The sequence below is a fragment of the Solenopsis invicta genome, chromosome 16, assembly GCF_016802725.1.
Source record: "Solenopsis invicta isolate M01_SB chromosome 16, UNIL_Sinv_3.0, whole genome shotgun sequence".
Classification (NCBI taxonomy): domain Eukaryota; kingdom Metazoa; phylum Arthropoda; class Insecta; order Hymenoptera; family Formicidae; genus Solenopsis; species Solenopsis invicta.
In genome coordinates this window covers 1,279,545-2,218,764 of record NC_052679.1, presented here as the reverse complement: position 1 = coordinate 2,218,764, position 939,220 = coordinate 1,279,545, and the positions used below count along the sequence as shown (strand labels likewise).

Below are 939,220 nucleotides of genomic sequence, written 5' to 3'. Positions count from 1 at the left end.
TAATTAAATTTTAAAAACTTGCGAATTTCTAATTTAATATAAATGCTTTTCAAAATTAACTTAATTTGATTTTATTTAATGTTAATGTAACTTTTAAATAGTTTTTTTATGTCGTGCAATTTTTAACGTGATTAAATTTTATAAGCTATTAATTTTAACTAAATTTAATTGAAAAATATATATTTATTTAAACCTACTAATTTATTATTCAATTTAACAGTTGCACGTATTGGCAATTAGAATTCAATTATATTTAAAATTCGCGGTTGCTGGACTGTTACATATGGCGGATTTAGGTAACCAATGAAAAATCGCTCTTGTTGCAGGGTCTCTAGCTGCAAACGGCAATAAGCGCATCGCTTCGGCGCGATCCGCGCCGAGTAAACATTCGTCGTAGAGTGTCGCCGCGTGCGAGATAGACGTAGTGTGTGCACGCGTGCGTCAAGTATCGCTGTTCGCAAGAGTTAACGGCAATCGAGCGAGCGCGCTTTCCGTAGAACGAAACGAGGTGTAAGTGTGTATTACGTGCGAATTTTCCGCAAATTCGTTCGTTCGAAACTTCGAGAAGCCGCCACGACGGATTCGTCCGTCGCATTTCTCCATCGCTACCGCCGTCGCCGTCGTCATCGTAGTCGTCGTCGTCGTCAACATTCGTCAGTAGTTGGCGCTCGAAAATCCGGAATGGCAACTGGGTGGAATCGCGGGTGAAGCGGCGCGGGACGGCGATGCGCCGCGATGCGAGATTGATTCGGGATCGATCCCTCGTCGCCGTTGGCGCGTTTCGCGGAATCGCAGCACCCGTCCCGGTGCTCCGCGCGCGCGCTCGGGTCCGGGCTAGGGGCCCTCGGCAGTCGAACAGCGCAATCGATAACCCCGCTGGCGCTTTTTGTGCTGGGCGAGCGATCGTAATGGCGAGAGCGTGGCGTCGATCGACGATAGGCGGCGAGAGTGGGAGACAGTGGTAAAAACAATGCTGAATCGCCGGGGAGTCGCGCGTAAGTGTTACATACAAGACGTTTACGAGGCGGAGCGCGGTGCACGCACCGATTCGGGGAAGGGTGTAGTCTCAGCGTGCGCTTCCGGCGCGTCAGATTCCTTTTTTTCTCTCTCTTTCTCTCTCTCTCTCTCTCTCTCTCTCTCTCTCTCTCTCTCTCTCCTTAGCCTTTTTTTCCTCTTCTACGCCGTGGCAAGATACGTTCGACGAGAGCGCTGGCTCCGCCGCGCGGTTAACCGCGCGCGCGACGTTAGCCGGACCATCTTGCTCCGCATTTGAAAATCGCGTCATCCGCAAAATTGAATTCATTCCTACGAAGAGCGTCGCTAAATAAATGTAACGATGGGTAGTTTTGGAGTAGGATACGGGGGTGAATTCGCTTTTGCGTATACCATCGAAGTCGACAAGTTTTTAATATCCGATTGAATAAATATTTTTGTAATTGAAATTCGGGTAATTTTCGTCAAACCAACGTACTCGGAGTGCATTAGACGTTCGAACTTGGAACTCATGATTGTCGTCTGAAAACAAGTTACAATATTTATGGGTTTATATTTTGCTCTTTGTCAGCGAGTTGACGCAGCGGTGGGAGGAGGCTTGCCGAAATTCGCATTCCTGTAAAAATAGCATCGCAAAAATTCGGATTGTCGACCGACGAATTCGCGCTTTGTCCAGCACCGTTGCCACCGTGGCGCGCGATAGAAGAAACTCTCCAGTTCTTGACTCTTGTCGGAGCGTAGTGACCCCTCAACATATTCCTGTGGTGGTGTGCACTGTTTACAATTTACACAGATGTTTTCGTTAAACGGTTTGTTCTTGTCCATCAGCCTGCTGTAAAAAAATTGCTATATGTCTACAAGTTTATATGCCAGTTCCAAACGATCTAATTTATTGTTAGAGGGATGCTCTTAGCAAGATATTATCAGTGGTTTGCCATTGCTTTCCGAGAAGTAGCAATCGAATAAAATCAGATGTTTCTGATCAGTTGAATTTGAACTCGGATCTTCAGCACAGAGATGCATGACTCTTTGCACCATGATCACTACAACAGAAGAAAACTTCTAAATTTAATTGTTTGGAAAGTAGAAAAGTTTTTAAATCAAAATATAAATTAGACAATACACGAATTTTTGAATACATTATTATTCGTGCAAATATTTCAAATAATTTAAAAATTTTCTAAAAATTTGAAACTTGCTGAATCACATATGTATCCATTTTTGTAATTTGAGAAGTTGACTTGATTGAAAATCTCAAAAAAACAAAAATTGGATTATGTATATAAAATTACTTTTTTCAAGAATTTGAAGAAAGGAGTATCCACTGAACTTGTTTCACATAACTATGGTATAAAGTAGAATTATTTCACTTTTTAGCACTTCTCATAAATTAAGAAACATTGTCACTGTGATTTCAGATTGCTGACAAAGTCTTTATAGATGTGTGCAAGGATATTATTCATATCCATTGCTCTTAATTGATACATTGGCTTTTAAATATGGATGATGAAGAAGGGGCTTCAAGTTCTGGACCTATGTCTTCGTTAAACAGTTTGTTCTCCTTCACCAGCCCCGCTGTGAAAAAATTGCTTGGCTGGAAGCAAGGTGACGAGGAAGAGAAATGGGCTGAGAAAGCAGTGGATTCGTTAGTGAAGAAATTGAAGAAGCGCAAAGGCGCGATTGAGGAACTGGAACGGGCGCTGAGCTGCCCCGGGACACCGAGTAAATGCGTAACGATTCCTAGAAGCTTGGATGGCAGATTGCAGGTTTCACATCGCAAGGGCTTGCCACATGTGATATATTGTAGAGTTTGGCGATGGCCGGATCTGCAATCGCATCACGAATTGAAGCCATTAGAGCTGTGTCAGTATCCGTTCTCTGCCAAGCAGAAGGAAGTCTGCATCAATCCTTACCACTACAAAAGGGTAGAGAGCCCGGTACTGCCACCGGTATTGGTTCCTAGACACTCGGAATATGCTCCTGGCCATTCCTTGTTGCCATTTCAGCAGCTGGCTGATCCGAGCATGCCTCATAATGTGGCCTATTCATCCAGCGGTTTCAATGCCGGTTCCACAAGCGGTGTCAATCCGACGTCGCCCATGTCCTCTGTCGGCTCCGTGCCCAGTCCAGGGAGCACAACTTTGCCAAATCCTCAGAGCCCGTATGGTACCAATGGATTACCAGAGACCCCGCCGCCAGCGTACTCTCCGCCCGAAGATGGTTCTCAGACCGGACAAACCACGTCGTCGGATTCTGTTCCGATGGACACAAGCACGTCAATTGAATCGGCCATACCTGTATGTTACCAAGAACCATCTTACTGGGCTTCGATCGCTTATTACGAGCTGAATTGTCGAGTGGGCGAGGTGTTTCATTGTCACTCGCACTCCGTAATTATTGACGGCTTTACAAATCCGAGCAACAACTCCGATCGCTTCTGCCTGGGACAGTTGTCCAATGTAAATCGAAATTCTACAATAGAGAATACAAGGCGGCACATAGGCAAAGGAGTGCATCTGTACTATGTCGGGGGAGAAGTTTATGCCGAATGTCTCTCGGATTCTGCGATATTTGTACAATCTAGGAATTGTAATCACCATCATGGCTTTCATCCCAGCACAGTTTGTAAAATTCCACCGGGATGCTCATTGAAAATATTCAACAATCAAGAATTTGCCCAGCTTCTGTCGCAGAGTGTGAACCATGGGTTTGAAGCTGTCTATGAATTAACGAAGATGTGCACTATAAGGTAACTTCATTCACAATATTACAATAAGAAATTTTTCTAATATAATAAATGTATAATTACATTTACGACTTTCATTGCCAGAATGTCTTTCGTGAAGGGATGGGGTGCGGAATACCATAGACAGGATGTTACATCGACTCCTTGTTGGATCGAGGCTCATTTGCATGGACCTTTGCAATGGTTAGACAAAGTGTTGACGCAAATGGGTCCTCCCCACAACGCCATAAGTTCGGTGTCATAAGCAAATGGAATGTTCCAATAATATTGTGCAGTAACGTTAATATTACTGGAACATTTGTGCTACCTGGAAATATGCACGCATCACAGAAATTTATTTTAAGCCATTCTGCATAAGACATAAAACGCGAGTCGCAAGTCATAAACACGACAGCTAATCAGAAGTTTCAATGGTATTTAACACTTCTGATTGTTGCGTCCTCATCTTATGTAGAATGTCTTAAGGGGATGCTAAAGACGTCAGTTTTATCGACTAAACGGTGACTTCCGCACATACGATTTACAAAATATCATTATACTACGTCAATATCTGTATGTATCGCATATATTGTTCTTTGCGTGCCATACGTTTGTCAGTGTTTAGGATTGTCTCTTCTGCATACATCCGTAGATATATGGGTCCTACAGTTTTAACAGTTTCTACAGTTAAAACTGTAGGTTTCCGAACGGTTTATTAGAAGAGACTTTCCTGGGCAGATTTAGAATTATACTGTTTAAACCTGAAACTTTGGCATGGAAAGCAAATTTGCAACTCCTTATGCCCACATCGCATACATATAGATAAACTTTTTGCATCAAATTAAGTGTCTAAATCCAATTCTAAGAATTCGTCGTCGTTTCTTCGTGTAATCTACATGTCTGGACTTCAATTTTGTAATTATAGACTGTCGAGCTTTTATATTAAGCAAATATTGATTTAAGAAAAATGATAAAAAGATCTAAATTAAACATTTTTTCCGTTCTCAAAAAATGTACTGTAGACAGAAATCCGTGCTGTAGACATAAATTAATGTATATACTTTAATTTTGGAAAGGGATTTCTAAAAAAAGTATATATACGAAAATTTGTCATAAAGTTATCGCGTTTTTTCGAATAAAACAGAACTTTAGGAATCCCCTTTAAAAAAAGGACAATTAGTCTCGACTTTTAAGAGTTTATAAATATATATATATAGGCTATATTTGCCATATGAGAGTTATGAAAACTATACACAGACGAAATACAATTACAGTAAGTTGTCCTATGTTATATTTACATTAAAATATATGAAAAAAAATGGTAATGAAATGAATGAGAGAGATGTAATATTTGAAAGAAATATAAAAACTTATAAGAAGTTGCGCAAAAGAAAGATATTTAACGGTAATCTCTGAAAATTATCGTGATTGTGGAATGTACACACTGTAACTCTTCTGGCTGTTACATAGGGACAGAATTATATATATAATTACATATATAATTTTATATATATATATATATATATATATATATATAGAGAGAGAGAGAGAGAGAGAGAGAGAGAGAGAGAGTTAGTAATGATATATATATATATTATATATAAAAAGAAATATTTTTCAAATCTATGCATCAGTCTAATACTTTATTTTATATGGAAACTTATTGTGGAAGTATTTGTCAGTGTCATGCTAGAAACAAAATCCTTTTAATTGAAGTCTTAGACAATTTTAAGATTTAATGTGATTGAAAAAGATGCATATATAATTGAAATTGCTTGAAAGAGCAATGAAGAAAGTAAATTCTCTGAATTATGAGAGGTGAAAAGAAAAGATATTTTCTGTCGTTTGAATTAAGCATAATCTAATGATTATGTCTGTTAAGTTATGTGTGTGCTTTAAAGTACATTTGCATATATATAGATCTACTCAAATTTGTCATTAAATTACTTATGATTACGGGCTTTTATTGATGAACGATGCGATCTATATTTCATTGTAAGACATTGGACGTTGATCTCACGTTGACTGTTGGTAAAGTTAACTGCGTCCGATGATATATTGAAACGACAAACTCGCTAATCTATAGAAAGATCTATGATTCACGGCTTGCGCTCCATCTCTGCGTACATTACACTGCATTGTACTTTTCTCGATTATCGTATTGTGCGATTCAATGCTTTTTCCGTATAACAATTCCTAAGAACAGTACACGATTAGGTAAGTTTTATGTGTTATAAATATATGAAATTTTATGTGTTGTACATATTTCTTTGATGAGAATTGTCATACACACGTATATACAAGTGTGTGCGTGTACGTATGTGTGTGTGTAATGAAAAGAAGTCATCTATTAGTAAGTTTATACATTGCTTGAAAAGAGTTTACCAGTCGATTGGAATTAAGCTTGATATTACGTTTGTTACTTTTTTACATTACAAAAAGTGCCAAAAAGAATAAAATATTCGCATATGTTTAATTTACGCACTGTGATATTTCATCAAAAAATGCAATTCTTTCATTGTATTTAATCATGTTTCCAAAGTTTTAAATCGATTGTCTCGAATGAGTACATCAATTTTACCGAGTGTCTTAAAAGCCGTCAGATATTAACAGTGCCTAATTATATAGACAATACCATCTTGTTTCACTGCCATTTGCCTGTCACTGATTTTGCCGATGTGTGCCTAGCTGTGATTCTTTGCTATTCAATTTGGCAAATTTGGTGATAAACAGAAGAAAGTACGAAAGGGGAACAAGGCTTATTTGGCTAATAGCATTATAATTTTTCCATAATAGACAAAAAAGTATTAAGAGATAAGCTATTTGCTTAATTAAGTGATAAAGAATAAGGTGTAACTTATAATTGGATACAATTGGAATAGGATGTTTGGTACAAACGTAAAACAGAATTTACTCGATATTAAAATAATGTGGTACAATTGCGCTAATTGCACAAGTGATGGAGACAATAATTGACAACCACAAGAAAAATAGAGTAAAATATAAGATACTTTCAGCCTGTTCTGAGGAAAATTTATTGTTCAATACAACTAATCTGATCGAATTTTGTACGCGAAGGAACCGATCAGTATTCTGTATTAGAAGATAAAACTGTAAAAGTAAGTAGGAAAAAAATGCCATATACTTTATAATCATTTCTTTCTAAATCTTTCTACGAATTGGTTCCTTTCTGCAAGATGTGATCTGATATTGTCTGGAATTTTCAAGAAATGCACACGAATTAGAGATCTTTTTTAGCGATTGTAATTTGCGTCGATGAACTATTGATTAAGAATGATGTTACGAAATCTTTTCAGCACGTTAAGCTCTGTCACGTTGGAAACGTGCACGATGCATTATATTAAGATGTGCGTGTACATGAAGAGTGTCTTATACGCAAGATTATACTTGCAGCTTATATTTCACGTTATCACATCGTTTTCTTGCTAACTGATTATCAATATAGATTAGTCGCGAAGCCCGTTTACAAAACAGTTTTGCCCAAGCCCTTGAGCCTAATCTTCAAAATGAGGCGTACTTAAGTCTGCGAGAAATCGACTTCAAACTTAATGCTCTCAAGGATCGATGGAACACTATACCTTTGTTGCGTGCCGCCCAAGTTTGTGCCTTTGGCTGCCTTTTATATTATGTAGTTATACAAGTGTCATGATATATACAATTTTTAAAAATGTATAATAGCAGGAACGTGTGAAAGGGGTGAAATATGTATTTAAAAGTGCATAGATGTTTTTCCTTCCGAGAGGAGAAGAATTGTACAAGAATTCCCTCGATTGTTCACGTGTAAAATAAATGTACAGCTCTTTATTTGCATTGTAATGTCACACACTGTAGTATACGTATAGCTATGCATTAATCAGATGTAGTTGCCTGATATCGAGTCTTGTTTGTTTAACATATTTGTCTAATGATTACAGTCGTGCGATGTGAATCAAAATTTTGCAATCGAGCTACCTTGGAGAAGATAATTCTCTCGTGCCTTGGAAATATATAGAAGAAACTGAGCGCGTCTACAATGATGCTTGTACAACATGCTGCAAACGGCCAATCGACACGTCACTGACTCTTATCGTTTTAAATATAAACATGAATATTTTTTATATATTAACACGTAATATACATATTTCTTATTAATCTATTACATATGTATATAACTTACATTATATATATGTAAACACACACACATACACACACAAATCATTTTTAGATCAAAGAATGCTCCAGACGCCCACTCGTTGAAATAGAAACGCTCGGTTCCTTTTATAGAAAAGCCGTCTATTAATGTAAAGGCCGTGAAGAATAAATAGATGAACGATTGAAGAGTGTGCGATTTGGAAACGGGCTTTCGCGACATATTCCGCACGTCAATGACTGTAAATATATTAAATCTCGTTAGTCGTGTCGAGAGCACGTCTCTCTTCAGAATCCATTCCACGTTATGTACCGTTAGAGAAGATAACTGCGGGTTTCTTTCTTTTTCCTTTTCCCTTTGCGCGAGATTTCCCCAAGAGACGCTCATGTGGCTGCATCGTGTTCGCGACTATCAGCGACGATGTAGGCACACGAGCCCTCCTGTACCTCTATACAGCCACTTCTGCGAGAAAATAGGACGTAGTTATCGTAAGACTATACGAAATTGACGCGCGTTAGCTGCCAAGCACGGCATGCAGTACATCCTTATTTCGCACGTTCTTCCTTTCTTTATGGTGAAAAAGACATTTTATGTACAGAAATGATATTTTAGTTGTACATACATACATATATCTAAAATGTATGTTTGTATGTATATGTATATGATGTAGTGAAGAAATGGTAGAAAATCTTTGTGTTATATGTGACATATTACATGATAAGAGATTAGGCTCTTAATGAAAAACTAGTATAAATGGTTGGCTTAGTTAAACAGATCTGCGTATGCAGAGTGCGTACTTTGTTACCATGGAAAAAAAAAATGAATGAAACATGTCCCAGCACTCTGATCGAGCGCTCTGCGTACCGATAAGATTTTCCGTCGTTGCTTGGCGAAATTTTTAGCTAGCCTATCAGGATTATGCATTCGCGGAACACCGGATTTCTTAGGATAAATTTTTCGTAATCAACTGTGTATCGTTCGGCATGTAAAGAAATTATCCGCTCGGTCACGTTTACGCGCCCTCACCTGTGCTGTCTACGCATGCATTTCTGGTAATCGTTGTCTTGTGCAGCTCTACCAAGTACGAAATAAAATTAATACCTACCTGTGTATCTACATTGAATATGATGCTCTTTACGCAATTACGCGATTTACCAATCCATTCCTCTCAGATCCTCTTGATGCATTGCAGTAAATTTTAGCAAAATTAAATTTAACATAAGTTCGATATTTCTGTAAAGCCTATATTAGAAAATCATATTGATCATATTGAAGATTAAGGATTAAAATTCAACAAATCAGAACCAGAATTAAAATTAACCCTCAAGTTAAAAAAGATGGTACCTTCTTCATACTATCACGAGTTTCTTGATTTTGATTGTTTTTTCATTCGTTTAAAATAGTTAAAAAAAATCTCAAAAAATTCATGAATACTTTTACGTTTCTAAAACAAAGTCCGTATTTCAGTTTGGAAAAAAAAATGTATAAATTATGAGAAACTTATAGATAAAAATAAAGATAAAAAAAAAAAAAATATATATAAAAAAATATATATATATATATGCAGATTAGAAGCTTTATAAAACCAATTTTCTACTTGTATTCTTTTTTTTTTAATCTCATTGAGATGTGCTTATTAGGATGAGTAACGTAACGGAATGTTCATTTTTCAATCTGATTTATTTCATTCATAAAGCAACAACGTGAAACCTCTCATACGTATCCAAATATTTTCTGTGCACATCGAATTAAAATAGTTCAGAGGTCGACCATTAAGTACGACATATAATAGGGGAGGGGCGAAGGAGTACGTGTCATATCTTTGATTCACTCATCTCTTCCGCATAAATTATACGATTATAAAAAAATAATAAGTATATTAACATCTTTCGATTGCTAAGCCTCATTTTTCCCTATCGCGCTACTATATTTATTAAAAAATACTATATTCGAGATAGTGAGACGCGAATATTTTTCATGGTCTTAAAGAAAATCATAAATCTCGACGATGAGGATATAGTCGTGCATGAGTCAAAGCAGTCACGACCTGCCTCGAAAATGATTAGTATTTGTTGATCGAGGTGATATATATTTAGCAACCATCAGGATATGTAGCGAAAAATGATTTTTTTGTTTTGATAGATGAAGCATGACTCCCTAACATGTGGTCACAGCTTCCGATCAATAATACGTACTCGATAAATTAATGCGCGGCATTAATGGCGGCGTGTACGACTATCTAGCCCTTTAATACAACAGTAATCTCAAACAATTTCTTTACAACTCCGCGCGCTCTATAAGTATTTTATATATTTATATAAAAAATCGTAAATCTTTTGTCAACACAGAAATGTCAGTGCTCCGTTACTCCCATCTATCCGCGCGTTTGTTATTGTTACTTTGTTAATTTATCTCTAAGCTCCGAGACTGAGAGCAACTCCCTCGAGTCATAATTAGAACGGCTCTACGTTTAAAAAAAATCGAGCGTACACATAATGATTGTTATTCTCGCGAGTCTCACGCACACGATTTTACACTTATACAGGGGAGCAGGCATCTGGGATAAAATCTTCAAGAGAGATAAGTCGTATGACGTGCGAGAGAGATACGCGTTATATTAATCTTCTTAACTGTCTATTGTCTAGTGCAACTGCAGTGCGGTACATTTCCTTGCAATTGGCATTATAATGCAATGTATGATCAACAAATCGTAATAAGATAAAACCAATTTGCCTGCACGAATAACAAGACATGGTAAATATTTTAGACAGTGTTCAAATAAAAATCGAGAAAAAATATACATATATACCGATAGTAAAAGCATTTCTACGTTTCTTAATTTATACACAAATATTGAACACTGTGAATCTTAACTCTGCTTTATTAAACGAGTTTTTATATTTTTGGCCAAAGGATGTTGTTTGCTGTCTTTATATTAATTTCAGATATTATAATATTAGCATCATGGTAGCAATTGTCATGATGTATGTTAGAGAATGTAGAGATCAAAAACGGGACAGGATAAGAATTTATTGCTTTACATCTTACGAGGATTTGATCTTCTTTGCTTAAAGAAAATATGTCCATAGATGAAGATGTTAACTTCACCACGGTAGCTATAACTGTGATAAAAATCGACGGTATTCCGTTGGACGTATCCGTACTAAAGCCTTGTGAAGCTTGCGCCGAGACCATTCCACGAGTTTTGCGATTGCAGTGTGAGGAAGAAAACACAAAAGTATGCGTTGATAAATCAAATGAAGATTTTAATCTCATATTTTTAATAACGTAAGAAAAAAAAGAGGACCGTTTGATGCCATCGACGATATTAATACTAAGAAACTTAAATATCCGAATGAGCGTCGCTGAATAGTTGCCTTCTTACGTGCTAAGAGTTACATCTTTTTTTTTATCCTCTCCAAATCAGTCGTTATTTGGCTTACGAAAGAGTCGATCACTACGCGCGTGTGCACTTGTGTATGTGTGTGTTAAATGAATGTGTACAAAATATCGCCGTGACATATGTCTGTTCTATTTTCTGACAAATCGGCTCACTAAGGCTTTTTCCTTTATCCAATAATACACATGGGATCTCCCCTCGTAATAATACACCTAGCATTCTCTACAGCCTAAAAAAAAGTGTTTATCTGACACCGTAATAGCTTACGCATTATTATTCGCGACAGTGCTTTGCATCCCAAAAACGGATAATTGAAAGTATCGACGTGTCGTTGACGGCTTAAAATTTTGCTAGTCTCGGTGCGGCCTGGAAACATGTAAAATACATAAGAACCCGTTTTGCAGAAAAATACGTAATTATGATACTGACAAAAATTGATCTCCGAAAATCAAAACGTGTTCGTTTATCATCTTCGCGAGCGATTCCGTATATTCGCTTAAAATTTCCTAATTTTAAACTAAAAGAGGCATTAAAGAAATCCTGGCTAAAAAGTTTTTTTCGCCGACTCCCGCCGAGACGAACAGTATCTAATGTAGTAAAAACAAGTAATTAATTTCTCGCTGATGTGAATCCTTAAGCAATTATTGTTATTATGACTGCCATATCGTCCGGTTTACATATCCCTTCTTGCGAAATTCTCTCTCTTTCTCTCTCTTCTTATTTTGTTCATTTGCAACGGAGAATCATTCGAGAAGAATCGTTATATGATACAAGATCACTAGGGTGAGATTTATGAACTCTTTGCTACTTCAACGACGTACATTTCGTAGCAATTTCGAAGGCAAGACGAAGTTTTGTTACAGTTTGCGTGTCCTATGACTGTCGCACTAGTGTCATGGTATATCTGCTTTCTCGCGCGCGCGCTTGTTGTAATTAAGAGTCGATACACACATAAGAAGCGGACTGTTTTTTTTTCACCGGTGAGATATAATTACTTTTTGTCTTTTTTTTTATCGCGTTCGCTAAAGATAACATCCTTAATTGTACCGCGTTGTGATGTTGCGCGTTCGGGTCATCTTCTGGCTGATTTGTTCCTCCTGCAACAGCTGCCCGCGGAACTGGCTGACTTGATCGAGCGCAGCGTTCAGAATGTCACGTTGCTGTATTAAAAGCTGCTCCCACTTTTGGGCATATGCTGCAACAGATAACACGCACCCCGTCAGAGCACCCAAGAGCATGATTAGACACATTGCGGCTTAGCGTAGTTAAGGATTAAATCGGATATACATAGAGATGACGTATTACAACGTTGGCGCTTTTTTCCCTGCTTTATTTGAGCATCGTATCTAGCTTTACAGCATCTTCTTAGAACGTGGATAACAGACATATGTGTCATCGAGTTTCATTGCTGTTTTAACTCGTTCAGTCGAAGATGTAAATACTGAGAGCTTTTTGATCGTGTGACAAGTTTAGTAACGTCTTAAAGCTTCAGTCAAAATAAACACGCATGGCAATGAAACCCATAAAAACAAGTAATTAATGTTAAGTAAAAACGGTAATCATTAGTGATTCGAAATACCCTTAAGATAACTTAAGTCTAATTTATTTCCAACTTTCTATTTGAATTGTAAATAGAAGCTGCTACTTTTGCATGAAAGCATAGTTATGAAAATTAATGGAAATATATTTGTGTATTATCACATTATTTGTAGGTTTGGGAATACGTTTATGTATTATCACATTATTTGTAGTTGTTTATAAATCAGTCTAAAAGCGCATAAAGTTACAAGATTAAAATGCGAACATTATTTGTGAAATGTGAACATGTACATAAATATAATTAAATATTGATACATAAATTGAAGCTTAAGCTGAACACACAAGCCAGACTCATTAAGCAGTTCTTTTATAAACGTGATTATGTGTAATTATCCTTAACGCGACGCACTGCAATTAGCTCAATAATCCACAAAAATAACATTTATGAACAAGGATTCGGTTTGTGTAAATATATGAAATAATGCGTTTACGCTCCTCTAAAATATACATACTAATCATATTTTATTTATATACAACACTTTAAAATTCATGTCATTCAAATTTTATTTCTATAGCACATACATATATAAAATTATTTAATATTTCATTTAACAAGATAACGTACTTGTGATAACATATTATATTTAATAAAATACAATATGTAACAACAATAAAAGAAAAGAAAAAATGTTGAGTTTACCCTTCCAGGATATCTGTTTGCGTAAGAAAAAAATATGAAGTATATTAATTTCTCTACAACCTTGTAGAGACCTTGTATGTATTGCTACTATGCATAAATATAATTTGTATCTATTTTGCACACTATTAGAGACAAATTTCCAAATAATAAGTCCGACTTGAATTTGATATTCTTCAAATATATTTATATAATAATAATAGACAAAGATCAAATAATTCAATTGTCTTAATAATTGAATAACTTTAATACCTCGTTAAATATCGCAATATACGATAGTCTGATAGAAATGATGATTTTTAAAAGAGATGAGAAGAAAATTCATTTCTGACGTTACAGTAGCAAAATTCTCGATACCAAATCACTAGAAAATATTATTTTTGGGAATATATTTGAAATGCGTGTGTGATATCCAGATGATAATATAATGTGACGCGTTTATTAGTATATATATATGGTGCACATTAAAACAAGCTGTTTCTCTGAAACTATTTTATAGAATTGTTAATCGAATAATATTGTCGTACCGTCGGAAAATAGTTTTCTCTCTATAAGACGTCTACGCAACGAGAAACTCCTCAGGTAGGGTGACTCAAACTTTGTTCTTTTCCGCCTCAAATCTGTAACGTTTTCTGGCATTACAATAAATATCTCCTACAGGTATACAATGCAGTTTGATTTTTATGTAAAAAGTACAAGTATAGGCACCTAAAAAATTGTATTTTATGCTGTAGTTAATCCAAACTGGCCAGCCATTTTTTTTGTAAAAACTAACAATGTTACTAAAATATTGTAATATGATATAAAATACGTGATTTAATACAAATGTCATGTATATTGTAGTAGATTGTCTATTTAAAATGCTGTTTAAAAATTTTTTAAATCTTAAAATAGAAACTAGTCACAGGATAAAAAACGAGTGCTACGCAAAAAATGCAGTTGCAACATCAAAATACATTTAACATAACATGGCACACAGAATTAGTATTCATAACATTTCAAACACACAGCCAAGTGCTCAAACTCGAAGGGATGCATTTTCATTCAAATAAAATTAAAGGATTAAAATTATGTAACAGCATTTCACGGGCAAGTATTTTACATCACTAACATATACATATAAAGACATAAAATATTATATCACTATCCTGTCCTAAACATAAATCAATAAAAATAATAATAATAAAAGATAAAATTAAAATTATTACACTTCACCCTTAACTAGCGCATTCGAAGACTTTAGGATTGATTCGCATGACTGTTTTATGTAAAGATAGTTATATATTACCCTGTCTTATTCTTTTTCTTGTATGTAAACGAAAAAAATAATGTACGCTATTGGTAGCAACAAAAATAAAATAACGTTTTTCAGGATAGATAGCAGAGTGTACCAAATTTTATAGTAATTTCGTGGAACAACGGATTTTTCCTTAGTATCATTGGTCATCTTTTTGGTATTTGATTTGATATTTATCGAAGGATCGACAAATTCTTTGGCATTGCAAAGATTATCATCTTCCTTGTTAACATTATTGGCATCATATGTAAGTTCACAACATAAAACAATGCTATTATTTGCTTGAGAGTCGACGTCACACAAATTCTTATTCTTATCATCCATCGTCTTTCTTGGTCTTAAATTTATGTTAACATCACTAAATGTTGCAGACAGAACGTCGTTATTCTGATTGGTGCCGTAGTCTTTAAAATTGTTATATCCTTCATTGTCACTGCAAATATCGGCACAAAACTGGTTGCTCCTCAAATCCTCTTCCCCCGAATCATCGATAGTTTGTGAATCGAATTTGTTCGGATAAAAGATATTTTCCTTGTTTACGGGTTTCTTTTTCGCAAAGTTTTTGCAATAATAATTGTAATTCGTCAATTGATTATTTATATTATGTTTATCCTTGCGAGGCGAATAATACGTGTTACAATATACGTCCTTAGGACTTGTTTGAGCACGGAATGTACCAGACCAATGATATTTCTGAGACTTCTTTTTATCAGTACTGAACAATTTGATCCGTTGGCTTCTGGATCGTTGAATAGAACGCTCTATTACGGGCGTGCGGGGCGTGCCTTTATTAATTAAATTCTTTTTAGCAAGGCGACCGGTCGTTATGCATTTTCTCGTGGTAATGGGCCTGATAGGCGTGCAAAGAAGAACATCCGAGTCTTCCTCGGTATCATTCCAACTAAAATCACTTCTGTGCTTCATTTCATCCTTCCAGGGAGACATCAACGAATTCTTATCGACGTCTATATCTACTTTCGTTGTGTCTAAAGTATGCGTGTCGCTGTCCGTGTCGTCGTCGTTTATCACTATCGTCATGTTTGTCGGGCTGCTGCTCCGGTGGCGGTTTAACGTGACGATTGAATTTGCCTTAGTCTTACTGCGCGTATCTGTCATAAAATGCGATGTACTGTGATACCGGCAAGTAGGTACTTTTTAAGTCTTTACTAAGAATTATTGACGGACTAATTTTAACAAAAACGATACAAATCGTCGTTTAAAAGGGTTTTTTCGTTACTTATTGCAGCATGATGGCCGTGAATTTTTACCACGGAAATTTTCATAAGTAATCTGATGCTAAAAACCCTCATTAAATAATATCAATTTTTCGTATTTAAAAACTCATTTTCTTGATAAAAAAAAGTTTCTGTATGATAACAAGAAATACATCGAAATTGTGTTTTCGTTCTTCTTAACGAATGTACACCGTCAAGCACAACGCAGTGTAAGAAATTAAAGCAATAACAAAACGGAAAGCCAATAGAAAAAAACGTAAATGTGCAAAAGGAAACAAATTTGTCTTACCTTCTTGATCGTAATCCACCTCGTGAGTCGCGCTGAATACACTGTGCGCGTCGTTAAGGAATTTAGTCGTATTATCCACGACCAGTTTGTGCGTATCCAACACTTCTTCTTCGAGCATTTGCAGAGCTGATACTGCCTCATGGAAGGTGTACAAATCTTGCGACAGTTCACCTTCCTGTAAAGAAAAAAATTATTCAATTCACACAAAATTGACAATTATCTCATTTTTATTACGTTTAAACACATAAATTTTTCTAAACATTAATAAATAATAATTAAATACTATTGCGTAATTATTTGTTTTGTAATCGTAAAACATTTTTGTTCTAATGCGTTTATATAATCACTTACATTGAGAGATCGAAGCTGCGCTAAATCACTATCCGATAACACGCTGTTATTTCCTTGTTCCTCGATTTTCATACCCCGATCGTCGTCCGTCGGTGAAGCTTTTATTTCCGTAGGATCGGTCGCTGCCAATTCCTTCACTCGATCCGCGTATCTCAACGTATTTAGGGAGTGCTCGCAGGAACTCATCCCGGGACTGATCATCGCTATCTAGAAACGAATAAGGCTCGTTCGAATGTCTATCTCTCTTTTGATGTTCTTGTTCCATAATAACATAACTATAAAACAATTTACCATGCAGGTTTTTGATTTTTCACCAATAAAACTGTCCCTTAATACTTGAGTCAGCTTGCTCGCTCTAAAAGGCAAATGTGTACCCTTGCGGCTTAACGCACGTATACATTCTTTTAATGCTAATAGAGATTTATTGATCTCAGCACCTTCCATTCCTAAAAATTTCAATAAAGACATTAATTACTCACAAAGCTAAAGCAGACGTTAATTACAGTCAATTTAGATCATTTAGGTCGTCGTTTAGGATTGATTACACATTTACTCACGGGTTTGCCTATTAGCGGACGACGTGTCGGCACCTCTTTCATTACCAGCAAGATCGATGAGTGAAAACTTTCCGTGCACCTTGTGTGTACCCGGGATGCGCGCTATTATTTGAAATACCGCGTGTGATCTTGAAGAATTAGAATTAGCGCTAGTCTGACCGCTCGTTCTGGCGCTGTTCCCGTGCTGTATTAGCTTTAATACTTCGTCGCAAGTTTCCACAACCTTCTCCGTCAATCCGACTATTTGTACCTATTGTCAGGCATGAAAAAAATTTCAGAATATATTAAGCTGGAACTAGATTAATTAATCACAAATAATTGCTAACTGAATTAGAACTCTATTGATAATGAAAGATAGTTAATATATGTATAAAAATAAATTAAAAATAAAGGCACAATATTGAACATAAGCAACTGACACGACTTTTAACTATTTAATAATTTAGCAATTATTCAAGCCTGATAAAAATTTCTTATTTCAATTTAGATAAAAAGCGAACCTGCTGCTTGCCGTCCTCCAGAACTCTCAGTTTCTCCTTGTCCGCCAAAAGATCGAACACCTTGCCGGAGTAGATTTCGAAGAAGCTGGAGGATATGACCAGATTTAGAGGCCGATACTTGGCCAATTTGAGGCATTTGAACACGTCTTTGGCAACCATGGCGTAAATGCCCTTCTTACAGTCCTGCGTCTTGCCGTTGAAATCACCACCCATTGTATGGGTCTTGCCACTGCCGGTCTGACCGTACGCGAAGCATGTTGCCATGCCACCCTCGAAGATCGTCTGTACCAGTGGTTTGGCCGTGTACTTATAAACTATCTCGTTGTTACACGTCTCGTCGAACGCATAATCGAATCTGAAGATCTGATTCTCGAGAAATTTAGTGAGATCGACTTTGGATTTCGGCTCGTGTACCACCATTTGATTCTTGCTAGGCACGCTGATCACGTCGATCTCCTTGCGCACATGCTCCTTTTTGTTAAGTGGACGTTTCCTCACACACACCGTGATTTGATGATCTTCCACGGCGTCGGTCTCCCGCAGCGGCCTGAATTCTATGCTGTTTTGATATTCCCTAGAAGTTAAACCAGTAAATATAAATTAATACAGTTGACGTATCTCCTTATCTCCTATCAATCGTGAAACATTATCTAAACATACGGATATATCCCCACGAAGATCAACACAATATTTATATGAAGTAACTCTAATCATCGCATATTAAATGTCATACTGTTTCAGCGATAAGCGCAAAAAATACGAGAAACAGTACCAACCTTATCATGGCAAGAAACTCCCAATTTGGATTGCCTGGATCTAGATTCATTAATGCTTCCTTCTCCTCTTTCAATTCCGCTTGCCGTTGTCTCCTCTCTTCCCTGTTCTTCTTCAGTCTCTCGACCTCCTTGACCACGTTGGATCGCCTACCCCGGCCATTCTCTACCTGGGCTTGCTGCAACTGCTGTTGCTGCTGTTGTTGCTGCTGCGCCTGTTTCTGCTGTCTATTCTGCACCGGGGTCAGGTTGCATTGCGTGACGGTCGTCGTCGGTGTCGGCGGTATGTTCTCGAGTTGTTCCCGGCGTCCAGTGATGCCGGAAATCGATTCGTGACCGTTCACCGACGTGGTCGACGACATTATGTTCGTCGGGCGGGACCGGTCAGTTGGTCGTGACAATTGCCTATTCGAACCCGCTGAAACATTGGTATGAGGATTAATGGTGCCCGCACTGTCCTCCTTACCCTTGGCGATCGAACCCGACTTCGTCGAGATTAACATCAGACGGGAAACACAAATCATATTTTTGATCTCGCGTGATCAATCCTTTTCACGCTGACGCCTCGAATCTGATATTTTTTTTTTCTCTTATCACTACATATCAATGGAGAGGAAAAACTAGGTTTCCAAAGTTAGTATAAAAAAAAAAACTACAAAAAACATTTCAAGATTGCAAAACCACTTTTACATTTACTTTACGATTCCTTACGCTTATCTCGAGCTAAAAATTGAAATAATTAGGCACAAATTTTCGCTCAATCATAAGTAGAGACGTCACAAAATCACCGAGGCACGAGACTCATGATACGCATTACCGGCGTCTTCGTCTTCGATTCGAAGCGTCAGGATCTGACCGTTATCGATGACGGCCGCACTTTCGCTGTCGCGGATTTTATTTTTCCTCCGGAAGCAATAGGCGAGCGGGTCGAATCTCATGGTTAACGCGGCATACACGAAATCTCTCGAACGTCTTAAAAACCGAGCCGCGGAGAGAAGCGAACGAGAGTGGCGTTCCGCCGGGAGGTGCGCACTGTCGGCGGGGTAGATCGAACAGTGCTCGAGGGAGGGTCAGCAGAGAGGTATACCCCCTTGGCCGGTCTGCAGCACGTCGTACCGTAGGTTCCGTCGGGGTCCTTGCCCTTGTGCCGCCTGCCTTGCACACGGCGCACGAATATCGATAGTCACGGCTCGGCCGTATACACACGTGCAGCGAAGGCTCGTCGTCGCCTGGCTCTATCTGGGTTGAAAAGACTAGGACGACACACGCGACCGACCCGGCCAAGAAATTGACTTATCGAACGCCGAAAGTTCGGCCGTCAGCCCGATTCATCGCTTGTCGGCGCGTGAATCGGGAAGCACACATTCCTTCCGCGTTCGCTGATCTTCCTTTTCGAACGAAGAGCGGCGGAGTGGTGGCGTGCAATTAGTCTGGTTTCGTTAGATTTCTATATCCGTTTTGCTCGTAGCGATATAATTGAAAAAACATACTCACACACACATCGTTTTATCGCGCCGCGCGTAATTAAAGCGGCCAAGAAATTGACTTTGCGATGAAAACGTTCCGAGATGCGAAAATACAGAGATCGCCCCGTTACACGCGCGCGCGGAATTGTTCATTGTAATCGTCACGATTTCACGCGTTCGCGAGTACACGGTAGCCATCGCCGCTTAATTTTAACATGTAAGTGTAACGAGATAGAGAAGGATCGAACGTTGCTAACGTACCTTTCACTGGGATAGACGGCCTGGTGGAGTGCTGAAAATAAAGAAAACAGACTACGTTCAGTCATTTTTAAATCGTGTATACGATGGCGTTTTCTTCGTGCAACGAAGAGAGGGTGTGTTTGCTGGCTTATGATCTAAGAGGTGCTGCAAATGAAAAATAAAAATAAAACGGTGCTTCCTCCGAAGCCGGGTGTATGATACATCTTTTTGCCGACACGGTTTGCGCCGGACACGGTTTGCGAGAACGCGAGAGATAGAGATAAGAAACGGTTCGCCATCGATCGCCCGTTAATCACGCCCGAGCGTTCCTTCTGCATATCGATCGCCTTCTACATAACGACACGGTTTTTGACCCAGTCACGGTGTAGGGCAATCGCGCCGCGCGATCTTCCATTTCGTTTCACACGAAACTGAGCGTTTCCGCGAAGGAAAACGAAAGACTCCGCCGCCGTGTGGCGAGATTTCGCTGGCTGTCGGCTGTGTATCTTCCGCTAAGTCGCCAGCCAGCTACTCTCGCCGGGATGGCTCCTCCACCTGTCGAGACCCCGTCGGATTCAAGCAAGAGTGCGAAAAGGTAAAAAGAAAGAATGGTAGCGACTAGGCGGTGCTCTGGTGGATGGACATTTCGGAAAAAGCCAACGTTTCTCTCGCGTGACGGAGAGAAGGTGCGGACGAACGCTCCTTTTAGCATCTTCCATGCGAGGCACGCTTGACGCAAATCTTAAAATTCATGCGGATCAATAAGGTGAAAAATATTCAAACTACATCATTTTTATCGATCTTGAAAACAATGTTTCAAGGTAATGATTTAAGGAACAATGATTTGAATTTTAAGCAGTTGCGAGCTTCGCGATGACGGTGAATAACATCAGTCTGTCGTGCCACAATTCAATGTGCCCACAAATTACACCGCAAATAATTATTTAAACTACGCATATATCTTCCAATATCATTTCTTGTCATGGCGTATGAATTTCATGATATTTTCCACGTGTGCACGCCAAGCATTTATGACATAGAAAATATCATGAAATTACGATACATCGCTCTCTCATTCGATTACACAGGTATTACATGTATTATGTATGTCAGCTCTCCAATGATCAATAGTGATAAGATCATCTTCCGCGGAGTTAAATGATTTTTGTCAAGATTGATTTATGCACCGTATCTGCCGTACATAATTCTCTCGTGCGCCGTGATTCAAGTCAATAAAACTCGCGATGGGACATCGTAAAAGCGAGCATTCTCGAAGATGCTAAGGTCAGTTCGGCGACCACGAAGGACTCTGTTGCTGCGGTGAGGGGGTTGCGTGTTGCGGTTGCAGTTGTTGCGGTGATGGGGGGGGGAGGTAGGGAAAGTGGTACGCGTTACCGAGAGACGAGATGTGACTCGTACAGGAAGCGTTGCGGATGCGAGGCCGTTTCTCGTGGTGTGACCACCATGGCGTCCGAGGGAGCCCTCCTCTTGGTTCTCCGACTCGTCGACCCCCTCGTCCTCCTCAGCCGAAGAGTCCGGCTCCTTTTACCGCAGATCGCGGTCACGGTCAGTTTTACGTAAATCAATCGGACGATTACACCCGCGGTCGACGGAGCCACCGAGGGGATCGATGAGGGGGAGAGTCGTCAAGAAAGACGGCAATTTTGCGGATGAGCGATGGCCGAGACGATGTGAGTTTCGTATTCGAGATCGGTTTGTTATCGATCGGTTTTGCCCGAGGGTGGGTGGTTGGTGGTCCATCGTCGACACGAGGTCCGTGATTATGAGCAGCGTCCATGGAGGAAAAAAAAGATGTTACCATGTTAGTAGCGGAAATGACGCGCGAGACTTTTGACTTTTGTCGATTGTCCAATTGTCGACGTTATTTGCAGGCTCGAGAATTTCTTGAGGAAATTTACCCTGTGCTCTAAGATTATGAACTTTGGATCCTTGAACATTCGAGCCTATATGGATCATTTAGATCCTCGAATTTTATCACTTTTTAAGCTTTTAACTATCACTTTTTAAGCTTTGCTTCTAACTGTGCCTCTGATATCATTTATATCAAAATATGTTGCACACAAATTTTCTTATATTTCTTTCAATTTTTATAAAAATATAAAAGCGAGTTATTCCATACCAAGAACAAAGTTATATTTAAATCGATGAAATCTTTTCTGTAACTTGGTTTTTTTTTAAGTTGATGTGAAAATATCTTTGAGGAAAATAAGAATTTATTTGATTTCAAGAAATGACGTTTAGTCTTTATTTTTGAGTAAATAAATTATTTGTTCAAATCATTGTTTAATGTAAACAAATAATTTTTTAATTCAAAGAAAGCACTGACAGAAATGTAAGAAATAATTGGTTGTTCTAATCTTTAAAAATACATTTCTCTCATTTAAAAAAAGATTTACGCTGCATAATCAAATTATTATTTTTAATTCTAATAAAAGAAACAACAAAAAAATTTTTTTTAATCAAAAAAACTTTTCTTTAACTGTAATAGTAATGCACAAATGTTTTTTACTCGAAGAAACTTTTTTCTGGACGCACAGAAATTGATTTCGATAAATTCTACATTGAGAAAAAAAATTAGTTGAAAAACTAAAATATTTAGTCTGATGCGCACGACTAAATATTGAGTTGATTTAATTCTTAGTTAAAAAATTGGAATGGTTAATATAAATGAACTACATCTTTTTTCGTGCAACTAAATAATTGTTGAATCAACCCAATTAATTGTGCGTATCGGACTAAATATTTTAGTTTTTCAACCATTTTTTTTTCTCATGGTAAGTAAACTTTTACTTTCAAGCTATATACAGTTTAAGAATTGCTGCAGAGAAAATGCGCGGTTTCGACGACATCTTGTGCAGCACATATGTATACGTTACACATAATGCACAGTGATTATCGCACAAGTAATTGCTGGTAAGGAAAGACTACATAATCATACATTTACAAACTGTTTTCAGGATAAACACGGGATCTATCTCAAGAAGCCTTTGTCTAATTCTACGAGAGTGAAAGAAGCAACAAACGCACGATGCAAATTTTGCAGCGGAAGTCGCAATTGTTTATCTCAGACGCGGTCGCCACCACGTGACGGGGAAGCCGGAGACCTGACGAGATCAGACTCCGTGTCATCGTCACGTCAGACTCGAAGGCTTGTGGTGGACCGATTACGAGTGACGGGGACTCCTACCTGAAAGATGTACAGGTACTGGAACATGCCTACCGCGGTGTAAACGCCACGAGACGCGGGATCGGATTATTCTTTCCATATTAGGAGCGAGGTTATTTCACGTAGCCCGGGCAACCGGTAAACAGAATTCTGCCAAGGCAGTCGATGATCGACCGCGACTTTACGCGGACGCGTCCCGCGCAGAATTCAACTCGCAAAGTGGCACGCGCGCGGTCATTAACGGATCAACGTCTGAGTAATCGCGAGACTTTCGCGAGAGTTAGCTTATCTAACAGTAGTACACGTATGCACTGCTGTTTCGCGGAGATCTATCGGACGGATAAGTAATCTTCAAATTCCTGTAATCTAAAACCTGTTTGTAAATTTCAGATAAATTATAGCGGAAATAAAAACCTCAGCTTCCCCTCAGTTATTTAACGTTGTTAATTCTTTAACATTTCTCTCTACAGGTGCGCCGATTCCGACTTTTAGGAAGTCTCCGAGGTTCCGAGATGAACAGAACGTGGGGAAAGAGCGATGGTTTTTGCACCTTCCGAAATTTGATTGACAATCGATTCGATAGATCGAATACGTGCTCGACAATGATCTGGGACGCACCGTTCGACGTTTACGACCATGCGTTGTGAAAAGATTTAAAAAATTTAACTATACGTACCCTCGCTCTCGAGGACGCCAACATGTGGTTGTTCATCACCTGCGGTAGCGCACATATGGTCTCAGCTTCTATTCGTGGTCCCATCTTTTGGCTCAAATCACGATTCAAAGCGAGAATTGAGTCGATTTCCACCTGGAAAATAAATATATGCATTCAAATATTTTTAGATTGTATCTTTTAATTATTTAATGCGCGAATGACATCAATTTTTAAGTAGAAACGACATTATGGGGATTGGCCAGTCATTTGGTTTCCCCTTAGGACCAATAAAGTTGACGCGTTACGATACTGCGATGCGTGAAAGTAGAGCAAAATTATTCGAATGACAGAGTAACACATTTAGAATTTCAAAGTTCGCGAATTAATCTATTTTCACGCAAATTACCTTTCGCCGTGGAATAAAACTTTGTTGGGACATTTATGTACTAATATAAATCTTGCACAATTAATTCCGCGATAGGAACGTAAAATTATGAGAAAGAATTAATGGAATCTCGTAAAAAAATCTCTGCATTAACACAGGATGAATAATTAATGCGTTACTCTCTTGAGTTCCACCTTCATCTATGAGATGTTAAACGAGATTGCTACCGAAGTTCGCGACTGATCGTAAAAAGATTATTAAGTCGTATGATACTTTGTTTCGATGAGATTGGAAACATTCACATTCTCGCGAGTCTAATCCGTTGTATCGCGCGACTTTTTGCAAAAGTCACGTTCGACCGAATCGACTTGACTGACGGTAAATCTGTGGACTCGCGAGCCTGTCGGAAATAGATTTGCGCCCCCGTTAGCGGCCTGCACGTTAGCCCCGTGGCATTGCATAAGCATTGCGGAATTGAAAATAGCTAAATAACCGTGACCTACGGATGTGCGGAATTGAAATATTGCTGTTCAGCGCGGCGAGATCGCGAGGGAGAAAGTTGACCGTAAGCGCAATTATCTCCCATAAACGTCAGAAAAAATAGACTTGGACACTTCTGTCCAAGGAAACGAAACATGCACACAGGCAACTAGATACTTGTATTTTTAGTAAATTCTGCGAAAATGAGAAAGTCGATTAAAACAAAATACAACTTCCGAATTATTTCAACACAGGTATATTACATTCCGTTTAATGTATAAAATTGTTATAAAAATGAAAGTATGTTGCATAATGAATATAATACTTTATCTTTTGATGATGTAAATAGTCACTCTTTTTTTACTTTTCGAAAAAGCGAAATGTATCAAGAAATACTCGAGTACAATTACATGCTAAGAACAGCATTGCCTCCCATTTGCCATTTATTTATTTTTCATATTAATATCAAGAGCCAAATTAATACTTAATTATTTTGTAAGTAATTACATTTAATTAATAAATATTAATTCATATCCCGTTGATTCAATCACTTAATTTAAAAAAAATGTTTATTTAATTAAAACTTAACAAACGTAACTTGCCGTTTCTGAGCAATTATAAATTGCTTAAAATAATTTACGAGCGCACTTACCTCTTTGCCTTTGGTCTCTCCTCTCTCGAACCATTCTACAGTTACGGTGCGCTGCTCTAAATTGATACCAGAGACGACTGCCGAGTGAATGCGACCTGAAACAAAAATTGTACATTGCATTGTATAAGAGTTGCGGTAATGTGGTTATAATGATTACCCGGCCAGCGAGTATACGCGAATATTCATTGTCTTAAATTAAAGTACCTAACAAAGCGTGTCTATTCTAGAAGGTTTATATTTCATAGGTCAAAAAGGTATAAGTACTGTAATACATAATAACAAATTAGGCAAATTTATGAGGCAAATTAAAGAGATATTTCATTTATTGCTGCAATAATAGTGCCAAGTTGCACAGAAAAAAATTTATTATCAAATCAACAATCTTTGTTTCATATATGAGCAAGAATATAAAATCTTTTTGGAAGAATTTATAATCTTAAACAGACATAATTTGCTTACACGAAGAGGAAAATTTTCTTCATGTAAGCAAATTATATCTGTTTAAGATTATAAATTCTTTCAAGAAGATTTTATATTCTTGCTTATATATGAAACAAAGATTGTTGATATTAATTTTTTTTCTGTGTAAAAAAAATGATGTGGAGTTTTATATAAAATTAATATTTCTCAACAGTAGTTTAATCGAAAGACATTTTTGGGATGAAGAATGACAAGTGTGATACTGCATTTATAATTTTTCTTTAACAAATATCCTATAATGCACATGATTTTTTTATGCGCAACAATGTACCGTTTCGCACGTTCTCTGATTTATCGCTGTCGTTTTTTATCGAATTCGCTCCTTGCCGCAGTGGGGATGCAAGTCTGGGTATCATGGACCCCTCGCCTCGAATCCTCGCCGCCTTACCGCCTCGTTCTTCATCCTCGAGCGGTCGAACTTCGAAGCTGCACGAGTTCAATTTCCGTCGAATCTCGTTCGGCTCGTGTGACGCCGCGGTTCTCTTAAAACCAAATTTATTCGTTTCACCGCGACCTTGCTGTTCCTCATTATCCACACGAGTCTCAGCGCGTGATCTCCCTTTGATCGGCGGGAGAATCTTGCTGCTAGCACCCTTCTTCGGTGCGGCTCTAGCCTTCGACTTTGTTGTTTCTTGCTTCTCGTTAGGAAAATTAATTCTGGATGAAATTCTTTCGCCGAGCTTTCTATGAAGGCTCGATTCCAAAGCCGCATCCCGTCTGTCCTCGATTTCGGATGTCCACGATGAATCTTCGAGCTCCCCGGATGCCATCGATCTCGGGACGGATTCGTCCAGATCGATCTCCTCTTCGTTCTCACGTTCCCTCTCATCCGAAGTACACTTGACTTGCCTCTCGTTTTCGTCCGCGGTGCTCGATGCACATTCCGAATGCAGCACTGCATCGTCGTAATAATCGATATCACGAGCCTCTCGAGAGGACTCGTCCGCGTTTCTTTCAGAGTTCTCGAGAGACTGCTCGAGGCTCCCATGAGCGTCGACTTGATAAGACGGTGAACCGTTGACCTTCGATGGATCGGTTTGATCGGTCGAGCCGATCTGACTTTTCGCGCAATCATTGAGGCAATTAACAATTTCTCCGTTCGTCCATTCCTTTTCCGCGATTTCTTTCGGCTGCCCGTCCTGCGATTTGCGCAAGAACTCTTCGATGATGAACGGCGGCGCTTGACAAGATCCTTTCTGCTTGAAATTCTTTTTAGATTTCTTGCTCTTTTTGCGCTTTCCGTCCTTCTTGATCTTCCTGTCGTTGGAACTGCGCTTTGTGCCACAGACGCAAAGAGATAACCAATCCATATTGAATTTACAACAAACTGATGAGAAAATTCAGTTTCCAAAATTCAGTTTTAAATTATCTTATTATTAATACTTTCCTCGACGTCTAATTATTATGACATACCACTTATACTCTTCCTCCTCCCCAACAATCATTTATACACTAATTACTCTTGATACTTTCATAATTTATTTGTAACCATTTTACAATAAATTTGCATTAAAAAGCAATAATGTCTAAGTTATCTCATAATTAACAATAAATTTCTTAAGATCCGATATATTAACGCCGATAAAATTCTTGCATTTCTCTCACGATGCATCAGCGCCGATACGATTCTTCCGTTTTTCTCACGAATTCTCGCAGATTAAGCTGTTATAGTCGTCTGACGATGTGGTGTAACCGGCTCTTGCGCCATTTACGCTGTTGAAGTCAATGAAAAGATTGGCACGACGTTCGCACTACTTCATCATCGATGATAATTCGCTCGAACTTGGATATTACTCTTGCTATCGCTGCATGGTGCGGCGAGGAGGGCGTCGCTGAAGGTATCACCGAATCGAAGGCAGCGGAGTACTGTGGACGACTTCGCGCGATCGATTCGTTGGAAACCTCTTCGGAAACGTCGGGCAGGTTTAATCCCCGGACAATGCTCGCCACGCGCACGGCGCCGGCACAGTGAAGATTCGTGAAATTCTTCGTGGCACTTTGTTCCGATCTTTAAAAAGCGGAGGAAGGCTCTTAGGCCTCCGACGACAGCTAACCGTCTTTTTTCCCACTGTCTTCGAACGCACGAAGCGATCGCAGATTATCCTTCGGGAGCATATTCGCCCCTGGCGAACGTTCTTCGGAATCCAAGAATAAACGCACTTGCATGAAGCATCCTCGGTATGTTCAATTTACAGGCTTACAAATAATGTACACGAATATAAAAAATTAACTCTCTTTAACAGTGCAGGGTATAAAATATTTATATTTTAGAATATCAATTATTTCCTCTTCAATTTATTTTCTCTTTTTTTACAAAGAGAATAAATTGTAAAATTTGTAATTAGTATAACGTATTATAGAAATAATTATTTATGAATTTATCATTTAAAGGTGTAACATTTCGATATTGTAATAATTGAGAATTTGCATTTTATCATATGAATTTTTCTCCCTTAAATCCGCAATTTTACCGCAACACGACTCTAATCGCGTTTTCTTAACTTCGCGAAGCTTAGATCTCATTTTTCGCCGCACGTGAGGTTCGCAGAACCTCCCAGACCGGGCACGGTCGTTACGAAGCGTGTAACACGACGGAGTGGTTAATAGAGCGAAACTAGGGCGGGATAATTAACGTCGCACCAAAAGTTCGCGCGTTCGCAAATTGGGCGGAGCAGGGGGCCAATCGGGGAAAATCGGCGGCGACGCATCCGCGACGTGTTCAGCGTCGCGCGGCGCGACTCGATCGACTGACAACGTTCACCAAGCCGGCGTTTCATAAACGCATTTATTATGACTCCCAGAGCGAGTAATTTCGCCCCCGGTGCGGGGCCCCCACCACGTATAAACAATTTCTCGGCCCGCCTCGATGAGCCAGAGTTTTATGCGCTATCGGTCACGATACCGATTCCGCCTGATTCCGCCCGGCGAGACGCACGCGAGTTATCCAGCCAGAAAGAGAAACTCGATGCAGAGAGCGCCGGCATTGTGTACCAAATTGAAAAGTATTAAAAGTTAATAATAGTCACAAAGTCACAAGGTTTTTTCTAATCACGTCATATATCGCAAAACTTGAAAAAAAAAGTTTCCCGCGACGTCGGATAAAGAGAACATTACACATTTATAAGAAAATTGTCGCGCGTTTGTTTCAGATGTCTTAATTGAATTTCAGCTTCGCATGTGCGTGTTCAGTATATCGCGAAGGTTAATGTCACGATCGACGACGCGTAGATTTTTGCGGCACAATAACTCTCGTGGCACGAATGTCACTCAGCGAATCGATACAGAACAGTCTCCGAGCGGCCGTATACAGGAAATAATTCAGGGGCTATTTCGGGATAAGGAATTGCCTAAAGCCGCGGTGCCGAGCAACCAACCATCCGCGCGCTGGTCGAAGGTGAACTGACGCCGCGGCCGATTTGTATCGCCGATTGCAGCGCGGACGATAATGAGAAGCGTTAACGGCACCTCGTTAACGATTAGACAGTACTATGCGAATTTTCACGACTGATTTTCCCAACTTGATAAGTATAAGGAAATGAAAGATCAAAGGAATACGTTTACCGATCCTCGTCGAATTTGAAATAAATTTTTCTACGGCGAGAATTAATCTGGCGTATAATTGTATATATACGGAAATTAAATGTCTTGCGAGGAAGTTACAGTATTAAAAATCAACAGCAGAATTTAATGTAATGTAACGGAGAAGCAAATTTCAAGCAGGTACATTAAAAACATTTAATATACATTTAATGTGAATTTAATGTTGCCAAGAGTGCATTAAATTTCATGCGCATGCCTCTCAATTATAAGTAAATACATTTAATTTAATGTGTAGCTTAAAAATACATCGAATTTCATGACATTTTTAGCAGTGCAGAGAATCATCCATCGAATATAAAATTAATATAAATTCGCAAAAATCATTCTGCATTTTTCGTTGACATTTTATACCGTCAACTTATATCCAAAGAATTACATTCTAAATAATATTATTCAGACATGTGAAATATTAGTATAATTTATTTTTAAACTTAGACAGTATCTTTTTTATCAAGGAAATGATGTTAAAATAAATACAATTATTTGAAAACAACTTTTTTCCAGCGTAGGTCGTCAAATAATATTATTTCAAGTCGAGACGCAGAAGATATCAAGAATCCTAGCTTCGAAGGAGAAATATATCTCGAGTCGCTTGATCGATCACCGACGATCTTCCATACGGATGTATGTGACACAAGGTTTATCTAACGTTCGCGATATGTGACTCGAAGCTCCTGGTGCGTGACCACACGGTACCAGCCCATATTTATTTACAGTATACTCGGAAGTCGAGCCTTTCCTACACAGACGGCTGTTGCATCGCGGAAATGCATCGTATCCCTTCGACAGGTACGAGCGCCACAAATATATCCATGTCTCTCTCTTTCTCTGTCTCTCTTCACATCATTAAAAAAAACACACATTTTTAATCTTTAACGTCGCCCTTTTAACGTTGATGTAAACTAATTGCAATTATTTAAAAAGTTCTTACACCAAATTATTATCTAAATATAATTATAAATATTAAATGTACAAAACTGGTGATTCTTAAAAAAAGTTGATCATTTTTAAGATGAGAGAATCCTAAAGCAAATTACTGTAATTTTTTTATTAGAAGATTACATCTTTGAATTGGCTTTATATTCTTTTACAAAATTAAATTATCATGAAATGACTTTCGCTTGTTTATTTTCGTGTGTACTTTTATTGTATAAAAAATATTAATTTGCAACGTTTTCTCTCTCTCTATGTAAAATCAATTCAAAAATATTTTCTAATAAAATAGTGTCGGTAATTTGCTTTAAGATCCCCTTAAATACTGATTCGCCGATCCTGATTGATGTTAATCAGCTACCTGTTTTCCAGCGCAATAAGCTATGATTTCCATGCATAATGTGGGATCAAGTCGAGACGGAAATAATAGTAGAGATCGGCACGCGTCGCCGTTTCGATTTCCATTCAAATGCATCTCGGTCGCGTCCCGATTAAACGAGGCATTAAAATGCTCGGTTCGGGGGTCCAGCCGTACGGTCTATTGAACATTAAATTTAAGCAGCAGCTTCCTGCGTCGCAGATCCGTCATGTGTAAAGCGTGCGTGGAGAACGTTGCGTTATATCGTCAATGCACAAAGCAGAGATTCTAACAGAGAAATAATTTGTATGCGCGCGCGCGCGCGCGTGTATACATGGACCGATGCTGTTGATCGCGAGCGATCAACTTCCTCGCAAGATCGCCAAGTGAAAAGCAACAAGAAAAGCAATAAGATATCTTGTAAACCTGCAACGCAACGATTAGAAATTAGAAACTAATCCAAGAAAATTGACAATCACCATCGAAAGTAATTTTCAACTTATAAAGAGAGACTCCTGCGAGAACTTGAGGAATGCAATGATCGAGATAAAGAATAAATAGCGAAGCTCTACAGAGCTAAATAGATCTAATAAGAATAATTAATTTATTAAAAAAAAATCAAAATTCCATATGTTGGAAATAAAGATTAATTCCTATTTTCCATATTCAGCATATTCGTGCTGCAAATGCCTCTTCATTCACTGCATAAATTATAAAATTATACTGAAATATATGTACGCCCTACGTATTTTGCGCACGTAAAGTATTAATGGCTTCCGCGCGCATCGAAGCATCGGGCTGCATTTCTAATCGTCATCTCGTCGCGAATTTTTCAGATCATGAGCGCAAGAAGTAGCGACTGGGATCGACTGCAGCCCGTGTGGAATATAGAAAACAGTGTAGAGAATTGAGTCATTAACCCGTGATGTGTAATAAGAGCCCAGTGTGTGAACAAGCGAGCGAACGGGCGAACGAGTGGGCGAGCATGCGAAAAAACGTACGAAGTGAAACGCAAAACGAAATAACGGACATACGAGAGCGGAATGTGTTTTGTAAGAACGAAAACGTTTAGAATGAGACAGCTGAAGTTCGTGAAATGGCGTAAATAACGATGATATAAACTTAAGGGAATCGACATAATAATTTGATACTTTATAATGTTTAGATTTAATACATTCTGTAATTAATTATGCGAAACTTTCGCGTGTTATCAGTGAGATTTTCTATAAATGCATAAATATCAGCATTGAATTAAATTTCAATCTAGTATAAGCACCATAAAGCACGATGAAATTAAACTTAATTTAAATCCAGAATCACTTTTTCATTAATTATGTAATCTGTTATATCTTGTAACCTCAATCTTGTTTCTTTAGCTAGATATCCCATGATGTATAGATATTAGCGTTGAATTATAAATTCGATTTAAATTTAAAATTAGTATAAAATTAAGTTTAATTTAATCTAGAATAACTTTTCCATTGATCATGTAACCTATTAATTATCTTGTAATCTTATTCTTGTTTTATTTTTTTTTAACGAGATTTTCCATAATAAATACCAGCACTGAATTAAATTCAAAGTAAATTGAAATTAAGTTTGATTAAAATCCAGAATCACTTTTTCATCACATAATCTATTAATTATCTTGTAATCTTGTGTCGAGTAAAGCTGTCAAGTTTTCAGATCAGCTGCTTTGCAACATCGCCATTTTCTCCAACACCATTCACGATACACGGATGTTTGAACACGATGCATCTGGAGTACACCAAGAATTAGTGCGATTCCGTGTTGTGGCATTCACGACGCAGAAGGTACCAATGTAGTCGCGCGTGGGTGGAAGGAAGGAAAACGACGTAGTCGTTCTTTAGTTCCCGACGACGACACGAAAGACCGCCACTTTGCAGCAGAACTCGAGCCTGTTACCGACCAGCTGTGGCCCGGGCTCGAATACGAAGTTCTATAGCCGAGTTGCTAACGGCACCAGCACTGGAACAGCTGGGATACACTGTTCGACAAGGTTGAGCTAGGTAACGTTGCCCCGGAACATTGCATATGTATATTACACTGTAACACGCACGCCTGCGTACAGCACATCGTTGCTGCGAAGATGCCAATAAAGAGGAAGAGGAGGAGGAGGACGGCGAATTGAGTCCTCCATGGATCAGCTAGATAGATTGCTCCGTGACTTCGCACTTATATAAATTTAAAATCGTACAGTTATCAGCGAACAGATCGGCAAGTCTTAATCGTCAAGACACGTCGACCGTTTCGCATAAATTAAATTACAGAAGTAATTAGGATGTAAAACACAATTTGATACGATTCTAAATAAATGGCATAAAGAAATCAACTTTCTTTTAAAATTTCTTTTAAGAATTATTTGAGGTCGATATATGTACAGAAAAGTTTTTCCTTGTTCAAATAAATATATTTATTTTTTAACATCATTTTCTAGATTTAAATAAATATTACCTGATATAAAATAATTTATTTATAAACTAGGAAAATATTTTTTTTAATCAAGGAAATTCTATTAAAATAAATGTATTTATTTTAATATAATTTCATCGATTTAAATAAATATTACCTGGTATAAAATAATTTGTTTATAAACTCGGAAAATATTTTTTAATCGAGAAAATTATGTTAAAATAAATATATTTATTTGAAAATTAAAAAATTGATTTTCTTCAGTGTATAATAATTCGTGTTAGACTTGATTCTTTGCTGATGAAGAAAAATCTCGCGATATTGCGTTTAACACACAATTAACATCAAATAATAGACTTGATTATTCTCGTTGAATACATGCCGACGCCTTTGCGCGTCACACTATATGTGACAGCCACAAAAGCGTAAGAGTATTATATCATCCTCCTTCGTGTGCTGGTTTTAAAAATACTCGCGCGTAACTTTGCACGTGAAGACAACACGTGAGAGCTGTTACTATATGTTAGATTAACGCCAATTAGATCTGTTTTGCAATTGAATGCTAATTTGAAATCTATAAAATCCAGTACCTAGAGTTCATTATAAATGCAGCTGGTATCGCTAAAATTACCTGTATTATACCTACAAGAATTAAGAGACCATTTCTCGAAACGGATCCTGAAGCTTAATAATATCCTCATGTCAATTTATTAAAAATATAAAAACACGAGACTTTAAGGCCTGTGTCAATCTCATAGGGATTCTTGGTGCCAAATAATATTTTAATTTTTCATTTTTACAATTTATATTAATATTACTATTCCGGCTTTATGACTATGTTTCAAGTCCGACGAATATGCTGCGCGCAATTTGAGTTGAAAATTGTAAAAATTAAAAATTAAAAAATTATTATTCGGCACCAAGAACCATTATGACTGATACAGGCCTTCTAGTCTCGTATTTTTAATTTCGTCAGTCCGATATAATAGATTATTGTTTATTAAATATATTTTTTTATAGACTGTGTGTCGGTATGATTTGTCGGAAATGCAACCGTAAACTGAAGCTAAAAATAACATCTCTATAAATTAACTTGATCGTCAAATTTTTATAACAACACTACACTGAGAAAAAAGTTGTTAAATTAAGTGAATTTTTCGGCTTGATTCAATTTTTTCAGTTCAAGTATTTATGAATTTAATTCAAATACATAAAATATTTGAACTGTAATTTAAGCATTCACATATTTAACTTGAAGACATAAATACTTGAATTAAAGAAATTTAATTAAATTAAAAAGTTTAGTCAAGTTAATAACTTTTTTTTTCAATGTATAAACATCTTAAAAAAACTGTAAAAAACTTAATGCGAAAAATATCATCACGACCAGAGTTTCTTTCATAATAAATTTTTTAGTTTTTCGAGAACCTTTGCATTGTTACAAAAATTTGACGATCAAATTCTATAGAATTAAAAAATTTATTTAATACCTAATTAATATTAAAATATTAAAGCACCAAGGTCCGCTTCGACGGTGAAATAGTACTTCCTCTTAATTCTTACGTTATCCGTATATCGGTTTAATATTCAACTTATTATTATTTATATTATGTACGAAATAACCGTAAAGTAACAGTGTTATTTGTACAGAGATAGCAAATCGCAGATAGCGCCCGTATATGGTAATTAGAAGTTTATCTACGCGATGAACGTTGCCTCGTATAACTGTGAAGTAATTATCGCGTCTTTCAGCAATACTTCTCGAGACTTGTAATATATATTGCGTTTAAAATAATTTTCGTATTCTATAGAGGTACTGCCGTCTATGTCGAACGATGTCCCACGTTCCTCGTAAAATTGATAAAGACAGGCTATCGGAACGAGCATACCTTGGCGAAACGCCAATACTGTCGTCCTTCTCACGTTACTTGCGGTGATCTATGACAAATGATCTTTGGCATATTCTAACCCTATAATGTCTCTAGCAATTTTCTTTGAGTGTTCCATCCGTCGCACGGGGTGACTCTATTCATGGCATAGAGACATTGTATCCCGCGGGATGAGATAAGGAAAACGCTTAGCACGCGAATGCCACGTTTAATCTCGCATTAAACTTTGCCTCCCAGTTCAACAAAGTCGTAATAAAGTTTCCTCTTAATAGAATCACTGTGATAAAAAGTCAGTAAAATCGCAATTCACGTTCGACTAAAGTCCGAGGGAAAAATCGAACGAGATCCGAGGCGAGGTGAAGCGATGCCGGTCGACGGTTATCCGTTACGGAGAATTTCCCGTTCGGTAAAATTGCAGTTCGCTGAAAATCGATGCGCGCGATATAAACGAGAGAGGATCGATACACACGCCTGCCTTTTGCTATTTACCGGCAGTGATGTCACGCGAGCGTGCGCGTTTTATACTGTTTTAATCATCCGTGAACGACAACGACGACAGATTGACGTTCCGCTTCCTCCTCCCGGTTGCTCTCCGGTCGGCGATGAGAATGGCGGAAAAAGATGGTCGGTGATACACCATTGTGCGGCGCCTCCGATTTACTTTCTATCGCAGCTCGCGGTCGCTCCAGTTTTATTTCGCGAAACACGGTATACCGTGGGACGACTTGAGAATACGTAACGCGAAACGCAAACATTTTCCTCGCTAATAATCTTCCCTCTTCGGGCACTAATGTCCACTTCTATCGACATCAATTAACTTCAATCTCGATTTTAAATTTAACTCTTCACCTCTTTTTAGTTTTAAGAATCAGAAAAAAAACAAAAGAGTCTTAACTTATTTTTCATTTTTTTTAGTCTTAATAATTAAAAAAAAATAAAAAGTTATAAATCGAGATTAAAGTTAATCTACGTTGGTAGATTAACAAGAGAACATAAAGAGATCGATATACCTAAGTGTGGGCGCATAAGATTGACTTAAGCGAATGGAAAGGCGAAACGAAATCGTATCTTATACTAAATCCTACTAAAGTTTCAAATTATTAAAATACGAATCTATAAATTCGACAGTACGAGTGAGATACAATATCGTATAATAGACCTTAGATAAAATTCTCACGTAAAAGTAAATTTATGCACAAATATATTATAAACATTATGACACTACAAAATACAATAGATAAGCCAAAAATTCAAGAAAAATAAGAAAACAAAAACAAGAAATGCAATCCTACTCATTACATGTACACTTGTGATGAATAGCCTTCGAAAATATTTAGAAAACACAAAAGATTGCATATCGTTGTATGAAACTTCACTTTAGTCTCAAACATATCTTTTTTTATTCGATCAAAGCGATAAACGCGGATTTTATTAATGCGCGAAGACGATTGTAGCAATGCTGTGGCAAGAAGGGAAAGTGGAATTTGGGCTACACGCAGGAGTGCGCGCGAGCGAATGGATTTCGTGGGGATGCAAGACACTGGAGCACTCGACGGACGGGGACGGCAAATGACGTAAGATAAGATAAGGCAAGGTGAGGTTTAGTGAGAGAGGCTCCTTATGAACGTCCTTATAAGGCTGCGGCGCCCACATGCGTGCGGCTCTCGACGACTCGCGGCGCGCTTTCGGACAAGGACTATACATGTCTCTGCACCTTTTTTTGTCACCGACTATACGGGAGACACGGGAAGGATCTTGTACTTTTAAGCGTGACGCACGCATTCCTGCGTATCTGGATTTTCCATTGCCGTGGAAAGGCATCGAGTTGTATCCAATTTTATGAAAACGTGAAAATATTTTTGTGAAATATAAGTTATTAATTAAATGGAAAAAAAATATGTATTATATATAAATGGAAGTGAATAAAAAATAAATGGAAAATTAAACTTTTACTAAAATGTTCTCGTAATGTTTAATTAATTTTATTGTATTAGCAATTTAAAAATATGAGAACGTTGAAATATAATATTTTATTATAAACAGTTAATAAAACTTATTGTAAAGAAACTTTGATATAATAAAAGATTTTATAATCCGATGTATTTTTCAAGCTAAACTTGCATCATTGTAAGCAATTTAATGTGATAAATTTCCAGTATGACAATTTCAATTTAATAGACAATTTAATATTGGATAATAGTTCGATAACACAGCAGCAGCCAGTAAAATATATCACTAATATAAAAACATTTTACGTTTAATATAAAGAAAAAAATATAATCTTTAAATAAACATACTTATAGTAAGATAACATATTTTCCACGCAAATTTAATTTCATCGAATTCATTGTAATTATATGAAGTGCAAACACACAAATAGTTATTGAAATAAAAATTCTGAAAATTAATTATTGAAATTGAAAAGTTCTTAATTAATTACTTTGCAAGTTTAAAAAATATTTTAGATTTAATGAAGATAATGTGCTTTAATACGTACATATTTAATCGAGTATTTAATTAAAAGACGAAATACACGCTCCTTTTAAATAATTACGAACTTGCCAAACGTAGAGATCTAGATACAAGATTAATCATGGTGACCGGGATATGCCGACAAAATTAGTCATCGATCCTTTTACTCCGATATCTCCGCGTCTGTCGAGGATATCTTCGATATTATTTGTGCGGGCGTTTTCTGTAACGCACAACGGGACTACACGCAGAATGCGTGTCAGCCACTTGTTGCACCGCATTATCACACCGAGTCCAGGTGTAAAACTCGTGTCAATGAGTTATACCTATTTATGCGTCATCAAGTTAAGATTTCGAAAATTAATTTCCAAAATCGAAAAAATATTAGGAGAATATAACTGTTTTTAGGTCATTTTTTAGACACGTGTCTGCAAATTTATAAATATAAACATAAATAAAATGTTAAAATTATTTATAATTTTAAAAGAAAAAATACACACAATAAAAGACTATAGTATAGATAATATTAATATTTTAAATGTCTAATTTATCTATTTTGTATATATAAAATAAGAGAGAGAGAGAATTGCACAATACATTTCTATTTTTCTCTATTTTATTCACTTGCCCTCCCACTTTCTACACAATCACTTCGTCACGTTATACTTGACGTGCGATCGCCGCGCACTTATTATCATCGTTTGGCGCGATGCAATTAATAACGCCGTCGTTGCGGAGCACGTAATTGACGAACGTGCCCCACTTGCTAATCAAACATGCGCGTCCTGTTGCGCGTGGCGCATTACACTCGGTCTTCGATGCGGGCATCTTAAGTGCATCTACTTGAATATCTGTCCACTGTCGCTCACCAAGCTCCAGATACCGCGGCCGAAATAGAGCGCGGACAAAAATAGACGCAAGTTGCGTCCGTGAATGCCCGTTAATGCGCGAGATGAAAGAAATTGCGACGGGACGAGCGCATTAGAACGCCTGACGCCGGTTACTCGAGCAGCCCGGCGAGAACGAACATGTGCACTTCTCTGAAAAGAGATCAAAACCTTCAAACCTCATGGAAAATATCTGAGACTCGAAATTCTCCTTAGCGAGTATCCGTCAACTTGTATTCGACACAAATTAGAAAAGCGACGCGAAATAGAAATTGAAGCAGACACACAAACTATCAGAGATCCACTGACGCATCGAGCCTGAATCGAAGTCTCGTTTGTCCGTTTGCAATGAGTACACGCTGAATCACGCGACAAATGGCAGCCGCTGTTTCTCTTAATGCGCACAAAAAGAGACGCAGCCAATGCGCGTGTTTTCCCGATCGTTAGCAGAATGCACGTGCAATGTCATTTTTTTTTCCAGGTCGCGAAGGCCAGACACTTTAAAATATGGACAATAGTAAACGTCGCGCGTTACGCGGCTAGGCGCAACTCGGCCGCTTGACATTTTGAATGCGAGATGAGCGGAAGAGGCCTTTGTGCATTTCCGAATAATACGGACAATGCGAGTTTAGCTTTCATCGTCGCATCGATTACTCTCAAGTGCTACGTACACCGTCAGAGCTTGAGAACTGAATTGAGATCGTCCTGCAATGTCTTGCAGAAATATAGCGTTAAAATTTTACATGATGGCAGGTGTGTTGAAAAAGAAATAAAGTAATAATTTTACAGCTCGTTCCCCTCTGATATTCAAAGACTGAGGTTTGATAGTAATAATCGAGCTTAGATAGTAAATATCAAGCTTTAGTGAGATAGTTTCACTTAAATATTCAGTTAATATTTAATAATAACCGTTTAGTAACTGATTATTATGTTTGTTTACTATTAATATAATTAATAAATATTACTAAACATTTGATTATATTAATCGAACATTTATTTGAAATTATTTCATCAAAGCTCAATTATTAATAATTATTACCAAATTTTTTTCAGTAAACATGCAAATCTATTTAAAAAAATTTTTTTATTGAAAAAGTAAAATATTTAGTCCGATAAACATTGGAACTAAACATTGGATTGATTCAGCAATTATTTAATTGTACAAAAAAGATATAGTTCATTCATATCACTATAAAAATTTTTTGAATCCAAAATTGACTAAATCAATTCATATTTAATCGAACCGATCAAATCTAAATATTTTTTGACAAATTTTTTTACAGTGTAAGAGCTTACAAAAATATATTCGTGATATCCAAGTACTTTTTACGTATATTTCAAGGATACTCCAAGCTAATTCGTAGATACAAAAAAAAAACTTTAAAACAAATTTCAAAAGCCATTGCTTTCGCTTAATTTAAGGGTAAAAGAGATTAAATGTGATTTCATATGATATAATATCCCTCTCCTGCTATGTTTAGTTCTCGTAACAAAGTTCCCCATTTAGTTCTCGTAACAAAGTAATGATGCAATTGCACTCCAACGACGCGTTTCGCTGATCATGCTGCGTAAAAACTGTTACACGCGAATATGCGTCTCTCTCATTCCCCGTTTCAGAACATTTCTCGCGGAATTCGCGGCGGCCTGCGTTGTACATCGAGGACGATCTGTGCGCGTTATGCGTGAGAGCGCCTTGCGATGCCGTCCGTGAAAAACTCGCGCGGCGTTACGGAAATTGTGTCAGAAATTCTCGGCGAATTAATCGGCCCGCCGGTAAGTTCGCTAACGAACCAAAACGTTCGTTACCGCAGGACTCAATGGCGCCCATTCAGCGCGGTGACGTAATAAATTGGCCGTCAATTGGAGAAGGTCGAATCGAAAAACTTGGCGAGTACATCTGTCAAAGTGCCGGAAATTCCCCGCAACCTCGAATAACTTCTTTAGGAAACGAGCTAAATATGAAGATGTCCGAAACGATCCATGAAGGAGTTACATTCGCACATTCGCACGAGACTCAATTTTATCAGAAAAAAAAGTATTGTAAAACTGAAATATTTAGTTCGACGTGTTCAACTAAATATTGGGATCAATTCAACAATTATTCAGTTGCACAAAAACAAAGATATATTTCATTCAATCATTAAAATGGTTTACAGTAGTACGAATAAAATTCTTTACAATTTTTCTAGAGAGAGGGAGGATCTTATAGATGCTTCGGAAGCATTAATATTAGACTCCGGCTTCATGCTTGCGTTTCAAGTCCGGTGAATATGCGGCACGCAATTCGAATAAGCTGGAGATTGTAAAAATTATTATTCAGCACTAAGAAACATTCTTGCGACTGACGTAGGCCTGCTAACCCGTTTAACATTTTCGTCAGTCCGGATTTAACTTACCGATTGTTTAAAATTTTTTAATCAAGATTTAATTAAACTAATTTAATAATTAATTAAATGTATCGGATTAAATATTTTAATTTTTCGGTAAATTTTCTCTTCAGTGCGTACAATCATGATTAAACTGTGATTGTAAGATATGAAAACGAAGAGGACCTACATGTGATAGATATACACTGCGTAGGAAACAAGGCGGGTGGCGCAGACGTGCGCTCAGGGTGAGCGCAGATAAGCGGTTTCACGATAAGCGGATGATCGATGCGCTTCCGGTAGCGCGAAGTGTTCCACGCTGCAATTATTGATAATTACGCAATGACCGATTTGACGTCTCGAATGCGGCTGGGCAAAAACCTTTAGCACGCATTAACCGCAAACCATGCACGGGCAGTGCACGCGTGTGCGTGTAACCGACTGTTGGCAAACCCTCGCCTTTCTTGGCGACCAGTCTGACTCATTCAACGGCAGAGAGAACGCGTTAATAAAAACCGTGCCGATTGTCTAGATAAAAGAGCAGAGCTGCATTCAGAGCCTGAGAACTCGAAAAGTATCGAAGCGTATCGATATGTGCTGAAGTACCAAGCGCCAAAATCACACACATTCTCGCGTGTAATCTAAGTTATATATAAATATAAATTAGATGCAAACCAAAGTAAGGGAATAATGTCGATAAATAAATAACGAAAGTATCTCTAATTAATCCCATAATTAAATGGCATTTCAATTAATAAAGCATGTACACAGGTATAAGGTTGCAAATGGTGAAGGACAATGACCTCTCTCGATACTTTTGTTCAGGAAAAAATCGAGTGTATAAACAAGCTATCAGTTTACTCTATTTATTAACTACCTCACTAAACTTTATATTATAGACCTCGCTTCTATAAAGATACTTAGAAGCACATAATTTTGATAATTTTTTTTTCTTAATAATTATTCAAGATAAATTATTTAACATTCAATCAAAGTTAGATGGATTAAAGTTTGCGAACTTTTATGTTTTAGCTCAGGAGAATACACAGTGTCGAGTTATGACGAAGTGTAGTAGAGAAAAGAAGATAAAGACTATCATTACATAAATATTGGCTGACTTGGTGTTCCCAGTGTAGGCATAAATTTATACGGAACAAACATCGCGGAACACGCCATTCTCTTTAATTCCAGAGCACTCGACCACGAAAGCTCGCGCTGCTGCGACGCTCGTAATTCAATTTCGATCTGCACACACGGTCGGCCGGAAGTCGATTGGTTCCCATCGCGGAATTTCCTGACTACACGCGATCGCGGCAATACCAGAATACTCGCATCTTAAATTTCACAAACGTGTACGCGGCTAAAAAGACACGCGAATGTGATTCTAAGGCGCCCTTTAACTCTGCAATTGTACCGATTTCTTTTTAAACTTTCATAAACTACAAGAGAAAGAAATTTTCTGACGTGACAAAAGGAATTGAAAAACATCACAAGAATTACTATAAATTGTCCTAATTTACATAACACGATAAAGACCAAAATGAATGAATAAATGAATGAATGAATGAATAAATTTCAGACTATTATAGAGAATATTAGAATTCATAGCCTACTTTCGCTACATTATTCGAAACGCAATTTCGCCTACAGATTCGTTTAAACATCCAAATGTCAATGGAATGCTACTCTAGCGAACAAATACGTAGTAACAAAGCCCGTCTGATGATTTGAATCCCAAGGACGGTGCCTTAGAAATATTCCGCGTTGGCGGACTAATATTGTGCAAAGTGCGCGATGTATGCAGAATGAAATAATCGAAGTCCCCAAGCACGACCGTGTGATGAGCAATACGAATTGTAAGTAGCATCATCGATGAAATAATACGATCGACGTATCTCCTCATTTTCTAAAATTAAAGCCATCCGATAGAACTGACGGGTTTTCTGCAAAAGCCAAACAAGTTCAAAAAATTGAATTTTTAGGAAACAAAAAAATTCTCATCTTTAAACCGTTCATTGTATAAATGTGGTAATTTTTTCCAGGCATACAATAGATGTAAGAGCAAAGTTGTAGATTTAATTAATATTTTGAGAAAAAGTATATTTAAAAAATTAAAAAAATAAAATACAAAACATCTAAACTAGTTTAAGTCTTGCGAGAATTTTATATTTAATATCTATTTATCCTATAATATATTTTACATTTATCTTTTTTTATAACATTAATTATGATAAACGATAAAGAAGAAAGGATTATTTAAAATATACAGTAATAACTATTTTGCTTTTTTTTATAAAATTTTTCAAGTTGTTCTTAACAAACATACTTTTGTATAACAAATATTCAGGATTTAGAAGAATATTTTGAGAAATCTCTCAAGACTCGTTTAGTCAAAAATTTTATATTTACATACTGTTTATTTATATTTCTCGTTTTTTGTTTGATTCTTATATTCAGAATAAAATTCATGATGTGATAAAGAATGATTTGGCGCCAAGACTCAGATTTAAAATAATGGACTTAGTTTTTGCAGAAAACCCTTCAATTATATACGTAAGATAAACAAATCTATTTTTTATTAAATATTAAACATTAATTACAATATTAGTTTTTAATCCTATCATACGTGTTCGAATAAATGGATAAAAAAATTTCGATCTTAAATTTAGGTAAACTTCAGATCTACTTTAACAAGATCATTAAATTTTTCCGGTGAGAAACTTGAAGTAGCTAACGCTAAAAAATGATTAAAGTTAAAAAGTTACACGATAATACATGTAGACTTCCTATTTTCACGAAGAAAAATTGACTGTAAATTCGTTACGGAACACGACACTCTTCCAAACTTCTCCAAGTTATTCGGGCGAAATTCAAGGATAGATAGCCGGCGTCTTGGCGAGTTTCGCATCCGAAAATCAGCATCTGTCGGGCGATTAATAATATCCAAGAGCACCGCGGCGCGAAACAAGTGCCACGCAAATTTGCTTGCATTTGCGAAAAGCGAGCCTCTCGAGAGCCGCGCTATATATATTGTGTGGGAGGCTGTCCAACGAAGCACCCATTGCTAATATCGATCGCACCGCATTTGCAACATATACGTGAATGACTGAAGTGTCCGAGGTGTCCGAGGGGAGGTGGTCTGATTCACGCGATCATATTTCTGGCGAGCCAGGTGCGCGCCACGAAAACGCTATGACTCGTTCACATACGTGACACGGCGAAAACTCGAGTACAAAATTTTGCAACGCGATAAGCTCTGCGCGTTTGCCGGATTACGGATTGAAAAAGTTTCAGTCTCGTCGAGGGAGACTCGGGAGGGATCAGCGAATCTCCCGTATATATCCGCGAATCTCTCGCTTGCGGATATAAATGCTCCTTCCCGTTTCAGAAAGCTGTAATGTTTAGTGACGATGACAGCTTTGAGATTATTTATACGATAGCTCCGAGCAACGTGAGAATAACGATAATTTAAGATAACGCGTGTAATCCTCGACGGAATGTTCCGCTCCCGGTTAACCCTTCGTAATAAATGCTACTGGAGAGGTAAAATAATGCTGAATAACATGCGTCGGCACAAACTCTCGCCAAACAGGAAAATATTTCGTATTCTCGTGCGTATTTCTTTCTAAAGTTATTTAAAAAAATGTCAGAATTTACAGTTATCAAAATCTTTCTCGCGGCGCGGGTCAGGAATCATTCACGTCGCAACGGTTGAGAAACACTGCGCAAAAAGAATTAACGCTCGAAAGCGCAATGATATTTCTTCTCATGCATGCCGCAACATAAAGTGGTTAACAATAAAGCAATTCCCGCGCGGTCTTTAAGAACCTCTGCGAATTATGAATGCCCCGGTAAGCATTCAACGAACGAAGTGCAGGCTTCACGTCTGCCACCCACACGCTACGAATACATGGAATAATTAATAAAATTTTGTGCTGAACGGTGAATTATGCCAACATCTGCGAGATTAAATTCCAATTAATAAATCTATAGAGGTCACCTCTCACCGCGCGACTGTAGACCTCTTCCAAACAACATAAATATAGAGAGAATGATAAATCAAATTTCGTACTTTATGAAGATTTGTTGTGCTCTGCAAAAGCCAGTCCCTTGTATCTCGACCACGTAAATATCGAATTATAATAAAAGCTGTAAAATAAACATCAGGGAATTCGTGAATATATGAAAGACAATTTGAAAGTTCCATCCTTTACAATTCGTATAAATTAGAAATTTTTTTATAAGTAAAAATATAATTTTTTTCACTATTATTATTAATAAAAAAAATATATATTTCTTCGTCTTGTCTAATAAAAAAAATTGTTACATTATCCATTTGTACATCAAGAATTTCAAAATGCATTTTCATTTTGTAAGAAAAATTTATGTTCTACTCTGGGGAAATATATGTATGTAGACTGCAGTCTTGCACATAAAAACATAAGAAAATTCACGACAGATAATTTGAAAGCTCCATCCTTTACATAAATTACAATTTCTCATACGTAAAAAAATGTAATCTTTTACCATTATTACCAATAAAAATATGTAATTTTTTCTCCCTGTTTTAACAAATAAAAAATCGTTGTAATATCCATTAGTACACCAAGAATTTCAAAACCCATTTCCATTTTGTAAGAAAAAAAAAAAAAAAATATTCGACTCTGGGGAAATATATGTATATAGACTGCACATATCCGAGTTTAAAAGTCTTTCGCGAATTATGAATGCCCTGATAAGCATTCACGAGAGCTCGACTCGGCGAGCGGCCGCTGCCTAGTTCATTTACGCGAAATATTTTCGCATGGCTCGAAAAGTGAGTATTGTGTCTGGCGGTCGTGTGTTCCGCCGGATCAATTATGCCAGTCTCCCCTAACACACGTCGCTCGCCCGCCAGCTCGCTCGCTCACTCGCTCGCTCGTTTGTTCGTTCGTTCGTTCGTTCCTACCGCAATGTGCCGTCTCGCGAACGAACGTAACGGTGAGCAGCCGGCGAGTGTGCATCCGAAGTGCAGACTGCACCGAGCGAAAACTTCGTGCCCGGCCTCGTCTATAGTTGATGAAACCCCTGGCGTGGTCGTGCTCGTATGCTGAATTAAATATCGAAAGATATATCCACCCAATGCGCTCCTATCTCTCTCTCCAGGACTCCTCCGAGGAATGGACTTTTCCTGACCGAACTTCTGAGGACTTACACACAGACCTGGAGATATCTTCAAGAATTTACGAAAATAGAAACGACAGGATAACAATTTTACCGGATAGATTTATAGCAATCGCGTCTTTCCAATAATGAAAGTTTGCTATTTGTTTTTATTCAGTTCTTGCAACTATCTTCTTGGCATGCAAAGGATGCAAAAGGTATTGAAAAAATCTGTCTGCTTAATTAACTGCACAGGAAAAAACTTTTTTGAAAAACTAAAGTCGATGATGTGTTCAACTAAATGCTGAGTTGGTTTAGTTAAGTTTTGATTTAAAAATGTTACTGAATAACATAAATAAAACATGTCTTTTTCGTGCAACTAAATAATTATTGAATCAATTCAGTTTCATTGTTTACTTGAACGTATAATCAGACTAAGTATTTTAGCTTTTCTCCAGTGAAGAAAAAGTTGTCAGCTTCATTAAATGAATTTAGTTCTATATTACTCACATTTATTTAACTTCAATAAATACTTGAACTAAAGAAATCACTACGAACCAAACGTATTCAAACGTGGTCAAATTAACAATTTTGTTCTTCATTGTCGATGAATTATAGTGATATCGATTTATTGGAAAAAAAAAGTCAAAATTGAGGTCAGAATTATAAAAGTGTTTCATGTGCGGTTACATATACAGTAACCTGTAAAGAGTTATACCCGCGTAGAAATCGCAGTTAGCAATCTTCCACTTACATTCCATTGGCAAGTTCTAGCACAGGTACGTGCCGAATAATCGATATCAGGCGCCATGTATAAACAATTGCGAAATCAATAGGCAGCATAGACACATCACTGACGTCAATTTTGGATTCAGTATTTCTACTTTTACGCAAACGAGTACGCCGAATAAGTGCTGGAAGTTCGCGATCACGCGAACGTAAGATTTCATCTTCAATTAACCTTTCAGGCATCGAGAAAGAAAGGAGAGCAAACGCAATCTCGTGCAAATCGCTCTTTCCCTAAATGTTACGTGATTGTAAAACTATTGAGTTATTTAAAATTATCGTCATTATTAACCCCTTTATAGTGTATGTAGTGCGCAGAAAAAAATATGCCACAGAGAAAAAAAAAGTAGTATTGAATCAACAATCACTATTTCATAAATAAAGAAGAATATAAAATCTCGAAAGAAATTTTATAACTTTCAACAAACGTAACTTGCTTACATGAAGACCTACATAAAGATCTTATGTGAAGACTTACATGAAAGTTTGTACGCAAGTTATGTTTGTTTCAGATAATCAAATCCTTTCAAGAAGATTTTATACTTTTGGTTATAAGAGACGATGATTTTTTATTCGATATAATTTTTTTTTTGTGTACCAGTGTGTAATGTAGTATATATGCACATCTAAAAGAAATCGATTTACTTTTCGTGGTTTTTATGAAACTTTGTATTTTTCGGGCTTTGAAGTCGCTGAATCTGAATATAACATCAGAATTCAAAATTCAAAATAGCGGATCAAAATTTGAAAAAGTAATTGGATTTTTATAAAAATGAGTACTTCAAATTGTTAAAATTACTGAATTAAAAATATATCAGAATTTTGTAATCCAAAATAACATATCAAAACTTGTCTTTCTTTAGGATGGTTATTTTTATAAGAATCCAATTATTTTTCCAAACTTCGATCCGCATATTGAATCCGCCAGTTTGAATTTTATTCTAATTCAAACATCATATTTGGATTTAGCGATCTTAAAAATCTCAATACTAAAATCGTAATACGGAAATCTAAGAAACTTTTTTTTCACACAATGATAGCACGAAAATCTTATTTTCGGCAAACTGCAATAGGATTAATTCAAACGCTGATAGGTAAGTTAGAAAAAATCGGATTATACAATCCTTGAAATAGCGAGGAAAAGATATACTAAGCATCCATTTAAAAATTTCTAAACAATCTCGCACAGGCACTTTGCCGATAATCGACCAAACTAATTAACTATTAAGGAGTGCTCGTTCAATTTACCTCGAGAAAAGCTTGGTCGTTCGGCAACAGGTTTTTTTTTTTTTTTCGTTATTTCGCACGTTGGCAAAGAGTAGCTCGGTGCTCTGGAGATTAATTTAAAGCAAACCGCGTTTCGTGACTTCCGCTCTTCGATTACGCTAACGAGAACGCAGCTCCGCTCGGGCACGGGAGGCTCGCGAGATTTTCGGTCTCGTTCTACATGTCGGGAACTACACGCGCGGTGAAAGGAAGTTAACGTCTTGCGACTCGATCGACGGCTTCGAAACATCCGTTATTACGTCCGCTCCTAGGAATTCGGATGGCACGCCGATAGAATAAACTCGGAAGTAATTTCCGCTCGAGAAAGGCGCCTCCCCGATATCGTCAACTCTGATATTTTCGTTCACGCGTATCAGTTGCGTTTCTCAGAAATTAAAGTCGTCCCCGCACACAGTTAATTACACTAATTCAACGTGCAAAACTATTTTTATAAAATTCAAAAATTTGTTATTCTTTTACTTCGATCTAAAGCATCCGCGTAATAAATATTTAATATATTAAATAAAAATATATTCTATGTTAATATATTTTTTTATTTTTATATAGTTAAATGAAGAAACGATCTTTGCTAGCCACAAACCGCAGTTTTAAATCGCGAGAAGAGCAATTTATTTCTTCACTAAGAAAAAAATTACTAAATTTTAATAAATATTTGCTTGAATAGTTGCAATGAAATATTTACTTACGGTACGTAAATATTTATTCAATAAAAAAAAGATAGTTACATTATATCAGTGATTCTTGCTCTAAGTAAATATTTATTTACATTTAGTAAATATTTCATTATAAGTATTCAAACAAATGTTTATTAAAATTTTCTCTTAGTGTAAAAATTTAAAAATAATTATTTTTTATCCCGATATTTTAATCGAGAAACTATATTGAGAAAAAAAAATTATTGAAATAACTAAAACATTTAATTCGATACATTCAACTAAATATTGAGTTGGTTTTGTAAACTCTTGATTAAAAAATCTTAATGATCTAACGTCAATAAAGTACACCTCTTTTTTGTGTAACTAAATAATTGTTGAATCAATGTTTAGTTGAACGTATCGAACTAAATAGTTTTAGTTTTTCAACAAATATTTTTCTCGGCGTTTTTTTCGAATTTTTTCCACTAAAAAAATTTTTAGTATTGTAGCTATAATTGAATGTTAAAATAATTATGATTAGGAGTTCGATTTTATTAACGCTATAATATTAGCAACAATAACAATGTGTCACACTGACAAACAAACGATTACAAATTGCAATTTAAATAACATAATTAATATTTACAATTGATTGCTAAAATAGTTGGTACCAAAAGTGCATATAATCCTCATCTTTATTACTATTATATTACAGCAGTAATAACTATAAAAATGGAGAGCTTCTAACCATAATTTTAACATTCAATTATAATCGCAAATACCAAATACTTTTCTCCCATTGTTCAAGACTCATTTTTCATCTCGACATTAAAATAAATTAAAAAAATCTATCTACTGCAAACTTTCTCGCAGGAGCATAGAACCAGCTGTAGATATTCGTATGTTGTGAACATAGTGCTCTTAAATTATTTACGTCATTGTGAAGAAAAGGCGTTACAAGAGACAGCGAAGAAAGACGGGGGCAGCGAGATCCTGACGAGAGGAAAAAAAAAAGGAAAACAAATATGGCGCGAAGGGGAGAACTCGCGCGAACTGCGGAAGAAAGGTCGTGCTCGTGCACGAAATTTCCCGTATATGGGAACGTGAGTTCGGACCGTTCCGGACACATGGAGGCCGGCCAGCCGGTCGATCTATCGATCGATCCGTGTGGGCCCACGCGTGATCGTCGGTCGGGCCGCGCCGCGTGACAAGCGGTTGCGGAAAAACACGAAGATGCACGAGCGAGATACGAGATACATGAGAGATAGAAGATGATAAAGGAGAAGAGGGAGAAAAGCGGATGAGAGACAATGGGGTGATCAGGAAAAAATAAAGAGATGTCGGGAAGGAATAGAGGGGAGCATGCGAGAGAGAGAGAGAGAGAGAGAGAGAGAGAGAGCAAAGGGCGAGGAGAAAATGAGCGGAAAAGAAAGAAACTAGAGACGTGGATGAACGGTCCTTTGCTAGGAGAGAAGGGAGCGAAAGAGAGAAAAAGAGAGCGACGGAGGAGCACGAGAAAGAGAGAGCGACGAGAGAACTGCACGAGGAGTTACAAGAGACTTCGATAGTGATAAGTACGGAAGAGGCGCGGACGGAGAGAAATGGGGCTAAGGAGAGGCCGAGGATGGGCGAGTGGGAAGACGCAGGAAATTCGCGGTGATGGAATAAAGGAATCAACGCGAGACAGAGAGGCGAGGGAAGAGAGAGACAGAGAGAGAAGGGGGGAGAGAGAAAGAGAGCGAAAGAGCAGAGCAGAGCACAACGGGTTCGGGCAGCGGCGGCTCGCGCGTACAATAATATCTGAGAGGTATTCTCGCACTCACCGTCGGTCCTCTGGATATTTATGCTGCAGCCGACGTTGATGTTGCACGTACCGTGATCCATGGTCATTTAGTCGTTCTCTCGCACCTCGTTCGGCACCATAAAACGCGGCCGGCTTCCTGGATTAAACTACCACAGCCGAACGGGCCTCGCACGCGGCCGATTAATCGACTCGAGACGCGTGTGTGCGAGGAGAGGAAAGAGCGAGAAAGAGAGAGAGAGAGAAAGAGAAAGAGGAGCGCGCGAGAGTGAGAGAAAGAGAGAGAGAGAGAAAAGGGAGGGAGCGAGAAACAGCGATCGACTCGCGCGACCACGACGACGGTTGACAGTTACGGAAGCGTTCGCATTCAAACTCGCGCGGCGACCGGTCGGACCTACCAGGGCCCCTATCTCCTTCCTTCTTCTTCCCGCGGGATCCCCGACGACGTCGACGCGCCCTCCACTCCCCCACGCCACCCTTTTCGCCGTCCCTCCGTCGCGAATCCTCGTTCCCGGGAACCGCGCGCGCTCTCCGCTCGGCTCCAAGGCACGCCCGTGCGTATCTGGCCGCGATTCTCGCTCGTCGTCCCCGTCCGGCCGAACGTTTCGCGCCGTGCCGCCGTCGTCCTCGGCCGAGTCCTCGCCGTTGTCGTCGTCGTCGCCCTCGTCGTCGTCGACGACGAGGTCAGCAGCGCGAGCGAGCACGCGCACGAGCACACACAGACACACACGACCGCGAAGATCCGCGTCGTTCGCGTACCAGCCGAATTGCACTCGCGGCTCGTTTAGGTATCTCGCGCGTCCGAGGGGACGGCCGTTACGGTTCTCTTTCGTGCCGGGATACACCGCCAGTGTCCGTTATTGACAACGGAAGGACTGCGAGCGCCAACTCCCGGCCGGCGCGCGCCGATCGCCCCGACATCTGCCGGCGCGAGGGCGCCGAACCGATCGGAGCGATTAAAACCGCTACCGACATCTGTGCTTCAACTGGTAAAACGCTACGCGATATTCTCGCAACCGGTAAAATTGTATTTACCTATTGTGTCGATCGTGAATTTTTCGTGAACATTATTTTTTTTTCAGAATTAAACGTTTTTACGTAAAATATAAATAATCTAGATCACCTGTAAATTATATAAATTATGTTTTACATGTCACCTATATAACCAATGGATTATACTTTCAGATTCATTAGAAATACTAAAAATTAATTCTTGTTCTTTAATTTTTAATTAATATTATATATTTTGCAATGATTAATTTTTAAAATATATATTTTGATTAATTTTTAACATTATATATATATATATTATTAATATTAAAAATAAGTACGTTTCATATTCTTAAATGGCTCGTCTATGACTTTTCTTTATTATTCTATTTTTGGACAAACGAGCGTTTTTTAATTATTATTCTAAAAATATATTAACATCTTTAACTTCAAATTATTTTTTGTTTTGTGTTAATTTATAATAATGTTAATTTATATTGTTTGTTTTAATACAAACGTATGTCCACATGAAAAGGATTCGTTATAATATTTTATTTATTTCTATTAATTAATGCAAATTAACTTACAGTTAAATTTTGATTTTTTAGTTCTAAAAATTAGAAACATTTGTTTTCTTGATCTGAATTTAACTGAAAATATTGAAGGTAGAATTCAGTTACGTTAATTTATTTCTGCACTTTTTGCGAAAAATTAAATCCTTTCAGTTATTAAATGTTTTGATAATGATATAATATACTAGTTATTTTACTAATTAAATATTAATAAAATATATTGAAATTTTGCGAAATGTTTTTTGTTTCTTCTTTCGCTCCAATATATCTCTTCTTATATTTCAACAGCTTGTGATTTCGTAATTAGACTCAATAAAAAAGTACGAAAGTCTTTTCCTTTATTTCGTTTCAATTTTTCTCGTTTATCCTTGCAATTGGCGTTTCCGTGGCTTGATAGACCAATGTCTTCAACTCTTCCAGATTGAAATTCTTTGACTGCAGTAATTGTTCGATAATGTCCACCGCCCTGCAATTATACAATTCACATAATTATTATTAATGACTACAAATTTGATTTTTGTATTACATAAATGTGATTCGTCTTATCAGAAGTCGTAATATCCTCACATGTTTTGGCCTTTAGCTTCCGGTAATCGTAAAGGTAACTCGCCGGCCTTAAATTTTTCGTATACCTGCAGAAATTCTTTCTATTTGTAAAATTCTTAAGATACCAATTAGACCAATTGAATTATTTTATTTGACATCTTCGCAAAATTTTAAACATAAAAATATTTAATCACCTCTAACGCTCGTTTGACAATCTTTTCGTCCAAACCTGCACTTCGTGCAGCCGCATGGGCGAAGCTGCGTCCCACGCGTCCGCTAGTTAAACTATAAAGATACGCCACGGAGCCGTCTTCATTTGTAATAAACTCGAAAGTCTGCAACAGTAAGTAATGAAATAGGTAAAATATCGAACAACGAATAGTTTAAAAAAATCGCTTCGGCGTTGCTGAAAATGATCGATCAAGATCTTACCTGCTCCTCGATTATCGGATTTTGTGGCAACATGTTCATCACCCGATGCATGTGAGTAGCCACGAATATGTGCGGACAATTGGGCCCCCGTTCGACGAAATTGTTCAATACGGCTGCGAGCAGTGATAAGCCACTTACCTCGGACGTTCCATTTCCAAACTCGTCCAAAATAACGATGGAATTTGATGTAGACGAGTAAAGAGCGGAGTTTATCTAAAAGTCAAGAAAATAATTTTCCGAGATTTATTAAATCAGCAATTAATTTATTTATTAATTCATATCGCACAGGATCTTTGGTTTTAGTGATTGTAACCAAATGGTTTAACAAAAATGGTTGTATTACTAATTTAAAAATAGTACCAAAAATGCCTATAATTTATAATCGTTTTTAGTGTTAATTATGTTCAAATTATGATCGTTACAACCATTCCTTTTGTTGCAACACTTTATATCTTATTACTAACATTATAGTAGTAAACTACATAAACTGGAGCTCTTAATCATAATTATTTTAACATTCAATTATAGTCACAAATACCAAAGACTATTTTTTATCAGCGTATGACTCTTGAAGAACTTATTTATTTACCTGCCGCATATCTTGCAGGAACATGCTCGTATTTAGAGCGATGCTGTCTACCGACGTGATCTGAGTCAAGATGTGAGTCACTATTCCTATGGTGGCCGATTTGGCCGGCACGAAGCAGCCGATGTGAGCCATGAACACGATCAGCGCAACTTGCTTGAGATAAGTGCTCTTGCCGGAGGCGTTCGGGCCGGTCAGGATTTTCACAAGACTCTTTCCGTCTCCGGAATAGGTGTCATTGGGGACAAAAGTTGTTAGAAACTCCTGCAAAGGATGTCGACCCTGCTCCACCGCTATGATCTGCCGGTCCACCACATTGGGTTTTACATAATTGTGTTCTCGTGCAACCACGTGAAACGCCAGCAATCTGTAACAATTGACACAAATCGTGGAGAGTTTCGAAAGAGTATTGAAAATAAACTTCTCTCAAATTATCCTGAGAAGTTTAGAGATGCTCTTTCTTTTGGTTCTAACAGTTTCTAATATTTTCATTCTTTTAATTTTAATTCTTTTACTTTTTCTTTTGTTTAATTAGTTACAATTCGTCTTGTCTTTTATTTTTTCTATCGCTGACATTAGTTCGTGTAATTTCATTGAAGAATTTATAATATAATATATCTGATTCACTCACGTGTCTAATTCGGCGCACAACTGGATCGCGTTGAAGATTGATGGAGCGTGCTTATTTATGTATTTCACGAGCTTCAATATAATGTAACTCTCCCGCTTATTTATCCTCAGCAATATATCACCTATAGTATCGTCTAATTCTGTAAAAACGATTTTAAATAGATGCAAAAAGAAATTACAAAAACTACGAATGTACGTTGTGATACGCGGAGTTTGATATTGTTGTAAAAAAAATTAGAAGATAATAAAACCTTTGGCGCTAGGGCTTTTATAATAACGTATGTTGTTGCTGACAAATTTAAATTCTAGGTTTTGCAAATTGATATTGTCAGCCGGCGACGGGTTCCATCCGGTTATCGCCAAGAGATACCCGATATTTGGTATGTACACCATCTTGCAGGTCGTCACCGAGACCGGAAGATACTCCTTCATATCTTTCTCTCCCATTTGTGTCAGTTTCTCGGGTAAAGTATTTCTTATGTGGTGCACTGTAATCCAGATGAAAATGTAATACAACATTTAAACAGTCGCACAGAAAAAAAAAAACTGGTAACAATCGTTATCTTATGTACATATGTATAAGCAAAAGCGTTTTTAATCCTTTTAGGTTTGATATCTTTTGAGAAATAATACATATATTGTATAGTTTTTAACAGATTTTATTTTTAAAAGTTTTTTGGGGATGGTTAAATGCAAATATATATATGTATTATTTTTTAAGGATACTGAAATATATGCAGTCACACTAAATCCGAAAAAGTTAGAGCTTGATCATCTTAAATTTCAGCAGAATATTTTTTATTTCAATATTAATAGCAGTTATAATAACAATCATTTAAAAAGCACAATATGATTATTTTGATAATAATAGTAGCAAAAAGTTGTAATTCTTGGTTTGTAGATATTGTTTTGTCCTATCCAATATTTTTTTATCTCAGCTCAATGAGAATTATTATATTGAATAAAGATGAATATTTTTTCTGATAAAAATATACAAAATTTCTTCAAATTATGTTTGTTTAGAGTTTTGATTATAAAATTATTTAAAGATTTTATTTTCTTATTTAGATGTAAGACAATAATTGTTCATTTAATACTAATTCTTTTTTCGTACGGATACCCATTGTTTCAGCAATTGCGATAATGCAACTTTCGAAAGTTATATTATTACGCGAAGGATTTCAAGAGTTCAGCTTACGATTGTCCAAGTGTGAATCCACATTAGCGCGTACGATGAAATCTCTCTCAGATCGCTTCGCACTCAAATCCACTATGTACTCGATAAAATACTTGACGTAACGTACTTCTTTCGTGATACTGTCGACAATTTTATGGAACAGCCTTACTTTCTCGCGGTGCTTCTCGCATATGTCGGCAATATAAATTATGGAAGAAACCGTCTGCGACATAAAATAATAAAATAGAATGTGGGACGCGCGCGTAATGAGCGGCGCTAGTAAATTATTCAGCCGTCTGATTAAAACTGAATAGCATGGCGAACCTTATGCAATCGTCGCCAATCAGTAACTTTAGCTTGCTGCGCTGAATATTTATCCAGAATAACGTTAGTCAAACGATAAATGTGCTTCAAGCACGACGTCAGATTTTCGACGATACTCTGGTTATCCGGATTCAAGCAGAATTCAATGACTTCGAATCTTTCGTTAAGGATTCCCATGTTACGAGTGGGATGCCGCAACGTTTTCCTACAAAATGCAGTCTCTAAATAAAATATAATACACGTCGTAATAATTCTATGAAAAACGCGGCACTACTTGCCACAAAAATTGCGCTCCGGGTCGTGATTGACAGCGATTGAGGAGGATGAACAGGCTGCCACTTTGCTTCTTCGCTGCCGCGTCACCGCACTTGAAGAGGCTTGGATGATGCCGGGTATGCACAATATTCAGCGCTTCATAAGTGTCATCGTCTATCATGACGATATCGCGTCTACGAAATCCCGCGTGCAACGAAGAAACGATTGTAAATGAATGAAACGCGATTCTTTAGAAACAACCATTTACCAAAGCAAAAAAAAACATTTCTCGGGGTAGCTAACAAATTCAAATTGTTAAGATGTATATTTTGCTAGTACAAAATTGAAACTTGTCTCTGGATTCGGTTAAAAGAATCTGGTAACTTTATCTTGTAGCCCAGTAAACGGAAATGGATTTAAATGAATTAAAAAATTTGCGATCTATTTTAATTTATTTGAATTTATTTTGGATTAAAAGAATAAAAATTACGTCATTTCAATCCTATGAATCAAAATGGATTGCGTGATCCGCGCAAACTTCTTTTGGATTAAAAAAATGGGTATCTCTTCATTTCGATCCCGTTTCATGAATTAGAATGGATTAAAGGAATTCTTAAACTTTAAATGAATTAAAAAGTCAAGTATTCGGCAATGATCACACAAATCCATTTTTACCCATTTCAATCCATTATTTATTCCGTTTGCCAAGAGGATACCACATTCTCCGAGAGATTATCAGCAAACTATAAGTTCCTCTACTACCAGCATGTCTAAAGTATTAACCCTATCACGAGATTGGAAGGACTCACAACGTCACGTTAGTCAGAGACGCGAAGCTAGGCCTGCCGGAAGGATCGAGCGCGATATTGCTCCAATGCTGGTCGATGTAGATCAAGAGCAGACCCAGCGCGTGGATCATAACGATCGACTTGAAGTTCAACAGACCCTGCAGGAAGATAAGTCTCTCGACGTTGTTGGCGTTCGCCGGCTCGGGCTGGAGCTTGAGACATCGTACCCTGTGATAGCATCTGTCGAAGCCGTGTTCCCTCTTCCGCAACACCCTCAACGAGACCTGTGACGGCCCCGCGCCGCTCGATCCCGAGGATTCGCGCCGATCCTCGTCCGACACTTCCGACGTTACCAGGGTCTCGAGCGCCGTGAGGAACTCGTCGGACATGCCAGAGATCGTGATGACGTGGCGCGGCTGACACTGCTTGTACAGGGCTCTAGCGATGTTAAAGTGAGCACCGTCGTCATAAGTATCGTCCATCACGAACAACTCGGACGTGAGGATGTTGTAGTAGGCCGCGCCCAATTGATTGCTCGACCAGATCATCGCCAAAATGATCTGCGAAGAGGAGAGTGCGACTTGTATTTAACCCGGAGCGCTACTCTCTCGATTAAACTTCATCCAGATACTGATTCAAGTTTAATACCTACAGTTTTTGTTAATAAAATCTTGATAGTTCAAAATAATATTTAATAAGACTTTCTTCACATTAAAGTAATATCAATTCAATTATTCTAAATCATTGCGTAAAATAAATAAAAGTCTGAAAAATATTCTTAAGAAATTCTTAATCATGTAGGTAAATTTTCACACAGAGCAGTACTAACGTCAGAAAAATATGGGTAGCACTTTAGGATTAAATAAGATTTGAATAGATAAGATGCTCTTTTAAGATTCTCAATTAACAACAGCAATAAAATTTGCTGTCTAAAGCGCTTGGCGTTGGATTATAAGTAAATCCACGTTTTTCCACGCGATTATGAATCTTGTTTGCAAAAAGGAAAGCTAAGGCTATATTAATTAAACGAGAAAATGCAGATAAAAAAAATTGCAATATTTTTTAAATATTTTGAAATTAATTTGAAAATACGAGCCTCATCTCTATCTGTAAAATTGTCGGTAAATATGCTATTGCTTTGCTGCTTTTGCACCGCTACGCCCAGTTGCGACGTTGGGATATTTATGTTGAACGCTTCTTCATCGCTGCTTTCGTCCAATATCGACTCAAATTGCACTTGTCTGCAGTAAGATATTAATATTAGACATAATAACTACATTACTTTCCATTTAATATTACAACGGGACAAAAGAGAGAAACAACCCAAGAAGTCTATTCTGTAATTCTTAATAATAGGCTCGTTATAATTTTATTGCGCAGTTTGTACCATGTGTTTTACCTGCGCAACAATGTTGTAATGAAACTGTCGTTAGAAGTTACACAATATTCGTTAAATTTCATAGAGTAAAACGTCATTCTAAAAGAATTAAAATTGAGCCTGTGCAATTTTTCGAGTAATGTGACACTCTAATAATAGTAAAAATTTACTTCTACAGAATAAAAATTGAGGTTGTGTAATTTAGTGATTTTTCACTCTTTGAAATTTAGAGAGATTTAAATGATTGCAGATTTTGCTTAATTTTTCTAATCGATCTACCATAAAATTTTATAAATAGATTCTCTTGTTTAATCTGTCATATTCCGTTATATTTTTGCTGGCATTTGTAACAGACGCTTTGCAAAATCTGTTTCTCGAAAGAATAAGAGGCTATCTGGCAATATAAAACAATGGAATTTTATCAAGAAACGAATAAAAACAAACACACATGTTGCCTAAAGTAGAAGTCGATGGCGGGGCAGTCCTTGAGAAACTTGACGAATTCATTTTTTTATCAGTTCTTCAGATTTCCGACAAGACAACGTGAACAAGTAGAAACTGAAGAAAAAATGGCGGCCGCTCGATCGATCTGAAGTTCACGCTCGTCGTGTCTCGTACGGTTAACTTCATGCTGTATATTAGCTTTTAAAATAATTTCGAATGCGAGACAAAAAAAGACACAGAAAAAATTCCACAAAGTTCTATGCCGAAATACTAAAATCAGAATACTTTGTTCATTTCAATAATTAAATACATATATCTAAAAAAAAAGTATTTTTACAAGAAAATATTTCTACGTAAAAATTAATAATTTCTACAAATCTCTGTTTTTAGTAAAACTTTATAATTATTCATAGAAACTTTTTTTGTCACAGTAAGCTATTTAGAAATGTGTAGAATGTTGTAGTTCTTTCTAGTTCAACTTAAGTTTTATCGAAAAATTTGTAGAATTCGCACATAACAAAAAGACAAAAACTTACAAGTGTTTTAATTCTAGCATTTTTGTGATTTTTGTTTCTTACATTTATGTGGAATTTTGTAATTTTTTTCTGACAGAGTGGGAAGGAAGGTCGTGAGACAAGGTTGAAAGAAGAAATTCACGCAATCAATAACAACATTATCTCTTGTTTGATTACATTACGTGAGCAAATATTTGCAGTCGCCTGCGGTTGTTACCTGTACATAATTACAAGATACTACCCTAAACCTGTTTGAGTAAATGTATACACCCGGTATTATTGGTATTTTTCCCCGCGACGCGCTTTTATAACTGGCTATAAAACGACGCGCCGCCGCGCACGCGATAAGCTTATGATCTTTGATTCCGCTTCTGTTTTGTTAATACATATACCTATGACAAAACATAAATAGTAGATGGACGTAGCGAGAGTCTCTCGTACGGAACACATTTGGTTAGGAGTTAGATCGTGTTACTTGTTACACATCATATAAAGGTATTACATTGACATTAGTTTCACGCACATGAAACGCGAACAGTGATCGTCGCGTTGCACCACTACAGCGATCGTTATGTTCGCTCGAAGAGAGTACCGAGCTTTCTCAGAGGACATTCTCTAAATCGTGTAAAAACAATTACTTCTTTGTAAACCGATATAAAATCTTCGTTTCATTCAGTTTCATAAAAATCCTTCGGCTTAATATTTAACGAGCTGACGTACGCGAAATAGTCGATCTTCGTTTTTGTTCGGCATAGATAGATCGAGGAAAAGCTTTCGCAGAATGAACTTTCGGTCCTTCGACATTTCGCGCCCATCAGAAGATATACGAGTAACATACAATCGGATTCTCTTCGCGCAGTTTTAGTTAAGGCCTACAGTACTCTTTTAAGATCCGCAGTACGGCTTCTAACTCGGAATAGGCGGAGGCGGTTGGGGATTGAAAGAAATAGGTCGATAGCTCTTCTCCCTCACAAAAGGCTGCACTCCGTTCAATACGAAGCCGTTTATGCGGCTTCGTTCCTGCTTGATCGGCTCCACCGGGGTCTCATCCTCCGTGCTGACGGCTTCCTCGCTGCGCGTTGGACTAGCCGACCTGATTAATCGTTTTTTACTCTTTTCGTTCCATTTCGACACCCCCTTCCCCGTTCTTCCTACCTTTGGCATCAGCAGAGTACGCCACGACTCGCGACAAATTTCGTTATTGCATTGTAGTGGAAAGTCAAGACAATCGAATAATTTAAAAAAATAATTTCAACGTATAAGTCTTTAAATAAAATATATTGTATCCTTGTGTCTTAAATTTTCAATCTTCTTTTTATTTCTATGACTACAACTATAAAAAAAAGAACTACTTTAATCTAACATATCCAAAAATTTAGCTAGATCTGAAAATAATTTTATTGGCCTACCAAAATAATTATGGAGGACATTGAAGCGTAATGAGCAATGCTGCAAAAAGTTTTAACATTATACAAGCAGTTCTAGCGTCCTATATAATTATTTTGGTCGAAATTATTTTCATCTATCCCAATTAAATTTTCAGATAATTTAGCAAAACCGTTCTTCCATAGTATAAATTTATAAATAAATAAAATATCAGTTTTTGTAACATAAATGGAGCTTTTAGTGCGGGCAGCCTTCCCTTTCGGAAAGGAAAACCACTTTCGTTGCTAGAGGATCAATGTTGATGCGATTGGTCGAGCACGCGTGACGCCTCTGCTGTATTTGTCAACGCGCTGAACGCCAAGGCAAACATCTATTCTAGGCGAGTTGTGGGGAATCTAGTAAAATATTAGGATAGTCCTTATACAGACATACGCAAGGCTCGGAGAACGTTGGCGCTAGGCGTTCAACGCGTCGGAAGATAAACCAAGACGCAGTATCGGGAGCGGCGATCTTTCTCCCAAGCGTACGTAAAATTCGCGTTCGGCAATTGTGATGCGTTGGTTTACCCGTTCTCGCACGATGCTTGCCACTTTACGTGCCATCCTCGACCAATACGTAGTTAGAAGCGCGACCGTATTTGCTTGGCTTGGTTTAATGAAGCGTTGTTAGATGACTAGAGGTGTTAAGACTACTTACTTTACGCCCACCTTAAAACCTGCGCATGATAAAAAATCAGAAAGCCAAAAATTAGTAGTCGCACGGTACGCTCGAGTTTTCTTATCTACGGGTGCGATTAGTAGATTTAATCACTACCATATCTGGCAAACACAATGATACTCATATTTATTAACTTGCAACGGAAGTGCAAGACAAGCTACCACATCGAATATTGATTGTATTATCGGGATAGTGAATTATATCGCTATGAGTTCTGTGCGTACTGAAACGAGCATGAAAACAGATCTAAGAGAAGACTTTAAACGGAAAATATTTAAAAATAACTTTAAAAGAAACATCGCTGGATTTTTAAGAAAACAATAGGAAATAGAAAAAGTCTTTATATAAACTCTATAAAGTGAACAAAATAATGTTATATTTTTTTGCTTTCAAGTAAAAAGAAATTCTAGAAACAGTCATGAGGAAAATTACTGTTACATTCGATTTTTATTTAACACAAGCTTGAAACAAAATTATTATCCGCACTCACTTCAGTACACGGGATGCATCAGAAAACATAGACGTTATTCGAATCTACAAAAATCTCCCGTTCAGGCACTTTGCGTCCGTCGACATCGCTATTATTTCGGGAAACATTCTCAGGGGCGGGGAATCGTTATCTCAAGCGGAAGACAAGGGGAAAGGGGCTAGATTTTATCGAACGTACCTAGACCGTAAGGGTTTGCTCTTGCCGACAGCTTGTCTGGAATGCGGTCTCGTATTCGGTTGCGACAGCTCACTGTCGCTGCTCGCTAAGGAAGATCTCGCTGCCACGGCCCCGTGAGCAAAATCTTTCCTGTTGGGTAACGCGTTAGAAGATTATTCACCATTAGTGGTTTCGTCTCGCAATCGCGGACTGTTGTACGCGAGCCTAACGTGGCCGCGAACACGTGAGTGAAAGTGAATTCAAAGACTCCCGAGAATGACAGACACTTTGTATCTTATATGTGTGCATACATATAACATAGCGGAGGAGACCTTTACCCTTCTTAATCCTTTTGCGTAGTATGAAAACGTATGAAAACACCGCGTTTACTTTTCACTTTCTTTTCATCGGACATTGCGTGATAAATGTAAAGAATGAAAAGCATTTTATTTAATTATCTTCATTCTTTTAAAAACTAGTTTTATGAGCAATACGTGTCCCCATTTATCATTTTCTTCATTAACTCAGGTGCGATATATTTTAAATTGTTGCAAAAAACTTTTGCGCATTTCAAGAAATATATAAATGTAAGTACGAGAAATTCAATTTTTAATTTAAAATTTGTCAAAAAATTATTCCATGCGATTTAAAATCGATGTTGTTGTTACACTTACCTGTAATTGTCGGATCTGGGTGTAGAACTAAGATTCGCCGTTTTATTGCTGTTCGTATGCGCGTCCACGAAGATGGGCGAGCTCTTGGGAATGTCGCATACCACCTTAGGATGCACCGTGGTCTGCTTGTACTCCAGATGCGACGACGAGTCGGTGGGCGCCCAGTCGTAATACTTTGGCCGGTAATCTTTGTACTCCCGCGGTTGCTGTTGATGTTGCTGTTGCTGCTGCTGTCGGGAATCCGCGCTGGACGCTCTCTTACGTAAATATTCATCGCTGCTGACGCTGCTCTTTCGTATGGTCGTGAGTTTCGCCGGTGGAACTGACGTGGGTGATGACGCGGATGACGATGGCGCGCCGTCCGGATCCGCACGAGATAACTGCGAGTTGTCCCATACGGTAGGTAAACTACTGTAATTGAGACAGATTGTCAATAACAAGTAACTATTCTGAGAACTACAACTATTAAAAATAATTAAACAATGCCCATCTGTTACACAGATGGATTAAGCGTTTTAACTTAATTTACTTTTTTTTTTAATTTATATTCTCTTAAAAAACTATACTCTTTTGCTGTATTCATCTCTAAGCTTAGATAATAATGTCATGGGTATTTTATTTAAAAGTAAACATAAAATATTGGTAAACAAATTTAATATTTGTCTAAAAGATTTAAGCATTTAATTTCATGTATAATTTCAAGAACTTACCTCATGTTTTCATCCATGCTGTACAAACGAAGTTGCTGCCTAATATTCGCCTTCTCTCTGGCTCGTTTCCGTTGGAACTCCTCCTCTACTTTACGCATCGCCTCCAATTCGCCTTTCCTCTGCCTTTCCTTGGCTTCCGCCTCCCGCGATAGCTTCTCCGCTAATCTGCGCCTCTCAATCTGCCGTACAGTACTCTGGAACGTAAATCTGCGACCTTTCGAATTGTTCTTTAACGGCGTCTTGACTTCCGGCGCAATCTCCTTATCATCCTGCAAATTCTGCTGACCACCGACGGGCGGCGAAGTACTTCGTTGCTTCATCTCGGAAATGTTGTCGCACGACTTGGAAAATCTAGTATTTACTTTTCCGTCATTCGCGAAAGACTTCTCTTTCAAAATGACTGATTCTTTGGGATGCTTGTTCGTCCTCTCTATATCCTTACTCGGTTTCCTGAATTCGTCTACACCATTTTTACGATACTTTGGTCCGGAACTGTTACCGGAGTTCTTCTCGAAATTTTCCGTCACAATGTTATTCCTGTAGTTCAAACTTTGTGGCTGATACTGAGAATCATTGGACTCGGGTAGGTACATCACATGACCGCCGGAAGCCAAATACGAGAATGATGGTGGCTTCATGATCACGGGAAAGTCACCGCGATCCTCCAGATCATCCGCTAGGATCTCATCATCATCCTCATCGTCGAAACCAGGCTTCCACCCGGGCGGTGAGGATCGCGTCGCGTCCGTGATTTGAGTATGCTGCAGCGACGTCGGAGCGCTTGTCGACAGCAGCCAGTTATCATCGAGAACATCGCGAGTGCGTTTCCTCTCCAGATCCAACGGTCCGAGTCCAAGGGCGCCCGACACTGATCTCTTCAGCTTCTGAAGCGAGTTGAAAGTCGAGCCCTCCTTATTCTTCAAGTCTGGATTGTACAAATACATGCGATTGTCGTCGCGCGGCAATGACAACGAGAACACGTGCGCTCTGGGTGGAAATTTCACTGGGGTCGGCATCGGCGGCGGTGAATCCACTCCAGCGTCACTGCTGGACTCTTCGCCTAGGTCCTGCTGCGGCGTCCACGTCGGCCTTGTCGCCGGCGTTTTCAATCGATTGTTATTGGTATTGGTGCTGACGTCCAACGAGTCGTCGTTCGCCGCGCCGGCGTCCCCGGATATGCCGGAATCGCCCGACTTGTCGTGCGAGCTGCGCGGACCAAGTGCGATAAGCGGCGGAGGCGGCCTCGACAGACGTTCGATACGCTCCTCGAACATCACCTGACATCAAACAAATAAACGCAACAGTTTAACATAAAATATTTTATATCTCTTCAGTTTTCTGTTCACTTACAATTTTGTTAGTTGTTACGCTAGAATTTATTATATATTCTTTGCGCTTACCGGAACTTCCTCGCTCGCCGTGCTCATGGTTGGCCCAGGTGCTTCCAACGCTGACAGTAATCTCCATGCTGCTGACGGTGAGAATCGTGGGATCTCCAGCTGTTTCTTGGGTAACGTGGGTCGCAATTTTAATGAGATGTCCTCGATTCCACTCTTCCCCTGAAAAAAATCACGATTATTTCATCTATTTAAAAAAATGTTCAAACTTGTCTTGTAAAAAAAAGGAGAACGTCAAAGTATAATCTTGTAGTTTTACAAAAAGTTATAAATAAAAAAGAGAAACATGTAAAACATTTTACTCACATCATCCGTGTAGTCGTGGCATTCGATCGATCCATTAATCTCTCTAGCCTGCAACCTGGATTGGATTTGTTCCATGTGCTGATCCACGCAGTTCCGCGACTCATTCGATAATGCTTCGTCCATGCCGAAGTAGAAGGTCTTCGGTGCGGATTTCTCCGGCAACGGTAGTCTAGAAAAACGACCGAGAATATATCAAACTCTGTGCGATTACTAATGAATGTATTAATCATTGCTTATTCGTCGTTAGAAAACTAATTGCGTACCTACTCGCATCCGTGCGCACGCGTTCATTGATAAGAGAAATAATTACCGGAATCGCTCGACGCACGCGCGCACGCGCACGCACGCACGCAACCGCGCGACTCGCGAGTGAGAGATAAATCGATTCGAGATGCAGGAGCAACTTACACGTGCCAATTTTTCTCGCGAACGACTTCCTTGGTTTCTGGTTTTCTCGCGAGCTTCTCTTTGGATTTCGCGTCTTTCTTCTCCGCCGTCGCGGGAACAGGTTCGCAGGACCATCTCTTCTCGTCCGGCGCGCCATCAGTATTCCTAACGTCGCTCTTCCGCCATCTACGATCGGAATCTCTCTCCTTCTCGCTCTCTTTGGCCTCGCTCGTTCGCTCAGGCGTGCTTTCCCTCCCGGAACCCTGCCCGCGAGGATCCGTGACCCTGATGTAAGGCCTCACTGGACTCTCCGATCTGGTTCTCCCCGAGTCTACCGCGTTTTCGTACTTTCGACTCTTAGCGACACTCTTCGCTCGCTGATAGTCCTCGAGAAGCTCTCTTCGATGCTTCTCCGACGAGAACTTTTCTTCCGACGAATGCCCCACGACGTCCAGGCGATCTTTCGGACTTTTCCGAAGAGGTTCTTTAGGGTGCATCGCAGAGGATTCGTTGTACATCGCCGGTTTCTCGACGAGTCGTCTCTTGCCGCCCGATACTGCCTCCGCTTGCCTCTCCTCCAAGTAGTCCTTAGTCCTGCCGGGATCGCGGGCGTTCCCTTTTCGCTCGTCATACGAGTTACGCTTATTTTCAGATCGATTGCAACGATCGGTCAATCGCCTCTCCTCGATCCTGTTCTCGATCACGTGTTCCTCGGGGCAACTCTCCTCACTTTTCGCTGATCGCTTTTCTGGCCTCTTTGCCTCCTCGAGCTTCGACTCTTTCGCGGACCGACTGACACCAGTGTCGCTGTTGCGCTCCAAGATCGCTGACTCCACAGAAGACCTGCCGCCGCAGTTGAGCTTGTTGCGCACCTTCCTGGCCACTTGCATCAATTCCGCCTGGAACTCCGGACTGCTCATGCTCCTCTGCAGCGTATTCTTGCCATCGAAGATCCGCGAACGCCTATGCTCGTCCCGACACCAGCGATCCTGATGGGGATGGTTGCTCTGATCGCGCCAAACTAGCCTGTTCTCCTTGTTGGCAACGCGACCGTCCTCGCCTCGCCACCGTCGCTCGTTCTCCAGTCCGCTGGCACCGTTCTCGCAACGTTCCGCGATGGCCTGAGTTTGCGAGGAAGAGGAGACCCAGTTGACTTGCGCTCTCTTCGTCTCCGCTCGCGTCTTGAAGAGACGCGATCGCCTCGGTGGCGGTTGGATCTCTTCGTCACCGCGGCAACCACCCGGTCGATTCTGGCCAGATTCATTATATCTAGACCCAAGATTCCTACATCGAAACATAAGAATAAAAAAGAAATTTTTTATTAATGTCAATATATTTATACATACGTTCTTTATTGTAACAATCCTTAATTTCGGGTTGTTCTCTTTTAGATACGTTCATTTTTTCAAAACTCAATTTTGTCCTTTATATTTTAACAATATTATGGGAAATTCTTTTCTAATTAATGTTCTAATGTTATAGTAATAAGCAAATTTGTGCGGAAACAACTAACAAATTTTATGCATATAATTTTTTCGTCTTTCATTGTTTTTATGTAAGTATTTATTTTTTAATCAAAATTATTCATATCAGATCTGGGCACGTATTATGAAACTGTTCAGAATGAAATTCGATCGAAATTATTCCCTAAATTTCTACTGTATTTTCTAGAAACGAAATAATTCCGATTGAAATTCATTCCAAACGGTTCCATAATAATACAGTTTCGTCTCTGGTTTCTATTTTTTATTATTTTATACCTATTCAGATTTTTAAACCAAGAATTTATTCAATACAGTTTCAAACCAATTTCAAACTACTCAGTGTCCCATTTTTGTTAAAGAAAATTTTATAATGCAAAGAATCCACATAAACCGGTTTAGAAACATATAGAAACAAAGTCCTGAAGTTTCAGGGGTTTTTTCTCAAAGTATAATCACAATACTTATACATAATGTTAATTTATACTCGACAAAAAGATCAACATTATCAATTTATTCTAATCATATTTCTGGTAAAAAAATTATCAATCTTAAAAAAGAATATCCAGATATTATTAATTTGAATACAATGTCAATTATTAATTCAACTTTTGAAATAATAATTGACTTACAAATTAGATAACGATAGTTCGAGAAATATAAGAGATATTCAAAATATATGCGTAGCATTTCAGGTACCTGTAAGAATCCGGGGACGATCCGTCAACGACGCCGTTCGACGGCGGCGCCGGTGCCTTGTATTTCTTTTTGCCCCTGTACCGGCTCTCTCGCTCCCTGCACTCTCGTTCGGGATAATGCCCGCTTCCGCAATGCCGATGCTCCATCGCGTGCTGATGCTGTTGCTGCTTCCCGTTGCAGCGCGCCGCTTCCCGCGCCATCGGCGAGTACCGCAGATCGGGCTCGCTGCCGAATCTTTTGAGCTCCTGCATCTCGTTCTCCATGCAGCATCTCGTTCCGTTCCCGTAGTAGCAGCAATTGTGCTCGATCTTGCGGCCGCGCGACGCGCCGATGTTCGACGCCGAGGTGCTGCGGCTGCGAAATATTCCCTGCTGCAAGGCGAGAGGGCACAGGCTTTAAAAGTCCCGACTTGACTCCTCGATTTACCTCGCCTCGTTTCATTTTTACAATGATCTAGATTCCAACCGTCTTGCACGCGAAAGGCAGAAGCGAGCAAAATATTTACATCTGCTTCTCATAAAAAAAAATAAAACTTCTCATTAGCGAGCTCTGATTATACGCATAACGGACTAAGAGAGATAACATTTTTTTTCCTCTTAAGTATTGCATAAAGGTAGAACGGTAAAGTGTTACGTTTATTCCTAGAGAACACTGTTCATTTATAAAGCGTACGCGACTTCCTTCATATGCGGGTAATAAGCGCTATAGAGAACGGGGCACTGTGACAAAGCGGGGCGGATGAGAAACCGTCGTTCTCTGTGCGACCGTCAGCAACAAAGCGTTCGATGAAGGCCGCGTGATACATTTCGCGAATTCGCGGTAAAAAGCCGCGCTATAGAGTAATCTTAACCGGGTTACGACACATGGCGCCCGGCCAAAAGACGCAGTACGAATTCTGCGCTGATGCGCATTACCCCCTCGCGTGAGAAACTCTAGACAGTCTAGACGACGGAAACGTGCGTCTTCGGAGACACAAGGAGACCTGGTTAGATGCGAAATCAAACCGAGGCGAGTCGGAATGAAAAATTATACCTTTCAGCAGGGTCGCGAAGAACTTTCGCGCCGAGGAAACTAGGAGCAGAAAATGTAACTAATGTAAATGACTAATGAAAGTTAGAAGGAGATACTTGACCGATAGCCGGCACTGTAGACATTTTTGTGCAATTGATTGGTTTATTAAATTCGAATGATCATAAAAAGCGTGTTTTATAAACACTAATTAACGTATAATACAATTATTGATGCAAACGTTTCACATGTCAAGTCCTCATCAAAAGATACGAAGCTGAAATCGTGTGAACGTTGGAACATTGAAACTTGTTGGTATCATTGTAATGGCTAAACAGTAGATAGAGAAATTTTCACGAACACGTCATCATCTTTCTTAACACTGTACATGGTTGAACAGTGAATTCACAATGTCTTTTTGCAGTATTACTCATCGTGCTTTGAACATTCTTCATAATTATTTTCATGGTCCAACAATTACTGTATTAGCTAAATTTTTAACTTCAGGAAAGCCGTGAAAATTCTTTCCGTGAATGTATACGTTCTCCTTTTTTATTTTTCGGATTCGATAGGTACGTATAAATCGATATCGCTATAAAATCTTTCTGGTAAGAGTAGAAATCTTTCTTTTATCCCCCGTTTTCTCTAGAGCGCGTTTCGCTGTCCGATCGTTGCGGGGGCGCATTTATTGCTGTCGAGAATCGCTCCGGAATACGTTCACTCTCCGAATCTAAGCGCCACGTGCGTATCTTTTCGTGGAGGCGTGCCCTCGCAGACACGCTGTTCTCGAAGTAGACTAAAAACGAACATGCAAAACGCCACGATACGATTCCTCGTGCAAAACGCGAGCAGAAATGTATTCGTCCCTTGGTTTATTCCATTCAAGGAGTGATTAACGACGATGAAAAATCAAATGTAACATCACACCTCCAACATATTGAATAAAAAAATCATCACGATTAAACTTGCCAGACGTCCAATCTACTACTATCATCGTTCCAAGTCGCCATTACTATTAACGACCAATATCATCAATCGACATGAGAATCTGTGGTGCGTTTCCGCGCACAGATTAGAAATTTTTGCGCACCCGCCGATAAGTGCCTCGCAACTGCCACGAATCGTGCGGACTCACAACGCGAGCTGCTGCAGCACACGAGGAGCATGGCACGCCACGTCATCAGCGCGACTCGAAAAGCCGCCGCGAATCCTTACCTTATTAAGGTCGTGCGGAAGCGTGAGGGCCGGCGGCCTACGGCCGCTTATGGTTCCACCGTTGTGAATGATGCTTCCATTATTGGTGGCGCGTAGCCGCTGATTGGGCGGCTCCGGCAGGACCTTGTGTCCCGTCGGCTGCTGAGGGTGATGCCTCCCGAGCTCCCGGGGGAAGGACTGCGTCCACCCGCGTCCGGCAATCTCCTGCGACGGCCCGTTGGACGCGCAATATTGATGGGAGCTGCTGCTGTTGTTGCCCATTTCTATGCCGACCTGGCGTCTCTATGGTGCGCACGATTCGCCATTCATCTTGCATCTGGAAGGATCAGAAAGCGGGACCAATTATCTAACGTGTTCGCCTGAAATCCTATTGAAAGATACTGTGGATCTAATTGGATCCGTAATGCTGAATGTGCCATAAATCCGACAATTTTTACGGGAGCAATAAGAATTACGCTGTTTCTAAAGTATAATATGACTTTCAGAAAGATAAGCTAATCAACCAGACAGATCGTACAGTTTGCAGGAAGTTTCTAAGTGAATTCTGAAAAGGCAATGAGTTCTATCGCTATATTTCTTGCGCCACGTAAAAGATCAGCAATATATTAATTAAGCAGAAATATAATAAGAGTAGATACATAAAAAGAAAGAATAACTAATTACATAATAATTGGAATAAGTATGGCAAGCATTGTTAGAGGTGACGATGTAACGATTCCAACGACGATCTAACGATAATGAACAAAAGAAATTGTGTAAGAGGGATAGAAGGAAATAAGATGAAACATAAAGAGACACGATGAATAAATGCAAACGTTGATACACTGTTATGAATCAGGTTTGAATACTTTGTAGGACGATTGAATGGTCAATTAAGAGGATCAATTTGCAAACCAGTTTCAATTTGCCTTAAACCCGCATTAAAATATACTTTCGCATACCAATTCGTTGGAACTTTGCGTATGACAATTAAGGGTGCAATTAAAAGTTAATAAGAACGATCAATTTGCAGATATGTTGCATAGTCCATTTTAAATACTCCTCGATAAACCTTTGCATAATAACACGCTCGTATTTTAACGCCTGTGATATCAGCTAATTAATATTTTCCCCGCGAGAAGTATATTTTACGAGCTAACTTCATCCGCGATCTCATCAATGAAAAATCACTCGCATGAATACAGATTGCAGGGAATCGTTGCATTTTCCTTCTGTTTTATCGAGACAAGTACCATAAAAACATCATTCATTTAGCATTTGTCTTCTTTTACTTGTTTTACAATCTTCTTCGATCATATTACAGAGTATTTACTCAAATTTTATAAAGGAATTCCCGGATTTTCTATGAACTCTCTATGAATTCAAAATTCCAGGTAAGAATAGAGAATTTTTGATTAGAGCTTTTAATGTTTCTTAATCACAAAGAAAAGAAAGTTTTAAATAATAAATTGGAGAAAATACTAAAAAGAATTAATATAAATATTAACGATCTGTCCACAGTACACTGAACTGACTCCGGAAGTACAAAATTTGAAAGATGATTAAACACATCACACCAATTTAGAACAACGTACTGTCTTCTGTTATGATCAATTTTATAAAAACTCGCGAGTGCCGCGGAAACGTTGTGAGTATACATCGATTGTCGACATTTTGCATTACCTAGAAGAAAAATGATCAAAGTAATTTTATTGGAAAAAGAGAAGTGGAATTTAAAATTGAAAAGTAAAATTTCAGAAATTTTTACGAGTAATAAAATTTCTTAAAAATCCATGTAATTTTTCAGAGTAAAAAAATAAATTTCAGGTTTTCTCGGTTTTTCCCGATAATAAACACTCAGCGTTCCCAAAAGGAATGTCATTGCTCAATTCTAACACTTCCTATCGGACGAAAGACGACGGTTCGCGAGGCCATTGATGAACGAAGAGTGTACGGGGCTGCGGGAAGCAAGAGGAAGAGGGCGGAAGAGGAGAGTAAACGCACGCGAGTTGACCGAACGATCCGAACGAGCAGGCCGATTATCTTACAGTTAGACGTGGCTTAACCTCGTGTCAGTCGTGTCGGGATGCGAGGAGAAAGAGAGAGGGAGAGACCGTACAGAAAAGAGAGAGAGAGAGAGAGAGAGAGGACGCGTCTGGGATGCGTCTTTCTAAAGTAAGTTCTTCCATTCACCACCGGTACAGGAGCAGGTGCCCCAACCTGCACACGCGACCCGTCCGTGTCGATCGACCGGTAGTACCGCTAGCCCGGGTTGAGTAAGAGCGATGCGAAAAGTCGACGTCGTTAAAGTAAATGGCGCAAAACAAGTAAAGCGGTCCGTGTTAATGCATCTCGTATTCAACAATGTGGAAACGACGACTGGTTTTCCCGCGCCTCTCTCTCTCTCTCTCTCTCTCTCTCTCTCCTTTCTTCCTCTATCTTTCTCTCTCTACGTGTCCCGATCCGGAGTCTAATCGAAAATAAAGCATCGGGATCGAATCGTCGTCGCTCGAGCGTCGATGCCGACTCGTTCGCTCGCGAAAGATTCGCGAGGTGAATGAGCGAAATTACGCCCGCGATCGCTCTCGGGAGACGGATAATACTGACATCGTACGCCGGGCGTACGAAAGACGACGATCTGAAACACAGGCTTCCTCCGGTGAAAAGGATCCTCGTGTCGAAGCTCGGCAGTTAAGACGAAACAACCGATTGATCGATAAACGCCAAGTGCAAATGATGGCTTAGATATTCCTCGATCGCTTAGATGTTTCTTGCGCGAGTGCAAGTGTGCTGTTTGTGCGCGTTTATCTGCATTTTCTGAAATAGGAAGGCCCGACTTCAACGCGTTTCACTTCCGCACGATGCAATGCGGCCGGCGGTAAAACAACGGGGACCAGAATTGATCGATATCGCAGTCGGATCAAAGAAAAAGACACACTGCGCGTGTTTCTCACAGTTTCACCTCTGACAATGTGTTCTGAAATTCACGCTGCTTCCAATCGTTTAAATGTTAATACTTGCGTAACTTTATCGATAAAAATTGATAATGAATATATAACAGAATAGTAATTGCGAACATGCTGAACGAAACAGTTCTGTGACAGTACTTGGCCATCGCTGCCGCGATCTTTTAAATGACTAAACTTTTGTAATTTGTAATTGACAAGTATACAACGCATATAAAATTATATTACGTATGCATAATACAGAAACTGCAAGTTTGATAAAATCTAAAGTAATTGGAGGCTTTACGAATATGACAGCTGGCCGATTCTCAGCCTAGCGATCATTTTTATTAAGAAGCTCAGTAATGTGCGCTTGGAAAAATCCCAGCGACAACACCTGTCGATATCGTGCTATTCGCTCGGCGTCATCGGCGTCGATTCTCCAGTGGATTCGCGCGCGATTGTCGTGCCGCGGCGAGAGGATTCTCCGGGGCACAAAGTGGCAAGTGATGCATGACGGATGGCGGCGGTTATGATAACTCGAGCGTAGGGTACCCGCAAGGGGAAGACGAAGGAGGAGAGAAGAAGGGAGCAACATCGGAAGGCAAAGGAGGAGGAGGAGGAGGAGGAGGAGGCGGAGGAGAAGGAGCGCAGGGGGCGACGAAGCGCGAAGGGACCCAGGCAGAGAGAACGGGGAACGGGAAGGCAGGGGGGAAGAGGACGTTTGCCCCCTCGCGATGATCATCGCCGAGAGTCATCGAACTTGGAAGGATAGGAAGAACGATTCTCCGTCTGCCGTCTTCTCGTTCGCGATAGCTCGGCGCGAGCGCGAGCGAGCTAGGATGTAGGATAGCGGGCAGGCAAGGCAGCTGCGCAGCCCCGGCTATCTCGAGGAACTCGAATCGAACCCGGACTGTATTCCCGGGCGATATACATACGCCCACGTGTCGCGATTGTCGGCACAAATCATGCGCTTCCTGCTGCACGCGCCGTGCAAAAATCCGCGCAAGCGTCCGAGCCGACAACCCGATCCGATCCGATCGGATCGGATCGAGCGCGTCGCGCTGGGTGGTTCGTTTCTTTCTATTTTTTTTCCCTTTTCGTATTTATTTGTGACGCTTAGAAACGAGATGAAGCGTCTCTGTCCTCCCTCCCCCTCTCTCTCTCTCTCTTTTTCTTTCTCTCGTGCGATTCGTGTAACGCCAGAGTTTTGTTTAACTAACGGAAGAATTGGAAGCAGAACCGCGCTTCTGCGACCAGTTATTAAAGATTGGCTTCGATACTTTACAACAGAAGTATCATTCGCTGCGTGCAGCGCGTTTGGACCAAGATTGGAATCGATATGCTAGATAAAGCTCGGGAGCTTGGTAGATCGGAAATGATACCGCGACGAAGGCCATTATTACGGTCCTGGATTCACGAAATGAAAGAGCGCGTATCTTCTATTTCAACAGCAATGTCTCATATTCCGCACTACGGCTCGTCCTTCCTATATTTCACCTCTTATAACCGCGCATTTCGTCTTCCGACGTTTAATGCTAATAATCTGTTCAATGCGCAGGTATAATTTTCCTTGACTAAAAATAGCTTAGCAACTGAATACAGGTGTGGTACGTGGCTTTCTGGAAAACGTGCGTCTCCAGAACTGAATAGAACCGTCCTAGGAAAGCGATACAAGTTAAACGACTGAAATCACTTAGGAAAGAGTAGAATCACTTAAAACATAATTATGTGTACACGTGTATAACTTTATAAACATATAATTATGTGTTTTGTATCATCCGATAATAACGTTCTTGCATAATTACCGTTTATGACATTACATACTCCAGTTTTTGATAAGACAACGTTCGATCCATCTCTAACCAGTCTGATTAAAACTAGTTCTTCGACAAGACGGCAACGCGATGAAATATTTTGGCAGAGTAAGAAGCGTCGCGATTAGATAGAATCTTCTCACTTAGGCTCGTGTATAACCGTGTGTTCCGTCATCCGTAGAACAGTGTCCACCCTGTAGAACCGCGTGCCCCGTCTTCCGACAGGAACGTTCTATCTTGTAGAACCGCGGCGGCCCCGCGGACGCTCGTAAAGAACAAAATGCCAATCCAATTTCCCGGAAGGTCTCACTCAGGCGAGTCTCTCTCTCTCTCTCTCTCCGTCTCCCTTTTCCTCTCGCGTTCTCCATCTCTGCCTCGATCGGTTAAGGAGCCAGGCTCTTCCTTTACTCGGGGATCTCGCGGGGAGACATTCCGCCACGCGAGAACGTCCGCTGGAATTTAACCGTTGCGCCCTCGGGCTCGGGAGGGACAACCGGTACCGACTGTTGTAGTGTGTGCGAAACAACGAGAGCTTACCCCGGTAATAAAAGCCGGTCTAAATATCTCAAACGCGCCGTCGTCGAGAGACCTCGTTGAGCGGCGCGCTACGTTCCACCGGATAATCGACGATGTCGGATCAACGTGTCGGTTTCGTAGTTAAGGAGGCCGCGCTACCATAACGCACACAGCAATTTTCAACGTTCAGGTAGAAACTAGAAAATAATACGTGGTAGCCAATAACAATCTACCAGACTTCAGACTACCTAAAGCAAGCATTGTGGAATATAATGTGAACGACTCCTGAAGATTATTTTTTTACCGTGGAGTATAATTATCTTCACATTTCTAATGCGTCAAACAACAAATATGTTTACTTATATATCCTGTGAAAATTTCGAAAGGAAAAAGAAATAATAAAATTGCGAGGCACGATGTTCGCATGATCGTTGCGCAAAGAATGTCAAGCTGTTTTTTTTTTTCTATTCAAGTGCAGCGCTCGCGAGGCGAACAATTTATAAGTGAATGACATTGTTCGCACAATGTTTCGGATAGCAGAGTCCCCGCGTGCGTTTCACCTAGACTCGTTGATATTGATTTAACAAGCGGTGCGATGGCGAAACACCGTGTCTCGGAGGAGGAGAAGAGGGAAACCGGCGAAAAATCGCGATATTCGCCGCTCGCGGTGAGAAACAAAGGCACGTGTGTACCCACGGGGGCCTTACCGTCTGAATCCGTCGGAGAGCACACAATGGAGAGTTCCAACTTTCACATTTTGCTCGAAAGTAATAACGTTACGACGCGCCGCCGCCGTGGAAATCCTATGGCGCGCAGGAACCACGACCGGTCGCAGCAGCAATCTGCAACCCGCGCGCAGATATTATCTCACCCCCGATGTACCATATATCAGCGCGAGCGAGCGAAGCCGCGTCCCCGCCGCCCGGCTAGATCCGCGCGGTTCGATCGCGGTAATAATGATCGGATGGAACGCACAATGGGCGCGCAGGGGGCAGGGTGGAAACGCTATTGCCTCGCACCGAGCCGCGGCAAGTCGACTTTCGACTCGATTGTGACCCTTGACCCGCGCGCACCCCCTCGATGTACCGAGCATCAAAACCGGTATACGACCATCCCTCGGTTTACATCGACGAAGAGAGCTTTTTCGGATCGCAGAATCCGCGACGCAAATTACACGAGATGGATATGCCGCGGAATTAAGGTAAATGTTCCAGTGGCCGAACATGTTCCTATATCCGGATAATTAGACGAAAACGTTTATTAATCTTAAATATTTTTTTATATCCTGAAAACATCATGTAGGAAGACAACATTGTATTTCGAAGAATTTTATGTGATTGTCTCTGCTTTATCAATATCTACTACACACATTTTATATTTTAACATAGTAAAATATAAAATATGTTTGATTATTTTTACAATTTAAAAAATGATTTTATTATATAATTTTATTATACTAGGTTAGAGCTTCTACTTTGATGTTCTTGAAATTTTTTAAAAGATTACATATTTGTCAAGATAATACTTTATATTTATTTTTTATAAACATGCATTAAGAACAAATATTTAGAATATTAAAGACAAGTGTTTTAGATTGTCCAGATATTGATTCATCCAGATGCTTTACAAGTTTTCATTATTTTCAAAATAATTAAATAATTTCTCATATTTTTGTATGTTAATGACTTCTCATATGGTATATTTTAGTTAATTATATACTGAGAAAAAAATTTTTTAATAAAAAAAATACATATTCTTAAAACCATAAATTTTGATGCAAGCATTTTTTGTTTGTTCTGTGTTTAAGTAAAAATATTTACTTTTAAGTAAATAGACACATTACATTTTTCACATTTAAATAACAATTTTACAAGTAATAAACTAATAATATTATACTATTAAACCTAATTAAATTGTTTTCTTAGATTAAAAAATCTGATTATGTGAATATAAAAATAGCCTAACAATAAATATTATATTTTCTAAAACGCAAGAAAAAATTATTTGATTAAAATAATTCTTTCATTTTATTTACATAAATATTTCACTTGAAATTTTTTTAACTTGACTGCAAATAATTAGGGACTCACTAAAATTATTTTTTATGTTAAATAAATTTTTTTGTTTATGATGTTTCTTCTCTCAGTGTATCATTAGGTCATCGTGATTTTATATCGTAAATATTAATTTAAAAATTCAACACAAAAATTTCCTGCGAGAAAGATATTTAACTAATTAATTTTTTACCGTGCAATAATAGTCTCGCAATTGATTGTATTTAAATTTCAATGTTTTAAAGAGGTTTAATAATGTTTCCATGTTTATTCGCGGGAAAAAAAACTTTTACTTCATTAATCCACAAATTTCGTAAGTTTTCACGATATATTCGGTGTGTACATCATGATTCCCAACTTCAATTTTTTCATTAAAATTACGTTAAAAGCAACGTCAGACAAAATTCTTTGTCGTATCTCCCAACATTAACAGCGCAGTGCAGAAATCCCCGTGTTGCGGCATCATGGTGCACTGTCACAGTTACTTAAAGTGTTAATTGTGCGGTCACGACGAGAGCAACGAATTTCCTAACGAAACGTCGCACTTTCGTGCCGCGAGGCTAATTTTCCTCCGCGAGCATTAACGAGTCTTGCGTTTGCTCGCTCGTTCGCTCGCTCGCTCGCTCTTCCGTGACTCCTGTTGAACGCGAGGCGAGTTCGCGGGCGCGAAACACGAGACGAGCGGGTCTAACTCACGGACTGACTTTTCGTACTCCCTGCCGTACGTATCACGGCGCGGTAGATAGCAAACGGCTCTTGTAACTCTCGCCGAGATAAATGCAGATTGTGCGAGTAGGTATACGTCTAGGCCTGTCTCGCAACTCTTGCTTAATTGACGCTGAGATCCTTCGGATGCCGTTCCCTCTCCTTTCGCGATTTCCTTGTCGGGAGGGAACCGAAGCCGAGAGGAGAGACCGTGCCGAGGGGAGGGTGAAGCGAGAAAGAAAACGCGGGGTGAAACAGGGACAAGAAGAGAGACGGACTCAGAGAGAAAGACGGAGAAAGGAAGAAAGAGAGAGAGAGAGAAAGAACGAGTTATTAAGCGGGCATAGGTGCGCGAGTAATATATCGCACGTGGTCATAGCTACTGAATCGGTATATCGAGCAGTACTTTAGCTCATTAAAGAGCGCGCGGCGCTGCTGCCCGCCGCCGTCGACTTCTCGGGAGCTTTAATTAATCAGGGAATCGTAACGTTAGACCATCTGTCGGCGATAAGGCGCACAGGTGCCGTATACGCGCGTTCGCGATCGCGATCATCGTACCCCGGCGTAATGCGTACGTGATTACAGAGTGCGCCGGCCAAATAGGCGCAAAAGGCATCCGGTAATTACGGACCCCGAAGTATCTTCGGAAACGAAGATCGAGCGGTGCCGAAGAGGACGAGGTCGGAACTGCGAAAGGGGGAGGAAGGAAAAACAAAAGAAAGAAGAAATCTGACAAACGCGTAACACCGCAGTACCCGAAGTACCTGATGCTGTACACGAAGCTTCGGAGAGGAGAGGAAGCGAATAAAAACCATACCAGAGGTAGAGCGACACGTCACCAGCAGGATTTACTGGTCGGAATCATTTGGAAATTTCCTGGATTTCTCTCTGTCTCTTTGTCCTACTCGTTTGACTTTAAGACTAGGATTCTTCAGGGTTGTATCTCATCATTGCGCGACCCGTGTCTCCAATTCGGAGATTCCGATCTCTCAACGCTGCTCACGTCCGCTGAACCTCGTCGCGCCGAGATTCCCCCTCCGGTATCATCGACACGTCCCGCATACATTTGCGCTCGAAACGCGCAGGATCGTACGCGTACCTCTGATTAATCGTTCAAGCGCAACTTTGTCATCGTGCTCCACCATCGTCGCAGCGCAAACGACGACGACGACGACGACGACGAGGAGGAGGACGGCCGGCCGGCCGGCTAGGACGCTCGCGCATCCGTGGAACTCTCTCCGGGATCGTTTAATTACTGGCAGCGGCGTGTTTGCATGCGAAATGCGTGTCCACGCATCCTGCGGTAGTAATTGCCCCTTTACGTGTCACGAGCCGGGAGGAGCACGACGTCGTCGTGACTGGCTGCCGTAGGTACCGCCTCCGGTAACGTCGATCCTTCCGGCCGTCCGGCGGACGCATTTACGTCACGCGTCTAATGCATGCAAACGACTGAGGATATATGAAAAAGTGCCTTTCCGCCCGTTAACGTAATTCGCCCGTAATCCCGCGGTATCTCCTGCGCGTTCTTCCCTATCGCTGCACTGCGCCTCCCGCAGCGACGAAAATGGCACCGGATTACGAGAAACGGAAACATGGATTTCTGGTCTGTTGATTTATTTCTCGCAGCGTTACTTTTATCAAAATTTCTTTTATTCGTTAGACTCGGCACGATGATTCATTCGCGTCGAGAGATTCTCTGAGACATTTAACCCTAGCTGCTCACTCATGGATAGACTGAGAGAAAAAATAGTAGTGGTGATGACTGTAAGGAAATAACCATGTACATTTTGTTAATAGAATTATAATATATAGTTAAGTGAACTATATTATAGGTATTGCAACTGAGCTATGGTTAAGAGAACTAATAAAAAATAATTGTAATATACTATACAATATATAGCATGCATTTCTTTAAAAATTTATTATTTTTTTGCGTGTATGTTTTCATATAGCATTTAAAAGTTTACAGGGTTCTAGGTCGATTACCTTCCTCCTCGCCCATAGACAAGAAGGAAGGTAATCAAAAATAAGTATGGGGAGCTAGGATTAAAAATTTACAGTGATGAGCCGTAAAGAGTAAAAGTTCTTATACATTGTAAGATTTAAAAAAAAAAAAACAAATTCAAAGATTTTTCTCCAAAGAAACCAACCGCTTTCTAAATTACGAATTACATCTTGAATCGGTGTCTTTGATCGAATCTGTCCTCATCGATCAAAGCCTGTGTCGTTCACGAGGACGCGAGATATCGCAGTCTCGAGGTTGTTCCAAATTTAATTAATCGCGCCAAAATGAAGTGGCGAAACTCGTCGCGTTTGAAACGGCGTGTCGGAAAGCGAGATAAAAGCATGAGAAAAGAAAAGGGGGGAAAAAAACCAAAGAGAAGAGATTCGTCGGGCGGATTCAGGTCGCGGAACCCGTGCGAAAAAGAAAGTCCTCCTCGAGGAGCGTCGAGATCGTCTCGGTGAGAGTGGAACCCCGCAGGAATCGTTGCTCCCCGTCCCCCCGCCTCGATTCGAGTGTTCGATGACCGAAATTTACTCCGTGTACAGGTACACAGAAGCCGCCGAATTCACGTGCCTTAGAACGAAAGTAGGTGGGCCCGGTATAACGCTGCAGGCGCATTCCGTCGTTACGGCGAGCGTCGGTCGTCGCGCCGTAGAAAGTTGCGGCGGCGATCGATCCGGATGGGACACGTCTTGTCGCGCGCGCGATTCGGCACTCTGCCCGCGGCTCTTACTTATAATAATCGCCGGCAATCGTTGGAACACCGCAACATCTCTGCTCATTACTTTTCTCGACGGTGACAAAGTTCTTATACGCGCAGAGGCTCGGAAGAGAAATGTAGTGAGAAAAAAGTATGTAGGGGAAAGTTGCCGAAATCGCACCACCTCGTGCAAAAATTCAGCCGCTGTGCTCGTATACTTTCTGTGGAATTATTTGAAAACTATATAGCATTACACCATAATACTTTATTATATTAGATGTTATAGTACTATTTTTTTTACTTGAAAATAATTTGATGCTTTATTCGAGACGTTAGGCACAGTAAGAATACGTCAGAAAATCGTGATATTGTAACAATTTTTTGATATATTTTATAGCTGAATTTTAGAAAAAATAAAAAAATGGCACAAGTTTTAATATACTTATTCTGATAATTTGTGAAAAATGGCAACTCAGACAATTTTACCCTAAAATAAATGATAATATGCAAAATATTGAGAAATTTTTACATTTGACAACAAAAGTCAAATTTTAATAAATTATTTATATGTTATTTAATTAATTGTCAAATCATTTATTATTTAGAAAAAAATTGCGAAACAAAATGTCAGTGCGCGTCAAAATATCCTTTTTTGAAGTAGACCTTACTTTAAAAGAAAGGCTTAATTTAGCTCAACGTTTAGGAGACGTAACATCTGAAGTTAAAAAATTACAAATAATGCCGACCGAGTAAATAAAAACTGAGTCTACAAAAAAATTCATCTCGAAATCACGAAAAAAGCTATCGTTATGAACTAACGGTAAAAAAAAGTGGTTCGACAGGCGGACGGTTATCGAGTATCGACAGGCGAGGTACGGATGAGTGCCGGAAGCGTAATTAAAAGCAGCGTGTTTAGAATGAGAACGAAGGGACGGCTTCAATTATCGAGAGTACATTTTAACGACTAACGATAAGCGTCACGGAAGAAGTAGCTTGTCGTCCCCTCGCGCGCGCCAATTAAAATAGATCGCTCGAAATTCCAACGTCTCGCGTGCGTACGTTTCTCGCAATTCTGCGGAAAAGACCAACCACGGGCGGAACCTACGAAATAAATTTGGATCGACATGCATTCGCAAATAACGCATTTGTAAATAATTCGAAAGATAAAGACAATTTTCCGCATCCTTCACATAAGATTTTTGAATAAAAATATCTAATTATTTTTAAGTAACAAAAATAGTTTCAAATTTTAAGCACAAATCGCAATTTCTTTATTTAAATAACTGTTATTTTCTTAAAAGAGCATAACTAAAAGAAGCTCTACGCGCGGAAAACAAGATTTAAATTTAAGATTCTCAAGGATATTTTACTTTCAGAACATTCTGTGAAATGCTACAATGACCACTGCAAAGTATGCTTTAAAAATCATAATCTGTGTTGACAGCTGCTGCAGCAGTATTTATATTTATAATAAATCTGCAAAAATTTTTTAATAAAAATATATTTAATAAAGAAGAAAAACCTCTTACTTTTTTCATTACTTTTCGCTTTAAAAATTCCCCAAGAACAGCTACTTTTAGACCTTTCAACTTACTACCTCTCCTTAAGTAATCGAAGGATGTCAATCTTGATCCGAGTACATGAAAAGTTCATCCGAAAGTTCAAAAAGACTGGTACGTTTAAGTTATCTCGCTTCTCGTTTCCTTTCTGATCGACAACTTTCTATGTGGTGATGATTATGACATCGGCATATTGCGATTCGTCGCATGCCTCGATGAAATTGTCGTCTATGTCGAATTAGAACGTTACACGGTGCGTGTAAAAATCAGCGATCAACCGAGACGCGGTATTATCGATGTGGACATACGATAAATTTCTCCCGCGGACGAAACCGTCTCGTAAACGCATGCCGTACATATTGCGCGTTTAGAAATCTCACAGGATTGACGTGCATAATGATATTTCTGGAACATTTCTTAACGCTGTGATTACGATGCGCGCATGCACGCACGCGCGTAAAATTTCAATTTAAAAAGATCTATAATTTTAAAAATTAAAGATTTCGACTTAAAAAGAAATACTGTACACGCCAATCGTCGCTGATTTATTGTTGAAGTTGATTATATAAATTATTTGACAGAACCTGTGTAACAAGAATTAAGAATGAATATTCAATTATTTCTAAACAATTTGACAAAATTAATATAATAAGAATTAGTTGTGAATATTTAATTATTTCTAAATTATTTGAAAGGTTAATACATACCAAGAATTAATTATAAATATTTGATTATTTCCATTAAATTAATACGTCGTTAATGAGCATATTCAATAAGAAAATGCACAAAAAGAACAATTTTACAGTAATATATAAAAATTTAGCTAGATACAAATGAGAAAATAATTTTATGCTGGACTATCAAAATTTTATGATGCAAGACGTTCAAGCACGATGATCCTGCTGCAAAAAGTTTTGACGTTCTAGTAACCAGCTTAAACGGCTAATATCAATTTTTTAATGATTCCACGTAATTACTTTCAGATCTGCATTTCAGTAAAATTGTTCTTGCTATGTGTAATTAAACTGAGAGATTGAAACGCGAGTATCTATTTGCGACTCTCCGCCTAGCAAAATAAAATCTCACCGGCGATGTGTGCGAACTACAATCGAAATACGCAGATATTTGACCGGACCGTAACTGGAGCGTGAATGGAATACGACCATCTTCATGGTGAGTCAAACCTCCGAGTTTCACGTTAGAGGCGTCACGCAAGGAAAATCTCGCGCGACGCATCCGTTAGGAAACACGTTAGAAATATCATCGTCCCACCTGTGAGCCGCCGGGCTTAAGCGATCGGGTTTTATTGCGTTCCAAGCGCGCCGATAGCCGACGATCAAACCGACTCGACTGCACTCGCTCTCGTAATCACGATGAGAACGCTCTAGATGTTCTACGACAATCAACCGCGAGGACGAGATCGCTATACTTTCTGATCGAGAGATTGAAACGTTAGAGAATTTTCGCGCTCGAGGTATCAACAGTGAATGTTATTATAATAAATATTACTTGACAATTTTAGCGATTCATGTAATGATCAAAGAATATAAATGAATATAAATGTAAACTATTATTGAAATATAAATTATGACCAAATTAATTGCGAGAAAGTCTCCATTTGAGAGAAATTTGCTTTGCTTTCAACAATTCATTTCCGACTGTTTCGCAGATTAGTTTTTGACGTAAAATTAGCAAAAACATAAAATTGACATAAAATTAGCAGAATCTATAGACAAATGTGCTCCAAAAATTCATGAATGTAATTACGATATACCGCTAATAATAATTTAATAATTACATATTCCAACAACTTTCTTATCGTGCGTTAATTTCTAACGCGGTCCCAATGCGATCTTAATGCGCAGTATGCTACGGCCTTAATGAACGTTCGCACGATAGCAGGTCGCAATATTAATAATCATGCGTGTCGATAGCGGCAGTCGCCGCACGGGAGAAATCGGGGTCAGATGGAATCAATTAAATAATTCTTTAATTAATTTTTGATCGCACGATTTCACTTCTTCGAAGATAACGTTGTCGTGTCTGGTGTCCACGTCGATGATAACAATCTACTCGATATCACGAATAAAATGCATATATATTTATTTGTCTTTCACGGAGAGATTAAAACTGGTATAATTCTGATTTAACGTCTATTTGATTTTTATCTGATTTCTAATGTCCACAATTGTAAAAAAGATTCAGCGATAAAAATGAGCTGCAAATAAGATGATAGATTGCAGAGATTGTTTTTGCCTCTTTACACTCGTCGGAATTTGAATTCGTCGAAATCACACTTATTGGGTTTGCTGACTTTCTCGAGCGAGCGTGGTAGCTTTCAGCAAGAGGAAACAGTGTTACGCCATCGACCGCCGGAACTGCCCGATGAAACGTGATCGTTCTTCTATCTCTCTCTTTCTTACTGAAAGACCATTGCTCTTATATACTCACCGATAATAACGGTGCGCAGAAACGATTGCGTAATGGAAGTAAAATAAGTAATTGGATGTAGTCATTGTCAGATTTTCTCAACCTTAAAAAAAAAAAAAAAAAAACCGGTGCCTAAACTCAAAGGCGAGATCTTCGCGGAAAAATAAGACAATCATTATCTCGAACATAATTATTTAAATAATTAATTAATAATTTAGAGTTAAATAAATAAATAATTATTTATATAAATATATATTATAACTTACGTAATATTATATTTAGATAATTTATATATTTCTCATATTTTTTATAATAATAATCCTGATATAAATTATAAATAATCTTAATAAAATAATATGTTCTACTTGTGCATAAACAATTATACGGGATTATCTCGTATAATTGTAATAGATATTTATATAAATAATAATTTATTAATTTAGTAACTGTAAACTATTAATATAAATTTATTATCATATAAATTTATCGTCGCTGCAGTCTAAAATTAGTTGTACAAATCGGGACGAGAATTTTTCAGAGCAAAAATAATTTCGCGCGTTAAAGATCATCTAGATGTGATAACAATACGATGCGGCAACAAAATTGCAGATTGAAAAGTTTAGATTATTAAAGTCAATAACGTTGCAGATGATGCTGAAGATAAAACAAGTATGAAGCATACAGCTCCTAAAGATTAATGCAACGATAACGCGCTTGAGACTCCTTGCTCCAAAGGGTGCTGGATGCATCCCTCTCGCTTTACGAGCGACAACGGCATACTACAGATTCTCCAGATAACGTTCACGGTTACGCACCGACGAACAAAGGATCGTCCCGCGTTCATTTTTGTCGCGCGCGCCTTCCACGGGGATTCATGGCGAAACGTAAGCATAATTTCATTGCGTAACACACCGCCTCGCACTTGCTCGTACTGACGTTTTTGAGGTCAGACGATTTTACTTTCTTCCCGGCTTACGATCTCAAAAGAGATTTTAGTACATTCATATGTAACCGCGGAGGCGTCGGGTTTATCAGTATCTCGCTGTGTCTCATGAGCCGGCTATAGTTTGCGAAACCTAATGAGCACGATCGAGTCCTGTGTTCATAACTAAATTACAATACAAATCTGTGCATAAATAAACGTGATGGACGTGACAGGGACATCGTCTGCATTAAATAATACGATATTTTCGACAATAAGCGCGTCGCGCGCGTCAATCGCAACTTGACACGCATTTAAAAGATTGTTGTTGATCATCGGAGCTGGTTCGTAGGTAGCCAAGGCTGCGGCGAATGGAATTGCCTACGCGAGAGTCTCGCCTACGCGTGAGTGAGGCGCGTAAATGAAATGGGCATTCCACCGAATCGGCCACGGTGGTTTATCGCCACGTAAGTGACAGTAATAGGCATAAATATTGCGTATTATCAAATTTAACACGTTTCAGCGAAAATAAGAACAAGTGTCATGTGTCGTTGCCGGGCGATGGTGAACAAATAAAATTTTTCGAAATATATGATGCGCAAGCAATCCGATTCTGAAACCTAAAACTTCAGAAATTAAAAAAAATCAACTCATTGCCTAATCATCAAATTCAAGAAAATTAAGAACTTTTCATAAAAAAACTCATTAATTTTATTTTACCGAGGTTGATCAACTTTATTTATTTATTTTTTTTTTCTAAATCATAACTGTAAGACGATATGGTCAACTACGATTTTATAGTAACTGCAGGCTCCGATCTCGGTTCTAACATAGTTCTAAGTCGTCCATTCGGCGGACGTTTCCCTTACGTTCTCGCGTGAAAGGCAGCTTATCGGGGACGTCGCCTTGCCTACCAGGCACAGCTAGGAAGAATGCCCAGCGGGCGTATCTACGCAGGATGTCTAGCAGCCATATCTGCGAAAGAGACGAGCGCGAGCTGCCGTCCGAGCATCGATATCACGCTTGGAGGAAACTTTCACACGCCGGGACACCGAGCTGCCCGCGACATCGCGAGGGATATCCTCTTCCTCAAAGTAGCCTCGAGTAAACGAACGATCTGTATCTTAATAGGAAGCTCTGTTAGATGCATTACAACGGCGAAGAGCCACGTGCTATACTAATGGATAAATGGCATGTACGTTTATCCGCGCCGAGAAACACTCGGTGTTTCAGAGATGCGTTTGCGTTTCATAATCGTAAAGCATAACCGCGGCTATTGCACTCGCCAGAGGCGCGATTTTAATTAGCACGCTTTACGAGTAGAAAGAGAGAACCAGAAAGAGAGATAGAGAAAGAGAGAGAGAGAAAGTGAACGGATGAAAATTATAGAATAGCATTGGAAAAAATTTTTTTCGTAAAGTAATTTACGAATATTTAGTTTTGGGAACAAAAGTGAACAAGCTATAAAAATCATAATAAAAAAATTATTAATAATATTTAAAAAATAATATTAGTCTTCATCTTACGCTTCCGTTATTTCGTTTTTAAATTTACGTTACATAAAAACTAATAAATGAACCATAACTCCCAAAATTTAGAAAATGTACACAAGTAGGTGTGTGAAAAAAAGCATAGAAGAATATAGCAATTTTTTTTTTAATTTTCCTAAAAAAATAAAAATGTAAACTACATTTTCGCGCTCAAGACTAGAATATCCCCTTGAATCTAGTCCTGGCAAAAATGGAAATCTCTCGATACGCGATCAAACGCAACCTCGGCAGCAAGGTGCATGTAACGATGCGATAATCCCGCGCTCTAAACTTCATTAATATTAAACGATCGCGAAAGGAAGACGCGACGGACGTCGCGTCGGCGAGAGGTCACTTTCGAAAAGCCGTCGTCGGTGAAAGAAGGACGCGGCGGCGTCATCTCCCGTTTTGTTATGCGCACATTTAAAGCGATAATTGTCGACTCGACGTTAAAGGTCGGCGGTCGATAATTGGCAGTTTTATGACGAATTTCACTGTCTTTACGAGGCCCCAATCACCGCAGCTTTCCCTCCTTCAGGCGGACGCGGCGGCGCGTCCTTCGTGTCCGCCCGCTAGAAAACAGGAAGATGCTCGATGCTTCAATGCATCTCGTTGCATGCGCGCAACGTTTGTTGAAAAACGCGTTGTTACCGCCGCGGTTTTCAGACTTCTCTTTAACGGCAACACGCAATATGTATGTTTAACGACGTAATGCAACATTGTTACTTAATACTTGTCTACTTAATATAAAATAGTTATCGATGCATCGATTTTTTTTCCGTGTAATTACGAACCACTAATAATCTCGAAAATTATCCGTCCCTCGGTCGAGACATCGACAGGTAGGTATTTACTTGCAGCCTAAATTCTTGTTATTGAATAACCGTCAGAGGCCGAGATTAGTATTCGTGAGTTTTCGTTATCACTTATTTCACTCAGACTCCATTAGCGTTGGCATTTGAGTGACGTGTGCGAAGCTCGTCAATCTAGATCTTCAATTTTCGTTATGGATACTCGAAAGCTGGATCCGGTATTTTGCGTTGTCTCGTGGGAGCTCCGACTCCCGTCTTAACGTTTTTCGAAACGCCCTCCGGGTCTTCTCTCTTCCCGCCATTTAATTTAGGCTTCGCCGCCCTCCCTTTCGTCGAATCCGTTGGTCGGATACGATCGGCGCGATGCTAAAATTATGCGTAATCGCCACGGACTCGTTGATTTAATACGAAAGTATATATCTGCGAAACACGCGGGTGCGTGCAAGAGTCGTTAATCCAATCACGAAATAATTTTTCATCAGAATCCTCGCCTTTCATTTCAATTCCCTTTATCGTTTATAAGAATAATGGACAATACTCATCGATGTATCGAGCCAACATATTCTAATATCGAATTGTATTGCTATACAATTCGATATTAGAATAAATGTTGCTCACTGTATATCCTTGAGACAGCGAGCTATAATTTGCGAGCTCTTACCGTTTCCGATCCCCTCTCGACTAAATTCATTTTTAGGAAAGAACCATTAATTACTTCAAGAAAGAAGTCTTTTCCCTTAGAAGCTTACGTAAAATAGTGATTATAACTATAATTTTGGACTCCAAAAGAAATACTTGGTTAGAATATGACGCGTCTTCTTGCCATGATCCTAGCACGTCGTTTTACTTTTAACTCTTTTCTAAGAAGTTAATTCCTCCTTGCATAAGCGCTTCCAGTTGCGAATACCGCAGCTTGGTTGTTTGAGTTGATGAGAGAACCGGCTAATAATCGTAGTCCAATAATTACCAGAACCCGTCGCTCATTCTGACAATTAATTAGAGACTGTCTTCAATCACGTCGCTCTCTCACGCTTCCACCGTCAACGTGACTTGTTCCTCTCTTTGGTCTCGCGACGCGCATTTATCCGGGCATCTAAGCGCTGCGCGAGAGCGAGCAGATTTGGCGAACGGAAGGCGGGATTGGAGAGTGCGACGCCAAGTCTCTTGGGGACGCACGAAGGTGGTAATTAACGCTAACACGTGTCGGGCAAACATAGGCGAGGCTTCTGAGACTCCGACAAGGCCGTTGACATTTACTCCGCAATGTCGTCTTCCGAGTATCGCGTGTGCTCGCGTCGTTTCCAAAATTTCTTTCAAATTAACACTTTTCTAAGCGCCTCATTGTTTGCCGTGAAGCATGGGCTCCCAACATTCTTGCATATTATTGAATTTTAATGAAAGCAAATAAAAACTCTCTTTTAATGTATTCCCCTGTGAAATCTTGCGCGATTGCTTACGGTACCGTGACGGTTCCAAAAATCTATGAAAAATGGGTTATCTCAATTCTATCCTATTTAAACAAGCACGATAATGCAATGGCATCCGATATTTGTTAAAGTAAATTCATGCGACTTGCGCGAAATGCGCGTGGAATGCGCCATGCAACAGTTCGTGCGAAATTGCAGAGTACTCTCGAGAGTTAAACACGTCACATACTGCTACTCAATTATGCTAGGCCATGTACGAAGCGCGTATATTCCTAAACGCGCGTTAATCGTGCAGCTTCAGACAATGTCCACAGACAGAAACGCGAACGCATAGTCTCACCTGGGAATTTCCCTAACTCAGGGTCCGATTAGAAATGTAACAATGGCGACATCAGCCGGAGGACAGCAATTAGGAGCCGCGTGCGAAGGAAACTGGAGAAACTCGGCAATTATGCGCGACCGTTCCGAACGACGTGTAGCTTTCAAAGTTTGCCATGCGTACAATTGTGTTTGACTTGGAAAATGACAATTTGCGATATTTGCTCTAAAGTAAACCGAAGACACTGAGAAAAAACATTTAGTATTTTCAGCAAAAGCTATTTTTAAAATTATTTAATTAGTAATAGACAAATATTCTTTTATTTATATGTATTTCGCAGAAGCATTTAAATTTGTTGTTATATAAAACAAAACATTTTGCTGTTCAAAAAATTCCTAATTAAACAGCTTTCGCAAATTTAACTGCTCCTGCGAAATACTTATTATCATTATACTTTCGTTTCTCATAAAAAAGTAGTATTTTTTTACTCTTGTATTTTATTACAATAGTTTTTATATATTTATTTCATTTTATTATTCTCCTTGTATCAAAATTTTACTAATAATTCTGCATTTTGTAAATAATTTAAATTCAAAATATAAAATGAAGAAAAGAGATCGATCACTTCATCAAAGATCATCATCCTACCCAAGTCCCTTCTCGTGTCCACGTCCTCCTTTTTGCAGTTACTGTGTTTAGTGGGGCAGACCGAAGATTGCCAACTTTCCAGCGACTCGTCGGTCACTATTGTGCGAAAGGATCGCGCCGCGCCGCAAGTGTTTCGCGTGCGGAATCAATCGCGCGAGGCCGCGCCGCAAGTGTTTGCCGAAGAATTTACACTGTGGCACGCGCATGTGTGCACAGGTGCGCATACACGTTCGGCTTGTCGGTCACGAGGAGAACGCGAGGTCGAAGAGCGAGTAGCAATCGAAATGGGTTTGTATACTGTGACGATATTACGCCGAACCTCGTGACCTACACCCACGGTACACCGACCGAATTGCACCTAACTCGATTTGATCCCGAGTTTCAACATTGAATAATTCCGTTTTACATTGAGAAGTCAGTGATTTTTTAACGTCTCAAAATCTCGTTATTTTTGTTATGTAACTATAATTATATGATGAGAAGTTCAACCATACCAACGTGTAGGCTTAACCTTTAAATATGTAGGTGGGATAGCCACAAGCAACGAAGAAATGTAGGATTAGAAACCTTGTTCTGAAAGAGAAAAATAAAAAGTGTTGTCTACAAAAAAGTGTTGGAATTCATTTTTTATTCCTTTATTTCCTAAATTCCTAAGGAAATTAACTAATATAAATTTAAATATAACAATAATAATAACGTTTCTTTAGGGTCAACATTTCATCTATCTACTTACGTAACTTTTAATTACCTATCTACCTATCTGCTTAAAGATTAAGGAAACTAAAGGATCAGATTGCTGAACATCTTTGACCATTTTTTTTTTATGATAATCTGAATAAAAGTGCAAAAGTGAAATTTTGAGGAATTTTTATGCAACATATAATAAGTAGAAAAATATAGTTTTTATTAACAAATACTTGTATAAATATATAGCTACAATATGTATCGTTTCCCTTTCAAGATCATCGTTTTGCAATAATATCTCGGCTCTCAGTAGTCCAACCATGACGAATATTAGTTAAAAATTTTCAGGGGGTTCAAAGCTTTACCTATGCACATTTATCAGGTTCGTTACAAAAAATTGTCCAAAATAAAAATTCGACTCTCTAATCATCTTGAACATTCGGACGCATCTATGTTGGAGAAGACATAAAGCGGCAGATGTAAAAAAAAATCTTCAGGTATGCCCCATATCAAGACGCACGGTTTATTATTTTCAGGACGATCGGAGATCGCACCGTTCGCTCTAATTGACGATGCAGTCCGTTGTCTGGCAGTCGAAGTAGCAATTAGTCAAGGATCATTATGCCGTGTTCTCGAATCGGGCATAGCCGGTAATCCGATAACCCCTCGGGTCGCCACGATGAGCCGCGGTACATTTCCGGTGTAACGGTCCAGATCATACGAATTCCCGCTACGTTATGACTTCGCGATACCCATTTCTTACTGTACGTACGACCTAGCAATTCGCCGAGAGAGACTGTTAGGTCGCGGTCGGACTGAGGATATTTACGATACTTCCAGCATCGAAATATCGATACTTGGCTTACGGTACTCCGACGGTACCGATAAAACTATTTTACTCGCGATACTTCAAGGGTGCCCGCAACATTACTCTTTCATACCTCGAAAAATCTTCTTCTTTCAGAAATAACATGTTATAAGTTGTAAGAAACAGTGCCTAATTAATCATTCGAGCACATCCAGCACGAAACAAAACGTTTACGCAGCAAGAAAGTAGAAACGGAAGTAACTTAAGATCCAGCGCATATCGTAAGACGTAGCAGGACCTAACAAAAAGCGGGATGAAACGTAGAGAGAAAAAGTCAGAAGCGAGAGAATAGATCGTAAAGCTTCAGACCAATCGCACGGAGGGACGGACTCGAAACACGCCAATTTAACGACGAGCCGTCCCTCGACCGCTCGTGCTCCGCGCATTAAGCCATCGATTTTCTCCGGCTCGTTCATTTTCTTTCGCGCGGCCTCCAGATCCCGCGGCCCCGCGGAGAAGAAAGAAAAGACACGAGGCACGAGCCCGAACGAACAAACGAATGGACGGCGGGAACTTAACGACCCGAACGTAATACCGCGAGGAACGCGAGTAGGAATGAGGAAACGCCGTGAGCCGTTAAACTTATTTCGTCCGGGATGTCGCGGGGGATTTGGCGAATTCGCGGTTGCGCGGCCGCCACAACCTAGAGCAAGCTTTCAATCAGCGAAATGTGCGTCTCGCCGCGGAGAAGACATCTATTACCTTCAATCACGCGCCGGAGAATTTATACCTGAATTATGGTATGTTTCGACTCTCCTATCTTTCTGCAGTTTCTTAACCCTTAAATTGTAATGTCGGTATTACGGACCGCTATTGAAACTTTAATCGTCAATAACTTCCTTGACAAAAGGCATTCTAAATTCAGAGTCTCTTCGTACGTTATCTGTTTCCACTAAACGGTACAGTTTCGCCAAGAGCGTGTAATGTGAAATGGTTGAAAAATTGTAGCGGTTCTACTGACCGAAATTTACCGTTTACGTTACTTTTTCGTAGTAGTGAGCACGTGTTTCTTCATCTACGTCTTAATTATACATTGTAATTCCTATTCCCTGGTGCGATGTTATATTTTAATATTAAGAAAATTCTTACTCAACTTTTTTAGGATCTCTAAAATCTTTCGAACGCGAGTAATAATTTTTTGAAAATTATCCTTCCTCGAACTTTGACCCTACGTAACTCCCGAACGGGGCAACATATCGACTTATTACTTTGTGCTCAAAATTTTCTTTTTTTATGCTCTTTCAAAAGGTATATGGAGGGTTCCATTTGAAATATTCCAATTCTGCAGTCCCGCAAGAGCACTCCTTGAGGGAGAAAATTTTTACAAACCCTTAAAAATATACGTTTTTCATTATAAAGAACTTATAAAATTAGTGGAAGCATGATAGCGGTCTGTCAGGCCGCTGTTTATCAGTAGTGTGAGATTTTTCCGAACGCTACAGTTTAAGGGTTAAGATCACTCGGGCCTGTAGCTCCTGAATCTCGGAATCCCCTTAGTTTCTCGGAATTGTGAATCCTTAAATCGTTATGTCCGCGGAACGTTCTTGCGCGCTCGGCTCCCGACTGCTCGTAACTCGTTAAGTGATCTTCGAACTCTCGTAGTATCGTATTATGTTACAAAAACATAATATATTATACTATAAAAACGTAACTCGAGATATAGGGATGGAACGACCTGAATAGTTTTTTTGGCGCGTCTATAAAGGGTGTTCCTAACGCGTAGCGCGCACCGCAAGCCGGCGAGAGACTCATCCCGCACTGATTCTCAACGGTATCCGCAAAAAGGGGCGAATTATAGCGCGTCGGCGCGGCGGCGCATGAGAAAATTTGCATAGAGACCGTGGAAAGAACCGCGCGAGGGGCGTCCTCGTCGTCGTCGCCGTGTCGTCGGGATTAACCGCGTCCAAGACGCACGATAATCATCATAACGGGCACATCCTTCCACCGAGAGAATCCCTTGCCCGGCTCGCTCGCGCTACGTTCGTAGTAGGTACGCGATTCCCCGAACACGCTTCCTCAACGTCCCCGAGACGGGGCCGGTCTTTCGTCACCATCGCCGAGACATGCACATATGTATGTACGTACAGCCTACTTGTATTCAGATAGAACGTAAGTCAATAGAGCGCGACGAATATTTTAACTGTAGATAAGTGTAGAATGGCCGACATATTCGTGTCGACCGCAATGCCAGAGATCAAACAAATTAAGAGTGTTATTAGGAGACACGTCGCTCTGCGTGTAACGCTGTTTCGTAAGATTCGTAAGATTCTATTTTTAATGCCGATGAATGTGTCAGTATGATATCGCATATCAAAGGTCTTACATGGGTATTCCGTGTCCGAAATTGTATTCTTGGTTATACACTATTTAATTTTTTTTTTAATGTTATAATCTTAAACTTCAGTAAAATATTACATTTTAATTTTAATATTATAATAGCCGTCTGAAGAGTACAATATGATTGTTTTGATCATAATAGTTCATATTAAAAAATTCTATTCTTGAAGGTATTATTTTGTATTCGAAGCTTTCTGCTCTCTCTCAATTCATGAAAATTATTATTGAATAACGAGAATTTATTTTTCTTGATAATATTCTTTTTCATATTGTACCGTAAGAACTAATACCGATCTGCTCGCGCTCCGAACAACGTTTTTTAAGTACATTAGGATTCTTAAAATTCTTCGGATCGCGCGCGAACCGTTGCGACGAATGATAGCGCGTGGTTCCCAAAGCGCTGTGAAACTATTACAATAAGAACAGAGGAATACGGTATCCGAAATCGCGCGAGAATCGCTTTCCGAGGAAGCGAGAGCGAACATAACGGAAATGCATGCCGTCGGCGCCTCGGATCCGCTTCGTGTGCTGAAATATGCCCAGGATGCGCTGCTTTAGACGTCTATTCTTATACCGGATCGTTGGCGATGTGAATAAGATTGATGGCTAAGGTATGACGATGCCGTCCATTTGAGCTTATTAAATGCATTACAACCCTTTCATTGTACTCTCCTTCGTTTATTATCAAAGATACGAAGAATCTTGATAATATCCGCGCTCGTTACACGCGATACTCGTTTACTACAAATAAGTAAAAGTATCGCTTAAAGACCCTAGTTAGGCGTCTCTACATCTGCATCCTGCGCGACTGAAAGGGCCAGGTTAGGGCCGGGTAGGGGCACTGAATTTCCTGGCTCTGTATGATACTCTGTAGCATCGCCGTTGCGCTATTATGCGAGCGCACGCACGCGATTCCCGGCGACGACGTTCGCGGAACGTTCGCCAAACGACGGCGCTCGAGGGCCCGAGAACGTGCATATCGATGCCGCGCGGCGCGGCACGGCGCGGCACGGCGCGGCGTCGTTGAAGGAAGACGAGAGGCTCCTCTTTCCCCTGCCTCTCTTCCTCTCGCTACTTTCAGCGAGGAATCAGTAAGTACAGGTACCGGCGCGCGGCGTCTTCCGCCGGTATGCGCGAGCGATGCATACTCTCGGTGGCATCAGCATCGAGCATAAGAGAGTACCGATACTCATATACACGTAATCGGATACCGTGGGCTCGCTCGTCCATGCCCGCGGAGTGGTCCGTCTGCTCGGGCGTGAATGCGGAAACGGCCACGCCGGTTACATACGTCCGCGTTACTTCCACCGCTAGACATTCCGCGCTGGATTTCGCGCGAGACGCGACAACAACGGGGAAATATAAAGTTCAAGTCGCGAGGACATCGCGCTGCTATTGTACACCCAGATAAAAGTTGTGTTTCAATTGATGAAATCGTTTCTTCAACTTGGTTTCTTCAAGTTGAAGTGAAAAGGTCTTTGAGAAAAATAACAAATTATTTCATTTCAAGAAATGACGTTACTAGGCTTTTTTAAAGTAAATAAATTATTCGTTATAATGTGAGAAATAATTTAGTTTCTAATTTTTTAAATGTCCTTTTTTATTTCAAAAGAAATTTGCATTGCATGTCCAAACTATTTCTGTAATTCTACACTAACAACAAAAGAAAAAATTGTAGTGATGGCAACCATACAAATTTTTCTCTCAGTGTAATAAAAGGAACAACCAAAAAATTTCTTCAAATCAAAGAAACTTTTTATCAACCGTATAGCAATGCACAAATTTTATTAATTCAAACAAACTCTTTTTACTAGAAAAAAACTTTTCTCTGGATATATTTACGACTGGCATAAATATTCGCGCGGTGCGCCATGCACCGTCATCTCGAGAGGTGAGACGCACGATGCAGAGACGGAGAAAAAATTAAGATAAAGAAAGAGCTCTCGGGAGAGCGCGTTTCGAAAAAAGAGAGGAGAAACTTCAATACCCATTTCGCTCGCGCGTTGTATTAAAATGAATAAGGAGTACACGAGAGACGGAGTTGTCACGATGGGACGAGCAGAGGGGTTGAGAGAGAAAGAAAGAATCCAATTAGGACGAGTCGACGAAAGCCGCGGCGACTGCCGTAAATGAAACTATGAATTTCGAGTCCGTCCCGACGACGTTCATTTAACGTTCGTTATTACCGTCGTCGTCGTCGTCGTCGTCGCGTCGCAGCGAGTGCCATAATCGACGATCCGAGATGCGCGAGGCGCGCGCGGCTCATACCGCGTGGCGCGGTCCCCGTTATGATCGTAAGATCCGATACACATAATTATAGTTTCGCAGTGGCGATTCTTTTCGTGCTTCCTTAACTCTCCTTCTTTACTCCCGTAACCCTCTCGCTCCGGCCACGATTAGCGGAGTCGCGTGAACGTAATAATAGTCATTACGGCAGTTGTAACTCCATCGTCGGGAGAGCCGAATGGACGTGGCCATTGCATGCATTTCCCGATTTAATCCCCCTCTGGTGCAGCCACTGTGACGTAAATAAACCCCGCTGCAGTCGTCGTCGAAGTGTACCACATTAAAGAAATCGTCATTCGCACGAAAACGGATGCGAATAGTATAATATATAATATCATGGAGAGATCCTTGCTGTTATAAATTCTATTGTGCGATAAATATAGATTCGACCTTTTTTTTATTACATTTATAATAATCACGTGCATTTATCTCCACTTTGTTTTTCAGGACGTACAAATTCGGTTGGATGCACTAATGTGCACTGGTGCACATAAAGATGTGTCTTTAATAACTACGAGTATGTAAACGCGTTAAACCGCGAAACCCACTTTATTGTGCTGTTTGGTAAAATATATATTTTATTTTTTGGTCAAAGAGTTTTTGGTATTTAACATAATAAATATTTTCATATAAACAATTAAGAAATTCCCTATAAATTATTTAAAAATTCCATCGTCAAATTAAAAATTATAATTTAAATAAAATTGTAATCTTACATTATTAATACGAAATAAAATAGACACGAGCTAAACTATTTTTTTATAAAAGTCACAGTGGCTGATAGACAGTTAATAAATGTATCTCGATCGAAGTGCTCGCTTGACTGTGAGATAGATAGCCCTCAAACATAACAGTATCAATCCGTTCTCGAGTTTCCGACCGGGCGCGAACGTTCCGCTACATTTCGGCAATTCTCTGCTCCGCTTCGCGGCCCATCGCCACATTTCCTTTTCCGCTCGACGTGGCAGGTGCGTGTCGAATCGATCAACGATACCCTTGGCGGTCCGAAACGGCGCTTAAAGGACACGGTACTTACGCCGTTATGTAATAACGCTGGACACAGGTAGCGCCGGGACGAAAACGATCGATCGACCTTAAAGCAGTGGCTCTTCATCTTTTTTTAAGGATCTAACAAATGACTATAAAAATATTATTTTATGTTACTTTATATTATTTTGAAAAGATATACAGATAGATGCAATAAAAAATTTTGTTCTGTTTCCCAACTGTAAAATGTGTAACACGTACTACTTTTTTAAATCTTGACTAATGGCAATTAATTATAATAAATGAATAAATTATAACAAAATTTGTATTAATTATGATTAGTTTAAAATTGTACTTGAATAAAGATAAATGACAGATTTGTATCATTTGTGAATTTAACTCTAATTTAGATGTTTCAGAAGAAAAGGAGAGAGAGAGAAAATTAAAATGAAGCCATTTCTAAATACATAAATTTTTGCACTGAATGCACAGAATACCTTACTGAAAACTCAATCGAGATGTAGCTCTTGGAATTTCGCGGATCACGGGGTTCAAGAACCACTGCTTCGCAACGATGAGCGAGACGGGGAACCGCGGCGCGGCCCCGGCGCGGCGTCGCGATGCGGTGGTGTTAAAAAATCAAACGTGTATCTCCCATGCCTCGCTTTTTCCGCCGTGCGGCTTAAGCGATTTTCTTTGGTCTTCGCCGACAACGCGAGTCCAAATCGATTTAGCGTACCGCGATGGCCGCCCGATATCGAGACAGTTTACTCAAATCATTGCCGCCGGTACCTGTGACAGACCGCGTTGATTGTGATAGGCAACCGTGGTGTATCCGCCGTGAGCGAGGACTCGCGCGTATGTACCGAGTGCGGGTATCCGTAGCTTAAGCAGCTGATAAATATCTCGTACAACATGCATATATGTAACATCTGCGAACGGAGACTTATCGAGAAATCTCTCGCGAACAAAGTAGTTGCACGGGACGCGTATCCTTTACACGCGTCCCGCAATCGGTGGATATCTTTCAGTGTTGCTAGATCATTATTACCAGATGTATCAATAGCAGAGGTAGCGATTGTATTCCGATAGAACACCGAGATAGAACACCAATGTAATTCTGCGGTTGGAAATAAAAGAGAAATATTCCTTGTACACGTATTCAGCTCGTATTTGTCCTTCTACCGTGAAACCTCAGAATGGCTATACATCGGCTATACATTGAATCGTCATTATATTAAATCGCTATTTAATACCATTTGATAATAAAGTTTCAAAGAACGACGTTCCTTCGCGAGGCTAATGTAACTATCGTTTTTACTTGACTATGCCGCTGGTATATTACAAGCTCTAATTAACCGCACAGAAGCGTTTTGTTATAATAACTATGCTAGTAGGCGTTGTATTAATGATAATAAATCGCGCAGTTAAGTCCGCTTATATGATGCACTCTTGGTCGCGCCTCTTCACGGTTTCTCACATCGAGGTAAATCGTTTCGATCCGCATACTGCCGTATCCCGTGTCAGTCTCTCTCTCTCTCTCTTTCTTCGGCGAGTCTCTCGTCGGGATTACATCGGGACCAACACGCAAAACACGACGCGTTGCGCGCTGTTACAAACGTCTGGACTTTCATAAAACTTCTACTTGAGACTTGTAATTGCTTCCTATTTGCGAGAGGCTTGTAATACTAGACGGTTGGTAGCCGAGCGGTATTCAGAGAGAAGATGGATAAGTGTTGGGCATCTTTCACTCGGTAATCTACTCGCGGTAACCAGGCGTAATCGATTACTTTGACAACGATTGTGATTTCACTTGTGGCGCAAACTGCATGAAAAATCTCTGTTCGGGCAATAAAACGGAGAGAAAGCCCGCGGAGATTGAATTTTCCGTTGCTGTGCGCGTAAAACGCGAGCTGAGTTTTTACTTTCTCAATACGCGCGCACCTTCATGAATATGCGAAAATTCATCGAGGCGTACCCACGGCCCACTTTTCAGTCAAACAATAGACCGGTTGAAAAAGAGAAAAAGGCAACAATCCGACAGTCGAATGTTTTCCGAGATCAAATGATCTTCACTGTCTTAGACCAAGCGCAACATTGAAGCGAAAGGAACAGATTAGAATTGCAAATGTTCCTAAGATTAACATACGGCTTGGACAATTTGAAACAATCAATAATATTGCACGAAAAGTACAATTTTGCTGTAACAGATCTGAAAATAATTATCGAATCATTCAACAATTTATATTGAACGTTTAGAACGTCAAAACTTTTTGCAGCAATTTCATCCTACTAAAATATCTCGCGTAATAATTTTGATAGTCCAACGTAAAATTATTTTCTGATAAATATCTAGATAAATTTTTAGACGCTACGGTAAAACTGTTCTTCCCGTGTGCAAATTAATTAATTCCACCTTCGCTCAAAAAGATAAAATTCAGACGGTGTAAGGATAAAATAAATTTCATGCCACTCACATTTAATGTTGATTATACGCGGAAAAGGGGAACAACAAAAGCCGAGTGCGTCGTATTAACAATCGTCGATGCACTAAAAGGTATTCCGCGCAGTGGATTTTAATACTTTTCCCCCGACAATTTAATATTGATAAGCTACCTCTCCGTAACAAGTTGCACGTACGGCGGAATAAATCCGTCGTCGGCTTTCAAGCATCTACGAAACTCGTTGGAACGCACGCTCACAGGTGGAAATGGAATGGGCGCGCCGTTGGTGCACTTGCGCGAATGCGGTTGACCCAGATGCCTCGCGAATGAAACTCATCTGGCAGCCGTTCCTGACATCCTTGGGCTCGATAAGAGAATTTCTGCCGAGTGTGAGTTTTAATGAATCCCAGGATTCGCGACGTGCTTCGTGCGTGATAGAATCTCGATAAAATCATCGCGTGCATCGACACTCAATGTGGAGTAATATCACACTTCACGTCTATTACACGATCTATCGTATTAAATATATATAATTATCGTAGGTATGCATAATCTAATGGTACATCGGTACGATAATTGGATCTGGACCAAAATATTTCGCAATATTCCCACTCTCTAACGATACAATTCGAATTGTAAATTACAAATTTGTAATACGATAAATTTGTTGCATCAGCGAAAAGGTATGCCACTAATTCACCGTTACATAACCGTGCGAAGCATCGAAATAGTTTTACTTTTTACGCAAAGATAAAAAAGAAAGATTTATTTTACCACAAAGCAACACTCTGCAACTGCTTATGCAACTTTTTACTTTCGGTATTCCGAATTCGTTATCATACACACTTGTGAGAGTCACGAATAATAAAAAGCAGATGAAATGTTACCGTAATAAAAAGAAACGAGGGGTCGTAATCTCCGTCGTTAAAAATTCTGCCGAACCGTGCACGCGCGAGATGAAGTTGCGAAAAAAAAAAAAAAAAAATTGCGCCGGATAAGGATCGCGCGCGATTATCGTGCGTTATTCCGTACGGGAAAACGTCGGCCGACCCAAAAGCACAACAGAGTGAAACTCATCGAACACCCGTTCCTCTCGCATCCTTGGACTCGATAAGAGAGCCGGAGAATTTCTGCCGAGTGCAAGGCCTGGAATGCCAGGCATGCGCCTCGGGCAGCATCGAGATTCGCTGTAAGGGACGTGCCAAGGTAGAAAATGATTTTAAGCATGTAATAACGCGGCTGTTCGGCGAAAACTATCGCCGTGTAAAACGCCGTGAAGCGGTCTCGGGAAAGAGAGATACAGAAGGAGAGAGAGAAGAAGAAGAGAGAGAGAGAAACGAGGATCGCTTCACGAAATCGAGCCTGGCTAATTCCTACCATGAAGTATTGTCTCTCTGCGCCGCAAAAAGCGCCGATCCGTCTCGGTAGAAATTGATTCCACTGCGAGTACAATTGGATCCTTTACAACACGTTCGCACCAACGTTGCTTTTTGCGAGCACAGAGTTCACAAGAATTGATTTATGAGAGAGAGAGAGAGAGAGAGAGAGAGAGCCTCTTCAAAATTATTTTATATCCTTATAAATTCTTATATTTGTTACCATTATTATTTCTAACTTTGAAATAAAATTAATGAAAATGCAGCGAATGACGAGAGCTAGTTACATGCGAGTAAATTTTTACTAGAAATGAATTAAACTGAAACTCATCGTATAATTTCCTGTTAGGAGAAACGGTGATGTTATTTCTATGGTGAGCTGCGTCTACGCGCACACTTCGTATTGAAAAATGAAGCCGTACGGCACCGAGGGCTGAAGGAGTTAAATGGCGACCGGATCTCTCGTTTCTGCGGCTTTCACGAGCTATCGGACAACGACAGTGACGAAGGTCAGTCGTGATCATAAACGACATTGACCTTGGACTCACGCCGCGGCAGGTGGAACGGTTTAGTCTAGAAAGTCTAGGATTATGCGCTTAAGCCGCGTAAAAATAATGACATACTTTCTCGGAGATGTGTGCACGCCGTACGATACTTATTATAATCGGCCGTGATTACGCAGTTTGCAAACGAAGAGCGGAGGCATTGTACGGAGCTGCAATTGGCTTCCCCGGGTCGTCGCGATGCACCTAACAATCGGATATAACAGGGTCGAACCGATCGTGACGGGAATGTAGATTAGACCGTCTTGGAAGTCAAGGAACTTGCAAGTCAAGGCTCAGCGAGTGATAAATTGAGCATATGTGAAGAAAAAGGCATTAATAATTTAATTGGAAAGCTTTAATATTTTTGTAGAAATCTCTGGAAAGAATTCTATCACGTCGAGAGGCGATGACGCGTTGAAAAAAGTTTAAGAAAAAAAAAAAAAAAAACAATTGGAGAAGATTAAACGAAACTCTCGACGTTTCACAATGTTAGATGTCATTGAACGGTGGATAATCAATTAATCTAGAGTCTTCTTCTTCAAGAATCACGAAGCAACCTTGCGGTCACAAGCGTGTCTTGTAACCGTGCGCGCCTTCTAAAAACTGCTGCCAGACGTTCCCACGTGACGCGAAAAATTCCGGCGAGGAAATTATACCGTGTTACATTAATCTGCGGGGATCACGAGATCAATAGCGGATCAATAGCGGCGATCACGCCTCACGCGGTAGGGCAGAGAAGGAAGAGGAGGAGGACGGGCGGTAGCAGCAGAGCGCGAGGATCGCCGGAGGTGCTCCTCCTCGGTGAGGAGGTAAGAGGAAGGGCGGCCGGCGCGGCCGGAGATCCCTGTTGCTGCCGCGGCAGAAGGAGGAGGAGCAGGAAGAACGGACGGAGAAAAACGGAAAGGAGCACGGTCGGCGTCGTAGCGCACCGCCATTAGAAATCATCGCCTGCTCTCGTGGAATTTCAGAATGCGGAAGGAAAGCCGTGAGCGGTGAGAGACAGGGTCCGGAGCCAGGATACATAGATAGAGAGGGAGAAAGAGAGAGAAAGGGACGAAGACGGTTGTACGAGGAGGAGGAGGAGGAGGAGGGTGGGGACGTAGTTAGTAACCCGAGAACTCAGTCGTTCGTTTCAATACACCGGCCGGTGCACCGATGCGTTGGTCGCTGATGGCCAATGATCCTTTTTCTTTTCGCTTGCTCCTCTCAGTCCTGCGTATGAACGCATCGTTCCGTAAGCGCGCCCCATACCCCCGCCGTACCGGAGACCTGTTGAATCTACATCATCATCCACACCCATTTCTTTCTACATTTTACATCGAGAATTAAATCGGAAAATAGAATCCAGAGCAATCCTGATAATAGCCTAAAAATATTCCAAGTAATATATTATATTATGATTTAATATTTTTTAGCTTTAGAAACCCACACATAAATTTAAGATTAAGCGAGCGTAGACGTTTACGTTTATAATTGTTTAAATTTATATCAACACAATATTTCAACAATTTCAATTTTCAATGTTTTTACATGCGAAAGACTTTCTGTTAGCCTGCATAAATATGAAAAATTGTTTTCGTATCTATGACCTCAACATCTGAAATTGACGAAATTATATTGAGCCTTTGAAGAAATATGAGGTTAAAAAATATTGCATATTGCTCGGTTAGAAATTTGCTGTACCGGAGTGGCCCACGATTTCTCCATACTCAGAATCAAAGTAATGAGCTATCAGAAAGATGAAGAGAAAGAAGGAACAAAGTGGCAGATCTTTTATTATGAACCCTGCATTATTTAAAATTGTATTGGAGATACAGCAAAGTAAATAAAATTTGAAAATGTGTTTAATATTAACACTTTAAATAAACTACTTACATATAAAAGTTGTGTGAATAAAATTATATTTTTATAATTTATTTACTCTACTTGTTATTAAAAATTAAATTATTTGTTTAAAACATTTAAAAAAATCTCAATTTTTTGTGTAAGCATCTTAATTATTCAAAATAATTTATACAAAGTTTTATTGTTTCATTATTTTGCCAACAAAATTTATTTATGTATTTATTTACAAAATAACTAAACATAAATAAATAAAACTTTACATAAATCTTGAATATTTAAAATACTTAAATTTAAAAAAATCAGATTTTTTCATTGTTTCTTATTTCATTACTAATTATATTTTCATTAGACTATATGTCTACCTTTTATTGAAATAATTTTTTATTCAGACATAAAATCGTCGCGAAAAAAAATTTTTTCTACTGCTTTCAAATGCAATATAAAACAATTCGTAATCTTTTTATAATTTTCTTACCGTTTTGAGAAATGTCCCGCAAAATCCTTAATTAATCTTGCAAATTACGTTCAAGAGAACAACGAAAGCAATAGACGCTGATCATTAATTTTATATCGTAAGATATGTGCAAAAAGTAATTATATGATTATCTTTTGATTCGCAAAATATATATCGTTTATAAAAAAAAATATACAGACTGTGTCATTAGACTGCCGTGTTACAACGAAAAAAGTAGAACGACACACTGACAAACACTCGAAGAACTGTCAAAAGCTGAGCTGTCCGCGTTTCTACGACGCGATGTCAGTGTGTTTGTGTGTCAACGATGTGGCTAAACTTAAAGAATTCCCTCGTCGCATCAGGCGATTTACCTGAGTTTGCGATTCATCGACCGACGTAGTCGCGCACGTCTAAGAATGCGTGGGGGCCTTTCGCTCGTTCGCCGGCGATCAACGGTGTAACTGTCCGAGTTACATCCAAAATAATTTGTAGTAATAATATCCGCTTGTTAAAATCTTTAACGGTAAATTCTTGACGCACTAACGACGTGAAATTTATAACATCACGAATTCCTCCGGGATCGGCTCCGTTCTCCATGTACCAGGTGCCATTAGTCACCGTTTTGCGTGCTTTTATTTACGCGTAATCGCGGTGAAAACGAGCGCCGCTCGCGCCCGCGCTTTCCAATCCACGTGAAAAAGCAGCCGCCGCGATCGCGTTAGTGTCAATCCCGCGGCCGATACTGGAACGACTTGGGCTCGCCGTCGATGGGCGTGCCGCACTGAAATCGCCGCGGCGATTTTATCGTTCGACTTCTTGCTCGCGCGCGAACGAAATCGCAATTTCGCGGTAAATCGACATTCCGCGCATATCTCGCCGGTGAAACCGACCGGTTACGAGACAGTTATAATAATGGCAATAATTTCTACAATTTGGCGCCACGAATCTTCTTCTCGTTCTATCGAAACAATTACATCTCTGAATAGAAGAACTCTGGAAGAGGAGCAAATCAATTATACTGTGTGACAAATTTAAATTTCTTTTTTAAATTTGTCACCAGCCAGACAAGATGATTTTTATAGATTTTTCATCACTGAAAACGAATTTGCAAACGAAATTGCGATACCACGTCATTTTAGCTGAAAAATCTACCCACAAATGCCATTTTCGGCATCTTTAAATCTAATTTTCTGTAAAATGCGACGTGATAGAGCAACTTCATGAGCAGATTTATTTTCAACGACAGAAAATCTATAACAAGCATTTCGTTTGATTTGCAGTCTAAAATTCGTGTCGCACAGTGTTATTCAAGAATCTTAAATACATGAAATCGCGAGGTATTCGAAGCAGTAGCAGAGATTTACTGTCATCGAGCATTCCGCCGTCTTTCTTTACGTCACGATCCCGAGATGCTTTCTGAGGTTTTCTTCAAATTATTCCTGAAACAAACTGCATCTCCCAAGCTAGATGGGAGCATTATGGCTTATTTGCGGCGGATTATGGCGCTCGTCTCGGGTCCGCTATTCTTTGCGCGGGCAGCTTTCCCTCTTCTCTCCACTTCTCTTCCGCTTCTCTTTGCCGCTCCCGTTGCACGCGTGCGCCCGCGAGGGCGTAGGATTCACGGGATATTGCACTCCCGGCGTTCATTATTTACGAGTTAGCACAATGCGTACTCTTCCCTCTCTTATCTATTTCTCTCTTTCTATCTTTCTTGTTTCCGCATGCTCATTCCCTGCTCATCGTCGGAACGCACGTCCCTTGCCCACCGCCCTTCTCTACCGTGATACGTTTTAAAGAGCACCGCCTAAACTGCTCGAAGACAAGGCCAACTTGATTCGCTTTCGGTAATCATGAGTCAGCTAATGGGACAAGAAAAATAAATCGAGCGCACGAAAATGATTCTTGTGCATTGAAGATGAAACAAATCGTCTTTTTTTTTACGTACTCGTCTTTGAATTATATTTTATATAAACCACGGAATAAACGAACAGAAAGAAAGAGTATTTGGCGTTCGTGCGTATCGATACCAGAGATTATGGAGCTAATTAAATTAATATAAAGATTTTATACGGAAGTCGATTATACAGCTGAATTTTTAGAGCGTAGAAATGGTAACGCTTTTTAAATCAAGCTTTAAATTATTATGCGATACGTATATCTGTTTTGCTATTTTTTTTTTGAAAAGTTAAAGTACAGTTATCGGAATGTATTAAAATTAAAGTAGAAACATCTCGCGCTATCGCGCACTAAAATATTCGATGTAATGCGGGAGAGGATATTATAAATATCTTGAGATCGGAAAATGAAGATAAATTAATAGCGGAGGTGCGCAAGTTTAAGTTTTAAATGCAAACCGGACTCAAGATGCTAAAAATGAAGACCCGCGAGACCCGTGCAAGGGTGGGTATCGTGTAGACTACACGCTTGCGATGAAAAACGGGGGATGTGCACGAGCGTGGCCAGGCAACGCGCGCGGCGCAACACGGCGCGATCTTTATTACAATGGCTATCTCCTGCGAGATTTCTTCCTCGATCTCACGCACGTAATGCAACTTCTAGAATCCTCGCGGGAGTGCGCGGAGACAGGGGACGGTTATTAAAAAGCTGAATCGAGGATAGGAGTCGCCGGCTGTATTTATTACTATGGGGAAACTATGGAATTACCGGCTGATTACTCGGTAAAGCTTTTTCGCAAAATCGAAGTAATCGACGGGAGGGCCGCGCCTCGATCCTTCACCGAACACCCGCGTATCACTCTCTCCCTTTGAATCGAAGCTATCGCGTAGGAAAAATCTGGAATTCGTATGAGCTCAGCGCGCGTAACAGAGATCTAATTCTTTCTCACAGAGAAGGAACAAGATCAGTGATGAGAATCGCGACTCGCATAAATGTTAATTCTAATGCCGATCAATCTGCTTAAAGCAAGCAGAAAAATTAACATGAGAAGTAAAATTCTGTTAATTACATTTTGATACATCTATCATATTAAGATAGTAAAAAAATTAATAATATATATATTAACAATTATTAATAGTTAATAATTGTTCTGATTATGTAAGTATGTGTCGTAGATCTAAAGAAAAATATGACCAAAAATAAAATTTTATTGAATATTTTAGTATTACATTTGGAGTATCTGTGTAAAAATTTTGAACACAATTTACTTATCAGTTTATAAGTTATTTAATTTTTTCTTTACTTTTGATTCTTATGTAAAATCGCATTTTGCAAATTTAATGGGAAAATAGCATTACCCATTAAATCAAAATTTACATATAAAACTAATAAATAATTGTTCGTTTGGATTCACTTACTCGTTTAAAAATGATTTATTTAAAATTGCAGCAAAATATAGTATTTTCTCTGCAAGAACAATTATACATTAAATTTCTCATAGTTTTCTTCTTTGCAGTAAAGTTTCAGAGCAAAAATTCGGGCATTCGCGACTCGCGACGAAACTTTTTTTTATTGTTGATCAGGAAGAAAAAGAATAAGCATAGAGAAGTCTGCAGTTTTAAAATTTCATTAATGTTTAGCTTAGCTCGTACAGTCAAAACATGCGTAAAAATGCTAATTCTCATTTTCTATTTTCTTTCCGTTTCCATTGCTCTCTTCTGGATGACAAGGAGATATTTGTATCGCTACGAGATTTCTACTCGTTTCGCACGCGCGCAAGGTGGATACACGGTCAGTTTCACGCGGAGTATGAAAAAGCTCGATATATACCGGCCGGCCGTGTGTGGTGGAGCGTGTAATTTCGCACGGAGACTCATCGCGACCGCCTCGTCTCCACCGTATGACAAATCGCCGTGGTAGATTCCTCCACTTGCGACCGCGAATTACGTTCCGCACTAGAATTCAGTTTGACTTCTTCCTGTATGTCTATGTCAGATCAAAGATAATTCACAGGCTACTTGATTTTTTTATGAGCCAATTGATATATGCTTACATGCACTCGGCACGAGAACGACGTAATTCAGGAGGCTTGCGTAAAGAAATGTAATGTAGAAGAATTGCTGATACACCGAACAATTCGAGTAGGATGTAGTGTTATATAACAGAAGCAAGGCATAAAAAATACTTAACGTTGATTATAAAATACTATTGTATGTACCGATGGTATAATTATTGAGAGTTATTCGAACACGGGAGGGAAAAAAATCGTTTTCAATTTCAAATTTCGTTCCTTACTTAAATTTAACTGATTAAATCAGCGAGGGATGATGCAATTCATCATTTTCATACCGTGCACGTAACGCGCAGTACGCATATGAAGCGAAACTTTTTACAGTAATTAAACAGTAATTTTTTAATGATCGCAGCGCAATTCGCGGCGATCGGTCGAGGACCGGAAGTCGGCCTCTCGTAATCAAAGAAAATGTTCATCGCGCGGACACGGGGTGGTGATTTCAAGCGGCAACAGCACACGCCTCGGAAGGCCCTTCTCCAGCAGGAAACCGCGTGGTATTTCATGCAAAAGTCATCCTCGCGGCCGGTGCGGCGCGCGGCGTTCCGTTTCTGCACCCACGGTCGTGCCGCGTGGGCCGGCTGTTCGTCGCGTCATTAAAAAGTGAAAGCAACGTCGCCGAGTAACTTTGGTAACGGACCGTTCGTTCGGGACGTTACGACGTCCCCCGTCGCGATGGATCGGACTTTCGCCTCGAGACGCATAGATAATTAATAGGATCCTACAATTTTATGTAACGCGATAGACATTTGCATTACGCCATAAGAGATGTCCCGGAACGGTCGCGCGTCGTTCGCGCTTACTTTCGTACGAAGAGACGCATGGCGAATCCCTGGCGAAAGCCTGCTCATGGCCTTTAACATTCATAGCTACATAGTTCAGAGCCTGCTGCGGGCTGCCGCGTTGAAATAAACGTCGTTCTAATTTGCCGCTAATTATTAATCCCCATTTCGTCGAGGAATAATTTCCAGTTGCGCGATCCAATTAGTGTCTCTAAGCTTGTAGTTCCTGCAGTTTCGTCTCTCAATTCTCTTTCCCTCTTCGCCGACCATTCTTACTCCGCTCCGTCCATCTATATCGTGTCCGTGGTAGCAACGGGCCGCTCGTTTTCTCCACGGTAGTGCGGCCGGCCTACGTGATGCACGCGCGGTGCAGCGCGGTGCGGCGCATCGAGCCGCGCGTTCTCCTCGCATTGTACATACGTGCACGCGGGCGCATTTGTATCTCGTGACTCTCGCCATGCGCGCGCGTGCACGCGGCAAACCCGCGCTGTAACTGTACACCGTGGTCATAGATGTTAATCTGCCACATAATTGCGCCGATCTGGTCGCTTATTTATTGCCCCGGTTCCGCCAGAGCGGCCGCGCTCGTTCGCGCACTTTTCAGCGTTCCGCCGCGGTTATTGCTACGAATAGCCAATAATCGACGACGGTCCTCGGTGGTAGCGCGCTTTCACGCCGCAGTTTCCACTTATTTAGGATCAAAAGGATCGTCGTCGGGTCGTAGCCTTTCCGCGGCCTTTGCGTAGTCGTGGATCTAATCGCTCGAGTGCATGGGTGACTGTCATTGTGCGATTCAACGTCAAATCAAGCCGGAGACGAGTCCTCGAGGAAGACTCGACTAGCCCCCAAATGTTCGATCGTGACGAATCACGGCGACCTTGTTCAATGTTCTTGTCTATGCGGATTATACGAAGTGATAAACGAGACTTTGCCCGATTGATTGATCAAAATCGCAGAAGAAGAAAGAAGGTGAGGAAAGTGAGGATCACCTTCTCTTGGGAGAAATATATTTTAAAATAAGAAACCGTGTTGTATCTACTCGTACATATTATAAAAAGGTTAAAGAATGAAATACAATGAAAATACTTTATTTTCAATAAATTAAATTTAGTATGAGCATGTTCTTACCATTAATCATTTTACAATGAACTATTTACGACAAATGAATTTGTTATATTTCAAATGACAATCAAAAATTCATGATTATTTTCAGCTCATCAAGTGTAATTTGCTCTTACATTTTTAATATTGCAAATATACAATCGATATTCCAAATTATGTAATCAATAACACGGACTCCAGATTGTCTAATTACTGAATCTGGATTAATTGTTGATTTTCGTCTGACTTAATTTTCGATATCTATCAACTCGTGAATATTTCGACTCACGAATTTTACGTCTAATATTACGAAAATTCGGGCATACACGTAATAAGTAAACTCACTCACCAAGTTGCATCGGCATCCTGCTACATGCAGTACCTGTAACAATTTTTATATAATTATTATATGATTAATTCAATAATTACATTTTACATAATGACAAATTATTTTATTCTGAGGACAACTGGTCCTGTTTTTAAGAAGGCACATACACCTAGACAAGGTCTTAACTTTTTTTGTGAAAAAATAAAGATAGATGAGTCGTATTAATTCCATTGTAAAAATTACCTGTTTCTCTATTTGATATTTAAATTATATTCAAAAGTAATACAAAATGGCGTCACTATTTAAATCGTTTTATGCAATTTTATTTTTTCTAGACACTAAAAACTACTGCTTAAACGGGATTATTTTTACTACTTTTGTCAAGCCAAAACATAAGTATAATAAAATTTTACAGCAAAAAACCAGTTGCCATTTCGTTCAAACGTAATAAAAACGGCTACGTCAAACCTATATTTCAATTTAATAAAATTCGTGTCATTTTACTTTCTGATGAGTCCTGTAGAAGCAGTAGTCACCATAAACACTGTTAAAAAAAAGCATTGCCATTTTATATTATTTTTTAGTCAAATTTAAATGTCAAGTAAAGAAAAGTAAGATATTTACAACGCAATAAACACGATTTTTCCATCTCTTTCAGTTTTTCCATAAAAAATTCACAAAAGGTCCCATTTTGACCCGTCTACGTGTACAAACACCCTGAAGGTAAAGTTAAATGATTGTTTTTGTCCTCGAATATTCAAAGAGAAAAAAAGAGAGAAAAATGATTAAAATACCAAAGTAACATATAATTAAAAGTAATGAGTTACTCCTCTCCTCCTCACAAAATTAATTAGTTCTTTGCACAAATATGCTATCCTCTCGCCCAAGCCATAATAATATAATCAATTTAGATTCCAAATAAATATCTACGATTTAAATTTTGCATAGGTACAACAGCCGTACAAAATAGAATTATCAAAAATTATTAAAATTACCATATAGATTGGCAAAAAAATGAAAGAAGATAAAATAAATACACATGTACGTCTTCCTAGGTTGCAAATTAAGTTTCCTTCGTCGTCGCGAAGGATCCTTCGGTGTCCTTCACAGATATTAATGGATAATGTTCAATCTCTCGAACAAGCGGATATTGCTTTTACTCGCGGGAAACGGTGGACGAATAGCGAGAGAAAGAGAAAGAGAAATCGCTCGTTGCGAAAAAGACAGAGAGAAGGGAAGGAAGAGGTACGCGTCCGAGTTCGCACACCTGTGTACTTGGTGGATTTCTATCGCGTTACACCTTGGACACGGCTCCGCGAGTACTCGTCTTGTGTACTCGGCGAACGAGCGGAGCCTCGCGGATTTATACGCCGGCGAACGGAGCTGTCTTGACCATTAGCCTTTAAACATTTTTTTTCAGAGAGAGGCGGAAGAAACCTGTAGTTTGAACTGCCCGATCGGAGCTTAGATCTCTTGATAATTTGACGTGCGTCTTACCTCCCATGCGCATAACTTTCCAATATCATCGCGTCTTACTTAGAAACTGAGAGGCTAAACGTACAATTTTTGTTGTATATATATAATTTTTTCAGAAGTGTAACTTTTCAATTCTCGCATCTTCGTGTTTTCTATTATAAATTATAAGCGATTAAAGCAGCAGATGGGCTTGGACGAAGAAACAATATAGGCGTCAAGGACTCGGAGTCTCCTTGACGGCTCCGCGGAGCCTAGACAATTACTCTAGCGGGCAACCGTCATGGGGGCCTTAATGTCCAGAGAGACTCACACGTTATCCATACCTCTTCTTTACAGTTATGAGGAAGCGCGTCATGCGTCACGCATATTGTGCGAATTTGCACGCCTTCGCTAGTCCACTCGGCTGTCTTATTTATGCGCGTGCATAAGCGTCCGGATATTCTGTTACCGCTCCGCGGTATTCGCCATATGGTCACTGCGCACGAGACTGTTACGTTGTCACCAGGGTCGACAGGGAAGAGCATCTCTCGCTCCAGGTGCAACGGAGAGCTATCGTTACGACGGTAAAATGATACCAACGGATACTGTTATGAATTACATGATAATGAGCTATAAGAGCATCAGAACGCCCAATGATAGTCACAAATCAATCAAAAATTTAATATACTTTGTCCATAATTCATTTTCTAAGAAATTAATATTATAAACGAAATCCTAACATGACTGACGAGTGTATCAACACATTTAAAGAATGAGAATGGTCGAAGTACACTGATCAAAAGTAGATCTCAGTATTCAATACTAATTTTTTGCACGGAAAGGACAATGTTGCTGAAACACAGATCTAAAAATAATTACGTTGAACCATTAAAAAAATTGATATTGGATGTTTAAACTGATTGCTGCTGTCAAAACTTTTTAATCATCATGCTTGAACCTCTCTTATTTTGATAGTCCAACATAAAATTATTTTCTAGTCTGTATCTAGCTCATTTGTAGATACTACAGTAAAATTGTTCTTTTCGTGTAGATGAATTTACCAACATTTACAAGATTCCTCAAACTGCGCGCCGCATACTTGCCGGACTTAAAATGCAGTTTTCAAGAAGAAAATTAAATCGATTTAACAATTTTGATGCTGTCTCCTTATCCCAAAAATTATAAAGAATTTATTATTGCAAAGAATATTATCATTTTTCTTTCTTCTCATATTCAAAGGAATAAAGATTTGAGAAGATTGATCGCGTAATGTGAAGAAATTGAATTTAGATTTAATTTTGCGAGTTCCTAGAAAAGATTTATAGATCGCTATTGTATTAAATACTTTGATTGCTGCAGTTAGATTCATAAAAGTGCTGCAGGACGGGTTATCTACCTCCCCGTTTCGCCGCAAAGATCGTGCCTCCAACTCGTTTCCGTCAGATTTTCGTGCGAGAGAGGTAAACCGCAACCGAACCGTAAATGCTGCCGCACCACTCGCGATCTTTTCCGCCACTCGTCACTCCGCTCTTAAAGCGGACCTATTTGTCGCAAGGACACCCACGGCCGCGAACAGCCTTGACTTTTACATACCTGCACGCCGCCGCGCCAACGCCGCGTCGCCCGGATGGAGAAAGCGCATATTTACAGATGCTGCGCGTTTCACGCAGTCACTTAGAATGCAATTTTCGTGGCAAAAACGTCGCGCCTTCGTAATCTGTATTCGAATCCATCTTCGCGTCTCACACGCACGGAATATGCTACAGACTCCGTGCGACGAGTCTAACTCGATTACCGTTGCATACTTACGAAATGACTAACGACTACGATCTAAAGTTAGATTCCTGATCTTTATCGCGAAGGAAAGCCGCGAAATTATCGCTGTGTGAAACATCAATAATTATCGACGGCGTGTTACACGCACGCGATTGCATAAGTGAAGTGTGTGAAAAATCAAAATTATACACAGAGAGAAAACATTAATAAACTTTAATGAATACTTATTTGAATAATTGCGATAAAATATTTGTTAAATATAAATAAATATTTATTAAGCGCAAGAATGATTCATTTAACTGTCACTTTGTTATTAAGTAAATATTTATGTACCGTAGGTAAATATTTCATTGCAGCTACTCAAACAAGTATTTATTAAAATTCAGTATTTTTTTTTTCTCAGTGCACATTTCGCACGTACGCTGCATGAAGAAGCGCCAGCCCCTAAAATCGCAGCTTATAGGGGCGAGATACGACGCACGCTCCTCGAGCAGGCAATTTTTTCCGTAGGAAAAGCGCGTCCGCGAGGAGTTAAGTCGGTGCGCGGACGCGTCTGTCCGCGTTAAATCCCTTAATACATTACATCGTAAAGCCTTTTTTTTTCACTCGCCGTGGGCGAACCGTTACGTAACGCGACGTCATTGATATTAATGCGGATAATCCGGGCGGAATTATTAATTGGCATTATGAAAATTTACACGTCGCACGGGGATTAAGCGGTCTCTCGCGCCGCGAGCGCGTAGCCACCGTAAACTCCGCGACAGCTTTATTCGCGCGAGCAGGCCGCAATCTTTCGGTGCACCGCGTGCACCGCGTGCACCGCGGCGACAAACGTGTAATCCGACGTGCGGAATTATGCCGCGGCGCAGTTGCGCCTCCCCTAGAGCGCCTCGCGTGACCATTGTGCCAGGCGTAAATAATTTTAACGGATCTAATCCGATGATAATGAAATATGGCGTATCGGGAGACCGTGGCGCGAGAGAACCGCGGCGGCCGGCGCGCCGTTAATCGCGTTTGCGCGCGAGCAGCGCGTCCTCGCGGTATCGACGTTTGTATTGAATAACGGTTGATTCGACCTGGCAGCGCGCAAGAAATATCGTTACGTATTAGAGCAATGTACGTGCCAAATCGCGAATAGTCCCCGGCAATTCCGATCGAAGAAATGCTGGTTTTACGGGACGAATGTTTGTCGAGGATAGACTAGAATTATTTTGTTCCGTTACCTTTATTCAATAAAGCAAAAGGTGGTGTTATCTCGAGCTTCAGGCCGGCCGCGGTCTCTGTCGAATTGTCGAGGCTACGACTCATCTCGGAAAAATTTACCGTATTTTACTGTCTTTGATAATTAAACCCTGCACCGATCGGAACTTCGATTCTCATCAAGCATTTCAAATTGAACTTAAGTGACACGCCACGTTGCGTGCCACGCTCAACATCATTAGTCTCCAATGTTCTCTAATCTGTTTTCCTGCTGTCGACCGGATAGGCACGCACCTTGCAAAATCTAGGAACTCGTTCCGAGATGATAAAAAGTGATATTTTAATTTAAAAAAAAAACAGACTATTACGTAAAAATTGTAATTAGAGAGCTTTCACGTGTGTATAAGTAACGATAGACTTTCACATTAATCCTGTACAGATTAATTCCGCGCAGACTTAAAAAAAGTTGACGACGCCGCGAGGTATTTCCTGTCATTGGCATACCGATATATATACATAGAGAGATCACAAGCCCGAAGCAAATTGAGAGAAACAAATATGCGCTCGGGGAGAAAACCGCGAGGGGGGCAAGACGCCGGATGCTTGCGGGAGAGGTTTCACCGGAACCAGAGCCGGTCCAGTTCCTACCGAGAACGGAAGCTAGTCGAAACGAAACGCGCGCCATAGACGGATGTGTCTTGAGTGAGCGACGGGGCGCGCGTGTGAGTGACCGCTCGTACGTTCACACGCGGGTTCTCGCGTGGCAAGAACTTTCCAAGCGAGGCCGCCGCAACGCGTGCCACAAACCGCGACTGCGTTACGTTCGCGGGGGCCTGCCTGCATCACGAGCGTCGACCTCGCTGGAAGATTAAACGATTTAGATTCTTGATATTTTTCTCTTCTTCAACGATTTGATTAAAGGATTTAAACCTAATCTTGTTCATTCAAAATAAATATGATGACTTGCAGCGAGGAATCATTTGAGATAAGTGTATATTAGTCCTAGAGTGCTGCTCATATTTTTCTGACGTTAATGCTACTCTGAGTGAAAATTCATTCACGATAAATAATTTTTTAACGCTTTTTTATGTCTACATTATGCGTTGCAAGACGATGGAATAATTAAATTAACATTTTAATGTAAAGAAATGAGTTTTAATATTTAACAATTTTATTAATTGTAACCCATTAGTTTTAGAAGACTTCTGTGAACTTTTAAAATGTTTGTAACTCCAGTTTAATAATCAAAATTATTAGACCGTAATTGGTACGTAGGAGTAAAAAAATTTTCCAATAATTTAATCAGCGATGGGATAAGCTATCTGGAAAAAGATATAAAGATTGAATGAGGTGGTAAAAGAGATAAGTAATCCCTGTCCTTTTACTGATAAGTATTCAACTAATAAATGATTTTGTCTATCATCCGTGTTAAGTAGAATAAATTACTATAATTATTTAAATGACATATAATTATATATCGATTTATTCTAGTTAAAATTATGTGACAGATGTTTACTTTCACTGTCACGGTCGCAAAAGTTGTCGCAAGTTTCACTAAAAATTGCTGAAATTGCTGAAAGGATTTCTCTATCCGTATCAAATAGTTTATTAATTCATAAAAATAAATTCATTCGCAAAAAACATAATACGTATTGCAAACTATTATGAATAGAAAAAAGTTAACACTACTTTAAGTATTGAGCTTGAAATTACATATCATAAAAAAGCGTATTGCAGATCTGACACTGTCTACAACTACAGACATATTGAAGAGGCAAATAGGCGGAACCACGAGCTTCTGTCTAGCGCTGCTATTTCGTAGCAAATACTTAAATTGGCTCTTGCGTGAAAATTCACCAGAACAGCATTCTAGAGTTAATCAACTGGAACTCCAATAATCACTTTAGTAAAAAAGATATTATTTATCAATGCCATTAAAGCTCAGTTAATCATCCTTCCATCCAAGTAACCCGCAACTCTCGAGGAGGTGACTTTCTCGTCTCGATCATATTCGATATCATTTTTGTCTCGAAACATTATTTGGACACTCCTTCGTTTCTTTCATTTGGACACTCCTCCGTTGGTTCGCACGTATCTCACACGCACGCATCGCGCTTAACCGTATTCACATATTCAGAAAGTAATTCGTTCGGCCGACGAGAAAGTCCTTCAGCCGGTTCGATTAAGCCTTAATAGTATCGACACTCCGCCGAGGCTTTCCTCTTAATTGTGACCCAGATCACCGATACCCGGAGGGCACTTCGAGCTAAAAGAGTGGTCGCTGACGGCTAGCAAGTACAAAAAAAGCGAAAAGCAAAAATGCCCGCGATCGTTCCGCAGAAAAATCTGTCTCGATTTCGGCGGCAATCAATTGACATGCAAACTGTTAAGTATCAGCGGCTGCACTGAGAAAAAGAAGTTTGATAACAGCTACCAAACATTGAGTGAAATAATGCCAATGAAATATTCCTAAATATTTAAAAAAGTAAAATTATTTTTGGTTACATTATGTTAACCAAATAATCAACATTTGTTAACTATTACTAATCTTTTTTTCAACGTGCTACATCGACAGTAAAGTCGATAAATTAGAGTCGTGTGAATTATTGTGAAAGAGAGATGTCTGTGCAGGACTTGCTCCATGAGAGAAGTATGCAACGGGACATCTAAGTGACACCTTGTAAAAAAAAAAAGAAAATGTAATAAGGTTTGTGAAGAAACGCTGAAAAAGGATTTAGAAATAATAATCAAGATATGGTGAGATAAATTCAATTTAACGTTTAGTTAGTAACATTTAGTAATTATGTTAATAGTAATCAAATAACAGTAGTTATTAAACAGTTACTAAACGTTTACTAAATATTACCTACTAAATATTTGATTAATTGAAATTGTTTCGTCGAAGCTTAATAACTATCATTTAAGCCTGATTATTATTAATCTATTTTTAATGAACATTAACACAATTGACTTATTGCCTCGGCGCAGGTAATAATTTCAAGATCGTTGCATCCGAATAATAATAAAAAATTATCTCCGTGAAACTCGACGCAATAACGGAACGGTATGATAAGCAGTAGTGGCGATCGATAGATACACGATAATCGTCGAAGCACTCAGACGAGATACTCAACGCAAACGTTCGCGTCACGCAACTCTATCGTGGAAAATTACATTGTTTTGCTTGCCCGTTCAACATAATAAGATTCAGTTTTAAAACATTGATTCAATCGATTTAAAATCGATTGAAAGTAACTTTCTCTAAAATTCACTTCAAATTAGATAAAAAAGCTGTGGGATTATTTCATGAAATTAATAATTATATTATCAATCCAAAAGCGATTTTCAATCGCTTATAAAGTTAATGCCTCAGCATTTGCCTGATGCGTTTATTGCGCGAGCAATCGCGTGTTAATCGAGAAACATCAATGCCGCTCGCTCGTTTTTATTCCGTTTCTCTCTCCCTGCGGCGATGCATCTCGCCGGTGCATCTCACACAAAGTGCGCATAGCACCGACGACGGCGCGACGGGCCGAGGGGGCCGACCGACCAACATCGACGAATCGTTTTCGCGACATTCGAAAGTCGTCGCGCAGCTTTTCTTTCCGCCTTCCCGTTGCCTTCCGTTTTCCCTCCATTCACGGCGCTCGACGACGTTCTCTCTCTCCTCTCTCCCGAGAGAAGGTAAGCGCCGCGATTATCTCTCGTCTCGCCGAGACGAAAATTGACCGGTATTTCCTTTCGGGGAAAGGTCTGAGAACAATACGGGGCAATCTAGAATACGACGTGCTATTAAGACTCGTTTGCGAATATTTGTTTCGCAATAAAGCAGCAATAACGTGCGTGCGTACGTACATACGCAAAAAAAAACTTTCCTCGAGAGATGCGCAAGAGATCTTTTTCATTGCGCGACAATTATATTCACCTAACACAAAAATTGCTACAGTATTATATTCGTTTAATGACCGCATCAATATGCCCATGTAAAAAGCGTGTTTCGCGCACGGAGATTAATCGAGTACACGATCGACATTCGGCGGAGCTGCAAACAAGCCGCCCGCGACGTTGAGAAAGCGCGATCGATCGATCGATTGATCTATGGCCTCGCGAGTGATGTATGTGACGCTTCTAAGCGAGAGACGAATCAATGTGTTTCTTTTTTTTTATCAAGAGGGTGTATAACGGCGAACTAACCAAAAGGATCTCAATTACGTAACTCTAAAAATTCCTTCTCGGCACTCCTGTTGAGGAAAATTCGCGCGGCTTAATTCGCATTAAACGAATTGTACATATCCGTAGAGATGAAACGAGCCGCGGTAAATCTCACGTGGAAATATCGCGTTTTCATTTCCTCTTCCGAAGAAATAAAACTAGCCACTCTGACAAATAACCGTTCGGAATTTATCCGCGGTTGGTGAAACCGGGCATCTCACTCGTGCCCCCCTAGGCGATAAAGTATAATTTCTCGTTCGCGGCGAGAGACAGATATTTATTTATTGCGCTTGCAATTTAACTGTACACCTTGCCTTCTCGCGATCGGCTGGACTTGCGTGCATACCGTTACCTTAATTAACACCACGTCTCGCCGCAGTTATTACAGTAAACAGTCGTACATCGTCATTCTCATGCGCATATTAATTCCCAGAATAATAAATCTGGTGCTCTCTTCGCGGTTCCCACTTCCCCAACTTACATCGATAACGCAATCGAGCGTGTCCGCGTATCACGGGGCCCGCCGGCATTTTTCGCGCGCGGCTAACTATAAAGCATCGGCGAACTTTCCTTAAACTCTTGCGTTATAAACCGTTACTCTATAAAACAAGTCTGTGATATGTAGGAATGAATGTTCTCGACATTTACCCATTACACCAGAGTACAGTTTTATTTCATTCGATTTAATTTTTGTTAAATATATTTTCTCTTCAGAGATTAATCTTACTAGATTTGAGATAAAAAAGAGATTTTGCATATATATGTATACTCACGTACGCTGAAACTAAATGGTTATCACTATAATTTAATTACCATTCACAGTCATTTTCAATGCCAACCGCAGAGTGCTATATATTTATAATTGTTTTAATCATGCAAATTATTGTTACTATTACTATGTAAATGATAAGTGAATGTTAAAATATAGTTACATTCACCGTGATCGTGATTGCATTTGCTACATAAAAATATTCATTTTATTTTTATGTAGCAAATGCAATCACGATCAAAATATTCATTTTATCTCGATATTTTAATGCTTTAATGTATGAAATTATCATAATTTATAACACAATTTTTTTCATTATAGTTTTACAGTTATTAGAAATATAAATATAAAGTTATTATCACTAAAGTTATAGCAATAATAACTATAAAACTTTGAATGTTTAATTATAATTATTTTACCATAAAATTATAGCCACAAATACTAAACACTTTTCTCTCAGTGTACACACACTAAATTTCATACACTTTAAAAATTTACATTGTAATTATTTTGCTTATATAAAATAGGCATCCGGCAGAAAAACAAAATTTTATATAAGCATAAATATTTTTTTGTTTATATAAAATATTGTTTTCATGAGATTTTGCCAAAAAATTAAAGTGCAAGCAATGGAGTGTCAATACTGCTACAACATCTCGATTTGTAAAGCACTTACGTGTTCCGCGGGATGGAGAAAAATAGTTGAGTAATTTTTACCTTGCAAGACTAGCAAAAATATTCTGTCTATTTTTATCGAATTTATGACAAACTTGCTCGGAAGTAAAAATACCGAAAGTGTAAAAAGTACATTATAATTATATAATATATGTATATATCCATTCAAGTGATTATTACGTTACAGTAAAATAAACCATATTATTCTCAAGGCTGTTGGTACAAACAACTTTACAACTTGTAAATTTTATTGTGCACTAAAGTAAATTTTGCCAACGCTAAGGCAAAAAATACTCGTTGAAAATGAATTCTATTCAAATGTATGGTGATTTTGATTTACACGTATTATTTCAATACAATAGCATAAATTTTATTTTATGAAATGTAAAAGTACCTTACAGTATGCCTACATTATTGAAAATCGACAGCAGAATTTAATGTAATTCGGAACGGAAGCAAATTTAAAACGTTTGACGTACATTTAATGTAAATTTAATGTTGCCAAAAGTGCAATGCTTTTCAGTTATAGATACATTAAACTTAACGTATGACTTAAAAATACTACATTGAATTTTATGATGTTTTTAAGAGCGTACATAATAATCGCCAATTTGCAGACAAGTAGAGCAAATTCTACATAAGCGAGCACCTGCCCCTGCCAGTTCCATAAAACTTACTAGAATTCTGGCGCATATTATTTAACATTTTTCTCCGTGTAAATCATCGCGCTCCACGTTCGCGACCGCGCCGAAGGTGTTACACGGTTGATGTCGAGGATACAGGAAAGGGAAGAGTAAACACACGGCGAACACGCCGCCGACAATGCCGCGCGCGAATCGTTCTCAAGGAAGTCGCCGGGCCTGCCGTGAGAGCACGGCTCGTTAATTAAAACCTAAACCCGAGCGAAAGCCTGCTCGCGCGAGGGCGCGAATTAGCGATCCGTCAGTCGCGACGCGCCGCTTCGTCGCGTCTCGCGCTACGGAGATTGCTGCTCGAAAGTATTGTACGCTCGTCCGTGCGAGAAGAAGATAATCCTCTTATCACGTGGAACCGAGAATAGATCTCGGTGCATGCGGACGCGCGCGCGAGAGCGAGAAAGACATATTTCGTTTTAATTAATAAAATTACACATTTTCCTAATGTAGTTCACGTTGACGTTCCTCAAATAACGTAACAATAATTAATTTAACTTTCAATTAGCAAGCGGCATGTTTTTTGTACACGACGCGACGATCCAGGTTTCCCGCGCTACCGCCCTCCATGTAATCAAGATAATTCCGTGTTTGTCTTGATCTTTATTTTCGCGTTAATAATAGAGTATAAAAATTACAGATTCGCCCTGGCGCAGGTGAGTGCAAGTGCATTCTTGCACTACGCCTCTGATCGTTACGGGTCGACTCTTCCTCGCGCGGCGGCGAAATTAAAGTGAAAATCCCCTATGGCGGGGCGTCTTCGGCTTTCTCGTCGTAAATTGTGTAACAGTGCCGGTAAGCGCTTTACGCCCGGTCCTGGACAGGAAATCTCATTTTTATTACCCGGTGTAATTAACGACGCTTCTGCCGCGCGCGCTTGACCGTCCTCGTCGTTTCGCGCCCAAACGACCAGCGCCACTACTGTAATCGCTCCCTCTTTCGGCTGAGCAATCAATGAACCAATTTTCGATAAGAAAGGGAAAGATAACAATCGCCATCGACTTTAATGTCGGTTCTCCTCTTCCGGTACAATTTTAAATGTATCATATCAGAGCGGTACGATAATACCCTTTGTGAATATATAAATTAACTTTAATATTCGCAAATAAATGCTTTGCTTCAAAAACCGGAGAAAGCAAGAGAAAGCACAGCCATTATAGGAATTACGTATTAAGCATAAATTATAATTATTATCCGTACAAATTCCGCGCAGAGAGATAATTCGTGTGATTCACGAGGAAGAAAAAAAAAGATAACGGCTCCGTGTCACCAAGGCGATACCGCGATGACAATATTCCTTCGGTAAATTACGGTGCGCCAATAATGTTGGTATAAACAGCAAAATTACCGTGTGAAGACATCGACGAGTGCAAACGCTTTACTTAAAGTCAATGTTGCAATATCGGGTACTAACGTGGAATGTTGAAAAACTCTGTTAGGAAATTATCACCAATAATTTTATATTCTCTCTCTCTCTCTCTCTCTCTATTTTATCTCTAACGTCTACGGTTATCTTAATTTATTCGGTGATAATTGCTCGTTAAGGCTGCGCGTTGAAAAAAATCGGATTAACGTACGCGCACTTGAAATCAAACGGAACCGGGAGATACCTGCGTTTTCTTCGCTGCTGCAACACGTCGATCGGCATACTTGCTCGGTTAGTCGCGCAAAACGGTACCGCGGTCGCATGCAGTCGTTGTAACGTTTCCGGGACAAAATGGCACTGCGAATTTCTCCAGATCAATCAGTATGACCAGCGCATTCCCTCTCATCCCTCCTCTTCCTCCTCCTTCTTCTCCTCCGTCGTCCCGTGATCGCGTCCTAATGCATCTAGAGTATTTTTCCTGTACGGAAGTAAGACACGTGCGTGCACTCTCATTATGTAATCTGCGACTTTTTCGCAACCTTCCTCGATAACCGTAACTAAGGATCGTGAGCATGACTCGGGACGAGGCAAGAAAGAGCCTGTATTCACGCAATTCCACTTAACAATCATTCTTTATTGACTCTCATCGATTCATAATTTTATTTTATATAGTGATTTCTAGACGTGTAAAACTCATTGCCGATGCGTTTTAATCATTTGAAGTATAAAATGTGATATAAAACGAGAATCTCCGTGTCTCTCGAAGTCTAGAAACGCAAGTATGTTAATGGAATCCTCACAATTCTCTGGTTAGGCATCGCGAGGTTAATAGTGGACAATTGACGTCTGTTTTCCAAAGGGGCTTAATAAGCGAGTCATTATTATTGTTATTCTAATGGGACGGCAAAGCTGCTCATAAAGACGAACGTGTTCCGCATCTTTAAGGCAAGTTTTATGTACAGATATGCAATTTGGTGCGCCGTCTGTATCCCAGAAAGGATCGAGAAGCGGACAACTGCTATTCGTGCTGCAAGAACGTATCGTAAGCGATAACGGTGCCTCTCTGTTCGACATACTACGACCAGGTTCAGGTGTACGACAGATATACAGGCTAATCCAAGAAAGATACGTTCCAGCAGCAAAAATTTACTTTTCATTTACTTTTCATTTACTTTTCCCCGGTAGAATTTCAATTAGTGTTTTTAAGTGCGAAATTTTATTCTATTTACAAATGTAAAAAAATGTAGACGCATTCGAAAATATGTATGGATAACGGCGATACATTGAGATATCAGAACATTGACGTTCCCTCAACGCGTCTTCCGAGCGTTGAAATCTCCAGCGCGTGCAGCGTCGAGTTCCCGCATTGAAATCTCCGCAATTTATTCGCTATGAATTGTGTACGCGAGATTTCAGGAAATAAGTGACAGTAATGTACGTTCCATCGTTAATAAATTTTAGAATGCGCCGAGTGAAAAGGCCCTCGAGTCCAACGCGGTGAATTAAATGCCTTCTTGACTGTATAATTAGCGGTATACTGCCGGAATACCGAGGCAGCTCGATCGCAGGCCAAGGATACGGTCTCACGGGATTCGATACAATTCAACCCGACCCACCTCACTTTCGTTTTCCTCGGCTTATCGCTCACGAGCCAACGACGCGTGTGTACACTCCAGTTAGCGTTTGTGTTTCGAATACGTACGCGCGAGTATATTTGCACTGCGTGTGGAAGTGTAGCCTGTATCCTTTCCCTCTTTTCAAATGTGAGGAACAAGACGGGAGAAACTTTAGCATTTGACGAATTGGAATTCCAAAGTGAAGCGTTTTTAAATGGAAAATAACGATACAAGTGCAAAAGAAAATAAGAGTGTCGTTATGTCAAATACTTTCGATGTAAGTTGATTTGTACTTAAATTTAATGCAGCGAAAAAGTGTATAATCAATCATATACAGATTAAAACGCTTACTTTTTTCTTTATTTTGTTATTGCCAGAATAAAAATTAGAAAATTAAGAATATTATAGAATAAATATGGTACAAAAAATAAAATTAAATAAATTGTAAAAATGCAAATAAGTCTCAAGTTCTCGAATTCATGTTTCAAAATGGATATTGTACTAAACGTTTTCGTCAAAATAAAATTGTCAAGCAATTACTTGTATCAATATAATTCACAATAAAATAATAAAATAACGGACTGTTGTTAAATTTGTTTTCGTCGACCTCTCCAATCCCTTCCTGCATTTCCGTCTCCGCTTCAGTCCTTAGGCGTGTTTAGCAACATCGAGCGGCGTTTTGCGTGCGATCGCTCACGCATCGGGGGAGCACTCACTTTCGCTTTGTTCGTTCGGTACGACCTCCGCATGTCGGCGGCGCATTCCGCGAATGGCACGAGAGGACCTGTGCAGAGTATACGAGCGCGGCGGCGAGTCGAGCAATCGACGCCGCTCATAGCCGCGCGCCGTGTGATGTGAACGATCGTAATCTTCGGCGCGCAAGTACGCCTCCATTGTAATTGCGATATTAGGTGTAATCTCTCTTGCGTAACGTTGTTCCTTGTATGTAGGACGAGCAAACAATAGTATGGGTATCGAATGAATGCGATTTAATGCTTCGAAGATATCCACACTTTGTGTACGATCGCGTAAAGTAGAGCTAGATTTTTCTTCGAGAGATATCTCTCCTTTTCTAGATTCAACGAACCCAAACTCAGAAAACAGTCTGCCAATTTAAACGATTGAACATTTTATATCGCTTTTAAATGTAACTTTGATTTAACGTACTAGTCTACTGATTATATAAAAAAATAAAAGTATGCGGATATCTAAAAATTTAGCTACTCTCTAAAATCTTTGGAGTGGAATCCCATTCTAAAAGTGTGAAAATCCTGCCAGTCTTGATAAAGAGTGGCAGGATTTTCACACTTTTAGAGTGGAATTTCACTCTTTTAGATGAAATTCCACTCCAAAAAATTTAGAGAGTAGATACAGATCAGAAAATAATTTTATGCTAAATTTTATGCTATCAAAATAATTACGTAGGAGGTTCAAGAATGATAATACTGATGCAAAAGTTTTGACATCAGCAATCTAGCAATCAGCTCAAACGTCCAATATAAATTTTTTAATGGTTCCACATATTTATTTTAAAATCTGTATTTCAGCATAATTGTCTTTTCCGTGTATCATTCACTCAGTATAATTAAATTCTCATCAAAATTCTTTTTTTTACAAACAATTGAGAAGTGACAATTTTTTAGTTACATTATTGTTGTGACAAATAATGTATATTTTTTTTTCGTGCAAGAATCTATAGTGAATTATGCAATGCAAGTCACAACTTGTGAAAAATAAAATACAAAGAGTTATCAGTATTCGAAATGAGTTTCGTATTCTTTTCATAGACTGCAGAAAAATTTACGTTAAATAAAAAATGGCAAAAGAGAAAAAAGGAGTAAGATGCAATTGTGATGCATTATCATGAAAGCTGAGCCGTGCTCATGGGTGAGTTATTAATTCCCATTACGTCGTATATAGTATTAATTTAATACAACGATTCTTTTTAATGAAAGTGCCCATGAATGAAGAGTCCATTTGAAATACTAGATGCTGGTACGTCTACCGTAATTGCAATATTAGATGTAATTTCTCTTGCGTAACGTTATTCCTCATGTAGGACGCGCAAATAACGATAATGCCATAGATAAGCGTAATTCAATGATTTATGAATGCTTTTGTCTCTTCTGGTAATATTTTGATTATTTTGTTTCAACCAATCATTATTTCAGCCGTATTTTGCGTTAGATAGATCTTACACTTTCTATTTTAACTTAATATCTTTATAACTAAAAGCAATATATTTACATGTCCCTCGAGACGTCAAAGAATGACATGAATGATGGAAATGGTGTCTTATCGAACAACCGTAGTATCCAATCGTATACTATCGCAATCTTATAACACCTCGAAAGGTTAAAGCATCAATACGAATGTATCGATACCCCGTAATAACGTCGGCATCTCTAGAAAGAACGCGGCTCACTTTCGCTCGGCCCGGGTCCGACGCATACCGCGCGATTGGCGCGAGAGAACCTGCATGCGGGAAACGATCGGCAGAAAGAGAAAAAGAGAGGAAGGGAGAATGGATCGGGTGGTCGTAACACCACTGTTCGAGGCGCGATCGAAGTCGCGCAAAGAGGACGACAACGACAACGATGGCAACAAGGGAGAATACAACATCGGTGAACCGGTCCCGATTTTCGCGTAGGTAAAGTCAACCGGCACGCGAGCACTGGTACCCGAAAAGGCGCATTCGCGAGAAAATAAGAAATCGCAACGCACGAGAAAACGACCATCGATCGAGAGATCAGCTAGCAACAACAAGATAAAAAAAGAAAGAAAGAGAGAGAGAGAAAGAGCGAGTCTTGGCAATTCGCGTTACGCACGATGCTCACGATAATTTCGCGCGAGTCACCTCGTCGACTCGACGAGCGGTGAGTTTGTTCATCGAGGAAGAAACGCGTTTCCGCTTTTTCCGACTAATGTGGTTATCGCGAGGAATTTCATACGGAAAAACGGCAGAAAAGAGGAGATTTGCGCATTTGTTTCAAGTAAAATAGAAAATGATTTGCTCCATTTGGGTGAATGCTCTCTGTTGTTATAGTTTGTAAAATTATGAATTACGGATAATCTTTGGGCATTTTTTGTATCTAAAAGAATACGTAACGCGATGCAGAATCACAAAAAATATACCTTTTTTTTACGTTTTACCTTTTTACCATAATTAGACGTTATGACTTGAGATACAGTAATTTTTATGTCCTGACAACATGGTTTGTATTTTTTCCGATACACGGTAAGCGACTATAACAACTGCACGCAACGAATTTAATCAAAATTGTAATCAAAACGTTTGGATATTGGATTTGGATATAAATAAATGTTGATTAAGTTGTAACATGCAATAAGATCCAACACATGGCTTATTAGCTCCTTTTATTAAGTTATTGAATTTGCTTCCTGTGATCTTAGTTGTAAGTTTATACGTTCTTTATCGTTCTGTATGGCACGAGACTTATTCTCGTAATTTTATTTTCTAATAAATGAAATAAAAAGTCTATCAAGACTTTCATGCGTTTATTTGTCTTGTACCTTATTACAATATAATACCGTTCGATGATGTTTTTCAACGGCAACTGAACTATCGAGATTCGATCTAGAGAATTAAACTTCGAATAAAAAAAAGTTCACAATCAATCTCTAACAATAGTAACATACAAGATTTGACAGGCTTATCTGGAGCTGCATGGTCAAAGATCTATAGACTGTAAATCAGTAAGATGTCAGTAGGAGTCATTATGCAAGTATACAATAGAGTCGCCAGGTGTAATGTAGGAAGCTGTTCCGTCACGGAATATGCGTTAACCAACATACTACCTCACTAATTTTGCCTTCGACTGAATCAAAATAGACGTCTTGTCTTGTAGCTTTCAATTGCGAAACTTTTGTTATTGAGGTTGTAATATTCACTCAGATTCAAATACCGATATCTTATACAGTTATAATTCCTTATAATGTGTAATCGATAAGGAATTATAATTCTCTCTATTATTTCGATATAATTGAAGTAATTAAATTATTTCATCATATCTACATACACGCTCAAAAACCTGCTATTAACTATAGGTATTACCTTATATCTCAATTTTTTTTATCTATTACAGATGTAACAATTGCAGTCGAACGAGCTTATCTGGAGCTCGTTCGATTCCCCGGGTCAATCGATTGTAAATAGCATAAGATATCATTAAGAGTCATTACGGATACAACCGGAACCTCAGGCACATATACCAGTGTCTACAGTCATAATTACAAATAATCCATCACCGTCTCGATATAATTGGAGTAATCAATTTATCCCTGCGTGTGCGATCCTTAACTCCGGGAGAGCCATAAATCTAGATATTATCTCACATTTCGTACGTGAAAAATCTATCACGAATTTAAGAGCGCGAAATCGAAACGAGCTTATCCCGCTCCCAGGTCAATCGATTGTAAATCGGTAAGATGTCATTACGAGTCATTATACGGACGGTGCATCGTGCGGCGGTGGCGGCGTTGAGCCGGGCTACGTTAGGAGAATCCGCGCGAGGTGGAATCCGCTGCCGGTGCGGAGGAATCTCGGACTTTATAGCCAACGGCGGTCATTAAGATCACTTATAGGCTCGGATATCTCGATGGACTACGCGGAACGAGGAGCCGATGGTGGCTCGCGCGCGCGCGAGAAAGAAAGAGAAAGAGAGAAAGAGAAAGAGAGAGAGAGCCCATGGGAGTCCGGGTACGTGTGCGCGGAAGGTGCCCGGGCACCGCCTAGCCACCGTTCTTCCTCCCTATCCCTCCTCTCTTTCTCGCTTCGCCGATTTAAAGTGGTGTACGAACAGCCCTCCGGCCACGTTCTTCGTCGACGCGTCGATCTATAGATCAGAGGGAATAACTCTTCCTTCCCTGTGCTCGTCGCTCTCGCTCTTCCTCTTCCCTCGCGTAGATACGCTCGCGTAAAATAGGTTCTAAAATTGATCGCAATTGCTAAAGTCTACCGCGTCTAACTCTCTCTCTCTCTCTCTCTCTCTCTCTCTCTCTCTCTCTCTCTCTCTCTCTCTCTCTCTCTCTCGTTTTAGCAAGTGCATTACGATTGGCAAAAATGCGAGCGGGTAGAAAATTGGTGGCAAATGGCGCTTCCTCCTTTCCTTATAACTTTTCTTACCCCGAGAACTGTAAAATAAAGCGAAAATCGATCAGGCTGAACTCAACTGCGCCTAGATTGTCTGACTCTAAAGTAAGAGTGGCAGGCCAATTGATGACCATTTACGTTCATCCCCCTTATTACTATTGCTATCGTAGAAAGTGGAGAGAGGAGGGTAAAGCAATTTATTCTTTTCCGATCGTCATTTTAACGCATGCTACAACCGCAGAGTCCAACTATTAGATACTTTCGAGAAGATTCGCATTTCTTCAATACAATCTAGGAGCCGCATTTCTCGGCTGAAGATTAGCTTCATTAAACATATAATTTGTAGATCGCAAGACTACAGGTGCACAGAAGGTCACGTACAATCCCTTGCCATTACAATCCGTGATTACTATCACCGATCAGACTTCTGATGGCCAGGATCGAAGCGTAATTTCTAAGGAATCACGGACGATTCATCATGCGCCGGTTTTCGGCTCGTTGCTCCCCATGATTACTTTCGCTGACACACATTCCCATACGTATTAGCCGCCGAGACGGGACGGGAGAGAAGAACAAAAGAGGCGACGTGACGAAGGGGGGAGGAATCGAATATCGTCGAATGTGTATACGAGTAAATGTGCCGCGCCGCGGCGATCAGCTATGCCGAACACGTGGAGCGTGTTGCCGGAGAGAACGTGTGCGTTTTATACTTACGGCGCACGAGCCCGTACGAAAGGAGCCATCGTCGAGATTAGGATCCGACCAAAACACATTACGTGCGATCGCCCCGAGCCGGAGGCACAATAGGCGCCGTACAACGCCGGCTACGTGTGCGCAACGACGTGGCTCCTCGCTCGCGGGTATATAGAGAGGTGATCTGATAGAGGAACGCGCCGCGCCGCGCCGCGCCGCGCGTACACGTGCGGAGCACTCACTTTCTACCTTTGTGCGCGAGAACGTCTCGCTGTAATTTGTGAACGCATCTCGCATATTTATGGACACCGTAAAATGGAACTGTTCCGCGCGCGCGGCGACCGTACTTGAGGGGAATGAATCATCCGGCGGATACAGAAAGGAGACGTGAGCCAAAGGGATCAAGAACTGGAGAACCCTTCTTATGCGAATCTTTTATCAACGGGAAGTCTCGGTCCATGCGCCGCTGCGCTTACGATGCGGCCGATGCGCGGCACTTTGTTATACTAGGGGGAGCGTAAACGAATAAAAAAAAAAATCTTAATTTTAATAACGCGAAGGTGGATAAAGTTATAACACGATTTCTCGAATAATTGCTGCGTAAAGAGAAAATAATCACCGAGCTCAGAGCGCGAACACTCGCGCGCGCGCGCGCGCGGGTTAGGCACGCATGCACGCGGATGCGCTCTTCTCCCTCCTTGTTCTTCTCCTCCTCCTCTTTCTCGCAGCTATTTGCTCGTAGCGCTCACGGGCCGTTTCAGCCCGTGTGTTACGTGCTGGGATATGCACATATAATTACGCCTGTATACACGCGTAAGTTTTCTTCGACCCGCAGGAGCGATAATCATTTCTGCCGCGCGGCCGAGGCACTTTTACGCCGCGATCGCGGCGGCGCGGCGCGGCGCGGCGTGGCGCAGCGCGCAACGAGCCACGTTTCCGCGCGATTGCATCTATCTGCCGACGAACACGCTCACGAAAGTATCCATACACCCAGGACCATTAGTCCCTCCGCGTCTCCCTTTCCGCGTTTGCCCGCCGTTTCATCCCCCCCCCCCCTTCTTCTCCTTCGTCCGTAACGTTGCCCTTTTACCCAGCTTCCTCGCGGCTTCCTTGTTCCACGGCCGATCGCAGCCGCGCGCCGATCGATTCGGTGAAATAACTACGAATAAATGTCGATGCAAAAGGCGCGTCCGACGTAGGCGCGCCGGCAGCGCGTAATGCATTTATTTTTACTGCATACGCATACTCTGCGTGTACGCGCGAGGAGAGAATACGTGAGCCAGCCCCCATACTATCCGAGTATTAAATTCTACCAAGAAAATTATTCGTGAAACATATCGGGGAGGGAAATTGGTCTTCAACTTTTGAACGACTGAATGAAATTGAAGACGGTGAGCGAACGTCGGTTCTACCTCGAGTCGAGGGCACTCTCGCTAAGAGATAATATCGATTGAAACTCTAGCTGAGAGAAAACAATCGGCGGTGATGAGACACGGTGTGCAATTGACACGGAGCGACCGTCAATTTTCCGGTTCATAAAAAAGGAGATCGAATTCTGTGGAGCGAAAAATTGGCGCGACCAGTCGCGACCGCGCTGTGAATTACAATGTGCGCAACGTGCTCTTTTAGTAATCATTCAATTGCACAGGATTAATGACGGTGCGTTACGTATCGAATTAATAAAGCTGTTACGCATCGACGATAAGTCACCTGGCTCGGTGAGATTTCTTCCGTCGAAAAAGCATCGCCGAGTTGAGTCGTTTATCGAGAGGAAGAGACCGAACGGCACGTTAACGTTCGATTCTTCGGCCGTTTATTCCGTCGATGGGACGTGACGAGTTTGGAATAATTGCAGGGAGACGAGGGGTACGCTTGTGCTTGTGTATTTTTACGCACGCCAAATTCGCAGTCGGCGCGCACACGCTACAGTGCGAAGTTATTACATTCGCATCGGCACGATGTCGGGAGCATGCCAATTGGTCATCCGGTTGAAACGAGCGACAATTAACGCACGAATTACTGGCTATATGCATTGAAATTCATTACAGTCTCTTTACTGTCGTGTAGCACTGTCATTTCCTAACAACTAAAAGATATATGTAAGAAATGATATATCAATAATATAATCACTATTGTTTCAACTATGCAATTTGCAGAAGAAAATCATGCAAATTTTATTTTTGTTTTACAAGAATTCAATTTAGCAAATTTTATATAGAAAAAAAAACGCTATACAAACTATGGAATTTATTTTGTTAATTATCTAAGCAGACTATATTTTTATGACACAGAAAAAAAATTAATATCAAATCAACAATTCATTGTTTCATATATCAGCAACAATATAAAATCTTCTTGGAAAAATTTATAATCTTAAACAAACATAATTTGCTTAAACGAAGAAAATTTTTCTCTTTGTTTAAGATCATAAATTTTTCCAAGAAGGTTTATATTCTTGCTTATATATGAAACAACGAATTGTTGACTTGATACTAAAATTTTTTTCTGTGTATTAATACTTTCCGAGAAATACAAGAGAAGTGGGCCAGGATTGACGACATTCCTCTATATATATATATATATATATATAAAAGAAATAAAATTCAAAAGAAATAAAACAGATATGCGCATAGAGTGTTCTAAAGCAGAGAAAATTTATATTCTACGAATAGCAGTCTTCTAAAGCCTTCTCTTCTCGCTTTAAAGATCGCAAACAAAAGATCTCCTATAAACTCTTTTCGTTCTAACATTTTATTGTACGATGAATATTTTTTTTTTTTCCCCTCTTTTGAATGAAATTCAACGCTATTCACAGGGAACAAACGGAAATGAAATAGAGCTGAAATGCGCGCGACGTTGATGAGGCCAAAAGGACGCGGCCGCTCTCGCACGCGGGCGTTTGCTCGCGCGCGCGCGCGCGCGCGTGCGTTACGCAACCGCATCGAGACCATAATGTCCGGCCTTGCAAAAAGGGGCCCGCTGGAATGCAGATCCTTTCAAAGGATAATCATTTCTCGGGAATACACACGGCACTACCGCTATTCAGGGTTCGATGAATATTGCATGGAAACCGTTCGAGCCGCGCGCCGGTGTTTAACGCTCGCGAACGACCGAGACACACGTCAAATATTAATCCTTAGAAATACTCGGCTTTCTTCGCTCCCACGTGCATCATCGCACGGGTTATTTTACGATCGATCGTAAACGAAATGCGTAGTTTAAATCGGGGAATTCCGCGAGCCGCGCGTGCTATTCTCACAAATTTGAGACAACTCGCCGCTACTTTCAGTTGCAAAATAAACCTTAGCAAAGAAAATATATCTCTTCAAAATTATTTTTTTAAATATAAATGTCGCAAGAGTAAAAAATATATTTCTACTTGTTACTGAAAAAAAGAAAAAAAATTGTTAAATATAAATGTTGCAATAAACGTGCAATGAAGAAAATATATATTTCTACCCGTTACTAAAAAAAAAAGAAGGAAAGACTGATTAAAAATCATTTGAAGAAATAAATTCCTGAAAGAAAATATTAAAGTCTAGTCGTAGAGCTATGCGATTTAATCTCGTCTTAAATTATTTCTCTAGCGAAGTGAATACGAATACGTAAGGCGAAAGGGAACTACTCGTGTAATTTCGTTTTGAATAACCGCTCGTGCTCGGTCCCGGCCCATTGGGAAACCACGCGATGTAAAGAAGGAAGAAGGGACCGACGCGGGCGGCGGGAAATGAGTTTTACCCTCTTACGTGGCACGAGAGCGCGAAGCGCGCTCGTTCTTACGTGTCGCGCAATTTCCCTCGCGGCACGGATCCTTTTAACATATCCGCCTTTCCATCGCCGACGCCGTGCGATCAAATATGAGCGAAACCGCGGCTGGTTACACATCGGCATTTTTATTTACGTAAATCAAACGCATCGTACCTCTTCGCCTTGTCCGACTTTCTCCTACGTAAATATTATGTACTACACGTATATTGGCAAATTGAGATAATATAAATGTTAAACACAAATTTATAAAGCTGTCAATCATCAAAAAAGTGTCCAAATTTTCAAAAATGCTGATACATAATACAACCTTTTTTTATATGGACTTTTCATAATTTTGTATTTCGTAATATTTTATATAATTATATTTAAAAGTTGTATATGTGCATTGAGAAAAAAAAGTCATTAACTTGGCTAAATTTTTCAACTCGGTTAAATTTTTATAGTTCAAGTATTTATACATTTGACTTTTAAAATCTTTAGTTTAAGCAATTATATATTTAACTTAAGTATAACATATATATTTGACTACACATATTTTTTTATTTTAATAAAGCTTGTACATTAGTTGCTAATTGAATTCATTACATGTATTAAAAAAAACGTATTAATAATAAAACGACAAACTATAAGTATAATATATAATGTACATATTCATTATTATAATGAATTCTAGTAGTTTAATAACTCAAATTATTCTTTAATAAAACCTAAATTATTATGATAATCAAATTCATCAATGGATCAATTTTAATGAATTTTTCATTAGTACAATAAATACTTTACTTGCGTTTATATACAGTTTCGGTTTAGTGCATTTACCGGTTACCATATTCACAGTTTTTGTTCTTTGAAATAAAAAAAATTACTGAAAGTACTTTGAACATTGTAGAACATAAAAATGCAGCGATCTTATAAAGATTTCAATTATAACATATTTTTTAAAAGTGAAAGTAAACATCTTTGAAAAATAAGTTTCGCTCAAAAAATCATCACTTATAATTTTTTTGATAGAAAATTGAAAAGAGATATAAATATAGAGCTTCAAACTTTTTTGGGAGGCATATTGACCCAGTGTGACCACGAAGAGTTAAGAAATAAAAGAAATCTAAGAAATTCTTTCATAATTCGTTTATCTTTATTTTTTAATTTAATTTAACAGCGTGAAAGATTATCCTCAAAATTCTAAAACCACTTCAGATGTGTCAAACAGTTAAAATATATCGCTGGCATAAATGCGCAGCCGGTACTTTAGAAAAATTCACGTCAAGGATCTCTAGGGTAGAATATATTAGCCGCGCTTTTTAGGCTCCGCACGCTTCACGAAAGTTTACCGAGATCGCGTCTCAGTTAAGGTGGAGATTTACGATCTCTCCTGACCTACGGTCCTCGGAAGTTGTTTGCCCGGCTTAAAAAAAAGAGCGAGGCGTTAGCAGTCGGTGCTTATTGGAAAGATAAACCGGAATTTATAGAACCCCGTGAGACGCGCGGCTTTTCTCTTGGTGTCCAATTTCTTCTTTGGTAAATACATTATATATATATTAGAAGAAAGAGAGAGAGTGAACACATAATAATGCATATGGACATATTACGAGAAAGTAAGAAAATATCTCGTAAAAAAGGTGACCCTCTGCTGAATAACGCTCGACTCATGAATATTCAAAAAACTTGGTTCAAGTACCAGTCTCGTGACGGACGGCAATTGACATGTACAGTGAACGAATTTACACCCTTTACAATAATTACGAGGAGCAAAAAGTCACGGAATACACGTGAAATTGCTATGTACCGCGAGCAGCCGCGTGTTTCAGGAGTGAAACCTACGACTAATACAATTTAAAATTTATGGCTTGCTGCGTGAGACACGTGCGGTCGCACCCAGAGTGCCGTCGTCATTCCGCGTTAAACGGGCGTTAACTCGAAGGGGTTAACGAGTGCGTCTTCGCGGTTGCGTATAGCGGTACAGCTGCCGACATTGTATCTCAAATGAACATTCCACGGACGAGTCGGGCGTACTTCGTAAATCAGAGTTCGAGAGGTTAAACGGGACTTCCGCGACGGTGCTCGTGTTCCTACCTTGCCCCGCAGAAGTGTGCACGCGGCAGCGAGGAACACGCGCGGCAGCCGAAGATGGGCGAGGCAGGTGGAGAACGTGGCTGAAAGATGAACGGAGCCGCGCGGAGCGGCGGCGGAGAGAAGAAGAGGCGAGTCTCTCGAGAGGAGCTCTCGCGGCGCGGAGAGAACGAGCGGAGGACGCGTCGGTTGAGGAATGCTCGTGAAAGTCTCGAGCCATTGAGCACGACGAACGAGGCTCGCTATATCGCGCGTTCGCCATTCGCGCGGCGCGCAGCCCTTATCTCCCCGAGCCCCTTAACATTAGGTAAGAGTTTATGGCGGTCTGCACACGCCAAGGTCTCGTTTCCGCGTACCAAGGTTACCGGCAAACCCAAACGAGATGAGAGGATTCGAGGAGATGCGCGGTACGGTCTGCTTTACTGTAGCAATGATGCCTCGCGCTCCGTGTGGGAGTGCTGTGGAAGGTGTAAAAGTTTTGAATCAAAGACCAGAGCCTCCCCCCATCCACTGCGCTCTTCGATTAAGTCGTTTCGCTTCTACAATGTAATTTTATTTCTTTTATATTACGGTAAAGTTCGATCCGATAGCATACGCGATTATAAATTATTTACAATGAAAGCAGGCGGCGCGACGGCTTTTAAAAAGAGAAAAGGAGGAGAGGTATATGGCTTTCATCTCATTTTAATTCAGTTATCCATCTCATGGAGATGGTATCGATCACCTTTCGGAAGCAAGAGGCGCAATAATCGTTAACCTGAAACCCGGTTGACCCACAAAATCCAAAAGGTGAGAGCTGGAACGCGAAGTCAAGCAACTCGGATGAGACTCTGACCTCTTACTTTCGTCTTGATAGCCACGTATTAATTAATGCGTCGCCTCGCGCGGATAAATTGAGCCTTCACACGTTACAATGTTAATAGATGTGCTATATTTTTCATCGAACTTTCTATCAAAAATATTTCTGAAATAATAATAAATGTGCACGCGTGGAGTATTAATCGTTAAAGGGCTATTAGAATTAATTAACAAATTAACACGCAAGATACTGTCCTATAAGTACATAATATTCCTAAATTATTACACAAATATATATTACAAAAAGTTAAAATAATATTACTATTAATATTCCGAGAATATTATTTAATATTTTTTAATGTCATGTAAATATTCTGTTAATGTTATATGTTACATTATAGTCTTAGTGTATAATTTTGATATCCGTGAAATGTTATAAAAACATATTGTACAATTTTGAGATTTAAAAGAATAAATATTTTATAACATTAAATAATATATCCGAAGCATTAACGTAAACAAGTTTCTTTATTAAAACGAAATAAAGTTTATATAAAAAATAAAGTTTAAACGTAACATTTATTAATAAGTTTATAAATATTTTCTTGAAATATATTACAAAGTTATTAATAAGTGACACGTTTAAATTCTATTTTTATTTCACTTTAATAAATAAATATATTTACATTAATGCTTCAAATATATTGTTTAATATTCTATTGACTAGAACAATACATTTATTATTCTAAGAATATACCTAGAATATTACTAAATATTAAATAATATTACACGCTTACAGAGTGTTTACTTTTCTTGTAATTTGACACGTCTCAACATCGACATAAAATTTACATTTGAATGGCACAACAGCATCAGTATTACCAAAGAGTTTTATCAAAACAATATGTAAGTCACGTTGATAGATCGCGGCGTGCAAGCGCAATAAGCAAGCATCGATCGTATCATCATCAATCCGCTGATGACGACGCGCGTAGCTAATCTTTGAGAAGAAGTATCACCTTGGGGTACGCGCAGCTTCTCGTCGCCGATACGTCGCAAAAGTCGGATGACGAAACGCAGCGGGTCGCCACTTATACGACCGTCACATTTGACGCGCGCGACACCTTATTAATTTACCATTCAGACACCCATTCAGATTCGGTCTTTCATCGAGAATTCCAGCGGGCGGTAGTCATCGTCTCTCCCAAATATATCGCCGTCGTCCAACATTCGCGACGGTCATTCAATTTTCTCCTGACCTTTAACTTATACGAGCAGAATACTCCAGAACCGCTAGGCGGCATTTCGAGACGCACCGCGAATTCATTTCGCGTCGTTTACGAATCTATAATCGTGCATCGCCGCGTATTCCCCCACGTATCCAATTAATCCCGACGCTAATCGGCGTGTATAAACGCGGCGAATTCACGAAGCGCAGTTACATTATCCATTGATTTATTATATTGATTCACGCTATCTGGATTTATGGTGCCTCTCGGGCATGCGTAAACTTTGAATATCAGGAATAATCATATCGCTTTCGACTAAAATGAAGAATTATACAATTTCGCAAGACGAACGGCTCAGACGCACGGCACGATAAGATGATTAATAACACAAATAACATCGTTTCCTCCACGTGATACAATACAGGTGTAATCAAAAGACAATGGTACACACACACACGCACGCACGCACGCACACACACATGTACACACGCAATTCGGAAAATAAGAACACCTGTATCTCGTAGCTTGCCGACGAACGGCTTCACCTTCGCACGACACGCGCCTGCTAAATTAGGCGAGGTATGAAAAAGGACACTCACGAATGCGAATAATGAATTTTTCGGGCGAAAGAGGGAGGAGGGGGGAAGACAAATTTCGGTGCGAGAACCCGGTGGGTACCGTAACTTCGTGAAAAAGATGGCTATCGCACGGCCGGCCGAACGGCAGAGATGCGGCGGATTCGGCACGACGACGACGGGAGGAGTGCAAATAAAGTTCACGATCGGCGCACGGACGCGATGGTAGGCCGCCGCCGAGTATTCTAACGGGGCAGCGTCACGGCACGTTAACGTTCTACCAATGCGGAGGGGCTACCTTTCCGCGGTCATTTTCCATACTCTGTCGACCAGAGATCGCAGATCCGCGTATCGTTTCCGCGGCACGGTTCCGCCAAATAATCGGCGAATCGTGGTCGATTCGTCTAGAGTGAGACTTGTCTCGCTGATACATGACTCTGACATCTTTTTTTTTTCTAATTTATTTCGAGACGTTTTACAGAAATAAGATGAAGGTAGCCAGGGTCATTTAAGATCAAAGTAATTTTTATTAATTTGTATAAATTTAATGATTAAAAATTTTTTAAAATTGTTAATATTAAAATAAACAGTAAATATAATAATATTTAAAAAAATTATTAAATATTCAATATTGTGAATTTTGGAAATGTATTTAAAAATATTTATGCATGCACTACTTTCATTTATGTAGAGGTATAATTAAATGTACGTTAATGTGCGTTTTTACGTTGGTAAATTTAAAAGTGGGTCTTCTTATTTAATGCTGGGTCTTATTCGGCGCAAGTACCATAAAATTTTACAGAATTATTAAAAAGATATTTCGAGATAATATTAATTACGTTCCGCTTTTTTCTTATCAGCAATGATTAAGAAAGTGACTCTTTGTCGGACTAATTACAAAAAATTAAAGAATGCAAGAAAAATTTTCTGTACAACATTAAATGTATGTCTACACTAAAAAAAATTTGTTGGAAAACTAAAATATGATTCAAAAGTTACTTAGTCCATTCATTACAATTTTTTAATCAAACGTTAACTGAACTCAATATTCGGTTGAACATCAGACTGAATATTTTAGTTTTCCGACAAATTTTTTTTTTTCAGTGTGTAAAACGTTTAATTTTGTAAATTTGATCTGTAATTAGACTTCACTAACAATTGGGATCGTCAACTCATATGACGATGCTTTGTTAATTGCCATCGTTATTTCAAAGAAACAGACCGTCTATCAAAAAGAGAGTGAGATCCATTGACTTGGGTGGTAAAAAGTAAAAGTGCCAACGGTTTAATTTATTACAACCTCGGTGAGTAAAATGCGTGCCGGGAAATAAATGCGAAGTGGAAAATTCGCAGAATGCGGCGTAGGGAGGGAAACGACACACTCTCCGAAACGCGTAGTAAGTCGCGGCAGAATACGACATTTATAGGCGAGCCGCTCGCGCAAGGGAATCTCTCGTACGGGGATATAGCCGCGTGCGAAATTTTTCAGTGCTGTCCATCTGGCTACTCCTCGTTCGGTTGTACCGCGAAAGCTATAACATCTCCGCCGACCGGTGCTCGTAAAAATCGCGCATTGTGTTTGGCTGCAAGCGGAAAGATGCGCTCATCTCCGTCGGCATTGTTTTCCGTCTTAGAATATCGCCCGCCGCGGGCGACCATTCTTTTTATCTGGAAATACAGCCTGCGATCTGCGCCTGTCTTTCACGCCGCGAAAGAACTGCGAGAAGGCGCTTAGCAAGATTTACTAAGTAATTCTATTATATTCAATATGAAGTTCCACCTACGAGTAATTCTATTCTCAATAGAATTCTTTTGAGAAAACTCGCGTAAATATTTTATTATACATAATTTTTAATTGTGTGTATTCTGGGTTTTAAATTAATCATTGTTAATCCTTCTCCTCGAACCTCGACCTTTAACTGCGATACTCTCATCCTCCGCTCTCGGCTGCCACTTACAATAAGACAAGACGCAAAAAGTTAATAATCGGAGATACGCGAAATTCTTACCTTTCGCGTACTGGTAAAGCACTTGCCGCTATAATACCTCTTGACAAAAGAGATCCTGGTAATGATAGTCCGCGATAACTAACGGATTAATGGTTACACTTCTTCAAAAGAAGCTATGAAGAAACGTCTCGTCTCTTCTCGTCTCTTTCTCTCTCGGACCCTTGAAAATAATCCCAAACGCGACAAGTACGGACATCTTTTTCAGGGCTAAATCGGTCGTTAGCCTAAATGATTAAAAATTTAGGACGTAGCGCAAAAAGCGACGGCTTTCCCACGTTTAAAGGCCCGTAAATCGCGACGGTAATCGGGCGCGCGCATTCCCATAACGCGGGCACGGTCGCAATAACCGCCGTCCGCGGAGGTTCATCACCTGAGGGATTATTATAGGAATTATTATAAACAACTGTTTTCACCTCGGCGAAGAGACGCTACCGACGCGACGCGGCGATGAAAAATCCAAATCGCGCGCAATGAAAATTCTCGGCGCATTCCTCGACTGTGCACGCACGCACGTTAGCACGCGATATACATGCCGTGTATGCGTGTACGTACGCTCGTACGAGACGCACATGGCGAACCTGGCGCGTAACGAGCGTGGCCATAACTAAACGCGGGTCCGCGATCCTCGTTTCGGGATTTATAGTCGGCGCGAACGATCGATGGCTTGGCAGCGGATCGCGAGGATCGCCTGGACTTGGTCGTTCCTTTCTCTATCTCTCTTTCTCTCCCTTTTCGCTCACCCTCCATTTCTCCCGTTCACCCTTTCGTTCTCTCGCACGAGTCTCTCCTCCTTCCCGAACGTTATACAATTTACGATTTAAAAATATAAGGTGGTTCATCATTCGGCGATTAGACGCCTCGGCGCGATTAAAACGCGATTAAAACCAACTATTTACGAGCGATAAAATAATCTGAAGTGCGTGCAGCGTCTAAACAAGCTGGTATTGCTGAGTGAAATACGAGAGACGGCATAAAATGTAATGAACGTTATGTCCGCGTCTATCTATAAAAACAAATTTAACGATAACGACGCGTACGATGGGTATTAACCTGATTAGCTGCATGAGAACGTATCGCGACGCGACGCTTCGAAAGCGGGTCAACGTCACGCGAGATAGTCGAAAACTAATCGCGGCAAACCCGGGACGCCGCGTACCGCTGCCGCCGTGCGTATGTAGATATCACCTGTAGTGCTCTCACAAATACGACACACGTGTACGTACGGTGATACATACGGCGAAGGTACGAATGGAAATAGGGCGTGCAACCCGCTCGCCGTGTCAACGAGCATACGCGTGCCCACGTGCGAACGCAGCAATTTTCTCTACAAAATTGGTCATGACTCACGACCTATTTCCCCCCGCTGTTACGAACTGAAGATTTTGGCGCAACATCGGATGCTAATCTAGATCTGATTTTCTCAACTACAAGATCAATCTCTTTTCACGCACGTTAAGTCGAACTCTTTAAGGATGTTCAGTATATTTACTTTTGAAATATTATACTGAAATATGATTTTTTATCTTCAAATATTTCTTTCAACATCGTTTCGTTGATTAAAAAAGTATTTCCCAAGTTTGAAAATAAATTATACAATATTATATAATATTTATTTAAATCAATAAAATGATTTTAACGAAAGAAACGTTTCTTCAGTGTAGGAATTTAACATAAGTTTTACAGATTGTTCTTACATATGTTCAGAGATTTTTTTAAAAAATCCGGAGTTGATTTATTAAAACTCAAAAGATCTAAGGTTATAAGAATTTTAATTTGCAACAAATTTTAAGCCTTGCCTACAAAAATATTGGATATTAGGAATAGAAATTGAGAAATTTTAGAATTTTTTAAACTTGGGAAAAAATATTCCTGAGTTTAAAAATAAATTATTTTATATTAGAGTTATATATCGTTTAAATTTTGAAAAAATATAGTTTAAATATAGAAAAAACATTTGATTAAATAAATTTGATCAAGCTATTAAATAATTCAATAAACATGAAGGAAAATAAGATGAGATATATTGCAGCAAAATAAGATCATTTTCTCAGCAAAAAATCAAATTACATTCTTCGCTATTTTCTTCTTTGCAGCTAATTTCAAAACCCAAATTCAGGCATTCGCAATCAAAATATTTTGTTACTGATTAGAAAAAAAAAGGAATAAATTTAAGAAACCCTCAGTTTTGAAATTTCGATCATTTTTAATTCGTGTAATCAAAATGTCCTTAAATCGAACGTTTTATTTCCCAAACAAACGCGTGGACATTAGTAAAATTATTTTACAAGTTCTCAAAACTACCTGTGCTGTATTCTAAAGTTAGATTCTTGGAGAAACTCAAGGTACATTTTTCTTTGTAAATAATATCGACAGTAACAGGCTCTTGAGTCGTGAACGTTAGTGAATAATAGTCTCGTCGTGTTTGCGGCTGCAGATAAATAGAGAAACGTCCCGTGCATTAATATTAATGTCCGCCTATCCTGTCGTTTTGATGTGCGCTAATATCGCGACGGCGATAAAAATTCGCGCGTCCCACCGCGGCGAAAATAAATCACCCCGGCGAAGTATATCGTGACGCGGCGCTCGAATAACCGACAATTTGTCTACTCAAATTATTCCGGGTAAATGCCGCGCGTGTGGCATAGCATGTTAATTGTGTATCGCGTTATTTCAATACGCATTACTCATGCATTCACGCGGCCGCGAACGGCGCGCGCATAATTTATTTCCGTGCTTTAAGGTTTTAATCCTTTCGTTATTTAGAAACGTGTGCCTACCCACACGTACCTAACGTGTCTCCCAATCGGAAGATGCGGCAATTTTTACGAGGGGAAACATTAAGCGAACGTGGAATAAATAATCTGACAAAATAAAAAACTCGACGCGCGCTTTTCAATTTTCAACCACCAAATCGACGACAGTGACAAATGTCGAGATTGTCAAGTCGCATAATTTAAATTCCATCGTTAATTAATCTCCGTCTTTGCTTAAAATTTTTTTTAACTATGATAAACTGGGGAATTGAAATTTTAGCCGAAGAACAGAATTCTAGGCGAAAATTTTTTCGCGATCAACGCTAAATCAGTTGTAAATATTGATTGATATCGCATCGAGAGAAGAAATGGTAGCTATTACCATCATTTAACTGTAATTTATAGTCAATTTTTATGCTAATTAGTTGTTTGTTTTAACCATACAAATTATAGCTATTTGTTATTATTATTGCGTAAATACTAAGTAAATAGTAAAATAGAAAGTTATATTTTATAATTACCATTGCATTTACTCTATAAAAACGTTTATATTTTACTAATTTACTATATTAATATTTGAAATTATCAATTAGTGAAATTTTTCCATAGTTGGTATAATTATACAAAAGACTACTATCACATTGAAAAAAATTTTATACGTTCAAGTAAATATATTTATTTTAACATTAGTTTCTTAATTTAAAAAAATATTTCTTACATTTAAAAATAAATTATTTTACATTAGCTAATATTTAAGTAAAAAAAAAATGATAAAATATTTACCTAAACACAAAAAGCAATTTCTCAGTGCACTGACACAGTAGTAGTAATTATATTGAAAATGGAGTTCCTGACTATAACTATTAAAAAAATCTCAAACATTTTTCTCTCAGTGTGAAAAAGTCATTAACGTTCTCAATTAGAGTTTGGTTTTTCTCAAGGTTGTCCATTTACGCGTAACATATAAATAGTATACATTACGTGTAAACAACATAAATTGTGTAGACTACGTAAACTGTGTATTAAAAGTGTCATGTATGTAAACGATAACATATGGATATTGTAAATGTAATTGTAACGATAATTTGATACATTATTTTCTTTAATTTCTTCATTTTTAATATATATATTTATATTAATATATTATAAAATTAAATATATTAACAATTTTAAAACTTAATTACTTTTTCGTATATTGTGCGCTGTATTATCTGATTTACAACAACAGTTTACATATTTTACACGTTTGTTTATATTGTCTACATGAAGATGAGGGTCGCGTAAACATCACGTATCGTTTATGTAAAAGAAATCCGTAATTTTGAAATATACAGCACAACCTTGGTTTTTCGGTTTTTCTACATTAGGAAGGTTAGCTTCGAGATATCGAATTTGATTGAATTAAATCCTGTCGCGTAAAGTGACTTCGATACATCGAGTTGGCTCCGATACATCGAGAACTCGGCCGACCGAGCCCCTTCGCAAACGAAAGACGCAAAAATTGATAATTCACTCACCGATAAATCCGCGGCGTTGCTCCCTTTCCCACGACGCCGTCGCCGCCGGGCTGTCTCGAACGATCGAAGGAAGAGGCCTGTGTCCAGGAAGGGAACTTCCTCCCCTCGAATCGAGCTCCGATCGAACCCAGGTCCGCGGCCGGAGCACCGGAGATCACTGCACCGTCCGATGGAAAGTGAAAGAGAGAGAGAGAGAGAACGACGCACTGCGCGCTCTCGATCGGCGGACGAACGACGGATGTCATGCACTGTCACGATCACTCTCGATTGCCAAACGCGACGCGATGCGATACAGCGATACAGCGATATCAACCGCCCCCCTCGTAGATATTCTTCCGCGTTCTCGGAACACGCGCGCGAAACGGTACCGCACCGCGCAACCGGCGTTCGCGAGCTGCGACCACCTGCCGAACACGGGGGCCGTGTTTACATCGCACGAGGCGGCCGAGGGTGCCAGGAGGAGAAGGGCGGAACGTTTGCGCGGGCGCAAACGACGAACGTACCGCTAACTGTCGCTTCGGCGGCGTCTCGCGGGCGAGTGCAGGCGAGTGCAGGCCGCGTAGGCTCGCCGCCGCTTACCGCGCAACCGAGACTGCCCAGTGGTGGGGATGGAGCGCGCCGTGCCGCGCCGCTCCATTCCCCCCCCCCTCGCCCTCCCTGTTCCGCCCGCGGCGCGCCGCGCTACGCCACCCGCTCGTTTACCTCTCTCGCCGGAGAACGGTACACCTTTTTCCATTTCGCTCTTCTCTATCAGTCTCCCCTGGGGCCCCGTCGATCCTTCGCGCGCCGCGACTTTTTCACGGGGACGCAAGGACGGCTCTCTTCCGCGGGAAACGAGATTGATAACGCGAGGCGAGCCGGTCACGGCGCGCCCTCGAGCTCAACTGCCACGACTTAACTCCGTATTAGACTATTAGATTGCAAATTGAGATAGCGCGTTGGAAATTGGGGCTCGACCGATAAAAATGGTGCGCGCGAACGTGCAAATTTTTAAGCGGGGCGCATCTTTCGATTTTTAATAGCAATTCCAGCAAATGATCGACTGATTTTTAATCGCGTGTGAGATGAAGAAATTCAATTTTCATTCAACTTTGTTTTGCTGTACGTTACTCTTAATAAGAAAAAAAGAACTGATAAGTTTCAATAAACTGATTATTATATCAGTAATCGATAATATTTCATCACTTAACTGAACAGTAATCATTAGTTACTGATATAGTAATCAGTTTATGAAACTAATCACTTTACCAGTTCTTGTTTTCTAAGAGAACTGTATTAACCGTGCCACGAAAAATAAAAATACTATTTTTAAAAAATTATTAATGTCCTGCGTATGTATAGCAATATAATTACATAATATGTATTCTCGATTTCTAAATTTTAATCTTAATCAAATGATTTTAAAATAAATTTTACAATCATATTACCAATATCACAATATTAAAACATTAATATTGATTTTAAAATATTTTAAATCGTATTGATAACGTGATTTTGACAATATTTTAGTTTCAGCAAAGCAGAATAGAAAATATATTAAACTAAACTTTTTTTTAACAAAGAGAAATCTTTAAAGATATTTTGTCTACATATCTCAAATAAAGAATATATAAAATTTTATCCTCTTTTTTAATACTAATCTTGATCCTGTCGAGTTTCTATACGACGAACGATTTACAAAGTATATATACTTTCTATTACTAAAATATTTAAAAAATATCTTAACAATTTTAAATAAATAAGATTTTTAAACAAATAGCATAAAATGAATGAAAAAATCTCCAGAAAAAAAAATTATGTAATAGATGCATCAGTTTATAAAATACCAATTCAAAAAAATTTTTTTTTATTAAAAGTACACTTAAAAAAAAGTTTCTTTGAGTCAAAAATATTTATTTGAATCAAAGAAATTTGTGCATTGCTTTACGGTTAAAGAAACTTTTCCTCGACTTGAACAAATTGTTCGGTTGTTTTTTTTATTAGAATTAAATAAATATTTTAGTTGTGCAACGCAAATTTATTTAAATGTATTCTTAAAATAAGAACAAGTAAATTATTTTTTACATTTTTGTCAAAATTTTCATTAAATTAGTTGTTAAAATTAAACAAATAATTAAGCAAATAATTTATTTACTTGAAAAAAAAAACTAATAACGTCATTTCCTAAAATCAAATAAATTCTTATTTTGTTCAAAGATATTTTCACTTCAACTTAAAAGAATCCAATTATAGAAACGATTTCAATTAATTTAAACATAACTTTTTTCTGCGTGTAAAAAATGCGCATAAACTAATCCTAAATAAAAAGAACAATACGTATTTTCTGTGTTAAATAACTTTAAAATCCGGGTTGATAATGCGTGTCTCAAGAAAGACAAAATTTAAAAAAAAAAAACGTATTTTGTTGGTTATAAAAATTCTAATAAAATTTAGTTTCTACAAAATTATTACATTCTTCATTGCAAACATAGAACTTTTCAGATAACCTAATACAAAAATCAGTCAACAAATCAATATAACAAAAATAGTGACAAATATATGACACATTCAGTTGTTCAATCAATTTCGCAAAGATATTTATACAGACAGACGATAATTAAAGTCTGTAGGATTGTGCAAATTTATTGTCACGATTTTTAATTAGTGTTTCGCTGGAAATCAATCACAACTATCTGCAGAGTTTCTTTATCCGTCATTATTACTACCTGCAGTTCGATAACTGCTATCTATGTTTGTTGATCTGAAGTACGAGATAAACACACGTTGTTTTCAATTCCAATAATACTATAGGAAATCTAGCATTTGAAAAAATCATTACATTCTTCTGCGAACATCATGCTTTGATCAAGTGCTCTCGCTTTCACGTCACTCGCACGTGAACCCATTCTCGATGCGGTGAAAATGATAAACGTTATTAACTTGTTTATGATCGTTTTTAAGGAGCTACTCGTGCAATTAAATGATTATTAAGGCCGATATCGAAGAACATGTGTTTTATATTTCGTAATAATCGGGAGCGTGGTTGCGCGCAACGTGCACTTTGCGGACAGAGAGACCGCCCGTGTCAGGTTTCGGTGGACGATCAGGAAATTACGGTGCCTCGGGCCCCCTTGCGCTCGGCTGCCTCGTTTTTTCGTCGATGCACTTAGCCGCGTGCAAAACCCAATCACGATCGATCCGAACGAACGATTCGGACGGACCACCGCGATACCGAGGAACGAACAGCCGGTTTTGCGATTATTAGGGCCGAGAGATACGTAAGAACAACAGGATAAATAAAGAGCGTGATGCCAATAACATAGCCGGCGCGCAATAAGATAATGGCTACGGTCCACTTGACTCTACAAATGTTTCGAAGCATTCTTTGATTGGTCAATTTATAAAATTCTTTGTTCCGATTGGTTAATCAAACGCTTCGAAGCATTTGTTGCATCAAATGCATTGCAGCTATAAAATAACGAATGTGATTGCCATGGTGGCCAAATCCAGAAGTCAAAAAATATATCTCGGCAATGAATCGACTTCTCTATAAATATCTGCTTCAGTTAAATTAATATAAATTCATTATTTTCCCACCATCGTTTTCCTATTGCTAGAATTTCTTTTCTGTTAAAAATTACGCGCATTTTGCGTAAGTCTGTAAAGTTTATGCTTGAAATTTAACATTTATTTTCTTTCATTCGCACGTTTCATGAATTAAAACATCATAACAGCAAGGTCGCGCTATCTTGCGTCATCTGCAGCTACTCGCCGAGCACGCCAAAACTGCATGGTCACGCCATCTAATGGTGTTGAACTTGAGTTACTTAAATTGATGACGCGCATTGAGGCCGCCGCGACGCTCCGTGATCTTCCGCCGTCTTCCCTAACCGACCGACTGCTGCTACTGCGTAGCGGCGGCGGTAGCGGCGCAGCGCGCGCAGACGCAGCCACGCGCCAGTCACGTGAGTCACGCAGCTACGCAGTAGTCGCAGTACGCTGTGCCAGCAGTCGGTCGGTTAGGGAGCACGGCGGAAGGTCACGGAGCGTCGCGGCACATTTCAACTCGCATCCTCGTCGTCCCGTACGAGTGTTTGATGCGAGTGAGTGTTTTGAGAGTGTCGTGGAATGTCGAAAGTAAAGTGAAGTGTCGAACATCCGTCGTGTCGGATACGATGCGTGGTGCGAAATTGTGTCGCGTTTGGTCGTGTTTTGCATCTTCTCCGTTGCCTCGTATCTCGAGTTTCCGACACGTGTGAGTACCGTGAGTGCTGAAAGCAAACTGTAGCGTGCTCTCGCTAAGTGTGAATCAAGAGGAGGAAGAGAACAGCAGACCTGCACGAAGCTGGCGTGTGAACGGAGCGACTAGCGACGAACGGTGAGTCAATTTATTTGTATCTGTTTATTCGCTCTCACGTTTTGGTATTCACGCCTCGCCAACAATTGAACTCGCATAAATCGTGACAAGACGACTCAATGAATCGCACGAAAGTCATTAAGATAGGAAATATTTCAAGTATGTATACGCGCGCTCCCTTTGCCAGGTGTGCCAACAGTCGCGGGTGACGAGCTTTTCGAATCCAACCTCAGTCAGAGAGGTTCCTCTCTGCCTTGGTATGTACAATTAAAAAAACAAGTGCTTGTTAAAAAAATTTGAATATTCTAATTTTTTTGGAAATTATGTCATGAACATTTCAGAGATTTATTTTGCCTTTAAATTCGATTTATCACAATTTGTTAATCACAATTTATATTTTTAAATATATAGTTTTCTAGATATTTTGCAAAGCTGAGAAAAGACTGAATAGTTACAGGGAACATTTATTAAATAACAATATGTCACATTAATTTTGTGAGCTTATGTATAATGCACAATCTATTCATTCCCATTGGTATCAGTGTATGCTATGATACAAATATCTATAACAAATTAGGATTATTTATGTGGCGGCCACGTCCATTGGTTTGGTGGTGCTTCCTGTATTAATTTTTCCCACGGTTTCCAGACTAACATCTTCTCAGCCAGCGATAGCTCGTTCTTTGCCTGTATTATAAGTTCCTCCACCTGTCCACAACTTATCTTGTCTTCTATAGTTTGTACATTTTCAGTCTGTGAAAATGACATATAATTAGAAACAGCACATAGTATTATTATGGTAATCGTATGTCCTTTATTGTTAAGTATCTTTTTTATTTCAACTAACTCTGATTGTATTATGCATAGATACCACTTTGCTCTGTAAAAGCTACATTTGCCCATAATGTGGTTGTCGATTGATAAATTTAAAAAATACATCTTATAAGTATAGTAAATATTATTGTTTCAACAAACGCTATTCACCTCTTGTATGATCTTTAGTCTGTTCTTGACAAGCCCTTCTGTTTGTGTCCGATAAGTATAATCTTTCGGCAACTTCTCTAACACTCTCAAAATTCTATTGTACAGTGGCATTAATTCTTGATGAGGATTCTTGCAAACGGCTAATCCCTTTAAATTCGTGGTCTGTAAACAAAAGACGATATGTTAATAAAGTGAATTTCGAGTTCTTGCAATAGAGTTATTTATACCAGAATGGACCAACACATAGTGTAAATGTGAATTATGATGGATGATATTTTGATCAATAGTATTAATTCTTGCAAGCATAGATAAATTACCTTTTTGAGTATACCTGCCATGGTTAGGGCAGTATTACCTAACACTCGATATATCAGAGCTCTCCCTTTACTCTTGTGTTTTCTAACCTTAAAATTTATATTGGTATTTGGTATGCTATACTCTCTTACGAGCAAGAGACTGTAACGCTCTCGATGAGTTTCAGAACACATCAACGTTGCAAACTCCTGTCGTACTTCCGTGATCCATCACGAGTTTTTCTTTTTAATTACGCACCAAACTTTCCAAAGAAATTTTTAAGCAATGTATATTAAGAACTTAAATATTTCAATAATTAAATTAATAATTTTTTTTCATCTCCAAGACTATAAAAAAATCATTTATTTATCAAAATAAGACTTGACAAGGAATGGATCGGAAATAAAGTCAGGAACAATTTAAAGATAGAACATTTTTATTTTTTTTCCGCATGTAGAAAGTTATGTTTATCGGTTAGACTTGGCGACGCGCTCCAACTCGTCCTTCTTCTTGATCGCATACGAATTCGACGAGCCCTTAGCGGCATTAATAAGCTCGTCAGCTAAACACTCGCCGATCGTTTTAATGTTGCGGAATGCGGCTTCTCGCGCGCCCGTACACAACAACCAGATGGCTTGATTAACACGACGTAACGGAGATACATCCACGGCTTGTCGTCTCACTGTACCAGCGCGTCCAATACGCGTGGAGTCTTCTCTTGGGCCAGAGTTGATGATGGCTGTGACAAGAACCTGAAACAAATATTTAAATCAAACAGTGACAATATTCAACTGCATAATAAATGTATGATAATATTCCACTTTACCAATTAACATTTGAATATTATCAGTATGGCAATATTTACTTATATATGAAATAATTAAATATGGCTAATATGAGGTATTTTCAAGATAAATTTTAATTTGTTAAGAAACTTTCAAATGAAATTCTTTAAGATATTTTAACATACAATTATTCACATAAAGACACAGATTAAATGTAAAACAAACTTTAAATAGTACACTCACCTGCAGAGGATTCTCGCCAGTGAGAAGGTGAATGATTTCGAAGGCGTGTTTAACAATTCGCACAGCCATTAATTTTTTGCCATTATTTCTGCCGTGCATCATTAGAGAGTTTGTCAGGCGTTCCACAATGGGACACTGGGCTTTTCTGAAACGCTTTGCAGCGTAACGCCCTGCAGAATGTGGAAGGTACTTCGCATTTTTCTCCTTAACTGCGATGTAATCCTGCAGAGACATGTCGTTCACTTGGACGTCGTCGCAGTTCCAGCGTCCGAACAATTTGATCTCTGGCAGTTCAGCCGGCATAGCCACCGGCAATGTATTGGTGGTGGCTACCACCATATCCTCGAAAGCTTCTTTATCATCCATTGTTTATCTGTAAAAAAAAATAGAAAGCTGTTATTTATTTTTGTAATAAAATATAAGATTTTTAAATTTAATGATTGATCAATTACATTGTGTGCAGATGCAATTTTGCTATGCAAAGTTACACTTGCACCTGTATAAATAAATCACAGACTAATGTTTCTATTAATATCCTAAACTATATTTCTGAAATATTATATATCCATGTTGATTTAGATATTCAAATTTCAAGTAATCTTTAAAGCTATGTAGGACAACACCAATTTCATATCACGCTAAGCTATTTTCTCTCTATGTTGCTCCATTTAAAAAGTTTAATAAACGTGTAATACAACAAAATTAAAACTAGCTGTTAACAAATTAGAAATAAATACAATTAAGGTACATTAATAAATCTATATTAACAAATGAAAATAAACATAATTAAAATAAAAAAGAAGAACAAACAGTTGTCAATAACATAAGGGGATTTTAGGCTAGTATTCATAATTAAGCAATTTTATTTCAAAATCTTGAGTAATATCTTAAGATGCTAGTATGGTTCTATGATTGGTTGATGGCTTCGAAAGACAATACTTGAAAAAGTATGATCTTAAAAATAAGAATAAATTGTGAATACCAACAGTGTTCAAATAATAATTTGTATGTGATTTTAAATACATGAAAAAAATAATTTGCCACGTTCAGATAAACTTATCATTGGAATGAAATATTTATATTTATATTTTCGGGAAGTGCTATTCGCTTTGTTTGGATGTGGAGCTGTGTACAGAGATGTAAACGCGGAATGAAGTGGCCGATGCAGTTCGACGTCACGACGAGTCGATCGCAGGTGAAGTCGAACGCTCCGACTAGCTAATTTCTTAATAAAGCGGTTCGACGAGTGAGAAACTGGAAAAACACATGTGGCCACGCGGTCACATGTACCGCTGTTCCGGGCGTGCTTCTCCCGCGCGGAATACCGCACGTTTTTCCGCACTTGCAATATCATTTACGGCTCCTGTTCGTTCTCTATCACTCAACGACGCCGATTTGCACTATTTCGTCTAGAATTTACTCCGCAGCAACGGTTATTCCTATTCTACAACTTACGTTCACGTCCTCGTCCGTCACAGGCATGAACAGGAAAAGGCCATGACACCGCGAGCGCCATCTGCCTACAATCGCCGGAATCGAATACGCTAATCAAAATTGCAGCTCGGCGTCGTACTAAAATTAGAAGGCTTTGCCAGTGTTCCAATATTCGTACTAGTGAATATAAATACGATGTAAATTGCGGATATAGCTGCGACTCGATGTAGATGGCTGTGAGAGTAAAATATTAATGAATAGTCGAAAAATGCACGATTGCTGATTTGATTGTCGATTGTCTGTATGCACGGTGTGCACTTTGTAGCTGCACTATGCTACATCTTTCGCATTCTAATAGATGAAATAGACGTAAGGCCGTCTCACCAACTCCATTAATCTAAACAGTTCATTAAATCTATAAATTGCCAATTGTAAAATTTAAAATTGTTTACACCTAATACAATTTTTTATTATTTTAATTAAAAAAAATAATTAATTTCAAGGGTTATATATTTGAAATACTAAGTATTATATTTTACATAAATAAATTATATTCTTAAATTTAATCGGCCGGCCAAGCTAATCGGAATTAATGATATCATATTGCTCGTTCCGTATTTATTACTGAGATTGTTAAAAAACGCGGACATATTTATTCTCACTTTTTTTCTCTGATTTATAGCATTGATAATATCGACTAGAGTGACGTGAAGAGTAGCTTCGGAAACTTTTTGAAAGATGTCGCCTAATGTACCTTTTCGCCAGAGACCCTATAATAAGAGACGCGCCATCAGGCAATCTTGGCAAAATTCAGTGAGCGAGAAGTATATGTACTTTTATCTCTTTCTTTCTTTAACCTAGATTAAAAAAAGAAAGAGTTAAAAGTATATATACTTCTCGCTCACTGGATTTTGCCAAAATCGCCTGATGGCGCGACTCTTATTATAGGATCTCTACTTTTCGCTGCATCGCAGAGACCCCATTAGATTTTGCGAGGATTACCTTAAAATTGTTTCTATAGTTTTTATATTACTGTTATCATGTCAACACTCTTGTCAATTATAATTATACACATAAGAAAGAGAATATAATGAAATATTTCACAACTTTCCAAACCGGTATTTCGACGGTTCAAAAGACGACCTCACAAGCGTTTCCATGTTATTTTTTTTTATGCATATAAAACTACAAAATTAACATCACGCGATATATTCGACTCACCATCGCAATTATTCGCGCCAATTTGAATAAAAAAACGTTTTTATCCCTTTTTCGTCTTTCACACGATATAAAATTTTGACGAAGAATGTTAAGCAAGACATTGCTAATCATTATAACTTGTTGACGATCGTGTACCAAGTGTCAAATTTCCCTCGCGGATTCGGACTGAATGCATTACAATTTCGACTTTCGACACACTTCATTGCTCACTCCTGCCCGCCATGACACTTTTTTGTAACAACGGTTCGGGAAGCGGCGAGCGCGACGACTCCGCAATCAATCGCAGATTTTTCTGGTTAGTAGTGCATAGAAAACGCGACCGTTCGTCGGGGATGTCGATTAGAGTGATGGGCGACCGCCGGAACATGTAGGTTTTCGTCGATCGACACGATCAATGCCGTTTCGCTGATCATAACCGACGTTGCACCGCGCGCACTCAGACCGCCCAATAGATAGAGCAACAATTCAAAATGACATGAAAATGATTCATGATCGATCGGAAAGTAACCTTAATAATCATTTTAGAATCATTTTGACATCATTTCGATGTCATGGTGACGTTCTGTTCCGCTTGGGCACGTATCGTACCGTTAAGTGCAGATTCCAATGTGACAGACACGCGACTTTGACCCTTATGTTATCTCGCGAATATTACGGCATGATCGACGCGATTTGGTTACGTATAACATGTCAGATGTTTAGATCGTAATTAATGCGTCTAATGAGAAATCCGCCACTACTCGGGTAGCAAGCCGACGTTACGCCGACTTAATGACATCAAATGTGTCACGGGACTGTTATATGTTAATATGATGTACTATCTGCCCAGATAGCAATTATTTGATGACATTTTAATGTCAAAATAACTGCAAATAACATCAGCTTGCTGTCTGTGCAAATACATTTATCATGTTGATGTATAACAGTCGTATGACAGATTCGTCAAAGTACACTTCGTGCAATCGTAGCACTGTTAAATATAAGGTGCAGTACCGGTAATGCAACTTACAACAATCGCAAATTACGATCATTTTCCATAAATTATTAAAATTAATTAACTTAATAAAATTAACTAAAATTTATAGTACTCGTACACAGTTGATAACATTTGTATATTTTATTTTTCATTTAATTAGTACTTCGTATTTTCGTGTATGTAATAAATGACAATATGTATATGTAATAATTGATGATATGTACATATATGCAGTAATTGATATTAACGTTGATAATTTTCTCTATTACGCTCATAGCTGATAACTGATTTTGTATTTAGATTAGAAGCTTAAATTTGTGGTAGTTAATATTGTGATTATCATATTTACAAGTTGAATGTACGAATTAATTGAAATACACATTTATCAGCAGTGACTGCGATTATTTCCAGCATTAATCGCAATTGCTGTTTGCAGTTGATTCTATAGTTTAAAAACATGAAATTGTTATAGTTTACGTTGCAATCATTAATTAAAGTATGTAAATAATAATTGGCAGTGAGCGCAATTATTTTTTTATACTGAGCCGTGTTTGTTTTTAATTCTGTGGATTAGAAACATAAAATTAAAAATATAATCAAAATTGTGACCATTATATTTAGAAAATGTATTACATGCATAAATTTTATTTAAGAATGTACGAGTATCATATCCTATTATCAAATATTTAAAAATTTCAGATTGCTCTATTATTTCGTTCGAATATCTGTACAAAAGCATAATGGTTCTTTTAATGATTTAAAAGTTTTTTTTTATTTGATTCTTATGTAAAATTGCGTTTTGTATACTCATTTGCAGATTTGGTAAAGAAATAGCGTTAAAAATTGAATTAAATTTTTTACATATACTAATAAAACTCTAATAAATATTAGGCACAAAAATTTATTTAAATCCACTTACTCATTTAAAAATTATTTTTTATTTACATTCAAAATAGTACCAAATATGAAATATAATAAAAAAATAGCTTAAGTAGTATTTCGCAGCTTCCTCTTAGATGCAATGGCGGATTTGAAAATTTCAAGAATCTTAAATTTGATTTTTGAACGTCTACAAGTAATTACTGATTCTAATGAAAATTTTGCACATAGATGAGAAATAATTGGTTATGATCGCGAACACGTCGCGAAGTATGCTTTCGCGTTTCGTATACGGTATAGTTTGCGGTGCAAATTCGCTATTTCCGAAAGTAAAGTGCGCGAATTAATTTTCGAAGTTTGTAATCAAAGCGTGTGTAAAGTATGTGAGATGTAGTAGTGCGTGCAATGAAGTATTTCTCGTCAGAGTTGATGGAAATTTCTATAGCAGGATTCGCAACGAATGAACTTCGATCTTTTGGTTGGTGAATACAATTATTTCTTCATTATTTAAATATATGCATAACTGCGATAATAATATAAATTATTTATTAAATGTTCATTAAAATATCTTTGAATTTTTAATAACGAAAACGTTTTTATGTATAACATAGGAATACTTATTAAGAACATTATTAAATTATTTATTAAATATTTTATTTATGTATTAAATAAAATATTATTTATTTGTGAGAAATCAAATTTTTTATTTATTGTATGTTTTTATTTTTGGTTCACATTTTATAATAGACATATTAAAAAAATATCAATATTGAATTTCAGATTCTTTCTATGTAAGTTTCTCAACAGAAATTTAATGAGAGAGAGACAATGACAAGAAAAATATCGAAATGCGAATTTAATAAATTGAAAAATATTTAAATTATTAAAATACATTAAGTGATATAATAATACAATATTTAATTTTAGTTTTTTTTTGCAATTTTAATATCTATATTACTTCATACAGCACAGAATATTCCAGCAATGTTGCAGTAATATTTTCATCGTTTCTGCAATATTATTGAAATGGTGCAATTTTGCTGTAATGTTCTGTGTTGTATGGGATAGCAACATTTAGTCAAATCTTTAAATAATTTTTGATAGTCACACATATCACTAAAAACATAATAAGAGATTTATAATAATTATAATATATTAATTTCTAGAGTGGACATAATTTTGAGGGCCTACGTAGCTGCGATGCACCTGCTGCAATCGGTAAGTAAATTCATTTATATTATATACTACCGCTCAAAAATATCTTGAGCCCATCCTAATTTTTGTACATCTTTCTTTTATACAAGTATACCAGATAAATTTCATTCTAATTCTACTATATTCTCTTTATATGTATAATGTATATAGAATATGAAATCTTGAACCATGAAGATTATTATTAAGCTCAATATGTAAAAGATTGGCAAGAAAGATTGAAATTTATTCTTCTTCAAAATTTCCATTTAATTAAGGAAGACAAAGTGGACAAATACTTTTGAGCGACAGTGTATTTATTGTATTTGCGAATTTTAGTCTCAAGACGTAACTTGATTTCGAGACAATTATCAAGAACGCCTATTTAGACGCCTATTAGGAAGAGACAAAAAACAGCATTTACTCGCTCGATTTATCAAATCAGTTAATCCCTTAATAATCAGGGTTGAAACCACCATATTGATGGTGGCACATATCCGAAACAATCATCGCTGTAATAATCTGTTATTTCGTTGCTTTGTCGATGGTAAGGGCCTGTATAGAAAGCGGGTGCACAGAGGGTCACGGCGAGTGAATAGGGTTGAAATCGTGCTCGACGAGCGAGCAGAAGGTAGGAGGGATGGCGGGGCAAGGGGATGAGAGAGGTTGAGAGAGGGCTCGAGGAGACGGTCGGGCGAGCAACCGTACGGTATGAGAAATTTACGACCCACCGTCCGGATTGCTAACCCATCTCGGGTTCCACTTTATTACTTTAAGTAAGATCCGACGTAGAGGCAGTAAAACTCATATATGACCGAATCGTCGACGACGAGCTTCGACGCGCGTAAATATCTAATGGCACACGTTCGTCGAAACACACGTCCGTAGCGCATGTTCATTTGGACCACCATGAAAACCGCTGTTATCTATAAACATCACCGCGATTCGGTTTTGGTGATCGCTTCCGATGAGTTTTCGTTAAAATTATTTGCTGGTCCGAATTTTTATCTCGCTTTTTCAGGCTTTTATAAAATAGCGTAAAACACACATAGGTGTATAAATTTTTAAAAGTATAGCATCCATAATTGAAATACTTAACAGGAAACAAAATTTTGGGATTTTACTAATGGCCTGAGAGAATAACTAAGAAGTAGCATAAGAAATAAATATAAATACGATTCAAATTACTTTTGACATTAGTTTTTTTTTTTTCGTAATTATCAGTACTATATTAATTTTTATTTCTACAGTACCTCTGATAAGCAAAGCAATGTAAAGATTTAAGAGAACATAGCCAGGTTGCTCTGCGGTAAATCTTATGGAAATAAATTCAGCGATGTAAATCGTTTCGTTATAAAACGCATTTGTCCGATCCCTAACTCTCATTTATAACAAGGGTCTTCTGTGTCTTCGCTAATTGGAAACTTGGCTTCTGCGGACGCTCGACAACGACGACGACGACGACGACGACGAGCATCTTTCCATTCTCGAAAAAGCAGTCGTAATAAAAGAATGCGCGGAACGTGAAAAAATTGCGATGACTACCTTACCCGTTGACGTAGCGTTATGCTGCGAGCTCGGTCCATTCGCTCCCGTTCTCTCGCCCCATTGTCTTCTTCATTACGTAGGTATCCCGCGCGAATATAAACGCAATTAAGCGCGTCGCGTCATCGTTAAAGCCCCGTAATTGCATTCGCGTAAAAGCAATTACGACTTCACCGACGGCGATGAGTCGGCCGCTCCTCTCTGTCCCTCTTTCTCTCTATCTCCTCTCTCTCTCTTTCTCTCTCTGATGCACCATTAGCATAAATAGCTTATAAACCGACGTACGGCACTTTATGCGCGTGACATCGCTCGCTGCACGAGCGATGTTTCTGTAACGATACTGGAGAGGTACATTTATTGAATTTCGCCAATAACGTACTCTCAGATTACGGATTTGAGAAGTACGATAAATTGATTGCGTGTTATTCTCTCTTTAAATCTAAATAATACATATTTAGTAATGTAATAATCAACATGCGTGATTTTTAAATGTATTTGTTGCATTATCAAACTGACTCTTCATTAACGGTAGCTCTTTAAATCCTTGATTGCATTTTAAATCAATAAGTCCTATTTATATTACATCATACATTGAGATTATCAATGATTATTACTGCATTTAATATATCAATGATATCACAAACAGTAAAATAGAAAATATATAAAGCAAAAGTTGCTGAATGCGTATCAGTCTCCTAAAGCGTATATATTCGACATTTTTACTTCATATAAGCAACATTTAGTGACAAAAATAAAAATAAAAAATAAGTAATATGGACAAAAATTTAACAAGTTATATTTTGTCTTGTGCATGCTGTCAGCATTTTAAAAATTATCTGATGCAAATTTTTATCAACTTATATACCTGATAATAGTTAAGTAATTTTATTTTGAAATGTTATATTTTCATAAAAGAAAATTTGTTGCAGAATATTTTACATTCATTGTATATACATATTTAAAATTACTATAAAAATTAAATCGATATTTTTATAAACTTTATTAAGTTTCCTAATTCATACTATCACAAACTGTACTATAATGAAATGACATTAATATAAAATTGATAAGTGATAATAATAAAATTAGTATTTACTATGAATAAGAATATGTCAGTTTTAAAATTAATATTTATCTTTTTTAATTTCAGTGTTCTTACTTTTTCATTATTGCTATTTATTAATTATTGAGTATTTGATCGCTCTTTCGATAAATTATTAATAAAATAAATTTTAATTAATGGTTCCTCAACTGGTTTTCTAAATTACACCTTTCGTAGCAGTGTTACAGGAAAACTTATAACAAGTTGATTTGTTATTATATAAAAAAATAGCTTAAGTGGCACGCATTTGGCAACTCTCCCCTAAGAGTTAAAAATAGAATAAAAGTAAAAAATTTGAAAAGGTAGTAAAAATCGAAATTGTTTCTAGGATTATTGTTTCTAGGACTATTAACTTCAATTGAATATTTATGCAGAATATCCTAGAGTTTCGGATTAGCGCCTGAGAAAATTAGCCAACAAAGGATTTTGTCCGAAAATTTATGGCTTTGTCGACCAGTAAAGTCAGTCGACACTTGTTGTTGGCTGCGGGAAACCCGTTTATATCGCTGGTAACGCAATTGTCCACAAGAATCGTCGGCGTAAACGCACCTTAAGAATGTCCCCGCCAGGCAGCATTATTGCACTTTACAAGCGACTGCCGCTTCTTCTCTTGCCGCTTTTCCTCTCTGTCTACATTATTCTTCCTTCTCTATCCTCTTTCCTTCTCCAGCTCATTGTTCTCCCTTCGTCGACAGGGAGTGAGGGGTAAGTCCCGCACCAGGGAACCCCGCTGAGGCGAGTTACGTTATATTCTGCGGCCCGTAGCCTCATATCGTATTATTGTCATGTTCCCTCGACACGAGGGGAGCGTGAGTAAGGTAAAGAGAGAGAAAGCGGGAAAGAGAGTCAGCTAGAGCGAGGCGCGAGTAGAGGACGGAGAGAATGGAACAAACGACACACAGAAGAGTTCCTAATACTATTCGGTTTATAGTCGCTGGTGTTGGTGAATGTCCGGTGCACGTGCACGATGAAATCGCTCGCTCGTGCGAGATAAATCGAAATACATCCTCGAGATCTCGCATACGCTGTTATTTCCCGGTAGCTCTCCGCTCGCCAGCTCGGCAGGGAGATGCTGCTGCTGCTGCTGCTGCTGCTGCTGCTGCTGCTGCTGCATACGCACCTCACTTGTCGCCGTTGTAATGGAGCAATCTTTCCGCCACAGTTCGCTTTCCACTCGACGGCGCGTCGTAGTAAATAGCGTGCACCGCATCTGAGATGCATTCGTTTCGCGACACGCCGCGGTTTTCCATTCAGTCGATGGCTCGAATCGCAAAGATAGCCGACAAAGGGGAACAGTCTTGAAATAAATATTTATATAAAGACGAAAGCTTTTAGATAATAGGATCAAAAATTGTTCATGTTTTTTTTTCGCTGTAGCGTATCCAGGTTTGCGAGTAAAATAATTGGAGCTAAACAATTTGACGGCTTAAAATGGATTATCAGAAAAATGTTAACTAAGCGGTATTATTATTATATATATGTGCCATATACAATGAATCATGATGATGACGGTGCAACGATGAGATCTCTCTATGTTCGTTGGCGATAAACGCCTCAAGCTGTTTGCGGATTGTCCATTTCCGATTACGTCGGTGGCTTAATATCGCGAGTCGGCCGATAATTATGTTTCCCGGCAGTACTCGTTCGCGATAATTTCACCCGTCAAGCACCGGCGTCGATCCCTCGGCCTTACGCGCGTCGCGACGTGTAACTCCTAATTGGCTAATTATCTCCCCGCCGAGGCTCCTCTGTCCGAGGCGAAGAGGTTAATTATCGTGACAAGAGATCGAGGCATCGATTATGCGCGCGGAACCGGATAAATGAATTAGCACTTTGGCTGCGATGCCGCGAATTATGGCTCGTTCGAGCGCGCCGCAAAGATGTGATCCTTGAGATCCCGGATCGACGTAATCGTTGCTTGAGCATGAGGATCTAATTTGCGGCCCATCGCGTCTTCGATCGTCGGAATTTCTCGCGTTTATTTCTCTTTATCGCGTTATTAAGAGACGATTGGTCACAAGTTCCCTATCCTTGGAACTTTTTATCGGCCTTAACTTATCTCGCCGACTGTTTCTTGCTTTGAAGCGCACGCTGTTATTCGCTAAGTTGACATGTTTGGGGTTCCTGAAATAATTTGATCAACTCACCGAGCTTCTCGCGTCGCAACAGTTAGGTATATCTTTACGTTAACCATGCACACACACACACGCGCGGAAAGAACGGTTTTGCTCAAGTATCTGAAAATCTAGCTGGATGCAGATTTGAAATTAATTTTATCAGGCTATCAAAATAATTTATGTTGGACCACTCAAATTAGTTGGCGAAATGTCGAAACTTTTTGCAGCATTGCTCATTATGCTTGAAACATCCGTCGTAATTATTTCGATGTGTACATCTCACATTGTCGTCTTCTTTCTTTGAATTCCAAAAATTGTGCATCGTAAGACTCGAGAATGATTTTCCACCTCAATTTGATCATGAAGCCGACAACGCGAACAAGTCCCCAGTCTCGCGGGGAGACTCTCCCGCACAGTAAATCAGGGATATTTATCGTCTAATTCGGCGGAAAGCTCCACCGGCCGAATTTGTCCCCGGATGCCCGATGTCTGCGTTCGTTCGCCTTTCATCCACCCCCCAACTCGCAGCTCGCAGCTGGAGGGTCAGAAAGGCGAACTTATTTCCATTAGCCGAAGGGGGCGCGTGTATTCTCAAACGTCGCTGCCTCCAACAGCAGGCGATGGTGGTCGCCGCTCTTTCCCCTTTGACTCACTCGCTCTCTTTCGCCTCTCCCTTCGCTTCCCGCTCCCGTCCTTCCGACAGCCCTCCTAACCGCACCAGGTCCGGTGATTATTTTTCATTTGCTCGTTTTTATCTTCTTTAGACTCTTTAGCGGCGCATTACGAGGGAAGCGCTGAAACGAGGAGCTTGCTCTCCATTGCTCTTATTCGCGTATAGTGGCGGGATTTTACCCACGCTTCGCGCACAACGTGTTTATTTATCGTGCGTTTATTTATCGCTTCGAAAGATTAATGAACACACGGAGCTTCTATAGAATTAAAAAGTTAAAAGATATCACACTGAAATTATCCTAATGGTCTCGTTAAAAATTTCTACGAAATAATTAAGTATAATTAAAAAATTTTATCTCCCATATTATTTTGAATACTCATCACGTTATTAAAAACTCGTATAACACGTTAAGTATTATTCATATTCGCGCAGTACTACTTAGCATAATAGAGTCACGCGAAGATACACGCGCGACGCTACATTTTATCTACGACAGTCGAGTTCTTTATCGAAGTGTTATGCTACATGCTTCGAATCCGATTAAAGGCTTATACTTCGATATGTCAACGAAGTCATATGCGGGTAAGCTTGCAGCCTATAAAGTGTCGGCTTTCGTGCTGCAAGTGTCACGGTACAAAATGCTACCGGGGATTTCGTACTTCGTCGCGAGTGCGCGTAAAGGCAATTTTCTAGATCGGCTTAAAGTTAAACTTCGCTTGGCTTCGACTAAACACTTGTCAAGGATAATTTCGTCAGGGACTCTTACACGGCCGAGAGAGATTTCGCTTTTTACAAAAGAAAAATTACAGAGCACTCGAGCGCATGCATTTTATGCGTCGTGTCTTGGAAATGTCTCGGGTTCAATTTTAAAAACGCTTCCTGCATCCATCGATCATGCAATTTTTCTCCTCTAAAAGTAGAAACAAATTGACAATTTTCGCATGAATTTGCTGAAGGTGTAATCGCGTAATTCTCTTATCTCTTCATGGAATAAAATTCTTGTGATATATATTTGAAGTGATGGGAAGTAAAAAAAAAAAAGAGAGAGATTCACAGAGAGAATCGGATAAAGCAAATTGAAAAGATTTCACCGAGTCGTGCGCGATATAGGTGAGGGAGAAACGATAGGATGATGAAGCCCTTGTACAGAACTCGCCGACTCGCGGTGTTAAATCTCGCAGAACGAGGACTCCTCGGCTGTAGAAGTCGTTCTATAGGAGTAGTAGTAACGGAAGGAGTCGTCGAACAAGAGTGGGCGCGCGCGCGCGGTGAGGAGTTAGGGCAAGAGAGGGTGCAGGGCAAGAGAAGGGACGACGAAGAAAGCTGAAGGGTGTCGAAGGGAGTGGAAGGGGACGGCAGGGTGCCCGCTACCTGACAAGTCCTTTTCTTTGTCCTTAGCCTCCCTCTCTCGCGTTTGATTCTCTTTTTTTCTTGTTCCAAGGTGAACGGCGGCGTCTGTCCGTCCTTCTCTACGCTCCGATCGGCCGCTCGTGTTCCTTGTAGCCGGTCCTCTCGTCATCCTTTGCTGTCTGCCTCCTCTCGCGCTTTTTGGTCCTCTCGCTGTTCCTTCTGTTCCTCTTCGTGCTCGCTCGTGCTTTCCTCGCTCGCTATCCGCGAAAATCGTTACTGTTTTATTATCCTCGGGATAGTAGCAATTTGCGATCCGAGAGCTTCGCTTAGATCCTTCGATACATTCCCTTCTTCTGCGCTATATATCCTTTTTTCTTCTCGCTCGTCATGCTCTTTGCCTCTCAACCCATTCTTTTCCCCCCTTCGCTATTAGCTGCCCATTCTCCTCTATAACGCTAATAAGTGTGATGAATACGCGACTTATTAACAGGGGTCGATCCAATGTTTATTATTTATTTGGAACTTATTTTAAATAAAAACTTATTTAAGATAAAGTAAATCGACATTTTAGATAAGTTTCTGGAATTTGCTTTACATTCTTATTTCAAGTAAGTTGATTTAGTTTATCTTAAATAAGTTTTATTCAAAATAAGTTATTCGATCGATTCTTGCTTATCAAGTCTTTATTAAATATAATTTTAATGGAGTCATTTAATACGTGGTTCCACTATGTCTTAAAATCCCACATTTATTTATAATTATAATAATTTATAATTTAGAAGATTGATTTAAGATATTCATACAAATAGCAAATTAAGATAATTTGATAATTAATTGCATATAAATTGTAAACAATTTGATATAATTTAATATTATTGATTTTCTTTAATTGTTCTTATAAACTGAGTAATGAAAATTGAGTAAAAAAAAGATTGATGCATTTTAGATTAATTTATCAATTTTTTTTTATTTTAATATAAGCTACGATAAAATGAAAATGGATTTTTAGTTACACTTGGAATAAATAATATGATGAAATAAATTTAGTACAAATTTAAAGTTTATTATTTTTATCGATAATTGTTGTTTTCTTTTTTAATAACTCTATTTTTGTGACAACCACTACATGTACTTTTATTTCCATTTTCATTTTCTTTGTATAATTTCCGTAAACTAGCCGTAAAGTAAAATAGGATTTTTTTCTGTTTTACGAGAGAACATCTTGTAATATAGATAAAATCCTATTTCACTTTATGTCATCTATAAATTTTTCTTTTCTACAGTCATCACGCAATTTTCAAGCAGTTTGTCTAACTTTCTCTCGCTTGCTCGAGTCCCTCCCTATCTCTTTCTCTCTTTTCTCTTCATATCTAGTCTCCTCCTCTCTTTGTCCTTTCGATACACTTCATCCGTGTTTCTCGTGTTTGCTATCAGTGCCGGGAGACTATTGATCCGCTATCTCGATCGAACTAACACTCGTCCGGAATGAAATTCCTCTCTCTCGCTCCCCCGGGGTTTTCTCGCGATGTGATTCGGGCCACCCAGCCGGTGTGCCGTGCTTACTCTCAGACGAAGAGCCTCCGGCAAACGAGGCAGAAGATGCCGTATGGATGCCTTGTGCGCCGGCTTTAATCGGTCGGTAGAAAAACTGTGGAATTCTTTGCCCGAGATCGCGCGACGAACGGCTTCTCGGGTGTGATATTCACCAAATCGCATTTCCAATTATTTGAATCGACGCGCGGTCGAAGTTTACGGAATTCTGGAGCCAGGCGCGATTCACCGTTCCGCTTCACGATATCTTTCCGCGTGATTTGTCCCGGTTCTCGTTGCACCGCGCTGCCGCGATTCAAACTACCGTTACAAAACGAGCTGCCTTCTAAAATTCGCGTGGTTAGTCTTCGTGCCGCAAAACTTACCGCGAATGGATTATAATTAGGGATTTGTAAAGATAGATTGCATCGGTGCATGAAAACACGAACAAACAAAGCATAAGTACAAAGGAATATGAGCATTATAGCGTGGAAACTAAAAGCAAGCAAGTTGTCTGACAAGAACTCGAACGATATATTATACATATAATACAATCATATTTTAGACAAAATAAAATACAGATGTAATGATATGTGAGTGCGTTTATTTTCGCCATTTTATGAAATAAATAGCTGCAAGTGTATGCATTAACATTTGTAAAATGCAGTATACATTTTCTACATTTTAAATAAACTACGTGTAAATACAAACATGAAATTTTAAGCTTAAATTAAAAACAAGTACTTACTCGAAACTGGCTATTTCTTCCGAGAACACTTAGCGTGGCTGTTGTTTCCTGTTTCCGGAATTGGAAAACGTTCTACGTTAGCCATTCGTCACTTCTTCTCTCTCTCTCTCTCTCTCTTGTGGCGAGAAAAAAAATTCCTCCAGAAAAAGCAAACTTGATTGACGCCAAAACGAACTCTCGGAAGGAGAATTTAATTTATTTACTCAAAAATAATTCATTCAACTAAAAAAGAATTAAATTAAAAATTAATGTTCTCTTTACAGCTCCTTAATTGTCTCTATATTTTACAATTTGTACAACTATTTGTACAACTGCATTTATACTTGTATAATGTTCATATATCACAGAGAAAAAATTATGACGAGTTTTAGAGTTGTATTTTGATTTTACAATGATATCTGTAATTACACGTAAAAGATACAAAACGTAGAAGAACCCGGAACGAACAATTTTGTTGAAATATGTAAACATTTGGCTGAATACATATATGAAAATAATTTTATTGGACCATTAGAATAATTATGACGGATATTCAAGCATAACGAGCAATGTTGCAACAAGTTATGATATTCTAACAATCACAGCTTGAGAGTTCAACATAATTATTTTAATGGCCAAACAAAATTATTTTCAGATTTATATCCAGCTAAATTTTTAGATACTTGAGCAAAACCATTCTTTCCATGAAAGACGTACGAGTTGATATGAAAAAATTACTTATTATTGCAGAAATAAATTCCATTAATGAAATATTGATAACGTAATGCTCGGAATTCTTAACTACATTACTAACTAAAAATATTGGAGTTTTACGATAGATACATTAGTAAGGTGATATGATAATTTTCAAGAAAGTTAGAGCAATTTGGTATAAGATATTATCTACATAATCAGCCATTCAATCTTAATTCATGAGTGTTGAGGCTTTGTCTCGATAAATACTAAGCGGTGAGGTTGCGGGGACGGAAACCAGTGGTCGTTGTCGACACTCAACCGCGTCACTTGATACGCGGGCCCTCGTATCGCGTCACATTAGGGTGACAAATATCTATTTCGAGGATCGTACGTCGTCGTATCCACTAAACAACTCGTGCACATCGAACTCTTCGCCCTTCCGTGCTCTCTCTCTCTCTCTTTCACCCTCTCCCATTCCATTACTCTTCGTGTCGCCTTTAGATCCTTCCTTACAGTTTTCGAGGCTATCGTCCTCACCCTCTTGAGCCGCTGGAAACCCCAACAGAATTTCGTGCGAGATGCTCCGTAAGATTGAAGCGCACAGAAGGAAACCGAAGGGTGTCGTTCCGTCTTTCTTCGTCTTGATGGTACCGCCGCGGAAAGAGGAAGCGCACCATTCGACACTGGGGTGTTTCCTAGCAACCTACCAAACCGCCGGAGGGTAGTTGTTCAGTGATGTAACCGCAAACCTCGTCGCCCTATGCCCGATTTTCCGGTGGATCGCAAAAGTGCATTTTCACGTGATTGCCGTTGCGATCAAGTTTTATCCGCGAGATGATATCTCGTCGATATTTGTCGAGTGGTCTGTAATAATTCCGAATGTCGTAGAACGAATAAAGTAAACTTTCTTCGTTAAGAAATGTTTATACGTTCATTGACCAATGGAGAAATAACCGACAAGATAATTTTAGACGAGTGCAATCTCAATGGATGTAAAAATCTTTGCCGCTCGTTGATTACTCTTTTCATATCATAAACGACTCTAGAATACTTTTTATTTTGTCGGAAAGTTAATCCTGTTAAGAAGTGTTCGAGCGCTTTTACCACGATTAAATTCGAGTCTAAACAGTCTAGCGACCGTAAACACATAATTAATGATTTAGTTATTCACATGCAGTCAATAATTTTCGTACAGAGAAACTCATTATGAAACGTTATAAAGTTTACATGGCCAAGCATTATATAATTACCGCGGCTGACCGTGTGTTTCGATAATAACTTTACTTATTTAATCGCTTAATTATTTTCACGTATCTACCTCAGGAAATGCATTAAACAATAATTAAATGCATAGAAACCTCGCGTGTAAAAGTCGACGTTGTTGTTGAAAATAATTTCTGGAGCAACGAGCATTCGCGTTTGTATGGATGTAAACACAAAGCTCGTCCGATTTTCCAGAGGGAAACAAATTAATTCCGACGTGAAAGGAACACGCGGCAGCCCAACAATGTTACGGCACGGAATTCAGTACCGCGGAGTACCAATTATCGCAATAATTAGCAACAAAGCCTCTGCTACGTGGTTATGTTAATGACCAACGCGATCGTAATGAATCAGCGATGAACACGCCACGGTGCGCACGCAATTCGATTACGGATGATGAAATTTAATTATATGTCGATACTACTCGATATTTCCTCTCGCGCCGCGCGCTATATCGATGCCGCGACGATAACCGAGAGAAAAAGCTTCAGTAACCATCAATTTCTCAAAATTAATGCGAATAATTAATACGTTCGACAGGAACGATGTGCGAGTTATTGCTTTTGTGTGCGTAAACCAATTTATACGATATTCCCTCTAACATCTGTACATGCGGTAATATCTCTGAATGTTAGAGAAAGTTATACACAGCGTATATGCGGCAACTTGCATATCATTCCTCTCGATCCTCATTACGTCAAAATCTAATCTAACGTTTAATAACTCAATAATCAAACCCCTCTCGGTCACGTTAACCAATTACGCGCGTACTCGACTCATGACATCCCCTCGACGCGTATAAAACCCGATCGCTCGTACAGCGAATTTCCGCGACGAGGGAAAGAAAGTGCTGCGCGAGGGATAGCACAGAGGGTGGAAGAAAGAGAGAAAGAGATTATTCCCCGGATTCGTGAATTCTCCATGACGAGGAATCCACTCTTCCGCTCAGTCGCCGCTTTGCGCTGTCGCTCTTCGATAATAATACGTTATCCGAGCACAGAGAAGAGACAGTAAGTACATACAACCACCTAAGAGTAACGGCTATATTGAATTTCTGTCTGCGTAACAACCCCGCCAGGCTTTTAGCAGCGGCGGGAGGTGGGAAAGGAGGAAGAGGAGGAAGAGGAGGAAGAGGAGAAGGACGGAGGACACGGTGGATGGTAGGGCGAGGAGGAGGGTCGACTTCATTTCCGAGATCCTCGCAGTGGGTATACAGTAATACCGAGAGATATAGAGAGCGAGCGAGCGAGCGAGCGAGAGAGAGAGAGAGAGAGAGAGAGAGAGAGAGACAGAGTTAGAGGGAAAGAAAGAAGGAGAGGGAGATAACATGGATGAGAGAAACCAGGAGAGACACGAGAATCGCGACAGAGATACCAGATATATGAGAGAGCGAAAGGGACGGATGCAGTGGCGTAACTAACGCAAACCCCGGGCCATAATTCCTGAGACTAAATAGAAGAAAAGAGAACCTGAAGAAAAAGAGAGAGAGTAAAAGAGAGATGACGAGAAAGAAAAAGGAAAGGAAACAGAAATAAATAAAGCGAAGAATGAACAAAGAAGTAATGAAACAAGTATTAGAGAAAGAGAAAGAAAGAGAGAGAGAAGAAACACGAAGAAGAATAGAAACAAAAAAGAAAAGAAAGGCAAAAAGGAATAAAAGAAGGAAAGGAAAAAAGGACATTTTTTTAAATTAAAGATATATAAATCTTTATTTTATATTACATAGCATTGGGGTTCTATAAATGTTACTTACGCCATTGCATGGATAGATAGATAAATAAAGACAGGAAGATGGGAAAGAAAGAGTGAGATGGAGGGAACGGAAAAAGCGAGAGCGAGAGAGAAAAGACGAGGGATGCAGATGGAGAGAGGTGCGGAATGATGTAGAGTGCGCGACGCAGATGGAAGCTGAGAGAAACGGAAACGGGAATCTACGCGAGGTAGAAGACGAGGGTGGCAGAGAGGAGGTAGATGCCGTTCTACATCGTCACCGGCAGACGCCGGGCTGGATTGTACATATGTACGTAAGCTACGCCTTTGCCCGGGTATCTCTGGAACAGAGAGCGGGCGGATCAACTTTGTGGTCGACGATGCATTTGCGGTTACTGAATACTACATATTACGGTAAAATGTAATCGCTTTAAATAATTATGCTGAAATGCGCAACGCCGTTGCTAATGGATCGTAAGCTGTTATTTGTGTTATTCCAATTGAAGGATTTGGCGTAAAAACCGGTTTGCCGTTTTACTGGAGGTGGATTTCCTCAGAAGTGCAACGTGAAGTATACAGATTACGTATCTTTGGGGGCAGTGAGATAAATACGAAAAATTTATGATGCGTTAATTTATACGATGTTGAACATGATTGACGGTTTATTAGGTCTTTGAAATTGACTGCTTCATTAACCACGTGCCAATATAAATATTTTTCTATAGTTTTTTTACGACATTCAATTTCTCTTAATTCCTCTTAAGTCTTACACATATACACGTATATATATTTATTTATAAAATCTCTTGCTTATTAATTTGTGTGCGCGAGCATGTGCATGCGTGATGATGAAATTAAATTATTTTCATTAGCCCTGCAACAGCAATAAAGCCAATTTAAATAGTTTTATTAAAGATACAAAATAATTTTTTTTGTAATTATTTCATGCATTTGACGAAAGTATTAAAAACCAGTTGTAAAAGATTATTGCAATGTAATAAATTAATATTGGAGCCAAGATTGTGATTTGTATATAATGCAATTAAAATCGAGAAAGGTCAGAATACGGTAAAAGCAAGATCTTACGTTGAAATAACGTCTAGATTGAATCAGAAAAATAATACCATGGAATTAAAGAATTGCAGTATCCTCATTCTAAACATAAAAAGAAAAGATAATAAAAAATTTAATTGGTATTGATTTAGATGATTTGGTATTGATTTTGATCAGATCAACGTGCTCGACGACTTATTTAACGTTTCCTGGTTACTCAACGTTTTATGGACTATTATATTTAAAATATAGGTCAATGAAAAAATTTGATCTTAGGGTCAATAACGCAGGATTTGCAGCGCAGGGCGAACGTTCGGTAATTCCGTTACTGACTGGGGGTCGATGGCGTATACACAGCGAGAGAGTGGGTACATACTAGAGGGGTTTACTGACTGTTGGCTCGCCTCACTCACGCCACTCCTACGCCTCTGAGCCCCTCTGAATTCTCAGGGGTAGGTAGAAGCAGGGAGAGAGAAAGACAGAGCCGAGGGCAGCTGCCCCGGGCCGTGTAATACGCGCAGATATAGTGGCTCGCCTCTCACGCTAATCGCAGTAATTAAGTCTAAGCTACGGGACTACGGACGACGCTGATCTGTCGGATATAGTCGCGATGGCTCGCCCGATCGACTGTGTGTAAAGCGTCGACGATGAAGTGATTTACATTGGAATCGCTCGATCGGAGACCAAGCGAAGCTTGTACGGAGTAGAAAATTTGTCACCGACCGTGAAGTCGGCCGTGAAAATAAAGGGACTCTCTTTTTCTTCCGTGCGCTCTCCTTCTCCCTCTCATTTTCTTTATTCTTCCTTGCTTTACCGTCTGTACAGCTTTCGGATAATAAACCGGACCGGATAATGAACAGCAGACCCTCTTATTTCGGCTCTCGCCTTTCTTCGACACTCTTCTCCGTATACCGGTCAAGATAGTTCCCCCTTTAATCCTTTCTTTCCAAATAAGCTTTTCTCAAGTGGATGATTCTTTCCTTTTGGTGGAATAATTCTCGACAACTCGATGCACAATTAGAAGCAGTATCAGAAAAATGATAAAATTACACTCTACTGAAAAATGTATTCCATAATTTTTCCTTTCTTTCCTATTTTTAATTATAAAACTATTTGTAAATTTAAACGATTTTAATTCGAGTTAATAACAATCAGCTCGAACTAGGTTAGTTTAAATTCACGATTTTATGATAAAAAAAAGGAAAACGAGAAAAATTGGGTAACAAATCTGATCTCTTTTGATATATTTTTAAATAATGTTTCCTGAAAAGGAAAGAGAGAGAGAGAAGAGAATATCTATTCATCTATTTTTTCAACGTGTAAAAATACAACACGGAAATGCCAGAATTAATTGCGTTTATTTGAAGATACGCCGGGCTTTATTATCACAAATTGAAAATCGTTTTCCCAGCCATTATATAGTCTGAATTTAAAATAATACGTGCCTGTGCGTGGATGTGAGTGTGTGTGTGTGTGTGCGTGTGTTTCACCGGATGATGACACGATTGAGCGTGAGAAAGGAATTCGATAATTCACACGACTCAACCGCCGCGCGCGCGCGGCGACGTAATTATTATTCGCCGACACCTACGCGCGTAGAATGACACGGATTTCTAAGCGAATATCGATGGCCTCGTCCACTCGTCGATTCGCTTAAACGCCGGCGCAAGTCTATAATCACGGTGTAATCACGTAAACCCGAACCCACCGGTTATCGCCTGGCGCTAATTCCCGTGCACCGGAACGCTAATGATATTCTATCAAACCGAGATATCGTTTCAAGTAATTAACGTAAACGAGCTAGCGCTTCCTAAGGATAAGAACACGATACTCTCTGAATTATACACGAGTATACGAGCAGCAAATTGCGCCATATCCGACTCGGGCTTTTCATTTTTCAAATCGGCGACGTTCGTATCTCCATAAACGTGTCCGGCTCGATGATGATATGAAGCAAATTCAAAGATATAGTCCGTAATTAGCAAACGGACTGTAAAGGTGCAACGTCCTGGAGATGCGATACGATATCCTAAATTAGCGCGAGCTAAGCATTACAAATTAAATGCTACAATTTTCACGGATCATTAACGTTTAATTGGTCAAAAGGAGATAAAAAGTTTTTCACAAATCTCTTCAATCTGCGATGAAATCAGACTTGAAATCGGACGAGTCAGTGAACTTGCTCGATGAAAGCGAACGTTATATCCTTTCAATTAAAAGGCGGTAACATAATCCTTCTTTTTTCCATCATTATACACCTTTTACACCCTTATCCCTTTACGATTCGATTTGGCGGTTTATTATTTTTGCATTCGCAGAGAAACCCTTCATGAGCCTCATTCGGGCTCGCCGCGAGCACCGAATCGCGGACGGGGTAGCCGCCACGCACACGTTTTATCATCGAGATTTCAATAGGTAGTTAGAGACAGGTAAAATGACGAGCACGACACCGAGTTATTTAAAGCGGGCAGGGCAGAGTGGCGCGAGGGAAGGGCTTATGCACAATGGTGAGCGGAGCGGAGCGGAGCGAGTACTGGCCGTGTTTTGCTTGTGCGCTTGTATACGCGCTGGCTTCTCTCTTTTTTCCTTGCCTCCGGTCCTCCGCAAGAGCAAGTGTGTGCGGTCGTCCTTTATCCCGCTCTCTCTTTATCCAACCCGATATCTACGCGTATTATCTTTCTCTCTTTCTCCTTCCTTTTCTCCTCTCTATCTCTTTTCCACTTTGTTTCGTTTCCGTTCCTCGTACGCTCTTCTTTCTCTTCGTCCTATTTGCTTCGCTTCTCTCTCTCTCTCTCTACACGCACGACCTGTTCGTTGACTCAGAAACATCGTAAATTATTTTACATACACTAGCTAACCGTGAAGAAGTTGATGCGCCGTAGCTTTATCTAACAAAGAGTGTTGAAATAGAACTAACACACATCGAAGCTTGCACACTGGAGAAGAAAGCACGTTTATTTGAAAATCAGCATTTCTTTCCAAAAATACTCGATATCTACGTCAGCCACTTCGAATTGTGACGTCGAGGAAATCTCGAACACATCTCTCTTTTGCGGCTCTTACGCTCATAAATAATTCTCCCTTCGGATTCGAAATAGTAGCATTGCACATTCAGAGAGTTACTTCGTCAAAAAAATATTTGTGTGATTTAGAGAAATTTGTGCATTTCTATACGGTTACGGAAAAGTTTCTTTGATTTGGAGAAATGTTTTGCTTGTCCCTTTTATTAGAATTAAAGAAATAGTTTGATCATGCAACGCAAATCTTTTTTTAAATGGAAGAAATATATTTTTAAGACCAGAACAACTGAATTATTTCTTACATTTATTATTATTTCTGTCAGTACTTTCGTTGAATTAAATAATTATTTGTTTAAATTAAATAAATTATTTGAACAAATTATTTACCTTTATAAAAAGGTTAATAATATTATTTCTTGAAATCACATAAGTTTTTATTTTCCTTAAAGATGTTTTTACTTCAACTTAAAAAGACCAATTTAAAGAAACAATTGCATCAATGTAAACATATCTTTTCTTTTGATGCATATTCTTAATAAAAGAATTTAGTAATTTTTTGCAGTAATCAATGATTGTGTATACGGTTTAACAGATAGTAAAAAAAATTAAGTTTCTTAATCTTAATTTTGAGAAAATTTATCTCGGTTTGTACAGCTGTCAGTAACGCGATAATGGAGTATTAATCGTGCTTAAAGATTAAAAGTGACCGATTGGTGCACGTGAAAATCGCGCGGAATCGATGGACTGACGTCCTTACGCAAGTAACTCCGCGAAGTGACGAGACATGAAATTCAATTAGCGCGCGAGCGGTGCTGCACCGCATGCCCCCGCTTAGCGCGAGAAGAAAGGGTAATTAGTCTACTTACTGATGGGCCAAATGATTGGCAGGAGAAATCACGTTACGTTCTAAGTGAATTAGTACGATTTCGGCCGCTTTGAGAGTGTGTAACAGGTGTATTTAACACGATACGCGCCGTGTATCGCGTCACGAATCCTCGAGCGGCAAATTCCTCCGAGTCGCCGTAGGTTGTTGCAAAAATTGTTCAACCCGTTTGTAAAGAGGATCGTAAAGAATGGCGGAAGGCACCGCGCGTTTTTCTCCGGCAATAAACGCGACTCCTTATTGCGAAAATTCCTGTCGTTGTTACCCGAGGGGCTTTTCTGAAAATACACTGGCAAGCTTGTGATATTGTAGCGCCAGGCACGAAATTTATTCAGTACAAAACGCCACGTGTAAGGTGCGCTCCGTTTTTGTTTTCCCACTCGACTTTTTCTCCCAAAAACTATTCGAAAGCTAAAACCAAAGAATCTCGAACGTATTGTGAATATATGTAATTGTTAGGTCAGCTGTTAGATGACATTTTTTTATGTAGAAAAAAGGAGAGTAAGATGACAATATTAAAATTTGTTGATTTTTCCTGATTTCTGTGATAATGTAAAAGTAACAATATATTTTTTTTTAGACTCACCAAAACCTTTTTAACATCAGTAAAAATTAGCAGCTGTTAAATAAACTTGAATTTTTTAAAATTTAGATTTTTTTAGGACATGTCAATTTCATTATCTTGCCTCCGTGCGAGTAAGACGACTTTTAATAATGGGTAAGGTGATCAACAATTAAGTAAAGTTAAAAATATGTACTCATATAAATAAAAAAAATGTATAATACTCTTATACTATTTTGATTATTACAATGTAGTTAAAGAAAAATGTAAATAGAACGAAAAATATTTGTGTAATCAGCAAAAATAAAATAATTAAAATTGTGATATGCATGACAATATATATTGCAATTAAAATTGCGTTATGTGTGTGTGTGTGTGTGTGTGTGTGTGTGTGTGTGCGCGCGCGTGTGTGCGTGTGTGTATGTGAGTGTGTGAGAGTGAGAGAGAGTGTGAGTGTGTGTGTGTGTGTGTGAGTGTGTGAGTATATGTGTGTGGGTGTGTGTGTGTGTGTGTGAGTGTGAGTGAGTGAGTGAGTGAGTGAGTGAGTGAGTGAGTGAGTGAGTGAGTGTGTGTGTGTGTGTGTGTGTGTGTATGTGTGTGTGTGTATCAGAATGCTGTTAAGATCGAAAAAATTAATGCATTATTTTGCCCATGCATAATGTTCGTCATCTTACTCACAGAGTGTTTATTTATATATTTATTAAATATAAATGTTGCAATATGAAAATTAAAATAAATGATTTGTTGTATGCGTTTTTAGCCAATATTGTGATTTTATAAAGAATGAAAATATTGACTATAATTATGTCATTCCTTATGAAGATCAAAAAATTATGTATAGGTGCTTTCAAAATACATTTCTATTATATTTATCCACTCTTGTGAATAGATCAAACTACCACAGATTTTTTTATCATCTAAAGTCTCTAATGAATTAAGTACTAGTTTGTCATTTGTTATTAATTTTATAAAAAATTAATAATTTGTCATCTTACTACACACTTTTTCCTACAGTTCTTATATACAGCTCGAAAAGAATAATTTTGCTGAAATACAGACATATAATGTAATTATATTGAACTTAAAAAAATTGTTGATTAACTTGGTTGCTAGAATGTTTGCGAACTATTTGCAAAAACATTATTATGCTTGAACATCCTACATAATTATTTCAATGGCATAAAATTATTTTATATGAACTGTATCTAGCTAAATATTTATATCTTGCAGTAAAATTATTCTTTCCATGTAGAATTAGACATTGCATTTAATTTTGCCGTCTACATTACCGTAGAAGATATAAAATTGCGTGCCTCTAAAGTTATTAAAAGAATTATCTAGATTATCTAAAATTATAATATTCATCCCACTTACGGGGTATCTTCAGCTTATCGATTCTTTTTTTTTATGGTGTTTGTTGGCTCATCGATGGTTTTGAAAAAAATTGTGCGGTTAGAATGGACCACCCTGTATATCTGAGGCTACCTGAGCGGCAATTTCGCACGATTCGTTACGCTACAGGCCGCAGAAAGAACAACTCGCTCCAAGGTAAACAGGATAATCGAGTTTTTCGGTCGTGATTTAAAGAACTGGAATTGATTATCGCGAGATATTGCGGTCCTCGTTGGCCCTCGACCGTACGCGCCGTTGATGGCCTTCGCGACATGCCATTGGCGCGGTTTACACAGAACGACGCGAATGGAAATCTACGTCAATACCTTTTAAAACAATAAAAAAAAAAAAAAAAACGAATGCGTAATGGTAAAAGCAAACATTTACTCGAGTACATATCTTACAATCTAGAAAACTATAGAACTTTGCAAGTGTCTTGTTTTGTTTCGAAGATACTCTAATTTGAAACTGTATCATCCTTTTTATAATTCTAAGAAAATTATTCTGATTATAATTCTCTTTTTTTTTTAGAAAATATCTAATGTATCATACAAAAATTTTCTGATTAGAATGTCAATAGAAAAGATATTTAATAAAATATTTTAATTTGAATTATTAGAAAGAAGCTCAATAAAGAGCAAAATTGTCTAAGATGTAAATATTAAAAATATAACTAAATTTTAATATTTACACATTATAAAATATAAAAATATTGATACAGTTTTTGCTTACTTGCCCTTCTTCAGCATTCAAAATATCTAATCTTAAGGCGAATAATTAAAATAATTAAAATAAATTACTAATTAATAAAACGAAAGTTAGACCAAACGCTTTTCATTATATCGAACAAATTTTAAAAACTATTTATTGACCATGGTCAAGTCATTTGCGGAAATGCTTTGTTAACTCATAATTCAAATAATTCTGTGTACACTTTGATGGATTACATCTTTATTAGTGGTAAAAAATTAGTGGTTAAAAACTATTTATTGACCATGGTCAAGTCATTTGCGGAAATGCTTTGTTAACTCATAATTGAAATAATTCTGTGTACACTTTGATGGATTACATCTTTATTAGTGGTAAAAAATTGAAATCTAGAATGTAGTCTAATTAATTAAACAAATATTTTAATGTCATACTTTTCACTATATATTATCATATTTATTGCATAAAAAATATTCTTATTTCTCTCACACCAAATGCATCGCTAGTTTCAAAACTTGTCTGCTAAAATGTCACATTTGATTAACGTGGCGCTCGTAACATTTTCCCGACGACATTTGTGACTGTTTTCATAAATATATTTCACAATTTCACGGTACATGAGTTCTAATAACTCCGCACGGACACTCGGTATTCTGTTCCGTTTGTTTGCGGAACGGAGCCGCTTCTCGGTTCCATAACGAACATAATCTCGTCGTTAATCAAGTCGTTTCCGTTGACGCTATGGGCTGCGGGTAGCCGGTGGCCGTGCAAATAAACGTATCGATGGCGGCGTAAACAGAATGGAAGGCGTCACGGTGGAAGCACTTTGTTGCGGCACAACAGATTTTCCCTGCCTTTCTTCTTTTTGTTTCCGACCACTTCGCGCCACTCGCTCGCTGCCGGCACCGTCCAGTTAAGCCACAGAGAAGAGACAGCTATAGACAAATACAGTGGACTCGCCTGCGACTTGCTCGCAAGGAAATCCGCTTAACTTCGGCAACAGTAAAGAGTTACAGAGTCAATTATTCATAACTTCCATCAACCACTATTCGCTATAATTAGTCTAGTCCCCGAAAGAATAAACAAGAATGTACCGCTAGTTCCGTGTGAAAATCACGCATTTCTTTCTTTTTGCGTATTCCTCATAGTCGCTTTTTGTCGCTGGAAAAACCAACGCTTTTTGTCCGCTCCAAGATCGAAGTGTAAGAATTGTGCAATGAAAGCCGTGTAAATAGCGTCGTATTACCGCGCTTGTAATTACATGTTTTTCTTGTTATGTAAGACCGTGAGAGAGATACAAACTAGAAACTCGAGTTAGACACGAGGGATCCTAACAGACGCACGCAGAAGGAGGTAAAGAAGGAGAGCGACAAAGAGAGATCGAAGCGAGGGATACACTGTCATGCCCAACTACGTAGCTGCTCCTTCAACCTCTGTTAAACCCGACACCGTGGTATCTCCCTTTCTATAGGTGTAGCTAGCCATCTGTCAGTCGACTAATCTATTATCTGGTGATTTTTCAACGCCCTACTTCCCTCGTTCGTTCGAGCGAATCCCAAAAAATTGCCTGAAGGAAAACGCCCGAGAGGAAAGAATTCAAGGATTACGGTGGACAAGTGTCCTGACGGATTCGCGTCAAACGTCGAAACTAATTTAATTGAAGATGCATCACATCTGTTTCACCTTTGTCATTTTTGTGAAGTAAAACTATACCCGCGTTTCGTCACTGACACCTACTTAATTTTTATAGTAATTATAATTTTACATTATGGTTAACTCAACTTATCAAAATCTTCCTCTATAAAAGATGAAAACTACGAGGATCTATTATGTAAAATGTATAAATTATGGCTATGAAATTTATTAATTTATAATTATAATTCAAAATTTGTTATATCCAAAAATCAAGGAGAGAGAATTGCTGAATGCCTACTGGTCTACATCATACGTCAATATTTTATTTGTTTTATTTAATACAAGCAATATTCAGCGGCAAAAATATGAAATAAATGGAAATGAGTAATGTAAATAAAAATTTTAAATTATATCTCGTTTTTATTATACTTTATAAAATAAGTGGTACTTAAAAAAATCAGATACACTGATGTTAATTTTTGATCAATTTATGTAGTTGATAATGTAATTACGCAATTTTATACGGAATTTTTATATTTACATAAAGGAAAGTTACTGTAGAATATTTTACATTTGTTACAGGTACATATTTGCAATTATCATACAGATTAAATCGATATTTTTATAAACTTATCAAGTTTTCTAATTTGTGCCACCATTAATTTTATTACAATAAATGATATTAAAGTAACAATGATAATAGTAAAACTAATATGATTAATAATAGTTGACCACATTTTAAAATTAAAGAAATTTTATAACTCACCGGACCGATGCGCAGCAGCGGCGGAGTTGTAACACAGCTACATTAATCTGTAAAGCATATAAATCCAAATTATAATAGCGTCCAAGATAGTAAACATTCCGAATAGTATTCGCGTATTCTTTTATTATTTGCAGGATTTTTTTATTAAAACTAACTTAAATAAAAGGTTAAATTTAAAAAAGCATTACTTATATTAACTTAAGGAAAGTCGTAATTTTTTAATGATAAAAACCCATTAAAGGCCAGATCAACAAAGATAAAAAAAAAATAACAATTAGAAATAGGCCCGGAGCATAAAAATACATTGAAATGAATCATAATGTAATTTAATTTATAAATCATGTACTCGTTTACCTCGTGGTTGCTCCGCCGTTCCTAGGTCCTCCTCCTCGTCTCTTGCTTCTTTTCTATGGCATTCACTCACCAAAACACTACTACTTATAACCAGCAACAATCATCTCGACGATCATGGTATCCTGGATGGCACTTCGCGGTAGACGACGAATCTCGAGTGCAGGAGTATGCGCGATCATCTTTACACCGCGTCGCGACGCGTAACATAACCTACTACCGGTTGATCGCAACCGTTGTTACACCCAACACACACATTCCGAACGGTTATTGCGTCCGCGTTTTCACGTACTGATAAACATACGAATTGAATCTGAAAATAAATAACGGTGGATCGAAAAATGCGATCGATCGACTGCCGACGGAGCACCGACGCCGTCGCTCGCGCGACGAGTTTCGGTCCGACGGGATCTCATGAAATTCGCGATCTAACAAGTTGCCGGTGCATTTGTGAGAACGGCAGTAATCATCTGATATCAACATCGCACCGCATCTTGCACGACGTCTCCGAGGTTAACCGTGTGCAACAAGCAATTTATTAGCAGTGCGGACATCTTTACGCGACTAGCGCGACTCCCTAGTAAAGTAAGTAGACGTCTAGTTACTAGCGGATCGCCGTTAGTCGCGTGTAGGTGCCTGCCCTGCTCGCTAATAAACTGCGTGTTGCACACGGTTAATCTCGGAGGCGTCGTGCAAGATGCTGTGATCTTTACATCAAGTGATTATTACCGTTCTCACAAGTGCATCGGTAACTTGTTAGATCGTGAGTTTCGTGAGACCCCGTGCGACCAAAGTTCGTCGTGCGAGCGACGGCATCGGTGCTCCGTCGGCAGCCGGTTGATCGCATTTTTTGATCCGCCGTTGTTTGTTTTCGGTCTCAATCCATACGATTATCAGCGTACGCGAGAACGCGGATATAATAATCGTCCGGAGACGTGTGTGCGTTGTGTGTTAGCAACGACTCCAGCTACGGAATTAAAGGTTATGCGATGCCTTTATTTACCTCGCGCGCCGCGGCGAGGGCGGGGTGAGTGTCGCATGAAGGTGTCCGCGCGTCCCTATCGTTCGAGAATGTTCGAGAATTATTTACTGTCATTCATCGGCCAACGTCATTGTCGTCGGGTGACGCGGCTTGTAGCTCGCGGATAGCGTTTGCTGTTTCGCGTTAATTTCTCGTCGCGACATAATGAACTGTGCACCGTGCACATCGGAAGTGTCGAGCAAGTACAAGGTGCCGCGCGATTCATATAAAAATTGATTACCGCCGTATGTACCCTCACAACTTGTTAGATCGCGAATTTCGTGTGACTCCGATTGACTGAAGTTCGCCGCATAAGCGACCGCGGCGTCAGTGATCCGTCGTCCATCGGCCGTCGGCCGTCGCATCGTTCAGGCTGATTTCGCGACTGTCGAAAAAGTTGTGGCTACGCACAATCCGCATATTCCGCCGTTATTGTTTCGTCCTGTCGCGTGCCAGTGATATCGCGATGTCGTGCGAAGTGCCTGGTGATCGTCGCGTTGCGGTAATTAGTCTAGGCGTTAGCGGTCGGCGAGGTTATGGTGCAACCTCAAGACGTCGCGTTCCGTCGGGCGGATGCCTCTCGATTTTGCGAGATTGCGAATGTGTGTCAAAAGAGTTAAATTTCTATGCGCAATCCACCCATTCCGCCATTATTATTTCGTCCTGTTGCATGCCAGTGATATCACGGTGTTGTGCAAAGTGTCGAGTGATCGTCGCGTTGCGGTAATTAGTCTACGCGCGAGCAGTCGACGAGGTTATGGTGCAACTTCAGGACATCGCGATCCGACGGGCGGACGCCTCTCGTCTTAGCTCGTAAGGATCGTTGCAATAATTGAAGAATCAATAAATTATCTGCAATAAGTGATCTTTGAAATGTTTCGGTCACTCCGAAGCTTCCGTCGTTCGTCGGCTGTCGTTCAGGCCGATTTCGTGGCTGCCGAAAGAGTCGTGGCTATGCACAATCCGCACATTTTCCGCCGTTATTGTTTCGTCCCGTCGCGTGCCAGTGATATCGGTGTCGTGCGGAGTATCCGGTGATCGTTGCGTTGCGGTAATTAGTGTACACGCGAATGTTAACCTTATTCTCACGACTGATCAGTGTTTTGGTGAGTGCCATGAATGTGTAACGGCGGAGGAACGAGAGAAGTGGAGAGGAGAGGAGGAAGCGGCCAAGGTGGTATCAGGTGACGGCGGAACAACTCTTGGGTGAGATATTTAAGACTTGTTTTATTTGATGTTTCCTACGTATCTGAGTTTATTATTCATTTTTTGCTTATCACCACGGGAAATCTAAACTCTACGTCATCGTGACAGGATTGGAGTAATCCAAACAGCACATATAAAATATAAAAATTTATAAAGTATAATATTTATAATGACTTGAATATTTTATAAATATTTCAGAAACATTTTTGTGATTTTAGAACAGTTCATAAAGATTTATCATAAATATCGTATGAAAATATTTATAAAATATGTGTGCATAAAATATTACGAATATTTATCTTTTTAACCGTAAATGTAAAATGTATAGTCTATATTTTAATAACATTTTTGGTAAAGATTTTATGATTTTTTTCCTTTATGTAAAATATTTAGAAAATATTTATGTAATATATAAAATGTAAATATGGATAAATAATTTATTAGAAATATTGTGTACTGTGTCTGGCCAGAAAAATTAATTTATTAACTTTTTTCCTAAGTTAAAAAATCACGAAAGAAATCATAAAAGAAAACAGTTACAAGAAAAAATATATAAAAAATATTTCTTTGTATTATATCATAAATTTAATTAGAAATAATATATTAAATCTATTTGATAATTTATATTATAATTTGGATTTATGTGCACTTTACAGATTAATGTTGCTGTGTTACAACTCCGTTACTGCGCATCGGTCCGGTGAGTTATAAAATTTCTTTAATTTTAAAATGGAATATCTTTGGACTTCATTCCCTAATTAGCACTTAATTTTAAAATATTTTGTCCAAGTGATAGGACGCCTGCACGAGCACACTGACATAAGCCTTCTATTCTCGTGAAATAAGTATTAGTTAATAATCCCTTATATTTTCAATTATTAATATTCCGATACTTTAATTTATAAATTTGATACTTTTAAAGTGATATGATTTAAAGGTGAAAAAATTCTACATATCATTTAAACGATTGTTTTTTATCTTGCCCTTTTTACAATATGTTGCAAAAACGTTTACAATAAAATAATTGTTATTGATAAACGGTTAAACGTTGCAATAAGAAGTATCCGAAACATCAAGCTACAATTTTTAACATTTATTTGTGTACACATCAGTGTACCAAATGGAAAATATAGTAAAAAATAACTTTTATTTGCTTATATATTTCTTTAAAAGCTAAAGCATTGAGATAAGTAATAAATTTGAGGCATAATGTTTCCCGTAATTTTCATGCATGAACAAGCTTGACGTTTATGCACATTCGTATACGCTGATTCGTCAGTACCAGTATACACAGCTTTATTTGTCCACCGAAGCTGGTGTTCAGACGCAGATATAGCCGCGCAAGATATGCGTTATCTATTTCATTAGGTGTGTCCATATGTGCAAGCCGGTATCAATCACCGCACATATCCACGAGCAACGTGATGAGCAAGGACGGCCTTGTTCATCCTCGTGCATTCGCACGCATACCGAGCCGCGTGTATAGGTATGCTTGTATCCGGTTAAAGCGAAAGCAATCTCTCCGCTATCTACCGGATCCCGGGATAGACGGATGATCTCAGGTAACGACTACCAACTAACCAGCTGGACGGCTCGTGTGGCGCATGATATACGCTTGCTAATACCACGCTGATTAAACCCGGGCGCGACAAAATAGCGAGCAAATATTGCATTGTGTTGTAGAAATTCACGGTTGAAAAATTTCTGTTTCTATTTAAACTTTTATTTTATTTTATTCTCTCTTTAATGGGGTATCGTCTTAATAAAGACAATAAATCTAATATAAATGATAGATGTATTTCTTAAGATATTTAAAAGATTAAGACGATCTCTTTTATTGGAAACGGAATAGTTTAATTTAATGTTACAAATGCAAATCACATCATGTTCTCGATATAGCTTATTGTAAGACGGAACAAGCTAATAGGCTCAATGGATTATCAACGCGAAAACCTAATTACACTTGTAACAACCGCATAGAAAGGAAAGAAGGGTGAAACTGTTCTTCCGTTGCCATGTGTAAAGAGAGATATAGGAAGAGAGAGAGAGAGAGAGAGAGAGAGAGAGAGAGAGAGAGTAAGAAGTTTAGAAAAGGGTTGAACGGGGTGGCGAAGGGATCACGTGCCAGAGAAACGTTAAACACATTTTGAACGTTTGTATAGAGCAATTAGTATTTATAACAAGGGTAGACAGAGAGCGGCCACGGTCGGTTCGAGGTCCGGAGTGAGGGGATCACTCCTTGCACCGAGTGAAACGTGTCCTGATCAGCAGAGGGATGTAAGGATGAACAAAGAGGAAGCAGAAACGACAAGGATAAGGGAATTCGGTAGTTGGTATAGGTGTATGTGTGTGCTAGGAAGGGCGAGAGCAGTGCGAAAGGTGGAGAAAGGACAGAGGGTTGGTGAGACCACATGCCGTGAACACCCCCCAGCGGCATCGAAACGTGACGGGATTGTCGAGTGAGACCTTTGCGTCGAGTCCGGTATCCCGGTTTCTTCTTGCCCTTTTGCTCATTTCTTCCTGTAATTCTTGAATTTACGTGCAAAAAAGTCGCGAAATTTCGCACCCCGGCCAAATATCGCATGTAAATACTCAACTCGTATCGTTTCGTTTGCAAGTGCACGTTTAACAAAAAGAAAGAGAACGTCATAACAGTAGCGATTCGTGATCAAAAGAATTATCGACAAGTTTCTTTTCCGTATCGTAAGAAGGTACACTGATAAAAAAGATTGCTTGAGTAAAATAAATATGTTATCAGAAATATATCTCTCTCAAATAATTTATTTACATCAAACAAATGATTATTATTTTTGTGTAGTAAATGTTACTTGTTTTAAGTAAATATTACTAGCTTGATACGAAATTATTTGAACAGTGCTAATAAAAAATTTAAAAGAGCCAATTATTTTCTCTTAGTACACAATTTTCATTTGATAGAAAAATAAACATGGAACGAAATCTCTGTTATATGTTTCCTCAAAAATGTGTTTTCATATAAGATACGATATTTTTCATTTATCACAATAATATGGTGTCAAAAAGTCTAACTTAAAATTAACTTATAAATTATCTTTTCATTGAAATTTGATTCTTAAAGTCTCGATTTTTCTTAGCTCTTTAATCATACAATTTTCAAAAAAATTTGTGTATGTGATTCTGGAATTAAAAAAAAAATAATTTTTCTCTGACTATAGAGTGTCGAGCATAAAATATTCATAAGAGTACACTGAGAGAAAAAAATATTTTAAAACAAAAACATTTTATTTAACACAAAAAAATTATTTACTTGGTTGATCCTATAAATACACATCTTATTTATTTGTAGTCAAATTAAAAATTTCTTAATTGAAATATTTATGTAAATAAGATGAAGAAATAATTTGTAATCAAATAATTTTTTTTGCAGTTCTAAAAAAATATTTATTGTTACATTATTTATATATTCAAAATAATTATATTTTTTAATTCTGAGAAACCAATTTAGTTAAGTTTAATAATATTATTAGCTTATTTGTAAAATTATACACACATTTAAATGTAAAAAATATAAAAATGTAAAGTTATATACGTAAGGTACTATGCTTATTTACTTCAAAGTAAATATTTTTTACTTAAACAGAACAAACAGATGTTTGCATCAAAATATATGATTTTAAGAAAATGTATTTTTTTATTGAAAAAATTTGTTCTCTCAGTGTAACAAAATGATTTGGATGCGCATGTATAAACGGATTGACGTATATTTTATGACACATATTTGCGAAGTATGTCGTCCATCGTACATATTCTCTATTTGTTTCTGTACATTTCCGTTTGACATATATATGCTCACTCGTCGACGTCACGAAGTCGAGCAAGCAAGCGTACCATAGCGCTAAGCACGCGTATTGTTTCAAACGTAAAACCGATGTTCCGCTACGGTCACGGTCGGCATTACCGCGCCTATAATTAATCAAAATTACTCTGTCAGCGATTGGGACGCAAACAGCAATTCGGTCATTAGCCGTAGCGCTGTTAATTGCGACGGGCGTTAATTAGAAACTCCGACGTGCTATTCTCTGTTCGAATACATTGCAGTATACAGAATTACGTTGCGTGCTATACCGGCCTACGAAACGTACCGATTGTCGTGTTCGCGTAAATGTTAATCTTCGCGCGACCGAATCAAACCGGACCGGCGCGGCCTATCGACTGGGCGAGCGGATTCTCTTTGCACGTTTCTTCCGCGGATGTCTATGGTGGTGAAACGCGAAGCGCTTTCAAGTTAGAAACTGTTGCCGGAGTTTTCCGACGAGCGCCAGTCAACTCAAATCGCTCTCCTTGCAATTGCAATCACGAGTAACTTAGTTGCAACTCACTTGATTGTTCGCGAGACGAAGTGAGTGAAGACGAGATGTCTCTGCTCAATTCGCTCAATTTGCTATTAGAGGAATTAGAAGATTTTTCGAACAATGTGAATTTTGATTCTCTTTTTCGAGGGGATACCTCATTACTCTAAAATCAGAATACTATCCGTATGATATAATGCATGCGGATTCATCATCACATTGGAACATTATTTTGAAATGTAATATGTATCATGTAATTCTGATGTAAAATCAACCTGTCATGAAATTCTATATATCATAAATTTAATTAAATTTCTATTATATAATATATTATTATATTAATCCTTATATTAATCTCGTATTAATTATTTTACTATGTACATTAATATCGATTATCCTTTACGAACTCGTTCAATTTTTTTTTTGTATCTTTCAAGTTTTTGCATAGACACAACAAAGTTAGAGAGGACGGACTTATAAGAGACGAAGTGAAACGTTCAGTTACAAATTACACTTAATTGATTCTCAATATCGCATACGCACTTATAAGTACCATCAACTACCCTCGCTCTTGACTCTTCACATTTCTCCCCCTCGCAGTCGTCGGTGCCAGCTCGCAACGTTCGAGCAAGATCCTGACAATAATTATTACCGTCAAATAACAGACTGCATTCACCTGTCTCGACCAGGTGAGTTAACGAAACAAAGAAGGGAAAAACGGAGGCGAGAGAGAGAGATGGGCGAGAGAGGAGAGGGGGAGGCAGAGGGAGAGAGTGAATGAGAGACAGCCGCGGTAATATGGCCGCCCGTAATTGGCTACATTGTTCCTATGAATTGATATGTCATTAATATTGATTGGCTGCGAGCCGCGGAGCTTGCGTCGATGCGCGGTCGAGTTAAGGGGGGCCGAGGGGGAGCAGATTTCCAGCGGCGAGACAGGACTCCAGTACGAGAGCGGGTGAGCGGGATGGAGTCGACTGGACCAGGAGGAAAGAGGGAGGGGGGGGGTATGCGCGCGAGAGAGAAAGAGCCGATGTGTCCCGTGAGAGCGAGGAGGGACGGCTGGACGCGACTGGGCCGTGATACATGCGTTATCCCGCGGATGCACAATGCGAGCGAGCCGGGTAATGCGATTCGTTCGTCACTAGTTTTCGGTTGGCGCCTCTTTTGATCGCCCGCCTCGCTCTATCGAATGAACAATATTGCTACTTTGTTTCACCCTCAAAGAGTTAAATGTGATCGCGGTGATATGAATGATAGCTCCCACGCAATTCGATATTCCTGCGCGATGATTCTACCTTCGCGACGACAGCGGCGAGAAAAGACGAGAAACTATTCTAACGTGCATTGCCAGAAGATACCAAACTTGTAAGAAGAAAGAAACACGAAGGCGGCTCATGTTTCTTTCTATTATATATATACATGGCAATCCGCGATTGAGATAAATTCGTGCAATTTCAGAGAATTTATTTGAAATAAATATTTTACGTCAGAAGAGATAATGAAGAAAAAACAAAATAACAATATGTTTGCATTGTATAATTAGGTGGTATCTGTAACTGGCTTTACTCTTGATAACTTTTTTCTTGAAAAATCTTTAAGAGGTTTCCGAAGCGCGTTGAAAAACTCGCAGAAACGTTTCACCGAAAAATCCGATTCTTCTCTCAATAAATAACAACTCAGTTCCAAAGGGATTAAAGAAAACGTGCTTACTTTACCTTCGCTTCACAACGGAGAGAGCGGCGGTTTAAAGTACCATTCTGGGTGCTCCGATTGCGCGACGACACGCTCCTTCACCGATGCAGGCAGCATCGCTTTCTCATCGATCTTCGTTGCCGCGTTCAGCGAATATACAGACGCATCGGCTGAAATCTTGTACATCGTAACGTATTATGTACGCGCGATGCGGCCGGGGAATTTATTGCTCCTTTCGGTGGCGAGGGGCAAGGAATGGCTCTCTTTCCTCCACCCGGTCGCTTGCACGCATTTATTCGGAATACAAGGTTGCCTCTTCAAACATCGAATCTCAACGCTCCTTCAGATAGATATTTCACAGAGCTGTCCTTTAGGTAGGTAAAGTCAGCAAGAGTCAGGAGACACGCTGACGGTATGGGGGAGGGGTGAGTGGGAACATAAAGCAGAAACCCTCCTGATGCTAGATACATACACCGAGAGAAACATGGATAGAAAGACGAGAAAAGAAGACTTAGTTGAGCGTGAGAGAGAGAGAGAGAGAGAGAGAGAGAGAGAGAGAGAGAGAGTGAAGAACAAGCATAAGGATTCCCGCAAGAGCCAGCAAGAAATAGATGACACATGATAGACAAAGAAAGAACCAAAGTGTAAGATGAAGTGAGAATGAAGGAGAAACAGAGATAGAGATTCCCTCTAGCAAGAGTCATATTAAAGATGAGAGGAAGTACGATCTGCAAGAGGAAGTAAGCAAAAGAGAAGAAGAGGAAGACTAGAAAGAGACGAGTAAAAATGAAAGACAAAGAGGCAAACGAGGCACAAGAGGAAATGAGAGCGAGGACCTAGCTGGAGTTAGATGAACAGCAAAAGAAAAGGATAGAAACTAACTACAACAGAGAATGAATGTGTGAGAGAGAGAGAGAGAGAGAGAGAGAGGAGGGGGGATGAAGGAGAGAAGCAATAGATGAGACGCCTAGTCGGAACTAGCAAGAGACAGATTGAAAAACAAGGAGAGAAAAAGAGAGCGAGAGAGAGAAGGGCGTAGATACTAAAGCAGATTGTACAAGTTAGCACGAGACAGGGAAGAGATGTAGGACAAGGAGAAAGCGAGATGTAAAGAGAGTGAAAGAAAAAGGATCGACGAGACTATCAGCGGAAAATAGCAAGAGACAGATGAGAGAAGTGAGAGACAAGGAAGAAAACAGGTTATAAGAAGGAGAGAACGAAAGCGATAGGAAGGATGAGAGATGGAAGGTAAGGTAGAGAAGACTCTCGGAGCAGTACGAGCTAATACGAGACGTACGAAAGACGAGAAAACGGGACAGACGCAAGTTACAAGAGGGAACAGGAAACCGAGCAAAGAGTAAACCCTGAAGAGGAGTCGAATGGTGGATGCAGCGGTGCGAAGAGGACGGAAAGCGGAGAGACCCAGACAAACCAGAGGAGATAGAGAGGCGATATGGTGAGATGAAGAGGAAGAGAGAAGGTAACACGTTCGTACTCAATTGGCGTGAGCGAGAAGGATTTTCTCGAGGAGCACGACGAGGACGCGGATGAAAGGGGGAGGCCCTGTAATTTTTCAGCAGTGTGGCGCTCAGAATTTTAATGGCCATCGAGGGTGCGGGAAGAGTGGAGCGGGAAGGACGGGGACGGGTCTAAGAGGCGGAATATGCGAGCGAGAGAGTGAGATAATGCGAACGGTGAATGAGGACCAGACCGTGAAAGAAATAAACCCGCATATAAACATGAGCCCTGAAGAATCCCCTTACCTCCTCTCTTTCCCCCCCCCTCTCTCTCTCTTTCTTCCTTTCTCCTTTCCTCTTTTTCCTCTCTTCTTCCACCGGAATCCTTTATTATTGATACGACCGGCTACTCTCTCGCAGAGAGAGCCCTGTACATACCTTACGTTTACTTGCTGCCATCGTCTTTGTCCCTTTACTTCTTCCTCAGTGTTTCTTCCTAAAGATGCTTTAATAACGAAATAATATTCTTAATTCTGATTACTTCAGTGAAATTGACTGTTTCGGCGAAAACTGTAAAAACGATGTTAAAAAATAATTGCAAAAACCTTGTTTGAAGAGAGAAAAATAGAAAAAAGAGTTCAAAAAGTAAGCTAAAATGCGACTGATGATATAACATGTATAAAAGCTGAAATATCAATAGCATACATTTTTTAGTTATTCTTTTTTTTGGTGGGGAAAAAATATGTATGTTTAAATCATTAATTTGTATTATGCTCGTGTTCAACAAGGAAGAAAAATAAAAATCGATAGTTTGAATTATTGTTTTCTGCTGTTTACCAAAACATAAAAACACATTAAACAAGTTAGTACTTTAATATTATTTTATATTATATTAATGAATGTAAGAAACGGAGAGAAAAATACTTATATGTTATTTACGCTTCGATAACGTAGAATACGTATATTTTTCACAGGCAAAAACTAAACTTTAAATATTTTAGTGAGTTTTACTACGTTATAACGAACGATTTTACACGGAATATGGCATTGCCTTATTAAAGACTTTCATTCTTTTCTTCCTGTTCTTTCTCCTGCTCAGGCTGACTCCCCTTCTGTCTCTCGCTAGGCGGATTAGCTCGCCCCGATAGCTGGGGACCCTGCTTGGAGGATTAATTGATTTACATTCGTTAATGCGCCTGGGGTCGAGTATTGTCGATATAATACCGGAATATCGGAGTATTCACGCGTCGACTTTCCTTCTTAAACGAAATGCCCTATAATTTAGCCATCTGCCGTTTCAACATCGAATATTTCCAGGTATTTTTTATTCAGAATATTGCTCAATATATTGTTTGCTGTATACTCGCTTGCACCAGACCGTCCAAAGATTTCTTTTCTAGCGAGAAATGAAAAAAAAAGTTCATTTTACAGAATTTAATGCGTTCGAAATATAAGTTTGCATTTTAATAATAAAAACTCCTTGACGTGATTAACTCAATAAGAAGTTATTGAAGTTATTTGGATTTTTTCTCAACGAAAATTTAATGGGAGATCATAATTCATCGCGTGTCTTTAACTTTTGACGTAAAATATCATGGTGATTAAGCTTTGAAATTAAAATCCTATGGAAGTACAATCTGTTTGAATTTAATTAAGAACAAAGTTTTATCAGCCGGTTTTACAGATCTAAAGCTTCTTCAATTGCTTAAAACTAGATATCCTTTTATAACTCGAAAATGATGATTATCTCTATACATTTTCAGAGATAAAGTTAATTGGCTTTAGAGCAATCGAGAAATTCATAAATAAATGTACAATACGACGAATACAAGCATTCTATACATAAATTTACTTCCGTACAGTAATTTTATGGCCTCCGACCGTAAATACTAATCTTGCGACAAACAGCGATATTTTAAGCTATAGTTGCTTTCTCTTCGGCACCGTGTAACAATGTCCGTACCTTCTTTTGGTATCGATGTCGAAGCTAAGCATCCATACTTCGCCTCGACGTGGCGTAGCCTTGCGTTTAGCGCGGAAAGCGGAAGGTGAATAAATACGTTAATCGCGCTCGTTGAGAGCAAGTAGCCGGCTGACATGCCCTACACCCCGGCGACACTCGGGAGTTATAGCGACGATAAATCATGTCCTTATCGTACTGCCATTAAGGCGTTTTATATGCAACGTGCCAGGCGGTAGGGCGCGGCGGAGGGAAGGTCTGAACTCTGTCGTTAATACACTTTCGTTCGTGTGCGCTAAGGCGTAATGAAATATTCCGCCGCAGATAACAGTTTACTTTGGCACGTCACGAGAATGATTATACAAGGTGTCCTGGATTTGCTCTGTTTCCTTTCATCGACAGATTGTTGGAATATTTCTCAATAAAAGCATCGTGGTGTTACAAGTTAAGTTTCTTCGTTAAATAATAAAATCTCATTATGCGACATTTCTTCGTTAAAATAAATTGATAGGAATTAGGCTTGGAATAATTTAATCAGAAACAATGTCAATACGAGCCGACGCTGGATGTTCGTGTGTATATAATTACTTTATTATTACAATCTTCAACTTCTACGAACTGCCGAATAATTTGTCGGTCTTTGAACACAATCCATTACATAAAGCCGAAATCTGATGTGGTGTAACACGTTAAACGAGTGATTTAATAGTTTATGCTAACAAACCTCTATAAGACTCCCATCCTTTTCCCAATCGCAGAAAAAACTGTGAAGAATTTATTGTGAAAAATGAGGTTTGAATCCCAGCTGAGATGTTATTTTTCACAATAAATTCTTTACAGTTCTTTCTGGGATTGGGAAAAGGGTCTTATAATAAAAATATTATATACACACGAACATCCAGTGTCCTGGCATTATTTCGTTATATTTCTGATTTAACTCTTTCGTTAAACAAATCACATTAATTATTACAAATTTTATTTCTAATTGGCATTACTGAATTTTTATTTAACATTTCATCACGAAGATATTTACGTTTGTACAAAAATATTTAATCGTAATGTATTTTGTTGTTCGCTGAGAAAATTCGCTTAGAGTCGATACAGGATTGACGAAACGACACGCCGTATAAAAAAAAAAGAGAAGTTGCATACTTTGTCAAAGTCTTTCGTTACATGTTATCTATCATGCGGAATCTGTAACGAAATCCAGACTACTTTTAATTATAGTCGTCGACGTCGGATACGACGACGGGGAGGAATATCGAACACCGCTAAATCGAGCCGCTAAATCTTCCGCGGCGCGAGCATCTGCAAGAGCACATCGGGGTATTCCGCGCGCTCTATTCCGTCCGCGAGAGGATCGACAAGGCCACGCCCATCCGGATATCGATTCGTTGACAGCGTCGGTTTTCGCTCGCCGGTACCACCGGGTACGCCGAATCCGGAGCAGGATTTACGGAGAAATCAGAATCCTCGCCGGGACTATCGCCCGCGAAACATTACGGGACTATATTCGCGAACGACGTTAGATTGCCTCATGTTTATTGTGTGCATCAGAAGCCGTTGCAGAGTTTCTCGAGAATCGCCAGACTCTCGACTTTAAAAATAAACAATTGAAAGCAATAATAGTCCATGTATGACAATGTTGGAAATTATTATTTAAAAGAAATTTTCTAAAATTGTACTCTGAGAAAAAGATACTCGAAAATTTATTGATGAAACATATTTATTTTGTTGAAATAAATCTCTATTTAAATACAGCGGAATAAAAATGTTATTCCTGACAAATAAATCAATTAATAAGAAGAATGAGTTATATTTCACTGAAATGAGATATATTTCACAGAAATATAAATTTCATTCACAATTCATTTTTTTTTATAACTCATAAATCTTGAAGAAAATATCAGAAACAACATTTAAATACCAATATTTCGTTTTTAAGGATTGATAAATGTTAATTTTCTCAGCTTGAGAAACACTTGTAGTAAACACATGAAAGAAAGATTAACAAGTATATATAAATGTTTTTAATGTTATAAAATTAATAATTTATTTGGTAACTTTAGGTGGAACGTTTCGACTATCCTTGGTCAGTTTTATATTAGTTCACAGTACCTTGATGAATATGATTATTTGAAAGAAAAATTAAAATTCATTAAATTAAAAAAAACAGAAAGAATAGTAATAACAAGTTACATCCAAGGTTAAATATAAATTATATTAAGTATTTCAAAATCAATAATCAAGCTGCATTGTTTGAAGTCTTTTATAGTGAAGAAAAGTCCAGAAATAAATTGTTTCAATAATTTCTTTTTCTTCAAAATTAAAAATTGTAACTTTTTATGTCATATGATATTACACACGTATTATAAACATGTATTTAAATCATTTAAGTATCGTCATTGTGTACATGAAAAATGTAAAAAACGCTGAAGGTTTTTTATCGCGTTAATTCAAAATTAATATTTAGCGTTTAAATTTGTTTTTCTTATTCTACAACATTTTCAGAGGGCTGAGAAATGCCACAACACTCGTGAGGTTTTCGATCGCAATTGCTTCGAAAATATATAAAACAAAGAAAGGTAAAAAAGAGCGACGGCGTTCGTACACACATACGCACATTTAAAGCTAAACCACGTGATTTCACGTGGCAATATTGAATATTCCTAAAATGATTCATCGCGTAAATACAGAATTTTGGAATATTTAACGAGCGGATGCATGTCGTTCGGAGCTGGCTTTAGACAAACATTTAGCGCTGAATGCGCGATGTAAATCAGCGGGAGCCAATGTTTACGCGGACGATTAATAGTCAATTCAAATTACACGTTGCCCAACGTGCCGTCAACTTCACGCCAATTCTACCTTGTAATCCTGCATTCGCATTACACGTCGATACGTTGTTTAATCCTGTTGAAAATGTTTCGTGGTGCGTAATCGGAGATTCAACGATTTTACGCTACCAAACTTTCCTCTTTGTAGAAGCGCGAAAAGAGCGCCGTTACAAAGGTACTAGATGTTACATTAAGTAACATCGTACTCTCGCAAACTGTCTCGCTTCTTGAAATGTAGGAAATTCTAGCTATGTATCCCACCGTTCTCCCTAATTTGTTTATCTGCCTTACCCGTGAGCTTTTGCAAATTGCTATTGTAATCTGTGACGAATAAATTCGTAAGCTCGTTACCCGGCGCAAAAACTGTCGTGATATACGCGTATCTCTGTGTACGCACCTCGTTGCCTCGTTGCCTCGTTGCCTCTGAAACGAAATTTTCCTCACCAGGTGCAAAAAGAGATACGGAGGGGGTTAAAAGTCTCGCGGTGCGCCGTTATGACGGATCACGTTGTATAAGCTTCAGGGCGGATAAGTGCAGGGTAGAGAGAAGGTGGAAGCGTTCGAGGGTGAATGAGTGTAGGCGGGAGTGGTTAGGGGAGCGAGGAACCGGCGAGGGGATGACGGAATGAGGAAGAGACGAAGAGAGCGCGAGAGAGAAAGGAGCGAGAAGAGGGCAAGGATGGAGCTTGTTTCATTGAGGGGTGTTTCATATCGACCGCTACTCGGCTCCGCCTATCGCGAACACGAGCTCTCTGCTCTCTCTCTCTCTCTCTCTCTCTCTCTCCCCCTTCGTTTTCTCGCCTACTTCAACCCTCGCGATCTCTCTTTCATCCCGTGTTTCCTTCCAAACCTCGCTGAATGCAAACAACGGACGCGAGGCCACCCGCTAACCTCCACTTGATAACAACAATTACAACCGGTGACTCTCGCGAAACAACCTCGGGCCCCATCTCCACCACCCTTTTTCCCCCCTCGTCCACTTCGGTGGTCGCTCCCAAAGCGGACACACGGTATTGCTTTCCGTACGATCGGATCTCGCTCCTCTCTGTGGCGATGATATTCCGCGCGGCGTTTCTCGTTAACGAAATACTTCGCTTTCCATTGTGCAACGGGAAGTCACGGCGGCGTCTATTTCCGGCTGGATTTTAACGATGAAAAATTCGAGTTACGTGTTTTGTTCTCTGTATTTTCTTTCTATTGCGACTCTGATAACTTGGAAAAAAGGGGGACGATGTAAATGCACATTGCAAAAATTGCATTGTGCGTGATTACACGTTTTTATATCTCGCTTCTTCTTTGTAACAGCGACGACTATTCACTACGTACCTATACTATCTTTCTATCTTCGCATCTCCGCTCATCAATTTATCCCGCAATCATACAACTCGATCTCGTTCGGTTAGCTCCTCGATGTAACCAGCTAGAGCTTTACGTTGTTGCTTCGTCCATTAATTTCGCATCGTGGCATTTGATTGCAGGAAAACGCAATGCGACGGTTATGATACATGGCGCAATACGTGCGGCATTGCATTTGCGAATTTCATTCGACACGATTACTCGTTCGAACCGCGTTTCCCCACGATCCCCCGCATCGCCCTGATTCCATAGAGAAAGAGAGAGAGAGAGAGAACCAACTAATCATTATTCCAAACGGATAATGCAAACGCGCTATTTAATTAAAAACATATTTGTGTTCGCCCGATCGTCATTATTACGTGCTGACGTGTATCGCGCGATATCGAGCCCCGTTGTTACGCAAAATCCGCAGCTGATTGCACTAATCAGACGTGATTGCGCGTGGGGGGAGGATGAGTTTACACGCGTGCTGTACGAACGAGTTTTCAATCTCGCCGTACGTCTCCGCGCCCCGTAACTTGCGTAATCGAGCGCTCGTTAATTACACGGACGCCCGCGCAGTTATTCGTGACATGTATCCCACACGCACGTGGAGAATAACGAATAAAACAACGAAAGATTAACAATTGCTATAACCTGCTTTATGTAACGTAATATTTGTTTTGGCTAATATATCAATTCGCCCGACGAAATTTATTCGATAAAGCAGACATTTTACAATGCATCGTGATTCATTAATCCGAAAATATCAGTAAACGCGTACGAGATCTCTGTAATGTATTGTATTTTTTTTTTTTTAACAGAGATAAAGACACAGACGCGTACGAGCGAGTTTAAATAAAAAAAATTGTATTTTTTTGGACTATGTATCGACATACGCGAAATACAACAAGGAAATGTTTGTTACGCTCACAGCAAACGCGTCACTGCGCATTTGCGTGCCTATCGCCACTTTCCGTGGAAATTCCATCGGCTAATAGCTCGTGTGTGGAGGTGATGTTTAACGACAAATTTAAGTTCATTATCCCCGCGGCTGGCATTGTCGGCGGACACGTACTACACGACACGGACGACACGAATTCTCGCGTAATTAGGGATACGTGCCGCGGCGCATTCCCATAATTAGTGCGTCGGCCGGGGAACCGACGGCGCGATGGGAAGTCCTGCGATTTTATTACGCTCTGCAGTACGCCGGCAACCCGTATCGTTCCCGCACAGCGCAAATCGATAAACGCGCTGCAGATTGAAAATCGCTTCCCTAGCCTGTCGTAAAAATTCATAACTCGCCGGTCCATGCTGCCATTTCCCGGCTCCAGTTGAATTTCCGATCGCGCATTGTAAGATCTCGATCGGACTACGCGAGAGTACAAACAATGAAATAGATGATTCTAGCGTGTCCGATGAATACATACAATTTATAATTGTGCTATAAATTTTATTCATTTACAATATTTGCATTAAAAAAATATTCATTTGTATACCGCTCAAAATTTTACTTCTTCAAAAATATTCATTCATATATGTAAATATTTTATGATTATTTTGTAAATATAAAATTTATGAAAATTATATCATAAATTTCACATTAATTTATGCAAAATATTAATTGAAAAAGAAAGGTTCAATAAGCAACCATATTATTTAATATATTTTATTTAATATTCAATGTTATGTTGCTATATTTTTATCACAAAGCAACCAGCGTGCCAAAAAATGATATTTAATATATTATTCAATTAATTATTCGATAAAAGCCTAGGTAATAGCATTTATTTTCTCCTTAATACAATTATTTTTCACAAATTTCAACCAAGCTCGAGGCAGAATATTTTTACGTATTGTATCAGCAACTGATCGATTACGCTTGTTTACAAGTTAGTCAATACCATGAGAAAGTACACATTCTATAGATACGCTTGTTCCAGAATCTGATAGTCTCCGGCAATCTTTTGTTATGAATAAAGTAAGCATCTTCGTGATTCTATATCTAAATTCAAATTTTGAACAGAAAAGTAAATCTAGTACAATAAATTTTAGCATGAAAACAATGCAGAATGCGAAATGAAAAATATTCGCAATTATATTCACAAATATAATTACTCAAATCAAATAAAAAAATATTTATTTGTTTTCTATGAATGCAAAAAAAACTCGTATTCATAAATTCATACTCGTGCTCAATATTTATTTATTTATTTGAATATTAAATACATGCATCGGACATACTAGTGCGGACAGATAATCCAAATCAATTCTAATTTTTCCATTGGAAGCACAGCATAATATGTCAAATATGTCGAGTCTGTTTCGAACGTAACGTTTTAGCTAAAATAATTTTCGACGAAACTATCGATTAATTGAGCATAATTTGAGATGCATTCTACAAAATTATTATTATATCATCAAACAAAATCCATTCATTTAGCGTGATTATTCAATCTCAAATAAATGTATAAGACTATTATTGGTTAGAAACGTCAGTCTTTGCCAAAAAGCATTGAATATTAATCAATTTGTAACATAAAATAACATCGTTTACTCTTGTTTAAACACAATACACAACATTTATACCCCTTTAACAGACATTAATTACTTGTCTGCTTCGGATAGGTAGTATTGTAATTATTTGCTCTCTATTTTCGCGGGCGGGCCCTCCGCTGATTATGACAGGCTGGTGAGGCTGGTATCGGCGCTGCATGCACGGTAACGATATTTGGTATCGATACTTGTGACGTTCGATTTATCAGATTCAAGCATGTTCAGGCTGCGGCGATATCGAAGAGGCAAGCGTGCGCTCCTAGAGGCAAACATTGTCCGCAAACCTCACGGGCTACGGTAAATATGCGCGCAAACTGGCCGGGTCAACGATGTATGACCCCGCAGTCGCCGCCGCAGTCGAAACGGTAATGGAGTCCGGCGGCGGTATTGAGTTAAGTTACATATGCATACAATTCCGAGTAAATAGCTAGTAACGTTCGCGCATACATCATTTCGAGCAGCTACCGGGTGGTTTGGTTTATACGTACGCTCACGTGGCGAACGCGATGGTTAACACGCGGCCGGGAACTATCGACCGCGAGCCGCGTGTAATCGTCGTACTTTTGTTTACGATATGCTTCCTTCGCCGCGGGGAATTAACGACGGCGGATACTGACCTTACGAGATGCGCTACATTAATATCACATCCGCGGTACGTGCATATACGTACGTTATTTTGAACGCCCGACCAACTACCGCGCGCGGCTTCCGCGAAATAACGAGGAAAGTTCGTGCATTGTTAAAGCGCTCAATCGAAACTTATTTTTCGATATTGTTGATTTACCCGATGCTCAACAGTTAATGAATAGTTATAGCCGTCATTTTAATCTCTATTTGCTCATACATATTTCCATCAATTAAAATGCAATTATTATTTAAAAACGTCCAACGAGTACTACCGCATTGGTACATACAAAAATCTGAGGCTTTTAAAAAATAATTTAATTTAATCGAATAAATATTCATAATTGAAGTAATGTTAATGAGGTTAAGTAAAATAAATTGTTAAATTAATAAACAATATATGAATCCTTTCCAGGTATCTTCTTCTTTATCTTCAACAAAATACGCTTCGGAATTAAGAAACTTACAAACACAAAATTGCATATCATCCTAAATACTACAAATATAATCGACATAAAAAAGAGGGAAAGAAATTCATAACAACTCCGTATATAAAAAATGTTTTAGAAGTTGTGTCTGCTATAAAAAAGAAAAATCCTGACATATTGCGACTTACAAGTGTTTGTACAAACTCAGTGGATTTGTCAAGGGACATAAGAATAAAAATAAGCCATCGGATAACAATAATGTTATTTACAAAATAAACTACAATGATTGCAACGCGTCAAATGTAGCGCAAACTAAAAGGAAATTAAAAACAAGATTTAGAGAACATAGATTGAATTTAAATTACGATCCGCAAAAACTGCGATCAGCAATCATATAATAGAAATTGACCGCTCTTTCGATTGGGATAACTGCGAAATACATGATATCGATGTTAAATTATTATAAAAGAATTATTTCAGAAACGATATTCATATAAAACAAGAAAATGGGTTGAATTTAAATAATGATACAGAATTGCTAGATGACTGTTACCTGTGTATTCTTGACAAACTTATTGAAAAAAATGAAAACAGATTAGATATCTCTTACCGATACCGTTAAAATACATAAATAATACTAACTCCACATGTGCCTATCTGCTCGATTATTGATTCGGAAGATGTTAAACAGGAAGGTCTTTGTGCGCATTATTCCGATTAGAGATACTACCGCAATTAGTTGTAAGCTACATATTATAATTTAATCGAGTAGGAAATTTTACAACACGTATTGTTCTTAAGATATGAGCCACATTATATATTTTATATGAATCCTTATAAATATATCTGTTTATAATTTATTCATAAAAACGTGACATACACTACATATATTATATAAAAGGAAAATAGTGGAAAGCTAAATGCGCATTTTATGTAGTGAGCGATAAAAGAAAACAAGACGTTAATTATCACTTTCTATTATGTCAAAGTGAAAAAGTCCAAGTAATTATTTTAAATTTACACAATGATTAAATTGACCATGTAATAGCTCAGGTGTGCATGTACGTACACAGATAAAATGGCTTGTATGTCTGTTACAGTTTACGGCGTATTAAAAGAGAATTAGCGGTAAGCGGTATTGCGAGCAATCGTTATAATAGTATAGTAACGGTAGGCGAATGGAAACGGAGGGTGAATTGGACTTTAAATTAAAGACTCGTTCATTGTCTCACTCCCGCACATCGACTTGCTCTGTTAACTCTTTTGATGGCCTCACATCCGGTTATTGTATTACTTTCTCTATAGCTATATAATTTTTTTTTTTATTATATCTGTTTTTAAAAAATCTGAATTTTTACGTTTTTTATTCTGCGTGATTATAAATACTTTGGGAATAATCTTTTTTATAAATTCTAAGAGCTTTGCAAAAAAATGTGCAAAATTACTAAAGAATAAAAATAGTTTTTTTTTTAATTATTCGATTTAATAAATAATCATTAAATGATTTAACGTAACATATAATATCTTATATAGAACTAGCTACTCGGAGAAAATTACATGTTTGTATATTGTAATTGAGGAAAAAGCCATGATTGAGCAAAAAAGTAAAGTGGATTCAACCCATGATTTCATTCATTCTATATTGTTATATATCTGACGTCATGTATAGATTAGGAAGGTAGATTCACCGCTTTTGCTGGGACTTGGTTGTTTTACGTAATTTTAGTTCTGACGGGCGTTACATGGTAGTCCAATGAAAGCAGCAATCTTATGGGCTGTAGCAGCAGGGGGTAGCGTTCCAGTGGCTGGCGTTAGCATACGGTGCACCTAAATATAGTAGCGTACCGGCGAACAATATATTACGCCGACTTGCCTATACGCTAGACAACGACGACGACGACGACGACGACGACCACTGGATAAAATAAATAGCCCGGACTTTCCGCGCAACGTGATACATTGCTCGTTAATTGCACGTTACCGCGGATACCGGTGGCGGCGTGTTTTCAATTTATATCGATAGATGATCTCTCTCGCGAGAACGAGCGAGCGGACCGTCGCGAATGCGGATTATGACGTCTATATCGGTTCACATCGAAAAGAATTGGACGCGCGATTAAATTACGACACGCTCGAACGAGCGGAGCATCGATAACGTTGTTGAAGATATAGTAGCGCGACCGTAGATACTTGTAAAAGAAAATATCCAGTTTACGAAGATACACTTTGCGCCGAGATACTCTCGGGAGTATTCTCTTATACACGCCAATGCGGGCAAGTTGGCATTTAGATAAAAATAAGCATGTCGATTACAGAGTAGATATGCCGGAACACACATACACACAAAGTATACAAATATATTATTAACACCCGACTGCCGATTAGAATCGGAAATGACACGGAAAATATGAACGCAATGTTAACAAGGGCCGGCCGTTGGATCGAGAGATATATCTGGATGCGTGGTGGCGAGGTATCTCGGTATAGCAACATTACTCGTCGACACAACGAGAGAATACATGGAAAACGTCCGGCGTAGTAATAACACGGCTGACCGTCGATGAAGCGTATCCGTACGGCGAGTAATCCGTACGTACGAAAGCCCGGATATCTAACGATTTAACGAGCATTATCTAACGGTCGGCGAAGTCGGCCTATTAAAATGATTTATGCACGACGACTGCATTACGCTGCGCTTTAAGTCTTCATCAGATAAAAAAGTGTCGGACCAGACGCGTGTTGTATCATTCACAGTTAGATACGCTCCGAGCCTGTGTTATATCGAGTAAGCGTTATCGACGCGCGGATATAAATTATAAACACAACACATTCGCGCCAGGCGCGGTCTCGCGTATACTTGAGAATACGGCGCGTGTTTACGAATCTACGTGCGCGCGCGCGCGCGCGCGTGTGTGTGTGTGTATGTGTGCCGCACACGTGTGAGGGGATTTAAACGATAGTTCCGATAAAACGCGGATCACGAGAAGCTGCGCTCCGCGACGAAGCGATCGCTACCAACCTGCCGACTTCTTCCTCTCTTTGTTTCTTTGCCGGTTTCTTCTTCGTCTTCGCGTCTGCTTCTTCTTCTTCTTTTTCTTCTTCTTCTTCTTCTTCTTCTTCTTCTTCTGCTTCTGCTTCTGCTTCTTCCGCTTCTTTGCTCAAGCGCGCAGCGAGGCGTTTCATTCCTTTGACTTCCGACTCTTTCTCTCTGTCTTTTTCTCTTGTACGGAGCAGAGATGTTAGTGATACTTAGGTAAATTGAAGTGCATACTTTGCTTCCGAGATCGAGTATTTGTAGTATCGCTATAGTTTATCTCCGGTGCTATCCAAAGGAAAATGCGACTACGCCGCAACACGCTTTTAATACCGTAAAGATTGTTTCAGGAACACTGTGAAAGACTTCTCATATATCCCCCATCCCTTTGGCGATATTTCTTTGAAATAAATGCCGAGTTAGCTTTGCAGGAGATGTTTCATCCTTTCAACCTGTATCAGGATACCTATGTAAGAGAGCGTGTGTTTCTTATTTTAAGCTACTTTGTAAGATAACCCGAAGCTCATCAAAATCGGACGGGGACATCATTTTTTTTAATATTTTTTTTTTAGTGTCAGTTGAACGAGCTACATTCATTCTTTCCGTCTCTCTCACTCGCGCGGATAGTTACGTCCTCCATTTTTCACTCGTCCTAGCTGCCCTTTTTGTCTCGTACTACGCGAATAGATGTTCCAGTCTTCCTTCTATCCTTGCCCCGGTCTTTTTGCTCGTCGTCTCTCCTTCCAACCGATTATGCGCCAGTAGTAGATGCGCAATGGCATCGTCTTCCTCGCTTCGCCTCTTCCCATCTTTCTCCCTTCTCTGTCTCTTTCTATTTCCTGCAGCGGAATGGAAGTAAATACACACTGTCGTTGCTCTAACAATCCTCTATCTCCGTCTCTTGCCTTCCACGCAGAAGTCAGCTTGTTTCTCGAATCTTCCCTCTTTTTTCCGTGCGACTCAGCAGCTCGATCCGACTTTCGCGATCTCTCTTTTCCATTCGCGCTTCCTCTTTTCCCGTTCAGCACAAACCGTTTTCCGTCTCTTTTCATCCTTCCAGAATCTTTTTTCCTGCCTATACGGTGTCCCAAAGCTTCCGTTTTAACAGTAAATTCTTGAATAAATTTTCAACGCTGATATTTCTATTATTTATTGCGCCTTTTAACATTCGTTGATAAATAGTGCGTTGATAATAAGACGGTAAATCAAGATTTTTATTTTATTTGAATTCAAGCGAGCACGCAAGTTTCTTTTACTTTAAACGCCCGAAGATTAATTTATCAAAAATCTTTTGTTTATTATTACTTATAATGTTGCATATGTGTGAATATTTAATTAAAGAAAAGTCGAATGCAAAAAGTTAGTAACAAAGTCTGACTAAAATTAATACAGATTGGAACACCCTATATATCGTTTTAATGCTATATATACGTGTTAGTACATTTTCTCTCTGTCTACGTCCAACCAATTCTCTCTCAGATTCTCTCCCTTTTGAGACGGGCGATATACATATATTCACGGTCCATCCTTCTTCAACACACATTCCCTGCACTCACTCTCCCTCTCTCTCTCTCTCTCTCTCTCTCTCTCTCTCTCTCCATCTCGCTCCTTACAGAGCTCTGTAGGAGAGAAATATATTTTCGTCCATCGCACGAAACCACTATCGCCAACTTCGTCCGGCTCACCTAATACGCTCTTCTTCTTTTACTCACTTACTCGTACATTTTCCTTGTCGCTCTTACTCACCGTCCGACCTGAGGTCCGCCACGAAGCCCGATTTTCGCGAGAGAACGCTAAAGAACACATATGGATTAGGGTAGAACGCGACGCGACAGAGAAGCGACATCGGCGAAACGGAGAGGGCACGATCAAGAGTGAAAGGTAACGCACGGCGCGGAACAGAGTCCGGAGTATCATCGATGTGACGGAGGAAAGGAGACAGCGTGATCCACACACATGTCACATCGCAGAGAGGCCTCTGCCCGAACTGCTACAGTGTAGTAAAGTTAATAGAAAGGTTCATTCTTCTTTCGTACCAGGCGGATATTAAGAGGCAATTCAAAAGAAATTACACTCTCGATTTCGACAGATTACAACAATTGATCCACAATGCATCCAGAGAAAAGTTTTTTCGAATAAAAAAAATTTATTATGGAATAAAAAAATGCATTATTATAAAGTTAAAGGTTTTTTGATTTGAAAAAATTTTTGTCTGCTCCTTTTAATAGAATTAAAGAAATAGTTTGGTTGTGTAATGCAAATCTTTTTTTAGATAAAGGTATTTTGATTTAAAAGAATCAATTAATTAATGAAGATAATTAAGTTAATGAAACGATTTCATCAATTTAAATATAATTTTTCTCTGGCTGTGGTATAACGATCCGAGTCGAAATTTTACTGCTACTTTAGATCTCAATTGGACCTTTTGCTCCTATCTTGTGCCACAAAATGTTATTAAAAAAATTTAAAGTTAAAAAGAAGTTTTTTTCCATCTCTTAAACCTCTTGAAACTTTTCACAAAGACCCTGTATTCAATAGGTTTGAAAAAGGTCTATTCGAATGTTTAAAATATTAAAATAAGCGTAAAAGGTCGAATTGAAGCAAAAAATGAAATTTCTACTTGGATATTTCTATTCTTTTTAATACACACTATTTATTTCGTTCCGCAACAATTTGCAATGGTCGTCAGAGTGTTGCAATTTGCCTTTAGCATCGCATGGTTGGTTCGTCTATTCGTCAGTTACACAGTTTTTTATGCGCAATGATTAAATATTCTCATTCTCAAAGCAAGTATTATTTAACTTAGATCAATTTCTATTTTTATAGACATTTTTATAAAACTTCAAAGAGACTTAAATGATTTTAGGAAACGATCATATCTAATTTTAACAAGGTGTTTAACGTCTGAAGACATTCATTCGTAGTATTTTGAGACTGGCTTACAAGCTCACGTCGGAGAATGTTTGTCTAAATTTCTTATCGTAACGTCAATATTATTATTATCTTGATATTAATATTATTTACCGTCGTCTCTGTGACACCTTTTGATATAGTCAGCAAGCGGACATTAATTATATATATCCATATACACATGACTTTGATGAAACTCTTGGGCGTATTAGTAGGTCCTTTAACGTGCCGCATCATACAAGATGCACCTGCATATTCATTCTCGAAGCAGGGCGAGCGGGTTCACACAGAGGCAAAGGTACCGCGGCGTACCACCTACCTCTACCGCGCACGGGCGGGCGGTACGGAAGCAAATCGAGAATTTCACGCTTATTTGCCGAAATGATCATGCCTCGACCGCTGGCGGCCATCTCCCGCAGGAAAACACTGCCACTTTCAGTGATTACTCCATCGATCTGACCCCGCGGCGCTCGCCTTATTGGCCGATACGTTGTACGTGCGCTTATTAAATGAGAGAGCGCGCGCTTTCATGAGGTCGGCAACGGCATCGCCGTGGGGCTGATATGGGGAAGCTGCCCTACTCTCTATTCACCTCTTCCCTTTTACCATCTTTCTCTTCCCCCTCAGTCCTTCCGACCCCAGACGAAAACGCAGTTACATCGTACTCGGGGTGGTGCGAAATCCCGCGGCGACACTGATTCGCATGGGTCGAACGTTTCATTGTGTACGCACCCATTAAGCATTCTATTTGACTTCACCCGCTTACACATCGTGAATCCACTTCTACCCGCATTCGTCTTCCCCTCTTCCCTTCTCTCTCTCTCTCTCTCTCGGCTGATCTACATAAATAAGATTAAGTTTCCGTGTGGCCGTTCTCTCTCGTTAACCGCATCACGCGAAAATGACTCGACGGATTTTCAACAAGCTCAGATGTTTGATTTTTAAAATGCAAGCTCCGTACCGCATAAAATTTCTTTAACGAGAAAAATGCGAGTGTACGAATAACAACATGATGTATCGCATAATAAAATAAAAGAAAAATATAGAAATGTGTAGATTAAAATAAAGAGAAATTTCGTTGCTCGAATAAATAATTTACTGATTAAAGAATATGTAAAAATACCAGGATAAAAGACTGCATTTTGTTCGTAGTAATTTTTGTGAAAGGAAGTGTTTACAGCGAAGAATTTTAAAAATTTTACGTGAGAAGCTAAAAGAGTGAAAAATAGACCTTTTTTTATATATATTCTGTCCACTACAGGATACTATAATCTAAATTTAGTATCTAGTATCTAAATGCTTAACGACACCGGTCGACAACAGGCTTCTCCCTCTCCCTATATTTTCACAGTGTGCACCCTCGTAACGCCCCTCATACATTTGCCCCTGTCGTATCTGCCGGCACTCTCTTTGTCTTGCTCTTCGTCGCGCATATGCTCACTGGCTTGTTCTTTTTTCCTCCTTGACGGCTCGCAGCCTCCGAAATGAACTGCACAAGGAAGACGCCCGTGTTAAGGGTAAACGCGCGTAGAGGCCTCACTCACCCCTCCCCCTTGTTCATTAATAATAGCTTTAGAAATCCGTGCCTTTCTAACAGTCTCACGTCAAAACTAACACGGGGACCTGCCCCAACTTCATAAGCCACGCTACTCGCTTCTCAATTTATTCTCTACATCGCATATTAGACCGTGCTCCTCCCTCATTTACTTAACGAAATCGGGAACGATCCCCTCATTGTCAGAATCGGTCATTTGTAAAACCACGTCCGCAATGAAGTTCACAGTTTCTACGCAAACGGATTACTACAGAATGCATAATAAAAAAAAATGTATTTGATTCATTTTTCAAAAAAAGTATGTGACAACAACAATGCTCAAGGCATGTTAAAATGTCTCCACTTTTAACACACAAAACTGGCAAATTGAATTAACGAAGTGTGTTTCTTTTAACACATTTATTGGGACATTCTAACGTGTTTTAATGCATGTAGTTTCAACATCTTTTTTTTTACAGTTTTTTTCCTATCTTTGCGCATGAATTTTCTGAATGAATTTCTTAATATAACGAAACTCAGGTGTTAGGCGAATAAATAGAAAAACGTGCGACGCAAAATCTGCTTTTGCTTTGTACTGTGCAGTATATCTGCACATTATCATTTTTATTGTACCGTCTTTTAAGAGCGAGTCATGTAGAATATCGTTTACATACATACAAACGTATTACCGTGGCGTTAAACGTTAAAAAAGTAAAGCCAGCGTGACATTTCGCGTCTCACTGCAATTCTAACAAACTGAGAAAATGCTGAGGCCTGTCAGAACTGCGGCGTGCACTTGCAGGGTCAAATATATGAAGCCGGATTCCACCGTCTCGCGTAAAATGGAATTTGTTGCAAAACAAGCTTCGAGATGGACAGGATGCGCTCAAATTATATACGACGCAGCAATGCTACCGAGAAGGCTATATCTAATCGGGAAAGATAAAATAACGTTTAAATTAGCACGTAAGGCTGATCCGATTTCACGCGACAATACCGGGTAGCATTCCAGTTTATATTTTTGTAACTGTAATGCTATCATCTAAGTACAACATCTCTTTTTAACCGGATGTTGGACACATTACTAAAGATAGTGGCTCAGCGATAAATGTAATTAAGAAGAAAGTAGAAACTAACTCAACCACTTTCTTCAATGTCTATGGAAATCAAGATTGTATAGGAACAAGAATTCTTCAATTTTGAACTCTTAGAGAGATCTCAATGCTATTTTTTACTGTTTAGAATTTTAATTTTATAGTCATCAGATTAAAGAGAGATTTCCAATTATTCTGTAATTTGTAAAAATTTATATTTGTACATATCTGTTGCAATTTATTATTTTTAATTAACTTATAAGTAAAATTTAAAAAACTTGAAAGACTAGATAATTGCATTGCAAAACATTTACATGAAATTAGTGATTTATTGAAATTTTTAAAATCAACTGATCAAAAGATTTCATCGAAATGTGCCGAAATATACTGCGATACTCTTGTCGAAGATAATCACGGAATCTGATGTCACCGGTGGCAATATCGTCCTCTCTGATGCAAACCGGCATCGAGAAAGAGGAAGGGAGAGAAGGCTTAACGAGCCTTCGATCGCCGCTTCCGGTTACATGGTGATCATCGCGCGCTTGATGTCCGTCGCCGACAACGACGATGAGGACGAGAGGGAAAAGTTAAAACGAATCTCTCCTAATTGCCGTCCCCTTGTTCACTCTCTCGAGTCCCGCGTTGTTTGTCACCGACGATCCTCTCTCTCTCTCTCTCTCTCTCTATCTCTCGGTTTTCTCTTTCTCTCCCTCTTTTTCTCTCTCCAATATCGATGTCGAGAATGAAAGATCAAGTGAACGGGTTCGCGCAGATAAGGATACTGATAGAGCTTTACAAAGAGAAGAAGGGAGATCGAGAAAAGTTGAGGGATCGAAAAGGAAGGAGGCTGAGAAACGGAAACGTTGAGAGAGAAGGTGAATTAAAGAGGATGAGCGAGGACGAGCGAGAGAAAGGGATAAGGAAGAGAGAGAGAGAGAGAGAGAGAGAGAGAGAGAGAGAGAGAGAGAGAGAGACAGTCCGAAGAGCCGAGACCGGAGCGAGACGGATGGAATTAAAGAGAGAAGGAGGAGCGACCTGGACAGAGCAAAGAGAAAGAGGGACAGGGCGAGACACCGATTCGAGAGCGAGCGAGCGAGAGAACTTTGCCTTTGTCTTGCCGTGAAGAGAGTCCGCTTCGCGGTGAAGGAGTGCTTCTTCGTGCTCCCCGGCTTCTTTTCTTCGTGCTTCGTCGTGCTCCTTCAAGCTCCCTCGGTTTCTTTTCTCTTCCAAGCCAGGTCTTCGCGAATACGGCTCGCCGTACGGCCTTCGAAAGGAAGACGACGGGGCCGGGGAGAAGGACGCCTGTGCGAAACGCTAGTCCTCCCTTTAGCTGGCCAACGCCGGAAATTGACACCCGAGCTCCCTCGGTTTCCCGTTCGACCAAATTTCTTCTCGTTTACGCGCATCTGTCCACTTTTCCGCCTTGCGATTCGCAAAAAAGGCTTTTTTGCGTGAAGCGTTTATGCTAAAGCATAACGCAGCACTTTATCTTGTCTAATGATAAAATGGAGTACTCGCTATGATGAGATGTTGATGTGTCTCTGTATTTTAATTTAGCTAAATAATGAAAATTATTAAACAATACTATACCCTAAGAAAAGCTTTTTTGATAAAAAAATATTTATTTAAATGAAAGAAATTTGTATATTGCTATACGGAAAAGAATACAAAATAGTTTGGCTGTGCAACGTGAATCTTCTTTTAAATGAAAGAAATACATTTTTCAAATCAGAACAACTGTTATTTCTTACATTTTTTTACATTTCTGTCAGTACTTTTTTTTAATAAAAAAGTTATTTGTTCAAAATAAAAAAACAATTTGAACAAATAATTTATTTACTTTAAAAAAGGCTAATTACGTCGTTTCTAGAAATCAAATAAATTTTTATTTTTTGTAAAGGTATTTTTACTTTATCTTTAAAAAAAAACAAGTTAAAGAAATGATTTCATGAATTTAAATATAATTTTTTCTGTGTGTAAAATTACTCAGAATAAAAAACATCTATCATTATTAAATAGTGAGTAACGTAATAAAAATAAATTATTATTGAGTAAGGAGATGGAGTTTTTAATATAATTCGTTAATCTTAATTGATTCGTACCTATATATAGTTTTATTACCGCTAGTGTATATTCATTGATTTATGCCAGTTAAGAATGTTGTTTATCACCGATGTCTGTTTCTTCAATGCAATAAGTTGCTTATATCTGTCGATGACGTTAACGATTAAGATCTGTAAAGTTCTTACTTTAAGAAACAATAATTCTTTAGAATAGATTATCATCATGAGCAAATAGCAACGAGTTTAATCACAAGTGCTATAAAAGGAATTTATACACTTAATTCTTCAGTATATTGATTTAAACAGATAATATATATTTAAATCATACATCTAAATAAGCATCTTTTAACAAACCATTAATTGTCCAATTAATATATTATTACAATAAATAAAATATATTTAAATCATTTATAATTTAAGCATATTAAAATACATAAATAAATTGCATTTAACGGAAGCAACACCTTTATAGTTACAATTCTAAAATTACAAGTGGTGATTATTTTCTCAAATAAACAGAAATTTTTTAGACTTTTAGTAAAAGATCTCTTAAATTTTTACGACGAATTTTGAATTTAGGAATTTAAAGAAATTTTATGTAACTTGTTGAGATATCTTAAAGATATCTTGTAGAACTCTAAAAGACATTATACATGCATTGAGATAAACTTTTTTTTTTTTAAATGGAAAAGTACATTTTCTTCAAACCATATATTTTGATACATTTGTTTGTTCTGTTTAAATAAAAATATTTACTTTCAAATAAATAGTCATATTAACCTTAAGTATATAATTTTATATTTTTACATTTTCACATTTAAATAACGATGTTACAAATAAACCAATAATATTATTAAATTTAAATAAATTGTTTCCTTAGATAAAAAAATTTGATTATCTCGAAAAAATACAAAAATAATTTAACAGTAAATATTTTCTAGAATTGCAAGAAAAAATTATTTGATTAAAAAATTTTCTTTATTTTTCTCATTAAGATTTCTCAAAATATTTTCATTAAGAAATTTTTAACTTGAGTGCTAGTAAACAAGCTATTGGAAAATTTTGTTGTGAGAAATTTTTTCTCAGTGTGACAAATATCTTAAAAATATTTTATATTAAGTCTCTTTTCTAAATGTCTTACAGAAATTCTATAAAGATATGTTTTCGGGCATTTTTGGATGACTTCTAGAAATTTCTTGAAAATATCTTTAATGAGGTATTTTTTTTAAGAAATCTACAAGATGTCGATGCTTTTGCTATATCTGTTTTGCCCCAATCAGCAGACTATGTTTTTTTTAATTGTTTTATACACTTATTTACATACATATTCTATATTTAGAATGATATATAAAATATTCTATATTTAGAGATATCTACTTTTTATACAATATATAAAATATTTTATATATTTCTTATATGTATATCTATGTTTTAAATATTTTTTTTTCACTATACATGTTTTTTTTAATATTCGATTAGGGCGAGGTTGAATTCGAGGCGCCATCAATCGAGTCCTCGGAAACTCGCGAGGTCACTCGCGCGTGTGTGTTCCCCTAGATAATTAAGAATCGTCGAAAGGCCAAGCCGAGAATGTCGCGTGTGTGACGAGACGCGCGGGAATCCGCGGGGCGATCGCCGCGCGACCAAGCGCCGGGGACGCGGCGGCGCCTTCGACGGCCCTGGCTCGGCGCGGCGAGCGCGACCGAGCGCCACCGAGCAGTCCCGATCACGGCGGTGGCCCCGTCGTAGCCATGTGTTGCGGTCCGCCGTGAGTGCTTTGTGACAAGAAGGGAGACGCGCGGTGTCTCTCTCTCTCTGTGCGTTTTTTTTCCGCGCCTGTTTCGCGCGTGTCTCGCGAAATTCGCGGCCTCCGGCGCGCGCGTGTGTCCACGCCGTGACGAGGGCGTCGCGGCGCAAAACCAAACCGTGCCACCGCAGGCAGGCGACCCGACCGCGGGCGTGCTGTGCGCGGACGACACCGAGACGAAAACCACCCGGGTGTGTCCCACTCCCGCGCGAGAGGAGAACGACCGACCGAGCTAGCCTGCGAGTGAGCGAGCGAGCGAGCGAGCGAGCGACGAAACGGAGAAAAGTGCGTTCGTGAGTGTGTAAGAGTGTTCGTGTGCGTGCTTCTCTCTACGGCGTCACCGACGGCGGGCGAGAAGGAGCAAGCCCGCCGGGTTCGCGCGACTGTTTAGCCGTTCGACGGCATCGTTTTTCGCGTGTGAGTGCGAGTCGACGGAGGGAACAGGAGGAGGAGGAGGAGGTGCAAGAGAAGCAAGAAGAGGAGGAGGAGGAGGAGGCGAGTTGGTAGCAGTGTCGGTTCTACGAAGAGCAACTGAGCAAGAAGGATGTAGAGGGGAAGAGAGCTGGAGAGAAAGAGAGAAAGATAGCGCGCAGCCCGGGCGACCCGACCGTGTGAGATCAAGAGAGAGCGAACGCAACGCGGTGCGGACAGGGATAGAAAGTGAGAAAGAGGTAAAAAGTGTGTGTGTGGTGTGTGTATTTGTGTGTTTGTGTAAAGCTTAAGGACGCGGGCGTGAGCGCGTTTGTTTGTGCTAACGTCGTCGCGACGCGACATTCGTAGCCGTTGACCGAGAAGACGGACGAGCGAGCCTCAGGTCGCCGCGGAAAAACGTCGTCGCCGCGTGCGCTTCGTCTCGAGCCGTCGCTTCGGGTCGCGCGCGGAGTGCTGTGCTCGTGCCGCGCGATCGTCGTCTCCCTGCTGCGTGTTTTCCGTGTTTACCGGGCGTAACGGCGGCGGAGGAGCGGTGCGCGCCGCGCGCGCGACACACACACACGCGCGCGCGAGGAGCGGAAGGAGCAGCAGTGGGATCGAGCGAGGAGCGGTCGGCGCGAGGGAGCGAAGGAGAGAGATAGCGATAGGCGGAAAAAAAATCGGAGTTATGGTGTAAATAACGCGCGGGCTGCGCGTCGCGACTTGGCGGTCGCGTTCGATCGGGGTGTGTATCCGCCGTGCGCGGTGGTGGTGCGAGTACAACGAGTTCGGAACGAGCGCGGTGGTTCCTTGGCGGCGGCGGCGGCGGCGGCGGCGGCAGCGGTAGCAGTGCTTCGACTGTGTTGTACGTGTATGTGTGTACGTGCGTGAGAACAGGGTCGCGCGCGAGGTGAAGCTCGCGGCGAATACAGCGACGAGCGCGCGGCGGCCGGCAGCCGCGGCGGCGACGAAGCGGTTGGATTATACGGGCGACCAACGAGAGGAGATACCCCGGAATCTGACACGCGTATATCGGGCGCGCGAGGTGACCCGACGGGAACGTGTGGAGCGCCCCGCCGCGGGGGAGAGGAGCGCCCCGCCGGTCATCGTTCCTGTGTGTATGCGTGCACGCCTGGTCCTCGTCGACACGCGGCGACGGTGAGTAATCTCCCACCCTCCTCCCCCCCCCCCTCCTTTTCTCTGCTTCTTCTCTTTCGTGTCTGTTGGGCAGCTGAGAAGCTACGCTGAGCTTAACCCCCTTTTCATCGTGTACTCGTCAAGCTGATTTTTCTCCCGGTGCTTGTTTGATTGTGTACGCCATCTTTGTTTACGCCATCTTAATTTTGTAAATAGCTCAATTAAAAGTTCGACCTAAGAACGATTCGAGTTGATCGAAATCGAGGCGCAGACCGCCTCTCTCCGTTTACTCGCCGGCGTACGAAGATTAATTAAGACGCTTCGTTTTCGACCGTTCTCGTCTTTGAATTCTTAACGCGACGTAGCCTTTCAGCAGTCTACACAGCTATGTATGCGTGTATGCGTTCAGTAACAGGCGGCTCCTGCTTTACATATGCTTGTGTATGTAAGTAACTTCTGGTGTTCCGGTTCGGTGTTGCGATACGTTGCTCCCGTCGCTCGAATACCCTCGACATTGACATATCGATTGTTAACTGGGCCTAAAAAGAGGCGGCAGAAACTCGAGACAATTTTTTGCCTCGCAGGTGAATTTCGGATTTAACCGTGTGTAACTTGGAGGTGATAATAGTATTTATTAAAATGTTAATGCAATAATCCTGTTTCAGAGAATACGTTAGTACACTTAGTGCACTTAACGGTTGGTTTACTGTCGTTATCACCCTTTCAATGTATACATGAATAAATTCGTAGATATTATTTAATGAACAAACTTCCTCGTTTGCGCGCGTGCAAATATATTATCTTTAAATACGACGTATGCATTTTTTTTTTAAGAAAAGCAATAGTGTACTATTGATTTATTGTCATGATACACACACACACACACACACATATATATATAAATTTAAATTAAACAAATTTATCAAAAATAATTTGAACAAATAATTTATTCACTTTAAAAAGAGACTAATAAGTTATTTCTTTAAATAAATTTTTTATTTTACTCAAAGGTATTTTTATTTCGACTTAAAAAATCAAGTTAAAAAAACGATTTCATCAATTTAAACATAACTTTTTTCTGCGCACATTTTATCTACCATGAAAAGATTCCTATCTTAAAAGATGATAGTCAAAATGTATTTGGAAAAAAGTTATGTTTAAATTGATAAAATCATTTCTTGTTACCTTGTTTTTTTTTTTTTTTTTTTTAAGTGAAAATATCTTTGAGAAAAGTAAAAATTGATTTGATTACAAGAAGTGATATTAGTCTTTTTTGAAATAAATAATTAGGCTTGTTGAAATTATTTATTTGATTTAAACAAATAATTTCTTAATTTTAAGAAGGTATTGGTAGAAATGCAAGAAATAATTTGATTATGCTGTTATTAAAAATATATTTCTTTTACTAAAAAAATTACGTTGCACAACTAAACTTTTCTTTAATTATATAGCAGTGTACAAATTTTTTTTAATTAAACAAATATTTTTTTTCTTGAGGAAACTTTTCTCTAGGTGTGAGCCAATTTTTGCTTGTGGAGCAATTAAAAACGGTATTTTTTATCGTTTTTGATCTGCTGAATCTGATTCTACGGAATTAAATTATTGTTAAATTATTTTGATTAACAAATGACTCAATTATTAATTTAAAGTATTATATTTTACATAAATTATAATTTGCACAAAATGGATAAGAAAAACGAAATGATACGATCAATTTTAAGTTTTGCAGCTAGCTATTCTTAAATTTAATCGGCTAATCAGAGATGGTGGGACCGATGCTTAAAAGTATCAGCTAGTTGGAAATTTTCTGTTATTGCTAAAAGTTGGCTATTAAATATTAAGTAGTATATTTGTTGCAAGATACATTTTTATTAGTTAAAATTAACAGCGTGTTTTAACTCGAGTAACCAAGAAAGTGGCAGCTATTTCTCAATATCTTTTGCGTATAAAACCGCGCATTTGAATCGCAATTGTTTATGGGACGCTGCCACGTATATTTCATTCTAGCAGCGAATATTTTTTGCTGTAGCTGCTATATTCTAATAGCTAATAAATTCAATTTGTGCAGCAATCATAACAGCTATTTTAAAGATGCGTCTTAGCTGTCATATTTTTATTTTTATTTCGTTGATTAATCCTCTCTGTGTGGGATCTTAAAAAAAATTTTAATTTGTCGGGAAAGTATTAAAATTATCATATGAAACTATTAAACAATCTAGTATTGTAAATTATTATTTTTAATTTTTACGAACGTATTAAATGTGTTTTCTTGTTAATGCTTTTATCTCTAATGGTTCATATTTTGCTTAAAAGGAAAATAATAATGAAACAGACATTATTAGTAGGAACTATTTTAAATCTTAACTGTAGTACTTACGAGCATTGTTGTTCATTACGTCTTTCGAGGAAGAACTTTCTCCCGGAGTATGTTGCATTTTATTAGTATTTTACTACTGGAAATTATGATTTGCGCAAAGAATATTTTCAAACATCAAGATCCGCTTTAACCAATTAAGGTTTCCATTTATTAATTTGTACCGTTTATATGTCGGTCAATTTTATACTTGCATTAACATTTTCATAGCTTTTTATACATTTAATAGATTTAATTGCTGATTTCAATACTTTCCCGATAAATTGAATTTTTCAAAGGTCACAATCAGATTCAGCGGCTCAAAAACTACATGAAAAAAAACACATACATTTTTCACTTGTCTCTAGTAGCAAAAATCGATTTTATCCACATCGTCTCTTTTTATATATAAATACATTACCTTTATAATCAGTTTCACGAATGATTCTAACTACGAGCCAGGTACACAGAGATATGGTTATCTCAAGTGCGATTTAATCGCATCGATTTGCCGATAAATCAGACGGGGAGTGGACGAGCGTTCGTCCGTGATAAATGAGAACCCGTTCGCGTGTATATTGCTTAAAAAGTGCTGTTAACCATTGCGGGCTTTCGGATTCCTGTCGGATAACAGTTTGCGAACGCGGCGCTCGCGAAAAGGTTATTTCAACAAACTCGATACTCCGCGAAGTCCCTGGTATCGCGTGAGAGTGCTGGTCTACCGCGTGCGTGTTTGCGTACGTACGTGCGTGCATACGTGCGTGCGGACGACCACCGGCCGCATGTGTCTCTCGCGGGCAAACGCGAACACGATAGTCACGCCTGCCGCAGGCACGCACACGCACACGCACACGCACACGCGTCCGCGCGCGCACGCACACACACACATAATTCCATACTCAAAATGTAGAAACCCCGAGACGTCGTAAGAGAATTCCTCGCTTTCGCGCATTCGAATCGTAGAGGTGCAAGAACACACGATATAAGGAACGGAGAGAATAAACGTGGGAATACGGTGATCGATACCAACGAGAGGTATCGATACGCTTCGCTAGCATCTAGCCTGGGAAATATATGGTTATTCGCGATATCTATCCGAGACGCGCGAATAAATTTCCGGCATATTCTCCGCGTGTCGTTTGATTTTCTGTTGTAAGGTTCGAGGTATATATTCTTGGCGCCGGCATTTCACCTTTGATATCGACGCCGGCGATAACTCGGGCGGAAATGCCGAATGGAAAATACGCGCCGGAGAGATAATGGAGTGGAGATCCCTCCAATAAAACGTGATTCGCGCAATAACGAAATAACGGCGAATGATCGCCGTTCGGCGTTAACAGTCCTCCATCAGCGGATACGTTCGTAGCGCGCAGCGACGCACGCACGCACGCACGCACTCACGCATGTATGCATGCATGCATTCACGCAGACACACCAGCGTTTGCCGCGTATACACGGACGACGACGCACGAGTCTCGCTCGAGGCGACGACGAGAATTCATTCAAGGCGGAGCGTTTGCAAGCGCTCGCTCGCTCGCTCGCACGCGCTCGCACTCGCAGTATCGCGAGCGAAATACGGTGCGTAGGTAGGTTACTCACGCGTGTCGCCGTCCGGCTGCGTGGGAGCGGTGCTTCACGCGTGCACGCGCTCCGAGAGAAGATACATGTTGAGAATAGGTAGAGATACCTTCTTGAATAAACTTCTGCAGCGCAGTAAACTTTATTTCAAAGAGAGGCAAAACTCGCATTCGCTATTCTTTGAATTGATATTGAAAAATACGATCTCTTTCATATTTCTTCGCGCGTGCCACTGCACAAAAGAGATAAAAATATATAGCAAACTTGGCAATTTACATTTCTAATATAGTTTAAAATTTTTTAAATACAGGCAACTTTTATTAGTTAAAAAAGTTTGCACGAGCGACAGATGAATTGTATTATTTTCTAGCTAATAACTGTGACACTTTTCCAATGGCATTCTAATTTTGCACAAGCATAGTTTTCGTGAAATTGGAGAAATAAAAAAATGTATATTTATTCTCTTTCATATGGTTATGTAAATCAAAACCGATGACAGAGAAATATTGCTTCGGTAACCGTAAAATAATTATCAAGCAGGTAAGACATTTCTCTAGGTCGGTCGCGTCAGATATTAAATTAATAGTCCGTTCGTATCAGTTTTCATCAATTTACTAAATTTCGAAATAATGGACAGTATTCACGTAGGGGAAAGTTGCTGAATGTTGAATGCGTCTCCTAAAGCATACATGTTCAATATTTAACATTTTTACTTTGTATAATCAATATTTAATGACAGAAAAAATAAAAAGTAATAAGTAATATAGACAAAAATTTAACAGGTTTTATTTTGTTTTGTGCGTTTCAGAAAATTAAGTACATCTGATATAAATTTTTTATCAACTAGTACACAAAACATATCTGCTCTAAATATGACGGAAAAAACTTTTTCCACTTTGTAAGTGTGAAATTAAAGTGGAATTATCGACGATCGATGAGTCGAGTCGTCATATTGCGAATTGCTATAGTTAAGTTAGGTTGTCCGCTTTAAACAAATGATCATTTGTTTAAAGCGGACAACCTAACTTAACCATAGCAACTCGCAATATGACGACTCGATTGTCGATAATTCCGCTTTAATTTCACATTTACTTAAAGTGGTAAAAAGTTACTTTTTCCACTTTAAAAGTTATATTTAGAGCGGATATGTTTTTCAGTGTTCAAATTCGAACTTTAATTTGCATCCAAGACAGCAGTAAAAGCGAAATATGATAAAAAATAGCTTAAATAATTCGCATTTAGCTCTCCCCTATTAATTCGCGCGATATCATCCAATGTATGAGCGATCATCATTATATTCATACTTTGTAGTTTTTTCTTTTTTTTTTCTTTTTTTTTAATGTGCATACGTGCGATACGCGAAGCCGATATCGAGGTCTCCATGAGGTCTCATATACCGGTGTTGTGTTCGAAGTAACGCCGTCGGATATATCGGCACCGGGACCCTTCTCCCTTTCCTTTTAGCATACAGAAACGGCATTCACTCGCGCGCCGCGATACGATGCGCCGCGGCCATCCGCGCCAATCTGATACGCGTGCAACGAGATACGCGCCAGGGATATTGTGCGCGGCGCGTAATGTTCCGCCTCGGCTTCTCTTTACGATCCGGCCGGTCGGTCGGTCGGCAGACCAACCGACCTGTGCCGGCCGGTTATAAACGCAAGCCGACGCGACGACGACGCGTTTCCGAGCGCGCGCGCGGATTGCCAAGGAATAAAACATTCCTACCGAGACTAACAGCAGTATTAACTCCGGAACGGTAACGTTGCCTTGTGCCCCCTCGCGCGCATTTCAAATGCCTTTCGTTGCTTTTTCGCTGTTGCTCGCGATCCGCGTATTTTTGCGCCGTACGATGGGTTTACTAAATCCGACAACGACCCGACAGAAAACTGTTATACTCCGGCTCTCTATAAATCACCTCGCGTTTACACAGAGCCGCGCGAGCGTGCCTGGCAACAAATACATTTACCCTCATATTATTATTAAGGATGACAATGCGTGGACATTCCAGGCTATCTTTCTAGATGGTTTATTTCGGGTTTGGTCGAAACATGCGTTCCTAAAACCACCCCAGACAATTCTATTGTTCTTCAAAATGCCTTTGAAATTGACTAAGCATTCATATACCTGACTACAAGAGACTACTTGCTGACAGTGTAGTAATTACTCTTCAACCGTTCAACAAGACCGTGCAGAAATCATTCTTAAGTTTTTAGAAAGTTGGCGTGCCGAGTGTCGATGTTTAACAGCATGCGCGCACGAGAAATTGCTACTACTACCGGAGGAATTACGAGGTATCCTGCTGTTCGAGAGAAAAGTGCGACGACCCTCCCCCCTCCCTCCTCCTATTCGAAAGTTTAAAACATTAGGGATATATAGGACATCTCTCAAAACATTAAGATAATTATGAAAAAATTACAGATTGTTTTATATCGCATTTGAATGTATAATAGTAGAAAAAAATTGGCGGCGATTTTCTATCTGGATAAAAAGTTATTTCAATGAGAAGTAGACATGTGCTCCAATGAAAATAAAATAAAATAATGAAATAAATAATGAAAAAAATCTGAATTTATTTATTTCAATATTTTAAATATTTAAGATGATTTATATAAAGGCTTTATTGCGATGCAGAGATCAGCTCTAGAAAATAAATAAAATTTATTTATTTATAAAATAATTAAACAGACAATCATAATAAAACTGTATAAATCATCTTGAATGCTTAAAGTACTTATACAGACAAAAATTGAGATTTTTTTAATGTTGCAGAAAATAATTCTAAATTTTAATAACAAATAGAGTAAAAAACAAAAATATATTATTAGATAAAAATATAATCTTATTCGCACAAATTTCATATTTATAGTTTATTTGAAGCGTAAATATTAACACATTTCTAAATTTTATTTGCTTTGCGAGAACCGTATGTCCAATACATCTTTAAAACTCCGACGCTATCGATTAATGTAGCCGGTAATGCTACTGCACGTAGTAGCCATTAATGCACGACGACCAGCCGTTCGACACGTTATTACGCGTTTTATACGAACGCATACTTTATAGACTATTTATCGCGTAATTGCAGACGGAATGTGCTTGATGGCGCGAGTACCGACGAAAATATAAATGACGATGCGTTGAATCGACTCCGTAAAAATAACCCCATCGGATAGATACCATGTAGAAAGAGAGAGAAGGATACCGTGATATTACGTTTTATTATTGTTGGCCGTCTCTTTGTAGTATTTCTGCATGCAGTAAAACACGCACGGGGCACAATTGGCTTGAATAAACTAACACTTGCCGAGAGAAAATTACGTAAATCCATTTTTCGATCAAATCTTTTTGCGTAGTTTTTATAAATAACAACGAAATTTATTGCTTAATTGGATAATTGCGTTATGTTAATTGAATATCGAAGAAATATTTAGATCTATACGTGTTTAAAATATAATTTGAAAGACATATACATAAATATCCTGAAAATTCTCAAAATGTGAACTTAGTAGAAAATGATCGATATTCCAATTCTTTGATACAAGAATAGCATTGAATTTTACTATATTTAATATATTTCAACAATAGCAGAGATTTAATTCATTTCAAGCATTATTACAAAATGATCGCTTCCAATTTAAATTATATTGCCATTACAAAGTTCAAATAATAAATCGATAATTAAAGGACTCTCGAAATAATAAATTAATAGGATAACAACACGTGGCAAATGAGAATCGGGCGCTATATAATTGATGCACATATATTAATACTTTAATACAATTTAATAACAATTAATTTTGATTAAGGCGTCCGATGTTTATTTCAAGAATTATTTATTATTTTCGAATTACTGCCGCGTTTGCTCGCGAATCTATCTAGCTTTTTGAATTAGCATGACAAAGAGAATATAAGAGAGAGAGAGAGAGAGAGAGGGAGAGAGGCATTGGGTATCTTACCTACAAGATATTGATATTAAGCACTAATCGTTTTACGTAATCAGCGAATGCGCGCTCGCCGTGAAGTCGTGAACAAGCTTCTCCATGCCACGCTAATCTTCCAGATTATCGGACATGCTCACGGTAATTAAGTATGTATTACGGTTGCACGGCGCACACGTACACACACGTATGTACGCGTACATATATATATACTATATATACGTGCACAATATATTAATTCATCGCACACACGGCCGCGAGAGCGCATACGACCGCTACTAATGCTGGCATAATGAAACGCATCGTTGCACCGTTGGTTGCGCCGCGCGCGCCGCCGCGTTCCTTCGCGTTATGTCTCGGTGATTTACGACCTGTCCATTGAGAATCTGAGAATTTCCAGGCACGAAGCGCGATTTCGTGTGTTTAGTCACCTCGCGTAGAGAGATGCGCGCGATGTACAGCCCACGTACAGCCGTACGTAGGAGGGTACGATAATACAGGGTGGTCATAAATTCACGCAAGCGCAACACCGCGCGCACCGAGATTCTTCGCGTGGCAGTTTACTTCCTCCTCCAATCACGTAATATTATGCTAAACGCGGTACCGCGGGCCCAAGTGGAAGATTTGTAACATAATTATAAGTGATGATCCGCCCGGCTGTCAATTATCTCAATTTAATGCACTGTCGGTTAAAATAATAACGCAACTTTTGAAACTCATCAGCGAACGGCCAAGTTTGCACGTCAAGCCCATATCTATTCGCAATTATTATACACCATGGCGACATTATCATAAAATAATCACTCGACGTTGCGACCAAGTTAATTTCAATGTAAACGATATGCGGGCAGAATTAATATTTGAGTTGTGTACCTCTGGAGTTTAGCGCAACAACGTTACGCGCTCAACTATATTCAACAAAATTGCCGGGAATGCTCCGCTAGAATGCTTATAATTATGCTATAATTAATGGAAACTGATATGCAGCGCAGTTTATTATAGATATTACGGGGCGTAACGCTCTGTGCTACGTGACATATCGCGATATCATATGATGCGGCTAATTGTTTAGATTAATTAGAACGCTGATGCATAGTTCGGTCCGTGGAGTTATGAGGGTATATCCGGCAGCCTGTACACGCATCGCTCTATGACATTAGCGCTTAGGAACGATGCCAAATACATCTTCTTCATTGTCTCGTTGTCCTGTGCGACAATAACGCACTAAATAGTATTACCGTTACGTTTAATTGATATGCCATTATCGATGAGCTCTCGCCAAATTAAACATTACAAAATTGCGTTTGCATTATATCGCGAAATTATTGATGCAGAATATATTACAAAACGCACGCTAATACGCGCCGTAATCGCACACCTTGTTATTTTTTTCTGCTTCAACACGACTTAATTTCTAAATTTAATTATTACGTGCAGGCACGTTTTTGCATTTCTGCCGGCTGTGGATTAATCAAGCCTTTTAATACGTCGTAGATATAATTAAGCGAAATTAAACGAAATTAAGATAAAAACTTTTTTGTTCCGTTAATGTTTCCTTTCGGTGCAAAGAACTCATTTTCCCCGGTGCTGATTAATAGCTGTAGCTCGGTTTCACAAATCTTGTACACGGTTCATTCAGTGGCATAAAACTACCTTCTATCCGCTCTTGCACTTTCTCCGTAAGTCGAAATCCGCCGGATTGCCTGGCCGCCGCGCTGCTCGTAAAGTGCGCATCGCGATTACGTAAGTTTTCTCTCGACGGCGTTTCGCTCCCGTGAACACGATGCTCCTTCTAGTAATTATCGGCCCTGTACTCCACGAGGACCGATTTAATAAAAGTTTTCCTCCGTTTCGCATCGACGCCTGCCTACGTCGGGACGAGAAGAGTCCCTTAAGGAGGCCGTCGAGTCTTAAGTCGAATTTACACGGTTTATCTTCGACAATCGACCCTCTTGAAAGAGTACTTTATGCAAATATTGTTTCCCAGCAAAAAGATGAAAGGAGCAAAAATAGTCGGTTTAAAATTAATAAGAAGAATAAATACGTGGAAGGAATAAAAAAAAAAGGAAACAGCGATATGATTTTCGAGAAAAATATGGTTTTGACTGAGAACTTTTAGATACTTTGTATATTAAATAAATATTTGTATTGCACGAGTGTTTTAGAACTCTCCGGTAACTCCGGTATATATGTCGTATATACCTAACGAAAACTTAATTCATCAAGTACTATTTATGTTTAAGAAAATAAACTGTGCCGATAAAAACTTTATACCATCTACTACTGTAAACAAAAATTAGAAATACGAAATATTCATCTTTTTATACTTGGAAAAAAACTTTAAAAAACCCTTGCATTTTTGCCGTTTTATTATGTTAAAAGGCGTGAGATTTATCGTCACTCATGAGTGAAACAATCAAGTTGAGCAAAGAATAAAAAAAAAATCACTAAACTTTTTGCATCTTTTGCTAAAAGAGTAATCATTTTGCGTAGATTGTACACTGAAAAAAGAGTTGTAAATGTTTTGTTAATATTACTAAATTTAATACTTGCTAAGTATTCAGAAAAGTAAAATTATTTTTAGTTATATTAACCAAATACCAAATACATTACTTTACTCTGACTACTTTACTAACATTTGGAATTATTACTAAACTTTTTTTTCAGTGTAATACATCGCTACATCACTCATAATATTGACAAATTAACTCAACTCACGATGGTTTCGTTAATATTAAGAATAAAAAAATAAATTTACAACATAATACAACGTAAAGATAATATAACAGAATAATTGCAATTAAGTTATCTTTATTTCTTCTATATATATATATATATATTTTTTTTTTTTTTTACTAAATTCTTGTACGGTGTAAATATCACAGTTACGCTAGTTAGTTCTAGCTCTTAAAATTTTTGGTTAAGATACACATTTATTATTTTCACTTTAAACGATCATATGATATGATCGTTAAAGGCGCAGATTCTGATAGAATAAAACCTCCTTAATCCGATGCATTCGGTCGATTTGAACGGGGAAATCGTCGAAGGCAAGAGCGAACCGTGTAAATTCGCCTTTAGCTTAGTTTCATTTTTTCATTAAACTAAGTGAGTACTCCTTTTCTCTCCCCCTCTCTCTCTCTCTCTCTCTCTCTTTCTCTCTTCTTGACGCGCGATATACTCGCGGCAATCCCTTTAAGTGCTCGATTCGATCCATCGCGAAGGCCCTTACGTCGTCTCGGCATCAAGAATGGCGCGCGATGAAAAAACGATTGAGCCGGTAGCCTAATAAATCGAGAGCCTTCTTCGCGCCGATAATTCTCTGCATTCTGATTTTCGTTCGTTTTCTTTTTTTAACCATGATTGTGTCCTTCTTCCATTCCATTCTCTCTCACGGCTCTTATGTAAATTTATTCAAAAGATACTGGTATAACATATTGGTAATATATTCAACATAACGGCGTTACACGTGTACGATGTTTATTTCAACGATTTTTAATGAAGACACCCGAAATAAAAACAGTGTACAGTAATGTAACGGCTGTAGCAATGCAAATCTTTTCTATATTCCTTGTATCTATTTTTTTTTCTTTCGCGTAAGGTGTCGCTTTTATTTCGAACTTGCCGATATTAATACATTTTATCTGCTTTACGTAATTTATTTCCATTAATTTATTCGGACCATTTTACTCACTAATGTGAAATAATTCTAAATTACGACCGATTGTACGATAGAGAGGAAAGGCTTGGCGTTCTTATTTTGTGTAGAACTTAAAACAGCACTTTGCCCTCTGCGGCTCGCAATTGCTCGCGATAGTATACCACGGACATGCTCGGAAGGCCAGAGAGATAGGCGTGAGTTATGCGTGCACGCATACCTTCGCGCTGATACCCGCGCATATAACGCGCACATATATCACGCGGACGATATTATATCGGAATTAATCCAGGCCCTCGCCATTTTTCTGTCCAAAGAATCTGTATACGTGAAAGTGCATGTTTTTTTTCTATCGTATATATTTATCAAATATAATCTGTATATTCATTTCGAGTTGCATTCACCGTACATTGATCTTTATTTATTTGCTTTCTAAATGAATACGACGTTATTACGCAGGATTCACAGAGAACATTGGCATTTGAACATTCCAGACATTTATAATTTACAATCTAGAAACTTTTATATCTGTTACGCGCGCAGTGGTACGGAGCGCTCTAACCCGTTATCATCAATATTTATAGCTTTCTGGCTTTCCGCAAATTTCGCATAGGTATTTATAATTCCGCGTCTCTAACCGCACGCTGCATATTTATAGTTACGTGTTTCCCGGCTATATATCGATTTGGATAATTAAAATCATTGCCGAATTCAACCGACGTGATATAAATGTCATTTGTTTGAATTCTGACTGAAAATGAGTTGTTTTTTTTTTTAACGCGAGCTTGTATAAATAATTCGGATAAAAATCGGCGATAAAAAGTCCATCATTTATCGCTAACAAGATTTGATTGATACATTACGAAAAGATAAGACACATAGCATAATAATTCGTTTATTTATACATTACATTGTGCTATATGTGAATCGATTTCCATATTATTTACAACTTTTAGAGATTTTATTTATAGTCTCACATATTAAACTGAATGCGATTCCATTGATTGAACCTTTCTCAATAAGTTAATTTTACTTTATAATAAGTATTTGCCTTTCTTTAGCCGCAAAAGTGAGAAGGAAACGAATCTTCCAATGCAAAATCCTACAAGTAATTAAATTAAAAGATCCTTTCGCTTTATCGATGCTGCGCGCGACAGAAGGGACGCTGATAAAGAACAAAAAGATTTTCTCTTTGACGGGACGATATTATCGGTCCCATTAGCGCGCGCGCGCGCGCTCGCGCATTAATGCCAGGCGCAAAAGCGTGCGCGAAGAGCAATGCGATTCCGATTAATTAAGTTGATTAACGATAAACGGAGACGGGACGAGCAGACCGGAAGTGACAAGTGCGTATGTACGCCCGCCGCGATACAATCGGCCATTGTCGGCGACATAACGACGTCGAGTGAACCGAAACGGTTCTCGCACCGAGTAATTAGCGTTTCTCATCGTCATTGTCGCCGTCGCGCGCATCACCGTCGTCGGTGCCGCCGTCGTTGCATCGTCGTCGTCAACGATGCCGGGAGGTACCGTTTAACGAGGCGTTAAAACGCTCAAAGCGTCTCGAAGCGGCGCCAATGTCCTGGGAAAGGATATCCTGATCGCGATATTATTCGCATCGTCAACTTTCACGTATATTTCCGGTTAGAGCGTAAACGCGAAAAATTATTGGCCGTTAATAACGAGCCAAGTTTAGTTCTTGAAAGAATCCTTTTATTACCGTCTTAAAAATACTACAGAGTTACAAGAATAAAACGGAAAGTTTCACGTATTTATTTACTGTTGGTATTTATCTTATTCGTATACGGAGAAAATTTTCTTGCAAAATTTGCCTTCAAAATAATGACATCGTGTCCAACAATCCCTTTGATCCCGAGATTGTCTTGAAATTTAATGTCTTCTGGAAAAACTCTGGAATTTTAGAACTAACTCTCCTGGAATTTTTATTTTTATTTTTTTTATTCTAAAAACGAATCTATAATTCATTTTGTTCGCAATGCGCATGCCTGGTATGAAAAAGCGATTGCAAGAGAAAAAAAAGACCAGATGAAAGAATTGCGTGATATTGAAGAGTCAAAGAAACGCAATAAACTTGTGGAAGAATTAAAAAAATAAGAAAAAAAGTAATTTTAAATGAAGCTTTGAAAACAAGTGCGAACATTGAAAATTGCATCGATCATTTAATGAAATACATTTTAAATTTTAATTTTAAAAGCAATAAGGCCAATTATTAATAGAAAATTTAAATTTAATATTTTAAATTATAGAATAAAGCAGAGCAATCATTATTTCGAATGTTCGTTTGATAAGGCCATTTTTGTAAAGCAATAAATAATAATGTTTCTTTGTTTTTAATTCATTTGTCGTATAGAAACCTAAAACTTAAATACAAAACATAATATTATCAATGAGAATTAACCAACTTGGAAAAACAAGGATTTTTATCCTGAAAATATTCTTGAATTGGCTAGCCAGATATCGCTAGACACTATGAATGATAATGTCATGGAATTATATGATAAAATTTATCAAAAATTTTACTAAATTTTACTAAAATTACAGTAAAACTTTTTGAGATTTATGTTATCCCGCAACTCCCTGCTTTTGAAGGTAAATTTTATTTCAAAATTCTCTCCGTGTATTTTCAATATGAATTGCGTTGTCAGCAATTACAAATATTTTTTTATCCTGCATATGAGATTACTCGATTTATATGTCAGATATTTTTAAAATATTTGTGAGCTTTTTGCGTGGATTGTAGAGTAGAAAAAAACGTTAGAAAAAACCGAAGTGCGGTGTTCTTTTTCCGGAACATCCGATAAGGGGATACATGTTAAATAGATATGTAATCAGATATTAAAAGTAACATGCTGTGCGCTTGAATGTATTTCTTCATGGTCTATTTCATGCTCGACTATAGCGGCATTATTCTCTTTAACTTTATGTTACGGACAGATTGAAATTTATTTGCGACACGGATGAGTAAACGTAGCTTCGAGATCGATATTGCTTGCGGTATTTTGAATGAACCGACGATGTTATGATGGGAATCGCGTTCAACTGCAAAGAGTGTGCGACAGACTGTAAAGTCGCGTCTACGTGACCTGTCTACGTATCATCCACATGATGTTTACTATGTAAAAGACACACGATAAATAATTTATCGTGACACACGTACATGTTACATTAGACTTATTTAGATCACACTCAAATAATTCGTACGAGATAGAGAATGATAGAGAAAATAGCCATCGTCAGTTTAAACTTGCATGAAATGTCAAGATAATATCGTAATCGATATTATCGAGCTGTTAATAATCAACTTGTTCCGTTACATTATTGATATTGAGATAGTACGATACTCTTAATCGAAGATTGATATGTAAGCTGCGAAACATGTCGCTCCTCGAAAGAAACAATCTCGCTTTCGATAAAGATATCGCTGTTGTGTCTTTTGACTTTTTGCGTTGGACACCCTGTACATTGTCGATCTTTACGCCGGCGCTGACACGTTTAGCGATGATGGAGCGATTGCATTGTATTCGCGACCGTGATGAAATCACGTTCTTTTCCTGCCTTTTTTCGCGTAATTGGGTATCATTCGTTACGGGCAACATACTCACTCCCCTCCTATTGTCGAGCAGTGCGGCGAACGTTTTGGAGCACGTAAGCGGTTACGACAGCTCTAAGACGGATGCGTGAGTTATTGCGTTCTGCCTCTTTAATCTCATGCGTATGCGATTGAAGGAACTTTCCAATCGAACAATTATAGGCCTCTCAAGCGAATTGGTATAGTAAATTTAGTTAATAGTAAAGTTCAAATACGCGGGTGAAACTTGTATTACTATATTATGTTTTCATTATATAAAAGGTTCTACAGTTAGATGTGATTATTGACATGAATTCAGTTTTTATACACATCTAACATTTTAAGAGAATTTTAGCTTTATTCTTTATGTAACAAAACAAATTTAATTATAAAATATAATAGAACACATGGTTATTTAAATCAAAACGTAATTCTAGAGTTTAACAACGATTATTTGTAATTCGCAATGCACGAAATATTGAATAGATTATTTATTACATTTTTTTTCAATTTTGGATGCGAATGGCCGAATTTTGGCTTTGAAACTAGTTATAAAGAAAAAAAAAAAAACGATAAAAAATTTGATTTATAATCGTTTTTGCTGCGAAAATTACTATATTTTGCTGAAGTTTTAAATAAATAACTTTTAAATGTGTAAGTGGAATTAATTAATTTTTGTACAAAAATATTTATTAGAGTTTTATTTTTATATGTACAAATTTTGGTGTAATTGGTAATTAATAAGTGAATTGTACTGCAATTTGACACCGATACTCAGACATTATACTAGAATATTCCATGAAAATTTTATATTTTTGGTATTTTTAGACACACACGACCCATATATTTTTTAAGTGTCTTCACTTTTAATACACAAAACTGGCAGGTTAAATTAACAAAGTGTGCTTTTCTAGCACATCTTTGTGTATATATTAAAGACGGTTTTTCATTGTCTAATTTGCTTGAAATATGAGAGTAAGAGTTTATCGAAGAAGTGTAACCATCAATCCTTATTATGAAATGAGAACCGGTAAATAGTTCCGAGGCAGCTTCTAACGATACTCCTTTCTGCGCACATAATCGTGTGTCCACGATTACACTGTTTATCGTATGCAGCAGACTTTGCTCCCGGCGCTAATTGTCGGCAAATTATGCGACGGTAATAATCATGAACTGCCCCCGATAATAGTACCGAAGTTTAATAATTATGAGTGTGTTTCATGCCCCCGAGGATCCGCTCGCTCACCCGCTCGGCCTGATCAATTATCCCAGAATTCAATTATGTCGAAAAAGCAAGCCGGCTATCCGCTCTCGCGTTCGTGTAGCGTAATTACGCGGTTGCATCCGCGCGCTTTTTGCACGATCCCGCGATATCTCGCATCGCCTGTGCCGCATAAAGTGCGCTTTATGTAACCTTCCTTTACGACCGTCTCAAATTTTAGACGCATCGTAAAGCCACATCTAAGAATACTTAAGGTTTACACATTCCTATCGCTAGTGTAACGGATCTCTTCAACATCTAGTTGAAAATCAATTTTTAACTTAATTAAATAATTCTTATTAATTATTGCTAAAAACATGGACGAAAGTATTGAAGATATATTATTTTCAGAATGAATAGGAATACTACTAGCAATTTTGTGCCATTTTATTTTATTTTTTCTGCATTGGTCGTCACAATGACAGCGATGTCAGAGTATTGATATTTGATCTTCATACAGCAATCATGCAAATGTCAGTTAGACGAGTGTTTGCCGCTGCGTACAATGGCAATGCCAATAATTACGACGTGACGCGTATGATACCGTATATAATTGGACGATGCGATAGCCACCGGTAAATACACTGTTGCGAAACGACTACACAGTCGTAATTCGTTCTACGACGTGATACATGCCAATGTAAATTGCAAATATCTTACAAGTCGCGCGTGCGAACGTTCAGTACATTTGCGCATACGGTGTCCTAGAAATCGCGCGCTCATTTTATCACAAATGCACTCAACATTTTTTATAACGGACTTATAAATTGCTTGGTGCCAACACAATTTTGATATTTCATGCATGATTCAATTCGTCAAGATACTCTCATTTTATGCTAAACGTATGAAATCACGTGTTACGTACGTGCTTCGTTTTAAGCTGATTGACACAAGTGGGTTTCTGTGGGAAGAGGGAGCTAAAACGAAGTTCGTTTGTTTAAACTAAGGAATGCCACGGCGGTTTTAAATGCAGGACAAGAAAATCGCAGTCATGTTTTCTACGCGGGGGTCAAATGTAAGGGTCACGATGCATCGGGGAAGGGGCTTAATGCTGGCGTTACTGGCCACTGCACCGAGAGCACGAAGAGCATTCACGGAACAGCGTTATACCAGCAATGCAATTTGCCCGAGACGCGACGTACCACTTTTTTTTTCCTTCCCTTTTTCTTTCTTACCTCCTTCGCCGCCTCTATTTATTCTTCACGAAGGCATCTCACGCTGTCGTGAGATCGACCGCATCTTGTGTACGCTTTTACCTATAAAAATTTCATTTGCCTGGCATACGCCATTATATCGATGCCTGTTTATTATATTTTTTTCCTTAAACGCGTATACTGTTTTATTTTTTTTTTACGAATATTTATATATTTGCATTAATCAATTAATGATAATACGATTTGTCATAAATTTATCACAATTCTGATAAATGTTTTTTTTTTTTTTTTTTTATCACCAGCATTTCGAGTATTTTATTAATATCAGCGTGAGTCTGTTATCGTGAAATTTAATTAATTCACATTTGCGTGCATAATGCTGTATATACTCTCCTAGACTATAATCTAGACTATAACTTTTGCTGCAGGTATATAAAAAAATTAATTATCATTAATTGAGCTTGATCCAATTGGTTGATGAGTGCGATCTGTTATGTAATGGCGATCGATAAACTTTTTATGTAATCACACAGTGTTTATTTCGCGACGTATATGCTATATACATGTATATATATTTCTGTTCAATGTTCTGTTTAGGTCACTCGAATCTCCGAGTTGCACGTAAGTTAGATAACTGGATGTTTTGTGAGTAACTAAAGCTTGGAAATTAAAGCGATTAAAATGTCCGTATACATATGGATGCTTTACAAGTTTACAAAGTAATTTATCACGAGCGCCATTATCACACGGTTTCGGAAGGGAGCGTATGAATTTCGCACGCGATAAACATGACTAAATCAAACCGGATACTCGTTCCGGGAAGTTTCCTCTCGTTACACGCTCGCCGATAGCAAGAAGAAACAATTATCGGGGGCCGCTCAGTCTTAATTAACGCTCTCGATACGTACATTACTGTAATCAGCTATTGATTAAATACGCGACTTTATACGGTCGGTCACGAAGCGATCGGTCCGACGACGATAACCTCATGACCGATAAAGGAGACCACTCTTTTCCCCGTTTTCGATGAATTATTGTCGTTTCTATGGCGCTATGGATAATCGCCCTCAGAGAGCGAAAGCCCCTAGATATTGAAATAACGTAAATAAATTTGTCTCTTAATTTTTATGTATTTAAAATTTTTAATTAAAAAGTTTCTTTTTCTATTTTAATTTCGGTAAAGGATACATTGTTTAAAAAATTGCGACGTATCTATCGCCTTGTATGTATTTCTCACCTCGCATAAGCCTCATGTCAGTCAATATCGCGAAAAGAAGGCAGATGGAAAACGGATTCGCGCGAACGAATTAATATTCGATATTATATTCGTCTGAATGAATACGTCGTTTGAAATTAAATGCGAAAAATCTGCGAGCGTCTCTTTTCTTCTCATTGCTCTTGAAATGGAAATGCGACTCAATATAGGGAGAGGTCCGATTTATACTTAGCGATCTCCTGACTCGGGCAAATCTACAAGTGGGGTCGAAACCCGTTATATATTTCGATCTCTGCTGAAGATTACACCAAGTGTCGGCCTCCTCGAATGCTCGTCTAGTCGCCCTTTTGATGCCGCATTCGTTGTTTGCACCCCAAGATGGAATCGGAATTTTTTCCTCGAAATCTTTTTATGAAAAAATTACAGTTTATTCTATACGATTCATGTAGGAAAATATAAAGATTCTGCTTTTATCTTGCAATATGCAATATCAAACATATATTTTTATAAAATAGTCTAATTATTAAAAATTATATAAAAATTATTAAATATTAAAATATTACTATATTGTTGTACATTAATATATTTTGAGATCTTATTAAGTAATAATGAATAGAGAACAAGCTTGCTTTACAAACGTAATTAAAAGAAGATTAACGACCACTAACGAGCAAATTAAGAAGGATTATTCGATATATAATATTCGTTTATTCGAGATTATATGTATAAATGAAAAGAATATCAAATTCTTTTTAAGCAATCTTAACATATTTCTCGGGAAAAAGGAGAGATGCACGGAAATATCAATGGGATATATACGGAAATAACTGATAGGCGAAGAAATTTATGCAATAGACTTTTTCGTTCCTTTCATTTCTCGTATTGTAATTAAATGAAAGTGACCTGAATCACGAAGAAGGTAGTGCAAGCTGAAATATTAAAAAACTTCTTACTTTCCTGGAATTCTCGTGAGTGCTCTTAGTACCTCGCATGCAATCTTTATTCCTTAATTATCGCCGGAACGGAAAGAGATAAATACGGCCAAATAGCGTACATACACAGATTCCTTTGTGTTCCCGCCGCCCTTTATTTACCCGGTATAATTCTTTCATTTTTAAAAGGGAGTTTTGACGACCCTAAACCGCTGCGCTATTCGCCTGAGGCTTTGGGCCCTTCCCCAAGCCCTCTGTCGAACGTCAGGCCGAGGGTCGTCGTCGGTGGTGGTAGTAGTGATGGCGGTGGTGGTGGTGGTGGCCACAGCTTCACGAGGCGAACGTTTTCTCTAATTCAATTTGAAAAGCCTTCCTGGAGCGCGTCCAAAAGACATCCCGTATTCATGCTGGCAGAATGGCACTCGTAACTCATAACGGTACAGTCGCGATTTCCGTACGAACTGCCGCGCCGCTCATGTTCCACTCGTAAAAGGTTCGACACCACGCTCGATGCGATACGTTTTTATGAACGGCACGAAGACCGTGTATTATTCCGCGCTCGAGGATGGGCGGGGAAGGGGGCGGATCGAGCATTAATATTAATCTGGCGATGGGAGAGCAGTTTTGCGTGTTATAATACGTTCATGTCGAACAGAGTGTAGCAAAGCAGTTTATATCTTACGCTTATTGCTTTTATTTTTGCTTTTATATATTATCCGCTGGTGTTTTAATTTGACGCGACTACAGCATTTTCGAAATTGAAGCGGAAACATTTTCTTTCTCTCTGTTATTTCTGACCACGATAGCGCGTGATAATTCATTCCAGAAACATTTCGTTGGCGCACTCTCGCAGTATCCGAGCGTTTCAATATTGCTGCTTAAAAGAATCGACCCCAAAAAAAGATTTAAAAATTTTCCGAATCCAGCGATATTCATAAATTTTTCGAATTTATGATCGTTTATTGAATCGTATATTGATAGGTATTTTTATACTTTTATTTTTTTTTTTTCATCGCTCACGTTCTACATATTGTATTTTTACATCGTGTCGATCAGAGGAAATTGAGAACTTTAATGTGAATTTTATCTTCCCAAGCAATTTAAAATTAACCGTGCATTTATTCTCATATGACAGAAACGGCACTCCGCTCTCGATAACATCGAATAATTTAAATGTTCGAATTTTTTATAGAAAATATATATATTGTCAATAAAGCAATTAACATTTTAATTGTCCGTGTTGATTGAATACATGATTAGTTTTAACTAATTAAAAAAAAAGAGTTAAGATAATAATCAGGGCATTGTCTACCGGGAAAAAATCGGAAAACCTAGAATTTTTAGGAATTTTATTTTTTATCCTTGAAAATCATGGGATTTTCATGCGATTTATAGTAGTCAGCGAAATTTTTGAAATTTTACTTTTAAATTTAAATTCTTTCTCTTTTTCGAGCGAAATCGTTTCTTTGATTATTTTTTCTTGATAATGCAAAAACGATTAGCAATAAATGTGGCATACACATTCACGTGTAATTTTAGAATTTTTATTAAAAAATTAGTGACAATACATCGTTTTAAATTGTGTTTAAACATTTTCGAATTCTGTACAAATTAAGTTCGTGCAGACAAATCGTTATACGCCATTATTTCTTTAGTATTTTTAAAACTTTAATGTTCAAAACTCGAGTGGCTTTTTGTGATTGCACGATTGGGGAACATTAAAAAGTATAATAGAATAAATTTATTTCAAAGTTGTATTAAAAATTCTCTAATTCCACCTGGAGTTTTGAATTAAAATTCCGGGAATTTTCAAAGAATTTTTTGACAGAATTGGAGTAAACACCTTCATCATACACTTTTAAAGCAATGATATATTACACAACGATGTGCTTTCTTCTTTCTCGGGCAATATTAAATTAAGCTGACTCAAGCAAGCGAGCACGAGCGAATGCGGCCGAACAATTAGCTTCACCGAGTGCAATGACACCGGTCGTTCGTGTTTGCTCGCGTTCACTTGATTCTTGGCTCTGACTTTGTAAAAAAAAATTGCATTAGCACATTTGTTAAGCGTGTAAGATTATACAATAAGAGAAACAACATTGAAATCATAAAATTGGTTCACATTTATATATTGCGAAAACGATTTATTTTGCGCACGTACACAGTATGCATAAAATATTATACGTATTATTCAGGTAGATTTTTCAACGTAGATACACACGGAATCCTCGAAGGGATTATAGCGAGCGACGAGCTCGCTCCGCAGCGATGTTCACGAGCTAGGACTCACGGCGCGCACTCTCTCGTACTTTCGTGCCCGGCTGTACCGCGGACGAGAGGAGAACCACGGAAGGGAATCCGACGTGAAACGAATTGTCCCGCGTCGCGGAACGTCGGCGCGTCCAGACCGGCCGGCCGCGACGCGATGGACGCGCGTCGCGGCACGCTCGTCCGCGTTCTACGGCGTCGAGCCGATCGCAACGGCCGGCCGCGACGCGCCGTCGTCGCGCGGACGTCGTTCGACGGGTGCGCTATCGCGGTGAATCGTCGGCCAATATTTTCCCCGGGTCGTCGGGAACGCCGGGTCTACGGGCGAACACAAAATGGCCGCCGGCAGGAACGATCGACCGTGCGTGAGCGCGAGCGAGCGCGAAAATCTTGTTTCTCCCTTTCTCCGCTTCTCTCACACCGATGCACACGTAGATACATACCGCGCACACATGGACACGCGCGCATGAAATTTTCTCGCTCTCCTTCTCTTTCTCTTTCTCTTTCTCTTTCTCCGCGTTATAACTCGCCGATTATGCGCGTCGATAGTGAGATTGTATTTCACCGTTAATTAGCTTCACCAATGCCATTTAGATTTATAGTGTCAGCTGTCATTATATATGGCACTTGACAGATAAACAAACGCGATGCGTCGTTTGTTATCTTTCTTTCTTCACTGATTGTGAGAGAAATATTGTGGGGAGAAGTAGACCAAACGTTTACTGTTAGATAGTGATCGAGTGAACTTTATAGTTAATTACTAAATATGTAGTTGTTTTGATCAAACAATCTGTAGCATTAATCAAACAATTGTTTTTATACGTTTATACTATAAGGGTTTCTCAAATATAATTGAAGTTTGGTACCTACAATATTCATTTGATCACTATTTAACTAAACGCTTGATTAATATTTCTCTCAGTGTTCCTATATAACCCATATTCACTGAGAGAAATATTAATTAAACGTTTAGTTAAGTAGTGAAAAACTAGGTTACAACGAATTATTCGTTTATAAGTTGTACAAAAACAGTTGTTTGATTAAAACAACTACATATTTAGTAATTATAACCATAAAATTAATTTGATCATTACTTAACTAAACATTTGATTGATCTTACGAAATATTTCTCTCAGTGCTGATCTCTATTCGCATTAACACACTATGTCCATCACGCTTCTTTTTATCTTTCTGAGACGTTCTTCTTTCGTGACGGTTCTTCTGTCTTCCCACCGTCTTTTTCTCTCGCGCACCAGCGGTCCTCCTCGTCGATCCTTCTCATCGAAGTCCCTCCTCTTTGCATTCCTCTTCTTCTTTCTACAAGACGTTTCTCTCTCTCTCTCTCTCTCTCTCTCTCTGTCTGTCCACAGTGTCCTTCCTCGCCGCCCTTACACCAACGTTGCTCTCTATTTCTACGTCGTTCTCCGTTCCTCCCTTTACGACGATGTCGCTCTCCGTTTCTCGCACCCTCGCGAGGGTGCAGTCGCGCGTCCTTATCGCACGCGCACGTTACGCGAGAACGACTGACGTCTGCTCGCGCTGTCCTTTCCTCGGCGAAATATCGCGCCGTCCTCCTCGCTACACTCGCGACTCCCAGCTCGCGTCGGGTGCGACGAAGAAAAAAATACGCGCTGCATCTTCGTTGCATTCATCGACCACGGTATCCTCGTCGCGCCTCGTCGCTCTCGCGACGTAGCCTGCAGTCTCTTTCCGATCTTCTATCCCTCTCCGTTGAACGTCAAGCATTAGTGACGTCCGTCTCTCTCTCTCTTTCCTCCCGACGAAGAACATCTCTCGTGCCGTTGCAGTCGCTCTTAATGCAAACACGTAATGCTATTGACTCGCTCGCACCACGGCAATGCGAAACGGTTCTCTCCATCCATCCTCACGCAGTCTCTTCTCTCTTTCTTGTAACTGTTGCTTCTCTTTCTTCCCAGTGGAGGATATGCTTTCATTCTCACTCCCATCACAGACGCATATGTTATCGACTCTCTTTCTCTTTCTCTCTCTCTCTCTCTCTCTCTCTCTCTCCCTGCCTTTATTTCTGTCTCTGCCTACATCTCCTCTCTGTGTGAAACACAGGAGATGGAAAAGCACAATTACAGACGCGACAGCGCTGACTACTTGGCGACCGCGGGCGATAGTGTTTGCCCGCCTCACGTATTCACGCACGAACGCACGCATCGCGTCGACGCGATTCAAATATAGGCGTCGGCAATGCCGGCGACACAAGCGCGTCGCCGTCGTCGTCGTCGTCGTCGTCGTCGTCGTCGTCGTCATCGTCGTCGTCATCGTTGCGGCTTGCTTGCGCCACGGCCTGCGACGACCGCGCGCACACTAATTGTGCGGCGTACCCGGACTGAGTTACATCGTCTCGTATTATGCATACGCGATATTGCCGGGATCCGCACGACGTGCAGCCGGAGGCGTGTGAGCCATTGTCGTGTGTGCGCCGAATACTCCGATTCGATATCCCTTCTGTGTGGTCTGTATCGATCGAATCTGACGGAGAAAAGCGCAACTAGCCACTTCGCTGCTTGTTTGAACGTTTATTTAGACTATTTAGCATGTTCCAAGCCATTTCTTCGTCATCGCATCAAAGACGAAATTCTCTTGAACTATGCAACGTTATCTATCCTTCTCCCTCTTCTCTCTTTGTTTTCATTCAGCCATGACAGAAGGAAGAGTTGCCTGATGCGTATCATTTAAGTTATTTTTTTATTATTTTTCGCATTTGGTGCTGTTTTGGATGAAAATCAAAGTTCGAAATTGTAGCTCAATTTTTTTAATTATTACATGTTAAACCTTTCAGTAATAAGAATTTAATTTTTTATAAGCTTTTCTGTAACATATGCTGCGAAAGATGTGATTTAGACAACCGGTCGCTTAAAGTGTACCTGTGGTCTCTTAAATCGTATCATTTTCAAAAGTATCTAATTTATGAAATACAATAATTAAAAATATAAGGAATTATTAACTAAAATTTATTTCATTAATAATTTATTGAAAGAGCAATGAAATATTTAATAATTAATAAATAACAATAATGAAAAGATAAGAATACTGAAATAAAACTGATTTGAATTTATTTTCGTATCGACGTATTTTTTTATTTATCGCAATTACCAGTTTTACTATTATCACTTATTAATCTTACATTAGTATAATTCTTTATAGTAAACATCGTCGTGGTACGAATTAGGAAACTTGGTACAGTTTAATGTAAAAATATCAATTTAATTTTTATAATAATTTTAAATATGTATATTCAATGAACGTAAAATATTCTACGTCCTTCTATTATGAACAATTAAAAAATTATATTATCAGTTATATAAGTTGATAAACAAAAAATATATGTCACAAAATGTACCTAATTTCTTAAAATGCCGATAGCATGGACGAAACAAAATAAAACTTGTTAAATTTTTGTCTATACTACTTATTTACTTTTTATTTTTGTTATTAAATGTTATTTACATAAAGTAAAAATGTATAATACTTAATAGGTATGCTTTAGCAACTTTCCCCTATCGGCCACAAGGAGAGAATACCACGTATCATCCTCTTTTTTTATTTACGATCTTTTAGCAGTTTATTCGTTATCGTAACCGACATTTTTTTTTTACGACTTCTTTCTAATCGACGTGGATAAGGCCGGCGCTTATGCAACCGCGTCGGTATGTATTATCCGCGGCTCGTAAAGCTGATTAACGACTCACGTACACGTCGGATGCGTCTTAATTCTTCTTTGGGTGTCGCTCACGCACGGCGCCGTAAAGTGTCCCACGTGTGACGGGAGCTGCGAGATTATCAACCAGCCGCGTGACCAGGTACGCAGAACGCCTATACCAGATGAACACGTACACATATATTACTCGTACAAAGTGTATTCGCTGCTGTCACTTAAACGACCAAGTTCGCACGGCAGTACGCCCACTCGTCGGGCACGCGGAAACATTTTCTCGTCGAGCCGATAATTGATTTTGTAAACCTCGAGGAATTTACATCTCATTTTCACTTTATCAGATCGATGAAATTACGTAGTGCTCGAGAGGTATCTCAACTCGCTCCTTGCTGCCTTTACCGTAGACTCATTAAATCTACGAGTATATCGTCGGCGCGCAACTTCTTTTAATCATAAAAGTCAACATACGTGTACGTATCTCTGCAGAAGAAAATTGCGGAAAGTGATGGGAAGTTAGGGGATTACACTATCTGGCTATCGTTAAAAGGAAAACAAAAAGTTGTGTATCTGAACTAATTAACTGCACGGAGAGAGAAGATTCAGAGTATTAGCCATAAATATGGTTCGTTCAGCCATATTGCACGCTTAATATAAACACTATCATGCCATATTGATAATGCAATCGCATGATTACGGATAGCCCAATATTGTTAATGGTAGTACATCTGTCAGCTTAGACTGAGGTTAAATTCCAAAATGTCCTTTCCGACGAAATTTTACTCAAAATATATAGCGTACGTAATTATATACTAAGGTAATTGTACTTCTATATGACCCACTTACTGTTTTTAGTAAGTAGTTACATGGTGAATTGAACAAATAACGCTAGTATGTTGTACAGGCTTGACTTGTTTACAACAGTTTACTACTCAGTTTGTGTATTCTGTTGTTGAAAGTGAGGTCAAAGTAGAATTTTATTGATTGTGTTTCTCACGATCTAATATTTTGCAGGAAAGTTACTACTTTCTATAACTGTTAAGCGATGCTTATTTATTTTTGCAGTATACAAATATAGTAGTTCTATATTTGTACTTTACAGCGCTGGATTTAATTTATATTTTCATATTTTCTATTTACACTCAGAGATAGAAAACTTTATAAAGTAGAACCATCTAGATCAATAATGACACACGTCGATTCTAATGTTTTTTTAGTACTTTTATTACTTCGGATAAATTTTAATCCACTTACTAAACTCCGATTCATATATAGTTTTAAGGAGAAAAAATTAAAATAAGTCAATTTGTTTACTTACTAATAGATTATTGACTACAATAATTCTTTGTGTACTTTTATATGTCAATATGTTAGTAAACATGTCAAGGTTAATAAATTTATAAATGTAACATTGAATCATTTTATTATCTATTTTTCGAACATATTGAATACATGTGACTTAAATAGTATCTTTTTTAATTTTCACTGCAGCCACATAAATATTTAAAATTGTTCCGCATTTTACATTAATGTTTAGAAATGTTTCCTACTTTGAATCAAACCATCAGTTTTTTATTTTGGACTCAGCACAAAATTGAAAAAAGTCTCGAAGCTTAGACCATATAGGGTACAGTTACCTTATATTATCTTGGGTAAAAATTTTCTCGAAGAAAATATTTTGGAATGTAGCTTGAAATATATTTTAATTTATGAGATCAACAGTTGTACGGAGAACTTAATATAGTTACGTGAAGAAAAAAAATACAGCAAATTTACGAGACTGTTTTTTCTTTCTTTATAATTTTGCTTTGCAAAAAACGAGCGTCTATAAATTTATTATAATTATATGATCATATTCATGCAATTTATTATGTGTTAGATCTGAACACACCTATTTAGAAATATTTGTATAGTTGCATTTTACATTCAGTTATATTATAAATTAACCTTTTCCTTTATATTCGTATGATTATTGATTCTTTATAATTTCTCCCCGTGTGTATTTTATATATTTTATATAAAAGTATTTATAAATTTATACATATATGCGCACAGAAGCTGCGATATAATGTAGAAATTAAAAATTGCGTAATATTATCACTGAGTGAAAATTGGTCGTTGACATTTAAATGTGGGACATAACCATGGACTTTTGTAACTAAATATATACGGCTGTAACCTATTATCGTGCATTCAGCGTCCATTCTTTCGTTCGTACATCGCGCATATCCATGCGTGACAAAGAGATTAATTGACTTTCGTTTGTAAAAGGATAAAAGCCTGCTGACCTGAACGGAATTGTGTGGAAGATGTTAGGTGAATAGTTTCAACATATTTACAAAACAAATTTTAGCAAAAAACATATTAAAAAAATTTTTTTTATCGCGCCAATTTAGCAATTTTTGTACGAAACAAAAGAAACTTTGAATCAGTTTGACGCTTTTATCATTGAACGTACCTATTTTATTCTCATCTTGCGTTCAACTCGATCTTCATAAAGGTTATAAAATGCAAAATTAGATGTCATTGCATTAGTGCTGGGCGCAGCGGTAAATAAAGATTAAAATACTGGCTGTAGAGATAAGAATAGACTTTCGTGACCAATATCAAGGTTTCAGTCGTGGTAACCTAGTATCGTGCGTGCATTTATGGCGCTTATCGATGCGTCACAAAGGGGTTAATTGATTCCCCCTGTAAAAAGCTAAAAGCCCGAGTAGTTGAACCGGTCGAAATAATTGGTCGAAAAATTCCAACGTTGAATAAAGGCTTGACTGTATTTACGGACCGGGATTCGTTTTCGTTTCATCATTTTTTGGAACACTGAAACGTCATGATTGGGGGACGAGCTTTTGCTGCACCCTTTTTAAACAGAATTTAGAGAAAAAAAAATTCAACGCGTGATTTTATAATTTCGTCTTTTACTTCACAAACAAGCTATACATAATTGTTCCTCGAACCAATATTCGCCAGTATATTTTTGCGAGAGCTGTTTTTCTCCATGGTATCGACGATAGATAACCGATATTGAAAAGATATCAACACTTTAGCGCCGACACTCGACACTTGTCCCGCATCCGAGTGGGTAAAAGTGGCGATATCCTGAATTTAGGCATCCTTGCGTAAAAGTCTTTCATTCGTGCACGTTACGGAGGCTCTTGCTCACGGTACACAGAAGCGCGCTGTGTGCATACACGTTGAACGAGAGAGAGAGAGACAGAGCGCAGGAAGGCAAGCAGGCAGGCAGCTCGCGTCGTATTATTGTTCGCCCGCGGGCCGATAGACCGCCGGCACTCGGCAGTCAAGTCAGGCAGTCAAGTCAGGCAGTCACCTGCCTATTAGGAAACCGGGGAGATTCCTGAGTGCCTTGTAGTACGCGCTCCTTACTACGTTGCTTGCTCGTTCTCTTCTCTCTGTCTCTCTCCTTCTTCCTATTTCTCCATCTCTCCTGCCTGGTCTCTCTTCTAGCTCTCTCTCTCTCTCTTCCCGCTTCGCTATCACTCCAGCCAGCGTCCGCCGGGAGTACCACACCGCGCCGACATGGTTGTGTCGCGTCGCACAGCGCCGGTGTTTCACACGCCATACAGGCTTTGTAGCCTGGCGAGCTGTCGCGTGTACTTTACGCCCGACCCGTACGTGTGCCCGTCGAGTGGGTGCACGTACGTATTGTACGCACGCATGCACGCACGACGCCCACGAACAGCGGGTTCACGAGTCGAGCTCGTAAAGCGCCGACGATGCGCGCGGGAGGCGTCGCTGTCAAAGGCGCTCGCTTTATTTACGAGGCAGGAACTCGTTACGTCCGCGGAGTAACACACTTCACCAGCACGCCGGCCGGGGCTCTGAATCGGAGTTGGAGTAAAACTACGGGTCTCCGTTGCTTTCAGCTCGCATTTCCGTACACTCTTCGCGTTGAAAGCGAGACGAGCCTCACCGGGAACCGCTTTAATTATAATAATGAGTTCTTTTTAATTTCAAGTTCATCCTTCTACGCTGTATATATATATTCCGCTACATTCCGTGTATTCATGTTTTGGTGGAGGAAAGAGAGGAAAGAGAAATGTATAGTACAGTTGTTTTATCGTCTGCATGACGACATCCGCTCGATTAACCGAACGTGCGCGGTAACCTGGAGGTTAAAATTTTATGAATGCAAATCAGATTATAAATAGATTCATGGATTTCGATGCAAATGGGATTATTAAGCATTCACAGTCATTATTGCAGAGATGATAGAAAAACAAAAATAATGACAATCGCGAAAGCGAATGTCATTGTTTTTGTTTTTCTATCATCTGTCATCATATTGCATTAGCAAATATATGGCACAGGACATTGTGGCATTAAATCTGCTCGCGCCTGAAATAAGCACATCGCCAGTGAAGCAAGACGCGTTTACTGCAAGAATATATGCGTATCTGGCTTTCTCTCGCGCACTTCCGTACTTATTTACCGTTTTAAATCGTGTGAAAAAAATTATTTGAAATAATGATGAAAATGCGGATTTACTTCCATTAATTATATCCGGTTATTCTTCGAAGATGACTATTTCGAGAGGAGAAATATTTCAAGGAAATATTTCTCTTATACCCATATTTTCCGGCAGAAATATATAAACTGCGATAATGCACAAATATATTCATTTTATTCAAAGCTACGGAAGAGAACGTGGTATTACGAGCCGTATAGGTATTATGGCAACTCGTATTATTTTTATTATTAGCTAACGAATCCTAATAATTATGGAATTATTTGTTTAGCAGCCTGCCATGTAGTGGCGTTAATATAGCGAGCAATACGCAATAATCGAAATTTGTTTACAAATACTTAAAGCACTTTTACTTTTAAACATTTCAAAAATGTTTTAAGATAAATTTTAACATTTAATTATACTTGCTCATTCTTTTTATTATCACACAACTGTATGTACACTCGAGTGTTTCTTTATTAATTCAACTTTGTACTTGACGGCACACATTTCGAGTTATGCAAAAACAATGGCATAGCGTTTTATTAATAGCATTTTATTAATAGTCGTTTAAGCGTATTAGTAATGTGGCTGCCATTTTCTACTAATTCTTCAATAAATCGATTGTCATTCTACAAGGCTGCGTTCAGAAACTTTAGAGATATCATCTAATATGATATCGAAATGACATCTTTTAATCTATGAAAAATTAAAAATATAGTTTTGTAACAAAATACTCTGTTTTTTAAAACAAAACCAATTTTTAAATTTATTTTTGTATTTCTGTTCCTCACTACGCTATATTTTTCTAAATAATATTTAGCGTAATAAATATTTCATAAGTGTAGAATTTATTAAACAACACTTTGTTGAATGTAATCGTTAAGTTTTAATATAAAATAATTATTAACAAAGTTAATACATAAAATGTAAATGGATGGCTATAATACCATTTCCTCCTCTATTATTTCGATATTAATTCCAAGTTTGTGCAAGCAACCAAACTCGATACCCTCCTGTTCTTTAGCCTGTTTAAACAGGAGAATCTCAGGAGTCTCTAAATTGTCCCTGGATGGGAAACCGAAGTCGACGCTCGTCCTTGCGGTTAATCGCGCGTACCGATTATGGTTATACGGCCATGTGCATGCACAACGAACTGTTCAGTCAGCACGAAATCAGGTACGCGACCGCAAAACGCAATCAGCGTCGCTTACGATGTCGTACATATAACGTACATTACGAGCACGGCTCACATTCGTTACAATTATAAATAATGCCGTGTCGATTCTTGCATTTGTTGTGCATGTAAAGCGAGCTGCAATTAACATAACGCGATCCGGCACGCGGTCCATAATGAATTTGTCGATTGTTGCGCATTTGCTTTATTAATATGTGCCATTAATATTCACGCGGCGAATTGACTTGCGCGTCGCCACACATCGATTTAATTAATAATGCCGCTCAATAAATTTGCGTCTTTTTTTTTCTCCACGGGCGGGAGTCGGCGCGTATGTTAAAATACGCGAGCTTTAACATGATAATTGCGAAAACGGCATCGGTTATCGGCCATTTCGCTTTACGACTTTAAGCTTTTTACGTCATATGATACGTTTTATGTCGCGGTACTATATTATCGGTACTTACGCGGCGTTCTTGATCGCGGACAACTGAAACCATCGATGTTCGGCGAGCTTTTAGCATCTCTCTCTCTTTCGCTAACACGCGAGTGGTATCGGAAGGGTATCCTCGTAAAAGAATTTACATTCCGCGGAGACGAATAATTGCGGAGACGTCAGACGCGGGAATAGAAGCGTGCGGCGAAATTGAAATAATAAAAATTGCGGCGTTTACGCGGCGCAATACCGTAGGATTTATCGCGACGTTAAAGCAGTGGCATCGATTTTTCCGTATAACATGCCGCGCGAGAGTTTTTCGATGGCGCGCGCTTTAACGAGCATGTTTTCGCCCATATACCCGTCGTGAAACGTTACAGCCCGGGTTTTATGGCAAAGCAACACGGTGGTTTTCAAAATGGCCGGGTTCACTCGTGTCACCGGCTGTGTGGTGGATGTGGCCTCCCCCTCTCCCCCTCCCATTTCTGCCCCCCTCCGTTCTCTCCTCCCCCGACTGCTGATCGATAACGCGTGTGACAGCATCGCGACGCCGCGTTCTCTCTCTCTCTCTCTCTCTCTCTCTCTCTCTCTCTCTTTCCGGTCTCTCCGCGGGGATTAGGGTAAATGGATTCGAAATTAGAGCGCGTACGGTATCGCGTTTTACCGCGCGATTAATTCGATCGCGGTCGTTGAAGCGGACGAATCGATTTCTCGATCTTTTCCGGCTCGTATTGATTGAGTGCCTTTCGAATCAAATCACTCTTTTAAAATTTTTAGATTATTAACGCTTAACTGACCGCGCGCAGAATTATAAAATGTAATTTTGCAAAGGAAATGTTACCTAAAAGATATTGATAGTGGGAACTATAATATTAATATAATAAAATGGAATATGAGTATAATGCGAATTAATTTATAAATACACGTAACGCACGAAATATATATTACGTTGGAACTGTTCTGGAAAATTATATTAAATTTATGAAATTATGTGTAATTAAACTTTTAATTATTTTTTAATATTTAAGAAGGATGATATTAACGTTTGAAGAATATTTTCCTTTCTAATGTTTAGAAAAATTCTAGGTAAACTATCGGCTATCAATTATCAAACGTTGAAAGTATTCAATATTGGCAACGACGTATCAATGTTATCGAAACACGCCTATTGGCAATATGATCTGCGTGACTGATCGGAAATAATATTTGGCGGCTCGAATCAGCCTCGGCAAATATTTGTGCGACAGTTTTGTGAGCTTAAATACGATTCATTAGGAGCGTTTGTATAGCATGAGGTGATCCCAGCTGCTCAAATATCACAACGATAAGAGGTCTGCAATTATCAATGCACACAGAACCCATGCGCACCGCTGCGTAAGCGTAAAATAAAATCATCCGAGTTGTTACTTTTGTCACCGGGGATAAATTACCGGTTGGATGGGCGCAGATATTTGCCAGAATTCGCGGTATTGCCTGTCTCTTCAAGGAACATATATATATTTTTTTTTTTCCTCTGCGTTTTGTATCATCAGTGACATATGTGTCTGCTCGTTATAAGGAGACGAATAAAATACTCTCTTTATCTTCGAATAGCGATTAAGATGTTAATTATGTGAAAAATAGTATTTTATACACCTGTTAAATGCCTTGCGTACTCGCAAGAGAAAGTTTTTACGTTTAAAAACAACATGAAACTTGTAAGATATCTTGGGGAGCAAGCTTATCCCTTCAGGATAAAAAATTTTAAGTGGTCGTTGGGTTTCCTTTTCGTTTTTGTCCCTTCAAATATGTGCCAACAAAAGATATGATATTTCCTGATTTCTGCTGCTTCGTAAATTTTAATTTATAATTGTAAATTATAACAAGTTAACTTGGTCAAGTTGCGTTAACGAGGATATCCGGTGCATCCGAAGTCACGATTAATTGAAATGAAACGCTTTCGTAAGCGTTTTATTTCAATTACTCGTGACTTTCTTTGAAATACGATCTTATCGATCTTTCTGAAAAGAATGTACATCATTGTCTTTTATTTTATCTCTCCGTAAGATATACATAGTAACTATTCTTAAACATTTTTGACTAACGCATTATTACAATGGTAGTAATACAATGCGCTACATTATGAATTTAACCTTAGAGTGCGGCTCATATTTTGTTGACGTGAATACCGTTATGAAAATTTACCCACACATAATCTAGAGTTTCCAGAATTAAAAAGAAATGTTTTTCTGTATTTTGTATCATTAGTAAGACATGTTTGTTTGCTCGTTATCTGGAGACGCCAATAAAATAGTTTCCTTATCTTTATCCTTATCTTAAGTAGTAATTAAGAAGTTAATTATGAAGTAAAAATTGTATACAGCTGTTAAATGCCTTGCATTTTTACTTTATAAGTTGCAAGGTGTTAGAATAGATCAACTAATTATTTTAATGTGAAAAAAATCTTATTCAATATTATTTTAATCTATCAAAATAACTATCAAAATAAATTTTAATAACTGAAACTTGAATTAGCATCCGAAATTTTACAGTATTTAATTAATTATTTTATAATCTATAATGTTATTTTTTTTTATTCTAAGAAAAAGTATTACTTTAGAAGAAATGGTTTCTGAAAAAAATCGATATGCATGAAGAGCTCGTAAAGCATTAGCTTAACTCGATATCGAAGAACGACCATTCTCTGCGATTTGGAATCCTTTAATTTAGAATTCTTAAGTTAGCGTAATGAGGCGATACAAGAAGTGAGGCGCTACAAGGCTTAATCTGGCATAAACGATCAGGAATATTTTACGTTTTCTTTCGCCACTATATCGCGCGCGCAAATTGCGCTCCTAGCCGAGCGAAGCGACCGCGCCTAATCGATACCGGTTAATGGTAGACAAGCGAGCGGATCGTGATTCCGGGGCGCTCGTTAAGCAATAAGCTGAGAAAACATAATTAAAGGGCGCTTAGGGGAACGGAGCGAGTCTGATTTTTCCCGTGTACCGACACCATCGAGCCGATCGATTATCGAAACCGACCAAGTACTCTGTGAGTTGCCAACATTGCACCGGGGCTGACCTGATGAGATATAATCGGTTTGTAGAGCGAGAGAGAGAGAGAGAGAGAGAGGTTCGAGGAGCATAAGTTTGCGCAAACAAGTTATCCGAAATGATCCGTCAGTGTATAAAATGTACTTCTTAAAATATTTGCCTAAAGTTAGGTATTAAAGCTTTTATCTTAGAGAAAAGAAGATTAGGGAGAAAACTTTTAAATTAAAAAAAGTTAAGTTTAAAATTTTATTATTATTTGAGTGATAGAAATAAATTTCGTTTTCAAAAAAGTTAAATGCAATATTTTGATTTTGAAAATTTTACAGAAATATCGGAGACTTTCTTCCTGTCTCTGAATAAATGTATTGCGCTTTAGTTTGAAAAAATGTTAGAAAGTATAACGGAGGTGTGCATGTAAATAAATTTATATCCGAATTGATCGTCAGAGCACTTCTTAAAACATTTACCTAAAGTTAAATACTAAATAGATATTTTATCTTAAGAAGAAAAAGATGCTTCTTTAAAATTTAAAAAAAATGTTAAGTTTAGGATTTTTATTATTATTTAATTGAGAGATAGAAATAAGTTCTGTTTTCAAAAAAGTTGTAATATTTTTGGCAGAAAATTTTACAAAAATATCTCTCGGAGACTCTCTTCGTGTCTTTGAATAAATTTGTGTTACTTTAAATTTGAAAATTGTTAGAAAATATAATAGAAATATACGCGTGAATAAATTATATCTAAAATGATTCGTCAGTGTAATAAAAATGCACTTGTTAAAATATTCACCAAGTTAAGTATTAAATAAGTTCTATCTTAGGGAAAAAAAGACTTTTAAATTTAAAAAAGTTAAGTTTAGAATTTTATTATTATTTAATTGAGTGATAAAAATAAATTCTGTTTTTAAAGAAATTCAATATAATATTTTTGGTAAAACATTCGTCTAAAGTAAAGTATTAAATAGATTCTATCTTGGGGAGAAAAAAAATGATTTTAAATTTAAAAAAAGTTTAAGTTTAGGATTTTTACTATTGCTATTTTTTATTGTTATTTAATCGAATGATAGAAATAAATTCTATTTTCATAGAAGTTATATGTAATATTTTTGACAGAAAATCTCACAGAAATATCTTTCTTCGTGTCTCTGAATTTGTGTTGCGCTTTAAGTTTGAAAAATGTTAGGAAATATAACAGAGGTGTACGCGTTACTGTACGCGCCAAACGCGATAATCATAATAATCGAGTTGAGTTATGTCACGACACGAAACGCAGCGCGTCATTTCAGAATTGATTCGACGAGCAGACTTTTGCGTGACGCTGTACCTTTCGTCGATCACTACCGACAAGCGTCGGTCTTTATGGCTCCAAGGACCCGGGGATATTATTTCGGGCCCCTGTCACACAAAGGGATTCTCTTGAAATAGAACACCCAAATACCCTTCGATCTAAAGATACGGGAAAATATTTGAGTAAAATTTCAACGGTTTCGAAGAAGTATGTCGTAAAAAAAATATCTCTTTCCAAATTATTAGATTTTGATCAGTGCTACTTGCAAGTAAAATATTTTATTTCACAAAATTAAAAAATTAGTTTTCTAAAACTAAATTTTTCTGAACCATAATTTAATTAAAATTTTTTAAACACACCCTCCTCACTCGTGTTCATTATCGTAATAAAACTTGGAGATCGCTTTGAAGTAAGGACGAGAGAATCTCGGTGATGTTATAGAGAAAAAGTCACGTGTCACGCTCACGTAGATTGCCGTAAAAAATCACATCATTTAGAGCGAGAACAACGTGGTCATCGATCGGCACTGGCGCCTTTTTAACCGTTCTTTTCACCACACTTGGCGCAAATGCGACAAATCGTCTGTCAAACGAGATTAAATGCCATCGCGTGGACGATCGCGTAAGCGGTTTCAACCTCGAGCGTGAAGGTTGAGAGTGGTGATTCAATGATGTACTTAAAAGTCGGATATTGATAGTAAAGTTTATCGTTTTGAAATTGCCGTTTTATTCACATTAACATTGAATTTATCGATCGGAAGAAGCAGAAGGGAAATGTAAATGGGATTGTTAATTAATAATATTATTTTTTATTCTTTTATTGATTGATGTTTTAATATTATATGACAGATAAAAGTTATACATAAAAAATGTAATTATGGAGTGGAATGATGTTTTTTATTGAATGTATTTTTTATTATTTTTTGATAGATTAATATGATTTATATTTATTTTTTTTTATTTACTCTCAATTTTTGCTTGTATATTAGTTTTTGAATATTGTAATCATTAACTTTTCGACTTACATATAGGACAAATCTAGATCATATTGATCCAGGTCAGATTTTCTTATTTTGCCGATTTTGCCTCAAATTCAGTTCATATATAAAAAAATAAATAAACGTTTCGGGTCCCATGTATAATTGCACAATCGCATCCCTAAGTGTTGAAAGAGTATACCAGTATTTTTTCAGCTTTTTTAGAGCCACAAAATCTTTTGAAAGACACATTCGTCTTACCAGTGATTCAGGTAGTCTCACTAAACAGCGTAAATCATAATAACAGAAAGTTAACATTTTATTTTGAAAAATGTCAAGAAGCATACAGTGGACATGAAGAAAATTGAAGCAGAATATTTCGGAATGTTAAGCGGTATTAGTTGTATAGTCTACACCACGTGATAGTTGAAGCTCTGATTCTGATGCATGTCGGAGTTAGTGATGCCGTTGTCAAAAGACTTGTAGATTTCACGGTCGGCTATTCGTCGTCGTCGTTGACTGTTGTAAACGAGCTTTCGAATGCCTTTCGAGAACCCTCCTCCGCCCTTCTCCATTCGATTGCGAAGATCCATCGTCCGCTACCGATGAAGCTGCCATCGATTGTCACGACCGGACGATTATTACCCTCGACATATTGTGTCCGTGTATCAGGTCCGTCACAGCGATCAATTTTACGGGAACCGACGTTTGGTCGCCGTCACATCTCGCTTCCGATTTATAACCCTGATCTTTTATTTCAATCTCCGAGATGCATTCGTATTGCGGTTCTTACGAAAGTGATTTCTCAAAATATTTAATTAAAGATGATTGATGGAAGACATCCGCTTGAAGAAGCTCGCTATTTTTAATTTTTTTTTTTTTTTATAACTTGCCAATCGATTTTTTTTTTACTAACGCAGAAGCAATAGTAAATTTATAAAAAAAATATAAAGTCTTTACTAATTCTGTTGTTAAGTCAACACCGTGTTGATTTGACTTTTTTTTTTTTTTTTAATTTTAACGCGCAAGTTGACGTAAAAATTGAACAGAACAATATTTAAAAAAACGTTCGAAAATTTAGGGAGACGTTTGCAGTCGGACCAACGAGCGTTACATATATTTCTTTTCCCTCGGAGGAAAAATAAAATACTGGACAGGAATGTGTGCGTCGGGGCTTCGGAAATCCGGTCACCGGGGAAATTCCCGGCAATACTTTTCTCCATGTGCAAACTGTCGAGCTTATGGAAAATAGTCCAATCGATATCACAAAGGTTAACTTGTGTCGAAACGACGAAACAATGCGAGAAGGGGAGGAGGTGATGGAGCGTGTTGCGGAGAGCGGCTGTTTATATCGCGTGAGTCGTAGAGACAAGACGAGACGAGAGACGAGCACAAGTTAGGCGAGTTCGGGGATTGCAGTGTGCGCGCGCAAAGGGGGAATCGTCGCGGCATGAATAATGTATCGTGAATATTGTAGCCGGTCTCGGGACAGCTGCTGTCAGTGGCCAATTACAGGCGGCTTATAAAACAAATAAATCGATCGGCCGAGTGATTGCGCATAAATTAAGAGCGCGCGGCCTTTGCTCGACCTAGCCGGCTCTCTCTAGAAGTCGAACGAATCGTCGTCGTTGTCGTCTTGGATGCTCGGATGTATCGTGCGGATTGAATCACGCGGAAAAATCTCGTTGAACGTTGGTTAAATCGAAGGACGATCATTTAGTTCAATTAAGTTCGTCGAGGAAGTCGATTAATTATCCAGAGTTGTCGGGTGACGATTTATGGCGTGGAAGACCGCAATTTACGCACTTTCTAGTTCTGCGAGAATTCTCATTTTTCATTCTTACATCTAGTTACGTTAATCTACATATTGAGCAACAGTATTACGTATATGTGTTATTTATGTTTAAAAATATCTTTTAAAGTAAAAGTTTTGAAGTATACAAAAATTTTTTAATTTTCCTGTTTTGACTGGGAGTCAATAAAATAACCGATACGAGTTATTTAAAATATAAAATAAAAAAGTAGGTAGTAAGAAGTTATTTAAAGTAATAAATGCTAAATATTTTTTTTATTTTATTTAAAAAATATATTTTAAATAATATATATTGTTTTAAATTGGACCGACCAAACTGATTTTTATTTTTTATTTCAATAAAAAAAATTAAATTTAGTCGAAATTAATCAACAATAAAAACTTGTTTAAAATACTTGGAATCAAATGACTTCTTTCTTTTTTCTATTTAAAATAGAAAAAAATAAATAGGTCAGGAGAAATTATTTAAAATAATAAATACTAAACTATTTTATTTTAAATACATATTTTAAATAACATTATTTTAATTACGACTCCTCGTTTGAACGTATTTCAACGAAAGATTTTAATAACCAAAGGATGGTCACTTATAATTTCGATACTCGCAATGCACAGTTGTAAATTTGGTTCGAAAATTGAAGTAATTGCATGATTCGCAAATGGCTAAACAAGCTCGAAGTGTCGCGATTTGCACGAGCACAAAGGCATTCGTTTTCCACCATCGGGCTTCAACGACAAGCCCGCATGAAAAAGGGGGTTTTGCAGGCACACAGTTATAACACGGTCGGGAATAAATGTCGTAGTAACGAGAATCCAATAATGTCGCTCCCATTAAACGTCAACGGTACGTAATTACTCGGGGGGTTCGTTGCAACAAAAATCAATCGCGCAGCGAGAGCAAAGTGGCTGTGCACATGAGAAAATAGATTGAATTTCTGAGGCAAAGCTCTCGCCATTAGAGTTTGCGCCTTACTCGCTGTCGACGTATACCGCCTCTATTTATGAAACACACGTAACCGAATAATCCATATTTACCTTTACATATCGAATCGTACAACGCAATTGCCTACTATCATTTGATTGCAGTGAAATGTTGCGTTTGCATCGATATGATATCGCGCGATAATAAGCAAGCAATGGAACTTCATATCTAATTTCGGTAGATTTGAATTTCGATTTTGTAATAAACGCAAACAATATTTTTATTTATATGCGATAGAATGATATTCTTGATTTCTGGTAAACATTTAGTTTTGTAACATAATCTAATTAAAAACTCTTTTTTGTCGTGATAAAAGGTACAACAAGTAAGTCGGAACAAATAATATGTTAGTGGAAGCCAACGCGAGAGTAAAATAGTCTCTCTGTTTTCTCTCGTCGAAGAAAAAATAAATTAAAAATGTTTAATTTTCAAACGTCGTACCTATAATACGCGCGTAACGTATTGTCTCTTCGTTATAAAACGTCGTACAATGTTCAAAGAGTGCCTGAGCAAATGGCTTATGTCGAAGCTTCAATTTCTATTTGCTAGAAAAATCTCGTTAAGCGTGAAGACTATTTAGCTTGTGTCTAATAAAAGAAGTCAGAAACGTTTCACCGGCATTCAGGTACGCTCATAAATTCTCTGGCTGTAAAAAAAGCGAAGAAGTATTCTTCGACGAATTTCCATTGCCGGATGCAGCTTTGTGTTTTGCGCTCGGAACGGCATCTCTGCCTGCCGTACAATTTCTGCACTACCAGATCGCTTCGTCGGTGTGCACCGACAAGTAGGATAAGCGCGTGTGTGAGTGTCGGTATCGTGTATATTCAGGTATCACGTACGAAAGTAATTTGGCGGCAAATAGTGGCCGATTTCCCAGAAGCTACGATCTCACAAACGGCGACTGTATTTCGCTCGGATTCCATTGTCGTAATTAAAGCTCTCTCGACGTTCATGACGTTGTAAGTTGCCGCGAAAATGCCGGTAGGAAGGTCGATTCACAACGCTGTGCACACCGATGTACAGCCCTGTTTAGGATTTACATTATGCGAGAAGCATCCCGCTGCGTTTTTATATACTCAAATTTGTACCGCATCACATTCGGCCATATTACTTGGATGTATTCAGTCAGGGTCGCAATTACGGTGTAAAACGTTCTTTTAAATTGCTATCGCGTTTACGTCACATCTGATTTTTGCTTAATGTTTTAAAATTAAAGGTTAAAATTAAAAATTTTCTAGAGAAACATTACGACGTAGCTTCATTGTTACGCATAATGCGAAGCGATCGTTAATTTTATCTGCGACTCGAGTTGCCACAAATAGAATAAAGGCACGCGATTATTATTCATGTGACACGCGCGCTTACATGTCTCGCGAATAAATTCATACTCCGGGTAGCAAGCCATGGCAGCAAGTTTATATGAACGCGGACCACCACCTGATCATGCTGTCTTCCAAATATGGCTACAACTGAAGTTTGCGAACACTTCGCGCACAATACGTGAGGCGCAAACTGGTCGCGACCTGTATTCCCAATTTATTCCTGCTAAAGTTCGCAAACAGCTTGTGGACAGCCGACGAGCAGTTACAAAGTTGTTTCCCTGGTTTGTTAATATATACAGCTCTCAGTCCAAACTTCAAAATCCAGGATTGTGTCGTTAACTTTAATTGTCGGGCTCGAAACATCTATTAATTTCGTGTTTTAGGTTTTAGATGAAGTTTAACTTGAGGATTAGTTTGGAAAGCTAAACGCCGCGTGAAATTGAAGAAGAGATATCACAAGAAATGAAAACGATATAATTTGTATTTGCTTACTTTGCATGATAGAAGATAAAAAAAAGTTTGTAAGAAGGATATTTTCAACTGTCTTTTAACGTGAATTTCGAATTTTATGTTCGCAGATGAGACATTGGCGAAGATGAAACAATCTTCGGGGAGAAAAGGATGAAGCTTCTTCACTTAAAGATCAGATTCAGGATGTCAAAGGCACCGTCATTTCCTCAACCAAAGGCAAGGAAATTAATTCGCGAGTTCAAGGTAAGTAAATATTTTCAGTTGCAATCTAAAATTACTAAATTTCTACTGTATAAATTTCTTATAAATTTAAATATCATTTATATATGGGTGATATTTATACTACCTATATTTTCCTCTTATCATAAAATATTTTTCCGAGATACATAATTTCGAAGACATCTTTACATACAAAAACTGAATTATTTTGCTCATTATCTTTTTAGAAAAATTACTTATACTCGACTAACTGACAAACGGCTCTTAAATTACAATTTTTTTTACTAATTAAAACGCGATTAACTCTTACAAAAAATTAACATTTAAATTTCTATTAATTTATAATTTTTTCAAAAGACTGTAATTAGCGAATAATTTACAAAACATAATGTTAAATTACTGAAAGAACGCTTTCGCGTTGTTTTTGTCTGTTAAGATTAGAAATGTTTAAAAAACAGAGAAATTGAGTCGCTTTTATTTAGGGAAAAATTTGTCGGTATTCTTAAAAGAATCGCTTTCGTGCTCGCGTGTGTCACGAAGATGAGATCTCTCCAAGCAATTCTCCGCAAGAAATAATTTATGTAACTGATGCTTCGACGTTATTCGTGTCGGCGGTTTCGCTATTAGCTCGCTAGACAATGGAGCGATTTAACAGGACCTCTCTTCGCGATTCGCAGAAGAAGTCAGCGCGTTAAAAGTTTTCTCAACGGTCGGGAGCTTCTTTCCCTCTTTTCTGTGCCACGGCAATTTTCATTCTTCCAACTACGTTGCACGGTAAGATCTTTAATGGCTTCTACGCGGTAGGAAACCTTCGTCGGGCGCGGCGCGGAGGGAAGGCGCTACGAGATAGGGTTGCCAGATGTGTCCTGTATATACGGGATTGTCCTGTATTTCAGCACGACTTTTAACATCTCAGTCGCGCTCGCCGGGGAAAACGCAATTGTCGCGTACTTTGACGTTTTGGCATTTAATTAAAGTTCATCGCGGTTGTGCGAATATTTTTAGAATAAATTGTGAATATTGAGAATATTATTACGCCGTCATTTGAATATAATGTAATATAATATTATTGTAATCGTAGCGAGTCGATGTACATTTCCCGCGAAAAACGTAAAAACCACATCGATCCATAATACTTTCTACGCTATTTTATACGCTTGTCCTCGAAAATTAAAGCATAACAACGTCCGTTGCATTCGACGAACGGCATCGATCTTCGAAGGAGAACGATCGCTTCCGAGCAATTTATTTCCAGTTATACCCGAGCAAGGTTATTACAAGCGAGTCGAGGGCCATTAAGGTGCAAGCAACATCTGGAGTCGCTCCCGTGATTTATATCGGCGCGAGTCGAAGGTCTTCATCGATTTTATCGCATCGTCGAACACGCAGTTTGCGCATCGACCGAAATGCGCGCCCGGAAAAATTATAATTGCCGTGGTACAAATCGGGGTTTCCCTCTCTTCCATTCTTTGTCGATAATAAACCGCGACACGTGCGCGATAAAATGTGAACGTGCGGTAACTACGTCGATATCAGGTATCCGATGCGCGCCCTATAAATCCGCGAATCCCCTTTGCATAAAAAAAGTATATAAAAAAAGAGAGAGAGAGAGAGACCCGGCAGTTGAATTTATGAACGTTCTCGTTAACGCAACGCGACACCGTACTTATTTTTTTCTCTCTCTCTCTCTCTCTCTCTGTTAGTTCCGACAAGAGAAAGGTCCATGTAAATTCAATAAAATTTGAAACTGTAGAAAAACGTAGAAGAGAATAGCTCGGCTCAATGACCCAACTTTTTGGTCGGCTGCTGAAAAGCGATATTAAAGGTTGGGAACAAAGTTTTTTATTTTTAAAACACGAAATGGCTAAAAATTATGAAACGTGATTGCTTTTTATTATAAATAAATGCGAAATATTATAAATGTTCTCTATAACGCTGATGCGATTATTTGGATAATTTTTGTGCCTGCACAGTTAGAAATTTTGGACATTTATACGTCTGATTGTGAGCAGAAATTTGTCATTGGGACGGCGCAGGCGCGAGCAAAAAATAGAGTATTGCGTAACAAAGAGGCGAGTATCGGCTTGACGAATGCGCGCTATCTACGATTCTCCTTGTATAATTTATACTTAGTATTCGCTTTATCACCTTTATCTCGCAATGTGAATCAACTACACGGAGTAATGCATTTTACTGTCGGACCGTACGAGCTCACTACATATTTATCGACCGCGACGTGATTTGAATATGCGCCGCTGCCTTTAATGCATCCTCATTGCATTACGCTTACGGTACAGTAGCGAAGTTCAGAGATGCTAGAATATGAGAATATGAACCGACTACCGTTATTATGAATTACCATCCATTCCGTAAATTGGTGCAAAGTATCATGAATAGAAAGCAGGAAAGTTATGAGAGAAAGAGTCGTGGGTAATGAATTGTTTGAGAATTACATATCTCGAACGGTTTGTTGAATCAAGCAAGTCTATTAATTGTAAAAAGTAGCACATATCGATAAAGTAAACTTCCAAACCCGTAAGTTAATGTATATTAAAAAAATTACAATGCCGTAAATCTATAGAATTTATTTTTTTTCAAGTCATTGCCGTATAAGCCACACTGAGAGAAAATATCATTAAATTTTAATAAATATTTAAATACTTGCAATGAAATATTTATTAAATTTAAATAAATATTTATTTAGTATAAGAATTACTAATTTAATTTGACTATCATTTTTTACCGAATATTTATTAAAATTTTAGTAATTTTTTCTCTCAGTGCAAGAATACAATAATAATTATTTTAACTTATTATTTTAACAACTACTGTTATCAACTTTGGTTTAAAAGTAAATTTGTAAAAGTCGTGTACAAAACACGATTCAACGCCGTTTCAGACGCCGTCTAAACATAGTTTTGATTTATGAACATAAAGGATACGCCTCGTTGCGGAAATAAGCCCATCAATTATGGATTTATGCCGAATCGCAGTAGCCATTGAGCTCACCGAGCGCCAACGGACGCATCTCTCTGTCTCATTTATGGACAATTAACGCGCAGTGCAACGCGCGGAGATTAATAAACACGCGACGCCCACGCGGAAGGCAGACAGAAGGTACGAGACGGGTATAATTTAACGGCGGTCGCGAAGGGGGAGCGTTAATTGAGAATGATCGACTCTCCTCGTCGGCGCGGCGCGGCGCGGCTCCGCTCGACGCGGTTGGAACAAATAATGGCAGTCGGATCGAGGCGCGTATCGCATCGTCGCATCTCCCTCGTCTTATTCCGCTGCGCTGCTCCGGCGTGGCGTGGCTTGGCGTGGCATGGCGTTTCTCGTGATTCCAATTTTTCCCCCGTGCCGACACGATAAAGAGGCCACTCCACCGCCTCGAAACAAGATTGATCGTGAAGCGTGCTCGTGAGCGCCGCGAGGAGGGTGCAAAAACACTCGCGCCCACCTGGACTTTCGACGAGGAACGGAGGGAGATTAAATTAAATCTGCAATTGAGAGAGATTTTACAGAGTAATTCATTATTAACTCCTCGAGCGAGGCCTCGATTACTTCTGGCATGTTGGCCTCCTGCGAGAGTCCCGTCAATGTATCGATGTTTAAATACATCAATCCTTCGTTTATAACGGTTTGCACGATATCGATCTTTTATCGATTACATCTCGGAATTATTATCCTTATGATTGTTCTTGTAATCTGCGAATATATATTGATTAATTTGGAATTTATGCAAACCAACGCCCAAATCGATCAAAGAGCCCGCAGATGAAAGAAAGTCCGAGGAATCTGAGCAAATTCTAAATGTTAAAGACTATCCACGAGAACGAGCGTGTGCTTGTGTTTTCCGTAAAAATATACGGATATAGCACACGAGTTAAACCGGCGCTCCGAGATATTTAAAACTCTCTCCTGTCTTCTGGATTGTTCTCTTTTGTATTATTCTACCAATTATAAAAACCCCTGTGTATAAGGCACAGGGGAGAGCACGAAAAAAAAGAGAACTATAAAGTGAGATGACGGGAGAAGGTGATAGAAGGTAATAGAGTGAAGGATGGCGTGGGGGGAAGGGGGGAGAGGAGACAGTGGCATTGTACAAGCGGGAGGGACGTGGAGTCACAATAGAAGCAATATGGATACACACACGAGGATGAAAGAAACTCTTCGTTGAGTTTGCTTAAAGGAAAGCAGGTAGATCCGGATAAACTTATAAAAGGCCGCGCGCATCTGACGCAGACGGAAACTATCGATACCGCCTCGTGGCAGAGCGGCGGTGTCGAACCGTTGAGTCGTCGTCATCGTTTCGTTATAGAGCGTGGCGTTGCAGAACCGCCGCGCCGCGCCGGTGTGTTGTCCCAATCGCGGGCAGGTGCTCCCAACGTGTTCTAAATAAACCCCGGGAGATAAAGCCGCGTTAAACGTAAGAGAGATTGCATAAGCCTGTTGGCGGTAAATCGTTCTTCTCTCGCGTTAGCCTCGCGTCGCTTTAACGATCTTGACGGGTGATCATAGTCGAAAACACTTGGAGAGAGCGCCTTTTGTGCCCACATTACGGAGAACGACGTTAAATAAACGACTTTCGGAAAATGTAATTTCGTGCCTGGTCTTATCTAAATGTCCATTTAAACGAGAGAGAGAGAGAGAGAGAGAGAGAGAGAGCGCAAGGAAGAAATCAATGAAACTAGACCCTTAAAACATCAGCTTGGTATTTCCGTGCAATCTTTGGTTATTTTATTATAAAATGACTTGCAATGGTAAAAGCTTTAGCGGTAAAAATAAATAATAAAAGTGCGCGTTAAAAGGGTCAAAGGACCGTAATTGTATTTGTAACTCAATCATATCAATAAAATAAACGTTACGGTTAATATTTTTAACTGCCATTGTAGGTTGATAATAAATACGTTTTTACCCGGTTCAATTATTTTTATCTTTGCCGTTTAAAAATATTCGGGGAAAGGCAATGAAGAGCATTGATTTAAATAATATATTCATTCGCCACGTAATAAATCGAATTTTTTTTTAACGTGAATGGATGGTATCTGTAATTTCGGATACTGCAATATATATCAAGCTCATCGATACCAGAGCGGAATAATTCCAAATATATCTTCGTTAGACACATATCCCACTTTTGCTCCGCCACTGGCGGTTCGAATCGGCTTTATGTTGTACAGTCCGTTCAGAACCTAGTATATCGAATTTTCATCAAACGATTGATAAATCAGATATTCGAGCCGCCCTGTAATGTATGCAAATTTCGTCGATGTCGTAAACTGATAGATTCAGATATTCCTTTGTGCAAGATCCGTTTCGATAATACGTCACGTTACTGGATAATATTGGTTTTAAAGGCTTAGACGATATTCACATCGGGATCGTATATAATTGAGCTTTTTAAGAGATTTCACTGTTAAATTGACTAAATTTTTTCAATCTAATTACATTTCTTCACTTCAAGTATTTACACGAAAAGAACAATTTTATTGCATCGTCTAAAAATTTAGTTACAGATCAGAAAATAATTTTATGTTGGGCCATCGAATTAAATAATTAGGAGGCCAAATATTGATAATATTATTGCAAACAGTTTTGACATTTTAGCAACCAACTTATACGTCGGATGTAATTTTTTTAATAATTCAACATAATTATTTTCAGATTTGTATTTCAGCAAAATTATTCTCTCTCTTTCCGTACTTAAATAAATATATAAAATACCTGAACTTTGATTCAAGCATTTATATATTTAATTTATATAAATACTTGAACTAAAGAAATTTAACCAAGTTGAAAAATGTAGTTAAGTTAATAATTTTAATAAAATTCTCTCTCTCTCTCTCTCTCTCTCTCTGTCGTATTCTCATTAGTCTCTCAATCCGAAGAAACAGTTGTGAAGATATTTTATTAATGTGAGAAAGGGTTGTTTACCTCTTTTTCATATTACATCATTATAGATTTTATCGATTTTACGGTTTAGAATGTAAGGTAATTAATTTTAAAAATATATATACCTTCTTCTCTCCTCAAACTGCGTTACAATGTATCGAAAGCCAATATCGGATTTTAGATGAGAGGAATTTTTAGACGTTTTCTCGCTGGCACGACAAAGACCAACAATTCCTCCTTCATTATGACTATCGCTTTGTTCAAAATAATCAAAATATTATTATGCATTCAGAATATTTTCATTGATAATCAAAATTGCTCCTCGCTTCGCGTTACATTCGCGTCAAGTTCGCGGTGCTCCAAGCATTCTACGTATCCCTAATTACGAGGAAAAGTCAGCTGATTCAACGTTCATAATGCGTTATTACTTTTTATTTATCTTGCAATTTGGTAAATGGATATTTGTTCGACAATGTTGTTCCAAAGTACATATAACAAGATGTACTCGCGGTACTCCAGGTGATTGGTATATCTCTGAATATCTCATTAGAGGGAGAGCGACTCGTCCACCGTGCGTTACGCCACTGCGGGTCGTATTGGCCGCCGACGGTGGAGGGGAGCGGCGATGCCTCAGTAAACGCCAAGCGCTCGAACCGTCGATGCTACGGCGAGGCGGTTTACGAGAGAACTACTCGTAATAGAAGAACCGGTGTTGTTTTCAGCGTCGACGAAACGCTGATCAGCGTGGCCGACGGCTTATCCGTGACTCGAGTCGTCTCGCGATTCCCGGTGCCGCGAAAATCGTTCGAGGAGCCAACGACTCCTACCGGGAAGTCCTATTCCGCGCGAGTGTGCATCAGTGCTCGAGTGTGCGCGTGTGTGCGCGTGTGCGCGCGTGTGTGCGCGTGTACCGCACGCTCGGTATGTGTGTGCGCGCGTGTGCGTCCAAGTCGCCGTCGCGTGAGTGTCGGTGATGCTCCCCGCGGTGTACGTGCACGCGCGTTAGTAAATTCGTGTTGCGCAACGGCGATACTTTCGCGTATGCTTAACGCTCGTTATCACCGCGTGCGCGTGTTTGTGCACGCCTGTGTGTATGTGAGGGTTTTTTTTGCGTGCATCTTTCCAAAATCGACGACAACTGAGATCGACGAGGGAAAAGAGAGAGAGAGAGAAAGAAGAGACACTGCTCTGTCGTCTTCCTCGAGATACGGATGCTGCTGGAGCAGCGGCGCCTCTTCGCCTACGGACACACGGCGGATCCACACACGGAGAGAGTGAGAGCCACGCACACAGCCATCGCACATGAAACTGCACACGCATGCGCGCGATGTGAAAACCGCCGGTCCTCCGCTGCTCCATCGTACTCTCCTCCTCGCTCCTCTTCCCTGCCTTCGTCTTTCTCTGACACACACACACACACACACACACACTTTCTCTCTCTCTCTCTCTTTTCTTCTTGTCACCCTCTCTCTATCAACGCTCTCTCCCTTCCTCTTGAGCCTTCCCATCCCTCTCGTCGTCTCCCGTTGGATTACCTCACGGACAAAGGATACGTAAACGGGGATATACGCGCTGGATAAACTTCATCGAGGTTCTCTCTCTCTCTCTCATCCGGCCCTCTCGCCCCGCCGACGACTATATAGGTATTGTTCCTTGCTTTGCTTTGCTCTGTTCTACTCCATTCTGCACCCCGTGCATTGCGCGCCGGGTTGGCGGCGGCGGGTGCTCGATAAGTGCAGCCGACGCAAAGGCTCTTCTATCCCGCAGGGAAATGCGATTCCGTCGACACGACGAAAATCTTTGTTAATCCCGGAGACGCGTCACGAGATATACACAGTTCCGGTCGACCCTATCGTTTCCTTACTCCAATAAAACTTTGCTAACGTGCTAACGTCTCTCGTGTTCATCTACGCCTTCTCGCACGTTTTCAGCTCATAAAATGAGACACCGGGGAAAAAGAAAAACGAGTCTGGGAAGATTGCCTGAAAGGATGACACTCTTGTGTACCTGACAAATATTGTCCTTCCAAATCTGCACTTACGTAGAACATTTCAGATTATTTTTTTCGTATCTAAAAATTGTTTAGTTTGCAGTAAATTTTTTCTTAACGGATGTTTCGTTAAAATGAAGATGTTTAAGGATGTTTCGGCATTGTAATACGAGCTAAAAGTTATCGAAATTTGAAAACTGAAGACTTCTCTAAGCTTATATTCTTTTTTTTCGATTAACGAATTTTCGCCTGGATTTTGGTCCTGAAACTAACTTCAAAGGAAATAATAAGGAAAGAATAATGGCTTTTGCAGTGAAAATTACTATATTTTGTTGCAATTTTAATAAATTAGTTTTGACCAAATTTTAAACGAGTAAATGGATCTAAATAAATTTTTGCACGAATATTTATTAGAGTTTATAAAGTTTTATCGGTACATATAAAAATTGTGATTTATTTGGCAATGCGATACTTTCGATACTTCCCCAAAACAAATTTACACAAATAAGTATAATATTAGTATATAAATACATAATTATATTATTAATATATTAGTACATAAATAAAACAATATTATAAATATAATATTAGTGCTACGAAACATGATTATATATAAGAAACAAAAAATTAAATCACTTTTAAACCAATAAGTGAATTATGCTCAAATTTTACACAAGTTACTCAAACGTAATACTAAAAAATATTCTATAAAATTTTTATATTTTTGAGATATGACTTGTACATTCTTATCAGTATATTATATTTCTTTCTCTTACAATTACTTGTCTATTATTTACAATTATTTATCGAAATGCAAATATATTAGATACAATTTAGCAAAGATGCAAAATTAAACGTGTGTATTTCATCAGCATTCTGAAATTTCAAAATGTAATTCAAATCGTAGTGAATTTTTTCACGATAACCTAGTTAGCATTAGAAGCATTATCATAAATAAACGCGAAATTACATTTACGAAGCGATGTCTCGCATAATGCAGCGTACCGTATCAGCGTTAGTCATAACGGCGGACACTTGCGAGATAATCTCCTTCACACTTTAAGTAATGGTATCAAGTGTCATCCGCGTAATATCAAGCAAGATCTTTTACGTGCCACAGTTTCTTCCACTTAATGAAGCGGCAGTTTGTCCCGCCGGATGTGTACACGGTTCTGCTCTAGGCCGTGTTTAATGGAGATTCCTGGCCGGTATCGATCGCGGACGTGACAGATAGATGCCTAGGACGATAGTAATAGGATCAATCGCGGCCGGCACATCTGCGGCCCCTATATAACTTATAATGCTGCCGCAAGTTATGACGAGCGAGCGAGCGAGCGAGCGAGCGAGCGATGCATTATATGTATTATGTACCGGGCGCGTTGCACGGAGCGGATTACACACACGACGTTATTACGCGACGGGCTTGCATCGGAAAAGCTTCCCCCGGCCGGGCCTTTGTGCTTTAACACTGTACCGAGCTGTTGAAAGAATGCGCGCGGACGGTGTATGTGCCGCGGAATATTTTCCAAATATATATATTTCCAACACATTTATTTTCAATTTCAATCCATTGCGTAAATCTGTTTACTTCGAATGCAAATGCATTGATTCGTTCGTAAGGATGCACGCACGCACGCACGCACGCACGAAAATCGTGTTCCGCAGGAGGAGTGAGAGAAAGAGTAAAATATGTCGATAATTTATGCGTAATATTATTATGTATGTAGAAATTCTCGGTATTATGCATACGCTATCGCATAAAATTAAGATACGTCGTACTTGACGTAAATAATAAAGAAGACACTAATTTTAATTGGAAAATTACTCCTAGCAGCTCAGTTGAATACACGAATCAATGAGGTGGTTGAACTGGTTCTGTCGTCAATATCTTATTACAGCGATGTAATAAATGATTACGTCGCACTTAGAAATGTAATCTCGTTAGAAGCTGACAAAATCTGACTGACATATTTAAATTGGCAGAAACGCATAGTAATTCCACGCTTACAAAAAAAAAAATTCTGCTGTTATTTATCATTTTATGTAAGCCGTTTTATATCGCATAAATAACGACATTCAGCTTGCGCATTTACGTCATACCCGGTAATATATGGTAATATATAAATATAAATTCTACGCGATATTACATAGAAATCGAATATGTAATAAATCTCTCCTTTGTAAACATCCCAAACAAGTATATCTTCATGCAAATCTGCGTTTAATCAGTGATTATTTAAGTTAAATCACATTGAAATACCGAGCACTTTCGTAATAGGCTAATGGCTGTGTAAAACTTTGCAGAGAAAAAAAAAGTCGTGGTGGAACTGATCGTTATTATCGCGGTGTGCCGTCCCGAGTAGTTATGTATATTTCTCCTGTTACGGGCGATGTAACGACACACGGATTGATTTCTCTGAAGCAATCATCGATGATCATATAACATTTGCAAAAATCGCGAACCTTGTCAACGCAGCGGCCGATGCAAAAGCGTGGCATTAAACTGGGGACTGGTTCATTACATAAAACGTTGTAACCTCAGACATTACTACTTTCCAGCTGAGCTGCGAGATATTATTGCCGCGCGTAATCACACACACACGCTTCCATTCGGAACCGAGCGACCGCGATCACTGTAGTTGAGCGTTCCTTTTGCCGATCGATCGATTGAAAGCTTGCCTGTCACGGAACATCCTTACCCAGTAGGTGTGCTTGCCACATCGTGATTTCGTATCGACACAAGTATTAAAAGCGGCATTCAACCTCTGCTAAGCTGCTCGAGGAAATTAATCGATATTTCTAAATGTCATTATCGTTGCCGGCTTTAAAAATATTCTGTTTATATTAAGAATGTTTTGACTGTACCAGCTAAAAAGTTTTAAAAATTTAACTGCAGATTTCTTAAATTTATTCTTTTTTTCCTCCCTAATAATTATTCATCAGTGACAAAAAGTTTTGGTTCGAGTACTCGAATTTTGGCTCTAGAATCAAAGAACAAAACAAGGAATAATTTAGCTTAAAGTACGTTATTCAACGTAAATGACCATTTGCCGTAATTTTAGACAAATACCTTTTAAACTTAAACGAGTACATTCTAAATTCAAACAGCGTAATTTTTTTTACACTTAAGTGTTTAAAATCTGTAGTCACTTTTTACGCAATTCTAAGTGTGTAATATTTGTTTTTTACACGGATAAAATTTAATTTATTGCGTAAAAAGTGACTACATGTTTTTACACACTTGGACTTGCAGTGTAAGTGAATCCAAATTAACATTTTAGAATTTTATTAATATATGTAAGAAAGTTGATTTGTAATGCTACTTCTGTATTAAATTTGCAAGTGTTACATTTGACATAAGAGTAATAAAAAATTAGATAACTATTAAAAATCAATAACATGACCGTGTTCTAATTCTCCGTAAATACTCAAACGTGATAATAGAATAGTTTATGAAATTTTTATATTATTTTGATAATACTCATTCTTAACAACAATAATAGTAGTTAATTAATAATAATAAAAGTATTGAACGCGGGAGAATTTGCAGGATTTTAATAAAAAGTATCTTAAATTAGAGAGATGCTACATGTCTAAAATGAAGGGGACAAAATTGAAATGTTTATTATGTTTATCTTAGTAATTAGCGATATTAATAATTCCATTTGCCCGTAATATAATATGCAATCGATACAGATCTGGTAATGCTTGCAGAGCTCGCGCACGAAATTGCTAAAATTTCAAACAAAACATACCGCCGTGTTGACACTTCAATACACCGCTATTGTTGTAGACGCTTTTAGAGGTGCACAGGTAGGGAACCTCGGTTCGAGTATCACCGGTTCGACCGGTGGTCTACTCGATCTTCCTTCTCGGGCTGTCACGAGGCAATTTACGAGCGGGTCCTAAGGTGGTCCTTTGTCGCAAAAATATCGGGTACACTAGACGGAGATTATCTTTACTATAGTTGCGGCTTCTCGTCGTGGAGGTATACTTACAGCTGTTCGACTTGTCGCAGTTCTTTCTGAAGTGGAGTGGCTGGGGTGAAGAGGGGAGGGGAGGGGGGCGAGGTGCCGAGGGAATGTTTCTCTTGTTCTGACAGGCGTGGAAATGGAATTCACGGGGAAAGTTTGTCTTATTCCGCGCGGACGATAGTTAAGCGACCAAGTTTCGTCCCGCGGCGCTTTCAGCGCTCGGAAACGGAAGCGTGTCTCTAACCGAAGGCGCTCGTAGATAAAAGAGACCGACCGACGGGCTATATCGGAGAAGGCGTTTTGTACAGGGGAAGCGTCTTTCGCGATCGCGCGCACCGGGAGATCTCCCGTAACGTAACGGAGTCGGTTTGCTTTCGAAACCATCGAAACACGAAACTATCGCCGATATGGGAGCCCGCGCGTGGTGTGCCGCGTTGAGGTTTTGCACAACTGTTTTTCGCTCCGCGCAAAACGCTCCTCCAACTTCATTTCAGACGATCTGTATTCCGCAACGGAATACGAGACAGAATTCTATCGGCGATACGCGGCAGAAATATTTTATGGGAAATTACGAAAGGCAAAAGGCGCGCGATCGTACGTCCATTTTCTAATATCAACGTTTCATAAATTGTTATCTGAAAAATAATGATAACGAGGCAACATCCAGTTGCGCGTGGGATTCTCAAACAATTCCAACATTGCCGCACTCTTTGCGGAAACGACGGAGAATATCTAAGCTTGCGCTTTGCTAATAAATGGCCGACATCGCGTACCACCGCATCTCGGTGTCTCTATTTGAATACGCACGCACACACACACGTACCTACCGCAGTGGTAGGCCGAGAAGTCGCGATCAAACGTGCAAAAAGCGGACGGTAAATTATACACGAAAAATATACGGGATAATTAACGTCGGTATTTATACGCTTCGCTTTTTGCATGCGCACGCGCGTGCGTTGCTTGTAACGACGTTTTTACGATAGTTTATCTACATACGAGCGGTAATACGTGAGTAAGCAAGGACTTGGGAATTAGAGAGAGAGAGAGAGAGAGAGACTCGCGATATCCTTCATTATTCATGCAATGTTGATGGTCGTCGGTATTTCGCATAGCGAGAGCCATTTTAGTAGATCGATTTGCGCACGTGTCTTCTCTCCGCGGCACCACACTCAGTCCCCCTTCGACACCCACCTACACGCTATTCCGGGTTCACCGCACTTCCGTTTGTCTATGGGTTCCTCAATCGGAGTCGATTGCTTCTTGAGAAAAATGTATGAAGGCACCTGAATGGCTTTTGAATTGTGAGCGATTGAAGATAAAAGGCTTCTCTCGCGGATGAAGCTTCAACAATACAAAGACGGAACCAAAGCTTGGGGGTTTTTGTTAATTTTTTTATTAATTTTAAATGAAATGTGTATTTCAGAGGCAAGTTCTTTTAATCCGAAGTATATCTTTATAACCATTATTTTATTCGATAATGAAATTATATTTCTCAAAACGGTAATTGATATCGCTCGTATTCTTCAAAATATAAATGTAAAATCAGACCGATGAACGAGCAAGAATAAGATGTTGCATATATGTATTTATTTATAATATGAAATTTAAACGTGACGAAACGTTTTGACCCTATTCTTCATCACCCTGGTATCTCATACATACATTTAAATAAAATTAACATATCTAAAACATTATACAACTGATTAATAAGATTGACTTTTTTTAATGATTTATAAATCATTGACATCAAGAAATTATTTATTACGCCAAGACGCACGCTATTATTTAAAAAAAGTTTTCTTAATGTGCAATACGCAGACATTTATAGTAATAATAAATGACGATGATGATGAAAACCAGAACCAAGTGAAAAAAATGGCATACTTGTGGAAAACTTGAACCGGAGTCGAGTGGATAAAAACAGTAAAGTTGTGATGAAGTCAGTTATTAAGATGTGCAATCAATTCCTCGTTTCCTCCCGAGAAGTTGAGTCTTGATAAAATAAATCAATGATTTTTAAGTGTCCAAGTTTTATTATATTTCTTTTATATATTAAAAATCAGGGGAAAAAGGATATGAGATGCTCGTTATTTAAAATTAATTTGACTGTTGTTTACTTTTTGGTACTTACCAGAATTTTTTTTTTCGTTCAACGGTCAATAAACATTAGCAATCTGCTTACGCTCTTGGTTCTTACATTGTGTTCTTTTATGCTAACGGAGCCAAATCAATCGCTCGCGTCGCCAGCTTATTCCTCTTTATTAAGTTAGTATAGCGCGATAACTACGGCCAAGCAAACAGTCCGTAGTCAAGAGTAGATATTACCTGGTTGGCAGATATTATTATCGATATATGCGATACGTTACGTTGTGAACTATGTGAAACAGCGATAAGCTGGATTGTCGTTGAATGCGAGGTATGTTCGCAATGCTTTCCAGATATTGATTTGTTGTCGTCTCCTTTTTTTACGCTATTTCAGAAAATAATGAATTCTTTACGCAGTTGTACCTTAACGGTAAATACAAGTTTTCCTCCCGGCGCTTTTATATTTATAAATCGACAAAGTTGACAATATATTATATTGCAAAAATGTATCACGAGATATCTTTATACATCGACTAATGATGTTGTATTGAAAAATACGGAGAAAAAGAGAGCATTTCCTCTACATAAATTTTTTTTTTTTATCGATAAAAACTGGAGAATCAAAGTTGAGGGTGTTCTCAATTTTTCTCTTTTCTTTCCCGGAGGGGAAAGTTAATTTGTGAATAAATGTGGGCTATGCGAGGCAATAACCGCTGATACGCTGAAATAAATTTCGATGGAAGTCGATTTAATTGCCGCGCGAGATTTCGTCGTGAAGTCATTGGCGCGTTCCGAATTTATTCGATGAATACCGAGGGTTAAACGTGACGAAGAAGGAAGGGTTCTTTCTCCTCTCCCTCTCTCTCTTTCTTTCTCTCTTTCTCTCTTTCTCTCTCGCCCTCGGCATCGATCCGCCAGGTGTTCTATATAGGTCTAATGCGTAATTGTCGAGGGTCGGCAGTGAATTCGTGTCAATGCAAAATCTCTTTTGTGTTCCTCCGTTACTCTAGCCTGAGGACGATCCACTGAAACGAGATGTACGGTTTGTATTATATAGCAACCTGCGGCCTTTTAGTGTGTTAACGATACTCGACGAGGAGGCAGCGCGCGCATTACTAAGTGCAAAGATAAACATTGCCGGATTATCGGCGTGAGAACGCTCTCTGAGATTTAAGGAGCGTATATGCGAATTGTTGCAATGGCACCGACACTTTTCGCGCGGGATTGCAAGAAATCGAGGCAAACATTGAGAAACAGATATACGTAACAATGTCTAACTACGCCTAGTCTAATTGTAAAGAAATGCATGTGTCTGTGATAATAGTAAATATGCATTCGTAGCATTCCAGTACGTAGAAGAAAAGAACATATTTGTTTTGAGACTATTTTCATACTCGAAATGTTAAATATTGAAAAAAAAAAGATTACACAGCGTACATGCATAATTTACATGCATGAAGTAATTTGGTATAGTTTTATCGAGAAAAATGTATTCTTGTTATTCAATAATAGTTTTTATGAATTGAAAGGAAAAAGTATCGGATAGAAAATAATCTCTTCAAACCAAAAATGAGAATTTTTTAATGTATACTATTATTATTATTTATATTATGTTCTTTAGATGATTATTATAATTAAAATAAAAATTCAATATTTTACTAAAAATTATCAACTTTCTTAAAGAAAATTAAATTATATAGAAGCATGAATATAATTTTTTGCTTATATATGAAACAATGATCGTTGCGGTCGTTGCGGACAATATATAGTATTACTTTTAATTTTATATTAGTGCTCGAAACTTTTTTCTGTGTATGTAGATAATATAAATCTTCACAGATTATTTTATATAATTTGTATAGCTTAATTACAAAAAAAATCTTTCTGGAAAATGGCAAAAAACAGTGCCATATTTTTAATTAAGCTATACAGATTATATAAAATAATCTGCCAAGGTTTATATTAATGTACACACACACACATACACATTGCAATATTATTTTTGACACTACAGACGACATTATTATACGTATGAAAAAAGAAAACAGAGATGTTTGACTATGATAATGTGACTAAATAGTAAAAATCTCGCTAACTCACGTTCGGTGCATGTAAGACGAAACGTAGCGGAATTTCTAGTGGATAGTGATAAATGCCTCGTTAAAAGTGCAACGTAGCGAGAAGTGAAACACTGTTAGAGAAGTGGCCGTTGTCCGCGACGAGCGTACTCATTTTCCGCGAAACGTCGTCGTCGCCGTCGTCGTCGAGAAGCTCGCTTTTGCTGGCAGGGCCCCGGCGAGGCGCGCACGAGCCCACATATTTTTCAAGCCTTCGGATACGTGCGCCAACTACGAACTTTCACGTTTCCCTGAGCGGTGTATTTCCGCGGATATGCATTTCCCTTCTGGTACACGTGTGTGGCGAAGAGGAGGAGAAAGAGCATAAAACTTTTCCGCTCGTTTACGGACGCTCGCGGAGAGGTTTTCGCCTGCAATTCCTTCACCGTTGGCGCCCCGCTCGCGCATATTTTTCCGCACTTTACTCACGGCGCTTAATGGTCAAATACGCCTTTCGCATTTAAACGCGCGTTATAGGCCGCAGAACCGTGCGAAATGGAGACCGTAAAAGCGAGGAGAGCCTTAAAACGGGCCCGCGTAATTTGATATCCTCGGATGTTATTAAAGCGACCAAGAGCTATCCTCTTTTTTTTCCACCAATTTTCCGTCGATTAATATTAATAGAAAGTATAATGATTCTTCAGCTATAACGAAAATTTTTTCATTATTTAACTGTCGCGTTTTAATCGTAACGTTCCTCTCACATTCTATATTTTTATTTTATAATTAAAATTTAAATTCAAAAGTAATAGTTGAAATCTAGTAACATTCTAGAAGAGAAACGAGAGAGAGAAAGAGAGAAAGAAATAAAATGAAAAAGTTCTACATATTCCTACCCAGTATTGGTAAAAGTTGACTTTTGTATACGGCTTTATTCTCGGATTACAAGCTATTAGCGTTCCCGACAGCTCCCCTTTGTTTCGCAGACTCGACCTCTATTTAGGTTCAGGTATCGGATATACCTGGCTCTAAAAAGGATCGAAGGGTACGGGCCTTTACCGCCATTCAGAGTCGCATTTTCAATAATCTATATTGAGCTATTAAGATAAAATTGTTATATCCGGTAAATAATCGATTGTACAATCCAAACGCGAATAGTTCAAATAACTAATTCCAGATTTATTTTCAATTTCACGGTTTGTAATGATGGTGTCTACGTTTATTTTTCAACACGATTGTCGAACGTTTCATACATTATTGTAGCTATAAAGAAATAGATTCGGCACGCCATAAATAATTTACAGAAAGGGTTTGATGTGAAACCTTTTAAGGAGCAAGAGGAGGCAGTGGGAAGAGGCAAAACGTCGTTATTTGTTCTTCACAATGGACAGTAACTGTCGATACATCTTGCATGTGATAAAATAAGAAAAGAAAAGCCTTTTTTTTTTTTTTTAAGAACGTGTATTGTGTATATATCTATAAGTAATGTCAAATCTATTCACATTCCATACATCTTGTATATGTAATTTTTTGTAATTTTTATACATTTGTCAATAATTTGTTCTGGTTTTTATATTTGTCGAGAATTTTATCGCTGACTTTATTTTCTCTCTGTGAACAGATAAATGGGTCACAAGCATTTGATTTTAAGCAAGCCATTTGTCCGGCAATACGACTATCGATTTTTATCCCTGATTCTTATCTCTCACTTATATACATTCAACACTTCATATTAATCGGTTATACAGAAAGTCGCGATTAGAGATAATTTACCGTTAATGGTTCGGAGAATTATTCTGCAGAAGGCTACTGCAGTTTCGAGCCTGCGACTTCGTAAAAGTCGAAACTAGGTAGGCGCATTTAGCGATAAATGAGCGGCGCGAATGCGAGCTATTATCTTCCGGGGCTGCGTGCAATTTGAATTTCAAAAATGTTTGACGAACCTAGTCTATAAGGGGGACGCATCTTTTGGTTCGCGAGTGTGCGCAACCGCCACCATCACGCGACTTTGCGTCTCAAAAGGTCGCGTAATTAGTCGCATCGATGAATAGGCGCTGGTAGAACGATTCCCTTTGAATCTTTGCGTCACGCGCGTTTTCCTTTCTGTTCCTCCCCGAGGCTATTTTTGGCCGGACTCGTGCGAAATTCATCGCCCGAATTCCTGGCACGGAGTCATCGCAAGTTTCACAGCTTTCGGCGAAGACTAATGGATAGACTACGGCGCCGTAAACGCGCGGTTTATCGTCCGGTTATACGCTGTATAACATATGGAATGGACACGCGTGTAACGAGCGTGTGTAACGATCGTCCGCGTCCGGTAACGTCTCGAAAACATAAACGATCTCTTCACGTTCAGATTTAGAAAAAAAAAATCATAAAAATTCGTTTTTATTATCGTATTTATATAACATTGGACTCAATTATCTAAATAATATATTAAAACATCACACACAATAACGCTTATGATACAAATGCGAAAAATGGCATCCTGTCCTTACAAATCTGTATCTCGAGTCTGATCATTTTTTTTTTCGTTTTAAAATGGTTTTAAAAAATCTAAAAATTTCTGTATATAAGTACTTTTAAATGTCTAAAGTCTAAAACAAACGTTTATCATTTTGGAAAAAATAAAATGTATAATTTAATTACCTCAAAATGTTAATCATACAGATTGACAAAAGAAAAGAATTATTTGATTTATAAAATTGCAACTTTATAATAAATATATATAAAAAAATAATTCTAGTTTTCTAGGTTAATATAAAATTTGGAAAAATATGCAAGAGCTTCAAATTCTTTAAAAAGTATAATTGTTTAGGCAGGGTCACTGCACCAGTCAATGAACAAATAAAAAATTGAACTATTCAATGAACATATAAATGAAATTTTAATGTAATTACATTTTTAAATAAAAAATGATGTTTTAATAAAATGTTTATGAAAATTAGATCATAAAAAATACAATTAAATCGCAATTTATTATTTCAAAGTTTTATTATTTTAATACTTTTCTAAACAGAGTCATTTACTGGTGATTGTTCAGCGACTGGTACAATGACCCTATTAGATAAGAATGGTTTTTAATAAAAATCAAATAGGAAAAATTGACTGCGAAAAACTAAGTATTTTTTATTTTTATATTGCAAAACCAATATCTTTACTAAAAGGTTCAACGTTCTTTTACTCGCACATCTTGCTATTTGATTCAATTCTGTTCAAATTATTTTTCCAGATTTTTTTTCTTTAATAAATGATTTTCTTTTGAGAAGAATAATTTTTAAGTAGAAACAAACATTAATTTAGAATGAAAATAGAATACATGCAATAATTTTTACAAAAATTTCACTTGTCACAAAAGGTAATATTATCTGCAATCCTGGGTCTCCGACACAAAAATGACCTCGGTGTTATTTCTAGAGAAATAGTTTTAGTCGGCCGCACAAAAGCTTTCCTTTATTATAAAGATTTTTTCAGAAAATAAGAAGACTCTGAGATTTTGAGAAATTTCCATGAATAGAAATTAGTCACGCACGAGTTATCCAGATTTGTAAGGAAGGAATTGAATAAATATAAAAAAAAGAAATTTTTGGTTTTTAATGTTTTTTATATTTTTATTGCAACAATAAGAGAGAATGAAAATTAATTGTGCTGTAGATCGTAATTTATTTAATTTATTGATATGTAGTTTATTTTGATTAAAGTTTTTTTTAGGGTAGATTTTTTAGTTTTTAGAACCTATTTATTTATCTATTTGTATAAATATACATAGGTCCGCTATTGGAAATTAATTGGAGTATACATCTTAAAAAAATTCTTATATCAAATGCCATATCCGAATATCCGAATAAAATTGACGATTGTAAATCATGCGACAATCATATGATTCATAATATATATATGTACATGTATATGATATTCTATATGGGAGTTATAATCTTCCATATTGAATTGTATACTGAATTCAATACTACATGAACCGCAATTGTAACGATATTCCCCTTGAGGAAAGAATCATTTTGACAAATGCGGCTATCACGCCAACCGCGCGTTGTATGTGGTGGTATACGTAGCAGCGTCGTGATAGCGTGTAGTAGTGTGGCGGCAATGACGGGTGGTGGTGGTGGTGATGGTGGTAGTGGTGGTAACGGCGATGGCAGCATCGGGCGCGATGGAAGGGGCAGGCATTGGCTCAGTGAACGCCAAACGCTCAAGCCGTTACGACGCGGCGCGCGAGACACAGTCCGAGTGACGCGACGCCGAAAACATTCTCGCGATGCGAAACGATAAGCGATAGCGATAGCGAGAGGAGACCCAGCCCTACGCTTTCGTTCGCGGTGACGGTTACGTCGGAGTGCGTGAATTGCGCGTGTGTCTACCGCGTGTTTCTACCAGCGTTCGCTAGTCCTTCGGGTATCCTCGGCCGACGCAGCCGAGCAGCAAGAGTAGTGTGCTTCACGTGTGTATACGTATACGTGTGTACGTGCGTGACCGCACGTAGCCCGACGGTGTATAATTGGTGAGAGAGAGAGAGAGAGAGAGAGAGAGAGAGAGAGAGATCGTGTTTATGTGTGTGTGTATACGTGCCGGAGGAGTGTCGTCGTATCCGTCCGTTTTCTTTTTTTTTTCTTTTCCTTACGCGCGAATGAAGTGAGCGAATGTGCCTGTACCTTCCCTCGCCGGCCAATGTGGATACGTAAATAATAAAGTGCGCTCGGCTTTTGCCGCCTTCGTACGACTCCCCTTCTCTTTCACTACGTGCCTCTTCGTCGCTCTTCTACCTCGCCCCTCTCCGCCCCCCACCGGTACGCCGGCACACAGGAGGGCACACACGTTGGATTACCACACCGCCGTGGGACAAAGGATACACGCACACAGACGCGTACACGGCGCACGCACACACAGACGCGCCACGCCGGCGCGTACGTGCATGCATACGTGCTGTGCTAGCGGCATCGGGGACTCAACGCGGTGGCGACGCGGTGCCCCCGCAGGATTATTTATCGACCTGCACCAAGGTATTGCGAGTTTGACTTTTGTGTGCCGCGACACCCGTTAGTGTCGTTAGTAAACTGAAGAGCCTTTAACAACTGGCAATAAACGACGCCGGCCGAGCCCACCCGTAAAAACCGTCCGTCCGCGTCGTCCGCGTCGTCCGCGTCCCTGCCCTCCGCTGCCAGCGTGCGCTCTCTCTTTCCGTGTTTCCGGTACAATACTCCGTCCCCTTAGGCGCTTAGGCAGACTCTCACCGAGAACTAAAGAGGATATCGGAATTTGTAATCTATCTCTTTCTCGACGAGATTTTTATTCGAGAGTCCGAATTTAGATTAAAACTTCCTGGAAGGAAGCATGTTTCATACGTATTTTATCACACTCGCGATCAATTTGATTCGAAATTCGATCGTTGAGATTTGTAATGTCGAAAATTTATTGAGTCACGTTTAATCTTTGATGGAATTTTCAAAGAGTAAAGATCAATTTCGGTTTATCGCGCAGTATATTTTTACTCTTTGGATATTTTTTTTTTACACGGTATTTCCTCAAAAGTATGCAATCTTCAATTTGTATGAATATCTAGATCGATCTCTTGAATATGTTTGATACAACTGTCTCGTCAGTGAAATATTTTTTTATAGCTTCGAATTGTATGTGCGGTCTGGATTTCACGTCACGCTAACAGATCCAACGTGAAATACCGCGATATCGCTTCAACTAATTTTAGATAATACGTAGAAACTCAAATGTATTCGTTTGAATGAATTTTAATGATATTAACGGCTATTTTCTCGGTGAGGTAATTAATTATGTAAATTTGATTGGATAAAATCCAGGGAATGCAATGACGGGAATAATTCAAAGCTCATATTATGTTACAACGTAATATTTTTGATGCTACATACCGCATATTGATGTAGAAAATAATGCATCGTAAATAGACGCGCACAATAAATCATATATCGTACTTTTGCGTCAATGATAGGTTCATAAAATATATTTCACTGATTTTATTGGGAAGGGACTAAAAATATGGAAGCACCGAGAACCCGGCGGATTCTTTTACGTGATCATAAATATTCGATAAATTCGATACTTTTCTGTAATCTAATTGCTTTTATGCACAGAGAGAAGGAACGTACTTGTTTGGAGGATATCTTATTTTAGAAATATTAAATATTGAAAAGAGATTACATAACATTACACATATATAATTTACTTACATAAAGAAATTTTGTGTACTTTTATCAAGAAAAATATATTTTCATTATTTAATAATAATTTTCATGAATTGAGAGGAAAAAGTATCGAATAGAAAATATCTTCAAATCAAGAATGACAATTTTTTAGTACGTACTATTATTATCAAAATAATCATCTTGTGCTCTTTAGAAGATTATATTATAACATTAAAATATAAAAAAAAACATTTTGCTGAGATTTAAGATTATAAAATTTTATAAAGATTAAATTATATATAAACGAGATTATCATTATTTCATCACATGTAAGAAATAATATAATTTGAAGTTTGAAACAATAATTATTGGATGGAATATTAATTTTAATTTGATACTAATGTTTGATACTGTTTTTACTGCGTAATGTGCTTAAAAACAATGTATACATAATAATTGTCACAATTAAGTGACTTTGATATTATTTTTATCATGAAATATTTTACTGCCATTAGCTCAATCGATCGTACTTATTATTCCACGCAAGCACAGTTTGCGACTTCTCTCTATTTCTCTCTCTTTCTCTCTCTTTCTCTCTCTTTCTCTTTGGAGCGTTCTCGTTCGTTACGTTTAAGCTGATTATTCTTCATAAATTTCTAGAGGGAGAATAAAAATTTTTTGACTTCGTTAATAGACGCAGTTTACACGATGTCGAGCCGTCAAATACAAATTGCTCTTTTCCAGCATCTCGCTGGCCGAGCTACTTATTAAAGGGCATTACCGGACTTATCGGAGCATATAATGACGCTACAACGAGGGAGGAGCTTTAAAACGCAGACGCTTGTAACGCGTGCTGCTCGTTCGACGAGCCGCGTCAGTGATGCGCAATCTTCTTTTTTCTTTCTCTTTCTTTTTCTCTTTCTATCTTTTTTATTTTGAAAGGCCACTCTGCGATTTTTCCTTTTACACGCTCCAAGGCGACCACGAGTATCCTGCATCTATGAACTCCAATTTTCTTTTTTCTATCAAGTATCTCGCGTTTGTCACATTTACTGCAATGCCATTAAATTTTTCATCGAAATGAATCAAAGTAATTTGTAACTTGTGTAATTTCTTTATTCATTTCTTCATTCATTCCGCGTGATTGCTTTCCTTATAATTAAATCCTTTCCTTATAATTCTCTAGAAATCGTGACGAATGTAATGGCGATTGCTTATAATGACCTTTGAGTCTCGCAAATGCATTATTAACAAGCTATAAAAAAATTTTTTTTTTTTAAATTATCTAGAATTATTGTTAACGTACGTTGTTCATAAACACTTATTTGAATTCGTGGTATGAAACATTAAATTCAAGAGTGCTTTCTATTTAATGACACAGGTCGACACAAACTTCATTCTCTTTTTTTTATATATATTTAATGTGTAACAAAGATAGAACGATGCTTGTGTCGACTTGTGTCACTAAATGGAAAGCACCCTGAGTAACTATATACACATATAGCGGCTGTTACGCTATACATGTTTGATTCTCCGGTACATTGATCAACAGATGTGAATGTTTGTCGGCGCAAAAAATTCACGTGGAAACGCGGCTATCGTCGGTAATCGAGCGGTGTAAGTTAACAAACGGAACTAGACCGGCGGAAGTCGAACGCGAAAATTGCCTCTGTTGCCTCGTTTACCTTTCTTTTTTTTTTTACGGTAACACGTCGATCGTGGGAACGTACGATACCTATCTACATTAGCCAAACAGGCAGAAATGTATTTTAGACTGCTTATCATTCTTTCAGTCTTTACCCTTTTTTCTTTTTTTTTTAAACAGAACAATTTTATGCATATCGTATTTTCGTTTTATATACTTATAACATATATATGTCTACATTTCTCTTGAGACAGAAAATTCTTCATGCTTCTCCGAGAAAAATAAAATCGGAGGCGAGGTGAAATGAATTTCGATGATTCAAACAGGCGTAAATAAGACGTCGACGCTGACAGAATCTCCTTTTGCGGCAGCGACTATTCTTTTCTCCCCATTTTTTTTTTCTTTCCTTTCGTGCCTCGTGAAAGCGCTCGTAATATCGGTACTTGCGTTGACGCGCTTGTAAAAGTCCCCACCGAGTCTTCCGATGCGAAGATAAAGTAGTAGCCGACTGTAATATTCAGGTTGCTACCTCCGAGCTTTCTCCGCGCGGAGGACAAATCGTCATGTCTCCTTCGTGGCTTATGCGTTTTCTTATGTCGAGCCTGAAAGCGCCGGCGGGACTTTGGTAGCTACGAGTTTCCTCAGAGAGCTACTTCCCGTTCGGTTTATGATGACGTAAAAGCTAACCGAAAACGCATTTCGACGGCCCTGAGTTATTTATAGGGGAGAAAAGGGGTGCATTAGAAACGTGGCGGCACTTTTGAGGGATTTAAGTACCGCGTACCGTAATAGAAAGCTTTCAGCATTATTTTGTTGCAATATTCTGCACCTCTTCAAAAAGCTCGAGAAAAGGAGAAATTTTCATGATAGCCTTACATTTTTAATTACCAAGTACTTTAATCGCCAAATATCAACTCGTAATAAATAAGCAAGTGGATAAAAAGTAAAGAGAAACGGTTGAAATGTCCGCATCGATTTTACTGATCTCTAAATGTTATCTGACTTATCTGTTTCAGTTACGTATAGGTATAAATCGGAGATACTTATTGCACTTAACTGTTGCAAATGCACAATGAAATTCGATACAATATTGCGGTAAAAAATACGAATGTAATTTCCTCCTTCGTATTTTATTTTTATTTTTATTTTTATATCAATCGAGTTGAACAACGTCGATTTTACTGCTTTCTAATGTTATTCCTATTCCATTTGTGAATTGCATACAATTACATAAAAGCAGAGTTATATATTGCAAACCCATCTCAAATGCACAATGAAAGTCGACAGAATATATTAATCTAATTTCCCTGGTCTCTATTTTCACTTCGTGTTTCAATCAACAATTTATGTGTTATGATTCCGCGCATAAGTACATAAATTTGTTGAATATTCGGACTACGCTGTGAAGCCGATTTAGCTGAATAATACTGTAAATCACAAATCGACACTTTTCCACGAGTATCGCCCACGCTCTCGGCAGATTAACTCGGGTACGTATTTCCGCGAGCGGTCGAGATTGCGAGTGTCACGCTACGTGCGTGCGTGCGTGCGTGAGTGAGTACACACATGCGTACGTGTGCGCGCGCACGCCGCCGTTCACATCTCGATTCGAAAATAAAGCATAGTGGGCGCGAGACATGCATGCGCAGCATGCACCGCTGTTTGTCGTGCATCGAAATCTGCATTTTCTGAGGCGCTTTTAAAAATGGCCGTGCATGTGCTTACAGCGCGGAGCAGCATACATTTATTCCAAGCGTGTCCCGAACGCGGCGCACGTTTATTATTATAGAGTCCGGGAAACGCGAGGCCCGCGTGCACGAGTTTGTTGAAAATTCTCTACACACACACACACACACACACACACACACACACACACGTAAACGTAATAGATCGCATGTAATCGTGCGTCACGGAAAGGACGATTATTATTATTAGTATTAAGTATCAATTGATAACGCTATGCCACTTAAGATTTCCAGACATTGTTCGGCTCTGGCATTTCAGTCGTGCGATATATTTCATCGAAACAATACGACGCTGGTGTTTAAATAACGGCTGGAAATTTCTACAGCGCTTTTTTTTTTATTGCTACGCTCGCGTTGCTCAAGTACGTTAAATCTCGCTCGCTTTAAAACACGTAAAAAGAAGTAAACTTCATGTACGAATTATATCTTTTTTTTTTGCGTCGCTACTGATCGGGTTTACTGCATTCCGGAGCTAAAAGGTTTCTATTCCATCGCGTCGAAGCAAAACGCGATTTTCAGTGGCCGAGCAGCCCCGGACAAAAACCATAATTCGTGCTTAACGACCTTTTAACGATTTTTCCGCGTGTCCGCAAACGAGCAGCCACTGTCGACGCGAAGCGATAAAAGGCAACGTTATTACTTGAAGCGCGATAAGTCCGCTTCAGAAAATGCGCGGAATCTATTGTCATTCCGTATTCTCGCCGCGCATGCAGCGCTGTGTCCGTCCGATGCCGCGTTGAACTATTGAATAACCCGCGGTAGCAAAGTTAGAAAACGTTAATCGACATCCGAAGAGAGAAATTGTGCGAATTTCGGTCAAGATTGTTTGCGCATGAAATTCTCCCCTCGTCATTACATTTATCTCGCCGGACCGGGACGCTAATTTAATATCCAGTATAGGGCGCAATGACGTAAACCGTAATAATAACGGTAAGCGAAAAAGCGACGGACAAATGGCTGACGTACCGTCGACGAAAAGTAATAAAAGCATTGTCACGCGCGTCGCGCTGCCGACCACATTGTATAACAAATTACCGTTGTCTCTAATGACAGCCCGCATGGAAAGCTCGTTATTAGGTGGCATAGTGATTTGCGTTTCCTCCTGCACCAGGATTCACGTTGTACTCTGTGGCGTGTTAAAAAGAAAAAGGAGGCGCCGTGAAAGGAATAAGATTTTTTTTTTTTTCCCAAGAGAAACGGGAATGCGGCGTAATTGACATTAACGTGTCGCGCGAGATTTTGCGTTTCTAGATTGTCCGCCGATTGTCCGCGAGTCTCTTTTATCTTTAGATAAAAACGTCAATACGCAAGTGTCTAAATGAGGATACCCGATACTTCTGAAACACCGTGGCACAGTTAGCGTCTGCAATGCAGCGGCGAGCCTGTCACGGTCGGTTTATCGCGTTACACACTTTTACGAGCCCATTTCCGGTGACGGGATTGCCAAATCGCATCGGGATCACGGCTTACACAGGACCTCGCGCGAAATATCGACCGGATTAAACAAATCGGCCGAGCGTGCATTAACGCCCGGTTTTACTGCGTTGGATATTTATCGCGTTACTGTTGGCTTCCTAGGAAAAGCGCTCGCGGTTATATCGCGCTCGTCCGCATTGATTTTCGCCCCCGTTTATTTTTCCATCTCACTCGGTGTCGAGCGAGGACATCCGACCGGAAGACTTTGATTTCCGTACCGTTACAGACGCACTATTGAAGGGATGTAGATCTGGATATAGATGCAACTGCGCGCGTAATAAGATCGCGTTCAGTTTTGGCAAGGATGTTACGTGCCTTCTATTTCTATATATTGTTTTGAGAATATCCTTATTTTCGAAATGTTAAATATTGAAAAGAGAGTTATATTGAGAGAGAAAAAAATTATTAAATTTTAATAAATGTTTGAATAGCTGCAATGAAATATTTACTAAATGGAAATAAATATTTATTTTGTGCAAAAACTATTCATTTAATTCAACTATCATTTTTTTATCGAGTAAGTATTTATGTACCGTAAGTAAATATTTTATAGCAATTATTCAAACAAATGTTTATTAAAGTTGAATAATTTGTTTTCACATTGTAACGTTAAACAGGAATATTGTAGTTTTATTGAGAAAAATATATTCTCATTATTGCATAATAATTTTTGTAAATTAAGAGAAAAAGTATCGGATAGAAAATAATATCAAATGAAGAATGAGAATTTTTTAATATACGTTATCAAAATAATTATTGTGCTCTTTAGAGGACGCTTATCATAATAATAAAATAAAAAAATAATATTTTACTGAAATTTAAAATTATAAAATTTTCTAAATTCTATAAGTAAGATTATCATTATCAAGATCAGTACACAAGCAAGAATATAATTTTGGAGAAAATATATTAGTTTTAACTTGATACTAATATTTGCTACTTTTTTTTCTCTGTACGCATAACGGACGTGTAATTTAGCATCTTCTTAGAAAAGACACTCGAGCGCGAAGAGAACAAATTAAGGTGTTGACATTCGTCAAAACAAAACGTTTGTTGTCTGTGTCGGAATAATCGGCGTATTTGCTTCTTATCTTCACGCACCCTTACCTGGCTTAAAAGGTCGTAAAGATAAAAATAAAACGTGCGCTGCTCGTAATGCAAAAACGTCGAAACGGAACAGATAGTAGAACGATAATCGACGTATATCGTGCTCGTGTTGACGTCACTCGTTGACGAAACGTCCTTTTAAAACGAACTGCATGCCAGTCCTTTTTTGTTTGTGCAATCGAAATTTCCCGGTTTTGACCGTGCCAATTTCTAGCGTTCGCTATAAATATAAGTGATATCGGGAAATATCGTTACACATTGCACGTTATTATCCACCTAATGTAGGTATTTACGTGAGCTCCTGAGCTCTGATGGCCGAGAGCCTACGCCCACCGTGTCCGATAGAGCAAGAAGAGAAAATAACTAAAGCACATATTATTATTAAACCTTACATTACCTTTTCCTCGCGATCGCAATTAACCCTTTAAATGTTACCACGAATTTTTGCGTATGAGCGCAATAAACAGTTTTATACAATTACGTAAAAGGCAGAAGGAGTTGAATTTTCAGAATAACTGTGTGTGTGATTCTAACAATTAAGATAATTATATCTCGTATTATTATTATTATCTATTTTTCGAATAACATAATTGTTTCTCTTTCCTTTTTCCGCATGAGTTAATGAACATCAAAATACGTGTACGCCGTGATAAAATTATTCATTCCCTGTAGTAATTGCGTGATTACTACTCACCTCGGCGTGAAGATAATAAGCATAGATATATTACTGTTCGAGTAATACATGTACCCGATAAATTATCACGTAGGAAATTGGTTTGTTTAAGATACTTTATTGATTATACATTTTTACATTCGTCTTAAACGTTTCCTGTGAGAATATTATCTCCGTGTTCGGGAGGGCTGGTAGTATATATATATATATATATATATATATGTCGGAGACAGCTTTCAAATTAAAAGCCTAAAAATAACAAAACGTATGTTACATTCACAAACGATCGGGAGAAACGATAATATTGCTGAATGTATAATAACGAGGTAGATACAAATGCGCATGGAAAAGCGTGAAATGAAAGCATGAAGGTTATTTTTGCCGGTGTGTCATATCTCGATCCGCGCGGTCTCCGGACATCTCTGAAACACGTCTTGATAGATCGCCGGAAATCATAAGTCACAGCGCGAACAAATTGAATCGCGCCGCAAATAAGGATAAATACAGGAAGCGGTCTTCATAAAGAAGTCATTTTTCTCTCGGACGCGAAATACAAGTGGAGTACGGATTTACTTTCACGAGTGTTACCGTACGGTGTATATGCGCATGACTGCAGAAACGGCCTGTTCCGCCGCGAATAGCAGGCCGTAACATCCTTATAAGCACACATGCTCGTTCATCCGTCGAAATAGCTATTCCATCGTATAGTTTCGGCCTTCCTCGCGTATCGCTGGCCGGCATTAAACACGCGTTTTACATGTAAATTGCATTTTCACGCGTAATTTATGCGATTTGTAGACTGCTTTTTTTCTGCAATAAGTACGATAAGTACATCGATTTCATTTTACTTGCGACAATTTCCTTCGAGTTCTTTTGAAGAAATCAGAGAGATTGACTTTATATCGACGAAATCAATTTTTATCGAGGAAAACTTGGCCGCTTTAAACTAAAATAGATAGATCCACTTATTCCGATTGTTGCATCGCTTCTCTCAATCACGATTGTATAGAGATAAGCCGGCAAGTTCCAAGTGATACAATTCTGAAATTCCGCTTTTACAAGAGATAAAGCTCTGTTTGAGTTTACGTTAGGCAATATAGAATTATTCCCAAGGAGATTAGTTACAAACTTGATTCGAACAATTTACGTTAGACTCCGCCGCTTACACAAGATCTCTTTACGCTAATGTCGAAGTAAACATTTATCCGACGAACTTTGATCCTTTTGCTACTTGTACAAAACCCGTATGGAAATAAGCATTTCTTCCGCACGAGTGGAGAAAGCTAATCTTCAAACAATTCGTGAAACGAGACTTAATATATGCAGCCGATCGGAAGTGGTTCGGGGTCGCGGGGAAGAAGTTGGGGGGAACCGAGCTCGATTCCAGTTCTACCGAGCGAGCTACGAAATTCCTGGGGCAATTTCTGAGGGAGAATCGAACGAGAGTTGGAGTGTGCCGGCGGTGGGAGAGGGAGGAAGAGGAGACTCTCCCTACGAGTGAAGGAGATAATAGGGTATACCGTCGTCCTCGACCCCCTCTCTCTCTCTCTCTCTCTTCGTCGCCCCTTCGAAATAGCTATTCTGTCGAATCCTCCGCGCGTATTATCAGCTAACGGTAAATGTCCACATATATCTATGCCCACCGTAATGGATATAGTCGGATGGCGGTAGGTCGTACCTGCGCCAATTAATGTCAAACTACCGGAATTGGGACCGAACAAGGGGGTTGTCGGTCCGTACCCCGGGCGGTTTCGGTGACGATAAATTTTTCGTCAAATCGATTTAATCCGCGCGAGCAGAGGCGGGCCGTCTGATTAAATTATCCGAAGCGGAATGGTCGCGTAATCTCGTCGTATCAATCTTTGTTATTGTATTATCGCGATTTAAGCGAATTAGCGGACTTGCGGGAATCGATGATCGATGTTTCATGAGTTTCGCAGAATAATCGACGTTCCGCAACAAATAGTACGCGTTTGTAACATGACATTTTACGAGACGTTGTAGATATTTTGATCAAGTGCGAATTTGTCTTTTTTTTTTTTAACCTTTAAGTAGGTAGATAGGTAGGATGGTTATAGCATCCCAGGCAACAAACACATACAGGCTTAGAAACCTTGTTCTGGGAAGGAAAAATAGAGAAAGTTTTAACCTTTTGAGCCCTAATGGAAATACATCCCATTAAGTACTCTAAGATAGCGCATATGTCACACAATTGCCGTTACTTTTACATAAGTAGAAATTGTTCAAAATAATTATCGAAGGAAAAAAAAATTGGGTCTTAAAGGATTAAAGTTCATTTTTTTTACATTTCTTTATCTCCTAAGGGTTTAAAATGTAAATTTAAATATAACATGATATATAATGAAAAATGTGATAATAATATTTCTTTGGGGTGTTGTCAGCACCCCCTCAATCTATTTACGTAATTTTTGACCCACCTACTTTAAAGATTAAACAGTTATGTCAGAAGATTGTGCTCTTTTTAACGTTCGAGTCTGGTAACGCTCTCTCAATAGGCGAACAAAAGCCTACATTGTTGGTGCGATACGCGGCGGCTGCCAGTAAATCCATTAAAGACGAGATATGCGCATAATTTATTTCCCGGAGCGCATATTACACGCGTAATTGCGGTGCACTGAATGCATAGAGCAGCGCGACCGCGGCTGTCAATCATGGGCGTCGCGCGCAAAAACTTCAGCGGCCCCGCTGAAATGAAAACGCGGCGACACGTTCGGCTGCGAGCGAGCGTGCGTGCGTGCGTGCGTGCGTGAGTGCGTGCGTGAATACGGAACACACGACGCGTGCATGTGTCGGTGTGGGAACACATTCACGCGTATAACAGCTTTATACAGCCACCCGAGATAAACTATGTAAACTATGTTTTTGCGTGCGCTCCGTGCAGACATAATCAATCCAGATAACGCTTGCAGCACGTATCACCTTTCCGATCTCCGTCTTGTTCCTAACGTGAACTTACATCCGGAGAAATGAGGATTCAATTTACGTCATGTTTTTCTTTGGCGTATCACAATATTTACTAATTTATTTAATGACTCGATCGATCAAAGTTAAGGCCACGAGAATTTTAATGGAAGGCGTTAATGTCGGTTTGCAGAAATAAATTCGCGATTAAATGAGATTAATAATACTCTTTTTTAATTTTTGTTTTCAAAACCGGTTTTGCGTGTTATTTCTTTCCTCTTGTTTTTTTTTTCCATTCCGCGCGGGAAAGCCGTGCGTGCACGTAGTTCAACAGCGGGATTCGGCTTATTGGAGATATAACGCCGGTTAATCACGCTGTCTATAATTTAGCGCGGTCCATTTTGATCCGCCGCATTCGGGACGGCCGATGTTCGCGCGCGCGCGCGAACGTATACAATAGTTACGTACGATAACGCGCGTACTCGACGCGATAATGCACGCCGCGATTTATTGGCGAGACTTGGGGGAAAAAAAATCGATGATCGATCATGCTTTGTCAAAAGTGCGAGATCGTATCGCGCGCCGTCGGCAGTTATTATTTTTCTCGACGTAGACACGACGTTGCGCGATAGAGAGAGGGAGGGAGGGAGGGAGAGAGAGAGAGAGAGAGAGAGAGAGAGAGAGAGAGAGAATTGCGCAATACGTTTTAACTTATGCACAATGTTTATATTTGTAGACCGCGACGTGATTTATCGACCGGTCTTAATTAAGCCGCCTCTCTTTCCCTCTTTTATTAATCGCACGTAAAGCGACTCGCCGATTCAATCAGCGCGCTGTTAATTCTGAAAATTGCGTTAGTAATGAAATGTAACGAATGTATTAAAAAATATTTTCGTTCCTGCGAGCAAACGTAATGAGAATCGAGCGCCGAGCGCCCACTCGGTTTTTACTAAATCTATTATTTGTTAATGTGGGCGATAATGCACTAATTAAAATGCGATATTTTTCGAGCCGCGGTCTCTCGCCTCGCATCGGAACGAGAATTTCGATGTTAATGATGCGCTTTTTAACGCGAAAATTTTATGAGAACGCGACTGAAAGCAGCAGCGCGCTTTGAGCCATTGAGTTTCGCCATAATGAGGGCAAATATTTATACAGTATTTTATTATTAATTAAATCGTTACCGCGGAGCGCGCGATAGATGAGTGTTCGATCGTTGACCGTCTATATTTAACGGGAGATCTAAATCGCAATTTATATCAGTGAACGAACGATGTTACGTCCACATGTGACTTCTGCATAACATTTTATAAGTAAATAATACTCGATAATTATAGCGCCCTGCCCTTCTCTCGCTTTTCAAGCGGAGTTTTTATTCAAAGAACAACTTTGCGCAACTTTATTTATAATTAGTTCTTTGTTAAACGTGTGAAATGTTCCTGTGTGTTAAAAGTGGCCGTATTAGAGCGAATGTTTATGTACTACGTATATCAGCGGATATGTTATCTTCCACCTGCACGCTCACGCTCGATTGTGCACGATACATTCGCGTTACACGATACTGTTTACGTCAATCGAGCGTGATGTGCGCGGATAAAGGCTAATATTCCCGAAAAAATGCAAATCAGCGTTAGCTTTATTTACACGGCGAGCGCGACGTGTGAGGAGCAACCGGGGGAGGAGGCGGCTTATCGAGTTTCTCGGTTGTCGTATAAAGTGTTTCGCGAAGTTGATCGCAGTTATCAGCCTAGTATTTGCGATGAAGTCCATGGTCGTACAGTCGCGCTACCGCGAATCGTAACGTGTCGTCGACGCGTTTGTACGTCGCGCAAGTTTATCGCGCGCCACTTTGCGATATCTACGTCGCGATAACATCGCGATGCGAAAAAGTTGTTCGTGCTGTTGATCGCGAGTTTACGTGCTCGAGAAACGCGCGGAGGAGCATCGATACGATCGTGGAATCTAAAGATTGACGCGATCATCCGAAAAGGAATTTTCTATTATTTGTTTATTATAAAAGAGTAAACTTTATCCTTAAACACAGCATTGGATCTGGGAAATCCTGTAGGAAATTTCGATCGCTTGCCGTGTGAAGAAACACTGAGATAAAAGGTTTGGATTAGGTGGGAAAAAATTAGCAATGTTGACCAAAACTTGAATGTATGAGTCACATCTCACAAACATTATCAAAAGTATAAAAATTTATGGAATATTCTAGTATTACGTTCGAATACTTGTGTAAAATTTGAGCGCAATTTACTTATTATTTTAAAAGTGATTTAATTTTTTGTTTACTCTTGATTGTAAAATTAGTTTTGCAGTACTTATTTGCAAATTTAATGAGAAAGTGGTATTATCAATTAAACAAAAATTTTTACATATACTAATAAAACTTTAATAAATATTGATGCAAAAATTTATGTAGATTTATTTACTTGTTTCAAAGTTATTGATTTAAAACTGCAACAAAATATAGTTAACAATTTTTTTGTTGCAAAGGTATGATTTAATTAAAAAAATGGATTTTCTACAAATATCTTATTTTCGCTTAATAACTTCACAATAGATCATTTTTTACTGATGCCGTTTATTTATTTTCATTTCTGAGACTTTGAACTTTCGTTTAAAAAAAATTTGTTGAAGAATATTAATTGGAATCAAAGTTACGACTTCTCAAAGTTGCATGAACCAGAATCATGTGCTATGTTTACGATTGGCGCCGGATGTGCTGTGTTTAAGGGTTAAATGTACAAGATAAAAGGCGTCCGAGAAAAGACGGATATTCGCAGCGAATGTGTTGGAGAGATGATAAGAGATAGAGCTCTTTTTGTATGTATTCTAGACATATTTCAGATTGTCCTTTGTTGATATATCCAGATATTGCCGTGTTTGAAAACTCAGATATCTTAGTAGACCAAGCTGTATTTACATGTAGATATCCGTGTTGATTTAGATGTTATATAGAGATAGAGCCTGCAAGTTTGGATCACTGAAATCAATTATCTTATACCATTATCGTTTCGTGCATCCTTTGGATGGTAGTTACGAACAATTAGGCTAGAATAGCCTCTCCTCTATCTCTTAATGGCCAGGATCTCTTTCTCTCTCGCCCGATCTCTCGGCAGGTAGAGAAGAACCGTTCTTCCACGAGAGCATTTAGATTCCTCGTTAATATCTCTACCGCGTACTGCGCTCGGCTTATCCATTATAACACTCGTATCGAACGATTATGGAAGCCCGATCGAGTCGTTCCATCAATCACTTCTCAATCTCCTTTCATATATCTGCCTCTATCAGCCAACCGGCACGATAGTAGCGGCTTGTGTCCCAAGCGGAATTACGAACAGGCTATTAGCGTGTACTTTCGCACGCAGCTATTGCGAATAATGATGGTAGTGACTGCTGAATCAATAATACATTCTTCTTTTTACATCACGGCGATGTAACCAATAATTTCGTTAATATAATGTAATTAGAGAATCGCACGCACGTCAAGGTCAGACCTCGCTTATACTTAGGCGCTAAATACGCGACATCGACGAGTCTACAGCCTTGCGAACCGTACGGACATGTCGGGATTGTGTAAATCTTTTCTTCAGGGAAATATGTGAAATTAACTCCTTTGACAGACTTTCTTTCGTGGAATTTCGCGCGCGCTTAAACACTTTAAATGGTATAAAGGTTGCACAGAGTGCAGCAGCTTTAATGAGATGGAACGTGGCAGCGTTAAACGATCATCGACGTAACTCCGTTAATCTCGGCGTAAGGAAGGTAAAAAGCTAATAGCGATGATTAGGCCTGTAAAACGGTCCGCGATCGTCCGTAGCAATCGCGAGATACGCAGGCTCAATTTGTTTATCCATCCGCGCTAATTGCACGGTGTCGCTTGGCAATTTGTAACGGGTGAAATAATGTTTGTGGAGAAAGAGAGAGTGAGAGAGAGAGAGATTGCCGATGACTTTGTCAGTCGTCCAGTTTGTTTCCGCGTTACGGTCACAATTAGGTAAATAGCCAGGCATACTCGGCTATGCCGAGAGAGTGGGAGAGACGATAAATTACGAGCGACTCGTAAATCGCCGACGAGTCGGGAGACTTTCAACTGTCGTATTAAGAAGTCAAGTGCTTGAAGCGGACAGTTGAACGTGAGCGAGAGAGAGAGAGAGAGAGAGAGAGACGGAAAGAAAGGGGAACGGAGAGAAGAGATAAGAGAAAGGCATAGCCATTGAAGCGATCTTCCACCGGTCGTCGCTCTCCCGCATGGACCCGTGAATGATAGAAAAAAATATAGACGTTATAATCACACGCCCGCATCATGCATGTTCGCTGATCAACCGGTTATCATAAAGATCGTTTCAGGCAACTCGGGAGATTAGTTGTCCGCTTCATCACTTCATTTCATCCCAGATGGCTTCTCTATTGTTCAGTGATTCTGAAAACTGTGACGTACACAGGGGACATTTTGCGTGTCGGTGATTTATATAGGGAGATTTTTTTTTATTCAGTCGATCTTGGAGAAAATATTGAAAATTCAATAGTTTTTTTTATTATAAACAATTAAAGTGATTCTTACTCTAACAGAACTTAATTAAATCTTGATTTAAAATTTTTATATACACATATAAACCAAGAGAAAAAAATATCTTACGACAAAAAGATTTTATTTAACACAAAAAATTATTTACTTGATGGGTCCCAGTAACTTATTTACTTGCAGCTAAATTAAAAATTTCTTAATTGAAATTTATGTAAATAAATTGAAGAAATAATTTTTATTCAAGTAATTTTTCCTTGCAGTTTCAAAAAATATTTACTGTTAACTATTTCTATATTCAAAATATTTATTCAAATTTTTTAATATAAGAAAAGAATTTAATTAAATCTAATAATATTATTAGTTTATGTGTGAAATCGTTATTTAAATGTAAAAAATGTAAAACTATCAAATTATGTACTTCAGATAATATATTTATTTACTTAAATATTTTTACTTAAACAGAACAAATAAATGCATCATAATATATCATTTTAAGAAAATGTATTTTTTCATTAAAAAAACTTTTCTCGGTGTAATTTTATTGTTATATAACATTTCATATGTGAATTTATATATATTAAATAATATACTTATATTTTTATTGATTGCATTACGTATTTAAAATGCTTTGTATTTTTTCTCTTTTGAAGAATAATGTATAGCATTTCAAAGAGAACGTTGATATCGCGAAACTTATAATAGGGGCACGCGAATGTTGTGCCTCTTCAATTTTTAAATGCGTCACGGACGCAGATTATATTTCAATCTTTTCAAGCCTAAGATTACTTCTTGGAATAGCCTAACTGTACTTTGTTGGAACTTCTATGGCCACTTTCGCTTCGTAATGATCGCTGTGTTGTGGAAAGTCGGAAGGCACGACGCGTTAAGAGTTCAATTGCGGGAATACCACTTGAAATATGACTCGCGATATTGCCTATGAATGATAAATACACCTTATTAAGAATCTTATTAAGTGTTTAATATTTTCTCGTTCGTATTCTTTTGTTCGAAATGTTTTTGCGGTTTTGTTTAGAAGTTGCAGATGTTAGATTAATTAAATGATAGACTAAAAAAAATTTTTGTCTAAGTGAATAATTTATTTTAACATTTATTTCCTTGATTAAAAAAATATTTCTCAAGTTTAAAAATGAATTATTTTATAGCTAATATTTATTTGAGTTAAGAAGTTAAATGATCCTAAATATATTTACCTAAACATGAAAACAATTGAAAAACATTATTATTAATTTCTAAATTTTTTCGACACCTACATGTTTATGAAAACTTTTTGTACCGATAAACTTTTTATACATAAATCCTCTTGCAGCATAAAATGCAACAAGAGAACAAAGATCTCGAAGATATTATCTCGATATTTGTAAATTGATACGCGTAGTGAGAAAATCGATTATTCTGCGCTAAAATTAGCGAAGTGGCCGTGCTCACGAGCGACATAATTGCGTCCATCTGCTCGACACAGTGTCATGCGGAACAGTGTAACGGGTGAGCCCCCGAGTAGCGATTAGTTGGGTAACTATTTGCGCGAGACTTTCGAGAGAAGAGCGATACCGTCGTGCGAACAAACAGGTGTGCATACACGCGTGTGCGAGTACTCGTGTATGCACACGTCCGCTTATCCCCCGTAATTGGAAGCGATAATTATGAATTAGTCGAATGGCGTGCTGCTTGTACACAGGATACATATCCCGCCTCTGCCTCACACTACTTCCTTTTAGCCTCGTATCTCCCGAAGGCTGTTTCGCGCATTTCTTTTTGTTTTTTCAGCGAAACGCAATCGGAAACCGTTGTCTTTTGCGATGCATCTCATTTCGCAGTTATTTTAAAGCACGTGAGAGCATGCGTGCGCTTCTACTCTGACTGTTGCCACTTTTATTCAGAAGTTTTGCCTCGCTGCTGACGACGCTCCGCGTCTCTTTTTACAAACGGCAATAGAATGCGCGATGTTTGGAACACCCTGTATACGCACGATGGATTCTATGCTTGATACGGCTCATGGACAGTAGGCGTTTCCAGCGTCATTATAAATCAGAGTTAAACACGCTAATTATATCGGTCCGCGGTCGCCGTCGGTGAGAGGAAGGGGGGACAGAAGGGGAGTTTCGGAGGTTCTCAATCGGCGGCGAGGAAGCGCCGCTTTCGGCTTTTCTAATTAACGTGTCGTAACGATCTTAAAACCGGGTTACGACCTTATAACTGTTGATAACTCCGATGATTGTTCGCGCTCGTGTGCGTCCCGCCGACTAGATACTTGCAGTTAATAGCTCGTTACTGTCGCCCCAGTGAAATTATCGTGAAAGCCACGATGTGTTGGAATGTTATTTTATCCTGATATATTTGACGTCCGATTCTTTTTTTAATAGCTAATTCTTGGGAACACACACGTATATTACTAAAGGAATATGTTTACCTTTAAGTAAGTAGGTGGGGTGTTGACAACGCCCCAAAGAAATATTATTGTCATATTTATTATAATATATTGTTATATTTAAATTTACATTGGTCAAACCCTCGGGTGATAGAGGAATGTAAAAAAAACTACTTAAAGATTTAGGGACAGTATTTTCTATTTTTCTTTTCCAGAAGGAAATTTCTAATTTTGTATTTCTTCGTTGCCTGGTGTGCCGTGGCCACCGCACCTACTTACTTAAAAATTAATAATTAGAATTTTGATTTTAGCGAGCAAAAAAATAATCGTTAAAATATTCAAGTGCTGTAATAAAATTGCAGCATTGTTATGAGGAAATATCAAATATTCTTTGACATGCCTATTATTTAGTTCCTCGAATGATCGTAGAAAAATTAGTGAGAAAAAGAAACGAGTTAGAAGCCAAGTAGGCCAAGTAGATTTATCTTTACTTTGTCTTTTCAATTTGTCTTACAGTTCGTGATAAGAAATATTTAGGTTGGGGAGAATTCGTTGCGCACGAACGCTCGTGAGAAACCTCTCGTTCGCTTCCACGGGCGAATGAGAATGAGAACCTCTTCGTGGCTCATTCTGTGCCGTGAGTAAGAATGGGTCTCGAAGGAAGAGAAGGGGGATCTCTTCGAGAGACAGAGGCGATCTTAACGTGAGATAATGAGTTAGGACGAGATAGCGAGTTACCGATGAAATATACGTACGTGAGCACGTGCACGTAAGCGCGCTCACGTGTGCGTGCGTACGTGCGTGTGCATATCTCTACGCGCGACCGAGTGCCAAGAGCCGGGAGTGAGAGCCCCTGGCCATTATCCAGCAGCGAGGCTACTCTTCACTTAAGTCCCATTCGTCTTTCTATCGGATCGCCTTCCCCCGGACACGTTCATAGATTTATCTTCCCCGAAAAACCGACCTGTATCCGATCTGTGAAAGTTTTGTATTCGCAAGAGCAATGTGTTTTATCAAATAAACAATGGCTTATGCCGTAAAATTATCAGCCGAGCTTCAAGACCGAGAAGTGAAATTGTGACTCTCGTGAATCTACTTTATTGAAAAATGGGATTTTTTTATTTTTTTTTATTTTTATTTTTTATTTTTTTATTTTTTTAAGTATATACTATCACATATCAATTATTTAAAAATTACATTCGGCAGCGATAAAGAAGCTATTTTTTCAAAAACATTGCGTCAGCGAATAATGACACTCGCGAGTTTTGCGCACTGTCAAGTTTCCGAGCTGCAAAGATCTGGAAACTATATTATTGTTCCTCTTCGATTCTCCCGAATGTCTCGATCGCTATTTCGGGTACTTGCTCGTGGTGTGAGCGACGCTTAATGTTCGTCTCGGCGGGGCACTCGAAGCGCTTCTTGAAAAGCTTGCCTTCGCATTTTTCGCGATCAAACGCCGCTGGAATTCCTGGCTCGACCGCCTGTCGAGCTTCGATCCGCTTTTTCGCTGCACCTTGCGCGCAGTGCCAAGAAGTTAGTCGGCCGGAATTCACACTGACTCATTCGATTAGGTCGTTCGTTCGGTCGGGGAAGAGGTTCGTTCGCTCGACCGAGGGCAGAGCTGGTTTCGCCGCGATTTTCATACCGCCGCTGCGCGTCATTCGCTCACCGTTCTGCGTCTCGTTTTTATAGTCGCTGCACTCTCCGGGGCTGCCAGCTATTCACACCGGAATTTTGGCATAATATTATCGTATCTTGTTAAAAAGACTTGGCGAAATATCATAGAGTTTCATTGCAAAAAGAAGTAAAAAAAAAAATCGAAACGAAACCAGCTAAAGCGCGTAGTGTACACGATGTATTTTTGCTAGCGGTGTATTTTTACTGCATGACACTGGCATGCCAGCTATCAACAAAAATTATGTGTTTTAAAATGCTGGTAAAGTAACTTATGCTTCTCTTTCGTCATCAGCCAGCACGGTAAGCGAGTTAACATACTCCAATTTTACAAGCTGTGTAATAACTCTTCTGAACTTTTTAAATAAACATGTTGCTTGCTTGTAGAAAACGTCGCATGAGCTACATCAGGTTGATTAAAAAAATTAGAGAAAAAGTTTCATAAAAAGATACAACTAAGGACACGTGTCATTAACACAGCGCAGCTTTATTTATGCATCTATCGGTAATCGCAGAGATAGCAAAGTTTTTTGTATACTTTTTTTGTACGTGGTTTTTTATTATAATTTATTAAAAGGACTACTCTTCAATTCTTTTTATCCAATTTTTGTAATTAATTTGTAGAAGAGAGCGCACATCTCATGTTGAAAATACATGCAATCACTATAATTATAGCATCGTTGGCATACGTTTGCTAATAGTTCAACGGCATCGTGCTTGCCGTTTAAACGACGTGATTTAGAGCATGTGCTGGGAATTGCACGCATAAAATACTAGAAAATCTATTAAAACTGTTTACGGCATTAAGAATGTTTTGAAGAAGCGTTCTACGTTACACAGAGCAACTTCTTTCGCTTACTCAGCAAATATATTGTATTATGCTATGATAATTTTATCGGCAAAAAATTGCTCGCGAGAAGTAATTTTTCATTTATTTTCTCGCTTACGACTCAAGGTGGCCGGTGACACTTACGGCAGCAGCGGCTTATACGGTTTTAGAAACTTGTGTCCCGAGAAAAACCTGCATCGTCGCGCAATTTCCGTAAAAAGTGCCCTTCCGCGAGCGAGCAGGCTATAAAACAACGTAATAACAACGTCACGTATTTTATTTTCGTTTGATACGACAAAAACGACGTTTTTATTCGATGCGGCAAAAATGTCGTCCTATCTCGCTGCGTTACGGAGAAAAATTTCGCGCTTACGAGCCGATTAGAGCAGGTCTGACTGGCGAACATGCCTCTATATTGACTCTAAACTCTTGGCAATGCCATTGGATGTACGTCTTTTTACGCTGTTTATCGTCTGGACTTGTAATTTCCAGATTTTTTTAATCCGCGACATTTGTACAAACATATTTGCGTACATCGTTTTCTTCCCAGCTTATTATCATAATCCTCTGTTTTGTAAATAACATATTCCAGAAAAAATTAAAACACCGATGGATAGGCGAGTATTTCGAGATACGAAGTGGGATTGGAAAACAAATTAAACATTGAAACATGAGTATCCTCAATAAAAAGTCGAGATACACGGTATTGCATTATCATTCGATAAAGTTGGGTTATCGTCAGTGGGTTAACGCGAATATTGAAAGATCAGTCTTATATCACTATTGCGCCGCTTGATCTATCAAAGGTCGCGCGTAAGAGTCTTTCTATTTTTGGAATCCTCGATCACGTGAAATCATTGATCGTTGCTCCTTGAGCTCATTTAAGCGTCGACTTCATTCCACTTGCGTAACTTCGATTTATTGAATACTTATTCAACAACGACAGTATTTTTTTTTTTTTTTTTTTTTCCAATAGTTAAGAAAGAGTAATCCCATTCGAATGGTTTTGCGATATAATTTTTATTTCGCACGAATTCGGAAGCGATTTATTTTTAACCTATTGTCGCGCACATACAGGAGATAAGTAAAATAATGTGAACACCTGGGAAACACACTTGTTCTATTAATAACGGCTTGTTGGTTCGTAATACAACATACATTTGTCCGTAATACAATTTTTATCCTTTTATCCTTTTTATTCTTATTCGAATAAGATAGTACAATGCTTGAATAGTCACCAATGCAACGTCATACCATTCTTTTAACGGAATACCTTTTTGAAAGGAGATATTGGAGGATGCTTAAGCAGAATACCTTTTTGAAAGAGAGATATTGGAGGCTGCTTAAGAGATATTGGAGAAGAAAAATCTGTTTTTCACTCTGCCCTTCAAAACTGCTCACAATGACTCAACGACATTTAAGCCAGGTAGTTACGTTAGCCGGGGAAAAACGTTGAAGCTTTGAAGAACAGAGGGCACTTTTGTGAAAAGCAAATTTCTTCTTTCAACATCACTTATATAATCAATTAAAAGATGTCCCGCTAAAAGGATAGTACAGTCTTTCCGTTGATTACTCAAGCATTTTATGACCTCATTTTAAACAAGGATAAAAGACAAATGACGATTAATCTCTTATTGATAAAAAAATGTAGTGTATGTCTAAGTGTTCACATTATCTTCCTGTGTTTTGCAGAAATTTTCATTGATCGTTGCAGAAATATTAATTACAATTACTGATTTACGTAAGGTTCTAATGTTAAAAATAATAGTGCGAGAACAGATATTGATTAGCGAGTTTCTCTAAGTATCTCTTATGACGTTATTTTTATCATTAAGACTTTACGATAGTTTAGCTGAAAAATATTTAACGATAAGAGAAAGTGGAGGAACGATAGCAACAGTAATATCGTAATAGATACTGGCACTCGATAAGAGGATTGGTGCGAGTAGCACTGATAGCCTATTAAACTAAATCGTCTCTGATGCGTTTCGCGGCGACATAAATCTGTCGCGTTGGTTCAGAGCGCGTGTAGATCTCTTCTCCTGCCTCATGTCAGCCGTATACGCGAACACGAATACATCGTTGCGGACAGGTTGCCAAGTCTGGATGGTGGTGGTGGTGGTGGTTAAACGAACGCAATTTCGTGACACAGGGAGAGGATGCGGGACGGGGCCCGAGCCTTGTCATTATCGTCGATCCGGCGCTTTCGTGTCGTCCGAATTACATTCTCGCACCTTTCTCCAGACGATCGCAAAAAAAAACCTGGCCGCGTCGCCGGATCATCCATAACTTCGTGCGCGGTAGAGCGCGCGGCCGACCGCGAAATTTCAGCGGAATCTCGCATTGCGATCCGTAACATCTCGTCGGTGCTTTTCGCTCGAACGCCGACCCGTTTCTGCCCGTCGCGCGAACCATGCGTATAAATATTTATACACTCGCCGGGAATGCACAGTCACACATGTTTGTTCATGCAAGCGGATACACGCAAAATTCAATTTTTATAGGCAATCATAGATAAATTCCGTCGGAGCGGTTATAGAAAAAAAATTGCGATACACGATAACAATTACGAAGTGCATACACAGCGTGCAACGGAACAAAAATCATACGCGATGCGTGGGAAAAAAATTGATTTTAATTTCCGGAATCCATCGACGGTTTGGATAATCATTTTACGAGTATGCGGGAACTTGTCGATTGTCCATAAATCTGACTGAAACGAGAGTGCCTGAGTTTTTACGTAATGGCGAAATCGCGTTTAACGAGCAGCTACCTGTACTGCGAGTAACGGTAACGAAAATCGTTCGGGAAATTTAAAGGCTAAATAGGGCGAAAGAAGCGCACGTTTTCGTTCATTGTACGACGGAGCCGAGCGAACGATCAAGGATAATGCCTGTTCATCTGTATGCGCTCGCTTGGCTCCATCTAGCCACGATCCAGCTTGGTTCGATCCTATCGATCGTGACTCGCATCGAAAGAACGGTTTCCTGTATTCGAGCAATCTGATTGGAATCTCGTCGATCGAGAAACGGCAGGTTTTGACCTTTACCGCTGTGCACCGTCTCAATCTTTGTACCTATAAGAAATTATACCCATTAGAAATTCTAAAATATGCAATTTAATTGCATGTGGACTGAATAAATTTAAATAATTCCTTCACTCCACTTACAGACAATTAAATTGCACGCTTATATTAAATTGCTTATATATATACAATACATGTATGGATTTAAATAATTTGTATATATAAATTTAATCGCACGTGTACGTGGACTATAAAAATTATTTAAATCCATTTAGTCTACATACAAACAATTAAATTTTACATAGAGACGAGAGAGAGAGAGAGAGAGAGAGAGAACGAAGCACTTTTATTAAAGTATTTTTTAAAATTTGATTTCTTGGCTGTATGTGTTGTGTCATCAAGTATTACGAAACATTAAAAATTCCATAGATTGCTCCATTATTATGTTTGAATATGCGTAAAATTGGAACGTAATTGTTTTGTTTATTAGTTATTTAATTATTTATTTACTCTTAATTCTTTTATAAAACCGCAGCAATTATTTACAAATTCAATGAGAAAGTAGCATTACGAATTAAATTCTTTTGCATATCAATAAAATTCTAATAAATGTTCGTGTAAAAGTTTCTTTAAGGCCATTTACTCATTTAAAAGTTATTTACTTGAAACTCATTTTCGCTGCATAAAGCTCAATTTTTCATTGCTTTCTTCTTTGCAGCTGATTTCAAATCTAAAATTTGAATATTTACAAAAATTTTTATCTTTGATTAGAAAGAAAAAGAATAAGTTTCAGAAGCCTGCGGTTTTTAAATTTCGATAATTTTTATACGTGTGTATATTTATAGAAAAAAATTTTCTTTTTTAAAAAATCTATAAAATTTTTTTTAGAATACTGCACCGATCGCGAACAAAAATTGTGAAAATAATACGGGAGAAGGTTTTCGCAATCGGAAAACAAGTTTGATCGGCTTTCATAAATTGCTGATACGAGAAATGGCCTTCGTTGGAAACGCATTCGCAGAATTGGCGCCGCCGAGAATTGACCGCGAATATTGTTGCCTGTGGTTACAATCTGCGAGCGATCGACACTGTTACGTTCGCGCCGGTTGGCTTCGATCCCCGAGATAAATTTAAGCGATTGTAATACATATCTTTACAGAGCGAATGGTTTCGTGCGCGCGGCACTCTCTCGAAATACGGTCGTTTGTCAGATTTATTGCGCGGGAAAAGATATTGAGTCGTCGTATCTCTCTGAAAAGCCGAATTCAGAATCCGAACGCAATCCGAAGCAAAGTATTAACCAGCTGTTATACGTAAAATCTTTTGAGAAATAATTTTAGAAGATATGGCACTAGCGTGACGCGCGCTATAATATTAGAATTTTATCTTGCAAACTTTCAAATTTTGAAATTATAGGAAACGCTTTCGCGAGATGAGGCAGAAGTGAAATTTCAAACGACATAATAATATCGGAGTTGGAGCAGGCGGATCGACGATATTCAATAACCGAGAGTGCGCACTTATGCCGGGCGCGAGGAGCACGTGATAGTTCCCACGGTAAACGACAGTACCGGTCAAGCACATATTTTAGAATGCTCGTAAGACGCTCGAACAGCTGCTGTCAAACGAGAACGGGACGACTTGGCACGGTCTCGCCGACTCGCAAAGACATATGCTTGAAGACAAAATCTTCCGCGCGTGAACACGCGCCGTCGGGAGCCAATCGTATATTCAGCGCTGTAATGACTGCGACATAAATTGGAAAATGTGTGTTACGACGTTCTCGATCAATGTTAACGTTTCCCGCCGTGAAAATGATATAACGCACGCTGAATCACGATACACCGTCGTAAAATTGCATATATGGAAATCAGTGACGCGGAATATATCTAAATTTTCAACACTCAAAATAGAATTTATATCTTTCGCCTGAGCACCGTTAGAATTTCAACACGCGAATTTTTCCCTCCATTAATTTATTGGGCATGCATTTTAGCAGTGCAAGTAATTACGTTCTATATATATATATATATATATATATATATATACGTAAATCAAGATAAATTCTTAATTACAGTTTTCGGTGGAACGTTCAAAAACTTAAGAGTTATAATTGCCTTGGAGAAAACAGAGGATATTAATAATGCAGCTTTGCAGTGCACCGCAAGAAAAATAATCGTGCATTACATAAGCATACGTGCGTGCCGCAAATAATAACTGCATCGAGCTCGCCCGCATAGTTTTGCAGCAGCAAATCGTCGTTCTGTATAAAACTTGAGAATTGTAACTAAATTGGAGAAATCAAGTAACACTATCGCATATAACGTATCGTAATAAAAAAAAAAAATAATCGCGCTTTACGTAAGTAAGCTGTGATGTGTGCTCACCTCGAGAATAATAAATTCCCAACTGCATTGAATGTGCCTTACACTTTTTATTTGCCGGACGTAATCGCATGAGAACTTGACTATAATAGGAATACACAAATTAAAAAAAAAATTTTAAATATATATATATATATATATATGCAGCGCGGCAAGCGTTACACGATGGCAGGGACAATCTTTTAATTGGGAGCTTGTCTTTTCTTTAATTGCAATAAAATATGCGAATTGCTTGTGCGCTGTCGTCAAACGGGGAAGATCGGAACATGCGTGTCGGTGTGCTGCTGCTATGTATTACAGCATGATAGCGGGTGATTGCGTGTTACGTAAGCTGCGTCAAGTCGTTTTTAGTTGAGGAATATAATGGTCCATTCAGCGTACTTATACGGGCTATAACTGAATCGCGCGGAAATCAAAGAATGTCATTATGCGCGCCGCGCATGGAAAAATATTCGTGCGTTGCGCAAGTGTGCGCAACCGCTCGGAACGCGCTGAAAACGCGTAAGCGATTTCCAATAATATTTTCACTTCAGCCGTGACGCGTATTGGCAGCGGACGCGTTTGGCCTCGCATCAGATTCTTGTCGCCTGCTCTGCAGCGCAATCGGATCTGTACCGCCGATGCTTTTACGTTGTTAACATATCGAGCGTCGAGTAGTCCCGTTTGTGACGCAGTGGTCCTCAATTATCTTTTTTTTTTGCATTTGAAGGGGGAAATTCTCATCGCGATGCAAGAGCGATATAATGAAATTACATCATAATGATTTTTAGTTGAAAAATTTAGTATAACAGTAATCTAACCCTAATTTTGCTAAAACTGTGAAAAAAAAAGATTTTACAACAGCGGCAATCAAATTTAATATTTTGATAATAATTTAAATTATTTAAAAAGCGTGTTACATTATTGAATCTTATTATTATTACGTGAAAACTGTATCGTATACAGTCTCATTTTATGTAAGTTGCGTATTTCAGTTATTTCACGCAATTTTCTAGTTAGGTTTCATTTTCTCGCGTTACACAAGAAAGCTTTGATCAGCTCAGTCAAGTGGTAATCCCCGGTGTAGCACTTGGCACGAGCCAATCCGCTATCGAGGTATCGAGCTAGTCGACCGACCTACCCGCTCGACAGAAAGCTCCTACTCGCTCGTCCCACGAGCCGAGAGGAACGAGTTTACCTGCTTACAGTGCTCACCGAAGTAGGTAATGGTCACCTTCTTGGAAGGATGGTTCTTCCGTTCTTCTCCATATTTCCTCTTTATTCTCAGCTCTTCCTCGGGGCTTTTCTAGCTATGCAGCTTTTGAGGATTAAGAAATATGATCGAGCGATTCTCCACGAGGACGAGAATAATATTTCTGCGGTATGTTGAAATGCCGGACTCGGCTAGCCAGAGAGCGCGTTCTAGCGAGCGGGGGCTTCTTCGACCAACCGGAGATATGCTTTGTTAAGCAAATTTCATTACAAACCTTCTCTCGCATTCGCGTTTGAAATGCACGAAAATCTAACCATACCTTTGAATCTTGGACATTTATTATTATGGGAGGGAAATATGTGATATATTATTATTATTTTTTTTTAATATTTTAGCTATGTGAATATAGAATCGTATTCAGTACAACGGGTGTGATAACAACAATTTGGCGAGAGTTTGGCAAGGAAACGTTATTGAAATTTCGGCGAGTTGTTATCGTGGCGCCTTATGGTGACGAGAAAGTTTTTGATTGATAAGGTATTGATAAGTTATTATCATAAATGTTTGATTTCTTGGCATACGTGAAGATAAGAAAAATGCGGTCTGATTGAACGCATGTACAAATACTACGTGTCGCGATACAACGAAAGATAATACACGGAAAAACCAATTTTACTACAGCGTTTAAAAACTTAGCTAGATACAGATCAGAAAATAGTTTTACGTTGGCCCATCAAAATAATTATGTAAGACGCTCAAGCATAACGATACTGCTGCTACAAATAGTCTTGACATTCTAGCAACTAAGTTGAGCTTCCGATACAATTTTTTAAATGGTTCACCATAATTATTTTCAGATCTGTATTTCAGCAAAATTGTCTTTTCCGTGTATCATTAGCGTGAAGAATTGTTTAGGTAAAAATAATTTACAAAGGACAATATGTGTTCAGATATGGGGGGGAAAGAGCAACCACCGACGTAGACAGATTGCTCGAATGGATAAATTATTCATGTAAGTTATTCATGTTCGAGTAGGAAGCCAAGAATTTGGATTTGAAAGAACTCGAAACGTCTGGAAAACATGATTAATTGTTGTTTTGAAGTTTTCCCAAGAAAATTAGCAAAAAAGATGTAATTGTTACCAACTTTATATATTGTCAAAACGATTTAAAGCAAAACTATAATACAAATCAAATACCGCAAGAAAATAGACATTCCTCATTGTAGTTTAGGGCAATCGGAGCAACGTTAAATGGTTGTCAATTATAAACATAAAATAATTGAATCATATTTTACGTTTTTTTATTTAGACGAGAATTTAAACGCTAGATTTTGGCCAAGCGACGTCGGCAGTGTTTTGAATAATGGAAAATTTAAGACTGAAGCAAAATTTGAGACAAAATTACTTGTATTGTTTGAAAAAAATCGATACAACTGTTATACAGTGTATGATTTGTGATGTATAGGCGGGACACAGTTTGCTGCAGAAGCGAAATAGCATTGTTTTCAATAAACAATGTACAAAGAATGCCGTTCAACATTTTTTTTACAGAATAAAAAATATACAACATGAACTAAATTATTTCAAACTGTGTGCCAAATTTTGGTTATCACGCGTTATAAATAAATATATCTAGCTACATTTACTCTATATTAGGTAGAGATCAGATTTATTTCGTGATCCAATTTATTATTATATAAAACGTTAATGTCGATCACTTTTATATTGTTGCCATTGTTGTTGTATACAACGATGATGAATATTGCAACTAATAATAATAACAATAGTTTTATTGAATGTGTCGGTTAACAATGGTTAACAAAGAAAGGAATATTAATACAAAATATATGTAAACCAATCGCATACATTGAGGCTGCAGCTAGAGGGCTGATTCGATACCTAACTTAATAAATAGCTAAAATAATGTTTATTTACACGCGCGTTTGTACAATGTGTAATAAGTTTTGAATGTATATAAATGTTACTGTTGATCAAAAGCAAGTGATATTAACAAATTGAAAATTAATAGCCTAATTTCCAATTGCTAATTGTTGAAAATTTATAGTTAATTTGATCAATTAACATGTACATATCAAATCAAGAAGATTAAATGACACAATATCTAACATAGGAAACGCAGAAATTGGCAATTATACATGTGTTATTCTCGTACATCTTATGAGCATTCTCCTACCCGCAATTGATCATCATCACGCGGTCTTTTTTTTTTAAATAATAAACTATAGCAAGCAACAATTATTAATAACCATAAACTATAGCAAGCAACAAAGGCGAACGAAGCCGGAACATTATACGCGTAGTTGAGCAATTTTCTCTTTCCTCCGCGATCGACCGATAACAACGGCGACTAATCACCTAACTTTGCTTGCCGGCAGTCACTCCGCGGTTTCCAACGCCGTGCAACTATGGACAAGCCTAAAACTTTTAACGACCTCGTACGCCGCTCTTCGATACGGCGCGAAGGAAGGAGGAAACGTCGACACAGGATACACTTCAGGAATTCACGTTACTTTAAAATCGCATTGGGCTATATGGAGTTAGCGAGAGGATTATCCTCACGTTGCCGAGTAACCTATCTTTCCCTCTTTTCTTCGCCTTTTTTCCTCTCGAGGCGATACAGAATCGGGTCGAGACCTTAAGAAAAGGTCCACACGTGGTAGACGAGGGAGTGATCGAAAGCATTGTGTGGCAGCCGCAAACGTGGAACCGGCTAATCTGTTTGTTCGACGAACTACTTCCCGACTTCGGTCCGGCCTTTCATCTCGTCGCTCGCAATGAGCTCCTCCACGGCTCACGCTCTCTCGACGATCTCTAATGAGTTTGCGATTGAAGTTCCTCGAGTATCCCGGGAACTTTCTCCCTTCCGCCCTCCCCCTCCTACTCTTTCGTTGTCGTGATAATGAGAACTCTTTACCCTTGCGACGACGTCAACGCGAAATGCCAATTTCCGGCGAACTCATTCGCGAAAGAGTATCGCACTATCATTCGTTCTTGTCCATTTGCCTGCATGCAATCGCGAGAAAGTCCGAGTACTTTTGAGATCTCTCTTTTTGGCGAATAATGCAGTATTGACTTGAAATTTACTTGATATTCGAGTCAATGTTTTATACAATGAGCGCTATTTGCTTTTGAAACTTTAAAGACAAAATTTATCAAAAAATTTTCCCGTTTTTTTTCTGTGACTTATTTTTATTAGAGTGAAAAGTCGACTTCATCTTCATGAAAACGTTATTTTTATAATTTCTTATTTTTCTTGATCTTAGACGTTTCGATAATTAATTTTCTAAATAGAATTCCGTTAATTTAAAAACTTGGAGCTATAATTAAAAATACTTTTATCAATATTGTCACTAAACTTTTAGCATTTTTAAGAATGTATAGGACATTTCCTAAAACATTCAGAAAATTGTGAAAAAATTGCAGATTGTTTTATATTGCATTTGAAAGTAGTAGAAAACATTTGGCGATGATTTTCTATTTGAATAAAAGTAGACGTATGCTCTAATGAAAATATAATTAATAATGAAATAAGGAATAATGAAAAAGTCTGAATTTTTTTATTCAACTACTTAAAAATTCAAGGTGATTTATGTGAAGTTTTATTGCGCGATGCAGAAATTAATTTTATAAAATAAAGTTTATTTACAAGTAACTAAACGGACAGTGACAATAAAACTCCGTATAAATCATCTTGAATAATATAGTACTTATACAAAAAAAATCAAGATTTTTTTACCGTTGTAAAAAAAATAATTGAATTTTTAATAAAGAACAAAGTAAATAAGCTATGAAAATGTTATTAAATAAAAACGTAATCTCTTATTCACACAACTTTCACATGTATATAGTTTATTTAAAGTGTCAACATTAAACATATTTCCAGATTTTATTTAAAGGACTGCATGTTCGATACATTCTTAAATGGCGCGAAATACATTTTTCTGCGATGCAGAAAATTAAAAAGTCATCGAAGTTATACCGAGGATACAACGTTATTATTATTTGTCGAAGTAACAATCGTCATGAAGCTTTATGCCAGCTTTATGAACAGTAAATTGGAAGTTGGCTGCGAAGTAGCATTCGGGCCGGGGGGGCGAAGGTGATGCGTTCCGGCAAGCACGCGCGCGCGCGCGGAAAAGCAGCTTTTGCAGAGTTGCGCTCCGCAGTCACGACCGCATTAACGTGTGTACGTCGTATGTACGTCGCGTAGTTGCAGGGGTTGCAAAATTGCGGTGGGTCGAGCGAGGAAGCGAACGAACGAAGGAACGAGGAAGAAAGAGAGAAAGCGAGCGAGCGAGCGAATGACGACTCTTGTGTTGGTGGATGCTGCGCGTCGCTCGTGTCGGGCTTCTTGTTTCGAGGCGCTTTTATGAAAGCATGAAAGCACCGACGGTGGTTTATGCATCGGTGTCGCGTCTATTGCGTCCTCCCGGGAAACGCGAAAAATAGAGAGGAGAAAGGAGAATTGAAGCCGGCGTGGTGTGCTGCGCGCAATAAGATGTCGACGCTTCCACCCGGCTTGCGGCTCGGAATTCTCAACGATCAATGAAAGTCCGGGATACGAGAATCGCGACGGTCGTCGCATCGATCATAACAAGAATAATATTCTATATTATTCCCACCGTTACACTCTCATGCATGTTTCAATGGTGATGTTTTATGCTGCGTTAGCCGTAATCGATTCTAAGTATCTAAAAGCATTGCGGTAAAATGATAAATATAAGTGGATGTAATTCTGCGGTGAGTGATTTGCAAAGTTAATCAAAATTCACGTGACATTCAATAAAGTGTTAAAATTGTTCGTGTACTCTTAGCCTTGAATAACCATGCGCACGCACGAGAGAAGGAGAGGATAGGAGGGTAAGGGGGGGGGGTGGAAGGGAGAAAAGGGATGGCAAAAGACAGAGAGAGAGAAATACAAGCCGGTTTCGAGGATTAGCTTGCAATTTCCACGGAGTTGTCATTAACTCGTTACGAAGCCGTAGAACGTGTTGACAGTTATATTCCGACGGAAATATCCGAACGCCAATAGAACGGTGTGCGACGCTCGTTAATATGCCGCGTATGGTTCGTTACGCAGAAAAGCGTTTGCGTTTACGACACTCGCGGCTTCTCCATTCGAGTCGAGTCTTCTAGACGCGGCAGTCGCGCGAATTGACGCGGCTGCATACGCCGCGTCTTTCAGGAAGATCCGCGTGAATGATATACAGATACCAATCGCGCGTGTAAAAAAAAAAGGAATGACTTCTGACGATTTTGCATTCCGCCGGGAAAATTATAAACCGATTAAATCTAACGTCCGCGTACACGCATCCGGTAATTTTTTTTTTTTTTCTTCATAAATTCTCGATGGGCAATATGTTTTATCTGCTGAGGACTCGTTTCTGGTTCGCGGTAAAGCGTAGACATGCAGAACCGAACGTCTTACGAAACGCGCGCGCGCGATGTTTTCTCGAGAAGTAACAAATTGTAACGGACTTTAATTGCCTCTCGGCTCTTCCACGGTTATAAATCCGTCTCTATGCAACTCCGTTGTCAGCGCGCGTTTGTACTCGCCGCGAACAACAGCCGAGGCACGAGAAAAATATAAAATAAGACGGAAAAGGAGGAAAATAAGACGGGCGCAATGGCGGCGAATACATCTCGCCATTACGGCTCAGGAGCAAGTATGAGCGACGTGGAAAGAGCGAGCCTCGGAGCTGTAATAAAGAAGATTGAGCACGCGTGTAAGTAGCAGCCGCGCGATTTAAGTGTCGTTCACATCGAATTCACGAGGGGAAGAACTTTCGTACCCGTTCTCATTTCACGGAACGTCGAATATGTCGTGGAAATATATGTCGGAGTAGCTAAGGATTAAAAAAAAAATATATGTAATTTTGTTAAATATTTAAGTATTTAACGATCCTTGCGAATTTAGCTCGATGTAATACCAAATAGGAGCAATTGAATAATTTGCATTTTCAGTGATTTGGCATAATGAATATTTTAGTATACGTAAAATACGAAGAGATTGGAATTAGAATGAAATATTTTATTAAATTATCTTGAATCTCTCTAAACCGCTAAATGCATCTAAAATTGACTTTGCTCCTTTACTCCGCTTTTATCTCTTAATCGTAGCCCTTAATTTAGAGAAATCAGAAGGTTAGTTAGCGCGGTGCGCTGCGCTATGCAGCGTGAGAGTAAGAATCGCCGGAATGCAACTGCGCTTAGTCTCGTGTGAACGATACCTCAATGCCGAAGAATAATGCCCCGGCAATGGCGGCGAAGACAACGTTGCTCCCAGAGACGGTGGAACGGTCGCAACAATCGCGCGGCGCACTCGTCTAGAAAGGAAACAGGCTTTCGCCATTCCGCTTTCCATGATCGTTCAATTATTCAACGCCGCATGCCCTCCGCGCTGCGCGTCTCGCCATTCGCACGCGGACAAGTGTAATGGAATATTAACACGGCGTAATTAGAATTCAATTCGACATTGCTCGATGCAATCCGGATTTATGCGTTCCGGAGAGCATAGAGTACCGTACGATCCGTGGAGGGCCATTACTCGGGAGCGTCATTAATCATCTATGCAAAGCTTAATGTGTAAAATTAATTTCCTCCGCTATATGCCGCGCGAAATTACGAAAAAAGAGAGAAACGGAAAATAGCAATAACTTTAGAGAACGAATTAATGAGCCGTCCGTTTATGAACTTACAACGGGATTTAAGAGATTTAGTTCAACTCGTCGAAATTTGACAACCCTATACATACTACGCGCGATGAAAATTATCTGAAATGTAAATATTGAATTTCTAAATCTATCAGATTTTATCAGGAGATAAGATGCGTGCTCTTTCGCGGATCTTACATAATCGAAATTTGCTAGAAACTCGACGTGCGTATCGTAGAATTATACGACGTGGTATCTTGTTACAATAAATTGCTCACTTCGTTATTCCGCGCCGGTATTAATTTGCGTTTTTTTGTTTTTTGCCTTTATAATTTATCGATGATATCAATCGATCTAAAGCTGCTCCTGGCACACTGTCGTGGCAAGTTCCGCCAGACGTTTACGCTAGATGCATACGGAATACGGCTGTGTGGGTATTTTAATAGGGGTATTAGCGATAAATTTAACACAAAACGCAGTCGAGATCTTAATCTTCAGCTCGTTTAAGTAAACTCATTACGCGGTCCCTACTTCGGAGGAAGTAGCGGCAGCATCGTTAGCATAAGCGATGACCCCTTCTCTTCGCTCGACTGCCGTGCTACATGTTAATAAGAAGCTCGCCCTGCAAAACAAAGCGAATAAACTAGCCGCGCCGAGAAGAAACCTGTCTTTGTTTCCGTATTAACGCGTTTGCCGACATGTCTGATTAAATCCGCAGGTTAACACGATTAATGTTCCTGTAAGATTTCGTCTACGCGCTTTACGCGCAAATTGTATTTTGTTTGCTGAAAAATTTATTTAAAAAGAAGTTAACTAGCAACTAGTCTATCGCGTTTGAATGAATTTACCTGACCAGCTTTAATAACGAGCTCGCTAAACAGGATTTGCCATTGATTTAAATTTTAATTAAGATTCTTTTTGATGGATATATACGTAATTTTAAAAGTAATAAAATTGAAATATAATATTAGGATAATAAGATGCTCATGGAGAAACATTTTTATGTATTTATTGCACAGTATTATGAATTAAAATTTATCAAACTGTCGCGATAGAATCTGTTCGATAAATTGCTTGCAAAAAAAAATTTTATCTAAATGTGCGCTGTTATGATCATGAAACTTTGATTAGATAATTCCACAAAATCATAGAGAGAGAAGCGAATCCTTTTATATACCTTTATTTCGTTATATTTTCTCTTTCAAAATTATTTTCTTTTTCTGTTTGTTCATTGAGAGAAATATCAATCAAATGTTTAGTTAAATGGTGATCAAACGAATTTTGTAGTTATCGGTATCATAAACTTACAATTAGTTACATTTAACGAATAAATTTAGTTGTAAGTTGTGTAAAACCAGTTGTTTGGTTAAGGCTACAGAGTGTTTGGTCAAAACAGCTATATGTTTAGTAATTATATCTATAAAATTTATTTAATTAATATTTAACTGAACGTTTGGTCTGTCTTGCTAAATACTTCTCTCAGTGTTGAATGGAAGATCTCCGATTTTCAGACAAGCTATTATATTACGGCAAACTGATTTTGTTCTTGATTTTGTTTCCCGAATGCAACTCGTTAGCCCCGCGTCTTGAATCCAAGCATTCGCGGGTTAACTCCCGATTCTCGTTCACAAAGTAAATTCTCCCCCGTCCGCGTCCGGCCGGTGGCGGACTTCATTGACGTCATTACGATCGAGGTTCGCCAGAATGCTTGTGCCCACGGCACGGAATAGTTCGGGCTTACCAATTGTTCTCCCAGGAATGCCGTCAATCTCCATTCGTGGAATTGTTACGAGAGCGTGGAGGAGAAAGGGAGATCCCTCGCGCGATACCCACGGTGTTTCTCGTCTTAACGACTCGTCTTTATCCCACCCGGTATAAATTGCACCGGATATTATTTTCGTCGCGAGACTCCCCGAAGTCGCGCGATTAATCATGTAACTTAATGCGGGGACGGTGTAACTTAAAGACCGGGGCAAGTTCCCGGCTGCGATCGTGCGATTTTGCGACTTCCGCTTCTTCTCGATTAACTCACGAATATATATCGTCCCCCTTTCGCGACGTGACGCAGAGCTAATCTGAATGCACAAAGTATGATACGATAAAATATATTTCACTTAAGAAACTCGGTATTAACGAAGCAAATATATTAGACTTTTAAAAAATCTCTTCAACCTACCGAATTAAAAATTCTGATAACATAGAATAACAGCTATGCACGGGAAGAACAATTTTATTGTACACTGAGAAAAAAAATTGTTGAAAAACTAAAATACTTAGTTCAATACATGCAACTAAATATTGAGTTGTTTTAAATAATTTTTTATTGACTAAATGAATAAGTGAATAAATTGTATGTTTTTTTGTGCAACTAAATAATTATTGAGATAAATAATCAATCCAATATTTAGTTGATCGTATCGGACTAAATATTTTAGTTTTTTTTTCTGTGTAGTATCTAAAAATTTAGTTAGATACAGATCAGAAAATAACTTTATGTTGGGGTATTAAAGTAATTATGTAAGACGTTCAAAGACGTGATAATACTGCTGCAAAAGTTTCAACATTCTTAACAACCAACTTAAACGTCCAGTAAATTTTTTAATGGTTTAACGTAATTATTTTCAGCAAAATTCTTTCCGTGTATGAACGCGTAACTGAGAAGCGAGTAATAGATTACAAATTTATCATTATATAATTTATATTTATATTACGAGCATATGCAATTACTACATCTTTTTTATACAAATTTTTTAAAAGTTTACTTTCCGATGAAATTTCCGCGAGAGTTCACTTTAGAGTTCGTTTACACGCGGGGCTATAATCACGCGAGGCATTTACGGGCACGCCGCTCGATAGATGCGTCTATTCAACCTTAAAGGGGAAACAATCAAAATAAGAGTAACAGCGCGCGCGAGCTGTCATCGTGCGCGATACTAAATCCGGAACGTCTTCGTCGAGGTCGATTTTCTGCGCGCTGCCGCCGTCGCCACCGGTCGACGGAACGTTCGCATGAATTAGTACGGAGCAGCAGCGGTCGATTGGGCAACAGTTGATCGATACACTTAACGATTATCGGTTCTTGCAGCCGAAAGCAACGAGGTGAAACGGACGAACGATTGCGCGGGCAATTAAACCTTTATCTAACTCTTTTTAGCTTAATTCTCTCGTTTATCATTTCTTTTTGTTATTCTACAAGATGTTGAATGGCATTATAAAATCATCATCTTGTATCTCGCGATTTATAGCGACGTTAAAAAAAAACGTTTGAGGGCCATAAAGATAGCCGATCGCGTAAAATTGATCGCCAACGTAAATCGGCGTACGCGCGCTGAAACATTTATATTGAATTACATCAAAGAAAGTCTGACAAGTCATTCTCGGTAATTTATGTTAATTCTATTCCTCACTTTAAGAAGCTGTTGCCTGGGATCATTTATCTCCTAAGCCATAAATAGCGGCTGCTGTTTAATCATCCTACTTTTGCGTACTATGAATGCGAATCGATATCGTCAAGACGGAATTTAGACAGCTTATATACATTTATAAAACTTATCAGCCATAAATCATTTTTATCTCAAATTATTATTCTTCTTTTCGGTGCAATATTTTACTATTCGCTTTGTTCTTCTTCCCCTCCCCCCCCCTCCTTTTTTTTATTTCCCGCCTTGACCATTTACCACCACGGTTGCACGCAGTGTGTCATATATAATGTTCCGCGAGAACTCGGTTTTAGAGAACACGGAATAAATTCTGCTGTACTCTCTATTGGGAGATTCGTCGATATATCTCCCTCTCCTCGTCCAAATCTCCTCGTTTCTCTTTCTCGCGCCGGTCGTTACTGACGCGGGGCGGTTGGACCGCGGCCAAAATGCCGCCGGTAAAATTAATCGTTGCCTGACACGAATTCCTCTCTAAGTGGGAATACCAATTTGTAGGTGCGAAACAAAGAGAGAGAGAGAGAGAACGTCCCGGAGGGGACGAGACAAGGAGGTTGCACCGCGTTGCGCGCCCAGGGTGAAAGTCGGAAGGTGGAGAGGAGGAGAAGGAGGAAGCGGGTGGGTAGAGCGGGTCTCTAAACATGTCGTTATATCGAAGCTAACAACCCGGTTTACGCCGGCTCTCGACTCGTTCTTGGGTTGTCCCGAGAGAACGTCGGCGAGCAACGCGCGCGCGTTTCGCTGGTTACTGGCCGCCGGCCAAGTGCCCCTGAAGACTTATCCGCTATCAAGCATTGTTTATGAAAGCAATGTGACTACAAAGCGATGCGCGTAGTCTTTCGAGTAGACCAGCCGCGACGCCAAATTAGCGCTGCCAAATTAATTGGAGTCGCCGGATTCTCAAACAGGCGACCGCGCCCTCCTGTCTGTCGCGACTTGTAAGATCTTTCGTACACGTTTTTATTTTAATTTACAAATTTCACTGGATTTCTGAACTTTGTACAATTTTTCTTATTTCCTTTTTAAGAAGCAACTGCGTATTCTCAGAAAATAATAAACACTTTTTTTTTATCTTTTTGTCATTACTTTGTGACAGTCTCGTTAAAAAGTTATTAGTTAATTAAAGTTTATTAAAAATTAAATTACTACAAATTATTATTTAAATTATGAAAGCTAAAAATGCATGTATTATCAAAACATTCTACACTCAAAGAAAAATTATGTTTAAATTAACGAAATCGTTTGTTTAACTTGATTTTTTAGGTTGAAGTGAAAATACCTTTGAAGAAAAAAAAATTTATTTAATTCCAAGAAATGACGTTATTAGCCTTTTTCAAAGTAAATAAATCATTTTTTTCTGCAAATTATTTATTTAGTTCAAAAAAAATAATTTTTTAACTCAAAGACAGGCAGAAATGTAAGAAGTAATTTAGTTGTTCTGATTTTAAAAATATATTTTATTAAAAAGAAAAAAAAGATTTACGTTGCGACATCCAAACCATTTCTTTAATTCTAATAAAAAGAACAACCAAAAGTTTTCTTCAAATCAAAGAAATTTTTCTTTAACCGTTTAACAATACACAAATTTCTTTGATTCAAACAAATCTTTTTTACTCGAAGAAACTTCTCTGGGTGTATATATCTTTAAATCTGTATCTAATTAAAGTACGTTACCTTTATTTGACAAATAATATATTGTTGCTGGAATTTTAGAATTATCAAGCAACATTTTTTATTATATAAAAAGTAATAATAAAAATAACAAGAGAAAAAGAGAGTTTAAAATTTATACACCTCATCAAAAATATTTTTTCCAATCGTGATCGAACGTGCCTAAATATCATGTTTAAAAATAAATTTTAACTTATAACAAATACATAAAAGTTAAATAAAATATATGCAACAATGCAATTGGTTATCCATAGCAAGATTGTGTTGCAACTTATATAGGTGTAATAAGATAGGTCATTAACGTAGTGAAATAACGGTGGTCACCTCGTCTTCTTTCTAAAACAATAATTATACCTCTGGAATGCGTCTCATGTTAGCGGTAAGCTGGCGTGTCTATCAAGCTAAGAATGTGCCAGCGCATCTCGGCGTTATTTTACGAAGAAAACGAAACGGACTGTGCTTGCCACGCTATATTGAAGTTGCTCCATTCTCGTGTTATCTATTGCCACATTTCACATCGTAACCATTCATAAAATTTTCATCAAGTCAAAATGAAAAAAATTAGGTTGTAGTGATAAATGATAAACCTTTTTCAAGATAAATATAAAAAGGGTTACAATTAGCCTCTAGGTATATCTTTATTTAATAAGCACAATTAACGAGCACAATTTATGTGTTTGTTTGCTACCTTACTTTCTATTTCCGTAGTTACGGAAATAGAATGTAACATAATGAAAGTTTAATTAGTAGCGTTGGAATCACGAATAAGCAAGCGAATACTAATCAGACATCCGCGAAGTGACTACTTCGACAAGATAATCTCAAGTTAATCCGTTAAGCGATAAATTAATCGTTATATGTTTAACAGCGTCATGAAAGGAATCACTGCTGTGTTACAGATCGGAAGCACGTCGATCAGCCGAGGCGCGGTTCCGTCGGGAAATCGAAGGGAAGAACCGCACGCTAGGCTGACGCCGACTGGGAGGATCGTTTCGGAGGACATGGCTTAACTGGCGACAAGTGGGAGACAGGTGGAGGAGCCGCCATCCTCGGATCTCAGGATTCCGAGAGCACGGATGGTCGCCGAGATTTCCTACGACGTTGGAAGTAATCACGAGTGGTGTCGGGTGGTGTGTTCGTGATCAAAGGGGGGGGAGGGCTCAGTGGCTGTGATCGTGGTGTTGTTATTGTGTCGGGAATCAGTGTGTCGTCGGTGAAGAGTGGTGAGAGGTATATCGGGTTGCGCGTCCCAGCTACGCGAGTAAGAATTAACGACAGAAGCAAGTGTGGTGAGGAGAAATCAAGGTGGATAAGGTGTACACACGGTAACCGAGCAGTGGAAGGCGAGAGTGAGAAGAAGAGAGAAGGAGAAGGAAAGCGAGAGAGAGAGAGAGAGAGAGAGAGAGAGAGAGGAAGAGGGGTGAGAGCAGAGAGGATACGGCCGGATATATCGCGAATTACGTCGAGCCAGAGTAGAAGCGAGAGAGTGAGTGATGTGTTCGATGGACGAGGCGCGTCTCGCGGGCGGTGGTCGGGGTAATGATAACGCGTGTAGTCGCGCGCGCTACCACTACTACTACCTGGTATCCAAAGTGAGAAACGGCGGGCAGTCGGTGACCAGGCTGGCGGGCGCCGGGGAAACGTTTCCAAGGGCATGGCGACCACGCCACTAGGCGGTCGCCTCCCTAACGTAAACCGTAAAGGACCATCTCCGTGCATCGGTGGTGGTGGTATTAGTAGTAGTAATAGTAATAGTAACAGTGGTGGTAACGCGAGCAACGGTAGCAACAGCAGCAACAACAACAACAACAACAACAACAGCATCATCAACAACAGCAATCACCACAACAACGGCTTAAGTAACAACAACGCCAGCAGCGGTGGTCAGTCGAGGAGGCAGGAGAGAGCGTTGGTCGGCAGAGAACACCGCGATCATCGTCACCATCACCATCACCATCACCATCACCATCATCACCATCATCATCACCATCAGGGTCGGGACAAGTCATCATTGTCATCGTCGTCGTCGTCGTCGTCGTCGTCGTCAGGGCAGCAGCGTGAGTCCAATAAAGCAAGCACAGTGGCTGCTAACGCCGGTGAACTGGATCCGGCCGCGACGAATGCGACCAATAACTTTGAGTACGACGACAACGAATGGGACATTGGCATAGGTGACCTGATAATCGATCTTGATGCGGACATTGAGAAGACGAGGGACGAGAAATTGAGCTCGGGGACAGGCATGGCTTCTACGCCTGCCTCGGCAGCATCGGCACCGAATAACGCGAATCATCATCAGTTACAGAACTCAGCGAGTGGTCTCAACTCCAATTCTTCGTCCTCGTCCGTCCCGTCGACTGGCACGAACGCCGGCAGTCAATCGTCGTCGTCCTCGTCATCGTCGTTGTCGTCGTCCTCGTCCTCGTCATCCTCATCGTCATCGTCCTCCTCTTCCTGCGGCGTAAATTCGTCGTCAGCTCGCTCCAACAGCCCCGGGAGCGGTAGCGGCGGCGTCGGCGGCGTCAGCAGCAGCGCGAACGGCACCGGCGGCGGTAGCGCGAACGGCGCCGGTAACACGAACGGCACCGCGTCTATAGTCACCGGTCCCGGTAACAAGCAAGCGTCGGGCGTGAACGTGAGTGGCGTTAACGCCTGCCACGGTAACGCCGGAAATCCCGGCAAGATGGCCGTTGAACACTCGGCCACCGTCGACAAGGGCCTCAAGATGAAGATCAAGCGGACGAAGCCTGGTACAAAGACCAGCGAGGCCAAACACGAGATCGTCAAGTCGAACGAGATCAACGGCACCGCCTCGTCGCAGGACTCGAACAACGGCACCGGCGGCGCCGCGTCTTCGACGTCCTCGTCCTCGGCCGTCGGCTCGGCCTCCGCCTCCGCCGCGGTCGCGCAGAACTCACAGAACTCGGAATGTGGCGCGGCTGGTGGCGGTCAGTCGTCCTCGTCGAACAAGTCCAAGCCGAGCCACTCGCCGGCGTCGGCCGGCGGCACCGGTGCCGCACCCTCGTCCACCGCCGGCTCGAAACGCGGCTCGAGCGGCCATCGGCGCGACAAGGCGCGCGACAAGCACGAGAAGCCCCAGAGCAATCACACACCCCAGCAGACCAAACCGGAAATGAACGGTACCGCTCGCCCGGCACCGCAGACCCAAAACTCGGCCGGTGGCGCGACGCAGTCTCAGGGCCCGACGCCGGCCGCCACGGCGCCGCAACAGACCCAGGGACCACCGCCCAGTTCGAGGACAGGTTTCTCCGTGTCACAGGGCCCCGGGCCACCCGCGACCAGCGCGGCGGCACCTTGTCCGCCGCCGAGTCCGGCGAGCGCCACGGCGGCTGGCGCGGCGGCCAAACCGGAACAGACCAAGGTCGCCGCGGTGCCGGGTCCACCGCTCACCACACCCGCCGAGGAAGCAATGGACACTGCCGCTAGTCCTCCGCCCGCGAAAAAGATGAAGACGGAACCAAAGGTAAGTCCCTTCGACTTTGATACCACCTGCTATTCTAGTCTCGGAAATAGCGGAGACTAGAACTGTTGTTCTTACGAAATTTGGAATAATCTTTTAGACGTCAATTAGGATAATCATTTTTTCTTGGAACGTTTTAACCAATTCAGGTTTTCACCAATCATAATAAATGAATGAATTTTAAATAGAAGTTGATTCAAATTTACTTCACATTTGCCGACTAATAATATTTCGTTATTTACTTTCACGCTGGAAATATTTAATTCGTGAAAATAACTATTTATTTTTATGGATTTCTGAATCGTAGCTCGATATAGTTTAAAAATCATTCATAATAAAATATTTTCAACTCCAAATATCGTAAAGAATAACACCTATATTTGAATCTGGAATATTTAGATTGTACGTCGATATCATATCATTCAACATTTTGCGTTTTCAGTGATAAAGTATTTGTTATTAGTACCGCGATTTGAAAACAGCGGACGTGTCTGCAATTAATTTTTCTTTCTCCTTTGAGAAAAAGAGAGAGATAAGTTGAATTAAGTTTACGGATTTCCTTTTCCGCACAAAATTGCGCGCACAAGCACGTTAACGGGATACAAACAGAGAAATTTTTTTTTCTTTTTTGCGCGACGCAGTCCGACCGGATATGTAATGTTGATTTCCGGCAGCTCGTTAGTCGCCACGGGGCAGCCCCTCCTCCGATCGGTATCTTCGTCTCTCGTCGGCGGCGACGCGTAACGCTCGTACGCACCTAACTCGCTCGCGGCGCGGCGAGATGAGAGCTCGCACGAAATCAATTACATAAGTTCATATGCATAGAACGCGAGCGAACCGCGACCGAGCGATAGTACGCATGATGAATGTGCGTGCATGCGTCAATATTCATGCGTTTCGTTGCGTGCATCGGTAAAAGTTTGAGAAAATAGTAAAAGATTGTAGGGGAAAAATTATTCGAAATATTGCATTAGAAACTCGTACAGCAGTGAAATAATAAACAGGGATTGTTTAAAATAACATTATTTAAAATATGCATTTGAAATAAAATAAAATAGTTATTTTGTATTTATTATTTTAAATTCTTATTTTTTATTTTAAATAGAAAAAAAGGAAGAAATTATTTTATTCTGAATAAGTATTCAAAACAAGTTTTTACTACCAACTAATTTCGATTGGATGACTTTTTTATTGAAATTAAAAAACAAAAACCAGCGGTGGGTGGCGTGATGATTCTTTCTGTCATTTACCTGATTTTACTGAAGAATTTATTGAAGAGCTTATGTATAATACAGCTATAACTAAATACGTGAAAACATTTAATACATTCAAATAAACAAAATCATAAAAAACTATTTTTATTTCAAATGCATAATATTTCTTATTTGAAATAAATTTTTGAAATTTATTTCTTTGTATTTCTAATATATTTTAGTACCTAATATTTTAGTAGCAATATATTTAAGTTTTTAGTTTCTGGAATCTATTTTATGTTTTTTATTTTTAAATAAGTCGAATCAATTATTCAGTTATACCGAGCCCTGATAATAAATAATCAACACAAGGTAGAATTATTCAGATAAAAGTGAGTAAGTTAAAATGCAAATGGAAGAATGGCGTTTCCTGTAGCAACAGTACCTTCTTTTAAATATGATGGATGATTTCATAAAATGTAAAAGACCCCCTCCGCCTTTCTTTATTAGATAAAATGTCTAGAGTTGTAATTCAGATTGAATTACAGTTTAGTGAATTTCTTCTCTCGTTGAACAGAAGCGCGTTAAATGGAAAAATTGTGAAGACGCAGCGATATTTTTCTATTTTCGTCCAAATAGAATCTTTCTTCAAAGAATCGATATCACATTGACATGCTTTACGTATTTGCCTCCGTTTTATTCTACGTCGGGATAGACTATCGTCGTGACACTTGAATAAATAAATCCGCTTCTCGAGCGCGACGGGCGCGCGTTATTGTAAAATACGAGCTTTGGTTTCTGTCGCGAATCTCCGCGCGAACGCGCGCCCGCGCGCGTGCATATGTATATCTGAAAATAAACGCGTAGCGAAAAATATCGTTTGAGCGATACGGCGGAGCGCCATAAATAAATCTTGTGTCGCGCGCGGGCGCGCGCGAGATTCGTTTCCTCGATCCACAGCCATCAAAAGTTGTGCATTATTTTTTCTCGAAGAGATCTAACAACGTTATCGTATTTTACGGTCGGCCGGACACGGCGAACGAGGATGGGTTTTCTTATTGGGTGTGCACGACAAATTTTTCCCTGAAACTGGAATCTTATCTAACTTGACCGCGCGAACATTCGCCTTTTTAGTATCGCGCATTTTTTTTTTTTTTTACATTTTAATCTTACTATAAAAAAGGTTTGAAATGCAGCGAGATAATAAAATTTCCTCGTTTGCTCGAATTTAAACGGACTTTCACGGGAATTTTTACTGTAATTTTAATCGGCGAGATATTAAAATTTTTAACTGTCAAAACCTAACGAGTCCGCGCAAAAATCGACTCCGCGTATATCGCGAGGGAATCTACATTCACGAATGTATTACACGTCGAAATTGCTGTAGCGTGTACGCAGGACATTGTGTACACGCGCGGAGACGTGAAATCCGCGCGCGTTTTCCAACGGACCTCGGTGTATCTTTCGCCTTGGCACACATCGGGGCCCGTCGTCGTTCTCGTCATCGTCGTCCCGCACGTATACGTGCTCGTTCGCAACCTTGTTCGCGAGCCATGTAACGCCGGACACGTATTCGCGCGTCAATCAACTCGCGTACGTGTCGCGGATGCGCTCGCGGCTCGTCCCGGCTCGTCCCGGCTCGGCTCGGCTCCCAACAAAATTGGGAGGGCACACGCGTATCCGCCCGCGGCGGAAAACCCAACGGCACACACTCGAGTGTACACGTCACAGTGTTAACTGTTAAACCGTTCCGGTTAACTGTAATGGCGTTCTTTCGTATACGCTCTAAAGAGAGGAGTGAGAGAGAGAGCGTAATGTTGCGGGGAAAAGAGAGTTTACTGCGTGGCAACAAAAGTTGCGTACTCGCGAATAGATTGCAGCTTTCAAGTTTGGATCATAAATACCACTTTTACAAGGGCGTGGGAGAGGAGGAATAGGATGGGGCGATTCTGCGCTAAATCGCGAGAGTAAAAAAAAACATCTTTTACGATGATTTTTGCAAGCCGCTTCTTCTTCGGCGCTTATTTCATGGTTAAATGCTAATAGGCTTTTTCCACGCTCTCTCGTATTGCTGTGCGTGACTTTTTATCTATTTACATTTGCAAACCGTGCACTCTGCAAGCTGTAATTTTAAATGCAAATTTCACGCGTATCGATTTTACAGACAAATACCGTTACCGATAAATATACTCTTTGTTGGTGTAATAGGCTCTACGTGATGTTCCCAATGTGTAGATTTCGCTGAGAGGGTATAAAGTTCAACCAAGATAGAAATTGGCACCAACTATTTCTGCTCTTTGTACGATGATTGCAACGAGTATTTTCACTTGGCGTCTCTCGTCGCTATTCACGGTTCGTGGCAGCAGCCGCTTTGTCGAAGCCGTTTTTGAAAGTATACCGACACGTCGATACACAGTCGATTGACTCGCGTCATCTATTATTCGCCGTCCGATTCGGCGAGTGACATCGATACGGCTGCTCCCCATTGTAATAGCGGCGTCATTATTTTTGCACGCTACGATTTGCCGGCGATATTATTAATGATCACCGCGCCATCCGAGAGAGGTAATATTTAACGAACGTACATTAACGTGCAAACAAACGATATGTAATCTCTGTCCTCGCGGTCTATTGTTTTCCGACCTCATAGTTTTCATGGGTATTTCCCGATATCGTTTCAAACTGTATATTCAGTTCTCCGATTCACCGCTCGTTACTTTCACCTAACGTACGATTGTCAGAAATATTTTTTTTTTTTTTAGTTTAGTAACGATTAATTTCCAAAACTTTGAATATTTTTCCCAAAATTTTTTCAACTTTCTTGAACGTTAAATCACCGTCCCGTTCTCGGCGAATTTGATGAGCATCGTGAAAGGGATGAATTCAGATTATTAGAAATTAAGGGCCGTATCGCGTGATTATTTCGACCTCATTTAATCTCGTGTCGATAGATTTTAATAATTCGGACGTGCGGTTAATCGAGCCGCGATGAACGAGTGGATTAATGCGCGGGGAAGGATCCGCTTGACGTGCCGTTTGATAAATATTTTTGATCGCGCCCCCGTCGACTCGGAATTGACGCTCATCAATGTCGGAACGGGTGCGGAGGTTGGGCGAAAGCCGAGGGACATGGCATGGTGGCCTGAGCAAAGTGGCATCGTCGACTGCTCTATGCACCGAGGGGAATAATCCGTTATATCCCTAGTATAGAGAGAGAGTTAGGGGTTCTCAAACTCGATCGTTTCGTACAAAAGTGTTCCATATTGTTCGAATAACATCGAGCGATTGGGACAAAGCATCTATTTCTATGTTTAATTTAGTCTTTGTTAATCTTTATATTGCGACTGAAGGGGACTTTGTAAAGTCAAACGTTTTGTTTTTTAATTAATACAAATATATAGATTAACATCCTTTCGCTCGTCTATTTCGTCCTACTGATAAATCATACGTTTCGTTTTTAAAATACAAGCTATATTATACATTTTAATTAATTTTCTTTTAGCTAGTTCTTCGTAAATTCAACATTGATACATGTTATAATTGTTAAGATCTAATTCAGCGATTTCACAAGTGAGTACAAATGTTGAAGAGGATATCCAGGGATGATAATTTGATATTACTAGAGTTTGTAAGTTTCTCCTTTATTATATCCCGGCTCAAATAATCTGGAGAGTAAATTTGCTTTACTAGATAAAATTATTTTAGCCTATATAAATCCTTATTATAAAACTCGTTAAACCAAAAGTTCAAGTTGTTTACTGCAAAAGCGCAGTTAATTAAAAGTTTCATTACCTTTATGTTCATTCGAGATGCTATTAAAAACCGCATTGTCCAACGTTTCCGCTAGTTACATCACGAGGAGTCGGTATATGTCGATAAAAAGGGCCGGGTGATTAATCACAAGTTTTAATTGTCATAAACTTTCGGGTCAATCGAATTATCGGTTTTCGCGTCGCGTTTCTCTCTCTCTCTCTCTCTCTCTCTCTCTCTTCGTGTTGCAAATGTTTATCCTGTGCCGCATTATTCATCGCCTGCCCCGTGCTCATAAACTGCTTACAAATATCGGACGTATGAGAGTTTTCCAATTAAATGAACCGAACTCACAAACGTCAGCTGTCTCCCTCTCGCCTATCCCTCCACCGCCGCGTGTCCCTTCAACTCACGTCGCCACAAAAGCAACAGCGGGATAAACAGATTACATTCTCCCCGGAACACATTTTTGCCCCGAAATTTACTCCGCGATACACCCATTTCCCGCACGATGTCACCCACCCACGTTCAACCCTTCTTCCGTGTCGTCGTCCCCACCCTCGTGAGCGTCGCGACGTCGATGCAGGCTGCACAGTGCCATCTTCGTGTCCGTGCTCTCTCGCCTTTTCTCCTTTTCTATCGTGCGAATTTCCCCTAAGTCACTCTTGCCTCAACTTTCCCACTCTTTCCAAAGGGTCTCTCTCTCTCTCTCTCTCTCTCTCTCTCGCATACACTCACACGTGCGCACGGACAGCTCTCGCGGGGTTGGCTCATCAGGTTGATTCGTTGGTGAACGGTCGGGCAAGGTTTCGTCTGTGACGGTCGACGAGCCCCTAGAAGCGCGCCGGCAGGATCTATATCGGTGTTTGTGCACCAGAGCCGGCTCTGGATCTTCCGCCGCCCCTGATAAACGAATGACTGGAGAGTTCTGTTTCTAGAGAGGGTCGCACGTATCGAGCTTGGAACATATGGACGTAAAACCCCACATTTTCCAAGTTTGTTAATTACTGTCGCAGTTTTTATTCCGTGCTTTGTTTTTACGTGTGTTTTAATTTTTTGTTTTTTGTTATTTTTCAGATTAAAATATTTAGAAAAATAACATTTAGTATTTTTAAATTGGAAAAATTTAGGAATTTTAGTCAAATCCGTGTACGCGACATATCTTTTTCAATGTTAACATAAATCTCGCGCGAGATAAAAAATACGAATTTTGCTTGAACGTGTTGTTTATTTTTATTGTGAAGAATGTAATATTATGTTTGATATTTTTTCGATTTAATAATAGACTGTTTTTTTCTCTTACAAATTGCAACATATTTGATTGGTTTATTTTTAAAATAGCAATTTTTTACAGTGATTAATTTATTTTCTATTCTTATATATTTTTATATTTATATCTCATTTTTACCACATATTCTAAAACAAAAAAAAATTTGTTTAAATTTAAATAGAGCTAAGAATTTCATTCTTTTCAACTACAATTACATTCTTTACATGCGAAACAAAACAAATACAATGCATGTTTACTTTGAAAGGAGTTCAGTTTTGCACAGATACTTGAAAAACATAAATTAAAAATTATTTTTCATGAAATAAGAATTACTGACATTTGTACAATAGGGAGAGATGAAGAAATTTATTAAAAGTATTCGCTTTTGTAAATTTTTATGCATTAGTGGAGAAATGCCTTGTAAATAGAAAAGCATTCTTAGAAAAGAGGAGACCGTCTTGTATTTTTTTGGATATTTTAGACAATATATTGTTTGTCTAATTTTTCACGGATGCTATCTTTTCAATGGTTATTTATTTACTCGAATATGTGAATGTAAAGTGGATTCTGTGGCTCCTAGACCCAGCCCTGGTCGGTAGCGTCGCTACCACCAGTGGTTCGAGTGAAATTGGGGTGGTCGGGAGAGAACGAGAGAGAGAGAGAGAGAGAGGGGGGGACGGAGAGAGGGCTGGTGGCTGCTTCTCTACGACTGTGTGTCGGTGGGGAAATGTTGCAGGAGCGGCAACGGGGGTGCAAACGGCCTGGGCACGGAGGGGCGACGTGCGGGATGGTCGACGAGGGAGGGAGGGCGGGGGTGAAATCAATACTCTGCGGTCTCCGCCCCCGGGAGTACACGGATGAATACACGGACAAACACGAGCGCCGACGAGGGTAGCTCGTCGGATTTTGCCCGTGGTGGTGCGCCGTTCCGCGTTCCGTTTTCGCCCTTTTCCCTCTCGCCCTTCGCGCATCTTCAAACCCTTCCTCCCACCCTCCTTCGCATGTCTCACCCCGCTTTCCCCGCTAGCAACCCCTTTTCGCCACCGCATGTCGTCGCTGCTTCCCGCTCGTTATAGTTGACTGTCTTACCAGTCGAGGACGTCGACATGCGAGATGCCATCGAAAGTGGGATTGGCAGTCGGCCAATCGCGATCATTGGAGACGACCGTTTGCGGTCGTTTGGGGATAAATAACAGGGATGAATTGCGAAAACGCTTCGCTGCGCGCTCCCCGTTTTTTTCCTTTTTTTGCGCAAAAATGATTCTTCAAAAGTGATCCCCGAGCGCGGATTTTTCTATTTGGCATGCGTGTGCGGCGGCAGCGACGGTAACAAAAACGACTAATGCAATGCGATGAAATAACAGAATCGTTAACGGAATGTAATCGAGTTGAGGCTTGAAAAACGTCAATTTCGAGTTTTATGTACACTTTTTAGATTGCCGTTTGTAATAAAAGATTCCGCGTTGATGGACAATTTCTCTTTCCGGAGCTTTTCACTTTGACTGTTTAAACACTTGTGAAAGATGAAAAGCTGATATTTTAGCAATCCATTCTCCCTCGTTCTTTTCATACGCTATATTTCGGATAATGAGCTCGATGCCCTCGATTGCAATTAAATCCATTACATTTTCATATTTTATTTTAAATTGCAGCATCTACAGAAATATTATCTGAAATGTATTTCCAAAGGTTACTCGTCGCTCATAATAGGTTTTTTTTTTAGGTTTCTCATTTGTATTTTTCTCATGATATAATAAGGTCGAGAATGTTCATTGTTATCACGTTGAAATTTTCGCTCGCTAGAGCTCGTACGTATTCCCTTGAGGGACTTGAAGCATATCCGTGAAATTCGAGAAGCACGAACGGGATTTTAAAACACAGCTCTTCTCATTGCGGCGAACATTATCTCCACTTAGTGGATAATATTCCTCTTTTTTTTAACGCTGCCATCCGCCGCGGAGGTGGCTTTAAAATTTACTCCGCGCACACGCCGGAAGGAAAGTCCGCCTGATGCCGTTTCAGAATTACGACGCGGGTTGTAAAGCACGGCGACGGAAGAGAATGGAAGAGAGAGAGAGAGAGAGAGAGAAGAAATGCGCTTTCATCCGAACGAGGTCCTAAAAAGATCTTTCATAGTCGCGGCGAGCGCCGTTAGCCCTTTTTCTCGGTCACCGCTCTCGTCCCTTTCACGCGACGTCGCGTCGTTCGCGCGATAATGCAAGCGAAAAACCAGTGCTCTCTGAATCGACATCTTTTTGCCCAAGCTGCGATCTCAAATTCATGCACACATTTGTACAATCGAAAAGTTTTATTTATTGATATGTAACATGACACGTTCGTACGTGTCATTCGCAAAAAATAAGCTTCATTGCGCCGTGTTATGTGCATCATTGTAATTTTGATACCTCGGTGGTTTTTTATTTCTTTATCACGGAAAAGTTCCATGATTTTCCCGCGTGCTATCAGACGATTCATATGTCCAGAATGCGTAGACAGAAAAAAATATTAATTTTATTCTGAAAATGGAATTTCGGAATAAAAGTAACAGGATATACTGAATCACATTTTATTTTATATTTTTTTCGAACGAATTTCATACTCTCAACGTTCCTTTTATTGGATATTCTTTTTTTATACGGAGGTATGATAATTGGTATTTTCTTTACCTTTGTAATCGGTTATATATCTCTTCTCATTTTATTTTATTTATCCGTTGTCATTGGATATCTGCTTTTTTATCCAAATTTTTTAAAATTCCTGACGAAATATTAATTTCACTATTTCACGAGGATGCAATCCCGCTATTGAACGACGATCAGGGGAGCAGTTAAAGACGGGTGCGGCGATAAGAGCCATATTATTACCCGATGCCTCTATCTGCGGCATCGAAGTATCGATTCTCGATTTTCGATATACGATATCCCGTTCACGATCGGTTTTATGGCTGGTCGACGCGATTTCGCCTTCGTCGCACCGCAAAGCCGCAACTTCCATCAGCCAGCTCGACGATATCAACGGCGAACGCGAGTATTCACGTTCGATATTTCGAATACATCCATCTCGCTTGTAACTTCGTGTTTTTGGATGAATTTGTCGACTCTCTCCGATGGCCTCTTCCGGTGATATTGACATGATGTTTCGGCAATGTCGCGTATTCCTCGAAACATTGTGATTGGAATTTACGAAAAGAAATTCCTCACGAAATTATTGGATGAAAAAAATAACGAATTTAATATAGAAGAATAGCATTTATGTTTGACTGTTATCACATTAAAGCAATAAGTAATTGAGGGCTTAATTATCAAGTCTTACGCTCTTATAGTTTTTTCAAGGATGTAAATAGGAAAAGTTTGTTTTAGCGCTGGCATACATTATTTCGAATCTGATGTGAGAAAGATTTGTAGATCCAAGTATAGATGCAAAAAGAATTTCAAAAAGTATGTATAATTACAAGAAAAAAAGACAGGCATTCACGTTTGATAACTGTTATCACAATGAAGCAATAAGTAATGAAGATTGATGATTTGGTCAACATGACAAGTGAACTCGTTCTTATAGAATTTTTTCCAAGAATGTAAGAAGGAAAATCTTCGATAAGAAAGGCAACTTGAACAAGTTCGAGTATATACGGGAAGAATTCCAAATAGGTGTATAATTCAACTCGAGGCAGAATGTGTTGATATAATTGCGACAGGCACTCTAAACCGCGGATGTAAGCACCCGCGGGGAAAAAAAATAAGCTTGACGTGTCGAAAGGTCTATAGATGCCACACCCTCGGGGCAAGGCGCTCGCGTATGCACACCCGAGCGTACCGGCTCGCACACAAACGCGGGGGTTAGGTCGGGAGGTACGATGGAGCAAAAGGAAAGAGCGAAGCGAGAGGGAGAAATGAGGGCGAAAGAGAAAGAGTGCTCGGAGTGCCATTCTGCTTACAGAGACACTCAGGGACAGTTTCAGATATCTACGCACTAGAAGACGGAGACTTAAAAATCACGATCTCTTCACGCGCGTTATATTTAGCTCTCGATTGTCTCACATCTTTTTCTCTGTACGCTGGTACACTGCGACGAAATGGTTGCAATTATTATAATTTAATGTTATTTTTAGTGCAAACCGTTACACACTTATAGTTGTTGTTTTAACCAAATTATAGCTATCGCTTTATTGTTACTATCAAAATAAAAAATAAAAGTTTTTAAAAAATAATTATGTTCACTATAATTGTGATTAAATTTACTATAAGAATGCTTATTTTATTTTTACCATCGTACTTTGATATTTTATTATATTTGAAATTATTGTAAATATAGTAGTTTATTGATTCTATCACTCAGGGATATGATTACATTACAACATACATAGATGCCTTTCTCGTACTTATCGCTATTTTCAACTTAATCTTATATTGACTTAAATCTAACTTAAACTTGGCTATCATAATTTATAGTAAAAATTTCTCTTATAAATTTGTGGAACTACAAACGCAAGGTTATTATTAATGTCACAGCAGCGATAACTATGAGAATGGAGTTTTAAATCATAATTATTGTACTACGCGATTATAGCCTCAAACATTTTTCTCTTAGTGTAAATGCATATAACTAATTTATTGTCACTTATCCATTGCAATTTGTAAGTATATCTTCGTTTGGAAATTTAAAATGAGTTATCAATCAATGCAAATTTTACATACGATAATGATATTAATGTTGATGCACGGTAAAAGATATCTCATTCGAGACATGATAGCTTACACGTTTGCATAATTTATATGAAATACATAAAATTATTGCATCCCTTTGCGCAACGTATCCTGGAGCAGCTGTCTCGCTGATTACCGCTTAAAGCCAGAGGCGCGCCGCTGCATTTCATCCCCTGCTCGCGTCGTGAGAGACGTACGCAAACAGTCGCGAAGGGATGAGACGTTGCCGGTTATAAGGGGCGAAGAGTACGTATTGAGAGTGCGAGATTTCAAGAGAATGAAATCCGCCATGAGAGAATGACTGCCAGCCGAGAGAGCGCTCTTTGTGTACGTGTGTGAGGAGGGAGGGTGAAGCGAGGGGCTTGAAGTACAAGGGACTTGAAGGGGAAACGGCGAGGAGTTTTCGAGGGTGTCAAGAGTGTCCGCAGGGAAATCGACGATTCTCCCCCTCCCGGTGCCGCGGGCACGAATAATACGCGAATTTCTCGAGAAGGAGGGTTCATGATGAGCGATCGCGGTAATTAAGCGTCCGTTGTAATTAAAACGCCACTTGCTTCCAGCCCCGCTCTTTTTTCGCCGTGTCTCCCTCCACCCTGGCGTTGGCAGCTGTCTCTTTTGAGCTCTCGATTGCGATTCGATCGTAGGTAAAACGGCGTTTTGCTGACGGGGGCATTCGATGCGATAATTGAACGCACGATTAACCCGCAATTCGATATTACGGATTGTACAATTGGTGCAATACAGGATGCTCACGCTCAAGAGGAAAGCGATTATAAAATTAAATATCCACTACCTAAATCCGTATACATGGAATAAGATACTTTTCTTAAGCAATTAGCAACCATCTTATTTACAGATGGCTCTGAAACAGCATAAATATTTTTTAAAATTTTTTTTAGCTCTTCAATTACACTGTAATAAAAGCTAGGATCCTTTAAAAATACATATGCAGCAACATAGGGAGCGCTTTCCGTGTCGCTTCTGTGTCGTGTTTACGGATCCTAAGAATTCAAATATCGGTCTAAGGAAAATAAAGAGGAACTTCCCGTCGTTCGGTTCACTGCATAGGTTTCATTCTAGTTGGAAGCCCGAAAGTGACACAGATTTAAAAACATTTTCACTCGCCTATAATACATTTTAGCCGTTTCGGAATAGGGGCTGTGCGCGCCTTCGATCGGCGGCCGGAATGAATCTCGATCCCTTTTCTCGATAACTCCGAGATGCCTATCTCCCGCGCATCGCATAGGAGGTAGGTAAAGCCGACAAGGTTCGGTCGAGAACAGTAGATTACCATTACAAGGTGGAAAAGCGGAAGGGGGTGCATCAGAGTGGTTCTCCAACATGTCGAGCTCTCCCCTCCCCTTCCTCTCTCAGAGCTGTTTGAATATTAATCGACTCGTTTGACTTATTTATCAGCCCCTTCGTGCCACGGGCACGAACGGTGCTACCGAATCCACGGTATACACAGAGGGTAGAGAGAACTCTTTTCGAGGAACATAAAACGACTGTTCCACGACCGCAAGTGAGACAGCCGAGGGTACAGAGAGCGTGTGTATGTGTCGCCGCGCGCACAGGGTGTTCCGAAACGACGCTCGTCATGCATTATGAACGAGCGTAGGAATAGGGCGGAGGCTGAGATTAATTTTATCGCGACGAGCACGAGTGGATTCTGTGCCTTTACAGCGCCGCGCCGCGGCGAACAAACGTGGCACACATTCTTTTTTAGGAGTACGGCGTGTTATTAAAATGAATGCCGTACCGTAATTTGTTACCGTGAGAATAGATCGAGTTTTCAGCATTAATGACGTCACCCTGACAATGGGATTTGAATTACGGGCTCATTGTTAACTGATAAATTAGCTCAATTAGCATCCGCTTATAACTCGAGTCGCGCCGTTAACTAGCTCCTCCGAAGATCGAAGTGGGTGTTCTCTCGTAACGATAACAACGTTTACACGCGTAAACCGGAAAGCTGTTCCACGCGCGATTATATTCTCATCTCCGTAGTCTCGGATTTGCTCTTTACGACGTGACGTACGTATTCCTCTCGTCGTTCTTTTGCCTTTACTTGCGAGATATCACCTCTCTTGAACCTTCCTTGATATATGACGCGCACGACTGCGATCGAATGCGTGTGTGTGTGTGTGTGTGTGTGTGTGTGTGTGGTCGGTGGGTGCCTTTGGCTATACGACGAACATGACGAATAATTTATCGACACGGTCTAACCACCCTTCTCGCGTGTACCACGTGCGTCGCGCGGTCGTCGGCTAGGTTTTAGGGTCCCGTCATCGCGGTTAAGCTCGTTACACCCGAGCACGCGAGCAGCTTAGTCATGCGTGTCTCTTACGCAAACACGACCGCGCCCGTACGCTACGCGAAATTACTCATTTGTCGCCTTAATCGCCGCTTTTGTGTCGCGTTTCGCAGCCCGAAACATCGAGGGGGACGATCGTTAATCGGCCGTGTCCACGCGAGACCTTTCTTGCTGTTTCGATAGCGCAGTCACGCGTACATCTTCACAATACATTAGACAATTTCCTGACGATTCCCGCGGCGCTTTTTTGCCGATGAGTTTTACGGGAATTAATAGAAACGTTCGTTTGGCAAAATAATATTTAATCAAATGGATAATATTAAATAATGGGGAGTAATAAAATGTTTGCTAAATTGAACGATATACAATAATATAAAATTAATCTTGTAAATATTATATGTTGAAAATAATTTTTTATTATTTTTACAATTAATGTAAGTTTCTAGAGTTTATAAAAAATAATATTCTCTATGAACAAGAACACTATCTAATCGAAATGTTATTAAAATTTATTTTTAGGACTCTTGCAATTTAACCAAAACGAACAATAAGATTGCAAAGTTTAGCAGTTGCAGAAAGATATAAAATTTGCGCAAATTTGATCAGCATTTGGCTCTTCTTTGTTGTGAATCTTATTGTTTGTTTTGTTAAAATTCATCTAGTCTGATTAGATCGTTATACGTACGAGTGGCAATACTTTTCAGACGACTTGTCCGCAGGGCCTTTGTGAGAACGTTGATACAGAGAAACACTCCATTTCGGGCCATTTCGCCCCAGAATACTCGGGCTCGCAAAATCGGAAAAGTGATGGGCGGGAAGAGTGCCGGGAATGTAATGCGGCAAGGAGCATCGGGAACTCTATTTGAGTTATGGTTCTTCCCACGTCGCACGATCGTCGGGAGGCTCGTATTCACGTTCCTTATGTGTGTTCCTTCTCCGCCTTGCGTCTCTCTGTGTATTGTACATATGTATCTACCGCCGTGAGCAACAGCACACGGTTATCTGTGTAAACTGGGGAGATATGGATTGGAAGGTATTTTCACAGTGTGCCGCAGACATGTCCACTTCGATCTCATAGAAGACGATCCGCTTGACGAATTTAAAGTTGATATAATCCCTCGCCGAAAATTCGAGAGGAAACATCATCTGTTGCGCACATTTCAAGTTATGTTTTTATTAATTAAAGCCTGTGATGATTAGAGGCTCTCAATAAGAATTCCATGCGGCTCTCAATAAGAATTCGCTGCGGTATTTAAACGGACTCGTCACTTTGTACGCTTTGACTTCCGTTATCTGTAATTCAATAGGCAATACGCAATTGACATTTTATGTAGGCAAACGAATACAGGATACGCGGGTGTAACGGAATGGAATGCGAATCGCGTCCGGATTTTCATCGCGACTCTCGTTGGCTTTGAAAAATAGAACTGGAATGTGGGTAATATAAAACGGAGCATCCTAAGCCTGGCCGGAACGCGCTGTTATTAAGTGCAGCGGTACCAAGTCTAACGTTCGAGAGATTAAATTGTTCGTTCGTGATTAATGGTCTCTCTCTCCCTCCCCATTTGCTTTCATTAATTTCGCTTTGTTCGCGTTGGAAAGGTTGACTTCCGCATCGTGACGTCTGCTTTCTTAATTACGCTAACTGGTAATACAAAGAAAGGATTATTTTTATTATCGTCATGCAAATACATTTTAATTTACTGAAAAGACAGTTACGACAAAAGAAGAGAAAGCGGCGGGAATAAATAAATTACTTTCGTCGGGTACGAATAAATAAAACGCGGCGCTGCAAGTTTATATTTATGACATTTATTACGTTGCATTACAATACATTACATTGCGCGCGTAAAAGTTGACGTAAAATAAACTTGAAACTTCTTGCTGAACGTAATATTAATAGATAATATTAATCGTGGAAGTCTTTATTGCGTCAATCACGTATGCAATAACTTTCCGGAAAAACAGGATAGTGAAATACGAAAGGGAGAATCACGGTGAAATGGCGCGCGCGGTTCTGCATTCAACGCGACTACATGGATGTGGGTTAATTGCACCGGGAGACAAACGACTTAATTCCTCCCGATTAATTAAGACCGTCGCGTAATTTGTGCATCCGGTCCGTGAGTCAGGACGAGCGTGGCTTCAAACCGGCCCTACAATTTTTCTGGAGACCGACAGAAGATGTCTCGGTAAGATATCGACGCGGAGATTATTTTCAAGCGCTCTAAAATTCTAAGAAAATAACAGGCCAGCGTAACGTCAGCGTGCGACGACTTTGGAAGCAAGGGAGAAATTTACTTATGATTCATTGTCACAGCCAATTGCCTTTTTCCTGTGTGTATTTCTGTCTTCTAATTTTTATCGTTCTCCTAGATAATTATCTAAATGAGCGCATCCTGAGAAAAAAAATAACTCTTGTTTATCCTTTTGCATCTTTCTCAAAGTAGGTGAGCTAATACCGAATGCAATATCGAAGATTGAATCGCAGTATGTTTCTAATACTACCAACTGTGCTATTTTTCCCTTCACGCATCAGACACGGTGTTCCCTCTCGCGTGCAAATAGGTCCTTTATATTTCATCCTGATGTATTCTAAGCGAAACCGTAGGAGGGCGGGGAATATAAAGCCTGGACGGGAGATGAGGCCCGAGGGGGAAGAAAGGTGCTGATGTCGAGAGTCACGGTCCATTTGCAGTACGTCCGATTATCATTTCTTTCCCCTCCGCCGTGTCTCCGGTCTTCGAATCCCCAAACAGGTATCTCATACTTTGTCTTGCAATATTCTTAATAAAACTATAATAGGACGGAGAATAGGATCGGAAAGGGGACTGAAACCCGAGGGAAGATATTGATGTCGAGAGTCACGGTCCATTTCCAATATGGCCGATTGCCTTTCTCCCCTTCGTGAGCTTCGAACCACCCCGCCTTACATGGATATTTTATATTCCTGTCTTGTTATATATTCTTAATAAAATTGCGCTGGGTAGAATGTAGTGCCGAGGGCATGAAACTTGACGGAAAGATATCGATGCTATTACAAGATACTCGTGTTTCAAGCAGCATTCCATTTCCGGTATTATCGCTTTTTCCTCGCTTTACGTAAAGGCTGGCATCGCACGCCTATGTAGGTCTTCCCGTTGTCTTCATATTGTTCCTTTAATAAAACCGTAATACAGCAAAAAGTATAGGTGCGAGAGTGAGAGAAGAAGGTTTAATTAAATCCTTTGATTTAATTAAACCTCTCGCTTTTGTCTAGATCAGAGATTCCCTTCTGTAGCGCGTAGCTATCAATCTTTTTTTTCTAAATATAGATGTAATTAACGACACGGCTCGGGTAGTTATCGAGCGAAATCTCGCCTATCTCGACATCATCGTTCTTTCCGATTTAAAACTGCACGTTACGCGCAACTGCTACAAGTATTTAAGATACGTCTCAACTGCTATCATGAGATATCCTAAACCAATCGCGGAGCGTTATTAGCATCTAGACGGTCTTGAAATAAAAATCCGCTATATGAATACCGGCATGGAGCGAGTTTTATGTCATCGGAACTAGATACGAAATTGCTCGAGCGAGCGAGCGGCTACTCGTGAAAGAGAAATATCCGGTCGTCTACGGTTACGAGTCGATCGGCGGACGTAAATATCGATAAAGCATCGTAAGAGGCAGCGATAGCGGTGATAATGAGTGTTCGCTCTTTCGCGCGCGATAACGCACGCTACGAATTTATTCTCAATGGCTCTAACATGGTCATTGCACGTCCCCGCAATAGGAGCATCGATGCCACTTAGAGTCGATTGGTTGGCATTAACCGTGATTAACCCCCGCAGCCCAACAGGACCTCCAAGTAACGCGTTACATGCACCGCGAGAGGGACTTCTGTGACTCCTTTTACATTCGACTTGAAAAGCCGCACGACCGTAAATCATCGTGACCTGAAACGAAAAACGTACGAGTCAGCGGGATAAATATGTATCGGTTTTTACTAATCTAGTTTTGATAACTGTGGCGCCGCGAGACACACTTTTGCCGTATGGAGAGCAGCGTGACTCTATATAAAGTCACTGCTGTCAATATATATTCACAGGGGGAAATGGGTGAATTTTCCTTCCTCGGGCTTGATTCGGGACTATAAATTGGAAATAACGAGGAATCGCTAATCAGAGACGGATAATTCCATATCCGGGGAAAATAGCTCGAAATCGTGCGATAATATTCTGCGAAAATCTGCGAATAAACGGGTGAAAAAGGAAACGGGTATGAATTTCGTTATAATGAATTGCCGGAATAATTCGGAATGGAGACGGCTCGTTTCGTTTTCCCGTTGGTATTTTACGCGCCGCCGAGCGTTTCGGAGAAATGGATATTTCGGAGCGAAACGCGATTTCGAGATAACGTATTTTCGGCGGCTGTCCCACTTCGCGGATTTCGGGACTCTCGCGTGTCCCCCGCGTCGCGGGTTTTGCCTTCGTCGACCGGATGTAACGTGTACCCCGGAGTAGACGCACACGTATACGCGCCCGTAGTGCCGTCGTATGCGCGACCCGCTCCGCTTTAACAGCTGCTCGTATTTCACAGCCGCCGCCGCTGACACCTGAAATACCAGAACGTATTTGCCTTCTAATTATTAGTTGTACTCCTGAGTTATGACGACGCTGATAAGCCGCGAGAAGAGACGTCGCTCAGAGGCGCTTTCGAGCGTACGTGGTATTTTCTCGACGGCGCAGATTGTGTTAGCTTCCGCTGAATTGTTTCCATCTTCTCGTTCGTTTCTAGTATGAGAACCCGTTTATACGGGAAATTTTTTTCTTTTTATAATCTCCATGTAATATTTTAGAGAATGAAGATCTCTCCGATCTGCATGGAAAATTTAAATATACTTAAAGAAATTTTTCGCGATAATGAGGAGTGATGTGGTTGAGGTTCATTATAAAAGTGTGTATTTTAAATAAAAAGCGTGTTGCCTGCTAAGATATCTTGGAACTTGTAAAAGATATTTATAAAGAGATTAAAGTAGAACGCATTGATACTCTCTTATCACTATCTCGCAGCTGTCAATATTACTTAATATCGAAAGCAAAATATCGATATCACAGGTACTTCAGAGCGTGAAAAGTAAACCGATATTTTATGAAATTTAAGCTTTCTTAATACATTACTTATCATATTATTTTTTGAATTGTGGTAACGGTACAAGTGAAGAGAGACATAAAGATAAATATTTTCTCTTGCGAATAACTTACAAACAAAACAACATATCAAATTAAAACTAATAAACAATGATTATTTCATATATGAGCAAGAAATGGCATTTTTGATGATAATTTTAATTATACGTTTCAATTATTAAAAAATTTGACGATCTTAAATTTCAGTAAAATATATTTTCACTTCAATATTATAATAATCATCTAAAAATCACAATACGATTGTTTTGATAAAAGTTGTATTTCTTGAAGATATTGTTATCTATTCCATATTTTTTTATCTGAACGCAAATCGAAATTAAATACATTTTATTATTGTTTTGTTCTAACTTATTTATTTGCTCGTTGATTGACCTTACTTGTTTGTTTGTTGATTTCATTATTCAATAATGAGAATATTTTTCTTTTGATAAAAATATAGAAAATTTTTTTATTCAAGAAAATTGTGTTTTAATGTCTGTTAAACAATATACAATCTTTATTTCAATATTTACAACATGACGAAAATAAAAACATTCTCAAAACATGAATGGTTTTTTTTTCGAATGCACTCGATAGAAATCAATTGGGACTTTTGCGAATCTGGTAAATAATTAAATATCTGATTTTTGTTAACAAACGCTCTCGAAGCGGATAGAAGAGAGTCAGAGTCGCGTTGGGAGTCTGGACACGTTCCGATTGAAACTGCAGTGCTGGACTAATCAATATCGGTTCGTGAGATCGGTATTCTCAGCGGTTCGTCGTTCGCGCGAAAGTCTTCGCGATTCCACGCGCGACTCGCGACGCGGCGCGGGACAGGCGCGTGTTTATTTGCGCGTACGCGCAAATATTATCTAACCGCGGCCGGAGTCGGCTTACGAAACTAAGCCGAGCGCCAACAGAGTCTATAATGCACACGGCTGATTGTGAGCGGAGCCGGGGTCCCCGGGACCCCCCCGTGGTCTGTGCCGCTGACAGATGGCGCGGGAAAGCCTCCCGCGCGAGAATCAATATTCCTGCGGTATAAATTCCCGCCCGTATATATACTAACCCGTAACTGCTTGCCCGCCTGTGTGCGGCAAACGCGCACAATCTCCGCCGCGCTCGTACTACATTCGCTTCTGCGGTAAAGGATTAAATCCGCGGCCTCCCCCTCTCCTCTCCTCCCCTGTCCGGACCCGGTCGCGCACACCGACGGCCTCGTAATAGTGATTTTGTAACCGCTCCTTCACGCCGCGAAAAGTACGCGCGAATTAACCTCCGTGGCCCCGGGGGTGGAACCCTACATTACGTTATGTTACATTACACTCTGGTACCGCACTATTACCGCGCGCGAATGTTATACCGCTTGTTTTGTGAGAAGCGGATAATTAATATGCAGTCTCGTGATACTGGTGTCCAAACCTCGAAAGTATTCTTCATACGTTTAATAGTTGTTGTAATCATAATTACTAAATAATTTAAGAATTTCTTCAGTAATTTGGCCAGTTTTTTGATCGAAAGATTAATTGTTGGAAATGTTTGTTATTTTTTTATTAAGAAATTGTACATTAGTATTAAAAGTAATATGTTCTATTTGACAATCACTGTTTCATATGTAAGCAAGAAATATTCTTCATGCTAATTTTTGCTCATATATAATTTAATCTTTAAACAATTTGATAATTTTAGCAAAATCTTATATTTTATATATGTATTATGTATTTTATGTTTACACAATATATTATGTAAAAAGTTAGTATGTACGAAATTTTGAACTTTACTCTTTTATTAGAAGAAGGAATTCTGTGATGCATTCTCTTTATATTTACTACAGAAATTCATATATAATATAATTTTATTAATGTTTAGAAAAAAGAAACGACTCGCTAATATTTTTGAGTAATGGTAATGAGTTTCTTTCATAAAGTAACTTTATCAACTCTGATGAAATTATGTAAAATTTTTTATTTATGTCTATTTAACGTTATACAGTATCTCATTTCAACAATAAACATTTTGAAAATAAAGATATTTATTTTTTAATGTTCTTTTTTCTCTGCATTTTTGTCAATAAAAATTAATCAATTTTTGAAAGTGATGAATTTAACAAGTTGTTAAATATATCTGTTTTTTGTTAACAAATACTCTCGAAATGGATAAAAGATTCAGTCGCGTTCGAAGTTTTGTTTTCTCTCGTTGAATTTTGTATTTTTTAAAACACGACAGACACATAAATTTCATTGATATATGCGCATCTATAATCTATTAACCCGTACAGGAGATTACAGGATTTAAATGACCAAAAAACATTTTAAATTACGAGAAAACGACATACTTATTCAATGTTGTCCCGTTTTAGAGTCGGACTTTAAACGTGTTACGACCGAGATAGTGGCTTACGATATAACCGACTGGAAAATCAGACCACATGACAATGGAATCGTATTTCTGTATTAAATACAAATAATTCTAAAATGTAAAATAGCATCAGCCGGGAAATAAACCATTCGGAAGCAGTAACTACCATTGCGTAATATTAATCATCTATTCGCTGGTACCATGAAGCATTTCGAAATAGTCGCGCTTTATTCTATAAACGTTTAATGATTAACACAGTATTTTTATAAAATTTGTTATGTAATGCGAAAAGTCAAATTTATGCCACATTTATGATTGAATATGAAAGGGGTCGATTAATATCCATTTTTACTAATGTAGATCAACATTGATCTCGGTTTAATTTACTCTTTATCTTTTTCTAGTTGTAAAAATTAGAAAAAGATAAAAAGCAAGTTGAGATCCAAGTTAATTTACATAGGTAAAAATGGGCATAAAAGACTCAAAATGATTTGCGAAAAACCGTTTTACCATTTTTAATCGTTTATTAAGTAAAAGAAAAAGATGAACTTTCGCCGATTTATTTTTACGGGAAGCTTTATTTTTGAATACTCAATGCAATTTCAAAGTTCCTCACAGCGCCGTTGTAAAAATCGCGAGAGAGAATCGGGTGATTTTCGAACGTTAAATATTTTCCGACGTTTCCCATTCTCGAGGTCGACAGTAAGTAAACGACCGGGCGACTTTTTGAAGGCGTGCCGAAGTGCCAGAACAGTTTCAACGGTAATCACCACTCTCTGCCAGCACTTTTCATTGTACCTACCTACCTACCTACCTACCTACCTACCTACCTACCTACCGCGTCGTCTCTTCGCGCCGCTTTGGGAGTTTAAGTACGTTGATGTGGAAATATCGAAGCTCTCGCGCACTCTCTTTCTCTCTCTCTCTCGCTCCTTCTCTCCGTCACCCTCCTCTTCTCGCTCAGAATCGTCGGAAACTTTGTTCGCCTCGTACCCTCGTCACGAAAGTTAACCGTTCAACCCCCGGAGCAACCCCTACTGCTTTCCCCCAACTGCCCTTTCCCTCCTTGTTCGTTCCTCACCCCGTATGTATTAGGTTGTTACGGAAGTTCCGGCCGGTTTTTGTGCAGTAACAATCGCATCTGCGGATCCGACGGCTGCAGAACTCGGGGAATAGTCTCGAGATAAATCTGACAATGCGACGAACCGTCATTTCGAGGTCCACGGCCCCAGAATGCTACAATTATGAAGCAATTTTCATACATCATTTTTCTTTGTCGAAATACATTTTCAGAGATGTATGAATTCCCCACTCTTTCTTTCTCTCTCTCTCACACCTATTTTTTTCTTTATATAGATATGTGGAAAAAATAGATGAAAAATGTGTAAGAAAAATTAATGGACAATATGATTATTTTCGAATAAAAATGTTGTTGATACTTGCGATTGATTCGAAAAGAAAGAAATATATAAACACTTTAATTACAAATGTATTAACATTTTCATTGTTTTTAATTATTACTGACTGATGATGAATCAATAGATTTTCTTTCAAAAGTTAACGCGTAGAACAAGTATGTACAACGCATAACTAAAGATCTAGATACGTAAGAAATGGCGCTTGCATGAGAGTTGAGTTGTTGCCGTTTAGCTAAATTGTGTTTATCTGTTCCATTATCTGTATTAGTTCTAATAGTAAAAGAGTGTAATATTAAATTACTTTATCGTGGCCATTAATAATTGAACTCGATAGTCGATAATTCGTGTGGTACTATAAATGCGGCGTAGCTCCGTCATTCGCTTGCCTCTTCAATTATGCCTTATACTCTTTTTCCCAAGCACCCTGGAATTATTTCCATCGATCGACGTTATATCACAGCGTTGTGTCGCTATTAGAATATCTACATCTGATATACGCTGGCGGAGAAGTAGACCGAATAAATAGCCGATCGCGAGCAGGGCCCGACACAATCGCGTTGCTGAAACTTTTACCGATACTTTCGCACGCTCGAATCTCTGCCGCTTTTGAACTTTGCGGTTGAAAGATTCGGCGAGATAATAGAATTTTCCAAACCTAGGGCCGAGGGCCGGCCGGCATCCCGGAATTTCCAATTCCAAGCGACACAGTTACACTATCGACCGGCATCGCCGCGTTGTACCATTAGAATATCTACATCTAGTTTGTTCGCAAAGTAGTAGAACCTGCCGCGATACTATCGCAGTATTATACTGCTATTAATTCTAACGGCATACAGAATGTATGATAATCGGTCGGTATAGACCAAAGAAGTATTGATTTCTCGTCACTGTAATAAGAACGTACACACTACCAGTTTTAAACGATAAATAGCTAAAACAGAACAAAATAGCTCTGTGATTAACGGCTGACTAATGCCTCCATTATTTATCGAATAATGTATCGTACGTCCAATACATTTCAAAGTAATTATGATAGATCGTCGCGTGCGCTGGAATCTGTAGATATTATTATTTCATATAATATTTCGTAAAATTTTTATACGCTGAAATAAAATTGCTTTTCGAAGGAGGCTCGACAAATTAATTTATTCCGTGACGAAAAATCATAATCTTAAATTCACTTATGAATACAAGAATACAACAAAAAAATAAAATAAAATAAAACTAAGTAAATATTGCAGATAAAAATATTCGGATTTTTCTTTTGTTTTTTTTTTTAATTTTTTTATTTTTTTTTTTACTCTTTTATTGCAGCGCGTTTCATTAATTATGAAAATATTCGATATTCTGTTTTTTAAATCACACGTTTTACATTAACATGAATGTCCTTTTTATTGGAACATCAATATTATGATGTACAGTCTCTTATGATTTTCTATTCCGTAATTAGCAAACTCTCTCTATATCCGCATCTGGTTTACTCCCGTAAGTAAGTGGAACGCGCATGATCGCCTTGGGTGGTTTTAGTATCATTTCTCCAACGTTCATTCACAGGCAACGGGTCGTTTATCAACTGGCTAATTAATCGATACGATAGTCTGAAAAATTTACCCGCCTGTTATATTCTCTTTATCGTGCGCATAAACCATTCGCAATGACAGGGATGGGCGTTGTATCTCGGTTCTTTGTTACTTGTTCCCTCTGTTTGATTTGTAATTTACAATTTACAATTTGTTGTAACGTACAATGTGCGACGTATCATATCTACTCATTTCGTTCATAACAGCAAGTGTCAGCCTGATTAATTTAAAAATCTCCCGCAAAAAAAAATGTTTACGATCTACATTAAGTCTTTAAAAAAATGTAACATTTGTAATAGATATTTCTATTAGTCGGAACATTTATAAAAAGTTGACGTCTTTTTCTCTATAAATGGGACTCGCGATATTAAAAAATGAATTGGTCAGCGACACATTTTCACATGCGATTGTATCTGCGAGAGAACTGTTAAAACGCCACGGTCGACGTTGACATTTTCAGGACATTTATATCACCGTTTTACGATGCGCGCGCGTACAGCTCGCGACGCGTCCCCGGCGCTCCTTTTATCGCGTTATTGTTTAGTTTCATTATCGGCCGATACGCACCCGCTTAATTGCGGAAAAATTGCTGCTACGTATCGCGCTTTACGAGTCCCGCCACCGAGCTCCCCGTCGCCTGATTGTTGTTATAAAGTCGCCCGGGCGTTAACGATCGCGGCAATTTATTGCTTAACGCCGGCGAGATAACGCAAATAGAGACACGCTCGAGCGTGACGAGTGAGCTAACCGGATAATTAGAGTATCGATACTTGGGAATTCAGGCTGCATGTCGGACGAGTCGTCGGCCGACTTTTACAAGCGTTCGCCTTGGCTTTTCCAGACGGACGGCGATGCTAAACGTCGCTTAATGGCATAGCTGTGATCGAATTTATGGCTGGTTATCGACACTATAATATTCTAATAATTTAATTTATTACTCACGAAACAGCGCGCAATTTCAATATTATAAATTATGTTTAAAAAACAAGTATGAGATCTAACATTTTTTGCCTGTAGTTTCTCATAAATATAATTTATATCTTGACTTAGTTTCTACGTAGATTATATAAAATTGATTCTTTATTATCGCACGATTGCTTCATTAATCTTCTAGAAAATGCATTTTTATTTTTAATACGTCACACGTTTTCACATGGAATATTTCATTGCGAATAAATATTTAGGTTAACATGAAAATAACTTTTCGGTAAAAGTTTATTGCGCCCTGCAATGCAATCGGGAATTTTTTGTCGCACGCATCTGAACGAAACTAATTAGTCAACTTTTTTCAACGGCAAAAGTTACATCGCACACCTGCAGTGATTTAATGAGTTTGGACATTCGGTCGTGCCTTCGAAATTCATTTTACGAGCACTACTGCATGTTGCGGCCAATGATACCCGTTGCTTTTTATTAATCTTTCGCATTTGTTAGTTATTTTACATTTTGGCGATTGCGTACTTTGTAATCTCATCAAGATTCAGCGTGTGCCCGTCCCTATTTTTGTTTGTGCAGTTTATGTGTAAGGATGAACTTTAAAAGAAATATGTATGAATCTTTTATAAAGAAATACAAAAGATTCATGTAACATGTAATAAAATGAGAAAATTCGCAAAATTCAACAAAAATCAAAATTTCAATTTCTCGTTAAAATGTGCTGCAACTCAAAATATTATTCTCTATTCACTGAAAATTCTTTTAATATTTTATTGCCCCGCGGCAAAATTTTTTCTTAATACCTCATTTTTCTCTTTGCTACGAAAATTTCTTTTAATTTCTAAGTTTTCTTCTAAAACATTTTTATAAGGGTACAATGAATATATTTCACATTTTTAAATACTTTAAGGCAAACTATGATGGACGAGAGCAAAAGTAACTGAAAGAGTCGCGAGATCCACTAGACTTCGGTATGCACTTAATGATTTTATGAGGAAGAACGTAGGAGTTAGCGTAATTTAAAACAGAAGTTTGGTAACTTCTGAGAGCGAGATGTATAATTAAGATTTGCGTTTTGGGTTACCGTGAAAATGTTATTGAGGAAAGTTCGATAATTTGTCGAAACAAAAAATAAAAAGAAGTCTATCCGTTTGGCAATATGTTAGGACTTCGATTCTATCTATCTCTTCATTATGTCACTCGCGCAGTTCTCGCTAAATCGCACTTCGATTCTACAGACCTTATTTATCGCGAACGAGATATTATTTTAAATTTCAAATTGTTTCTCTTCGTCCCGAAATATGATGTTTTCTTTTTTCAAAAAATATTCGATTCTTACAAACTGAATCTACACTGAAACAATTTTTTCTGAAATACAGATTCAAAAATAATAACATTGAACCATTTAAAAAATAAAAAAATGTTTAACTTGGTCGCTAGAATGTGAAAATTATTTGGAGCAACGTTATCACACGTTTGGGCGTCCTACATAATTATTTTAACGGCCGAGCGTAAAATTTATTTTCTGCTCTGTACTTAAATTTTTAGATGCTGCAGTAAAATTGTTCTTTCCGCGTAGTAGAAATGTTCGACCGAATCAGACTGGGTTAAAATAATTCTGGATTTAATTTGCATTTCTTCTGTGTCCGCATTGTGTTAGCTACTCTTTACGTCTCCATCTTTTACACCGATAGTTGGCAATTCTGCAGACTTCGCAGCATTGTCACGGATTTTACGTCACTTTTTCAAGATGCTCTTTTAAAAAAAGCTGTTCTTGAAAGGTCGTCTTTTAAGTCGTCAAATACACGGCGTAAGAAAAGTGAGATACATCTTGTAAAGGCGAATTGCGATACGTAATCTCATCTTTAGACAGAAAATTCCCTCGGGCGGCGTGTATAAAGGGCCCATAACCACACAGCCTGCTTACCGGATCACGAACGAGAGCAACACAACACGGCTCTGTTTCCAGAATACCTCGTGGATAGACAGGTACGCGTGTAGAATCGTGTGTCAGACGGCGTTGTAATTGGCTTAATATCTTATCGGATAACAAGCGTGCGCTCACGCTCTCGTTCGATAAACCGGACGCGCAGTGTGGGGCGAAACGTGTCGATCGGCGTTTAATCTTCGCCTTTGCGCCGCCAATAGAAAGTGATATTGTGCCGCGATAAAAGGAGACACGACGTGAGAATGTCTCGAGAGTAATTAGGAATAATCACGACACATTTCGAAGACAACGTTCTTTTGGTCTCGACTGCTGGCAGCACATTTAGCTATTACTTGACATCAATTCCAAACTTTAGTATGTCACACACTCTTTCATAATTCAAAGTCTTAAGAATCTTTTCGTTCAGCCTCGATTTTAATTCAAGGTTCGCTTAAAATTGAGTTAAAAGAAAACCAAGTTTCGTTAATCTCCGCAGTATAAATCATCGATGTCGGGGTCTGATTTATAATCAAACTTCACTTTTAAGAAGATATAATTTCCGTCTTGATCATTTGCCTGTTATTGATCAATAGAAATCGAATTGCAACACACCGAGAGAGATACGCAACTCTTGCATACAAGCGACGGCTTTCGGCGTGATTTCTCGTGCGAGACCTTGGAGCTCGAGCAAGTAAAAAGTCGACATGCACGGCTCCTCTCTCGTCTCGTCTTCCTTGAAGAAGAAGACGCGGATATCCCGAGGAGTCTCAATTACCCCGCTGCACTGTAACACGCTCGAGCGGAGGTGCGCAGCCTTGAGTCAAGTAACTCTCCTCATTCGTCGAACCTTTATAACCCGCAAATAACGCACGCCTCTTTATCATCGTCCGAATCTTTGCCGTAATTACGATCGTTAATGTCGCGTCTCGTTAGAGCCACCGTTCCCGCCGCGGCGTCTCTCCATCTCGGGGGGAAATCATCGGCGATTTTTCGCGCATCCGATTTCTTCGCTCCGTGAAAGATAAGGAGATGCATTCCTCCTCGCGTGGGTCTTATTAAATCTGTACACTGACATGAGAGAGAAAAATACCGTAAAATAAAAAAGTTTTATGCAACACAAAAAATATTTACTCAGTAGGTAATGGCTTATTTACTTACGGTCAAGAGAAAAATTTCTTAATTGAAATATTACGTAAATAAAATGAAATAAATTTTAGTCGACTTATTTTTTCTTACAGTTTAGAAAATATTTACTGTTCGATTGCTTTTATATTCAAGATAATTTATTTTTTTATATTCAGATTTTTTAATCAGAAAAAATTTAATCGAGTTTAATAATATTATTAGCTTATTTGTAAAATTATTATTTAAGTGTAAAAAATGTAAAAATACAAAATTATATATTTAAGATAATATCTATGTGCTTAATATTTTTACATAAACTGAACAAATACTTGCATCAATATATGGTTAAAAAAAATGTATTTTTCATATTTCATACAAAATTTTTTTTTCTTTCAGTACATTTAAACGCATGACTTTTTAACATGTTTTTATTTTTCTTTATAAGTAATTGTTGAGACATGCGTTTTAAAGATAAACTAATATAATTTTTAAATATTGGGAATTAAAAGCAAACCATATTGTTAAAAATATTTGCTTATGTAAATAATATATTTAATTAATAAATTATTAAAGAATGCTCCATGTGAATGCTTACGGGACAAAAAGGTACGATGAAAATTATACAGCGCATGTTATTTTATTTCAAAAATTTCGCAAGTCATTTAATTTGACTTTAATTTTTCTCTTATATACTTATATAACAGAGACATTGTTGGATGTTAATATTTTTTGACAGATCTGCTCCATTTATCTGACGCGAGATAATGGTTTTTCGATCTACTGTAAATTTTTTTCTATATAATTATGTTTTTTATTATCAACTTGTTTTTATCTTTGTTTCGCCGCTTGAGACGGCTTTCAGTTCTGTCCTTCCGTATTAATTCATTCATAACGTTACCAAAATTTTACTTTCTGGAAGATGTGAGATTTATAGTGGGGAATGTCTCTCTTGTATAATTATTCATTATTCAATTAGCGTAACAAGCTTCTGCTGATCACACGCGAGATTATCTCGGATAGGACGGTTTATGCAAACATGACTTTTCTTTGGCTTCGTTATGTATCATTTAAGACAAACAGGTTTCGTGTTTGCGACATGAGAGGTCTCGGATATATAATAAGTAGATGGCTATACGGGTTGTGAATTTTCTCGTTGTATCTCAATTCACATCCCGCTATTACGATCCCTTATCTCGTCGCATCGTCGATTCGATTTATATGGCTGAACTGCAAAATTTCGCGTTGGAGATGCGTCGTTCGCGATCGTTGGCGAGGCGCGCGTGTCGTAAGCGGGGGAAGAAACGACATGGGAACGCGCGCGACCATTCGCGATGTTTAACATGCACGAGACATAATTTCCGAGCTGGAACACGTGAATGTGCGCGCCGGGTCGCCGGCAAGGGAGTGAGTCGGTCAGACTCGGAAAACGTGTTATTCAAATGAGGGACTCGCAATAAAAACGGCAGGTCGTAATGAAATGACACATTGAATAAACCGAGTTTAAAGCTTGTCCTCTTTTCCCTTGTGTTACTGCTAATATTTCCCTGCTTTGACATTACCAGGCTGAATATTAAGTTCCCCCGTGCTTCTCCTTCCATTTATGGGTTTTTCTGTCAGCCTGAAGAACAACCTTTTTCATCATCGTTGTATTCAGATGAAATCTTCTTTATGCTTGTCCTAAATTATGCCGTGTGTCTGTTTTGAAATACAAATAAAAATATTTTTCTAAATATTTTGATAAAAATGCTCTGGAGGAGAAAGTAGGATTACGGCCCTCTGCCCCCCTTTACATTTTATAACTTTGGAAATAATCAATATTTTAAATAGAAAATTTAGCAATTACAATTGTCAATGTGTTGTTCAAGTGATGCAAAGTTATGAAATATTAATTACTTGGGATGTCATTTATAAAAATGTGACGACGCTGCATAATGGGTTAAAGAGAAATAAAGCTGGTAAGTCCGTTCACGAAAAATAAACTTAAACAAAAAAAAGATTTTATTTGAAAGATATAGTGTTTTGTTATAAAATTATATATTTGTTTAAAATAAAGAGAACATATCTACAAAGAGTATATACAAATGTATATACGTACATATAATTTCTTCCGCCTACAGTCTGCAGCACTGGAAGTCTATAATAAATGTAATGTAAACTATAGATTAGCAGTAAAGCTATACAATCAACTTATCGAATAACTAGTTTGAAAAAGAGGTCGTATTATCAATTTATTGAGACGTCAGCAGCACGCGCTTAAGCGGTTACACTAGAAAAATCCCATGCTATTATTTAACTTTGCAAACCTCGAAATACAGTCAAATAAAATTAAATAACGAAAAACACTGAAGTATACGCAGAGAAAAAGAACATTCTTGTTCTGAAAATATTCTAATATTTTCGAAATGTTAAATAGTGAATAGAGAATATGTAGCGTTCAACAGATTTAATTTACGTGCATGAAAAAATTTGGTATAGTTTCATCAAGAAAAATATATTCTTAATTATTCAAGAATATATTTTCATGAATTGAGAGAAAAAAGTATTTAATAAATAATAATATATTTAAACCAAAAATGAGAACGTTTTTGTACGTATTATTATCAAAGCAATTATTGTGCTTTTTAAAGGAATATTATTATATTAAAATAAAAATATAATATTTTACTAAAATTTTAGGTTTATCAAATTTAAAAAAAAAAGATTACATTATATATAAATAAAATTAGCTTTAGCATTATTTCACGTACAAGCAAGAATATAATTTTTTTCTTATATATGAGACAATGATTGTCGATGATGATATATAAGTTTTAATTTGATACTAATGTTCGATTGTGTACATACATTTGTATGATATGTCCAAGTTTAAAAAGAATGAGCAAATAAATGCTAAAATGTATCTTGAAAAGGTTTCGAAATGCTCAAAGATAAAAGGGCCTTAATAACAAATGTCGGCTGTTTTGTGACAAATTAGCGTTATTGCGCATAAAATGGGGGGGGGGAGAACTAAACAATTGATAAGTAATCACTAGAGTTCATCATCTAATGACGAGGACGTCATTACGCCTACACAAAGGGTAATCATACTATCTTTTCTCCTCTAACAGATAAAACTTTATCGGCGTTGCTGCCTAGTTTCTACGCGAACACACGAACATGGTCGCGGACGTCTCTTTCGTCATGATTAAAATGGAACGATAATAAATCCCGTGCGTGGCGAGATGGCTTATCTCGTCAGTCGAGTCGGCGATACGTGCCTTCCTTCCGAGTGTGTGCTCTCCGTAGGACAAATGCGATCGTTGTCGCGCCGTGCGGCGTCAAATTAGTTTCGCCGCGCGGCGAAGTTAATATCGATTGCGTCGCCGGTAAGTCGTTCATATTGTCGGAGCTTTCGCTTCGCTCCGTAGTGTAGGAGTTATCGCGACTTAGCGGAAGCGCGGAGTTATAATCCTCCGCCCTTCGCGCCCCAAGAAACCCCGGTAATCCTCCATCCGGGGATTACCGCCTCCGAAGCACTTACGGCGATTAGTTACAGCGGAATGCGACAGTCCCTGCGGAAAGTGGGATCCGCATCCGGTGTGCATAGCAAAGTGCGGTAATGGCGTCTAATAGAGTCCTTAACAATAAGACGAGACAAAAAAAGAGGAGTGGGGAGGGGAGGGGGAGGAGGCTCGAGACACTCGGTACACTTTTTCTAATTAGTTATTGTTGTTTTTTTTTTCTGAAGCACGGAACGCGAGAGATTGAAACAAGATGTACCTGTATATTCCATATTTCATGTCAATTAACTGGTACGGAAAGATTGAGTAATTTTCTCAAGTTACTCCGGGATGATATAATTTCGCGAATTATCTCGAGGATCAGAGCGGAGCAAACAAGATCAGCGTGCTTTCTTTTATTTACTTTCTCTTCCCCGCATTTCCCTTCCTTTGGCGCTCTCTTCGCCTAATTAGCCCACTTGATTCGATGCGTTTGTATAATATTCTTTTAAGTAATTATATTTTTTCGCGTATTTTTTTTTTTTTTTTACCTCGTTGGAGGTTCTTGACTTTCGATTCGCGGTATATGTACATCGGTAACGAGTAAAGTCGGGGAAAACTTAGATTGCGCTTCGAAGCTGTCCTTACCACGCATTTATCATTACGGCCATTTGCACAATCCACAGTGAAACTACCGAGATCGTGGGAAGCATTGTTATCGTAAATTAACCTCTGAACTGAAAACACATTTCTTAGAAAAGGAACACGGAACTTAACTATCATTCATTACGTCTCATTGTGTAAAAAGACCGCATGGAGGAAAGAGAGAAAGAGACGTCACGGATATAGACGATGACGGTGTGGCTCAATAGGGAAATAGTTATTTTAACACTCTCGACATTTTCCACAAGCCATGGGGCGCTTATGGGCTCACTTATAATTCACGGCGTCACTCGCGGAAATAGCAGACCATTTTTTATCTTTGTTTGAACAGTCTATGCTAATTCGTACAAAGGGGAATCGTCGCCGTCACCGGAAAATAATGCCGCGGTAAAGGACGAGTGCTACGAGTGGCATTTTGCTGGGAAATATCACTCGTGTCCGGAAAGCATAAAGGCGACCTCAAAGAAACTCAGCTCCGTGCATAGAATGGACTTGAAGACGAGCACGCTTCGTGCGAGTGTTATATCCTCTCGGCATAAGATAATGTCTAACAAACCGACGCGGCGACGTATCAAGAGTTACGCGGCTTAGCTCGATAACACCTAAGAGCCGCGTTGTTGATTGTTGAGTTGTCAGTGGATGAAATATTAGCAGGTGAACGGTTGTCAAAGCAAGCTGCGTTAGTCTTACTCGTGTGCATTGATCTCCGTAGGCAGTATGTTGCAATTACAATCTGTCGGATAATTGCGTGAAAAGAGATTAAAGCAAAATTAAATTACAGAAATTAACTTTATCAATTAATTTATATGAGAATACAATATTCTGATGCTTCGATAATAAATCGTTATCTACTTTCGTAATCTTTAATTAAAAGAAACGAGTTTTAATGCACACTATTTTTATCGTAATCGATTTTCATTGTAGGATAATTCCGATATATACGCTGTACTTGTCGCAAATTTAATTTATCAAGTTTTATTTATTATGTTTAAGATGAATAAACTATTTCAATACAAACTTTATACTGTCTTACTATCAAAAAATTGTAAGTACGAAATGTTTATTTTCTTACACTAAGAAAAGAGTTTAATAGTATCAAATGTTGAGTGAAGTGGTGCCAATTAAATATTTGGTTAATATAACTAAAAATAATTTTACTTTTTTAAATATTTAACAAGTATTATCAATTTTAGAGATATATACAAAATATTTTATACTTTAGAGAAGTATAATCATTTTTTATTACATTAACCAAATATTTAACTGGCATTATTTCACAGCATTTCGTAACTGCTAGCAAACTCTTTTTTCAGTGTGTATGTGAATAAGAAGCTTCTAAAAAGTTTTAAATTTTTTTCGCACGTCGAAATGGAATATGTGACCACATAAGTGAGCAAGTTGAACAAAGGATATAATAGCTGAAGCATTCTTTTATTTTGCTGTGATCCATCCTTTACTATCTCTCTATATTTATATGTAACATCGCGAAATAACGGCATCAAGTACACTTTTACACTCCCTACAGAAAGTAATCACTTTACATAGGTTGTAATCCATCGTGGCTCTATTTACTACAATGACAAATCGATTCGACTCACGCTGGTTTTGTTAATATTTACAGTGTAAAACTGAAATCGCAACACGATGCTGATACACATAGAAACATATAACAGAGGCACTGCGGGCAAATTATCTTCACTCTTTCTACCTTTCCTAACTTCTATAACGTAAATTATCACGCGATGTAAATACCGGAGTTACCCTAATACTTGAAATCAATGAAATTATTTTACGTTGTGTTTATTCGAAGTATAATCGTATTAAACTTTTTTTCTACGCTGAGAAAAAAATTGTTAAAATACTAAAAATTATTTAGTACGATACGATCAATTAAATATTGGGTTGATTCAACGGTTATTTACTTGCACACAAAAAAAGCTTAGCTAATTTATGTCAATCATTCCAATTTTTTAACCAAGAATTAATTAAATCAACTAAATATTGTTTTTCAACAAATATTTTTGCTCAGTATAAAGATGAGCGCAAATTTTGATTAGTAATTCGATTAGAGAATTAGGTTGAACGTTTCTTCGCGCGCTGACCGATTTATGTCAAGTAAAAACTAACACGCCGCAGAGATAGGCGTCCGTTGTTCAGCGTTTCTCGATCGCCTACGGCGGAAACGAACGATACTCGAACACGGGCGTTCGCAGCTGTAACTAGCAGCAACGACGTGTGGGCTTAATCGCGTGTCATTTCGCATCGATCGGCTGGACGGATGGACTTATTATCGATGTAACCCGCTTTACATCACGGTGAGATAGCGCGCCCCTATAATAATCTGTCCATCGCTTAAAATACCCTGCCGATGAGGCGAACACGCGCACAGAGCTCCATCCTCGCTCCGTGTTTCCGTGCTTCTCAATCGCAATTTTCGGCGATCGCGCAGTCAGTCACAAGGCGCTTCGGAAGAACTCGACTGCGACGACGTTGAGAAATTGATCGCGCACTCTCTTTCAAGACGCGCCAGATTTTATCCCGGATGAGGAAAATTAATTTACTCTCTTTCCCCCTCCCTCTTGCTCTTCTCCGTGATCTGCATGAGAACTATTGAGCTATATCGAGCTCCGCGTTTGCTATAAATAGCCGAATACAAGTCGAGTGCGGCCGAGTAACAGTGTGTGTGTGTGTGTGTGTGTGTGTGTGCATCACGGTATCGAGGATCATGCCGCTGATCCGCACTGGCTGCACTTAACGTGTTAATTACACACCACGATTTCGCGCCAATTGCCTGAACTCATGATCGCTTCACATCCCCGCGCGTTGACATGTTAGTTAGGTGTCTTGAATGCCATCGCATAATAGTAGATACAGTTACTGCCGCGCCACGATGCCAACTTGGCAATTACAAGCGTGTGAGAGACCCCTGCGAGATCGGTTTCTCGCGATTGACCTTAAGGCCAATTCATACGATTCGTTTTTAATGATTGTTTGATAGGCACTCAAGAATCGTCTTATTTTATTACTCTCTACTGTTCTCTGCCATAAAGACTGATAAAATGTAACTATAGAATGCGTAAATGAGAAAGAGAGAAAGATCAGTGACCTCGCTAAATTTGACCTCGATGACTCATGTAGAAAATCTTGTGTTTTCAATCATTGACGCGAATAGTTATAACTTTATATTCACATTTAAAATTTTTATTAATTGATGGAGGGAGAAAAAAGTTGTCGAATGCGTACCATTTAAGTTAATTTTTTCCCATTTCCTATTGATTTGTACACAAATAAACATTGGAAATTGTACATAGCTAAATGTTTTAAATACTTATTACTATAATATTTCTTTTGCCATTACAAATTAATTTATTTTAATCCTTTATGTTGCAATATGCTGCTAAGAAAGATACGATTTAAACAGCCTAAATTGTATCTTCTTTCAATAATTTACTTAAATAGAATGTAATAATCTTATTAGTTTTATATTTTAGAATTCAACGAAATATATTTGAAATTCTTGAATAGAAATTTTATATAAATGTTCAAAATTCTACTTTTTCTTGAACCGTATAATACTAAACATACAAGAAACTGAAGTTTTCCAATATATCTAGCGTTATAATTCTTTGCAATTGTTGCATACCAATTAAATGAGATTACAATCTTGAAAACTCTTCGAGAAAATTTCTTCAACAAGTAAACATTTTTTTTTTTTAAGTTCTGTAACAGTTATATCGACAGTTCGCTGGTATCGATTTCAGTGAGATTCATTTCGTTCCCCATGCTTGACAGATTAGTGTTGAATTAACAGAGAGATCTTAACACACGAGATACTTTAGCGAACTACAGCTACGCCAATGGCGGTTCTCTCGGCTACGAAGAATGCGCGGCACTAGCCACCTGCATTTTATTGCTTCCATTAAAGTCGAACGCTGTAATGCGCTCCCGGGTAACAAAGACGGGTTTTTCTCGTAATTGCCCTGCAGTTAACGAATCCCGCCGCGCGCGTCTTAACCGTTTCGATTCCACCGCACTGTGGACACCACCAAGTGCGGTGAAATCGAAACGGTTCGACGCGCGCGTCTTCCTCTCCGAGGGACACTAAGAGAGAGAGACCACGCGATATATACGGGCGCGAGGATACACACAAACACACCCACACACACCCACACGCACGCACGCACGCACACACACGCGTCGAGTTTACGTTCACCGTAATTATCTGGCATTTTATCTATCGACGTGCTGCGGCGTACATGGAAACAGGTGCCGACTTAATGTAATTAGCGAAGATTTCTGTCTCACCGTCTCTCGCACTTTATTGCTTCCTCCACTGCACCGCTCGTTCGTTCATTCGCCTCTCTTTCTCTCTCTCTCTCTCTCTCTCTTCCTTCGGGGCTTAACCCGTCGTGTTCTACACGTTACACTGGATCTCCGCGAATCATCGCCGTATCCCATTCCGCCGCGGAAACCAGAAACGAAAGCAAGAAAAGGGGCAACGGCTTCGATCGTTGAGAATCGCAGGAATCTTAATAGGTAAAAATTCAATGCAAACGTTCTACGAGAGAATTTGCAAAGTCATTAAAGTGCGAAGCGATGCCGTTGGGTATTCTTTTACGTCCCGCGACAATACAGCCGTGGTATCTCGATTACACGCTAACGGTCACGCTATACAGCAGCGTGCCGCCGGGAGGATCCGCAAGTTACACGCTTTACAGGACCGACGGTCGCCGTTACAAGGCGATTAGTCCGGGCAGCTCATTTTTCTCTCTCCACTCTCGCTCCGTTCTGCTTTAACACGTCGACGAGTCACGATCGGATCGGCCTTTTCTTCTTTCCATTGGAACGAGCCAGCTGCTATTAGACGGCGGTGGCGGCGGCGCGGCGGCTCCTTGCAGCTGCCGGCGTCACTTGGTTATAAATTTTACAGTCAACCACTTCGTCGATCGCGCCAGGGCCGACGGTTATATTTCGGCATTGTTTTTTTTTTCCATATCCACCTCTCGCGCAGGGGAATAGTAACGAAGACAGCGTTTAACGATAAATCTGCGGGATCCCAGAAGGTGGTGACGACAATTTAAATTCCACGACGATTCTCGAACCGGTGTCGGTCGTCACACGCGACCTGTGTGACGACCTCAACTCCCCGCCATATTTCTGGAGGTCAAAATGAGCCCGCATGCTGCATATAAATTTCTTATCATATCTGTAATTTTGCAGGAGACGTCGGGGCGTGTATTTTCATGTTGTACGTTCCACACGGCAAATGCGGTCGTATAACTCCGAGTCTTGTTTGCTTTACGCGAAGATCACGCTCAACAATAACGCAGAACGAGCGCGACTCGCGCGATAATGTGACGGTGCATAAACTTAACGTGGTTTACTTCAGATAAAATTGAAATTTCTTCGTTTTTTTTATGAGAATTTTTTTTTCTTTCTTTTCTTTCTTTTCTTTTTTTTTCTTTTTTTTTTATTATTATTATTGGGCTATTGAAGAATTAACGTTTGGAAGTTTTAACGTTAGTAATTTCCAGCAGTCAAGGTAGTATTCTCGCGCACATTCTCGAAGGTACTTCATCCTATCTCTGTTCGGATTTACGAGTCGACGTATAACAATTTAGTTGTCATTTTACGTTACGTGGTGTGTAGGATTTTTAGGTTGGCGGAAAAGTGGATGATGCGTTAGAGGGTTAAGACCTTCATCACCGCTGATAACCGGTTTCCACGGAGAATTGCTTCTGTAACTTTAGTTTCCGACTCGGTCTCGTTGGGATCAAACAGCTCGTGCGCCCCGAGGGTCCTCCTTGTTCCGAGATTCCTGCACGCTATGCGTGTGATTCGAAAGAAACTAAAAGACAGATATTACGGAGTAACTCTACTTTAGCCGTGCACTATTTCTTATTAAGTGAGCTTTGACGTGCGCTCTTATATTACGTGCTTCTCGCTTTTCGAGAATATTACTTTTAATACTTCCACTTTTGCGTGTGGAACTTTTCCTCCTAATTTGCTGATGCCCCGCACGTCTTTATACAGGATTCTTCGTCATTTTAGCTTTCCTCCCCAAACGCCGAGGGCCATTTGAATTAAGCTTTCTTGCGTTGACTGCCTGTATTTTCAAATTTTTGTATCCTCTTTGTCCCGAATTCTTTTCATTTTAAAGTAAATTGGGGAATTACCGTAAAGCACGATATTTAAATCCCTGGATTCTGTAATTTTAAATCCCAGAATCTCCCGAAAGGACTTTGGATCTCGTCCTAAAGATTTCAGGATTTCTCGTTACCTAGATTCTCGTTATCAGAAGAACACGAGATCAAAGGGATATCGATTTTCAAAAATGCTTTTTAATTCATGAAACGTTAAATGTAATAGAAGTTAGCAAAGATAAAAGTACATATCTTATGACTCGTTCACCATTTTCAACATTTTCAAGGTACAGATGTGAAAGAAATTGAGATTTTAACAGGTTCTTATTCCACCAGCAAACCATGTATACGTGCGCCCTTTACCAGCGCACGAACGAAATCAAACGGAGATGTTATAAAAACTTGTATGAAATTTGAACCACGCGACACATGAGAAAGAGAGAGAGAGAGCAACGCGCGCGCACACACACACACACATCCACAAATAGGGACCCCCAAATACAAGGCGCGCATTATATTGCTGCTAATCCATCCCGATGCAATACCCGTTCGTCGTGTATGCGCGTGCATCCGTGCGTATGCACGCCCTGCAACGCTCGGGTTATACGTGCGTATATACGTGAATCCCTCGCGTAGATTAACGCGCGCCGTGCATGGCGTTACTTGTTAACTTGTTACGTGCTCGTCCGCCGTGCATTGCCGTGCATCGCCACGCTATAAACCGGAGGGATAGAGAGAGAGAGAGAGAGAGAGAAGGACGAGGCTGCAGCAGGGGGCCACTTCGCTCCGTGTTGGTGCACACTCGTGCGACTCGCACCTATGAATATATTCATGAGCGGTGAACATGGCGCCCGGAGCTCCCACCTTCCACCCTGCTTCGCTCTCCCTCGTCAGCCTCCGTCTGTTTCTTCCTCCTTCTGCTCCTCCTCCTCCTCCTCGTCCTCCGCGGTTCTCGCCCACCCGCTATACAAGCGGTCATAATCGAATCGACCCATCATTTGATCGGCAATTAAATTAATAATCGCGTCGGTCTAGCGAACGACCAGGCGGCGCTTCTCGCCGCCGCCGATTTTCTCGCCGTTCATATAGATCCGGATCTGCTCGCCGGATATCCGAGCGCTTATCGCGCGCCGGTACCCAGCACCACCGCCGTTGTCGTTTAAGGATCATTACTTCGCCTCTTGTTGCCATCGCCGGAGGAAGCCTGAGAGCCATATTGCAGTCGGAAACCCTCCTTAACTCTTTCCCCTCTCTTTCCATCTCCCTTTTCTCTTTGTCCCTCTTTGTCCCTCTTTGTTCGTTCCGCACGCTCTCTTGCCCTCTCCGCCGTCCGCTTTTATTCGCGTCCGGCTTCTTCCTCGATCTTCTATCCTCGTCGCCTTCCTTCTGCCTTTCTTGCGGTTTTCTATCTACCGGGTGGCACACAACCGGGTGTCGCGCACGTGCCACCAAGTTTTGTGCCAATTCGATGGAAATCGCTCGCGTGTCGGAAATCGCTTCCACCAGCGGATTTTACGACGCTGCGACAGACACATTCGTCGTTATACGCTCTACACATTACATTGGACACACCTTTCCACCATTTTTCTTTAGAACGATAAAACTGCTACCACAAAACGTCTTCAATATGAATTCCATTTCATTCCATTATTGAGAAGCTCGAATTAGATTACATTTCATCGGAGCTTCAACGGAGCTTTAAAATTAAACTTTGAAATAAAAGATCTTTAATGTGAAAAATTCACAAAATGGAAAATTTATTTCTTTAACGCATACCTAAAAAGTAAATTATTATTACAGCGTGTTTTTAGTGTAAGTTAATTCCGTCTTTATTTAAAAACGTATTGGATAATATTTTAGTAATGAAGCGTTAAAATTATGCTTTGAAATGAAAGACTTTCCATGTGAAAAAATCACGAAATGCGAAATTTATTTTTTGTAATATTCACTCTAAAGAAAAAGAAACGAAAAAATTTCATCATAAAATGTATGCAGGATAAAGATGTAGGTAATATGGAATATACATTTTTAATTAACATTTAAATTAACATTACTTTGATATAAATGTATATTAAGATTTCTAATTTATGCAGAACTTTTAAGATACATGTTAGCTATAACGCCTAAATAATGAAAATTTTTAAAATTTAATTCCAACTTCAGTATTAACAAAAAAGTAAAACGTGAGAAAATGAAGGGCTCTAAGAAATGGGACGCATAGCATACGGGTCAGATTTCAGGAACACGTAACGAATAAAACACAATCAATAAAGAGCAAATTTGTAAATTTATATCAATTGTATCAAAATATAATTATTATAAATATTATTGATATTTTTACTGTGCAATGGCACGTAACAAATAAAATAACATTATTGCTTGTGAACAATGAAAAGCATAAAATTAACTTTCAAATGATTTAATTATTATATAAAACAAACATTATTACTTAAAATAAATATTATTCACACAACGAGCATAAAAACATTTATATTTTTGTACTTGGGTAATTTAAAATGACAGTTTATATAAAATGAAAATCATTGCACAAGAGAAATAAATTTAAAATACTGAAAATTTATCAGATACAACAGATTATTACGTAGCGTCAATGTTCGTGAAAATCTCTGAAAGGAATGTTGACTAACCGTTATTTCGCAAGTAAACGATTCGGGAATTTCTTTACACCCCGTATTTCCGTTTCCCGTTTACCCCACGTGTCCGCAACGACACTTTCGTCTCTGTGTAAGTAAATTTACGCGCTTCTTTCTTTACTCCCCTTTCGTGGCGTGGTCTGCCCTCTTTCCTGGCTTCTTCTAGCTCACCCTCTTTCTGTATGCCCTCTACTAAGGCTCCTCTCTCCTTCTTTTGTCCTCTTTACACATGCTCGTTCTCTCCCGTTTGTCTCTCAGAAAACACGTGATACAGCGTTTCCATCTTCCTCCGTAATTTTCTCCGCCCCCTTTTTCTCTCCCTCTATTACACATACAAAATTTTGTGAGACTGATTCCTCGAGTGTTCTTATAAATGACACTCATCTACTCAACGAAAGAACTCATACAAAAGCCCGCATCATCTCGTTATTTTAATTTCGACGTTTACGTCTTTACGTTTTCTTTTATTTCCGCAACATTCTCGATTCCATCTTTTTTGAATATCTCTTTAACTAATAATCATACTTCGTTCTCTTCTCGTTATATGTTTTTATGGTCGCACTACATTTTTTTTCAATGCAAGATCTCTCTTTGTATCTTTCTCCTTTCCATTTTTCTTTTCTTTCCTTTTTATCTACATACTATCATTTTTCCAATTATACGTGATTCATACCCAATTGTGCACTACTTATTGTATTCTTTACTGTACGTTCACGTTTATTTCTTCGTCTAACATAGTCGTATCATGTACCATTTGACCATATGCCTGAAGAGAGGCCTGGTCGCAAGGCGAGATAAAATTCCCTCCTCTTTTCCCACCTCCTCGTCGTAAGGGACAGAAGGTCTGGATTGACTCGTGCTTCCCCTTCATCTTGGGACCCTCGTAAAGCTGTCTCCCTCGGGCTTAGGGGACAGGCAGACCTCGCAACGGCGAGATTTCTCTCCGAAGCCCCTCTCTTCGAACCATCTATCGGAATGCTGCTGGCTGTCCCCGTGACACTATACTCGACGAGCTACTGGCGACGCGTCTTCAACGCGGCTTGTTTCCGCCGACGATCTCAGGGATGAACGGGCCGATAACTCTATTATATTTCTCCGACGAAGGACTGTTTCGTGAAATAGAAGGGAACAAGAGGGAAACGATACCGAATCGCGTGCGCTAAATCAAACGCCGATATAGCCGAGCTCGATATGGAACAATCCATTGGGGATTTGCTCGGTTTGTCTCTTGAAAAGTATTGGGCAAATATTGTGTAAAGGTTAATACGATAAAAACCAAGGAGGGGTCACATAGAAAAAGCAAAGTCACAAGATAAGGATTGATGCATGCACAGGATATTATTTTAGTGCTGTCCAATATTTTACGAGTTATTTTTTTAAATTATTTTACTTTATGAAGAAAAATTCATGCGGTCTTAAAGATCTCGCGTCAGAGATGTGCGGAATATTAAAAATTTTATAAAATTATCGTTTTTCTTAATAGATAGCTCTCAAATAAAAAGGTTTTAAAAACTTAATTTTTTATATTTAATTTTTTTTTTAATTGATATCGAATTTGATAAAGGTATGTTTTTAAATTAATTATTTTGTGTCAGTCATATTTCAGCTTCTTCAAAAATAATTGGATAAAATTTAAATACAAGCAATCAATTTTCCGATTTCGAAATTAAAAATTAATAAGAAATAATTAATAGGCAAAGAGTTAAGCTAGTTGTTATCGTTATTAAATTTTTTACGTTAACGATGTAACGTTAACACAAGCGTCAAGATGTAATTTAGATAGGAGTTGGTAAAATAATCGATACAATTTATTTAAAATAAAAAATAAAATATACGTGTTTCAAATAAAAATAGCTTTTTAGGATTTTGTTTATTTGAATGTACGTTAAGTATTTTCACAGCTATAACTATTATACATGTATGTAGCTTTTCAATAGAGTTTTCAGTAGAATCTCGAATAGAACCAGGCAGATGGCAGATAGGGATCATCGCGCTATCCATTGCCACTTTACAACACTGATTTTGTTTTTTTATTTCAATAAAGAATTTTATTGAAATCATTTAAAAAAGCAGAATCCAATCGAAATTAACCAGCAGTAAAAACTTATTTAAAACTTAATAATTTCTTTTTTCTATTTAAAATAGAAAATAAAAAATAAGTTATAAGAATTTATTTAAAATAACAAATATTAAATAAATTGTTTTATTTTAAATAATGTTACTTTATATACGGCCGATTCCTACATTTAGAACAATAACATTATCCAAATTTAAATGTTTTATTAAAAGTTATGATCAAATATACTTTTATTTTTAAAAAAATGAGAAAGAAGCGCTGTTAAAAATCGGCTTGAGATATTGAACAGTGTTTACAACACATCCTGTAGGGTCCCATCCATAATACTTACATTCTTATATGCTTATATTTTTTTTCTTTTGACTTAAAATAGAATACTCGATTGAGAAAAATGTCGGAAGTATATATTTTATAGGCACATATTTCACGAGTGTAGGCGGATGAAAATGTGTCGCGTGATATCACGAAGCTGGAGAGATTGCCGGATTAAATAACGATATCTCTCTGATCGTCAGTGTCGTTTATTGTCAAATTCCCGCGCTTGTTACGATCGTAAAAGCATTAGAGACGGCACGCTCATTATTAACGCGGATGCGCGTAATACTCGTTAAATGACCCGTCCGCTTTGTCGATATACCGCACCGATTGATAGGCTATTTTTAAAGGGCGTAAAGTCGCTTTTAGATAGGTATCGTATTTATATACATCGGACAGACGTCGCCAGGCAGCCATCTCTATCGCCAATGCCGTCATCATCGCTATCGTCGTTGTTGTCGTCGTCGTCGTCGTCGTCGTCGTCGTCGTCGTCAGCGTCGTCAGCGTCGATCGATAACAGCGACGATCGTGCGTCGCTCGTAAATAAAACGTAAGGAGAATGTAAAACGCGGGGCCGATATTACGCGCTGTGTGTCGCGTTTATACGAACTCGTATTCCCCGAGTGTAATACACCGGGTATACTCACACCATCTCTCGCGAAGCCGCCCCCTCCGTCTCCGTCTCCGCCTCCGCGTTTCCCCCCTGGGCACCCCCGTGTCCCCCTGCCCTCCTGTCGGTTACTTATATCCGCCGGTCTCTTCTCTCTGCCCTTCGCCACACGGTTTCTTCCATCGACGCTGCAGGCTCGAAATGGCAGTAAACCCGGTCCTCTATAGCCGATCATAAAATAGTTACAACTCGCCCTCGCCGCCTCTCTCGCCCTCGTACACACGCGCACGGCGCGCACAGCGAGTTATACTAAAATGCACACTTACGTGCACGTAAAATATAACAGCTACCCACACAGAACGCGCACCTACGAACGTAGCCGTCCGCACTGCCGAGCCCACCACGCGCTAAAATATGCACGTGCATATGCACACAAGTGCAACCATGCGGTGTTTGAACCTGAACGCACGAGGCGAACGCACGTGCGTGCGTCTCGCTTCATCATCTCGCGCAACCGTTGGCGACGGCCGACGATCCGCGATCGTTCCCCCGACGCAAAATGCATCCTAGGTGAGAAGAGCACCACGCGCGATATTCGTCGGCCGATAGATAACGATCGCTGTCGGCCGACAAAGACGGGGAAAGCCCACGCGTCTCTAGATTACTCTCTCGTCCTCCTCCTCCTCCTCTTCCTCCTCCGCGATTTTACGATCGCGCCAAGTCCGTTACGAAACGCGACATTAACTACAGGTGAGATTTAACTCGGATCGAGATAAGTGGTATCTCTATTCGAATGCGCGAAGAATGGACGTTAATGCGCGAGCGTAATGTATAAATTGAACGAGCGCTTGTCAGCTTGTGTCTTTATTTCGCAATAAATAAATTATAATGAATCGATTAGCGCGCGAAGCGCTAGAAACGCGAAGCGCATTTTTATCAGCGGCATACGTATATTCGCGTACGGACGTTAATGCACGGGCAAATTGAACAAGCGTGTGTCGGCGTGTACCTTTATTTCGAAATAAATAAATTATAATGAATCGATTAGTGTGCTAGAAATGTGAAACGCGTTTTTATCGGCGTGTATACATAATAGGCATGTATACACGATTGCGTATAGACACATACTCGTGTAACACTTTACCGTGTACGTTATATATCTTTAGCAGTCGACGTACACTTCAGAAGTTCCAACATCAATTTTCTTGATTGCTATACTCGATACCAGACTTTTGTCTAGTATAGTAGCTGCTACACGGGCTGCATCGTGAATGATTGATCACCCTAAAGGAATTTAATGAAGAAAACTGTTATAGCGGGAAATGTACAATAATAGCCCGAGTATATCGTAGGGGAAATATTGCAGTGGCGTGTTTCTAAATGTTTCGCCGATGGATCCGAAGGGCGCCACGATGTTCCCGCGAATGATTCCCAATTTACCGCGATAGCTGCTTCATTCGATGTTTATATTCAATATTCCATTGCGATAACGCATATTCCGCTCTTTTTTCCGCCTATCCGCCAATTTTATCCAAGTGATAATGGGTAACGCTTTTTCCGCGCGCGCGATATTATTTTCGCCGTTGCAATTTATTACACTATCCGTCTACCCGTCAATTTTATTGCGATGACGGTGCCGGCGCGTGAGTAAAGCGACGATCGCGTCGGTCGATACCGTGTAACGCCGACGTGCTCGAAAGTGCGCCAGAAATTCCCTCGACTGCGCGCCGTTCGCTTTTCCTTTTCTCGAAAAATGCGCCGCGAACGAGAGTTCAATTTTAACTTCCGAAAAGGTTAGAAAGAATCGTTTGATCGCGCGCGCTGACGAGAGCTCTCAAAAATGCGCACTGCACTCGTACAGTTGGCCCTCTTCCGCCCCAATTTTTTATTCGCGCTTTTTCAACGCGAGTGTTTCGTACGGTGTTCCCGCGATCTTTACGAGTTTCGCGACAACGTCCGTTTATAGACGTTACTCACGCAAACTTTTTACGTGAGGAACAGAGTTTTTGCTGCAGTTTGCGATGTCAGAGCAAAAACGCGGAATAATTAACGACTAACCAGAAATCTTATTAAATTGAGGGACAGAGATTAAAGCGGCAATTGCTGAAATGAGCTGGCGTCGTATTCACGCCTGGAATGCGATTAAACAAAGCTATTCAAAATTCTAGTGAACAAAGCGAGGTAGCGTTTACGTGAAGGGTACACATCAGTGATTAAATGCGCTTATCCATCTTTTTAATATTTTTATAAGGACGTTTAATTTTCGAGCCGAAAACTGCGATTAGAGGGAGTTTCTTTAAACCCCTTATATCTTTATCTTGAAACTATTTATTAGATGTCAAAAGAAGTAAAAATAAAGATATATAGTTTGAACTACTAAACCTTCGCTTATTTTAGTTTGAGCAAGTTAATTTTCATTTTATACATAAAATTTCATATAATACATAGAAACGTTAAATATATAAATATATAAATTATTTTAATCTTCCTTTATACACATTTTTTTGTGTATTTATGTATTTTTATGTATTAGTGAAAGGTACATCATGGATCTTGTATCTTGGAATTAAATTTTTTTCTAATGTTGAAAAAGTAAAAAAGCAACAATTGAAATCTATAATTCAGTAAAAGCGAGTCTCATCATTATAAATTTTAAATTAAATTTAATCTTTACCTTTTTTAGCGTTGGAAAAATATACTTGAAAAAATTATTCAGAATTGTTTTTAAATGTTTAAACGCGCAAATAAAACTTGCACAATGAAAAATGTCAAAATTGGTCAAAGATACATCACCTTCCTGTACATTATTCATTGTTCTCTCTTATTTTATTGTTAACCGTCTCCGTGACATTTTTCCAAAGCAATATCGACATCTCGGTATTATTGAAGCTTCGTAAGCGGTTTTTTCTTCATGCTCTGATATCCGTCGAGTAACGATGCGACGTCGTTTTTCTTTATTGTCATGACAGGCTGCGCAAGCTCGTTGGCGAATACGCTTCGATGTATTTCCTTCCTCTCGCAAGCTGTCGCATCTCGCGTTTCACGGCTGTCCTTCCACATCGCCGACTCGTCGTCGTCGTCGTCGTCATCGTTGTCGTCGCCGTCGCCGTCGCCGTAACATGGCAAAATAGTTTCGCGCCAGAACAATGCCACGATTACGTCGGTCCGTGTGCATTGTACATTATGAGAGGTAACGCGCGCGCGCGCGCGCGCCCGCCGTGCTTCTGTAATTATGGAAACCAAGCATAAACTCCGCGATTTGCATTTCAAACTACCATTGTAATCTCGGGGCCCGACAGGCGGCCATGTGTTCATTCCTCGGTTGCTTTTACCTATACACCTACCCATCTCTCGCCCTTACTCTTTCGCCGTACAATACTCCGAAATTGCCTCTCTTACTTTCTTACCGTGGATCCCCCCCGACCAATTTGAAGTCGTTGGTTCTTTCTTAACGAAAATACGAAGGCACGAATAGCTTTAGCGTGCAGTTCAGCAGCGGTTCCGAAATCCAATGATTTTTAGAAAATTATTTCAATTTCAAAAGGATAACGAAATATTTTATTATTCCTGATTTTAGTTCAAATCTCGCGAAGGTGTTTGGCATTAAAAAATCATAAATCGACTCTAGCCTGCCGCATTACGAATTCATTAAAAAAAAGAAAAAAAAAGATGAAGAGAGATGCAACGAAAGTCACGAATATATTCTGCGTACGCCATGCGGATCCATTCGCGTACGCTGTCACTCTTCTTCCCGATTATCCACGTTAATGCGTTTCAACGCATTCGGCCAACCCGCCTGTAAACGCGTTTCCGGCGCAAATTTTATTCCACAGCGAAACGCCGCCGAAGCGATAACGCCGATAAATTCGTATGGATTAATATACAGCACGTGTAGTGAATGCCATCTAAAGACCGATTCACGCACGGAATCTCTGGATCGATATAACCTTCGATGATGCGCGGCACCGAATAAAACGATCGAAAATAAAATAAGCAATTTCGTTGGTTTTAGCCGATGGCGATGGTTCAAGTAATCGAGTCCTATCCTACTCTCGTTTTTATGCCTCCGAGAAATTTTTTCTTTTTTTTCTTTTTTTTCCTTTTTTTTATTGGGAGATGCTCCCGGGGATAAAACGTAGCTATCGCGCGGACATATGGCTTTGTGTGCCGTTTGAAAAGCCGTTCCGCGAAAGCAGATATTAATATCGAACGGCAGATATATCGGCGACATTTAAATCCCGCAGGGTGAATAAATGAAAAATCCGCGGCAGCGCCGCGACGCGGCGCGACGCCCGCTCGCCCGGTATTCCGAAAACACGCGAAAAAGTTTTGCGCCCGCATTACCCAAAATTGCGTCGCTAATTAGCACGTTAATTATGCGCGGCATCACTAATTGCTCTCAAAGCCCCGGCCGCCGCTGCCGCCACGCCGGCGATTTTGTTTTCCGAAATGGAAATTTGTTTGCATCGAGCCGCGAAAATTACCGCAACCGGTGAGGCGCATTCATTCGGCAGACATCTCGCTAATTGCTTTTAAACCCGCAACAAACCGACACACGGCTGCGTTTCCATATTATGCCATATTTATGTGTTTAAATGCGTGCTATACGTATGAAAGTGTATATATATGTATCACGTATAATAATAGAATAACAGCGGTATAAATAAAACAGCGGTACACTCGTCGATATTAATAGCAACGATGAAACGATAAAAATAGTACAATGGAAAAATGTTATACCCGAACGAATCCACAATAACAAGACATATTTGCCTTACATTGTATCGATATGCTTGAAAAATAGTACGAGAAATGTCATATCTGAATCTGTTCCGCTGCATCGCGGCAACAAAGACATGTATCTGTTTCCTACTTGCTTTTCAGTGCTGCGTAAAAATAGGGCGGAAACCTTTTTTTAATGCTGACAAAAGTATTTACAATAAAACGATTGTGCGGGTCATGTTGGGTGGGCGGAGGAAATTTTATCACGTGGTCGAGATCCTATAAAATACCCGGTCGTCCGTTCCGCGAGTGTAAATCAGAATCGATCGATAGAGAGAGAGAGAGAGAGAGAGAGAGAGAGAGCGGGAAATTGACGTGTTTCGTCAATTTTCAGCAACGCGCGGCACGCTGTAGGTGGTACGGACGCAACTTTATGCGAAAATCAACCCTCGTCGCTCTCGCCGGGTCGCATTTCTATTTGCCAGCCCCGATGTAAACCGATGTGCCGATGGCGGAACCGCGTTTCCGTCTGTCCGCTCGACGAAATATCGGCCAGCTATTTCCATAAACAGCGAGCGGACGGCGGACACCGCGCGATACTGCGCGACTAACGTTAATTGGGCCTCTTCCAATTGCTTTTATATCCTCGGCTGCGTTTTCGTCGCGCCTCGAGGCCACTCGGCCGCCCACCTCGTCGCGCCGCCGACCCGGGGTGCATTTTCCGCGCGCGCGTATCCGGCGACCGGGCATTACATCGATTTCCGAAATGAACGTGAAGCGATACTCTCTCGTCGCCGCGCACGGCGGTGCGGGCGGGCGGTATTTCGCAACGGTCGGACCGACCTGATATTTTTGAAAAGCCCGAGATACCGTACGATGACTCGTTAACACCTCGTCGAAATCACCGCGCGATGTCATGTTCGCGAAACGGTCGTCGTGCACTGTTTGTGTATTACAACCAGCCGGAGTGCACAGCGTAAATGTATCGGACCGAAAAATGTATATTTTTGCGATGCGCGAGATACTACACGCGCGTCGGATTATATTCCACGTTGCACAACTGCGAAGAGTGAATGAGTTGAAATTAAGGGGACACACTGCAGTGACGGGTCGAAAAATAAAGTTGACTTGGGCGTGCAATTGTGCATTAGTAACCTACATTGAGCATGTAATGTAATATGAAAAAAAATTTACATTTTTATACAATATATTTGTAAAAAATGAGTTAAAAATATGTATCACGAAAATAGAAAACGTTAAAAGAAGCCTGCTTTAAAAATCCATACTTCACGGCTGACATATGATATCTCCATTTCTAGATATCGGAAACAAATGATGTTGGTGTTTAGTCCTATTTTTAGTAGTTTCTCCATCATTAATAGTTCTATTTTTCTATTTTTTTTAAAGAATAATTGTTAACAAAATAGCGGCCATCCAAAATTGACAGTTACGATTTTAAGGAAAACTTTTGTTCGTTTTTACGCGATAAAATAAAAGAAAAATTTTTTAATTTTAAAATTTTGAAAAGAGCTACAATCGAACGGTAAACAATACATTTTTTAATGTACTGTTGAAAATTGAAAGCGATTGGTTCAGCAATCGGTTTTTGAGAAATTGTGTTAACTAGGTAAAAAAAAACACGTAATTTTAAGCGCATTTAAAGTTTTAAGCTTAAATATCTTTTTGATGAAAAGTAATTTTGTTATGTACTCTTAGACTGCTATTCCAGGACCATGTAACGAGTCTTCAGAGAGGACAGTTTTCTCTCCACTAATTCTGTAACTCCAATTATTCGTCTTTGATGAATTTGTGCGTTTCGGCGCTCTCGTAAAATATTCAACTTATTTTTGCTCAAAAAATAAACTTAAAATTTTAGAGACTTATCCTTCAAAAGTCTCAAGGCTCTTTCAAATAAAATATAAAATCGATTGTTTTACCCATCACTGTAGTGTTCTCTCTTAAATGTATGAGATACACGCGGCGGAGCGAATTGCGAGGATGTTCAAGCGCTCTCTCTCGAAACAGACGTTTATTAAACATTAATTCCATGCATTCGCCGCGAAATCCGCTCAAGGATCTAACGGATCGTTAGTTAGCATCCTCATCGCTCAGTCATGCTATCGCGCTCTTGAGCCATTCTCGTGTGGACTTAGGAGACCGTGTCGTAGTTAGAATGCGAGTCCCCGGGCGTTACGGGAACCGGCTTCGTAGTTAGAATGACAAGTCCCTGGACACGGGAGACTATCTCAATCTAATTACGAACAATATACATTGTCTCCTGCGCTCGTATCGGTTGATGCGACGTAGCAGCAATCTTCGATACCGATAACATTTTAGAACAAACGCCCGTCGTCATTGCGAAGAAAATTAGCTCAATTGCGCGAGCGAGAAGCGCCGTTAAAATAGTTATGAAATAGTTATAAAATTTATTATTTATTTTAAAGTTTATTAACGTTAAAATAACGTTAATATAATCTTCGTTAACAAATTATTTCGCCCTGCTTTGTTTCACGCCGGAAATTGATACGATATATTTAGCGAGCCTGCACGTCGCACGTGTGACACATCGTGGCTCATCGTTCGTCGAACTTTGTGTTGCAGGACATGTCCGACGTGTGCGTTGGGACCAGCGTGGGGACCATCACGGAGCCGGAGTGTTTGGGGCCTTGCGAGCCCGGCACCTCCGTCACCCTCGAGGGCATCGTTTGGCACGAGACCGAAGGAGGTAAGAACCTCGTTACAGCTTAATTCGCCCATTTGCCTTCGCGGACTCCGCCACCTTGGACCTCCGACCTTCTCGTTATTCCCTTAGCTCCCTCTTAGTTACAGAGGCATTAGTAGTGAGATTAATCCTAGAATGAAGCATTGATTTTTAATATTCTCTTAATTGCCAATTATAATCGGTCGATGAAACGAGATTCTTTCTCCTCGTTGGAAAAACGTATTTCTACACAAATTGGTTTCATATTAATTTCCACGGGATATTGTTGCTCTTCTTTTAATGCATTTAGTTGTCGCATCGTAGCTAATGGATCCTTAATTAAAGATAAATGAAATAATATTAATTTTAAATGATAATTTTAAATGTAATTTCGAATAATATGTTTTTCATGCAAGAGTCAGTCGCATATAGAAAATTCAATTACAATTAATTCTATTTAATACCTGAAAAGAGTATAACAGAGATGATATTTCCATTTCGTTTAAATTATTTAACGATATTCTTTAATAAATTATCCACCGATCTCTCTACTTTATTTTGTTCACTCTGAAAACGAGATCATTTTTTCCTTGTTGGAAAAACGTTTTTTTTTTTTACACAAACTGCCACACACACATACACACACACACACACACACACACACACACACACACACACACGCACACACACCTACTTAATTAATGCCCTTTATCTAATATTTCTTTTAACAATACTATGGGAGCAGCATCACACACAACAAGGATCCTCTTGGAAACTCTTCCGATGCTAAATTAAGGACCTATCGATTTTTAATCGGTTCATTAAGAATACGAAGGATTTAACTGTCAACGCTAACGGACGTGGGTCAAATCACGAACGACGAATTTGCATTTAAGCCATTAATGATTCATGCACATTCTCAGTTACTCGCTTGTCAAATTTGTTTCCATCAAATTTACCCTATTATTACCCGCGGGCTCTCCTCGAATAAAGTCGTACACGGTACTTATTGATTTATCGAATTTCTGCAATTCGCCGAATAACAGTAATAACACTAATGATACCGCGCACAGAGTCTGCGTTATTATTATGGAAATCGACGTTGTAAGGGAATATACACGAGCGCATCTTTCCTGTCGTGTTCGACGTAAAATCACCGCGTCCACCATCCACTTGTTTTCCCGGGATATTAAACAATATCGAGCATCGTTAGAGTTTGCTACGCAAAATGATGTTCGCCGTTAGCGGCGCGTTTATACGAGGAGGAAACAAGAGCTCGCATCGCGTTTTTTTCCCTCCGCGATATAATGACGAACAATAATTGCGAGAAAGTATCACGGATGCCACTTTTTCGCGATGGTGCAGAAAAAAACATTTATTTCATCCTGTGCAACTCTTGACTGAATAATAAACGAACGACACAGTAATTTACGTGACATTTAGAAATCCACACGATGTAAGTTTTTCTGCATTAGCACTTTTGTTATTTCCAGTATCTTGTCAGTGGTATATAATTTCTGATGAGCATAATTGAATGTAATGTCGCGAGCGTCGGACATCGCTCGGGATATTTTTCGATATCTTTAATATTCGTCGGACGTCGACTTGCGAATATTCGCATGACAAACGTCACAGACGAGAAATGGAAGGCTAAATGACGAATATAATAACGGTGAATAATGTATCTCTCGATGAGTTTGAGACGAATCGACGTTATCGTGAAAATTTAAATGAAAGGCTATGAATTGCTAGCAGAACGGTCTTTTCGCGGATTGGTTAAAACGTACAAATAGTTGGGATTAAAAGTAAAATGAATTTTCTCATTTGTGGATTAGTTTTGTTGCTGGGTTTTATCGAAATTTGATCTGCAAGTTACGAATTGCGCGTGATGAGGTTTCTAATCATGAATTATCCAAAGTTAACAAATAATGACTGACGGAATCGACAAATGACCATTGTTATAATGCAATCCGTCTCGCATAGTCGCGTGGATAAATGATAACCACCGTTCGTTGTGGTTATCGATGGAATAAAAGTCGTATCGTCTCGTGTCGACTGAAAATAACTAGCACCGATGATCAATCAATCGTTTGCCTCGGGTAAACATTCGGAGAGCACCGATGTAATAGGAATAGCACTCGATCGATCTTGTTGCTGCTCGAACGATTCGGGGTTATAAATATCCGCCCGATATTCCGCCGGCCGGAAAAGTCGGGTAAATAAAAGCGTGTTGCAATCCCGACATCATTATTTTATTTGCCGGGATAGATCGGTCGCGATCGTAAATTTAATATATATGTATGTACAAAACTACGACACTTGGTATTTTATTCGTATATACCAATTTATATGTTCGTTCTTGAGAGAAATATTCCAAATATTTATCTTCGTTTGGGTTCGTTTGCCAAGTTTTTATTATAAAATGGCGATCTCACGGGAAAGAGTTAATACTTTTCGCGCGATTGTCCGGACTAATTTGCCGCAACGTTACTCCGAAATATTGCACTGTCACGCCGGTGTATTTTCGCGAGTAATGAGTGTGATTAGAACAAACGCGGATAAACTACGTAATTGGATCGCCTGCAAGCTTATTAAGACCATTTCGACAGTTAAAGTAGCGGTAACTCGATAACGATCGCGTTTGCGAAGTAATGCAGATTAATTTATCCGGGTTTAAGCTTTCATGCTTGTTAGCATACGTTCCGTAAGCTCAACATTCGCCGTTGTTTTATGGCTCGTACACGTCGCTAAGCCGAATCCGCTAATTCTCCAACAGCGAAACGCAGTTGGCCGTTGCGTGCGGAATAATGTAATAAGGCGGAGTGTTGATAAAGGAAATATTTAAATATTTAAAAATGTCTGTGTGTACGTGCATGTGCGAAAAGCCCTAATGGACGTATTTCTGCGTGTCACTTATTTCATGCCTTAATGAAAAAGTACGGAACGCCTTTAATAAATTATGCAGCTCGCGCTAGATAGCGTCGATATATCAGGAAGCATGATGGTGTAAGGTATTTCAGTACCTTGAAAATCAATACCGGAGAAATTTATTTAGGAAAATTTTACACTGAAGTGTGTAACAAATATTGAAATTTTATTTTGTTTCACGACTAATGAGATATTTAAAAATTTCGATTGGTAAATATCAACTAATTTGATTCGCTTCAATTTATTAAAAATGTAATGCTCTCAACGAAAATTATCTTTCCAATTTTCACACGTTAAAATTTGCAATGTGTACGCCAAAGATTTACGCTTAACAGCGTACGTATTTCGATCGAGACCTCTTTTTTTTTTTTTTTTTTTTCCTTTGACTGCCAGCCTGAAAGTTTATTAATGCTTTTTCCTTCTTATCACTCCCTGTATAATAATGAGCCTCGATATAATAATGTGATATAATAATACGCTGCGACTCGACTCGCACGCGAGATAAAACTGATGAACGTGGAATGAAATTAAAACAAAAGTGCCGGGAGACTCTTCAGCGGAATAATTAATTCCGCCGCGGGCGAGCATAATTAATACCAATTTCGCTAATAGATCATGCCCCCTGGGGCAAGCCTCCTGAGCTCCATTCGTCGCATGCCTCAATGACGATTTCTTCGTAATACGATTAAAGCGATCTGCGAAAATTATGAAGAAAGCCGCACGCTACGCGAGTACACGCGAACACTTTACCTCCGTTCTTTTTCACATTCGTGACAAAACGTGACGGCTGCGCATAATACGTGTTCATGAATACAAATAAATTCCATACGCTCTATCGAGTTACTCGACATACGTAGGGTGCCCCGAAAATGATCGCTCAACTTCTACGTAGCAAAATACTTTTGAAGCCGCTACGTACAAAGTTTCTCTCTCTCTCTCTCTCTCTCTCTCTGTAACGTCAAAAAGTTACATGAAACAATGTGCAAAATGTGACACACGTACACGCACAAGAGCGTAAGAGTATAATTATGTTCACGGAATGAAATCGATAAAGGTAACGTTTCGCATGCGATACGCAAGATCCTGCCCCAACCGTTCCAGACAGGCCTGCAATTAGTTTTACCCGAATCCTCGAATTCTCGAACCACACTCGAGCGTGCAGCGCGCGGGCACACGCAACCGCATACGCCTGTGCATGCCGTGCGGTGAGCACCGCGTGCACACAAAAGCGCGTGTTTCGCGCACACAAACGGGCGTTACATACGCGCGCACATGCATAAGAGCACACCCGGCCGATACAACACGGGTAAGGTAGCTTGTCAGACAGGTATTATATGTAATGCCGCGGTCGTGGTTGTCGTCGGGTTAAACTACATCGTGACTCTCTCCCCGGCTGCTCTTCCCTCTTCCACTCTTTGTCCTCCCTCCTCTCTGACTCTCTCTCTCTCTCTCTCTCTCTCTCTCTCTCTCTTCTTTTCCATCTCTTTCCCGCCGTCCTTTTCTCGTATGTTCTGCTTCGTGTTTTTCCCCTCTTCCTTCTTCGACGGCACCAGCCAGAGGTCCACTTTATGATCGTTCCCTCGAAGGCGGACGAATCGAGTAGCTGTTTTTCACCGCTGGAACCCCTCGCGAAGTAAGGATAAATGAACGGCCATTATGTGAAAGGAGCCAAACGCTTCCACGTCAAAACTGAGAAATGGACTTCCAAAGTTTTCTAAAGGGAAAAATGTACTCCCACCGCCGCCGTGACGGTAATTCGTAGGATTCTAACGTAAAGTTTAATCTACTTAATAAACGACTGCCTCGAAATGTAAGTGCCTCGAGCACGAAGTAGATAAAAAAAAAAAAAACTGACGTTTGGTACCTCGCACGTAAAAACTTCATCAAAAGCGCGCGCGTGCATGTTTCGAACAGTAATTTTTTGCACCTTTAAATTTACGTAAGGGGAAACACAAGGACGTACGGGTTCACATCACGGTAAAGTTACTTCTAATTAGAAATTAATTCTAGCTGTGATTACATCGAATGTAATTACACGAGAGGAAACATCCGTGGAACATGCAACGCATTAAACAGTATTAACGTAAGTTACATTTTCCGGAGCGTTATTCCGTTCGAGTTGTTAAACGCGTCATTAGAATCTCGGAAGCATCTGTGAGATCGCGTTCTCCATTCCCTGCTTTGTTCCCTGCCATCGAAAGATCGAAAGAACAAACGACGCGGCGAGGCTAGACGCGAAAGGGAGTTCCTAAATAGCCGTCTATAATGGCAGATTAGGAAGTCCATAAATTCGTCGAATTCCCAATTGAATGGCCGACCAATCTGTCCGAGCCCCGCCATCCATCCAAGTTTTATTACTTTCGTCGTTCGCTGCTGATATCCTGCTGCTACATGCTCTGTCTCTTTCTCTCCTTTTATCTCTCGTTCACCTCTCTCTCTCTCTCTCTCTCTCTCTCCGCTCTCCGCTCTCCGCTCTCCTCCTCTCGCATCCCCATAACTCTTCCATCGCCCTTCACCCCTTTTTCCCTTTTTCCTTTTCTCTCTTTTTCTCGTTCCGCTCGGTTCGCCCCATCTTCTTCCACCTCTTTTCATCTCCTTGTTATTCCTCTTCTCTTTACTCTTTGGTCGGTTCCATCTTCGACTCCCGGCGAGACACGAGAAAAAGATGAGAGAGAAAGAGAGAGGGCTCTACCAGCGTGTTATGTCGGCGAGAGAAATAAAACAGCGACGGAATCTCGAGCACGTCTGTTCTGGTTTCGCGGCTGCTGCCTCTTCGCGCCGCTTTACTTTATAGCAAATTTATTCGCCTCTGCCTTCCACTTCCGTTCCTCTGAGACTTCTCGCCTCCATTGCGATCGTGATTACGTTTAGAAATGTAATAGTCGCGTAACGAGGAAATCTCAATAACGTACGAAAGGCTTCCGGAAATCTAGAACGCTTTAAAGCGTTTTATTTTATAGAAGCGATTTTTTACAATTGAAGAAACGGGATTTTCGTCCTCTTAAATACCTTCTCTCTTGAAACTTGATTCGCCCCGGAAGCTCTTTATCACCAATCTTTAATTAAAGGTCGAGTAATAATTCTCTGACATTTTCGTCGAGGAAGAATCGATCTCAAATTGATCAATGCGTCTGCAGCGGCGTTCTCGGCGGTTGGATTCGCGGCAGTCGCACGATTCCGCGCGATATGTCAAATTGAAATGCAAATTGAATTTGTCGATTCGTATCCTTTCTTTGTAAGACCCATATCTCGTGCTCGCATTATCGCGCTTAACGAGACGGCACGTCGTCGATCCGCTCGCTCATAATAGGCACGTTAAGATCCCCCCTGAGAAATTTTCCCGGGAAGCGAGCGATTAAGAAGGCGGGCGATTTCTTTCGCGTGTGTACGCGAGCCACGCGCGCTCGGCAATTACGTAAGGCATTCGACACGCGTGGATAAGCAAACGAAGTCAAACGAGTTATATTTGCAGGCCGCGTGCGCGCGCGCGGGGACAACAACGACGACGACTCGCGCCGCACCGCGTCGCCCGCCCTCCTCGATCGGCCCCGATTTACATCTCCCGCTTTATAAACGCGCCGCATTAATAATTCCGCGAAGCTAACAGGTTAATCTCCGGCAATAAATGTCATACGCGCGAATGTGTAATTATGCGTACGTGCGCGTGTAACTAATGACCGGTGATCGGCCGACAGAAGTACTAAACCGCCGATAACTCGTACAGCAATAATACGCGTTTTCATTGCGCTTGATGATCACAATGTGGATACGAGAAATCCTCTTTCAAACCGAGAAAAAATAATGTTAATTTTATAAAATTAATTTTTATATTTTTTACATTTTTTAAATATTTTGCTACTTACATTTTTATTTTAATATTAAGGATGTATTACCTCTATTTTCAAAATGATAAAAAAAATTATCGATTATTTTATATTGCTTAAGAAAGTGATAAGAAAAGTTTAGCAACAATTTTCTACCTGAATCAACAATTATTTTAATAAATAGTATTTTCATCTATGCTCAAAATGGAAACCCAAACTTATTAAGTCCAAAATCGAGATATAAGACTTTGTAAAGATGTCTCACTACACACATTTTTACAAGAGACGTCTTATATCTCAATTTTGTACTATGTATTGTACTGTCATCTAGGAATATATGGGAAAAATATTGAAGATATGATGAAAAAATTTTCATTTCTTTTTTCATTCACTTTTTTTTTTAAGTTCTTTAAGTACTCAAGATTCATACTAAGTTTCATTATAAGAGTTCTGTAAATATAATAAATAAAGTTTATTGAAATTTGAAGTTATATCTTCTTATGTATTGTTTTTAATATCTTTGATTCAATTATTGTTTAAAAAATCTTTACTGCACTCATATTTTATTTTCTTTAAATTAGATTTATGGCATATTCATGTTCAAAATTTTCCCTTTAGAGTATTATAAAAATGAGAAATGATAGCAAATAAAGGAAATAAACTATAAAATTGTTGTGTAAAATATAAATATTGACGTTATTGAATAGTTTTATATGTACGTTTATATTAATATTTATTTTTATATAAAATAAATATTGACACATTCCTAATTTCAATCGCTTTGTAGAGACTATACGGATAATACAGCCTTGACTTTTTAATCTTTAAATTGTTTTATTTTTCCGAGCGTTACAACTATTTAAGAAGAAACGATAAGAATGAAAAAGTTTGCTTTACTTCTATAATATATACAAGATTATAATTTTCGTGGTTTAATTCTGGAATTGTTTATTCGGCTTCCGTACTTCGACGTTAAATAAAGGAGAAAAGAAATGATTCTGTTGAAGGATTTATATCCATGTTTAAGGATCTGATTCATGTGATATCTCATGAGTACGTTCCGGACATGTTGTACAGAAAAGCATTACGCGAGATTGTGAGAGGGCTACACGAACGAGCCACTAATACAATTACAGGTATCACCGTGAGCGAGGTGTGTATCGTAAAGGCGTCTATCTCCCATCGGACCTGGTTTTGTCGATGTCAGGGTAGTTTAGTTGGATCACAGAGACGTTGATGAAAGGATGCTTGTCGGTGACGCGACGGGGCGGGCACGGAGGTGGAGATGGGAAAGGAAGGACGAGAGAAGAGAGAAGCGAAGGGCGGAGGGAGAGAGAAAGAGAGAAGTCTCTCTCCCGAGGAGGGAAGCTAGAGAGTTATACAGCTTGTTATCGATCTTCGGAACATCTCTCGCTTCACCTCGGCGGAATTCTGCTCTTGCTCCTTCTTAGGTCTTCTCCTCCACCTCCTTTTACAATCTGCCCTTCCTATCTCGTCTACTGGGTGTCGCTCCTTTCCGGAGGGAAGCTGCAGGCTCTTTAACGCATTTGGAATATTTGCTCGTTTCTAAAAATTGGACGCTAGATGTTATCGTTCCTGAATTTTTTATTTGTATTTTTTATTTGTATTAGAATATATTTTCTATTTACAGATTCATTTAATGTATCAACACTTTTTTCACGTGTCAAGTAAATTTCCGTTAAAGAAAAAAATCGATGCCAAATTGTTACAAAATGAAGTTGATATGTGTATCGTGTGTATTATTCCGTGTTTATTGGATTATATGGTGCAATACGTATTGACATTTATATTGCAAATTGTATTGGTGAATTTTATACAAATTGAATGTATCGAAAAATGCATCACGGAAAAAAAAGAAGAAAGGACGCGACTTCTGGGTCGCATATCTTCTTCCAATTTCTTCCATCTTGAGAATCTTGAATACATCTCGTTTCTGGGAGACCTCCGCCGTCGCGACTGCGAGCTCCCTGAAGCCGAAAGAAAATCCACTTATTTCCAGACTGATCTCGGTCGATGTTGTCTCCGGGCGCCACAGGCGACCGCCATTCGGCGAGGACAAATAACACTGCCCTGTGATTTCACGTTTCGCATGGCAGCTGCAGCGCTTCGTTCCGCTTCACTCTGCCTTTGCGGACTTTATCGAGCGAGCGATATCGTCGGTGTATCGTCCGACCGCATTGCAACTATTAATTCTTCCCCCTCGCACGCATGTACAACCAGATATATTTCCAGTGTCATTTTTAAATTATTTAAAATTAAATTCACAGAAAATTTGTTCCGTATTATTTGAAAATGTTTAATATTAAATTTAAATTTTGTTTTACGAGTTAAAATGCTTGTCTGACTAAAAAAAAAAATTTATTGCGTTCGTAATTCGACGATAATATGGCGTATAAATGCTGCGAATAATATATCGAAGAATCGCTGATACTTTCGCCTGGTCGTCGAGTTTTCTCCGCTGAAATTCTAATCCGTCAAAATTGGATTAGACGCGAATGTGCATGCTCTCTCTCTCTCTCTCTCTCTCTCTCTCTCTCTCTCTCTCTCTGTCTCTCTCAGTTTAATGCTTTCTTCGATAAACGAGACACCTGCTTCGCTCGAGTCTCGGAAGAGACTTCCGTGACGAGTTTTCGACGGTACGGAGGAGAAATCCGTTTCGTGCCGAAAGCAAACTCTCGTTTTAAAGCAATGACTGCGATTGCCGTCGCTCGGAGGGCGGCTAACATCGGACGTGATTTCACGTGACAGCTGTTATGATGACGCGGAGCCATGAGAGCTCTCCCCGGTTACGAGGTATCGCCCGAGAAGAGAGATTAACTCGTCGTTTTACGGCTGCGAAGGCTTTTCTTCCTCGTCCTCGTGCGGTTCCCCAGGTTTCCTTCGACCGCGACCGCAAATCTCCCGCTTCGGAAAAGAGCACCTTTATCGTTCGCCAGCTTTGCCAGGAAGAGGAAACCCGGAGTCGGCGACGGCGACGCGACGGACGGCCGCCGCAAGTTAGCGACGGGCAAATAATGCCTGGATGTGACTTCGCGAGAGCAGCTGCCGCGACCGCAATCTCTTCAGGGCGAACCGCGCGATTATTCGTTTACCGTGTCGCGGGAAATTCTATTAACTCTAGGAGAAGCCGACCGTAAAGCCGAATGTGAAACTTGATGATGAACACGTTTAATAGCTATTATCATGTAACAGAGCGTCATGAGAATACGTCGTGAGTATTCTCACGAGTTGTCACGAACGGCATCGGTTGATTTGGATTCGTACCACGGTATCATCTTCTCTAATGCCTTCTCTAATTGCCTTTCGCCGCAACAGTTTTGTTCCGGAGTTTGTTCAAGGTAAAATGTATACCCATACGGCACATCATTGCAAAAACGTTGCAACATTGCACCAATATTTTACTGTTGATTAATGTTTTTGCAATGCTGTGTCGACGTGAGATCAAGTGTTTCTTTAAACCATTAGAGGGTAATTTGCCGCGTATTCGACCGCCATTAGGTTCCACGTGGAAAAAGAAAAATAGAAGAAAATAGCACTAGAGAGTGGAGGGTGGGGATCGTGGCTCGGAAATGGATGAAAAGGCGCATGACGGGGGTGAGATGTGCGGATTTATGCCCCGGTGCTCGCCCATACGTTTATCTTCCGCGGCAAATGGGAATGACGTCGATGCGCGAGGGGGACGACTCAATCAACCAAAATGCCCCGAGGTTTCTGCCTCGCGCGACGAGAAGGAAGGGGGAAGAGAGAAACAGAGCGAAATGAGGGGGCACGACGCGGCGGGGTGGAGAAAGAAACAACGAGAAACATCTCGTCTCGCTCTCGAGACGGGGGAGAAAAAGAGCGAGACGTGTGCCTGACAGATGGAGGAGAAACACGGTGTCATGTGGCTTTTAGGAACTTCGGTCGCCTTGAAACTTCCGTCGTTTTTATTGTTCTCTTTATGCGCGCCTCCATTTTTTTTTCTCCCGGCCGTTCCTCGACTCTCCTTTATTTTCGGTTCCCGATTCACGATACGAGTCCGCGAAGGGAACCCAGATGCAGATGCAAACGACCAGAGACCTCGTTTCGCCGATCTTCCACGGACGTTTTCATTTCGGACGGAGGTCCGTCTATTTTTAAACGATACCCCAGAGAGAGGATCGTCTACCGAAGAAAGAACTAATCCGCGCAATGAAAATAAAGAATCCCTTCTTGTCGTATAGATTCAGCTAGCTTCATCTCCGGGACTGGTATTTAAACATTTAAAATATTTTTTTTTCTCGAATTTAACGGTCTCGTCGTTTCAAAGGAGGAGCGACTTCTCTTATATTTCTTTCTTTTTGAGCCTTCACAATTAATACTTTCGCGATACGAAGAAGCGGATGTTCCGAAAAATAACGTTGATGTAAAACTATTCCTTTCGCTCGCTGGTAGATGACGTCGTCCGCGTCCGTTTCCCCGAAGCTTTGACATTTGAATCTGGTGCGGCGGCGCCCCGTCGCGCCGATTCGATTTACGCCGATTCGACTCTCCCTATTACGCGGACGCGAAAGTAATTTAGCCGCGCACTTTGTGTGGAACACGGGAGTTCCGCGGCCGGGAACACCTGCAGCATCATCGTCGCGATCACCTGCGAAATACCGCCGCGTTTTCTTGCACGTGCATGGGCGAGATATTTTCAATTAGCGGCGCTGATCGCGCAAGAACGAAAGCGCGCCGTGAGGCGGCGAGGAGGGAGACAGACGCGAGTTAGCTCGTCACAGGTTGCCACGAAACTTATTACGCGATGAAACTGCTCGAGGGGCCCCCGGGGGTTAAAACTGCCGTATTTTAGGACCGGTTTTTCCTTCGTCCGTAGCTTCGCGCGTTGTTCCATCAGCGAAGCGATATATAGCCGTATTTCTTCGTCCAACGCGCGAGATTCTCGTCGCCTCTTCTTTCTTACTCATCTATTTCTCTCGCTCGACACTCGACATCGAATCGCTTTGAACATGAAGTTGCGACAAACACAAGTTTTATTTTTATCAGAAATTACTGATAAATAACAAGAATGTAGATTCGTTATTTCTATGTTAATACATGGAAAGAACAATTTTTCTGGAGTGTCTAAAAATTTAGCTGACTACAGATCTGAAAGTAATTGAAATTGAAAGTGATTATTACAATAATTGTGAAGGATATTTAAGCATGATGATCAATGTTACAAAAAGTTTTAACATTTCAAATTCTAATAATCACTTAAGTGCCTTACATAATGATTTTATGGTCTAACAAAATTATTTTCAGATCTATATCCGGATGAATTTTTAGATACTTCAGCAAACCTGTTCTTTTCATGTATATAAAGTAGTATACGTTAACATTAAATATAAATTAACCAATATATCAATTAAATATTATTTATTGTTTGAGACCCCCCTATTTCATGAATATTCAAAAAATAAATATGTCTTTGATTGTGTAATTGTATCTGTAATATATTTCAAAGTTTGAAAAATGGCCACAAAGCACCACATCGAATCCAGTAATTAGTAACAATAGATATGTATGCTAAGTTTATATTTAGAAAGAATAATTTTGCTAAAGTATCTAAAAATTTAACTAAATATAAATTTGAAAATTTTATTATATTAACAAAATAATTATGTTGAACGCTCAAACTGATTGTTAGACTATCAAAATTTTTTGCAGCATCGCTCATCATACTTGAATATTCGTCATAATAATTTTGATTGTTCAACAAATAAATTATTTTTAAATCTGTATTCAGCTAAATTTTTAAATGCTTCAACAAAATCATTTTTTCATATTATAGATTAATTTTTATAGTAAAAGTTTTTACAAGCAAATTTTGAAATCACAAATAAGCTGGTGATGTGATTTGTTTTAGCGTATTTCAGAATTATCGGTTTAGAGAACATAAGATACGAAAAGTTCTACGATTGCATTTTTCCGATCATTTTAATTAAAACGTTTTATCTTTATTTTAGGTGTACTAGTGGTGAACGTTACGTGGCGTGGTAAGACGTACGTCGGGACGTTGCTAGACTGCACGCGTCACGATTGGGCGCCACCACGTTTCTGCGATTCGCCGACCAGTGACCTGGATGCCCGCACGCCTAAAGGTCGGGGTAAACGTGGTCGCGCCGCAGCTAACTCTACACCCGGTAACGACCTGAGCAACTTCACGGAGACAAGGAGTTCCGTGCATAGTAAGCTGCGTAACGGCGGCAAGGGTCGTCGAGGTGCGCAAGGTTCACCGGCTGCTAGTCCGAGTCCGGCGGCATTCGTGCCACCACGACCGGATCCGGCGGCGAAACGGAAGTCTCGCGGACCCGAGGAGGAACAGGACAAGAATAAGCGACGGGCGCCACCGCCGACGCCACCCAGCGGTTCGCCACCTGCTAGTCCAGTGTTACTAGAGTGTCCCGAACCGAACTGCAGTAAAAAGTACAAACACATCAACGGACTCAAGTACCACCAGAGTCACGCGCACGGCTCTGCCGACGACGACGATACCAAGGAGGGTATCACCAGTATGTCGGAGAACGACGAGAGCAATATCGAGGCACCGAGCCCTGCCACGCCGGTAAAATCGCCGGCGGACAAGCCCGAAGGTACGCCAGTGAGGGCGGCGAGTCCGCCGGCGGCGGGACTGCCACCGGAAACGCCGCCGCCGCCCCCGCGAGTACCATCGCCCAGTATAGAACCGCCCACGCCTGTGCTCGCGGACAAAAACATCGTCAAGCCGGGCGTGCTCAGGTTTGGCCAGGACGATTTGCCGGCACCCACTTCCACGGCGCCATCGAGGCAGCAGCAGCAGCAGCAACAGCAATCTGTGCAGCAGCAGCAGCAACAACAACAACAACAACAACAGCAGCAGCAGCAGCAGCAGCAGCAACAGACTCAGTCCTTAGGCTCGTCAAACCCGCCTCAAAGTCCCAGTCCCCATCCCAGTCAGTCTCCCAGGCCCGTGCCTTCGCCGCATCCGAGCACAAACATCCCCCAACCCCTCAACATACCGCAACCACCGCAGCCATCTCAGATGCAACAGGCGCATCAATCTCAGAATCCTCTTCTGCAGCAAGCGCAGCAGTCGTTACAGCAAATCGGTCAACAACCGCCACAGCAGCTGCAGCCTGGTCTTGGCAGCCAGCAACAGCAGCAGCAATTGCAACCGTCTGTTCAGCAACAGCTGCCGCCGGCGCATCAGTTGCAATCGGTGCAGCATCCTTTGTCGGCTCAGTTGGGCCAACCCGCGCAGGCTCACGTGGTACAGCCGTCTGGATTACAGCAACAGGCCAGTTTACAAAGTATAGCCAGTCAGCACCCGGGTTTGCAAAATCTTGCGAATCAAGTGTCGCAACAGACGGCGGGTCTACAGACGGCGCCACCACCACCAGGTCATCCGGGTCAGGGTGTACAATCGCACTTGCAGCAGTATCCAACTGCGGTGTCGCTGCATGCCGCTGCGGCGAAGATGCCACAGTTCAAGGTGAAACCCACGGCTGCGCTTATGCCGGAGCAGGATAAGAGCAAGACGAATGTGGATGTGCGCTCTAACAAACCGCAAGGCTACAAGAAGAAATCGCGAAAATCGCCCGGCGGTAGTCCGCATCCATCACCCCTTGAAGCGCCGATTGTCGATTCAGCGCGCGACGACGTACAAAGCCCGGCCTATTCGGACATATCGGATGACGCGGCGCCGGTGCTCGAGGCCGAACCAGTGGACAAGTCCAAGCAGAGTCAAGAAAAGGACAACAAGGCCACGGCGCCAGCGCATCTGCCTGCGCATTTCAGTATGTACCAGTACTACGGTCAGCCATCCTACCTGGTGTCCAACGTTTCGGACAGTAAACCGGTAGTAGACCAGAAGCCGAGTGATCTTACGCCCAAGCAGGAGATGAAACCGCTCAACATACCGCAGATGCCTTCGATGGCGAGCTTGCAGAGCGTCGTGTCGGAAAAGGAGAAGAAAGAACTGAGCCAACCTGTACCGCAGCCGCAACAGCAGCCGCACTACTATGGCGGTTACGGTGGTTACATGCCGCCAGGCTACGCCTATCAGCCACCGCAACCGGTCTCGCAACAGCAACAACAGAGTCAGCAGTCTCAGGATCAGGAGCCGCATGAGCAGAAGGTCAAGATCAAGCAGGAACCACAGCCACAGCCGAGTTTGAAAGATAAGCAGCACGAAAACCATCAGATACTCAAGGAGAGTATCGAGATGAAGAGTCAAATGAGTCCATACCACGTTTATCATAGCTCTCAAAGTCAACGAGCGGCACCACCGCCGCCCCCTCCGGGACCTGTTCAAGATGACAGGAGGTATTACCTGTATCCGAGTGAGCAAAGGAGAAAAGAAGAATCGAGCAAACAGAGTCAACAGTCAAAGGCGCCACCGCCCAGTCCGAAGCATCAGCCGAAGCAGGAAAAACCACAGGATCTCGGAAAGAGCGAGGACTCGAAGAGCAAACAGGAGGGCGTGAAGCCGACGATGGAGACTCAGGGACCGCCGCCGCCGCCTACCTCGCAGTACGCTTACATTCATCCCAGTTACATGCAGCCACAGCACTACGGTGCGCTGCCGTTCGATCCGGGCCATCCGGTCTACCGCGGCCTCAGCCCCATGCTGGTGCCTGGTCCGTATTCGAGTAACCCCTATCTCCACCAGCTGCCTAGGTATCACGCACCGGAAGATCTCAGTCGGCCACCCGGCGGCAAAGCGCTGGACTTGCTCCAACATCACGCCAATCAGTATTACTCGGCGCACAAGATACACGAGCTTCAGGAGCGCGCGCTCAAGTCACCAACGCCCAAGGCATCCGCGGCGTCTGCCAGCCCGTCTTCAGCTGGTCCGACCCCCGCCCGGCCTCCTAGCGGCCCGCCTACCTCAGTTGCAGGCCCGGGCCCACCGCCGGGCCAAGGTCAACAGCCGTCCGGCAAGCAGCAGGGTCAGCCGGGTAGCCAGCAGCAGCAGCAAGGCGTGGTGGATGCTAGTGGCGGCAATCTCGGCAAGGACAATCGATCGCCGCCTCCGCAGCGACACGTGCACACGCATCATCACACTCACGTGGGCCTGGGGTATCCCCTGTTGACGGGACAGTATCCCGCCCCCTACGGAGGTAAGCCTCTCGTCAGACCCTGACAGTAAGGCGACCCGCGGGACTCAGTGAAGCGAGAACCGGAGAGAACGAGAGAGAGGCATAAGCATAATGGCGTGAGAACGAACGCATATATGCGTTAGGACCGTTTTCGTTGCGTCGTTGGCGTGCCGCGTTCTCTGGTGTGAAATCTAAGGATGAATAGTGAAGCGAGTCGGAAGCGTGATGAGAGATGCCGAGCGTTTGCGATAGACCGCGTGTTTTTGGAAACGATGGAGATGAACTCTCGGAATCATGCGTTTAAAGGTGCGATGCGTTTGCGATGAGCAACAGATCGTAATACCAAAATAAGAACTCGCTATTCGTAGGCTTTTTATTATTAAATCTTGAATTCTTCAAAATGACACCGTGAAATCAGCCGGCCTCTAAAAAGCATTTTAAGTGTACCTACGATACCATGTGTTTGTAAGTGCGTTTTAAATATGTGCATTTGCACATCGGAATGTTTTCGATTCGAAGTCGAATTGAACAGTACAAATACGGCTTCGATGACGAATAAGAAACGGCAAACGGCCAATTTTAGTTTCGGGACGAATCCGGACGAATGTCCGACGGAAACGGGTAAAACTCGGCCAGGTATTATTTAGAGCCTGAGTGTCTAAACCGTACACCATATTGGTGCATAAAAATTTAAAAAGAAAAAGGAAAGAAAAATACTTGTGGATCTTGATGTGCAACAAGGAACTCGCACGACGGGAGCCCTCTCCGTTCGAGAGTCGAATCCGCGCGCAGAGTCTCCGTTGAGGGTACTATTTTATTACCAGACCAATAAGAGACACGCTTCTTCTTTTGTACAAAGAAAAAAATATTAAAATGTGTGAATATTGATTGAACCTCTTTTACGTTTGAGCCCCACGTTGAGGACCCAAACGACAATTGTAATTAATTTATCTTCGATTGTGTACATTCTGCGAGCGCGAGAGAGGAGCGACGACGGTTCGCTCGCGCTTGATAGCGTTGCATTTTTTTGAACGTATATATACCGATCGACTCGGATTTCGTGCACGTTCTCTCTATTACGGATTAAAAATATCAATTTACCTTAACATTTTACTTGAATTCAACTTTAGTATACTTTAAATTGTGAGTTTATGATGTAAGATTAATTGAAGCGTAAGAGAAGTTCGGTTTTCTGTTTAAATGGTTTAAATAATTTAATGAATCTATCATTTCATTCATTACAAATTTTTAATCTTTAAATTGACTTATAAATCGAAAAGATACTCTTGAAATGTTTTACTCATTGCCAGTGTCTGTAGTTGAGAGAAAGCGTACAATATCTGAAATATTCTGTACATCTATAAATCTATACGTATGTAATAACGAGTCTCGTAGCGATGAATTGAATATTTTGGAAGTATTGGAGTATAACTGCGGCCGTGTGTAGATTAGCCATGTAAGCTGTGTACCGCAAGTAGGGCGCAAGTAGGGTTTAGACGTATAGTTCAGACTGTGATAATTATTTATCGTGCTTCTTTCTGGGACGGAAGAAAAGTTAACAAGTTTTTATGAGTTGATATCACCCGACTTGCGGGTGAAGGAAACTCGCATGTAATAGTGACGATGACGATAACGATCTCATCGAGCTTGATATGGATATTAATGCCAGCGCTGATGTTGATATTGATTGTGGCATGCGCGAAAAAAAATGCAGTCTCTAACTGAACGATACAAATTAAAAAGTCTAGATGCCAAAGAGAATAATATAGTTTAAAGGAATTAATAAAGGAACTTTAATGACGAAGAGCTCATGCATCTTAAATATTTAATCACCTAACTTTAATCACCGTAAAATATTATTTTATATTTATATTAGAATTTAATGTTTAATGTTAGAATTGAATAATTTCAATGTCGTACCATTATCATACAAATTACGAATATTGAATACAATTTTATTTATTGGATATAGAAATAAAATATTATTTTCAAGAGAGAGAGAGAGCGAGAGAAAGGAGAGTTTACCACACGTTCTTAAAATTTCGGCATTTAGACTCTTTAATTTGCAATGTTCTATCCCGTTATGAACACGATATGTATTCGCGTTTACATCTACGTATGTATCCTTCGTTAGACCTCGGTAGTCTTCCACGAAAGCTTCTTTTACAGAAAAATAGCCGTCAGGACTTTATAGTTTCAATTTTTGCGTTTAGTCGCGAGTGGAGTACGGTTTCTGTTATGAGAACGTTGTTTGTGATTTGTAAAAGTATCGTCCTTTTACTATCTGAAGATAAATATGCAAATTTTACAAACTCTAAGATGTCTTTGATATTAATAACCTTTAATGTTAACGCTATCATGGACATATCATTAGTTATGTGTTTCTAAAGGACGATATTTCTTCACATTTTTCTTTCTGCCAATCTTTTTCTTTCCTTTCATATTTCGAGGATTGATATATAAAGTACAAAGATATATTCATAAAAAAATAACAAAAAAATTATAAAATGTTCAGAATATGATAGAATGTTTTTAATATCTTTGGAAAACACGTAGAAATACGTATCTATGTCTATTCAAAGAAATTGAAACGGATATGCAAAATAGATTTGGATTAGGAACTCTCAGATAAGCCAAAATTTGACTTAATAAATCTTTTTACTATGTTTTGTATTATCATACACTTTGTTTTATCGTTATTTTTGCTATTTCGTGTTAGCGTATGCAGCGACGTTCTCATATGCAAAAAACTGTCGCCAATCAGCGAATTTAATCGACCAAGTGTACGCTTATGGAGACAACACTGCCAGGACTTTCGCGCGAACGAGGGAAGTCCGCAATCACGCGACTTAGGGAATGCATTGTAGGCGCGAGATCATTGAGACAAAAGCAAGAGTGAGGAAGATAGAAAAAAACGATCGCTTAGGTACACGCCACTTTGTATGCTTTCCCACCACTCCTCACACACATATCCGTCGTCATTTTCCCTCGAGTAGTGATGGAAGTAGCTCGGTGTTTAGATATCTCGAAATATACGGGTTTCTCCTCGAGCGCGGTCGAGCTCGAGGACACGATGCGTTTCTGGAGGATTGCACTCGTTAACGATCGTCTCGAAGATCCTGTCTCAAAGAGCTTATTATTTGTCAATACACAATTTTCATAGCCATAATAAGTACACTTTCTGCTGCATCTTTTATCGCAACTCATCAGTTGAGAAATATAAGAATTAGTACTAGAATTTAGGGGCATTAATAGTGACATCGAACACTTTGCAAAGAACTTAAAGCGTAAAGATTAGATCGTGTAATATTGTAATTAACAAAATGTGAAGTTTAGTTAGCACAAAAAGAAAGTTCCATTTTCATCTGGAAATGATACTTTCTCTCTAATCACATATAATAATTCATTTATTTCTTACATTGTCTCTATGTTACTTTATGATTATTTTAATCAATGTAATGTATAGAATTTATATTTTGCCCCAGGTTGTGCGTTTCATATTATGATGTAATACTAGACGATCGGTAATCAATGCTCCTCAATTATTTTTAGACTTATCATGCCCATTCAAAGGTCATTTAATCGCTGACGCTTCCTCGTTTTCTCTATAATAGTATCAAGTGTTCTATTCCCATGATTTCCAAATCTTTCATCTTTTTTCGCTCGTTTGCACTGTGCAACATGATCTTGTATTGCGTCATATAAATCAATCGTACACAGGCGACGAGGAGAGCTGTTTTCTCAGCTGCTGGCGAATCTTGGTTTCTCCCTTCTTGGTCCTCGATAGCCCGGAATGCGCTTCGAATTAAATCTCGGTTTCGGGTGCCGCGGGTCGCCATCATCCCAATAGCGAAGCAACAGCAACAGAAATTCAATTCCACGCGCGCGTTTAGTAAGTGCTTCAGAGTAATCGTGACGAAACATTAATGGCCTGCTGTCTCTCTGTGTGTTGCAGCGGCAGTGCTGGCAAGTCAGCAGGCCGCCGCGGTAGCCGCCTCGGTGATCTCGCCATTCCCGCCCAAGTGACCCGCGGCCCCCGCCCCCGTCCTGCCCGGCGGAACCGCCGGGGGCAGCTCCGCCGCACAGACCCACCACACGCATCCGGCGGCGGCGAGCGGCGCGTCCGGTGCGGGACACCCGCACGGCACCGCCGCCGGTGGCGGCAGGCTGCCGTAGGAGGCATGGACACGAGCGAGCGAGCGGTGCAGCCGATACTGAGCAGGGTGCCGCGTGTATTTTCCATGCTGCGTTATACGGCTGGATTAGGACCAAGGTGTAACCACTTAAAAGAGGCTGACGACGGCCAGATTAGGACCAAGGTGTTTTCTACCTGCTCTGCACCGCCCGTTCTCTCGATGTCGCTCGAAGTTGGGATCCTGGAAAGGCTAGTTGAAACTGTTGAGACATTAGGACCACGATGCGATCATGATGACCAAAATGGCCGGTGTTGTTGTTCCTCTTTTCAACAATGGTACTAGGGACTGAAGACTAGATGGGACCGCGAAGGCTGGCCGAAATATTAGAATCGAGGATGTGATGGCCAGTAAAATAAGGAATGATAATGTTCCATGTGGTGTGTTGTTCACTCGCTTGATAAAGGCTAAGGTTAGAACTTTAGGGCAAGATGCAGGGTGCTTTATGTGCTATTTATCATGTCCCTACGAACTGAGTTAAACTAGAAATTCTAGAGAAGACTAGAAATTATGACTTCTAATAATTTTAGAAGGTTTGAATGAAATCAGGGAGACTAATGGATCACGAAGATCTAACTTTCCAAATCAGGCGCAAACGTGGAAAGTACTATATGTATCATTGAATTTAGAGGAGGGTATGAGGAAGAGACTGAACTCGATCGGACGCACAAATACGTTGTCTGTTCTCAAACAGAACTGTTGACGATCTATTGAACTGATCGCGGCAGGGTCGACGAGACGATCGTGTGCGAGCAATCCTCCGGACGTATCGAACTATTGGACCGATGCTCACGCGACGAGAGGACAAATTTCCTCCTTAAGTACTCCTCCCCCGAGTATCGTGACGCCCCCCCACGTATGTCTATTGCGAATCCACGATTCTCACGCAGACGAAACCAGCTTGCTGGATATCCTTCTTCGTGTACATAGTGTATATCTAAGGAACACGCGCCGCATAATGTAAAGACGCCTTCGGCTAGCGTAGGAATAAGCGATTGTGAGAGCTCGATCTTAGCCCGTAGATTGAGACCTCTGGCGGACTTCGAGAAGTGCGATCTATCTCGCGAGATAAAGAGGGTTCTCGAGCGGGATCGAGCGAGAGTTGCCTCGTTTCGGTGTGGATTGGGTTCGCTCAGTGCTATCCAGAAGTTGCGCTGATTCCTCGCTGACGTTCGTTGACGCCTGGTAACGCTCGGTTTCTCTTTTCTTTCTAGCGTTTAGATCTAAACGGACCTTGTCCAGGTAGGATAATCCCGGTAATTCGGGGATGGAACGGGACAATGGCAGATTCGGAAAGATATTGTCAAAAAGGTAGCGATACATTCGTAGCTGAAGTTGAGATAGTCCGAGGGGGGGATCCGGTCCATCCACCGGGACGAGGCGTGTGGGAGCTATGCGACGACGGTCGCGAAGAGGCAGGCGTCTCGTTAGACTGAAGCACGCGAGGACGAACGGTACCGTCGGCGTTCTCGCGTCTACGGGGCCGCGCTGGCAAAAATTGCGAAGTGCGTAGATTTAATGCGTGCCGGGTGCGAGCGCGGCTCCGCCCCCGACTCTCAGACTCGAGCGTGTATGAGTGTATGTGTGTGTCGAGGCGAGGTGGAATTTTTATCGAGCGTACAGAAGCTTAAGAGAGAGCGAGCGAGCGAACGCATATAAACGTGTGCGTGTGCATATATGTAAGAGAGAGAAAACGAGAGATAAAAATATATATAACGATTACATATATAGGATACACGAGAGATGTAAGAGAGTTAGCGAATCACGTGCGTCGACTGCCTTGTACAAGCATAATGCATGCGTGTGGGATGTGCGTGCGTATAGATTCCGTATCGATGTATTTTATTGTAAAGAAGTAAGACAAAGAATTTTAGGCGTGCGCAGACTTCGATTTTTGTAGAAAAATTGTATAACTTGCTGATAACTTATCTCTTAGGGAAATGAAGAAATCATGATTGTGTGTTGACCGATCGCTAAATGCCTATAACGCGATAACCAGAGGAGAAACTCGTCCTTAAGGCATGAACGATTTATAAACGACGTCGCGAGGACGAAAGGAAGAAAAACGGAAGAAAACGAGGCGACACGTAATGCGTTGATTCTAAATAATTAAGTGGCGTTAAGTGACTGTAAATTTGATGCTAGAACGCTATTTGTTTACTAAGGTAATGGTAGCCACAATGATGCGCGAGAAAGCTAGGGGGTAGAAAAAGGGGGGCGAAGGAGGGGTGCAGGGGCGAGACTCAAAGAGCGAAATAAATAGGAGATCGAGAGGCGTATAATTACGTCAGCATATGCAACTATATATATATGTATCTATAAACTACATAATGTTTGTTCAGTAACTACTATCGTCATCCATTTTATATATATTATGCGATTATTGATTATTAATTATATTATTTTATTACTATTCGTCAGTGTGACGTAAGGTAGAGAGAGATAAAGGGGGGGAGGGGGGGAAAAAGGGAAGAGATAACGGTGGTGCGACAAATTTTATCAGGCAACGTTTTGCGAATGCCAAATCAAAAGATACGGCCGATGATGCGTTTCATATAGCGGGAGAGAAGAAAAAAAGATATTTAACAAAACGAACGAAATTGAAGAGCGGGGCAAAACGCAATGCATCTATTTTGCCGAACTTGAGCGAAACCGCGATAGGGAAACGTGTGCGCGCGCACTTATGAAAGCGAGAAAATGTGCGTATACATGCTTTGTGCGTCGTGTACATGTGCGTATGCGTGTGTACGTGCGTGCGTGTGCGTAAGTGCGTGTATTGTGTGTGTGTATATGTGAATGAGTGAGAAAAATAAAAAAAAAAGTGATCCGCCTCAGTTTTAGTGGGGCGTCCAGCGGACGAAAGGGTGGGCTTTAAAAGAAATAAATGCTGGTGCTGCTCTGTGATTTTTGTAAAGGAAAAAGAAACAAATAGTAAAAAGAGAGGAGGAACCCGAGAGTGAAGGAGATACCGAGAGAATACACGAAACGATCGAGGGACCCGATATTCTGCGGGATCTTCGTGAGCATAAAAGAAATACAAAAAACGAAAAACGGAAAGCAACACGTAGAGAGATAGCTTGAGTACCTGGACCCTGCCCTGGTCCGCGCCTGCCTCCGCAAGCGGAGGTGCAAAGAAAAGAAAAAAAAAGAGAGGAAGGAAGAGAGAAAGATAAATGAGAAGTAGTGAATGTGAGAGTGAAAGAAGAGTGAGCAAGAGTGCGCTGCGTCGCGTTTTATACAATTGTACAGGCTGTAAAATGTATTCGCTTTCAGTAACAAGAAAAAAAAAAGAATTTTAATATAGATCGTTAATCGCTAATTAGGGGATATAAGTAGAGGGAGAAAGATATAAGGAGAAAGAAAGATGGTGAGAGCCATCTCTCGTAAGCTCAAAAAGCTTTATTGCACCTACACGCGAATCGCACAAGACGGGTTATAAGCTTTGTGGTTCATGGTAGATGATGGTCTTCGCCCTCCCTCGCACTCCTTCTGCTAGCCCCCGCTCGCCCTGTGGGAATGAGAAATCCCTCGGGACGCGCAATTCGCCCAAGTGTAATAGGGAGCGTATGTAATTAGCAATTGGAGACAACCTCCGTGTCCGAGAATACGACACTGTAGCGAGTACTACGCATATTTGCCAGGACGTTGCATAATCGATCGTGAGAGTATCGTGAGAGAAAGAGGAGAGAATTAGCGCGAGAGAGAATGTGAAAAATACCGAAGAGAGGAAGGGAAATAGAGAAACGGTATGAGAAGAAAGGGATGAATAGAGATGCGTGTATGCATGTATGTACGTATAAAAGAGGTGTGAGAGAGGATAGAAGCGAATGGTAAACGATACTAAGAGAACTGAGACATATAACATAATAAACAAGGACCCTTATTCTCGTCTCCTTTTTTTAGAATGATAAAAATAGTGAGTCGTTACGCTTTATATATTATACATCTCGAGTATATGAATATACGAGTAAACATAACGTACAGAGAAAGCAGGTACAGAAGAAAAAAAAACATGCAGGCATCTTGTCGTTAAATTGTAAGATATTGTGTTCAAACTCCAGAATGTACTCTGATCCCCCTTCCTCAGACTACTATATATTAAATATATTGTGCACTATGCTCCAACTTGTCCATACAAATAAATATATTCAAAAATCTCAAACATTTCTGCTTTTAGTTTTTTTGTTCACTATCTTTATTTTTCAGGGTCATATGAAACGAAGCTGAGAAATAATGTGGTTTGCTTTATTATTGGATTTAAAAAATCCAGGATTGAAACTGAAAAATTTATATATATTTTAAGTTTTTTCGTATACCTAGTTTTCGCGAAAGCGTGAGCAGACTAATTTTAATAACTTAAGAGGATTTCATTGTTTCTAACTGAAATAAAAAATATGCTAACTAAAATAATTAATGATGTGATAATAATCTGTACAGTTTCAAATTCGTATTTTTTAAAATACTAGAAGTATAATAGATAAAAAAAGAAGTACGAGATCTTACAAAAATAGAGAAAAGAAAAAGTTTAAATGTTTTTAAATTTTTTATTGATTTCTTTTATTGGTTTATTTTTGTATTGCTAATTATATTTCTCTGAATGTAAGACAGGGCTGTGCCGTACATTTCAAGATTACATTCAGAGTTGGACGTTTACGTATAAAATATTAATATTACGTATGCAATATGTATGTAAACTATCTTGTCATTTATATAAAGCATAATCTATGCATTATAGAAGAAACGAATATTTATCAGAAATAGTGAAAATTATATTTTTCAACATTTAATATTATATATTTTTATTTTATCAACACTAAATCAGATATATTAATTTTATAACTTACTTTTGACATTGAATTATCCAATTTATAATTTACATTGCTTATATTGTCTACACAAAAAGGATTCATATCGTAAACAATAAATAACGTAAATTATTATAAATTGAACAGTACAATACGGAAAATATATTAAATTATAAGACTGTTAATATACTTTAATACTTACTAAAAGTATATATATTAAATAATTATATATTATAAAATAAAAATATTTATTATACAATAGTAAAAAAACGGAATATATATATAGTAAAGATTATATATATATATATATATATATATATATATATATATATATATATATACATAATCTTTACTATTTCTGATGAATTCTGATTCTTCTATGATTTATTGATTATTGTTTACAAAGATAATACGTAAAACATAGTTTGCATTATACGGGTAATACAGCTTATTAATATTTTACGCGTGAATACCTAATCGTGAAGTATAACTTTGATTTCTTAATTTAAATTTTTACTGAAGTTTATTTATATCTGCAGTTGTCAATACCAAACCGACAATCGACTTATATACTAACTGATGGTAATTTGTAAAACGCTTGCTTTGAAAAAAATATTTAAAATATTTTTAAAATATGAAGAGAATATAATAGAGCAACATTTCTTGACTCTATTTTCTTTACAATTTAAAAATTTTATGAATTAAATTCTACTTTTCAAAAAGTATTTGAATCAGTTATCGATCTGTTGTCAATAATTATCGACGTCGTTAACAATATCATGCCCACGATTTAGTTGATACAATTTTTCGAGAGACTTTCTCTACACATAGACATTTGTACTCTACTATTTCAATACACATATACAAGCTAGATCTCGGAAAGCTCGTTGCCCGACTGTTGGCACACCTGGCAAAAGGAGCGCCGAGCACGCTGTAATACACGAAATCAACTTTAAATCGTTCCTAATCTATTCGCTTTTACACGATATTAATTAATTCTTGTCGCATCGCATCGACGATAATTTATGCGAACGCAATCGGAACGAAGAGCGAATATTGAATATTGAGGGCAAATAAACAGTAGATACAAATGAATTGACTCACCGTTCGCCGTTGGTAGCTCGAATCCATCCAGCTCCGTACGACGATCGCAGCTCTCGAACGTTTAAGATCCAAGATCCTCCTCACGACGATTCGTTTTGATTCATACTTACGACACGAACGCGCGACCCTTCGTTTTTCGATACTTCCTGGCACTCACGCGCGTCGGAAACTCCGAGTACGAAGCAACGCGAAACACGATTGAACGCGACACGACTTCGCATCATGCATCGTATTCGACACGACGACGACGGATGTTGGCACGAATGCCCGACATTTCACTTCACTTTCGATACTCCACGGCATTCTCGAAATACTCACTAGCGTTAAAAAGTCGTACGGGACGACGAGGATGCGAGTTGAAATGCGCCGCGACCTTCCGCCATCCTACCTAACCGATCGTCTGCTGCAACTGCGTAGCGGCGTGACTGGCGCCTGCGCGCCGCTGCGCCACTATCATGTTTATCATCGCCGCTACGCAGTGGCGCTAGTCGGTCAGTTAGCAGCACGGCGGAAGGTCGCGGCGCGTCGCAGAGCATTTCAACTCGCATCCTCGTCGTCCCGTACGACTTTTTAACGCTAGTGAGTATTTCGAGAATGCCGTGGAGTGTTGAAAGTGAAGTGAAATGTCGGGCGTTCGTATCAACATCCGTCGTCAGTCGGACACGATGCATGGTGCGAAGTCGTCGTGTCGCGTTCAATCGTACGTTTCGCATTTTCTCCGTTGCCTTGTATCGCGAGTTTTAGACGCGTGTGAATACCAGGAGTGGTTAGAGAGTGCCGAAAACGAAGGATTGTCGTGAGAAAGATCTTGGATCTCGATCGAGTACGTTCGAGAGCTAAGGCCGAGACGGAGCGACCAGCGGTGAACAGTGAGTCGATTTGTATTTGTATTCGTCTCTGCAATTCGGTATTCGCGCCTCGTCCCCATTATGTTTGCATAAATTATCGTCGATACAGTGCGACGAGACGAATAAATCGATCGAAGGTTAGGAACGATTTGAAGTTGACATATTCGTGTACACGCGCTCGGCGCTTCCTTTGCCAGGTGAACCAACAGTCGGGCGACGATAATCTAAGACCAATAGACCAATAAGAATCTTGTATAAATCAACATGGCGACTTTATGCTAGATGTTCATTGGCTCATCGGTCTTATGTGTATGTTCTGTTTCGCCTTTCGCGTGCTATAGGTTTAAAGCTGCCTATCTATGTTTCTGTTGTCATTGCTCCGTTCGATGACGTAGTGCTGCCATATTTTTTCTGCGGGGGCCTGCGCTAGGGGGTCAATCGACGAATTGTTGGTGTTCGGAGATGGCTGTACAAGATGGTTTGTGATAACCAAATGGTGTGCGTGATAAACGATTGAAGAAGATATTGGAAACAGGGCGCGTCGTTTCGGCGGATATACTCGTACCGATGTAATGGTCGTTTGGAAATAGCGAGAGAGAAGCCTTTTGCTCAAAACAGCTTCCTGCGCGATCGGGTAACTTTACGTCACGAGTTCGTGTTTCGCGAACGGCAATGTGGTGTGTGTCGTGACGAGGTTATAAACCTGAAATTTAGGACGATACGTGACCGCTCGCTACGGCGAGTCTTACATCGTTAGACAACTTAGACGACGTAGCGTAGCCGTACGTCGCTCTATTCGAGTACATTGCGCGAGATGCGTTTCTTTGCGTTTTTATCACAATCCAGATTCCATTCGCAAACGCGGTATCCGTCTCGGTGCACTATTTTTACCCCTCCGTGCTTTTTTATTTAGACGCGTTTCTCTTGTTGCATATTTTCACCGTTGAATATTTCATCTATCTTTATAGCAGTTACGTAATTTCCAACGTGAATGATCGACCGGTATGGATGACCGAGTGCGAGAGGAATGAAACTAGAATGTTACGTGCGTCTTGTCGCAATTTACGTATCGGTAGATTCGTAATGCAAAAAGGATTAATGTGGCTAAAAAGAGAAACCATTCTTGTTTCCGTTCTTGTTTCAGTACATCTTCTATACCTGTTGACGAATTAGATTGTTTTTTTTTTAACTTTATTAATTAGTGTGATATTTATATTGAATCAGGATTGTAAATAAAGTTTTTGAATTGTCGAAATAATAGAATATTTGAGATACTGGCGGAACAAAGATGGAAAAAGCTTGCGCTTTTTGTACTTTTACATTCCATTTTTTTACAGTTTCTCATTCCAGCTGGTTTTATTTTTCCATTTTTTTTTTTCTTAATTTTATATATATTTTCCAATGTGTTTAACTTTTAGTTTTTCTTTATGTCTCACTTCTTCCCTCTTGTGTGTTTTTTTTTATAATCTGTGATTTATGACAACAAAAAGACTTGACAACAAATGACTGTATAGCATAAAAATAAAAAATTTTTTTTATTGAGAAACGTGATAAATCTCTCGTAATTATAATTTATTCGTTTTCTCTTTTTATGAGAAAAGTGGATGTTACCTTACAGACAAGTTGTTTCAACTGCATGTGTGATGGTTTGATGTGGAATGTGGCGGATGATTGCGAGCGAAATGTAAAGACCTTTAAAGGAATTGTTTGTGTATTACAGGAATTTTATCGAGACGTAACAATGTGGCATAAGGAGTTTAAGACGAGTAATGACAATGGAAATATCAAGTTTAGATTGTAAAAAAAAACAACCTTGTCGACAAAGCGACATGTCAGATTCGTCGCGGTATCTTTATGGCCATCTCCCTCCTGACATTATGCCGAAAGGACTTACCAACAATGGTAACGACACACCATACATTAGATATAATTTTATAAAAGATTGTTTTAACTTGCGATGTATACTCTTTTGCATACATGTACACATACATTGAAAGGCTTGTATGTGCAAAAACGCATTTATTTGTGTATTTTTACTATTTTTAAATCGTTTATCAATTTATATTTGACTTGAAAATGTACTCTTTAGGCATAGGGGGAAAAATACGCCAACTGGAAAGCTTGTTTATCAGTGGTTCTGCCCAAGGTGGACGAGTAGGTCATGCCATTTCGATCGAGACTCTTATCGACATCTTACTCGTGCTTTATGACGAATGCTGCAATTCTTCGTTACGCCGTGAAAAGACTGTTTCTGATTTTATCGAGTTTGGTAAGCGATCGTGTCTTTTGAATATTGTTTCGATAAAACGCCGACTTACTTTCGACTCTATCTAATCACTCGCGTCCGTCAGTTACACATTGTATTGATTCTTTGCAGTAAAACCGATAACTTCTTGCATCAAGGGCTTGCAATTGACACGAGAAGACTTTGAAATTGTCAAGGTGATTGGCAGAGGTGCTTTCGGGGAAGTATGCGTCGTAAGAATGCGCGGCTCGGACAAAGTGTTTGCTATGAAAATTTTGAATAAATGGGAAATGTTGAAACGTGCCGAAACCGCGTGCTTTAGAGAGGAAAGAGACGTCCTAGTGTACGGTGACCGCAGATGGATTACGAATCTGCATTATGCCTTTCAAGATGACAATAACTTGGTAATCTTAACTTGCGTCGTGTATTTGTCGCGATACGAGATATTGACCGATCGCTACTTTTTTTCTATCGTTTTTTTTTGCAGTATCTGGTCATGGATTACTATTGCGGAGGAGATTTATTGACGTTACTGAGCAAATTTGAGGATCGTCTGCCAGAGGATATGGCGCGATTCTACATAGCGGAAATGGTGTTAGCTATAGGCTCTATACACGATTTGCGCTATGTACATCGTGACATTAAACCCGATAATGTTTTGCTGGACGCAAATGGTCATATCAGATTAGCTGACTTTGGCTCTTGTTTGCGACTGTTCGAAGATGGTACTGTGCAAAGTAACGTCGCTGTTGGTACTCCGGACTACATTTCACCAGAGATATTAAGGGTAATACACGTGTGGCGAAGTAACGTGCTTTCACCTCAATCTTTTTCACATTTTTGTCACATACCTCTTTTATTTGTATCATCTCTCGTTACTTGTTAGGCAATGGAGGATGGTCAGGGACAATATGGTCCTGAATGCGATTGGTGGTCTCTTGGAGTATGTATGTACGAGATGCTCTATGGCGAAACACCTTTTTACGCGGAATCTCTAGTCGAGACTTATGGCAAAATTATGAATCACAAGGTACGATACTTTTCAATTCTTCCTCTTCTTACAATTCTTCCTTCTCAAACGGGACAAAGGAGCAAACTCATTGCTAATTGAAATTAACGTTTTCTTTTTATAGAATTGTTTTGATTTTCCTACGGATGTTATGTACGATGTTTCTGAAGAAGCCAAAGATCTGATGCGTAAGTTGATATGCAGCTCTGACTTTAGACTAGGCCAAAACGGTATTGATGACTTCAAGGTAATTTTCACTGCGTTTTATAATTATGATATATTTATTTGACGATAAATTATATTCTAATTCATATCTCGTCTTTTATCAATGCAGAAGCATCCTTGGTTCGACGGAGTCGATTGGGATACGCTCAGAGATAGCACTGCGCCGTACATTCCTGAAGTTTCGTCACCTAGTGACACATCCAACTTTGATGTTGACGATACCGATGTTCGCACTTCCGATGCCGTTCCACCAGCCGCGAATTCAGCTTTTTCTGCTCTTCATTTACCATTCGTTGGCTTTAGTTTCACGCAAGGAAGGTACGTACGCAACGGTTTTTTTTATTTTATTTTTTTTTTTTTTTTTTTAAATTTATGCTATATTATTTTACATATATGCATGTATACATGACACCACGAATGTGTTAACGCTCCATTATTTTTATGAATTTCACGATTCAAGAACACGCTATAGAAGAAAGTCGCATAAGCCAGATAATAATAAATATACTTGATTGTATGTTTGGTTGAATCTATTGTGTTTCATGAAAATTTTCACAATTTTATATTCTTACATAAGAAAAATATTAGCTTTTTTAAGCGTTTTAGGTCATTTGTATTGCTTTACTCTTCTTAGCTAGTCTGACAGCCTTAAGGCGAAAATATTTTTGCTTAGTACGAACGTTAATATAAAACCGATTTAATCACAGAAGCAGAGAAGAGAGAGAGGCAGACAGACAGAAAGAAAAAATATTGTAGTCTTTGAAATTGCAATGATATCCTCGGCAGTCGATTAATTAGCGACACCACTTATGGAACACTATGTTGCACTTTTACTTATTGATCGCGAATTGAACGCTGTATTCATGACACATCTTAGAATCGTAGGCGAATCGAATCGATTGTCACGAATAGTGTGTTGTGATACTTTTACTTTCAGTAATATACTTTATTTGTAACTTGGATTTTTAACATTACAGTTGCATATCGGATCTGGGTTGTATATCTGCCCTATCTCAGACAGACAAACGTATACAGATACTCGAGGAAGAAAACGCACGATTGATACAAACCATTGACGATATGAAAAATCAATCAACTCTAAGTCATTCTCCACCTGGCATCTCTCCAGATTCTAATAATGCGACGAGAAAACTTCAGGATGAAATAAATACGCTTACGAAACGCAATTGTGGTAAAGTTACAAGTTTAAACTGCCTATTTAATCCGTACGTGCGCGTGTGCGCATGTGTGTATATGTATATGTCAGCATTAATGTGAAATCTACTTGTTCTGTGCAGAGTTGGAATCTCAGTTGAAATCTCTAGATGTTCCACGCGAATTACGAACTTTGGATAACGGTGATATGACGAAATTCCGAGAACTTGAAAAGCTAGTTCGATGTCTACGCTCGGAAAAGGAAGAAGCCATCAAGGACAAGTTGGACGCGCAGGAGAAATTAAAGCTTCAAGACAAAGAGTTGAAGGACGCACTTACGCAACGTAAACTCGCGATGGCGGAATATACGGAAGTATCGGATAAATTATCGGAACTACGGCAGCAAAAGCAAAAGTTATCGAGACAGGTTCGAGACAAAGAGGAAGAGTTGGAAGTGGCGATGCAAAAGGTCGATACTTTACGCCACGATATTCGAAAAGCTGAGAAACTGCGTAGAGAGTTGGAAAATAGAATCGACGAAGCTATGGCAGAGACTAGCAAAGAACGGAAATTGAGAGAACGCAGCGAGGAATATTGCAAGCAGATGCAAGAGGAAACGGAGAAAATCAGACAACGTTCTGTTGGAAATGATGCCAGTGCGAATCACGCCTTGGCCACTCAAGAAATTAATAGATTAAAGGCGGAAGTTGAGAAGCTTGAGGTTCAGTATAACGAAAACTTAACTCAACAACAAGGCAGGTTTAATCTCGAGATTCGAAGTTTGCAAGAACAATTGCACGAAGCGGAAACTAGAAGAGAGCTGTTGGAGAGAGAGGTGCAGCTCACCAAAGAGAAATTGGATGCTGCGAGATTGGAAAATATCACCGATAGCGAAGAAACTATAAATGAGTTAAATAGACGTCACGAGAGAGAAAAGATTATGATAGTTGAAGAAAATAAGAAACTTGTGTTGGAACTTGGTGCCCTCACCGACAGCGTGAATAGACTACAAAGTGAAAGAAGGCAATTGGAAGACGAATATGAGGAGTTGAGGAATAAGAAAGAAGCTATCGCGCAGTGGGAAGCTCAGATTACTGAAATTATTCAATGGGTATCGGATGAAAAAGACGCTCGTGGATATTTGCAGGTACATTTGCGCTTCTATCGTTTATCGTTGAATATCTATTGTTTCTTGTGGTGATGCTATAGTGACATATAGATAACGAGACTTTTTTTCTTTCTTCTTTACAAAGAATAGAAATTATATTATTTATTCCGATTGTTAGGCCTTGGCTACAAAAATGACGGAAGAATTAGAATTCTTAAAACACTCCGGTGGAGTTGGCGGTGTTGGAAGCGGAACTACTATGGCGGATAAAAATTGGCGAAATCGTCGCTCACAGAAGCTCGACAAGATGGAACTTTTGAATTTGCAGAGCTCCTTGCAAAGTGAAATACAAGCGAAGCAAGCAATTTCAGAGGAACTCACCAAGACTCGCTCTGATTTGATAGCCGCACAAAAGTAATTTTTATTATTAGTGAAAACTTTATGGAAAGAATTATCACGCGAATGCAAACGAAAAACTATAATAAATTTAATGTTTTTTTTTAATTTTACATTTTTTTCTTTTTTTTAGAGAATTGAGGGATTTCAAGCAACGATTAGATACCATGTCGCACGAACTGAAGCGAAAAGATATGCAAGTAAAAGAGTTGCAAGCGCGTCTCGATACCGGGGATGGCTGTAAGTACACTTCAATTGACAATGTGAAAAACGAAAAATGCACAAAAATCCGTTCGTTATATCGCTATGGAAATATTACATCTACACTTGTTCTGCAAGTCGCAACTGTACGTGTTATATATTTGATTTGTAGATGTGTTGATCTCTACACTAGCGTTGAACGTGTTTTAAATTCTAGTCTTATATTACAATGATGCGTGCGTGTGCGTGTGTGTGTGTTTACACGCACGCATACATGACATAACGAATATTTTATTGGGGCTAGTCTTATTGAAATTTCTTAATAATTAAATTTGCATTTTCGGTGACAGCTTCTGCATGTGTATCTTCAAATCAATGTAATTTTGTGGGAATATTTTATATTGACAAATTGTTTTTATAGTTATAAAAATTACTTTTTTTAATGCATTATTATTTATTCGTTAGATATACTTGCGATATACTTGCTCTATAACATTTGAATACATATTTTAAATTGCAAAGGAATCAAGAGATTTGTTAAACATATGGAAAAGGATTTTCAACCGATGAATCTCCAAGATGAGATAAAACTTGAAATTGTTTGTACGTGCAATGTTTTGAAGAACCATGTTTTTTTTTGCAATTTGAAAAAACTTGCTATCGAGATGAGAGTGATCAGCATCACGGCGTATCTAGCGCGATAATCTTTGTGTACAATTTTACACGGTCTCTTTAGTCGAGGTGAAGTGATAAAAGTATTATGGAAATATTGCGCAATTATCGAAAAACGATAATGAAATTTTTCTTAACGATGCCTTTCCCGCAATAATCAATTTTATTTCTTTTTTTGTAAGATGATGAAGTAGATTTTGTAGGTATATTTGATAGTTTCTTCTTCAACATCTTGTCTCGTCTGTAATACTTTGTTCGTATTGTTTACTTTTACTCGTCGAAACTCTGCACTTACCAATACTTCTGCTTCTATTGATCCCGAACGTAAAATTATGACTCGCACTGTCTCTTTCTCAACAAGATATGCTCTGTGCATATTTTTCATTCCTAAATATTAACAAAGGAAAAGTCGACGATGTCATGGATGATCAATTTAAATTACTATTAATTTTTCATTTATATATCTCGATCGTTGCTCAATCTTGACGCGAAATGTTGCTACCTACGATAATTGTATTGTTATTTTATTCTAAAGTGTTTTGAACCATCTTCATTCTCATTGCACATAAAATCTGAATTCTCATTGTGCGGATAAATGAAATGAGCATTATTAGCGATTAACGATATGAAAATTATTAGCATGTGTCATGTGCGATATGTTCCTGATACACATTTTAAAACAGGGAATGGTATCTTTATTTCTCATCGATTTCACCGATGGCTTTGTTCTTCTGTAAATACAGATTATTAAGAGTGTTAATTTACTTGATAAAAAGCGTAACCGATACAAGTAAAGACAATTTTTACATTATGGAAAGATGAGGTGTAGAAAGATAATTATACGTGTAATCGCCATATCGTTACATAAAATATGTAAGGACGATTATTGTGAGATTTTTATCATTGCGATCGTCATCTACGATGCGACAATCTAATTTATCGGTGTAATAGGTAGTTTAAATATCTATAGACTGGAGAAAATATGTTCCTTTATGTAGGAAGCGCGACAGAGAGATTTATCATTAGAGACGTGTTAAATTTGTTTAATATCGATATACAAAGCACAAATGATAAAGATCGTTAATACTGGGATTTACGTAGCATAGTAACTCGATTCTCCAGTACGGTATGCGATTCTGATTTCTAGACTACAAAGTGCCTCTGTTTATTGGCGTAACGAGCTGCGTGTGGGGCCTCTTGTTGCTCATCTTCAAACTATATTTGTGACAGCTGTCTCATCCAGCGATACAACAAGCAAATCTCCAAACATCGTTAGCACCAAACCCCAACGTATCATCGTACATCAGCCGTCATCACCCCTACCAGTAATGCGTGCCCCCCGCATCACGACTTGTCGCTTATTAACTAGATTCGTTCCAGTCAACACGTTCATCAGTCAGAATGCCGTCACCATCGTATCGCCGCCCGGTAAATGATGTGACAGCAAAAATGACTTTGGATTGATTATTTTATAGTGCGCTAATTATCTACTTGCAGTGCAGCGCTATGTTTCATTTCCTTTTTTTTTATTCCCCATCTCTCATATTGTATTTTCATGAAAAAAAATTGACAGACAAAACATAGCACTGTGTTGTCCTTTAAAGCTTATAATGAGCAGACGTTGATGTGCGTGATAATGTCCCGATAATGATATTTCGAGTTCAAGCTGTATTGGTGATGCTGGTGCAAATTTCGTAACGTTGTGTTTTTTCATGATTGGCTTTAATAATATCGATTGATTGATTGGTCGTTTTAATCAATGATTAACAGATATGCGCGTTGTGTGAGTTGTTTCGTTTGGTATAAAAAAAAAACTAGTGAAAAACCATGCGATTGAAAAACTTGAAACATTTCAAAACTACTTTTAAATTTTGTGATAGGTAGTTGGATTGCATTTGCCATAACGAGCATGTATAAAATGTGCCGTTTCTTTGTGATATTTCTTGTATGTATCTCTGACAACAACATCAGGGAAACGCGCAGTTTTGTTGCTAGATTTCTTTTTTCTTTTTTAAATCGAGTTTAAATGGAAAGGCATGTATATTTAACAAATGTACAACACGTGTGATTAGGAGGTTTACCATGTTTTCAGGTAAGATGTTACCTGAATGTCACTGAAATTCTAATACTAGGACGATGGTGTTCTTTTTTTAATGTTGATAAATACTTTACGTACATTGAGTCAAATACATTTATTCATTAATTAACACTTCATTATCATTGATGTGTTATTTATCCGATTTTTGTATTTTATTAGTTTTAGAACGTCCTACATCACAAATGTCGTATCTCGAGCATTTTCTGAAAGAAACGACAAGTAGTACTCGTCATGGAAGTGTCGACAGTGTGGAAGGTGACATTGAGGACAATCGTGCGCCTAGTATAACGAGCAGCAAAAGTAATCTGTCTGAACTTAGTATTGTAAGTATCTTTTAACATATGTAAATATTTTATACGTATACATACAACATATAAAAAAAATACACATATGAAAAAATCTACATAAAATATTTTATATGCGTTTATAATACTTTTTTATAAAATTATATAAATTATTACGTGTGTTACTTTCATACGTATCTGTATACGTATAGATGTATATACATATACGAAAGTACATGGTAGCATCTCACAGTATACGCGTGTAAACTTGGAATACGTTGCACTCTGTTTTACTTGTCTTTTCTTTCTCTTTTTCTAGGATCCAACCTCGCCGTTATCTCATGAACTTCTAAACAAGTCTTCGTCCACCCACGGTCAAACTAATTTGCAACCAAAGCCTAAATCACACCAATTTCTCGTACGAACGTTTTCAGCACCTACAAAGTGTAATCACTGCACTTCTTTAATGGTTGGTTTAACGAGGCAAGGAGTCGTATGCGAAGTGTGCGGCTTCGCGTGCCATATGCCTTGTTGCGACAAAGTACCTCCAATGTGTCCTGTACCCCATGATCAAAGTAAGTACTTAACGGTTATGATTGTCCGAGAGCAAATTTATTTGAAAGATAATATCTAATTTCATTTTGCGTCCTGAAAAAGTGGCTTTTTGAAGCGATTTTGAACGCGTAAATTTTGAAGCGTGAGCAGAGAGTTCTTTCGATTTGATATATTTCAAATACTTTCAGCGCTAAACTATCGCTTTTGCGACTTTGTTTATGCGTTTCCGTATTTTCGCGATGCGTATCGTCACGTAACTTTCGCAATTCGTAACTGTGTCTGTGGCTTGTTTCAGCTAAACGACCATTGGGAATCGATCCTACACGTGGGATAGGTACTGCGTACGAGGGATACGTCAAAGTGCCAAAAATGGGTGGCGTCAAGAAGGGTTGGGTGCGTCAATTCGTCGTAGTTTGCGACTTCAAATTATTTCTTTATGACATTTCACCAGATCGCAATGCTTTGCCATCTGTATATGTCTCGCAAGTTCTGGATATGCGAGATGAAGAATTCAGCGTCAGCTCCGTTCGCGATTCTGACGTCATACACGCTACAAAGAAGGACATTCCGTGTATATTTAGGGTAATGTTTCAAAAAAACGTGATAAATTCTATTCGACTTGCGACTTCTGCGACGATGACATTTTTGGCCTCGCTCACTTCGAGCTTATTATCTTTGTTTTAATAATATAATATAATTCCGTTTCTTTTATATATTGTTCTAAAGTATTTGTGTATCTCATTATATTGTATTTGCGCGCGTGTTGTATTTCAAATAACAATTGTACTTTTTGCATGAGAATGCTTGCATAAATTGTTTTTATTTCTATCTAGATAACTACATCGTTATTGGAGCCTCCTGGATTGAGAAATCATACGTTAATGTTGGCAGATACGGAAAGTGAAAAAACAAAATGGGTAGTAGCCTTAAGTGAACTTCATAGGATTTTAAAGAGAAACAATCTTCCAAACACAACGGTACGTACAACTGTCAAAGTGATGTATATCGAGCGACATGTCCTTTCTTATCCTTTCCATTTCTTCCTCTATATCCCTTTTTCATATATTTGACCGTTACACATTAATTGTCTATTATTCTTGTAGATTTTTCGAGCGAAAGAATTGTTGGACAATACCTTGGCATTCATTAAAAATGTTATGTCAGGAGCGATTATTGATCCGGATCGTCTAGTCATTGGTACAGAGGAAGGTCTCTTCTGCTTAGATTTAGATCGTAGTGGTAAGTTACGTCTAACGTGACTGAGGCGATTTTTTTTTATGCGATAGGCTTTTATGGGAAAATACGTTTTACTCATAAATACGCGTAAAAGTATAACAACAAAATTCTATATTCGAGTTGAATGAGCAATTTTGTACCTGACGATGTATACCTGGAAATTTTCATAAATTTACAGAAATTGCAAGGGTCGGAGAAGGAAAAAAGATATATCTTCTTGAATATGTTACCGAGGAGCAATTGATCGTGGTATTGAGCGGAAAACAACGTCATGTACGGCTGGTTCCAGTACGTGCCTTGGATGGAGACGAAGTTGAATGGATTAAAGTAGCGGAGACTAAAGGATGCATTACATTAACGACTGGAGTAGTGCGTCGCAATCCGCTTAATTACTGCTTATGCGTTGCAATAAAGAAACAAGTAAGGCCTGCGCTTAACGTACAACGATACTTGATGTACACACATATACACACACGTTATACATATTCAATACGAGATAGCACACGATGCACACGAGTATTGATCTCTCTCAAACTGTGTATAACGTGTTACATTGCGTCTTATTTTTGTAGAACGCATCGCAAATCATCATCTACGAGATAACACGTACGAAAACGAGACACAAGCGTATACGCGAATTAATGTTACCGTGTCACGCACAAACCTTACAAGTTCTCTCCGAAGGTCGCTTGTGCGTTGGTTATCCGTCTGGTTTTTCAATTTACAGCATTTTAGGAGATCATCATCCTATTTGTAAGTATGAAATGAAACAAATGTATGTCTATTACTATCATTCTTATTATAGCTATTTGCGCTGTTATATCCAACTCCTTAATATATTTTTTTCTAGCTTTGGTCCATGCTGAGAATACCCTTTTGGGTTTCCTCACCTATAGTGCCGTGGATGCGTTACGTTGCATCGAGTTGGCGCGTGGTGAATTTTTATTAGTCTTCCATACATTAGCGGTGTACGTTGATAGTCAAGGAAGAAAAAGTCGAGATCGGGAAATAATGTACCCTGCAGTTCCTACGGCAGTTAGTAAGTATGATGATCGAAACTTGATCATCTTTAATTGTACGAATATCTCGCTCTTCTCCCTCTCCCCCTTTTACTTCATCCTTGCATTTTTATATTTATGAATCGTATACTCTCCAATTTCAGGTTATTGCGAGGGATATCTAATGGTGTACAGCGAAACTCATATCGACGTGTTTGACTGTGCATCTGGAGACTGGTTACAAACGCTTAATGTGAAACGAGCCCGACCATTGAATGTTTCGGGTTCTCTTACGACTTGCGTAATAAATGACATGCCATATGTTATTTATCTCAGTAATTTGCATCAGCGTAAGTATGTTTCGTACCTAAGAATCTACAGATGACGCGACTATCGTTTTATTTATCGTTGGGTTAATCGACTATCGACGATTAAACTCGTTACTCTACTCTAGGAGAACTATTGAATTTGATACCGTTGGATGCGAGCGGTAGACAAATGACAAGGCCACGACGAAGATTTTCACTGCGAGAAGGCAATAGAGCCATTCGTCCTACAGACAGACGTTCGAAAATGATTTCTGCACCGACAAATTTCAATCATATTAGTCATATGGGTCCAGGAAACGGGATACAGGTACGCGTAAAAAGCTTTAAATCCAAAAGTTTACATTCCGTCAACAAACGACAGATATTATCATATGTTAATGTCGTCACACGACGATGACGATACACATACGAGCTAGATAAATTTTTCAAGGACAATTGGATTTTGGCGTTTTGCTATACATATACGACATACATTTGCAACACATACGTAATATTTTATATACATTTTTATTTATTGTAGATACAGCGTTTATTAGATTTGCCGACAACTTTGGAAACTGCTGATCAACAACATACGAGTCATCATAGTAGTTCTCATCTTCATAGTAGCCAACAAAGAGTAAGTAACGCGAGAATCGTTTCTTGTATTGGATGGACTCGAACGATTACATAACCTCTCTTTCCATTTTCAATTTTTTCTTTATAGCTATATGATGCTGCGCTTCAAACACCGAACAAACCGGCACCGTTGCCTCCTAGGCATCCCCCTTCTGACGCACGTCGTCTGAGTTCACATATGTCAAGAAACTCTGGTTATTCACCGCACAACGGTAAATTGATTAGACAAATTTATTTTTCTCGTATACATATATGTCTAATGTTATAAAATGGTATGTACTACTGTGTAGTAAACATGTTATAATATCTGTATCTTTCAACTTTTTGCAATCTTTTCAATCGCGTTTAATTGCTTGAAATATGTATATAGGTTCGACAACATCACGAAGAGGTCCTGCGCCACCACGACCAACTGCCACGCCTCCTTCCTTACCACGCACTCCAGTGGACCAACTTGATTCCGAATCGGTACATTTGCGTTCACATACTCCGCTCTCTCTTGGTAGTATTGCATCTTTACATAACAAGGTAATTTATTTTTTTTATAGCGAGCATGTTGCATACTGTGTATGTTGTGATTGATTGTCATTGCAATATAAAAAATTAACTTACACATCGGACTTACCTACGTACTCGTTGTGTACGACTCTCAAAAACAGTCGCACATTTTGCACACTTAAAAACACTCTCGAGAACATTGCGTGTCTCGTTAATGTTAAAACGCGTGTGTATTTCTATATAGGAACATCCATCTGGTGGCAGTCCTAGACATTCGATAGCTTCGAACAACAGCTCAAATCCATCAACGCCACCGAGTCCCGCCCACGATCATGGATCGTCATCGTATGATTCGTAAATTTATTTAACATTTACGAAGATTTAGAAACGGTATGTATTTAATACATATTTAAGAAAAATGATCAATTTAATATATACATATGCATATGTATACCTGTGCGCATCCTTATAGTATATGTATGTATATATGTTGAGCTCTTATATATATTTTTACTATATATTTCTTCATTCTTCATCTTTCTATCGTTAAGAATGCATTTTGATAATCAGCTCGTTGACTATGTTAACTATGTTGACTTGTCAATCGAATCCGAACTTGTTAATCTTGGAATCTCTGTTGTTTGATAAATCGAAATTTAATTTTAGATTTGAGCCTAACATATATAGTCATATATTTGTAATGTATTTTACAGCATACAGTACTCGTGTTTAATCTTTGAAATGGAAAGTTATTTCGCGGTATTGCCTTACCGTCGTGCAATATAATTATGCATACTTGATATCATATGAGTCAACGTAATCGTGTGCATCTTTGTAATACATTACAATAGCGCGCTGCGTGATTTTATATACATATATGTACGCGCGCGCGTATATGCCTGTGTGTGTGCGTGCGTGCGTGTGTGTATATATGTATACACACACGCAAAACACACACGTGTATACAGATAAACTGCAGCAAATTTTCTTTGCAAAAGTGCACTAGTGCATTTCTATAATTTTCTGATTTTTAAGAGTTTATATGTAATAATTTATGATGCACTTAATGAAAAATCCATTATTAATATAATGGTAAATTATTGTAAATACTTTATACACTTAACGAGAGAAACGATATATCGTTAAGCTCGCTTTGCGATGCCATATCTATTTCTTTCGATAGTTGTCATTCTTTATTTCGATAAGAATGATTTAACAATTTGTACAACAAAATTGGAATCTCAGTCAAATTAACACTAGCAATAAAATTTAAACTACTTAATATATCGTACGTACCCTCGACTTTAGACGAAAACAGTAGCTGCAAACGTATAAGTATACTTAACAAGCGTTATACCGGGAATAACTGCACGCGATTTTTAATTTTATTAATATGTATTACTAATACATGTAGGTATTAGTCTGTCGCACATGTCGTTATTATGGAAACTCGTGATAACGATATGAATACTACGAGACAAATCCTTTTTTCCTCATCCTTTCTGTTTCTTTCTTCCCAACACAGTCGCTTTTCTTTTACAAAATTAAGTCGGAAAAAATGTACAACATAATCATCTCGCTTTTCTCTGCAAAGTTGTAATAAGCGGCATGAGCCGACTATGCGCGATTATCCCCGGTTTAACGAGGTGACGAATTAGACGGAGCGCGAATCGATTCGATGCCTTATGACTAACCGTTTTCTATCGCGTCACAACGCACTAATGTGCATGGTATTATCCGACGTGTGAATAGTAGAATGGTCCTGTCGCGAGCTCCCGCTGATAATAAGTAGTTGTTAAGAACGGACTCACGATTACACTCACCTGTATGCTACGCTATACGCATACATGATGTCATCGTGTCGAGCGCAGAAATACGCAGCAGAAATATGTATTGTGTGTATATCGAGTGTGTGTACTCAACTGGAAATAGAACGAGAGAGTATTGTCTTTTGACGTTCAAATCTTGGATCGAAGGCATAATAATCGCGATTAACAGATACTTGGCGCGGATCATTTGAAAAGGCTAGTTGGAAATAGGGAAGAGAACATATTACAGCCTGTGACAATTACTAGACGTATAAAAGATTACATATACATAAATACATTTAAGTGCAATGTGTATCGAAATTAAGAATGATGCTAAAAAATGATTAAAAGCCGACGAAAAAACATTGGAAATATTGTCATTAGATTTGTCAGGACGTTCGAGATAGATTTTTTTCTTTTGTAAATTAATATATGCGAATTAGGTTTTATACAACGTGTACATTTCATTACTTTGTACGTCTATATCTATGTATAACAAGTGGGTAAAGTGCCAGTATGCGAGGCGTATGTCTAAATGAAACTAATTTATTTCACACGACCAGTATATTCCTTGTTTTGGTTTTAATTAAACTATTTAGTTATCATCACAGTTCTTTTTTTTTAAACTATACTTCTAAGAAGATGCAAAAAAAATACAGAGTTCAATTATGAACATTTAAATTATTTTAAACACGCTTTGAAACGCATATTATGTTGTATCTTTTGAAATATAGGAAGGAAGGTGTACAATTACATTGTATACTTGCTAATAAGGAGAAGGAAGAAAACAACTGTAAAAAATCATAAAAGTTGGTACAAGAAGACAACCGTCTCAGGATCCTATGCCAGTAGCTTAAGTACGGTATAACGTTATCGAGAGACTCAAACAAATTGCTGGTAGTAGTTTTACGTTTGTTGCTCTTTTCCCTGGTCCTTCCCCCCCCCCCGCCCTCTTCTATTCAATTTTTAATTCGCAAAAAAATAAGAATATTCGAAATTGAAAAGTTGGTGCACAAGCATAATGAATAAGAAGACATCACGCGATTAAACACCCTTGTGTATATATATATGTATGCGGGTGTACGTGGGCGTGTATGTGTGTGTATATGCACACAAATACACACGCACGCGCGCGCGGACACACTTCCTAAATATACCGTATTACAAATACAAATTACTATCGAATATCGATGACTACGAACTTGATAGTCTTAATTGAAACTTGACAAAAGAGAAACGTTGATATATAAGACTTGGTTAAAAAAAAAAATGGAACGTAGCGTTTTCCATAATACTAAAACGCTAAAGACGGCAAGTGAAATAAAGTTTACTACAGTTCAATAGATTAGTATCGCAACTGAAAAAAGATACGTGCGAAATGAACGTATCGCTGTACTTATCAATAGAATCGAATGATCCGCCTATCTTCCGTTATTGTTACTTAAGGATTTTTAAGACGAGAGATATCGACTGTTCATATTTTGTGTTGTGTCGTCATTTTCGGTCAGATTCGATGCATCACACGAGAAGAATTGTTATTTCTGTATATAGCATTAATTTCATATCTTTGTAAATAACTCGATTTCGGTCTACTTGTCAAATCTATTTAAAATATGTATTCCCAGTGACCTCGATTGATTTACTACGAGCCTATCGTTATTTATATCGGACATACTCTCCATGGGGCTACTATGATAAAAGAATACGATCCTTATCAGTTTATCATGTTTTTATATGTAAAAATGAGAATATCGTTAGATGCGTATATTGTTTTTATTAGATATCGAAATATACGGCATCCTATGCGCGTACGCGACAACAAATTATATATTACATATATTAAATATACATACAGATTGTACGAATGTGACTAGCATTTTTTACGTAAAACGGGCAGTCATCCATTTAACCCTATATAACCCAGTGCAATTGTTTCTAATAATAATGATTTTTATACATTTTAATAACACAGTTTTACTAGATTACTAGGCAGCGACGTGTGCGTGAAAAAAACTTAAAGAAAAAAATTGATAATCGGAAAACGTCCCTCTACCCTCACCCGTTCACCCGAGGTCAACGCGCGATGTTTGTTCTCTTGATAATAATTTTGCTCAAAAGTTAAATCAAAGGAGAATAATGTGCAATCGTGTATCTCTTATCTCGACGCGGCAAGCATGTTACAGAATTTCACGGTATATTATAATTGGGTTATAGAGGGTCGAAGAAACACACTGTGCAGCATTTTCAATTGTTAATCGGCGTATATATAACAGTAAGATTATATTACTCGTCACTTTGCAAACAATTAGATTAATACGTCCCCATTCACCCCTCTCTCGCGCATACACACACACACACATACACATACGAACACACGTTATTTATAACAATAAATATACGCGTATCGTTAGCAATATTTATTAAAGACGTATAGCGAAATATTATTTGCGCTTTGGATGAAAGTTGTACTTTACTGTAAATTATCGCGTGTGACAACTATATATTATATTAGCAAGAAAGGAGACCAAACTTTATGTATCTAGTATCTCGCTATAGGGCGCCAGACGCCTGCCTCTGTAGATTTTCTAGTATTTATATCGTTTGTATTCATATTCTTTCCCGCGTGTGACACTACCAAATGGGAAGGTAGCGAGACGTGTACACTATATTTTTTATTTTATCCATTCGAAAACAAGTTTAATTTTCCTATGTAGAACAAGTATATTAATAAAAATAAAAGAGAGCCCATGCCCGTTGTATCATTACTTATTTACTTCGTTTCTCTAATGTACTATACTTAAAATAAAATTTTAAGTACTTACAGCTCCGAAGTAAATATTTCGTTTTCCCTCTCAACTCCGAACGATCATAGTACGCAAATATCTAGACGCGATACGCTCAACCTCTTCCCTCGCTGTTCGTTCGCTCTCTTCCACTGTCTTGTGTGCGTTTATAAAAGGGGGAGGCAAATCTAGCGTTATGTAGCTATCGTCTATATATAATATATTCAATGATAATAGAGTGGAGTTTTCGAGTCTGCCGACTCTTTTGACATGTATCATATGTTCTTTTATTTTCTGTGTTTGGACGTGTTTGTCCGTCACAAAATTTTTGCAGGATTACTGATGCAACCAAGACTTTGTGTTATTCCACTCTTAAATCTTAAAAATTCCACTTTATTAAGCCTTTGAAGTATAGTCGTATCGTCTCTGCGACACGATAGAGGGACGGGTATTAATTTTGATTGAACCTGAACCTGAACCTGAACCTGACTTCTGACATCGGCGTGGGTGAGAATGGTTGGTTCAGTGATGAGTGTTGTATAAAAGCTGGTAAAAGCCAATAAAAACTATTTTAAAGTGAAACATTCAATTGGAATTGGATTCAATTATGCCAGGAAAAAATGCAATAAAACGTTATATTACTTGTCGCTACTGTTTAACAGAATCCGTAATATAATTATAAATTTCGATTTTATCGAAATTTTTCTCTTGAATACCTGTCATGGAAAATAAAAGTAGCAACAATTTTATTAGTTATGTGGGTTTAGAAGAGCATGAGCTACAGGTAATCGACTGTATTAGATATGTAAACGTTTTTGTTTGTAATTAACCTCTATGTTGTTATAAGCTCTCTCTCTCTCTCTCTCTCTCTCTCTCTCTCTCTCTCTCTCTCTCTCTCACACTCACACACACACACACACACACACTTTCAATTTCGATCAACGAAACTGGAAATATAGATCTAAATTTAATTTATTAATTGACCTAACCTCTTTGCAGACTTTCAGTTCCAGTCGACGTGATTCATTAGTTGAAAATAGCATAAAATTATTGCCAGGAGAAGTTCTTATTGCCGAGGCACAAAATGTCCTTATGTTTTCACCTGTTAGCGATCTAAAACAAGGAATATCTGGAGTTTTGTCAGTCACCAATTTCAAGCTTACCTTTGTCACCAGCAGTGATTCAAATGGAGAGGTACGATATCTTAAATATATAATTTTACCATCATTCATATGATGGAAAGTGTGAAAAATAGTTCAAGTAACATATATATAAAATGTCGATGAGATATCTTAAGAATCTGTGTTACAGAACATTACTCATCAACAAAACCATTTGTATGGATATACAGATACATGTTTGACAAATATCGATGAAATATATGTTATGGTGGGTGACAAAAAAAGAAAGCTAGTTCCTGGTAGTACAGTACCATCGAAAGTGAAAGGAATATTTATTATCTGCAAAGTGAGTTTTCTCCATCTTAGAATATACAAGCAATTGATTAATGTTGATATCAATAAGAAGAATAAATAAAGATGGGTGTCTCAAAAAACAATTCTCTATTCCATTTACTCACTCACACTCACTCGCTTACTCACTCAGGTGTTAATCAATCATAATTAACTAACAATTAACGTTTAGAACCCACAAACTGACTTTGTTGTATATGAATAACGAGTGACGAAAAAATTTATATATTGCATTATTACAGAATTTAAGAACATGGTCGTTTTCTTTTAAATTTTCACCTCTTGGACATGGTAAGAATCTTCTGACTGCATTGCTACATCATGCTTTCCCTAGCAGACACCAACTGTTATTTGCCTATGATTACAAGTTAGTATCTTAGACCTATTCAAGTGAAATCCTGCGTTAAAGTTTAATAAGATACCCTTTTGCCTATATCCCATTACATTATATATATGCATAACTCGAAATCTTTGCGTGATTGCAGAGAGGCTTATTACAGTAGTCTTGACAAAAATGTACAACTATTTCGAGACATTTCAGACTGGCAAAACGAATTGAAAAGAACATTGTGTAACGATGAGACGAGAAAAGGTTGGAGATTATCCATGGTTAACGCCAAGTTTCAACTTTGTCCCAGGTAACTCGCTCTAGTCGAAAGTAATGTAAATGTAATTAATTGGAAAGAAACACGTTTAAAAGGTCAAAAGGAATTTGTTACTGATTATCATGTCTGTTGCAGTTTATCCCAATATATAGTAGTACCTGCATCTGTAACCGACAGTCAATTGACAGATGCAGCTAGACATTTTCAAGGTAATAGGCCGCCAGTATGGTCCTGGACAAATGCGCATGGTGCAGCGTTAGTAAAAATGTCTGAATTGTTACCAACAATTACAGAGAGGATGCAGGAGAATATTATGTTTGAAAATGTTCGTAAAAGCCATCCTCAAAAAATAGCACCGGTCGTTATCGAATTAAATAAAGAGATTAATGTCAAGTTGATAGCGGCAAGTTTTGCTAAATTTATTAACTTGTGTACTCCAGGTAAATCTTTAATCACGTACATATCGTATGTCAACTGACCAGTCTAACGACCTGCAAACATTTAAACTTTATGTGAAAAAGAGAAAATATTGAAAAAAATATATTTATTTCAGAAAACGTCAGACAATTCTGGATTCAAGATAATAATTTTTATTCATTGTTAGAAAATACCAAGTGGCTTAAATACATATCGTATTGCCTACAAAAGACGGTCGAAGTCTGTGATCATCTCAGTTTAGGAATTTCCGTCATCCTACAAGGTAATTGTTGAGATATAATCTATGGCGAGAGCCACTACGGCGAAGTTAAGAACATAATCTTTATGAAGTTTTACGTGTGAAAGGAAAAAGCCGATAGTTGGTCCAAATTTTTATTTGACTTTTACCAGGTCAACTTGTGTGTTATAAACCGGAATCGCTTCGTTTTTAGAAGGTGCCGCAAGAGACTTGTGCTGCATTATATCGAGTTTAGCGCAACTATTGTTGGATCATCATTTTCGTACTATCGCAGGTTTTCAGTCGTTATTACAAAAAGAATGGGTCGCCGGTGGCCATCCGTTTTGCGATAGATTAGGCCATATCGTGAAAGCTAATTCGGAAAAGGTATGCATGGCAACGCATGGCCGAGCTTGGCTTCCAGGCTTAAGACGAATCAATTAATTTCATTGCATTTGCACAGTCTCCACTGTTTCTCTTATACCTCGACTGTGTTTGGCAATTGTGTTACCAATATCCAACGGAATTTGAATTCACGGAAACGTATTTAACCACGCTATGGGACGCAGCACACGTTTCCATCTTCGACACCTTTATCTTCAACTGTGAGAGAGATCGAGCAGTGGCAGCTATGGTAATATATCTTGTTTGAAATATTACGCTACTGAGAGCAGCGAGTCGCGCGAGTGGCTCTGGCCGTAACTTGAGCTTAAGTTCGAGTCTTGAATTTTTGCAGGATCCCAATACGCCTCTCGTCCTTCGCAGCGTTTGGGACTGGCGAGAACAATTCAACGATAAAGATATCTCTTTATTTTATAATCCTTTATTTGTTTCCCGTAGTAGCGGAGACAAAAGAAACATGGAAAATTACGGAACAATTACGAAACCTCTGTACGCGGTGTCTAGTCTCGAGCTTTGGACGCAATGCTACTTTCGTTGGATACCGACGCTCGAGATTCGTAACGGCGGACAGAGGCACGTTGAACTTTACATTAGGTTACTGCAAAACGACGTAAATCAACTTGGAATAAATGAAAATCACGTCTCGTCAATAGATAAGGTCGGTATCTGTTCTTTTCATACAACGATCGATAGCTTTTATCCCTTTAGTAACAATACAACACCGGGGAACACCGTCAGTGCGCCAATTATGAATAGTTCGATTCTTCTAAGCGAGAGTTTATTAGACGCGCAATCATTGATAACTGCAACCGATTGACAGGCTGCTGCTGCTGTTTTTAAAGCGTTTAAAACACGTACCTGATTACGTACTCCCTCCCCTTCTTTTTATCTTTTGAAAAGAGTTGGCGAAATGTAACGTAAGTAACGTTTATAGAGGAAAGAAATTATAGGTTGCAAGAATTTCAAGTTACTTGACAGTGTCTCTTTCAACTGCGTTTTCCTCCATATGAATTTGTAAACTGATGTAAACTTTTATCAGATGGTAGCAACTTTAAGATACGCACGCGCGCGAAAGAAATAGATATTCGTCGTGTTATTGAAAGCAGCTCGAGTTCTTTTCCGTTGAAAGCGATGAAGATATTTATACTTTGACGAATTTTATAGATGCTCGTCAACGTTCGAGAACGAACATTAGCGAAAACGTAAGGAGTAATTTTAAGATAGAATTAAAGAAAATACAATATCTGTACATACATCTCGATTAAAAACTAGAAAAATGGGTGTGTCTTTGATACTTTGAGGAGAACATCTACATTGTTATAAATCGTTAAATAAAGTTCATAGTTAAATAATTTTTTATCAAATATCTTGTAAACTAATATTCGATGTATTGAACATAACATATTTTTTCCAAATTAACATAATTCAACATTTGAAAAAATTTTAATGCAAGTTATCTTTGCCTGTTTAATCCAGCTCACTCTCGACTACCTGCATTGCTCTTAAAAATTTCTTAAGAGCATACATTGAAAAATTAAATGTTTGTAGAAAAAAGTATTTTTATAACTTTAATAACTTTTTGTACTTTATTTTTATTATGTAATTTAATAAAGCTGTTTTAAAAATAATTACTATGCATTACAATCTTGTATCACAGAATAAAACAACATCGAAACAACAATCAATTGTGAGATAATATTGCATGTAAACGAGGCAATGAAAATAAGAACTTGTTAAAAATTTTATATTATATAATATTTATATAATATTATGTTTACTAACCAATTACTATACATTTGACTACAGAGAATTTGTTGTAGATCCAAAGTCCATTGTTAAATGTTTTAATAATAACAGCAATGTCACTTGTGCTTTATATGACTGTTACGTTATTTCTTTTAAAAAAATGTCTAATTAAAGGAAAACGTGAATAAATAAACTCATTTTTTTCCAAGATTGTTCCATTTTTATATTTTGCAATTATATAAATATATTTATATTATTAATTCATTATTACTAATAATTAATTTTGTAAAGAACCTTAAAAAAAGGCCAAAAGAAAAATTATTTTTAAAATTATTGTAAATTTGTTTGGAAATAATTTTACTCATCACTAAAATTCGGAAAAATGTATCCAATAAAAACAGTTTGACAAAACTGATCAATTTAAACGAAATATTGGCCATCAAATACTTTTATTGTCACTGTATGTTTTTCTTTGTTATACATTGGTCAATGTAGTTTTTTTTATACAAGTTAATTATTCGCGGCATAATTTAAATTGTTTTAAAGTTGTTTATTTTTAATTGTTTCATAGTCGATAAATATTTTACTTATATTTATAATTTAAATGAAATACGTGCATACAAATAATAATTTTGATTTCTTTGCTCCATATGCTCACGATGCGACGGCTGATAGCGGAATTCAAACCTAACGCGCGCTACAGAGGCAGCCATATTACTTTTTGCACTTTGAACAAATTTCTAATTGGCTGAACCAATTGACTACTGCGCACCTATGGAGTCGTTTCATCTTTCTTCTTACCTCGCGCTCGCGCTCTGAACGAACTACTCCGGAGCACTCCGGGGTCTGAGCACGAGGCCTGACCACCAGGCCTGACGAGGCCTGCCTGATCAGAGACCACGAATCGAGACCACTCCACTCTGGTTTTTCTAACTGACTGCGCAAAGTTTAAAAATAGTTAAATACCCACTGATGAACCATCGCCAAGCCATAAATTGTCTTGGATTTTTGTTTCTCGTGTCCTTTGTTTCAAGTGACTGACACGCAAACCTTACCGATTATGGCTTCGAAAGTTACTCTTTCCCAGGCTCTGGGAACGGATGGGAGCGATTATAGTCATCGACAGAGAATCGCGACGCACTATCAAGTCAGGTGAGAAAATTCGAAAGAAATTTACAATATTTTTTATGGCAATTTTCATTCATTCAATGACAATATTATCAATTTATCTTTGATAAAAAAAAGTATCTAATTCAACAACTATTGTTTACGCTACTTATATCACATGTGTATACGTGTGATATATTTAATGATCATTAACTATATCATTAATTAAATAAGTAAGCTATGTCCAATATGTAAGTGTATCAAAATTTCTACCTACCGTCTCTATGGAAATTTTATAAAAAAAAATATGCATACACTTGTTTCCAGTGCGACAAACAAATCAAGACTCAAGTATTGTATATTTTTTCATTACCTGTTATTTTTCGTCATGCTCGCCAAATTGTCTGCAGACATATTAGATCATCTGGATATATTTATCTTGGAAATCGAAGAATTACAAATACCACAGGTATATTTTGAATAAGATGTAAAATGTTTGATACATTTGTTATTTAAGTGTTACTAGCTAGAAATTTGTTTCAAGTAATTATATAACATGAAACTATTTAATACCAATCATTTTTAATTGTGAATTAATCTCTTCTCTTTACAACGTATTTAAATTAGAATGCGTATTGGATATATATTTAAGTTCAATCATCTAATGTGAGTTTATTCTCTCTTTTATTTCAGCCATTATGGTGGGAATATATATGGTGCACTAGTTTGTTAGTATCTTTTCTTGCCCTGTCCGCGATTAAAAGGAACAGGATTAAAACACTGCAAAAGTATATGATAGGTATCATTTTGCTAGGTTACGGTCCATTGGTTTATGCCATTGTGTATTACTTTAAGGATGTCTGGACGTATTTAACTGTAGGCAAATCTGAGGAAATTCATTTGTGGCAGGTACAATCGTCATTTCAAACTCATCAAATTTTCTTCACTAAACTTTTTCTAATAAACGTGTAAAAACATGTGCGTGCATCAATTGCAGGATTCCTTTTCGGAAAAAATGGAATCCTAATTTCACGTTTCATTCTTAAATCCAAGACAAATCTATTGACATACCATATGTTTTACTTTTCAGAATCTACCATATGGCGTGCTTTGGTACGCTTTTATTCTTTTAGCCTCACAGGTTCATTGTTTTTCCTTGTACTTTTCGTGGAATTTGCTAGTCGCATGGAGAACGCGAGGTGCCAAAAGAATGGACTAAACTCGAGAGGCAACTGTAATCAACTATAAAATGTTTATATAAACTATTGACATGTATTTTGAAATATGACTCACATTTATTATGTGTTTGCGATAAAAAAGGAAAGATATACAATTGTTATATCAGAGACAAATATCACTTGAAGTCTGTAAAAACTATAATATGAAATGTATATAAACAAAAGTATCATTGTACATGTATATATGAAAATACACATACGCACAAATTAGATTTATATTTTTTCAAACACAATGATGTTTTACAAGTTTTCCTATGTCTATTCACTAATCTGTAACATGCTTATAAAGCACAAGTATATTCTATAGTTATATACAAAGTTCATGTCAATGGAGTACCATGTTGATAAATATATGCATGTGTGTGTGGATGGGTGTGTGGGTGTGTTGTTTTATATATATATATATATATATATATATATATATATATATATATATATATATATATATAATGCAGTAAAGATCTTTTTCTAAGATACAAATTGTTTTGTAAATTAAAAAAGTGTAAATAATTACACGATTCTCTTTGTGATGGAAGAGGCACGAGGTGAATAAATATGGGTATGTAACAAAATTTCAGTATTAAGAAAAGTGCTATAAAAATTATTTTATTGACCATCTTTTTCTAAATTGAATTTATTTCCAGTATAAGATAGCTTAATTATTTAGAGAATTTCTGGACTAGGTGATACACAAGAGTACACACATATTGATGATTATACAATGATGTTAATATAATTACCGATAATTACGAAAAAAATTGCCTGGAAATATTCTGCGAAATGTCAATATTTAAACTTTCGAGAATAAGCAAAGAGAGTATAAGCGCGCGATCGAATGAAAGATTATTTTTGCAAGTTTCAAAAATTCAAAGAATTTCAAATATAACAATTTGTGAATGCAAATCGCTAAAATTTAAATTCTCGAAAACTAACAAATTATTAAAGAAATATTATATAACATGGAAAAGGTGGCTTACAGTGATTCCAAGTTTCAGCAGCTGTCTTAGAACTTGATAATAAGATGAGTGTCTCTTTATGGGACCGCGAACACAATTTATCACATAATGTGTTAGTCATCATCGTTGAGAAACTGGTCTAATGGGTTTGGACCTATTCTTTTCGGTGTGGTTAACGTTTTTTCCGAATCGTCAGCTAAAATGCATATTTAGAGTTGAAAAACGCACACACACAAATTACAGTTTGATGTTTTTAATTAAAAATGTCATCGTATCACCTGTTGTTGGACGCTGAGCATTGAGACAACTGAGCCATTCCGTCATGCTGATCCTTCTATCGTTATTGATGTCACAATATCTCGGTAATTTTTTGCCACATCTCCGGAGTTGTCTATTATTCGCTACCATTGTGCGAAAACTTTTCCATTCTTTTTTTTCTAAAACCTATATGTACATTTTCTTACGAATTAGAAATGCGATTAGTTGATTGAAAAATGATTCTGCTAGTATTTATATTGAACTCGTAATATATTATTATACTATATCCCCATTAATAGAACATGATGGGAGAACGATAAGTGACAATTGTCTTTTGTCTAATACCTTATTTTTATTCTTGTCAAGCATGACAAAATGCCATGTGGCTATTCTTTCTTCCTTAGAGGCCTGCCATTTAACAGTAGTTTCGTTAGAATCCATGCTGGAGGCTTCCATTTCCTCTTGCATAAGATCCATTAGATCTCGAAGGAATAGTTGTTTTTTTAACTCTGGACATCCTATGAATGTTATAAAATTTATAAAATGTTATAAATATTTAATTTGAAATATATAATTATATAGACAACGCGGGTAATTTTCAGGAACAAGACAGACACTTTCTATTAGAATTACCTTTCATAGGTCTGCTGGGAGTCGGAGCTGGATTACAATTCGGCGTGCCATTCTTCGAGGATGTTCCTGGTATTGGTTTACCTGTATCTTGATATACACACCAACAATAACCTGAATAGCATTGCACCCGATGATATCTTCCATCGGACATGCATTGTGGAACATAAATATTTCCTCCCCGTGAATGTTGCTTCTGATCTTCCAACACTGTTTTTCTATCTGATATACAATCATTTGCTACAAAAGGAAAAGAATTAGCAAATGATGACATTATTCCATATATGTAAAAATCTAAAAAAAAATGCAGTATTGTATATGTGTAACTTATTTGACAGTAATGAAAAAGTTACGTTATACAAAGACGACTTGAGAAGAAAAATACTGAAAAATTAAGAGAGACGTCAGTACTAAAAAACAAAAAAAAAAGATGAAAAATATTTGACTAAGATACGTGCTAGAACCAAACGTCATTAACAAATTGAGGGGTAAAAAAGCAGACAGCGGAATCGCTTATAAATATTTCTATTCCTAAAATATTTGAAAGAAGATTTATCGCGTAAAGGCTGGAAAAAACATTGAAATCTATACATACAGTACAGTTTTCTAAAGGATTCACTTTTTTCTTTTAAAGTGATGACACTCGGTGACTACGTTCATGTTCATGTTTAAGTGATATTTCGTCGCGAATTTTATCGTCAGAAGGTTCATAAAAAGTTTTTTGAAATAGTTTTAGATATTAGATTGATTAATACAAACTGATAATATCAACTGCAAATTAAGAAAAAAATCGAAATTTGAAATTCTTCAAAGAGACCATAGATAAAATATTGCCTCAATCTCTAGATCTTTTATTTTCTATAACAATGTTATTTTCATTATTTAGTTATCAAAATGTATATATCCACATAGCACACACACACACACACACACACACACTTTTTTTTTCAAGACTAAAATTTTTCACGTAAACAAAAAGATTTTTTTAATTTTTAAGAGATATTTTTTAGCAGTTGCATGTCTAAAAGATATGCAACATTTTAAGATACAGTTATATAAATATTAGTTGTATTTCCTATTCAATAATGTGACTATTATATAACACACTCGTTCTATAACAGTTACATTGTTGAGTAGGAAATTACGACTAATATTTATATAATTTGATGTTTGCTAAGATTATTCAAATATCCGGAGATATTTTGAAGATATCTTTTAAAAATCTAAAACATTTTATGTAACAGATATTTTAAAAATATCTTTCAGAGATATCTTTTAGAAATTCTTCTTTCTTTTAAAAAAGTTATCTTGAACAAAATCTTTTTTTAGACAACTTTTAGAAATATTTTAAAGATATCTTTTAAAATTCACGAGACCTCGATTTTATGAATTACACTTGCAATGACAAATTGTGGAACTTACCATCGCTTTCTTCTTTAGTACTTGGATGATCGTCATTAAACGGTAGAGACTGAATAGGATTACCAATGGCTGGACTACCTTTTAAAACTGTAAAAAATATATAAATTTATAACAAATCTATTTCTTCTACATATCTAATGAAACGGGAAAATTAATTTATTTTTTTCTCCTTTTCTTTCTCCTTTTTTCTTCTCTCTCTTTCTCTTCTCCTCCCCTTTCCCTGTCCGACCGCCTGCCTTCCCTCTTTTATAGTGCGAAAGTAAAAGTAGATACTCTTTTAATACAGCGCTATTTAAAAAAAGTCGCGTATTATCAAATCGTGTATTATCAAATAATGATAATAAATAATTATTTTTTATATAATATAAATATTCAATTAAACAATAACGAAAAAGTAAATATGCCTATAGTGCTGATTAAATTATTCTCATTTTTGTAAAATTTAGTTTTCTTCTCCATTTTTCTCAACTTAATTTTTAGAATTAAAAAAAACTTAATACCTCATAACTTGAATTTTTATTTTGTTATTTAAATGATGCAAGGATAAAGCAGGGTATAAACAGACTTGACTACGATAACTATCGCGTGAAGAGATAACACAGAGAAATAACGCCATGGTTTACTCGCGTTATTAAACAGTCATAAATAGCAAATAATGATTGTCGCGTCATGACGCATGGGCGAGAATTTAGCTCATACATGAGGTCAATTACTTCAATTCCTCAGCAGCCGGTCGCACGCGCGACCGTGCATTCGTGTAGGCAACTTCCGGCAGGATTCACGAATGTTAACCGAGTGCTCAACACGACGGCTTATGAACACATGTGGTCCTTGACACGCGTGACATCCTGTTGCGGTAGTATCATCGTTAATTTAAATCGCGATTTAGACGCCGAATTTTATTATAGGACATTCCTCTTCCGTCTGATTATATACGCGATAAAGAGAATTGTCTTTCCTCTCTCTTTTATGCGATTTAACTTTCCACGTCTCAAGTGCCATAAAACTTTTGTCCAAAATATTTTTCGCACGTCTCGTACGTATCGATTTTTTGTATACGATGCTTTCTCAAAATTAAAAGGAATATAAGAGGAAACAACTTGTAATGTAATGATCTTTCTTATTTCTCGATGGTCCACTCGAATATGTGATCGATTAGTGAAATTCAAAGAAGCTGTGAGAATTTTAAATTTGAAAATCTTGGAAAGGTAGAGTCAACTAGCTCTAACTCTTTAATTGTGGAGAGAAACGTTAACTAACTGAACGTAAACAATTTAGTAAATAGATTCTTGTCACTCAGCTTGTTACTATCAGATTCTATCGGCATGTTAATTTAGATTGAATAAGCTTCAGAATCCTGGATACAGATACGTTGACATTTTTTAATGCATCCATCTTTAAAAAAATTTCTTTGGGGTATACAAGAACATCTTTTTATCCGTTTCACTCTGTACAATCGTAGAAACAACTTTATCTTGGACGTTCGAAGCACGCTGCATATATGCGTGAATTTACTCGTTTTATCAATCATCCATATAAATTTATAAATCTACACAAATCTAAAGAGTCGTTTAAGTTACATGTTACAAATGAGAATTTGGTGTTTCCAATAAAAAAAAAATCTCTAAATAAGTGGCACAATGATAAACGATATGAGGCAGCACAAAATCAACAACTAACAAGGGACATGACCCAAAGTGTCCGGCGCCGATTGTTTTCTCCTTGAAATATGTTATTAAGCACTAAGTATTAATCTAAGAGATACGTGAATGCGTGCGTTATTAGGCCTCAAGTTTCAATCTCGAGGAATAGTTGAAGAAATGTTAAAAATAATTCTTAAAAATGTCATAGCTGAAATTTCTCTCGGACCATTTGCAGGTGTGTATCAAAGAATGTTTTCCAGAAGGCTCAGGTACTTTTTTTTTATTATTTTTAAAAAGACATCTCTCATTTCTTCATCAGTGTTGCCGATGACAAGAAATCGATCTATAGAACGTATGTGTATAAACTTAACGTATAGACTTAATTTCCTTCTAAATTCTCTCTCTCTCTCTCTCTCTCTCTCTCTCTCTCTCTCTCTCTTTCTCTCTCTGTTTCACATGCATGCTCATCGGGTACATTGTGCCATTAGCCAAACAACTAAACACTTAACTAAAAGAATACGCGTCTATATTATGTACGTAACTTACGAGTGAAATCATTGGCGAGACAAGCACCCCATTCCTGCTTGGATAGTTTTAAATCCCGATTTAGGTCGCACGTGCGGGCGAACGTGCGTGCGCACTTCTTCGGTCTCACCGCCTTCTTGGCGAGTCTTCTGAGCTCCTTGTATTCCGTCTTATCTAAGTAGCCGTCCGCGTTTTGGTCCAACATAAGGAATTTCCACGACAATACCCGTTCGATATTCTTATCGTCTATCAACAGGAAAGCAATGCGATTGGCCATACACCGAGAGGTGGTACACTGAGAAATTATGTGGTATATCGACACTGTCTTCTGATTGGAATTTTTTTTCAGTTATAAGCTCGCTTCTCTTATAGTTTGATCCAATTAATGAAAATATTGATCGAAAGAGAGCGATCAATATTTATATCTTAACGATTGCTCGTGCCGCTTACCCTCGGCGGATATGTTGGTCCGCCTGTATTCAATTTTGAAGTTCTCGATGAGGTTTCCGTTAAACTTGGACTTTTCAGTACGATCGCAGGTATTTCGATGCCTATTGCTGACGTACTGCCTACGTTGTTTTCTGGTCGGTGAGCGTCGCCTTTGGCTGCTCCTAGTAGAAGCAGCAGATCTGGAACCGGCTCTCAAACATCTTGGTTTTTTGTATCTTACCGTTGTATCGGGCAACGGCCGACCTTGCGGCGTTACGCACCAACAATACTCGGTCTCCGCGTGACACTGAACCGGCGCGTACGTACCATCGCGTCGACAGACAGGCCGTACGCCCATTCGAGCAGTCAGTCTTGCTGAGAAGCACGCCGGGGTCTCTGGATAAAAGTCGTATCGCACGTTCAACTTGACTTGGTAAAAGGATACTTGGAATTTTTCTATCTAATAGACCGAAACTGGTAATTTGGTGAGAAGGAGAGAGAGGAGATAAAGAGATAGAGATAGAGATAGAGAGAGAGAGAAATCTGAAGCAAAACGTGGACAGCGGTGACGCAAAAATTTCACACATAAATACGTATAGAAAGAGTTTTGCGAAACTATACAAAACAAAATTCAAAATATACAAACCTGGACAGGGTCCGGAGTGTTTGATGAGGACGGAGACGCCTTGACATTGCTTAGAAATGACTTGGCATTGATTGGAATATGTGACACCGTCACTCCCGCACACCGGTGTGCTTCCACCACCATTCATCGTACATTCAGCTATCCTCTTTCTACACTCTTCCTGTAATAAAGGGAAATTTGTGTAAACGTACGTATAAAAATACTAATAAATGTTACCATGTGTTTTCTATAACGAAGCGTAGATGTATAGAATTAAAAATATTTTTATAATATATATATATATATATATATATATAACTGGGATACGCACGAGACTATAAAACTACAAGACTTTGCTTTCAAGTTACAAGATTAACAGATGAAAATGATTAACTATTACATATTCTCTACTCCTAGATTGTGTGTTTATTGTGTAAAAATGGACTTGAATAGAATTTTGTAAGATTTAATCTATTATGGTTAGATGAAAAAGTTACAAATTTAACATACGATTCTTTCTGAATAAATTTCAAATCAATTACTGCATGTAATATATCAAAGATAATCAAGTTCAACAATATATATCCATTAAATGAAATATGAAAGGAAATATTGTTCGTGCAATATAATGTAACATCCAATGTAACGTCCCGCTGGCAAAAACCTCGATGGAAAGGGAATAGTATGGTTGTATGGTTTTATCATAATTAATTCGATAAGGAGGAAACGAGTGACCACCAGATATAAAAGGAAAATGATTTTCTCTTCAACCGCTGCATCGCGAGAACCGCAATCGAGTGCATGGCGACTAATATACTACATGTTATCGTCACGGAAATTAATCGAACCGATCAAGCTGCACGATTTTTCTTATTCACTTACGAATACAATCTCGCACGCATTCTCTCATACAATCTCAACTCATCGCACAAGAACATATAATTTTTTGATTGTTAAGCGGCATCATTTTATGCATAGCGTGTTTGTAATTTTGTAGAATTTTTTCGATCGTTCATTTCTCCTAAATGTGTAACAAACGTATGGATTATTGTCATTTGAAACAAATTGAAAGCGCGAATCCTACACAAGTTTTCTTCCTCGTTTCATGTTGTTGGCGCAAAATTATCGCCGCGCTGCTCCAGAACGTAATTGGTTTAATTGCTAAATTGATACAATTGCTAAGAACAGTGAAAGTTTCGCTATTTCAAGTTTTAAATGTTGCGCTCTAGCGTAATACATTACTCTTGCTCTTACCATCTGTTTTACGTTTTACGTTTTACGTTGAAAATTTTTATTTCAAAAATTGATGGAATAATCGAAATAGTTTTGCAAAATTTTTCGATACCTCTCTTTTACTTAATAACAATACATTTCAAGTTTCATTGAGATTATCGGCACATCACGTGTCAAACGATACACAACGTTTAAAAGCAATATTATTGCGCATTCTGCATATATTGTAAATATATGCAGCATTCCTACTTCAAATCCAAATCCAAATCTAAAAAGTAGGAAAGAATATAAAATGCAAAACTTAACACTTTGCCGCGTGTAAAGTTGAGAAAATTAACGAATTTACAATACACGTAAGGAGCCAGAGCTGTTGCAGGCTGCAACGATGTTTACCGCAGTAATCGTAATCGGTAACTATTTAGTGTAAGCGTGACGAGAGAGAGAGAGAATGCGAGAGAATCAAAGACACTGAAAGCAGTGGCATTTATATTATAAACAATGACTCCGATACATTGCACATTCGCACTATTGTATTTGAAAGTAAATATGCATGTATGCGCAGTTTTGCGCGTGCGCCCCGTTGTCAACTACATTATCAACAATTATTTCAAGTGTTGTTTGCGATCGGTTGTGAACAAAAGTAAAATTGGAAATAGCTCAAGTCTGTTGAGAGAGAAATTCTGCAATTTATGTAAAAAATAAAAATGAAAGGGAATCTCTAGAATACCTTTGCCGATGTGACGGTATTAGCTGCCGCAACCCGTCGATCAAGATGAACAAGATCAACGATGAATAGGAAGAATACGGTGGCTCGTATCGCGAGGAACACCATCATCGTGTTCTCTCCAGTCTTTTCTCGAGTCTCACGTTTCTTAGAAAATGTTGAAAGGATGGAGGAACTTGTTTGAAAAACACGCCCGCACACAAACAACACTTTACGCACATACACTCGCTACATTCCTATGTTGGAACGCATTCCCGTTCATTTTTCTTTTTATTCGAACGCTGCAGTATTCCACGAGGACTCATCAGTTTCTCGATCGATGGCCGATCGTCCGTATATTTTTTCTCGTTCAATTTTGGAACAAAGAAAAGGACGGAGACTTAATAATTCTGGGAAAGGAAAACGTGCAGGCGTAGAGAACAAACGTGTGGCGTGTGTGCGAGCAACCGTAGCGAATGCCGCGGATCAACTGGCACTTGCCACTTGCCAGTTGCCGCTGGAGCCTGGAGCAGCCGAGCAACCTCTCTGTTTCTATCGGCTCACCGATATTCCAGAGCAGCAGCGGCGGCGGCGGCGACGGAGTGGCAATAGTGGCATTGGAGTGTACGTCCTCTTCCCGCGCCGCACCGTGCCGTACATCGTACGTGCCACTCTACACCGCGGGGCTCCTCTTGGGACTTGTCCGCGATCCCTGATCCCTGATCCCTATCGAGAGAAGGGATGCCTGTAACACAGAGAAAAAAAGAGAGAGAGAAAGACATATACTCCCCGAGTCTAAGAAATTTTGACCAGCTTTGACTAGTCTTTTTTCACATCGATACGTATCTCTCGACTCAAATTTTATTTCTTTTCTATCTTTAAATCTTTAAAATTTTGTACCTTTTTCTTAATTTTCAAAACAATTGTAACACGTTACAAAGTGCGGATTAATGAAAAAAAAGCCTAAAGAAAAAAATGTACAGTTGGAGAAAGCAAAAAACTAAAACTGAACTGAATATTGTTAATAACTTCAGAGAATATGGTTATTTTTAACAAATAATAAGAGACGATATCCTTGAAAAAAATACTTAAATAAATGAAATAATCAGTCATTCTTTCGGTAAGTATACCACCGAATCAATATCGATATGAAATGCAAACACAAGTAGCCAGACGACTATTCTAAAAGTATACTCTTCGTACTTGCGCAGCCTCAAACCAATATGATGATGACGATGACGGTTTATCCTATCTTTCGATGAATCGATCCAACGTACTTGTTCACAAATTTATGCTCATAAAATGTTTCTGAAAAAGAGCAAAAAAGAAATGATACATTTTCCCGCATTGCTGCTTTTGCAAAATGTTCAAGTAAAGCATAAAAATATTTGATTTGATTATATGATTCATTTGATTCAATTTTAACAAATATAATGCAGTTATATCTGCGTAAAATGTACATCGTCTTGAAAAATGAACAAACTGTATAGAATCATATAAAATATAAAGAAACAGAAGAACTATTATACGTACATTATTAACAATTTCTTATCAACGAGATTCTTTTACCAAATCATGAGATGAATAAAATTTTTTGCAACGCGAAGCGTGTCAAGTCCAGTAGACAAAAATGATGTCCAATGAGAATTTTCATTTTCCTTCTCTCCATTCTCGATCTCGCACAATATATGTGGCACACGACGGCATACGATCGAGGATCCATGAGTCATCGGGAATTCGAAACCGATTCAAAACTGGTTGTTTGACCGATGGAATGCAACTTTTAACAGCGAACAAGCCTGCGGTTGTAGATGGCTTATAGAGCGAGGAGGTTACAAATAAGCAAAGGTAAAGAAGAATATCGAAAAGGAGAATGTCGCTTCGACTTGAACGAATTGATAAATCATTTTTACTATGCCAAGAATAGATCTTCATCAAGAATCAACGGAAATTTTATATATCTTTTCCATCATTACAGATGAAGATATACTACATACAATTACCGCTCATCTATAAAAAAAAAGTTTGTATTAATCAGCAGCAAGTAACAACAAATTTCCGTTACAAACTTTAAATAAGATGGCGCATATCAAAAACAGTACAACATCCATGTCCAAACTCATCTCTCGTCAAATTTTTATTTTTATTCGATTACGGCATCGATTACGTTGAAATAAAAGAGAAAAAGGGAAAGAGAAGAGAGAGAAAGAAAGAGCGCAATACATGAGACATATATATACTAAATTTCTAAAAGCGTTTATAAGAATTGAAAAAAAAATCATAACGATAACGTAAGATTAATAAATATAACCTCGACAGATTTTATATTGAAATGTTAAACGTAAACGATATAAAAAATATAATATTTACACACACATATATTAGCCGTTTTCAGTTAATTTGTATATTGCTTCTCTATCTGTACATATACGTACAATTGATTTATATTTCACAATCAGTTGAGATGCGTTCTTAAAGCGAGCACAGACGAACGCGGTCCGGGTTTTATTAATAGCTAGACAGAGAGTTTAAAGTATCAAGTATCTGCTTTTATAGACTCAATGCACACGGACGCGTCACGCGTTACGCGTGGCGAATAGCCAATCATTCTTTCGCTTTCTTATTTCTTGTCATAAAAGCGAAAAAATGATTGGCTACCTCACCACGCGTAACGCGTTGACGCGTCCTGTGCATTGAGCCTATTGATTACGGTTTATGACACCGACTTATGACACCGACTAATAGTTTATTGTAGAAAGCCCATGATAGTTAATCACTTAATAGTAATAGCAATTTTAATACAATTTATTTTATATATAATAATAGAGAATTTTTTTCAGAACTTTTATTCCAAATTTTTATTTTCCAAGATGAAAGGCACGAGATAATTATTTACAGAAATATTATTAAATCTCCACTAAATCGCATAATATTTGTTGAAGAACGCGCGTCCCGTCTTGGAATTTGTGATATATATATGATTGTTCGAAGGATCGTCCTAATGTAATAGAAAACCTGTCCACCGATATCACTTTTCCATCTTCTTTTTCCGTCAAATTCCAAATATTGCGAAAGTACATTGTTTGAATGGAGTTATTGGTGAATGTCGAGCTGTCCCATGCGCACACATGTACCTGTATAACGCACAGTTAGATTTTATCGTAAAAATAATTTAAACGCACTCAAGATTAATAATTCTCAACTATTGAATTTTTTTACAATATTATCATATGTAAAAAAATAGCGACTTCTCATTTTAAAAAATTTTCCGAGAGACAGAACCATTTTCGCTAGTACATATATTATAATGCCTCTTACGTTCTTTTTCAAAATTCGTGAACACGACTTAATCGAATGAAGTATCGAGGCGTAAATCCTGGCGATGCGTGTCGAATCGTCCATGTTATCAGAAGTCTCGTTTCGAAGGTAATCGTGCAAGTCGTCTATCAAAAGCACGGAAGGTACGGCCGCATAGGTATGCAATTTAAAAAGTTGCTCCACGAGAGCTTCGTAATCCGACAAGTATCTGCGTAAATAAATGTTAGGATTGAAACTACTGGGAGTTTTGCTTATACACGCTATGTGGAGATAAATACATTACACATAGTACACACGGCCAAGTTTCGAAGCACGTGTACCCACGATAATTGATTCTGTCCCTCAGAAAATTTTTCAAACCGAGAAGACACCATCTTTCTACATACTCACAGTTCATGATTAATGTAACGACTAGAACTTATTGGTCGTTACGTTAATCATGAACTGTATGTAGAAAGAGAGCGATTTCTCAATTTGGAAAATTTTTCGAGGGAGAGAATTAATTACCGTGGGTGTACATACCTTAAAAGTAATATATTGTAAGAAAAAGAAATAAAAGATATCGAAAACAGGACGAATAATCGGATAATAATATGTAAAAAATGTAAATAGTCGTGACTAAATCTTACACGAATCTCATTAGTTTGAGTGCCGCGACTGTTGGATTCTTTCTGTCGTGACAGGCATCCGGTCGTTTATCCAGTGGCACCGGAGTAATGTAAACGACGCGTTGTCCTTCTTCCGCCCAATACGTCGCAGCCTACATAGGAGAAAAGAGAAATAGATAGATAGAGAGAAAGCGCACGTTTTTTCCTTGCTTAAAATGAAATTAGATAGATGCTAAAAGTGATTTTATTTCGTTAACGCTAGTGTCCTTAATGATCCTCGCACACTAAACGCGATTTACGATGAGCGATGAAAAACATCCAACGAAAGTTCTAGATTTTTTTATATTACATCACCATGTTGGAGAAAGCAAAAGTTTCGTTGGTTTGTAAACATAATCCCACGCTCTTTGCGTTTATATTTTAAAAATTACGTACCTCAAACATGAAAGATTTGCTCAACTTTTTCGGGCCACGTAATAATGTTGTCTTGACATTTTTCGAAAACATCATCGTTGATACGCGTAGTAAATGTGGTAACCTACAACGAAAACCTTTGTTCAATAACAATAACGCGATAATGTCCAGTATTAGGTGTATAAACAATATGAATAGCGCGCGAGTGTAGAGTGTAGAAAAGATGAAAGGATGCGCTTGCGCATTCCAAATCTCAACACACTGAACATTCGCGGCCAATCGGCCATTCGCGGCTCGCGACTTGCAACTTGTGACTTCACTCGCCGCCGTTATTATGATTTTGTTATTTCTTAATCCTATTTTACTTCCAGAGTTCCCGAATTAATTAATGCGTAACATTTAAATTAGATTCGATGTTTGATCGCTTCAACATTCTAAATACCTTCAAATGCTTCACGCTTTACCTCGTACTATCGTATCGTTCAACTTCCAATTGTGTTTCCGTCACCTGGCATTTTTTATTCGATATGTTGTATAATAATTCCGATATACGAAATACAATGTTATCTGTCGACACAAAAATGCTAAAATTTCGAACACAGTTGTAGCCATTTGAGGCTGGATTAGGTTAGGTTGTCTCGCGCAGTGCGAGGTGTGAGTCATCCGACCATCTAACTTCCCTAGTGAATTCTAGTGAATTGCGCTGCGCCGCGCGTTTTCTTATGTTTTCACTTTTGATTCATTTATTAAAAAAAAAGAAAAAAATTGAAACCATTGTTTCAGTTTTTAGAAAAAAAATTTAGAAGAAAAAAAAGGTTTTGCTTAGTGTCACTCTTGTACCTTTTCTTTTTATTATTAAGTGAACTGTGGAAAATTGGCAGAGATACGAGCTAACAGGCTTATACAGCAAACATCAAAAATGCTGACAATTCGTAATCGTACGTTCAATGTAGTGTTTTATTTCATTATGGTTCTAGGATAAGAATGATAATAAATTACAGATAAGAATTTTAAATAAAATAACTTTAATTACTATGTTAGAATTGTATAAAAACTTGGTAACGTCACGAGATGGAATTACATAACACACAATAGCCATTTATATAAAAAAATGTACTCCATGTGTGTATAAAATATATTACACATATACACATACATATGACGAGTGAAAGAAATGTGTTAAAAGACGCGATCCTGATATCCACTGTCGGCCATACTAGAACTAGGTTTGGCTGGTCCTCCAGGTACTTGATGGTGCGGATGACGCATATGACCAGGTCGTCTCGGTGGTGCCAAGTATTCGAACATGCTCTGGGTATGCTGGGCAAGCATCTTACTGAGATCGCATGGCATTGGATCGGTCCAAAAGAAATCATGATTTAATGCGGAATCAGAATCACATCTTTTGCTAGGGTCGAGTATTAAAAGTTTATCCAGCAAGTCACAGGCATAAGCATCCTTGAGATATGGCTTTAGTCTATCTTTCACCTATAAGAAATCATAAGATGAGTGTACTGCTAATTCAAAAATTCAAACAATTGTAAAACTTGCTTCAGTATCTGATACAATGTATTCAATATACCACTAAGAGAATCCTATAGCAAATTATCCCATTTTTTTATTAGAAAAAAATCCTTTAATACATTAAAAATAAAGAAATAAATAAAGTATTTTCGTCCTTGGCATAAAATCGCTTTTCACCCTCTTTATTTTTATGCGTACTTTAATTGTGTAAAAGAATTTGGAATTCTGTAAAACCAACTCTGATATCTAATTATATGTATATATATACAAAATATAATTTATAACATGCAATGACGAGTCAATATAATTTTGCATATTCTCTACCTTTCTTTTTTGCCCTTTAGGAAGATCCATTTTGGTAAATAGATCGAGATTTTCAACACCAGGCCACACCTCGGTAGTTATCGAGCCACACAATTGCGAGATCAATATCAGTTGTTGTTGTTCAGTATTTCCTTGCATTATAGGAGACCTATGAATTCACAAAGCTTATGTATAATATATAATTATATGATCGCACTTACAAAAATTGCATGCAAGAACAGGATACAGACCTCGTCCACATTTCTGCCATTATACAACCAGCACCCCACAAATCGACAGGAGGTCCATAATTTCTGTCACCGAGAAGAAGTTCTGGTGGTCGATACCAAAGAGTAACAACTCTATTCGTATAACGATTTGAATGGCCATTTTTTGCACTAAATGCTCGTGCTAAACCAAAATCGGCTAACTTCAACACGCCATTTTTTGTTATTAAAACATTAGCGGCTTTCATATCTCTATGTAAAATCTGTCGGAAATAAAAAAACCATTTTTTTTTACCGTTAAATACACACGTGCCAAAGTTAGTATTGGTAGGGGCGGAACTTATATTTTGTTTATCTTCTCTTGTATCTTTTTTATTAAATGGCTAGCCGCGCCTCTACTACTAAAATCAAATTACATTTTAGTACACATTTTAGTTGCTATCTCTGATTTGTGCCAAAAATCATCTAAAATAAATACATTGTGAATGTAATATTTATTATAGTGATATCCTCAACGACACATTTAGTAATATCGATAGTTTTGTCTAATGACCATGATTGTACCAAATCGTACCATTGTATGAATTATAACGGTGATTATAGCCGTTATAATTAATAAAACCGAGAAAATGAAGTATATTACATTATGCATAATACACAATTAAAATTAGAAACAGATGTAATCTTTAAAGATTATTATCACTTTACTAGAGAATAACAATCTCTCATATTGAATCTTTTAATTAGTGTCTATTATAAGTTGTATACTTTTTCTAAAATTTTACTTTAGAATCTATTAAAAGGACGTAATATTCAATAATCTCTTACCTTATTGCTATGTATATAATAAAGACCATTCAGTAACTGTTGCATAACTTTTTTTATCTCTCCTAAACTAAATTTCACATTTACATTTGACAGCAAACCAGCCAAGTCATGTTCACAGAAATCAAAGACCAAGTAGAAGGTAGACCGATGTCGATTGTACTGAGTTGCTGGGTAAAAAAAAAACATTATGGAATTAAATTTTATATTGTACAATTATTAATCACAGCACCAATTGTTTTATTTAGTATTTAATTTAATGCTAATTATTAATTTTTCTGACAATTATAATTTTTGTGTTTTTGAGTATTCTATTCAAATAAAAAAATTAATCTCCATTGCTCCTCTGTATATATTATTTACTTACAATTGTACATTAAAGATTAAAAGACAGAACATAAAATAATACATATTTAAAGTAAAACAGGAAAAACAAGACTAATAAGAATCCAGCCTCCCTTATTAGCATTATTTTTATTTCTTTGACTCTCAAGTCCTTAGTTTCTTATTTAAATGTATATTAGAATATACTCACCCCGTGTCCTGCAAATCTCTATGAGATTGACTACATTCTCGTGTTTCAATAATTGTAATATCTTTATTTCTCGTAATGCCGTAATGGGAAACTGTAATAAGATTTTGAAAAGATATGTATAATAAATTGTAAGGTTCAAAAAATATCAGATGTAAAATTCACTCTAGTAAAATAAAATAAGAAAATGCTGTTCGTACAAAATCAATACAAAAGTTTACTACAACATTTATGCTACATACTTGACAATCTTGAAATTGAATAATTATATATAAAGTAAACTTACTCCTTCCTTCTCATTGTCCATTAATACCTTTTTCATCGCAACAAACTTCTTATTTGTTTTCTTATCCTTTGCCTTAAATACTTCTCTGTGGAAGAAAAAGAACAGATAATATAAAAAACACAATCAGACATTAACATAGCTGTATATTTATTAATTGTAAAATTGATACTGCCTTATTAAAAGTTATAACTAATAAACCATAGATGTACAATGAATGTAAATGTAGATATAATAAAACGTACGAAAGCGTTACAAATGAAATTATTTCTCCTTTAAGCTCAAACGATGAGCGCGTTGAAATTATACATGCTAAAGAAATATAGATAGTCAATAACCTTAAATATCACAATCATAAATATATTGAGCGATTAGCATATTACGCAACGTAATGCAAGATTTATAAATCCACAAGCCCGCGAGTTTAAATCACGTAACTCTCTATTAAATCTCGGTCCCCACATTTGTTGGAACGCGCTGAGATATCATTGAAAAAGAGGTTATAGTGTCCTCCAAGTGGATTAAAGGATTCTTAGGATTAAGAGGTAGTAATTTACGAGTGAAATATCTTGGATTATGAAATGACTAATTGAAACTAGTGAACCTGTGCTTGAAGGCACTTACAAGTCTCTTCCTCTCGGAGGACATTAAAAAAAAATCAGATGTAAAAGCTTTGCTTACCCGAAGGTTCCTTGGCCGATTTTCGCAACTTTTTCATATTTAGTGGATTCGTCGCAATATGGAAAATCGAACTCCTCGATGTATTTCTCCTTTTCCTTCGTATTCATTGTCATTGTGTGCACGATAAAAAGGAAATATTCGCGCTGTGGAGCAGAAACGAACGGAGCAGAACCCAGAACGGAGCAATCCACACCACAGTCCCCACACACACACACACACGAAGGGATGTGACATACCGGAGTCTAGGTGCTGCCCTCTCGACAAATGCTACGCAAAATGTGCTTTGGAACGAACCAGAATTTTCCTAATTGACCAATCGAAGAATGTGTTTGAAAGACATTCGGTAGTGAACGAAACTGCAATTGGAAGATCCTTTTCGACAAGTTTTGGAACTCCCAGTCGCGATTTCGAGTATGCTCAAGTGAGTTTCCCATCTAAGTAATTCACGGCCGCCGTGCTCATCATCTGACAACTGTCAAATGGCAACTCGTACACTTGTACGATTATCATTACGTTCGCGCGGTTGAGAAATGGCAGCGGAAATAAAACCCGCCCCGGGAGTGAATCATGATAAATTCAGCAGCAGCCGCAAGCCGGTTCTCCTGTCAAAATTGGAGGGCTGTAGCGACGATGTTAACGCGGCTATCATTATCCCACGGGAAGAGGGTGTAATCAGTGTTTGCGATGACAGGTACCCATTACGTAAATATTTTCTTTCAGAAAAAAAATCATATATATATTATCGTTTCTCTATATATTATTCTCTCATCATTTTTGATCCGAAAATTGACAGAATTCCTTATTTTCCTCGTAAAAATTGCGCGCAATTTTTTGACTACGTGGACACACCTTGGGCTCCTGTCTTTCTATTTTGCGTGCGTGCGTGCATGCTTGCTTACTTGCGATTCTTGCACTCGCATCACAATACTCAAAACTACATCGAGTAATTAACGTGTATAAAAAATTTCTAATGTATACATACGCCCATATTCATGTATGTGTAGTAACATAATATGTGCGCCCTCTTTCTTTCTCTCTTTTTGATCTCGTTGGTCATCATATTTTAGTTGAGAAATTAAGGAGTCTCGGTTTCTCCTGTCATATGTTGCAATGGCTTTGCTCCTGTCTGATGAATAGAAGATAGGTAGTGCGCGGCCTGGGAGACATTACCAAAAAGAGCAATAACATCTAGGGTACTTGTCTTGGGACCCACTCCTCTTCACTCTCTACTTGGATTTCAAAACAATACCATTGCATAGCAATTATAACTTTTATACAGACAATTCGCTGATTTATTTATGACTGTGAAACAATCTCTCCGTCAAATTGCGATTTGCATTTTCCCTCAATCAATTTGAAACAATTCTCTAATGTTTTAATTCATTTTTTGTAGGACAGTCAGAGTATGGCTGAAGCGGGATTCTGGTCAATATTGGCCAAGCATTTGTCAATACATGCCAGCAGGTGCTACCTCTATGCATTATTGCGTAGAAACGAGGCAATTGTTTGTTGGTCTGGATAATGGAAGCATCAACGTATGTCATCGACATTACAATTTTATATATATATACACACACATGTATATATATTTATGTATGTATGTATGTATGTATTGCTTGATTTTTTGATTACAGGAATTTATCTTGGAGCAAGACTTCAATAGAATGACAGCTATGCGCGATTATATAGCACATCAAGCCAGAGTCACAGGAATCATTTTTGCAGCAGATTTTGAATGGCTCTTGAGTATAGGTCGCGATAAATTATTTCAATTACACAGTTCTGAGACAGGAATGAAATTGGGATCATATCAAACAGACGCGTGGTATACCGCTCTACAGTATCCTTTTTCGTAGAGTCTTAGAAGTGATTTTGCACATATTCGTTTCTCTAGGAGAAACTTAACTCGTGTACAGATTTGACGCCCAATCCAAACATGCTTTTGTGGGAGATTATTCCGGTCAGATAGCTATGTTAAAGCTGGACAATAGTGGCGTCACCTTCATCACTACGTTAAAGGCACACACTGGAAGTATCCACACGTTGGCATGGGATTCGGAGAAACAATTGTTATTTTCCGGAAGTTTCGATCAAAGCATCATCGTTTGGGACATTGGAGGTCGCCAAGGCACTGCTTACGAGCTTCAAGGACACCAGTAAGCGCGCGCACAACAAATTCTCTTTCAATTTTTCTTCAGTATAATACTATTGCGAGAAAATATTATTTTAAAATATTATTACTTTAACACGCTCCGAAAAAGAAAGAAAAAAAACATTCTTTTTCAGTAACAAAGTAACGGCGTTATGTTACGCGAGCGTCGAACGCATGCTCTTGTCCGGAGGTGAGGACGGCGTAATCGTCTGTTGGAATATGGCGACAAATAGAAAGGAAACAGCGGCTTGGGTCGAATCCGACATCTGTCAGGTACAAATCCTTGGAAAAGAAAACTTAAATACAATATAATGTTGGTCACTTGGTGACATTTGACATTTCTAAGAATACTTGATGAAATTCAGGCTTGTGGAAGACCCTTCTTCTGGAATATAAAAGCTATGATGGATCAACGACAGTTGGGATTGAGACAACATCACTGTCGCTATTGCGGTCGCGCATTATGCGCTCGCTGCACATCGCAACGGATACCGATACCGGCGATGGGTTTCGAATTCGAAGTGAGAGTCTGCGATCAATGTCACATACAACTCAAATCGGAAAAGTAAGTTGCGCGTCACGACATTTCGTCACTTATGATACGTACGACAACGAAGGCTCGTCGTGTTGCGAAGCAAGCGTGATTAAGTATTTCTTTACTTTTTGTTTGCGTAGCCAATCGTCACTGGCCTCTTTCCACGATGCCAAGCATAGTGTCATCGGAATGGATTTGGATGCTCCTAGACGAAGATTGTTGACTATCGGCCAAGATCGCGTTATTAAAATTTGGGATGTATCCGCGCTCTTTCAGTGAATTTTTATCTACATGCATGTATGTATGTATGTATGTATGTACGTATGTATGCATGTACGTATGTATGTATGTATGTATGTATGTATGTCGATAATCCAAATTGATGTAAATCAAATTACAGAGGTATCGTCATACTCGGAAGAATATTCCGAAACCTATTTTTGTGATTATGCTTGTCGATGATCGTAATTACGTAACTCGAGTTGGATCGACGAGTCGATAAAATACGGAGATCGCTTATTATTCGTTTATCAGTTTATTGGTGATAACGTTAGAGAATCTGCTTAATCCATATTCATTTTTTTCTGCATTAGATATCACTGAATAATCAGACAGACGACGAGTACAGTGCAAACACATTAGTTCAATGACATTGTCTCCAACCATGTTGCATCGATAGAATTACTTCCAAAAAAATATTTGTGCGACTGCACAATGTAAACAGCAGATGTGTATGTGTGTGTGTGTGCGTGCGTGCGTGCGTGCGTGTGTATGCATGCGTGCGAAAGATATATGGACTTTTGTCAAGTTTGAAAGATCAGAGTGACGATAGTTACAAGATATAATTAAAAGTATTGAAATATCTTTCGGATTAAAGTCAAATTTGTTTATTGATACATTTACATATAAATCGAAGATAGTTTTGAGATGGAATCTTTTTGTTGAATATTTGAATAAAATTCTAGATGCAATCTCCGATTTTATTTCTGAAATTTGCAAGATTACTCATATGTTGTACATATAATCGAATCGAGGGGCCCATATCGGAAATTGCCATATTGCAATTTTATATACTGCAATTGTTCGTATTATATATTTTATCAAAGTTTTTAAAATATTATATCTTTATGTTGTTTAAATATAATTTTCGATTGAAAAGCAATCAAGAAAGTAGTTGGCAATCAATGGCATCGACTATATTTTAACGCATTTTATCTATAATAATATAGAAATAGAACAAAGGGGGAAACATTTTGAGAATTTTCTATTCGTTTTGTACATTACTTCCAATATTATTAAATTAGTAATTTGAATATATAAACCTTCTAGCTATACTATCTTTAAATCCATTCAAATAAGTAGCGATATGTGTATCTTGTACCAAGTCCTAGTCCTATTTGTTATATAACTCGTATAGGATTGTTTAATATTATTGTATTGTCTTGTGAGAGAAGGCGAACCAGTCAAGAAAGCAGTCATCGTTAATAATGCTGGTTATTTTCTTGACTATACAAGTCTTCTCGAGTACAATAAATAGGTACAAGCTATGCAAAGATAATTTGTCCCAAACTTGACAGTTTCTTATTTAACAGTTTCTCTATTGTGATAAAATTATACATAATTTACTTGCTCGAGATGCAAAGATACAGCAAACAAATATGCGAAACAATGAAAGAGAGACAATGTTATTTTTACTATATGTAGATATTTTCGCGCGTCGTGTATCTCGCTGGCTGATAAAAATTTGCAACAATGTGAAATGGTCAAGACATTGACATGACGGTATAGGGATGATGAGCTTCCATCGAATTTTATGTGCTGAAATATTCGTTGATAGAGATAAGCAAGATATTGTAACGCGAAGAGATATACAATACAGAATAACGAAAAGTTTAGTTTCACGCCACGAAAATACACGCGATTAATTGCGCGGCTTTAATCGATTCACTCTCGCGCGCTAAATGTATGTACGGTACATAAAAATGCATATCTTGTATCTGAACATACGTATGTATAATTATTTCATTGCAATCGGTTATGATTTCTCCAGCAAATTTTGCAAGACAATTTTGCAAGAGAGACGATTGCTATTAAAGGAATTATCCTTGTTATCAAAATATATCCAGATTTATTGGCAGGATAAATGGGATAAATTCTTGCATTTTGAATAGCCAGATGTGCGAATACACTTGGCACGCGACCCAAATAAACTATCCACTTTGAATACAAGTGTAGCGTACATTTGTAAACTCGATTAGAGAATTCTATACGCAAGTATTATCACATTTTTGTATGTTTTGCTAAAAAGTATGTATATTACCTAAATAATATATGGACGTGCTTCTTATTATAAACGTTACGCCGTTACACGTTACACGACTATACGACCAAGCACACACAACTACAATTACAATTGGAAATTTGTAATTGTATGCGTGAAGAAAACAGTCAAACAGATAAATGTTAAATCATACGATGCGATGGTTGCTACTCGCTACTGAAATACAGTACAGTGTATAAATTACGGAAAAATGTAAAAAGAAGTGATTAAGCGTATGTGTACGTAGCGTATCCTACTCACACGTCAAATTGATACAAACTGAAAATATATTTTCAATGTAAAACAGCTGAAACAGGAATCTTGTCGATTTTTCTTCGACAAAAATATTATTATGAATATTACGATGAAATGCCGACACTAACGACGAGTCGTTTCACGGGGTGACTGTAAAGTTCTTTCTTCTTTATATATATTTTATTTTTTTTTATTAGCTAAAAATTTAAGAGAGAGATGTGGGACTCTAGTCTCTAGATGATATATAAGAATAAAATATCATCAATTTTCTTTCGTTCGTGTATGTACATACAAACTATACAAGCCGTCGACAAGACAGATCGCGGCCGATAGTGTCGAACGCGAGCCGCACAGGGCAGAGCCCGTGGTGAGATACCTGCGGATACCTGCCAGGTGAGATAACTATAGACTGTTACCTGACGGCAGGAAGCGACTTGGCGAACCAGTCGGCCACCAGTCAGTTGGTCACAGTTGGTTGTGTACGACGGGCGATACCGACGAGTATATATCCCTCGATCGTATAAGCGAGCGTACAAGCGCGGTGGGGAAATCCGAAGTGGTCCGAAACGCGCGAGGCGCGTTACCACCACCTCTTCGACTATAGCCAGCTTCCACCTGGCACACCCGATCCGAGCCGAACCGAAGCCGAGCGGACGTGTTAATGTGCCGGTTCACCGTGGTTCCATCCTCCGGAACGACGACGGCGACGACGACGACGACGATAACGACGACGGCGACGACGACGATCGCTCTTCGTGATCGCACCGCACGATTTTGCCGATCGCAACCGATTGTGTTTGTTGTATCTTGTGTCTTGTGCGACCTCACCTCTATCACCTTATGCTCGCTTACATTTAATCTCGCCTATTCGTTCGTTGGTTGGTTCGCTCATCGTTTGGCCGCTCGCTTACTCATCGTGCTCATCTCCGAAGAGACCGGACATGAGAAACGAGCCGTTCGTCGAAAGTCTAGTGCCAGTGTAGTCGAGTGTAGTGTCTCTTAATGGAGCGTGCCGCCGCCGCCGCCGCCGCCGACGTATAGCCGCTCTCGTCGTGTTTCTCGTTACTCGCAACAGGTACGTGCGTGGTTGAAAGTTGGTGATTCAAGCGGGGCAAATTGCTCCTTTGTCAAATTTCTTCCGTCGTCTCTGCATGAGATTCTCCGCTCGAGAATCGATCGCGAGCTTATTTTATTCCCGCGGAGCAAGAACGGAGCAAACGGGACGGATGCGCCGCGCCGCTCATCGCGTCCAGGTGAACGAAGCGGAAATACGCGTGATGGAGAAGCATTTGGTGCCTCCAAGGCACGTCTCTTGTATATTCAGCGATGAATGCGCCCGATCGTAACGATGATCAGTGTTGGCGGACGATATCCTCGTCTAACACTGAAAAGATTCAAGACTCGCGGTTATTACTTGAGAAAGACGACGAGTTGAAAAAATTGGAATGTAAAAGTATCTCTCAAAGATGACGAGAGGATAACGAAAATAAGTTTTGAGTCGCTCGCACGATTATCCAATGCATTAGCGTAGACCTCGACACGAATGGTGTTTTTGCACCATTCTAGTAGCTCGATTGTGCAAATCTTTGATTCGATCTCGACATATCGCGCGTATAAATGTGCGAAAACGAGCTTTATTCACCGATAAATCGCGAGTCTTCAAGTTTTATCCTTGATCATTTTGATGTTAAATGCCGCATACCGCACGGCTTACGCTTTCTACAACTATCGTCGCGTGTCCGCAAATCGAATGTATCTTATCGCAGATACTTGGAGGACGCTTTAATAAAAAAATTAAGTGACGAATCGCTTCGATCGCGAGCATACGCGCGCGTGATAGGTACTTGTGTACGATAATACTGCAGTGAGAGATAAGTATGACGGTGAGATAAAGTTAATAACGGCCTGACTCGAGACTCTCGAAACATTCGTACGTTCATACAGGGTGTCCCACTTGTTATTTTTTAATAGCGGATTCTCGAGTAATCTTTTCCTTCAAATGGGATGAATGATCGCGAGACGACTATAAAATGAGACAGTGCGACGAGTGATTAAAAGAGATTTTGATTTTATGATTTTATTATAGAAGAGAACCTTAATTTGAAAATTGACTGTAAGGATATATGTAAAGATTGCGACAACCAACTCTGGGATTGGTGCCTTCCTATACATCACAGATCTCCTAGGGACGTCTATGGGACGTCCACGGGACGTCCCTAGGAGATCTGTGCCGTACGAGTTCTCTCGATACATTTGCAAAGTTCAAATCGATGAAAGAATCCGCGAAAAACGCGAGCACCCTGCGTACATATATATATCACGTTGATAACGATATTCGCATTGTCCCTTCGGAGCCTCGCCTTTGATTTTTTAAATAATTCTCTATTGGACTAGGGCAGATTTAAGCCACGAGTACACCACGGTAGCGACATTGATACTAATGCAAATTGAAATACGGTTCACTGTTTTTTTATGTCTTCTCGAAGGGAAGAGAAGGAATTAAAAACGCGCAAGTTGTATGGGTTCTCCCCATGTTGGTCGGGCCTCTCCGCAACTTGGCACCTCGTTTCATCACCCGTTAAAGTCTCCGCGTCTCGCGCGTGGCGCGCCTACGCCACTGACCGCGCGTTCTCCACAGATATTTTCAAAGTCAATGACTGCGACTGCGACTGCTCAGTGTGCTCACGCCCGTGCTTCAAGTTCATGGCGAGACAAGGGGTCCCACCCGCCTATAAAATTAAAACAATAATGCTCTTGCATTACAACTCCAACGTTCGTGACACGAATCGTGAACGCGTATTAATTTCATTCGTTTCACAATCGCATTAATAATTTCATTCGTTTATATCGAATCTCATCTCTTCTCTTCTCTATAATTGATGACGCGGCAAAGGCATTTTTAATTGTCGGAGGTCGCGTGACATTTACCGTTAACGTTACCGTTAATGACCAACAAATGCGAAGAATGAAATCAAAATGCCACTTTGCTTGCTTAATCGCGTAAATGATAGCGCGCGCGCGCGCGCGTGTCCATTTGAATCACTGAAAGACATGAAAGAGTTGATGCGTACGACGCATCGTAATTAGCATCAGAAGATAAGAGATAAGAATTCTAGATCAAATATGATTCAAAACAGCTAACAGACAAACGAGTCAGTTTCTCCTTTGTATATGTTGAAATAAAAGTCTTTTTTTTTCATTTAAGGATTCGAGCATTTAAATCGATAATTGAATTTTTCTCTAGATTAAATCACTCTGGGGTGTTACGACGACAATGTGGAAATTAAAGTCAAGAGAAAAAAGTATTATAATTCTAATTTAAAGCTTTTCAATTTTCTTCGTCCCCCTCTCTCATTCGCCAAAACAAATTATTCCAATGACGAAGCAAAATGCACACTTATTCGCTCGGATCCACTCGAAACGCAACCGACGCGACGATGCATCCAATCCCAATCGACACGATCCATCCGATGAATTAAATTTAAATAAATTCTGTGAATGCAATTTCCATTCAGAGATCGGAAAATCGATCTTTCCGAGTTTCCCCGGGTAGTTTGTATCAAAGCTACTACTCCTGTTGGAAGAAAAACCTGCTAGATGCTCGTCGTTACGTAATCTGACGTAAAATCGCAAATCTCATCCTCACGTGAGTGACAAAGAAACGTGTGAATCTTTTAAGATAAATTTAAATTAATCCATTGTAGAAATATTTTTGTCCCTGGCGTGCAAGTTGAGTGAAAAGTAACATCGCGCTAAAGAGAATGTCTTTTCTTCGAATACTCCTTCGTGCCTTTGCTCGGCGGACTTTGCGCGGTTCGCATAGATAGAGATAACGCGCGGTAGATATTGGAACTGATGACTACGCGTCAGAGGGAGGGATTCTCGATGGATCTTCACGGTGGAGCCCCGTATGGCACGGTAACGCAAACTGCCTAACCCACTTTTGCGAACAGGTTTGCGATGCTTCCACGATAACGGTGATCGCGACCAGACCAGACCAGACCAGACCAGACCATACCAGACCATACCGCGCGCGTACTGCGACGTGCATGCCGGGATGCCAGAGCTCTCTTCCAAATAGATGCGCAACGGCGACACGCGTATCTATCTATCTATGACGGTACACAGATAATCGACGTGTATTATACGCGATCAGATTCTCGGAACTTGGAGTACTAGCTTTTGTCGTACTCTCTCGTGTAGCTTCGATTAGCTCTCACCAGACACTCTCGCGAATATGTCTCTCTCCTAAATTTCTAAATTCACCGACCGACGACCGAGCTGCGTTCATCCACCGTTTGATAAAAATTACGTATATCAATATTGTATGTGCAGGCTGATGCCCGCGTCACGCTCAATCCGATATAATGTATATACATATATACATTTATTTATTTATTTTTCTTTTTAGGCGGAGTGCCGACAACCACGACTTAAGAGATGGTCATCGTCACACGGGTAGGTTCTTATTACGCGCTCTTTTTCTCTCCTCTCTTTTCTCGCTTTTGCCAGTTTTGCCATTGCGCGGCGTATTATTATATTTTGATACAACTACAACGTTGTATCAAATCATATTGACGACGTACATATATTGTACGTGCAATAATATGTATCAAGACGACGGCATGTATCAAGAGCATGTTTTCTACTCGATAAATTTCAAAGCGATTAGACGCGTCTGCGGGACACGCTGCACGTGTCCAACATTAATAGCTTGCCGCGAGAAAAAAGCGTTAGAAATTTGCGTAGATATAAATAATAAGTGCGTCGTTAATCGTTAATCGTGAATGAGGCGACTGGGTCGATTGGCAATCGCCAGTCGGCGAATGGAGATAAATCCGATGAGGATGCGTACGGCAGAAACGGTCATCTCTCTCGCTCGGCCTAATCGATTACATTTACCGCTTTCCTCGTCGTTCTCTTCGAACACGGTCAGTAGGAATCTGTGACGAGTGAAAATAACCGAACAGGAGTCGTCGTGTTCTCTCGTTGTAAACAATCATGTACCGCTAAGTAACGCTAGTCTTGGCACTTGGACAGTGCTTGGTGCAAACGCTCCGTTCTTTATTTACGCAATTTTTCTTCTTTTCATCTCGCCGATTCCCTGATCCTCGTCATCAGAATATATGCGTCTCGCCGCCTTCTCTCCGTCCCCGAATATTCCATAGCTGAAAATCCCAATTTCGGGAAAGATTAAGATTTAAGAAGAAAAACCCGAAAAACTCTACCTCTCACATCCAGATCAAGAGGATCGATTATTTTGTGCAAGACATCTGATGGTACCGACCTCATCGCGTTCCGACCCTTCAAACGAGCTGCCCAAGTGGAAAAAGAGAGAGAGAGAGGGGAGGTCGTTGCCGAGTCGCGATCGTTTCGCGATTGAACATTACACGAAAAAGAAGGAGTGATATCAAATGCCGATGCGACCATGCCACGTGTCCTAAAGATCGACTACTTGAGAGAATCGTAACGTTTTCTACGGGAAATGACTTGAATCAGCAGCAGCTGCCGTATCTCGAACTGGAGAGGAGATGGAGAAAAGATCGACGTGAACGCGAAATTGGCTTTTCGATATTGTTGCTCGAGGTAAAACACGATTATAGAAATGAAAAAAACTCTCGAGGTTCATTGATTTTCCCGTTCCCGACGCGACGGATTGATAAAAATGATAAATTGCATCTTGAACTGCAGGAAGCACCGCTTGAGCGTTTCGCAAAGGCGAAAAGGCATCACGTGAAAGGTGGCGGGGCGTCAACGTTTTTACAAATCACGATGGACGAACACATCGCCGACAGCAACGATCAAACGTACGCGCGATGTTGAACTTTCGCGCTTTGTCCAAGACACGCGCGGTGTTTAAACGCGTTAGTGTAAACGGTTCGTCCTAAAATCTAATAATATCCGAAATTAGATGAAACGTAAAAGCTTCGAAGCTTGAGACTCTGACGAGCCGGTTAGCCTACTGCGACTTCCGCGTGCTGTGCTGCAACACGGCTGCAATATCGTTCGCATCGCGTGCTCGCATAGACCGTGTGCCCCGCGCACACCAACACGGGAGATACGTTTACGTCCCGATTGTTCACTTCACCGGAACATCGGAAGAGCTCCATCCGTTTCTCGCTTCGCCTCGCCTCGCCTCGAAATAAGAGCCGCTTCGATCTTTCTTTCGCTTCGACCAGCAATTTTACTTTCGCATCGTTCGTTCGCTCGTCGAATCTCCCGCGATGATCAATGCAATGAATCACGGTGTGAATATACAACGTGCCTTGAACAGGGTGCGCTTTTACACAAACGAATGGAGATTGTCATGATTTCGAGACAGTTTCTCATTTTTAAAGAAAACTCTCTCTCTCTCTCTCTCTCTCTCTCTCTCTCTCTCTCTCTCTCTCTCTCTCTCTAGGTAAGTATAGGCTGTTAGCTAACTGCTGTTAGCTCTGCTGTTAGCTAACAACAAATACGTGGGATGGTGGGACATCAGAGAAAAAGAAAAGCTGTATCGTCTTAGGGATACGTGTGGCACGTGCCGACTGCCGCGTGGAAAGATGTAGGAATAACAATTGAAAGATTGTTAGAGCGAGGCGTATATAATGCCTCCGAGCCGCGAGCCGCATGCTGCGTGCCACGTGCCACGCCGAATGGCAAAGCGTACAGTTATTACAACGGTATATCATAACAACTCAATTTAGATCCGATGCTCGCGTTAATACAAATTCTATACAATTCGAACGATTGCGAAAAACCCTGCACTCGTCCGCGGTCAATTCAATACTTTTCGTTTCTGCATATTCTGAAAAATCCCGACGAGATTCGTCGCCGGCGCGGCGACGTGACGTGACGTGGCGACTAAAATCCACACCCCGCGTCCGCGCGACCAACTGGATATCCAGTTATCCAGTGCAATGACGTGAATTACCGGTTTATATTCATTAATGTCTGTCGTTCGAGATACCGACTTAACTTTTACGCTCAAGGGTAACGACACGTTCGCTACTTTAAACAATTATTTAGGTCACGTTCGTACGTAGACATACGCGGATAGAAAACAAAAATTAGTTTATCTGTATTTAGAAAATTGTTTATTTAGGGAAATAATAAAAGCGTGCCTTTTTTTCGCTTGCGCAGGGGGATTACATATGGATCGAACCAATCTCAGGAAGAGAATTTGACGTCGCGATCGGAGCGCGAGTCATCTCGGCGGAAGGCAGACGTATTCAAGTTAAGGACGACGACAACAAGGTAATGACCACGAGAAATAATCAAATAATAGTTGCTGCGAAAAATTTCGCTTTCAAAGACGCGATCATACATCGAAAAGATGGATTTCGTTTTCGTAGCAACATAATCTTATCGCTTGCTTCCTTACCACTGCTTTCATTATCCCTTGGCGCTAATCAACAGTTTAACTATTCCCCACATTGATTCCAATAATTTCAATCGCAGGAACAATGGCTGACGCCGGAGAGACGAATAAAGGCCATGCATGCCACTTCGGTGCAAGGTGTAGAAGATATGATCAGTTTAGGAGACCTCCATGAAGCGGGCATTCTGCGAAATCTATTGATACGCTACAATGAGAATCTCATTTACGTAAGTTCCTCGGCTGACGATGACGAAATTAAGCAACTGATTCAGCAGAAAGTAGGTAGGTGCATGAAACCGATCCACGAACGTAACGACGTCATTTTACAGACGTATACGGGCTCCATCCTGGTCGCCGTCAACCCGTATCAGATACTGCCTATTTACACCGCGGAACAAATCAAACTCTACAAGGATCGTAAGATCGGAGAACTGCCACCGCACATATTTGCCATCGGCGATAACAGCTACGCGCATATGAATCGATACGGACAGGATCAGTGCATAGTAATTAGGTACCGATGAGAGTCGTCTCCGCCGTCTATTAATTATGTACAATTTCGTGACGGCACGTTCGATCGTTAATCGCGTTGCGCCATATCCGTTTGTAAATCGGAGTCAGGTTTCAGATTAATTTTCTCTCTTGTGCGATATTTTCTTTTTCTTTCTTTTTTCTTTTTTTCTAAAGAGACGATTGTTGAAGACATTTATTGAAAGCTATCCGTATATGCCGCGTGTGCGTAAACGCAAATTATAAATCGTACGAATCTCTTCCTTTATGTCATTGATAAAAATTTATGTTTTAGTGGCGAGAGCGGAGCGGGAAAGACAGAAAGCACAAAATTAATTCTACAATATCTAGCTGCGATCAGCGGAAAGCATTCGTGGATCGAACAACAGATCTTGGAAGCGAATCCGATACTCGAAGGTGTGTGTGTGTGTGTGTGTGTGTGTGTGTGTGTGTGTGTGTGTGTGTGTTGTGTGTATGTGTCTGTGAATCTCATGATAAAATAAACGTTGATTGTGAATATTGAATGTTTTAGCTTTTGGCAATGCAAAAACTGTGAGAAACGATAATTCTTCTCGTTTCGGCAAGTACATCGATATTCATTTCAATGAGCAAGGCGTGATAGAAGGAGCCAAGATAGAACAATATCTTCTGGAAAAGTCACGAATCGTATCTCAAAGCTTGGACGAGAGAAATTATCATATTTTTTATTGTATGCTAGCTGGTCTTTCCAAGGACGAGAAACAAAAACTTGAGCTGGAAGATGCGTCCACGTATAAATATCTCATAGGGGTAAGTGCGCGAATTAAATGTTAATAGCGATACTGTAGTAAATAACATATTTTATCTTGTAAATTTCTTTGACACACGTGCACACGCACATCTTTGAAAAATGCCAAGTATCTATAAACATATCAACTTTTGTATGCTCTCAATCTATCGTAATAATACGTATAAACATATGTGATTATTATCTTTGCCTTTAGGGTGGCGGCATTACTTGCGAAGGGCGCGACGATGCGGCCGAATTCGCCGACATAAGATCAGCTATGAAGGTTCTGCTATTCTCCGACGTGGAAATATGGGAGGTGCTTAAATTACTCGCGGCTTTGTTACATATGGGTAACATTAAGTACCGAGCCACTGTTGTAGGTACGAAATTTCATAGAAATCTAACTATCGAGATAACTAACGCGGCGCGCGTTAATCTCGTAATTGAAATTCTGACCTAAATGTTTCTAATCCATTTATGCAAATCTTGCAGATAATTTAGACGCGACAGAGATTCCGGAGCAAACGAATGTAAAAAGAGTAGCATATTTACTGGGAGTGCCGATACAATCTTTGATAGATGCGCTTACTCGTAGAACCATATTCGCGCACGGTGAGACAGTAGTAGGTATTTTTTCATATAAATTCTGTAAAAAGAAAACTCTTAACAATATTAACGTAGCAATTGACAATGGATTGACAATCCTTCGATAGGTTTCCACGTTATCGAGAGATCAGTCGGTCGATATCAGAGACGCGTTTGTCAAGGGCATATACGGTCGATTATTCATACATATTGTAAAGAAGATTAACGAGGCCATATACAGGCCGAAGAACAACTCCCGGAGTGCTATAGGCGTATTGGATATCTTCGGCTTCGAGAACTTTAACCACAATAGCTTCGAGCAGTTTTGCATCAATTATGCCAACGAGAATCTTCAGCAATTTTTCGTTCAGCATATATTCAAGTTGGAGCAAGAGGAGTACAATCACGAGGGCATCAACTGGCAACATATAGAGTTTGTCGACAATCAAGACGCTTTAGATCTTATAGCCATCAAGCAGCTTAACATCATGGCGCTTATCGATGAAGAATCGAAATTTCCAAAAGTACAAAGCTCACTTATTTTCAGTTTAATTAAATAGATGTATTACTTGGAATTATTAAGGATGAAGAGAGATCTCTTAATTATATACTCGTAATTAAAAGTAGTTACTTGAAATTCTAATGATGGCTTTTTCAATGTTTTTCAAGGGCACGGACCAAACTATGTTGGCAAAAATCCACAAAACTCATGGCAGTCATAGGAATTATTTGAAACCTAAATCGGATATCAACACATCCTTCGGCTTGAATCACTTTGCGGGTGTCGTCTTTTACGACACGAGAAGTTTCTTAGAGAAAAATAGAGACACATTCAGCGCGGATTTGCTGCAACTTATTCATATATCGTCAAATAAATTTCTCCAAGCTTGCTTCGTCGAGGACATTGGTATGGGATCGGAAACGAGAAAGAGAGCACCCACACTATCGACGCAATTCAAAAAATCATTGGACTCGCTCATGAAAACTCTATGCAGTTGTCAACCCTTTTTCATAAGATGCATCAAACCAAATGAATATAAAAAACCAATGGTAGGTATTCGCAATCCTGTCTCTCTCTCTCTCTGCCTCTCTCGAGATTTATTCAATTTCGTTATATATGTATAGTAGAGTAGACAGTCGTCGCAACGCGATCGATGTTGCAAATGCATTGGCTAATTTCATTTCAGATGTTCGATCGTGGTCTCTGCTGCCGACAATTGAGATATTCCGGTATGATGGAAACTATCAGAATTCGGCGAGCTGGTTACCCTATTCGCCATTCCTTCCCCGAGTTTGTGGAAAGATATCGATTTCTCATCTCTGGCATTCCGCCCGCGCACAAGGTGAACAATCGAATAGATGAATTTTTATTACAATTTTTATCAAGTGGCTGACTATTTCTCCTCGAGTAACTTGATGAAATATCGCTATATAATTCTCAGGTGGACTGTCGCGCAGCAACTTCGAAGATCTGTCACGCGGTACTAGGACGATCGGATTACCAGCTTGGACACACCAAGGTTTTTCTCAAGGACGCTCACGATTTGTTCCTCGAGCAGGAACGCGATCGCGTGTTGACGCGCAAGATCCTGATACTGCAGCGCAACATACGCGGCTGGGTTTACAGGAGAAGGTTCCTCAGGATGAGGGCGGCCGCGATGATCGTGCAAAAGTATTGGCGGGGCTACGCGCAACGTCAACGATACAAGCGCATGCGAATCGGTTATATGAGATTGCAGGCGCTTATCAGATCGCGCGTCTTGTCGCATAGATTTAGACACCTACGCGGCCATATCGTTGCGCTTCAGGCGCGAGCCCGAGGCCACCTGGTGCGCAAGATGTATCGGAAAAAGCTGTGGGCCATAGTGAAGATACAGGCGCACGTGAGGAGACTGATCGCGCAGAGAAGATATAAGAAGATCAAATACGAGTATCGATTGCACGTGGAGGCGCTGCGATTGCGGAAAAAGGAGGAGCGCGAACTCAAAGATCAAGGCAACAAGCGTGCCAAAGAGATCGCGGAACAAAATTACAGAGTAAATATCGTCGTATTTACCAATAAATTTTACATTTATTACTTAAACTGATAAGAAGATGAAATTCAAGTTGGCGACGCTTTTGTGGCTGCGTCTGCGTTTAATGCGTGTTCTAAGAGAGAGAGAGAGGAAGCTCCCTCTTCTCTGTGATATTAAATTGAGAGGTAGAGAGAAGGGTGGGCGGGAATCTTTAATGCAAGAAACAAAATTTTCGTATTTATAACATTCGTTGAGAACAGCAGTGATAGCATTCCTTTAACAAAAGTCACGATCGGATTCATGTAATTGAGTAAAGTTGTAAGTTCTGTAATATGTATAAATTTCGTAGGAGCGCATGCAAGAATTGGAGAGGAAGGAAATCGAGATGGAACTGGAAGACAGACGACGAATGGAGATTAAGAAAAATTTAATCAACGACGCGGCCAAGAAGCAAGACGAGCCAGTTGACGACAGCAAACTGGTCGAAGCCATGTTTGATTTCTTGCCAGATTCTAGCAGCGAAGCTCCGACTCCGGCAAGAGAAACATCTGTGTTTAACGTAAGTTGTAACACGATGACTCGCGTCCACTGATATACGTACAAAACAAATAAACAAAAGGACTAAAACTAGAATAAAAGTTGTAGTGTAATTTTAGCTAGTGACACTTAACGCTTAGAAAAATTGATAAAAGTCGAAAATGTTACTTTTCCTAAGGAAAATATAAATCCCTTTTTCTTTAAACAGGATCTTCCCGCGCCAAAAGCCGATCAACATCAGGAGATAATTAGCCCGATTCAGATGGCCTCGGAGGACGAGGAGGATCTGTCTGAATTTAAATTCCAGAAATTCGCGGCCACGTATTTCCAGGGCAACATAACGCATCAGTACTCTCGAAAGCCGCTTAAACATCCACTATTGCCATTACACACGCAGGGCGACCAATTGGCCGCTCAAGCTCTGTGGATAACTATACTTCGATTTACGGGCGATTTACCCGAGCCACGATTCCATACGATGGATAGGGACACGACTTCGGTAATGTCGAAAGTGACGGCGACACTCGGACGGAATTTTATAAGGAGTAAAGAATTTCAGGAGGCTCAGATGATGGGCATGGATCCTGTACGTGTGCGGAAGTCCTTTCGTAATTAATTAAAATTAATTTTAAGTTACATTGGCGAGAAGACGGTTGTCTTCTTTCTACTTTAGTGAGCAACATCTTGACGTTTCTTCTTTCAGGAAACGTTTCTCAAGCAGAAGCCGCGCTCAATCAGGCACAAGTTAGTATCGCTAACCTTGAAGCGAAAGAACAAATTGGGCGAGGACGTGCGCAGAAAGCTGCAAGAGGACGAGTACACCGCTGACAGCTATCAATCCTGGTTAGAGGCTAGACCTACGTCGAACCTCGAAAAGCTGCACTTTATCATTGGCCACGGGATATTGCGCGCCGAACTGCGGGACGAGATATACTGCCAAATCTGCAAACAACTGACCAACAATCCATCTAAATCGTCGCACGCCCGAGGTTGGATCCTACTGTCCCTCTGCGTCGGCTGTTTCGCACCCTCCGAAAAGTTTGTCAACTACCTGCGGGCCTTCATCAGGGAGGGGCCGCCTGGTTACGCGCCCTACTGCGAAGACAGACTCAAGAGAACCTTCAACAACGGCACTCGCAATCAACCTCCAAGCTGGCTCGAGCTTCAGGCTACCAAGTCGAAGAAGCCGATTATGCTGCCAATCACTTTTATGGACGGCAACACCAAGACCCTGCTCGCCGACTCGGCCACAACCGCTAGAGAATTGTGTAATCAATTGTCCGACAAGATCTCGCTGAGAGATCAATTCGGTTTCTCTCTCTATATCGCCCTATTCGACAAGGTATCGTCCTTGGGCAGCGGTGGCGACCACGTGATGGACGCAATCTCGCAATGCGAGCAGTACGCTAAGGAACAGGGCGCACAAGAACGGAACGCGCCGTGGAGGTTGTTTTTCAGAAAGGAGATTTTCGCGCCTTGGCACGAGCCGACAGAAGATCAAGTAGCCACGAATTTAATCTATCAGCAGGTTGTACGCGGCGTCAAGTTCGGCGAGTATCGCTGCGATAAGGAGGAAGACCTGGCGATGATCGCGGCGCAACAATATTACATAGAGTACCACACCGACATGAACGTCGACAGACTGTACACCCTTTTGCCGAATTACATACCGGACTATTGTCTGACGGGGATCGACAAAGCGATCGATCGATGGGGACACCTTGTTTTGCAGGCGTATAAAAAAGTGAGTCTTATCTCCAGTTTTAATTAATAATTGCATTTCCAAACGAAAGAGAGAGAGAGAGAGAGAGAGAGAGAGAGAGAGATTTCCAAAACAAGGTACGAGGTAAAAAACATTCTTAAAAGAAAAAATAAAATAAAATAAAAGCACGTATTCCCGAATCTGAAATTCTCGCTTTTCTTACTCGTTTCGTTTTCATTTTTAATTTCAGAGTTACTACCTGAAAGAAAAAGTACCAGCGCTACGCGTTAAAGAGGATATAGTCGGCTATGCAAAGTTCAAATGGCCTCTCTTGTTCTCTCGTTTTTACGAAGCTTACAGAAATTCCGGTCCGAACCTACCGAAGAACGACGTTATCATAGCCGTTAATTGGACCGGGGTGTACGTCGTCGATGATCAGGAGCAAGTTCTTCTGGAATTATCCTTCCCCGAGATTACCACCGTATCTAGTCAAAAGTACGTAACGATAATCGCGATTAAAATCACGCACTTTTGCCAAAGTGGCAAAATCTATAATCGTAGAAACGTTTAAAGGATATGTTTGTTGTATAAACAAAATGTAAGAAGCAAATGTAATTCCAAATCGTAATAACATATCGAGACATTTTTAAACGTTACGTTGTCTTTGCAGGACAAACAAGATGTTTACACAAACGTTTAGTTTATCGACGGTACGGGGAGAAGAATTCACGTTCCAAAGCCCGAACGCGGAGGACATCCGTGATTTAGTGGTATACTTTTTGGAAGGACTGAAGAAGCGCAGCAAGTTCGTAATAGCCTTGCAAGATTACAAGGCACCGGGCGAAAGCTCGTCGTTCTTGAATTTTCAAAAGGGTGATCTCATCGTCCTCGAAGACGAGAGTACCGGTGAAACTGTGCTCAACTCGGGATGGTATGTCGGAACCTGTGAGAGGACTAGCGAGAAGGGCGATTTCCCGTCTGAAACGGTTTACGTTCTACCTTCCTTAACGAAACCACCGAATGATATATTGGTACGTCGCAACGCGTACGGATTTCTACTTCTTCATTATCGAGAAAGATAGAGAGAGACATTGACTTGTTTTTCTCAACTCATTATTTAATTATCATTATTATCATTTTCAGGCTTTATTCAGTATGGAAGGTACGGAGAATAGTCGTAGACTCTATCCGCAGCAGATGAACGGTGTAGACTCTCGCGATAAACCCCATACCCTTCTAGAATACGCAATCGATCATTTCCGGTAAGTAAAAAAAAAAGACACGTCGTATTTGATTTATTCCAAGAGTAATAATGTTCTTTCCGATTGGATCTCAGAACACCGCCAAAGAGAACAATGTCCAAAACATTGACTCTAACATCCGCGCGACGTGGCCACACGGACGAATTGTGGCATCATTCTAGAGAGCCGATAAAGCAACCTCTTTTGAAGAAACTCGTATCTAAGGAGGAACTAGCCGAAGAAGCGTGTTTCGCTTTCAATGCCATTCTCAAGTATATGGGTGATTTGCCGACGAAACGACCGCGCATTGGCAACGAATATACCGATCTCATTTTTGACGGACCGTTGAAAAATGAGATTTTACGAGACGAGATTTATTGTCAGATTATGAAGCAGCTCACCGATAACCGTAACAGATTGAGCGAAGAGCGAGGATGGGAGCTAATGTGGCTCGCCACTGGGCTGTTTACTTGTAGCCAGAGCCTCTTGAAGGTATGACATACGGTAGACTTGATTTACATCCATCTATCTCATTCCCTCTTCGATTACGAACATTTATTAATATTTTATAGAATATAGTGCTGTTAAGCAGATTGAAGAAAAATCTGCAAGAATATATCGGTAAAATACAACAGTGTTTTATATTGCAGGAATTAACTCTGTTTCTACGTACGAGACGTCATCCCATATCCCAAGACTCTTTACAAAGGCTGCAGAAAACCTTGCGCAATGGTCAACGAAAGTATCCGCCGCATCAAGTGGAAGTGGAAGCCATCCAACATAAAACAACACAAATATTTCACAAGGTCTATTTCCCAGACGACACGGACGAGGTACACATCTTATCGTCTTATTTTTGAGGATATTTCAATATTTCGAACAATTCTCGAGAAAATGTCATTTTTTTTTATAATTTCGGATTACAGGCATTCGAAGTTGATTCGTCTACCAGAGCGAAAGATTTTTGTCAAAATATCGCACAAAGACTTAATCTACGATCTGCCGAAGGCTTCAGTCTATTCGTCAAAATTGCCGATAAAGTTATTTCCGTCCCAGAAGGCGACTTTTTCTTCGATTTTGTACGACATTTGACTGATTGGATCAGAAAGGCTAGACCATCTCGAGACGGTACGTCTTTGCAACTTTTAATGCTCTCATTTTCCTCACGCTGCGACTGTGTTTACCAAACTATAATAGTAGAAGCAATAAATTATATCGAAAGCTTTTGATTTTCGTTCGTGGATTAATATATTTAGTACACATGTAGATTGAATTATATGCAGAAAAAAAAGATGAAAATTTTGAGATATATTTTTTTATCAATCTACATTATCAAACACAGTGCACAGTGAAAACATGAAAAAATTAATTTCAAATATATGTAGCACAAGAAAAAAAAGAATTACGTAATTACTTTCTTCGATATCAAAGTTTCATTAGAAAAATAAATCGTTCATTTCGTACGCTTGACCGATAAGACGATAAGAATTTATATATCGTGGTTCATATTTATTACATGTAACGACTAATCTAAATCCAAGTCTGTGAATATAATATTTTCATTGCACGATTTACACTTTATCATGTCGCAGCGAGAGTCGAAAATAATATCAAACGAAGGGTCGTAAAGAACGCTATGCCGCTCGAATATCGACTTGGGAATATCTTTGTATATTAATTCCAAGACTTCAAACTAAATTTTAAAGCAAAAAAATTTTTCAATTTTCTACTCCCCCTTACGCCCTTTGGTACTATGTATTATCCAGGTGTGTCACCGCAGTTCACATATCAAGTCTTCTTTATGAAGAAACTTTGGACAAACACAGTTCCTGGTAAAGATAGAAACGCCGATTTGATTTTCCATTTCCATCAAGAACTTCCCAAGTTACTAAGAGGTAAGTAATGGCAAATGTTCAATTCTCTGACATATTGCAATATATTCTACGTAAATAAGTTATGCACGTTGTATTATCATTGCCAAATATGCATATACAATATATGTATATATAAATATAGGCTACCACAAATGTACAAAAGAAGAAGCATCAAGATTAGCTGCTTTGGTATACAGAGTACGATTCGGCGAGAGCAAACAAGAATTACAAGCGATTCCGTAAGCGATTTAGTTTAATTTTTCGACAATTTGCGGCAATTTTTGGCAAAAAAGAATATTAACAAACTCTTTCGATTTCAGACAAATGCTAAGAGAACTCATACCCGGCGATTTGATCAAGATACAAGGTGCTAACGATTGGAAAAGATCAATAATCGCTGCCTATAATCAAGATGCTGGTAAGTAAAAAGGACGAGTGATTTACTAGAATCTTTCATACATGAAAAAAATTGGGATGTTTATCATCTTGAGTAGAAGTGCGTGAATAGTTTGAATCGCTTTCAAATCGTTTAAATTACAATGAATTCGATTCGATTTATCCTCGAATGTCAAAGATTCGAATTCGTATAGCTTAAGAAATTCGAATCGATGATTCGATTTCGAATCGCTCATTTATTTTGATTGTTTTATTCATACATCTCCTGCGCAAGCAATCTTGTATCAGCGCACACCAATTTTCATGTCTGATTGTTGGTTCTAAAACTTTTTTTATCACTTCTAAATCTTATCTCTCTATTTAAAAAATTGTAATTATACACGATAGACATAATCTTGTTTTGGTTTTTTTTTCTTTTTACACCTCTAATTGAAACTTACTTTGTCTTAGGCATGAGTCCAGAAGACGCGAAAATTACATTTTTGAAAATCGTATACCGATGGCCAACGTTCGGCTCCGCGTTCTTTGAGGTGAAACAGAGCACGGAACCGAATTATCCCGAGTTGTTGTTAATCGCCATCAACAAACACGGCGTGAGCCTCATACATCCTCAATCAAAGGTAATCAAGATGTAAAGATATAATCTCACGTTATTTTTTTCTGATCGATAAGAAAAAATATATCTGTAGAGTATACCACATTTTTGATAACCATGTTTTATGAATTTGTTAATATGTATAATTTTTGCAGGATATACTCATCACTCATCCCTTTACAAGAATTTCCAATTGGTCATCTGGCAATACCTACTTCCACATGACGATAGGGAACCTTGTGCGCGGCTCAAAGCTCTTGTGCGAAACTTCGCTGGGTTACAAGATGGACGATCTCTTGACTTCCTACATTTCACTAATGCTCACCAACATGAATAAGCAACGCACGATACGAATCAAATAGTGTAACATCAGTTAAACAAGAGTGACGGAAGGAATATTCCGTAAGGTGACCGAATACATCACAAGCAAATACATCTTACAAGGTATGCTGACGTTAAATTCGTCGCTCACGAATTTTTCAACTTGACTTTTTATGTCTTGTTACATATCAATGTAACAATCTAAGAATATTCAATACTACGTGACGAATACTGTTCACAATATCTTTACACCATGGATTTATTTCCATCTGACTGACGAGAAATAATTCAAATTCAAATTTTTATTTTATGTACTTGATATTTGTCATTGTCCACGTGTTATATTGTACATGACGTAAGAGTTTTGTGCAACTTTAATATCATTATAACGCTACAATTGCTACTAAGAAATTTAGATGTAGTAATATTTACGTATCTACCTGTTAATTTATAATTCATAATAATCTATGCAAGAGGAATATATATGTACACAAGTTGTAGCTAATAGAACTGTACATGATTTACTTACAGTTAGAAATGTTTGCTTTGTATAAAATATTCCTTTTATTATATTCTAAATAAGTATCATTAATAGATTATTCTATAACTCATAAATTCGTATTGCTATCTTCATATAATTATACGCACTCTACGTGAGTGTTAATGTAACACGGGCATAATTAGCGGCTATGCATACTTAAGAGAAAGATTCGCAATAATTCTGTGAATCTACAGCCGATGACGAATAGTTAAAATATTATCCGTCCAATGAGTCGTTTATACAGCCGATGACGTACGTAAGTCAAATTTTGGGAAAGCACTTCTCTCGCGCAAAGAAGTGTACTACGAATACAAAGTGACCGTACAATGTATCCGTAGAGAAAAAAAAAATCTCTAAATTTGCCTTGCTACCTCTACAGAGTATAATTTCGAAATAAACGCCTCGCGTAAGAATGTAATTACTATTAATTCGCTTTTATAATTGTGAATAAAGACAACCATATTTTCCACGCGCAAAGTACAAGCGTTAATCGTGGGTAAATTCCCATGGAATGTATACCAGCGTTCCCCCTTTCCAACTTGAATCTCTTCGGGAAGACATTCCCAAGACGATGCTATCTCACTTCCTCTCGGAGATGACGGCGTTTCGATTATGTCTCGTAAAAGAAAAAAGAAGGTAAAGGATCCGCGAGTATACACGCTAATGACTGAAAGCGTCACGCGTTCGCTCGGAAGAAATTGCCAATTTTCTTTTTAACAATTAGTATATCAATTATATTTACTAAAATTTTCAAATATCTATCAAATGAAAAATATTTAAAAAAATCTCGAGTCTCATATTAAATAAAATTAAATCAATTTGAAATTTGTCAAGGCATCTACGGTTGAAACAATTCACTAATACATAAGTATTGATATATGTTGCATGCATACATCATCTGTACGTGTATATGATGATGGATGGGAAAAAGTCTCGTAAAGAATTCCCATCCAGTTGCTTTTGGGATTGGATATCGATCTCGGGAACTAATCGACAAAATAAAGGTCGTGTAATATAAACTTTCTGTTTATTCTAAATCATGTGTAGGAGCATAAAATTTTATATATACATATATGTCTTCATTGTACTTATCGATATAATTACAATAAAACATGTAAATGTAATTTTTTATGTGTAACAAATTTTCACAAGAAATCCTTAAAAAAAAAAGCTCCAATTATATTCAGACAGAAAGTTTTCGATCTATCTGAAAAAAATCTCAAGTATGTACGATACAAATCTTCGTGCACAATGTTATAATTTAAAGATATCCATCCACCACTCGTTCGGACAACGCGATTGCCGATATCAGCATTTCTGATAAAATAATCAAGAAAAATATACGTTGTGTACATATACATATATATAATAATAGAGATTTGTTTTCTATAGTTTATTTTATTTATAAGAGTTAGACGATTAACCGAAAATTAGTTACACGCGAGCACCTCGAGAATATCTAACGTAATTGATACACCGGGATCCATGTAATTGTAATCACAATAAGTGCTGTACGTACATTGAAATACTATATACATAAAATGACACACGCACACACGTCATACATGTACACACACGCGCGCGCACGCATATCGTCAGAAGAAAATCATGTTCCTTTTCTACAGCAAACTTTTCTCTCCGAGATGTAGAGAAAAGGAAAAGAAGAGATGGATATAAATTCTACTGACTTTGTCAATCTCTGATCGTTTTCACAATCAGCACCGATACGATAGCGCGCGACACATTCGCTCAATAAAAGTATATTATGCATTTATCATGCATCTCCTAATAAATAATAAAGAATCTATCGATGCCGCGCGCATACAAATTTACAAATGTACCAAATGTCGAGGCCGTCGTGCGCGGATTCAAAAATACATCGCGTACCTTCTCCCTATCTAACTTTGTACAGGACGAATCATTCACGCAAGGCAACGCTCGGATTTCGGTATGGATTTTCGATTACACTCGTAAATTCATTTTTTTTCTTTTTATATAAAAAACATTTTTTCAATCAAATAAAACGGATTAAACTGGCATATTGTAAAAAATTGGAAAAATTGACAATACGATCGGCAACAACGTAGCGCGAATGCGCCTAGTTATCATTTCGAAATCCACTTTACCGAGTTCCAAGCATGGCAGCAACTCCTTTCGTAACAAATACAGTGTCAAAAGCACAACCATCGTTTGGTGACCGATATGCAGATGTATAGACCAAAATTGTGTGTTACCCTCTCATTGCTCATTGCTAACATTACTAATCGTTCGATAAGTTTTATCCTTTGTGGAGTGGTAGAGATGAGACGAGGGTGATAAAATTTCGAGACGTATCGAACAAACGATTAAAACTGGTGTTATCATGTTGAATCAAATCTTTTGTAATTTTATTTGCTTTTTCTTAAAAATTCTATCGTCAAACGTCGTATACTCGACTCAGTCTATACACACTAGCGTAAGCCGTTAAATCTACAGGATTACTATATAAATTATTATCTCTATAAATTTGTGTGTATGTGTGTGTGTATGTATATGTATGTGTACCTCAATAACTTACATCGAGTCGAACGATCTTTAGCGCGCGCGAAATTGGACACGCCACGTCGTCGCACCACTGACGATGAGTCGGGTGCACTGAGCGATACGCTACGTTTTCATATTGTCCAAGTTTGCATCGCATCGTGCTGCAACTGCCGCATCACCATCGATGTCGAGTAATAAATTTTTCGTCAGATACGAACAGTCACTATCGCCGCTCTCACTCGCATCGTCGTCGTCGTCTTCATCATCGTCGTCATCGTCGTCGTGGTCGTGGTCGTCGCGAGACGTCGAGATCGGCGCGACGGTTATAGGCGTCGCATCGTCCGTATCGTTACTACATCGTAAACTTTGGTTCGCGTTATGACGATTATCCAGAAGACATCAGAGAGCCGATTGCGGTGGCTGACCGTGAGTGTTCCAGGGCACGTCCGCGGACATGGCAGCGGGTGGTATGCTGGCCGCTTGATTGTGCATGGCACGCGGCGCTCGCATAATCTCGTCGGCGGGTGGACAGTGGGGACGCGGACCGGGCTCGGGTGTATAGGTAAAAGTGAGACCGGTCGCGTAGATGATGCCGTCGTTGCGCACGAGAGAGACCGGCACTTGCGTCGGCTGACGTACCCAGAGCCACTCGCCGCGGAAGAGCGAAATGTCCGGCACGACGCAGAGCATGCTCTCCTGACATCTGTACATGGTCTCGGCTTCGACGTCGCCGAACCAGACTTGCAGGTTCGGCGTGAAATTGTCACCCGTCAGCTCGAGCATCGCCACGTCACCGCCGCCGTTGAGATGTAGACTGTGGACGAGGGGTACCGGGGTGACCGGTGACCGTACCGGACCCATGCCCTCGAAGAACTGATACTCGGCCTTGTCGGTGCTGATGATGGTCCAGCAGGCGCCGTCGTTGATCATCTCCTTGTTCGCTTCCTTCGGGCAAGGCGTAGCCTGGAATTGAATTATGCGTTCCTGCGAGAGGCAGAGGTACATGTGATCCGTGTCCTTCATGTAAAAGGCGCACTTGTGCAACTGCGAGACGGGATCGTCGGCCTCGAGACTGGCCATCTGCTTATCGACCTTGCGAATGACCAATCGTGGTAGTGCCATTCCCGTGACGGAGCACACCAGTTTAACGGTACTGCCGTAGTGGACGTAACCGTCCCGCACCTGAAACTCCTCGGACTCGCTCTCGTTGTCGTCGAGGAGATGGATGGTGAAGGCGCCCCATTGCGTGGAGCTCGCGTGAAAATTGCCATTCTCCACGTGGAGGTAGCGTGTGCTCACCGTCTGCGATCGCAGCCGATTGAAGAGGGCTACTTTGGTGCCACTGGCGATACAGAGATCCGCATTCTTCAGAGACTGTTTCTTCTTCGAGGGCTTTGAGATCACCTTGATGCGTTTGCTGTGAAAGACGCCGATGTCGTGGCCGCTGCCGTAAAACATCTTTACAGAGAGCATAAAGTGCTTGCGCTTGTCCGAGTCGGAGATGTAGAGGGTCTTCGCCGCGCAATACTGCTTGCCGTTGTTCAGATCCAGTTGCTGCATATCCTGATCCGAATTGCCGATGCCAATGAAAGCGCACAGCTGAGCGCTCTGCTCGCTCTCGCCCTCGCGCAGCATTTGCTCCTGACGCATCCTCCACCCGTCGCCGAACAGGTAGATGCACGGTGGTGGGCAGAAGAAGCGTTTCTCGTTACCGTACGACTTTTGCGCGACCTTGGCGTGCAGAATCACGATCACCATGTCGCTACGGTCGCGCAGGTAACGTTCCATCGCCTCGCGGGTCAGCCGTTGATCCTGATGGTCGGGCCTGTAGATGCCGGAGCCGCCGAATCGGGGATAAACGGACATGACCGAGGTCGGCGAGGGCGGAGATTGCATACCGTGTGCCATCGTTGGCAGTCCAAATTGGTGTGGCATATTTAAATCGGCGAGAGTCCAAATTCGACTCTCCTGCGCTACGGAATAACTAGAGTTGCACCGCAGAGTTGCACCGCAGAGTTACACCGCCCTTGAGAGAGTGGCTTATATCTTCATCTTTTTCAATCGCGCCCTGGCGCCCCTGGCCCGCCCTTTCCAATCTCTCTCTCTCTCTCTCTCTCTCTCGCCCCCTTACCTACGGTGAATTCAATTATCTCATGTGAGTGATACACGATACAAACATCAAAAAAATATATCAAATATAATTATATATATTCACTCAATCGTACAATTGCGAATGGTAAGAAACTATTTGTGTCTTATTTTACAATTACCATTACCATTACCTGCAGCAAAGTGCAATAATAGCGTGTAGCGTTCTAAATGAAGAATCAGAGAGAATTAAAATCAGAAAAATTAGTCGAAATCGTGTAAGAAATATAACTCGGCCAAAATAAGAGATTAATTTTATGAATGTAAAGAATGGTGGCAGATTAAATTAAACGACAGTTGAATTAAAAACAGTATGGACAAGATAGATGGCACACTGGATTAAATGTCTCTTCGTAATTTATACCTTGTGTGTGTATGTGCGTACGTGCATGCATGCATGCATCTATATCAAGTTCACAAGTACAGCCAAGCCACGTTCGTGTATACGTATACGTGTGAGATTATTAAAGTATAAAAAAAATACACGTATACGATGTAGACGATATCGTGACTTGAAATGCGTGATAATGTATTCGCATAATATACAGTAGCGTCACCGTTAGTCATTCGCGCGATTAAGCGTACCAAACTGCATACAAATGTCTGCTCGTTTGAAGCTTTAGCGTGAGAAAAATTTTTGCTTTTTACCGGGGACAAGACGTAATTAACTCGAGATATCTTTCTTCGAACGAGCTATCAAGAATTGCTGGTCTTAGCACAGGAAAGAGGAAACAACACACACATATATGCATACACACACACGTACATGTACGCACGCCGTGAGAACCAAGTCGGGCTCATTTTTCCTGCATGAATTAAAAGCGCTCCTGTCCATTGTAGCCATGCACAGATAGACTTTATGTTTATACGCTGGGAAAAATGCGTACATCTCGTAATTAATAGTATAATTTTTTAGCTCGTTAAACAAACGTTACATTAATTACACGAGATCGACGCTACAAATCGATACAAGTACATATGCGTGCAAATTTGACAATTTTATTAATCACCTACCTTACAAGATATATTACTTGTTTTTTTCTTTTTTTTTACAACCCCTTCAATTCCTTTCTGTACAATCATTGAAAATGAATATTCGATAAAAATTTGACGTTCCAATGGAAAACATCACAATACATGTATTCTTTTCTTCAAAATCACTTAATCGATCACAGCTCCTTCTAGATGGATCGAGTCATATGGACTTGCCACCCATCCAGTTGCGGAGCGCTTTGACCAGCAGATATTTCTCGTTGATAAAACGGATCAAAATTTAATCGTATGATGACAGCGATACCAGCGTTGATTCGCATACGATATTATATATATATAGTCAAATTGATAGTTATAATCTGCTCTTGTCGCTATCCACTTATCAATATCCCGCGTATTGCCACATTCTCTGTAGCGTGAACAACAAGGCAAAGAAAGTAATGTATCGTGGCAACAGTTGGTAAATAAATATTGCAAGGTAAACAAGAATCGTCAAACACAAGTGTGCCCTACAATATCAAGGTGCGAAAGAAAAAAGTATCTGTCATTCGCGTGTCGAGACGTGTCTCGCTCAATTTACGTAATTGCAATAAAAATAGTGGAATTTACCTAATAACGTAGCGTAAGTCTACGAATCTACGAGTCTATGATCGCAAAAAATGCCTGATTAAATACTCCAAGAATAGAAATGCAAATGTATTATTCAGCAAAAAAAAAGTACAAGCTGTGAAACGAATCCGCGAGATTTGTTGTGCGATGAATCGGTACTCGGTTTAAAACAAAACGTAAAAGACTGACTCACATTTTGGCCTCACGATTCGTATGTCACGTGACGTTTCCTTTCATTTCTTATCCTTATTCAATAAAAATATCAAATAAACTGCACCGCACATAATACATTGAATGCACACAAATACGCATAGAAATGCACACAACACAGATATCGTCAAACTGATACGATATTATTCTATCCATGCAAGCTGCGCAAGGCTGCGTGTAGGTATATACAATATTTTGCTCTCGCGTGCAAAATGGAAGAAAAAGTGCCGAGTGCGATATAGCTGCGAAAAGCAGTCGGTTTTTGATCGTCTAGCCGGAGGCTGGAGGAAACTGGCTGACGAAAAGCGTGCTGTGAAAAAAGACCCCATTCCTCCCTGTCGGCGCTATCGTGGCTGCGAGAGTTAGGGTTATGACGAGAGAGGATCGATTCGCGTGTGCCGCGCTCGAGGAAACGCTCGGATCGAAGCGGCATGTGTGTGCGAGGAAAGCAGGAAACGTTTGTTTATTTACCTTCGGACGAGCGCGGAGCGCGAGCGAGGAGCGAGAAGCGAGGTTACGTAGGATCCAGACAAATAGGTTAAATTCCGGGCCAACTTACCTCCTCATTCGGGCGTCGAGAGTAATCGCGTACCCGCGTGCATCCTCCGAGTTATCGATCATCCGGAGCGGCGAGCGGCTCTGCCAAGTCCCGGCGATCGTTCACCACCGTCCGCGGCGGCGAATCGTTCCGCGTCCTCTCTCTCTCCTTCTCTCTCTCTCTCTCCCCCTAATCCATTCAAAAAACACCTGTTCACTTTCCGAATTTTCCCAACAGTAGTGCCAACCGCGGCGAATGAAACGCGACAGTGGTGCGGCAGGGCACACCCTGACACGGGCACGCGCGCGAGACTTTGAATCACGATTCGAATCCAAGACAATTCTCACGAGAGATATGCACGCGTCTCCCTTAATTGTACAATTGTACGAAATAACGTACGACGTGAATGATCGGTAACGATCGTCGTTAATGCGCGACTGACGGATAACCAACCGACGCAGACGGTAGAGACTGACGCGCCGGTAGCCGCGACGCGAGTGGCTATACCATAAACGTAGCGAGTAAAGGAGAGGGGAGCTTTGCGGCTTTGCGCTCTCTCCCAACGAGTTGAAAACGATGGCAACCGCCGCGCCGCGAGATGCGAGGATGCGACATCACTTGTCGGACACGGCAAATGTATAAAAATCGCGCGCGAACGTCGCTAGAGTTTAAAACATTCGCGAGATTTAACAGCTACGATCTCTCGTGTAAATACAAATCGTGTCTCGCAACGAGTCTCGTACCAATTCAAATTGACGATGATATTAAATCGTCGATTAGATGTACGCACAAAAATGAAAAAAATTCGTTTCGTACGAGCCTTTCATACCTGTCTAAGATCGCTCTCTGAACTGCAACTCCTTTCTGCGATGTAGATGCAGAAATCCGGACTCGATTCGAATCGGTGACGGGGCGCGAGCTGCTTCGATTCGACGATACACTTTGGTGGCTATATTATGCATCTGAGAAGTGAAAAGTAGAGCACACTTTCTCTCTCTCTCTCTCTCTTTCTCTTTAATCGCGATGACACTTTTTCTTTTTCTTTTTTTTTTTTAACCGCTCACGAAACTTGGCGACCGCGCGCACGCGGATACGTCACTGATGCTGCAGATTCTATTGTTTTACTGTTGTACAATGGCCCGGCGGTGTCGACCCGAGCGCCTCTACTGCCTCTAGATCCCTCTGCCCTCTGCCAGCTCTGTCTCCCACCACACGACGCGCGTCGCGTACACCGCTCCCCTCGTACTCGCGCCTCGCGCCTTCCCTCCATCGCGCCCGCGTTTCCATCCGACCTCCTCTCTCTCTTCTCCCCACGTAGCGGCGGCGCCCCCACGAACCGTGGAATTGCTGCCGCAAAAGGATGTTGGGGTTATCCTGGGGGGCGTGGGAAAAACCTGCTGTGGGAAAGAGTGGGTGGCCTCTACCTCACTCCACTTCTGCGATGATGACGATACGATATATACTACCGCGTCTATGAATGTGCATGCACACGCGCGCGCGCGCGCGCGCGCCTGTGTGTGTGCGTGTGTAATGCATGTACACAACTAAATATATAACATATGATGCACGCATGTATGTATGGTATATACAAGAGCACATCCGTACGAACTCGTCGCGTGATCCGCCGCGTGTGCGAGAGGTGCAGCCAACCGATGCTGCGTAATAGAACACGTGCGTACGTGCGTGTACGAGGATGAAAACGGAGAGAAATTTTGCAAATTTTTACCTTTCTTCCAAATTTCGATCGATTGATCGGAATTCCTCGTGAGACGTGTCGATGAGAATATGCGAGGAATCTATTCATTTCGATTGCAATTCTGCACATTCTTCACATTCTGCAACGATACTAATCGCTCTGAAAAAAAAAATATATATATATGTCTATATGTCCATATTTCGACTATGCAATTTTCTAAATTTATCATATCAATTCTTTTTAAATCGCAAAAATACATTTTCGAGAGATAGAAAACATTCGATCAATTTTATATATCCTCCTAACAAGCGATCATTTTAAACAGTAGCATCATTGCATTTTTACGGAAAAGATAACGCGTTTGTTTGAATAAAAAAATTAACTTATTTCATACGTTACGTAAAAGCGATCGTTATATTTTATCGTATCTTCCAGCGTATTTATTATTTATTTGCTCGCTCGATCTATAATCTTTGATATAATTATTTTTTGACATTTTCAAAACTCGCGATGAACCAGCTATTAATATGACGTCCAGAAATAACTTAACCTATCCGGCTATCCTATCGAATCGACATCGAAACGATATTTACAGTTTGATGATTTCGACTGTCGAATCGATATCGATTCCATTTTCATTTCTCACTGTAAGGCTAGGGAACTGGGGAGTGGCTTTCCTCATTTAAATCACTTTAGTGCTATACTATTACGCTTTAGTTTTTTTTTTTTATTTAATTTGTACCGTGTCGAGTGTCTGCACTAGCTGAGATTTTCTGATTCCGCCCAATTATAAGTTGCAAAATAAAAACAAGTTAAAAAATAATAGTCGTGCGTTAAATTATAAGCGGCCGCAACATAAATTAAATAGAACACAACTATTGTAATGAAATGGCTAGATGATGGTAAAATGATAAAATGTCGCTCCCCCTTATTGACGGGGGCACATATCTATAAGCTGCAAGGGCAACACATATCTATATAGTACATTGCACTTTTTTATCTCCTTTTTTGTCAAGTGAACATATAATTCTCGCAATACGCAGTGTATATACGTAATGCGCGCGCAAGTTTTTTTTTTTTACAAAAGTCGAATATCCCAAATCACAAACGATTCCCACGCTCCTTCTTTTTACGCGAAGGCGCCAAGATACACGTCGGAGCGGCACGGCGCGGAATTATACCGCGAGCGTGATTCCGATACGATCTACTATTGTAATTGCGTGTTGCGCCATTTTAATTATTATCGCGTTGCCCCTATGGGATAAATAAGATGCGCAATTGACTTGCTGCGCTTTAAAACACAGTCAAATGTCGCGTATTAAAAGCAATGCGTCTTCTCTTGCCATATATTACGATCGTCTTTCGATCGTTCGAATCACATGAAAGATCATAGATTGATTGCGCAACGTATATATTTGAATTTGCTCCAAGTTATTGTAGCAAAGTTTGAGTTATTTCGCAGGCACCTGCGAACGCCAGCGAGCGCAGCGGAATGCGGGGCAACCCAGGAGAACCCGAAGCGATTCAACTCTGTGTGACCGCTATCACGTCGCGCGAGTCACGTCGAATTTAAAAGTTTGTTTTCTTCGTCAGCTGACCGCGCGCGGAGTATGCGTGTGTGCAGGCAAAGTGCGAGCCACTAGACCAACGCTTCAACCGCTCGCACTCGACTCGGAATATCCAATCGTTCCACCAAACTTGTATACTAATTAATGTATTAATATAGTTATTAAACTCCTCAACTTGTTGATTTCTAATTGTCCGCCTGCCGCGCACGAGTTCTCAACGCTACTTGTTAATCTCGTATTTTTAGGTTAACTATCAGGTTATGTTGTATAACAGATTAAATTTGAAAAAATTATGAAGCGCTTAGAAAATAAAAGGAAAAACAATACATGTCGGGAAAATCGTACATATAATTGTCTCTTAGTGACACGTGCGTGCGTTTCCCTGCCATCGCGATTTCTAATTGGATAATGGGAGTATATGGCTTGTGGAAGTTGCTCGAGGCATCCGGAAAACCGGTACCCCTGGAAAGCCTCGAGGGCAAGGTCTTGGCGATCGGTGAGTATATCTTAATAATCTTATCACTTAAATCGTTCCGATATATTTAAACTTTATTTTCCAAGTTTTGAAAACATCAACTCAACTTAATCTTTTATTATTCTAAAGTATAATTGATTACAAAGTTTTATATAACGTATACTTTTCACAGATGTATCGATATGGATATACCAAATATTGCAAGGATACCAAGATCGTCATGGTACCCCTAGACCTAATGCCCATTTGCTTGGATTATTTACTAGAATATGCAAACTCCTATATTACAAAATCAAGCCTGTATTCGTCTTTGATGGAGGTGTACCCATGCTTAAGAAAAATACAATTGTAAATACAAGATGGATAATATTTTTTTTTTAATCGACAAATAATTAATAATTTCTCAATTGGTTTAATGCAAAATTTAATGCAAACAAGATACAATATACCGTATGAAACCTAAAAGTTGTGCACTATACATTTACGCGCAAGCTAAACTGTTCTTCTATCTTGATTATAATATTGTTCGTACTTAATTAGCTCACCGTGGGAACCAGGTAGTGAGAAAAGAGCCTTCTCATTCTTTTGTGTTTGCAGGCCTTGCGCAGGAAGCAGAAATCTATTGCCACAAGTAAGGCGCAAAAGATGAAGGCGGATTTGATAAACAACTTGATAAAGCACAGCGTTGTAAAAACTGTTCTTAACAAGGATCAAAATTCCAAGGATCAAAATAGCGAGGCGATACAAATAACAATGAATATGCAAACCAAACGTTCCGATCAAGATATGTTTGCTCTGCCTGATATGCCTGGTATCAGTGATATACAGAATTATGTCGATGACGATCAACACGATTCTGACACTATTGTCCAACTGAGTCCACGAAAACAGTCTAAATGGATAGGCAATATACATAATGTTGACGTAACGAGCAGCGAATTTAAAGCGTTACCTGCAGACGTTCGTTACGATATACTCACTGATCTTAAAGAAACGAGAAAACAAAATTCCTGGGGCCGCTTGCATGAAATGCCACAAGTATGTATTAATGTAAAACTGGAAATGTAAAAATGTGTAACGTGAACGACAGATTGTAGATTAACTCTTTTACTAAACATATATATATATATATATATATATATATATATAGAGAGAGAGAGAGAGAGAGAGAGAGAATGTTGTAAATATTGGTATTTGATTGTAGGAATCGCAAGAGTTCTCAGGCTTCCAATTGAAACGTTTACTTAAACGTAGACACGTGCAAACGTCTTTAGAATCTGCTGAGAAGGAAATGGGTGGAAAGACACTGACATTAGAGGAGTTGGACAAACTGTTGACTGAACAAGGTGTTGATACAAAGGGCAGAGACGCGGCTTTTCGTATAGCCGCGGATGATACAACCAGATTGATTTACATCTCTGGTATGTGCGCTAAACGTTGAAACGTTGAAATTATTTCGTGCAGCATGATATATTTAATTGTGATATATCTAATAATAAATTATATATTATTTTATGCAGACAAGAATTTGTTAACAACAAAATCTGTTGCAAACGAACCAGAGGGTAGAAGTGCGGATACAAATGAACAAGTTGAACCTATTGCTGGTCCAAGTAATCCCACGTCAATTGTAGAAAACATTGATGAATATGAATTAAATGATTCCGACAGTGAAGCCGATGTATCAATCTATGATGATTCTTTATCCATTGCAGAAAACATTAATGAGTATAAATTGGACGATTCTGATGTTGAGGTCGATGTACCAATCTATAACGACTCTCTACTTATCGCAGAAAACATAAACGAATACACGTTTGATAGCGATTGTGAATCTGAAAATAATATAAACGAATCATTGACATTATCGGGGAAGAGCACGATGAATCCTGCATTAACATACATGTTAGAATATAGTGGTTTGTCTCAAAATCAGATTATGCATGTTATTAAACGTAACAAGGATGAAAGTCATAAAACTACGAGCAAGAATATAAAAGCAACCGTAAACGATATTTGTACTGAATTAACACAAGTTACACAACCAATGGATGATAGCACGATGTTAACAATTCCTGAAAATTGTGAGCAAGTTTTGAAATCTGTACAACCGCAGAGTACGAAGGATATATACACGCCCAAAGAGAATAAGGCTGTTGAATTAATTATGCCTAATCCAGATAATGTCACTAAACTATTGGAAAGTGATGTCAAGATTTCAAATGTCACTACCACATCTGACACTTCAAATTTAAACAAAGAAATAATATTTGAGGAGCGTTCTGCTGCAAATGCTTTCTCCTCCAAATCTAACGATATAGCGCAAATAGATACGTCAGATTCTGATTCCGATGATTTCATCGAAATTCAAGATGTACCGATATATGATATGAATATTTCAAGGAACACTACGGAGAAAAAAAATATCGAGATAACTTTTAAATCGGATAAAAAACTAGAGGACGATATGTTTGCCGATATATTTGAAAAAGTTAATAAAGAAGAAGTTATATCGATAAGTAAAGAGCAAGAACAGTTTGTCAATACAGCAAACAATAAATGTCCAACACAATTGATTTCTAAACACAGTAATAATTTAAAAGATAGTTTCTTAGATACTATAGCTGAAGAATCAATCGAGAAAGAAACCAATATTGAATTGCCAGAAAATACTCAGCAAGACGAATACTTGAGCAAGAATATTTCGTCGACTGACGAAGATAAAATACATGACGTCCAAAACTTGAATAAATTATCAGAGCAAGATGATACAGATACGCCTACTCAAATTAATCCTCTTGATGAATGTATACAGGAGAAGCCAGTAGAGAGAGTGTTACCTATTAACGAAGAAGATTTGATGGAATTGAAGGTAATTTGATACTCTATTCCTATAAGTGACTGGACAATTGCGTTTTATTGTATTTCTGTTTATTTATCTCTTAATACGAGGATATTTTTAATTGCAGGGACAATTAGAAGATGAGCAAGAAGAACTGGCAAAAGACATTGGCAAACTCGAGAGACAAGCTACCAATATTTCTGACCAAATAAGAACCGATGCACAGGTATACACTTGAAAATGTACGTTATATTTGCATGTATGACATTATATTTGTTTATAGGAGCTATTACGTTTGTTCGGCATACCGTATATAGTAGCTCCCATGGAAGCGGAAGCCCAGTGTGCATATTTGGAGCAAATTAAATTAACCAACGGCACAATTACTGATGATTCTGATATCTGGCTTTTTGGAGGTCAATGTGTATACAAGAATTTTTTTAATCAAAACAAAAAAGTATTACAATTTCGTTCCTGTGATATTCAACATCATTTTAGTAAGTATCATTACTATTTTAAGATGGAGTTCACACAAAGCGATTAATAGAATACTAATTTATATGTGTGTGTGTGTATTTTTATGAAAGATTATAAGAATGTTGAGTATTATGTGTACATAAAGTATTATACATTTAATAAGAAAACAATGACATATTGCAGAACTCAGCCGCAATCAATTGATACAATTGGCCCTTTTGGTTGGCAGCGATTATACCACAGGGGTGACTGGCGTTGGACCAGTTACCGCGCTAGAAATATTAGCCGCATTTCCTGCCGATGGAGACAATGTGTTATATGGGTTACATAATTTTTGTTCATGGATAAAGAAGGGAATGGTTGCTACTCCTGGGAAAACAGGCTTACGCAATAAATTGCGAAGCATGAAATTGAACAGAGGTAAGCGGTAATCTCACCTAGATTGATAAAGACGAGTAAGTGAAACAAGTAAGTGGATTGCGAGTATCGTAACTGACTACTCGACAGATTTCCCAAATCAAGCGGTTGTCCAAGCGTATCTCTTTCCCACGGTCGACGAATCAAAGGAAACTTTTACCTGGGGTAAGCCGAACGTTGTGCTACTTTGCGACTACGCTAGGCAGAAATTTGGATGGACAAAGGGCAAATTCGACGACACGATGATTCCGATATTGAGAAGAATGGAAGAAAATAAGAATCAAAAATTATTAGATATGTATTTCAAAGCGAAAGCGTCTCCGCGTTCTATCGAACCAAACTTGAGTAAAAGAGTACAGAAGGCTTTGCGCAGATTAAATAATGACGATATGGACACGGACAGTAACGTAGATGACGAACCTCGAATTAAGAAAAGCAAAAAAAGCAGTAATGTTCAAAAATCGAGCGATGGAAAGAATTCAATTATCGAACTTGAGACATCGGTTCAAGAGAGTATCCCGTCTATTAAAACAAGTACTATCCCCGAGAAATCTATTAAAGCCGTTAAAAAGGAATATACTAAGGAATATATACCACAACGAGAAAAAGATAAGGCATGCGCGTTAGAAAGAAAATTGCACGCTATAGAAATATTTAGAAAATCGAAACAAGGCCTGGACAAAACGAAAAAAGTCAAATGCAAGGTACGAAAAATCAAAGAACAGGCAGAATTATCGGAAAGTGATAGCAACTAGATCTATTTGATAAAAGAAAAAAAAATGCACATTCATTATATAGATCTCTTTTGAAATATGTTACTATGTTAATATTGAGCTCTATTTCTTTGTACAAGCTCTATAGTAATGCGTAACTAAATTGAGCTAAACTGAGATTTTTTTACAATTTTTTCTTCACGACAAGAAGAGAATTTAATAGTCATTCGTCATTATATCAATAATATACCTTTGTATTTTATCGATAAGATTGGGTGGTTCTCGAATTTTTCACGTCGGCATGGTGCGATTAAATTTGATAAATTTATATACAAATTTATTATTAAATATATACAACATTAATAATAATGTAACAGAATTGTCCTATAATTTATTTTTAGAATGTAAATTTGTTAATTACACTTATTAAAATCTGTCTATATGTTAAATGTGATTATTTCATTTAGTGATTACACAAGTAAAATTATGTAAAAAGTTAAAATAAAATATATATATATATATATATATATATATATATGTATATGTATATGTATATATATATGTATACATATGTGATATTTCGAATACCGGCCTACCCAGGCCTACCCCCATATGATTTTAGCACAGACTTGAACCATTTTTATCGACAGTGTCGCAAAATAGATGTGAGTCGTTAGCAAACGTTAATGCGTCGAGAATTCGGGGAATTCGAACGTTATACATATTATTTATATTAGGAAAAAAGTTGGCATGGCCGCCTTTCAGGTTTTCAAGGTTCCTCTTTGACCGATAGTGCATACCTAATAGTACCGATCGTTGGAGAGGTGAATCGCGCGTTCGAGGGGCGTCGAAAAACTCAAAAATGGTCGACTGGTCAAGAGGAGGAGGGAGCGTTCGCGAGGCAGCAGACCAGCGTATATAGATGAAAACAAGCGAGGCTCAAGCTGAACCGGCTAAACGGAGAAGACTCTTCTGGTCTGGCCTGGTTCGAGCGGCTTGACCACTCGACTAGCTTAGAGCTTGGACTAGTTCTCGCTGCTCGCTCGTCCCTTGATCGGTTGTGTGTTCACCGTTCATCACGCAGCAGCCGGCTGTCGTCACTTTGTGAGAGCAACGCGAGGGAGAAGCGAGATCGATTCGTGCCCGTCTCGTTGCCTTTTCTTCCAGAAGGTATTACGTTGCGACACTTGTAACGCGTGATTCTTTTCATCTTGTTCTGCCGTCTCCTCCTGCTCCTCCTGCTGCACCTGGTTTCTTCCTGTCGCTCCTGACACCGCCTCTGCCACCACCTATACTTCTATGTAGTCCCCGTGTCGACAGCGTCGACAGTGACCGAGTGACGACGAGAACGAGGATGTAGGTCTGTTGGCGTGTCCCTTGTTCAATGTCCCTGTGCCATCTCGACGATCGCCGCCGCCGCCGCGTCGGGAATGTCGACACGGCCACTCGTTCACCACGCGGATACCACCATCGTCCACCTCCACCATCACCACCATCACCAGCAGCAACAGCATCACCACGATCGATCACGAGCAAGTTGACAGTTTCACAAACATAGCGAAGGTCGCATCTTCCTTGGGAGATGTCTTGTAGCGATGGCGCGCCACGCTCGACACGTAAATTTGGCCCAAAGTCGCCGAAAAAGTTGTGCGTGACCAAGAGCGAGAACGGCGACAAGACAACGACGACGATCAGCTGCGCCGGCCACCGTCACAACCATCACTATCATCACAGCCATCATCGCTTCCTGGACGGCTCGCAGCCGTCGGTACATAAACGCAATCTCTACATTGTCTCTTTTCCATTGATATTGCTGTTCAACGTGCTGCGCACTCTCCTGTATCAGCTGTTCTTAGTATTCAAGTATCTGTATACGTCTACGTCTCAGTTGATCCAGCGCAGGCAGGCATCCAAACAGGCCTATCAATTGGAGATTGTCGTAGGACAAAATCCAATGGACAATCGTATGGTAAATGGCACGCGGATAGAAGGCGAGATCATGTCCTCGCAGGTACCTAGACGTCCCATTGGGCCAGGTCCTGGAGATCCGTTGCTAGCCAAGCAAAAGCACCATCATCGCAGGGCGTTTGAATTTATCAGCAAAGCCCTCAAGATCGACGAGGATAACGAAGGTATAATACATTGTTTATCAATCGAAAGAGCTAGAAAGGCAGATGCTTGTAAAAACGTCAGTTATCTTGTATCCATTTTATTTTTAACCATTTTCTCATTACTTGTATACTCTTATACTGAAACAGGACAGAAAGAAATGGCGATAGAATTGTACAAAAAAGGAATCGGAGAATTGGAGAAAGGAATAGCCGTGGAATGCACCGGTGGACACGGCGAGGTATGGGAGCACGCGCAAAGACTTCACGACAAGATGTGTACGAATCTGGCAATGGCGAAAGATAGGCTCGATTTTCTCGGTTAGTATGCTCTCGTGATTAGGCTTCGACGTCTTGTTGTTTCGCACCGTGGCATTTCTTAAGCTATTCCAAGCTTATTTACCTATGGTACCGCGACTAGCGACTACTGAGCTTTGTTTCTTGCGAAAATAATTGATAGAGCTATCCTACTTGTTTCAACAACAGGGTCCACAGGTAAATCTCTGGCAATGGCAAAAGAAAGAATCGATCGATGTATTTAGCATGCTCGTGTGCAGTTTATTTTATTTTCTCGCGTGCGTGCGAGTGTGTATACAATTATACACTGTATACGAGCGTGTACGTATGAGTGTGTACGCATGCCCGCGTAATATAATTTCCTAGATGGTTTACCATGAGCACAAGTCACGTTTTTATTTTGCATTTCTTTGAGTATTTGGAGTACTCTCTCTCTCTCTTTGTGAGTACTCGAAAAGTGTTAAATAAAAATTCGCACGCGAATACATGACATCTGTATGTAAAATACATACAGATACAGATTGAGAGCCCAATCTCTCTCACGCGGTACCCAAGAGTGATATAGCTGATTGAAATCTGGCTCCGCCTTTTACTCCGAAACAGAATATCGTTTGATACTCGCGGCGGCGGCGACAACGCGGTGGTTCGGTTCGAGCACGACCGAAACATTAGCCTGATTTTCTCTTTAGCTGTCTATAGTCTTACTGCAGCATGGCAGAGAATGTTTTTTTCCTTTTTGTAGTGAGTGTGCGTAAGCTGAGAAAGCTGGGTATCAACCATAATATCAACAATCGCGCACCTGGAAATAAAACGGACGGCGAACATCCGGGAAAGCATCTGAGGGCTCGCCGCAACACGCACACTTTTCAAACCGCTCGAACTTCACCCAACATTAATCACAATAAGAACACAAACAATATACACACGACAGTTAACGCTGGACAGACTATGTGTACCCAGATTCCCAAGTTAAGGCCACGTTCACCAAAAAACTGTTTCGCTCATACTACTGAAGGTATTGTTCGTCTGAGATTCTGGGCTTAAGTTCTGGGCGAAAGAGAGTCGAATGCAAGTAAATAACGTAGTAATGCTATCTAGTTCTCTGTGGTCCATTCGTTTCCATTTTAAAGAGATATTTGTTTCGTCCTCTCTTGGCCCTATGCACATTATTCTTTTCACTTTTTACAAAGGTGAGAAGGTAGAAAAACGTAGGCGAGTAGGCTTGCGTATTTACGTAGTCGTCTCTTCATGTCTAGTATATATCTTATCTTTTTACAAGCTGCCGAATTTCGCTTACTGTATATGCTATGAAATTTTTTCATTAAAGCGCCTTGCAAGTAGATTGAAACAATTTTGATTTAAAAGTTATTTATTAAGTACACGTTAAGACAGACATACGATTAAACGTACATGTGTGTACACTATCATCACGTCATCCTGTCGTGACTACATTGAAAATTTTTTAGTTTTTTTTTTCTACATTTCATATTTATGCGATTTATCCGTTTCTTTTTCCTCAATTTTTAGTCGAAACAAACGTTTAAAAGGTACACGGTTCTACATATGTAATGTTGAGGATTAATCAATGGTATTAAAGTGCAAATTTTTGCTAATTGATTTAATTACACATTATCGCATAAATATCACAAATCTTCAGACCATATTTTGTTGTATTGAATTTCTTTACATTTTACATCATAGTTTAATTAGATTATAATTCTGCTTTTGACCAAAGCAACACGACACCAATACACGCAATAAATAATAATTGCAACTTTAAGTACAGATATAATAATAGAAAGTATCTTAACACGTATCACATAAATCTCTATTTAAAAAGAAAATAATTGAATTCTAATCAAATTGATTAGATATTATTGAATTATGTTACGAGTGAGATATTTGCTATCACGCGATAAATTCACATTTTTAATACACTCCACTAAAGCAAACGATACAAATAGCATTGTACAAAATATAACTTGGCTGTAAACATTGTTTTCTTCTTACTTTTATCTTCTTTGCAATAGACCCTCCTCTTACTCGTTAGACTATGATAAGCAGAATCTGCATTGAATAATATCGATAACAATTTTTTTAAGCTTTATTCGTAAGTACAGACATTGTTTCAGCATCCGGTAGGAAACTGTCGGTTCCTGGCAAGCGAATAACAGGAACACCCTTAAGTAAGAGTCAAACGTTGCCTCGAAGCATGGGTAGATCGACACCTATTCAACCTTGCCACAAGACCTTACCAATCAAACCGTCCTCCACACCACCCTCTGTGAAAAGACAGCTATCTGTACCGGGCAATGGTTCGCCCATAAGACGTCCAGGAACACCGACTACCTCGAACAGTAATAGAAGTACCCCAACCAGAAAAGTACCCATTTTAAAGGGTGTGGATCCAAAACTCGCGCAAGTAATTCTCGACGAGATCTTGGAAGGAGGAGCGCCAGTGCAGTGGGAAGACATTGCTGGCCAAGAGGTAAGTAGATGGATCGTTTGCGATTGTATGCCCGCGAGAAACGTTGTCGTCGTTTATGTCTCTATCAGTCAGTTGTCCTGCCGATATATCTCGTCTCACTTAATCTTGAACTTTCAGACCGCGAAGCAGGCTTTACAAGAGATGGTGATCCTACCGTCACTACGACCCGAGTTATTTACCGGTCTGCGAACACCCGCGAGAGGATTGTTATTGTTCGGGCCACCGGGAAACGGAAAGACGTTGCTAGCGCGTGCCGTTGCGACTCAATGTAACGCAACATTTTTTTCGATATCTGCCGCTAGTCTCACATCGAAATATGTCGGAGAGGGTGAAAAATTAGTGAGAGCCTTATTCGCTATCGCCCGGGAGTTTCAGCCATCTGTTATTTTCATCGACGAAGTGGATTCGTTATTGAGCGAGCGAAAGGATAATGAACACGAAGCTTCGAGGTATGAACCTTGATGTATTCTTTTTGTTTCTGTCTCATCATCGATTATAATCATCGAATATCAACGTCTTTTTTAGGAGGCTAAAAACAGAATTCTTAGTCGAATTTGATGGTTTGCCATGCAATCCAGAAGAAAGAGTGCTCGTTATGGCTGCTACGAATAGACCACAGGAATTGGATGAGGCTGCGTTAAGGCGATTCACGAAACGCGTATATGTCACATTGCCTGACTCACAGACGAGGATTGTCTTACTCCGAAGACTCTTGGCCAAACACAATGATCCATTGACGTCCGAAGAGTTGAACGAGATGGCAGTTCTTACGGAAGGATATTCGGGAAGCGATTTGACTGGATTAGCTAAAGACGCAGCACTTGGGCCTATCAGAGGTAATCACTGAATTCTTTATAAACTTTTGTATTCATCTTCATTTACATGTACATGAGTGGAGATGTCCATTATTGGGTCACTCATTTTATAGCTTACGTGTTACTAAACTAAACGTCTTGTTGTTTTGAGTATATGTACCAACACATATTGTTATTACAGTTATTGTAGTTAATTTTATATCTACTGCACGAATAACTAATCTTGTGTTAGAAATCTTTTTTTTTTTAATTTGTTCAATTATGTTTAGTAAAAATATGAAGACAGTTTTTACCAAATGTGCATGAATAGAAAAACATCTATTACATCTTGTTTGTATGGTTTAACTAAAGTGTATTATTATATCATTCTCAGAATTGAATCCAGATCAAGTGAAAGAATTGGACCTCAATTCCGTTCGTAATATCACAATGCAAGATTTTCGTGATTCCCTAAAGAGAATTCGCAGATCCGTTTCACCGGCAAGTTTAGCTGCCTATGAGAAATGGAACTTTGATTACGGAGATGTGAGTCTTTGATTTGAGATAAATCATTCGAGTCAAAGGTTCCAGAAATAATCGCGTTTCAATTAAATTTAATCTGCAAAAAAGGACTAAAAACACTTAAAAAGATCGAAACTATATAACCAAGTAATAGTACAGTCTTGTATTTTTATTCTATCTTACGAACACAATATTGATATTTATAAAAAAAAGACAAAGAGAGAGAAAGAAAGTTAAAGAAGATATTGCCCTTGAAATTCCTATGGTACTTTCGTATTTGGTGATAAAGTCATTATATTCGTTCATTATTGTCACATTTCACATTAAGCTTAGTTATCTGATTCTTATTATAATTTAGAGCAATCACCTTAAACCTCTAATCTTTTGTGATAAATGAAACTTGAGTTCAGGGAATGATTTAATGTTAAATGTGTCTTGAAAATATGTTTTCCATTGATTTTAAGGAATATTCTATATGCTTTATGTGTTATTTCCGGTGATCAGACGTTTACAGTTTAATATATAGCTTTAATGTTACCAGTTCGATATATTAAAGAAAAGCGTCTTTATTATTTATATTTATTTATATACTCTACTATTTTTACGATTTACAGTTCCTTTGTACTTTGGTACTTGAAATCCATGATACAATACCGTTTGTTATGATAATTTGCATTTAATATCAAGGTATGTATTACCGCGATTAACACGTTAGGAAATATATGCATTTAAAAAAATACATGTGATTTAGCGCATAATCTACAGTTAGAGGGAATCTTTTAAAAGTTGTAAATATTTTAATTATTGTGTCGTTTATAAAATTGACATGAGCAAGTTGAACATGACATGACTCGACTCGTTATTGCAGCAATAGAAAAACACTGTCTTTGCAAACGGAACAGTACACGTCCAATCGGATAATAAAAAAAATTGAGTCTATCAATGATACATATAAGAAAAAGACGAATTTATGGTTAAGCATTATATTCGTGCGACAAAGTAGAATATACGCATGCAAATATGCAAACAAGTATCTCTGCAACACGCAAAATCGAGCAGAAATAATAAATTTCATTTCTATTTCATCAATCGCGCATCGGTTTTGTATAAATTGCGCCATAGGTGTATCTCTTTGAGTCAAGTTGCGAATGTTAATCTTGTTGCGTTTGATATCATTTCCAAAATTTGTTTGATATTTATTGATATACCAATGCGTTAAGAATTACATAACCACTATGATGCACAGAATCACGTATACAAAAAAAACATGAAAAATAATCGGTGAAAGGAGAAAGCGAGTCTGTTTCTGTTTTAATACAAAATTCGATAAGACAACGAACTGAGAATCTAATCTGTGCTATATGAAATCCTAAATACTTATTTATAAGGATTATGCATAAGCTCGACGAACGTTGTTATCGCATACACAAAAAATGTAAGAAATCTGTACATATGTATATACATGTATACACATATATGTATGTATACAAAATATATACGTGTATGTATGTATATGTATGGTCACCGTTTTTATGACATTTATCTATTGCTTCCGATGCTCAAAAGTAGAATAATTATGCATGTATTAAAGAAATTAATATATTTAACATATGGAACTTCTATATTATAACGCAATTACAGTGTAACAAATTTATTGATCATCATTCCAGATCAAACATGGCAAACACCCGTAATATCATAAAGATAGGAATATCTCTGTAGTTTTGTAGAATAATAATTTTATCGCGCATGTATAAGTTAACAATTTATTAAAGAATTATTTCATCAATGATTACATGCGGACAACGCTCTTCTGATACAGTGGAAGAATAGAAAATGTTATTTGCAGATGAAATTAATAAAATTATTTAATCATGAATCTCTGTGTATGAATAGAATACGATGCGTTCGTAAAATAGATATTCCATAATAGATAAAACGTAAAAGATAAATATAACTCCGATAGCAACACGACTCATAAATTTCGAGATTCACACTGTTGTAATTACAAAAAACAAAAAATCATGTGATGCTAAACAGCATTCAAGAGCTGTGATGTTACTGCGATGATATAACAAACTTGATATTTTCGCGGCACTTTAATATGTATTTATATAAGTGCACAAGAATGCAATATACAAATATTCTTATAATTTTGGGTCTTTCTGAAAATTGAAAACTTTGTTAATTTTTCTAAATAAAGGCGAATACGAAGCCGCGATAAAGGTTCGATTTGTTTTTTTAACATTAACGCAGAGCTTCAGCATCGTCATGAAGCTAACTCTGCAATTTTATTTCCAAATTACTTTGTGATATTAGTTTTTTATATTAATTTTTGCGCACTGCCTATATGTAGATTATAATATTATGTTGTATTGTATATATATATTATGTGATATTGTAAAACGAATTGCGTTAGTTATGCTAGTTTAAATTTATGATAATTTTGCACAAACAAATTGTTTCGCATATGAAGATGGATTATTCAAAGACCCTGGCCTTCTATTGTGGAACATGCTGAGCCTTGATTAAGTTATTTTGCTACTTTTATAATATTCATGTAATGATAAAAATTGAGTAAGAATAATGGTCGGGTATAACATTTATCCTAAATATACCATTTTATCTAATAACGAATATACGAATGTTGCAAAAAACTGCATATTTACGAAAGATTTTTCCCTTTTAAACATTGTATTTTTGTCGTTTTTGGAGATATTGGTTGTGTTTAAATGTTTCACAAGTGACTGTTTTAATAATTTTTAAGATTTCATGAACCATTGATTAATATTGCTGTTTTCGTGTGACAAATTTATTAAATTATTTATAATTTTTATTAATTTGTAATCTATTCTAAGATAGAGGTACGACCCGTGTATATCCAGCAGTATTATAGAGCATTTTCAGCAAACTACGTTGTAAATTACACGTTAGATTGCCACATAAATTTTTCTCAAATATTCTTTAGTAATGTATATACTATGTTATACTGTTCATAAGTTCGTGAATTTGTTGGCGATAGAGAAACGACCATCACATTAAAGTACAATATATTTTTTCTCACATCATCAGCAAAATATGAAAATTTTTCACTTTTATTACATTGATATTTTTGCCTTTCCATATTCACGAACTCATGAATGATAGAGCATCTATAATGCGGTAGTCTACTTCCGACAAAATAATTATACATATCTATTCAATAGATGTTCACCAAAATAACTAGATTAAATCCATAACATAAACAGAATAGCACAGCAGAATTCTATACAACTATAATAAAACGGACGTATATCATCAGTGTGTGATTGATTCGAGGAATCGAGCGTCTAGGAAATATGTAATAAATGTATGTACAGTATATACATCATTTCCCCACATCTGTGCTTCCTCTTACAAGCAAAGTTGGAATTTTTAAGAGTGTTCACAATTTTTTTCTTTTTTCTTTGCCTTAGTTTGCAGCATTAAGAAACATGTTTCTGGATAAGAACATATTTAAGAGTAACGTTATTTGTTATAATTGTTACTACAAACTTTTTTCTTTCATCTATATAGATATTATGCAAATACCATAGAAAACTTACTTTAGCGCAAATTTTAGCTAATAAGAGACACGAATGTTATTTTTCACATAAACTGTCGCGTGAATTGTTGAAACGTTCGATAAAAGTGATTCCCTGAGAATATCTTTGTAAAGTCCAATTGTTGTGGATAGTTATTGTAGGAATGCATTGGTTGCAAAATAAAACCGTGTATTACATGTATCTGAATATAGTTGATTTTGTACACAACCATGCAACCACGCATGTTACACATCGTGTATAGATTGACGTATATACATATTGAACCTTACCTTACTCACCATACGCGACAACCAAGAAGACTAAATTAATACACGCAAGTGGGATAAGTTAATGTATTGAAACAAACGAAATAATGCACATTATGTATTTTAAATATTTATTCCTTTTTTTTTTCATTCAAAAGGACAATTTGTTTTTATTATAAGATAACATTATCCTAAGCATCTTCGAGGGTTCGACACCCTGCCGTACCTAAATTATTCTTTATATAACATCTTTTGTTTCCTCTCTTACGATTTTTCTACCGATTACATCGCAGGCAACTCCGTTTTTCCTTGAATTGGCTTTTCGTCCGATATCGTTTTATCGCAGCCAATCGAATCATTACCACGCCCGGCTTCATCAATTTCCCTCGTTTATTATATACTGACTTTATACAAATTGGTTTTGAAATTTTTTTATGGCATTTTACCGTCGGTGGTGAACTGAGATGATAAGCATTCGCACATGTCAAACATCGTTGGAAATAATCCATTTCGATCCTTTTTACGAACTTCCGCAATACAAAATGAAATAGTACTCCATCATCTTGTTCAAACAGGGATATTTATTATTTCGTCGGAACGGTAGATACCTCAACTCAATTTGAGAAGAATGCAACGGACGGGACACGACGCGACGCGACGCAATCACGCGTACAAATCTGATAAAACAAAAGTTGTATCATAGAAAACAATCGTGTAATTAATAGGGCTCGTGTGTTTAGAGCACTAAAGCACCGAGATACAGCATTATGTAACTAATTCATAATAAAATTTTTTTAGTTTCAAATTGTAATTGCCAAATAAGACTGAGACAGTCGATTCTGTACAATATTCTGTACAATACTCAATTGAAATTGGAAGAGAGAACGATGGACGCGATGTCCATCTGTGAGATATATTTACTGTACTATTTGACACAATTATTTTCACAGTAAGATTCCTGATTCGTCCCGATTTGATTGTAACGTATCCAAATACAACGCAAGTTTTCCTCGATCGGTAGCTTGAGAGGCTAATCGCCCGAGCCCTAAAAGATTAGCGAGGATACCGAAGAGAACGAGAAAGCAACACTATACACTATTAATTGTGCTACGCGAACTTTCGTTACGCGTTAACTTGGAAGACACGAAGGAATCGAATCGTGTCATATACAGACAGACTACGATAATAATTCGCAAACATATGTATATTACATCATGATTGATTGTCAATCGAATCCACGCTATGTTGCAAGATACCAATTACCGACATCCGCGTAACAAGTAACCAAATATATGTTTTCAATTTTCATGCATGTGTCTTAATCTCGAGACCAAGATATCAATGACTCGTCCCTTGATGAGAAATATCCCGATGGAAGTATGCGTGCGTTTATTATTATTGTAAGACTTAAATTACATTTATTATTTTTCGGTTGTCCGACCTAGCCAACCAAATCTGTTTATACAAACGGCGAAAAGTCATTAACATTATGTTGATATACGACCAAGTACGTCATTACCGATATCTATTCGGGTCATTAACTATACTCGTCGCACCTTTAACACGGCGATTAATTCCCACGTTTATTCTTTTTCTCAAAATTTTAACGAGAAAAAGTATTCTCGTTAAAAGAAAAAAAACCTCCCCGGTAAACGCACCGTGTACATCGCGATCTTTACTCATTTGCAGATGGAGTATAATGTTCGAAATACACCTAAAACATGGTAACAGACCAAAATATACGAAGAGAGTGCGAGCCGATGCACCATTTAACGTACAACGTCGCAGCAATTAACGTATTTGAGCTTACACTCGTACAAGGGAATCTCGATTCACTGATGTCTTTAGCAAAACTTACATACACGCGCGCGCGCGTTTTACACACGTACATACATACACATTCTCTCTCTTCCATTATTCTTCTTTGAAGAGAATCATAGCAAAATTTTATACATTAACCACCGACGATAAATATCACACAACGAGATAAAATTGTAACTCGTTACTCAACTCTCGCAGAATTTATTTCTTAGGGAGCCCCGCACGCCTTAGCATACACGCGTCCAAAAGTCTAGCTACATCACAGGCGCCGTGTGTCTAGCTAATCGCTCTTCTACCTTACTAACTATGTCCAATATTAGCAGTACTCTCCAAATTTATCTCAAATCAACATTTGCCGCGCGCGCGTTATTCATCGACGATCCGAGATTGAAGAGGAAGTGAGAGTCGAGATATCAGTGGCAAAAATATTAAAAAGGTATCAACAACGCAAAAATTGCCGCATACGTACGTCACTTGCGCAGCACAATGGGTGCGGGGCTCGGTTGAATTTCGGGGATCGCGAGAAAAAGTTTGGAGATATACCTGCTTCAATGTCGCATGCCCAAGCAAAATCATGAAATCTGATCGAATTCTAGACCGCGCAGCGATGCTTTGCAATCTATCCTCATTATGTCAGATTTATGTATGTTACAAAGTGACGTTACGCGCATCTATGATGGAAAAGTAGAAAAGAAAATAACGTTTCTTAGTTATTGAAGGAATTGATTGTGTGAAAGAGGAAAAAAAAAGAAAATAGAAAGGAAACACTCATACCAATTACACATTATCCATTATTCTTTTTGTCCTATTACAGATTCGATTTATTTAATGAGCGAAATCAGATCTCAATTAGAAACGATTAGTTTTGTTGTATTGGCATTAGCTCGAATGTTAATGTTGAAACAGGTATATGTCGGGACGATTTTCGCGCGAACCCCGGGACAACTATATCGTAACAATTAGCCGGTATCAATAAATCAGTTTCATTGCGTAGGGTACTGATGTGGCATGGTGTATGTTACCATAGTGGGCTGTTGGCCCGGTGGCAAGGGCGCACTCGCTGTCGGAGGTGCCGCGGTGGCTTGCGTCGGTTGCCAGGCTCCCGCGCCTGGAGTGGGCATCCTCATGCTGTTCATATACTGAGCCTGCTGTCCATAATATTGACCATAGTATTGAGCAGGCTGCAAGAACTGGCCCTGCATCTGCGGATAGCCTTGTGGATACCAATAACTCATCTGTTGCCCATAACCATATGGGTATTGTCCTGCTCCTGCTGTCACCTGTTACAAATAAATGTTTACATTTTTATTTCTGTAATTTTATAATTTTATCATAGATACGTCACACGCAACGTGCATCGATATCAACATGATATTGGACAATATGATATGATAAAGATCAATATAGAAGAAATAAGCAATTTTTATACATAAAGAGAGATGGATAAGAGAAGCGAATGTTTTTGATATGTTTGTACGTGTAAATGCTAACCTGTTGAGCTTGGTGATTAGCATTAGGACCCACACTGTTTGGATCACCATTTTCTTTTCCCCAAAAACATTTAACAATGCTACCATTAATTTCTGTATTATGCGTCGATTCGATGGCATGTGTAGCAGCTTCCTTGGTTGTAAACTTGATAAAAGCATATCCCTTGTCTTTGAACACTCTTATATCTTGAATAGTGCCAAAAGGGGAAAACGTTTTCTTTATCAGCTCATCCGTGATACCGTTCGTAAAGCCGCCACAGTACACTGTACAGTTGGTTGGACTACTTTGGTTATATACCTGTTGGGATTAATATTGGGATTAATATACAATGGGATTAATATTAAATTTGAATCGGAAAAATGTAGAATCAAGGGTCACTAGACAGAGGTGAAGACGACGACGATGACGGAACATCTTTACATTAGACTGGATGATGGTAGACTAAATTGTAACATTATATAGAACGTTACGAGAAACAGTATCGAGTAGTAGGAAAGTACTTGCTAATCAGGAATATCGTAGCAAATAAGTAGTCATTGGCAAGCTTGGAGCTAAGGCTAAGGCTTTGACGTACCTCCTCGTAGTTGGGTTTACTATTGTTGGAGTGACGCGGCCTCTCGGACCTCGGTGGTGGCGGTTTCCTAGTGGACCAGTTGGTCCTGATGCTGCGCGAACCGAGCCACTGGCCGTTCATCGCGTTGATCGCCGCCTCGGCCTCGGACTTTTTCACGAAGGAAACGAACGCATAGCCCTTACTCTTGAGAGTCTGCGGGTCCCGTACGATCCTGCAGTTACTGATCTCGCCGAAAGGCGCGAAAGCCTCCTTGAGCGTTTGCGTCTCGATCTCCGGCGAGAGATCGCCGACGAATATGTGATGGTGGTTGCTGGTGTCGAGTTTGGGCTGATTGCCCGGGCTGGTCGCCCAGTTAACCTTCATCTCCTTCTCGAGGAAGGAGCGCTTGTTCATGGCGGCCAATGCCGTGGCCGCGCACTGATGATTCGTGAACTCGACGAAAGCGTACGGATCGTTGCCGGGCTCGCGGATAATCTTGCATCCCTTCACGGCGCCGATCTGCGAGAAGAGCGCGCACAGAAGGTCCTCGGACACCGTGGTGTCCAGATTGCCCACGTACAGCGTACGTGGATTACTTTCCTCGCTCATGTTCGCACGCGCTGTTACGGACGCACCACCACTATCACTGCCACCACCGCCGCCGCTGCCGCTGTCGCCGCCGTCGTTGTCGACGTCGTGGTCGTTCTCGTCCTCGCCGCTACCGCTGCTGTTACCGCCGTTGCCGCCGCCGACCACCGCCGCCGCCACCGCCGCCGCGCACCGTCGCGGCAAACGCACTTTCACTTTTCGCTCGCTAGCTCTCGACACTAGAAGCTCTCGTTGTCTCGTTCGTTCGATCGTTTCGCTCGTTTGCGCACACTTTCCCCTCTCTCTCTCTCTCTTACTCTTTCCGTCTCTCAATCGTACTCCTCCCTCTCTCTTTCTCTCGCAGCAGTCAGCTCGCCGAAGCTGTCCAGCGCTCTCACTTCCACGCGTAACACGTTACACACGGCTATCCGCGAGAACGCGGAGTTCACATCACTCGCGGGCAATCGTTCGGTACCATCGAGCTTCCGGATACTTACCAGACAACGATCGGGTAATTTTTTCCTCACGCACGACCGACAATAAGAACGCTAAGCTACACCCAGCCTCTACGTCATACCAACATAAAATGGCCGCCCCGCGCCGCGCCGCTTCACAGCTCGCTCGCTCGCTCAGCCCGCTCGGCGGCGGCTAGTGCGGCTACCACTGCGCCGCTTTCCCTTTGACACGAGAACGCCTAAACTTGTAGATCGCGTCTCGCGTAAACAGTTGGCGCGCGCGCGCGCGCACACGCCCGCATCCACTCGCTCAACTTGACGAGAAAATTGAAACTACTCACGCTTAAAATTCATCCGCAGACACGTGTTTTGTATCAGCAGTCGAGGGGCTTCGTAACAGGTAGCGCGAAAACTCGTGCGGATCATTGGCCCCCTCCCTTGCGAAACTTACTAGTCCTTGTCCAGTCTGTTCTTCTCGCTATTCGTCGTTCGTCGCACAATGGGAAATATCGCGTATGTGGAAGTGACGCTTTATGCCGGCATTGCAGACACCCGCAGATACCTGCGCGATGATCCAATGAGCGTACGAGTAGTGAACGGACTAATTGCGGCACTTTTTTCGATGGTTTTCGGAATGTAATCTGTGGGCATGTGGATTTTAATTTTAACCCAATTGGATTCGAGACAACACGTCATATGCTCTATTTTAGTTCTCATTGGATGATTCCGGCATTAAAGCGCACTGCACTCGAAAGCGCGCTATATGTAATTAGTTTTTAAATCGCCGAAATCGCACGGTGCGCTAAACGTTGATAAAGGAATTAAAACTTACTCTGTATATATATTAAAATATTGTAATAATACAAACTCATATAATTACAATTTTTATTATAGCAAAATGTTTGACAAGAATATCTTACATTATTCCATAAGCTTATAATATTATTCTATTACTTTCATTTAATTTCAAAATAGAATTAATATTATGCTTATATTACAATTAATTTTACGTTATGTGAAACTAATGTTTAATTACATTAATTGTTGAGTTACATCTAGCTAAAAAATATATGTATGCTACATATATAAAAGAAATAAACTATGTCACTCATTATAACTGGCCAAAAATACATAAAAACTTAAGAGTATATTAATTGTATTCTATTCATTTTACACACACACACACACACATACACGCGCGCGCGCGCGCGCGCGCGCTCATACACACATACACACACGCACAGCATTATACTATATAATAGATATGTCATTATACAGTTAATATAGTTTTATGAAAATACATTTTATTTATGCGCGCGATTATCTTATAATTACAGTTAGTATTTTTATGCTATACTATGTATTTTTGTACACTTTCATTACTAGATATCAATTTATTATCCGTATGTATATTAATAATAAAAATGCAGGTATAACATTATCTTATTTTGTTATTTACTAAGTATATATTTTGTTGTACAATTTAACTAGCTAAATAAAATATTTATATTCAATTATTTTTTTATTGCACAGATTTTAATAATAATATAGCCAAGAAATTGTAAAATATGTAAATTGATTAAAAAGTTAAAGTGGATTTAATAATGATGTAAGAAATAAAAAAAATGTGTGATAAAACGTATACAATAAAATGATGTAAATTTAGATTACAATTTTAATATTGTGCCGTTTTGACTATTTAAATTAATACTAAGAATGTAGAAAAGCAATTTGAGATATATTATTTAATTTCTATATTTCTCAAATTATCTCACATTAAATATTGCTATAATTACATTTATTAAATTCTTTCAATCATGTAATAAGAACTTGCCAAATTTTGGCACATATAATATACATAAACACTAGGGGTGTGCGGGTACCTAAAATCGAGTCGGGACCCGAACTTGAGTCGGAAACCGAAATCGAGTCAAGTCCCGAAATTCTGTCGGAACCCGAAATCGAGACGAAATCCCAAAATTTTGTAAATTTTGAGTACTCGGATCTAAAATTGGGTCAAGAAGCGATCATAGATCTAAATACTTTATACACTGATGTGAGAAAAAAATTACTAAATTTTAATAATTATTTGTTTGAATATTGCCCCAATAAAATTTTTTCCAAACGTAAATATATATTTATTTAGTACAAGGAATAACCACTAATTTAATTATTTTTTATTGAGTAAATACTTATGTACTGTAAGTAAATATTTCATTGGCAGTATTCAAATTTAGTAATTCAATATAAACGAAATGCCTTACGTAAATTCAGTAATTTTGTTCTCACATCAGTGTATAAAGTATCTAAATCTCTGATCGCTACTTGACCCGACTTTAAATCCGAGTACTCAAAATTTACAAAATTTTGGGATTCCGTTTCGATTTTAAGTCCCAAACAGATCCCAAAAAAAATTCCCGATCCGACCCAAACCCGAAATCTCGGGTAACCGCACACTCCTAATAAACACATGATTGGATGATTTAAATAGGTTCATGCATGTAGTGAGAACATTCATTAAAATTTGATATCCAGAAATTTTTTAATCTGTAAAATAATCGAGCTGTAATTTAGCATTTCAGTGACAAGATTTATATCTTTGTAAAATTTGCTTGAGCAAAACTTATGCATTAAACAAAACTTATAAACTTAAGCTGTATAAATGTATAGAAGTCATTGGTTTGCTGCTATTCAGTCTTTTACAAGTATTAAATGATATATTTATGATTATATTTTATATATATATATATATATATATATATATATATATATATATATATATATAAACATATGTGTGTATACACAAATGCATATACACACAACACACGCACGCATGCACACACATATATATACAGAGTTTCAATTCCTGTCAACATTTTACCTTATGAGATGACTTTATAGTGACTACAACTACAAAATTCACTCTGTATGCATGCAAACATGATACACGTATACAGAGTGAATTTTGCAGTTACAGTCATCTCTTGTGATAGGGTAGTGATCATATGCCACTCACGGCTCACTTGTGAATTTTTTGCGGTCCGCCGAATCATAGTCGAAAATATAAAATTATATATTTATCAAATATCACATTAATATATAATTAATGTTCGCAATTTTATAGTTTTAATTTGACATTTTTTTAATATTTCTTAAAAATTTAAATTTAAAAAAGTAGTTTATCTCACAAATAAATATGATTATAAAATTTAATTTTTATAAATTATGTTGACATTTTTAATTTTCTTATTAGTATTAAGATATAAATTTTTTTATCTATCTATTATACATACATATGTTTTCATATTAACATACAGTACGTTCTGTTTCATATATGATGCGCATAATGCAACATATATGCTTGTTTAACATTAGTTAAACAATAAGAATAAATGATGCATCATATACATTATACGTGAAACAGAATGTACATACCCATAAATATACATGCACGCGCACGCACGTGTGTGTGTATGTGTGTATTTATCCGATCCGCAAGAGATTGCCTATTTCTGAAAATGGCTCTTAATTTATAAAAGATTGCGTACCACTGTGATAGGGCGTTGACACAGGAATTAAAACTCATCCTGTATATATTCAATCAATGTCATGTCTTTGTTAGATTACATTCAATCATGGTTATTTAAATAATTTTAAAGTATGTTTTTATTGTTTCATTATAAGAATTAAATAATTTAATAATAATAATAGAAAAAAAAGTGATTTTGCTCCAATATTTATTAAACTTAACAGAAGGATAAGTAAAGGAATTATTATAAAATGTAAATACTTTATATATGTATGTATATACATATACATATAAAGCATATTACAATAATTAATTAATAACTAATTGTAATCAAGACTCAAAAGAAAAAAAATATTTAGTAGATTTGGTAAAAAACAAAGGCATCATTCAATACTTTTTCTGTGACATTGCGAGAAAATCTACGTTTGAAATTGCGTAACAAGTAGCTTAGTTGCTTTGGCAATATCGTAAGCGCACGAACGTACTTGTTGCAAACAACGATCCATGTGTTCGGCATCACTGGTGCATCTTTGAAGACCAGAACACTCTGCTTGAAGTCTCCCGGTATTACCATTTAATTGGCGTAAGGCAGACCTGATATTCTCTTCAATTGGATTCTACAAATACAATAGAAATAGAGTAGAAATTGCCTTTGCTAGCAAACGAAAAATGTTCAAAGATCAGAAATTCTACCTGAGGAAATATAGCGGTTAATTCGGCAACAGCTACACGTATCCTCTCGGCACAAGGAACAAAAGCTTCTCGTTGGCTTGGATCTTGCATAGCCATCCACAGCTCTTGAATTCGCCTAGTAACTTGTTCCGTTCGTCGAGTTACCTCTTCACTGGGTGGCAAATTAGGCGCACCACATTCCCACAAACTTTGCGTGTTATTCCGCGATAAAGGTTCAATGTCGCGTTTTGTCTAAATAAAATTAAGCAAATAGATATGGATATATTTTATTACTGAATTTGTATGTTTGAGAAAAAGATAATTACTTGACAAATGGTTGTTGACCATGACGCTGGTTTCCGTAAACCTTCTCTAGTCTCGTACATTGATGCCGGTCGTTGATTTCCGCGTATAGTGGATGTTTTGATATCGTGCACTGGCTCTAATTCAGGTTCCTGTTCTCCACCAACATGTCCATTCATGTTGCCATCACCAGAAGCTTTAATCTAGATTAGTCAAATTTTTTTACATTTACAGCATTTAGGTGATACATTGAAATACGAGGGGTATTCGATAAGTAATGCAACACATTTTTTTCTCAAAGCAGAATGGTTTTATTCAGGATTCAAATACACCATATTGTTCCCCAATTCTTTGGCTATAAAACCCTATTTTTAGACTAATCTCCGTTCAATTCTATGGCTTTACGCCACCTTAATGTGAGAGCCTGTATACCGCCATGGTACTACTCTACTGGTCTGTGTGTGAGCCAAGTTCTTGCTGCATCATAATTTCCCCATCATTGTTGTAGTGCTTCTCGTGGAGTCCATTCTTCAGTGGTCCAAAGAGATGGAAGTCAGAAGGGGAAGTTATTGATGCAGTAAGAACTTAGCTTAGACACAAACCAGTAGAGTGGTACCATGGCGGTATACAGGCTCTCACATTAAGGTGGCGTAAAGAATAGAATTGAACGAAGATTAGTCGAAAAATAGAATTTTATAGCCAAAGAATTGGGGAACAATATAGTGTATTTGAATCTTAAATAAAACCATTCTGCTCTGAGAAAAAAAATGTGTTGCATTACTTATCGAACGCCCCTCGTATATGTATGTAACATTAAATAGAAGGTTGTTGTGTATTAAGGATATAATCAAATTTATATTATTTACTTGTAGCATATGTTTCAGCTTGTTATTTTCTTGAGCGAGTTGCTCGTTGGCGGTTTGCAGAGTGTGTATCTGCTCACGAAGATCTCGAACGGTTGATTCAGATAGGGTCAACTGTTTTTTCAAAACTTCTACCATGGACGGAAGACCCTTAGAAATTGGCGTAAATACTTCCTGAAACAATGTAACACCATAATAATCTTTGTTTTAAATTAAAATATATTATGCAACAAATATAGAGCATGTTATAATGATCACGCAAACAAATTGTTATAAATTGATACACATTGTACATATAATCATTGTATTATTGTTATGCAATGTATAAATCATGGTGTTTAGTGGATTGCGAATCATTATATAAGTCCAGTAGCTAATGTTTCACAATAGTAAAAATGTACGCCTTTGGCAATGATCGCACATGCACAAACAGATCTGTGCACTTGCCTAATAACACCGTCTACAGAAAAGCCATGTGCTCAGCCAATTCCTTATTCCTCTTTTTGTTATTAGTGCCGGTACCTTTAATATTTTACCACAAATAGAAGTAAATATGACTAATACCGAGTTTTTTAAATTTATATATTTTTAGTATCTTGCTCTTGATGCAAGTTAAAACAAGTAAATAATTTGTGAAACTAGTATGTATTATACTAATATACTTACACATAAATTATATTTTAATTTGTAGCAGTTACAAAAAATATAATATCCTAGCTCTAGGCAAAAATTTCAGATATTTTGTATTGTCATTTCAAGGTAAGGAGCGTAATAGAGTTTGTTAAATACTTTGTATTCAAAGGGTGAAGAGTTAGTTAATTATTTCACAAATGAAAAGTTACCTCGTTATTAATTTTAAGCTGGTTTGAGACATCAGACGAAGTATTATCTGTAGATGTTAGAGCAGCATAGTCATCATCAGATGCAACACTGTCGTACAAAGGTTCATCATCAGACATTTGTGATCCATGCTTACCAACTTGCTCTTTGCGAAGCATAGATACTGCAGGATCTAAAGATTAGATCATACGGTAATGTAAATATTATGTACTATAAAATACTTGAAATTCTCGCAAAATAAAAAAAGTACTGTATTAATTTAATAATATTACTTTGAAGTGCATTATTAGCAAGCATGTGTCTTCGACCCGCCTCAATTAGTAAATCTGCGATAAGAGTAGTGAATTCCTTCGGCGTGAATCTCGCTAATTTTTGTCTTCCTTGATTTCTAGTAGATGACAATTGTGGATTAACTGGCAAAAATGGAACAGTACATTTCTCCGGGAGGGACGCAGTTGAGAACCAAACTATGCATAAAATAGAAAACTTTACTTATCTGCATATATTACATATTTTAGTAATTGTTTACATATTTGGTTGGCACAATAGTTTGTAGCATTTTTTAAGTGAAATTTAAAGCTAATATTTAGGTATTTGTACATAGATTTATTTAACCACATATATGCCAAGAACTTTTGTCCAAATCCAATACTTTGTATCATAATATTGTCAAATAAATTAAAATATTTTTTACTTACTCTTCCAAAAGAATAGCGTGACAAAGAAATATATATGTATCATTAATAATATAAATTAGTACAAAATTCATGCATATCTAAATCATGATCAGCATATTTATTCTAAATTCTAATAGATAAAAGAAAAGTGATATTCACTTGCTTCTGTTTCCCGGCGATCCACCTCATCGTAAACATCCATGGCTAACTCCTCCAGCAAATGATTTGGTAACTAAGCCAAAATAAGTCGGATCTTACAAATGTAAAACAAAAATATGTAAAGTAATTAATTAAAATATAAATTTTTGCATACCATTTGCAATCTGCTTCTACCTTCCAAAGCTAACTCATTTTTATCCAAGAAAGAAGCCAAATCGGAATTAATGAGATGTTGATCGCCTCGATGACTTGGTTTACGAGAACATACGTGATATGTCAGTCTATCTGTTACATCGTACATACATTCAATTATACGTTCAGATAAATCTATATGTCCTGCCATTCTGAAATAATAGAAAGAATATTTAAACGTGAAAAATATTCGTCCAGTATCTCGTATAATAAAAACATGTTACTGTAATACTTACTTGGCAATATCAGCAGCTGTTTGTCCATTTAAATCAACTACACTCGGGTTTGCACCATTAGCTATTAAAAGTTCTACTTGGAGAGCTTGTCCAGCACGAGCTGCCACGTGTAAAGGTGTAGTTCCTTTCTCCTGTACACATACATAAAATTTACATGCAATTTCAGGTAAAAATATTTTTCTCTACAATATCATAATTACATGTAACACATCAGTGTATTATACTTGAATATACCTTATAAAAATAATTAGGGTTGGCTCCTTGTGCCAATAGCCTCAATGAAGTTTCTAAATTACTTGTCCGAACGCTACTGTGCAACTGTCTATTGAGTTCCTCCTCGGTACAACATTCTTCCTTGCTTGGTCGTAATATAAAGGCCAAGTGTTGATGCTTGGCTTTAATAAAATCTGCCTTTACTGGACTATAAGGAAATAATAAGTATAAAAAGTACAAAAATACCATGGAGTAAATGTACCAACAGTTTCTCTACTGTTTCAAATTGAAATTTTAATCTAGAAGGATAACAATAACCAAATAATCTCTACTTAAATTTGATTTACTCCACAAAATCAAAGAGTATCTACAAATTCAAATAGTAAATATGAACAAAAGAGACAAAAAAATTTGTAAAATATGTATAATCAAGTACTAACTGCAAGGAATCTTTAGGTTGTGGTTTTCGTCTACTAATCTTGGAGTTGCTGGGATCTAGTAGGGAATGTTCCCAAATACTGTTAGCTCCATTATCACTCAATGTATGCACCATCTGAAATATTCATTCATTTCAAAAATATTATACCGTTTATACATTTTGCACAATGTAAAAAGAAAGCTTTAAGAGAGCTTCTTTTAGAACTTAGATACTTAATTAATACTAACGTTCAATAAGTGAGGATTCCAAACACCCTTGTGCAAAGATTTAATATGTGACACATGACGTCCTAGACTACGATGAATTCCACAACAATCGTCGCATAATAAAATAGCTCTGTTTATTGATGCCCATCCTGGCTCTGAAACAGCATGACAGATCAATTGAATGATACATTCTTTCAATGAAATGATGTTATACCAACAAATTTTTGTTACATAAACAAAAATATCGGGAAATGTACTCTTTAAACGACATTCAAGAGACACACTTTGGGGATCGTCACGCGTTTATTTTGTATCACTGTAAGAGGAGAGTGACAGAGTGAAGAAAAACTGTGCTCCGCTCACCGAGTGCCCCGCAGTCAGCGCACACCTCTGCGCTCGCTCTGTGTTTGGGACGTGCCATACTTTCTGCTCGATTAGTCGCACTCACTCTCGTGCATTACGCTGCATCGCGAGCGCACGATATAAACGATGGAGGTGGACAGCAACGACGACGAGGAGGACGATCTGGAGTAAGGCGAAGTAAAAACTCGAGTCAACTTGTTCCATTACACCGTGCTCCCACTATACCAAGAGTACCAAGTACCAAGTTCCCCTTGGTTCCTCTCTTCCCCCGGTGGAATCACGCAATTGGTTCTACGATCGTAGCGTTTGTCAGTGGTGAATTTTGTCAATTTCTTAAACGAAAGATTGTTGATACGATAGCGTCCTACGCGTATCGATCGTCGATCCGCGGTGAGTGCAATAGCAATAGTGCGATGACGCTCGCGCGGTGTCGCTCTACCAATCACCGCCAATTACAAAATGACGAACAGATGTAAACTATACTATATCAAGCAAAAAATCCAGAAAGGAATTAACGGGAGAGGAAAGCAAGAATATATAAAATTTTCTAACACAAAAAATGAAAAGTAATCGTTTTCCTTATCATTGAGATTATATTATAACATCGTAGAAAATAATTTATTGTTAAAATAACAGCGATTACAGTTACACAATTATGATAGTTTACGGTATAATGGTAGATAACGGTGGAAAAGGATTTTGTTTAGATATAACCAATTTTTTATGCTGATAAGATATGTAGCCTTTAATCTTGCCTTCGTATATCAAATTAGCGAGAAGACATTCTGTCTCATCCATATCTATATCCTCCATTCCGTACATCTGTAATGCTACGAGCAAACTCAACACTGGTATCTGATGTGTGTTCAGCGCCAAGTATACTTTTTTGAATAAATTTCTGTATGCGATCAGTTTGAGTTTTTCCACGATTAGATATATGCCTGCGTCTATAAAAAAAGCCTCGTGTTTTGCCATTACTCCTTCTAAAGAACGTAAATCTCCTTTCCTTACAGATTCCATCAGCTCCCAAAATTCCATTAAATTATACTTCTCTAAGAGACTTTGTTTAGGCATATAGCCCAATAGCATCTTAACAGGTACAAGATAAGTCAAGATCAATCTCTTGTTTTTGGAGCATTGTATGTGACAACGCTCAAACGCGTAAGTCAAATACTCATCAGCTGAAACAATACAACACAAAGTGTTTTTTCTAATAGTGATTTTTCTAACAGCAGCTGGATGTGCACCAGTGTGCACTAGTACACACTCCAGCCAAAAATCGTTAAAATATTTATTGGATCAAAAAATAGCATGTGCTCCAATTTACAAAAAATAAAATAGAAAAATATTTACCAACTTTATAATCGCTGTCAAACATTGCTTTCCGGCCAACAAAAAATTTGTAAGTAATCTGATGTGCCAATGCAAAGTGGTCTTTATAAGGGGAAGATTCTATGGCCCGTATCAAAGGTTTACACAAATGTAATTTATTAATCCTGAAATATACTTTCAGTAACTGATTGATCAAAGCTAGCATTCCCCATCGTTTTGTATCTTCTTCTGAACTTCTACTATCAGCTGCACAAACCCGAAAACAAGCCATCAAGCATTCGGCGCACTTCTCTAATACTTCACCATGCTTTACATTTTTATTGTTTTTTGATTTTTCTGCACCAATTGCTGACAATCTTAGTTCCAGACACATTACATTCATTACTGGCAACATCCAATTTTCCTCTTTTTGTATTTGTAGAATCTTTGCCAGACATTGTACAGCTGAACTCTGATAATTGTACATAGCCAATGGATCATTCTTATTCATAGCGGATGCAGCCCTGGAGAAAAAGAGTTGTCAAAATATTGATTGTACATGCGACAATATGAAACATATCGTTCAACATTTAAATAAAAAATTTTATAAGAATGTATTTTTACTTTAAGTGGCAAAGTACCAGGTCATCTAATGGAGCAGATAAGTGTTCCATGGCCTTGTTTATGGCAGTTTCTGATCCAATTTGAGGTATCGAGACATGACTGTGTCGCAGGGATAAGAGGTCCTATGAAATAAGAAAAAAAAACACAATATTCACGCGATTGATGTAATCTTTGATTAAAATATATTCGTTTGTCATTTACCGCCAATGCTTCTCCATCCTGATTAAGCCAGACTCGCCGAATCTGCGAAATAAAACATAAAGTAAAAAATGATTTTGATACTATACAACATTATGCTATGTTATCAACTTTACAAGCTACTATACCTGCATTACATAAGAATCCATTTCGATTGTAATTAAAATATAAATAACAAATCTTCGCAGTTAAACGAGCCTTTGAGAAAGTTTTAATATTTGGAAATATACATAAACAGATTAATATGGACGTCGCTGGTAGTCGCATGCGCTTGATAGCGCTTCGCTAAATTGCGCATGTGCACACGAGCTGTGAGAAAGAAATTCTAGCAATTTCTAGTGATTCCTGCTAATTCGTAAAAAGAACAAACCCTCAAGCCCCACATTTTGCTAGTTTCACAACGCGACGTGTCGTTGACTTCATTCTGCCAATCTGCCATTCTGCTACATTCTGCTTTATGGCTTTCGTCTATCGCGTTAGAAAACGTCACTCGCCACTGTTTTTGATCGTTTCCGAATCGTTCGAAAAATGTCGAAACCTCGAACTCGATATTCTTATTGAATATAAAACATTGTGTTTTCATAATAGGCTGATATCAAAAAGCTAGAACCATTTGGACACTAAGGACACGACAAATCCCAACAAAAAAAGATTAGTCGTGTTTTATTATCACGCTTATTTGCGATCATTTTGCGATATTCTTTTTAACGATATCTCTTATATTCGAATGGCGCATCTAATCTCGCGCATAAGAACGACGCAAATGCGATGACCAATGCTTCTGGGTGTGTTGAAGGTGTATATGCAGACGGATTTTTTTTTCATGTCCCTAACCTTATCTTCCCGATTACATGTTACAAGACGGTTCTATGTAACAAAACTTTTACTTAACACAAATGGAATAAATTGCTAATCAATTATTTAATTAATTATTGCATTTTATTTTAATAAGAATTTTAAGCGATAACGTAGAGCGTTCTCTTTATGTATAATTGGCAAGGTGTTTCAATAACAAAGGATAATTAACCTTAATATGTTAATGCTTATTAAACATATTTTATCTATTGTTTCAAATATTTTTAAGTAAATTTATACGAAAACAATAGTAATTGAATTCATAATTTTAAATTCATAAGTAATTTTTTTTTAAATTTTACATTATGATATATTCTTTTGTTTTGTAGATATTAACTGTGAGAACAATAATAATGGATACCCTATTTACTCCAAATGTTCCCGATGAAGCGGAAGATATACCGCAAACGGACGAACCAGTCTGGATTCTTGGCAGGAAGTACAATGCTATAAAAGGTCTAATAAATGATCAAAATGCAAATATTTTTAATGAAAGAGATTATAAGATATTAAATTTTAGAGCTTGATGCAATACGCAGGGATATTCGATCCAAACTATGGTTTACCTATCGTAAAGGCTTTATTCCTATTGGTGGTTGCAACTCTACATTCACATCTGACAAAGGTTGGGGTTGTATGTTGAGATGTGGGCAAATGGTTTTGGCCCAAGCTTTAATTACGTTACACTTGGGTAATTATCCATATTCATGATATTTTAATTATTTGAGTAATTTGATATAATTGAATCTTTATTTCTTATCATTATCAAAAAAAGTTCAATATATTTTGTAATGCAATCTAAGATTGTTCAAGCATTCAAGAGTAAATGAATTGTTAATTTTCCAATTTTCAAAGTTGCTATTCTCAAACATTTCATGCAAAAAGATTTTATTCTATATTAGTATAGTTTATTTTTGTATGTAAATGACTACTTTCCCAGTTGTCCTATTGGTTACAAAATTGTGTATGAATTTACATACATATATGTGCATATGTGTGCATGTGTGTGTAATTATTAAAAAAAAATTACATAAATATATAGCATTTTATTTTTACGATATAGGTAAAGACTGGCAATGGATGCCAGAAACAAAGAATAACACATACTTAAAAATTTTAAGTCGTTTTGAGGATAAAAGAGCTGCTGCTTTTTCCATTCATCAAATTGCATTGACAGGTGCATCAGAGGGGAAAGAAGTTGGACAATGGTTTGGTCCTAATACTATTGCACAAGTATTAAAGTATGTATTGTTGAAAGAATTTTAGTTAAATAATAATTTTAATTTATTATTTATTATTAAAAATCTATTGCTTTGTTTGCTATATATGATTTGAAAAATCTCCTTTAATAATATGCTTAAAATTATATTTGAAATAAAATGTTATGAAAAAAATACATTTTATAAAATTAAATTTAATAAATTTTTTGAATAAAATTAATTTATCAGTATTTTTCTTTTTTTCTAGAAAATTAATTGTATATGATGAATGGAGTTCTCTTACTATACACGTTGCATTAGACAATACATTAATAGTTAACGATATTTGTAAGTATATTATATACTTGAATTAACATTATTTTGTAGCAAAGAATAAACAATCTTTAATAAATAATAATAAGTAATATTATAGTTACACATAATTAGATAATTTTATTTTTTGTAATTTAATTAAGTACTTAAATATCACTTTTAATGTATTGATTCTGCCAAATGTTTTTAAAATTGTTTTCAAAAATACAAATGAGAGGAAAATTAAGAAATATAGAAATTTGTTTATTATTGTTATATAGAATAAAATACATGATAATTAAACTATATCTTATATTATTTGATTCAATATAAATAATTTTATACAGTGAAACAATGTAGAATAGAAGGTGGTGAAACAGCAGAAGCAGATGGAGAAGTTCCTCTAAAGGCGCCTAGCCAATGGAAGCCTTTATTATTATTAATCCCGCTACGTCTTGGACTCAGTGAAATTAATCCTGTATATATTAATGGACTCAAGGTAAAATTTAAGATTTTGTGTATGCAAAAGAAAAAATATATATGTATACAATTTTTTCAGACATCGTTTAAGATTTCACAATCTCTTGGAGTAATTGGAGGAAAACCAAATCTTGCTTTGTATTTTATAGGCTGTGTAGGTTTGTAACTTTTATGATTTTTCTCATTCTATAAAGAAAAAAAGATGTAAAATTTATTAAAGCTACTCCAAACAAATATATTATAAAATAGATGGTTTTAGGAGATGAGGTGATCTATTTAGATCCTCATACTACCCAAAGGTCAGGTAGCGTTGAAGACAAGATAAGCGAAGAAGAAATTGAAATGGATATTACATATCACTGCAAATCAGCTAGTCGCATTCCTATTACAGGCATGGATCCTTCTGTGGCGCTTGTTAGTATATGATTTTTATTATAAAAGTCAACAAGAAAAAAAAGATTTAAGAATTGCTGTATAAAAAAAAGTCTGTTTTACAATACCATAAACACAAGACTGTAAAGTTGTAAGTGATTTTAAGAGCTCGTAAGCGAATGAAAAATTTTTATTTCTTATGTTACAACTTTACGTCTTGTGTTTATTGCTATTGTAGAACAGGCTAAAGAAGTGTGTGATGAGAGATGATGGGGAGAGAGAATATTGGTGCGACAATGACGTTTTTAATATATATATATATATATATATATATATATATATATATATATATATATATATATGCGTGTGCGTGTGTATAAATTACATGTGAATATTATGTTAATTGTTATTATATTAATAGATATAAAATGTTAATAATTAATTTTTTTTATTTTAGTGCTTTTTTTGTGCTACAGAAAAGGAATTTATGTCTTTGTGTAAATCAATGCAAGAGGAATTAATTTTACCAGAAAAGCAACCATTATTTGAACTGTGTACAGAGCGTTTGGCACACTGGTCATCAGCAGATGATGCTGTTTCGGAAGCAATAGCAGCTTCCAGTTGTAAGTATCTAGTTTTAATCATAAATAGCAACTTATAGCTTCTGAAAAAGACAAATTATCAATTAATATTTATAAACATTTTTTTTAATACAAAAAGCACGTGTAAAATAAAGCAATTTTTCAAAAATATTTTAGTCGTTTTTTATTAATTTTTTTTTAATGTATAATTTTCAAAAGGAAAATATTATATAGTATATCTTTTAAAATAAAACAATGCTTTCTTTTACATAATACAATTTAAAGTAAAAAATTAATTTATGGGATATTTTATTCTAACATATTTTGACATAAAATAGAAAAAGACAGCAGATAGATTTTACTGAATAAAAAAAGAGACGATGTATATGTATACGTGTATATGTGCGTGCATACGCGCGCGTGCGTGTTTACACATGCTTTTGTGATTTATATACTTAATTATTAATAGTTATTTGTTTTCACCTTTGGTTTTGCACCAAAATAAAAAATTTACTTGCATATTTGTACAATTTTATATGCATAAACCTTTATATCTGTTATGTTAAAATGATTAAAAGATTCGATAATTGATTTGTAAATAAAAAGTGGAATTTATTTACAAATATAATTATACAAATATAATTCTTTGTGCAGTTGTGGACTTTGAGCACATTGAACGTCAGTACGACACATCTGATGAAGACTTTGAACTACTTGGTTGACGTCAACCTAATCCATTTATTATTGCGACAAGATGCGAAACAATTAAATATTACACAACAGTGTTTTTAAAAACGTTTTGTATTTCTGAAGATATGCAGTACGAAGTTAAAACATACTCATACGATGCAAAAAATATGTGTATATATTTTATGTATATGTACATTTGTGTTTGCGTGTGTGTATGCATGTGTGTATACACACGCGCGCGCGCGTACGTACATACAAAATTAAATAATTAAATTGTGCATATAATATATATACACATTTATATTTATATTTAAATACTTTGTACATATGCGTATAATATTTAGGTTTATACATTTATGCAATATTATAAGCGTCAATCCTTTGCGTTTGTGCTTTATTGAGATCTTTGTGTCATTCTGAGGTATTACATTGATTATCATTTTCATTTGATTACACATGTAATATTTTTAAAATAAAAGTGTGAATTAGATACTTTTTTAAGATTTTTGAATACAGATGGCTAAGAACTCTTTAAAAATACCGCGATTTTAAGAGCTTATATCTGTAAAAATATTAAGTACTAAGAGAAATTAAAACTATATATACGAGTAATATCTGGTCCAGTTATTTCTTATATCATAAAATAATTAAAGACGAAAAATAAAATTTGAAATATTTTTTTTTTTTTTTGAACCTTTTAGTTGAATGTAGCAGCTTTTCTCATAAATTACTTAAAAATTAACTTATTTTAAAATAAAAAACAAAATTAAGAGAGGACTCGACAATATTAAAAAAAAAATAAGTAATAAAAACAAGGAATTCCGAGTTGAAACGCGTCCGAATCTACGTGTTTACGTTTTGCGTTGATGTATTGATTACTATGTAAATATATTACTTATTATTGATGCGCACTAACTAGCGCGTTTGACTCGCAATTCCTTGTTTTCATTATTTAATTATTTTAAAATGTTTAATATAAATTATTTCTTGCTGTAATATATACATTATGTTCGGTAATATATACGTGCTATGGATGCTTGCACGTGTACGTTGATATCATTTTTAATTAATTCAATTTATGTGCATAATCTAACAATAATATTGAAAAAATCCGATCATTCTCACGTTTATTTCCATCGATATAAATAAACTTTGATTTCAGTTCAACTTGCTTTTTATCTTTTTCTAATATTTAGAACCCAGTAAAGAATAAAGTGTAAATTAAACAGAGATCAAAGTTAATCTGCACTGGTGAAAAATGGACTTAGAAAATAATGAGTTCAAGTTCCACAATTATTATGTTTAATTGCGTCACTGTTTATTTTCTTTTTTATGCGGAAGTGCTATTCTATTCTGAAAGGTTAAAGTCAATTAATCAAATTATAAAAATACTTCAGGTGACTTTGATCCTACAATCTACAATCGACGTCAATGCATACATTTGTATAATATCAGTTATTAGTCTACAAATAATAATAAAAAAATTGCAGTACTTAATGTTGCAATATATAAAGAATAAATTTGTAAAAAGAACAAAAAATGTACATACAAATTTTGGATAAAGAGAAAATTTTACAACATATATTTTTCATCATAATCTTTGTTATCTGTTAAAACGATATTTGGACATCTTTAAAAGTTTATTATATTTTATTGAAAAAATACAGGATTAAAGGAGTGAAGAAAAAAGGTTTTTAAAAAGCTTTTGAAAATTTATTTATATATGAAATAGTGAAGATAAAAGGAAACGATATGGAAGGGTGAAAATCTCAAGTTTCTTCACTGCACACGTTGCAGAGTATATATTTCGATGAATGCAACTGGTTGTTGCTCGTAGTTTTATATTATCTCTTATACTAGGCGCACACTTGGAATACCTGTGAGCTACGATAAGCATGCAAATCGCTATATATAATACGTAATACTTAAAGTTTCTCTGTCATACGCGATTAAAAACGTTTCTTTTAATTCTATTTTCTAATTTTTTTTAAACGAGTATGTGATGTGTATTTCGATAAGTATATCACACATAAAAAATATATTTATATTAACTTTAAGTTTGTAAATAACGAACATATGTATATAGTTATTTTATATATAAACATAGAATTTGTATAAACTTTTTATTAAAGAATTGTACTAAATGGTAGAATTAATTTTGGTTTTCAAAGGATTTATTCACTTTGATTTATTTGCATAATTTTAGGAAATCTGAATGTTCATGGAGTATTATTTGTAAATCTTATTATTATTATTATTATTATATATTATTATTATATATAGGGTTGTAAGATTATTGAAAGAGCAACTTACTGAAATTTTCTTATATACAGGTTTTTAAAAATATATTTAGAAATAAATTATAAAAAACAGTATTGAGATAAGGTCATTGAAAGATAAATATTTCATGCAATATTTTATGTTTATTCTTAAATGAGAATACATTGATATCAAATATTTTGGATAAGAAAAATTGTTCTTAAAATACAGTATGAATGATTTTCTTGAAAAATTATTCAACTTATCTATTCTTCCCCCTACTTTAGTACCCATTTTCACTAATGTCTCTTACATATACTATACACATGAAAGCTTTGAATTCCACAGCTAATTTATTTCATCTGACTTTACTTTGACTTACTTATTTTTATAGAATAACTTGATATCAATAGTTCCTATTGCTGATTGAAAAATTTATAAACATCAACGTTAAATATACATGTAATTAAGTGTTTTAACTATTATTTTCAAATCCAGTAGGAATTTTTAATATGTAACTATTTTTATTATTTCTGCAATGGAAAAATGAAACTTTGTTAAAATAACATTTTTAAATAATTATTGATCAGTCTTATCGTACATTTGTTTCTTATTGCAGACTGCATTTACTGCACAGGAGCAAGTTGTCTCACGGAAAGTATTTCAAGTGACATTGTCTACAATTAAGGCTTTCCTTACTATCTACTTTGCAATCTAGAAATGACAACAAATATGAAATCCATTCTTTTTGCACTTATAATTATTATGACATTCTCAGAAGGAAAATCGCAATTCTGGCAGGACATGTCATTTCTTCAAGACGAATTGCTAAATCTTTTATTTCCTAAGGATCCTGCTTTAATCAGAGTAAGAAGAATGGATCGAACCGAAAGAATGACGATCAATGCAAAAGTATTGGATTTCGTAAGTAACAAATCGTTTTTAATCAAATGTGTGTGTGTGTGTGTGTGTGTGTATTTACTTATTATAGAACTACTAAAGATAAATACAAGGAATTGAATACAATATATATATATTGTATTCAGTTTCTTGTATTTATCTTTAGTAGCTCTATAATAAATATAAATTAAGTTGTATAACTTGACTATCTTAAATTGTCATCGTTGACAGTCTTTGAGTAACGTATAAATATTTTGATGAATGTTACATATACTATTCTTTTACATAGATTGGCCTGGTAGAACAATATGATTATCCTGCTGAAGAGCATAATGTTACAACAGACGATGGTTATAATTTAATAATACATAGGATACCTGGGAGTCCATTGTTGAAAAATCAAACAAAGAAGGGAATTGTATTCTTTCAGCATGGTATTGTGGCTTCATCTGATATCTGGGTACTGTATGGTCCCAAAAAAGATCTTGGTATGTATTTACTGATGCGTGTAACGCAGTTGTAATGTAACGCGCGAGTCGATTCGAAGCACCGTGTGAAATTTCATCATGTAGCGTTTTACGAAAAAATTTTACTTAAAAATCTTGGAGTTCAAAAATGAGCGATGTCGTTTTGATTTTGTAAATATGTTCTTTTTTAAAATTTAACGAACTTTTTTCAATACAAAAATGCCAAGACACTAGTATATTTAGTATTATTTTATGATGTGAATGTAAAAGTTCTGACAAGTTTTCAATAGATTGATTTTTTATTGCACTATTAATAAACATATTAATATATATGATTAAAAAAGCAACATTATTTGTTATCATTTAAAAAAGACCAAATTCGATTAAATTATGGTAGTTTTAAAGAAAAGTGAAGATAGATGAAGAAAGGCTTCATTTATGTAATGATGATTTATGAATTGCGGAGAGAAACAAATATTCAAAATTGAAATAACGTAAAAAAAAACATTTATTATGTATTCGGAGAAAATGCTGTGTTAATTTCAACCTGCGAAAGATGAATCGATAAATTTAAACGAGGTGATTTCAACCGTGAAGACAAATCACACTTTAAACGATCCTTTGATCCGTTGATGATGACAATATGAGCAATTTAGCAGATACAAACGATTTAGTAGATATCTACGAATTTCAACAAAAGTTACTAATAAATTAATTTCAGCATTTAAAATAAAAATGTTATAAACGTTTATTGAAAACTCATTAAAACTTTTACACTCACCCACTAATGAAAACTTTCAAGCTACAAACTATTAAAGATAAATTTTTTTGCAAATATATTAGATTTTAAAGAGATAAAGGAATAATAAAACATTAATTATCCTTTAACTTGAATTAAATAAAATTTGAAGCTTAATCACTGAAGTATGAATTTTAAGTTAAAAAATGCTTTTTCTTATACATGTAATTTATTTAAAACTTAAATTACATGTAACATGTAATTTAAGTTTTAAAAAATATAAAAAATGTTTTTGACGCTTGAAAAATGTAATTTTAAATTAAAAAAAAATAACGATTCATGTTTTGCCGAGTTTGGCACAACCTGCACATATAGCGCGTTAGCTCGTTATTGTCTGTTATAGCGTTTCTATTGGCAGATCAAGGATATGATGTATGGCTTGGAAATATGAGGGGAAATTCTTATTGTAGATCACATGTGAATATGACGATATACGATCGCAAATTTTGGCAATACAGGTACTTAACTCTTAAAAATTTTACATTAGAAATTATTTTGTAAAAAAAACATTGGACCCTGTTTGAAAAACTATTTTACACTGAAAAGATTTAAATACTGCCTAAAAATGAGTAATATATTTGTATACTAAGAGTAAGACGATGAATTTATCGTTACTCGCATTTAATAGAATAAATCTAATGATATGAATATAAATGTGGGAATTTATAAAGAAAATTGCAATAAAAACATATAAAAAATGAAGGAAGGATGCTCATAACTTATAACACGTCTTGTAAACGCGCATTTCCATAGTAATTCACTTACCCGGTTTTTATTTTTTAACACAAACATACATTTTTTCATGTTACACTCCTTTTCTCACTTTTCTTGTAAATTGATTGCCTATATTTGTTAAAGAGGGGAAGAAAGTGAGCAAATATTTTTTTGTAAAATATCGTAATTCTTTTTTTTCAGCTTTCACGAGGTTGGAACAAAAGATCTGCCGGCATTGTTCGATTACATCTTTAAGTATACAGGGCAAAAAGATTTATACTATATTGGTCATTCAATGGGAACTACTTCATTATTCGCTCTTTTGTCAACAAAACCAGAATACAATGTAAAGATAAAAATGGCTATATGTTTGGCTCCAGTTGCTTTTTGGAACGAAGTATCACCTACATTTACTGAAGTTGTTAATACTTTGCCAATAGTGAAGGTAAACGCTAAAATCTGCGACTTTTTATTACAAGCAGTAGTATTTAAAATACAATCGAAGATTAAACAATCATTATTTTTACCACTTAATAATATGCTAACAATATTGATAGCTATTACGAACTAACACTTGAATGTTCGTTTTATATGCTCCAGGAAGTTCTAGAAAAGCATGAAATATACGATGCTTTTCCACAATCTTTAACAACCGTTACAACAGCAAGAATATTATGTAATGATAATGCGATAACTCAGAGTATTTGCATCACTGTATTATTCTTAATCGTCGGTGCAGATCCAGCACAACTCAATACTGTAAGTTACATCACATAACACAAAATCCAATTTAATGCGATTTCTATAAAGTCATTAAATACCTTTTATTATATAAATTTTTTAACTTTCTTTATAATTATATAAATTTATTGTGACGGCTTTTTCCCCTCTTCTTATCCCTTTCCTGTAATTAGTTACATTCAGGTTTTTCATCTATATAAATTATTTCTTTGTAGACAAGCCTGCCAGATTTGATTTCTCATTGTCCTGCCGGTACTTCTATACAAGCATTTGAGCATTATTACCAAAATATTAAGACGAGTGAGTATTCCTTTTTATATAAAGCAATATTCTAATTGACGCATAATGTTAAGAAATTAAAATATCCGATGGACGCGTGCACGTTGCCGCTTAAAATATCATTAAAAAATGTAAATTTACAATTTTCTGCAAGTTTATAACTGTACGCACATGTATATATAATTAGTTCTTTTTTTCAAACATATTTAAAAATTTTGGATAAGTATTTCTAGATGCACGATTGTTGCAGATGATTTTCAAAACTATGATTATGGGATAGCTGAAAATTATAAGCGATATAAACAAAAAACGCCCCCAAGTTATGATCTCAAAAAAATTACTGCTCCCATAGTTATGTTTTATGGAGCAAATGATGTGGTTGTTAGAGAACAGGTAATAATATTACTCTTAATTTTTAATTGCTTAATTTTTACTCACAAGTAAAAACGACAGAAAAATTTCTACACAAATATGACGAAGTAGTGATTGTATAATTGTTAACAGTATAAAAGAATCCGATTGAATGCAATGCAAAATGTAAAAGAAAAATAATTGATTTATTTTAATCGAATGATTTTTTCTATTCTTTGTATGCTTAACTAATTTCTTATTAATACTGTTCTTTATGTTTTTTTTTTTTCAGAATGTGCGTGAACTTAGCAAACGTTTATCCAATGTTCTAATTGAAGAAGTTCCATATAAACTTTTCAATCACGTAGATTTCACATGGGCAATCGACGCTAAATCTCTTTTATACGATCGTATATTAGAATTAATACAAAAGTTTGATACTAACCAAACTATATCTATGCAATAAATCTAATTGATGAATATAAATAAAAAATCTTGATTTTGCTATATGTTGTAATTTTAAATGTTGATAAATAAAAAATTACTCAAAAAATTTGTAAATCAAATACACACGCACGCACGCACGCACGCACGCACGCACGCACGCGCACACACACACACACACACACACACACATCTATTTGTATGTATATGTATACATATTTTTTAATTTGCATACCAATTTGTCAACTAATATAAAATTATTATATTAGGCTATGCTGCTATAAGATTAAGAGATAAATGAGAACGACTTGGTATTGAATTACTGTTAATTTAAATAGTAAATGATTAAACGATATATAAACTGTATATTTAAAGGCATATTTTACGCTTATTTTACACTCTATTTTAAAGGCATATTTTACGCCTATTTTACACCCTACTTTTTAAAATCAGAATATATATTTAATTTTGATGCATAAAATTACAAATTAGTGCTACTTGTGACGTTATTGAGCAAATTCAATAATAATGTGAAATAAAAAAATCTGTGTTTTCACATTCAGAATAATTTTTCATTCAAAATAAAGAAAATGTTCACGCAAATGCTTTGGCGTAGTCTTAATTTGATTCCGACAGTTTTTATACATATTATAATATATATTTAATATATAATTACAAATCTTATTTTTACTGTTATTACAAATATATATTTACCAGAGATATGCGAATAAAGCATTTTTGAGATTGAATCGAAAGGAAGCTTTGAACCATTGTTGAATTGATTCGAATTCCCTTGAGTCAGATACAAATTGAATTCAAATTTTCTCGAATTTACGTTACAAATTTAAATGTAATAAATACATTTTCAATGAAGTTGTAGATCTTTTGTAATAAACGAAAAAATTAATCACAAGCATTTTAGAAAATTATACAAAAATGCAATACTAACTAAAAATTTATAACAAATGCTAGACAATAAGTGCGAGGGTACTATAGTGATAAATAAGCATTGTGTATGAGTATATACACAAATTACAATATTACTATCAAAGTGAAAATACTTTAGTGCACTTTATTAGAAAAACACAATGGAATTTTAAATTTTGTTCTAAATTCTATAAGATTATAATACAAACCTATGAAATGATTAAAGAAATTTACGAAAACGGTTGTCTATTGTGTACACAAATTTTGAATAGCTTATAATAGTTGTATAATAGCTGTAAGTTGTTAATAGTTTATAAGATCTAGAAATAGTAAAGTTTTGAAACTTGACAATATTGAGCATGAGAATTGATACGCGCTGATACAAGATTGGTTGCGCTAAGATATATAAATAAAACAAAATAAGATGGATAATTCAAAATTTTCCAGCTATTCGAGCTATTCGCACACCTCTAATGTTTATATTGTATAACAGATATTATAAACCACAAGAAGAAAAAAGAATCAGTTTCTCTCTCTCTCTCTCTCTCTCTCCTTTTTTACAATAGCAATCTTAATCTTAATGTGTGTGTATGTGTGTGTGTGTGTGTGTGTGTGTATGTGTGTGAGACAAAATGACAAACAAAATATAAAAATATTTTGCAAAGACGAGACATTTTTATTACATAAGACAAGATTTCCGAAAGCTTATTTGTATTAACATCAACGCTATGACTGTTTATTCTAAGCAATGAAAAATATTATTAAAGCTTTCCCCTGTTATAACCATTATATTGAATTATAGGCGGAGATTCTATTACATGTATAATATATTTCGACGTATAATGCAAGAAAAAAATTTCTTCGAAAGTTGATTAATAATTTAAAAACTTATTTTTACCTTTAAATTTTTCTTAGTAAAAGATCAATTTCAAATTAATAAAAAAAGTCTTTCTTCTTTCTCTATTGCATTGACGTTATTTAACTTGTTTGTTTCGACATATTTTGTAGAAAATAAAATTAAAAATTTTACTTGTATGACAAAAAAAAATTTACAACCAATGCTTGAAATTTCATTAAAGATATTTTTGTTTATGTATCTTATAAATTAATTATACTCAAGTTTTTGTATTTTTTCCTCATTAAGAAAGCAATTCCCTATTTTTAATTAATTTCTTACTTTTTGTTCGTATTTGGCTTGCTGTATGTATCTAGAATAAAAATACTACGTTTGTACAATCAACCTAGAGTAACGAATCAAAGAGAAGCGATAAAAATCAAATTTATATGGAGATTCAGCTGATTAAAAATAATATATATAGTATTAAGAATATGGAAGCTTGTCTTTATGTATCTGTGTAAGTGCGAGTATGTGCGTGTATGGATTTATTAAGTTAATTGTAGAAAGCAATTAGATCACTAAATATTTAAACCATTTGCATACAATAAATGCCTTATATATATATGTATATATACATATATATACATACAGACATATACATATGTTTATATAACATATACTTATCTCTGTGATGTGCATGCATTATTCTTTTAGAACTTTAAAACATACTGCTTTATAGTTTTACAAGCACAAGAAATAATAGAATCTTTATAAAAAAAATTTCAATATACGTCTTGCTAATATAACAAGTTTCTTTTTTTATTGGCAAATGAGTTTTCTGCTCGTTAAATTTATATGGTTTCAATTTATGCATAATTAGCTATTTTCATTATGTAACTATTATATCTTGATTAATATTCTGTATTATTCAACAAAGAACACATGCGACCTTGTGGATCGCCGTCTTAGGAAACAACATGTTGCGGCAAAGGCAATTTTTTCGGTACTAATTGTCAGCAGTCGCATTCAAGTGTACAATATCAAATTTGTACCTTGTCTTGACGGTTTAGTTTCTCAGGTTTTTTAATCTTGGCAATATAGTCAGTCCTAATTAACATTACTTTTCACAATGTTTAATTATCTAAAATGTATAACTTCTACGGCATTTTAGACCGTGCATTTCCAGAGCGTTAGCCAAATGTTACAAGGAAGTATCCGATGGTGGTGTACTTTCGTGATGACTGATTTGACTTAGAGAATGTTGTAAAGCGTCGGGTGTTAGCCATTCCTTTGGCAAACAACGTTGGAGGAACGGTACGCATGAACTGAAATATGCCAGACGATTTACCCAACCAGGTATTTCCTGTCCACATAAAATCTGAAATACAGCAATTTTCATTAGATTTTTTATATAATTTGCTCATTATATAACAAGAAGAAGGCAACGCACCAACGTGAACTGACTGCTAAAGTGATTACAATTTTTGTTCATCAAATGATAACGGTCTCCTCGAAAATCTTTCCCTAATTCCGTAATAATTCTTGAAACATCTTCTTCTGTGAAATCTGTATATCCAATATGAACAGATTGTCTAAAAATAAAAAAATTGCACTTATTTTTTATAATACCTGAAAGAATGCTATGCTTATATATATAATAAATGTACAAATTTTACCTATATCTAAATTGTTCACCCAATTCTTCAGCTACTCTTGGGGTGATTTCAAAAATGCCACTTTTTGGTTGAGCATGACCACCATATGCATATTCTATAGCAGAAATATATTAACATTTGATTTTTTCATATTCAATTTCTTAAATACATACCTGTTCCATATATTTCCACTCCAGAATGAAATACCCCAAGACCAATAGGTGTAGTATATTCATTTATCCAATACTACAATACATAACATTTACTAAATTAAACTATATCAAGATTGTAATGAAAAATAACATCTTTTGATTTATTTTTCAAAATTAAATAAAGTTTGCTATTTATAAAAGATTTTTATTAACCACAACTAAATTTATAAAAACTATCATTTACTATCTATCAATAGTAAAAAGCAATTCATAATAATATTTATTTTATTTATGATATATTAGACTTACCATATCGTAAACATTAAGAATGATTGGCTCACGTGCCATTTTTGGGATCAATTCCTCACTATCTTGCGGATAACCCAAACAACTGGGGAATGAGAGATTACAGTTAAGGCCTGATGAAAACATCTTTGGAAACTTTGTAATCCACAGACTAAAGTTGACTATTAATGTTTTAATATTCCTAATAAATAAATACATAAACTTATTAATATATATATACATATATATGACCTCTTATAAGGAACTCATAAACCTAATTACTATACAACCAAATAAAATAAAAAACTATACATTTTGATTTCTTATATGTCGATTAAAGTTAAAACGAGAAAAGTTGAAAGTTATAAGAGAGATTTTTAAGTTTTCTGCTTAAAAATTCATGTGTCCACACATACAGTATTTTTATAAATATTAAAAAAAAGTATGAACTAAGGATAATATATACATACCCATATGCACTTGCATATATGCACGTATATAGATACACACATACATGTAGTATCCTTCTTTAACATTTTTTTAACAACAAATTTCTTGTTCAAATTCGAAATCAATAATTCATTAACAATGACAAACATATATGGATAAATATTAAAAATAATACCTTTGTGCCAATATAATATAGGCTCGACATTAGCCTGACACTAGCACATATGCTTTGTATTTAGCTGGCAGATACATTTATTCTTTCAAGATTCCATACAATGTTTTATTATTCGTGTATTTTGATGTCCTATCTCGATTTCTTAATGTCAAGTTGCCTTTATAATGACATAAATTATCACGTTATTCTGATAACATAATCTTTAGCAACTGGAAAAGTTGATTTTAGGTACAAAATACAAAATTTTTTTTTATACACAATAGAGCCATCTTTCACAAAAATGTTGGATATCACTGTGTTCGAGCGATTGCGTCTGCTTAAACTACATTTCAACACAAATCACATATAAATTAAAGAATACAATGTTATGTTCGTCAAGTGACATCCCGTTAAATTACTCCAACCTAATACATAGCATTTAAGTTTAGAAGCTTGCTATACGGATTAATAATGTATCTCTTGGTATGAAATTCATACCAGCACAGGTTGCTGTTAAAGATTTTGCAATCGTTTCTCCAGCATCTCCAGCAATCTTCTTCAAAAAAAGATAAATGTCACTTTTCGCTTCGTCTCTCGTTTGAGACACGATATCACACGATATCGCATATTACACGCTATGAGAATTGAGAATGTGTTTGTCAATGCGCGCCATCTATCAAGGCGCATACAAACATCTAATATAAGCATATAACACAAGTGTATAGATGAGATCAGATGAGATGAATTCAGAATTGCGGAATTGCGTGTCACGTTTTCATGTAAAGAGCGACGTTAACAGAGGGCCAGTCATTAAGGTATATTCCATTCTATTGAAAATTTTATTAAAAATTCTATTGAAAATAATCTTTTTAATCATAAGGTTGATAGCACTGTAACAAACTACGCTGTGTTCCGTCAGGGCTGCGTTCGAAAATTCTACTCGTCGGGTAGAGTAATAGCGTATCCGATTTGCTGACTCTACCCGACTTTGAGTCAATGTCTGTTCTTTTTAGTTACAAAAGAAAAGACAAATTGTGCAAAAAATGCAACTAAAAAGAACAGACATTGACTCGAAGTCGGGTAGAGTCAGCAAATCGAATACGCTATAACTTTTAATAGCGTTTTCGAGTGCAGTGGATTTTAATCTATGTTTGACGCCATTTGCCGGAATCATCGAATTAGAACGTCCAATCGTCCGTTCTAATTAGACGTTTCCGGCAAATGGAGTCAAACCTGGATAAAACCCACTGCACTCAGAAACGCTATAAGTAACCAATCAGGATAAAGAAATTTAAAAAAAACGCAAGATTTCTTTATCCTGATTGGTTACTTAAAGTTACTCTATCAGACGAGTAGAATTTTTGAACGTAGCGAAGAAAGGAACCCATCGACATATAACAGTAATCATTCAGGCTTAATAAACATAGAACAAACGTTCCACATTATCTGCCTCTCACTCTATCTGTCTTTCTATTTCCACCACGGTCATCAGCAATCTATTTTGTATGTTGATGAAGGAACCTGAAAGGCGCCATGCCGGCCTTTTTCCTATTAAAAGTTGATTTATAATAGCCGTAACCGTAAAAAATTGGCCAATCATAGTCAATTTATAGAAGAATAGTCGACTATGATTGGTGAATTTCTTACGGTAACGGCTATTATAAACTAACCCTTAAGGTTGGAAGAAATTGACCAATCACAGTGGAATATGAAAAGAATAATCGATCATGGTTGGTCAATTTCTTACAGCTTAAAGCTTACAACATTTATTGTAAACCGGGACTTATGCCAAAGTCTGTAAAAAATTGACCAATCATAATTGATTTACAGAAGAATAATCGACTATGATTGGACAATTTCTTACAAATTCCAGCATAAGGTAGCGGTTAGAGCCTGCATAAACCAATCTTTAAGCTGAATGTACAACGAAAAGCATAGGCAATAGGAACAGGGAACAACAACAGGCAATAGATTTCAACCAATCAGCAGCCGCGAAAAATATCTACAAATTAGAAGTTGCGAAATCTATTGCCTGTTGTTATTCCCTGTTCTTATTGCCTGTGCTCTTCATTGTGCAATTCAGCTTAGGGTTGGTGATGGATTCGCTGGTTGGCCGTGTACCAGTAAGCGTGTTTGTAATAGAGTGAAAAAGCGCGGTCAGGATTGCTGATGCAATCCTCTTTATTTTTTGTGCAAGCATATCTCGTATTCCTATTTAAGTCTTTTTGTTTCCTATATAACTACTGAAAGCAAGATAAAAATACCTTGGTTACTATGGTCAAATCGTCCCCGCCACGTTGACACTGGGGACGGGTACCATTAACGTTGAGAAGAAGAAGAAGCTTAGGGTTGGTTTATAATAGTTGTTACTGTAAGAAATTAATTTTTTTCGAGTGTCAATTCACCAAGCAATTTATTTCCTAGTATCAAACCATTATTTAATTCTTTCCGAGTGTCAATCCACCAATTAATTTTTTCGTAATTATCTTTTGTTTCCAGATGTAAAAATTTTTACATAATTTTATCTTAAATAGACATCAGAAAAAGAATTTTCAAAGCAATGAATACATAAAAGAAAATGTATACGTTTTTTTAAATGGAAAATAAATATAAAATATGTATAAACCCGTTTGATTCATTATTATTGTATTTTGTGTAAGAATTATTTTGTGTAAGAATTATACATTGTAATTTGAAAAAAAAGTGGTGACCCGAACCGGGTCTTCTTATATTATTGTGTTTAACAACGATACGAGTGCTTCACAAGTTTATTAGTAATTAGGAATTTTACATTTTCTTCAAGTTATAACATGGGGAAAAAATACAAAGAAATTTTATAGTCATAGTATCATTATATCATAGTATATGTAGTGCTACTACGTTAGATGTTAGGATTTTGATGATTTTATCCTCCGTGTTATATAAGTTAAAATGTTTAAATTTATAAGATATTAAAACGTTTTGTTTTTCTTTCGTTTTTTAAATATTAAATATTGTTGTAGTTGCAAATTGTTAGATTTCAAATGTTTAAATAAAATTTTTTAAGTATTTATAAAACTCAAACAGAAGTAAAATGTTTTAATATTTTAAAATTAAACATTTCTATATTGAGTGTAAATGTATTGAATTAACGAATAATGATTAATAATAAAGTCATATTAGCTAATTTGGAGAATAGAATCTTATCAAAATTCTAATGATTATTATGATGTATTGTAATGAAATTCCTTTTCTCTCATCCTCTTTCGAAAAATGAGAGAATATATCTAAGGTACGTATTGTTCATCGCAATAACATCTACCAACTTTTTTTATCTCTAATCTAACTGTAAGCTTGAAATCACGTGAACCATAATTCGAAGGAGCAAATAAATAAAACAAATAAAATAAATTGTTGTTATTTAGAAATTGTGCGTGTGTGTGTGTGTGTGTGTGTGTCGGCCTACTCTTTGGCTGCTATAGCTCTTTGTGTGGTCTAATAACCGCTGCGCACGCGCTTGTTGTTATTTTTAACATGTCGTTACGGTGCTTCAAGTGCATCGTCAAGGAAGATGATCGAGGGGATCGTGAATGAAACGATCAAGCAACGGCGTGCACTGGGGCACGCGCACGACGTGAATACCGCAAAACCGCGATTATAGATGACACACTTTCGTGTATCGATCCTAAATAAGCAACCAACTCCCTGCTAACCGATAATGATGTTGATAAACCATGACGACGTTCATTTAACGCTAATTAGTACAACGGAATCACAGTTTTCTATAGTTATTATCACACGAGAAAGATGATTAAGAATTTTAAAAATGAAGAAAAGAAATGATTTTGGTAAACATACGAGTATATAAATGCAATTGCTATATAACATAGATACGTAAATGTAATGATTTTATGTTTATGTTATATTCGTGGTTTGTTGAATAATTATGTATAATAATGTATAAAATTATAAATGTAAGTATATGTAAAATATAGTGTATTTGTAATTTCAGTTATAGTATATTTTATAAATATAGTAACAGATATTTTTCTAATTATTTTATTTATTATATTTATGTATAGACAGAAATTATATATAAAAGAAGAAAATTATATATATGCAAAAAACATATATGCGAGAAACATGTATTATATATAATAATAATAATAATAATAATAATAATAATAAATATATTTGTATTTTATTATATAGTTTTTTTATCGTCACATAATGTAGAGCCAAAGATATTATCAATCACTAAAATAGATTTATCTCCTTTGCAACATTGTAATAAATGCAAGTTGTATTATGCAAACGATACTTTTTATTATTTTTAATCAGTATTCTTATAAATCCTGTCTGTAAATAAAACCATTATCCATTTATGGACAAATTTTTGCGAAAAGTCATCTTTGAATTGAAAACGGATGGCGAGATCAAAGAGCGTTAGGACATAAAATTAACATTTGCCGTTAATAATAACAACAAAGGATCAATTTAAAATTTAAAAAGTATTAATAATGAAAAATATCTTTTTTCCGATGGCGATTTTTCCTGGATAAATCTGGATGGCAAGAAAACTTGGTGATGGAAAATGTAAGGAGGTCATTGCACCCCTGGCAAATCAATCATTGGCGATGCGCCAAGTATCGAGCCGTTTACTGTCCGCGGTGAAACACATCCCCGGTGCAAATCTGGGTCGAGCCTGGATTACGGAAGGACACATCGTTACCCTGTGTATTTGCTACATCGATTAACATAATCCCATCAGCTGACTTAACAATTTCGTCATTTGATATATGCCTCCTCGGATCATTGCGACAAAAAGTTCGCGAGTCACGATTGGATATGCAATAAATGCGTTGGCTGTGTTGACATGAGAAAAGCGGCGGAAAATGATAAATCTGCGGCATTTAACGATTTAATTAACGACGTTAATTTTTACGTCACGCATTGTTCGAAAAGGTATGCCATTATATTTTTTGTAAGTTTAATTCCAATTACTTATATGTACCTAGACAGCACAATATTTATAAAAAAATTACAAAATATTTATAATAATTTGAATATTTTTTAAAGTAATTATCATAAATATTTTTGTGACCTTAGTTTGATTAAATTCAATAGATCATAGACATTCTCATAGACATCATAAAAATATTTATCATAAATATTATGGTAAATGAGTATTTTAATAAATATTTTAGAAATATTTACATTAACTGATAAGATTTAATTAAAAAATCTAATCAAGTTACAAACTTTTTTCTTTAATGGAGAGCTCAATTTTGAATCAAGTTAAAATTCGTACGCTAAGAGTTCCAATTTATGAGTTTTAATTTCTTTCCTAAGCCAAAATATGAAACTTCTTAAGTATTAAGAAGATTCCTTCGTCCGGTAGAAAGCGATTCGTCAACGCATGATATTTACAGGCGAGAGTGGCCATTGATTATTATTAAGTCATCCTAACTTTGATAGATGATGTATTTTAAATTATTTCGTATACTCAATAAATGTCTTATACAATGCTGATACTACAATCGACGCATTGCTATTTAATAATTAATGACAGAGTAATAGCTGCTTTTTATAAACTTATCTCTCGTCGAGTTTACATTTCGTCTCAAATTTGTAATTTATTATTTGTATTTTTTGGGATCGTGTAAGGTACCATGAGGAATGGACGGGCATTTCATTAGGAAGCCGTCGACCTACGAGAATAGATCCAAAGGCAAATTTGTAAACTTCACTTAAAAAAAGTGTTTAATTTTATGATATTAAAATTTTTTATTTCTATCTCAGTTTTTTAAATACTTAATAAAAATGTTTTAGTTTTAATTGTTTCAAATAGTGCTCTGATTTAAAATATCAGAACGTTTAAGATTGTTAAAGATTTTAATTTCAAATGTTTTAAACACTACTTAAAGCTAAAATATTAAAAAAAAAATGGAAACAAAAATAAAACATTTTCATATCTTAAAATTAAACTTTTTGAGTGTTTACGCTTAACCAAAAAGCAAAAATAATTCTAATTCATGAATTAATTTTCATTCAAGTTATTTTCAGACGCAAAGTTATATATATTTTTTCATCCACAAGTGTTGAACTTCAGTTTTAATTGCGCTTAATATTCACGATATTCCGAATCCATCTTCGTAGGCCACGTGTGATACAGTAAATACATTTTTCACAAGTCATTTTGTTTCTTTTTTTTTAACAAGACATTTAATATTTGTTTAATATCTGTAAGCTCAGCAGAGTCAACATTTTGCGTGGGAACAGACGTTAAGAGGTTCTTGTGTGTAGGTATGCGCGTTACGGATTCCTCTCGCTTGCGTTCGACTGCGGCTCTTCGCGGCACGCGAAATATTGAATATCTTCGGATCCATTGAAGCCTTTACGGATCCTTTCGCGAGGATTAACGCAACTTTCTGCGAAAGAGCATATTTCGTCAGAACAGATAAAAGAATAAGAAAAGTAAAGACGTACTTCATCGCATATGCTCGTCGCTACTTTCTAACGGGACTTAAAATCGAATTATCAGTATAAATTATTGATATCACTCAAAAAAGGAGTATTTAATTTTAAGATATGAAAATGTTTTCGTCCATTTTTTAAATATTTAAAAATGTTTGAGTTTTAAATGGTGTTTAAATTTGAAACATTAAAAGGTTTAAAGCTAGTACACATTTCAGTTTGAAACAATTTAGTGTTTATATAAACACCAAAAGCTGAAAGATTTTTAATTATTTAAAAAACGAAGATAAAAATAAGATATTTTAACATCTTAAAATTAAACATTTCTTTTTTAAGTGATCGTGTGTAGACAGGGGCATATTTTACAATTAAAAATTAAAAGGATTTTGAGTCGCGTTTCACACGCAACGCTGTATTCTCTCACTCTCTCTCTCTCTCTCATGATCATTTCTTGTATATTATGTATATGCGCAACTAAGACTTTAAAACAATTATAATACAAAAGACATTTTATGGGATTGCCGCCACGAAGAGTTAACATCTCCCGATACCTTCGACTAGTTCGTACAATAAATTGTTTTCTTCCATTAAAAATCGCCACCACGAAAGCAGGCTGGCGCCGGAATCCTTCGGGCGGTTCGTTAATTAAGAAAATAGTATCTTCAACACTGTCCAAACACCGGTTCCTTTTTCCTGGCGCCTCGCGTACTTCCGTTTCATCGTCGATTAGAGTAAGCTGGGCTTAATAAAGTATTAATCGAATTGTACGTTGTAACAGATTAATATCGATTAATTTGGAACCGATTGTTCTAGAATGTAAGTCTTATGTAATTTAAGGCTAATTGTGATCGTAAGATTTTAATGATTTGTCTTGTCCCAGCTCGCTTTGATCGAACACGGAACTTATTAACGCAGGTACATAAAAATCATGGGTGTCGCGGGAAAAGTGCGAAAGAGGCACGTTCGAGAAAGCGGATTTAATTAAACTTTTTAAATTCAAATTACATTCGAAAAAAAAAGTTTATTTTTAAGATATAAAAAAAATGTTTTATTTCCGTTTTTATTTTTTTGGATACTTAATAATATTTTAGTTTTAAATGATGTTTAGATTTAAAACATTAAAAGCTGTAAAAGCTTATTTAAATCTAAACGCTGTTTAGATTTAAAACTAAAGCATTTGCAAGTATTTAAAAAACAAAAATAAAGAAAAAGAGAGAAATAAAATATTTTTATATTTTAAAATTAAATACTTCTTTTTTGAGTGTATAACACTGTTAACCCTTTGCCTAATGATTTAATTTGTATTTATGATTAGAAATAAGATCGTTCGCGTAATCTCCTTTTGTCAATTGTCAATAGTATCGTGATAAAACAAACTTAAAAATTATTTTTTTTAAATATATTTTTGTATAACTTAATAATATAATGAACTTTATAATATAATAAAACAAAAAAAATATAATAAAAAAATAAGGTTTTTGAAAACTTGCACATATAATTTACAATATTATAAGAGAGGCAAGGGGTTAATGCTGTAAACTGATGAAAGAAACTTCAAAATTCCTTTCAATTCAATAATAAAAAACGCACATATATATACAATCTTGACAATAAAACTTTATATTTAAAAAACAGCCAAGAGTATCTGCATATGTGTGCCCCTATATGAAAAATTCTGGCGACACTCATGATAATAATTAACGAAATGCACTTAGGTACTCGGTCAAACATGACGAGGCCTCAAGCTCGAATCCTCGACATGTTCAAAAAGGCGCGATTCTGTTCACCATGATTGACCGCAAAGAAGAACAAATCTTCTTTTCACTTTCTCTCCTTCCAATTTTCCACTAAAAGATGCAATAAAGTCGAATACACTTCGCACAATTTGTTACAATAAAAAATCTCGTGTACATCGATTGCTATAAAAAAAGGATTTCGGGATTAATTTCGTGTTGTGGCGGACAAAACTCAGGGCGGATTTGCCGATTCGAGGGCAACCAACAATCGATTCGAACGACGCTCGACAAAAAAGACACGCGTAAAGATCCTTAGGACTTGAACTTTTTAGGAGCAATAGCGTTTAACGCTATTTATACCCGCACGCAATAATAATTCTCTTTCTTTGGAGTTTCGCAGGTAAAACAATTAGGAACATTATTAATAGCTGCCTTATCGTTGCACACTGGTTGTGGGAGCAGCATCAAAGTATTTCAGAAAATAATAATTGCAAAAAAACTCGTTTTAAAATTGATTCAAAATAAAATTGTGATAAAATTTACAATAAAATCCAAAATCTATAGTCACGATCGATAAGCAACATTAATTGAATTTGCAGGGATATTCCACTTACAACATCTATTGTGGTTAACATTATTGTATCCATCATGACTGCTAATTTTACAGAAATCTTCATCAATGTTTATTACACAATAGTCAAAACACAATGGTTAATTGATTAACAATTTTTAATATTTTTACGTGTTTCTATGGATCGAATGCATTTTTAAGAAGTCGATTATTTAAACTTTATGTTTTCAGAACGTAGCCAATGTAACCAATGCCTTCTCTGCTGATCAATATTATTAACTATATTGCTTTTCAGCATTTGAGACCATTTCCTGTTTGATCATCCACTTATGCCTCATTATGCCTTTTTATTACGGGAGAGGGATGTCCGACCCTATCCTATTATTAACCTTCATAAATATGAAGGTCTGTGTTATTACACCTATATAAAAATTTTAAAATACAAATTTTCAGGAAGTAAAACAGAGATAAGTAAAAGAATAGAAGAATGACAAATTCGTTACAGTATTTAAAAGATGCTTATTAGCATCAGCGTTATTAAATTGAATACTGTGATATTATTATTCTGTTTCAATTTAGAACTATTTCGAGACCGAAAGTAATGGCGCACAGTTTGAAGAAAATATATATAAAATCATATATAAAAAATTATCCAGCAAGAAGATTCTGCTTGCTTCTCCATTTAATTATAATTTATTATCAAAAAATAATCATTTTTTAGACAATAGAATTGTGTCTAAAATGGTAGATAAATAGATAGAAGAAGAACAGAAGAATTTTACCTGCGAAACTCTTTAATACGTTTAGTGAAATAAACGTCTACCTACTGTACAGAGTGTGCCAAAAACCGCGTACTTTTTTCGATTACACAGACGACTTATTAGCTAATTTCTAAATTATAATTTTCAAAACACAAGTGTTTTAAGATATTAAAACGTTTCATTTTTGTCTCAGCTTTTTAAATATTAAAAATGTTTTATTTGTAAATGGTGTTTAGATTTAAAGCATTAAAATATTTAAAGTTGTTAAAGAGTTCAGTTTTAAACATTTAACTGTTTTAAATCTAAACTGTTTAAAACCGGAACATTTGTAAGTATTTAAAGGATTGAGATAGAAATAAAATATTTCAATATCGTAAAATAAAACACGACTTTTTTTATGACTCGATCGATTAAAATTAAAGCGCTGTTAAAAAAGAACATTTAAAATCGATGATTCAAATTGATTAAGAATTTTGGAGATGCAACGGAATACGCGATATATGGCATACTCCCTCCGTATAGGGCGATGTTCGACGTGCCAAATACCCTTCGCAGTGCATTAAAGAAAGATTGATCAAAGCTGCCAAGTTATCTTCCTCAGAAACGGCGATGTATCTGCTTGCACCAAGATCTAACGCACGAATGACGTTCCGCGAAACTTTACATGCTTCGTCGTGCACACTCTTTTCCCCTATATAGTCACATCATTCATTATCCCTCCATTTCTCTCGCTCTCATATATTCGCGCTTTCTCTCACGCATTCTCTCTTTTCCTTTCACGCTCTACGCGCACGATGCATTCTTGAAATCACGATAATCCTGACGATAATTAACCACGATAGTAAAAGCATAAGCTATACAGCTACCATTCTGTATCTACAATATAGTTTTGTATGTATAATATATATATTTATATATATATATATATTTCTTTTTCTTTTTCTTTCTTCCATTTCTTTCCTAACTCTGGTCTCTTACAACATCAGAAAATATCACTGTCCCGAAAAGCGGTTTAATGTTCGCGCACTGACGTTCCTCGTCTCGTCCTCCACGTGGACTCCTCTTCGCTCGAAAGCCGGAGATTGCCTGTGGTGAGAGTTTAATCTTCCACGGCAAGAATTAACTTGAATCTTAACGTTTTAGAACATTTTAAGAGAGATTTCAATCTTCTCAAACAAGAATCGATAGTCTCCTGTCTCATATTCTTCAAGTTCCGATCAAGTTTGTTCTTCTCGTTCATTTCCATCGGATTATCTCTTCTTGTTATCCTTTCTTCGTAATTAAAAGACGCGATTAAAAGAAACTCTTCTATAATTCGTTCGACTTGATGTCCGTTTTATTTTTTAGATTTTCAACACTCCGACAGTGCTCTATATCCGTCTATATCCGTGATCACATTGCTTTCAAATACTTTGCTCCACGTTTCTTCAAAGACGAAGCTCTTTTCTCTCTCTGTCTTTCTCCAAGAAGTCATCATCTGGACTTGTTCGTCAGGTTCCTCGAGCGTGTTTGGAATGCCGGCGTTTTCCTTGCTGCCTCCCGGCATTCTCTTCGAGCCGCTTCTTCATCGATGCGTCCTCGATGCCTGAAGTCGCCCAGCCGCGTGTCTTCTTCAGGTAGCTTCGAAGCCAAAGTCACGCTCCGGATAATGGAGGAGGGCCCGTCTCTTGTGCGCGTCCCCGCCGCTTCCGTCGCGCGGTCATTACTGCAACACGCAGCACTTGCACTTAGGCTTCTTCTTCAGGGTGACATGCTCAACCTGTGACGCATCGCCTGGGCCCTGCGCCGTCATCCTCGCGACTTCCACCGTCGCGGTTCGAGATGCGCCTACCTGAATCGAACATATTTCATAATTACAAACAACTGCTAAAATTACTTCGTTTTGACTGTGATCTTTATACCTTAATAATGTTCAAATTCAATTCGAAAGACGTCCAAACTTTAAACACAAACACAATGCTGTTAAATTAACAAATATTTCAATTTTAATTAGTCTTTAATGGGATTTAAGTTTAAAAAACGTTTAAAATTAAAATCTTTAATAGCTTTAATTTGTTGGTAAATGTAAACATCGTTTAAAATTAAAATATTTTTAAGTACTTAAACAACGGGGACTAAAATAAAATATTTTTATGTTTAAAAATTTTTTTAATATATTAGTTTTTAGTATCCAGAAAAAGTATGTAAAATTCCTCTAAGTTGGTCGACCAAGTAAGTTTTCAAAATATAAGAAATCACGCGTTTTTCAAAACACGATTTAGAAAAATTTGAACAAAATTTGTCATTTTGTTTATATTTTTAATAAAATTTAAATGGCAAGTAGAGAAAAGTATAAGTTTTTCTTTGAAGATATTATTTTCTATGTAATATTTTCTTCCTCTCAACTCATAATAACTGATTGAATAATGAGAATATATATTTTTTGATAAAACTATTTCTTCATATGCAAATTATGTCTGTTTAATGCTATATGTATAAAACTTTATTTCAGTATCCAACATTTAGAAAATAAAAATATTCTCAACAAGATTGTTCTTTTTTTTTCTATGCCGTGTGTATGTGTGTACCCTCTTCGTCTCACTTTTTCATTGACAGGCTGATTGCCGGCCTTCGAAGGAGTGCCACCATGCGCGCTGCCGTTCTCCTGGCCGGGCCTCGGCGAATGACAATTTCCTTTGAGGAGCGGACTGGTACTCGAGTCGCCGGATTTGCCGTCACATCCCGGTAACGGCGGTGCATTCTGACCCGGGGTCGGCGTGATCGGCTTCCCGCCCTTTATCAGCTCGACGATCTCGTCGGCCTCACGCGAGAGATCGCCATCCGGCCTGAACGGGTTGTCCCAGCCGCTGTCCGTACTGAAATCAAAAGACGTTGGCGCATTTAGTTTTTCGCGAAAAATTTTTTCGTTTAAATAATTAGCTTCACGCGATTAATGTAGAGAACGTCGAGATCCCTTGTTCATATAACAACTTTTGCAGAGAAAAAGGACTTTTTATCTTTCAGTTGTACCGCATCGCGGTATTTTTCCAGAACTGACCTACTATAAAATAAGATTTATCTTAAATCAAATAAAACGAAAAGATTATCTAGTTTTGAAATTTAACGCGAAAAATCTTCTATTTTTCTTGATGCGTTGAACTAGATAGAAACTTGTTAAAATAAGAGGTGTACTTCAAATTGAGTGAAAAACAAGGAGATTATCTAGTTTCATTCATGAAGTTTATAGTAGTTTAAGAAAAGTTTTATTTTCATCGATATAAACACATTGAATATACTGTTATGCACGGAAACAAAAATGATCCAAATGATCTGACGATAATTTACTCGATAAATTAATTACTAATTTTTAAGAATTGGTAAAATGGTAACAAAATTTCAGAAATAAAAAAATTTTATATAAAGAGAGTTTAAAAAGAGTTTTTAGTCTTTACTAATATGAGTAAGACATTTTATTAACTCATACTTTCTAAAATTTTTTAATACTGTATAATAATTGGTATAAAATACAGTAATTAGGAAGCTAGATATATATATATATATATATATATATATATATATATAATAACTAATAAAACTTCAAATAAATTTTTTATTAAAATTTTCAATTAAAGAGTAACAATTGATGGGAATTGCATAAGAATTATTTTATGCATTAGTGCGTATAATAAAATATAAATACAACCTATTTTTGTAAAAATATTGAAGACAATGAATTTTACTAAAATTACCTATAAATTTTAACTATCTCATTATAATTCACACTGAACTTAACGGTAATTTTACATCTTTAATCTGCATTTTCTTTTTATCGTTTTATCTCTGTGTATTTGAATTTTATGGATTAATAAATTTGTTTCGATAAATACAAAATAAATAAGTAAAAATTTCATAAAAATATTCTCCTTAAATTCAGACGAGAAATTCAGCATTCATGTTTCTTACATGTCACTTATGAATCATCTTATGTCTGATAATATCGTGCCGTAATGGCACATGCTTTTGGATATCTTAATGACGGATCTCGCTGCATAAAAATTGTGTTCTATATGGGAAATGCTTTTTAGTGAGATAATTTCTTGATACAATGTCAAAGATATCACGAGTGTTGGCACACATCAGAAAGAAAACTTTTTAAATAAAATTAATGGCACTATTTAAACAAATGTATAATTTATCGAAGAAATTATAATGCAATAGAATAAATTTGGTCGAGCCATTATTAAGCAAACAATTTAATAATGCAATTTATTGAGACTTAATTTAATATTTTGTTTTACTCATCTAAGCGTCAGTTTTGTGCACTCGAGCATTTTCTTTCTTAATATATAATGTCAGCTCAAGGAAAAAGGAACAGAGCGTAACACCGAGATTATCGGTTTTAACCTACTTGTATCATTATAATCAGGAAAATAAGCTACTTGTCAGAAATATAAATCCAATTAATCTAAGTATAATTATTTAAAAATTAACCAAGTATAAGATTAAAAATTACAATAATTTTATATACAAGTATATACTGAGTTTTTTTTCATTTTTCTTAAGAAAAATGTTTTAAGCGCCGCAGATTTGTTATTTTATATAGAAATTTACATTGCAACTTTGTCGTATCTACATTATTTATCATGAGGACAAATGCGGTTCTCCATTTCAAAAAACCTTCCCTGAAAATTGTAGATTTAAGCAATAAGACGTAAGTAAGAAAAGTGAATTACAATCGATTATTTATCCTTAACCATAAAAAAATAGAGAAGTCGGATTTAATCCATCTTTTTAATCCGTCTCTATCTCTTTCTATAAAAAAATCGCAAACTTAAGCCACGTTTGATTCGTTTATACAAAAAAAGTTTAATTGTAAGATATTAAAATATTTTTATTTCGTTTCCAAAAACTTAAAAATATTTTAAACGGTGTTTAGATTTGAAACATAAAAATGTTTAAAGCTCTTAATGATTTCACTTTTAAATGGTTTAATATTTTAAATTTAAATACCATTTAAAATTTAGAGACTTAAGTATTAAAAAAATCGGAGACAGAAATAAAATATTTTAATATTGCAAAATAAAACATGTTTTTTAAATGTTATTCACAATAATAATAATAATAATAATAATAGATACTTGACGTACACTTCGGGTTAATCGCATGCTAATCGACTACCGAGATGTCTAAGGCGAGTATAGATAAGCGGGAAGAAAGATCTGAAAAACGCTTCCTTTCCTCATTTCCTCTTGACTCTCTAATTAAATTCCGATTCACGGAACGCTAATCGCGGGCACACGCACGCCTCGCGTAGTTCACAGCGGTTCTCAAGATGCACACCGCGGATAACCGTGGCGAGCAGATACGCGAGTTTTATAGGCCAGGTGGAATAATTACGCGGCCACCTTGAGAAGCACGCTCGCGACAAGCGAGTGAATTCTGAATGAAAGTTTCGTATCGCGGCGAGTGCGATAATGAGTAAGGACGTATATCTTAATTGCCGAGTACTCTATTATGGTAGCGATATCGAGTATTTTTTTCGCACAATCGTTCCACGTCTGATATCGCACTGAGAGAAAAGTGTTTGATATCTGTGATGACAGTTACATGATAAAATAATTATTACTGCATCAAATTATAAATATAATTACAGACGTAAAAAAAAAAATAATTTGATTTAAAATTATGTGTAAAATATTCAATTGTTTCTTTCTTTCAAATGTTTCATTTTTTAATTCTGTTGTAAATTATAGAGTGTATAAAGCGAGGGTAAAATATAAAAATATTTTTTTATTTTTTCTTATGTTACTTTTGTTTCAGAGTATCGAATTTTTATATAAAAACTTGTATTCTCTCATCTTGTCGACTGTAATTAATTATAACATTTATGTACAATTAAAAAAATATAAACAAAAATCACACAAATACTTTGTAGAAATGTTGAAGAATATTTAAGAGTGAATAAAGAGTTGATAATTTTTTTAGTCTTGTAAAAGTGATGAAAATGAACGATGAATACGAACGACCCACGATCTAACAAGAGTCCGGAAAAAAGGTGTGCATTAGTGTTAATACCTTGAATGTTAAATTAAAACGCATGTCCGTAAGCGTTCCAACATCATCCGATCGGTTATTGCGGGTGCGGCGAGTAAATTGTGCTCAATTGCGATCACACTGCGTCCGCTCCGCAATGGCCGTGACATTAACTTCATCGTCATTGTGCTGCGCTTAATTGCGCAGTACACTGTTACACGTCCGCGGTTAGCGCACGTGCTCTCCTATGTATATACGCGGAACTTCCGGTCGATCTGCACGTCGCTTCCTGATCGCGCCAGCTAGATCTGCATGTCGGAATTATAGAATGTTCTCTTCCTTCTCGAGTTCTTTATTCCCCCTTCCAGATTCATTTTTTAATGGCAAATTAAATTGAAATTTATGTATATAATATATATATGATTCATAATAAAATAAATTAAATTGAGATTAATATATAATTTAATTAATTACATACCTAGAATTAATTAATAAAAATGAATAACAAAAACTAAAGATAGTTAATCGTTTATGTGTAATTAATCAATTCACAATATTAAATTCAAACGATTATAAGGGGTGTGTCAAAACATACCTCTTATGATCGTATGAATTTAATAAATTGATTAATTGCACTTAAAAGCCCAGTGCCGGGCTTTTTGTTTAAATATCTTTAATTTTTGTTATTATTGTTTATACAGAGACTTTGGCTGTATTTGTATAATTGAATTTTTATATATATATATATATTTTTTTTTTTAACTCTCAGCTGACACACTATTGGATTCGATATTTTGCCGCACATGGGTCTACGTCACCCGACCATTTTCAATTGCGTACATACATCTTGGTACGTAATGCATAAAATTTTAACAATTTTTTTTAATTAATACGCCAAAAGGTCAAGAAGAAGACTAAATAAGTGCAAAAATCGAGAAGTAGAATAGATTCGTAATATTCAGAAAAGAGAAAGAGCGAATGATTTATGAATGCCAAGCATTTTTGTAAGCAGCTCGGGTGTACGACACCCAGTGTGTCGGTTGAGAGAATTAATCTCAATTTAATTTACTTTGTCATGAATTATAATTAATATATATATATACACGGAAAAAATTGCTATGGTTGTTACAACAATATTCTCTATGTTTGGAAAAGAAAAGTATGAGAATTCAAGTTGATATTATATTACATTGAATGCAGTTGTTAAGATAGCCGATCTATACGGTTCTCACATTCTATTATAGTAATTCTTATGATAAATAACACATTCAATTAAAATATCTTCATTTATGGTTGCCTCTATCAAACAATATTGCTGTCTCTCTAATACGGTTTGCAAGACAAATAGTATGATTGAGAGATATATAAGATACAGTTGCACTGCTACAATGGAATAGACAGCAGCAGATCTCAACTCGCAAAAAGTTTTCACAGAAAATTATGTGTTATTGTGATACTTCTTACGTATATTATTTACATGTCTCAATCAATGAAATGTCTAGTACGCCAGTAGATTAACAGCAATTATGTTTGCATTAGGCTAATTAAACTTGTGTTCTTCCGGCAGATATAACCTAACCTAAGTTAATCTAATGATAAATTGGCGACAGAGAGATTGTGCTCGATTTCTACTGTCAATCTGCATTTTAAACTGTTAAAATGCATGTAGAGTTGCTCTGTTACTGTCACCAACAGTACCATGTGTTGTATACGAACAGATTCTATTATATTTCTAGCATGCTGTCGTTGTCATTTGATAATACGGTTATTACAATTAGATTAAGATTGTAACTTCAACATTACAGCTACAGTTGATAAGACTGGGGCAACCATGTAAATCATTATGTAAATCAGAGTATTATGGTTCTAATAATTGTTTTATGGGCGAAAAATAATATTATTGTACTATTAAGACAACTTTGATATTTTTTCCTCATTAAGCTCATTATTAAAAACGATTACCTATTACAATTTATTTTTAACATAATTAAAAATAGAATAAAAAGTTTGATTAAAAATGGAACAGGTAAATAAAATCTAGAATCACATAAGGGGTCGTTATCGTTTTGAGGGTAAAAAAACGACTTTTTTGCATTTTTTAAAAGTACATACTTATAAATTTTTATCGAAAAGTTTTCGAAAATTACATACACAGTTGTGTGTGTGTATATCTATAAAGTCGTAAGAGGGATCGCTTGTGTATTTCATTCAGTGTTCGTTCGAATCTCAGCCATCTCAGCTCGCATGGACGTAAAGATCGGGTAAAAATGGAACGGAAAAACTCAAGATCTAACAAAGCACACAACGCACGCAGCTTTCGCTCAAAAAAGAAAATTTTATGGAAACCAGTATGTACACCGATAGAACCAATTTTGTTAAGACATCAGCAAAAAAAATTGCGTTCGAACAAAGATACGTTTGTCACCTACGCTAGTCACGGTTATCGTTTCGTAAATTTTATTCCCGTTTTTGCAGCAATCTCGCAGATGGTAATCTGTCGGGGGTGCAAAAAAGATGTGCAGTTTGGCGAAACTGGAAACCGCGGGCTTGGCTTCAAAATTGCGATGACTTGCGATTGCGATGTGAAAACTATAGATTCATGCTCGAGAGTCAACGGAGTCTTTGAAATAAATTGTCGAATAGTGATGGTAATGCGATTGCTAGGTGTCTCGAGAGGAGGCCTAAATTTATTCTGCGAATTCATGGACCTTTGTCAAGGATTGCCGAGTGCCAAGCAGTTACAATACCGCTTTGGAAAATCTACACGCTTCGTCGGGTGCCATTTTCGATGCAACGACTAAGAAAGCAATCCAAGAGAAAAAAGAAGCAAATTCTCAACATAGCAGGCCGTTGCTAGATTTGGCAGTTTCAATCGACACTTTCTGGAAAGAAATAAGATTTAACTTTTTATTCGGAGTGTCAACATTAATTGGCAGATACACCGGTAAAGTGTATCGACCTCGTTGTAAAAAGCAGCTCCTGCCAAACTTTCAAAATTGCCAAAATGCGCATGAACGAAGAATTTGCAATATGGGGCGAAGAGCACGAGGAAGAATGCTTGGCAAATTATTATGGCTTAGCGGAAGAAGAAATGGAAGTCGAGGCAGATGTTTAGCAGATCGACTGAACGATACAATGTTAGGTACACATCGAAGATAGCGACTGTGAGACTTATGAAGCTATTATGGACATAAAGCCTTCGGCACAGGTGTTTAAGAGGCTCGAGGAAAGAGACAGGAAAGAGAGATCAAAAACGAGTTTTCCGAGATTGCATATTGTATAAGCCTGGAATCGCTGATTAGGCTAAAATTTGTGTAAGTATTAAAAATATACGATTAAATTGTACTACGATGTGTACTTCAAACTGGTTCCCATGACTTTAAACAAACTAATGAACCGATCGACTTTGCCCATACATATTTGAGAAATCTCTTTCTATCGTTCGTACTATCAAGATTAAAAGATATTAACAATAAGTTTCAGAGCGATAAAAATGTCAAACAAATATGAAACGATCTTTGTTATTAGTTCTAAATATGTTCGAGAAGGGAGAGATTCTAAAGATGCTTCTGAATATCGAAACTATTAAATTACTTGTCAATAATAATAATAATAATAATAATAACGTGCTTCAGCACCATATACAATAACTGTGTTTCAAGTCCGACGTTTTGGCGAGGATATTGCGTTACGGATAAAACTTTGGCAACCTATAATGAAAGTTAGTTATTGTTACATCTTGCTACGGTTTATAAAAAAAGATATTAGTAATTAAAAGCAAGCTTAAATTAGGGATACGCACAACAGTTTATTTCATTCGGCCTTGAAACTTTGTGAATATTTTTTCAATGTAGTTGATTTCATTGGTTATCGTGGGATGAAGAAAGTTGACTGTACATTAGTGTAATGCTTTGAGAATGGGGGAAAATATGGCGAAATGTACAAATGTAGATGATTATTCAGTAAAATAAAATTTACTTATTACAGCGCTGGCTCCCAATTGTTCGTTAAACTCTCCGCATTTATTTATATTGATTTGATCTCTAATCGCCAATACAAATTGCCAATTTGCGACAAATTTGCACGCGTGAAACGATGTCATTAGACACTCTTGAGAAATTTGACGGTTTATTTCCTGAATTACTAGTTTAATGTACACGTCCGTCGCAATAAGATGGCAATGCGGTGCAATCGGTCATTTGGAAATAACGTCTAGACGGATGGGAAATGAGGACCAACTCGGATTTCCGACAGGACGATCGATCGCAACCTCCGTTTTTCTTTCACCAGTTCTTACGAGATTATATTCGATAAACTCACGATAACTGCGCTGAAAGCGAAGATCCGAGACGCGATTAAGTTTCTTTCATCTCTCTCGTTTTCTTTCCGTTAAAACTTTTCGTTCATCTTTAATTGATAGTTTTTTTCTGTTTAATTCAACAGAAATTTCTTAAATAACGAATGACTGTACACTGAAAAAAAAGTCTAGTTATAATTAACAAATGTATAGTGCAATAATATTAATTAAATATTTTGTCAATATAACCAAAAATAATTTTGTGTTTCTAAATGTTTAGTAAGTATTATCAAATCTGGTGTGAGTTACTGAATATTTAGAAAAGTAAAATTATTTTTGGTTACATTAGCCAAATATTTAATTGATACTATTTCACTATACATTTGGTAGTTATTAACAGTCTTTTTTTTCCAGTGTAATCATCATCTTGGTTTGGATATTTTATATTTGATTATGGTAATTTATCAAATATGCAATTTATGTAGAAATTAAGGAAAGATTTTAAGCTTAAAAATATGGAGGTAAGCCTTTAACACTAGAAGAAACGCGTGATATTAGATATATTACCCCCCGTTTCTATTTTTCAGATAAACATACTACTTTTTACATAAAAGATAGAATTCTGAATTTCTCTGATTTTTTAATAATTATGTCTTTTGTATTGATGAAATATACAGTTTCTAACCATATTCTTTATTTTCTCAACAATTTATTCGCTTGATCTTTTTGTATGAGTAAGGATCGAATGTCGATGGTTCCAGTGTTAATGAAATAAATCAAATTAATTAATATTTAATTAATCATTTAAAATATTCTGTACAATAATCACAAGCTCTTCAACATTTATCGATAAAATATGAAATGTGACCGTTTTTCATTGTATTACGTTGGAGAAAGTAAGTATTGAAGTGGATAGAGACCATTTCGATTGACAAGCTAAACATAAAGTGTATCGAATAAAAGTTTAAATTCAGAATTCCAAAACGGCTATTTCATCTACAATAACCTAATTAATATTACGGGTTAAACCATAAAAGACGGTGTAATCTAAATTTATTTTATTACAATCTATTTTGCCTTTATTAATATCAAACCTTAGTACTTGTTCCGGGCCTTGACTGTTGTAATACATGTTACAAATTATTAACGTAAACATTTATTATGTCTCTTAATTTATAGATAATAATAATTTGAATAATGTAACAAAGGTAATTACTTTTGATCGTAGATTGACGAGATTTTTTGCGAGACAAACCGTGACCGACATGATTTATCGACGAGTCTTTAGTTTTAATGCGTAACCCTCATCTAGGTTTATACTTATAGTCGATTAGGGGTTGAAGACCTGAGAAGGAGACGTCGCTCTTTGCTCTTTGAGGTCGACGCGACGCGACACGACGCATAGCTCGAGCTTAGTTCCGCGACGATCGAATCTAGCAGACTATTCTCGCGATAAAAAGAGAGCAGCATGGGAAGAAAGGATGGGAAGGAAATAGAAAAGAAACGAGGAAAAAGAAAGGCATGAAAGAGAATGAGGAAGAAAAGCGAGACGAGACAATGAACGAGAGGAGATCAAAGATGAGAAATATCGAGTTATTACACACGAAATGTTTCGATTAATAATCTTTGAATAATTTCCAATAAAAAATAGATAGTTGTATGTATAAAAAAAAATTTGTATTCAAAAGTTTATTAAATTCTCTGTGTCTTGCGAATTTTTTATTACATTAAAAAAGAAAAATACATATTGCATTAGTAAATATTACTTATTACAAATATTTCATCAGTTTATATATCAATAAATTTATCACGAGTTCATTAAATTTATATAATCAAATTTATTTAAAATATATTAAAACCTTAATGATTCAATATTTCACTCAAGAAGATTAAATAAAAACAAAAATTCGATTTAATTATGTTTACTTTTCTTCGATAAAATTTTATATTTTCCGAAAGAAAATAAAATAAATATCCCAATAAACAAATGTGTAACGATGCAAAGTCAAGATTTTAAATTTTTGTAAGAATTTACAATAAAATCTTATATATTTAACTAAAATATTTATCTTTAATGTTTGATCTTGATCTTTTAATATTGTTTATAAAATATTATCTCGAAAAATACATAACGTTTCTAAAAAAATTTGTAATAACTATCAAAATATAAACTGTAACCTAATTATATGTAACAAATTTGTCTTTTTAATGTTAATTTTTATAATATTTAAAGCAATTTATCTTAATAAGTATCTTAAAATATTTAAAGATTACAATTAAATTTTTATATTATAAAAAACACATTTAAAAGTAATATACATTTATAAGATTGTAATAAAAAACAAGTTTCCATGTCTGGGTATAAGGTCATCATGACATTTATCTTAAATTTTCGTTTTGAGTACGTGAAGGGTTTTTTTTAAATTTACGACGAGTATTTTAAGGCTATCAAGAAATATTCTTTGTTAAAGAGAAATGTTACTTAAAAGAAGAAAAGTAAATTAAGTAATTGCTTTTGTTAGGAATAAAACTGACTTTTTTTTATGTGTAGGAAATCCGTGAATGTCTTGCAAGAGTTCAACTACACGTTTGTGTGTATTTTCGTGAAAAAAAAAATCACTTAATAATGTTATACAATACTCTCAATTGTCGGAAGGACGTTGGCTTCGAAGCGCGACATTTCGTATGCGGCGAACCGACGATGAAAGATGTGACGCAAATAGGACGCAAGCAATGAAGAAACCGCGAATGGAGAGATGTGGGTTCGGAAGAAGGATATATGACTGAGAATGTTGGGGGTGCTTATTGCAAAGGAGCTGTCGAGTGCGATTACCTCTCGTTGCCGTCGACGGTGTCCTTGGGCACCTTAATCACGTAGTACATGTGGCCGCCGTGGGTGGTCGTCATTTTCCGATCGTGCCCAGCAACATTTGACAGCACGGCAATCTTTGAGAGAGATCTCTCTCCTTCGCTCCTTCACTCTCTCACGCTTCACCGAGCGCAAAGTCGACTCTCGTACTACGCTCCATCGTGCTTTCACTCTTATAAAAACTCGACAGGCTCAACTCAGAAGACCGACCGGAACGTCCTCGCCTCACCGGGGAGGAAGAACTTGGCCGATTTCTTTGCGCGGGCGAACTTCAACAGCAACGTAAGACTTTATTTTTAAGCGCGTTCGCGACATAGCGGGAGATCTGTTCTTCCCCAAACTCTTTCTCTCTCTCTCTCTCTCTCTGAGATTTGCCGGTTTTCTTTCTCTCTAAAGCACGAAGAGAAAGAGAAAGAATGATGCGTTATTTCGGGGCTACTCGTGGTTTGCCAAGAGGAAAGTCTTCCATCGAGTGTTTTCTGTTTTGGCCGATACGAAACAGTCTATCGAGTGTTTATCCGGCTCTCTTCTCTGGCGTAAGAAACCAGAAGATTGATGAGATGAGCGAACAAACATTTATATCTGCGACATGTCAAAGTTGGTACGAACACTAAGCATTGGGTTGGCGTGTTGATTTTCGTCACGCCAAAGTGCCGCGTACAGAAACGCGCCAATTAAATTAAGTTTATTTCTTATTTTGTTTCGGCTGTGATTAATGGTATTCATGGTTAATCATGAAATGACGATTTCGTTATGATTTTTCGTGATTTCATGAAAAATTTTAATAAAATTCTTTGAAGTTTATTTAAATTGTCTTACGACTACCATGACCCCAAATTGAAGGTAAATTAAAAAAAAAAAAGGAAAGTCTGTATAATATGTATCTTGTGATTTTAAATATCGCAATTATGTACTTTACGCTGCTGATTACGCTACTTCACTACTCGAGGTAATCCTAATGCTTTCATTTTCGCATGACAGAAGTTCGATCGTGAAATGGACTTTGCAAACTCGTAATGCGGACAAGCCGGAATTCGCTTCCGTCACGTGAAAGCTCCGGCCGACTTGTGTATCGGGGGAGCGACCTATTTTGAGAAAGTCCGTGACCCATTTTCTCCTCTCTCCGTCGCGTCGCCGAGTCGTCGGTCAATCGTCGCGAATATCGTGTATCGAATCATGCACTCGTTAGCAGAAATCCATTCTTTGGGGATCGCGCGGCGCGCGGCGTTTTGTTCACTCATGATTCGTGACGGTATTTTCGAGGATGCGCGCACAGGCAGCTCGAAAATAGCCCGGAAATTTACACGTTGAGTCAGCGCTCGAAGTAGAAATGCGCGGCTCTTCAAGCTCGCGTTCTACTCGTGCTTTTGATATATTTTAATGCGGTCGTTCGAGTCTCTGTTCTAAGGAACGCATGAAAGATTTAAACGTAGAAAAAGAGAGTCGAACACCACCATGTTCGACGTTGAGAAGCGAAAATAAAGAATGTTGAAAGCAGTACTTTCAAGAAAGGTAGTAGTGATGTCTCGCGTGCGATAATTGAACAAGACAATCGATTAGTCGTGTTCAATGCTAAACGAGAGATTTTACGTCGGAGAAAGAAAGCGAGTGAAGACCCAGGGAAGTCCGAGGATTGCGACTCTTGGTTGTGCAACTAGTTGCCTAGCGGAACATAAGCAGTATCGATTTGGCACTGTTTACATACGTCGTAGGGCTTCAATGATCCTCGATGAAACGGCACGCGAGTCAACAGCAATCACAAATTTTTCAGAAGCTAATAGATTCTAAAGAAATAGTGAATTTTAAAATTGCAAGAACAATTTTTAGGTTCAATAGATTAAAAATCATCGAAAAGGTGGTGAAAAGGGGGATGAGATGGTGACATTAAGATTTGTTGATTTTTCAAGTCTTATCATCTATAATTAAAAGGTGTTAAATAAATTAGTATTTTTCAAAATTATTATTTTTAAATTTTTTGATGCGGATAAGATGACTTTTAAGACTAATTTTTGACCTTATGACATAGTTATCAATTTATATTATTCATGTTGCCATTTTACTAACACAGCTCATCAATCCTCCTTAATTATTATGGAAGTTTTGAACTAATACAAAAAAAAAAGATTGTTATGTGTTGGTGTCATACTTAAACAACGACAAAAAATCGGCCATTATTTATTTTTTTATGAAACCACCAGAAAAAATGCAGAAAAATGGATGATTTAGTTTAAAGCGATGTGAATGCTAAGATACGGATGAAAAGAACGCGAGCGTTTTTTTTCTCAAGTCCTTCGGAGAACTACCCGTTAACTCATTTAAGATTCATTCATTTCTCGACGATGCGTAACACGCACAGAGTCTTCTTCTTCTTTAGTGAATAGAACTCTGTCGACCAATTAACGTATGCATACGTTTCATATGCGGGGACACTCCACTTATCTTCATTACTCATTGAATTCATCGTCGAATACTTTCCCCAAGTTCACACGAGCAGTAACTATACGAGCACGCGTATTCTAGAAGGTTACAAACATAACCAAACATTTGTCAATGTAAAATGGAAATTATTATATTATAACATATTAGCATCAAAATTCTTATACTGTTATAATATGGTACAACTGTGTTATGAAGAGGTATCATTTAGGAATTAAATTAAAAATGTCAAAAGAAAATAAATAATAAAATTGTAATATTTACAATTTCAAAGAGATTTAAAATATTAAATAAAATTCTAAAATGTATATGTATTTAAAAGATTAGTAGCATCAAAGAGAAAATATAAACAGCATGTATTTACGTAAAAAAAACACATTAGCATCAAATTAAAATTAATTTATTCTATTCATTATTGTTTATATATGAGGAAAAAGTTATTTTCTCTTATTTATATATGAAACAATAATAATCTTGCGCGCGTGTGTATGTGTGTGTGTGTGTGTAATTTAATTTTCATTAAAAAATTTTATAATCTTAACCAGTAAAATATTGTACTTTTTTTTCAATATTATAATAGTCATCTAAAGAGCACAATATCATTGTTTAATAATAATAGTATTAAAACATTGTAATTTTTAACTTGAAGATATTGTTATTATTTTCTATTCAATACTTTTCTTGATAAAACTAAACACATTTTCTTACTTACATATAAAATAATAATTGTTGAATAGAATGCATTAGTTTTAAACTTGATACTATTGCTTGATACTATATTTTTCCATGTATGAACAATATATTAAATTGAAATCATACACATATTGATTAGAAACTATCTCCGTTTTCTTCGAAACCAAGTGGTTTAGCATGATTGTTCTCCATATTCCTATGAACTTTATCATGTTCGTATGAACTTTCTCGCTTGAAACGCTATCACTCGACAAAATATCGACCTTTCTCTGACTCGTGATATCCCTGTATGTCCTTAATCGCTATAAAGTATACTATGAGCCGCTGAATATGCTCTGTGAAAGAGTTAACGCGAGGTGCATCATCTCGAAGGTTTAAAAGGAACAAAGGCGGACGGTCCCGCACTTTGTACTTGCGATTTCGTCACAGAGATAGCGACAGTTTTTCACGACTGACTATTTTGAGTCATTTGACATTTTCGATTAATAACCGGCACGGCCTCGCCCTGCCTGCTTGCTTGCTTGTCTACCGTTTAATGACGTACCCTTTTACAGGGTGCATAACACCGCCTTTCCCTACAGCCTTCGCGCCCAACGGTTATGGGGGTTGGACGACGACTGGGGTGAAAATATGGGTCACGGCTGTAGATATATGCGGCTTCTTTGCGGCAGGAAATTGGAGTGAACGCTTCTCAATTACAACCAAACGAGGGAGCGACTTGAAAGCACATGTTCCTGATATCTTTTAATAGCAGTTCAGCTTTCATAGGCTTCTTATGTTCGAAGAATACGTGGCGTTCAAGTATAGGTTGATCGAATTGAATAGAGAAGATATTTATATCTCAGACATCATACGATATTTTTAATATTCATAAATATTTATCATCATTTTTTTTAAATATTACACATTTTACAAGTGCTTAAAGGAAAAAATCTTTATTCATTCGTTATTAAAATATACTTTTATACATATTTTATAAATACTTTCATGTGATATTTACAATAAAACATTATGATTTATGCAATCTAAGACTACAAAAATATTTATGAAATATTTAAATAATTATTATCAATATTTCGTAAATCTTTTATAAATGTTACGTACGTACTATCTGTGAATACGAGAAGTATTATGTTTAACAAATAAATATTAATATGTAAATTAATCTCAATAATAAATTTTCTGTCTGATGAGTAAGATGAAACCTACAGCTTTGTGACTAAAATTAGAGTAAGTCTGATTTTTTTATTTGCAATCAAAATCTCAAGTCGGACGAGAAACGAATCTTGGGTAAGAAAGAACCGTTGACGAAAGATAAAAAAAAAGAGAGTTACAGACCCGACCTAGTTTCGCGTACCAATATGGGCCACCAGTTGTAAGGTCATGCAGCATGGGGGTGCGTGCATGCGTTTGCGCCGCGTTACGGATTCATCACGCTGTTGTGCGGTTGCGTGATCGACTTCGTGTATCTGGACCAGGCTCTCCGCGACGCCTGGTAGGTAGAGTGGGAGAGACACGAGAGAGGGATGGATACAACACTCAATTAGCCCTCGATTACGAGATATCTGAGATGCCATGTTCGTCGCGGTGATAAATTCATCGTCTTTGGAATCATTTTTACCGTGTAAAATCCAGCAATCTATTGAGATACAAGATATCTACTTTCGCTTATTTTGAGACAAATTAATGGAATTGGAAATCTTCAAAATATGTTTAAGAATTTTATATACACATCTTTTGCAGGCAAGAGCCTGCAAAAATATATTCCGTAAAATTTCATCGTTCTCTGCGATAATTCTCCATGTAAATAAAATATTTAGCAATCGTTGCGCTATCTGTTTACCATTGTTATAGCTCGCGATTATTACAGCAGCCATATAATTCACTTCATGTTTACTCGCGTTTATCGACGCATAATTGGTAATTGACTGTAATACGAGAACCTGCGCGACCGAATTTCCCGTGAAGAAGCTTAATGGAGATCAACGAGGCGGAGGGCAAGCGTCATTCAAATGAGAGGAGGTCGTGAGAGTGCGAGGGCAAAAATCATGTCACGAAGCATCGCTCGACCGGCCTGTCCAGCTACATCTCAATGCGAGGTTTACTCTGGAGTGCTAGTGCTACTATGGACAAATTTTCATCCGAGTGCTAAGTGAAGTTTAGTACCGTTTTGCTATTAAAATTTTGCTATTAAAACAGCTCAAAGTAACATTTAATAAGATTATGATTAAAAATAGTGTGTCCGTTTGATCAAAGTGTCGTTAGAATGATTATTCTAACACCTTGCAATATTTATAAAATAGTTAAAAAAAATTCTTAATTTTGTGGATGCATTTTCTCTCAGAGTAATGTTATAATGTAAGAAAACCGGCTTTATTTTCGAAATGTAAAATATTGAAATGAGGTTATGCAGCGTTAAACAAACATAACTCGCTCACATAAAGAAATTGTGTATAGTTTCACTTAAAAAAAATATATATTCTCATTATTTAATAATAATTTTCACAAGTAGCACAATGAAAAAATTTTAACCCGCTATTCGCGATCGATCTTGGAATTCTCGAACCTTGTTCGACAGTATCAGAAGTTCTCATTTATTCTGAGATTATCGCGGCGCTTAATTTTCAAACAATTTAACGTAATTTACATTGTGATTAATAGGGAGCTTTAGTCGCTTACGTGGATATTAACATCAGGTGCATTCTGATCCCTTTATTTTGCATTAACGAGCGTCACTCGAAGCCGCGCACAGGGTCTACGGGGATGAGTTATTATTATCCTGTTCGCGTTAATGCGCGTTTTTCTCAAACACGCGACGAGAGAAAAGCCCCGTTGAAAAATTTACGGCGCGATCGCCGCCGCCGTCGTCGTCTCGACCTACTCGCCTTCTCGAGATACGTCTCATTGCATCATTTTACACGCGACACGCCCTCGTAAATGCATTTTTAGTCTTTTTATGAACGTGAGACAGTTGCCCGAAAGCAAACGCAATAAGCCTACGTATCTCGGTCGTGCCCAAGATTCGTTCCGGGCGTAACTGCAGACGTTTTCAAAAACTGACTTGTATAAAATAGAATTCGTTTATTTTAACAAGTCAAAAGTGATTGGGATTAATATGCAAACAAAAAAGAAAATTCTTCTTTTGAAAATATCTCTTCGAAACGTAAAATATTGAGACTAACAAAAAGAAATTTTGCAGAATTTTATTTAAAAAAAATATATTCCCATCATTCGGTGATAATTTTCAGTTGAGAATTGAGAGGTAAAAATATAGGATAGGAAATAACAATGACCCTTATTCTCAATCCACTTTTATCGATAAAAGCGCTTTTAATCATATAGTTTACTATGTATATGCTTAAAAGCGCTATCATATAGTTTACTATGTGCTTAAAAGCGCTTTTATCGATGAAAGTGAATTAAGAATATGGACTAATATCTTCAAACGAAGAATTAAAATTTTCTAATACTGTTATTATTAAAACAATCATGTTCTATTTAATTATTTATGATATTATTTATAATATTTAATTAATGTAAATAAAAAAATTTTTTTTGAAATTTCAGATTACAAAATTCTTTAAATATTTCATATTCTTGCTAATAAAATATTTGTTTTAAATACAATATATTAATTTCAATTTGTTAATAATTTTTTCCCGCGTATGAATAATAATTAATAATTTTTTTATAAATTCTTAAAAGAGATTCGCTCATTTATTACGGAAGAGACTGTCAATAAATGTTAATACACTGTAAGTTTACGATAGAATTAAACGAAATTAATTCGATTAGATTTCTCAGAATTAGATGCCATAGAACTGGTTGATAATTCAAGATCGATAAGAGGGCTTGGCGACTGTTCGGTATAGTAATACGTCAGTTCACGTTTCTACGGTTAATTAGGCAATTAGGTGATCGCGACGAAAGTTCGATCCTATACGGCTCTGAACTTTCTCAGGCAGGTCACGGTTCCCGACGATGAAGTCGTCGTTCCTCCGCGGTCGCTATCTTTGGCACGGGCCGTTCCGACTTGGGACGCATTCGGCTTACTCCAATTTTACTGCCTCGCAGAGTCTCGCGGCTTTCACGATACGAAATGGAAAATATGATTCTCGTATAAGCCTTTCGACTTTATAGCCAATTTGGAAAACGTGCTGACCTTTTAACCGCACGAACGCCATACATGTGCATTCATCTAGGATGATTGAATATTGAAGTTGGCGGTTACCACAAAGTTGTTAAGGAAACGCAAAATTTTTATATACAACACAAGTAAAACGGAGGAAACTGCTATAGACACGTAGTATAGGCCGTTGGAAATATACACGCGGAAGCAAGAAAGTCAATAACTGTGGGCGGTTTATTATTTTCCTTTCTTTCGGAGAAGCCCGCGATTTGCGCGAGTTTTCCTTCGTGTACACTCTACCGTCTCTTCACCGATGTAACGGGATTCGAAGGAATTAAACAAGCGCAAAATTGCACGTGTAGATTTTCGTAAAGACGGCGGAAAGATGAGTTTTCTGCCAGTTAAAAAAAAAATTTCTTGATTGAAAAGTAAAATATGAGGAAGTGCGGAGCAGAAAAATTTGACGCGTTTCGCAATCGGCGCGAAACCACAAATCGTTTTCACTTATTCAGCAAGGATCCTTTGCAGGCGACTCGGAAATCTCCGTGAGAGGTATGAAAAGTAGTACGCGATAGAAAAACGCTGGTTTCACCAGCACTGCATTCGTTACTCGCGAGGTCGTGTCGCGCGTTTTGCGTCGCAGATTGCGGTCGGAATCGCGTGGCCACTGGGGGATTACAGTCAGTTCCGGTAAGCAGGTATTCCCAGCCGTGGCACGCATCCTCGCGCACGCACGTGCGTTAAAAGAGAAAGAGAGAGAGAGAGGGAGAGGCAGAAAGAGAAAAAAAGGAAGCACACAGATCTCGAAACGATCGCGCAACGGGAGGAATCTTTGACGATTTATCCCTCCTGACTCACTCGTCGAGCCCGATCGGATCAATCCAAAATTGATGGAGATCACCGCACTGCCCGTTCACTGTGCCACCGTGTCATCGGCCTTATCACACGTACACACATACACACACACCGTCGCGCTATCACCGCATCGTCGGGGATGCGGCGCGGCGATTTCCGAGAATCGCTCGCTACTCGCGATCGGCTGCGTTTGGACACGCTGGACGACGACGGGCAAAGGGCTGGAAAGGGTGTCAGCTCCGGAAAAAAAGGGAAACAGAATGAAGTAAGAGGAGGAGGAAGAGGAGAAGAGAAACGGACCAACGAGAAGGGGGTGTACTACGGAGAGAGAGAAAGAGAGCGCGCGCGATTGTCCGTCGATGCAGCCGACAGCACGACTGGCGGCGGCGGCCTCACCGCACCTCTGCACATCCACCCACGCTATATCGATCTCTCCCGTCCTCCACCGTCGTCGCGCCTCGCCTCCCTCCTCGCCACTCTTCTCTCTCCGGTACTCGCGCGCATCAGAAACGCAGTGTGAAGTCGGTGCCGGGCGCTGCTGCGCTGGTATCCGCGATTTGGCGAGGCTGGGGCATTGGCGATGGGTGGTGGAGAAGGTGATAGCGGTGGTGGTGGTGGTGATGGTAGTGGTGGTGATGGTAGTGGTAGCGATGGTGGTGGTGGTGGTGGTGGTGGTGCCGGGGTGCTGGCGGTGGCGGCGGTGCAGAACTAACTTAGGCTCGGACCCGATTGTATGTACGCGGGGATAGACGAGTGTGTATGAATGGATGGCAAAACTGTGATGTGTATGTACGTGAGAAAGCGACTGAGTAATAGTAACGCCGGATGGGGTGGGTGGGGAAGGTGCATTCTGGATGTACCTACAGGGTACCGGAGAGATATGCCTATTCTTCTCGTCTACGCGGATTCTTCGACGAAGATTCGAAACCGATTTCTTCTCGGAGCTTTCCTCCTTCACATTTTCTCCATTTCTCAAGTTACACATTTCTCGATGCTGAAATCGCGTGGTAAAAATCATGTAGCTTTTACGATAAAATTTATTGTCATAAAAATTATACAAAACCAAGCAATTTTTAATTTTTAAAAAGATTCAACGAAAAGTATGTAAAATTAGCTTCCTTCATTATTTTCTACATTGAGAAAAATTTTTGAAATAAAAAAAATATATTTTCTTAAAATCATATATTTTGGTGAAAATAAAGAAAATTATACGAGATTAAGTTTCAATTTAGATTAGTTTTTCTGTGATTGCAGTATTAAATGAATTGGATCAATCTGTAATTGAACAAATTACAGATTTGTTGAGGAATCTGCAATTTATGTAATTGCAGGTTTGCTGAGGAATTTTACACGTACGAGCATGCCGACACATTTAGTCGCAGACACCTTTGCTTGCATTAGCAATTAGAGACCTCGCATGACATATGTACGATTTTACGTAACTTACTGACAATGAGTAATAATGCTGGTATGCTGCAAGTACATTGAACATTGTACCGTTCGAAATATTGGAATCACCCAGAAAAAAAACTCGATATGCTTTCGAACGAGAGGATAGTATTCGACTGGTTCTCTCAACGCCTTCTTTCACTTCCCTTTCGGCATTCATTTTAGCGAATTACATGAGAGTTGACGCAAGGATTTGCCAGGATAAAGCCGCAAAAGATAAAACATCCGCAGAAGACAACTAAGTTTTAGAATAAATGTAATTTTTGTTTTGATATCTTGATGTTTTTCTGTATTATTAAGCAGAATAATATTATACAAATCAAAAATATTAAATTCGTCTAAAAATTTTATGAAACTCGTAAAAAAAGTTTGAAAAATTTCGAGAGAGACCACGATATTACAAAATTATATAATTTATACGTTCATTGTTTACGTTATTCCGCTGACTTACATTATGTTCGTTTGACAAAAGAAATCGTTGGGAAATTCACATGCAACGCGTGCGGGCTAGATGTCTCACAATGCTGTAATAGCGACAGCGGCAGAGGCATAGGACAGTTTTAATGCGTAATAGTTACATTGTACCACGAATAGGCGGTAACCGCGGAGAATCATCGTAAACAGTTTGGTAGTGCGGTGGTACCAATCAACGGAGACACAAAGGGGCGCGCGGAGGGAGCTGAGAGAAAGGAACGTCACTTCCGGCCCATTAAGATCGTCAAGGGTCGCGCGAATCGTACACAGGAGGCTAATTATTCCGTGGACAGTGTCTCTCATATTCGATTATTTGCTCTTTTTCTTTCTTTTTTGTCATATATTAATTTTACGACTTTTTATTCACGAGAAAATATCGTATTAAAATTTTTACAGAGAAATACTGACAGAATTAAATTGGCCTGTAATTAATTACTCATTTTCGAGTATTAAAAGCATTAACAACAGTTCTTTTAATACTCAAAATAAGCAATTAATAACTTATTAATTTAACGTCAGTACAACATTTTTATATAAAAAAAAAAAAATCATCGAAAAATCCCACGTAAAAAAAAACGTAAGTGAACGTAGAAAATATTCTTTTCGGAAATGATTAATGAGTTTTAATCATCCCTTTCTGCCCGCTCTGATTGTTTAACTTAAATGCTAATAATTTTATAAATTTGCGTTCACGAAAAAAAACTTTTAAAGGAATCTTAAAGTCGATCTATTTCGTTAACAGAAAACACGATGTTTTCCAACGCACTATTTTTCTGATTGCTTTTACAACAAATTTAAAAGTCCTTTTCTGCAATTAATATATAGATACTATTATAATATAATTCAAACTCGTCAATTTTTATAAAAAAAAATTAAAAAATTTTAATCTGTTTTACCTTAATTTTTATTCTTAATCTAACGTCTACAGTTGTCAACGTGTGCCAATATTTGCTTCATACAAAAATAACATCCCCATAGAAACTCATTAGAGAGATTGCGCGAAATGCGATTTCTTTCCAAAATGGTTTTCAATTGGTTTCCTTCAGGATTTGATATTCCAATTTGTTTCCTAATCTAGCGATTTAAGTTTTTATTCGCAAAATTATAATGAGATCTTACCTGATCTGCGTGTGGTAGGCGGGCGTGGTGTGTTCGGTGTGCGTGGTCAAAAGTTCCGCGGGATTGTTGGCCATGTTTAGAGGGTGTCCTGTCGAGTGCGTGATCGGTTCTAGCAAGAGAACGCCTGGTGTCGCCGGCGACGGTTGCGGACCCAACAACGAGACGCGTACTTTTTCTCTACCTTCGCTGAAATCAAATGTAACGTATCTTATTAGTACAGAGGCGTGAAAGAGGCATGTGTCATAATCTACATTCGAGTATTACGCACTCGTAAAAGAAGCGTTTAATTTTACGATGCAAAAATGTTCATTTTTGACTTCGCTTTTAAATATGTAGTTTTAAACAATCACTGAGATTTAAAGTAACCGTTAAAACACAAATCGTTTAAAGTTGAAACATCCTCAGCATGAAATATTTTTATGTTTTGAATTTAAACATCGTTTAAAACTACAAAAATATTTTTTTTATAACTGAGAAAAAGTAAACCTTTTGTTTTCTTAAAATTAAATATTCGTTTTACGAGTGTAATTAGTAAAATATATCTTCCATTTTCAATAACTACAGCATAGATATTTGAAAGAGACAAAATAGTGTTTAATAATTATTTTATTGTAAGGACATTAATAAATGGGAAAGCCAATTATATCGTGTTCTGTTTATTAAAAATATACCATTTAACAATAACCTTTGTATTCGAAGAACTAATAAGTCTCAAATAATAAAGTGAAGGGTGGATTTCCGACAGCCTCGCGAGCCTCGTGGAAAAAAGCTAAGCAAAATTTAACGATTTAACTTCCGCTTTTGTCGCCACGCCCCCTCGCGTGTCCCACCCTTCCAGAAGCGTGTAGCAATCTCCCTCGAAAACGTCCGTTGTACACGCACACGTGTGATTCTCACGTACAAGGCGCCTAATCCGATTGCTTGAAGGACTAACGTATCGAGCGTCAAATAAATTTTTTTTTTCAGTTTCGTAATTTCCATTAGAATGGATTAAAAGATTAGCCAAGGCTTTCAGGAGTTTCTTTTTGTCTTCGAAAAGTTTGTACATGGAAGATGTTTTGAGATATGACTATACATATCTCGAAACGTTATTAAAAATATAAAAATTTCATAAAATATTCTAGTATTACGTATCTGTGAAAAAATTGAGCACAATTCACTTATCGATTTAAAAGTTATTTAATTTTTTGTTTATTCTTGATTCTTATGTAAAATCATGTTTTGCAGTATTTGCTTTGATGGGGAAGTAGTATTACCAATTAAATCAAAAGTTTTACATATACTAATAAAACTCTAATAAATATTTGTGCAAAATTTAATTAGATCCACTTATTCATTTAAAAGTTATTTATTTAAAATTGCAGCAAAATATATCTGTAGCAATTGTTGCTGCAAAAACAAATTAATTTCTCATTGTTTTCTTCTTTGCAGCTAATTTCAAGACCAAAATTTAAGCATTTGCAACCTTTACATTCTTCTAGTGGATGTTGCATAATGCTTACTAGAAGAAAAGAACTTATTTTAAAAAGTTGTTTTTTAAGCAAAAAAATTTATTTTAAATTTATTTAAAAAAATTTTTTTTTTTTTTTTTCAAATAAAATCTATTTAATAAAATGTTCATAAAGTGTTTTGTGGCACTCATTAGTGCGTAAAATCTACAAAGAACCATTAATTTGTGATTTTTTAATAATTAAAAGTGCCTTTTATAATATTAATTCCTAGTATTCCACGACTCTCTTGCTATCTCACAAAGACATTCTTTTTTCTGTTTTCGATAAATTGTAAATTACGTTCGTTCTATGTACCCGATTAACTTCTTCCTATAGGGTAGTTGATAGAATTTTATAGCTAACAAATTGATGTTGATAAGAATTGTGTCATGGTTAATATTTACTGAGTGTTGTGCTAATAAAACAATATTCTCTCCACCAATCCCTTCCTATCTTTACATACACACACACACACACACAAACACACACATACATGTATTTTTTTCCGATTCTTTCTTAGGTCCCAAGGCAAAGCGTCCCTACGCAAGTCTGCGAGTGATGAAATGTAAGTCGGTCGTCTGATTGCTCGTTTGCTGCTTACATAACTTACCGACGACGTCATCCACGTTACGCGGTGCAGTCAGGCATCGGTGGACCGACAGTCGCCAGCGGATTGCGAAATAAAATATATTTTCACAAAGAGCATCGAAATAGCTGCAAAGGGATTCACCTTTACTCCGCAAGGTCGAAAATTCCGTAAATTCTCCCTTTAATTCTTCGGCGTCATTCCCAAACGTAAAGTATAAATTGTCAAAAGAAGCTATCATTTGCTGTTAATAATGGGCCATTTATTTTCGAAACAGAGCTCGTGTTCAATTTAATGTAAACTCGAGTCCCTTTGTTGTAAATTTATTTTTCCTCTCCTCGCTTCATCATGGCACCTTGGAGTTGGAACAATGAACATCGCTCTTTGGACGTGAATAAAGAATAATAAGGGAAATGTCGCGTGTTTCAAGATAGAAAACGTTGGCTCTTCCACGCTGCACGCTGCGCGAATGATATCGGTTTCAATTCCAAGATATTGATTCTGCGTATATTTAGTTTGTTCGATCTTTTCGCAGATATTGTCCTTCGTAATTTATTAATGCGTCACTGCAATGTACGGCTGCAATATCGGTCAACCTCGTCGTTAAAACGGCTTCATGAAAATTGGTGAATTTGTCGGTTCAAGCGTACCCTCGAAATTAACCGGTACATCCGGAATGAAAGGCTCAATTCACAATAATTACGAAAGTTAACCCCGTTGCTTTAATAAATGCGATGAACCAAGACGAAGCTCGCGACCTCACATTCTCGCGAGTAACATTTTCTTACGTAAACGACTAATGAAATAAAATGTACCAAGTATCGTTATTTGGCCTGGAGTCGATCCGGTTGCGCGTGTAACGAGGTTAATCGCTCGGTATCGACGGAACGTAATTCATGCAGGAGTCTCGTCTCGCCTGGACTCGCGGAAACGGGATTCCGTCATCCGTTTTCATCTTAGCGGAAATCCCCGCAACGCGAGCACGTGTTGCACAAGTGGCGTTTCGCCAACTATCGCGGATACAGACCAAGCCAACGGGAATGACGATGGCTTTGTTGTGGATCTCTGAAAACGGACCGCTCCGTAATTCGCGTAATAAACAATGCGCGGACGGGAGCTTTCCACCATCGAAAAGCGTAATATCTAAAGTGCACTTTCATCTCTCTTCCGTCAAGACGAACGACTCGCGTTCCTGTCGCGAACGCGATTCAAGTCATCTAGGAAAGCGAGGCTGAAATATGGGAACGAGCTACGAGAGAAATTGAATATGCGCGAAAAAATTAAAAAATCGATAAGTCAAGAATCTAAAAAGTTTCAAGGAGGTGTATGATCAATACAGATCTGAGCACAAAATGCCTTCTACTGGGAAGAAAAAAAATTGTTAAAAGTGTAACATGTGTTTGGATTTCTGATTATATACTAATATCCAATAATATTTAGAAAAAAGATTTTATTATACACTAATCCCATTTAATCTTCATCATGCGTATTTATTCCGTGATAATTGTGCCTTGGGATTAGAACTGCTCATGAAGCTTGAGTGTATGACACGTGAAAACCGATGAGAAATTTATGCGTGACAGTATGAGAAGGGTTAAGCACTATCGTGATGCATATCTAATGCATTTTCGTTCACCTTGACACTTGTACGAAACTTGCATGAACGAACCAATGCAATTACAATGAATGTCTCCCTGCAGGCGCGTACCTTTCACCTAACCGCCGACATTGCCGTTTAGGCAAATAAGCCAGGAATAAAACGGCGGAAATGTGGAGAAACGTTCTGAGTACTACTCTCCATTGAATGTTCTTCGATCGATTGCTCCGAAAAAGAGCACCGAGAGAAACAGGAGTATTAATATGTTTAAATATAAGTAAATGTGTGTTAAAATAATTAGGAATATGTTTTCATAGTTTACTATTATATTAGTAATAATGACATACAATGTGTTACATTAACCAAAAATAATTGTATTTACAGTCATTAAATTCTTTCGCTTGGAAAACCCTTTAAAAATTCACTTCCACAAAAATAAAGATGACGACTTTTTTCTAGGCTCATTTGAAGATAAGATCTATGTAAAAAATATCTACTTAATTTCATAGCAGAATAAATGCGGCGAATGAAAATGCTAAATTTTGTTATATACACGCGTAAGTTGATTTAGGTATACAAGTTTTTGAGCTCGTTAATAACCAATCTGTAGTAAAAATTCCAAAATTTTTATGTGGCGGATCAAAATGTTAGATTTTATTGGATTTGAGTGATGTTTATTTTCCAAATAGTTTTTCGATTTGCTGATTAAAAATTTTAAATTAAAATTTTCAAATTTAAGATGTCAAACTTAATATAGCTAACAAAATGTAAATAAAAAAAGTCGAATTAATTTTGTTCATATTTAAAATTTTTAAATCCCAACGATCTCAAAAACTCTTGGAGTATGAGTTTCAAATTCAAGCAAGTTTTATATTTTGGTCCGTCATATTAGATTTTGAATTTTGATAGATTCATAATCAGCGATCCTAAAATCTTTTAATACAATGCAAATTATATTATTATAATTGTTCCTTAAAAAAATCTAAAAAGGGTAAATATGATTAGCAAAAAAAAATAAATATCAATTATAATTATTTTCAGCGCCCACTACATTTAAATTATAGTACTGCAACCGTTTTTTGTCAGTGCAATACGTTGTACGTTATTATTACTAACATTATAGCAGTAGTAATTACAAAAATGGAGTTACTAACGATACTTATTATAACATTCGATTGTAATCTCAAATACTTTTCTCTCACAATTAGTGGGATAATAAAGGGTTGAACGAAGACAAAAAAAAAGAGAAAAAGAGAGCCTGCTTCTCTTATTATCACGCGAGATCATTAAGTCGCCAAATTACGTACTTTACCATGTGCGTGTGACGGTACACATAGTATAAACGTATCTATCTACCATCGCATGCTCATAAAAACTCGATCCGATGTATATCCTCGGGGGACTGTGTCATCAATTTCAAGAAGTGAAGGCGAGGGAAGGCAGACATGTATGTAAAATGATGCCGAGAGAAGGAGAGAAATTGGCTGCTTCTTGAGGGGCTGATCAAAAGGGTTGTAATACTACGCGCGACATCACACGGTGACGCGGTTCGAGATTGAAAAGTACACAGATATTCGAAGCAAATGTGCACCAGCAGGGAAAATTGTCGCCAGGTTAATTTCGGCGAAAATAAAAATATCGATTATATTATTCATTAAATGTACATTTAAGACGAAAGGGTACGCCGCGACATTGCAAGAAAGAATTTATGACTAAAATTGCATGGTAAAATAATTATGGTTAAGAGTTTCATTTTTTTATAGCTATTATTACACTTATAATATTAATTATAATAACCTCATATTTTTACTTCTGCTAACTACAAAAAAATTACTGTAAGTTGTAATAATTTCAAGTAATATTAATAAAACATTAATGAAATATCAATGATGAAAATAAAATAAACATTTCAATGTAGTAAATAAAATCACCATTAATGATTACGAATATTTTTTCAACATTCGCTTACTGTTTACGCAGTAATAGTAATTAATAATAGCTATAAATTTGCATGGTGAAAGCAACTATAAATATGTAGTTGGCATAAAAAATTACTATTAATATAGTTAAATTTTGATAATTGCAACATTTTTTCAGTGAAGTTAGCTATATTTACTGTAACTTATTGCATTTACTATAATAGATAAAAAATTTATTTTATTTTCATCAGATAAATCTTGATATTTTACTATATTAGTAATTAAAATTATCCTAATTCTTTCATCATATATACAATTATCTGTACAATATACACTCTCTCAGTGTGTTGAAATAAATTAGATTAGTTACTATTCGTATAGTAACAATTCTAACTTATAATAAGAATAATAATATTTTGGTGAATTCATATCGTACTCAAATTAGCAACAGCTCCCGAGCGATTATCGCCTGTCGTTCGCACGATAAAATTCCGAGGCGAGCGTTTCGAGCGCGATGCGATGACTCATTTGCCGATAAAAATTGCGTTCGGCTGCGAATAGAATTAAACCGGGTTATTTATTTTTCACGATAAATAGGCCGCCGCGCCACGGCAATACCGCGCGAACGTGCGCGCCCGATAAGCTACTGGATGTTTGGATGTGTCGAGTGCGTGTTAACCTTCATCCGTTTCTCCTCGCTATTCGAGGCTCCAATTCATTCGCTTTGATGGATGCACACTTGTGATATTACGGTTTATGTCCAGCGTCAAATGCGCGATGTCGAGCACTTACGTTCAACTATCTCTCTCTTGCGCGCGAGCATTTGGATGTTAATAATTGAGCGATTTACGCCGAGAGATTGAACGACATTTCGTCCATTTTCGTCCGTTACATAAAAATACACTCAAAAAAAGAATGGTTAATTGAGAGGTATTAAAATGTTTTCTTTCTGTCTCCGTTTTTTTTTAAATATTTAAAAATGTTTCAGTTTTAAACGGTATTTACATTTAAAACACTGAAATATTTTTAACAGCTTTAAATGTTTTAGTTTTTTCTAAATCATCGTTTAAAACTGGAACATTTTTAAATATTTAAAAAATAAAGATAGAAATAAAACGCTTCTCAAAATTAAACATTGCCTCTTTGAGTGTATCTTTGATGATACACAGAAAAAAGACATGCTTGTTTTTAGAATACTATTAAAACATTAAATGGAAGAAAACGATGATGATATTTTATGGTATGGATGATTGAGGTTTTTCGTAAAAAGCTGTGTTTTAAGTCCGGTAAACATGCGGCGCGCAGTTTGAGAGTTTTTTATGAATGTTTATAAATTCACCTAAAAAATTATTGAGCACTAAGAACTGCTTTCGACCGATATTGTCGTATCTGTTATTTTAATTTGTTGTAACACTTCTCCGTCATAATAAGATTGTTTGCATTAATTAATTAATGTTTCATAACTTTGAGTCTAGAATCAATTGAACGACATATTAACGAATGTAATTAAGTTTCCAATTCAAAATATTGATTAACATATTAACAAAGTTACTGTACGATGTATAGTAAATGGGAGATTATAATACCATTGTCTCCTCTAATGAAATGAGATTATATAAGATTAAATGAATATAATTTACTTAGATAAAGAAATTTTGTGTTAAATTTTGTTAATTTCATAAAGAAAAATATATTCATTATTCAATAATAATTTTCACGAATTGAGAGAAAAAAATATCGGATACAAAATAAAATTTTCAAAGAATTGTAATTTTTTAAACATTATTAGTATCAAAACAAGTATATTGTACTCTTTAAATAATTATTATAATATTGAAATAAAAATAAAAAAAAAATATTTGGCTGAAGTTAAAGTTTATTAAAGTCTTAAAAGAAGATTAAATTAATGATATACAAGCAGAATTTTTATTGATTTATAAGAAAATACATATAAAATTAAACAATAACAATTTATTATTCAGGCTCGTGTTGAATTAGGCACTTAAACAATAAATTAATAGAGGCTCAAAAGCCTAACTGATTCTCATTGCTAACAATAAATAGGTCGAAACGTTTATCATATGAAGATTGTAATTCGATCATTAAATTATACTTGCAAGTAATATGTACAATTGTTAGCAATGAGAATCAACTAAGCTCTCAAGCTCTTATTAATTTACATGTATTATTTAAGAGAATATAATTTTTTGTTATATATTGTATAAAACAATGAGTGCAAAAAATACAATGTATTACAGTTTAAATTCAATACACACGTTTTTTCTAAATACGTTTTAATTGGACACATCCTTATCTTTGTTCGGTGAGGCATGGGCTCGTATTCTTTGGTATTCCAAAGACGCGTATGTCGATGTAGGTCACGAGAGTAATATACTCGGCGCGAACGAGAATTGCCGATCCTCTGAAAAAGGGATAACGATCGCACGTACCGAGGTGCGAGGCCTCGATCGTCGGACCGCGCATCGAGGGAGTCATGATCTTGCGCAACATCCTGCCGGTCTCGCGCGTAATCGACCAAAACGAGTCGACCGGGGTTCGAGTCAAAGAGGAGGAAAACGAAAACGCAGCCGGGACGAGGCTGTGAAACCGGTTCCTGACCATGGTCGCCCGAGCTGCGCGCCGGAGTGGAATTGATCTTGCGCGTCGATAACGATTCCTTCTAACGCGCGAGGAAAGTGCGACGTGCTACTCCTCGCGGAATGCGTGTGTAGCCTCACGAGATGAAGCTGTTGCGCCGAGTTATGATCCTCGACAAGCCCTCCCGCGAGAGGGTTCGATAGAGCAAACAAGGAAAGGTTTTTATCCCCCCCAGAATACGATGAGGAGTTTCAAATCCAAATCCTAGGGTCAAACCTTTCAGAGCTTGAATTTTGTCTTAAATGAGATCTTTAGAATCCCCGCGACGAAAAATACGAAGGTTCCTTCCATCCTTTCGATAATAAAACGTACCCCAAGTCACATCTTTTGATATATAGTAAAGTCGCGCAAATCGATGTTCCGTAAGTCAAGTTCGTCGGAGAAATTCTCGCAGTGCACCTCGTTGGATACCTCGTGAGACCGAGAGAGGATCCTTGGGAATTTAGGTTCCCGACTTCATCGAGTCGGAATGAAGCGTTATTGCGCAAGTAATATTTATTTGAGAAGACAGTTTGCATAATGTGCATGCAGAGACACGTGCTATTATTGTTTACGCATTGACGCCCGACAGTGCGCCTGGCGTCATCGGGCAGTTAAACACCTCGCAAGAGCGATTCAGGCCTTGGAAATTCGTGACATCATCCTAATCATCATCCGACGCCAGGCTCACGGCCGCGAACATGTTATTTTTCCTGACACTGCATTTGCGACGATAATTCGTCCGTCAATTTTCGCAGCAACACGAGAAAAACTCGAATATTCAGGACTAAATGTCACGCGTATTAGTGTTTATTTCTGTCTTTATTTTTTAAATATTTTAAAATGGTTTAGTTTTAAACGGTGTTTAAAGAACTATAAAACAATTAATTTCAAACGTTTTAGTGCTTTAATCTAAATAAAACGTTTAAAACTAAAACATTTTTAACTACTAAGAATAAAATATTGTAATATTTTAAAATTAAACACCACTTTATTAAATGTTCTTATCAAAAATCGACAGATTCAAAGGAATTTTAAGGTGATTTTCCAATTTGAAAAAAAAGTGGAGCAAGGTCATGTATTTTTCACTCATAAATAAATTATCACTGATCAACAAAACAAAGTTTAAAAGTAATAATTAAACTTTTAAAAAAATTCAAAAATGCCTTAATTAATACACAAAAAAATGCTCAACTTTTGATTAAATTCTTATATTATGTAAAGAGTGAAGAACCTCTTTCGAAGGAACATTAATTAAAGGAATCATCAAGCGGAGATTTATATAATAATATACGATGTTGACTGGCAGAACATGAACGCGTACATTCGCACGAGATTCCTCCAACGTTGCTAATTGCATCACCGCTTTTTGAGAGAATCCATTCCCTCGCGACGTTTCGCGATACTTGAAATTAATAAATGCCATTCGCTGCAAGGTTGTATGGAAGCCCGATAAGCCCGACATGCCGTTCTAAATATATGCATGCACTCGTACGAGATGTTAAAAGTTCATTTTCTATGAAAATCGTATTCCACGCGGATCGATAAAGCAGAGTTGTGCGAAGCGCTAGGATTCGTAAACAAGTCTCGATAAGCTCGTTCCATGAAAATCAAAGCGAGCGACATCGTTTGCACGGATTATACTGCCCATTTAATTGGAGAAATTAAAAAATTCACCATCAAAGTAAATATTAGATACTTTGAAAAATGCATTGAGGAAAAAATTGTTAATATGATTTCAGTTCAAGTATACAAGTAATTATACAATGAGTTCCGAAATTCACAACTCGAAATACTAGAAAATTCTCAAAAAGTTAAGTAAAATGGTTATTTGTTAATTTTTATTTCAAGCAGTACTTTTGAAATATAATGGTTTCAAGCTAGTCAATCAGAGATTACGTTTAAATGGTCGCTAGCCATGTAGTCATTAATACTACCGCACATGCGACAGTCCAAACAATTTGTGATTGGCCAGTTTTAAATTTCAAAACTTACTGCTTGAAATAAAAATCTACAAATAAATATTTTACTTGATTATCCGAGAACTTCTGTTTCTATAGTATTTTGAGTCACAAATTTCGCGATACCCAGTATATTTAATTTAAATACATAAATACTTGAAGTAAAAAAATTTAATCAAGCTGAAAAATTCAGTCAGGTTAACAACTTTTTTTTCTTAATATCTTGTACGTATGTCACAAGTAAAATTATATTCTAAAAATGAGAAAATAGCCAAAATGAATACGCAACATAAATCAGAGAAAAGACCGCTAGCAATCGTTGGATAGGTAATCAATAATTGTATTGATCGAGACATTAATAAAACGTGTATATCGATCACAATCAACGTGGCTTTGTTCTATCGCTTTTCCTTTCTTTTTCCTCGACGCATAGAATTTTCGCCGCGAACTTGAATCGCTCCAGTTGCGCGCTTTTACAACGCGACGCGACGCATAAAACTTGGGCAAATATTTTATCGTATCGTGCATCTTTTGGCGTGACAAGCGATACTTGGGATTAAGACCCGCTTTTGTAAAGAAAGCGAAGGAGAAATAAAAAAGGCATTTGCAATTTCTTTTCTGTGTGGAACATAGGCAAAATAATTAATAATTCCGCTTCCGCGATACTTGAGAAAGACGTTCCGTATTTGTAACGACGTGTCGTTAATACGCTGCTTAAAAGTACAAAAAGTTCACAACGTTTTTGTTGCTGCAGAGCAACGCATGTTTCGTGACGCAAACGCTTGCGGGTTAAATCGTGCGTGATTTCCGCGTGCGAGGACGAGGACGGTCGATATTCCTTTCGAGTATGTACCCGTCACAATTTGCATCTCGATGCATTGCGCAATGACGTATTCGGACGATGAAACATAAAAAAAAACTTCGTTAACGACACGGAAACCGAAGAACCGTAAATATACGCATTCGTCTCTTTCATCTGTCGGACAAGCGATACTTTGCGATCTCAATGTTGACGGATATTAAAAGCGAATTTAAAAACTGGTCACGCGTCAGAGATTCGTTAGAAAAAAAACAAAATAATTTTAGGAACTATAATGTGACAATAATAAAATTTGAACGCAAATTTAATTTAATTTTTTGTGAAATTAATTTGATAAAAGCCATGAGGACGAAAGAGGTATCGAGAGCTATCGAAATATAGTCATGATAATAAAATATAACAGTAAAACGTTACTTTATTGATCAATATACCTATGAAACCGTGACCGATGTCTTTCTGTGTTTCTATTTTCATATTTCTGTTATTTATTGAGAATAACCCAAACCAAGTGTCGAAATATATAAAGCTGGTTAATTATTAATAAACAACTGTCTTGTTACATAATAAAAACTTGTGTCGGCTCTTATCGGTTTTTCATCTTACTGGTTTAGACTGGTTTAGACCTTAATTTTTTGTAATGGTTTTTTTACATAGTTTGACTTAAAATAAAATAAAAACTTTTCATCATCCATTTACCAAATAAGGAAGTACGTAAGATTTTTCAAAAATTGATTTCTAGCAAAATAAACATTTAAAAAAATTATTGCATTTCTCGCTTAAAATTTCGCATAAAAATGTTAATTGCAAAAAAGTTATCATTATATCGTAATAATTCTACATACTCTTTAAATTGTATATAAGAGAATCCACTCTAAATTTCAAGGGAATTGGATAAAAAATGTAAAAGTTATGTATAACACTAACTTTAAAAAACATATTGAGAAAAACACGTTTAAAGTTTCGAATATTTTTTTGTTCGTAAAACATCTTTATCTTTAGTCTACTATTCTTGAGCTACTGCAACTATCCTTCCAATATACTATAAGTGATATTACCTCTAATTATTTGTTGAAAGCTATTTCTCATTAGGTAATTTCTTATAGATATCGGTAGAATTGATTAGTCATACCTTATTTGAATCGGATAAATGATTAGTCATATCTTATTTGAATAAAGTCTCAACTATATAGTGTAGTTGAGTCGCTATTACATTATCATTTAATAAACGCACATAAATTGTTGCAGGGACATTTTTAAAAATATATAGTGCTACTTGTACTACTTTGGTTCTTATTATTTCATAAAACTAGTAGCAGAGATACTTAAAAAATTATAACTATCAGAACCATTTCAAATCCTTTCAGTAAAGAAAGGACACGCGAACGAGCATTGGAAAGGTCCTAAAGATTGAGTTTGTTGAAAAAGAAATTGTTGGCTTTTCAACCGAAGGACTCGGCGAGTCTATTTTTCCACGGCGACGGCGACGCGCGGGCATGAGAATGGCTGCACAGTGTGTCAAGATGGCCCGTTACTATGGCGACCTGTGCGGAATCTCTACGTCTCTTTCCGCGTATTCTCTCTCACCGGTAGTGACGATGTTGATATCGTCGAGGCGGGAAGAGGACTATCGGATACTTGTAGCGTACTCGTATCGATCTCTCGCCACGTTTCTCATTGTCGACACGGCAACTATTCGACCATTTCTACAGGAGTAGATGACGGCTTCGTCACGAATAATTAACTGCTAATTACAGTGTTACAAGAAAGGTACAATGTCTAGGACATTCGCGTTTTCTTTTAGGCACGAAACTCCTTCGAGTGTCTTCTTCCCCAGATTTTCTCTCCTAGGATGCGTTCAGATCTCCCACCCGAGTGCTCTTTAGGTATCATTTTTATATCTTTGTTTAACAATACGAATAAAATATAATACCTGAGAACACTGGGGTGGAAAGTCTGAACGCATTTCTAGATAATTTAAAGAAAGACGCGTGAGACGCGGCGATATTTTGTTTCAAATCACCGCGTCGAAGTTACATACTACCTTTCGAACAAGTCTTTCGTTTCGACCACGAGCGACCTGTGAGTTTGGGGGTTACTCCCTGCTCGCCCTACCGGCGTTTCCCACCTCCGTCCACCCCTGTGGATAATTCCGGTAACCTGTCCCTTTCGCAATCTTCCCCGCGCCGGATCGATGGGAGTCCGCTATTAGGGACAGACACGCCGGCGACGCGATTCGATCGGCGGCAACGCGACCTCTCGGCAACGCTCGATCAACGTACAGGACGACTCGCTGCCCGTCACGAAATAAGAAATTTAGCTTTAACGTACGCTAGTCACGAGTCGTTCCACTGTTGATTGTACTCCTGTTAACACCCGATAGACAATTTATCATAGAGAATATTAAAGTTGAAATTTCCTAATGAACTTTCTCATATTCCTACTTATGTCGGAGCAGATTTGATAGCGTTTAATTAATATTTCGCAAGATATATTTAAATACCTTGAGCAATAAGAGTATTCCTGCTTGAGGAACTTGAAATACTGATCAATTAGAGGAGGGCTTCTAACGGCGATGTGACTTTAGATTCGCAGTAGCTTGCATCGCGGTCTTATTAACGTAGGCGATGTTGCGAACGTCAACAGCGATTGTCTACGTATACGTGTGAACTATGTAAACTGTCTTTTCACTTGTAAATCCCGTAGACAATGCGTAATTCAGATAGCAAGCGCGCTAATAATATCCAAAGAAGGGGATAGTTCAACGAACCCGCTACAGGACCAGCTTTTAGAACTTTTTTAGAAGTAAAAGAAGCTGGTGCTCAAATGATTTCATTGACACGCTTTTGGGCGAACGCGCCATTATCTGTCAATAGACCTGCAAGTATGAATTTGTCACAAAAAGATTTCATCTTGAAAAACTCCCACTAAACTTCAACACATGTATAGTTCAATACGTAACATTACAAAATAAAGTTCAGTTGTTGGTTATTTCAATTTGTTTTTCTTTTTTGTTTATCAAACTTCATGTACAGTTAAATACCCACAATTTCAAAGTGCACAAGTACTGAAAATAATGGTACTTGATCAAATCAATTCGAAACTGATTTCTTATCAGATCATCTGGAAGAGAAGATCTAGGAAAGAAAGGATTCTTAAATCGATATTAACAGTCAATTCTTACGTTTCTCGGTCGTCTCAAGTATTTGTCCTAAGATATCATCGACCAATGACAGAGCCGTAATAGCATCTTAAGACATTATTCGAAATAAGATTTGACTATGAACACTAGTCTTAAACGTTCAGAAGATTCGTGCCTAAAGGAAGACGTGCGGTTTGCAATGAGCGCGGAACGAAATGTACGCACCGTAAATTCCATCGTACCCCAAACCTATTCGAGGAGTGAGCTCCCCTCTCACTGGGCGTGTACGCACCTTTCCGGACATATATCCCATACCCCGCAAACAAAAGCCGGCAAACAAAAAGAAGAAGAGAAAAGGATCGCGCGAGCGCGCGGTTGCGGCCGATCGGGGAGCGATCGTGGAGTCGAGGCCACGGGATTGTCTCGATCGGAGTTCAGCTCCAGAGTTGAAGGGCGCGTATTACACGTTGCCGGGGAACGCCACCTCGTTATTACCTGGATGTCGCACGCGCGCACTTCTAATCCACGGGACTGGACGATCGATCTCTCTATCTCTTTTTCTCTATCTCTTTCTTGTAGTCGACGCTCCTCCCGAGAAGGATCGACCTCGGCGTCGCCACAGGTAGCTCGACCGACGCACGACGCAAGACGCACGACGCGACTCCGTGCACGTCAAGAGAGGGCCACGGGCGTACTGAACACGTCTTGCCTGCCTGCCTGCCTGCCTGTCTCTCCGCTCCGCTCCGCTCCGCTCCGGCTCTCGCGCTCCTCTCGCTTATCCTGGCTCAATGATCGGCAGCAGGGAAAGAGGGAAGACCGGGGTGGGAGAGAAAAAGAGAGTGAGAGAGTACACAGACGCGCGTACACGCACGCCGGCGACGACGTGCGTGGACGTGCGTGGACGTGCGCTAAGGAGGCGACAGGGTGGGACGCGGACGGCAGGGGCAGGCAGGGGTCTTACCCCACGAGAGAAGTAGGAAGAAAAGGAAGCGCGGGCGGCGAACTGCCTCGCGGCACCGGATGTGTGCGTGCCACTAACACACGCCGAACATAGCGGTGCGGAACGCGCCACGCAGGCGCTTCTATTCCCTTCGTGACTGTTCGTGACTGCAGCCAGGGCACGTGAAACTCGGGTGGGTGCCGGCATCTACCGTCATGCCGACGAGATCCCTCCATTTGAATCGATCTTGCTTCCGCAGGTGTTTCACCCGGCGAAATACGCGAAATATACGTAATGTCTCGATCAATTTTCTGAAACCTAAAAGGTACTTTTTGATAGACGCAGAAACGTCTACTGTAGAAGGTGCGAAAGAAAAAACCAGAAAGAATCCATTTCGATTGACAATAAAGAAAAAAAAAAAGAAAAGAGGAAGATAAAAACGCTATGATCCAAGAGAAACATTATGCATTTAAAAAAAAAGGTCTTTTCTGATAATCTAACAAAAACAAAAATTATTTTTTCCTTTTTAATTAATACGATGGTTGCCACGATGGTGATGAGGAAATCTAACTTTTCAACGATGCCCTGATGGCAATAAGGTTATCACATTGTTGATGAGCAACTGATCATCTCATGCACAATATTTCTTCTGTCAGAGATTAAATACCATTAGTATTGGCGCTTAGCTTTTGATGGAGGGGATGGTTGCTCATCAACAGTACTATTAAAATAATTTTACAAAACAGTTAAATCAAGTGTTTGAAATGTCAAAACTTTTTGCAGCCTTGTTTATCATGTTTGAATCCTACATAATTGTTTTGATGGTCTAGTAAAATTATTTTTAAATCTGTTTTTAGCTAACTTTTTAGATATTTCAACAAAATCACCTATACACTCTCTAAAATTTTTGGAGTGAAATTTCATCTAAAAGAGTGGAATTTCACTCTAAAAGTGTGAAAATCCTGCCAGTCTTGATAGAGAGTGGCAGGATTTTCACACTTTTAGAGTGGGATTCCACTCCAAAGAATTTAGAGAGCAGCATAGAACATTATAACAATGTTGTGGCAACTTTGCAATGTTTTTGCAATGTTGCTTAAATATTATAATGTTGCAATATTACTGAAATGTTATTCCATGCTGTATGGACGTTCTTTCCATGTAGATATAACAATGTGAAGTAAAAAGCGTGTTCTCTCTCACTTTTCTTTTTAAATTCCAGCAGTGTGTCAAGCCTTCGTACGATCTTATAAATTATACAACGCCGTGAATTTTTGCGAGCACGCAGTGACGTCGGAATCGAAGAGCTTAATCTCCAAACTTGAATAACGCACATCAGCAAACAAACATCACGCGGGAGGACTAAGGGCCAAAGCACGTTCGTTGCATTATTCAGAGGCGAGATACTCACCGCGCTTGCTTCGTCGGTTTCGCCAACGGTTCTCTCGTACGTTTGAATATGAGAATCACGCGCGATTACAAAACCTTCGGCACACGTAACCGCGCGCGAATAAAGAATCGCGATGATCTCATCGGCACGTGAGTGAGTCCGCGAAAAAAAGTCAGCTACGTCGTTCTCTACGTCTATGACTCTCTAGGCACCTTGCACTCTTTTCGCACTCGCGATCGCGCGTTACCGTGAACGGGCACAATTGACAATAAATCGAGTTGCAGCTATGTATGTACATACTGTCCAACCGTCGCGCCGTCTCTCTTAATCATTTCGCAATCTTATCGCCACGTAATATTGACACGGACGTGATAACCGTCGAAGTCACGAAATGCATGAATTTCTTTACTGAACCTGATTATCAATGAACATTTTTTCATGATCGCGTGCACCAGCGAAATTAAAATGCTTTTAAGGACGTTTCCTTTTCACATAATATATTAATAATGTTATTTATGTTATTGATAAATTAATAATATATTAATATAATTAATATAATAATACAATTAATATTTTAAATGTCTAAGAAATATAGATGTATTATAATATACATAATGTTTAAAAATTTTTTATTCACTTTTATCTAAAAATCACTATGAAAAAAGTTATGATAACCAGCTCCGGTTTCTCTTAAAAGTATGTCGTTCAAATTGTTCATTTATTATAGGCATAGAAAATGGCTAAAAATTCCCGTGTTAAAAGATACAAATAAAAAGCCACGTGCTTCCCTCCATTTTTTTAAGCTGTTTAAACCTCCTTGAAATACACGTCTCTGATCTTCATTTCTTATATAATATCTTTGGAAAGAGAAAAAAAAAGACTTAAAAAAACGTTATTCTGTAAATCTTAAGACGTGTAATAAAATTGTGCAATTGTATAATTGTTACACGAAAAATTTGAGCATAAATCAATGGCTCTCTGTTTAAGAAAGAATACGGAAGACATCGCGGATTTCTCTGGAGTTTCTATCGATGCGCAAAAAAAAGCGCCTCGGCATAATGAAGTGGTCAAAGTTATTTTCGCGCATATATTATATGTACACAATACTATTACATTCCCGAGAAACTACGTGTCGCATCTTGAAAGTTACCTTCATAACTTCCGCCTACGCGTATCTCTCCTAATGGCCGGCTACTTATCGCGCGACACAATCGTTATCGCATTTGATCCGGTTAAATGATGGTGTTCGCGCGCGCCAGGAATATCTAATGGCATCTCCGTCGCTGTATGATCGGAAATGAGATGCTTGCGTGAAACGCAAGGTAAACACGACCGCAGAGAACGTTTGGAAGTTTTTACAAAAAATATAATTAAAAATAGTATAAATAAAAAAAATGGACACATAAATTTGAGCAAATTGAGCATGACAAAAATTAGATGATTCTATTATAATATAGATTGTTGAGAAATACGTATCGAGATTTAATTTGGGAATAGTCAGTTTTATATCCCAGCGAGAAAATAAAGCTGCATTTTAGTAGATTTTTTATTGCTCAAGAATTTATATCTAATATTTTTACAATTTTTTATTACTTTTTCTTTAGAAAATATTGCATCTGTAAATATGTATGATGAGAGAGAGAGAGAGAGAGAGATTTTCAATATTAATAAATTGTAGAACAATCAATAATTATTCATTCATAAGGTTTCTAATTGATACATTGTATAAATTTAGCTCCAGCCTTTCCAAATATTCTATATATTATAAAATATTATACTTAAATTTTTTTAAGGCTATATATAATAAATTTACGTTATTGCATGAAAAAATAAAAGCAAAATTTTTAAAAATTAAAGAGTAGAAAAGAACTGTTTAGAAACCATCCCCTTTTTAGCGTAAAAAGCGCTATAAGAAACATCCACTATTTGTTGAAAAACAAATAGTTGATTAAAATTTATTGTTTAGTGTAATTTGTACACTGAGGAAAAAAATTATTTTGGTGGCAACTATACAAACTATACAGTTTCATAAATAAAATTATGATATATAGTTAACTGAACTATATATAACTGAACTATATAGTTAACTGTAACTATGTTACAGTTGTAACAACTAAATTGATAGTTAAGAGAATTAATAAAAAATAGTTTTAATAACTATTATATATAGAAAGAACAACTATATTAACTTAGTTGCAATAACTATAACACAGTTCACTTAATTATATATTATAATTCAATTTATAAAACTTGTGTGGTTAATACCTTAGTTGCCAGTATAATTTTTTCTCTCAGTGTAATTAATAATAGCGCATGACTTTTAATTAGGATATAAAAGATTAGATAATCATAAGCGCAAAAAACTAATTATTCCTAGAATAAAGTGATTTCAAGAATTAAAGAGAAGGAGGGAATAAAATTACAACTTGTCTTTCATGCAGAAATTTTCGATTAAGCTGATCCATCGCCGAAACGCACATCTTGCGTCAGTCATGGCAGACCCTCGCTTCGGTATTCTGTTACATTTAACGACAAACATCTGTTCGTTGTGAGCATAGTCTGGAAGGAGGAGGGCGAGGGGAGAATTTATGCAACGATGGCGAGATTTTCCATCACGTTTTGATTTGACGGGCCGATTTGATACTTATAGACGATGCGTCGATTCCCGCGTGATCTGGCATTGCTCCTCGATGCATGTGCACGTGGAAACGGGCGTTATTTCGGTATCGGGTGCGTCAGTTGACGTCACGTTAACGCACACGCGTGGGTGGCTCTCGTGCTCGTGATTTATCCACGATAATCGCTTCCGCGATCGAAACTTTAGAGTGTTAATTTACGAGTTGTTGCCAAAGTCTGTTGGCGAAAAACAAACTGATGCGTGCGTCATATTCAATATATGTATCTGTAAGGTATGGCATTTCATCCTTCCGTCAATTAAATTATTACGATCTACATACCAAAAATTAAGCTTATTACACGGTTAAACTTGTATATGTAATGTGCAAACGGTGCTTCTTATACACAGAAAAATATCTGCAATTTTACTGCTAAAAAAGCGATTACTGATTACTAACTTACTTCTTTTCTTCTATAGTAAGTAATGGTTATCTTTAACAAAAAATATTTTCTTAATAATTGTCTTAAAATATATTCATTACAAAACTTATTATACCGTAATTAAAAAAAGAATTTAAAATTCAAGAGAAATCAAGTTAAATTATGGAACTTTCGATATTCGTGAAACTAAATACACTCGCTGTTAACTTTCCCGATTTATTAATTCGAATGACGTACCATTCAGAATAAGATAAAAAAAATACCTTTGATGTTAAAATAGTGGCAAGAGATTAAAAGCGATTTAGGACATAATTTCGATTATAACTTTTCTTTTGAGAGATTACGACTTACTCAGTATCAGGCACAGGTATCATAGGAAGAGGTAGGCGGCCGTTGTGGTCCAGAAAATGATTGATTTCAGGTTCCTCTTGCACTGGGGTCTCGTAAACGAGGGTCTCTACCATCGACCCTTTGCTCGAGCCGAAGGATACCCTAAACAATAATTATTACGTATACAATAACAATTAATTTGTAATTTATTAAATTATTTCAAAAACTGATTGTTTTAATAGTTTTCTTAAGTAAGCGAGTTCAAACAGACAAAATGGATAGGTCTGCTCATCAAGCGATTGGTTCTTACTTGTAGACTCAATCAATCATGTTCAATCACTCGGCGAGCAGGTCTAGCTGGCTGTTTTGCCAACTTGAACTTACCCATTTATAGCCGATTATTTTCTAATCTTATTTTCCATATTTTGAGTAGTTGTAGAACCAAAAATTTGTAGTTAAATGCTATTTTTACTCATTTTGAACATTTTAAATTGGCATGCGATTGAAACCGGTCAGATAATGTCTAGCAGTACATAAAAAAAAAAAAAAAAAAAAAAATACTTGTTGCAAACCTCAATTTTCCATTGCGCAACCGATAACCGCAAAGACGATATCAAAATCAAAATCTCGCGATTTCACCAAAGCGTAGAATTACAACCGCACGTGATCGAGATCGACGAGAATATAAATAAGTGTGCTGTACATATTTATTTATTACTCGCCCCCGAAGCGAATCGGAAGAAATTCTCGCGTATTTGCTCAGCATACACAACCATCATCCACGAGAATTACACATTTATTATATTTATATAAGAAAAAAATTTCAAGTAACTTTACGTAAATCAATTTATCAATAAATCAAGGTTACTTTTTGCTATAGAAATTATTGGAAACTCTTTAAAAAAAAGTGTTATGTTATTTGTAACAATTTTATGCTTATGTAAATTATATTTCATATATTGTATTTCATATATTGGATCACCGACTTGGAGTAAACCGGTTTTCGTGCCGCGTCGCCACATAAAAGTGAATTCGATATTCGAAGATCGAGTTAGCCAGGACAAAAGATCACGAACGAGCATTAAAGACGAGTAAAGCTGAGCATAACGAGCTCTCCTTCGATTTGTCGAAAAGAGCTAGATTTTATCGTATAGATGTACAGAAAAAAGGACATTATTTCGAGAAAATTTTTATTTTCAAAAAATATGTAATATAAATATTGAAACGAGATTATATAGCGTTCAAAAATGTAATTCTTGCTTAGGTGAAGAAATTTTATAGTTTAATAAAAAAATATATTTTCATTATTCAATAATAATTTTCATGAGTTAAAAGGAAAAAATATTGGAAAAAATAATTATATCCTCAAAGTATAGAATTAGAATGTCTTATTACCAAAACAATCATATTGTTTTTTTTATAATTGTTATAATATTGAAATAGAAATATAATATTTTGCTAATACGTACGGTTATTAAATTCTTTAAAGATTTTATATTGTTATATCTGAGACAATAGAATATATAAATTCAATAGAAAATTTATTCTAAAGAATATATTAGCTTTAACACAATTAAACAATCAAGAACAGCAGGATATTAACAATATCTTTTTTATTTTGAGAAAGTAGGATCTTATAAACACTTGTTAAAATTAGTATTATTAAAATAATTTCAATTTAGTACGGTAATATTATTATACTATGAGTCAATTGTACATAAACAACATTATTTAAACTACGTATTTTAAATTTAAAAAGAACGTTTATTTAATATTTATTATTTAAAATGATTTTTTATGGCCTATTTCTCATTTTTTATTTTAAATAGAAAAAAAAATTATTTAAATATAAATATGTACTTTAAATAAATTTTTTCTTCTGATTAATTTCAGATTTTCTAATTTTCTTCTGATTAAATTTAGTTTTCTTTATTAAAATCAAAAAATAAAAACCAGTGCTGCAAGGTGGCATTCCTCGGGATAACTTTGTATGAAAAAGTTTTTTTTTCCTTTGAAGCTGTAGAGTAAACGATAAAGGTTCTAACGAATTAAATATAAACGTGCAACTAGAATGTTTGCAATATGTTCAAGACGAAAATGTAACTGTGCAGTGTTTGGACCGCTATCCAATCGTAAGACGGATGTTTATTAAGTTTAACATGCCTTTATCGTCATCTGCACCCCGGTGGAAAGATTATTTTCCTCTACCATGAGATCAAACCGAAAGAGCATGAAGGATACCAATTTTAAGACGTTGGTTTTAATTAAAGTCAATGAAAGATTCTATTGAAAAACTTCACACATAAATAACATATAATACCGTTATAATAGAATATATAATACAGTATACAGTTATAGCTAAATACATGAAAACATTTAATTTACATTTAAATACACAAAATTATAAAAATCAATCAGGACCACCGAGAAGCTTCCAGCTAAACTGACTTTTCTAAAAAGTGAGCTTGCTTTTAAGCGGTTCTTCTCTCTTTTGTTTGGACAATTTGCGTGCATTTTCTCTTTCTTCTTTTCTTTACCATTTTTCAAAATCATAAAATCAATCTACAGCCATTGACAAAATTATTAGGCACCCTTGCTTTTTGATAACATTTATAAAAATAATGTTATTTATTTCTTTTTAATTGAAGAAATTGTAAAATAAATAGGGTGCCTAATAATTTTGTCAATGGCTGTATATCGCTAATGAGCAATCACTCTTCTCGCACTAATTGCAAGCGAAATAGGCACGCGGCGAAGAGGTTGCAAAATCGGGCGCGAGAACTCCTGGACATAGCGTATCGAGAATTTCTGTCCCTCGGACTCAAGCGTAGATTCGCATCGACAGAACCGGCCACACGTTCCTTCGCCATTTCATCAACAGGATGCTGTTCGAAATCGAACGCGTTCTGACACCGCGTTATGAACCTTCGCCAACCAGTCGATCGCGTTTCTTCATTTCTTGCTTCTTCTCCCTCGTCTCTTCACCTTCTCTTATCTTAGCTCCCTCGATATCGTCGTTGCTGACGCTACATGACTTCCCGATACATTTGCTTTTTCTTCCTCATCTCTCCCAAGTTCCTCATATTCGTCCATTTACTCCCTTGAGGAGGTCAAAGCTCTTTCGCCCACAAATTCCTCCTCAAGCGTGCAGTTTTTAAAGAAGATTCATATTTCTCCGCCTCACCCAAGTTTTTATTATATCAATTCCTCTATATAACGTCTTTGGAATCCTTAGTTACCCAATTTTTTGAAAAACCCGTTCCCTTGACTTCTTTGGATTTCACGGTTGAATCTAGCGGAATCGATCTTGATGTGCTCCGCTCGGTGAAAACCGCCCTCGACTTTTATAAAGAACTTCCCGTTTATCTTCCCGACTATCTTCTCCCATTCCTGGTTCCTATAAATTTCTTATTTTAATTTTTTCCCACTATCCACTGCAACTCTGAAGGAACTCGGTTAGGTGAATTCCTTGTCCGGACTCACATCCACACACATGTGTATGTTCATATCTACTCTCATATTGTATGTTCTGAAGGCGACTTAAATTATAATATTCATTATTTATTTATTTATTTATTATTTAATATTCATTATTTATTATATTTATAATCACTGTTCAAAATAAAATTTTAACGTTCCCTTTACTACGGTTTACTTTCTCATATGGCGAACGTTCACATCAGCAGCTGATTTAAGTTTGTATCTAAAAGAACTGAGACAAATTAAGAATTTTATTCAAATTCAAACTCCAAAGAATTAACAACATGGAGTAATCTAAAAATCTGTTTGAGTTACGAAACTTGAAAAAAAAAAGATCATTTATTAAATAAGAAATAAGGCAAGTCATTTTGCAGCATGACAGTACTCGGCCACAAAGTCACATGTCTTAAAAAAGATGAAGGACGTTAATTATTCATTGGAAGAGTTCTCCTTCATGCGGCTTATTCACCAAAGCCTCATCGAATTATCGTCTGTTTCGAGTAACACCATTTCATTGATGACATCAATATTTCAAAACATTTAGAAGAGATGCAAAAAAAGCATCGATGACTCATTGCATCAAAACCGTCTCCTTTTCTCAAGAGAAGATTTGTTAGTTGCTTGAAAAATAAAACAAAGTCATATGATTTTCTTATAAATAAACAGTAAATTTTATAAAAAAAAAAATAAATAAATAAATAAATAAAATCTAATTTTTAGACCTAATATACAATATATTACAAGATTAAATTTTCAATGCCAAAAAGCTTATGTTATGTTTCACTAGCGTCGTGAAATAGAGATCTACAAATTTTAATTTTCCTTGTAAATTTTATTCATGCGTTAACTAATTCGACGATGTAGCGCTTCATGCGTTCACTTTGGTAAATAAATTATTACGACAAATAGAATTATACTACAACATACGCATCTTTACTTTCCTCCTGCAAAAATTCAAAAGTGAAATCCAGTCTACGTAATGAACACATCAGAATACTGCTACAATCATTGTTGGTTTTCCCTTGATTTTATTTATGCACAAACATCACGGTCTTATTTCAATTATTGTACAATAGTTTTAATGTGATACTAATTATTAATTGTAACAGCAATTTTTTTCTATATGTACATTTGGATTTGCACTTCCAATACTATTCGTAATCGCCGAAGCAAGTTTGTTCGTTCGTACTCATTCGCGCTCTTCGCTTCGATCTCGATCCGGTTTTAACGCGCTCGTGCGCGCGGTTTATTATTCATTCCTGCAACAGAGTTAATCTCGCAGACGGATAAATCTTCGGACGCGGTTGGCCGCGCACGGCGAGGAATCAATTAAGTCACTACGTCGCGGGGGATCGATAAGTCATGCCAGCCGATTTATACGGGAGATTGCTTTCTTTCTCTACGTGATATCGCGACAGCATTAAGCTCTTTTCGATTACGTTCTCTAAACGTGTATTCTTTCTCTCTCTTTCCTCTTTTTCTTTCGTAATTATGGATCGTTTTATACGGTAATTTTATGCGGAGAATACGAATACAACCGATTAGAACTTGATGAACTGTTACGACATACTAAAAGCTGTGACATGGGATGCTGGTTCTAGTCTGCGCTAAACTGGATTGTAATAAGGTGCTGCCGCGCGCGGTCGTGTTCCTTAACCAGAATATATTCGAGTCATGTGGGTGTTGAGACGACAGAGCCTACAGTAGGTCTGTGTTATTATCAACACTTAATCGATATATGCACAATAAATAAATAAATCATAAACGTAATGTTAAATCGTTTAAATCATAAAATAGACAATAAGAGATAAAATTTTATTTTAATTTAGAGATGCAAATTAGAATTTTTTTTATGCCGAATCAAATCGAATTGAATTAATCGAATCGAATAATTAATATAAAACTTTTAATTAACGACATAATTATTATAAATTGGATATATAAAAAATAACAAAAGATATGTATTGTAGATAGAAAATAATATTTATCATATAGAGTCATTTCAAAAATATAATAAAATTATTTTATAAAATTATAAATATATGTATATACATATAATTCATATTTGAATCTTATGTATTTGAAAATTTTGAACAATTTGGATTCGAAAATTGTAAAGATTCAAATTCTTATGAAATCTAATCTTACTTGGTTCGATTCGTATTCAAATAGTTCGCATATCTTTAATTCGTAAGTTTTTAACTCTAAGGTTTTTCATTATCCGATTAACTTATGGTTAAACTTAGCCTGATGTTTTATCCAATGAGCTTCACCCATGATGATGCCATAGGCGAAGCTCATTGGTTAAAACATAAGATTAAGTCTAACTACAAGTTAACCAGATAATGAAAAACCAGACCTAAGTATTTCATTTCAAATTGAAAACATCCACATATGTATAATTGAATCGGTCATTTAAAAAGCAGCATAACAAGTCAATTTTTGTCGAATTTCGGACATTTGAAGAAAATTGTACATTTACTTCCTCACAATATCTGAATTTCGAAAAAAAACTGACTTGTTTATATTGTTTCAAATGACTGATTCAAATGTTTTAAAAATTTGGATTTAACGTCCAAAAAAATATTACATGCGTAAATATACAGCTTTCGTGATTAACATTATTTTCTTAGTGGATAACACATTATTTTCCAAAATTGGCGTCCTCTCTCTTCGTGCTTTTGTTTCATTTTATTTTAGTTCACAATCTTTTTGTGTTCTAGTAATAATATTAAATTACTGAACCAAGAAGAACAATGATAGCGAGAACAATTATCAAATTGCACATAAATTTCAATCGTGATTGAAACTGAAAATCACTTGAATGAATATACGTGGAATTAGATGTCATTACAAGTGTGATATTGCAATCTACGTGAGATTGTAAAAGAGAAGATCCGGCACGACACCTGGTCTAGATTGAAAGTTGGGGTGGGTCGGGGTCGAGGTTGCCCGGTTGGCAGCCTCCCATCGGTCTGGTTTCGATTTGCATTCCGAATTCGGTCTGATCCAAGCCGTAAGTACCGTCCCTTTCTTCCGTAAAGAGGACATCTCTCACCGTTTTATTTTCTCAAGCACGTAGCATCGATCGATTTCTAGCGTCTAAGACAACATCTCTCATCCTTTGTTCCGCATCACCTTTCTATAACTGTCTAATCGCAAATTTAACGTCAGCTTAAACGTCTTGACACATTTTAAATTAATTGAGGATTACAAGTTTTGACAAGAAACTTCCACACAGAAACATACATTTTAAATTGATCGTGTTTTCGAGAAATCCGATGAATTAAATTCAGAATTTCATAAACGAACGGAGCCGTAAAGATACCCGTAAGACAACACATCTTGTGTATCGAAAGAAAAATTTTTTTTAGAACGTTTATTTTTTACTCGATCGCAGAAGAATTGCTGCATCGGACTGTGATAATTTTACTCTCACGGCTTGTGAAGCTAGTATCGAACGCAGCGAGCCGCAGCGGCAGTCGATTAGCGAGGGGTTATAGTCTGGGCTCGGTTGGAATCGATTATGGAATCCCACGGTTCTTGTTTGTAATAAAAAAACACTTTTATTTCAATCTCGACATGTTTTGACACGAGTGCGGATTATTTAACCTTTCCACAGATTCCAAGTAGAGATTCTAATATTAATTATAAGATGACCTCTACGATAAGAAAGAATATTGTTAACTTAATTAAATTTCTTCAATTTATATATTTAAATTAAATATATGTATAAATGTTTAAAGTAAAATTTAAATATTTTATGCATTTAGGTTAAACGCATAAATACATAAACTGAAGAAATTTTATCAAGTTGAAAAATTTAGCCATATTAACAATCTTTCTCTTATTGTTAGTAACAAATAAAAAATACAGCATGCTCATTGAAATGATAAAGAATTGATTAAGTTTTTTTACAAGAGACGATCCAATTACGTATATCTCACAAATTTTGGAAAGTTCGATATTAAGATATAGAAATTTGATGTCGTAAACGTAATATGTAATATGTGCCAATGGATCAAAAGGTTGAAGTTACAAGATTTTTAAGTTTGAAATGACTGTACGCGTAACAAATATCACAGCGAAACTTTATACATATAATCAATCTAGCCTAAGTGCCGTAGTGCCTAAGTGTTAACTCTCTCGAACTCGCAGTATTTATTAACTTCCTGACAGCCGACAAATTTTTCGACGACATTTACAGTTTTAAACTTAAAACTTTGTCACTGCATCGATCTACAAAAAAGATGGCGCCACTCCAGAATATATTGATATATCGGTTTCCGGTCCGGAAGAGTATAAATATCTTTTTTGTATTTGAGATTTATATTATTAGGTATATATTTTTAGAATAACCATTTAACAATATTTGCAGTAACAAATTTTATAAAAACATTAAACTGGAATACTGGAATGTAGTAAAGTAATAAAAAAACGTTATATAAAGTTACAGCAATTTACTTTGTAATAAATGTATAATGTACATAAATAAATGGGCAATAAAGTTCACTTAAAACGTCAAAAATCGATATAGGCTTCCAATCTTTTAGAGGTTAAATAATAATTATTTAAGAAATAATTTAATGTATATGTTTTGATCTTTTCATAATTTATTTCATTTTTTAAATAAATTTCAATTAAATAATTTTTTAAATATTTATCTTGTAAAATCATAAAGTAAATTAAGAATATAACAAAAAATAAATATATAAATAAATTTTTCAAAATCTCTTGTCAGCAAATTTTCACTTTTATTAATAAAATAACGTTTTTATTTCTAATAAATAATTACAAAAGTTTGATATAACAACGATACTTTGTTATTCAAAAATCTATTCTTAGATTCAAAAATCTATTACTATTGAAAATATTGATATAAAAAAAATAAAAAATAATTGTTTATAATAATGCTTTAAATGCAATAACAAACAAAATTGTCATATTTTTAATATGACGTCATATTAGAGTTGTACAATTTATAAACATTTCATAATTTTATATGAAAATGATTTGGGACAATTTTTTTTTAATTTCAAAATGTTCTTTAAAATCTATTTCATTAATTCCTGTAAATAAATTTTTACATTTTGCTACTAAATCATTTAAAACTCTGCTTTCTATAAGATCCAATGTTATTTTAGAAATTCTACTTCATTTACAAAAAACTACGGTTAAAAAATTTCAAATATTCAAGAATGCGTGTATGTTAATCATAAAATTATTTTCAAAATTCAAGTTCTTATATTACACGAAAAAAATAGAAAACTTTTTTAAAAAATCATAAAATAATTAGAAATCAGTATTATAAAATTCACAAGAAATAAATATATTACGAATATCACCTAAGAAATATAAAAATGCAGTCTTTGAAAAAATTAAGCAAAAAGAATCTAGATGCACGTGCAAACGTATTTATCTGCTATACACATTTGCAAAAATAGACACTAAATACGCAACAGTATTTTCTAGGTACGCAACAGCATTTTGGCAACGGATCAGGTCATACAGTTCCTATCTAGAGTGATTCAAGCCACGCGCTGCCAGCATTATTGCGAAGTCAACCTAAATAAACGCTCTTCCTCGAAAACGCATTAACCGTCGATGGTATTATAATCTGCTTGTTAATATATCCCTTATCGCCCAATTTATCGTCAAGAAATGCTGAAAAGCATTGAACAGAACCGACCTCATTGTTATAAAATAGAACACAATTTCCTAATTTTCTCACATATCCATACGCGAAGATAATTAACCCCCCGTATTCAATTTATTTATTCTATATAAACTATATTCAATTTATGTATACATTGATCAGGATCAAAGTATACTCAATATTTAAAAAATTTATAAATATTTATAAATGTATAACAAAATTTAAAATGCATGTTTTTTCGTATTCTTTATGTTATTAAAAGATAGCATAAAAGAACAAACAAAACAATATAAAGTTTTTAAATACAATAATATAAATATATAGTATGTCTATGTAAATTATATTGATTATATTCTAATATTACAGTACTTTTAAAATACTCTTCTGTTCTGTTCAAATCCATCTGATTCAAATCTAAAAGTATTTTATATTTTTATTAATGTTTTATTAAAAAATTTTTTTTCTGTCATTTGAACATGTTTTGTTAATGTGAGATTTTTTCTAGGAAAAATTGTTTATCGAAAGCTTTTTGACTATACTGACCCAGAAACAATATAATAGTAAACTCAAACAGAATTAAAAAACGTTGAGTCGAAAAAGATCCAAACAAAATTAGAAAATTAAAACAGTAACGCCACGAAATTCTTAGCCACACAGTAGTCATAACTGTGACCATGAAAGTATTAAATCCGCGATATTTTTAAATACGCTAAAAGGACTCGCACAGTAGAATCGAGTAATTAACACCGTGACGACAAAACTGCGTCTTGGAATCTTATCGGCATAGCGAGAAACTGTAAGAACTGCGCTTTTGTGCACAACTACTTGGCAAGTTACTTGGTTGGAACCCGTTTAGCTTTCCTAAATCAACTCCGAATATTATTTCAGTCATGTAGTTTAGATAATGTCATGTGTTTAGATAACGTTTGTGGAATGTTAAAAGGAATCAAACACGCACGCTCGACAGGATCGAGTCTCTCTTCCTACTTCGCATTATTTCACGTCGGTTTCACACCAAGTCACCTCTCGCGCTGTCTCGGTTGTCTCTTGTCAGGATTATTAAGTGCACTTCAGAAGACGGTCCGTCTCGTTCGAGCGAAACTCCGCTCGATGCATTACGCTCCGTCGAAGCCTCGGCGAGGCTGACCCTGACCTATCCCACGTGCGAGTGCCGTAAAAGTCTCGTGCGGGCTGCGAAAGCCTGCCTATAGACCCGAGATACATAGTGACGTTTTCCCTCCTTCCTATCGCGAAAGAGAGACGTTTTATCATGTAAAACACCGATAAACTCGCGCGCACGCGCTTGTACTCGCGAGACGGGCAATCACGAGTTTTCGACAAGCTGCGTTCATCGAGAATCTGCTTCGAGAAAGAGACGAACAGATAAACAAACAGAGAAGGAGAGAGAGACAGAAAATGCAGCTTAATCTCAACATTTTCTCCAAAACGTTGGAGGAAACAATAATAACGTTTTAATTTCTCGTGATTTTATCTCACGATAGATGACAAATATGACATTTCTAAATCAGAGATAATTTTCTCTTAAAATTTCCCATAAAATTATTATAGTCAACAACGTGGAACAACATAGACTTCGAAAAATTTTATTATAATTTTAATAAAATCTAAACAAACTATTTTAAAATATAATCAAATAGAGAAATAGCGAATAAAGCATTAGTAAGGTTGAATCAAATTGAAATTTTGATAACACGTTCGAAATGGAATCAAATCAAATTTGAAATTTTCATGTCGAATCGGAATCAAATCAAATTTTTTCGGATTTATGTTACATGCTAATTTAAACTTAAGAAAGTACTTTTAATCACGTTGCAGAAGTTCTTTTTTAATAGACGAGAAAATTATAAAACAATTACAAAAAACGGTGTGCTAAGTAAAAATTTATAATAGATACTAAGTATGTTAGTGCATTACATATTGATAAATGAGCACTGAATTTATATCATACTAATTCGAATATTATCCAAGTGATAGTATTTTAGTGCACTCTATTAGGAAAATGTAACAAAACAATTTTTTTTCAAATTTTGTTCTAAATTCTATAAAATCATGATACAAATTTATGAAATGTATAAAAATGATTATATATCGCGTGCAGAAATTGATGAAATAGAAATCAAAATTAATATGCTCAGATTAATCGAGTAGGTGATATAAATAAAATAAAATAGGAGATTAAATTCCAAACTAATTAAATCAAATTTACTATAAATCAATTCAAATTTGAATTATTCGTAGTAACCTCTAATAATTAATATAAATATAATATAATACATAAAAAAATGTTTGGTTAAATTTTCTTAACATTTTACTTATTAAACTTGTAATTATAATTTCACTTTTAATTTTAATTATACTATACTTTTACTAGAGTTTATAAAAATTTTATGAAAACTTTTTGAAATCTATGTTGTTATAATATGTGACTACACAATTACGAGGGTAAACTCGAAGAGAAAATTCTTTTCATGCACCATCTTGGATACAACAAACATGAGTCGAATTACCTTCGACAAAAGAACTTTTTAGAATGATTAAAATAATTTAACATTATTTCGTAAAGCTCGTAAAGCGAAATCTAGAAGTATATAGGAACCTCTCGCTTACGATGTCCTGATAAATCGCTTGAGAAAATCTCCACCTACCTCTTCAGGCTGGCGTGCTTCGCGCCGTTGAGAATCTTGTTCCTGCGCTCGCTGCCGGCGGTACTGGCTACGCTGTCGATGCTGTAAAGGCTGTCGTCCTTAGTGACCCTATTGGCGTTGTGTAGGGTCGATTTCCGCGCGGTAGTCGTCCCGTTGTGCTTCGGGCTCTCGGCCGGTCGTGGTGAACCGTGCCTGGCAACAGGATCGCCGCCGACCACCGCCGGGTCCTCGATCCTGGTGGAGACGATCATCGCTCTACTCGCGTCCGCACACTTTCTGGGCGACGTGCTCACCACAGCGGTACTCTTCTGCAGCTTGCCGGCCATACGATAATTGTTCTGTTGCTGACTGCTGGGTTCGCCGGGCGGTGGCTTGTCCTCCGTCGGCAGCATGTACGACAACATCGTCCCTTTTTCCTTCACCTGGGCACACAGGAGACAAACACGTAGGCGGAAATTCAGTAGATACGATCGTCGTGGAGGATCGCCGGAAGAGTCATTAACCGGGGTAGGCGCGACGGTGAGAAAAATACGGAGCGACACAAAAGAGATCAATCAAGGGTCGTCGGAAGCGTATAGAAAAAGTATACCGTTCACGGTAATAAGAGCATGACGGTAGGCCGCTTGATTAATGCTCCGAGAAACGTTAGTTGGAACTTAACAACGTACCGCTCGAAACAATTAGGAAGGATTCGGATGATTCCGTACATTGAATCAAATATCAGTGATCGAAAGCAGTCAAAGTAGAACGTGTTCAGACAAACGTATTCGTTCGAGATCAATTGGATGCACACGGGCAAATTAAGAAATTAAGAGAATAGTCAAGAGAAGCAATTACTCAATTCATTCTTTTTCTTCTAACAAGTAAGTTATCTTCACTAAGAATATTTTCGTAACAATTATCTTATAAAATATATTTGTAAATTCAAAGACACTCGTACTGAAAAAAAAAAAGAATTTATACTCTTTCAGAGGATATTGTGAAATTGTATCAAAGAAAAGTCAAAAGAATGAGTAAATCGAAATTTAATATAATTCAATTTGAAGCTAATTTTTTCTCTGTGTATTTCGCGAAATAATCCTTTTTAAAAGGATATGAACATTATAGGAAAAGCTGCAATCGAGAACTTCCAACCATCGACAAAAATAAAAGATTTTCAAATCTGCAGTTTTAAATACATATTAATTTTCACACCTTGATAAACTGACAATCTATAAAAATTCCACAAAAAAGATTTAATGAAATATCACCAGTGGAGAACTATCGGGGGACAGTTGGCTCCGTTGAGACGAGAGAACACGGAACAATAGCAAGCATTGTTCCGCGAGTATTAAAAAGATTAAGCCGAGCAAGCGGTTCGATATATCTCGTGACGCTCGAGCGATTATACGAAATCACGCGTGTCGCGACGCCTATAGCCCGCGTGTACAGCGGACAGCGTTATTATTAGCGCGATAAGTCAACCGTCTCCTGTCAAACCGGTGTGTCTACGTCGCGGCGCGGGAATCTTTCCTGGATGAGAGCGTCATCGTCATCATCATCATCATTACCGAATAACTGTATCAGATCCGTCCGCCACGATGCGTTACGCAAACACCCGCGATCAATCGAAACGAGAGAGAGAGAGAGAGAGAGAGAGAGAGAGAGAGAGAGAGAAAGAGAGCGCGAGTGTGAAAGAAACGATCCGCTTTAAATGCATTTACATAGTCACTGACTGACATAGACCCAACGTGGCGCTTCCTATCTTTAGGCGTCGCCGTGTCTTCGATAATGAAGCCCGCATACGGTATCGGATATGCAAAAAAAACCGGAGGAAAGCACTTAATTCGGCTGGATCTGAATGTTTAACGGCATCGCCGGTAAATGGAAACTCTGACGTGTAAAAAGATTGTAAACGAGAAAGGTATGTCATTGTAGTTATGATGTCAATTAAATTAGAGGAAACTGCGAATCTTCACGAACAAAGTGTTTAATATGATTATGAGAGAATAATATTCGTCTGAAGATTCTTAAGACAAATACAATAAACAATGTGAAGAAAATGTTTTTCTTCAACATAAAACAATTAGAGAAATGCAGAACTGCTTTACATTAAAAGAAAGGTGTTTGGATTATTATTGCACAGTAAAATAATTATGGTTAAAATCTCCATTTTTATAGTCATTACTGTTATAATATTAGTAATAATAATCTTGTGTTTATAATTTTTTAATTATAAAAATATTTTAATATAAAGTAAGATAATTTTTATTATTAACATAAAAAAATTAATATTAATTTAATATTAATATATTATAAAATATCAAAATGTGGGGATGGTAAAAATAAGATGAGCATTTATATATTATAGTAAACGTAGTCATAATTATAATAAATACAATTATTTTTTAAACCTTCGTTTATTATTTTATCTATTACGTAATAATAACTAATAATTATAATTTGTATAATTAACACAGCTATATATTGGTGCCAAAAATAAATCGTTAAATTGGCAATTGCAATCACTTTTTTTCTCAGTGTTCAAGTAAACGGGTGTTCGTAAACGAGATAAAATGTAAAACATGGAAATCTAAAACAGCGTCGTCTAAAATATTTTTGACGGAAGTAATAATAAAAAAAACGTCATCATACATTGAGAGAAAATTATTTGCGATTTGTAATTATATTATAATTAAATATTAAAATATTTAAGATTAGAAGCTCCATTTTTTAATAATTATTACTGCTGTAATACTAGTAATAATAATTAAACATTTATAATTCTTTATTATAAAAAGGATTAAAAAATTTTAGAAATTATAATAACTTAAATATTAATACACAACAAAATATCAAGATATGGCTAATAAAGATAAAATAAACATTTTCACGTAATAAATGCAATCACAATTACAGTAAACAAAAATATCTTTTTAATATTCTCGCTCACTGTTTATATAGTAATAGTAATTAATAGCTATAAATTTTCATAATTAAATCAACTGTAATTAAAACCATTTTTTTCTCTCGGTGCACAAATAAATGGATAAATAAGATAAGGCCGTGGAAATCTAAAATATTATTATCTAAGACATCTTTGACAAAAGAAAAAGAAAAAAGAGATCCGCTCGACTGATTTCCGCGTCTCATCCAGGTATTGGGATCGATTCACCGGCATGTAAACTCACGCGACGTTTATCGTTCACTCACGAAAGCTTCGCGTCTATCGGCGATCGCGTCTCTCCCTCGACTCGAGTCTCAGTTTACGCTGAGACGCACCCACCGCTGTTCGTTTCTCACGCGCGCGATTTTGCATGTCGGCTCGTTAACTCGTGTACCTATGCGCATTGCCGCCAACTCATGTCTCGCGACTGTTCGCTTGCGTGGGTGCCTGTGAATAATCACACACATGTCGTGCAATTCTGTTTAATTGTCATTTCAATCAAGCATTGATGGATAATCGAAACTTTGGAAATTATTGCAGCGCGTCAATCCCGACCGAAAAAGCAAACGTTATCTCTATTGTTACGTTTGTGTCTCGAGAATTACGTGCATCGAGAAAAAATATTTAATATTTGTGGCTATAATTGCATGGAAAAATAATTATTGTTAGGAGCTCCATTTCGATCATTATTATCGTTATAATAATAATAATAATAATTTTATATTTATAGTTTCAAACTAACTACTTTTATATTTATAGTTCTTCTATAGTTCTACTATGAAAAACTATAAATTGATCATTTGAAATATTAATGTAATACCAATATCAAGATACTATAGATGATAAAAATAAAATAAATATTTCTGTGTAGAAATGCAATCACAGTTATAGTGAATACAACTATTTTTTCAACATTCGCCTACTGGTTGTACAGTAATACAATAATAACTGAAAACTATAATTTGCATGGTTAAAATAATTATAAATGTATAAAACATTAATACAATAAAAGGTTAAAAATATTAAAGTAAATCAAACAAATAAAATTATGAAAGAAAAAGATTTGCCATACTAGCCAACACTAGACTATTTTTTTGGCTTTTTTTTACTTTATTGAATTACCAATAGTAAAGAGCGTTTATTTCAAACGCTAGAACGTATGATACAAAGTATAGCGCAAACGTTTCGACAAACAGCTCGAGTTCTCTTCAGAGTAGCAACTCGCAAAAATCATTGGCGTGTAAAGAAACTTTTTTGCATCATTAATAATGTCTCGATTTTTCGTATAACGGAGAACTATCGTATAACGTCGTCCTAGATATATCGTAAAGATTGCCTTGGTCAATTACGCAGCAAGTTTTCATAGTCAATAACAAAGTCGATTACGTCAACATTATTCAACAAAGCAGATCTGTAACTGGGACCAGAATTTAATGGCAATTCGGGATCCGGAAATAACTGTCGAATGCAGTTGTTACTTTAAGTGACACCATGTTGTTGCACTGAAGAGAATTCGAATTGTGAGTCGAAACATTTGCGCTTTTACGTTGTGTCACGCGTTTGAAATAAACGCTCTTTACTGTCGGTTAATTCAATAAAGTTAAAATTAATACAAAAGACCTAATGCCGGCTGGTATGGGGCTAATCTTTTCTTCTTAAGAAATTATTCGTTTGATTTAGAAATATATAGTTGACACTGAAAATGACTGTGGACAATAAAATTATTGCAATCATTTTTTTTTCTCTCAGTATGGGAACCGCACTCAACATACATTCCGAACTCTTTGGACAGTTTTTAGATACCGCGATTCGAAAAAATGTCACTGGTGCGATCACGAATACAGTTAGTTTCGATGCAGCAACGAGTGTACCTTCCGTTACGCGGTGGATAGCGAGGAGAGGAAAGGAACGTTCGCTAGCGGAATGCCAAACCGCGACTGAGAGCGCGACGCAAAAGCGAGGCAAAGGTTACAAGACGGACCGGCCGACTATAGCTATACCTACTCTACTCCGCTCTAGTCGCCCGCTCCGCTCCACCGTTCTGCCTCCGTCCCGCCGTTTCTAGACACCGCTCTATGCCGCCGCAGCAGCTCTTACATCAATTCGGAGCTCGTACCGTTCGGCGTCCTCTCGAGGCGCATGCATCTTGCACCGTGCACCGGCCTACCTGCCGTTTTTCCCTAACCCGGCGTGAATTCGGATTCCAGACCCGCTTAAAATAGTGCCTTTCCCACGTACGACTCGCGATCGTTAATGTTGCAACGAAAGCAGGAGATCGTTAAGATTGCAAGTTTTTGTAACTATGCGCGAAAGTGGATCAATTTTTTTTTGTAAAAAGCGGTAAATTGGAAATCGCTATGGTCACCGGGTACAATCGTACAATCGCGTGAAACTGGTGGTCGCCTGAAACATTTTTGTACGCTTCTAATAGTTATTGTTTTCTCTACATTGTTAAAAATCTCATGAAATTTAATATAATTTTAAGTTACACAAGTACATCAAATTTAGTTACTTGTGTAACTACAAGTGACAAGTATATCCGTGATATTTAATGCATTTTTGACAACATTAAATGTTTTCAATGTACCTGTTTAAAATTTGCTTTTGTTACATCAGATTTTTTTGCTGCTTATTTTTAACAGTAAGTATTCTCTGCATACGCATTTAGCGTCAACATTTTTTGTCACGTAATTTCTTTCCAATAAAAATATCTGAATTATGTACTGATTGTATTGATAAATTATATATTGATTAATTAGTTAATTCATTTTCATTACATTATCTATAAAGGAGAAATACAAGATAATATTTATCTGACGGCTTCTTCGTATCTCTATCCGTATCTCGTTAACTATTGAAGAAGAGTACTTATATTGCAGAGAGAAGAAAATGTTTCACAGAATCGATAAGACTGCAGCTTACAAGTTATGATTCACGATTAGTTCGTCGAGATGTATCAAATGGACCTGTAAACTTCGCGCATTATTTTACCTTTAATCAATAAAGTTCGTAATCACATTTTTTCTTAATTTATTACTAAAATTGAATTTCGATATTAAAAATTAATTTGTTTCGACAAATAAATTAGATAAATAATTTTGTATATGTGCATAATTAATCTTTTTTTTTATTTATGACTCCCCAATGATGTAGAAGACGCGCGCTTATTCTATTATAGTGTTCTTGTACGCGGAAGAGAATGTATTTTAAGATACAAACTCCATACACAATCTCTGGTGTCTCACTGATTCATAATATTACTTAAATAACTATCTACTTATATACTTAATAATTGTATACTTAAATAACTATTTTTTATCATTCTGATTACACAATAATTATTTATTATATAAATAAAAGATATTTGTTTATTATGATAAATAAATTTAATAAATAATTGTGTGTGTGTATGTGTGTATTTATCATACACACAGAAAAAAAACAATCTTGTTTCAAAAATATCTTTATTTTTGAAATATGTAAACCTTGAAATAATTGTTTAGCAATAAATAAATATGATTTGTTTATATAAAAAAATTTAATTTAGTTTACATAAAAAAATATATTCTTGTTATTCTATAACAATTTTTATAAAAAAAAATAGAAAAAAAATATTGACCCAAAAATAACAATATCTTCAAATCAAGTATTAGAAATTTTTAATACTATTCCCCAATCATCAGTTTTCCTCAAATTTCTTTTAATCCTTAGTGCTCACACTGGGTCAGAGTGATTTGAGCCGATTTTCAAAGTTTGTTTATTGCAAAATATCTCTTGTTCTACGACTTTTTCGACTTTTGCACCAAAAAATTCTTTTCTTCAGTCTCTAAACAATCAATTAAAAAAAAAATTAACATCGATGCATTACATATTATCGAGATATAAACAATGGAAAACCGAATCAGAAATACCCGAGTGTGAGCAGATAGACTTTTTTGAAGTGTGTAGGCACTGAGAGTTAATATTTATTTTTTATTAATCATATTATTGTAAATTTATTTGAAAAAATAATATTTATTAATATTTATTTTATATTAATTATTCATTCAAAGTAATGTTTTAGAAAAAATATAATTTATTTCTAATTATTTAAAAAAAATATTTATTCACATTAATTTTATATTTATTTTATATTAAATTCGTAGTAAATTCTGGCGCAAGGACTCGTGGAAAAGTCATGAATTTTTTGATGCAAATGAGTAAGGAAATTTGAACAAGACAACAGCATTTGCACATAACACAGATTAATGTATTCTATAAGAATGTTCAGAAACACCTCCCCCCCCCTATTTTTTCTTGGTCAATAATAAATAGAAAAATAAAATTTTACATGCTGCAAATTTGAAATCACTCTCATTTATGTGCAAAATTACACGGCATTTCGATAGATGGCACAACTGTATCAATCTGTCTAAATGGAGAAACTAAAATTTTAGAATTAGTTATCTTAATGAATATTAAACGTTACGCATAAAGAATGGATACAACTAAGACGTAAGACATAAATGTGTCGTACAAGATACAAAATAACTTATTTATAGTGTTCCTTGAGCAAACTGATTGTGAAAATTTAATTTCTATTTCCAATATCTAATATTCCTCTATTGCGCGCAGGGCCTTATAAACAACGAGCTATAATTGAATTCTTTGTTGCAAAGAAAACTATAGTGAACATTAACAAATGTGTGCTGTGGAAGTTGTGCAATCGATTTATGCAACCGTGATTCATACGGTGAGGATGTGAACAGGAAAAGAGTTAGTATACAGGCAAGGCATGCATGCACTTGTTTCACGCTGGCGTAAGGCCATTCAAATGGGTTATGTGAAAAAATAGTATGTGGGAAGGAAACATTTATTTACATTATGAGTAAAATTAATACATTTTGAATAAAGTTTCCGAGAAAAAGGTAAAGCATTACTTTCTAAACATTCCTCGTGTAATAAATGTTTAATTATTAATATTTTTCTGATTGTTATTTTGTATTATCTTATATTGTACCACGATGATATCCTATCCGATACTAAAAAGAATTTTAACAATTATTGTTTTCAAATCTTGCATAAACGCTGATTTATAATGTACTCTTTGATCTCTATAATATTTCTTACCTTTCGTCTATTATCTATTTGTCGATTTGTGCACTATTTTATCAACAATCATATTTCTCATCACGTATTTTTTGTTTCTTTTAGACTTCGTTAACTTTTATCTTATCAATTTTGATAAAACAGTGCGCAAAGAGGCAAAAAGTAAAAAAAAAAACCAGAAAGCAAAGATCCTATTGTAGCGTAACTTTCAATATTTTTCAAATATCATTTATCAAATATGAAATATCAGAGAAAAACATTTCTTCAAATGTTTAAATTAAACATTTTCTTAATGAAGTAAAAAAATTTAACTCTCCGCGATCTAACCAGGGATTTAAAAATTCAGACAATTTTTTAATTTTGAATTATTCGGCAGATAATAAATAGAAAAGATCAACATCTCTTCTCAAGAAAAGTTATTGAAAATGAGGAATTGTTGGCCAAGTGATGCCAAGTGATATTTTGTTAGTCGTGTTTTATAATGGACAGATAAAATTCGAACATATCGATGACCCAATTTTATGGATAGTTATTTCTTGTCAAATTAAGTGTATTATGTTTCTTGCTATTTTTAGCTTTTATTTCGACAGTTAATGTGAGTAAAAAATTCTTTTTATCATAATAAAAATTTAGAACAAACCATATTCAAAATAAAAGAGCGCTCTGCAAAAGAAATTCTTTTTTACGTGAGCGATCGTAAAATTTACTTTACGTATATCCAGTTTTCTGATAACAAAACTGACAAGGAGAGTGAAGATAAAAGAAATGATGAGAAAAATGCCAACAAAAGTTTAACTTATATACAAAGAAACTTGTACACGGACAGTTTGTCTAAAATACTGAAATCGACCGTGCGTTGAAATCTTACAATTTGAAAAAAACATGCATATGCGTTTTGATAAATTAAGAAAAAGAAAACGTGTCTTGTGTAATTAAAAATGCAATAAAAACTCTTTATTGCTTTATGCAAAACAAAATAATTTGCGAGAAACAAATATCGTATTTTCGTAAAGAATATATCACATGTAATAATGCGTTATAAATATATTTCTTTCCTCAAACTACTTTTAAATAATCATTTATAAAATAAAATACTGATTTTTTGTAAAAAGTAATTTTTTTCTCTTTTCATTACCTTTCACTTTTTATAAATAAAAATTACTGATTTTTAGATTACTAAATAATTATATTTTCTTGAAACAAGCACAAATACATTATTTTTTCTTGTGAGTGTTAACCTCGACTGCTTGGAGCTAAAAGAATTTATCTTTTTATGCACGTATAAAAAAGTTATGAATGTTTTATTGCAAGAATACATTTTGCCGATTTTGTCTCAAATTTGAAAACGTAAAAAAGTAAAAAAGTTTTGTGTTGTATAATTGTACAATCGTATTCTTAAATGATAAAAGAGTTTACCAGAAATTTTTTAGATTTTTTAGAATCTAAAAACCCTTTAAAAGACACAATTGTCTACCATGATGGACTAAGAAGTGTAAAATAGATTGGACTACAAAGGATTAACACATTATTTTAAATGTTTTTAAAAATGCTTTTTAAATGTTTCTCAAACAAACATGTGAAAAAACGTATTTTCCAAACGTTAAAATAAACGTTTTTCCAAATACAAAAATAATTGTTTTTCTTAAAAGACTTAACTCATTATTTTTAACATTTTTAAAAATGTTTTTTAAATGTTTTTACAAATATTTTAAAAACATTGCTGTTTAGATATTAGATATTAAAACAAGTACATAATGCCTTTCGCCAATAACTATTATTGAAATAAAAATATAATATCACTGAAATTAAAGATTATCAAATTCTTCAAAAAAAATTTTATATTGTAGCTTATATATTAAACAAATGATTGCGTTACAAAGAATATATTAATTTTGATATTAATGAATTTATTAGTTTTAATTCTTCTTGTTCTGTGTAATCGATCAATTTCTTCGACTTCTGGAAAATGTTTTCTTAATGATGTATAATTGAAACGTGCCTGTTCCGTAATACTTGTACGCGGAAGAGAATGTATTAAAGTATGTATTTTAAGATACACCCTCTAATCTGCGACGTCTCGCCGATTTGCGACATTAGCCAGAGTATTCCGCGGAACCGAAACGGTCGATCGCTTCGCGCGTGCAGCTAAATTGCAGGTGCAAACGCGTATTCGTCGTGGCAGCCGGCGGCTGTGCTAGCCATTCAACCTGCTCCTTTCCCATGCGACCCCCCGCCTGGTTTAAAGAGCCCCGAAGCCCTTCCGTGCGTGAAGAATTTCACGGCTGAATCGGCTCCCGTCCGCTCCCGTTATGCGACTTTGAGAACGTCGGAATGAACTCGGTTTTCCCTTGGCAAATCACGGTCACGGATATTTCGAGTCCACACTCGTCTGCGACTATTTCTAAGACAGACTTAGCTGCCAGTTGACCCTTTAACCGACTTCCTCTGTTATACCTTTTATAATGTTAGATCAATTTTCCATTTGCGTGTGCCTAATGATTTGCAAAACTAACGAAGGTGTGAAAATTAAAATTTTCTAGAGAATGATTTACATACTTATATTATTTTATATTCCATAAATAAAATACATTTTTTATATATTGTCCAAAATATTGTAATATTTTTCACTTTTAATCATTTTCGCGTTAACTTAAAGAGGGAAATTTGAAGTAAGGCGATTGATTTTTGTCACAAAAGGAGGAAAAATATAAACTGGACGTACTCACGTTGACGCCAAGAAGTACTCGACGCAAGGATGTTTGAAATGACCTCTTGATAGAGTAGCATCGGGACTACCTGAAACAATTGTACAGTTGTTATAAATTACTGCAAATGTCTATCGTTTTTTCTTTCTTTTTAATAAATTGAAGTCATTTTTAAAAATTTATAAAACATATGTATACATCGTTCATTTGCCAGAACATGTTTCAAAATTTTTCATTTTTGAGTAATCAATTTAACAGTTTAAGTTGTACAAGAAAAAAAAAATTCTGATGAGAATTTAATGCATTGAGTAAAAAACTGATAATACTTTAATTCTCCTACTATCAGTCATATTTTAAAATGTTTAAAAAATTAAAAATTTTCATAGAATGTTCTATCATTACGTTTGAATATCTGTGTAAAATTGAAAAATTATTTTCTTATTGGTCAAAAAATTATCTAATTTTTTATTTGCTCACAATTTTTAAATAAATTCTCTTTTTGTTTAACGTATACTTATTTAATGTCAACGTATACTTATTTAACATCATAAATTAAAGAAATATTTTTTATATTTAGAGAAGATGATAATGCAAGCGCTTATTTACATTCACAATAACTTTGTTAATAATTAAGATTGTAAATTAAAAACTTATCAATTACACTCGTCAGTGCATCAATCAATTCTAGTTCAATCAATTCTAGTCTCAAAATTATTATTAACTATTTATAAAAATGTGGTAACATTGTAATGATTCAAACTTTGTGTTTTTTTAATCTAGCTTTTAGTTGCTGTAGCAAATAAGCGATATATTTTATAAATTCTTAAATAAAATTTGTATATAAAACTATCTCGTGTCTAAAGCGGTGATCACACTAGCGATTGAAAATTGAAGATTGAAGATTGAGTTTTGGCCAATCAAAATTAAAAAGACTTAAAATTTCCTTGTTCCAATTAGTCAAATTTCAATCGCTAATCGTCAATCACAATCGGCAATCGCTAGTGTGATCACCGCTTAATGCATTGCTTTACTTTATCGTTATAGTATGTATAATTGCCATTAAAAAGTTCAGCTTTATACTTCTTGAAATAAAATTTCAAGACTATTTTGAGGGTTGATTAAAGTGATGTCGTAAAGATAGACACTTGCATTTTATATTATACTATACTATAACCGCGCACACACTCTATGCCATTAGATTACGAATACTGTCTATAGTTTAAGACTGAAAGACTTGTAAACGTTCGCTATTACTTGAGATTGAAGAGGACGCATTTACGAGGGCTTTTTTTCCTCCCTCGACTCGAGGGAGGAACGAGGGAAACGAGTAAAAGGAAACAGTCTCGTCTCTCGCTTGAATGGTCACCTGTTTTCGCGGACAGGTGACATCACGCACACGCGGGCGTGAGAACCCGAGAACGCACGAGTCGAGGGCAATGACTTCTGGGACACACCGACGCGACGCGCGCCGAGAAATGAATAACGAGACTCTCCCTGAGAAGAGGTTTGCGTTGTTGGGGGGAAAACTGGCTGCCACAGATTTCACAGAGAGAATTCAAAGGACGTCCCAACAGCTGAGTAGAATCGTTCGAATGCCTTTCCGACCCATTGTGCATGTCTAATCTAGTTACGTTCAAGTACAATTCAGCTTTGATATCGCACGCGCGGTAAGTGCAATGAATCGATAAAAGTGGCTTCTAAAGTAAGGACTCGGGCGAGCCGATATCGCAAAGGCTGCACGCGTGATAAGAAAACCATATATGCAGCGTGCTGGATTACTTTGAACCCTGAGTGGGGTGCATCAGAGAATTAAAAGTCTATGCTTATCCGCCCAATTACTCTACGACAACTACTGATTGCGCTTATCACATGCGTGAGTCACCTCACCTTGCGCTGCGTTTGCCAAGGTCGTTTACAAAGGTAAACGCGCGACGACTACGTTTTTTACTTGTACGGCCACTGGCCCTACCGTCCCGAGTTTCTGATAAGAGAGAGAGGGCAGGAAACTCGAAGATACCCGACGATTCATTTTCGATGCTATCGAGATTTTCACGAACACTCTCGTGTATAATTAAACTCGAGACATTTTTCATTTCGCATAGAAAATCTATAAATTCGTTGTTAAATGTGAAAGTAGAAAGAGTGTCAAAACGTCATGCGCCGATCCAATTTTGGATTCATCCGGTCGATGTGAGGTTTTGGGAAACGCGAAGGTTAAACACGACGACGACGACGACGACGACAACGACGACAACGAATTACGTATAACGATGGCCGCCGCGTCGGTTCCGCCGCGATTACGGAGCAATGATGCAATGCGCTTGAGTGCACTGGGGCGCTAAATTGATAAATTTGCATGCCCCCGCCGTTGCGTTCGCATGCGGTGCGACGTATCCTCGTGCTCTGCACGACCGAAACGGGCTTCGTCTCGAGAGAGAGAGAAGAATAAATCTCATCATTCGCATAATGCAGACGAAGCACGGACGATCCGCGATAAATCTGCTCTCACGAGTATCTGAAATGTCAGTACAATCGAGTGCATAAAACGCGTAATGCAGCGGATGCATAATGCGGCACGAATTAAAATGAATTAATTCTCAATTTCATTAATTTTTCTTGAGATTTTTCATAATTTTATATACTTTTGTCAAATAATTTATTATGTATTTGATATTTGTAAGAGAAATAGAACTAAAAAAAAAGTAAACAGTAAAACCAAAGTAAAATTTTGAACTAAAGCGACAGAAAATTAAATTTGAAAAGATACAGAAAATCTCGAAAAACCACATCAACTCAAAGAAACAAATATCAAACATTAATATCAAATTAAAACTAATATATTCGATTTAACACTCATTCCGTTTCATATTATAAGCAAGAAAAATTATATGGAATAATGGTAATTTTACTTATATAATTTAATCTTCATTAAAGAATTTGATAATCTTAAATCTTATTATATTTTTTTCTCCCAATTTTTTTTCTCGTGAAAATTATTATGAAATAATGAGAATATATTTTTCTTAATAAAATTATACAAAATTCTTTTATGTAAGCAAGTTATGTTTGCACTGAAAAAATTTGTTGAAAATAGAGATATGAAAATAATTCTGTTGGATTAAAATAATTATAACGCACTGAAAAAAAGATTTGGTAACAACTACTACTAACATTAATAGTTACCAAATCCTAGTATAATTTACTCATTGAAAGTTTATCCTCTATATAACTTTTTTTACATAAAATTTATGCAATTATATAAGAAAGTATTATCACGTATTTCAATAATATTTTATACACAATAAAATTTGGTACTTGCAAGCAGCAAGAGCTCTTTACTTTTGTGGGAACTTGGTTTTTCGCAATGGGAAAGTGACGCAATTTTTCGGAACGATTATAGTTAGACGAATACGAGAAGATTACGTGTACGAAACGATCGGCGAATGACATCATCGACTCTGCCATCTTGCATTCGAGAAAACGTTTACTCGCATGTTTGCCGCGCTGCCAGATGCTCGTCACATCGTGTATTTCTATAGAGAGGTCATCGCGAACATCACGCGATTATCGACGTGAACTTTAAGACCTGCCAATTTTCTCGGTGCATTTTTCCTCAATTCCGCGATCTGACTGTGTCGAAACCGTCACTCGGTGTTATTGCTCGAGTGCCATTGTATTTGAACGAAAACACCGCGAAAACAGGCTAAGAATGAAACCGTTGGCAAGAGTTAAAGCATCGCTTTTGTGACTATTATATTTTTGCTTACAAACGCGATTTCATGACACATGCATTGTAAACGTGGATGAGGTCATCGTGATGACGTCAACATCTGATTGTGCGATCGTTCAATCTTTCCTTCCGCCCCCGCCCTTCGGCTGAATCATTAGACAATCGATAGGGGGAAAAAAATCAGAATTTTACATGTACAAAATTTTAATTTTAACATAAATGTACAAAATTTTTAATTTTTAACATGTACAAAATTTAATTTTTAACATAAATAAGAGAAGATATGCCTTTTTAATAAGAAAAAAATTGTTTAAAAAATCATTGCATAATGTAATACTATCGAATCAAATTGATTAACAATTGTTTGCACTGAGAGAAAAATGTTTATAACTATAACTCCATGGTAAAATAATTGTGATTAGGACTTTATTTTTATAGTTATTATTTCTACAGTGTTAGTAGTAATAATCTTGTGTTTATAATTATATCATATTATGAGGCATCAAGACCTACTTTAATTGAAAAAGGTTTATCGTCTATTTGATCATACTGACATAGTTTCATATTATTGTTAAATTTTCAAGTTACACCAAGAGAAAAATATTTAGTATTCGTGATTATAATTACGTGGTAAAATAATTATAGTTGTAGGAGCACCATTTTTATAATTGTTATTGTCATAGTGTTAATGACAATAATCTTTAATTTTTTTTTAATTAGCTTTCTCCTTTACTCATGTTCAAAGTTCATTAAAAAGAATTTAATAAACTTTTCTCATTAAAATAACTATGAAATCGTCAACTACTATGTTGACAGATTTTTTACGAATTTTTTTTCAGATTTATTTTAAATACTTAAAAATATACATTGAAAAAAAGTATTGGTATTTGTGATATAATTGCTGGTAAAGTAATTATAGTTAAAAACTCTATTTTTATAGTTATTACTGCTCTATAATATTAATAATAACCTTGTGTTTATAATTGTATCAACTATAAAAAAATTATTCTATAAGTTTTAATAATTTCAAATATTAATACAGTAAAATATAAAGATATGAATAATAAAAATAAAATATCTTTATAAAGTAGATGTAATCACAATTATAATAAGTATAACTATTCTTTTACCATCATTTCCTTACGTAGTAATAGTAATTAATAGCTCTTGTATAGGTATATGATTGGCGAAAATTATAGTTACATTATGATAACTGCAATCATTTTTTAATCTCGGTATACGATTCAGTATAGCTTCAGGGACAAAAATATTGAAATATATTATATTTTTGAAGATATTTTTGGAGTATCGCTCATTATAGGTATAGATTATTAGAAGCATAAAACAAACTATGAAACGTAAAAGTCCATGAATTTTATTTACGTTTCTTTCAGAACCAATCCTGTCTCGATGAAATATCATTACTCTTCGTCAGACACCTAGACACGCCGGTGCACTTATGGACACACTTCCGCTCGAGCGTGCGTACGTATACTATATTTTCAGCCACAAAGTTGATTCACGAGCCGACCTGAGTCCAGGAATAGTCGATCACTATAAAGCCGTTGCGCCGCGCGCGTAGGAAGGGCCGGCTAGCCCGCTCGACTTTCATTGCAGGTCTAGTCATCGAGAAAACTAACGTTTACTGCTATATGTATAAGAGTCTCGGAGTTAGAGGGAGAGAGAGAGAAAGGAAGCTCTCGTTAGAGATCGCGTTATGTTATCGACGGCCTACGCGATCCAATTATCCTGCCATCTCTAATCTAATCCGACACGGTAATTACAACGGAGTCGTCCTGCTGTCGGTGCTTGTTAGTCCTCGTCCGCAGGCGAGAAAATATTCGCCAAGTCTTGTTACGTAGAGTACGTTATTCGCGTTGTATGTCAACAAGAATAAGTAAGATGAAAGTTGGATTCTCGATTGAAGAGCGTTTCACGAACTTGAAACAAATCCAAAAAGTTAAACTTTCAGAAAACAATTTGTCACTTTTACATCGTTTAATATATAAATATGGTGATTATTTCTCTCTGGACATATTGTAGCTATAGAAATAAAATTTTAGGATTTGATTGAAATTTTGAAGACCCATTAAGAAAAAGAATATTTCTGGGCTTGTTTGGTTCTTATAGAAATTTCATTTACTGTCTATTTATAATATCTTGTAGTATTTTACATTTACTTTCTCTGCAATAATGAAGTAAAGTATATTATTTTAAGTATAAAGCAATAATTCTTTTTTATATAAAATTTTACCCTACTTACAAAATTTCTGTTAACAAAACTTCCCTTCATATTTCTTTTTGTACAAATATGATAATTTTTCTTCAGACATATATAATAGATATAAGAACATTTACAATTGTTTATTAATATATAATTCATTTAAAAAAAAAGGAAAAATTCTCAAAACTTGTTGGGCTCTTGTGGAAACTTTACATTTACTATAAATAATTATATTCATTAATTAATCTATTTATATTTGTATTTCCCGCTTTCTGTTTGATTCTTGCTGGAACAAAATTGTTGAATGTGACGCTATTGATTGACTTACAACTTAATAATTTCACCGATTTTACTTAAATTTGTGGAAATTGAATAGGCAGGACAATATATTTATCGTCAAATAAATAAGTAGCACACAATTCATTGATTATACAAGGTCATGTTTGAAGGAAAGAATCAGGGAAGCAGAAATAACGTGAATAAATTTGCCAGCAATTAATTTCTCATCCAAACGCCAATTCGACTTAATTAGACCAGCATAACGTTAGGGAGAATTTTCTCACAGGTAGATTTAATAACGTCCAAAGTGGTAACGCGGCGCTTCTTACGCATACTTAGGTGATTAAGAAGTAGAACGAAATAATCCTCAATTATATCCCGTCCGTCTGTCCTGCTGCTTCTCTCGTTCTCTCTTTCTCCGCTCGTGGTTTCCGGCACGACTCTCAGTTAACGTTACTTCGCGACACGATTTCCGGCGGCGTGACTTCCTGTTAGAGAGAAGCGTGGACTCCCGAGGAGCCTCCGGCTCTCTCGAGGATCGTAACCGGAACTCGCGCGCGCAAATCATACCGTTATCCACGTTTTCCTCGTCGTTAATAGAGCACAGCATCGGCGCGGTGGTGCTTGAAGGAGTAAGCTCCACTTTATGACAGCCGTTCGGAGACTTGCCTCATCTAGCCTCGTCAAGTGCTATTTGAAGCAATAAAGTGATTAAGGTAATTAGCTATAGCGAGGTTTTTCTTTACCACGACTTCTCATTAGCTCGTTATTCAAAAAAACTGTACAGACTCGGGTATTTCTCACAGATACGCGATTTTAAAGAGAGAAAGAGAGAGAAAGAGAGTGAGATTCCGTTTTTATTCGCTCCAAGCACCACTGCGCGTCGCGCGTCGGTGGCGAAAGCTCGGAAATTGACTTTAACGACGCCGTTGTCCCGCGAATTCACATCGCTGAGTGACGCGCCGGCGCTACACTTCTCGGATTTATAGATCCGCCGATAAAGATCACGAGCGTAAATGCTTTAGCCACATCTGAATCGTCTGACTGCGAGAAACGCGCGTGTCCGACATCGCGCAATCCGTGAATCTTGAATTTCATAGATACGCGAACTTTATAATGTCGGACGTAAGATACACATGTTTACAGATTTTCGTATGCGTGTGTCGACTGCGAATCTATATCTGACATTAAGGCTTTCGTTCACTCATCACTTACTGTCTTAAATTGTGACGTTAAAAGCGAGAAAATATGTAACTGAAATTCTTGTAAAGTAAGGGAAGGTTGCTGACATCACACCGGCTCTTAAATCACAAAACTTCGCCTAAAAATTCAGCTGCATATTCTCTATAAGTTATTTGAGAATTATATAGTACCGTCCGAAGAATTTATCAAACACATGAGATAAAAACAACTATATTCGCAAATAAAAATCATGAGATTAGATGACATTAATTTTTTACTTTGACTTCTGTTGAACTTTTTTAAGCGAAAAGAAGATGAAGAAAGAAGCAATTTGTTCAGCACATTTAGACATCCTGTACTTTGTATGATATTGTGTATCTTACAAAGGAACAAAAAACTGGTAGGCTGATTAATTATGATAATACAATAATCCGCCTCGTCTCCAACGGACGAGGAAGTGCATACGAAAGATGAAGAAAACGTCATGACGATCTCTCCTTGCCTCCTTAATCCCGCATCTTCCGCATCTCTTCGGCTTCCTTCTGTCGCGAATATTAACGTAACTGTAGTATTAGCGGACCGTAATACGAGCTACCATCTAGCTCGCTGCACATAGCAGCTTTGCTTTCAGAAGACAGGTACCAGGATTATATGTATGCAGAGCGATTCCTACTGTCATACAAGAACTCTATGAGAAAACTTTAAATTGGGGGTGGGGGGAGGGGAAGAAATAATTTCATTTATTTTACATCTTGAGAATAATCCCTTCAAGCGTAATTTTGAAAACAAAGATAATTTTAAAAACAAAGTGAATATATAAATATAACTTTAACTAAATTATGTACGTAAAAAAAATTTTCTCATAAAATTTACTCTGAGAGAGAGAGAGAGAGAGAGAGAGAGAAAGAGAGAGAAACAAAAATTGTCACTTATTCCATGGTTTATACATTTAGAGATCAGTGTATCGATCATCTTGATACACAAACTATACAATTTCTTTTTCCTTCCGTCTCTTCTTAATTATTTTATGAAGAGCATCCAAAAAGTAAGTTTCTCGTAGAAAAATAAAATAAAAGGTATGAAAATTATACTACTTTTTTATTTCGTTAATTTGATCCTTACGTTACTTTTTAACGAAGATACCATTGATATCTAGGCACTTTTTGTAACGTGACATCAGTTTTCCGATATCAGTGTTATAAAAAAAAACGTGTTCATAGAGCCATGATTTCACTTCAACCTTGACTTTATAATTTGCTGTCAATACTTTTACCACCCAAATGTTTTTTAAGCGCAAGAAATAAGCGAAAATCACCCAGTGCAAGATCTGGAGTGCATCATGGTGGATAAACAAAAATTTTCCAACGACATTTTTGTGAATTTTCATGAATCTCCATGCGACCGTTAATAAATTCTGATCGCCATCATCAAATTATTTACACACTCATGCATTGTTCTCCATGTATAAAAATTAGTTGACAATAAATATTTAGATATTGTACTTTCATTTTTTTTGCGATTAAAAACCGAGTTACCATCATTTGCAGTTGGATACGTCTTACATTGGCACATCTATGATTCAAATTTGCTCAGCTGATAATGGTTGCAATGAAATCAATTCTGAGTGCAAAAATGTTGCCAACATACTTTAAAGAAGAAACCTTACAATGCACAAGCTCGGTTTTTCTTACTTAAGATAGAAAAACTTACTTTTTAGATGCCTCTCGTATATATGTATACATTAAAACTTATTTGAAACCTATTTGAATACTTATTACATTTTTAATTTTAATTAAATTTTAACAAAATAATATAACAAAAATAATATTTTAATACATTTTATAATATTATGATAACGTAAAATATAACTATTTTGTAATCATATTCTCTTATCTCTTTTTTCTATTTTCATTTAGCATTCAAGATATAATGATAGACAGTTAAAAATACAAGTTTCTATTTGTTCCAGAGGGTTACGCATTCAGCGATTTGAAACGAATCATCTTAATATAACGACTGTGCGACTTAATGAATTTCCAGAAATTAGAATGTATGCTAAATCGGACAGACTTAACGAGTCGATGACCGAACTGTGATGTCTCGCTAATGAAAACTAGTAAAACGCGTTTTGATAATAGCAAGAATTAATCTTGCAGGATTATTATGAAAAGATATGCCACCGGTAATGTCTTGAGTTGTAAGCAATTCCACCGTTTCAGGTTTCTTTATATATACAGAAAGTATAGATAGCGCATTCCAAACGCGCCGTAACAGATATTTCAAATAACGTTTGTTATATTTCTCAGATAGTGATAGGGTAACTGAAGATTACAAAGTTCACAGATAAAAGTTTAAAATATAAATAAATAAAAATATCTTGTAAGTTCGAAAATAATTTCTTTGGGAATTTCACAATTCGTGGCTTAACCTTCCACCTGTACACGTGGGTTTGAAGTGTTCGACATAGAATAACAATTCTTAGCTTTTTCCTTCATTCATGTTCAAAGTTTATTTAAAAAAATTGATTAAACACTTGTTATCAAAAAATAACTATGAAATCGTCAATTACAGTTTTGCATATTTATAAATCTTTTTCAAATTTTTTTGAATATTTTTAGCAATACTGAAAGAAAAGTTTGGTTATGATTAAGATCTTTATAATTATAACTGCTATAATTAATAATAATAATAATAATAACCTTGTATTTGTAGTTCTATCAGCTAAATGAAAAAAATTTACTATAAATTATGATAATTGATAATTACATTTATATAGCGAAATATCAAGATATGGATGTTAAAAGTAAAATAAACATTTTTATATAGTAAACACAATTATAGTAAATATAAATATTTTTAAATATTTGTTTACTATTTAGTAATAACTAATAACTATAATTTGAATAGTTAAAACAACAATAAATATAAAGTTGACGCTGAAAATAACTCTAAATTAGAGTTAAATTATAAAAATTAAAAAATTTTTTTCTCTGAATGTAGGAAAAATGTTCGGCGTGACAGATCCATTTTTACAAGTGACGAGTGCAGAAAAAATGTGTACAGGCGAAGAAATTAATAATCACGATATCAAGTGCCAAATAATTACAATAAGAATATTTAAGTAAAAAATTAATGAAAAAAATATACATGTCGCAAGAAAGAGATATAACTTGTCTGAATTCGCGTTTAATCTTTCAAATTAAAAGCCTCTGTGAGTTGTGATATCTTTGAAATTAAAGAGCCGCGATAAGAGAATTAAATGGAGGGAACCCCCCAAAGTGTGCGTCAAAGGATTAATAAGCCCAGGGTCAGCGACCCATGGCTGGACGTTTTATCGACGAGTAACAGCAGCACGAGTGCGTTTCGTCTGGCTTAAATCGTTCGTATCTATACGGACCGCTTCATCCAAGAGTGCAACGATGCGCCTGTTGTGCCGTGCATCGCTGCAATTCGCGCGAGAGATCAGTAAGTTTCTGTGCGGCTAGCTCGCGCGCCATAACGAGATAAAGTCATTTCGTGGCGATCAAAGCGACGAGAGGAAGATGAACGGAGGGAGTTCACGGAACTCTTTATTCCGTTTATCTCGTTTTTGAAATTTATTGGATACCGCCGCGAGTTAAGGGAAGTCGCGGTTTCCTGGTAATTAGCACGTTGCCGATCAAAGCGCTATATTTAGTCCGTCTTGATTTAATACGTCTTCCAGGACAGATGCGTTTGCTCGCGATAGAAATTCTTTCACAAATTTGAAATCGAGTTTAGATTTATTAACATTCAGTGATTTTATTTTTATATCTTTTTACAACTTTTTAATGTTTGACATTTGAATGTTTTGGTCAATAAATGTTATTGTAATTTTATTGGAATTAAACAGTTTTAAATTTTGCTGAAGATACATCTATAGATAAGTCATAAAATAATGCAAAACTTATAGGAAAAGATTCTACCAAATATAGTTTATATCAAAATTAATTTTTGAAAAATGCATAAATAATGGAATAAATAAAAATCTTAATTTCCGTATCATTATTCGTTTTACGAATGCAGAATAAAAAATAATAGAAAAATAAGAACAAAATACGAGATATAATAATAAGATATCTGTACTAAATAAGATTTATTTCACTCAATTTTTTTAACAACTCTATTTAATAATTTTTAAATAATAAAATAAAGTAGACCTTATTCAGATCAGATACTTTAAAATAATTAAATTCTTTTATACGTTTGATGTAATAATATTACGATTTATTTATGTTATCAAATCTCAACTCTATAAATCGTATATAATTTATGCCAAATAAAATCTTTTTTCATATATAATAAAAACGTTTCAATTCAAAGTTCGATTCATCAATTGGCAACGTGAGAATCTAGACCGTTATTTACCGCCGGACAAAAATCTCTCGTGCTCAAGCGATGCCGCGCGTTTACCGCGATCACCGTAATAACACCGGCGAAACGATAATGACAGTGCCACTGCGGAGGTTAACGATTTGCGACTCCGATAAGTTAGGTTCTTCTACACACATACAACGTCACGGCATTGAAATTTCTCCGACTGACTCCGACTATTAAGCGGTCGTCCACCTTCGGAGCGATCATCGATTCGAATTGGTAAAAGATTCCGGTATTCGAAAGAAGATGACAGAAAACTCGAAAACGATAAAAAAAATTATATGAATAATTTATATAGGATAGATTGGAAAGAATAATTATAAATATATAGTTGGCATCAAAGATAATTATCAATTAAACTGAACATGATAACTTTCTTTTCTCTCAATGTTATTACGAAGCAAACATGCTAGTATTAAAACTTAGTGTAAGTTTAATAAATGCTCAGTGCATCCTAATATTGTTAAATGTCTAACCCGTTTACATTAGCTTCCGATAAAGTTAGTCGATAAAGTTAGCCGGCAAAGAATTTTGCCTCAGGTCGTATTCTCAGATTTGCAATATTGGCCAAGACTTGTTGAATGTTTGTTTAGATGATCGACACTAGTTAGCCAATGTAATTTATTAATGAGATTGAGTGAAAATAAATAAATCAGCGTGATAAAAATATTTTAGCTTCAGCTGAGAAAATTGCTATTGGTACTCTCTGTAAAAAATTACTGTAATGCCTTAAAGTAGCAAAAATAAAAAAAATCATCATTTCGATTTGCAGAAATAAAAGCTGTGACGAAATTAGGATAATTATATCAGACTTGTCGCAATAATCAACTATTTGGCCAATTGTCAACGATGATCGACACATGCATTGCTATCAAATGGGACACGTCAGTCACGCGTTTCGCAAACGTTCAAGTCGCAATAAAGAAACATTTTGTATTTTTAGAGATTAAGTTAACTCTAGCTGCTTTATATTGTAAGGAAACATTCAGAATCGTTATTTTGTACAGAATTAATTTGTAAGAGGACAAGAGAAAAAACAAGAGCGAGAGAGAGAGAGAGAGAGAGAAAATATATACAAATTAAAATATAAAGCATTCAAATACGCTGTGTGTCCCTGTACATGTATTTTAATTCTTTCATAAATTATATTATTCATTTATAATACATATTCATTGTAATGACGATGACACTGTATGTTCGCGTTTAATTTTTTATTATTTTTACAAAGATAAAAAAATAAAACAATAAATAAGAGCAAAAGAATAATACAAGCCGCGCTGGATAAATATAAATTTATTAGTTCTAATTACAAAAACTCAATCGCAATTTAATCTTGATTATTATATAAAATAATAGCAGTAAATGTTACGATTTATCATGGATTCATCCTCAGTGCCAAAGTAGATATGTTGACTATAAGTAAAAAACTTGTACTTCTTGAGGTCCATCATTGTTCCAGGAATTAAATTTCCCAAAAAGATTTATAGTATTTTTTCGTCAGAGTCAGTAAGTGGACTTTCTTGTTCTTACTGGTCACAAGTATTCTACCATCTTAACCAAGAAATCTTGGAATTAATTGTAAGTGTATAATTGACGTGGTGATATACGAAACGGTCGTATTCTGAATGTCAACCGTCTTATATATCACCACGTCAGTTATATTCTTACAATTACTTCAAAGATTTTTTGGTTGAAATGGTACTTGTGACCAATAAGAACATGAAAGTTCACTTACTGATTCTGACGAAAAAATACTGTAAACCTTTTTGGGGAATCTAATAGAACAATGATTGACCTCAAGAGATACATGCTTTCTATAATTCCGTTCAACATATCCTTGGCACTGAAGATGAGTTCATGATAAATCGAAACGTTTGTTGCTATTAATTTATATTACAATACAAATATAATAGCGATGTTCTTCGCATTATTATCTAAATTTTACTTTTTTCAGTAGTTCATGAAATCTCTTCAACATAAATAAGAATTAAAAATAAAAATAAATAAAAAGTTATAGTTATAAAACTAGCAATTATTCTATACACAATAAGATCATTTGTGACTCAAAGCAATTTTTTTAAATTTTTTGGCTAAAGGACATGCATGAACTGAGACCAGCAACCGGCAATGCATCAGGCATATTCCCTAGATGCCACTTTTTTTAGGGAGAGAATACACTGGGAAAAGGTGTTTAGTACTTGTGACTGTAATTGTGTTTTAAAATAATTAGAAGCTCTATTTTTATAGTTATTATTGTTATAATGTTAGTAATAATAAATTTACGTTTATAAAGTTCTATCAACTATAAAAACGTTTTAATATAAATTTTACTATAACTATCATAATTTTATTATAGCAATTTCAAATATGAATATAATATTATAAATAACATACAGTAGTAAAAATAAATATTTCTATGTAGTAAATGCAATCACAATTGTGAATACTATAATTTTTTAAATATTTGTTTACTATTTATGTAATAATAATAACTAAAAACTATAACTTGCATAGTTAAAACAATTATAAATATATAGCTGGCATCAAAAATGACTATGAATTATTTTTAAATTATTAGTTACTGTATGTGCGCATAATCATATAAGTGCGCATAATCGTATAACCCAATACGCTAATCTTGCACGCGACGACGTTGTCGCTGACCTTCAATCAGCTGCGGGACCCTCTTTTTCCCACGGCCGACTGCTTCCGTTTAGTGCCGCTGGGTACATGAACACCCTTGTATAATCCTCGATATACGGAGTATAAGTCAAAATATACCTTACTCTTCGAGAGAAGAAAAACAAGATTCAATTTTTCTTTAACCCAAGCTATTACTAACCATACCAGTCAAAGCTAATAATAGTTAAACTTAATAATAAGACCATTTTACGGTAGCATAAACTTCGATTTGTGAGTGGTTGTAAATTGTAAGTGGCTGTAAAGTATTGTAAGGTGTGCACTTGTTTATACATTTTTATTAACATAAATTAAAAAAAGAAGATAAAAAAGAAGTTAAACTAAGATTAAAGCTAATTAGCATTGGTAGAAATAAACATACAACTATGCCTTACAACCACTTACAACCGTATAAAAATAAAATGCAATAATGATGTTGAAGCTAGCAGCGGATTCGCAGCAGCAGATTCGTCAAAGCAGGGATTCTCATTCAAAATAAAATACACAAGAAACTTTGACATATAAAGGCAAACTAGCAAGTAACTGCACAAAATACACTTATACGCTTCTAAATAGATCAGAACAATTAACAAAAATGCGCAGGTCTACTAAATTGTTTAAATTATATAACGAGTTATTGCAGAAACAAGGGAAGGAAGCCTCGGTCGGGGCTGCAAATTTTTTTAGAACATTATTGTAGGCTTCTAAATCAATCCCGACTAGCAAGAAAAATTAAAAAAAATGCGCACGCCTACGAAAAATTATTTAAACAATATAAAGTTTACTGCAAAAACAGGAAAACGAAGTCGCGGTCGGGGCTGCAAATTTTTTTAGAACATCATTGTAGGCTTCTAAATAAATCCCGACTAGCAAGAAAAATTAAAAAAAATGCGCACGCCTACGAAAAATTATTTAAACAATATAAAGTTTATTGCAAAAACAGGAAAACGAAGTCGCGGTCGGGGCTGCAAATTTTTTTAGAACATTATTATAACCTTCTAAATAAATCCCGACTAGCAAGAAAAATTAAAAAAAATGCGCACGCCTACGAAAAATTATTTAAACAATATAAAGTTTATTGCAAAAACAGGAAAACGAAGTCGCGGTCGGGGCTGCAAATTTTTTTAGAACATTATTATAACCTTCTAAATAAATCCCGACTAGCAAGAAAAATTAAAAAAAATGCGCACGCCTACGAAAAATTATTTAAACAATATAAAGTTTATTGCAAAAACAGGAAAACGAAGTCGCGGTCGGGGCTGCAAATTTTTTTAGAACATCATTGTAGGCTTCTAAATAAATCCCGACTAGCAAGAAAAATTAAAAAAAATGCGCACGCCTACGAAAACTTATTTAAACAATATAAAGTTTATTGCAAAAACAGGAAAACGAAGTCGCGGTCGGGGCTGCAAATTTTTTTAGAACATTATTGTAGGCTTCTAAATCAATCCCGACTAGCAAGAAAAATTAAAAAAAATGCGCACGCCTACGAAAAATTATTTAAACAATATAAAGTTTATTGCAAAAACAGGAAAACGAAGTCGCGGTCGGGGCTGCAAATTTTTTTAGAACATTATTATAACCTTCTAAATCAATCCCGACTAGCAAGAAAAATTAAAAAAAATGCGCACGCCTACGAAAAATTATTTAAACAATATAAAGTTTATTGCAAAAACAGGAAAACGAAGTCGCGGTCGGGGCTGCAAATTTTTTTAGAACATTATTATAACCTTCTAAATCAATCCCGACTAGCAAGAAAAATTAAAAAAAATGCGCACGCCTACGAAAAATTATTTAAACAATATAAAGTTTATTGCAAAAACAGGAAAACGAAGTCGCGGTCGGGGCTGCAAATTTTTTTAGAACATTATTGTAGGCTTCTAAATCAATCCCGACTAGCAAGAAAAATTAAAAAAAATGCGCACGCCTACGAAAAATTATTTAAACAATATAAAGTTTATTGCAAAAACAGGAAAACGAAGTCGCGGTCGGGGCTGCAAATTTTTTTAGAACATTATTATAACCTTCTAAATAAATCCCGACTAGCAAGAAAAATTAAAAAAAATGCGCACGCCTACGAAAAATTATTTAAACAATATAAAGTTTATTGCAAAAACAGGAAAACGAAGTCGCGGTCGGGGCTGCAAATTTTTTTAGAACATCATTGTAGGCTTCTAAATAAATCCCGACTAGCAAGAAAAATTTAAAAAAATGCGCACGCCTACGAAAACTTATTTAAACAATATAAAGTTTATTGCAAAAACAGGAAAACGAAGTCGCGGTCGGGGCTGCAAATTTTTTTAGAACATTATTATAACCTTCTAAATCAATCCCGACTAGCAAGAAAAATTAAAAAAAATGCGCACGCCTACGAAAAATTATTTAAACAATATAAAGTTTATTGCAAAAACAGGAAAACGAAGTCGCGGTCGGGGCTGCAAATTTTTTTAGAACATTATTATAACCTTCTAAATCAATCCCGACTAGCAAGAAAAATTAAAAAAAATGCGCACGCCTACGAAAAATTATTTAAACAATATAAAGTTTACTGCAAAAACAGGAAAACGAAGTCGCGGTCGGGGCTGCAAATTTTTTTAGAACATCATTGTAGGCTTCTAAATAAATCCCGACTAGCAAGAAAAATTAAAAAAAATGCGCACGCCTACGAAAACTTATTTAAACAATATAAAGTTTATTGCAAAAACAGGAAAACGAAGTCGCGGTCGGGGCTGCAAATTTTTTTAGAACATTATTGTAGGCTTCTAAATCAATCCCGACTAGCAAGAAAAATTAAAAAAAATGCGCACGCCTACGAAAAATTATTTAAACAATATAAAGTTTATTGCAAAAACAGGAAAACGAAGTCGCGGTCGGGGCTGCAAATTTTTTTAGAACATTATTATAACCTTCTAAATAAATCCCGACTAGCAAGAAAAATTAAAAAAAATGCGCACGCCTACGAAAAATTATTTAAACAATATAAAGTTTATTGCAAAAACAGGAAAACGAAGTCGCGGTCGGGGCTGCAAATTTTTTTAGAACATCATTGCAGGCTTCTAAATAAATCCCGACTAGCAAGAAAAATTAAAAAAAATGCGCACGCCTACGAAAACTTATTTAAACAATATAAAGTTTATTGCAAAAACAGGAAAACGAAGTCGCGGTCGGGGCTGCAAATTTTTTTAGAACATTATTGTAGGCTTCTAAATCAATCCCGACTAGCAAGAAAAATTAAAAAAAATGCGCACGCCTACGAAAAATTATTTAAACAATATAAAGTTTATTGCAAAAACAGGAAAACGAAGTCGCGGTCGGGGCTGCAAATTTTTTTAGAACATTATTGTAGGCTTCTAAATCAATACCGACTAGCAAGAAAAATTAAAAAAAATGCGCACGCCTACGAAAAATTATTTAAACAATATAAAGTTTATTGCAAAAACAGGAAAACGAAGTCGCGGTCGGGGCTGCAAATTTTTTTACAACATTATTGTAGGCTTCTAAATCAATCCCGACTAGCAAGAAAAATTAAAAAAAATGCGCACGCCTACGAAAAATTATTTAAACAATATAAAATTTATTGCAAAAACTAAAAAAGAAAAAAATTCTAATACCAAAAACGCAAATAAATTTTAATATAAAAAAGTCAAAAAAATTTTAACATTTACAAACAGTAAAAACAAAACAATAAAAGAGACCATATTCTCGCCACCCCTCGTTGGTTGGTCTTGGGTAGCGCAAAGAGAGAGAACAATATGTATGTTTAGCAGTCAAATTATATTTCTGATCTATAATTTACATTCAAGTAGAAAATTGGGAAATCATACTATTTCTTTTCTATAATGACGATATTATATTCCTATACGGCGCAAGCAAGCAACCTTAATATGATTGCTAATAAATTTCCAGCGCCGACCAAGCCCTTGTTTCTGCAATAACTCGTTATATAATTAAAACAATTATTAGCCGTGCGCATTTTTTTTAATTTTTCTTACTAGTCGAGATTTATTTAGAAGGCTATAATGATGTTCTAAAAAAATTTGCAGCCCCGACCGAGACTTCGTTTTCCTGTTTTTGCAATAAATTTTATATTGTTTAAATAATTTTTCGTAGCCGTGCGCATTTTTTTTAATTTTTCTTGCTAGTCGGGATTGATTTAGAAGGTTATAATGATGTTCTAAAAAAATTTGCAGCCCCGACCGCGACTTCGTTTTCCTGTTTTTGCAATAAACTTTATATTGTTTAAATAATTTTTCGTAGGCGTGCGCATTTTTTTTAATTTTTCTTGCTAGTCGGGATTGATTTAGAAGCCTACAATAATGTTCTAAAAAAATTTGCAGCCCCGACCGCGACTTCGTTTTCCTGTTTTTGCAATAAACTTTATATTGTTTAAATAAGTTTTCGTAGGCGTGCGCATTTTTTTTAATTTTTCTTGCTAGTCGGGATTTATTTAGAAGCCTACAATGATGTTCTAAAAAAATTTGCAGCCCCGACCGCGACTTCGTTTTCCTGTTTTTGCAATAAACTTTATATTGTTTAAATAATTTTTCGTAGGCGTGCGCATTTTTTTTAATTTTTCTTGCTAGTCGGGATTTATTTAGAAGGTTATAATAATGTTCTAAAAAAATTTGCAGCCCCGACCGCGACTTCGTTTTCCTGTTTTTGCAATAAACTTTATATTGTTTAAATAATTTTTCGTAGGCGTGCGCATTTTTTTTAATTTTTCTTGCTAGTCGGGATTTATTTAGAAGGTTATAATAATGTTCTAAAAAAATTTGCAGCCCCGACCGCGACTTCGTTTTCCTGTTTTTGCAATAAACTTTATATTGTTTAAATAATTTTTCGTAGGCGTGCGCATTTTTTTTAATTTTTCTTGCTAGTCGGGATTTATTTAGAAGGTTATAATAATGTTCTAAAAAAATTTGCAGCCCCGACCGCGACTTCGTTTTCCTGTTTTTGCAATAAACTTTATATTGTTTAAATAATTTTTCGTAGTCGTGCGCATTTTTTTTAATTTTTCTTGCTAGTCGGGATTTATTTAGAAGGTTATAATAATGTTCTAAAAAAATTTGCAGCCCCGACCGCGACTTCGTTTTCCTGTTTTTGCAATAAACTTTATATTGTTTAAATAAGTTTTCGTAGGCGTGCGCATTTTTTTTAATTTTTCTTGCTAGTCGGGATTTATTTAGAAGCCTACAATGATGTTCTAAAAAAATTTGCAGCCCCGACCGCGACTTCGTTTTCCTGTTTTTGCAGTAAACTTTATATTGTTTAAATAATTTTTCGTAGTCGTGCGCATTTTTTTTAATTTTTCTTGCTAGTCGGGATTTATTTAGAAGGTTATAATAATGTTCTAAAAAAATTTGCAGCCCCGACCGCGACTTCGTTTTCCTGTTTTTGCAATAAACTTTATATTGTTTAAATAAGTTTTCGTAGGCGTGCGCATTTTTTTTAATTTTTCTTGCTAGTCGGGATTTATTTAGAAGCCTACAATGATGTTCTAAAAAAATTTGCAGCCCCGACCGCGACTTCGTTTTCCTGTTTTTGCAGTAAACTTTATATTGTTTAAATAATTTTTCGTAGTCGTGCGCATTTTTTTAAATTTTTCTTGCTAGTCGGGATTTATTTAGAAGGTTATAATAATGTTCTAAAAAAATTTGCAGCCCCGACCGCGACTTCGTTTTCCTGTTTTTGCAATAAACTTTATATTGTTTAAATAAGTTTTCGTAGGCGTGCGCATTTTTTTTAATTTTTCTTGCTAGTCGGGATTTATTTAGAAGCCTACAATGATGTTCTAAAAAAATTTGCAGCCCCGACCGCGACTTCGTTTTCCTGTTTTTGCAGTAAACTTTATATTGTTTAAATAATTTTTCGTAGGCGTGCGCATTTTTTTTAATTTTTCTTGCTAGTCGGGATTGATTTAGAAGCCTACAATAATGTTCTAAAAAAATTTGCAGCCCCGACCGAGGCTTCCTTCCCTTGTTTCTGCAATAACTCGTTATATAATTTAAACAATTTAGTAGACCTGCGCATTTTTGTTAATTGTTCTGATCTATTTAGAAGCGTATAAGTGTATTTTGTGCAGTTACTTGCTAGTTTGCCTTTATATGTCAAAGTTTCTTGTGTATTTTATTTTGAATGAGAATCCCTGCTTTGACGAATCTGCTGCTGCGAATCCGCTGCTAGCTTCAACATCATAATGCAATAATATTAAATATCGCAATAATTATAATTATTCCTTATTAATTGTATCACATAATTTTGTTTAAAAAGATAACTTTTTGATCAAATTACTTCTAAAATCAAGTTTAAAATGTGAGATTTAAATCTTTTTAAGTAAGCAATGACGTGATTCACGAGATCCTGCAAGTATCTGCTTAGAATTCTCTCAGTGCATCAGTTTGAAAAGTTCCGAGGGGCTAGTCCCCAGGAGAGATGTGGTAATTCGGAATGCGGATAAAGCATCGCGACGACGCAATAACTTCTGCCCGCGAGTTCCGGGGCGGAGAGGTGCGTGGTTGTGTCGAGTCAATTGGCGGAATTGGACGGGTTAAGTGCAGCGATACGATAATCAAATAAAATTATCGTTAACTGTAAATGCCATGAAACGAGAACACGATCTTTCACGAGCGAACGCGCTTTTCACTCTGGGGAACCATTGAGCAGAAGTAATTACGTAACTCCTCGCTGCCTATAACTGAGCCTGAATAAAAATGCGAATGCACAATCTTTAAAAAATTTTTTTTATAATATGTTGAAAATATGTGTAATATTTTTTTCGAAAGCTTTGCAGCAATTTTTATATGTGGTATTATAATAAATAAATTACATATCAAACGTAATTTATATATTAAACGATATTAAAACATCCATAAAAATTATATTACAAAATTTTAATAATTTAAAATATTCAAACTGAAAGTTTAGTATCTTTTTAGTTACATCGTTACTGTAGCAAATGTGATATATTTTGTAAATTCTTCTTTAATAAAATTTGTATATAAAACTCTCATGTATAATGCATTGTGTGTAAAGTTGGCGTATCATTTCGTAAGTTTCCACAAAATGATACCCCAATACACACGCACAAATGAATCTCTATCAATATCTGGAGCAATGGATCTCTATCAATACATTCAACAGAGATTCATTACTAAATTAAAATATGATTTGTCACTCACCGACACACAATGTGCAGCAGCAGTTTTCAATATCAACCTGTAAAACACAAACAAATATAATTCACATTATAGTAGCGCCCACAGTAATTAATATTACTGCTTGAATTAAGCAAGCTACAGGCATTGCAATTGCATTAAACTCTTCATTTTATCACCAGTTAACAGTTTCAAATTCGCATACTGACAGACAATATGTAATGTTAAAGCTAGAACCCAGAATATAATTATTTTAGGTCAAATGTGTAAAAGCAAACATTATTCTAACTGTAAAAAATAAAATATTGAACGAGCAAGGGCAAGAAAATGAAGACACAAATTTGAAACTGTTAACTAATGATAGAATGAAGAACTCGTTGCAATTGTAATGCCCATAGATTACTCAATTCATAATCATAGACCTTAAGGGTCTTAGCAAGATTCACTTTTCCTAAAATCTTAAGAAAATGACATGTAATATTAATTAGGATAATTGTACGCTTACAAAAAAGCACTATGCAACTTGATTTTAGTCTAATAAATGATATTGTAAGTGTACAATCATTCTAATTAATATTACATGTCATTTTATTATTAAGTTTTCAGAAAAAGCAAATCTCGTTAAGATTCTTAAAGTCCATGATTACAAATTGAGCAAGCTACAGACATTACAATTGTAACAAGTTCTTCATTCCATCACCAGTTACAGTTTCAGATTTGTGCCCTCACCTTCCTGCTCTCGTCCGTTCAATCTCTTTTAATAACTGAGAACTATGTTCGCTTTCGCACAGCTAAACTGAAATAATTAAATTCTGGGCTCTACCTTTAATATTATGTACTTTTTGTCAGTATATCAATCTGGAACTGTTAAGTGGTGATAAAATAAAAACGTCAATATCAATTAATAAAATAATACACGTACTTACAGAGTTGTTCCACGGAGGCTGTCCTTCGCTGACGTTGTCTCTTTTTGTCGTTCTCGGATCGCATATTAACCATGACCGCACGATATATTGTCCACCACTTACGATACCACACTCGCGACGCCATCGGGAAAGTCACCGTCCCGGCAAACGACGAATCTCGAGCGCCAGAAAATCGCAGGCGGCGTAACATAACCTCTAGACCCGTCGGTTACGGTCGTTACTAACACGCAACCTGCGCGTGACCGGCCGATTATTATGTTCGCGTTCTCACACACTGATAGACATACGATTTGAGATCGAAAACAAACAGCCGAGTCGAATAACGTTAGGCGAGCACGAGACGCGAGCGGCAAGCTCGTAACGCTTGACGAACGAAATGCGATCTATACAATCCTGACACTCACGCGACTCACGCTGCTACTACACTCGACACACCCGACGTTGTATCCGCGCAGAACTTCGACACGAGGAACACGAAAGAAGCGCCGAGAAGCACGGAGCAACACGGAGCGTTCGCTGGTCACCGGTACAGGCGAGTAGAAGACAGAGCAACATGGCGGTTGTAGCGACTCGACGACTGTCGTCGGTGCTGCGCAGCACGTACACCATCTACGAACGTTGCCGAGCAGCGGCGGAAACGAACGAGTGCCGGCACGGCCGCCCGGGGCGCTCGGTCGCGTCCGCCGCCGGTCGGTTACGTTCGTAGATGGCGTACGTGACTGCGCCGCGCACGCTACCTACGAACGTAACCGACCGGCGGCGGAAGTGACCGAGCGCCTCGGGCGGTGTAGATGGCGCAGCACCGACGACGGTCGTCGAGTCGCGATCACCGCCATGTTGCTCTGTCCTCTACTTGCCTGTACCGGTGACCGGCGAACGCTCCGTGTTGCTCCGTGCTTCCCGGCGCTTCTTTCGTGTTCCTCGTGTCGAAGTTCTGCGCGGATACAACGTCGGGTGTGTCGAGTGTGGTAGCAGCGTGAGTGTCAGGATCGTATAGATCGTATCTCGTTCGTTAAGCGTTACGAACTTGTCGCTTGCGTCTCGTGCTCGTCTAACGTTTCTCGACTCAGCTGTTTGCTTTCGGTCTCAAATCGTATGTTTATCAGTGTGCGAGAACACGAACATAATAATCGTCCGGTAACGCGCGTGTTGCGTGTTAACAACGACCGCGTGTTAACTACGACGGTCGAGGGGTTATGTTACGCCGCGCGCGATTTCTTGGCGCTCGAGATTCGTCGTTTATCGGGACAGTATCTTTTCCGATGGCGTCGCGGGTGTGGTATCGTAAGTGGTGAACAATATATTGTGCGGTCATCGTTAATATGCGATTCGAGAGCGATAAAAAGAAACATCGTCAGCGAAGGACAGCCTCCGTGAAGCAATTCGGTAAGCACGTCCATTATTTTATTAATTGATATTGACGTTTTTATTTTATCACCACTTAACAGTTCCAGATTGATATACTGATAAAAAGTACATAATATTAAAGGTAGAGCCCAGAATTTAATTATTTCAGGTTAACTGTGGGAAAGCGAACAGTGTTCTCAGTATTAAAAGAGATATTAAACGGACGAGAGCAGGAAGGTGAAAGCACGAATCTGAAACTGTTAACTGGTGATGGAATGAAGAACTTGTTGCAATGTCTGCAGCTTGCTCAATTTGTAATCATGGACCTTAAGAGATTTGCTTTTTCTGAAATCTTAATAAAATGACATGTAATATTAATTAGGATGATTGTACACTTACAATATCACTTATTAGACTAAAATCAAGTTGCATGGTGCTTTCTTGTAAGCGTACAATTATCCTAATTAATATTACATGTCATTTTCTTAAGATTTCAAGAAAAGTGAATCGCTGAGACCTTTAAGGTCCATGATTATGAATTGAGTAATCTACAGGCATTACAATTTCAACAAGTTCTTCATTCTATCACTAGTTAACAGTTTCAAATTTGTGCTTTCATCTTTCTGCCCTTGTTATTCAATATTTCATTTTTTACAGTTAGAATAATGTTTGCTTTCGCACGTTTGGCTTGAAATAATTATATTCTGGGTTCTAGCTTTAACATTACATATTGTCTGTCAGTATGCAAATTTGAAATTGTTAACTGGTGTGTAAAATAAAGAGTTTATTGCAATTGTAATGCCTGTAGCTTGCTTAATTTAAGCAGCAATATTAATTACTGCGGACTCTACTATAATGTGAATTATATTTATTTGTGTTTTATAGGTCGATGTTGAAAACTCTGCTGCTGCACATCCTGTGTCGGTGAGTGATAAATCATATTTTAATCTAGTAATGAATCTCTGTTGAATATATTGATAGAGATTCATTTTGTAAATTTTTTTTTGTTAATAATTTTAGTATTGTAAAGTATTGTAAAGTCGTAAAACATTCTTAAACCTTTTGTTTACTCACCATTATTTTATATTATGTATTATGCAAAACATTAGAACAGAGAAAATACATAATAAAAATTTTTACAAAATGTATTAAAATGGAATTAAGTATAACGAAAATTGAGGTAAGCTATGTTTACAGCTTTGACAACTGTCAAATTAATAACATACAGAAATAAACATAACTTAACTCCTTCTCAAAAGAAGAATTTTCAGTATATTTTATAAGTCTATTCTACCGATTGTCAATGCCAAATATCATTTTCTTAAAAAATATTTCTATTTAAATATTACATATTGTAAGAATTTTTATTTGCTTACTTCTAACACAATCTAAGAGAGTAGTGATGAATGACGGTTACTCTTTGATCCTTAACTTTTTGTCAGGTTACGAACGACGCCGACCGCGACGCGACGATGAGAGACTCGCGAGCTTCGGGAGTCGCTTCCGGCTTTCATCCGTTTTAGCCATGCTAATGGAGACAGTACAGACGCGTGGCTTAGCATGTAGAATTTCAGTGATTCTAGGAAGCTGGCTGGAGAGTTATTTCGATCTAGCGACGTATACCACACTGGGTCAGCGTACCAAGATAATTTCCTGAACGCACAGGCCGCGTAACTACTACAGAATCCTGAATTTAGCAGTAAGTCTTTTTCAAGTTTGCATTAAATCTTTTTTTTTTAGATTACTTTCTGAATTTTAATTATGGTTTAAATAGTCAACTTCAATTTCATAACTTTTGATAAAATTATAAGTGATCAGATCATTCATTTCTGAAGAGATTAAAACAAAATTAATAAAAATTAGTTTAATATTTCCTCAAAAGAATAAAAAAACAAGATTTTATTCAGAATGCTGCAACGATTTTGATGTATTTAGCATCACAATCTAACATTTTTTGCAATAAATTTATCCTTTTTTTCTTCTTTATTTTAAATTAAAACTCCAAAAAAGAAATGTTAACAGCGATCTTACAATTTTTTTGTTAAGCCAGAAACGTGAAAAATGAAAATATATCTTCATTAATTTCAATAATAAAAATGTTTACCTTTCAAATTTCCGTTTTAGGAAAAATTTACAGGATTGCTACCTTACACTAACAATTATTATTATTAACATAACTAGGTAGTAAATCAAATAAAAAAGAAATAATTTTTCTGAATCAGTCGTTTACTATTTAACCATTTAAACCGCGAAAGAAATATATATTCCTTTTTTCAGATATTGAAAAATTATTCATACAGCTCAAAATGTAAGAAAAAGCAATCTACGTTAAAAAAAAAATAAATAAAAAATCGATATTTTGGTAATTGTCAAATCCTTTCTTTGAAAAATAGTCTGCTGATCATTTTCGTGTAAATCGGTGGAAAATAGAGATACCGCAACGCGTCGTCGTTTCTATAATTGCCGGTTTCGTGCACGACGAGTGTTATAACTTCGACTTTGCAAAGGTCAGCCAATCATTTATTCCGTACATCCGCACTACGTCCAGGTTCACTTTACGTTCCGCGCTGTTTCATTTACATTTGCGAAACTCTACGTTACTATGTGTATATGTTACAAATCTAACTATACTCTTGGATAGCGTGCGCGAGCAGTAGAGCCGTTCGATGTTTCTAGGGTGAAAATTTCTGATTAAACAAAGCCGCTGAAAATCAGCGCGATACAAATAATTCTGTCAGCCGTGGAAACGATTATATCAATGCGGAAATAAATAGAATCATGCTGCATGCAACAGAGAGAGAGAGAGAGAGAGAGAGAGATCAACATTTTTTTATTCGTATATATTTCGAGCTTTAGAGGAATTTTCTTAAAATTCGTTTATTCCAAGATTGCGAAAAATAAAATAAAATAAAATAATGACTAAAACAATTCTTTCAATAGACAGGCTTAAGAATTAGTAGCTTGTCTTTGTAATTATTTTAAAACAAAAGAAATATAAAAAATATAAAAATTAGAAATAAAATTTATTCGACATATACTATCAATATCGGTATTACTTTATTCAAACACAAAATTCACTTAACGTTTGTAATCGCATAAGATTGATTCTACAAATTGATCAAATAATCCGTAGATATAATGCAAACGTGAGAAATCTTGAATACAGTAGTAGTACATATACATAAACCACTTGGAAGGGTTAAAGGCAAACATTCGTGTCCCATAAAGTTTAAAGTGACGAGGTGAGAGTAAGTGCCTTCTGGAGACGGCAAGAGTTACTGAAGCAAGTCTTAGTAAATGAATGGTACAAGTTAGTATCAATTTAAAATCTAATAATTTAATCCTTTAAATGGTTAATTGATTGTAATTAAATATGTAGTTATAAATTTATTATTAACATAGTTACACGCATACTACTTAAAAATGATTGTTTCATTATTTTTACTTTTACTTTATTATTATCAAGTAAATGTTATATATGTATATATAAGAAAGTAGTTATATTCATTATAATTACAGTTGCATTTATTACATAAAAATGTTCATTCTATTTATCTCATCCATATTTTAATATTTTACTATTTCAAATTATAATTTATAGTAAAAACTTTTCATGTTTGATAGAACTTATACATTTAATTTTTTATTATTATTATTAACGTTATAACAAAATAAATATAAAAATTGCTTCGAACCATAATTATTTTAACATGCAATTATCATCACAAATACCAAACACTTTTTCTTCACTACGTTTTATCAAAATATATTTCTTAAATATCTAAGTGTTCAGTGTCGCAAACAATTAAGCCGATTTTATAAAATATAATATTAATTATTTATTAATAAACTAAATAGTTAAATTAACGTTGTATGTAAATATCGACCTCAATCTTCAGAAAACAAAAAATGTATTTTCTTGGATTTCATTTAAGAGTTAAAAATGTCGATAATATGTTACAATAACGAGAACTTGATACGTTTCATGCAGTAGCATCGATAAAATATCGTTACTTCAATCCTTTCACATTCCGCACCATCGATATGCAATGCCAAAAAAATTCAAATCCTCTCACGAAATGACTATAATTCGCACGCGTGCAAACACACCGTCAGTGAGTTAGGTCAGTTGCCAGAATTAGAACGTGCCAGTGGATGATGGATGATCGCGATGCTGCGTCGTTCTACGAAGAGGGTTGTATAGAATTATCAGCTATTTTTCGACTGATTTTTAATAGACAATTGATCGATTTTCTATTTCTTTTTACGTATACCTTAAAACTCAACTCTCAGACTCTCGTTCAAGATTTTTAATTTTAATCTTACTGACGAAATATCCAAAGAAAAAATTCGCAGCTCTTTATGCTGTTTTCCTAAGATTGCAGACAACAATTTTCTTTTAGAATTTACCCTCAAAATCACATGGTAGTTGTGGGATGTCGATTTTACTATAATTTTAATAAAACATAGTAATATTTGGTATCATAAAATTGTATCAAATTTTTAATAAATTTTATTTTTAAACAATGTAATATAATATAAAATAATTTAGTTATAATTTTTAATAAAATACCTTCATATCTATGCTGTCCCATGACTATTGTGATTTTGAGGATAAACACATATGTAAAAATGAGAATAAAAATAAATCTAAGAAAAAATTCTCTGTGCATATGAAAATGCGTATAAAATTTTGTAAATAATTTTCATAAATCGTGCCATAAGTGATATATATTGCTTTCCTCATTATAACTTTCTCTGGCGAGGTTACAACTTGCATGAATCGTCCTCCTCGCTTTCGTTTTCTTCGTCACGAAAACATGCTCCTTCGAATTCCTCGTTGCGTTGCTCCTGCACCTGACAGTCATTGGGTCATTGCGTGATATTTCCATCAGACGCCTCCTCCGCAGGCGCGAATCGCACGCTGACGGGCTAGCGCGTGCCTTTTTGCGATCCAGAAAGCTGATGTCCGACAGAAATATCGTGCGATAAACGCCGGGAGCGGGTAAGCCTCGCCATAAGTCTTCGAATTCCCGTTGCTCATCGAAAATAGAGAGAGGAATGAAAGCGGAAAATGCAACAGGAGAGATAGGAGGAGAGACCGGAAGAGTCGGAGAGAAAAAAAAGAAAAAGTCTATAACACTAAAACTGAGACGGTATTACATTCCGGAAAATGTTTTGTAACAAACTCTTGAAAAACATATTTTTCCGTGCAAAATTCGTCCTCCTAAATCGATATTATTTAATCCGTCATCAATCTTGCTGTTCTATTTGGGACGATTTTGACCTATATCCATTTTTAAAATACGATCATTTTTTTATACGCTGCTTCTTACATATTTGAAATTCATGATTTATATCCAACTCTTGTAATCTTCAAATATATTACGCATTCGTAAAATGTGAAAGACTAGAATTTATTTGATTCCAGTTATTAAAATAGAAGCGTTAAAATATATGAGATTGTTTGTAAACTCGAACTTAATATACACAGAGAATTTTTCTTATCCTCAAAATCATAATAGTCGACATGACATTTCGAAGAATTTTATGTGATTTTCTCCGATTTATCTATATAATAAGATATATATTATAAAATATACTATAATAAAACAATTTGGTTAAATTTTACTAGAATTATAATAAAATTCCTTAAAATACCTGTTGTTCTACTACTACAATTTTAAAGATAAATTCTAATAAAACATTTTCTCTGAATAGACGTACTATACTCACAAAAGTTTTTAGTGTTTGTAACTATAATTTTATGATAAAATAATTATGGTTAAAAGTTTCATTGTTATAATTGTTACTATTATATTAGAAATAATACTCGTATGTTTTACAGTTCTATCAACTATGAAAATATTTTACAATAAATTATAATTTCTAAATATTAATGTAGTAAAATATTAAATAAAATAAGGATTTTTATGTACTTAATAAATACAATGATTATTATAGTGACTATTTAATATTTTTAACATATATTTTTTCAACATTCTCACTTACTATTTATGTAGTAATAATAACTAAAAACCATAATTTGAATTACAACTGTAAATATATAGTTAGCACCAAAAATAATTATAAATTATAATCAAATTATGATAATTGCAACTATTTTTTTTCAGAGTTTATAAAAAAATTATAAGCTTTTCTAATATCGTAAAATGAAGTATTTTTTCACGAAAGTTTGTATTGCAAGTGATTTAAACATTACCGATTAAATGTTACTGATAGAAAAAAAAAGAAGGAAAGAGAAAGAAGCAGAATATATTCGCACAACATACAGGATGGGCAGGTCGCGTTGAATTTCAAGCCGTTAACGAAACAACACTCCCGCCCCAAGCCCTTCGACCCCTTCTTCCTCCCTGTCGCCGCCGGACCACCCGGCATTGTCGCGGACTCGGTGGCCCGTGAAGCTGCCGATCTAGACTATCAGATCGGGTTTCATTGTCACGCCGTTCCTCAAAACCTGTGCCCAACCCTGCGGGCAATCAGGTGCGGCACGTATGTACGTACGCCTATCGTGCGCGAACAAAGTCGTCCGGATATTAGCTCAGGAAGGAAACATAAATCCAAATCACCCACACCTGCGCGGTCGCAAACGTAGTCATTACACAATCACGAACTCATCCGCCACCAAGAAATTCTGTCATTGAAATAAAAGCGACGAGAAAGCCCATTATTCAATTCGAGAATACGAAAGTGTATCGTCGTCAGTGTAACAACTTTTCAAATATTATGTAGGATGCAGATTTCTGAACAAAGTGTTTAAAGTTAATTTTAAAATATTTATTGCCATTTTTGCCGCTATTAAATTTAATACTTTTCAAGATTTTGTTGGGCCTTCCGCCAAACTCAGTGCTATTTTTAATAATTATTTTTACATTACATTATCACAAAGAGCGCGAACAATAATTTTAAATTAATTTTTAACTGCTTAACAAAATATTTTATTCAATCATACACTTGATATAACTCAAATTTTATGATAAATATTCGTAAAATTATTTGCTCGTGAAGATTTGTTCAAATCAGAAGTTCTGTGAAAATAAAATCCACGCATTTCGATTGAACGTTCTGATGCGCTAGCTGTTATTCACGCATTTGTTATTCCACTTTATAATAATGGCAATAGCATTTTCCATTTACATTACACGCTTTCTATCTTTGTTAAACGAGAAGGGCTGTCCATACGTCCTACATTATGTTCAATAACCATGACATTTTTTTCGCTTGTATAGCTTTAGTGCGTACGTGTCTCTTATAGGTCTTCTCTGACATCACGTGTACGTAACGTTTGTCGACATTTTTCTTCAGAGACGTGAGAAATAATTAAATTATAGGCTTGCCGGCCACTGATGGGTTAAACGCCAACGAGCGAACGTTTAAGTCACGATCTTTCTGAATGAAAATCGAGCTTAGGGAAAATCTTTTTGGAAACGAAGACAGTTCTTTAGAAACTCGCGATTAATATTTGTCCAGTTATAAAATAAGTGTCATTCGTGGTATTGTTTTCAAATTTGCTTTTGGATAAAAATATCAATGAATTTAAATTATATTCATTCTAAAAGTAAAATTTATTCTGTGAGAATGTCGTTGCTGAAAAAATAAATTCATTATAAAGAAAAAAATTTATATTTTTCTGTCTTGCGTGCAAAAAATATAATTTCGATTTATTCTGTAAAAATTCCAAACGCAAACTTAATTACTCTATAAACATTTCTAAAGTTCTAAATATTTGATTACTCCGTTTCAAGGATCAGCGAAATGTTTGCAATTATCGTAATTATCTAACTCGAGCCGTATCCTCAACGCGAATTTTCTACCTAGGACATCCGCTTACCGCACGCGGAAGCTGCTGAAAGAATAGTGTGACTCCAGGACATCGCAGGAAACAATCGTGGATGCGAGATGATGGGGCCAGTTGGCGGCTCTCCTTTGCTCAGGCGCACCCGGCACTCGCAAGAAATCGATATCGCGTCTGCGCTCGGTACAACTCCAAGGGCCGTCTACAGGTTGACATTAAGAGAGAACCACAGTCACCCTCTTGTGCAATCTTCACATTAAAAATCTTAAGGTAATTTCCAAAAACAAGAAAGTTATATTTTTTAACATTCAGAGTCTACTTGAATTTCATACCAAGACTCAATGTACATGAATGTAGATGTATATGCCATATTTATTTAATTTTGCACTATCAAGAAAAAAAGATAAACAATTTTGTCAAAAACAAAGAGATGGAATTTAAATTTAAAAGTAAAATTTCTCAAAAAATTTTTCGAGTCCAATAAAAATAATTTTCAAGGATAAAAAATAAGTTCTCTAAAAATTCGAGATTTTTCTAGTGTTTCTCGGTTTCTGATATCAACTATCGATTATCATAAAAATTTATTTATTCCGTCTGCTATTGACGCGACGCTACCCTCGTATCATAATAGACTATTGTTTATCCTTAAGGGAGTTGCACCCTTCTCTCAACATCGCCATTGTCGAGAGGTAAGAATACGATTGACTTGTGACGTTTCAGCGTCACTTACGAAAAGATATATTATTATCTCTGAATAATATTATGATATAAATTCACAGTTTTTCATTAACAATTCTCTAGTGAATTAATTAAATCTATTTATCAATGTTAGACTTTGAAATTACCGTGAGAACAAAGAAAATTAAAATTTATAAATGATAATATCTTGTACTAGAAATAACTTATATGATAAGAGCAGAAAAAATATTATTTAATCTAAAAATAGGTGGAAGAAATTTTATCCTGCGCTCGCTATATTATTTTCAGCCAATATCTACCCTCATTTCAAACTGTATTCTGTAATAAAAATATGAAACTTTGAATTTTCTGTAAAGATACGTGGCGAGAAGCTGCAGTGATTGTAAGAAAAAATAGTTGTAATTATCATCATAATTTAACTATAATTTATAGGAATTTCGTTACCAACTATATTTATAGTTATATTTTGCACGATGGAACTTAGAATAATATATATAGTTATTATTTATTATTACTATGTAAATAGTAAGCGATGTTATAAAAAATAGTTATTTTCACTAATCATGATTGAATTTACCACTTTATTTTTATCATCCATGTCATTTTGCTGTGTATTAATATTTGAAATTATCATAATTTATAGTAATATCTCTATTATATTGTAGTAGTTCCTCATAGTTGGTAGAACTATAAATATAAGGTTATTATTAATACTGTAACACTAATAACTATAAAACTGAAGCTCCTAATCATAATTATTTTAATATGCAAAGTCACAAATACTCAACACTTTTTTTCTATTGTTAGTGTGCTGTTTATTTTCGATCCAATGAAAAAATTATTGCAATTTTTAAATCAAGATTTTTTAAAATTAAGATTTTGAAATTTCGATTGTTAAATGAAGGATCCGTATATATTTTCGAATTAATATCGTTCAATGTTTTAGTTTAGTAAAAATTAAATTAATAATTACTTTACTTCCAAGATATCGATGTTACATATAACTTTATGGAAAGAAAATTGAAGTTATATCAGATGAAAATAATTCCATCTGAACAAGCCGATTCGAGAGCACGGCCGCTGGGAAAAGTTTGCTTTTCCACTGTGATTCCTCAGGACGTGACGTCTAGACGACGTCCTGGCGGTTCTGAAAGCCCACCGAATTACAATCGGGTCGACCCATATACCGGGTAACCCGTATAATCTAAAGTGAAACCACGTCACTGGTCTCGTGGCGTTTCGTGGTATAACACGCGCGTTTTCGGGGAAGTAATTTTTCCGGAAATTATGAGGCACTCACGGGCGAGATCGTTCAGACGATACGATTTTTATTCAACAGCTGGTGGTTGCCAGAAAGCAATTTCTGTGTAATCCGGATAGATCACGAAAGAAATCAACGGATTTAGTAAAACGATTTTATCGAATGCCACGTAGTCTCTTATTAGTCGATTCATATCGAGTAAAATTAACTCGATTATTTGCCACATTTGGCATTATCCCCGCGTTAAGGGGGAAAAGAAGTTTAATCGCATCTAATGCCGAATGGCGCGACAAACAGTTGCGCAATGCAATGGCGCAATTTAGAGACACGATTTCGCGAGCACAAGTTATAACGAGCTTTAACGTCGTAACTTCCGTGTAACTTGAATTCGCAGCGTGCCGAAGCGAATTATTTTATAGCCGACGAGCGTGCAGAACCATCACGTAAAATCGGGGGATTATTGTTGGCCGAGATAAATATTGATTTTAGACGTCTCGAGCGCAAAAATATTTACGTAACGAAAACCGCTATTTAGAATCAGTAAGATAAATATGCTACCGCAACGTCTTAGCATAAAAATGCAAACTCCGCTCTCCGCTCCTCTTTCTTTTCGCGATTCGCTCTCTTCTCTTCTTTCTGTATTCGTATAATTATACGTATCGCTTATGCATCTATTCTGTTATTCTTTAGCGTTATTTTCAAACGTATTGTCCGCAGAACATCTTATTGTATGCAGCTACTATTGAATTTAGCTCGTCAAGTGGCTCTTCGCAACACTCCACTTCTCATCGACGGAATGACGTATCCGCGACGAACAGACTGTTGACTTGCAATCGATAATTTAAGCAGACGTTAAGAAAGAATTAAGAAGCCGTATGGGTTTGCATCAATTTCAAAATAGATTCCGTGCGTGTCGCAGTGCATGTGTATAATACGCGTAGGATGTAGTACAAACAGAATAATAATAGATGGATTTCCGTTCGTCTTGTCAGCCTTTCATAAAATCATACTCTTTATAATAGAACATGAATGACTTCAGGATACGACGTTTCTTTTGTTTGTGTACCGTTAATCTAGCATAAAATATATCTTGTTCTTATTACTGTTGTGAACATATTAATGGTTTATGTGATAGTAAATTAAATATTTATTTAACATAGTATTTTTACTATCACATAGTATTACAAAAATGATTGTAATACCATCAATACTCATTTAAATTATGCAATTTGCCAGAGAAAATCGTACGAGCTTTTCAAAAATTTGTTTTCAACAAATTTTGTACTGAAAAAAGCTGTGAATGTATGAACTATGGGTTTTTATTTCTTTAATTATCTAAGTAGATCATGTTTTTATCGGTATAATAATACAGTGTATTGTTCCGAGAAATAAAGGAGTGCCGCTTTAGCAGGGCAGTGTCAGTATTGGCGACTTTCTTCTACTAAATTTGATATTTTAGTTTATTATTCTTTATTAAGATATGATATAGAAACTATTTGTTTTAAAACTAAACAATTCAATTAAAAAATAGATTAATTAGATGAATACATTTTTCAAACCATATGTTTAGTGTTAAAATAATAAATTTTGACACAAATGAAACTTAAAAATAATGTGTACGTTACAAATAATTCATATCATCATAAGAAGTAATACATTTTGTTTCATTGAAATTGTTATATCTAAAATCTATCATTATTTCCTCCAATCAATTTAATTATTTAACCTTCTAATCTTCTAAACGTGTCTTTTTCGATCCGAACGCTTTTAAAAAATTCTCATGGTAGTAGAGTATTATTAACAAGAAGTTTAAGCTTTGTGATTTTTTTGAATATCTATAATACTTTGACACAATTAAGTGAATAGAGTAATTATTACAATATACAAGAATATAACGATACTCTAATATTACGAGAATTCTTCAAAAATGCTTGGATTGAAAAAAACACGGTTAGAAAGTTAACTTCCTAAGTAAAGGAAGATGCGGCGAGAAAAGCACGAGCAAAGATGTTCGTAAGTCTGTTAAAATAATCTCATCGAGAGAATCGGAATGGCTCAGCGGAGAAAGGCATGCACTGCTTTCGAGAAATGTCAGCGACTATAAGCGCAAACGTCGTGTGGGTGAAAATGTCAATAAAGTACCAAGAATATTTTAATTTCAAATATTTTTCATGATTCCATATTAGATTTCGCCTGGATGACCGCTTAACATTTCAACCTCGCGACTTAACCTCCGACACGCTTGTCCGTTCGCTTTAATTCCGCAAATAACCGCGTATAATTGCTAAGGTGTAGTTAATTAATTTTTAATTGTAGATTCATCACGGGAGCCTATTTCTAATTAACGTTAATGAAGCTCCTCCGAGTTATTTTTTCGGTAATTCTATATTCCACATCGGGACGAAGCAAGCGATACTTACCGCATGAAAAGTACATTCGATTCGATGACTCATGATTCAATTTCAACGCTCTATTACGCTCGCATAAAAAAGATTCTTGCACGGCTCGCCGACTAAATTAGCTAGATATTGGCGAGATATCGGTAGTAATGCGATAAACAGAATGGAAGGTAAAAGCAAACGAGATAGGTTGAAAAAGAGAAAAGTAGGAGATAGAGCAGAGTGAATGATCGCCAGACATCGCGGCGTCAGCGATATGTTATAGTAATGGTTTTCTAGATATAAGGCACACGCCTGTACTCCTCTTGCACGTTTAGGAGAGAAGAAACAGTTGAAAGATAAAATAATACAGTTTTACTAATTAACATTTTATAAAATAGTCCGCGATTAATCAAAGTAATGTATATTTGTTCCAATTAATAATTTGTCCAGTTAATATTAATTTTATTAATGCATTCCGTGACACGTTGAGACTTAGGCTAAACTTTCCGATCAGACAATTTGATATTTTGCCTATGAAAAGATACGTAATTATAAAATAATGTCTGATATGTATCATATGTTATAAATATTAAATAATAATTTTGATGTACGATGTTATGTTAAAATATACATTTCGACACACATGAAAGTTAAAATAAGAAAATATTACTTGAAGGAATTAGATTAAATTTGATCCTTTAATATTTAACAGCGTAGGCTGTCAGTGTCTAAATATCAAGCACTACAATCTACTCTCATCAAGAACATCGTTTTCCGACTAGATAACATCTCGTTCTAAACACACGGTATGATATATAAGTTTGAACCATTTAAATTTCTTTTTTTTTACGAGGCATAGTATAGAAATCAAAATTGACGCGATATGAAAAGTTAATTCAATTAATTTAAATCAACTTTTGTAACAAACCAACAATAAAAATGAAGAAGCAAACACGCATTAATTACCTGAACGTTTCGATGAAAACCAACTTTTCAAAAATTTTCAAAAGAAAGTATTCAAAGAGCTTAAATTAATTTCATAAAATATACTTATTTATCGTTTCGAGCTTTTGTCTCGAAAATATCGGTACACCATTGCTACATCGACTAGGAAGAAGCAGGAGAAAGCTAAATTGTCTCGCATTGACGTACGCATCTCTGGAGTCCCCGCAGGAGGGTGGTTAGACTGCGTTCGGAATGCTGAGGGTCGCTATGCGGGTGAAACGAAATGGGGGAGAATCCGTCGGAGAACGCGTGGAAATTGGATGTGCGAGCGTTCGCATTCGCGTTCACCCTCCTATTATACCAATTCGCGATCGCGTGGTTGCTAAAGGCGGAGGTACGCCGAATGACTGGACACGTCTGTCACCATCTGCTCGCTCGCAAAATAGATCCGTAGGTGAGGAAAGGAATGATTCATGCCTCGGTCACATAATTCGGGCTATTCGTACCAAGTCACGATTTTGTCGCGTCACGAGGCACGAGTCATTTGAAATTAATAATTAGCGAACGTATTAAGTGTCGGAAATCGATGGACGAAGCAAGCTATTATCAGAGCAAGCTACAGACTAAATTCTTATTAACAGTTGAATCAGATTAGGACTTCCCGTACATGCTCTGCACAACTTCCTAATTTTTAACGGTGAATATTCCAGCAAGTAAAAATTAAGTCGAGCAGAAATCCTATTACGACGAAGCCTCCCAGATAACGGCAGATTACCTTTCATCGAATCATAAATCAGGTATGCAAGTAACTGTGCTTTAAATTGCCGCGTATTATTGCTATTGTTCTCGGCTTGCACTTCGCGCGTAAGCTGCAATCAGAACGATTGAGATCGCGCCGGAGCAGCGGCGTGATATCGTAGAAATGATTGCCGATAGTGCGATAAATGGCCGTAAAAAGGTATTAATTCATCGCGATTGCCATTGTTGTTCGACGTCGTACAAAGGAACTTCCGAGAGGACTAGGTTCCGCTTATGGCGATGCAGGAGAGGTAGCTCCGGAGAGTGTCAGGGCCGCATCGAAAGAAAACTCGATGGCCCTGGCAGTATTTGCGGTCGATTTCTTTTTTTTTCTTGTAGTCAAATAAAGGCATGATATATGCATTTAAGCGCATACATCGTGAATCATTTAACCTCGATCAAGGTACGGAATCAATTTTGCGATTTTATTATGGGGAAAAAGTATTTAATTACTGTCTCAAAGAGAATTAATAATATTTCATTCGTGTTACATTCATCATTGTAAGTAATAAATATTTCATAATTATTTATTTAAAAAATTATTTGAGATAATAAAAGTAGACATGACTCATATTGTGACATATATTCAACCACAAAATTGGTAGTAATAGAGCGTCAATCATCTAATCTAGCTTTCAATGGATGAAATTAATGACGGACTATAACATTATGCAGGATACGTCTTTTTAACTAGGGGCTTTTAAATAGAAGATATTTATAATCTAACTTCAGTGCCCGTTCTTGACAATAACAAAAAAAAAAAATCAGAACATGCCGTAACATAATGTTCTCCATTTGAAGTCTACCCCATTCCGTTCAGTAAATAATGACAATTTATGGCGATTATTTAATTACTGTAAAAAATTTTTTAATTGTAATTAATAAATTTTTATTATGTAAAATTTACATACGCTCGTCTCACGATGGTGCTTTATAATTAATTTATGTACATCATTTTTGAACTTTTAATTTTTTTGCTTTTTATTGCTTATATCAATATGTTTCTTGTGTTAAAGAGAATTGTTCACATCTAATTTCATTTGAGCATCTTCGAGTAAATTTATTAATTAATTCTTTTACCTAATTCATTGCTCGTTGCCGATGTTAATGTATGTTAATGGGACAGAAACAACTACAAGGCAGAAAGTTTCTGAAGTATAAATGCGCTACAAAGATTAGACGACAAACTCTTGCTTTTTTTTCTACTTAATTTCACAGTCAAATGTTCGTTTCACAATGGAAATTTATAATATAATAATTCGAGATTCAATCGCCGAAATAAGCGATTCGTTTTCAACTTAATCCGCTCCTGACTTGAGCAGTATATTCGCAGCAACGAGCGCTTTGTTCCGCGTTCCCCTATTCGCAAATGCGGCAGTTGCGGTAGCAGCCCCATAATAATGTTCGCGTGATGAGCACGCGACATGTGCGACTCGTTACATGCTTGATTGCCTTATCTCTCGTTGCATACGCAGCACACGCGTCTCCGTTAAACGCGAAAAACAATCGCGATAAGTTTCTCTCTCAATGATGCGATCTTAACAGAAATAACTTTCAATCACTTTTTTTATTTTTATCTTGCTCTCCTGATAAAAACTTAAAATAAAATTCATACTGCCTGAAATAAATTTCATTCATTAATTATAGTAATTAAAGAACCAATTAATGTAAAAGAGAGGCACAAAAAAGTAGTATAGCGAATAGTTGATTTAAGAATCTGAGGTGATAAACTATTCATTGAGAAAAAGCGTTTAGTATTTGGTATCATTTGGCTTGATACTTGGTATATTTACAAGGTTAGGTTCCAGTTTTATAGTTATTACTGTAATAATGTTAATAATAATAATTTGCATATATATAATTTGTATATAGTAAATGCAATCACAATTATAGTGAATATAACTATTTTTTAGATATTCGTTTACTATTTGCATAGTAATAATAATCAAAATACAATTTGCATGGTTAAAACAACTGTAAATATGTAGTTGGCACTAAAAACGACTGTGGATTATGTTAAATTATGGTAATTGTAATCATGTTTGTCTCTCAGTGTTTTCTCATTGATTTTTTTCAAATAAAATCATCATCTAATCAAATAAATTAGCAGGCCTTAAAGATAAAGTTGTAACATAAATCAACTTTGATAAAATTATATCTAAAAAAAGATACTGATTGAAATCAATTACGTAATCTGTTTAAATTGGTACAAAGATGCTCTTGATATTTTAATACACTTATCGTTCATATCGCATGATGTTGCTCGTACGATATCTATGTCAAACATATATATCTATTCATGAAGCCTTCTCAAGACGTTGTCTAATTATCCCAGAATTCAAGCGTGCATGTTTAAGCGAAGCCAATTGTAAAAATCTCAGAAAAGAGAGAAAAGAAGAACAGCAAAACAAAAGAGAAATTATTTCCCTCAGAATTTCCGAAGAAACTAAATATCGTGCGATATCGGGGAATCTCGTTTTATGTAATAACGACCTTTATCGACATAACATTCGACGCGCGAGCGACGATCGAATCGGCGAAATATAAATTCGATGGTAAACAGAGTTGTGGCTCGAAATACCGATGTTTCTTCGGTACTATCTATCCAAAGACCTTCAATTCACTTTACTGTCGTAAATCGGGTAAGTTTCGCAATGGTCCTTTCGGAGAAAGTTCGCGCGCACTCAAATCGTTGAGTATAGAATGAACGCGTAATTGCGACAGCCGATTTATTCTTATCGCATGAAAATCGATACAAATTACATCGAAGAATCTTTCGTCAAACAAAACTGGGGCGCTTTGTACAGTGTACGAGTATATGTAACGTATGTGAATGCCTTGCACGTCAAACGCATCGACTGCGCGCGACAAGAAAAATTACGCTGCTGCTCTTTTTGTTCTAGGGCAGACGGTATTAATAGTCTTTCGTTTTGCTTTCGCGTAGACTGATTACGCATATTCATCTCTCGAGTTCCTGAACTCGACTTACGTAACACTGCGTGCAAGATTTCGTTCAAATAGGCCACAACGTCGCGTTGCGTCAATTCGCGAAACGCACAGTTATACATTACACACGCTGTTTATCACTTGATTAATCTCGTGAAAACGCAAGATTAGCACTATTAGTTATCAATTCTACGCATCGTTTCTATCTTGCACTTATTACTAAAAAAAAATATATAGAAATAAAACCGATAATACACCAGGAATAATTGTGAAATATATCTGAAATGATTCAGAGGTCTTTAGTCCTACATGGCTCAATATTGAAAAAGTATTATTAAACTTTAAACATATTGTTCTCAAAATATTATTTTTCAAAACGAGCTTTTCGATTCATTATAGGGTTTTATAATCCCTTAAGTATAATAACATTTAGTATGGAAGCAAAGGTACGCTTTTAATGAGTCGCTTCCAGTTCCCGTGTTCTCGTACGTCGAGTTAAGAATCAACCACGTTACGTAAGTCGCCGAGAAAAAAATCGTCAGCAGACGTGATTCGCCGATTGTTTTCGCAATAATATATAATCGCAGTAAAAACGTCAATTGTTCGCCGCGATATATGCCGTAAAGGCCATGAATAGAACAATAAGAATAAGTTGTAAGTTGATGCAAAGTATTGTAAGACGCAGTTGTTCATCCATTTCTATTAACGTAAATTAACTTTAATCTCGATTTTTCTTATTCATAAATCTAAAAAAAAAAAATAAAAAGGAAATTAAACTGTAATTAAAGCTAATTAACATCGGTAGAAATAGACATGCAAGTAAGCCTTATAATCACTTACGACTACGATTACGGTATTACAGAACGGTCCTTATGTTCCTGGAATAGTGATTTCACCATCTAGAGCCGTATTGTTCGGAAAACACTGTGAAAGTGGAGACTTTTTGCGTCATTAACATTTGATGCGACGCATGGTGAGAGCGGGCCGACAAAAATTTTAACGCAGTAGAAAGTAGTCTAAAACGTATAACTGTGACGTATAAGAACGCATTACGTGTGATGAACGTAAAACTAGCTTAAGCCACACTCTCGCTGCTTTCCTACATATAATTTAACGTTCATAATTCAACAAAATTTTTGTTAGAGGAAAATTTCTAATATTGCTTTCCTAATTCTGTTTCGTTTTTTTCACATCTTTAATATCTTAAAGAACAAAAAAAAATGACGTCGGTTGCGATAGATCCATTAATAAAGTGCCAAAAAAAGTATGAAAGAAGGATTCAATTTTAACCTTTTAATTTTATAAACTATGTTGTTTAATATATTAGCATAAAAACGTATTTTTATAAATTGATTTCATAATTAACTATAAAATAAATTGATTAACTAATCTTATAGTTTTACTATAGTTTATCAATTTATTTCATAATTAACTCCTACGAGGTCGTTTGAATTTTGCTGTTACTGTGCCAGTTTTGAGATCCAATTTTTCAGACGCTTGTTTTGAGTTATGTTGCAAAAACATAAATTATTACAAAATATGAAACAATAATAATTAATTATAAAAACTGCTACACCATCTGATAGAAGACACTTTCTAGTTTGTCTTTATATATTTTAAGTTTGTTAGCCGAAAACAAAATGGTACGCCAGTATTGGAGACTTTCCTTTAGCCTAATAAATTATTCGATAATATCTGATTTGAAATCTCTGTCGCGCTAAAAAGAAAATTTACTGAACCGAAAATAATAAGTACCTTCTTTGAAATTCAACGTTTTACTGCGTGCAGTTAAAATGCTATAACGGATATTACGAGTGTTCTATATGTGTGACTTGACCTTGCAACTTCACGCCCTCCTCGTCACATTCCAGCATCGTAAAAAAGAGTGGCCACCTGTGCATCCCCCTCCGCATTGCAAGCGTCGTAAACAAAGTGAGGGATACGTTTGAAATGTTCTTACGCGACACGCGACGCAATTAGTGAAGAAAAAGAGGAAACATTCATAGAGTATAACGTTTTCTTGTCACTTGTAGCTATTATTTCTTTAATAGTCATCTCAACAGTATTCTTTATCTAGCGGAAGTTGCGTTACTGATATTTTTTCTGATGCTATATATGATCTGATGCATTATTAACAATAATACCTATATTTGCAAAGGCATATTCGCGGATTTGAAATTCGCGTTTATTTACTAATAAAAATAATGTTTGCATTTTATATAAACAGACTTGACAAAAAGAATGAGACAAAAGAATTAATTTATCTAAATTACTATATATTTCTCTAGTACACTCAGAGACAAAATTATCGTATCAACAACGTATAAAGTAAACAAATAACTTCAACTATATGTATTACAAATTACAAAGTTGTAATAAAAATAATAAGTTATATGAACTAAGAAAATATAGTAACTATTTATATTAAAATTGTTGGATCAGCTAGAAAAATAGTAATGCAAATGTAGGAAAAATTGAACTGGCTGAAACTCGCGGGAAGCTCATTCGCATTCCTTTCACACTTAGGGCCCTGCACCACTGACCTACTGTTATGATAGGTATTCCGGTCGTTTATACTTAATCGGCCGTACGTAAACTGGAAGTTCGTAATTGTCATAAATTATTCGTAGTAAGGTCTACATGTAATTAGACCTAGTTGAGAGGCTATTTCGCTATAAATTAATAATTGTACAAATATTGTTGCCGTGGCGATACAAACTATAACTTTGGTTGCAACAATGATAAAATAGTTTATTGAACCAAGTATGTACATTAATTCTACACATAAAACCTGTATGGTCTTTTATAATTGCCATCGCTATGAATTTTTCTCTGAGTGTACAGATGAATGTAAATCAAAGTCGTGAATATGCAATTTATACTTGCACACAACAAAAAGAGTTTGAGTCAAAAATCAAGAGGCTAAAAAACGGTACTTGCTCTTGAAAACAGCAGTTTGATAACTCAAACCAACAAAATTGCCAAAGTCGCAATAGAATTTTGCTTCGGTGATCAGACCAGTTAAAATTGCCAAGACACCGTGTACTAGTAATACGTCATAAATTAGCGTATATTCGTCTTTTGTTGCAAGGCTATTGATTTCTCCAGGAAATCTAGTATACTGACGTAAGCAGACGGTCGTGCATCTTAGTCGACAATCCTAAGGATATATTTTTCAAGTGAAAGAAAAAAAGCGACGATTGCATCCTGGTGAAATAAATTACAAGGAAGAGTCGTCACAAAAGCGTCACCCTAATCAAACCCAACAGTTAAAACAGCCCTGAGCTTGCGGGCTGTACCGAAAAAGTGGAGCAGTGCGTCGTACTCGCTCAGGCCGGATGCATTCGGGAATATCAACTTTATGCTGAATTTTTCAAGTCTACGATAACGACAATCGATATCGAGTGGCTATTTAGCAGCTCTTCAGGGGAATTTTAGATGAATCCTCCTATACCTCGATTTATTTCTTCGTACATCAAACAAAATTCGCTCGATGCATCATCGAATTGTAGATACATCTAATTTTGGATATTTGTTACTAAGAGAATTTTTTCTTAAAATCATGGTAGGCGTGGGACACGATATTTCAAAGAATTTTGTTATTTTCCCTGATTTATTAATGTCTATCACAATAAAATATAAAATAGGTCGACTAAATTTCACTAAAATTAATAAAATTCTTCGAAATATACATGTTGTTCCACGACTATCACGATTTGGAAGATAATTCTATGAAAATATTCTATCTGTGTACAATCAAAAGACTGCAAACTACACCAATGTAAATCAATTTTCCTGAGATATTTAAGCGATTTATTCGAGTCACAGAAAAGACACATACAAGCGCACTGTATCGACAATCCATCGTATTATAAATGTGTGATAAAATATGATAAAATATCTAATGTTCTGTGTCTCGCGAGGGGTTTTTTTTTATTGAATCTTTATAAACAAAAATGGAGAACGCAGCTGTTGCCATCCGATCGATTACACACCTCTTTGTTCCCTATCAGTGGTTATTTACATTATCATCGACGCGCGTCTACGAAGCGAGCCGTAAAATATCCCAGATTGATTGCCATTATGGATGAGGCCAAGATTCACGTAAGCAGACGGCCGACGATATTCGAGAGTATCGAAACCCGGGCGCGGGCGCCAGTGCACTCGCCTCTCGACGAGATCAGCGATCTCGTCGAGTGCACTCGTGTTCACGCGGACGCAAAAGGCAATGAGACAGCGAGGAAAGTGAAAACTGGCACGTACCTGCGTCCGAAACGCGACGATGATGTCGGGGCGCCGCGAAACAGCTGATCGACTTGCTCGGTGGGTGTCGGCCTGTTGTCGGCCTCGCCTAACCTCTCCTCCCGGCGCCCTGCTGTTGCTGCTGCTGCAGCTGCACTTTTTCACGCATCCGATGCACTTGCGGGGGTGGACCTCGACGCAATGCGATTTCAGCCTCGCGCACTGATCCCTCCAGCTGCGAACGCGACTGAATAAACTCGCCAAGTTTCACTCGCGATGTCCGTTTCACTCACTGCCGACTACTTTTCGTCGATTCAGGACTCCGCGGATGCACAGATCTGCTTCTCGACGTGTTACTCCGATTCGGGATTCCCAACGACCGAGAAGTACATTGGAGAATTCCATTCGTGCCGTTGCATCGTGATCGAGTCTCGACAGCGAAGCCAGCGAAGCTTCGCGCCGCGCGCCGGGTGTCTTCGATGACGCACGATCCGTGACCAACTTCAAACAGGAGCGTGTCGATCGGCACTTAACGTTTTATTGACGTTGACACGCGTGTCCGCGCTTCGCGGTGACGGCTGCTTGTCAGAGTGCCGCGGAGCAGTCTCGACGCGATATCGCGCCCGGCAGGTCCATTCCGACGATGACACACTGGAGCGTGTGTCCGCGCGACGCGCACCTGCGATGTGCTCGCGCGTTAATCGCTCGATTGAACGAGATCGAACGCGGAAACTTCACGCGACGTACCTCGCGGCAGGTGCCGTGCGCGAATCCTGGGGCTCGAGCATGGAGTCCTGGGCGCAAGGATATCGGCCGCGCGCTCGCATCCTCGTCGCATCGAGCATCGAGTTCGCGCTCTCCTACCCTCCCCGCCGTATTTCACTGCCCTGAAGTCGGCCTAGAGACGCGCGGCGCGTCGCTCGACTGCGATGCATTCGCGAAGAAGGGAGGAGGGGGGTGGGGTGGAGGGGGAAGGGTACCCTGCAGCTCCGTCGATTAATCCACACACCACGGAGTAAGCTCTGGCTCTCCGCTCTATTTCCCGTTTGCGCGAAGAAAGCGGGGGCGGCTGCCCGAAGCAGTGCGAAGCGGGCCGCTCGGACGATCCGGACCGAAACAGCACGAAGACGGGCGAACGGACGGATGGAGGACGACTGTCTGACATCCGCTCGCGTATCCGACGCACGATACCACACGCGCGGTAAAGAGAAAACTGAAGGTGCCGCTCGGTGCAGCACGGAGTATATACTCGACGCGCGCATGCGCGCGGACGACGTCTACCGCCAAACTTCACGGGACGGCGCCGGCCGTTGAGAGCGATTTGGAACGATTCTCGCTGTCTGTCTACGACCTACGAGTCTACATAAATCACATTTTCTTCTTGATTGTTTACAAGTAATCTATCTTGCTTAATTCTTTCCATTTCGGGGAACGGGCGAATCTTCATATTATGTAGGTATGCTGTTTCCCAAGCAGCAGACAATGTTTTTTAAACGTTTGTTTTTTTGTTTCATTGATATTCATTTTCTTAACCCCAGACAGCACAGTGATGTTTTAAAAACGTACATTTTGGACATATTAAGAACATCCAGTTTAGATCCATGGATATCTTAAATACGTTTTAAAAACATTCAGTGCTGTTACCATTATGGACATTTTAAAAGAGTTCATTTTAAGATGCAATAGATTAATAAGTCTTACTGCGCATCCTGCTAATAACGACGCCATGTTTCGCTTAAACTATTTTTAACCTCTACAATCAAATATTTTTGAAAATATAAAATGAGCAACGCTAGAGGTTTGATTTTATACATATTGGAAATATTTGATTTTGTATTATTAACCAACTAGCATGAACATGTTCATAATGTAAAATATAATCAATGTTCACATATAAAACACAGTAAATATCCGAAAATGTTATATAAAAGCGTAGTGTTCACATTGATTTGAAAAAGACTGCAAATTGGAATATATCATGTATCGTAATTCTACTCTATAATTCATATTCGCCATTTTGACTGTGATCAAATACTTCTTTCGACCAACAAATTCTTATGAGTTTAAAATATATTTAGAATATATTTTTACACGTAATATATAAATTGTAGAACAACCAATAATATAAAATATGCAATCGTTCATAATAATTTTTAATTAAAATGTAAAAATTGTCCCAGGTAAAGTAAAAAATTAGATGATTATTCTCATCTAATTCTTTACTTAATCACAATTATAATATTATTTGATTAAATATAATATTGCATTTGAAAAGAGCATGGACTTAATACAGAAAAAAATTATGTATACAATATTCATTAACGGCAGTGTAACTGAAAAAAATCTCATTATTTTAATGATAATATATGGTAATAAAGTAAGACGTTTCGTATGCAATAGAATATTATATTAAAATATAAATGCTGAATCTACAACAGAGTTACATGTTTGTTTTATGCATATAAATATCTTACATATTTAACCTTTACCGACTGTACAGTAATCATTCGAAAAGTTGTTACGCTTGAATACTTTGAAAAAGTTTTTCTACACGACGCATACACATCTCGCGCTTCCAAATATATTTCATAATAGTTCAACTAATTTTTCGCTACGTGTTCGACAAGTATAAATGCAAGTAGTATAAATGCAAATTTCCAAAAGAGCGAAACTACAATTTCCGATGCAGATTCAAAATTGTCTATCAATCGAAAAAGACCATTACTGACAATACTCACTCGCATATCTAGCATCCTCTGAATAAAAAAGCGCGAGGGGCATGCGAGAAATTTCGAATATTATCTAAAATTTCGTGTCGGGATACGCGATCAATTTTTTTCGATAAATCCCCTCTACTGCTCGTCCTTGTCTTTCGCGCCGTGTTTCAGAATTCGAGTGAATTCCAGATAGTCGAACATAGAGCCCTTGATTGGCGCCTCGCGGTACATTTCGTCCACATCGTCATCTGTAAATCTAAAAGAAAAAGTGAATCGATTTTGCATATTCTTGCAAAAATCCTAATTGATTTCGTTGGCTTCCGTTACGGAAAAAACTATAAGAATACAAAAAGAATATGATAAGAACTCTAATTCTTTAATAATAATATACCAGTAATTTTTTTTCGTATTCTTGTAGTTTTTTCCATAAGAATTAACAAGTCATCCTTATGTTATTACATTACTATATACATATTTTTTTATTAATATCATTAATGAATTGGCAAGTAATAGCAATAAAAATATTGCTGCGTATAAAAATGTTAATCCTCAATTGACACACTGGATGTCGTACACCCGTACGACTGTTTACAAAACTTCTATGCATTACCTACTGAGATATATGCAATTGAAAATGGTGGGGTGATGTATAACAATGAGTGGCAAAATATTGAATTCAATATAGTGTATCAGCTGAGGGTTAATGAACACTATATAAAATATATTGATTAACTATCTATTATTATCATCTATGATTGTATCATAATTATATATAATTCTTTTATTAATTTATATTAGCACTAGTCAGTCACATTACCTTTTATTTATTTTATTATTGTTTATATATTTAGTAAAATCTGCTCTAAGAAACTAAACTTTATTTAAGAATATTTTTTTAATAATGCAAAATAATCGCAATATTTCATAATCTTAATACAATTTTGAAAATATAACCTCAAAAATATTAGGCTTATATCTCTTTAAATATTTTTAACTAGAAAAATTTAAACAAAAATTAAAATGTAAATTATGTATTTGTTTTAAAAACTCTTTAAATGTATAATGCCAGTAATCAATATAAAATAATACGGATAAAACAATTTCAGATAAATGAAAAAAAATAAGTGCTTAATAATTTTGATTAGCAAGGGAACATTCCCAAATGTCACTCTAATTTCGGGATAAAACTCTGGTTTTAATTTCGTCATTATTAGTAAAATATTCATCGATTTCGTTGCTTCGAAAAATACGTAGCAACAAAAATATAACGAATTTTGCACATGAAGGGAGCACTCCCTTTCACCACAAAATCTCGAAAACAGTTAAGATCAAGGATTTTTCCAGAAGGGAATAAATATTTTACTGATAAAGGCAAAATCAAAACCAGAGTTTTATCTCGAAATCAGACTGGCATTTGGGAATGTTCTCCTGTAAATCTATATAAAATGTGAAAAATGTGATCAAATGAAATTACCTATCGCCCATTGTCGTGAGCAGTTCGCGAAGGCGCTCTTCATTTATATGACCGGTATTTTCCTCATCAAAACAACCGAAGGCATTCTTGATCACATCTTCAGGGTCAGTCCCTTGTAGTCTCTCTCCAAACAATGTCAGGAACATTGTGAAATTAATAGGTCCAGGCGCTTCGTTCATCATTGCCTCTAAGTATTCATCAGTGGGGTTCTTGCCTGTAAAAAAAATTCTGTTTATATTCAATCTAAAAGATAACAAAATCAACGATACTTGTGCAAAACGTCTTGCTTAGATGCATTCAAAAAATATTGTATCTTTTTTTTTTCAGAATTTCACTTACCCAAAGAGGCCAGCATGTCGTGCAAATCCTCCTTGTCAATGAATCCGTCGTGATTTTGGTCGATCATGTTAAAAGCCTCTTTAAACTCGGCGATTTGCGCCTGATCGAACATCGCGAAGACATTTGATGTCGCACGCTGAGCGCGTTTCTTCGTGGTAGCACGGCGACCGGCAGTCTTGCGAGAAGACATCTTCGACAATCTCGTTTGCACGTAAGTACTGTACAGAAAAAACAATATCAAACATTACTATCAAATTAAGATATATTTAATATTACATTTAATACTTATACATTAAACAATTATTGGTAAATATAATAAGTATTACATATACAAATATTATATGTATAATTAAATATATTCTTGTTTACATAAAATAATAATAATTTTGTATATATAAAATTTAATCTTCTTTGAAGAATTTAATAATCTTAAATATCAGCAAAATGTATTTTTATTTCAATATTATAATAAATCATCTGAAAAGCATAATGTGATTAGTTTGATAATTATTAAGTATTAAAGTATTAAAAAGATAAATTAAAGAAAATATCAAACAAATTTAATTTTTGGTTTGAAAGAATTGCTATTTTCCTATTCGATATTTTTTTCCTCCTCTCATTCAATTCATGAAAATTATTAATGATTAATAAAAATATTTTTATTGATGAAACTATATTATAAATTTCTTCATGTAAGAAAATTATTCTTGTTTGATGCTATATTATTTTATTTCAGTATTTCGAAAGATATTCTTAAAATAAGAACAATCTTTTCTTTTATTAAATTTAAATGTTAATTACGATTCTTTAGATAATTTTAAAAACTATTTTCAGTCAAATTTCTGACATATTTTATAAATTAAATGATATCTATTTCCTGTAGAGAGAATACATTTATGAAAATTACGTATAGATGCTCAATAAATTTCAATTGTAAATGTCTTTCGATGTGAGCTGTTGATAGTATATCGCAACCTTTGAATGCTAAATAATAATGAAGTGGCGAATCTTTTATAAACATTATCAGTAAATTTTTTTATAATAACCGTATTCGGATTGTGGATGCATCGTTTTTACAAATTCCATTCAATTCGAGATATTCGAACTCGTGATGAATTATTCGATAAATTAGAATCGTATTTGTTTCTTAGCAAAAATGTGCAAATATCGATAATTTATTGTGGAGATGGGGAGAGGGAGAACAAGCATGTATATTTTATTTTTGTATAATAATTCTACTAAAATACTTAACTAATAAATTATATTAATACGTTCTGACAGTATCGTCTATATGTATTCTGGTAGAAACAATGCTCGCACGACACGACTTAAGGTGCATTGCGTTTCATGCATGATACGCATAATGCATCATACACTATATCGTTGTTTAACATTAGTTAAACAACAATGATAAATGATACATTGCACGCAATATACGTGAAACAGGACGTACTCTTATTCAGAGACCCATATTTTGCAAAAACACAATTGTTTGCTTAAAAAATAAACCGCAATCTTTCTTTTTCATGCGCGTAAATTCGGATTTTAGCAAAAGACGTTCTCTTTTTAAATTAAAATGATCATGAAACGGTCGTCTAAGTTTCCAAGCTGCCATCATCGCTATAATGTCTATTTCTGGATAATCAATTTGCGACATTCTAAATTCTAACGCGACCAAAAAGAAAGGGGAGGGGGTGAAAATAATATTTGGGCAAAAGCGCGACTAAGGGGTCATTATTCTCCCCGTGCTCTTCTAAATAGCTTCTATGCGCGACTTTGTCTCGCCGCTAATGTAGCTTCTATTAACCGCAAGTTGTTCAGTTTGGGTAAATTTGCTCGTCTAAAAATATACACGCTTAACATCACAATCGCTGAAGGTGTCAGTTAAGTAATTTTCCATTCTTACTTTCGGGTTAATAAAAAGTTATTTTGATATTATTTGTATTATTAGAATTATTTATATTCACATATTATCAAAATATTCTATACTGTGTAACACAAAAAAATTGAAAAAAATTGTAATGATTATATACAGCGGAGTCAAAATGACTCCGGCGGTTAAAATAAGACCATAAAATGATCTAATAGAAAAAAAATTTGATGAAAAAAAAATTGTAAAACTAAAATTGTATACTTATTATAAATTTTTCTGAGATCACCAAATAAATAATTCTTTCTTGTTAAATATATCAGAATTTTTTTATGATAAAACTAAAATTATTGTTTTACTCTTCTAAATAAAATTATAACAATAAAAAATCTAAAACAATAAAATAACAAAATTTTTAACTTGTAATTTTTGAATTAATCACTACTCATGTCTTTTGTAGCCAAAGAAACGTATAGTAAATATAACAAAAAGTTTTATAGATTCAATCGAAAAATATTTTTATTGCTTCAATCTTGTTCATTACTTATTATTTTTAAAATTATAATATCGGAAGTTCCTGTGTTAAAAAATCTATATGAATGAAAAGTTATAATTCCTCTTCACTTGTTAAATCTGAAGAATCTTATTAAATATGTAGGCCGTTCAAAAAATTTCAGAATTTTCAAAATAACAAGTTAACATGATATATATGTACGTATCACTCCGTTAGTGATAGTGCTTAGTGGAAAGTATTAATACATTGTTTGGGACATCTCTATGTTGCTTCCTTAATATTAACATATCGTTTGGAACATCTCTATGTTTAGTTTATAATATACAATTTAAACAAAGTTTATAAAGTATATATGACAGAGACAGAATGTATAATTTTGATGCGAGAAGCTTCTTTTGCAATCATCTTTCACAAATTTTGCTGTAATCCTCACTCGTGCAAGCGCTTACTCATCTTTCCCTCAAATCGCGTCCTACTTTTTTCCTGGTGTCTCGCGTCTCTCTCGCGCCCAGTGCCGTTGCGGACTTTCTTAGCTTTTTGATGATTTTGAATATCACAGGAGAAAATTAAAATTTAATTTTATTATTATTTAATTTTATTCGATATATTCATAATAAATTCGTTTCCACAATAGGACAGCAATCATGTAACATTTTTTCTAAGGCGGAAACGTCAAGAGTAAAAAATTTCTTCGTTCACTTCAATAGTAACAAACTTTTACTTTTCATATTTACGCCCTAGGAAAAAAGTTACATGATCGATACTACAAAAATTATTTTCGATACTATTTTCATGTATCTAGAAGGTAACTCATGCTGGTGAGCTCGATGAAAAAGCTAGCTGTTCGCGTTGCTTGCACTCAGCATCTTCGGCTGATCTCTCTTTTCAATTCCCGAATATATATTTATCTGATTCTAAGTACAAAAATTTTTGAGGATTTTAAGCAACGCGAACAAAGCTATGATCAATCCGATCCTGGCTGCGCCCATCGCATCTGCCGCTATATACGGCACTGCGCCCGTCTGTTTATGGTATGCATGCTCCCGTACCATTCCGATCATGGTATCGTTGATGCATAACTTAGCAAGAAAATATCTCGCACCTTCGCCAGGAAACGGCTCACTCATTATCAGAATAATTATCCTTAATCTTTCAAGTCAAACGAGACGTGGATCGTGCAAAGCGTGATCGAATGACAATGGCGGTCCTTACGGGAACAAGAATCGCTGTCAAACATTGTTGCGCGTGCCATAATTCGGGGAAGAAAACTTATTTATTCGAGTCATCGATCACTCTGCGTTTTTAATTGAGACGTAGAGTGTACTCACCGGTGATGAATAGTAAACGAGACGAAACGAGGAGCTGGAAAGCTAGAACACGAACCTCGCTTCACGATGCACACACTGTGAATCACGATACGCGTCACTCTGTGGTCATTCACCACACCCGACCAGTCAGCGCCATCTACTGAAAGGCAAGCGGAATGGAATTGAGAGCCGCGAATATTGCACGATCGAGAAAAATTCAGGCCACTTTCAGATCAGGATCGTGCTCCGGTCCTATATGCGCTGGGTATTTTAGCGGACGGAATCTCCCTCCTTCATTCGGTCGCGAATCATTTAAGTAGAGTTAGGTAATAAATAGTTAAAAAGTTAAAAATTAAATTACAAAGATAAGAAGTTAATAATTTTTAATTTAATTAATTTCAAATAAATTAATATTTAACTTTAACTAGTAATTTTTGAACTACACTTTGATTTATTGACTTTTTTCCTAAATTAAAAATCTAAATGTGCCCGTATAACAAATGCACACGCATTTTCTTGTTATTTTTATAAAATTTAATTTACAAATAATATATTAAATTGATTTTATGATTTATATTATAAATATTTAATTATTTATATTTACCTAAATAATAATTATTATATATTATACATATAAATATTATAATTATTATTAGAAAATTACATTTTAATTCAATAATGCTTCTCAAAATTAATTTTAAATTTAATTGAAGTTAATTTAATCTCAACCTTTAACCGAGTTAATGTTTTATTCTTGCAGCTTTAAATTTTATAAACCATTAACTTTATCTCTCAACAAATTTGGTCTATAATACCCGCGGGGTATTATTTTATATCTAAAATTTTGATACAAGAATTAAAATAAAATTAAAATTTTTTTCTAATCTGGTGTAATAATTAAACATTCTAAAGTTGAAAGAAATTATTTATAATAAATATAACAAAACATAAAGTTTATACACTCACAGAAAAATTTTTTGTATAAGAAAATATATTTTCTTAAAACTATTTATTTTGATACAGCCATTTATTTGTTTTGTTTAAGTAAAAATATTTACTTTTAAGTAAACAGACATATTACCTTACATATAGAACTTTGTATTTTTATATTTTTTATGTCTAAATAATGATTTCACAAATAAGCTAGTAATATTATTAAAATTAATTATATTGTTTTTTTTGGATCAAAAAATTATCTTGAATATAAAAATAGTCTAACAATGAATATTTTCCAAAACTGTAAGAAAAAATTACTTGATTAAAAATTATTTCTTTTATTTACACAAATATTTCAATTAAGAAATTTTTAACTGCAAATAAATAAGTTATTAGGACACCGAGTAAATAATTTTTTTAGTTAAATAAAAGTTTTTTGTTTTAAAGTATTTTTTCTCTCGGTGTATAGTTCTAATTGTAAGTAACAAAAATAAAAATTTTATTCTACTTTTTAACAATGTTAATTTTAAGATTTTTTTTTAAATAACAGTAATTACGTAAGTAATATTTGCGTAATTCTATACAGTGGAATACATTTGTAGTCTGTCAATGTAGTTACAAGTTAGCTTAATTTATTTAAAAAAAAATATTAACTTACCACTACTTTCATAAGAAATGACCAATCAAATTGATATCGAATTGACATGAGTTTCATGATTTGGACATCGAGTCGGACATCGATGTCGATTCGATTTCGATTCTATTATTATTTCTTATTGGCGGCCTGCACTTGATATGTCCCAAGTCACTCTTTTATTAAAGGATACACAAAAAAAATAGATTGTGCATTGAACGCAATCAGAAATAAATAAAAAGATAAAGGCTGAAGATCTCTTACATAAAATTTCTAGGTGGATAGAATTCTTCGATAAAATCTTAATTTGGAGTTTCTTTAGAGCATACGTATCATATCACTCAAATATTTCATTTCACGTGTTAGAACATCATGGCAAAAGATCGCAAAACATAATATCAAAAATAATATAATTTTTATAGACTTCTTTGTTGGAAAATATTTGCGATGTAGCGATAGCTCATGTATAAATGTGGAGTATAATTAGAAATTCGTTGAGCATTATCAGTGAGTTATTACAGCCCTGAATCGAGAATCGCTTCCATACTTGGATTATCGTTCGCTTGCACTGACTCACGACTATATAAGGACATGATCAAGACTAATACATATGTCGTTTTATAATTTTATCTTTCGTGATTATGGAATAAAATTGGTATGATCACAAATAATATTAGGTATAAATGTAAAATGTATGTATGATATTTTATACTGTCTGGGTTCTGTTCTTTCAATCCAAAAGACTTTTTTGCATATCATACAATCCAATTTAATCTATACCGTAGGATTGAAATGTTGTAGATAATTGTTATTCTTTAATCCAAAATATAATTCAAATGAATTAAAATGGATTACAAATTTTCAATCTATTTAAATTTATTTCCGTTTACTGGATACATAACAAGAGAAAGTGAGCTAAAACGGATCGTGTTTCAAATAGGACATTTTTAATTTCAATGAATATGATTAGCAGATTTGCGTGCCATTTATAATGTAAAGTCCTTATAAGACATCAAACATGTGACAGCAGTTTGACAGCCTGTCATAACATTCATAGTATAGACGCGAACATGTATTTTCAGCCATCATGCGAATTTTTCGAAAATCTTTTTTCGAAAAATTTGCATGATGGCTGAAAAAAGAAAATTCTTGTAAATCATTATTTAAAAGATATTAAAATTAAAAGATACTAAAATTTTGAAAGATAATTGACATAAAATAATTAAAGAGTGTAGAATTTAAAAATATCAAAGGTTTTCTGATCACTTTTGTGGTTTATTATAAAATTTGTTCTAAAGTTTGAAAGAACTCGTGTCCAAATCGGAATTTTACATAGAAGTTGGAACCTAATCGTAGCACTAGTCATCGGCTGACTAAATTTGGTCTTAGAAATGTTAAATTAGTAAAATATTATGAGTCATCAGACTCGAAATAATTGAATTTTATTGATTTTATATCTAATTATATAATAACGATATCATAACATAAACAGAAAACGTCTAATTATATAAACTGTCATTAATTTTTTTTTTAAATAAAATTTTTATTTTTTATTGCGGGTAGGACTCTTTGGAGGATCAAAAAACATTGTTTTTTTTTTATTGCATTTTATGAAAGTACATACTTAAATTTTTATCAACAAATTTGAAAAATTACAAAAGTTATAACATTTTATAACACGTAAAGAATATATCGAAGTTATTTTTATCGCTTTTTTGCGATGCTGATTGGTTTTCTTGCTGTGCTAATTTCCAGAGCGGCTGTCATTGCGGAAATCACGTATTTTGACTATGTGTATTGAGGGGTTAATAGTATAATATTAAATTTGTAATTTGTTTGAAATTCTGAATGTTTATAAATATATATGAAATAATGTTATATTTGCCTGTAATACTCGTATTCTTTCATAGATTTATTACTTCAACATACAACAAATAATTTTGTTTCACCAACACGATGCTCAACAGCGGAGTTATAACTACGTCGCGGCTATGTTAATTTGTAAAATACAAATACACGATTCTAATTATAGGGATGTTCAAAATAATTAGTACTCTAGCGAACAGTTGCGTGCGTAAGATAATTACAAATGATTCTGAAAGTAACAAATAAAATTGTAAATAGCAGACAACTCCCTTTTAGGGTTGCTCCGCCAACGCCCGACGTTCTGAACCTTCTTCTTCTCTTCTCTTGTTCCTCTGTGGTATGACACACTCGTGAAAACACCAATTAATTTCACATCATGATAAAGAATAGACGATTGCGCAGCACTTAATTATTAAAAAAACGGAGCCGGTAGGTTTAACCTGGAATCACATGCACAATACGACGTGATTAATAAAACATAGTTAATAATTAATTGAAACGCGACGGACCATTCAAAAATACAAGTACATGGTTCAGCTGATATTTCTCGAGATAACACACGAAGCGGCTAGCACCGCTACCTGCTCGCTCGTTTCCGAACGCGAATGATAGCGTGGCGACATTGCATACACACATCGCGCTGTACACAAGAGCAACGAATTCCAAGGCTGTGTGTCAGCCAAATTTCTCAAATGTCTAAAGCGTCTTATGTATACTGAATATTATCTCGCACTTTAAACTAATTACTAACAAGAACTCGACTCTCCACGTGCATTTTTGTTAATCCTGAAGACATGAAAAGTTTTGTTTTTTATCTTTAATTTGCGTATTTGTTGAGCGCTGTACGATTTTTTATCACCAAGTTATTCAACATTGAAGCAACAATTGCGATGCGATGCAAAAAGATCTCCCTAAAAATCGTTGATCAAGAGACGCGGTAGTCTCGCGCAGCGAGAGAGACTCCGCATTACCAGCACGCCGCGTCGTCTCTGTTAAATGCCCCACTCGGGTCGTTGACCGCGCACGCCGCGGCACGCCGCGCGCCGTCTAGCTAGTCCCCCCACTCTTCTCGGTCATTCACACTACTCGAGGCCACGTGCGCCTCGAGTAGTGCGAATGACCGCGCGACCGAGAAGAGTGGGGGGGCTGGCTAGACAGCGCGCGACGTGCCGCCTATCATACGGGATTCTCTCGCTGCGCGAGACTGTTGTTGCTTCAGTGTTCAATAACTCGGTGATAAAAAATTGTACAGCGCTCAACAAATACGCAAATTAAAGATACAGATTCGCTCTTTCGAATGCTGTAACCCGTATTTCCGTGCAATTTTTATTTTACGCCGTGGAGCTTTGTGAAGTTTGTAAAAAGTTTGGAGTTTTGACGTATCTCCATTTGAATCCGCGTAACTTCGTAAACAATCTGTAAATCGTTTAGACATTTGAGGAATTTGGCTGACACGGCCTTGGAATACGTTGCTTTTGTGTAGAGCCCGATGTGTTTACGCAAGGTCACCGCGCTATCATTCGCGTTCGAAAACTCGAGCGAGCAGGTAGCGATGCTGCACCGTGTGTTATCTCGCAAAATATATATCAGCTGAATCATGTACTTGTATTTTTTAATAGTCCGTTGCGTTACAATTAATTATTAACTCGACTTTATTAATCATGTTGTATTATGCTTGTGGTTAAAATCCACGCTTTGTTTTTGAATTATTAACGAAAGACCGCACATCAAAACATCAAATAGCTTCATAGCTTATTCGTGCGCGTATGATAATGCTCTGATTTTTCCGTCAAAATAAAATAAAGTATTTTGTGATTGTGACGTAAACGTCGGGAGTACGAAGTACCATGCAATCGTTTATTCTTTACCGTGATGTGTAATTAATCAATGTTTTTGCAAGTGAGTGTCGTGCCACGGAGGAGCAAGAGAAGAGGAGGAGCAGGTTCAGGACGACATCGGACGTCGGCGGAGCAACCCCCCCAGAGGTAAGTTGTCTGTTATTTATAATTTTATCTGTTATTTTTGAAACAAAATTATTTGTCCCATATTGAAGTAATAAATCTGTGAAAGAATATTACAGACAAATATAACGTCGAATCCATTACCTTATAATGAATGAGTTAAGACAGGATTACTAATTAAATTGTAAAATACGTGCAATAATTTGTCGATTATTGTATACATTTATTGTATACAATACGAAAATATACATACTGACCAATGGATATCGTATGTATGTTACAGATATTTCTCGGGGTGAAATTTGACGAGAGGAAGCCAACGTCCATTGTCGCCGATTTATTCTGAAACAAACGAACCGAGACTGGTTCGTCGCGTCGCGCGTTTTTTTCCGGGAGTGCCGTTTAAGTATTGGATTAATGAACTTTTCATTATAATTCCCATTCGATAGAATCCTAATTCAAGGGCCGGGAATCGCACCCCCGCTGCTTGGCAGTGAATATTCTTACTGGGGCGTTGCGCATGGTGGGCGTGCGCGCCGCACCGCGACGTTCCATGCCGAAGTGCCCGTGCACGAGGCAATTCCGAGCCGCTGTACGACATGTTCGTATGCATGTTGCGCGGCTGTCTGGATGTGTGAGTTTACATGCTCTGTCTCCGGCGATCGGTTCGGTCCTAAGCGGTTAGAGTTTGGATCGGTTGCCTTGGATTCGCACGTTTCTCTTGCTCTCGTCCACCTAAGGCTTTCTTAGATCCTTGATACCTTTTTTGGATTCTTTGGATCTGGGGTTCGAGCTAGTGAATCACGTTTAAACTGACTTGGTCTTGAACCTTAAGCTTGTGACGAGAGGCTGGCTCTCATTTCCTGATTCGTCTAAAATGCTAGACGTCGGCAATGAGTACCTTTTTCTCTCGTCCTGCCGGAGTGTCTTGTCGACGCCGCTTGGATATAAGATCCAGTGGGACTGATCTCGATGATCCGTTGGCTGGGCGTATGAACGAGTCAATTTTAGACGTGATTTTTGTGAGACAAGAGGCGTCGGATTCAATGCTATTGATTTCGTCTTCTTCCGCGTGGGACTTACCCTTGTTCGGGGGCGGGTACGCGTGCGTTCTACTCGTCGACTCGGGGTGCTGAATCCACGGGAATCCCTCTGAATGGGAACTCATATCATGGGTTTTATAAACCCGAAGTGCCGCAGTATCGCGCGAAAAACTTTATAAATAATTAGTCCACGCGCGCAAATGTAGTATATTATTCGCGAGTGTTTTGCGTGTGCAACGAAAGGAAGAAACTTAACTATCTGGAGGACTGAGAGGAGGAGGAGGCCTGGGAGAGGTATCGGGCCCCAGCGGAGCAACCTTGGGGTAAATATAATTTCTTATTTATATGAATTTAATAATCTTTTTCCTTTTCTTTCGTTATTGCAATAAATTTAAAAAAAGCTATTTAAAGAAAATTTATATAAAATTTTATACACACTTAAAGAAAAAAAAAAATATTTTAATTGATGAAATTGTTTCTTTAACATAGTTCTTTTAAGTTAAAATAAAAATATTTTTGCGGAAAATAAAAATTTATTTGATTTTAAGAAATGACGTTATTAGCTTTTTTAAGAGTAAATAAATTATTAGTTTATATTATTTGTTTAATTCAAACAAATAATTATTTAATCAACAAATGTCTTCAAGCCAAAGAAAATTTTTTTAACTATATAGCAGTGCAAAAATTTTCTTTGAGTCAAACAAATATTTTTTACCTTAAAGAAATGCTTCTTTGTGTGGATAAAAACTAACTTTTGAAATATTGATTATTTTGAGCGCAATTTTAATTTTTAAATCTTATGTTTGTGTGTTACAGTAATCTCCGTAGCTTCGTGGCTGATTACTCCGCTCGTTGCGCATCGGACTGGTGAGTCGTAAATCAATTTTTTTAATTATATTTTAAGGCTTTCCAAATATCCTGCGCAGGATAAGGTTAAACGGGAGATTTGAACTCTCCCGAATTGTTAATCGAAAAATGGATTGAATTGTATGATGTTAAATTTTTTAGTAAATCTAGATCCAGCAAATTCCGAGACAGCGTTAGTAAACAAAGAAATTTTCGAAAAATTAACTTTGATGAAAAAAGTAATTGAAATAATATGACAAAGGATGAAGTACAACAAGAGCACTGGTTTCTTTATTCGCACAATCGTAAACTTACGCTACAACATATCGCTTAGAGTCTACGTAAATGTAATGAATCTAAATGATTGATACATCGTATATACAGAATCATACAAAATAGTTGATCCTCAGAGAAGAAAATGACGTCGGTACGCAACTTTCGCACGTCTCTTCTCCCCCCCCCTTTTTCTCGCAAATTATTTACAAGTACTATCGTGCCTTCAACAGGCGATAATATAAATAATGACAACAAGTTCTTCGGTATTTTCTGTACACTTTTCGAAAACGACGGAAATCACGGGCGAAAGTCACTCAAGAGCGACAGATTTTCCGCGCGATTCCCAACATGGACGAAGATGAAGAAAGCCGATGGAATTACGAGCTATCGCACAGACACGCCGTTAATGGTAATACCGTTTCTGTTGGGAATTGGCTCGGCCTCGTAATGTCCGGATCTTCCGTACACTCTTCTCGGATGGCCGCCGTATCTGTTGCGAACATATATATTATTCATACAAAACGATATCAATTTTGTTTATTTTTCCGTCTTGTTTATTTAATCTGATTTACTTAATAATTAAGAAAAAGACAAATGTTGTTGATAATCTAAAAATTCTTTCTACATTTTCTACATCTTCATTTTTCAATCTGGATGATTATCCTTTTTTAAAATAATTATCTGGTAAATTAAAGTCTTTATACTTAATCAAATATAAATATAGGTATATAATTGAAGCGTTTCCTACAAAAACCAAACAAATCTATTTATACATGTCTCAGAATCAGTTTATCAATAGTGTCACATCATGAACTTTTTTCCAATACAAGAATTAAACAAAAAACGGAAAATACAAATAGGTAGTAAATTTTTTATGGAAAGAATTAAACAAGTTTAGAAGTAACTTTTTTTTTAAAATAAATTCTTCAAAATATCAATCCTGAAGCCTAAGGCTGATACTCGTAGTCATAAATTTTTGAAAGAAAAAAAGAAGAAAGAATGTTTGGATAAATCTGCAATTAATTAAAAACTTCTAATCAAAACTTGACGAACAAGTCTTTGTTCGTCTGTCATATGTTCGTTAATCGTTTATCTCTCATTTTTCGCATAGTTGTGACTTACCTATACGCGCTACCACCTAAGCTATATGGATTATCGTAGAGACCATCCTCAGGAACGTTTTCGTACATGGTGTTATGCGTGCCGTCGTTCAACGTCGCGTAAGACATGACGGCGGCGTTTTGATCCTCTTTCCGTTCTGCGGCTTGGACGTTCTCGGTGTTCTTCACCGGCGTAGCTTTTCGTCTGCGAATACAATTTAATTTGTAAATGTACTTAAAAATTGAAAAGAAATGAGCTTATCATCTTAAAAGGTACTCACAGCCAAAGATAGACTAGTCCGAGAATAATTAATATAAAGATAATGACGCCAGCTCCGATGCCAACGCTCGTACCGACACCTTGAGGTTCCGCCACCTCATTCGCGGCCACTGCAACACAAGTGACAAACATAAGGTTAACAGACCCCGCAACAATTTTTAGTGCTGAATAATAATTTTCGCTATCTCCCACTTATTTGACTGCGCGCCGCATATTTGTCAGATTTGAAACAGTCATAAAGTCAGAATACGTATTATTAGTGTTTCAGAAGCATCTATGAAAATTCCCCCTCCCTGGAAAAACTATAAAGAATTTTTATTATCCTGAAAAAATAACAATACCTACACGTGGCAAATGTTTTATTTCCGACATTCTTAATCTTTTCCGATTTATTTCTTTGTGTCATTGAGATAAATAGTTTCCGAGAGATATTAAATATTTATTTCTAACAATCTGTTGCTAATAGATATTTGATGAAAGTATTTTTTAATACTTTAAGGAAAATTGGAAAGAATTAGTTATGAAATTTTAAGATTTTTTGTAGTAGAGATACTTTTCCACTCGCTGAAAAATCACCAGAATTTAAGTGACAGTTTAAGAAAAATATTATAATAAAATAATAATACTTGAAAATAATAAATAAATTGATACTCTTTAATCTTAATTTTTATACAAATTTGATTAAAATATATTTTTACTTAAAAATTTAATTAAATTAAGTTGCTTTATTTGTTGATTGACGCAATTTTTTATCATTGTTCTTTGTTGATGATACAATGACCCCATAAAAATATTTTTATATTTGAAATGCGATATATTATTTAGAAATATATTACAAAAAAATATATCGATGTCATATATTTACATTCGCATTTTGGCTCATCGCCGCTCCAGTATCCTGTGTCTAAGCACTTCCTTAGAAATATGCCGATTCTTTCATGTTGTGGTAAGCAGTGATACTCTGCAGCTCCTCCATAAGTCGTCGATCCATTTACTACTATCACCCTACCGTTTTCTATCGGCCCCGGATGCTTACAATCGACCGCTAGAAAAATATCACAAATGCATCTGAAATTCTTATTTACAGAATATTTTTTATTCTTTCATATAATGAAGAATTTTATAAAAATATTAATTATTAAATTTGTGAAATGCGGTATCATGCACAGACACTCGACTGATTTGTCGAATTATTTATTTTTTAAATTTAAAAAAATTGATCCGTGGAAGTCCTTACAAAAACAAGCGGGCGTTGTTCCACTCCAGGAGCCATTTTGCAAACAGATCCTAGTTTCGTTTCCTTCCATATAAAAGCCACGTGGACAACTATAGTGCGCCACACCACCCACACTGTGAGTCGATACTTGTGTCGATAGTACGCCGGTTTTCTCCGGATCTCTGCATCGTATTTCTGTAAAGTATGCTATAATTAACCAATTTCATTCAAATTTTGTAAAAAATTTCCAAAGAATTTCCGGTGATTTGGCAAAATGTCATCAAAAAGATTTGTCCTTGAAATCAACTTAAAATCAATTGAACGTAACAAGCGATTTTCTTTTTTATTTTCTATATTTTCTCTTGAAAAGTTAAATATTTTCAATTAAGTACCTCGACAAACAGGAGTATCGCTGCTCCAAGTACCGTTTTCAAGACACAGTCTTCTAGCAAATCCATCTAGCTCGAAATTGCCGTCACACTCATAAAGTGCGGCTGCTCCATAATACGTTGCATTCGATGTCAATGTGTAACGTCCGTGTTGAATGTGCTCCGGTTTACCACAATCAACATCTGAAATATGAACACTTATGTCATACACTATGTCACTCATGTCATTTTATATTTAATATAATAGTCATCTAAACAGCATAATATTTTTGTTTTGATAACAGTTGTGTTAAAAAATTTTTATTTAAAATCATTGTTATTTTCTATTTGATATTTTTTCTTCTCTCGTGAAAATTATTATTGAATAATGCAATATATTCTTCTTGATAAAGTTTCTTCATGTAAGCAAGTTATGTAGGTTGAACGTTATATATAATCTTATTTCATTATTTACATTTCGAAAATAAAGATCTTCTCAAATCGAGAATGTTCTTTTTATAAATGCATAAACAACTGACTCGGTAAAGTGCATATCTCACAAGAAGAGGTACGGAAGTATCGTCCTCCTATTTTGTCGAGCCTTTAATATGTTGTAATACGTATAAAAATAAAGGACACGTATTTTATTATATCCGTTTTCACTTTTAGTGAAACATCCCTTTGAGGAAAAATCGATATTCTTCTTTTGAAGCGAATATATTATCAAAATTATAAGAAATAGAAAAAAATGTTCTGAATAAAAGTGAAATGGCTTTAAGAATACTTTGTAATAATAATTAAAAAATTTAATAAAAGGACTTTTAAATAAAAAAAAATTTTTTTAATTTTTTATCACTGAAAACGGGCACGTATAAAAAATACGTGTCCTTTATTTTGATCCGTACTACAACATATTAGAGACTTGTCAAAGTCGGAGGACGACACTCCCGTACTTTTTCTTGTCAGTAAAGCGATTAAAGTATCCGGGATACTTACAGATGCATTGCGGCACTTCGCCGCTCCACTTTCCGTTCTCTTCACAGGTGGACAAAGGTTCTCCGACCACCTTATATCCTCTCTCGCATCTGTACTTTGCCAAGGCCCCGATCTTATATGAGGTAGCGCCCGTATTTGAATTCTCCGCGGTTCCCGTGCGAATCAACGTCCTACCGTACATGCGATCGTTTCCGGTAACTGAGAGTATTCCGTGTTCGGCCAGCACGGGCTCCGGACAACGGATTTCTAAGACGAGAAACACATAAATATGAATATGAGCACATGTAAGCAAAGATTGAGCCAGATTTTGATGACGAATCGATCATTTTTCTCTCAGTCGCATAATTCCGGATTTTAATTTCTACTCTAATCTCATTGTCTGTATAATTACCCTCGCATTTCGGAGTAGCGTCGCTCCATTGACCATTATCGAGGCAGTATCTTCTCGAGACACCATTCAGCCTATAATTTCTCGTACAGCTGTATGTGATTTCGCTGCCAAGATGAGTCGTATCGTTCGCATAATCCACCGCACCGTTCAAAACCGGAAGAACCTTGCCACAGTTGACATCTAATACGCGATAATTGCAGTTAATAATTTGGTAAACAATTTACCGAGTTCATAAATTGAGTTGTGAAGAAAATTATTTATTACATTATGTTCTCGTAGAAGTTCTATTTCTGCTCCGGATTATTGTTGTTTATTTTGCAAAATGTAAAAATTATATACTAGCCTGTAATAACATTTGAAACTTTTTACTTCAATTTTTGGTAAAAAAAATGCTAATTCATGGTTTATTAAAATTGCATAATATATTTTAATTAAAGAATCTTAAACGCCGAATAATAATCACCGAGTAATTTCCAAGTATAGAAATGAAGTGAAAAAGACAACTTGCCGTTTGATACTAATTGAAATAATTTTTCTAAGAATTTGCTTATATGTTAACAAAGCTACTCTGAAGGAAATCTTGTTTAGGACGAAGTTAATCAACGCTCGAGACCTTGATCTAAATTATTCTACTTTCAATAATCCAACATGATTATGTCATGCGAGCGGTTTCGATGGGAGAGATATGAGAGAGGTGACTCACATTCGCAAATCGGCACTTCTCCCGTCCATTCGCCGTCTTTACCGCACGAATGTCTCGCTTCGCCATGAAGCAAATAACCCACGTCGCAGTGATATTCGATAACGCTGTGAACGTTCAGGTCGTATCCTACTACGTATCCTCCAGTGGGTACTTCCGGTTCCTCGCATGTGATCACTACAGAAAAAATGCAAATTTATAAATTAATACTTATCTTTATGAAATGTGAAAGTGGACCTTGCATAATGCAAAGAAATTAAAAAAAAAATTTTACTAGCAGCAAAGAAATTAAAAAAAAATTTTCTTTTTTTAATAAAATAATTTTATAAAAGGTTCATGAAACCTTGTTTTGTGACACTTATTTATGATTTTTTTATAATTAAGTGTCTTTTATGACATTAATTGTTAGTATTGCACCATCTTTTATTTCACAAGTACATCTCTTTTTTTTTCTTCAGTAAATTGTAAATTACGTTTATTCTATACACCTAATAAACTTTTACTGATAAGATTGGTAGAACTCTATGATTAACAAATTAATATTGATAAATTTGATAAAAATTGTGTCGCATTAATATTTATTCAGTTATTTTCAAAAATGGTATTTTACCACTTTCTTTTCTCCTTTATTAATTCTTTTTTTTATAAATGTAAAATTTTGTTTTTCGCGTGGAAAACAAATTTTATTCTTCTCCGGGTTAAAATTATATCAAATTTTTCTGAAAACTTATAAAGTTAATCTTTATGTAGAAAACAGTTCAGTCTTTCTGGCAAATTAATTTTTACTTAACAATTTTTAGAAAACAATTCTTACGCTCGCATGACGGTGTGTCGTGACTCCACTTGCCCTCTTTAGTGCACTCTTGCTTTCCTTCACCCACCAGCCAATAATCCTGTTGACACGTGTAGACGGTCAGGCTGCCCACGGTGGTCGTGCCGTTAATTAGAGAGACGGTTCCAAATTCGATCTGAGCCGGGGCCCCACAGTCGACGAATCGACATTGCGGCGCTTTACCAAACCACTCGCCACCGACGTTACACGTGAGGACCTTAAATTACCAAAGATCAGAAAATTACAATTATAAATTGATAAAGTATCCCTTCATATTTATATCGAATAATAATGTTACGAATGGCAATCGTAAATTAAAGAGGACTTACATTGTCTCCGAACAAAATAAATCCATTTTGACAGGAGTAAGTGGCAGTAGAACCTACTCTTTTTCCATTAGTTGTCACGACGCTGCCATTTACTTCCGGTGGCTCGGGACACCAGTCGACTATAATTAGTCATATGACGGCATTAGAAACACGACTCTTCACTTAACCCAAGCACATTAACGTGAAATTAGTTTCTAATTATAGCTTAGTAATCTGTGTGATATAGACACATTAAATTTCATGTCATGATTGTCAGAAACAAATGGCAAATATTTAACATTGTTTACAGGTAGGACTTCAAAGAATTTTACTTAATTGTATTAAGATTTAGTAAAGTTTAATCAAACTATTTTGTAACGTATAACTTCACTGAATTTTACTAAAATTATCTATAATAATATTTGAAAACCACGTTGTCGTATGACTATTATCCTATGACTTATCTTGCAGACCTTTCTTTCGGCAAATTATATCAAACACATAGATGTGTAAATTACATACTCTACTTACACAGACACTGGGGCTCGTGACCGCTCCAGATACCGCCGTCACCGCATCTCCGTCTCGAGTCACCCTTTAGCGTGTAGTTTTCTTTACACGTGTAATCCGCGAGAGCGCCATGAGTGGTTCGGTTGTCCAGTAGCGTGATAGCACCGTTCTCCAAATTCGGCAGTGCGCCACAGTCGACGACTGCAAAAATATTCGAAAGATGACGAAGGTCATCTCGCGTAGCGTACGTTCACATTTTCGTACTTAGCATTAAATACAAGTTTAATCCGATTCCCATGCGAATAATGTGATATAAAAGGCATGTTGAACTTTTAATATTAAAGAATATTTTTACGTCGTGGAAATAAAATCCATTGTTGGTATAAAGAGGTTTAATATTTACTCGTAATCGCTCTTGATTCTATGATAATTTTGATCATTCAGAATATTTCTGTTGTTTGTAATGCTACAAAAAAAAAAAAAAAATCACCAAAGGTAAAAGTTGTTCATTTCATGGCAGCATTTTTTCATACTTACTATTTTATGAGTTTCGAGATCAACATTTTTTTTAAAGGAATGATATATTTTACATTAACGTAATGCATAGTTTATAAAAAGCAAATTTAATCATATTTAAATATGATCTTTTTATGTTCAAGATCATCTTTTAAGATCAATATGTCTTGAGTTTTAATTAATTAATTTTTTTTATTACTTAAAATAAAAATATGCTATTGTATTTAAAAAGATCGATAATATTTAAATGATCGAGTTACAAGAAACACTCTGTATATAATAATAATTATGATTATTGAATCATATATACATATAAACAAGAATATAATTTCTTTTACTTATAAATGAAACAATAATTGTTAAATCAAATATATTAGTTTTAATTCGATATCTAGTATTTTTTTGTGTACAGAATAGATCTAAATTAAATTATTATATTTAATGCTAATTATCTCTTAATCCTCAGTCCGTAATGACAATGGTTAATGAGAGTTAAAAATTAAAAGCCCGAATAAAACAAGTATATAGCATGAGAAAAATCGAATACACCAAATTAAGAAGTCGAGCATTGACTACCTCGAGGAGTCGCGTTGAAGTTACACTCACATTTACATGTCGGCACGTCGCTGCTCCAAAAACCGCTCGGTTCGCACATTCTACTCTTCGATCCAACCAACATGTATCCATCCGGGCAAACGTAGTCTATCGTAGAGCCTATCGTTCTCTTGGATCCCACAATTATCGTATTCTCCGATTTTTCAGGACTGCCGCAGGTCGGTGGCTCTACGAACGGATGAATAAGCATATTTTAGTTTTATGAGACATTATTGCGTTTTTTTCTCTCTTTCTTTTATTTCGCGATCGAAAACGGCGAATTTTCTGCGCGAGAATGGTCCCAACCGGATTTTTCTCCGGCCCGCAAACAAAATTCCTCGACACTTACTGCTCTGGCAGATCCAGTGAAGGTAATCGAGGTTGCAGCCGACGTCATTCCAGAGCCAGCCGCGACCTCCGTCGAGTACGACGCAGTTTTGCTCGCCATTGTAATTGTTTGGCTGATCCTTGCCCCAGGATGGCTTCTGCACGATGTCGCCTATAATAGAGTCAACCTGCTTTATCTTCTAGTTTAATTGCTACTATACATCCAGTATATGTATATGATAATCGAATGTTTTATTATTTGTGTGAAGAATTTCTAATAACGGTATATACAAGAGTATATACGGCAGGCTATAAGTTTAAAAGTTTGCGATTTTTTCGCATCTCGTTAAATTGGTATTGTTTGAACATTTTTATTTTACTTCGAATTGCTGTAGCTTGATGGAACATCATTGGACAATACGTAAAAGTATTTTGAAATAAACTTTCTTAGCTTCATAATGTTTTCTGAAAGAAATCGATAATTTTTTGCATTAATATCGACCTTTTTTATTAAAAAAATTATTTTTTATAAAATGTTTTTTAACTTTGAAACTGAGAAAGATTACAAAAAGTTTATAGAAAAGAGACAAGAGAAAAAATGTTTATTATGGTATACTTGATTCGCACAAATTTGTTTAGTTTTCATTAATAATTAGTCTTGTTTCACACAATTTATCTACTTTTTTCAATTTTCGTTAAATTTTCAGCGTTTCCATACTTTTCGCCTGCAGCGTATATAATTATTATACATAGAATTATATTCTTTATTCGTTTCTTGGTCTTTTAACTCTTTTATATTGATTTATACACACAAACTTGATATTTGTTTATTATAATCATTATATAAAATACTATAACTGATTTCAAAATCAACAAGAGAAAATCATACATATGTTTATACAAAAACTTTATATTTTTAAGTGCCATCAATTGATTATTATTAATCTGATTATTCTGCTGTGCTCAATTTGTAAGTTATAGCATTATTGATCGTATCGTGCTTAGTCACAATGATAAATGATTTTACAAATAGGACTTAATCATTAATTGATGTGTACGTGCACGTCGGAAGACGTAATTTCCTGTCGATTTCGACACGGTTATAACTTTCATGTTCTACTTATCACGAACTGATGCTCCGACTGCGATTTCGTAACGATTCTACTTACGGTACAGTTTATTCGATTTGACAATTATACGACACTCGATTGGCTCATCAATACGAAACGAGACCGTTGTTTTATCGAGCGCGAAGCCCGAATACGAATTTACGAAATCGCCCTCCCGAAATAACAATCGTCGTATAATCGTTCTATAATTGCTGGATAATTGTTGGACCGTTGAATCGACAATCGAGTTATCGAATCTCACCCCGAGTTACCCAACTCCGCCCTCCCGGCCCGATTCCCACGGACGATCGTTGACGCGATGGGAATAACTCGCCGAAATTTCGTCAACTTACCGTCCACCCATCGCCACGTTCGAGCGGTGATCTGCGGTTCCTTCTGAGCCCCGATCCAGACTAATTGGGTCTTCAGCTTATCCTTCCGCCTTTCTAAGTTGTTCAGGATAAATATAGACGATATGCCCTGCGATATAAATATTTTTGATTAAATATGCTATCATCTATGAGAATATTAGTGATCTCTTTCCTTTTATTTTTAACACAAACAGATTAGACATCATACATCTTTCTATTTTTAATGTGCAGGATGTTTTAGAGATTATTTTTGTTTACTTGCAAATTGTTAATATCAATATTCACTTACACTGAGGAAATAATTGTCAATGTGAGTAGATACGTTTGTGGTAATTTTTTTAGTTCAAATTATGTATTTAACAATATTTTAGCTTTATAATATTTGCTAAAAGTTATAGAAATTTAAAAACTGTACACTTCTTAGGTTAATACTTTTTGTTCTTAATAAAAAAATTTTGGTTACAAATAGCCGAATTTTAGTTTTGAAAACCAGTTGCAAAAAAGAAAATATTGGCTTGTATATAATGGCTTAGAAAATAGAAAAATGTCACTTGCTTGTGCTAGAAAAAAAAATTAAGAAATTCCCACTTTCCCTTAATGTAAATTAAGATTTATTAATGTAGAATAGGATATGAGAATAATATTATAAGTAAATTTAAGAACTATTTATAAGAACCTTGAAACCGTGAACGAGATCGCCACCGCGGCCTTTACAGTAATTTCTTGCTTCCTGGAAAGAGCCGCCCTTCTTCACTACGAATTCGTAACACGTAGAATTGAAGGCGGTCAAGTCAGCATCGGCGGGCGTGCCGGCATGTGCGCACCTGTCTACCGAGAATTCTGCGAACATTTATTAAATGGTTTTCATAGGAAACATCTGTCGAATGCTTCATAAACGTTTGTTTCCTCGACAGCCCTCAAAATTTTTTAATTCTCACTCTTTATTAATACGTTTAATTAATATACGCAAAATTATTTGAAATTAAGTAAAGGAGAAGGTAATAATATTACAATATTCTAGACAGCCGAATTTAGAAATATTAGAAATGTCATTATTCTTGTTATTTAATAAAGTGATATTTCTAATGTTTCTGAAAGCAGGAAAATTCTGAATCATAAAAATTCTAAACAAGAGAAAAGTAAAAATATATATAATTTTGTAACAAAATACTGTATGTTTTTTAAACAAAGTCAATTTTTTAAATTTATTTTTATGGTGGCCATATTATCAACCTGTTTTTTTTTCCACCCATTATGTTGTATCGTCATAGTTTTATAAATCATGTCCTAAGTAATAAAAGTAATAAATCATAACTTTGAGTTTAGAATTTATTAAACAACACTTTAACAGTATCATCGTCCGAATTTTGATATAAAATATTGATTATCAACAAAGTTATTGAATAAAATGTAAATAGATGCTATATTATTATCTATTCCTCTATTATTATATTTATTAGAAGAAAGTTTTTTACAATCCAGCTTTTTGTAGAAATTTTGAACTTACCGTCAGTAGCGAAAACTTCTACTTCACAGAGGCTCAAACTACCCTCAACACCAACAAGTTGCAGAAATACGTATTGTCCCACGAGTGCTCTGGCACAGATAAAGGTCTTCGTGATACCCTCCTCTGTAAGTTCGATTTATTGGCATGTTTTAATTCATTCGCACTTATTTGAGACAAAGGTTGAAGAAGGGAAAAGAAATGAGGGGTAATAATAGAAGCGTAAAATGCGAAATCTTTTGCAATACCTAAAGTGATAAAAAATATAATAAAGCTTAAAGATCTAGATGCTAAGACTATGATACGTATAGGTTAATAAGATAAAAAAAGAGATATATTTTAAACAACAAGTAAACAAAGAATGAAGAATGTACGTAAAACGATCTTTTAACGATTTTAGATTAGTCTATCTAGATAAATTAATGTACGTAAAATTTACAGCAATTTTATGTTATATTAAATTAAATTAAATTACGCAATGCATAAAAGTTGTGTCCTCTATGAGTGCTTAGGTTGTAGTCATAGTTTGAAAAGTGCTTGAGATCAACTAGAAAATGTAATAAAAAAGAAATAGGAGTTTCTACTTGAAATTAAAATAATTTTAATAATTTCCGAAATATTTATCGATACTTCCTTAACACCCTATATCTTTTATTGCAAAAGAGGTTTGGTATCACTCTTTCATAAAACAATTCTCTTGGTATATGAACAAAAACTCATGACATAGTTGACAAAGTATGATAGGTGTTAAATTGTACATTGTAAACCAAGTCTTTTCTTGGCAAAAAAGTAAATAAATTCTATTCTGTTTTAATTTACTCTCAGAATGACATAAAGTTTTACTACAGTGCATCAGAAAAGAATAGAGTAATAAAGATCGGAGATATTGGTTCTAAACGTTCTTTCGCTAACGGTTTATAATTCCTTCAAAGCACTCACCAATAGTACCGGGAAACCAAGCGCACAGAGGATTGCGCTGTAATTCAGCGCTGCTGTTGCCTACTCTTATCTCAATATCCTGAAGAGGCTGATGACCTACCGAGCAATCGATAACTCATTTCTCCAGTTAGCTGCACTTAATATGTCTTAAAATCAACTTACATTTGTAGACAAAAACTTTAAGAAAATCTTCAAAATATTCAATTATCTTAACTTTTCTTCAATTTAAAAATTAGACAAATTAATTTAAGCTCATTTAAACAAAATAGTTAAGACATTTAAATATAATTTAATAATTCAAGATGAATTTAAAAAGTGAATTTAATACAACCATCGCGAGTTATGAAGATTGTTTTAAGGGTATAGATACACTAAAAAAAAGAATACTTAAAAATTGATTTATGGGACATAATATTGAATGAAAAAACTTTTGATAATACTTTGAGATGTGACATATCTTTAAGTTTAAAATAAATATAATAACGCAAAAATTTACCGCAACAGCCTCGCGTCGTCACCCGAACAACCTTGACGGAATATGGCTTGAGGAGGTCGACTCTCCACCAGGGACTGGGCTCGCTCTGAGTTTCCGTACATCTCTTCCCGTCGTGCTCGGTGCTGAAGTCACCGTCATTACCGTGATTCGCGTTTCCGCCCCTCACGGTCGTCGATTGATTCGCCGGTTTGCGGAAACCCACGTTCGTACCTGTTGCGCAACATTTGCCCCATTACAGTGGCCATTTCGCCATCACGGTGTCTCTTGAGTCTCAAACCGCAATTCGCAGTTAATTCTCGTTTAGTTTCTATTACACGTGTTATTTTTACAATGGTGACAGCATCACGAAACGGCATTTGTTTAGCGCTTATTAAATGCAATTTAGTCACGGTCGTTAAACGAAGGTGACAAAATAGCAGCGTGCTCGTTAACACCAGCACGCGTCCGACAATAACAGTAATTATGGCCGATGGTCGGCTGTCGTCCGATGTCAGTTACTGTCATTCCGCATTGTGTGCCGATACGCGCGTATTTTTCTTTTTCCGATGCGCATTCTGTCTCCAGAAACAATTTTCGCTGCCGTTATTCCGCGGAAATGACGCAGATCGTTCCGCCATCGCTGAACAATGACAATTGTATTTTCTTGCGGTCGCGCTTTTTACATTGGGAAAGTAATGGAAGCCGGAATGAAGTCGTATTTTACCGCAATAACTTAGTAGTTTACAAAAATCGATTGCCAATCTGATATTATTCATTCAATTATGCGACGAGACTTATGATTAAAACGTTTCCTTAGAAAGTAGCTTGTATGACATGCATGTATCTCTTTTCTGAAGTTGGCATCCCGTGAATTTTGACAAGTTACTATAATTATTTTTAATATCCTGTAATATCTTTATGTGATTATGACATGTACCAATTTATATTTAAATATGATTTAATCAATCATTTCAATATCATCGTAATTACTTCAACGTAATAACAAGTTTACAAAAGTGCAAGAGCACTCACTGTCATTGTACCGTCATTGAACGCGCGATTTTTTAGACTACCTGATTCGCTCACTGTAAATACATGTCATTTAAAAAGTATTATAGCCTCGACATTTTCGTATTAGGATGTTCGTCTTATTTTTAAATAAGGAATACGCTATTAAAATTACGAGTTGTGGGACACCCTGTATATGAGCCAATAATTATTCGCTTGATCCTATTTTTTTTCTGTGTACATCGCTACTCGGTATCAAGGAGGAGATCGTGAAAGAATGAATACTCACCGCAGAACGGTAGATCACCCTGCCATTTTCCTCGTGGGCTGCACACCAAACTGCCAGTTCTGTAAAAAAGTAACGGTTATCGAGCTGGTCATTGAGAGAATATCGAATGTATACTCGTCGTATTATATCGGAAACGAGAAAGAATCGAGCCACGCATGAATATCACTCTCTCTTCCTACGTTACACAACTGATAACAGGTGCGATCCGTCCGGTTATGTGTGTTACGTTGTGGAAAACTCTTGCCGAGCCGTTGGAGCGAAAAACATTACTTATTGCTTTCTGCATATAATCTGCGCATAACTGTATGTACATGCGAGAAGGAGGTGCAAGAAGTAGTAACGTTACAAGGCGTTAGCGATACTCGATCGTTCCGGCTTCGAGGAGAAAAGGAGGGAAACTTGATAAAAAAAACGAGAACTCTTTTATCGATTACAAGAATTATGTAAGAGCTTTGAATTTCTAATGAATTTTTGCACGCTCTCTTTGTGTGCTGCTGCGAGCCTAAAAAAAATTCCGGCGGTGCTACGATTACACGCTCATGCGTGTAATTACTTGGACGTGATTATTTACGACGCACGCATTAACGCGTCACGCGCCATCGCGTGCGATACGATTAAAATTGCGCGTTCCCTTGATTGAGACTAACCCCGATAACTAAATTTGAGGTAAATCAAATACGTAACGGCATCGTGCGCGGAGAAAGGAATGTATTCACCGGAATCTTTCTTATCGCACTGTAAACCATTGTCTCGAGACCGAGGAATGCGGCAACGGGATTCTCTCCGCGTCCCGCATTCTTATTTTTCTTTCGATCTTTCTTAAATGCCGTTCCGCGCGCCAACGTCTGAAAACGGAGAAAGTCAGCGGCGGCTTATCGCATTACCGATAATCACCATCCTCGACGAGCAGCGACAGGCATTTCGCGTCCGCCCGGAACACCGAGAAAAAAACGCCCGATCGCGCGTAACACAATCGTCAATTTCCGGTCGCGTGCCCCCATGGATGCCGCGCCGGTATCGCGGCAGGAAATTAATTTCCCCCCGCATTTGTTTCGCAATTGAAAGCTAATTTTCACGCTCGCCAAACTGCGTTTTGTGTAAGCCTTGCATGACAAAGGTGTACAGTTATTGGCACCTTGAGTTCTTTGTTCTTGCCCGTCGTGCTAGTCACTGCAGACTTTTTTAAATCTTTTTCACAGAGAGAAACGAACGTCGCTACAATTTTATGTGATCTTCAAAAAGAAAAAAAATGAAATAAAAAAATAAAACACAAATCCTTATACCACATACAGCACACTAATGTTGAATTTGTATCTCATTGTTAGTAACATTGAATTGCAAGATTGCAAATGTTGTAGCAACATCGCAAAATGTAGGTTCAACGTTGAAAAAACATTTGCATTCAACATTCAACATTACAATATTTTAGCAATATTCTTTCAACGTTCTGTGTTGTATGGGCACATAACAATTTTGAATCTCTCAGTATTGAAATCTCTAATTCGTTGAATTAATTTTAATTCATTGTAATTTTACTACATTCTTTGTATTTAATTAGTCATCTGTGATATCAAGATTGATATATCCAATTAATTTTAATTATGATTGTTTATGTGGTGATGACATGTTTGTTATGTTTCGTAATTTTTTGAGCAATACGAATGATTTATAAATCAGCACAGTTAGTTGAAATTACTAAGAAAATTTAACGACGTGTGAAGAATTGAAAATCAATAATGGCAATGAAATCTGTCGATAGTGCATGGCGGTGCTGGATCGAAGAAATACTCGATCTGCCACGGCATTATACCGAAGAAATGAAGTGCTAATTAGCATGTACAGTTTGTAACGGTACTACCGCAGAATACAAGATATATTGCTTGAAATTTCATAGTTAAGGTGCATTCCAAATAGACTTCTGAGTCTTTTCCAAAGAGATCCAAAGATCAAGGCTTAAGAATTGAAATTTAATCAATTATAACAAAATTCTATACTCACGAATTACAAAAGATATAATTTTTTATCATTTATTCTTCTATCATTTTTCTTTATCTCATTTATTTTTCTTCAATGCTCATTCCTTTTGCCCTCCTTCCTCTCTCTGTTTCTCTCTCGGTATACGTATCTTTGTTAGCTCTCTTTCTAATTTATTTGCAGCATGGAGAATGGCACGCCTATTGATCGAGATTCTTTCCGGGAAAGTAATAATTTTATCCGCGGAGGTCGCACGATGGGCGTAGCCATGTGAAATCATTATCATAAATAACTCGCGACGAGAAGCAATAGAACTGATATCACAGTAGTAAAAGTAATCTACATTGTATTATAGCTATTGTTCTAATTGCACAATTTTTTCTTTCAAGATTAAAATCTGATTTTTCCTGATAGAATTTCTATAAGACTATTTAAAATTACAAACACTAATAATTAACAGAATATTATGAAATACAACTAATAATAAGATTAACGAAATTATATAAAATATCTTAATTTATTGAAGTTTTATAAGCGATTTATTATTATTAAAGTTTTTACTTTTCCAAAAGATAATTATTATCTTATTACAGAGTTCAGTATTAGTATTTAAAAAAAGTTGAATAATAAATTAAAAAATTAATAATTTTTAGTTTAACTTAATTAATTTTTAAAGATTTAATTTTTAACTTTAACCAGTAATTTTTTAATTACATATACTTTAATTTATTAACTTTTTTTTTAAGATAAAAATTTGTCGGTGATCCATATTATAATTGTTTTGAGTAACCTAACTTAAAAATTACGAATTTACAATTTAATATAAACAATATTTTTCAAAATTAACTTAATTTTAATTTAATTTAATTTTAACGTAACTTTTAATTGAATTAGTTTTTTGTTCATGTAACGTAACTTAATTAATTTTATAAGCTATTAACTTTAGCTTAATTTAATTAAAAATATTAAATTATCCAACTCTGTCTTATTAAATAAGAATTTTCATTATTTTTTAAGGAAAGGTTACAATCAATTTTCAAGGTTACAAATCAATGATTTTTAACAATAATATTAAGTCATATCGGAATGACGAAATTATAATATAAGATTAGAAAGCCTATGTCGGTTTTTAGTAACAAATATGCGACGCGTAGTTTGAGTAAGTTGGAGATTGTAAAAATTAACAATTATTATTCGGCACTCAGAATCGCTGTGACATAGGCTTTCTAATCTTACATTTCGATGATCTTTTTCTTACTTTAGGATGATTATTCTAATACATCATTGCACATAAAATTACACTTACCCAAAGAGTTCGTAGCCCGCATCGCAAGTGTATTTTGCCACGGTGCCGGGCCTCAAGGATTCATCAGACAATGACACCTTGGCGTTCATCGGCACGGCCGGATGACCGCACTTTAGTTCTGTAATCAGTAAAATTACAAACGCTTAGCTATTTGAAGGCGAATTGCCGCACGAGCGGCCAACGGCATTCTTGCCGATAAAAATATCGAACAGCAGATGCGCGCAACCATCCATTATGTTTGTAATTTGCGCGAAATCATTTATGAGAATTCCCAGCCTTGCAGACGCGCGCATCCGATTCTCATTGCGGACAGCAATCGTATTTAAAAGTTTCATCCAGGGATAATTTCGTAAAATTGCATTTCAGTTAATGAGCAATTCAGTAAATATTAATATGTTTTTCTAACAATGTCACTTTTTTCTTCATAGAAAGGAAAAACTTTCTAGCTTTGAGAATACATTTTCGCACCATTAAATATTGAAATGAGATTATATAATACACATTAAACAGACATAACTTAGATTTTGAAAAATGTTATGTAGTTTTATCAGAGAAAAATATATTTTCCTCATTCATATTTTTGCCACTCTTAAAGATCAACTGGAAATCGATCAGTTTTTGATAACTGTATCAAAAATTAGGACGGATGCATCGATGCTGCGATGATGCTTGCAGATTTGCTTCCGCCGTGATTTATATCAATCGCAATCTGCTTTTTCGCGTTCGTCCATTCGTGACGTTCGGGTCAAATTTTCAGGGCGTGACGCGCGGATCGAGTCGATCCAATGTAGTTAAGATCATCGATCTGGTCATGCACAAAGAGGCAGATGGGAGTCGCACTCACGATGGCAATTTAAATAATCACAAGAACCCGTTACGGCGATCTCTAGGGAAGTTTCTAAAGAAATGCATATGGCATCGCCGCAGATTTGCTATGTCGTTTAAATCGCTGACTTGGGAAAAAAAGGATTCAGTCCACATTTATTACGAGCATTTCTATAATCAATTCAATATATAATATAACGATTCTGAAGCGCGCTCTTAACAACTTTTTTAATTTTCTCAAAACTTCCTCTTACAATTGTATTTCTTTCCTTTAACTGTTTATGCAGTCCATGCATCGATGAAAAGCAACAAAAAGCTATGACCAATGTCAGATTACCAAAGTCGGATAACAACTGGTTAAAAAGTTAAAAGTTAAGTGATAAAGTTAAAAAATTAATAATATTTTACTCAATTTCAATTAACTTTAAATGAGTTTATTTTTAACTTTAACTAAATATTTTTTAAACACATAAACTTTAACTTATTAAATTTTTTCTTAAGATAAAATTTACTTATGCAAAAGAAAAAATTGTAAAAAAATACATTTCTATAGAAACAATTTCTTCGTTATCTAATATAAACTTAATTTACAAAAAAAAAATGTTAAGTTTATTCGATTATTCATATAGCAATGTTTTAGATTTTAAATATTAATTTTAAGTATACTTAGAGTATTTATAATTAGAGTAATATAATTTTTAAGAATTACATTTTAATTTAATATAAATAATGTTTTTCAAAATTAACTTTTATTTTAACTTGAATTTATTTAATCTTAACGTCACTTTTAGCTGATTGTGAGTTTTTCGATTATGCAACTTTAAACGTGACTAAATTAATTTTATAAGCCCTTAACTTTATATTAATTTTCAACTTTGCAAATTATAACTATTTATAATAAATATAATACAATTAATATATTATAAATCAATACAATTCCTAAAAGATGCTATAGATCTAATATTGTTTCCTCTAAAAATTTTTCTTCTTGTTCTTCCAAAAACTCCTCCATGATAAAAACAAAATTTTGGGAAATCGGTCAACTCTGTCTATGCCGTTTCATCTGGGCGTTATTTCGCAAATGGATCGGATGGACGTTGGTAGGAGCCTTGAACAGGATCCCACGCAAATTCCATTATCTACGACTATTCAATAACTCTATGATTTCCACGACAATTCGCGTTAGATGTAAATTCGCACGTCAGTTTTGCGCGATGTTAATTATTTGTCATATTGCTACGATCGTATGTTTTGCCTTGATATGTATTTTTTTTCCTTTTTAAAAATGCAGTCACACTGTACATATAGTTGATATAGTACATGTGGTCCAAGGAGAAAGCGCGCAACTTTCAGGACACCGTGTACATCATGCTTAACTAGGCGAGATATAATGCATTCCCGATTGAGAGAGACCCGCGCTCTGATGCGCTCGCATAAGGCGAACTTTTCTCCGTGGGGAAAGTCTATTGGGTCGCGATGGAAACGCGCCAAAGACTCGCGCGATTTATGCCCCGAATCGTGCAACGTGAAATTCACCGCCCCATATTTCCATGTGAAAATCCACCTCGATGACGCTTTTTCGTTGGCATTTCTCGTTTTCTCGATTTTACACATCATTTTATGTCGATCTGCACTCGTTGCATTCTCACGTACATTCGATTTTCTTTAACCCTTTGCAGTGAGATCACGAAACCATGCTCTTTCATACCATGTTTTTAGATTTCACGCTCGTGTCGTTCCGCTTTTCGAAATTACTTGTCATAATGCACCGCGTTTTACTTCGTTTCACTGGCGTACCTATTGTGTCCCGTGTGATGTCGAAATCTTACGCCACTAAATATTTTAGTAGACAATCTTTGTAGAGTGTGAAAAAACCGTGTGAAAGACGTTCTTAAATCGGCAGAACAATAAATTTAAAGAATATATCAGACTATAAAACTACATTTAAAAAGTGATAATATCAAATTAAAACTAATATATTCCGTTTAACAATCTTTGTTTCATATCTGTCTCCATTCCTTAGCTCTTGTCAAAGCGTAATGACTCTTCAGCGTATTTCTGTGGTGTACGCTTTTTACAATTTATATAAATATACGGACCCCACAGTTGAAACATTCCGAACAGCCTAATTTAGAGAAGTTCTCATGGCAAGATACTCTCGGTGATTTGCATTACTTTCTAAGAGATAGCGATTGAATAAAAATTAAATAATTCCGATCAGTCAAGATTTAAACTCGGGTCTCTAGCATGGAGAGCTGACGCACAACTCTCTGCACCATGCTCATTACATTGTTTCATATATAATCAGAAAATTATATTGTTATTTAATAAAATAATCCTGTACATATATATAATTTAATTTTGTTTAAAGAATTTAATAATCTTAAATTTCAACAATATTTGTCATATTTTTATAATAGTATTTAAATACATGATATTATTATTTGATTTTATAATAATGTTATTAAAGATTTTTAATTCTTGGTTTGAAAATATATCTTTTATCCAATATTTTTTTTTTCAACTCAAAAAATTTATTATTGGATAATGAAGATATATTTTTTTCCCAATAATACGTAAAATATATTAGACACATAATAGTTCTAATCGTAAAATTTTTTATTTGAATTAATTTAGCTTATTAATAAAATAATTGTAAAATAACGAGAAAACTATACTTTAATGTACTATTAGAATCATTAGCTAAATTATCTTTTAATTTAGATTATGAATTGGTCTCTAAAATATGTTTCTGGGTCATCTTATTATATCAGTTGAAATGCATCATTTTTGCCTATCATTTAGACGTCATAAGCAATTCTCGAAGAGGCGATACGATCTCGTCGATTACACGAGCGAGGTCGCGCAACTCGCGGAATAATTTCCTATTGTACTTTCAAGGCCGATCGCAGCGGATTACCTTGAATTTTTTTCGATAGATTGGCAATGATTCTGCCGTAATGTAATGATATCCTGATTATAAATTAATTGTGATAAATTCTTTCAAGTATTAAACGGTGCCAAACGATGAATCATCGTCATAGTTCATTCGCAATAATTATCTTGAAAATTAATAATTATAATTATAATTTAATTAATAATTATAACAAGCGGTTAATAAACAGTATTAAAACGTAATTATATTTTTTAAAAGGTAGGAGTCATAAAAATATTTTTTTCCATAACACCCGAGAAGAAAAATGATCCAAATGTAAAAAAATTTAACTTTTACAAAAAGAATTTACAAATAAATTGGTTTACGAAATAAATTAAATGAATAAAGTAAATGTACATTTAATTCTAAATTGAGGAATGTATTTTAATTCTAATTGAATAAAATGATGTAAATTTTCTTTTTCGAAATATGGTTTATATAAACATGATTTATATAAACAAAACATAAGTAGTTTATATGAAATAATAGTATTATATATAATATGCAGGGTGTTCCAGACTTTGCGTGACACTCGTTCACGTGACGACATTTTCCTAAGATCACTTCAAGAAGAAAAACTTAGTATTAAAATGTCAAGAATACAATAGTTTTTAAATGAGAAGGGTTTAAAGGGTTGACGAATCAAACTGTTCAAAGTTCGAGCGCTCTGGTATGGCGCAATAAAACGATTCTGCTGAAACATTTAAAAATTTAGTTCGATACAGGTCTGAAAATAATTTTATTAGCAAATTAAAATGATTATGATGGATGTTCAAGCATGATGAGCGATGCTGCAAAAAAATTTGTTATTCTTGCTTGAACATCCTACATTTATTTTACAGTCTAACAAAATTATTTACAAATCTGTATTCAGTTAAATCTTTAGACACTTTAGCAAAACTGTTCTTTGCGTGCATAGTTTGATATATACTTTACTCTATAATTTATTTAAAACCTGTAATGTTAAACTTTCTGCGTTTCTCGGGTACAGAAATTTGAGTTATGATAATAAGATTGCAAGGTGATATTTTCACACACTACACTCTCGCGGACCGCGTGATCGGCAACCTGATGTTAAAAATTAAAAGAAAAGGAAGAGAGAATCTTTCTTCGCGACGCGGAGTCTCCCGGAGGCGTTTCGTTAATTTTAACTCCGCGCGCGAGGCTGACATCTTTGGAGTGAAAGCCTCCGGTTATTATATTCCGATCCGAGACACGCTCTCGAAAGAGAATCGCATTTCTCACGAAGCGGAACATAATTCTGCATGCTTGTGTGTCTGCGTGCGAACGGCTTAATTAGCGGCAAAATTCCGCTTGTCGAAGACAAATACAAATTTTTAAGCAGCCGCGACGTGTGCGACAATTCTCAAGCTGATAAATAGCAAATATATTCAAATGTCAAATATCGTGCAAAACACGTAGAAAATCGTCATTTCCCCCCTAAGAAAAGCGATTACACAATTTTTAGTTTTCTGTGTAAGTAACAGTTATCTTTGCAAAACAAGTTTCTTAACAACTATCTTAATATGTACTTATCATTTGCTTATCTTGAAACAAGTTACTCATTTAAAATATTTCATGAATTGCGCAAATTATCATAAGCATAATATGTATTCGAAATATATTCTGTTTCTTCGTAATATATGTATTACCTCAATTAAAAACATTAAGTCAAAACAAAAATTTAATTTGTTTAATATTCTGACTTTTTCTCAATACAATTTTATAATATTCTTCGAAAGAGTATAAATTTTTTTTAATATATAGTAATAAATTTTTCTAAAATTTGGGATAAGTATATTTTAAGACAATTATCAAAAAAATATTCTTTGTTCAAGATAATTACTTACGTGAAGAAGAAAAGTAAATTGAGCAACAGCTTTTTCTTAACAGTCGAATCTATATTTTTCTGAGTGTATCGACGACTCTTTTTTTCTTGTCTTTATGAACATTCAGACAACTTTGTTGAAGTTGTTTTTATTAAAAAATACACTCGAACAGAGAAGAATAAAAGAAGGGAATAAAAATTGATTTTTGATCGTATCTGCTAGTTTGTTAAATTGCATTCGAATTTCTACTTGCGATTGAATCGCTACTTGCCGATTGTCCCACGAAGTTTTTTCTCTCTGATTCTCAGATGATGAATTATTTTCACTTGGGTGACTCGGCGTTTGTTTCACTTCGGACAATCCCGACAATAGGATCTCTTCCTTTTCTCCGCGGGTTTTTTTCTCGGATTTTAATTACTTTCCCCATTTTATCGCGATCGACCGCGTTCAAGTACACGCACGCAAAGTTGTTTTTTCACATACGATTAGCGCCTGTGTAAACTACAGCTGATTATATACTATATTTCAACTTGAGTGAAGCAATCATCTTTTGTATATCTTTTTCTAACATTTCACAGTATTTCCATGAATTCCATTAGCAGATTTCAATTAATGTATTGAAACTGCTGCTCAATGAATCGTTCTTTCTCATACAATTCCTAATACGAATTAATGCATTATCAACTTGCATTGACATTGAACCTGAAGTAACTTTTACTTTAAGTGCTAGTTTCGAAAGTGACATTTTAATTGGATTTTTAAGAAACAATAAATTCCCTAGAAAATTAAATTTTTAAAGTTAAATTCTTTAATTTAAATCTAACTTAACATTTTATATTGTTAAGATACTGTTTGTCGACAAATACTTTCCTTAAAAAAAAAACAGAATCGATACATCTAATAATATCACGATATGCCAATGTCAATAACAAAATAGTTTATCTTAAATACATTTTTATATTTAATTAATGTAATATATTTAAGAAATTATTACACAATAAACAAATTATTATATTTAATTAATGTATTATTTGATTTAAATAAAACATAACAAATAATACGATTTATAGAAATAAATTTACATGCACAGAAACTTTTACGAGAACATTTTAAAGGGTGTCAATTGCAAAACAAGTAATTATGCAATTGGAATGTGGTAAATTTAAAGAGATCTAATTACGTTTAGCGTTAAATCGAGTCGCGAGTACTGTTGGAGCATCGGTAGCGGTAATTAAGAACCAGTTTTGCGGAGAATCCTCAACGATCGATGGTATTAGTAAGAAAAGTCGCGTGAAAAACCGGTCGACGGCTTCTGCGTAATAACGATGCGCTGGCAACGTGAGTGAGTCTTCGGTACGGCTTCTACGGGTCTGGGTCACTCGGTTACAAAACCTCGAAGCCGAAATAACGGTACTCGTACCCACGGAGTAGCTTCAGAGTTGATCGGGATTAACCGCTGTCGGAACGCGTGTGTGTCACGGTACAGTTCCACGTGTATTATCATTAACCATCAACATATTGGCTCTGTCACTACAACGGTATATCGAAAACAAGAATATATCGAAATTCAAAATCTAAGCATAAGTTCCGGAACGTGAAGTAGGAAGCTGATAGATATTTTATAATTAATATTGTATTATAAATAATCGAGGAACTTTAGATTTAAGATAGTATCACCCGTAAAGTTTCTCAAAGAAAATTAAAATTGAAAATGTGTTAATAGATATACTTTAAATAAATTGTGCATATGGAAGATGTTTGAATAACATTATGTGTTGATTTATAACATTTGACCGAACATTTGTATAGTTTATTTACTTTATATTATTATTAAAAATTAAATTTATTTAAAATACAATGACAAAAATCACAGTCGTTTATATCAATTTTTTAAGTGTTCAAGATTGTTTTGTACATAAACAAATAAATTTATTCATTTACTTACATCACATAATAAATACATAATATCTATAATAAAATTTTATATAAATTGTATCTTAATAAAATACATAAACTACTTATATAAAATATTTACAGATTTTTGTCATTATTTTTTAATTATGTTTCCATTATAAAATGTTTCTATTTATTGAAATAATTTTAATCCAGGAAACCAAATCTTTTGGCTGACAAATTTTTGTGTTACTTTGAAATGCAATATACAATAATTAATAACCATAATTTTTTCATTATTCTTTCATTATTTTGAAAATATAATACATCCTTAAATTATAAATAATAAAACCCTATCTTTCACATTAATGCGATTATTTCTAAGTGAATATCTTGTTTTATTTAAATTTGTAAGTTGTTAAATTTGAAAGAGTGATAACTTTCATTAAAATTCTACTTAAAAAAATTGGTTTTGAACTTGTTAAATAATGCGTGTCTAAAAATTCTGTACATGTATTGTATCAAACTACACATCAAACAATCAAAGTAATAGCTTTGCCGTTTAATAATTTATTATGATTTAAATTTGAATTTATCTTTTTCAAAGTAAACGTTATTCTCATGTTCTATCCGATCCGTTTTGCATACACCACCTTAGTCGTTAATGATTCGAGACATATGTCGTCGTCTATCGGTCGTTTTATTCTTAACATCGACACCGTGTTACCCAGACTCCGTTATGTGTCCCTCATTCGTACGTGTTATCTTTACCTGTGAATACACTAAGGAATTTGAATTCCAAATCGTGATACGTAACTTCGAGACGTTTTGTGGTACGTCACGGGCATAATTATTCTTTTAATCATTCGACCATTATAGAAACATCTTTACGTATGACCAAAAAAGCGTTGGGTGGTAATTTTTCATTAAAATCGATATCTCTAAGATTGAAACAAACCAACAAAACACCTACTCTATTTTTCATTCTACAGCAAAATTTAATATAAATTAATAATCTACAATTCTGCTGATAAACTGAGTTACTTGCGGAATAACTGAGTTTCTTATAATAATTATAAATTTGTTTGTGATATCATTTTTGTAGGCACGACAAATCATTAAAATTTTTTAATTCATTAAGTTCCAGAAGATGCTCCTTTCTATTTTAAATCCTAAATAAAAATTTATAAACTTATTATTATTTGATAATCATTCTATCTGACGTATTATTTGATGTTTAGATTTATTAGTTAATTATCTCTCAATAAAAAGGCAGGTATCACTTACTAATAGAGATAAAAAAGAAGTAAGGAATCCTTGCCTTTTTACTAAGAGATAACCAACTAATAAATAATTTCACCTACATTTGTTAGTAGAATAAACCAGTATAACTTTTATTTGAGTGATAATATTGATTTATTCTGCTGAGAAAGATAGACAAAATCATTTATTAATTAAATTTATTAATTAGTTGTTAATAAGAAGGTTGGAGTCACTTGCTTTCTTTTCGCCTCCATTTTCAATCTTTATATCTTCTTTACTAGACATCTCAATCTATCGCCGATTAGATTTCCAGAAAGAATATCTCTTTTTTTTATTAAATTTCAATTGCAGTTTAAACATTTTTGTTAGAATCCGCGTTATAAAAATTTAAGACAAAAAGACGCGTGCAGAGGTCTCCTAGAATTTAATGAATTAATGCTTGTTAGTAAAATTAAAAAAATGCGATTTTCATATACCAGATTCAGTTGGGGATATGAAAGATTGCGCCATCGATTTGCAGGATGAGCTTTTGTAATACCTGCGTGCAGCACGTAGCTCTCCCGCACGTTAAGTAAGAACGTGAGTATAACGATCGACCTGTGCACTGCAAATCTGTAACGTTTGCATGCGATATCAGTGGAACTGATTGTCGGAGAAGTTAGAAAGTAGGCGTGCCCGTGATCTATCGCAAGAGCGAGAGGTCGATCCACCGGGTGTGTGCGCTGATACACACAATAGCGGAAGAAGGCTTTAAAAGCCGCACATTACGATCTCTCCCGCGTCAAGTAGATTACCTAACGAACACCCAATATTTTACCACGATCGGCGAGTAGGCAGCGGGGCCTGAGCCTTTTCTTTTTCCAGCATAAAGTCAAGTACCGCGGCACAATACCCGAAGGCAATTCAGCCTTCTCCAGCAAATGAGCAATTTGCCGCTTAGTGTTCAGTGAGTAACGGGGTAACGAACCTATCTTTGTAACGCTGCACTTTGTTACACTTTCTGCATCCAAAATGAGACAATGTATCGTATTTACGCGAAAATACATGCACTGTAAAATGTAGAAAGTGCGATTGAGTGGGATGGCAACGAGAGAAAAACAGGAAAACTAATTCTGCATTGTCAAATCGAATTAGGTACCCTTATTAGGTACATTTTGAATCTCCCAACTAGATATTTAGATTGATAATGTTAGAAACGAGAAAACACATAATGAAAATTCTTGCAAAACGTATTAAAACAGAAATATATATCAATAAAATAATATTTGCATTTGATAAAACATTTGTTAAATATATTAAAAATTTTAATTTGACAGCTGGCAGTTTATTATAGCTTGCTTTAGTTTTATTACACACAATTCAATTTTAAATTATATGATTATTTATTGCTCGATATGTTTCGGTTTATTGATATATTTCGGTTATCTGCTTTAACTCATTCAAATGAAAATTTTATTTTATTAAAAAATATTAATATTTCAATATTCTCATTTTATACTTTAAAAGAATATTTTACATGTGTTTTCTCGCTCTTCTGACTGTACAATCAAAAATAATTGCAGTAAATAGCTACACATAGAAAATATCTATTCTATTAAAATTATTTATTCTTAAGAAAAGCGATATTCAATTTATTTTTCTTTTTTTAAGTAACTTTAACAAAAAACTTTTTTATAATATTTTTACTATATATTAACAAATTTTAAAAAACTCACTATTATTTACTAAAAAAAATTATATTTTTTTGAATATTATAAAATTTCATTGAAAAAATATCAAAATAATAAACAAGTTGAATTTTTATTTTATCTTAATATTCTTGATTGAACTATTAAATTTTTAGGATTAAGAGTTTTGAAATTTGATGATAGATTTGCAGATATGAATTTAGGAAACAATTAATATTTACACTTAATTTAAGTCATTTATTACAGCATGTACTTTTCTACGTGTAGGAGCGTTAATTGATTGAAATGAATTGTAATAAAGAATTTGATAATTTCCATTTCTCTGTTAAATAATATATTAAATAATACCCCAAAAAAGTATTTAGAAACAGATTCGCTTTTAGTACAATTGAATCTCTAAGCGTACAGAAGCGTCTTATTTCCTTTTTGTTTTTGTTAATGAATAACGATATTTTTATGTAATTACGTCAGTTGTTTTTGATCAGCTCGCTTCTCTCTAACAATTATGCATTTTTCTATCACTTTCCCTCATCGAACTTGCGACATGCGTCAGCAGTCGCACGCCTTGCGACAATGAGAGCTTTTGGGATCGAGAACAATGGCGATCCGATCGCATCGAATTTAGCGGAAGTCGCCTGCGGAAGACAAGGCCCGCCGCTATGCCGATCGAATCAGACACGCGACACTTTTTCCACCCGCTCTAACCAGTGATTTTTGATTGGCGTAATCAGCCAGGCTATTACGTGTTGGCTGGTTTGCGTAAAAGCGACGCTATCGAGAGCGAACTTTACTGCCGCGCCGAGAGAAACCGGTTAACAATTTTATCTGCTGGCGTACTTTCGGCAAAAGATATCCGCGAACGACATTATCGATCAATAATTGAAAACTACTCGCTGTATTTTATAATTACAGTTGTCATAAAGATTTATTGCCTTCTATACATGGCCGTAACGTAAAAAAAAATTAATAAATCGTAATATTTTGAATTAATGATATTTCTAATATTTTGAATATTTTATTGGAATAATTTGCAAAGACAGTCAAATTTCGTTGATTACACTCAAATAAATGTTTTGATATTATTAACAAAACGTATACCGCAGAATGCATCTTACAATTAGTGGGACCAAAGGGAATTTTTAGTTATCATGATTGGATCGTTATTTTATAATTATTTTATAACGTTTTTAGACGCTCTGTTTGCGATCTAAGCTTCTTTTTGCATAAGTAAAAATTTGAGTCTCAAATTTTAATTTTTATTAAGTAAAACTTTTAAATTTGGCATTAAAAGACTATTAATATAACAGAGATGTTGAAAAGTTGTGAATTTTTTTTCAGCCAGATTTTTTGAAAGCCTGGAACAGTAAAAAAGTTTGAGTTGTACAAGAAACTCAAATTATAGACAAAGATAATAAAAATATTAGAAGAGAAGGTAATATTATGAGTCATATACCATATTATCTCAATTATTAGGTACCAGAACTCTAGTAATTACTTGTGAAATCATTTATTTAGTAGCCTGCCGTTATGTAATGAAGCTAATATACCAATACATAATAGTCGACATTTATTATAAGGCATTTTTACTTTCGAGTATTTCGAAACATTTTCAAGGTAACATTTTAGCATTTAATATTACATATAATACTTCCTCATTCTTTTTAAACATGAGCGTATTAACACATGAATATAGGATCACTGCGCCAGTCAAGGAATAAATATAAAATTGAACTTGTCAATGAACATATAAATAAAATTTTAATATAGTTACATTTTAATAAAATCTTTTTGAAAATTGGATCATAAATAAACAAGTAGTTCGCAATTTATTATTTTATAGTCTTATATTATAATTATGAGCACCGTTTGTTGTTGACAAAATATCAAAATAATAAGCCAATTGAATTTTTGTATTAAATTATTCTTGATTATAATATAAAGTTAAGTTTTAAATTACTAGGATTCAGAGAATTATATTCTGAAGAAATTTGATGTTTATGATTAACTTATGATAGATTTATCGGATATAAACGCATGAAATATCTGGATAGTAATATTTATTTAATTCACATATATATTTTTCTGTCCATATACAGAAGTTTATTTGAGGCAAACGTTAAAGTGAGGCGATTCGCTCGCTGCACTTTGATTGGCGCCGAGAAGCGACCGCGTCTATTTCATTTCTTTCAAGTAAATGATAAGTATATTTCAAGATTACTGTTAAGAAAATATTTTCCTTAGCAAAGATACCTGTTGCTTAAACAAAGAAAAGTAAAAATTGAGTAATCGCTTTTCTCAGTAGGAGAATGGCATTCTTTTGTGTGTAATAAGACGCAACGCAACCAAAGTAGAGCATTCTGCAAACCGTTTACGACGTCGTTTCAACGGTATATCGTGTTCTTTCTGTCGATTGCGTCGGCTCCTGACTTTTTTCCCCGTTTTGTTGTCTTCCTTCCGAGCACGTTATCGCCGGAAGATTCGAAGAGAGCCCGCTTTATATCGAGGTTTCCTAATCCATTGTACGAGGAGGCGAAACGCGCGTGGTGTATCGAGGCACGGTGTTGCGCCACCTTTCTACGCCTAACCTGCCGTGAAATGTTATGAAACACGCGCCGCGGTGCAATGATTCGATCCGTCAAAACTGCACTGCACAGCCGAGCGGCCGCTTTCGAAGGCCGATTCGGCCGAGGGTGCATCGCCCGGCAGCCTCACTGCTTCGGCGACCTCCAAGGACGATGCGTCGCGACGAGAAAACGGCGTGAAAACGGACACGTGTGAACTTTTTCCCAATTAGTATAAGTTTGCGGAAATAACGAGATACAGTGTATAACAACGTATTCTCAGAATTCGAATACGATTCCTACGATTCCTACGATATTGTTACACAACTTGTAATTGTGCAACATTATTGATCCCAAATTGTAAATTAGGGAAGAGTTGCCGAATGTATACCACTTAATTATGTTAATTATGTTTTATTACATTTCTCATTTAATATTTTGTTTTACGCAAGTAAACATTGGAAATTGTAGCTCGATATTCCAAATATCACTGTTAAATCATTGTAATTATAGCAATGTTTAATCATTCACCAATAAAAAGTTAATTTATTACAAGCCTTTTTGCAACATGTTGTAAAAGATACGATTTAGACAACTAATTATCTCAATACCTGTAAATCTACGAAACCGTATTATTTTGTAAAACATCGAATTAAAACAATTAAAAATATAAAGAATTAACTAATAATTATTTTATGAATTATTTATCCAAAAAATCAAACATTTAATAATTAATATATAACAATAAAAATGTCAAAATAAAACTGACTAGAATTTATTTTTACAATTAATATATTTCTATACATATTAATTGTTAGTTTTATTACTTATCAATCTTATGTTAATATCATTTATTGCAGTAAAATTTGTAATAGTACGGATTTAAGAAAAAAAATGATTTATAAGATTTTATCAGATTTTCTAAAAATATTGATTTAATCTTAATAACAACTGCAACCACATACCTTATATGCAATGTGTGTAAAATATTCTATAATAAACCTTATAAAATTGCAAAAATTTAGAATAACTTTGCATGACTACATTATTATCAGCTATGTAAGTTAATCAAGAAGTAATATCAGTTTTACTTAATGTTTTTAAGTATTGTTAACATGCATAGAACAAGATGTAAAAATTTTGTTTATATTTTTCTTTATTTTATATTTTTATCTAAATGTTGCTTATATTAAATAAACATATAAAATATTGACTTAGGTAATTGGTATGAATTCAGCAACTCTCTCCTGCACCTGCATGTCATTTGATTTACTCATCGAACTAATACGTGAAAATATCTCTATCAAGTAGAATGTATGGAAGCAAATGAAACTTCTTTTACATTTAATTTTTATAACATTTATTCTTTTCTTCTTGCGTCAATTTTTGTGACTAAGCATATAAATTAGAAATTTCTGTCACAGTCCACGATTTCTCTTTCTGAAGCAGTATCGATCATTGAAAATCGAAAGACGAGACATTGTTAAAATGCAGATCATCGTTGTTACAAAATTCAAAATATTTTTTATCACGATTTTTTTGCTTTCAAGGATAAATCATAAAGTTTGTATTAACAGAACGTTGTAATTTTAGTTAATAAATCAATTCATATCTCTCACAAAAAATTTATTTTTAAGATTTTAAAATGTTTTATTTGTTATTTTTTAAATAATACTTAAAAATGTTTTAATTTTAAACGATGTTTAGATTTCAAACACTAAAACGTTTAAAATTAAAATCTTTCACAACTTTAAACGTTTTAATATTTTAAATCTAAACAGTATTTCAAATTATAAAATAAAACATGAGTATTTAAAAGATGAAGACAAAAATAAAACAGTTTAAAATCTAAGAATCAAACACTTTTTTAAAATTAAAATCACTTTTTAATTGAAGTTTCTTCTTTTCTTTTGAAAAACTAGACGGAAATGAATCAAGCAAATAAATGCATCCACATTTGCATCTCGTCACGGTAATCGCATCTCAAGGACCCCGCCCGAGCGTGTATTCGATTATGTGCATTGCATGCTTCGCATTCCCTCGTTCGACATAGCCCTAATGGTTAAATGTTACAATCGTCCCAGCGCATATCTCGTCTGTCCGCTTCCTCTTTCCCGGAACGGAGAGGGAAAAGGGTTCTCCTTCTCTATCGAGGAGGACTTTTTACTTCCCATTGCGATCGTGAACGTTACTTTATGTAGGGCAATCGCAGGCTGACCTGCCACCCGCACGCGAACGCGATCCGATCGAATCGGCGGCGATCGGCGGCGTGCGAACTCGACTATCGCGTCCGATACCTCGCGCGAACAAACGCTATTAGGTCTGTAAAGGTGAAAAATGAGAGAGAGAGAGAGAGAGAGAGAGAGAGAGAGAGAGAGAGAGTGAGAAATGTGAGAAGGTTCGAGGATTACAAAATCAGCCAGTGCAGCTGGTGCAAGTCGAAGAGGTGGAAACAAAGTTAGCATATTTATCTGAATCGTAAACTCGGATTCTTCCTCCGCCTATTCTTCGCTAACGCGTGGATATTTTGCCACTGAATGTGAAAGAACATTATAAATTACCTAGGATAAATAAGGCTTACTTTTAATTTTTATTCTTTTTAATTCTATATATAATAGAATTTTATCTTTGCAATTCTGTCAAGTAAAATTTTTGAAGTATAAAATAAATTAAGAGGTTCTTATTCAATCTCCGCATGTTTTAAAATGATATGTATTACAGGGTTGAGTAGTAACTAGTTAAAAAATTAATAGTTAAAAAACAAAATTTTAAAAATTAATAATTTTTATCCTAATGAGTTAATTTATCAAATGAGTAATTTTTAACTTTAACTATTTATTTTTAAAGCACACAAATTTTAATTTTTTAATTTTTTAAATAAAATAAAAAAATTTGTCTATGTAAAAGAAAAAAATTGTAAAAGAAGAAATATGTTGCCACGTAAAAAAGAATATTTCTTTGTTATATCAATAACAAAAAATCTAAACTTAATTGATAATTAAAATATTAAATTTATTAATGATCCATATTGTAATTGTTTTGAATAATTTTACTTCAAAAATTACAACTTTTTAGTTTAATATAAATAATATTTTTGAAAATTGACTTTATTTTAACTTAAATTAGTTAATTTAATTTTAACTTTTATCTGAGTTAATATTTTTTATGTAATTTTTAACATAAATAAATTAATTTTGCAAACGATTAACTTTAACTTAATTTAATTAAATAAATATATTAACTCAATCTTCATATATCATTATAAAAAACTGTGGAATGTCTCTTAGACTTTGCAAGTACGTAGAATAAATTATCGGATCTTTCAGGAATTCGTTTATTAATTCTACCTCCCATCAATCAGAAAGGCATATTTCCTTAATTAAGATTCATAATTCAGCCTCTAGCGACTTGTGCACTTAATAATACAGATACCGTAAGCTTAGAAAATCTAAACCGCAGATAATATTGTTCCACGAAATGATCACAAGGTTTAAGAGAATGATCAATGAATAAAATAATTTTATCGTTACGAATTGCAATTGTTTGTCTTGCAACTTTATTGTAGGAGAAAACCGCCGAGAGAAGACGCGCCGTTGGAATTTTGAAATAGCTCGAGCACTTTCACAAAGCGAGCGCTTTTCTCGGTCGCGTCCGTGCTCGTATAAGCGTGCACGCGTGCGTATGCATATTACGATCGTCAGTGCGAGGACCAGTTTCTCTGCGAATCTTATGTCAAACATATTGTTGCTAAACATGCAATTTCACGTCTGTCGAGATTCGTTTCTAGCGAGATATCGTGAGAGTTTCTTTGAAACGCGGTAAACGCGATGACACAATTTTTTAACACAATTCTAATTGTGCGACTCTATGTATTACCACATCATTAACTTAATCCGTTAAATTGCCGTATTGACGGTATCAATTATCACATATAGAATTTTTTTGTAATTTTTTTTTATTGTCGGACATTGAAAAAAATCTGGTTGTATGAATTGAAAATTTGGTAGATTTCACTAGTGAAAAAAAACGAATCAAAATTCTACTATAAATAAAAATTGACAAATAAACATGATGTATGTATATATTTACTTCTTTTTGTTAATTATATCAAAATTCTAGAAAATCATATTAAATTTAATCAGTTAAGTCAGTATATTTCCTTTAATAAAAAAAAAAAAAAATAGTAAACGTAAATAGAAGTTTTATAGATCCAATTGAAAAACAGCAAACTAAATCTTTGCAGTTAAGTCCATCAAAAGTTTTAAATATAAAATATCGAGAGTCCAATCACAATAACCAGAAATTCCAGAGTTTGATGTTACCAAAGTATATTCTAGCACACTGGCTTGTTACTCAAAACATTGTTATCAATGTGTGGTTATGCATCTCTGCCTTTTCCATTCCATTGTTATGAAAGCTCAGCTGAGCGCAGGTACACACCTAAACGGAATTCACGCCTACTCATCGATAGTTACCACTCGATTATTTCTGGGCGCGCAGAAGTGTTCTCTCGATCCAGGAATCTGTATGGTCAGCGCCAATCTCCTCTCACACTTCCATTCTGCTCGATTTAATGGAAAGTTCAAGCAACCATTGAACTCTCTAAGTGGATCTGTTGTTAGATCTCTTAATAACTTGAATACTTTAGAGTAGTTTTATTAATTATTTAATCTTTTATCCGAGGTAAGTATTTATCTCTCCAAGTAGCATTTATTATATTTAGTAAGAATGTAAGAATTTAACTGCACCTAAACTCGTTTATTACGGGTTGGGCAGTAATTAGTTAAAAAGTTTAAAGTTAAATAATAGAGTTAAAAAGTTAATAATTTTTAACTTTAACTAGTTATATTTTTAAAATATATAAACTTTAACTTATTAATCTTAGCCAAAATTAAGCATTTACCTGTCAAAGAAAAAAATTGTAAAAGAAAAAAATTCATTCTCACATAAAAACTATATTGTGGTATTATTTCATATTGACTTAATTTAATAGTTACAAACAAAGTATTTATTTTATTTAATGATCCATATTATTTGGTAATTTAGTTATTTAAAATAATCTAATTTTAAAAAGTTATTCTGACTAAATTTTATAACTGAATTAATTTTATAACTCGTTAACTTTAATTTATTTGAAAAAAATTAGCTTATTCAACCCCGATTTATTATAATTTAACAAATAAAAGTAGAAAATTGTCAAATATTAAAAAATATTTTATATGTAAAATGTAAACACATTTTCAGTTTTTGTAAACTTCCGAAAAATATTATCTTTCTTATTATTATTATTTGAATCCTGTTTATATTTCATTATTCTTGCAAATTTATGTATTATATCACTAAGAAAAATATTTTAATTGTACTCAACGAGATGCATATGGTAGAATGCATTTTTGTGGAACCTAAATTCTAGTTATCACGATTGGACTCGATATTTTATTAATAGAACGTTTAATAAACTTAACTATTTGGTTAACTTTTACCAGTTAGACCTATAACAAAAATCTCTTCTAGTTATATTCACTTGACATTTTTTTCATCAAAATATTATGCTGACCTAATTAAATATAAATATAGCATCATTATCAAGAATTCTGATACCTTTAATAAGAAGGAATTAATCATGATCATCTGGTAAAATTTTCAGAAAAATTTTGATTCTTTTATTTTTCAAGAGACATAAGTACTACTTGAATCTAATAAATTTCCAATTCTTGTAATTTTTTCAGGGGCAGACTTTTTCGTTAAAAAAAAAATATTTTAGTTTTCAATAGAAACTATCCACGATACGCGTCTAATACGCTCGTTACGAACCACTCTATATTTACTTTCAAATACTTTGAAATGTTCCTTACAAGCAAATAATAATCTCTTATGCAAGGAGATTGCCTTTTCCCGGTGGAATTATCGACGTTACGTATGCATCGAGGAAGAAATATGCGAGAACGGGCTCTGGCGAAGGACGAAATCAATCTGGTGACAGTAGCAGAACGCAACGGGTTAAGTACATACACGATCTACCTAGTTTCCAGACATCTCGTTAGATAAGTCAGCGTTTCAAGGATAACGGTCCGCATGGAAATCCACGTAAAAGCAGCTTGCCCCGATGTAAAACGTATCATCTACATATCCCGTTTCTCGTGCCGCCGTCTCGCCGCCGCGCGCCGGTCTAGTTTTGGCTCCGTTTATTTCTTATGGAGAAAATAGATAGTTTTCAAAGTGCAATGTGCAATGTAGGTCGGACGTCGCGTCGTCGCCGTCGCGCGCCGCGCCGGATCGTGTTTCGGTCGAGACAGGTGGGTCTCCCCTACTTCCGGTGCACCCTCTCTCTGTCACGTACAGTCCAAACTTTTGACCCTCTGAATCACTTTCTCAAAGTGCATCCACGCAAATGACTCATGCCATTTTATTTTAATTTAAAATTTCGACTTCATGTTTGTTTGTAAATTTTATTTTACAAATCACATGTAATTAAATATTATTTTATGGAATTTTACGATCTAATTCTCTGATGCATATTTTGCATTAAAATGACCAAAGACATTGCTATGGCTTTAAATTCAGATACAACGAATTTCAAAGTTTCTTTGATTTGCTTTGTATTCGTTACTTTCTAAATCTCTCATAGAGTAAAGTGTCACTCTGATAAGATAAAAATCATTGTAGAAGTTTTATTCCATACGAGTGAATATTCTAGATAAATGAAGTTTTGTTCTTAGACAGTGTGAATCACTCAAACAATTGCACAAACTCAATTTTCACTCTATGAGCATTAGATCGAGTTTATACTTTTTATTAAACTTGTTTACACAATTATTATCTAAATCTTGTAAAGTGAAGTATCACTTAAAAGTGTGAAAATGGAACTTGTTTAATTGTTTGAGTGTGATTTACCACTCCAATAACACAAAAATAGCTATAGAAGTCCTACATGAGTGAATTTTGAGTCTTGTAGAATGGCAAATCACTCGAGAACAATTGCATAAGCTCAATTTTCGCTCTATAAGCTTTAGAAAGTATTTTTATGAAATTTGTATGAAATCGTGTGATCAAGGTGTACAAGCTCACACGCATAAACTCATTTATCATCGCAGGTGTTTTCCATATTCTCACATGCGAGAATTGACAGCAGGTCCGTTTGCGTCATAGCGAAATATATAATTATATTAAGTGGAATGCGTATGGTGCAAAAGCGCTTTAAATACACGGCGTTTGTCGTTGCCGATGAAAAAATGCCGGCACAAACGTATCTCGCGCGAATTAATGCAACTGTTACAGACGGCAACGAAACGCGCGTCACGAAGTAGAACGGGATAGAGTATCCCGAGACTTTTACTTGGCATTTAGAGACGGAGATATATTCGCTTCCGAGAGAATATCGTACGGTGGTGTGCCGAAAAAAAAGCGTGACGAAAAGCGGTTTTGACGTTAGCCATTTCGCGAGAATTGGGAGAATGCGCGAGATGTGCGCGATACCAGCCAATGACGGGACTCATTATCTACGGATATACCGGGTGACCTCGAGACACCAGAAAACCAGCGAGGACGTGAACCGAGAGAGTGGGCGTTACCTGTTTTTGCTCGCTTACTCTCCTTTCCTCGTTCGCGCCAGGGACAAGGCGGATAAAGCGCGAGTCGGTTGAAGGAATCCTTTACCTTCCCTCTTCTAGGATTCTCCGGAGGCTGCGTGCTCGGCAACTTTAACGCGGGGTCATTCTCACGAAGCGAACAAAACAAGTGGATATTCTCTCGCTAACGGTCACTCCGCATCTTCATGTCCATTAAGAAACTTTTATTATTGATAATTATCTTCGGACGATAGTAATTAACACGAATCGAACGAAAACGTTTGTGATGTTTGCAACCGTCTTTAATTCCGCACATTTGCTTGAGACATTTTTAGATAAATGACTCACAGCTCACAGCTGAAGTGAGGTATCTTAACAGTATTGTCAAGTTATAAATATTTGTAATAAATATAACAGAAATATTAATTACAAATCAATATAATTTCTTTCCGAAAATACTGTATAGATTTTTGAATTTTTCTTTAAAATCCAAATTTGAGGGAGGGGAAAAAAGCCTCCAACTTGACAGCACTGGTATCTAAATAAATTCAGAGAGGTCATTCCGAAGTATCTATAGGAGAGGTCTTGCCACTAGGAGTGCTGCACTCGGGGAATGCATTCTCCCGAGTGGGACGCTACTCGGAGGGACGCACGGAGAGGATGCACGCGTACTTGCGTCTGCTTTGCATTTCGCGAGAGATCAATCACGAGCGATAGAAGACTTTCAGCGAAGAAAGATTCTCTTTGTAAGATGCGCATCCTTTTTTTTTCCTCGCGGGAACGCGAAAGGATTTGCCTAGCGTGAAACGCCTCGATATATATCTGAATTGTGCAACCGCTTCTAACTTGTCGGCAGAGAAGAGAGAGAGAGAAAAAGATAGAAAATATAGAAAAAGTAGCGTAATACAGCAACAAAGTTTCAAATAATTACTTGAGAATAATGAAAAATTGATGAATTTTTGTTCACGATGCATTTATCTCAGATGACAAAATTTGATTACTTTTTTTAATTAATTCGAAGTTTAGAAATTTAAATTGGAGCTTAATTAACAACGTATCTCGTGTTTTGAGTTGATAAATTGCAGAGGATAGAGTAACCTTGCATCACGGTTTCACAATCAAAGCAGATTTCTTCACTCTTAAATATCGCATATGACTTCCAGATGAGGAATAAATCAAGAGTCTATAATTTTATTTATCGTTACGTAAGCCACACGGGTCCGTTAAATCCCTTTAACAAAGATACATGTTGCGACATCAATTAATCCTAATGCAATTTGGTCGCGTGTCTCCGAGACTTGTAATTAATTTTAATCTCGACTTAACTCACTCAAAACAAGGAAAAAAGAGTAAGTTAAGTTTGCATTTGTGAAAATTGATACCAGTGCCTCGAATCCAATCTTTACTCCAAAATTGGCGCATCTATTGTGACATATACGTGCCTTGCGCATACGCGAGGCTTCCCACGAGGGGCAGGATGATCCCGTACACCAAGATCATTCTCCACGGGTCGGCGAAACGACGCGGTGCGATCACATCGACGATCCAAAGAACCAGGAACCACCTCGGCGCGCGAACATCCACGGGGCCCGCTGATAGGGGGCCACCAGGAAGCACTCGCGCACTACGAACTTTCACGAGAGGTGTGTTTCTTTCCTCTGACGATACCAATCGTCGAAACTGCGTCGCCAGATAAAACAATTCGCAGGATGCCGTGTTCCACTAGGACCTAAACCAAAGCTCCTCGCGAACCGCTTCTTAGGCTTTTCCGATCCTTACGTTCACCTTCAACGTTGATCTTTAAAGCGCTTAACGATCGAACGACTGATCCCTTTGCACTATTGACATTTCCACAGTCCTGCTGGTTGTTTGACACTTCCTTAACGATCTACTCGTCACCAACGACCAATCCTCAATCACAACCGAATACTACTCAATCCAAAATTATTTGGATGACTTTGGACTAACCGATGGCATCATCGAGCAATCGGTATTTCTTCAGGATTCTCCATCACGCGTCCTGGTTCCTTACTCATCTCTGTCGACTCGCACTCGCAAAGAGATTATATCCTCGAATTTGATGACATTCGATTAACGCGCGATTACACGTGAACCGAACGAAGGGTCCGCGATAACAACAAAATTAATTTGACGGCATTTTATCCGCGGTTTCGCTCGCCGTACGCAATGAGTTGGGATAACCGACGACGATCCGTTCCCTTCACCGGTCGACCGTCGAATGCCCCGGGCCTCAGGCCCCTTTTGCTCTCTCGACGGCGATGAAAGTATCGCGCCGAGCAGAGCCGACCAGCCGAGTCGAAGCAGCAACCACGTTCAACTACGTTCTGCTGCTACGTTTTCATGTAGCGTAACGTCGACGTTTGCTAGATCATTGGGCCTTTGTGTTTGTGTATCTCTTTAGTCGTCTTCATGCTGTTACTCGTTATGCCCAAAGAGTGCTAAATATTTTCGACAAAGAGAAATTAATTTTCAATTTTTAATTACATTGGAGATTTTTTTTTTTAAGCAAAAGTTAGTTTCTCTACGCCAAGAGGGGAAATACTGAAATAATAATATTATTCTTTTTTATAATTTCATAATGCAAAAATAATAATTTTAAACATGTAAAATTATAATTATGAAGAAGAAATTGAATTAAAATTTGTCACAAAACATAAAATAGATTAGACAATTGGCGTATATTATGAAAATAATTAAACAACAAAGTTTTAATGATAGAAATGGTATGTTTACAATTGATTCTCCATAATTTTCTGAAATAATGCACATAGATGCAAAATGCGCTGTTTACTTATATATAAACTTTCACATTACTCTCTAAAATTAAATAATAAAAGAAAGTCACCAATACTGATTTAGATTTTCTAAAATGACAGTCTCTTATTACTTCGAAACTAAACATTGTGTCATAGTAATATTGATAAAATTAAAATAAATTATTTATACATAATTTACATATCAAATCAGCTAAAAACAACTTCTCCAAATGCTACAAAGTCAACATTTTTATGATTTTTGTTTGCAAATTACATAGTTTAACAATAGAGCGTATATTATTGATAATATCAACTTTTGCATGTTTATAGCATTTTAAATTTTATTTATATTTTATTTATATTTTTCTGTTTCTCGGTTTTGCGAGATGCAGCGTAAACTGGTACATTTGTAAAACGTTTTATCAAATGCTTATCTTTGATTATTGTATGATAAACTTAATTATAGCAAAAACAATATTATAAAAACTGTTAGAAGATACTTTTTAGTTTACACTTTACATTTGTGACCAAAGTTGTATTTTTAAGAAATATAGTCCTAAAATAAATTGATATGTCAGTTACTTTTCTCTATTTTTCACTTCAATATTACTGCAAAAAAACTAATTTTAATTTCATAAAAAATGGATATTTGAAATTTCGTACAAAATATTTCATACGAATAAAAATGGCTTTCTCTGTTATGAAAAAAATTATGGAATATTATTCCGGCTTACGTGACAGCAAACCGGTAGAGTTTCTTAAATTCCGAAATTTAAATTCTGGTACGAATCGATGCTTAAGTCCAGTCCATGCTCCAATTACTCTATGATAGCTTAGAAACATGAAACTCGACTAACTTCTGGACCAAAACCGGATTAAATTGAAAAATTGCTACCTATGACCGATCGACCTCCTTTTGAGGTTTGCAGTAACACATTAAAAGGGACCGGTTTCATTATAAATGATATCCACACGAGAGCCATTTTTTAATTGCAATCCGATATAATTGCAGTTGTAGTCGACCAATAACGAGACTGAAAAAATAAAAAAATGTCCAGATATCAGTAATCACATATATTTTCTTAGGAAAGGATTTGAAAAATTGATCTACAGGTAGTAGTAATTTTCAAAAAATTTTTATTGCATTTACTTGTTTGTGTTTCATAAATGTGTTTATGGTGGAATTTTATCGAAGAAGTATCAATGAATAATTAAAATAAAATAATTTTAAACAAATTTTAATGTTTAAATTTTCAAAAATTTTTAATTTTTTTTGAATTTTTAGAAAATTTGAAAAACATTTTCACGGATCTAAATATTTTTTTTTAATCCAGCATTTTTTCAAATGTGTTCCAGACTGCGCCTTAAGAGCTTTAATAAATGAATTAACAATAGCCATTACCAATTTTTATATAACAAAAACGTTAAGTCGGCGTTCTATATTTTCGAATTTTTATTTTGTGTTTACTCAAAATTCTTTTAAATATATTTGAAAAAATGTTAATGTTTTTTAAACTAATCTATGATACAACTAATAGCTTATAAAGTTAATTCAATTGCATTAAGATCAAACTAATTTTAGATAAAAAAGACAAGTTAATTCTGAAAGCCTTATTTATATTAAATTGGGAAATCAAAATTTTTTAAAGTTATGAATGGATCACCAAATAAATTTAATACTTTATTTGTAAATTTTTATATAACATAACAATTAAATTTATGACATAAATTTATATGACATAACAAAGTAATATTGTTTCTTTTATGTGGGAATGTATTTTTTATAATTTTATTCTATTACATAGATAAACTTTTAACTTAAAGAAATGTTAATAAATTACAGTTTATATGTGTTTAAAAACTAAATACACTATTAAAAATGTCACGAAATTTATTTGTAAATTAAACATTAAATTCAATGTATCTATGACTGAAAAGTATATGTATGAAATTTAGTGTACTTTTGACCACATTAAATGTTTTTACTGTACTTGCTTTGTTTCTGTTACGCATGAATTTCTGCTGCCTACGTTTAACAGTTTAGGTGAATTTAAAAATTAATCCATTTAAAATGAACTAAGTTAAGTTAAAAGTTATTAACTCTTGATTTTATTACTTACCTTTTAACTTTTAACTACTTATTATCGCAACTCTGCGTTTTAGAGACTAAAATTTTTTTGGCAAGCAGCCAAAATCCCTTTAATTACATTTTACGAAATTTGCAGAATAGGGTGCTCACTTTACGAAGATTTGCTTAGGGAAGAAAACACAGTGTCTGTCAATCGTGGTCAGTAACGTGAAGTCGCCAGTAAGGTTACCGCAAGTTTACCGTTAACAGTCCCCTCTCCGAGCTTTCGGTCCCTGGCCACTCTTCTCGGGACCTCCTCTCCGTCTCCTTGTAAACCACCGCGATATTCCGCGCGATCGCGTTTCTACTTTGGTATCTCCCGCTCCCGTCCTCGCTCGTTCGTTGTCTTTTTTTAATCATTTACCGACGTCAGCCTGGGCCCCTTTCACCTCCAGCGAGGCTTATCTCTTCTCCGTAGACTCTCGAGAAACAGTGGCACACAGACACACTCAGGTACACAGATACTTCTCGACGTGTCGCACCTCTAAAATAAGAAATGGACATAATTAAAAAACACGACAGTGTTCTAAGATAACAGATGCTATTTGATAGGATTCCAGAAAACTGATTTTTGCAAATTAAAAAATTTGAACGTGTAATAAAATATATGTATAAATCACCTGATTTCTTGCTCTAATTGTCAAATTTATGCTTTATTCTTCTTTAAAATTAAAAAATTTTGTTCTTCAAAATTTCTGTTTTTACCGTGTCTTTTCTTTTTTTTAAATAGAAAAATTTAATTTAATTTTTTCTTTATAGACATTTAGATGTATAATTGAAATTAATTGTGATGAAAAAAAGTAAATTACCATTAACTCGCTAGAATTTTGTTAAAGTCACACTTCTGCCGTTTAAATACAAAGATATTGTAATATAACGAATATAAATAAAATGCCCGAACTTTCCACTGTCGGTGAGAAGATTACTTTTTAAAGCAGTAATTACAGGTTGCTGAAGACACGAAACACTTATAACGAATTAACGAGTCGGAAAAGCCGCGTTCGCTTTCCTTCCGTGAGATTTTCAAGCTGCTACGAATATAATTATAATTATATATCCGCATTTATAATTATTCCCGGCGAATTTCGCAATTTTTCTCGGTTGGAATTAAGAATTTTGATACAAAATTCGTACAAAAAGCTTCGTAGATTACAATATCAAATATTTATTTAGTCTTTTATTAGAAAATCATCTTTCAAACAAAAACAGATACACACAATAATTTCGATACATTCGATACATTTATTCTTTACATGGGAATTTGAGCGTTATAAGAAAAATGCCGGCATGGCCACTCTCAGTTTTCTCTCTGACGAAGTACAGTCGTTGACTCTATAGAAGAAAAAGAACAAACCTTGAATACAAAAGATTGAAAAGAATTTCTTATTTTAGAAAGTAAGAGAGTATATGCTCTAAACTGTTTCGTTTTCAAAATACAGGGTATTAAATTTGGGAAAAAAATTTTTTTAATCGAGAAAACGTTTAGAGATATTTTATTTAAATTCAATTTGGTATATATGGTATTAAGAACTGTCTTCCAGTACCGATAAAACTTTTTCAGATTTTTTTAGATTGTTAGGTGACACTCGGGCCAGAGAGAAAACTTTTTCTCTCTGGTTCCAAGCAGTTCCAAGCACTAAATGGCGTCATCTGATAGCGTCTCGTAGTACTAGCTCTTGTCAGGATAGCGCGCTGAGCAAATAGAGCGCAAACGGTAAAGGCGCACGCAGGTGCTCCGATATAATATTTTCAACTCCGCTTCGCAACAATCATTCCTACCACAGCAACATCTCAGGGGCTAGAGTCACTACTATTGGCTCAAACATCCGATGGAGGGGCTGTTGCTACGGTGGGGATGTTTGTCGCGAGTCGGAGTTGGCAATTTTGCTCCGATGCAGAGTTGTCAGAAATCGACCGCTGCAACGTCACTCACACAAGAGGAGTCATGTAGGGGAGTTACGTTCGCGTGCACTTAGAGCCACGCTGATTGGTTCTTGTTCAATGTGCGTGTACTCCCTACTACCGTTGCTTGATGCTGCGGCGGCCAATTTTTGACAAGTTTGCTCCAATGTCTCGTATGGCAGCCGAGGAACGGCGCCGGTGTCAGTACGGAAAATCATGACTCTCACACAAGACAATCGATAGTTTAATCCTCGAGTCGTTAATTCAATGAGGAAAATGTGAGTATCGAGATTATCGTTAATTAAGGATGGTCTGTCCGTCTCATATATGTGTCGCTCGTATGACCTACTTTTTCTCTTTCAGGAGGAATCTGCTCCGCGTTAGTGCGGTCAGTTCCTGGCTTGCCACGAGGTTGTTGTTTCTGTAATATTTTAGCGCGATGACTCCCGCTAACTGTATATCGTACCTGCTTTCTGCTCAAAATGTTTGCGCGTAAAGCAGCAATGAGCTCTGTTGGGCTGTTGATCTAAAAGGGTTCAGCTATGGCTGAAGGTGGAACGGAGCCAAAGTCTATTGACGGTCAGATTTCGAGGGGTCAGTTAGAGATAAACGAATGCCTCGGTAATTGGTTGACGTACTTACAGGTCGGTATGCTTAAAATCGATTTATGATAAACGTAATTGAATGTGGTTATTAAGTATTGTAAGACGCAGTTGATTGACCATTTTTATCAATGTAGATTAACTCTGATCTTTTCTTCTTTCTTATTCTTAGAACTAGAAAAAGATTTAAAAAAGTGAAACTAAGATTAAAGCCAATCTGCATTAGTGGAAATGAACATACACCTACCTAGTTATAAGAGCGACACAGTTATAAGTGTTCGCTATATAATAGCTATAAGTTTTACTACCATATCTTATACAATATAAAAATTCCTTCAATATTGTAGTCATATTATAATTTTGCTCTTTTTCAATAATATATTTATATAATTACTTTTCTTTGTATAAGTTTATATCTTTATAGTTCCAATAATTAAATTCTATATATTGAAGCATAATGTACTTGTTATGTAAATAATACGTAGCATTTGCACATTTATATTACATAAAAGGAATCAGTACATACAAGTAACTATATAAATATCAAATATTTATTATATTAAATATTATTCTCAAATTATACATAGGAGTTGCAAACTGTGTTGATTAAGTACGCTTTACAACCACTTACAACTACGTTTACAGTTATCGTAAAATGGCCTTTAAAGGTAGTACGCGCGTCGTCGCACGTACAATAAAATATCGTCTCTCGTATTGCAGACACTTAATGGCCTATGTACAGCTGGTACTAAACTGGCCCAATCCCTGCAAGCACTTCTCTCCGTGCATGACACGGTGGCGCAATGCCGTCTGACAGGCCAATGTTTGGCTGGATGGGAAGAATTGGCGAGAGCAACGCACATAGCCAGCAGCACCGTTAAAAATCACGTTATTACTGCTCTGAGAGATCATGAGTCTCGTGACAATGACGGGGATAAGCATGTAATTAGAAATTTTTATTCAGTCAGACTTTCCTCGGTATTGAAGTGTTATCACAACTGATGAGATTATTTCTGCACTTTCAGGATATTCTCAGAGAAAATCTCTTGACATTTATAAATTTACAATATCAGTTCTGCGTCGCTTGTTGCGAGTGCTTGGGTAAGCCTGCATTATTGAAGCCGTATAATGTATAACTCTAATGACTATATCAAATTATCGATGCACGAGTCAATTTAAAGTAATATTATTTTAAGAGAATATTAAAATATATGATCTAACATTAAAGCAGTTACACACAGAAAAATACATACTATAAATTATTTGAAGTTAGTAAATATTATTAATTTTACAAATACTATTTATGAGAAAGTTTATATATTTGCTATGTCTATCATAAGTTTATCATAAGCAAATTTATTTAAAATATACAGGATGATTATTAATGACTATTTTCACTTTTTACCATAGAAGCACGCATTTGTAATTTCTAATATAATAATATGTTAGAAATACGTATCCGTCGGTAAATCATACTCCTATGGTAAAACATGAAAACAGTCATTAATAATCACCCTGTATATTCTGAATTCTATAGTAATTTAATACTTCAATCAAGAATGTTAAGTTAAAACAAAAATTCAGTTTGCTGATTATTCTGATTTTATGTCCATTTAAGAATTTTATAATATTCTTAAACTTTGAAAATTTTATTTTGTTGAGAATTGCACTATGTTCGAAATTGTACCAACCTACATGACGAGTTTTTTTAATAAGTTTTCCTCAAATTTGTGATGAGTATATTTTAAGACTATTAAGAAAATATTTTTTTTTATTAAAGATAACAGGTACTTAAAGAAAGAAAAGTGAAATCATTCTTTTTAACACTAGAATTAATATTTTTCTGTGTGTACATTTGCGTAAAAATTAAATTAAAAATAGAACATATAGTTAGTTAACGATTATGTCTCGGTTAAGAAGGATCTATTTCCAATCGTTGATTTCGACTATTCAGGTGGCATGGCGGAGTGCTCTTGCTCTCAAAGTGGTAGCGGCGATTGCGACATCGCAGCGCTTCAGCAATGCTTTGAGCGTCTTTACAGCTCGCCGGTACCGCCACTTTCCTCCTCGTCCATCCAGCAATCCGCGCAGAACTGTCGAAGGTCTCCCCTGCCATATTCGTTATTCCCTCTGCAGGTAATTAGCATTTACGCGAGAACCCGGCACACGACTCTTCCTTGTCATAATAAGCGCGTCACGCTCGGCTTCGTGTATGTACTAAGGTTCAGAGGAGATGGTCGGAAACGGCGGCGGCGGAAATGTCGGGCGAGTCCGCCGAGAGTACGATGCGACGGTGGTCGATGCCTTGGGATTGCAAGCATGTTATAGAGTGGCCACGCCAGGACGCGAGGTCGCGATTAAGGGTGCCCCAGCAGGATCGCAGTAGATCAACCACGCCCGACTCGGTGTGGAAGACGTCGATGGCTAGTCAGGACGGTCTTCAGGAAGCCATTCAGCTGTTGTCTTGCAAGCCAGGTAGCAAAACCTCAGTCCCTCGCGACGGTTTGCAATGACAATGTATGTACGATTTTTACATAGCGGAAGGAAATTTCGCGGGAGATTATTCTCCACGAAATGTGCGAGTCAGAAATTGTAACTCGTGCAACCTCGAACCCTAATCTCTTCGAAATTAAAGATTTGACACAATTATCTGACGGTCAACCCTCAATTTCGAGTACCGGGTATTCAGTAGAATTTCCCTTTCCTTTAGAGGTGTGCGAATAGTTTGAATTCGAATCGATCGCCTATTTTGATTGTTTTATTTATATTTTCAATCTTGTATCAATGCATACTACTTCTCATGCTTTATTGATTTCCGAAACTTTTTTTTACCGTTTCTACCGTATAAATAATTCAAAACTTTTTATAGAATAGACAATCGTTCTTGTAAGTTTGTTTCATGATTTCGTAGGTTTGTATCATGATTTCAAAATTTAGAACAAAAACTTGGCTTATTTTTTTGCATATAATAGATTTTATCTCCTCGCGTATAAAGATGAATAGTACATGAAATTATAGAGCATAAGAAATTCATTAAAACTGTATAAGTGCCAACAACTATAACACTTGCGGATCAGTGTTATGACCTCAGTGCAATATATGAGGTATATTAATTTTGATTTGAATCAGAGAGATTCGATTAGATTCGATTCGATTCTTAGTAATGCTTCGCACACCTCTACTTTCCTTCGTAATTTCGACTGATCTTCGTACTTAAAGATTGAAAGGGCAAATCTGGCGGGTTAAATATAAATTATAGCTATCCTGTTTTTTTTGCGTTCCCGAATCTTACGATTCGAAGATTGTACGTTGTGCAGGAGTTCGGCCGTCCAATCAACTCTCGGCTTACACTAGTCAACATATCCCGGGCGTCACTTTGACGACCTGCAATTTCGACTCGAATTACGACTCTGCCATTTGGTCGGGATCGCGTAGGATAGGTTCGCCTAGGTGCTGGCCCCAGGACTCCAGCGATCATTCTGATCAATCCGGTCATCGTGATAGCGATCACAGCGTTCACAGCGAGCACAGGGACTCGGGTAAGGTTTCTCACGTCGTCATTTATCACAATGATAAAACTGTTATGTCGGTGAGTGATCGCGAAGGGATTGACACTGTCGTAATGTTGCTGCAGAACAGAGCGGTGCCAGCGGCAGTCATGGCGATAGCAAGGACAGCATTCACTCCCATTGCGATCATAGAGAAACCGAAACCGGTGAGTGCGTAAATATTGTCGCGATCGTGACATTTTGTTTCATATCGCCGAAATGCTTCGGGAGTTGACGTTAAGCGGCTCGACCGAGACATTCGAGCGCGATGATCTCAGATCGAACGTTTCTTTGAAGGTACAGCGGACACACTGCCGTCTCGCAAGAGCAGCTCGTCGACCGACTCCTGCGTCTCGGCGCACAGCCGATCGGGTTCGGAAAGCGCGGGTGGCGGGGTAAATAAACGAGATCAGATTATTTTCTCACTGTGTTGAAGAGAAAGAGAATGAGAGTGAGAGAGAAAAAAGAGGGAGAGCGCGAGAGGGAGAGAAAGAGAGAAAGAGAATACAGTGTGTTAGTAAATCTAAGTTTATTAAACTGGTGTCTCTTTCAAGACATCAAACATCCAGTGATAAAAAAAAGGTGTTCGTACACTGACATTTTCGCATCACAAACGGATTTCGCGATCCAGAGTAACAGATAAACTCTACGTGTATATATATGTATATATATATATATACAAGAAATGTAGAAGATTTAAATAAAATAGCTAAGACACAATGCTAAAAGATGATATCTATAAAGAACGCGCATGCAGTTGAAAAACAAATAATGGCGTACGAATAACTTTTACTCGCTGCGGTTGCACTCTTCTATTTACACTCTCTCGTTATGTTACTTAACGCCTCGATGTTATTAGAAACTAATCTCTCGCTTGTTCTCTCGCCCACCTTTCTCTCATACAGCATAAACGTCGCTGATTTTAGGAGTGCACGAGATCGCAATTGTACTCGATGTGGAGCGGCGGCGATCTATCCTTCATCAAGTTGCCGGAGAGCAACGAGATACAAGATGAACATCCACCCACTTAAATATCCGACACTTTTACTTCATATCCAAAATGTATTCGGAAAAAAACTCTATTTTTGGATTACTGAACCATGGAACTTCTAAGAAATATTTTTAGAAAAGTACTGTGTATTATAAAAGATGTGATATGCGAACTATTTGAATTGAATCAAATAAGATTTGATTCAGATTTCAATCTGTGTGATTAAAATCTGAATTATTCAAAAATTTTGAATACGAATCACATATAATGACTATCTTATAAAATCATATTGAAAGTGACTTTATATCATATAATCGATATTACATTCCTTATACAAAAATTCTTTTTATTATTTGTATATTAAAATTTAATCTAACAGCGATTATATTGTTAATTAAAAGTTATGTTTCAACGATTACATTCGATTTAATCCGACTTGATTACTTCGGATAAAATTTGGTTGACTCGATTTGAATTTGAACAAAGAAATAAAATGATTGATTTGATTTGATTCAGCATCAGAAAATCTTGATTCACATATCTCTACGATGCATATTGACAAAATTAAATAATTTTTAAGAAATAAAATATTTTGTATAAAAATAATTTTTTTTGTTGTTATACAACTGTGACGTTTTCACAGAAGGAATCTTCTTCTATTGTGTGATATTCGAAGAGGTTTTCTATATTTTGTTTTGTGATTTAAATGGTTCAGTGATCCAAGAAATAAATCGTCGCCATGATAAGACTTGTTGACCTGTGAATTCACTTAGAAGATGCGATGAATTTCATTTGTGATGTATACATGTTTGATATATTTGTGACGGCGCGAGTTAGTACGTGCATTGAGTGTGCAACTAACGATAGAAAAAAATATATAAAAAAAACGTTATACAGGTTGCCCACCTCGTAATGTTTATGGTATACTTAAAATCGTGCGCGATGGAATTCGCAGAGCATTCGACACTAAAACTATCGGTTAATTTCTACTGTTTAATTAAATATATTGTGTACATATATAATTGTGGAAAAAGGGAGAAAATAAAATTGATCGATTCAATTATTTACATATTGAAAATTGCGGAAAATATCAGAAGATGTACAAATGTTATAATTTGAGTGATTTCTTTTCTTTGAAATCACAAACTGGTCATTTGGACCACTTTGGTAATTTTAATAAAATTAAAAGCACCTGTCAAATTTAAAGAATTTTTATTAAACCGTTAAATAATACGAGGTGTAGCTCCATTTCTACGTTAAAAAAAATGGACGTTCTGTATGTTGTTAAAATTCGTATATACAGATGTACGCATGATCCAACTGAGGAGTATCGTTTCGCTCATTTACGAAGATTATTCTTCGTTCCCTCAAATTCCCAGCTCGAGTTATACCAAAGTGCACGCGCATGTGACCGTTATTCCCGTGCTCCGTCGCACTGGATAGCGCGAATCTTGAGAGTGTCTTCGTGCACGCATCTCATTAAATATCCTTACTGAATCGATCCCGAAGCATATCACATTCCACTCAAAGAGACGCTCACAATGAGAGAAAAAACAAAAAAAAACATGATCGAAATTAACATTGCAATGTATTACCATCATTGATAGATAACAATAAAGTAAATTGAACATATGTGTATAAAATACGTGTAAATTGCGTAAAATCATATTAAATACCGTTGAAAATAAGAAAAGTATCACTAACAATATAAAATTAAAAATATATCAAACATTGTCCGATCGTAAAACGCCACAGATAAAATTTGCAAAATGTATTTGAGGAAATACTAAAGTATCTTATTAAAAAAATGATCAGGATTCCTCAGGTTATTCTTAATTTTATTCTTAATTTTAAACCTTCTGAAAGCCTTTTTAAACCTTTTTAAAACTTAAAATTATCAATACTTTTGAAATCCAATCTGCTTCTTTTTTATGCAATACTCGAATAAATTAATTAAATAATAATGCATTGTAATATTAGTTGATATTGTTTTTTCTCTCTGTGAGATGTCGCGTCTTACGTCGTCCTAATCGCGCTGCTGCGTGTACATTAAAACTGCCCTGGAGATACGCAGTGCTCTACCGCTCGTAAATTTTCGAACACTTCATACATGTCCGATATTACATAAATAGAATTCGATACATCTGCGTATTACATAAATAAAAGTCAAATAAAATAGAATTATCGTTAATCTATCTGCAATTTTTACTTTAAACGTTTCTTTTTTTTGGAAAATATCAACTTATCATTTTTCCCTCATGTGCCTCTTTTACAAACATTAAATAGCCTTTACATATACAATATTTCTAGATAAGATAAGATTAAACTTCATCGTATGGTAAGTGAATATGTTTTAAAACTTCCCACAGGCGCGTTCAGCATCATTTTGCGGAATGTCCGGAAATTTATCAGCGGTACCGTAATATCTACAATATTCTTTCCCAGAAGAATTTCGAGGGGGGTCCTGCATATGTAAAGCGATCTCGACGCGATCTGATCGAGAGTGATCGGTTATATGTACAATTTTACTTATGGCACGAACGCGATAATAAAGATTTTCGATGTTACATGTATAACCTAGCGTTGACCGAGTGCATTCTTGGTAAAAAGAAACAAGAGGCTACATTTACAATATTATACTGTTGCAGTCATATACAAAGACCAGGCCGCGCTTGGTCGCGTTCGCGCTCGACACACCCCGGGAAAAAATTTTCAACATGTAATTATATATTTTTACATGATGAACGTATTTGACATATAATTACATATAATTATATATGAAGAATTTTTTCTCGGGACAACACGTATTATATTTTATCATATTCCCACGTTGTCGATAGTCGGCGACTTCGTATCTTAAACTAAAAAAGTTCATCATATATAAAATCCCTTTTGAAGCTCTGAAATTGGGGCTTACACTTGCAAGCTTCATCACAATCGCGATATCGATTTTCGAAACTGTTTCAAGTTGGTTTCGATCGAATCGCTGTATTCAAAGAACCAAATTATGAAACACGCACGCCCGTGCAGGGCAATTCCAAATCGCAGCTTTACTCATTACCTTCGTAAATCGTAAATGCTAAACGACGGATAAAACTCCAAACATATACCGAGATTAGAGTCTCACTTTTATTGCCACGAATAAAACGATGAATTCTTTACAATAAGAATCAATTTCGCGATCGTTATCGCGTCGGAATGTCTTTCACGCCAACATTTTTCTCCCTCACTGCATACATTTATGCATATATATTTGGAATAGAAAAATGCCGAGGGAAATGGACGGAATCGCGAATGCAATTTCGCTAATCCACCGCGTCCTCGCCCAGCTCGTCCTCATCCTGACCGTAATCGTCGTACTGCGGGTCCTTCAGGTCGGCGGATTCGGGATCGTCATTTCCCTGTGAGCACAGAGCGCATCTCGACTCGTTGATACCGTAGTTGATGCACGTGTCGCCTACGCACTCGCAACAGCCGTCGTGGAACCACCTGTAGCTCGAGGCGCCCATGCTCTGGCAGGACGCCCGACACTTGTGCCAGGAAATGCACTGCGCCATGAACGCGACCGTACAGTTTACCGTCATCACGTTCGGCTTTAATGGATGCAGTTCCTCGTTTGCGGTTTCTGCCAATCAAAACGTATCATTAACTCGCGGCACTTAATCAACATCATTTACGTCTCAGCGAACAAAAATAAATTGAATGAATAGAAATTCATTTCAACATTTTCGAATTTGCGCTTCAAATTTTTTGAATCCGTTTGAATCCAAAAATATTCCAGAACTATATGCGTGAACTCGGATAAATTAAAATAAATTGCAATTTTTACTTTATTGGAATTTATTTTCGTTTGCTGAGGTTCTTGAAATTTTTTTTCTAAATTTTTCTTACAATAGAATTCTTATAATAGAGAAAATTCGTCAGTACAGTAGACAGTAATACTATATTATAAGAATTTTTTTCACCAGGCTTTAATAACAAAATCCTTAACGCGTCGATCGGTCAATGCTTATTTCGTCATTAAACTTTGTTACGTATTTCACGAAGGAATTACTTTTTTCTACATAATATTCGTGACATTTTGATTAACTACATGCGACACGCGTAATTGATCGATCAATCAATTCGTGTATGCCAGCAGTTTCTCGCGGTTCTCAGTTCCATGCACAAATTGCAGCCGCGCGCTTTTTCTCAATGGTGTAATTTTAATACTTACGCATATGATATTTCATTTCATTCTCGTGTTTCGGCGCGAACACCGCTATGTCAAAGTCTACTGGATATGTGAATGTGAGCCATCTCTCGTGTGGATCCGCTTCGGCCGTGAGTGCCTGAAAGAGCGCTGGCACCGGCTCCTTGAAGTCCTCCACGTGAGATTTCCTGCTCAACGGGTTGTCCGTGATATTCGGTTTCGGGCATAGATCTGCGCACCCACGGAAATGTGTTACGTCATTTACGAAGGATGTTTGGAAATTATCGACATTCTTTTCGAGGGAAAAGTAGGATAAATCTGGATGTAGTCGGTTTAAATTAGGTGTACCTGCTCATAGTGCTCATTCCCTGTCGCATATGAAATATTCCCACAATCTGAAGACACTAGTAATATTAATAGTAATATTTATTATATTAATTTATAATTATTATAAATTTTATTTTATCTTTCAGATTTAAAAAATTTTATTTTTTTATGGAGTATTTCAAGAATGACATCGTGAAAATATTCTTAAAAAAGAAGATATTAGTCTCAAAAGATTTTTATTCCGATCCATTAGAAGAAAATTTAAAACGACTATTCAATGTGACGACATTTTTCTAGTGCTCATTACTACCAATATATGTAAATTAATTGTAATCTCAGTTTAACATATTTCTTATCTTTTTCCAATTCTTTTAACTTGAAGCATTTAAATGAGACAGAAAACTCTTAAAATCATGACGTTAATGACAATAAAGGTAACAATGTCTTTAGAAAAATAGGACAAGAAAAAAAACCGGAAAAAAACTGATTTCTTTCAGAATTTCCAAGAATTTTTCCGAGCTGAGAACACTTAGGAAACACTTTATGTCCAATAACGATGCAATATAGCGTTATATCTGATAAATTAAAATATCGATCAAGATTCAATTATCCTCGGTCGTATCTTACCTACGCACGAGCAGCACTCGTCGTACAGATAGCTCAAGCACGAGAAGCAGTCCTTGCAGCAGGTGCAGGTGACCAGGTCGCACTTGCAGCTCTGCGTGAGCATGCACTTGCTCACGACGCTGGCACAGATCGCCTCGTTGCACGCTTCCGAGCGTTTCGTCGCGGTCGTCAGCAACAGAATCCCGACGGTGGCCGCGACGAATAACACGTACCAACTCGTCATCCTGTTTCGAATAATTTCAACTTAGTTCAAATAATATTGGTTAAAACCTTTGGATATTGTTACAAGTCTACGCATTCTAAGGGAAGATAAGAGCAAGGAAATCAGTATTCGAAACTAGATATATAAATAAACGATAAGCTTTGGGCATCTTTCGGTTTAAAGAAATATTTGAAAATTGTGCTGGTGACAAATAATAAAAGTTAATACGTTACGAAAAGTTTGTTGAGGTATATGACTATCGCAGCTTGAGATCTATGAATTGATTAAATCATTAATAAATTCAATAGCTTTGTACATTGTAAATTTGTTTTAAATGTAAAGGAAATATAGACATTTTATGATAAAATGAAGAAAGAAAGTCAAATACATAGATACTTTAACAGAAAAAATTTAATCAAGTTGACAAATTTAGTCAAATTAATAACTTTTCAGCTACACAGGAAAGAAAAACATTTTTCTTTTTTGTGTAGCTGAAAAAGATTAGAGCAACTAAAAAAATGATTTGGAACAGAGATATTATGTCTTTCAGTTTCTTTTTTTAAGTGAATGTTAAATTTTTCTTTTCTTACAATCAGCTTATTGTTAGTTAAGTGACTTTTGCGATATCTTATCAGAAGTGTACAACATGTACCATTCTTCCTTTTATTGTAATCTATACAATAAAATAATTTTGTAAAGACAGAAAATGGAAGATAAGAATGAAATACTTTTGAATATGTTATCGTATATTTTTGAGTGTATTGATTATTGTAAAGTGTTCGAAACACAATTCGTTTTCACGTAGCAAGTCATTCCTTTAAAATAACGTATAGAAATATTGCGAAGAGTCTTACTAAAAGCTAAACCACAGACCTACTTGATCATATTACTGCTGAAAATTATACGGTCGCGTTCACGTAAGTTTTATGTGCGTTTTTCCCTACGCATACGCGTAAACCTCTACGTAAACTGTTGTTCGTCTATTCGTAGATGTGTCGGATAGTGTACGATTATAATGTTTCTCTGCTCGCGCCACTCCCGGCGTGGCATTACGGAGACGAGGAGAATGATTATGCCGACGAGGCCCGATTAAGATTATTAAGAATATTCACGAACGTGAGTCAGGGTGTCATTAAGCGGGAACGCGTGCTAAAAAGAATGAAATTTCAGTCTCCTCTCCTGGCGAACGCTGCCATAACGTGCTAACCCGAGCAATCAGCGTAATGTTGCTCCTCTCCGTTTCAGGGATAACGCCGAGGTCATCATTTAAACTCGTTTAATCTTTTGCGAATTCGGAATCTCTTTGCTAATGGAAGTGAAAGTGATTTCGCTTCCTGCGTGAAAGGAATTGTGTTGCAGAAATTTTGGGGCTAGTTTATAACAAGGTATAAAAATGAATTTAAAGTTAAATAGATTCGTTTTAAAGTTAATAGTTATACTTTAAAAGTTATAAATGGAAATGTGTAGACAGGGAAAAAGTTACTTTATTGTGAATATTGAAGTATGTCCTATGTTCAAATTATCTGTTACTGCTTAAGCTTAAAGATATATCCCAAACAGCGTGTCCAAACGTGCCCAAATGTACCCAAAATTGGAACATAAAAAGTCTTGGTATTCATAGTTGATTCTTATTTCAAGACCATTTTTTAAGTCTTAAAATACTAATATAGCTCTCTGATTAATTGATAACGTATTAAGATCGTACTTAAGACGTAAAAATCTCAGAAAAACCTGGCTAAAAATGAAATTTTAAATATATGTATTGTTTAACTTTAGCTATCTAAATCAAGAAATTATTAATGTAATATATCAAATAATAATAATAATTAAGGTAACTAATAGTTGCTACGCAACCGATATAAACACGAAATATTAATATTTCTTGCAGTATAAGGGTATATAGAAAAACTTAAGCGGTAAAACTTGGACTGTAAACGAATCAACTTAATCATAGACAAAAAGTTAAGGCATAACGTAGGACCGTAGGAGGTAGCAAATTTACACTGTTGATTTCCTTATTGCTCACGTCTTACTGCTTAAGTTTTTAGTGTGTTACGATCCTAACGCTTTGGCTACGTTCCGATTCACGCATGATGCGCATGATGTATCATTTCGTCCTTGTTTAACATTTGGGGAATTGCAAGGATAAAATAATGTGCCATACGCATTATGCGTGAAACTGAACGTAGCCTTTGTCAAAAGACGCATTACGTACGTATATTTTGGGAGACTCAACTTTGTTGAAGTACTATTACAAACAATATTATTTTTATATATAAATAACCAAGATTTGGGTGATAACTAATTAAAAAGATAAAAATTAATAGTAAAGTTAATAGTAAAGTTATAAAGTTAATAACTTTTAAATTAATTCGGAAAGAAACGGTTGGAACTGTCCCTTATCGATTTTGATGACCTTTAGATTTGTTGCAGAACATAAAAAATATATTAGGCTGATATATTTTTATCTGTTTATCTCGAAATTTAGGGGTTGAAACATCCTCTCGAAAATAATAGATAATTTCATTTTTAGCGAATACATCTTTGAAACTATAAGGTATATGAAAAAATTTTATACAAAAGTTTTATAGTTTTGTATATTCTGTATAATCATTCTTTTAAAAAAATTAAATTTTTTAAAAATTAATTTTTTTGTGGGATTGTTTCAACCCCTAAATTCGAAATAAGCAGATAGAAAAATGAGTCTAATATTCTTTAATGTTCTACAACATATCCAACTCATCAAAATCAGTTCCAACTATTCTCTTGTTAGTTAATTTAAACTATTTAACGTTTAACTGGTTATTTTTAAAACATGTAAATATTAACTAATTAATTTTGTTTCTTTTTCTTAGTCTTTAAATCTCGTAGAGTAAAATGCCGCTTTAAAAGAGTGAAACTTGAACTCGCGCAATTTTTGAGTGATTTTTCACTTTACGAAATTTATAGAGTAATTAATCAATAATTGCAATTATAGATAAAATGTCTTGTAAAAGTATTATGCATAGATATTTATAATAATTAAATTCTTAAAAAATCATAAATTTCATTTTGATTTTAAACATAAATGAAAATATTGGTTATTGATAGAATTTCAAGAAATATATCTTAAAATCTTACATTGTGCGTCGTTAAAACATCTTAATAACGTCTTTAGAACGTCTAGGCCAATTTTAGACATGCGTATTGTCAGAAATCTCTCTCATGCAAAGTGTAATTGACGTTTACCATGTCAATTAATGTGATTTCTATTAAGAATTTAAAAGAAAAGGAAACACAATGGTAAATCATTAAAACGCAGAAATTTAATGTAAGTAGAAAACGATTATTCCTCAAGACGTTTGTGATTATCAAGCAAACGTACGGAATCATACTCTTCATTTTCCAAGTTATTATGTCTCTTTATAAATCGACAAATGCGCGCAAATTATTCCCGCGAGTGTTGAATACCTGTCCAGATAACGGGGAAGATAAGGAGGCAACGTTAATCGAATGCAAAACGATCGTTCGCGCAATAATTGCACCTTTCGAACGCGCCCATTAAGAATCTATTTATATTATGCATAATCTCGTCCTACGATATCTCGGGTGAATTATTATTGGAAAAGAATTTCACCACAACGAGAGAGACCTGTTACACACGGCATGGTGATTGAAAAGGCACGACCAACGTCGATCTCGTACGTGTCGCTGCTGGTAGTCGACTTTCACGTTCGCTTTCCACATGTTTCCACGTCTCCCGTTTATTAAGACGCTATTAAACGTCACTGGGAATTGATTCCAGGATAGAAAAAGAGAAAAGATAATATCTAAATATCCAGTTTAACATTTAAACAAGTCAATATAACGATTATTAAAAGTTTATTAAAAATTATAACAACCTGGACGATCTCGATCTTCCCAATTGTCTTGAGGTACAAACGAAGTACGTTTCCAACAAAGTTCAATCCTTTATATATACTTTGAACAATCTGCGTATGAACTTCTTTATTTCCTTTTACATATGTATTTGAAGCACAAAGATACTTTTCACACTTCTGTACTTATATCTTACTTTACATATTTTCAGATTGATGTTTCGCATGTTTTATTCTCCGTGTTCACGAAACTTTATTTCCAATATCTTATTTTTTTAACAAATTTATTTCATATTGAACACACACTTTTGTTTTTATACATTTTTGCTGCGTGTGTGGTATCGTGTATTTAAAACCACTTTTCAATCTTGCGTTTTACCGTCCGCTCGTTACTTCGCCGAACACTACCGAATGACAGGACCCACCACGGCAGATTCCTATGGTGGACTAATCACCTGGATTTGACGGAGGGACGGCTGTAGTTTTAAGGTAGAAGATGCTCCCCACCCCAGTTTCGAGATGGTCCCAGGTCATTCGTAAATGACGGCGACCACACTGTGGAGCGATTTACGAAGGCTTCCAGGTAATTATCTATGATCTTTTACGCACCGGCGTAAAAGCAGTCACACTTCGATAGTTTAAGTTACTTAAATACCTACATCACAAAACAATTCATGAACAGCTCAAAGGTTTTTTTTTGTAGATAATAATTAAATTCTTACGCAAAGGTATACATGAATCAGTGGGTGCCGAATTAAAGATTCTAAGAGTTTCAAAAATATTTATGGTTATTTTTGCTGAATTGAGTGGTCCAGCTGTTTAACGACTCGTCTGAACGACAGCCAGGCTATTCGTCAGTGCCCATTATGCTCGCGATGAATGGCAAGCGGTGAAAATAACGGGGGCTGGTTCCGCTCTTTAACCGTGTCAAATTTATATTCTTTGTGGCAATCCCTTTTAAAACTGCGTTCCACGTATGACATATTAACTCGAGGTTTAAGTTTCGGCGAGGCATTTGGCGAATGAGCCTCTCAATTTCTACAAAAGGGACACTACTTTGCTAATCGCTACTGCGGATTATGGATTACGCCATGCGTATTTTGACAACTACCTTGCGCCTAAATTCTCTCAGGTCAAATCGCAAGCATGCGAATCTCTAAGATATTTTTGCGGATGGTTGATGAATTTCTTCTGGTATCCATTGTTGAATTAAAAAAACAAGTTATCAAGTCAGAAGCCTAGGTGATAGTTACTAAATTTGATAAAATAATTTGATAAATGTATACAACAAAAAAATAACACAAAAAGGGATTAATTATTTTCCTATAGTTTTGTGCACGCTAAATACGAATCCGGTCTCCGAATTGCTTCTTTATATCACAATTTTGAGAAATTTTTTTAAGTTAAAGTTGCAAAAAAGAATTCGCAAACTTGTCATAATATAACTATGATGTATGACGTGCTAGAGAAATTGTATTGCGATCAAAATTAAGTATAACATATTTAAACATTACTTCATCAAGGCTGTTACTTTTGACAACTTTCGACAAAGTTTCGAAAGAATTTGAAACTTTTAAGTTAACTCCGAATCTTTAAAAGCACTTTAAACTTCAAAGGTTCAAAGTTAACTTAAAAATTTCAAATTCTTCCAAAGCTTCGAAGTAATTAAATATTTGATGATTCTTAAGGTGGGAGCACAGAGAACATATTTTGACGCTCTAGAATAACTATCTCATACTGCAGCTTTTGTCAATTACAGTATTAGAATAAAAAAATATGAGAGTGTTATGTATCAAAAATATTGTAATGTTAAATATTTTAATGTTAAGTTTATTATATAACTATATATAAGTATTTGACGAGGTATGCAGATCAATGGAAACTCATAAGCGTTTTAATTCTTTTGTGAAGAGTCTTATCCTTCATCTTTAAAATGAGTCCAGGAAAAAGTCATTGTCTTTATTTTTATGAAAGATATGAATTTTTCATGAACCAGACACGAAAAAGTTAAATAATTAATCAGTTTTTTTTTTTTGTTGCTTTCATTTTGTGTAGATTAAAATTTTTTTCTTGAAAAATGATGAAAAAGAATGTATTATTATTTATTAAAAAAATTACAAAGTAAGCATATCAACTGTCATTACGTGCTTAAAGCGGCAATAATTAGGACCGTTATCCTATTCATCATGAGTAACTCCGCGCGGCTGCACTTTTTTTTATATTCTCTTTACACGATCGATAATACTGATCGATAATATTGTATCAGTGATACACAGTGTACGTCAATATTTTTATAATCTTTTTTTCTACGATTATATTATTTATGATTGTGGAACTATCTAAGAAAAATACGTTCTCTTTATACAATCAGTATTACTGTCAATATCCCTATCACACAGCGAGACTGATGCTCGCAAGAATCAAGAAATTTGGATCACTGTCAATATTCTACATCAATCCATCAATATTAACCATCACACGATCAATATATTTGTTGCTACTGACAGCATTATTGACCATACAAGATCCCTATAAAACGCGAATGAATGAGTGCGCGTAAATACGCTCGGGACACCGCGTATACATGGAGACGGGCGCGCGATCGGAAGGTTTTAATAAAAATTCCAGCTCACGAGCGAAATGTGGATGTTTGTCATCCAGGGACAGGCGTGTTGCCGCCGTCGCCGCTGCTGCTGCTGCTGGTACTCACGATCAGCAGCCTCGCCTCTCGTTCTGTGGCCCGAGGCGATGGAATAACTTCAATAACAAACGCCAATCGCCTTCGTAGAAGGCGGCGACGCAAGCCTGGTATCTCTACCTACGTGTACGCTCGTTGTACACCGCGTTCACATACGAGACGCGGAGGAAGACTTTCCAATCATTTTCTGTTACTACTGAAGTGTAAGCTCCTCTGTCTCTGCTCCCTCCTCGCCCTCCTTCGTTAGGTTAGATATAAAGGCGCGTAACCCTTTCAACGCAAATGAATCTTTCTTGTTCATTTCAATCAACGCCGATTAATTTTTATCTCGGCTTAACCTACTCTCTATCATTTTCTAATTCTTAAAATAAAATAAAAAAATAAAAAAAATAAAGTGCAAGTTAAACCGAGGCTAAAGTTAATCATTTTGGTAGAAATGGACGTCGAAAAAAATTGTGCATTAGATAAGAAATAAATATAAACTAAACACGCGAGCAAAGAAAAAGAATGAAGATATTCTTGGAAATCCTTGCTTGCAAGGTATTTAAAAGTTTAATCTTTACGTTCCATTTATTGCAACGTTTCGTGCGTCCGTGCAATTCGCACGGATGAAAAAGTCAATCAACGAGTACGTGTGCACTAAAATCGCTCGGGTAGGGTTAAAATTGCTCCCGGCTTCGGTGGAATCGGAGTCGAATTTCGCGAAAAGGTCAGCCTTTCATATGTCGCTTTTACCGTGATGCAATAACGCGCAGATTGGAGTATTTTACCATATCACATTACTAGTTTTTAAATATAGGTATCGATTAAAAAAAAAAAAGTATGAGCAATTAATGGAACAACAAAGGATCAAAGTTTCTAATCTTTTAATCTCAGTCTTTAGACACGCAATTGAGTGGATAAATGACCCAGCAAACTCTAGAATATGACATAGATATAATGCTATATAATATAGATATAACACATGTACATGTTATACGACATTATGTCTATGTTGTATTCGGTTTTGCTGTGTTCTTTTCGGGAAATCTGTTAAAGTTAAAATAATTAAAACAAAATCTCGCATCGATACGATGACGAAAGACGGAGTGGATACTGAAACTCGATCGTTCGCCGTTCCTGAAAACTGGTCGCACGTCTGGTGACCTCCTTCGCGCATTAATATCCGCGTTATCGAAGACGTCGCTGTCAATTGGCATCGCGCCGTTATTGCGCTATCGCTACCATTTACAGCGGTGTCCTCCGCTGTATTATTATTTTCGGTTATTGCAGCAATTACCGAGCGTACACGAGAGACACGCTCGTGAAATCGAGCGCACGGTGCTGTGCTCGTCATCGAACAGCCGGCACTTACAACGCACGTTCAGTGTTAAAATGTGGCCGCGACACAGTCTGTGATAACATGGAGCAGCATCTTAATAATAGACAAGGGGACAGTCGGAATAGAACGATCACATTTAACGTTAAATGCACCATTAAAGATGTTGATTAACAGCGAAGCCGTTATTCGCGTGTAATGCAATAGAATCATAATTTCGACTATCACAGAAATTGTGATTCTATTAAACAAAATAAAGAAAAATTTAAGAGAAATATTAAAATTTGAAGAAAAATATAAACTTTTGAAGGAATTAATTGCAACACTAGACAAAACCATTTTGTTCTTTGCAATGTGTAGCTAACATATAGGTACTCTCTAAATCTTGAAGAGTAAAAAATGAGCTTCTACAATTTTTCGAATGATTTGTCACTTTAATACATTAAGAAAAAAAGTATTTATAACTGCAATTGCAAGAATAAGTAATTAAAAGTGATTACAAGCTCTATTTTTATAGTTATTACTGTTATAACATTAGTAATAATAATCTTATATGTACAGTTTTATTAACTGTGGAAAAATTTAACTATAAATTACGATTATTTATTAGATATTAATATACAACAGTAAAATATTAAGATATGGATAATATAAAAATAAAACAAGTTATTTTTATATAATAAAAACAATTGCAAATTGAATAAATTATTTTCTTCATATTTGCTTACTATTTATGTAGTAATAATAACTAAAAGCTATATATGTTGTAATGTAATATTATTAATTACTACATATAAATATATGTAATATAAAATATAATGTGCATAATCAAAACAACTATAAATAAATAGTTGGCACCGAAAATGACTATAAATTATAGTTGAATTATGACAATCTTTTCTTTATCGCACAATCAGTAAAAGTAAAAATTTTCTTCCATAAAACGAAAATTCATTGTTATAAAGTGAAAATAGAGCTCGTACAATTTTTGAATAATTTTTTACTCTCTCTCTCTAAATTTTGTAGAATAAAAATTTACTTCTATAGAATACAAAATTAAACTCGTCCAATTTTTGAGTTATTTTGCACACTACGAAGTTTGAACTGTACTTTCTTTGACACTCTTTAAATTTTGTAAAGTGAAACATCACTTAAAAATAGTAAAAATTGAACTTGTACAATTTCTTAAGTAATTTGCTACTATAACAAAAATAAGAATTCACTTTTATGAAAATTCAATCATACAGAGCGAAAATTAAATTCGTGCAATGTTCCAGTGATTTTTTCACTGTACGAAATTTAGAGAATATATACCTGTTGTATATATTTTTTTGTTTCTTGTTGCAATCATTATATATTCCTATCGTATATTTAACATCGATTTTAGAATCCTTTTATTTATTACTAATTGTTTGTAATGAATGCAATTTTTACGTCAACAATGTTCATTTAAATGAAATTCAGAAGCGAATGATCACGTTTCGTGCTAATTGTGATACAAACAATAGTACGATCACTCTGATTTACGATGTTCCGTTCATAGAAACGCCGCCGCATCGTCACACTTTCATCAGACTTTTCTGCCCTGAACTCTTTTAGAGAAAGTTTCGACTCTGCTCAGAGACTCGCACGATGCGTTCAGGTACTAATTGAATTAGCGTTCGATGAACAGTCTTTCGATACTCGGAAAGACGTATATTTAAGCGCGTGGCGCTTTAAGCACAGACGCATTTGCGTCTCTTTTCCCGGTTTTTCTCGAGAACTGGGAAAATTGTACATTGACCGTCGTTATGAATATAGATCTCCATTGAGGATTAATTCCGTAGCCTACGCGCCAACGCGATTGCGTTCTCGTAAAAGTATGACCGAACGCACCCGACGCGACGTGCCAATGCGCGTCTCTCAATTGATGCGGATTGATAAGCGGTCGCGATTTGCGAGTCAGTAAGGCGCATATTGGCGCAGATTCGACGACACCCGCGCGATCCCGCGAGACGATTCCGAGAAAGCCGCGTTGCAAATAGATCGATCACGCGGCGTAACCGCTTTGTTCCACGCGACGCCAATCTACCCCCTTAGGCAAAAATAGCTCTCGCTTCTCCTCAATGGAGTTTCGGCGAACCAGTGCGAGGAAGAGAAAGAGGAAGACGGGAACTCGCTGAACGAAAATTACGGCAGCGGCCGTGGATCGGTTCCCCTCGGGGTTCTGCCGAAACGCTGTCTCTTTCTCTCGTCTCCGGCTTTCTCTCTTCTCCTCCGTGTTCCGTCAACAAGCAAGCTGCTTTCGAGAAACAATTTTTTTCGGGGTCGGCGGAGGAGGAGACGGGAAGACGATCTCGGAAGAGACGGGATTCTCCGCAGTTCCTCGGCCGATAATAGCTCGAGACGAGAATCGAGAGAAAGAAAGAGAGAGAGAGAGAAATGAGGTTGGATCGCGCGCTCGAATTTCGAATGCCTCTTTAATTAGAGACGAGCTATTTATTTTCTATGATCACAGGAGAGGAGGCCGGCCGATCGCGATCGCGCTGGATCGCGGCGGATCCGGGCGGATCTTTCTCGCGCGCGCTCTCGTCGCAGCAGCGGCGAAGAAGCAGGGGGAGGGGGCGGGGGGAGGCAGGGACTGGGAGCGGGTAGCGGGCAGGGGGATCTATCTAACGGCGATAAAGCCGCGATCGATATTTACCTGGCACTACTCCGGCGGCGTCTCGTGTGTTCCAGCGGCGCGGCGCGGCGGTGCGCGCCAGTTACCTACGCGCGTGAGAAACTATTTTAAGAGCGCGCAACCGGTTCGCGCGTTGCGACGACCGCCGCGGGACATGTTTCCTCGGCGAGAGGCGAAATCCTTCCTCGCATCCTCTAGGAAGAGCCAGCCGTTCCTCCTCCGCGGTTTCAGCGGCTCGTTAAATCGCCCGCGAACGGGGGATCGTCGGCCGCTTCGCGTCCGCCTGGCGATGTTCACTCGAGAGATCGCAGATTCAAAGATGCAGCGCGTAACGCGCAGAAAGACGAGACGCAGTCGATCTTAACGATCCTCTTGCGGTCGTTCGCGATAAGAAGGATCGCGTGGATCGAACCGCGCGTTCGCCAGCGTTTCGATGAACGTCCCTCTCGCGAGAAATCGCCCACTGTATCTCACTGCGTGTTTACGATGCAGCAGCCGTTCCTCGCACCTTTCGCGCGAGCATCGTAGCTCACGGCGCGCGTAACTCACGGTGAACCGTCGTCAAAATAAACTCGCGGAGTGACGAGCGTCCATCCTCCGCGAGGATCCTCTTCCTGCTCGGCGGCGGCGACGGCGGCGGCAGCGGCAGCGCGCTCGGCGTGTCCCATCCGGCGCGCGAAGGATGCACCGCAAATTTATCCGTACGGATGCACCCGCTGCAAGTTTACCACGTTATCGCGTTGTTGCGACGCATCGCGACGCACTTGCGTCGTGCGGATCGCGATCGCGATCGCTCGGACAAATCGGGGAAATCGACGTCGCGGGAGTGAATGGAGAACGGCCCGTTGTCGCTTTTTCGAAAATTCGCGGCGATTCTCTGCGAGGACGGGATGCGTGACAGAGAAGGAGAGAGGAAAACAGAGAAGAATGGAAAGAGATTTGTCGGCGGGTGTGACGAATCGAAGAGCGGCTCTCATTGGACTGAATTAAGGAAGAGCGTGGACCGCGAGGACCGCAGAGAGAAGCGGAAGGAGGAGGAGGAGGAAGGAGGAGGAGGAGGAAGAGGAGGAGGAGGTAAAGGAGGTGGTGGCGACGGCGGCAGCGCTCGCCGCCGCTGCCGACGGTGGTGGTGGTGGTGGTTGTGCCGTCGCAGATCTCTCCGGTGGAGGTGGAGAAGAGAAGAGCGAGAGCGAGACAGCTTGATCAAGAATGAGTGAAGGAGAGAGGAGTGAGGGAGGGACGGGAGAGAGGACGAGAGGCACTTAAAGAGTAAGAGAGAGAAAGAGAGAGAGAGAGAGAGACTGAGTCCGCGCTGACGGTCGGGTAGTCCGGACTACTGACTGCATAAGACTGGTTTTCAATTTTTTCCCGACTTTTTGTTTTACCTGTGCTGTGCCTCGCACAGCCTCACCGCGTCTCTGCCTCTCTCTCTCTCTTTCTCTCCCTTCTTCCCCCTGTTCTTCGAGCCTTTCCTCCTCCTCCTCCTCCTCCTCCTCCTCCCTCTCCCCTTTTCCCTCCCGCAGAGTGTGCTGGACGAGTAACGGGTGAGTCGAGAGCTCCGGACCGCCGCTGCGCCGATCCTTCGTTCCTCGATCGCCGCCGGTTGATCGGACCGACTCCGAAATCCTCGGGGACGGATCTCTCTTCGTGGATGGTCCCGCGTGATGAATCTTTCAGCCGCTGAGCGCATCGGGTGTTTTGAGATTGAGAACAAAGCTCGACGCTATTAGACCGAGGCTGTTGTGTCATCTACGCGTTATCCAATTTATCAAAGTTATACTCAATACTCAATACTCATAATACTTAATACTCACAATACTCAATATTCAATATTAAATACTCAATACTCATAATACTTATTAAATACTTAATACTTACAACACTCAATATTCAATACATAATATTTAATACATATTGCTTAATTAATATGAATTAATTTAGCAATAGTTGCATAATATTAAACCTAATATTTGAATACATGAGATTGCATGTATATCTATTAAGATGATTAAATTTTATATTCAAAAATTATATAATTCTAATTGCAAATGAAATCGTAAGAAACGATCTTTTTTTTGGTCGGCGACATTTTATAATTGTTAATTTGATAAAAAATGCAAATAATTGGAAAGACTTTCAATAGATTTGACGCTAAAATCTTTAAAAGAATTAAAAATAATTTTCATCTCTGTTAAATAATATATCGTTACGTTAACATTTAAATCTTTGCGAAGACAAAATCTGAATGGTATATTCAGTTCCTGAGGAATTGACGAACACGCGTTGTTCCATGCGCGCGAAAGTAGCAGCTTTTTTGTCAATAACATAAATCGCATATATGCTAATAGCTTCGTAGTCCGGGAAGATTTATCACCGACGAGTTTTGCAATCGAAACCCGGTGTAAATTAACGATGTAAAACCAACTCGACTTGTTTTTACGATCGACTGAATATTCTGCGTCTATCTGAAATAAGCGTTGTCTTTCACTTCGTCAAAAACTAAATTGCAACTGTTGCTAAATTAATTCCAGTTAGTCGTTTGCTAAGAATAACACTTTTCAGTGAACACAGAGGCTCTCGAGAGTGTCGATCAGCGGAAATATTACTCTCAGCGAAATATTACTCTCTGGATTTTTAAGTAACGTCCGAAGCATGAAGTATATCATACATATCTTCATATTAAGCAAAGGCAAATGATAAAAGAAAAAAGGGAACAATTACGTTTCGTTCGTCGCTACTTTTCCAGTGCGCCTTAATTTTGTAATTTTTTTTCCTACGTATAATGTTTCTACGCGTAACTTTTCGGAAAAATTAAGGTAAGAATTGATTCTGTTTGTTTTTTTTCCCGAAAAATACAGAGGAAAAATGAGAAACGAGCACAAGCACTTTTTTTAAAACCTTTTTACAAACACAGTACGATTTACCATTGCACAAAATTTCTGCTGTCTGTAAATGTTTGTTTCCTATTCTCTACAACGCAGATACACAACTTACTAACGCAGCTTTAAGATGCACATGCATGAAATAACCGTTTTCCATTTAGTAAAGTTACATTACCAGTGTCACTTAATTAACCTCTTCTTCAAATTAATATTTAATGTGCACTGTACAGAAAGAAATTTTTTCATAAATTCTATTAATTTATTTATTAATTTTCAAATTAATTTTTTTCATAAACTTTAACAGATATTATCAAGTTTGAGTAAGTTAATACATTTTTTTAATTAAATTAAATTAAAATTAACGGTTTACAAAATTAATTTAGTTACATTAAATTTATATAAACAAAATACTAATTTTAAAAGTTACGTTGAGATTAACTTAACTTAAACTAAATTAACGGTTAATTTTAAATAATATTATTTATATTATTAATTAGATAGATGTAATTTTTCAAAGCAATATTACTCAAAACAATTATAATATAAATCATTATATAAATTTAATATTTTATTTGCAAATTAAATTTATATAGACAAAAATGTAAATAAAAAAAAAACTTTTTTTATGTGAGAATAAATTTTTTTCTTTTATAATAAATTTTTTCACACAAATAAACTTTTAACTTTATTACAAAAGCGTTAGTAAGTTTATGTATTTTGAAAATGTATTTTAAAAAATAACTATAGTTAAAGTTAAGAATAAACTCATTTAAACTTAATTACTTTTAAATTTTTAACTAGTTTACTACTTAACCCTGAAAATTTCATAAATTATAATGTGACAGCGAATTTTATTACTGAATTACAAGAGCTCTGAAATGTAAAAGAAAAATCATAAAACCGTTGACGTAATAACAGTTTTTTTCTCAAAATTTCCAAAAATTACTATAGGCTAAGGACACTAGATCTGCGTTCAACAATGTCTCGCTAATGCGATTTTCACTTTGCAAATTATTTCAAATTATTTCGCGGCGCTGCGAGGTCTTTTCAAAGCGACCAATTCGAAAACTTTTCTCGCACGAGTCCTCCGCCGCCGCGTGCCGCCGCCGGGAACATTCGAGGCGGGGTTGCGAACTCCGTAGGCCGCCGTGTTTAACGTTGGTATTCACGCTCGTGCGTTTCTGCGCGCGCTCCGTCACCAGCGGAATGCAGATGAGTGCAGGTTGCATTCGGAGTATTACCCAGGCGCGCGCGAGACGTACACCTTGGGTCTTTTTTTGCGTTGCGTCGGAAAGAAACACGCGAAGAATTCGAGCGCGCAGAAAAATCCGACGCTCCGCGCGATTCGTTGCGTAAGAGGAAGTTCGCGAAGTTTGCGTATGCACTCGCGATTAAAGTATTGCGCATTGCGAAACCCTTGAAAAGCTCTCGAACGTCAACATCGTCGCTTATATAGCCGTCGTCGTTTTAGCTGGAATTCAATTTGCGCATTTCTCATCGATCGCCGCTTGTTATCGATCATAATTCATCCCGTTTTCCATCCGAGGATGCACGTCCGCCGGCATAATCGCATTTTTATTCCAAGGCTGCACAATTCATTATTACCATCTAAGTAAACACTTGGTTACAATACAATGTGTGTTCGAAAAAAAAACTCGTCTTGGCTTGTACGGCGTGCGTTTGGATGTGATGAACCGTCTTTAATGTTCTAAACTCGAAAAAATTTTTGAAAATTATTAGATATTTAAAAAAAAAACAGTTTTTTTCCGCTTTTTTCTTATCGATTTTTTTCGGATTTTTTTTTTTAAGATAATGTCATCTTTGTTGTCTTCATTGATGGTTTTAAGAACTCTAATAAGTATTTCATTAATAAAGTCATATTACGGTATTACGATATTTTTCTGTACTTTTCAGAAAAAAAATGAAAAAAAATTAAATTGTTTCTTTAACTTTATTTTTCCGGAAAATTAAGAATACTAGTACTTTATTGTCGCAGTTTTTTTTCCATATTTTCATCACAGTTTTTTTTCATATTTTTCGGAAATAACTGCAAAAAATCCTAAATTCTTCTTTGATTTTATTTTTCCATCTTTATAAAGATATCGCAAAATGAACAAATTTCGACGACTGAAAGATTCAGTTTCTCAAAATAATCATAATTATTTTTTATAAAATGGATACCTGTATTAAAATTATTTAAAATAATAAGTAGAGTAAATGATTGTTGACAGTATCTGAAATATTATAAATTAGTTAAGGATTAGTTAAAATAAACAAGTAATAGAATTTAATCAAAATAATAATCAAATGATGAAATTTTTCAATTATAGTCTTCATTAATTAATGAAATCGATAAAAACATGAATATTAAGAGCAAATAAAGTTGAAAATAAAATAAATAAATAAAGATTAAAATAAAAAATAAAAAAAAGTTGTAGAAACCTTGCCACAGGTAAATAAAAATTATCTATCAGTACTGTATGAAAATAATAAGACATTTTTCCACGCATTTACAAGACAATAGTGCGAAACAAGTAATAGATATATGGAACATAATCAATGCATGTTAAATATATTATTTTTGCACTAAATAATTATTGAAAGCCTTTGCTATAATCAAGCGATAAATTAAGCGATAAATTATACTGTTGCCATGACATACACAGAAAATACGAGTTTGCCGGCGGCACATGTGTGTATCTTGCTCACGTAAGGTGCCAAGTAAATAAACATTTTTATTCGCTCGCACGGCCGCGCTTGCACGATTTCTCGCAATCGTTTCACAACGTTCGACGGTATAAAGTTCCGCCTTCGGTAAGAACAACGCGGTGATTCTTCTCGCGATGCATTTCGAAACTCGTCGCAGATGTCCGGTTGACCTTTCTCGCCTCCGGAACCTCTCCTCACTCTTTACCCACCCTCGTCACGCGCGGCAAGTGCGAAATTGAAAGATCGCGACATTTGCCTACACCGCCGACACGCTCGGCGCAACATCCGTCGCGTGTCGCACTATCGAGATTACGAAAAAGGAGAATGACGCCGCAATCCCGACAATTCATTTCCGATGCATTCCGAAACTCGCGCCGATATCCGGCTGACCTTTCTCGCCTCCTCGACTCTCATGCTCTCGCCTCTCGTGGAGCCAGGTGTGAAATTATTCAACGCGCCGCGCCGGCGAGAAGGCGATTTCCACGTAGAAAAGAACGCACTCGCGTTTGCATTGACGATATCGCAATATCGAAAGGGGAGCGAAGGACTCTTGGGCACTCTGCGTGGCCGGATTCGTACGAATTCTCGATTCGAACTTTTAAGTAGTTTTTTTAATAACATTTTCAAAAACTTACCACGATAACTCATCAAGTTTTTATTTGATTAAGTCCACATTTGTAAGATATTCACAACGCATTTTCTCTCTCGTTCAATCGAATAAAAATTATAACTTTTCCATTTTCCTGTAAGAGTCTTGAAAGAGAAGCGAAAAAATTGTTTTATTTTTCAAAATTTTATCGTTTTTGCAAAAATTTATTTTTTTATCTTGTTAACTGGACAAGAACTACATATAGAGATTAAAAATGTTTTAATTTTTTATTTTAGATAATTTCGTGCATTTCGATTTATGGCAATGAATCGATATTTTTTTAACACATACATATAGATTTATAAATAATATAATTGCCAAAAATATCTTTCCTATTGTCTGTAAAAGTTTATAAAAAACACTCAATTATCAAAGAATAAATGCACCAAGTTTGTAATTTTTATACTTTTTCTTTTAAAAATTTCTAAAGAAAGAATATAAAAATTAATGGTAAGCGAGAATACCCTTAATGTACTACACATTTAATTACACCGACTCATAAAAAAACTTATAGAACTTATACATAAACATTTTTAAATAATTTCGCAAAACTTACAAGTATGTAGTTTATTAAATAATAATTTTTTTTTAATTATATTATTTACTACTTACGTTAATATTAACTTTTCTGAATGTTATTACAAAGATTCAAAATTTACATAAATTAATGAAAATAAATTTAACTTTAAATGATCCATAATTGAAATCGTCATTTTAATATTATGCTATTTGTGATGTAAAATTTGGATATAATGTTATAAAGCGTGAAGTTTTTGTTTTTGATCGAAATGAAATTACGAAGTTGATTTTTCATTCTGGGAAATATTCAAATATGGAAAATATATTACCTATGTTCTTTCAGTTGCATATATTTCGTCTTCTCAGTCGTTACAAGGACGCATAAAAATTATGTAGAAATGATAACAATGACATTTTACGCGCTGTGATTCAACGCAGGATGTACCGAAGCTATTACGTGTCATCTTTCAGGTAACAATCCTTGGAAAGCAACACTTCAGAATCAATTTTATCTTTGTACAACCGCAAATTCCACTTTTACTGATAAGCCCATAGTTGCTTCATGCGCTCTGATTCACGATAGATATCAGTTTGAGGATTCTTCCTCGACGATCACGTGAATGAAAATCAACGGTGACTTAACGACAGTTCCTGTTGGTAACATGCTATGACATACCAGCGTCTATCGCTGCATCCGTTCTTCCAGGAACCAAACGAGGGAGAGCCATCCAGTTCCGCGAAAAAAGTATGCCCAGTATAAGACTACCGCGAGATATGGCGGAAGCGGCTAAATGCTTAAACGCTCGAAAGCGAAGCTTAAATGCCGCTGATTGCAGTAGGAGGGAAATGAGAGGTTGCACGATGAACGACGATACGTAATTCCGTATGTTCCATTCTTGAAGGCGGTGGTCAGCGCGACGGCGTATGTTGGTACTCTAGTATCGAATACTTGTCGCACACAATCATCGCGCCAAGGGTTTCATTTTCCCTCTGAGAAAGCTTATCAAATCAAATCCTAATAATAACTTGTATTTTCATAAATCAAAACGCAAGATCTGTGCATAACAGCTTTAATCACTTAAACCAGCAGGGTTAGCAAAAAGTAATCATTGGGAATAGAACCAGAGCTTGGAAAAATATTTCTGACATAAAGAACAAATTGCAAATTAATTTTACAACAAATTGTTAAAAATTTCCTGTGGAGAAGAACTGATCACACCAATTGAATTTATGGGAGGAATTACTAAAGAAACACGTATAATATTTTCTTAGGGCTCCTGAGTAGTCGCGGCTATATTGAAGTTATGACGTCATAAGGAAGAAGTCACGAGTAAATTTTTTTTGCGTGTCACTTGTAAATAAAGAGAATTTAAATAAAACAAAATAGTGAGATCGCTTTAAAACACTTATAAAAATGGGCATCAATTATTCTTTTCTCCCTTGACAGTCAGTAAATAGCATCTGAAGTGAGCCTATTCAGACAGAAAAATACATGATTTGAGCTGAAGTTTCTTGTGTGCCATTTGCAAATAAAGAGAATTTGGATAAAACAAAATAATGGGTTCACACTTTAACACACTTGTAAAAATAACAAAGCAGTGAGATCGCTTTAAAACACTTATAAAAATGGACCTCGACACTCCTTTTCCTTCCTGACAGTCAATCGTAAAAAGCACGTGAAGTGAAGCCTCTTCAGATAGGAAAACACACGGACAGCTGTTGAAAGGAGTGAAAAATGTGCTTTTACGTATAAAAGTGGAAGATGACTTTATTTGCGGCTCATTTTTACGAAATGATACATACGAGACATTTTTCACAATGAAATATAATAACGAAATGACATGCAAGACAAAATTTCATTGTCAACATGTCACGTTTTACGCCTATTCTAATTTTTTCCGCGAGACTACGTCGCCATCAACGCGAAGTTCCCGACTACTCAGGAACTTTAAATCGTTCTTCGCTCATGCAAAAATAAATTAATGTTACTAAGAAAACTGTTACATTTTCTCGAGAATAATTGAATATTAGATTCTATGGTTTTACTATGGTATAAATACAAATAAATACTACACACTCACTCAAAACTTCATTGATTGGTGGTGACAGACCCCCGGGTTTCCCTTGTTAGTTTAAAGATTAACAGATATATATCTCTATGAATAAGATTTATCTTTCAGCTACATTTTTGGCAATCTTTTTCTTTGTCTTTCTCTCTTCGTGTTTGTTTTATTTAAAGTACAAAAAACATTAAAGAATGCAGCCTCTTTCTAAGGAAAACAATTTCAGTAATTTGGACAGGCGTGAGAAAAGTGGTGCGAAGATCATCCTGTGAATTGTCCCATGAATTATCTCGAATATTTCTTAAGAAAGATAAGCCTAAGGAATTCTTCACCGGGAAAAACGAAGGAAGATACTTAACAGCACAGATGGATGGGATGAAAATTATCTAGCGAGACCAGATAGGCCACGACCGCACAGAATGCATCTGGTTGTGATTATAATTCGTGTGGAAAAAGTTAAATGTTAAGTAAAAGTAAAATTAATGTGACACAATAATTCAAGAATAAGAAGTGCCATTTCTTAGCCGAAATAAATCTTAGTGCTTAATAATATTTAAATATCAATTATTCAATATATTTTTTAGTTCTATAAATTATGTGTCAATATCGTTATTGAACTTAAAACGTAAACAATTGTAAACTGAAGCTAAAAAATAATTAATTAATTTGATCGTTAAATTTAACAACAATCGGGCTATAAGTATTTTAAGAAACTGTAAAGACCTTATTACAAAAAATATTAATTTATAGAACTGAAAATTATATTTAAGAATTGATGTGAAAATATTATTAAGATTCATTATTATAAAGATTTATTTCGACCATGAAATAACATTTTCTCTTATTTCTTGTGTTATTCATGGTCTAATATCCAACTTATTATTGTACAATATTTCAAATAACAAATAGAAAAATCTAATAGAAGAAAGGGGATACGACAACGAACTATTAGTGCCGTTAGTTTAAAAATATAGTAAGTGATTTATTTTTTCCTTTTCAAGATTTTTAAAAGAGGATTTCTTTCTTTCTGTCTGTCTTGTTATGACAGTTTTTCTAATTTTTTCTTCTTTTGTTTCTTTATTCTTCTCAATTTTCTATATCAGATTTATCAGTTTATCACACTTTGCTTTTTATATTTGGCTCTCTTTTGAAGCATACTTTATACAAATGATTTGTAATAAGAAATGTTGGAAATTCTTTTTTCTTGTACATTATTGTTCACTTTTTAAAGAAGAAGAATTAAAGTTAATGTATGAACCTGATTGATAGTTATTTTTAACAAATGTAAGTCCTTTTTTTTGTTTATTTTATTATTATATCTGTCAAATCTTTAATAAAAATTTACACTAATGTTGTTCGTGTTCTTTTCGTGATTTGGATCTGTGAATGTGAACAATTTTTGCAGGTGCAAAACTTCATCGGTAAAAATATTTTTAAGTCTGTGTGCTTAGAACTTTAAACACATTGTAGAATGTTAGTTATCTTAACACAAGCATTTTTAAATAATTCTAACACATCTCTAAAATGATTGAGATCTTAAATCAAGAAATTTTTGTTGACTATAAACCGTCTTTAACGGCCCATAAACTACAACATTCAATGGCCGTATAATTTACAGCTTATACGAGGCGGAAATCTAAAGAATACTTACGGTGTTCTTTTCAAAACTTAATTGCTTCTAGAGCAACGCTTAAAGCGTAATTATTCATTAAAAGCAAAACAAGATTTTCGAATATGAAATGCATTATCTTACCATTTTAGTATATTATATCTGTCCATTTCACGATGTCCATTTCACTAAATGACTGAATGAATAGATCTATTTAAAATCATATCATTCTTCTGTGACTCTCAATTAGTTCAAAAAAGCGTTAAAAAAATTATTAGAGAAAAAGAAAGGGAATTTTCAAGAGTGATGCTGATCATAAAAATTGTGCGGTGCGCAACTTAGAGCGTAACTTGTGCGGTTGGCAAAGTGTTAATCCGCAAAAGACATTCGCGGTCTTTATTCTTACTTATCCATTTCATAAAAACCCATTGCATAATTTCATAAAATAAAATTGTTATGGAAAATTTTAACAGATCATTACGTACGTCTTTAACATTACAACTTTTATTTTCTTTTACAGTGTAACTAGATACCATATAGTATAATGCGTATACATTGCACTTAAATAATTTTTTTTAATTCTATAATATCATGCACTTACTCCTATACTATCTGAAAGCCAGTAAAGGTATATTTAATAAAAAAAGCAAAGGATTATCAGAACGCCGAAAACTTACGAGTTAGCCACACTGATTGTGAGTACTAGATACCCTTCTTAACTTTCGTTCACTATCCATTAAGAAGAATCCCCCTGTAGGTTTATCATATCTAACATCTATTTGGACAGTTGGTTTTTTTTAACCTCGATCTAAGTCTTCAAATTATATTATAAAAAAGTTAGAGCAATGTAAAAAATCGCAGAGAACAGGTCGTACCTATAAGTGACGAGCTAGGATTAATAATATTACAATGTATGTGATGAAAATATATTATAAGAGGATACATCAATTAATGGCGCACATTTTTTTAAAGTATATCCAATTGATACTTCGGTAAACGCGCTTTTAAGTGAGAAAATGCACTTTTAGCACTCTAAGCTGTCAAGAAAAGGTTGGCGGACTCACGCGAAAGGAATTTTGCCCAAGAGGTTTTTCCCTTTGAAGAATCCCGATGGCGGGATTTTTCTTTAATGATTCATATTTTTACTTGTAGCATTTAAGCGGCAAAAAGTAAAGTGTTTTAGACAACAAGCTTTCCGTATCTCTCTCTCTTTATACCGTCCGCTGAATTCCGCGAAGAAATGAGTAACGGTAAAAAAAAAAGCTGGACCTCCTCGCGGCGGGTCCTCGACAGGACACGAGAGGATAGTCCGCCGTTCCCGCGCGGTAGGTGGTCTCCACCGCGTAGTAGAGAATAAACGCGCCGTGCGGCCTCAGCCCGATTCCTCTCTCGAAACTCTCAGGAGCGCGTTTTCGAAAGAGGTAAAGGCGAAGGCGGGGCGCAAAGGGTCCGCGAGTACGAGAGAACGGAGGTAGAGGCGGTAGATCCTACCCTACGTCGAGAACGGCCCGGCTCGCGAGCGTTTCCGGTGACTTTGCAGTTTCGCGATAGGTGAACGCAAAAAGCTACGCAGCAGCAGAAGCAGCAGCGGGAAAAGACAAAAGAAGCGAAATTGGTAAGAGGGTTGGGATGGGGGAGGTGGCGAGGGGGTAGTCGGAGGACGTCAGGTATACGAAGGTCGTTAGCTCGAAGAAAAATTAGCCGTTTGTCGGAGGCCCTGCCCCGGAGATGGGTCAATCAGATACGAAAACACTTGTCGGGGCCCGAGGCATTGTGGCCCGGCGAAGGTAACAGGCCACTACAAAAGATTGTAGACACAGGTATACCGTCCTAATGATCAACCTAAGGAATTCAAACCTATGCCGTGAGATCCGTGGCGCGGGAGGGAAGGGGGGAGGGTAGCTTCCTCGTGTCACTTCGTATTCGGGACGTGGAAACGCGCGCGCGCACGTGTGTGATCCACGGCATTTGGCCCCGTGAGCATCGGCGGGGGGTCGAGATACTCCAAGAGGAGGATCGATCTAATAAGGGCTTTCACAATCCACAGCGGTACTTCGTATCGTACCAGTTGCGCGCTGTTGAGAAATCATTGCAACTACCCGATTGTACTTGGACGGATGCTCATATATATGATGTGGCGTCCAACGTGAAACTTTTGTGCTATCGTTACACGATATTTTGTCACATAACCCGGATTATAGTTCTATTCAAGAACACTTGACAGCTCTCAGAAGGAAAACCAGAAAGAGTCTCCTCAGAACCTTGAAAGTTATCGCTCGCGGCAGATTGCTTATGACGAAAACTGATGATTTATGCTGTAAAAAAAAAGCCATACAATGGAATTCCTTCAGCTGCGAGCTACTAGCGGAAGAGGAGATTTAAATCCCTATCCAGAGTTCAAGAATGTCGGCGCGATTTTTGCGGCGGATTAGCCCCGGGCATTGTCGAAAGGACACGCGGGGAAGGGGAGTTCCAAAGTGACGACACTCGGGCTGGAGCCAAGTGGAGAATCGTGTCCGGCACAGGTTCCGATCAGTCAGAGGCGTGGTCGTAAACTTTAGTGTATATGCTCCGGAGATCACCTCGACCTGTCGGTCCGTTCTTTCGCCATCGATACGTAGCTTTCTCTCCTTCTCCCTCTCTTTTTCTCCTATACGCTCTTTTCTCTCCTTTCTGAGCGCTCTTGGTGTTCCTTTTCCGGTTTCCAGGGCGAGAAACACCGGACCTACTTGCCGCCCAAATCAGATAGAGCAGCCGACTATAAAATGTAAATGAGGTTATTGGCCCGAGTCTTTAAGACCTCTAATAGATTTTCACATCGGCGCGGCATTGCGTTTGAGTGAGCCGCGCCCACGATCTTTACCTTTTCTTTCAGTCGATCGCGAATTTTACGGTCGGTATTATACTCCGTGTTATAATTACCTTGACGTTCTTTCTGCTGAATTGAGGAAAGAACTTTCCGCGACGTAATTAATTGCGCACGGTATCGAAATCTTTAAAGTGGGACTTGATTACTCACGTCGCCAAAATTAGCTAATTTATATATTTAATGTAGAAGTAAGTCGTTAATACTAGCATAACTCTCCTAAAGCAAGCATCCCCTTGTTTCTTAGAAGCTAAACGCTGCACTATATGATATTGGTAAAAACATGATCTACTTCAATTTTAAGAGAAATAAAAATCTATAGTTTGTATATTCATAGTTTCTTTCTACATAAAATTTTCTGACCAAGTTTTGAAAAGTGAAAATAAAATTTGCACGATTTTCTTTCGCAAGTTACATAGTTTTAATAATAGTGAGTATGTTATTGATAATATTAGATTATTTTATATGTTTACGTATTCCTAAAACTGTTTTAGGTTAGTTTGTGTTTTGAGGCCTAATTTCGTAGACGACATTATATATTACAATATATGAAACAGCTAACCTTAGTTTAATTATTATATTATAAAAACTGCTAACCATCTGATTAAAAAATTTCTTAGTTTGTTTTTATGCTTTATTTTTAAGTTTTATTTCTAGTTTTTATTTAAGAAATATTATTCAAAAACAAAATAATAAGCCAGTATTGGTGAGTTTCTTTTAAAATGCTCTAATTTGCTGTTTTCAATGGAAAAATTCTAAGCGCTGCGAATAGCTGTGGCTAATCGCAACGCAATCAAACGGCAGTCGCTCCCCATCATCGCTACATTTCTTTTCGCGGAAAATCAATGCTATTCGTGGACGATATTTGTTTTTTTTTTCTTTTCGTTTTTTATGCTTACGAAGCTCGGCGCTTGCGACTCTTTACACCCCACAAATTAGTTCTCGGCATGGTAGGAAGATAGTCATCAGCAACTGCCAGTAGGTTTGTTTGTATGAGCTGCACGTTCGCGACCACGTCTGGCACTCGGCCAGCGTAACTATCGAGCCGTGTGTGAATTGAAACAGTCGCAATTATCTGCATTACGTGGCGCACAATAAGCTTATGCGACGCACAACTTTTTTAGTGGATTAAAAGATATTTAACTTTACTTTATCTATATTTTTTTATATTCTTATACCAGTTTGAGTCTCTATAGATACGCGACAAAATCGCAGAGTTACTCATTTAATATCAGACTTGTTAGTGCAAAAGCGCAAAGATGTATAGACGTGCAACTTATTTACACTTAACATTGAACATAAAATAAAATCATTGAAATGTATGCACGTACACAAGGCTCTTTCTTTTTACGTATAAGCTTAACAAATTATAGCTTACTTTGCGTTTTATAATTAGGTCACGTGCATCATATTTTAAAACTTCAGTTTTAAATAACTCATTCTCGTTATAATATCTTTTAATTTAAACAAATTCTTAAATTTATTTACGATATATATTTGATTGAAGGACAAACGGAATTGTTTATGCTATAATTTTAAAAGCTTAAAACTATCATTCAAAACATTTTTTTAGAGACATCAATTACATTTTCATACATTCTATATGCACATAATTGAAAAATGCTTTAGTCGTCAATTCATTTTTAAATCATTTTTAAAAACAGAAGTTGCATTTTTTGTGTCACTGTTGAAAGGTACATTTAATTTTGCGTTTAATATATTCAAATGCGTTCAAAATGTATTATCATTAATTGGTCTTAACCTAATAGATAACAATATATTCGCGGCAACAAAAATAACAAGGAATTAGAAATTTTATATTTCAGATGAATATGTGTAGTAAGATGAATAAGTCTGCGCCGACGTAAGCATCAGGAACTAACACTTTTGACTTTTCTATTAAATACCTCATGTAAGCAAGGAAGGGGAGGGGGTCAATGACATATAAATATTTTGTTTCTTTTGTTGTATTTATTGTAGCATGTAACGTGGATACGCTAATCGCAAATACTATTTTTTATCAAATTACTTAAAATTTCTTAAATTTATCAGAAATATTCCTGAACTAAATCAGGCATTTCGATAGATTCAAAGACTTCTTTAATTTCTTCAAGAAACTGATAATTTTAATGTTATCGATTATAATCACACGAAAACTGTTACCAGAGAGAAAAATATTATTGAAATTTTAGCAAATATTTTATACAATCCACATGTTTGCACATGAGAGATTGCACTACAGTCTAGAATTAGTCGACAAAGTATATACTCCAATTTCTTCACACTCCCACATTTCATCCGTATCATCACTTCATCAAGAGCTAAATAGAACGGACTTTGAAAATTGTGTTTAATTTTGCCAATGATTTCTACATTAAACACAAAATAATTTTTGTTGTTTTACAAAATTTATTTATTGGCAGATGAAATTACGTTTACTAATTATGGACAAGTTAATTTAAGGAGATATTCCCGTTTGATAGATAAAAAATTAATTTTTAAAAAGATATCTTTAAAAAAATTCCTTTTTGTACAATTTATAATTAAAAAGTTTTTTGAAGTATGTGAGTTAGATGCTCTATACCTTCTATGTATATAATGCATATTTTTATTAAACATTTCAGATATTATTTACAGTTAATATATAAATCTTATATTAATTAATTTATTACATTAATCAGATTATAAGTATTAAATAAATACATGCAATAAAAAGTAAATATATTTTATATGTACTTTTATCGTAACTTTTTAGTATATTTGCGCAATTTTCTGAATATAATAAATTTAAATATAATTTATAAAGAATTTTAAATATGTTAACCCTAGCTCCTCACACATAGGTTTGACAGACTCTATTCGAATACTTATTTTTTTGCGATTTTGTGCAACAAAATATTTTGTAAACATTGTAATTACTTGAGAATAAAATATTTTTGATTCGAGTCTTATTTATCAGACTCTTTATCAGATATTGATTTCATATATTATGAGCTAAAAGAATGCTTCTTATTCAGAAATATAGCATGTCAAAGTTAAATCCCATAAATCCATAGGTGGGGAGGAAGATAACCACAAATATGTGAGGAGCTAAGGTTAAGAAATATAATAAGAAATAAAGTACTTCAGAAATGATTTTTAATTCATTTTATTCAGAACATTATATAATTAATATTTCTAAAAGATTTTAGACATAAGGTTTTAAGTAACTTTTTGGTAATATTTCAGAAAAGTTGTAGATTTTTCAGGGTTGAGAAAGTTACTTTATAAAAATATCTAGTTACCGCGTAACAATAGAGAGAAACCTGAGAGCAGCCATGCTGGCCTTTTCCCTATAACGCTCGAATTCCTGGCACACTAACGACTCACATCCATTTTGGCCGGAATGTGAATTAAAATCACATCCATTTTGCGACACTGCCGATAAAAATGGTTTAAGTCTGTGCTAAAATCATGCAGTGGGGGTGGACCGGTATTTATAATCTATTATCTTTATTAAGACTATCTTTAATATCATATATGTATACACATATATGATGATATTTAAGATGATACTTAAGACAGTTTTAAATATAAGAATCGACTATGAATCCCGAGCTTCGGTTAACGTGCGCGCTGCGTGCTAGTTCTTTCTAAAAAAGACATGTAAAAAATATGTTGGATTTATTGTAGTACCTTTTCCGCGATGCCAATTGGTTCTTTCGCTGCGCTAATTGCGTGAGCGGGTATCATCGCGGAGATCGCGTATTTCGACTATGCGTATTGAGGAGCTAATAGTGTAATTTTCCTTTAATCTTACTTACAAAAATACGATCGCGCGATATTGAAATATAATAAGAAAATTGATTTCCTCATCGACCTGATGCGCAACGAGCGGAGTTAGTCAGCCACAAAGTTACGGTGATTACTATAACACAAACATAAAATTTAAAAATTAAAATTATGCTCAAAATTAATAAGTTGGAAAGTTATTTCTTATACACCCAGAGAAAGGTTTGTTGAGTAAAAAAATATTTGTTTGACTCAAAGAAATTCGTGCACTTCTATACGGTTAAAGAAAAGTTTCTTTGGCTTGAAGAAATTTTTTGATTTTTCTTTTTATTAGAATTAAAGAAACAATTTGGTTGTCCAACACAAATTTTATTTAAATGAAAGATATATATTTTTAAAACCAGAACAATTGAATTACTTTTTTACATTTCTGTCAATATTTTCTTTGAATTAAATAATTATTTGTTAAAATTAAACAAACAATTTGAAATAATTTATTTACTTTTACAAAATCTAATAACGTCATTTTCTGAAGTAAAATAATATAATATAAACTTTTATTTTCCTCAAAAATATTTTTACTTCAATTTAAAACAACCAAGTTAAAGAAACAGTTTCATCAATTTAAACGTAACTTTTCTTTAGATGTGTAAACAATTTTATATTAATTTTCTTTCTTTAAGTAGTACTTTTTTTAAATTTATTCTATAACATCGGAAAAAAGAGAAAAAGATTATTAAATAAGGAATTATATTTACCCCAAAGATGATTTTTTAATTTTTTATCTTTAATTTGCGTATTTGTTGAGGCCTGTACGATTTTTTATCACCAAGTTATTCAACACTGAAGCAACAATTGCGGTGCGATACAAGAAGATCTCCCTAAAAATCGTTGATCAAGAGACGCGGTAGTCTCGCGCAGCGAGAGAGACTCCGCATTACCAGCACGCCGCATCGTCTCTGTTAAATGCCCCACTCGGGTCGTTGACCGCGCACGCCGCGGCACGCCGCGCGCCGTCTAGCTAGTCCCCCCACTCTTCTCGGTCATTCACACTACTCGAGGCCACGTGCGCCTCGAGTAGTGCGAATGACCGCGCGACCGAGAAGAGTGGGGGGGCTGGCTAGACAGCGCGCGACGTGCCGCCTATCATACGGGACTCTCTCGCTGCGCGAGACTGTTGTTGCTTCAGTGTTGAATAAATCGGTGATAAAAAATCGTACAACGCTCAACAAATACGCAAATTAAAGATACAGATTGGCGCTTTTGAATGCTATAAACCGCATTTCCGTGTAATTTTTATTTCACGCCGTGGAGCTTTGCAAAGTTTGTAAAAAATTTTTAGGTTTGACACATACCCATGTGAATCCGCGTAACTTCGTAAACAATCTATAAATCGTTTAGACATTTGAAGAATTTGACTGACCTTAGAATTCGAAAACTCGAGCGAGCAGGTAGCAGTGCCGCACCGTTATTTCGCAAAATATCAGCTGAATCATGTATTTATATTTTTGAATGGTCCGTTGCGGACTTTACCGTGATTAATTGATGTTTTCGCGAATGAGTGTCGTGCCATGGAGAAACAAGAGAAGAGGAGGAGCAGGTTTAGGACGGCATCGGGCGTCGGCGGAGCAACCACAGGGGTGAGTTGTCTGTTATTTATAATTTTATCTGTTACTTTTAAAATTATTTGTAATTATTTTACGCACGCTAGAGTACTAATTATTTCGATCGTCGCTATAATTTGAATGGTGCATTTGTATTTTACAAATCAACGTAGCCGCGACGTAGTTATAACTCCGCTGCTGCACATCGTGTCGGTGAGTGAAACAAAAGTAATTGTTCTATGCTAAAGTAATAAATCTGTTAACAAATATTACAGACAAATATAACATTATTACATATCTATGTATAAACATTCATAATTTCATATAAATTACAAATTTAATATTATACTATTAACCCCTCAATACACATAGTCAAAATACACGATCTCCGCGATGACAGCGTTCTGGAAATTAGCGAAGCAAAAGGACCAATTGGCATCGCAGAAAAGCGACAATAATAACTTTGATATATTTTTTACGTGCTTTTTTTAAAAAGGACTAGCACGCAGCGCGCGCGTTAGCCGAAGGCCGAGATTCATAGTCGATTTTTATATTTAAAACCGTCTTAAGTATCATCTTAAATATAAGAATTGACTGTACATACCGGTCTGCCACTCACTGCATGATTTTAGCACAGATTTAAACCATTTTTATCGGCAGTGTCGTAAAATAGATGTGATTTTAGCACATCCGCCCAAAATGGATGTGAGTCGCCGGAGTTAGTGCGCCGGAGTTAGTGCGCCGGAAATTCGAGCGTTTTAGAAAAAAGGCCAGCATGGCCGCTCTCAGATTCCCCTCTGGTTACAATTTCTTTTTTCCAAAAAATAACTAGTTATAACCGTACAAGTTACTAATTTTAAAAAATAGTTTGTTACAGTTATTCAAGAAATAACAAGAAGTTACTATGCATTATTTTTCTGTTTTTTCTTATAATATTTCAAAGCATTAATAATTTAAATAGTAGATTTTTATACTTCTAATATTCCTCAATTATTTTATTTATATTGAAACATGGTATCAAATTTAGAAACGCTATTGCTTGAAATTCATTGAAGAACAAAGATAAAATTACTCCTGTGTCTATTTGTGTCATTTGCTGAAGCGCACCCACATAAAGTATTTTTAATTGTTTAAGGTGCATGTGACATGTTTATATTAATTACTTATATGTACACGTAAAAGTTATATGAACTATGTTCTACATTCGAACTTTTTCAAGGATAAAACTAATAATAAGTATAGAACTTAGATCCAAAGGCATTCTGAGTAACATCAGTATTAAAAGGATTATTAAAGAAAAAGATTAGTTTACGTTTACATATTATACAATTTTATTTAAAAAATAGGAAAAAATAATACAAGCACACAGTGATACATAATATACAAAGTAGAACTATAGTACGAAAAAAAAACCAATATATTCATATGATTCTGTAGTAATACCACAAAGAACGAAAACAGTTGTGAAATTTTTATAAAATTTTTATTTCTTTTTAAAAGAGTTTGATATTCAATGGTATCATCACGGAAATTCCCTCTTTTCTTCTTCTTCTTTAAGTTACATAGTACCCGTCCCCGATAATTAGGCAGACGAAGACGATATGAGCAAGTAGATAAAATTCTTGGGTTTCTATTCTGTTAAGAATTAATGATAAATACGAACGAGTGAACTGGAGTAAACCATGAGGCGTATGGCGAAGGTGGATTATGCTGACTATTGAATGAAACAGCTGTCACCATCTGGCGTGCGTACCACGTGGCTCGCTGAAATTCATTGATGCGACGACGCCGACGACACGCGACGATGGTACGATGTCCGAAACGAATATATCTTATTCCTTTACTCTTGCAGAACATACATATTTCTCCTACTCCCGTTTTGCTTTTTCCATTCGTCCTCACGACATTACAATACATTTCACTTCCCGAAGTCGAGCGTTAATCGGCGTGCCGCGAGTAGCATATCGATCGCACTCGCACGTGTAGGGGCTTATTCAGGTGGCAGCACGAGTTAGCGGTCGACGAGAAAAAATACATGGCAGTGTCTTCTGGTGCCTATCCGCCGTGCGTGTCGCTCGCCACTCGCTCGCGTTGCGTTTGCGCTTGGTTTGTTCGCGCTCGCGACGTCAGTCCGTTCTCGGCGCGTATCTGACAGCCACGCGAACGTCATCTGGAGATCCGGCGTCGCGACGCCCATTAACGTAAGTCAAGCTCCCGTATCTCCTGGTCTTCCTCCTGGCCCTCATCCTCTGTGTCGTAGCACCGTTGTAGGGAAAAACTCCACCGCCTATGAATTGATCGTCGTCGTTCTCATGCAGAATGAACTTTCACCGCGGATCTCTCACCGATAGTAATTTTCTGCGCGGTCTTTCATTCTCGCGGCCTTGTTTGCGTTTATACGCATACCATATCTCCATACGTCCTTGTCGCATGCATTTTTTCGTTCACTACATGCGTACATACATACACGTGTGTGCGAGCAGCCGCTGCACTGTGTTGTCCTCTTTTCGCACGCACACGCGTGTCTTCGAGAGTACGCGCGAAATAGCGTGTCGCAATCGAGCCTCGATTGAACAGACGCGAGACGAGAGAATACAGAATAAAAATCTTTCGACGCCTCGCACATTCGCGTGCGAAAAGATTCGGATATATGAAATAAAAGAATACAAGACTTATATACGTGGCGATGTTAATAAAATGTAATGTGTAACATATGTCTTAAAGACAGCGTCTTTAAAAAGACACGTGTGCAATACACGTGTGCCTGAATATGCAATGACGTGTTTGTCCCGTTACCTTTTGCTTTTGTAGAGAAATTTATATCCATTTGCTCCGGCCAGAAATATTGCAGCATCTCTAAAAATATAGAAAGCGCAAGCAAACTATTAAGACTGTATGACGCGTATTGTTCTTGCAAAGTCAATTGAAATTGGAAATGTGTTAATATTATTTATACTTAGGATAAATTGTGCACATATAAAAGTTATGTGTGTATAACAATGTATTTTTCGTAGTTTATTTATTAATAAAAATTATATTATTTTGTAAAGAACAATGACAAAAATCTCAATTTTTTTTATATAAATACTTTAAGTATTAAAGAGTTAAAATAATTTATGCAAAATTTTATTGTGATTTTGAAGTTGGTTATTATATAAACAAATTTCATATTTCTGTCATCTTTTACTTTTGAATTTCACAATCAGAATTGTAACTCGCTAAAAAGTTAAAAGTTGAATCAAGCTAATTAAGTTAATAACAATTAGTTATTTTTTAGTAATTTAATTTTTAACTTTAACTAGTTATTTTTGAAACATATAAATTTTAATTTATTAACTTTTTTCCTAAGTTAAAAATTTATCTATGTAAAATGTAAAACAAAAGTATAAAGAAAAAAAAAATTTAAAGATTAAGATACATTTCCATACAAAAAACAATATTTTTTTATTATTTTATATGAACTTACAAATTTACAAATAAAATATTTACAAATAAAATTTTCCGATGAAAATTCATTAGAAAAAATTTAAGATGTTTTTTCAGAAATCTTCATAAATTGAAAATATGAAAAATTTTTAAAAATTCTTAAAAATATGAGAATTTATAAAATAATAAATTTGTAGCGCTTGTTTCTTTGTAATGCAAATTTATACTTTTACAAAGAAAAAAACAGTCAAATACAAACCATTAACAGATGAAGTATAAAATTCCCAATTCATGTAATTATACCATTTGTTAATTGCTCAGCTGTTAATTTGATTGTTTCTCTTTTTATATTATGAGAATTTTTTCCATCAGAAATGTCTTTTTAGCGGAAATTGGAGATGGACAAACGACTCGTCAATACTGTTCCTGTCGAGTAATCATAGATATTTCAGCAACGATCTCTCCGCGCTCTCTTATCTTTACTCTTATGCTTATTATAACAATATACATTTTGAATACAAATATATGTCGCGCGTCAGACGTCGCACGTCTGCGTTTGCGTTATCTTAATGATCGATTCACTTATTACATTATTCCGGGGACGGCGTCGAAAGTTGCACCATCTCGGAAGCGCGTTTGCGATCTACCAGCTGACGTGGCCAAATGTCTACGTGCGCTGTTTTTTTCGTATGAATCTCCGCACGGTCGTGGCGTTTTGCGGTTCCCACTGACGACCGTTCCACGTACTCCGGATTTTCCGCAGCGGCATCGCATGCGACAACTGCATGACGCCACTTTTGCAAACGCGTTTGTCCAGATCCAAATCCTGCTGACTGGAATCAATCGTCCTCGATGTAACGCTGAGATAACGTCAAGTCGAGTCTTTTCATCGATTTTTCTTATCGAGTGCTTTGTGCGTTCGATGATTATAATCATCGTTAATCAGCTTTCAAATAAACAGATAACATGGACTATGAATGTAATGACAAGCATACGAAGTACGACTTAAATGAATGATTAGTGTTTTTTTTAGTGACACAGATATTATACTTTATTTTTTGTAGCTCAAGGAGTAACAAAAATAGGACTCGCTTCGTCACTAAATGATAGGACAAGTTAATATATAAATATGTTTTTAACTAAATTAGATTGAAGTTAATAGTTTAGTAAATTAATTTAAACTGCAAATTAATTTTGAAAAACATTATTTTTATATTAAGTTAAAACTTTTAAAGTTAGATTAAACAAACTCGTTATAATATATATCATCAAGTAAATTTAATATTTTATTTATAAATTAACTGTATTTAACTATTAATTTTTTAACTAGTTTTAACTAGTTGCTCAATTCTGTTAAATGGAAAGCACCTGATTTAATCCTAAAATGCTGCTGTAAGTAAATATCATATTTTTTTAGAATTCTTTATATAAGTATGTGAATTTTGAAATATTCTAAGATTTTTAAGATTTCTCTTTCTATAGTTTCTGACGACTTCAATTTTGTAGAGATATCGGAATGTGTTAGTATAGTGTTCTCTGTTTCGAAATGTGCGTTCTCTTAACAAATTTGAAGAGATTTAAAATATTCTTCCAAAAATCTTCATAAATTTAAAATATGAAAGATTCTTAAATATAGATGAGATATAAGAATTTTTTTTACCAAGGAATACCGGAGTGAATAAGTGAATATTTCATTTTTATTTCAAATAAAATTCTCCAAAATTTTCTGTGATCTCTTCATTGTTTCTAAATCTTATTCATCTTTATTTAGTTCCAGAAAAATGCAGTATCTTCTACCACTATGTTTAGTAGTTCTAATAATACAGACGTCGGTTGCACCGCCCGTTGAAAAGAAGACTGAGGATCACAAGGACAAGGAGAATGAGGTCAATGACTCTGATGATTTGGTAGGTATATTTTGAGGATTGTTTCATCAATCCGGTTTATACGAATAACATTGTAAAATGTTTGTCTTCGTAGGGAAACGCGGAATATCAAATGGAGTATCACCGGTACCTGAAGGAGGTAGTTCAGGCTCTGGAGAGTGACCCGGAGTTCCGCACAAAGTTGGAAAAGGCTAACGAAGATGATATACGTGTAAGTCTCATATTAAAAGTTAATTAAATAATATAATTAAATAAAATTAAAAATTAAATATAAAAAATAATCAAAATTTATTTATTTTATACAACGTATTATATTGAAGGGTTCTCCGTGCAAAAATTAAGCAAATCCCAAAATTTAATTTTTCAGAAAACAAGAAAAACAAGATTAAATTGGGATAATTAATTAAAACCTACAACTAAAAAGTTAATCAGTTAATTACTGGTTAGTTTGTACTTTCAAGTAGAAGTCGGAGTAAAAAACTTTTTTCTGAATTTACTCAAAGTTTTTTGCTTTTCTCGATCATTTATATTTTTATTTAAACAGATTATTACATCTGAGATACGTCGATTTAAACACAGATTGGAATAGATCGAAATATACAGTACCGAATACATCGAATATTTTTTGTCCGTATATAGATTCCGCGCTGTTGAATACAATCTACAATTTTAATCAAACGTTTTTGTTCGTAGACGGGCAAAATAGCGCACGAGCTGCAATTCGTGGACCACAAGATCAGAACGAAGCTGGACGAGTTGAAACGAGAGGAATTGGAGAGACTGCGACATCTCGCCACTAAAGAACATAATTTGATGAACGGTCTAGATATGGATCATTTAAAGATAGCAGAACATTTGGATCATTCTAACACGCATACGTTCGAGATAGACGATCTGAAGAAATTGATCGCTAAGGTAGAACAGCTTCTGACCTAGATTTGCGGAAAATATCCTCATTATTAATTTTTATACGAGTTGCCTTTAAATATATGTTGTTATTTTTAAATGTTGCAGACCACGAAAGACTTGGCGGATGCCGATAAACGAAGACGGCAGCAGTTTAAAGAATACGAGATGCAGAAGAAATTCGAGGAGGAGGAAAAGATGAAGGGTAATACCGGTAACAGAACATAACATTTTTAGACTTGCTCATTTACGAATTCATATGTAATCTTGGAATTAACGTGTTTCGTTTTCGGAAGGTATGAAGGAGGAAGAGAGGAAGAAATACGAGGAGGAATTAGAAGCGATGAAAAAGAAGCATAAGAATCACAAACCCGTAAGCCAAAAAATAATTATGAAGTAGCTCTCTTCTTTTGTTTTTCCTAAAGCTTGAAACGAACTATACACGGTTCTGAACAGTGTGAATGGACAAATTCATCGAATTTGCATTTGTTGTTTACCTATCGCTTCGATTCGTTGATGGAGCGAGTTAGTACGATTGACAGGAAAGTCGATTAGATTAATTACTGTAATGGATTTTTCATTACGGTAATGGATTCCACAGTAATTAATCGACTTTTCATAATGGAATTAATAAACAATCTCATTCTTAGAAGACATAAGAGATCACGTTTACAAAAAGGATATCGAGATAATTGTGGCATCCTAACAACAAGGACTACAAAAGTATAAATAAAAAACTTCCCCCGAAGCATTACGATGAATTATGAACAATCATGAATTGCTAATAACTAATTATGAATTGTGGAAGGTTTATTTTTCACGAACAGTAAATTTCCGAAAATCTTATACGAACTGTGAATCATAAATCATGAATCGCGCGTAACTTAGCGCTACTAATGAGTAATATGCATTCACAGTTGCATCATCCTGGTAGTAAACAACAGCTGGAGGAAGTATGGGAGACGCAAGATCATATGGAAGATCAAGAATTTAATCCTAAGACATTCTTTTACCTTCATGGTAAGAAATTATTTTTATTGTATTAATTATTATCGTAAAGAATTATATTAAATGATTGTATGTATAATGACAAATCGATTCAGACTTGGATGGCAATGGTTTCTGGGATCAGGACGAGGTAAAGGCTCTGTTCTTGAAGGAACTGGATAAACTTTATAGTGAAGGTGCACCCGAAGATGATATTTATGAGAGGCGGGAAGAAATGGAAAGGATGAGGGAACACGTGTTTAATGAAGCCGATCTTAATCACGATGGTCTCATAAGGTATATTTTTCAGAAATTATTTTGTTAATTTTTTTTCAAATTTAGGCGTCTATCAGGGAAAACCTGAAATTTTTAAAGAATTTCTTTTTTATATCGTTGAAAATCGTGGTTTTTTATGGAATTTTATTGATATTCAGAAAAATTTTTGGAATTTTACTTCTAAATTTTAATTCTATCTTTTTTTTTCTGACAGAATTATTTCTTTGAACATATTTTTTTTTTTTTATAATGCAAAATGTTGATAATTATTTAGTAATAAATACGACATGTACATTCATGTACATTTTCGTGACTCGAGTTAAAAAAATCAGTAACAGAAGACATAAAAATACCATTACTCTAAAATTGATGTTTAATTATCTTTTAAATCTGTTTTTCCGATAAAATAAATTTGGATTGCAGATAGTGTCACAGATTGTTATATTTAGTTCATTGTTTTCAGCATATTTGCATATTTAATATTCAAACTTAAGTGGCTTTTTTCATCATATGATTAACAAAACATCAAAATGTATAATAAATTTATTTCAAAGCTGCATTAAAGAATTTTTTAAATTTTCCCTGAAATTTCGAATAAAATTTTCAAAAAATATTTCGGAGATATGAAGAAATTCTTTTAAAAGTTTGAGTATGGAATTTTCCTTGTTAATCGAATGTTAGAATTGTAGATGATGAAATATGTTAACAATAAAGTATAAATGTATTAATTTGGGTCTTTGCAGTTATCAAGAATTTTTGGAACAAACGAAGAAACCCGCTTTCCAACAGGATGAAGGATGGCAGGGATTGGATGAACAACAAATTTATTCTCAGCAGGAATATGAAGCTTTCCAGAGGCACAGACAGGAAGAAATCCAGAAAATGATCGCCAAAGGAATGGTGAGCGATTAATTATCAAATATGGTCTTGAATGCACTGAAAAAGTAAATAGAGAAAGCGTATTTTATAGGAATCCAGTTGTGTATCTCGATAACTGCTGCAGGATAAAATTCCTGCATATGTCGGGTTGACTTTTATTTTTGTATATTATTTTTATGTAGATTTTGAATGCTGCCTAAACGATTTTATTTCTTGCTTTCGTATACAACACATCTTCGATAGCATGTTCGAGGTGAGATTAGAAGACGTTCCACTTTATCGCTTCTCCAACAATTCTCAGACAATTTTTTTCTAGACGTAATTATGCGGAACTGTAATTATTAGCACGATAAGCGTACTTTATCAAGCGTCGTTCAACGGATCTACATAGACATTATGGCGCATTTTCAAAACGCGCTTATAAAAGCGCGCTTTTTTGTCATTCTATCCTTGTTTTTACATCTAATGAATAATAAAGATAGAATAAAAATAAAAAAGTGTGCTACATATTTATAAGCGCGTTCTGAATATAATATGAGCCTATCGCTATCGCTTTGACTAAAAGACGCGCTATCCGTAGTAATTAGAGTAATTAACTTAGCTTGTGCACTTTCTGTTGTTGTCGTTAGTTACCACCATCCCCTGACACTGCACATCTACCTGTCCAACATGAACAGGTGAGTAATTGCTAAATTGTGAAGCATTTTATCGATTCAAGTTATTCTTTCAGCAAACTTGCATTAGTCTCTTCTTAACGCTTTCTTTTTTTTTATTGTTCTGTAGTTCCCACCGCAGTATCAACAACAATATCATCCGCAACAAGTACATCCTTCACAACAACAGTATCCAGGGCAGATACCACCGCAACAGCCAGTAGTCGGTCACAATATACCACAATATCAGGGTCAAATGCCACCGCAGCAACAACCCTATCAACCTCAAGTGCTACCACCTCAGCAACATTATCCTGGTCAGATTCCGCAACAACAACAGTACCAAGGACAACAACCGCAGTACCAAGTGCAACAGCCTCATCTGCAGTTCCAAGGCCAACCTCAGCAAGCGCAGCAACAATTCCATGGCCAGCCTCAGCAGGTCCAACAACAAACCCAGAACCAGCCTCCACAGGTCCAACAACAAACCCAGGGTCAACCTCAACAGGTCCAACAACAAACCCAGGGCCAGCCTCAGCAGCAAGCACAACAACAACAAATACAGAATCAAGTGCCACAAAATACTCAGGATAACGTTCCGTCGAGCAGTCAAGGTGCCGCCCAAGCCAACCACAATCTTCCACAACAAGATTCGCAATCTGTTAAACAACAAATCAACCAGAACAGTATACCGAATTAGATAACGCGATACGAATAGTTGATAAAAATGTTTTTAACTCATTTCTTTTTAAATCGTGGACTAGTAAAAATATCGGACAATTCCATAGTTCTCGATTTAAAAAGGTTACATGAGATTCTTTAAAAATTTAAATCTCTTTCAATTTTAGAAAAATGCTACCAAAATTACATATATATTTTACAGCGAAAATATCGATAATAAGTTTACTTTTGTATCATTTTAAAGTTTCTATCGTTGCATCAGCCGTATTTAGTTATGACATGAGAAGAACGAAATGATAAATTCTTTTCTTATAATTTCTAAATATAAATTAATTTTGTCTTCTTGAATAGTCAACTTTACTTTCATCTTTTTGGATAATCAATTGAATTATTTAATCAAGATTTACAATATTTACCCATTATTGAAAAAAATGCTTACGTATCCAAATCGAGAAAATAACTAGACAGCTCACCGTGTGAATGCTGCGTGGTTAACAAAGTTCGTACATCGTTGAACACGTGCTTTCGAAATAATATAAATTATAATTATTGTTGTGATATAAATTATATACTAGAAATTGTTATTATTAGAATGGTATGTTCTCCCATTAACGATTTAATTATGGATTTATACCTTTTGATAATATTACATTTTGTGGTTGTGAATATATTTTCATAAAGTAAATGGAAATTAACAAAATGTAAGTAATATCATTAAATCTGCAATATAAATTAACCAATATATGTAATATTGACACTTGTTTAGTTAAGAAATAATTCATAATAAGTTAAATCGTTAGTTAGCAAATGAAGATAAAATGCCATTCAATTAGGCCACCTGCTAGCAATTAAACATTTTTATCGTTCAAATACATTTACTCGGCAAGAAGACTAGACACTTTACTGGTATAAATATGTTCTTCGATAGGTTTCATTTATACTATATGTATATTCATGAGTGTCATATAATTTATAAATGATAGCATGTGAATAAACTAATTTATCTTGACATATATTTCACAAAAGAAAAGAATCGTGTGACTTTTCGTTTCATAACTCAATGTGGTTATAATTAAGGAAAAAATCTTAATTATTGCATGTGGAATGCATTGCTTTAAATTTTACACGATACAGAACTCATTCAGCGAATTGTTAATAATGGATGATATATTCGCCATTTTTTATAATTTTTTTACTTGATAAGAAAAATTCAATTATTTATATTATATGAAATGTCTCTAAATGTCTATAAATTGCTAAATAAATGTTTTCCGAAAATAACATAAAATACTTTATGATTATACATAAGATACACGATAGATGTCTGGCACATACAAAAACTATCAAATCCCAATCGACATTTGAAGTTTCTCGTAAGCGAAAACGAAGTTCTATAATAATCAATGTCTTACCAAGTAAAAATGTTGTTCCGTTGAGAATCCGATTGAAATAACTCTACACTGAAGCTCGGGATCTAAAAAAAGGATAGATGGGAGGAAATGAAAGCAAAGACGTGAAAAGAGGCAACATCTTTCGTTTCTCATATTTATTTGTTATTGCATACTGTTTATGTTAGTATATTACTTAGGTATACGTGCCAAGTAGCAACTTAAATGTATGATTGCGTGATTCATCTGTTTGTTCCACCCGTCAAGCGCGCGGAAAGGTAGGTAGGTAGGTAGCTAGGTAGGTAGGTAGCTAGGTAGGTAGGTAGGTAGGTAGGTAGGTAGGTAGGTAGGTAGGTAGGTAGGTAGCTGGGTAGGTAGGTAGGGTAGGTAGGTAGGTAGGTAGGTAGGTAGGTAGGTAGGTAGGTAATGTAAGTTGCTTACTCCACTATATATAGGGTGTATTTATAAGTATAGCATACCTCGGTAGAACGTCATCTTACGAGCTAATCGGTAATAAATAAAAGTTGGGCTCAGGGCCGGGCTCAGGGGAGGGGGAGGGGAATCTGGGAGGAAGGGGGAGAGGGGGAGAACGCGTTTAATAATGGGCGAACGATTCTGCGTTTTCGCGTCCGTGACTAAAACAAATCGTGCGCGACGCAGTTAACGTTCTCGCGCGCTTTTTTTCTTTTTCTCGAAGTAAATCGGGGAACGAACGTCGTTTCACGAGTCCTCGTCACGGCTACAATCTCGCGCGCGTCTTAATCACGCGTTTGCTTTATCTCGATATAATCTATCGGTACAGGCGACTTATCCGGAAAAAAAAAAAAAACGAGAATTGGACTACCTACTGAAAAGAATACTTGCGTGTGTGTGCGCTCGCTTCTTCATTTTTTTTTTGTTCTCTTAAAGGCGACAAATAAAACGATAGTAACTCTATAAAATATTGCCGTTCGCCGTTATCGTCGCACACTCGCCGTGTGCGACGAGCGCGCGCTTATAATCGATAATAACGATTCCGCCACTGCCCGCTGTCTCGATTAAACCGTCCACGCTCTCGACACTCCACATACGACGGACACACGAAATAATAAATTCCTAAGTTAATAAACATAATAATTGTTACCTATAGATACGCTCCTTCCAGCGAGCCTTTAAATTATACTCGCAAATACGATCTCTACCATTAGGAATTTGTCATTTTAAATAAATTTCTTAACTATATGAATATATAAATACAATGCTTATCAGAGAGATTTGTTGTTCTCCTATTAGACTTTAAAACCATAATCGTAAATACTCGCTTAAATATCTTAAACTCTTAAAAATAGCTCCAACAGGCTTCTGGTGTCCGTCGTACTGATATTAACGAGAACAGTCTCTCGCTCCGTGTGTTCATCGAGAGCGGTATTGCCGCAACGTGCGATCGTAGTTTTCGATGGCGGTGCGAGAAAAATATCTTGCTACACGGCAAGAGGGAGAAATAATTTTAAAGCGTGTAAATAATTATCATTGAGGCCGGTTATAAAATTCGTTTTCACGCATGTCGCACGTTCCACTTCTCGTGGCTGAATCGAGACGATGCGGAAGAGGCACGCGAGAGCTCACCGACGACCCGGAGGGCCGGCAAGGGACGGTGGGTCTTTCGAGAAGGAACGAGGCCTCCCTCCCCGTCGAAGGACACGGCCATCCGGCGTCCCCGGTTTGCCCCCGCACCTCCGACCGGCGCGCGGCGGAAGGATCGAAATAAAATCCGGATCTCTTAGGCTACTTAAAGGGAAGTCTCAACGAGAACTCCTCGAGAAATAAATTATGTTACACGTTACAGAGTGATAACGATGATAACCATTGCCGTACATGCTGCTCCTCTCTCTATTTACAGTAAAGACAAACAATCTCTCGTATGTCCTCTCGTTTTCCTCGGCTTCTTGGAGATGTTCTCTCTCTGTGTGGATCTGCGTATTGTGTTCGTAAGTGTGTGTGTTGTGTGTGTGTGCGTACGTGTATATGTCTTGTGTACGTGTGTGTATGTGTATACATACGTGTTACTCGGGCTCGTGTGCGATTAAATAACCGGGCTCTGAAAAGTGTGCGATCCTATTGCTCGACTAAATAGTCCTCGCGAAAAATGAAAGATGTCACATCTAAGTTGTCCCTTAACTACGATAGAGAAACGGAAACGCGGCGGTGTGTCGTCCTCGCGTGTCGGCCCGGACGACGGCGCGTAGGGCGAGTCCGGAGTCCCGCGCGATCGCGCATCCTCTCGCGTTTCCGGTTTCAGCGCGATCGCGCTAGCCCGAACCCTTTCCTCGGACTCGGAGGAAACCCGACCCCGTCGTCGGCCGCGCGCGTCCTGTAAACTAGTCGTAAATCGTGTGTACGGAGACTACTTATGTTCTGTTTATAGTCGGCTGTTCGCTGTGCAACTCGCTCTCTCGTAGATTTTATTTTATTTTTCTCTCACCACTCAATACCGCGGCAATAAAGACGATCAAAGGAAAGATTTCACACGTGCGTGGAACGAAAGCCGAGATCGGTTTCTGCGTGCGATCTGAAACTTCTGGAGCGCCTGTCCCGTCGTATCGATCGTCGCACCTTCGAGAGATGTTAATAAAGGTATTTTTAAATCTCTTTTAAAAAAGTCTATAATTAAATAATATAAAGTATAATTATATATAACATATAGGGAGATATATAATTATATAAAATATATATTACATGTCTCCATACATATTACATATAATTACATATAAAATATCTCAATGTTTTCTTGTATAATCCATGTTTATATACTTGTACGAAAAATGATTAGAAGAAATATTTTCACATTTTTACTTTTTTTATTTTTAAAAATTATAGTTTGCAGAAATGAGAAAAATTGCCTATATATAATCATATATAATGTACAAAATTTTATGTCATTATATATAGAATATTATATAATCGCAATTTTATGTGAAACACTTGTAAAAAAACATGCAAAAGTTATTTTTACTTTCAATTATTCCCAATTATTTTTCTTGCACATGAACAGAAATTATACACAAGAGGAAAATAAACATATTTTAAGTACAAATACAAACATATTTATATCTAATTATGTATAGACTTTTTTTGCCGAAAAAGGATTGATTTTTCTAATTGTTTCTCAAGCCTTTTGAATTTCTTGTTTTTTAGACACACGTGCCGTGCGATTATACAAATTTCGGCAGTTTAACGACAGTTTATTTTCGAATCGATTTCACCGTACGGAAAGAAAGGGAAAATAAGATGTAGACCATCGATAAACGGGACACGCATCCGCGAGCTGAAACTGAATTGGCTCTCGCTAAGGTAGTACCAGAGTCACGCACGTCCGTCCTTTTATGTGTCGGCCCGACAAAAAAAAGACCCTACGAGCTACTGCGTCTTCTCGATTCCTAGAGCCTCCAAGCCTTTTTTAATTCCGCCTAGCGCAAAACTCCGCCCGTGAACTTTTGTTTCGTCCTCGACGACGTTCGAAAAAAAAGAACCGCGGCCTCTATCTTTATCTCTCTCTTTCGCTCTCGCGCTCTCTCGCTCTTTCTCTCTTTCGCAATAAACGCACTCAGCCTCAGTATAATCCTACAGCGTCAATATATCAATTTTTATATATATATATTTATATATATATATAATATACTTTTTTCTCATATATATATTCACTTTGTGTTCTATATCAATAATAGCGTATTAGATACTTTTTTTTGTTCACTTACGTCTTAGGTATGTAATATAGGTATATTCTTTTTTTTTCACCATCTGTTCACAGATACATATATGTATATATCAAAATGTGGAAACGAAAGGGTCCTCTCGAAATAGCCGTTCTCCGTTCTTTCGTCGGTCAGCTGTTCCGCTTTCATTTTTTTTTCCCCCTATGCTCTCTTTCCCCTCCCTACCTAAAATGCGTCGACTTTATTTGCTTTGCCGGGAAACTAAAAAGGAAAACATTTTGAGAATATGCCATTCAGGGTATTACCTGTGTGGATTGATCCAAAACACAAATTTTGTCGGGTAGTTTGTTGCTTCGGACATTCACTCTGACACGCACACACAGAGTTCGTAGATACATTGCATATTCGACATGGGAGAATTCGCCGGTTAACTGAAATATTTTCGCTCATTGTGCAATTGCATTTTTTTTCTGCAAATAGGTGGATCGAAAATCTCAAAAGGGGGATTTTTCTCTTGGCAAATAGTTCAGGAACGGCCGACAAATTTTGCATTGAAAAATATTGCAGCTACAAATATATATTCGATCCGTCGAATTCAGACCGGTCTGGATTTGAGGATTATACGTATGCTGAATCTCGAAAAGTGGAACGCTTTGCGCCAATTTGCAGCACCAAATTGTAATTAGAAATTACGTAATTTCTCGAGTTTTAAGGGAAGTGTGTGGAAACACAAAAGAGTATTCAGATTACAGAAACGTGGGAGAGGCTTTCTTTTCGAAACCGTCAGATTTTGAGACTCATTGTTCGTTTTAATCGGGAATAAAACCGACGAGTGCCGCAGAGAAAATGAAATGTCAACTCGGAAAAGAGCGGGGGGTGTCAAACTTGTGCAACGTATCTACAAACGTGATCACACGAGTAATGCATTCAGCAGAATTTCGAATGACTTTTTTCTTCTCGTCGCTTAGTCAAGTGGTCACGGTCTACGGGACACTTAAATTTTTTTTTTGGAAGGCACTTACTACTTTTTTTCATTTTATACAATATTTAATTTTAAACTCTTCCGCATTCGCTCTCTCTCTCTTCCCCACGCTCTCGCGACCTCATGTATTCTCCTTTTCTCTCGCTTTTTTCTCTTTCCCTCCCTTCTCCTCTTGCACCTGAATTTTTCGCGCGATTCAGCTTGCGCTTTTCTATTAAATTTCGGCTCCCCGTACGCGCAATCCCTCCTTTTTTTGCTCTCTCCTTCTTCTTTGTTTTTTTTTTCCTCGCGCGAATTTACGTTTGAACACATTAATGCCTAAATGGTAAATAGAATTCGCGCTTTCCGAATTTCTCGCCGAAATGAAAAACGTGGTCGATTGAAGTCTCGCAACGCGTATACTAATAATAAATCGCCCCACCCGTGTCGCCTCGCGACACCGTTTCGCGTTGTCGCGCAAAAGTTTGTATCAAGAATAACGTGTTTAACTTTTTTCCCCCCTTTATTTTTGACTTGCCCGATGTTCTTCGTCTTTTAGTCGCCCTTCCCTTCTCCCCCAAAAGCCTTGCTACGATCGCGCGATCCCTCTTCCCTTTCCCTCTCTTCTTACCCCTCCTTCACCGGAAATATTCTGGCTGCATGAGCGTGTGGCGCGAGAATCAATTTTTTTTTCTTCCTGCGATTTTATTTTACCCTCTCTTCCGTAAAGTTTTCCAGACAAACGGATAACACGGATGGCTCATTTCGCCAAAAGCCTCGTACGAGCAAAAGCGAAAAGCGATGATCTTTCCCTTTCACCGAAGGCCACTTCGAATTTTTTTTTGTTTACTTTTTACATTTACAAGGAGTCTCTTTCTCTCTTTCTGTCTCTCGCTCTCTCTCTCTTTCTCTCTCACCCTCACTCTCACTAACATTCTCTCGCACTCTTCCCCTTTCTCACCCCTGAACCAGCGTGCCGATGTTAGAGTTTGCAGAACGGAAAATTCCGTTTTCGCGACAGATGCATTTAGGATTAAACTATTCGAAAAATTACGATCCGTTTATAGCTGATGAGAGATATAAATGATCGAACGCGTACCTTCATATTAACACCGTTGTAAAGTGATACTTGACGATAATCAAATCCGAACCTAGATGGCTCGAATTTAGCACAGACGATCAATTACAAGGTCCAATAAATTCTAATCGTGCCCTATTTGCTCGATATTGTAATAAAAACTGCCTGCTTATCGGCGACGGTGGTCAAATGGAGGATCTTCGTATTAGCACCACATCGAAAAGCGATACTTTGCGGTAATCAAGTCTAAAATCTCATAGATCGTTCTGAATTTAGCAAAGGCGATTAACTACACTAATCCTCAATAAATTCTACCGGTGCATAAATCCGCTCGGCACATTAAAAATACCTCGTCAGCCTTCAACTGGTCGGCACGGCTTGTTCATCGATTGTCGAGGGCTCGAGATCCCTTCGCGGAGGTATCTCGCGCGACGTGTGTAAAATTTTGAAAAATAGCACGATCTTTCGAAAGAAGAACACGTATACGAGTTTTTCTCCCATTCCCATCCCTCACTCCCCTCTTCTTTCACCCTCACGATTCCATTCGCTCGCTCTCGTTCGTACTCACCATTCACGCTCGCGTTCACGCGCGCATACAAACTCTCGATACAGACAACTCTCGATTCGCAATCTCTCGCATCGATGCACAGACACACTCGTGGTCGCCGAACTCACCGAAATTTCGACACGGTCTGTCGTGTCGAGAGCCACAGTTTCTCGTCCCTAATCCCTAAACCTTATAATTTTTATACTTGGCATACCCCAAATATGGCAGGAAGGCAATCATTATACTTAATAACTTTATAGCGATCATCTCGGCCTAGAGAGTGTGCTCGCTTTATAAGCCGTTGAATTTGTTTTCTCCGTCTCTAAATACTTTGTCGTACCTTTTTCCCTCTTTCGCACTTTCTTTTTCTCTTTCTCCCTCCTTCGCTCTTTAATTTTTTTTTTGCTCGTTTGCTTGGTAGACAATCATAGTGAATTTTGTACATCTCCCTTAATTATCGAGCTTAGATCGGTGACGTCGCTTACTGCCTGGCGTCAAAAGGATTAGCATTCTTGCACAAAGCGTCGCGGATAAAATTGAGATTTTCTATTCCGGAGATTCATAGATGAAAGCGCAAGACTTATCGATGCGCGTTTAATATACGTAAAAAGAAAGAAAAATATTTCTATTAACATATTTATGTGAGTACTTAAAAAAAACCAGATCTATTTGTTCTAAAAGCAAGATTTACACAGAAAAAGAAAATAAGAGTTCGCGTAATCTCTGTAATTTATTACTTTCACATTATATATATGTGCTACTGATGAGAGAAATCTTACTCTTATACTCTTAAAATAATTCCAAGCAAATCTTGCGACACCTAAAAATTAGGGCGTATCACAAAACTGATCCATGACACGTTGTGTAAGGACTCGATAGTACAACGTGTGCAAGTTCTGTTCGAGACGGCTCACTTTTTTTTCGTCGATACCTCGTCTCGAATAGAGTCAATCATTCGGCAGTAGGCGACCCCTTACGAGTTATTATACATTTGGCATTAAAAGTATAGTTATCGTATAATGCGTAGGTATAAATTTCGAGTGTATGTCTTGTATGTACGGCGCGCTCGTGTGTCTGCGTATGCGCGCGCGCGTGTTTGTGTGTGAGTGTACGTCCATACGCGTGCACGTATGTGGTGTGACTTGTGTGTGTGTGTGTGTGCGTGTGTGTGTGTGTGTGTGTGTGTGTGTGTGTGTGTGTGTGTGTGTGTGCGCGCGCGTGCGCGTGTGTGTGTGTGTGTGTGTTTGTATGTATGGGTTTTACCTTTATTACATGTACATAGTCTGTACGACACGACGATGACACGACTATCTAGATTGGAAAAAGGTGGCGGCGCGCTCGCGAGGCGCCGGCGACCCAATAGCTATAGTATGTTTGCTAGAAGAAGGTTTTACTCTCTTTCGCTCTTTCTCTCTTTCTTCCATTTCTGCTCTTTCCCGCTGTCGAAGGATCGACCGAGCGATCCTCGACCACGTCGACGAGCCACTCCATGTTCGATCGTCCCTCCCCAAAGCTGAGCCAGGCGAGAAACTCTCTCGACACTCGCTTATTCCTCGTCCGCACTCTGTGTCTCCGTTAGTTTTCTTTTTTTTTTCTTTTGATTGTAAGCCTCTCTTTCTCTCTAACATCCCTCTAAGATATTCGTATATGCACAGTACATCGCGCTCGCGTATAACGTTCGGAGTCGCGTATGCGTTATATATACTATGAACTCCCGCAAGGAGGTGAAGTGAATCAGGCGGAGGTCGATTCTTCGCGGGAAGCCTACCCCAGTCCGCGCATCACCGGTCCTTGGCCGCTGACGGCCTCGAAGAGAGAGAGAACCTCCCCGGGGTCATCGACGCACCTCGTCCCGCAACGGCCGACGTCGTCGTAGTCTCTCCTCCTCGTCCCGCAGCCACCGGGATGGCTTACTATTCGCAGCGCGAATCCGTGAGCGGCTCGAGCTTCACCGGAATCTTGTCCTTGTCCTTGAGACCGTGGGGACTCTTCACCAAATCGGCGATGTCCTCCTGGAAGAGATTCTCCGGGCGCGGACTGACGAAGCTTCGCGCCGGCTTGTACGTCATGCCGCTCACGCCAATGCCGACCTCCACGCTGCTGGGTATGTGACCCGCCGGGTCCATCAGCGGGCCCAAAGGGCTCGCCAGCGGACTCTCCAGCGGACTCTCGGGCGGTCCACCTGAGCCCGGGCTCGCCAAGCCGAGATTCAACGGAGAATTGCCGTTGTTGTTGCCGGCGTTGTTACCGCCAAGACCGCTCGCGTTGCTACTCGTGTTGTTGTTGTTGTGATGCTGGCTGGCTTGCATCGCCGCCTGCAGATTCGACGACAGGCTGGAGGACAGGCTCGTCGACAGATTTGTCGACAGGTTCGTCGCCATCATGTCGTGTTGCTGCGAGTGCGCCGCTGCCACCATGCTGCACATCTGGTGCCGCAAACCTGGTGGATATTGAATGTAATGTAAGGAGATTGGAATATGTAAAATTGCTTTGCCACGATCTTCCACGAGAGAAAAATTAGCGCTATATTTTTCAGAATTTTCATGTTATATTACATATAACTGATGCACAAAAAAAATAGTTTGATAATAACAATCGAGTCTACTCTTTAAATCGAAATCAGTGTAATCAGTATCATTATCAAGAGTAAAAGAATTAATCATGCTCTTCTGGTAATCTCTAGAAAAATTTTGATTTTTCTATTTTCTAATAGATTATTCACTGAAAGACAGTACTTAAATAATATAATTTCAGCGTTATACTTATTACTCAACGATACATCAATCGGTGATAATATACTGATTTTTATCAATGAGAGTACCTCCCCTCCCTTCCTCTTAGTTGGAATTACTAAAAGACACTGAATAATTACTGATGATCATAGTTATAAGTATAGCATTACAAATCAGTAAGATTTCACTGATTACGATTTAGAGAGTAGATAGTGTTTACTAATAATAAATAATTTCAACTAAATATTTAATATAACAAAATATTTAGTAATATTTAGTAACTGTTTGATAAATGTTTAGTAAGCGATTGGTTATTATTATTATGTTCCATTAATATTAATATAATTACTAAATGTTACTAAATATTTGATTACATTAATCAAATATTTAATTGAAATTAATTCACCAAAGCTTGATTATTATTATTAAACTCTGTTATTCAGTGTAGAATTCTAGCTCTTCGTCAAAGTTCTTAATTATTTATTGAGAAAAATCCCGTTTTAAGGACACACATTAACAAAATGATATGTTAGAATGCATCTGATTAGATGAAACAGAGTTGTTGATTATCATGATTGGATTCGATATTTTATACAGGGTTGGGTAGTACCTAATTAAAAAGTTAAAAGTTAATAATTTTTAACTCAATTAATTTTAAATAATTTAATTTCTAATTTTAACTACTTATTTTTGAAACACACAAAACTTTAACTTATTAATTTTTTTCCCAAGTTAAAAATTTATCAAGCTGTGATATTTCATGCAAACTTAATTTAAAAATAAAATATTATGGTCTGATGATACGGATTATAATTATTTTGAGTAATAAAATTTTAAAAACTCCATGAATTTCTAATTTAATATGGATATTGATTTTCAAAATTAATTTTTAATTTAACTTAAGTTAATTTAACCTTAACGTAACTTTTAACTAGTTTCGTTCATGTAACTTTTAACGTAACTAAATTAATTTTATAAATCATTTACTTTAACTTTATTTAATTTAAAAAATACATTAACTTACCTAACCTTGATTTTATAATTAGATCGTTTGATAGATATTTAACGATAAAGATTTGATTAACGTTTATCGGTTGGAATGGTCTATAAAATTTCTAATTATATTCGCTAAACGTTTTTTTCATTAAAACGTTAATTTTACGCTTGGCCTAACTAAACATAAATTTAGTATCATTATCAAGGGTTCTGGTACATTTAACAGAAAGGAATTAATCATGTTAATCTCTAAAAGAATTTTGATTAGTCTATTTGATTAGTCCAACAGGTCTATTTGTCCAACAGGTTATTATGATTGATTCATGATAAACTCGATATTTTATAGCTAGAACGTTTGATGGACTTAACAATAAAGATTCGGTTAGCATTTTCCGGTTGACTTTATAAAACTTTTAGTTATATTCATTAGCTTTTTTTCATTAAAAGATTATACTGACTTAATTAAATAACAATTTAGCAATTATTAAAATCATTATTATGAAATTCTGTACGTACTTAACCTCAGAATGTTAAGCAATTGTTCTATTTATTAATATTTTTATTATTACGTAGAGTTAAAAATGCAAATTTTTGCAGATCCGATAAAAATTTTTCATATATAATTATATACATTTTTTTTCTTTCATGTGTTATATTCATGAACACGTGTTGAATGAATATATAATTATATATATTTATATATCGACATATTTAATTATAAATGAAATCAACATATATAATTATAAATAAAATAATGTTTTTACCGGGAAAGCATTTGAAATACGAGAATAAATGTCTGGACTATATCTTGAAACGGTTGAATATCCCCTGACCATCCCGTATGTAGGTAGAGTGTCAAAATCTCAGAAAAAGTAAAGGAAAAAGAAGAAGAGAAAAGTGAGAAATTGTTTGATATTGCCATTACCTTGAGCGACCGCCGCGACCGCAGCCGCGGCCGCCGCACCCGGGCTGACCGCGCCTTCCGGACCATTGCAGGCGGCATAGTTCGCCAAGCTGGGGTACATCGTGGTCGGCTCCTCCTTGACAATGTGGGGCGAGTGTCCGTCGCGGAACACCACCGCGCGAATCACGCCGCGGATATGCTCGTCCGGCCAGACACCCAGCAGGATCCTTTGCGGTCGTCCTCGTCCCTTCGGGCGCAGATCTACAGATGAAAGAGAAGGAAGGGGGAAATGAAGAAAAAGAATTCATTTCACTGCAAATCGGTTCGTATGGTCACTCGACAGGGTCATTTGAGCCCACCGCTACTCGTTCTTCGGCTCTGGCGCTTATTCCTCGAGAATCGTGAGAATCGTCAATTAAAATTGAACGGAATCGAGAAAGGACAAAGGCGAGATCCTCGCGCGACACGTGAAGAATTTTATCGCGTCGTTGGATTTTATTAATGAACAAATCTTCATGATGAAGTCTCTTATACGCTCTAAACAAAGGTGGAAACTCAAAACGACAATAATTGAAAAAAAATTTTTTTTAAATATGTTCACTAACTACACGAAAAGACCGACTTTGCTTGAAACATCTAAAAAATTTTAGCTAAATCTGAAAATATAATTTTATTGCATCATCGCGAGAGAAAATTATTATGCACGTTTTCAAGCATGGAGACAATGTTGCCAAAAGATTTGACAGTCTAACAAGCAGCTTGAGCGTTCAATATAATCATTTTCAGATCTAGTTAAATTTTTAGATACCTTAGTAAAATCATTCCTTCCATATAATTAATAAAGAATGTTTTAATGATACGTTCGATCAGTATTTACAGGGCGTTACATGCTAATAAACGCGTAACTAAGCATTTCCATTTGGTATTAGGTCCGGTCATAAATTCACGATGTAATTGCAGCTCTTACGGACGTAACTGACTTTTCAGATGTATTCTCCTCCCGATCCAATGCCGTTTATCAACTATTTACAATTGGCCACACCGTCGCGGTCCATTAGCTCTCCGCGTAATGGACTGAGGTCTTAAGAACGTTTTAAATAGGTTCTCCAGCTTAGAAACATGGAAGGGAGTCACATGACTTTTCATTAACACACGGGAGCTTTTGGCCATTGTCGTTTTTTTAAATAATAAATAATGAACAATTTGAATTACACGCGCTTTTACTATCAAGCACCACGTTTTCACTAGTGTGATGTTACAGTTAAAGAGTTAAGTAAAAGTTATTGTATAATTCACGAACATTTCATACTTTTACACAAAAATGATGCGGTGAAACTTTTCAATTTTTTTTTAATTCCAAATTGTTCCTCAAACTTTATTCCTTCACGTAACAATAGTTATTTAAAATATATTTCATGCTTTTTAATTATATTCTGTTGGCGATTAAATTATTTAAAACTCTCCTTCCCCCAAGACTAATGCTATTTCAAAAAGTTATTTAACCCTGGAATGCTAGCGTAGGTGAATTTTCACTCAAGTGCTAATTCAAGTTTAGTACAGTTCTTGTGTGTTATTAAAATTTTGATACAGCTCAAAATAACATTTAATAATTTTCTGTACATTAAAAAGTAGTGTTAATTCAGTTATTCTTTACACTTTGCAACCTAGTCATAAAAAAACGGACATAAAGTAGACATAAAAAAGTGTAAAAAAATTCTTAATTATGTGGGTAAATTTTCACCCAGAGAGTAATGTTAATGTAAGAAAAGTAGCATTGTAGGTTAAAGAACTGTACTGAAGAATTAAAAAATATTTAGGAATGCCTACGTATTAATCGTAAATTTATTTTCAAAATTTGATGAAGTTCTTACTGTGAAAAAACTGGGGAACCTTTAGAACTAAAATGCTGAATAACACCGAATACGGAATTTCAAACTTGTTTCCATATCTCGTGCTCACGAAGTAAACAACAAAGGGATAAAATATATCTTTTTTATATCTCGAGACGTAAGCGTAAATTTTCTGTCACGATTTTATTTTCTAAACCATAAACCCTACATAAATTTTTCAGCCGTCTTCTTTACAACGTGCGCCACACTCATGGCTCGCGACTCCCGTTATAATAATCCGTTCTGCCTCGATCCGGTTGTCGCCCTCGTCATTTAGAAATTATTAACCCTCATTATTAACCGTGGAATGCTACTGTGAATAAATTTTCACTCAAATACTACTAATTCAAGTTTATTATAATTTTCGTTATAAAAATTGTAGTACCTTAAAATAATATTTAATAAAAGATTTCGTTTACATTAAAATAATGTTTATATTAAATTAGTTGAGTTATTCTAACACGTTGCAACCTGTGTAAAAAAGAAAAAAAAGTATTAAAAAATTCTCAGGTTTAAACAAATTCTTAATTACGTAGGTGAATTTTTGCCCAGAGTATACTGAGAGAAAAAAATGGTTGCAATGTACATAATTTAACTATAATTTATAGTATTCTTGATGCCAAATATATATTTATAGTTGTTTTAATCATTCAAATTATAGCTTTTAGTTATTATTACTACATAAGTAGTAAGCGAATGTTGAAAAAATAATAGTATTCATTATAATTGTGAATACTTTAATATGCTTTAATAATTGTGCATTTATTGTATAGAAATGTACATTTTATTTTCACCATCCATATCTTGATATTTCGCTATATTAATATTTGAAATTATCATAATTTATAGTAAAACTTTTTCATAGTTAGTAAAACTATAAACATAGAGTGATTATTACTAATATTACAGCAGTAATAATTATAAAATCGGACCACTTAACCATAATTATTTTATCATACAATTTTAATTATAAACACCAACCACTTTTACCTCAGTATAGCATTAATGTAAGAAAAGTGTGTAAGTAGTATTCCAGGGTTATAATAATTTATAGATTTCACAAAATTTTCAGCTGCCTTTTTTTACAAAATGCGCCATTTGTGTCGCGATTCTCGAATGTTCTCGGTGTTATAATAATCTGCTGCATCCTAATTTGGTAATCGGCATTCTCGCTCTCGTCATCGAGAATCACATTGTTAGTCGAGGAGCGGGGGCACTGGGATTTTTGAGGGATACTGAAAACTGCAACTAATACTCACCGGCTCCGCCGTCGGCGCTAGGACCCAGCATGTTGTGCACTCGATTCGCGTACAGGACGAACGTCGGATAGGGGATATCGTATTTCCTGAAAGGTAGAAGCGGGATACAATTATGATTTGTAGCTTATAATTATAATCAACATAATTTATAGGCTTCACTCGCTCCACCACGTATCTTACATCGCATTACGTTACGTCTCTTAATTAACTTTAGCCATTCTATGCCGGCACGTTCGTATTTTAATGCTATTTTATGTTTATCCCATTTCATTACGTATTTCACTTTAATTTATATTAATTTTATTATACCGACGGAGCATGAAAGATTCAGCGGAACATATTTGAATGCATGACGATGGAAATTATGCAATCTCTCGAAATTATGCAATAGCGCGGGGAGTGCACTGACGATGACGTTGTGCGTTTAACGAAGTAATGTGCAAGTCCTTGCGAAAATCGCTCTCGTCTCGTACTCCATCTGCGCGCGACCATCGTCGTATTTCGTCGTATTTCGTCGTCACAAGTCGAAATAATAATTGGGCAATTGACGGAAAGAGGTGCTCCTAATCAAATAGAAATTTATAAAGCGACGTAGCATTAGGCGGGCATTATCGATCGCCGAATCGATCGTCATAAAAATTATCGCCCGCGGCTCATAAAGTCGCGCTTTATTGGGCCGCTTTGTACGCGAATTAAAAAGAAATCCCTTTAACGGTCGAGCCGCGAGTCGTTGTTACGCAAACGTGATACTACGAGGCTTTACGACGTCCGCGCGCGCAGCAATAATGATTTTAAAACAGCCGCTTTGAGCGTAGTAGATCGGACGATTATTTAGCATGATTCAGGCACGACGATAAGGTACGCCTGATGCAGGATAATTTCCAGGAATTTTTCATTGCGTAATAACCCGACTCTATTGTACGCGCCGCATCATAAGACATTTATATAACAATTTTAACTATTTACCCGGCGCATTGCGTGAGTCGGCGCGCGCGGAGGAAGCAACGGCGCGGCACAAACTCGCGTAAAATATTTATCTTTTGCGTATCATTTATTAACGTTGCAAGAAGACCGCCGCGGGCGCGCGGGGCGGGAACTCTTGGGATAAGCAATTAAAATAATTCTTTAATTTTTATATTAACGCATTTCATCACTCGGCGTTAATATTAAATGACGCGCACCAAAGTTTTATGCAACTGCGCGTGGAGTATATTATTAATTTTATTATTGGTTCCACATCGCGCGATACGCGCGTGGACGGAGTATAGGTGTACCCGTCGTGTTCACGGAAAATGATTGCGAGTAAATTAATTATTTTTGCAATATACATCGGAGACATCTCGATATATTTTTTAAATTAACGTGTTTTATATCAGCCCCCGATATTAATATATTGTACGTAATGCAGTGAAAAAGTGCAATTAAATGAAATAAATAATTTTTATAAAACGTGTTGGAAACGTTGGAATATTTTTAAGATTAATATGTTGCGTCGATTAATATTAATATTACACGCGATAGACGGCCCACATCGCAGCGTTCGTTTTACTCGTGTTTTTTAATATACTCTTCTTGCCGAATAAATTTCTTATCACGTTCCCAACAATTAGTGAGATTACGTAAAGATACATTATAATGAATACGTTATAAAATATTTAATCAACACATTTGAAGGGATTTATGCATGGAAAGAAGGCGGTTATTTCTGAAGTATCTAAAAATTTAGTTCGATACCGATTTGAAAATGATTTCATCGGATCATGAAAATAATTAATGCAGGACACTCGAGCATGACGAGCAATATGCTGTAAAAAGTTTTGACATTCTAGCAATCAGCTTGAGCTACAATGCACACTGTTAAATTCGTAATGCCGCGAATTGTACCCAATTTGAGTTATTTTTTAATCATTCCTATGTCGCCATCGCTCCTATTCAATATGCCGTTAATTTAATTAAAACAACGGAAAACTCAAAAATGTATTAAATTTAGCTTGAATTTAATTTATTATTCATTAGGCGCATACATTAATATGAACACTGCTTGAACTCGATAAGCAATTCAGAAACGAATTGATTAGGGATAATTGTTTATTTAACATTCTGTACGCGTTATTTTTAGGCACCTTCTCTACGCACAGCTGAGACATACGCTATTTGAATTAACTTTCATTATTCTTTTACAAGTATAAAAAATTCTTCTTGGTGACTCTTGTATATACTTTAATCTTTATAAAACTATTTAATATGGTTATAAAAGATTATATATAAATGCTACGACTATATATTATAATTATAGCCGACAAAATCAAAGAAATGCACGTTTTCATATAAAAATTTCTAACTTAAACAAAAGTGATTGTAAAAAAATTCTTTCATGTTTTAAAGATGACATGTCAAACTACAAAAGAAAAAAATAGATCAAGTATCGACTGTTAAAAAAATTGAGTTATTCAATAACTGAAAATGATTTCAATATGTATGAATGGGTATAAATTGAAGGTATATTGTATTTTTTATAATGCCATTTTTTTTATTAATATAACGTTACAAAACTTTAGCTAATTAAACAAGAAAGACATTTTTAAATACTATTTGCAATATTCAACTTAATATAATATCGATATTCTCATATTTCGACTCAAAATTATTGTTTATTTTTTGCAATAGTTTATGAAATCTCTCCAATATAAAAAAAGAATTACTTGAAAATAAGGAAAAATTTACAGGTATAAAACAATCATTTTGGAAAGATTAATTTATAAAACAATTAAGTTGGAAATTAAAAATAACAAAGTATTATTTATTGAAAAAGAAGTTGGCTTGAATTCAATCCTTTAATATTTAATAGAGAAGAATGTATCCTACATAATTACAAGTAACCCTTTACTTACGATTATCTCGACGAATTTTCGGACAAAACTAATTAAATACTAGTCAAATTAAATATTAACTTTATAATACCAAATATTACATTAAGATTATATTTTAAAAAAATAGTACTATTTTTTAAACACTTGTTGAAATTAATTTGTATTTAAACTAAATATCAATTTTATTATAGAGGTATTATATTAAGAATTATCTTTATATCTTTAAACAAATTTTGTTCCATCATTATCTAAATAAGGTCTATAATTATTTTTTTAAATAAAATAATTATTTTATCAAAAATGTTTTATCTATATAAAATGCTGTGCGATTTACCAAGTCTCAGAACCGTAATCCAATCGTATGAAAATAAGAGTTATCCGTATTTTAATAGTCTAACATCAGATTTGTAGTCAGCTAAATTTTTAGATACTTGGACAAAATTGTTCTTTGCGTGCAATACAACGCATTAAAATATTTGAAAAAAGTTAAGTCGGTAGAAGTGTACCTTGCCGCTTGGCTGAGGGAGAGTCCTTCCTTCAGCACGCTGAAGATCGCCTCCGCCATGGTTTCCGGCCGCCAGGACTTGAGGGGTCCACGCTCCCGGAAGCGCAGGTTGTGCACCAGGCTCTGGTTGGTGTTCCAGCACTTCTGCCACATGGACTGCAGTTGGTACTGGTAGCTGTCTGCTAGTAAACGCCCCCCGTGGAAAAGAGAAAACACAGAAAAGCAGCTATTAGTCGGGGCGATCGACCAGTTCAATAATAGAGGGAAAGGGGAAAGAACGGGATTCAGGGTGAATAAATGTCCTCATTATTGCATGATTTTTTTATTAATCGATTGTCCATCACGCTCTCGTCTAACGCGCGCTCGTTGACGGGCGAGAGCCCTCGGTTCACGATGCGATCGGGATCGATTAGGATCGAAAACGGGGCGGGGGGAGGGACGAATCGTCGTCGCGTCAACGATTCCGCAATGTGCAATTTTCACGCCGAATCGATACTCGCTCGTCTCGATGCACGCAGGTGCATCTGCCGTTTATACCTTGGACGTGGGCGGAGTCACCTAGAAAACGGCGCTTAAGAAAGACAAGTATGTTTTGTGTGTGTGTGTGTGTGTGTGTGTGTGCGCGCGTGTGTGTACGTGAGTGGATTGTGGCCAAGTAAATCTAAGGGATTTACGTCTTTCTAGGTGAAACCTAAATATCGATTGTATTGTCATTTGCCGTACAATCGTTACAGAGCATTAAAGGAATCGCCGTTAGACGAAACGAGCGCGTCGCGGTTAACGTCACGTTAAATGCTACTTAACACTAAAAAAAACCTTCTTTTACTTAACGCTAAACACGAAACAATTATTGCGTCGCGGAGGAAAGGGGGAAAGTTCTACAGAAATATAACGGAATGTACCTTGGAGCGCGTCTCGAGCCGAGAAATCGGGACTCATCGTAAAACGCACCTCGCACAAGACCATGCGTTGCGGAACGCACATCCTGCCGGTTATCGTTCATTTACACTCGGAATAACATCAACTACTTATTGCTCTTTATTTTATCAACCGAGTAAAATTGAAATAAATCAAATCGAACACATTCGAGACATCTCGCGCCTGGCGTAATCGTAGAGTAAAACGCGAAAACATAACAACGAACGATCCGCTAATTCGTTCGCAATTGCTTTATATATAATATCGTCGTGCCCGATCGAGAGTGCCTCGCGGTAAAGAGTCGCACGTCACTTTGCGCACCGCCGATATATCACATACCATTTATAACGCATTACCAAGAGTTTCCTTGACGTATAACAGAGTATTTTTCAGCGTTCGTCGCGTGCGGAAAAATTTATATCGAGTAAGAAAATCTCGATCGATCGGAGAAATCTGCGACGCGAAAAGAGCGAGGTGACGGCCGCCGAAGAAACCTCCCGGCGGGCGACGTTTTACAGTAACTTCCGCCGCTCGCGTATGGCACGTATGGCCGGCCTCAATTCGCAACAATTATTTGATAGTTAAGTTATTGGCTCTAATTAAGCCTCCTGACCAATTTGACAATTAATGCAATTCATCGGAAAACGCGCGCGCGCCGCCAGTCCGGGCTATTCTTAGGCCCGGGGTCTCACCGACATCGATTAATCTCGATTTAATTTACTCTCTATGTTTTTCTTAAAATTGCCCGGCAAAAATATTTTTATATATAATTATATACAATTATGCATTTATGTATAATTATATATAAATATATATAATTGTACACAATTATATATATTTATATATAATTATATATGATTACATGAAATTATGACTACATATATAGTATAATCGTACATGATTATGTATAATTATCATATTTATTTAGATATTATATGTAAAAAAATATTTCTCAGATGGAGAAAAAGACAGAAAATAAGTTAAGCCGAGTTTAATCCGCATTGACTTTAGACCCGCATTTTCGCGATGTACTTGACAACGAATGACAATAACCAACAGACCACACAGATTTCTTGATCTACAGATTGAGCCGCACTTAACACAGGAAAACGTGCGGCCGGGTCGCGACGAGAATGCGAATCTGGGAAACGTCGTCGTCGCGCGCGATCGAGAGGATATTCTGGTACAGAGCGCGGAAAGGTCTACCTATTTTGAGGACTTTTTCAAAGAAAACTGCTGGCACACGTCTAAGAAAAGTCTCAAAAACAAACTTTTTCGTACTCTAGACTAGAATAACTCCCTTAATTTCACTTATGATATCTTTTTTCTAAGAAGGCACTAAGTACATTTTCGTTGTTTTTCGTCGTTTTCGAGTCGCATAATGCAGTTAACCCTAGAGTGTTATTTCTACTTTTCTAACATTACACTATTCTAGGTGAAAATTCGCCCACGAAACAAAATTTTTTTTTTACATTTTTCTTTTACTCCACATATTGCAAAGTTATAATAATTGAACTATTTTAAACACTATTGTAAACCAATCTTATTAAATGATATTTTAAGCTGTCAAAGTTTTAATAACAAAACCACCAAGTTTGAATTAGAACTTGAGTAAAAATTCACAAAGTTAAGAACTTTTTCTTACTTCACAGGTTGTAAAGTGTTAAAATAAATAAACTATTTTAACATAAACAAAATCTAATCAAATATTACTTCAAGCTGTCAAAATTTTACTACTTTAACAAAAACTATATCAAACTATATCAAACTTGAATTAGAAAATTCATCCACAAAGTTAAGAGCCTTTTTTTTTACTCTTTTTCTACTTTGCGGGTTGCAAAATATTAATCATAGCACTTGGGTGAAAATTCACCCATAATAGCACTCAAGGGTTAATAACGTAATCACGAAGGCTTTTTCTTGTCTCGACGGAAGATCTTATAAAACAATTTTTTGCGCGCGGAACGCGGCAACGCTTATCGGTTCGACGTCGTTACGCAACGTCTTTCGTCTGGTCCAAGTCTCTTCTTATCGATATACGCTCGAGCGGGGGAAATCGTCCTCCGCTACCGGAGAATTACGCTCTTGTTCACGCGACGTGATTATCCTCGATAGGCGGTAGCACCGCCTCGCCGCCGTAACGCGGCCGGGTTTACGGCCGCCGCGAGATATCGTACCTTTACTTTACTTACGATACTTTATCGGGGAATGTGTCGCGCACGCCTATTTTAATACCGCTCATTCACACTTAATTTTCTCTCCTCTCCCGCGCACTCCCCATCCCACTCCCGCTCCCAAGCGCACCTCGTCGCCACTCGGCGTGTCGCAATTTTAGCGGACGCGCGATAACACCGGTATAATATTACATCGTTCTCGCCGGGATTCAATTAACGCGCCGATCGTAAATACGCGAACTGCGAGTCGCCCCCTTCTCGCCGCGGGAGCGACGATCGACGATAATGTGACGCGAGAAGTGCGCCAACGTGTTGCGAGCTCCGCGGGCTTCGGACGAAAGGTACGTTTAGACGGCCCGTGGCGGAATTACTTTGACCAGGATGTTTATTCAAATTCTGTAAAAGAATTCTCCGAGAATTCTCAGAAATTTTTCTAAAATTGTATTCAAAATCTCCATTCTAGAGAACGTTTTAATGCAGCTTCAAAATATAAATTTGTATTTTGCGCTTGAATCATGTAGTCACGAAGAAAAGCCATTTAAGTTTTGAATATTAAATTTAGGAAATATTGAAAAAAGTAATACAAACTAATAACGATCTGTCCACAATTCGCGGATCTAGCATCGGAAGTACAGAATTCGAAATGTGATAAAGCACATAAAACCTTGTAAAACGATATATTGTCATCTATTGACATTAATAATTTTTTATTAAAAACTCACAGGTCACACGAGACTGTAGATGAATGTACACGGATGAGTATGCCATATTTATTGCTAATCGATTGACGTCAACATTTATGGAAAAAAAAAAAAATTATCAAGGAAACAAATTTATCAAAGAGAGATGGAATTTAAATTTTTAAGTAAAATTTCTAAAATTTCTCCCGGGTATCAATAAAATCTCGCGAAAATCCAGGTAAAAAAAAAGAAAATCTAAAAAATTGAGTTTTTCCAGTAGTAAATACCCTGGACGACGTCCATCATACATTGTTTTTTATCACTGGGTGGCGATAATACCGGAATACTTTGCTAACTGGATTTTTTCCAGCGAGTTATTTCTGAAATCTGACTGCCGAGCCGTCTTTATCGGGAAAATTAGCGGCGTTACATTTTGTCCTTTTTTCTCCGAGGAGAGTCGCGCGAACGGCTCTCGACATTAATTGCCGCGTGTTGATCGATAATTGCTGGATATTAGTCACTTATTGCCCGCAATGCACGGTGATACGACGCGCGCACACGTCAGTCGCAGTCAATAATTGCCGCAAAAAGTCGACCGTCTAAAGCGTACCCTGTTAACGTCCGCCCGTTCTGTTCCCCGCGCGCGCGTAATTGAGTCGTTTTTTCCTCCCCGACCACGAAACGCGAGTACGCCGATAAAAGAGTATCGTGCCGTCGCTGCCGCCGCCAGTCCACGCGACACGCTCCGGTGGCGGAGGTAATCTAATATCCATTCCTCGTCGTCGCGCTGTCAAGTATTATGCGTCGCGGAATGAGATTTTTACGCAAACGGAGAGAGCTAAACGCACGAGGAAGATATGCCCCCTTGTAATAGGGATCTTCTACGCGATCAATAATATTGAATCAGTGATTCTCTGTGTGTGAGGCAGTATGCGTCAACACACTTTTATGATTTGAGATTACTTCTGAGATTATGTCATCATGATTGTGGAACTGATGCGTTCTCTTCTGAGATCACAAAGATATTTATGAAATATTTTGTAAATTTTTTTTAAGTATTGCGTTCTACCTAGACTGTATTAATCATGCATGATCAATAATATCGTCAATTATTTATTGATACTGATAGCATTATTGATCGTATAAAATCTTTGATGACGTGCGTCATTATTTTTCTGAGCTGAAATTATACGAATCGAAATTTTACTTCTACTTTGGATATCAATTAGACCTTCTGATCTCTTACTTCGAGTCTCAAAATAGCAACTATCGGAAAATTTTCCGCTTTAAGGTTATAAAAAGAGATTTTTTTTAAACCCCTTAAAACTCCACAGAGACCCTATCGTAATCAATAGGTTCAAAAGAAGTCTATTTGAGTGTTTAAAGTATTAAAATAAACGTAAAAGATTTAAGGTAGAAGTAAAAAATCGAAAGCGTTTCAACTTGGGTATTTCTGAGATTATAGTCGAAACTTTACTTTTACTTTCGACCTCATTTAGATCCTCCTTTACGCCTACTTTCGACCTCAATTAAATCTTTTACGGCTATTTTGATATTTTAAACACTCAAACAGATCTCTTTTGAACCTATTGACTATAATAGGGTCTTTGCGGGGAGATTTAAAAGGTTTAACAAAAATTTCTTTTTATAACTTCAGAACCTTAAGAAATTTTCCAATAACTATCAATTTGAGACACAAGGCTCAAAAGGTCTAAGGCCCGGTTTTACATTATCTGATTTATTTATTATTAAACTTGACCTAATGTTTTATCCAATGGCATCATGGTCGAAGCTCATCAAGTAAAAGCTCATCAGGTTAAGTTTAATTATACGTTAACCAGATAATGAAAATCCAGACCTAAATGAGGTCGAAAGTAGAAGTAAAATTTCGACTCGGATGCCATCCATGATTGTAAAACTATACTAATGCTTTATCTTCACACAGTTAGTACTCCTATCAATATCCCGACCATATAGCAATACTGATGCTCGAGAATTAAAAACTAAATCTTGGATCACCTTCAATATTCTACATCCATCCATCCATATTAACCGCACAGTATCAATAATATCGTCAGTATTTGTTGTATCATTGACCGCGTAAGATCCCTGGAATGTGAAGCTTTACCGGCTCAATTTACAATATATTAGCGCAGAGTTTGTCGGTATTCTCCGGTTAGGGTGAACTGATTTCGCTTTAATCGCGAGCGGATTATGCGTATTTGTAAAACATGCGACGTCGCCGCGCGTTATTTTTACTGTCGATTTTTATATCAACTAGGGCCGAACGACAATCTCCCGTTTTATCGCGATACAACACTCGAATCGCGTGCCGCGGCGCGAATTCAGAGAGCCGATATATTTATAAATATATGTATATATATATATATTTAGATGTAGCTCTCTTTTATACGGTCCACCGCTTTGCTCTACTTTCATTACATTTATCCACGAGACTGTTTCCCTTGCGCGTTACGTCTACACTATTTATATTTGCCGTTAAATAACCGGCGTACTCGCACGACTTATTTCGATAGAAACAATATATCGCGTACGCGCCGTAAAACATTTTTGCCCGTCGTTCGATTGAATATTCATCATCGCTACTGGACTCGACTCTCGGAAGTAGGCGGCACACTTCCCTCATCCATTTGCTCTTCACGTTCACAATTCGTCTTTCTAATCTTCAGTTATCTCTCAGCCTCGAACAATACCTCGCTTTAACGAGGAACGGATACGTGTGCTCGTTTCATAAACGCGTTTATCCGCATATTAGACAGATCCGCGATTTGGACACAGATTTGGAATGTTAGCAGAGACGAGCGTATTTTCTTACGGAGAACGCCTTTCTCCTCGCTACAATTCTGATATGCTACAGATAATTGCGTTCCGCAATTATTGTGGTCGGCGAAAAGAGTTGGACGTGCGCGTAACAACGCTAATAACTTACACAAACGTCTCGCTGAAGCGATAAAATTCGTAGGAAAATATCTCTAATTACAATGAGCGTGTTTCAGTGACGATCTCGGTGACAATTTGGTCCCATCGATTCGAGATGCACCATTCGCGCACGATGATCGAAAGAAAGAAGTATGTACAAAGAGCGTAGTGTGCGCGAAAAGGCGAGTGTACATATACACCTCGTGTTCGTCGATTAAATTACGTGGAAGACGTGGAGAAGTGAGTGGAAGGCACTAAACTCATTACACGCTAAATCATTCACGAGTATGATTCGCGAGAGTGCGATTCGCGCAGTTAGAGCTCTTCGAAACTGGCGACACGTTCGAAAACATTCCGCGACGCTGCTTCCTCTTCTCCGTTGATGCTGACGTTGAGCGCTTCTCTCGCCACAACTTTTGCAATTAGTAAGAAAATAAACGCAAGAGGTACTACCGCGTAAAGTACCTCGAGATCGCGAATCGTTGAAATTCTCCCTTTTTTTTTCCTTCTTTTCCTTAAAAGCTCAACGGCGAACGCATTTCCGCGCCTCCTCTTCTCTTTTTAGTACAAATATTTGGCCGCGTGCGTGGCGTTTCTCAATGCGAATCGAGGTTATCCGCAAATAAATTAACGAGAGTTTCCTCTTATTGTACGATATGTCATGGAAATTCTATTACTTCAGAAGCGCCGGAGAACCGAGGGAAAAAGGGGATCGGGGGAATATTGTCGCGTGGGAATAACCGCGCTAATCGCCGTTGATGCAATCGATTCCGATGGATATTAAATTTAATCGAACGTAGACATTTTTTGCCGATTAAAGTCCTCCGACCTCTCTCCCACTCGCCGATTTTACCGCGTTATCATTTCGCGCGACGATTGCTCGGGCAACGCCGCGCGCCGTGACGCAAACGCGCGGCCGTTCGATTTTCAATTAGCAGGCAAATTCTTCTCGCGACCTTGCTTGTGCAGCGATTTTCCGCGTTGAAGTCTACGGATTGCGCGTCGATTGTCGGTACCGCGCGCGCATGCCCCGGAGGAATCATACAAGTGCGAAAAAAGGACAAAAAATGATAGAGAAGGATCAACGATCGCGAATATGCGATTCGAACGTGTCCGGAAGACGTTTCGAATACTTCTTTTCTTTTTTAATTAATCCAATGAAAGAAGAATTCGGTAATCAAGCCTCGATAATAATTACTGAGCTTTAGTGAAATAATTTTAATTAAATGTTTGATTTACATACACGAAAGAACATTTCTGCTAAAATGTCTAAAAATTTAGCTGGATGGAAAATACGGATCTAAAAATAATTTTGTTGGGTTTTGTTAGATTTTTTATTGGAAATTAAAATAGATTAAAATATATGTATGTAGACTCAGTAGATTTAAAAATCAATACAATAAAAAACAGAGCTAAAACACGAGCCTCGCAAGAACATTGTGCTAACAACATTAAAATGATTTCATCGAGTTTTCTTACATAATTATCAAAAGAATTACGTAAGATGTTTAAGCTAGAATGTCAAAACTTTTTGCAGCATTGCTCATCGTACTTGAACTTCCTTTATAATTATTTTAATAGTCTAACAAAATTATTTTCAGATCTGTATCTAATTAAATTTTTTGTATACCTCAGCAAAATTGTTCTTTCCGTGTAATAAAACATTTAGTAATATTAAGTCGTCATTTGATAATCGATTACTATTATTACTAGTATTACTGTTATTATGTTTGGTTGCTCTTAATATAATTACTTAATATTATTAAATAATTAATTATATTAATCCACCACTCAATTGAAATTATTTCACTAAAGCTTGATTATTATTACCACAGGAACTTTTTCTTCAGTATTCCTGCGCGGAAAGAACAATTTTAATCTAAAAATGTAGCTAGATAAAGATCAAAAAATTATATAATTTTATGTGGGGCCATCAAAACAATTACGTAGAGCCCAAGCATGACAATGTTGCTGCAAACAGTTTTCATTCTAGTAACCAAGTTAAACGATAAATGTTATGCGATACAATTTTTTCATTAAATGGCTCAACACAATTGTTTTCTGATCTGTATTTTATGAAAATTGTTCTTTCTGCATATGAGAGCTCTTTGAAAGATGGATGATTGGCGACGCAGTTTCGAGAGGCGCTGTTTATAATCTCGGAATAGTCGAACGCGACGTCGGTGCCTCCTCCTGTAGAACGCGCCGGTCACCATTGTAAACCATTTTTTTTCCAGGTTCTTTTGAGAATGCGAGCGCATCGCGACCGGGAAGGCGAATAAAGGTTGCACGCGATGCGCCGCGCCAGACGGCACGCCGCTCGCGAATCCGACTTTACTGCATTCCCTTCTGCCTTAATGCCGCCTGAATGAACTCGTCTCGTGGAGACATTAAATTTTCCACATTTTTCTTCATTCTCATCCGCGAGGCAACGGGGCCGCCCGCCGCTGCCGCATTCTCGCAGTCGCGGCAGCGAGACGCGGTGGAATCTCACTTTGGATTACACTTTCGCGCAATTCTACTTAACAAGAATCAACGTCCGTCGAAAAGATCGAGTATTCAAGTATTCACTGTTCTCTTTATCAGATAAGGAGACAGAGCAACTGTTTTCTTCTCTAAATCTCGTAGAGTGAAACGACATCCTACGTCACCCTAAAAATTGAGCCTGTACAATTTTAGAGTGACTTTTTACTTCTAAAGAGTCAAAGAGGAGTCTTATTCAGTTCCTATAGGAGTGAAATTTCATTCGTATAGAGTGGCAAATCGCCCGAATAATTGCATAAGCACAATTTTCACTCTTTTTCCCTCTTGATTGATGTAGTTTTTAAGTAAAGTATTCGAATCAGACGAGTTTCGCTGTCATTCAGTAAACAGTGTACTATTTCTAACTTAGAGAGTAGAACAATGCTTTACTCTACAAGATTTAGAGAGCAGAGAGTGCGCGAGTAAATTTTAATTGTAAGGGCGAATAGGCGAAATTGTGTCGCGGAAATGTTATATCTGCATGCGACGGAAACGTTAAGAGAACAGAGAATCAGTACAAATGGGATCCCCGGCGTGGAATCTGTCTGGAACGTATGACGAATCGTCGCGCATCTTAAAATTAAAATCTCTCCGCGATCGCGATCTCGGTAATCTTCGGTGCGACCGGTCGACGTTAAGAGGAATCGGCACCGTTCTCGTTCTCGTCGTTGATGTAGAGCGAGACTATCGAGTGCTTCTTGCAAAAGGCCCACCACCAGCGGAAGCCCGACAGGCCGGTGAACACGAAGCCGGGGTCGTGCTTCCGCCTGAGACGCTCGACAAAGTTCAGTATCGCGTTCAGGGACTTTTTCGTCCGCCGATTGTACGGGCTGACGCTGATGTCGCAGCAGAACTCGAGCACCGCCGTCTCCTCGCCCGGATCGAGGGCGGTCTCCTCGAGGATCATCATCCTCTTGGACTTGCCGAGGATGTTGTCGTAGAGGGTGCCCTTGGGGATGCCGTACTTGGTGGACGCCTGGGTGAAGCGCATCTTCTGAGTCACCACGGCCTCGATCGCCTCCTGGAGATCGTGCCGCGTCCACGTGGGCGCCTTCAGCTTCAGCAGGGTATAGTCAGCTAGAAAATAGTCAGCGATTTCTTTTTCGACTTTCGAGTTCTCTGTCTCTCGTCTTTAATTTTTCGCGTTGAGAACCGCGAGGAAAAGCCGCACCTAGAGAGAAGACTGACGGCGCGAAAATCGCGCGCTCTGAGGAAGCAGAGCTTTCTCGCCTCTTATCTCTTACACTTTCGTTTTTGCCCCGCATTATTCTATGTTCGGATGTCTCTAGCGTGAACACATCCGATAGAACAGCGGGTAGGGTAATTTGTTTGTTACACAAGAAAAGGTAATAGTTAAAGATATTTATCGAGACGATAGAAAGCATGCTGACAATTCTTCCAAGTGAATCGTAAGAGTAATGAAATAAAAATCAAGGTAATATGCAAGCGAAAATAAAAGTTGTAGAAGAGTTATACCGATAATAAAAAGCTTTGGGAAGACAATAGGAACGAGAGATCGAACGAAATGTCTTGTAAAATACGTAATTATTAATTACGGAGGATTGAAAATAATAAAAATCATATTGCCATTGCTTTTCATATAGGCTAAATAAGTGATCGACGCAGCTGGCTAACGGGAAGGAAGCACGAAAGCTGGGAGGTAGCAAGTAAACGTAAATAGCATAATACTCGCGAGCAAAAATATATATCAAACCAAGTACGAATTTTACGAGGCTCTCAAGATTCATTCGTCCTGAGTAAGCGATCAAAATAATTTACCAGCGTTAAAACGTGGGAGGTGGCAGTGGCGAATTAAAAGGAGCATCGCGGGATTCAAAGGGGTTCTCCCCCACGAAGTTACGAGCCTCGAGCGATCGGCTCTAAATTAAAAGGTGTCGATTTGTCATTTTACACGTGTCGCTATTAATCGTAATTCCCGATAATTATACGGTGCAATTATTATAATGACACTGTAATTATCCCTTTTAGTGCCGTGTGTTAGCCGGTTCTCGCTGTCGACTAACTCGACAGTGAAAGAGCCGACGAGAAGACGAAGGCAGGACGAAAGGCGGGAGGGAGGAGGAACACGGCCACTGTGGTGGTCCACAGAGCGCGTCACACCCACGCGTGTTAGCGGCAGTTAACGTCACTCACGTCGGCCGTGCGATTTATGCGATGTCGCGGCGCCGCCACCGCGCCGCGCCGATTTCTGGCTCGCGGAGCTACGCGCAATTGCGCAGGAAGAAACCTAATGTCGGGCCTGACACGAGAGGACACGCGTGGCGCACGCGAGAATGATGACTCTTCTCTCCTTGCGACAATCCCGCTTCTTTTTCCTTCAAAGGTGCGCCGACTACCGTTTGTTAAATTAATTGAACGCGATAATTCCATCCCCGCCACTTGCCCGTACGCAAATGGATATTTTAACCCTTTCGTGCCTGACTTTCTTTCTAGGAATAATTAGCATAGATTTCATGTCTTGCTGATGATTTTTAGGGTCGCTGATTGTAAATCTGCTGATTGTAATCAGTTTTTAAATTCAAAATGGCGGATCCAGTCCAGCGGACCAAAATATCACTTGTTAGTACTTTTATCCGCTATATTGAATTTTGAAAGTTTGATTACAGATTCATAATCAGTTACCCTAAAAATGACCCATGAGTTTATTTTACATTTTGGTCCGCCATATTAGATCCGTCACTTTGAAAGTAAATAGCAATTTTTTTAAATAAATATCCCTTATGTTGACTTAAAAAATAAATTCAAAAAGAACTCGCTATCTTAATTTTTGCGGAACATATGCATTTTTCACTTTTACTCAACTTTATGAACTTTTTACAAAGTATGCAGATCAAGAGGGAAAACTCCTAAGGGTGTTGACTTTTTTTGTGAAGAGTCTTAATCTTTATCTTTAAAATGAGTCCAGGAAGAAGTTGCTATCTTCATTTTTCTGGGAGATATGAATTTTTGAAGGTTTGGCACATACATGTGCCACCAGGCACGAAAGGTTTAAGCACCAGCGCCAAAACCTTAATATATACAATTCGCCCTCCCCTCTCCCCTCTTGCCTGTCCCTTTATTTTTCCGTGAGAGGGATCGAAAATAATGAAAAAAATGGGAAAAACCCGCAAGTCACTTTCTTTTAGCATAACAATCCGCGATTGCATCGAAATATGAATAATCTCGTTTCGCGCGCGCTCGCGGGCGAATCGATCTTCCCACGACCGGCGGGAACGATCGCCAGTGAAACAAATTAAAAAAAAGAGAGAGAGGGAGGGAGAAAATCGCCACGTATCGCGTATAGTGTCGCAACTAAATCCGTGCTGGAAATAATCGCGTCGAATAATAATATTATCATACAATAGCGTTTTGTCGCGAGCGCACGTGTAACCTGTAGTTTTGCGCGAGGCATTTTCTCCCGGATTGGCAAATCGTCGCACGCTAGGCGGACAATCGCGGCTAAAGCGAACAATCGCGCTTAAGCAATTGCGTCCTCAAAAGGCGCGCGCGGATTAAATATTAATCTGATTACAGAGTCGCCTCGGGACGTATCGCCGGGAGAAGTTTTCAATCGTTTCAGTTTACAGCGCCAAATCCGTGATCGACTCTCGTCGAAAACGCAAAGCTCTTTTGGTAAATTAATAAAAGTTTTTCCGAAAATTTTAAAATATATTTGCACTAAAAAGAATACGATTCTTCTTTCTATATCTTTATTTTCAAGATGTAAATATTGAAATAAAAGTATACGCATAATTTACATACATGAAGAAATTTTACGTAATTTCAAGAAAAATATTCTCATTATTCATAATAATTTTCATGAACTGAGAGAAAAAATAACACGTAGGAAAAATATTATCAATTCAAGAATTAGAATTTTTTAATTTTTTAAACTATTACTATTAGAACAATCATATTGTGTTGTTTTTAATTGAAATCTCTTATAATATCTCTCTTATAATATTGAAATAAAAATATGCTGAAATTTCATATTATCAAATTCTTTAATGATTTTATATTATTGTTTATATATAACAAACAATGATAGCGTCAAACAAAATACATTTTAATTTGAGCCTGCTTTTGTCGTATGCATCTTTAAAAATTTGCAATTTTCTTCAACCGTAAGTTCCCCGGCGACCCCAAAATCAATATTGTCAACGGGAAAATTGCATTGCGCAAGATTTTTTAATCTTTGAGATGCCGAATTACTAATTTCTTCGAGAGAGAAGCGGAAGGTGGAGAGGCTCGATGTTCGCTTCGAGAAACGCTCTCGTCGTTGGACGAGAAAAGCGCGGAATAAATAAGCGCGATCGTTAAGAGAAGCAAACAGCCGGCGGCAGCGGCCACGTCTCATGGGAAGTCAAGGAGTAATCGAAGAAAATGATTTAAGCGAGCTGAGAGAGGGATACGCGCCTACGCACGCACTGCCGCACGCACGCACGCACGCACGCACGCACGCATGGCACCGGGGATCAATTCGAGACGCATATTGCGACGTTTATGCGCGTTTATGTTCGAGCGTACTACGACAAATCAAGGGAGGCTCGGAGACGAGGAGAATATGGCTGAGAAAATCATTAGTCGCGCCGTTGGAACGACTATAGTCTCCATAGGCATGCAAAATGTTGCATTAAATAGAAAGAAAGAGAGAAAAAGAAAGTATTGCTACGCGACTTTGCCAAAAATACAAAAGTGACATATTTTTTTTTTCTGAAATCAAAATCTGTAAACTTTTACAAAGTTCCATAATATCGGAATGCAAATTACTGTAAAAAAATGTCTGATAACAATAATCAAGCCTAGATAATAGTTATTAAACTTGGATGAAATAATTTTATTTAAATTTTAATATAAACTATTAATTAATGCTAAATAACAATAATTTAATACATTAAAAAAATATATCTTGTATTTGAATCGAGTAAATATAAACTTATTTCAAAGATTTCATAAGTTTATACCGCCGTAAATCTATTGTAATATAAGCATCAAATATACTTTGAACCCTAACAATTTAAAATTTTAATCAAGACTAGTTAAATTAAAACAAAAATTCTATTTATTTATCAGTCTGATTTTTCTTTGATAAAATGTTACATTCTTCGAAAGATAATAATTCTTCTTTTAATACATGAGTTTTTCTAAAATTTGATTAATATATTTTGAGACTATAATTATGATAATATTCTTTATTAAAAATAATCGTTATTCAAAAGAAGGAAAGTAAATTTGAGTAATTGTTTTTCTTAATAATCGAATAGACATTTTTCTGTGTGAAATAATTGTTAATTGTGGTTGTTAACCATTTGATAATAATTATTAAGCTTGATTATTATTACTAGACTCTCTTTTTCAGTGTGCGCGTGCACTTCTATTCGCGGCTTCGAGCGCTACGTCTGGAACAAAAACACACAATTATACGAAACCTCCCATAAATAACTTCTCGAATACACGGACGCCGACTTGAAAGTGCGGATATTTTATTGCGACCTGCTGTTTAATTTTGTCCCTTGAATCACGCGGGTTTAAGTACCGGTAAAGATTGAAGGGTCCATGTTTCCGATGTGGTATCCAAAAAGGAATTTTATGGAACCGAGACTTGTGTACCTACATTCGAAGGAGCCCAGGTGCAGAGTCGCGACCGAGATGGCGCGTAAAAGAGTTACACATCGAGCCTCTCTCGCTTGCGAATCGCGAGCGTGTTATCGCCGCTATTAACCGGCGTCCACTACCCCGCATCGTCTATCTAAATTGCTTTCAATATTAAAGCAAAACGCATTCCCGCGCTTTATTATTGCCGGACGCGCGTTCACATTCCTCCCTCTATCGTTTATCGCCGCTCGGCCACCACCTTCGACTTTGGATTCGTGTTGCCACCTCCCCGCGGTCGTCAACGACGTCGTCGTCGTCGTCGTCGTCATCGTCGACCACGACGTGCTTCCGGCCACCTTATCGTCCATGTGCAAGTAACATTTGGAAAGAGGAAGAGGGTAAACAAGGTAACAGCCGGAGAGATATCGATCTACGAATAGCGACGAATGTCCTATTCTCGAAGACTGGAGGTCGAGCACGAAACCCGTTTCTAGGACGAGGTTTGTCACGTACGAAGCTGACGCTTCAACCGTAGTACCGCGGAACGACGTGACCATGAACTTGAAAATGGAGCGAGGCGGGATCGGACGACGGCCCCTAGAGGGATGCTCGAGGGATGCTCGAGAGCGGGGAATCTCCACTCGAACTCGGAAGGGATGATCGGTCGTTGTGCCGCTACTTACTGCGGAAACCGATCGTCGGAATTCGTGCGACAGATACGAGCACCGGATGATGCGACAGATGTTATATAAGAGAGGAATGTCAAGTTCTTTTGCGTTCTCGTGAAACAAGCTATACGGGGTGTCTTTGATCAATCGTACTTTCCTTTAACGATAGATGCTGCGTGAATGATTCAAACTAAAGATCAACTTTATTAAGTGTATATATATGTTGCAATCATAATAAAACAAATCATATATTCGACATATATTTTGTGACTTACATTAGTATTTTTCAATTTTTTGATAAAATGAATTGACTTTCTTGAATATTTAAATTGACTTGTATATTTAAATTTACAGACGGTATCTCGGATAATCAAAATCACAATTTAAAAAATTGTTTATTTTGATAAAACTGTCGGTAAAAGAAAGTACGAGAACACCCTGTGCATAGAGATAGGCGACCAGACGTCATTTCGCGCGTGTGTGTGCGTATTGCCTAACGTGGAGGCTTCCACGTTACGTCCGGCCGGGCGGCCGTGTCGAGAGGGCGATTATCTCCTGAAACGTATCGAAACGAGACGAAGAGGAGAAAAACGAAAACGAGACTCACCTGCTATACTGGAGGTGGAGGCGCCGAGCCAAGCGTGGGACGACTCCAACAACTTGGCCTGAAACAGAGAAAAGGTCGGTCGGTCAGACGTCAGTGTGCTGGAACAGCGATTAGCGGCGATTTAACGGCCGGTTGGGAAAACGACTTAATCTTTTATCCGAGCAATCTTCTTTTCTAACCGGAAGCAAAACGAGCTCCGCCGAGGTAATTATTTAACCGAAGCTCGTCCGCGCGGGAGAAAGAGAGCTCAAGTATTTTTATCCCTATTGGCACCATTTGGTGCTTGCGCAAAATACGAATGTTTAATAGAAAATATATTTTTAAATCGCATATCGCATTTATAGATCGGATCGCGGCCAAGGAAACATTTTAATCCTTGTTTCAATCATTATTTTAACAATCACTTGTTTTACAATTATATTTATTTATTGAATTACATTCTCGTAAATAACACGTTAACCTTTAATTGAGTAGGTGGAATAGCCACAGTATTTCCAGACATAATTTTCTAAATTTGGGTTTGAAAAAACTGAGTTGTTTTTTTAAAAGATCAACCCAGTGGATTTTATAGGGTTTTGCGCATTTTTATTATTTATAGTATACTAATGATTAACAAAATTCGCTGCACAATTGATAATTCTATTATAAATTAATTTCAATTTACTTTATTTAAATTTATTAATTAATATAATAGACTACATATATTTGTGTAAGAGGCATTCGTTTCCAAATCGATCAGTCTTTGGATCCGACTATTTCTTATTTAATTTATTTTTTATTAAAAAATAATTCCATCATATATGTCGTCTTAAAACGTTACATAGACTTTTAGAACATTTATTGGAAAAAAAATAAAAAAAGAAATGTTTAACTATAATTACTATTTGAACAAGGCTGAAAGCTAAAACAAATATAAATTGTTTTAACTTATAAAAAATCGAAAAAGAGAATTTCATTGGGTGGATTTTTGTAAGTGGGTTTGTAGGTCGGTTTTTTAAATGGATTTTTTTAAGCGGGTTCAACCTTGTCGTAAATATCTATTTCATACTTTTACGTTGGCAACAGAGCTCATTCCATTTATACCTCCCAATTGCTGAAGTTTTAAAGTCCGTTTTTTTTTACATTTTTTTTATCTCATAGGGGTGTAACTAATATAAATTTAACTGTAAAGTAATACATTAGTAGATCACCTACTTTAAGGCTAACAGTAACGACGATACGATGAAGAATAATAAATGTAATAAAAAAAGATAATTTTATATAAATATATAGAAAGAACAGTTTTGCTGAAGTATCCAAAAGTTTAGCTAGAGATCTGAAAATAATTTTGGTGGGCCATCAAAGTAATGATGGTAATACCCCAAGAAATGTTGGCATTCTAGCAACCAGCTCGAGTGCCCTACATAATTACTTTGATGATCCAGCAAAATTACATATTTTTAGATCTGTATGTAATCAACTAAATTTGTAGATACTTTGGCAAAATCGTTCCTTCCGTGTATTTGAACATTAACGCTGTTGTTTACAATAATTTTACTTGTTGGGGAGAGGTCCTATTCTTTTCGCTCGACCCTGCAATTGGGTGTAGCGCGAGAGACGGCGACGGTGACTTATCGAAGGTAAGTTCTTTGGGAAAATCGTACATGCGGGAAACGCGAAGTAATCCAAACTGCTCACCTAGGCCAACAACTTTGCTAATATGCGAGGCTGTCGAAGGGGAGGGCTCGCGAGACGCGAGGTACCTTCGAAAGCGTAAGACACACGCAAAGTTAGCTCATTTGAAAAGTTTTGCCTCTTTCCCTCGCGCCTTCGGATTTTGCGATTTCTGCGCAATATCGCAGAGACGGGTATGTGCCGTTATACCTCTTGTACACATTATACTTCCAGCCGGCTCTCTCTCTCTCTCTCTCGCACACTTGACTTTTCATATTAATTTTTAAGGATCGCCCGATATCGCCACTCGGATGCTTCTACCCTATTTCTCCTTCCCCCCCCTCTCTCTCTCCCTTTTTCTTCCACGCGCTCTCGTTGAACGTTATGTATTAGATCCGCGAATTCCGCTCGCGCAAGAGCCGATGAACGTTGGGGAGGCTTTGAGGGACGCTCGTGCGGAAAATGTTCTCCCGGCCCGTGCCATCGTACATCCCGTCCACTCTGAAGACGTATCTTTTATTCGAACGAGAATTTATCAAGGCTATTACAGCGGTAAATGGATTTAAATTATTATAGACGCATTAATCCTTTATGCTTGAATATCGAAGCAGACGGGGAACAACTTAAATACTATTCCACACAATGGGACAATTTCAGTATTCTTTTTGATTTCCGAGAACGCGGAAACGTCACTCTTCGGGAGTGCGGAAAGCACCTGCCGCATACCTCGTATTGTGCTGCGGCATATTTAAATTGTTCAAATCTATTCAGATGTACGCCTCCTTCCTCCCTCTACCATCTTGCGCCGCAGTTAACGTAAATCGCTTTTCTGGGTTTCTCGCGGTCATCGGAAGGAAGGGAAGGGCCTCCTACGAGGAGGAAACGGTGGCGGTGGTGGCGGCGGCGCGCGGTGCAGCGAAATAACGTCTCCGCCGTCACCGTGACACGAGGGGGATGGCACCGAGCGCTGGCAATTTCGCGAAATAGCCCCGCGTCAATACACGTGCACACGCATCTCTCGGCTAAACCACACAAAGAATTATTGAGCAGTCCGCTCGCTGTTTCCGACGAGCCTCCCTCCAGCTGGAGGAGGACGCATAAGTGAGAGACCAAGAGGGGGAGAGACGGGAGAAAGAGAAAGAGGGAGGAGGGGAAAAACGGGAAACAGATAGAGAGAGAGAGAGAGAGAGAGAAGGATTGAGCCTGCTCTGCAGTTGTAACTTGGACGCGCAAGTAGTATATCGTGGCGCGTGCATTTTTCATTGTCTCGCGTCCTCCCTCGTCCCCCTCGCGCCGCGCTCGCTGCGGTGCAGCTCATGGAATACACCGTGCAGAGTGCATACGCGACGTGCCGGTTGACGTGTGCATTGACGAGAAAATTGCGAGCGTCCCTGTATATCGCGGTCGCCCACCCCCGGCTGCCGACGCCGACGCCGACGCCGACGCCGACGCCGACGCCGCGTCCTTCTCTTTCCCTCACTCTTATTCCGCATTTTTTTCCCATCCCTCGTTCATCCCCCACTTCTTTTTTCCAGCCGTCTCTTTCAGGTTGTTCTTACATCACGCTCGGAATGCAACGCCCGTCCGCGTCCGCGTCCTTTCTCTCTCGCGGATAATCCCGTTCGACGCATGTTGCGAACGAGAATGGGACGTGATAGAAGATTTTTCTAATAAAAACACTGCGTTATTACGCGCAGCCGAGTAATTAAGGGCAAACAGGGACGGCGACGTACCCCCCTTATCCTCTTTACCTCCAAGAGGGATTCAGATAACGATTCAGACTGTGACGAATTAGCTGAGATAATTGAAAGAAACGTTTCCAAAGTCCATTCAGATTACGTCCGAAATGTTGAAAAAATAATTAGAAACATAGAGGGGATAATTATTCGTTCACATTTGATGAAACGTAATTAATTTCGCGCCTTAGGATAAATTTTTGATCGGCCCTTACTACTTATACCTAGTCTTTCTTAAGGACTTTAGTAAACGAGAAGAAAATCGTCTTTGAGGGAAGGGAAAGGCGGATAAGCGGCGACGGCGGCGGCATCACTCGCCGCGCACAGAGACGGCGTCCGTCGGCGTCATTCAGCAGCAGTCTGCATCTCAATTTGTTTCGACATGCAGCAGAACACTGGTGTATATAGTCCGGCTAGTTTCTGTATGATGCATGCTGCTAATGGAAATGAGGCCCGCTCTCTCTCTCTCCCTCTCTCTCTCGTTCTTCTTCCATCTCTCGCGGATATCTCTGTCCGGTCCGCGACGCGGAGCGTGCATCCGTCTCCGTCGCCCCGTTCGTCTTTCCCTTTCAACCCCTTCCCACCCCTCGCCGCGCTTCCCGACCGGGAGGGAAGACATGAGCCACCCTGGCCGCGGCGCACCGAGGGGATTCGTGAATTAAATATCGCGTCGAGCTCGTGCGCGATTTTACCCCGCGCTTGTGAATCTCCCCGTTTCTCTTTCTCACCGAGCTCGTTCTCGTTGCTCCTCGTGCCTCTCCTCAGTCCACGCCCGCTATTAACCGCCTTCAAATTACCGGGCTGACCGCCTTGAATTTTTCACGAACGCCACCGCCGTCGCGGTAACCCGGCGCTGCACCTTCTTGATCACGCTGGGACGCGGCCGAAAATTCCGGAAGCCGCTAAGCCCGGCGAAATGCCGAAGGGCAGTCGACGCGCGGGCAAATATCGACGCGAGATGATTTTCTTGCGACCATATTTGTAAAAACTTCACACACTGTGACGAAATTAATATTCAGATTAAGGAAGTTTATGTTATACTATAAATTCATCGAATATTAAAATTTTTTAGGGTGAAAATGAAAAGCCCTCGCCGGCGCGCGGCGATGCGTTTTCGTCAAAAATATGCTTTTGATTTGTAGCGTAAAATAAACTCCCAATATCCTGCGTGTCTGGACATTTAATTAGCCGTATATCATCTTGTTTATTTAATATTATTCTCCAACAATTTTACCATCTATTACACACAATTTCAAATTTAATAGAAACATAGAGGTACAGTAGAATCGGCGCTTTGTTAAAATTTTATTTAAATACATCTTACAATTTGATTTTAGTACAATAGGCCATTTTTTTTCAGTTAGCCTTTGGATAGAAATGTCACTATAATAGCAAAAATGTTCGCTTCTACTTGAGTTATTCTTAAAAAATTCTAATATTGTATTTGTATGATGAAACATGGAATATATATTTAAACTTCTGATTCTGCGTTCGGACAATTGATTTCATGACAGTAATTCCCGGACAAAGAGGATGCATGGCTCATATATGAATAACTATTGAAGCGATCAACCGTCATAATGCAAAGTTCGCTCGCATTTGAATTCTACGCGCAAATCCGCCCGACGATCTCTCGAAACTCACCACGGGATCAGTCCGCGACGACGACGACGACGACGACGGTGACGACGACGACCTCCCGACACCTCGGCGTCGAGAATAAAATATCCGGGCTCACGGGATATCGTCGCCGGTGAAGAAAACTTGGGCTATTTTCCAGCGAAACAAGTTACCGGAAAGTTTCGGCCGCGCCTCGAACGAAAGTTCTCGCCTCTCTCGGACTCGGAAAAGAGATTCGCTTCTCGCGTCTCTCCTCCCGTTCGAGAGCCCGCGACAGCAGCGGCCGCGGGGTCTCCGTCGTCGTCGCGACGGAGTCGCGTCGCGACGCCCCGCCTGTATCAGGGTAAACGTGGTATACGCCGGAAAATTACACGTTAGATTGAAGTTTCACGGACACGCGGCAAGATGGGACCGGAAACTCGATCCGAAAGAGGAAACTTCCTCGAGAGAAAGGCGCAAGTATGTTATTATTCGCCGTAATTTTTCTAGTTATTCCTTAATCCATTTCCGAATCACGCGACCGAATCGGTTCAAGCCACGTAAATTATAAATAAAGAAAAGAAGAATAAGATATGACGAAGAGAGTACTTATTATGAAATGATGAATTGCGAATTTTTCTAAATTAATAGCAGATAACGAATCATGAGCTCAACTCATTATACTTTACATAATAAATCTCTTATAGTTGGATTCTAATCTGTTCATCAAAGTGAATAATATTAATAAAAAATGTGTTTTGGAAGCACTCGTATGTAACTTTTTGGTGTCTGTTTATAAGAAATGATATAATTATAGTAATACTTTCATTTTTTTAAATAAAATCACAGTATAACGTAGCTAAAAACATATAAAAACTTACTAATATTTTTCATTTTTTGCGTTTGCAATATTAAATAAATAAATGCGATGAAAATCATTTTATCCGCGCATACACAGAAAAAAATTAGTATCAAATCAATTCATTGTTTCATATACAAGCAAGAATATAAAATTTCTTAAAAGAATTTGATGATCTTAAATAGACATAAGTTGCTTACATGAAGAAACAACACTTCTTCCTGTTTGCAAATTATGTCTGTTTAAGGTCATCAAATTCTTTAAAGATTTTATATTCTTGCCTGTATATGAAATAATGAATTGCTGATTTAATACAAATTTTTTTCTGTGTGGGGACTGGGGACAAAATTAGAAAATTGACAAGTTCTTAAAAAATCTAAAAATGGAAAAAATTTCATTTAACTTTTCAATTTTTACAGATGACCAAGCGAATTTGATAAAAAGGTCATTATTTTCACGTAAATGTCGCCATTTTATCACCCTCTTCCTCATACATTCCTTGTATGAGCACATTCGTGATTCGGATGGAGAAAGGGGATTGAGTCTTTTTCTCTCCAATTTTATCCGTATTAATTAGAAAATAGCATTATTTCGCGCCAGCTAGTTTTTATGCGTTTTAATTAGCATAAATGTAACGGTGGTAATAAATGCGATGCTTAATTAATTTTGTAAATATAATCGCTCGAAAAGTCGGCGTATAAAAAGTGCTTGCATTATTTTACATTGTTATACTATTATCGTATTCACTGCGTTTGCGGAAAGGACTGATTACGCCATCGACTGTTCCTCCTCTCCGTAACTCTTTTGCTCTCTTCTTTTCTAATATCAATGATGTAATATGACAAATACCTCTGACACAACACGGCGGATAATTCGGTATTAAACGCATATTTAATTCTCCTGATAATTTCTGATTTCGTGTTTGATGACGCTCAAACGAGGAATGCCGCACGTGCACAAAGAAATATCACGGGCGGCATTATTGATGTTAGCATTAAATGTTTATTATCACTTCGTTATTTCCGACGAAAAATAATTACCGCTGTATCGCGGAGCGCCGAATCCTCCCCTCTCACACGTCACCCCCGGTCTGTGCTTGTCGGTACCGATATTTTATTACATTTGCGCTTCTTTCGCGAGGGAGACACGCGCTTTTCACAGTGCCGCATGTCCTGGGAAATACGTAAATAAACATTGATACAGCTGATTTATCTAATTTGGACGTAATGACATTCCGAATGCAGCAGCCAGCTATTTTATATTAAAGAAATGTAGAATCAATATACGCCCATTATGTTAATAATGAACATAAATAACATGTGAAAAACTGCAAAATCGTTGAGACGTGAGTAAGCTCGTTTAAAATGGAACGAGCTCCGATAAATAAAATAAAATCCGATGGATAATTGCATACGAAATGTCGCTTTTATATCGACAATACTCCGATAATTGCTAAGGAAGCGAGATGCGGATAGTCGAAAAGATTCGACTAGGTTTTCCACAGTTTTTAAAAGACGCGTTCTCATGCCTCCCGTCGCAAAGGTTTAAGTGAGAAAAATACACGTTGAAATAGAAAAAAAAGGAAAAGATTGCAAAAACGCATGCGTCTCATCACGCGTTGGCCCGCGTCAATTTGTTCGCGCGGTAATCCAAACGTTGACAATGAGGCGCAATTAATGATCGCGACGGACGCACCGCGAGTCAGCGAGAAGAGGAAACGAAGGCGTAGAGGAAAGTATAGTACGTCCTCGCCGGGAGGGTTTGCCGCCCCCTCGCAAGGGGACGAGGGAGGCTCGAGGCGAGGTAGTCGTCGTTACCCGGGGGCTAATTCCTGCAAATATTTGCCGGGCAAGGATATAGGCGTGGGCGAGACGCGAGAGACGGGAAAGGGTGTGGAAGGCGGCGCAGAATATAGGCGCAGGATTTCAGTCAACACGACAGGACGAGAACGAGGACGAGGACGAGGAGGACACGACGAGTTGCTACCGACGCCGCCGCCACCGCCGTCGCCGACAACGACGACGACGACGACGACGACGACGACGACGATGTCGTCAGCCGCGGTGGCGGAATGCGGCGCCACGGCGAATTTCTAATCAGATTAGCGCGGATTAGCAAAGTTCGTTTGTTCTAATGAAATTCGTCTAAATTAACGTCGAGTGGAGAAAGAGAGACAGAGGGAGGGGGAAGGGGGGAGAGGGTGGAGAGAACAGGGGTACCGAGGGGTGGTTGCGCGACTCTGTCTCCCCGTGTGCAATGCCTCCGCCCATAGGCGCCGAACTTTCGAAATTTCATGAATGCTTGGCTGTCCGGATATAGCAACGCTCCTCCTCCTCCTCCTCCTCCTCCTTCTCCTCTGTTCGCCAAATAATTTCTGAACGGAATGCTTCTCGCGCGCGGTGCATGTGTACAAAAACGCCCTTGCAATATTCCTGCTCTTATCCATAATAATAGTATCATGTACCAATAGTTTCTAATCAATCCGTTCGCTTCTTATTTTAAAACGACGGAAGAAATAGCAAGTTATTTTCGTTCGAATTATATTTTCGTTCAATTAAATAGTAAATACTTTTTAATGCCCGATTTCTTCACACCTCTCGATAGCTACCTTCTAAATAAAGATATTCGCTAATTTGCTAAAAATTTATTTTCTTCAACAACCTTACAAATCTGATGAATAGCTATTCCTCATACTATTAACTTTCGGCACAAAATGTACTAGAGTTTTATTAAAAATTATATTTTCTGGAAAATATCTCATAGGATAAAATTATTTAAAGATGAAGAAATTGAGCTTGATAAATTTTGTAGAGTGAAAAATCATTCGAACTCAATTTTCACTCTATAGGAATAAATTTTCATTCGATACAAACAAATTTTTCTTGTTTTTATTTTTATTAGAGTGATAAATCGCGAAAATTGCACAAGTTTAATCTTTTTTAATCTTTTAAAGTCGTATTTCACTCTACGAGATTTAAAGAGTAAAGTGTCATCTTAATAAGATAGAGCGTCATCTCAAAGTCAATCTCCTACGAAGCAACAATATGAAAAAGAGTTGTTAACTCGACTAAATTTTTCAACTTGGTTGAATTTCCTCAGTTCAAGTATTTATGTATTAAAATTGAAAACATAAATACTTGAAGCTGAAGAAATTTTTATGTATCCAACTGATGAGGTATTTATGTATTTAATTTAATGTTTCAATTTAAATATATAAATACTTGAACCGAAGAAATTTAATCAAGTTAAAAAATCTAACCGAGGTAATAATTTTTTTCCCAGCACAATTATAACGTTAATTTATTTTTATAAATATATATACAAGTGACTTAGATGACTGATCAAATCAGAACATTGTTATGAATTTCTTGTAAAAACTTACTAAGAAAAATAGAAATGCACACTTGTTTCTACATTGATGTTATTAAAATTAAATTGTCAAAGTCCATTTTTTCAAATGCAGCCTTCTTCGAACCAGTCGCAGACAACTGTTGTGATAATTTGTGGTGAAGTTAATACATTTGATTAGTTTCGTGAGTCACCGTAGACACGCGTTATTTCCTAACGTTATTCGTCGCCCCTGTTTCCCCACGTGTCTTCCTTCCATTCCCTCTTACCTCCGCCCGCTTTTAGCCGCGCGTCACTGCCGAATTACAGACTCCGGTCGATCCTTTTTCCGCGTCGAGTCTCGATAAACCGGGCGGGACGACCACGCGAAGAGAGCGGAACGAGCGCGCTTTCTTTGATTTCACGATAATCATATTTGTCCGGGCGATCTCCCGATGTCACGGTACTAACTAATTCGGTGTCTTTCATGTTCGGTCGGGGGAAAAAGAAGAGAGGAGGAGGAAAAAAAAGATAATAATGGACCGCGCGCGGGAATAAAGTAATAAATCGCGCAGATACATTATCCGCCGTCGCCGTCGTCGCCTCCGTCGGGAATTTCTCTCCCCCTTCCCCATACCGCCGCCGATCTCGCTATCATTGTATTATACTAACTAATCCAATGCTTTTATCCTCGTCCAGAAAATAATAATCGACGACGTCAGAAATAAAGAGATAAATTATACAAGTACACAATATGGCATATTTATATTATCGGCGCAAAGTGTGTTCCGCGCTGATCTCGCTTGCGCATTAATTAACTAGGTGCACTCGCAAAAAATTGCTTTAAGTGACGCGTCGAAGGAATACGTGCGCTAACCGTTTATAAGTTTGGATGCGCTTTCCTCGCATCTCACGTAAAGTTAAGTATAAACGAAGTCTTCAAAAAGTTTCGAAAAAGTTCTATTCGGATCAAAAATGCACATTATACAACAAATACTTTTTTCTCCTTTTATTTCTTTTCTTCCTTACTTTCAAAGTTGAGAAACGTTTTATAAGAAATGAGTTTTTTTTTTACACAAGAAGTTCGGTATCATTGCGAGAAATCATCGCAACATTTTTTTGTTAAGTACTTTAAAACTGATTTTAAATTATTTTCTCAATTTTTTATGTTTCATCAAGCTACAGTACTTAAAAATAAAAGGAATACCAATCTCCAATTTTATGTAATTTAGGAACAAAATTCATGGAACCAAAACTATAAGACAGATTTGAAGCTTTAGTTAAATAGCTTCTTTTGAAATACATTTCCGAAAACGATTCTCCATGATTTTTTTTTTTTCACCAAGATACTTGCAACTTTCCGTGAGATGCGAGAAAATAGTAAACACTTCCGACCATACGTATACAATCGTATTTGTTGTAGGTATACGATATCAGATTAATGTAAATTAATATAAATTCTCGCATTCTCGCTAATTGGAATTCGCACTTCCGTTCTTGTTTGAACGACGTCGAAAATAAAAACGTCTCATTCTGCAGCCCGAAGACAAGGGGAGGAATGAATTATGCTCTTCATTCGATGTATAGTCTTGCGAAATGCGTCCCGCGTACTAAACGCGGGGATCGCGCACGAGAGCGGGAGGGTAGGCGCGAATACGCGATGTGAAATTGCGCGAAAGCGAAAGAGAGGAGGAGCAGGAGGGGCGGTAGAGATTGGTGGTCCCGTTGCCACGTGTTAATTGTCATACAAACGCGCGGCGTTCCTCTCTCGCAAAAACACGAGAGAAAGACGAGCGTGCGCGTGCTCTCGGCCACAAAGCGGCGAGCGCCGTGGTAACGCAATAACTTTCCATATCGAAATTTATTGTCGTTAAAAGATTGTCGGTAAATGTAAATGTAAATTTGAACCTTCAATTTGTCGAAGAACAGTAGAAATTATATAAACGTTGCGCGATGCCATCCGATTTTTAATTAATATAAGATATCCGTGATCGTGCGTCACGCGAATTGAGATCTTGTCGAAGTCCATCCGGTCTCTAACTGAGAATTAATTGGAGAGAGATCAAGATCCCGTTCTCGCGGTTACTCAGAAATCTACTAAAACCGCTGATATGCTGACAGAACGAAACAGTTTCCGTTTATCAGATTCATTTCAGCTCTTGTTAATTGCAACTGGAAACGCGGATGACATTTAATAGCTTTAATAGCATTAATAGCACGATAAGCTAAAGATACATGCAGGATGCTGAGCGCGGGAAGAACGATATCACTGAAATATATCTAAAAATTTACCTGATACAGACAGATTTAGATATGGATCCGAAAATAATTCTACGTCGTTATCAAAATAATTATGCTCAAGCTGATAACGATATTGCCACAAAAACGTCTAATATTTTAACCAACCAACTTGAGCGTTCAGTAAAATTATTTTGATGCACCGGTGTTATTGATTACTTTTACGTGCATCAAGCTAAATTTTTGAACAAATACTTGAGCGAAACCGTTCTTATCATTGCGGATGTAGCAGAATTTCAATTTTTATCTTTGAGATAACTTCCTTTTCATAATGTAATTTTGAATGCACCGCGCGCGAAGCCTCATCGGCGATCCACTATTTTATTCAACGATTTGATGTTTAAACTATCGCACTGACACCACACACACACAAACACACAAGCGGGTACGCGCGTGTGCGTGCACGCGTTAACACACAAGCGCGTGCAAAACGGCGGCGAGAGCACGAACCCTTCCTCGCGCCCGAATAAATAGATTTATTTATTTACGATAAATTGATGCCGACCGCTCTCGCATTGCCAAGAGAGACGGATTGATAGAGACGTGAGAGAGCGAGAGAGAAAGAGACGAGAGTGGAGGAGGGAGGCGGGAGAGGGTTCTCCAGCTGCAAGAGAACGGGAGAGAAATATTTATTTAACGTAGGAAGGCTAGTGATGGCACCGATGCCCTCGTGTATATCACCGGATATCTGCATCACACGTTTCGATCTTTCGAAATAAAGATTCTTTCGAGACCAAAAAAAATTATTGAGAATTAAAGTCCAAGAAAAGCACGATCGCAAAAAAAATATAGAGAGAAAAGTATTATTCTACAGTTTTAATTAGATATTATTTAAACGTCTTTTAAATGTTCGTCAAAATGCTCAATATAAAAAATGAAAGATATAAAAAGTAACGGAAGCGCCAATTCCCCCGTTAAGAAAATACAATTTTACATCGATTAACCTCTTTTTGAAAAATGTACGACTGTTTTAGAATATTCCATGTAAAAAAAAATATTCTCTTCCAGATATACGTGTTCTCGTGCGACATCTTCGGCAAGATCTCGGCTTGTTCGAAAATCGCAGGTGCAAGTGTCGCGCCGAGGCGTTGCCATCGCTGGAATTGTAATTCGCGCGCGCGAATCCGATTGTTTCGCATTTACATAGCCGGAGTTGTCTGTTGACGCGCGCGTTCCGTTATTGGCCGTCGTCATTATCGCTTAACGAATCGTCCGACGCGCGGCGGCGGCCGACGACGCTTTTCGGCATCCGGCTTTATTTGCGCGCTCGTTGCATTCGCATCCGTAGTTAGGGACGCTTTACGATACCCGCACGATGTTATCGGATATATTGTTGCTAGAGTTGGTGTGCCGAATCGCTTCAAATTGCAAAAATGATTACTTTCCGAATCGGCGAACGTGATCGGAATCTTTGGGAATTTAAATTCGAGAATAACCACCTAAGGTAATTTTGATTATTTTTAACATCCTGATAGCGAAAAAAATAAAACTCATTCAGAATAGTTTTTTAATCGAGAATCTATATTTTCTGTTTTTTACAACTTTTTAAAAAAATAAATTGATATTTATAATAATCACAAAAGTTAATAAATTGTCAACCAATCAATAATACGAGTATACTATATCTGATTAATAATAATGATTTTTAATTGGGGTATAAAAATCACCTTATATACACTATAAAAATATATGTTTAAAATAACGACAATTGTAGTAGGTAATTTTCCACTATTAAAAATGAATATTTATACACATATAAGAGTAAAATTATAATTTACAAACGTCATTCTTCCTTAATTAAACAATTTGCAAAATTAAATTTACAATTGAAATTAAGTTTATTGAAATTTTTATGTAACAATTTATAAAAAATAACTTACGTACAATGTTTTTTAAGCAGATACAAACATAATATAGGTAATATTATCAACAAATTACTATGTTTTTTAAGCTGTACGTTCGAACATAAAAATGCATATATAATATTTCCGTTGCGTTATATAAAACTACAAAAAATTGTACATTTACGTAAACCTATAAAGTGCATTATTGTTATTATTCTTTTCGATTAGATAGTAAGATAATTTCAATGTAGTATAAAGATATATCTACATAATTACAGATAAAAAAAAGTAATTCTTTGTAAAAACACAAGTTTCATATTTCCGTTATAAATTATATAATTGAAATTAAGCTTATTGAAATATTTATCAACAATAAATTACGTACAATGTTTCTCAAGCAACATGTACGCATTATGTGTGATATTAACAAATTATTGTTTTTTTAAGTTATATATACAATAAAAAAAATTTTTTTTAAATTTTAGTAACTATATTTATTAAATCTAAATTTACTTAATTAAAGAAAATAATTTTATAATAAATTGTTTCATTGAAGATAAAAAATGGTTTCTTGTTGAAAAATTGATTAAAATCTAAATCAGATTTACCAAATTACGATAAAATATTTCTTGAATTCTAGTAAATAAATTTTGAAAATATTAAATCTGGATATTTTAATTAAATAATTTACTTAGAAAGAGAATTATGTTCTTTACTTTAGTAAATACACTTATTTATTTTTAAAGACATGCGTTCATAATACTATACAAACACATGGTTTACTAAAATTAAGGAAATTTTTCATTTTTTTAAGTAAATTTTTTTTCTCAGTGTACAAACATAAAAATACAAATATACGTGATTCGTTCTATTGCGTTATATCAAATTACAAAAAAATTGTACATTAAAAAATCTATAAAATACATTATTGTTACTGTTTTTCTCGATATAATATAAAGATCAATCTACATAATTACAGATAATTAAAATACTAATTCTTTGCATAAACACAGTTTTATATTTACATAGATTTTAAACATTTTATTTACACAGCTTACATACTTTTTTATAGTGTAGGTGATCATTATCGCAGAAAAACCAGATGATTATTTTTGAATCAATCATAATGCACGATTCAAGAATTTCCGGGATTAATCTATGCCAAGAAGATCGTTGAGATCTTAAGAAATTGTAAACGATAAGAACTCGTGCTCCGACAAACGTCAAAGTTTTGTAACGAGTAATCGTGAGAACAATCAATTCAGCACTTCGTCTTAATTACTCGTGTGCGAATGCTGGGAACAAATTTTTCCGATTGCGAAGGTTCAAAAAAAAAAAATTGTATATTGCGTTAGAGTTATGTAAACTCATGAATCACCTTACATATACGCGTGTACGCTGTGCACACTCCTCCTCTCTTGCGTTTGTCCTTAGTGAGTGTTCTTCGGGACGGCAAAAAGAACGCTTTTCTTTTTCTTTCCTTTTCCCCCTCGCGGCTGTTTCTGGCGCGCGCTTTTCGGTCTTGTTGCACTTTTCTCGATGCCACAGGTAGTCACGTAGCTATAGAAAAGCGAGCATCGAAGCGCGCGCTCGCGCACGCGAGCGTGTGTACATACGTGTGCGGCCTGTGTGTGCGTCGTGTCAGCTTGCAATGCGTTATTATCGGAGACGATAAATTATATATTAATACAACAACAATAGCAGTTTTTCTCTCTTTCCGTTAATAGTAATGATCTGACTAATGGAGGAGAGAAAAGTGTTCGATGGAAAAGTACTGTTTCATTAACTAAAAACTGCATAGGATAACGTGTCGTTAACGTCGAGCATATTTTATGACGTATTTTTAAAACAGCGGTAATTATATAAAACTCTAAATTTTAATTGGTTATTAAAAAAGACCGTGTATTTAATTCGCCACAATGTAGAAATTATGAGAACATGACGGCGCGGAATAATTATCATTATCATATAATTATTAATGAATTAATTATCAAGTAGAATAATTAGAGCAAATTAGATCGTCCTTTATTGCATATCTGACGGGAGCCTAAACATCAACGCGGGCAATTAGAGTTATTCTCACATTTCCGCCGCGATAACAATCTAAGGCTTCTTTTGCCATCTCTCGCGTTAAATTGCTAAATTAAATAAATATATTATCAAGGACAGATCGTGAGTACGTTCCGTTTAATATAAAGTGCAAATTATGCGAATGTGACGGCGTGGAATAATTATTACATTATTACGAAGAACAAATTAGATTCCTTGTTGCTCCAACGGAAATCTAGAGTTACGCAGTTCGGTGTAATTACAATTTTTCATCATATAATGCCCCCCCTCCCCTCCTCCTCGCTTTTCATTATATTAAAGTATTATTAACAATGCCGGTAAAAAAGTATAATTCTATATTCCATAATTGCTGTAATGCATTCGTTAAATTAAATAGTTTGAACCTTTGCTTTCCATATTTTTCACTTCCCTTTCTTTCCTAAATACTAAATCGTTCTAATTCTACGCTATTAAAGCGTTATATTTAAACCAGTTATTTGCGTCAAGTAACATTTTGTTATTTTTAACCTCCACGTGTATGTCGAAATTTATTATCCTAACGCAAAACATGTGGTTGAAAAAACAACTGCATCTAATCGACCTATTTCCGTGATTAAATTGCTTAGCTTCAAAGTGAGCAGTGTTCATATTAATGTATGTAAGTCTAGTGTAGATCCAGTAAATGATAAATTACATTTGAATCAAATTTAACATATTCCTTCAATTAAATTATTAAATCCATTGTTTTAATTAAATTAACGACTTACTGAAGAGAAGCAATGGCGACACAGGAATGATTAAAAAATAACTAGAAAAATGATAATAATTCAACAATTTTTTCTTAACAGCGTAAATATGAATAAGTATTAAAAATGTATGAGTAACATCTCAAAACTTTACCAAAAATTTCATAGTATTACGTTTGAGCATCTGTGAAAAATTTGAGTACAATTCACTTATTGGTTTAAAAATTAGCCAATTTTTTGTTTACTCTCGATTTTTATATAGAATCGTGTTTTACAGTACTTATTTGCAAATTTAATGAAGAAGTAGTATTATCAATTAAATCAAAATTTTTACAAATACTAATAAAATTCTAATAAACATTCGTGCAAAATTTCATTTGCACGAAAGAAAAGTAAGAATAAACCTAGAAAAACCTTTAACTTTTAAATTTCGATAACCTATGACATAGTCCAAATATTTTTAAATAAATATATTGATTGGCTATTTGTAAACGCACTGCGATTTGGCGTTGGAAAAAAATTGCGTCTCGAGATTTCAGCAAAATGATAAAAAAAAAGAAAATAGTGCGTTATCGCAACTGGCGAGTCCTGACATAATGAATTTTTTATTCAATCCGATATCAATCGCGGACACGCGAAAGGGTTGTCATTACTGTGACGGGGCGTGAGAGCCTAAATAGTTTACGAGCGATGCTCGCCGATTAGCGTTTCCTTCCGTCTCGCGCTATCTCTCGCGCGACTGATAATAATGGCGCCGCCGCCGCCGCCGCCGCCGCCGCCGTGTATACAATTCGCGATACGTGTTAGAACTGATGAGCAAAACAACCCTTCTGTATCGCTATTATTGCCAGGGGTGGACATGGAAGCTCCCTCCTCCTCCTCCTCCCTCTCTCACGAAAATTCTAGTAAAGATCGGCGAGATCTCGAAACGATCTCGCAAGTCAATTTGATAATCTTCCCACCGCTTATCCTCGTTCAGTTTTTCTCAATTAATGCGTTTTATTCCGCATTCGTTTCCGTCCATTCTCTCCGTCCCTCTACTTCGTGTATATTTATTAAACGTTAAAAGCGAAAATATCAATATATCGGAAAGCGTCGGTCGCACCTCCGCGGCTCATGCCGGTCGGTCGGGCGCACCATTTCGGACTGTAAAATGCAGCACGCGAGGACCCTCTCCTGGCAACCTGTGGCGCCGTTCCGAGCAAAACGAAGAGCGAAACAAGAACCACCCTTCCTGCCGAGAGGGGCGAGGGGGGAAGGCAACAGCAGCACGGGGTGGCGAGAGGACGGCCGGGGCGAGGGGAGTGACGTTGTAAACGCCGAGCGTTCCGTGAATGTAATAACGCGACCGGGTTTTTCGTTGCCGCGAATTCGAGGATTCGTGCTCGAGGGATAGAAAGGAACCTAGGACCTGTCAACGCTTCCGTTTGACTCGGTGTCGGAGATTTACCCCGTTGTTTCCGGCGTTTATATTTTTTTTATTCCCCCGCGCTCCGCGGTCCGTTAATCACGTCGTATAATTGAAAATTCACGATTCGTCCTCTCTCTTTTCCGGATTGCGGAATACAATATCCTCCTTTTCGCCGACAGGCAAGAAAGTCGAATTAGCATAACATTAATTATTTTAATTGTAGTTTTTTGCGTGGGTTATGAAAACGGGAAGGAAGAAAAGGGAGGAGATATCAGAGCGGGTGGGGGTAAATTTTTATGCGGCCGTGCCGAGGGGTCGATTAAAATTGAAGGAATAAAACCGCGCGGCGTTCTGTATAAAACTACCACTATTCTTTGCAACAATGGCAGTATTACGTCCGTGTAATCTGTACTTTATACGCGCGACGGCCAGGAGGCTTCTTGAAAAAAAATAATAAAAAAAAGAAGAACAGATTCTCCGTCTCGAGCATGGTCATTTTTATGCCGTTAATAAAATATTCTCTTTTATTCCCCTTCCTTCGTCGATGTAAATCTTTCTTCTCGCGTTTATTCTGCCTTTTCACGTGCTTATAATTCTCCACATCAACCGATGGGAAAATCATGGTATCCTGGCGTCCCTATTGTTCCACAGTTGATTATTCCAGAATTGTTAACGTTATATATTAAAAAAAAAAAAAAAACAATAATTGCCAACAATTGAAAAGGCAAAGGCGATCAGTTTCCTTTACTTTCGTACCAAGAAATGCGATTTGGAAGCATTTGTTATTATAATTGTTTCAAACGAAAATCGGTACTACCTTTCAAAGTATCTCGTGTAAATTCCTATTTTCCAAAATGCTCCAAGTTTAAATTCCCAATTCTTCGGCAGCGCGACGAAGTAAATTATTAAAATTATGTAAGTTAACGTCACACGTGCTGCGCCGCTACACGTCCCCGTGGAGTTCGAAATTTTGTCGAACTTACGGATTGTCGAACTTTCCTCGTCGGTCTGTGTGTTGGACTTAACACGAAGTCTTACGAGGCTCGCGGGATCCGTGATGAACCGTCTGTCCGACTATCGACCCATCTATTCTTAACTTAATCTCGTACTCCGAATCTCGCGGCTCGCGGACAATTCCGACGTTCGCGGATTCAGGGACGACGGGGGAGAGTTTCAAGGTGAGCGTCGACGGTGGGTTCGTATATTTGTATTTGAGCTGCAAGAACCTCTCTTCCCTTTCTTCCTTCCCCGCCCGTTTCTCGTCGGCTCCTCCAATCCTCCGAATATCCTCCTTCTCCTCCTCCTCCTCCTCCTCCTCCTTCAGCCCACCCGTCGAGAGAACAAGGCTCTTCGGTATAAATACTTCGCACTGTGTATTATTTCAATAGAGTTGAGTGGCCTCTCGATCCAGCCGAAATTACTCCGTAATCCAAATCGACGACGACTTCACGGGCGCCGTCCTTGTACCATTAGAGTACAAAGACCTCCGCGCGCCGCAAAGCTGCGCCAACGCGGCGCGATCGTCTCCGGCATTCCGGACTTTGCGAATCTAAGCGATCATTCTTTCACGATTAGCCCTACAAATTGCAATCAATCCGAAAAACCTATAAACGAGTTTGCACTAATGGAATTTAACGCGGATCGAATTCCAGATAAATTCATTAAAGATCCGGCAAATTATTGAAGCCGGATGTAAGAATGCCCGTAAACGAATTGCGCTATTCATTAGAGCAACTGTAAATTTTCATGGATCGCATCTATGCAATTTTACTTGCGGTGCGTCATAATAAATGACATTTACACGGGAGAGTTCCTCGAATAACTCGTAAGAATTATAATACGTAATACGTCGTACGAAAATTTTCACAAGTTTCCTTTTTAAATTTAATATTTTTGAATTATTGCTGTTTCTTTCGCATCCGCATCTCCGCAGCTGTAACGCTCCGAGTATCGACTGATTATTATAATAATCGATAGCAGCCGTCTGGGAGATTTCTTCATGAAAGAGAAATTAATTTAAGTAATTATCTTAGATTTTAATCCTGCGAGAGTGTCTCCGTATTATTGGACGAGTCCTTCATTCTGAAGCGACGTGAGTCACATTTCGCATGCCGCGCAAAAATAGACGCGCAAACTTAATAAATCCACATATAACTATATCTTATTTAATTTAAGTTTAATGCCTTTTCGCGCGAAACTGATTTGCGGTGACTTTAGAAATAAAATGGCCGGCGATAAATTTCCATATAAGATTAATTTCTGGCCTAGATCAAGGACCTTATTAGACCGCCGGCCGCCCCGTATTATTTTCACACGCAAAGTCAACAGACCAAACGTCAGATGAATGAATTAAAAATCGCCGTCATAACATCTCGGTCTCGGCCTGTAATTAAAGTTATCATTCTTAAATCAGGCGGTGAATTAAATTTTTCAAGAATGAAGAAACTTCCATGTGTATTTTTATGAAATATATGTGATGACTAAAATATTATTATTGGAGATTATATAATGAGAAGAGAAGATTATAATCACATACGAAGTGAATAATTTCTCTTGTTGAAATGTGCATTCCGGCTGAAATCATTCATTCTGGAAAAGCATACGCGAGACGTTGTTTAGTTATATTGTTGATTTATTTTTTCACTAGAAAAAAAAGATTACATTGAATTTTCAAACTATGCGAAATTAATAGAAATAAGTATCAAAAATTGCTGAACAGAAATTTCTCTCCTCTCTCTCCGCACGTTGCAAAGGGATAATCCGACAATTTCCTTAACCAACGAGATAAAGGTAAAGAGAGAGAAAGGGAAAGAAGGAGGAGGAAGAGAGAGAAGAGAAAGAGAAATAGAGGAACAGCAGGATTCCCGACGAATTTCGAGAGTCGTGATCTATCGCACCAATAGATTGTCCTTCCGTAGTTTAATATATAAGGAATGGATTATCCTCTGAATAATGTTCCAGGCTGCAGTATAAGCCGCAGCGCGCGGCTGAACGCGGCGCAGAGACACACACCCGTGCGTGCGTGCGTGCGTGCGTGCGTGCGTGCATGCGTGCGTGCATAGTGGCTCATGCACGATGCAGTTTCGGGGCGTGTTCGGCGAGCAGGGTTAGGAATAGGGGATGGAAATGCCGGGGAAAGAGAACGAGGGAGAGACGGAGAGAGAGAGAGAGAGAGAGAGAGGGCTAGCGCGATGTTAGCTCGCACGTATGTAGATAGAGTGCTGAACTATGTATTAGAGTCGTGTACCTTCCGCGCGTAGATATACCGGGGTTTGTATAGTGCAAGATTTGCCGTCGGCGGCCGACGACCGACCGACCGACCGGCCGTCCGGTGCGCAACTGGAAATCCTGCACAACGGGTGCTCCCGAAATCCGGTGCTTTCGATCACCGGCGAAACGGTGCTTTACGAGCACACCGCCCGGCCCGGACCGGCCCGGCTCGGCCCCCGTGCGTCGCCGTCGCGCGGCAAAAGCGGGCGGGCGAGCGAGTGCATCAGGATTAAACGACACCTCGCCTACGGCGCGCGCGACGATTCTAATAAATTTCGCCGCGGGATTTCTCGTCTCGATCGTCCCTGTGCAAACGTATCGCGCGTACATGCTGTACGCACGCCGATAAATATCGCGGACTCGCGCGTCCCCCTCGGGTTTACTCTGCAACAGCGTTAGCCGGTGAGAAGGGGGAGGAGGGATGGGGTCCTCGCTTGTTTAGCAGTTTGTTTAAGGTAGATCCCTCTTCGGCTTTACCACCCTTTATCCACTCGCGCTCCGCCGCAGTTTTTGTCGCAGATTGCCGTCCGATTTTCCAAATTGTTACGCATTCCGTCGATTCCGAATTTTACGAATTTCACAAATTTTTCTCACTTTTTAATTTAGATTTTTCCTACAATTTCACAATTTTTCATCCTTCTTAAAAAAATTAGAAACTATAAAAGATTCTTTAGCTCGCTAGATATATGTACATATTTTTAGTTTCTCTAATTGCTACAATTTTGCTGAAACGCACAGATCTGAAAATAATCATGTTGAATCATTAACAAATTTATATTGGACGTTTAAACTGATTGCTAGACTGTCATAACTTTTTACGCCAGTATCATCAAGCTTAAATAATTATTTCGATAATCCAACGTAAAATTAATTTCTGACCTGTATCTAGCTAAATTTTTAGATACTGCACCGAGAAAAAAAGTTGTTGAAAATATCAAATATTTAGAAACTAATACGTTCAACTAAATATTGAGTTGATTCGACAATTACTTAGTTGTAAAAAAAACCATTAAATTTTTTAATCAAAAATTAAGTAAATCAATTCAGTATTTAAGTGGTTGTACGTGTTGGACTAAATGTTTCAGTTTTTCGGCAACTTTCTCTTCTGAGTGTACAACAAAATTGTTCTTTCCGCGTACTTAGGTCCGCGCTCTTCATCAAAAGAAGCGAAGGGAATCGCGCAGAAACGTGAAAGCATAGAGATCACTCGCCGAGAAGCGACATGGAAGAAAGAGAGAGAGTGAGAAAGAGGGGAAAGAAAAAAGGAGTACGACCGTAAACCTTAAATTTACGAAGTGATATACACGCCAAACATCCGGCAGATATTTAAACTCCGGTTTCGTTAAACTCAACAATAACGCGCAACGGCTATTTCGAGGCACGTCCGCGGTTCCCCACGCGCCTCTCACTCACGCGCGCGCGTTGCTCCATTATAACGGCGTCGGGGAATTTTTCACTTTTCAATATCTCGTACACGCGGCTTTATCAAGATTTTATCGAGAGTTCATCCCGAAGCTCGGTCGCTCTCAAAAATCCATGTTATTTTCTCTCGATTTACAAAGGATCGCATCTCGGCAGAATCTCTCTCGCCGAGAAGGAGATACGGATCGGGATTAAATATTGAATTATTTAATGCCGAGGTAATAATACCTCCACGTACGTACGCGCGTGATTGAATACCCGCTAATCGTAATAACGTATATATACGCTGATTATATCGGGAGTAAAAATTGCAATATACGCCTCCTCGTTCTCCCCTGGCGCACCGTAGACTACAATAGAGAAATCGCCTGCGGATCTAGTTCATAAATTATTCCCCCATGATTCTCCCCGTGATTAGATGCACCGTCGAAAGCAGACACACGCATCGACGCAGAGATACGTACGGAAGGAAGATCGATACGCGCGGAACGGCGCGGCGCGCGCGGCGCGGCGCGGCGCGGCGCGGCGCGGCGCGGCGTACCGCTCGCAATGGCACGGCATCATGGCCATGGCGATTCGATAAGACTCGACGCTGACATTGGCGCAAGTTCGGGACCTTCGACCGCGCGCGCGGCCAATCCCACACGGCGTCCCATGCCCAATTCGAGAGGACTCGCGGCCAATTAACGATTCTAATTCGGGCCGATTAAAAGCGAGGCGTGCATAGCCGGATTACGATATCGGCCGCGCGATTTAATTTAACGCCGCCGTCGCCGCCGGCGCGATTGAATCCGAATGGATTCCCGGGTGCGACTTGATTGGATTAATGCGCCCGATTAATTCGACGAAAACTAATTCGCCGCAGCCGAGCATGCCCGAGCGCCGTCCTCACGTAACCGGATCCTCGCGGCGGGCCGATCGATGCTGAAGAAGCTCCTAGCCGCGCGCGTCGCGCGTCCATCGTCTCTGTGTCTCCTAGCAGAGGGAGAATTTAACGATTAAATAGTACGATTAAAAATTTCGCGTGTCACACACGCCATTCGGTAAGACGGCGGCGCGGCGTGAGATTGAATCTGAAAGATCGCGTGGGCAGAGCTGGAGGCTTCGATCGGCCGCTCGAATCAAGATTAATTCCTCCTCGTCACGTTGACAATATCGCGCGATTAATATCTAACGAGTCGTCGCAATCAAATGTATGGGAGGAAACAACGAAGCCGTATAGCAGAAGCTTCGATCGTCGGTCGTCGCGCGGTCGTCGTCCGGTAAGAAAAACGAAGAGGGGGAAAGAAAAAACAACGTCGCGAGAGCGAGCGGTTGCATTTTTCATGGACAGGGTTAAGACGGCGGGCAAGTTGACGAACACCACCCCGCCGCCCGCGCGAGTGTGCGGGAGAAAGGGGAGGTAGGGGAGTCGTATTTCTGGAGGGTGATCGCGCGAAGACTATAGAGCACACCCCCGCCCGACGCGGGGTTGCCACGCGCGAGCGCGCGCGCGCGCGCGCGCGACTTCGCGAAGTGCTTTTCGAATTATTATACCCATTATTTGCAGTCTGGAATCGCAAAACTGCGCGGCTTCATTATTAATCCCGGTGAGACGGATGCATCTGTTCGTTCGCGGGGAATAGCGGGACGGGCGGCAGAGGGGCGGATTTCTAAATTCGGCCCCGAGGACGTTGCCCTTCTCACGCCGCCGGAACATGCACGTATACATATGCATGCATGTGTATATATATATTTTTTTTAGAGGAACGAAGGGGACGATTAACCGAGTCCGTCGAATCGTCGCTTAATTTTTCCTATGTGTTTTCACGTGTACACACACACACACACACACACAAACACACACACACACACACACACACACACACACGTACGTTTGCGCACGGCGAATGCGTGTTGTGCGGCAACGGGTATCGTGCAACAAGTATCGCGCGGGTCTATTCTGCAGCTCCGCTCAAGCACGCGTCCGCAGTCTGCTCGATTCCGCGACTTGAGCAGCGGATTTCAATCGAGCCACTTTATCGGAGCATTACCCGAACTCCTTACTAATTTCAACCAGAACGGGAAGACGGTTCTCGCTTACGACTCTCGTACGGATGATTTCAATCGATCGAATTCGAATCTTAACTTTCAATCAAATCGGAGAGTTAGCACTAGAACCGTTACGATGGTATCACGTTGAACTGCGGAAGGCCCAATTTGGCAATTTTCCATTCCTGTTTTCGGTTAGAAAGTGAAAACTTATTTTAACATTATTTGTACCATTAGAATTACTTGTAAAATAAGATTACTAATACTGACACGACACGTTAATTCATTCCTTAAACAAAAATTTAAAATATATAAAACTTTGAAAAAATAAATAAAAACTAGAAAGTGTCTTCTATCACACAAGTTTGTAACAATAGCAATTGGTATATCATTTCGAATTTTGCAATAATTAATTTTTTTAAATTTAAAACAAAAATAAGCTTCTGATATAATAAATTTCGAACCGATCTAGTACAACTTTTTCCCTTAACACGAGTCATTTGTACAAAATATACTGAGAAAAAATTAAATGTTTAGTATTTGTGACTGTAAATTTCATAGTAAATTAATTGGGAGCTCTCCATTTTTAGAGTTATTAATATAGTTACTATAATGTTAGTAATAATGACTTTACATTTATAATTTTATTAATTATGAAAAAATTTTATTATAAATTTTAAATAGCAAAGTTAAAACATCCAAATATGGATGGCCAAAACAAATTAACATTTTTCATAGTAAATGCAATCACAATCATAATAAATAACTCTTTTTAACATTCGCTTACGTAGTAATAATAACTAATAGCTACAATTTGCATGATTAGAGCAAGTATAAATATATAGCTGGCGCCAAAGATGACTGTAAATTATAGTACTTAAAACTTTTTTTTCTCTCAAGGTACAAGTTAAAATGAATTATGATATGAAGATTTCTACAAGCCTTCGTTTTTTTATCGATTTAAAACATCTTATGCTGTTCTACAACATATAGCGCGACTTTCCTCCTATTATATTCATACATATTTGCAGAATATTTTATACTGTATAATAAAAAAAAATTGATAGTTAAAAGAGCCAAAATGGCATATCGATTGTTCTAACATTCAATGTGAAAATACACAACGGTCTTGTGACTTTAGACACATCGGTCATTGAATTGCAGGTAAATGAAGATCCGGAAAATAATCTGTATATATGTGCGCGCAAGAAAATTTAATAGAATGTCGGATTATATATACTATATAAACGAGCGCCCGCCGCTAGAATTTCATATAAAATTCATGTTTTAATGCACTCTAAATTTATTTCGCAAGAATTCTCTCGTATTCGCGCCGCGCGTACGTGTCTGTCGTAGTGTAGCAGGGGTCGGCGTACACGCGGGTTCTTCGAGCCGGGGCTTCCTTCCTCTTTCAGCGCGAAGGATCGAATCGGAATTATATGAGAGACTGAATAATTGATCGAGTTTCCTACATTCAGCTTAGAGCCGGCCGGCCGGTTCTAATATTAGTCGTCGAGGGTGTTCTCTTATTCTCATTAAAGATCGCGGGGATCCGTTCTACAGCTTCGCTCACCCGGCGGGGAAAGGAGAGAGAAGAGGGAGGAAGGGGGAGAGAACATCCCGGTGCCCGCCCGAGAGTAGTCTAGACGATCTCGAGTAATTTCAGAATGGCGCGAGCGCGAGTGTTTCATTAATGCGCCGTCCGAGATATAAGGTTCAACAATATTTCTCTTTGTGATTCGCTTTCGCGAGAGAGATAGCGAGTCCCACGGCTCTCGTATCTCGGGGCGAACCCCGGGTATTTCGCCGCTGCCAGGCCCCCTACCCTCGCGAGTACTCCGTGTATACTCCGCCCAGAATGTCCTTCCTATATCTTCTCCTTAAATGATAATTAAGAACCTTCCGTCTTTCCGAGAAAATTTTATCTTCCCGCGATCGACACGCGCATTACGATAGTGGCAATGCGCACCCGGGAAATTAATAAGTTCTCCGACAAAAAATTACGTGTTATCTCGAGTCGGCGAATCACTCGAATCGTTAATCTGACAATAGTCATCTGTTTTTTACACCCTAGCGTCAGAAAAAAATAAAGCTCGCGTCGCAGCAAATTTTTTCTTTTTTTTTACTCATCTAAACCCACCTTTTATTCTAAGATTTAGAGACACTTAATTTGTACAGTAGAAATAAGTTATGATTCATGTATCTATAGTATCGGTCTGTTGAAATTAGCTGAGATGTAAAAATCTCCCTCAGCTGATACATTATAAAATCGGTTACATTATAAAATCAATCAAGTATGATAAAAGTTATATTATAAATTTATAAATTCGGAAAACGAGTTTATGGATGAGGCCCGAGTAAAAAAGTATTGTAAGCATTTTAAGTATTATAAACTATTATCTTTATGTTTATAGAATACAAAAGTTTATATCGCGTTTCTATAAATGTGTATTTTTATTTTTATTAAAAAATCTTTATGTAATTTGTATATTTATAAAATATATAATAAAATATAATAAAAATAAATCATTTTTAATAATTATGTAATAACAAATACATTATAAATGACTTTATAAGATAGCAACTTAGCCTTATTTTAACGTATTTTAAAATAGATATTATATATTCGTTTTTTTTTTTTAATAACTAATTCGTTGTGAACCTTTAAATATACATAAATCCCAAGGAAAACTCGTAATATAAAAGCATTTTATTAATTGATTTCTTTATTTTTTTTTTAGAAATACTGTTAATAAGCTACTCAGTGAGATTTTATTTATTTAATATTTTCTCCTTAATTTTTTTCAAAAAATATTGATTAAATTTATATATATACAAATTAAATATTGATAAGTTATAGAACAACCAATAATACTGTATTATAGTTAATAGTAATTTTAATTGAGTTGTAAAAATGATTGTTTACGCAAAAAAAGGGTGACTTTTCCGGATCAACGCGGCAATGATCAATCAACGATCAATCGAAAGGATTCTTGCGACGAGCGACGATTCGCGGGTAAACTGTCCCAATGTCGTGTACGCGCCCGCGAATCTTTCATCGAATTTCTTAATAATTGCACTCAAATTAGTTAACAATTTCTTCCGTACAAACGTCTCCGTCGCGAAATTTTTCCGATTGCAGTCACGGCTGATTGAGATTACCTACGGTATACCGTTCAAAAATTATCGTTTCACTCGCGTCAGTCCTTATAAAGCGAAGAGCCATCGTAATTACTGACATTCTTATTATTGCGTTGCACAATTACCGAGCACACCGGTTTGCCATCTGCACGCGACTCGCGCGCGTCCCCCTCGCGTCGGAGGTCCCTCACCTACAGCGGAGCCGAATGGTCGAGAAAAAGTCATTCGGACTAATGCAATTAACTCTCAAGCTTTCGAGCGAGATGAAGCAAAAAGGACTAGGGGAAAGAGGGGAATTATTCTTTTATTCGTCGTCATCGACGAAATTTTTCAATGATCTCGCAGCAAAATTCAGAATTTTTTTTTCTCGCGCAGGATTATTTTTTTAAAAACCTCATCCGTCATTTACTTATTTGCGCAGATATTAATAAGGAGGAAACGACGGCTTGCGTTCGTTTCTCCATCAGCTCCGTGACGTCTATATATATATATACATATATATATATGTAATGCATCTCAAACGAGATATCGTGCATACCGGTTAATCGAAAAACAAATTGGATAAAATATTCAATTGCCGAACAGATGTTGCCGTGTTCCACGGGCGGACTCGCGAGAAGCGAATTTTCTATCGATCTAATTTTGATCCAACGATGTTCGCCGCTGATAAAAATAGAACGATTACGAATTTAGTTTCTTTTTATCTCGATTAATAAATCAGTCGGCACTTTGTTCGGCGTGAGGAAAAATCGCGCGGTATCTCTTCTCGTCCGAATTTCATCTGGCAAAGTGTAATAACGAGCTTCGACTTATCGAAGTGCATAAAAAAATATGCATACGCTGAAAAAAAGATGTTGGCAATAATAGTTGAGCTTTGGCAAAATAATTTCGAATAAACGTTTGACTAATATAACCAAATATTTATCAATTATATTAATAGTAAACAAATGTAATAATAGTAACTAATCAGTTACTAAACGGTCGCTAAATATAAAAAATATTTAGTTATATTAACCCGTATATTTAATTGAAACTATTCCACCGAAGCTGATAACTATAATCTAAACTTGGTTATTATTATTATCAAACTTTTTCTCAGAATACTTTTTTATGCACTTAAATAAAAAAATATGTACTATTTCTTGATGGTTTCTCCTCGAACTCGCTAGTACCGTTGGCTAATTTTGAAAGAGTTTATATCTTGATAGAATCTAATTCATCGTCATAATACTTAACAGTAAAGGAATCTCGTTAATACGACAATTATAAATTCCAATTAAACTTTCGCTGAGAAAATCCCGACTTAAAATTCTCCGGCCAATCCGCAAACGACCGTAGATTTTTTTTATTATTTTCGTCGGCCGCAGCGCATCCCCGTGCATTCAACGCATTCTCGCGCGGGCGCGCGGGCGCGCGGGCGCAAGCGAGCAAACGCAATGATACCCGAGATTATTTTATCCACCGTTAAGCCATCTCGTCTTTTTTATCTCCTCGAAATGGCGCAACCGCGAACGTCGGCGACGTAAGATCGTTACGGCTTCCGGGGGTGCTTTGGGGAGGATAATAACGAGTATCGCATCGCCGGCTCATTTTCCGTCTTGATTTACACCCCCTCCCTCGTGCGCGGCGACGCGAGATCGCGCGCTTTCCCGACTCCGCGGCGGCGGCGCGGCGGACTCTTGCGGTCGAGAGAAGCGGCCTTTTCTCGCTCCTTATGTGCTCCAAGGGCGGAGGCGGCTTCGCGTGTAAAATGACACCGCAAGGATCCGTGAGAAAATCCGCGCTGTTAGGTCTCGCGCGAGTCTCGAGGAACGAGGAGCGGCCGGAGAGTCACGTCGCGACGATCCCGCGCGAAATCAAAGTCGGCTTATGCGATTGGCCGATACATCCTTGCAAAGCGGGCTTACTTTCCTCCGATAAATTACACCTCGCGACGCGGTAGAAAGAGGAGCGCATTTATTCTTCCGCTGATGTTTAATTCGCACACAGGTTCTACCTTAGCGAGCAATATGATTTGACATTTAGAACGTCCAAAATATTTAACAGATGTGCCAAAAGGTGTGCACCGATGAAAAATTTTACGAGAGAACTCACCGCGAAACGTCCGCGGTATTATTCATGAAAATATTTTATTATTTAAAATTTTTCTCGGTTTATTAACCGGTTTTTTTTGTCATTACAATTATTCCGCCGTTCTTGCGACGTGCTCTCTCTCTCTTTCTCTCTCTCTCTCTCTTTCTCTCCTGAATTTTGGAGAGCTCCTCTCGGATTCTGAATAGCTCGTATCCACCTATCCGCGCGTCTATTTTTACTCGAGATGAAAAAATAATTTTTTTAGCCACACGCGCGCGTGGCCGGGCTCTTCCTCTCTCGCGCGCGTCTTTTTGCCGCGAGAGTTAATTTTCGGGCTCTTGAATAGTAAACAACGCGGCCAAACGACGCGACCCGCGCGTCGCAAGATTCGCGGTCATGCGAGAAATAAAAGGACGCGAAAGTCATGCCCCGCGCGTTATTTTTTTTTTTACTCATGCCCGGTAAGCTTCGCCGGCGGAATTTCGAGACACGCTAATCCAATTTGAGCGACATACATATCGAATAATATGAAAATTGACGGCGTATTCCCCGTGACGTATTTATTTCGATAAAATGTGTTGGAAATTCGATTTCCGTCAATTTCAAAATAGCTCGCATATAACAGATATGCAATAGAAATTGTTGCGTGCTCTCTCTCTCCCCCTCCCATTTCTGTCTCTCTCTCTATCTCTCCTTGCGAAGATTCTCGATACGGCAACCTTTCCCGGTTAAATATATCCTTACGGAGAAATTAATAATATCATGTCGGTTTATTATCGCTAAAATGTCCGTTTCCAGATGTATAATCGAATAACTGTTTTTACCAATATATCGTTTGAACATATGATCAATAATACTCGATATGTCCATTTTATTACACGAAAGTTCGACACTGTTATTTATCGGGTGTACCGACACAGGCTCGCATTTCCTTTCCCCCGTTTAATTTCTAAATATAATTCGATAAACTCTTGCACGTTTATATTATAAAATGCGGTGGAAGATTTAGACAAGAGATGAAAATTTAAATAAAATAAAATAAGAACCTCGCTCCGTTCACTCGTCGCGTTCGATTCTTCTTCGACTAAAATTTGTCAAAAACCGTTTTTCTTTCATTCTTTTATCGTGCTTAAGTTTGAGTAAAATTTATCAGACGTTAATTAAAAAGTCGTAACCAATTAATGCCGAATGCAATCCGTGGAAATGTTTAAAATCGAATCTACAGACAAGCGATCGAATTACTGGCGGAAACGCGGTTCGGTTGCACTTCCGCGCGCGACGCAACAATGAAATCGCAAGGCGATCGAATTGGGGTGCGGGCGGCAGCGCTAGCAGAACGCGATCGGCTTGGATCGTCCTTTCGAAGGGGGAGGCCACCACCGCGGCATTATTCGTACGTGCCTGTGCCTCAGTTACGCAGTCTATCGATTCCTTGGTTGCTTGCCGGAGGGTGGACGGGGAAGGAGGAGGGAACGGGGGGAAAGGGGACGGCGGCGTTTCCCCTCAAAACACAAACACGGCCTCGCATGCATGCGCGATGCAACCCCATGGTATGCATTCGATACGCACGTAGGTACCCACCAAGAGGCAAGAGGTTCCTGCATCGCGCGATCAATGTTTGATTGCACTTTATACCGCGTTTCTCTCCCCCTCGCCGTATAGTCACCCTTTCCCTCCGTCTCTCTCTTCTCTCTCTCTCTCTCTCCTCGCTTCCGTCTCTCTCTCAAATTTAGCTACTTACTCCTTTTCCGATCAACGTGAGTGGGTCGGTTACGAATGAGACGTCATTTCATCAATCATTTTCGGCGTGATACCTCAAAATCTTTCGCACGACAAGCTAATTGGAGGGTCTAAATTTTGGATTGACTCTCAACTCTAAACCTGCACGCACTGAGAAGAACGTAGTTTGATTATACCATCAAGACGTATGGTGGAATGTATTTTCGTGAGTCCAAACAAGATTTTTGATTATCACCGTTATAATGATAATCACTTGATATTATAGTTAGAATGTTTGATAGATTTAATTATAATTCGGTTAGAGTATTTTTGGTTGGATTTATAAAACTTCTAGTTATGTTCACTAGACGTTTCTTTTCCACTAAAAAGCTGACCTAATTAAATAAATTTAGCATCATTAACAAGAAATTCTAGTATATTTAATAATCTATATCAATTCTGGTACATTTTCTGGTTTATTTAATTCTAGTAGATTTAATGGAAGGAATTAATCATGTTCATTTCGTAGTTACCAGAAGAATTTCGATTCGTTCATTTTCCAACAGACATGTTTGAATCAGCTACATTTCCGATTTATGTTACCAGCTTCTTTCCAGTAGGTATATAATTTTTGCAGAAACTAAAAAAATCTAATGTATAGAGAGTCTGCTCTGTTCATTGAATTTTTACATTCAGAAAAAAATCGTATAATTAGCAACGATAAGTTTGTGAACAAATAGCACCCCGACAATTCTACAAAGTTACAATAAAAAAAAAAATAAATTATATGAAAAAATAAATTATAAGAAAATACAGTAATATTAACCATTTGTACAGAGAAAGAACAATTTTACTGCAGCATAAAAATTTAGCTGGATGCAAAACAGAAAATAATTTTATGTTGGGTCATCAAAATAATTATGTAGGACGTCCAAGTATGATAATATTGCTGCAAACAGTTTTGACATTCTAGCAATTAAGTTAAACATCCGATGCAATTTTTTAAATGGTTCAAGATGATTATTTTCAGATCTCTGTTTCAGCGAAATTGTTCTTTCAATATAATAAAATTGTTGGATAAACTACAGAAAAATAGTAATGCCAAAATATTAAAAAAATGGAAAAATTGAATCAAGAGATTTGTACTGTTCTTACTACACTCCTCGGCACTGCACCATTGGTTCCACTACTCATAGTTATTCCAAGTTATTTTCAGATCTCTCTGTATCTGGATAAATTTTTAAATACTTAAGCAATACCGTTCTTCATAAAGTCTATATAATTATGTAATTTATAAAATATTATAATTTATAAATTACATAATAATATATTATTAATTTATATATTAAATGGGGTGCAATTTCACTATAAATTAATAGTTGCACAAACATTGCTGCCGTGGTGATAAAAACTATTTTATAGTTATTACAACTAAAATTTCAATTGTAATAACTATAAAAGAGTTTAATGAACTACTTACAATCATTTTACAAATAAAATTTGTATAGTTGTCACTTTTACAGTTGTCACCACCATGAATTTTTTTCCGAGCGTAAGACCATAATTATCCTGATTGCCAGTAATAGATGCTAAATGACGCGTTGAAGATCGCGATAACGATCTCTCTCGGATGATTCACGAAAGACGTGCGTAGAAACCTCGTTCAGTTCTCCCCTCATTAAGTGCACATCCACAATACCTGCACGAATCATAATGGCGCGAGGAGATAAGAAGAGAGAGATACGTCGCGAACCGAGTGTTCAACATCGTCATTAGTTCTCGATCGATGTGCGGATCGATGTTCCATCGGCACGCGGCGCATTGATCCTCGTGATGATCCCGGCGTCGATCATCTTTTCAAGATCTACAGCGATAGATTCGCGCTAATAACGACTCTCCCGACGAGGAGAGCGGAACCATTCGATAAACGACGTTACTTTTATGACAGCGCGATGATTTTACGTAATAGGTAGGTATATCGATCGATGACGACTTATCGTATCGTTACCGAGCGATGAGGTAGGTCCGAGGAAAAAGAGAGATCTGCTCGGCCGCCGGCGCCGCCGCCGCAGCCACCGCCGACGAGGATCGACCTCGCTCGATCTCGTTTTATCGGTGTGTACGTACGCGCAACGGCACGGTAATTAATTTCGCCGCATTAGGCGCCCCCGTGGCGCGCGTTCCTTCCTCTCTCGTTTCTTTTTTTTTTCCCGCGCGTTCGCCGGGACGGCTGACGGATGATTGTCCATATATTTCGCGCCGCGCGAGAAAGGTAAGACAGCCCCGGCATCTATCACGTGCGAGTCCATATCGCTGCACGGTGCATCTACAGGGTGTCCCCCGTCGACACGGCTTGTCCGTATGACGAACGGAGATTTATCGGTTTTCGTAGAAAAAAAAAGACGAGCTCCTTGAGATCAGCACAAATGTGTACGGTAAAATATAATTAACTGGGGATTTAAATCACGTTTTTTATTTGATTCGGCGGGATTTTATCCTCGCTCCTTGCAAGGCGGTACAGAGAAAAAATAAAATTTAAAAAATTAAAGTGACTGATTAAGAGATATTGAAAATAAGATTAGCAGTTTCATCGGCACAAACCGTGAAAGATGGTTAGAAATTTAGTTCGCAGCTCAAGAAAGTTGCAATATTCAAAATGCTGGAGATTGATGAATCGCGACAGGGAACGGTCTTTCGTTCAAGATTTCTGCGAGTAGGAAACCAAGTGGTCAGGGAATCCGGATCTGAAGAGACATCCGGTAGAGGCGGGACACCCCGTACACTCCATTACGTAGCGACGTAGGGAGTGCGAGAAACAGGACGACGGCGAGGGGTTTGCGGGACAGGAAGGTGGACAGATAGGAAGGCAAGGCAAGAGAGAGAGAGAGAGAGAGAGAGAGGTAGAAACAGGGGGGCAGGAGGAATAGCGGGTGGAGGTATTAATAGCGACGGCCGACGGTGCGATGGCTCAACGTCACAGGATTGCAATATTAACGGCAAGGAATGTTTATAACTTTGATAACGTTTCCAATAATCTATTTCTGTCCGGTAATACATTACGCGGCCAGTTTCGCCTCCCCCCCCCTCCTCTTCAACCACCCATCCCCCTTGCTCGTTCCAGCTCGCGGCTAATAGCAAAGTTCGTTCCGGCCAGCGAAATAACGCACACTTCAGCCGCGCATCCGCAACCGTGTAATAATATCGATAATTCGTCCAGTTGAGAAAAAGGGAAGGGGGGCGCGTCCGCCGCGGCGTGACGTCTCTGACGTGCGTATCCTTCGAAATATCACACAGATGATCTCGGCTCGCGAGTCATTTCCCTCGTCGAGAAACCCCCGGGAGGACTATAATGGGAATATTACTGTTCCCGTAATTGTCCAGCGTGTCCGCCTAAGCAATTAGACGCGGTGTAACACGGCGTAATTTCCTATTCTTCAATTAACTCTAAGGAAGGGGAGGAGAAGTAAACCGATCCGCGTGTACATACATAGAGAAAACTTGGACTTTAGCCTCAAAATCTTGGCAGTCGTAAGGCAACATGGCATTTCGAACAATTTTAAATAAAATGTAACAACTGCTTTATATTTTTCTGTGGTAGATATTCAATTAGAAAAAGTTATATAAATCTCCTCGATGTACTATTAAAAGATAAAAATGATTGAAATTATTATAATTTAACTTAATAGTAAATACAAATTGAACAAGAATGCCTTCTACGGTCGCAGCTAGGTCTTCGTGCTTGTATTGTTTGTGTGATTTTATATACTTTCCTCAAATTCAATAAACTGCGTGCCAAATTAATTTTCAGTCATAACACAATTCTAAATTGAACAAGTAATATCACGTATTATTAAATATTAACCCTTTTCCCCCCTGAAAAAAACTATAAAGAAACTAATAGCCATTTTTAGAGTTAACTATATATTTATAGTTGTCTTAACCATGCAAATTATAACTGTTAGTTATCACTATGTAAATAATAAACAAATGTTAACAATCAGTTATATATGATTGCATTTACACAGAAATATTTATTTTACTTTTATCATCATGTCTTGATATATTTTAATATTTGAAATTATCATAATTTATAATAAAGTTTGTTCATAGTTGGTAAAACTACACACATCTGAGATTATTATCACTATCATTATAGTGGTAATTACTATAAAAATGGAGCCTTCATAATTATTTTTACATGCATTTACAAGTCACAAATATCTCAAACACTTTTCTCTCTCAAGTTGTCCCACGACTGTACCATGATTTCGAGAGTCAATTCAAAGAATTCTTTCCTTGTGCTCTCATTCGGTACTACGCTAAAAAAATTTATCCGATTATATCAATAAAAACACGTGAAAAGAGACAAAAAAGGAACGGAGTGTAACTAATATTTGCCGCGGCAAATCTTAAGATCGCCAGCAGTTGAAAGAAAATTTATTACTGGTATGACGAGTGGGGTAGCTGTGCGGAGTAAATGATAAGTGGAAGCGGGGAAGACGCACAGACGGGCGATAAATTTTCGAATAACTATTTGCTATTATTACCATCGTCGTCGGGGAGTACATCGCGCGGGAGGGTATTTTTAACGGGGCGACAAAAAACAAATAATTAACGACGCCTAACGCTGTTAGTCCCTAAAATTCCGCGGATCGCGGCGCAATTGTTAATTGACGTTTCCTTGATATCGCGATTATGAGGTGCATTCTAATTTAAAATCTTGCGCGGCGTTAAGCGGCGATCTCTTAACATCGTCTCATTATCGACTTTTCATCTATCCCTCCCCCACCTTCCCTCGTGAAATCTCGTCGGCGAGAAGGTGGTTGACCTTGTCGCGAGTGTGTTCCATGTAGAAGAGATGAAATGAAGCATCGGTACGCCTTTATTCATTCGGTACCGGAACGCCGCGCCGCGCCGCGTGGATGATATCGGTGTAATATCGATCGATTCTTGCCAGAACGGAGTCTTCCGTGGGAAAAAGCGAGCGAGGATCATCGGCGAGTTACATATTTTTACAGACGAAGGTGTGATTCCAGTGCTATATTTAGGATAGATATTTAGAATACAAACAGCTAACTACGTAGACAGATATTATTCGCGCAGCATTATCCGAAACGACGAAATTAGATGATTCGTCTGTCATTTTCGACGCGCCACAGGAATAATCTTTTCATAAATTCCCTGATTTATTTAACATTCCATTCCACCGCGAACCATGAACCTTCTAATTCACAGTTCGAGTAACTATTTTGCGAAACGCATTTACAATGAATTTTAAATACATCAAACAAACATAATTACTATACTTTTCTGATCGATCTTGGAAGTTTTGTTGCTCCGTTTTGTCAAAAATTGCAATTTTGGTTCGCTCAATTAGATAATATTATCCAGATCTGTGCTCTTTACATCGCAAATCCAAATACCTTGAGAGAAAAAATTACTGAAATTATCATGTAATTAAGTCATTTTCGGTGTTAATATATATATTTTTAGTTGTATTAATCATGTTCAAATTATTATAGCTATTATTACCAATGTTTGCTCTGTTATCTATACAAAATTATCTAAGTAATTCTCTAGATGAAGAAATGGCTTTATTTAGATCATTAAAGTATATGTTATCTTCTTATTTTAGATTAAAAAGGTGTAACCTTTTTTAATTTATTCGAGTTCATGTAAACATTGAATATAAAAAATTGTCCTAAACTTTAATCTTCAAGCTATCATTTATTTTAACACTTTTTTGTTAAATTAAATTATTTGAGAACTTTTATTTTTAGGAAATAAAAACTGATAAATAAAAATGTGAATGTATTGTTTTTATATTTTAAGATTTAAATTGTTTTGCTCACAACAATATTATCTTAAAATTATTTAAATGAAACGATATATAATGTTTTATCTAGATAAATTTTAAATTAAATAACTTATTTGAGATACATGTACGAATAATTTATTTTATCCATGTAGATAATTTTAAATTATTCAAGTGCAATACTGATTATTGCTACGTAAATAATAAACGAATGTAAAAAAAGTAATTACATTCAATATAATTACAACTTTATTTATTACATAAAAATATATATTTTATTTTTATTATCCATACATTGATAATTTACTAAAATTAATATTTAAAACTGTCATAATTTATGGCAGCAAGCTCGTTTCATACTTTGTAGAATTAAAGATATTAAGTTTACTAATTTGCCAATTTATAGAAATAATAACTGAAAAAATGGAATGTCTAACGATAATTATTTTACCAATTATCACAAATACCAAACACTTTTATGTATATGTGAAAAGCTCATTCATGTGGGATTTAGGTTTTCATGTAAAAATAACACGCTGTACTACCCAAAGGTAAATTTATATGTTTAAATGTGTAGTTTAACACGTTTTTACACCTTATTTTTACCACAAGTATAATTCTAAACGTAGCATTAGCATTTGTCAAATAAACTGTTTATGTAGCACTTATATTTCGTAATGATACAAGAGAAATTGACAAAAAAATAAATAATATTATTACTAAATACTATTCAAAATTAAATTTGTTTTCAGATTTGTTCCCAAATATTTGAACAGCTGCGTGTTCGAAGTCATATCTTCGAACAAAAAGAAGAGTTTTCGAAGAAAAGAGAAGCAACAACTTTTACGCATTTAGACTAACAAGCAAATGATTATCGACATCACACAATGAAATCAGAATTAGCCAATTTGAACTTTGAAAATCTTATTTCGCTTAGAAATGTGCTACGTTCAAAATTATACCACTTTATCTTACATGAATGAAGCACTTTTAAGATACTTGGATTTAGTGTACGGTTTCGTGCATGAATTTGCACTGAAAACGATGATCTGGGACGAGGCTACTTTCTCGGGACGTGAAATTCGCGAACGATGGAGATCACGGCCATGAAGAGACGCGCGGTCACGCGAACGAGCGAGCAGACGAGGCACAGACGGATGCTGCTACTAGCTGTCCCGTTGCTGGCTGGATTGGTCGCTCGTGGACGAAAAGCGACGAAGATTTTGTCGAGCGGACGGCGGGCATTATATAGATAGAACGTTGTTCAACGCTCGTTGCGCGGCACGTCTTGGTTTAATAAGGAGCTATCTATAGCGGGGCATTATGTTACCCCGATACATCCGTGAGATGAGACGTTGCAATATTAATGCGTCTCATGAAATATTCGTCGCCATCTTGCCATTCATCTCGCTCGCTCGGCTCCGTACATTATACAGGAGGGCGAGGGCGGCTGCATAGAAGGGAAGGGGATGAACGGGGGCCAGGGGAGAGACGACGGAAGGACGAGGGGAGGCGGAGGGGGTTTTCATAGGGGTAACCGTGAGGATGGGACGGATGAGAGGGACGGCGGGGGAATGGTAACGTCGGTAGGCAGTGTTGGAGTTCCGCAAGGGTTGAGGACGGAGCTTGGTCTGGTCGGTGGAGAGTGAGGGGGTGGGGCTGGTAACCTACATTTTACGCTACATTTGAAACGTCTTTCGTAATTTATTAACTGTACCGTGAGCGGCCGTGCTATAACCGGATCTTGTGTGGCGGCGTTTCCGGTTTAGAGTCGTGCGTTTCGAGCGAATAGAGAGGAGGTGACGCTCTAGGGAAACAATCTCCTAGGTCGATCAATATTTGAATTAATAACGCGAAGACGGTTTTTACACTGAGAAAAAAAAATGATCGCAATTATCGTAATTCATAGTCATTTTCAATATACTTATACGACCATACTTATACAATAGCCAACTATACTTATACAATAGTTGTTTTAGCAACCATGCAAATTATAACACAGATGATAAACGAATGTTTAAAAAATAGTTGTATTTATTACAATTAAGATTGCATTTACTATAAAAAATATTTATTTCATTTTTATCATCTGTATCTTGATATTTTAATATTTAAAATTATCATAATTTGTAATAAAATGTTTATTGTTGATGTAAATACAAAGTTATTACTATTGTAGCAGTAATAACTATAAAAATGGAGCTCTTGAGTGTGATTATTTCACCATACAATTATAGCCACAAATATCAGTTTTCTTTCGATATAATTATAAAAGAAACCTATATGTGTATAACAAGATGCTAAACTGACGAATATAAATGAAACACGATTGTCACAGATTTCATTCTATTTTAAGAAAAGCGAGGAGTTTCGTATCGACTAACGAACGTCACGTCTTCCGTTCGCACTCCCGATGCTCGACTCGAACCGGGTCCTGCAACCCTCCGGTGTTAATTTAAATATTTTATCCCAAGCCGAAGGAAGAGATCCCTGATCGATCGCGTTTAACAGGCGTAGTCTTTCGCGACACGGGGGATGAAACCGTGCGCGCCGCTGCAATAAATTTTCCGTTCTCTTCTAATTTCTCGCTGACGTGGCGCGCTTTCTCCCCCTCCCCCTTTCTCTCCCCTTTTTTCTACTCACGCGTTCCTTTTTTTCCTCACCCGGTGCCGCCTCGTCCGTCGTCGCCTCGCGTGCGTAACACGTCGCGCGTCGTCGCTCGGCGAGAGTTCCGCGGATCGGAAAGAGAGCAAAAGAACCACACCGCCGTGGGGAGGAGGTCTGGCCGGTGAGGAGGAGAGCGGGTTGCATCGCTCAGGAGGGAGGAAGCGAAGTTGCAGCGGACAAGGGAGAGACGGGAGAGGGCGGGGACACGGCGGGGGCGAATGCTAATATTAAAAGTAATATTTCTGGGGCCGTCCGCGGCGTGGGCGCGCCCGCCCGCGCTCTCTTTCTCTCTCTCTCTCTCTCTCTCTTTATCTCTCTTTCCCTCCCGCGTGCCCGGCTCTATTTATTTTTTAATATAAATTAAACAATTTATTCTCCGGCGCGCCGGGCCGGCTACTGAAATAGAGAAATAATGCCGGGGCTGCAATATCGAATGAAATATCGTCCGCGATCTACCCCCGGCTGAAAGGAGAACACGGGCGTACAGCCGCGCCCGCGGTAAGTGCGCCGCGCCGCGCCGTGCCGCGCCGCGTCGGGTGGTACACTTGCTCGCAAAAGCGCGCGTGTATATTCAAGAACAGACGGCTTTGACGACCCTGGCACCGCAATCGAATAACGTACACGGGAAGAATACGGGTTTTGTTATCTAGTCTTTCATATAGTGTTTAAAACTTTATCTCGGTATAGATCCGAAAATAATTTCATTGGGTTTCGATATATAATTATAGTAGTAGGACACTCGAATCGAGGTTGCTAAAAGTCAAAGCTTTTCGCAGCCAGCCTCAATCGTCACGCTTTTCTGCAGCGTTCCACACAATTATTTCAATTATCCAACAAGATTAATTTTGGAATTTGTTACTAGCTAAATTTTTAAATGCTTTAACAAAATCTCTCGTTCTTTCCGTGCAGAACTGATTCAGATAAACGAGTAGATAAATCAAAGCAGCACTCGCTGCCTTCGTTTACATTCGCCAAATGGGAGTAGAATTAACTAATTCGTGACGTTACACACGTTTCTTATCGTAAAATCGTACCCTCTGTGTTCTTTATTTGCATTGCGTGCGATCCTCGCTCGTACGAAAGCGTACCGTTGAAGAATCGCACACCAACATTTTTTTTTTCTTTTTACCGACTTCATTATCTTTCTTTCACCTGATTTCAGACTAGTAAAATAATTACCAATTGTCTCGCACACTAAATTATTTTATTTCCACAGAATATTATTTTAAAATAACAATTTAAATTATTTGTATGTTTTTCTGAAATAATAAAGACAAAGAATTTAGATATATATTTTTGCTCTCCATTTCTGTATCTCACTCCTTATTAAAATATTTTCTGCACAGTTGGAAAATTTGTATTAAATTTAACCTATATTTCTTGTCCCAAACGGTTCATGTAAATTTTGGTGTTAATTTACAATACAAGATCAATATATTAGAAAATAACATATGTAACGTAAAAAATCAAAACAAAAATGTACCACTTCGATACAATTTGAAATCAGATTATAAAAACGTATTTCTTCATTAAAATTAATATTCATAATATGTTGTACATTATATTCATTCATCTTGCACAAATTACGTTTCAAAATTATATTATTTTTATGCTATTTATTTATTTATTCATAAACTGTGTTATATAGCACTGAGAAATGCATCAATTTAATACAAAATATTCTCAAATCAAATATTCAAATAATCGCATTATGTTAAAATTAATACTTGTTAAAAACTCAACATAAAAATTTTGACAAAGACTGATTTTAACATAAAAACAAAACTTTTTTTACACCGTATAGGTTTTCTAAAAGTCTGAGCAATTACACAAATAACTGCGACTTCATGAAAATCATTAATACTAATAAACAACCGTTTCTCACACGAGCAATAATTATACCCACATCACTCTGACCCCTGATTTTTGTGCTCAAGTGTACGTACAGCGTGACGCACGTTTGTAATTTGCATCACGTTAAGAATAAAAAGAGCATGCGGTTTCGCGTACTGCCGCGGAAAAGAAACGCCCGCGTCCGGGATTGCGTCCGCGTGACGACAGGGGCGATCACGATCGGAATGCGAGATATTTCGCGGGAGGGACCCGCGTCGTTCTCGCACGCAAGCGATTTCCTACCATGCATCGGCTAATTAACCCCAGTGGAAGATAACTCGGTGGCGTATATAGGCGGCGTCGGAGAAATATTCTTGTAGGGGGAGGAATCCACACGCACGCGTAATAGTGAAGTTTCTTTTCAAAAGATCCAACTTGAAATTGAGCTTTTAATTTAAAATAAGCAAGCGGGGGTCGCAGCCGCGGATGAGGATTGAGCTTTTTTTTTGTTTAGCGAGATTCACCGACTCTCTACATAGATATTACAGTTTTCTCTACACGGAGAAAATTTTTCGTTATTTTACTACAAAATTCACTACAAATTTTATCACGTGTGACGATAAGCTTGGAACAATTTATCAAATTTTATGAGTAACAATATAAATTGTTGAAATATGCAAAAGACATTTTACGTCCTAAATAAAAATTATCTTGCAGCATTGTAAAATATTTTGAAGAAAAATTTTTTTACAAATTGAGATCAAATTTTCTTATATTTACAATGATATACAATCATGTACAAAATTTATACGACTTGTGTATTTAATGTATATGTATATACCGTCTTCAAAAAGCACGCTTATCCTACACTTTAAACAAATTTTGTATAAATTTGCATCTGTTATGGATAATTTCGAGACCCACTATAATCGTTGTAAAATTCCACACGTGTGTATATTGCAAATTTACAAACGTATGGAATTTTACACCTTTTTTAAGAAGATGGCAGAAGCAACTTACAATATGTACGGAAAATTATAGAAATGATAATGAAACAATACTTTCTGCAATTGTATTATTGTACATTCAAATATTATCTCTTTATCATGTTGTAACAATAGAATGACGGTGCCTGCAGTGATGCTAGGCGGGACAGAATTTTCGCACTGTATGCATGTTGAATGCTGATCGCACTATTTTTCACAGTGATACATGAAATACCATAGTATTACGTAATGTTACAAAAATTTGGATAATTGCATAAAATATTTAAAATATATTGTTAAGTGTGTAATTTTTCATATAAAATAAAATATATTTACATAATAAAAGCAAATCTACATATTTTTGTAATATTATACAATTTTTGTAAAATTAATTTAATTGTGATTTTTTTGTATTTATAAGACTAATCATATGACCTTTTACATCTATTATTTATGTAAATTTTCTAAATTTTTATGCAGTATAGAATTCAAGCTCGAGAATCATAAATCTTTTACTTTACGGTGCTACATCGTTTCTTCTATTGATAAATGTATTGTCTATTTATAGTATAAACAGCGCGCCGTGATCAATTATTATGCTACATGATAAAATTATCATGACCAAGTCAGATTGAAAATATACCGCATTGTAAAATTTATACAAAATATTGTATATGTTTATCGCTATTTGGTATTTATTCTATTTAAATTAATAAAGAATCACTCTGTCCGATGTATTTTAAAATCATTAAAATTTAACTATACAATTTTGTAAAAATAATCAAACGTATTTCATGTTTGACTGTGTTAAAATATAAAAATATGTATAATAGATATTAATAAATCAAAGAAAATCACATAAAATTCTTCAAAATACAATGTTGTTCTACGCCTATCATGATATATTTTCAGATTAAATTTTATGAGAAAATTCTCTTGTGTACATTAAGAGAAAAAAAATGGTGGCAATTACCATAATTTAACTACAATTTATAGCCATTGTCAGTCAACTACATACATTTAACCATATATATTTATAGATTTTAATGATTATTACTGCACAAATAGTAAACAAATGTTGAAAAAATAGTTGTATTCATTATAATTGTGATTACGTTTACTACATGAAAATGTTTATTTTTACTATCATATCTTTACTATAATAATATTTGAAATTAACATAATTTGTAGTAAAACTTTTTTTATAGTTAATAAAGCTATAAACATAAGGTTATTATTACTGACGTAATAGCAGCAATAACTATAAAATGGGACTCCTAACCATAATTACTTTATTATCCAATTATAGTTACAAATACCAAACACATTTTTCTCAGTGTATAATGCGCGCAGAGGAAAAGAATAACATAGTCTTATCTTTGATAAAGACATGAGAGGAAGGGAGGAGGGGATGACCAAAGTCGGCAACTGATGCAACCAGGCTTAAGTGGCGTAATTGGGATCTATCATCGGAACGAAGCAAAAAAGTTGCTCTCGCAGTCGATCAGTTTCGGCGTGCCACGTACGCGGGCGCAATTATTTATGTGTAAGCAGAATTGAATTAATTACACCGGGCAGCGATCGGTGTCGCGCAAAGAAATTGAAATTCAATTCAATTTGCGCTACTCGTTGTTTAAGTGTTAACGCAAGCGCGACGTCGCGCGAACGCAACGGGTACGCGTTTTTGCGCAAATTTAATCTATTTTAATTTACACAAATTCGATACCACAGAGTGTGCGTGTCTCTCTGGTATACGTACACGCGAGAAAGAGAAAGAGAGAGAGAGAGAGAGAGAGCGCTCGCGCGCGCTTACAAATTATACGCGAATGAAAATTTAATCTAGCCGTATTTGTATAGATTTTATATATTGCTACGAACTTACGAGAATCGTAACCGAATGAAATTAAAGTTAAATAATTTAATTTCGACATCGAGTTCGTTAAATTGCGATTAAATGAATTTCGATAATTATTGTTTTCCGCCCGAGCGCGAGTGCGAGCGCGTTTCGCGCTTTGCTCGCTCGCGGCGGCCGTAGCCTGGCAATTCCGCCGCGGAATTGTCTTGCGAACTTTCGAAAATTTATCGCCGTCTTCCACATAATACAAAGTTACCGCCGGCGCGGCCGTTATTATTGTTGGAAAGGCGATTCTCTCTCGCTCCTCTTCTCGCCTCCCCCCCTCTCTTTCTCTCTTCTTCTTCTTCTTCTTTTTTTCTTCTTATTAATATCGAACTGCTCGCTCCCCGCGTTATATTCGGCGGAGTCGTTTCTGCAATAGTAACTAAGTTGAGCTATAACTCGACGCGCGGCGCTATAAGATCCAAAGTTACTAAATTACTTGCAAACTTCTCCTCCTCGTGCGCGCACCCATGATGTATCAATAATTACGGACTCGCCTCGCTCGTGTGCAGTGCCCGTCTTTCCCAGCGCTGAACTGCTCGCGCGCGGAGAGGGGACCGCCCCGTTAACTATACTCACGATAAAAATCGCGGTGCCACCGTCAAACGTTTTAATAATTTTCATGAAAATGGTAAGATCCGGCGAGGTGAATCCCCGGTGCTGACACACCCGAATGCCGCGCCGTGCGCCGGCGAGTTAATGGTAACATATTATACGGGATTGGAGTAGCGCGTTTATAGAGCCGCTTATATCAGGAATTTAACTTGATTTAATTTTATTTAATCTAATTTATCTCGATTTAATTTCTGCATTGTGATAATTTTCAACGTTAATCAACGCTAACTGTGGTTAATCAAATCATTTTCTTTTTTTGTATTATATTTGTACAGGCCGCTTCAAAGTTACGTGCCCAATCCGGCACTCTCGAGTCCGTGCGATCGTTGACGATTGGATCCAAGTGTCGATGATGTAATCCACGTGAAATGTGACGTCGCGGCGTCGTCGCATCGCCTTGGAGAAAAACTCAATGCAAACTGATTATTTTTAACGTATTCGAAAAATAGATCCGTACGTTAATTTTTAATCTGCGGTAGAACGGAATTACGGAATTGAAAATAATAATACGAGATCGGCGAGCGGCGTCAGCGTACCAATCGAATCTTGACGTTGAACCTGACTTCTCGTTTTTAAACCTCACACTCGTCATATAACGCGTTCCCTTCATTCTTGCGACGTGAATTCCGCCAGACGCTTTTAACTAAATTTAAGTTTAACTAAATTTAGCTTTAAACGCGCGCGGGACGTATACACCAGAGCATCACCTCGAATATATCCACGATGCTGTCGAAATATCTCTTTGTCCGCGACCTCACTTTCGCATCTGTCAGCTTCGCGAGCGTCTCGCGAGAGGAAGAAAGGAAGCGTCGTGTCTCGTAAATCGGTAGGTGGAAATTTTGCAAAGAAAAGAAATCACGTGTACCTAACCGCGGCATCAAAATATCTTTTTTTTTTCGTCATCGACGTCTGTAGTTTGAAAAGTCGCGGGACTTGCCTCCCCCTTCTCCCTCTCTCCCTCCTCCACCGCCAAATATATATCTCGCAAAAAGCCGCGCCGTGGGTTCGCGGGTATAATAATCACGATTTGCCACCGCCGCCACGGCCTGCGCTTTTACCTGACAACCGTGTAATCGCTCTGGCCGCAGCTATTATTGCGACCTGGCAGAAATTACTCATAGATTATTTCTGGCCGCGACACGCGGCCCGCGGCCCGCACGTACACGTCCGCAACGCCGATATAAATGGTGACGAATAACTAAACATTTTACGACGCGCGCCGCCACCGCTGCCGCCGCCGCCGCGACGCCGCCTCGTTTCCGCGCTAGGCTTCAACCGGAGCCTCTCGAATTAACCCTTTCGATAATCTTTGTTTATCGAGTAAGAGAGAGAGAGAGAGAGAGACAGAAATCTGTGGGTTTGAAAGACGTCTCCAGAGTGATTGGGCTTCGAACGTCCTACGAAACTTTGAAACAGAAACGCATAAAAATTGTTATCACTGATTGTACACTGAGAGAAAAAAATGTAGTTGCAATTACATTGAACAAAAAAAGTTGTTGAATTGACTAAATTTTTACTCTGCTTATTTTGTTCTTTTTTACCGATTCAAGCGAAGGTTAAAGAGCTTAAGAGAGGGACGAGAGGTGGATACAGAGCTTTAGGTCAACTGCATTTATTTTCCCCTTCGCGGCTTACATCTTACAATGGGAGGCTCAACGTTAATTTAACATGGAATTGGAAGACATTCGAAAATAAATCGCCTCAGTCACCGATTACTTTTGCCGAGTTTCCGTGGCATGTAAGTCTCGCAATTTAACGTGCCCATCATTTCCAGCTCCCTCCGTGTCTCAATTACTGTAACTCGGTTTGTCGGCGGGAGTCTCCGGGCGGTCTATTAACGGACCGAGCGTTAATCATCCCCGACGGTTTTGGCATATTCGCACTGTCTCGGAGAAAGTGAATTTTTCATCGAACCGTCCGAAACCGGCGGATTGTCGGCACTGTCTACCAAACCGTTTCTCGTCCCGCGGGAGTCGCGAATGTCTCACAATTCTCTCTCGTCATACATTAATAACGAAATTACATTTACGGATTGTTATAACATCCATAGCCGAACGCGCGCAGGGCTATGAATGCCTCGTAAAGGCAACGAAATAATTTCGTTGGGACGATCTCCTCTCTTTTCGCGCGCGTCTCCGGAGAATCTATTAAATATGCAGGAAAGGGAAAAGAATAAAGAATAGAGAATACGCGGGGACGCGTATAAAAATTGACACGTAGTAATTCCGTATATCGCGCTACACCAACGAACAATGGTATGAACCATGACCCAACCCCTGCGTCGATAACACGCGTCGCTGGGACGTAAGGCGGTAATTCACAAGGCGACTCGTCCCGAGATTGGCGGGAAGCGAGAAGCTAGGTAGGAAGGTAGGAAGGCAATGCACTTTATGATCGAACAACGGCGGCCTGCCGCGCCGAGGGGTAGACCGCTATGTATAGCGCGACTGAATCATAAGCTACGTATTGTAGCATATATCGTACGTACATACGTACATACGTAAAGTAGCTATTGCCCCCACAACAACGGCGTGTACAGGGTGGCCCGGAGAATAACGGAATCCCAAATGTCGACTCCGTCGACCTGAGCAAAACGCGAACCTTTCGAATTCGACGACCGACGACCGCCGTCGCCGCCGTCAATACTCCCTCAACTCCTCGTCGAAGCGCGATAACTTATAATCGGATTCGCAGCGTATTCAAAACTGTCGTCGTGTCTCAGTTTTCCCAAAAAATTTGATCCTTCAACAGCCGCCGGTTGAAAACCCTCACAACAGCGATCCATTCTTCATTTGCGTTCTCCAGTCTATAACGTTTTACGCTCGGATATCGCATCCTACTTACGCGATTGTTTTCATTTCAACCATGAATTTCACTCCACCTCACCGTCTATTAAGCGGAGCATTCACCTACGGACGAACATCGAACGCAAAAGTTCATTATCGTTGTTTGCTACACAATTGTGGCACAAATTCTATTGCTATACGCAGCGTGAACATCGAATTTGATCGAATGCTGGTGTTCGCTGCAATTAAGAAAAGGAAATAACGATTTACAAACACAAACGTGAATCTCTGAACATGCGCGCACGTTGTTCGTTTAGTGTTCGTTTGCTAAGTGTGCATACACCTGGTTTTACTCTCACTTCCAATCGTCCTTACTCTATCCTCTTCATCGTACAACTGCAAAATCCCACACTGCTTTCTTTTACGTTGCTGTCAAATTTTAACCTATTACTTAGCGACACTCGTTCTAGTACATCAATATCTAATTTGGAACAGTTGCCCTTCTTTACCTCGTTTCTCACATTTTTGATGATCTTATTCTGTCATTTCTTTTTATACTCACTTATATATTTTACTATATTCTATAAATGCAAAATTTTTACATTTCAATGTATCATTCCTCTCTATCTATACTCACATGCATTATATTTGCATTATACATTTTAAAATTACGTAATTTTTCTTTTTAACGTGTCACGATTAACAATTTTACTGATGCTAGCTGGAAAAAACGTGTAATATTATTATTGATATTATTATTTTTTTCTTTTTATATTTATTTTGTATTTGTCAGATATATTTTAATTCTTTACTTTTTGTAATTTTATCATCTTTTTGTATTTTTTCCTTAACTGATGAACTCTGGTATTTCTGTCAGTATATGTATGCTAGTTTTTTATTTCTGTTGCATGTATTATAGCGGGAAAAAATTATATAATTATATGTAAAATATGCATGATTATATATATTTATATATAAAATATGAATAATTATGTATAATCATATAAAATGATTGCACACAATTTCAAATAATCATTCTATATAATTATATATCAAAATCATGCATAAGTATGCATAACAAATTTTTTCTCTGGTTTAAGGCAGTATTATTCTAACGTCTCCTCTTTTGAGGCGCACTTTTCCATATTTTATTTCAGTTTGTATATTAACGTATGTTTCTTTTATTATTTGTACTTCAATGACATTATTATTATTAATAATAATATTCCGTTCTCCATTATTTTTTTATGTCAAGGTCCAGGAGTATAATACAAACAGCATTATGGCCGATGCCTTAGCTTTTAACGTGCCGTTTCTATATTGAATGCTTTCGTGTACATAAATATATAAACACTTGTGATAAAGCTATTATTATTACTATTATTATTAAGATTAAACTTTGATACGATAAACTCTGCAAGCTACTTTTCTCTCTAAGCACTGCGAATTGAGAACGCATATTGTTTCGCGAGAACGGCGTCCTCAAGTCGTGCTCCGCGCTTAATTACCGGGCGAAAAAGATCGGCTTTATCGCGCGTGATGTTTTTTTTTCCGCGCGATAAGGCCTGCGCGCGTGAACGTTGCGTGTTTAAACCGAGTGATTTTTTTTCCCTTCCGTTCCTTCTCTTTCTCTCTCTCTCTCTCTCTCTCTCTCTTCCTTTCAATCGTTATCGCGCTAAGAAACCTGTTTAAACAGTGCGATTTGCGAACCTTTAAACATCACGATCACCGGGAGAACGAGCGCGCGTGAAATATCTCCGTCCGGACGCGCGGTATCTGGATTCTTTAACGATGTCGGTTAGTGGCCGTGAAAAGCCACCACGCCACGAAATACAATGACGTGGCTTTTAACGCCCGCGACGCGATGTATTAGCATAAACCCGCGATCGGTAACAGATAGCGATAATTATTAGCTGCGTACGTTGATTGTGTTTGCTAATGGGTCTCTTCCGCGACTCCGCGTCGCGGTTTCGTTCCGTTTGGGAACGCGGCCGCGCCGCGAGAAAAAAGATCCTGGACGCGAGCAGCACGGTGAAGATCTCGCGTTGGCGGCGATCGATGCCAAATGCCGCTTCCACGTCCCATATTTCCCGTTTTCTTTTTCTCCGCGTCGCACCGCTCCTCTCTTCTTTCTCCCCTTTCGCGCCTCTCGCCCTTTCTCCTAGGACGCTAATGCCGTCGTACTCGGCTTTGCAACAGTTGTCGGGCTTTGTTCCTCAGTTAACGTCCGCGACCACCTTCGACCGCCGCGATAATTGCCCGGGGAACGATCCATCGATCACGCGGTAGAATCTATTTCGCGGCCTGTGATATGATGGATCGTACAAATGGATCGCGCAAATGGATCGGATGAACTTGCGGACGAAACTACGGGCGATATTTTTGTGCGATGTGCACAGAAAAAGGATTAGTATCAAATCAACCGTCATTGCTTCGTATATAAGCAACAATGTAATATCTTTTTTAAACAGTTTGATAACCTTAAATTTCAGTGAAATATTTCTTTATTTCTTTTTATATTAAGAAAGCAATATATGTTTCTTAAAACTATATAAAATTTCTTCATGTAAGCGAGTTGTCTGTTTAAGGGCCTCTTTCACCAATCTAATCCATTGGAATTGACCAATCGCATTGTCTGTAGTGTGAAATGACAAATGCGATTCGTCAATTCCGATGGGCTAAGTCGATTTGCTTTAACGAAGATTGGTGAAAGAGACCCTGAGATTATCAAATTTTTTAAGGAAAATTTTATAATATATTCTTGCTCATAGGATTATTGATTTGATACTAAATTTTTTTGTGTAGAAACAAAAAAAATGAACAAGTTACGGATCAAACAGTGACGCGCAGAAAAAACAGTATTAAACATTAGTATCAAATTAAAACTAATGTATTCTGTTTAACAATCACTGGCCGCGTTCAGCGGAACGTTTATTTTACAACTGTTGAAGTCTTCTTCACGCTGATTGGATTATATATAGATCTAGAGAAACAGTCCTATCTCAGCGAAGAAAACTTTCAACAGTTGTGAAATAAACGTTCTGCTGAATGCAGCTAATGTTTCATTGTAAAAGCAAGAAATGATATTCTTGTTTATATATAATTTAATCCCTTTTAAAGAATTTAATAATCTTGAATTTCAGCAAAATATTTTTATTTCAATATTATAATAATCACGTTTAAAGAACACAATACGATTGTTTTCATAATAATAGTATTAAAAAATTCTAATTCTCAGTTTGAAGACATTGTTGTTTCTTACCCGATATTTTTTTCCTGTCAACTCTTGAAAATTACACTGAGAGAAAAAAAGGTTGCAATTATTATAATTTAACTATAGTTCATAGTTGTTTTGGTGCCAAGTATATAGTTGTTTTATATTCTTGCTTATATGTATATAAGGCAATGATTGTTGATTTGATACTAATTTTCTTTCTGTGCGCGCAAATATAAATAAAAAAGGTGTAGAAACTGTTTTTTTTTTTTTCTTGAAATAATATCAATTTACAAGTTTTGTATTTGAGAATCGGGGGGGAGAGGAGGGTGCGCAAGCATTTGACGGGAGAGAAATCTGGAGAAGTTTAAGATCGTAGACCGATTATCCGGAAGATAGAAATTCGTTGAGAATCGTTAAAGTATGTGGAGCGTATAGCTGTTTTGTAGCGTTGAAGAATGCTAGCAAGGCGATTTCCACAGAAATATCGGATAAATAAAAGCACGGACGCGGCCCCGGCTTTTTTCAACGTTTCCGTGTATTCTCCGGAATCATAATTAGTTTGCGAATATCACAATCTGTCTTGACTTTCTTTCCGCGTTAGTTCCTCAAGTTGGATTACGCTGCTCCGGATTAAATTATGGAACGGGCTGTTGGCGAAGCGCGCTCCGATTCTCAGCTTTGTTCCCGGATATTGTAATAAATCATGAGGCGATTATATAATATATTAGTAAGGTAAACACGTCATTATTCGCGCATGAAATTACGTGGTGAGCGCGGTATAATCGCGAGAAGTAAAACGTGGAATTATGATAATGATGCTTGCAAGCCTCGAATTTTCAAGTATCGCTTAGAGAAGAGAACATACTCGACGAATGTGTTCTCAGCGTAACCGTATTTGATTTATTATATCTATCGTGTATTATATCATACCTATCTCGCCTTATACTCCCGATATTTATATTAGATTTGTTCCAGCTAGCGTAATTTGCGCGATCAAAGATTAAGAATTGGGAATAGTCCATCGATCATTAGAGCCTCTAGTAACCCCTTATAATACTCTTTAATCATCATTATCCTCGCAGTACCCTTTAATCATCATTACCATCCATTACGGAACTTGCATTGCGAGCGTGTTCTCGAAAATATAAATTCTCTCTAACTGCAATTACATCGTGATTCAAGTACAACGCCGACCTAAACTTTAAACGTTCTAAAACGCCCGCAAGTAATCCCTGCTGAGTTTCTTCGAATCGGCCTCGCTTCAATCTCGCGCGCACGAAAGTCTGTCATTTCTACCATTTTAATAACACGAAAGATTCACGGGGCGCAAATCTTCTGTTAACGCTTCTTAAGATCAACGCGACTGGTCATTTCGTTTAGAAAAGCGGTCCGGCGGTCTTTCAAAGATTTACAAGTGGGTTGACAATTTCCACGGACGATATTTCGTTTCACGTGAACGAGAGCGAGCGCGTATTCTGGAAAAAGAAAAGAAACGAGAAAAAGAAAAAAAATAAAAATTATGTCACGTCGACACGCCTACACGCGAGAAGACGCGATTCCTCACGTCGGCGGCGCGTATCCTCGGTTCGCAGCGTCTTTCGCGCGCGTATTGTTTTCGACTTCCGGCCGATAAAAGTCGATTCCGCCCACCGTCCGGTACTCCGCGGCGCGGATACTCCAGGCGGGCCCGTTATCTGCCGGGTGGATCAGAAACCTTCGGTAGCCGAGGCAGAGAGCGCAATATCCCGTTCCCGATCTCTCTCGAGGCCTCCGCGCCTCGTCTCTCCTCGCGACTCCGAGAAATATTATTTAAGTGCTTCCTGGCATATAAATAGTCCGTACGCGATGATAATTAAAGTCTCCCGGGACACGGTATCGGGCCGACGATCTATCTACTCCGGCGGGGCGGCCGTATACACAGGGTGTCCCGCAAAAGGCGAGGGAGCCCTATCCCCGCCGCGGATTTGGAATCTTTTCTCGATTAATACAATCTCTTTCCAAATGCTCTGAATAATTCTTCACACATGTGAACTTGAAAAAATCATTCTTCTTGAAATTAATCTGACTGAAGTCAGGCGCGCGTGTACGATGAGTAATCGTTTGAAATTTGTGACTATCGCACGCTAAAATAATTATGGTTAATTAAATTATGGTTATTTTTATAGTTATTACCGTTGCAATAGTAATATCGAAAAGGGGCATTTGGTCACAATGTTACAAAACAATGACAGAAAAAATGCTTACTATAATTTAACTATTATAATCCATAATCATTTTCGATGCCAACTATATACTTATGGTTTTAAAAAATGTAAATTATAGTTTTTAGTTATCATTACTCTTTATGTTTATAGTTCTGCCAACTATGAAAAAGTTTTACTATAAATTATGACAATTTCAAATCTTAATATAACTAAGATATGAATGGTAACAATAAAACAAACATTTCTGTATAGTAAATGCAATCTCAATTATAGTAAATACTATTATTTTTTCAACATTTGCTCACTATTTACGCAGTAATAATTTACATTTTGAAAAATAATAAATATATAGTTGGCACTCAAAATAGCTATGGATTATAGTTAAATTATAGTAACCATTTTTTTCTCTCAGTGTAAATTTTGTAACGTTGTGGCTAAGTGCCACTTTTCAGTGTTACTCTATTTATATCGGTATATCTGTTAATTGCAAATAAAAAGTTAAATGTGATTTCAATTGTGCCTTTTCTCAATATTTGCTTTTGCTTTTAAGGAAAACAATCGTTTTAATAAACAAAATCTAGATAAGTATTTAAAAGATATCCGCGCCTGCAAATTTGCGATTTTCATTGATGCGCTTGAAGGATAATTCAAAGGCTCGAGCTTAATTGCGCGCTATTTCGAAACTTGGTCAAGAAAAACCTTTAACGTCTCCATTGTTGTTACAATACGTAATATTTCCCGTCTCGATATTGACGTAGAAACGTAGACATTTGATATCCAATGAAATACATCGACCGTCAAATCTTGGAAAGAAAATTTGAACTCAAAGCGGGACATTTCGCTGTCTACTCGCGCCGCCGCCGGAATCTCCCCATTTCCAGGTGTTGTCGGCTGCCTTCCGAGTTTCGGCCGAGGTATGCGGAGTCGCCGTTAAATCAGTGAGCGGGTACAACCGATCGGACACCCTGTATGCACAACACACACGCCTCCTGCTATATCCTTCCACCGGCGGAGCGCCGCCTCCTGTTCGTTCCTCATTTAAATACGTACCTGCTATCTGCGCGAAACAGTCGTCACTACCGCGCACAATACAGCCGGAACAACTGACGCTGGATATATAATGGCTGGTGTGTGTACCGCACAGCCACGCAGCCACGCAGCGGAGCGCCTTCTTCCCTCCCGCTCCCCCTCCTTCCCCTGTTGTTCTTCGGCGTCCGTTCGGCTGATCGCGATCGCGTCCCGCACTCGTTTCCTATTAATTCCCGCTTATTTTCCGATCGTTATTTATCGCGCGCGCCGACGCCGCGAGACTATCTGTAATTAAGACCTTCCCGGCCCGATAAATACTTGCCTTTAATACCGCGTGTTGTCAAGAATTTCTCTGTTTAATACGCCTCGCCCGTATCTCGTCGAGAATCTCTTCTACTCGCCAGGGCTATCCTCTCTCTCTCTCTTCTCGTAACGTTAATTTCAACACCGTGACAGAACCGGCGCGATACGAATATCGGGAACGAATTAACCCCTTCGTAAAGGAATTACTTTCCTCGATGGAAAAAGTCGCGACGGCGCGCATAGTTTCCGACCTTTTTTTTCTTCCTCCCCGGTTACCTCTCGCACGCTTGTTAATTTTCTTAATTCTCAATTGATTGCGTAAGGGGCACGTCGTTAAGGCGCGATTCCTCGCGATACTCCGCAGATGGAATTGCGGCACGCAAGATTGATACCAAGCATAATAATCAGAAATAACGATTTCGATTCTCAATTACTGTCACGCCAATCGCGCCTTTCGCTTTAACTCGCGTCTGTTTTTAGATCATTACTTGTTGTGCGAGCGGAGCGCGAGTGAGCACCCGTAATTACGATTGCGATCGTTATTAAATCTATACGGAATATATATGTCCCCCCAGTTTATGTCGCGACAATCGTCGCGACGTAAATATAGATGTACGCAAGATGAAATGTATATAAAACATGTAGAAATGTTAATCAACCCCACGATCTGTCCTTCGTGTTTAAACCTGACGCGCTTTAAATGCCTCGCTTTTCTCGCGAGGGAGCGTCGATTACTCTAGAAGAGTCGATTACTCTCACTCTCCGTCTGTATCCCGTGGTCCAATTAAAACTTGGCCACGCCCGCGTTATTTTTCTATAAATACCCCCCGTCCCCCCAACTGTCCGACCGAGGTAGCGAAAGATTTACATGTCGGGAAGGGATATTTGTATCGGCCGATGCTCTTTCCGATGGATTACGGCCGATCGAAGAACCGGCCGATCGTAGATCCTTCGATTTCCTATAAATTGCCGCTAATTTTCCGATCGTTATTTATCGCGCATGCCCTGCGCGACGCGCCCCCATAATTAGAGCCCCCCCCCCCCCATTCGCTCGGGCGAGCGATAAATCCACGGGCGATTTGCCCGTGAAACTTCACGTTGCACTTGTTTCTCGCGATACTCGAGACTCGAGTCACGCCGCGAGATAGAAATTACCGCGATGATGGCGAGTCCCGATGGCCAAGTCAGAAAATTCTTGATTTACGCAATCACCGCGGCGGGGAAGAGAACCTTTCGCTGTGAGAGAGTAATTCCATGACAGACTCACCTGAAACACACGAAGAACAAAACACGTTATTTACGATCGCTATAAATAAGATATAATTAATTCGTAGCAATCGCGGTATATCATGAGAGTATAAGTTGTAGCGCTGTAGTTTTATATAATGTTTAAATCATCGCGGTCGGGGCCTGCGTACAAGATTGTCGGGGCCGCGAACGCATTTTCGCGTATATTTCTCAACTATTTTAAATAAGATTTACGTCAGTTGCTAACGAGGCTAATGTTACATCTGGTTGCGCATGTTTCTGCTTATACCGCTCATATTATAATCCCCCGGTATTACATGCAAAACATATTAATGTTAATTAACACGTATTAATGTTAATCGGATGCAATCATTCCACGTTAGCGTGCCGGTGTTAAATCAACCGGCAAATTTCGCTGCGGTAATCACGGCAAGGACGAGAATCGATAAACGAAAGTCGGCCGCCGCGCCGGCGAAGAATCCGACGCGGCGTCGAACCGACGTACGTAGGATCCTTCTCGCAAAAGTAAGCGAGTCCTTCATCGGAATCGATTTCGACGGATCGGGTCCAGCGGATTCGCAGACCGGCGGCGGCGGCGGCCGGGGGGAGTGTGAGAAACGGAGGCCGAGCTAGGGAGACAGAGAGGAACGCGCGCACTCGCGTGTGTGTGCGTGTGTGTGTGTGTGTTGCACGCCCGTGGAAACGAGGGGCCAGGGAGGGAGAGAGATCGGAGCGGCGAAGGGCCAGGGAGAGAAAACCGGGCGCCGGTGGCGGCGAGGCTGTCGGCGGGGAGAGAGAGGGTACGGGGGCGCAGGAATGGATCGCTGAATTTCTCGAATAATTAAGTTAGACCTCGGCGAGCTAGGGGTGGTCGCTTACCTACCAACACGCTCTCATACATTATGTACCGCGGTCGTACATACGCGTGCACGTAACGCACGCGCGCGCGTGGATGCACACGTACGCGCGATATCCTCCCTGCGCTCGCCGTACCAGTGGAATTGCGCGAACGCGCGCACACACGCACACGCACACGGCAGCATTGGATATATACTTAATGAAGCGTAAATAATTGAGTAATGTGCTCCAGGCCGTTCGATCGGCGCTCCTATTGGTCAGTATTAATCTATTCCGGCGCATTAGCGTCCGGTCTATCTCTGCCGACCGGCCTAGGACACGGGAACGCGCGCGCGAGAGGCTAGATGGATAGCACGGAGAGGCCGCGAGCGTTCCGCGCTAACTCGCGCTAACCCGCGCGCTAATCCGCCACGTCGCCGAGAGCTCGAAGCACGATCGGAGCGCGCGCGCGCGTTCGTCTCTCCTCGCGAAAGTCTCTCGCCGCGCGCCGCTCCAGCGTTCTCGGACGAGGAACGGACTCGATTCTGAAAAATAAATGCGCGACCGCTCGAAACATCTTCGAAAGTATAATCGTTCGTTAAACCTTTGCGCGCATAGCAGTAAATAAAATCGCGGGGAAAATATTCTCTTGCCTCTCTCGACGAGACTTGAAGATAAATTTAATGTCGCGGCGGCGGAGCGGTGCAATATGAGTGGCATCGACCGTCGAGAGATCACGGTTGTAAATGATGAATATGCATGATTTTTCAAAGAAACCGAGACACCAGGGACATCGATTTCAATAAAAAAATTGGCCATTTTTTTTATTGCGGAATCGCTCAAACTGAAAGGGTTGTCTTCCTTGGAGACTCGGACCCGCATTATTCAGAACGAGCTTATAAAGATATTAGCGCGTTCTTTTATCGGTCTACACTGTTAAAAAAAACGCAGCTAAGTTTAACGTAACGCGACGGAAGTAAATTTTAAGCGTTTAATGTTGTCGAAAACATTTAACGCGCACAAAATTTCATGCATTTATACTTTTCAGTTATAGATACATTTTTGATGTACATGTGCAACTTAAAAATACATAGAGTTTCGTGACACTTTTAACAGAGCGTATCTTTAGATACAAAACGAGGAGAGAATGAGAGGAAAGAGCGCGCTAACGTCTTTACGAGCCTTAACTTACTGCATCTACATTTACATCTGTCGATCGAACTACGCGAGTTTTCCCAACCAATTTCGTAAATGCGTCTATAAATTTTCCCTCCGCACATCGCATCACGAAAACATTTCGACGCGTAACAATCGCAAGATTATTTCGTCTAATAGCTCAACTCCGATATCTATCCGCTTCCCATCTCTCCCCCTTTTCCCTTGATCGCGTAATGGACACAGATCAAGCCCGATGCATCTCTTTGACCGAGCGGGATTGATTTTCCGCGAGGCAAACCGGGATCCATCCGATTCGGCATCTCGAGATTCCCCGGTCGAGATCGCGCTCGAGCACACTTGCTGATCAACGGTGGTGATTTGCGCGATGATCGGGCGCTGCGAGCCGCTTGATCGCGTTAACGCCGATTAGCCGTCATGTCGGCTCCTTTTCCGCGCCCGTTCGCCCGCGGGGATGAGTTAACGCGGCTTACGCGGATTCCTGGAGATAAGAGGTCTCTCTCTCTCTCTCTCTCTCTCTCTCTCTTTCGCAGGCGAATCAAGGGGGTGGAGAATTTGTGAACCCCTGAAGGTCGGATTTACGAGATTTGATTCGGCAGAGATGGACAGGGTTGGACTGGAGGAGGGAGGCATTCGACACTTATATATATCTCTCTCTCTTTCTCTCTGTCTCTTGCAAAGAAAGAGAATGTCCCTCGGTTTAGTTGTCAATAACGCTTGCAAAGATAGACGGAGAAATAAAGAATTCTCTCGTACTTTGAAAAGTGGGGAGACGTTAAACGTAGGAATTAAATGTTTTCAATTAAAGTCTGTATGGACTTTACATGTACCTATATATCTAGACGAGAATGCGTCATTTACATTGGCTCTTAAAGCTTTGTCCCTCTTAAAGCATTGTGCTAATGTGAAAAGTTTCTCATCTCGCAGCGCGCGTCGTAACTACACACGTTCGCAGGGGTCGAAACGGAAGCGTTGCCCCCGAAATAGCACTCGCATCCGCGACTCGTCGCGACTTGGACGAAATTGTCGCGTCTCTCTATTCTTGCACGCAAACTATATAGTAATCGACCGGCGCTATTTCGAGATCGCGGGGAGGAGATAGAGACAAAGAGGAAGGGACGGAAAGAAGGAGGGTGGGAATAACTGGCAGGGAGAGGAAAAGAGACGAATCGCGAGAGATCGGCGGTGATGGTTGGCGAGACGGGGTCGAATCACAGCGACGAGATAGCGTGAGAGAAAGAGAAAGACGGGAAAGGAAAGAGAGGAGCCTCGCTATCTTCGGAAAAGTCGCGCGAATCTAACGAGAGCGGAGCCACAGGTGTTTTCGCCGCGAATATATACACCTCCGCCACCCCTCCGCCGCCCCTCCGTCCCTTCTGTAATTCACCCCCGTCGCTGGCTTCTCCTTCGCCCCGAGATACCGTCGCGCCGGCAAGCGACAGTTATTGGCCGATTAGATCGTTTCAATAAGTTGTTTTGAATCCGTTAAAAAATCCAGCGACACTTGGAATAGGAACATCGCGAATTCCTTCCCTCCTCCCTGCGTGTATCGCGAAATCGAGAGTATCTCGCGTATACTCGCGTCTTTTTCGCATCTCGCGCGCGCGACGCAATGCATAATGATCCATGCATAATCTTCTCCCCGCGAAGAGCGCGCGCGATATAAAAGGCGAGCGTGAGCTCGGTTATTAAAACACATGTGTCGGGTCATAAGTCGTAATCGCGCCGGTAACTAGAATTTTACGGCAATGTATATCATTTTTTTTTTACCGTCGCATAGTGGAAGGAGAGAAGAGGGGGGATTTATAGTAGAAGTGTTAATAATTGTTAGCGTCGAAAATTCACTATAATCCCGAAGAAGGAATGTAAATCCTTAAATTGTTGCGTTAGGCGATTCTCAATGCGTCGCTATTGCAACTTGGCCGAAAAAGAAATTTACAAAAGCGGAAAATAGTAAATAGAGTACTCGTTTCTAAGAATTTATCACGCATTTAATTTTATGCAAATTATAATTCGGCGTTTCTCGTGAAAGGAAGAAAAGTTAACGAGTGGATTATATATTTCCAGCTGCACAGTTAAATTTAATGGAATATTTAATTTCTATCAGACACGGGAAATGTGTAAGCGATCGCGTTTCTTTTCAGTCAATCGCATCAGAGTGAATATCAATACATGGTCGATGACAGTCTAAGATTTCGCACGCGCGCGCGCGCTTAGACCTTTTTGGCTTATCTAAGGATTAATGATTCCGCGAGCGAGAGGAATAACAGAGAGAGAAGGGTTCGAGGGACAGGTAATCATTAATTTCCATATATCGTAATGCTCCCTATGGCCCCTCGAGCGACGGCACCGTTACCTGCTTTCCGCTTTGTATCTTTGATCGCATATTCCGGAAACCGATATTATATCACACGACGCGATATCATGTCGAATGCGCGATGTACATCGACGCGATATATATACATATATTGTATATACATATATATATCGATGAATGGGGCAGGAGAACGGGGGGGAGGGGTAGTTGCGGGAATAGGTATTTTCGAAGCATTCCGTGTATCCGCTCGTCCTAGACGAGCCTAGAGTGACTCTATGCCACAGCAGGGTGGCGAACGGAGCGGAGGGAGGACGATCGGTACATCGGGGAGAGAGAGGGAGAGGGAGACGAAATGCGTACGGCCAAATGCGGGATATTAGCTCGCGATTAATTATTAATAGTATCGAGTGCCCGCTAATAGATATAATGTTATTGCAGCGAGATCAGTCGTGGCTGGACGATGGCGGAAACGCCATTGGCCCGACTAGGATAGTCAAATTCGAGATATCGAGGCAAGAGCCCGCCTCCTCTCCCTCCTACCCCTCGTGTCTCCTCTCTTGCAAAAGGGAATTTAGTGTATGTATGTACGCATATACGTGATCTGTCTAATATTACAAAGAAATAATGTTTGAAACAATTCTTATAAATTTCGCATGATTTTATGTGCAACATTGCATTTTAAATATATGCACCGAAAGAAAAGTATTTCGTATTTGTGACACTTCGACGAATGTTAGAATAGTTACGGTTAGGAGTTTCCATCATTTCACACGCTGAAAAAAAGGTTTTGATAATTAGATGATAGTTGCTAATCTTTGTTGAAATTATTTCAGTTAAATGTTCAGTTAAATGTTCGGTTAATATTACCAAATGTTCACCTAATATCTAGTAACCGTTTACGATTAATATAATTATTAATATTTGGTTATATTAACCAACAGTTAATTGAAATTATTTCACCAAATCTTGATTTTATTATCCAATTCTTTGGTCAGTGTAGTTATTACTATAATGCTGCTTGAATTATCATAATTAAAAAAACATAGATCTAAAAATGACTATCATTTATAACTGTTTTTGGTGCCAATTACATTGAAACTATGATATTTATCATCCCTTTTTTATCAGTGTAATACATTGTATTATTAATTTCATAATAGCAATCAATAACTATAAAAATAGAGCTAATTATTATAACATTCAATTATAGTCACAAATGGCAAATGTTTTTTTCTCAATGTGCAATTGCAATTTCCTCGTGAGAGAGAACGGAGCCCTGTTCAACGAGGGCTATTTCTGAAATTCTACGAAATAATCGATTTCTGTCAGGCGCGAGGCGTATTAACTCTTTGATGCGTTTCTCCTGCGAAAGAACTGTCGGAGATCGCGTTAGACAGCGTTGATCGTGTTTTAAGGGCCGCAAATTTAAGACTGGTACTTGTATAATGTACCCGTCGCGTAATGAAAAAGACGAAGGGGATTGGAGAACCGGAGAAGAGGGGGAAAGGGGAGGAAGATGAAGGTGGGTGGGGATGAAATTTCATTCGCGCAACGAAATCGAATCCTTAATAACTCATCGATATTTTTTCGCCCGGAGAATCGCTCGGTGAAACGACGTTAAGCCTCATTCACCGCTAAGATACGCTATCAACGGCGAGTCTGCTCTTCGTTCGTTGAGTTTCGCCGAAGGATCTTACTTCCTCGTGGGATTTTCCTCGCCTTCGACAGAAAAGGATATCGCGCTTCGTTCGCTTCAGAGGGACTGCGCGCTAAGAGAATCAGACAAGGCTAAATGATATTATGCGTTATCGAAAACGTTGGAAAGAAAATTTCTCTCGAATTACGATTAATATTAGACCAAGAACACGATGTCGAACCAGCTCAGTTTTACAGATTAGTTCGGTACATGGTAAAAAATCATTTTGTATTTTTGTTAAAAAAAATAAAATTGTCCTGGTTAAAATTTTTAACATAGATCTGAGCGTTAATTTAACATAAAGTGATTGTGTGTTATCTGAATATTTTGCGTTAAATTAATGTTCAACATTTCTTAGAGTTAAAATAATATACTTAATATATAAATATAAAATAGTTTTAAAACATAAATTCTAAAATAAATGAATAAAATGTTTGTATTTAATATATTGTAAATGTCAATTGTATTAAAAAAATACGTTTCCATAATTTATTTTCGAATTTGGTCTAAGTGTCATATTTTTGCGTCAATTTTTTAACACAAGCGTGTTACTTTCTAACGTGTTCATCTTATGATTAAATTAACATAAAAATTTGAGTGGCGACATGCGATGTATGTTAAATTTAACACGAATTTTCCAACAATGCATTATTCCATAACGATTTAATTAGGTCCCTGAGATTATTTCCTTAAATTATTTAAGCTTTTAAGATCTCTCTCAGAACTTTTCCTTAATGCAAAGTTTTCGTTACGTTAAATTACGTTAAATTTAACGTAATTACGTTATCTACGGGAATTATTTCTTCACAGAAAATGTAAAAGAATATATTCCCCAAAATTAGGTAACGTCTCTTCCAAAGCGTCCGTTATGTTTCTAGAACCGTTTATTCGTACGAGACTCAAAAGGATTTCTTTAAACCCAAGGAGAAAAATTTTAGATCTCGATTGAACGGCGAACAACTACCGATCGAAGCGGAACTGTTGCAAAGAGCAATCCTTAAGTAGCCTCGCATAAGCCCTTTGAACTCGCCGATATTTTTCTTCTCTAAAGAACTGTATGAAAATTGTTCGTTTGAGTTATAAATCCCGAGGAGCAGACACCTCGTGTGGACCAACCCCGACACGATTCGTAAAGCGAAGAAAACGGAATCTCAAGTGGGAAAAAGATGACAGACGATATCTGACGGAGTCGGGAGACAATAACCGCGGAAATAGCGTTTACAATAACGTCTCGTGCCTCCGTGCCCGAGTCACGACAAGTGCGCGAAATGTAGGGAATTTCTACGGTTGGAAGCCCGTCGACCCGCGATGGATTTGCAATGCCGCGGGCCGAATTGTTTTTGCGTCGTATTAAAAAAAAAGAGAGAAAAAGAGAGAGAGAGAGAGAGGGGGGAGGGGAGGGGGAAGAGAAAAATCAACGATTTATATCGGGCAATTTCGGTCGCGTAGGGCGGCGCGCACGAAATTATCGGAAAAATATCGGCGCGTTAATAATACACTAATTTCGTAATTGAAAAGCGGTTTTATTTATCGGGCCGGCAGAGTTGCCGGCCGGTCGGTGAAATTTTTCGCGGCCGGTCGACGATTAACGGTCGTGGGATAACGCACGCGGGATGAAATTTTAGAGAACGAAAACGGCGATAGAACGTCCCGTTCCGCGGATAGAGGCAGCGATAGAAAGGGAAAAAGAGAGAGAGACGGCGATGGGGGAGAGAGAGAGAGCAAGATGGGTGGGCGGGGAGGGGGAGGGAAGGGACGGGGGAGAATGGAACGGAATAAAATAGAATTTATGCCATGTAACTGCTTTCAAAGTTTAATTAAGTACTTTAACGCCGCGCGCGCGCGCGCTTTTATTTCCATCATATATTATTTTCCATTTTCGCCATTAAAGTAAGTTGCATTTGTCTTATTCTGGTATAAATGTAATGAATACTGTACTGGAATTTTTCGTTGTACGTTATATCATTTCAGATCACGCGACACTTAACACGCGGTGTATACCCCCTCCCACCGATCTCGCAATTTGTTTCTTGTTAATTTTGTCGGAATATTCGTCGGAGAGTTCGTATATAAAAAGTATCGAGGACAGGAGGATAAAGAGAAGAGAAACGAGAAGCGGAAGCTATTTCGTCGCCTCTGCCAACGAGACTGCGAGCTCGCGCGCCGCGCCGCGCTGTTGCACGGGGTGCAGGTGCAACGGCACGGACGTGGAGGAGGAAGTCGAGTTATTTCGGATATTAAACACGAAATTGCGTGTAGAATAGTCCGGAAAAGCCGCCGTCGCCGCCGCCGCCGCCGAAACCCATCCACATCGCAGAGGCTAAGTCTCTTAAACGGCGCGCACACGGTTTCGGCTTTGGCATTCGATTTATCGGGAGGTCGATACTCATCAACGGCGGAAGAATCGCCTCGGCTTAATCCAATTCTTTTATGTTCCGTGTGCTGCGCGTGATCACTCCCAGGATTATCGATAGATCGCGATTTTTAAGGAGAGCGGAACGCCGCACACGGAGAAATGAATCCAGAGCGCGTTTCTTCGTTTTACGCGACGTTAACGATCAACGCCGCAATTACCGATAATGAAAAAAGCGTATAAGAACGTTTTCTTTCTTCAGGAAATGAGAAAATATGAATATGGAAGAGGTTCGGATTACGATCTGGAAAAAAAAAACACGCGCACAAAGATCGCAATCCTTTTTTATTCGCGCGCTTTATTGAAATGATTTAAAGCGATCCGAAATAAAAAATAATATTCAGTTTCTCTCACTGTATTTTACACAGATACGTTCATTACTCATTGCTTTGAAGATGACAATGTCAAAAGACATATGAGGAAGGGTCGTGTGACTCTCCCCTTCACTTTCTTAAGTTGGACACCAAATATTTAAAAATATTTAAAATAATAAATTGTCATTTTTATTTTTTAAGTTTTGTCCATTATTTATCATTGTGAAGATGGCAATGCTAAAAATTATTGTTAAAAAATGCACGTGACTCTCCTCCACTTTTTTTAAGTTGGAGAACCTCCTTGAATTATTGCAACCATTTTTTTGTCAGTTTATAACACATTGTATGTTGCTATTGCAAACTTACACATTTTTAGTGATCTTTAGAGTTAATTTTATTTTTATTGTTATTATTACCAAAAGGCACAAAAATAAAAAGATGAAACATTTTACTCTCCTCCGCAGTCAATGTTGCAGAGACTGCCCGAAAAGACGAGGATGTATTTCGAAAGTAAGGAAGGAACTTTCTTCCAAATCACCTAACTCTCTCAAAGGATCAAAAAGTAATTCATCGAGTGTGCCCGAGCGACCCCTGTATTTTTCGGAAGCGCATCCCTTGTTTTCGTCCCTCTTTTTTTCGCTACCTCCTTCCTCTTTCTGCTCTCTTTCGCTCTCGCCTTCTCGAAAGAAATTTAGCTGGCTGGCAGTATAATGCGGAACACCGGCTGGCGGCGGGGGAATGCGAGAGGGTGGCGGTTGACGGGAGTTAGTCCCAAGGCACTTTCTTTGATGCCGGCTGAGCCGCTTGGAGAGGGTGGCAACTCAGCGGTGCTGCCGAGTTTGGGGCAGGTCGCAACATCAAAGAGCGACACACTTGAAACCGAGATTTCCATCCTCTCTGCGCCCCCACGTTCTCCGCCGGTCACCCACGTTTCCTCGTCATCCCTCGACCCCGGAGACGCTCCACCGATGACCTCCGTTCCATTGTCCGCCCTCGACCAAAATCGGCTTCGTTTCCTTGTATCCATCGCGCCGAAAGCGGCAATTGCAGATATGTGCGCAACGGTTGTATGAAAAACGCAGTCATGATTGGCGATTAAAAGGAAAAGTCATATTAGCGCTTTTACAAAATGCTTATTTTCAGCATGTTTATATCTTCTTTATATTTTTTGGTTATTTTTAATGTAATCTATCATTTTTCTTACATTAAAAGAAAAATATTTGGTATTTGTAACTATAATAAATGTTAAAATAATTGTGGTTAAAAACTATATTTATAATTATTATATAATAATAATAATGTGTTATACTTTCAAAAAATGATTGAAATTAAAAAGGTTCTCCAACTTTAAAAAAAAAATGGAGGAAAATTATATGTATTTTTTAACAAGAGTTTTTAGCATTGCCATCTTCAAAATGATAAATAGTAAACAAAGCTTAAGAAATATAAATGACAATTTATTATTTTAAAATATTTTTTTCTTTTAATATTGATAAATACTAAAGTAGAAAAATTGAAAAAAAATTGTTTGTAATAACGATTGAAATAGTAGTAACAAGTGTCATCATATTTTCACTACTGTAACATATTTCAAGAAAATTGTACAAACATTGTACATTTGAAACTTTTATACATGAAAATGACACGGTGAAACTTAACTATTTAATTCCAAAATGTTCTTTATAAACTCCATTCTTTATTATGAACGTAGCTTTACAAAATTCTTATATTTTGTTTACGATTAAACTAAAACTCTCCTTTCCTTGAGGCTTGATGTAATTTTAGAAAGTTATAATTTAAGTTGAAAGGAAATTATGCGTCAAAGAACTTGAAAAAAAATTCAGGAATACCTATATATTAATCAAACTTATTCTCAAAATCGAAAGACTGGAAAACCTCCTTAAATGTAGCAATTACAACCACTTTTTGTTAACGCAACACATGTTATTACTAGCATTACAGCAGTAGTAATTATAGAAATAAAATTCTCAACCGTAATTATTTTAACACGCAATTACAGTCACAAATATCAAATACTTTTCTCTCAATGTACATACAACGACTCGATTTATTTTCTCTTTTGCGGCGCTTTGAACAATACAACGGTTATCGTCGAATTAAAAAAAAAAGAAAAAAATATATATCGTACAGAGGCACTCGAGACGCGCCCGAGTGAGTGCGATCGCGATCTGGACAAGGCGGTAATTTTTAACGAGCCGTTCATTTGGTGTCGGCTGCTCTTTTCGTTCGCTCGTGGGCCTCCGGGCCGGTAAATTTTAATCTCCTCCCGGACGGGAGAAAGAGCGGGAAACGCATATTTGTAGTATCAATATGCATCGCTTCCGCCGCGGCACGAGCGAGAGACTGCAGTTACCGCGGATAATTCTAAAGAATAATGTTTTTTTTAATTCCGAGCCGGGGCCGCGGCTACGCGCTCGTCGATGATCGGCGGCCGGGTGTGTCTCTATTTTTTCTGGCCGGCCGGGTGTGCATTAATTTGTAATTGCGCGGCCGTTTTTACGCGCGAAGTCCGCCGATCGGAAAATAATCGGTCCGCGCGCGCTTCCCGATCGGATCGCGCGAATTGCTTTGTTTTGCGTTTTCGACCGGAGATGGATGAACGATAGAGCGGCGCAGAGCGAACGAGAGGGAGAGAGAGAGAGAGAGAGAGAGAGAAAGGGACAACATTTATAGAGGGACGAAAAGGGAGGGTGAGAGAGGCGGGAAAGCGCGGGCGGACAGAGAGAAGCTTGCTTTTTCGCGGCTTAAAATTAATATGCATGGGTCCGACAGCGAAACGTTTATCTTGCCGGGCTTGATTTCGTTTTGATACGCCGACAAATTGCGGCGCGCGCGTGCCTCCGCGAGTGGGCCGCCGTGTAATATTTGCGAAAGCACCGTCTCTCGACCCGCGCGCGAGCTGCAAAGTTTGAATAAAAAGGTATAAAAAACATTGGCGCGACGGGCGCGAAAGGGACAACGACGAAAGATGCGGAGAGGGAGCAGGGGATTAGGAAATTAATCGAAGGATATATGGATACGGACGCGTAAATTGTCACAGGCGTGTTTTTAGACGAGTACGGGGCGGTACGGCCGTGCGGCCGTACGGCAGAGCGCTGTAGAAACTTATTAACAGCCGAGAGATATTGGCGGTAAGGACCGACGAGAAAGAGAGAGAAAATAGTGGAGAATTTTTGCGAATTTTCAGCGTGAGACAATATTCGACATCTGGGCTCTCCCAGTATGCGCGGGCGGGGCGGCGATTAAAAATTAATAACGAATATCAACAGCGGCCGGGCCGGTGTGTGGCGCTTCATTACTCGAAATTAAAAATCGTCGTTCGGATCGCGAATAAAAACTGCGGCGGCCGCTTCGGTTCTGTAATTACAAATATCCACATGGCGCCCGGCGGAAAAATCGGTAAACAGACTCGTGATCGATGGCTGCTGCCCCCTCTCCACCCCCTCGCGGTCCCCAAACCCCGCTGCGTGTGCCACCCTTTTTCCCACCGATCTGAACCCCGCCCCCGCCCTCGCACCCTTCTCCCACCGGGTCGGGGTAGTTTTTTACCGCGATGCCGCGAATTACCATTGCAAACGTCCGGTGGTGCCTGTGAAAGTGGTGGAACGTATGGGGTTTCGATATGATTCCCAAAAAAGAGGAAAAACCGTAGAAAGACAGAGAAAGAGGGCGAAAGGGGCTATAAAAGTCCATGGAGCCCTATTAAATTCATGAATCCTCGATTTAGATCGATCACCGTTCTGAAATATTTTGTTGTCACCCGATACCTTTTTCGGCCCCCCTTTTCCCTCCATCGTGCAAGTATCGGCCCGTAGTATCGTGAATACGCCTTTTTGCAGTCTACGATTCATTTCCTGCAACCTATGCGTCAACACTTGAGCTCTTTCTTTTAAATTGTTCTTTGAGAACGTTCTTCCTAAATTTTATTTCACCATTACAGAAAAAAAACTTTGTCTTCTTTAAGTATCTCTTGTAATAATGAAATAAAAATATTTTGCTAAAATTTAAGATTATCAAATTCCTTAAGAGATTTAATTACATACAAGCAAGAATATATTAATAATACTTGATAGAACGTATTAATTTTAATTTGATACTAATGTTTGATAGCGTTTCCCGTACAAAATTTTTTCATAAGCAAATTACAACTGTTTAAGATTATTAAATCTTTAAAGAAAATTTCACGTTCGTATTTTTCTTTATGAGACAATAATCGTTAATTCAATACTATTTTTGTAAGTATACTAATCTTAGTAATTCAATATGCAAATGACCAAATAATTTCTTAGCATCGAAACTCATCTCATATATATTCTCAACAATTTACTTTTCTCTCTTCCTCAAGTAATTAAGATCGATTGATGATTCGACTATAACTTATTCAGCATTCAGTAGCAGCAGCCACTGCCTAGCGTTGATGATCGTCGTCGTCATCGTCGTCGTCGCCGTCGTCGTCGTCAACGACACCGACGCGGCGCGACATTAAAAGCGGCGACTGGGCGCGAAAATAATTGCATTTCATAATTGGCTAAAATATCAGAAATGAAAATTAGTTTATCGAGCGTCGCGTTAATAATTTCGCTTAATCGAAGCGACCGACGCCGGCGTCGGGGCGCGCGGATGGTATTCGCGGCGCCTGGAACGCGGCGGATCAGGTGTACCAGAATAAATCGCCCTCGCGAATCCGCGACGCGTCCATCGCGACGCCGCCGACGCTGCCCCCCTTCACACGCCTCATCCCCCTTCCTTCTCTCACTCGCGTCAAGGGATAAATATTTTTTTATCCGGCTCTTTCATTTTGTCCTCTTTCTCCCCTCTCTCTTTCTCTCTCTCTCTCTCTCCCCATTCCACCCCCCCCTTTTTTCCCGATTCGAAAATGGTTTAAGCAGCCAGGATGTATCCGCCGATAATGCATTCGAAAACGCTCGATATTTCTCTCGCGTATTCGTCGGGCGTATCTATTAAGAAAAGTCCGTCCGTCAAAATTATATACAGGGTGTCGAGCTGGCTGTTTCCTGCCGGCTGCAGATTTTTTCATGAGCCCCGCGAACGCCGGCGGCAAAAAAAATTGAATGTGAAAAGTTGTATAAATGCTAATCAACGATTGCGATTGTATAATTTCCGAGATTGAGTTCTGTATTAATTACAGATTTTTTATTTTACCGCCGCATTGGACCCGCTGCATTAGATCAATAATATTTTGTTTTCTTTTTTTTTTTCCTTTCGATCACTCTCCGACGCCCTTAACATTAATGCCTGACAACGCAAATCACACATCTAATTAGGCATATCGGCGAATTTCCGCCAAGGCAAGTCCGACTCGAGATTTGTTAAGCAATTTACGACGGACGGCGCGATTGCGTCATAACGGCGAGACACCCTATATAGGGACTGTCACACGCCGGGATAATTTAGCCGGGCGTCGGAAAAAAAAATGGGATATTTTTGGCCCGTCGAACTGTCACGTCGAGGAGAAAAAGGAGGGAATAAAAAAGGTGTAATTGCGTTCTTGCACCGCGGCCCGCGAGCTCGTTCACACGTGTCATCGCTCCGCGCCGCTTCCGCTTTTAATCACGATTATCAATTTCGGCGCGGAAAATAGCGGCCGTTTAATTGGCGGATGACACGCTTACCGATGCGGTAATTTAATGCCCCGGACCCCCCGCGGCCCCCAGCCGTCGACGCGGGGCGTGCTGCTGCTGCCGCTATGCGATCTCTCGCCGCCGTCGCCGCAGTCGATTCGCGGCATGATCAAAGTTTCACGCGCGACCGCCGCTCCGTCCAAGCAGATCGGCCCCGTTTAACGAGTTTGTTTGCCGATCATTACCGATCCGCGCATCCGTGATCCGTCAAAGCGCCAGATTGTACATTTTCACGGCAAATTGATCGTCTCAAGGAAGGAGATTCGCTCTCGAGGGCGACGGCGAACGTCGCCTCGTCGTCCTGGCCACATTCCGTTTCAATGTACTCGGTACATCTGATTTTTCGGCGCGATCGAAATTAAGTACGTACTCGTTCCTCCGACAATGTTCATAAAATATCCTGAGCGCGTACCGTACACCCTAGGACTATAATCCCAGGCTCGTGCTGGGATATGATTTAGTAAGTCACAAGGAATAGCTAATCGGAATTAGTTAACGAGTTTCTCAGCTCTCCGCCGCCACAATTTCCGCATCCCTACGCTCCGTTAATTATCCAGCAGGCAAAAAAGAAATTGGCGATCCGCGCGCGCGATTAAGCGAAATCGATAATACATGCGCGGCATCCGAAAAGAAGCTTCGCGCCGAATTTTCTTCGGAGATTTATGGCTCGCCGGGTATTATATACTTACTGGCGGTATATCATTTCACGCGGGTTTTACGAATACAATAGGGGGAGACCTCCCTTCCTCTCTCGCTCTCTTTCCCTCCCTTCATTATTTTTAATTAAATTGAAAATTAAATCGCGGGCGCAAGCGCGCGCGCGCGCGCGAGTGTGTCCGCGCGCTCGCTCTCGCTCGGCGGCGATATTTCGCCGAATATGTAATTTATATTTATGCATCGGCGATTCATTTGCGCGATTTAAGTTCGACGGCTTTTTTTTATTCGGCCGTTTTAATTATTCAAATACCGCGTGAGTTTTATACGCGATCGAAGGATTTGCAATATGAATGCGGTAAATAAATTAACTTTTATTAATGAAAATCAGAAATCCCGCGGCTCCATAAAACGGCGAAAACAACGCGCGTTTTCCGCGGCATTCTCGAAAAGCGGAATAAAAGCGGTAAAAATGTTGCGAGCCAATTCTATCCCTCCTTCCCTTTTTTTTCTGTAATTAACGCACCCGCTACCACCGAGATTATCGTTCCGCAAACCAAATGTTTAATCAACGCTATAAGGTATATTGTAATATCGAATACGCGGGCGCGCGCGGTGCCTCCGGAAAGTTTATCGTGTTCCTTGATTTTTTTTTTATCGCATTGCTTTATATTTAGAGACGCGCTTTATAGTCGCTAAGTACGTACGTACACACGCACGGCGCGGCGTCAGCGCGGTCTCGCCAGATTATCGCGCGATAACATTTTCGTGAAGAAAACGCGTGGCCGTCGCGCTGTATCAAAATCGACGTGGTCGAATTAATTTAATTGTGTCAATCAAAGTGTCGCCAAAAATGTCCGCACACATCTGTGTATTATGTAAATTTATATTTCATTAGAAAGGTATTGATTCGTGGACGAATATTAATCGCAGCCCTCCCGTCCCTCCTGTCCCGTCCCTCCAATTCCCCCCTTCTCCGTCGAAAAAGATATCACAATAAGTGTGGGATCAATATTTGTTATATGTGCAGACACATGAATAAAAAATCGCGTTAGTCATACGGTGATTGTGTTACGGGGGCTGACACGCCACCCTCCTAATATAATCCGCGACCGAATAAAAGTCATTTTACATGTCTTTTTTAAATTCATAACTGAAGCTTTTATCGTCTGCATTTTTTTCAAGAGTGAAGCATTTACTTTCGGATAAATTATTATCGATATCGGCTGTGCGTCGCAACATAGGTTACATACGTGAATAAATGTGCAAACGATAGATAAAGTCTCTAGTTAGATTAAGAAAATAAAAAGGACTAATATCTCCAAATCGTGTTATCGGCCACGTCGATCTTCATTCCCCGGACCAATATTTTAAATTAATGTTTTAAATTAATGGATTTAATGTATCTATTAATATATTTAATACGCGACCTTTGGGGACTTTTTATTCGAGCCAATCGGGATAATTGCGATAATGGAGTAAATATGACACCGCAATATTTTCCCAATGACGTAATTAATAGTCATTACCATCCAATGATTTTATGCCGAGCGTTAAAATGAACAGTCATAATTTTTAACGATTATAATAACGGTTATCAATTTCATCGTTGACGAATATCGCGGTTAAATAATTAATTTTTTCAACTATCTGAAACGATCCTTATACAATACGTACGCTCGTTAAAATTTATCTTCGGAGCGAAGAGTTGCAAACGCAATACGCGATTATTAGTATATATAATTAATTTCATTCTAGCGACTATATATACTATATGCGTACCGATTCCCCGAAATCGTATTTCACCAATATTTTTACTTGGTAAAAGCAACATTCAGTGACAAAAATATAAAAATAACTGCGAAATGAGTAATACAATGTGCGTTTTAACAACACTTTAAAAAATCAGATACAATTCATGTTAATTTTTGATCAATTTATGTAGCTGATAATAATGTAATCATGCAATTTTAAACTGAATTTTTGTATTATTATAAAAAAAGAGGTTTATCGAAGAATATTTTAAATACATTTATTTTATATACATATTTGCAATTATTATAAAGTTTAAATCAATATTTTTATAAAATCCATCAAGTTTACTACATTGTGTACCACAATTTTATCACAATAAATGTGAGACTAATAAGTGATAATTATTAGTAAAACTAATAATTTATATAAACAAAAAAGTCAATTGCAAAAATAAATTCAAGTTTTATTTTAACGCCCTTACCTTTTCATTATTATTATTTAATTATTAAATGTTTGATTCTTTTTTTTGATTAATTAACAAAATAAGTATTAGTTAATAATTCTTTATATATTTAATTATTTTAATCCATAAATTCGATGTTTTCAAATGGCACAACCTTTTGCAGCATGTTGCAAAAACGCCTTGCAATTTAAATATTGAAATAAGATTTAGTGAAAAAATTATTGTCGTGATAGATGTTAAAATATCAAGCTACAATTTATCTCCGTACAAATCAGTATCAAATGAGAAATATAATAAACAGCTCTCTCCTATCTCTCTCGTATCCCATGCAACAAGAATTCGCTCGATATTCGAAGGCTTGACGAAGGGTGAAGACGAAGGAATTGGGCGCTAAAAGAACGAGTCAAGCGAGTTAGGTAATAAAAGCGTGAAGGCGATCGCGCAACACGGCAAGTATTTTTTAACGAGGCCCGAAAATCATTCGTTATTCGATCGGATAAGCAGGGGCGATAACGAGCGGATTGATTAAACCTAAGCGCGAACTGCGTTCCCGCGTCCTGAGAAAAGGATTTCTTATTTCCCTCGGCCGCTTTCTTCCCGTTTCTCGCGGCAATTAAACCGCGCATCGAAAGCCATTAGGGGTGCAAAAACCCGTCGACGCGAAACGACACTGCCGGCGTGCGATCACTCTCACCGAGGGTGTACGAAAATCGCCCTCGATTGGACAAAAAAAAATATTGAAAGCTACCTACTCGCATTAACGAATTCTACCAGCCGTTATAACGCTGTAGTAAAATATTCGCAGGCACGACACGCGATTATTGGCAGGCATAGTTGATCCCCTCCTATCTCTCGTATCCCGTGCGACAAGAATTGGCTTCCCATTCGAAGATTTCGCGATGGAAACCGAGAACCGAGAGATTGGATGCGAGAAGAGCGAGACATTATTAATGAGGTTCAACTTTAAATTATCCTTTAAAATACTACACAAAAAAGTAATTAACAAATCAAAACTAATGTACTCTATTTAACAATTATTTTCTCACATACATATGTAAGCAAAAAATTAAAAACGATAATCTTGCTTATACAATTTAATTTTTTTTTTTAAGAATTTGATAATCTTAAAATTCATCAGAATATTTTTTTAAATATATTTTTATTTGAATATTTATAATAATCCCTAATTCAGCTAAATTTAAAGAGCACAATGTAAATATTTTGATAAAATTGATATTAAAAAAATTTTAATTCTTAATTTAAAGATATTCTTACATTTATACATTCTTTTTTAAGATAAAATTTCTTCGTGTAAATAAGTCAAGTTTGTTTACATTGTGTAATCTCATTTCAATATTTAAAATAAAGATATTCTGAAGACAAGAATGTTTTTTTCTTAGTGTGGTAACTACAATTTCTTTTCATACAGAATACAAGGGAGGGCTAAGGAATTTCGGCAAAGTACCAAATGGGGGGAGGAGGGGGAGTGATAAAATCGAGAACCTCAACATTAATTTTTGATCTCCCGTTTCTTGCCTCGCCTTTAAATAGCGCCTTTAATATAGCACTTTTGTACCTATTTGAGATGTTGGGGTTTCTTTCTCGCCTTTCTGAAATGCGCGGCCGCGTTTGCAGACAGTGTCTAGACTGCGCGGACACCAAACAAGTTTTTTTATTTAAACAAATATCGCAGACGAAATATCACAGTCTCTCGCGAGAAAAGAGGCGTGTATTTTCAGAGTATAACGTTGCATTCGAGACTAAGAAGTATTTTCACGAAAAGGGTCCATCCGCCTGTGTTTTTCTATGAGGCGAATCTTACAGAGCGTATTTGTGGCGCAGCGAAACGATTTTAAGCTTAAATCAGGTATATAAATACAATTGTAAATAATTATGCGTTCGATATACGTTAAGATTATATGATAATATTGTGCAATATTAAACGCGCTAGCTGCGATCATTATTCGATAGATATTGAGCTATAAATATTGGAGAATCACCTTTATAAATTTAGACCCTTAATTGCGACAAGTAAATCACCGCTTACAATATTATAATAATAACGCTTTACGACTCGGCCGCGCCGCCTCGTCGTAAAATTACGCTGAAATTATGCTAATCCGGCGTACGCCGCGTAAACTGCAATCGCGTCTCCTCTTCTCGCACGCGCGCGGGTACCCGCGGATTAATACCTTAATTTCGGCAACTCGCTTCGGTCCCTCCTCCTCCCCCTCGCCCCTTCGCAGTCGATGATGAATACACAATACTGTCTCGAGCCGGGACGAAATAAATTCCGGAAGGATATGGACAGCGTGACAAAAATTCGAGGCCAGGCGCAATTCGTTCGTTTCGTTCGTTCGCACCCTCGCGAGCGAGCGAGCGAGCGAGCGAGCGAGCTGGCAGCACGCGAGCGCAAATAACGGTCAGTATTTTGCAGTAATATTTCACCGGAGCAGTTGGTATTAATTCGTAATATGTTACCGGCAAACTATACGAAAGCTCCCACACGCACCCACCGCGCCCCGGCCGCCCCTATCCCCCTCGCGCCGTCTACCCCCCGGACCGGGGGCGTCGTCCCGCGAACCACCCTAATATATGGTCCGGTATTATTGCAATGCAATGGACAGAATACTGTCAAAATTTATCGGCAGCCGTTTTTCATGCGCCGCGTCAAATGAGCCGAGCGATTAAAGCGCGCGAATTAGCCCCGAAATTTTCGGTCGCCGTTGTTGTTGCTGCTGCTACTGCTGCTGTTACTACTGCTGCGTCGCCGAAATAAACGCGCACGTGCGCGCAACGCGCGTAACTTCGTGACAACTACCGCTCAGCACTACCGCGAGTTCCCATTCTAACTCCCTCCTTAGCTCGTCTCTGATCAATGCATAAGCAATGTTGATGCCGAACTTTAGTAAGGTAAGTATGAAATAGCGGTTGATTAACAAATTTTATCATCCTAGGATATTCACGACGTTAGTCTTCTGTAAAACTAGTCATTTCCACCGAAAGAGGAGTGTTTAGAATTTGTAACTATAATTGCATGATAAAATAATTATGATTAAAAGCTCCATTTACACTTATTATTGATATAATGTTAGTAATAATAACTTGGTTTATAATGCATAACTGAAAAAATTTTACTATAAATTGGTAAACAAAACCAATAATTTCAAATATTATAATACAATGATAAAAATAAAATAAATCTTATATGTATAGTAAATGCAATCATAATTACAGTAAATATAACTTAATTCTTTTTTAAATACTTTGTTTCCTATTTTCGTAGCAGCAATAACTAATACCTGTAATTTGCTTAATATGGCTAAGGCAACTATAAATTATATTATTGGCATCGAATGACTATGAATTATGGTTAAATTATGATAATTGCAATCATTTCTTTCTCTCAGAATACATGAATATTTAATCGGCTTTATGGCCTTGTGACATACTTACACAGAATAGTCTTAATAAAAAATATATCATTGAAAATATATTATCCTCAAAGTGTAAATGATTAATTAGTTATTACAGCACTAGGCTCTATTAAAAAAAAAAAAAATAGTTTGACCTAGAAAAATGTAATTGTATCATATCTTATATATTTATATGAAGTCTGCAATGTAATTAAAATTTCACTATTAATAATAAAAATTATTATTTAGCATTTAGTACTCATTTTTCGTAAAATTAGTAGCAGTCACTTGAATTTCACAGTTGTCAAATTATCGTAGCCAGAACTATCTCGTATTTTCTTAAGTGTTCGAAAGAAAAGATCAAAGCGATATCCGTGTCTCGTTCGTAGCGAAACCGAGGGACATTCATCCAATACGGAATCTAGATACATAATATCGGTTACATGACACGCACAAGAGGTCGGAATTAACGCTCGTATTCGTGGCGCGTACAGTTAACAGCTGGCAACGATTCCAGTGTTACTGTTAAAATTATCGCGTACGGAATACCGCCCGGTTATCCGTTCCGGTCGACGCGAACGTGGCGCGTTAAGACGCGCCCGCGGTAAATCAACGTAGGGCGAAGACCTCTCCCTCCCTTCCTCTCCCCGAATTTCCGCGCGCGCGTCAGAAACGCAGCAATTTTGCAAATGTCAGGAGTGAGAGATGTGCAAGGAGCGGTCGACGCGCGTGCGACGTATAAACAATATTCGGAACATTAAACAGCTAAATCCGCTATTACGCGACGCGTCGCGCCGGCGAAACGCCCGATAATTCACGCGCGCTAAACAGCGTATAAAGAATAACAAATTAATTCGTTATGCCCGCGACGCACGCGGGGCTCTCGCGAATTTGCCGGCGCGGACGCCTCCCGCTTCGCCACGATTTATATAAATTCCAGCGGTCGTGTACAGTATAATGTAAATAATCGTAACATGTTATACACAGAGAGCGCTCGACGGACAAGGAAAAAAAAAACATGTCGATTTAGACGGCGGGATAAATATTGCAGCTGTGCAAATTCGAGTTCGATTTTTACTCCTTTACTTTTTTATGACCGATTCTATAGAATCGGCTGCACAATATGTAATAGAGTTTCACGCAGGCTGCCGCCTCATTTTTTTTCATTCGCTCCGCTTTTCCAATCCAATTTTTTATTAGCGTAAATTTCATGGCAGGTCACGTCCGATGGTACATACAATTGTAATTTGCCAATATCGCAAACCTTTGCGATTAACTTCTCAAAGTTCTGCAAAGAGAGAACAAAACTCGCTTAGAATTTATTATTACCGATTATATTAGACCAAAGTCCAGTAGTCCTATTTTGTGATTCTTAACGACAAGATCTCTTCAAGACTCTTTGCAGATATTATATATGGCAAAAAGATGCGCAAAGATACTGTACCGAACTGTCGTTAAAAGTTGCAGAATAGATCAGAAAAATATTTCACGTGTCAACTACTAAGAAAAACTTTATGGTATTTGTAACTATAATAGCATGGTAAAATAATTATGGTTAAGAGCTCCATTTTTATGGTTATTATTGCTATAATGTAACATGTGATATAAATTTTTATAATATTTAAAATAATCTACATTAAATATATGATACATTAAATATGTGAGTATTTAAAGATTACAATTAAATTTTAATGTTGTTAAAGAAAACATTTAAGGTTAATAATAATAAGTTTTTATGTAAGTATCCAAATATAAAAATGCGTGTTCGATCACTGGAACAATTACTGTCAAAATATTTCGTATTCGCAGCAATCTTGTTTCAATTTCGGCAGCTCTTCGCACTTTCACGTTTCTTTGAAACAACTACGACAGTCGATTGTAAAGGATCGCGCAAATTTACAATGACGACAATCGCCCACGTCTCGCGAACCACTTTTCCTTCCCGTGCCCCCTTCACCTGTTCCTCACGCTGCCGCTCAGGACTAACAGGAAAATAATACCCTGTTGATTGGCAATTTAGTCTGAGATTGCAGCAGCAAGAAGCTCCTCGGCGGCGAAAGAACGAATCAAGGTGGAGGTAGCGTCGGGACGAGCGGAAAGACCGCGATCAAACCTGCATCTTCCTTCGATTTTTCACCAACACTGGCCGTTGTCTCGACTAACTTCCTCTCTCTTTCTCTTTATTAGTTTTTTATTACAATGTACTTTCTTTCATCATTATTGTCAAATTTCTTGTCTAATACTGGTCCAATTAATTGAATATGATTAACAATTTAGAAAAATTAGGCGTATATAAATAGAATACCTGCAATAATTTTATTAAAAAAAAAATCGTCGTGAATATAAATTAATAATAACCTGCAATTTACACCGTCGCATCGCCTTAAAAATCTGCATTACTTCTATAACTCAAATTCTGTCAAAATTGAAAAAAAATCCTTTGTACAAAACTCATACAAATGTCCGTAGAGAAAATACAAATTCGTTTATAACCTTTAAATTTCCGTCTCGAAAGCTCTACAGAAATTTGAGAAATTTATTCACATTCCCGTAAGGAAGGTATCGGCTTCGCGTGTCTTTTTTATGTGACAGTATTTTTATCCGCGCAAAAAAAAATCAGTGGCAGCTTGAGGCACGAGCCAGCGGCGCAATCCCGCAATGGTCTAGAGAAATCAGTGCAGCATGGTCTAGGGTCGGTTTTTCCGCCCTTATATACTAATTATCATCACTATGAAGCAGTCTCTTGATGCGAACGTCTGAACGCACACCTGAATCACCCTCTAAAATGACTCCGGACGAGACGAGGAAGAGAGAGGGAGAGAGGGAGGGAGAGTGCGCCGGGAAGGGCGATGACTCGCGCGTTTTGTCCGTCTTCAGAGACAACTCTCGGCTCGTTGCCCCGAGCGCGTTGTCCGCCACTTTCTCGACTCCTCCGTCTCGCCCGACGACGACGACGACGACGACGACGATGACGACGCCGCCGCTCGGAGTTTATCGTCCTTTGCCCCTCCGCCGTGCTCTTTCCCTCGCCTCGCTCGACCCTCTCGCACCGAAGCGGGTTAAGAGAGCCAGCAGTCAAGAGCCGTGTCATGCTAAAAGGCACGCTAAAGAGGATGCCACCGGATGCTAATTGTGAACGACTCGCTTTGTCCGCCACAGACCATCAAGAGCAACCGAGGGATGATTCCTCGAGAGCAGTCGCGCGATTTGTCGCAAACTATTGTTACGGGACGCCGCGCGCCGTTCGATCTCGACAGACCGTGTCCGCAGGTGTTGAAATTAGTGCTATTAATGAGACTTTGTACTTTGTGGAATCAATTATAAATGAGCTCGGAAAATATGAATCGATCCTTTTATACACGTATCAATCAGAAAAACTGATTATCTTTTCCATTATTAAAGCACTCGTGGAGCTTCTTTCACAATACAAAAGAGAGAAGTGTGTTTTTTTTTGCATCTTGATATTAAAACGGTTAATTTTTTATCTTGAAGGTAAAATGGCGCGTGAATAGAAAAAAATATTAATTTCTATTTTTTACAGATACATATCAGAAACAAATATTAATTGCCTTTTCTAAAAAAAAAAAAAAAATATCGCACAAAGTTTCGAAATGGAATTTGAAGCACGGCGATCACATTTAGAGATGCGCTGAGGGACGCGAAGCAATATAAAGGGTGGGACGCGCGAGGGCCAAATGGCGCGTTCTAAATTACAGCCAATATTAAGATCTCGCGATTGCGCGAAATGGTATGCAAAGCAATTCCGGTGGTCGTACGTGCGTGTGTGTTGTACGGTGTACGGTGTATGTGTGCAACCTCCGGTTTTTAACGTACACCGGCCCTCGGAGCTCCCATAAATTTCCAGCGGAGTCTCGAAAGGGTCTGCCACGCGCCAGAAACGGAGAATTACGTTGTTTCCCCCCCGGCACGTTTCCTTATTACAATCCCGTTGCCCTAACCCAACGTCTTTCGCAGGGAAGCCACGGCCCTTAGAACTGGAATCGCCAGTTGCTAATTTTTCTGACCGACGATCCGAGGGGCTGGGAGGCTCTCGGTCGGGAATTTAAAATTAAAAATAAAATTCGAGAATTTGGAGTTTAAAGACAAAAATTGAGAACTAACAGTTGAGAGTTCCGTATAAATTTTGTATATTCGCGTTATAGCATTTAAATAATACAAATGCTTTCAGAGAATCGTTGTATGACCAAATTGCGTTATTCTCTCTCTCTCTTTCTCTTTGAAAGCAGAGCATTGTTGACGTAGAGCGTTAAACATGCATCGCGTATCGGAAGCGATGCACATCGCGTCGTTCGTTACTCGTCGTCTCGTTCTTTCCGTCGCGACAAAATCGCGGCGAGAAGTCGCCAGACAAAACCAGACGTCTGCGTATTGTTCGACCGGTCGCATTCAATGGTATGTGCACAATGCGCGTGCAGGAACGGCGAAGAGTGCATCCGATGCATCCACAGTGTGGAACACTGGCCTCGCGTACGCAACGAGTCATATTCTCTCTCTCTCTCTCTCTCTCTCTCTCTCTCTCTCTCTCTCTCTCTCTCTCTCTCCCTCTTTCCGTCTCCCTTTCTCGTTCGTTTCGCTATCTATTCTCGAAGACTCGCCGCCACCATCCCAACTCATTTTCAACCCCTTCATCTCCGCCCCCTGCGACCAAGAGGTTGCGAAATAGCGCGGGGCGCAGCTGTGCATCGCCGATAGAGATGCATCGGTTCCATTACAAGTTGTTAATGAGATAGATCTGCCTCTCGGCCTTCCGATGCTTCCTACCGACCGTCATTGTCGTGCGCGCGGTCATTGTCTCTATCGCGGATAATAATGTCTGGGCAACCCTCTCAAGAATCGAATGGAATAAGAACCGTGAGAAAGAAAGAGGAGTAGGACAGATCCGTTTCCGGTCGCTGTCGAGATTGTTCTGCAGTAAAAGCGGAAGATCTTGTGTCTAATTATGGGCTAATCTGGGATCGCGATTGAACAACTTTCGCCTGTGCGATTATAAAAGCAAGGTGTGAACATCTTTTACGATCGAGACGGAAAACGAATGAGCTTTCTCCTGCAAATAATTAAGTCTTAAAGCAATGTCGACAAATCAAAAACGACAAATCACAACATGAAGTGTTAAAGATATAAAGTCTTTAGATCGAGAAGTTGCCTCATTTTTTTTTTAAGTAAACGATTATCTATTATAATTTTAGTTAAAAATCTAGTTAAAAATCCTTGTTATTAACCATATTTTATATTGTTAATTATACTATAATATCTAAGAAAGTAACAATATGTATACGTAATAGATGTGATATTTTGTGAAAAAAGTAAGAAACCAAAAAAATATTAAATAAATGGAAGAAGCAGCGTATTATGACAGTATTTCTAAAAAATGAAAACATCAGTTAATTAAACACTTTTGTATTGTAAGTTTTCGCTGGAATTGTATATTTAAAAATTTACAAGAATAGTTATTAGAAAAAAATATCAAATTTGTATTGTATAATATTCATTTTATACCAATTTAAAATAAAGCTAGGCTACTGTCGTGTAAAATTTTTATATATTTGCTCTAGGAGAATTATTAATAATGATTACTTTTTATTATATTTGTTTATTATATTACATAAATATAAAAATTATATAAAGAATGTTTTAATAAAAATAAACGTTTATATAAATAGACTATAAACTTTTGTATTGTATAAACATACAGTTTAAAATGTTTCTATAAATGTTTACTTTTATTTAAAAAACACTTTATATAATTTTTATATTTGTATAACATAATAAACAAATATAATAAAAATAAATTATCAACAATTTATCGAGAGCAAATAATGTTATTTGATAGTGACTAAACATTATTTTAAATTACTACAAAATAAATATTATATAAATTTGAAATTATTAATATAATTATTTCAAATTTATACTAACTTTTACTATACTTGATTAATTTTACGTAAATGATCACTTGGGGTGTTTTCTCCCAGCTGGTTTCAACAAATCGGTACAATGAATATATAAATCATGAATATATGAATATATGAATCATAACTTGTTTTTAATATACAAATGGGTCTCAAAATTTTCAAATAAAAATTAGGTGTAGATTTTTGATCAGTAAAAATATTTGCTGTGATACGAGCTTCATTTTTCAGACGCTAGATTATAGAAATAGCCCAGGTACAACTATTCTCGAGTTAAGATGTTTTTCCATAAAATGTTTTGGAAATTTTATGACATTTTTAGACGACTTCAAGATGTCGTGATATATATTTTGGGAAGTTAGCAATTACTGTATAAAGTTCATATTAATTTCTTTTTCATAATTATACATTAATTAGAGACATTAATATGATATGTAATATCGATAAACAACAACTTTTAACGTTCGTAAAGCAGTAACGTCCGGAATGCAATACAATTTTTCTCGTTGCCTTGTTCCGCGCGAAAAAAAGCGGTTTTTCTCACACTTTCGGCGATGTAACAGTCGAAAGATAACCGAAAGGGACCGATCGGTATCGATACGGGTCGCGTATTTCCACGTCGATTCCGTTCTTTGTTATTTCGTGTCGACGCACGCGGGACCGGCCCTCCATATTTTTATCCTCTTTTTTTCTCCCCCCGCGCTTTCCTCTCGCTCCCTCCTTCGGCGCCGTATTTCATCGTTTCGCGGGCGTTGCGCCCGCTAAAACGGCCGGATTATAAGCGGCCGATAAACTCTTTTATTTTATTCGCGCTCGCCCCTTTCCCCACCCCTTTCTCTCGCCTGTTCCCGAAAATCGAGCGTCGTTATTCCCGTCCGCACTCGTTTTTTCTTTTCCTTTCTCGTCCATACACCCCCGCCCCGTCCCCGTCGCCGCCACCGCCGCCGCCACCGCCGCCGCGTTCGTTCGCATTTTATTTATTCCGTATCGCGCAGTTTCGGTCGCGGTCATATCGTCGTTAATTGGCCACCTTCTCGCTGCAGGAAAAAGGAGGCTACGAAAATACGGGGCGCTTTTTGCTCCTACGGCGAAATAGAAACGTGCAGAACAGAGTCCAGTCTTTTCGCTATATGCAGCCGTGCAGCGATAAATAAATCCACGTACACCACGCGAGGCCGCTTCAGGCGACTCCGGAGTCGCGTACTTTTTCGAAAAGAATTAAAAATCGCTTTATCCTTTATTAATCGGGCGCGAAGTAGCCAGCGACGCGTCGCGACGGCGAGATGTGACCATCGGCCAAAGGAGCGCGCTGGAAATCGTTTTCTCCCGCCGCAAGAAGCGGCATGGATAACCGAACGCGCATTGACATCGATAGTCTCGATGAACAAGTCCATTGCGGATCGTTAGGACGAGCGCTCTGATCTAGTGCGAAAATAACCAAGCGCGATTTTTTTCTCCGCCAGCGCTGCGACGGTTAGGCTGCTAGACTAGGCGTTCTTATTAATTGCGGCTTGTCTTTCCCGTAAATCTCCCGATCCCGCGGCTATTCCGCGGTATGCTGAGCCCAAATGGGGTTTATATCCGGCGGAATGGGATAGAGGTGAGATTAACGGGCATGTCGACGCTATGCCAAATTTACTGTCGCTCAGTTCTTGTTACCGGGGAACAACCGTTAAGCATCGCAGCGTGTCCGAAATCTATAGAAAGAGAAAGAGAGGAAGAGAGAGAGGAAGATTGTGTCGTTGGTTGAATATTATTTTATAAAGAATCAAAATATTAAACACACGAAGAGAATTTTCTTAAAGTCTATCCTCAAAATTATAATGGTCGTGGGGTAATATGGAATTAAAGAAATTTTACAACACTATAACGAAATTCACGCAAAATAATAGATGTAAAAGTTACGTGATTAGTTCTGTAAATATAAAAAATCATGTAATTTTGGGAAAAATGTAATTAATGTAATTCAACAAAAAATATGTAGATTTGCTTTTATTGTGTAAATATATCTTATTTTATATGAAAAATTACGTGCCTGACAGGATATTTTAAATATTTCATGTAATTATTGAAATTTTTGTAACATTCCGTAACACAACAGTAATATTCCATGTATCGCTGTGAAATGTAATGCGATCAGCATTTGTACATGGTCGAAAATTCTAAAATCATGTGTGTGATACAGTAGTCTCATTCTATTGTTATACAATATGTATGATAGATAATATTTGAATGTACGTATAATAATAAAATTACAAAAAACATCATTGAATTATTTCTATAATTTTCCATACATATTGTAAATTTACTTTTGCAATCTGCTTAACAAATTAAGAAATCAATTTTATTCTTGCATATTGCAAATTTATAAATACGTGGAAATTTACAACTATTATAAATGGATCTCAAAATTATTTTCTATAGGTGTAATATTACAAAAAAATATTTTATAGTGTATAATTTTAAGAAATTTTAGTAAATTTTAACCTTTTTATATTACAGCACAGTTTTAATAAAATTTTACTGAATATTACTAAAAGTATAGTAAAATTCTTACAAGTTCCACGACTATCATGATTTTTAGGGTAAAGTCTAAGAGAAAATTGTCTCCATGTAATATTACAACAAGCGATTCTCAAGTATCACATTTTATTATTTATTTCCACTATCAATACGTCTGCAAGTATTTATCTAGTTCCAAGTCGAGATACTGTCCCTCGATTCATTGTAATCGCAACGGTGGTGCCCCGCGCGAGGGACGTAGAAAGATAACGAAAGGTGACACGTGACGTTACGAGTCAAGCTGATTGTGAACGTCAGCCCTACATGTCCCTGATATCAGCCAGCGTAACTGCGAAATGGCACTGTATTATACAGGTGGTGTCGGTTAAAACGCCAAACTGTTTTACCGCGACGACAACGTGCCAACGATTAACCCGGCGTGCACGTTCCTCTCTCTTTCCCTCTTTCCGCACGCGCGTGCACGCGTACGTGCGTGCGTGCGTGCGTGCGTGCGTGCGTGTGCGACCTTTGCCGCCTAGCCGATATAAACATAGAACGCATGCATCGCTGCCGGTGCACGATGGTGCGGTGCGACGCGATCCCTCTCGCACCCTCTGTCATCCCTCGTCGAGCTCACGCGCACTCTCTCTCTCTCTCTCTCGTTCCGCGAACCCCCTCATTTCCAAGCGACGCGAAGCGTGTTGCTGTCGCCCCAACCCCCGCGCGTTTTCTCTTCTCGCCTTCTCTCCCTCTCGTGCGCTCTCTCTCATACTCTCTCCTTCTCTCTCTGTCTCTCTCTCTCTCTCGTTCTCTCGACAACGTTTTCACTCTTTCCCACCCACTCTCCCTTCCCATACTCCCGACACCCGATACCCGACACCCGATACCTAATTATGTTAAACGCTTCCGGATTTTGCGGCCGGATTATGCGGCCTCACTGCCCTCGCACTCTCTTTCGCTCTCTCTGCGTCGCTTTCTCTCCGTCTCTTTTGCTCTTGTACGCGTGTTGTTCAACTGTCGCGCCGATCTCTTGCTCTCTCGTGCGTATAGAGAAAGGATTTGTAACGGTTTATAAATGACAAGCGTTTATCACAAGAGAGCGATTAGATGAATCCTTATATTCACATGACGATAGGACATTTTTGGAAAAGAGAATATACATTCTTTACAAAAATGTAAAAAAATTTTGTAAAGGAAAAAAAATGTTTTTTTCCTGAGATAAAACTATTTTGAAAAAATTAATAATAAAAAGTATTTCATTTAAATACTCTAATATACATCTTTATAAAAAAATATTTTACTAATTAAAAAATTAAAAAAGCTTTATTTTCAAAATAGTAAATATTAAAATAAAATTATATAGCATTAAATAGGTATAATTTACTTTCATAAAAAATTTTGTATCAATAAAAATATATTTTTATTATACAATAATAATTTTCATAAAGTCATGAGAAGAAAAAAATATCGGATACACTATTAAAAATGTCATGAAAAATTCAATGTACTTTCAAGTTTTATTAAATTTAATATATCTATAACTCTAAAAAGCAAGAATAAAATTTAGTGCACTTTTGACAGCATTAAATGTTGTTAATGTATCTGCTTGAAATTTGCTTCCGTTACATCGCATTAAATTTTGCTACGTATTTTTAACAGTGCAGAAAATGACAATATCTTCAAATCAAGAATTAAAAATTTTTAATGCTGTTATTATCAAAACAATCATACATTGTATTTTTTAGATGACTGTTATAATATTAAAATAAAAATATATTTTGCTAAAATTCAAGATTATTATACTGTTTTATAAATAAGCAGGAATAAAATTTCTTGTTTATTTACATATGATAAAAAATGATTGTTAAATAGCAGATATATATTATTTTTAATTCTAATGTTAATGTATTTTCCGTATATTATTTATGTATCGAAGGGAGAGGGAGGCATGTCGATCTATAAATAATCAAATTTGTTAACAGATTTACTTGCTTTTTTTCAGAGACGTGAATTTTTATCGATGCCTTCTAACTCGTGAGTGTGCAATGCAACTCACGAGAATTTATTGCTCGCGATTAGTCAGTTAGAGAGGATAGATCTGTTCGTTTACGGGGCACGGAGAAGAGGGGGGCAAAGAGATGAAAAAACGAAAACGTTTCCAAAGTGCATCCAGTCGGCGCGAATCGGCCGGAAGGACCGAGAGTTTGTCGGAAAGAATGGGGAAAGAGAGAGTATGGACCGCGAGAGCGTTCCAATTTCTGGGCAATCGCCGACCAATTTCGGCGCGTGCCAAATCCACCCCTGTTCGGCGGCGGTCCGCGGCCTCTACCCCTCGCGGCGACCACCCTTCCTCGCGCTCGACCGCCGAAACCGATGTTGCGCGGGATCGCGCGATTTTACCCTTCCCCCCCCCTCCCTCTTCCCTCTCTTTCAGTGTCGCATCTTTCTGCACGCGTGCAGAATCCCGCTCGCTCGCTCGCTTGCTCCCTACGCCACGCTCGTTCGTCCTATCAACCCCCCCGGGGCGCAATGGAGGGTTTGTATACGCGCAGCTGGCGAAAAACCGCCAGCGATGATTGCGGTTTACGGCCGCGAAAAACCATCGCGGTCGGACGACGTAATAACGATTTAGAGTTTATTAAGGAATAGCAATTGCGGTTGTCAAAAAAAATGTTAAAAATGAAAATGAGGCCATTTACGCGAAAACCCAACGATACAAATATGTTAATATGAATAAGCAACAGGACGATAGCGATAAACGTCGAAAAAATGCAGTTTTTGAAATTGGTTTCACGAATTTCATTAAGAATAAGTGACGATTGTTCGATATGCGCGCGCGCGCGTGTTACAGAGATAAATCGAATGGCGTGTAAATTGCGGCGCTCATTACGAGGCACCTTTCATCTGCACGAAAATAATTGGCGAATAAAATGACGAAGTATTTCCCGTGCGCGATTTCTGTCTTGAATATTTGTCGGCGTTCAAATTGGATTAAAGAAGCTCACCTGGGGAGGTCGGCTAACCGAAATCGACGCTTGTAATGAATCTCGGATTACTATCGAGTGTCCATAATTTCCTGCCGTGATTATTATCGCGTTGCCCTAATGCTACATTGTATTAAATTCCAGCGTTGGTAACCAGAGACTGCTGCGTCCAATATTATTATTATAATTCTCGCTATTGTTGCGGACAACTTGCTCCATTATTCCTTATCCCTTTATCGCATCGGCGGTACCTTCTTCGCGAATTTATTAAACTTGTTTGTAACGCGCTCGGGCGGAAATATATTATTACTGCGACACTTTGTATTATTGCGCAACCTGCGCTTGAAATTTAAAATTTCCAAAGGCCAAATTCACGCGATTCTAGTTATTAAAAAGTGTGCACTGTCGTGACGTAAAATCGTAGACTAAAGAGACTAACGTCCAACTGATCCCCGAAGAGCGGATAAACGAGCTCGTTCATCCCTTTTACGAAATATCGGAGACACAGCGACGCTGTAAAAGCGAGCGGTAATTATACCCGATGTTCCGAAACATGACATGGTATTGTCAAACACATGTGAATGGTGTGTTTAATATCGTAAATACGGTAACCGCGATCGAGAGCTCGATAATATCAACGCGAGCGGAAAGGGGTTTCTGCAGAATTGTATTAACGGGCTCGAGGAATTAGACCTATGTACACCTGCACACGCGCGTTGCTCGGCCATCTTGCCGAGCGCGTTTCTCCCCTACCGCAAAAATAATTGCAATTCGCGCACCTGCCGATTCGCCGTTTGTGCAGCATAGAAAAGAATCCGCGCGTCGGATTACGAGGCCTCGGCCAATCGTGGCCGCGGCGTGCCTTCTTATCCGCTTCCTCGTGCCTCGCTAATCGCCGACCGGGGAAAATCGGCACAGCGCTCGATTTATCACACCTGGTCGAGCCACGATACGAGATTTGCGCAATGCGCATTATCTTTACGAACCGCGCAGAATAACGTCATCTAGAGTGAGGCCGAGAACTCAATAACGTTTCATTTCGTTTCACCTCGTTGAAATCGTACAAATGGTGATTCGAGAAATCTTCCTGGAATATACGAGTATATACGTAAGGTTGGGCAAAAATGTGTTATCGGTTACACGCCATATAAAATAAGGCTATAAATAAGGCAAACCAATGTGTATACCGTTAATAAATACAGGAAGAAAGATCAATGTGTATACATTTAAGATAACGTTCTCTTGATTAATCCGGGAATAGTCACGTCAATTTTTTTTGTACGTAGACGATCACCTAGGGCGATTTCAAACCCGATATAAATCATTGTTATTAATCATATATACGTAATACATATTTTTATTCTGTAATTTATTAATATCTAAGGACATTGTGTATATTTAAGACTCTAGTGTCGTAATTATTTAATATATTGTGTGAGCATAAAAATTTTTTAAGTATTTTTTAAGTAAACATTCACAGAGACGCGATATGAACTTTTGGTATTGTATAAACATAAAGATATTAATAGCTTATAATACTTTTCAATTCTCAAACCTCACTCAAACTCAATATTATTATTCAATATTATTATTTCAAATTTATAATATCTATAAACTCTTACCTCGTATATATACTTGATTTTATAACGAATATATAAATCATAACTTGCTTTTATTGCACAAATTGGGTCTCGGAATTTTCGAATAAAAGATAAGTATGGATTTTGAATCAATAAAAACATTCGTCATTTTTCTGTAAAAAAAAAAAGTACCCCGAATGACAATTCTTGGATTAACTTTGCAATTTGCTAGCCTTTAATTCGTATATACGTTTAAGACGTCTCGTTCGTCTCACTCGTCGTCAAGAAATCGCGTTTTTCTTCACCCCCTTCACAAGGGCGTTGCTTAATAATTTTTTACTCGTCCGGTACAGTTCGGCACTTAACATCATAACGCGCGGCTGTAAAAACGCGTTTGGAATGGGCCGCCCTCTCGCCGGAGTGTCTGCGAATAATTAACGTTTGTTTTACAGCCTCTCGCAGAGGCTTTCACGAGCGGCCGGTTTTCCTCCCCCCGCTCCGACGAGAAGTCGTTAGAAATTAGAATGCTATCAATCGATACTCCGGGATTAAAAGCCGAGAGTTGACGAATCGCGTTCGCGGAACGATCGTCGATTTCGAAATCTAGATATTCACGAGGTAATCGCAAAATCTGTATTCGCGGCTCGCATTCAGCGCTAAACGCGGCTCTAAGTTTTATCTTATCTCAAGCGGAACTCACATAAAGGCAAACGTTATCTGCGAGAGATCAAATAGCATAAGCATAGATTTTTACAGCGATATATAAATTCCAGGGCAGATATTCGTAGTCGTACTTGTATTTAAGACCGTGTTAAGTAATTTCTTAAGATACTATCAATCAAAATTGGAAAAAACAAACTTAAAAAAAAAAACCATTAAATAAAATTGTCTTTTTACTTTTTAGAAAATTAAAAAAATTTTAATTTATATTTTATTCAACTTTCATTGTCCTTCAAATATTAATGTAGCTAAAAACTCCATTTTTCATTTTTTTTTTAGCAAATTTATAAAAATCTGTACATAACAAACATTTTATAAGAGATGCTGTACACATGATGAAATTATTATCAAAAAAAGGAATCAAATAAAAAACGATCGGATTCAAAGATTAGTCGATTTCGCATAGAATGCCTCCTATATAAAAATGTATACGTTTTTATTTATTATATTAATTAATAAAATAAAATTGAAATTAATTCATAATAGAATTATCAATTGAATAGTGAATTTTATCAACCGTTAGTAGACTATAAAAAATAAAAACGGATAAAACCCGAAGAAACCCAATAAAACTGAGATGGTTTAAAAAAAAACCGGGTTTTTTCTCAACCAATCATAGAACTGTATTAATATTTTAAAACATTGCTTAAGACAGTCTTGAAATAAGATTCGATTATGAATACTGAATTACGGACTCGAATTTGAAAATTCGAAGTTTGGAGTCTCCAGATTCGAGATCGTCCTGCTGATTGAACGTTCTCGCGTCGATGATATCCCTCCTCTCGGGCTCGTTTCAATTGTCGTCACCCGTTTCAACAAGGCGTAAATGCTGGCGCAACACGTGTACCCCGTCGTCGCCGCGCGTTAATTGCCCGATAAAAATCACAACACGCCAGCGGCGGCGCGGCGGCGCCGCCGAGCAAAGCGGCGACACACAGTGCGACCGGGTCGCGTGGTCGTAAAGATTAAAAATGCCACGCGTCCGCCGAGGATCGCGTTAATCGCCGGTTAATTCGTTAATTACGGAGCCACGCACGTCGCCGCCGGCATGCAACAGCGTTTCGGAAAAGACGTCGCGAGCGATAAGCTACTCCGTCGCTTTCCCTCCGTTCCGAGTCGCCCTGTTAATTTCTAAAAGGAGATATCGATGGCAATTTATCGCAAAAAAAAACACAAACTATTGATCTTGCTGTTTCGTTTGATTCAAAATACGTTTTATTTTTTCACTGACATTTTATTTAGAAACCTTTCTCTCCGGCGTTTGACGACCACGTCTGTTAATGTGAGATTTTTTCTGTGAAATTTTTTTTTATTTTTTAGAGCTTTTTAATCGTATTGACCCAATTGACGATACGATAGTATAGGAAATTCCAACAGAACAGGGTTAAACAACTATTATTTCTGCGAAGCATAAACGTATACTCTGCGTTTGTAAAAATAGATGAGAGTCTATTTTTCTAAATTGCCTCTCATCTATTGGGAATGGATATCGCGACATTTGGCATTTCTATAATATCGAAATATTGAAGCGTCGTCGCGATCTTTGCAGTATGGACAGAGGAGGAGAGCGACGGGGGAAGGAAAAAGTTGCGAAAGTGGCATCCGAACCGTCTGATTAAATAAATCGCAATATTGAGTCTTGTAATTCTGAGAATTGTCGATCCGTCTAAGTGCAAACAACGGAGAAATCGAGAGATATCTGGAAATCGCGTTGTATTTTTTATTATCATTTCGATATTCCATTCGTGAGGAAACAGCGCTACTGTATTCATTTCAGCATGCTTAAACACGCTATTTTTTTAACGCGGTTTTCATTAGCGGTATTTTTCCAGCGTCGCGGATCATTGGTATCGGCTGACAATTTATTTGTCTATCTTGAGATATGATGAGTATAACTTACATACAGAGATTGCGCAGCGCGCCGCTTGTGTACGTGCTTTTCGCGACAAAATATATAAACATTATTTAAAAGGATCCCTCGGAGGATTTCATCTCGGGAGTAAAGTAGAACAGGATACAATTTATTATATCGGGCGCTGCTCATCAATTATCTGTTATTCCGCGCTGTTATTTATTATCAATGTGCAACTATATAACCTTCGAGTTCTGTCTACCTGCCGACAAATTATTTATTTCTAAGTTTATTCGCTGAAACGCTCCTTCCACAGAAAAAAAAATTAGTATAAAATTAAAATAATATATTCCATTTAAGTAAGAATATAAAATCTTTTCATTAATTAATTCTATAATCTTAAATTTCGGTAAAATTTATATTTTTATTTCAATTTTAACAATTATCTAAAAAGAATGTGACTGTTTGAATAATAATCGTATTAAAAAATTCTAATTCTTCGAAGGTATTGTCATTTTGTTCCCATTTGATATTTTTCCTTTCTATTCGTGAAAATTATTATTAAATAATATATTTTTTTCGGTGGGACTATAGAAAATTTCTTCATGTAAGCAAGTTGTACCCAACATACAATCTGTTTAACGTTACACGCTCTTATTTCCATATTTAACATTCTAACAAAACAAGAATATTTTTTTTATTTCTATGCAGAGAAAACATTAGTATCAAATTAAAACTTATATTTCATTTAACAAGCATTGTTTCATATATGAGCAAAAATTATATTTTTACTTACATATAAAACAACGATAATCTTATATTTATTAAATTTTTAATTTTTAAAAAATATGATAATTTGAAATTTCAACAAAACATTTTATTTTTATTTCAATATTTATAATAGTCATCAAAAGAGTGAGTTGTTAACAAAATATGATTGTTCCGTTAATAATGGTATTAAAAAATTCTAAAAATTCTTGGTTTGAAGATTTAAAGATATTGTTATTTTTTCCCTTTCAACTTATAAAAATTATTATTAAATAACAAGAATATATTTTTCTTGATAAAACTATTTCCAAAATATTTCCATGTAAGCAAGTTAAGTCTATTTAACGCTAAGTAATCTGTCTCTCTCTCTCTCTCTCTCTCTCTCTCTCTCTGTCTCTAAAAATCAAGATATTATCATTACAAGAACGTTATTTCTTTCTCTGTGCGTAATCAATCATAAATTCAAAGTTCGCGTCACGGCTCACAATTATTTCATCAGCAGATTTTGCCTACGCAATTGAGAATTACCCTTGAATCGAGGTAAGAACCGTCCGGTAATTCCCTCCTCCTCCTCCCAATTCAGTCATTCCCCGAAAAGTGCACCGCTCAAGGGTAAACGGCCGAAGTTCGGGACTTCCCTTCGGTTTTTCGCGCGCGCAGGGTTGGCCGAGGGGGCAAAGGGGGAGGGTGGGTCGAGGGTAGCGGCAGCTGGGGTGGTTTTACGACGAGCGAAACGCACACTCCGTTGCTCCGTTCTCCCCCCTCGATCCGCGCCCTTCCGTGCCGCTCTCGCTACGCGCGACGTAAACTTTACGGTGTTTATGAATATTTATATTAATCTACATTTTACGGCGGCGTCCGCAGCCACGTAGCGACGGGGAGGGAAAGCGGCTTGGTTAGAAAAAAGAAGAGAGGAAAGAAGCGCGTGCACGACGACGACGACGTCGAAAGCCCGAGTTTCATCCTGGCGACGAGAGACGGAGACGGCGAAGATGAAAAACTCAGATAATAATTTACGTCTCGTCTTAATGGCTTCGTAGTAATCCAAGCCGAAGTCCGGCACATGTATTTGGGGTATAATTTAACGCAATGGATGCGTTGCTTTCTCTCTCTCTCTTTCTCTCTCCCTTCTCTCTTCATTCCGTGCCGGCGAATAGGATTTTAATTGCGGATCTTTACAGATGCCTGTTATTAAGCAAGGAGGAAAATTAAAACTGAAAAATATATAAGTAAAACACAAATAGGAACACGAGTTATACGAAAAGATACGTAATTGATATTGCGTCAGGAGGAGAATAGCAATCCACTTTTAAGAATGAGGGTATTAACGTTTCAGTTGGCGATATCTAATTTGGGTTTTTAATAGTTTCAATTAATAATCGAGCGATAAGGCAGAGCGCGCGCGAGTCCTTCACATATTCTTTCTTTCGCTTCCTGTTTTAATGTTTAAGCGCGGTGGGGGCCGTATCTTGTTTTAAATATTTCAACTCTTTTCGCGTAACTACTGCGCGGCTCGTCTTAATCTTTAAGCGGGCAGAATCGCATCCCGTTTTAATGGCCGTCATAATTTCCGTTAATAATAGATTGCGACGGGAACGATCGTTGCTCGTTCGCTCGCTCGCTCGCTCGTTCGCTCGCTCGTCCGCGCGGCGCGGCGTACCGTCGCATCCCGTCGCCGCGCGAGGATTAGCAAAAACCGTAAAAGAGCATCCATCTGCGGCGGCGCCGCGAAAGGCATTGCCGTAATTACAGCGTCCGCGTTAACGTTCGTCCTTAATCGGCCGATCGATTATACGGCGATTTCGTCAGAAATTCACACGCTCGCGAAAAAGGGCGAAACCTTCCCTCAACGGCGGCGCCTTGACTCTTCTCAACTTAACTTAACCCGGGAATAATCTCACACACGCACGTATCTAATTTCCTATTTCCCGACATCATTCCCTTTTACACGCTAATTAAAAATCATTATTATTAATTAGATATTGTATATTATTATAATATAATTTAATAGTATTTGAGATCGTTATGTATAAAGTTTTTTCGAAACAAATTCTTTGCAACATTTAAAAGATGCTTATTAACATTATCGATATTATTAAAAACTGATTGTCAATTTCTTCCAATATCGATAAGAAAACGTACGTAAATTCGTACAAGAAATATCGTCGAGCATTAAGATCTTAGGAACTAATTTCATTATCTTATTATGGCTTGTGAATATTTGTTCAACATTTTCTAAAAAAAAAGTAAGGAAAAATAAGAAATAAGTACAGATTCTCGATCAGCAATGAAAATTACTAACTGAGCTTCATTTTCTCGCTGCTGGGGTTTTAAAATTACCCCAAGTAACTATTCCCGGATTAATTTGACGCTTCAGAATTATTTCTATCCTTTATTCCTATTTGGTATCCGCCTTTGTTTGTATCTACCTTAACGAGTTTCGACTTATTAATGCGAAAAATATGTATTTCGTAGAAAATCTTGATGTACTTGCAATTACGGCACATTGAAATCAGATTTAAATTCTTTTCTTAGGGAATATAAGTGACGCAAATGCAATGGGCTCCTCGAGACGGAACACACATAAATCAGAAAATATCTTTTGAGGAGATCTATAAAGACCGTTTCGTGGTAATGATCGTAATCTGCATGAAACGGAGAAACAAACGCGCGAGAGGTCGCGGTAAAACATTACGCACGCACGACAAGTTACGTCTGCGTGCGTGATTTCCGATTTTCGACGACGAGTCCCATCGTCATCCCTTTCACCGGAACGACCGTTGACGAGCGACGAGCGCTTAGATGGAAACTTTACGGGGATTTTCCGAAGGCCGAAACGCAGTCGGCCGCGAAAAGCGCCGTAAGCGCCGTATCGCCGCCGCGGCGTGCGGCGGTTTTGTCTTAACGGCGACGCATCGGCACATGCACCCGCGCCTAGTCTATCTACGTCCGCGCGGCCGCGACGACGCAACGTTCCCGAGGATCGTCGAGGACGAAAGGGTGGGCAAGAGAGGGTGGCGGCGGAGAATAGCCGAGGAGGGTGGGTGTAGGAGGACGGGTGGCGCGCGGGGTTGGGTTTAGGGGGTGGCGTTGTACGGAGGGATGAGATCACGCGCGGCGGCTGGGGCGGGGGAGGAGGGGTTGCGCGGAGGGGGAGGGTAGGGTCGCGGGGGAGGAGGAGGAGGAGGAGGGGGTGGGGGAGGGGGAGGGGGCCGTTGGTACCAAACAGCGCTCACTAGCTCACATACTATTGTGTATACTATTGTTCTGGTTGGCTAATATCCAAGATGGCCGACCACACCAGTTATACTCGGGTGGCGGCGCGGTGTGCGTGTCCTCGCTCGAGCGCGCGCGGCCGCGCGCGCTCGAGCGAGCGAGCGTGCGCGGATGTGTGTACGCGCGTGTACCGAGTAAGGCTATACACACGTACGTGTGCACACGCTCGTGTGTACGGGGAATTCAGTGTACCGAGCAATGCACGGAGCGATGCATATATACGCGCGAGATAATAGCCATTGGCGGAGCCTTAGTCTCCTCGAGGTATATTGATCTGCTGGCGTCGTCGTCGTCGTCGTAGTCATTGTCGTTGTCGTTGTCGTTGTTACCGAAGAGCGAAGACTTCCTCCGGGCCGAAGGGCGAAACGTCGTCCGTCCGTCCGTCCGTCCGTCCGTCCACCCGCTCGGCAGCAGAATGCTTCCGGTGGATGCACGCGTGTATGCATGCGTGTATGCCTGCTCGTTCTACTCCGCACGCGGACCGCGTCCGGAACCCATCACTTTCTAGTTCCTTAAAACGAGTTGTAACTTCCCCACAGCCGTCAAACTCTCATCCCCCGTCATCGCATTTGCTTCCTGACGTGTAAAGCGGTTCCTTCAAGACGCTTTTGTCTGAAGTATCATCATCCGAACAAGTTAGGAGATACTAGAGAAGAATACGCGATCCTCTACCACTTTACTCGAATATATCCCACTTCAACCTTCTAATTGTAAGTCATTCGATCAAAGATTTATTCGGAAATAATTTATTTTACTCCTCATGAAAAGAGATCCTTTTTAAACAAATGTACTACACTTTAAATCAGTAGATCAGTGGATAATCACTGATTAATCATACTTGGGACTGATCAATCAGTGATTTCTTATCCTAAAAATCAATGAAAAGTTACTGGTAATCACTGAAAAGGTCTTATTGATCAGTGTATTAATAAATATATCCATAAATACTAATAAATATATAGTAATCATTAATACACAATAAATTCATTTATTGACCAATAGCACACTTGGGACTGATGATCAGAATTATCCACTAATTCAGATTTAGAGAGTATCTAACAACGCTCGTTGTTTCTTGCAAAGCAAAAATACAGAAGAAAAAATGGCCGATAATACAAACAAATCTATATGATGTAATTTTAACAACAGTAAATGATATTACGCAATGATAGTTCTCCTAATTGATATAACGCAAAAACATTTCGACTTTACTTAATCTTCATCAGCTGGAACGAAATCAGTAACAATTCATCACCGCGCATTAAATCGCGAATTAAGCCGCATGTTATACAACAATTTTAACCTGCAATTACATATATCACAAAAATCATTTTTCTCCATCGCCATCGGACGGAGGCCGCCGCGGCGATCAATCCGGCGATCAATTAATAACGCGAGATTGCGTGGCGGCGACGCACGTTCGCACTCGAGCGCCTATCCTTCCGCGATAGCGCAAAGTAGCGTAAAAGGCCAGGGATTATCGGAGCTCCCTCGCCTAATCTCGCGTGTATCTTAAATCTCCCGTCCGCTCTGTTATCTGCCGAGCCGGCATCTAACTCGTGGCACGTAGCGCGCAAGTTACTGAAGTTTCATTATCACTCTTAAATGTTAATTACCTTGCATAACGCAGGTAGAGGAAAAATCAGATACCGCGTCGCACGCGGGCTTCCGCCCGAGCGGAACGCTCGCGCGTGGATGTGCCGCGCGGGTGTGTCTTGCTTAACGGCGCCTTTTATCGGCACCGTCCGTCGGATTAAATAATCTGGAAATCGCGACGCGCGCCCGTTTTATCGCTTCCGAGAAATTGTGTCTCGTCGCCTAACGCGGTACGTACGCCAACTCATCGGGACAGCTCATTAATATTTAGCGTGCACAAACGTGAGAGAATCGCGTTGTCGTCAGCGTCGTCGTCATCGTCGTCGTCGCCGTTATCGTCGTGAGAAACGTATATTTAAATTCGACGTTTCTTTGCTGTACGCGTTAGGGCTCCTTCCAATAAGCGCGCCACCGTTTTTCACCGCGTCTATGGAACCAGTGAACTCGAAGATGCGCAATCAATTACTGTGTAGACGATACTAAATCTTCCCATACACGCGAAATCACCTACCGCGGCATAATGTACCTTTCTTCCCCACGGCTCCACCGACTTCGTTGAATAGCGGTTTGCCGCCGCCGCCGCGCGCGTTATCGCGATCTTACTTTTCTATTTCCGGAGAGTTACGAACCTTGAAGCAAGCAAGCGCGCGTATTGCCGTGTACGCGTAGGGCAGACACGCCGCAATTATCAATTGTTACAAAATTAACGTTAAGGACAACTGGCGGCAGAGTGTCGGGGGTGTCAATTTCCGTGATGAGGCGAGTTGCCTGCTTGTTTCGAAATCCCACGTGTAACGAATGTACGACCGAATCACCGAGAATAAAACGCGTGCTGAAAGGCGGTGTCCCCTCGCGTGCGTGTCGCGTCGTGTCGCGTCGCGTCGCGTCGAGGGGTGCGAATTTTCGCGCTTTAAAACAATACGACGATACGACAGCCCTCCGCCCTCCTCTCAGAGCGCCGTCCGCGCGATAAAGTCAGCGTCTCTCCCTTCAAGATAGTCGAGTGATTTACGATTTTTCTGGCCGCGCGACGAGTTGAGAGAAAATAAAAATTATTGTGGCCACATCGGCGAACGCGCAGGCCGACGATTATCGCGATAGCCGCATATTTTAAAATTCGACGGCGCCGTCTCGTGGAAAGTCACGCCAATGGAGCGTTTCCTGCGAATCTCTTTTACGCGATTTTCATGTATCCTTAAAGATAAACGAAAAAAAATGAAATCGTCTTATTTTTATAGGTAATAAAATAAAATGAAATACTTTTTTCAGCGAGAGAATTTAACTACGCTCTTTTCTTTCAGAGAAAATATATTTACACGGCGTGTGTGCGCTCACACCCACAAACACACGTGCACGCGAGTGTAACAAAAACTGATAGTTTCTTTCTGGGGAAAGGTTCGATTTTTTTTTAATTATCGCAGTCAAAGCTCATCGGGCGCAGCGTCATAGTTATTTACGAACGTATGAAACGTACATGCGATTTTGGTGCTCGCAAACGATAAACAACGGAAATGGAGTCGATCACGATTCTATGACCGTCGATAAAACAAGTAGTAAACAAGTAGAATTTGCATTCTGCGCATTGAAAATTCACTATGCTGCAAGCGAACGAGCGAGCGAGAGAACGAGCAAATTTCAGCTCGCGCATTCAATTTAAGAATAAAATTGTTTTTAAGAAAAAAGCAGTTCTTGTTAATTGACTGACCCCGTGTGATAAGGAATCATTTATCATCCGGTTGCACCGTCAATTACGCAACATTCTGTATGTATCTGTAAAAAGATAAAGCGTCGCTTGGAGCTGCCTATCGAATCGTAAACTTAGACGTAAATTTAAAATTGTACTTTAATGAAAGAAAATGTGATAAACAATTCGTAACTCTTATTTAGCCTTCAATGCAATCCTTCGAATTCATAATTTATGAAACGCAGAGTACATTCTCGTCTATTAAAAGAAACAGTAGAATCCGTTAAAAACGATACGACAATACAGTTTATGGTAAATCTTGCGAATTAAAAAGAATTTAAAAAAAAAAAAGATTTGGTGGATCTGTACGATACAATCTGTATGACGTATATAGGATAAATTACATCTATTAAACTGACACAGTTGCTACAGCGCGACCGGATAAAGCATAGATATAAATTAATGCTTTTTTTATTGGTAATTTGTTGCCTTATTCCTGAATTTATTGTTTCGGTCGATTTTAAAAAAAAACACAACTGTGCCATCTTTAAAGCTACCACACTTCGTGTTCAGGAAATTATTCGATGAAATATAATAATTATCTTGGAAAAAAAATTGGAGAAAAATAGAGAACTCGTGAAGTAAATCTACATATTCTCATATATACACGTGTAACTAATTTTATCAAATCGACTAAAGCAATAAAACGGAGAATAATGCGGCAAATTAGCAACAGAAAGAAGAACAACGGAATTGATATCTAAATTTTATTCAACAATGTTGCCACGGCTATATACGTCAGTTTAACAGACGTAGCCGTATTGTCAAGTTTCAAATCGGCAATTTGCACGACGTCGTCCTATCACTATATATGATTTCTTACAACGCGCGTCACGACGTGTAGCACCGCAATTCGCGGTCCAGATAGTCCGCGAAAGAAACGAGCCACTCTCGTCTCTCGCGACGCATCGCAATACTCCGATGCTCGACGCTCCGCCAAGGGTTAAGCTCACACGGCAAATTCCTGCCAGCTGCAGACGCGCGTTTTGCCCCGACTGTACATCCTATTCCCGCGCGTGAATATATTAGGGTGGTTCTGCTCCCCCTTGGAACTCGAACACATACAAATTAACGATATTACTCGCGCGCGTACGCTCGCGCGCGCCTACTGTCCGTGTGTATGTTAGAGACAGAGAGACGTAAAACGCGGCGGCGGCGGCGGCGGTAGCGGTGGCGGAGGGTTGCGCGACGCGTCAAGGGGTGGAGAGGCTTGGAGAGGCTGTCTGCGTATGTATACGTGTGTACGTGTGTATGCGAAGGGGTGCGCAGGACGGGGGGATGAAATATTATAATACGTCACTTGGCAACTGTGCTGCGCCATCGAGCGGTGTATACCAAGTTTCAAATACGCTAATTCGAAAGCCACCCTGCCACCCCCGTCGCCGGGGTAGCAGGAGAGTTACGCGACTTCTTTCCCAACCCCTCCCTCCTCCGCAACTTTCCACCCACTCGTCGCTGCGTCTCCGTATGCGCGCGGACTCCCACCGTCTCCCGTGGCGAAGATTTCCTCATGCGACGAGGAGAAAAATTACCGGGATGTTTGCAGAGGGAAAAGTGAAGAAATGGAGAGTAGAGAGGAAATCGCGCTCTCTCTCTCTCTCTCTCTCCCCGAGGCGGAATTTTGTTAAATATATATCATGTTTTACCGCGTAAAACGCGTTCGTAGAGCTCGCGCGATCGTGCGGCTAAATCGATTCCCGGCAACCGCGATGATACCGATAACGGAATGATTCCCCGCCTTTATTGTCTTCTTTTACGATCTAAACTTTTTTCTTCGCGTCGCGCCTCAGATTAGATCCATATCAAGAGCTCTTTCACGAGCTCGTCTCTTCGCGATGATAATTTTAGCGAGTGTCGCTGCTCTCGTCGAGAGCGACGGTGGATGTTCTATTAGAGATGCGCGATTCCTCCCTTCGTCTGAGAAGGGAGGAGGATGTAAAATACTGTCCTTTCCGAGCGCCGCGAAAACTTGTCCGAAGCGAGCTCGGTTAAAGGACGACCACGGCGACAACAACGGCAAAGTTTAAAAAGTACGACGCGAAGGAGAGATAAACGCGCACGCGGCATTAAGCTGCATCCCCGCGTGCCTATACACTGGACATTTATTTTTACGTTCAACTGTCAACAGGCCAAGGGAGAATGGAGAGAACTCTGAAAAAGGGAAATGAAAATCCGCGATTGTGAATGCAATTTGCGAATTCTTTGGCTCTTCCCTGTATAATATGCGGCGTATAAATAATTGAAGGATTTCCTACGCAAAAACCAAACAAGTTCAAAAAGTTAAATATTCAAGAAACAAAAAACTTCTCATCTTTAAACCATTTATTGCATAAATATGATAATGTTTCTTCGAACATATAATAAGTTTGAGAACAAAGTTGTAGGTTAATATTTTGGTTATTATTTTGAAGATTTATTTCAAAGAAAAAAAAAGAAAAAAAATACAAATCCCTGAACCCGTTTGGTTCTCGAATTTTATACTTTTATTACATATTTATTCTAATATTTTACTTCTACTTTTCTTATAACATTAACAATGAAAAAGGTAATGAAGAGTTTTCTTTAAAATATAAAGCAACAATTTTTTCGTTTCTTTACCAAATTTTACATATTGCTCTCTCTTCACAAGAACATATATTCTGCTTTTTACACTTCTCAGGACATAATAAATATAAAAACAAAATTTTAGGCTTCGATTAATACTTCGAAGACTCATTTAAAAAATCAATAAAATAAAAAAACCTTTAAATTTGTTTGATTCTTGCAAAAATTTTATATTTACTACCTATTTTATATTTACCATCTATTTATATTTATATCTTTTCTCTATTTGATTCTTGCTGGAACAAAATTGTTCGTGATACGATGCTACTGAGAATGATTTGGTGCCATAATTCAGATTTAATAAAAAATGAACTTGATTTGTAGGAAAGTCTTCAATTGTGTACAAGATTTAAAGTAAAATTCACTTAGACTTTTTACGCCTACATTTTTTTCCGAGATTAAAATATAGCAATTAATTAAGTCAAATATATTAATCATATTAGATAAATTTAAAGTTGTAACTTTAACTTTTACTTTTTATGCCTTTCAACTGATGACGTACAAGCGAAACCTGTGTTCTTCCGTCTCTCTTTCTTTCTCCCTCCGCCAGTAAAGTAAATCGAGTCAACGTAAGAATAACCCACCCTCGCATTAACGTTTCACAAGGTTAAGACGCGTGTTGCGAGATCCATTAAGGCCTCGCCGGCAAACGATCGCTTCTGATCATGCGAAAGGAACAATTTCCGCATCGTAGGAATTTTCTTCGATCGATCTGCCGATCGCAAACCCGAAACCCAATACGCCGGGGCGGCACTCTCTCCAAGACGAACGGAAGGAACGCGTCCGAAGTGCTTTTCGCGAAAGACGCCCGGTATACGGGCCCTGTCCACGAGGGTGTGGTTTGATTAATGACCTATTCGATCCCCCTGCCTTTCTACGCGGATGCTTCGCGCTGCCGTAGTATCGAATTCTACCTAAATACACCTGTATACGCGTGCACGCGTGTGCGTCTGCGTGTGCGCGCGCGCCTATTCGTCCGTTTATGTACATACGTCGAGAAAGGGGAATGAGAGGCAGGAATAGTAGGTAGGTAAAAGGGGTTGTGAGCAACAGAGAGAGAGAGAGAGAGAGAGAGAGAGAGAGAGAGAGAGGGGAAATCGCGTTCATTAATAGGATCGAAGAGAATCCTCCAAAAGCAATCACGACAAAGAAAGTAATGGGAGGACATAATAATCGTGCGCCGACTTACAAATGTAATGGAAATGCGGGGTCGGTACAGCATCTCTTTCCGTTGATAAAACCTGAGCTGCTAAAATGAAAGCAAATACAGTAATTTAACGAAAATACAAGTCGATGCGTGTTTCATCAAATAAAAGCTTTTCCCGGCAAGCGAAGTGAAATTAATTAAGTGCGTTATAAAAGCTTCTCCGAGACTCGCTAACGTGAAATGTAATATCCCTTATTGTACTGGTTAATCACATTGGAGGGAGTAGGGAGGTTGAAACCGAGCCCCCGCCACGACATTTCGTCTATCTAAATTTACACGTGGCAGCCGAGAATTAAAAGGAATGTTGTTAAAAATATGATATCAAACTCGTTTGATTCCACGGTTCAATTCTTGGAGCATCGCGAATAATTATGTTCCGCTTGAACGGTAATGCCATTAGGTATTCCCGGCGCGTTCCAGAAATGGAAGCGCGAGAGATGAAAAGGGTTTCGAGAATTCAGATGTGGGATACGCGATCCAACGCGAGATTCCCCCTCTCCCTCCTCCCGACGCGCTCCGATATGCCGGACGCCAAGAATCAGGAGAATCACCGACGCGATACTTGCAAATGATACTTACATACTGTATATTTCCGCGACTCGATGCGGCAAAAATGAGACGGGAAAACAAGAGAGGCCGTGACAAGGACGTGTACAGCGCACGACATTAATTTCCAGAGGCGGCTAGCAAGTTTCGCGGAGTTTCGAGCGAGCAGAGCGAGCGAGCGGAGCAAGCTCGTTCGTTCGCCGCAAAATACTTTGACAAATCCCCGCGATATCTCGCGGAAAAACTCCGCCGGCGAAGTCGAGAGCGCGCGCGCACACTCTAATCGAAAGGAAACACGGCGTCGCATATAAATAAGAATTTATAGACGATGAAAAATGCGAACGAAAGTTGGAGTTCCGCGCGAGTTTTCTTCCTCCGCTCTTTCTCCGCCACCCCCTTCTCTCTCTTTCTCTCTCTCTCTCTCTCGCTCGCTCTCTCTCCTCTCTTTCGTTCTTCCGTCATCCTTCTTCCCGAGCTCGCGCGGGGGATGGCAGAGCGGGGGAGGGAATTTACGGGGCGAAGTAAAAGTTTCGCGCGAAAAGCGAAAACTCTCGCTAATGGCTGTTTTTCTTGGGCGGAATACTTAAAAAAAGGGGCGGGCGGCGAAGGAGGGAATGGGTGGCGGCCGTAGGAAGCGCGAAACGACGGAAATAAAAACGAGAGAGTTACTCGCTTCTCCTCTTGTCTCTCCCTCTCTCTCTCTCGTTCCTTCTGCCTATCTCCCTCTCTTCCATCCCTCCCCCTTCTCTCCCGCTCCCTTTCTTCCTCTTTCACGTTACGTCTCCGCGACAGAAACAAAAAAGTGTAATTTGCCGCTATTAGGCGACACCACCCTTCCTCGCGCGCTCAACCCTCCTCCATTGTCCGCCTCCTCCCTCTCCCTCCCCCCTCGCGAGAAGAGGGTGACGAGCGCTGAACTCGCGATATTACGACCTCGACGGCGACCGTCCTCCTCTTTCTCGCTCTCCTCCTTTCGGCGCGAAAGAACTTACAATCGAATTACATCCGCCGGATCTGGCCGTGGCATTACATCGTCACGAGCGTAACGGCGCTGTGACGGCGAGGACCAAGACCGCTACTCGCGTCACGTTGCATCGACTTAGCGGGTGCCAGTGTCGCTGCCAGATTCAAGAATATGCCTTGCGGCGCGAAAGAGAAAAATCTGAACGATGTTTCTCCTCGTCTCAAGTGCATAAACACGAAAGGGACAAGTATGTGTAAAACAATAAGGTAAGATCGCCACACTAGTGAATGACTTTTTAAAAAATATATTAAGTAATAAGACTTCAAATTAATAAATTGCAATTTAACTTTTACTTTTCAAAATTCAATTTTTAAACAGATTTGATTATATCATTTTTTTACTTAAATATGTAATTTATATCAAGTTGTTTGTACTTATTCAATTTCGTTCATTGACTAATAAAAATCGGTTGAAAAAAGGTTTTCACTTAAAAAAAATAACATGGTACGTTTCGTAATATTTCATGTTTATTTTCAAAAAGTTTCCTCTATCACACCTAAATTATGAGTGACGTTCAATCATTTTCGTTCTAAGATATCGTCGCGCTTCCAATCTGATTGCATGTCGCGAAACAAGAATCGCGGTTGACGCATCAATTATATCTACAGAGATATTTCCGCGAGATATTCACGTCGTCACTTACATTCGGCGCTTTGTCGTTCAATCTGTGGCTTAACGACACAGACGAGCACTGTCAAAAATCACTTCCGTTTAACGACACGCGTTTTGTGGGCGGGTCATAATCAACTAGAAAATTACGCACTAATCGGTTAGATCCGGTGGAAGAGATTACCTAGGCGTACGATGCGTTCCGACAAGCACGCGAAACGGCCGTCAAGTCGTTAGCTATGGTCGTAGGTCAATACCATATCTGCCATACGCCGTGCGTGAATGCGGCACGCACACGCACAGGCAGGGATAGCGAGCGGGCGGATGCACCGAACGGCCTGATGCAACGAGCCTCGCTTTATTTATTAATCCCAGCCATACCCGGTTACTTTCCATTGAAAGAAATATCTGAATCTTTAATGGATTGTTTCTATGGCTATAGCCATTGAGGAAAAATATTCTGAAATAAATTTTTTCCATAGAACAACTGGAAGGAACAAGGGTTTCATTGTACTTAATATTTTGAATTAAACGCGTCGTCGCCCTTGCCCGTGACGTTTGTTCACTGTAAATCATCTATTCTCGAATTTTAATGAGATCCGTGGTGTTGAAGGTGAGAAAGAAAAAATCCGAGCGGAAACCGTCAAGAACGCTGACCGTGAAAGTCTGAGACTGGTATCACAGATATCAAACCTCTATGAAATTGCATGTCTGCGTGCTAAAAGCCGAAGAAAAAGTTCGATTGGAGGAAAGGTTAACGTGGGGGCAATGAAATGGGATGGGAAGAAACGGGGGCTCGTTCTTTCCCGAGCGGGCGGAAACACGGGACAGGTAGTAGCCGTTGAAGTAGCAACGCAAAAATAGCGATCGAACATAACGCCGGCCGTGTACCCTCTACGTGCGTGCGTGCGTGCGTGCGTGCGTGCGTGCGTGCGTGCGTGCGTGCGTGCGTGCGTGCGTGCGTGCGTACATGCGTGTGTGCGCGCTCGCTTTCCACCCTAGTGAGGGATAACGCGATGCAATGGAAATCAAGCGCAACCCCTTGCCACGGATTGGTATATACGGAGCATCGGCTCCGATGGAAGCCATTATCTTGATATGTTGGCCGAGCATCGAGCCACTCTCTTCGTTCCAGGCCCCTCTTGCTTGCCCCCCTGCCTCCCCTTCTTCCCCCTATTCCGTCCTACCGATCGGTAACGTATAATTAAAGTTGCTCGCCAATGGCGGAGAGCGAGAGAAAGGAGCGGAGGGAGACGAGGACTCTCGCCGCGCCACCGCCGCCGTCGCTCTCTTCTCGTCGTGGTGGAAAAAATTTTTTCGCAAGGTAAACGGAGCTGATCGACTGGCCCTCGATGTGAACAAGGCCGAAATTCGAAACCGGAAGCAGACATCGCCGAGCGAAGCCTTGAGAGCGAGAAAGGAAGGACGGATAAGGTTCACCGTGCTCTCCCCTAATGAACGATGTAAAATATTGTAACGCGGTAGAAACAAAATACTGAAAAAGTTAATGCTCTGCGAGAGAGTTGGCGTTAATAACAAATTTTTATCGTAAATGAGGATACTCTTGGAGTAGAAAGAATATAATAAAAAAAAAAGTTCACAATTCTATGTATACATATATAAAAGGGTATGCTCTTTTTGAAATCAAACTTCCATGATACTTCACTTGTTCGAATACCAAACTAATTTCTTCTCTACGAGACTTCAAAGCTTTACAAAGTTGCAAAGTTAGCAATTAGTTGCTAAGTAACTATGAATACGCGGGCTGCCATCATTTAATTTAATTTAATATATAATTTAATTTATTACGAAGTAAAAAAAACTATTAGCATATGCACACACTTCGAAATTACGTGTCGCAATGAAAGTCCCTTCACTACATTTTAATACACGCGGGATATCTCGCGTTATCTATTTTTGATAAATAAAAGAATTTGTACTGATGGAAGCGCGATCGATTTGTTAATACACGTGACACTTTCACAAATAGGGAACGCTTGAAATTCCCTGTCTGAGACGGCGAGAAGCCGACCTGGCGCGCCGTGTCGCCGGGAAATCTCCTCGAGCGGTAAACGAAGGATTTATGTGCCGAGCGGACTGAAAGTCAAGTCCAGAAGAGTGCACTTTAATGCACTCGTCGAACGTTCCGGCACGCCGCGGCTCTTCGAGGGCGCGAAATACTTCCGAAGTCACGCGGCTTTTCCTCTCTCGTCGTCGTCGAAAAAGAAGAAGAAGAAGAAGAAGCGTATTATTTAAATTCAGACAACCCCGCAAAGAGTCATCTCTCGCAAACAAAAGAATGGAGAGAGCATTACTCTTATCCGATAACGGATCAAAATCTGGACAAAGAAACAATCCTCGCTGCGTTTCCTAGCTGCGTGCGCGCGAGATTAGGCGCCGAGAATAAATAACGCCTAATTCAATTTATCCAATCTTAAACGTGGAAGAAACGATTTTGCTAAAGTGTTAAAAGTTTAACGAAAGACAGATCTAAAATTAAATAATTTTGTTGAACCGTCAAAGTAATTATGTAGGACATATGGTAATAATGCCGCAAAAATTTTAACATTTTAGCAATCACTTTTAGCGAACGCGTTCCCTACATAACTACTTTAATAGTTGAACAAAATTATCTTCAGCCAGATCTGTATCCAGTTAAATTTCTAAATACTTCAGTATAATTGCTCTTTTCGCGTACAAATTTGCTACATGAAATCTAAATCCAAGTATAAATTCAGTATAACGAATAAATTCAGAGACAATTTTGCGCAATAAATCTGCAAGCGAAATAAAAATCTGGCGATCGTCTGCTTCCGAGAGTTCTACGGTTCTTTCTTTTTCTAGTCGACGTACTTATTGGGATTGCGGACGGTTACAGCACGGTTACGTTAAAGTATAGGTTCCCGCCGATATGGGGTTGGTGTTGCTATAGCCGCGTTATAGCACGATGCGTTCTGACGTTCTCATCAAATATTAACGCAGCCGTATATAAAGCGCGTTTCTCGCTCGCGAGGGACGCTTTGTAAGGAACGCCACTTCGCGTCCATATTTCCACTTCTTCGATTTAAACGGGACAAGGCTCGTGACCAAGAGAATGACCGGGAGAATAAGAATGACCCCGCGCCATTTAAAAAAAATCAGAAAAACGCTTGCCGCGAAAATCGATTTTTCTTGACTATTAACTAGGAGAAAAATGTATTAATTACAGAATGTTTATTTTTGAGCAGCAAGCACAAATTAATCAAAGAATATTCCGAAGCGACATGCAACATGAAAAAAAGTATAAGTGCTTTTATCTCGCGATTAATAATGAGAGATAACAAAACCGACCGCCGCATTCTCGTCGTAATCTAATATCTGGTAGTCTAAAAACGGTAGTTGAAACATAATATTCAGTTATAAGCAAAGTTGAAAATTGAAGAGTCTTTTGATGAATTAAATATCAGGCAGGGAATTTTTTTCAGTTAGTTTTAAGTGGACTGCACTTTATAAGTAGTTGGAAAGTTGGGAAATATTCTATATCAGAGCATATACAGACATTAGGCACTATTTTCTACCTTTATCATCAAAGGTTGTTCTTATGGTCAGCATTGTCCATAAGTTCGCGAAAATAGCTCTAACGCGGGAGAGAAATAATTCAAGTTGTAGACTCCAACTTCGAATTGTACTATGTGTATTGCGCGACAGTTCGCAGTTTTTCATGTTCCTGCGATACGCGAATAGTTGAACATCAAATATTTATCATTATTAGAGAAGTGCGAACTATACGAATCGAATCGAAAATCAGATATGATTCAATTCGACGCGGATTTGAATCTCTATTCCGAAATAATCGAAAACTTCAAATCTAAAAAGCTCGAATACTAATCACATAAATTGACAATTTTATATAATTACATTTAAAATGACTATATATCATAAAATCAATATTATTATTAACCAATGTTACTTTTCTTGTGCGGAAAATTTTCGACTCGGTTCGAACAATGAAATCCAAGTCAATTCGGTGTCAACAAATCTTAATTCACATCTCTTTACACTCAGAGAAAAAAAACCATATCAGATACTATAAATTTGCAAACAAATAGCATCTCAACTGTATATTACAAAGTTACATTAAAAGCAATAACAAGTTATACAATCTAAGAAAATATAGTAATATTAATTGTAGTAAAATTGTTGGATAAACTCTTTCTCTCTATAAAAGTGTAGTAATGCAAATAAGTGATGAAAAAATCGTGTTAATCCGGTCGTACTTGATCAACCGTACATAGAGTAAAAGCACATAATCCTAACAATTTATTTATGGTAAAGTCCACATAACTATGTAATTATAGTTGAAGTGCTATTTCACTATAAACAAATAGCCGTAGTTATATAAAGTATTTTACAGTTATTACAATTAAAATTAATTGTAATTAAATTAATAAAATAGTTTATTGAACTATGTACATTAATTCTACACATAAAATTTGTATAGTCGTTACTTTCATAAATGAATTTTTCTCCAAGTGCATTATCAATAATAATTCCCTTTAATTCTATTTGCTTGTTCAAATTAAACAGTCCCGACGTGTCGAAGCGATATCGACATAAATACCATTCGGCCCGTTCAAAGAGACTTCTTAGCTGATCCCTGACTAGTGCCCAGTCCGACGACGGAGGCCGTCGAAAGACAGTCAAGTTGGGAAAGAGGAGATAATCGAAACCCCATTTCAAACATTTTACTCGCGGTAGATTAAGCGAGTCTATTTGCGAACTCATATCCTTCGCCCGACCGTCGTGTCGCCCTTCGTTTCGCGATCGAGATTGAAGAAGAGAGATTGAAGGCCCGGGATTGAGGACCGACGACCATAATAAAATCATTATTCGTTTAATTTGAAGCAGATTTCGTTTTAATAATATTCCTCGAGGCACGTTCGCCGAGCGTCCAAGATGACGAGGGATGGGACGACATGTACACACGGAGAGAATTTTCTCTTAGAATTTACCCTCTCAAAATCGTGGGACAACAGAGACTCTGAAGAATTTTATTATAGAGTAAATTTTAGTAAATTTTAACTCAACTATTTGACATTATATTTTATATTATGTTATAAAATAGTTTGGTTACATTTTACTAAATTGTACGAAAAGTACAGTGAAATTCTTCAAAGTCCACACAGTTGTGCCACGACTACCGTGACTTCGAGAAAGTAAATTTTCTCTCTGCAACGACTTTTTTTATTGTCATATTTCGTGGTTTCGGAAATGTCAAAAGACGACGAAGAAATAGCGCGTGGGCCGAACTAATTGTCAGAGGTTACCGTTCGAAGTAGGTAGACTTTCTCGTTAATCGACCTGTTGGCGAGAGGAATTCGCACCTTCTGGAGAAATTCCATAGGAGGTCGGCCTCTTTTTTTTCTCCGTCACGTGTGGGACGCGACTTTAATAGACGCACGGCCGTCGAACTCTCATTCCGGCGGATCGTCTTTCACAGTGCCGCGATGTGATGTCCCAGGCAAAAGCCAGAAACCGGGTCGAAAATACCGCCGCGTCATCGCGTACGGCCGCGCAATAATTCGCGCGTACGTACCCCGCGGAGTTATATTACCTCGAAAACGAGTCCGCGCGTAGCAGACGACAAGGAGGATGACGATGAAGCAAAGAGGAGGAGGAAGAGGAGGAGCAAGAGGAGGAGGAGGAGAAGGTGAATGAGGAAGAGTGATCAGCGTTTTAAAATAGAGCAATTTTTAATTATGCCGGCTCTGCTCGTGATCCGCGCGATACCGGCAAGTACCGACGATACGGATAGAGGACAAGCCTCCCCTATCCCCAAAATGGAGGGAAGGAGGGAGAGAGGTGAAAAAAAGAAAGGCGCGCTCGCGCGCCGACGTCTATTTCCATCCATCCGCCTGTTTACCCGGCCGCGACGACATATTAAAAATCCGCGAGCGCGCTACTCGCCACGGCGATCTCTTCCGCAAACACGCGGAATTATATGCGAGCGGTAAGACGTAGACAAAGGGAGGATACACTCTCTCTCCCGTGCGCGATATGCCGCGACCAACGGCGCTTTAAGGCTCGCTCCTCTGACGACAACGCTCGTACATCGCATATACGATCGCGTTCGAAGAGTCGCGTACGTGTAACGCGTGTTTGCGTGTGCGCGTATGTACGGCGTCACCAACCCCTTCACCCCGTCGAAACGTTAAGCCGCCGAAGCGGTACGTAGGCCTTAAGCCGCATCGTCGCCGATCCTCCGGTACTCCCTACCCACGTCCTCTTTTTCTCTCCGTCCCGCTGTATTCTTTATCCTACCCCCTTCCGCCCGCGCTCGCCCCGTTTCGTGTACGCGATACATGGCGACGAACGCGGGCACTGCTCTCACCGCCTTAATGCATTCGGCAAACATCGCCAGCGCCGTTGCGCGAACGGGTCTTTATTTACACTACGGATTCTTTCTCCCGCGTGCGTGCGTGCGTGCGTGCGTGCGTGCGTGACGCGCGTTGTGTGCGTGTCGCGCGGCAAAACGGCGTAGCCGACGTCGAAAATCCCGATGTGGAGTTCCGAGGCTGAAGGCACTCGACCATGCTCGCGTAAAAGAGCAACTTGATCCGGCGATTTCGGCCAAACGGTCTTGGACACGACAAATTTCTATTCGCGTGCGATAAATCACAATTTATAATTATAATATCAATATATATATATATATATATATATATTGATTTGCATTTTTCCTTGGTAAAATTGCATAATTCATTGATGCACTTGACGGTCAAACATTATAATTTACCGCTTCTAAGAAGTGATGAAAATGTTTGAGCGACTTAAATTATTCTGAATGCTAAATGTTGAATAAGATGATATATTTAAATCTTAAGAAACGTGTCCCACTTTCGGGATGAATATATCTCGCGCGCCGCGCCCCTCGCTCTCGTCCGCAAGTTCATGAACATCGCTGATTCAGAAAAGAAGGGACGCGCTGCATCCCTCATACGCTCAATTTACGCAAGTCACAACGTAAACAAATTTACGCCGTTACACCGCGCTCAAGGAAGAAAAAGTGCGGGGCGCGTACAGGGGTTTCGCGGGGTTTAAATTTTTTCGCGACATGTTAGCATACACCCTCTCTCCGCGTTAGGAGCGAGCCGAAATGAGCAGCGGGACGCGAGCGGGGCGAGGGGCGAGGGTTGATGAGATTTCCAGGTACACGACGAAAGTCGCCCGCTCGTGTCTGGCGCCATTAGGCCAGCCGTGTTTTCGCGCGACCCGTTTTCCGCGCCCACCCCGCCGAGAGCTACTTGTAAGCAAGACTTGGGTACAACACAACGACGACGGGGCGGCGTCGCGTCGCGTCGCGTCGCGTCGCGCCACGTCGACGAGCAAATGATTTTTTTCCGCGGCGGCGCCTGCCGCGGCCGCGACCACGCGCGGAAAAGTAGGAAACCCTGTCGAAAAGATTAGAACACGGCCGCGCCCGTGTCCAAGTAATGCCGGGGCCTGGTGGGTAATATCTCACCATTAGGCATAATCATCCCCTTACACATCCGACGAGCAGCAGCACATCCACCCAGCAGTCGGGGCGCCGCCGCCACCGGCCCTCTAATGCCTTATAATTTATAACTCGCTTCACCTCCCCCCGTACCTCTGGTACGCCTCCTCCTCCTCCTCCTCCGCCGCCCCTCGCCCCGCGACTCTCGCGCCTCTCTGGCTCCTATGAGCTCTACGGGGCTCGAGCGCGCCCACCCCTCCCCCTCCTCGTTCTCGCGCTGCCAGAATATATATCAGCGTTAAAGTTAAAGGCCGCTGGCAGTCAAGAAAGTAAGCCCCCCACCCCTACCCCGTCGACGGCGAACCGTCCGGAATTTATAAATATGGCGTCTAATATTCCGCCGTTATCGCCGGACGTTGGAGGAATCGCGTCACGACCTCGAGAAACTGAGAACCCTCTCCCTCATAAATCTCTCGCTTCTCATTTTCAAACTCCTCTTCCTTTAACCCTATCAACTTCATTACAACAAATTGTTGGCCGAATTACACGTGTAATATCGCGTATCTTTTTTCATTTTTTTTTCTTTATATTGCAATTTTCGTTAATTGTTAATAGCCCTGCGATCCGTTAACACGCAGTGCCGTGATAATCGTGATAAGAAATAAATTTCTTGACTAAATAACGAGCGAATTCATCAGGCTTCGTCGAATTCGCTAGTCGACGACGAATGTTAAATTGACGATCTCTGAATTCTTAATGACTCGTTAAAAACGAGAACGGTATTAATGTTCGCCGGAGATCGCCGGGGGCGACGACGATATGAAATAAAAGAAACTGTACGTTTATATATACATATGGGTGACATTATAGATTTAACGGCCGTTATCTGGTTTAAGAAAGTTGGCGACATCGATCGTAAATCTTTTACGGATATGGACAAGCGAGAGGGGAGCATTTCTCCTCGCATGCACTTTGAGTTTTACGGGAGAAAATGATATTTCGAGACGAGGAATTCTCGATATGCGTCCCACTTCTCTTTATTTCGGGGACGGGATCCCCGCTATCTCGGTCGCCTTGCGTGTCCGCGTGTTACGAGAACGTGTCGACGAGCAATGACGTTATCAGCTCGGGAGCGAGGGTCGACTCACCCCGATCGCGCGATAGCCAACGACCATCGTCGTCGTCGTCGTCGTCGTCGTCGTCGTCGTCGTCGTCGTCATCGTCATTCGCGTAACGACGATCAATCGCGCTCTGATTTTCGTATTAATTTAGTAATCCGCGCGCACGCTCCTCGTCCTCGGTCACGCGAGTCGCGTGTACACGAGTGCTCATCGGTGAATAGATAAAAGCGACCGCGGTATCGCGGGGAGTGCGATGTACAGAGTGTCGGTGAGCTACCTCTTACCGTCACCCGTTTTCTGCCACGGTGATACCGAAATAGACGTTTCTCCGAGTCAGAATCGTAGGACGTGACAGAGCTTACGTGTACCTTTAATATTTTATTAGTTGCTCGATGTCGTCACGATGACCGAAGAATTTCTCCTTTCTTCGACATACTATACTCAGAACTAATTTTACGTACGATTAATATTCACTGTTATACATACGTGTGCTGTCGACTATACACAATGAAAAACATTTTATGTTTACGTCAAAGTCGATTGTTTAAATTTTCCTATCAAATTTTTAATGTGTTAATTTAACATAATGTAATCACATTATTTTGTGTAACTTGACAATTCAATGTTTCTTTCTTTTAGAACAACATTTGTGTATTAGTAAATACATAACAAACATAATGCATTTGTTACTACATTGTGTCAAAATATAATATTTTTTGTACGCATTTGTCAAAAAATATTTTGTATTTATGTTAAAATCAGTTCTTGTTAAAATTTTGTGTCAAATTTTTAACATGTTAATTTAATATATTATTTATATTTTTTATGTTAAATCGTTATTCAGTCTTGGAACTAAAATAATACATTTTGCTAATAAATAAACAAATTGCATGTTTTTTATATAAAATAAATTTTTTTTCTACCAAAGAAATATGCTCCAATTTCTTTTTAAAATTGTATCAAAGTTATATTTTTTGTATTAAATTTTTACAACAAATAACATTTTATGCAAAATTAACAGAAAAATTTGAATGGATCGTTTGTGACATACGATGTACATGTTCAACTTAATTAATATAAATGATCCAATTGTGTAAATTATGCGATTACGCAATGACATCAAAAATCTGGAGACCTTGGACATTCTCGCAATGAAATTAATCTTTTGCTCTAAATATAGTAATCTGCGGTATCTACAGCGAAAAGTCACAGCAGTATTTCTAGTTCATTTTATACAAGCGCGAAAGGGAGAAAGAGTTAGACTAGAGCGAGGGTGTGGTTAGTTCGCCGTTCTGATATCGGAGGGAAAGGAAAGGAGTGCCAATCGCGAGGGTGAGTTAAATGCAGATTGCGAGAGCCTTTCGAGTGATTTGACCAATTTTACAATTTTAGAGCGTGCCGGCGTGTTGCGAGCGAACGAGGGAAGCAAAGAGGGAAAACGAGGAGAGGAAGAGAAAAAGAAAGAAAAGTCGCGAATGAGTAAGAGGAGGTTAAGGACGAAAGAAGGACGAGAGAAATGAGGTGGCTGTGCCGCACCCCTAAAGCTTCGTATGCACAGCTGTAACTGTGGCGGAGCAGTTAGGCCCGTTAAGCAATATCTATTTCCTCCGGCGCCGTTTTTCTTTCCTTCCTTCCTTCGTAAAAACGCGATCGCCGTGGGCAATGGGCGCGGCACATTGATACACGCGCGCACAGATGGCAAATATCGAATATTTTTCAGGTTGATATGGATATTCCCGACTCCTCAAGTTTACAGTCGTAGAAGCAATATCGAGAAATATTTCTGAGAAATTTTCAGAATGCACCTCTTCAACCGCTACGTGTCCGAAGAATGTAAACGTGATTTTTTTTTTCGAAATTCGCCAAGATATTCTTCAAACGCTGATTTTGAACCGGGTTGAATAAGTTAATATATTTTTTTAATTAAATTAAAAGTTAATGGCTTATAATATCAATTTAGTTACGTTAAAAGTTGCATGAACGAAAAACTAACTTCGTTATAAGTTGCGTTAAGATTAAATTAACTTAAATTAAGTTAAAAGTTGATTTTGAAAAGCATTATTTGTATTAAATTAGAATGTCGTAATTTTTAAAAGTTGGCTTATTCTAAATAACAATACAATTGCAATATAAATCATTAAATAAATATAATATCTTATTTGTAAATTATGTAAAATACAATAATAATTAAATATTATTTTCCTTTATATATTGACAATGTATTTTTTTACATAAATTTTTAACTTGGAAAAAATAACTAATAAGTTAAAGTTAAAACGTTTAAAAAATAATTAAACTAAAGTTAAAACAAAGTATTATTCATTTAGAATAAATTAAGTAAAAATTTATTAACTTTTGACTTTTTAACTATTAACTCCGACCGTAAATTTGGATTAATAAGCGTGATTGAAAATATGATACAAAACAGGCGATCGGATTTAGACATTTTGTAAAACGTGCATCACTGAAACTTTGTAATTTTAATTAATTATTACGAAATAAAATGTATATATACATACATGGTCAATAGCTTTGTTATTTGATTTCGATATCTTAATTTGTGAAAGGTACACTGTTAAAAATGTCATAACATTCAATGTATTTTTCAGTTACACAAGTACATTAAATTTAATGTATCTATAAATGAAAAGCATGTGCATGAAATTTAGTGCACTTTAAATGACAACATTAAATGTTTTTAATACACCTATCGGAAATTTGCTTCCGTTACATTACATTAAATTTCGCTACGTATTTTTAACAGCGCATATAATTTTGGATAACTAGAAGTTTTGTGCATTCATAAATTTTATATAAGTTGGAATTCATTAAATGTCAGAAGTTTAAAAGGATGTTATTCAAGTTTGACAAGATATTTGTTTTCAACGTACAAACGCAAGCTTGCGAAACGATGCAATTGCGTGATTAACTTAATATCTATTACATTTTATCTTCCCTGTTTAAAATGTAATCTCCCTTGTTATACACACATCTAAACGAATATCTCACTAATACATTAATTGGCAAAGTGGAAGTGCGCGCGATGATGAAATAATGCTCGTCGTGTTGTTGATTGCGGGCGGAAAGCCGGCGAAAGAGATATTCCATGGAAGAAATCGCGTGATCGTAGCTTCGTGAGAATCAGTTGATCATACAATCCGGCACGGCGGCTGAATATTAGCGAGAACGTCGTTATTTACCGTCGACGACGATGACATAACGGCCCCCATCGGCCATTCCTCGCTCGACCGGCGATACGAATCGACCATTTTGTAAATCAGTTCCGACATTTTGTCTTCATAAATCAGGCGTTGCGAGGGCCCGCTCGCGCGGAAGCGCTGATTATAATTAACGCGGCCCGAATTAATAGGGGCCGCCCGTCGTCACGCGACTAGCTCGCCGGATTCTTCCGATACGACGCCATTATCGCCGCCGCCTCTTCGATCACGACCCGAACTCGACCTGGCCGCGTGTAATCAACAAATTTCTCGAAAATAACGGAAGCGTGTCGCGGAGAACACGGCAGTAGCGCGGCGAGGCGCGACGGGGGCTACTATGCTGCGAGATTCCGCTAATTAATTTAATTAATGCGCCGGCCGAGAATAAATCGCCGTTCGCGTGTGGGTGTGCATCTTTTTAATTTCTTCGCGCCATTCGTCTTGCCCCATCGCGGGACGTGTATAAATCACTCCAACGTGTCGTACCGCCTGTTGTTATAAGCGTGCAAAAATTAATTTGCATCGCTGCTAGCACGGCCGAATTCCCTTTTTAAAAAACAAATGCAAATTCGAATCGCCGTAGATTCGCGCGAATCGTACACCGCGAAATGTAATCCCGCATATATTAAGTCGGCAATTTAAAAATTAATAATTTTATCAAGTGGTTTTATTTGCGTGGATTTATTCAGATGTGTCAAATCAAAACCTTTCGAATTAAATATTGATAATAGCATTTCATTATTTTTAATCGAATATAAAACGATGCTTATTGAATAGTTAGAGAAAGGTGGTGCTCCTTTGATCCGTTATGCCTTTGATCGTGTTACTCTGTGAAGTTACTGTTGAATATTTGTGAAAGTAAAAATATAAAATTTGCAGTTTGACTACCAAAAGTGTTTCAAAAAAATAACCCAAATTTTAATAATAAAAAACTGCTGCTGTGAAAAATTACTTTTTGTTTAAGTATATACAAAATAGTTTTCTTAACTTCATAAAAAATGTTGCGTATACATTCTATCTTATATTTAAATCGCATATACATTGTTAAGTAGTTACGTAGAAAAAATTGTTAAAAATTTAATATTGTCAATCTTAACATTTATACAATTTGCTTCATAAAATTGACAATAAATAGAAAATAAGTAACTATTGTACTTTCCATCAGTAACAGATATTGTACTTTAGAAAAGGTAAAATAGAAGTAAAAGTAAAAGTCAAGGTAAAATTTTGAAGAAGATATAAGAAAACTTCATTTTCATTAAAATTGAATTCGTAATAGAAAATTATGCAGTTCTTACATTACTTTAGTTATTCAAGTTAATTTTCATATATTTTATTTAAAACTGTATACAAATGTAAAAAAAACATTAAAAATATAAAATTATTTTTCCTTTATACATTCTTTTTATACTATAAATTGGTCAAAGATGCACCACCAGTTTAATTTCTTTTCTAATGTTAAAATATGTAAAAAAAAATATTCAAATGTACCAAAAATACATATCAATTTTAATACTTGAAAGAGTATTTTAGAATTGTTTATGTACTGTTAGATCAACATAAAACTGTCAAGAACGATCAAAACTACACTACATTCTTCCCCTACTGTTGCTTATTATTTGCGACAAACCTACACTGAAAAAAGGATTTGGAACTATTATTAAATTTGGTAATAAATCAAATCGTTTCTTCAGTGTACATGTTAAAATATCAAAATTCAGAAGTGAGTGCTTCAATGATGCAGTATTAATGCCTCTAGTTATGGGGTAACTTCCTTGAAACTCGGGGTAAAGAGAGGAAGCAACCATCCTCGGCCACTTTGGATTCCCGACGAGTTCGCCGCGGAACGCGTCGCGCCGGCTCGAGTCGAGCGGCGAGATCGCAAGAACGTTGGCGGTAATCGTCACGACGTGCTCGGCGAGCTTCAGTTCGCGCTATTTATCGCCGCGGATAAGATCAACGTGGCGAAGCAAGACGCAACTATTTCGAGAATGCGGGCGCGATACGCGAGACCCGTCGCCGTTGCCGTCGCCGTCGTCGTCGTCGTCGTCGTCATCGGCGCGCGGATGCGTGTACGCGCCTCTACGTCATTCCGGGTGCAATAACGCGCGGCGCGTCGCGACTTCGGAACTTGGCGAGCACGTGACTCTCCTCCCCGCGAAGAAACTTCTCCGATCGATTAAGGGGGAGTAACGCGCGATTGCGAGAGTCCCGCAAGTGGCTCGGGGCCGATAGGTGTTCGCTTTAAATGCCGCTTACTGACAAGTTTGCAGACGACCGTTGCGTTTGAATGGAATAGAATGGAGTGGATTAAGGTGACTATGGTTCACTTCGGAAACATCGTGTAATGGAAATGTAAACGATGTACAAGCGAAAGACAATTAACGGTTTGAAACAAAGTGATATGTATACATGAAAAAAAATTGTGTCAAATCAACAATCAGTGTCTAATATATATGAACAAGAATATAACATTTTTTTTTTAATTTAGTTTGACAATCTACATTTCAGCAAAATACTCTACATTTTTTATTAACAAATTCTTTGCAATTTTTTTAGGGGACAGGCATTCCTATTGACATATTAGATGCTTGTTAGCGTCGTTTATTTGACTTTGAATTTAATAACGTGATATTATTTCTCGTTCAACTTAGAACTGTGTTTTAAAGACCGAATATTTATTCGGCGCGCAGTGTTTTGTGAACTTGAAAAATGTAAATAAAATCACGCAAGAAATATCAACACTAAAATCTAGATCGTTAAGGCACAAAAAAGCACAATAAATCGTTTTAATAATAATAAAAAAATTGTAATATTTGATTTGAAGTTATATTTCCTATCTGGTATTTTTTTTCCTCTCAACTCATGAAAATTATTGTTAAATGAAAATGAATATACTTTTCTTGTAATGAAACTGTACGAAATTTCCTTTATGTAAGCAAGCTCTGTCCGCACTGTAAATCCAAGGGTGTAAAATGTGTAGTCACTTTTTACGCATTTGCATTTTTAATACATTAAATTAAATTTATGTGTGTAATTTTTGTACTTGTTGAACGCTCAGACGTGTATCAGTTACACGTCTAAGCACATGGAAAAAATTATGCGCACAGAAATGCATAAAAAGTGACTTCATAATTTTATAAACAAAAATACACACTTGGATTTGCAATGTGACGTCATCTCTGAGACTGAGTCGCGCGCTACGAGACAAGAGCGAGGTTAGGAAAGGGCAGCATGAACATCGATATATGTAGTTCAATTGTAAGCCCAAATTTTGGACAGCGCGCAGCGGTGACGGAAGAAACAATCGACGGGACACGAGACACGCGACGCGAGTGCGTTGCGAGCGAGTAAATGACAACAAATAAGCGGTAGATTACTCACCCCTCTGCCCAGTCGCACTGCCCTACGCCGACCAAGCCTCTGTTGTTGTTCTCTCGGAATCCTTCGCAGCGCTGCTTCTTCACACAGCTGTCGCACGCGATTTCACCCGCGCGCGCGCTTATTACCGAAACACAACGAATGCAGAACCAATTGTGCGGGCCGTAAGTAATATTCCCGATTAAACGCGATTCGAGAGCGCTTCGCTGCCCTGCGTCTCCGTGGCGTTCCGTTGGCGGAAAGGAGCGTCGGTAGCGGATGACGCGGATGACGTAGCGTCACGTCGGCAACTTCACTCCGATTTACCGCCGCGACACGATGCGAGTCAAGTTAGAGGTGAGATGCCGAATCGACGCAGTTGACCTTTACTTTCTATATATGCATGCGTCAGCGCGCGTTACAGTACGCATTAAAAACACCTTGTGCGCGCACGGAAGCATGGACGTCTCGATCGATCGTCTCGATCTCGGCCTCTTAACCCTCGCTCGACTCGCGCGATAAATCGAAGTTGCGATAGTGACGTTGACGTCATGCGCTCGCGACGCTCTTTCCCGCCAACGGAACGCCACGGAGACGCAGCGTAGCGAACCGCTCGCGAATCGCGTTTAACGTTACGCGTTATTCGTTGCGTTTTGATAACAAGCGCGCGCGTGTGAGTGCTACGGAGAAGCAGCGCTGCGAAGGATTCCGAGAAGGAGCAGCAGAGGCTTGGTCAGCGTCGGGAAACGCGACCGGGCAGAGAGGTGAGTAACCTATCGTTCATTTGTTGTTATTTACTCGCACGGTACTAATCGCTCGCGACGACTCGCTCTCAGGTACCATACATCGTAAAGTCCAAGTGTGTATTTTTGTGCGTAAAATTATGTTGTTGCTTTTTATGTGCGTGTACTTTTGTATACGTTTAGACGTATGATTTAATACTGATACACGTCTAAGCGTGTAAAAAGTAAAAAAATTACACCCATCAATTTAATTTTATTTAACGCATAAAAAATATAAATGCGTATTTATTTTTTTCCTTCAGAAGCATTTAAATTCTTGCTTATACGTATACGAGAACAACGATTGTTGATTTGATATTAAATATTTTTCTGCGAATAAACTTTGCATTTATATAAACTATTTCAAAGACAGAAAAAAATGTGCGAAATATCGAAAGCCTCATGAATATGTGTGTGTGTGTGTGGGCAGGTTCAATAATTTTAACGAAACGATTTTTTGAAAACGTCAAAAATATCGCCCACTAACGTTTATGAGAGAGTAAAGGTGGCGCTCGCCCGCTCGCTGAAATGAAATAACAGGGAATGACGAAGAAGCACATGGGGGATATCGCATAGCCATTTACTCCTCGCATTCTCGCGCAAACTTCCGATATTCTATCAATACTTATCGGGCACAAACGAAATACTCGACGCGAGCGAGGGGACGAAAGGGGTGAAACGTCCGTACTTACGCAGGCACCGACGGATTTGTGCGAGTAAAGCGCAGCTGTATGCGTCCCGCTCGTACATACACAACTACGCGCACCTATACACACGTGTGCCAGGGCGGCGGAACAAACTTCGACATGAATTACTTAGATTAATTTAGTTGGGCGGCAGGGCGGCCCGCCGCCGCCGCCGCCGCCGCCTCCGTTCGTTGTTGCTTACTCTCCGACCTTCCCTGTGTATCGCGCCCCCGCGAAACAACCCCGCGGTCGCCGCCGCCACCACCGACCTCGGCGTCGCCGCCACTGTCTCTCTCTCTCGCTCTCGCTTTGCGGTATCGATTCCGACTTACTTGTGCTTTCGCCTAATTTTAGAAGCCACGGCCGAACGATAAATAACGTCCGCCGCCGCCCCGCCCCGCCCCCTTCTTATGTGCTCCTTTTATTTACGGCCCTCTCTCAATCCCTTAAGGACGCGCGTCCGCCGGGCGCGAGCCTTTACGAGTCCCTCCTGTTAGCGTGAGGGATGCGCTGACGTCGCGCGCGTGTCATATTCTTCGCCATTTCTGGAGCATATTGCCATTTGCAAAATCGATCCGTAACTTCGACGTCCTCGAGGGTATCTTGAAATAATCGAAACGCAAGCCTTTTCACGCGCCTCTAACGAATGGCATATGGCAGGCGTAATGTAAACTTAGAAATTAACTATTGATAAAATAGAGTGCCAGTTATCTTTATTGATAACAAAAATCTGTCGAGGAATCTGCGAATACAATGAGGCGTGGAGTAATCTCTCGCGAGTCGCTCCCCGTATCGTTTATCCGTATCTTTTATCTTATATTTGTATAGAGAATTATTTTGCCGTTATCGAAGTTATTTCACGCGCGCGGTTTAGACGATCTTTTCGATTCTAGGATGCGATACCATTTTATTCGGTCGCGTATTCATCCGATGACGAGAGATTTCGAAGCGTTACGAGTAAATCATTCGGTTTATCGGACTGCGCGCGAATTCGGGACGGCGATAAATTCCACGCGGCGTGTTTACTCGCGTGCACGGATCGAAACTTTTCCACCTAGGAGGAAGAGAGAAAGAGAGAGAGAGAGGACGAGAAAACCGGCAACCGGGCATCGATCGCCGTCCATCAGAGAACTCGAATTCACGGACACCTCGAGAGGTGTCCTAATTTTCATTTCCTGCCCCGTTTCGTTTCTTCGACCGACTCCCCACGGTGACTCGTCTCCCCTTTCGCGAGGGTGTTAACGCGGCCCAAGGATGACTCGGCTCGAATTATCGACTCAATTTCATTGGAAACGTACCGCAGGGACGTTTCACGAGGGTTCGGAGGTGCGCGCTCGACGAGAACTTCTCTAACAGCCTGCTGACGTTAGAGAAAGATTAAAAGCAGAAATATTTGTGGTTAAGGATGTATTTTCAAAATTGTACAAAAAAATTTTAGGTTATTCTATATTATGTTTAAAAGCAATACAAAAAATTTGATGGCAATTTTCTATCCCAAAAATTATTTTAATAACAAGTAATAATATGCTCTAATGGAAATGATGTATTAAGAAAATTATGACAAAAATGGGAATTTTTTATAAAATACTTTAAGTATTCAAGATAATTTTGAGATGATGTAAAATTTCATTACCATGCAGATATTAGATCTGTTCTATACATAAATTATTTATTTATTCATTTCCAGAACAACTAAATTCAAAATTTATGAAATTAATGAAATTTTACAAAATTATCTTGAATATTTGAAGTACTTGTGTACAAAATTACGATTTTGTCATTAGTCTTCGTTTACAGGAATAAAAAATGATAACAAATAAAGTAAATAAAAATGTATTATTTAATAAAAATAAAATAATGTAAGCACAACTTTCATATGTATACGGTTTATTTAAAGTGTAAATATTAACAAATTTTAACGTATTTGTAAAAATGGACACAATACATAAGGAATTTTTTGTGCAAAAATAAATAATTTCAGAAAAACAAAATGATTTCTTTTAATAAGATTACATTATCGTTTCAAAAACTTACGTCGAGTACAACGTAATACTTAAAACGAGTCTTAATAAATGAATTTAACTTTATAATTTAAAATTGATTCATCTAAAGTTTTCAGATTCATTATTTTATAATTATTTATGAGAGCTCTTTATTTATGGAAGTCGTAACGGACTTATGCGATGTGTTTGAAAAATGTTGCGCAATCCGTAAACTGAAAAATAAAAAGCAGCTCGAAAACAGAACCCGTTAGCGTGATGTCGCAGATATTATTCCATTTATCACAAACAGCACGTCCGTCGAAAAAAGCGCGGCTTTCGTTGTTTTCAGGACGATTTCAATACTCGACCGATCAACGCTCCGTAAACTTCGCGCTGCGGAATGCCGACTATCTTAACTAGATCAAACTCTGTAGAAATTAACAAAGTGCTGTCGGCTCCGTTTCTGAAGAATTCGATCTAGTTTAGGTAGCTGACTCCCGAACGCTTCGGATAAACTTGACGTAATCAGGGAATACTTCTAATAATAAACAGTAATATCGGATTCCTTCGCATGAAATAAATAATGATGCTAATAATAATACGCGCGGATTTACTCGCTGCTAACACCGTTCGTGCGGTTAATCAAGCGAAACGCTGGAAATGACGGAAAGTGACCATTATCTCGGGAAACGCGATGTGGAAATCAGAGCAAAACGCATAGAACGTCGTGGCGTTTTTCAAAATTATCTCCCAGCGTAAAGGGTAAAACGCAAAATCTCTGGCATCGGGAGAAAGAGCGAGAGAGAGAAAGAGAAAGAGAGACAAGACAGGACTTTTATTTCTATCGCCGCGCGTTTCGAATGCGCGACTTCCCGGACGGTTCGATGCGCCCTCGGGACTTTTCCGCTTTTTCTCCCGTGGAGAGCGGAAAACGGCCGCGTGTTCACGCGACAAAGGCGCGCGCGTACACGCGATCGAGACGAACGAGGCAGCGCGAGAGAAACGGGAGGAGGAGGAGAGAGAGAGAGAGCTTCAAGAGGATCGGGAGGCAACAGTGGAGGAGGACGGTAGCAAGCCGGACACGCGTTTCGTGCGGCGCGTCTACCCGGTGTCGCGGAAATAATAGATGAACCACGAGCTCGGCCGAGCGTGCTACCGTGAGGACGGCGGCGCGAGGGAAGGGGGAGAGTCGAGCGAATGCGCTGGGAGGAGAGGAAGGGGACTAAACAATGTTTTTTAGCCACTGAAATCCCCCTGAATTTTTCATCGGCCCCTATGTTTTAACCCTTTCGCCACCCCGGGAGAGGAAGGGTCCTCTCTCCCACCCTACTTCCGTCGCTCGTACTCTCCTCTCTCCTCTCTCCCTCTCGGCCGCGCATCTCTCTTTCGTCTCTCTTCTTGAATTATGTACACGCCGGTGCTGTGCGCCGCGGTACCCGTCGTCATCATCGTCGCCGCCGCGCCGTCGTCCGCTCTTCACAATCGTTACTATTGCAACGCGTAAAAAAGAACAAGATAAAAAGGGAGAGGGGCGAGGGATCGAGAAGTGAGACGAAAGAGAGAAAGAGAGAGAGAGAGGAGAGGGGGATGGATGATCCGCGCGGGGCCCGCGTAAATCTTTTAATTAGCCGATAAGGAAGCAAAAAACGGCGTTGCGACGTCCACAACGACCGCGCCGCCTGTCCACCTCCTCCTCCTCCTCCTCTCCCGGCTCTTTCGCATCCCTTTACCATCCCCGGTGTTATCTTCGGGCGGAGACGAGCACATTTTCCGATCGCCGGAAATCTAGGCGAGTAATAACAGGTTTTTTTTTTTTTAACGAGGACGCTACTACACTACCGTCATCGTCGATGTCGTTGCCGCCGTTGTCGCCGTCACCGCCACCGCCACCGCCTGTTGGCCACCCTTCCGCGCGCACACACACCCTTCGCATTCACCCCCCTCGGTCGGCGTAAGCAAGCGTGCAATATTGATAGACCGCGGGGATACCTATTTGCACGGTTACGCGGCGGCCGAGAAAGAGGTAGGGAAGGAACGTAAGGGGGAGAAAACGGTAAGAGGGGAACGGTGGGAGTGGAGAGGTGGCGGTCGGACGGGGGCGAGGGGTCTCTACATAAAACCATTATGTAATTACATCTAGGCTGGTCGAACGAACGAACGAACGAACGAACGAACGAACGAACGAACGAACGAACGAACGAAGGAACGGTGGACAGGGTTGGCGTGGGCGAGGAGACGACGAGGGCAGGAAACTCGCGCGATAGAGTAGAGCAGAGGGTAGATGAGAAAGAAAGAGAGAGAGAAGCGGCGAGCAGCAGGCAGGGTGGCTTGAATTTGATTTCAGAGAAAAGGGTTGATACTGCTACTGCCGGTTCCGATCGCGTGATCCGAACCACCCTTTCGCTCCCCGTGCTACGTGTTACGTATCGTACGTGCATAAAGCCGCCTCGCGTTGCGGCCGAGCGGGATAGACAGGCAGAAGGGTATTAATACACGTACGTCTTCTCCCCCCGAATGCCTTCTCTCCCTTCGATCAGGATGGCCGAGGATTTCCCGAGCTCGTTTCTCCGGCCGTCAACGGGACGCGATCTGGCTTACGTATGCGTGTACGACTTCGTTAGAATTTCTGTCAAAGTGATACGTAAGGTCGACACGCGGAGGACGGCATGAAAATTATGACTACTCCTTCCGTTTATGGTCTCGTGACTATAGAGAGACTAATGGCAGTCTTCCGCAGCTCTGTTACTCCGTCATTCTTCGACACGTTTGCTTTATTTTTTTAATCGCGACAGCTTTGCGAGCGTATTGCTACCAACAGTTTTTTTTTATATTATAAATATGTTTCAACTTTGTATATAAATAAATATGTATTACGTTACATAAAACATATATACGTAATGTAGGATATTTAATTTAAACCATATTATTTATGAAAGCTGTTTACATTCAAAAATTAAACCACTTATTTCCAACTCGAGATTTTTTATTATTTACGAAAGCGCGAAAAATAATTTTCCAATATATTTCAATTTTTATAAACAATACAATTTTTGGATATAAATAAGTGATGCAACGTATCTTATAATTTAATTCTGGATTCGAGAATAAAAAGTTAAATATTGAAAATGTCGATAAAATTAGAAAGATATTGAAAAAAAGATCACCAATAATTAATTTCTATATATAAAAAATACATTTTCTGATATAACAAAAATTGATAAATAGACCAAAGCGTGATGAAAAAATCTAGGTCATGTCCCTTAAGCACTTTGCAAATTTTTATCGTCTCACCATTTATATATCGTAAACTAAATATACACGCTTCGTGACTGTAATATTATTTGTGCTCCCACTGAGACCTATTACGTTCGACCTTTATTATACCCGCTATTCCTTCTCGCGATTCTACCGCAAAGTAAATTTGCTCGGTTGATTTAGCCTGCTTCTAATGAGTAGTGCTTTAGAAATTCGCCTCAATCAGTACTCGTTTAAAAATACAACTGCCGGGGACTAATCTTGAAAATTATCCATATGAATTATTTATGCGATAAATTTTGCTTATGCGACAAATAAATCCTAAATTCAAAAGTGATGAAAGCGCTTTGTACGTTTGAGAAATGCACGAGACTAAACAAAAAAATCGAAGGGACTAAAGATCGGTCATTGGTTATAATCTACGGAAGAGAATAATAAGAGCCATTCTTCCCCCATTTTTGCAAGCTCGCGTAAAACCACATTGGATGTTACGCGCTTAACGAGGGGGAGAGTTGAGATCGAAGTAATTGATCGGTTTGGTTATCGAGACGCGAGCCGCGGGCGCAAATTCACTCGCTTGATCGTTCACTTGCTCGCGAACAGCGATTGAGGATTGTCAGCTCATCGGGATTGATCCTCCGGTAGATCGAGCATAACGAGAGGGTGGACGACAGGTTGAGGGCACGTTGGCGAGGGAGGAGAGAGAAGGAGGAATAGAGAGAGAGAGAGAGAGAGCGCGAGTGAGAAAGCCCTCTTCTCTCGCCTGCCGCAACGAGGCTGCTCGTTGGCGTTAGCGGTTTCGAGCTCGGTCTTTGATTTCACCCTGACGTGTAGGCACTACGCGATACGCTTTGGTCAACCTCCCGTGGAAAAGGCACCCTCCTGGTCCTGGATCTCCATTACGGTAGTCATGGCGACCGCAATTGATTCCACGGGGGTGAGGGTGGACGGTGAAGAGAACGGAGAGAACGAGCGCGCGGGGGAGAGAACGACGGCCGACGGCCGACGGCCGACGTGGAGGACAAGGCTGTTTGGCGGAGTAAGAGAGAGAAAGAGAAGGGATATTCGGGATGAGGGAGGGCAAGGGAGAGAGAAAGATAGAAAGGGCGCGAGAGAAAGACCAAGAAGGGGTTGCGAAGGGAAAAGGGTTCACAGGCTCGGTCAGGACCCTGGCGCAGGGGGCGAATACTCGGTAGAGATCGACAGAGGGCATGGTGTTACTATGGTGGTGCTACACGGCACTCCCTTTATCCGATACAATGCAGGCTAAATAGCACTGGTCAGTTCTATGGTGTTGGATTAGAGATACGTCGCTCGTTTGAGGTGAGCCACCCCCGAACCGTACCGGATCGGACCGGACAGGACCGGGGGAGGGAGGGGGTGGACCCCCGACCCCAAGCCTCGCGCACCCTGGCGACCAATTCTCTCTCTCTCTCTCTCTCTCTCTCTCTCTCTCTTGCCGTCACCGTCATCGCCGATCTCCGTCACGTTCGAATTACCTGCGTGGCGGCCGCCGCCTGCGTAGCATCGAGTTCGAGCGGTACAATCGAGAATCGATTTCACGTGCGAATTGTGGAGAGACCGCGCAGGCGATCGCCCCCTTCCTTCTTCCACCAAACGCTCGTGCGAAAGTTAGACGGGCTTCCATTGATACATGCGCTTGTTGATCTTTTGGGATCGCGTTTGGGTAAAGTAGCGCGAGATGATCAAAGCTAGCACGTCATAGTGCTCTTCGGCCTTAATTCGATACCTAGGATCGAGACGTGTATCAGCGTAACCGTATATTTCAGGGTGCACTTCGGGATGCTCTCTAAGAAACGTACTACGCGTTAATTTCATGCTTATCATGAAATCTCCAACTCGATTAAAAAGCGATCAGACGAATATTAACATCGTTAGCGAACAATATCGAGCCTGCGTCTCGCCTTATCGAGTAATTAACGTCCCGGAATCAACTAAGTTAACAACGTACGAACTGGAAGGTCGCTCGACGATCGAGAGACACCGCGATCGATTCTCGCGGTAACGGAGTCGCGCTGTATTCTCGGATCCTTCACGTGCCGCCGTTTCGCGAAGCTCCCCATTGAAAAGTATCGGGAACTCGCCCGACTTCCGGAGACAGGCAGCCGGGGAACTTTGTCAACTATATCGAGATTTTGAGACTGGAGTATACCAACTTGAACAGTGGTTGCGATACTTTCGAGACGCACTGTACCCGCCCTCGCTGCGTATTATTACTATCACGGTCGCGGACATTATATAGTAGACGGCAGCTACCATTAGTGCGCCCGGTTGGCTGGTTGCGCTAGGTCTGGGCGCCTAGGCGCGATACGCCAACGAGTATTTAGTGCCTGATTGTACCGCTTCCTCTCTCCCTCTCTCTGTTTCTGTCTCTCTCGTGGTATACGGCGGCGCGATGTCGACAGGGTCGGCGGATACAAGGGGAGGAGGAGAGGGAGGCATTTGAAGGGGGACGAACGGGGTGGCAGGAGGTGTGGGTGGAGAGAGAGAAGCAGCCATTGTCCAAAGTGCCAAAGTTACATGGCGCGTCGTAACTTACGTCGTATTATGTAGGTACACGCGAGGCCGCGTATACCTAAGGTACACGACCGCTTAAGTTTCGACGAGGCGCACCCCGGTATCTCCCTTACACGACGAGCACTGTAAACAGAAAGCGAGCGAGCAGACTTCGTGAGAGCGAACGAGCGAGAAAGAAGAGAGACTGGCCGAGGATGAGTGAGACAGAGAGAGAGAAAGAGAAAGAGAGGAACGGACGAAAGGAAAGGGTGCGGGGAAGGGGTGAAAAGGGAGATACAACGACGTCCGCTCGGAACGATCGATAAAAGTAAAATTGTCATAACGCGGAACGGCAGTAACGACAACGAGGACGAGGGTGACGGCGGCAGCGGCAGCGGCGGCGGCGGTGGCGGCGGCGGCGACGACGACAACGACGACGACGACGACGAAGACGACGACGAAGACGACGGCCGCGAAAACAACGTTGTGCGCGAATGATCGCGCATTCCGGGCTTTCTTTACGGTCTGATGAGAAGAGAACGGCGCGAGCCGCATCGCCCTTACTCCTTTGCTCTCGTGTGTACACAACGCGCTCTACGTCGTAAAACTTCAAATCATTACCTAGTCCGGTAATAAGAGAATCGCCTTTTAATCCGCGTAATTACACGCACAGACGCCGCTTGACACGCGTGCGATCGAAAGAGGTTGAAAGCATTCGCCACGCGTTATAGGGACATTACCGAAGTTCCTGAGACCTTGTAAAATTTTATCGTACCTTCACGTGGTACCGTTACGTATGGATGTGTATATATGAATATTTTAGTTTAATGAAAAAATATTTTAATACATATTTAATTTAAATATTAAAAGTTTATAATAAAAGTTCTTATAACCACATATTGGATAATACAAAAGATAATTAATTTTAAGTAAAAAAAATTTATTTTTATACATAAGACGATAAGTCATCAAAGTTTCATCTAACAATTGTCACAACATCAAAGTTAGCTACAAGTTATATAGAAATTATAAAGCGTTCAATTTTAATTACATAAAAGTTTCTCCGAAAGGAAGGTGAAAATAGCCAAAATTTGTCCCGAGCAGAAACCTAAAAAGTTAATTTCATAAGTTGTTTTTCGATGTATATAAAAGAGAAAAATAACATTTATAATGTCGGGAAGTACGGAAAAATTGCTGATAACAATAAATTGTCATACAAAAATACATACGTAACGCATACGTGACGTTATGATTCAATTTTCTTTATTTTTGTATGATCATACTTGTTGAAGAATGATTTAAAAACATTGAATATTTCTTTATTAAAAATATCTGTTGCGTACAGTTAGGTCTGTATGCAAAATGCACCTGAAATAATCGTAAATGTATATATTTTAAAGCAAAAATGTACACATTTAAAAAAAATATATATATATATATTTACGCTTATTTGCTGTGCATTTTGCATACAGACCTAACTGTACACAACAGACGTTTTTAACGAAAAAATATTAAACGTTTTTAAATCAATCTTCGACTAATGTAGGACCAACAGCAAAAACGTGGTGATTACTAATCTCACTTTTTTGTATTTTGTATTTTTTTGCTTTTTAATTAGTTTTCAATTTTTATGCAATTTTTTTTCTATTTTTGTTATTTTTTTTTGTATCAAACATTTTTTATTTTATTTATTATGTATATTATTATTAAAGTATTAAAGTATTACAATATTATAGTACATTACATAGTATATTATATTTTTTATTTTATTGTAAAATAAAAAATATAATAAAAAATGTTTGATACTAAAAGAATAAAGAAAAATGGACAAAAATGCATCAAAATTAAAAGAAATTAAAAAACAAAAAAAGTAAAATACAAAAAAAAATAAAACCAGTAATCACCACGATCTTCATCGTTAGTCCTAGAATAGACAAAAAGTGATTTTAAAAAATTTAATATTTCTTTATTGAAAATATCTGTTGTGTATAAGTTTGTATGCAAAATGCATCTGAAAACGGTCATAAATCATATATACTAAAATATATACAAGTCAGATCAAATAAAAATAAAGAAAATTGCAACATGTCACGTATGAATTACGTATTTTATGTAACATTTTATTGTTATCAGCAATTTTCCTGGTATTATAAATATTAATTTTCTTTTTCATCAAAAAACACTGAAATAAATATTTTAGGTTTTTGCTCGGTGCCAATTTTAGCCATTTTCATACACCCTCCTTTTGTAGTCTTCACGCCATTGAAAGCAAGATTCTTCCGGAAAACGAGAAACTTTAAGAGTGAAAACACATGAGGAAATCTTCACATAATAAAATTAACTTCTGGACTGTGTATAATAGAATTTCCATTTGTGAGAAAATAAAATAATTATGCAGATTTTACAGAAATATATAGCGTTTGGTAAATTAAAAAATTTTTTCGTTAAAAAAAGGTGTCTCGATTGCTTGGACTGATCAAAACGTTCACCGTAAAAAAGACTAATGCGATTGAGAAATTTGACAACGTATTTTATTTACAACGCTGCGTAGAATTCGAGAGGAGTGGGACTTACGTCCGGGAACGACCGCGAGGTGCAACAACCGAGAGAAGGACGAGATCGAGATGGCGAGAAGAAAGGTACGCGGTCTCGCAGAGTATCGATAATCGACGCGGCGCCGTCTCGTGCAGGTGTGTAACGACGTGGGCGAACACGCGCATACAGGTGTGCACGAGTTCGAACGGTAAGAGGGGGGAGGGGGTGAAGGGGGTGCTAGAGGGGTAGGCGAGGGCGGGCAGTGGCATTTTGTAAATTAAATTTTAAATATTAAAAATAGCCAGGTCCGCTCTCCTCCCCTGTCTATCCCTCGCGCGTCCCTTCCCTTTCTTTCTTCGGGCCGCTGCGCTTTTCCGGCCGCGTTATCCATCGCAACCACCCCCTCGACGGTCACCCCCCTCTGTCTCCCCTCCCCCCCGCCGGCAACCCGGGGGGCAACCTGCGAGCCACTTACTCATTCGTCGATAATAATTTTATTCGGGAGTGAAAAATTGGTGCTGCCCCTCGCTCTGCTTTTTTTCGACATGAATACGCAGAGTGAGTATTCCCACATTGTTTTCTAATAAAAAAAAGAAAGAAAGGAGATCGATATAATGTATGTAAATTGCAAAAAATTATATTACGCATTATATATATAAAATAATTTTAATAAATAAAATTTATTATATCACAAATGCCCATTCGGAATGGACGAGTCAAGTAAATACAAATCTCATCTAAACTTTAATTGGACAAAACTGTAATTTGTAATTCGCGATTTAGTTTTACGAAATGCAAATTAATATTGTAAATTAAAAATCTGCAGGAGACAAAATTTTCCCTCGTACATGTACTTTTATCTCGAAAAAAATCGACTGTAGGAAGGAATGTGCGACGGACGAGGTATTTTGCACGCACCGTTCTCACGATTGCGCGCTTTACGTAATGTAACGCTTTTCAGAAATACGCGATTTCGTGTAATACACGTCTCGTTTTCTCGCTTAACCCTATTTCCCATCACCCTCTCTTTTTCGCATCGCAAATTTTTCCTTTTTTTTTTTACCTTCCCAAAATACAATAAACTCGGCTCGCTCTCCCACTCTCCTCGAGCACCCACTCGTCCACCACCCCCACTCACCCTCCCCGATTCTACACGCTTCCTTTTTTTCTCTCTCCGCCTCGCATCTCTAACCGGCGAGCGGGCGTGCGCACGCGGCCAGGTACGAGAAAGGCGAGCCGTGTCCCCCCGCATGCATACTGCAGAGCGCTTTTGATCGGGCCGGACCCCGACGGGATGAAATATAAAAATCGCAATAAAGCGCCGCTACCGGTGCCGGGAGAGATGCTTCGATACCGTATCCGGGATTCGGCAGGCGCTCCTTCCCGCTCGCGCAAACAAACGGCAACGCAACCCCGCCGCCGTTGCCGTTGCCACCGCCGCCGCCCCGGTATTATCGGCGCTCGCTGCCCGTGTCCTCTTTTTTTTTACCCTCCTCCTCCCCCTCTATCGAATGTCGTCCCCCGGCGAGACTCGGGGCCGAGCTGCTGCAGGCCGCCGCCGTTTCCGAGGGTAAGGACGGGCGGCAACTGCGAAGCTGTCCGCGATTTTCCCACCCGACTGGAAATTCTGCGATTATCGACGAGAAAGAAGCGAGTTGGCTCGCCTACTTTATCCGCCAGTTTGCTCTCCTTCGAGACAAATCGCCGTGTTTTTATATCTAGTACGACGGACAAGTGGTGCAATTCCGCCCGAATTTTCGCTGTTAACCCGGCAATAATCACCCCATTTTTTGCATAACAATGATTTTAAAATTTAAAATCATTGTTATTAACATACAGTACATTAATTGATTGTTCTATAATTTATTAATATCTAAGGGCTTTAGGTTATATTGATTTAATTAATATTTTCTGAGTAAGGAGAAACCAATAAAATATTAAACAATCGGAAAAAGTACATCAAAACTGTTAACAATTTATTTTTATTATATTTGTTCGATATATTATATCAATATAATAAAAATTATACATGAAGTATTTTCCAATAAAAATAAAAATAAATATTTATAGAAACATGATGTAAGCTGTTTATACTGTAAAACTATAAAGTTATTAATAGCTTGTAATATTTTTCCTCGAATCTCGTCCATATTATTATTACAAATTTATAAACTTTATACTCTTATCATGTTTAATTTTTTATAACGTAAATGATCATCGAACATAAATGATTATCTACATTCCATTTAGTTTCAACAAATCGATGCTACGAATATATGAGTTGTAGCTTATTTCTATTTTACAAATTAAATATCGGAGTCTTGGAAAGACAGATATAGATTTTGAATCAGTAAAAAAATCTGCAGTGAGTTTCATTTTTCCGATGTTGAAATGTAAGAAACACCTTAGGTTACTATTCTCGGATTAAAGTTTATGAAACCGTTTATGTACACTTAACTTTAACTTTGATTTAACTTACTCTTAATCTTTTTCTAAATCTTGGAACTAGAGCAAGGAAAAAGAAAGCAAGTTAAACCGAGATCGAAGTTAATCTACATTGGTATAAGAGACACTTTCTCGTATCCGTTCAATTTTTACTTTATCTAGTTCCATATCTAATCCGATTTAAATTTTTCTAAGTTAAATGTTTCGATATTATTCCTAGTGAGCTGATAGATCAGCAATTCAAAAAGTTACTCAACCAAAAAAAACATATACGCGAAACTTTCACAAAGCGCATTAGAAAGTTAAAGAATGCTATCTTACTATCGATCCCTCGGCGAGCACCCTGTAAAAGGTAAAAGAAGTCGCGGCTGCCGGTATGCTCGTTTCGCATTTTTCGCGAAAGCGCAGTTGCTATACCCCGTCTCGTCCGTTCTCCTGTTTGGAAACTCGCGTAAATAGAAGAAAGGGAGGAGGAGCAGGAGAAGGAGAAGGAGAAGGAGAAGGAGGAGGAGGAGCAGGAGAAAGGCAAAGTCCAAACGAGCAGAAAAAATAACGGCAGACTCCGCCGGTGGAAGGTCTTCACCTGACGAGGGAAGGGGCGAAGGGCGCGCCCTCCTTACGTGGAACGTTTGACGAGGATTGCACGAGGAGGAACGCACGGTCGAAACTTGTTCTAAGCTATTTACGAACGGCAGGAAGCCATCGTAAAGTCAATTTGAGTTCTCGGTAAGTGGCTGCCAGGCTGCGAGTCCTCCAGCCAGGAAACCCCGAATGCGCGAGCGAAAGAGAGGCGAAAGAGAATGAGATGGCAGGGGGAGGGGGGAGGGGGTGGCGGAAGGGCGGCGGAGGGAAGAAAGAAGACGCGAAAAGAAAAAGTGGAGGAGAGAAGAGCCCTCTAGTCTCTTTATTTCTCTTCCGGGACGCTCGACTTTTTACCTTCCACCCCGTGCGCGCATACGTGTATATAGCTCGCGTATATATTTATATTCGAGCGTGTGTGGGCGTGTGCGTGTGTGTGCATACAGGGTGCTCCTACGGTCTGGCGTGTGTCTCGAATAGTATCGGAGAAACACGGCGGAACGGGCAGAAAAGGCGGTCTGATTTTGAGAGCGTAAAATACGTTCGGATTAGCTCCTTCTCACTTCTCGTTCTAGCATCATAAATTAGGTCATTATACGTGAGACCGGTCTCTGTCTCTACCGAGTGTCTCGGAAATCGTACATTTTTCATTCCGCAGGTGGCAACTCCAAGAGGGTGAAACTGTGCTTCGAGAACAAGTATCAATTTTGCCTTTGCAATTTTAAAAGCGATTGAAACGATCGGTGGAAGATTTCAGCGGGTTAATCATCGATGTAAGTAGATACTACCGAAACCTCGCTCTCGCCAAATAAAATTCTGACCGGAGCTTAATTATTTCGAGGACGTTTAAAGATACCGGTATCCATACTCGGAGAGACGCTTAACGCCAAAACGGTCGATCAAATTCTCGCTGTCTCGCCGCGCGCCGGGAAAATCGGACGGCACTCGAGACACCCCGTATACGTAGGAAGACACGCACACATCCTCACACACGTGTGCGAGCACATTTATATATGTACAACGAAACTATACGTAGCCGGGCGGCTACGCTCAGACGCAGCCAGACTGATAAATGATTCATACAATATTTCTCTCTCCCGGGCTCCCCGGCTCGCTCGCTATCTCGCCGCGGAGGCTACGAAGAAAACCGGCGAACATTAATATATATTTTATGTTTTATATTTGTTTCAGAGAGAGAGAAAGGGGGAGAGAGGGGTAGGGGGAGGAAGCGGGGGAAAGAAGGAGGATAGTCATGTATGTGTCCGCTATCTTTGAGTGTATATGTGTGGTTTATGTATGTGTGCGCATATGTGACTTCACGGCGCGTCTTCCACGAGATGGATGACGCGAATGCTATGACCCTCTGTATACCGGGTGACGAACGATCTTTCCTTCCTGAACAGGGTAATCTGAGCGAATATACCAGGGAATTACGGGATTCTTTGCTAGAACTATTTAAGGGTCGTGTAGTCACGGTCGTTTCTCGGGGATTTATAAGGATTTCTTAGTCTCGCGCACATGTGAATAGGATTCCCCGTCTCTTGAGATGCGACGAGACATGAGGGCCGCGACCTTTGGTTCAAAATTATTGGGGAGCCTATGTCATATAAATATAAACAAGAATGCGACGAGATTAAGAGCGACTTAACTGCAGTTGGATTATTTTTTTAAGGAATTTCTTATTAGGGGAAAGTTACCAAAAGGATGCGTACTACTTAAGTTACTTTTTAATTAAATTTGTTAAACAATTTAAAATAATTACAGTTATAAAAAATTATTAGCTAATATTTGTTTATTAATAATTTATCGAAAAAAGGATCAAATATTTAATAATTAGTAAATAATGAAAGGCAAGGAAATCAAACTGACTTGAATTTAATTTAACAATTGATATTTTAATTCATAATATTGATATTTTAATTCTAATATAAGATTAATAAGAGACATCAGTTATTTTATATTAATATTATTTATTATAATAGAATTTCTGGTCGTACGAGTTAAAAAGATTTTATAAAAATATTTTAATCTTTATGTATATTATAATTGCAAATATGTATAACAAATATAAAATATTCTATAATAAAGCTTCTTTTATGAAAATATAAAAATTTAGTATAAAATTACAGAATTACATTATTATCAGCTACGTAAAAAATTAACATCGGTTGAATTTAAAAGTGTTGTTAGCACGCACAATACAAGATGTAACCTGTTAAATTTTTGTCTATATTACTCTCATTTATTTTATATTTTTATCATTAAATGTTGTTTATATTAAATAAAAATATAAAATAGTGATGAGGTGCGCACTCGGCAACTCTCCCCTATAATAATGTAGTAACTTTCCAATTTTGTCAAAAAATTTCTTGCGACCAAAAACCATATTCCAAAAATATAAGTCGTTCCGCGTAAAACTGGCGAGCATTCTTCTTCGGATTATTCTACTCGCGGCGTGACCTTCGCGTGGGGAAAGTAATTCTTCGTTGGCGTGAAATTTACGTGAATCAAGTCAAGCGACGGAATTTGGCGATCTAATTGCGACCCTCTTTCTAATTGCGGGACAGCCATTTATAATTCCGTATATACTTGGGCAGCTATTTCCGATTTAGTTCGAGAGATCGCCTTTTGCTTCGCCTTACGCGGAAGGGAAAACCGAGCGCGCTCAAATGTGTCGCAAGAGAGAATCGAAAAGCTGCATCGATCTGGGAACGAGGGTGGCGGGAACGAGGTTAATATCGTGGGAATTATTCGCGACCTTTGACCGGCGCCGAGACAAATATAATATATTTTAAGATATAACCTCTTCGCTCCCCCACCTTCTCCCCCTGACACCGCGCGGTGAATAGTTTATGAGTAGAGATGCAGAAACGGGCGTTCCCTGAAAAATTGAAATTCTTAAAACCATCTCACTCTCTCACCGCGTCGTTTAATATTGAGCGTTCGCGAGATCGCACTTCATTATTAAAGCATATGAGAGTTCGAACTGGTTTCGATATATGTCTTGGAAAACGCGCGCCGGTGTGCCGAGGATGACCCACCTAGTTACCCGATTAAAGACAGACTCCGTATTTTCGGAAGCAGAGACGCGCGCGAATCTACATACATTTGGCATACATTCCTTCAGGGAATATATGAATATATATATTTCCTTGACACATATTAATATTTGTGTAATATCAAATATAGATGCCGAGAGTGTGGATAACGCGTAGTGATATCTTCGCTTATTTAAATCCATTTAAATATATACAGTCTGACTAGCGAAAGCTATCTTAAACTTTTACTAAAAATGCAGAGACATTATTCCGTATATGAATTTGTGTTAAAAAAGAAACGAGAAACTATGTCGGATAAACTCACTCACTCTTGTGTGACGCCGTCTGTAGATTGATGATTAATCGATCGATCAATCGATCAATGGTCGTCTAAAATACTTGCGAAAAATTTCCGTGTACTCACCTGCAACAGAGAAAAATAAAGCACAAGTCAGTTAATTGAAGAAACAGTTCGTCGCGAATAACAGCGTGTAATTAGTGAAAATCGAATAAATTTAGTTGCTGCCGCTCTCGAAATACTCGTGAAAAGGGGGACGCGGTGTGCTTTATCGACACGAGAGCGGGTCGAAAAAGGATCCGGGCAGGCAGTTTTAATTTTACGTTCCTTGCCTTGCGTCGCGATGCCCGTAAAAACAAACGGGCGGCGGGGAGGAGAAATGCGCGACGCCATTGTTCGGCCGGTTATTATGGGCGAGCTACCGACGCGGCTAATTATTCCGATGCTAATTGAAGAGATAAAATTTAATCGGATTCCTTCGCGCAAAATAAGAGAGCGCGGCCCTCGCGCGCGCGCTCGCGCACTCCGAGAGAAGAATAACTCCAAGAGTTATAATTCTGTCGCGATCTCGCGACCGCTCGGCCCTCCTCGCGGCGGCGACGACGGTCGATACCCGGCCTCCTCCGTAACAATTGTCGTCGATAATAATGCGTATCGAGAATTCATTAGAATGGAAAACTTGCCGATGCCCATGCCCCGGGCGAGACGTTAAAAGATTTCCCCTTACTGTGTTTCAACTTTATGATTTAATCAGCGCTTGTTTTGACAGAATCGACGCCTGTGTATCGACGGGACGTGGAGAGAGCTTTTCCTGTAAACCTTGCAAATACGCGGGAATATCGCGTTAAACTCGAAAAAGTCCTTCAGTCACGCTTCTCCAGCAACCGTTGAAGAAAATCTGCTCAATCGTCAGCGATATTATCAAATATAAATTTTGTCTCTTTTTTTCCTCCGCCAAATTTAGCACACTGCATGCATATACACGGAAAGAACGGTTTTGCTGCTGGAGTGTCTAAAAATTCAGAAAGCTAGCAGATCCGAAAATAATTTTGTTGGACCATCAAAATAATTATGAAGGACATTCAAGTATGATGAGCAATGCTGCAAAAAGTTATTCTAACGACCAGCTTAAACATCCCACATGATTACTTTGATGTAGTTTAACAAAAAAAAAAAAAAAAAAATTATTTCAAATATGTCATCCAGCAAAATTTTTAGATCCTTTAGCGAAACTATCTATATGTTAATCCTCCGGGCTTCGAAGAAGATATTTCCGCAAACTCGGAAGAATTGCGACAGAGATTTCGCGCATAAAAATACACGAGCGATATCAAGTATTGATGCAATAATGTAAAAAATGAGGAACAACAAGAGTAAAGTAATTACAACGATTGTCCGTGCTGATTCATCGGACCTTTCGATGCGAGAAGCGAGAAGCGAGAAATTGCGAGCATCAGCCAGACATCCCGATTCGCGGAGAGGGTTCAAAGACGAGCCGACGCGACGCCGAAATCATGATCCCGAGGGGTGCCGCCGCCACCGTTGCACGAGAGATGATGCGATGCATCGCGGTTGCATCGGAGGGCCGGGCATATAGTGACGGCAAACGCACACCGCGGGCTAAGGGTGCGGCGGCAAGCGAGGCAGGAAGGAGGTGGAGGCAGAGGAGAAACGGAGGAGATGGCGGAGGAAGGGAAGGCCGTCACAGGCTACGGCATCCCGGCATAACTCAGAATTGCCTCGCTGCAAGGGTAGAATTGACAGCATAGCACTAACATTGTACGCGCCCGCGTTATGTATTTATGTAAATGCATAACCAGCCACCCGCCCCCCGCCCACCCCCCTCTCATACCGTCGGTTGGCGGGTAGTACGCACACAAACACGCACCCTCACGCACACACACTTGCTCTCACCGCCTGCGTAGCGAGGGTTCTCTGGCCGACGGCAAGCTCTTCCACAAACCCGCTATACCTCTCTCGTGAACATTGTATTATACATATGTATACGGTCGATACGTACACGCGACCGGACCGATGTATATAGAGGGCCCGCAGAAGTATGCGTATACGGGGCCTCTTACGGCAGGATTGCAAGGGGGTGGCGGGCACTGCACTGTACATAGCGCAAACGAGCGAGAGAGGGCGAGCGCGTAAGGCGCGTGCAAACGCGCGCGAGAGGCTGTGTGCAGGGGTGGTCAACTGAGGGTTGCGCGGCCACGGGGGTAGGAGTGACGAGGAGGGGGTAAAGCGGGGGTGCGCATGTAAGCTGCACATAAGCCAAAGGATGGAGTTGCAGCGTGAGCGAGCGAGCGAGCGAGCTGCCGACCGACGCTACGGTACACAGCATATAGCACACACCGATCACATTAATCAGAGGTTATTGCGTGCATTCCTAATCATCCGGCAGCCTCTAACTATTCCTAGATTCTGATTGGTGCATTACTCGGCATTTCCGGTATGATTCTGCATTCCAATTGGTCCGCCACCGTGCCGTGCCGCGCCGCGCCGCGCCGAGCCGAGCAAAGCCGCGTCGCGCCGCGTCGCGTCGCGTCGCGTCGGCTGGCTCTCGCCTTGTCGTCTCGTCTCGATCGACGAATCGCAATCCACAAGCCGCCGTCGCCGCCGCCGTCGGTGCTGGCTGACCAAGAACCGACCACTTCGGCGAGCCCCGTCGTCTCGATTGGACGAGTAAACCCCCTTCGGGGGTACTCGATGAGGTTTCCAACGAGAAGCAGAGCCCGGCTAAGGATTTCAACCCGATCTAAACACCTCCGAGGCTAAAGCTTCGAGCTTTGTCGACAACGAAGGTTTAACTAAGATTGTTGACCCTACATTGGGCGGAGATCTCGTTCGATCCTCTTTAGAGCAAAACAACCTCGTGTACGATCGCACATTGCTACGTGGTTCTTTATTTTACAACAGCTTTATTTTCATAAATAAAACAAGGTAAATGCCCCACTAACGGACTATGCAGAGACAAGATTATTAAATTTGTGTAAGGATTCGCGATATGAAATTATCTAATTATATAATTAATTGAAATATGAAATACCAAATGCGGTATTATTGTTAATCTTACGGTATTGAAAAGTTACAATGAAATTTTAATATAAAAAAACACAAGTGTTCAAGTACAGGCTCACATGTTTGATTACATGTACAATATCTTAATTGGTAGCATACTTAATTAAGGAAATAAGGATAGCTTAGCTATATAATATCAATTAAAAATTATTAAAATTAAAAAACTTAAGTCTTCTTAGGCTTTATTCTTTTCTTCTTAGATGAGAAATTTTGGTCGTAAATACGCAAATTTTGATCGTGAAACCAACTGTAAAGAACAAAACAACGAATAATTTAACTTATAACAGCTTAAGCAGCGTAAATGACCATATTTTGCTGCATTTTTAGCTAAGTAATCTTTAATTGAGTAGGCGGATTTAAATGAACTTTTGCACCTTTGAATATTTAGGGCTTTATTAATATATACACAAAAATATGATTTGATTCATAACGCTAGTTCCCTCATTAATCCTTACGGTACAATAAGAATCCGACCTCATCAGCTCAAGTATCTCGCGTCCAATCTCTTTTTCATTTATTTAAAGTGATTCAAAAAATTTCTAAAAATTCATGAATATACTGTCGAGTTTCTAGAAAATGTCTGTATTCCTTTTTGGAAAAAAAATGAAATGTATAATTTAATTACAGATAAAATTTAGAGAAACTTCCATACATAAAAATTGGTTGGACAACATATTTATGATTGGATCTTGAGGATTAAATTTGTAAATAAATTACCGCAAAACGCGACTTTTTGCATAAAAATCAAGAACAAACAAAAAAATCAATAATTTTTAAGCCAATAAGAGAATCGCATTTAAATTTTACACAGAAACTCAAACGTAATAATAGAACAACCTATGAAATTTTTATACTTGTGGTAATAATGCTTTGAGATGTGACACATGCATCCTTAAAATAAAATTCTTATTAAAAATTTCTGTCTGTTAAAATGAGCTTTGACATATGATTCTTTCCTATTTCATAATAACAGTCACGAGTCTCACGTAACGTGAAGAAAAGATTTAAAAGGCGTACATATATAGTACGTAACTATTCATCGCCAGACGCGTTGAGCGGACTTTACGAGAGATTCGAATACTCTCTTTCTCGTGTTCAGCGATAATTTACGAGCGAGAGGGTTAAGATTGAACCATACCGGGGACACCGATAAAAAAAACGATTCGTCAGCGGGGGGAGGATAGAGTATCGGCCGTTCTCGACGAAGTAATTGCGACCGGCGCGACTCCGGCGATAATCATCGAGTAATTAACAATCCCAGTTTCAATTCGGCCGCCGCGGAAAACAGCAAATTCGTAATATCCTACAATATTGCTACGTGGCACAAGAGGAGAGAGAGAGAGAGAGAGAGAGAGAGAGAGAGAGAGAGAGAGAGAGAGATGGGACACACCTCCCTTCCACGTGGCGCGTTTATGCGCGCTCGCTCGCGTGCGAAATCACGAACGCTCTCTTTCCATCCTTCGGCCCGCTTCCTCCCGTCCGGCGCGCGCGATTCCGCACATTTTCGTATTTCCTATTTGTAAATAAGCAATCAGGCGCGGCGCGTCGCGGCGTGGCGCGGCGGGGCGAGGCGCGGGCGCGGGCGTGGGCGCGGGCGACGCGGGCGCGCCGGGGGCACAGCGGCGGAGGTGAGACAATTAATCATTTCAATTAACGGACACAATTCGATCTCCAATCGGGCCCGGCCGAGAAGAATATTGGAAAGCCGGGAACAGGCCGGAAACGCCCGTGTATTCTCTATCTCCCTCGCTTCCCCTTTCCTCCGCCTCTCTCGTTTCTCTCCCCGTTCGTCCCCCGTTAAATTGTAACTCGGTAATGCGCGTGAAATAACGTACGAAATAACGTACGGAGAGCTTCGTATTATCACGCCGAAGCGTGTGTATGTAAGCGGGCATTTTGGTGGTGAGTCCATCGCGCGGAAGTAGTTTGCGTTTTAATTAAAGCGGCGATTTCCGGCCACGAGATGCGGCGCGATACATGCTTAGGTGGGCGGGCGATGAATTGCCCGGGCGAGCGAGCGTCGTTTAGCCGATTAAATTGTAAACGTCGAACGCGGTTTGCGCGCTAATTTTATTCCCTCGAAACGTCACGGCACGTCCGCATAAATAAATGTCGGCCGCATCGCGCGGCGGCGGCGCGCGCGTGGAAAGGAGAAGGAGAGAGAGGAGAGAGAGAAAAAAAACTCCGGCTCGTTCACGCTCCGTGACGTGCCATTAAGTTTTCACGTTACCCGAGAGCTCTGCATAGCGCAGATGTTGGCAACAATAATTTAACGACACGTAACAAAATTAGATCTCAACGAGTTCTTCCGAGAATTCTAAATCCGAGGGTATTAATTACCGGGATACTTAATGTCAGATATTGATGAACTGCAACGACAAGAGAGGGAGGAGAAAAGCCGCGCGGCTGTAAATCAAAGTGTCTTAATTAAGATCGACAATCGTGAGATAACTTCCGTAGAAAAAAAAAAAAAAAAAAAATGAAGAGCATGACGGACTCGCTTACACTCGCACTGAGCGGAGAATTGCTATCTATGATTCAACAAAAAAATCTACCTACTCTGCATGCGAACGCCGGAAAGCAGCACGACCGCTTCGAAGGTCAGTACAAACGCTCGCTCGCGATGTAGAGTAGCGTAGCGCGCGCGCGAATGTATGCGTCGTCCGCGTTTCGTAACGTAACTTCATTCATCAGTACGCCGGCTCCCGGGCTTGAGGACGGTCAGGTACGCGACCACGCGCGCGCGCGAGAAGGAGAGAGAGAGAGAGAGAGACGGGACGCATTACGTGACGATCCTCGCTCGCCAGGAAAACGTACGCGGTGCGTCCGGAAATAACGCGGAGGCACTCGACATATCTCTCTCGCTCGCTCGCGAAGTCTGCCGTTCTCGCGCGCAGCTGGTGCATAAAACCGTCGCAAGTCGCATCGATGTCCCCGCGCGATTGCACGGTCGTTCCGCCTTAAGTGATACGTCACGGGTTACGTCCGCCATAGCAACACGCTAATACATAACATTACGGCGAGCCGCGTGGGGCAATAATTTTGTCCAACTCGTGACTCTGTTGCAGTCGCTACGCGAATTTCCTCGGCGGAAAGTAGTAAATAACGGTCGCGTACGACATTATATTATTATTCGTTCTACTAACGTCGCGGCCGATGAGCCCCGACTACAAGTTACAAATTGCAACCCGCAATAAGCACGGCGGAATAAAAAATCTTGCCCCGTCACGCACCGCCGGCTCGCCCTTAGAAACTGGCAGTCGCCGGTTGCAATTTGTTATTGCGCGTTTCCGTGCACGTGATAAATTAGCTCTGCGTTAAACAGGCCAGCTCGCGGATAACATGTTATTCGCCGGGGACTAATAACAACCGCGAGCGTAATAGGTAGTATCTTGTTGAGCATCGAAATAATTTTTTTAATAACAAAATTCGAGCGCGGGAAGGCGGGCGATTGCGCGAGGACGATTTCTCGCGCGAGCCGCCCGATTAATCGGCGGCGTGCCGAGATGTTTCTCTCTCTCTCTCTCTCTCTCTTTCTTTCCTCTGCTCTCCGCTCGCTCGGGGATTAATGGGGTTAAGTCGCGAGCCATAACCGCGGCCCAAGGGGGGGGTAGCAGAAGGGCGCAGCAGTCGAGCACGAGCGCGGCGCGGCCGACCCGCCGCGCCGCGCCTTAACAAGGTTAGCGCCACGAATTGCTCCGCGGCGAAAGTCTGATTGAGAAAATTCTCAGAGAGTCTGGCATCGACGTGCTTCTCTCGAAGCAGAAGGCGGAGGAGAAAAGTCGCGAGACGAGGAAGAACGGAGTCGATCGACCGGCAGAGGAGGAGGAAGGGAGGAGGGGGTAGGACGAGGTAAAAGAACGAGCGGTTGAAAAATTATAAACCAAGAAAACGACGAGGTAATATAATATTAGTTCTTAAGAAAGAGTGGGAGCCGCGAAGAAGACACAGACGGAGAACACTCTTCTCTTTAGTTAGACGATAAAAAGGTTAGCGCCCACAATGAGCGCCGCCGTGCCGCAGCCTAGCGTCTCTTCCGTCCCACTCCTCCGTCCGTGGCGTTTTCCTACCTTCTCGCCAAAGAGAGCGTTGGGGGCGGGGGAGGGAGTGGAAGTGAAAACAGAGGCTGCTGGCCGGTAATTCCGTAGGAATCCGAACGTCGAAAGGTCACTCGAGGAAAATCCATGGATTACTTCGTTCCCTCTCTCTTCCGTTTTCTCTCTTTCCGAGAAAGAGAGAGAAAGAGAGAAAGAAAAAAATAAACGGAGAATGCAAACTGTTCGATGATGCATCGAACGCGCTAATTCGCTTCTGATCTACGGGGGTAAATCTACTCCTCGGCGTATAGGCGAGGGAGTGCGTTAGGGGCGAGTGCATTCGGAGGAGATTGCTCCGCGCGATCCCCATCCTCCCACTCCGCCGACGATCGGAACGCAGTTTCCTGCAACAATCGCCCGCGAAAGCTGGCGAAGATTGCGCGACAGCCATCTTAATGTCGCCATTTTGTCTGACCCCTGACAAAGGTTAAGACGATCGAGGGGTGATCTACGCGTGAAGAGAGGGTAGTCATCGTCGTTGTCGACTACGATGTCGGAGGGGAACGACGAGAGACGGTAAATAGGAAATAAGTCGCTGCCGGAGGGGGCGAAGAGCGGATTTCACGCCAATTTCTCGTCTCCGCTCGTCATTGGCGAGAAATTGTCAAATCGCTGCCTTGCTCGTATCCAGTCCCCGCTTCTTCTCACTCCGATCCATCCCCGACCATCATCCACTCGGCGATCATAAGTGAGATGCGTCGAGAAAAAGAGAAAGAGAGAAAGAAAGAGAGAGAGAGAGAGAGAGAGAGAGAAGAGTAGAGCACTAGAGTAACGAGATTTCTTTATTACGCTGGCGCAAATAAATTTGCGAACGGGACTTTGGCGTCAACGACGATGACAATGGCGATCGAGCGTGCGCGATCTCGTTTTCCTAATTCGATCGACTGTCGTCATCCCCTTTTGAACATGCTTCGCATTATGTCGAGATACGATGTCGACGGCGATACAACGTACAAATGACATCAGGATGTCTATTGGCTGTTCACGATTGATCGTGTTAACTTGGTTGTCGATGTATCAAAGGTTAAATTAAAGAAACAGAAAATCGAACAGAGAAAGAATAATTTTATTCAAGTATCTACAAACTTAGATATAAATTTAAAAATAATTTTATTGGATCACCAAAGCAATTACGAAGAACGTTCAAGCACGACGAAGAATGTTGAAGAAAATTCTGCTAACCAATTCTACATAACTATTTTCAGAGTCCAACAAAATTATTTTCAGATTTACATTTAGTTCAATTTTTAGATATCTCAGCAAAATTGTTCTTTCCATAAAAAAAAAAAGAAGCGTTAGTGTTTCTTCTATTATGTCTTTTTTAATCGTAAAATATTATGCAAAAAGAATAGTTTTGCAGAAATAGTTAAAAATGTAGCTAGATATATACAGATTTAAAAAGAATTTTGTTACATTATAAAGAACGTTCAAACATGATGAGGAATGTTGAAGAAAATTCTAGTCAGTTTGAACGTTCTACATAATTATTTCGAGGTTCCAACAAAATTATGTTCAGATATGCATTTAGCTAAATTTTTCGATACTTGAGCGAAATCGCGATAACTTTTGCACTAATAAAGAATTTTCAAAGCGCTGTCGAATAAGACGCGCAACGTTTCAAAAAATTTCGCGCTACCTAAATTTTCTTCGCCGCGCTTGCAAATTTACGGTCGACTCGAGGCTGACTACTCGCCCACCGTGCCTTTAATAAAAAGACCGACCGACCAGGTTTGTTTCGCGCGACACGGTAACAAATCTCGTAAAATGGAATTTTTAACGCCGCCACCATGACTTCGTAACACCTTCAGCGGGGGACCGTCGTTCAGTTGGTCGATCGGTTGGGTCGGGTCGCGCGGCGCGGCGGTTGCGCGTCGACAATCCTCGCTTCCGGCGAAAAACAGTGACGAAGGATGGGAGCAATTGCCGAGCAGAGAGAAATGCCGCGGCATGCCGGAATAAATATGCACGGTCTTAATGACGCGACGCGCGTGAGAGTTTGCGAACGAGTCGCGGCGAGGGAGTCGCGAAAGAAGAGGCTCGCGAAAGGCGTCGCTGCCGCTGTCGCCGCCGGAGAGAGAACGCTCGAAAGGAAGGGTGTCTGATGCGAAAGAAGCTCGCCGGAGAGAAGAGGCGGCGAGAGGAAAAGACACTCTCTCTCCGGCGCGATTCTCGTAATAGCTACTCGTGTCTTACTACACTCGCGTCTTACTACACTCGCCACTCAATAATGCAGCGGCTCGCGCTCGTACGCGACATGCACGCGCGATGGTGTGCGTGCGGGAGCGAGCGTCGCGTCGTCTCGTGGTATCTAAGGAGAGCCGGAGTTCCACACCCTCGCAAGGATCGCCCGAGAGGGCGGCTCAATTATTCAAGGGACGCGTGAAGAAATCGAATTATATCCCGCGTCTTCGCTACTTTGCGTCGCCGGCTGCGCGCCACGCATTTGTTTTTTTCGTCTTTCTTTAAATAAAAGATTACGTTGTAAGAGAAGAAATGTGTGATATAATTGAATCGCAAATATGTGACGTACGTAGCACCCGGAAATGATTGGCACAGAGAAATAAACATGTGATAAATAAAAAAGGCTCGATTTTTTTCACCCTTGAAAAATCCATTTGAGATTCGAAGGAGGGCGGCAGACATATTTATTTTCGACAGCCCCCTAGTTCGTCTTGAACCGTTCTGCCTTCGGGGTACGCGGGCGGAGGGAGACATGAGATTGAAAGTGTAATAGGACGGCCATCTTGGTTCTTCACCCTGCGTCAATTAGTCGCCGACGGAGGGTGCCAAGGAGAGCGCGATGGCGTCGTCGTTGTCGTCGTCGTCGTCCACGAAAAGGCGCGCGAAAACGCTCGCGGAAGCTCGTCGGTCGTGGTGTGCGTGTGCCCTCCGTCTGACACGTATGTTATCGACGACGATATCGAGAGCGGCCGGGAATTAAAGTTCAGTTTCCGCATGCCAGTCCCGGAAATAATGCAAGCCTCGTCGAGAGAATCAGGAAATGAAGCTCGCGTCCTTTCGAATAGTCCTTTCGCGCTTCTCCGCGCTCCTCCGAAACAATTTTGCGCTTTTCCCGTTGAAATTACACGTCGTCTCTTTGCGAATCTCGGTACGACGAAACCGATTGAGTTTCCAATAAGCTTTCGCGGCTCGTATGTACTTTTGCTTACAACGGCCCTCGCCGTTACCTTCGACGCCTTCAGCAAGACTTGACGTCAGGGAGAAACGAATCATTCATTAATTTTTACAAAATAGAAGAGAAATAAGCATTTTTTCAGTCTCGATGTTTAATATTTTCTAGTTTTGTATACTGCGGCGCCGACCATTTTGTCAGTCTTAAACTGAATAATAGAATTGCAATATCACGAATTAAATTGGATGGGGTAATATGTTCGCACTAAAAATTATTAACCATTTTTTTAAGGTGCTTGTAGTATTATTAGTAAAATTGACGATCAATTTAATTTGAGATATTATTTCTCGCTTTAGTTTAAAATTGCACTTCAAATCTGACAATCATATCGGCACGGAATTAAATAAAAACTGGATAATGTATTTAATAATTGATACAGAAATGTCCTTCTCACGACGATTTAAACTGATAAATAATTTAATAATAATAATATTGATAATGCTTGTAAGAATTTAAAAACCATGAAAAATATTCTAACCACACGATTCGAACCTAGGCTTTCCTACTTTTCGTCAATTATAAGCATCGAAAAAAGCTTGTTTCTCTTCTATTTCGTTATTCACATATCGGTCTAATTTCAGTTATTATTAAATTTTCGGTAGAGATTGCAGGTGTATACGCTGCGCGTAAAATTTTCACAACCAGCGTTGACATAGGTAATGATGTCTTTCGATTGTAAACGAAAATAATATATCAAAGGTTAATTGTACAACATAATTAGCAGCGGCCTCGGTATCTTGTTACAAGGAGGCGAATTAAATTACACATGGCCAAAGGCAACAAATTAATTCGGGGGCAAATGACTTCCGGTCTAACAAGGCCTGCCTACGGCGACGAAGGCGCGACGCGGGCGAGTGCGCAATAATCGCGACTCGCGCGACCGTGATCGCGTCGTTAGGATGACCCGCGATGATCTGCTTTGAATTTCCGATTTGCGAGCCGGCGCCGCGCGCGAGTCTAGGCCCGCGACTCGCGCGAGAATCAGCGTGACGCAACGCGATGCCCGCGATTAACGAACGCGCCGCGGCGAATACGTAGATGCAATTAAGCGGCAAATATGCGGGGTCATTGCATATCTGGCCGCGTACGTGCGAGTCGCGAGTTAGCATGACAAAGACGCGATTGTGGGCATCGAGATGTATGAGCGAGTCCTCGGAGAATTTACCCCTTTCGCGCGGCGGAAGAGTAGAAGAGAGGAGACGTAGCGTCGCCGATGCACGTCGACGCATTAATGCGCCTCGTTTTGTTCTCGGCGTCGCAATTGCGACCGGTATAAATGGAACCGATGGAAGCAGATCGTTTTCGCAAAGAGTACAAGGAACAGATTCGCGCTATTAATTATACCGGTACACCGTTTTGCGTGCGGAGCAAAATGATATTCCGCGAAGACTTTTCAAAATCTCTGAAGAATTCAGCTGGTTATTCTTGAGTTTTACGAAGTGTTCTCGCCGCAAAAACAAAGTTTCTCACGATCGTGAATCTTTCTCTAGAGGACTCCGACAACGACGACGACGACGACGACTCTCTCTTTCTTTCTCTCAATGACTACTCGATGAGAATATTCTCAGAAACCAAACATGATATTTTTTTAATATGCTTGCGATCGTATGAAGATCGAGGAGAAACAGGATTTAGGTGTGGAATATTTAATTCGGGGTGGGTTATACCGGAGTAACACGCGAAGGAATCATTATTATTACCTCGCCTAATGTTTTTATTCAATTCGAGAGTGGTATTCCGGGAAGTATGCGAGCAATTTATTCCGCTCGTTTGAAAGGGAGATGGTCCCACACATAGACGCACACACACACACACAGACATTCGGGCGCGCGCGCGTGTACATCAATCTCTTTCTACCTATGTGAGCGACGCGCCTAAAGCGTGATGATAATTGCAGCACCGTTGAAGTCGGAGAATTATCGCGCAAAAGGAAAAAAAAATGCACGGCCACGAAGCGCGGGGAGTGTTAAGTCACCGTGTACAAGTGAGAATGATACTCGCATGATAATGCCACGCCTCGTTTCGCCGCGATTCTTAATATCGCAGACGCATTAATTGACTCGGAACGGCAAGCAATCTATATTAGAATCTGGTTCACGCTGGCGTGGTGGTGTGTGCATTATGTAAATAAACGCGTGCTGCATCGCGTTAGCCGCATCGCGATGCAGAGACATGTACACGTATACGCATCCGCGCGCACGCACACACGCACGCACGCGGGAGGGAGAGATCGGAGATAAAATCGCGGTAGTGTGTAAACGCTCGTTCGACGCGCGCGACGGAAGACATGCGAGAATATTATTATTTTATCGGAAGTCGAGAGAGATAATGACGGCGTAGATGACAGCGACGATAATGCATTGACGCCAGATGCGTCCGCACTACTTCAAACCGACTGTAGAAGCGCGCCGAGTGCAACGTTCTCCCGAGGCTTTCGCCTTTCCCAAGGGTAAATTAACAAGATTCGGCAGCTTAAGAAGGTGAAGGACAGTCATGTGATTTTTTTATACATATATTCGTACTTAACACAGAAGCTTCTGGCAATGACATGTTCAAAATAATAAATAATTCATAAAATTTAAGCAACAGACACAATAATTTGTTATTTAAAACGTTTCCTTTACAATAATGATAAATATTGATACGCTCTAAAAAAGAATTTTGTTATTAAGCAAACACATTTATTTTAGCATCATTTCCTTGATTTAAAGAAATACTTGATTTATAAAGAACTTTTATACCTGCTAATATTTATTTTTAAAAAATGTAAAAAATGATAAAATAAATATATTTACTTAATTTTCTTCAAAGTGGAAAAAATTGAAAAGAACCGTTTATAATAATTATTTAAATGTAATAAGCGACGTTGCGGTATTCTCTAGTATGACGTCATATTTAAAAAGAATTGTATAATTCATGAACATTTTATACTCTTATATTATGTGAAAATGGTACGGTAAAACTTTATATTTTTAATTCTAAAATGTTCTTCAAAAACTTTCTTGTGAATATAGTTTTTCAAAATTCTTATATTTTGTTTGCAATTATAAATTACTTAAAACTCTCCTTCCCAAGACTCAATGCTATTTTCAAGAGAAATTATATTTAAAGATAATTACGTGGTAAGAAAAGATAAATAAAAATTAAGGAATATGAATATACATTAATAAACTCACTTTTAAAATTTAATCAAGTTCTTGTATTACGTGAAACGACTGGAGAATCTTCTTAATTTATTTTTTACCTGCGCAGCTTCATGGATTTTTCCAACGAGCTCGTCGATTATTCAAGATCAAGCCGAGGTAATTTCGAGAAGGCGTGTCAAACTTTAAATTCTATCACCTCGAGCTTGTTTCGCGACACACGCGGAGCTCATTAAAAAGAAAAACATCTCCAAATGCGTGTTCTTAATTGGCATGCATTAACTGATCTAATTTTAAACTCCGGTCGAGTTGTAATATCTTGCATCATCGCGATGTACAGTAGATTGAAACAATAAAATCGATGGACATCGAGCTAAAAAATAGAGTCGTGATTTTTTTTTATTCAAACGTATGAAAAACGTATTGTAGAATTATCAAACCAAAATTCTTCAAATCAATTAATATATTATCATTGATACTTTCTTCGATACCACCGCGTAAACATTAACAACGCTATAATTCGAAAACTGCAGATACAACATTGCTTATGTTTGCCTTGAAATTACACAATAAGTGTTGTTTTCTATCTGTAATATTGCTTGCGTAATCTAACACATTTAATAGTTCTTTTTCATATATAGTTATAATACCACACCTACATATGTTATCTATATACGTACACGTTCTAGCATCTCCTATAATCCTAACTTTTTCAAAGTCTATGAAAAATTGACCGAATAAAATCCAAATACGGGTATTATTCTCTGACATTTTTACTTCAAATATCTCTGTAAAGATTGAATGCTCAAAAGTGCCCGTTCAAGAGATATACCTTTATATTTTTAGTACAATGATTTACGGAGCATCTAGTGTCTATTACTCTTAACTGAGAATTATTTTGTCATAACACAGTTGAAGCAAATTTTCAAGAAGAGACGTTAATCATTGCAATTCTTTTATTGCGAGGGCTAGAGTTTGAAGATTGAATTTTCCCAACATTTCATTCAATCTCCCTCATTCACACTTAATTATATCTTAAAATGCACGGAGGATTCAAACGTCAAGCTGCTATTATAAGAAAAATGTCATGTCCACTAAATCCAATGTTTCGATCCATTGTGCAATGCTTCGCTACATTTGCGTCGATTATGAACAAAAAAAGACATCAAAGCCGAAAACGCGTGGTAAAGCGGAATCGTTTTCGATAATTATGACGGCAATTAAGTGGCACAAAAGTAGAAACTGTGATATAAATATGATATCGAGGGACTTTCGATGGATAAAAACAGGCTCCGCGCGGCACTGCGGTATATAATGACGAGGTCGTCTATTATTATATAATTCACCGTGCGCGCGAAGAGGAGGTCCGGCGTGCCATTCTTCTATGATAATTTTTCACATTAAAGTTATCTCCGGCTTGGATAATAAGTAAAAAGAGCGATAATAGCCGTTGCCGTTTTGCGTTGCGCGCGGCGCGGACCAGCGAGTAAAAAGCGAGACAGACCGATAATTATTATTGTGCCGTCTGTCCGAACCCCCGTACTAACGAGGCTCCAACTCGACCGCGGGCAATAAATGTTAAGTGCGGCGGAATGGAAGCGAGAACGATAATTAGGAATGTTAATTTATCTAATAATTAGGAGGATTAATAGGAAGGCCTCATCTGATATGCGGAGGAAGCGCGAAGGTCGGGGCCGTGTGTGGGAAATGGGAAGGTGCGTTTTCCCCCGTGTTAAGAGTCACCCCCTCCGAGCCTGATCGATGCAACGTCTTGGAGAGTGGCAGAGTGACACGAAATG

At 37.8% G+C, this 939,220-nt stretch overlaps 33 protein-coding genes and 4 long non-coding RNA genes across 90 annotated transcripts in view; 17 read left to right on the top strand and 20 right to left on the bottom strand.

The window, feature by feature from the left end:
* The first annotated feature begins 378 nt into the window (after nt 1–378).
* On the top strand, nt 379–8,991 carry LOC105202416 (protein mothers against dpp). Of its 2 annotated transcripts, none has more exons than XM_011170928.3 (3): nt 379–995; nt 2,412–3,742; nt 3,824–8,991. In XM_011170928.3, the coding sequence occupies exons 2-3, from the start codon at nt 2,493–2,495 to the stop codon at nt 3,981–3,983; spliced, it is 1,410 nt and encodes a 469-aa protein (XP_011169230.1). In that variant the 5' UTR covers nt 379–995; nt 2,412–2,492; the 3' UTR covers nt 3,984–8,991. The 2 variants fall into 2 exon arrangements, with proteins under 2 accessions (XP_011169230.1, XP_025987786.1); XM_026132001.2 differs by lacking the exon at nt 379–995 and adding an exon at nt 1,565–1,802.
* Nucleotides 8,992–9,529: 538 nt separating this feature from the next.
* LOC105202395 (kinesin-like protein KIF2A) lies at nt 9,530–51,514 on the bottom strand. 10 transcript variants are annotated; one of them, XM_026131948.2, is made up of 13 exons: nt 26,323–28,332; nt 25,572–25,666; nt 24,076–24,207; nt 21,608–21,754; nt 20,234–20,264; nt 18,510–18,924; nt 17,734–18,307; nt 17,234–17,483; nt 16,968–17,122; nt 16,677–16,883; nt 16,326–16,500; nt 14,032–14,124; nt 9,530–12,463 (listed from the first exon to the last, which is right to left on the bottom strand). In XM_026131948.2, the coding sequence occupies exons 1-13, from the start codon at nt 27,359–27,361 to the stop codon at nt 12,306–12,308; spliced, it is 3,471 nt and encodes a 1,156-aa protein (XP_025987733.1). In that variant the 5' UTR covers nt 27,362–28,332; the 3' UTR covers nt 9,530–12,305. The 10 variants fall into 10 exon arrangements, with proteins under 10 accessions (XP_025987733.1, XP_025987738.1, XP_025987734.1 ...); XM_026131946.2 differs by lacking the exons at nt 9,530–12,463; nt 14,032–14,124 and adding exons at nt 14,206–15,910; nt 32,504–33,388 and having other exon boundaries at nt 26,323–28,247; XM_039459159.1 differs by lacking the exons at nt 9,530–12,463; nt 14,032–14,124 and adding exons at nt 14,206–15,910; nt 32,563–33,388 and having other exon boundaries at nt 26,323–28,247.
* LOC120359831 lies at nt 22,946–25,334 on the top strand. The gene is made up of 2 exons (XR_005576623.1): nt 22,946–23,435; nt 23,870–25,334. It is a non-coding gene; the product is annotated as an uncharacterized LOC120359831 (long non-coding RNA).
* On the top strand, nt 28,334–29,974 carry LOC120359830. The gene is made up of 2 exons (XM_039459160.1): nt 28,334–29,053; nt 29,201–29,974. The coding sequence occupies exons 1-2, from the start codon at nt 28,918–28,920 to the stop codon at nt 29,452–29,454; spliced, it is 390 nt and encodes a 129-aa protein (XP_039315094.1). The 5' UTR covers nt 28,334–28,917; the 3' UTR covers nt 29,455–29,974.
* On the top strand, nt 30,148–33,295 carry LOC113003248. Its single transcript, XR_003268354.2, has 2 exons — nt 30,148–30,440; nt 30,957–33,295. It is a non-coding gene; the product is annotated as an uncharacterized LOC113003248 (long non-coding RNA).
* On the bottom strand, nt 33,674–50,656 carry LOC120359832. Its single transcript, XR_005576624.1, has 2 exons — nt 38,911–50,656; nt 33,674–38,776 (listed from the first exon to the last, which is right to left on the bottom strand). It is a non-coding gene; the product is annotated as an uncharacterized LOC120359832 (long non-coding RNA).
* A 666-nt stretch (nt 51,515–52,180) lies between the features above and the next one.
* On the bottom strand, nt 52,181–59,286 carry LOC105204048 (mutS protein homolog 5). Its single transcript, XM_026132034.2, has 11 exons — nt 56,962–59,286; nt 56,176–56,346; nt 55,898–56,102; nt 55,595–55,796; nt 54,648–54,884; nt 54,398–54,536; nt 53,770–54,133; nt 53,181–53,393; nt 52,943–53,083; nt 52,770–52,834; nt 52,181–52,668 (listed from the first exon to the last, which is right to left on the bottom strand). Exons 1-11 carry the CDS (start codon nt 57,486–57,488, stop codon nt 52,551–52,553), a joined length of 2,382 nt encoding a protein of 793 aa, XP_025987819.1. The 5' UTR covers nt 57,489–59,286; the 3' UTR covers nt 52,181–52,550.
* Nucleotides 59,287–59,423: 137 nt separating this feature from the next.
* On the bottom strand, nt 59,424–145,203 carry LOC105202380. Of its 5 annotated transcripts, none has more exons than XM_026131980.2 (11): nt 144,564–145,203; nt 110,299–110,331; nt 69,904–70,219; nt 67,681–68,051; nt 65,522–66,784; nt 65,114–65,282; nt 64,811–64,969; nt 63,411–64,687; nt 62,701–63,108; nt 62,048–62,176; nt 59,424–60,370 (listed from the first exon to the last, which is right to left on the bottom strand). In XM_026131980.2, the coding sequence occupies exons 3-11, from the start codon at nt 70,162–70,164 to the stop codon at nt 60,184–60,186; spliced, it is 4,224 nt and encodes a 1,407-aa protein (XP_025987765.1). In that variant the 5' UTR covers nt 70,165–70,219; nt 110,299–110,331; nt 144,564–145,203; the 3' UTR covers nt 59,424–60,183. The 5 variants fall into 5 exon arrangements, with proteins under 5 accessions (XP_025987765.1, XP_011169166.1, XP_011169183.1 ...); XM_011170864.3 differs by having other exon boundaries at nt 59,424–61,378; nt 62,701–63,111; nt 144,564–145,194; XM_011170881.3 differs by having other exon boundaries at nt 62,701–63,111; nt 144,564–145,194.
* Nucleotides 145,204–148,628: 3,425 nt separating this feature from the next.
* LOC105202340 (zinc finger protein 608) lies at nt 148,629–393,595 on the top strand. Of its 7 annotated transcripts, XM_039458908.1 has the most exons (8): nt 148,629–148,920; nt 156,882–156,933; nt 182,873–182,916; nt 255,136–255,271; nt 315,693–318,277; nt 369,285–369,408; nt 382,127–385,261; nt 389,196–393,595. In XM_039458908.1, exons 5-8 carry the CDS (start codon nt 316,448–316,450, stop codon nt 389,264–389,266), a joined length of 5,160 nt encoding a protein of 1,719 aa, XP_039314842.1. In that variant the 5' UTR covers nt 148,629–148,920; nt 156,882–156,933; nt 182,873–182,916; nt 255,136–255,271; nt 315,693–316,447; the 3' UTR covers nt 389,267–393,595. The 7 variants fall into 7 exon arrangements, with proteins under 7 accessions (XP_039314842.1, XP_011169116.1, XP_025987800.1 ...); XM_011170814.3 differs by lacking the exons at nt 148,629–148,920; nt 156,882–156,933 and adding an exon at nt 181,008–182,216; XM_026132015.2 differs by lacking the exons at nt 148,629–148,920; nt 156,882–156,933; nt 182,873–182,916 and adding an exon at nt 211,817–212,552.
* On the bottom strand, nt 149,226–150,359 carry LOC105202372 (NADH dehydrogenase [ubiquinone] 1 alpha subcomplex subunit 5). Its single transcript, XM_011170851.3, has 3 exons — nt 150,201–150,359; nt 149,884–150,045; nt 149,226–149,652 (listed from the first exon to the last, which is right to left on the bottom strand). Exons 1-3 carry the CDS (start codon nt 150,219–150,221, stop codon nt 149,479–149,481), a joined length of 357 nt encoding a protein of 118 aa, XP_011169153.1. The 5' UTR covers nt 150,222–150,359; the 3' UTR covers nt 149,226–149,478.
* Nucleotides 150,596–152,772, bottom strand: LOC105202365 (40S ribosomal protein S5). Its single transcript, XM_011170840.3, has 3 exons — nt 152,661–152,772; nt 151,206–151,578; nt 150,596–150,929 (listed from the first exon to the last, which is right to left on the bottom strand). The coding sequence occupies exons 2-3, from the start codon at nt 151,569–151,571 to the stop codon at nt 150,645–150,647; spliced, it is 651 nt and encodes a 216-aa protein (XP_011169142.1). The 5' UTR covers nt 151,572–151,578; nt 152,661–152,772; the 3' UTR covers nt 150,596–150,644.
* Nucleotides 393,596–395,908: 2,313 nt separating the features above from the next.
* On the top strand, nt 395,909–413,490 carry LOC105202330 (serine/threonine-protein kinase Genghis Khan). 7 transcript variants are annotated; one of them, XM_039458447.1, is made up of 27 exons: nt 395,909–396,211; nt 397,911–398,092; nt 398,280–398,459; nt 398,568–398,839; nt 398,923–399,222; nt 399,322–399,465; nt 399,569–399,691; nt 399,779–399,987; nt 400,647–400,861; nt 400,968–401,971; nt 402,111–402,346; nt 402,462–402,568; nt 404,432–404,629; nt 405,459–405,622; nt 405,903–406,158; nt 406,434–406,720; nt 406,972–407,115; nt 407,242–407,377; nt 407,553–407,794; nt 407,947–408,127; nt 408,225–408,413; nt 408,537–408,722; nt 408,827–409,008; nt 409,222–409,320; nt 409,408–409,531; nt 409,690–409,847; nt 410,062–410,175. In XM_039458447.1, exons 2-27 carry the CDS (start codon nt 397,960–397,962, stop codon nt 410,173–410,175), a joined length of 5,583 nt encoding a protein of 1,860 aa, XP_039314381.1. In that variant the 5' UTR covers nt 395,909–396,211; nt 397,911–397,959. The 7 variants fall into 7 exon arrangements, with proteins under 7 accessions (XP_039314381.1, XP_039314380.1, XP_025987753.2 ...); XM_039458446.1 differs by lacking the exon at nt 395,909–396,211 and adding an exon at nt 396,562–396,668; XM_026131968.2 differs by lacking the exon at nt 395,909–396,211 and adding an exon at nt 396,618–396,824.
* A 1,006-nt stretch (nt 413,491–414,496) lies between these two features.
* On the top strand, nt 414,497–419,441 carry LOC105196118 (myotubularin-related protein 10-B). 2 transcript variants are annotated; one of them, XM_026132004.2, is made up of 10 exons: nt 414,497–415,192; nt 415,408–415,602; nt 415,720–415,875; nt 416,123–416,247; nt 416,366–416,518; nt 416,621–416,925; nt 417,039–417,185; nt 417,358–417,527; nt 417,604–417,774; nt 417,877–419,441. In XM_026132004.2, exons 1-10 carry the CDS (start codon nt 415,130–415,132, stop codon nt 418,357–418,359), a joined length of 1,968 nt encoding a protein of 655 aa, XP_025987789.1. In that variant the 5' UTR covers nt 414,497–415,129; the 3' UTR covers nt 418,360–419,441. The 2 variants fall into 2 exon arrangements, with proteins under 2 accessions (XP_025987789.1, XP_025987788.1); XM_026132003.2 differs by having other exon boundaries at nt 417,355–417,527.
* Nucleotides 419,442–420,068: 627 nt separating this feature from the next.
* Nucleotides 420,069–421,849, top strand: LOC105196106 (protein jagunal). Its single transcript, XM_011161858.3, has 4 exons — nt 420,069–420,440; nt 420,723–420,864; nt 421,089–421,304; nt 421,486–421,849. Exons 1-4 carry the CDS (start codon nt 420,349–420,351, stop codon nt 421,612–421,614), a joined length of 579 nt encoding a protein of 192 aa, XP_011160160.1. The 5' UTR covers nt 420,069–420,348; the 3' UTR covers nt 421,615–421,849.
* A 374-nt stretch (nt 421,850–422,223) lies between these two features.
* LOC105196105 (SPARC-related modular calcium-binding protein 2) lies at nt 422,224–430,802 on the bottom strand. Of its 2 annotated transcripts, none has more exons than XM_026131990.2 (9): nt 430,622–430,802; nt 428,143–428,302; nt 427,518–427,892; nt 427,089–427,313; nt 424,900–424,986; nt 423,481–423,717; nt 423,193–423,365; nt 422,868–423,033; nt 422,224–422,785 (listed from the first exon to the last, which is right to left on the bottom strand). In XM_026131990.2, exons 1-9 carry the CDS (start codon nt 430,715–430,717, stop codon nt 422,703–422,705), a joined length of 1,602 nt encoding a protein of 533 aa, XP_025987775.1. In that variant the 5' UTR covers nt 430,718–430,802; the 3' UTR covers nt 422,224–422,702. The 2 variants fall into 2 exon arrangements, with proteins under 2 accessions (XP_025987775.1, XP_011160159.1); XM_011161857.3 differs by lacking the exon at nt 430,622–430,802 and adding an exon at nt 430,082–430,615.
* Nucleotides 430,803–432,892: 2,090 nt separating this feature from the next.
* Nucleotides 432,893–435,066, bottom strand: LOC105196104. 2 transcript variants are annotated; one of them, XM_011161854.3, is made up of 5 exons: nt 434,840–435,066; nt 434,419–434,521; nt 434,005–434,135; nt 433,376–433,583; nt 432,893–433,191 (listed from the first exon to the last, which is right to left on the bottom strand). In XM_011161854.3, exons 2-5 carry the CDS (start codon nt 434,491–434,493, stop codon nt 432,964–432,966), a joined length of 642 nt encoding a protein of 213 aa, XP_011160156.1. In that variant the 5' UTR covers nt 434,494–434,521; nt 434,840–435,066; the 3' UTR covers nt 432,893–432,963. The 2 variants fall into 2 exon arrangements, with proteins under 2 accessions (XP_011160156.1, XP_011160157.1); XM_011161855.3 differs by having other exon boundaries at nt 434,862–435,066.
* A 339-nt stretch (nt 435,067–435,405) lies between these two features.
* On the bottom strand, nt 435,406–439,001 carry LOC105196103 (cyclin-dependent kinase 9). Its single transcript, XM_011161853.3, has 7 exons — nt 438,773–439,001; nt 438,095–438,179; nt 437,812–437,902; nt 437,280–437,446; nt 436,476–436,714; nt 436,246–436,393; nt 435,406–435,885 (listed from the first exon to the last, which is right to left on the bottom strand). Exons 1-7 carry the CDS (start codon nt 438,883–438,885, stop codon nt 435,577–435,579), a joined length of 1,152 nt encoding a protein of 383 aa, XP_011160155.1. The 5' UTR covers nt 438,886–439,001; the 3' UTR covers nt 435,406–435,576.
* Nucleotides 439,002–439,205: 204 nt separating this feature from the next.
* Nucleotides 439,206–443,813, top strand: LOC105196102 (WD repeat and FYVE domain-containing protein 2). Its single transcript, XM_011161852.3, has 7 exons — nt 439,206–439,463; nt 440,166–440,307; nt 440,407–440,612; nt 440,689–440,928; nt 441,059–441,197; nt 441,290–441,489; nt 441,600–443,813. Exons 1-7 carry the CDS (start codon nt 439,303–439,305, stop codon nt 441,736–441,738), a joined length of 1,227 nt encoding a protein of 408 aa, XP_011160154.1. The 5' UTR covers nt 439,206–439,302; the 3' UTR covers nt 441,739–443,813.
* Nucleotides 443,814–444,238: 425 nt separating this feature from the next.
* Nucleotides 444,239–462,957, top strand: LOC105196100 (myosin-VIIa). 2 transcript variants are annotated; one of them, XM_011161849.3, is made up of 27 exons: nt 444,239–445,109; nt 448,446–448,492; nt 451,157–451,270; nt 451,475–451,621; nt 451,724–451,908; nt 452,200–452,321; nt 452,437–452,693; nt 452,888–453,053; nt 453,166–453,296; nt 453,387–453,782; nt 453,928–454,308; nt 454,446–454,601; nt 454,701–455,294; nt 455,623–455,832; nt 456,019–456,396; nt 456,514–457,554; nt 457,763–458,007; nt 458,183–458,543; nt 458,656–458,774; nt 458,849–459,245; nt 459,404–459,586; nt 459,680–459,881; nt 460,520–460,648; nt 460,770–460,866; nt 460,948–461,045; nt 461,474–461,643; nt 461,774–462,957. In XM_011161849.3, the coding sequence occupies exons 2-27, from the start codon at nt 448,475–448,477 to the stop codon at nt 461,978–461,980; spliced, it is 6,504 nt and encodes a 2,167-aa protein (XP_011160151.1). In that variant the 5' UTR covers nt 444,239–445,109; nt 448,446–448,474; the 3' UTR covers nt 461,981–462,957. The 2 variants fall into 2 exon arrangements, with proteins under 2 accessions (XP_011160151.1, XP_039314376.1); XM_039458442.1 differs by lacking the exon at nt 448,446–448,492.
* Nucleotides 462,958–463,490: 533 nt separating this feature from the next.
* On the bottom strand, nt 463,491–470,997 carry LOC105196101 (suppressor of hairless protein). Its single transcript, XM_011161851.3, has 3 exons — nt 470,331–470,997; nt 469,523–469,690; nt 463,491–467,134 (listed from the first exon to the last, which is right to left on the bottom strand). The coding sequence occupies exon 3, from the start codon at nt 466,936–466,938 to the stop codon at nt 465,403–465,405; it is 1,536 nt and encodes a 511-aa protein (XP_011160153.1). The 5' UTR covers nt 466,939–467,134; nt 469,523–469,690; nt 470,331–470,997; the 3' UTR covers nt 463,491–465,402.
* A 518-nt stretch (nt 470,998–471,515) lies between these two features.
* On the top strand, nt 471,516–478,138 carry LOC105193755 (DNA repair protein complementing XP-G cells). The gene is made up of 10 exons (XM_026131976.2): nt 471,516–472,911; nt 473,011–473,261; nt 473,413–473,588; nt 473,838–474,278; nt 474,445–474,661; nt 474,761–476,112; nt 476,210–476,308; nt 476,366–476,579; nt 476,743–476,979; nt 477,067–478,138. The coding sequence occupies exons 2-10, from the start codon at nt 473,174–473,176 to the stop codon at nt 477,729–477,731; spliced, it is 3,489 nt and encodes a 1,162-aa protein (XP_025987761.2). The 5' UTR covers nt 471,516–472,911; nt 473,011–473,173; the 3' UTR covers nt 477,732–478,138.
* Nucleotides 478,139–478,734: 596 nt separating this feature from the next.
* LOC105196098 (spastin) lies at nt 478,735–487,662 on the top strand. 2 transcript variants are annotated; one of them, XM_011161844.3, is made up of 7 exons: nt 478,735–479,821; nt 479,948–480,118; nt 480,837–481,109; nt 482,227–482,582; nt 482,700–483,031; nt 483,108–483,418; nt 483,771–487,662. In XM_011161844.3, exons 1-7 carry the CDS (start codon nt 479,272–479,274, stop codon nt 483,932–483,934), a joined length of 2,157 nt encoding a protein of 718 aa, XP_011160146.1. In that variant the 5' UTR covers nt 478,735–479,271; the 3' UTR covers nt 483,935–487,662. The 2 variants fall into 2 exon arrangements, with proteins under 2 accessions (XP_011160146.1, XP_011160147.1); XM_011161845.3 differs by lacking the exon at nt 480,837–481,109 and having other exon boundaries at nt 479,218–479,821.
* A 182-nt stretch (nt 487,663–487,844) lies between these two features.
* On the bottom strand, nt 487,845–493,049 carry LOC105196096 (nucleolysin TIAR). The gene is made up of 3 exons (XM_011161843.3): nt 491,614–493,049; nt 491,040–491,336; nt 487,845–490,828 (listed from the first exon to the last, which is right to left on the bottom strand). Exons 1-3 carry the CDS (start codon nt 492,199–492,201, stop codon nt 490,532–490,534), a joined length of 1,182 nt encoding a protein of 393 aa, XP_011160145.1. The 5' UTR covers nt 492,202–493,049; the 3' UTR covers nt 487,845–490,531.
* Nucleotides 493,050–495,884: 2,835 nt separating this feature from the next.
* Nucleotides 495,885–501,601, bottom strand: LOC105196095 (ARF GTPase-activating protein GIT1). The gene is made up of 13 exons (XM_011161842.3): nt 501,328–501,601; nt 500,986–501,119; nt 500,760–500,872; nt 500,341–500,527; nt 500,107–500,237; nt 499,833–500,022; nt 499,679–499,751; nt 499,115–499,309; nt 498,845–499,014; nt 498,006–498,176; nt 497,163–497,342; nt 496,858–497,088; nt 495,885–496,781 (listed from the first exon to the last, which is right to left on the bottom strand). The coding sequence occupies exons 1-13, from the start codon at nt 501,383–501,385 to the stop codon at nt 496,584–496,586; spliced, it is 2,031 nt and encodes a 676-aa protein (XP_011160144.1). The 5' UTR covers nt 501,386–501,601; the 3' UTR covers nt 495,885–496,583.
* A 299-nt stretch (nt 501,602–501,900) lies between these two features.
* LOC105196093 (PCI domain-containing protein 2) lies at nt 501,901–503,747 on the bottom strand. Of its 2 annotated transcripts, XM_011161839.3 has the most exons (5): nt 503,589–503,747; nt 503,464–503,505; nt 503,263–503,384; nt 502,681–503,162; nt 501,901–502,508 (listed from the first exon to the last, which is right to left on the bottom strand). In XM_011161839.3, exons 1-5 carry the CDS (start codon nt 503,607–503,609, stop codon nt 501,991–501,993), a joined length of 1,185 nt encoding a protein of 394 aa, XP_011160141.1. In that variant the 5' UTR covers nt 503,610–503,747; the 3' UTR covers nt 501,901–501,990. The 2 variants fall into 2 exon arrangements, with proteins under 2 accessions (XP_011160141.1, XP_025987785.1); XM_026132000.2 differs by lacking the exon at nt 503,589–503,747 and having other exon boundaries at nt 503,280–503,384; nt 503,464–503,511.
* A 158-nt stretch (nt 503,748–503,905) lies between these two features.
* On the top strand, nt 503,906–508,561 carry LOC105196094 (cysteine protease ATG4B). 4 transcript variants are annotated; one of them, XM_011161840.3, is made up of 10 exons: nt 503,906–504,256; nt 504,645–504,771; nt 504,836–505,006; nt 505,379–505,556; nt 505,783–505,862; nt 506,174–506,325; nt 506,386–506,464; nt 506,566–506,720; nt 507,136–507,301; nt 507,914–508,228. In XM_011161840.3, the coding sequence occupies exons 1-10, from the start codon at nt 504,236–504,238 to the stop codon at nt 507,979–507,981; spliced, it is 1,197 nt and encodes a 398-aa protein (XP_011160142.1). In that variant the 5' UTR covers nt 503,906–504,235; the 3' UTR covers nt 507,982–508,228. The 4 variants fall into 4 exon arrangements, with proteins under 4 accessions (XP_011160142.1, XP_039314386.1, XP_011160143.1 ...); XM_039458452.1 differs by having other exon boundaries at nt 503,920–504,331; nt 507,914–508,561; XM_011161841.3 differs by having other exon boundaries at nt 503,923–504,245.
* A 1,136-nt stretch (nt 508,562–509,697) lies between these two features.
* LOC105198588 (lipase 3) lies at nt 509,698–515,020 on the top strand. 5 transcript variants are annotated; one of them, XM_039458451.1, is made up of 10 exons: nt 509,782–509,828; nt 510,603–510,670; nt 510,828–511,132; nt 511,398–511,596; nt 512,718–512,832; nt 513,290–513,533; nt 513,689–513,847; nt 514,045–514,129; nt 514,359–514,501; nt 514,752–515,020. In XM_039458451.1, exons 3-10 carry the CDS (start codon nt 510,929–510,931, stop codon nt 514,923–514,925), a joined length of 1,323 nt encoding a protein of 440 aa, XP_039314385.1. In that variant the 5' UTR covers nt 509,782–509,828; nt 510,603–510,670; nt 510,828–510,928; the 3' UTR covers nt 514,926–515,020. The 5 variants fall into 5 exon arrangements, with proteins under 5 accessions (XP_025987782.2, XP_039314384.1, XP_025987781.2 ...); XM_026131997.2 differs by lacking the exon at nt 510,603–510,670 and having other exon boundaries at nt 509,698–509,944; XM_039458450.1 differs by lacking the exon at nt 510,603–510,670 and having other exon boundaries at nt 509,698–509,967.
* A 1,463-nt stretch (nt 515,021–516,483) lies between these two features.
* LOC105196092 (deubiquitinase DESI2) lies at nt 516,484–520,050 on the bottom strand. 2 transcript variants are annotated; one of them, XM_011161836.3, is made up of 6 exons: nt 519,863–520,050; nt 518,785–518,962; nt 518,497–518,569; nt 518,345–518,438; nt 518,119–518,260; nt 516,484–518,046 (listed from the first exon to the last, which is right to left on the bottom strand). In XM_011161836.3, exons 2-6 carry the CDS (start codon nt 518,905–518,907, stop codon nt 517,870–517,872), a joined length of 609 nt encoding a protein of 202 aa, XP_011160138.1. In that variant the 5' UTR covers nt 518,908–518,962; nt 519,863–520,050; the 3' UTR covers nt 516,484–517,869. The 2 variants fall into 2 exon arrangements, with proteins under 2 accessions (XP_011160138.1, XP_039314390.1); XM_039458456.1 differs by having other exon boundaries at nt 519,386–520,022.
* A 5,487-nt stretch (nt 520,051–525,537) lies between these two features.
* LOC105196117 lies at nt 525,538–641,917 on the bottom strand. Of its 4 annotated transcripts, none has more exons than XM_026131992.2 (7): nt 640,631–641,917; nt 595,623–595,696; nt 584,887–585,308; nt 573,106–573,246; nt 553,222–553,407; nt 531,470–531,743; nt 525,538–530,719 (listed from the first exon to the last, which is right to left on the bottom strand). In XM_026131992.2, the coding sequence occupies exons 3-7, from the start codon at nt 585,288–585,290 to the stop codon at nt 530,591–530,593; spliced, it is 1,134 nt and encodes a 377-aa protein (XP_025987777.1). In that variant the 5' UTR covers nt 585,291–585,308; nt 595,623–595,696; nt 640,631–641,917; the 3' UTR covers nt 525,538–530,590. The 4 variants fall into 4 exon arrangements, with proteins under 4 accessions (XP_025987777.1, XP_025987776.1, XP_039314374.1 ...); XM_026131991.2 differs by having other exon boundaries at nt 595,627–595,696; nt 640,631–641,915; XM_039458440.1 differs by lacking the exons at nt 595,623–595,696; nt 640,631–641,917 and adding an exon at nt 589,585–590,832.
* On the bottom strand, nt 542,168–553,215 carry LOC120359721. The gene is made up of 2 exons (XM_039458441.1): nt 550,581–553,215; nt 542,168–542,335 (listed from the first exon to the last, which is right to left on the bottom strand). The coding sequence occupies exons 1-2, from the start codon at nt 551,195–551,197 to the stop codon at nt 542,182–542,184; spliced, it is 771 nt and encodes a 256-aa protein (XP_039314375.1). The 5' UTR covers nt 551,198–553,215; the 3' UTR covers nt 542,168–542,181.
* On the top strand, nt 618,994–628,510 carry LOC113003258. The gene is made up of 4 exons (XR_003268359.2): nt 618,994–619,560; nt 620,407–620,445; nt 620,964–621,220; nt 627,361–628,510. It is a non-coding gene; the product is annotated as an uncharacterized LOC113003258 (long non-coding RNA).
* A 1,077-nt stretch (nt 641,918–642,994) lies between the features above and the next one.
* Nucleotides 642,995–655,468, bottom strand: LOC105196090 (myosin regulatory light chain sqh). Its single transcript, XM_011161829.3, has 5 exons — nt 655,109–655,468; nt 648,852–649,055; nt 645,140–645,357; nt 644,801–645,014; nt 642,995–643,582 (listed from the first exon to the last, which is right to left on the bottom strand). Exons 1-5 carry the CDS (start codon nt 655,393–655,395, stop codon nt 643,462–643,464), a joined length of 1,044 nt encoding a protein of 347 aa, XP_011160131.2. The 5' UTR covers nt 655,396–655,468; the 3' UTR covers nt 642,995–643,461.
* Nucleotides 655,469–656,380: 912 nt separating this feature from the next.
* Nucleotides 656,381–695,567, bottom strand: LOC105196116 (sushi, von Willebrand factor type A, EGF and pentraxin domain-containing protein 1). Its single transcript, XM_039458439.1, has 22 exons — nt 695,510–695,567; nt 673,506–673,623; nt 670,226–670,284; nt 668,950–669,159; nt 668,454–668,549; nt 667,518–667,640; nt 666,687–666,850; nt 665,993–666,119; nt 664,553–664,702; nt 664,216–664,392; nt 663,115–663,294; nt 662,605–662,723; nt 662,258–662,492; nt 661,447–661,620; nt 660,744–660,923; nt 660,353–660,598; nt 659,381–659,560; nt 659,010–659,183; nt 658,638–658,817; nt 657,774–657,882; nt 657,515–657,697; nt 656,381–656,882 (listed from the first exon to the last, which is right to left on the bottom strand). Exons 1-22 carry the CDS (start codon nt 695,565–695,567, stop codon nt 656,777–656,779), a joined length of 3,348 nt encoding a protein of 1,115 aa, XP_039314373.1. The 3' UTR covers nt 656,381–656,776.
* Nucleotides 695,568–700,702: 5,135 nt separating this feature from the next.
* Nucleotides 700,703–708,191, top strand: LOC105196089. Of its 4 annotated transcripts, none has more exons than XM_011161828.3 (10): nt 700,734–701,152; nt 701,238–701,518; nt 702,197–702,418; nt 702,502–702,577; nt 703,431–703,612; nt 703,699–703,951; nt 704,794–705,015; nt 705,111–705,191; nt 705,328–705,419; nt 705,951–706,154. In XM_011161828.3, the coding sequence occupies exons 2-10, from the start codon at nt 701,417–701,419 to the stop codon at nt 706,053–706,055; spliced, it is 1,335 nt and encodes a 444-aa protein (XP_011160130.1). In that variant the 5' UTR covers nt 700,734–701,152; nt 701,238–701,416; the 3' UTR covers nt 706,056–706,154. The 4 variants fall into 4 exon arrangements, with proteins under 4 accessions (XP_039314372.1, XP_039314371.1, XP_011160130.1 ...); XM_011161827.3 differs by having other exon boundaries at nt 700,736–701,152; nt 705,322–705,419; XM_039458438.1 differs by having other exon boundaries at nt 700,703–701,152; nt 704,794–705,191; nt 705,951–708,191.
* On the bottom strand, nt 707,211–723,240 carry LOC105196088 (twisted gastrulation protein homolog 1). Its single transcript, XM_011161825.3, has 4 exons — nt 721,920–723,240; nt 711,162–711,385; nt 710,232–710,438; nt 707,211–709,640 (listed from the first exon to the last, which is right to left on the bottom strand). Exons 2-4 carry the CDS (start codon nt 711,382–711,384, stop codon nt 709,321–709,323), a joined length of 750 nt encoding a protein of 249 aa, XP_011160127.1. The 5' UTR covers nt 711,385; nt 721,920–723,240; the 3' UTR covers nt 707,211–709,320.
* Nucleotides 723,241–742,568: 19,328 nt separating this feature from the next.
* On the top strand, nt 742,569–751,294 carry LOC105196087 (nucleobindin-2). 4 transcript variants are annotated; one of them, XM_011161823.3, is made up of 11 exons: nt 742,569–742,771; nt 745,768–745,903; nt 745,977–746,093; nt 746,576–746,797; nt 746,897–747,002; nt 747,085–747,161; nt 747,706–747,808; nt 747,892–748,072; nt 748,795–748,951; nt 749,560–749,607; nt 749,714–750,283. In XM_011161823.3, the coding sequence occupies exons 2-11, from the start codon at nt 745,778–745,780 to the stop codon at nt 750,281–750,283; spliced, it is 1,707 nt and encodes a 568-aa protein (XP_011160125.1). In that variant the 5' UTR covers nt 742,569–742,771; nt 745,768–745,777. The 4 variants fall into 4 exon arrangements, with proteins under 4 accessions (XP_011160125.1, XP_039314609.1, XP_039314608.1 ...); XM_039458675.1 differs by lacking the exon at nt 742,569–742,771 and adding an exon at nt 745,366–745,388 and having other exon boundaries at nt 746,897–746,993; nt 749,714–751,294; XM_039458674.1 differs by lacking the exon at nt 742,569–742,771 and adding an exon at nt 745,366–745,388 and having other exon boundaries at nt 749,714–751,294.
* A 501-nt stretch (nt 751,295–751,795) lies between these two features.
* LOC105196084 (protein bric-a-brac 2) overlaps nt 751,796–939,220 on the bottom strand; it is a 354,868-nt gene continuing 167,443 nt past the window's right edge. The window contains exons 2-6 of one of the 5 annotated variants that reach the window (XM_026131983.2): nt 785,191–785,248; nt 769,087–769,267; nt 765,711–765,796; nt 762,584–762,823; nt 751,796–760,370 (exon numbers count right to left, since the gene is read on the bottom strand). In XM_026131983.2, the coding sequence (XP_025987768.1) occupies nt 759,844–760,370; nt 762,584–762,823; nt 765,711–765,796; nt 769,087–769,267; nt 785,191–785,248 (1,092 nt within the window). In that variant the 3' untranslated portion in view covers nt 751,796–759,843. Of the gene's footprint in view, nt 760,371–762,583; nt 762,824–765,710; nt 765,797–769,086; nt 769,268–769,391; nt 779,398–785,190; nt 785,249–840,775; nt 840,988–922,608; nt 924,031–939,220 lie in introns of those variants that run through there. The other 4 variants (XM_026131984.2, XM_026131985.2, XM_039458672.1 and 1 more) reach the window with 4 other exon arrangements.

What these genes read in the sequence shown, in the direction of transcription:
- LOC120359830 (XM_039459160.1), top strand. Translation starts at nt 28,918, where the DNA reads ATGAGCCAGAGTTTTATGCGCTATCGGTCACGATACCGATTCCGCCTG. An exon ending in ATTGTGTACCAAATTGAAAA is followed by an intron (nt 29,054 to 29,200) that starts GTATTAAAAGTT and finishes CGTTTGTTTCAG; the next exon opens with ATGTCTTAATTGAATTTCAG.
- LOC105196096 (XM_011161843.3), bottom strand. Translation starts at nt 492,201, where the DNA reads ATGAGCGAGGAAAGTAATCCACGTACGCTGTACGTGGGCAATCTGGAC. An exon ending in GTAAACCCAACTACGAGGAG is followed by an intron (nt 491,337 to 491,613) that starts GTACGTCAAAGC and finishes TAATCCCAACAG; the next exon opens with GTATATAACCAAAGTAGTCC. An exon ending in CTAATCACCAAGCTCAACAG is followed by an intron (nt 490,829 to 491,039) that starts GTTAGCATTTAC and finishes TATTTGTAACAG; the next exon opens with GTGACAGCAGGAGCAGGACA.
- LOC105196106 (XM_011161858.3), top strand. Translation starts at nt 420,349, where the DNA reads ATGGCTTCGAAAGTTACTCTTTCCCAGGCTCTGGGAACGGATGGGAGC. An exon ending in GCGACGCACTATCAAGTCAG is followed by an intron (nt 420,441 to 420,722) that starts GTGAGAAAATTC and finishes ACTTGTTTCCAG; the next exon opens with TGCGACAAACAAATCAAGAC. An exon ending in AAGAATTACAAATACCACAG is followed by an intron (nt 420,865 to 421,088) that starts GTATATTTTGAA and finishes CTTTTATTTCAG; the next exon opens with CCATTATGGTGGGAATATAT.
- LOC105204048 (XM_026132034.2), bottom strand. Translation starts at nt 57,488, where the DNA reads ATGATCTGGTCGAGCAATCAATTGGGCGCGGCCTACTACAACATCCTC. An exon ending in TTGTCAAACGAGCGTTAGAG is followed by an intron (nt 52,835 to 52,942) that starts GTGATTAAATAT and finishes GAATTTCTGCAG; the next exon opens with GTATACGAAAAATTTAAGGC. An exon ending in GAAGCTAAAGGCCAAAACAT is followed by an intron (nt 52,669 to 52,769) that starts GTGAGGATATTA and finishes GTATAATTGCAG; the next exon opens with GGCGGTGGACATTATCGAAC.
- LOC105196116 (XM_039458439.1), bottom strand. Translation starts at nt 695,567, where the DNA reads ATGATCTTGGTGTACGGGATCATCCTGCCCCTCGTGGGAAGCCTCGCG. An exon ending in CGAAGTGCCGCAATGCATCT is followed by an intron (nt 659,561 to 660,352) that starts GTAAGTATCCCG and finishes TTCATATTTCAG; the next exon opens with ATGTTGATTGTGGTAAACCG. An exon ending in CGATACTCCTGTTTGTCGAG is followed by an intron (nt 659,184 to 659,380) that starts GTACTTAATTGA and finishes CATACTTTACAG; the next exon opens with AAATACGATGCAGAGATCCG.
- LOC105196092 (XM_011161836.3), bottom strand. Translation starts at nt 518,907, where the DNA reads ATGTTTTCATCAGGCCTTAACTGTAATCTCTCATTCCCCAGTTGTTTG. An exon ending in TTCTTAATGTTTACGATATG is followed by an intron (nt 518,570 to 518,784) that starts GTAAGTCTAATA and finishes TATGTATTGTAG; the next exon opens with TATTGGATAAATGAATATAC. An exon ending in AGTGGAAATATATGGAACAG is followed by an intron (nt 518,439 to 518,496) that starts GTATGTATTTAA and finishes TTTCTGCTATAG; the next exon opens with AATATGCATATGGTGGTCAT.
- LOC105196089 (XM_039458437.1), top strand. Translation starts at nt 701,417, where the DNA reads ATGGCTGAAGGTGGAACGGAGCCAAAGTCTATTGACGGTCAGATTTCG. An exon ending in CGCTTGTTGCGAGTGCTTGG is followed by an intron (nt 702,578 to 703,430) that starts GTAAGCCTGCAT and finishes TCGACTATTCAG; the next exon opens with GTGGCATGGCGGAGTGCTCT. An exon ending in TCATAGAGAAACCGAAACCG is followed by an intron (nt 705,192 to 705,321) that starts GTGAGTGCGTAA and finishes GTTTCTTTGAAG; the next exon opens with GTACAGCGGACACACTGCCG.
- LOC105196103 (XM_011161853.3), bottom strand. Translation starts at nt 438,885, where the DNA reads ATGACAATGAATACGAAGGAAAAGGAGAAATACATCGAGGAGTTCGAT. An exon ending in TGGACAATGAGAAGGAAGGA is followed by an intron (nt 437,903 to 438,094) that starts GTAAGTTTACTT and finishes ATCTTATTACAG; the next exon opens with TTTCCCATTACGGCATTACG. An exon ending in CTAAAGGGCAAAAAAGAAAG is followed by an intron (nt 435,886 to 436,245) that starts GTAGAGAATATG and finishes GATTTCTTATAG; the next exon opens with GTGAAAGATAGACTAAAGCC.
- LOC105202380 (XM_011170881.3), bottom strand. Translation starts at nt 70,164, where the DNA reads ATGGGCAACAACAGCAGCAGCTCCCATCAATATTGCGCGTCCAACGGG. An exon ending in CGCGAGAAAAATTGGCACGT is followed by an intron (nt 65,283 to 65,521) that starts GTAAGTTGCTCC and finishes TCGTTTTTCTAG; the next exon opens with ACTACCGTTGCCGGAGAAAT. An exon ending in AGCATGGATGAAAACATGAG is followed by an intron (nt 63,112 to 63,410) that starts GTAAGTTCTTGA and finishes TCTCAATTACAG; the next exon opens with TAGTTTACCTACCGTATGGG.
- LOC105196090 (XM_011161829.3), bottom strand. Translation starts at nt 655,395, where the DNA reads ATGAGTTCCCATTCAGAGGGATTCCCGTGGATTCAGCACCCCGAGTCG. An exon ending in GTACTCATTGCCGACGTCTA is followed by an intron (nt 649,056 to 655,108) that starts GCATTTTAGACG and finishes CTGATCTGAAAG; the next exon opens with TGGCCTGAATTTTTCTCGAT. An exon ending in CGACATGCTGGCCTCTTTGG is followed by an intron (nt 645,015 to 645,139) that starts GTAAGTGAAATT and finishes TTTTTTTTACAG; the next exon opens with GCAAGAACCCCACTGATGAA.
- LOC105196100 (XM_011161849.3), top strand. An exon ending in TTAAGGACGACGACAACAAG is followed by an intron (nt 451,271 to 451,474) that starts GTAATGACCACG and finishes TTTCAATCGCAG; the next exon opens with GAACAATGGCTGACGCCGGA. An exon ending in TGCCTATAATCAAGATGCTG is followed by an intron (nt 461,046 to 461,473) that starts GTAAGTAAAAAG and finishes ACTTTGTCTTAG; the next exon opens with GCATGAGTCCAGAAGACGCG.
- LOC105196093 (XM_011161839.3), bottom strand. Translation starts at nt 503,609, where the DNA reads ATGGATTCTTATGTAATGCAG. An exon ending in AGGATGGAGAAGCATTGGCG is followed by an intron (nt 503,385 to 503,463) that starts GTAAATGACAAA and finishes CTTATTTCATAG; the next exon opens with GACCTCTTATCCCTGCGACA. An exon ending in CTGGTACTTTGCCACTTAAA is followed by an intron (nt 503,163 to 503,262) that starts GTAAAAATACAT and finishes CTTTTTCTCCAG; the next exon opens with GGCTGCATCCGCTATGAATA.
- LOC105193755 (XM_026131976.2), top strand. Translation starts at nt 473,174, where the DNA reads ATGGGAGTATATGGCTTGTGGAAGTTGCTCGAGGCATCCGGAAAACCG. An exon ending in GCTTGCATGAAATGCCACAA is followed by an intron (nt 474,279 to 474,444) that starts GTATGTATTAAT and finishes ATTTGATTGTAG; the next exon opens with GAATCGCAAGAGTTCTCAGG. An exon ending in AAGATTTGATGGAATTGAAG is followed by an intron (nt 476,113 to 476,209) that starts GTAATTTGATAC and finishes TTTTAATTGCAG; the next exon opens with GGACAATTAGAAGATGAGCA.
- LOC105196105 (XM_011161857.3), bottom strand. Translation starts at nt 430,189, where the DNA reads ATGATGGTGTTCCTCGCGATACGAGCCACCGTATTCTTCCTATTCATC. An exon ending in ATACCGTCACATCGGCAAAG is followed by an intron (nt 428,303 to 430,081) that starts GTATTCTAGAGA and finishes CCTTTATTACAG; the next exon opens with GAAGAGTGTAGAAAGAGGAT. An exon ending in TCTCGCCAATGATTTCACTC is followed by an intron (nt 424,987 to 427,088) that starts GTAAGTTACGTA and finishes TATTTTTTACAG; the next exon opens with TTTTAAAAGGTAGTCCAGCC.
- LOC120359721 (XM_039458441.1), bottom strand. Translation starts at nt 551,197, where the DNA reads ATGATTTTTACCACGCGATTTCAGCATCGAGAAATGTGTAACTTGAGA. An exon ending in GCGTGGGTGGATGTGCAGAG is followed by an intron (nt 542,336 to 550,580) that starts GTGCGGTGAGGC and finishes TTGCTGTTGAAG; the next exon opens with TTCGCCCGCGCAAAGAAATC.
- LOC105196088 (XM_011161825.3), bottom strand. Translation starts at nt 711,384, where the DNA reads ATGACGAGTTGGTACGTGTTATTCGTCGCGGCCACCGTCGGGATTCTG. An exon ending in CGAGTGCTGCTCGTGCGTAG is followed by an intron (nt 710,439 to 711,161) that starts GTAAGATACGAC and finishes GTGGGTGCGCAG; the next exon opens with ATCTATGCCCGAAACCGAAT. An exon ending in TGAAATGAAATATCATATGC is followed by an intron (nt 709,641 to 710,231) that starts GTAAGTATTAAA and finishes TTTGATTGGCAG; the next exon opens with AAACCGCAAACGAGGAACTG.
- LOC105202372 (XM_011170851.3), bottom strand. Translation starts at nt 150,221, where the DNA reads ATGGCAGGTATACTCAAAAAG. An exon ending in TGGCAGGTATACTCAAAAAG is followed by an intron (nt 150,046 to 150,200) that starts GTAATTTATCTA and finishes TTTTGTTTACAG; the next exon opens with ACCACGAATTTAAAGGGATT. An exon ending in GACTAAAGATCATACAAGAG is followed by an intron (nt 149,653 to 149,883) that starts GTGAATAGCGTT and finishes TCATTTTCACAG; the next exon opens with ACTGAAAATGTACAAACTAT.
- LOC105196118 (XM_026132003.2), top strand. Translation starts at nt 415,130, where the DNA reads ATGGAAAATAAAAGTAGCAACAATTTTATTAGTTATGTGGGTTTAGAA. An exon ending in GCAGTGATTCAAATGGAGAG is followed by an intron (nt 415,603 to 415,719) that starts GTACGATATCTT and finishes TCTGTGTTACAG; the next exon opens with AACATTACTCATCAACAAAA. An exon ending in GAATATTTATTATCTGCAAA is followed by an intron (nt 415,876 to 416,122) that starts GTGAGTTTTCTC and finishes GCATTATTACAG; the next exon opens with AATTTAAGAACATGGTCGTT.
- LOC105196117 (XM_026131992.2), bottom strand. Translation starts at nt 585,290, where the DNA reads ATGTTGTCGTACATGCTGCCGACGGAGGACAAGCCACCGCCCGGCGAA. An exon ending in ATACCTGTGCCTGATACTGA is followed by an intron (nt 553,408 to 573,105) that starts GTAAGTCGTAAT and finishes ATTTGATTTCAG; the next exon opens with CGAAGGTAGAGAAAAAGTAC. An exon ending in ATCAGCCTGTCAATGAAAAA is followed by an intron (nt 530,720 to 531,469) that starts GTGAGACGAAGA and finishes TGTTCGATTCAG; the next exon opens with GTAGGCGCATCTCGAACCGC.
- LOC105202365 (XM_011170840.3), bottom strand. Translation starts at nt 151,571, where the DNA reads ATGGATGATAAAGAAGCTTTCGAGGATATGGTGGTAGCCACCACCAAT. An exon ending in CTGGCGAGAATCCTCTGCAG is followed by an intron (nt 150,930 to 151,205) that starts GTGAGTGTACTA and finishes TATTTGTTTCAG; the next exon opens with GTTCTTGTCACAGCCATCAT.
- LOC105196095 (XM_011161842.3), bottom strand. Translation starts at nt 501,385, where the DNA reads ATGGCACGTCCCAAACACAGAGCGAGCGCAGAGGTGTGCGCTGACTGC. An exon ending in CGCTGACTGCGGGGCACTCG is followed by an intron (nt 501,120 to 501,327) that starts GTGAGCGGAGCA and finishes ATGCTGTTTCAG; the next exon opens with AGCCAGGATGGGCATCAATA. An exon ending in TGCTAATAATGCACTTCAAA is followed by an intron (nt 499,015 to 499,114) that starts GTAATATTATTA and finishes TCTAATCTTTAG; the next exon opens with ATCCTGCAGTATCTATGCTT.
- LOC105202340 (XM_039458908.1), top strand. Translation starts at nt 316,448, where the DNA reads ATGGCGACCACGCCACTAGGCGGTCGCCTCCCTAACGTAAACCGTAAA. An exon ending in AGATGAAGACGGAACCAAAG is followed by an intron (nt 318,278 to 369,284) that starts GTAAGTCCCTTC and finishes TTTGTGTTGCAG; the next exon opens with GACATGTCCGACGTGTGCGT. An exon ending in TTGGCACGAGACCGAAGGAG is followed by an intron (nt 369,409 to 382,126) that starts GTAAGAACCTCG and finishes TCTTTATTTTAG; the next exon opens with GTGTACTAGTGGTGAACGTT.
- LOC105196087 (XM_039458674.1), top strand. An exon ending in CTAACGAAGATGATATACGT is followed by an intron (nt 746,094 to 746,575) that starts GTAAGTCTCATA and finishes TTTTGTTCGTAG; the next exon opens with ACGGGCAAAATAGCGCACGA. An exon ending in GACATTCTTTTACCTTCATG is followed by an intron (nt 747,809 to 747,891) that starts GTAAGAAATTAT and finishes AAATCGATTCAG; the next exon opens with ACTTGGATGGCAATGGTTTC.
- LOC105202330 (XM_039458443.1), top strand. Translation starts at nt 397,960, where the DNA reads ATGACAATGGAAATATCAAGTTTAGATTGTAAAAAAAAACAACCTTGT. An exon ending in TTCAAGATGACAATAACTTG is followed by an intron (nt 398,840 to 398,922) that starts GTAATCTTAACT and finishes TTTTTTTTGCAG; the next exon opens with TATCTGGTCATGGATTACTA. An exon ending in TTCATAGTAGCCAACAAAGA is followed by an intron (nt 409,321 to 409,407) that starts GTAAGTAACGCG and finishes TTTTCTTTATAG; the next exon opens with CTATATGATGCTGCGCTTCA.
- LOC105198588 (XM_026131997.2), top strand. Translation starts at nt 510,929, where the DNA reads ATGACAACAAATATGAAATCCATTCTTTTTGCACTTATAATTATTATG. An exon ending in ATGCAAAAGTATTGGATTTC is followed by an intron (nt 511,133 to 511,397) that starts GTAAGTAACAAA and finishes TCTTTTACATAG; the next exon opens with ATTGGCCTGGTAGAACAATA. An exon ending in ATACTTTGCCAATAGTGAAG is followed by an intron (nt 513,534 to 513,688) that starts GTAAACGCTAAA and finishes TATATGCTCCAG; the next exon opens with GAAGTTCTAGAAAAGCATGA.
- LOC105196104 (XM_011161854.3), bottom strand. Translation starts at nt 434,493, where the DNA reads ATGATGTTTTCGAAAAATGTCAAGACAACATTATTACGTGGCCCGAAA. An exon ending in GCAAATCTTTCATGTTTGAG is followed by an intron (nt 434,136 to 434,418) that starts GTACGTAATTTT and finishes TCTCCTATGTAG; the next exon opens with GCTGCGACGTATTGGGCGGA. An exon ending in CTCAAACTAATGAGATTCGT is followed by an intron (nt 433,584 to 434,004) that starts GTAAGATTTAGT and finishes TTATTTACGCAG; the next exon opens with ATACTTGTCGGATTACGAAG.
- LOC105196098 (XM_011161844.3), top strand. Translation starts at nt 479,272, where the DNA reads ATGTCTTGTAGCGATGGCGCGCCACGCTCGACACGTAAATTTGGCCCA. An exon ending in TTTCGCTCATACTACTGAAG is followed by an intron (nt 481,110 to 482,226) that starts GTATTGTTCGTC and finishes ACATTGTTTCAG; the next exon opens with CATCCGGTAGGAAACTGTCG. An exon ending in AGCACTTGGGCCTATCAGAG is followed by an intron (nt 483,419 to 483,770) that starts GTAATCACTGAA and finishes TATCATTCTCAG; the next exon opens with AATTGAATCCAGATCAAGTG.
- LOC105196094 (XM_039458452.1), top strand. Translation starts at nt 504,236, where the DNA reads ATGCTTCTGGGTGTGTTGAAGGTGTATATGCAGACGGATTTTTTTTTC. An exon ending in TGGATCCTTCTGTGGCGCTT is followed by an intron (nt 506,721 to 507,135) that starts GTTAGTATATGA and finishes TTTTTATTTTAG; the next exon opens with TGCTTTTTTTGTGCTACAGA. An exon ending in AGCAATAGCAGCTTCCAGTT is followed by an intron (nt 507,302 to 507,913) that starts GTAAGTATCTAG and finishes TTCTTTGTGCAG; the next exon opens with TTGTGGACTTTGAGCACATT.
- LOC105196101 (XM_011161851.3), bottom strand. Translation starts at nt 466,938, where the DNA reads ATGCCACACCAATTTGGACTGCCAACGATGGCACACGGTATGCAATCT.
- LOC105202395 (XM_026131946.2), bottom strand. Translation starts at nt 27,361, where the DNA reads ATGGATTGGTTATCTCTTTGCGTCTGTGGCACAAAGCGCAGTTCCAAC. An exon ending in GCCGTCTATCCCAGTGAAAG is followed by an intron (nt 18,925 to 20,233) that starts GTACGTTAGCAA and finishes CCAATGTTTCAG; the next exon opens with CGGGTTCGAATAGGCAATTG. An exon ending in GTCCGCTAATAGGCAAACCC is followed by an intron (nt 17,123 to 17,233) that starts GTGAGTAAATGT and finishes TGAAATTTTTAG; the next exon opens with GAATGGAAGGTGCTGAGATC.
- LOC105196102 (XM_011161852.3), top strand. Translation starts at nt 439,303, where the DNA reads ATGGCAGCGGAAATAAAACCCGCCCCGGGAGTGAATCATGATAAATTC. An exon ending in TACGAGCTTCAAGGACACCA is followed by an intron (nt 440,929 to 441,058) that starts GTAAGCGCGCGC and finishes ATTCTTTTTCAG; the next exon opens with TAACAAAGTAACGGCGTTAT. An exon ending in TCGAATCCGACATCTGTCAG is followed by an intron (nt 441,198 to 441,289) that starts GTACAAATCCTT and finishes GATGAAATTCAG; the next exon opens with GCTTGTGGAAGACCCTTCTT.
- LOC105202416 (XM_011170928.3), top strand. Translation starts at nt 2,493, where the DNA reads ATGGATGATGAAGAAGGGGCTTCAAGTTCTGGACCTATGTCTTCGTTA. An exon ending in ACGAAGATGTGCACTATAAG is followed by an intron (nt 3,743 to 3,823) that starts GTAACTTCATTC and finishes TTTCATTGCCAG; the next exon opens with AATGTCTTTCGTGAAGGGAT.